The 1,149,299-nt window shown below is 41.1% G+C and overlaps 3 protein-coding genes, 1 long non-coding RNA gene and 2 pseudogenes across 7 annotated transcripts; 4 read left to right on the forward strand and 2 right to left on the reverse strand.

The window, feature by feature from the left end:
- The first annotated feature begins 29,526 nt into the window (after positions 1–29,526).
- Positions 29,527–30,025, forward strand: LOC148755166 (pancreatic progenitor cell differentiation and proliferation factor pseudogene; annotated as a pseudogene).
- Positions 30,026–334,687: 304,662 nt separating this feature from the next.
- On the reverse strand, positions 334,688–874,610 carry SORCS3 (sortilin related VPS10 domain containing receptor 3). The gene is made up of 27 exons (XM_019725085.3): positions 873,849–874,610; positions 705,521–705,588; positions 634,916–635,015; positions 585,035–585,193; positions 524,913–524,986; positions 483,980–484,044; positions 473,745–473,863; positions 443,733–443,822; positions 435,459–435,638; positions 426,478–426,624; positions 424,658–424,760; positions 419,556–419,632; positions 416,551–416,642; positions 408,289–408,396; positions 379,015–379,132; positions 377,858–377,991; positions 368,580–368,693; positions 366,264–366,435; positions 363,720–363,906; positions 358,261–358,394; positions 350,535–350,658; positions 349,028–349,140; positions 344,989–345,120; positions 343,134–343,233; positions 342,067–342,172; positions 336,611–336,771; positions 334,688–335,346 (listed from the first exon to the last, which is right to left on the reverse strand). Exons 1-27 carry the CDS (start codon positions 874,470–874,472, stop codon positions 335,282–335,284), a joined length of 3,666 nt encoding a protein of 1,221 aa, XP_019580644.3. The 5' UTR covers positions 874,473–874,610; the 3' UTR covers positions 334,688–335,281.
- A 135,106-nt stretch (positions 874,611–1,009,716) lies between these two features.
- CFAP58 (cilia and flagella associated protein 58) lies at positions 1,009,717–1,098,954 on the reverse strand. Its single transcript, XM_019725132.3, has 18 exons — positions 1,098,792–1,098,954; positions 1,094,072–1,094,353; positions 1,091,820–1,091,968; positions 1,089,095–1,089,251; positions 1,088,044–1,088,238; positions 1,085,390–1,085,527; positions 1,083,272–1,083,431; positions 1,079,682–1,079,764; positions 1,076,811–1,077,002; positions 1,063,151–1,063,312; positions 1,062,377–1,062,523; positions 1,056,348–1,056,488; positions 1,055,391–1,055,614; positions 1,052,767–1,052,878; positions 1,050,269–1,050,373; positions 1,016,408–1,016,527; positions 1,013,929–1,014,062; positions 1,009,717–1,010,219 (listed from the first exon to the last, which is right to left on the reverse strand). Exons 1-18 carry the CDS (start codon positions 1,098,798–1,098,800, stop codon positions 1,010,108–1,010,110), a joined length of 2,622 nt encoding a protein of 873 aa, XP_019580691.3. The 5' UTR covers positions 1,098,801–1,098,954; the 3' UTR covers positions 1,009,717–1,010,107.
- Positions 1,073,592–1,074,459, forward strand: LOC109443857 (riboflavin kinase pseudogene; annotated as a pseudogene).
- Positions 1,098,955–1,105,869: 6,915 nt separating the features above from the next.
- LOC141572896 (uncharacterized) lies at positions 1,105,870–1,113,377 on the forward strand. Of its 2 annotated transcripts, none has more exons than XR_016018886.1 (3): positions 1,105,870–1,106,077; positions 1,110,057–1,110,539; positions 1,111,385–1,113,377. It is a non-coding gene; the product is annotated as an uncharacterized LOC141572896 (long non-coding RNA). The 2 variants fall into 2 exon arrangements; XR_012498433.2 differs by having other exon boundaries at positions 1,110,057–1,110,324.
- Positions 1,113,378–1,121,774: 8,397 nt separating this feature from the next.
- ITPRIP (inositol 1,4,5-trisphosphate receptor interacting protein) lies at positions 1,121,775–1,145,231 on the forward strand. 3 transcript variants are annotated; one of them, XM_019725082.3, is made up of 2 exons: positions 1,121,775–1,122,269; positions 1,141,488–1,145,231. In XM_019725082.3, the coding sequence occupies exon 2, from the start codon at positions 1,141,501–1,141,503 to the stop codon at positions 1,143,157–1,143,159; it is 1,659 nt and encodes a 552-aa protein (XP_019580641.2). In that variant the 5' UTR covers positions 1,121,775–1,122,269; positions 1,141,488–1,141,500; the 3' UTR covers positions 1,143,160–1,145,231. The 3 variants fall into 3 exon arrangements, with proteins under 3 accessions (XP_019580641.2, XP_088647990.1, XP_019580643.2); XM_088791864.1 differs by lacking the exon at positions 1,121,775–1,122,269 and adding an exon at positions 1,131,172–1,131,194; XM_019725084.3 differs by lacking the exon at positions 1,121,775–1,122,269 and adding an exon at positions 1,136,712–1,137,700.
- The last annotated feature ends 4,068 nt before the right edge of the window (positions 1,145,232–1,149,299 follow it).

The raw sequence follows: 1,149,299 nt of genomic DNA on the forward strand, positions 1-1,149,299 counted from the left end.
AACATCGGCAGGATGTTTCAGGCAATTTATCCCATGGAGACCTAGGAGGCTGTGGACATTATAAAAACCATTCTTCATTTTAAACGGATTCATATCAGCTGCTGAAAAGAAGAAAACGTCCATCACCTCATGTGTTTTAAACGACAGATTTAGAGGATAGAAAACACAATAGCCAACAGAGAAGTTGGGCAATCAATTTGGGATCGGAGTTCACCAACACAAATGCTAAAGCATGGTTTTCTAGGTGTTATCATCTATGTATAACATAATCATATAACATAACGATTAACTTAATACATGTTTATCTCTTTCATAGCTTGTGATGTGACCTCAGGCAAGCCATTTATGCTTATTAAGGTCACTTTTGCCCCAGTAAGCTAGGACTGGGATAGAGCCCATAGGAGGGAACATCTAAAGTGAGATGGACTCAAGTTTGTAATCCCACCTCTATTAATTAGTAGCTCTGTTCTTTTATGCAGTTTACCTGACTTCTCTAGACCTTTTCCTTTAAGTTTTAGATAAAAGAGATGATGAGCGGGATGGGAAGATAATAAGTGTCTAATGACTATCCATGTGGTAACATGTATAGCAACAAGCTGAGCAGCTATTATTATTATTATAACACTTATTGTGCATTATGTGCATGCAAAAACCATTGGCAGAAGGAATACAGAAATATGGATTCAAAGGAATCAACTAATTGTAACTGTATAGCAGGCACCTACCAAAAGATAAACATACAAGACTTTGTTAAACTACAAAATATGTGTGAAATTAAAATCCTGGCCCTTGGGTTTCTTTAAAAAAGGAGGAAACCACTCTAACCCACTGAACAAAAAAATAGAGATAAATAAATGTTGTTGGCATCCATACATGGTATCTGACAAAGAACAAACTTGGATGACTAGATCACTGCAAACAAGAAAAAGACGACACCGGAAGGAGGGAAGAAACAAACCCAGAAGATTCAGAAAGGTATTTCCGATAGAATGAAGAGCATGGAGGACAGCATCGAGTCAAAAAATGTTCAGGGAAGAAGTAAGCATGGCTAAAGTAGAGGCTTTATCTAGGCATTAGGAGGAAGAAATCCAGGCTGGGGATAGGCTAGAAGCCACGTCAATTCTGGAGCCACAGTAAGTCCCTAGAACAAGGGAAACTAACAAAGTAGAGTCTGGAATCCCCATAAATCATGTTTATCAGTTATTTCAATGTGGTGAAGATTCTAGTAAAAACCACCTAGGATGGAGGCTAGAAAAGGAAAGATGCCTGAAGAGTGTAGGGAGGAGCGAGAATGTGCAAGGGAGGGGTTGGAGCAGCCAGGCCTGTAGATCTATCCTTTAATTCTTCTGTTTCACATCCAAAGGGAAGCATAGCACCCACAACACATTTATAGGCAAACCATTTTCCATAATACCTTATGGGGTCAACAATTAGTTAAAAATATTGAAGAGACAGGCTGGCACTCTTGCATCACTAACAAGAAACATTGTTCTGTTCTGTCCTATTTTCCCCAGTAGGAAAATTTACACTTTCCTTTGCCCAATACAGTTAAACTTGTTCTCTTCCCTGGGAGCCTGAGAAAATATGCTTTCCAAAAGCCCATAAGAGCGAATTGGTGACATTGCCCTGAGAGTGAATGTGTTACACAACTAATAAGCCTTGTTACTCACCAGCTCCCTGGCGAGAAGGTCTGAGTAAAGAGTCTTCCACAGGAGAATGCAGGGTAAACGGTGTGAAGCACCAGAGGCAAAGAGTCAGCTGTGGGACTGCTCCACACTCTCAGTCTTTGTTTGCAGAGGTCTGACAGTTTACCTGGAGCACTGATTCGGTGGATTAGTGGAGAGCAGTTTAAAGTGGCTCCAAAGACTTGAGGCTTCATTAGGAGGAATGGAAGAAAGAAGCCAGGCTTGTGGTTATGGTGTTATCACTGACGGCTCCTGCAGTGAAATGGCCCTTTGAGAGAGCCCAGGTGGGCAAATTGGGCAGGCCCAGAAGAAACACGTGAATGCAATGGAGGACAAGAGGTAGCCAGCCAAAGAACTTACAGGCTATCGTGGTCCTGTTTAGTCTTTTTCCCTAAGGCAGTAGTTCTCAAATTGTGACTGCCAGGTCAGCAGCACCAGCTTCACCTGGGAACTCGTTGGAAATGTAAGTCTTCACCCCCACCCCAAACCTACTAAATCACAATCTCTGAGGGTGAAGCTCAGCAGTCAGGTCTAGGTGATTCTGATGTCTCGTGAAGCTTAAGAACCACTACCCCAGGGAATAAACTTGGCCCTCAGAGAGCTTTACTTTCTATGCCTTGAACCTTGACTTACCCCAAATCATCCAGCTAGTGAACTGGGTGAAATCAGAACTCAAGTCTTCTACTTCCTGTCCACTGATCTTTTGACAATGACTGATGAGTCTTATCCAGCTCTAATACAAATCAGTATTCAAATGATGTTATTTCAAAACTTCCCAAGGTTGTTGATAGGAAAAATTGGAGATATCATTCTAAAACTTCCCATCTGTTATGGAATTTTTCCTGAAATCTTATTGAGTTTTGAAATCTCATTGAGTTTTGAAGAGGGACTGTGATCCCACAGTCCCTCTTAAAGTTATCTACCCCCCAAATTTGAAAACATTTATATGTAAAGATAGGTGTACCCTAATGTTCATTGCAGCATTATTCACTGTGGCCAAGACATGGAATCAACCAAAATGTCCTTTGATAGATGACTGGATAAAGAAGATGTGGTACATATATACAATGGAATATTACAGTCCTAAGAAAAGATGAAATACTGCCATTTGCAACAACGTGGATGGATCTTGAAATTATCATGCTAAGAGAAATAAATCAGACAGAAAAATTTGAGAACCATATGATTTCACTCGTATGTGGGATATAAATTGAAAGCAACAAATGAACGAGACAAACAAACAAAGAAACAAAAACTCATAGACACAGACAACAATTTAGTGGTTACCAGAGGGAAAGGAGGGTGGGGGGAGGAAGAAAAGGATAAAGAGTGTCAGGCGTATGGTGAGAGAAGGAGAAATGACTTTGGGTGGTGAACACACGAGCAATATACAGATGATGTATTATAAAACTGTACGTTTGAAACCTATATGATTTTATTAAAAAATGTCATCCCAATAAATTTAAATAAATAAATAAATAAATACTACAGTTAGAGATTTAATTTCATTTTAGGCATTTTGTTCTAGAATATGCATTAAGAATGATGTGGTCTTTTATAAATTGTAGGAGACAATCATCTAATTGATTGTTTTGCATCTCAGCAAAGTATATATTTTTCCAGAATGAATAATAGAATGTTTAAAACAAGCCTAGTCACATAGACTGGCCTGCCATCAAGGAACTATTTCAGTTTTGACCCTGTTGTGGATTAGGCGTCATTCAATCAGCATTAGTTTTATTAAGAGCATTCTGTCTGCCCAGTAATGTGCTGAGTTTAGAAGTATACTGAACTAAACACAGGAAATTTCGATTTTTCTAAGGGAAAAAAGGTCAGAAGATATGCCAAACTATGTTTAAGGCTAACTGATATGGTACAGACTGGAAATCCAACAAGAAATCCCAAGATTTCTTGTTTTCATTTAATTCTAATTGGAGCCCTAGCACTCTGAGTTTTCCTTTATTTTATCTGTGATATAAATTTTTTCTGTGATATAAATGTTGCTTTCTGAAATGATTACTCTCCAGAGGCTCTGTGATGTTATCCACGCCTTTTCTCACCTGGTTATGCCTGAATGTCTTGATACAAGTCGACCATTTATTGAAATTACATTTCAGAAATCAAAAGAACAGTTCTCATATGATTAAAAAAAAAAAAAACAACGGAGGGCGAGGGCTTGAGGGTGGGGCGAACGAGTGGTGTATGCAGGTAATTCCGCAAGAAACAACTGATGCTCCTCTACAATAGGAAACTGGAGATTAGTTTTCCCCCAGTCCTCTGGGGAAATCATTCAAATATACATTCTTATCAAACTCTAATAATGTTCTTGTTTCTGCCTGTTTGCTTTGATGAAGCTGATAATAACAGAAATCTACATTTATTTGCATTTTTCTACTAGAAGTCACTGAAGCATCCCAGCACATCATTTTAAAGTGCATATGCCTGTATGTGGCAAAAAATAAACCCATGAAATGTCACACAAATGCAAGCAGGGGAGTTCAGAAATGAAATTCATTTCAAGAATGAGCTGTGAGATTGCCTCCCTCTGCTCGGTGTCCTTGACTTGGGAAGCACAGAAGGAAGTATCTCTTTTTGTAAGTTTTCAGCCTGAGGCATTTGTAAAAGTATTTCTTCCCAACAGTACAATGAATGCTCCCCTATTTTTAACCACCCTCTCCCCACAAACACTGATAGAAACATGTAGGGACACAAAATAACAGTTCTTAAAGAAATCAATCAAAAATAAACTCAGGAAGGGCTGTGTAGATCATGTACTCCATTCATTTCACAGTACAAATTTGACAAATGTATCCCAGAGAACATAAATGACTTCCAAGACCACAAACCAAATTGAAAGCAGAGTTAAGGCAAGAAGCCGCTCTGTTCTGACTGTTGTCCACAGCAGTACCTGACCATACTGAAGGCATGGCCTTCCTGCTCTGAACTCATATCAGGGGATCCCACCTCCTGCTTCATTTTTAAAATTCCATTTTTAATTTCATAGTCTTCTTGACACAAGTCATCATTTTTACTTTGATGGAACACTTGTGCAAGAATACTGGTCTTTTCTAGCCCCGCTATACTGGGATTCCGTGATTCAGGTTAATGTATATGAGTCAATTCTAAAGCCATCCTCAGGAGCTGAAGCAGAACAAAACTAGAGGTTGGCAGTTTCAGAGTCAGTTACTCTCTTCTTACACATTTGTAAATTTGTGATTTCTTTCCTAAGAGTTGTATGGTGCATGGGTGGTTGTGGGAAGAAATCATTTAAGAGACAAATTAGAGTACATACTTTGGAAAATGTGCAAAGAAGAAAGGCAAAATCCAAGTTAATTCAAGAAACAAAACAATTTTCTTCCACTACAAAGCATAGAAAGTACCCATCAGTTTTTCAGCTGCAGTACTTTAGAGACCTCTCTCATCAAATGACAGAAAGTGAGGCTGACGGTGCGGCTATGGATCCCAGCATCACCACTTGGTAACTGTGTCACTTTAGGCAAGTTACTTAACCTCTGGGTACCTGAGCATCTTCATCTGTGAAAGGGACTACAATAATACGCACTTATATATTTGTTGTTGTGAGTAATGAGTCCATATACGTAAAACCCTTAAGACAGCACGTGGGATGGTAAATGCTCAAAGATGTTTGTGTTTTTTGTTTTTGTTTTTCAGTTGTTATTATTTTGTGCATAAAGTTGGAAGAACCTCTCTTCAAGGAATTATTTCATAACAATGAATAGTTATACGGTACTTTCCACTGCATAAAACCTTTTTCTTGACCTGACTTTATCTGCTCATCACACCTAACTGTGAGGGAGGAGATCATTATTATCCCCATTTGATATATCACATAACTGAGACTAAAAGATAAAAGGAAATATGTCCAGATTTTATGTGGGAAAATGAGATTAGAACTCCTGACTCAAATACCAACATTCTTTGCTCTTACAAGTTCCAAAACGAAGATATGGGACACTGATCACATGGACTAACATATCAGTTATATCTTACTAAAAATTATTCTTTGTCCACTATAATAATTGAAAATAACATAAGAGTAAAGACGACAAAAAAATAAATTGGGTCCTCCATTCTTGGATTCGGCCTCAAAGCCTCTGTCCAAAAGCCACCAAAATCATACCTTTAGAATAAGTTGTGTAGAGATGAGTGTACTATACGCACTGTCCTGCAATTTGTTTGTTTGTTTGTTTTGTTTTTTTGCTTTTTAGCTAAGCAATATGTCTTGAACATCATTCCATACCAGCCTACCTGTTTCTCATTATTTTCAGTAATGTGGAACGTAGCCTTATATGAATATACAGAATTGTAATCAGGCTTGTCCCTAGTGTTTTACTATTCCACAAAAAGCTGCAAACACGGAGCTTAAGGGCTTTTGGAAACATGAATATCTTTCTTTTTGAAATCTACCTATCATACTCAATGTGTTTCTCACATTGTGGTAAGCCTTGTGTCATGAGTTGACCCTTCTTGTGAAAGTCTTCAACTATTCTTAGCATTTTGGAAGCCTTTATTTTACTCCTGTAGGGGAAAAAAAAAACAACAACAACAACAACAAAAAACACAAAAAAGCAGCCATTAATAATGAAAGGGTAAAAAATGCAAAGAACAGCTTTCTTTCTGTTTCATCTCTTCATGATGATGGGAGTCAACTGAGAGAGCAAAAGAACACTGGCCCATATAACTAAATAGTATCATGAATGTAAATGCCACATCTTCTTTTAGGGCTATTTGAACATGGTCCAGAAGACAAAAATGATAACAATAAGACAAAGAGCCGACATTTTTAAAAACTTTAATGAAATCTCATCCTGCACTCAACCATTCTTTATTAACTTTAAAGAAACTCCCTAAGTAAATGTAACAAAATATTTTCTATCATTTAACTCATTTTAAGTCAATTTTATTCTGTTATCAAAGTGTAATTTATCTATCCATAACAAAATTATCCTTTTAAGTGTTTCTTAAAATCTTCCATCATTATAAATAATATGTGCTATTTTTTGTTGATTTTTTTTTTTCAATTTTATACTTATTTCTTTTCTTCTGGTTAAAATAACAGGATTTTTAGCTTGCAACCCCTATATTCCATACAATTCTTCTTTTTCCTCCACTGCTGAGGTCTTTTCAACATAATTGTATCACTTCTGGGAAAAACTTACCCAAATGTTGGGATTTGCATTATTACAATTATTTGTATGTTGTACTACAAAGCCAGAGTATATGTGATTGTATTTTTCTTCTTTTTGTTTTCCCTTTGTTAATAATGGCCATTTCTCCCCTTAACTTTCTATGTTCTGTTACCAAGTTTTGTTTAGTTTTCCTTTAAATATTCTGAGTTTTCAAATGCCTATAAATGTTTTTGTCCAAATGCTCAATATTTTCAAATACACCCTCTGTACCCATTTATTTTTTCCTTGAAGTCAACCCTCTTGTAATTTTTCAACTTTCTGCTTTAATCTAAACTGGTTGCTTTCTCAGTGGACTTGGGATTTATCCTTTTAACTCTCATCTGATGAGAATTCCTGTGTCCTGGATCCTAAGTCCCTTTCTTTTTCCTTTATTTTACTGAGTATACCAGCTTATAGCTTCCTATGAAACAGTGCATGGAAGTAGATTTTCTGAATCCATTTATATAGAGAAATTTATTAAGTATACCATGAATAATCATGGTTGGTGAGGTGAAGAATTCAAGTTTGGAAATCATTTCCTGCCAACATTTTGAATGTGTAATTCTATAGTCTCCTGGCACGCAATAGCTGGAAGTCTAATACCATTCTTACTCCCGACCTTTTGTAAACTCCATTCAGCTTCTGGTGTTGCCATAGGGTGTAATGAGGGGTCACGGTGTGGATTCATTTATTTTTTTTTTCATATCCTTCTGTCCTGGGAAATTTTCTTTATGCTTTATTTGATAATTCCCTATGCTTCACTTTATCTGTTCTCTCTTTATGGGATTTTCTTGGCCTATCATTCAATGACTTTATTAATTTTTATTTTGGCTATCATATTTTAATTTCTAAGCTTATTTTCACTTTTTGTTTTCTTATCCCTACTCCCATTTATAGTATCCTGTTTTTGTTTTATGGCGATAGCATCTTCTCTTAATTCTCTAAAACAATTAATAATAGATTTTGGTTTTGAAATTTTACTCTGTACCCTGTGTTGAACCAAATTTTCTTAACTTTTTTTGTTTCTTTTAGTTTCTGTCTTAAACATTGAAGGCTCTCCTCAAGTATCTCATAATTCTAGACTATCAATTTGTATTGTAGAGTAAGGCAGTATCGCTGATAGAAACTCCAGATTCAGGGGAAGTATTTTCTGACTTGAGGTTTTCACAAGTACAGTGGTCAGATGGCAAGTCTGATTCTTGGCAAGAGTCCTTCAAATACTAAGATCTATATTCTTAAGGTTATTCTAGTTCACCTAAGAAAATCTCTCCAGTCTGTTGTCTGGGAGTATGTGGGTGAAATGGGTAAGTAATATATCTCACTAATCTTACTGTGGGAACAGGCTAGGGCAAAACATTGAGGTGACTTATGATTTACTTGGCCTATTTTCCTAGATGTCCCATTTTTCCATCTGATACCTCAACACAACTCACTACCACAAACACCAGAACCAGCTAATAATTTATGGTGCCAAGTCCAATTAAATGAATAAATAAATAAATAAATCATTTGTGAGGCTCCTTGTTAAAAATGATTAAGAATTTCAAGATTATGACAGCAAAGTATTAAATAAGTATGGGACCCTCTGAGTGTGGAACTGTGTGTGATTACACAAGTTTTAAAAGCATAAAGATGGTCCAGACAAATACAATTTCTGTCCCCCACTCTACCTGGTTCAGTTTCTCCAGAAAAGAAAGAAATCCCTGCCTTCTAAAAGGTTGGAAAGTGGATAATCATCTGGCTAAAAGGCAGGAGGATAAAGATCCAAGGAATAAATTTTAAGCCAATCCACATGTTTTCCATATTATACCTCATTCCCATTTGCTATGATTCTTGGAATCTGCGAGAATCCAGGCTTTTCAGGGTTCTATGAAACAAGCAATCATTTCTCAGCTTCATAATCATTACCCTCTGTAGCCATGACCTACTCTCGAAAATAAGTTATTTTTCTTCATCTTTCAAAACTTTGATGACATCTCTTATCTAGTATCATTTCCTCTCCCACCCTGTTTTTGCTTTTGTGTTTATATCTTCACTTTTTAAACTGTAATTTTGGAGTCATATCAAATGGAATATATACAAAAACATTTGGTTTTCCAAATCACCATATTTAACCAGAACCATAATGTTTAGCCATTTTCCTCTTTTATTATATTTATATAAGACACCTCCTTTTACCCTCCAATTACTTAATATATCTCTACCGTTGACTAATAAAAAGGTAAATTTTACTTTGTTGAGTTTTGAGTTCTAATACCCTTTGCTCTCAAAGACCCCCTATTTTCACCTCCCAATTAAAAAAAAAAAAAAAAGATACATTTTTCTAGAAAACAGAGTAGACAATGCGGTATGATTATTGACCCAAATATTTCAGGACACTGTACATCTTGTTCCAGCCAAATTGCTGGCTGAAGAAGATAAGATATTGAATTTTTAATTGCAAGCTTTTACGAAACTAGCTGTTTTGTACCAACCAACATATAATTACTAGTTAACTATTCTCCATTGGTTTCAAGACAAAATCCTCAAATTTAATTAGAACTCTGAGGCACAGCCAAGAACCTGGAGACTGATAATCATTCCAACAGAACTAAAACTAAGAAGTTGGATGGCAGTAGAACACCTTGAATCTTACTGAAGGCATTGATTGAGTTTACACTGTGTATGTACACAGATGTGATACCACCATAAACAGAAGTCTTAGTTCAGCCTACAAACAATTCTATTTCAATTGAGCCTTGTTAGAGCCTCACTTAAAATTAATGTAAGTGTGCTGTGTCAGTACTCAATTGTCTCATATAGCTAAAGAGTAGTAAACTATCAAGAGAATGAAGTGGATCAGACTCAACTTCTCAATGATCTCAGTCATCTTACCATCCTAAGAGCCTAATATAATCCAGATCTCCTAACTGGTAGTCCACTGACTATCTAATTAAGAAGTACAACTGTCTAAGGTGATTTAATATCTAGCCTCGTTCTACAGTGAGGTAGATGTCTTGTCAAAAAAGCTGATAAAACATTCACAACTACAACCTATTTGACCCAGATGCCATTTGGCCAAATTGTAGAAAGAAAAGTGGAGAAAAGGCTATATACATATTTTTTCTTGTGGGGGGAAAAAAAAAAAAAATATATATATATATATATATATATATATATGTATGTATGTAAACACTTCTCTGTCCTGCTTTATTTCCATAGGACTGTAGGAATGTCTTCACTATACTATTTTTAGAGTTGGGAAAAAAATTAGTATCTATAGGTAAATGTAAGTCATTTTGTCAGACAACTATTTTGGAGGAAGGCAATTAAGATGTTCTACTTACAGTAATACCTGCCCTAGCCTGGCCTTTAGAGAGAGAGGGAGAGAGAGAGAATGAGAGAGAGAGAGAGAGAGAGAGAGAGAGAGAGAGAGAGAGAGAGAGAGAGAGAGAGGAGTCTGGGCTAAGGATCTTATTAGTCCTGATCATAGGGACCTGAAGACTTTTAAGAGGTGTTTCTTCACCTCTCCACGCTGAAGGACCTCCCAAAGATTCCTTTCCATGAAATTTAAGGCTACTGTCTTTTACGCTTACAATGCTAAAATGTTTCATTTTCATTTATCCAACAATGGAAAATAATCTTAAATATTTTGATTCACCAAATTTAAGTTGGAAATAATTAAAAAGGTCAATTCTCTTGATCTGACCTCTCTGCAGGGTAGGGTTCCATTGACAACATGTGACTCGATGTCCCTTAAAGTAAACTTGTGATCATGTAGAAAGAATAAAAAATTAGCTGAAAATTCTAGTCTCTAGTTCAGTTATACGATCTACTACCTACCTGTGTGGCCTTGGGTAATTCCCCTAGATTTTTTGGATCTCAGTTAATTACTCTTTAAATTGAGAATAATACCCTCTGCTCATTTCTCAGTAAGTTTCTGTGTGTTTCCTCTGTGTCAACCCTTCTACTACACACTATCTGATCTACCTGAAAGCAGGGTTATGATCTTATTTCCATCCCCACAATACATCTACCATTAAATGCAACAATATAAAGCTCAGAGAAGTTACTTGAAGAGAATCACAGTTCATAAACAAGAGAATCAGAATTCACAGTTACGTCAATACAGTGACACTATTTGTAACCCTATGTCATACTCCTTTAGACGACTTTAGAGAAACCATTCCATCCTCTTTTTTGACAGCAAGTCTTAATCTATGAAGTGGTGCAAATAATAGTGCTATTTCATAGTGTTATGAAGGGTTAAATAAGATATTACATGCATGCAATTATACCTATGCACATGTGAAATGATATTATTTTTCTTAATAAACTATGTTATGAAATATGTTTGGCATCTTCAGTGCTTGTCATTTAGGTTCCATTTGTACCCAGTAGCTGGCTGGAAAGTTCTGAATTAAGAATATAAAGGAGTCTGCAGTTGGGGCTATCATGTTCCTTCAAGGACTTGGAGGCCCACAGTGCCTCATTTTCTCCTGGGGATGCCATCAACCATTGCTAAATGAAAGCTGAGCACTGCACACTTTCCTGTTTTGTATCAGCAATGAGAAGCCTTCCCTGTTGGCCAAATCTCCCACTTTGACACCAGAAGGCATTTAGACCACCACAGCTGGCCATCTTTCCCCAGGTTTCAGGAAATCTCACAAAGATTGAACAGATTATACAGTTAGGGGTTGGAGAGAGAGAATAGGATTTGGGACAGCCTAAAATCTGTAATTTGTATTAGTAGGTTTCTTCCTTTATTATGTGAGCATTGTTTTTTGTTTTTGTTGTTTTTTTTTCCCCATTAAAATCCCCAGAGCAATGATAGCACTACCTCTGGAAAAGTTCAACGCTGTAAAATAATTGCAGGTGGAGAAATGTTCTGGTAAGTAGAACCCATTCTAACTTTCTGCCAACACACTGGTTAATTCCTGTAAGTATTGCCTAGGTGCTGCAAACTGTGACTGGGGTCATTTTGGATTGAGATGTATGCATTTTCTCAGATTAGAACTTTGAGACCATCATGAAATCATTTGAGGGTTTTAGGTTGCTGTACAACACCCCCACCCCTTTCTCCCCCACCCCATGGCATTCCTCTCCACTCACGACGCCCATCATATTTACATTATCTGGAACTCAATCTCATCTCATTTAAACAGGCAGCCACACAGGCCCCTGGAAAGCCAGCAGGTATATTGAAGTTTAGTTTCTGCAGCACAGCCCTCAGGGCAACTGTCAGGGCAACTGTGCAACTGTCAGGATTGATACGTTTAATGGTTTTCTTAGGAAAAGCCACTCCTGTGAAAGAACTGCCTCTTGAACTGGTCAAATACTTGTTACTGGTCTCCCCTACTCTGTGAGGTGGGATGATCCCTGACAGATAAATAAGAGCTCGAGTTAACAGTGAGCTTTTTAAAATAAAAATGAGTCCTTTCACCTTTCTATTTTAAAGTGATGCTCTGCAAAGGGCCCTTGGCTTGTCATCCTTTGCCCTGTAGCGACATCCCTCATAATGAAAACCCCCGCATTAAATGGGAATGTATGTATGCAGGGCAGGAAGACCTGCCCCTATTTTGGGGCAGTGAAGTGACAAGTGTTGCTTATTTATTTATTTTTTATTACTGAAAGGCATAAAAGATGCTACAGCAACAAAGATCTGGAAGGATTATTGGTGAGAAGGCTAAAGCCCCAGAATGAATCCACTTTTATGGAAGGATAAAGATGGCTTACCAGCGTGTTTCTTAGAAGAAAAGACAATACTCAGAACTTGCTGGGGTCCATTTTAAGTTTGTTTAATATATATATATATATATATATATATATATATATATATATATATATATGTATATTTCCTACCAAAGTCAGTGTTTTAGCAGATTAATTTTCTCCTGCATTCCATAAAAACAGCAGCACCAACACCTAATGAGGGAAGATCAGAGGTAAAAAATGTGGAGGGGAACAGGGGACAGCGACACACCACAATATTAGAAGTGGCATTTAGAAGACGTCTTCCAAGTGACACGGTGGGTTCTCAGTACAGGACTGTCACAATGGAGAAGGCTTATGGTCATCTGGCTTTTAATTAGCAAAATATTTCACACTTCTTTTACATTCTAAGGTGGAATTTTGTAAGCACCTGGAAATTTCCAGGCAAATGGTTTTGTGTGAAGTATTTTGAGTTCTTCTGTGCAACAATGAACTGTTTTAGAGAATTTAAGATGAATTTTCAACTTAATATGTGGAAGGAAAATAACTTCCTTTTTTTCCTCCTCTCTTCAGCAGGTCTGTATAAGCTGAAAACCAGGTTTTAATATTATAGATGGAAATCAGTTAAGCTTTTAAATTGGGGGACTTTCAATTATATGAAGATTATTTACGATAAGGAAAACAACCACAGGTAACAGTGCTTGGGCTCAGCAGATTTTACAAACTGAAATAAATTAGGTTTATTTTTATCAAATAGCTATTTCTTATTAAATATCTTTATTTATTGGGAAATGATAGCATCTGCTAATCCATAACACATAAGGACTCTTGATAATCAAAACAGCAAACACTTTTGAAAATATCATTTGCTAGAAGAGAATATTTTCGAAGCATTTAAGATTTAGCAGCTCAGTTTCACTTCCGATTGTCTAATTTGTGCGCCCTCTGCCTAATCTGGGGCCTTCAGTTTGGCAATCTCAATCTGGAGGGCCATCCCTGATGGTTTTATGCTGTGAGATCTCAGCAAAGAAAAGCCTGCACTAAAGGATCCAGGTTTCCCATGTACTGACACAGGTCTGAGGCAGGTTCAGCTGTATTGCCTTGAAGAGTGAGATTAAAGACTTTCCAAGGGGATCAGATGGAAGTTGATGAATTTGGGATTGCAGAAATTTTCATTGCTATGGGAGCACTACTATGGTACAGCTGGAACAATTGGTTTTAATTAATCTGAATAAACAGTGGGCTTTAACAAATAATAACCATCAAATTAAGCAGCTCTCTAGGGAGAAAACTTTCCAAAGTGGCAGAATTGCCTTTGGGCTTTTGAGGGATTATATTTAATAAGCTGCTCACTGCAGTTTAAAGGGAAGAATTGGGGTAAAGTACATGCATTGCAGAATGGAGGGGGAGGGATTTGACTTGAAATGGCAGGAATGTGAGAGTGATCCAATTTTGGAGCTGAATGGGACCCTGGTAATCATTTACACCTTTTATCCTTATTATGTGCAAAGAAGAAAGAAAATTGAATTGCACTGAGGGAGATTGAGATAGAAAGAGACAGAGACAGAGAACAAAACTTTCCCATGGTTTTATTTTATATTCATAAGAACGATCATGTGTTATACGGACAATATAGGCAAAATCTATATTCAGTACATTCTATTTACTAAGAAAAGGATTTAGGTAAAAACTTTAAAAAATGATAATAGCAAGGTTTTGAAGTTTCAAATAACTAGAAATTCCACTAATTCATTATATCCATGATGTCTCCTCGGGATTGAAATAATGAAGCACCATTTACCTATGTCAGACAATAGGCAGGATGGTTATCAAGTGCATCTCTTGTTCCAAGAGATTTATGGCATCGATGTGAACCCAGATCATCATATTCCAGAACTTAAACTGTTCTGAAGGGGAGCATTAGGTATATTTAGCCACCATTCCCTACCTGTGGACGTCCAGATAGTTTGATTAGAATGGACTTTTACGTAATAGCACCATGTCCAGCTCAGCCTATGATGGCCCTCTCTACCACTGCTGTTCTCTCTGATCTCCCATATAAAAGGCAGAAAGGGGCAGGCCACTGTGTCTCCTCCAGGAGGGAGCTCCTTCAATCCTGTGACGAGGGTTGTGAAACAAGACCAATAAAAATTCTACTTCATTTTCCCACCTTCAGTCAACTCCTCAAACTCGACTTGGGCTTTCCCATTGGGTGGATTCACTGGCACCTTTTGCTAAGCTATGGGCAAGTAGCAGGACAATGGCCGAAATCTTCAGTGAGAAATAAGCTCTCTGCAAAGCCAGGGTGGATGCTCTAAAGGTGCCACAATCTCTATACCTAAATCTTCCTCTCTTTCTCTTTTAGTTATTGTTATTTTTTAATTTTATCAAATGTCTCTTTCTTGAGCGCAGCAGAGCCATGGTATATACCCAAGTATTTCAGTTGGGCTTATTGAAAGCTTTACTCTACAGACAGGACACAGATGTGTTATTTGGGTGGCAAGGGTATTAACTAGAAGCACAGGCAAATGACTACAATGACACCTTTTACAATATTTCATTGTGTCAAGGTGAAGTCATTCTATGTGAAAAGTCATGGCTTCGGTCCTTAAAATGCACATAATATACAGATGCAACTCTCACAAGCTGTTTTTTTTTTCTGCAATCACAGGAAGAAGGATATGGACTATTCTCTAAAAAGGATGAATGGCAGTGGTGGAGAGCGAATATAGTATTAGGATATGAGGTCAGTGGCCTGCAGGGAAGCACTGGGGAAAAGGCGGCAACTTGCGGAATTATCTTTGGCTTCCTCCCTTGCTTTCATTCATTTTTCATGAATACTCTCATCCCAGTCTACCTCCCACATCACAATCTGCTCACTGACAACTTATGCTACCCAGCTTGCACAACATCCGTGCACACGCACCCACATCCTCCTCCTATCAAAAGAGCCACACATAGCTTTCTTAATGCCACCCCAATTCCTTATCTTCCTCAAAACCAGCATTTCCTTTCTCCCATTTGTATGGAATTATCCTATTGTCTCCTAGGTAATACAGTGATGGGGAGCTAGCTAATAGAGTTATTCCAAACGTATTGATGAATACTATGAAATATTGTCAGGACCGTGGAAGATTACGCACTAGCATTTATCCTACATCACCAGTCCTAGAAACTGTTGGTTCATTAGGTTTGGGAGTGCATCTTGAGAAAAAATATTTAGCTAAAATCAAGATTCAGTCTTCCTTTGTAGCACTCTGGCTGAAGTTTGCTACACCTAGCCCACCAGTGGGGGAAGGCAGTTTGGCATTCTTTATTTCTCATGCTTGGCCCAATAAAGGTCATCCCTGGGGAGAGCTTAATATGTGTACTTAGAGGAGGCAAAAGCTTCTATCCGATTGTCAGATTAGACCCTTGGAGATGATGTGTGATTGTGTGTGTGTGTGTGTGTGTGTGTGTGTGTGTGTGTGTGTGTGTGGTGGGGGTGTGTGTATGCATGCTAACCTTTTCCCCACCATAGAAAAACAGGGACAACTTTCCACTGGGAAAGTTTCCATCAAGGCTTAAGCAAGAATATTGTGATGGATAGAATTTCCCCCTCAAATACACCTGGATAATCCTCAACTGGCTTGCAAAATGAGATGAGAAAGTGCATTATATATGTTTCTCCTACCCATAACATATCATAATATACAAAACGCAGGACATGGACTAAGTAAACTGACTCTAAAAGAGGGAAAGGAGGAGTAAATTAAAAGTAATTCTAGTTTGCATTTATTTGACCTCTACTATGTATAATGCACTTGTACCTACGTCTCACATAAACCCCAAAATGGGCCACAGTTTTGCAAAGCTGGATCAGCCTGGTTCTTTTGCTTATATTTTCCCCACTGTACTGTTAGCTGCCTGTCTGTAAACCACCAGTAAAAAAGTCACAGAAACTGGGGATTTTTTAAGTAAAAGGCTACACAAATATTAATGCCTCCGTAGTAAAATAGAATTTTGTTTTCTTTTACAATGAAATGTTGATTTAGAATAAATATGACGATTTATGGACAAACCTATGAAAACCCCAAAGTGGATTTCCAAGACTTTGAATTGTCCAGCCATGGAGTGGGGACAGAATTGGAAAACAGGGGTTGGACACTGGACCAGGATTCTCTAAAAGGAGTTTCTGGCCTGTATTTGAGAAATTGGACTGATGGATGTTAGGGAACCTACAAAGCGTAATGATCTATGATTCTGCTACATGGAAATAGTGTTCCCCAAGTTCTCTGGATTTTATTTGCCTGGACTACAACCTCCCAACCAACGCTGGATTTACTCTGAATGCATTAAACAATGTGTGTGTTGCACATGACTTGCTTGCTATGTTGAGGTTAAACAGTCATGAATCTATAGTTTAGTTTTTTAGTACTTCTGGAAGAAAAACTGGACAGAGCCCTTAGGAGCTATCTAGAATTAGCTTCTGTGGTCATAGTGGTTATATTACAGTTGTTTCTTTGAAATTAGAACTCTAGTCAATAAAGTGAGTACTACTGAAAATTTTTAAATAAAACCCATATTAAAAATCAGAACGTTTAAGTCTTTAGCATGCAATATTCCATATAACCACTAACAAATTGTTAAAATTGGTAAGAGTGAGCTCTAGCTTTTCAGTAATAGAAATCTTCAATTTAGTGTACTTTGGGTCAAGGTCACAAAAGCAATCAGAGATTTGACAAAACAATATCTTTTATCTAGGAACCGTAACTTAACACTACCTGAGAAGTTCATCTAGAACTTATAAAGGCCATAGAGATCATTATTTTATCTAGCTCCCTTTAGACCATCTGCACAGATTTATAAGGGCATATTATGTATTGCATATTATGCATACTCTTAATCTATATTTTGCATAATATTTCATTATATCCCCATAAGGGGATATAACGCTATGATGCTATCACAACTCTCTTAGTCAACTCAGGCTGCCAGAACAAAATACAATTGACTGGTTGGCTTACACAACAGAACTGTGTTTCTCACAGTTCTGGAGGCTAAAGAGTCCAAGGTCAAGGTGCTCATCAATTAGATTCATGGTAGGGACTCTCTTTCTGGCTTGCAGACAACCACCTTCTCACTACCATGTTTCCCTGAAATTAAGACCTAGCCGGACAATCAGCTTGAAGGCATCTCTTGGAGCAAAAATTAATATAAGACCCTGTCTTATTGTACTGGAATATAAGACCAGGTCTTATATAATAATATAATATAATATAATATAATATAATATAATATAATATAATATAATATAATATAAATACTGGGTCTTATATTAATTTTTGCTCCAAAAGATGCATTAGAGTTCATTGTCCAGCTAGGTCTTATTTTGGGGGAAACATGGTATGTTCTCATATGGCCTCACTTCAGTGCATGCATTTGGGGTGAGAGAGAGACAGAGAGACAGAGAGAGAGAGAGAGAGAGAGAGAGAGAGAGAGAGAGAGAGAGAGAGAGAGAGAAAGCAAGCTCTGTGATATCTATTCTTATAAGGACACTAATACCATCATGAGGACCCCACTTTCATGATTTCATCTAATTCTAATGTATTAATGTATTAAGGTTATCCCGAGAAACAGAACCAATAGGAGATATCTAGATCTAGAGATCTAGATATAGATCACATAATGTATGTATCTATTACAAGATTTGACTCACAATTATGGAGTGTGAGAAGTGTCAAGATTTGCTGCATGCAAGCTGGAGACCTAGAAAAACTGATGGCATAGTTTGAAGGTCTGAGAGCCAGATAGCCAATGGTAAAGATTCCAGTCCTGGTCGTAAGGGCCTGAGAACCAGGAGCACAGAGGACAGGAGAAGATGGATGTCCCAGCTCAAACAGTCAGGCAAAGAGCAAATTCAACCTTCCTCTGACTTTGTGTTCTATTCAGACCCTCAATGGGTTGGATGATTCCCACCCACTTTGAGGAGGACCATCTGATCCACTCAGTCCAATTCAAATGCTAATCTCTTCCAGAAACACCTCACAGACACCCAGAAACAATGTCCAACCAGACATCCAGGCAACTCATGGCCCAATCAAGTTGACACAAAATTAACTGTCACATGTAATTAACTCTCAAAGGTCCCATCTCCAAATACCATCATATCGAAGGGTGGGCCTTCAACATATGAATTTTGGGCAGATACAATTCCACAGCAGCAACTTTTTAAATATAAATTTCTACTCTCTTCCCATTGTCATTCTCCAATAAATTAATCATCTTGTCAGAAATGTGATAGGAGACAGTCCTGATTTGGGAGGAGTTGGGCTATAGGTCTGTAAGGACTCTTTTAATTGTAAAATATTGTGATTCCATCAAGTTATTTCTCTACAGTCAGCACCTGTGGAAGTTTACCTTTCTGAGCAGCAAGTGGCTATAAATCTAAACTCATTCCTTATTATGAACTCAATGTAGTAACCTGCATCTCTGAAGCCTTTCTGCCATATCTCACATCAGAATGATGCCTGTGTGTGTACATATGTCTACATGCATGCATGTGCATGCCTTCTCATTTGCATTGTCACTAGGTGATACACTAGCAACACCTAATTGTTGATGAAAACAAAAAGCTTGGTATTTTGGTATAGTCTGTATCTCCCTATTCATCAATTAATTTTGTGGGGTTTCTTAAGGGATTCCCTGGCTCACTTCAATATAGGCCTAATGGCCACTAACACTTTGATAAAGAGGTGAGATGGGGACCACAGAAACGTAGCACAGGTTAGGCTGTCTTTTGAGGACATAAGATAAAGATGTCATTTATGAATTTCTAATTCAAGTCAGTGAGCAAAATCAGGTGCAATTTATAGAAGTTAAATTCATACAAGTACCATGTCCCTTCAGGAATTCAGCTACTGCAAAAAGTGAAATGTGCTTGTAACAATAAGGTAATGGTTACAGATAAATTTAGCAATGCTGAAAGCTTGTTGTGCTCTTCAAAGTCTTCGTGATGGTTTGATGTCAGACGTACCAGAAACCTGTCCAGAGACTCAGATTCTGGATATAGATAGACATGGTTTGGAGCCCAAAGACATATGAACTTGGGTACATGTCTTAAATTCTCTAAGTTTCATTATCCTTTTCTGTTAAGTAAACAAATATTGGTACCATTCAGTTGCATCATCCACAATCCTAGGGGTTTTTTGTTAGATAAAAGTATCCTTCTATAAAATTTGAGATAGTTGAGGGTTAGGGATTCAGCCAGCCTAAATTAACATCTCTGTGTAAATTAGTAAAAGGCACCCTTTTCTGGATAGAAAACAGAAAAGGACACTCTTAGAGCTCCTGCAGCCCTTTCTGGCACAGGGCTCTTGGGAAAGCAGAGGCAAAGCTGGATTCAGCTTCTACACACTCTCTCGGCCTGAAGCCCATAAGTCATACACAAACTATGTAAGCTAATATGGTGGCCTTGAGCAGGGTTACGTTTTCACTACTGGGTTATAATTCAGCAAATTAAGAGGAAATTCTACTACTTACAGTGACACATACTATTAATTCCATAGCAAGTAGGCAAAAACAACTATTCTGTAAACTCAAACTCCTCTCTCCTTTCAGATGTTCCAACTATTCTACATGAGATGCTCATGCAAGACAGATAAAACATTTCAGAGGCAGGACACTGCTTTCCTAATACCTGGCAACAGGCAGATAGAAATTTTCCAAACCAAAGGCACAGGATTAAGAAATCAGTGTCAGGTACCAGCCCCAGGGATAGAGCAGGTTCCGATATCTGGTTCTTCAAGAGTAGGGAGACTCTCTATATTTTCTCAATTGCTTATATTGAAATCTTTAATGGCATCAATGAGAGTCCACGTCTAATATTTGTCACGTTATTTAACAAGCTTGTAGTATTATCAATCAAGTCCATCTCTAATTGGATTTTATTGCTAATTAGTAAAGCATTTGTTTTCCATTAGGATAAGAGTAACAAACATATTTGGCGTAGTTCTCTCTGAAATAAGAGCTTCCTGAGTAGGAGGCTAGCTCAGTACATCCAGAGTGTGAATTCCTGTTGAAATCAACTAAATCTAAGTTACTGCTTAAGAAACAATCATTCACACATAATGTCAAAAACATGCTTGAATACATAATACTGCATTGTCACATTCAAGAAAAGACAAACTGCAGACAAAGCAAATGATAGTACTCAAACTGTCCTAGAGGGAGAATTTGATGATCTAATGTATGTAAACATTTACCATAGCAGCTAGGTAAAAACGATACTCAAACTTGAGAGATTTTCATATTTCACTGAATAGAAGATATTTATTTTAAGATGCACCATCATTTTGTATATTTCAGGAAGAAGAGCCAAACTGCCCAAGATAGGGAGGTTAGTAGGATAGCGGTGCTTAAAGCTATGATACCAAAGGACTTTATGCTCCCTGAAAAGGTAAAGTAGAAATCAACCCACTATGCAGAGAGACCACAAGGAAATATACTGTTGCAAACTAGGCACCAAGTAGGAGGGGAAGGGAAATCTCCCCTCAATATATTTTCGCCAAACACATAGTCATGCAAATTTAAAGTCTGACTACCAGTGCAGTCCCAAAATTTTAATTTGATTCAGAATGATCTCTCCGGTGGGTAGTGTTCACAGTTAACTGATAAAAGCTGATGTAAATCCTCTCTGAGAAAACCCAATTGTAAGATGGTTGATTTTAAGACACAGACTAATTTCAGAGAAATTAACATGTGAAAAATATGTGCACATTATAGACAAGGAGAAGAAAATGTGAATAATTTATTACTTTGTTTACTCACTGACATTAAAGAGTCTCTAGATAATGGCTTTTCTTTACAATGGGCATTGCAATGCTACAGAGCAGTTGAGTATATTCTGAGTATGGTTAAACAATAATGATTGACTATATCTACTTACAGTGCCAATGGAACTGTGGAAGGAGATAATTTCAAAGCTGTATTCTAATATCTCTGGCACTGAACTCACCTGGCGCGAAGATTTTTCTTTGGTTGAACAAAAGGCTTTCCTTTTGTTGACTTGTCATCAATCTTCTTTAATGGAAAAGAAACCCTTTCGAGAGCAGTCCTCTGGGAAGTCTTTTTTGTATAATATTAAGTTCTTTCAGGTTCATCCTTTGATTCTCAGTAGATCTCCAGCAGATGTTTCTGTGCCTCTGAAGTAAGGTTGTTGGAGTTTGAACTTGATTAAGCTGTCACTCAAAATTGTTGTTTTTATTATCGATCCAACATCAAAAAGCCGCCATGCCATGGATCTGATATCAAGAAGTTTCAAAGCAAAAGCAAGAGCAGATGGCATATTACATCTTGGATGTTCATCTCTAAACCATTCTGAGGTTCCCTCTTCTGGAAATGAATTGGGGATAGCTGTGGGAAACTCAGAGCCTCAGATTAACCCCAGGACACGTACAGAGAAACTGAATCAATCATTTGAGTTGGGAGTTAGTTTCAACTGGTAGACTTTCAACCTTGCATTTGAAAAATATCAAAGTGCTTTTGGTCACAAACTTTTTTTAAATTTCCTAATAATTTAAATTCAGAGAAAAGTTGCAAAGATACTACAGAGTTCCTGTTAACCCCTAACCCAGTTTCCCTCATGTTAGCAGCTTATGTTACTCTAGTACAGTAGTCAAAACTAAGAAACCAACATTGATATATTCAAAAGCTTTTAAAATAGCAAGTATTCTATTTTTTTTCTTTAACTGGTTTCAGGCCTACACAGAACAACACAGTGATCAGACATTTACATAACTCACAAAGTGATAACCCCAACAAGTCTACTAAAAAGGCTTTTTAAAATGCACTGTGAAGCTCCAGACTTTATATGAATATACCCAAGTTTATAACATAAAATAACCAAGCTTAGTACGAAAGCAACGCTGAATTTACTTTTCCCTTTGTTTATGCCACACCTACCGCCTAATACCTCCTACCTAAAATGTAGATAAAGAACCCCCTTGATCCTGTCAAGTCTCAATTTAAGACTCAGTTGTTCCATATTCTACCACTGCCGTGAACTTACTCATTCCTGAATTCCTATTATGTATACTGCATGCTATGTCAATTCATACCCAGTCACACTCCTGATTTGTTTAAATAAGTTTTTATTCATAAATATAAACTTAGAGTTTGGAATATAAAAGACCTAGATTTGTATCCTGATTCTTCCATCTCCCATAGCTGTATAATCTTGAGCAAGTAGGAGTAATATTACTACCATCTACCTGATAAGATATATGACTATTAAATAAACTCTTTTACATGAAGTACCTATCATAGCACTGGAACATTAAATATTAGCTATAACTACTAATACTGGTAACAATACACAGAACAGGTGCCCATCGGTCAAAATGGTCCCACTGCTCCTGGTATAATTCAGGAGTTAAAAATGGGTTTTACATTTTTAAATGGTTGAAAAAAATAAAAAAGAAGAAGGCTATTGTGGACATGTAAAAATTATATGAAATTCAAATTCAGTGTCCACAAATAGTTTTATTTTAACATAGCCACATTCATTGGTTTAGGAATTGTCTATGGCTGCTTTTGAGCTGCAATGGTAGAAGTGAGTAGTTGTAGCAGGTATCATATGGCCTACAGAGGCTAAAATAGTTGCTCTGTGGCCCTTTACAGAAGTTTGCCAATCCTTGCCTAAAAGTTTCGTTTACTGTCATACTGCCTTTAAAAAAAAAAAAAAAGGCTATGGGCATTATCTAGAAGAACCTACCCTTGTTCCATGCAAATGAGGATAATAAAATACCTGTCTCGTAGAATTAATAAGGATTAAATGAGAATGCATGTGAAGGGTGTATCAATTTTTCAATTGCATAGTGGTGCTCAACAAAGAGCATATTTTGCTCTAAATTATCCAATCACACTTTTCTAGATAATGGAAACCCTTTATCAGAGAGTTCAAACCTCAGACAGTCTTCTCTTGAGTTGAACTCCACAGTATGCCCAATGGTGAGGATTCAGTACGTATGCCAAATGTTCACAGACACTAAAAAGCTAATTAAATACAGGTTCTAGTACAGTGCTGGGCACAAGGTACTTTCTCAGTTACTACCCATTGATTAATTCATTCTCATTTCCAAGTAGCTCAGCAGGGACTAATTAGTAGAAAATAACTGCTTCTTATATTAATTGAAGTTAGTATGGTTCTTGCTTTATCCTGAGTACACATCTGAGACACCTGAATTCCTTGAATTCTGGGATGTGCAGAATTAATGTTTTTGTTATTTGGAACTATTTATCGAGTGTAATACTAGACAGAGAGCTATGTGCAGAGGATAAAATAATCAACCCAGACAGACACGATGGGCCTTACAGACAAGTGGTAAAACAATCATTTTAATTGGCATATAACATTCTGTAGGTTTGAAGTGTATACTGTGGTGGTTTGATACATTTATATATTGCAATATGATTACTACAGTAGCATCAAACACTTTTATCATATCACATAATACGTTTTTTGTAAGAGAGGCGTTATTAATATGTTACATGTGGGCATGCTATCTCATCCCTGTGTTAAATGCTATGAAAAAGAATTATAGGGAGTTATGAAAAACGTGGAGTCAGTCAAGGATGTGAATGAAGGGTGAGTTAGTGTTAATTAGACTGCAAGACGGGAGATTTAGAGTAGAAGGAACATTATACATAAAGGCCCTGCCTCAGAAGGGAGGACAGAGAACATGAAAGATGCCAGACTGAGAAGAAGACAGATGCCACTTATGGAAGGTATTGGTCATAGATGGAGCTGGACACGTAGTTAGGTACTGGACCAAAGAGGACCTTGACCAAATGTTAGACTGTGTTTTCACAATCATAAGAGCAATGGATATCAGGGTACTGTTACCATCACCCTGGGTGTCTCTGCTCTAAAGTAAAAGGACTCGTTTGGTTAATATTTTGATAGATACCTACTATGTGTCAAGCATGGTTTTAGGCACTGAATATACAACAGTTAATGAAAAAAAATCTTTGCGCTCAAGGAGCTTAAACTCTAGTGGATCGCTATACAATACTTGGGAGACTATCATACAGAACAATGTTTGTCAACCATTTTTTATTAGCCCCTCCCAACCATGCACATACACAAAGAATCCTTTAGACATTTTTCACCCAATTGCCCTCCTCCATAAAATTTTAATACTACAGATATGCTGTATATCTACTTAGGTACTATATGTATATTTTATATATAAAACAAGTAAGATATTTTGCCCCCAATCACCAATTTTGACCCCATTGAGGACAAGACCATATGCATTGAAAATGCATGCTATTCATATATGGACTTATGATCTAAAAAGAAATTTCTACTTAGGTATAGCCAGCCAGATCTTATCAATGAGGTGATTTGGCAAATACTAATTCTGCACACGTGCCACTATCTTGATTAAAAATAATAAATTAATAATGTTTGTGTTAGTTGACTTCCATTATCAATTTGTTTTCTTGACCTATTTCTGTATTCTGCCTATATCTATTAGCCTCAATATCACCTTCAACATTCTCATCATCCTTACTTCCTTATCAAAAAAAGATTTGTTCTTTGCCATATTTACTTAAAGACCTAATTTCAAATTATTTTTTATTAGAGTAAATTTATAAGGTTTAGTAATTCCATAAGTAATCTTATATCACCAGTCTAGCTCTATGCCTAAAAACGGACATTCATTGCATTTAGTTCATTGGCTTTTAAAAAGAATTACATCATCACCAAAGAAAATGACATATAAATATCATGACTACAGGTGGTTTAAGTGATAAAGAAAAGCTCAGGAATGGGGTAGTTCATCTGTATACAAACACAATAGTCACTGTACATATTTCAGTGAAGAATTAGTAAATGACTTCATTAAATACAAGATAGTTGGGAAATTTAAAGAAAGGGTGAATTCTAAATTGTTTTGCAAACTCTTTATAGACATGCTTAACAAATCATAGTTTAGGCTGCCAGTTTTTAGTGCTGCAAAATGCATTACAAAGTGCTGGTCATATATCTTGGATTTTGTTTTCTCTGTGTAGTATTAAACTTCAGATTTGCTTTGATCTCACATTTATATTTACGTCTTGTTTCTTTGTTTAAACTGTCTTCTTTTATTTACAGTATGCAGAGAAGAAAGCAGGTTTAAGTCCAATTACCATAATTTCTGCTTGACTTATGTGCACTTAAGTGGTTTAAATCTTGCTTCGGTGACAGGAGATTTTTCCTTCAGGATTCCTCAATAAATCCTTCGAGACCTGATGAATAATTTCATTCACAGTCCATACCTTTGGTGCATGAAATGCTAGATTCCTGGTATCAGTAAGTTTGAGGAGCACACCTTGCGTCTGGACACAAGTCAACAACAGAAACATCATTTGGCTATGCCAAGTGTGGGTCATACCAAACTGCTGTCAACAATTCTCTTTTTGTCTGAAAACCATTCCAAATTCTCAACTGCTGAATCCAATACAAACTCTTTAGCTTGAAATTACTTAAGGCCCTTCATCTAGTGGCTCCCACTTTGTACTGACTCTTCTCCTACTACCCTCAAATCAAATGTGTGGCTTCAGTGGGATCACTCTCTGTTTCATCTGCATACTCTTGCTTGTTCTGAGTTCCCTCCTTGGATCACCATTCTGTGTCTCCGTGTGATAATCCTACTCATCATTCAAGGCTTGGATCAAATTTAAATCTCCCTGGGCCACGTCAGGTCATATCCACCTATGTCTTGTCTAAACTCCTATGCAAATTTTTTGATACTTATTTTTACCAAAATCATCACACACAAATGTGTTGATTTTTTTTTGGAGTGTTCAAAGTGGGTCTCTAAATGTGAGCAGTATCACTGCACAAGCTTGAATCCTGAAAGTCACTCATAGTAGTTTTAAAGTGCTCCACAACTCCTTGGCACTCCTGTATGCAAAGCGTGAAGCTAATTCCCATCCCCAAGAGTGTGCCCTGAACTTAATGACTCGATTCTAATGAGTAGAATATGGCAAAAGTGACAGTGCGTGACTTCAGTGACTGGTTCAGAAAAGGCATTATGACTTCTAACTTGCCGTCTCTCTTAGATAACTCATTCTGGTGAAAGGCAGCTGCCATGTTGTAGGTACACTCAAGTAACCTGATGGAGAGGTCCATGTACTGAGAAATACGAGTATGAAGCTTCTGGCCAATAGCGATGTGAGTGAGCCATCCTGGACACAGATCCGTCGGCCCCAGCCAAGCATTCAGATGTCTGAAGCCGCAGTTTACACCTTGATTGCAACCCAGCTGAGTTGTATTCAAATTCCCAGCCTATAGAAAGCTTAAGAAAATAAATGTTTGTTGTTTTCAACTGACAAAATTGGGGGAAATGTGTTGCTCAGTAATAAATAACAACATAGCATCCATTCTCTTCTTTCATTTTTCGTGTATAGCTTCTCTATCCCAGTCTGAATATTTTGTCTCCAAAATATATCCAAAACCATCTACTTTTCTTCACTTCCATGCCACCATCTACGTCAGCCACCATCTTTCACTAAGGCATTATCCTCCCAACTGCTGTTCCTGCTTCATTAGCTATTTTCCCCTAACCTCACTTTACTCCCCCTCCCCCCCTGAAAACCCTTCACATTACAGCCTGAAGAATCTCTGTGCTCTCTGCAGTTATGCTCTGCAAGAGCTGAAGCAAAACACATGACAAAGCTCTGAAAATGTCTCAGCGTAGAGGAGCTAAAGAGACGTGATGAGTGACTCTTAATGTATCCTACATGGGATCCTGGGACTGAAAAAGGGCATTAGGTAGCAACTAAGAAAATATGAATGAAGTATGGATTTCAGTTAATAATAGTGCATATACTAATACATATATTTATAGATACTGTGTAATAAAGTATGATAGTATATTAATATCGGTTTATTAGTTGTGACAAATGTACCATACTAATATAAGATATTAATAATAGGGGAACTGTCTGTGGAAGTATATGGGAACTCTATACTATTTTTGCAACATTTTTATATAAATCTAAAAATTTTTAAGTCAAAAAAAAAAGTTCTGATGTAATTTTTATTTCTTCCACATTGAAGTTGTGAAAGACTCTGAAGTGTCTGAGAGGCTCACCAAGGTCAAACAGCAATTGAGAAGCAGAATTGTGACTTGTGTCCAGTCTTGTATATTAATTCTGATGTATGAGCTATTTTCTCACGAAGAATCCCCCTTGAGAACTGTCAAGTTCTAATGGAATTCCTGGACTCCCCAGTGGATGAGCTCATTTCTCTCGTATGCTGCCCCTACTGTTTTAGGTGGCAAAAGACATACACAGAGCTTTAGAAATAGATGCTGGGAAGCTCTAGGAAAACCCAGCCAGAGTAATTTATTAAAGAAATAAACATTTACAACAACAAAGCTCAGAGCACTTAAAACATACTACCTGCAATTAGCTGTGTGCTAAGACCATAAACTCCATGGGGATCCTGAAATTTGGACTGTGACTTAACCCTGGTAGTACCCACAACACTTGTTACATACCAGAGGTACTTAAAAATATTCGCTGATCGAATACATCCATCCTAAATGCCACAATCAGAAAATCAGATACTAAAATATACAGTAAGAGAAAACCCAGACTAAAGTCTAAAGATCACATTTTCTGAGATACCTCATACTTAGATTCTACTGCCCATCTTCTCCCTTTTTTATACACTACAGCACTTTGCTGCCACATTATAAATAAAATCCACATAATTTTTCAGAAAATGATGCCTTTCTATCCCTTTTTTTTTTCTGTAAAATCCATGAAATCAATTCTTTTTTGTGCCTCAGAGCACCAGGTTACCTCTTGGGACACTGCCTGCCTAAAGCAGCTGCCCTCAGACACCTCACTGGCCATTCCTGTAAAAAAGGGGTAACTTTTGCCATGGATTCTATCAACAATCATTTTCACACTGCCCATTCTGTACCAGGCTTCACCCGAGACACTGGAAACACAATGAAAAGACACAGCTTCTCCTTCACAGAGTGCAGCTATTTGAGGTGAGAAAAGACAGTTCACAGATGATACACAAATAATCATATAAGTATTATTGTAACAAATGCTATGGGTACAGCTCTGGAGAGCTTTGGGGGGTGGGGTTACAACTGGGCTAGGGCATTGTGCATTTACGGAGCACACTAAATAAAATCCTCTCTCTTCTGTGCCTGAGAGTAAGTACAACTGAGAGACATAAGAATTGAAAAGATGAAGAATTTTAAAACCATGCTTAATAATTAAAAACAAAAAAAAATTGAAAACTGAAGTCCTCAACATTATGTTCACAGCTCAGTGTTTCAGTGGAGAGAACTGAGCAGATATGTGGCTACTGCAGAGAAGTAAATTCCAAAAAGACAAGAGAAAAGAACAATTGAGCCACGCATGCCCAATCAGATAAGTAATACTTCTCTCCTAGGATAGGATGAGTGAGGCAACAGAGAAGAGCCCAATTCCAGGGAATGAAAACTGAGGAGAGAGCAGGAAAATAAAGGTCCACAGGAAAAAGTTATCGTTATATTGTGCTGTGAAGGATGACGGTTAGTTTGAGAGGCAAATGGGGAGTAAGGTCAGACCATGGAATGTTTTTAGGTCCTATTAAGAATGTTTCCCCCTTGTATCCTAAATGTAAACAATTTATGATTTAGAAACAGGGTATACATCTATCGGGTTTGCATTTTAAAAATAGGTCTTAGGCAAAAAAAAGAAAAAGAACATTTTGACTTTTTTCCGTGGTCCAGTGAGAAATGATAGAGGTTTATACCAGATTGATGATTGTGAATATCATCACGTGCATTTTGGTCGTGGAGCGGGCTCCAGCGGTCTCCTCTGCTCTGTGGCCTAGTGCCCCCATCTCCACCACCCGTGATCTCACGCCGAGGGCTGCGAGGGGTCACCACCGAGGTTTCCACCAGTTCACAAGCAAGAGCATGGCAGCCATCACCTGCAGCGGTTTGCTCTTGGCCACCCACGACTACTACTGGTGTCACCTGGGTTCCACTTTCAGTAACAGCTCCTGTGGCAGTGCCGAGTACCCCGAGGAAGCCACCCCCTACTGGTGGCTCTGCAAGGTAGACCTGGGTCACTGGTGGAAGAGCTTCTTTTTCGGGAAGTCCACTGTCCCATTCATGGCCACAGTGTCGGGAGTCCCCAGAGCACTCGCAATCCCCCCAGGCCTCCAGCAAAATAATCACCTGTGACCTGGCTCGGACAGCCACAAAGAAGCAGCCTGTTGACCAGCCTAGCAAATCCAAGGCCAGGCCCCATCCTGAATTGCCACCACCAGCCACCAGTCTTCCAGAGGCACTAGGCTTTTTTGAGCCCTCCTCTCCCAACTCCTCCCCTTCTGTCCCCACCCAACCTCACCTAAACCCACCCCATAGACGAGGCCGTAAGCAGAAGCAGTTGGGTTCTTTTATATCAAAATAGCAAAACACCAACAAGGAACTTGAGAGAGTCTCGCTCTTTTCTGTCCAAGCCACACGTGAGCCTCCTGACATCCCATAACCATGTGCCTTGCAACAATTGGCAAATACACAAGCAGCCAGCAAAATTAATTAATTAAAATGAAAATCATTTGTGGGGGAAATATAAAGACTAGTTTGTTGAATGTAGGAGGGCAGTGAGGTCAAGGAAAGGACTAGCGATGATGCCAGCATTCTAGTCTAAACAACATGGTGAAGGGTGGTTCCATTTACCAAGACATTGACTGAAGAAGAGAAAGTGGAGGGGAGGGCTCAGGGAGTGGCGTCCAAAGGGAGTGGAGAAGATGCAGAGCCGTTTTTGAGAAATACAAGAGACAGAGAGGCAGCCACAGAAACACAGAAGTGAAGTTTTCTGAATGTCAAGTAGTTGATTCCAATAAAACACTGCAACTACAATAATAATTTTATTAGGTTGGTGCAAACGTAATTGCGGTTTAAAAGGTTAAAAATAATTGCAAAAACTGCAATTACGTTTGCACCAACCTAACATAAACTCCCTTTGCAAGTTCAGCACTTACTTTTTATACAGATCAACTTACATTATACACGAAGTTCATCTTAACTTTGTGAACCAGTGGTATAAGAACTAGTTGTAGAAGAGGGGTCATTAGAAAAAAATAAAAGTGAGTTATTAGCTAGAAAATAAGTATCTCTAGACTATTTAGATACTAATCTTTCTAGGTAAATGACATTAGAGGGACATAAATGATGCCACATAATTATAAAATTGAAGGAAAGAAACACATGTGTGCAGGAGGAGAAAACATGGAAAGGGGAAAGACTTAGTTTTGATTTTTAATTTTTATTTTGAGCAGTTTATGACCTGGAGATGTGAATATCCCAAAATAGTATAGAAGCTTTCTTTGGGAATCCAAGAAAAGGTGCTAGAACAGAAGCTTCTAGGGGTCTCTCCTTATTTGCTCTCTCCAGCATTCTTCCTCTTCTCTTGTGAAATTTTCCTGTTTTACCCTTTACTTTCTTTCGGTCATGACTACAACCCAGTTAGCTGTGCTGGCTTGAAAGCAATGACTGCAGTTCTTCATCACTGACATGGACTTTGCCTAAAAACCCAAATCTGTAAAACAGGCAGGGCCGCCAACCCTCATAAACAGCACTGAACAACCTCAGCTGCATGCTGCTGAATCCTTCCACCAAGAGAGAATGAATTGTTCCAAAACCAGGAACATGAGGAAGGAAAGGGAGAAAAGAAGATATCTGAACAGAAGGCCAACAAAACCTCCTTTGAAGCAGTTCCTGCTGACACCCTGAGCAAGATCTTCCTTGTGTAAGATAGATCACAAAATGCACTAAGAGATATTATGCTGTACACTTCAATTAACATCATCGGTATCCCTTTGCTGGCTCACTTTCCAAAAAATTAATTTTATTGCTTCCAGATCTTTGAACAAACTCATATAATTCTTCAAGCAGATGTACGGGGCATTAAAAACCACAATTACATTATTTCAAAGCCATAATTAAAAAGTTTGGTCTTCGTTCCAGGCCTACCATTGATTTCTAAGAGAAACACACTTCAGGTTTGATGTAAGCACTAATACATTGCCAGCTTTGAGCAAAATAAGTTTAGCTTTCCATAAAGAATGAAATGGGATTTTATTGTGGGAAAAGGGGAAGACTAAATGATTGTAAATTTGTATTGCGTTTTTATAACCACTTGGGTTCGAAGTCAAATATAATTTGACATTTTATTGATATTTTCAGTGTTTAAAGCTGACAAGAAGTACATTAAATTTTACCATGTAAATCTGATATGACAATAAAAAGCCTTTCGTACTTCTCATTGGAATTGTTTCAGTAACATAAAATAAGGAGCACTATTAAGTAAATTAATTTCTCTTTCCTTCTCTAAACCTTATTTTTAAGAAGCTCTGAGCTGTGAGGACTTAAGGTGTCCTCTTTCCTACAGAATTAGACTTTTCTTCCCAAGTGGTGATTTCCTCCCAATAGATGTAAGAAGTCCTAAGATATACATTAAACCTTGTTATCTATTGATAATATTCTTCTCATAATAAGAAGTAATTAAAATGGTCTGTATTGTTTTCCTAGTGCTATTGTAATAAAGTACCATAAACTGGGTGGTTTAAAACAATAGAAACTTTTGGTCTTACAGTTCTGGAGGCTAGAAGTCCAAACTCCAGGTGTTGGCATGGCCATGTTCCCTCTGAGACCTGAAAAGCACCTCCCTTGTCTATTTCCAGCTTCTGGCGGTTTTCCAGCCTTCTTTGGCGTTCCTTGGCTTGCAGCCCTACAACTCCCATCTTTGCCTTGGTTGTCATGGGTCATTCTCTCAGTGTGTGTCTGTCTTCACGTGGCCACTTTTTATAAGGACATTAGTCACGTCATAGTAGGGATCCACCCTGCTGCAGTATAACTTCATCTCAACTTAATTATATCTGCAAAGATGCTATCCTAAAAATAAGACTTAGCCACACAATCCCCTGTAATGTGTCTTTTGGAGCAAAAATTAATATAAGACCAGGTATAATATAATATAATATAATATAATATAATATAATATAATATAATATAATATAATACTGGGTCTTACATTAATTTTTGCTCTAAAAGACACATTAGAGCTGATTGTCCGGCTAGGTTTTATTTTTGGGGAAACATGATATTTCCAAACAAGGCTACATTCTGATGCACCAGGATTGGGATCTCAATGTATCTTGTTTTGGGGGGATACAATTCAACTACATCACAATCTTTATCGAAAATCAACATTGCAAAAACATCACCTGCCATTGCAGCATGCAGATACAGCTTGCACAGGGTTCTATGAACATTGTGTTGACTTCACATATGAATTCGGTAACAATATGAATTCAATAGAATGTACACTGGAATAAATTAAAATGGATTTATTTGTATGTTTAACTGGAAAAGACAAAGAATAAAGATGATTTAATTTAGCACCTCTATAGTAGCAGCAATAAGGACCTACTCTCCTTCTGCCTTGGCTTCTCAACAATTCCTGTAAACATGGGCTTCTTGTTCCACAACCTGAGAGACAGATGGTTCCAGAATTTTCTCAAAAGAGTGAGGAAACTTCCTTCCCCAGCAGACTTCAATCAACTTCACTCTTAATAGTCTATCTCTGTATACATGTCTTTGACTGACCTGATAACTATGGCTAAAGGATTGGACTAGATTATCTGATTAGTTTAAACCTGAGCCAAGTGTCTTGACCTACATAGCCCCAAATACAGAACAATAGTCAACTTTGCCCAAATGCAAGAGCTACATATGTTAATTACATGTCCTGGTAATTCACTGTCTTCCTGAAGGGACATACTGTATTGCTTTTATTTCCTAAGATTTTATTATAAAGTTTTTCAAACATAAAGAAATCTTGAAAAAATTGCATGATAAACATCCATGTACCCATCATGTACATTCTATAATTGACAATTTGTTATATTTGCTTTATCACATATCTATAGATTGCATTAGGTTTTGATGATCATATAAAGGTACAAAATCCAACATACCTCTACAGTCAATTACATATGCATGAGCTTATAATGCATTTGTTCTCAAGCTCCTTTCATGAGCTAAGTAAAATTTGATCATGAAGCTACGTATTTTGTATTCAAATTTTAGAATTTTAAACCACTACAACAGTAGTTTTTAGCACTGAAGTTCTGATGCTGATAGTGATTCATATTTCAATAATTTTCCTTCAAATCAAAAGATTCATTGTAGTTCTTGCCATTTGCATCAATTTTCTTTGATTGTAAATTCAATATACCCATGCTTTAAAAGGTATCTAAACCTACTACAGCTTCTAATTTGTCGAGATTCTGCTTCTACAAAACTTGATTAGTCTCAGGTAAATGTGTCAAAGTTAGTGTAATTGTACATTTCTTTATGATACTGTTTGTTGTGTCATAGTTATTTGTTTATGAGCCTGTCTCCATGGCGAGAGTATTTTTTATCAAGCTCCAATTTTGTGGTTTCTGCCCCACAGTGGACAGTCCATTAAGATTTGTAGAATTCAATGTAAATCAAGAGCTATCTATCGGACCTGGGTTTTTTCAACACTTGAAACTAAAAAAGGAGGGATACTTCATATGTAACTACTTCTAAAAATCTCTATTAGATGCTTCACAAATCAAAATGAGTTTGGAAAAATGTTGGTTTCTCTGCTGGAAATAGCATTCTTCCTAAAATCATATAACAGAAAATCAGCCTAGGTTTTGTACCTGTGTCATTAAGCCACAAATAGCACTTAGAATAAAATTAGTCAATGTGGAAAAGTAGTAGGCATTATGCTAACATGATAGAGTTCAAATCCAGGCTCTTTTCATTTTTAACTGTAAGACCATGGACAGATTGATAAAACTCTTACTACTCAGTTTCCTCATCTGTAAATTGGAGATACAGATACCTATTTTATAGAGTTGTTGTGAGCATTAAATAAGCTAATTCAGGTAAAGTTTATACTACCTTACTATAGTAAGTTCTCAGTCAATGTTGGTATTTAAAAGAAAAGTTGTGGTAAACAGTATTTACTGCTCAAACAAGATCCAAACCTCCCCACTTTCATTTTTCTCTTTAAAAAAAACAGATTTATTCAGGTGGCTCTAGATATCCCTTCATCTCAGGGTGACAGGACTTTCTCACAGCTCCAGGGAATAAATCATGATGCTCTAATCCAGACATGTTACCTCTCCTAACACGTGGCCTATAACTGGTATAGAATTGGCCAATGATAGTCAGTGGGACACTCTGGGTGGGGCATTCAGGACAGGTTTCTCTTACTTACTAAAACGGACAGAGATGACTGGCTTGGACCCTCTCTTTTTCCCTTTCTCTTCCCTCCTGCCTATATTGCCAAGGGAAGCAGTTATATGGTCACCAGGAAGAGGTAAGAAAGAGGACAGACATTAGAATGTCAAGAAAGGCAAAGACAGAAAGAGTCTTCATTTATGATAATATCACTGAGGTACTGCAATAACTCTTCATTATCTACCTCTAGACGTCTTGTTATGAGTGAAAATTACCTGCTATTGTTAAATTGGTGTAGTGGAGCTTTCTGATATACTTAGTAAACACAACCCAACTGGTACGATGATATAATATAGCACAGCCTGATGGTGTGGGGCTTTCTGTGTAGTATATGCATTTATACATAAGAATAACATTCTCAATGATAAGAGAAGGAAAAAGCCAGTGTAGTAAATCCATGCTTTAAATGGTTTATTTTGTTAGAGGTTCTTTGGTCACTACGAGTTTAGTCCCTGTATGGATGCTTTAACTTTCCCTGTTCTATAGATAAGAGTTGTATCATTAATCTTAAAAGACTGATTTTTCTTAGTGTGGCCTTTAACTACAATCAACTGGGGAAGAGGGGAAAACAGATGACTTGGAATAGATTCTCACTCTCTATTAAAAAGATAAATCAAACAAATAACTTCCTGTTTGAATATGCAATAACAGCTCATTTAAACCCCAAAAAGTACATTTCTAAAGCGAAATATTTTAAACAAATGAAAATTTAAGGAATTGACATTTCTGTTAGCCAATGACAAAGTCATGAAACAAATTTGGGACTATTCAACTTTGGAATTAATTTATTCAGAAATATTCATTACGTGGGGAACATTTGAAGGTACTATTAAGAATAAGACAACACCGTCTTTGTGCTTATTGGCCTTACTATTTGATAGGACAAGAAATGTTTTAAGGGCTCTTAATACAAGGGAAAGGAAGATTAGGATTGTACCCTGAGTTATGTAAGAAGCAAAGGTGAGGTTGGAGAACAGCTTTTCTCCATGTACATGAAAGACGTGATCAGAAAAGAGGCTGTTAATATCAATGTTAATAGTGGGTAAGAACTTTGAATTTCTGGAAGAAATCAATTTTTGAAGCTAGTATCATTTATAGAATCAAAAAGCCCTTTTAGACTTTGTTCTCCAACCGCCCCAGTTATGTTATTTCCCCTTCTTTCAGTTTAGTTTTTTGTTTTGTTTTGTTTTAAATCAGAAATACAAATTCTAGCTAGATCCCTATCCAAACCTTTAAGAAATCCCCATCTTTAAACTGTAGGAGTTCCTAAATATTGCATGGTGCCACTACATTTCTAAATATCGTATGGTATCCTACATTGTCCCATGTTGTGGAGTGGGGGCTCTCCAATATCAGCGTAAACTGCAACCGCATAATTTGTAGAATCTCTGCTTTCTTCAAATGCATTTATTCTAACAGCAACATTCTGTAAGATTTTGTAAAAGAAAAATTGCACCTGACCAGTTAAAAAAGGCAAGGAAGACTTTATTCAAGACTATTGCAATAGAGGCGGGACACTAAACTCAACTTCAATGTTTAAGCCTTGAGATGAGCTAGTGTAAAATTACTGGAGGACACGCAGTATAAGGCGGGTCTACATGATTAGCCCAAACAAGTTTGCTAATTGGCACTTATCAGAATTAGGTGCCCCTCCCCTCACAATCTGGAAGATTGGGTTTTACCTTTCTTCATAATTATATTTCAAATGGATTACTCCCAGGACCTTGAGAAACATCCCTAGTTAGTAGAAGATTTCTATCTCAAAGGGGCAAAGAAACAATTTAAAATTCCAAGTTTTGAAAAATAAATCCTCTAAGAAAAGGGAGGTCAAAGGCCTATAGTCAAGAAGAAACCTGTCCAAAGTTTAGTCAAGCTGAGGGGACCAGCCATTAAGGCTGTCATGTTAGATTTCTTATCATTGTCACCTGAGATGATAGAATCCAACATTGCCCAGTTGAAAAACTAAGATACCTTTCATTGGGCCTCAAATTATTTTTAACCTTATGCATTTTTAATAAATGTTCACATCTCATCTCTTTTGGCAAAGCTCCCATTTCACTGTTACCTTTTCCTTTAAAACAGAAATTTGAAGTGAGGTTTGATGAGAATGGAAGAAGGGACACTGTTGCATATTTAAATGTCCCAAAATAGATCAAAACATAGGTGGGAAAATCCAACCAATCTCCATTAAAAGTTACCTCCGAAGCGAAATATCTCCCAAACTCCATCCCATTCTCTTTAGGTCTCTCTAATACAAGTAATTTTCTCTCTTTTATCTCAATTGCCAGCATTTAGAACAAAAAGATGAGTTTATATTTAACAATGTTAACCATTGGAATACAAACCGTAAAGCAACTGTAATTTCACAGGCATTTATGTCCTCCTGGTAGCTTGTGCAGGACTGAATATTAAGCAGTTCCATATTGATTCCCTTGCTGACTATCTATTCCTTTCAATGCTTAATTTTCTTTTTGGCTAAAAACAAAGAATTCTTATGGCTCAGCACCCCTTGTTCTATTAGCACACACCCAAACTGTTGATTTCAACTTATGTGCTCTCATCCATGCTTTTATCTTTCTTTGATTGCTCCTGAAGGACAGCAGTATTTGCCACCCCAAAATATGCCATTTAGGCATAAAAATTATTTTAGATTATTTTTTTAAGAAATAGCAGATACAGGGAAAGCTCTGAAAAGCCAGTTAACCTTTTATAAGAGGTATTTACATTTATTAATAGAAGGAAGATTGCTATTTGTTAGGGTGTCACCCTCTCTGTACCAGGAAGAGAAGGATGACTAAATCTCTAGAAACTCTTATCAGTGGAGAAGGCATGGACCTAAGTCTGCATAACAACCTTACCCTTTTACTGTGTTTTTCATAATAGTCTCTGCCCTTCTCCCCAACCTTTGGCTTTAGATGTAGATGGTATTTAAGCTGAAGTCTTGGACCAGTTTGGGGAGTTATTCAGTTTTCCTGGGTCTCTTCCATGTATACAGGAGTTATACTTGTTATTAAACTTCTGTTGCTTTTCTCATGTTAATCTGTATGTGTATATACATTCTCAGCCAAGAACCTAGAAGGGTAGAGAAAAATTATTTATTCTCCCCTATACTCCCTTCTTCCACCTCTCTCTAGTCCTTATTGTATTCTGTTCTGGAAAGAATACGGAAATCTATACTTGACCGTCGGACGACTGGCAGTTATATGTGTAAATATTATAAACCTCTCTATAAACTTGAGCAGTTGGAGTGTGTGATGAAAGGATATTTTTACTAGTCTAAAGAGATTTTCTACTACCCCTCTCTCAGAAATGAGAAAAATCACAAATGTAACCTCTGGCAGCATAGCATGCTACATGCCCATACTTTTTTTCTTACATCAGCCTTCTGGCAATGCTATTCTCATTTGCATTTCTGAAGCAGCTCCTATTGGCTTTGACTACACTTCTAAAAATACTTAAGCTCTGTCTCCATTTATATGTGAACCCAGATAACTCTGCTTATCCTGTCTAGGATTGCTTTTAGGAAGAAAATGAAGAGCATATCTTTGTACTCGATAGTGGACAAAACATATATTACGTTTCTGTAAGAAACATATAGCAGTGCAATCTTAGCTGCCTAGAAATCAGCTTCTGGAGAGAGGTGTAATATGTGTAGAAAGGGTATTTGCGCGGGGGGTGTTAGTTGCACAAAGGATACCTAAGAACTGAACTGATCAGATGAAACAAAGACATTTTCTTTTTCTCTTATAATAAAATGGATTTCACAAAAACCAGCCAATTGCTCCAAACTATGGGACTGTTAAAGGAAATATAAAAATAGGGTTAAAGCTAGGGACTTGTAAAAGAGAACATATGATAATGAAGGTTTAACGTTTGCCATGTCTTAGTCATTTCTCCAGACTATTCTCATCTAATCACAGACAGAGGTTCTGAATCCTTTAGTACCCACCAATTGAATTGCTCAAAAATGTAATTAAACTATGCAGCATTAACTTTCTGGTAAAAGTCAAAATTTCTCCTTCTGAAGGAATGTGAAATCAATTTTGCCATTAGTTCTTAAATGGTTTATGATTTATATTTGTTAAAATAAACTTTTTATTTAAGGATAACATATACATAGAAAGGCCACAAATAAGTGTATGACAATGACTTTTCACAAAGATTTGACATTTATATAACCACCACCCTCTTCAAGAAATAGAATATTCCACACACTGTGGAAAGGTGCCCGATATCCCTGACCATTCTTACACAGACCACCTTTCTTAAGGTAACTACTGCTTTCCCGACATCTAACAAATGGGTTTTGTTTGATTTTGACTTTATGTAAATGGAGCCAGACACTATGTATTCCTCTCTGTCTGATATTTTCGCCTCAGCTATATTGTTTCATAAGACAGCAATTCATTCAATCTCATTGTTTACATTCTATTATAAAATAATACAACATATTATCTGTGCTACTATTATGGACATTTGAGTTTTTCTGTCTGGGGTTGTTAAAATACTGCTGCTATAAGTATAGTTGTACATGTCTTTTAATGCACAAATATGTTTGCATTTTCGTTAGATATATACCTAAAAATGGATTATCTGGGTTATAGGGTAGAGGAAAAGTTCTTGATATTCTACCTATAACCACTTGCTTCTCATTATTCTATCCTTTGCATGAGGGCCTTCTCAGGCCATTAAACCTGATTCAATATGCTCATCCACAAACACACACACACACACACACACACACACACACACACACACAGCAGGTTAGAAGTCAGGGGATTGATACCTCTATTAGTAAACCTTAAAAATAACTGACTTTCATCTAGGTGCATCCTATACACTGTCTCCCAGAGTTCCCTGGTAAAAATAAGCTGCAGGTGCCTTCACTGATGTGTCCTTGATAATAAAATACATACACTCTTCTTGGCTTCCTTCCTTACACTGTTTCACTTATCCGTGCTTCTACAGATATTTCCTACAATAGAATTGTCTTAAAGTCCACCCTCAGGGGAGTCTAATCTAGACAAAGGACATGAACAAATTCAGAGTGGGTAAATATCACCAGACAGTTCTTCAAAAGTACAGTGCCAACTAATACCCCCAACAACATTGCAGTGTATGTGAGGTCTAGGTGGGTGCTCTCCATTCTCACAAAATCTTCGCATTGTGCTTTAACAGTCTTTCTTTTTTTCTATGTGTACTTATTCTTTTTTTTCACTTTTTTCAATTATAGTTGTTATCCAACATCGCATTAACCCTCTTTTTAAATTTTACCATGTTTTCTTGTATGTGGTGTATAATTTAATATAATTTTACCATGTTTTCTTGTTGATCACTGATGCTTAGATGTGTGTGTGTGTGTGTGTGTGTGTGTGTGTGTGTGTGTGTGAGAGAGAGAGAGAGAGAGAGAGAGAGAGAGAGAGAGAGAGAGAGAGAGAGAGAGAGAGATTTGGATATTCTCTTTTGTGAAATGCTTATTCAAACATTTTTCTTTTGGATTTCTTATTGACCAGTACAACTTCTTTGTGTTTTGTTTATAAGCCCTTTTTGGATTGTTGTATTACATAGTTCCTATTTTATAGCTTTCACTTTCTTAATGCTGTCCTTGAATGAATAAATACTTTTCTTTCTAATATATGCAGTTTATCATTAACGCTTCTATGACTAGTGCCTCTCTCTCTCTCTACTTTAAATGGATATTTTCTACCAAACTTTCACCTAGTTCACTAATACTCTTTAGTTATGACTAAATTGATAATTTTCTTTTGATTCTTTTACTTATACATCTTTTTCTCTGCTAAAATTCCTCACTCCATCATATGTTTTCTTTAGGATACGAATTATAGATATTTTACATCTATGTCTAAGAATTTCATTATTTGGATCTCTTTATGTTGATGAAATTTTTCCATTTTTCATTTATTTAGTTGCATATCATACTATAGCTGGTAAATTAAACAGTGAGTATTGTGTATAAAAATTATAAAAATAATTTACCACCTTGGATATTATCTTCTTTCAAAGATAATATATTACTATTTTTGCTATGGCAGACTGATACTGAAAGGGTGGATCAATGTAATACAGTCAGAGATTAAGCTGATTTAGAGTTGGCTTTAATTCTTTGTTAGGGCTGGTCTTATTTTGGTTGGCCCTTACTCTCAGTGAGTACCCAGTGAGTACACTAGTACTAAAAGTTAGGGTTCTGTCCAGAATCCGTCTTTCCATGCGTCTTAATCTCTCTGTCTATCTCTGTGTCTGCTTCCCTATCTGTCTATCTAGCTAGCTAGCTAGCTATTAGTATCTACCTATCATCTATCTATCTCTGTACATTAAATGTACTATGACAAAGCTAAATATTTTCAAGACATAGGCTTCTAAGACAGTTAAGTATCTAGTATTCACTTTAGAAATGCAAGTTCCAGATGCCTCAATAACAACTGAATCATACTTTAAAAATAAAAATCTTCCTGCTATGACTTATCTTTTTACATTATCCAGCATTTTCAAGTTGTTTGTAAGATAACGCGATAGTCTTATTTGTAAATGGAACTCAGGAACCCATGCAGTTTTTACCAGTAAGAGTACATCTGCTCTTCCTGGACTAAAATGTCCAAGTCTCATTGTGAAATCTTGTTTCATATCTTTCCAATGGTTCCAAGGATATTACTGGTAACGTATATGCTTTCCTACGTAGAAATTATTATAGAATTTTATAACCTCATTTCTGGGAACATGTAGAGAGTACACTTTTTTTTTCTGCATTCAAATGTTGCAAAATGCAACAACCTCATCTCCTTACCACCTAATGAAGTTACTTATAAGTAATCCCTATGGTGTGAATGCTTTTGTTTATTTGTTTTCTACCATAGTAAAAAGAGAGAAGAGAAAGTCAAGTGAATTCGGAACTTTAATTAGTCTTGGCATAACCCTGGGTCACACAACCCTGCTGACTGTGGATGTAATTGGGAGATGTATAAATAAAGCTGGTATTCCTATACCATTGATAGTGCTATAAAATTAAGCCTTCACATAAATTTGTCAAGACGGATGTCCATATAAACTACAAGCCTTGGCTTTGCCCCAACTAAATCACATCAGGAAATGTTTGCTTTGGTCATTAATTAAGTTATATGGAAAGGTCAAATTCATTTGGGGGTAGCAAAACCACAGCCCCCCATAAGCTCTTGTAAGGACAGCATACAAAATAGTGGTAATTTACATGCCTCTTTTCTCCTCAATTCACAGGCAACAAATCAAGGGATTCCCACTGAGATATACAGAAAGCTCTAACAAATGTAGACAAGCGCATTAATAAATCATGACCATTATTAGAATTTTTAAACCAATATTTTGCCATCGGACATGCTTCTTGTTATCAATTCTGGAGTTAGAAATATTGCATATATAAAAAAAAAACAATTATGAAATTGCTATAGTTCACTAGTCGCCAAAGATTACTAGCAACACAATCATGGTTCAAAGTGTCTGTGTAGACATACTGCTAACAAATTTGTGCAGCCCTTGCTCATGCATGCGACCCTTCGGCACAGCAAGGTGGCCTGAATTGTACTTTGTGTTTATGCACATGTGCTCTACCCTATCCCAAAGTCTCTCAACTGTACCCACGAATTCATATGCTTATATTTTCAGACTGTACACTGCAAAGCCACTTAAGTATAAATTGGGATTTGAGGAATCCAGTGAAATTGTGTCATTCCAAAAGCTGTGCAGTTTATAGCAGATGCTGAGAGGTAAACTTTTCACCCAAATAGCATTAGAAAATTAGTGATCACAAATATGACACAAATTATATCAGCAAGCTCCACAATTCCAACTGTAAATTTTCTGCATGAAGTTTTTAGGGATGCCACAGTGAAATCAATATTTTAGTACCTTCTGAATCATTTAGTCCAATAAAATCCTTCTCGGTTTTAATTGAGGTGGAAAATATTTCTGGTCTAGTCTAGCTTTAACTGCATAGGAGACATATGTTTTAGAAAATTCTATCAATAGTTTAATAAGAAAAAATGATATGGAAAAACAAAAAGCATGTGCCATGCGCAAGCCATCCATCCTCACCCATTTTATATACACTGAAATTATTTTTAAACTTAATTTAGCCTAAAGTTTTTGTTTCCAAAATATCCTTATTATGACAAGCACTTAAAATATTATGGGGTTATTGTCTCAATGCATTTTTTCCTTGGAAGGATGTCTTTGAAGGCTCTTAACAAAATGCTGTCAGTCACCCCCTCCATGCCTCTATGTGTTTGTCAAGTGAATATGGGTTAAAACCAAGGCAAAGTGGGCATTATTTACTCAATAAACCTTTACAGCTTTACAGAAAAGCTCTGGATTTAGCTGTTATGAAAGAAAGGGTGCTTACAGCATGGAAGTTTACTGAAATTGTCTTTGATGAACTTTGTTCTAAGATAATTCAAATGTCTGCCTCTAGCACATGACCGTTTTGAAATAATGTGGTCAGAAGCATACATTGTTATTTGTTTTCAAACTGTTTAAGGAGGTGAGGAGATGGTAGTTTTTGCTTTAACTTTAGAGGTAGTTCTTTGTCATGGCAGGCTAGATTTTGGCAGTTCTTTTAGTAAAACCTCATGGCCCCTTTAAAACACTCCTTTCATATTAAAATCATTCTTTTTCTGGAAATAAATAGAATAAGGAGAACATTGGTGTACAAGGAAGATGACTTTCTTTTATCTTAAGCCAGTAGATGCTCAATGTAGAATGATCCTCTCAGTCCTTGTAAATATACTCACAGGTACCACAACCAAGTGCGGTCTTACCCTGACTGTGAGAAGACAGGAATGTACTGTTCAGAGATTCAAGTCAGAATTAGTTTAAAAGATTAAAATCTAAAGAGATTTCTTTTGTCTTGGGTCTTAAAACTTATTCTAGTCTCCTGTCTGAATCGTTGTTAAATCTAGAATCACAGTCCTTAGCTCCCTGCCAGGTCACCTTGCCCGTGTCTGTAATCGGTATCTAATTCTTGGTCTTTTCGTCACGTGAAAAAAGGGGCTCAGTGTTCAATTCAAGTAACAGTAGAGGAAATATTGAGGTGTCCTAGCCGTGCTAATAAATTCTGTCTTCTTCCTTTAAGTCAACACCTTAAAACAAATTGAGGGTAGGAGAGGTATATGAGTCACTGAAGAGTATCAATGAAGAGAATTTCACTGAATACTGCAAAACAAGGCGAGTAGTGTGAGGAAAATGAGTGTTTCCCCAAAATAAAGCCTGGTGGCTAGTAGTAGACACTTGATGTAATTAGAATATTACTGTTCTACCCCTGAAAAGAAACAGAGACAAACAAAATCTAAATTTTAATGTTGGGAAATAATTCAAAAGATACATTTCTCAATGGTGAGTGTTGGATTACTAATCTAATGGAAGAATCTTGACTCACATGATTAAGGCTATACTTTGCTATACAATAGGAAAATCTCTGGGTGCTAGAGTGATGCAGAAAATCTAGTTGCATCTCTTGCTAAGAAAATGTTTGTTACCAGTCTTCTTTCCTGATTCAATTATTATTCATTCATTCAAGAACATTTTTACTGGGACTAATAATAGTGAACAACAAATTCCCTGCCCTCAATCTGTTCCTGGTTTAGTGGAGGGAAAAAAAACAAAACTGAATACAAATAGATTATTAAAAATTGCTGATACTGGTAAGTGCTGTGAAGAACATCAAATGAGATTGTGGGTTAGAGTGTAATGATAGTGAGGCAGGGGCAATATATATGAGATTTTGTGACCAGGGAAAATCTTTCTGAGGAAGTTACCTCAGTTGTAAGATTCATAGGATAAAAAGGTGAAGTCCTGAGGAAGAGTGTTCTAGGCAGACAGAATAGCAAAAGGCTTTAGATGGGCGCTAGCTCAGTATGTTTGGAGGTTAGAAAAATGACCAGCATGACAAACTATTGTAAATAAAGGGAATAGTATGAGAAAAATACAGAAAAGTAGGCAGAAGCCAAGGCATAAAAGGCCGTGAATGCATAGTGAAAAATATGGATTTATTCAAATTATAACTGAAATCTATTGGAGAACCTCACTTATTCTTTTAAAAGAATACGCTAGAGGCTGTGTGTGCAATTAACTATAGGGAAAGCAAGATTCGAAGCGGGAAGACCATTTCTGACACCAGTTTTGAAGTCCAGAAGGGAGGTAACCATGGCTTAGACACAGGTGGTAAGTAGAGGAGATGGTGAACAATGGGGATATTCAAGATATACTATGTTGGTATCAAAATGAATGGGAAACCCTGTGTTGGATGTGGGAGATTAGGAAAAAAAGGAACAATCAAATACAACTCATAAAAGTTTTAGATCTGCACAAAAAATCAGAGTTGGTAACAAATGTTACAAAAGAGAAAATGAAGATGCAAAGAAACATGCTAAAATTCCCACAGCTACTTAGTGTTAAAAACTGGGAATTCTAGAAACCCTCTGAGAACCTACTTCACTTCACTGTCAGCCATGTCAGGTGGCTCCCCAGTAACCTTCTAGGATTTATCTTTCTCTTTTCATCATATATCTATATCTATCTCTCTCTATATATATAGAGATCTACATCTATATCTATATCTATATAGATATATATGATGAATATATATTTTTGTATATATGTATCTATATATCTATATTTATCTATATATGATAGATACGATAATCATATATATGATTAAATATATATGCGATTAATACATAATATACTAATATATATATATATATATATATATATATATATATATATATGTCACATTTTTAAATATCCATTCATCTATCAACAGACACTTAAGTTGTTCCCATATTTTGGCTATTGTGAATAATGCTACATGAGCATGAAGGTGCAGATACTCTTCAAGATAGTGATTTCATTTTCTTCAGATATATACCCAGAAGTTGGGGTTGCTGTGTCAGATGGTAGTTCCATTTTTAGTTTTTTGAGGAACCTTCATACTGTTCTCTATAGTGGTTGCACCAACTGACATGCGTACCAACATTGACCTTCTCACCAAGACGTGTCATTTTTTTGTCTTTTCAATAACAGCCCTTGTAAGACAGGTGAGGTGATACCTCATTTTGCTTTTGATTTGCATTTCCCTGATGATTAGTGATGTTGAGCATCTTTTCCTGTACCTGTTGACACTGTATATGTAAGTTTTGCAAAAATGTGTCTGCCGCTGCCAAGTTTTAATTGGATTATTTGCTTTTGAATTATATTAGTTCTTTATGTATTTTGGATATTAACGTCTTATCACATATGTGCTTTGCAAATATTATCTCCCTTTGCCTTTTCATTTTGTTGATTGTTTCTTTTGTAGTGTAAAAGGTTTTTAGTTTGAAATAGTCTCACTCATTTATTTTTGCTTTTGTTGCTTGTACTTTTGGTGGTGTATTTTAAAAATCATTGCCAAGAGCAATGTTAAGTAGCCTTTTCCCATGTTTTCTTCTAGAAGTTTTATGGTTTCAGTTTTTACATTTCAGTCTTTAATCCATTTTTGAGTTAATTTTTGCGAGTGGTATAAGATAGGGGCTCAATTTCATTATTTCCCTGTGAATATTTAGTATTCCTAAAATCATTCACTAAGAGATTATCCTTTCCACATTGAATATTCTTGGTTCCCTTGTCAAATATTAGTTGACTGACTGTAAGGGAGGTTATTTGGGGGCTCTTGATTCTGTTCCATTGGTCTATGTGTCTATTTTTATGGCTGTACCATAAAGTTTTGATAAATATAGATTTGTAACATAATTTGAAATCAGGAAGTGATGCCTCCAGCCTTGTTCTTCTTTCTCATAAATGTTTTGGCTCCTCAGGGACTTTCATAATTCCATAAAAAATTTAGGATTGCTCTTCCATTTCTGTGAAAAATGCCATTGGAATTTTGATAGGAATTGCATTGAATCTGTAGATGGCTTTGTGTAGTATGCACATTTTAACAAAATTTACTCTTCTGGCATGGAATGTCTTTTCATTTATTTGCAACTTATTCAATTTATTTCATCAAAGTCTATAGTTTACAGTGGATGAATCTTTTACCTCTTTGGTTAAATTTATTCCTAAGTACTTTAATTTTTGATGCTATTGTAAATGGGATTCTTCATTTTTCAGATAGTTTGTTGTTAATGTATAGAAACACAACTAATTTCTGTATGTTGATTTCATATCCTGTAACTTTATTGAATTTATTTTTACAATTCATGGAGTCTTTAGGAATTCCTATATATAAGGTTATGTCATCTACAAACAGACAAAATTGTACTTCTTCCTTTCTGACTTGGATGTCATTTATTTCTTTTTCTTTCCTAGTTTCTCTGGCTAGGGCTTCCAGTACCAATTTGAATAGAAGTAATGAGAGTAAGTATCCTTGTCTATTCGAGATCTTGGAGGGAAGCTACCAACATTTCGCCATTGAGTATTTTGTTAGCTGTGGGCTTGTCATATATGACTTTTATCATATTGAAATACATTACTTCTATACTCTATTTGTTGAGAGTTTTTATTATGAAAAGATGTTGAATTTGTCAAATGCTTTGTCTGTATCAATTGAGATGATCATATGATTTTTTTTTTCTTCCCTTTTGTTGTTGTGGTATGTCACACTTATTAATTTGAGTGTGTTGAACCACCCTTGCATCCCAGAGATAATTCCCACTTGATCAGGCTATATCATCCTTTTAATTTATGAATCTTGCTTGCTAGTATTTTGTTGAGAATTTATGCATCCGTATTCATTGGGGATATTGGTTTGTAGTTTTCTTTTCTTGGCTTTGGTACCTTGGTTTTGGTATCAGAATAAAGCTAGCCTTGCAACATGGTTTAGAAGTGTTACCTTGCTGAAGTCACTCCCCAAGTTCTAGATTCCATGGTTTTTACTTTGGATCTTTTATTCCTTTGGGTGCCTTTCACAAATTCCCAGTTTGACTCTGCCCTCTTTAAAAATTAGTAGCAGTATTAATATAACCAAAAGAAATAAAAAATATGTTGCAATATTTTCTGTGACTTATTTAACCCTACTTTTGAAGGGATAATTAAGTGATGAAGGGAAGACTCAGGCACACCATTAAATGTTTTAACATGCTTCTTACAAGAGACTAAATCAGTTCATGAAATAAACACACTGGCATAAAACTAAGGGTTTATGTTTAAGAAATATAGAAACTTTATGCATGTAAAATATAGATTTCTTATATATTTAGCACCTTTTGGCCTATGTCTACTATAAATGAGAAAGTTTTTTAAATGTAGTATTTTACACATACCTGGAGTCTTCACTTTAGCAAATTTATGTGCCTGAAACAAGTTGTTAGACTTCAAGGATTTATGAGAACTTAAAACACTTCCAACTAATCTATTAAGTTCTGAGCACTATTCTGGGACTCAGTATAACCATAATAGTAGGAAAAAAGATTGCTCTTCATATAGTTTATATTTTAGTGGGGAAAACAGACAATAAGCACATTTTTTAAAAAATTGTTACAGAGAGAGAAGATTTCTAAGTAAAATATAGTAAAAAACAAAGGGTACCTAGAGAGCAACTTCAATTAGGGGTGGCATGGAAAGATTATCTGAGTAAGTAATATTTTAGATAAGACTTGGATGGTGTAATGGAGCAACCAAAAAAGATTTGAGGGAGTATATTCCAAGAAGAGTCCTTTGGCAATACTAGAGGCATAATAAGTGAAGTTTGGCTTTGATTCTCTCTCAATTTCTTTTCTTCACTTTTAGACATTTCCTGTCTTAGTATCCCTAAACACTCATTACTCTCAAATCTAAGTCTGCTCATGACCCAAACTTCAAAATGACATCTCTCTCCTTCCTACTCTTCACACTCCCCACAGCAACTGACTACTTGAACAGGGCCATCAATCTCAGGAGCTATGAGAGGAGCTGTCAATAGATTTGTTTACACAAAGTTCTAAAAGAATGAAAGTCAACTTAATATTTAACTCTCCACAATATTTTTGAGAAGAGGCTGGTAACCCTAAGAAAATAACATCTTCCGGTAGAATCTGAGAACTTTTCTTTCAGAAAAGAGGCAGTAAAAGGAGAATTAAGGGAAGGCGACATGTATGTACGTGGTTTATATTATGTTGTATGGGTTAATGGTGCTTCTGTTTTGTCTAATTATATCAGTCCCCATTTATCCAAAGTAATTTCCTTCATATCCTTCCAGATAGCCTCTGGAATATATTTATTACAGGAAAAAAATCAATGTAGTAAATAATGGAAGTAAACAGAGGCTCAGATAACCTAAACAGATACTGCAGTGGTTATTTACATCTGCTTATTGAGTGCATTTTATGTATAGATACTTCATTTTTACGTACTCTGAATAAAGAAACACCTTATCTTAAAAACAATAACTTTAATTTATAACATTTACTAAAAAGTGGTCAAAGTTTTGCTTCAAATGCATTCTGTCTGCCTGCAATTAATGGGAGACATTGGCACCATACAGTGATTTTAGTCTCAGCTGGTTCATTGCTAATCTATTGGGTGTTTGCTGAGATTATGCTTAGTTTTAAATACTTCTGAAAAATGAATCTTATTAACACCATCAAGTCTAACAAGTGTAAAAACAATGAGAATATTGAAAAAGATTATAGGAAAAGCATACAATTGCCATGGAAATGAAAGTATAGAAATTTTAAGAGTTGACATGACACATGAAGCGCAAGCACATTGGGATGGAGTGTTTGATAGGAGCTTTGTACTTGATCCAAGATTGATTGTGTCCATTATCAATTTTATAAGAAGCTGCCAGACATTCAGTTCACATGACTGGCACTCTGCCTCTCTTCATTGTGAGGGTTTCCCTAGAATGTCTGTTGAAGGGTAATACACCGGCATATTCTATATTAAATTGGGGGAAATCTGAAAAAAATTAAAATAGGGATTTCTCCTTAAAAGAAGGAATCCAAAATTTCAACCGTATGTGATACAAATGTGATTGTTCAGAACATAAATCAGAATAGCAAACAAATTTTTAAAAGTTGACATTTATCTAGGAGTCTTTCTACAAATCATTAATATTTTCATTAATTGTCTGATAGATGTATGATCATTTTTCTCTACTTTGGCTGCATTTTCTTTCATTACCTCTTCTCATGTGGTTATGGTTTTATAATATGATTTCTCTAGGAAGAACAGAAAGATAATTTAGTCTTTCCTCTATCACGGTTGATCAAAACATTTTCAACTATTATTGATAAATTGTTAAAGGCGTTTTCCATTTCAAACTACATGCCTATTTTTTTTAAGATTATTGTCAAGCTCCTTTTGTACATGACTTATAAAAATTTAGGTAACTTCAAATGTTGTTAGGAGTGACTAAAATTCAATAATCTTTAAAATGATCATATTCTAGCTTCTGGTCTAGATGGCAGAGAAGGCAGATGCTGTGTTCTCCTCCTCACATGAACACATTAAAATTACAACTAAATTATAGAACAACCACCCTTGAGAATCATCTGAAGACTAGTTGAACAGAACTCTTATACCTAAGGATATAATGAAGAAATCACTTTTAGACTGATAGGAGGGACAGAGACACAAAGCAGGCTAGTCCCACACCAAAGTGTGGTGGTTAAGAATCGGGAGGGATACCCCTGCTATGGAGGTTTCCCCTGAGGAGCAACCCCAGCCCCACACCAGGCTTCCCAGCCCAGGTGTCCAGTGCTGGGAAGAGGAGTCCCCACATCTTACTGTGAAAATCAGCAATGATTCCATCTGGGTAAGATGGAGGGCTGCTGGAAACCCAGATGTCCTCTTAAAATGCCAGTGCATGGACTCACTTGCTGACAGATGCACTTGCTCTGAGCTTCAGTGCTTCGCAGCAGCTCAAAAGTGCCAGGGACATACAGTGAGGAACTGAACTGTCTGACTTCAGGATGAGTACTAAGGGGCACCTCTTTCTGCCATTTTATTCCATTGTTGAGCCTTCTCCCATAGAGCCGGCAGAGTGCCATTGTTCTTGCTGAGCCCTCCCCCAACCCAGTCTAAAAGTGCAGGCAGTGTCATATTTGTTCTTCATCAAACTTGCCCCATCTTGATGATTCCCTGAGAACCTTCCCAACCTTCCTTGTGCACAGGTCCCAACCTCTTTCAGCAGCTGATACTTACAAACTGCTGGCCTTAGCCCACACTGTGGACTTCCTTAAAAACTGAAATATCCACAACCCCCAAACAAGCAGCAGATGTCCTTGGCATGCCCTGTGCTTCTTCTTAGCAGCCAGCACTATTGACAACCTGCCTCAATTCACAGTATAGCCTCTCCCAGGCACCTTCAAGCCCAGCACAGGGAGCTACCAAGCACAGATCACTTTGTAGCTCTGACCCCGTGACTCCTGGTGGGGCACAGGCAACAGCTGACCTGGGCCTGCACCAAAGCCCCTCCCAAGAGGCCCCAGAACCAACACACATAGTATCCAGCTTCAGACCACAACAGAGTACAACCCAATTAGCTCCAAAAACAATGCATCTAAAGTGTGGCTTCAGTGGGCACCAGAGCCCCACTATAGTATATCCCATTCCATAGTGTCCATCCCCATACAACAGCTCATCTGCTATAGTCATGACTAGTCCCCACAGCCAATCAGAGTGAAGGCCATTTCCACCCACTGACATGTCAACAGTCATCAAGGCTCAACTACAACAGAAGGGCACATAAAATCCGCACAAGGGACACCTGTGGAACACCTGACTCAGGTGACCAGAGAGATTGCACCATTGGGCTCCATAGGATAATTATTACATAATGCTACCCTGCCAAGACTGGGAGACCTCACAGATCTATATAATATGTAGAAACAAATACATGGAGGCAGCCAAAATGAGGAGACAAAGAAACATGTTCCAAATGAAAGAATAGGACAAAACTCCAGAAAAAGAACTAAACTAAATGGAGACAAGCAATCTACCAGATACAGAGTTTAAAACACTGGTTATAAGAATGCTTAGTGATCTCAGGGGAAGGATAGATGAACTCAGTGAGAACTTCAATAAAGAGATAGTAGTAAATATAAGAATGGACATAGAAACCATAAAAAAGATCCAGTCAGAAACACAGAATATATTAGATGGAATCAACAGCAGATTAGATGAAACAGAGGATTGAATCAGCAACTTGAGGACAAGGTAGTGAAAATCACCCAATCATAACAGCAAAGAGAAAAAGAACAGCAAAACAAAGAATTTTTAAAAATTAGGATAGTTTAAGAGACTTTTGGGACAACATCAAGCATAATAGGGATACCAGAAGGAGAAGCGAGAAAGCAAGGAATTTAAAACCTATTTGAGAAATAATGACTAAAAACTCTCCTAACCTGGTGAATGAAATGGACATACAAGTTCAGGAAGTGCAGAGACTCCAAAACAAGATGAACCTAAACAGGCCCACATTAAGACACATTATAATTAAAATGGCAAAGGTTAAAGACAAAGAGATCATCTTAAAAGCAGCAAGAGAAAAACAGCTAGTAACTTATAAGGGAGATCTCATAAAATGTCAGCTGATTTCTCAACAGAAATTTTGCAGGCCAGAAGGAATTGGCAGGAAATAGTCAAAGTGATGAAAAGCGAGAATCTACAACCAAGACTATTCTACCCAGCAAGGCTATCATTTAAAATCGAAGGACAGATAAAGAACTTCCCCGACAAGAAAAAGCTAAAGTAATTTATCACCACCAAACCAGTATTACAGGGAGGACTTTAAAAAAATAAAATAAAAAATATTAATAATAAAATGGCAATAGCTACATATCTATCAACAATTGTTTTCAATGTACTTGGATTAAATGGTCCAATCAAAAACATAGGGTGGTTGAATGGATAAGAAAATAAAACCCTTGCATATGCTGCCTACAAGAGACTCGTTTCAGATTGAAAGACACACAGACTGAAAGTAAAGGGATGGAAAAAGTTATTTTATGAAAATGGAAATGGGGGCGGGGGGAAAGCTGTGGTAGCAATAGTTATACCATACAAAATAGACTTTAAAACAACGGCTATAACAAGAGACAAAGAAGGAGCCAGTAATTTCACTTCTGGGTATTTATCTGAAGAAACCCAAAATGCTACTTTGAGGGAATGTGTGCATTCATATGTTCACTGCAGCATTATTTACAGCACTATAACCAAGATGTGGAGGCAGCCTTGGTGTTCCATTGATGAATGAATGCATAAAGAGAAGGTGGTACGTATATAAAATGGAATATTGCTCAGCCATGGAAGGGAATGGGTTTTTGCCATCTGTGGCAGCATGGATGGTCCCGGAGGGTACTGTGCCAAGTGGAGCATGTCAGACAGAGAAAGACAGATGCAATGTGATTTCACTTATATGTGAAATCTAAAGATCAAAGTAAACAAAGAAACAAAACAGAAACACACTCATAGATACAGAAAACATTTTGATGGTTGCTAAATGGGTGGAGGCTTGAACGGGGGTGAAAAATGGGAAGGAATTAAGTACAAATCGGTTGTTACAAAGCAGTCATGAAGATGTAGGGTATAGCATAAGGTATATAGTCAATAATACTGTAGTAACTACCGTGTTTCCCCAAAAATAAGACATAGCTGGACAATCAGCTCTAATGAGATTTTTGGAGCAAAAATTAATATAAGATCTGGTATTATATTATATTATATTATATTAAGACTCAGTCTTATGTTATAGTAAAATAAGACTGGGTCTTATATCAATTTTTGCTCCAAAAGACTCATTAGAGCTGATTGTCTGGCTAGGTCTTATTTTGGGGGAATCATTGTATGTATGGTGTCAGATGAGTACTAGAATTATTGGGGTGATAGGTGGGAGGGGGTTGGGGGACAGGGTGAAAAAGGTGAAGGAATTAAGAAGTACAAATTGGTTACAACATAGTCATGGGATGTAAAGTAAAGCATAGGAAATAAAGTCATTAATACGATAACAGCTATGTATAGTGCCAGGTAGGTATGGGACTTATTGGTAGGATCATTTCATAAACTATATAAATGTCTAGCAACAATGCTGTTCACCTGAAGGTAATATAATATTGAATGTACACTGTAATTAAAAAATAAAAAGAAATTATACAAATAAATTTTATAAACTGAGGGGAAAAAATGACCATAATCTAACCAGTTTGTCAATGACATCCTTATTGCCAAGATGGATTATAAATTTTATCTTATCGTCATCTGTTTCACTAATTTGTTTCCAGTTAGAAGAAATATAAACCTTTCCAATGCATTTATATGATCCACTCTTCTTCCTTAACTGGATTATCAAATAGTTCATGAGCCCATTTATTCATTAAACTATTCTGAAAAAAAAATCTGAAAATAAGGTGCACACAAAAGCAATGCAAATGTATATAAAAATTTCACTACATGGAATTGAGCCACATAATTGCATAATCAAATAATCCTTATGCTACATACATTAACTTACTGAAGAATATATGTGGAAGTTCTGTAATGGCACATTTGTGTTTTGTTTCTTTTCAGATCATTTCCTTTTGTTGCTAGGTAGTAATGTGTTGTGTCCACCGTCCCTCCCCTTTTTTTAAAAAATATGAATCACCAGAACTTTCTCAGGACAAAATATTTCAGATATACATAGTCAAGGTCTCATATATTCAGATGCATAAAACTTGTGAATATAAACCAATAAACATATTTAGGTTTTATAATATTTCTGAAGTTGTGTGCCTTACACACAAGATTTTTATTATATTTCATGTGATTCCAATAAAAATAAGTGTGCTAATAATTATATATTGTCTACATTGTTTTGTGTATGTTTCTTAAGTATAAACTTTTTTTTAAGTACAAACTTTTGATTGTTAATAAAAGAGGGATCCATCACTTACACTTTAACAAGTCTAAGGATTAGAAGAAATGTCCGAAGACTAATTTCTGGTCTATACATTTCAGTTTTTTTCTTCCACTATGTATGTGGAAGAAAGTATAGCCAACAACATCATATAACCTCTGCCCATGCACTACGATGTCACAACACCAGAGGTATTGGTATGATGGATGGTAAAAGTATTCCTGGAAGGCATTCCTACACTACAATGACCAGCAAAGATATAATTAAACCCAGGTGACTGCAAACTTCATAGACGTACCCTACTAATCAAAACTAAGTATATCTTCATCTCAAATTTCCCAGCTTAACTAGATCCACAAAAGGCTCATGGACACTACAAGATCAACTGGTAAAAGGAGAAGGTGAATGTGAGAGCGGGAAATCAGAGTGGACAAAGATAGTAGTTTTAACCTACTGTGGTTCAAATATCTTATTTTTACAAAGTTTATAAAGGAGGTATATGATCATGTCAATACGTGACCAGTAACCCTCCCAGGGTCTTGGAAAGGGTCCATGCCACTCTAGGGCTCTGAGGCTGAAGAGTCATGGCTTCATGAGAAATTTAACTCTGCTTGTCTTTCTCAGCCACAGTACTGAAAGCAAGCATTCACTGTTTCCAGGTACAGAGCATATGCTTCCTGACTGCATCTTTGGAAAAGGCCATCAACTCATGATACTTTGGCCATGGGCTTTAGAGCCAACACAGCCCCTTTCACTCCAAACTTGCATCCCAACTTTCACTTCACTTGCAAGTAACAAAACCATCCCAGGTCTCCAATTTGGAGACACCTAGAAACTCAGAACAGCTGCATGTGTGTGTTTTCTATCTCTTCACACTCAAAGTCTGCATGTGTGTGTTTTCGATCTCTTCACAAAGTCTGTAAGTATGGTAGTTCATAAGCACTCTTTTATGACACTAAAAAAGATCATCAAGAAGGAAATCAACTTATTAAACACAGTTTTAGAACATTTATTTTCGTATGTTTTGAAAAAACATCCTATTCAAATTTTTCAACAATAGAAAAGTATGGCAATTTACAAACTGAATTTAGATTTCTCTTTTCTTACAAGCTTATGTTCATCAAAAGTGACCATTAAGGATATGAAAAGGTAAGCCACAGGCTAGGGAAAAAATATTCACAGTACATAGTATATCTGACAAAGCACCTATATAAAGACCATTGCTACTCATTAATAAGAATGCAAATAACCTAACTTTTAAAAATGGGAAAAATAATTGAACAAATATTTAACAAAAGCAGATATACAAACAAGCAATAAGCACATAACAAAATATGCTCAACATCATTAGCCATCAGGGAAATGTTAATTGAAACCAATGAAATAGTATTACATGTTTCCTAGATGGCTAAAATTAAAATAACAATCAATGTCAAACACTGGCAAGGATATGGGACAACTAAAACTCTCATATATTGCTAGGGAGGCTGTAAAATAATATAAACCCTTTGGTTTAAAAAAATATGGCTGTTTCTTTTATAAATAAATGTGCCTATTCTATGACCCAGTCATTTCATACCTAGGCATCGCCACAAAAAGACTTTTACAAGAATATTCAAAAAATCTTTTTTTGAAAATAACCAAAAGCTACAAACAACCTAAATGCCCATCAGTGGGACAATGGATAAATAAATTGTGATGCAATCATATAATTGGTTACAGTTCAGCAATAAAAATGATTAAACTAATGATTCTGGCAACAACATGCACAAATTCACAAAGCTGAGCAAAAGAAGCCAGACACAAAAGAGGGCACATGCTAAGATTCCATCTAAATGAAGTTTAAGAGCAGGCAAAACAATCTATGATAGAAATCAGAACAGTGGATGTCTTGGAAGTGATAGGGATAGAGGTTGACTGGAAAATGGCATGAGGAAACTTTCTGGTTTGATGGAAATTTACTGTATGTTGATTTGGGTGCTGGTAACAAGGATGCATACATTTGTCAAATCTTATCACATTGTACATTTAAGATATGTTCTTTTTATTACATACACGTTACGCCTGAATAAAGAAAAATGCATTTGGTGATGGCCAGCTTACACAGGCCTTCGTCTCCTTGAACTCACCAACAAACAGACATTGATGCCTTTGAGACAACAGCCTGCTTGTAAAAGGAAAACTTTCAGTTTAAAATTTTACAGAAGATACAGCAATGGTAAGCAGAAGTCTAATTTTTATTTTACAAGCTTAAATTTATAACTAGAAACTGTGCCCTCTAAACTATGATGTCTAGACGGGCTCCTATCAGCAACACTTCAGTTCTGTTCTACCATATATTTTTTAATCCTCAGGAAAAAAACATAACCACTAGAACATAGCATTATGAATCTGGACCTTGTTCTCTCTCAGAAAGAAATAGTGAGGAAGAATACAAAAGAGAAAATGGCAAAGATAAATTCACATCTTTAGAAACGTCACAAAAGACTGAACTACTCTTCAAGTCCTACACGACTCTGCTACCTCAATAGTCAGAATTACTTACTACCTGAGAATTTTCTAATGGAAGAAGTCTTGGTCATCATTATGAGGGATATACAAAAAAAAAGTATATTCATTTTAAGAAAGGAAAAAGCTGTATTAAAATTGTAATATTCAACATATACCGATAACAAAACATGAATACAAGTCATGCATATACATTTTTTTTGGCATCCCAGGTATTAATGGAGGTTTGTCTGAGTTGCCAACCATATCTCTACTCCTTAAGAGATTTTACTATTTAATAAATAGTCTTTATTGCTAGAAATCCTGGATTGGAAAATACCATTTCAAATTGCAAGTAAAATCAGGCCGTCCCTATAGAAACAGAAATTTATGAGCTCCAGCATTTAAAAGTCTATCCTGGATAAAACAAAAAATATAACTGAAATCAGTGATGCAGTCCTCTGTTTAGAAGCTGTTAATTTAGCCATGAAAGGACGAGAGACTATAAACACAGGTACTAAGAGAAGTAACCTCGACATGCCTTTATATCAATAAAGATCAATAAAGAAAAAGTTGGTATATATTTCCATAGAACTTCAGGTAAGTTTATATTTATTGTATATCTTGTAACTGTAAGCTACAATTTTCTCTGACTGTTGACTAAACAAAGATCTTGATTTTTTTTTTTTTTTTTACTAGGAAAAGACACCAGGAACCACACTACTGATTTATAAACTTAAAACTGAAAATTGGTATAAAAAAAGTCTGTTAAAATGTTTATAAAGAAAACTACACATTTATTTATCAATCTATGGTTGTCATAAGAAGTTGATTTTACTAACCAAAATGGTTGTAAATGCCTCTAACCTCATTACCCAGCTCTAATTAACTCAAATACAGGTACATGTTTAAAAAGACTGCTTTGTCTATTAAAATGGGGAGCATAAAGACACTTTCCTCTTCTATCAATATAGTTTATAACTAAAATTCAGTTATTCAAATGTGGAATCTCAGTTTGCTTTGACACACTCTAGTCTAAATGTTGGACCCGGCTCAAGATAAGAGTTAGCTGATTTTACAGGGGTGATGATATTCACCCACTCGGTCACAGGTTAGAAGGTGGAAAACTGTACATGAGCAAGTCAACCCTCTGCCCATCGGCACCATTCCCACCACCTCAAAGGTGACTACTAAGCCCAGGGAAAGAGTATGCTTCGTGTACAAGTAGTCCAATCCTAAATAGAGAGGTGAACAGTACTGCTGCCATTGTTCAGACCCCTTCTCCTTATCTTTCCCTCCACTCAAGCTACTTCTCCTCTCCTTGGGCAGACATAAGTCACTGAGAAGGAAAGAAACAAGATTTTCAATACTTCCTATCTGGTAGAGTTCCTGTATCATGGAACATAGTGGAATAATAGGTAAAGAAGATAATTGTTTCCCTACAAATGTATCTATCTCGGGTTTGTTTCAGAAAATCTTATCTAACTCGAAAATAGACATCTATGGACGACAGATTTAACTTAAAACTGACAGTAGGGAGAGGAGTTAGATTTACATTCTGTAAAATGAGGACTCGTGTATTTTATTCATATTTTCTTTGCAAATTATTTTTCATTTAAGATCGAGATTGCTTTTCTCCAGAAAATTCAAAGTGAGCAGCCAACAAGACCATGCTAATTTAACATATATATATATATATATATATATATATATTTTATGGAGCATCCACTATGCAAAAAAAAAAAAAAGATAGAGAAAACTGACATTTACAAAAAATATTTCATGATTTGAAATTATGCAAAATAGCGACTGTATTCTTCTAAATCTTGCAAATTCTTTTTAATCCTGGGATTCTAGAAAGGGATCACTCACTGTTCAAATAACAACAAAGACATCAATAGTGTTGGTAGTTGAACAGCATAACTCCTGGTTGGCAGCGGCAACAAATTACTAAGACTCTCACCTCTGATGCGTTGGGGTGGTGTACCAGGGAAAGCAGTATTAGCTTATGCAGTAAGTCAGGTGTGTAAATACTGTGTGGATACCAATAATTATAACGACTGTGGAGAGCACGGAGTTTATTTCCAAAGCAGTTGCTTTGGAAATCTTAAATAAAGAAAATGACAAGCCATGAAAGCCAGAAGGAATCCACAATGGTGTTTAATGAGATGCTTATCTTCTACAGCAATAAGGCAGATTCAGCTGAAATGCATGCCCAAGATTTCACTGTGAAGGTGGCAGAGTTACAAAGGAGATTAAATATGTAATCTTAACAGGTGTCTTATGATAAAGTCAAAGCTCTTACAGGAGGGCATAGTGAGATCTGAATTCAGGATGCTCCAGGGACAAGCCTCAGAATCATGAATCCGAGATTGCTCTGAACACAGGGGGCTGGCAGAAGCAGCCATTATCTCCCTGCAGAGAGGAAAAAAAAAAAAGTGATTTTACTTTGCCTGCAGGGCTTGCAAAGACTGCACCTTATTTTCAAGATGATGCTTACTCTACTCTACTGTAACTCAAGGCCTTCAGATAATTATTGACAGGTTTCAACATAACCTAAACAGAAAATTATAATCCAATTGGAGCAGAGATAGCTTGCTTCCCAAAATAACTGAAGGACCTGGATGTCGTGCCCAAGAAGAAAGCAGAGGGAGGACTGTGGGAGTGGATTGTGAGGGTGAAGAGGGGACAGTATTAAATGGGAGCATTCTTCCATAACTCAGGATTTATTGTCACAGCAAAGACACCTGAACCTATCCTAATGTGCTATTGGAGCAGTGGCTAATAGAGTAAAGATGGAGACACTGAAGTAGCCTTTGTAGAATATCCAGAATGGGTGAGAGAACACAGGGAGGTGGGAATATTAGAATGGAGTACCTGAGAACAGGAAAACAAACACTTGGCAAAATTCCCTCGGGGGCCCTACAAGGGCCTCCCTTTCTCTCAGCAATATGGAAGACCCTGGTGGGTATATTAGCAATCTCCAGAGAAACAGAAACAACAGCAGAGATTTATTATAGGAATTGATTCATGTGGTTATGGAGGCTGAGAAGTTCCACAATTTGTCATCTGCAAACTGGAGCACCAGGAAGGTTGATGGCATAATTCCATCCAAATCTGAAAACCTGAGAACCAGGGTGTCGTGCAGGGGATACTGCTCGCTGCGCCATTTGTTATGCGGGGCGGCCTGCGGGGTCTCTGCTCCCGCTCCCCACATAAGAACGCAGGATATGGCTAGGCTAAAAAAGGACACCCAGGGAGCCATAGGTAGGGGAGTCATACTACTATATTATCGCTGGTGGCTGGGTTGGAGACACAGGAAGAAGGAGTCACAGTGTTCGCAACCCTCACTGCTCCGCTCAGCCACCATCTTCTTGCTAGCCCCCATCTTCTGCTAGCGTAGCCACAGCAGTTATATTAGTGGCCAATGGCTCGCTGGTTACAGCTGACGGCCAACTAGCCACAGCTGATGGCCATGCAATCACAGTTGATGGCCATTTACTACCTGAGCCAGCACCTTTCTATGTGAGGCCGAGAGCCTGGAAACTGCTTTCTGGGGCTCTGTCCCCACAGGCTTTTATTTGCATTTCTCTGATGATTCATGACTTTGAGCATATGTCTATTGGCCATCTGTATGTCCTCTTTGGAGAAATGTCTATTCAGGTCCTCTGTCCATTTGCTAATTAGAGTTTGCTTTATTTGTTTGTTGTTTTGGTGTTGACTTTTATGAGTTTTATAAATTTTGTATATTAATCCCTTATCAGATGTATCTTTGGTGAATATCTCCTGCCACTTAGTAGGTTGTCTTTTTGTTTTGTTAATGCTTTCCTTTGCTGTGCAAAAACTGTTTAGTTTGATTTAGTCCCATATGTTTGTTTGTTTGTTTGTTTATTCTTTTGTTTCCCTTACCCGAGAAGATAGAGCAGAGAAAAATATCACTAAGAGAGTATACTGGCTATGTTTTCTTTTAGGAGTTTTATGGTTTCGAGTCTTACATTTATGTATTTTATGCATTTTGAGTTTATTTTTGTATATGGTGTAAGGAAGTGCCCCAGTTTCAATTTTTTGCATGTTTCTGTCCAGTTTTCCGAGCACCATTTATTAAGTAGACTGTCTTTACCCCATTGTATACTCTTACCTCCTTTGTCATGTAGTAAATGACTATATAGGCATGGGCTTATTTCTGGACTCTCCATTCTGTTTCATTGGTCTATGTGTCTGTTTTTATGCTAGTGCCATGCTGTTTTGATTACTTTGGCCTTGTAGTATACGAGGGTGATACATCCACTAACATTCTTCTTTCTCAAGATCGCTGTGGCTATTCTGGTTCTTTCGTGGTTTTATATAAATTTTAAAATTATTTGTTCTACTTCTATGAAAAATTCCATTGGCATTTTGATAGAGATCGCACTGAATCTATAGATTGCTTTGGGTAGTATGGTCATTTTAAGAATGTTAATTCTTCCTATCCATGAGAACAGTCTATGTTTCCATTTGTTTGTATCTTCTTAATTTCTCTCTTCAGTGTCTTATAGTTTTCCGAGTATAAGTCTTTTACCTCTTTAGATAAATTTTATTCCAAGGTATTTTACATTTTTTACTGTAATTGTAAATGGGATTTTTAAATTTCTCTTTCTGAATATGAGTTTTATATCCTGCTACTTTACTGAATTTGTTTATCAGTTCTAATAGTGTTTTGGTGGAATCCTTAGGGTTTTCTCTATATAGTATCACGTCATCAGCAAATAATGACAGTTTTACTTCTTCCTTTCCAATGTGGATGGCTTTTATTTGGATTATTTGGATGATTGCTGTGGCCAGGACTTCTAGTACTGTGTTGAGTGAAAGTGGACATCCTTGTCTTATTCCTGATCTCAGGAAAAATGATTTCAGATTTTCCCCATTGAGTATGATATTAGCTGTGGGTTTGTTGTATCTGGCCTTTATTATGTTGAGGTACGGTTCTTCTATTTCCATTTTGCTGAGAGTTTTTATTATAAATGGATGCTAGATTTTGTCAAATGCTTTTTTCTGCATTTACTGATATGGTCATATGATATTTATCTTTAATTTTGCTTATGTGGTGCATCACATTGATTTGCAAATATTACACCAATCTTTCATCCAAGGAATAAATAGCACTTGATCATGGTGTATGATCTTTTTAATAATGTACTGCTGAATTCATTTTGCTAATATCTTGTTGAGAATTTTAAAATCTATGTTCACCAGGGATATCGGCATGGAATTTTCTTTCTTTTTTTTTGTAACATCTGTGTCTGGTTTTAGAATCCGGGTAATGAAGGCTTCATAAAATGACCTTGGGATCATCCTTGCTCTTGAATTTTTTGGGATAGTTTGAGAAGGATAGGTGTTAATTCTTTTTTGAATGTTTGATAAAATTCAATTGTGAAGTCATCCGGTCTAGGAATATAATTGATTAGTTCTTAAGTTGGAGAGCTAAATTTGGACCAATCTGAAAGTGATGGTTGTGGTTTTAGAGATTTTTTTCAAGCTAAAAGAAATCTGTCAAAGAATTGAGAGTAAGGGATAACATTAGCAGAATGTTTGGGAAGATTCATTTGACAATGATATATATTGGATGGGTAGATATTAGAGTTAGAAAGATTATAAAGCTGACTTTTGGAATAGTCCAGGCTTGAGGTATCTAGATACTGAATTAAAATTAGAAGTGTGAAAAATAGAAATAATTAAAATCATTCATTGATTTCAAGTAAAGCAGTTTCCAATGAGCTACAACTATGTTTAGACATGATGTAAGTTAGTAAGACATTATGAATGTACTCGAGATTTTACTCAAATAAATATATTTATCTCTACAGGTAATTGTTTATATTGAGAGATTATTATTTTTCAAAAGTATTTAGTGAGCCTTCATTTCTCAATGTGCAAAGCCACTGTTCAAATTATATTTAGAAGTGAACTCACCTTCATCCCTCATTCCCTGCCTTCATTCTCCAGTCTTTCAGTAAAGCCAATACTCTACTTTAATATTGAGACCTGAAGAGTTGAGATAGATTTGGAAGGTGGAAATTCATGAAGCATTTGTATGTGTGTGCTTATGGCAGTGTATGTAGCAGGCAGTTCTAGAGGTCACTTTTCTGAGAAGGCCTATTAGAAGGTACATAAGATAAGGAAACAACGAATAAGTGGCCAAATATTAGCCCCAGGTTTCTGGAGTTTCTAAATAGCTCCGATATTTTAGTTCAATTAACACTGGAGTCAGACTACAAATGCTTTATGAGGAGGGGAGTGAATAGGCCAATTGATAAAGGGCAAGATAAGAAAAAGCTTTATGGAAATGGATGACCATGTGCTTATCCATGTCTTAAAACAATAAAGTAATTTGCTCTCTTGGATTGCTCACTGATTCATTTTGCCATTGCATGAAATCTATAGTAATTGGCACTGGTTGATTTTAGATCTGAAAGTCCTTTTAACCCCCAATTCACCATAGTTTTCTTTGTCACTAAGAAGAAAAGAGTTAATGTAGGAGGTCTGAGGATGCTATCCTTAGAAAGCCTTGCTTGTAAGCTTTGCCCTTAGCTGGATCTAAGAACTTGGCTTTTAGAGTGTCCCTGTAGAAACAATGCGGTTTATGATGAACACTTGCTTTATTTCTGAGAGCCTGGGATTTTGGTGCATTGTAAGCAGACAGTGATTATGTGATGAACCCCCAACAAAGCCTTGGGTATTTATTCTCTAACAGACTTTCCTGGGCAGATACATCACTCATATTGCTGTATTTTCATTGCTGGAGAAGAGTGTGCACTTAATGACCCTTCATAGAAGGAAGAGAGCATAAGGAAGTCTGCACGTGGGTTCCTCCATACTCAGCCTGTGTGTTTTCTCTGAATTATATGGCTGTATGTCCTTGCTACAACACTGCTGTAATAATTCTTAGTCATAAGTACAACAATATGCTGAGTCTCAAGAGTCCTTTACGACCAATCTCCAAACTTGAGAGTGGTCTGGTCTTGGAGACCCTCAAGACAGCCCCATTCTTCTCATAGATTTAATGAGTCTGGACAAGAGCATTTCATCATCTGTTTGTGAGAAATAACTTTTTGTTGTTGTTGTATCCAGTTGAAGATCAGTTGTTTTGTGTTTGTTTGTTTTTCCCCCAAGTGGGAAGAAAGATACCTTTCAAGCAAAAAAAAAGCCAAACTTAGACAAAAGTACAGGATTTATTTTTCTACCTATTTAGTTTGTAAAATGCTATAATTATGCTCATGCAAATGTTTAATTGCTTCGGTAATCTTCCTTAGCAATCTGTAGTCACAGTGTCTGGAGTTCCTAATAGGTTGTGAAGTTTCCTTTCATGTGTTTTAAATGTGCTGCTTTTTGATTTCCCTATTTGAATGAGTGCCCTCTTGTTGTCTGTTATCAGAAAGGGTAAATAAAAATGCCAACTGGCGTTCCCCAAACCATCCATCATGCTTTACAACCTGTGTCATCATTTTTTTTTTTCTTTCAGTACTGCTGAATGGTATTCAGTTCCCTGCCCTAAAAAAACCTAAATTTCTCTTCTTCCCTAAATAGCATGACTAGAGATACTGGAAGTTTTTTTCCAGGTCATACTTTGTGTGGCTTAGTGCAAGCTTTTAGAACAAGTACAGGTATGATTGGCAATCAATCAAAGCATGCATGTACTAAGGTACCCTATTAAGGTCGAAACAACTTCTCCCTTCCTCTCTCCACCCCTCATCAAATAGCAATCAACTTATTTACCAAGGATACCAAAAACTGAGAACTCTCTCCAGAGCTCTCAGCAGCTATAGCAAACAAAAAACAGAAGTCTTTCATCTCCACTCCACATTGCTGCTTCTGATTACCCCAATCCTATTAGCAGAAGCTCGGAACACTGTTCAAAAAAAGGGTGGCTCTCTATTAGCAGTGCTCACGTATCTATGTGCATGAGAATGTTCTATGTCATTTTAAGAATATACGTTTTCAGGTCACACTCCCCTCAGATTCTGCTTTTCTGCTTTTGTAGGTTTTAAGAAGGGACCTAGGAATTTATATACTTTTTAACAAGTTCCCCTGATAATGCTTTATAGAGAGGGCTGAAGTGAAATGTAAAAAGCTTACCTGTGGTTTGGAAAAATGTCAGAAAGATCAACATTTCATTGTATTTATCTCCCTATCACCTAATTATCTTAAAGAGATGAAAGGAGAGGCAGTGAGCAAGCTGACTAGCCATGGCTTTTAAACCCAAGAGCTTTCAACAATATACAAAGGCGAGAAATGAACTGAACTTTTTGGGGAAATTACCTTTTTTTCCCTGTTCCCTCTTATTCTTCTGTGAGTTTTCATAGATTTTTATTATCTCCAAGCCTGTAAATAGAGCTGTTGCTTTTTTCCTTTTAAGCCACATAGATGAACAAACTCACAGTTTGGTGAGGTTTGTTGGTAGTGACCTGGAACAGCTGGGTCAGCTAAGGATTATACTTGAAATGTAAGGAAGGGGCACCGAAAAATTAAATCAATTTGCCTGCTCGTTAGTGGCTTTCATGATTAAGGAGAACATGCAATGCACAAAACCGTTAGGCAATTATAATGCATAAAAACAGATCAGACTAATGCATCCTGGGCCACACATGATTAGATGAGTGTTCTTTATAAAACACATCAGCTAAATTGATTTTAGATCCTTAAGACACCCACCCTTTAGAGTTTGTGGTGGTTCTTTACATGCAAAGGAAATCTATTGTTTCACTTTTCCGACTGGCTGCCCAACACATCAAGACAGCTGCCCAAGATACACTTCATTTAGTTACAACTGATGAGGATAAGTTCACAGTTCTCTTTGAAATGCGGAGACATCATTTAGAGTCTTAAATACTCCTACTACTTTTTGGATACTCTTCATAACTTCTACTTAAGGTGTTGTTTTATTTTCTTTATCTTCTCATCACCCAATGGCACTTTTCTCTCTCCTTTGCTCTCTCTCTCACAACGTCTTTTTTCTTCTTTTCCCACCACCTATCCTTGTGACTATCCATATATAACAGGCATACCTTGGAGATATTGCATGTTCCACTTCAGACCCCCAGAACAAAGTGAACATTGCAAAAAAAGCAAATTGTGATCTTTTTGCTGGTAGAGGGTCTTGCCTTTGAAGTGCAATAAAATGAAGTACAGTAAAACAGAGTATGCCTGTAATGGAATAAAGGAAAGGGCTGCCTTATCATTTGGCCTTAGTGCAGACTGAGTCCAGATATTCACTGCATATCATCTGTGACACTGTGATTTATAATAAGAAATAAATACTGTGTCTTATTCCACAGTTCCTGGCACAGGTCTCCTTAAAATCCTTGGGATTTCCTAAGTTATAAGGTGTCTTTTGTTACTTTAATAAGGTGACTTTTGGAAAGCACTTAAGGATAGGGGCTGCTTGTCAGGAGAACAAAACAGGTGATTAGAAGGCTGGAACTTTCAGTCCCATGTCCCTGACTGCCAGGAAGGGAAACGGGCTTGAACTTGAGTTCTACCACCAATGGCCAATGAGTCAATCAACCGTGCCTTTGCAATGATGCCTCCATAAAAACCCAAAAGGACTAGGTTCAGAGAGTTTCCTGGTTAGTGAACAAGTGCAGATTTGGGTGAGTGGCAACTTTGGAGAGGGCGTGAAAGCTCTGGGCCGCTTCCCATATACCTTGCCCTACCTATCTCTACCATCTGGCTGTTCCTGAGTTATATATGTTTTTTTAAACAAACTGATGATATAGTAAGTCAAATGTTTTTTTTTCTGATTTCTGTGAGCTGCTCTAGCAAATTAAATAAACCCATTGAGGGGGTCATTGGAAGCTCCAACCTATAGCTGGTCAGTCAGAAGCACAGGTGACTACCTGGACTTGCAACTGGTGTCCGAAGTGGTGGTGTTGGTGGTGAGGCAGTGTCTTAGAACGGAGCCCTTAACCTGTGGGATCTCAGGCAATCTCCCGGTCGACAGCATCAGAATTGAGTTGAATTATAGGACACCCAGCTGGTGTGGGAGAACTGCCTGCTGGGGAGAGGAACCCCAGGCCCCATCTTACCCCCGCACACTGGAATTGGGTACTGAGACCTCTTATTATCCCTAAAGAATGTCTCCCAGGGTTTCTCGGTATTTCCAGTGTCAGGGAGCTTACCGCCTCTCAGGGCATCTAGCGTCACCAGTGGGCAAACCTATAACTTTTTTTTCCAGTATGTTTAGCTCAAATATGCCTCATTAAATCTGTTGAGCCCTGTCCTGATTGTGTCCTATTGATAAGAGAGTTTGAGGTGATAATTAATAAATGACGAGGCTTAGGTATAAGATAATAAATTGGAATAAGTAAGGAATGGTGGGGACTTGGATCAACTGAAACATGTATTTACCTTCTAAAAGAGTTATCAGCCCCAGTAATTATTATGGGAAAGTATGGCCCAGTATCATCAGATTTTCAAATTCTTCAAGCAAGATCAGGATATTAGATTCATATGTAAAAACTCCCAGATTTTGAATCTTGACCATGAATTCAAATTTGAACATTATATAACATAACACTACTGGCCAAATTAAATGAATTGATGACTGCATTTTACCACTGTCTTTACTCCTAAACTTTGTGTCTTGTTTCATCCAACAGCTTTCAAATATTTGGAGAGGCATTTCTTAGATTCTAACTTCCTTTTTTTTTTTCCTAGCTAAATTTTTCTTCCTCTCTTCAAATTATCCATATACGATCTAAGTTCTAGAACCCTCATTTTCGCTATAGTTGTTTTCAGTCCCTCTCCTGTTGATCAGAATTTCTCACAATGAACTAGGCAGACTCAGTACTCGTGAGGGATCTGACATTGTAACCTTCCTAACAGTGCTTTAGACTCGACACCCACCTTGAAAGGACATCTATGAAGTTGGCACTCCTCCAGTCTCTGAGTGTGCATTTATAAGTATACACACACAGAAACACACACGTGCAAGCACACACACCCACACACATATGTATGGATGTATTAAAACTTAATACACAACTTCCTAATTTCACTGTTAGATTGTATCTTATAAGTATGACCTTTACTTGTAGTCTATTGAATTCATATTAACTTTGACTCTGTCATTCTCTGTTTGTACTTAACAATAGCTTTATGCCATCCACACATTTAATAAGCATATTTCTATGTTTTTATTAAAGGAATTGTTAAAAGTTGATTGTGCCAAGTACAAGGATAGAGCCTGGAGGCATGATATTAATGACTCACTTACTTATTGTTATTAAGCTATTAATCAGACACTTTCAAAGTATAATAATGGAACCACTTAAAGTTGGCCTCACTTCTCTAGCTCTTCATTGAGAATCGCGTGTTTTGCTAAAATCTGCATGTGTATAATTTCCCTGGTGTTCTAGTCCAATATCCACATCCTCAAAAGCATACAAGACTGCTCCCAGGACCTATCCTTCTCCCCTCCCTGTGGTCCTACAGAGTCCCAAACCACCGTGGAGAAGACCAGGATACTTTCCAGCAGAACTTCATCCAAAAAGAAATATGTCCCTAAATTGCTTGGATAAAATAGACTGTGATGAAGGGAGTTCTGGGAACCTAGCCACACTGGCATTTCTACTCCACAAATAGGTCAAGTACACTCATTATAAGAAATCTGCAGTTGATATTTCCTTTGACTGCCATGAGTAGCTTCCTCTCTCCATTCTGGTCTCAGCTCTCAATGTCTCCTCCTCAAGAGACTGTTCCTACTATGCCTTCCCTGTCTCTTACAAGCTGTGGGACCATAGAAAGCTACTTACTGTCTCGTAGCTTCTGTTTCCTCCTCTATAAGAGAAGGTCAATGACTCTACTTGCTTCACTTATCAGGGTAGGGGATTAAATGATGTAATAAATGTAATTCTCTTAGAACACTATCTTTGCATCTTAAACTTTATCATTATTGCTATTATTGCAATTATTTAAACACTTGCTTCCCTTCCTCACTGTCATTCTAACACATTTACCTATTTTATTTTCTTCAAATCTTTATCATTATCTCAAGTTGCCTTGTTCACTGTTTACTTGTTGATTTTCAATAACCTTCAACCTGACAGGGAAATGCTGTGAGAACACACTTCTTGTCTCTGCATGACTGCATCGCTGTTGATTAGAATGACATCTGGCACAAGGTAATCACACAAAACTATCAGTTGAATGAAGGAATGTGTAGTGAAAATGAATGAAAGACAGTCTCCTCTAGCATAGTAGCATAACTCTAATATTTCCTGATGTATGGAAACACCAACACATTTCAAATTTTTTAATTTGGGAAGCTTCTGAACATCCTAGACTGCATTGAATCTAGGAGATCTAGCTCCTAAATTTGGCCTGATAAATCCTCATAATATTCCTATCAGATTATAAGCAAGAAAAAGAGACAGACTCATTGCTAACTGAGGACCATCGATCTAATAAATAGAAAAAAAAATTCTGAAAATAGGATTTAGCAAGTGCTTTTTGTACAGCAATTCAATAGCTCCCAAAAGGAAGCGCGGAACTCCATTGTACAAACATAAACACAGGGCTATTTGAGGTTAGTTTGTCTGAAGAAAATCATCTAATCTTTGATTCACACATAAAAGGAAAAATGGGCTTTAAAGCATTATGACTAACTAAGCTGTGGTACTTTATACAATGGAATATTCTGTAGTTTTCTAAAAGAATAACTTAGATCCTTTTATGTCTTGAGAAGTATTTGTTAGTATTTTTAATAAAATGTTCATAATAGTTATGAAAAAATATTTTTACAAATTGAAAATGTACTCAAAATATTAATATTTACTTGTGTATATCTGTGTGTGTTTGTGTGTGTATGTGTGTACATGTGTAAATAAATAGGTAAAGGTCTGGAAGAATGCACAAAAAAGTAAAAATGGGGGTCATCTTTAGGAAGAAACAGAGAACAGAATTTCTTGAAATAGTCTAGTCTCTAGACTTATTTGTAATATTATTTTTTTCAAGGAAAATATATTCATGCCTTCTTTGACTGATAAGCTGATTTAAACTAAAAAGTAGAAAAACAAACAAAAAAGATTTTCCACATATGTGGAAATTGCCCTCAAATTCTTTTTGAATATTAGACTTCTGTAAGGTTAATATGATTGTAATACTTATCAATACTACTTAACTGAAATAAAGGTAGTTTGGCACCTTATCCTAAATAAACTTAGGCTCTATTAACACGAGTGTGTTTACTTTTTCAAGTGCATATCAACATCCGTTTATAAGTTATAAAATATGGCAGTAGGTTGTTAGCAAACTAACTGATGAGTGTTTCTTCCTTATAATCTATTTCTCTTCTCCTTTAAAAATGACCATCTTTCTGTTTTTCTGCTTTCAGTTGAGGGCTTCTCCTCCAGTCTCCAAAACCCCTCAAAAATCACTGATCGTTTTAACATGAACCCCTGTAATCATTTTTCTCCAGACCCTTGAATTAACTTTATCTGGGTCTGGAAGCATAAATTCATTTGACTGCAGCTAAAATATATATTTGCACTGCTACGTTAAATTTTTGTTTCTTTTTGGTAATGAGAAGCAATGGCTCTTCTATCTTTTCCAACTGAGGACAAAAGTATTTGGCAAAGATGGGAAAGATAGGAACTAACAGTTTGTCTCTTCTCTGTTATGGTGAATATACTGTTATCTGCCCAAAGCAGCTACGCTCTCTCTTCCTTCTTCATATTTAGTTGCAAACACAATTAGTTGCATCACCTGTTGCAAAAGTCTCAGTTAATTAGTCCTTTTGCCATCCCAATTCTTTCTCAGATTTATACCTCTAATTTATACCTCAGATCTGACTCAAACAAGATTTACAACTGCTATCTGGATAATTGATATCTGCTAGTACCACAATACTTGGAAATATTAGTACTTTTTTTTCTGGCCAGACGGTCCCTTAGTAATTACCATTAGTGGTTTTATTTATTATTTTTTTTGTTTGTTTCTCTCTATTTAAACCTTATCCAAAGATCATACCATGTGTGGCTGGAGAATCCTGGCAGCTACATGTAAAGATTTTCCCTCAAAATAGAAAGCAATGGGATTTTTAAAAACTGGCTGTCTCTGTTGTTCTTAAGAAGAAAGATTTTTATGTCTCTCCTAAGAAATAAGCCGCAATAAGGGGGGGGGGGGGAATATAATGCAAAGGCTGAAAATTCCGTTAAATGTCTCTTTTGCTCAGAAATTATTTCTGCTACCGTTTCCCCGAAAATAAGACCTAGCCAGACAATCAGCTCTAATGCGTCTTTCAGAGCAAAAATTAATGTAAGACCAGGTCTTATATTGTAGTAAAATAAGACTGGGTCTTACATTAATTTTTGCTCCAAAAGACGCATTAGAACTGATTGTCTGGCTAGGTCTCATTTTCGGGGAAACATGGTATTTGTTTCTATATTTCTGTAAAAGAATAAGGAAAAAGCTACACCAGAGACTGATATGTTTTCACTATTCCTATTTGCTCTGATTATTTTTAATTTTTCCAAGATATAATTGACACATAACATTGTGTGCGTTTAAGGTGCACAGCATGTTGATTTGATGTGCTCATATATTGAAAAATGATTTCCACCATAGTATCAGTTATTTTTACTTCCTCTTCCTACTGTGCACACAGCTGGATTATATTTCCCATGCCCTTGCAGTTAGAAAAGGACATGTAACCGGCTTTGGCTGATAGAATATAAGTGATGCGATGAGTACAATTTCAGGGACTTGCTCCTATGAAATCTCCTACTTGGTCCTCTGGGCTATCTTTTCCATTGCTATTGCTTAAATACAGAAGATTATGGGGCTAGATCCAAAAGAATATGCAAGAGCCACACAATGGCAAGATACATGGAGCAGCGTACTTATTCTACTAGCTCTCCCACTTCAGTCTAGCATCTGCCTTCACAGCCCACCCAAACAATACTTAATGACTTTAAACTTTGAAATCCAGGTTATATATTTTTCAATCTACATACTCTCATTCTCTCCGTTGTACTTGTTCCCATTGACCATACCTTGCTCCAACAAGCTCCTCCATCCTTGAATTTTATGGCATTATCTTTTGTAGCTCTCATCTAACCTCTGTAGAGGTTCTCTACCTCTATTAGCTCTTCTTTCAATGGAAATATTCATGAAGCTCCATCACCACCTCCATACCACTCAGTATGCTCTTCCCAGGTATTTAAATCCACTTACATGTTTTTAAACTAATGCTTAATAACCCATTTCAAAATGTGGCCCCCAACTTCTCTCCAACTTCATGTTTTTAAAGCTCTGTCTTCACCCTCTGTCCTGGTAGTAGTGTACTACTTACCCTTCCATGGATACGCTGCATTAGTGCATGCCTCTCTTTTCATGCAGGTTTCTCTGCCTTTTATTATCAAATTCCTGGTTTTGTCTCAAGGAAATCAATCACCACTGCTTCTCTGAAGCCTTTCCTGTCCCTCCCTGGGCAGAATTGGGTGTTCTCTCTTTTATGATCTATATGTAACTTCCACTCCATTAACATGTACCACGATTACTTTTATATGTTTATGCAGCCACCAGGGTGTGAATTCTTCATTTTTGTACCCCATTTTTCAGCATAGTATCTGACCCCTAACAAGCTCTAGTGAAGGTGTGTTAAAATTATGAAATGAAACTTGAGCTTATTTAAACTCTCTTTTAGTACATGCCAAAATTTGGAAGGATTTCTTTTCCTGGACTATGACTATACTCAAGCAGCACATTGACAACTCATCCAACTTTAAGTCCTCTGAAATGCCAAGAAGGAATTTTTTTTGTTAGTCTGAAATGATGTGGCTTGATTGGTAGTTGTAGTTGATGCAAGGAGTTTGCTTTCAGTCTATAACATAGGCTTTTGTCAGACAATTGGGTTCCACAGAGTGTTCAAGCATTGAAGACTAAAGAGTAAGGGGAGATATGGAGCAATGTATTTAAACTATTTATATTACCTTCCTATGGACAAAAGTACTGTGTGTACGTGGCTGTATTCTGTTTTTATAGTTCTCTTATTCTACTTAAGAATCAAAGCCTAGTATATTGGTATATTCTTCAGAGAAGGCTAAATTCAGTTGAGAAAAACAAGCAAACAAAACAACCCTCCCCAAATAAGACAAACAAAAAATACCCACAACAGTGCTTTTAGCAATAATAAAAAAAATATTTATACATCCTACAGTAGATAGAACAAGTCTAGAGAGCTCCATCCAGAGACTTGCAAAGAGCAAATGAGAAATCCAAGTCTGCAACTGAATGAAAGAGAATGAAGGTAGAGAAATTTCAGTTTCTCCCCTCTACTACCAGCCTCCTTGATTTTAACACTGGTCAAACTTGAGCATATTTCTATGGAGGCTTTTTATTTTTATTTAAATAAAGGAAGAAGCACAGGAAGAATGGATAGTTAAGGGAAATTCCAAAGTAAAAAAGAGCATGATAGTGCTCATATTTTCCATGGTAGGTGAGCTTTGGCTCGGTGGATGTGCACCACAATAGAAAATGAAAACAGCCATGTCAACCAACAATTTTAGGCAATACAGATATTAAACTATGTCTAGAAGAGGACTGGTTCAAATGGTTCCTTTTCCATGAAGTCTTCATTTGTTATTTCTACTCAGAAGTAAACTTTCCCTCTTCTGAACTCAGTTGTGTTTGGGTTCTGCTTCTCTACTTATATTTACTAGTGTGTCTCATGTTGCCACATCACCTAAGCCACTGCAAACTTCTTGAGTTCAAGAACAGGATATATTTTACATCTTGATATGATCAATAGCAGTTCAAATTATGTCTGGTGCATTCTGGTGTTCAACAAGCATTTATTGAACTCACATTAATAACCAGTTCTTTCTTGTAGGGCAACATGAAGCCTATAAAGAAAATTACTCTGACTTCCTCTACACTCAAATGTTCTAGCAAGAAAATTTCAGAATATTTATCATATGCACCTTTTTGTGTGGAATAAACTTTCAGTAGGTTTCTGCTGGAATTCAGCAAATATTTCTTTTGAATTCCTAGTGAAAATAAGAATTTAAAGAGACTGCTGTTTGGAGTTGGCTTTTTGCAGCTTTGGAGACATAAATCTGACAAGAATAAAATTCCTTTGGCATGTAACTCAAGTCACTTAGCAATAATAAAAAGAATTTCCTTGGTTAGGTGTGTCTATATGTGTATCCCAGGAAAATTCAGAGAAAAAAATGGATTCTTGGAAGACCTAGTTTCAAGGTCCAGACTAAGGTTCCCTAAAGAGGCAGCAACTGCTTTATTTTGTATCCTTGTACTCTCCAGTTAATTCAAACAAATGTTGAGTAGAAACAGAAAGCTGGTTTGTTATCACTGAACATGGGTAATAATGACTTTGGAATCAATACCTGCTGAATCTTTCTTTTTTTCTCCTTAAACATACAAATGCTGCTCAATCAAAGGCAGGGCTGTTACAAAAGGATTGATTTTCCATTTCCAAACACACATGGATTAACTTCCAGCCAATTGTTTAAGCTATTTTAAACCCCTTTCTAGAAGAAAGAGGGCTGTAAATAAACAAATAAGGGCCTGTGTTTTCCTGCCTTCATGAGAATGGATTTCTGGGCTCCTTCTGGATAAATTGATGCAGTGTATTCTGCTGCTAGCCCCACACTGTAAATAACATTTTGACTTTGAGCATTCTGGTGAAATATACTTAAAAATAAATCAGATGGGGCTCTAGGCAAAGATAAATTTGGAAGTGGATACCTGCTATCCACTTTTCAGTCTGTTGCCATAGGGTTATGCAGCCCAAACTGTATTCCTATCGAGGCCATAAAAAAATAGAAATGTGTGTTTGCAAATTATTATGTGGATTTTTTTTCTAGTGCTACCTCATGCATGGCTTTCCTGGGGATGTCAATAGAGTTGGTTAGCAAAATAAAGACAGATGGCTGAGAAATAATTCAGAAGTGTTTTTGTTTTTTTTTTAATTGCAATACAACTGTATAGACACTCAATTGCCCTCATTCTTAACTAGACATTTTGCCATTAATTGTATGCTCTCTTCAGAGTGAGTGGCTATCCCTTGCCCTAAAAAGGGCAACTAGGCATTCAAAGTTCAGGGAGGAAGCCAACGGGCCAAAATACCTGGTGTGTAAATTGCAAAAATGTTCTCAATTTTTCATCAATCCCTATATTCTTTTCTTTGGCAATGCAAACTTTGCAATGCCTCTCACCAAAGGAACTATTTCCCTAATCCTTGCATCTGGACTATGTGACTTACTTTGGTCAAAAGGATACAACAGACAAGACAGGGAGCCAGTTATAAACCAGACCTCAAAAGATCTTATGGTCTAGATTCTGTGATCTACCAGAATCCTGCCACTGCCATATGAACACAGGGTTACTCCACTGGCGTATGAGAGATGACGTGGAGGATGCCCTGGGGGATGCCCCATTGTTTCAGCTAAGGCTATGTCAAAGCAGCCTACAACAAGCCAATCTGAAAACATATGAGAGAGCCCATTTAAGATCAACAGAGATGCCTCATCAACACATAGCTAACAGCAGACTCTTGAGTGGTTCCAGTCCAGACTGGAAGAATCAGCCAACTAAGCCATGCTCTAAAGGCTAAACTGCACAATCATGAGCTAATTAATTAGATGTTGTTTTAAGCTACTTAGTTTTGGGATATTTTGTTATGCAGAAATAGCTAACTATAATATGTACCATGTGGGGAAGATCCAAGATGGCAAAGTAGATAAACATGGTGCCTGCATCCTTCCATGACCACATTAAAATTACAACTAAATTATAGCACAATCAACCTGGAGAACCATCTGAAGTCTAGTCAAACAGAAGACCTATACTAAAAATATAAAGAAGAAGTCATGTGGAGACTGGTAGGAGGGGCAGAGCTGTGGAACAGGCCCCAAACCCCCCTGTAGCAGTTGAGTGTCAGGAAGGATATCTCAGACACAGAGGTTCCCCCTGGAGGAGCAAGGGAGCCCAGGTCCCTACACCTGGTTCCCCAACCCAGAGAACTGGTGTGGAGGAGAGGAGCCCCCACAACACCTGGCTGTGAAAAACAGTGGGGATTCCAACTGTTCAGAAGGCAGCAGGAATCTCAGATGTCCTCTGAAAGGGTCTGCGCACAGTCTCACTCACTCACAGGCACTCACCTTGGGCTCCAGTGGAGGGACAGTGACTGAGAGGGCCTCAGGGACATAAGGGGGGCAGACCAAAGTGTGTGGCTTCAGGGGGAGGACTGGAGGATAGTCAGCATTTTCCTGGTGAGGGGTCCTTCTTCCAAGCAACCAGCAGGTATATGCCATCTTTCCTAAGTTGAACCTGCCCCCACAGGCCACATCTGAATCTGATTGGCCTGGTGAGCTCTGCTGCTCCACCCTGTTGACTCAGCTGGGACCCTGTCCCACCAACTCTCACACTTCCAGGGGCACTTTCTCCAGGAGCAGCCAGCCCCTCCTACATTGCAATTTTTCTTGGAAAACTATCAGAATCTGAGGGCCCCAGGCAGGTGGCAACTGGCCTTGGTGTGCTCTGAGACTTTTGCTGAGTTGCCCCAGGCTCAGCACTGGCACCAAACCACAGTCTACATTAAGCTGGTGACCACAACTCTTACCACTCAAGTGACTCCCTGAGATCCTGTCTCACCCAACTCTCATACCACACAAAGCTCTATCAGTGGCTGGACCTTATCACAGCTGGCAGGTGGCAGCAGGCCTCCGGGTGTCCTGGCTATTCGCCAGAAAATAATATTGAATGTCAACCGAAATTGATCAATTTAAAAAGTGGGGGAAGGGAAAAGGGAATAAGAGGTCCAGATTACCAGGTATAAAATAAATAAGTCATGGAGATGTAATGTACAGCATAGGGAATATAGTCAATAATATTGTGATAGCATAATACGGTGTCAGATGGTTGCTGGATTTATTATGGTGATCACTTCTTTTCGTATATAAATGTTGAATAACTATGGCATACCCCAAAACTAATATAATATTGTATGTTAGCTATATTTTAATAAAAATCTATTAAAAAAATAAATGCAAAGGTAATAGAATCCAAAAAACACATGCAAGAACATAATGGGAAGCAAAAAAGCAAGTTGCAGAATGCTATGTCAGTATTATGTCATCTACATAAAGTCTTACAATATTAAAAAAAATAGGACTTTTGACTGCTAGTCAGAATTAGTCAAACCTCTGACTGCCATGCTTTCTGCTAAGCCACATTGTTGTCTTGCAAAAGGGCTGAAAGAAGTTCTGAAAATCCTGGTGAGGTTGGAGTAAGTTGGGCATGCTCACAAAATGCCAGTCAGAGTATAAATGGCACAGTCCTTCCAAAGAGCCATTCGGCATTAAGCATCAGGAGCTCTGAAAGTGTTTATACCCTTTAACCCACTAATTCCACTTCTAGGAATCTACACAAAGGAAATAATTAGAAACGTGAATAGAATCTATGGACAATGATATTTGTCAAAATGTTATCTTTAATCATGAAAACAACCTAAATGTCCAACAACATGGAAATAGTTATGCAAATTCTGATAAAGCTGCTGGTTGTAGTGATTTTCTCTTGAGGTGAGACTATAGGGATTATTCATAAACATTAATGTTTTATAACAAGCATGTGTTACTTTGGTGATCAGAAAAATAATAAAGATAAAAAATAATTATGAAAAAAAATGTAGTATAATGAAAAGTGAAATAGTTTCTCAGTAAATTAGCTGGTGTTCAGATTCTGGCTGTAGCACACAAATGGCTAGCTAGCTTTGTCAAGGTTTAACGTAATCATTTCATTTGAAAATTAGTGATAATAATAATAATAATAATAATAATAATATAGGTACATTTCTATTGTTTCTAAGGGTTAAAAATTACAGATGTAAAACATTTGACCCTAAGCAGATAGTAGCTAGTACAAGTAAAGAAAAATAGTTAGGGACAGGAAAGTAGAGAGAACAAGAATGAGAGAGATAAGAGAATAGGTGAGAGAAAATAAAAGAGGGAGAAAAAAGAGAGATTGAAGAGTTTGAGATAATATGGGGCACAGAAAATGGAGTTTGGAAAGCTGTCTTTGGCTCCTTCCTCAAATGGATTGTGGTGTTGCTGTCTGTGTGCATATAAAGTATTATTGGATTGATAACAGCAAAGACACATCTGTAACGTACTGAGGCCGCGCATGACATGGTTTAGGAACTTTCCTGTCTTCAGAAATGATTTCACTGACTCCTCACAATCTTCATATTAGGTAGTTATGATTGCTATTCCCATATATTACAAATGAGAAACTGAGGCTTGGAGTGTTTAAGGATCTGTCCAAGGCCACAGCTAGTGAGAGACAGGGGACAGGACCACAGAACGAGTTCTGTGTGACAGTGGGCTCTTAAACACAATGGAGTACACTTTTTCCCTAGAATGTCTGCATTTACAGGGTAATCTGAGTTGTTTTACAAACTAATCATAATGGACCAAGAAAAGACTCCAGTACAATCAAGAAAGCTTTGTAAATCAAATATATCCAAAGTGCACATTAAGCCTCATAAATCAGACACATCCTTGAGAATGCATTAAGATGTTAGGTTCATCTTTTAAACATCATGAAACCTGGCTTAGTTGGTTCCCAGTGACAATTCTTTTGTCTTCATCCTTCTCTTTAAGGATAAAAGAGACCATTTCCATTAGAGTCAAAATTTTGCAAGTTGACAGGGTGTCTATTTTGTAGCCATTAAAGCAAGAACTAGAATTTTATACAAACCAGGTCAGGAGCATTACACTGAATCAGAACTAAGAAACCAGTTACATGATATTTTAACTAACAATACATTGGTTAATTGACACCACTGGAAGAAAAGCAATCTTAAATAAATACATATATACATACATACATACATACATACACACACACATACATATATACATACATACATACAAAGAAACCTCTGAAAGCACAGGGATTTTGCTCTCTCACATTTTGAATGTGAAAGTAAGAAAATGAATATGTTTTATTTCTAAGGTTTGACTGATTCCCACAATCCTGAGTTGTTAATTTCTTGTCTCCACTCAACACTTGACTCTCTTCATCATTACAAATTTCAGTGAAGAAATTTCTGGCTCAAAATTTGTGTCGCAAAAGATCACTCTTAATTACAACACCAGGCTGGTGAGGTTTTCAGGATATAAATTTGCAAGTAATTTAAATAAATAAGTGAGTTTGATTTGTAATATCGGGGTAATATTTGGGTGGTCCCACATTTGGAAATTTCAGTCTTACTGCCTTCAAATACATTATAATTCAGAATTGTTTTGAAGCACCATGATTTACAGAAGATAAGAGGAATCTTTACTAGATAAAATTTCAAGTGACCCATCTTAGACAAAAATCAAATGGACTTACAAAATTATCCTCCAAAGCTTTTATGAATATGCCAGAGTGTTGTTCTCTCCGAAAGAGCTTCTAAGCACAGCGGGGTCTGAATTGATAGCAAGACGATTACACAGGCAGTTGTAGCAGAACCAAAAGAAAAGGCATCCTTCACATTTTTCAGAACACAAAATTCAAATGTAGAAACTTAAGAATGTTTCAGCCACTTTTATTATTTTAATCTTAGGATAGTCTCCCCATGACTTAACCAAAAACTCCTCAATGTTCAAAGCACCGCAAACTTAAATATACAATTTTTGCCTTCCAGAAAGATGTGTCCAGCAGCTTCCTTCTTATGCATTATTTATTTTTAAACTCAACTTTACAACTGACTAAGAAAATCTTAAAATAAAGACTCTCCTGGAAAGCCACAGCTATAATTTTATTTGGTTTGTTGACCTAAGAACAATACTGTACTTGAATAAAACCAGGAATCCTTTAAGTGCAGTAACTGGTCCCAAAAATATTAGAACATGTGTCCCATTAAGAAGAAGGGACATTTCTCGAATCCCTACTATTGGCCAAGTTATTTCACATTCAACTTACTCGCATTTAATTCTAGTAACTACCTACTGCAGTAGGTAGTAATGTCTCCATTTTATGCTTCAGAAAATGGAAAGAAATAACTTGCTTATGGATCAGTGGCACTAAGGAAGTGTTAACATAGAGATTCCAGCCCTTATCCATTTGGGGCCGAATTTTTTGTTCCTTCCCTGGCATCACATTGCCTTTCTGAGTGTACATGTTATTGAATGTCTTCCTTCTCCCTTGAGAACTTCAGAAGTGATGTGAATGAAGTAATCTGGTACTTTCGTGTTTCTCACAGTTCTACTAAAACAATGTGTTTTATATTCCCTCTGCCTTCTTCTTTTCTATCCTTTTGCCCTATTACTTTGTAACCTTGATTTTCATACTATTTGGATGTGTTCTTCTAACAAAATTATATTTCCTCTATCCAAGAAATCTTCTCACTGCTCTCAGAAATCCTAGTTTTGCCTGTCACTTTTGAAGGCAGATAATAATCCGTAGACTAGGTAAATAGCCCTGTGTACAAAACAAGCCCAGGAAGCCAGTGAACCATGAGCAAAACAAGGGCAGCAACAAAGCCCAAAAATGCAGTTATTAATTCACCATCAGGATTATTGCCTTTCGTAAAGGTATTTTTAATGAAGAAAGATAAACAAAGCTTTTAAAAAATAAATGACATTGTTACTCTGGATCAATGATTTTTGGTGATTCTCCTACCACATAAGTTTCCTTATAAAAAATTTTGGAAGGGGTGAGAAGTTCATGTTACATAAACTGATAGGGGTAGAAAGATCTTTTGCTTTCTTTGAGATAAGGGGCAATCATAAGTGACACATTTTTATCCTGCAACTGTTATCATAAACTTTCCAAGGAAAATCTGAGTGTATGCATGAGTGTGTGTTTTTTTAAACTAGTCTAAATTCCCCGATAAAGGAGAGAACTCTGAATTTTAATGTATAAGTCACAGGTCTCCACCATATCTGGCTGTGCGTCTGTGTGTATATGCACATTCATACAAAGTGCTTGTTTGAAGGCTTACATTTCAATTTGTACAACACTCAATGTACTTATCAGACTAAGTCCTCTGAGAGTTCATAAGAATAAATGCCTCTGAAACACTAGTATTTAATGTTTCTTGTGAAGTGATGAGATGTAAAGTCTTCCATGTTTGCTTGTAGCATGTCTTTTTAAAAATATAACAACTCGTTTAGGACCATAGTTCTTCCTATTTTTGCAAATATTATCAGGACAGCCATATGTGTGTAACTAGAAGGTTAGATAATCTGCTCCAGGTCTCAGGAAATAAGACTTCTAATGAGGTCTAACTCTAAGTTTCGTGATCTTCCCATTGCTCTGAACCAAAGCTTGAAAGAGCAGAATTGTTCAGTGTATACAGAAAGAGGTCATTAAGAACCTGGATAAAACTCTCTATTCCTGGAACAAAGAAAATCCTTGACTTAGTCTGTAAATTCTAGCAGGACTGGGACTACATCCAGCTTATTCCATATATATCGGGGGTGCCAAAAAATGTACATATTTTAAGAGATGTTATCTATGTATTACTTTTTGAAGTTGAATTGAATTATGGTAGTAATGTGTAGTATGACATTCGCACAAAAGATGGCGTTAATTAAATGAATGCTAGCATCATTCACGTATCACAATTTTAATAATTTGTTTCTTTCTTAAAATGTACATACACTTTTTGGCACCATATATATATATATATATATATATATATATATATAAATGGCAGCACGCTGCAACTCAGGGTTACACTCTTTGTTCACATTTTCTCTGACCCCTCTGGAAATGAACAATGATTTCAAAAGAGAGCTGAGTAGAAATGCCTCTCAAACTTTGCCACTCCAAATGTTGCTTGAATGTTCAGGTTACAAATTGTATCCTGTCTAAAAGCAAATATGGAGCATATGGGCATGTCTGCCCCCCCAAATTAGAATCCCTCCATTCTGTGTTATATGCAGGTGCTGTGTTGAACTTGGCTGATTCCTTTTTCTTTGAATCTTGGATTCCCAACTATTGAAGAACTGAGGTCCTTGCATAAGTCAATGTTGGTGGTGTTAGGACAAAAATATGATCAACCCATGTTGCAAGCTTTCAGGAAACTAATTTGAAGTGAATATTTCAAGAAATAAGGGAACGGGAAAGGTACTTACTTTCATTTCTGGAGGCCTTTAATGACTGCATGATACACATTGAAACAACCAAATAGTAGCCCTATTATGGAAACTTCATTTACATGAATAAATTCACAAGGACAGCTTAATAGCATTTGCAATTACAATAATTCTCCTGCACTGGAAGGACAGCTTTCAATTACATGTAGATCACTGGATTCATTTGATTCATATGACTTGTAAATTTGAACGTCTGTGCTTCTAAAAATAAAGCCACGAAATCCTTCCCGAATATACATAGCTCCATTAACAACTTCCTTAATTAAAATTATCAACAGTAAATACATTTGATTACAGTTGCCATATATCATGCCTTAATGTTCCATCTATTTTATGTACTATCATACAGGAATTTCCAGTTATTGCTGTCATCTTCACATATTCAGTCTTAATATTCAGGCTCATTTGAGTTTAGCTTCCTTTTTTAAAGGGAAAAACTGATGCACTGCACTTGATTAAGAAATTACATAAACCAGAATTTATATCTTCCATGCTGGTTTATCTGCCCCAAATCAAGAGAATCCATCAAATCTCTGTCGGTTGTTTACAGCCAAGCCTATGCAAACAGAAAACGATGTTTTGTCTCATGGGATACAGAAAGCCAGGGCTGGGTGGTTCTACCAGGGTTGGAGGATTCTCTTCATTATTAAGGGTCAGAAGATGTTGAACTCAATGATGTAGACAATAATGAAGATTAATCAAGAAACGAAAGACAGGCAGTTGGTCAATCTACTTCAGGAGGTAAGCTAAGACAGAAAGGATCAAGAAATGCTAGATGTCCAGGAAGGCAGGTCCGGGGTCTAAGGTCAGGAATGCAGAGGCATGGCACTAGTAAATGGAAATGAGATTTTTGAAATTCTCAGCTGAATAGATATGGTTGGGATTTGCTATCAGAGTGAGTGAGAGAGGAGATCTATAAAGGGCAACAGTTCTGAAAGAGGCAAGAAAGAAAGGTTAATCCCATTGAGAAATTCTTACTGCCTTTTGCAGCATTGCCAAAGAAGCTAAGTGGCACATATCTGAGGCAGATAGATGGCTAGGTTTTATTTAAGAGTAATTCTCTACTCAGATCCAATGTACTCATGTATATTCCATGAGTCCAATGTGTAGATGTGGTCATGACCCATTAGCAAAAAGAGACTCACTGGGAAACCGGCAAATGAGACCTAAACTTTAAAATGATTGAATTTATTTAAATGATTCCCTAAGTTTTAAAAAAGATAATCATACCAAGCAAAAGTTTATTTTGTTCTCTATGCTCCTTTCAAGTAAATAATTTAATGTAATAACAAATGTCCTTCTTGAGATTAATCAGGGGTGGTCCTGGTATTTGGGAATAGCTGGGCATGTATGGGACACAGTCACCAGAAGTCTTATTATATGAGGTCCAAGGAGCTTTCTGGAAGGTACTCCTTCTAGGACAAGTGACCTATGACTACTATCTTGTGTTAGTAACAGCAGGTGATGTTGAGTTCAGCGTAGTACTTGTCATATAGATTGTCCTGTTGTCTAGACACTGGGGACATTTGTCTAAGGTAAATAGAAAGACAAAAAGAAAAAAAGGAAATGCTAGAAGAGTATCACTCTAAATGTCCATGGATCATTAATCTCAGCCCAATTCAACAGTATGGGCACAGCAGCCTCAGCAGCAATTTTTGAGGGATCTGCATTGGCACCAGAGCCTTTGGCACCGTGGTATCAGACTGGAAAGAGTGACTAAGGGTCAGAGGAAGACACGAGAAGTGTAGTATTATAGACAACAAAATAATTCTTCAAGGAGTAGCAGGTTTTTTGTGTGTGTGTGTGTTTTTTTTTTTACTTTATATAACACTATATATCACACACACGCACCTGCACACACACACACACACACACACTGTGAGAGGTCAAATGAGAAGTGAATATGCATGCAGGATTGCTATACTGGAGAGCAGATGGAGAGGCACTTGATCTACTGTGACAGAAAGAAAGATACAGGTAGATTATGCAGCGGTTGGAAGATTAGAATGTATAATAGAAATATTCAGGTTTAATCAAATCTCAAATTATAAAGTATAACAAGGAGATCCTAGAGCTCGTTAAATTATAAAAAACCTATTTTGCATTGGAGACATTTTCTTTTTTTAGAAAAAGAGGTGCCAAATTAATTGATTTTCTTCGGGAAATTTTTTATTATTCTTATAATTTTGTTTTCAAACATACATCTTCTGTTCTTCCTACCTATGGAGCTGAATGTCTTAGTATACTCATTTCCTAATAGAGGCATCACTTTGCATTACACATTATCTTGTCAAGAAGGATTTAATTCTGAAAATTCATTGAGGAGTTTCTAGCCTCTGATATGAAAGGAAATCAAGAAGCATTAAATCTATAATTTTGAAATAAATGTAACATCTGTTGTGAATCTAGAACTAGTTAACAGAGAAAATCTCTGGACAAACAAGTACAACCTGATCATTTGCAAAATAATACACTTTTGGCCAAATTACCTCAAAACGGTATCAAGTGTGTCTTCCTTGAGAAAATTATTTGATATTAAAATTATTAGAACCCATAATCAAAGCATGCATGTCCTACATTTTTATCTTTCATTATTGAATTTCCTTTGAAGAAATAGCAATATATTTTTAGAGTTTAATATTTGTAGGGTACAGTTTTAGATGCTAGTAAATATTAAATTCACATAGAACTTATGTTCAAAATACTTATTAACCTAACTGAAATAAGCGAACAGATAGATAGATATAGATGATAGATAATTTAAAAACAGAAGTTAACATATTGTTCATGCTGATGATTTTAAATGTGTTAGTGCTTCAAGAATTAATAAGTGAATCCAGTCATTGAAAAATCTGGTAATCAAGAGTCTGCTATAATTCTGTATGAATTTTCAAATCAGTTTGTCAATTTCTACAGAGAAATCAGCTGGGATTCAGGTAGGGATTTGCTGAATCTGTAGATCAGTTTGGGGAGTTTTACAATTTTAAAAATGCTAAGCTTTCTGATCCATGATCATGGGACTTTCTTTTTTATTTACTTAGATCTTTAACTTTTTCAACACTAGTTCTCAAAGTATAAATTTTGCATTTTTTGGTTAAATTTATTCCTGAAAAATTTATTCTATTTGATGCTATTGTGAATAGATTTGTTCTCTTTACTTCTTTTTTTCAGGTTGTTTATTGCACAAAATACAATTGAGTTTTGTATATTGATCTTATCTCTTGCATCCTTGATCATTTGTTAGTTTTAATTTTTGTTTCAGTGGATTCCTTAGTGTTTTCTATACATAAGATCATGTCATTTGCAAATAGATAGTTTTACTTCTTCCTTTACAACCCAGATGCCCTTTTTTCTTGTCTAAGTCCTTGAATATAACTTTTTAAAATCTTGAATTAAAATGTTGATCACTGCACTGTACACTGGAAGCTGAAGTTGAATAATATTGTATGTCAACTATGATGTAATATATATAGTCACAGGATATGGGGTACAGCATAGGGAATAGAGTCAATGGATTGTAATAGATATATCCGATGTCAAGGGGCAATAGATTGGGGGAGGGAGGTTATCACTTTGTGAGGGGTGAAATGTCTATTGCATTGTTTTGTACATCTGAAACTAATAAAAAATAATTTTAAAAAAATGTTGAGAACAGACATTCTTGTCTTATTCCTAATCAGGGAGAAAGCGTCTGGTCTTTTACTATTAAATATGATGTTAGCTGTGGTTTTTCATAGATGCCTTTCATCAGGTTGAGGAAGTTTCCTTCTATTCCTAGTTTTTTGTTGTTTTTGGAAAGGTATTGGATTTGTCAAATGCCTTTTCTGCATCTATTGAGATGATCATGTAATTTATTGTTTATTGATATATTATGTTAATTGATTTTCAGATGTTGAACCAACTTTGTGTCCCTGAGATCAATATATTTCTTCTTATAAGTTGCTGGATTCAGTTTGCTAGTATTTTGTTGTGGAATTAGGTATCCATATTCATAAGACATAGCGGTCTATAATTTTTTTTTTTTTTTTTTCTAATGACATCTTTGGTTTTTCTATCAGGATAACACTGGAATTACGGGAAGTGTTCACTGCCCTACAATTTTTTTAGAAGAGTTTGTTAAGTATTAGTATTCATTCTTTGAATGTTTGGTAAAATTCAGCAATCCAGCCATCTAGGCCAAGGCATTTATCTGTGGGCATGGTTTTTTGTTTGTTTGTTTGTTTAAATTAATCCAATCTCTTTATTGGTTATAAATCTATTTAGATGGTCTCTTCTTGAGTCAATTTCAGTAATTTGTGTCTTTGTAGGAATGTATCAATTTCATCTAAGTTATATAATTTGTTGGCTTGTAATTGTTCATGGTATTCCTTTGTAACTCTTTTTTATTCCTACGGTTGGTACTAGTCTTCCAACCCTTTTATTTCTGATTCTTGTTGTATAAGTTTTCTCTTTTATTTTTTCTTAGCCAATCTCCCTAAAAGTTTGTCAATTTTGTTGATTTTTTCAAAGAACCAGCTTTTGGTATTAATTTTTCTCTATTGTTTTTTTCTCTACTTCATTCTTTTCCGCTCTAATATTTATTTTTCCACTGTTTTAATATAAAGGTTAGGTTACTTATTGAGATCTTTCTTTTTTAAATATAGGCATTTTCAACAATAAATCTCCCTCTAACAACTGCTTAGCTATACCCCATAAGTTTTGGTATGTTGAATAGTTCTTAGCTATACCCCATAAGTTTTGGTATGCTGAATCTTCATTTTCTTTCATCTCAAAGTATTTTATAGTCTCTCTTTTTATTTCTTCTGTGACCCATTGTTTAAATAGAACTGTGTTGTTTAATTGCCACTTATTATGTGAGTTTCCTATTGTTTTCTGCTATTGATTTCTAATTCCATTCCATTGTAATCTGAGAACATACGTATATTATTCCTAGTCTTTTTCTTTATTGTCAAATTCAGAGAAAGGAAAAAACAAAACAAAAGAAAAAAACCTGTAGTCCTTGTTCATGAATTGCAAAAATATTTCAAAAATATCTCTTTACAGCTGGTGTGACTATCCAGAGGTTAGTGAAGCTCACCAAATGAGAGGTCTCTCTGGAGACAGGGTAAGTCTTCAGTTCTTAAATGAACTAACCACGCTGGTTAGAGTCCTACAAAAACCTTCTAAGAACTCTCACTTTTAAATAACCATTTTCATTCTTAATAAAATGCAGACAATTTCCCCAATGCAAAACTGCTGAGCACTGTTTTTCCAATTCATTAAAGTATAAAGCTAGTCTATATACAAATCAATTCAGGGGTTTTCCAAATCGGCAGAAAGGAGAATACCAAGACGAAAATATCCATTAAAAGTGCAAAGCACAGTAATTATTAGGAGCCCAGACAAACTTAACCCTCCCAAAAGGCAGCAACCAAATCTCTGAGTAATCCTCCCTGGAGCAGGTCAAGGCAGACAGGATTAGTTGAAGGTGAATGAACAGTAATGTGGTCTGATCAATTGCCCTCAATAAGCTTCCCACATCACAGAGTGTCAAAGCATCTTGATCTGATTGGTTGTGCCAAAGGTTATAATGTCAGAAATTCAATTCATAAAAGTGGAGAGACCAAACAAACTTATACTTCTCAAGAGCAGGCTTTATTTGGAAACAGGAAGTGGGTACCCTGAAGATTTAAAGTAATGTACATGGAGTATATCCTAATATTAACATTGCCAGTTTACTTGCATAAAATTGTCTCATTTAGCAAGCCCCCATGTTCTCCTGTTACAATTTGATCAAGTTATAGATGGGTTTTATGTTATTTAACATTGGAAGCCAAGTTTTGTTTCTTTTTTTAAATCTTATGGATCCAAGTTAGAGAGGTATTACTGAACCTGGGGACTCGGCTCACCACAGCTGGTTTACTTCCAGTGAGCACAGACTCAGAAGATGAGTACTTTGCATGAGGCTAAAATATGTCAGGAAGGAGAGGGAGTCATTTGGGGAGGCAGCTCTAGAGGTTGGTGCTAAGGAAGGCATCCCTCTGGCAGGCTAACCCACAGAGCACAAAGGTCGCAGAAGAAATGAAGCAGCCCTGGCTAGAAGTAGTCTATCATAGACGATGAGAGAAGTATGACAAAGGGAGATCCGACAGAAAAAGGCACACTTGAATTTCAAGAAGCAGGTAATTAACCTTAAAGATGGCAGTCTTGGGAAAGACTACCGTTCTAACAAGAATTTTCCTTTCTTCCTTCTTCCAGTCACTCATTCATTCAAATATATGTTCAAGTACCTATTATGTTACAGGCACTAGAGATATAGTGAGTTAAAAAAATATATATCATGGTTCTTGCCCTCATAGATCTTACTGTCTAGTGAAGGAAACAGATATTCACATGATAAACACACCAATAGATTTATTATCCTGAACTGTGGTTAAGTCTAAGAATCAGAAGCATCTGGGACTGAGTGGGATAACAAGAAGTTCTGAAGTAGCCTGGTGGGTAGGGTGAAGACTCAGTTCCTTAAAGAGGAGACAGACCTGTGAACTGAGATCTGAAGAGTTAGTAAGAAAATGGGGGTGAGCAGGCATTCAAGTTTCTCAGGTGGGACATACTTGTACATTGAAAATAAGGCCAGGCCAGGTAAACCACAGAAAACAAGAGGGAGATTGGCAAAAGGGGATGGAAAGGAAGCAGAAACCAGTCATTCAAAATCTTGCGATAACGCGAATGGACCTAGAAGGTATTACACTAAGTGAAATAAGTCAGACAGAGAAAGACAAATAGCATATGATCTCACTTACAGGTTGAATCTAAAGAACAAAATAAATGAACAAACAAAACAGAAACAGACATATAGATACAGAGAACAAACTGAGGGTTACTAGATGGGAGGAGGATTGGTGGGCTGGGTGAGGAAGGTGAAGGGATTAGGAAGTACAAATTGGTACTCAGAAAAGAGTCATGGGGATGTAATTACAGCATGGGGAATATAGTCAATAATTTGTAAGAACTATGTATAGTGTCATATGGGTAATAGACTTATTGGAGTTATTATTTTGTGAGGTATGTAAATGTCTAATTACTAAGTTGTTTTGTATATCTGAAACTAATAAAAAATAATAATAAAATAAAATATGAAAAAAAGATCTTGTAAATCATATTAAAGGTTCTATTCTAAAAACATTGACAAAATATTAAATGCTTTAAATAAAATTATATAATTGGATATGTTTTTAAAACATTACTTTGACTGACACATGGAGAAAGTGGGTCATGGTGGTGGAAGGAAAAGGAATGAGACAGTGCTGGGGACCTCTGAGAAAGCGTAATTTTGTCTTTTCTGGATGAGAAATGATGGCAGTCTGGATTCGGGTGCTGCAGAAGGAGATGATAGAGAGAGGCTGAGAGATTAGAGGAGGTAAGATAACAAGAGTGGTGATGGATTGAACATGTGTCGGTGGTTGATGGAGAGAGAAGTGACAGAATTACTCTTCAAACTCCCGTTGTAGAACCGCCTGGACGATGGTACACTTGACTAAAATAATAAACACTGAAAGAAGGACAGTTTGAAATTGGAGAGATGGGAAGAGTGAGTTCTGTTTTAGACTCTTGCTATTTAAATGCCTCTAAAACATCCTGGAAAAGGTGAAGAGAAAATAGTTGGATATACAAGTCTGCAGCCCAGAGTAGAAATCTGGGCGAGTCACATAAACTTGGGAGTCATTTGCATGAAGGTGATAGCTGAGGATGGAAGCATTTGGTGGGTATAACATTGACTAGGGACAGAGTACAGAATGAGTAAAGAAAAGAGCCTGAAACCCAGCCTTGAAAAATGTCATTTAGAGGTTAGCAAGAAGAAACTGAACGAAAAAGAGATGAAGTGGTTTGCAGAGGGGTAGAAGAGAAGTAAGAGGTGTGTATGTCTGTGTGTGTTATCACAGAAGGCAGGGAAGACAGTATTTTAAAAAGAAGGAAATGACCAACAATATTGAATACTGGTAAGGAATCGAGGATGAGGATTGAAAAATGTTCATTTACTAGTAACATGGAGGCTACTGGTGACTAAAAGAGCTTTTGTAGCGGAATTTTTGTAGTTGTTGATATTGTTTTCTCTCCAGATCAATGAACCACTTTCTCTCACAATCAATAAATCTATTGCCTTGCTAATTAATGAATTAACCAAGATTTTCAACATAAAGCAGGTTTTAAAAATGAATTTTTAATTTTTCAATTACAGTTGACATACAATATTGTGTTAGTTTTAGGTGTACAGCATAGTGATTAGACAAATATAGCTTCTGAAGCGATGATCCTGATAAATCTAGTACCCAACTGACATTATAGTTATTACAATATTATTGGTTATATTCTTTATGCTGTACCCTACATGCCCGTAACTATTTTGTAGCTACCAATCTGTACTTCTTACTCCATTCTCCTTTTTCAGATTGAGACCCCTAACGGAAAGCCCCAGACACACCCGCAGCTAGCAGAGAGTACCAAGCAAATGAGGCCAATTTAGAGCTATTAGACATCCCAGCACCGCTGCCAAGCCCACCTGAGTCAGACGAACTGGCTGGTCAGCTCATAGACTCAAGAAAAAATAATGGCTAATGTTTGTTTAAGCCCAGTTTTGGAGTGGTGTGTTATGCATCGAGAGGGAAGGAAAGGGTCCCCATTTTAGTAAGCTACCCAGATGATTCTCATGATACTGTCCAAGAATGTACTAGCCCATTTTAATATTGCCACCATCTTTATCCTCTCATTCTTTCTCCTCTTCGTTCTCCAAATTCTTTTCCTTTTAAGTCCCTACCTGCAGGCATCAGAGATGAGAGGACTGAGCAGGAACTTGAAATCTTTCCTCCCTACTGCTGCCTCTGGGTAACACTTAATTCTACAAGCCTCACTCTCCTCATCTCTAAAGCAGAGAGGACAATTTACAGGGAATTGTGGGGTGATGTATGTGGTATCTGGCTTTTAGGAGACAGTAGCTCCCTTTCTCCTGTCACCAGTTTATCTTTCTTCCTTAAAGTAGTCCTTACTGCATATGTCTAGGCATTTTTCTCATGTTTTACAACATTCCCTTTTATCGTCTTCACAGTCATCTACGTTCATAAACAATAGCATCTCGTCGGTTTACTTATAAGGTATTTATAGGACTTCTGGAAGAGTTGAGGTTTCCTCCCAGAAAATCATCCATACTAAACTGCTGTCTTGTAGTGAAGCAATCATGTAAGATGAAGTCAGGTGGTGTGAGGGATGAGGACGAATGCCCTCCAACCCCCCTGTACCACCTCCTGAAGGTTTCAAGCACTGTGGATTTTGCATAATAGAAAACTTCTGGCTTTAGAGGCAATGAAAATAAGCCTCTATTATAAGTTTCTATTATATTTCTAAGCTCTTCTTTTCTGCCTGAACAAGTAACAGCATCACTCACCTATACAAGCTATCAGTAGGACATTTTGATATCTCTCCCTCAGGACACATCTAAAATAAACTGTCAGGAGGCTGTAAGGGTACCAGGCTCTCAAACAATGGGAGTCCCCAGGCATTTCTCAGGATGGAAAAGGAACTTTTGAAACTCACGGTTCCCCTTTGCCTCTGAGCTCTCAGTGACCTGTGATTGTGGCCAATCACTGGTTGTTCTGCTTCCCGCATCAGGGTTGCTCATGCAAGTGATTGGAGCTAGACTGTAGGCTGCAACCTAATCAAGCCAAGAGCTGCTGGGCTGGGAATTCACTTGGCCTCCATGTGTGGCTGGGCTGGGTCAGATACATCAGAGATATACTAGATAGCTCAGGGACCTTATTAGGGAATTTGAATTACTTGGTAAGTGGAGGAAAATTGCAGCCTTCTAAAAATCACTAAAGAGGGGCTTTGTAAAATCTGCTACCAGCTTACTTGTTCATTATTTCACCCCATTCATTTGACACATGCTCCATTAATAGGCAAGCAGGTGACACGGCTGATATGAGACCTAGAGAGAGCAAGAAGGTATGCAGTATCACTCTAGGGTTTTAATTATTTTTATAGTTGTATATGTGTGTGTGTGTGTGTTTGTGTATAAAATTCATTCCAGAAGTAGGTAAAAAAAAAAAAATTGTTTCCCACTAGTCCTTGGTTCCCAAATAGGCTAAGAGGCACTGTGATATTAGAATTGCCACATAGGTAGAAATATCATCTCTCTCTTCCAAAGTCTGCCTTTGGGATACCCAGGGATGGTTATTAAGAGCATTCTGTTCTCTTTGCCTTCTCTAAGGCTTCAGGAACTGATAAACAAACCATTAACTCATTCATTCATACAGCATCCATTATGTGTAGATCCTGTTAGTTGCTGGGATATAGAAATGAATAATATTGTTCCCAATAAAATACACAGACTAGTAGGGAGAAGGGACATGTAATGGAAAGTTATATAGGACAAGTGAGAGCTCCAAGAGCAGAGTGATCAACTCTGCCTGAAGGGGTCAAAAATGTCTTCAGAGGATTGACGACACTTGATCCGAGTTCTCCTGGATGAGTGGGATTTCTCTGAGAAGTAGCTGTAGAGCTGGCCCAACAGGAAACCATCCAAGTATTCTTTCTTTCTCTTCATAAACAGTGACATATCTACATCCCTAGTTCTCAGCCTGGGAGTGCGTAAGAATCACCAATGGAGCTGAAAGAAAACCAACCCAAAGAAACTTCATACTCAGCATGGGGGACACAGTGTGGTAATGCCCAGATCTGCTCTGAGGATCCTGGCAGACTGCCATCCACTGTGAAACCCCTGCAGAGGCTGCCATGGCCAAGGCTAAGGAGGCTAAGGACATTCTTTGGTACCTGCACATTTTTGTTTGGTATCTTTCGTGCATACTCTGATTCTGATCATTGCATTTTCTCCCATGGCATGCAGTCAATACCAGAAATAGGGGGACATTGTTCAATATATCCTAAACTTTTAACACGGAAGCCACTAGACATAATCAAGCATAACTCCTAGCAGCTTTTTTATGTCCTTTCTCTGAACATGCTCTGCTAAGCAATTTAAAAATTATTTCCAGCAACGCTGCCTCAAAAACCTTTCCTTGGTGGGTACTCCATTGTCTCAATGGGCTTCCAAGGTATCTTCCTCCTCTCATCTTTGCTCACTCTGTCTTTTTAAAAAGCAAACAAAGGCTATTATTTCTCTTTGACCCTTTCTCCGCTAATGTTGATGTAAAGATAGTATAGAAATAGTCAGTCTGGTGTAGTCATGAGGCACCTCCCTGGATTCAAATCCTGGTACTGCAGCTTATTAGCTTGAGCAAGTTGCATACTCACCCATTGTGTGACTGTTTTTGACCTGTGAGTTTGAGATACTCATACCTACTTCCTGGGGCTACTGGGAAGAGGACTCAATGAATTAAGATATGTCAAAAACACTTTGAACCCTGCCATGCGCAGAGTAGGTATTCAATAACTTCTGGCCATCGTTATCATGGATCTGTGCAGATGGGAATCAAGTTACATGTGTCCACTACACATCTCTTGGCCCTGTTTGTATCTTTCAAAATCAACTCAAAATTACAGTCATCAAATTAGTGAGAAGTGGGCCAAAAAGATTTGATCAGAGAGCCTTTTTTTTTTTTTTTTTTTTAAAGATTTTATTGGGGAAGGGGAACAGGACTTTATTGGGGAACAATGGTCAAATTGTTGTCCTTTCAATCTTAGTTGTGGAGGGTTCTGTTCAGCTTCAAGTTGTTGTTCTTGCAGTCTTAGTTGTGGAGGGCACAGCTCAGCTCCAGGTCCAGTTGCCGTTGCTAGTTGCAGGGGGCACAGCCCACCATCCCTTGCGGGAGTCGAACCGGCAACCTTGTGGTTGAGAGGACAGGCTCCAACCAACTGAGCCATCCGGGAGCTCAGCGGCAGCTCAGCTCAAGGTGCCGTGTTCAATTTTTTAGTTGCAGGGGGCGCTGCCCACCATCCCTTGCGGGAGTCGAGGAATTGAACTGGCAACCTTGTGGTTGAGAGCCCGCGCTCCAACCAACAACTGAGCCATCCGGGAGGCAGCTCAGCTCAAGGTGCCGTGTTCAATCTTAGTTGCAGGGGGCACAGCCCACCATCCCTTGCGGGACTCGAGGAATTGAACTGGCAACCTTGTGGTTGAGAGCCCACTGGCCCATGTGGGAATCGAACCGGCAGCCTTCGAAGTTAGGAGCACGGAGCTCTAACCGCCTGAGCCACCGGGCCGGCCCCCAGAGAGCCTTTTTGAAGAGACCAATGGAAGCATGAAGAGTAGACGTGCCGAACAGCAGGATGAGCCTGAGAACATGTCAAGTGGTCTCAGGCTACCAAGCTCATATCTGACTCCATTGCAGACATTTTTTCCCCAACGCACTGTTGATCAGAGAGGGTTTGGATCTTGTTTTGTAAAACTATCTGGGTGGTTCTGAACGAGTTATCTGACTTCTCTGAACCTCAGTTTCAGCTGTAACTCCAAACTACTCATCCCCTTTCATTGTAAAATCAAATAACAGGGTATATACACCTGCACTGGCCACAAAGTTGGCATTCATTAAGCATTAGATAAAGCCAACGGATCATAAGGCAGAGCAAAATTCCCCACCACTTTGATACTCCCAGCATGGCTCCCTCAGGGGTATATACTGATGGCTAAGAAATGTGTATGACAAGCTGAAAGTCAGTGACAGTCACTCTCCCACACAGCAAGCAGCCCCAGGAGCTGGCAATGTATTGCCTAGGCCAGAGTGCCTAGAGCAAATCATAGCAGATCTTATTTTTAAAGGTGAATTTCTGACTGTTCACCCCTGGAGTCTACACACCATTGGTCCTTAATGAACAAAGGGAGCCAGCCTCCAGGTCTGTCATGCGGGAGACCCTGCTCGCTGCGCCATTTGTCATGCGGGAGATCCTGCCGACTACGCCATGTGTCGTGCAGGGCGGCCTGTGGGGTCTCTGCTCCCGCTCCCCATACAAGAACGCAGGATATGGTGAGGCCAAAAAGGAACACACAAGGAGCCATAGATAGGGGAGTCATACTTAGTATATTCTCGCCGGCGGCACTATACTCTCACTGGAGGCTGGATCCACACTGTCCGCAACCAGCCATCCTAACTGCAATCCGCGCTTGCCAGCCCAGCCACCATCTTCTTGCTAGCCCCCATTTTCTTCTCTCCCTCTCTTCTTCTCCTCTCTAGCATAGCCACAGCAGTTATATTGTGGCCAATGGCTCACTGGTTACAGCTGACGGCCAACTAGCCACAGCTGATGGCCATGCAATCACAGTTGGCCATTTACTACCTGAGCCAGCACCTGTCTATGTGAGGCCGAGAGCCTGGAAACTACTCTCTGGGGCTCCGCGCCCACAAGGTCTCTCACACGACTCATTAAACAGACCCAGAGAGAAGCAGAAGGTTGTTTTTTGCCCCCAGCTATTTGCCTTCCTGAATGACCTATAGCCACAAGATGTTGGCACATGATTCTTCCTCCTACATTACCTTTCACCTTCATCTTCAGAGATAAAGGGGCAATGGGAGAAAACTAACATATGTAAAACTATAAACAATAAATATTTACTAAGTCTCTGCTTTGTGTCAAGACCTTTATGCTATTATCTTTAATTTTCACAACAGCAACAACTTAATGTAGTCTCTTTCCAATTGTACAGATGAAGATGCTTTACATAGACTCAGAAATGTATAATAATTTCTCCTAGGTCACACAGCTCATAAGTAGTTGGCTGGGAGTCTAAGGATTTTTTTGCCTGGACTCAGGCTCATGTTCTTTCCATTTAGCTACATTGTTCTTCCTCAGAAATCATCCAGGTTGACAATGATAATAGACAGGAAAGAGACAGAATGGCGTCTCCTTCATTTGCCAGGAGCCCAAGAGTGGCTCTGCTCTTGTTAACCCTAGATTCACTGTTTCTGCCTATAGACTCCCTGAGAATCACATAGCAAATAAAGCTATTGCCCAAAGATTGTCTGGGATTGCCTTGCAATGCTTCCCTGGTTATAAAGATTCAGAGAGATCTATGAATGAAGAAGTTGTCTTACTTGGCCCCTTCAGAAAAAAAAATAAAACAGATTTTAAGCCCCTTGCTCCATGGATATTTTAAGTCAAACATTGTCATCTTTGTTATCCAGAAGAAAAGAGAGTTATACGTTTTAAAAACATTTGTTGAGCATCTACTATGTGCCAGCTACCATCCTAGCACTTGAGATATACCACTGAATAAAGTAGATAAAGATGTCTACCTTCAAGGAGCTTATTTTGGCAGATGCTCAGAAATCCCAAGAAACAAGGAGTCTTAGAGGAGAGGTTGCAGTAACTAGAACTCCTGAGTCCAGTTTTCAATACATAGGGATAGCAAACATGTCCTATGTTTCCAAATTTCTGGATGTCCATGACAAAGTAAGTCAACATCTTCAAGAGCTTTGCAAATGGGGCCTTTTCACAACCCAAAGAGAGATTTTTGACCATTACAATGTGTTCAGTGAAAGATGACAAAGGCATAAAGTAGGCTCAAAGGGAACTGCTGGCAGCAAAAGCAAATTGAGTAGTACACAATGACACCAACTATGGACTTACTTTACTCCTAGACCTGACGTAAGCGCACTTGTCTATAGAGACCTATGCTACAGTGTAAAGACGAATTAATGCCAGTTCAAATTCTAAGTCTGCCACTTTGTAGTATGTAACCTGAGACAAATTGGTTGGCCTCTGTGAGCTTTCATTTCAAAGAGAGATAAATTGTGTCTAAGTCATTTTGTTTTGTTTTGTGTATGTTCTTTTAGATCACAATGATGTGTATAGTTTCATACATTTGCATAACTCTTTATATGCAAAGCGATTTTTTTATCCCTAATAATATCCAGGTGAACTTCTGTCATCCTGCCATCTCTTGTCTTCTCATAATAAATCAGTATTTCCTTTACATTCAGTTCCACATGTTCTCTCTTTTTAGTCCTGTTGAAACAGTTCAGGTCCCCATAGCATTGCTCCTGAAAAATCTCTTTATTAGCTGCCTAGCTCCCTGGATCTACCTATTGCCTCTTCCAGTCCTGAATATTTTTGACAGATAAATCTAAATTAAAATAGCTCTTGCATTAGAAATTTGATTTTTTCCAATATTTCTCAATGTCCTGCGTTATACATAAAATTAAAGTTGGCATTTTGGGTCATAGTTTATTTTTCTAGGCTGTGTGTCTTTATGAGCCAGGCATTTCTATCTGCTATCGCTGATTATGTCTCATAATTTCTTACATCAGAGTCTTTGCAGAGACAACCTTCACTGAACAGTATCCCACTTTCTCTCCATAGTTATGAGTTATGCTTAGTCATGCATTGTCTGTTTAAACGTCACCTGTCACTAGTGCCCAGTACCAAGGATTTGCTTATGAAAGTTTGTCAAGTTGAAGATCAAATAAGATGCCAAGGCATATTTGATTGATGAGTGAATTAATTTATGCTTCTCAGTATAATTTCTGGTATTCTAGGAATTTCTGAGATTTCTGGGTCTCTCTGGAGTTTCCAGTTCATTATTACAACCCCATTAAGAACCACATTTCTACAATATTACTATCACATGACAAATTTTGCCAGTGATATTATGAAGATCACCAAGACGAATTCAGTTATATTATTTCCTGGACCCATAACTCATTGGATGCCTCATCATTAAGCACCCATCTCATTAGGAACTAATAACATTAGTCAACATTGCCTCATTCTCTAGTTTATTAAAACATACCATAAGGAATAAATACCTTTGCTTGAATAAAAGTAGAATAAGATTATATATATATATATATATATATAATCTTATTCTACTTTTATATATATATAGTTTATTAAAACATACCATAAGGAATAAATACCTTTGCTTGAATAAAAGTAGAATAAGATTATATATATATATATATATAATCTTATTCTACTTTTATATATATATATATATATATATATATATATATATATATATAATAAGATATATATATATAATCTTATTCTACTTTTATTCAAGCCCTGGGAAGGGAGTATCATTTTATCCCTATTTTACAGGTAAGGATTAACTTGTAAATCCTTTCCAGCAGCCTTGGTGGTTTAAAAAAAAAAGTTCAAAATTTGCATAGCTTGCCAGAGGTAGAGACACGATTTAAACTCAAGTCTTTGTCATCTACAGTTTGTACAACTGTTGAACAAATACAGTGATAATAAGTACATGTCTATGTATGATTATCCATTTAGGTTATACTATATCTTCTCCTGCCCCCTCAAATCAGCATTCCATAACACAATCTAAAATAATTTTAAAATATCCCACACTTAAAACCCTTTAGAGGCTCTCCATGTCCTGCTGCATAATGCACAAACTACTTAGCGTGGATACACTGCCCTCCCCACTTTGGATCCTGCCTGCCTGAACACCTGGGGACTCTTCCTCCACAACCACTCATTCCACTAAAAATACCCCGAACATTCTGTCTTTCTCTGGACTTGGTTGCCTTCAGGGCTTGCCCCAGGCTCAGTGGATGGACAGTTAGTTTGTTATTATGGATCAGAAGCGTGTACAACCTTGACATCCCATCTGGTATACAAGCCTAAGGGAGATAACTATCAGAGTACAGTTTGATCAAAGGGGTCCAGCCCTTATTACCTGGAAGAAAAATAGTTAAATAGAACACACCCTGAAAATACCTTCATACATACACAAACATTTCAGCTACCGGGCGGAAAAATACTCTAGATTTTGTTCGATAGACGTACAGCACCTATCACGTAAGAAAAGCAAATGTGTGACAGGCTATGAAATGGAAGGCAATATTGCCTCATTAGAGTTAATTTTGAGTTGGTTTCAAATGACGCTTTGTCATGCATCTAAATAACATCAGTGGGTACAGGGAATGTAGTTAACATATTGCTTAGAATGTGTTTTCTTCTGCTCCTTCTCAGAATTGCAAAGGGGGAAAAAACCAACCAACAAAAACCAAAAAAGCACCCTCCTTCCCTACAGGAGGTTGTGAATGTAATCAGGACTTTAATGATATCTTCTCCTCAGAGTCTGCCCTTGCCTATTTCTAGGAGCAACTCTGAGCCAGGAAATGCTGTGCAAGTCACCCTTCTCATGGTTTTCCTTTCACATTTAGGCTTGCCTCTCCCTTGGTCCTTTCATTTAATATTGTTGAAACCTCAACAAAAAATGCAGTACATGGAGAGACTAAGAGTGCAGACCCTTAGTGCCAGACTGCTTTGGTTCTAACCCTTGCTCTTCCGTCTAATAGCCATGTGACCTTGGATGAGTTCAATGTTCTTTCTATGATGCACTTTTGAAAAATAAAACTTCATTAAGATGTAATTAATATACCATGAAGTTTACCTGTTTAAAGTGTTCGAGTCAATAGTTTTTAGTATCTTGACAGAATTGTACAAGTATCATGACAATCAATTTTAGAACATTTTCACTACCTCCCCACCCAAGAAAAAATCTGTAGCCATCACTTTGTATTTCCCCCCACCTTCCCCGCCGCTCCTGACAACTACCAATATACTGTCTGTTTCTATGGATTTGCCTTTTCTGGAAATGTCATATGAATGAAATTATATAATATGATAGTCTTTTGTATCTGGCTTCTTTCGCGTAATATGTTTTCAAAGTCCATTTATATTATAGCATCAGCAAGCAGTACTTTATTTTCCTTTTATTGCTGAATTACATTCCATTGTATGGGTATACATTTTGTTTATGCATTCATCAGTTGGACTTCTGGGATGTTTCCACTTTTTACCTATTAAGAATAATGCTGCTATGAACTTTCATGTGCAAGTTTCCGTGGACATATGTTTTCAATTTTCTTGGGTATTTACCAGGGAATGGTATTGCCAGGTCACATGGCAATTCTGTGTTTGACCTCTTGAGGAACTGCCAAACTGTTTTTTGTAACAGCCACATCAATTTACATTTCCATCAGCAGTGTATGAGGGTTCCAATTTCTCCACATTCTTTCCAACACTTGTTATTGTTATTTTTTATTATAGCCATCTTGATTGGTGTGAAGTGATATCTCATTGTCATTTTTTATTTGCTTTTAAATTATTAAACTTCCATGTTTTAGAACAGTTTTAGATGTACAGAACAATTGAGCAGCTAGTATTAGAGAGTTACATATTTTTCCCTACCCCCCACCATTTCCGCAATTATTAACATCTTATATGAGGATGATACTGTATTAGTTTCCTTGGGGTTCTATGATAAATTACCAGAAATTAGGTGGCTTAAAAGAACAAAAATGTATTCCCTCACAGTTCTGGAGGGTTGAAGTCTGAAATTAAGACGTCAGCAGTATCACGCTTCTTCTGAACGCTCTAGAGAAGAATGTCTCCTTGCCATTTCCCAGTTCTGTTGATTGCTGGCAATCCTTGGGGTTTGTTGGCTTGTAGCTGCATCACTCCAATTTCTGCCTCTATCTTCACACAGCATCTGCCCTCCGTGTGTGTCTATTCCTCTCATGGCTTTCTCATAAGGACACTAGACATTGGATTTAGGACCCATCCTAATCCAGTATGACCTCCTCTTAAGTTGATGACATCTGCAAAGACTGCTTCCAGATAGGGTCACATTCACAGGAACACGGGATTAGGATTTCTACACATATTTTTATGGGACACTACTAAACCCACAACAGGTAGATTTATGAACCAAATTAATGAACCAATATTGATACACGATTATTAACTAAGGTCCATCATTTATTCAGATTCCCTTTGTGCTAATGTTCTAATGTTCCTAATGTTTTTTTTTCTGTTCTAGGATCCTATCCAGGATACCATATTACATTGAATTGTCACGTTTCCTTAAATTCCTCGTAACTGTAACAATTTCCTTATGATTTCCCTTATTTTTGGTGAGCTTTATGGTACTGAGGAGTATTAGTCAGATATATTGTAGAAAGACCCTCTAATTGGAAGTTTCCTATGTTTTTCTCATAGTTAGACTTGAGTTATAGGTTTCAGGCAGGAAGGTCATGGAATCTTTGGGAGGAAAGCCACACAGTGTCATTTTCATCACATCATATCAAGGGTACAAACTATCAGCATGACATCACTTTTGACTACCTAGTTTCTAGGTTTCTCTAACTATACAGTCACTCTTTGTTCACCCTTTCCTTTGGAAGGAAGGAAGGAAGTCACTTGTTGGAAGGAAGTCACTATGTGAAGCAGTCCACACATGACTGAGACTTTTTCTTGCCCTCCATGTTTCTCCCACTACTTTTTTCATCGTAAAATAGAGATAGTGAGACTACATACTAATTCAGAGTGGTGAGATGAAGGTTTATGTGGTACTTTATATAAAGTCCTAGGAACAGTTGCACAGAGTAATCATTCAATAAACATTAATAATTATTAGCATTATTAACGCCCTCACCCATTACCTTCGATTATAATAGGATTGCACATGCCTGGCCTCTCTTTGGTATAGTAACTTCCTTGCTTGTAGACGCATGTCATCTTAATATTTCCATAATACCTATAGCAATGGTACTATATTTTGGACAAAGTTAATGTTCAGTTTAAAAAAGTACATAGATATAGATATACAAATATAGATATAAATAAATATAATTACTTAATAAATCCTTTCTTGCCTCCACTCTCTTTAGCAAGACCAAAGTGCACAGCTGACCTTGAATAGGTGACCATTTACATTGAGGCAGCCCTAGAAACTAATAGCCATTAAAAAAATATCCCAAATATTTTCAAATGCCTATTGTTTAATCATTATAATTTATCTCCTTTGTTACCTGAAGAATTTTCATCTTCAGTTTCCACGTTCACTTTAATAAGCATTTCTTGGCTGACTAATCAGTCATAGGCACTCTGGGGATAATGAAGATTAGTAACAAATAGTCCTTGGTCCCGGCCCTCATTAACCTTACAATCTAATTGTGAAGACAGAAATAAATAACTGCAATGTGAGTTAAAACAGAAGTATAACTAAAGCTTTTTGACAACGCACAGAAGGGAGCGTTTAATTATGAATATGATTATCACAGAAGACTTCATAGATGTGTGGCATTTCTGATGACGTTTTTAAAATAAGTAAAATTTCACAAATGGAGTTGTGAAAGAAATTCTACCCCATAGAAACTGCATGAGCAGAGACATGAATATGAATAATGGCAACAAATAATAGCTAGTGTTTACTGATAAAGCATTTATAAGCATTCTAAAATTTCCTAGACCCGTATATAGTTAAAGTATTTAATCATCACTAAAAAACTCTGAAAGACCAACACTATTCATATGATTATCCCTTATTAGAATGATCAAAGGTGACTAGTTCTGACTATTCCGTAGAAATTACCGTGTTTCCCCGAAAATAAGACCTAGCCGGACAATCAGCTGTAATGCATCTTTTGGAGCAAAAATTAATATAAGGCCCCATCTTGTTTTACTATAAGACCAAGTCTTATATTAATTTTTGCTCCAAAAGACACATTGGAGCTGATTGTCCGGCTAGGTCTTACTTTCGGGGAAACAGGGTAGAATATGGGATGACAGGAGGTGAGACAAGAATAGAGGGTAAGATGAGGCTGAAAACTAAATTGGAACCAGATTGTAAAGAGCTTTGAATGCCAGCTTATGAGATCTGGGTTTTGGTTCTGAGGGCAACAGGGAGCCATGAAAAGATCATGAGTAACTTTGTATGTTCAAACTGGTTTGCGTTGCAAAGAAGAGAAATCCATGGTATCGGTGGAGAAAAATGTGTCATATTTAAATACTATAAATAACTTTAGAGGAAAACATCATATCAGAACAATCTTGTTGAAAGAAGACAAGGAAAGGAAAACTGCAACATGCTTATATTCTTATGACCTTAAGAGTAAAATGAGCACTCATAAGTTACGCAAACGGAGCAAGTGGTCCAGAGGCACTAACCACCCCGGGGCATACATGTGTGTAGCTTTAGTAAAGGTGTTCTTCTACCTGGTTATTACTGTAGTGAGGAAAAGAAAACAAAAGTGCTCTAACCAAGGGGACAGCAATGTTGTGATCCAGCTAACTCCACCTTAGGGGTAGGACTAGAGGAGTTTAGAAGGACCTTGTTGGTTCATTAGAAATGAAGATGAAATATACTTTGGATTTGGTTTAAAAAGAAAAGTGAACATATTAAACATAATCAGGAAATCCTTGGTATGACAGACAAGTTGCATCCATTGGTATTTGTTCATATTCAATTTTATGAACCACACAGTAGTTCCTTGTTGCCTCACTTGCCTTCCTATCTAATGCTGATGGAAATTAGGTTGATAAGATGAAGAAATCCATGAAGGAAGCAGGGTAGAAGAATCAAGAGTTAGTAAACTCATTTTGCAGTAGTGTGTAGAATAGATTGAAGAAAACCATGGCTGAAGTAGGAAAATTTGGAGAGTATTACAGTCACTTATAAGAGATAAGAAGGGATTGAATAAACCGATGAGATTTTAAAGTCTTTTCTTTGTAATTGTAGGTATCTCTGAGAGAAGAAATAGTTTAGGCAATTTTCTAATCACAGATTATAGCTATAGTGACATAAATGTTCGATTTAGAAGACATCTCCTCTATTGCACCGGTTAGTTCAATCCTCTCCAACACAGAGGAGGAAGGAATGAGGCAGAAACAGGATCCAGGTGCTTGAAGAATGTGGAATCAAGAGCAATAAATTAAAAGAAAAGGAACAGATCATGGAAGATGAACGTTCCCAACTTCACATTTTTGCTAAGAGGCAGCCTCACTGAGACATCACCGAAACCAGACCCAGCATATGGGAAATAAATGTACATAGAATCACCTATTTAATAAAAACTCATTTTTATTGAGCTCCTATCCCCTAATAGACACCAGACATGGTCTAATATTTTCATTTTCTTTCAAATCTTCTCTGAACATCACTGATTTATAACCAGTCCCTTGAAGAAGAGTCAAACCTTCAGGGTGAGCATGTTTCATAGACCATACCTTAGAATCAGTGTCGAAATAAAATACTATTCTGGACCAGTGTGACATATATTATGTGACTAAATATGGCTAAGAGGTAGAGAAAATGTCTGTATCCATGATGATAACCCCTTTCTGTGTGAAAGAGAGACAGTCATATGACCTGTTTTTTATCCATAAAATGCAAATGATGATATAAACCTACTTTACTAGGCATCTATGAAGGCTTACGGCACATGCTTTTAACGTTGAAAGCTCCATGTAATCAGCATTACACTGTAGGTTGTTAATGTGCTCCAAAGTTCTTTCAGTCATACATTACAATATCTTTAATTTAATCCAAATTAATTTAAGCTTTTTAAGAATTCCAGCAGAAGCTATGCTGAAGATTGTTTTATAATGTTTGGTTTGTTTTGAATATAAATGTTATATACGTGGTATGATAAAAATATGCAGTGACTGTTTACATAAAAAAATTATTACAGTAAAAGACACATTGCCGTTACTTCCCCTCAAGATAGTCCCTCTAGCTTCTAACATACTTATCCCATCGTTCTTGCCACTTTCTGAAGCAGTTCTGGAAATCCTCTTTCATGCGTGTCTTTAGTTGCACTGTCATGGCTGCCTTGATGTCCTGAATCGATTCAAAACATTTACCTTTTATGGTCATTTTGACTTTGGGGAAGAGCCAGAAGCTCCAAGGTGTCAGATCTGGTGAATAAGGTGGATAGAGACACACCATAATATTTTATTTGACAGAAATTACGGTACCAGAAGCGATGTGTGACACAGAGCGTTGCCATGATGGAGGATGAAGTAAAGATGCTCATGAAAGAGGACTTCTGGAACTGCTTCAGAAAGTGGCAAGAACAATGGGATAAGCCTGTTTGAAGTGAGGGGGGTATTTTGAGGAGGATTAATGGCAATGTGTCTTTTACTGCGATAATGTTTTTTTTAATTTAAATATCCACTGTATCTTTCAATCACACCTGATATATTAATTGCTACTGTAGAAAAACTGTAAAATTAGAGCGAGACTATGGAAACAGTAAAGTATAGTGGTTAAAACACCCCTGCTGTGCCATTCATGAGCAGTTTAGCCCTCTATTTTTAAGTAACATCACTGTGCATGGACTTGCTTTTTTTTATTTCTAAAAACAGAAAATAACAATGGCTCCTTCATAGCGTTGTGGCTCCTTCATGGAATTAAACCTCTTGTTTTCCTGTAGAGCTCTTAGAATAAATGCCTGGCTCGGAGTAAGTACTCAGTAAGGGTTAGTAACTGTTATTACTATTATTATTTTTCTTATTTAATGAGAGTCAATTTACATATGTAAATTTCACATGGAAGATACAAAGGTTAAAAGCACAGTTTAAGAAATATAAATTAATTGGCACTTTTAGCCTTATGCCTCTCCCTGATTCCAACACTTTCTATCTCGATGCCCTGAGGATGACTGTTGTTTGGAATTTTGTGTTTAATCTCCTTGTTATATTCCTTAGAGTCTTTCTTAAGCACGTATTTGTGTATCTCTAAGCAGCATTATGTAAATGAAATCATACTGATATATTCTGTAACCAGTTCCCCTCCTCACAATTTTATTTTCCTTAAGTCCATGAATATTGACTCATGGAGTTGTAGATCATTATTTTTCTCTGCTGCACGGTATTCCATCATATTTTATAAAACACATTTCAGATAAATAGTTCATTTGGTTCCAGTGTTTTTGTTTCTTTTGTCTCCTATATATAATCTCGCTATTAACATCCCTGTACCTGTTTTCTTTTTACCGGTATAGGATTTTTTCTAGGATGAAAACCTGAAAGTAGAAGAGCTAGGCTGTAGGATTTGCAGCCACACTTGAATAATGGAATCACATTGCATTAGAAAGGGACCACTATTCATCATTAGGCTTAGGCAACAGTTACAAATTGAAACTATCTTAAGGAAAGTGGGAGGTATGGTCATTCTAACCCTTCTAGATAATGTTTTTCTAACAAAAAATTGCTTTTTAAGGTATTGTAATTTACACTCCTACCTGCAAGTTGTTTTTATTATTGATAGCTTCTTGGCCTAGCTTTGGTAAATTAATAAGATATATTTTTCTAGTAACTTGCTGATTTTGTATGTTTTCAAATTTATTGGAATAAAGTTTTTTTAAAACATATTTTACGCCATTCAATTATCTTTTTTCCCTTTATTTTAGTTTTTATTTTTAAGTTATAGCGGACATTCAATATTACTTTATATTAGCTATTGGGGTACTGTGTAGTGGTTAGATATTTATATAATTTATGAAGTGTTCCCCTTGATTAGTCTAGCACCCACCTGGCATTATACACAGTTATTACAATATCATTGACTACATTCCCTATGCTGTACTTTACATCCCCAAGACCATTTTGTAACTATCAATTTATACTTCTTATTCCCTTCACTTTTTTTACACAACTACCCAAACCCATAACCATCTGTTAACCATCAGTTTGCTCCCTGTATCTATAAGTCTCTGCTTTATTTTCTTGTTTTGGTCTTTAGATTCCACATATAATTGAGAACATATGGGATTTGTCTCTCTCTATCTGACTTATTTCATTCAGCATAATACCCTCTAGGTCCGTCCATGTTGTTGCAAATGGTAAGATTTCATTTTTTTTTATAGCTGAGTAATAGTCCATTGCACATATGTACCACTTCGTCTTTATCCAATTGTCTATTAAGGGGCACCCAGGTTGCTTTCATATCTTGGCTATTGTAAATAGCACTGCAGTGAACATAGGTGTGCATATATCTTTTTGAATTAGTGCTTTGGAAGTAGAATTGCTGGGTCATAAGATAGTTCTATTTTTAATTTGTGAGGAAACTTCAAATTGTTTTCCATAGTGGCTGCACCAATTTGCGATTCCACCAACAGTGCTGGAGGGTTGGTTACCTTTTGTCCACATTCTTGCCAATACTTCTTGTTTGTACAATTTTCCCATCACCATTTATTGAATAGACTGTCTTTACTCCACGATATGTTCTTGCCTCATTTGTCATAGATTAAATTACCATATATATAAACATGGGTTTATTTCTGGGCTCTGTAGTCTGTTCCATTGATCTCTGTGTCTGTTTTTTGTCTAATGCCAGTACCATGCTGTTTTGATTGCTATGGCCTTGTGGTATAGTTTGATATAAGGGAGTGTGATTCCTCTAATTTTGTTCTTCTTTCTCAGTACTCCTGTGGCTATTTGGGGTTATGGTTCCATATAAATTGGAAAATTATTTGTTCTAGTTCTTTGAAAAACGCCACTGGTATTTTGATAGGGATTGAACTGAATCTTTAGATTGCTTTGGGCAGTATGGACATTTTAACTATTAATGTTTCCTATCCATAAGCATAGTATATGCTTTCACGTATTTGTGTCTTCTTCAGTTTCTTTCTTCAATGTCATAGTTTTCTGTGTACAGGTGTTTTAGCTCCTAGGTTAAATTTATTTCTAGGTATTTTATTTATCTATTTGTTTGTTTATTTATTTATTTTGATGCAACTGTAAATGGGATTGTTAACTTCTCTTTCTGATAGTTCCTTATTAATGTATAAAAGGCAACTGGTTTCTGAATATTAATTTTGTATTCTGCTACTTTACTGAATTGATTTATCAGTTCTAATAGCTTTATGTGCAATCTTTAGGGTTCTCTCTATATAGTATCATGCCATCTGCAAATAATGAAAGTTTTACTTCTTCATTTCCCGTTAGGATGCCTTTATTTATTTGTTTATTTATTCATTTATTTATCTTGTCTGTTTGCTGTGGCTAGGACTTCCAATACTGAAGTTGAATAAAAGTGGTAAAATGGACATCTTGTATTGTTCCTGATCTTAAGGAAAATGTTTTTAGCTTTTACTTGTTGAGTATGTCAGCTTGGGTTTGTCATATATGGCCTTTATTATGTTGAGATATGTTCTTTCTATTTCTGCCTTGCTGAGAATTTTTATCATAAATGGATGCTGGATTTTGTCAAATGCTTTTTCTGTGTCCACTAATATCATATGACTTTTATCTTACAATCTGCTTATATGACGTATTACATTAATTGATTTGTGGATATTGAACCTACCTTGCATCCCAGGAATAAATCCCACTTGATCATGGTTTATAGTCTTCTTAATGTATTGCTTAATTTGGTTTGCTAATATTTTGTTGAGGATTTTTGCATCTATGTTCATTAGGGATATCAGCCTATAATTTTTTTTGTGTGTGTGATGTCTTTGTTTGGTTTTGGAATTAAGGTAATGGTGGCCTTGTAGAATGAGTTTGGGAACCTTCTATCCTCTTGAATTTTTTGGAATAGTTTGAGAAGAATAACTGTTAATTCTTCTTTAAATGTTTGGTAAAATTCACCTATAAAGCCATCTGGTCCAGAACTTTTGTTTGTTCGGAGCTTGTTAAATACTGATTTGATTTTGTTAGTAATAATTAATTGGTTCAGATTTTCTGTTCCTTCTTGATTCAGTATTGGAAGACTGTATGTTTCTAGGACTTAATCCATTTCTTCCAGATTGTCCAGTTTGTTGGTGTATAATTACTCATCACCTTTTCTTATAATCCTTTGTGTTTGTGTGGTGTCTGTTGTCACTTCTCTTCTTTCATTTTTCTGATATTATTTATTTGGGTCTTCTCTCTTTTTTGCTTGATGAGTCCAGTTAAAAGTCTATCAATTTCATCTTTTCAAAGAACCAGCTCTTGGTTTCACTGATCTTTTATGTTTTTTTAGACTCTATTTCATTGATTTCTGCTATGATTTTTATTATTGCCTTTCTTCTACTCACTTTGGGCTTTTTTTGCTATTCATGTTCTGGTTCCTTTATGTCTAAGGTTAGCTTGTTTGAGATTTTGCTTGTCTCTGAAAGTAGGCCTGTATTGCTATGAATTTCCCTCTTAGGACTGTTTTCACTGTGTCACGTAGATTTTGCATCATTGTGTTTTCATTTTTATTCGTCTTAAGGTATCTTTTGATTTCTTCCTTGACCTCATTGTAAACCCATTCATTGTTTAGTAACATGTGATCTACTCTCCATGTGTTTGTGTGTTTTTTGTCTTGAAATTGATTTCTAGTTTCATACCACTGTAGTCAGAGAAGACGCTTGATGATTTCAGTCTTCTTAAATTTATTGAGAGTGTTTTGTGGCCTGACATGTGATTTATCTTGGAAAATGCCCATGTGCACTTTTAACATGTTGCGTACGGATCACGAGAATCTTCACGAGGGATTTAAACCCCGCCATACGCAACGTGTTAAAGAATGTATATTCTGCTGCTTTGGAGTGAAATGCTCTAAAAATATCAATTAAATCGATCTGTTCTAGTATGTCATTTAAGTCTGCTGTTTCCTTGTTGATTTTCTGACTGTTAGATCTGTCTATTGGTGTAATGAGGCATTAAAGTTAATGCTATTTTATTATTCTAATTTATTCCCCTCCCCCTTCTTTTCTTAAAGAAGTCCCTTTAATATTTCTTATAAAACTGGCTTGGTGGTGATGAGTTCCTTTGGCTTTTTCTTGTCTGGGAAGCTCTTTATCCCCTTCAATTTTAAATGATAGCCAAGCTGGGTAGAGTAGTCTTGGTATTAGGTCCCTACTTTCCATCACTTTGACTATTTTGTACCACTCCATTCTGGCCTGCAAAGTTTCTATTGAGAAATCAGCTGACAGTTTTATTGGAGTTCCTCCATAAATAACTAGTTGCCTTTCTCTTGCTGCTTTTAGGATTCTCTCTTTGTCGTTAACCTTTGGCATTTTAATTATGATGTGTCTTGGTGTGGGCCTCCTTGGGCTCATCTTGTTTGGGACTCTCTGTCCTTCCTGGACTTGTATGTCTATTTCCTTTCTGAGTTTAGGGAAGTTTTTAGTCATTATTTCTTCAAATAAGTTCTAGATCCCCTCTCTCTCTCTTCTCCTTCTGGTACCCTTATGATGTGAATGTTATTACTCTTAATTTTATCCCAGAAGTCCCTTAAACAATCCTCATTTTTAAAATTTGTTTTGTTGTTCCACTTGGGTGTTATCTTTTACCTTGTATTCCAAATCGCTGATTTGATCTTTTGTTTCATCTCATCTGCTATTGATTCCTTCTAGTATATTCTTCATTTCAGCAACTGTATTCTTTATTTCTGACTGGTTCTCTTTTATGGTTTCTATGCCCTTTTTTAATGCTTACTATCTCCTTGTTGAAGTTCTCAACAAGTTCCTTAGGCACTCTTTTAACCAGTGTTTTGCACTCTGTCTCTGGTAGGTTGCTTGTCTCCATTTATTTTGGCTGGCACTCTGTGTTTCTTTCCATATATTAGGTAGATCTCCTATGTCTTTCATTCTTTGCCAGCTGTCCTTACATAGTAGATGTCCTATAAAGCCCAGTGGCATAGTCTCCCTTGTCACCTGCACCATGTGCTTCAGGAGTGTCCTTTGAGGTATGGATTATGTATTCCCTTCTGTTGTATTTGAGCCTTGATTGTTTTAGACACATCAGTGGGTGGGATTGACTCTCAGGCTGACTGGCTATGAGAACTGGCCCCACCGACAGCACATGAGCTGCTACATGGGGACTGACCCCACAAATGGGGATTCACTCCAGTGGGCTCCTGTGCCTTTGGAGACCACACTTTGGGTATATTGCTATTGTAGCTAATCAGGTAGTGCTCTGTTGTTATCTGAAGCCAGCCTCCAGATGTCCTGGTTCTGGGGCCTCTTGAGAGTGGCTTCCATGCAGGCCAAGGTCACTTGCTGCCTGTGTCCAGCCTGGGGCTACCTGGTCAGAAGTACAAAGTGGTAAGTCACTGCCCGTGCTGGACCTAGAGATGCATGGGAGAGGCCATACTGCAAATTGAGGATGGCTGTCACTGGTACAGGGCCTGGAGCAGCTTAGCAAAGGCCCAAGGCACCCCAAGGCCTGACACCATCTGCTGGCTTCCCATAAAGCTCAGCCATTGAAGAAGCTTCAGTCACTGAGCAAGTTGGGAGAGGCACTGTCCCAGGAAATCACCAGGGTGGGGCTAGTGTTCACCAGGCTAATGCAGACTCATGTTTGGCGACAGGGTTGGGCCTGGAACCCCTCACAAAAGTCTCAGAGCACACTGTGGCTGGCAACCACCTGACTTAGGTCCACAAATCCCAGACAGTTGTCCAAGAAAGACTGTAGCATGGTTTGGGGCTGGCAGCCCACCACCGAAAGTCCCTCAGGTAGCACACAAGTCAAGACCTGCTGTTTGCTGGTGAAAGAAACTCCTGTGTTTTGTGGGGCAATACTGGTTGCCCAGGCATTGAAGTGCCTCTGGAGGTGCTGTGTGATTTGAGCAGGGAGGGGTCCCAGAGAGTCACTGGGATGGAGTGAGCAGAGTTCACCTGGCCAATATGTTTCAGATTTGGCTGTGTGAGGAAGGGCTAAACACAGGAAAAATGGTGTCTGCCTATAGACTACACAGGATGAGGGCTCAACATACGGATAATGAAGGGTATCCCTCCAGCTCTTGCACTGCAGCCACACAACTCAGTCTTTCCCTGTATGTCTCTGGCACTTCTCAAGTTGCTGTCCCTCCACCACTCCACCAGAGCCCAGGGTTAGTACATTCAAGTGAGTCTGTGTGCAGGCCCTTTGGGGGAAAAAATCTGGGTTTCCAACAGCCTTTTGTCTTATCTGAACAAGCAAAATCCTTGCTGATTTTCACAGCCAGGTATTGTGGAGATTCCTCTTCCTGGCACTCGAAACCTTGGCTGGGAAACCCAGTGTGGAGCTGGGACCCCACACTTCTCAGAGGGAACCACCAAGATATCCTTCCCAATGCTCAACCACTACACCTGGGTGTTGGACCAGCTTGTATGATTATTGTCCAGTTATAAATCATAATTTATATTATTTCTTTATTGACTGAATTACTTAGACATATGTTCTTTTTATTTTCAAAATCAGAGGGGTTTATCCAGATTTTTTTAATTATGGATTTTTAATCAGTAATGATAAATTACTTTTTTCAATAACATTCTTTTTCTATTCTTCCAATTTGTAAGTCAGAAATTTAGAAAGGGCTCACAGGCAAGGGTTTACACTGGGGTCACTAGGTTGCTGGGTTAGGGAAGTTCATTCATGTGCCTGATGCCTTTGCATAACGTCTGGAAGTCTGAGTTCAGCCTGATGTCTCTCCATTTCCACGAAGTGTCCATTTCCATGATCTCTGCAGAAGGCTTGGCCCTCTTATAGCACGGTGGTCTCAGGGTAGTTAGACTTGTAAGAAAGCTCAGGTCTCTAAGTGTGAGTATTTCAAAAGGACTTATAGATTCTCAGTAGACTCTATAAAGCTTTCATGGCCTGGCCTCAAAGGTCTAAGAACATCACTTCTGCCAGATTCTAATGGTCAAGACCATCACTAAGGTCAGCCAAAATTCAGGGGAGAGAGATTAAATTCCACCCCACAATATCAGGAGTAGCAAAGAACTTAAGGCCATGTTAATTCTATCATAGCTTCCAATGCCCCATTCTGTCATTGCATCCAACTCAAGGTTATAGATCTCTTAGAGATGTACAGTCTATTTGAAAAATCCAATTTAAACATGGCTGTTCATTTTCTAGTGACTAACAAACTAAAAAGTCAGCTGCTCCTCTACACTTGCTATGCAGTGAAGTACATAGTCAAAATAACAACAACAACTAAAAAGCTTTTCTTTGGAAAAGGTAATAATAAGAGATGCTAAACAATCAATTGTTAGTAACTCCAAAATCCTGCTGGGAAAATATTGAGAATGCTTAGATATGGGAGAAGTTCCTCCTTTAGATTCTAGTTCTCTGCTCCCGGAGGAGTGCCTTTGCCAATTTTTTCTTCCTGGTTTCATCTTCAAATGGCTAATTCTTTATTTTCCATGACCGTATTGACATGACTTAGGGAGAGCAGGTCTACCTTTGAGGCTTTATACGTAGCATTATGGAGTTTACTTCTTAGTCATGAAAATATGGTGGCGTGAAGGTTGTTTTAAATCTGTTGTTGTTTGGTAATTTTTTGTTGTTGTTTGGCAACTAAGTCCCGCCAGCACTTAGTTGGCTTCTGGTCTATTTCTTTCCAGTCAATTTCCTGTGCCAACTACAAAATCCAAAGTTCTTCCTTAAAATCCTAGAAAATCTATTTCTTTGCTTTCTCATCCTCTTGCTCCTTTTAATTCACATTCCACAGGCAAGAACTACAGAGATAATTTTACCGAAATGAGAAAGGGTTTGGAAAATGTAGCTAAGCTGTGTACTCAGAGAAAGGAAACTGAATGGTGAACATCTAGCTAGTTTCCACTGCAAATTTGATTCAGGGGCTTCACTTATTTAAAGTAGGAGAGTAGTTCAGGATACCAAGTCCGGCTCATAGCTAGAAATGAAAGTGTATTTTAATTTTCATTATTCTCTAAATAGTCTGAAATGACAACTTTGACTCCTTTGTGGTCTAATGGTTTCATAAGAGTTTGTTTGTTTGTTTGTTTGTTTTGTTTTGTTTTAATCTCTAGGCAATAGATTTTTTTTCCTTTTATTTTTCATTGCTAATTTTATGTCATTGTGAGAAAAGAATGTGGCTTGTACAATTTATGTTATTTGGAACTTAATGAAGCCTACATTTAGCCTAAAATATGATCATTAAAAAATAAGTGTTACATGAACAATTGAAAACAAGGTAAACGAGAAAATATGAGACTTAAAAATCTCCAATTACTTTCCATCTCACTTAAATAAAATTCAACCTCTCATAAAGCTCTAAATGACCTGTTCCCTGCCTGTGTCCCCACACTTATCTAAGTCACTTTTCTTCCACTAATCTATGAAGCCCCAGCAACACTAGCCTCCCTTTTATTCCTGCCTTGGCTTTTTGTACTTGCTGCTCCTGCTATATCTAGATCTAGCCCCTGCCTGGTATTTAGCTCTAGTTCAAATGTCACCCCTTAGACAGCATTTCCTATGCCAATCCATTCACATACTAACATATCACCTTGTTTCATTCTTTTCATAGCATTCATCATTATCTGAAACTGTTAACTTATTTGTGCATTATCTGTCCTCCCCAAATAAAATACAATTCTATGAGAGAGGGACTTTCCCCTGTCTTATTTACTGGCTTATTCCTCATGCTTACAAGAGTGCTGAGAATATAATAAGCACTAAATAAATATATGCTGAATAAATAAATCTCATTTTCTCATTGATGCCTAACTCCAGGATGCAGACATTTTGACGATGAATCATTCAAAAGTTGCTGTTCTTCTCTCTCTCTCTGTCTCTCTCTCTGTCTCTCTCTCTGTCTCTCTCTCTCTCTCTCTCTCTCTCTCTCTGTCTACCCCCACCCCTTCTTTATCTTTCCAATGCCTCCTTTTTTCCTTTCTCCCTCCATTCCTCCCTCCCTTATTTGCGGAGATTTGTCTTGCTAAGTTGAGTTGTACATTCAAAAATATACATCTTAACATAAAACTTTTGACTGGGATTTGGTCAATTACTTTTTTCTATTCATTCTTTATGGTGCTATTTCCCCATTTTATCTTCTTATGTATATTTATTTCATATTTTGGTAGGAGAATGGCATAAAATGTCTCAGTTATATTGAGACATTTACTGTGCTTTTCCAAAATTCTAAGAGGTTTTACCTGTGCCATAGCCTTCAAAAAATGTTTTAAAAAAAATAATAAAAATACATATCAAAATAGACTCAGAGATATAGAGAAAAAACTGATGGTTGATAGATGGGAGGAGAGTGGGGATGGGGGAGATGGTGAAGGGATTACAGAGTACAAATTGGTAGCCACAGGGATATGAAGCACAGTACAAGGAATATAATCAATAATGTTGTAACGATTATGTGCAGAACGAGTACTAGACTTATCAGGGTTATCACTTCATAGATTGTGTAATGACTGACCACTGGACTGTACACCTGAAGCTGAAGTTGAATAATATTGAATGTCAAATATAATTTAAAAAAAAAAATATATATATATATATATATATATATATATATATATATATATATATACATATGCATATATACACATAAATGTGTGTGTGTATATATATATATATATATATATATATATATATAGTTATAGGGAATATAGTCAATGGTATTGTAACATCTATATATGATGTCAGATGGGTAGTAGATTGGGAGGCATTATCACTTCGTGATGCTTGCAATTGTCTAACTACTACATTGCTTTGTATACCTGAAATAAATACATACATACATACACATAAGGACTGACAATTACATTAGTGAACTCATCCTAGAAAAAGTGTTATATACCTCACTGTTGAATATCACTATGGTCACCTTCAAAGTACTCCCCTTGGGAAGCTATGCACCAATGCCAGTGCCTAGTCCACCCTTCAAAGCAATTTTGGAACTCTTTTTCTGGAATGGCCATCAGAGCTGTTGTCGTATTACCCTTGATGTTCTGAATGTCATCAAAATGTCTTCTTTTCAATATTTCCTTTATCTTCGGGTAAAGAAAGAAGCCATTAGGGGCCAGCTCAGGTGACTTATTTGTTGACTGGCTAAAATACAGTTACTGGCTTGTTTACTGGCTAAAAACTCCCTCACAGACAGGGCCATGTGAGCTGGTGCATTGTTGTGTTGCAAGAGCCATGAATTGTTGGCAAAAAGTTCAGGCCGTCTGACTTTTTCACGCAGGCTTTTCAGCACTTCCAAATAGTAAACTTGATTAACTGTTTGTCCAGTTGGTACAAATTCATAATGAATAATCCCTCTGATATCAAAAAAGGTTAGCAATATCATTTTGACTCTTGATTTGGACTGACAGAACTTTTTGGTCATGGAGAATTGACTGACTTCCATTGTACACTTGGATGCTTTCAGGGTCATATTGGCACACCCATGTTTCATCACCAGTGATAACATGGTCCAAAATATCATCTTGCCTCTCCAAAATATCTTGGCAAACTTCAACTCTCCTTTGCTTTTGTTCATCGGTGAGCTCCTTCGTGACCATTTTTGCACACACCTTTCTCATGCCAAGATTGTCAGTTCAGATTTTCCTGTTTCTCTATCAATGTTTACTGGGCCTGCTATGCTTCTCACAGTCTGCCAATGATTTTGACGCACAACTCAACAAATTTTTTAAATGTTTTTGTCAGTTCTGCTCCTTACTGGCCACCCTGACCTCTCCTCATCAGTGATGTGTTCTCTCCCCTCAGAAAAAATGTTTAATCCATTTGTACACTGCTGTTTTCTTCATGGCATTATCCCCATAAACTTGAACTAACGTGTTTCTGATTGCACCTCCACTCTTGTCAAGTTTGACAAGAAATTTAATGTTTGTTTGTTGCTCTAATTCAAGCTCAGACATTCTCGCGATGGTACACAAAAGCACACAACAACAATAATGAACACCACTCAGCAAGACACCACCACATGTCAACATGAACACAGCTGTGAGACACGGATACACCAAGATTATGAAACCTTAGAGAGCTTTTTGTACAGTGCTGCCAATGTAAGAACACCGTGGGAAGTTCACGTACTTAATTGCCAAACCCCATGTGTTTGTGTTTGCATGTGTGTGTGTGTGTGTGTGTGTGTGTGTGTGTGTATCAGATGTTGGGGACAAATTGAAGCTTTTCATGCAAATGATTTTTCAAATGTTCTATCAGCATTCATTTGCATAGACTTAATATGCTTGTAACAAATCAGTATTAATTTCTTTACGAAAGCTGTACTTAAGAATCTTCCCTTGGTGATATAATGTTTCAAATGACTATGGTTTTGAGTAAAAACAATTTGATTATCCTAAAATTCACTTTTTAAGGGAAGCCTTGTGCACTGTTCGTGGAATGGCAGATTGGTGCCGCCACCATGTAAAACAGTATGGAGGTATCTCAAAAAACTGAAAATGGAACTACCTTATGACCCAGCAATTCCACTCCTAGGTATCTATCCAGAGAAATCCAAAACTCTAATTCAAAAAAATTTATGCTCCCCTATGTTTATTGCAGCACTAAACACAATAGCCAAGACATGGAAACAACTGAAATGCCCATCGGTAGATGACTGGATTAAGAAACTGTGGTACATTTATACAATGGAGTATTATGCAGCCATAAAGAAGAATGAAATCTTACCATTTGCAACAATATGGATGGACCCAGAGAACATTATGCTAAGTGAAATAAGTCAAACAGAGAAAGACAAATACCACACGATCTCACTTATATGTGGAATCTAAAGAAAAGAATAAATGAATGAACTAATCAGAATCAGTGCCAGAGACACAGAGGAAAAATGAGGGTTGCTAGATGGGAGAGCAGGTGGGGATAAGGGGGAAGGTGAGGGGATTAGAAAGCACAGTCTGTAACCACAAGATTGCCACAGGGATACGAAAGTCAATTTGGGGAATGTAATCAATAATGTTGTAAAGATTTTGTAGGGTATCCGATGGACACTTGTCTCATTAGAGAGACCACCTCAGGGATGATGTAGATGCCTGATCACTGCACTGTACACCTGAAGCTGAAGCTGAACAATAATGAATGTCAACTACAATTATACATATATATATTATATATATATAATATAATATATATTATATATATATGGTTACAAGAAGTGGAGTACAGCATTAGAAATAGAGACAGTGGAAATGTAATGGCTGTGTGCGATGTCAGAGGGGTAGTAAATGGGAGGAGGGGGTTTATCACTGTATGAGGGATATAAATGATAAATGTCTAACTATTGCATTGTTTTATACACCTGAAACTAATAAAAAAATAAATAAATAAAATAAAAAATAAAATTCACTTTTTAGTTCAAGTTTCTACACTCTTAATTATCTCCCTAATTATTTCAAACAAATAATGTTTCATTTTTATTAATTAGATTAACATGATACTAGGTCCGGTTCACTTGGGACAGTGTATCTCAGAGAAAAGAGACAGATATAGTGTGTGTGTGTGTGTGTGTGTGTGTGTGTGTGTGTGTGTGTGTGAACGCATGTGCACTAAGGAGGTTGGGGGATGGTGTAAAGAGTTTATCAAGTGAATAAAATAAAACTGATTCAAACTGTGAGGTGCATTTTGTAAACCTGTCTCATGAGTGAAGGATGGTGGCCCAGGGACATATTCGTTATTCAGGTCCCTTAGGAAACAGCAGGGTTATTTTCAGGATAGTCTGTGCACAAAGGGCTATGTATTGCCTTCAAATTGATGCTCATTAGGAATGAAAAGTGACAAAGCTGTTTATGTACATCCCACCCCATGTGCTGGTTGGTACTGATTGCTCTGTCCAAAGAAGGGTATCTTGAATTCTGGGAAAATTCAGAATACAAGCCTTCGTGTTTTACTCATAAGAAGTAGCTCAGGTGAAAAAATGAGTTGGCAGGTTGGGCATTCATATAGGATCCCTATAGAATTGTCCTGCTTCCTAGAGATGAACCAAATTCAATGAGTGGATGATTCGTCTCATATCTGTGACATGGAAAATAAGAAAGGGAGCGTGACAGCAGAAGGATAACTGAGCATACTTGTTCTGAGTATCAGTGGTTAGCAGGTACGTAATTCAAATCTTAAAAATAGCAGCTATTAGGATTACTTTTAACACTAACTGAGAGCTTGCTATGCTCCTGACCCATTTTTAATTCCCTAACTCATGATGAGCAATTTATGGGGGAAAGTAGCATATTACCCCACTTTATACATGAGGAAATTAAAGCTTAGGAAGGTTAAATAACTTGCCCAAAGTTGTATTGTTACTAAGTTGAGGCTCAAGCTTTAGAAACCCAGTAGCATAAGTCTTGGGACCATGCTATAAATGACCAGTGGATGGATGGCTAGATGGATAGACAAACGGATGGATGGATGGTGATTATATAGATGGATAAATAGATAAGTTACTTCTTAGATGGCGTCAAATGAAAGTAGGAGATTAAGTACGTTTGAAAAATTTTTTGATTCCAATTTAAATTTAATGACTTTTTTAAAAAGACTGATTTTTCTCAAAAGGGCCAGTTGCAAAGATGTCTCCTAGAAACGGTGACCGTATCTCATGGAAACTGTGAACAGCCTAATCTGTCATTAGTGTCTAGAACTTGCCACACCTGGAGTTACCTGTCCCAAATTTGAAGAGCTAGCTGTCTGTGCTGCTCATTTATTAGCACCATCTGAGGGCCAAATTGATGTTTTACACTATTTACTTGCTTCTCACTAGGAGCAAGGCCAGAGCACCACCCAATTCCCAGAGCAAAACACCCCAGGTTGTCCCCGCGTACAACTGTACATCACAGAATGCTAGGTTTCTGAAAATACCACAGGCTTGCAAATTTTTTCAATAATTGCTACAAATATTCACCAGAGAGGGTAATGTTTATTCATTTGCTTAATTTCTAATAATGTTTTCTGCAATGGTAATATTTTGTTAGTCTCTCTTACATTTAATTTGGCATCTGACCAACTGAATTTATGTTTTTATGCAAACAGTACAGGCTTTGAATGTTTAGCGTCTCATTCATGTTATTTGTTCTTAGATTTAGTACCAATACAGCCTGTTGGCCATGTTATTTTCTAATGAGAATTTTATAAAATGCCTTGGAGGCTCATTATAATTTGAGCTTCTTTCTTTCCATTTAAATGAACCTATTTGAAAACACAGCATTTCTTGCCATTGAATAAGTGTTGGCTCCAGAGAACACAGACTTCTCTCTGCAGAGCCCACGCTGCTGCTGGACCTGAGGACATCAGCCATGTGTGTGATGTTAAGCTCACCCTTCCAACCTAAGAAACTCTTTCTCTATTCTTTGATTGTAATATACTTCTTACCTCTCAGTAATTAAAGGGAATGTTGATACCAGTATATCATGCTTAGCACTCCTAGACATTCACATGCAGCCACATATTATATGTTTGTTTGTTTTTTCCACTTCACTGAGAAACTTCCTTATTGTTACTTTACTGAGAAATTTCCCTATTGTTTGTTTCCCATCTTTGTTGAGTACAACTGACAAATAAAATTGCAATATATTTAATGTGTACAATATGATGATTTGATATATGCATACATTGTGAAATGATTCCTAATCAAGTCAATTAATGCATTCATCACCTCACATAATTACCTTTTTATGACAATGTGTAAAATCTATTCTCCTAACAAATTTCAAGTATGAAATACAGTGTAATTATAGTCACCATGTTGTACATTATAGCATCACAACTTATTTCTCTCATAACTGAAAGTTTATACCCTTTGAACAGCCTCTCCCCACTGCCCTCAATCTCATAGCTTGTTATTCTTGCATCAACCCTGAGAGGACTACTGTCGTTTTATTGAGGAAACTCTGAGGCGGCTCAGCGATGTCAGCAACTTATCAATTATTACCCAGATATAAGTGCTGGGGTCTATACTCAAACACATATCCTCTGACTCAAAAAATCCCATGTTCTATTTCTACATCTCCTCAAGGTACATTAATACCTTTAAGATTATTCTACCTTGCCCCAAGGCACACATTCCATATATGAACAGATTTTACCAAAAAATGGTCCAATGGCTTTAACCAATTGTTTTTATTTTTACAGGTTGTAACTCAGAGAATAAGTCTCAGCTGTCTTCCATTCGAACTTCTCAAATACGTATTAGGATATAGAATAAATAGCATAATTTCTTTCCTTTTTGGTCCACAAATAAAAAATCCCCAATTCCTCTATTTGTGACCTTTTATCTAGCATAATTTGTCATTTGTCTAGCTATCATGGTCACCCTTCTCTGATCATATTCAGCTTTATGTGTAATCTGACTAGTAAAGAGTAAAACAATATTAGCATCTTCCTACTTCTTGGCACTCTACTCATTAAGGTTGTCCAACATGGAACTGTTTTTGTCTTGTTTTGTTTGGCAGACCCATGATGTAGTTAACTCACATCACTGATACCATGGGCTAAGTCCTCTCAGTACTCATATATTTGGCTAATGAGGCACTTCCGCCCTCTACACTGCATTTGTATAGTTAGTAGGGGAGTACTTTGAATCAGAAACCTTTAATGCACAACTTCAGAAATTTACTGAATCCAGACACTGCTGTGGAGACTAACTCTGCATCATTCTGTCCATCCGCATACAGGGGAATCCCAACAGCACCTCACCTAATTCCTAACCTCATTCCTATGCTACCTGTCTCTTGCATCCCACCCCAGAGCTTTCCTACTAACATGGATGAATAGGCAGTACAAGACTTCACTTGGTCCCCTTGTTTGTGCAAATCAGGCATGTGAGGGAGTTAACACCTCACGGAATGAATTTTGACCAGACCATGAGTGGTGCTGTATAAATTCCCAACTCAAACAAACCGTTTGAAACGAAGTTTATGCAGCTTCTCAGAAGATAGTTCCACAACATCAAAGAGCCAGACTCAGTGGCACCAGCTCAATAAGCACCATTGCATTGGCTTTCCCTCTTGCCTTGTCTCCCTCTTCTTTTTGCTTTCTTTTGCTTCTCTCTGATTTCACTTCTTAATAAAATAGAGGTGTATAAGCCTTGGGCTCAGGCTCTGCTTTTGGGGGAATACAGGCTAAGACCAATTAAAGAATGTTAACATCTCTCTTAAGTTGACTCTATTTTAGATTTGAAACATTCATATTTTCAAAAAGTCTAATTCTTTCATCTAGAATATTTGTTCTTATTCTCATCTTCATATTTTTGATGTGGAGAGTAAAGAATTTTCAAATATATAATAAGGGATTGGCCATAATTATACTAATTGGAAGCTATGTATTTTGGCAATTATTGTTTTTAGGGTCGAGATGTCTTTCTAATCAAACAATACTCTCTTGTGGAGAAAGGAAGGAGTAAAGGACAAGTCGTTTTGTAGATTTAGTAGCTACACTAGGTGAAGGTACAAGGGAAATATTTTCACTACAAGATTCCAAATTAAAGTAGGTACACCCAGCAGGATTGAAAGACCCACAGACTCTGCTCTGATAGGTATTACTTGTCATTTTTTCAGACTGTACTTGCCAAACCATATCAACTTCCAGAATCTATTCTAACTTTAGTGAGAAATCTCTGTCATCAATTATCATTTTCAGTTTTAGAAAATACCTGTCTATAGACTGCTAATGTATGTTTAAATTAAACCTTACAACTTATTAAATCTAACCACTTGCTTAAATAATGCAGCTAGATCTTAGATATGTTCCAATTCTTGCTTCCACTAACACTTTTCAAATAAGGGGAAACTGAGGTCCAGGGAGGGAGGGTAGCCTGTTCTGGGTCAACAAGAAAAAAAAATAACAACAGAACTTGGACTAGATTGTTAAACTGAAGGACTTTCCACACTACTTTTTCTGGCTTTAAAAGAGTAAGAGATTTTTGTTCTATTCTGAGGAATTCCCACTGGGAATAAATAGTCTATTAAACTGTAGAAATGTGGCTGAAAAGAAAACACAGTTCATAAAGCCTATTTTTGGAATTTTAACTCTCTTTTTAACCCTTAAATATAGAATTTCTCTCTTATTCGCAAATATAACAGCCCATTTAACCCCCAATCCTGACAGTTGTGGCTTGAAGAATATATTCCGAATCTGAACACTTTTCCCTTCTCTACGCCTAAAGCCATAGCCCAAAAAGTTGTCATCTCCTGACATAGTTCTTAACTGGTCTCTCTTCCTTCTCTCTTGAATTCTATAGTGTTATGTACATAGCAATCAGTGTGACCCTTCTAAATGTAAATCTGAGTAGGTCGTTCCTTTGCTCAAAATCTCCCAATGGTTTTACCTTAAAGTTCAAAGATGGCCTCCAAGGCTCTGTATGCTCTCGCCCCTGCCTACCTTTCTAATCTCTTTGTCTAAAACTTTCACCTCACTCATTTTACAGTAGCCAGTATGGCTATTTAGTATTTCTCAAACAGACTAATCTTTTTCCCACTTTGGAATCTTTATGCTTGATGTTCCCTCTGCCAGAATGTTCCTCTCTCAGATTTCATTGTTTGCTCCTTTGCAACGTTAGGGGATCTGCTGATGACACTTCCATGTATTTCTTCTCCAACCATCTATCACCTCCTTCCTCTTCTCTATCTTCTTATTGTACCCTTGCTCTATAGCAATGATCACTATCTGAGGTTAGATGATAACGTAAAGAAATACATTTTGTGTCCTGCTTACTAGAAGGTAAGCTTCAGAGGTCAGGAAATGGGTATTGTTCATCTCAGTACCCACAGCACCTAAAACAAGGCCTAGCACAGGGATGGTGCTGAATAAATGTTTATCGAATGAATGAATGCATGAGGTTATAAATCTTTACAGAAGTCATTTTCTGCAAACATATGCCATTATGATTTTACTTCCCATTCCCCAGCAGTTTTCCTGTTAACTAACTAAGCAATTCACCACTGATAGTCAATCAAGAAAACGAGTAGCCAGTTCAAGCTATTAGAGTGCATTGAACTATCCCAGGCATCAGAATGCCTGAAACATGAATGTCAAAGCCACTTGGCTGCAAGTTATTTACTGCTTTTGGACCATAGAGATAGTTGTATTCAAATGATATCATAATAGCAAAAAAAGCTCCTAGATGGCCTATCCTCAGTTATATTATTACTTTATACTCCGTGAGGAATATTTAATTAGTCTGCACAGGATTCCTTGTTGGGAACGGATGACACTAAAAAAGGCTTGGAGATGGACATATCATGGGTGGCTTTAATACATGAAAGTAACTGTGTATTCAAATAGCAAGCTTTCTTCTCTATTTTAGATCCACTGTGTCCAGCTTGTTATATTCACTGGTCAAATCCTAGTGTATTCTCATCTGTGTATACTTGTTACTAATTTAAGGAGTAAGAGTTCATCTGTAAGATATTACATGGTATTTTTTTTTTTCTTTTCTAAAGGAACGTTAAATGATTCATTGTCATGGGGGTGGAGATTTCTCCAAGGAATGAAAGAAATTTAGAGGCAATATAACATAGTGTCTCATTGAAATCATCTCGAATTGGATTCCAGCCAAGGCCCTGTACCTTCCCAGCTGTACAGTGTTTGGGCAACTTAGTGAACTTGTTTGAGAGTCATTGTTCTTTTTTGTAAAACTGAGATGACAGGAGTACAGACTTCACAGAGTGTTGTGATGACTAGAATGAGACAATGCACGGAAACAGTACACTGACCTGCAGAGTGAGAGTGTTTTATATGTCATTACCATCATTTTTTAAAGCATCAATCAACAAGTACTTATTGGAGGACACACTACATTAATATAATGTAATTAAGACCACAGGAGATGAAATACTGACTCTACCTTATATGAGCTATGATCACTTTGGTGAAATAAAATAATTCATACCCTAAATTAAATTTTAATGATAAAAACCATAAATATGGTAAAATATGTGGCAATAGATGCAAGATTCAAGAGAAGACTTTAGGGCTAAGATGATCTGGTGTGTCTCACAAAGGGAGATGAAATTCAAGATTGAAATTCAAAATTGAAAGAAAGTTGAAACAGAGGGTTGCTAGAGGGGCGGGGGGGTGGGGATAAGGGGAAGGTGAGAGGTTTTGGGAACGTACAGAGGGATAGTGGATGGGGGGAGGGGGGTTCACACAGTGTGAGGGATATAAATGATAAATGTCTAAGTTTTGCTTTGTCTTGTGCACCTGAAACTAATTAAATAAAAAATAAAAAAAATAAAAAAGTAAAAAGAAAAAAAAGAAAGTAAGTTGAGATTTAGAAAGTTAGAAATGGAACTGAAGCAGTTCTTTGGTAGAAGGAATTATGCTAATTTCAAGTTTCTATTGTTTACGTTCATTGCTGTTCATCTTATGGTTGTTCTTTTTGAATATAGGCCCCTGGAGATTTCCCCTTCTGAAATAATCATTAGCCTCATTCAGGTGCCAAATGCACCTGAGAATAAGAGAATTATATTTATTCAAGGATGTTATTTTACACCAACACGTCTAACACCTTCTTTTTGCATAGCTGAAGATTCATGTGTCCCTTACAGTAAGTTTCTCTTCTTTGTATTACAGTATTTAATTTACTAGACGCAAAGAATTGAAAGTATTATTAGAGCCATGAATAAGTAAGCTTATCCTTCCTGGGGAAAAATAACCCTGCTTCCAGACCACTCAAAAGAAGTAAAAAGATGAGTGAATTCAATGCTTTTTACCCAACAATTTCTCCTGTATGCACTTTTTTTTCTAGTTAAGAACACAAATTACACTACATTATGCTTGTTAAATATTTCAGTAGAAAAGTAGGACTCTAACACAAAATGACTACTCTATACTGAAAATGGGACATTTACAGGGCTTTTATGAAGTGTGACCTCATTCCCTTATTATTAATACACTTTGTGAGTTTTCTTTCATCCATTGATCTTGCAGAAGTGCTGCTAACATTGACTAATTAATCCTCTTGTCATCTCCATGAACAAGGTAAGGCATTTATTTAAAGGCTTACTCGGCCATGGTGAAACTTGGGCAAAACTGCTTGACACTGCTTGATGAATGCCTGGTGACCAGGTGACACAGAAGAGCTGACTTTTAAAAGTAGAGGGCTGGTTCAACTTTTCTGGCACAGGGCCCTCCATTTCCTAGGCAATCTGATGACTTTCTTCATATACTCTTACTGGCTCAAATCTATTCCCATCTGTTTGGAAGGCATGGTTCCCAAACAGGCACTGGTCAGATCCTTGGCGCCGTGCATGAGAAATGAGTGCTTTCTGGGCAGTCAGTGTCTCCCTGCCACGTGGCATCTGTTTTACCAGATGTCTCACCTCTGGGTCCATTGGTATGCCAACCCTGTTGCTGTGTGTCTATTTACAGCACATCTGCTGCTGTGTAAATGCCAAGCAACAAAGTAAATGGTAGGGCTGTGGGTGTCTGCGTGTGTACGTGTGTGTGTGTGTGTGTGTGTGTGTGTGTGTGTGGCATATGTGTACATGTGCATATTTGTTAGAATGGGGGTTAGCAGACATCCAGAGCTCAAGATTCAGAATGCATTTACATAGCACTACTCCTATAGACCTTCTCATGGTGGTGTTTGCTGCAGGCTATAGCTGGGGAACACTAAGCCACCTACCTTGAGCTGTCAAAGTGGATGCCTCAAAGCATATTACTTCCAGAATCAAATAGCATATAAGTATTCTGCCTCAAAAGTCTGGATCATAAAGTGAAAAGGACCACAAAATCTCCCCTAAATAAAATCAGTAGTAAGGCACCTTGGAGCGCTACTTAATGGTCCCTTTATGTCATCATTCATTCATTTATTCAACAGACATCTACTGAGCACGCCTCCAAGGTATCCAAGGTATGTAGCCCTACAATGGATAAATAAAGAGCTGCAGAGAAATGATACATGGCCTTTCTCTACCTGGGGAAATAAGATGTAAACATTTGAATGAGCTGTGTGATTATACAAGGTATCCAGTGATAGGTGTCCAAGGGAGAGTTTTCTGTGGCTTCTAGGACAAAAGGAACAATGCCTTAATCGTGATGGTCAATTACCATTGCATTTGCCTTAGAAAGAAACAGTCTAAGTATTCTCAACATGGAGAAACAGCTCCAAAAATGGCACAAAGAAAGATGTAGATGTATGTTCTATTGTCTTCATGGTAAATTACATTAAAAATAATGTGTATAAATTGTGACACATGTGCTTGCACATTGTTCAACCCTAATCTACACCTTAGGGTTAGTTAAATAAAACCTGAAAAACTCTTACCAGAAATGTATACTTCAAGATAATTCAAGGGTATTTAACTAGAAAACGAACTACTGCAACCAAGAACTGAAACATTCAGATGTAGTTACCTGGTACTTCATATATCTGTCAAAATCCACACCAAAGTTTTTAAATTCGCCTAAAGATGCTAGAAATTAGAATGTGGTTAGAAAGATTGCAAGTGTTCTCCTAAGCTTTAGGAAATTTAGGAAGCCAGCAAACTTTGCAGTCCAATAATTTGAGTGCAACATGAGTTCTGGAGCCTTCTTAGCCTCACATTCTTCTACCTCCTCTACCATCCTGTCACTTGGCTCCATTACAATGTTAGTTGATCCCGCCATCAGAGTTCATTGTGTCCACCTTGGAAAGAGATTTCTATGTAAGGTGCTTTTCAGAGTGCCTGAGGGCAGAGAGTAGGAATTTCCTGACCTATAGTACCAGTCATATTTTTGTGCAGGTTTACTAATGCATGATTGCACACTTAAGATTTACTCTGCACTGGAGATTTGCTCTACATCTGGTTTTTACTGTAACATACAAACTCATATGAGACACACATACCCTTGTACCCTCATCACCACATGGGAGCTTAACCGTCATTACCAAAAGAACTTGATATTGGCTCAACAGCAAACTGGCTATGTGAAGAATGGTTAGTAGCTGAGTTTACAGCCAATGGGCAGAGAATGAATGGATGAACCATAAAATATAAAATTCTGCAACTCACTACAAATCATGGTTTACAACTATTGACACTCAGGACAATTAACCAACTATCACTAAATTGGCAGAGCTTGCATGCAATCCTTTTATTACCCCCCCTCCATTCCATTTTGTGTATAAACCTGGCATAAACATTTTATTCTATTCAGAGTGCTAAGTTCCCTCTTCTCCTGATGACAAGTTAGCTTTTAGCAAAGCATTTAAAATAGAAATTAACAGATTTCTGAAACAATAATGGTGCCCTCCTCCTTCTGATTACTACCAACAGAGAGTATTTTAATAGATTCAGGTTAAACTTGAGATCTCCACCGAGCTTTTCCATTTCAATTTTAGTAGTATTTTATTCTTAGGGACTAAATATTCAAATTAAGATCACAAGTGTTTCCATCTTTATTTATAAGGATAGATAAACTTTGACTTTGGACATATCGATTCCAGCTCATCAGTCCTAAGACTTTTTTGTTTGTTTTACTATTTCCCTCCCCCATCTTCCATGGGTATTTTTAAACTAAAGGGAATTGATGCAAAGGCTGAAATTCTCCTGCATACAAACTCTTCCAGTAATTCTCCCAATTTCTTAGAGAGATCTGTATCATGCATTGACAATTTCACATTTAGGTGGGATATTTAAATGAGTAAATGCATGAGACACTAGTTCTCAATAATGTGAATCAGTTCTTTCTTTTTTTCTTTTTCTTTTTTCTTTTTCTGGCTTACGTGCCTTCCACTTATTTAAAAAAACAACACAGTGGTTCTCTTTTCAGCACCAAATCATAGTATACATTTACAAGACATTTTGTAAAGACCTTAACTGTATGTATATCATCATTGCAGTCTTGAAGACTATGGCTGGTATTAACTATTTTGACAATAGGCCTATTGAAAATGTCAGATTGGGTTCAGTCAAGGGACAACCGTGAAGAAGCCTTTTGTGTGGCATACAGTCCTAGAGCATGTCATTTAAGAAAATCCCCAAATCACAGAGCTGAGACAGAGCAACCCAGTTGTTGATTCCATTCTTAAAATGTTAATCTCTGAACAGCGGCTAATGTGGATGATAAGTGTCTTTTTAAATGTGACAATTTTGACAACTATTCTGGTCTATGTTGAAATGATAGTGGGAAGAAATATTAATAGAACTTAAGGTTCAGAAATAATGAGGAAAAATAGCAGGGCAAGGTTAAAGAAACACAGGCTTTGGGTTAAGAGAATTTCTCATTTCAGTCCCACCATCACACAGTCTTAGCCTTCTCATCTCTAAAATAGGAAGCAAAATACGTGTCTCATAAGGTTGCTCTGAGCCAACAATCAGGTAGAATCTTCAGAGGACACTGCCAATTGGCCCACTCAAGACCTATTCTAAATATTTTCCAGCAGGCTTTCCTATACCATAAAGCTGGGACATCTAAAGCTTTATTTTGGAGACTCCTTTGTAGTTAAGCCTCCAGATGCAGCTTACATTCTGCTACATGGGTACACGTACATGAAGTGTGGAAGGAAAAAGCAAGAAATGGACATCAGCAGCCACACAGAGCGGACGGTTTCTACTTTGGTGGAGGAGGGGCACAGACCCTTGGTTCTGATGGCCGCTGTGGTGAAAGTTCTAATGATCTAGTTCAGAGCATCACAGGCTCAAAGCAGCAGCCTGCGGGCCAGTGGGGTTTCCCCAGAACCCCATTTCTCCTAATTTTTCTTCCTATCTGTGTATCATTCAAGCATAATCCCCTAATCCTTCTGGAAATTGTTATAAGCTACTTAATGCCATTTAACAAATCCCTTCCTGTTTAAATTCGTGGGAATTAATTATGAGGACCCCAAATAAGATCTCTGGGACCGTACCTGAGAAGTGTTTTGAAAATGGTAAAGATATTAGCTATTTTTGAAAGGAAGAATCATATCATAGTTGTTTTTATCGATTGATTTCAAAATATAATAAGATCTTCTTAGGAAATAAAGCCTCAGAATCAGATTGTTGAACATCTATTTTATTATCAGCACAAGTATTTTAAGAATAAAGTCTTTATTTCTGGGTAGAGGGTGGAATAAAAGCCTTGCCAGATATACCTACTGTGTTTCCCCAAAAATAAGACCTAGCGGGACAATCAGCTCTAACGCATCTTTTGGAACAAAAATTAATATAAGACCCAGTCTTATGTTACTATAATATAAGACCGGGTCTTAAATAATAAAACATAATATAAGACCAGGTCTTGTATTAATTTTTGCTCCAAAAGACACATTAGAGCTGATTGCCCAGCTAGGTCTTCTTTTCAGGGAAACACGGTACAAGTAAATTCATAATTTATGATGATTCCTTTTTTAGTTGTATGCTTTCTTATCAAGTGCTCTCACCCTCCCCAATTCATATCTGATATTTAAAGTTAAAATTAATATGCATATACAAGATATTGAAAGTATCAATAGGTAAGAAATGTAAAAGCCTACATATTGGTGTTCAGTACATATATTAACTATAAAAATTGCTTATTCAAGACTCTCGGTTGTAAGAGATAAGCTTAAGTCGAAAGGAGAAAAGAGTTACTTTATTGTTTATTGTAACTGGGAAATATAAGGGGAGATTCATTTTTTGTCACAATGGGTATAGGAACTCAGGACTGACCTTCAACCTTCTTCTTTTCATGCGTTAGTCTCAAATCCTATGACATACAGGGAAGAGTACGTCTGCCAATCCCCTATTCACATGCTTCCAGAACGTAATCCTAAAGGCATGGTTCCTTTCCTTAAGCCCCAACCAGACTCTACTGGGGGAAATACTGACGATAACTTGAAGTACATGCCCACCCTGCTTCAACCACTGTGGTCTGGGTATAGTCTATGCTAGACCAGGCCTTATTCCCACAAGCACCAGCGAGTTAGAGAACTTAAACTGGGAGCCCCAGCAGGCACATGACTGGAACAGAGGGAGAAGAAATTCCCTAAAGAAAGTTAGGGTGCCAGACAGAAGAAAAACAAAGGTCTCTGAGGTACGCCTTGAAATGAATGAAAGAATAAAATAAATAATGCAAGCCGTCCCGGTGGTCATTTTCCTGTAAATTATAAAATGCCTCTCCAGGTGTTCCTTTACTATGTACTTTCCATCTCCCTTATCTAGTCATCCTGGCATGTAAATATCTTTCCTCTAAATGAGATAGTCAAGATATAATCACACACACTCATACAAAACAGCATGTTATGAGGAACAACTAAATAGCAGAACAACACATACGCTTAGGTTGTATTCCAGCACCTTCCAAAAGCTGGGCAATATGATCTGGGAACAGCTTTAGTATGTAACATTGTATGGTCCTTTATGATTTAAAACAAGTATCTATCGCATTTAATCATTTCAATACCTCTATTAGGTAGATGATGAAAATATGAAGATGATGATGCTATTGACCTACTGTATAATAATACAAAATTGTTGTTATTACATACACCTGTTTTGTAGGTGAGAATTCAGATAAAGGGAGGTAAAACAGCTAGTTAAAGTCATAAAGCCATTAAAGGTGTAAGAGAGGGTTTTTATCTAGGTAATGGGATACCTCTATTACTTGTTCTTTCCTCTATATTTAAAAGAGACCTCATAGAGTAAATTGTGCAAGAAAGGTTGATTAGGTCATTCAGATGAATTTGGGAATACCTCTGAGAACTTCTGATGTGTGGCATGACTCTGGGGTAGGGTTTGTGCTCAATCTAAAGAGAGGTACCTCGAGTGGAAAAATTCAGGGAGCCCATGCAACTTTGGTTCCATGATACACTATTGACATAATCAGATTTCCTGCTGGAGAAGCAGCTCCTCGTGTCTCTTCTCCCTGGGCTTTGCACGTACCAGCCATTACAGGAATCATGTCAGAATCGGAATCCATAGCTATTCAATGATGTCCCCGTCCTATCTGGATGCAGAATCTGCCACAGTACCTTGGTGAGAAAGTCTTATCTTGTCCTTAGGTCTCTGGAGATATATTTTCAGTCTAACACACAGAATTCCTCAGAAACATGTTTTTAGTCACTAAAGTGTACCAAACTTGCAAAGGAAGTTGTTTTCCATTAGTAGTTTTTTAAATGTCTAATGTCAGCTTCGCCCTTAATAACACTTTCTCTCTCTAGGGATAGCTAAGTGATTTCTGATCCTCTGAAAGCCTCTGTGTTGTAAGTAATGTTTATGACTTAAAGAAGAAAACAGGGGGGGGGGGGGAAGGAAAAGTCTTGAATTGGCATTGTGTAAAACACTTGAAAAATGGCCTCACTTCTGGGTTCTCACCACCACCGTATCAGATATGTAGGGCAGATATGCACATCCCAAGGGAACTGATGGAGAAACTGAAACCCCAAGGGGTAAGTGACTTACTGGACTTCCCCAATTATTTAGGGGAAGTTCAAAGAAGCAGCCAAACCGCCTTCATCCCAGGTCTGCTTTTTCTATTAGATCAGTGGCTTTCAAATATCTATTTTAAATTATTTTTAAGATAAAAGCTGGCATTTATGTGTATATTGATGCCCACTATATAAAACAGATCTTATATGGATCCACTATATATACACAGTTGCTTACATGGAAGGAGGAGAACTGAGTCCAGCCCCGCTATGGTAACCCCTGAATTTCACTGCAAAAAGCCTATCATGGAACACAATTCGAGAACCCCATAACCAGCCCAACTTACCATCTCCTGTCTCTCTGGTCCAATCCTGCTGAGCACAGCTTCCCTAGTGAGGTGCTTTGAAACAGACGTGCTAAAGACGTGCTAAAACTGTTGGCTCCCCTCCGCCATCAGGAGGGTCAAGGAAAGGTGACCTCTCTGGAGCTGATCCTTTCTACCTGGCAAGAGCCTCTGTCTACTCCAGTGTGCTCCACCGGTAGGCTTATGTGTGGGAAGCACTACAGAATGTTTAGGAGGGCTCCAGACGCAGAAACACGATTTTCCTCACGAGGTTCCTATTAACCCCACAGATATTTCCAGTAAGGAGCCCTCTCCTACCTGAATAATGCCATCTTTCCTACTTTAATGCATTATTGGTTATGTAAATTCTTACATTTGTCCGAAGCAGATTTCTCCAACAAAGAAACAGGTTTCTAAAGAATTCCTGTTGAATCTTTTGTCCAGTGTCAAATTAATCCCTTGACTTCTATTAATTTAGGTGACCTCCATTACCACTGTTGTTCCCAATAGTTCTTTATATGTCTTCCTAGTAGTTTTCATCACACCAGGTGATGCTTAATAACACCCTTCCTGGCTTCTCTTTGCTATTTTTTTTTTTTTTTTTAAGCAAGGCCCTGCATGTTCTGCCATCATTACACCAAGATATCCTTAATCCACTCCACAATCTCCTCATTCACTGTTTCAGAACCCTTGATGGGCCAGTTTCCTTTCTGCCACAGGACATAATATTGCTTATCCCTCAATGACACTCACCTCCTCTCTGTCTAGTCAACTTTATTCATCCTTGAGATTTCAGCTCAGATGTCACATCCTCAGGGAGCCTGTCTTGATGATACAGATTAGAGCGGCTCTCTCTGTTATGCATCATGTACCCTTTTCTTTACAGCATGTGTTACAGTTATAATTTCATATTTATTTGCATGTTTGAGTCGCACTAGACTCTAAGCTCTAAGATAGCAAAGACTATGTTAGTTTTCTTTTCCCCATCCTCATGCCTGGCACACAGCAAACTCGTAAAGAATTGCTAAATGGCTGAATAAATAAAGTTATTATTATGGTGATAATGATGATGATGATGATGATGATGATGATGATGATGACAAGAAATTGAGGCTGGAGGACATCAGTCAAACTTGATCCTTACGTGTGTATTTACGTTTCTAGGCAGGGCCATACTGGAAATAGATCACAAGAGTTTTCCCTCCCCATCACCCTCCTCTCTGCTTTCTCCTCACTTCTGCCATCTCCTTTATCTTCTTCTCCTCTCTTGTCTTCTCCATCTTTCTTTTCTCTTTCATTTTCACAAATATTATTTCCCATATGGAAAGGAATAGTGATGGTTATGGAGGGATACCAGAAAGCCAAAAGAGAAATAGCCCATAGCTACTACCTTGGCATGTATCGACTGGTCTTAGCACACAGAATTGTTCTGTAGGGGATGTATAAATTAAGGCAAAAGATGCTGTTGTCCTGAGTACCAATGAAAATACAAGAATAATAACAATGATTTTTTTTTTAATTAGGTAATTAATTCAGCTTAGTATTGTTTATTTTCCCCAAAAGTCAATCTACTCTGTCTATTAAATTTACAACCATCCAACTTTGGAGGGTCACTCTAAACTGACAATTCATAATATATGAGTATCTCCAGCTCAGTTCCCATCATCTTGCTGTGTGTCTTTTGAAAAGCCCCTTTGCCTCTCTGTGCTTTGGTTTTATTTTCCGAAAGGGGATGAAAACATCTGTATATCCATGGCATACTATTATTTTCCTATTCCTCTTTCTTTACTGCACGGGTCAAGAGTGCTGTTGACCTACCCAGGACATGGTAAGGAGGGCCGGGAAACAATGAATCTATTTTATGATTAGTGGAGCTCAGTGGCAGTGGTCAGGAGCAGAACCAGGTTCTAAGCAGGCAGGCTGTCTCAGAGTTGATTGTGTAAAGGAGACTTGGAAGAATCAAAGTACAAAGATGAAGATCATGAGGGAGGCAAAGATCCCAGAAACCAAAGTAATTCCAGGGCTGAAGAGTAGATGCAGCATTCTGTTTGTTTTGGGGGCTTTATTGTATTTGTTTGTTATAATGCTATTCCTACAGTGTCTGGAAAGAACATGCCAAAAGCCGTTTAAATCAAAGTTAGAGAGGAACTTTATAACGGGGATTAGTCTGATAACACCTGAAAGTGAGGCTCATCCTTAACATCACAAAGAGAGACATGCAGGCATTGTTTCCACTGGTGTACACGAGGCAGTCACCTGTCGTCAGCCTGACCTATGATATATCCTCACCCCCAAAAAATCAAACCTTCGTTGTATCAAAGCTCGAGATCTAATAAATAATATACAGAAAGTACAGAGAAAGACAAATGCATTATTTATCACATCACTGGAATGTAATCAGCCAAATCCAGTATATAAGAAATTCTAAAGGATTTTCTACAGGAAATTCTATAGAATTCAGGTTCTTCCACATAAAATTTTCAAGGAATAAAGAAAAGAGTGGAAGGGGTGTTATAGAGCAAATAATGTGCATTAACCGAATACAGTGTATAAAGTCTTACTTGATCGAGTCAACTATAAAAATAAGACATTATCAATACACCAAAAGACAACAAGTATTGGTGAGAAATTAGAACTCTTGCACACTGTTGGTGGGAATTTAAACGGTTCAGCCACTATGAAAATTCTTCAAGATTTTATAAATAGAACTACCACATGATCTAGCAACCCCACTTTTGGGTACATATCCAAAAGAACTAAAAGCAGAATATTGAAGAGATTTCTGCACTCCCATGTTCACTGCAGCATTATTCACAGTAGCCAAGATATGCAAACAACCCAAATGTCCATTGTTGGATGATTAGATAAAGAAAATGTATCTACACACATTTAGACTTAAAGAAGTAAATCATGGTATATGTGACCACATGGATAAACCTGGAGGACATCACGCTAAGTGAAATAAGTCAGCCGCAGAAGGACAAATAACTCATGATTCTACTTATATGGAATATCTGAAATAGTTAAACACATAGAGACAGAGAGTAGAAAGGTGGTTGCCGGAGATTTGGGAGAGGAGGAAAGCATGAGCTGCTCCTCAATGGTACAAAGTTTAAGTTATGAAAGATGAATACGGGTTCGAGAGCTGCTGTACAACCTCGTGCCTATAGTTAACACCAGTGTATTGTGCACTTCCAAATTTGTTAAAAGGGTAGACCTCACATTAAGCATTCTTACCACATTTTTTTTAAAGCTGCTGGATTCAAACAAGAAATAAAAACATCGTGTTAATTTTTAAGAAAAAGACACATACAGGACAATTGATGACATTTGAACATAGTTTGTATATTAGTTAACATCCTTCCTAGTAAAATTAGTACTAATTAATATTGAGCCAATATTAACAATTAGATAATGGTGTTACATTAATATGAGTCATTGTCTCTTAGAAATACAATAAAATTATATATCTGTATGATGAATAAAATTATGTAACATAGAGTATGACAGACAATCGATTAGCTGTATGTTGTTAGTTGTTGAAGCTAGATAATAGGCACGTGGGGGTTATTATACTAATGTCTCTACTTTTGAAGTTTGCATAATAAAAAGTTAAATAAAAACAAATAAACACAATTTCCAGGACAAAATTAGGCACAAAATATCAACATAGAAATAGATGAATGAATTCACCAACAGTCAACAAAATAATTTGCATGTTCTAAGAGGAGTCCAGATAGAGACCAGAAATACAATTTTCAAAAAAGAAACTGAAATAATAAAATACCTTTGTGAACTAAAACAGAGGTAGTAATACTGGGAAAAGTGGAGATTTCTGAGAATCAAAGGCAATTAGAGAAAGTGCTTTGAAAAACTAAAATTGCAAACAGCGGTGAGTTAGTCTTATATGTGTAATTAACAGTGTAAAGTCAGTTTGTAATTTAACCATAAATAGTTAAGAAGGGTTGTTTTCTTGATCCATTTTTTTCCAAAGCAATTTACCTTTCATGCCTTATGAAAATTATCCTCTATAGTTGTTTCCCGTTTTAGTGGAAAACTTTTGTTAGACAAGCTTCACATTTTACCTACTGTACCAAGAAATGGAAACCGTGATGTGGAATTGCAGCTAGCAGCAATGATATTAGGACAGGTTCAAATGAAGCCCATAACTTAAGTAAAAGTTTATAGCCCTAACTGGGCTGTGCTGTGCTGTGCATTTCAGTTCAGGGCCAATAAGAGATTTATCCAAAGAAAGCAACAAGGTATATGAAAGTAGCAGGTAAGAGTTCTGAAAACCTTTATGAACCAGAGTAAATCTTGAAACTTTGAGTTTAATCTCTGGAAGTTGCACGTCTAGGTATAATTACAGGTTAACGTTTGACATATTATATAGGTGAAAAAAAAGTAAGACACTCGGAAAGCATGTATTTAATAAAGCTAAGAAGGCTCTGTTACATGGCACATGTGTGTAAATACCTATGGGAACCAGACAGGCACTATTCATTCCAGCAGACAGCAATCAGCAGTGGGAACTGGAAAAAAACCCAATCGTGTGCTTTTTTGTGACGGTGGCCAATGTGCCTCAGTTCCAGCCAATGGCTGCCATCTGAAACACAGGTTTTTGGGGACAGTGTTTCAGATTGTTTTAGGAGCAGCCAGAAATTTAGATGACTATGTGAAATCTTCCAGTTCCATAATGTTGACAAGACATTGAAATTTATAAAGTCTTTGTGGGCCAATGCGAGAACTCTGAAACAAAGTTCAACTACAGGTCACATTCTGCCTAAAGTCAACCTGTTTGTAAACTGCTCTACGTCCATTATGACTGCCTTTTCCACCTATTTTTTTTTTTTTTCATATTCATGTTGGTTCAGGACAAGCTATAAAATTTTTCCCTCATTCAATTTATTTTTGTGGATATTTAGTTTTATTTCAGAATTTTTTTAAAAAATGCTGTTTCTGAATACTTCTTCATTTTGTTTCCTGAATATTTTTCCAGAGAGTATTAAAAAGTGAAAATGAATGGGGACGGAGCTGCTGGGGAGAAACCGTGGACTAATAATCAATAACAGTTTTCTTTAGCTTGCTGCTAATGAAAGCCAGGTTAAAAGTTTCACTTTTACATGAACTTTCAAAGAAAAAAGAACAATATATTACGCTAACCGGAGCTGAAAAGACTGAATTACCACATATAACCTATACTTCTGGACAATAAATAAATAAATAACCTAAGGTTACTCTACCATTAGCTAACAATTCTATACAGATATCTCTGATTTTAAACTTTGGCCTAACTAAGCATATAAGTGAAACATTTGGGAGTAAACCTGGAAATGCCATGATTATCATTTATTGAGTCTTCAAGGTCACAATGGTATAAAATGGGCGACCCACAAATACATTGGGGAGACAGGATGTTAAGAAGAGAGAATTGGGTTGGGAGTTGGAAATTAGGGTCCGGTCCCAGCTCTGCTGCCAACAATCCATGCAAACCTTTCTGCTCCTCACTTCATTATATATTAATACTATTTATACCTTGCCTATTTCCAAAATAGATTGGAAGTGGCTTTCAATAAAACCACTAATGTATCAGAACTCTGTTATTAGACAATAACCTGAGATTTAAAACAAAGAAGAAGAATTTAGCAGCAAATCTAAGCTAAGGCAATATACTGTATTGGAGCACAAAATGCTGCTGTGAACTTTGTGGCTACAGCGTAAGCAGGAACCAAATTTACATATACCACTATTGTAATCTATGGGTCTCGGTTTTCTTATTTATACAATGTGTGGGAAACAAGGGCTGGATAAAATCACATTTAGGCCTTTTTCCAGGTGCAAGTGTTTCTGTTACAAAGGGATATATGTACACTTCTGAAAAGAATTCCTTACATTTGCACACTCGAGCATTAACAGGGCTTATGGGAAAATGTGGAGTCAGGTAGTTCACTCATAACATATGTAAGTTTGTAACCAGAGAACTATAAGAATAAATGAAGATGCTAATAAAAATACTGGCATACCTTAAAGGAATGCAAAATTCCAAATAAAGAAAGAAATGCTACAGTACTTAGAAGACTTTATTAAGAGGGTTCCTGAATATAGGTTAATGTAAACCTATGCAAGGAAAGGTTGAGACTTAAAAGTTCAAGGACAAAATGCACACAGATCAGGTGAAATGTACATTTTGAACTTCAACAAAGAGCATGAGGCCAAATTGAGCCAAGACAAAGCACATGGGTAGAGAAACACAGGGTGTGGTACTTCATTCCTCAGTAGTCTATTCATGTATTTTGAACTCAATCACAGAAGAATATGTAACTGGGAACAGATCGGTCCAGGATGACCTGTGTTTCTAAGAAGATGTCTTAGAGTTTCTATATTGGACCCAACACACCTAAAGGTTCAGTTATACATAATAGTGATTTGGCTTTATTCTGAAGAGAAGGACTAAAAGGCTATTAAATTGTTAAAAAAAAAATAAAGCTATACTAGAGATATGACCTCAAAGAGGTTATAATTCAAAATGATAGTTGACAGAAAGAATGTGGTGTAATTCTGAACAACAACAACAAAAAAAACATGAAAGGACACTAGAAAATGGAGGGGAAAAAAATCATGAATAAGTTCACAGTGGCTGTTTAGCAAATTGAATAAAGAAAACTTTTCCAGACAATAGAGAATTCATGAAAGCATTGAGAAAAATGGAAGGAATCATTCAACGATTCCCTCTTTTGGGGATAAAATTTCTTTGAAACAGTGTTACTTAACCCAGGGCACTTTTGATCCTCAAGGGGCACTTGGTAATGTCTGGAGACATTTTCAGTTGTTGCAGCTAGGGAGGTACTACTGGCATATAATGAGTAAAACTGATCGCTACAACAAAGAATTATCTGGTCCAAAATGCCAGTAGTTCTGTGATTGAGAATTCCTACTCAAAAAAAAAAAAAGGGCCAATTTTACAGTCTGGATCACTGCTTTAAACATAATTGATGAGGTTTTCTTTCCTTGAGGCAGTTTACCATGACTCAATGGGCTTCCCATGACCTACATGGAAGGTATACAGATTTTTCCAATCTCTTATGGAGATGCATCTGCTCCCACCAACCTGACCCTTGAAGTCTTAAAATTAAGATTGGATCACCCGTAATCCATGTCTGATGTCTTTTAAAATGTTCCCATTTAACTTATTTCCTTTTCTTTTCTCTGAGTTAGTTCTTTTGACCCCCTAATGGATTGCCATTTTGACTTATGGGGAATGACCGTCTGGTCCTGGTTATGACATTTTCTCTTCCTTCAATTTGACTCTTTTTCTAATGTCCTGAGTTTTATTCATCTCAAATGGTATTCGTTACAGTCAATTAAATGGAACAAAACGAATTTGAGCATTTTTAGTGTACAATCAAGTTTCTAAATATTTGGTGGCCCCTTTGTGCTTCTCAAGGTACTACTTTCATACCAAACATAATTTAACTGTTAAAATTATAGAAATAGTTTTTAGACTAATAATACTTAGTTTAAAGAAGATAAAGGGAATCAGAAGAAAACAACAACAAAAAATGGAATCAAATGAATTGCTCTGGAGGGGTGGAGTCCAAGATGGCAGCACAGGACAGTCCTGAACTCACCTTCTCCCATGGACACACCAAACCTACAGCTACATAAGGATCATTTCCCTCAAAATGACCTGAAAGCTGGATTATGTGCCTCACAACAAAGGATAAAAGGACCACATCAAGATGGCTAGGAGTAACAGAGACACATTCTTGAAAAAGCACATTGCCAGTGGAGCAACACACACAATAGGGAGAGATCTCATCAGGTAATCACTTCTCCCAGAGGAGGAAGGGGTCGATTCCCCACATTTGGCACCTCAACCCCTGCGTGCTGCACTAGAGAAATGAGGTCCCAGAATCTGGCTTAGAAAACCAATGGTGCTTATGTCTAAGGGACCCAAAATGTTATAGGAAAGTGAGGTTCCCCTCTTAAAGGGCTTGCATGTGGTCTCACCCCAAGACACAGCACACAAACAAACAAAAACCCCAGAATGTTGAAAACCGCCCAGACTATATGAGAAGAAAATTAATTTGCTAAACTAAAACTGTCAGCTGGAGGGGTAGGGGTTAAAGACTTACTGCAGATTGAGGCACTGGACGAAACCATTATTGCAGTCTACCAAACCTGCTAATACAATTGGGTTAGCTTGGACATGGCACTCTCCTGTCTCCCGGCTAAGACAGTTGGGTGAACATTCATGGCACTATCCCACTGTCTTGTTAAACCAGAGAGGACAAGTGTTTGCACTCCCTCACTTCCGGAATGAGGCAAGAGAGCGTGAACGTTTGCAACATGCTCCAGCTCCCAAGCTAAAGTCAGCATGTGTGCATAGGCAAGGAACTCTCTCACTATATGACTGAAGCCTGCGGGCATGCACAGTCAAGACATTTTCCCCTGACCTTCTGAAACCAGTGAGTGAGCCCCACGCCCTACACTCTACAGCAGGCCTGTGAAATCCACATAAGGGATGCCTTTTATCTCTTGACCCTTGTGGCCGATGGGGCTGGTGTAATTGAGCCCCACAGAACTGTAACAATCCAAAAGACATTTCTTGGCAGGCCATCACCCCCAGGGCACCGTACAAACAACAGACTGAAACTCATCCTCGGTCTTCCTGTGAAAAAGGAAGGCCTATTTACTGTATTTTTCCATGTATAATGTGCACTTTTATGCCCAAATTTGTGAGGGAAAAATAAGGATGCATATTATACATGAATAGTAGTAATTCCGCATCTATATAAATGTTTTTAATTCTTTTATTTATGCTTATGAGTTAAAACTGTAACTCTAGAAATGAATAACAATATCGTATGCAAAATAATACCCTGGAATGCGATAATTGGTTTTGTTGAATTTAAGATGCACTTGCAATGACCAAGAGTTCTTGGCCTTCTATAATGCATAAATATTGTCAATTTGTTACTGCTACATAAAATTTCTTGTACCTTGTATCTCTTCTTGTGTTTTGTAATTATTTGTTACATAAAATTTATTGTACCATAATATGTTAAAAAATAAATGCTAAAATTCCTTTATAATACAAAAAGAAAAGTACCTAAACTGTAAACAAATATTAGGTTGGTGCAAAAGTAATTGCGGTTTTTGCAATTATTTTTAACCTTCTAAACCACAGTTACTTTTGCACCAACCTAATAAAAATTTGAATTAAAAAATGAAAACAAAAGATTTCTTCCATGAAAGTTTGGACCAAAAACATGGGTGCGCATTATACATGGCAAAATACAGTAGTTAGCCAGGAGCTTTAACTGGAGTCACAGCTTCAGGCTTCCCACATCAGTAGAGGCTAAGGAGGCTGTCTTAGGGAATGAAAGCAGGGAGACACCATACTCCCTTGGCCTCACTACAGCTTGATGAGATTTCGAAAAAGGTGCTTAAACACTATTCTTCAGTCCCAATTTCAGCAACTCTCACCCAGGAGACACCTCCACATCAGGTCTGAAGACCAATAGGGATAATGATTGAGGCCTCAGAGGACTGTACAGATCTGCAGGCTACAAAAGCTGCCGTGTGAAGGTATGGCTCCCGATCAACCTGAAACTAGGTGCTAAATGAGATTCCTCCTCTTGGAACACCCTTAAAAATGGGGGCATATCAAGAATAACTCAGGCAGACTAGACAATCAAAAAGATTCAAGAGACAACCAAGAACTAGGGCAAGGGCTAAGGAGGGTGTTACCTACCCAAGGTCACTCGTTCAAGACTGACAATGGTAGCTGTTTTGCCTAATACATAGAAACAAAAACAGAGATCCAATGAAAATGAGAAGGCAAAGGAATATTTTGCAAAGCTGTAAATAAGACAAAACCCCAGAACAAGACCTTAAGGATACAGAGATAAGTAAGCTACCAGATAAAGAATTCAAAGTAATGGCCATAAAGATGCTCACTGAACTCAGAATAATGGCTGAACACAGTGAGAACTTCAACAAAGAGGAAATGTAAGAAAATACCAAATCAGTTATAACTGAACAGAAAAATACTAGAGGGGATCAAGAACAGAACGGAGGCTCTAAAAGAATGAATCAGTGAGCTAGAAGAAAAAGGAATGGAGCTTGTCCAGATACACTTGCGAAACCAAAATTAATTAATTAATTATTAATTAATTAAGACACAAGCGAAAATAGAGCAGCAAAAACAAAAAATAATTAAAATAAGTGAAAACACATTAAGGGACCTTTGGGACAACACCAAGCTGAATAGCATTTGCATTATAGGGATGCCAGAAGAAGAGAAAGAGAAAAAAGGGTAAGAAAAGTTATTTGAAGAAATAATAGCTGAAAACATCCGCAATAGTATGGGTAAGGAAACAGACATCCAGGTCCAGGAAATCCAGGGAGTTCTAAGTAAAATGAAATCAAAGAGATCCTCTCCAACACACATTATAATTAAAATGATAAATCTTAAAAATAAAGAGAATCATAAAAGCAGTAAGAGAAAAACAATTTGTCACGTACAAGGGAAACCCAATAAGGTTAGCAGATTTCTCAGGGGGAACTTTACAAGCCAGAGGGAGTAACATGACATAGTCAAAGTGAAAGGAAAAATGAAGATTATAATTCAAAATAGGAGAAATTAAGAGTTTTCCGGATAGGCAAAAGCCGAAGGAGTTTTCATCACTAAATCAGCCTTACAGGAAATGTTGAAGGAACTCCTTTAAAATAGAAAAGAAATGACACTAATTGATAATAAGAAAACATACAAAGGTAAAAATCTCACTGGAAAAGGGAAATATATAGTAAAGGTAGTGGGAAAATCACTTATAAAGCTAATATCAACATTAAAAGAACCAGTAGTAAAACTAAAATTATAATACTTAGTTAAGGGATACATAAAAAAAAAAAAAAAAAGGTAAAACGTGTCATCAAAAACACAAAATGAGGGGGAGTAAAATTGTAAAGTTTGGAATGTGTTCAAATTTAAATTGCTATCAACTTAAAATAGACTAGTATATAAATAGGATATTATATGTGAACCTCACACTAACCACAAAGGAAAAACTTATAGGAAATACACAAAAGAAAATGAGAAAAGAATCCAAATATAACACTAAAGAAAGCCATTAGACCACAAGGGAAGAGAGAAAGAAAAGAAGAAAGGAACACATTAGAAACTACATAAAGATCCAGTAAACAATTCACAAAGTGGCAATGAGTATATACTTATCAATAATTACCCTAAATGTAAATAGACTAAATTCCCCAATCAAAACACATACAGGTCATAGCAATGGCGGCAGCGGGGCGCACTTTTTGAGTTCTCCGTCGGATCTTATCAGAAACGGGAAGCTTATAACCCATCAAAGGACTCTCTGCTCATCACGCAGAACAGCGAAGAGACTCGCGCAGGGATTTCTTGCAGGTGGGGAAAAATTGGGCGAGCAGGGGAAGAAGGAAGGGAGCGGAGCGGAGACACGCCGCACCTGCGGCGGCGGTGGGGACGCGGGTTGGGATCGCGGTCCACACCTGTGGCGGTAGAAATTCGGCCCCCACCCTCGGGTTGTGGAAATCTGCTCCGCACCTGTGCCTGTGAAATTCCAGCCCACACCCACGGCTACAGATACGCAGGATATCCCAGGACGGAGGAGAGCCCGGAAGCCACGAGGTGGGCGTTTTGCCCTGCGTCCCACAGCGGTCCTCTCCCGCTGCAGGGGCAGCATATCCAGCATTAACTTCAGCTAATAACCTCAGTTGGTCCTTGGGCCGGACAAGGAACACAGACTCCGTGCCTGGGCACCTTCCCCCGCTCTTCTGACCCTACCCCCGCCTTTCTAGAGACTTGATCTAGCCCCTGCACTAAGGAGCAGCGGCAGATTACAGAGGCGCCTTGGAGCCCCGGCTCCGGGAAGACAGGCGGGCCCAGGGAGGAGGCTAGGAGCTGGGAATCTTCCGCCCCCAGCCACCACCTTTTCTGGCCTGCGGGAAGAGTGTTAAGACAGCGGGGCTGGGAAAGAGAAGACCCCTCCTTCCATCCCCAGCCCCCACCCTTTCTAGCCAGCCTAGAGCGGGGCAAACACATCCCCAGCTGCAGAGACGCAGGGGTTCCCAGGAAAAAAGAGAGAACACAAAAGCCAAGTGCCGGACTCTACTTTGCGTCCCACAGCAGACCTCTCCCCCCCGCAGAGGGAGGATATCTAGCATTTGAGACTATTAAACTCCATACCTGGGCCCCTCCCCCCGCTCTTCCAATCCTACCCCCACCCTTCCAGAGACTTAAACTGGCTCCTGATCTGAAGAGCAGTGTCAGATTACAGAGGAGCCTTGGGGTTTGGGCTAAGGGAAGACTGGCCGCTGGCTTTGGTCCAGGGAAGAGGCTGAGAAGAGTGTGGTTTGCCCTGGACTAGGAGACAGAAGACTCATCCACCCCCAGATACCACCGTTTCTGGCCTGTGGGTGGGGTGTGACACAGCTGGGCTAGGAAAGAGAAGACCCCTCTTTCCATCCCCAGCCCCCACCCTTTCTGGCCTGCCTAGGGCGTGGCAATTACATCGGCGGAGGCACTCCCAGGGATCAGCAGTAAGTGGTATATACAGCACTCAGCTTTCAGCAGCTGAGGAATTCCCTGCCGGCCACACACACACACAGGGAAGAGGTGCCCTAAGACTCAGGAGAGCTGGACACAGGGCTGGTGGTGCTATTCTCGGTGTGCATATGTGCCGGCAAGGGCAGAAACTGCACTGACTTTGTAAAACCTACTGTCCAGACCCCTCAGCCCCACGCATCTAAAGCTGCAGCCTCAGAGTCACTCTGGGCATCAGGTGACCGGCTCTACCTGCACAATACGCAGGGGATTACTTGGTGGGCTTAAGCCACAACTGGCGCTGTTTTTTTTTTTTTTTTTTTTTTTTTTTTTTTTCTTTTTTTCCTTTTCTTTCTGTTTTGATTTGTCTTTATATTTTTGACATCTTTGCCTGTGTCGAGTGGGGATTCTGTGCTACAGCAGAGAACAACTTGGAGATTATTTGGTGGGCTTAAGCCACAACTGGCGCTGTGTTTTTTGTTTGTTTGTTTGTTTTTTGTTTGTTTGTTTGTTTTTGTTCTGTGTTGATTTGTCTTTATATTTTTGACATCTTTGCCTGTGTCGAGTGGGGATTCTGTGCTACAGCAGAGAACAACTTGGAGATTACTTGGTGGGCTTAAGCCACAACTGGCGCTGTCTTTTTTTTTTTTTTTTTTTTTTGTTTTCTTTTCTTTTCTTTCTGTTTTGATTTGTCTTTATATTTTTGACATCTTTGCCTGTGTCGAGTGGGGATTCTGTGCTACAGCAGAGAACAACTTGGAGATTACTTGGTGGGCTTAAGCCACAACTGGCGCTGTGTTTTTTGTTTGTTTGTTTGTTTTTTGTTTGTTTGTTTTTTGTTTGTTTGTTTGTTTTTGTTCTGTGTTGATTTGTCTTTATATTTTTGACATCTTTGCCTGTGTCGAGTGGGGATTCTGTGCTACAGCAGAGAACAACTTGGAGATTACTTGGTGGGCTTAAGCCACAACTAGCGCTGTGTTTTTTATTTGTTTGTTTGTTTTTTGTTTGTTTGTTTTTTGTTTGTTTGTTTGTTTTTTGTTCTGTGCTGATTTGTCTTTATATTTTTGACATCTTTGCCTGTGTCGAGTGGGGACTCTATGCTATAGCAGAGAACAACCTGGAGATCACTTGGTGGGCTTAAGCCACAACTGGCGCTGTGGTTTTTGTTTGTTTGTTTGTTTGTTTGCTTGTTTTGTTCTGTTTTGATTTGTCTTTATATTTTTGACATCTTTGCCTGTGTCGAGTGGGGACTCTGTGCTATAGCTGAGAACAACCTGGAGATTACTTGGTGGGCTTAAGCCACAACTGGCGCTGTTTTTTTTTTTGTTCTGTTTTGATTTGTCTTTATATTTCTGACATCTTTGCCTATGTCGAGTGGGGGTTGTCGATTGTTTTTTTACATGTGAATGTATTTGACTTTTTCCTTGTTGTTATTGTTGTGCTTGGTGATTTGCTTTGTTCTATAATTGCCCTACCAGTGCCCAGTTTAAGAGGCACAAGATTCAACATACCCAGCGGCCAACTCCAGGCCAAGCCAGAGTACTACCGGGTTTGACCTACAAGTGACACACTCAGAGGGGATTCTTTACAGGCACATAGAGGCCAAAGGGCAAACCACATCTAAGCGGTCAATCCTCACGCAACAGAATACCCTGCGTGGGCAAAGCCAAGTCTCACAACTAGTCAGCCTAGGAGTTAACTCCACCTACTCACAAGCGAAAAGCAATTAAGGATCTTCTTTAACAGGACAATATACACAACACAAGAGTCACTTTTAGAGCACACGCAGGGGAGAACGAAGTAGTGCAAGTCAAATATAAAGGACATTTATTATATACTAATCCAGCAAGAACTAAGAACTCCAGGGCACCTATCTAATACATCGAAGCAAACACAGAGAGTCAGCCAGAATGAGGAAACAAAGAAACATATCCCAAATAAAAGAACAGAAGAAACCTTCAGAAATGGAACTAAATGAAGCAGAGGTAACCAAACTGTCAGAGACAGAGTTCAGAATTCTGATGATAAGAATGTTTAAGGAACTTAGAGAGGACATCAAGAAGGATGTAGAAATCATAACGAACAACCAGTTAGAACTAAAGAACACAGTTACCGAAATAAAGAACTCACTTGAAGGAATTAACAGCAGGTTAGATGAAGCAGAGGATCGAATCAGCGACTTAGAAGACAAGTTAGCAGAGATCACCCAAACAGAACAACAGAAAGAAAAAAGAATAAAAAACAATGAAGATGGTTTAAGAGACCTATGGGATAACATCAAGCGCAACAACATGCGCATCATAGGAATACCAGAAGGTGAAGAGAAGAAACAAGGGATTGAGAACATATTTGAAGTAATAATGTCTGAAAATTTCCCTAACCTGATGAAGGAAACCAACATACAAGTCCAGGAAGTGCAGAGAGTTCCAACCAGGATAAACCCAAACAGGTCCACTCCAAGACACATTATAGCTAAAATGGCAAAGATTAAAGACAAAGAGAGAATCCTAAAAGCAGCAAGAGAAAGACAGAGGGTTACATACAAGGGAACTCCCATAAGACTATCAAATGACTTTTCTGCAGAAACATTGAAGGCCAGGAGGGAGTGGCAGGAGATACTCAAAGTGATGGAAAACAAAGGCCTACAACCTAGGTTGCTTTATCCAGCAAGGCTATCATTTAAAATCGACGGGGAGATAAAGAGCTTCCCAGAAAAGAATAAGCTAAAGGAATTCATTACCACCAAGCCAGCATTGCAAGAAATACTAAAAGGACTTCTGTAAATAGAAGAAAGACGAAAACAACTTATCCACAAATTTAAAAATGGCAATAACTATGTACTTATCAATAATCACTTTAAATGTAAATGGTTTAAATGCTCCAATCAAGAGACATAGGGTGGCTGAATGGATAAGAAAGCAAGACCCTTGTATATGCTGTATACAAGAGACTCACCTCAGATCAAAAGACACACACAGGCTAAAAGTGAAGGGTTGGAGTAAGATATTCCATGCAAATGGAAATGAGAAAAAAGCTGGAGTTGCAATACTTATCTCTGACAAAATAGACTTTAAAATGAAGAAAATATTAAAAGACAAAGATGGACACTATATAATAATAAAGGGATCAATTCGACAAGAGGATATAACCCTAGTAAACATCTATGCACCCAACATAGGAGCACCTAAATATATAAAACAGATATTGACTGACATAAAGATGGAGATCAACAGTAACACTATCATAGTAGGGGACTTCAACACACCTCTGACAACAAGGGACAGGTCTTCCAGACAGAAAATCAATACGGAAACAACAGCCTTAAATGACACATTGGACCACTTGGATTTAACCGATATTTTCAGAGCATTCCACCCCAATGCTGCAGAATACACGTTCTTCTCAAGCGCACATGGAACATTCTCCAAGATAGACCATATGTTAGGCCACAAAGCAAGTCTGGATAAATTTAAGAAAATTGAAATCATTCCAATTGTCTTCTCTGACCACAGTGCTATGAAATTAGAAATGAACTACAGGAAAAAGACTGGAAGACACACAAATTCATGGAGGCTGAATAATATGTTACTAAACAATGAATGGGTCAAACAGGAGATCAAGGAAGAAATCAAAAGATATCTCGAGACAAACGAAAATGAAAATACAACGACCCAAAATCTATGGGATGCAGCGAAAGCAGTCCTAAGAGGGAAGTTCATAGCATTGCAGGCCTACCTAAAGAAACAAGAAACATCACTAATCAACAGTTTATCTTCACACTTAAGGGATCTGGAAAAAGAACAACAAAATAAGCCCAAAGGGAGTACAAGGAAGGAGATAATAAAGATCAGAGCGGAAATAAATGAAATAGAAACCAGAAAACAATACAAAAGATCAATGAATCCAAGAGTTGGTTCTTAGAGAAGATAAACAAAATTGACAAACCTTTAGCCAGACTCATTAAAAAAAAGAGAGAGAGGACCCAAATTAATAAAATCAGTAATGAAAGAGGAGAAGTGACAACAGACACTGCAGAGATACAAAAAATCCTAAGAAATTTCTATGAGCAACTGTATGCCAACAAATTTGACAACCTGGAAGAAATGGACAATTTCCTAGATGCATACAACCTCCCAAGGCTAACTCAAGAGGAGACAGAAAACCTGAATAGACTGATTACCACCAAGGAAATTGAATCAGTAATCAACAATCTCCCAACAAACAAAAGCCCTGGACCAGATGGCTTTACAGGTGAATTTTACAGAGCGTTCCAAAAAGAATTGTCACCTATTCTCCTCAAACTCTTCCAAAAAATCCAGAGGGAGGGAAGACTCCCAAACACTTTTTACGAAGCCACTATCACCCTGATCCCAAAATCAGACAAAGACACCACAAAAAAAGAAAACTACAGGCCGATATCGCTAATGAACATAGATGCAAAAATCCTCAACAAAATACTAGCAAACAGAATTCAGCAATATATTAAAAAGATTATACACCATGATCAAGTGGGATTCATCCCTGGTATGCAAGGGTGGTTCAACATCCGCAAATCAATTAATGTGATACACCACATTAACAAAATGAAAAATAAAAATCATATGATCATATCAATTGACGCAGAAAAAGCATTTGATAAAATTCAGCAGCCATTCATGATAAAAACCCTTAAGAAAGTGGGAATAGAGGGATCATATCTCAACATAATAAAGGCCATATATGATAGACCCACAGCTAACATCATACTCAATGGGGAAAAACTAAAACCATTCCCCTTAAAATCAGGAACAAGGCAAGGCTGCCCACTTTCTCCACTTCTATTCAACATAGTGCTGGAAGTTCTAGCCACAGCAATCAGACAAGAAAAAGAAATAAAAGGCATCCAAATCGGTAAGGAGGAAGTAAAACTGTCATTATATGCAGATGATATGATACTATATTTAGAGAACCCTAAAGACTCCACCAAGAAACTATTAGAGCTGATAGATGAATTTAGTAAAGTAGCAGGATACAAAATTAATATTCAGAAATCAGTTGCATTTGTATATACCAATAATAAAACATCAGAAGGAGAAATTAAAAAAGCAATTCCGTTTACAATTGCTCCAAAGACTATAAAATACCTGGGAATAAATTTAACCAAAGAAGTAAAAGATCTGTACTCAGAAAATTATAAGACACTGAAGAAAGAAATGAAAGAAGATACAAATAGATGGAAACACATACCATGTTCATGGATAGGAAGAATTAATATAGTTAAAATGTCCATACTGCCTAAGGCAATATATATATTCAACGCAATTCCTATCAAACTACCAACGACATTTTTCACAGAAATAGAACATATAATCCTAAAATTTATATGGGATAACAAAAGACCCCGGATATCTTCAACAATCTTGAGAAATAAGAACAAAGTGGGAGGTATAACAATACCTGACTTCAAATTATACTACAAGGCTACAGTAATCAAAACAGCATGGTACTGGCATAAAAACAGACCCATAGATCAATGGAACAGAATAGAGAGTCCAGAAATAAATCCATGCCTATATGGCCACTTAATCTATGACAATGGAAGCAAGAATGTACGGTGGGGTAAAGACAGTCTATTCAATAAATGGTGCTGGGAAACTTGGACAGACACATGCAAAAAGATGAAGCTGGATCACCTCCTTACACCACATACAAAAATAAATTCAAAATGGCTTAAAGATTTAAATGTAAGATCTGAAACCATAAAATTCCTAGAAGAAAATATAGGAAGAAACTTCACAGACATTACCCGGAGTAAGATTTTTACTGATATATCCCCTCGCGCGAGGGAAGTAAGAGGAAAAATAAACATGTGGGATTACATCAAACTAAAAAGCTTTTTCACAGCAAAGGAAACCATCAATAAAACAAAAAGGGATCCTACTGATTGGGAAAAGATATTTGCCAATGATATATCTGATAAGGGGTTAATATCACAAATTTATAAAAAACTCATTCAACTCAACTCCAAAAAAACAAACAACCCAATTAAAAAATGGGCAGAGGACATGAAGAGACATTTTTCTAAAAAGGACACACAGATGGCAAACAGACATATGAAGAAATGTTCAACCTCACTAACCATTAGAGAAATGCAAATAAAAACCACAATGAGATACCACCTCACCCCAGTCAGGATGGCTATCATCAATAAATCAACAAACAACAAGTGCTGGCGTGGATGCGGAGAAAAGGGAACGCTGGTGCACTGTTGGTGGGAATGCAGATTGGTGCAGCCACTATGGAAAACAGTTTGGAGATATCTCAAAAATCTGAAAATGGAACTACCTTATGATCCAGCAATCCCACTCCTAGGTATCTATCCGGAGAAATCCAAAACTCCAATTCAAAAATCTTTATGCACTCCTATGTTTATTGCAGCACTATATACAATAGCCAAGACCTGGAAACAACCGAAATGCCCATCAGTAGATGACTGGATTAAGAAACTGTGGTACATTTATACAATGGAGTATTACGCAGCCATAAAGAAGAAAGAAATCTTACCATTTGCAACAACATGGATGGACCTAGAGAACATTATGTTAAGTGAAATAAGTCAGAAAGAGAAAGACAAATACCATATGATCTCACTTATATGTGGAATCTAAAGAAAAGAATAAGTGAATGAACTAATCAGAAACAGCTTTGGAAAAATGGAGGAAAAACTGAGGGTTGCTAGACGGGCAGGGGGGTGGGGATAAGGGGAAGGTGAGAGGTTTTGGGAACGTACAGAGGGATAGTGGATGGGGGGAGGGGGGTTCACACAGTGTGAGGGATATAAATGATAAATGTCTAAGTTTTGCTTTGTCTTGTGCACCTGAAACTAATTAATAAAAAAAAAAAAAAAAAAAAAACACATACAGTGGCTGAATGTTATAAAAGCAGGGTGCGCCCATGTGCTGCCTACAAGAGACACAACTCAGGAATAAGGAAACACATAGATTGAAAGTGAAGGAATGGAAAAAGATATTCCATGCAAATGGAAATGAAAAGAAAGCTGGAGTAGCTATACTCATATCAGAAAAAAAAGGAGACTTTAAAACAAAGACTTGAATAAAAGAAAAAGGAGACCATTACATAATGATAAAGGGGTCAACCTAACAAGATATAACATTTATAAATATATATGCACCCAACATAGAAGCACCAAAATATATAAAGCAAATATTAACAAACCTAAAGGGAGAAATATAAAGCAATATAATTTATAATAGTAGGAAACTTTAACACCCCACTTACAACAATGGATAATTATTCAGAGAGAAAATCAATAAGAAAACTTTGGCACATTAGATCAGATGTACTTAAGAGATATATACAAAACATTCCATCCAGAAGCAGAAACATACACATTTTCCTTAACTGCACACGAAGTATTCTCCAGGATAGACCACATGTTCAGCCACAAAACAAGTTTCAATAAATTCAAGAAGACTAATGTCATATCACACATCTTTTCTCACTATAATGGTATAAAACTAGAAATCAATCACAGAAAGAAAAAAAAACGGGAAAAACCACAAAAATGTGGAGATTAAATAAAATGCTAGTGAATAATCAATGGGTCATCAAAGGACCCAAAAGTGAAATAAAAACAAAATACCTAAAGACAGGTGAAAATGGAAAAATGACATGGCAAACTGTGAGATACAGCAAAGGCAGGTCTAAGAGGGATGTTCATAGAAATACAGGCCTACCTCAAAAAACAAGAAAAGTAGCAAATAAATATTCTATGGTATTGGCCCAGAAACAAACACACATATCAATGGAACAGAACTGATAGCCCAGAAATAAATCCATCTATACATGGACAATTAATTTACGACAAAGGAGCCAAGAGCATACAATGGAGAAAGGACAGTCTCGTCAATAAATGGTGTTGGGAGAAATGGACAGCCACAGTCAAAAGAATTAAACTACACCCCTATGTTACAATATACACAAAAGTTAACTCAAAGTGTATCAAAGACCTGAACATAAGAGCATAATTTTATGTGAGCATAAAATTTCTAGAGGAAAATAGGCTGTAAATTCTTTGACATTTGTTTTAACAATGGTTTTCTGGATCTGAATACAAAGGCTAAGGAAACAAAAGCAAAAAGAAACAAATGGGACTAAATCAACCTAAAAGGCCTCAGCAAAGTGTAGGAGACCATCTTCAAAATGAAAAGGCAACCTACCGAATGGGAGAAGATATTTGCAAATTACACATCCAATAAGGGATTAATATCCAAAATATATAAATAACTCATACAAATCAACAACAACAAAAACCTATTAAAAATGGGCAGAGGTTCTGAATAGACATTTTACAAAGAAGACATACAGATTGCCAATAGGCACATGAGAAGACTTTCAACATCACTAATTTTTTAAGGAAATGTAAATCAAAACCACAGTGATATATCACCACACACCTATTAAAACAGCTGGACCAAAAAGACAAGAAATAACAAGTGTTGGAGAGGATGTGGAGAAAAGGAAACCCTCATACACTGTTAATGGGACTGGAGATTGACATAGCCACTATGGAAAACAGTATATTCGCTCTTCAAAAAATTAAGAAAAGAAAAAAAAAAAAAAAAAAAAAATTAAGAAAAGAACTACCATATGACCTAGCTATTTTACTCTGGTTATTTATCCAAAGAATACAAAAACACTAATTATAAAACCCTTATGTTCATTGCAGCATTATTTACAATAGACAAGATACAGAAATAACCCAAGTGTCTGCTGATGGATGAATAGATAAAGAAGATGAGGTACATATATACAATGGAGTACTTCTCAGCCATACAAAACGACAATGTCGCCATTTGAGACAACATGGATGGAACTTGAGAGCATAATGATAAGTGAAATAAGTCAGAAGGAAAGAGGCAAATACCATACAATTTCACTTATACGTGAAAGGAAGAGGAAAGAAAGAAACAAAAAGAAACCGTAAATTCAGAGAAGAGATCAATGGCATCCAGAAGGGAGTTGGGGGATGGGTCGGTGAAAGGAGTAAAGGGGGTCAATTGTACGGTGATGGACAGTAACTAGACTTTTGGGGCATGATCACTTTGTAGTACATACAGACGTTGAATTATAATGTTTTACATTATAAACTTACACGATAAAACGTACATGATAAAACTTATATGATAAAACAAAACAAAAAATTACTTCTAAGAAAGTAGAATAAACATGTTCTTGTAATTGCATGAGGGGGGAAGATAGTGGTGCAAATAACTGACTCTGGCATTCCTTTTTCCCCGGGATTTAGAACAAACTGCCACATGCTTGAAGTTTACTTAACCCAGAATCTTCAGTTTGGAAATTGGTAGTGAACTCAATTGAACCTTTTGGGGGACCTTGTGTGCCCATAATGGATCTGATTTGAATGGAACACTACTATAAATATCTGCCCTTTGCCAGCTCTTTCAAATGCAAATTCCATCAGATGCTTCTTTTATAAGGCGACATTAATGTCTTTTGCTGACATTTTTCCTCATGAGTGGCATTCACCAGAAATTTCTCTCCAGCTATTGGTTTCATTAACATTATTATTGCTTTTCGTTGGCACTCTTCCCTCTACCTAATCCTGTAAAGATCAGATAGCATTTTGTTCCAAAGATAAAATTCTTTCTCATACACACATTCAACACACTAGACATACACAGGAACATGTAAACACAGAATACTCTAGATGGAGCAGATGCCAAGAGAGTGTATTCTCCCAAACTCCAGCCAGAGGGACTTCTCACTAATGTTCTAGAACAGCGGAGAAAAAGAAAATGCTTTCCCCTCTGTACAGTAAATGTTCTTCATTCTGAGAACAATAAAGGGCCATTTCATGGATATAAAACCTACTCTTTCTATAGGATAAATGGGAAGCAGCATTATAGTTAACTAAAGATATCTAAAAAGGTTCATTCAAGCACAAAGAAAGGAACGTATGAGGAATTTTTTAGCTGGTCTCTTAAAGGATGTGCATACAAGTGCAAGTGTGTGCATACAAAAATTCGTACAGTTCATTTTTTTGCTCTTCACCGTGGATCCTAAATTTTAGGATTTATGAGCTGTCAGAATTTCAATAAGTGAAAATGTCATCTTATTTGTAATGATATATTTGATTAAGCCATGCGGATATGTAATAGAGATTCTTCAGGAGTGATTGAGACCAGTCAGTACATAAAATGCTTTCTCTACTGCTAACCAGTACTCATTGAGTGCCTCCTACATGCATCAGAAACTATGCCAGGGGCCCTACACATGTTATTTTATTTAATTCTCCTGTGTCTTAGAATTATGTGGTCATCAAATCATGCCTTTCAAGAGAAATACAGAGGGTGCCAAAAAAATGTATACACATTTTAAGAAAGGAAAAAATCATATTAAAATTGTAACACTCAATATATACCAACAACTTCTGCAATTACATGAGGTGCTCAAAGTGGTTACCATCAGCGTCCAGACAATTCTGATTACGGCAAACTACTGCTTGAGCAACGTTGACCAAAGTGTCCACTTGTATACATTTTTTTGGCACCCTTGGTATATTTTCCAGCCTGTTGAAGTTAGAAAGGACCATGGGACTAAGTTATGGTCAATAAAATGTGCGTGGGAGTAATGCATACAATTTGCACAGCTTGCCCTTAATGACTCTCCCATGCTCCTTTGTATGCATGCTCTTTCTTTTTTCATTGGTGGGCTGCATGGGGAGGGCGGGAATCCAGGGGAGAATTCTGAGGACCATTGGAACCATGGATGAAGAGAGCCTGGGTTCTATGGAGGAAAGCCATTCAGGAAAGCCGATGGTGATTATTTTAACTAATGACTTTTCATGAGCAATAAATAAAGTTAAATAATTCTGAGCTACTAAGATTTCACTGCTGTTTCTATAGCAGCTAGTATTATTCAACCTGACTAATATGGCAATTGTTAACTGGAAAAAAGGTGCTGCTGTAATACAAAAATTAAATGTGTAGTATATTTGCTTTAGAGGTTAGGTGATAGGCCCTCAGGAGACTGACAATAGAAGCTCAAAAGATGGGAACTCGTGTCATTCAGAGACAAAACACTTGGTATAACTATCACCTGCAATAATGTAGAAGGCAAACCAATGCCTACTGAGCCAGCAGCTCCAGTGGAAAGAATTAGAAGACTCAATCTGTTAGTGTGTGTTGGATACTATTACCTGCTTTAACAAGCGTTGCAAGAAAGAGATAACTCACGAAAATCAGGGCTGGTTTGCAAGTAGAAATGAAAGGGAATAGAAACAGTCAGAAAGTAAAGGCCTTATTTCTAGAAAAAAATATTTATTTCTAGACGCAAATAATAGGAGACAGAATTTTTTAAAGTTTTAAGTGTTAGTAGTCTAGCAAAACTCACATGAGTAAAATGTCTAAAGACAACTATCAAATTAAGAGTGTGGATACTCATTTAAGTCTGAAAGCCATCATTATTTTGAGAAAGACAAGTGTAAGATTGAGGTAACAACAAAATAAGGGAGACTTGAAACATAAGTGTAGGACAGAAATATGAATGGGAATGTTGGCATACGGAACTAACTGTAATCAAAAGATATGCAGTGTATGGCTTGAATGTCTTCCCCGCCTCTCGCCCCCCAATCCTATGTTGAAGTATTAGCTGCCAGTATCTTATTTGATACCGAGTATATACAGAGGTAATCAAGTTAAATAAAGGTCATTAGGGTGATTCCTAATCCAATATGATTGGTGTCCTTATACAAAGAGGAAATTCGGACATTGACTTGTACAGAAGGAAGACCGTGTGGAAACACAGGGAGAGGACAGCAAATCAAACCAGTGAATTCTCTATGCTTTCCTTCTGTAATTTTGCAAATGTCAGTATCACTGTGGTTAGCCTGTCCCTATTCTACCATTGTATATTAGGAATGTGGGCAGAAAGGAAATAGCTTGTCTCTTAAAGTCATAGGTATTATATGAGGAAGAGCCACCTATAGTGAGATGGAAAAAAAAGCTCATTACCCAGAGATCCTGCTGGACACAGTCTGTGTGGAACGTCGGGGCATCTCCTTCACAGCTGTGCTAAATATAATTCGAAGCATGGGAAATGCACAGCTGAGACACTGCACTATGCGCTCCACACCTTTTCATTGCCTCTTGGGCACACAGCAAAGCTACCTTTGCAAGTTGCCTGATAGGTGGTGAGACAATGTGACTCGGGTGTGGGTTAAGCAATGTCAGTAAAATAATATGATTCCTTGAATAGTGACCTCTAAAAATCTCTTACAAAATCTCCCTCTCTTACAAAATGCCTTCCTTTCCTCCCTTCTCCCATCTTCCTGTTTCACTAGAATAGATGAAGGGGATCCAGTGAAGAACTCCAAACATTTAGGGGAGCCCAGACTTTCTGGAGTACGTGAAAGAAGCCCACATCCCGGAGTCACTGCTTTAAAGGGCAGCTGCTAAGGAGAAATGCCCAGTCTAGGACATTCTCTTTGGACTTTTTATGGGAGCAAGAAGTAGGAAACTTTTATTTGGTTACGTACGCCATGGAACTTCAAGGTTTTTTACTAAAGCAAATAGTATTACTTATCTTGACTCAGACACTTACCAGTAATCCAGAAACATAACAATAGCAATACCCTTTCAGGGGAGTGTCTCCAACATTACCAAATTGCTCAAGTTTGTGTAGTAAATCAGCTAATATGTGGTGGATTCATCAAGTCACAGTGGTTTAGCTTTTTTCCCCAGAATGAAGATTGAAGAAACTTTAATATTAAGTCACTGTGTAAACACATAGAAAGGGGATCTTCTTAAGCCATGACAGACATAAAAATTTGATCTGTCAATAGTGTATGTGCGTGCGTACGCGCACGCACACACACGCATGGTTTGCATTAAATTCTTTCTGAAACCATTTAATAAATCACAGTGGTTGAAATGAGTTAAGAATGAGTGAAAATCACCAATGTCAGAAAAACATCAGTTGACCCTCATCCCTGACAATTTATAGTAAGTAAAATGGACTATGAACATGAAAAACGGCGGGGGTGGGGAAGTCACTGCAATGTTAAATGGCAGTGGCTATCAGACACGTCTGAATAGAAAAATTACTAATGAAGCAGTCTAGGTCTCAAACCAGCTATCCAAATGCCAAACATAACTGAAATAGGGCAGCAGATCGGTGAGTTAGTGACAACTCAAACAACAGTGAACAGGCTTGCAAAATTATAAAGAAAGCTGAATGAGCTAAGTGGGTTACCTGGAGATGCAAGCATCAGACCATCACAGTTCACAACATGCATTAATGTCCTAATGAGAAATCTAATCCCAAGCTACTTGCCTACTGATTATTTCGCAGGATGACTAATCATAGAAAGAATTAAGAAATGAAATACATTAGAATTACCATCATTATAAAAATCAAACTGCACTTTTTTAAAGAGGGGGGAGTAACAACCAGAAGATTTTTTTTTTTTTCCACCAGGAATTTGCATAGATTTATTGACTCCTTTTCTTTGAATGTTGGAGTTATATTCAATTTTACTGACAATGGCTCAGGATCAGGCAGAATTGGATTTTTCCTTCATATTCAGACATGATTAGGGGCTGACAATAGACATGAACAATAGGCGACTGGTAACAAATGACCACACCAAATGTCACAGGAGAGAAGCAGCAGAAATCCATGATTCTACTTCCCGTAGGAGTTCAGCCTGATTTAGTCATCGCAGCAGGACTAGTGGGTATATGTTTGGTCTCTGTTTGTCTTTGCAAGATATTTCAGCTATTATTTTGATATCACAAATAATCTTTTAGAGTTTTATTAGATCTTGCCCTCCTTCCCTCTCTCTCACTTTGTCCTCCCTCCCTTCCTTCCTTCTTTCCTTCCTTTTTTCTTTATAAACGTGGCCTATATGCAGTTGATCTTGAAAATACTTTACATAATCAGGCATTGTGAGCACTTTTTATTTTTCAAAGACAAATGTCATCATTTGTATAATTCTAGAACAAGAATAAACAACATATCACACATAGAAGCACTGGGAAAATATAAAAGATCCCCCCCCCCATTCTCCTCTCAGTATCTTCTTTTCTCACTCTCATTCTCCACCCTCTCCTTCCTCTACTCTCCCCTAGTGTATTATTTCTACTCCCATTCTCTGTTCTTGTCATGGGTCCATTGGAACATCTGGACAGTTTCTACTTATTCTCATAAACTCCCAGCAAATCAGTAGGAGTTTTCTTTCCCCTTGTCTTAACTCATTTTTGAATAAAGTTTCCTCAAAGGCCCCAGACAAGGCCTTTGCTGACTTCACATAATCCATCAATTATATTTTTATACAGACACAGAGATGGTCTTCACTTATACCCAATGTTGCTTTACCTGTCCACCTGGCACTGCAAAGGTAGCTAGTACAGTGAGATGGGCTTCGTTTCATGCAAATCCAGGGTTACGTGCCAACCCTGCCACAAGTTCCCCGTCCTTAGACAAATTCTTTCATCTCTGAACCTCCATTTACTCACCTACAAAACAAGGGTACTAACACTTAGCCTTCAACTGAACATCACATTACAGATCTGCATAGTATAGACATTATAGAATATAAAACTGGGAATTATCTAATCACAGACTGTGATTAGGTATGGTAAGCACGCAGTACATATTAACTTCTTTGCAGCTCAAGCCTTTCTTTTCCACCTTGCTATTAAGAGTCCGCACGTGGGTTTTCAAAGTCTCCCCCCATAACTTCCTAGTTAATCAGCTGGGGACTCCTCTCCCGGTGTTACCTTAAATTTAGATAAAGGCTCTTGCAGGCCCAGGACAGTGGGTAAAAATAACTTCCCTCTGTTTGCCTGCTAATAAGGATAAATAACTCTACCTCTGTAGTTTATGTCGAATGCCTGATAATGCATCTCCAAGAAAAGCACTTAGCAAGAACACCCATAAATATGACTATAATGTTTATTCAAACTACTCCATTTGCAAGGCCAACTATACAAATGAAGGATGAAAACAGACAAAATGGGTCACTAAAATTAGCCTGCACGGTTTGGGAGGCACCTAATAATAATACTGTTGTCTCCTAGAGCCTGTGTCCAAGGAACTTTAGTCACATAAGAAAGATTTACTGTAAGAATAAGAAATTTATTCTCTTCCATCTTAACATGATGTCTGTGGGTCTGGGAATACAGGTGACAGAGATGTATTGCTAAAAGAACACTCTTTGGAAGGTCCTTGGCCTCCCAAACCTTGATACTTGAATATTAGATAAAGTTGATTCCTATTCTTTAGTCATATGCAAACACTGCATCTCTTACCCTTAGCGCTCTCACAATCACATCGTAAAAGAACGCACTAGAACCCAGAAGTTATTTATCATTGACAGAGACAAAGAAAAGAGTAACTGATCATGAAAAAGGAACTCAACTTAATCTATATCGAACCAAAGCTGGATGGAAGATACATGGTTGAGAGAAAAGAAGGGTGATTTTACCTCAACAGAAGGAAGGAAAAAAGGAGATAAACAAAAAATATTAAGTACCCATGATGTGTGAACAGCTGTACTTAAAATTTTCATATTTCATCTTATTTGTCCTGAAAAGTTGCCATTTTACACTTGAAAATCATACACTTGAAAATAAAAGTAGACTAGAGAGGTTTATGGAGCTTGCTGTGGCCGCTCAGCTAGTGAATGACATAAATGGCATTCATCTCAGCTTATGATTGACTCTAAAACTTACACTCCTCTCATTCTACCATTCTATCTCCATAACCGCAGAGAACACTTTCACGCCTGGAGCTGCTGCAAAATTCAATCAGTGACTGAATGGGTAAAAAAGCTCTCTATCACCAGAAATAGGTGCCCAGGGCCTGTAGGAGACAAGCACTAAAGAGGAGCCCACATGCGTGGAGGGTCAACTTCCACAACAGCTTTACTATCTGGGTTCCCGTGTTTGACTCCCTTCTCGCCACCCTTCTTGTGGTCAGGCTGATGGGAATTTATCTGCCTCTGTTTTAAACAGCAACAACAGCAGTGGTTTTTATCCTCTATCATCAGTGACTTACCAGCCTGATCACTTTTCGCCCTTAGCACTTACCTGAAAGGTTGTTTTACTCTCCTATTTTGTTCAGGAAGGGAAATTAATTTCAGAGAGGAAAAGAAACTTGCTGAGGATTCACTGGTAGGACATGTTTAAGCTGGGGCTCTAATCTGGATCTATCTGACTCAAATAAAGGTCCACGCTCTGATCAGGATGTCAAAATCTCAAAACTCTTCAGAAAAAAAAAAAAAAAAAAGAAACAGTAGGAAAAGAGAGAACTCAACCATTTCCATGTGAGGTATTTGCCTCACTCAAAGGAGTATCTTACAGAAGTTAACGCAGAGGGTGACAGAAGTGCTGAACTTGGCCTTGCTGGTTCTCCTGCATGCTGTTACTCTTACACATGATCCTACTGCTTAGCCGTCCAAAAAGGCTCTCCTTTTTCATCTTTCAGCCTGTCAAGGATTCTCTTATTCTATCGGAAAATACGACAGGGAGTTACCCCTCTGCATATGTCCATCACACTAAACAAATTTGTTAGAACTGTTGGAGGAGAACAATGCACCTGTCTACACGCAACTGTATCACCCTCTTGAGCTTTGAGGGAATATGTATCATCGCCACATGCAACTTCATTTAGATGTGGGTCCTTAAGACACAAGTGAGTGTATTAAATGTATAAGCACATGAAAAAAAATAAATGAATACCTGATGAAATAAATCATCAGAACCTCAGAACATTTCCTTTGCTTTCATCAGGCATTCCTGATAGGAAAGCCATGGAATGACATTCATCCATGGAAGCTTCTGCTTGATTCTCATACTCCCTAGGATTGCAGGGAGAGGTGGGTTGATACTCCACACCTGGTATTCAAGTACAACTGCTTAGAGGTGAACAGAAATTTAGAAATGGAACATGACCCTTTTTATGGAGGTCTTTAGAGTCTCTGCCAACCCTCTTACTCCCTTCCTCTCTTTTCAAATCAAAGATTCTGGGTGGGAATATCTCATCTCTGCTTTCCTTTTTGCTTTGAAATAAAGAGCGGAGCTAGGTTCAAATCTAGCAAAATTATGTATCTATAACATCTTTACGACTTCATATTAAATGGTTTTTACATCTCACTTAGTTGCCTTCAAGTTACTCATTAACTTTTGCAGGGTACAAACCCTGTGGGGACAGAGTCCCAGAGAGCAGTTTCCAGGCTCTCCTCCTCACATGAAAAAGTGCTGGCTCGGGTAGTAGATGGCTGTTAGCTGTGGCTAATTGACCATCAGCTGTAATCAGTTAGCCAATTAGCCACCAATATAACTGCCGCAGCTGTGCTGGTTGGTCAGTCGGTTTGGTGGCAGGCAGAGAAGCGGATGGCAGGTTGCAGGTCATGTGGATCCAGCCTCCAGTGAGACTATAGTGCCTCCAGTGAGACTATAGTGGTATGACTCCCCTATCTATGGCTCCGTGGGTGTTCTTTTTTGGCCTCACCATATCCTGAGTTCTCATGTGGCGAGCCTCACATGACTCCATAAATTAAACGTATCTTCACAGTTATTCTTACCGCCTGATATGTCCACCTCCCCATCTCTCAGCTATGTGTCTTAGCTAGTAACCCAGAAGGAAACAGATGACATTCTAGAATTCAAATAATTCATGGAGAACTTAATAAAGAGACTATTTACAAAGATGTGGGCAGAGTTTAGGGACATCACAGGGGATAGAAGGAAACTGCTCCACATTTGTGACCTCTTCTAGGTGAAAAGGGAACAGAGAGGAAGTGTCATTGAAGGCCAATAGGAGAAAGTGTGGAGAGGGAGTCCATAAGAGAAACCATGATCTCTGAAGGAGGAAAGCTACCAAGTATAACCTCAAAAAGAGAAGGAAGATAAAGACTCAATTGTACCCTCCTTCCTTTTGATCTCCTGCTGGAGCTCCTCATTGGACATAGGCCACAGGGGGCTGGAAGGTAAAGGGGCCCATTAATGTAGTCTAAACACATCAGCTTCCATGGGTAGAGAGGTAGGTAGACAAGGGTGAAGAGTGGATCTGCAGGGGTCAACAGGTATCCATTACACCTTGTCTTCAAACTACACCCAGCAGCCCACCATGGAATGCTTATTGCCATGATAGTCCCTCTTTCTCTGAACTATTGCAACAACAAAGAAATTTCTTCCCAATCCATTGCAGATTTATTACATACGATCTCAGCCATGACTTTTGTTTCATTTGTGGCTGATTTTCCCATTAGATTGTATACTCCTGGAAGGGTTGAGAAGACATCCAATTTCTTGGAAAGTCTGGTGTTATGAAGGATCAAGATCCAGGCTGTTGAGGTCAGTCCATTGTAATGTAAAATAACCAATCTCTGTATATTTCGTTACCGTAAATGTTTAAATGAAATATCAATGGATTTAAGCAAATTCCCTAATGTTATTTCAGATTTTATGCATTTAGGTTTTGTGGCTTCAGATTGCAATCAAGACAACTTTCTTCTTTCTTTCCTTCCTCCCTTCCTTTTTTCCTTCCTTCCTTCCTTCCTTCCTTCCTTCCTTCCTTCCTTCCTCCTCTCTTTTCTCTTTCACACACACACTTAAATATGGGCTTTATCTCTCTGGGTTAGTATCATTTTTGGAAAGGCAATGTTCATCTTCTAAAAGAATTCACATGGAAGAAGTTGATAGTCTATATGAATGTAGCAGGAAATAACAATATCCTGCCTTTGATTTTGAGCCTCCCTACCGGCTCACTCCCTCTAAATCACCGTGTAATCAATCTGAAGCAGCAACACGCTACAGCATTAAAATTCGGGATGTTTGGAGAGGGAATTAGTCTACTCACTCATTATTCTTGATTAATAGAAAATTATCCTGCTAACATTTACTGTGCTATTCATTTGTTATTTTGAAGTGATTAGCCACAAATAGCAGTTAAAACAAGCCAGTTTTTGTAGTCTCAGCCACAGCTGTAATTACCTCCACAGTGCCTCTTCCTTCAAATACGCCTTCCTCACTTGAAAATAGCTCACACCCTTCCTTAAACACAGCCCTCTCTCGGATATCAGCTTTCTTTCATCCAGAGTGAAACCAGGGGCCCTGCTCACATTCATCCCATTCCTGAAGACCTGAAAAACACCCAGGAAACTGTTTAGTTCCGGCCCAAAGCTAGAAAAACTCAGGGCACTGATAACTCCGTTTACCAGTTTCCCCATTACTTGTTTACATCTTCAGCCTTCAACACATTTCTCATTGATTTACTTTCCTCCGAGAAGGAACCCGAGCTTCTCAGGTCAGAGAGTGTCTGGCATCACTGTTAGCCTCTGAAATTGCTGTTCCCTCCTTCCTTCCTTTCTCTTTTTCTTTTAAACATCCCTCACCTGACCATTTGCTTTCCTAGGCATTACCAGGTTGTCCTCTGTTGAATTTCCCCACTTAAATTTCCTTTATGTGTATTTCATTCCCGCAGGGAATTAGCTTTACCTGGCTGTCACTTAATAAAGAACAAATGAATTAATTTACCCTCAGGTGTTAACAATGACTGGAAATTTGCTTGCTAAGGTGTTAATCATCCTAAAATATTTACATTTTGTCACTTTGAGAGCCCAAAATCATTCTCAGCCCAAAATGCTCATTATCATCATCTCAGAATCTTTAAAAAAAAACTATTAATACCAGGGTCCCTGGTCAGAGTTTCTCATATAATAGGGTGGAGTCTGTATCTTAAGAATTGGCTTTTGTTGGAATTTTAGGAATCTATAACAAGATAATTAGTATGTATGTATGCAGGCATGTAGGTTGCATGTATGTTGCATGTATGTATGTATGTTTCTGCTGGCCAACACAGTGCTCTTAAATTCATGGTTTGTTAGATGCTAGTTCTTTCTCCTCCTAAGTCCAAACTTTTTGCCTACTTTTACAACTCAACCACTTCTTCAAAACGTGTCCCAAAGAATCATTTAGGATGATGATGCTTTAGAATCTGTAAGAATCTGCAGTTTAATATTTAACAATTGAGGTGAACTAAAGCATGCCCAAGTTTGAGAACCCCTCAGTGTCCTAGGGAAAGCAAAGAACCAGACCTACTAGAATTAGAAGCGGATTTGATTTAGGGTTTTTTCTTTCTTTTTTTTTCTATTTACCTTACATTGGATCATTGGTCTCAGAAATCAAAACATATCCTCCAAATGCAACTTTGACATATCTTAGAATGCATCTCTTATAAAATAGAACGCATTCAATGAATTTTTTTGATATGACATTTACATTGTGTTATGTCCACAAATGTTTTATGCACCACATCATTTAATTCAACATGCATGTAGCACCACCTAGCATAAGTTACTGCATAGCAGTGAACGCAATCAGATTAACTTCCCTCAGGAAGCTTAGAGTTCAGTCAGGGATAACCATGGAAAGTCAGCAAACACAAAGCAGGAGGTATTAAGTGCTAACATCAGGATGTGGACCTGGAACAACAATAAGCGTGAGTATATTCTAAAGACCCCAGGTAAAGGATATAGCAGGTAACTTGAGCTTTGAAGAAGGGGCTGGTTTACAATGGGCACATGGGGTCCAAAGATAGACAGACTCATGATAACCACAACGGGCTTTGGCTCATGGTACTGCCTGTCACACATCAGGTCTTCTGGTGAGTTCTTATTTATCCTACAAAGCCTTGCTTGGGATCTATCACCTCTATAAAGTCTCCTTGTTCCCCTCAGGGCTGAGTTCATCATCCTTCCTTTGTCCCACTACGTAGTTTCCAACTTCTGCTATGCTAAAAGCATCACGCTCATGTCAGTTGTAAGGAATGATTTATTTATACAACCGACTCTGCACTAGATTGTGATCTGCTTGGTAGCAGAAAACATCACTGTTCACCTTTAACTGTCCAACATTGAGTAGACTACCTGGTGCACTACACATGTTTGCTGATTTAACATTTATATTGCAGTGGTTAAGATCCAAACTGACGAGTATTTATCTTAACTCTACAACTTAATATCTGTGTGACGTTGGTAAAGTGATTTAAGCTCTCTGTGCTTCCGTTTCCTTATTAGTAAAATGAGAGACAATAATCATTTTTGAATACTATTTCAACTACTATTTGAAAATAGTGAATGCCACTAGTGTTGATATAAGGATGAAATGAATCAAAACATGTAAATATACAGGAGAGGGTCTGGTACATTACAAGTGTTCAACAAATATTCACTAATATTTTTATTAGTTGTGAAGTTGAATAAATCCATCTTCTCTACATCATTCTCCTTGGAAGTCATGTTACTCTACCACCGACAGGTTAAGTGCTTGGGCAAGTGGCTAGCCACGAATGTGTCTGTCACACCTTATTTTGATATAGGACTCCTATTCCCAGCACTTAAACCTCTTATGGATATTGTCTTGCATCACTGCATGGCATTAGGCAACTTATAGCCACTGACACAGAGAGGTGCCAGGTATTGTTGCAAGTCATCCAATGAGTCAGAGGAACAGCCACACCAGACTCCAGACTTTTCAGGTCAATTTCATCTACTCCCCTACTAAGGATCCAGAGAGGACTTTTCATGTTTTTTGTTTGTTTGCTTGTATAGGATTGAAAATTTTGCACAGCTGGTCCTAACGATGCCACTCAAGCAGGCACAACCATGATGTCAATTTCATCTTTCTACACTAATGAATGGAGTTTCTCTCAGCCTGGGATATTGTGCAAGTTATTTTATGTTTTCTTTTCTGGAGAAAAGCTACGATGCAGTGGCTAGCATGTATTGTCTTATAGAGGGCACCAATTAGTCCTCTAGCTTCAACCTCTAAAACAGTGGTCCCCTACCTTGGGTGGTTTTGTGCCTACCTGGGGATATTTGGCAATATCTGGAGAAATCTTTGGTTATCCCAGCTGAGGGATGCTACTAGTATCTCATGGGTAGAGGCCAAGGATGTTGCAAAACACCCTACATTTGCAGAACAGCCCTGACAACAAATAATTATGCTGCCCAAAATACTAGCCGTACCAAGAGGGAACCAGGTCACTACCTGAGCGTGGGTTTAAAGAAACGGTATAAATTTTGAACATCTCATACGCTGGCTCAGTTCGGAGTTGTAATACTCATGGGAGGAAAAGATTAAACAAAGTGGAAGGTCAGGACGACAGAGAAGGACAAAGAGACCTGCTTTTGATGATAATGCGTTTCATTTGGATACTTGAAGCCTTCTACATCCCAGCAACTGAATTTACTACCTTTCTCTGGCAACAGACATGCTGCACAGTCATTTGACTGTTGGCTTCAATGGTAATGATACTCAGCGAGAACACTGAACCTTAAGAGCAGCTTTGTGGATTCTGTGGTCTGAACCACTGCCCTTTAATAAGACTAAATTCCCTCTGTGACTCTCAGTTGGCAACGATTGGGGTAGTGGGAGCAAAAGACTCATTTGATTCATTTTACCCTCCAGTTTTCTTTAAAATTGAGCGCGTCACAATAGAGGGCCCCAGGTGAGAACAGGAGAAACAGGCATCAAATGGGATAAAATAATAAAGCAACTGGAGTCACAACCCTCTCCTCCCCAGCTGCCTTTCCACAATATTCACTTCGTTTTTTGTCTAGAAAGCAAAATCATCTGATGGTCCTTAAACTATTCCACCTTAACATTCACGTCACACTTTAGTAATTATTGGTCCTAATTACAATGAAGCTATCATATCTTTTATAGGGAGATTATTCCTGCCTTCTAATTTCAAAGTCAATGAGTTAGCACTATAGTTATGTGGATAAATTATTTGTGTTCATGCATTGGTGCTTCAAAAGAATTTGTTAAGAAGAAAAGACAGAATGTTTTTTGTTTTTGCAACTAATCCCCCCTCAATGTCCTACATTTATAACATTTAAGATTTTCCCAGTTTTAAAATCTAGCCAAACTATATGAGTTATTACTTCTCAGAGATATTCAAATTTCAACTTGACTCTGGAACTTTGTTTTGTAATAGACAATTCAAGGTGAGTTTCCATACATAAATTATGATCCTCATTTATCAAGATATATTTTTCTCTTGTGATTTAGCTAGTCTTCTATACTGGCTTCATGTCTGGATATTTGACATGCTGAAAGGTTTGCAGATGTTTAAATATATTCCTTTCCTACATAATATTTTTCCATGAGCCCAACGGACTCTGGAGCCTATTGCAAATATGTTATTTCTACTGCTGTTTAAGGTTGACACATTTGCTCCTTAATCTCTTTCATATCTGGGGACCAAAAAGTCTTTGCTGCTGAATATAGTCAGAGACACAAGCAAACCACCCTGTCACACACCAATTGAAAATAGGGAAAATGTTAAAGAAATAGAGGCAAGCACTCTTTACCAATGATCTGCTTTTTTGGTTCAAAACCCAGAGACAAAGGATATCTTAGTTAAGAATTTCTCATGTACCATAAGTAGAAAAGACCAACTCATGTTAGCCTAATCACAGAAATGAAAAATTATGGTTTCTAAAAGTGACCCAGTTAAAACTTAAACAGCTCATGTCACTCCCATGCTCAAATTGATTCACCAGCTTCCAAATACGTTCAAAGTAAAACAGAATAGGGGAGCTTATTGTGGCTGCAAAACTGTATACAATCTGGCTCACCACCTCTCTGTTCTCATCAACTATTAATCCCTACTTCTTCATTTACTCCATCCCACCCTCGCAGGTAGGCAGGCTCCTGGATTTGGACTAGCATCCCTTCTGCCTGGAATGCCTTGTGTCGTTACTTAAAGCTCATTTCCTTCACTAGCCTCAAATATCAACTCCGTACTAAGGCCTTAACAAGCCACTTAACCAAAACTGAACCTCCTCCACCTATAACACGTCCTAACACACTTTATTTTTCTCTTAGTACTTATCACTATCTACCATACTGTATATTTTTTTAATCTTATTTTGTAGTTCACACATTTTCATATAAGCTTCATGAGATTTGGGAACTTTGTTAATTTTTTTCACTACTGTATGCACAGTGCCTGGAACACAGTAGATGCGCGAGAAGTAATTCTTGAATTAGAGAATCAGGATACAATCATGTTCATAGAGCTCAAAAGCAAGCAGTTAATCGGATTCACAAAAAAACTAGGAAGCTGTTAGGAACTCGGAAAATTTCTTTTTATGGATTCATAGGTTTTTATACATGATCTTCTTTTCCGGGTTCTGTGTCATTTGTCCCATCCTCTTTTCAGCCTCACTTTTATTGATTCAGCATTGTGACCATTGAGTTCCCATTTTCTCAGTTCCAGCCAAGAACTCCACTAGATTCTCTAAACCCCATTCTCTTTCCAGAAGAAAGAATTTCATTGACCAACATTGGGATAAAGCAGCAGCTCTTTGTGCCAACCAATGGTAGTCAAAAGAAAGAGGCCATGTAAGACAAAACAGGTTCAACGGGGTTTATTCCTATGGATGTGGGGGAGGGTGCATTTCTTATATTTCAAGGTATTTTTCTCAAACTCACACTTATACTATTCCATTAATATATAAAAATATCAGCAGCAAATAAGGACAAGTTTAACAGGAAATAAAGATGGCTCTCTATAAAATGACTTTTTTTTTTTAATGAATAGAACCCTCTCTTCTGTGTTATGAGAAAAAAATGAAATTCTGTGTAGTCACACCCTGTGGGATTATAGTCTGAAGGAACCATAGCTATTACTGACAACAAATTTTCAGTGCTTTAAGAAAGTGTTCTTCAAATATATATATATATATATATATATATATATATACCCCTTTTCCTGTAATGCTCAGAAACTTCACAGGCAACCCCCACGATGTAGTCATAGCTATATTAGCCACTGAATGGGAAAATAAATGACAAGATGCTACTAAGACTAGAGTAACAAAGATTATCCATCACGACCAAGTGGGGTTCATCCCCGGGACACAAGGATGGTTCAACATCCGCAAATCCATCAATGTGATACGTCACATAAACAAAATAAAGGACAAAAATCATACAATTACATCAATTGATGCAGAAAAAGCATTTGACGAGATACAACATCCATTTATGATTAAAACACTTAATAAAATAGGTATAGAAGGAAAATACCTTAACATAATAAAGGCCATATACGACAAGCCCTCAGCTAATCTTATAATTAATGGTGAAAAACTGAAGCCCTTTGCTGTACGTTCAGGAACACAACAGGACTGTCCCCTATCACCTCTGCTTTTTGACATAGTGTTGGAAGTCCTTGCCAGAGCAATCAGGCAAGTGAAAGAAATAAAAGGCATCCAAATTGGGAATGAAGAAGTTAAATTGTCACTCTTTGCAGATGACATGATGCTATATATAGAAAATCCTAAAGACTCCACCAAAAAGCTATTAGAAACAATCAACGAATACAGTGAAGTTGCCGGCTACAAAATCAACATACAAAAGTCCATTGCATTCCTATATACTAACAATGAAATCTCAGAAAAAGAAATACAAAAAAAATTCCATTTGCAATTGCAGCAAAAAGAATAAAATACCGAGAAATAAACTTAACCAAGGATGTGAAAGACCTATATGCTGAAAACTATAAGACATTTTTTAAATAAATTGAAGAAGACACAAAGAAATGGAAAAACATACTGTGCTCATGGATTGGAAGAATCAACATAGTTAAAATGGCCATATTACCCAAAGCAATATACAGATTTAATGTAATCCCCATCAAAACCCCAATGGCATTTTTTAAAGACATAGAACAAAAAAAATCATCAGATTTGTTTGGAACCACAAAAGACCCCAGATAGCCAAGGCAATCTTAAGAAAAAAGAACAATACTGGAGGTATCACACTCCCTGACTTTAGCTTGTACTACAGGGCTACCATAATCAAAATAGCATGGTATTGGCAGAAAAACAGACACATAGACCAAGGGAATAGAATTGAGAACCCAGAAATAAAACCACATAAATATGGACAGATAATTTTTGACAAAGAAGCAAAAAACATACAATGGAGAAAAGACAGCCTCTTCAATAAATGGTGCTGGCAGCATTGGATAGCCACGTGCAAAAGAATGAAACTGGACTGCTATCTGTCACCATGTACCAAAATTAATTCAAAATGGATCAAAGACTTAAGCATAAGACCTGACACAATAAACTGCATAGAAGAAAACATAGGTACTAAACTTATGGACCTTGGGTTCAAAGAGCATTTTATGAATTTGACTCCAAAGGCAAGGGAAGTAAAAGCTAAAATAAACCAATGGGACTATGTGAAACTTAATAGCTTCTGCACAGCAAAAGAAACCATCGACAAAATAAAGAGGCAACCAACTGAATGGGAGAAGATTTTTGCAAACAGTGCCTCTGATAAGGGGCTAATATCCAAAATATACAAGGAACTCATGCAACTCAACAACAAAAAAACAAACAACCCAATTGAAAAATGGGCACAGGACCTGAAGAGATATTTCTCCAAAGAGGATATACAAATGGCAAATAGACATGGAAAAATGTTCAACATCAATAATCATCAGAGAAATGCAAATAAAAACCACAATGAGATATCACCTCACCCCATTCAGAATGGCTATCATCAACAAGACAAATAGTAACAAATGTTGGAGAGGCTGTGAAGAAAAGGAACCCTCATACACTGTTTGTGGGAATGCAGATTGGTGCAGCCGTTATGGAAGGCAGTGTGGAGGTTCCTCAAAAAATTACGAATAGAATTACCATATGACCCAGCAATCCCTCTCCTGGGTATCTACCCCAAAAATCTGAAAACATTTATCCATAAAGACACGTGTGCTCCAATGTTCATTGCAGCTTTGTTTACAGTGGCCAAGACATGGAAACAACCAAAATGTCCTTCGATAGATGAATGGATAAAGAAGTTGTGGTATATATACACAATGGAATACTATTCAGTGGTAAGAAAAGATAATATAGGAACATTTGTGACAACATGGATGGATCTTGAGAGTATAATGCTAAGCAAAATAAGTCAGACAGAAAAAGTAGAGAACCATGTGATTTCACTGATATGTGGTATATAAACCACAAACAACAAAAGAACAAGACAAACAAATGAGAAACAAAAACTCAGAGACACAGACAATAGTTTAGTGGTTACCAGAGGGTAAGGGGGGTGGGGGGTGGGAGATGAGGGTAAGGGGGATCAAATATATGGTGATGGAAGGAGACCTGACTCTGGGAACACACAATAGGATTTATAGATGATGTAATACAGAATTGTATACCTGAAATCTATGTAATTTTACTAACAATTGTCACCCCAATAAGCTTTAAATAAAAAAAGAAAAAGACTAGAGTAACAGCTTTAAACAATTTTGTATTTCAGAAATCACAATAGTATCTATGTACAGTGTAAAAATAATAATACATGAAGGTGAGACTTATTTCTTTTCTTAGCAGACATTGTTTTACAGATCTGTTATAATAGTTCTGCTAGTCCTCAGGGTCCATAGTCAATGAGTTGGGAACCACCAAAGCAATACCTACTGCACTTTGACCTTCAAACAATTTGTTCACTCCCTCATTGAACCAATATATATTTATATGCTTCCTTTTTGCAGCATACTATGATAGTGGTACACAAGATAGACGTGGTTTCTGCTCACCATGAATATATGTGATTTGCCATTATTGCTAATATTTCTAGGCCCTGGGATGGTAACTGTTGGAGCACTTACTGAGTAGCAAGACCTATATTCATTTTATTTATTCACAAATATATGTGATGTGGAAACTATTATGTAGATGAAGAAAGTGGGGCACAGAATTGTCCAGTGATTTGGCCACCTTTATAACGCTCATACGTGAGATAGCCAGAATTTAGATCTCAAGACTCAGGAGGGAAGCAGACAGTTATGTAAAGACAATATTAAAATACAATGCAATATGCATTCGAATACAGGATTTGAAAAAATTTATGGGAGCTCATAGAATAGAGAGACATTCAATAGATAGGGGCAGGGAAAGCATGACATTTGGAGACAGAAGTGGGTTTGGGTCTCAGTCCTTCTACTAACAATGCATATAACTTTCACCAATTACTCAACCTCTGAACTTTGGGTTTTCATCAGAAAAATGGAAATAACACCATACACCTTTCCACATTGTTTTGTTAAGCACTTGATAAATGATAAACATCAAATATATGCCAGATATTATGTTTGCAAATTATAGGACTATATAGGGAAGTTCTGGTGTATAGTATAAACTCAACAATTGTTATTTCCACTCCTTATTGCTTGTCTTTTCTAATCACCTCTAAATGTGCAAAGGCAAAAATTGGGTGAAAAGCCTTGCCACCTATTTTAAGAGCATTCATTTCATTTTGGTGTCTCTGGGATGAAGAGCAGTTTTGACTTATTTCTGTGTTATGGCTGCCTTTAGTTCACTCGCATAACAGTCATAAATATAACTTTGGACGGGTGCCCTGGAGTCATAAGAAGTGAGGAGATAATTTTAGGTCTTGACTACTCTGTTGGCAACAAAACCCTTAATTGGCCATCAATGGGTGTAAGGCCATTTAGGAGACAATGAATGAGCCTCACATGGACGTGGGCTACTGACCCGCTGGGATCATAGAGAACTTGCTCTGAGAATCTGGTGTTAGAGCATGTTTTACAGTTCCTGTTCACCTGCTCAAAGGAGAGCTACATTTTCACACAATAGGTAAATCATTCTGCCAACTGTGACATTGCCAACATCCCAATCTTTGTCACTTCTGACTAAAGGTGTGTGTTTGAACCCTGAAATGGGAGTTGAAGGGGCCTGGGTTCCAGGCTCAGCTCTGTGAGATTGGATAATTTAATGAACATCTCTGGGCTTTGTTTTCTCCCTTCCCAAATGGACGCATGTGTACTAAAGCATACTTGATCTATGTTAGTTGAAAAAGCTTATGGATAACAAGAACAACAAATTAGGATGTTCATATGTGGACAACTTTCCACATGTAGAAAATAGGCAGGACCTAAGCATACATTTATGTTGGTATTTTCTTGTTAATAAAATTTCCCTGATTTTCTTTTTTTGGTCAAGGAAGGTTTCATTGTGGTGAGGAGGAAGGGAAGGGGTTATAAGCAAAAGGAGACAGGTATGCCTTAGTATGAAAATCGTTTAAGTGTTAGGGAAAATGACGGGACGATACAGGATTTGAAAAGAACAGAGAATTTTGCTGACTGTGTTGCTGGTTTTAATCCTATATGTAATTAATAGGCAAATATTCAAGGGACATTGCTAGGCCTCTAGGCTGGGTTATAAGGAGGATAACAGATCTCTGTCCCTTTCTCTCCTCAAGGGACTAACATTCTAGCCTAAAGAATGAAAAGAGATGCCAACATAAACAAATCATTTCTTCCATTAGGCACTGTATTCTCAAATCTGAGAAGTGGCGTGGACATTGAGTTCAGAAGTAAGAGATATGGAGTGACTAGAGAAAAAGTCAGAGTGAAGCTAGGACATGGAAGAAAAGTCAGTGTGATTCAACTTGTCAATAGATGAAGAGAGAGAGCCTGCTTCCAAGGTGAGGAGTAACGGGAGCCAAGAGGCACAATTAGATAACCATGGCTGGTCTGAAAGTTCTTGGTAGACAACAACAGACAATGAGATGCAAACGTGGGTATCAGTCACCTTGGGGATGATTTTCAACATCAGATTAGAATAAAGTCAACTGGAAGTCAATGAAATTATTTGTGGTTGTGGCTAACGTGGACCAGCCCTGAGTGTAACGCAGTCAATAGCATGGCCTTCAGCACTGACTCTCCCCTCTCCCCCCACTCTTTTCTTTGTTCTCCACTTCCATCTAGACAAATCTGCTAAACATGGCCAGAACTCGCCTTTAGAAGAATTTGAAAGTAGGCCATTTGCCATTGGCCATTCTACCAGGTCCACTAGATTTGTAGTGGCCTTATCCTGTCTGGGGGCACCCTCATGACACTGTCCCATATCCCGTCCTTGCTTACCTGTTGAACTCCAACCAACTTATCTGTCCTAAAGCTTCCACTCGACCTCCGACTTTGCGTTCTATGACTCCAGTTGGCTAAATTGATCAAATGATTGAGTTAATGGCTAGAAATGAATTCAAAACTGAGAACTAGACCTCTCACACTTTTCAGACACAAGATGTCAGGTTTGATTCTGGTCATTAGAGGTAGTTTCTTTGCATAAATCCCAAGGAGTGAGCTGAATAGTGAGGGCAGGAGGAAGTAATGAAGTGTACTGTCTTCTAGCTTCACTTGAAGCTGAGTGACTGGTGATAGGCTCATGCTGTAGCCTCAGCTTGGCAATCTTTCCCACACCTGTCTACCTATCAAAAACACTACTCTCTTTCAAAGGTCAACTAAAATGTCACCACCCCTGAAAAGCCTTCTTCAACCCCCCATAAAGGAGAAACACTAAATACTAATTGACTGCTTGTTCTTCTGGCCACCTTCAATGCAACTGTTTTTCCTATTACCTTCAATTTACAAATGAGAAAACTGAGGTTTAGAGCAGTTCAGGATTGTTCCAAGTTACAGAATCAGTAAGTGGTTAGAGACATAAGGTCAAAACTCTTACAACCCACTCATCCACTAAAATTTTATTTTTTGTTCCTCTGTGCCCCCTTAAACATTTTGTTTGTGTCTTTATTATAATAACCACTAGAATAGTCTGCTTGGTACTATGATAAAGTGTATACTCCACAGTCTGCCTCAATAAATTATAAATCCCTTGAGTTTAAGGGCCATATCTTATTCATTGTTTATTACCTATAGCACCTAGTACGTTCCTGATGAGAATAATGTGCATAATAAATTTTATTTGAATTATAGAAAACAAATCAGAAGAAAATGTGACAAAAATGTCCTTAAAGTTATTGTTATTTTAAAAAATATTTTCTACTTTTACCTGCTGTGTGTGTTTGTGTATATTTATGTGAAGTTCAAGGAAAACTTATCAGCCTAAGTTCATGCTGAAAGCCTATTATTTTACCTCTTGTGAATGGTGTAGAGGTGGAACATATAGCAGAACTGGGTACTGGAAGCCACTTTATTATTTTACAAAGGAAAAACAAAACAAACCTGAAATATCTATGGGCTATATCCATGGAACCCTCAGAGAACAAAGCCAATGAAATCTCTAATGTGCATTCCTAACAAAATCCCTTCCTCATTTATTATTTAGTATAAATTGTACAGTAATGATTTTCTTAGATTTCTTCCTCCTGGCTTTAGCTTTTAGATTAAAAGAAAGAAAAAGAAAAAAAACGTATTTCATCCCAGGCTCTAGTAGTTCTCAGCGAGTGGTAGGGATTTTTAGAGGAATTTTAGCTTTCCTTTCTCTTTCTCTAGGGGTTAAGGACTATGCAGATAGGTTTTCTTCATGATCTAAACACTTCCTGATCCAGGATCAAGAGAGTGGTGCCCTTCTTCAAAACTCAGTGAAGAAAAAGACCTTGAAAGAATGCCTCAGGTATTCCGCTGGTCCCAATTCAGACAGACACCATTTTCTAGGATCAAACCCTGAGCTAGACTCTATTTTGCAGCCTCTCAGCTGGATGCTACGGTTATTCCACGACATTCTTCAGCTGGGAAAGTTGCTCTGAACCAATTTCTAGAAGTATAATCCCCCCTACATCTCCCAGGGGCTCTCTGACTCATCTCCTCATCTCTTAACTTCTTTATAGCACTACGGCCAGCACATTGTAGGTTCTCAGACCAGTTGGGGCCACACTTTATTTTTCTTAAGTAGGTGAACGATGCAACAAATGTGTGTCACCTTCCAGAGACAGTAAAAGGGAGGCCATAATCGTGTTTTTAGTTATTACTACTACACTCTGCCTCTGCCCAATTCAGGATCCATGTAATCCTTGGCTCCTAAGTATCATGGGCTAATACACAATTGGGACATAGTTTAATGTACAGGATCTGACGTCAGACAACTTGGATAAAGTCCTAGCTCTGCCGTACATTAACTCTAACATTAGAAAAGTTCCCTGACCTCACGATGTCTACTTTTATAAAATGAGAATAGGACAACGCCTGCCTTGTGCAGCTGTTATGGGGATTAAATGGAATGATGACTATAAAGCACTTAGCATACTACTTGTTATATAAATTTGAGTTGTCTCGTACTGTTTTCATTATAATAATAAAGCTCTTCCCATCACCATGTTAAAGTGAAAAGGCAGAATGGCCTGGATTCAGTTCCTCAGATCAGATGTGTGGGTTCGAGCAAGTTCACTAGTATCTCACAACCTCAGGTTTTTACATCTGTAAAATTAGGCTAATAATAGTAATTACTTTATTGGGCACTTGTAAGCATTAAATACTAATGCACTGAGTCTGACTATAGCAAAGCACTTAATAAATATCATCATTAAAATGTATTGGTATTATGAGGAATATGAGTATTAGTATTATTGTTAATACTAATATTATTATCAGCACATCATCAGTCAATTATATGCTTTCTGGAACAAGAACAGTCTTCTCTGGAGCATATATCTCTGGCTTTCCTTAACCATCCAAGTGGTTTCAGCCAATGCAAATGCTGAGATTCTAAAGCAGCAAACCAGGTGGCACGATTTTGCCACTGGGAAAAAGATGCCAGTGTGCCAGCAGCATGGCCAGCCATTTGACTAAGAAGAATATTTTTATGGAAAATCACAACTGTGCTTCTCAGTCCTGGGATTTGTCTCCGCGCCCCACCCTGCTCCCTTCCTCTTCCTTTCTCTCCCTGAGTACACAGGTATTCATTATTAATAGAAACTTTGCTCCTAGGTTTGAACAATCCCTGTTTGTCTTTCCTCCCACAACTTTTCAGTTTATCTTCGTTTCTCTCCCTAATTGAGTTTTGCTGGGAAACACAGTTACCCGACTCTGACTACAATTAAACAAGGTAGACATCCCTTGTTTGTTACATACATTTAGAATTAGAGAGAAAAGAGAGCTTTGTAATAACTCTCTCTTTTTCCTCATGTTCTATTAGTTCCTCAACAACCATGTCTTATAACCCTTGCTCCCGGTGTGCATACCCACATATATAAACCTCGTTTCTCAAATACCCTCTTCCCGGATGCTGTGACAATATGTTCTTCTGCTTTATCTCCTGCCTCTTTGGCTGCTCCTTCTCAGTGTCTTTTGTGAACTCCTCCTTCCCATCCTTACGAGAGATGCTCTACTTTCTTCTTCACAAATGTATGCCTCCTCCAGGCTCCCTGTGCCCAGGAATGGGTTCACCCATTGTCTCAACCCAGTAACCTGGGCAGCTTCGTTGAATTCTAGTTTTCTTCGGCACAAATGGCAACACCCTGCTGCCCCCCAAATCACGAAGTTCTGTTGATATTTCTGCCTTATCATTTCTTGAATCCATACACATTTTTCCCCCCACAGTTCCATTAACCTAGTTCAGGCCACCATATCACTTTCTTGAATTAGCTGCAATCACTTCTTAATTTGTCCCCCTATTGCTCAACGTGCTCCGTATCCTTCAAGTCAATTCTCCTTAGCAGAGCTAAGATGTTCTTTCTAGAATGTAAGTATGATCATGTCAGAGCAACACTTAAGATCTGTCAATCCTTTCCTTACCTCTCTAATCTTTATCTCTCACCAAACTCAAGCTTCTTATTCTAGCCATAATGGATGGTGTCCCGGTCGCAGCATGCTAGGATCGTCTGTTTCCATACATGCTATTTGCTCTTCTTTAAAATCTCCCTTTCCTCACCTTCACATACAATATAATTCACTTCTCATCCTGTGAACTCGGGTGGAGAAGTTGCTTCCTCCAGAAAGCCTTCCCCATACACTCAAGTTTGGACCCGATAACATTCTTTGTACTCACTGACTTGCCCCATGAGATCATTCATCTACATTGTAATTGCTGATTTACTTTCTGTCTTCTTCACTATGTAACTATTTACAGTCAACAGGCAAAGAGGAACCACATCTTCATATTCATATATAGGCCACCAGCATTGATTGGTTCCTGCTCAGTAAAGGAGGAAAGAGGGAAGAAAAAGAAATGGTAGACGAAACGTAACCTAACCTCACAAATAAGATGAAGAGAAGGATGCTGTAACAACTTTCCACCGAAGAAATAATTTATTGCTATCTAAGTGAGTTTTATGCCTGGAAATTGAGGGCTGCTTCATTTATTATATTACTGCCATGTTTTGATTTTATTTTCCTTCTTGTATTTAATTGCTTACTGACTTCTATACTCCTAACAAATAATATTTGCAGTTGAATAAAGTTGAAATTCCACGCATACCTATAAACAACGTTAAATTTTTTTTTTTCTTGGTGTTATTTTTTATTTATAGAAAATAACAGGAGCACTATTGGTGAGTGATGTTTTTCTGAAGACAACAGCACTGGTCAAATTCTGAACCAAATGTTCCAGTTATCCTGTGCTTATTTCTCAAAAAGCACTAACTCCTACCTGTTAAGGTGCAATTATATCCTATTACCATAATTTTCTTAACTTTGAATCACTATGTCTTTAGTCCCTAATTACAAAATCAGGAAAGAAAAATGCACCTAACAACCCTCAGGCAATGAAAGGAATTAGAATTCAGCCATTCTTCAGAAGTTAAATTACCAAAAAGATGATCACTGACCCAAGTTAGTTGCTTCAGTGTGTTTAATTGGGAAAAGGTTATGACTAAAAATGACAACCCTGATGATGACGGTCGTGATGACAGTGACAAGGATAATCAACATTTTGCAAGCTTCTGTACAAGTTCTGACAATTACATTCATGAACTCATCCTAGAAAAAGTGCTCCATACCTCATTGCTGAATATCACTATGGTCACTTTCGAAGTACTCCCCTTGGGAAGCTATGAGTATGTCGTATGTCTGGAAGGTTGATAAGCCCTTGTCATGGATCATCTATGTACTAATTCTAGTAAGCCCAAAAGATAGATACTATTGTTATATCAATTTTATTTTACAGGTGAGAAAACTGAGATTTAAAATGCTCGCAGATTTGCGAGAGGTCCTGCAGCGAATTGAATGGGAAGGCTAGGATTCAAACTCAGGCTATTGAACACAAAAGACCCTGTGCTTAAACCTCATGCCAAGGAAATCCCAGCAAAGTGAGAGCAATGGCACTAGACCTCACAGTCTTCTATTTAGGTTTGCCCAGCTTAGCAGACAGTCCTATTACATTGGTGCAAAAGTAACTGCGGTTTTTGCAATTGTTTTTAACCTTTCAACCCGCAATTACTTTTGCACCAACCTAATACTTCCTAATTTGCTAATTTGGCTCACTACTAGACTTCCTTATGAGACTTCAGCTCTAGGGAGATCTGAGAAAGAAATGAGCAGTTTCTACCCATTGCCTGTCTTATTTCAAAACTTAGGACCTTCATTTAAAAATCCAAACACAATTTTTCAAAAGTTATTTTACCAGATGCTAAGTATAACAAATGATAAATACTGTCTTTTAAAACATAAGTTTTAAAAAAAAACATAAATACTTAGGTATAATTTAATTTTACATACAAATTCTTCATCTGTATCAGTAACGTCATAATTTCGCATCAGTCTTCTACAAATCATGTAACTTCTTTGTGCTTCCATATTCTAATTTATATAACAGAATAACACTATTATCAAACGCATTGGGTTATTGTAAATGTTAACAGATATAACCTAAGTGAAGCAGTTAGCACAGTGCCTGAAGATAGTGGGCACTCAATAAAGACCAACTATTGTTATTATTAGACTTTACAGACTAGAAATTCCTTGACAATTTACCCTACGTGGACTCAAACACTCTACAAGCTGCTTTCAAAGCCAGAGAGCAGCTTGGTGATATAATTCCTTTTGATGGCTTATCATATATCTCAACAAGCCACAGTCAAATGTTTTCCTAGAAGATTTTTAAGTTTAAATAAAGAGTAAGCCTGGCTTTGCTTTCCTAGTTTCTAATTAACTGTAAAGGTCTACTGTTCCTTCTGACAACCTTGCTTATTCACCCACATAACAGAGAACAGAAAGCTACATATAGATAAGTTTCTACAACCACAGCATGAATTACGTGACAATTTTTAGAACTTGGGTTCTGAGTCATTTCTTTTTTTTTTTTTCTTTTTACATTTTTTATGCCTCATCTGCCGTAGGGTGCAAGTCTATTTCTTATGTTTAGTGTGCATAAGACACACGTGCACATACAGAAATACATGTGCGTGGCTTCTGCCTTTTCGGACACCTGTAGGAGCCAGAGTGTGTCAAAGCTACAGACGGCTAGGTCCTGGCTTTAACTGTTGCCATGACAAATTTTCATCTAAAGTTCTTGACTGCTAGCTGATGTTTGGCTTCCTCGTCATGCTGTTTCCACGTGGATATGGGATGGTGACATAAAGACAGAAGCTGTAGGGGAGGCAGTGATACTCATCGACATTTTTCTTGCACTTAGGCAGGTCATGTTACTAGTAGTTGTGGACGGTGTGCTAGAAGAGGAAGGGACATGAGTCACTATCAGACTGAACCAGTAAAAAGCTCATGCTCAGAGCTCCCCAGCATCGCTTTACCTGCAGCATTGATAAAAGAGGCTATGTGTTCCAGATGGCTCCGCTCTTTCCTGGGGTGTTTAGTCAAACTGGATACATGAGTCACCATGTGGAGAGTTGCTTGGAACTACAGTTGACTTTGTGTGAGAGATAAGTATCGAAACGACTCTTGGATGTGTTCATCTAGTGATGTGGGGGCTTTTGTTACTGTAATGTAATTTATTCTGTCTGGACTAAAATGAAGAATATCGGCCTTATAGCTTACAAATCCTAAAGCATGAGACTGTTTCTCCCAATAGTTTTGGCAACATCTTAAATGGTATTCTTATAGGCCCATTTGATCCTGAACCATCATCATGACCACTGAGATTGAATAATCTGATTGGCTAGTCCTATGTCCTGACACACACTGTAGAGGGAGAAGAAAGGAACAGAATGTAACCGGCATCATTACCTGGGCTTAAAAGGGCTACTACGGAATTATGGAAAAATAGTTCTGCAAGCATGCTATATTTACACACTGGGGCACAAATAGTTTCTGAGACCCATCACTTGCTGACATGCAGTAATCTTGTATAACAACAATGTTGAGAGGAATAATAATACATTTGCTTTTCCTAAAGTGCTTAAGTGACAGTTTAGTTTTTACTTTTGTTGTCATCAAACACTTTTCCTAAAGACCGTGATGTGTATCTTTTGTCTGCCTATGCCCATGAACAGACAGTGTACACATAGCTGGCTGGTATCTTCTGCCCCCTCATCACTCAGCTTGAGAATCCTGCTCTGGGCCAATCAACCGCTTATCCTAGAGATTCAGGGAGTTCTAGAGCCGCCATTCCACGGGCAAAGGGAAAATGCATTTGGATTTAGCAAAGAGTAAATCTCAGGTTTGGAGAAGATTTTTGTAATTTATTTTTGGGGGGATCGGTGGTAAGGGAAGTTATTGCCTGGTGAACACACAAGTTAAAAAAAAAAAAAAAAAAAGCCAGTTTCACTAGAATTGCTTAGAACCTCAACTGTGGTGAACTGTGGATGAGAACACTTTAAATTATACTGTTAACATTATAGGGGCTTCCTCAGAAGCTCCATTGACCCTGAGGGGACTGACAATTTGGACTAAAAGCCTTGATGTAGTTCATAAAATTGGATTCAGATGAAAAGTCTAATGCAGGGCCGCTTAAATATAACACAAAGAACTTGTCCCTGAATTCAGGGGAAAACGGCAGAGGGAACATGTTAGACTCAGCAAGAGCCAGGGCTATAGGTGAGGGAGGGCAAAATGAGCATACTTGGTTTTGGTTATGTTTGCTTTTCTCCTTAGTAAAGAATAGAAGGTGGACGGCTTGATGGCTGAGGTAACCCAGTGTGTTTCATCAATTCAGAAATGGTCCTTTGATCTTATTTCAAATATGAACATCTCAAAAATCAGGGTCAAATCTTATAGTTTCTATAAGTCTGGAAGGTCACAAAGTACTGGTTGTCACTGCCTGAGTATATACAAACATGATTGTAACTTCTGATGGCATGACTAGACCCCTCGACATTTCAGTCAAGAGACCGTTTAAGGATCAATTTGAGAAGGAATATATTGTTCTGGTCCTTCCAACAACCTGTTATTGTGTGAAAACCTTCCATTGTCTCTGGTAATGCACCAGTTCCAGAACTTACCAATCAGGTATTAGCAGCAAAGAAAAAATCTGGAAGATAAGAGTGGAGCACTGTTAGTTAACACTTTTAATGGCACGAAGCTAAATATTATACAGAAAAAACAATATGAATATTGGTAACTAGGAGTCAAATAGTGAATCCGGGAGACTGACAGAAAGCTGGAAAAAAAATGGACAGAATTGCACAATGAGCTAATTGTGCTATTGTTAACTGAAATGTTAATAACTAGAGAGGAAGACACGTGTCTGAAGTTTACAATGTTTAATGCTTTTGATAAAAATTGGAAACTCAGCTCTTAAAGGTTATCTCACTGGCAATTCTGAGCTGCAGAGCCCTTGAGATAAATAATTTCATGTGTTTGGTTATTTCCACAGTGAATAGGGCAGCATTCTATCATTTACAAAATGTCTCTTAGGACAGAGTGATCGGAATAACTAAATCTTTACATAATAGAAAAATCAAAATATATAGCGGACCAATGGGAAAATTAATTTTAAATGTTTTAACATATCCCTGCCTTAGTAAAGAGTATAAATGGATTGTAATTTCACTTTGCACTGATGACAGCATCATTTATTATGCACATAAATTATTGTACATCGATGGGGAAATTGCTACTGTTCTATGGTCCTCAGTTTCCTTATTTGTGAAATAAGGAGGGAAAGGGTTAACTGGATAATTTTAAGGTCATTTTATGCTTTGAGTGTCTATGCTTTTACTGTGTGAAAAATATTAACACTTTAGGCCCAGATAAAGCCACTACGCTTCTGCCTTTATGTAAAAAATTTCTAGTTGCAGTGGAAAGAACAGTACAGCTCGGCCTGGCACCTGGTGACCTTGGCCAATTCACCAATTCTGGGTCACGTGTCCTCATCTGTGAGTAGAACAACCAAATGAAGAGTCCATGAAGCTCTAAACTACTACGATTTTTAATAAGTTGAAGCACACAGAGGTTAATGGAAAATTAGAGACAAAATCTCAGGATCTTTGGCTTACTCTATGGAAAACAATTCTAAAGGCGAATCTCAAATGATTTTCTAAGCAAACATCAACTGTAGCATACACAAAGAGAGTAAAACTTTTGCCATTATATTCTCTACTGCCCTTTTAATGGCTGTCCTACTAATAATAGAACTCAGACCTCTGTTACTGTCTGCATCAATAAGCTGATCCAGAGTAAATATACCTCAAGTACCTATTTTATGCAAGGCATACTTTTAGAAGTTGGTTTCCTAACATAGACACAATCTGATCAATTTATTCAAACTAAGCTTTGGGACTACTAGGAATGGTCGCAGGTTACTCTCTGTAGGGAAACAATTACAAATAGAAATGACCCTTCTGGCAGTCTGAACTCTGCTCCTTCTGTGATTAACAGTCCAATTAACAAGGCTAGTTTAGCAGTTATAGGAGAAGTACTTGCAGGTACAAGTATTTGTGAGGATAATTAGAAGCTGGCCTAGTTTTTGCCTAGTCAGGAATAATCACATACATGTATTTCTGAAGTTCTTCTTGTAGAACCATTTGGGGCATAACAATGGTACCTAAATTCCCAGGATATTTGAAACCAATAAACAAAAAAGATTTTTAAAAAATACAACACCCAAATTTTCTACTCTTCAGATCAAAGGAGTATTTAGAAACTTCCCACTATCATTTGGGCACTTCACATTTCTTCTTTTCCAACCATATATACATATTCTAAGTTATGTAACCCCTTAAATACTGATATTCCTACTTCCACTCTGAATTTAGTCACTTAGTATTCAAGTGGCACATAGCATTTGTAACTCATTTTATAATAATTAATTTGTTGAAGAAAAAACACAGATGGCTATTTTGGTATTCGAATTACATTGCACACTGATATTTCCTTTAAACACATATACGTACATATATGTATATAACATGTATAGGTATATGTTTATGTATATATGTATATATATGTGTGTGTGTGTGTGTGTGTGTATATATATATATATATCCAAAATGTTTTTATAGTTATGAAAATTACAGTGAATTTTTTTTTCAAACTGACTTTCTATTTTTGTCTTCCAAAACTCTATGATTCTGCTTTTCTAACTGTGATATATTTTGGCAAATAAACATCGACAATTCCTATTGTATAAATTTCTGGGTATCACACACATTGGGCTGAAAGCATTTTGATACAACCCTCCACTAAAGGGTTTAGATTTAGCAGGTATTTAAGAAGACTCTCTTGAATAAACAAACAAACAAATACACTCTTTTTCTACCATTTCACTCCATTTTTCACATTGCTTTATGTTCCTATGGGCTCTGTTCAAACATCTCTGCACCAAGTATTCCTGACCAGTAATAATATTCTGTCTTCATCGGTTTTGTCCCCATAATCCTTTCTCTCTCCTTTAAATACAGATATTAAAGTAACTATTGTAAATCTCTTAAACTTTACGCAAGTAACACATATCTGATGATAAAAAGAGCTTAGCTTAGAACAGAAAATGAATACTACCTTTTACTAGTTTCAGGTGTACACAACAATGTACTAGTTAGACATTTACACCCTCACAGAGTGATAACTCCCTCCCCCAATCTACTACCTTTCTGACATCGTACTATACAGCTGTTCCAATTCAATAGACTCTATTCCCTATGCTGTACTCCACATCCTGTGACTATATATATATATATATATATATATATATATATATATATATATTAAATTATAGTTGACATTCAATATTATTCACTTTTAGCTTCTTCATTTGCTTGTCTTGTTCTTTTGTTCTTTTCAGTTTTATAACCCACATATCAGTGAAGTCATATGGTTCTTGACTTTTTCTGTCTGACTTATTTTGCTTAGCATCATAACCTCAAGATCCATCCATGTTGTCGCAAATGGCACTGTTTCATCTTTTCTTATGGCAGAATAGTATTCCATTGTGTTTAAGTACCACATCTTCTTTATCTAATCATCTATCGAGGGACACTTCGGTTGTTTCCATGTCTTGGCCACCGTAAATAAAGCTGCAATGAATGTTGGAACACATATATCTTTACGGATAAATGTTCTCAGGTTTTTTGGATATACAGCCAAGAGACGGATTGCTGGGTCATATGGTAATTCTATTCTTAATTTTTTGAGTAACTTAAACACTGCCTTCCATAGCTGCATTCCCAACAGCAGTGCATGAGGGTTCCTTTTTCTCCACAGCCTCTCCAACATTTGTGGGGTTTTTTTTTGTTTTTGTTTTTGTTTTGTCTTGCTGATGATAGCCATTCACTGGTGTCAGGTGATATCTCATTGTGGTTTTTATTTGCATTTCTCTGATGATTAGTGATGCTGAGAATTTTTTTCATGTGTCTATTAGCTATCTGTACGTTAGCCTCTTCAATAAATGGTGCTGGAAGAATTGGGAAAGCCACATGCAAAAGAATGAAACTAGACTGCTATCTGTCACCAAGTACCAAAATTAACTCAAAATGGATCAAAGATCTAAACATAACAGCTGAAACAGTAAACTGCATAGAAGAAAAAATAGATACTAAACTTAAGGACCTTGGGTTTAAAGAGGATTTTATGAATTTGACTTCAAAGGCAAGGGAAGTAAAAGCTAAAATAAATGAATGGGACTATATCAAACTAAAAAGCTTTTGCACAGCAAAAGAAACCATCGACAAAATAAAGAGGCTACCACGCGAATGGGAGAAGATTTTTGCAAACAATGTCTCCAATAAGGGGCTAATATCCAAAATACATAAGGAAATCATACAACTCAACAACAAAATAAACAAATGATCCAATTAAAAAATGGGCAGAGGGCCTGAATAGACAGTTCTCCGAAAATAAATATTATTTTACATCATTTGAGTAGACACGTATAGTAGGAGAACACGTACATACAAAAATATTTGTTAAAAGACCAGAAAAGATATAAAAAGCAAAAATTACTGATATGGATTACATATTTTAAAATGAAACTAATAAATCTGATCAACCCCCCAAAAATGGTAGAGAGAAAAAGGGAAAGAGAACAAAAACCAATAACATGAAAAATAATAAAATAATAATAAAAGACTACAGATACATAAGCTATTTGAAAATTTATAAATAAATACTAAATGATATTTTATAACACTAAGCTAAAAAACTTAGATGATATATTCACATTAGAAGGTAGAAACCTGAGTGGATAAATGTATATACAACATATAGTTATGTTAGTTATAGACTTAGGACTCTCCCTTAAAAAGAACTAGACTCAGTATGTTTTACTAGAGACTGGCAACATACCATCAAAGATGAGCTGATTCTTATACTATTGAAATGACAAGAGCTGAGTAAAATTCAGAAAGCATCTCAGTAAAAAATAAGTCTGAAAACAAAATTAAAGATAGCACAACCAAAAAAAAATGTATAGAATAGAGATTCTCAGATTTTAGTAGCATATGTATCCCTTTTAAGAAAAATAAATATTTCAGACCCCCGTTTTGATTTACATAATTAATATGTTACATATATATGTGTCGTGCGGGAGACCCTGCTCGCTGCGCCATTTGTCATGCGGGAGACCCTGCTCGCTGCGCCATTTGTCGTACAGGGAGGCCTGCAGGGTCTCTGCTCCCGCTCCCCATACAAGAACGCAGGATATGGTGAGGCCAAAAAGGAACACCCACGGAGCCATAGGTAGGGGAGTCATACCACTATATTCTCTCTGGCGGCACTATACTCTCACTGGAGGCTGGATACACACTGTCCGCAAACCGCCATCCACGCTTGCCAGCCCAGCCGCCATCTTCTTGCTAGCCCCATTCTTCTTCTCTCCTTCTCTCCTCTCTCCTAGCGTAGCCACAGCAGTTATATTAGTGGCCAATGGCTCACTGGTTACAGCTGACGGCCAACTAGCTACAGCTGATGGCCATGCAATCACAGTTGGCCATTTACTACCTGAGCCAGGCACCTATCTATGTGAGGCCGAGAGCCTGGAAACTTCTCTCTGGGGCTCCGCCCCCACAATATGCAAATAAAAGGTTAAAACCTCATATTAGTTATAGCTGTTTTACCTCAAACCCAAGTGTGCATTTAAATGCACACAAATTAAATGCACACTTATGAAAATGATAAGAGTATAAAGTAATATATCCCTAGCCACCCAATTTCAACCATTACATTAAGTGGTAGAGTGTTTTACAGAAGTTCTATTTTTTTTCTGTTTTAAGTTTAATAAAACTAATAATGAGAATGCCTGTTCACATAAATGCATTTCAAAAAGAATTACTAATAATTTCAAGGTTTGATTTACTAGTTACACATCATCAGAACACATAATTTTCCAAAAACTGTGCTAATGAGCAATCTTGCACTCTTCAAACACCAATTTTAATCAAGTTCCATATAACAAATCTGTGACTATTCCTAGTTCACTTGAAAATAGATTACCATTGTGGTAATATTAAAGCATACATAAAAGGCTATATTACCTTTTATTGCTGGAATAGAAGTAGACAAAATTTTCATTACTTATTTACACCTTCATTTATTTTTACAATTTAATATATTTTGAGGCAAAAATCTGCATCTGTGTTTCCCATTTCTGGATGCACATCACAATGTTTTGGAAAGATTTTTTAAAACTAATACATCGTATGGCAGCAGCAGGGTGTACTTTTTGAGTTCTCCTCTGGATCTTATCACAAACGGGACATCTATAACCCATCAAAGGACTCTCTGCTCATCACACAGAACAGCTAAGAGACTCGTGCAAGGGTTACTTGAAGAAGGGCAAATTGGGTGAGCAGGGGAAGAGGGAAGGGAGCGGAGTGGAGACATGGCCCGCATCTGCAGCGGTGGAAACACGGTCCGTACCTGTGGCTGTGGGGACGCAGCCCGCACCTTGGGCTGTGGGGACGTGGCCTGCATCTGCGGCGGTGGAAACGCAGCCGCATCTCCAGTAGTGGAAACACAGCCGGCATGGTACCGTCATAAAAACAGACACACGGATCAATGGAATAGAACAGAGAGTCCAGAAATAAACCCATGCCTATATGGCCATTTAATCTACGACAATGGAAGCAAGAATGTACGGTGGGGTAAAGACAGTCTATTCAATAAATGGTGCTGGGAAACCTGGACAAACACATGCAAAAAAATGAAGCTGGACCACCTCCTTACACCATATACAAAAATAAATTCAAAATGGCTTAAAGACTTAAATGTACCAGAGGGTAAGGGGGGTGGGGGGTGGGGGGTGGGAGATGAGGGTAAGGGGGATCAAATTATGGTGATGGAAGGAGAACTGACTCTGGGTGATGAACACACAATGGGATTTATAGATGATGTAATACAGAATTGTACACCTGAAATCTATGTAATTTTATTAACAATTGTCACCCCAATAAATTTAATTTTTTAAAAAAAGACTTAAATGTAAGATCTGAAACCATAAAATTCCTAGAAGAAAATATAGGAAGAAACTTCACAGACATTACCCGGAGTAAGATTCTTACTGATCTATCCCCTCGCGCGAGGGAAGTAAGAGAAAAAATAAACATGTGGGATTACATCAAACTGAAAAGGTTTTTCACAGCAAAGGAAACCATCAATAAAACAAAAAGGGATCCTACTGAATGGGAAAAGATAATTGCCAATGATATATCTGATAAGAGGTTAATATCACAAATTTATAAAAAACTCATTCAACTAAACTCCCAAAAAACAAACAACCCAATTAAAAAATGGACAGAGGACACGAAGAGACATTTTTCTAAAAAGGACATACAGATGGCAAACAGACACATGAAGACATGCTCAACCGCACTAACCATCAGAGAAATGCAAACAAAAACCACAATGAGACACCACCTCACCCCAGTCAAAATGGCTATCATCAATAAATCAACAAACAACAAGTGCTGGCGCGGATGTGGAGAAAAGGGAATGCTTGTGCACTGTTGGTGGGATTGCAGATTGGAGCAGCCACTATGGAAAACAGTATGGAGGTATCTCAAAAATCTGAAAATGGAACTACCTTATGATCCAGCAATTCCACTCCTAGGTATCTATCCAGAGAAATCCAAAACTCCAATTCAAAAATCTTTATGCACTCCTATGTTTATTGCAGCATTATACACAATAGCCAAGACATGGAAACAACCGAAATGCCCATCAGTAGATGACTGGATTAAGAAACTGTGGTACATGTATACAATGGAGTATTATGCAGCCATAAAGAAGAAAGAAATCTTACCATTTGCAACAACATGGATGGACCTAGAGAACATTATGTTAAGTGAAATAAGTCAGACAGAGAAAGACAAATACCACATGATCTCACTTATATATGGAATCTAAAGAAAAGAATAAGTGAATGAACTAATCAGAAACAGTTTTGGAGACATAGAGGAAAAACTGAGGGTTGCTAGATGGGAGGGGGGTGGGGATAAGGGGGAAAGTGAGGGGATTAGAAAACAGTCAGTAACCACAAGATGGCCACGGGGTTTTGAAAATCAATTTGGGGAATGTAATCAATAATGTTATAAAGATTTTGTAGGGTATCCGATGGACACTTGTCCCATTTGGGAGACCACCTCAGGGATAATGTAGATGCCTGATCACTGCACTGTACACCTGAAGCTGAAGCTGAACAATAATGAATGCCAACCATAAATATATATATATATATATGCTTATAAGAAGCGGAGCACAGCATTAGGAATAGAGACAGTGGAACTGTAATGGCTGTGTGCGATGTCAGAGGGATAGTGGATGGGGGGAGGGGGGTTCACACAGTGTGAGGGATGTAAATGATAAACATCTAAGTATTACTTTGTCTTGTGCACCTGAAACTAATAAGAAAATAAAAAATATAAATAAATAAATAAAAAGTAATAATAATACGTCAAGCCCCAACTTTATGGATTCTGATATATTCAATCTAAGGTGAGGCCCAGGAAAGCATGGGAAGTGCTGACGACTTCCGATTCACAAAATATATATACATGTAGCTTTAACAAATTATTAACAGCCATGATTAAATTCTTCTGGGCTTGGTCCACCCATATTAATATGTTCAAAAATGACCCAATTCTCTCACATTTTTTCTACCCCTTGTTGTCCATGAACCTTGCCATTTTTTAATCTATCCTTAGTGATAGCTCCATTTTAAGCACAAAGGCAAAGTAGGACTCACTGGACTCAGAGACAAGTTCTTCATTGTAGGGCGGTGACCCACATTTTCAAGAATATGCTTAGATGTGTATAATTTTAGAATATCATCAAAATAGAACACAATATGGAAGTACTTTGCAAGGAAAATAAATCTGTAAAATACTTGGGTCCATGGATCTCAGTGTGAGAAATATAGTTAGAAAACAATATAACTTATACAAAGGTACATGCAGATATTCTAGGTAACTAATATAAAATTAAATGCAACTATACTTGAAAAGAATGCATGACATTTTATGATTAATAAGGATTTTTACCAGGAAGGTAAATATATTTTACCATTAGGAAATCTATTAATACAATTCATAGTATTAATAATTAAGAAGCATAAGACAATCTAAATAATGTTTAAAATATTTTGATGACTTTCACCCATTCTTAGTAAACTATGAATAGAAAAATTCCATTAACTTAATAAAGAGTTCCTTTCTTAAATCTAGAGCAAACATCATATTTAATGATGAAATATTAGAATCGTTGGAATTTAAATCAAGGAAAATATTTTAATTAGCCCAAACTACTATATTATTTGACAATACAATCTTGCCAGTGAAATAAAAACAGAAAGAAATGTGAGATGAGATTTTTTTTGGAAATTAAGTAACAATATTTGTGTTCTGCAAGTAATATTAACTATCACCTTAGAAAATCTAAGATCACTTAAAAAATTCTTATTATATGCAGTAATAACAAATCAAGGAGCATAATGGAAAAAAAAGGAGTTCTTATTCACAATCAAACAATATCTATAAAATGACTAGATATCAGCCAAAGAAACATCCAAATTATTTAAAAGAGAACAATACATGTAATTCTGGTTTTTGGCCAAGATAAAGTAACTAGGACTGGATTTACCCAAGTGCCTTAGCCAAACAGTAAAAACTGGAAACAAAACATATAAAACAATGTTTTATTTTATTTTTTAAGTATTGGAAAATAGGCACTGCAAGACAGAGATTCCCCAGAAAGGAACAACAGATGAGGTAAGTAAGACCTGTGACTGCCCCTTCAGCGTACATTTGAGAGCCTTTATAGGCTGAGGTGCAGGGAAGAGGAACCCAGGTAGAGACTATTGGTCTCCCTTTCGGCATGGAATTGGGTTTCCAAAGAGGCCAATACACTTAGATTCGTAAGAAAGAGTACCAGGGAGTAAAGAGAGGAAGAGAGGGAAGAACGGCGAGAGGGAGAGGGAGAAGCAAATGGAGAGGGGGAGCAGGAGGGGGAGGGAGGGAGGGAGGGAGAGAGAGAGAGAGAGAGAGAGAGAGAGAGAGAGAGAGAGAGAGAGAGAGAACTCTGGAGATATGCAGAGGCCCATCCTTCCACTTCCAAATCTTCAGGTGAGTACTGATCAGACCATGTATGTGAAACAACTACTCAATGATGGAGAAAGAACAACCAGTAAAGAGCAGGCAAAGAAATCTACAGAGTTCACAATGGACAAGGGATAACTGGTGTTCCAACCAGCCATAGCGGAAAAGTCTTACAACACATAGGCCATTAGGTAGAATACTCACAAGAGTACTGCCTCTGTATGAAGGAAAAATTAACCCAAGACTATTAGGATGCCCTGATACCACTTGAGAAAGTTTAAAAGCAATCCTCAAAAGGATTAAATATTTTCCAAATAGCTCAACTGATTCCAGAACAAACTGCAAAAATATTTCAATAAATACAAAAATATCCAGCACCCAAAAAAGTAAAATTCATAAGGTCATCTATAAAAAATTACCAGGCATAAAAAGCAGGATAATACAGCCATAAAAAGAATATATATATAGCGTATAGTTATAAAATAATATATATATATGAGATATATAGATATATATATAATTTTATAACTATACGCTATATATATATTCATATATATATATATATATATATATATATATATATATTACCCACAAATAACAGAGATTGTAAAATTAGTGGACAAGCACATCACAACAGTTATATATCTTCCATATATAAAAGGTAAAGGAATATATGAACATGCTAAGGACAAACATGAACTATATAATAAAATGATCAAATTGAACTTCTAGAGATGAAAATACAATGTCAGAAATGACACACACACTGGAATAAGTGAAAAGCAGATTACACACTGAGGAATAAAAGATGAGTAAACTTGAATATAGTTGTCCCTGCTTCTCTGAGGAGGACATGTTCCAAGACCCCCAGTGGATGCCTGAAACCATGGATAGTACCAAGCTCTACATACACTAGGATCTTCCTATACAAACATACTTATGATAAAGTTTAATTCATAAATCAGTCACAGGAGGAGATTAACAACAATAACTAATAATAAAATAGAACAATTATAAAAATATACTGTAATAAAAGTTATGTGAATGTGGTTTCCCTGTCTCTCTTTCTCTCTCACTGATAATTGATCCAATAATGGAGATTGCTACTAAGTGAATAATGGGGGGGGGGGGGTAGCATATACAGCATGGAATGGGAGGTACCATATGAAGTATGGCTATGTTGGACAAAGGAATGATTCATGTCCTGGTGGGACAGAGTGGAACAGCAGGAGATTTCATCACGCTACTCAGAATGGCACACAATTTAAAACATATCAATTGTTTAGTTCTGGAATTTTTCATTTAATATTTTTAGACTGTGGTTGACTGTGGGTAACTGCAATTGTGGAAAGCAACGCTGTGGATAAGGGGAAACTGCTGTACATAATAATAGAAACTATCCAAGATGAAACACCAGAGTAAAAGGACACTTAACAAGTATACAGAGCATCAATGAATTGTGTGGCAATTTCAACATTCCAAAATGCGTAACTGACATCTATGAGGGAGACAAGAGAAAGAATGGATTAGAAATTTATTTTTAAATTCTCATTTCCCCAAAGTGATAGAAATTATAAACCCACAGAATTAAGAATTTTAAGGAACTCCAAGCAAAAGAAACACAAGAAAACTACACCAGGGAATATCATAATCTATTTTCTTAAAATAAGTAATAAAGAGAAATCGTGATCATATACAGAGGAAAAAAGATACATATGTAGTAAAGAACAAAGTTACAAATGACAACAAACAGACTTCTTATTGGAAACAATGTATACCAGAAAAAAAGTAGAGAAAGAGAACTTTTAAGTTCTGAAGGAAAAAAAAAATTCTGAACCTACAATAGAATTCTAAGAATTCTATAGCCAAAGGTGAAGATACATTTTTCAGAAATGCAAAAATTAAAGTCCTTATCAACAGATTTTTACTGCCAAAAAATGTTAAGGAAGTCCTTAAGGCAAAAGAAAAGTGACCCCAGATAGAAATCTGGATCCACATTAAAAAATAAAGAGCACCAAAAATGATAAATGTGTGACTAAATATTATATCTTTTCTTTTCTTATTTAAAAATAAAGTATCATTAAGTGTCCAAAACAAAAATAGCAATGCATTTTTGATTTTCTAATGACTAAAAGAAAATGAAACTTAGATGTCTGCTCCCAAAGAAGATGGCGTAGACTCATTTTCCCCCAGTATATCCCATCCTCCACCTAGCAACGTCAGATAGCCCACCCTGCTTCTATCAGCAGGGTAAAATGGAAGAGAACCTCATTCCCCGACTCCCACCAGGTGGAGGTAGGTAAGCCTGCTCTACCTGCACTGGCAGCAGTAGAGCAGGTGTCTCCCATCCCGGCTCCCAGTGGTAGAAGCACATACAAGTCTGATGTCTCCTGGCCCCCCACCCAAAAGCAGAGGCTGACCCAGGACCAACATTGTTTGACCCCACCCTCACCCCCCAGCAAAAAGAGGCTCAAGAAAGCACCTCTGTCCCAGAAGCTAACCCCAGCAGGGATCCAGTGCAAGCCCCATCGACACTGGACAGCGCAGAAAATGGACCCAGAAAAGCAGTCACTGAACCACAGGTCAGACTCCTCCTACCCCTGACCTGGCAGCTCTGGGCACAAGGCAGTACTTTTCCCCCGTGGGCAGCATCAACAAGATCAAGGAGAAGCCCCAGTGGCACTAGGTGAATAAAGCAGACCGCAGCAGCCTTGCAAGGGTTAAAAACCAAATTGTCATTGAAACTATAGACCACAAAAGTGGGCCGGACCGACCTGCTAAACCTAAACAAGGCGGCTGCTTGGTAAAATTGATGTAAATAGAATCCAGAATCTCCTAACATAAAATCCAAAATGTCCAGGATTCAATTGAAAAATCACTCATCATAACCATAACATAAATGAGAAAAGCATATTGACTCACTACGATAGAAATAAATTAGAAATCCGTAACAAAAGAGCATCTGAAAAATCCCTCAAATATGGAAATTAAATATAATCTCTATATATCTATTGAGTCAAAAAATAAATTGAAAGAAAAATAGACAATGTGTTGAACTGAAATTGAAAACACATATAAAACTTTGTGGACTGTAACTAATGCAGTGCTTAGGGAAATTTTTATATCGCTAAATGCCTATATTATAAAAGAAGACTGCAGAGCAATGAGATAATTTTTCATCTTAAGAAATTAGAAAAATATGAGAAAATTAATCCCAGAGTAAGGAGCACAAGGATACATTAATGATAAGAGTGGAAATACATGAAATATAAAACAGAAAAACAACAGAGACAAATGAAAGAAACTAAAAGCTAGGTCTTCGAAAAAAAATCAATCCAATTGATATACTTCTAGCCAGACTGATGAGGAAAAGAGAAAGAAAATACAAACTACCAATATTCAAATCAAGACGAGGGATGGAGATATTACTAAAGATTCCTAAGATGTTAAAAGAATAATAAAACAATTATTATAAACAACTTATTGTCAATAAATTTGACAACTTAGATAAAATGGACAAATTCATTGAAAGACTACCAAAAGTCACTCAAAAAAAAAAGAAACTATATCCATTAAATAAGTCAAGTTAGTAGTTAAAACCCTTTCCACAATAAAAACACTGGGCACAAATGGTATCATTAGTGAGTTCTACCAAATATTTAAGGAGAAACAATTCCAATCTAAGTAAACTCTTCTCCAAATTAAAGAGATTAAAACACTCTCCAACTAATTTAATGGGGCCATAATTATTCTGATACCACAAAGATATTAAAACCATATACCAATATCTCTCATAAATTTAGACTCAATATATATATATTTAAGTCTAGCGAATCAGTTCCAGCAATATGTTAAAATGATAACACATTATGACTAAGTAGGAGGCTACCCTGGGAAGGCAAGTTTGGTTTAATATTCAAAATCATTCAATGCAATTCACTTTTATTACCAAAATAAAGAAGAAATGCCATATGATCATCTCAATAATTTTTAAAAAAATTAAAATGTTTGACAATATCCAACATCCACTTCTGATAAAATTGTCTCACAAAACTAGGAGGAAAAAGGACTCTCCTCTACTGATAGACAAGATCTACAAAAAGTCTACAGCTAACGTCATAATGTTCAAAGACTAAATGTTTTCTCCCTATGATCAGGAGCAGGGTAAAAAATTAAGAGTAACAGAGGATCAGAGAAGGCTCAATACTCAGTCCTGCAGAGTCACCTATACCGATACCAGGACCCTCTTAGCCAGAGAAGATGAAACTCAGAGCCTTGGACTCCAGGATTACCCTCATCTGCAGGGTCCTGGAAAGTGGCCTATTTCCCCTTGTTAGAAGACAGTAGTCCTTCTCTCCTCAAACATTAAGGAGAAGCTTTATTTGAGCAAACATCTTACAAGCCATCACTGATGGTAGAAAAGATCAAAAGTATCAGAGAAGTGGTTCATTCTATAGCGAATGTACTGCACCAGCTGACGGTGTTCTGTCGGAAGGCCCAGAAGACACGTTATTTACCAACGTGATAAGGAATGTGCTGAGAAAAAGGGCACCAGCATCACTGAGAATCTCAGCGGTGGCCTGAGTGGAAGGTGGGATATTCAGTTACAGAACTGGGCCCCCTGATACCAATAGAACATGATGAAGTCCCCAAATAAAAGAGGCTAGGAAGCAGTGTCTAGCTATCTAAGTCAAGTGGGTAAAATGATCCCAACGGTCATCAACAGCAGTGGCAGTGACAGAGGCCCAACCTACAAAGAGGCATAGAGATGGCTAATAGAACACAGCATCCCTGGAGACAAGATAGGTGAACGCCCAACAAGGATATTTCTTAATTTGTACAATCAAACAGAATTTAAAAAATAGATGAACTTAAGGTGGAGGGTGGACACATCACTAAAAATACCATGATCCTTTCACCAGTGTCTAAACCTGAGCCATTTTTCATACCAAGAGCTCATCGAACTAAGGAGACGTGGGGTCTTTTTGAAAGATTCTGAAACACTGTGACACGTGAATTCAGTAGCAATTGCTCAGAGAGCTCTTTGGTCATTTACTCAACTGAACATACATCAGAGAAAGGGAAATATTCAGGATTATGAGCATTAGACACATGGACTGTTAGACACTTTTTCTGCATTGACGCTGATACCCATGATTCCTGGTGAGAGTGGGACACACGGGATGCAGGATAAAGTTCTGGCTTAGGTCTGATTAAAAATTGATCCACTGTATCCACAAACAAACTTGGTGATCATTTTCTTGGTCTCTAAACATATATTTGCAAAGGTCATACTTATAGTTGTCAGAATCCTAATACTGGTTCCTAGACCTAGGATAAGAGCAGTTGTATTGGGGTAGTTTAAATGGATACTTTTGAAATCCCCACCAAAACCAGACAATAAAAACAAACAACAATAATGTGTCCTAAGTGAAATGACACATATGGTGACACCCTTAAAGACATAAAGAATGAAAGGACTTACTCACTATTAAATCTTCATTTAATTCATCACGCTAGCGCCTAAAATCCAATATGGCTCATAGGATGGGAAAGAATGTTTCTATAGAATTAACCCCGTAGATTGATCACCACCTCCTGCATGTGGAAGGTGGCCGCTGACCTGGTGACTGCCTGTTTCCCATCCCATAAAAAAAGAACAGAAGCAGTTCAACTTTATGTGGAAAGAACAGCTTTCTATATTTATGATGTTCACAGGATTATGTCAACACTCCTACCCTTTGTCATAATATTGTGCAAAAATACTCTGACCATCTGCACATTCTGCAGAACATCACATTGGTACACTATATCTGTGACATTACTCCAGTGAGACTGGATGAGCAAGAAGTGGCAAATCAAGGCCGTGTGGCCAGACATACATGCCCTAGAGGGTGACATCTGTGAGGCTTTTAGGGATTAAGTAGGCTAGAATATGTGAGGACATTACCGTCACAGTAAGGGAAACGCGGTGTATTTTACGCCTCTCAACGGTAAGAAGAAAAGAAAAAACGAAAATAGTTTATAGGCCTCTTCAGGCTCTGAAGGTAGCATATTCTGCACTTAGAAATACCTTCCCAACTCATTTGCTGGATGATATGTTGACTTTCTAATAAGAGTGAGTTATTAGTATTATTATTCCTTAGTATTATTCCTTAGGTGAATAATTAAACAAACTGTGGTTCACGTAGTAGGCTTTTCTACATGATTAACACTACTGAGTCATAAAAAGGAATGAAAACACTTTATACATGCAAAAACTTACATGGATTTTAAAGGCACTGTTGAATGAAAACAGTCAACCTCAAAAGTCACATACTGTATGGCTCCATTTACGTAACATTCTCAAAATAGCAAAATTGTACCTGTGGAAAATGGATTAGTTGGTCCCCAGAGATTAGGGCAAGCAACCATAAAACCTGATTATAAAGGGGTAGAATGAGGGAGAGCATGATGGCCATGGAAGAGTTCTCCATCTTCATTGCAGTGGTGGTTACACAAATATACACATGTGAGAATAGGTCACTCTCATTGCACAAATGTTAAATTCGTGGCTTTGATATTGCACTCAATGATGTAAGATGTAACCATGGGGAGAAATAGTGAAGGATACCTGGGGCCTCTCCGTCCTAGTTTTGCAACTTCCTATGAATCTATAATTATTTCAAATACAAAAGTTTTTAAAACTTGAACGGTGCTGGCATTTTCTTCTGACATTGGAATTGAAACTGTTGGAGAATAAGTGCAGTAGCTAGTTTGATTTTAAGTCAGTTTGCACAAATAAAATGTTTACCTTTAAATTGCAGAACAATAAATGAGGTAGAGGAAACTTCACACCAGGAATGGAGACGGCAAGGAAAGACTCGCATCTACAAAATCATGTCCAATCTGGGCCGTAACTGGGTGAAGAGCCATTGGTAAACCAGTAGGCACAGATGCTCACAGCTTGAATTCTCTCTTCATGCTTGTTCTCCCTCTCTTTACCAGGCACATGTAGCTTAGTCTATGTATGTTCCACGCATGTTTTTGGTGACCTCATATTCCAAAGCTGCTCAGTCATTATGATCAGTAGAGACAAAAATAAGTGTTGATTAAACTAAAGTCCATTACTTCCCATTCTGTAAGTGAACATAGAGAGTGATACGTCCGTGTCTTTTGTTGCCCTAATTGAATACTGCTGCTCTCCCTTTCTGGTGGGTATGGTTATGAAAAATATAGAGAAAAATGGCAAAAAATAAAAATCAATGATTATGGATGGCCTCTTTTTTTCAGGAAAAAAATGTCATTTTCAACATCTTAATACGGTGCTTTAAAAAATAGAGCAGTATTGTGATATATTAAGAATGAAGGCATTAAGAGTTGGGCAGTTCAGGTTAAAATCTACACTGCTGGTTATCAGTCCTATGACATAGGACAAGTTCTTTAACCTCCTTGTGACCCAGTTTCAAGGAGGTAACAATGCCATGGTGTAAGAGAGACAACAATATGTAAAAAAAAATAATAATAATAATATTACTTCTCACAAAATTTAAAATGCTAGCTATTTTTAAATGATTTCTCATACTCAAAAATCTACAACCATTCTTCTTTCCCTTGCTTACAAAAGAAATGTGGGGAGTTTTATCTGCCAACAAAATGTACATGATTGAAATGGGCCACTGAACGAAAACCAAAATCAAAAACACAATCTATAATGACCTCATTAAGGCATGCATGCACAGACCGTTTGCACCGATTTCAATCATAAACATTTTGTGTGTGCATGTATCTGAAAGAAGGAGCATCACTTCCAGACAAGTTTATAGCTCTTGTCCTGCTTCACCCTTGGAACTTTCCTTCTGCCCCTGGGCCTGGCATTCTGGGTATTTGACAGGGATTCAGCTTCCTAATGGACTGACTTTCTGTGGCATACACAGCATCGAATGCAAGGTTTTACCAAAAGGAAAATAAAGATAGGGGAGAGAGGGAATCACTGGCTCATTAAGCAGATGATAATTGCAATTATTCACCAAGAATTATGAATCACAAATGAGGATTGCAAAGTCAATTGGGAAACAATTTGGGCTATAAATACTCTTATTAAGCAGCCTAATGAAATCCGTTTTGCTTTAGAAACTTCCACTCCTGTTTCCATCAAGTGCTCTGTAGAAGTATAAATCTTGATAAATTATTCCTGCCTCCTGCAATGCAGGAAAAAGAAGCGGTGCCCTGTAATCATCATGTTGATGGTTGCAGGATCTTCTGACGGTAATCACATCACCTACAATTCAATTGCACAGGGTTTTCAGGTTTTCTCACTCAAAATCATTATTTTATATGGTGCTCACAACACCATGTAATATCAGGCAAGAAAAAGACTCCATTGCAAATTTATAACTAAGAAGAATGTAGTATAGAAAAGCATAATGACTACCCCAAGGTCAGTTGCTGGAGTAGAATCCGAGTCTGCTTATTTCCAATGATGGAAAATCATTTCCCCTAAATCACACTGCCTCCACCAGCTGTTTTGATGTTTTTAGTCTCACATAACTCAAACTGACTTGAACAATAACAGAAAGTATTGATTTATGTAAATCGTAAGTTCACATCTAGGTAGGGAGGTATATGGTTGGTTTGATCTAGTAGTCCAGAAATACCACCTGATTTTTTTTTTTTCCCTATCTCTTCACTCTCTTTTTGCAGTGTCTTTTCTTCTTCTTCCCTGAATTCAATCTCTCTATATGACATCTTTATCTGCTATACTGAATCTTGTCCTCCACACTTCAACATACATGGTATCTATTGCCAGGGCCCACACAAAGAGTGATGAAAAATCCTTGTTAGATAAACATATGGCAGAAGGATTGAAAAGCGGCCATTACTTCCCTCACATCGATTCTATAAAGGGCCTGCCTGAGTGAAATACCTGATTGGAAAGCTTTTCAAGTCCAGAAAAAAACCTTCCAATGCAATACCTAGCCTTTAAACTGACAGCACCTTTGTTTGTGTTTTCTCAAGGCTCTAGGGCCAGTATTTATAGATTTACCTTATAATTATTTCCTGTTTTATTGAACATTTTGAACTTAAAGTATAAAAACAAAATGGAGGTGTGTCTATAATCAGAGAACACTGGCCTCTCACTCTCCTCCTGGTAGGTTGTTCACTTGTGGAATCTGAAGTCACTAGAAAGGAGTAGAAATGAGTCTCTTTGTTTAATCCCTGCGTTCAATCATATGGTGTCAACCACTCTTTTTGGTTCCTTAACAATGTTAGGTAGATTTTACAGTCATACAACCATTTTATTAGAAAAGTAACTGAGCCCAGACTGATTTAAGAGTCCAGTCTCAAATACAATTTAAGTTCAACTTCTCCCTCCCCTAGCAGGTCTCCCTCTACAGGACTTAGGGTATGAATGGGATGTGTAGCCTTAACTTATACCCACACATTCCAACACTTAGAGGATGGGGATTGCATGGCCTTCTTCTGGAATACCTCTTCTCTCCTCCTACCTCTGTGTAGGGGCTGGGGATAGGCGGAAGTAGGAAAGAAGAAGGGTGTCAGTGGCAGGAAGAGGTCCATGGTTTTACCCTGATTCAGGCTAACTCCATTTGTTTCTGATGCTATCCACAAATGTGGTGATTCTGCAAACATGAGTGAGTTCTTGAGGCAGAAATTAATTTCACTTTGGCCTCTCCATTACTGAGGACTCAGAGAGATTTCCGCAAACCCAATCCTCTCTCTAGGAGGGACTCCCCTCTGTCTTAGAAGCTGTGGATAACCTCACAGACCTGGCCCTTGATCTATTTTATTTTATTTATTTGTTTGTTTGTTTGTTTGTTTATTTTACGTCACTTGAAAGCAAAAGGGACTACTGAGATGCTCTTCCACACCCTTCAACTGTAGAACTCTGACATCCATTTCCAGCCATATCCATTTGCTAACATCACCCAGGTTTTCCTTTGGGGAACGATTTCTCTGATACTGTGTAGAACCTTTGTGATTTGAGTTCGGGTAGGCTTTGCTCTACCTCTGCTCAGTAATGGCTCTGGTTGTTCTAAGGCAATGAACATTAATTTAATTCTTTGCCATGAGAATTCCGTTGCGTGTGAGTCCCCATCCCTTCTTCCTAAGCACACCATCCATTGGTTCCAACTTGCTCTGTTTATCTGAGTAATTCTTCAAATTCCTCCACATGAGAAGCAGTCCCTTGTCTCTTTGAGAATTCTCCCCAAGTCCAGGGGACAAGTGTCAGGCTCTACCAAGAGGTTACAACTCATTTCCACTTCTTTCTGCTGACTTCAGATCTCAGAACTGAACAACCTACCCATGAGAGTGAGACGCCAGTGTTCCCTGACTATAGCCCCAAGAAGCTCTACTCATTCGGAGCCTCCTCTCATTCAGCAGTGGATGAAAAGAAATACCCTACCCTCCATAGGGAAGAAAAGTACTGTAGATTCTCTCTCCCTCCACCGCCCAGTCTGAGGGCAGGTATGGACTAAAAGACATTGGAAAGAACAGGGGGTAGAAAATGATGGGGTGAAATGAGGCACTAATAGAGATGCTACAAGCCTGTATGGTCCCCTTAGTGAATCAGAGAAAGGCATTTCTACTCTGGAACGATGTAGTCCGTGTGTACACAGACAGGTTAGCAGGATGCAGTCTGGATTTCGGTCCTCTTATCCTCCTGATTGTGCACATTTGAGCAATAAACGCCCTACACAAAACAACTATGGGCTGTGGTCCTGACAATCAGGGATAGCAGGGGCTGGTTTGGCTACTGCATCATAAATACTAAAGAAGGGGGTCTGGCTTCAACAGGTATTTGCTCTGTGCAAGCGGGGTTGTTGTGAAAATGAGATGCCAAGAAAACCAACAGGCTTCCTTCTGAATAAATATAATTAAGTAGTTTTGGACATTGTGCTCAATGACTTGTGTTGCTGCTTGGAAAATGTGTTTTAAAATCCTATCCAAGGGCAATCTGAAAGAGAAGCTATGCTTATAATCACGGAGAAGAACTAGGCATTTTTAAAACTGAATAATACTTTAAGGTTGTCACATTATCTTTATCTAACATACTCAAAATAACAGGATCATATTTCAATTAAGAGAAGCAAACTCTGGAACCAAATACAAAATGCTTTGGGAAAAGTCATTTGAAAAAAAAAAAAAAGCTTGCCTTTAGCCTAAGGAGAATTGCAATATGGCCAAAATCAAAATTTCCTTAATATATTTTTTTTTTGGTTTGTTCAGTTAAAAGAGTTTTTTTCATTTCCTCTTTAAACAGTACAGATGGAAAGTTACTCATATACCTTAGTTCAGAACACCATCCTCATTGGTTCCTCCATTATTTACTTGTTTATATTTTCCCATGTATCTCCATTCCAAACAGCATCCCTTTCCCAGCTACAGGCCACTATTTTAATGAGTTTTGAATATATCTATACATTTGTATATAATATTCTTGTAAAATGCATGTGTTTGGTCTTATTTTTGAACTGTTAATTTTAACTAGTTTTAAAATATCTTACTTTACATTTACATACTTAATTTTTATATTTTAATTTTATAGGTATTTTCAAAAACTTTGTGTATTCTATTACAGCATTCCTTCTGTTGATCAGTTTTTAAATCCTTAGCACTGTTTTTAACATAATTCATTTTGTATTGCACATTCATGACTATGCGTATAGTTTATAATCTGTTTCTACTTGCAACGGAATATTCTACAGTTTGCATTCACCACATTATGACTGTCCTTTCTTTAAATAATGGATTGCCTCCAACTCTAAATATACCCATCCATATCTCATGAACCTGCATAAAACTTGGATTGTTGTGTCATAGGGTACCTGCACACTTAATTTGACTAAGTACTGCCATTTGTTCTCTGTAATGGCCACACTGTTCTACATTCTCACCTCATTGAATTATGGGCTCTCTGCTTTTGCCAACAAATGTAACCTTTACAACTGGCTTGCCTTGATGGTGTCAAGGGAATTCACAGAGACAGCATCTACCTAATACCAGTGGACACACTGATACGCAAAGATCAGCGAGAAGAAATTCGGATGGAGACAGCTGTAAGGTACGTGGATGGATACAGTAAAGATATTACAATTATTAATGAAGCTGATGCAGATTAAATAGGCTAAAGAGATGGTGATTTAACACTATGAAGAGGGCCTAGTTCTCTTGTTAAAAATAAGCTTATTGCTAAAGCTTGAGAGGAGAAAATATCTCAAATGACCATGAAAGAAACACTTTTATAATAACATTAAAAAAGAATCAGCATTTGAAAAGCTGTGTTTTGTTTGTTCTCAGTTTGTTTGTTTAAATATATACATGTGCCTTTACAGGTTTATTACTATTATTATTATTATTATTATTATTATAGTAAGAAAACAGGTAACACGAAATTCATCCTCTTAACCCATTTTTTAGTGTACAGCATAATACACTATAAGCACAATATTGTAAAGCAGATTTCTAGAACTATTTGTTTGCCTTCCACGATTGAAACTTTATACCCATTGAATAGCAACTCCTTTCCCCCCGCCCCCAACCACTATTCTACTTCTGGCGTCTCATTCTCTTCTAATTTCCTGATTATCACAATTATGCGTGATTATAGATAATGGGAAATCACAGACAAGTACAACAATATAGAAAAAATAAAAATTTATACAACCTTTCTTATTCAGAGGAAATTAGTCTTTTCTGTAATTTAAAAAAAATATTTGAGATATTATATATTTTATATAATTTACCCAAAACATACCTCAAATTTCACCCTGCACAATTTAAATATTTTCCTCAAACATAATTTTAAAAGGCTACTGAGTCTCCTACGATGTATGGACAATGCAGATTTCTTAAACTCAATGTTAGTTTTGAATTTATAATTTGAAATTATGGTTATGATTATAAACCCCTGAAAATATTTATTATAGTAAATTTAAAACAAACAAATAAAGGACACTTTAGCCTTTCGTGTCACTGTTTGATATCTCCCTTGGTCCAAGGATAGAGACAATCCGAGTTGTTAACCTACATTCTAGCAGTCCATTTCAAACAGTATTTGATCTAGGTGGAATTTTTTGTTGGCTTTTTCTAGGAAGGATATAATTAAAAACAAAAGATCAGGAGACTTGAAGGGTCTTGGGGATGAATTCCTAAATATTACCTTATAACATTTTAGAAAATAATGCCATTACAAAGGGCCACGTGACAACTGAAAAGAAAATAGGACTCATGAAATTTTCCTTTGACATTGGAAAGAGGAAGAGGATGTTAGTTTTAGTTTGAACTTTCAACTGAGAAAAAGTAAATAATATGGACAAAAATTTTTTAAACTTTTGGAAGTCATAGGGGAGCTACCAAGGAAGTGCAATTTTTTAAAATTTATTGGGGTGACAATTGTTGGTAAAATTACATAGGTTTCAAGTGTACAATTCTGTAATACATCATCTGTATATCACATTGTGTGCTCACCACCCAGAGTCAGTTCTCCTTCCAATACCATATATTTGACCCCATTTAACCTCTTCTACTATCCTCCCGACCCCGTTACCTTCTGGTAACCACTAAACTATTTTCTGTGTCTATGAGTTTCTGTTTCTTGGTTTGTCTTGTTTCTTTGTTGCTTTCAGTTTTATATCACACATATAAGTGAAGTCATGTGGTTCTTGACTTTTTCTGTTTGACTTATTCCACTTAGCATAATAATCTCAAGATCCATCCATGCTGTCTCAAATGGTACTATTTCATATTTTCTTATGTCAGAGTAGTACTCCATTGTGTATATATATACCACATCTTCTTGATCCAATCATCTATCAAGGTACACTTTGGTTGTTTCCATGTCTTGGCCACCATAAATATAGCTGCAGTGAACATCGGAGCACATATATCTTTACGGATAAATGTTTTCAGATTTTTTGGCGTATATACCCAGAAGAGGGATTGCTAGGTCAAATGGCAATTCTATTCTTAATTTTTTGAGTTAGTGGCTGCACCAATCTGCCCCCCCCCAACAGTATATGAGCGTTCCTTTTTCTATACAGCCTCTCCAACACTTGTTATTATTTATTTTCTTTTTTTAATTAAAGTTTATTGGGGTGACTATTGTTAGTAAAGTTACATAGATTTCAGGTGTACAATTCTGTATCACATAATCTATAAAACACATTTTGTGTTCACCACCCAGAGTCAGTTCCCCTTCCATCACCTTATATTTGATCCCCTTTACCCTCATCTACCACTGTCCTCCCCCCTTACCCTCTGGTAACCACTAAACTATTGTGTCTATGAGTTTTTGTTTCACATTTGTTTGTCTGGTTCTTTTGTTGTTTTGGGTTCATATACCACATATCAGTGAAATCATATGGTTCTCTGCTTTTTCTGTCTGACTTATTTCACTTAGCATTATAATCTCAAGATCCATCCATGTTGCCACAAATGGTCCTATTTCATCTTTTCTTATCGCCGAATAGTATTTATTCCATTGTGTATATACACCACAACTTCTTTATCCATTCATCTATCAAAGGACATTTTGGTTGTTTCCATGTCTTGGCCACCGTAAATAAAGCTGCAATGAACATTGGAGCACACGTGTCTTTATGTATAAATGTTTTCAGATTTTTGGGGTAGATACCCAGGAGAGGGATTGCTGGGTCATATGGCAATTCTATTCGTAATTTTTTGAGGAACCTCCACACTGCCTTCCATAACGGCTGCACCAGTCTGCATTCCCACCAACAGTGTATGAGGGTTCCTTTTTCTCCACAGCCTCTCCAACACTCGTTACTATTTGTCTTGTTGACAATAGTCATCTAACTGGGATGAGGTGATAGCTCATTGTCGTTTTTATTTGCATTTCTCTCATGATTAATGATGTTGGGCATTTTTTCATATGTCTATTTGCCATTTGTATGCCCTCTTTGGAGAAATGTCTCTTCAGGACCTCTGCCCATTTTTCAATTGGGTTGTTTGTTTTTTTGTTGTTGAATTGCATGAGTTCCTTGTATATTTTGGATATTAGCCCCTTATCGGAGGCACTGTTTGCAAAAATCTTCTCCCATTCAGTTGGTTGCCTCTTTATTTTGTCAATGGTTTCTTTTGCTGTGCAAAAGCTTTTAAGTTTCATATAGTCCCATTGGTTTATTTTAGCTTTTATTTCCCTTGACTTTGGAGTCAAATTCATGAAATGCTCTTTGAACCCAAGGTCCATAAGTTTAGTACCTATGTTTTCTTCTACGCAGTTTATTGTGTCAAGTCTTATGCTTAAGTCTTTGATCTATTTTGAATTAATTTTGGTACATGGTGACAGGTAGCAGTCCAATTTAATTCTTTTGCACGTGGCTATCCAATTCTACCAGCACCATTTATTGAAGAGACTGTCTTTTCTCCATTGTATGTTTTCTGCTTCTTTGTCAAAAATTATCTGTCCATATTTATGTGGTTTTATTTCTGGGTTCTCAATTCTATTCCATTGGTCTGTGTGTCTGTTTTTCTGCCAATACCATGCTGTTTTGATTATTGTAGCCCTGTAGTACAAGCTAAAGTCAGGGAGTGTGATATCTCCAGCATTGTTCTTTTTCTTAAGATTGCCTTGGCTATCTGGGGTCTTTTGTGGTTCCAAACAAATCTGATGATTTTTTTGTTCTATTTCTTTAAAAAATGTTATTGGGATTTTGATAGGGATTGCATTAAATCTGTATATTGCTTTGGGTAATATGGCCATTTTAACTATGTTGATTCTTCCAATCCATGAGCACAGAATGTTTTTCCATTTCTTTGTGTCTTCTTCAATTTCTTTAAAAATGTCTTATAGTTTTCAGCATATAGGTCCTTCAAATCCTTGGTTAAGTTTATTCCTAGGTATTTTATTCTTTTTGCTGCAATTGCAAAAGGAGTATTTCTTTTTATTTCTTTTTCTGAGATTTCATTGTTAGTATATAGGAATGCAATGGACTTTTGTACGTTGATTTTGTAGCCAGCAACTTTACTATATTCGTTGATTGTTTCTAATAGCTTTTCGGTGGAGTCAGTCTTTACGGTTTTCTATATATAGCATCATGTCATCTGCAAAGAGTGACAATTTAACTTCTTCATTCCCAATTTGGATGCCTTTTATTTCTTCCTCTTGCCTGATTGCTCTGGCAAGGACTTCCAACACTATGTCAAAAAGCAGAGGTGATAGGGGACAGCCCTGTCGTGTTCTTGAACGTAGAGCAAAGGGCTTCAGTTTTTCACCGTTAATTATGAGATTAGCTGAGGGTTTGTCATATATGGCCTTTATTATGTTAAGGTATGTTCCTTCTATACCTATTTTATTAAGTGTTTTAATCATAAATGGATGTTGTATCTTGTCAAATGCCTTTTCTGCATCAATTGATGTAATCATATGATTTTTGTCCTTTATTTTGTTTATGTGATGTATCACATTGATGGATTTGCGGATGTTGAACCATCCTTGTGCCCCTGGAATGAACCCCACTTGGTCGTGATGAATAATCTTTTTAATGCATTGTTGCATTTGATTTGCTAGAATTTTGTTTAGGATTTTTGCATCTGTATTCATCAGAGATATTGGTTGGTAGTTTTCTTTTTTTGTGTTGTCCTTACCAGGTTTTGGTATCAGGGTAATGTTGGCCTCATAAAATGAGTTAGGGAGTACTGTCTCTTCTTCAATTTTTTGGAAGACTTTGAGCAGGATTGGTATTAGATCCTCTTTCAAAGTTTGGTAGAATTCACTAGTGAAGCCCTCTGGTCCCGGACTTTTGCTTTTGGGAAGGTTTTGGATGACTGATTCAATTTCGTTACTCGTGATCAGTCTGTTTAGATTTTCCAGTTCTTGATGGTTCAGCCTAAGAAGGCTATATGTTTCTAAGAACTTGTCCATTTCTTCTAGGTTATTGAATTTGGTGGCATATAGTCCTTCATAGTATTCTTGGATGATCCTTTGTATTTCTGTGGCATCCGTGATAACTTCCCTTTTCATTTCTGATTTTGTTTATTAGTGTCTTCTCCCTTTTTATCTTAGTGAGTCTAGACAAGCGTTTGTCAATTTTGTTAATTTTTTCCAAGAACCAGATCTTTGTCACATTAATTTTCTATTGTCTTTTTGTTCTCTATTTCATTTAGTTCTGCTCTGATTTTTATTGTTTCCTTTCTTCTGCTGACCTTGGGTTTCATTTGTTCTTTTCCTAGTTCTTTAAGGTGTAACGTGAGGCTATTTATTTGGGATTTTTCTTGTTTCTTGAGATAGGCCTGTAATTATATAAATTTCCCCCTTAAAACTGCTTTCGCTGCATCCCCCAAATTTTGGTAGGATGTATTTTCATTCTCATTTGTTTCTGTTTATCTTTTGATCTCTCCTCTAATTACTTCTTTGACTGGTCGTTCTTTAAAAGTATGTTTAATCTCCATATATTTGTGGTTTTTCCTGCTTTCTTTTTGCAGTTGATATCCAATTTCAAAGCTTTGTTATCAGAGAGTATGCTTGGTATGATTTCAATCTTCTTAAATTTGCTGAGGCTAGTTTTATGTACCAATATATGGTCTATCCTTGAGAATGTTCCATGTACACTAGAAAAAAATGTATAGTCTGATGTTTTAGGATGAAGTGCTCTATAAATGTCAATTATATCCATTTCATCTAATGTGTCATTTAGGGCTGCTATTTCGTTATTTATTTTCTGTTTGGATGATCTATCGATAGCTGTCAATGATGTATTTAGGTACCCTAGTATAATTGTGTTTTGGTCAATTTCTCCCTTTAGTTCTGTTAGTAGTTGCTTGGTATATTGTGGTGCTCCCTGATTGGGGGCATAAATATTGATGAATATTATGTCTTCTTGTTGTATAATCCCCTATTATTTTTCTTATTGATGATAGCCATTCTAACCACTATGAGGTGATACCTCATTGTAGTTTTTATTTGCATTTCTCTGATGATTAGTGATGTTGAGCATCTTTTCATATATCTATTGGCCATCTGTCTGTGCTCCTTGGAGTAATGTCTATTCAGATCCTCTGCCCATTTTTTTTTTAAATTGGGTTTTTTGCCTTTTTGTTGTTGAGTTGAATGAGTTCCTTATATATTTTGGATATTAGCCCCTAATCAGAGGCATTATTTGCAAATATCTTTTCCCATTTGGTTGATTGCCACTTTGTTTTGTCAATGGTTTCTTTTACTGTGCAGAATCTTTTTAGTTTGATATAGCCCCACTCATTTATTTTAGTTTTTACTTCCTTTGCCTTTGAGGTCAAATTCATAAAATCCTCTTTGAACCCAAGGTCCATAAGTTTAGTACCTATGTTTTCTTCTATGCAGTTTATTGTTCCAGGTGTTATGTTTAGGTCTTTGATCCATTTGAGTTAATTTTGGTACATGGTGACAGCTAGCAGTTTAGTTTCATTTTTTTGCATGTAGCTTTCCAAATCTACCAGCAGGAAGTTTGAAACATTTTAGGGCTGACATCCCAGAAAGCAACGACGCCCCAAATGGTGAGCACAACATTTAGCACTGCTTTTCTCTTTGCTGATTTAGAAACAGCAGCTGAAAGGCTAAAAATCTGAGCATACAGCAGGAGCTGAAATGATTGGTAGTCTCACAGGTCTGGCGGTAACACTGGTGTTCAAAAGCCATCAAAAAGGAGGGGGCTGTAGCTCACAAATAAGGTTTTAATTGAGGAGTTGAAAAGCTGCTTTGTAAACATAAGTGTGAACCAGATGTAGATGGGTTCCTACAAGAACTGAGGTTCGGCTTTGAATCAGCTCAAATCCTTCTTAAAATACTACCCCCTCCCCAGCAAAAGTCCTCTTTGAACTTTTCTCTCTCAACTTTGTAATGCAAAATGTCTAGCATCCACTACAGAAAAGTAAAAATAAAAAGTATCAGTGAGGGTCCAGTCAGGAAGTAGAAACCATACAATGTATTTCAGTAGAAATAATTTCAAATAAAGAATTTTTCAATGAAAATTGAAGAACTGAAAGGCAAAGGGAGGACAGTAAGGTATCACAAAGGTAGTGACTAAAGCTACGACTTCATTTACAACTGGAGGAGAGGAGAAAGAAGTTAAAAGTATTGCAACAAAGCTTGGTAGAGAGTTCCCTCTGAAATAAGAACCTGCACATTGAGAAGGGATTACTGCCTGACTAGTGGTGTCTCTGAGCTCTGAAGAGGATTCTTGTGGGGGCTAAAACCCAGACTCCTCAGGAGGTAATGCTGTCTGGCTGGTGATGGAGTCTCTGAGCAGTCACCTTACGGCTGGTTCTTTGTTTGTCTGAAGAAGTAAAAACTGGAATCAATAACTGTTAGTTAAACACCTGCTCTGGAGAGAAGAAACACTGCTAAGATAATAATACTTACAGAAAGGGGAAGAAGACAGGGAGCAAACCTTTAGAAGAAAGTTCCTTCTTCTCCCTCCAACTGTGCAATCTCCCACTAGTGTTCTTTATAGGCAGAGCCTGATAGGAAATCAGTGGGCAAATCAAAATGTCTTTTGCAGATTCTCACCCTCAATGCAGAGGATACAATAGTGAAATAGTGAGGCTGAAATTTTACAGCTCAATAACTGCCACAGCAAGCATGTAAGAGAACATGATTGACCAACAGTAAGTGAAAAAGCGAACAATAGGACAAAATAAGAGGGGATCCACATATTGGAGCTGTCAAACAATTATTGTAAAATAACTTTGATTAATAATGTGCTCAAGAAGTTAAATGAGCACATGGAGAAGATTTTTGCAAAGAATGACAACTATTAAACCACATCAAATGGAAGTTGGAAAGTATAATAACTGAAATTAAAAACTCAATAAAAGTTCAACTTCTGATTAGGAAGTAGAAGAACATAAAAGATATTCACTCCCACCAAGCTGTCAAGAAAACAGAAAAAAAAAAATCACACTTTTCTTTAAATCCATGGAAGATATGAGAGCAAAAAGAATCTAAAAACAAAACAAAACAAAAAACTAAACTCTAGAGTGATGAGCCCTTCCTAGGTGATCAACACAAAAGGACGTTTTTACGCTTGGGGCCAGTTGCTAAGATTGGGGGAGGGCAGGGGAAAGGCAAGTCTATAACCAACTGAACTTTTGATAAACGTGTGTTAACCTATAGAATTTGAATTAAACACAAAGTTATTCTCTCTGCCAAGTGATTTTCTTACAAGGGAAATTTTGGGGTAAGCACATGTGGTAGAGGTAAGGCTGAAAAGTAGAAGTAGATCTCTTAATCTTACAGCTCAGACTTTCCAATTCTCATAATTTCAAAGTCTGCTGTCTTGTAGACTTACACTTGCAGAGTCTCACAAACTCGAAATCTCATGGTCTGTAATCTCACATTCCACAGTATTGCAACAGGAAAGACTCCACAAATCATAGTTGCATGGTCTCACACTGTCCAAGCTTTCCAAACTTGTGGTCTCAAACACACACACATACACACACACACACACACACACAATCACAATCACAATCACCTATCTACACAATGTAGAATTATTAAATAATATTTGCTTTTCCACATAGTTTGCAAACTCAATCTCATTATCAAATGGCCATGGTACTTTCCAATGTACATGTGTACAAATTTCACTTTTGAATCCAATAATTTCTATGGGCTCTCAGTGGCTTTGTGCTTTATAACTTAGTCATATTTCCAGTGAGATACCCAGGACCAATGATGTTCACATACACTACATGGCCCCATAGTATTTGCTGGGACTCCACTCCTAAAGTTTATTTAGGAAAGCTTATCAGAATGTAAGTGTTACTAAACTAATAATGTTGAATTCACTCTAATTAACAAAAAATAATTTTAAAACTTCGCAATTTACTTTGATTAGTCTATTACTTGTGACCTATCTTCCAATTGAAGATACTGGTAATGTAGATTTGTGGCTGCCTTAGGACCTTAAAGGCTAGAAAAGAAATCAATTAAATGATCAGCCATAGTAAAATGTTATAAGTAATATGATAGGGGCTTCAAATAGCAAAAAGAGCAGGAGACTGTCACTTATTCTACAGAGGACCAAAAAGGGGTACCTAGATGAAATGACATCTGAGCTGAGATCTACAAGATAAGTAGGAATTCTTTCAACTTAAAAGAAAACAGTGAGAAACGTTTAGGTAGAGGAAACAGCAGTTGATGCCATCAAGAAGATAGTCATCAGTCTGAAGCTGAAGCGTTTTCTCACTTAGTAGCTGAAGAGGGCCTGAGGTCAGTCACCTCAAGACCCTCACTGAATGAAACTACGATGCAGCAGGTAGAAGGCTATTTCACCTTCCTATTATTTATGATTATCGGGAAGTCAGAGAAGTCCACTGCGAGCATGAATGCTGACAGCAGCATTCTATCAAGGAAGGCAAGTGTAAACCTGTGTAATGATTGAATATCACTTGTCAACGGAGAAGTCAAGAAAATTCCAAACAAATTTTGAACAGGGACATAGTTCTTTTATGCAGAGGAGGATTATGGGGGAAAAAGAGACAAGGGACATAAAATTCAAGCTCAGGGATAGGTGGCATTTATTTTAGATACTCTACATAGTTGAGCTTCCTGATTCTTCTGTGTGCCTGAGCCGAAGCACATGCTAGAGACAGAACTAATGGAGGCAGGCATAAGTGGGCCACAAACCATCCCTTGGTTCCCTGAGTTTGCCCTCCTCAAACATAGATCAACAAAAAAGCCTTATTCCAAGACAACTTCCAACCCCATTGATTTCAGATGACAACATCAAAACTCTATGAAACTATGCATTTAATTCTCAGAGGCTCACAGCTATTCTTAGCCCTCTTTGATAAAATAATCCAACAATCTTTTGCCTGCCTCAGGGCTCCTCTATTATCTCTGAAGACCTTCCTTGTAGGCACAAGAATTATGGCACTATGTCAGGAATTATTTTCCCAAATTGGTTCAGATTAAGCCTGTGCAACTACCCTGGCTCTCTGCTCACTAGTATTGATGATAAATTCCAGGAAAGCTTTTCTCTGGGATAGCCATTAAGTCACCTCCATTCTCATGGTATTTATTGCCCAAATTAAGACTCCCTCGTTACAGATTGAAAGATATTCTCACCCAGAGGTATCTATTAAGGAAGAGAGAGTGCCTGTAAAATTCTTTTTAAATGTGTAGCTGATCCTGGAATGCCCACCTGGTCTTATCATTTTTAATTTTCTTATGGTTAACCGAGTTCTAATGAAAAATAACTGTTTTCCAAAACAAACAAAAAATGGTGAGAAAAGTGGCATTGCTTTACATTTTGTAAATGTCTTTTATGCTAAGCTGAATGGAAGACAGCTGGATTGTCCTATCTGCTTCCTCATTCAGTCTGTACCGTTATGTTGTTTGGGCTGAGTCTATGGAGAAAATAAAGGCTCACACAGGTAAGTAGCTGAGGATGAGAAGATCTTATGGATCCTCCAAAAGATCTTGGGAACCCCAGGGTTCTCGGAGCACCCTTGAGAGATGCTGATCTAACGCACAGTGGACAGTAAGTCTTTGTTGAATTCAGAGATGAGTCAGAGAGACTTGGTTGTAAAATTTGCTTAATGTAGAAGCAGTTTCCTCTTTATGGTGCTGTTTATTTATCACCTGGGAGGAAAATGATGCCTCCATTTTTGTCCCCTTTATCTAACCATATGTTGGTGTCCCTACTCTTTAAGGTGCCAGTAAACACACAGCACGATTCATTGGACACCAACCTTCTTTCGGACACAGTTTCTACAATACCCTTCCTCAGGGTGTGGGCAAATCTTCTCTTCAATTATTTAGAGTTAAATATAATTGATCATACTTTAAAGTACATATGAAACATTCTATATGTTCCATCTCTTTAGTACATTTTTTACTCTGTTGATATTAGTGGAGTAGGGAAGACCTATTGTACTTTTTGTCTACCCTCCATTTCTCCATCAAACAAGAATTTTGCATGGTAGAACCTCATGAACAAGCATAGCATTCAATATGTGTTGATTGAATTGGAAGTTTAAAGGGTTGATTTCGAAGACAAATCTCTCCACCTAGATATTCTTCCATGCCTAGTTTATGCTTAAACCTTTGTCAGGAGTTTCTTTGTCATTTCTGAATGAGCCTGAATGAGGTGGTGTCAAATCCTGCAGAAGTGATGTAGACTTCAGCACCTGGCACCTGGTTCTTCTCCCTACCACTCGGAAGGGTTGTGACATTTATTCCCTTCATTTCCAGCAGCTTCAGGTTGGCTGATGTAAAATAAATATCACAGTAACTCCCCAAGGACTTTGGGAGCTAGAGATTTAATATTTTGAAAATATTTGAAGGTTCTTAGAAAAAACAAGATATAAACAGAAAATATTAGTAGTACTAAACTGAAAAGAGAGAGAGAAATGAAACGTTTCTAAATAGCACAGCTCCTTCAAGAGGTCTAGTTCAAACCGCTTCATTTACATATATTTTTTACCCTTTATTTTCAGATCATTTAATGGCACGAGGTGCTACTATCTTTATACTAAGTTAAAAACATTAAAACGATTCTACTACATCTGGGGAAACAAAAGGACATTAATAAGTGTCACTAATTTGAATATATGTAAAATTAAATGCTTTAGGGCATAGTGCTCTAAACTCTCCCTGAAGAATTTTGAGGTGTATGTGTGTGTGTGTGTGTGTGTGTGTCTGGTAAATGTATAAAAGGGTGTTAGTCTAAGATACCGTGTTTCCCCGAAAAGAAGACCTATCCAGACAATCAACTCTAATGTGTTTTTGGGAGCAAAAATTAATATAAGACCCGGTCTATATTATAGTATAGTATAGTATAGTATAGTATAGTATAGTATAGTATAGTATAGTATATTAATTATATAATATTAATATAATATACCTGGTTTTATAGTAAAATAAGACCGGGTCTTATAATTTTTGCTCCAAAGTATGCATTAGAGCTGATTGTCCAGCCAGGCCTTATTTTTGGGGAAACACGGTAAGTAGACAATTTTTCTGGCCTTTGATTTGCTTATATATTAAAGATCTATTCATTTCTTTTTCTAATTCTCCATTTCACTTAGAATCCTTAAATCTATTTTTTCTGTCACCTGTCTATTGAATATTTGGACTATTGATATAATGGTATTCTCAGCTTTGGATTTCCCACCCACTAATAATAGACAAAAGTTATAACCTGTTCAAGATTCTCCACCACGTAAGATCCTCTTAATGTATTTATTTACCTCCAATAATGATTTACAACTGCTCCTACAATATCACTTACCTTGGAGGGATAGGCACTGACAGACATTTGAGTAGATAACTCACTTTTAAATTCTGGTTTAAAAAAAAAAAAACACCACACAGAAAAATCTGTTCACCCACACAGCTCATACAGATGTGAGATGTAGGCAAAGAAAAGTTCAGTTAGGAATAGTGTTCCAGATTTGCTAGGAATCTTGATATTATCATTAAATTCACCTATTTTATTAACCGGCAACTATGTTCTGGATTCTTGTTGCAGGTACAGTATTATATTGAAAATTAGAGAAATTATAATCAATCACAAGAATCTGCCTAGAAGGGACACACAAGAGAGGAAAAACATACAAATACTTAGAAAGTTAAAAAAGTAAATTATAAAAAAACCCAAGAATCACAAGGCCACATTGCATGTTTAAATTAGAAAACTAGAAAGGTGACATGTTCCTTCCAGTTCTTATCTTATGATTAAGAACAAGCAAGCAGTATAGAAAGTACATCTTTCTGAGCTTTTCATTTTTCTCGTGATGTGTTTCCTTGGATATCTTCTTTTCTAATTGTACAAAATTTAAATTCATTTACTGACTTTATGATTAATACTACATATCTGATGCCCATATCTCAGTCTTAATTCATAGACTCATCCCACATCTATTTGAAAAGTTCCAGACAACAGTTGAAATATGGTGAATGAGTTATCTAATAAATAAATGAATTAGTCGCCCCTTCCTTCATAATTCTGTCCATCAAAGTAGAAGCAACTGGTGATTCAGAATTAAATATGATATTTTGAGAAAGATACATAACAGTGCAGAAAAGAAACAAAAAGAGACAGAGCCAAGCTTGTTTGGGAAAAGCAGAGTTCAACATATTCAGAGAACAGTGTAAAAGTACCCTACATTAAAGGGACTCTGTTACATCATTCAGCAGTATTTGCTAAGTGACTTTCATGTACCTCTGTGTTAGACACTAAGACAGTTTCAGCTAAAGAATGAGAGGCCCTAAAATTAATTTCTGATAATAAAACTGATCATGAGAAAGCTGACCTCTCAGACGCCTTCCATAATGCTAAGATTATGTGACTATCCAATTCTTTCTTGGGTAAGAGGTCCTCACCAAATGGAGAAAGCACTGTAGATCTCCAAAAACAAGAAATTTCCCAACCCCTCCTCATTCAAAAGTCTATGACCTACACCAACCAGAATGATGCCTCAACCAGAATATTGGTGTCAGATATTGTCAATATCACTAAATTTTATTCAAGATAAAGGGTTTCTTACTTTGAGAGCATTCACAATCATCTCTTTCTTGTCTGCATGAAGCTTCTCTGGGGAGAAGTGTTTATGGTATAATTTTAAATCTTATATTTTGATTAAAAAGAATATTTACTGAGTAAAATTTGGAAAAGTATAAAAAATGCAAAGCATAAGAAGAAAAATGTCGAAACCATACATAATGAAAAATGATCTGTAATTTTACTATGTCCCTACAAACATATGATTTGGTGACATGTTGCATATATTTCCTTTATTTTTAGTAAATGTACTACATTTTGTATAGTTTTATAACCTTTTAGAAGTGTAATTATTATAAACATTTCCCTAATCTATTAAAATTACGTACATCTATCATATACATATAACTTGTTGACCCAAAGTTATAATATGACTCTCGACTGGTTTACCTACTATTGAACATTTAGGCTGTCTCAACATTTTCATAATTGAAAATGCTTAGATAAACATTTTAAGCACTTTGACATTTCTGATGCTATCTTTATGATTAATTTTAGGTGCGAGTAGTACAGGGTTAGAGGGTATGAACACTTTAAAGGATTCTGACATACGTTGGCAAATTGCCCTGGGAAAGAATGCACCCTATAATCCTGTCCACGCTGCGTAGTACTGTGTGCGTCCTCATACCCTAAATGGGATTTTTTTTTTTTTTTAATTTATGGGTAGAAATGTAATTTTGTAATTTGTATTTATCTAATTACCTGTAAGGCTGGTTATATTTACACATAATCATTGGCCATTATATGCAGGTTTTGGTTTGTTATTTATGAATTGTCAGTGATGTTCTATGCTCATTTGTAATCAAAGTGTATTTCTCTTGCTTGTTTGTAATAGATATTGGAGGTTAAATATATTAACTCTTTGCCTATAATGCAGATTGTGATTTTTCCCTAGTTGCTATTTGATTTTCAATTTAATTTTTAGAAAATTTTATATAGAGAGACATTTAATTATTTTATGAAGTGAGTGAAGATAGCAAAAGACTTATTAATATTTACTATGTGTGGGACAATGAACCTAACAGTTTATATGCTTTCTCTCCTTTAATCTTAAGAACTACATGAATTAAATATTAATATTGTGCTCATTTTACTAAGGTTTAGAAAAATTAAACAATTAATCCAATTTTTATTGTTAGTAAGAGGCAGATCTGGCTGTCTGAACAAGTTCTATCTGGAGAGAGAACCCTTATCTTTGGTCTCTACCTTCAAACATCTCCCCTTATATAGTCTATATAATACATAAGGGGGTACGTACATATTATTACAAAGAGATTATATATTATTGCAAAGAGATTCCCCACCCAGAAACCAGAAATCATGACCTATGTTTTTTTTTCTAATTCTTTTATGGCTTTATTTTTATTATTATTTTTTTATTTTATTATTATTATTTTTTATTTATTTATTTAATTTCTAAAAATGAATCTGGGATGTATGGTGAGTTAGAAATCTCCCTACTATTATGTGCATTTATAATTTGACAATCGATTGTCTTACACATACTTACTGATCCATTCCCAACTGATACGAAATGAATTACCAACTTTTACTACCAGGCCAGGTGCCGTACTCCCATTAAGATTTGGATTCTGGATATAAGCATATGTTCTGGAGAAACAAACTTTATTCAGAATGGTAACAACAACAACCATGACAGCAAAATATGTATACTAATATATTGCAGTCCAAATCCAAAGAGAAATTACTTGGAGATAGTTTGTTCTTTTAGATGGTAGCCTCAATAACCAAGAGTTGCCTCTGTTTTATTGAACTATGTGAAAGTGAGTACAACCCCAGCTTTCATTCATTGAGCATTTATTAAGTGCCTGGGACAGCCTTAATCATATTATGTGGACTGCGGACTTCTCTTTCTGAGTTCTAAAGGACCTTAAACTCGATTTATCATGCTCAAAGATGGACAGGGAATGGGGAAGGATGTTTTAGCGTTCTTCTATCTAGGCAGATAAGGTAAACAGAGAGATGGGCCCTTTCCATATTTACTGAATCATCTTGAGGGCAATTCTCATGTGTCTGCAGGAATCACTCGTTTCTAAGGCAAGATCAACTTTAACTGCTGTAACCAGAAGAGGCGGAGGCAAGTCAGGCTTGTCAAAGGGAAGGCCAGAGCATAAAGGATGGGGTCTGACCCAAACCCTGATCCCTGCAAACATTCAGGGAATGCTAACACAAAATGTGTTTATTCCTTTTAAACAGGGGCTGATTACTCCAAACAAGGCAGCTGTCTGAAGGAAAGCATGTTGATCCGAGAGGATGGAGAGTACATTTTATTGATCATTGTCTAGAGATACGACTTGCTGGACAACCATTTAGGTTGAAAGAATTCAACAGCATAAAATATTGCAGGGGTAAACTGAAAAGCTCACAGATGAAGACCAAACATGTTTAAGAGACATGAAATCATTATCCTAATGGTGAGAGCAAGCATCCTTGAAGAGACAGAAGAAAAGAGGGACAGATCCTGAGAAGGGCAGTCCTGCTTACAACCACAGAGCAAGAAAAAAGGATCAGAGTCGCTGCAAAAGAAATGACCTTGGTGTAGCTAAGAAACACGCTATGGAAGCGGTCCAGCGGAGTGGGTAAAGCAAAAGGAAGACCTAGTTTCTGTTGAATGGACACCACAGCCTTGGCTAAGTCCTCCTCATTCCTGTCTCTCAGCTTGTTCATCACTTTTCAGGAAAGCTTGCATTATGAGTTGTTTCTACCTTCAGTGTTCTCCAGAACTCTGGAGCCCAGTACTCCTCAGTTCAAATATCAACATCATCATTTACTAACCGTGACTTTGACTAAAACAAAATTGCTGTTCCTCAGTTTCTTCACCTGTGAAATAAGGTTAACAGTACTTTACCATTAGTTCATCATGAGAACTAAATGAGTTAACATGATAAACCAAAATGTAACACTTAGGGAAGTGTCTGATAATTAATCATTACTCAATCAATGTTGGTCATTATTAGGGGCACTCTCACAGCTCGTATTATTGTTTGTATTCCCCACTAGACAGTAAGTTCATGAAGACATGGGTTTAGATGTTCATCATTGCAGGGCTGCTGAAACCTTAGCATGTATACAAATCCCTCGAGGGTTTTGTTAAATATGGATTTCTTTCAGTAGAGGTGGGCTGGGATCTAAGTTTCTGTATTTCTAGTAAGCTCTCAGGTAATGAGCTGTCCACCTAGTTAGGTTAACAACACAGTAGAAAACAAAGCCACCTGGCAGCTAGGAATCCGGGTCCTGCAGGATTTGGCCAGTACCACAACCATGGGATAACTTTACATCCATTTGAAGGTGGTAGGATTGCCCTTACCATTTCCTAGCCCACACCTGAAATGGGTTCCATAGATAAGTCAGTGCCACTGGCAAAACAGAATCTTGAATTAGTTCCTCAGTGTTGTGGGTTCCCCAGACTCCTGTTCCAGCACTTAGTCAGGCTCCCAAAGGTCCTGGGACTAGGAAGGGTGGGGATGGGGCAGGGGGGCGGGGGATTGAATCCACCCTATGACATTTAGCCAGCCTCGTCTTTCTCATTTCCCAACCAAATATATGGAGATGTAAGTAGTGAGCGAGAAGCTGGTTCTCTACCCGAGAAGCAGGCACCCTTGTTGGCCTTACAGGAGTTTCTTTATGGGGCATGAAGACCATCCAGTCTTAGGTCTCAAGGAGCATGTGTTTAAAGGTTCCTATTTGTTGACCTGGTTAATTGCATAGTTTTCCAACTATTGGTGTTTGTTTTATGGGACTAGGTAATACTGAGTCTGCAATAATGGTGATCAAATCCAGTATGCACAGTAACTTGCACAAACAGATGATTAAAAATGTCTGGTTGATTGCAATGGCAATGTACTGTATAGGAAAAGGCATGACTATAACTGCCTTTACAGAAGTCCTGGAAGGCTTCCTTGATTGTTATAATCCTTAGTGTCTTTCTCTGAACTCACACTACTAAAATGTCTATATAATTAATATTTGGTACTTGATGACTGTTTTTTATTTCTCATTGCTTCCCACTGTTGTTTCCACTGTCTTGAAATGTGCTGTCTGTAACTGGACCGTCACGCCTTTGGGAGTCCTTTCCGGCCTCCCCCACCAGCAACGTGCTCAGGATAGTGCTGGACATCCAAGACATTCAGGGAAATGCTGAATTTTGGAAACTGGTACTTATCTCTGCTCTGAAAATTAAGAGCAATGAGTTGACACAGCAAATGAAACTGGAGTCTCCAAACCATTTCTATCTTTAAACACAAAGGGAGGTCTTCCAGAGTGTTCAGTATAAATACTGAATTAGAGCATCCCTGCAGGGAGCTTGTCTGTTTGGGAAAGTCCAGCTGCCTAAGGCTTCTTTATCTAGGTATTTAGGACTCTTCCTTCATACAAGGCCTGACAATTAAATTCGCGAACTCACCACCGTGCGCTTCCATTGGCAGCACTGTACAAACAGCTCAGTAAGGTTTAATAACCTTGGTATATCAGTGTCTCACAGCTGTGTCCGTGTTGAGGTATGGCGGTGTTTTACTGAGTGGAGTTCATTATTGTTGTTGCATGTTTTTGTACTTCGTTGCGAGACTGTCTGAGCTTGAATTAGAGCAACAAACAAACATTAAATTTCTTGTTAAACTTGGCAAGAGTGGAAGTGAAATCAGGGACCTGTTAGTCCAAGTTTATAGGGATAATGCCATGAAGAAAACGGCAGTGCACAAATGGATTAAACGTTTTCCTGAGGGGAGAGAATGTGTCACTGATGAAGAGAGGTCAAGGTAGCCAGTAACAAGCAGAACTGACAAAAACATTACAAAAATCCATCGAATTATGCGTCAAAATTGTCAGCTGACTGTGAGAAGCATAGCAGGCCAAGTAAACATTGATAGAGAAACGGTTAGGAAAATCTTAACTGAAAATCTTGGAATGAGAAAGGTGTGTGCAAAAAAATGGTCCCGAAGGAACTCTTGTATCACAACAGTGCACCAGCTCACACAGCACTGTCTGTGAGGGAGTTTTTAGCCAGTAAACAAATAACTATTGGAACACCTTCCCTACTCACCTGATCTGGCCCCCAATGACTTCTTTCTTTACCCGAAGATAAAGGAAATATTGAAAGGAAGACATTTTGATGACATTCAGGACATCAAGGGTAATATGATGACAGCTCTAATAGTCACTCCAGAAAAAGAGTTCCAAAATTGCTTTGAAGGGCGGACTAGGTGCTGGTATCGGTGCATAGTTTCCCAAGGGGAGTACTTCGAAGGTGACTGTAGTGATATTCCATAATGACGTAGGTGGCACTTTTCCTAGGATGAGTTCACAAACTTAATTGTCAGACCTCATACATATGACAAGTGATGACAAAGTAATTCTGTGTCTTTAAAACTGGAATCTGAACATTTGAAAAAAACATACTGGACAAATTGCATTTGCTTTTGTGTTTGCACGTGTGTGTGTATGTGTGTGTGTGTGAGAGAGAGAGAGAGAGAGAAAGAGAGCGAGAGAGAGAGAGTCAAACAGAAACAGAGAGACAGTAACTGACAGAGAAATGAGTGCACATGTGTGGAAATTATTCTTATACACACACGCATATAAAACTATATATTTATATTATATATGATAGGTGTATATGTATTATATATGTATATAAAACCACTTTCAAACTCCAAAAGAGGAGCATTTAAAATGTAGTGGTATGATTGATAGAAAGTTTAAGTTTATACTTGGAGCACTAATAAAGCAGGGATACCAAATAAATGAGGAAAAATGAAAACAATATATTTAATATTTTTAAGCATCAAAATTGTCCTGGGGAAGCTTAGGCCTGCATTGGCCTTCTTTCAGTTTATCTTACAGTTAATTTAATTTTTGTTTTGAATTACATATGGCCCCATCCTCTTTGCTGAGCTTAGGGTCCGTGAAGTTTTCAATAGAGTCCTCGGAAAACTAGGAATTGTAGGTTAGCAGATGGGGAAAATGAGAGGTATAAAAATCTGTTCAGGCCATGCATGAGTTTATAGATGGATCCAAATTTCTGACCTGATACTATCACATGGGATATGACATACATCACTTCACATTTTAGAGCCTTATTTTTTTGTTTTTATTATCAATTACGTGACAACAGCAATACTGATCTCCTATATGATGAGATTTTTGAGATTAAAACAGGGTACAAGTTGATATGAAAATGATTTAAAAAGTTGAAGTTTGTGTACAAACAAAAGTTCTTGGTGATTGATGGGATGTGAGAGACTAAGGAAAGAGAAGAAGTGAAAATAACTGTGATTGCCCATTTTAGTAATAGAGAGTAATGTCATTTCTCTCAGTAAGATAGGGATCTCATTATGTAGAATTCAGAGAATTGTGCTGGGCTGGAGATGATAGGTAATACACAATACTCGGAGCTTGTTACACAATATGAATCTTACACATCTCCATTCCTAGAACACTGTCCCTGCTATATCATAAAGCCTTTTGAGAGCAGAGACTCTCTTATATAATTTTGTGTACTTTCCCAGTGGTAAAGCATTGAAATGTGCAAGATTGGTTGGTTCTGGGTATTTTCCCATTATCTCAGATGCTAATCTATCTTTGCCTTTTTTTCTTTTTGACTCATTGTCTTGGCATGGTGTTTGGGCTTCTGGTTTAGGCAAGAAGGCAGCTACAGTCTTCTTTTCTAAAGCAGTTCCTGTCTGTAAAATATTTATATCTATATAGCAAGTGATATTTACATATATAGCAAGTGATATTTAAGTGGTATCTATTATTATTTTTAGTAGTAAGTGCTAAAATTACCAGACTATGAATTTTCCTCTGAATAAGCTTTTGGCTGCTCAGTGTTTGGTTGTTTATTATTTGGCAGCATTTTAAATCATATGATTTTGAATGTTTATCCTTGAGAGATAGTACAGATCAACATGATCATTTTTTAAGAGAAGAAAAAAAAAAAAAAAAAACATCGTGAAAAGTAAGCTGATCAATATCACAAAGTAATTTCCAAAATATACATACAATTATGCCTGGTGAAAATAAACCGGGGAGGCGGGGAATGAATCTTTAAGTTTTCTTTTGACTATATTTTGCAAAACCTAACATGTAAGTCTCTGAAATTATAAACAACTTAAGTATTGCTATTTTCAAAGAAGTGCTTCTCTAACAAAAAAAAAAAAAACAAAACAAAACAAAACAAAAAAAAAAACCCAGAATAAATCAAACAAATAAAAATGGAAAAAATTAAACATGTAAAAATGAAAATTTCACCTTATGTACAAGTGGATAATTAATTTTCTTAGATTCTCATAACAAAAGCCAGTTTTTTAAAATCACTTGGGATAACTGTTGCAGTTTCAAAACTATTTTTGGCAGTGCAGATCTAAGCTTTCCTATGTTATATAAACAAGGAAGCCTTGAAAAAGTTCAGCTCTTTAATTTTATTCCTTAAATGTTAGTTCTAGGGCAAAACCATTGCCTGGTTATAAATTCATGGCAAGAAATCCATTTTGAAAAATCTTAAGCCACTTTATGACAACACATTTCCTTTTTTGTCATATAATCATTATAATTATTATTGGCATGATATTCAGTTTTCCCTTCTGAAAGCTTAAAGAAATCACAGAGAGACTATGTAGAGTTGACATGCCCCTTACAAAGTCTACATTAGGTGTCTCATTTGGAAAATATGAACTAAATGAACAAAGTACAGGTTTAATTTTGTTTCATTAGATTGTGAAGAGACCAACATGAATTAATTAGTGTTAACTACAACACGCTTCACTAATATCCTGCCAACACAAAGATATCCTACAGTGCCAAGATGAGAGACATGTTCAGGATGATAAGAGAGAAATGTAAGTGCGTTGGTGCAGTTATTATTAACAATTACTGCTGCAAAGAGTTCTAATTGAAAGGGGATTTTGCATTTGGGGGGTAATAAGCTCCATTAAGATCCTGGGCTAGACATTTAATTCAGTTTTAATGGCATAATTTTATGTTAAATGGATGCAAATTAATTATTAAGGATATTTACTGTGACTATTCATACAGGCAATAACATCTTAAAATGACAAATAGGGACTTTGATGGGGTAACCCAGCCACTTAGCTCCTCACTGGGTTGAAGTCATGGTGAATTGAGAAACAGCCTTGGGCAGCGTTAAGTGAGCATTTATATGGTGAGTAAGAGGCTCTTTCCCTATCAGATATATGCCATCGGTAAGATGTTGCCTTCAGGTTATGGCTCTGGTCATGTAAACTTGAGCACCTGTTATTATTAAAACATACCTGTTGTACAAGTGATGACGTTTTTCAACACTCTGAAGGTTGTTTTCACTCTCTGTATTATAACATAAATCACAATAATTTCGAAAATTAGTGGTAACATTTTGTCCCCCAGGGATCCTGGAGAGCAAAGTACAAAACCCAATAGAACAAAGGCACAGTGCAAATTACCTGCAGTGCTAAACAATGTGTACTTACATGTGTGCATATAAAAAATTACACATTGAAGTTCTTTCTAATGATTATCCAATGCCTCATAAACATACCCAACAAAGTAATGTAATTCAGCTCTGATTCCCGGCAAGTGTTCCCAGGGATACTTCTAGCTGTCACTCATCGGTGGCAGTAACTTAAATGGCAAAGAGAGTTTATGTTCCTCCCACACACATATACCATACACACAAAGCCTTTAAATATTTCCTGGTTGTTTTAGTTACTATCTGCCTAACGCACGCCTGACTCTTTGGGAAATGTGGGAGATCTCTTTGACTTGGCCTCTGCTCTGGATTTTCCAAAGATAAATTTAAGGGTTCTTAAACTCATTATTGTAAGGAAATAATTACATGTTAAGCATTTTCATGATGTGAGATGATAGTCACCATTGACTTGGCAAGTTTGGGAGGGTTATCAATGGAGGATTAAATTATAAGTATAGAAATTGGATTGACACAGATATGGAAGAATGTTCCAGGGCAAGAAATGATAGGAGGGTGGCAGATTATTCCAACACGTTGATGAGACAGTGACTAGAAGCATATGTTCGTATGGGGGAGTAACAGGAAAGATCAGATGGGTGGGGTTCAGACTTTGCCTTACTTTGGTGACATATAAGAGGGGACCAATGTATGATGAATGATATGCATACTGTGATATTTTAAAGATACTTTGTCTAATGCAAAGCCACTTCCTAGGAGAAATGAAGCTTTACTAAAGGCAAGACGTTGCCAAGACAGACTTGGGCTTCCCAAGCACTGGGATCTTGTAAAGTAAAATCTCTAAGAGTTCCCCCTAAGCTTAGGAGATCCCAAACCTGATTTCTCTGAAAGAGGATGACATAGATATGTGCAAACTTCTGCAAAATACAGAGATCTTTCATGAAGAATTAGTTTCAAATCAATATGGTTTGTACCTCATTATAGAAAGAATTCAATTTGCAAAGATCTGGGTTGGTGCTGCTTGGATAATGCCAGGAGACTTCCAACACACCACACCGCCACTGCTGCCCTCACTTGACAAGCCAAATACCAACATTGCACTTCTTAAAATTCTATCATGTGGAGAATGACCAATTACATGAAACCATTTTTGCCCATGGATGCTATAATGAAACAAGTCTTTAGTACTAATATCCAAAAAAAGTCTAAAAGATGAAATGGCTGTCCTATGAAATAAAACAATATCTCCACAACTGTGAACACTTAGAAATCTTCAGAGGATGGGAAAACATTTTTTCTCCTTTGAAATTATGAAAGAAATATTTATGGACATTTTAAATTCAGGGAAGAGTTAAATATGTTTAAAATACATTTTGTCAATATCCATTCACTTTGTATGCTAAAATTTCCCTTATTTTTACTTTGTTAGTTGAAATATTGGTTGTTGCTCTTTGCTTCCCCCCCCCCCCCCGCCCCGAGGAACTGGCAATAGGCCAGTATGAGACATTGGGTATTATCTCACTTCTGTCACTTAAAGCTTTTGATACATTTCAAAATTATTTTTCTGTTTTAGGACCCTCTTCTTCCTCAACTGATCATATATGAGAAAAAAATGCATTCATTATTTTTCTTTTTAATAAATGAATGTTTATGTTTCTTATTGTTTTTTGAAAACTGATAATGAAGTGGTTAATATTTATGATCTTGAATTAATTGGTTATTTACCTCTGGAACTACCCGTTTGTTTTGCTCCCCATAGTTCCCATTCCTTGCATGGTTAGTTCTTAGTAGAAAATATATTTATTTCAGCTCTTCTGGTAACTGGATCTTTAAATAAATGAATCATGATTAGAATCAACATCCCCACGTGATTTGTAAGAAGGTTTCAAATCACTTCCACGTACAGAGTAGGTATCTGCCTAGAACCAACTCATTTCATTATCATTACCCTTATTAAAGGGGGAAAAGATTTTCCTATCCTCCTGCTTATATGCAAAGTATAAGCTGACAGTCAAGAAATGGATATGAATTCCCAGAATAACCATGTGAAGGGCAGACAGGGGACACAGTCCCCACGTCTGCTGTCGTCCCCTTCATTCTGCCGGTGGCCTTCCTTCGGCTGTTTGCAGTCACAGAGGGTCAGAAGCTGATGTCAGCATCTGCGTGTGGTGTCTGTGCCCTGTTTACAGAATTTCACTCACCATGACAAATGGGGTCTAGTCAGGATCACTGTATTCTGAACCCATCCCTGGTGGGTTTTGTCATTTTGTGCTTTGACCAAAAGTGCAACTCTGAAAACTAAACCCTAACTTAGATATGTGCTAGAAATGGAATGAGAAGATAACTTAACAAAATGCACTTTATGCTGTTAAATCCTGATTTTCACCCTTTCCGAGCGGCAATCAGCTCTAAGTGTATCTATGCCTGGAACCTCATGCCAGTCAGATTGCTCTGAGTCTGTCTCTTCAACAATTAATTCGAAGTCCTTACCCATTAATTGTTATGTGTGTTTTCCTTCTGTGTATTTACCATCTTCCCTCCTGTGTTAGAGGGTATTTGATGGTAAGTATTCTATTAGGCTGGTGCGAAAGTAATTGCAGTTTTTGCAATTATTTTAAACCTTTTAAACCACAATTACTTTTGCACCAACCTAGTATTTTCACTGACTGGTATATACGGTCTGATTCTCTTATTCTACTTAACGCCATCTTTCCCCTCCCTTCATCTCATGAAAGAAGTTTTTTTAATCCTCCATTCAATGAGCATTAGTTGATCGTCTTATTTCTTTTGTTTCCAAGTGACAGTATTTCAAGTATTTATTTGCTCACATAACTAAAAAGTATAGGGGTATGGGACAGTTTCATTTATGGATGCATTCAGGGTCTTGGAGAAGAGGACTCAAATGATCTTTTTTTTTTTCTCTTTCATATGCTCTCTCTTTCATATATATACTCTCTCTGTGTTCCTCTCTCTCCCTCTGTCTCTCCCCCCCACCCCCTATGATTGCAGGCTCTGCTTCTTTTGGACTAGTGGCCTCAATGTCTTATTAAAAATGGTTTCCTTCATTCAGAACAGGGAAATAGCCATGAGATGTTCAGGTTGGACTCCTTTGAGCTTTGGACTCTAAAAGAAGAGAAAATCTTTCCCAACGCTCTCTCAGAACAGTCCTGGAGAGGTTTCTGATTAACCTGAGCTGCTCTTCTGCCCATCACTAGGTTAAAGGATCCAAGATCAGACACACCAGAATCACAAAATGATACCTATATGATTCCTAAAAGAAACCATTCTAGGCAACACACTGCAAAGGGATCAGTCATTATATTAGACACTGGGCATGCAGAGGCGAAAGGCGTGCCTATAAGGAACTTGTAGTTAGTAAAGGAAGAAGACAAAAATACTTCTAATTTGGTGTGATAAGTTCTGAAATCCTTATTCTCAGGTTGTTCCTGGAATACAGATGGATACAAATCACAGCAGGTGTTACCTAAAGGATTCCTGAAAGAACAAACTCTTGCAGAATGCATAGGATTGGCCAAATAAAGAAGACTGGCGTGCGTGATAAGAATGAACCTGGAAGTATGAGAATGGAAGGCAAGGAGAACCGTCAAAAGGCAGCTGCACGGAGCCCAGTGATGGTTTAAAGGGAAGAGGAGCAGCCACAGGAAGGGTCCTGAATGTTGAGGAGCTCGAAGGAACAAAACTGAGTGACAAATTAGACGGGTTGGGAGAATGCCTAAATTGATTTCCAGGTTTCTGACCTATATTAATAGAGGGAAGGCAGAATACAACCCAAGTATGAAAGGCTGGAGAGGGATAATATTAACCGATTATTTACTGTGCATCTGCTCTATAAGTCAACTAGCTGGTCTTCAAATATCGCAGAATTTCAGGAATCATTTGCTTAAGTTAGTTGGTATCTCTAATTTTTTTTCTTTATCTTCTGAAATGATGAAATTCAATATTTTTGATCCACAAAAATCTCCATTTCACTAGACTTAATCTAAAACTAAGGCCACTGTTAGGACTTAAAATCAGTGCCACCTGAAATGGTGTGATCTGCTGGTGGTTTTAACGCTGGATCTGATGGAGAGCTCTGATTGACAGATCCTGGCAAAGGGTTCCTGCAGACACAACAGAAACAATGATGCAAAGGCACTCGAGGGGCTGGCAAAAGAGACCGAGCTCTTTAAGTCAGCTCACAGCCAAAGATGCAGAATGGACCTAGTGGTTTGCAAAAGCAAGTAGAAAAATGTGAAGCAACCCACCTTTAAATTGTGGATTAACTTGTATATTACATATGGTAAAGTGAATTTAACATTCCTCTTCCCTTCAAAAACTCATCTTTCCATCCAAAATTCATGTTTCCTTCTTAAAACTTCCCATCTCGAAGTTTCCAGTGTCTGACGGACTGCATACGTGGTATCACCTCTAATTCAATCTTCTTTAAGAAACAAACATGTTTGAAATAAATACCAAGAGATTGTTCAACGTTTCTTTTTCTCATTGCGTTTATCTGTCTTTCATTTTCTTCTCTCAATATCCCTCGCATTTTTCTAGATCAAGATATTCGCTTTCTTACAGAATAAACAAACTGACATCTTTCCTTGACATTCTATAGAAAAAGCAGGCTGTAAATCATGGAGCCGAATTACCTCCAGGTGTGCAAGAGGGAAAGGAAAGATTTATAGGATGATAGATCACTGTCAATGATTTCTGTCCAGGAGGGCAGAGACTCTCACAGTGCACACGAGACACCCTGTGAGCAAAGCCTGCATGGATAACGCTAATCTTCAGATGACATTTTCGGAGCTAAAACTAAGAACGCTAAGGCAATCCAGCATGCTCAGCCCCTGCGTTCTAAATAAAATCTCACTCCAGACCTTTGCCTCCCTGATTCACTTCTGACCTTTCTGGTTCATTCACACTTAGCACTTCTTGGGGTACCCACATTCTGGGCTCCTTAACCTTGCTCCCATTGGTTATATAAGCTGGTCCCTTTCTTCTCACCATATTCTTGGTCAAGGCCTGGCTTCATATGCACCCCCTCCAGGCAATAATCCCAAATCAACTCTAGTCTATAAAAAACTTTCCAGTCAAGAAACATTGAGGTTTTGTGCGTGAAACCACACCTTTCTATGTATAGCTATTTGTCTAGTACTTTGCGTAATTGTCCTAGCTCCTTTATTCAACAGCCATTAGGTCAAGCACATGTGTATGCAGATAAGCCCTGTGTTGATCACTGGTGATACAGAGTGTATTAAACAAGATAGGCTCCCAGATCTCCAGGCATTCTGAGTAAATTAATAATGTCTACCCAGCAAGATAATTTCTAGGATGCTATGAGAGCACAGAAGAGATATATGAGTTTCACACAGGGGAGGCCAGAGAGGCTTCCTGGAGGATATGGGGCCTCAGCTAAGTTTGGAAGAGACACAAAGCACTACCTGATTGGGAGATACGGTGAGGCATCCCAGAAGACGTGTAACAGCCTGAGATGCTGAGAGGATTTTAAGCAGGTTGCAGTGGTTGCAAGAATGCATGTAACCTGTAGTGGGAAACAGGCTAGAGAAAATCCCAAACAGAAGGTCTCAAATTTTGATATACATAAAAATCACCTAGGAAATTTACTAAGGGATGGATTCTCGGCTGAGTCCAAGAAATTTGATTCAGTGGGGCCCAGTAATCTATATTGTTAATAATCTCTCTTTGCAAACACCGTTCTGATCATGAAGAGTCCTCAATACTGAGCTAAGATACTTGAAATGGAGATTGAAAGATTCAGGGAGTCATTGTAGGGTCTTAAGTAGGAGAAGGACAGGATATAATTGTTGAGAAGAGGTTGAATAATTTGGGACTATTTAAAAGGCAATTTCAGTGGCCCACTTATTACATTTATACAAGACAGAGATTATCTTTTTTTTTTTTTTTTTTTTTAAATCCTGCAGAGGAGTGTTTTTAAACTACATCATACCATGGTGACGAGGATATTGAAAAAAAATTAAAATTCCTGAGCTTTATTCCTTACATACTGGATCAGAATCCCTGGGGCGGGACCCAGTGATCTCCATTTTAACAAGTTCTTCACACGAGTCTCATGTACCACAAATAGCAAACTCTCCCCAGAGCATCTCAGAGTAAAGTATGTCGATACCTTGCCGACCAACCCTTTAGGTAGCCATCCATGATCAATGCTAATCTAAATGCTTTCCAGCGTCTTCAGCAGAGAATTCATAATATATTACATCACCCTTGAAGGAATATTTTGTCAGAGCAGGGGGTGTTAGTACTCCCAAGAAGCTCTTAGTCCCTATCTCCACAGCAGGTGAAAAACAAAACAAAACAGAATGACATCATGCAAACTTTTTAGGTTCATATTGCAGGAACGGCAGCTTCTAATAACCATGTATTAAGATGTCTCTTTGAAAAAAGCTGCCAATGCTTCTCTGAAGCTTAAGGAACTTTCCCTTAAAAGAAATCGGGTAATTCGTTTTGAATTAAAGTTAAACACTTGGCTTAGTCCTCTTTCATTTTTCTTCTTGTAAAGCTCTGACTAAATTAATTAAGCCGTGTTTAAAACCAGCAACAACCCGACACAGGAGGCCATGCGGCAAGCTGGGTGTCGACAGTGAAATTAAAACTGCTGCTTGTGAAGAGCAGGACTGGTTTTTTTTTCTCTGCCCACCTCTCCCCAATTCAGCATCTGTCGGACTGGCTGTCAAGACCATGCTGTGATGCTTCATCCCTAAACCCCACAGCTGCCTTTTTCCCCCTTGTTATACACAAAATATGACAAATGCTTGAACAATAAAAAAAGGAAGCATGAACAGTTTCGGCTGATCCCATAATCCAAAACCAGATTAAGGAAGATCATTCAGGCCGAGGACAGCAAGGAGTCCCGCCCATAGTGGAAGCAGAGGTAGTATCTACTTGACTGGGCTAAGAGATGCCCAGAGAGATGGTAAAACACTGTTTCTGGGTGTGTCTGTGAGAGTGTTTCAGAAAGAGATTAGCATTTGGATCAGGAGACTGCGTAAAGATCACCATCACCAATGTGGGTAGGCATCACCCACTCCTTTGAGGGCCTGAATAGAATAAAAAGGCAGAGGAAGGGCAAAATTTGCAGTTTCTGCTTCAGGTGGAACATCCGTCTTCTCCTGCCCTCAAACATTGGCACTCCTGGTTCTTGGACCTTCAAACTCAAGACTTCCACCATCAGCTCTCCTGGTTCCTGGTTCTCAGGCCTTTGGACTTGGACTGAATTACACTACTCGTTTCCCTGATTCTCCAGTTTGCAGACATCAGATCGGTGGACTTCTCAGCCTCTATAATAGCATGAGCCAATTCCTATAATAAATCTCCTTTTATATATTTTCATATATATTCTATTGGCTCTGTGTCTCTAGAGAACCTTGACTAATACACCAGGTACTTAAGCAAAAACACATGTGCTAACATTAATTTTTCTTCCTTCACACGGATCACACGCAATTAGAACAATTAATGAACAAAAATAAAGATTGGGACACACGCTATAAAGTAACAAAACAGAATGCTGTGGCAGAGGATATAGGATGCAGATAGTGAGGGGTACTTTGAATTCGGACATGCAGCATGAGAAGAAGCCAAGAAAGCTGGAAGAAGGGTGTTCCTGGCAGGAAAGAGCAGTAGTAGAGGACCCTGGAATGGCATTCGGGGATTTGAGTGGAATTTCCTTGATTCTTGGAAACCACCTTCTCTATTATTTTTCATTTCTGTTCAAGAAATTGTTTCTAATAGTCCTAAGTGGAAATTTCACAGTGTTCTGTAAGGAACTCTCTGAAATGAAGAGGTTGCTTTCAAAGCGAGTTCTTGTAAGTTTAAGACACGCGAATCTTGAGTGCCTGAGGATCAAGGCAGCTAACAACCACCACGACAAAAGCCAGTGGAAAAGGGCTCGGTAGGGGCCAAGCTGTTCCCTTGCTGTAATGAACCTTCATTCTAAGTTCCACGTTCAGCACAATTCCTCTGGCCATTGACCACAGGAAAGAGAAAGGCAACCTTGCCATCTGCATTAATTATATGGGCTCACTTATCTGAGTCCCTGAAATGTGTTTCACCTGGAGATTAAGGCAATTTAAAGCAAATTTTGTTTCCGTTCTGGAGTGAGGGGATGCTTCTTAATTGCTAAACTGTGGCAACTTTGAAATACCAGCTGGGTCCTGATGGGGGCAGAGACTGGTTCAACCTTTTGGCATTCTGAATTATGCCTGTCTCTGCGATGTGAGATGATGTGACTCGAGACCAATTAGCTGGCGTGCACAAAAGGCATCCCTTTCCACAGTGAGTGGTGACCGTACAGTATCATGCACCTCTTCAAACATGACAAGAGGCACACAAGTCATTACCTTTCTTAATACTCATCAGGGCTGACAGGCAGTGAATTACGGAGAGGTACCGGAGAAGCAGAAAGCGTGATTGGCCACAGACAGCATCAGGAAGGTCAAACCCTCCTGATGTTTGGACCAGGTGACATAGCCAGGGAAAAGTTAAGTTTATTACTGCCCCGAAGCGTAAACTCAGGTGTCTGTAAACATTCTGTACATCTCAGGGGACTCGTTTGTCCAGGAAGATTTAAGACGCTTCCCAGAAGGCTCCCTGGACCGAATTCTCTCTTGTGCAGAGAAGACTGACATGTTCACTGGCTTCCAAAGGGCATGGAAGTTTGTAACTTTCTGGTGTTTTTAAAAACGGAGATCATTCTTACAAACAAACCAAAACTTAAGTGTGACTTTAAGGAGTATCATTTTATAATTGATAACTATTTATTTTAAATCATGACTCTCAGCGCATAAAAGAACAAACAGGTGTCACAACAAAGGCTAGTTTACCCTGTGCTCACTGCAAGACCTGACCTAAACTGCTGCTTCATGCTTTTTTGCCAGCCTAAGAACTATCAGAAGATCCCACATCCTATAATGTCCCAGAACTCTCTTTAATGCATACCTCCTTATGCAAACTTCTCTTCATGAAATCCCATTTTATAGTTGAACCGGTCTTCCTTTTGACTGTGATCCAAATAAAGAGACAAGAACAAAGAGCCACAGGGGATATTTTAAGGTACAAAAACCAGGTGTAAATATATTTTATAACACCAAGGTCGCCGGTTCGATCCCTGCAAGGGCCACTGTGAGCTGCATCCTCCTTAAAAAAATTAATTAATTAAATAAAATAAATTAAAATAATAAAATTACTTATTTATATAGTATTCACTTAAAGGAACTGTCATAGAAATTATAAGGCCCAATGAAAAGGAAATCTTCCCTTTTTTTAAAACTTTTTCCTTTGTTTACATAGGAACTTGGGACTTTTTACAATTAGTCTGTATAAGCATGTATTGATGGTATCAACTTATATAGATGTTTATCAGTGACCCAGAAAACTCAGGAGCAGGAATGATACCTCAGAGTTCCAAAAGACTTCACCAAAATCACAGAGAACCATCACGCAGGGTAAGAAAAATAAAAGGGTTTACATATCTAACCAAAACTTGTTTGTTGGTTTTAAAAGATACAGGTTAATGACACATCTTCTCTGGTGTTCTCAATATTTACAACAGAATATCTATCCCTTCTTCCAACTAGGCTGAGAAATGACACGTTTAATTGGAGTCAAACTGTAGCTATGCTCAAATTTTAAACTCAAACTAAAAACTCAGCTGATGGAAACTACATTTATGACCAGTTGCCTGGAGGAAGTGCAATTCCATCACCTCTCTCAATCAGCATTTCCTAAGTGTGTCTTTGGGACATAAATTCCACAAGATAACCAGTGAATTCTTTGGAGATCTTGTGGAATTTCAAATGCTACATATCATATCCCCCTCTGGAGATTCCAAATACAAAACAGTATACAACAAACCTTTGAAAATTCATGAAGTAAAGGAAAACCCTTCAAATAATGAACCTATAATTTTCCAAACCTCTTTGGTAAAGAACCATTTTTATGCAAACTCCTATGTCACATACCTCAGGGAAACACGGAGCCAGCTACTCCAAAGCCTTCCCACCCAATCCATTTTCCTTGCTCCTTCTGCTGCTCCATAGAATTGCAGTTACTAACCCAAATCCTTCTTCTTTATGCTTTTGTTACTTTATACCTACGCACTCTGAAACATGTTATTCTAATTCACGGGGAAATTATTGTGAAAAAAATTTACTTACATTAAAAATGAACAGTCACTAAACTTTAGTTGCTATTAGGAACAGACACAATGCTGAATCCCCTTTGTACTGTCCAAATCCTCAAAATGATCCTGGAGATGTATGTTGTTGTTGCCAATTACAGCCCTGTGCTGCATAACAACGTTTAGGTAAACAACAGACCGAATATACCACGTGGTCCCTTAAGGTTATCATGGTTCAGAAAAGTGCCTAAGGCCTAGTAACTTTGTAGCTGTTTAGGTCCCAGACCAAAGCATTACTGCTTCATGCGGATCTCAGTCTATCCGTAGTAATGATATCTGCCAGAAACGCCTGGGAGCACTTGGCTGGGCCTGGAGGAGCTTCCCATGGAAATACCCTTTCTAAACCAATGTTACAACAGGACCGACCTTTGTAATTCTTATTACCATTGCAAGACACCCTTCAGCGATAACTTTTAGGAAACTTTGAAGATAAAAAGAGCTTATTACTTACAGGTTCTGGAGCACGCAGCAGACGCTGTGGGCACACAAAACCTCCCGGTGCAGAGGCTGAGCGCAGGCGCAGGTGCAGTGTGGCCTAGGGCTCTGCTTTTATTGGATGGAGGGTGGGGCCAAGGGTGAGGCCCCTGGTTTCTGGGGCTCACCTAATATCGGTGAATTTAAAACGTTAAGAGTGGGAATTTAAAGCCTGAGAAGAGGTAAAAAGCAAGTAGCCCAAAGAGTCAGTTATAAAAGCAACCAAGATCTTTAAAGCAAAGGAGCCTCAGTGGGGAGGCAGCCTGGCTCTTCATCTAATTGTGGCTGGCCCAGTGTTTGTTGGGAGACAGCCTTCCTTGAATCAGATGCCCCTTTGAAGTGGATACCTCAGCAATCAAAGCTTAAGTCTGGCCCTTGCATTGCAAAAAAGAAAAGCCACCTGTCTGAAATTAAGCCAAGTGACTCCTGTGTTTGTGGTGATGTTGCTGTAAACAATCCCACGGAGCTGCCTGTCTTATATAAAAGTGTAGCGCTCACAATTACAGCAGTCGGCGATAGCATATAGGTTTGTGTAAGTGCACTCCGTGATGTTCACACAATGAAGAAATCAGCTGACAATGCATTTCTCAGAACATGTCCCTGTCTTTAACCTGTGCATGACTCTAGTGTTGAGCAAAAGCCTGAAGGAGTTCAATAGCCTTGCCCAGAAGAACACACAGCCAGTACATTTCAGAGCCCGGACTCAAACCCAAGTGGCTTGACTCTGGGTTCTCCTTTGAGAACTCGATGTCTAAGATAGCCCAGGAGGACAGTTCTCAGTGCTTTCTCTAGCAGAAATAATTTGACTCCTAAATGCCTATTGTTGTTGTTAATATTTTGGTCACTGTGTGTTATGAAATGAGTGTGCCTCCCTCTTTCCATTGATGCCCAAATACCTACAGCCCAAAGTGTGGCCTAGTAGATGTACAGAACTCCAAGGCACGTGTGTGGTGGACCAACCTTACGTTGGTGTCATCTGGCATTTTTACTTTTGTTTTTCCTTTGCCTCAATGTGTCCCATTTTGTTCTCATTAGCGTTAATTCATTTTTTTATTGTTATACTGTGCACATGCTATACAAATATAAGGTGCCAAGATAGAAACAAATTGCATCTCTAGCATTTCCTATACATCCCCTAACTGCCACAGTCCTTTTCTTTCCAGCTGTACCATCATAAAATATCATTATGAAAATGAGCCAGCATGGAGTTCCAGTAATAAGCATACGTTCTTTACAGAAGAGCTTTAACCCTAGCCAGTCAATTAGCATACCGTGCATCACAGGGGAGAAAATTTGTCAAGAGCTCAGTTTGTCATCGATAGATAAGTAAAAGGTGGTTAATGTAAATTGCATTTCCAAAATTCATTGCACTTAGCATGGTTCAGGAAGGACCTTGAGACTGCAATCTAAAGACTGCAAAGAGAGTGAGGAACGAGGCAGCCACTTTCCATTTATGTAAGTGTCTTTCTCCAGAGAGCATTTTGCAGTTGTCCTATTTACTTCTCCTCGTTACACTTGTTTGGTTGCAATGGTGTGTTATGAGACCATCCAAACCTGAGCAACCATTAGTAACAGCTCCCCAGAGCACATTGCTTAAACTGTGTTAAGAGATCTGGTTCAAACCAAGCTCATACAAGTACTGCTTGCCCTGTGTAAGGAAAGGCCTCCGTTTCAAAGATGGCTGATCATGTGAGTTGCAGATTTGATTAACTGGGTAGCAGTATCACAGATGAACATATGGCCCATCTTTTTCAGTTAACAGGATAACTGAACCAAAGATCAGACTTAGAGTTCAAACATTTAACCAGTAGCTTTAGAACAACAAAATAAATTTTTTGTTGAAATCAAAGATTAATTGTAGAAACATTTAAAAATATAGATATACAAAAAGAAGAAAATATTAGCCCCAATACGGTCCTCTGTGCCATGGAATGTGAGTGAATTATTTCCAAACTTGAATTCACACACACACACACACACACGCGCGCATACACTATGCATGCATGTATGTATGTATGTATGTTTATATGTATATTTACATGTTTGTAGTTTCACAAATCAAGCTGAGGAGTCAGGATTCTCAACTTCCGCTTAACTACCAGGTCAACTGTACTACTATTTACCGTTATCTAGTTCCTCTCCTCTTCCTGCAGGAAGATTTTTATTGTCCTGTCTCCTTGAAGTCAAGCTTGACTTGCCAAGCCAATGAAATACAAGGAATGGGATGTGAGACACTCCTGTATGGAAATGTGAAGAAACAGTGCATGATTCATCTTCTCTTTTTTTCCTTTCCCATGACAACCGTCCTGTCAACCTACACTTCAAAGTGATGACAATGACAACACCATAGCGAAGGGCCCAGCTGAACCCACCTGGACATCGCATGTGAGTAAGAAATAAATCTTTGTGTTTAAAACCACTGAGATTTGGGGATTGTTTGTTATCACAACATATTCTAGCCTGACCCAACTGTCACACTTGTTTAACAGAAACCAGTTTCAATCAATTTCAAGTCCCATGTCAAAGCTGTCGTAGTTCCACTTCTTAAGGAGATAACACTAAAAAGCTACAAAGAACTACACCATAAATGGTGCTCAGGGAATGTTGCTTTGGATGGTTCTCTCAGATGCTCATGGGTTTAAGGTAAAATCTTGGTTTTTGCTTCATCTGTGATATACATTTGGGAGAAGTTAAGGTGGTTCTTTCCATTAGTATAATAATAGCTTGTTATACATCAATTTAAGTGGTATACAAAAATTTCAACCACATAATATATGCCATTTGCATTCTTGCAAGGATAATTGAAATGCTCGGGCTTCAGTCTACCTTCCATATTTCCCTTCCCTTACTCCATAATAAAAGAAAATTTGACTTTTCCTGTCTGGGAATGAGATGGGCAGAATTTAAGACCTGCTTGCCAATTCAATTTGAGATTGTGTTATGAAGTTTGAGGGCTTTCATGTTTACAAAGATACAAACATTCAAGTTTATTCCAGATAGGGTTGTCTTGACTTAATTTCTGTGTTTCTCATTTTCTACTGTTCTAAAATATTGTTACTGAGTACTGTGTTATGGAAACATTTATTAAGCGGCTCTTTGATTTTTCACATAATGGAAGCCCCTTAAATGGAGGTTAAAGTTTGATAGTTTTATAATAGATTTGATATTGTTACTGTAATGCAATTTGACTGTAATTCACACCAAGAAGTTATATGAATAAAAGTAACCCCGTATGGACTAATTACATCAGCCATGACCTGAAGTCATTTTAAAATGAAAGCTATAATAACAAGAATAATATCAATAATACATCAATTAAATTTATAACACCTTGTGCTTACTGATAGCCCATTATGTACTGGTGAGAGAGACCAGATGATGTTTTAGTAACTCACTGAAAGTCGTACAGCTAGCTCAAGCTTTGAACATATGCATGTATCTGTATAACCTAGACCTGTCATCCTATCTTCGATTGGCCCTCAGATATCCAATGCAAATTTAAATAACTTACAAACACAGGAGATGTTATTTCCATGGTTTCAGAAAGCTTGTGGTATCTCTAAGCATAATAGTCTCTAACAAATACTTGATGAGATGGAGGGAAAGAAGGAGGACATTTCATTCACCTAATCTATCAATCAGTCAGAAAGTCATTAATTCCAAAAACATTTATTGAACACCTACTGTGTGCTAGAGACTATGTTAGGCACTGCACACAAAATGGTTATCAACAACAGATAACAGCCCTACCCTTATAGAACTTAAAGTCTCATGAAATAAAAGCTAAATATAAATTCGTTCATAAACACATACATGAAGTAAGTAATGTTTATAGTCATGTTGTAAGGCTACCCTGAGACTATTACATCAGGGTGCAAGGCCTACTTTAGAGAGGGTAATGGGAAAAACCTCCCTGAAGATGACATTTTAACAGAGAGTTGAAATAAACCTGCGGAGGAAACAAGGCACTGAAGCAGGAGAAAATCTTGAATGAGAATGAACCAGGGGAAGTGGGGATGGGGGTGAGGGCATCAGATGAGTCTGAAAGGCCATATCGTGTGGGAACTTATAGGCAAAACAAGGGCCATGGGAAGGCATTGATATTTTAAGTGAATGCTAGATTAATGTTTCTTAAATTGAGAGGACAACAGCCAGCAGCATTGAAAGAACATTCAGTGTTGCACATACCTTGTTTTCCCGAAAATAAGACCTAGCCGGACAATCAGCTGTAATGCGTCTTTTGGAGAAAAAATTAACATAAGACCCGATCTTATATTGCATTATATTATATAAGACCTAGTATTATATTATGTTAAGTTATGTTATGTTATGTTATGTTATGTTATGTTATGTTATGTTATGTTATGTTATGTTATGTTATGCTATGTTATGTTATGTTGTATTATATTATATTATATTTTACCCGGTCTTATATTACAATAAAATAAGACTGGGTCTTATATTAATTTTTGCTCGAAAAGACGCATTAGAGCTGATTGTCCGGCTAGGTCTTATTTTAGGGGAAACATGATAGACATGGGGAATCTAATTATGTCCAATGAATTCAACTAGATCATATATATCAGGTGTCTAGGGCATAGCCTAGTATTTTAAAGATGCTTGGTATAAACAAGTTCTTTAATCTCTTTCCCTAACCCTCTTCTAACTATGCAAATGTCTTCAAGTGGTTTTCTGGATGCTCCCAACCTCAACTTGAGCCCTCAAAATAACCCCAAATACCCCAGAATGCCATCTTTGGATTGCTTTCCTATTCTAGTTTGGAAATAATTTGAGTCACAGTGCATGCATCTGGCCTACATCAGTAATCTTTCTTACCAAATAAAACAGTGTTAAATATTAAACAGTTCTAAAGAAAAATATTTATAAAGATTTATCCCCCTTAGCATAACTATTTAAATCTCTCTATGTACACATTACATTTCACATTATTGTAATCACTGTTCACATAGAGTTGTGTGGCATTTTTTTTATTTACATATTTTGTAGGCATTTTTCATGCTTCTATAATTTTGATATTTATCATTTTTATGGCTACATACTACTAACAGGTTCGTGTATCATAGTTTAATTAATTCTTGCATAACAAATAAATATATTATCCATACATTTTCCTACTCCAAATTGGTTCCTAGACTCTTCTCAATATATTTCATGGTTCTTCTAAGTTTCTGGAACACCTATGACCTTTTAAAATACAAATGAAAATGAAGGGAAAATGATCTTTTAAAATGATCATATATTCCTGACATTCAAAGAGGCTTTTCTTCTTGATTGTTTTTTTTTAATAAACTGTGTCTAACTTACTCCATTAGCTTTTATAATCTTATTCCTATAAACCTCTCCTGTGATTCTGCCCTTCTCATTAATCTTGGCTTTTTCTTTGGTTCCATTTTCATTAGACCGCAGGAAGGCCCAGGATAGCTAATAACCTCAGTTGTATTTCCTCATGCTTTTGTAGTTTGAATCTTTTCCTCTAGGTCCTGAAGCTTGCTTAGACTTCTTCCTCGTGGAAAATAGACATGGCTTTTTTTTTTTTTTTTTTTTTTTTCCCCAACAAAATTAGGGTGGCTTGTACTTTAAAGAAAATGTGGAAAACATGAAAAAACTATCTATGAGTTTCTACCACTTAACTACACTAGGTTTAATATGTTGGTATTTCTCTTCTCTATGCGTGTTTTACCTCGCTGAAATCATACTGCTTTTGTAATTTTATATCACTCTCCCACTTATCATGACCCAATATGCATTTTTCATACTATTACAATTTTTTTCATAGCCAACATTTTTAATGGCTACGTAAACTTCTTTTGATTGGAGATATTGTGGTTTTATTCACCATTTTCCTATTTTGTGTTTTCTAATTTTGCATGGCAGCCTTGTTAAAATTCAGTGGATTACCAAGAAGTGGAGAACATCCTTCCAAAGCCTTAGAGCTGTGTCTCTACTGTTTCACCAATTGATGCTGTTTTTCAGATATTTGCATCTTATTTGTTAGACTGCATTTTCACCTTCTCTTAGTGATTGCTTTTCTCTCATTCCCTTTCTGCCTTCCAACACAGCTTGGAATTCCCTATGGCAGGCATTTGATTTGATTTTCCCCTTGTTACAACACACCTTTTAATCTATCAGGAAAGCTCATGCCTTACATTGCTTACCTTATGAGCTGAAGCCAAACAAGGCATCAATGATTGTCAAACACATCATAAGCAATGAAAAGATGAGCCCTGAGGGTGTTAATTCACAGAGAAGGAGAGAGAGAGAGAGAGAGAGAGAGAGAGAGAGAGAGAGAGAGAGAGAAAGGGAGGGGGAGACAGGGAGACAGAGGGAGAGAGAGAGAAGAGACAAGCATACCTCCACTGTGAGAGAGGGAAAGAGTGATGACAAAGGGAAGTAAAAGGGCATCTTTGGTTTCTAAAAGAGACATTCTGCAGTGAGAAATGCCTAGGAATGAAATTGACTTCAATGATGGATTATTACACATTGATAAGGAAGACCTGGAAAATGGCATCGGTTAAACACCACTATTCATTCAATGCATTAATGAGACAGCTTTCAGAATTCACGTGTGTGAAGAGGGCTATCAATATTGGAAAAGTCCAGAGGTACTGTGGCAGATTAGAGCAGGATGGATGTTTACTAAGGGGATGGGGAGTTTTCATGCTGTTCCTCATTTTCCTGTACATCACTGTCAAAACTTGGCAATGCCCAGAAGTCTCAAATTCAAACTCATGCTTGTAATAATTGAACGATAATTTCATTGTACTAAATGTGAAAAACACCAGTGGATCATTCACTCGGGTCAGCTTTTGAAGCTAACTTGACATTCTGGTGATATAGCCCTTGACTCAACAAAGCCCTTGGAGTCAAAACATTGTATTACTCAGACAGATGTTCCCAGACCATCTTTATTTGATTGGAAAAAAAAAAAATTTTTTTTACTTGTTGCTCTATTGTGTTAATAAAAAAAAGACATTATTTTATTGTTCATTTATTCAGTCATTTATATATCTCCTACATCACATTCCACAAAGAATTTGAAGCAGTTATTAAGCTATAATTAGAAAAGCTTGGTGAAAAAAAAATCAGCTTATCAGTAGTGAAATTGTATGATCAGATGAATTTTATTGGTAATGGCCAGAGTATTCTCTCTACTGGCTTAAAATGTATCCTGTTTCAGGTGACACAATTAACATCTCCTATAAGGACAATGAGCTTGTGGCTGGCTAATTATGCAACAATTGACAATTCAGAAATTAGAGAAGTCGAAGACTTCCAGTGGCATATCATCAAATTACAGGTATGAATTAATCTCTGTACCCTCATCAAACCCCATTAAAATGTAAGAGTATAAATAAAAATAAATTGTAAACATATAAAAGGAGCAGAACAGGAGAGGGGATTATGAGAAGTTTTTAGAGTTTGGGAAGCAGATAAAGGGATTAGTTTTGCTAAGAAACCTGAATCCCAAATGCTTATGCAGAGGGAAGCCCGGAGGGCGCACGTCAATTAGCACTCCAGAATTCAGGCATCAATTCCATGGAAGGAAACAGTAAAGCACAGGCAGAAATGAAAAGGGGAGAATTTGGGAGAAAAGTCAGTACCCTGGTCCACTCTCTATGTCACCCAGCCAGGCAACTGCAGTGTCTTCACCCCAGCCTGAGGTTCAGTCTGTAAGAAATGTAAACCGGAAGAGGTTCCATTCAAGGGGACACGAGGCATGGTATTTAGTAGGAAAACGATGCTGTGATACAAATAAGGAGATTCTCTTTTTCCTAAGAATGCTGGTGCGACTCCCCTGTTACTACCCACACCAAACCGTGGCCTAGGCTGAGCTGAATATTAGCTTGGTGTCCCCACTTTTCAAAAGAGAACACGTAAGATGAAAAGACTCTAAGATACAGCCATTTGGGATTCTCACAGCACAACTGCCAGGACTCTGTCCAATCGCTTAATGATTCTCATTCATATACCAGACCTCCCAATCAGCTATTTAGTGTCTGGCTTCGAATATACATTTTAGAAACCAGGGATTAAAAAAAAAAAAAAAGTCCCTAAAATATCCTAGAAAACAAACAAACAAAGTCACACACAGAAGATTAATACACAGGTATTAGAATGATTTAGGATTTTTCTCTAGCAATACTACAAGCTGAATGAAAATGAAACAATGCTTTCAAAACTCTAAGGTAAAATTTATTTCTGACATACGATGCCATACCTGGCCAAATTATCCATCAAGTGTGAGGTTAGCAAATTACATTTTCCAGAAATTCAAGGTCTCAAGATGTCCTCTCATGTATCATTTTCAGAAAATGACTTGGAATTGTGCCTCTCCAAAATGAGGGAATAAACCAAAAAAGACAAAGGCGTTTAATTCAGTAAACATTGGATCGACCACAAAAGGAGTGAAGAAAAGTCCCAAGAGATTAGTTGTGCAGCTCAGAATGCAACCAGTCTAGAACAGAAGTGGAGTTTGAAGGGTCCAGGATGGAGGACTATTTCAAAGGAAAAAATAAATGGATCTTAGCTTAGTTGCTGTATAAAAAGGTAATCTAAAGGATTCTACACTTCTTTCGTAGAGTTTGGGGGGAAAATGATTATATATTGAAAACTAAGCACATTTTTATATTATGTAAAGGCAATCATTAATTCCAATATATAAAGTGATACCAGAAAAAAACGTAATCGTACTCCTTTACTATTGAATAAAACCTGTGTAGTCACATACAGTCATATGTCACTTAACGATGGGAATATATTCTGAGAAATGCATTGCTAGGTGATTCGTCATTGTGTGAACATTCACACCTTGCACTTACACAAACCTTGACGGTATAGCCTACTGCACACCTAGCCATATGGTGTAACCTTTTGCTCCTAGGTTACAAACCTGTGCAGCATATTACTATACTGTATGCAATTGTAACACAATGGTAAGTAGTTGTGTATATCTAAACATAGAAAATATACAGTAAAAATACAGTGTAAAAATAATTTTAAAAAATGGTATAGGGCACTTACCATGAAAGGAGCTTGCAGGACCGGAAGTTGCTGTGGATGAGTCAGTGAGTGAGTGGTAAGTGAATGTGAAGGCCAAGAATAGTATTGTACACGACTGTAGATTTTATAAACACTGTCCTACAGGCCTCTCCCTGCTTCCATCCTACAAGGTCAGAACTTGAACATAGAAGCTGTCAGTGCTGCTCCATGAACAGGGATGTGGGTTGACAGGAAACATGGAGGATAAACTAGCTGGGAAAGGCATAGATCACCATATTAATAACTGTCTGTGGGGAGGGAGTGAAACGGGGCCAGAGGATCAGTAGGGAGAAAAATCACGATGGGCAAATGAAGGAACATAGGGATTGTCATGGCGGGGTGGTTTTGGCTACTGCATATTGGAGCAGTGGTCAGATTGAGGAACTTTGTGGAATTCATAAAAAAAAAAAGATGGTGCTTAACATGGAGAGGATATAGAACTGAGGACTCAATATTTTGACTGTGGAAATTGTCTTTGGTTCTATTGACCCTGTCTGGTACCATGAGCTCTCTCTGGCATCGAACTGATGGAAGAAATTAAACTTATCTATACTTTACTTTATTAGAACCTAAAAATATTTCCAAAGCTGGCTACCCACTACCACAGGAAGCTTTTACTACCATGAAGGGCAGTGGCACTTCATACTTACGAAAGTGGCTCCCAGGGACCTGTGTCCTTGTATAAGAGTTTAGGTTCTCAACAAAGATGTTATACCACTGTCCTCTGAAGATGATCAGGCTAGATCTGGGAGGGCTGTCGTGCCTTCTGAATATGTAGTGCTGGGAGGACCGGCTCCTCTGTACTGAAACAGGTCAGTGGCTGACTGATTGGGACGTAATCTGCGCACTACATGATTGTGAGTAAAAGGGAATCTATTACCAAGCCCCACAGATATTGCTCTCATCAGAGAAAAAAAATATTCCTCCTGAACCACATATCCTTCCATTTCTTAAAGTAAATTCAACTCCATTTTAATCTTTTGGGACCACCATCGCATATGCAGTCCATCATTATGGGACACATGACTATAATGTGACAATAGATGTTTAACCAATGTTAAGAGTGTCAAATACTTATTTATCTCACTATGAATTGAAGAGGTAATGCTCAAAAGTACAAATTAACAATTGTTAATAGTATCAGAGATACTATAATAATTATTGTAATCACTATCATAGATACTAGTAACTAGAAATATGGAAGTCAAGCCAAATTTTATTTATAGAGATAGAGATGCACGTATGTGTATTTATATTATTCTATATTGTATATTATACAACATATACTCTGAAGAGCAAGGTATTCAGGGAGAAGTGGAGTGGGGGAAGGTAGAGAGAAAATGTTTTTGTGGAAGTTTTGCAGTACCATTTCATTCTTACTTTCATAAATGTTCTACTTTCATAAATAACTTTGGGGAAAAAAAGTTTTGAAAAAAGGGAAAAACAGTCGATACCTTCATGTCCTGAAGGTTAACGCATTTAGATGGGAGACTGGAAAAATGAGACATTTGTGTTGGTCACTATTCCTGTGCGTTTTTGTATGTTCGAATTGTTTTTGTAATTAAATCCTTAGGCTGTATAGTGGAGGTAGATTCTGCAGAAGTTGTTGACTGCTGGATGAATGGTTTGTGAGAGAAAGTAATAAACAAGTCCCTCAGGAGGACAGAAGTAGTGTTCTTTGAATAATCAAACTTATGAAAAAGAATTCAAATTATAAATTTATTAGTTCTTTTCCCAAAGGTTCATTTCCATTTTATGGTTTCAAGTCTTTTCCACTTGACCTAAGAAACATTCCTTAACCTCTATAGTTCACAACTCTCAATCTTTCTTAGCATAACAGACTCTCTCTGGTCTATGCCGACATTGGAAATTAACATTCTCTCTCTCTCTCTCTCTCTCTCCTCCCTCCCTACCTTCCTTTAATGTTTCTGTATTCTCTACCACGCACAGAATTAGACACACAATGTGTGGTATTTCAGATTGCTGCCCAGAAGATTCCAGAGCCCAGGGACTGGGGGTCTTATTGTTCTCAGTAGACTATTGAGAGAAAACAACAACAACAACAAAATCCCACAGTCTGTGACATCCAGAAACTGGCTTGACACAGCCAGGTGTTAGTGGTTTTAGAAGCTGGCCTGATGCTCATAGCTAGGCTGTTCTTCTCCTGTTGAATATCAACAATCTTACAAAACATGAACATCAGACAAAGTCATTCTGAGACCAAGATGAAGTGAGACAAAAACAAAGCCACTTCATAATTGTGTAAGCACAGACAGGACACAGTCCCGGGGCAAACCACAAAATGCCAAAGGCTCCCCTCCCAGCGGAATCGAGTAGCAGCTGCTACCAATGACAGCTTTATTCTCACTGCAGTTTGCTTCCAGCAAACATTCACTTTATTGAGATACTAGATCACAGAGTTGCCTCTATTTCCTAAAAGCATTCCATCCAGAGCAAACTCTTGCTTCCTTAAACTCTTAAATAAACTTGGATAAATACCAGTTCCACCTACACAGGGCTAACATGACCACTGAAGAGATGATAGTCCTAGGGGACTAAGGACAGTGCCTGACACATTTCAGTTCTCAACAAATTTTTATCATTAGTAATATTGCCTATTATCTTCAATGAAATTATTTTGAATAAAGGAATTTAAGATTAAGTTGTAGAAGACAAGGTTATTTTAAGGTCTTTTAAAAATCTCTAGCACATAGTAAGTAGTAGGCATCCACAAATATTTTTGAATGAATGGGTAAAACATATTTTGTAATTTTTTTCCCTTGTAGAGCTGAGTATGAATTCCATCTTTAAAAAGCATAGACATATTCACAGTTGACTTCTGGTATATTATTAGTCAGTGTGAATAAACAAAATTTTGGGACTTATTTTTAAGTTCAGTGTTTCCTTAACATGAAGAGCATATCTGGAATATTGTGAAATACTGAATTTTTAGAGCAATGATGCATCATATAGTAGTTTTTATTGAATATATGTTGCTTTTGCTTAAACGTAAAACAAAACAAAACAAACAAACAAACAAACAAACAAAAAAACAAAAAAAAACCCATCTTCATGAAATGCTACACTCTTTTTAATGATGTAACTCCCAATAAGATTTTTCATGGGTGTTACCACTAAATGCAATATTTTCACACAAGCCCTCCCACTAAAGTATCACTTGTTTCTAAATAAATTCTTCATTTACACTTTGAAAAGAATATGTCCATCTACCATTCTTTTGAGATTTGGGGAGGGAGATGCAAAAATCAGCATGACCTACCCCTGGCAGCCGTGATGTAGACCGTATTGCAACCATCAAATTTGACATTGTTAACAATTTCTCTGGCTTAACCTTAATTCGTATCTACTGACAAGTCAAAATCTGGCAGTGTGGATGTATCATATGCAGCTTCCCTAACGTTCCAAGTGCTCAGTGAAGCTTCCTTCCAAGCTACTTCAACTTCTTTCTGTGCTTTACCTCTATCTTAGAACAGGGTTTTTACACAGGCTTTTAACTTTGTTTTCTTATTGTTATGCATGACCAAGTCAGGAGTTAAAAAAGGATTTAAACTGATCTATATGACTGTGTGTTTGTGCGTATATATGTTAACATTTTTTTCTGTCAAAATATCTCTCATAAAATCTCAATGATGAATTTTTTTAATATTATTTATGATTCACACAATGTCATGACTGAAATGCTACTTTTGATTTATATATGAGAAAAAAAAATAGTTCCCAACCAAATTAATCCACAGCAGTGGTTCTCAATCTTTAATATGTATTAAATAAACTAGTTAATTTTAGAATTTCTGTGCTGAGGCTGTACCCCATTCCAATGAAATCTATGAGAATAGAAACTAGTCATCCACATTCTCTGACACCCTTTTCCAGGTTAATTCCAATGTGGAGCCACCTTTGGGACCAGAGATCCAAACCGGCTGCTCACAGGGTGGTCTGTGGGTTTACAGCACAGGTACTGCCTGGGAGCTTGATAGACCCAGGAGCAGAGTCCTGGCTCCCTTCTTAGATCTACTGATTCAGAGTACAATCTAGACCAGTGCTTCCCAAACTGTAATGTGCCCTCCGATAGCTTGGGGTTCTTGTCAAAAATGTGGATTTGGATTCAGTTTTTTAGTCGTAGAACCTGAGACTCTGCATTTCTAATAAGCTCTCAGAGGATGCCCACGTGGCTGGTCCTAAGACTACGCCTTACGAAGGATCCAGCTGGGATAGGATGTCATCTCCTTTGGAGCATAATCATCACATCCTCCGATCTAACAAGGATAATAATGGCTATGGTTTTTAGGCAAGTACTACCTATCAGATAATGGGCTTGGAGCTTTCTTAACAAGCTCTATGGGAAAGAACTATGATAAGTTATATATATATACATACACGTATATATACACACATATATATACATATATACATTATACATATATGTAAAATATATATACATATACATATATACATATATACACATATATACATATATATTAATTAAAATTTATTGAGGTGATAATGGTTAGTAAAGTTACATAGGTTTCAGGTGTACTATTTTGTATTACATCATCTATAAATCCCATTGTGTGTTCACCACCCAGAGTCAGTTCTCCTTCCATCACCATATATTTAACCCCATTTACACTCTTCTATCCGCCATGCCCTCTTACCCTTGGATAACCACTAAACTGTTGTCTGTGTCTGAGTTTTGTTTCTTTGTCTTGTTCCTTTGTTGCTTTCAGTTTTATATCCCACATATCAGTGAAGTCACAAGGTTCTCTACTTTTTCTGTCTGACTTATTTTGCTTAGCATAATAATCTCAAGATCCATCCATGTTGTTGCAAATGACATTGTTTCATCTTTTCTTATGGCAGAGTGGTATACCATTGTGTATACACGTGTAGACCACATCTTCTTTATTCAATTATCTATTGAAGGACACTTTGGTTGATTCCATCTCTTGGCCACCATAACCTGAATAGACATTTCTCCAAAGAGGACATACAAATGGCCAATAGACATATGAAAAGATGCTCAACATCACTAATCATCAGATAAATGAAAATAAAAACCACAATGAGATATCAGCTTACACCAGTTAGAATGGCTATCATCAACAAGATAAATAATAACAGATGTTGGAGAGGCTGTGGAGAAAAAGGAACCCGCATACACAGTTGGTAGGAACGCAGATTGTTGCAGCTGCTACGGAAGGCAGTGTGGAGGTTCCTCAAAAAATTAAGAATAGAATTACCATATGACTCAGCAATCCCCCTCCTGAGTATCTACCCAAAAAATCTGAAAACATTTATCTGTAAAGATATATGTGCTCCAATGTTCTCTGCCACTTTATTTATGGTGGCTAAGATGATTTATATTTAAACAAATAAATTGAGGTTCAATGAGTTAAAGAGTGTGGCTCAAAGCTGCTTAGCTTCCCCTACCTATATCAAGAGCTCTCAAACTTTGGTGTGATTATGAATTCTCCAGTGTACTCACTACATATATACATTGTGAAATATTCTGTTTCAGTGTGGTTGAGGTGAGGGGACTCAATAATCTATTATTACTCCAAGAGGTAATCGGAGTCCCTTCCTAAATTTCAAATGATGTCATCAAGTCAATAGACTAGGACTGTAAAGTGATTCTCAATGAACATGCCAAACTAATCCAGAAGGATTTCTACTTAGCAACACTTTATAAGTGTCGGTAATATACAGATAACTGTATGTACTTATAGCAACAAAGCATACTATTACAATGAATTTTTTAAGGGATGAGCTTCTTAGGTTTCTAATAAATGGGAAGACACCATCACTGTGCTTACATTGCACAGTGACATTCAAAATAAGTTTAATACACAGCACATCCACGAAGCCACTTCTAGAGGAGACAGATACAAACCCATAAAGTAATTCAATAATAACTCAAGGTGGCATATGGTAGATGCCAAATGAGCAATAGAGGCAGTGTTCATAATGATAGTAGCTACCACTTATTAAATGACTATTATGTGGCAGATGTTTTATATAAAGTGCCTCATTCAATCACGACCATCTATGTAAGATTATAATTAATATTACCACTTCACAGATATGGAAAAGGGAACTCAAGGAGTTATGTGATTTCTTCCAAGGACTCACTAATATTATATGCCAAATTGGGATGCCAACCCCAGTTCTATGTGACTCCAAATGCAATTCTATTTCTATAATACCTTATTGTCTCTCTTAAACTATACTACCTCCTCTGTATTCTTGGAGGGCAATGAAGGAAAACATACAGCCAAGACAGAAAGTATCACGGGGAGGTTTTACACGAGCTGCTTTTCATAAAAACTGTTGGGATTTAGCTAAGTAGAGAAGGGGCAGGAAGAGAAATTGAACCAGGAAAAGAGCATAATCAGGGAGCAGGACCAAGAAGCAAGATGGCTAAGGATGGCTTGTTCGGGGTGGTGTGCTTAAGTAAGACCATAAGGAAGGACCCTAAAAGTCAGTTTCAGGGATGTAGGTCTAAGGACAGTGTGGGCTCACACAAGTTTTCAGGATAGGGAGAGAAATGAGGAGTTTTCATAAAATGAATAAAACCTTAATGTGATGAATGGTTTGTAGGGTGAGAAAAAAGAAATTTGTAAAGTAGTCTAATAAACCACATTAAAGCTTTGAGGGAATAATAAGATTATCACAGTTAGGGGGCAGAGGGTTTCTTTATAGAAATTGAAAATACAAAGCAGTACTGTCTTGGTAGTTCCAGATGGTGGAGAGTTAAGGGATTTGGAATTTTCTCTAGGCAGTGGAGATCCATTATGAAGATCAGTCTAGGAGAGAGAAGACACAGAAAGACTTCTTATTGAAAAAAGGTAGGTTGACTTGTGGTGGTAGCCGTGGAAATGGGAAAAAAGTATAAATAATAGGAGCCAAGAATCTCTAGATCAGGCGGTAAAGGGTGACCGACTGGAATTTTGGGATTCAGACAGAAGCCAGAATGATTCAAAGATGGTAATGTATGGACGCCGATGAATTGCTTGTCTATTTACTTGCACTTAAATCTAAACTTTGAATTGGTTTTGTAAAAGAAACTAAATACCAAGTAGGATGCATTTTCCTTTTCAAAACATCTATAGTAATAATAATAGCTTATGTTTGTACATTTTGTTGTTTTTTATGTATACATTTAATTGTCTTATTCAAATTACTCTTAAACAAGTCACCTCATGGAAATCTCACTTATCCATGAAAGAGTCACAGTAGAAATTATTACCCACATTTTACATACGAGGAAAGTAAGACAGAGAGAGGTTCAGGTGTTTGCTTGAGGTCACTCAATGTGTAAGTAGCCAAGCCAGAACTGGGCTCATGTGTTGTAACTCTAAGCACAAGATCAGTCCCCTTATACTAAATACAACAAATTCTAGGCAAGAGGAGTCAGGGCAGGCTAAGGATGAGCACAGAGATTTCTGTAGCAATGTGTCATTCCTTCAATTAGTCCATAAAACAGAAGACAAATCAATAAAAGTAGGTAATGACTTTGCACTTTAGTTGTCATTAGGCTTAAATTACAGAGGTACTTCTCATCAGTTTCCAGGAAAGTGAGAGCAGGAGGAATGAAAGTTGGATGAAGGTGCAGTTTTTTTTCTCTTTTCTTTTTGAAGTGTAAGTTATATGTATCTAAATGTGAAATCACTTTGTATAAATCACTGACCCCTTAATTACCGAGCTCCAAAGCTATTCATCTGCTTGATCAGAAGTCCACTCTGAACGCAGGCTCTTGGGATCAATAATCCTCAGATACTGAAAAGGACCCATAAGGAAGCCAGGCATGGAGGTCAGTGTCACCCAACATTTGAATTTTATTTAGAGTTTCTCAGGCTCCAACTGGTCAGGGAGATGATGAACCTTAAGATTGTATATACCACTGCTTATATCCAATACTGCTTTCTGAAAAGAAACAAACAAACAAACAAAAAATGGAATTTTGGAGATCTGGACTACACCTGCCCATAAATTTCATATACTTGGGCAATCATTTAATCATTCTGTGCTTCAATTTCCTATCAACTAAAAACCAATGTAATTAATTTCTAAATCGATTTACTGATTAATTTCACAAATTGGAGACCTTACTGTATGAGGTCTGACAATTAAGTTTGTAAACTTGTTGCAACAATGTTGCTAACTTTTTTTTTTAAATATCAGAGTGCTTATTCATTATGAATTTGTACCAACTGGACAAACAGTTAACCAACTTTACTATTTGGAAGTGCTAAAAAGGCTGCATGAAAAGTTAGACGACCTGAACTTTTCACCAACAATTCATGCCTTTTGCATCACGACAATGCACCAGCTCATACGGCACTGTCTGTGAGGGAGTTTTTAGCCAGTAAACAATAACTGTGTTGGAACACCCTCACTACTCACCTGATCTGGCCCCCAATGACTTATTTCTTTACCTGAAGATAAAGGAAATATTGAAAGGAAGACATTTTGATGACATTCAGGACATCAAGGGTAATACGATGACAGCTCTGATGGCCATTCTAAAAAAAGAGTTCCAAAATTGTTTTAAAGGGTGGACTAGGCACTGGCATTGGTGCCCAGCTTCCCAAGGGGAGTACTTCAGAAGTGACCATGGTAATATTCAGCAATGAGGTATGTAGCACTTTTTTTAGGATGAGTTTGCAAACTTAATTGTCAGACTTCATATGTCAAGGGTTGAGTTTAGTGCTGAGAAATATAGGTTCTCGGACAATACAGGTTCTACCCCAATAGAATCTTAGATATTAACAGGAGAACTCAACATTAAGGAGATAATTACAAAAATAATTATATTTAATATCACTAACACCTCAATGATTTAGTGAGACTTTGTAAAGTGAATGGGTTTCTAAATGTAAGACACTATATAAATGTAAGCAATTTTAAGATCAGGGGACAAGAGCCCAATTTTATTGAGCAGCTACTACTACTAGGTAGTATGCTAGGATCTTAATATGCATTTTCTAATTCAATCCCCCTTCTAACTACACATTATTTGCTGTTATATATGTTTTGCCAAAAAGGAACAAAGGCTCAGGGAAGTTAATTAACTTGACCAATTCATTGTGCTGTGGTGCTTAATAACCCAAATTCTGGAGTTAGGCTACGTGGGTTCAAATCTCAGCTCTCTACCTTATTGTCTGTGAATTTTGAAAGTAACTTAACTTCTCTGTTTCTTAGTTTTCTCACCCATAAGATAAGAATAATGATAGTACTCATCTCATAAAGTCAATGGGAGAATTAAGTGAGTTCATTGTGCCTAGCAAAAAGGAAATGTTATATAAATGTTAACTATTATATTATTCTTAATGTTAGGTGGTTTGATAGTTAATTTCATGCATCAGCTTGGCTAGGAGATGGTCTCATTTGTTTGGTCAAATATCAGACTAGATGTCACTGTGGAGGCATTCTTTTTAGATGTGATTAATATTTAAATCGGTAGACTTTGAGTAAAGCAGATTACTCTCCCGAATATGGGTAGGCCTCGTCTGATCCATTGAAGGCCTTAAGAGGAAAGACTGAGGTTTCCTGAGGAAATAGGAATTCAGCCTCAACTGCAAAACAGAAACTCTGCCTGAATTTCCAGACGGCCTGACCTGTCCTACGGAATACGGACTCAAGACTACAACATCAACTCTTACCTGAATTTCCACTTACTAACTTACCCTACGGATTTCGACTTGCCAACCCTATGATAGAATGTATCCTATTGATGATGCAGAAAAAGTGTTTGACAAAATCCAGCATCCATTTATGATAAGAACTCTCAGCAAAGTTGGGAATAGAGGGAATGTACCTCAACATAATAAAGGCCATATAGATCAAACCCACAGTTAACGTCATACTCAATGCGGGAAAAGCTAAAAGCATTTTCCTTAAGCTCAGTAAGAAGACAGGGATGCCCACTCTTGCCACATTTATTGAACACAGTATTGGGAGACCTAGCCACAGAAATCAGGTAAGGAAAAAAAGGGGGGAAGGAAATAAGTGGTATCCAAATCAGAAAGGAAGAAGTAAAACTGTCACTATTCGCAGATGACATGATACTCTTACTATATATAGAGAGAATCCAAAAGATTCCACCAAAAAACTATTAGAACTCATAAAAGAATTCAGTAAAGTACCAGGATACAAAATTAATATTCAGAAATGTGTTGCATTTTTACACACTGATAATGAACTGTCAGAAAGCAAAATTAAGAAAACAATGCCATTTAAATTTGCATCAAAAAATAATAAACTACCTAGGAGTAACTTTAACCAAGAAGGTAAAAGGCCTATATTCAGAAAACTATAAGACACTGAAGAAAGAAATTGAAGAAGATACAAATAAATGGAAATATATACTGTGCTCATGGATAGGAAGAATTAACATTGTTAAAATGTCCATACTGCCCAAAGCAATCTATAGATTTAATGCAATCCCTATCAAAATGCCAACAGCATTTTTCACAGAACCAGAAAAATAACCTTAAAATGTATACGGAATCACAAAAGACACCAAATAGCCACAAAATCTTGAAAAGGGAAGAACAAAATTGGAGGTGTCACACTACCAGATCTCAAACTACACTACAAGGCCATAGTAATCCAAACAGCATGGTACTGGTATGAAAACAGACACATGAATCAATGGACCAGAATAGAGAGCCCAGAAATAAACCATGCCTATATGGTCATTTAATCTACGGCAAAGGAGGCAAGAAAATAAAGTGGGGAAAGACAGTCTATCCAATACATAGTGCTGGGAATACTGAACAGAAACATGCAAAAAGAAATGAAACAAGATCGCCTCTTACACCATATACAAGAATAAACTCAAAATGTATTAAACACTTAAATGCAAAGACCCGAAACCATAAAACTCCTAGAAGAAAACATAAACAGTAAACTCTCTGACATGGTTCTTAGAGATATTTTTTTGATCTAACTCCTCAGGAAAGGAAAATAAAAGAAAACATAAAGAAATGGCAATACATCAATTAAAAAGTTTTTTCACAGAAAAGGAAACCATCAACAAAAGACATTTTACTGAACGGGAAAAGATATTTGTCAAGGTGATACATCTGATAAGGGGTTAATATCCAAAATTTATTTTAAAAAACTCATATAACTCAACACCAAAAAAACAAGCAATCCAATTAACAACTGGGCAGAGGATCTGAATAAACATTTCTCCAAAGAGGACATACAGATGGCCAATAGATATATGAAAAGATGCTCAAAGTCACTAAACATCAGAGAAATGCAAATGAAAACCACAATGAGATATCACCTCACACCTGTCAGGATGGCTATCATCAATAAATCAACAAACAACAAATATTGGCGAGGATGCAGAGAAGAGGGAACCCTTGTGCACTGTTGGTGGGATTGCAAATTGGTGCAGCCACTATAGAAAACAGTTTGAAGTTTCCTAAAAATATTAAAAATAAAACTACTTTATGACCCAGCAATTTCACTTTTGGGTATTTATCCAAAGAAATCCAAAACACTAATTTGAAAAGATACATGCACTTCTATGTTCACTACAGCGCTATTCACAATAGCCCAGATATGGAAACAACCAAAATGCCCATCAATAGACAACTGGATAAAGAATAAGTGACATATATATATAATGGAGTATTACTCAGCCATAAAAAGAATGAAATCCTACCATTTGCAACAACATGGATGGGCCTAGAGGGCATTATGCTAAGTGAAATAAGTCAGAATGAGAAAGACAAATATCCTATGATGCCACTGCCATGTGGAATCTAAAGAACAAAATAAATGAGCAAGCAAAACAGAAACAGACTCAGATACAAAGAACAAACTGATGGTTGCCAGAGGGGAGGGGAGTTGGGGAGCTTGGTGAAAAAGATAAAGGGATTAAGAAATACAAATCAGTAGTTACAAAATAGTCACAGGGATGAAAAGTACAGCATAGGGAACATAGTAACGTTGCAACAACTGTGTATAGTGCCAGGGTGTACTAGACTGATTGGGGTGTGGTCATTGGATACATTATATAAATCTCTAACCACTATGCTGTACATCTGAAACTAATATAAAACAATATTGGGTGTCAACTGTAACTGAAAAAAAAAAAAAAAAAAACAAGAATGTATTCTATTGGTTGTGTTTTTCTGGAGACCCTGACTAATGCTGGTGATAAAGCCTGACTGAATCAGACTCTGATTGCAAAGGTTGGTTCTTTGCCTCAAAGTTACATTGGACTTTCCTGTGGGTAGACTCAGAACTGTTTAATTTGTGCTGCTCTCTTTTACCAATTGGTATTAAAAACAAAAAACAAGCACACACAAAAAGATTTTGATGAGTTTTTACTGAAAATGGCAGGGGCAATCAAGTCCAAAGAAACGGACTGCAGGTCTTTTCTCTTCCTAGTGCAGAATGTTCCTTCCCTGAGGGCTGTGTCATGGTGAATGGGGGCACATCTGACAAGTCATATTTCTTTCATAATAGAGAGAAAAGTTTAAAATGAGATCCTAGACTTTCATTAGTTTTTGTGCTGCCCTAATTTCTTTTTCTCCTTTGCTTTCACACCAGCTGCAGACTTTAATTAAACTGTGGCAAGTCTCCTAAACTTGGCGGGCTTTCCAGAGAAAACAAGGACATCTCCTCCCGGGGTGGACCTTTCCCGGAGTCCTCCAGCTTGCATTTACTTTTCCCAACTGTCTGGATTAGTGGCTGGAAACCTTGCACGCCCTCATATCTTGTTTCCACTCTCTCTTTGTTCTCTTCCACTTAGCAGATTTTACTAGAAGTTTCTGAGCTGTGTATTATTGCCATGATTAATTCAAAGGAATATTTCATGGCTGTAATTATGGTAAATTACTGCACTGGTTTATCATTTTGATTCTTAATTTTAAAGCAACGTTCATAGCCAGAGGATAAAGCCATCATGTCTGTATTTATGGATTAAATTAATGCATCCCTTTATTAAAGACAGTGATCCAATGAAAGGTGAAAAGGAAGCATAATTTTATTAGACTGCAGACAATGACAAATATATTAGGGACCACCCCAAAATGCTCCTAAAACTCAGTGGCTAGTTACACTGGGCTCTGTTGTATGCACCCATTTTGTGATTATCGAACTATTAATACAGATAACTCACAGGTAAATTAAATATAGCTTAGGTGACAACATTATTTAAACAGGCCTGTATATTTCTTTATTTAAAAGGTCATTTTCTTCTACAGAGAGTCTTCTGAAAGCTGCATCCCTGAACCTCTTCCACCTTGAAATAATATGAAACAGTTTATAGGAAAATTACAGAAAATGGTGATGTAAAGACATTATCAACTGAATAAGTAAGGAGTTAAGTGACACGATAATTAACAGGGGGAAGAAATCGAAAAGTAAAGACTAAGGAGAAGAAACATATACATATCTTCTGCTGAGGAGTGATAATACAGGGGACAAAGGAGAAATGATACTACTGGGAGAAAGCTGAAGAAAATGTTTTCAACACAAAAGGGATAAGATCAGAAGGTCCAGGACAGCAAGCAAGACTAGGAAGAAACCTAAACTAGTGTCTTTCTAAAACTGAACCAGGATTTACCTATATTAAAGGACATTCTTTACCAAACAATAATCTCAAATGATTAGACATCAACATATTCATCTTAATTTGGCACTGGCCATAAATAATTCGAGAAATATTTATTGAGAATCTACCATTTGCCCAGCCCTCAATTAGGTTCTGGGATATGACAGTGAATGAGAGGAATATGGAACCCGCCTGCATGGTGTTTACAGTTTAATTAGAAAGAGACACATTAAATAAATAATCATGAAATAGCTGATTATAGTTGAAATTGTTAGAAGTTCTATAAAGAAAAAAACAGGATATTTTGAGAGCCTATCACAGGACGGGGATCGCTTTAGCTAGTCAGAAAGCTCAAAGGAAACCTCCCTGAGGAAGTGGTATTTTTTAATCTAAAACTGAGTAAGGCTTTGCATAGGCTGTTCCCTGTGCCTGGGACGCTTCCCTTCCCTTAGTCTGGCCAAGGATTTAAGGCAGGAAAAGCCTGATCCTCAGAAGGAAGAGACGTGTGCTTAGAGGACAATGAGGGAAGAGAGAAGGGGTGGAGGGGTGAGAGGGATCAGGTGGGCCTCAGGAAGATAGTACCAGGGATTCTTAAACCACATGAAGAGTTTGAACCTTCAGAGCAAAGAGAAGCAACTTAAACATTGTAAGCAGAGGAATAACTGGACTAGATTTGCATTTTATAAAGATGCCTTCTTTTGAGAACTGGACACTGGTACAAGAGCAGGTTTAGGAGCAATCTGAAGGTGACCTTAGCAGCTAGCTTGTATAGAGAGCCTAATACTGGGGGTGCCAAAAATAACGTATACACATGACTTGTATTCGTCTTTTGTTATCGGTATATATTGAGTATGACAATTTTAATCATTTTTTTTCTTTCTTAAAATGTGTATACATTTTTTTTTTTTTTTGGCATCCTCTGTATATGGCAGGCAGTGCATTTTATGCATATTAACTCCCTTAACCTTTGCCTCCACTCTGTGTGACTGGGACTCAGAGCTGGTTGCGAGGGCATGCTGCAAAGGGCCCCACACTCAGCTCAGTTAGAAAGGGCCCGGCACTCAGAAGGGCACTGCATTGAGGGTTTAAGGCTCTACGGTGTCTGTCATGAAATTCCTAATAATTTGATCAGTGACTATATTTTGTATGCCAAGTTCAGTGGACAATGGACCACGTACGGGGCTTGGAGCCTCAGCTCCAACAATCCGGCCAACCCCAGTCTCTCTGCCTTGCTGGGTTGGGTTATCAGCTACCTTCTCCAGCCCTCTGTCACTGTGGGCCTTACCAGACCTCCCCCTCTCCATCTATGTCCCGTTACCACTGACAATCTGTCCCTAGACAGTGACCAAGTCATTCCGCCATCATCCTTGCGGCTTCCCATTCACAAGACTGTAGGATGGAGCTCAAAAACATGGTGGCAACGATCCCTGCCAACCGCCTGGTGCTGACCAGCACCACAGGGTATTTGGTAGGTGACTCATCAGGGACAAGCCTCCTACCTCCACTGATCCAGGTACCAAGCACATCCTGGCATAGAGGATGAAAGCCTGTGGAGGTCACCATCAGCCATGGAGTGAGCAGCAGGCCCACGGCAGAGGAGACTGACTGGGGCGAGTGCCTTAATCTGGCAGCTGGCTGACTCACTGACACCTTCTGTCATGGGGCAGAGGGGTGAAACGGAGGGGGGATCCCTGGACACCTGGGAGTGTCTTCATGAGTATTTCTATACCTCAGTGAGCATGACATTAAATAGCAAAAACTGAAACAAAAAAACACCATGACAATTCAAGACACATACTGCAAAAGAAAAAATAAAAGCTTTATGCCTTAGTAACTTAATGGCTTTATCCTGCTTTTTGAGCAAGGGCCCTCACATTTCATATTGCACTAAGTTCCACAAATTATATATCCTTCATATTACTATTACCTCATTTTCCAGATACAGAAATTAAATTCTTTGTGGCTAGCTGTGTGACATCAGGCAAGTTATTTAAGCTCGCAGAGTCCATGCTTTTAACCAGCACACACAACTCCTTTTTAGAAAGGACATAGTTTCGGATATATTTATTTAAGGTGTTATTAAGGCACCTAAGTGTAGATATTAAGCATATATACCGGGCGTGCTAAAAAAATGTATAGACACGACTTGTATTCATCTTTTGTTATCGGTATATATTGAGTATGACAAATTTGATAGTTTTTTCCTTTCTTAAAATGTGTATACTTTTTTTGGCACCCTCTGTATATATATTTGCAAATATGCATGTGCATATATACGTGTGTATATATGCATACTTATGTATGTGTACATATTTATGCATATACATACATGTGCATATGCATATATGTGTGTATATGCATATACATTTTTAATTTTTCTTGTGAAACAATTTAGATTTATAATTGCATCTGTCTATCTATCTATCAATCTGTCTATAGGTCAGAAATTCAAAAAGAGGGCTTTCAATGGAGTTATACATCTAAATTATGTCTCACAAGAAAATTTGGGAGCCAATTCACATGCCGAGGAATTTGGGGATCTTTATAATGGAGATGATCCTGTCAATAATAAACATATTGAGCACTTATTATATGACTAACATAAATCTAAGCCCCTCATTCCCATTATTTCAGTTTAGCTTATAACTTGAAGATCAATTGTTACCTCTACTTGACAGACAAAGGAGCAAGTCCTAGAAAGTTAAGTAACGTGCCCGAGAGAACACAGCTTCATTTACAGGAACAAAATTTAACACAAATCTAGGTGACTTCAAGGCCACTTGTCTTAACCAATCTGAGGCACCACTTCCAATCAGTCCAGCCATTTTAAGCAGCTGGCAAGACCAAAACCAGAGAGTCTAGAAATTTTTCCAAAGTTCTGACAGGGTAGTAACTGCACAATAAATACTAGAACACTCTTCAGTTCTTAATGCAAATCTCTTTGCTTTATAAATGGGCTTCCCCAAGCCCCACTTAGCCGTTGACCTCAGCTTTACCCAGCAGCATTTCGGCTCATGGGGGTTAAGGACACACTTCATCTGTGTGCACAGCTCACAGGGGTGTGAGGTGAAAGTCCTCTTCACCAATTCACCTTGGGAAGAATGAGGGCATCTGTAAACAAGCCAGTGTGTGGTGTGGTCCCTGCTCAGAATCCACTGGGTCAAGTGCAAGTGCCCTGCTGAATGGCACATCTGGGGTCCCCAGTAATCTCCAGACACTGCCCTGGCACAGAAATTGCTGGTTTTCCACACTCTGGATGAGTGTGATGCAGCTTTCCTTTCAGGGGTCATGCCGAGGCTCCCTAATACACTGACAAGGACTGCACTTTTATACCCCCACATTAACCCTCCCCCTATGTGACTGGGGAAACCAGTAAGAATAAATATAACTTCACAAAAGGCTTCAAGGATAAACCAACTCAACTGACAATAATCATTCATTCATGCATTCACTGATTTAAATGTATAGCGCTATTACCTTTCTACTAGGTACCAGACCCTGTTCTGGGTGTTGGGAATTACAGTAGGGATCAAAACAGAAAATGTAATGCTCTTATGGATCTTATATTATAGTTGGGAGGTGACATGATAATATATAACATGTCTAATGCTGATAAATGCTATGGAGAAAAGCAAGCAGGTAAGTGCAAAAGGGAATTCAGGGGAGCAAGGCAGGTGCTATTTTCATAGGGGGTCAGGGAAAGACTGCAGCTGATATATTTGGGCAGAAACCTGAAAGCAGTAAAGGGCTAAGCAACAGACTTCTCTGAGCAAAAAAAAAAAGTAGTTTCAGGAAGCATTCCAGCAAGTGCAAAAGCCCTGAGGCAGAAGTTTGCTTATCAGGTGGAAGAAAGACTAAGAAGGCTAGTGTGACGGGAATAGAGTGAAAAGGCGGGAGAGGTGATGGCATGGAGAGGGGGATATCACCTAAGGCTTTGTAGGTCAAAGCAAGGACCTTGTCTTTAACTCTGAGATGAGAAACCACTAGAGGGTTTCAACAGAGTGATCAGGTGACCTGACATTTTAACAGGCTCACTCTGGCTGCTGTGCTGGCAAGAGGCTGAACCAGGCTGGGAGGGGGTAAAGGCAGACACAGGGTGTCCGGTTTTGATGATCCTGAGAAATGTTGGTAGCTTGGCCCAGAGTGTGGTGATGGAGGCGGGGAAAAGGAGTCAGTTCTGGATAAACGTCGAAGACAGAACCAACTGGATTTGCTAATGGACTGCATGTGAGGAGTAGGAGAAAAAAAGATGACTCCGCATTTTTTGGCTTGAGTCATCAACTGTGATGAAGAATGGAGTGTGAGAGCTCAGTTTTGGATGTGTTAAGTTTGAGATGCCTATTAAATATCAAAAAGAAAATGTTGAGTAAAGAAGTCTATACATAATCTGTGGGCTCGGAGAGAGGTCTTGGCTGGAAATAAAAAGGTGCAGTCTTTAGCTAATTGATGGTATTTAAAACTATACCACTGAATAAGACTGCATAAGGGGAAATACACTGAGAAAGAAAATATAATTAAAATATGAAAAACACAATATATGCAATATTTATTACTTTAAGGAATCGTACAATAGCTCTGCAACATAGGTGGTATTCATCTCATTGCACAAATGGGAAATGCGGGAAGGTAAAGTGGCGTGCCTAAATTACTTCAAGTAGGAAATGACAAAGTGGGGCTCATATCCAAGATGCCTGGCTTCAAACCTCACTTCCTTTGGTATAGCTTGCTTGGTCACTGTGTGCTCTGGACACTCCAGCTTTTCCAAAGTGCAGGTTCTTTTCTCCTTCTGAGATTGTACATGCTCATAGGCACTGATCCTCCTGTGTCAAAGCACCAGAGAGGGGCTGCTGAAGGATAATGACCATTGCTTTAACATCCTCTGCCCTCTTTACTGGCGGTACTTTCTTCATATTGAGTCTGCTACTTTAAAAGTATCCAGAAGAGACCTCAAGAAAGGAGGCCACTGGAATTGAGTGATTGTGTGGCAGAAAAAAAAAGGGGACTACAGAGTTTTCTGCACATCCCAGATGTGCATGTTCCCAAAGTTTATAGCTGATGCTAGAAGGACAGGCTTGCCCTGAGGCTGCTGTGAGCAATGGGAAGCCAGTCTGGTAGGAGAATGGATCTGTGCTAGCAGCCCAGCCTCTCCAGGGGCGGCGCCCTCTGCTTCCTAACCTGGAGAGCCTTATGGGATTCTTGTGTTTGGTTGATTTTAAGTGCCTCTCTCTTTCCTGAATGCACCAGTTTTTATAGTGTTCACAGCTGTTAATTAATGTAGACCTCTCTCCCTGAACAGCCGCTGGCATCTTTAGTGAAGTTATGGATTTTCTTTCTCAATTGCTCTGGAGTCACCCTGAGGCTATTAATTTGGGCTATTAGCCATGGGTGATTTCAAAATCCATATTGATAATGCTAAGGCTGTTCTGTGCTGGCTGCTTGCTACATGGACGGGAAGTAAACAGTGGTAGCGTCCTCTGTTATTTCTGCTGCTGCTGAGCTTTCGCGAAGCTAAACTGGATCAGGTCACTGTTATAAAAATACTGTTCTGCTAATGACTTGGAGACAATAGCTGTCCTTCCTGATGGTGCAAATAACAATAATCCTAATGACAATAAGTTAATATAATAAATTATCAATATTGTATTGGTAATATTAATTAGCATTGATTAATAAATTATTATTAATATCGATTAACAATAAAATGATTTTAATAAACAAAGACCACAGCTGTTTCTATGGTAGCTCATTTATTGAGTTACTACTACTTGCAAGGCCTGGTGCTAAGCAATATTTTTTTTTCATAGAATCCTCACACTTTCCCTATGAGTTTAATATAACCATCTTACAGATGAGAAATCTGAAGTTAGAAAATTGATGCAATCTGCTCCATCACACAGTCAGTGGACAGAGTTCAAACCATATTCATTTGAGTTCCAAGCCAGCACTTCTGGTTTTAAATATTAGTCCTACAGACTGGCTGCTTCCCAATCACTTGAAGGCATTCTTTTAAATATACAGATTATAATACTGCACTCTAATCCATTCAATCAGAACCTCTGCAGCAGACCCCAAAATCTACTATAGTAAGAAGCTCTCCAAACAATCCTCACATATAGCCCACTCTGACAACCTGTGTGTAACAAAGGTGGCTTGGGCCACAACATTTTACGAGTATGTCTCTCATACTGGACTGCTTGGCTGTAAATTCCACTTATTTGCTGCACTTCATTGACAAAGTTACTTAATCTAAACTGGACCTCAGTTTCCTCATTGTTCAAACCAGGATAATTATAATTAATACCTTAATATGTTGTTCAATATCCCTCTTTTGAACACTTACTATGTGCCAGGCTGAGAGTGGTCAGGATAAAGTGAATTAACACATCATGGCTTTCCGATAGTGCCAGGCACACTAGTGAGTACACTAGTCTTTGGGGAATCAGAGACCACAGCAGTCTATGGGCTCAAAGCACATGCCTTTTTATTTTTAATTCTTTAGGACAGCCTGAGTTTTAAAAGTGGGCAGAGTAGATGCTTCTCACCTTGATAGCTGAGCAGGATTTACAGTTGAAAAGACACCAGTTAGAATCTCCCTCTGTGCCTTTCTATCCTGGGACTGTCGTCAAGTCACATAACTCTTTTTAACTCAGCTGTAAAATGGGTTAATAACACCTATCATGCATTACGGTGCAGAGACAACAGATATGAAAATGCCCATCTTGATCTTGATGGCAGCTAAATGTTGCATGTGAATATTTGTTGACTTTGAGAAGCACGAGAAAGGGCTCCCCTATATAGTAAATCTGTGTCTCCTCACCATGCAAGACCTGCTCCAATGCCTTTGGAATCCACCATGCAGAATTATTTGGTATTAAGGTATTATTTTAGGTTAGACTGTGAATAATAGACATATTTTACATGTGAGTGCCTCCCAATTGAAATAAGCCAATAAAAAGCATGGATTGCTTGGAAGGATCAGACATATCCTCCATCCCATTTACTTAGCTAACATCGTAAAGGAGCAGGGTACACAGCACACACAGTGGAGTGGTCATAAACATTCTCCAATGTGAGTTGCTCAATAAATAAATGTGCTGGAAGTTTAGAAAGCCAGAATTTGAACGTTCCACTTTTTCCTCTCATCTACTTTCCAAAATTATCATTTGTATGTGTTTTTTTTTAATTTATTTATTCAAAAGAGTCTACATGTTAATGTTTATCAGGTTTTGTTTTTTTTTTGTTTGTTTTTTTCTTTGGTTTTTTTCTTTTTCCCTTTGATGTGTTGTTAGGGCATGGCTGCTGTGGGAGTTAGCAAGTGAGGACGGAAAAATCTAAAAAGGAGGAAGTCAAAGTCACACATAAACGCTTCCCGCACATATATATGCATATTGGTACATTTCCTTCCAAATATTTTCTATGATTGTATAATGGTTGCAATGTCTTTCCGATGGATAATGCAACGTTATCCTTTTTTCACCTAATATTTGTATCAGAAACTTCCGCCGTCTTTGAAAATGATTTAAACACATCATTTTATTGGCGGTCACAGTACGGATGTGCCATAATTTACTCAAACAGCTGATTTTTGTTTGACATTTCAGTGGTCTGAAGTTTTTAGTCACTGTAAAAATGGTTGCACTGAACATGATAATGTGTAAATCTTTGGTTTTATCTGCATTTATGATCACAATATTTACCTAGGAAAGCTTCCTCAATATGGCATATCAAATCCCACTTCTTTGAGGCTATTGATATCCCCAACCTACTTTCTAAGAAGGTGGTACCAGTCTATACTCCCACCAGCAGTACGTTAAAGGGCCCCATTAATGAAACCCCTAGGAAACATTATTTTTACAAATGGCAGAAAGGTTTACTACAGACTTATTTGCTAATTATTAACCATGTACATTAAGCAGTCTAATTTTAATCCCATACGTAGGATTTGGGATAGAAATAAATGACTGAAAATCAGACTGGAACAACCTCAATTCACATGTTTGAATGTTGCCCAACTGACCTGAATTTTTGTGATTCTATGCTAAACCCACTCTCATCCATTCACTTCTTCCATTAATATTTATTGAGCACCTATTAGAATCACTCGCTGATTTAATAAATTATTGGAAACTTATTATGAAACAGGGCACTAACCAGATTCTAAGGCAACACAGGGGCAAGTAAGCAATACCTCCTCAGGGAGTTTCCATCTAACTGGACAAGAAATTACAAGTCTGATAAACGTTAGGCAAGATACAAGCAGAAATGTCAAATCTGAGATACGAACAATAAGTAGTAGTAGGTTAGCTGAAAACTAGATAGGAGAGCATAATATGCCAAGAACTTGAAAAAGGAAGACATGCTTTCACTTGAGGAACTGAAAGAATGTCAATATGGTCAGAGCACCTAGAAGAAGGTAGAGAAGAGTGCCAGGTTTGGATGGAGGGGATGTTGACGTAGGTCAGGCTTTGTAGGCCATTTATAACTCAACATTTTGGCACGAACATTGAAAAAGATCAAATCCAAGTAATCAGATTTACATTTTCAAAAGACAACTGCAGCTCCTGTTGAGAGAATAAATTGGAGAAGGGAAAGAGCGGAAACCTAGCAGCCAGTTAGCAGGTTAATGCAATCCAGGAGAAAGATGATGATGGTTTGGACTTCAGGATGTGGCAGTGATGATGGAGAGAAGTGGACAATCTTAATATTAATAATGCTAGTGGCAAAGTGTATTGCCCTTTGAATCCCTTACACAGCGGCTCAAATTTTTTTCTTGTCCCTTGTTCAGTGAGAACAAAGGATTGCTAATAGCCATTAATTCTGTAAGATCTTTCTCCATGTCTAACCTAGATTATAAAGTTCCTCCTGGTCTTTCTTGTGCTCCAGTCAAATAATCCCATTTCCTTTTATGTTAGCTCTCAGGGGTCAAATTCTTTAAACTGTTGTTTAACAAAATTATTTCATGGGGTGGTGGAAGGAAAGCCCTAAAGCTTTAAAAGGTTAGTGTGTATTTGTCATTTTCCTATTAGCAAGGCACACTTGTGGGTATTTTCCTTGGTTATTGTAGAAACTCTGCATATATTTAATAACCTATTTATGAAATGCTACAATTTTATAGTTTATAAAGCAATATTTTTATTCCATTTGCTACAATTAGATGAAAACATTATAGGACAGGAGAACAATATCTGCAAATGTATTTCTTTTGAGACATGAACACAGGAGTTTCCTCTGTTGGGCAAAGATGCAAAACTCAGAATGGTAATTTTCTGGAATCTTATCCAGTTGTTTTTGCCAAGGAGGTGGGGACAATGAGAATTCCTCAGACTCTTCCACTGTCTTGATCTTCAAGTCTTTGCCCCATTTCTGTTAACCAGCTCACTTTATAAAAGAAAGATGTAAGCATTAAGGAGATAACCTGTGTGACTTTATACAGCTCCTAAAAATAAAAGGTATATATATATATATATTTTTTTTTTTTTTTTTCTTTTTCAATGCATTATGAATCTGTGTTTGTATTTGTGATTTTTGCAAAGTTGACTCATCCCCAGAAGTTCCTGTTTTCTAATTCTGCATTGGGAGAGGAATTTAGTATTAAACCCTCTAGCAAGATGTTTCTGTTAAATCAGGAGAAACAGGGGGCAGGCAGCTTTCATTCACAGTTTGTCTTCTCAATAGCCAGTTCCTTTCTCTTTTATCACATTGCCAATCTTTGTATTCTCTCTCTCATTTCAAGCAGACACAGCCCTACCTCGAAATGACTTCACAAAATGACCGTATCCCTTAGTCGTTGTTTTTTACCCTTACATGATCTCCACTCAACAGATAGCTTTGCCTCTCTGTTAATTGTATGCTTGCTTTGGGAATCAAGAGAGAAGGATGCTATAAAAAAATCAAAGATAGCGATATGTGTTCTGCCATTTGCCTCCCAACCTTGTACACTCACTCCTTTCTGTAGGCTTTGGTATCATATTTGATCCTGTTCATTATGTTACTTTTGATGAAAGTGACAGGTTGAGAGTGACATTCTGCCTAAGTACGTCAGGCAGTCAGGGGTGGTAGGAGGTTGCCTGCCGTAATTTCATGAAGACACCTCAAACCGAACCTTTAATTGCTTTCCCAGTCTTCAGACATACCTCCCAATGACTTAAAACAATTACTAGAATTATGAGGTGGGCCCATGAACCAGGTGATTTTGTCAGGCTTCAGGAACACCAAAAGAAGCCTCACGTTCTTGTTTCTTTACTCTTTGTAAGCTTTTCAGTGCTGAGCAATAAAGGACAAAGGAGCAGAAGTCAAGAAGGTGTGTGATGGGGATGTGAGTTGAGCTTCTCCAATCTTCCTGCCTTGAGTATTATTTATGCCTGTAATGATGGGGGCAGGCCAGACCTCTGCAAACCTGGAGCCACTTATATCACTTCCTGTGACCAGCACTAAAGCTTGAACTTTGCTTGCTCAGTTCCTGGATGAAACTCTTGTTGTTTATTTATTTGTGATTTATAAAATTGCACCCTTGGCAAACCACTGGTTTTGGGGAACAAGCACACAGCTGAGCCCAGCCAGTAAGTCATGTAAAGACCATTACAGCAATCCACAGCCTAAGTCAGCGGGGAGTGACTTAATGATTCTTCTTCTTCCATAGCAGTCAGGGCAGGGATATTTACAAAGATGATGCCTCCTCTGAGCCCTGAGAAGGGGGAGATAATGTTTTCTTCTCCTAAGACTCAGAAATCCTCTTAGAGCAATTCTATGTTCTCAGGAGGCTGAGACTTGATTCTTGACAGCCAGGAGAGAAATTCTATCCTCAAGAAGTCTGGGAAAGTCTCAGCAAATCTAGAGCCTCCTGTGCCTAGCCCAGGGCAGTGCATGGGGTAGGTGAACATTATTTAATCTTTTATTGAATTAGTGTCTTCTGTGTCAAGCAGAGAAATTATATCTCCTTCCAATCCTTGTCTCAAGGACTTTAAAAGGGCAGTTCCCATGGCCTATTCAGCTGAGAAGATGAAGGAGCAGGGGGATCAACCCCAATCATGCAATTGGCTTTGTGAATGAAGGAAAATAGCAAAGCTCTTGCCAGAGGGAGGATGGTTAGGGAATATGTGACATTTTGAAAATGTGGTCTTGCTGTGCTCTTTGTTTAAAAGATACTACACAAAAGCTGAATGATGATAAGGCCTTGCACACATTTTTTATTATGACTGTTATTAGAGCTAAAGAATAAACGATGGACCACTCTACTCTCTGGTTCTGCCCCCACCTGCACCACCTGTTCCCTTTCACTCTCCTCCTCAAACTAAAGAATGAGGGATTCATTTAGATTCAGGTACAGTATTTATTCAAATCTAGACTTTCTACTTTATTGGCTTTGTGACTTGAGGCACTTCATTGGCACATGTAATGTGTTTGGTGATTAATGAATGGTGGCGGGCTGTTTTTGTTCTTACAATTATGGATGCAATGTTCTCTGGGCCTCTTTTCTCATCTGTAGAAATTAGGTTAAAAGTTTACCATGCAGGACTACTGTGAAGATTAAATGAAACAATGCATTATGACTCTCTCTGACGTCCTCACAGCTACATAGCAAAACACTCATCCCCTAACTTCTTGGATCCTTCTACCCCAGTGGTAGATCTTTCTAATTGGTATCACAGTTGTCTGTGTACTTGTGATCACAAGCATGAGACTAAGCTCCTTGAGGGCAGGTACCTTAGTTTAGGGTGCTATTAAAAAATACCATTGACTGGGTGGCTTAAATGACACAAAATTACTTATCACAGTTCGAGAGGCCTGGAAGTACAAGATCAAGGCACCAGCAGATCCAGCTGAGCCAGCTTTATTTGTGAAACAAGGAGATAAAGGCAACTTCTCTTAAAAAAAAAAAAAAAAAAAGACACCAGCAGACCCAGTGTCTGGCGAGAGCCTACTCTCTGGTTTGTATCCTCACATGGCAGAGAGAAAAGGCTCTGGTCCCTTCATCTTCATAAAAGGACACTAATCCCATTCTGGAGGCTCTACTTTCACGACCTCACTTAACCCTGTAGCCTCCCCAAGGCCCAAATATCATCACATTGAGGATTAGGGCTTCAATATATGAAATTCAGGGGAACACAACCATCATGTCTATAACAGCAGGGAAATTGGCTCTTTCTAGTTTGGACTCTCAGGGGCTAACATACTAAAAAGTACTCAAGACTATGTATTGGATGGATGGATGGATGGATGATGGACCAATAAAGTTTTCAGCCCTTAATATAACCTGAATAAAAAAAAAATAGTGTCCTTCCTTCTAATGTTGGCCCAGGACACCAGGACACTCTATCAATATGGCCATAATAGAGCTTCTCAGATGGGGCTCAATTTCTAGTCTTTCTTTTTCCCTTCCCCACAGTCATCAGACCTGAAACGTATTTTATTCCTAATAGAAAACTAATGGCAGCAGTTTGACTAGGTAAGAAAAAAATAAGCAATCGCACAGTCACATTAGCACTAAAATGCTAATGACCAGCACAGTTTAATATATTTTCTCATTTAGAGATATTTGCATTTTAATCAGGCATAGTGCCTTAATCGAAGGACAGGTATATAAAGGTGGTTTGTCAGGATTCAACATTTACAAGCTGGATCTTTCTATAGTATCCTGTAGTCACAACCACCATCCATTCACCTATCCCCAAGACATTTTTAAGTATGAAGTTAGTTATGAAACAGAACATCCACAAGAACTCCTTTTTATTTCTTCTTTCATCAAGAACAAAAAACCTGTCACCAAAGCTGCGGCACCACCCTAACAACTTATAATATGCACCTAAAAGATATATTCAGATTTTTGCCCATGTACGGTGAGGGGTGGAGGGAGTGCCCTTCCTGGTTGCGTTTTTTGTGTAAGCAAATACCTGGCCCTTCCCCGCCCAGGGCCAGCGCTCAAAAGTGCCATCACTTCCACCATGAATGTGGCCAGTCCCAGAATCAGACCATGTGGCCTGACAAGTAGACTTTGGGACCTAGGGGTGGGATCATTGAAATCTCAACTTCCCTGGAAAAGGTTGGATGTGGGATTCTCCTGTACCTGTGTGTGAGTAAATGACTGCCTTTGCCCTACCACATTAGCCCCTTACTGGACAAGTCTGGGCACGTGCAGCCAGCTCTACAGGGAGGCTTAGAATGCAAAGGCACCATCCCACGTCAGCAAACATGTCAGAAAAAGCCATGTAACAAAGGGATAGTCTCACTCTCAGTGGTGTGACATGACGGAAAGAGAATTTTAAAATCTACTACTACCATTTTGTTTTTGTGGTCATTAAAGTGATTTGTCCGAGGTCACCCCTCTATTAAGGAGAGACCTGCCCTGTATTAATGCCTTTAAAAATTGCACATAGCATTTAAAGAAGGATTTTTATCACATTTGATTACAAAAATTACTGTGGTAAGCAGGACAGAGTAATCACTTCCATTATATAGATAAGGAGAATGAATGAGTATGAGAGTTGTTAGTCACACCGATATCCCAACTTAAACGCTGGTGTTTCTGTATTTTCTTTGTTTCATTGGTTATTTATTTGTTTCAGGGTATGATTTCACTACAAACACACTCTATCCCCTTTCTGAAGGAAGCAGAGTACATCAGCATGAGTCATGAACTGACGTATCAGAACCTGTCCGTCTCTGCCAACCTTCAGCTGGGTGATCTTGGACATGCCAGGTGATGGCTCTGACCTTGGAGTCTCCATCTGAAACATGGGGAGGGGGTGCACTGTATGGTTTCCAAAAAACTTTTCAGCTTCCTTTAAAGAACGGTCACAAGCTTTGTTCATTCTTCTTGCCAGGCAATGTCCAGGCAGCAAACTCATTCCTGGCTTGTCAATAGTCCTCTAGTTGCTTTGATGCCTAATTCTTCCTTTCCATTCTCAGTGGAGAGGAGGAACGCTGACTAACCCAATCGTATTTCTGAGTTCCTGATGCTGGTTACCTTTGTTTTTGCCTCTGATGCTCAGCAGAATCCTGTCAAGAAGGCAGCACAAATATCATTGCCCAATCTTCCAGCAAAATAATTTAGGATATCAGGTCTTGAGTGAGACAGTCCTGGGATCCAGTCTAAGGTTCATGAAAATCTGAGTATGTGGCCAATAAGTGGTGGTATTAGAAACTGAGTATTCAGAAACTGAGACCTGGGGAGATTAATCCACACAGCTAGGTAGGGCTCAGCTAGGACATAGAGCAGTGAACCCTAATGTAGAGGTAATGGGAGGAGGGAAGAGGCGGAGCATATTCAGTATTATAATTATTACTAGACTATATTATAATTTAGTATTTGTAAGTATACATTTTATTTTTGTAATGCACAAAAGAATAAAAATACTGCCAATCTGGGGATACATGGCACGTATCCAATTTTGCAAAAGGGAAAGAGTTTTCTGTTTCTCAGACACAGATATGGGTTTTCAAAATTGAGAAACCCAAATGTAGCTTTGCCACTGTGGGACCCACATAAATCGCTTAACCTCTCATGGCCTCAGTTTCCTCCATTTGTATCCCGGCCTTGCAGAGCAGAGCAGGCACTTGTGGGTAACGTGCCAGACCATGGTAGCCACTGCTCACTGTTTGTCCTTCTTCCTGTCCTGATTCACCTTCCAACACTCCCTCACTGTCTTCACAGCCATGGCGAGAGTAGCCTCTTTGCTATTCACAGTCCCTTAGGCTGGGTGCCTGCCTCTGACAGCTGCCCTGACAGAACAGGCCCTGATCATCGTTTCCTGTATTACTTCTTCTTAAAAGGCAGGCACTAAAGATGCCAGCTGCTGAGCCCTGACCTTGCTCTCTTAGCCAGAGCTTGTTTCCCAGGCCTGGCTGAGAACAGCGCACCTCATCTTGGAGATTTTTGACCTTTTCCCAATGTCTCTTTGTTGGTTGCCTCTGTCCTTTCTAAAAGCTTCTTATTGATGTTTGGCCCTAATAGGGAAACGTAAACAAGAGATAGATAAAGGTTAACAATACGCAATCAATTCTGCAGAGAGAGGCAGCACAGGGAGGGAGGTATTGAAAGGCCAAATGTAAGAAGAGCTCTATTGACAATTTAATTGCATTCATTCTTTCCCCCTTATGTGTTGAACTAATAACAGGGCTGCCTGATAACCTTTCATTTTTAGCTTTGGTAACATTTTTTTTTTTCTTTTTAATAAATGAGAATAAAATACATGCAAATAGGTATAGTATCACTTTTCATAATTTTTTAAAACTAATTCTTTCTCAAACATTCTCATAGGTTGCCTATTTTCAGTGGTTTCTAAGTTATTCTCCCAGCCCCGAAATGTGTTCCCCCATCTTCCATCTCTTCCTGTCCTTCTGTTAAACTTGATCTCACCACGGAAGCCCCGTTCCCCTGCTGGCCTCCCTAGAAAGAATATCCTGAAGCTAAAACCTACAAATAATGCCTGTTCTTCCATCACTGCCACTATGCTAGCGCTTCCATCGTGCCTGTGCTCTCTCAGACCAAAACTAAAACCAAATCTCATAATGTGCACAAGGCAAATATTATTCAACAGCTGAGGAATGAGAAAAATGAGACTCAAAGGGATCACGCGTGTTTCCTGGGGTCATACTAAGTGTTACAAGGTTTGGAGTTAGAAGTTAGTCATGATCTAACTTCTACCGTATTTTTCTACCATTACAATTTCGTTTCTTATACAAACAGCATGAGATGAACTGGTCGGTAGCACATACTTTAGCTATACATAAAATATAAAAAGGAGGGAGGCAAAGAACAGGGAGGGAGGGAGGGAGAGAGAGAAGAAGGGAGGAAGGGAACAAAGAAAGAAGGCTATGAACCTTTCATTGGCAGAATCCTACGGAGGAGAACCAAACCTCTCTAACTGACTCCAATATTACTCTTTTTCTTTATAATATTTCTCTTATCCCAACCCTTGTTTTTCACACCTCTGCCTCTCTCTTACCCAGCTTATAGCCTTGTAAGAGTGCAAAATAAATATTCTGTTCTTCAAAAAAAATCTGGTAGGTGAAAATCTGGAATTGAAGAACACATGGGTGTTGGTGGCAGGAGTGGGACTTAACAACATAAAGTCTAAGTCTAAATACTTCCTCCTTCATTACATTTTTATATGATTGGGAATCTCAACATTTGATTTACCAAGTTCACATTATGGAATCACATATATTGAAAAAATAATTAGGGCTGTTAGACAGGAAATCTGTGTTTTATCTACTTTGCCCCTTATGCAGCTTGCCCATCTCCACGTGACTTGCAAATAGCAAAGTGTGTGTCTAAGAACCTCATGTCCCATGATGTGTGTACAGAATAAAGGTTGTATTTGAGCAGAGATCTTGCAAATCAATAACTGCAGGATTCTTTCTGAAAGTGGGGAGAAGAAAACCAAGGTCTCCACTCCCTTCAGAGTAGGAAAGGACGGCAATGGGTGCCAACAACTAAAACCAGCCCATTTTCTGTATTCACCCCCATTTACATGCTGCAGGAAGAGAAAGAGCAAAATAGTGTTGCATCAAAGAAAATTGCAGCAATTTTTAATTATGCACTTAATCATCCTCTTCCAGAAGGGAAAGCTGTCTTTCATGACATCTTTACATATTTGAGGGCAGTACTGTGTGAGCACATGGCAGGATACTGGGTTTATTAGATGTCGCAGACAATTTCAACTGACACTGATGGGTTGATCCAAGGGACAAGAGCGTTTTAAGGGATGTGAGTGCTAGACATTAAAGAGACATGCAATGCCCACTCTCTGAATTTTATTTTGTTTTGTTTATTCACTAAAAAACTTGCTGAGATTAATTCTACGAGGTGTAATATTTTAAATGTTAGCGACAGAAAGAGGAAAGGTAGAACCTACTCTGAAAGAGCTCCCAGTATAATTATTGATGCAAACAAATATGTTAAAATATACTGAGATATGAGCAATATTAATAGAGGCACAGGGCAGGCTGAGATTATCTTGATCTGGGGCAAGAAACCATGAAGGGTTCTGGCTTCCCAGAAAATATTTGGAAGGTTCTTAGCAGGGGGTTGAGAGATAAATAGGAATTTGAAAAGCAGGCAATGTGGTACTGTGTGTTTGTGTGTGTCCCTTCATATGCCCAAGGGCACACTTCAGAATAAAGGAAGGTGGTCTCCAGGTAGAGGGAACAACACCTGAAAAGAACTGTACATTTTTTTTAAAGGTAATGTCATACTTTTTACAGTAGAGATGACCAAAAGCAGATGTAGCATAGAGATGTTGAAATATTTTCCACAGTTCTTTCAACATAGAATCTTTGTTTCTGTAACAAGAGCTGAATTCAATCAAGGTAAGATATCAGGACCAAGCTGGAATCCTTGTGATTGACTCTTCAACTGTATTGATTTTTTATAGTGTCTGAACTTTTTATTGTTCCTCTTTTTTTTTTAATTGTGGCAAAATATACATAACATAAATGTTGCCATATTAATATCCCTTTTTAAATGCACAGTCCAGTGGCCTTAAATACCATATTTTGCCATGTATAATGCATCTTTTTTTGCCCAAATTCATGACAGAAAAATAAGGATGCACATTATACATGGGTAGTACTAATTCCATATCTACATAAATGTTTTTAATTCTTTTATTTATGAGTTAAAAGTGTAACTCTAGAAATCAATAATGATATTGTATGCAAAATAATACCCTGGAATACGATACTAGATTTTGTTGAACTTAAGATGAACCTGTAATGATGAAGAGTTCTTGGCCTCCTATGATGAGTCAATATTGTAAATTTGCTACCAGTACATAAAATTTCTTGTACCTTGTATCTGTTCTTGTGTTTTGTAATTATTTGCTACATAAAATCTCTTGTACCATAATATGTTAAAAAGTAAATGCTAAAATTCCTTTGTAATACAAAAAAACAAGTACCTAAATGTAAACAAATAAAATTTTGAATTAAAATGAAAGATATTTTTCCTGAAAGTTTGGGCCCAAAATGTGCGCATTATACATGGCAAAATATGGTACATTCTTATTGCCGTGCTACTATCACCACTCTCCGCCCACTGAACTCTGATCATTTTGAAAACTTATGCTTTACCCATTAAACAATAACCGCCTACTACCCCTTCCCTCAAGTCCCTGGCAACCACCATTCTACTCTCTATGTATTTGACTACGCTAGGAACTTCATATAAATGGACTCATACATTATTTGTCCTTTTGTGACTGACTTCTTTCAATGTCCTCAAGATTCTTTCATGTTGTAGCATGTATCAGAATTGCATTCCTTTGAAGGCTGAATAATATTCTATTATATGTATATACCGTGTTTCCCCGAAAACAAGACCCAGCTGGACAATCAGCTCTAATGCATCTTTTGGAGCAAAAATTAATATAAGACCCAGTATTATATTATATTATATTATATTATATTATATTATATTATATTATATTATATTAATTATATTATATTATATTATATTATACAAGATCCAGTCTTATAGTAAAATAAGATCAGGTCTTTTACTATATTAATTTTAGCTCCAAAAGATGCATTAGAGCTGATTGTTCGGCTAGGTCTTATTTTCGGGGAAACATGGTACTACGTTTTTACCCCATCATCCATCAATGAACACTTGCATTGCTTCCACCTTTGGTTATTGCAAACAATGCTGCTATAAAAATGGGTGTATAGATGATCTCTTTGAGACCATGCTTTTAATTCTTTCGAATATAACCCAGAAGTGGAATTGCTGCATCCTATGCCTCTTCCCCCTGCCTGACTGTAAGGATAACACACACTTCGAGGTGTTCTTGTGTTAAATAAATAAAACGCCTACAACTCTGGCTGCCCCAGTGTCCATAGTCTTAGGAATTTGTATTCTAGAGCGCTCAGGTGCTTTGCCCTCACCTTAATTTTAACCTCTATTTCTTGTCCCCTTGTCCCTTACATATCCCCATCATGGATTTCAGGTTTTTGTTTTTGTTTTTGTTTTGTTTTCTGTCTCATTTCTCCTGTCAACTTCTGGTCTTTCTCTCATTTTCTTTATCTTTCTTCTGGCTCCTACACTGAGATAAGCTCCTCTCTGCAGGTAAAACATTTAAGATTCTCAAATAAAATGAGGTCACAGATAAGATGCCGGCTTCTATAAAGGTCCAGGATACGCAGTGAGGCTCCTTTGGGGTCTTGAGGGAAGCAGGGGAGAAGCTTAATTGAAATAGTTCCATCTGATTCTCAAAGCCAGTGTCACTTCATTTTACTTTCATCAATGTAGTCTCAAGTAAAACAAAAAAAGTTTTAAAAAAGTTGTTCAAGGCTCCCTTTTTCCAAAAAGAAAAATATTAGTACATAACTAAATGGCCATTTTCACACTTAACAGCATTAGCTATATTTTTAAGACAGCATGCGATACCTGTGATTGTTCATGATGGTCTCCAAAAATCTGTTTTTTACAAATAGTTTGTTCAATGGGTATTTACAGAAAATGTCCACTGTTACATTTAGTTGTTTTGTCTCTTCAGTCTCTTTTCAGTCACTTTTCATCCATAATAGCCCCTCTTTTCCTTTACTTTTTTCACATTTTAAAAAATATTTTTAATAAACTGGGTTCATAGTCTTGGAGAAAGTTTCACATTCCGAATTTGGCTAATTATTTCCTCATCGTGTCATTTACTTGTCCCTCTATCCCCTGTGTTTCCTACATGGACTGTAGACTGTAAATTAGTCCTAGAGGCATCATTATATTCAGATTAAGCAAGTTTGGCAAGAATACTTCACAGGTGGTATTGTGTAGTGTAGATTGCATCACACTAGGAGGCACATAGCGTCTGTCTCACTTTTAGTGATGTTAAATTGATCGCTGGGTTCAGGTGGTGACAGCCATATCTCTGCATTGTCCTGTGATTTGCCAGCAGAGAATAGATTAGGTAATTTATTTTAAGTGCCAGGAGCACTGCCTTGTCTAGCCTTCATGGAGACTCTCCATAAATACGAAATGCCTGTATGTGTGGGTAAACAAACGCTTCACTTCTGGAGCCTAATCGCCCTGAGATGTTAACAATGATGCTATTTACTGGGTGTGTACAACTTGTCAGGGACTATTCTAGATGCTTTATAAGCCTTAACCCATATGTGCTCACAACAGTCATTCACATGTTGCAGATTAGAAACTGAGGTACAAAGAAGTTAATTAACTTGGCAAGTTCACATGGCTGGAAAACGGCAGTGGTGAACTTAGAATTCAGCCCATCTCACTTCAAAACCTCACTCTCAGCCACTCCCCTCGCTACTCCTGCACAGGTCACCTCAAGTCTCACTGTTCCCAGGAAGCCATCTTTTACTCTAGTCCTTTCAATATCCCATCTGACATAATGCAGTGCCTAAATTATACAATGTCCGATATTCTGTGTTGCTATGCAGCAGAGAGCATAACCCACCTGAAAACATGAGATGTGGACCCAGGAGGGGAAAGTTTATTTCAAGTTGTCACTTTCTAGCTTTTGTCTTGGGGCAACTTAACTTCTCTGGGTCTAATTTTCTGACATAACAACACTTTTCTCTTAAAGTTCTTATAAAGGTGCAAGGAAGGAACTTGAAAAATCTTTTCTTCCATCTTTCCTTCCTTCCTTCCTTCCTTCCTTCCTTCCTCTCTCTCTCTCTCTCTCTCTCTCTCTCTCTCTCTCTCTCTCTCTCTCTCTTTCTCTCTCTCTCTCTCTCTCTCTCTCTCTCTCTCTCTCTCTCTCTCTCTCACACACACACACACACTCACACACACACACACACAAACACACACACACAAAACCTCTCCATAATTAGATTTTATACTTCTCAATCAGGGACCATCTTGACTGTACCTTTTTGTCTTCCCACAATTTTTCAAAATTTGTCATTGCTTAGGACCTTTCCTAGGACATCTGCTGATAAGCTGACTTTGCTAAATACGGAAGCATCAGGGCCCCTGCCTTCATTAACCCCCAAGGCTTCATTTCCCAGTGGACCCCCAGCCCACACATGACTCAGGAACCCAACAGTTTGGCACTGGAGAGTTGCTGGGTCTAGCACTCTGTTAGAATTACATAGGAGGCAAAGGACACCATTTATATCAAAGTCACATTGATTTAGATTCTATTCAGTTACATCATTCAGACATGGCGAATGTGCTTCTAATTCAAAACCAGCCTTTGGCAACATTATGAGGTTGCAAGACTCTCCTTGGTGTCTAACCCTTTCTCTCCTTCCCCGCCCTCCAAATCTGCAGGTAGACGTCCCTTGCTTGATCCCTAGATCTTCTGTAGGGTAAACCAATCTTTTGATTTGTGTGTATGTATGCATTACTATAAAATGGAGCTTTATGTTTTATTTATGCTTAATTCAGATGAACAATTTAGTTGAGGCCTTTAGATGACTATAATTTTACACAAGGCGTTAGCTCCAATAGTGGAAACTGTAGACATTCCATTGGCGTTAAGGTCATATTAAAGGGAATTTGAGCCAGACATTTCAGAGGTCGTCAAAATGACTTGGAAACAGATAATGCTTATTTTATTAATCTATAAGGAAGTCCATCTTTGATGTAAAGATTGAGAAGTTCTGAATCATTATTTCTTCTGTGAACTTTCAGGAGTTTGTCCAAAAAGTGAGATTATCCTAGTCCGAAGTTCACCACTACATTGCAGTCTGAATACTCAAGGTTATTATTTGAGACTTCAGCTTGCAAAATGACACACTGAATTGCCATGGGTTCACTAGAGTTAATTAATAAGACTTTATTGAGCATCTACTTGACACAGAAGGTCATTTAAGCTGAGAAAGATATGATTTTCCTCCTTACGGATGCCCATTCGTAGGCAGAACCATACAGAAAAATGGACATGGACAAACCTGAGTTCAAATCTTGACCCTGAAACTTACTAATTAAGAAATAATTTAACCTCCCACACCTCAACTGCTTTCTCTGTAAAATAGGAATAAGAATTCTAATATGCCAGATATCCTGTTTTATGAATAACTTAAAAGACACAATATAAGAAAGTGCATGACACATCATGGTCTCTCAATAAATACTAGTTCCCTTTCTGTTTATAATATACTGCAGATTGTGATGAGTTTCATAACATAAGTGCAAAGTATGACAAGCCTATGGGGTAGAGATTAATTCTGACTGAGAGATGTTTTATTGTCAGGCTGTGTCATTTTGTCTAATGGAACCCTTATATATTATGCTTTAAAAAAAAAATCTCACTTAACTTTATTTTCTGGAGTCCATTAATCTCTCAGCTTCAAATACATAGAGAGTTTGGTTTCAGACAAAATGTCCTCAAAGAAAACAGTTTCCAATTCATACTCTCCACTATGCCAGAGAATCTTATGTTTGCTCAGGAAACAGAGTTTGTGTCATTCTGCAGTCTCTCTCATTCACTCCCCATTCCCTTTCTCAGTCATATCTAGCCAGCCTGATGGGATCCTTAGATATTATTCCTAAATGTTACTGCGTATCTCCTACAATCACAGCCTCTGTAACTGTATGGGTTAGCCATGTTTCAAAGAAAACACACACACACACACACACACACACACACACACACACACACACACACACTCCTGGACTCTGTGTTTACATTTGCCATTTGGAAGAAAACAAAGACTACCAAACAGTCCCGCACGCATTCATTCTTGTGGTTTTCTTCTTGATGTTTTTCTTCCCTTCTGTTTTTACTGTTAGTTTTAAACTAAACCTGACCTCACTGAATACTTAAGTTCCCATTGTGTGCTTCACACAGTTCAAACATAGCCAGGCACTTTCCTCATTCTTCTCCTATTTTCCGATAAATGAATGAATGGCTGGTTGAAGCACACGGAACCCACCCCCACACATCCAAAAGGAAGAAATCTACGTGGATTCTCAGAGTCAAAGTCACATTGCCATAAAAGGCCCACCCTCATTCTGTCATGCACACACGTGTTGTTGTTCTTTATAAAAAACGAAGTCAGTGAGTGAACATTTGGCTTCCCAGCAAATGCGAACATTCGCTGGCCAACTCTAAGCACACACAATGGACAGGCTACATATACCATTTGGAAAAGTGTTGCTAGGCAGATCTGAATTTGCACTTATAATTGTGTGCACTGAAGAATATAGCTGCATCTGAAGTAGGGTAACTTTTTACCTCTGTCTCCAAAACCACTGCTTATCTTAGCACTTAACCTATGCTGCCTTGTATATCTTATCATTTTGTGACTATAAAACTTGCTTTCTGTACACAAGACCTTGTACCAAATTGAAAACACAAGTTTCTCATTTTCCATCTTATTTGCTATTTGATTAGTTACTGCCTTACAAACAGATAACCATTGAAAATCATCGGGGAAAAGCAATCAAGGAACAGTACATAATTATACAAAGTGCTATGCATTTGCTTAGTGCATGCTGACCTTCTCTCTGTGTTGGACCCTACATAGAGGCAGCTATGATGCAACAGGACTCACTTAACATCCTTAAGCCATAATATTCTCCTCCATGTCATAGGAATAATTATTTTGAACCCTTGGGGTTAGAATGAAGACTTAGAATTCTCTGTAAGTCACAAAGTGCTATGTAAATATTGGATTAATGTCATTCTTTTTCCCAGCTTATTTTCACTTATTTTTAACAGATTTGTCTTTTTTTCAAGTTTTATTTTAAAGGTCCTAGAGACTTTTCATATCCAGTTATGAATCCCCACAATGACATTTGATAGGCTTCACAGCCTGAAAATAAAACGTAACAAGTAATTCTTACCTAACGTATTTCTGGTTACAAGCAAAAGACTGGTGTCAAAGCAGCACAGGCAAGTAGAGGTTTGTGCGCTTATGTATTTAAGACAAGTGGCTGTCTCACAAAGCCCAAGGGCAAGAAATACTGCGGGATTTAGCAAAAGACTCAAAAGACTAAAACCAGGAATGGGAGAGAGCATAGAAACCAAGCCTGAGGCGTCTCAGCATCACTCTTGGATCTCTATAGTCTCTGCTGCTTTCTGCACGTCTGTTAGTCTCTTTTCTCCTCCATGTTCATGGTTGAGAAGGAATGCCCCGCAGCCCCCAAGTACATACAACTGCTGTTGAAGTAAGCACACTTCAACATTCCCAGGGGAGAAATTCTGTTTCAGCTTAGGTCAGATATTCACTCATGGCCCATGTCTATGGCCGTCCCTCTTCATCCCTGTTGGTAAATGGGGTGGGGGTGGGGTTCAGGTGTGGTAGAAATGTTCTCCAAAGAAAGTGTTTTCCGTACGTTGCATAGACACTTCAAAAGTTGCTTTGTACAATTACATTCTCTTCTGTTGTGTTTCCTAATTATTTCACCTCCCAGGAAGAGTATAAGTTTATACAGTACCATGTACGATGAGTCAATAAGCCAGAAAGGACTATCTCTTTCTTAACACGTTGCGTACGGATCACGAGAATCTTCACGAGGGATTTAAACCTCGCCGTACGCAACGTGTTAAGTGTACCCCACAACCACCACAAGGCACACTGGTGGTTAAGAAATATTTGATTGTTTAATAACAAAAACCCAGCACACTAAATGGACTCTATATGGGAACACTAGAAATTTTGAAATTTTTATATATTTATATATGACATATATAAATATATAAATTATATAAAATATATATTACGTATGTTTACATATGTATTATATATATATATATATATATATATATATATATATATATATATATATATAATTTTTAACTTAAGCCAAGATCTGAATCCATGAATTATATACAGTTCAGTATGTTGGGAAGTGGCAGCAAGGTTGTCTTGAGTGTCCTTTGGGCCAGCTGAAAGGGACAAGAGAATACTCAATTGATGACTATCAATCTTTCCTATGACAGTTCCTATAGTTCCTATGAACTATATCTGAGACCCTTCCCCTAATATGTTTCATAATGAAAAATCCATAGATTGTAAGGAATTTAAGGTGACCAGAAGCCCCCTTATGAACATTTAAGAACTAAGGCAAAGGGAAAGAAGGATTTGGAGAGAGCACTGCCCTTTCTGAGATCACCCTTCCAAAGGGAAAATGTGCGTATTTCAGTTTTGCTCTCCATTTTCAGTGACTTGGAAATTTCTGTCATGGTGTATTTATGAGACTTTAAATATTTAGCACCATAATACAAGCCTTAAAGATGCATTATTATTGTTTTTTTAACCAACATTAAAGTTTAAAAACTGAATAAAAGCTTTGCTCTGTAATCGACCAGATTCTCACAACTAAGAGATGGAAGAACAAATCAGAGAGCAAGATTTAGAGTCCATGGGGGGACACATCTTACACTGCTTCTTTTGAGGATGCATTTTTATTTGTATGTTTCTCTACACAGTTTGGAGAAGAAAAGTGCTGCTCTAGGTTTTGTAGTTAACTAGCTGTAGGACATTTACGTTTCCAAGATAGGAAAATGACCTGCAAACTAATTCAGACTGCTGGTTAGTTGCCCTTGGATAGGATCCAGTTTGTACAGTATTGGCCTATCCAGTGTCTTTAAAAATTGAAATTAATCATCATTTAAAAATCTGTCATTTTTACATTCACCTTTAAATTTCTGGCTTTATCTTACAAATTCAAGAGATGTTATAGCCTATGCAGAATTTGCTGAGTTGAAAAGAGGTTGTGCCATTTAGTTAGTGTTCCTATGTTTCATGTTTATCATAGTCTTATGTTTCTGTTGTCTTGTGGACACTGAGATTGCATGCCAGTGGTCATTTGCTATAAAAGAAAGTGTTTTGGCTCTTGCCCTGGGACTCTAATCAAAGAAAGAAAACAAAACTATGAAAGAACCAAGGGACCATGCTTCAAAAAAAGTTGGAGAAAGCATACCCGCATGTCTTAATGGAAATAAAGAACATAACTCCATGTGTATATGTAGGTGATGAAGCAATATAATTTAAGTCACCGCAATGATATAAACCCAGGTTGTTCCACCCATTTTTTATTAAACACGAATAGGACCACATGTTTGACTCATGGATTTATTAGGCCTCTTTTAGTTCTAATACTCTATTATTCGATTCTAAATGTTTACCATTTTGACAGATGTAGCAAAATAATTTTCATGTGGGTTTATGAAAATGAATAGTGGAAGAAAAGATAATGGTTTTCTAGAAGGAGAAGGACACAAAATTAGAGATAGGAACCCAGGGCTAGAACTCAGATCCCCTGCGTCACAGCCCAAGACTATTTCTACTACTATTTCTGTCATTTCTACCCTCTTTTAGATGCATTAACCAACAGTGGAGCTATTTGGATCTCCAAGCCTTCTTTCACTTAAGAAGAAAAACAAAACACATATTTCTTGTACTTCATAGAAATCCTTTTCATTTTCTCAATGACTTTACATTTTGCAATGATATTGTATGTTTTTTCTCTCTTCTGTAAGTACTTCTTAGATCCCTTTGTAACTGCCTTATCGCTTCTCAGTTCTTAGAGTTTAAATTCTACTCTCACTGAAACTAGAAGTAAACATTTTCTTAGTTTAACAATAAAATAGGCTTGCTTCCCAAGACACATAGCCATTGTGCTTGATTCAAAATTGCCTATTGCATTTTGACCATTAATGTTTCATGATGTTTTCTACTCTGCTTGCCAATGCCAAGTTTTATACTTTGCAGGGAAAGCCAGAGTTTCTCCCTTTTCCAGCCTGGAGAAGTTACTGGAGCAGAATCCACAAGGACTAGTGGCTCATCAATTTCATGAAAGAGCAGGGGAGTGTGTTTCCGGAGGGCAGTATTTCAAGAAGTCCAAGGACGATGCTCTGGAAAACAGGCACCCACACTCACACACAGGGCAGAACGATCGCTCAGAATGAGGCCCTCTCGAGAAAAGAAAACACTGGAAAAGTTAGTGCTACAGGAACCATTCCTCGGCTTCTTACTGTGTGTTTTAAAGTGAAGTAATGCTTTATGAAACTAGATTGGAGAGTTTTTGCAGTAAGGAACACTTGTAAGAAATCCTGACCGATAGAATTGCTCTAGATGATGTGACTTCAGGTATTCATAAGTTTCTCAAAAACTAATACTAAGAATTGCATTAACAAATGCAAAATAGCCAGATTCCTATCTGAATCTGCTGAAAGTCTGCCTGCATTTGTAGGTCTGCAAGGTAACAGCCCGGAATCTTGGGGTCTCTAAATAACAGAAAATGTACATTATCTCTTCCAGGAAGGGACGATTAGTCCAAGACCTCTGACTTCACTTACAACTAAAGTGGACAAATTCTATTTCTTAAAAGAAACATATTATGTAAGTTAAATGAATGGCATGATGTTTCAAAAGCTATGTGGAACAAAAAAAAGTGACTGTAATTACATGCAACATATTTAGTAAATAAAAACCCATGAGTCCATAATAATAACAAAAGGGGAAAACTCATTTACTACCGTTGGAGCTTATTATTAGACCAATTCCACACTCTGAAAATTGGCAATTAAGAATGTAGAATAATTCTTTGAATAATCGTATAAAGGGACCAAGATAATGATAAAAATCATTAGATGAAGTTGATGGGGAATGGGATATGTGGACAATTCCCAAGGATCCAAAGATGTATTTGAAATCTGTGGCTACAGAACAAATCACCACAAATTCAGTGGCTTCAAATTACACACAACACACAATATAGGGTCTCACAACGCTGCAATCAAGGTGTCAGCAGGGCTTGTTCCTTTGGAAGCCAGCTGGAGTTCATTGCCAAGTGACCTCATAGACCCTCTACAACAGGACAGCTTATTATTTTTTCAAAGACAGGGCGGGGGGGAAGGGAAATAGAGGGTCGGCTGTTCACTGGGTACAATGTTTCAGTTTTGCCTGATGGAAATGTTCCAGTTCTAGAGATCTGTTGCACAACAATATGAACATAGTTCACACTACTGAACTGTGCACTTAAAAGTGGTTAAGATCTTTCACAAGCAGGTCTGGATAAGTGTTTATGCATGGGGGCTTGCCCTCTCTGAAAAGCTGCCCTGAGAATACCATGCCATGAAGAAGCCCAGAGTTCAGGTAGTACTTTGGGGAAAAAAAAAAAAAAGGTGGTTAAGATGGTGAATTTACATTATGTGTTTTTCACCAGAGGTTTAAAACATTCCAAAACAGGAAGCACAAAGCACTTGGCATTTTGAGGATTAATGTTGTAGAAGTGAATTAGTACTAACCTTTGCTAGGTGTTCTGGAATCGTTAGCACTTACCAGTGCTTGTTGCGAGCTGTGGCTCAGGTCCTAAATACGCTCCACGATGTTGGCTCTGTATGGAAGGGAGTGGCCCTTACACTTTAAATAGTCAGACGTGCCAAGGGGTAGGAAAAGCTTTCCCAGTAGAGAGATTCCCCTGCCACACACTGCAATCAAGGATAGGTGGGGATGACTTGGGTGGGCGTTTCTCAAGATTTACCTTGCGTGAGAATCACCTGGAGCCTGTTCAACTGCAGATTTCTATGCAGGAAGTCTGGGGGTAGGAGCTGAGATTCTAGAAGTCTGATAGTATCTCCCAGGTGATATTGATGCTGCTGGTTTAAGGACCACACTTTGAGTCACGAGAGCTTAAAGAGATTCCAATAATTAGCAAAGGTTGAAATAACTATGCAGTATTTACCAATTTCATCTAGTCATAAGAACCGCCTGGCACTCTCATTAATGCTGGTGTCTGGGCCCTGGCCTTGGGGAACAACTGCCTTGGTTGTTCTTTCAGCGGAATTCTGGAATTTGTGTTTTTCACCTCATACTTGTTATGATCAGCCAATTTTGGGAAATATTAACTAAATACTTTTAAAGATGGGTTTCAGTATTGACTTTCCACGATTCTGTTTCTCTGTATTTTTCATAGGGCTGGCTATACGCTAGGTTTTCAATACATAGCTATCTCCAGCTTTGTCTTGCAGTGTTGTTTCATCCCAGGGATATTAAACTCCCTTCTGGAAGGTATAATCTACTTTATTTTTAATAACCAAGAAAAGCACTCTCTATATATGGGAACCTGCCATCATCATTAGGTCATTAAGTGATTTCATTAAGTGATAAAAATTTTCTAGGTATGACGACGCTGAAGGTTTATATTGTTTTCCTCATCATGTGGATTAGAAAACAGAAGTCGATATAGGTCAGCTGACTTGCTCAAGGTCACACAGATGGAGGAAGTTGTGGGGTCCGGATGTGACTCTCCTCTCAATGCTAAGCCCGGTCACTCAGACATTGGACACCCGATACCCTGTGGTGCCGCCTCCCCTTGGTGTTTATGAGGCACGCGCCTGTGCATTGATCACATTTTCTGCTCCTCCCTCCTCAATGTCTCCATCTCCTCCACCTTCTGTCTCCTGCCCAGGACTTGATGCTCTTCCTGTTGCATCTGCTTTGCCCAGATCTTCCAGCACTGACTATCTGCCCTGATCCTGACCAGTGTCGGGTTCAGACTTACTCTTTCCAACCTCTCTATGGTTGTTGTGAACATCGATATTCCTCTCAGTCTGGAGAAAAAGCCCAAGTGTGATGCAATGAGGTTCCTCTACAGGCTCTTCAGAACAGAAGTAAAATATATTCCCCAATCAGAGCCAGCTGTTGGGCACAGAGCCAGGTGGTGGGGCTGGAGGGGTGGGGAAATGAGCCCTTCCTAGGTGTTAATGACTTTCGTTGGTTTGTTTCTGTGCCTCAGTGATCATTAGTACAAATTGCATGGAGATTATTTGTGTAACAGCTATGCATTGAGCACCTGCCTGCACTGTACAGGGCACTTGGAGATGCAGTGCTGAGCTCAGGCTGACATGGATGGTGTCCTCATGGAGCTTCTGATTCAATGAGGGAGACCATTTAAATAATTATAATAATTCACATGCGATTATAAATAGAGATCAGGGCTATGATGGAAAGGAACCCAGATGTTAGAATAAAGTCACAAACGTGGTGGAAATCAGCAAACAGGTCAGGTTAATCTCATTTTCCTTTGATCCTCTTTAGTCGAGTTCTAATGTTTATAGATGTAAAAGAGCTAACATTTATTGAATCCTTGTTATGTACAGTGGTTTCTTATAAGCACTTGATATGCTTTGTCATCTTATAGCCACACACAAACCATATTAACCCTATAAAATAGCTCCTCTTACTCCACTTTGGTTTCTTCATTTATGAATTTTGGAGAGCGTGTTTATGTAACCTGCCCACAGTCATACAGCCAGTGAGCAGTGGGTGCTGAATTGAACACAAGTCTGGCTGCCTCCAGTGCTCAGATCTGTAGCTGTGGATCACTTATTGCCTTAGGGAAACATGGTGGGCTTGGTGTGTCAAGAGCCAGTAGGGGTTCCAACAAGTTGTCTCATTTCGTAATTGGGCTCAGGATGGAGAGAGCGTGGCAGGATGTTAGAACAATTAGTAGACTGATAACTCGTTGAACAAATAGACCCAAAGGGGATTTTTTGATGGGTGACCAATGGGAGGAAGGTTTGTAATAGCGTGGCCCGAGGCTCTGTCCTTGGCCCTGTCTGAGATATTTTGTCTGTGGACCTCCGCAGATGCATGAAAGGGCAGTATTCATCACAATTGTGGGTGGAAAATGCTGAGAGGAGGAGCTAATACGTTGATCAACAAGATCAGTATTCACAAAAATATCAACTGAAATGAAGTTCTGCGTCAGATGTGAAATTTAATGCAAATGAAAGCGAAGTCTTACCGTTTGGGTTCAGGGTATCAACTGCATAAATACACAACTGGGGAGCTGACACTTAACATTTTAATGTAGGAATTTTGTGGATAGGCTACTCCAAATGAGGCAGGAGTGTAAGGTTATTTGTAAAACCTAAATGAAATCTGTGCTTCACTCTGAAATGTGTAAAATTTGGGAAAATTTAAAAAACAGAGGAGATAAGAAACAGTGTTGCTTTATCTGAGCTGACAATTTATGGAAAAGGGTATTCTACGTGGTTTTGGCACCTTAAAGTGAGGTTACATATAGACTGAGTCATTTAGAGGAAAGAAGCCAGGTTGGTAAAAGCTTGGAAATAATTTCATATGAGGAGATATTAAAACTTGAATAAATAAAATTAGGTAGATACGATTCAGGGTAGTTGACAAGCTGTCTCAGCATGTGGACTCTTCTAGAAGAGGAGGCATGACATCAAGCTGGGGTTATTGCTGATGAGACCACTGAGCACAGGAAGAGGAAATTACCTTGTTTGCAACTAATAGTTGCTTTTAGTCTCCATTTTACAGATGAGAAAGCAGAGGTCTAGAAAGTTTCAGTAAGTTTAGTCTGGGTTAAGGTCTTGTTCCATAACTCAGGAGAGAGGGAAAGCAGAATAGGTGAAAGCTTCTAGGGAAAGCTTCGGAAAGCAGATCAGAAGTCAGTACAAATAGGTACCCAGCCACAAAAATAATTAGAGGTAAAAATGTATTGTTCTTATTATATACCAGCCATTCTGTGCAATGTTTCACATCCCTGGTCTCATTTAATATTCCTGGTAAATCCCTTTTCCATTTCAAAGAGGAGAAAACTGAGGCTGGGGGAAATTAAGCGACTTGCTTATACATAGCAGAGCTGAGACTCAGCCATATCTGGGTGAGTGTCCAGAATCTATGCTAATAGCCAACTCTTTGTGCTTCTAATAGGGCAGAGCAGGTGGAGACCAACAAGTTGGAGTTAGAAGGCAAGGGACACTGGGGCTAGGAAAAGAGAGACATTTGCTCAAGGGGAGACATTGCAGACCCTAGTATGCATTGAGATGGAGATACAAGTGGTCTGGATGGGGAGTGATGATATGAGGAATTACAAGTCACTAAAATAATCAAGAGTGTGGTAGGCCCTGGAAAGCACTGGCTATAACCAACTCCAGCTACTATCAGTCTTCCCTGGGGGTGGGTCTTTATAACACATCAAAATCCTTAGACAAATGCATCCAGCATGATCTCACATCCATATCCTTCCAGGGCAATATCACTCTGCTCGAATAGTGTTTTCACCTTCTTTTGTCTCCACAGGTTGTCTGCACTCCCTTTTTTAATGGAAGAAAAAAATCATTAAGGACTAACAGGACGCATACGAAGTGCTTAGAACAGCAGGGCTATCACACTGATATCCTAATTTGTATTGATGTAGTGCCTCTCGCCCAAGCTTTACATATTTTCTCTCTTGTAGATGTCACACGTTTAGCACTACAGACATTATCTTTCTCCCCAGGTGACAGAAAAAGGAAAGACACGATGCATTCTAATGTTGGACTTAGTTCTGGGGAAATGGAGGCTGGCAGGGTATGATCTGAGTCCTCAACATCAAACACCAAGTCACAGAGGAAAACCCTAGGCAAAACTTTGCTTCTCAAAGACTATTCCCCCCAGCGTGGTGCCCCTGCTATCTCCAGAATGTAATAAGACCACTTCTGGAAGGGATCAAGGACTTGTTGGTGGAAAAAGTATCCCACGCCCACCCCGGTGAGTTCTGGCAACGGAGGCCACTCTTCCCTGCTCTGCAACAACTTCCGCGCGAGTTAATTTCTCCCTCCTCCTCATCTTGCTGTGTACTGCTTTATTAAGAGGAATTTACTCTTCAATTTCCTGTAGTGATTGCAAATTCCCAAGGTTACTGCAGTGCCTTGCTTCACAGCAACGATTACACACCACTCCCTAAAGTCTTAAAGGATTTGGAAATACATCCTCAGCAGAACCTTTGGATGTCAGATGCCACCAGCGCGCATCAGCATTAACTGTCATTAGAAACTCCAGTGTGAGATGCTCAGAGGCGGGGGAAGAGAAGGAGCCCCAAAAGAACAAGGAGAGGGTTATTTAAATATCCTGGCCTGGTCTCAACACTCAGGGAGTGCCTTGAAGAGAGGATCACAGCATGGAAACAGCCATTGGTTTTCTCTTGCAGAGAGCAGTTTCATGTTTGCAGGGGGTCAGATTTCTTTTCCTCCAGCCTCTAATCACATAGCCACATAACTCTCTTCCCAAGAGTGGTTATTTTAAATGGTTAACATTTTCAAAGAAAGCTACTGCTGAGGTTCTTTAATCTTCAGAGCCAGTTGGTAGGGGGCCTGTATTGTGCTTCTCTTATGGTCCTCTAACAATTCCTTCAGGACAGAGTCTCTAAGAATCATACACTCTCCAAATGGGAGTTGGGAAAAATGCTACAGGCCATCAAATGCAACTCCCATATTTTTAAAAGAGGGAAGCTGATCCTCAGAGAAGGTATATGCAGCTCAAAAGCTAACACACTATAAGTAAATTGGGAGATATTTTTCTCATGTTTTTAATGCCCATAAATCCTATATTCACCACACTAAAGAGTGATGCATTGATTCACCCACGGGTTACTTTTTTATTCTTTTAAAATGATATACTCTTTAATTCAATTCAGCTTTATAACAACCCAAACTTGGGGGGCTTATGAAGAAAATAAACCAGGAGTGAGCAACTTCTGGTTCTGGAATTAATTTAACTTATTTAAGATGAAAACAAGATGTACAATCCCCATTAACGGCAATAGTTGGAGAAAGACCAAGGCTTTGGGAGGGTTTAGCAGCAGCATCGCCAATAATCATAAGATGAAAAAGTTACACCACAAAATTGTAACCTCCTACCGGCCTTTCTCAGGCAAGAGGATGGAGAGAAAAGGGACCACCCCAGATGACATGACCCCCAAGTCCTTACACCTATCTGCCTTGTTCTTTATTATCAATCACTAGCTTCAGTTTGGCTAGAAATAGTGATTTGTAGAAATATCTATCAGTAGGTGAAGAAGTTTGTAATTCACATGACTATTTTGTAAACAAAAGAATATAATACTTCATGTTTCTATAACTATAATTGCAGTGGGGATTTTCAAATAGGGTGCAGAATAAGTTGAGGAGTATATGCCAGTGACCTTTGTTTGAAAACAGTCCCTTCTGAAATAGAAGACCTAGGAAACTTTTGAAATCGAGATCTTGGTCAGAAACCTTGCCCCACAAATCACTTATTTTGTTATTCAGCAAGCAGTGTTTGAATAACTACTGCATGTACAGTACATGTCTCAGCCTTTGTTTCTGATGGGAAATACAGGGGCTCAAATTAGAGTGTTAGTAAAAACTCATCTAGGAGACAATCACAGCATAGTAGCCTACTAAGAAATTCAAGAATTAAAGTTTAGGAGAAGAGAAGAGAAATGAGTATCTGTTGAGCCCTCTGTCCAAGAAGACATTGAGCTGAATGCTCTGTTAACATCACAATATTTTCAGTTATAAAAGGAATTTAAACTCTGCATGCCCCCCACTTTATTTCTATGGAAAAGTTTAATTACATTAAGTAACTTTCCCACAGTCTCCCCTCTGGTAGGTACATCTAGGATTGGAATCCATGTTCATCTGTGTCCAAAGCTCAACACTTCCCATTATTCTGCAGGAATTGTTCATTGGTGTAAGTTTTATATATAGGTGATGAACTAATAAAACCCACAGATATGTTAAAATTCATTTTTATAAAGTCTGTTAGAGCAGAGTTTTGTCAATAAGAGATGAGTTAAGCCTAGTTCCAAATCAAGTAATCACTGCGTTTCTAGGGTAACGTAACACAGTGGTAACCAGCCTGGGCTCTGAAATCCATCCTTGTGATTTTGAATCCTAGTTTAACCACTTGCCAGTTTTGTGTTGTAAGCATGTTATTTCATCACTCTGAGTCTAAATTTCCCCAACATATTAGTCAAAGTACTGCTAGGAAAAAGACTGCAGAATTTGAGGAAGGTTTAATAAAGGGATTTTTTCCCCCCAGTGTGTGGACAGATTCCTGAAAATCTCAAGGAATGACTTGGTATCCCCAGCAAGTGACAGTGTCAGGAGCTGCTATCTCTCCAAGGCTAAAGAGATTAAAGGAGGAAGAATATTGGAACCCACAGAAGAGGGAGAGCTGGTGGAAAGGGCTGGCTGTCAGAAGAAGTAGGCTTCAGTCAAGAGATGCATCCATCCAGAGGGGATCGCACCATGAGGGAGCTGGAGAATACGTTCCCCAACGTCCCTCTCATTCTTTCCTACAGTGTCCTGTTCCCCAGTAGTAGAACCATAACAGAAGCCAGAGAGGAGGAATACCATTCACATACGTCAGCCTCCCAAGTATTCCAGGAAGATGGAGAATAATGGAAAGTGGATCTGAAAACAAACAGACATCTATCAAATGGGGATGGTAGTAGTGCCTACCTCTGAGAGTTGTTGCAAGGATTACCCGAATTAAAGCACGTAAAGTACTGACACTGATACCGGTCACATGATACACTCATGTATAAATCCAGAATTGAAGTGAAGTGAGCATGACCTACTCCAATATCTTCATTGGACAAATGAGGACACAGAGGCCCAGAGAGGAAGGACTTGCCCCAATTGTATAAATAGGGACAGAGTCAAGACTGAAGCTCAGCGCTCCCATCTAGTTATCCACTTGTATCTGTAATTGTCTCCCTAAGGCGGGGCACAGACCCAATCTCAAGCCCCAAAGGTGAACAAAATGGGTTCTTGGATCTGCTGAGCTCATATCTTCCTGAGACTTTCAGCATGTTCCTTATACTAGTATGTATGCAACAGACTGGACTGTGATTTCCTGGTAGAGCAAGTCCTCAGATCATGTTTCATTCAACATTGTTTTGTTATAACAATGATGAGCTGCTGTAGGAACTTAACTCTTGTTTGTATCAATTAACCTATGGTAAATGAGGTATTGTTATAAGTCATTTTGCTTAAAATTATCTATTGATAAGATTAAGTGAGGACTTACTATAGTTGGTGTACTAGCTGACTTGCATTTTTCTCCCTCATGGGTTTCTCTGTATAAATAAGAATCTACATGGTAAATCTTAAAGGCCCAATAAGCAAAGAGCAGGGACCCTCTATTTCTGGCCTAACAGTGTAAAGAACAGACCTCGTCTGGTCCACAGTGACCATGTCAGAGTAGGAAGCAGAGCCAGCACATACTACACAGCAGCCTCCCCTTTTCAGGAACAGAAACACTGCAGGGGCAGCTTTTACCTAGGGCCCTTCATGATAACTGGAGACAATTATAGGGCGACCAACCATCCCAGTTTGCCTAGGATTACCTATTTTAGCACAGAAAGTCCTGTATCCTGCAACAATCCCCCATCCCACCCCACCCTGCCTAGTCCAGGGTAAGCAGAATGGTTGGTCACCTTCGATGGTTTACAGAGTTCAGATCTGATAACAGCCCTATGCTTAGGTTCTTGACTGTTGCTTAATTGCATCCTTTTGGAATTTAAACAATTGCATTTCTAATAATCTGTATTTGCCTCTGGAAATCCTAATAAGCATATGCTCATAAATCAAAAAGTGGTCACAAGGATAGAAACAAAAACTAAGATACAGCTTAGAAACACAGGGAGTGGATGATAAAACTAGTAGTATTTTGTAAAGGACTCAATTCCTGCCCCAAACTGCTCGAACCACCAATTTATCTAGTGAGCAAGGACTGGTGGTATAGTGGCCACCAGAAGACCGGATGGGAAATAAAGAGGGTCTCAGTACTGACTGGGGCCAGTAGACATATTACTAGTTACTCAAGACAGCCCTGTAGTATCATGTAAGGAACTTAGACTACAACAGTATGCAATAAATTCTTGGTGAATTAATGACGGAAGAAAAAAGGAAAGAGAAAGACGCCTCAACTGCCACAAAAGTTTGAGAAGAGGGTCTTCAGTGTCATTATTTCTAGATGTTTGTGAACTTAAATTTAAGTTTGTTTCCTCGGTCAGCCTGCTGTCACCAGGCCCCATCCAGAGCCTAGTCCCACGTGCTGGGAGACATCAAGGAGAGCTGTGCAGTGTCAGCCTTGGATGCACAATGTAAGCTCAGTGAGACTCTGATTACACTTGCGATGAGGGGAAAAAAATCAAATATATCTAGCCTTTTCCTATTCCTGAATTAGGTAGTTTGGCCCACATAGTGTTGATTGTTTTAATTGCACCGCATGAAAGACAGTTCTGATGCACCGGGTCAATTCTTGGGATATCTGTGGTAGACAATTAAGTGAAAAGGTAGGAAGGCTGGTTTTATGGAGAGTGATTCAGGAGAAGAGAGAATGAAATTGGGAGTTTTCAGGGATATTAATGGGACTATGATTCACCTTCATAATATTCTAGAAATGCAAGTTAGAAAAATTGAATTAATTTATGATTAATTTTGTTGCAGGAACTGCGTTCTTTTAAAAATGTCACCACTGTAGGATAGAAACACATGGCTCATGAATCTTTGAGTTTAAGATAACATTCTATATGACACAATTTGACACTACTGATAGAATATGGCAAGGAAATCGGCTATTCTGGTATTTTACAATCAATGCATAACTGCTACTTTATATCAGTGAATACAACTTGCCCTGACAGATATTCAAGTCTATATAACAGCATACAATTCTGTTATATATTCTGTTGACATTCTATCACCTAAAATTTTATACACAATTATTGCATTTTCAAACAAGTCTATGGTATAAGGAAGTCTGGATAATAAAATCATTTCACTAATTTAAATTATGGCAATTTTGTTTAGTAGGAAGTACACAGGATCCAAAATCAGAAATTCTGGCAATCCGAGCTGGACCACAATTTGCTATGTGAGTTTGGGGACTTTCATTCATCTCTTTAGGACTCAGCGTCATACGTAGAGTCATACTCACAAGATTTGGGGGCTCAAACTTGACCCAAGTAATCCCATTGAGAAAAATCCCCAAGTTCTATACAAATGAAAAGTTACTGTTATATGCACTGCATGAATGGAAACTTGCTAGAGTTAGGAAGATATAAAGTGTAACTATTATTAAGTGGACTCTACTTTTAATCTTCCTGTGATGATTCAGAAAGAACAAAGGCAAAGCAGGTCCCACACTCTGGTATGGGGCAGTTTGGTTCAGTGGCTGTGCTTCTGTTTTGGATTTGACCATCAAAGTGTTAAAATTTTTAGTGGGAATTTAAATGTCCTTAGGCTTGCCCTATACTGAGTTAGAGACCACTTCCTGTTGCCTTTCCCAGCTCCTCTGCACACACTGGCCCAATCTTACTGGCCTCTGAATACATTTACTGTAGCAACCACTGCATGCACTCTGGAGCCAGGAACGCCTTAGGCTCTTTATTTTGAACTTTAGCCTCAATGCTAACCAGCACCAGGGAACCCTGGCAGAGAACCCCAACTGGTAGCAGGACAGAGCAGTCTCTCTTACAGCAAATCCCTGACTGCAGGATTTATCTTTGCCATGACAAGGTGGAGGGAATAGCCAGAAGGAAGCTTTGGTGGTCAGTGGAAACACATTCTGGAATTACGTATTAACTTTTTGAGCCCCGTTTTTTTCACCTATTATATGAGGTTACTTCCTTGTACAGCTGTTTTAAGGACATCATGAGATCACTCATGTTCAACATCGAGTAAAATGTGGGGCACATAGTAAAGTACAAGTTACCTATGTTTTACCTATTATTATTTTCTGACCTTCTACATTAAATCAGTTTCCACAGTTATATAACTCTCACAAAACTGGATCCTTTTTCTTCATGACTCTGATAATGACTTGTATTATATGCTCATTATTGTCATTATTTGCTTAAAATCTGCCTCATTGGATCATCACCTCGGGAGCATCCACGGCCACTTTTGCTCAGTCCTGTACCTTTACCTGCCAATACAATGTCTGGCACATTGTAGGTGCCCAGTGCACATTTGTTAAATAAATAAACAGTGATGTCCATGGAATTTATACTAATGATCACTAAAGTACAGAAACGAAAGTCAGCAAAAGTCATTATTAACTACCTACGGGGGCTAATTTCCCCCAGTCCACCAGCCCCATCACATGGGTCTGTGCCCAACAAGTAGCTCTGATTGAAGAATAGCTAAGGGAATATACAGAGGGTGCCAAAAAAATGTATTTACATTTGAAGAAAGTAAAAAAATATATATTAAAGTTGTAATACTCAATATATACTGATAAAAAAGGTGAATACAAGTCACGTTTGACTTCTGCAATTACAAGAGGTGATCAACGTGGTTACTACCATCAGTGTCCAAACACTTCTGATTACAGCGAACTACTGCTTGAGCAACATTGACCAAAGTGTCCACTTGTATACATTTTGGGGGGCACTCCCAGGATTTTACTGCTATTCTGAAGAGCCTGTCAGAGGAACCTCATTGCATCACATTTTGGCTTTTTCTCTAGACCAAGAGGAATATGGATGTTCACAAACACCAGAGAGACATTGGAAAGAGCAAGTCTGAACCCAACACTGGTCAGGATCAGGGCAGATAGTCAATGCTGGAAGACCTGGGCAAAGCAGATAAAACAGGAAGAGCATCAAGCCCTGAGCAGGAGACAGAAGGTGGAGGCGATGGAGACATTGAGGAGGGAGGTGCAGAAAATGTGATCAGTGCGCAGGTGCGTGCCTCATAAGCACCAAGGGGAGGCGGCACCACAGGGTATCGGGTGTCCAATGTCTGAGTGACCGGGCTTAGCATTGAGAGGAGAGTCACATCCGGACCCCACAACTTCCTCCATCTGTGTGACCTTGAGCAAGTCAGCTGACCTATATCGACTTCTGTTTTCTAATCCACACGATGAGGAAAACAATATAAACCTTCAGAGTTGTCATACCAAGAAAATCATATCACTTACCGAAATCACTTTATCAGCTACTGATGATAGCAGGTTCACATAAAATACTTATTCTTGGTTATTCAAAATTAAAGGGGGGGGGGAGCGGCCCGGTGGCTCAGGTGGTTAGAGCTCCCTGCTCCTAACTCCGAAGGCTGCCGGTTCGATTCCCACGTGGGCCAGTGGGCTCTCAACCACAAGGTTGCCGGTTCGACTCTCGCAAGGGATGGTGGGCTCTGTCCCCTGCAACTAGAAACAGCAACTGGACCTGGAGCTGAGCTGCGTCCTCCACAACTAAGATTGAAAGGACAACAACTTGACTTGGAAAAAAGGCCTGGAAGTACACACTGTTCCCCGATAAAATCCTGTTCCCCTTCCCCAATAAAATCTTTAAAAAATAAATAAATAAATAAAGGGGTGTGTGACTCCTTCTAGTAGCAATCTTACTGTCTCTGAGACAAAAAAAGGCAAAAGAAAAAATAAACTAACAACAACAACAACAAAAAAACATTTCAAGGCAAACAAAAAAAAAGTCAATAGCTAGCTAACCCTCTAGGAAACAGAGAAATAGCATTGTGGAAAGATTGTGAAGATCATCTAGTTAGTGTTTCCCAAATTTGCCTGATCATAAGAATCCCCTTCTTACACACACAGTTTCTGGACTTCAACCAGAGATCAACAAAATCGCAACTTCCATGGGAGGAAACTAGAGAGCTAGATTAACAAGGATACTAGGTTATTCTTACAACCAAACCAAATACAGATGACCTCTTATGTCACTCTTTTTATGTCACTCTTTCCTAATTACTGGAAAGCACCCAAGTGTATTCCATGTAGCAGCAGTATGACCATCACCTGGGGATTTGTTAGAAATTCAGAATCTTAGCTTCAGACCTATTGAATCAGAATCTGCATTTTAACACGATTACCAGGTGATTCTTATGGTCAGTAACATTTGAGAAGCTCTGGTCTAATGCATTCCCATCTATTCTTAGACACAATTAGTGACAGGAAACTTACTCTCTAAATATTAGTTATAATGTGGAATCTGAAGCAATAGCAATGAACTTTTACTACTCTATTGAATTAAAATTGGTTAGTCTATCTTACATTTGGGTAGCTTTTTTTATACCACTGAATGGAAAATATTGGTTCAATATTCCAAATATTGACACATTTCATTATAAATTATCAAACAAAGCACATTCATGAATATCACCATTGATCTCATCAGAAATGTCTTTAAATTTTTTGTAATTTGTCAAGGTCAGAGTGGGTTAAACATGTTTTACAAATTTCAACTTCAATTTTTCATTGGTAACAAATATTGTCAGTTGTTTTCCTTTAAGTCATGGACAACATTTATTTTTTCTAAAGACGTTTGCCAAATACTTAAGCTGAATAACCTTAAATTCTTTCTGTCAGTTATTCTTTCAAGTAAAACCTGTGTTCTATGAAAAAAGTGGCTAGTTCAGCTTGCAACTCAAACAATTGTACAAGTGTTTTTCCTAGAAACTGCCATAATACTTCAGATGGCAGCAGGCATGCTTTATGCTTTATTAAAATTCATCTTCAAATGTTGATTCTGATTCAATCGGTCTGAGGTGGGACCTGAGATTCTGAATTTCTAACTAGTTCCCAGGTGATGTTCATACTACTGGTACATCGAACACAATTTGACACATTCCCTTCCTCCACAATTTGACCATAATTGGGTTTATTGAAAATATAAATCAGTATTAAATCATCTCTGTATATGTAACAGTCTTTAGGGTATCAATAATTCAATACACTTATATGTGCACTAAAGTAAAGTTTTACCTACAGTGATTCAATAATCTAATGTGAGTCAATAACCTAAAATGAAAGCTATGTCTGGGGAAAAAAAAACTTACGCAATTTTATTATCCTTGTGTATCAAGAAAACTTGTGTTTTCAAGAAAACAGAAGTCACTATATGTATTAAGATCTTCATTTTAATTTAATAGAGACAATTGGTGACAAAGGTTATGGAAAGAGTAAAAACAAACAAACCAAATGGCTGTGTGAGAAATCCAAATTTTAACCACAGCAAAAAGCCATCACCAAGGAAAAAAGTCTACAACGAAAAAAGGAGAGATATGGTGGTATTCTATTCCAGGGGCTGGAATAAGTTCAATTCTGAAGTTAATAATCCAAAGTAGACATTGCCTCTATAACCAAGATACAATATTCGATAGAGTGAACAGATCTGGGAGGAAATAGGCCAAGGATTGGCCACCTTGGCTTTGTGTGATATTGCCATAGCAACATGCCACTTACTACTTTTTTTTCAACAAATGTTTATTGAGCAACTACAATTTGCTAACCCCTGTCCCGGGCAATAGGGATTATTGTAAAACAAAGAAGACACAACATGAAGCTGATGTTCTAATGAGGAAAGATAGACAGATAACAAAGATCTCCACATGAAAAGTTGTATTAGCTTCTGTATGTGCAGAAATTTAAAACAGGATGATGTGATAGGGCGATTGAGTAGCTCTTTTAGATCAGGCATAGAGGCAGGGGTACACTGAGAAGATAATATCTAAACTGAGATATTGACAAGAGGGACCAGGCCTATGAAGACCAGAGGATATAACTTTTTAGGTCCTAAAGGCAGAAACAAGCTTGATATATTAGAGAAACAGAAAAAAGGCCAATATGACTGAGATTCGTGGGTAGAATAGAAAGGGAGGGAATTAGGTAGAAGTCAGATTGTATAGGGATTTGTCAGTCTAGGAACCTTTCCATTACGAGTTTGTAAGAATTTTCTTTTATTCTAAATGCAATGAAATGTCATTGGGGAATTTTAAACATGGGAGTGACATGATATAACTTATTTTAGGAGGTTCTCCGGAGGGCAAGAGTGGAAGGAGGGAGCTACTGAAGGTCAAAGAACCAAGAGGAAATCTACTAAAGGTACACTGAAATCATTACGCGTGATCTCAGGAGTAGAGGTGGAAGAGAAGATGACGAGCCAGGCATCAAGTTATCGATGAATGCAGGGGTCAGGCGATCGCACTGGGACACGTAACAAGATCTGACAGCATGAAATTCACAGAAGCAATGGTTTTGAAGAACTAAAGAAGTGATTTGTAAGTGGCTATGTGCATGTTCTGAGGTTATTAGGGTAAAGGAAATGCCTGCCATGCAGATTCCTCTAGAGGAGACCGTTATTTGTAAGGGGACATCCAGATTTCTGTTAGGGCAAGAAGGTGAACAGAAAGTTTAGGAAGAGGGGCATGGTATAGGGTAGTTCACAGCTAAGAGATCATAGATCCAGAGGGCTCAGGGGAAAGTTCTGTGGGAAATCAGAAGTACTTAGTAACTATAGAGATTAGTATGAAGAGGGGGGTCCTGACAATGAATAGTTTACTGTGTTTCCCTGAAAATAAGACCTAACTGGAAAATAAGCCCTAGTATGATTTTGCAGGATAACATCCCCTGAACATAAGCCCTAATGTGCCTTTTGGAGCAAAAATTAATATAAGACCCGGTCTTATTTTCAAGGATACATGGCAGGTGTGGTAAGGACCACAGAGAACAGCAATGTGAGACATGACTGGATTAACCAGGCTATCCCTTAGGAGGATGTAGTACCAGGTTAAGCTGGACAGCTACTATTTCTTTATACTTGTGGGCATGGCAAGCAAAGAGTGAGCCCAGGGCTCTTTGGGGATCCTCTCTTCAGTGGCTGTGATGTGGTGGGCAGCACAGAGATGGCAGTGGGGGCTTATGCTGAGCTTTGTCTTGACTCTGAAGCCTTGCAGGTTGTGGCAGCACATGTCACATTAGCCACTGTCGCTTCTCACCAAGGCCTATTCATAGTGGATGAGAAACTGGACAAGCATGAGTGAGTTTCAACCTTCTGAGCTGTATCACCCTTGCTTCCAGCGAACATTGATGAGAAGGCCCAACACAAAGTAGTCTAAATTAGACTCAGCCCACACTCTCAACCCTGAGACTGCAAGAGGACTTCTCAGGTCCTCTCAGTTTTAAGGAGGCAGACTTCACACACTTCGAGACAGTGCGATCTCTAAACAAGTTCCAAGTCTCAGAATTTGGTAGTGGTATTATACACACCATTCTGGCTAATGTCAGCAACCATGACAAATATGGGAGAGCCTCACTAATTTTGAAGAATGAGGCTAATGTGACTCAGTAACAAAACTAAATTACAGACATTTTGTTAACAAAGTGCAATTTTATTACTCTCAAGTAGAGAATGAATTATAAACTGAACTATAAATGGATATTATTAAGCTGAATGGAAAAAGTTTGTGTAAAAATACAGCTCACAATAGACCTACATCACGTGGCAAGGTATCACAAACATGTAAATCCTTTAGCATAAGGGAAATAATTGCTGTGGTTGAGAAATTGAAAGCAGGGTGAAAAGGGTCTTTGACTTGAGTCTTTGATGTACAAAACTATTACTTGTAGTTTAAATTCTCTCTTAAACATAAGACCCTGAAAAATCAAAGATAAAGAAATTATTTCAATGTTTACTTGAAGAATGTAAAATGTAAACATTATTGAAAATCCCAAGTGAATACGGTTGGAGAAAATAAAATCCCGTTGTATGTTTTGGCTTGGATCCTTGATAATATTCCAAGACAGATACTGAGTTAAATAATTTATAGGGGTACAGGTCTCCTCAAAAATTTAATATACTAAACCTTAACGTAATTATGAATCGCGTGGGGATCATGTTAAATGATCCCCATTTAACAGCAGATGATAGCAGATTACAATTCTGTAGGTCTGGGGTGGGACCTGGTATTCTGAATTCTCCATACAATGTCATTCCTGCAGGTCTGTACCACACTTTGAGTAGACAGGTACTAAAATGCATCCAGACATTATGTTAGAAAGCTGAATAGGTATAGTATAGCATTTTTGATATTACAGATCTTTTGTGGGAAGAGCAAGAAGCATAATGTTTTAAGATGATTTTATTGTAAATTTTTGTATATATGATTTACTTCTATTAAGTAAGTTGATCCTTTAATTCCAGCCTCTTGTCTGTTTTCTCATCTGTGTTTCCCCTAAGCACTTAGCAGGGGGCCTTTCATTAGAGAGTATTAGGCAAATTACATAGGAAAATCAAGTACAGAATTCCTTAACCCAAATAATCTGATATTGGCATAGGGGTCCTTGTTTAACTTTTTAAAAAAATACTTGTGTTTATTTCAGTTCACTAACGTTTAGGTAATGACTTCACCTTAACATGGCTTTCGGAAAATTAGTTGCTTCACATAAGAGAAAAGTCAGCAATTGCTCTTTAGAGTCCCAGACTTACAGAATTCTAGGTTGAGCAGGTCGTCAGAATATATATTACCTAAAACTCTCATTTTTCAGATAAGGAGGTAGAGAGACCCTGGTTACATCATGTGCCCAATATCTCACAGAAAGGTTTAGTTCCGATACCTTCAGTCTTTCTTCACATTTTTAAAGGAAAATGCGAACTTCAGTGCCTCTTGAATGTAAACTCAAATATTGCTTACATCACGTACTTCTGGCTTATTAAAATAGTCACAACATATTTGTAAGTACCTCAGTGGAGAATACACGAGTTTTATGCACCTACTTGTAACATTTTCTTTACTGTTTCTCAGATGCTAAAAAGTTTGTGCCTTGAACGGTGTTAGGAGAGCAGTTTGAAGGTTTCATGTCAAATTGATTGGTTTTGGTTGTCCATGTTCAAGTGTCAGGTCCATATGAGCCCTTGTTCCCAAGTAGATTTAACAGAAGGGATGTATCGTCCTAGAATGAGATACGTGTAAGGGAGATGTAATGCAGGTTCAGGATCACAGACGTACACAGCCTCTGATTATTGTCCACGCAGGGCGCTGAACGTCCCCAGTAATCTGTGAAATATGCAGAAGGCATGCTCTGCGGCTCCAGTTGCTTGCCACTTAACCCCAGTGAGCTGGCGGGTCTCCAATTCAGGTAATTGCATCCTGTCTGCTCAAATTTCCTTTGCAATTTCAATCAGATATGTTATCCTCCTTAGCGTGGCTGCCCAGAATGATAGTTTAGGATTCCCTTACAGCTGCTAAACAGCTGTTGTGTTCAACCCAAGAGGTGACTACATTTCAGTAGTGGGTAAAGTGATTCTGGGTTATTCCTTTTTGCCATCACAGAGGCATTCCAAGGCTTAATTAATTAAAATGTGCACAGCTTCCAAGTTGCAAGTTATGGTAAAGATGGCAAACATTTATTATTAAGCGTTTTTAAAGGGTTCTGTGCCTGCCTTCATCTTAAAGTGAAATTTGGGCATGATGTGTTCCTCACTCTACAAAATATCCTGTTTAAATTTAATAAGAAAATTGTATCAGAAATAAGCATTGGTTGAACTTAGAATTATACAACTTATTGCCTTTTTATCACTTTAAATGATCTTCAGTACTAATGAAGAAAACATTTTAGAACAGCATCGATAAACTTTTCATTGATGGTTCCACATTACTACTTGCAGATACTATTAGGTTGGTGCAAAAAGTAATTGCGGTTTTTGCAATTTTTTTAAATCTTTTAAACCACAATTACTTTTGCATCAACCTAATACAAAGGTGTAGAACTGTTTTGTCCATCATTTCCCCAATTTTGCTACATGACTTTCTATGCATGCACCTTGCTCATAAATATGTGCTGCATAAAAAAAAACAAAAAGACTATCCCAAAGCTTAATGGATTAGAGCAAACATTATTTTATTACTTCTCATGATTTTGTTGATCAGGAATTTAGGAATAGCACTGCTCCACGTGACATTGACTGGGGTCATATGGTATTCAGCAGAGCAGGGCTGCTCTGGAGGAGGTCTGCGATAGCTTTATTTACGTGCCCAGTGCCTTGCCAGATTAGAAGGAAGACTGGGCTCAGCTGACTCCCTGTCCATTTAGTCTCCGGGCCTTTTCATTGGTCTCTCCAGTAGGTTCATCAAATTACTACATGGAGACCCAGGACTTCAAGAGCCTGAGACAGAAGCTGCCAGTTCTCTTAAGGGCTGAACCTGGAAAAGGCATAGTGTCACTTTAATTCTACTTCCTTGGTCAAAGTAGCCACAGGCCAGCCCAGATTCAAGGGGAGGGAAAATAGGTCCGCCTCTTAATGAGAGGATTGTCAAAGAACTATAAACGTTCACTCCACCACACTGTCCATTTTAATAGTGTTCTTGTCCATGGTCATTTCAAAGATATTTTGAGTTTTCCACAAGACGCATGTCTACCATTAAACATCGAGGCACAAAGACAGATATTACCAACCTCTTAGCTTTAACATGGGCCTAAAATACCTTTGGAAACCAAAAGCAGCTATTTCCTCAGCATTAACACCCGTAAAATGTGCTAATCACAAAAATAAAATTTCAAATAGTTTAATTATTCCAAGTCCATTTATACCTAAAATATCCAAAAGACTTTCAGTGGAGATAGGTTTGATTTTATATATATATATATATATATATATATATATATATATATATATATATATATATATATTCTATTTTGCTCCTGAGGAATTTAACATAGAGAGGTGTAGGTGATTTGCTAAAAAGTCACCAGGTAGTTAATGATGAGTCAGTCATTGACAGCTTCCCAGTCTACGACTCCATTATCTTTACTCCATATTTTTTCTCCCTGTTAAGATTGGACTCACAACCTAACAATCCTTGCTGAGGATCAAGGTTCCTAACTTCACTACAGTGAAGACGTTCTTGCAAAAGGGCAAATCCATTTTCAAACTGGATTCACACTTTCATTGAAAACTGTCTAAGTTAGACCTGTTGCTGTTGTCGCTAGTCTGTTTCTCTGGGCATGGACTAGGAGTCTTGCCTGGTTGAATAATGCATGGTTTGCTCTGGACGGCCACATCGTGGTGAAAGATGCAAAGCTATTCCCGTCTTCTAAATCTTCTCTACCTTAAGCAAAATGCATTGCCTGCATTATTCTGCCTTTTTCTCTCATTCTTCATATCCTTCTCTGTCTTGAGGACTCAACTCAGTTCTCTCAATTGCTCTAGAAAGATGTCGCCCATAATTTTAGTCCACATTTCACTCTTCTTCCTGAACTCAAAGAATTTTACAGTCTGGAGCGTGCAGTGTCAGAGATCAATTATATTCATCCTTTCACTCATCAAAAATTTTCAAATACCTTCCTTGTGTGTATTTCTAGGCTAGATACCCTGCTGATACAAAACCAATTACATGTGGATCTTGCTCCAAAGAGCTAACAACATTTGAGAGGCGAGTCACTGAGGAATCATGACACACCATGCACTATGTATGAAATAAGGGTTTCACATACGTCATCTTACTGACACCTCACAACAATCTCAGAGGGCTTCATAGATGATGGAACTGGAGCACTGCCGTCCAAGGTTACATTACTAGTAAGTGGCAGAGATGTGACATTAGCCCAGAACTGTCTAACTCCAGAAACAAAGCACGTGGCCATTAGGTTATAATGTCTTTGGATAAATGCATTAGATGTATGCATTTCCATTTAATGTATATGTTTGTAGATATAGTCATTCAGGGAAATGTATGGTGACATTTATATTTCAAATGTCATGTATAGACAAGAAAGGCACAGACAAGGTGCTACGAGATTCAGATGGGAGCAAAATAACTTCATTTGAAATAAGGTTCATGATACTTGACTTGAGTCTTATCAGGGGAAAAGTGCGTAGTTTGGTTTAACATAAGAAAGGGATGGATGAGCATGAAGATTAAGAATACAGCAGGACAAACACGTAAAAAAATATGCTAAAAATTTGAATTTGGACACACAGTCATTTCTAAGTTTTTAACGGTGTTTATGTAGGTTGCCAAGATCAGAGATGAACTTTAAAAGGATTAATCTGTCAGCCTGAGCAACAGGATAGGTTAGAGTAGGACCATGTCAGTGATATAAGTTTAACTCCTTCCAAAAGCAATTATGAGTCTATTGCAACAGTCCAAGGAAAGCAAAGTAATAGAAGTCTGACTTCATTATATATATAACCTTGGCTTTTTTGTTGATGATTTTAGGAGTGCAATTCCTCAATTCTTAACTATTAGTCATAATAGCAACTGACATTTTTTTCTCATATTTTCCTTTTTTCATTGGACCTTCACATACATTAGCCGTTGAATTTTAAATAGTGCATTGACTCCACAAAGCTGAGGATCATAGACTAGCAAAGTGCTGAGGATATAGTTACAATTAAAAATGTTTGGCTAATTTACTAATTAATCTATCTATAAGCAGCCATTCTCCTCCTGTTCTTAGAACCATTCTTAGAGCCATTTTCCGAAGCGTCTCTACTTATGGTATTAAAGCATAAATAAAAATCACAAAATAATGATAATATCTTCCAATAAATAAGTTACTATTAATATTCAACATGAATCAAATATAATTTAAGAACAATTGTATAAGATATATGCGAGGTCTGACATCTAAGTTTGTGAATGTGTTTCAACGATGTTGCCAACCTTTTTTTGATATAAAAGGGATTATTCATTATGAATTTGTACCAACTGGACAAACAGTTAACCAAGTTTACCATTTCGAAAAGGCTGCCTGAAACAGTTAGAAGACCTAACTTTTCGCCGACAATTCATGGCTCTTGCATCATGACAATGCACCAGCTCACACGGCACTGTCTGTGAGGGAGTTTTTAGCCAGTAAACAAATAACTGTATTGGAACACCCTCCCTACTCACCTGATCTGGCCCCCAATGACTTCTTTCTTTACCCAAAGATAAAGGAAATATTGACAGAAAGACATTTTGATGACATTCAGGACATCAAGTGTAATATGACGAAAGCTCTGATGGCCATTCTAGAAAGAGTTCCAAAATTGCTTTGAAGGGTGGACTAGGTGCTGGCATTGGTGCATAGCTTCCCAAGGGGAGTACTTCGAAGGTGACCATAGTGATATTCAGCAATGAGGTATGGAGCACGTTTTCTAGTATGAGTTTGTGAACGTAATTGTCCAACCTTGCATTATAATTCCCACTTTATACATAAAGGAACTGGGGCAGAGAAGGTTAAATAATTGCCCAGGCTTAGATATCCATTAGGAATAGTTCTGGGATTCTAATGCCTTCATGATGACTCTAGAGCAGGGGTGTCGCAAGTTTTTTCAACGTTTTTCACCAAGGGCTATATGCAGTAAAATACACAAACAGCCGGGCCACTCACTCGAGGTGAAGTACGTATTGTCTCACCTGGTTTATTTAAGTAAACTAAATATATTTTTGGAATTTGCTGCAGGCCAATTAACAATGGATTGCAGACCACAGTTGGCCTGCGGGCCGCAGTTTTGACACCCCTGCTCTACAGCCTTGTATACTTACTCACCAGTCTCCCAAATCTAGATTATCTAGTCTTGGTTCCTGAGTTCCTGTGAGACCAAGAGATCCTCAACTAAGGGCCTCAGGAAGAACAGCTATATTAAAATATATATATTTTGGGACACTCTAATCTAAATAGAGCTATTTGGCAATGCATATCTATATTTAGGGTATCATTTAAAGACTGTCCACATTGCAAATCATGAGTTTAAATTTAACTGTGTTTCCCCGAGCTTAACATGTCTAAAGGCAAAAAGGGAACTTGAAAACCAGTAAGTGGAAAGAATCCAACCTCTTTTTATCCAAAATAAGACTCAATTTCTAAATCCCCAACAGGTTTGCTTTCGCTCAGCCGCTGGCTGCCAGGAACAGAGCGTGTTCACCACAGCCCTGCACAAGATTTAATGGGGTAATTAAGAAGTGTGTTGAGTATTTGGCCCGGGACTTGTTTCTGTTTTCGCTCTGCAGATTTTGTGTTGGTGGAAGCAGTTCAGGCAATCCGTTATTTATGCTTGGCAATGCCAGTGACACAAGTCAGTTCTTGGAATGCAGTAAGGTTCAACCGTACCAAGTGGGTAGCAAGGATTGGCAGCAAGCTATAGAGGCTTTACGGGGCCCTTTGGCTATGGTTAGTATTCCTCTCAAATAACGGTTAGCAGCAAGTGGCAGGGGAAAATGGGACTGCCATTCCCCCAATCTGCCCAGACTTAGATTACATCTTTTTTTTTATTCTTTCTACAACTATAGGTAGACCTGCTTTTAAAAGAAAGCTTCACATGATATTGCTAATCTGATATAAGTGATAAATGGTATCTTTAGAGTCTGAGGATGTCTAATTACGAGTGAGATCTACCATCTTTTCAAATGCTGGAGAGCCATGTGTATTTCCTTTTCTGTGAACTCTGTTCATTCCATGAAGCCAAAATCCACAAACTGCTGTGGTGAGCTACAAAGCACGTGCCCACAAATGATGATTGTAGAATCATAAATGGGCACAACAATTTGTCAATATCTGGTAAAAATTTTAAGGTACTCATTCCCAATAAGTCCACTCGTATGTGTTTATCTTACAGACCAACCTACATATGTGCAGCATGACATACTTAGAAGACCTTCACTGCAGCATGTTAGGTAAAAATAAGATAGAAAACAACATAAATAGCTGTTAACAGTTGCCTAAATACACTATGGAAGGAACATCTACTTCTGGCCATGAGGAAGTAACTGGTATGAGATAGAACTCCAGCCGTAAATATCTATAAGAGTGGACAAAATGCATGAGGAATATTTTTTCAGTATTGAAAAATAGACAGCACAAGACTGTAATCTCTGAGAGGAGGGAAACTACAACTGTGAGGCCCATGATTGCCTAGCTTTCTACCTGGGGATAATTTTCTAACCATGGTACGGAAAGCTAAAGTCAAAGCAGGCCTTGGCTGTCCTTCTGAGTTAAGGAGGCAGAGATCCGGATTTAGGGAAGCTGAGAGGCCTGGACTTTACAACGTGGATAATAGAGATGACGGAGGAGCTAGGTTCAGAAGGAACTCCAAAGAATCTGCACAAAAGCCACATATACATCTATACTGGCAAAGAACAACTGGGAATTAAAATTAAAAACAGTACTATTTACAAAAGCACACAAAAAAGAAACTTTTAGGTATAACTAACCCAAATATGGACAACATTTTTATTCTGAAAACTATAAAACCTTATTGAAATAGTTTTTAAAATACTTAAAAAACAGAGATATCTATAGCACATTGTGGATTAGAAGATTAGTATTGCTAAGATACCTATTCTTCCATGATTGATAAATAGATTCAATGTAATTCCAGTCATGTAGATGTGAACAAACTAAAATTTATATGGAAAAGTAAAGGAACTGAAATAGCCCAAATAATTTTTATGAAAAAGGATAAAGTTGAAAGTCTCACACTATCTAGTTTCAAGATTATTATAAAGCTATAGTAATCAACACATAGATTAAAAGAACAGAATAGAGTTCAGAAACAGATCCACACATATTTGGTCAATTGATTTTTGACAAAGGGACTAAGATAATTCAACCAAGAAATGACAATCTTATCGATAAACGATGCTGGAATAATTTGACATTCATTAAAAAAAGAAAAGAAAAGAAACTAAGTCTACAGCTCACACTAATATAAAATTTAGATTAGAATGAATTAAAGACCTAACTATAAAACCTAAAGCCATAAAACCTTTTACAATAACACAGAAAAACAAATCTTTGTTACCTTGTGTTAGACAAAGATTTCTTAGATAAGACACAAAGAACATAAACCATAAGAGAAAAAAATGGATATAACATACTTTATCAAAATTAAAATTGAATCTCTCTGAAAGACTCTGTGAAGAAAATTAAAAAGATAAGGATAAGTCATAAACTGGGAAAATATTCGAAAACCACATTTGTATCCAGCAGATATAAAGAGCTATCACAACTCAATAATAAGCAAACAAACAAATTGATTTAGTTCAAGGGGGGAGAGGAAGTCTTTTTTAACAAATGGTGCTAGATCAACTCATATCCATATTGTAGGTTTGGGGAGAAAAACTGATGGAAGGGGAGGAGAAACTGACTCATCTTACACCATCTATAAAAATTAACTTGAACTGAGTCATAGTCTAAATACAAAACAAAATCTATAAAACTTTCAGTAGAAGACATAGGAGAAAATCTTTGCAACTTTGAGGTAGGCAAATATTTCCAAAAACACACACAAGAAAACCAAAAACTATTTCAAAGATTGGACTTCATCAAAATTAATATCCTTTGTCCTTTAAAAGACACTGTGGGAGACAGAATTATGACCTCCCATGCACCCCTCCCCCCCAAAAAAAAGACTGTTTGCCCAGATTGTGCATATGTTATATTATATGACAAAAGGAACTTTGCAATTCCAAAATTAGGTTACTAATCAGTTGACCTTAAAACAAGCAGATTATCCAGGATCTCTGGGTAGACCCAATATAGTCCATGACTCTTTAGAAGCTGAAGAGGAAGGCAGAAGGGAAAGTTGGAGAGATTTGGACCACTTGAATAATTTAACATTCCTAGCTAGAAGATGGAGGGGGGCACGTGTTAAGGAAATAGGGACCTGAGTTCTAGAACCACAAGGAGCTAAATTATGATAACAACTTCATTAAGCTTGGAAGCAGATTCTTCCTCAGGGTCTCGGGAAAAGCACATACTCCTGCCAACACCTTGACGATGGCCCCTTGAGACTCTGAGCAGAGAATCCAGCCATGCTGTGCCAAACTTAGAACCTACAGAACTGTGAGATAATAAATGGGTGTTGTTTTAAGCCACTCTATGTATGGTAACGTGTTAACACAGCAATAAAGAAAACTAACACAGACACTGTTAAAATGAACAGGCAAACCTCAGACTGGGAGAAAATATTTGTAGCACCATATATCAAACAAAGAACTAGTATCAAGAATGCATAAAGAGCTCCTACAATTACATAATAAAAAAACAAACAACACAATTTTAAACTTGGACCGAAGATCTCAACAGATACTCCACAAAAGAAGATATGTAAATGCCCAATAAAACTATGCAAACATTAGTCATTAAGATTCAAATGAAACACACAGTGAGATATTTTTGCAAACCCATTAGAAGAGCTGCAATTTAGAAGACTAGACATACCAATAGTTGCAGATCATAGCACAAGTGAAATTCTTATATGTTACAAATAGGAAAGCAATAAAACACACCTCTGAAAATGATCTGATAGTTTCTTAAAAAGGTAAACAGACAACTACCATGTGACCCTGCTATTCCATTCTTAAATATTTATGAAACACAACTAAAAAGTTATGTGCACACAAAGACTTGTATACAAATCTTCATGGCAGATTTATTTGTGATAGCCAAAACTGGAAACAAACAAACAAACAAACAAATAACCCACAAATGCCTACTGACAGTTGAATGAATTTCTTTGTTTAAATAATGGCATATCTATACAATGGAATGCTTTCGGCAATAAAAAGGAACAGACTACTGATACATACAACAAAATGGTTTAATCTCAAAAGCATGATGCTAAGTAAAAAAAGTCAGACAAAAATAGTACGTAATTGAAGATTATATAAACAAATCTTTAATGATAGAAGTAGGTCAGTGATCGCCTGGGGGTAGGAAAGATAGATAAACTAGCATGAGGAAAGTTTTAGAGTGATCGAAATACTTATTATTTTAATTGTGAGGATGGTTTCATAGGTGTACACATATGTCAAAACTTATCAGATTGTACACTTTAAACATGTACAGTTATTTACTTCAATCACGTCTCCATAAAGCAGTTTAAACAATTATATGAACCACAAACCACATCTTCCAGCCAGAAAGGCCTGGCCGTCATCCAACAGTTTGAATTCTCGGGTGTCATGATTATCATAAAAGTCAGAAGTACACTCTGAGATAATTAGAATTGTGTCACAGAAAGATCCAGGGTGGGCTACCTATGAAAGTCAGGTGGGAAAAGGGGGAATTTTCCTTCTCTGTCTTAACTCTATTGCTGACTTGAGGAAAATCCGCCCTCTGAACTATTTTGTGATGGTTGACTGCCTTAATCCAACTTGTCATAAGCCATTGAATCATTGAGTCAATGAGTCTTCCAGCACTGGGCCTGACAAAGCCACAGGGATTTCTAAGATACAGGACTTACTTCTTAGGATTCTAAAGACTTTATATCTGGGCCCCTGCTGTTATCAGCATTGCTTTGAGCTTGTCAGTGGTGGCCAATGCCATAAGCTGCAGACAAATCTCAGAGACTCCTTTGGTCTAAGATAAAGAAAATCCCCTTAGGAATTTTCTAGCCAGCCCCAGAGTAGCAAGATGACTTTATCACATCCCGGAAAGAAGGAAATTGTTCTAATCACATCTTTCGATCTTTTTTTTTTTTTTAATTCCAGGGCCCACTTAGAGGCCTTCCTGGGGCTAGTTTCCCAGCTCAGGCCTCTCCTGAAGTTATAGCTGATTGCTGAGCAGAAATCCAGAAACTGCCAATGCAGGGGAGAATCTTTCTCCTCCCGACAGGAGCGCCTGTAGCATAGCAATGCAAACCAGCCTCCATCCTTCCTCCAGCATGCGTCAGCCCTGGCACAGAGAACAGCCAGCTGCAGAGGCTTTGACCCTTCCCTTCCTCCACTCACAGCAGTCATTGCCAATTTGGGAAACAAAAGAAGATTTAGCTGCTTCTCTGTCACTGGCAGCCAGATCAGCAGGTACCTCAGATAAGGGTCCTCATAGGACCTCTTTCCTCTTAGCCTCAAGACATCTTCCTGACAATTCTTATGCTCCAGAAAAAGCATTTCATTGCAACTTGAGTAGGACAAATCATTTAATCTCTTAGTACCTCCTTTTACAGTTATCCATTCATTCATTTATTTGATAAATGTATACCTACTATGTGTACAAGTCACTCGTATATTTCTGGTAGGAATCATTAAAATCTAGATCTATTAGAACAATGTGGTTTTTTTTCCTTTATAAACTATCATTTGTGAACCCACTATTAAGTACCAGCTGTATTGCATACATTATTTCCTTTCCTCACAATGCAAGTTAGATATTATACTAAGCACAATTGTTAATTGTTAACAAAGGTTAAACAATTCACCCAAGGCCACCAGCTTAACAACTATCCAATCTGGAATTGGAGCACAGCTTTAGAATTATCTGAAATGCATGTACTTTCCACTCTCAGTAGATTATACAGTCTGTTTGAAGTGATTTTAATATGGTGATGTTTCCTTATTTATAGCACTTCATCAAAACTGTCCACACTACTATCTCTGGCACATTTATAGAGCATTGCAACAGTAGCTGACATCTGGCTGCACAGACCCTTGGTGGATTCCCATAGTCCAGTTTTGGATTTTCAGACTTTAGGTTCAGAATTCAATTTGTCTATCAGAAAGTAATTTGCTAAGTACACAGAATTTGATATATAAATAAGAATTCTAACTTATTATTTATAAGGCTAAGTTGGACCAGAAAACAGAGTGGAATATTGGGCATAATGTCTCATCCAGTCCACAAATATTTATTGTGTATCATGAGGTATGACTAAAAAACACAATGAATGTTTAAATTTAAAAAAAATTATTACAGTAAAAGACATTGCCATTAATCCCCCTCAAAATACCCCCCCTCTCTTCGAACACACTTATCCCACTGTTCTTGCCACTTTCTGAAGCAGTTCTGGAAGTCCTCTTTCATGAGTGTCTTTAGTTGCCTGTTGTGGCTGCCTTGATGTACTGAATCGATTCAAAACATTTACCTTTCATGGTCATTTTGATTTTGGGGAAGAGCCAGAAGTCATATGGTGTCAGATCCTGTGAATAACGATGACAACAGAGCTGGATGAGGACACACCGTAAAGTTTTTATTTGACAGAAATTGATGTACCAGAAGCGATGTATGACACGGAGGCTTTTCATTGTGATCAACAAATATGGTGAATGCTGCTGCCGAGTGCCATCCAACTGAAAAGCAGTGATCTTCAATATGGGAAGCGGTGTGTGACAAGTTTCTACTTGTTTGGTGTAGTCAGTCAGGTGTGAGAGTCAGGTTGACAAAAGGTGTGGCTTAAAGTGTGCCATAAATCAACCTCCATCATGACAATGCTCCATGTCACACATCACTTCTGGTACAACAATTTCTGTCAAATAAACACATTATGCTGTGTCCTCATCCACCTTATTCACCGGATCCGGCCCTGTGTGACCTCTGACTCTTCCCCAAAGTAAAAATGATTCAGGATATTGTGGCAGCCACAACAGCGCAACTAAAGACACTCACGAAGGAGGACTTCCAGAACTGCTTTTAGAAAGAGACAAGAATGATGAGATAAGTGTGTTCAAAGCAAGGGGGAGTATTTAGAGGAGGATTAATGGTAATGTGTTTGTTACTGTAATAATTTTTTACTTAAACATTCACTGTATTGTTTGATCACACCTTGTAGGTGCCAGCAGGGTTCTAGGTGCTGTAGATAAGACAGTAAATATGATTAGGACGGTCCCTGCTCTCATAGCAATGACATTGTCAGTCCTGATGATTTAGATTACTAGTTGGGAGGAAAACAATCACACAAGCTATAAGGTGTTCAGCTTTGACTATGTAGAGTCTGAAGTTTCTATAGGTTAATCAAGAAGACAGTTATATAAACAGTCATGGGGTTGTAAAGTACAACGTAAGTAATATAGTCAGTAATATTACAATAACTATGTATGGTGTCAGGTGGGTACTAACCTTATGAGGGTGATCACTTGTAAGTTACACAAATGTCTAATCACTATGTTGTACACCTGAAACCAAAATAATATTGTACATCAACTTTAATTGAAAAACTTTTAAAAATTAGAGAAAGGTGACATTTCCAGCAGATGCAATGGTGTGCTGAGGCTGGCTCACACCAGCTCTGGAGAGCCAATTGTTAAATTTTCAGTTCTTTTGTGAGCTGGTAGATGTTAACTCGGGAGTTAAAATCAGCCATGATCAGTATATTTATGTCATGGAAATTGGCATATTCAAATCAGAGCCTCTCTTTCCTCTCCCCATGAGAGCCCACTGTGAAAGATTTACTGGCTCACTGTTGGGTAGAGGAGCAGAGGCCCAGATATGTAGACGAGGAGAAAGACTTTGACTCCCTTGGGTTCTACAGCATGTAGTTAAGTTTATGGGGTATTAGCAGGCAGATGGTAGTAAAAGTCTTAGGATAGATACACTAACCTAGGGGAGAGTCATAAAAGCAGATGACTGAGAAAAGAGCTTTTAAAAGTTAAAAAACAAAAACAAAACAAAAAAACAAAAACAAGAGTTAGGCGAGAAGCAAAGGGGGAAAAAAAAAAAAAGCCCCCAAAGAGATTTGAATGCATCAGATTTGAAGTAGCAGGAAGGAGGTTCACAAGGGAAAGTTTAATAGGACATTTCCAGAAGGAAGTGTTCCACTTGGCTGTGTTCATCTTGTTAAATTATTGTCCGAAGATTAGAAAGTGTCCAAGAATTTTGGTGGCTGGGGTGAGGTGAATCGTTCAACTCAGACAAAGCATGTTCAAAGAGTAATGGGAAATGAAGTCAGATGCACAAAGGTGAAAAGTAGGTGGGAACCGAAGTGGAGATAACAAGATACAAAACCTCCAGGACCGGAGGCACTCACCCTCCTGAGATTGATGACACCTAAATCATTGAACTTGGAAGTTCAACCGCTTACCATTTAGGGTAGGTTTTTCTACAGATGGCTAATTTCATTTCCCGCATGTTGAATTCTTCCTAGCGTTCTGCTCAGAAGGTAATCTAAATTTCATGCTTAGGGAGTACCATGAACATATGCTCCAAGAGGGAGTATTTTCTCTGATCATTTTTAACTCATAAAAGATGCAGCAGGCGTGAGGGAGAGGAGGAAAAAGAAAAGAGTATGACACTTACATTGCCTCTCTGGCAGTAACCATCCCATCCTCATCTTAGAGAAGCTGCCTCATCTCTAAGAAACTGAAAGGGATGGTCAAGTTCTGCACCATGCTATCCTGCTATCCAAGTCTCAGCGGATGGGGTGGGGGATGGGAAGCTACTCAGCAGATGGTCATTTCAAAATCTCAACAGAGACAGTGGCTGGCTTGCTCCAAAAGACAAGCTACAATAAACAGATTCTCTATCTCTACAACTTTCCTCTCGGACTCTTTGCTTGAGTCCTTCTTGTTGCAGGAGCATGAACTTGAAGAGCAAGTGAAAATAGGGATGAATATGGGCAGACAGGCAGGCAGGTCGGCAGAGGAAATCAGAGGTGAGAGACCCGATGGTTCCTGTGAGGCAGAGAGAATAAGTTTACCAGTGAGCCTCCTAAGAACTGGAACTTAGAACTGGAAAGTCGGAAACCAAGAACAAAGTCAAACACAAAGGCAATTTACTCAAGATATCAACTCATGATAACAAAACAGTCATAATTAATATAGGCATGGCTTTTATCCAAGATGCTATCTTTTCATGATTACAACTTGATTACCTTCAACAAACATGTATTAAGTTCTTACTCCATACCGAAACACACAGGAAAGAAGGTACAATCTTTACCATCCTCAAATAGCTCTGTCATGTGGGGCGGCCTGCAGGTCTCAGCTCCTGCTCCCCACATAAGAACGCAGGATATGGTGAGGCCAAAAAGGAACACCCACAGAGCCATAAGTAGGGGAGTCATATCACTATATTCTCGCTGGCGGCATCTGCCTCTCTGCAATCCGCTCTTGCTAGCTCAGCCACCATCTTTTTCCTAGCCTCCATTTTCTGCTAGCGTAGCCACAGCAGTTATATTAGTGGCCAATGGCTTACTGGTTACAGCTGACGGCCAACTAGCCACAGCTGATGGTGGCCATTTACTACCTGAGCCAGCACCTTTCTATGTGAGGCCGAGAGCCTGGAAACTGCTTTCTGGGGCTCTGTCCCCACAAGCTCTCAGAGTGGAAAACGGAAAAGAAAAAGCTCTGTGCTAAGACTTCCCCGGAAAAGGCAGAAAACGAATATGGAAAGCAGCAGCTAAAGTCACAATTTGGGGGCAGAGAATTTCTCAATTATTGAAGGGCAGTGGATTTTCTATCAGCAGACGGAGGGCAGCTCAGACTCAAAAAGCTGAGCACAGAGGACTTGCAGCTTATTGTGGTTAGAACCATTGCTTCATCACTTCAGACAATGATATTTCGCCTACTTGACAGGCTGATTGGTTTCTCTCTGCTCCAGAGCCATAGTCTAAACACTACCTCTGGGTTCTACCAAGAGGAATATGTTGATTTGGCTTGGTGAATTCCTATAAAATCAAAGACGTTTTTCTTCACTGACAGCCCCAAATCAAGTCACAAGACTAACACAAGCCAAATGCACCCAGATGAGCACCTGACAAATGAGACTGATTATCTCATGTCATCCTCAATCAGTACTATGAAGTCCCTACTATTATTATTCATATTTTGAGATGAAAACAAAGGAAATTAAGTCTTAGCTTTATGTCACTTGCCAAAGTCACCCGCCAGAGGTGACAGATGAGACCCAGTTCTATTTCCATGATCTTCATTATTACACTATGCAGAAGGCATCGTACAGATGACTTCTTATCCAAATGAACACATACCATTGGCAGTAGTAAGACAATCAATAGTCCAAGTTATACATTCACTGATCGCTCTCAGAGGAGTCATTGCCTTTGGGAAGGACAGCTGTAAAGAGCCACCTGGAAAAGGTGGATTTAATTAAATGAAAGATAATGTTTGAGTGCATATTCAATTTTCAATTTCTTTATAACATCAAGGTGCCAGATTATATCTTCCATACACACACATACAAATATGTGTGTGTGTGTGTGTGTGTGTATGTGATATATTGAAGAAAAAAAAAAAGACATCCACAGGACTTATAGCAATTGTTATTGGGAATGATGAGCTGATCCTACTTAATTAGCAATAATTGAACGAGGTAATATATGGCAGTGTTTTCTTTGGCAAACAGAGATGGTGGAAACTTGTAATTAGCAAGAAAATCCCTCAAGTTGTGGCTCATGTCCCCTCTCGCCAGGCAAGGGTTCCATGAAAGCAGTGTGCAGTGACAAAAACACTGAGGTAAACCATGAAGCAGTCCTCCAGTGCTGGGAGGGAAGAAGGACAGCCAGTATTCACTTAGTATTGACTGGAGGGAGGAAGAGGAAAAATATGTAAGACTTCCATTCACACACCAGATGTTTCCATTATACAAACACTTTCAAGAAAGCTCAGCTTATGGATGATCATAATTATTGAGTTTGAGGGCTTAGCAACCACGGAAGAAAATTCCACAGAAGAGAGGACTGCCTTCTAAGACCTAGTGCTATGACAGGCCCTGGTGCTCTAGCCTTGGTTATGGTGGTGGGGGTGGGGGTGTCCAGCCTTCTGTGTATCCCACTGGACACACAAGAAACCATTGCCCTCCATCTCCCAGAAGTCCTCAGCTCTGGCTCACTACTGGACACCAGGACTGTAGCACGCAGCTATCTGTGTTTGTGGGTAGTTGGGGAGATGATTTTCCTGCTCCTTGAGATATTACATTGAGAACGACATAACTGTGTCTTACATATCTCCTATCTGTAAGTGCTAAGGATTTAAATCCTAAGGATTGGGATCTTGTTTTGTGATCTGAATACCATGGGATGGTGTCTTAGGTTGGGTTCCTTAGAAGCAGACCATGAGACAGGGATTTGGGCCATGTAATTTACTGAGTGTCCAAGGGAGAAAAAAAGAAGATGTATGAAGTGGGAGAAAGAGTCGAGCAAGGATGCAGTCTCAGGTTAAGTTTGGTTTGGACTTGATCCCCAGGGTCCTCCGGAGCATACATTGCACCACAGACTTGCCCCATCAAGGCGTAGGGGTTGGGGTGTTACTTCCAGGAGAAATGGGCAGGAGCAGCTGTGAGACATTAGCAGCCAACACTCACAGATGCTAGTGTTGGGTGTACTGCTGCAAAGAAGTGCAAATCCAAGCATAGGGAGAAGCCAGGAAATTGCCTTCATACTCAGCAATTTGTTGTGGCAGCTTGGAGCCAGTATATTAAATTCATTACAGGACGAGGTCTCTCATATGATACGTACAATTACCTGATAAGATATAGAGGGCAGACATAATTTCTAGTCAGTACAGACTCCTACATCCTAGCAGAGGAAATGTGCCACGAGAGACTGAATTGTTAGTCTAAGTAAGCCAGACAATATGAGAAGAGTTGGAACTAGAATCTAGGACATCTGACCTCAAGTTCTGTGTCCTTTCTGCTACATCTCTCTGTCTCTTACCTCTCTCAGGGTAAAGCATGAGAAAAGTCCAATGATAACAGCAAGCATGTAGATAGCAGAGCAAACGAATGCTGTAGGAAGCAGGGAAGGGTGAGAAGACTTGAGAAGCCTTGTTGAGGGAGCCACATCTATGCTGGGTCTCTCCCATGTGGTTAGGATTTAGAAGAATGGCTGGATGAGCACTTCCCAGGCTCTGCTCAGGTAGTACAGAGACCAGAGTGATTGGGGTACTTCTGGAAAACAGCGTGTGGATCAAGCTGGAGAGAGGCTAGATTTGTACCAGCAATATGGAGCTGCATGTCTGTGTTGGGAAGAGGGTCCTCAATCACTGTGGCTTGTCTTTCCCTTCACTCATCTCCCACGTGGCTGTTCAAGTACTCACCCTACTCGCTTCTCTGGCTTCAAAATTCGATTTCAGGGTCTAGTTGTATTAACTTCTGAATAAGTGGTCCTAGACAGTGGAGAGCTGCATAAAATCGCCTTCTGTCATCAGATGAAGTGGAATAAAGTCCTTTTGTCTCAATATTCAGTTTCTATGAAGTAATGGTAGGATTTAATAGAATTTAGATGGTTTAGGAGAGGCCCAAGTATTCAAAAATGCCCAACTTTTGTCTCAAACACTCCTCCCCAAGAGGTTTCCAAGAGTCTCAGGGTAAAGGACAAAGGAAAACAAATTGCCACCTTCTTGTTCCTAAGACCCGGGCCATAAACCCTGTTGCAGAATGTTTTGAGAAACCTGAATGATACACGTGACCCAGCGTAGATATTTATGAGGCCTCTTCACCAACCTGGGAGTTCCAATGAAATCAGAGCATGTGATGGCTCTGTCTAGCTCATGAAAATATAGAAAAGTGCAAGAATGCATACAAAAGAAAACTCCCCTTTTTTGCTGAGACTGGCGCACACCATAGCGGCACGGTAATCCCAATCACTAGCAAAGGAAACCCTGTGGATGTCCTGGAATCTGAGCAATGGGATCACTCTCTCTCTCCTCCTTCAAAGAGAAGCAGAGGCAGGGATATCAGTGGGAAGTAACTTGTTAATAGTGGACCAACAGGCTGTGAGATTGAAAGACTTGTATGAATTAACGTATCTAATAATAATAAAGTTAAAAAATATGGACCAGAATAGCATGCTCATAGCATACAACCCAGATTCACTGTAGAGAGTGAATCTGGTACATTTTGATGAAGAAGGAAGAGTTAAGGAAAAGAAATGAATCACGGGACCTGGCAGTGGATGCTGATTGCTAAGGATGATGAACCATTGTGTAATGTTGGTCCCCACACAGATACTCTGCTTATTCCAACCGCTATCCTGTTGCCTGCATCTTTATCTTATTTTTAGGAATGAGTCTATGGAATGGGCTGGAAGGATTCCTCTCCAAAAGATATATCTACCCAGAACCTGTCAGTGTGACAGGTTTCTTACTTGGAAAAGGGATTTTTGCAGATATAACTGAGGATCTTTGGATGAGATCATTCTGAATGAACTGAATAGACCCTAAATTCAATGAGACGTCTCTTTATAAGAAAGGAGAGAACACACAGAGAAGTCATATGAAGACAGAGACAGAGATTGCAGTGATGCCTCTACAAACCAAGGAATGCCAAGAATCGCCAGCAGCCACCAGAATTTAGGAGAGAGGCAGGGAACAGGGTCATCCTTAGGGCCTCCAGAAATTACCAGCTCTGCCGACATCTGATTTCGGACTTCTGGCCTGAGAACTGTGAGAACAAATGTCTATTGTTTTAAGCCACCTGGTGTGTGGTAATCTGTCATAGCGATTTAGGGGACTGACACAGCCTGTTAGGGGCTGCTCTTGGAAACCCTCTTGACAATAGTGTGAACAGATGAGTCACCAGGCTGCCCCAGCTCAGGTACCTCCACTGTGAGGGAACAAGTCAGCCAAACAGTGTTATAATCTGCATTGAAACTTGAGAGTTCCATAGTCTCCCCCGGGCCACTGACCCCACGTAGAAGCTTCCGCCCTCAGCTCACAGGCAGCATTGCAGCTCAAATACATCTGATTAAACCCGCCTCAAGCACATCTTGAGGCCCCTGGGAAATATACTCAAATGACAAAGCTGTTCTCCTTTTGGCAAAGGTCTTTATCAAGCAACACAGAATATATTTTCAGTCATTCCTATCTCACAATGAAGAGATAAACCCTATTAGTGTGTGTTCACTGAGAAAGGGAAACACACACAAAAAACAAAAAAGACGCAAAACGCCACGGCTTGGCTTGGTAGCCCCAGGGACTAGCCAGGGCTTTGAGCCTTCATGAATCTTAGCAGTAGCCAGCAAACTGTAATTCAGTCTTTTTAACGCCATGATATATATTTATGTCAGAGACTTTAAGATAAGGAAAAGACTTTTGTGAAAAATGAAACTTCTGATGAATAACTCAGAGGACGCTGAATAATATACAAATATTGCTTTCCCCTCAGTCAGAGAGATTCCAAATCCTGCTGCGTTTGCATCCCTGTCACTGCCATTCTTTTATAAGGAAAACAATTTGGAAGAGGAAAGAAAAGAAACCTTGGCATTTGGGGCAGGAGGAGGGAGGAGTGGTGGGAGAGATGAGGGAGAGGTGGAGAGTGGAAAGGCCGGGAGAAAGAAGGGAGGAAAAAAAACTCAGCATATAATCACTGAAAGTTCCTAAATGATGCAGGGAAATTGGCACATTGTTGATAATAACCATAATAACAAAGTTAATGATAGGCTCTGGGAAGGACCTTGCTTGGTCTCGGATTTGTTATAATGAAAAGGAGCTGTTCAGCTGGCAGGCATGGCTGCATTGAGCAATGTGGCATTTATCCTACAACAGCTCACCAGTCACGTGACGGCCCTGACCACTTGTCTCCTGCACTGTCCCAGCCCTCATTTTGCCTCTGCAAAATTATTGGCATCTTGGCTCTTTTCTGACTTGGCAAAAGAACAGGTGTAAACATTCGTGGGGTGGTGGGGTTGGTTTAGGGGCTCATTTTACTAAACTTGTTTCATTGTTTCCTGTACAAGGGAGGGGAGGCAGTTCTGGGTTGATGGATTGGCTGGAGTAGGGCCCATGTGGCCGAGGGGGCAAGGAGCCTTGGGGAGTCTGAGCCTTCCTACACTTCTGTCTGCAAGGAGCCTTGTGGGGTCTGCCATACAGATGTCTTAGGAAATTGCAGAGGAAGGGTGGAGGCAAAGGGATGGTTCATTTATGCCAAACCTATTATATGTTTTCTATTTATTATTATTTTCTTCATAAGAACAAAAGGGAAAATTGAGGCTTGGGGAGATTAGAGATTTACCCAAAACCACGAAGCAGAAGCTGGCACTGAACCCAGACCTCTAGCTTTTCAAAGGCTAAATCCTTAGGGCAACATCATGCTCCTGCCGCCAAAGGTGGAGGCAATGCTCTAGATGAGTCTGGGGTAGGAAGCGATCCCTTAATTCTGAGAGCTCAGAGTGGGAGAGACCTCATTTGAAGGAAGGAAGGTTGCATGATACAAAGATAAACACGTAAAAACTATAGTCTGTCAATGGAAAAATTGTTTCGAGAGCAGACTATTTTCGAAAGCTGGGAGGGCTAGTTTGAGCCCCACCACTCGATGTCTCTCCACTGGGTGATCTCATCCAGGCCTGTGGCTTCCAGAGTCCCATTCTGAACCTTCAGGCATCACCCTGTTTCAGAGTGTCAGGTAGGTGCTAAGGCTCAGGGAAGACGTTCCTTCAGCTAAGTTCTTCACTTCACAGTGCATGCAGAATTGCCGGCCATGTTCGATAACCACTTGAAACCTTAATTTGTGTTGTTCTGTTCCAATGTTTGTTAACAATGGCAAATTACTTAGGATGGGACGTTGCCAGCAAAATTGTGAAACACAAAAGTGTCTCTACTTTTGTGAAAGGAGTAAGACAAAAGAGTAGCCGAGAGCAACATAAAAGCCATTTCCTTTGCCAAGAATCTTGAGTAATGATTTCCTGCATCTTTAATACTCATTGTGAAGGACCTAAGTAATTATAGTTTCTTTTTCCATTTGTAAAGACCAATAAACCATTCTCTAGCAGATATTATGCTACTACAAGTCTATTTTAAAATTATTATCCATCTTTGACCTATGAATGTTCCTATTTTAACGATGCTTAATAATCAGTACTGCCAAACAATCTCATTATGCTTTTTTGAAGTTTATTAAAAAGGACTCTAGTGAAATACCCGGAAATCCACTAGATCTCGAACACAATTATGGACATTTGATGTGACTTTTACTTTCTTCTTTATTGTTTTAAATTATGAAATGAATATATGCTCATTATATTCATTTATAAAGTTGGAATAGTATTGAAAATACAAACTTTGTCATGGACAGATTAGAAAACCAGCATTTTTCTAAATTCAACTCCTGATGTTTTATTTATTTCATAGTTGTCTTTCTAGCCCATTTTCCACCCTCCCTCCATCCCTATTCATCCTCCAGTTCTGCCACTTCTTCAAAACTCTTATCACTTTGCCAGAGAGAGACGGGAAAAAAAAGATTCTAGATGGAAAAAACTGTGTGAACAAATTCCAACGTTATTAATGCCTAGTGTAAATATACTTTCCTGTTATAATTCTTCCTTAACTCTCACCACCAGCCTAATTACTCCTCTCCACCCTTCTGTTACCTTTCTCAAAATTATCAAAGCACTTTGTTTCTTCAAAAAGTGTGACAGAAAATAGAATGCTTACAAGAATGCTCTTTAAATTATAGTTTCCACCAAGCAAAGGCAGGGCTTACATATTTGTCCCCGGACTTCTAACACCTAACACAGTACCAGGCACTTATGTTCTTAGTTTATGCTCAATAAATAGTGAAAGAATAGTGATTTTACAAGTTACTCGAAAGGTTATTATAGTGAACATTCATCCTTAGTCTAGCATCCATTGTACCTTCATAACCACTCACGTATTGCCTTTGGTGGTGGTGGAGGGATAACTTTTCTCCTCATGCCTCTAGTCTAAGTGGAATAGTAAATTCAAATGCCTCCACTCCCATTTCAAAAGCTAGAGCCACGCTTACAAGTCTATCCCCCACATGGTTTTCCTCACTGCTTAGTTTTCTAAGGCTGTGATAGCAAGTACCACAGATTGGGTGGCTTAAACAACAGAAATGTATTTTGTCACATTGTGGAGACTGGAAGTCAGAAATCAAGGGGTCCGCAAGGTTGGTTTCTGAGGCCTCTCTCCTGATAGATAACCATCTTCACCCAGTGTTTACATGTTCTTCCCTCTGTACCAGTCTGTGTCCTAATTTCTTCTTATGAGGATATCAGTCAAATTGGATTAGTATGAACCCTAACAGCCTCATTTTAACTTAATTACCTTTTTAAAGTCCTCATTCCCAAATTCAGTCAGTCACATTCTGAGGTACAAGAGGTTAGGGCTTCAACATATGCATTTTAAGGGGACACAGTTTAGCGCATAACACTAGTATCACGCAGTGAGCATGTCATCTAAACTTTCCCAGCTGGGAAATTTATCTGGAATTTTGAATCTTTAGTAAGATAGGGATAGAAGAGATGATTAGAGTTCATTCATTCCAGAGGAGACCTTCTGTAGGATGCTATATGCCAGAAAAACATTCCTATGTTTCCTGATTCTCATCCCTCCAAAGCTAGCTTACCTTCTGCCTCTTTCCAAGCTGTGTTCTCCAAACTTGAGTTGAATCCATGTGCTCCTAAAACCTTCCCATAAATTCCTTTTTGCTTGAATTAACCAGGATCAGTGTCTATTTTCTTATTAACTGATACTATATATATATAGCATCTAAAGCTATGCTCACTGACCTTGACTATGTAGGAGTCCACTACCCCAATGAGAGTCCCTCAGAAGACTCCAAGGCTGATAGGGGATCTCCATAAACAGCTTTTAGGCTCAAAGAATTAGATTTCCATCCATAGGTCATGGTCTGAAAGGGAAAAAACAATCCAAGGGTAAATGGAACATGGACACATCTCTGACTTTATGCTCCCTCTGAATTTTAAGTTAGGATGACTGTAATATCCTGGCTTGCTTGAGACAGTCCTGTGTCATGCTTGTCTTTCCAGAGTAATTATTAATAGTGTTCCACTCTATGTCCCAGTTTGGATAAAAAATGATACGGTTACCCTACATGACGTGGGTTTTGATCATTGATGTATTCCTAGTATCCAGAACAGAGCCTGACAGAGAACAGGTTTTCCATAAATATTTTTTGAATGAATGAATGAAAGGGTTCTTGCCCCATTATCAGCTACAGATGCACGTTTAATTATTTATTTTTATTCTCCCTGATGTCACTTGCTGGGTCTAAATCATTAAGCCAAGAGGCTTTGGAAGGATAGCATCTTGTTATGGAGAACGCTTAGAAAGGAGACATGTGTTTGGAGACCTACCATTTTCCTGTTAGCACCCATTCAAGTGGTGGCTGCCTCTTTAAAAGGGATGCATTTCAAGGCAAGGTGTGAAGTCCACCTGTTGTTGGAAAGTCTGCCAAGATCTATCTCCACTGGGCTCAGAGCTCTTACTCTTCCTACCTGCCCATCCCCACCTATTGCCTGGCTGAGGCTCCAACTTGTTCAGCAGGCAATCAACATTCCACTAATCAGGAGGCACAAGGCAGAGCATTGGATGATTAGCTCGTGATGAGCACATGCTGCCTAGAGTTGTCTTGCTACCATTATAAATAGTTTAGAAATCTTGGGAGCATTAATATTTTCCCCTCACAGAAGAGAACCTGTGAGAGAAATTGACAGGTTGAAATGAGAGTATGTCAAGTGGAGCTTTGTAATTGACAATGATTAACTCTATTTCTCTAGACTCATCTCTTCTCTCTTCTTCCCTTGGGGTCCCTCTCTCAAAATGTCCTCGATGCCAATGGAAAAAGCCCAACAATCCTCTAATTGAACCATAAGATTGTGCAAGGTCAGTGCAAGCACATCATTCTGGTGCTCCAAGGACCAGGTGTGCTGTTTATGGAGACAATTTTATGCTTCCCAGGTGATTCTATCTAGAAACCAAGAAAGACAGATTAGTGACAAGAAAAACAATTCTGTCCTGTTTCTCTTACTTCTGCACAGCCTCCTTTCTCTTCCTATCGACCATGCTTGGACACAATGTTAATTGCAGCCTCTTCTTGGAAGACTGATTTTAATAACCCTTTGCAAGGGAGAATAAGCACCAAAAGACCCTACATCATAAGAAGAGGCTTCTGGGAGAGGCTCCAGGGAGGAGAAGTAGGGCTTTCTTGGTGGGGAGAAATCCCTGGGGCCTAGGGATTTCTTCAGCACACGGGACACTTTGGGCACAGATATTTCAGCTGAGCAGGTCTCTGTTCTTCAGGGACCAGACCACATGCTTTCTCAAGAGCAAGTTACGGAAGGCTCCACTTTATCTGGTTCATTTCTAATAGCTGCAAACAGCGCCATTCCCCAGAGACTAAGCCATAATGACAGATGGCATGTGTGCTTGTCATGATCTATTTTCCTCTGTCTTTCCTGGCATTTTGAAAAGAATCTCAATGTTGTGTTCACTCTCTGAAAGAGCTCTCCTTGACCTGTGACCAGAATCGAAGGCAAGAAACCATGTCCTCGGTACCTCCAGATATATAAAAGGTATATATATATATATCTTGAGATATATATTGAGAGATATATATATTGAGATATATATATAGATATAGATATAGATATATTTCTTTTTTTTTGCAAATAATTTTTTATCTGATTATTTTTCAATGTGTAAAGATGTAGGAACTCAAGTCAGTGACCCTCAGAGGGCCTTTGAGGGACCCCAAAACCTGGAACTGCAAACATCATCATCAAAGCTTCATACCAGAAAGGGGAGTCAACAAGAAGCAAGTTATAAATACTGGAGCCTCAAAGCATAAACAAGCAAAGCCGAACTATTCTTGTCCCAGCAGCATGGCTGCCTCCAGAGCATCACTACATTTATCAAGGAGGAGCATGTTTCAGAACCCGAGAGCCTTCAGTCTATTTTTATGAGGCATTTCTGGCAGTCCTGATTAGAAGCGTCCATGTCTTATCTCTTCCATATGGTCCACGGAAAATTAAACCGGTTGTATTTATAAAACAAAATAAAAAAAGGCAATAAAATGGAATCAAGATGTCAATAGTGGATTTTAACCCAAATTCTCTTCCTTGTGAGGGGGAGCTGAGGGAGATGTCTCTCCAGATAATTCTGAATTATATCCCTGGAAGTACAGCCCTAGGTGAGAGATTAGGCAGATCATTTTTACAACTTGAGACCAGGGAGGTCAGAGGGAAAGGATGCAGCACAACAGAACTAGAGCTTCTCAGAGTCAATTCATCATGTGTCAGGCCCTCATCATTTTGTGTGTGTTTACCCAAATTATCTCATTTCATCTGGGGTCCATCCCTGTGAGATAGATATCATTGTGGTCAATTTATAGATAGAAAAATTGGATACTGATTATGTCATTTTACCCATCTGAGCCTCAGATAATTAAAAAGTAATGGATACAAGTTTTATTGAGACTTTTAGTCTCTGAATAAATTGAACTCTGGCCAGGCTCTCCTCCCCTCCGCCCTATTTTTTTGTATACAATGTCCCTCTGAATGAACCAATATCTCATCATGATATATGGTCTGAAAACATAGAGGCAAAGAGCATTTTAAAGGGCACTCTGCTACTGTACAGTTAATGGTAACGAAAATAAGTTTAAAGGATGCCATAGTACTTTGAGAGGGAACTGTTGGGCTACATCTGGTCTCCTTTGGCAGTACTGTTGGAGCAGGTCAGAGAATTTGGCGGGATCTGGTGTGTGTCAGGATGAGGCATCCTCATCGCTTATGTGTGTTCTCTGGCCTTCTTCCTGTTGAACAAGGCCAACCACTTTAGAGCAACACAGCATGTGAAGCCGGGGCCTGGCAGCTGTCTACTGAGCAGCCTGACTTCCGTCCAGTGAGGGAAGTAAGGGCATCAGGCCATGGGCTACTAAACAAGTGGGTCAGGAGGGTAACAGGATGTGGATGGATGTGAACTACTGAATAATGAGCACACTTGGGAAGTTAGAATCTAAACCATTCTGGACATTGTAAACATGGGAGCCATATTGGCATAACCACCGGCTCCCCACTGACTCTCAATGATGTGCAGTTTAGTCAGCTTTGCATTTGTTAGGGAATGGTATGGTGGAAAGAAGACATGGATTCTAGCTTCAGCTCTGCACTAGTTTGCTGTGCAACCTTAGAGAAGTCACTTTCGTCTCTGAGTCTCAGTATATCCCTTTACAGAAGAAGAGAGTTCTCCTAAGTACAGCCCATAGGAGCCATCTCTCAATCATTTTGGAATTGACCATGTGCTTTTCAGACCTCTGGAAAGCGAAACGAGCCAGTGAGGCAGGCCTTAAGTGCTTTCCTTTTACAGATAAGGAAATCGTGGTCCAGAATTACTTGCTGAAAGTCAGAGATCTCCTAATTCCTGGCTTAATATTCTTTCCAAAGTACAATCCATCACCACCTTAATTCACAGTGTGTTTCTGTTCCAGATAACTCAATTAGATGACTCTCTCAGAGTTGCAGCTGTTGCCCAGAAGGAAATGAGCAAATTTGGAAGCTGTTCTCACTTCTGTAAATTAGGTGCCTGTATCATGGTGACAGAAGCCAGGGCAGGTGACTTTTACTCACTCTCCCTGAACTATTTCAGTAGCAGATAGAGCAGTTATCCTCAAACATCAGTGCACATGAGAATCCTCAGAGAATCTGCTTACTGTGCTGATAGCTAGGTTCCAGCTCCAGAGTGCTTCCGAAGGCTTACTTATCAGGTCTAGAAATGCCTTAGAGAAGATAATTCTGATGCAACGTCTTCACTCTGGTGAGACACACTAGTTACAAAGGTAGTCACACTCTCTGCCATCTGCCTTTGCCCGTCTACTACTGAGAAATCTGACAGACATATGCTGGTGCTGGATACAGAGACTATATTCCTAGCACGGCTTAGCCTGAATGAACCAACTAACTCATACTGTTTTACCACTTGATTTCACTTTTATCCTTTTTAATCTGGTGGAGCAATTTTATCAACCTGACATAAAATTAACATGGGAAGAACTCAGATTCCATTGGAAAGCAAAAACTAATGCATGTAGAAAATTCACCTTTGACGGGATAAGAATATTAGACACTTTACACTATTTGTGAAACTCAAAACTATTAAAAAATCCCTTAAAGACGTACAGGTACTTTATGTTATAAACCACTAATTAGACTGAGAAAACCAACTACTTCTTTTAGAGGTACCATAAGTGACTCCTCAATATTTAAGGAAGGTACTTATATAATGAAAATTTGTTTAAAAGGTGAGTATAACTCAAGAAAACTTATACCAAGAAAAATTTGTAATTTGTTAAATAGATTCACAAATAAAAAAAGCCCACCTTTGTTTAATCTTACATGTTCAATTTGAGTCCAACATATATGATTCCTCCAGAATAGCCAGTTAGTATGCAAAGCGTGGCAGCAAATTATTGACCAAAGCTTTCAGGTTTCTCGGATCTGTGGAAATTCATCATATATTTTGAAACACTAAGAAAACTAAAATATCCAGCTCTTATTCTAGATATTTACTTCACATTCCCTTATTACCTAACATGGAGAAGAGACACTCACTCACTCTTCCAAATTTCTTACTCAGCACAAGCAAGAGAAGGAGATGTTACAGGTGTGATTCATCAAACAGCATGAAAATGGTGAGAGAGAGAGAGAGAGAGAGAGAGACAGAGAGACAGAGAGACAGAGAGACAGAGAGAGAGAGAGAGATTTCCTGCTGATTTCCTCTCTTGTTTTTATTACTCCTTCTGAAATCTTCAAGACCTGAGTTGAAATTCCAACTCTACCACTCACTGGAAGCTGAGGTCACAATCAAGTCCAAGCACTTACCCAGACATCTGCTTAGAAGTCCTGGCCACAAACATTGGGATGGGAAAGTTAGATATTGATTCAAATGTGCCATCTAATGAGGGTTCCCCAGGGTGGCCATAGTAAATGAACAAGTAGAATAGATCGAACTATTGTTCTAAATCCTTCATGCCCTTCCTAGATTGGAATTACCTATCCACACCTTTTATCATGTAACTCAGTAGTGTCTTACACCAGAGTAGTCAGAGTCTGTTTCCCTCGTCCTTTGATGTTGGACATGGCCATGTGGTTTGCTTTAGTCCGTGAAATGTAGGCGATAGGTAAATAGAGTGACCACTTTGAGTCAAGGCATTAGAGGCATAGGGTATTTTGTCGGCCTGACTTGGAATTCTGCAACCCACCATGAAAAAAACATACCCTGGGTAGCTGCTGGTCTCGGAATGATGACAACTCATGGAGCAGACTTGAAGCAACTGAAGCCTGCATCCAAACTAGCCCAGGTGAGCCTGGTCAGTCCCAACTGAGCTCAGCCAAATCACAGCCAACCTGAAGACTAAGTGCAAAACATAAATATCTGTTGTTATAAGCTATTGAGATTTTTTTTTTTGCCATGTAGCATTATTATAGCAATAGTTGACTGACATAATAAAGAAAACTGCCCAAAGAGAGAAATCTCTGACAACTATATAGCTTTGATGTACAAAAATACATTTATTTTCAACAATTTCAAAACCACTGTCTTTTTTTTTACAGTAGAAATATTCAAATGGAACAATAAAACCAAGAACAGTATATGTACATATACTGTATATATAGATATGACTCATGCATTTGTATTCCAGTGTTTAGTACAAGTATTGCAATTGTCTGCCCCATTTAACCCTCGAAACAAAAAAGCAGGATCTTTAGAAATACTCCTAATCTTGATCTATGCTGTAGCCAGTAATATTTCTGTAGATCACATTCTCTCAGTGTCTCACAGAGAAAAATGTGAACATCCCACAAGTATTAACAGGTACAAAATTGGCCTTTCCTCCCATATATACAGTATATCATTTTCTAAAAGTGTGCACAGGCTAAGCCTGGGGGAAAAAAAGGTTACAGCATGGCTTAAAGTGACCCTATTGAAACCAATTGATGTGTGTAAATGAGTAAAGTGGCTGGGGTACTGGAAAAGAGAACACTGGCTTTGAAAGTCAGTCACTCAAGAGGTAAGAACTATCTTAAGGGAACTGAAGGCAGACATTTGCCTTTAAGGAAGTTGTGTACATCTGACAAGCAAATAGCACAGCTTTGCTAAAATCATCTTTGACTAATTTCATTAAAGACTAGACCCCTATTTGGCCTGCAGGGTTTGCATGGGCTCATGGTTCCACAAATGTCACCTCCCTCCCAACCTCTCTAAGTCCTCTTATGCCAAGAGGCACTCACTGGGCCTAACCTAGTGCCCAGGGAACTTTTCTGAGCTAAGAATAGCCCAAGAATTCCCTAGGAGCACAATACGTTTCCTTGGACTCCAACCAGAAAGCAGACCAGTGTCATCTTTAGATCCATGGCATGGCTTTGTTAGAGAAACCGTTTTCTCAGGCTGATAATATCCTCAACCTTTTCTTTTGGGAGGGGAAGCCTTGTACCCCCATCTGGATCTCAGTTTGAAGTCTCTAGCGGGCTTCATCTTGCTACTTCTCCCATGTCACTGATGGAACAAAAAGACCTCCATGTTCTACCATGTCACCATAGTCCTTCCCTTACCACTTGTCCAACGGAAGCCCTCCCCCTCCCCCCTTATATATATAAGTAGAAAACAGCTATGTCATGGACACAGAGATGCAAGAGTTAATTGTGACAGACAACTGGAGAGCATCCAGAACCCAACACGTCAAGCAGTCCTGGGGGTTGGTCAGCTCTGAGGGTGAGTGCATAAGCCAACACACACATCTTTCTTTTTTCTGTTTTCTTTTTTACTAAACATTAAATTATTTCTTAAGAAATAAAAAGTTATTTACATTGTAATTATATACAATAAGCCATCAGTAGCCTCGCTATTGACATGCACGAGGCAGGGCCTTTCATAAAGGTGTGCACGCTTTCTGCAGCTAACGTTCACTCCCCATCAACCTACCTCCTGCAGATCTAACTGGGAAATGGTTTATGTTTTAAGTGTGTGTGCCAGGGGAAGGGGACGGGATAGAGAAATGGGAGGTTAATGAAAAGCTAACCCAACTTTAAAAATAAAGAGAAAGAGAGAAAACAAGGAAAAAGAGAGTCATTGCACTATTAATGGCAGAAAAAAAGCAAAAAGACCATGGGAAGATGTATACTTTTCCCATAGCACAAACACAGCCATTTATCTTTTTTGTCTCATTTTAATCAGCTAAGAATCCCTTTGCCTCCCAAAACTAAGCATCTGCCTGCTATTTATGAAGGGGCCCTTGGTAAACAAAGGTTAAAAAAGACATTTTCATAATAATAGTAATAGTAATCATCAAAAATAAAAAGTCAGAAAGATGGTGGACCGCGTGGCTTGTCGGTATTAAACACTAGTGCAGTTGGGGATCTCCTTTGTGCTTTCACTGTTTGCAATGGTGGCAATGCTTCCTGCAGGGGAGAGAAGACAGGAAAAAAGGGTGTAAATTTCACAAAGGCAGGGATCTTTTTTGCTGTTGTTTAATTTACTGCTAAATAAAAAATCCACCTTGAATAGGTGCTTACTATGTTATTTATTTCATAGGGCACCTGGATATTCCATCCTACCGTGTTTCCCTGAAAATAAGACATAGCCGGACCATCAGCCCTAACACATCTTTTGGAGAAAAACTTAATATAAGACCCAGTCTTATTTTAATATAAGATGGATATAATATAATATAATACTAGGTATAATATAATACTGGGTCTTATATTAAATTTTGATCCAAAAGACACATTAGAGCTCATGGCCTGGCTAGGTCTTATTTTCGGGGAAACACGGTATTAGGGCACTGGCTTACCTCATCTACATTTGACATTTGCCATCTCCCACACCGGCGCACAAGGTAGGAGAAATACCTTGCTGTCTTCTCCTCTAGTGAGAGCCCACATGTACTGAACACTTACTAAGTGGCAGGCACTGGGCTAATGACAAAACATCATTTCATTATCATGACAATCTCAGAAGGTACCGTGTTTCCCAGAAAAATAAGACCTAGCTGGACAATCAGCTCTAATGTGTCTTTGGAGCAAAAATTAATATAAGACCCAGTCTTATATTGTATTATATTATATCATATTATATTATACCCAGTATTATATTATATTATATTATATTATATTATATTATATTATATTATATTATATTATATTATAAGACCGGGTCTTATATTAATGTTTGCTCCAAAAGACGCATTAGAGCTGATTGTCTGGCTAGGTCTTTTTGGGGAAACATGGAAGGTACTATTATTCCCATGTCACAGATGAGGAATACAAGTCCCAGGGAGGTAGCAGAGCAAGTCGATGGGCTGAGCAAGAAAATGGACCTAGGGCTTTCTGACGACAGAGCCAAACTTCCTGTGATTATTAATTAGGACAGACCATGCTTTTGCTTCATAGAAGAAAAATAAAAAAGGCCAACAGTGATGGATAGTTGGCCTCATCCCTCCCCCACCCCAGCTCCTATATTTTCAATCTTCATCTACTTTTAAGGAGAAAACATTCTACCTGTTTTATGTGGTTAGAGGTGGCAGGCAATTTTCAAACATGATTATTTGTATTTTTTCCCCTTCCCTCCAACCCAGTGCTATCTGAAGAACAGGCAAAGTGGGGTGGCTGACCTCGTGTTTAGGGGACAGAGGACACAGAGCCTTGGGGGTAGCAGCACACATACCTATGACCCGGGTGTCCAGCTCTTTGTCCAGCAGTTCCTCGGGTTCAGTGAAGTCACTGAGTGTGATTTTGGGGGTGTTTTCACTTTGGCTCACTGACCCAATCATCTCCTGCTCCTTGTCATGTTGAACTTGAGCATAAATGTTAATCCAGGGGATTTTCCTACATGGTGGGGGAGTAAAATCAGATTATGATCACAGGGCATGTCAAGCATTGGCAGTTGGAAACATGGATAAGAGGGGGAAGAAGCTTTTTACAGGAAAAGCCAATGTCTGGGAAAAGGGCTGGTCACCCAGACACCACTGTGGCCATGAGACCAAGAAAGACAAGGTCAGAGACCCAGGTGCCCACGGAGATGCACAGAACTCCCTGAGTAACGCATCTACTTCTGGGGTTAAAAACAAGCAGGTGCAAACAGAAGGGTAACATTGTCGTTCAGATATGCACTAAAACCCTGAAAACAGACCTGTTAATACGTTTTTAAAGGAGCTGGACTTTGAGACTCATAAGATTGTATCATAGTGAAACTTGCATCAATTTAATCAATTCACGTTGGTTCCTTTATGAATAGACAAGAAATAAAAGATTTATAGCCACTTCTACCATTTTCAGAACACCATCCACAGGCCGAGTATCTTAAATACTTCAACAGTCAGTTTCCTCGTCCATTCAATGGGAATCTCAGTAGCTTCCTTTCAGGAAAGGAGCAAGGCAAAGATTGAGAAGCTAAATAACTTCCTTCAAAGACACAGAGTGGGTTTGGAAACAAGGCAGGCAGACTTGAGATTGGAGGAATAGGCAGGTTCAAATGAAAAGCTTCTCAAAGATTCGTCACCTTATCTCCTGACCCACTGTGCACCAGCTTCTGTAGCCTCCTTTGAATTCCTCTAATCCAGTGCTTCTCAAACTATAATGTGACTGTACATTGCCCACGTTCTCGTTAAAATGCATTTGTGACTCTATGCGTCTGGGAAGGATGGGTTGAAATTCTGCATTTCTGCCAAGCTCCCGGTTATGCTGATGTCACTGGTCTGAGACCCAGACTTTGAGTTGAAAGACTCTAATACATCAAACTCATCCCCACTGTGGTGACTTTGCACCAACTGTTTCCTCTACCTGTAACACATCTCCTTCTACCCTTCTCATGACGGTGTCCTTCTTGCCTGTCAGAACTTGGCTTACAAGTCATTTCCAAGAGGTCTCTCCTGACCACCCAACCTCTGCTGCTATAGATATGTGATGGGACTGTGTCTAGGAAAGATGTGAACAGGTATTGGTTTAGGGTGATGTAATAGGCAATGTTTGTTAACTGGTTTTCTATCTGTCTCTCCCTTTAGACTATAAGCCCCATGTGTGCAAGGTCCAGGCTTTTATCTTCACTGTTATTCACTTAACTTAGTACAGGGCCTGGCACATGGTTCACATTCAGCAAGACTTTGTTGAAGGAATGAATAAATGACCTGAAAGCCTGTGCTCTTTCTCCGTTCATATATTATGTTCTCAAACAAAAAGATCACACTTTATATCTTGGAAGAGATACATCTAGAAGAGATCTCTCTACCTCAATAAATGATAAGGAAATTGGACCGAAGTCCTGACATTTCATGAAGCTGACTACTGGCATAGATGTTATTAAAACTTGAGACATCTGACATCCACCACAACCCAGAACATTCTGTGCATTTCTAAAGAAGAATCATTCTGTTGTCCTAATACCAACATGTGATATTTTCAAGCTTCTACATTCCCCTCCCCACTCCATTCCAAACCCCGATGAAGTAGAGTATGGAGACATTTAATAAAGTTTTTCTACAACTAATTCAAAAGACAAGATCCAAAAATAGGTTTAAAACGCAAGTAGTTTTTACCTTTCTTTTACTTTCAGTTTTCATGTCTCTAATGGTTGCTTTCCACATACCAAGGGAGGTGTCCTTGGGATTCCTACTGGTCTGAACCAGCTTAATATAACTTATAAGAACCTTGAATGAACAGACTGTACGTGAGGCAGCAAACCGCAGGCTCTCTAAATGTGTCTAATTAAAAATTCATGCTGACCCTTTCTTCTTATCTAAATAGAAATGCAGCCAGATGACTTAGATTTCTTCTAATCATAAAAGTACATATTACTCATGAACATTGGAATCAACTGTAATATTTATTAGGTGCTGGGGGCAGTCAAACCATTTCTGATCACAGAAGCCTATATACATCAAAGCTGTAGCCAGAGTTCACTGTCTCGCCCCCACCCTTTCCTGCTTTCCTAATGATACCTGTGAGGATTTAGATAAATTTATCCTTATAAAGATTGTTCACTTTATTTCAGTCTCCAAAAACAGGAAGGATTATTCAACATCTTTAATAGATGGTGAAAGGGAATGAATTTTATATGTCACAATTTTCAGCCTTTAAAAAAATTGTAAAATTGTTTTTCATTTCTTAACATGCCCACTTGTAGTATTGCTGAGAATCTAAGACTGAACCCAAAGTCTGCAGATAAGAAAGGGTGGGAAATAGAGTGATATATAGGTATGTCTTGGGCTACACATTCATATAGGTTTTAATAAGAGGAGTAAGATGGATCAACCCAAGTCATCTATAAAAACTTAAGTTTTCATTTGTTTGTTCTAACTATGACAGTGTTAGAAGCCCATGGGAGGAAATTAGAGAAAGAAGTGTCGTCTTCAGACTATGATGAAAGTATTACTGAAAAAAAAAAAAGTGAAAAAAATATAAAAGCTCAAAAGTTATCTTGGATAACCAGAAAAAAACAAACCTACAGTAGAGAAAGAACGTCTTATTAAGCAGAGTTTTCAGAAAAGAAAAAAACATTTCATAGTGATTTTTAATTATATTGCCTAAAACATCAGATAATAATAGTCACTATCCAAGAACAAGATCAAATGTGAGAGACCGGGTGATATTTATTTACAGAAAGCTTGAGGACAATGGTAACTCTATTCTCCTCCCCTGTGAAGTGATGACTTGGGATATTGAGATTCTTTTCAGTGCCTGTCACACAGTAGGCACGCAATAAATGTCTGTTGAATGAATGGCTTACTGACTAAATGCTGGTCGTCACAAAGAGAAAATTTGGGGTCTGAAAACAGCATGGCCAGTGATATAGAAACAGAAACAGAATTGTCCATTCCCTAGACTGTGCTAGCCAAGTGTTTATTAGCCAGGTGTAGCTATTTAAATTTAAATGAACTCAAGTTAAATACATTTCACAATTCAGCTCCTCGATCACATTAGTACTGTGTTGGACAGTACAGATTTTGGGGCATTTCTATCACTGCAGAAAGTTCTAATGGACAGTAATGAAAGAAGCAAAGGAAACTCTGGGAATCAGGTATAAGAACATGACCTTTACTTTTCTGCAAGCCAGGCACCCTCCACAGCGCCAACACTGGAGTTCCAGGTGATGGGGAGGAAAGAAGACCAAGGAAAGAAAAGAATATCCAACAGGATGTCCACCAAAGGGCTTGAGTATTGGGAGGAAAACTTCTAGAAAAGGTAGCTAGAAAAGAAAATTGCCGATTGGTAACTCTTAGCTGACTCCGCTATTTATCCAGTTTGACTGGTGTTTGTTTCCTGTAGCCTTAGCCACATAATTCACTGTCAGGGACATAGAAAGGGTTGGCTGCTATTTAGGGACTACAGAGGTAGAATAATTCAGAGACGGTACTACCTGGCGTAGGTTCAAGTATTGAAGTGTACACATTTAGAGATGCCTCCTTTCATAAGTTGACTGTCTAAGGAGCTTAGCAGCATTTATAAGAGAACAGAAAACTCTAAGCCACAGGATAAATTTTGCTTGAATTTGGAGATGTCTGACACAAATACTGTTTTGTAGGACTTCCACTGGCCCTGACCTCAGCCATCATGGAGTTCTAGAAGCCAGACAGATAAAGTTGGTTTAGTTCATCTTCAAACTCCAATAACCACCGGGCTTCCCCACAATCAAATCCTTGGATGAATGAAAGTGTGCTTTGCATGTAACTGAAGTACATCGAGAAACGGGTGTTGCCTTGACCAGACTGTGTGTGTATTGCATCTTTGCTCTCCAATTGTAATATAACCAGTTTTCCGCCCATCCTCAAAGGGAACAGGGCAGGTGGGCTGACACGCATTGATCCAAGAGGACATTGACTCACATACTTGTCTATAAATCAAGTAGAAAGGTAAACCTCACTCCGTCCTTCTGTTAGAGGGTGTTGAAGGATCCCTGCTGTTGTGGCTAATGCTGAGATGGATATTGATTAAACTGGTGTTCTTAAGCCTGAGATATCCACTACAGGAGAGTTAAAGGGGGCTGGGGAAGGTGTAGAATGAAGCACCTTTACCACAGATTGCTTCCAAAATCTAAAAGCATCACTTCTAATACCTAGAAAAACTCCCAGGACCAAGTTATGCTTTCAAAACACATCTGACAGTAATTAATGATATTTCTACTTTACCCAGGCTTCCAATGAAGCATATTTCTATGCCGCTGATATGATTTTTGTGAGCCTACTATATGCCAGTTTGTGACAGAAAGGGCACCTCTGGAAGGTATATTCTTTGTTATTTATAACAATAGCTTAGATTTGTTGATTAGTTAGTATGTACCAGGTGTAGATAGTATTACATTTAAACCACATAGCAAACCTATAAAGTGTTATTGTTTTTCCCATTTCACAGATGAGGAAACTGAGGCTTAGGGGGGCAAATTCAATTGCCCAAGTTTACAAATGCTAAAAGTTAAAATTGGGTCTGTCTGATTTCAGAGTATATGCTCTTAAACAGTATACCTCTTGGTAGAGTATTACATTATTCAAATAATAGTACATAAGTATTGATTTCAATTTCATGTTTTTAATAAGCATTCTGTTATATCACCATTCCTGTGGCCTTCAAAATTAATTTTTGAATACAAGTCAAGTTTGTTTTCCCTCACCAATTTCCCTTTAGAAACAGGAAAAAAAAAAAAAAAAGGTGGGGGGCAGGGACAGGTTGAATGGTTTTAGCATGCAAATTTAAACAGAAATACTGCATAGCTGTAACACAAGAAAATGTATGTGTATGTCTGCATACAGATTTCGGCTGCATTTTCTCTACTCCACTATCATGAATGGTTGTTAAGCTGTAGAAAAAGATATCCTGAACATTTGAGACCTGACTTAAGAAATTTAGGTGAGGTTGGAAAACCCGACAGTTCCCTTGAAGAGGATAAATTGATTTCATAGACTATCCCTTCTTTCCCTAACTCAATATACTTATAAATTGGATAGAGTTCAGATTCTTAAACTTATTTATTCCCTTACCCTCAACCATTCCTGCTTTTCCCCAATGCCAACGAGAGCTTCAAGGAGAATTAATATAACGTATTTGGATTGAGTTTAGGAATGTTGATTATACGAAGAATCAGCTCCCATGAATCAAGCTCCAAGACCAAAACTGAGTGATCGCAGCACATACCTTTTAAACTTGTAGATCAAGAACACGGCCAGGCCGACAAACACCACTGACAAGAGCATAAGCATGGCCGAGCTGCTGCGCCCAGCACTGGAGTCCACCAATGGAGCTAGGAGGCAAGAACAGGCATGCTCACTTGGAAGCTATTAGCTGGAGGGCATACCCACTGGATAAAGGAGTCTCCAGTTGCCCTGCATGCTATCTGGGCACAGAAAGCTGGGTTTCAATGATGAAATGGTACCCCCAATTACAGCGTCTTAGGGAAGGTAACCTGCTCTGCTCTGCCTGGGGAGACTTGCTGTTCTTTGTGTAAACTGAGCCATGTGTATCTACTAAGGGGAGTACAAGAAAAGAAGGACTCTCTCTCCATTGCCTGAGTGTCTGTCAACACAATTACAGGTGGCCCATTGGGAATTTTGGATTAAACACTGATACAATGTTCCACTCTCTTCCTTTATACTGTTCTGGTGAAACAGTGCTAAGATGAGCACATTTGGAGCACATCTGAAAAGTCTTTTATTAATAAGAAACATTTAGCAAATACGCTCTCCCAGAGAGCCAGTTGTGGATGCCCAATGGGACAGGTCTTGTTTTATTATTACTTTTACAAATCAACCAACTAGAGTTGATCATGCTTCCATTTAGACTTATACACTGTAAATCAAAGGGAGTTTTAAAAAGTCATTCGATCTGGCCTCCAGACCAAGATTCATAGAATCAGAGAATTGCAGAAATTAAGAGAGTTAGAGGACTACCTAATAGAATCCCAACTGTTGCAGCTGAAAACAAGTAATAAAGTCAAGGCCCAAAGAGATTGTAGGTTTTCCCCAGATCATCCAGGGATTCAATAGCACAGCCACTTCTAACAAAGTCTTCTTGCCACCTCAATAGGGAGCCTTGAGAAAGATGTAATTGATCTTTCTTAATCATCTATATGCAAAAGAGCCGTGCCACACAGCCATTTTCAGGCTGTTATGGAGAAGTATTTGGTAATTACCTCCTCCCTTTTCTCTCAGGAAAACAGATCACCATCTCCGTTTGCCCCTGAATCCCAACAGGCGCTCACTCACCTAATGTCAGCTGTGTGACATACACAATGATTTGAACTCCTGGCTTCAGTTCAAATTGGACCAAGTTTTGATTTAGAGCGTTAAACAGAATCTCTACAATCTACAAGAAGAGAGAGAGAGGCTGCATGAGAAGGCATGGCATGCGACAATGTTCCCTCATGGAGTAAGAAATCAGGCTCAATAGGCAAAAAAATGACTGTGTTCAATCAGAGGACAGGATATCGGAACCTTATATCAATTTGGTTCTCTTGGAGCTTGTAGAGCCAGGGAAGTGGTTGGTATTATTCACGTATACTAAAGAGGAAAGTGAGACACAAAGAGGTGTGTCCAAAGTCACTTGGTAAATTAGAGTTGATAACAGACATCAATTATCAATTAGAGTTGATAACAGACATCAGTGCTTCATTCATCTCCTAGTTAAGTGCTCTTTCATCCACACCTTTTAACTTACCTTATAGAAAAATGTGTGAGTTCCAATGACAGAAAGTCAACCCATCATTTGTCCTTTAGTCTGATCAAATAATACACACAGGGCAGTGAGGCACTTGCTAGAATAAAATAAGTTACGTATATCCCAGCCCACTCCTCTGTTTTGTTTTGTTTTTTCTCTTAGAGACAATGGGAGGCAAACATCAAAGCAGAAGCTGCCTCCTTTTTATGGGATAATTTTTCCTCTTTACTTTTCCTCAGCAAGTCTCAGAACACAGAACATTGATTTAATCACTCCGTAATTCCCACATGAAAGCAGAGGCAGACTTAGGCTGTTGTCCCTAACTCTTATCTCGCTGTACACGCTTTAATATCACAGCTGCTATTCATCACCATAATTACCTATTTATCTAAATGGATGGATATTGTAGCTTCCAAATATAGTTCACACATGCCACTTGCTATTTCAGAATAAAGAGGTCTTGTAAAAGTGATGTATGCACTGAGAAACTGAATTTATTTCTGGCCAACTTCAATATGCAACCCTGCAATGCAAGGATCCGCTTCATTTTCCAGAGAAACTGACTGTGATGACATCTATGCTGCTTGAGAAGGACTGAAGATGGATGTGGGGATGGGGGTGATGGCCAGGTGAGTGTCAGAGGGACACAGGAGATGCCTATACAATGATTACCTCATATGGGAGAAAATATGTTTGATTCATGCCGATTTCTAGCGGCCTCATTTTCGCTTATTTCTACTTCTGACTTAGCATCAAGGGAAATTAGGGGAGATTGAAGCAGAGCACAGCCACTAAGACCCCAGTAAGGGCAGGGAGTGACAGAGGGAGAACCATGGGACTGGCCATCTCCTTTACTTCCTGAATAGTGTGCAGATCACAGGAACTATATGCCCATTTGGTAAGGACAGTAAGTCATTTGTAAACGCTGCTTCCTTAGTCAAAGCAAGATGAGACAACCCGTCTCTCTCCAAAGACACATGTTGAAAGGAGTTCATGTTCTCGCCAGAAGCAGGATTTAGACTGACCAGGATCTCTAAATACAAGAAGCACACTTTCCCAGAAATAAATAGGGAAACACAAATTCCTCTCTTTCTCTCCCCCATCCCTCTCCCCCGGGACAAGTCATTGGGTGGGAGATGGGAGCAAGTTGCAGAGATGCCAACTGTTGGAATGATGATGCCAGGGGGGCTTTTTCTTCCTGGGTGGCTAAATGTTCCCATCTATGTGCATTTGTGTCTATTCTGAGTAAGGCTGATTGCTCTTCAAAGCCCTGAGTGCTGGGCCAATAGTGACAGGCTGATGGGCCAACGGGAGACAGCTTGTCTCTCATTGTGGCTGGAATCATCTTTGGGTCCCCTTAGAATGAGATGTATAGGCAATTGTTCTAAGTTTTCTTTCACTTACTTGTTCCAGGTCCCCGTCATTGCCTTTCCTCCTCTCTGTCAAGTTCTTCGGGGGGAGGATAAAGAGCTCTGCTGAAGTTGGGAGGCCAGGGAACACAGCCACCAGGATCTGGTCTTCGGGGACACTGGTTACCTGCAAAGATGTATAGACTGAAGAGTGAGGTCCTCGAGGAGGACACAAGTCAGTAACAAGGAGCAGAATACATACAGGGCTAAGGCTTGTGCATGGTTTTTCAATGCAGCATTTTAGGCACAAGTTCCAACACACATCCAGGCTTTCTTTCTGTTGTCCTCTAGGACTGCTAGGTAAAGAATTCTTAGTTTCACTACGTCCTCTGCTCTTATATACATTTTCACTGAAACTAAAATGCTATTGCAAATGATTTCCAAATTATTGTTTGCTGGGAACTTTTGCAAAAGCCCCTCCCATATTTTCTGTACTTAGAGGGGGAGAGCTTCTGAGTAAAACATAAACAGACTGGCGGCAAATGAGGAATAAGAAGTTATAAACAAACATGGGGAAATGCAAATTAAAGAAAAAGCAAAGCAGCACTTGTTTTTACTTACGAAAGCAGGATTTTTTGTTAACTTAAAATAGCTAATATTGGTGAAGCTTCAATTAAGATATTTCCTCATTTGTTGCTGGCAGCACTAAAAATTGATACATAGTGCCAATTTGTTTTTCAAAAGACTCACTGTAAGGCCATAAAAATATTCAGACCCTTTGTTCAGTAACTGTAACTTGGAGTGCTTGTCGTAAAGAAATAATCCAAAATATAGGAAAAAGGCATATCCAGGAAGAAATGCCTACAACTTTATTTATAATATAATAATAGCAAATAAGTGGGAAAAACACAAATATTCAAAAACATTAAGTAAATAATAATATCAACTTGATAGAATGTTACTCCACCATTAAGATTAAAATTAGTACAGTGAAAAAACACTTATGATAGCTGCATTCTGACCTATCTCCTTACATTTCTTGGGTTACAACTCTATAAAAATAAAAACGTGCAGGAGGGAAAAAGCAAAACAAAACAGTAAAAGTTGTGTCAAAGTTCTGATATTGTGAGTTAATTTTTAAATTCTTGAGTGTTTAGTCAAAGGATTATATTGCTTTTGATAAAAACTTAAAAGCTTCTGTCTGAAGGCAGATTCCTGAAGGAAACAAAACCCTGAGTTTTCCCCCTGTAAAGGGTATGTCTATTCTTCCTTCTGTGTCTCCTGAAAGTCTTTTATCCAGAACAACACGTCTTCTTCTCCCAATCCAATTATGGTAATGTAGTCTTCAATTTGGCAGAAATGCCTGCCTCCTCCCCTGACTATCTCTGCTTGCAGTGCACCCCTCCATGTCAGCACCCACCCCCCACAAGCCCTTCCAAAATACCACCTCCACCACATCTCAGCAACTTAGATCATGGCCTCTATGACAGATGAGTACATCCATCCGCTATAGTCTTTTGTCTGATAGGCTCTTACTGTATGTTTGCCCAGACATTCCTGGAGATCTTTGGGGGCAACCTCACTCTCTCAAAAGATGCCTGACAGTATAGAGACTCAGTAAATAGTTGCTGGATTGAATAGAAGTGGAGGGGTTAGTTGTTTCCCATTTGCTCAGCTCTGATTCCTAACTGGAACTAGGCTGAGAGATTAGAGGTAATTCTCAGAGATGTGATAACGAAGAGTAAGTTTCGACTTGACTTGCGAGAAGTAGCAGGCAGCAGGCAGAAGACTAAGAAGTTCACCAAGCAGAGTCTTCCCTTGGAACCTGAGGAGCTTTGCCAGCTGTCTCCCTATCCTGTGGGAAGGCATGCTCCCAAGTAGCTGGAAGTCTCCGTGTCCAAGAACACTGAGCCAGAAAGCCTCATCTTAACCAGCCAGGGGAAACAAGTCTCCAGAGACCAGACTGAGGAGCAAAATGCAGAGAATTACCCAGGGGAGTGAAGTGGGTGAGTCTGTGAGTGCAGTGACTGGTGTAACCCTTTGTCCCAGGGAATTGTGGTCTTAGGGAGTGTGAGTCAATTAGGGACCTTGGAGGGAACTTGGAGATATGTGTATAGAGTCACTTAATCTCATCCAAAGGGGTGTATGAGTAATTGGTCTTCATGAGATTTAAGACCCAGTCATGAAATGGCATGGCTGGTTATTATTATTTATTGGGATTATTATTACAATTACAAAATTATTTTTTAAAAAGCTCATATGATTTTAATAAATACAATCATACAAAATACAACACAATTCTGGATCTTTCACAGTCAAGTGCATCCCAGAGCAGCCTCATTTTTGTCCTTTTCTGTGGACAGTCTCTTTATAAAAAGATTTGAGGTGAAGTTCATCTTTTAAACAACTCCCCACAGGAATGCTCTTATATCATTCTCTTTTACTTCTTCCTGTCTGCCGGCCTGTTCTCCATGTCCATCCCTGGAGCTTTCTCCTACAACTTGGGAAGCATCAACATCCGTGTCTGTCCTGCTCCCATACTATCCGTGGGGCGTGGGGTGGTTTATGGACCCCCACGGCCTCAACTCCCACATCTCTACCTGGAACGGGAAGCTCTGCTTGATCTTCAGATCCATATTTTCAACTTTCCTGGTTGTCTTCACCCAATTGTTTCTCATGTGCTCCAAATGCATATAAATGATCAAACCATTATTGTTCCCCCAGCATATTTCTCCTACATAGTCCCCATCTTGATTAAAAGGCAAGGCCAGCTCTTACCTGCTCTTGTACTCAGAAAGCTTCTCCCTCCCTCTCACCCACACTATATATTATTAGTCATTAATTATACTGTTCAACTTCCTTAGTAGCCTTTGAATGTTTCCATTCCAGGATCATTTATCTCTAGATAACTAAAGTCATCTTTAACTGGTCATTTTTTGTGACATCTCTCCCCTACATATTCACTTCCCACCTCAGCATTCCTCTGTATTGCTACCAGAGTGGGTACCTGACATGTAAATCTATTGTCAGGATTTTTTACTACAATAAATGCAACACATCTCACACTTCCCAGTGCCTATAAGAGATATGTCAAACCCCTGTTAGCTTCTCAGAACCTTCACAAACTACCTAACCTTCCTAGTTCAACATTAATCATACTTGCCCTTAAAACCTAAAGATTGCCTACACTAAACTCTGCCATTTCCCAAATATGCTATGCTTTTTCAGTAGTCCATGTGTTTGCACATGCTGTTCATTCTACTTGAAAGATATGATCCTTTTCTATTAACTACTGTTTATCCTTTAAAACAGAGTTCAAGTATCCTCTCTGAAGACCATCCTAATAGTTCACAAGTATTTATTGAGTCACAAATATGTGCTAAGCCTTCGTTTTCCTGGATAGAGGGACTCACACTTCTCTGCACACTCTTTTGAAATGCTGGCCATGCCTCTATCACAGAATGAGTTGCATATTAGAATTGACCATGTTTTAGTCATTGTTATATTCTAGTACCTAGCCCTGAGCAAAGTGTTAACAGCGCCCTCTAAAGTTTCTTTAAGGCAAATCTGACGTTGGATTAACTTTATAGAGTCTGCTGGCATGCTCTGTTTCCTGGCCTGTAGCCTTGATTGCCATGTATGGGCAATGGTAGTCTTGGAGTCTGAGTGAGTGTCTGGTTAAGAAAACCACTTTGGTGGGCAAACAGCCAATAAAGTGAATCATAAAGCGTAGACTCAAAGAGTGGTCCACACTATTTCATTAAAGGAGTCAAGCTCCTGTCTTAGACAAATTTAGGATAAAGATGGGGTCAATCTCCATCCTCAAATGCTTCTCTCTCTCTCTCTCTCTCTCTCTCTCTCTCTCTCTCTCTCTCTCTCTCTCTCTCTCTCTCTCTCCCCCCCCCCCGCCTGTCCCCCAAACCCTCATCTTTCTTCACTTCTTCCATTTTTCTCTCTCTCTCTCTCTCTTTTTACAGAGAAATAATCCTTATCTAACTGTAGAATGGTGATTTTTAATCCATGAAAACATATTCTGGAGGACACCATCTGGCTCTTTATTCCTAAAGATTTCAGCAAAAATAAAGCCAACTTACTTTAACCAGAGCTCGCTTGATGACATTGCCAATATCTTGCCTCCACTCAGGAATGTCAGGATTGTGGTAATCCAGATTAGGAGAGAATGATAAGAGCTGGGACTGGAAGTATTCTGCAGGAAGAGAGAGTGTGTGACTGAGGCTGAGAGAGGGTGTGCTAAGCAAGGGGACAGCACGATCACTGTGTCTAGGGAAAGGGCACTCTTTCATGTAGCATCACCTATAATTCCATCTTTTCAGCCTGTTTCTTGGCTTCTGAAAGGAAGTGGGATTTGATGATCAGGAGTAGATTTGTGCTCCTACCATTTTTGTTAGTCCCTAAAATCTTAAGCCCGTCTTCTTGTAAAAGAATATTACCTGAAATAAAATGTAAGTATGAAACCCCAGAAGAAGGACACTTTTGCTACTGTAAGTGATATCATGCAGATTGAGTGATACAGTTTTAACAAGTTGGACTTAATGAGAATGGAGCCTTATGTCTTTCCTTCAGTTCCTTTGTACATCCTGCTAGTAACTGCCTCAGGGCATTAAAAAACAGATTGAAATCCTCTATCGAGGGTGTGAGTGACATTCAATTTCTTGACCTGGTTAGCGGGTACACAGCTTTGTTCACTTTGTGGTAATTCATGAAGCTGAAACGCTTATGATGTGTACTTTTCTGTATTAAATGTACACTTCAGTAAAAAAATGCTTAATTAAAAAACAAAAATCTTCTAGGTGCCCAATGAGAGAGCCTGAGCATCAAGTTGCAGACATGTAGGAAAAGACATTCACCTGAAGTGAGGCTGAAGAGATGTGGTCTGAGTCAGAGGACCTTAGTACAACTTTCTAGAAAACCCCTGGTATAGTGGCTGTTTTTAGGTGCTTGGGGGAGGTTGTGTGGGATGGTAGTAAAAGCACAATTTTATTTAAAATAAATTTAATAATTAAGAATAGTTCTCCAGGATTTAGAACAGGATAGGGGCCATATTTACCACTCTCCTGCCTTGTCTGTCCTTATATTCTTAGCCTTATGTTCAGCCTTTGCAGGCAATGATGTTGGAATCTCCACCAATCAAGAAAACACATAGATTATGTGCAGTTCATCTCAGTACCTGAACTATGAGTTCTTCAAGGGCAGGGACCATGACTCCTCCAGCTTTTGAAATCACTGGTCCCATCCTCACAAAGAGTGTATGCTGCGTGCGTGTTGCAGATACCTCAGCACGACATAAGATCTAGATGTTTCTATATCTAGGTTAGCATCACTTCAACTTATGATAAGTCTCTGTCTAATGAGACCATCAGGTTGTGATGCAGACACATCACAGAAGACAACAAACACCTGTCTGTGCCTGCTTCTCTGTTCAGGAACAAGGTAGGAAGAAGCTTTCGATACCTCTTGTGGACCTACATCATTTCCCCATGGTCTAAAGAGTTTCCAAAGCAGTCAGCCATTGTCACTAGGATAGGTAGAGGGGATAGACTGGGCAGGAGGGGGCATCACTGGACAATTTCCAGAGCTTACCATGAACTGCAATATCTTTTGTGTCCTGGATAAGGGCATTCCCAGCGGCCACCTGAACGGTGATGGTGTTGGTTCCCTCTGCATGGAAGGTGAAGGAAATGCTGCTGTCCAAGGTGATGAGGGGCTAAAAGACAGTAGAAAGACAAATTGAATCCTCTGTGGGATATGAGATGTCCTCCTTTACTATAAATCTCAGATAGTCATAATTCTGTACAGCATTTGCAAATCCTCAAGGGGTCCTAACATGAAAAAGAAGAAAGAAAATTACACAGCTTCCTAAAACTGTGATTGTATCCAGTATCCAGGAAGAGTATTCAAACACTCAAAAAACACTGTAAAATGTTTATCCTGAGTGATAAAGATAAGACTGGACACCCTGGATTTTGCTTGTCATTCTGTTCCTTTTCCTGGGGCAAAGTAGAAAAGCAACTTTTGTAACCTCTTTCTACTGGCTTTGGAAAGAGATCATTTCAGTTCCCCAATACTCGGTGTCGCTTGTATTTGCATCCTGTATTCGATTGGACTATAAGACTATTCAGAGAAGTGACCTCATTTTATTTACTTCTGTATCACCTATCCTTGGCATATTGTCTTACATACAGCAGAATAGAGATGTAGGTTGGATGCAAGGTCATATAACTGGTTTTTAAATTTATTTTCTATTCGCAAGCCATTTCTAACATTGTTAATAGGTTAGAAAACATAAACCTTCATATCTGTGATCATTTTTGATGCTTTTTTTTCTTTTTCTGTTTTATTTTTTTTTATCCTACCAGATAGGGACTTGACAAGGATAAAGAAAGAAACAGAATGATTCCCCCCCCTGTGAATTAGGATCTCAATAAAATCAGGTACTTGTTAGAGAGAAGAGAATGAAGATCCTGAGATTCAAGAGTCACTATTCAGTGGTCATCTTAAGCCCATGCCCTCTCAAGTTCTCTGGTGTTTGCAACATAAGACATAACACTAAGGCAGCTCCTAAAGAGATATCACAAGCCCGGATGAGGACTCCCTCTGGTAGCTGCCAGGACAGCAATGGGATAGAGTAACAATGTAGCCAGTTGGCATCACAGAGCTGCCCTATAAGGGGGTGGGTGTAGGCAAGTGCTCACACAGCAAACCCATGTATGTAGCTGAACATGGCCTGGAAGTGTGGGCTAGAACCCTGCAGAGGCTCAGAGCGGCAGCTTTCAGACAGCACCCCCTGCTGCAACACTACGTCTTTTTTTTGTTTGTTTTTCCTAACTCAAAATTTTCAACTGGGACCCTGAAGTAATAATTTGATTTCTTCTACTTTAAAATCCTATAGCTCTATTTTATGACCTGGCTGATGGCTGGAGTTTGGGAAGATTAGAGATATTGCTCTAAGCTGTGACACCCTTTCTTCTCTGGTTGCTAAATGAAAGAGATTGAATATGGAAAGAGATATACTCTTTCCCTTATCTAAGTGTAAACCCCAGAATTCAAGCATTCTTCCCTGTATTTATGGCTCTGTGATGAAACACACAAAGGTGTGCCTACATTAATTAAACAGTAAATGAGGTACAAGTAGGTTCTGTGATGCACACCAACTCCAATGGGCCAATGGCGACTGCTCAGTGTCCTGTGTTGAGGAGGATTCTGAAGTTAAGCTGGACTCAGCATAGCAATGTTGGCCATGGTCGTTGAATAAGGGAAAAACAACATGCGTACCCTGGGTCGCCACCTCTAGTATAACAAGAACAAAGACTTGAAACACTGGCTCCATTACTATTTTAACGAATGACCTTGAGCAAAGTTTGTTCCCTTTCTGTGTCTTAGGGTTTTTTTTGTTTTGTTTTTTGTTTGTTTCTTTTGGTTTTTGTTGTTGTTGTTATCTGTTAATGAAAGGTTTGGGCTAGAAAAGTTGTGAGGACTCACTCAGCTTGGAATATATAGGCTAGATGACTGGCTTTATGCACACTTTCTAGCTCCTACTGGTCAACACACTAGGTCTTATCTGTCAGAATCCCTTCAACTGCTTCATTATCTTAGAAAAACTTCAGTTTTACAAGAAATTGCAATATTTCTAAAGTAGTTGTGCCATTTTACGTTTTATGACTTAGCAATCTCAGTCAAGTTAAAAGAAAATACATGTCAACAAACAAACAAACCAAATGTCCATAGCAGTATATTCATAACAGCCAAACACTGAAAAGAGCCTAGGAGAATTCATCAACAGAAGAATGAATTAAATAGTCACAGTATATTCATACAATGAACACAAAAATACAAATGCTGATATCCACATCAGTATATATGGATCCCAAAACCGTAAGAAGTGAAAGAAGCCTTACAAAAAAGAATTCATATGGTATGATTACATCTGTGTGAAGTTCTAGAACAGGCAAAGCTAATCTATGATGAAAAAATAGTGATTGGTTCTGGAGATTGGGGGTGGGAATGGACTGAGACTGGGCATGAGAGAACTTTCAGGAGTGACAGTAATACTACATATTTTGATGGGTGATATGAGTGTAAATAAATATTGAATTCTTATTAATGATTTGTAGGCCAAGGCATTTAGTACAAAGTGTCTAAAATTTGCTTTGAAATAGAACATTTAAGTGTCTAAAATTTGCTTTGAAATGGAACAAAACATTAATATCAGTTGGTGATGGATGGAGGGATGGACAGATAGATAGATGTGACAAAACAAGCATAGTAAATGTTAACAGTAGACTACAGGTAGTAGGTATATTGATGTTCACTGTAAACTTCTTTTAGCTTTAGTGTATGTTTGAAGTTTGCAATAATAAATGTTGGGAAAGAAACAAAACGAAAAAGGAATTGATATGTTTTTATTTTTCTTGATTCCATGAATTACCTCTCTCGGATCATGACTATGTTATAGCGCCCTTCCGTTTCAGTGATTGCCCTCAGCTATCGCTCATCTCTTCCTACCTCGTACACCATGGTATTTTTCTTCCTTGATAGTCAGTTCTTTAGGGAACCTTCACTACTTCCTTGTCACCTCTTCAGCTCTCAGTGGTCTACATGGCCCCCTCTCCTTTCTCTGCATACTCTTCTTCTCTTAGACTCAGTGGTTGGTGCTGTGCTGGGCGTGACATCCGTTTTTGAGGGGACTAGAATTCATCTTGTCCCAGCAGATTTGTTCTCTCCATCTAGCTGCTTTCCTAGGAGAACCAAGGGCCAGAGACACCGGGTGGCAGGACAACAGAATATCATCTGAGGTGGGAAAGGGTGTGCTATCCCACTAGCCAGTCAGGGATCTGAGCCACAGCAAACAAACTGTGCTGAATGGTCACACTTGGTTTCCGGGTGGCAGGCCATAGGCTTCTGTGCTGGGCAGATGGCAGAACCTAATTCTGTTTTTAAAATGGCTTTTGTTTTTCATCAGCTCTTAGGGCATCGTGGCTGATATTACCTTCCTTGCAAAGCTGGAACACTCAACAGGATCCTTGAATTCTTTCTTGGCTACCAATATCTAGTGAACAATGCTAAATTAAATCAAATATTTTAAGGTTCATTTACAAAATCTATTAGGCAAGCAGACACATTTATTAAGCCAGACCTCTGTTAATCCCAGCAAATTAGCCTTTCAGAGCCCCACAAATCCAACAGGCGGCCAATTGACTTCTCTGTCTCTATGCTTTGCCCACAATGCAGGGCCAACCCACAAGGAAGTTCCTTAGAATACCATATTTGGCTGTGTACAATGTGCACTTTTTTGCCCAAATTTGTGAGGGAAAAATAAGGAAGCGCATTATACGTGGTTAGTACTAATTCTGTATCTACATACATTTTTTAATTCTTTTATGTATGCTTATGAGTTAAAAGTGTAATGATAAATAAATAAATGCTAAAATTCCTTTATAATACAAAAAAACCCAAGTACCTAAATATAAACAAATAAAAATTTGAATAAAAAAATTAAAACGAAAGATTTTTTTCCCCTGAAATCTTGGGCCAAAAATGTGGGTGTGCATTACACACGGCAAAATATAGTAATACCTCATGCTTGCCTAGGGTTTGGAGTACCTCCCTTTACACAGAGAATCCCTCATGTGCAACAGGTCACATATTATCCACTGAGCCCCGCAAGAAGTTGACAAAGCTCTGAGTGACTACTTAGTTGTGAGATTTTTCACTTGACCAATGGAACAGGGAACTTCAGGGAAATCTTTGGATGTAGCTTACACCAGTTTGCCAGGTACAGTAAGTCAAGTTAATATTGAATATTATAAAATCTGCACAATTTAAATATACACCTTGGTGAAAACTGCCATTCCGAAATTGGACAGACTATGCAATCAATATTCTTGCCTTACTTAAAACCTCCATCAGATTATACAGTAATGTGTGAAAAGGGCTTGTCATATAAAGTGGAAAAGGCAGAATATAGAATTTGGATATACTATGATTAGAACAATATAAAAGCTCTAAAATACACACTAAGAATATTTCGAAAGAAATAGAGCAAGATAGTATGTATAGACTATTATTGGTGACTGTAGTTAATGTGAAAATTCACAGCCAGGAATAAAAGTCCTCAAATACACACACACACACACACACACACACACACACACACACACATGCAACACTGCCTTCTGAGGTTATTAGCCTAAGTGTTTTCTCTGTAAAATGGGATAATTTCTCCTTTATCAGTGATGATCTAATGATTAAATAAAATAATGTGTATGAAGAGTCTCATACGAAGCAGTACTAGGAATAAATGTTTAAAATTAGTATTAACTCCTTGTACAGGTCAGTTTGCTAGTCAAAGGAAACCAAATAGTTCTAAAATCAGAGAACTCACAGTGACACTGAGAGACACTGACTGATTCATTTATGAAGCAAATATAGTGCTCACTGGATCGGTTATTGGGTACAGTGGCCACCTTGATATGTTTATAGCACAGTGTCAGGAAAAAGCACTGAAAATGTATCTCTTTCAAATGAACCGAGTAACCATTGTTGGAAGTGAGAGGGAAAGCTATGGGACCAAGTCACGTTTGTCACTGAGATGTAGATGAAACTGATGAGAAAGCATAACAGCGACTGATATTTTCAAGTGCTTGCATGTGTTCTAAGAGTACCTGTTTTTCACTCAATCCTCAAAGCAATATTACAGTATAGTTACTACTACGCTTAGTCCAACATTACAATTAACAAAACTGAGGCCCATAGAAATGACATGATTTGACTGAAGGCGTACAGCCAAGAAAAATCTGAATCTGAATCCCAACCCAAATTTACTTTATTTCAAAACTATTTTATTCAAATGGCTCTCATGTGTTATCATTCTCTTGGTTTTTTGGGGAACAAAAAAACAACTAGTAAACCTCTGATGTCTGGTTATCTGTATAGCACTTTATGTTCAAGGTTATAGATAGAAAATTCCTAGCCAAAGGAATACCTCAGATCATCAATTTAAAAAAAATAAATTTATAATGTCATTCTGTAATTTTAAAATGGCCCTTTCATAATATGGTGTAATATAGATTAGATAGATAGACATTTCAAATAATAACTCAATGTTCATGGATTAGATATTAGTATCCTTGCTTTAGAGAAAAGAACATTGAGACTCAGATCAGGTGATTTGTTCGAGCTAACACAGATAATCATCAGAGAAATAAAAACTAGACTCCCCAAACCCTTTATCCACCTTCTGTTTATTTATCAAATATTTATGAGATACTGTCTGGTATATCAGGCCTTAGAATGAGCACTCAAAGAAAGAAAGAAAAAATGGTGCTGTAGAGAAACACCGTGTCTCTGGTTCCCCGCGGGCTGCTGAGTAAATCATCCTGTTGATAACAGCCAAGAACTGCCCCCTTGCTCTCAATAGTTTCTCAGTAAAGATCATCAGTGAACATGAACAGCCAAAAACCTCACATTGTCAGCGGAGAAATGAACTTAAAATCCCTCTCTTTATTACTTTCTCCCTTCGTATGAGCTTTTTTTCCTTCTCCGCGTCTGTCTGCTAGCTTTTGAGGCAGGATTTTGTGGTCTGTAACCTCTAGGTGACAGAGGTGCAGCTAAAGCATCCTGGGCCTGGGGGTGGGGAGTGGTAGGTGGGAGTGAGGAGACCAGGATTTCAGGTCTAACTACAATTAACCAGCTGCTTGACCTTGGGGTGCTCATCTCACATAGGGAGCTTCACTCCTCTAATGACCCAATGAGGATCTTATTAATAACCTCCCTATCCATTGCCCTGCTGAGTAATAACCCCAGAGATGCATCAGTATGAGACAAGGATCTGAAAGTGTATAGCATGAAAAATGCAAACAGAAAAGGGGCCCTTGGGTCCATGAATCTAATTTTATTTTTTATCAATCCATCGTAACTCATAGTTTTTAGGACAAAATAAAAAGTATGCGTTTAGTGAGTACCTAGTGTGTGCCAGGGAGATCATATTATCTTACTTCGTTTTCACAACATCAAGATGACATACATATTCTTTCCAGTTTCCAGTGGAGTGAATTAAACTTCAGGTCAAATGTCTTGATCGAGTTCACAGGGCCAGCTGTGAGCATGGGGGAGCCCTGGAAATCTCACCCATGTCTCTCTAATTCCCAGGCCTCTGTTCTCTCCATCACATGCTGCCTCCCTTAAAAAGAGCAGGGATGAAGCATCTCCCACTCTTATCATGCAGGGGCCAAGTTCCCTTTGCTCATCTCAAAACTAGCAAATAAAACCAGCATTGTTCCATCCATGTTTTAGAGGAGTTACTACACCAGTAGCTGAGTATTTATTAGCTTTTCTTTAGGTATTCAGCGTTTCCAAGTCTGATATGATAGACTTTCTAAATTATTTAAAAAAAAAATTAAAGGTCTCTCTAAGAATGGTCTCAAGAATGACCAAGGGAAATGCAAAGACTAAAACAGGAACAGAGAAGAATAGGAATCCCCTAAATTGAGGGACACTCAGCCTAACTGCTTTCAGCTTCTATTATATAAGCATGGTCATTTTTGACACAAGTGTCACCGTCACTAGGGGCTGGGAGCAGGGAGTATCTGCAAAGTCCAGAGTTTGTCCCCTTCCATTCCTTTCTTTGCAACTTGACAACATCAGTGCCATGGCCTTTATAGAACACTTAGTCTGTCTTGATAAGGATTTTTTACATATCAATTCAGATTTTGCAGATTTTTTCATCTTAGAGATGCTAAGTGACTTCCTTGATATTATATAGCAATAAATGGAAAGGCCAGGATTAAAACATGGAGCAAAAGACGTTTTATAAATACTGTTTAAGAGAAACAGAAACTCATAGACACAGACAATAGTTTAGTGGTTACCAGAGGGTAAGGGGGTGGGGGGTGGGAGATGACGGTAAGGGGGATCAAATATATGGTGATGGAACTGACTCTGGGTAGTGAACACACAATGGGATTTATAGATGATGTGATGTGGAATTGTACACCTGAAATCTTTGTAATTTTACTAACAATTGTCACCCCAATAAATTAAAAAAAAAGAAATACTGATTAAAGGAGCAAGAATGACCAGATTTGTATAGTTTCTCAAAGTCCTCTCTTCCTTAGGATTATCTGAACTTTCCCTATTATAATAATGAAGTTGGTGTAGGGAAGTATGTGGTATTCAAGTATGTGGATTCATCGCTTCATTAAGTGCATCTTCTTGCCCACGTCCCCAGTGTCTCCAACATCAATACAGAAGCTGGAACCTGGAGCATTCAGTATAGATCTACTCAGACAACAAGAAGAAAGGGCCGAACCTTTGTGCTGTTGCCGAACCACCAGAAATAGGTAAGGGTCCCCAGCTGACTGGGCCACACGACTGCACTGATGTTGACCTCCTTATTCCTGATGGCGACGAAGGGAACTCGGAGATGAACGTGCTCCACAGGACCTGCAGGAACAAGGAGAGCAATGTCAGTGTTTAAATTCCTGGAATAAACACTCACACTTCATCACACGCCCACATTCTTAACCTTAACCCCTTTTACCATCACTTGTAATAAAACAAGGCTTATGAACTCACACATGTTGAGAAGGGTGTGTGTGTGTGTGTGTGTGTGTGTGTGTGTGTGTGTACTTGAAATGAAGCACCACGTATAATAGGGAAGTCAAATCAAATCAGACATCAGATTTTTTAAGTGACATTTGAACTTAATTTAACATCTGATGAGCCAAACCACCAATGCTTGCGAAGCTCCAATCCAAGGACAAAGTTAGTTTACTAGTCAGTTAGCCAATAAATAGGAAGACAAACAGCAGTCTCTTTCATTTCTGATGATTAGCCTGTATTGTGATTTGGAGTCAGTGCGTTGTATGGAGAGCGCTTCCATTATCCCCAATTGTTAGTTGGTTGCATCCTCTTTAACCATCGGCCATTGTGCCTGGCATTGGCGGTACTCAGTGGGTGTCACTCAGAAGCTGGCAAGGCAGTTTTACAAAAAAAAGGAAAAAAGCTCATTTCCCTAAACTGAAGGAGAAACAAATGCCAGGTTCCCAAATAATAAAAAAGAAGCTGTTTCTAAAAAGGTGAGCAAATATTTCTTCGTTGTTTTTTTTTCCTCAGAAAATTTATATAAGCAACATCAAGTTCTAAAGTAGCAGGTAAGAGAACATACAGGAACACACTCTACAAATAAATTAATTAATTTCCAAAATAAAATGAGAACAGGGAAATGTGAATGGAAAGTGTTAATATGTCAGTGTTGCATTCGTGGGGTAGATGATGTTATTTATTACCTCTTTTTGGGATTTTCTCCCCAACTCCACCCCTTCCTCTTTCCTTTACCGTTTACCCTTCCTTCCTCCTTCCCTTCTTTTCTTTCTCCCTTCTTCACCTTTTCTCTCTTTTCCTTGCTTTCTTCCTGCCGCCTCCTTTCCCTTCATCTCCTTCCTACTAATCAAATCCAATTAAAATACTCTAATTATCTGTTCACAATAAGAGCACATTTTCCTGGTTTCCACTGTGATAGTCTGATGAGTGAAAGTGACTAGCGGTCACAACTGCAACAAGGACATCTCTTTAGCCAGTTCTTCTGATTGGTGGGACATGTTTCAGGCCACCCAGCCTTTGTTATTTGCATCCTTGGTCATTTTAAAGATGACTCATTTTAAACTGAAGAAATGAAATGAAAACAGAAGGATGCTTCTTGTTTCTGCTCTGGTTCAAATTTAGCTGTATGGGATCTTTCCCTCTATCTTACAGGGTCTCGACACTACACAGACTATTCCAGAGTCCTAAAAATAAGGGACAAAACTTTCCCTGTCTTCCTTGTAGCAATGAGAACATATGAAAGTGATGTGTGGCTGTTAAGAGTACCATATAGTTAATGATGGGTTGGCACTATTCCTACAATGACACCCACAACCATCACAGTGTCACTGTTTCTGTGTATCATTGTGTAGACTTGCCTCTAAGGACAGTGGGCATTTGCCTGGGTCTCCTTGGGCATATTCTGCACCATAGGTATATTTATATTGGGGGAGAAGGTGTTTGGACATGGACTGATGTTTGGGGGAGGAGACCAACCAGGCCTGCTTGCCACTGTCCAGATTGTACTTTCCTGAACAGTCACCACGTCTTCAAGAATCTGCGTATCAGCTTTCTGACCTGATCCCAGACATACGGCACCTCAAGATTTCTTCCAGCAAACAACTTGAACCTTGTCACTTCAGATACTCATTTGGCTAACGGCTTAATTATTTTCAATAAGGAAGCTATTCAATTATTTTTGTATGGTTCCATTGTTGGTGAGAGTGAAAAAAAAAAGTGGGAGAAAACACTGGCTTTCACTGCTTTATTGACTGATTTTTAGGAGTTTGCTTGATTTATCTCCCTTTGTGGTTTGTGTTTTACTGATTAATGGAGGAGAGAATGAGGCAGGGTGAAGGAGTCCCTGGCCAGCTCAGGTCCAAAGAGGGAGATGAGAAATCTCCCTCTCCATGCCCAGGTGTAAACCCCTCATTCTTCCTCTGCTGGGAAAGGGACATTTTTTACCCTCAAAGTCAATGTTCCTATTCTCATGGAAGAATGGCCTAAAGGCCACTCCCCTGGCCAGCTCATAGGAGCCCTGCGCTTTTCCACAATGAAGGAATGAGGCTACTGCAGCTGTGTTTCTACAAGTTCTTCTCAGTAAGCTGTCACTCAGCGGCCGGGGCTTACATTGCCAGGTCCATGGATGCCCAAGAAGATAAAAGGAGACCTCCTTCTCCCTACACTCACACACACACAAAAGGGATGGCGCTTCCATGAATCGGAACTCCATCACACATGGTCACATTTATTCCAGCTTCAGGACAAGCATCTTTGGGTAAATAGAACCTCAAGGAACAACAACATGTTAGTAGCTTTTTAAGGCAAACAGCCTGAGCCACAGCGTCAGGCTTCACCCTAGAGATAGACCATGGATTAGGGAGAAGAGAGCTAAAGGGATTCCAGAGAGAACACAGCAAACTCCTAAAATCCTCACTGTCAAATAGTGCTCTTTTTGATAAAAAAATCTAATAATCTGTGCGAGATTGGTTATTATGGGCAGCTAACAACTACTTTTGTTAGCTAATGGCCCAAGGTGAGGCCAAGAGTAGTTTCCACTGTAATAACTGTCTGGTAAATGCAGCCATGATTGATTTGGAGGGAATTATGAGCACGATAAAAGTTTCAAGGAACATTTCCTCCTTCACGCACATAACCCATAGTATAAACCTGTTCCTTGCTGTTGTGTTTTTTGCCAGTAAGACACAGTCTTTGCACCCTGCAGGCAAAGCCCACTCTTGCCAAAATTAGGAACATGGATGGGGCAGGTTCTTGGGATAGAGGAAAGTAATTTTTTCTTGTCTTCATTTTTAAATGCAGCAGAAGTGTCAGGCAGAAAGTTAACAGGAAATCCTTCGTACAGTTGGCCCTACACGTGGATCTTCTTCAATAAATATGTACAGTATTGTAAATATATTTTCTCTTCCGTATGATGTTTTAGTAACATTTTATTTTATCTTACATTTTATTGTAAGAATATAGTATATAATACATATAACATACAAAATGTGTTAGATTATTTATGTTAGCAGTAAGGCTTCTGATCAACAGTAGCATATTTGTAGTTAAATTTTGGAGAGTCAAAAGTTATACGTGAATTTTTAACTGCACCGTGGGTCAGCACTTCAACCCCTGTGTTGTACAAGGGTCATCTCTAATTACCATAACAGGTAACATTTATCATGTGCTAAGCTGGGTGTTAAGTAGCATTTTGCACACTGTGCAGAAAACTGTTAACACAGACCTGAAACTGCCATCCTTTGAAAGATCTGTGTACAAGATTGGCCCTTGACTAGCATCTGGAAACTTGGCTCTGGGAGTGTTTCCAGTCAATAGTTAACTGATAAGAGTGGTTCATTCTGTCGACAATATGGTTTATTCTAAACACCTGCTTTCCTCTCGAAGTGTGGACTTCCGATTTATGTTAGGCAGAGGATGCCTACTTGATCAGAATCCGATAAAAATCATGGCACTGAGTCTCCCGTGAGTTTTTCTGGTAGACAGCTCTTCATGCATGTTGCTAAACGTCATTGCTAGAGGAATTAGCATTTGCTGAGTGACTCCATAGGGAGAAGACTTGGAAGCTTGTGCCTGGTTTCCTCCAGACTTTGCCCTATGGACCTTCTCCCTTGGATGATCTTGCTTTGTCTCCTTTCACTGTAATAAATTATTGTAATGAATCCAACTATAGGCTGAGTCCTGTGAGTCCTTCTAGAGCATCACCAAACCTGGGGAGATATCAGGGATCCCTGACACACATAGATAATCCAGTTTGATCCTTATAGATTCCCTCCCTTATTCTTAACCCTGCGCTCACAAACACCCTACACACCACCCACCTGCTGCTTCTGGCTAAGAATGATTCGAATTTGTGTAGTTACCATCACTTGGGCCATTGATGGCCCATTTCTAACAGCACCCCAACCCCATTCCCCACCAGAATGTAAACTCTGTAAGGGTAGGGCCTTATCTGTATTATTGCCTCCCCAGCACCTAGCAGAGTGCCTTGTACATATTAAGAACTCAACAAATAGCTGTTGAACAAATTAGTGAATGATTGGGTGTTTTATGTATGTTTCCTATTTGCTGTCACAAGAGCCCTGTGAGGCAAGGTACTAGTTAGAATTAAGCCATTTTAAAATTGGAGTTCAGAAGACTGAGCAATAAAATAACTTACCTCATAGCCACATAGTTTGGCAACCTGAGGAATACAACCGATCTATAATCCGGGTCTCCTCCCATGTACTACCTCCATCACTGCTGGTCCTTGTGCTACTATTGTGACAGGAATGTTAGGAGACTAGCTAGATTTCTATTCGCAAGGGAATTCTTAAATGCGGATTGTTTATAGGGTAGAGTTTATATCATCACTGAGTTGTAATAGGAAAGGTGCTTCCTGTAGCCCCTCAGACTCGCTTAAAACATATAATTTTCACCATATATATATAGCATATTATCCAAAAAATAGCACTTCGGGATGTATAAGTAAGAGCCACAGCAATACTTAGACATATGAGTGTTGCTGACAGAGGTTTAGGAAGCCAATACCAGCCCCATAACACCATCTCCTTGATTCAACCTTCTAAAATCATAATATTTCAGTTTCAGTTTACATGAGTAAAGTCCCAAGATAGTAAACACACAAAATGCATCCAGAACCAAATATTCGGAACTTCAGCTGTTGCTTTGGTTTGTGCCAAGCAATAGCCAATAGCAATGAAATACATTCTAGGACAGCAAAAACATTTTGGAGAGTTCTTAAAATTATTTGCAACAAGAATCAACTTGTAGTACCCTTACATGTAATTATTAAAATCTTTCGTGTGTTCGGTTCTACATTTCAAAATCTCTAAACACGTATTGTTTTAATCAGTCTTTGGCTCTTCCAACAGAAACAACAAAGGGATTTTCACCTCAGTGTATGTCTGTGCACTTACATCAAAACAGAATAGAGCTGAAAAGGAAGGGCCAGTTGGTGATATGTTAGCCAAACTTTGAAAATAATCAATCAACTTCAGCATCACGAAACTCTGAAATACAGAGGAGCATGCATCTCAATCTTTTGATTTGGGTCCTCATTTAGCGTAATAGTCAGGTCCAGCGTCAGCCCTAAATACCAAGAAGTCTGGACAGAGGGAGTCGTCAACTGGGAGGAACATAAGTAAAGGGATGGCTCCGGCTACTTACAAAGCACATGCAGGAAGAGGACCGCTGTGTCTGAGCCCAGGTTGTTCTCCGCATAAGCCGTCACCTGGAAGATCCCCGCACTCCTGTACACATGCTTGATGCCATCCTCAATGGGACTGAAGTTAGCATAGGACACCGCAATTCCATCACCAAAGTCGAGCTGGATGTTTGTCCTTTGGAGATCACCCTGCAAAAGGGAAGAAGAGTTCGCCTGGGTCCATTCACATGGTTCAGCTTGACTCCTATCTGATGCTTTGACCTGTGCCTTTAGCACCACCCTCTAAGGACACAAAGTCTCTCCCATGGGGCTAAAACATCCTCAAAACCATCATCAGACTCCTATCTGATAGCCACTGAGCACTATGCCAAGCACTATGGACCTATTGTCCCTGTATGCCCAAACTCGGGCAGGCTGAGTGGATGTGACACTGGCAATAAAGGGGAAGGTAAAGACTCTACGAAACTTAAAGTGGAAAAGCCCAGGGCTTCCCTGGTTCTCTCACGCATGCTTTAATTAATTATTCCTCTCCTGTGTCATAATATTAACAATAGCAATAATAATAAGAGCTTACACTTATCATTTCCTTTCAGTTCCAAGCATTTAACTTCCTCACAACTCTGTAATGTAGAAAATATTACTGTCACCATTTTGGGGACACAAAAAAGTAATTAGACCAAAGTCTTGCAACTAGTAGTGTGAGAGGCAACTTTTGAACCTAGGCAGTCTGGTTTCAAGACTAATATCCTCAACCGCCATGGTGTAATTATAATTTTCTTATTTTATAGTAATTATTATTATATTCCAAGAATGATGCTAATCATTTGACACATATTATATAATACCACCTTCAAAACAACTCCACGGGATAGGATGATTATTCCCATTCTACAGATAAACACGGCATACCAGCCAAGATTACATCTGTGCTCTGTTGACCTTGGACTTCCTTAAACCCACCTAAGCCCCTCTTCCCTGAAGCCTTTCCTGACCCTGCCAATTCAAAGATACCTCTGCCTCTTAGAAAACCAAGAGACTTGGTAATGTGATATCAATGGTTCAGGTGAGTGCATCTTACCACCCCAAGCCAATACTCAGCTCCTTAAGGGCCGATGCTGACCCCCATCCTTCTTTGTTCTTCCCTGCTCTCTGTAATGGACCAATACTTTGGATAAATGCAATTAAACCTGACCACAAAATAAGGATACCAGATGAAAAAGAAGAATTGGCTCTCTCTGTTTATATATGAAGATGGTTGATGGAATAAAAAGAGAAATACATCATTTTGGAATCATGAGCCAATCCTTCTGCCCAGTGAATGTGCATCGATCATAATTTCGCTTTCTGTCTCTTCTTCCATGGCAACCCAGATGTGAGTGAAATATTGATAGCTGCTCCCTTGTCCCACATACAATGTCAACTACCTTTGAGTTTATGAATATAAATTAAAGTGGAAATGAACTGGAGGCAATTCAAACGGATAAGATCATGGCTCTTCACATCCATTCAAGAGAAGGCTTTTATAACGCTGGTCCTGGAAACTCCCTAGTGGAAATGTGACAAAGACCTTCTCTGAATTTTAATTTTAATTTAATTTTATTTTATTTTTTAATTCAAGTGCCCAGTGTAGGTGAAAGCTGATCTGTCACCCCAGGATAAGGAACCTTCACCATCCTGTGCAGTGTGGACTTGATTTTAAAAGTTTCTAAAGTATTCACCCTTGGGGAGAAAACTCCTGATCTGCTTTGGTCTCTTTCCAAAATCTGAACAGCACAGAACAATTTGCATATAAATTTAGAGGGCTCTGTAAATCAGGTAAACGTTCTTGCCCCACAACCTCAGCAAGGAGTACCTGAAAACCTCTCTGATTTGGGAGGAGATGAAACAGCTCATGTAGGGAGCAAGAAGCATACAGCAGATCTATTTCCATTCTGGAATGAATGAATACAGTCTGATTTTACTGCCCAGTGTACAGAAGGCACTAAAAAGTGAACTAATGGAGCAGCTAGCTGATGGGAAAGCAACTAATACGACAGTCTTCATAAAGATAAATTGAAAGGATTTCAATAATCTTCCCCCATCCTCACACTCATAGTTTTAAGACCTTTAGAAAGCCTTATGGGCTTTTTAATCAGTGGGGTAAAGGGTTAGAATAAAGCAAAAGAGGTTCCTGAAAGCAACAGATAAAATTTGCATTCCCTTCTTCTGGCAGTTCACAGTACATGGTCTTACGGTGATAAACTTTCCTTCAACAAAGCAGAGCCTAAAGGGAAACCTCAGAGAATATATCCAGATCTGCTCTGCCCAGAGACAAGTGGGCCCAACTGCAGCCTGAGTCCAAGCCTGTATAGTGGGATGACGGGAAGAAGGTCTCTAAACAACCCAAACCCTCTTTTCCTCCTTCTCTCATCTCCTACAAGTCTCAGCTACTCAACATTGACTTTGGTGCAGGGACCTGAATACACCATATTTTTTTCTTCCCTCAAAGAGAACAGGGAATGACCTGCTTGTGAGTTCTGACCTCAGAGATCCAGGCCAGCACCTACCTCCTCCATGAGAATGATAAAGGTCGCATTGTGCCCCTGCTCTGCCACCAGGCGTCCATCGGTTGTCACCACGTGGAGGCCCCGAGGGGCTTTTCCAGGGCACATCTGGGCCTTGGCAGTGTACTTCTCCCTCAGCCCATCTGTGCAGTTGTTGGACACGATCCGCCGGTATCTAAAGAGTGTTGACAATTGTCAGTGGTGCGGTTGCGTTGTGCGTGCGTGTTACAAAGACAGTGCAAGGGAGCAAGAGCAAGACAGATATTTCGCACAGCTGCTCCTAAAAACTGAGTCTCAAAGAAGACAGCCATTTAGGGAGCTAAACAAATGTGGAGGAACCGCTATCCTGCATCTCAGGAAGAGTAGCTCTTTAAACATTATTATTGATCCTACCTGGTGAGCCACGGATCGCATCAGTGTCTAAACCAGCCAAGAAAAATCAATGTCTGACTCACACGAGATGGGAGGAGGCAGACCCACCAGACTAGGGGAACAAGGAGAGCAGGTGCTTCTCTGACGGAGTCTTATTTCTAGTTCCTGAGGCCATGCCCAGCTCTCTCTGTACCAGAAAGCAGCTAGAAGACAAGACTTCTCACTCTAATTTATCAGGAAGCCTCTTCCTGTCTTCCCTCCACCCCCAGGACATCATTCGATACCTCAGTACCTAACAGTCCTGACTCTGGAGCCACTGGGATATTTTATGACATATTTTCTCTCTTGGTTAATGTTCATTTCCCACTCAACACAAATGCCAGATTAGAAGCACAAGTTTGAAACTCCTATTCAACCCGGCTGAGGTAAAATGACCTCAGAGAAGAAGTCAGCGTGGGAAAACCTCCCACAAGGTGCTGTGACCTTGTAGGACAAGGGCACCTTTGTGCAGAGTGATGTCACGTCATCTCTCTTGACCACTGACCCCAGCGTGTGAAGGCAAGCCAAGAGCTTGCCCACAGACCTGGCCTAAGGATGGACATTATTTCCAGGAAAAGCACTATCTGTAAGGCTGCAGAAAATCAACATTCTGGTAAAACCACATAAAATAAATGCACCACCACTGTCACAACCACCACCACCACCACCATCATCATCATCATCTTTCACCCTTTATATCAGGATTAAGTTACCAGTCCATCCATGTTGCCTTCTTCTGGTGGCCTTGAAAGCAGATGAAACCAAATTCTTTATGTGTGATATCGGTCCTCCACTAAACCTGATAGCTCTCCTGTCCCCTCCCCCACAACAACACTGCTGAACTAGTAGGTGTGCTCTCCATCCAGAGGTCTCAGGAGGATGTTAAGCAAACGTCATATGTAATTATTGTCTCAGATGGAATTACAATATATCCTCTTGTAAATATATATTACTTTCAATTGCCAAGTGAGCTCATAATGGGTTGGGAGCTGCCAAATGTGCCAGCCATGGTCTACCTATGCCTACTGAGCACTTAAAATGTGGTTAGTGTTACATGTTGGAATGACGTGTAGTGGCATATTGTGTGAATGGCAGAAGGTCCATTGGAAGAGGTGAGACTGGCATCCAGATACCGTAGTCCCTGGCTACTCAAAGAGTCCTGGGACCAGCAATGTTGACCTTACATGGGAGCTTGTTAGAAACGAAGAACTTCAGCCCCACCCAAATATCCCAAATCAGAAGCTGCATTTTAACAAGATCCCCGGGTAATTCATAGCACATTAAAATTTGAAAAGTGATGTCTTAGACCACCCATCCACTTTCCAAATCCATTCTAGGTCATGGAAGTGGCCAAGGAAAGGGGAAGGCAACAAATGTCAAAGGACATTTTTTTTCAAGCATCTGAATGAGTAACTAATAAGTGAACAATGAGTCATACACATAATTTGACAATTATAGAAAATGTGACTTGACCTTTTTATTCTAAGAATTCCTAGGATGGAACTTTCGAATTTTCATTATAAGTTTTCAGCATCAGTCTATGAAAGCTTCAGTTCACCTATCATTAGAGAGCCTCACAGCATCTGCATACCACTTGTGTCCATTTATTTCCCTTAGAGCCCAAGAAATAAGGAGGCATCTCTTTCCAGAAGAGAAGGCCTGACCAAAACAATACGTAAAGCTATGGCCTGTCAAAATGGTAAAAGGCACTGAAACTGGGTAATCAGAAATATATTCTGATGTTCCTAAAAGGCTACTCTCAGCTAAAGAACTCCTCAGTTTTTCTCAGAAATCACATAAACAAACTCTGTCTATACTCCATCCTGCTTCAATAGTGATGCTCCCTTTAATCTCAATTTGGAGAAACAGAAAAACAGTGAGTGGAGTGCCTTCAGGTGTTTTACTTACCCAGTGCTGTTAAGGTAGCTTTGACCAAGGCTGCAGTCCTTCGCTGGGGATGCTGGATTGTACCAGAAAGCTGGGACACACTGGCTCTCTCCGTGTCTCTCATAGCCATAGTCACTGTCCGGAAAATGAATATTGCAAAGTGATATAGATGCACAAATGCTAAAATACCCAGACACACACACACACACACACACACACACACACACACACACAGAAACACATCCCTATAGCCATCCACAAGGCTGCAACACATTCTTTAAAACATTCCCAGTAAGGGCAAATATTCATAGTTTGAGAATTAATTTTTAGATTCAGAAATAAGCCCAAGACATTTAGAGTCTAGCCTATAAAAGAAATAGTGGATTATCAAAGGGATATTCTAGGTTTAAAAAGGTATGGATATACATCATGTGGCAGGTACACTGGCTTGGGGTGGGCAGGAGGGAGGCTATAGGCTTAAAATTATGTTTTGGATCACAGTGAAATTACTGAAAGAAGCAGATGACAACCAAGAAAATGACTTAAAAGGTCAAGATTCATTTATGTGTGAAGATTCCACATGTGTTATTGGAAATTCATTTCATTTTTATGTTTCCTGCAAATTCTCTCTCAAACACATATATACAGTTGCATTCACGTATATTCACGTATAGTCATTCAAACTTCTCCCAATTACATATAACTCAGGTCCCTTGTTTCCCTCAACTAACAAAACAAGACAAACCCTAAACTGTAGCTCTTTTCCATGGTTTCATAAAAGCCTACCCATAATAAAATGAAGAAAGAAAGCCAGGTCCCCTTCCCCTTTCCTCCCCATTACAAAATGAGAAACGAATAAGCCAGTGTAGGAGAAGAGGGCCCCATCTGAAATCTAAATGATGTTTCCTTACTTCTTGGAGCTTCATAGGCTCCCAGATATGTAATTGTCAGGGTAGAAAAAAAAGCAATGAAGTATTACTGCTCTGTAACCAACCAGAGGTCATTGAGGGTGCCATCGCTTGGCAGGAGAATTTATGCATCTAAGTTAAGCATCCAAGGGTTTCCTGAAACCCACAGACTGTGCAGAGCAATCAGGACATTTGAATATCGATCCACTGAGTGTTAACGAAACATAAAACAGCAAGGGAAATCATTCTCTCTGAACCCACCCCTCCTTTGTTTCTCTGCCTCCATATTCTTTGAGCCAAGATTTAATGAAAGTCCAGTGAAATCAGAGGCCAATTGTCTATGTGTGTAACTAGAACAGGACTGAAAGGGAAATAGGAATGAAAGTTTAATTCCACATTTCTTTGTCTCTCAATATGTGCCCTGTGTGTGAGAGAAGTACAACAACCCCTATCCTCAAGGGGTTTTCAGTCTTTTAAAGATAGAGATACAATGAAAGAACAGAATAATGCACTATGAAGCAGAACACGGTATAAAACAGTATGAAACAGTGAAGATGTACCAAGTGTTAACGAGATTATATAAATGATCTTCCCAGTTTGATTCCACCCTACTTTCCCACCATCTTGCTCCACACCAAACTCACATCTGAACACTCCAGGCCAACCTTTCCACCCTCTTTGTTTATGTTATGCCCTTGGCATGGGACACTCTACCACCTTCTGTATTTGGTAGTTTTCTACCTATCTTTCATCAATATCTAGGTCAGATGAGACCATCTATGGTTCCCCAGACAAAATTTTTGTGGCCATAACATGTTAGGAGCACTGAGGTTATAAGAGAGCAGAGACCTCTGTTGGTTTTGTTTGCCAATATGAGTCTAGAACGAAACCTGGGCCACTGAAGGTATTAAATAAGTATTTACTGGGTGAATGGATACTCCAGTTACATTTAGAATGACTGCACTAAATTATGCCATTGCATTTGGTCTGTCTCTACAGGAAGACTGGGAGCTCACAGTTCACTTTTCAGTGTGGACCACACAGAGCATCCCAAGTGCCCAACAGCTGCCTGTGGAGTGAGTGTGAGCGAGCGTCATTCGAAATCGCTACACGGAAATGTGGAACTCAAGACCAGCTTTGATATGGCCATGTTTAACTGAAACTGAAAGAAAAGAAGGAGAAAGGGACCTATGTGACAAGTAAATCTTTTGTCGTGCCTCCTGATCGAGGACTGGCGATCTCCCAGCCTGAGACTTCATACGGACGTGGTGTTGTACCAGCTTGTAGCAGCCCATGACAGCCAACTTAAAATTTCAGGGATTTCGCTAGCTGTTTAATGGCTGGTAAACGCAACCATTATTAAAAATTATATGAAATTTCAATTAATAATTACATTTAGAAAGTAATAAATATTCAAAACACAGAAATTCCTTATCACTTTACTATGTAGTTTTATATATAATAATATCTATTGTATAGTATAAAATGTTATTACATATTATCATACTCTCTATGGTCTTGAGGTTATTTACATCTATATATCTGTACACTAGAAATACTACATAATGCTGTGCTATTACTACACACCTCTCCCCAACTCTGCATTCACAAATGTCATGTCAGTAGCCTGAAATAGGCCATGGTGGGAATATTTATAGCAATCAGCAAATGCTGTTCATTGGGGCTTATTTATTTAGTTGTTTGCTCCCAGAGAGCCGGTAGTTAAACCTTTACCATCACACCACTGAATGTCTGATTTCTAAGCACTGTTTATCTGTAGAAACATTAAGGCTGTGGTGTGTCTGTATTACTTCTAGAAAATCCCCCAATTGCTTTATGAGCTAAATCTGTTGAATGTCCTGCTAATCTTAAGAAATTTAATAATCTTTGAAGGAAGTGTGCTCTCCTAAGCAGCTTTGGGAGAGAGAGAAATGCCTTGATGCTCTTCGCTAAATGTAACCATCTTTAGCAATGCTGTTCAGCTCTGCTACCTGTTAACCATACAGTAATTAAAAAGGGGGCATCAAGCGTGCTGCTTTGCCCCAAAGAGAAAAGGCACCTCATTAATATTTAATAACATTAATGGAAATATCACTGGTTGCCCCCAAGCTGTGGACTCCTTCATTAACTTCTGATGAATGCATATTAATTTCTCTCATATGGCCCAACCTCCCTCTCAGCTCTGGAGTCTGCATGATTTAGACAAACAAGCAGTTTCAGCTGCTGCTCCAGCTGCCTGGGGAAAGGCGTTTTTCTGTTGAATTATGAAGTTTGGAGAGAATGTACCAGGAAGTTTGAATTGCCTCAGGGAAATATGTTGCCACAGCTTCTTCAAACACTCAAAAACGATTTCCTTCAAGAAATGTTACCTCTGCGTCTCTCTTAAAAGGGTTTAAAACTTCTAAAAGTTTAGGGGAAAACGTGTCCATGTCTAGGAACCTGTATGTACAAATCCCATCCAGGGATCCAGGGAGAAGACTTAGATGATCTAAAGGAGGCATAGACAGGACAGCTTCAGAAATCAAAAGTCTTCTGCATGTCAGAACAGGAAAGGACACTTGTATTCCTAGGGTTCAACCCCTTCAGTTGGTTGATTGGAATGGAGACGCAAAAAGAGGAGAAATGACTTGGTTAAAGATTGTGTATAACTGACAATGACAAATGGAGGTGATAATCGAGACTCTTGACACCTGGTTCAGCATTAGGACAGTCCCAAGGGGCACCATTTCATCAGTAGGGATGGTCCTCTGGTCCCCAGGAATGACATTCTGAGACTCTTGGAGCCAGCCAAGAAGTCATGATCTCTGCTGGCCTGGCTACAGGGGCTGTGCCCACAGCTCCATCGTAGCCCCAGTGACCCCCAGCTCCTCCATTCTCCCATTTGGCAGTTGGGATTCCAGGATCAGTGTTCCACAGGTGGCCCTGTCCCATTTTAGGGGTCAGCACAACATGCTGGGTTTGGGATCAAGCAGAGAGAGGTTTTTTCTGGTAGGCACAGAATAAACACTCAACAAATAGAAGCAACCACGACATAAACAATGAAATAATACCCTCATCATTTAGCTAAGGCATAAGCCTAAATACAACTGGAGAAAGACAATTACATCCAAACTATTTCAGAAATTGTTTGGAAAACCCAACAATCTTCCCTCAAGTATTTCTTCTAATCTAAGCCCATTTGGCCTATCCCTCCACTTGTATATCTGCTTTCCCTGCAGCGCTGCCTGTTTTCCTTGTACCTCCTCAGCAGCAAGTCTACACAGCTCCACCACCACCTCCAGCAGGAAGCCGTTCGATCACTACTCCAGTCCTCAGTGCTCAGGGCTCTCTTTGTTCTGACCCTTTCTAGCACCTACCAGTGCTGTCCGATAGAATTTTCTGTGATAATGGAAACATTTTATATCCATGCTATGCAATATGCTGGCCACTAATCACATGAAATGTGGCTAGGGAAAACAAAGAGCTAAATGTTTAATTTTATTTAATTTTAAGACAAATAGTCACATGTGACTCGTGGCTACTATAACCGGACAAGCATAGATCTGGATCATAAAATTCAGCATCTGATTATACTTTTTAGTATTTGCTGTTATGCCTTCTTTGAGTTCTGTAACTCTGGTTTACACATCTTTGAGTTTTCCACAATGCCTACCCTATAGAAAAAACATGCATGATTGTGTTCTATATGCAGACTACAAAGGGTTGAATGGATTTCAGACACACCTGAGTTTATGTACTGTGGCACCCCAAAAAATATTCTGCTCTACTTTCTATATCACCACCTGATAAACTAGCTCTGTGTATCTGGAACCATACTGAACATGGTGGAGAGTAAGACATCCTAAGGCTTAGGACTCTGAAATCATAACATTATTCTGAGTGAGTTATTTAACTTCTGTGTCTCCATTTATTCATCTCTAAAATGCCTATAATAACAGACTGTTATTTCAAGAGCTGTTTGAGAAAATTAAGTAAAATAATACATCTAAAGAACTTGGTACATAGTAGGTGCTCAGCAAAAGTTATTGCTAAGTAAATGGCTGGGTGAGCAAGAAAAGAGAACTACTAGGTGCAATCTCTGATCCAACCCAGTTTCTCACTGAACAAGTATATTTGGGTGTTTCAGAGGGCAACTCATTTCTAGCAGTCCTCATATGACTTTAGAGCAAGCCCTTTACATCACGTTTTCTGACTATCCACTGGTCTTGGACAAACTTAATTCTTAGGGAAGATTTGTTCCTGGCCCCTCACCAGTGCCATAGTGGAGGTTGCTGCAAAGTGCCTCCCTAGAGTAAGCATGAGGCTGGGAGGTTTACAAGGCTATTAAGCAGAAATATAATTTACAAAACATCATAATTTACGCAACATTCATACATGATTAACGCCTGCTCTGGATGGAAGTGTAAAAATTGTGAAAGCGAATGGTGTTCCACAAATAAACACTTTTGAGAATCTATAAAACCTTCCCTCTTAGCGCAGAGGAGGCATACAGGTTGCTCTCCTTAAGTTTTCCACCAAAACCAAGATGTTTGATCATCCTCCCCAGTCTCCAAACCTCCCACCAACCCCAATCTGATTAAACTACGCAGGTTAAACACTCTCTCTGTTATCTCTGAGACCTAAAATTTGCCTGGACCATTCAAATGGCAATGACCTAATATGGCTTAGGGAAACAACTAAGTGGAAGATGCATGATAATTTCTTATACTGACTGAGCTGGGAGTTTCAGATTCCTTAGCTAATAACACTTCCTGGTAGGAAGGACCACTGAGGAGGACACGAAGCTATGTTTTCCAGCATGAGCAACAAAAACAAACAGACCAACTACATTTGATGGAAAAACTATATTTTTAAGCTGATAACTATGCTTATTGAAGTTAACTTAAAATCAGACCGTTTTAAAGACTCAGTCCCATTGTCCACAAAAATCACTGTAAAAATCCTGGAAATTTCAGAAATCAAACTGCCTATTCCATACTCAAGGGTAGTACAAAAATACTTTTTGGGCCACTCTTGATTTCTTTTTTATCTGGTGTTCTCAGTTTATGACCAGTAACCCAGCATCCAGCCTTGTGTGTCTGTTTCTCCTACTTCAGACTCAAGTGGTTCTTCTATCTTCTTTTTAATATGAGGTATGATTGGCTATAGAAAGACAAACATACAACGCCTTATATAACCCCACCAAATTCTATAAAGTCTTCTTGAATACCATACACCTATTACAATTCCAGTACTAATGGTCAAAACTACTTCATTTATAACTGTTTTAGAGTTAATGGAATATTTTATATTACACTTCATCAATAGCAGTTAACCTAGGTCATTTGAGGATGAGTTTTAATTTTAAAATAACTAAACTTGGGAACCCTATTTCTTCTGATACATAAAGTGAATCTAAAATAATAAAGACTTGTTTGATTTCTTGAGAAGTGGCATGATGTAGAGGAGAGAGCATGGTATAATATTTAGCTAGACTTGCATTTGAACCCAGCTCTTTCTCTCTCGGTTATGTGAACTTGGTCAAGTAATTTACACTCCAGATGCTCATTCTTCTCATTACAAATGTGGTAATAATGATGCTGACATTACGGGATCTTGGATCCAGGTAGTACTTCTACCAATGCAACTGTGAGAAGCACAGAACACCTTGCAAGGACTCCGCTGCTTTACTTATAGATGCATTCTGACAGCAATTCCAAAGAAAGGTTCAGAACTATTTTAAGCAATGCCACCAATATTAAAATAAATGGATAACACTCAAAGGTAAGACTTTGAAGATAGTGCTTATTTGAATGTATAAGCTCTGGTTTACTTGCTAAAAATACCATGGGGACCACTTAACCCTGGGGTACAAGATTAACAACAGCCGCAGCAACAGCTACCGTATGGATCCCTACAACACTAGGATAAATGCTTTGTGCACGTTAATGATATATATATTAATTCATTTATTCCTCCTAGAACCCAGTGAGATGCACGCTATGTATTTGTATTTTATAGCTGAGAAGGTGAAATCATAGAGATTAAGAGATTTTCCCAAGGTCAAAAATTGTGAAAATCAGAGCCGGGATTTTTTTCTAGACTCATAAATGTAATTGCTGAAGGAAATAAAAAATGTTTATGTTACGATTCTTTCTCTTTCTCAATTGTGTCTCAATTGTGAGGTTTCCCAACAATGGGTGAGGGAGTAGAGCCCAGAGAGACACAGGAGAAGATGCAGCATGACATACGCAAAGACAGTGCACCTCCACGGAGTCAGGGTACAGAAGGATACAAAGATGCCTGATACTCATGTGTGGAATATTTAGGTTGACATAGATATGTCATGAATCATAATCCTGAGTGGCCTACTGTATACATTGTTATGACTATTTTGCTGGATTGCAGTTAATAATTAAAAATTGTTCTTCCCAAGTGTGAAGATGTCTTTTGTTTTCAAAGGGTCAAAGTTGACACTGTCATTCACATTTAAGTTCCATTTAGCACAACCCATTGGAATGATTCTTCCTGAAGTTCAAATTTCGGAGGCATGTATTCAGGGATGAATCTCTATGACAGTCATCTGGCTGGCTTACAGTTACTAGCTATAGTCCTAGGAGGAAGTAGGGAACAAAGATGGCTTCCATCACAAACAAACCTTAAGAAACAGGTTATATGAAATGAGGATGGAAGAAGTAGTCAGGGGTAGCTGTTCTGCGATCATTTGGACTTACTTCTGTTATTCAACACCAGAAAAACCCAGGTGCCACTGTCACTGTCCTACCCCTTCCATGTTTATAGGCTCATGCCTGAGCCCTTAGCTTTGTCTTTTAACCTGGAATGGCTTATGAAAATATCTAAATTGAACTTCAACTTTTGATTGTGATGCAGAGGAAGAATTTATCCAGCTGGGATCAGATATGTACCCACTCCCAGAACTTGGAATGTTTTTGACTCTCCTAAAAGGAACAACATTTAGAAACATGGTACAAATATTTAATGCTTACTATTGGCTAAGTGCTGAGGATGCAATAATAATGACAGTCTAAAACTCCTGCACTCATAGCACTTACATGCTACTGGAGAAAGACAGGTGATAATAAAGCAATCGAAAAACATGATCACTCCATATGGTGAATAATACTTAGAAGATGATAAAAACAGGCCGAGGTTCTAGAGAGTGCCAGGATGTAGGTGAGATTAGATGGTCTCAGAAGGTATTTCTTAAGAGCTGATATTTTTAACTGAGACATGAGTGATCCAAAGGCTCCAGCCATGCTGAGATTTGGAAGAAATCCTAGCACACGCCATTTCCTCTGCTAGGAATGAGCCTGGATTAATTAAGGCACAGGAGATGATAGTATGGCTGCAAAATGGTGAACAAGGGAAGAATAGTAAGAAATTACGGAACGATGGTAGCAGCAGAGGCCAAATCACTTGCAATGAAGCAAACCAAGAAGATTGGCTTATATTTTAAGAGAGGGGGAAGCCATCATTGTGTTTTAAACTTAGGCATGATAAGATCCGATTTGGGTTTTTTAAATTTAATTTTGGCTGCTGTGAGGAGAATAGATGTTAGGGTGACAAGGGTGGAAGTAGAGAGAGAGTGAGTAGACTGCTGGAGGGATCTAGACAATGGTAGACATGGGTAAATGTGCTTTGAGTTAGAATGTCTTTTGGAGGTAAAGACTTGCATGGACTTGTGGATGGCTTGGATCTGAAGGTGAGGGAAAGGGAAAAATCAAGCTCTCCTGGGATTTCAACTTAAGTAACTGAATGGATATCTGCACTGGGGTGGGGATTCAAGAAGAATCAAAAATCGCTTCCAATAGTGGTGATTCAAGAAGAGTTCTGCTTCGGTCATATTAAGTTTGAAATCCCTGTGAGCAATTCAAGGGAAATGAACGCTGAATAGATTCTAGACAAACACAAATGTCTCCATGCTAGAGGAAAGGGAGGTCAAAGCTGGAGGTAAATATTTGCAAATTTATGAATCATTGGCTCATAGGTGAGATTTCACTTTGTTCTTTGTGGTTGTCATTGGAGGGGGGGGGGAAAGAAATGATGATGAGAGTTCAAATGCAAGAGCACAAGCTGAGCAGACTTGTCTGGAGGTTACTGCCCAAGGCAGTAGCTCCCTAAACTCTGTCAGTGCCCAGCCCAACCTCTCTGGTACTTTCTAACACTGTTGCTAACTGAGATGAGAAGAAGTCCCCTTGGACATGCTGCTCTGATAGAACAGTGATCTTCCCAGTAAAAATACCTCCTTCTATCCCACCTCCACTGACGCAGACTTCCCATCTGGCTGCGGAAGTGGGGCCAGTGGTTCCTCCCCTAACTCCTACTTCATCTACACCCCCCAAACAGGTACATGTCTGGTAGGAATTGACAGTGAGATGCCAAGGGACTTACCACTCAAAGTCCCAGTCGGCACAGACACAGGGTTCTGAGACCACTGTTCCCGAGGCGTCTCGGCCCAGGGCACACTGAGCTCCTGGCTTGCGTTTCTTAAATATTTTCCTTTCTCCCATGACACAAGGCTCCCCCTTAGAAAGAAAGTTCACAATGAGAAAGGCAGACAAACACAAAGAAGGTGAAATAAACCAGCTTCTCAACAAGAAACGTTGGCCTATTCGTTCTCTTTTGGTCATTCTATGTGGCAGTCTCATTCCCAGTAACCATTCTGGAGCTTTAAGGATAAAAAGGCGGCTGTCTTTCTACCATACAACAGGAACAGCCTCCCTACGGGAGGCTAGCCTATCACGACTCATCCACCCCACTTGGCCAGGGATGTCTGCTCCATCCTATTTCTTTTCCATCTCCACAGGAATGCAAAGACTCCAGTCATCCTCACAGACCACCGGGCAATTGCCCAACTGACTTTAGCAAAAGTTCTAGTGGAAAGGTTCCCATTTCTGGCATACATGTACTTTTCATATCATCTTCAGACTAAAACTGAAGTGGACCCAAAAGTTCCCTCTCTACGATAAACAACCATGTCCAAATCTTTATTCCTAGTCAAGGGCAAAAAGAGCAGGAGAAGTTGGTACAACTTACAAGGACGCAGTGGTTCTAAAGAACACAGAAGCCTGACTGTACTGTGTACCGATAAATATCTGCCATTGCTAGAGGCCCTAAGCCCCAGCCCTCACCCTTTCTCCGTGGCTCTGTTCCCAATATTCTGAGGCCCCTTCCTTCAGGCTGGCCTGAGAAGTGCCCTCACTCTCCTCATGGGCAGGTAAAATGGTAGATCCATTCTAGGGTCTCCTTAGCTGTCTGGGCTTCTTTCTCCATGAATAGAGCTAAAACCCCAGGTTATCATTGTCACCTCTCCCCCCTGTTCTCAGTGATTTCAATGAATAGATCAGGATACCAGGATGCAAATGGTCCCAAATACCATGAACTGGACCTGGATGTGTGGGTTTCAACCCTTCCCCCAAATCCAACATTATCCTCCATTGGCCCCACTGCTTTCCTCTACCAAATGGGGAGGCCCGGGTATGACTAACCAGGGCTGCAGTAGCTCCTCGCCTAGAAGCCAGCACTTCCCTCTGCCCTGTGAGGTGTACCTGATTGAGCAGGTGCCAGGTGTGATAATCTTCCTTGGTGCAGCGCCGGCTGAAGATAGATTTGTAGTCCACTTTCACCAACTGCCATTCAGAACGGAGGCTGAAGTGGCCAAAAACTCTGAGTGTTCAGGGAAGGGATAGAAAGACAAGCAGAAAAAGCCTCCTCATCAGTCACAAATGCACAAAGACTGGGAGGATAGAACACTGAGTTGCAGTCTGGAGTTTAACTGCTTCTCCCAAAGTAAGTTCTTTGAAGGTCATTGAGGAGAAAGGTCACTGTCCACGTAACTCCAGCCAATTGACATAGCAATTCACAGTGGGTTTAAAATCTCTCTCTTTTTTTTATTGCAAAAGTAATATATATGCTTTACAGGACATATTCATAATATAGAAACGTATGGAGAAGGAAAAAAATTTACCCAAGAGTCCAAAATCCTCCACCCAGATAGAATTGCTGTTCACATTTTGACATACAGCCTTTTTCCTCCTTAATTACAAGCATTGGCATTTTGTTTACTGATGTCCACTGATACGGACTCAGTTTCCTCATCTGTAAAGTAAATCATATGTGTGTATGTTAGGGGGAGGGGTGGGTTAGCTAATCTAAAGTGTGACCCTGCCAATTACAAAATTCTGACTGAATCTAAGTGTGTTTTAGTTGAAATTTCCACTGCTTAATTCACATGACTACCACCTTCCTTCCCCCTTCCCTGAGAAATCTCAGGAGTCTCATATAGGAAACTCATATTTATGGATAGCAAAGAAGCACACCATCTGCGTGACTTAGATAATCAATACTGACCTTTTCAAAGCCCAGCAGTTGATAGCCCTATAAATATGAATAATCAATCGTTTCTAGAAAAACAGATTGATCGTCCATACTCCACTTGGATGGCATGTCTTGTAATTACAATGCAAGACATCTATCACAGTGATATAAAGGAAAGACCAATCATGCCGGGAACTTAAATCAACTGAAGTCTTTCACGGAATTGGATGGCTTCCATTTCATCAAGACTTATTCATGTTCCCAGCCCTGGAGTCTCTTCTCTCCAAGTTAAGATACTTTCATGGTGACACCAAGAGACTAATTCTCTTCAAGGAACATTTCCTTCTGCAATCTGAAAGATGAGGATGCTTTGGGAGGGGGAGGGGCTGACTAAAATTGTGAATTGGGGAAAGAAATAGGATTATTGTGTAGCACATACAACTTAAAATACATCTCAGGAAATGACTTTTAATGTCCTATAGATAAAACATTAAATAAAACTTTTTAGAGCTTTGTCTAAAAGAAGATTAAACAGACTATGAAGGAAAGGCTGACGGTCTCTCCTGTTGTAAAACTCTATGGTCTTTGTATGACTCTTAGCTTAGCATTGGGAAGTAGAAAGCACAGGACTCGATATCCTGGATTGTGTGACTAACAATGTGTGAACATAAGTATCTCCCCTGGTTCTCTCCGTTCTCTTTCTTTCTTGCTATATCCAGTGGTCTGCAAATCCAATATATCCATGACAGGTCTCTACTAAGGTAATTCTACCATTCAGTTCTTGTTCATTTCATGGAGTAGTCATGAGCCAGTCCTTTTTTTCAATCTTTAACAAAAGTTATCCAATTTAAAAAAAAGTCCTCTTGTTTTAAAAGAAGAGAGTTAAGTGGAAAGCTCATCAGGTAAAAAAGAAAAAAAGAGAGAGAGAGAGAAAGAAAAAAAAAGCAGTGGGAGAAGACCTTGATAAATATCTTCTTCCCTAGCTATCCAGCCCCTCCAAATCCTGCCACATTGAAATGCCACCTTTTCTAGTAAGTCTTCCTTGATTGGAGTACTCAGTAGCAGGATATTAGTAATGCTAAACCAAACACTTCTGCCAACTCCAAATAGTTTACAGTTATTTCATGGATCACAAAATACATCATGTCAGATTAATCCCATCCCTTTCTATGGAAGGATGAATAGGCAGACAGAAGAGGGAAATGTGAGGCACATGATTTACCTATCAGCAAGGCATCTGACATTATCTGCCATAGCAATCTTGAAGAAGAGATGAAAAAATATGAGCCAGGCGCTAGTAAAATGATGTGGCTGAACGGTACCTAATTAAGGCATTAAAATCAACCAGGAGGGAGGGTGTGAGTAGTCAGCTCCAAGGTTCAGCTGTCTGCTCTTTCTTGTTTATCATTTTTATTAATAACTTGAAGACATGAAAATAATGGTCAGCAATGGAAATCACATATGCTGATGACAAAAAGCTGGAAGAAACAGTCAATATACTTGATAGCAGAATCAGGAACCAAAAAGGTCTTGACAAAATGAGAGACAGACTAAATTTAATAACATGTGAAACAGCAGGAAGAAATGTCAGGTTCTCCCCTTGACAATTACATAAGTATTGGATGAAAGAAACGGGGCTTGGTGAAACTTAAACAACAATAATAATAATGGTAGCTTAAGAGTTTTCATATACAATGTAATTGATATAAGTATATACTTCAAAGAGACCAAAAATATTAACGGTGATCTTAGAATGCATTAATTAATACATTCTAATTTTTTATATTACCTAGAGCAAAAGAGACAATATCTTGGTCCATTCTACATTAATTAGATCACAAAGAAAAACTGTAGTTAGTTTTAGATGTCACCATTCAAGAATGATATACAATATACTAATGCGTAGTACACATAGCAGTTGTGGTGGTGATAGTGGAATTTAAATCTCCTGAAATTTTAAATAAAAATATGCATTTATTGGCCTGTGCATTTATCTATGGAGAAATTATATATGTTTATCAGAATTTCTTTTTTCCCCTTTTTAAAATTAAAGCTTATTGGGGTGACAATGGTTAGTAAAGTTATATAGGTTTCAAGTGTACAATTCTGTAATACATCATCTATATATCACATTGTGTGTTCACCACCCAGAGATTTTCAAAGGGGTTCACAGATCCCAAAGTTTAAGGACCACTGACAAAAAGAGTGATTAAGATGGTGTACTGAAATGAATAGTGGCTCCCCAAAGAGATATGACCATGTTCTAGTCCCTGTAAAACCTGTGAATGAGACCTTATTTGGAAAAATATCTCTGATTTGTAAGTAAGTTAAGGATCTCTAGATGAAATCATCCCAGATTATCAGGGGGAACCCTGATTCCAATGACAAGTATCTTTATAAGAGTTACAAAGAAGAGAGACATGTAGAGAGGAGAAAGCCATGCAAAGACAGACGTAAAAAAGAGAGCAGGCCATGTGAAGACAGAGGAAGAGATTGGATTTATGAGGCCACACGCCAAGGAACACCTGGAGCCACCAGAAGATGAATAAGCATAGAACAAATTCTCCCCTAGTGCATGAGAGGGAGGGATGCCACTTTGTTCTTGAACTCTGGCCTCCAGAACTGTGAGAGAATACATTTCTGTTCTTTTAGCCATTCAATTGGTGGTGATTTGTTAGAGCAGCCACAGGAAATTAATACAGATGGTGATATGACTTGAGAGTACTTTTCACCTATCTGTCTAAGAAGTGGTATTAAAAATTACGGCTAGTTAACCTGGAGATGGCTTAGGAAGGGCAGGAGAAGGAAGACCAGTAAGTGGGCACTCTAGGGAGATATCTTGAATGAAATAAATAAAATTAAATTAAAATAAAATAAAATAAAATAAAAATAAAAGTGTGAAAGTTTACAAAATGTGAGAGATCTTTCTAATAAAGTTGCCCAGAGATGGAAAGGAATGCTCAAGAGTAAGGAAGCATAAAACTTCAAGCTCGGGCTTAACCACTTCTCAGGACTGATGTTGAGAAGGGTGCAAGCATCACCCAGGAGCTTGGCTTAACTGACCCTGAGCAGCTAAGGATGTCTTCCCAACTCTTTGGGATATCTATTTATGATCTCAGAGTGTTCATTTCAGGACAAAACACAAAAACAGGTGCCCAGTCAGGACTTGTGGACTAATTCAGAGTCTTCTTTTCTGCAATCTTGGCAGTACATGCCTTTCATCTATATTTCTTGAGCGTTTATCCCAAATTTTCTTACACTGTGTGTCCCATGTTTTTCCCCAAACTGTAAATTGTATACTAATATTATAACTTTGAAGTGTTCTAGTTCTCTCTCCTATGTGGTCACTTCCATATGGCCGGTGTAAAACTTTAATCATTTAATGTTAGGATTATGAGCTTTCCTCATTTTCTTACTGGACCCCAACTAAGACAGGTTGGGGGAAACCCGTTAACAACTTTCAGACATTAATGTACTCCCCATCTCTCCATTCATTATCAGTTCTGGAAAGAAGAATGTTCATTGTGGGTCCCCTCTTGTGGAACATAATTGACTCCAACACAGGGTTTCTCATTTGAACAGATCTAGCTTCCCTAATTCTGTTCAATATTGCATTCATTCATTGCTCTCCTGATTAGAGCTCATGGAAGCTAAGAAAATGGCAGAAGCACAGCAAACTAAGCAGGATATAAAATAAGGACTAATTTAAATTCAAGCATTTCTCATTTCTTTTCATAACTACACTTTGAACAAATATTAAAATTCACAACAGGATCTGTGGAAGTGAGCACCCAGCATAGAAATTAGGGTGATCATCAGCAGAAACCATGTCCATCACTTTGGGGTAATAAATATTGACAAGGTCCATTTGGTTCTGGATTGGGAAAAGAGAAATCCCAGACTGCTTCTAAATACTACTACTAGTACTACTAACAAGAAGAAGAAGGAGAAGAAGGAGAAGAAGAAGACGAAGAATATCAAGTTTTGAGATAAAACTTTCTTATCCAGTAGAAATGTTTCTCTAAAGTTAGGGAGCTTCTCACCAATAAAGTAGGTGCAGTGTACTCAGCCCACTTGTGGTAGCTTTGGGAGAACAAAGTGGTTCATATGTCAAGTGAATATGAAAACCAAAAAGATGGGTGGGACAGAGGAATGAAAGACATGGAACATCTCTAAAAGGATCATGTGATTCCCAAATCAGGTGCTACTTTTTCCAGAAAGTCTGTGACTATTCCAGCAACATTGAGCTCTCTTTCCTCAGAAGCTCAAATGGCTCTGATATCTCTAGACCAGTGGTTCTCCACTGTCTGAATCAGAATCACCTAGAAGGCTTGTTAAATATAGGGTTGTCCCACCCCCAGACTTTCTGAATAGTATGTTTTAGGTACCTGATTGTGCAATTTTAATAAGTCCCCAGGTGATGCTGATGTTGCTGGTGCCAGGACCAGCCTTGAGAAACAGTGCTCTAGACCACTGACTCAGCATTTCTTAATTTTCGTGTACTGATGGTCAAATTTTTGTCAACCAGTTAGAAAGCTCCTAAGGCTGAGAAGGATTCTTGTACTTTGTACCCCACAGAGCCTTTCATCAGTAATTGCTTGACAAAAAATGGCTAATTGATTACTGAGTGTCAATGGAATAAGGCACTTCTACCGGGTGGTTTCACTTTCAAGTCTGGCAAAAAGAAGCTAATTCCTAGTCAATCCACAGTCCCATTTCCTTGCAATTACCAAGATAAACTATTTTGACCTCCTTCTTCAGAAATGCATTCCTAGTCCCCCCTTTTCACTCAAAGTCTATTTTTACCAACACAACCAAAACCCTATCATGTAAGATAATGTATGTGAAAATCTTGAGAATCTCAATGGACAACAAATGTTTATTACCATCACCATTATTCTTATTACTGGAACCCCATGGAATCACACACAAGGCCCTGCTCAGCAAGAGCTTTCCATAGGTTTGGTTCAAAATCCTTTGCTTCAAGGTACACACTAACCTCAAATAGAGGGGCTTTCTGAGAGAGAGAGAGAGAGAGAGAGAGAGAGAGAGAGAGAGAGAGAGAGAGAGAGCGTCTATAGAGCCTTGGAGAAAGTACATACCTCATTCACAAATCCAGGTGACTGGAAACAGGTAGCCTACCCTTTAGTTCCCCTGTAGAAGTTGCTCCCAACTACAGGACAAAATAAATGAATTCCCTAAGCCATTTCTCAATATGTGAATTTTTAGAAAAAAATCTATTAGAAATTATTACTTCTAGTTTTCTTTTTCTTTTTACCTTGCCACCTAGATTTTTTTCATGAGAGTTTTTGGCTCCACTCAAGATTCACCTTCTTGGGCTCCACAAATCTAAGAGTCACTCTCTTTCTCTCTCTCTCTCTCTCTCTCTCTCTCTCTCTCTCTCTCTCTCTCTCTTTCTCTCTCCTTCCTCCTCTTCCTCCTCCTCCTCCTCCTCCTCTTCCTCTCTGGTGCTGAATGTCTACACCACAAAGGTGACTCTGGTCACAGAGTATTATCCTGTGCTTTTGTGCTATTATTTCACTTGTAACATGCAGGTGGTCTGGGCATGACAGCAAAGTACTAGGCAAGGAAATAGAAGACTTGTCTTTCCCTACTCCTCATCTGCCACTAAATCAGCTAGCTGGGTAACCTTGAGCCGACGACTTCATCTTTCAAGCTTCCTTAGAGGAGATGATTTTTAATCAGTGACATATATACTCAAAGGATGGGATGCAGAAACAATCTAGACATAATGTGGCCCTTTCAGGATAATTTCTATGAGTTATTTTCTTTCAATCCCTATGTTTGCCTCCAGGTGTACAAGCTATCTATCTCCTGGTGACCCCATACACAAAGGATTTATCTAGTCATTCATCTTTGTCTCCACTGACACTTCTTTCATATAACAGATGCTCAATAAATAGTCTGGGTTGATTAATAGATAGAATTAATCTATCAAATCATTCATTTCTTCCAAAATTGGGGTAATAGCTTTATCTGCCCTTATTTCTGGGCCAAAGAACATGGTTGAATTGTGTGTCCTTTGGGGTTTAGAAGGACAAAAGCAATCTCAGGGAAAAACCAGCAGCAGTTTCCCTGCCCCTGGTTATCTGGGACTATGCTAGGATTTTTACAAACAACTGTGATTTGCTGGGGCTCTGAATAATACACCTTCTCTAATCCACCATCCAAATCTCAGTAAACCTTGTGGAGAGAAGAGTAGATAATTTGAGGGAGGGAGGTGGTTCACAAAATAAAAGACTTCATTAAAATTCCATACACAAACAGGGTTACCTACTCATTAATTAAGTGATTTCAAAGGGGGAATCTTGGTATGTAATTGCTATAATTTAGGTGGAAACAATGCCACACTAAATATAATTAGAGGAGTAGGTTCTGTAAAGATGTTTTTCTCTTTACCAGAGAGCAACTCTGGGTCAGCTGATTTTCTTCTGCATATTAACCCGGTTCTTTAGTCCATCTCTAATTATACCAACTTTTATACATAGTTATAAAATCTGAGAGAAGTTTCAAGGGGAGCGAGGTTGACTACAACCCTTCAGAGAGGAAAAGGAGGTGGATTCATGCTAGGAGGCCACTAGAAATGTGTGAAAGAAAGATCAAACAGCACTTGGGGAATTAGATGAGGAGGACTGCACCACAGACTGACTTTTCTGGGATCATTTGATTGAATTCAACCAGGATAAGAGTGTGTTGTTATCAACCCGCAGCAGAGCCTCCTCCTGTCCCTTATCTCCCTCCGTGACTCCAGGACCTGCATCATGAGCTCTCCTCAAACACCAACTCTCCCATCTTTATCTGCCTGAAGACAATCTGAAGAAACAGAACAAGGCCAAAGCTGACACTGTTGGTTTCTTCCTGACTTTGTTCTTTCCGTTATTGCCTCAACTGAGTTTTCAATCATCAGGCTAGAAACCTCTGCATCAGCAGGCTCAGTCCTCAACGTGGTCCTCTCTCTTGACCTCCAGTCTGACTGAATCCTTTTCATTACAAGTCTACAAAATCTCTCACATTCATCAACTCCATTTGAGTTCCATTCCCGAGTGCTGATAATAATAATGGCTACCACTGGCAGCACGCCTATGTGCCAGGGACTCTGCTCCACAAATTTACACCACTATTATCATCCTGAATGCTTGCAACGCTCTGAGAATCAGAGGCACAGCAATTTCAGATGAGGAAACTGAGCTCTAGGGCCATGCTCAAGATTAAAGGTGAGCTGGAATTCAAGTTGGCATTCACGTGAAGCCCAAGTTCTTATTGGCTGCCCTTCCTCCTGCTGAAGACTGTAATCCATGCTCTCAATACTTCTCACCTCCTCATTAATTTCACTTGTTTACACCAAATATCCATCTTCATGAGACCTATGCTCTACCTGCTTCCAGACAATTGTCTTAGAGCATTGTTCCAATGACACTACATGCCTGCTCAGAAACTATCGTTATATTATAGCCCACGTTCCTAGCACTAGCATTCCATTCCCGATCTGGACCTCGCATTCTTTTCCAAACCTTTCTTCCTTCATCACTCTTTGTTCTAGCCAAACTAGTCTATTACCCTTTGTACAAATGTCTGCTCTACATAGATACTTGCATGTGTGCACACACACACATGCACTAGTGATAATAGCTATAGAAACTTTTGTAGAGTCCCTGAAACACACAAACATGCATTCCTGATTCATACCTTCCTTTTGTCATGCTATTCACTAAAAACATCCTCCTTTATTTTCTGCCTGCCCCAATCCTATCTCAAGCCCCTACTTAAATGTCACCTCCTCTTAGAAGCAATCCTTAGGTATCTCAAGTTGAACTGATCTCTCCCTCTTCTAAACTTTTGGTTCCTTCTTTTCCTTTTTCCATCTATGACTGCCATAACTTAAGCCTTCTTCTTCTCTGTCCCCTGTGCCTATACTTGACCTTGGCAATCCTATTCATTTCCGCAACTTCAACCTCTATGTAGAAAACTTCCAATGGAGCTGCCCTTGTCCTGGAACTCTCACAAGACTTAGACATGAATATCATGCTAATAACTTTGATTTTTATTCAAGAACCTACTGCATTGGGCTCCATCTTCCTTTTTGGTATTATCTCCTTCTACTCCCCATTTTTTTACTTGTGTTCAAACAGAAGTCCATTCTGTTCCACTAAAAGAAGTGTGATTTCCTAGTGTCTGCTTTTCCTCTGCTTTGAATACCTTTCCTGTCTTATCTTGTCCAACTCCTACCCTTTCTGCAAATCTCAAGTAAAATACAGGAAGTAATTCTTGGGAGGGGGAAAGAGGGAAGGGAAAACCTTTTAATTTTAAATATTTCATAGTGATGTTTTGATTTCCTCTTTAAGAAACAAAACTACTCTTAAATAGCCCAGGGTTTTATTTCCAAATATATGATGTTTACCCCTTTATTTATTTTCCTTAGGATCATTTTACTTTAAAATTTTGATCTAATTGTAATGTTTAGAGAGAACATGATATCAGCTTTTTGAAATTAGTACAGTGTTTCAGGTGTACAGTAACTTTACTAATAATTGTCACCCCAATAAACTTTAATTTAAAAAAAAGAAATTGGTACAGTACATGGTCCTTTAAAAAATACTATGTTTGCTTAAAAATATGCGTTCATTACTTGTTGAGAGGAGGGTTGTATAAAACTCTTCTAAATAAAGCTTGCTAATAGTATTATTCATATCCAAAATCATACTAACTTTTTGATTGCTTGGTAGAAGTTTATTAAAATATTCCCATAAGATATTTCAAATCTTCCATTTCTCCTTGTGTTTTTTGTAGGTTTTTGCATTTTGTAACAATACTCTAAAGGTTTTGAGATTATTCTCTTTTCTTGATTGGTTCTTTTTAGTTTCAATTCAAACACCAACTTTTCTGTTATGCGCTCCATGACCTTTCCTCCTGTTCAATGGTGTTTTATCCTCCTTGCTACATTTCTCAGAAATTTGCAATTTATATAACCTGTACCTTACACGTTGCAAGTGCTTGTCATGTATTTATCGCCTGAGAGCCAGTAGAATGAAGTTGTCAAACACACAGGTGTTAGCATCAGACAGGCGAGATGCGAGCCATGATCCTGGACCTATGGAAAGTTCCTTCCACAGATTAATTAAACTTCAGTTTCCTCATGTGCAAAATGAAGATAACGACAGTACACAACATAATTCTGAAGTTTAAATGTGTTATGTATCTATAATGTGCAGTATAAATTAAAAATGAATAATTTAAAACTGTTAACATTTTTACGTAATTGTAATTAATTCGAATAATTTAATGTCTTAGAGTTTTGTGAGCAGATAATGTGCCTATGCTTTTATGGTTCTATGATCCCTACTACAACACTTTCTAAATAGTAGGTACGCTAGTAGAAGTCAATCAAATAACAATAATCTACCAATATGAGTAAGAATGTATTGAACACTGATAATATGCTAACCACTTTGCATGGATTATCTCATTTCATTTATCATTTCCATTTAACAGATGAGGAAACTGAAGCTCAAAGAAGTTCAACAACTCATCCAATAAGATTACACAGCAAGTAGGTGCTGGAGCCAGGAGTCCAACTGAGGCAGTTGCTGCTAATGTTAAAACACAGTTCTCAGCACTTTGTTTTCAGCAAGGTTCATACCCCTTTTTAAGTGTTTCACGGCTCATTAGCAATCACTTGACTGTAAATTTGGCACTAAAGTATGAGCACAGGGGTGCGTCTTAGCTCTAATTCATAACAGGCTTCAGGCACAAGAGGCAAAAACACCTTGAAATATATAAAACTAAAAGCATGGTTGGAGAAAAGAGGAAAAAAGAAATCTACAGAGATGTATCTAGAGAGTTTCAATTATGGCCTTATTTGTCTCAAGGTTTAAAGCATCTAACATGTGGGGAATTACATCCTTAAACCTGAACTACGACAATCTTTATTGACTTGTTCTCTAGGTGGGAGTCCCTGGGGCATGAAAAGAAAACAAACAGAATTATAAAGCCTTGGTATAAAGGGTCCTTAGGGATGAACTTTTGACCCAAACCCTTCATATGCTGGTGGGGAAAACCAAGACCCAGATAAGTAGTGGCCTGCTCGAGAACACAAAGAACAAGAGCCCAGCTCTCCTGAAACCCAGCTCTTTCCCCCACACTGAATGTTTTCCATGGGAAACCTTTGCAGCCTGCAGGCTGAGTCACGGCACACCACACATAACAGTAGCACCATTAATAATTGCTGGAGGAATGCAGAGTAGATACGTGATCACAACCAGGATTGCAGTTAACCAGGGAGGGCTTCAGCTAAGATCCACTATCCACATTTTGCTGGCTTTTCTGCCAGGCTGCTATAGCTAACGGGTGCTCTGGCTTTTCCAAACTCTAGCCTGCCACTCTGGAACCACAGATGTGTGCCACCTGTGTCTTCTAAGAGAGAGGAATTTATTTGGTGTGCTAAGATGTGGCACATCTTTCCCCTCACTCTGTTGGATCAAATGAATTATCAGAATGACACAGACAGTAATGTATCCTGGTCTCTGGGGAAATGAGCCTGCTCCCCTCCAGGGACCATTTAGCTGTTCTCATTGAGCCCCTAAGGTAGGTGAAAATCCTAGGTACTAGGGTGATGGAGTCTAAATTGGTCTTCCCTGGTGGCCAGCAAGCTGGAAGGCTGGCATAGTCCTTCCGTTTATGAAGGAAAATGCCTGCGAGTGCCAAGGCAGAAGAAGAATTCCCCCACTGGTTCAGGTGGTGCCTCCACACTGACATATAGATAAATAGGCCCCACATCAAATGCTCTGCAATGACCCTGTCTGGCTACGTGCAATTTCCCCCATTGACACACTGGATTTATTTCTCATTCTTCTAAGTAAATAGTTAAATCTGCTGTGGATTCCGGTGAGTCACACACCATCTTCTCTGCCACCTCTGTCAAGGACTCAAAATTAGCCATTGCTAGGAAACAGCAAATCCCAACTCAATCCTTTTACCAGCCTCAACTTCTTTCACTGGCTGGATGTCATTAATTTGAGAGCAAATTATTAGAAACCTGGAAAACAGTTCTGAAATGCCTGCAAATTTACGATGAAGTCATTTCACAAAAGGTCATAGGCAACCCTGCTATAATGAAATCTTTCATTAAGTTTTAAAATACACAATAACTTATAAATGCAGCATAAATTAACCAGATGACCTTGAAGAAATTATTTAGAGCCCCGATTCATCAGGAGCCACTATCTAGTAATTTTCTGAATTTTTATTCTGCAAGTAGGACTTGTCTATTTTTCATTCTTGTCTTTGATTGGGTTCCAGTAGCCTATTTATGTGTAATTATTTAGTATTAATTTATTCAGAGCATTAGTGAGAACTGGGAAGTGATGGAGGGTAGTTAAGATTCTCCCTTCCTTCAGGTCACCACCTCAAAAGTAGAGTAAGTATGACCCACACAATCACCCACATATAGTTAAACGCAGCCTCTCTCTTTCATTAATAGGGAGATACTTTTTTTCATGTATATATTTCGATAAATGAGTTCCCTTTTCTAATTATAAAAAATAATAAATTCTCATAAAATTTTTGAAAGCAAAAAAATATCTATAAATAAGAAAATTAAAAAACCCACTGGAGAGAACCGGTTTTAATATTCTGTGATGTTCCTTTTCATTCACTGACAGTGCTGTTCTTTCTCAGATGAGGAGATAAGCAACAATCTGAAGCCACATTCGGGGTTCGAATCTTTGCAACTTAGAGAAACTCTGAGGTTTATGGTAATATCTTCTCTCTCTCCCTCTTTTTTCTCTTCTCTTCTCTCCCTTCCTCTCCCCACCCCTTCCGTCCTCTCCTCAACTCTCCTCAGCTCTCCTCTCCTCTTCCTCCTTCTTCCACACAAGGCCTCTCCACCACCATCACTCTTAAAAACTCAAAATTGGATTGTAGAACAGATTCCATGAACACTAGAACTGATGTAAACCTCACACAAAACTGATCTTTCTTCCATAAGGTGTGGGACGGGCTTTAGAGCATAAAGCTCCCCAGCAGCTGAGACCTCGACTATTTTGTTTATGCCCTAGCCCAGCTCCCAGAACTCTCAGAACACTCCCGACCTTGCAGTGGACACTCAATATGTATTGCTGAATAAAGACATAATCCATGTTCTTGTAACGGGAACTTGATCCATGAGGACCCCTGAGTCCTTTTTATAAACATTCCTATAAAAGTCGAGTTCTCTCTGAAAGGTCTGACTGCCCCACGCCTCCCCTTGCCTCCTGCCTCCAGAATAAGCCCTCCTTTCTGCTTCCACGGAAGAAGCTGCTAAGGACAGATTTCAAATCAAAGCAGAAAGAGTAGTGTTCTGAGAAGGTCAGCCATCAGCGGCCAGCAACTGTCGGTCTCCAGAAATTCAGGCCACAGCTCTGGTTATTGGTGTGTGTCCATGCCACCTGATTGTTTTTCCACTAGGGTGTAGATGGGATTAGTGGGAAAGGAGGTCAGCAGCTACAGGGAAACGGCATTGAGTGAAAGTGAGACATGAACTAGACCTTAATAGAAATAGGCAGGGGATCAACAGCAAGGAATCCTGCAAGTGGAGCCTGTGTTACTTACACAATATAATGATCGGTGAGATGGTGGACAGAGGTAGGGATTAAAAGGCTTGAAAGTAAGTACTGGGAGAGGAGCTGGGTGGAGGGAAGATTAAGAAACCAAAAGGCACTGGAACTGAAGAAACAAAAGAAAGAAAGCTGACTTTTAAAATTTTATTTAAAGAAATCATATGTCGAAACAACTTGGATTCCTTTCTCAAAACCTAATAAACTCTGTCCCTGGGCTTGAAAACTTAACATCCACAACAGTGGGTTAGAAACTGTGGTCTGCGAAAGATGAGTCAGGAGTTGGGTGATGTAGGAAAACTTAACAGATGGAAAGAAGAGGGAGAAGATGGATATCCAAGATGGGATTTAAGAGAGGAGGAAACGTAAAGGAATTAAAAGAGCTGTAAGAGAGAAGCAGAATGATGGACACCTGGTTTTCCTACGTCATTATATTTCTCAGTCTCCTACTTTGTGTCAAATCCTGAACCAAGAGCTAAAAGCATCAGCAAAGGCGTAAAACTCAGGCCTTTCCCTTAAATAGCTTGCAGTCCGGTCCAATAGTATTATTAACTCACCATATGTCTGCTGAGCACCAGTTACGCACAAGCCTCCATGTTCGGTGCTGTGGGGGATGATGAATAAGACAGTTGCAAACCTCATGAATTTTACTAAAAAAGACTAAAAAAGACCTTACACTTTAACTGCAACCACAACCAATACATAAAACAATTAGGAAACAGTGCAAAATAAAGGTCACAATGACAATTCATTGTGACTCAGCAAGTCCACTTGTATGTATGTAGCTCAGAGAACTTCTATGTATGTACTTGGAGGCATATACAAAGATAGGACCATACTGTTTGCAATCATGCAAAATCAGAAACAACCTAAATGTCCATTGGTAGGAGAAATAAAATTGTGTATATTCATATCATTACAGAATGCCATGTAGTATTAAAAGTTTCTGGACCAGATGGATATACCCCAAGATTGAGTGACAGACCCATATAGGAGAATGAGAGCATTTAGGTACATTAAATATTTTAAAAACGCTTAAAGCAATACCACCTATAGCTCTATGAATAAATACGAGATCAGACAATTAAGTTCGCGAATTTTCCACTGTGTACGCCCATGGTGGAAAGTTCCTGAACTTAACTGTCTGACCTTTGTATGTGCTAGACGCATCACCTCATGTGCTAGAAGGATATATATCAAAACCATGGCAGCCACTGAACTGCATCGGGAATAGGAAAAGGACTCTGGAAACGGGCAGTACTGAGAAGGCCAGCTCCACGTGGGATGACTTGCACATTTATTTTTAAAGTCTGGAGCCAAAGTGATAACGTGTTAATATTTATTAATTCCAAGTAGTTAGTACACAGGTGCTTGTGACATTATTCTCTGTACTTAACTGAGTTTTTAAATTTTTCAAAAATAACTATAAAAAAACTACAGGTATGAAATTGTGAAATTTACATAGGGAATCACACACTCAGAATCTGACAGGAGCCACTAGGGCAACTTACACAAATAATGAGTGAGCTGAAGCAATGGGAGCAGATGCCTGTACCTCAGGTAAGAGATGGGGCAAGAAACAGCACATCTAGTCAAAAGTGGGCAGCTGTCATGTAGTAGCTATCGCAGACTGTTGAACTATGGGCATTTGGGCTCAATGCTGCCAGATGTTTCTGACTTTGCAAAGTTTGGCTCCATTTAAAAAAAAAAAAAAGTGCAAACCAAATGAAATACACCTGTGAGCCAAACCCTCAGGCTTAAGATAGGAATTCACTGAAAGGAAATGAGGTTGAGCTGGGCAAATCGTGGAGGGCTTCGTGAAAGAGGCTAAGACTAGTCTGTGTGATCTGGATCAGAAATGAGGACACTTCTAAGCCATTTCAAATGCTTTTGTCTTTTCAATACTTCATAAGAGGGTGCACCTGGAGAAGTAGTTTACGGGGAGGGGAAGCTTGTAGAAATTGAGTCAAAAACTCTGATGATCTCTGTAACATATCTACAATGGATGAAGCTCCATGTGTACTCTCTTGTTCAGGGTCTGCCAATGACAGCCTGTGGAACCAATCTGGCCACTACCTGTTCTGGATGGCCTAAAAGCTAACAATAGTTTTTACATTTTAAATAGTTTGGGGGGGTAGGGAGAATGAAAAACAGTACTTTATGACATGTGAAAATTGTGTGAATTTCAAAGTTCAGTGTCATAAGTAAAGTGGATGTCCAATCATTACATATTGTCTATGGCTTCTTTCACATTAGATGGGGGAAAGCCAAGCAGTTGCAACAAAAACCATGTGGCAGGCAAAGTCTAAAATCTTTACAGAAAAATTTGCTGACCACTGCTGTAGTTGGCCAAGGTTCTTCCCTGAAAGTGGCCCATTTCTTGATCATTAGGAGACTACAAACAGCTCTAATGTCCGTCGATGGAGGTTATTTTACTTAACTCTCACACCTACGTGAGGAAACCTGAGTGCAGAGGGAGGATAAGTAAAGTCACATGCTTGGTAAGTGGCAACCTGAGCGCTGTCCCTGGAACGTCAACCTCCAAAACCCATACTGTAAGCTGTCCATCCCACATGGGAAACCATCGGTCAAAAGAAGCCTTTCTTTTTCTCCCAGGTTACTGCTAGCCTCCAGTACATCCCAGTATCATCCAAAAGTCCCTATGCAGGCATACATTCTGCTTGTGTGTTCCTTGGCACAAATGAGAGTGGGCCTCTGAGTTGATGGCAAGTCTGATGACAAACTGAAGGATGTGAATCCGGCAGCCAGCCTGAGACGCGATGACTTCGGAGTTCCCCTGGATTTGCCAATTACCCGAATGACTTACTTTAGGCAAAGTCAAGTCAAGCTCTTCCAGCAAACAACAGAGAATTGAAAAACAGATCAATGGAAGCAGTGCTGGTTCATTTCCAACGACTTTATTGGATGCAGTTACTGGAGGCTAAACAATGCATTTGAGCTCAGGGCGGGGGCTGTGTTGTGCTAAGGCTGTATTTCAGAGCATGTTTCCTGCTGAGCATGTGGTCACAGTTTCTTAAGTGGAAAGTAGGTCTTTGTTTTTGTGTTGTTTTTAAACCTCTACAGCTTTGGGGTTTGCATAATTTCCTAGGCAAAAACGCTCTCTCTCACCCTTCACTTTGGCTATTAGTTTTGCTGGTATTTTCCAGTTAGAACTGGATTTATACAGTGAGTCAGCAAGGCAATTGGCCCTACACAATTTACTGAAAGCACCTCTATCCTTTCCCATCTCTCACTCTCCCCTCCACAGGCCAGGCCTGTTCCTGCTGTTCCATCTTGGCTCGCATGGCTCCCCCACCTGGAATGCCCCCTCTCCTTCCTCTCTGCCTAGCCACGCACAGCTACTGTAGCTTCAATCACTTCTTTGCTACCAAACGACAACTATAATTTGTCCCAGACCACACCATTTAATTGTCCTCTTTCACATGTTTGTGGTATCTTTTCAAACATTGGTCTGAATGGGTTTGCTGTGACTGATGTGGTGGTACCTGGCAGCAGTGTAAATACTCATCGATACTTGGTGGGTAACAAATGACCTGCCACTCTTCCCACAAACCCTGGTCCTTTCCTGAGCAAACCTTGGAGAATTCTAGTACCTTTCCTCAAGTACCAGCTCCGATCCTGGAGTTTGAAATTCATATTCCTTGCTTTCCTTTTGCCTCTTTCAGAACTAGAACGTGTGAGCTGAGCCCTTAACTTCTCTGAGTCTCAGTGTCCTCATAAGCCCCATGATAATCTGATCTACCTGGCAGGGTTGTTGGGACATTTCCATGAAATCAAGTTAGAGAAAGTGATCAGCAAGATGCAAGATGGGAAGATGTTGAACAGAGATAAGCTGGCTGCTGTTCACTCCTGGTAAGAAGTGTCTGCTTTCTTCCAGGAAAGCTGTGCCTCTTCCTTTGTTGGTTATGTATGTATGTATGCATGTATGTATGTTTGTATGTATGTATGTATGTATGTATGTATGTATGTATGTATGTGTGTATGTATTCTGGGAGGCTGTTACATTCTCACTGGCCTTTGTAAAAGATCAGCTAAATCACAGCCAGTAGGTTGAAACATTTCATATCAAGAATGAATTCCGAATGCCGCTTTGAGGATTCGGGAAAACTGTTTTTATCCATCTGATTCTACATCTGATCCAAGCAAAACAAAGCTCTCCTAAAAGTGCTAATCTGGGGGCAAACCTGTCAAGAAATAGTGGACTAAAGAAGCCCAGGTGTTCTAACTACCACAGGCATCTCATCAGCTGGAAAGACACGGCATGAGATGGCAACAGGCCCTCCAGCTTGTCAATCATCCAGTCCTGTCCTATGCCTTAAGTAATAAGAACGGTCACATTTCACTGTGAATTAGGCTAGACTAGATGGTTCCTGTCAAGTTCACCAGGGAGATGTTGAAATAATAACATTTGAAAAGACAGCAGAAAAAGGAGCAATAAAAGTCAGCAAACCGGATGCCTGCAAGCTGAGGACTGTTTCTCCCACACCAATTCCCCTGCAGAGTTATAGTGTTACAGATTTCGGATTCCTGAGCTCTTGCCTTCCACCCTCCTGAGAAGTGGAAGCCAGACAGATTCTTGTGGAAGGTGGAGGAACTCAGAAATCATTCCCAGGAGGGACTTCATTCTCTAGATGCCTTCTTGTGCCCATCTGCCATTCCACCCCCCGCTGTATCAGCCTCCCTCTACACACTTCTGTGCACAAACACAGACTGCTCTGATTCCTACCCCGTAACTTCCAACTACTGGATTCTGATCATAGTACTTCAGCATCTCTAGGGATCTATAATCAACTTCCTAAAATGCTAGAGCCATGAGCCAGAGAAGTAACTACAATCACAACACTGGTAAGATTACCAAGGACCGTGTGATTCACTGGTTAATTCATTCACTTTCATTCATTCATTCAATACATATATACTATTGAATCCTCACAGCTAGCACAAAACTGAGAAACATGGCACCCAAAGAGCAAGATAAACAAAGATCCTTCCCAATGGGAACTTAAAGTCATATGCATGTGTGTGCCCATGCATATACAGGTGTGTCTGTCTATCTTAAGGGTGGATGGAGGTGGAGGGTGAAGCTACTAAACAAACAAGACGATATTTTCACTAATATTTATTACCTAAAGTGTCATGAACAGCGTGTAACACAAGGACCCAACCTCACCTGATGGGCTAAAGGAAGGGGTGCTAGAAGAACTGATATCAAGTGATACTTAAACTGAGACCTGAAAGATACTTACAAGTTTGGTTGTTCATGTGGGATGGGCAAGCACACTACAGACAGATACACAGACAGAGACCTTGGGGCAGGATGGCACCAATGGATGAGAAAGGGGTGGTCAGAGCATGGAGGCTAGAAATGAGGTCCCAGACATCTGGTCAGTGTAGATATTTAGAGGCCATCCAATGAGTGTGGACTTTATCCTAAAGGCAACGGTAAGACCTCCATGGCTTTCTAGATGAGGGGTGGTGTTACCATATTTTCAATTTCAAGAACATCAGTCTGCATACAGATCAAATTCTTAAGCATAACCTAAGAATCTTCACAGCCCCAACCCCTTAACAACCAGTCATGCTTTTTCATGGCACTTTCCTTTGGATTCTGTCCTTTGCCTTGAAGTAATTGATTCTTTCAAAACATAATTACTGACATCCTACTATGTGCCAAACCCTCAGTTAGGCACTGAGACACCAGTACTCAACAAAACTATTAAACATATGTGCTTCCTTCAAGCTTACATTCTATTACCTATCAACCAGTTTTCCACTGGAGAACTACTATTGAAACTTTCAGACCAACTCAGTGATCACCTTTTGTATGTGTAAAGTCTTCACTTCCCTCTACTCATATCCTGGTGATATAATTAGGGTTCCTTGATGATTGGAATATCCCTATTCCCCCAGATACAGTGGCCTCAGAATGCTGTAAAGGTAGAATTTTATTTACCTCTTTATTACCCCTCAAGAGGGCCTGAAACGTATTAGAGGCTTTTTAAATGTTTTTAAATGAATAAAATATGTATTAGGGCTCTCCAGAGAAACAGAATAAATAGGACACACACACACACACACACACACACACACACACACACACACGGCCTAATGTAGGGCGAGTAGGCAACCTGGACACCCAGGAGAGCCAGTGGTGTAGTTCCACTCTCCAGCCTAGCAGGCTTTGGACCCAGGAAGAGAGAAGGCTTCAGCTGGAGTCCAAAGGCAAGAAAAAGCCATGTTCCAGTTCAAAGCCAGCCAGGCACGAGGAAGTCTCTTTTGCTCAAGGAAGGGTCAGCCTTTTTGTTCTAGTCAGGCCTTCAACTGATTGGACAAATCCTACCCACATTAGGGATGGCAATCTGATTTACTCAGTCTAGTGATTTAAATGTTAATCGTATCCAAAATGGCCACACAAAAACACCCAGAATAATGCTGAATGAAATATCTAGGCACCTTGTGGTAGCCCAGTCAAGGACACATAAAATTAACAAAGACAGGGGGTAGACGTCATCAAAATGGCGGCGTGAAGTGATCCTCTGTAAATCTCCCCTGGAATTTACAACTAATCGAACAACTATAACTCCACAAAGGACTCCCTGTACAGCAGACAGGCAAGACGAAGAGGCCCACTATTGAATTCACCTAAAGGTGAGCGAATCATGCCAGTGGGGGAGGAGGGAAGGGAGAAGTGTGGAGATGGAGCCATGGGGGCGCAGGACTCAGACATAGCTCAGTGCTCCGAGCTCACTGCCTCCCAGAACTACTGCAGCTGCGGGAGAGGGAAGAACTCGGACTGCTACAGCTCCGTTTATGGACCACAGGCTTGAGGAGACAGCATATAACACGGCTGAACCCAACGCTCACGGCAGAGACCTCGGACAAAAGACTGAGGGAAGAGAGCTGAAAACAGTGGTTTAAGCCCTCACTGCCAAGCAGAGAATGGAAGCCTTAGGCACTGAGACTAGCTGCCCCCTCCCTACCCTCCCAGAGCTCGCCCCACCCCCACCTGCCCGGTGCTAGAAGTGGAACAGTAGCAGAGTCAGATAAAAAAAAAAAAAAGAATATTTGCTGTTCTGAGAACTGTGGACCACAGACACAGATTCTCAGCCCAACTAGTTCTGGCAAAGGGGAGGGAGCTGTGGAAGCAGGACCAGCTGTGGTGGTGGTTGCTGCCATTGCTCTGGGCCACCTCTCACAACTCACCCCGCCCCTGGCCCCACCTATCTGGGCAGATCTCTGCAGGAGTAAACAGAACTGCTGAAACATACGGGCTCTGAATCTGGTGCAGGAAGAGCTTTGGAACTTCAAAAGCTCTCTGCATACCCACATGGACACTGCGCCCTGTGACCCAGGCAAACTATTAACAGAGGAGAAGCCCATCTCCCAAAGAATCCCCCCATTGTGTGAGAAGCTGGAATAGTGCAGAGAAAACATAGCACTACCGTGTGAGAGAGAAAAAAGGCTGCAGTCAGAGAGAAAACAAAACATTCTACCAACAAGCACTGGAAAACAAAAGAAAGACCTCTTTCTATCAACCTGTTGCAGAAGCCACTCCTGTAGATGTCAGTAATTGCCATGAATAACCAAGGCAACAAGACTGCTCAGAAAGAAAGTGAAAAGTCTCCAGAAAAGGAACTTAAAGATATGGAAATATGTAACTTAAATGACAAAGAATTCAAGATTGCAGTTCTGAAAAAACTCAACGAGATGCAACAAAACACAGAAAGGCAGTTTAATGAACTCAAATCAAAGAACAACATGAGCATTTTACGAAAGAGATTGAAATTTTAAAAAAGAACTAAATAGAATTTCTGGAGATTAAGAACTCAATAGAACAAATTAAGAATGAAATAGCCAGCTTAGGTAGTAGAGTTGACCAGATGGAGGAAAGAATCAGTGACATCGAAGATAGAAATCTAGAAATTACACGGATGGAAGAAGAAAGAGACTTGAGACTTTAAAGAAATGAAAGAACTCTACAAGAACTTTCTGACTCCATCAGAAAGAGCAATATAAGACTAATTGGCATACCAGAAGGAGAGGAAAGAGAGAAGGGAACAGAGAATATATTCAAACAAATTGTCAATGAGAACTTCCCAAACTTGTGGACAGAACTGGATCCTCGAAACCAAGAAGCAAATAGAACACCTAATCCCAACAGGCCTTCTCCAAGGCACATTGTATTGAAGCTGTCTAAAATCAACGACAAAGAAAGAATCCTTAAGGCAGCCAGGGAAAAGAAGACGGTAACCTACAAAGGAAAGTCCGTTAAATTATCATCAGATTTTTCAGTAGAAACTCTACAAGCCGGGAGGGAGTGGAACCAAATATTCAAACTATTGAAAGAGAGAAATTATAAGCCAAGAATAAAATATCCAGCAAAGATATACTTTAGATATGAAGGAGGAATAAAGACTTTTCCAGACATACAGAAGCTGAGGGAATTTTTTAATACATGACCTGCACTACAAGAAATACTAAAGGAGGCTATTCGACCACCATCAACAGGGACAATTTGTGGCAACCAAAACATAAAAAGGGGGAGAGTAAAGGCCTGAACCGGAATATGGGAATGGAGAAAGTAAGCATGCTGAAGAAAATGGAATACTCTAAATATCAAACTTTCTTTTACATAAACTTAAGGGTAACCACTCAAAAAAAAAATCCATAACTGAAATATATACTGTAATAAAAGAAGAAACAAAGGGAAACATCATAGAATACCACAACATAGAAATTATAGACAACAAAAAGGCAAAGAAACAAAGGAGACACAGCCTTACCAGAAAACTAAAGATAGAATGACAGGAAATCCTCACATATCAATAATCACCCTAAATGTAAATGGACTGAACTCACCAATAGAAAGTCACAGAGTAGCACATTGGATCAAAAAATTAAACCCAACCACATGTTGTCTCCAAGAGACACATCTCAGCTACAAGGACAAGCATAGACTCAAAGTGAAAAGGTGAAAATTGACACGTCAAGCAAATGGTATCCAGAGAAAATCAGGTGTAGTCATACTGATACCAAATGAAACAGACTTCAGGGTGAAAAAGGTAACAAGAGACAAAGATGGACATTTCATAATGGTAAAGGGGACTATACAACAAGAAGACATAACAGTCATCAATATTTATGCCCCCAATCAGGGAGCCCCGAAATATACTGAGCAACTACTAACAGAACTAAAGGGAGAAATTGACCAAAACACAATTATACTAGGGGACTTAAATATATCATTGACAGCTATGGAAAGATCATCCAAACAAAAAATAAATAACAAAATAGCAGCCCTAAATGACACATTAGATGAAATGGACATAATTGACATATATAGAGCACTTCATCCTAAAACATCAGACTATACATTTTTTCCTAGTGTACATGGAATATTCTCAAGGATAGACCATATATTGGAACATAAAATCAGCCTCAGCAAATTTAAGAAGATTGAAATCATACCAAGCATATTCTCTGATCACAAGGCTTTGAAATTGGATATCAACTGCAAAAAGAAAGCAGGAAAAAACACAAATACATGGAAATTAAACAACATACTTTTAAAGAAGGACTGGGTCAAAGAAGAAATTAGAGGAGAGATCAAAAGATACATAGAAACAAATGACAATGAAAATACATCTTACCAAAATTTTTGGGATGCAGCGAAAGCAGTTTTAAGAGGGAAATTTGTATCATTACAGGCCTATCTCAAGAAACAAGAAAATCCCAAATAAATTACCTCATGTTACACCTTAAAGAACTAGAAAAAAAAGAACAAATGAAACCCAAGGTCAGCAGAAGAAAGGAAATAACAAAAATCAGAGCAGAACTAAATGAAATAGAGAACAAAAAGACAATAGAAAAAATTAATGTGACAAAGAGCTGGTTCTTTGAAAAGATTAACAAAATTGACAAACCCTTGGCTAGACTCACTAAAATAAAAAGAGAGAAGACACTAATTAACAAAATCAGAAATGAAAAAGGGGAAGTTATCACAGACACCACAGAAATACAAAGGATCATTCAAGAATACTATGAAGGACTATATGCCACCAAATTCAATAATAACCTAGAAGAAATGGACAAGTTCTTAGAAACATATAGCCCTCCAAGGCTGAACCATGAAGAACTGGAAAATCTAAACAGACTGATCACCAGTAACGAAATTGAATCAGTCATCCAAAACCTTTCCAAAAGCAAAAGTCTGGGACCAGATGGCTTCACTAGTGAATTCTACCAAACCTTCAAAGAGGATCTAATACCAATCCTGCTCAAACTCTTCCAAAAAATTTACGAAGAGACAATACTCCCTAACTCATTTTATGAGGCCAACATTACCCTGATACCAAAACCTGGTAAGGACAACACAAAAAAAGAAAACTACCAACCAATATCTCTGATGAATACAGATTCAAAAATCCTAAATAAAATTCTAGCAAATCGAATACAACAATGCATTAAAAAGATTATTCATCACGACCAAGTGGGGTTCATCCCCGGGGCACAAGGATGGTTCAACATACGCAAATCCATCAATGTGATACATCACATAAACAAAATAAAGGACAAAAATCATATGATTATATCAATTGATGCAAAAAAGGATTTGACAAGACACAACATCCATTTATGATTAAAACGCTTAATAAAATAGGTATAGAAGGAAAATACCTTAATACAATAAAGGCCATATATGACAAACCCTCAGCTATTCTCATAATTAATGGTGAAAAACTGAAGCCCTTTGCTCTATGTTCAGGAACACAACAGGGCTGTCCCCTATCATCTCTGCTTTTCAACATAGTGTTGGAAGTCCTTGTCAGAGCAATCAGGCAAGTGAAAGAAATAAAAGGCATCCAAATTGGGAATGAGGAAGTTAAATTGTCATTCTTTGCAGGTGACATGATATTATATATAGAAAACCCTAAAGACTCCACCAAAAAGCTATTAGAAACAATCAACAAATACAGTAAAGTTGCCAGCTACAAAATCAACATACAAAAGTCCATTGTATTCCTATATACTAACAATGAAATCTCAGAAAAAGAAATACAGAAAACAATTCCTTTTGCAATTGCAGCAAAAAGAATAAAATACCTAGGAATAAACTTAACCAAGGATGTGAAAGACCTATATGCTAAAAACTATAAGACATTTTTAAAACAAATGGAAGAAGACACAAAGAAATGGAAAGACATTCCATGCTCATGGATTAGAAAAATCAACATAGTTAAAATGGCCATATTACCTAAAGCAATATACAGATTTAATGCAATCCCCATCAAAATCCCAATGGCATTTTTAAAAGAAATAGAATGAAAAATCATCAGATTTGTTTGGAACCACAAAAGACCCCAAATAGCCAAAGCAATCTTAAGAAAAAGAACAAGAACCATAATGGAAGTATCACACTCCCTGACTTTAGCTTGTTCTACAGGGCTACAATAATCAAAACAGCATGGTATTAGCAGAAAAACAGACACATAGACCAATGGAATAGAACTGAGAACCCAGAAATAAAACCACATAAATATGGACAGATAATTTTTGACAAAGAAGCAAAGCATACAATGGAGAAAAGACAGCCTCTTCAATAAATGGTTCTGGGATAATTGGATAGCCACATGCAAAGGAATGAAACTGGACTATCTGTCACCATGTACCAAAATTAATTCAAAATGGATCAAAGACTTACGCATAAGACCTGACACAATAAACTGCATAGAAGAAAACATAGGTACTAAACTTATGGACCTTGGGTTCAAAGAGCATTTTATGAATTTGACTCCAAAGGCAATGGAAGTAAAAGCTAAAATAAACCTATGGGACTATATGAAACTTAAAAGCTTCTGCACAGCAAAAGAAACCATCGACAAAATAAAGAGGTAACCAACTGAATGGGAGAAGATTTTTGCAAACAGTGCCTCCGATAAGCGGCTAATATCCAAAATATACAAAGAACTCATGCAACTCAACAACAAAAAAGTAAACAACCCAATTGAAAAATGGGCAGAGGACCTGAAGAGACATTTCTCCAAAGAGGACAAACAAATGGCAAATAGACATATGAAAAAATGCTCAACATCACTAATCATCAGAGAAAAGCAAATAAAAACCACAATGAGATATCACCTCACCCCAGTCAGAGTGGCTATCATCAACAAGACAAATAGTAACAATTGTTGGACAGGCTGTGGAAAAAAAGGAACCCTCATACACTGTTGGTGGGAATGCAGACTGGTGCAGCTGTAATGGAAGGCAGTGTGGAGGTTCCTCAAAAAATTACGAATAGAATTGCCATATGACCCAGCAATCCCTCTCCTGCGTATCTACCCCAAAAATCTGGAAACTTTTATATATAAAGACACATGTGCTCCAATGTTCATTGCAGCTTTGTTTACGGTGGCCAAGACATGGAAACAACCAAAATGTCCTTCGATAGATGAATGGATAAAGAAGTTGTGGTATATATACACAATGGAATACTATTCAGCGGGAAGATAAGATGATATAGGAACATTTGTGACAACATGGATGGATCTTGAGAGTATAATGCTAAGCGAAATAAGTCAGACAGTAAAAAGCAGAGAAACATATCATTTCACTGATATGTGGTATATAAACCAAAAACAACAAAAGAACAAGACAAACAAATGAGAAACAAAAACTCAAAAATACAGACAATAGTTTAGTGGTTACCAGGGGGTAAGTGGGGTGGGGGATGGGAGATGAGGGGGATCAAATATATTGTGATGGAAAGAGAACTGACTCTGGGTGGTGAACACACAATGGGATTTATAGATGATGTAATACAGAATTGTGTACCTGAAATCTATGTAATTTTACTAACAATTGTCACCCCAATAAATTTAAAAAAAATTAACAAAGACAAATATTTAAATCTTCCAAACAAAGGTCACAAGATGAGATAGTAAAATCTTAATGTAAGTGGGCCAGGCCTTCTTTTTCCTGGACCACAGCTTATCTACAGTCAGGGTTAGCAGTGAAGGGAAAGATACAGAATTCAAATAGCCTACATCATTAATAAGTTTTTAGTTAAATTGCAAGGTTAAGCATTTTGCTCCAAAATGTACCCCCTGTCCTGGCAGTTCCTAAGGAACTGACACATTGTTTTGAACTCCTGCTTCAAGCCTTGTGAATGCCATTCCATGAGGGAAAAGCACTGGTCAGCCCTAATGAGCCACTGAGCTTTAGAGTCCTTTTCAAATCTAGGACAGAAGCAGAAACTGACTCTTGGCAATCCTTCCATAGCTCACCCCTTTGGCTGTCTGATGAACCCTGGCAAAACTTGTATCATTTGCATACTACAGAAATTCCAAATGTAATAAAAAGTTAAAAAAAAAAAAAAAAAACAACATGTAGCCTGAATTGTTTATACTTGGGTGGACGACTGCTTCCAAACTCATCTTAATTTCATGAAAACACAAATACCTCTCTGTCCCAAATCTCATATAAGAAAACCATGCACTATTCTAGTTCCTTTTCTACTTATTAGCATTTAAAGCATCTGGATAAGCAAGGTAGAAGTGGGGGCAGAAGCTCTGCTGTGCTCTTGAGGAGCTTGGTAGGGAGGAAGGGGAAATAGGAGTGTTGTCTAGTCTTTTCAGTAAATGGTTTAACCCTGAGGTCAATCTCCCTCATTTCCATGTGACCAGCTAAACTCTATCTGAAGCTGAGGGGGGAAAAAAAAAAAAAGTGAACATTTAAGATAAGATGAACACAGAATTTAAACTGTAGCCTTAAACTTGCTAAGGAATGCCAGGTCATGCAGAGATTAGTGTACACGCGATATTGCACACATGTACATGTGATGCCCCAGAGAAGCATGCGGTGAGTTCAAACAGGCCTCCTCCAAGAGAATGCGGGATAAATCACATTATGAGATGAGGAGAAAGCAAAATAAGTTTTGCTTATTTTGCTTATTTTCTCTGAGTTTTTCATCTAAAACAGTATCTGGCACATAAGTAGAACCATTTTTTTTTTTTTTTTTACAGTGTAACTTTATGAAGGTCATGCCAGGTCCCTAGATCCCTGAGATTTCTTTCTGACTATATCTCTGTTATTTCCCTCTTGGTATATGTACATGTGCGTACATGTCTACATACACATACAAGTACATACACAGTCACTGCACATATATATGTATATATTTACCAAATCATTTCCATTTTAGAAAATAAAAGGAGGAGCAATATGTCTCTCTGGTACAAATACAGGGAATGCCTGACTTCAGGACCATGTACATCCACACTGCCGATTTGAGGACCATGTCAGATTTGAATGTGACGAGCAGCCACATCTGGCTTGATAAATTCAAGCAGATTGCATAACCTCCTTGAATGTGTCTGCTCTGCCTTATAGAATTTCCAACTCAATACTTAAACTCTTTGATGTCCACATCAGAGAAAGTCCTAGAGAAGAGGAAGGTTTTCTTCTTATATCTGGTGATTAAGTGAAGGATGGGAAATAATTTGGAAAAAAAAAATCAGTTCATGGTCAGAAATCCTCATTAAAAAAAAAAAAAGATAGAGATATTTCTAGTATTCCATTTCCTTCCTGGAATTCACAAGAACAAATTTTAATCTCTTGACAGAGTATTCTGGGTAATGTGCCCTTTTTGCATCACATTTATTTAATGGGAAAACATGCAAACTCCATGAGAACAGGTGTTTCTCTCTGAGTTTTTCATCTAGAACAGTATCTGGCACATAAGTAGAACCATTTTTTTTTTTTTTTTTTACAGTGTAACTTTATGAAGGTCATGCCAGGACCCTAGACCCTTGAGATTTCTTTCTGACTATATCTCTGTTATCTTTCTCTAGGTATATGTACATGTGTGTACATGTCTACATACACATACAACTACATATACAGTCACTGCACATATATATGTATATATTTACCAAATCATTTCTATTTTAGAAAAAAAATTATTCTACTGTATGATACTGCCTTTGAACATCATACTTATGCAACATATTGTTGCTATGTATCCACCAAAGGATGAAGCTTAGACTCTAGGCATTAATAATATACTATATCTTAAGTGCTGTTTAAGGCCTGTACAGCTAAACTTGTACGCAATATTGCTAACTCTTAATAAACTGATGTGGCTGCTTAACGATAGAGTCTGCTCATGATAGGAGTGGGGACGTGGGGTTGGTATTGGATGGTGGAGGGTTATCATAACCATTCCCCATATCTCCCTACATACACATATGCACACAAACACAGAGAGGTGATCAACTTTTCAAGAATTAAGATTTGATACATTTTTAGAAAACAGTATCAAATGATTATCTTTAATATTCAGAAGGTACTTCAGGGCTTTTTACAGCTTTAAGATCTATATCCTGACCACCTATTAGCATTGCAAAGGAGTGTAGTAAAATTTTCACAGCAAATTAATTTAAAGTGGAACAAGTACAACTGTGAGTGTGCGTGTTACAGACTCTACAAGTTGCCCTTAGAACATCTTGTTTTCAATATGTTGGCTACTTTTCTCGCTCTATCCCTATCCCTTACTGGACTGTGTTTGGAAACAGGGAAACACGTCTAAAACATAAGCTTTCTGTTTGTTTGGGCTTGACTCTTGATTATTACAACACTAGTTTAAGTTCCGTTAGAAATCTTAACATTTCAATCAGAAGTCTAGCTTCTCTAATCCTATCAGTAGACTGTTCGATTGGTGGTGCAAGCGACATATTTCCATTTTACAGATGAGGAAACATTGTCCCAGATAGTGAAATGCTTTCGTTTCGGGCTCCCTGGGAAAATCCCTGGCCTCTTTCGAAGTAGAACCCAGGTCCCTGGGCTCCTTTTGACCACAGCAGAAGAGGTACTTACGTCATGATTTGGGTCTCCATTCCTGCCTCCACCAGAGCGCCATCGACAAAAAGAGGAACTGAAGTGAAACCGTACTTGTCCCAGGAGTGGCCCTCGTCAAAACTCACCCTGGGTTGGAAACAAATACAGGAAAGAGACAACTGAAAACGAAACCACACTCTTCGGCAACCATCTTCTCAGGTTATTAGATTCTCCTCTGTATCTCACTCTCTGGCAGTTTGGATTATCAATGGGCATTAATCGCCAACATCTCCCCATATTATTATGGGATTTGATCAAAACTGCATTTCCTAGCCCGGGAAGAGACAGCAACAGAGCTGCAGAAATATTTCAACATATTAGAATCGAAAAAAAAGCAACCCAAGCTGGAGGGCTTCGCGAATGGAGTGTCACGTTTCAAGTCCTCCGAGTGAAAGCTGAGGTTCCATTTACAGTACAATCAATTCAGCCCTTGGAGTTTTTGACACAGATAAATTGAATAGTGTGGGGTGTACCCCATGGGAGGGGAGGTGTGTGTCTTTCAGATCAAACCTTAAAAAAAAGCAATTTCCTATTTGTTCAGAATGGATGTTAGGATCATTTTCCCTCCCTGATGGCACTTTAAGGGGCTTTCAGGGAAGAGTACTGAGTGTCTGAGGTGTTCTAGGCAGCACTGTGCCATCTTTCGTCCAACAGTCAGAGGAAGGGCTGGCCCTTTGTGGATACAGATCAGAAACTCTTTAGGGAATGCTACTAAATGGAGGAGACTTGAGTGATCCTCAGTGCTTGCTTCCTCCCTTTTCTTGGTATTATCAAGTACCTGTCTGCCGTTGATTTAACCAAAGGACAGAACCAAAACACCATTTCCTCTGGAAAGCTTTTCCTGACACTCCTTCCACAAGGCAGCTTTATTTGCTCCATTCTGTGGGTCTTTCTTGGTCAGGTTAATTCTTAATTCTTCTCTCACTTTACAACACAGGATTCTCTGAGTTCAACTCTGAGTTCAACTATAGAAACTCTATTTTCTTATAACACCCAGGCCTTCTCCTATACTAGTGCTGAGAGATGGTTTCTTAACTTACCTTGAATCTCTCAATTCAACATTATAATTTTGGGAGTTCAGGGGCAGGGGTTATGTATGTCATGCTCATTGAATGACCCCTTAACACCACCTACATATCTTTATTACAGTGCTTCTTTTCTGCTATCTCATATATATTATCAAAAAATATGTCTGTCTTTCCCCTGAACTGTGAGCTTTTTGAGGTCAAAGATTATACCATTCATTTTTGCATTACTAGTACTTAGCAGAAAAGTTGGCACGTAGTACTATATAAATGTTAAATGAATAAATTAATGAAAAAAATAAGGAATGATTAAGGACACTCTTCTAATCCACCAATCATTTTTTTTCAAGCATAATTTACTGGCATGCAAGAACTGGATGTGGGAGTCTCTTTTTCCATCACCAGACAACCTACTCAGTCCATTCTATACTTATTTACATTTTTATCTCTCTCAGATTCTCTGTCTCTCTTTCTTGTTGTCTTATCCTCTCTCCCCCAATATATTGATTTTAAAAATAGGCGGTCCATATCTTTACCCAGCTAGAATAACTAGTCTCTCAAACAACACTTTTTGTATTTATGGTGTACCTAATGGTGGTGGCAAGATAGGACTACAAAGTCAAACTGAAATAAAATTCATTTATCCAGTATTTGTTGATGCCTACTGTGTGCCTGGTCTGGCCGTGGCCTCTGTCCCAGGGATACAATAGTGAACAAGACAAGGAAGGCCCAAGCGTCAAGAGAACTTCCATTCCAGTTTGAGGAGACAAACAGCATGCAGATAAACGGATACAAAAATAGGAGTAAGAAATAAGTGTCATAAAGACAATCTAAAATGGAGTGCTGTGATAAGTGACTGAACAGCTACTTTGTATTAGGTGACATTTAAACTGAGATCCGAATGATACAAAGGAACTAGCTGTGCTAAGATCAAGGTGAGAGCAATACCAGGGGGCAGATTTAATGTGAAATTAAGTTGCTGTGTGGGAAGAACAGAAAGATGATCAGTGGTAGTAGATTAGTGGGAAAGGAAATTAATAGAAGGAAACCGTGTCAAGAAAGTAGGGCTGGGCCAGACTAGAAAGGACCTTTTTCTGGTTGAAATGAGAAAGATAAGATTTGATTTAAACTTTAAAATATAACTTCTATTTCTCGGTGGTGAGTGGATTGTTAGGAATCAAAGTAGATGCAAGGAGATAAATTGGAGGGAGGCGTAGTGATTATAAGTGGCCAAGCAAGAGAAGGGACTTGGATAAAGGTTATAATAGTGGAGATGGAAAGAGGTGGAAAGATTTAGGACACTTTTAGAGGTGAAGTCAATAGATGTTGGTGATGGAATGTATAGATCGCTTGAGAAAAAGAATCACAAACAATGTGGATTTTGGGGGTTAAGCAAATGAGGTAGGAAAATAGAAAGAATGGGAAAAGCAAAGCCTTCTATTTGCTTGTTTCTGTTTGGTCCACATCAAAGATTAGAAGCTTTTCGGACTTCCAGCCTTTGACACTGTCAAGGAAACCTTTGGATAAATGGATCTGAATTTCTTGGGAGTGAGCAAAGCTGGGAATGTAGATTTAGAAGTCACTTATAAGGTGGGAGCAAATTAAAGAATGATGCTGAATTTAAAAACAAGCAAACAAACAAAACAAAACAAAACAACAAAAAAAGGAGAAAGGAAAATAATAACTAATAAGCTAAAATAACAAACTAGGATCATTGTCAATCACAAAGTATTTCCCAGCAATAGCATTATTGTGAGAGGCAATCAAGCCACTGGGTCTAGTGTGTGTTCACAGATAGATAGCATACACAATAAAAGAAATTATCCTTCTACCACATCCTAAATACTATACTCAGTTTCAGTCATTGCAGAGAACTGACAATCAATATGATTAAAGGTAAAAAAAAAAAAAAAAGTAGGTTGTTGTAGAAATAGGTTCTATGAATTGAAGATAACATAGGGAAAAGAAGCATAGAACTGAATTCATTATCATTGCTTTTTTATTCTAGTAAGAAAGCTTCTAAATAGTTAAACCAATAAACAAACAAAAACAACCCTAGTTAATTAATACTGAAAAGGGGTAATGTCTGTGAAGGAAATCTGAGAGAATATAGTTAGATACATGAAAACATCAATTAAAAAATACAGATAGAATAAAGGAGAAGATTTCCATTCTCATAATTCTTCTAAAGATCATAGTCAAATATTTGTGTACAAGAATGTAAGCGCCAAAGTATTTTGCTTTGTTCATTGATATATCCCAACCCCGTACTAATACTGGATAAATAGTATATGCTCAATGAATATGTGAGGAATAAATGAACAGATACATAGAATTTGTCGTGAGTTGCATATCTGATCATTTTCTAGAACCTATAAAGGCTAGGCAAAGAAATCTTGTGAGGTCCTTTCCAAGTTGTGTTTCTTTCCATGGGTCTAAAAATCACATGCAATTCTGGAGCAGACATTCTGCACAGATGTGGCCAGCAGAACAGGGACTGTTGGATAGAAATTATAAGTAGGTTCATTATTGCTCAGCACAAAAACCATCTTTCTAAAAAACTAAAACCATTATACAAGATGGGAACCCTCTGTCTTGGGTATTTGCAAGTTGGTCAGCATCATGGTATTCTGGTGAAGTAGAGTGATCATCTTAGGTGTCACAGAGGTATCTGCTCTACTAGTTGTGAAAGCAGAGCACATGTTCTCCAAGACCCTTCCTTGCTCCATGGGTCTATGACTTTATGATACTGAGATGAGATCTACTAAAAGGAACAGAATCTTCGAAGAACTACCAGAACCCTCCCTGGAAGTCCCTAGCACAGAAATAGAGTTGTAATGGTCATTGAGAATCAATGTTCCTCTCTTTGGTGAGATGCATTGCTCCATTTTATTTCATTGCAGTGTATGAGGTGGTGGCAATTTAGCCACCAGGAAGTTCTTCAGAATAGCACATGTACTTTCCCTTCTCAGAGTCATGGATTAGAAGTATCGTTTTCACGTGAATGTTTCTCCGAACAAAATACTAATGCTCACAACCATCTAGAGAAGAGCAAAGGAACAAACAGGGCCAGGTAATGTTTCACTTTCTGCTTCCAAGAGCATCCCATTGAAAGGAGACACTAAGCAAACAGTAGGACCCCATCTACCTGCCGATTCGTAGCTCTGTCTATTGTGAGGTGTCAGTGTTGTGCATTCCGTGGGGCTCCATTGTTCATTTCACTCTAATGCTTCTAAGGCACAAAGGTAATGCTGGATGGAAGACTCACCTGAAATAGCACTTTGGTTCTAATCCCTATGCATCCCAATGTACATGGTCACAAATAGATGGGCGCATTTGTATGCTGTTTGCCTTCATGCATATCTAGCGCCCTATCATTCCAGGTTATAGGAAATAGTATGCCTTCTTAGCCTAGCTAAAGTTTCCCCAGTTTTTCAATTATGACTCCTATTTTCTCTGAAAGGCAATCTGGCTATTATTTAAATTTGAGAGCCAATATACCCTTGTATAAGAGTGGCTAGGCTGGTGTCCTTTTCACACACACACACACATATATACACATACACACACATCTTGTATACAAAATAATGTTGGTCTGAGACATACAACAGAAAATAATAATGAACTGATTACTTAACCTTTCTTCTACTTAAAATGAGCTATGTGTTTATCTCGAAGGTTGTGGCTTAATTAGAAGTTACTGGTAATGAAGAAACTGTGTTTGAGTCTCACAAGCTTGCAATGCATAAGCAGGAGACAAAATCAGTTAAGAATGTTTTAAACACTGGTGATAATGGTATGGGCAAGCCCTTACAAAACACTCACTTAGCCTTTGAAACAGAAGTGCAAAGGAGAATTCCTGAATGAGTTATTTGTGCTTGTTGCTTTTTAACACACTCAATAGCTGGCATTTAACCATTGCAGCCATTATTTCAGAAAGCCATTCATAGATAAGCAAGTAAGCAGAAATTGTGGGTGGTGCCCAAGTTCAGGGAGACATTTGTAGCATTTATGACAAATGACAGTGTCAACATCCTTTATATGGAGAAAATGCTATCTTAAAAGCTCAGTCTGAAAAATAATTTTTAATATTGTGTTAGTTGGAATAGGCCAACCAATGCAGGGTAATATTATCATTATTATCAGAGGAAATTCAATGGGAATGCAGCTTATTTTTTTCTGAGTTCTATAAATATTTTTTTTTTTTTGCCAACAAAAGAGATACGTAATAGAACAAAGGAAAACTCAAATTTTGTATTGATTACTTTGAAAGGCATGATTTGATCCTGAGTGAATCTGAAATTATTTTCCCAACTTAGATGGTTTCCCTCCAGAATATTCCAGACAAGTGCTCCTTTTGCAACTTATCAGGTCTCTGAAGAGAAACTATCACAGAACAGACTGAACGGTCAGATGTAAGGATGCGAAGATGCACCAAAGCCAAACCTCTCTCTAGTCCCTCTGCTCCATACACTCCTTCCATGCCAAATATACTCTCCCCTTCTATCACCAAAAGGAAATAACAACAAAAGCAATTTTTTTTTCTTAAAACAAGGAAAATGTTGTTCGAAAGGCCCTAAAGGTCAACCGTTAAGTAAATACTAGGTTCCTACCATAATGAAGGAGAAAGAGCAGGAGGTTGATGGTCAAGTGTAAGATGAGGTTGTCACCTCTTCTGCCAGGACGTAAAAGGAAGAAATCTGCCAGCTATATCTGCCTGCAAAGCATTTATCAATTGTCTCACTGAGATTTAGATGGATGTTCTTAAAATATCGTGATAGGGGTTAACAAAGGTTGCCTTATTAGTTAAAAAACAAACAAAAACAAACTTGTTTTAAGAGTCAAGCTGTCTTCTCTGAGAATGCAAGTCCTACTCAGCCCTCAACAGAGGGAGCTCTTCCCTCCATAGAGAGAGAGAGAGCGGTCTTTATAGTGGAAGAAATTACCTACAGGCTCAATCTGAATCCCTTAAACTGGCATTTAAGTTCTTCTGAGTCCTATCCACTCTTACTTACACTCTTGATTCCAACCAAATGTAGTCTTCTGAACCCTCCCTACATTACCTGAATTCCTGGCTTTGGTCAGAGTTTTCTCTTCCCTTGGCTTGCCTCCCATCACCCCTCCTACACCTGGCATACTTTCTTCAAGGATCAGCCCCCATGACTCCTACTCCATCCTCCTTCAGGATTCTAGCAATACGTATACCCAATATCCTTTAGCAGGTATTGCTTTCATTTCTGGTGATATGTGAACTCAGTTCTTATCTTGACTATGACCTCCCAGAAGGCCTGGACCATATGATACTCTTCTGTGTACTCATTAAAGTGTCTGAAAATTGGTAGTTAAAATAGAAGAGCATCTATGACAGAGGCTCAACTGGGTGCTGCCATGTACTGAGTAGCCTTGAGAAAGGTATTTAATATGTCTGCATTTCAATATCATTATAAATATGTGATGAAAAGAATACCCACGTGCATAGGGTTGTTTCAAGAATTAACTTAGGTACTTCATGTAAAGAATTTATAACAGTGTCAGGAATGTAATAATCTTTCTGTAAATGTTATCATTAATACCAAGTAATTCCACACCTCTGATACGACCCAAAAAAGGATGGAATCGGTCGTAAAAGGATGATAAACAATTGCATTGGGAACTTTTACAGGCTCGTTCTTGAGTTGGTAGAGTACTTTTCCTACAAACAGCGTCATGCATCTTTTTAAAATTTATTTTTATAATCTCTAAGAGGATATAGTTAGTGGTTGGTGTAATCATTTTACTTTATTGTAGGTTGAGCTCAAAGAAACTAACAATATTTGACCATTTTGACTTACAAACATGGCAATTTCTCATGGTTTAACTTAAATGGCCAGACTGAGCAAACTCTTCTTAAGTCCTTTGCAAGGTAGCTAAAGCTTGGATTTTGTACCCGGGGACCCTTTGCTTTCTCTTGATTTCAAAATGACGCTTTAGAGTAAGTAAAACTCTTACTCTAAAAATTCTTAGTCAACAAATCATGCTCCTGGTACTTAAACAGATTTCACTTTCCAGCCCATGGCTAATTCGACCCCACTGAACTCTAGATAGCATATTCTCTACCATCAAATATTCACTTAGCTGAATCTAAAGCCTGATATTCTTTCCCTTCAGGACATAAACACCCATGAGACTTATCCAATCCCTGCCAACAACAAACACAAACAACAACAGCAACATCATCATCATCTTTACAATCATCGTCATCATAATATATCCTCACTCAGCTCTTTGTCCTCACTGGAGGGTCTTGTATACATACACTCAATTCCATTCCATAATCTACTTTCCTGAAAAGACTTATCTACTGTCTTTGCTTTACCCTATTGCTTATCACTCATTCATTCATTCACCTATTGCAATCTACCTTTCAACCTCACCTCTTTTTGAATCCACTCTGACAAAAATCGCCAATGACCTCCTATATTGCTAAATCCTAGATTTTTTTTTCACTCTATAACTAACTTGATCTGATCATAGAATTTGGTGCTATTGATCACCCCTTCCTTCAGCCTCCATGAAAACATTTCTCCTGGGTTTTTATCTTTTCGGCTATTTCTCCTTAGTCTGTTCCATAATTTCTTCTTCCGCTCTGTTTGTTGGTGTTTACCAGTGTTCCATAGGAGTCCCGAGTTTCTCCATGTTGCACCCACTCTCCTGTGCCATTGAGCCCACTGCCTGACTTTACCATCTAGGCTAAATGACTCTACACCTAGAGTATCAGCCTAGACCTCGCTCCTAACTTTCAGATGAATATGTCTGATAATTAATGGTCACCTCTGCTTGAATATTCATAGTCATCTCAAACTCAACTAATCTAGAATTGAACTTAGTATGTGCTACATGCACCTAAACTTCTTCTTGAAGCAATTTCCATCTCCCATATTTTGGATACTTTATCTTGTCTGCTTGAATTCAGAGCTCCTTTCTGCTCTCTTTGGCCTCACCAGATCCTCCTGCCTCCCCACCTTACCGATCATACATCCCCATCGAAATTATCTGGCCTACTACTGCTGCCTAAGAGATAGATGATGTAATGTATAGCAAATGGATGGATGGATGAAAGGATGAATGAATAAATGGATGAGGAAATGGGAAAATGGGCACAAATCATGCAGAATAACTTGCCCCAACCATTTTCAGTAAAAAATTTCTCATTAATAGGGTGGGGAGCTCTCCTTACCACAAATGCCTGATTGGCAGAGGTGTGTGTTTCATGGCCACGAGGGCGCCACCCCAGTCTAGGAACCAGACATTGTACTCTTCATCAAAGATCTGGAACAACAACAACAACAGCAATCATAGCAAGACCTTACATTTGCACAGTGCTTGACTGTCTACAAAGTCTTTCACATACATTGTTTCTTCTAGATTCTGAGCCTTCCAACAACCCTATCAGGCAGTTTGGCAAGTACTATCACCCCCATTTAATAGATGACGAAATGGGCTTACAGAGGACAAATAACTCTCCCTAGGCTAAGGAAATGACATTTCCATGGCTCTTTCCACTAGTACTGTAAACCAGTGTGCTACACGAAGAGGAGGCAACAAGATGCATGCTCAACTAGATAATCCAAAGGAAAATGTAGCTTCAAAAAAGCTTCTCTGTCTTTATCTTAGTATGTTCCCACTCAGCTCTCTGTTCTTCCTCTTCTATTCAGATATTGGCTAATTTATAAATGGCCTGTGTCTTATAAGTGTTGTTTATAAATTTTCAAGGAAGTTAAAAGACATTTCTCTAGAAATTATGCTATTCATGATGACTGACTTCCCAGAGTTAGCCACCACCTCCTAGGTTCCCCTAAAAGATAGATGAAGATCTAGATTTGGTGCTTGGGGATCCTTACCCTAAATGCTCATTGGAACACTACTTCCAGGGGCCTAAAGCCATTCATTCTTTAAATTATCCATTGTCCATCACCTATTAACCAATCCCCTTACTCATTAACACATTTAGTGATCCATTCATTCATCTATCTATCTATGTAGGCATTTACTAAGCATTCACTATAGCTAAGAGAAATTCAGACTTAATGCCACATATAGCAATGCTTCTATTATATATGACTTTCAAATCGCCAACCTGAAATAGGAAAAAAAACATTTGTCCAGCAGACAACCAATCCCCTACTTTAGATCTTCTAGACCAAAGTGGAATTGGAGAATTCGTCTAGCTTTTAAGCACTTATGATGGCTCTTACAGACTGGATGGAGAGGTTGGGATGGTGGGTTAAGTGAGAAGTACTGTAAGGAGTAAGAAGTTATAGGCGTATTTGAAAGGGAGAGAGTAGGAGGAATGGGGCCTCCTACACATATGCCCCAGGGAACAGTATAGAAAAAAAGCAAGTGGGTTCTCAGGTCTAAACCTCAATGGGTTTTATTTCCCATATTTGACTTTTAAGGAAAGAAATATGTCAATACGAATGGTTAGTCTTAATGCACAAAGGACATAAGGGGGTTCATTAATATTTCAGATATAAGCATAGACTCTGAACCTGTAATGGCAACATTTTCTCTCCAGAGCTCATAGGTGGGCTCTGTGATAAGACACATAATGGAGATGCTGCATTGAAGTGTGAGGATGAGGACTTAAGGAAGGTTCTTGACACCGGAGAGGAGAGAGCTCTTGTTAAGCTCACACTTCCCTCCTGATACTATCATTCCGGCCACTGCCAACTCTTGCCCTGTCCGGCACTAGAATGGAAACTGGAATCCTTAGCTGTTTGGGAAAACAGGGAAGAAAACCCAAGCAGTAACAGCACAATGAAGGAATGTCACAGTCACCAGTTGGCTGGGTGAGCTATTTCTTGATTTGGAGGAATAACAGTTTGTCTCTTTGGAATTTCCATGCTAGAAGAATTTGCATTCCAGCTGCCATCCTCATTTGGCACTAATCACCAGATTATCTTGTATTTTGAAGGTATGTTTTTATTTATGTGTCTTTCCCTCATCCACCTGATTATGACGCTGTAAGAATCCTGACTTATTCTTTACTGTATGCCTTGTAGGACTGTAAAGGGCTGTGTCTAGTAGGTCCTTGGTAAAACTTTCTGGTAGTGGTAGTGAAGACAGGGGAGGCAGTGGGGGTGGGGAGGATGATGTTGGTGACAGTGACAATAATCTTCACTAAGGGATCCAAACAGGAACCTATAAAACTAGATTTCGGATGGCGACTTCACCTACATCATCAAGATAGTCAGTGCTCTTCCCTTTCCTTCCCCAGGTAGAAACCTTAGGACCTTTAAGACTGAGTAAAATGTCAGCTCTGCTTGTGGAGTCTTCCCCAGTTTCCCCAAAGTAGAACAACTCCCCCCTTTTCTCTGCATGCTCATAATGCCACTAAAATATTACAGTCAGACTAAGCTTTAGTTGGGTTATTCATGAGCCCATTTTCTCTACTTAATTTTGAACTCCTTGACGAAAGCCATCTGAGGTAGTCAACTGCCTCCTCAGTTCTGTACTTGACACCTAGTTGACATTGTACAAATCTGCATTGTCCAACAGAGTAGCCCCAGGAGATTCTTCAAATTTAAATTGATGAAAACAAATAAAATTAAAAATTCAGCTCCACTGTCACATCAGCCACATTTCAAGTGCTCAACAACCCACATGGGGCAGCACAGACACAGAACATTTCCATCATCACTGAAAGTTCTATTGGACAATGCTGCTACAAACGTTTGTACAATTGGATTACTCTTTCATGTAGTCATATATCCATAAAGCTGTTTCATACTTACTTATGGACCTATACAATACTTAACCACAGACTTCCACGGCTTTGCTGGTTTAAAAGGCTACCCCCTTCATCTTGCAGATACAGAAACAAAGCCAGAAAGGTGAAGAGACCTGCTTGCCAGGATTCCATGGCACATTAATGATAGAAACCATTTTACTGGTTGTCTCCTCAGCAACCAGCACAATACTTAACATCTCGTGACTGTTCCATACATATTGCTAAATAGAACGAAGGAATTGGGAAAATTCCAGTTCTTATTTCCTGCCCAGTGTTCTTCGCATTTGATCCCATTGCCCACCCAACATGCCAGCCCAATTGCCAAGCTGAGCAGTTGCTTCCATTTCTTTGCAACGACAAAGTCATAAGAAGCCTGGGAGTCTATAGGAAGGAGAGAAGTTGGCAGAAATTGTCGTAAATCCCTCTTCCTCATCCCAGAGTCTCCCAGTTACCTGTCTCCACGTGTTGCCCCCATCGGAAGAAATGAACACGCCAATATCAGTATATGAGAGTTCCGGACCAATGTTGCCTGAAACATAAGCAGAGTATTTGCAATTGTCAGACAGTTGACAGATTATGTGTGCTTGGGGTTAGAGGACAGGGCAGCAGTGAACAAAAGTTTTCTGAATGATGTATAGAGATGATTTGTGCAGGCTCTTTCTTAGTGTCATATCAAAAACCCACCAGGAAGATAAACCCAGTATGGGAAAAAGTAAATAACAGAACAGGAATGCATCTTTAAATGATAAGACTCAAAGACCAAATATTGATTAGCTTGGATCTCTTGAACTGTTCATTCTGGATACCAATAGTCTCTTAAAAACTGATCTTGACAGGCGTTCCCCAAGGCAGCAAAGAGAAGGAGAGTGGACATACATGGAGAAGCTGGGCCTAGGGATACCTTCCTCCTCATATATATTTTAGCCTAAGAAAACCTGGTGTGTGCGCATGTGTGTGTGTATCTGTGTGTCTATATGTGGGTTTCCAACTTTAATTTGTCAACATGTTTCTTACATGCAAGGCAACTGAGTGACCGCCCAGAATAAGATAACTATACTTAGCTGACCATGGCCATCGAGCATGGCAGGTAAGGAAGTCACCTGGTTTATGACTAGACTGATCACAGTTATTGCTTCTATCGCTTCACTTCCACTTATTTTCTTCCTCTTGTACTTCATTACCTTGTGGTTTTGTTTATTATAAAAGAAAGTGGTCCAGATTTTCTAATATATCTTTATGGCCCAAGTTTCTCCAATGGACACCTCCCCCCACCACATAGCCTAGAACAGTGCCCCAAATATAGCAGTTAGCTGCTCAATAATTAATTGTGGAATGAGTGAATGGGTACACAAATGATTGAATCAGGTGACAATATTAATGTGCATTTGGGGAGGTATTGAGAACTAGGAAAGTACCCTAAGCATGTAAGAATTTATCATTTTGACTGATATTTTTTCTTTAAAAAAAAGCAGGAAAAGAATGTTGGCTCCCACACATCTGTAGCCTAAATAAGAGCACAATAAAAATGCAATAATGAAAATGTTAATTGAGCTCCTGACATTTAATGCTTCAAAATGAGAAATTAAAGCCAGGCTACGTCAAGCTCCTTTCAGCATCAGGAGTGCACAGCTAGCCAACTTGTTTTGACACTCAGGCTTCTAAAAATAACCCTGGGGCTTAGGGCTCAGGCAAGAGGTGCTAGCGAGTGGGGAGATGCACTGCAAGCAGCTCTGGGGAGATCTGTTGGGAATTTGGAATTCCAGTCTCCAGATACAGGTTTTGGAAAAGAAAGAAAGATAAGATGGATGGGGCAGAGAATATCAGAGTTATTTGGTGATGGCTGCTCGGAGCCCAGTACTAAGAAGGATACTGAAGCCATATTTGGTTCCAACAGAATAGAGTGTGGAGATTGATTAGTAATGTCTACAAAGGGTGGGAGAGGGGGAGGGAGAGAGAGAGAGAGAGAGAGAGAGAGAGAGAGAGAGAGAGAGAGAGAGAGAGAGAGAGAGAGAGAGAGACTGATTCACCTTAGGGCTAAAATCTGCCATGCCTGCCATGGTTTCTAGGATCTGTCTCAGCACCTCTTACCTGCTCCCTTTAGGAGGTGGTTCTGCCAACATCCGTAGCCTCCCTTTCAAAGCTCAGCCAGACTGATTGTGAAGGCTTTGAGGTGGGGAGAATCGAAGGCTAACAGTGAGGTCTGTTTTTGGAAATATGTCCTGTCAATAGAAAGGAGCCCTGAAAGAAATGCTGCTGATCACAGGGACCACAAAGTAGGTTCCCCGATGGAAAGACAGAAGGATGTACCCGGGCTGATTTGATTTTTGAACATATTCAGTCCTTAAGTGGCCCTCTGGGAAATCTCTGACAGGAAGAGTCTGGAATATCGTGTCAGAGAAGGAAGATGTGAGTAACGCACCTCACTAAAGTGGAACAGGGGCGGCTTACCTCCAAAGGCCCGGTGGCCAGGTTGGAAGATACAGCTGCTCCCCACTCAAGTGGTGTGATGGGGGTGGGGGGCGAGGAGGGGTGAGATGGAGAAAAACCCGGAGCTTCTCTCACTCATAGCTTAGCTGGCAAATCAGGGAGGTTCTGTTATCCTTTTGTGCAGCTTTAAAAACTTGCTTTTACCCCTCATTTCCTACCAGGGCTACCCTTGTCCACTCCTTAGTTAAACACTAGTGAACAAAATGAGAGGGAGGGAGGAAGAGATGGAGATAGGAAGAGGGAGAGGAGAAACAGGGAAAGAGAGTAGGGAAAAGAATTTTGGAGTCTTCTGGGATTAGAGATGCTTCTCTCACCACCTCTGTTACCTCTTCAGGGCAAACGAGGGCTCAGAGGAGGACGTAGCTCAGTGCACCGTCCACTGCAGGGAGGGCAAGTGCCTCCATGGAGGGGACAACACTAGGGTTTGAACATTTGAGTTTCTAGGAAGCATGGCAGGGAGCCCAGGGTAGCTGTGGAGCTCCGGGCTAGGTCTGGCTGAATGGTTACTGGACAGACTAGTCTTGGAGCCAGAGGGAATGTGGCCATGGGCACGACACCCTTTGTCCTCTGCCTCTTCATCCGTAATTGATGATAATGGTATTAGCCTTTTCTACATCATAGAGTCACTATGTACCCAAGGCAAGGCAAGTGTGTCGCACACTGAAAGTGTTTTGCACTGTGAAGATGTGAACACTAGCTTGAAACCCCAGTGGTAAGGATATTTAGAACCCAGGTGATTCTGCTTGCTTAAAGCAATTGCCAAACTCTCCAGACTGCAATTCCATCTGCCTTCTGAGAGGCCTCAACAGGAATTAGAGATGCATCCTGGGGTGTACTTTCATCCATGCAGCTTCCCTGAGACCACATCTCCATGTGAGATGGGAAGACGCAGTGAGTAGTGAGAGTGAAGAGGAGAGAGCCCAGGGTCGCAGACACCCGGAAGCAGGTGAAATGCATGGATATGGGAAAGGGCCCTGGAGAGACATTGAGACAATGCAGGCCATTGAGGAAACCACTGGCTAACTTCATAATTATTTTCTGAGAGCAAATAACCTCTCAGGGAGAGCTGGCAAGCTGAGGAAGGGGAAGCTGGGTATGAGGAGGTGTGTGCCAGTGGGTCTAGCTCTGGCTTATCATCAGGATCTCATCATCTATATATATCCCTACCAATGTCCCAGGGTCCAGCAAGTGGCCACACAAACTTACAAAAGTTACAAAAGGAACAGAAAAGGAAATTAAGTCAATTCTGAAATATATGCTTAAAAAACAAAAAACAAACTCATCTTTAATGGCTGCACATTTGTTCATTTATAAAGCCTTACTTAACATTAGACTAATTTAGAGGCACGTGCTGGTCACAGGTCATAACATCTACCAGTAATACCACTCATTACGCTCTGAGCCTCTGTTGGGTATTATAGACACTCTTCCATCTCTAATTGTTAAACATTGTCACAAGGTAGAAAACATCTCTGTTTTACAGATGAGAAAAATGAAGGTCAGAGGTAAAAGAACTAAGCTGAATTCACAAGGCTAGTAAGTGTTAGAGCTCAGCTGGGAAAGCAGGATGACCAGGTTCCTGAGTGTATTCATTCATTCAGTGTGTGCATAGTGCGTACACATCATTTATGGATTCTACTGAAGTAGATGAGGAAATCCTAGTCTTCCGTTGCAAAAACAGTGGTTTTAAACTTCTGTCATATTAGTGATGGTAACAGGTTAACATATATTGAACATTCAATGTGTCCTAAAACCTGTTCTGAGCACTTTAAATCCGTTGCTTCATTTAATTCTTCCATTCTGTTATGTCAGTACAGTTATTCCCACTTTGCCAATGCAAACACTGAAGCTCAGAGTGGTGAAGCCACACAGAACAAAGCTTGGCTACATAGTGCACATGTAAATAACATTAACTTTTATTACTGATGACTGTTTTCCAGTGTTGCTTCCACGCCAGTCCAGGAACTCCTGGCAACCTTGAGGGAGGCAGAGAGTGCAGCCGTCCTCTAGTTGGGAGGTACAACGCACACAGATTACAGACTATGGGGACAGCTCCCCAAGTCATGAGAATAGCAACAGAGCCTGCCCTTACCTCACTGTCCTGGGCTCCCTGAAGACAGCGGTAGTAAACATGGGGGACCCCCACCCTAAGTGGTTCATAGTTGTTGCCTGAAATGCCGGAAGGCCACACTAGATGTCAATCTGATCCGAGTGGTTGGACACTAGTGGCATTTAAGCTTCGCACAGTTGGAGGTTTGCCCAAGGGAGCCACATCTAGGAGGGCAGTAACTGCTGGGCCAGAGCTCCAGGTTGATGAGAAAAAACAGAATGTACCATCTCAGAAAGTCACTGTGAATTTATCTGCTTTCATGAGAAAAAAGCTGCCTAACAGCAGAGCCCTAACTGCTAAGATTAGAAGCTGCCTTGCTTTATGCCATCAATGTACTCCTGAAAAGGTGCCTGTAAATCAAATGCAAGCTCATTGGAGCACCTGCAGGGGAGACTTCCCGTTTCATTTGATGGGCATCTTTATTCCTGATGGATGTTCAGTGGACAGTGGTTCCAACAATGCAACCTGTAGTTTTTCGGCCCTTTCCCCCAGGCTCTCAGCCAAGTGGTTAATCATGTATAAACAAACCTTTACAGGCACCAGACCCCTCATGATTAAAAAGAGCTCTGGGATGAATCCTCTGGGTAAAGAGAGAACTACCCCAACTTATATTTGGTGACCTAGGAAACTCACATATCACATGTTCTTAAAGTGAGAATTCCCTATTACAAACAACTTTTCGGACAAGTCAGTTTACTTTCAGAGGAACTCTGGCCTCTTGCTAAGCACAGGGAGTGCTCTGTGCCTGTGTGGGAAGAGGCACTAAGCTAGAACTTCCAAGTGTCTGGAGCCCCTTTCCTGGGTTGTTAGAGTGGCCATGGGGATGCACGATCCCTGCCTTTTTTTCTGGGGAGAGTGCCCATAACTTTTATCTGTTGCTCAAATGAGTCCAAAGTGGTTATAAACATATCCCAGCAGCCTTCGGTAAAGAAGAAGCCCAGGGAATGTCTTCCTTACCTGTAGCCACCACAAGTCCTGGGGCTGTTGCCTTGCTAGAGATTCTTCCCGAGGAATATGGATTTTCAGAGATCTGTAAGTGCAGGTGTAAGGAACAGAAGGGCTACAATGGAGGAGAAAAAAATAGTTTCATTCCAGTAAACTCCTGACACACCCCACCCCCCCGACCCCATCAGAGATGGGGTTTCCAGATGTTAAGGCTTTCAGAAACAGTAAGGATTGGATGCGAGACACACCCTTAACTTTGGGCAGGAGTCATCACCACCTGAGATCAGTGATATGTTCACATCAGAAACTGCCCTGAGCACCTGTCCCTACTCCCCCTGCAACTGTGTGGCATCCCCCCTCTTCCTCCCCTCAGCCTCCATCAAGATCCAGTTCATGGTCAGCCTCATGAAGCCTTCCTGAACATTCCTTCTGACAGCATGACACTGACCTTCTCCCATATCTGATCCTGACCATCACACTGTGCTTCTTAGAGCTCTAAGGGCCCAGTGAGAGGGCTGAAAAGGGAAAGCTAAGTGAAACAGTCTCCCAGCTCTCTGCCCTCTTCTTCAGCTAGATTGTCTCTGTTTCTATTTGATGCATTTTGTTCCTGTTTATAATTTTACTTTAATTTTTTTATTTTTTTATTATTTTTTTATTTATTGGGGTGACAATTGTTAGTAAAATTACATAGATTTCAGGTGTAAAATTCTATATTACATCATCTATAAATCCCATTGTGTGTTCACTAATTTTACTTTTAAATGATTGAAGTTGTTATCAAAAACTTATAAGTTTGTCTTCTTTATTTATTTACTTATTTATACTATTTGGATATTCTTTAAAAGAATTAGGGAGTTATAGGGATATATATATATATATATATATATATATATATATATATATTTAAAATATGAAAATGATGAAATTGGAAAAAGGGGAAAATTAGGTTAAGAAAATGAGATGAAGCCATGGGTAAGGTAAGGTTTGGGGGGGGGGGGGCGGGAATCATGCTGTGACCAGTTCCTAGACAGAGGCAGGCATTTGTCTCTGACCTTCCTAGTACCCTAAGCAAAAACCATGGAGTTTGGATACTACAAAAGGGGAAAGACCCTGTCTGCTCTATTTACCACTCTATCTCCAGTTTTTAAAATAATGTCGAGAATATAATAAGTGGTTAATAAGTGGCAGAAAGCAACTTTTTGCTAAGGAGAAACATAACCATTTCTGGGACCTTAGAAGAACTTCTCACATGGGTCCACTCTAAGATGGCACTGAAGGTTGTGAATGTCACTGATAATTACCTGTCTTCCCTCCATGTCAGAAGTTGTGGCATCTTATAGATCTTGCCCTCCATCGTGCCTACCCCAATATTCCATACAGCTGGAACCCTGGGAATGCTGATGGATTAACTATTTCATATGGTTATACCAGCCTGACCCTTCCTGGGCTTCCAAGGCAAATTTTGCTTACCTTGACATCCATCAAACACTTATCAAATTGTATCATATCAGCCTCGGTTAGCAGGTGTGTTGCCACTACTAAGTTCCATCTGGGACCCTGGAACACAGGCACTTTCTCTTATGTGTTTCTTTATCTTACTAGGAGTTAGAGCACATGGTATTTTCTCGGTAAAAGCCTGTGGAATTCAACTGAACTTTCCATCTAAGTGGTATGGCAGTCTGAATCCATTGATCCAACCATGGAAATTGTAGGAAATCTCAGCCCAGTGTCCGCCAAGTTCCTAAGAGCCCCTGATGAAACAATGCCCCTAACACAGCATCCTTAGGGAACCAGCCTGCCCTGGGGACTTCCCATGAGACTGAGGGACTGACCAGCAGGCAGTGGATGGGGCTTCCTCTCAGGTCCACGTCTGGAGCTTGCAACAGGCGCCAATCCCTGCCCTTGTTGTAAGTGATGTATGTCTTCACCTGGTCATCCACCTTCTTATTTGCCAGAAATATCCCTTTGATACCTGCTACCTAGGAAAAAGGGTGAGAGATGGAGAACCATGTTGGACCAAAACACCTATATTCTTGGAGAGGCGCTGGGAGAAGTCCCAGTATTTTCCACAGGGTGTTCGGGGTACAAAAGAAAAGAGGTGGACCATGGTGAGAAATGCCATATGACATGTGGTCTCTGAGAGAAGTTTAAGTTCCTCCCTGCATCCTCCACCCCCCAACCCAGATGGCTCATTCGCCTCTTATCCACCTGCCTTTTTCCACTTTACATGTCTCTGTACTTTGTTCCATAGGACCTTATCCTTAATTAACTATTAGCATTTCCTCTGAGGTGGGAGGGGTCGATAACAACTAAAGGAGTTACCCTTCCAAAAGAACACAGGTTTTGCTCAGGAGGGGTTTGTAAACAGGTTTTCAAGGCATCAAGGTATAATCCTTAATGGTGTAAGTTGATATATTTTTTGGGCGGATGACCCAGCTTGGTGACCTGGAATCTATCTCTGGCTGTGTCCCTAGCTCACTGTGTGACTATGGATAACTCCCATATCATCTTTGGGTTTCAGCCGAGGGTCACTTTGAAACAGGCAGAATCAGTCCTGTCCTTCCTTTTTTCCCTCAGTTGGCTGGCGGTGGATACATGAGCTAATACAGAGCACTCTTGCCAGAATTCCCAATTATTGGGATCTGCAAACGCTTAATATTTTCAAAGGAGAAGAGCATCACCACAAAACAAGAAGCTAGAGGGTTAAAAGAGATTTATAATCTAGAAGGTTCTGGAGTAAGTACAGATTCACTCAAACTTTTATTCTTACTATCTCTACATTCTGGGCAATAAGAATATTGACAGCATCCTATGTCAAAGAAAGATTTCCTTAATTTCCCACACAATCCCAGCATGTTCCAAAGCTGAAAGGTAATTCAAATAGACTAAATAGATATAACAAGAGGTTTAATGGCAGGTTTTCTGGATAATAGAGATCTCAAAATTTTAATTGTATTTATGCCCCATTCATTAAGGATCGTGGTTAACTGAGGTTTATTGCCATTCTGAGAAAACACCAATGGGAAAAAATTCCACAGAAGTGAGCTCTTTTACTTTTTTAATGACATAATTTAGTTGACGAAATAAGAAGTCTTTTTAAAATTAAAAAAAAATAATAATAACCTGACTGGCCTTGAAAGAGAATGCCAAGCCAAATAAAAACAAACAAACAAACAAAATGGACAAAGAGTGTCAGGAGGAGAACAGAATTATCTGGGAAGGACACCACTAGGGGAATTTGACAAGTGGCCAACAATGCAATTGATTAAATTCCCAACTTGAACAGAGGGTGGGTAAGGAGAGAAGCCAAGACAGGGGGAGGGGCAGTGGTGTCAGTTATACCCTTCCCCAGACGTACCCTCCTCCCTGCCCTAGCCACTTAAAGTTAGTGCCACCTCCGGAAGGCTGGCATCTTATAGGCTCATCCAGGGGCTATGAGACCCTCAGCTCACCTGTCTTTAAAATCAACTGCAAAGATGTTTTTCTTAATCCTGATTGCCAATTATTTCTTAGAGAGACTGGAATATGTGTTTCTTTGGAACCTTCTGCCTTTTGGTATTTTCTTTAGCTACAGAGCTGGTGCCTTTTCTTTGGACCACCAGATGATGATTCCAAGAACTCTCTCCCCTAACCCCCTCCAGCATGTAACTAGGGCCTTGCAATCCACTTCCCAGAAAATATAGAGTCAGACTTAGACTCCTGAATCTGCTCCTGTGGAGCTCATGTCACCCCAACCCCTGCCTCCTAGCACGATGCATTACAGTATGAATTACTAGCCATTCAGCTGCCTCTTGTGTTTTGGATGAGCATGTCTGGCAGATGGAATGGTCTCTACCATATTTTCCCATGGAGAGCGCCACCCCTCGGATGGGCATTTTCTGTGTGTCCTACATATTCAGAGAACAAAATCAGGAGAATGGAGACTGAAAAGATATAGGAAGAGGAGACTTCTAGGGAACCCATCTGTAGCCCTGCAGGCCTTTTCCTGCAGTCGCACATAAGACCACAGCAATCTCACTCACTTCTGAAAGAACCAGAACACTCCCCCCCTTCTATCTGGATTGGTCACAGCCCTTATATTATTACTGAATTGCTTCTTGGCTCCATATCTTGTACAAACGGACAACAGGTTTGGAGGTCACTTTACTTTTGTGTAACTTAGGCCAACAACTTTCAGCCTCTTTTACTGCAACCCAAATATGAAATACAATTATGTTGCAGCTAGTAGACTCATACCCATATATGCATGTCCATGTACACACATAGGTCCATATATATCATAAAACACAACTTACCCTCACTACATGCAATGTAAAGGAATCGAATAATGAGACACACATTTTAACTCTTCTCCATCCAAGGAGGTACTCAGCATCTGCCTTAAACATGCTTCCTCCCACTGTTGTTTGAAATCAGAAGCCTGGCTCTTGCTGCTGGGCCCAGCAGTCCAAGGAGAAGAGCTCCAGCTGGTGATGGTCCCAATAGGAGAGGGTAGTACAAAGTTCCAGGCCTGCATGGCCCACTTTCCCTCTGGGAACCAATTTGAATTGCAAAGAAAAACTGGTAAGTGGTCCCTTGGAAGAGCACTGAGTCCAGGTGGCACGGTCATCTGTTGTTCACCTTCCTGGGCCCTCAGGACAAGAAACCCAGGGATCTGCTGAGAAAAGCAATTACCATCGTCTGCTCTGGGCTGTCCCTAGAGTTGGACCTGTAGTGAGGGACTGGTGAAGGTCAGTTTGGAAAAAATGTCCCTGTGGAGTCTATAAGCAGCTGTCCATCTGGCCAAAGAAAGGTCACCTAAGTTCATGATAGAACAGGGTGGAAGGCAACACTGGGGACAAAAAAGCAAGGAAACATCGATAAGATGGGCAGAGAGATCAGAACACTGAGCATGGCTCAGAGAGCTGCATTTTATCCATCCAAGTATAGTGGGGTCAGCATAATTAGCAATGAGGAATTTCAAACTAAACCCACAATTAATTAGGTCATACTAGGCTCCTATCAGACTGGCTAAACACACACACACACACATACACACACACACACACACCCGTGATAATACCAAGTGCTGGTGAAGACGTGAAGCAAATGGAACATCTCATGCATCTCTGGTGGGGATGCAAAATGATACTGCCACTTTCAAAATAGTTTGATAACTTTTTCTAATCATATACTTACATTCAATCTAGCAGTCTTACTCCTAGGTATTCACCCATGAGAAATAAAAATTTAGGTTCATGTGAATATGTATAGGAATTCTGTTCAAAATCACACACAACTGAAAACAACTTAAAGGCCCTTCGGCTGCTGGATGAATAAACAATGGTACATCCACCAAAAGGAATGCTACTCAGCAATAAAAGGAACCTCTATGGATACTCAGCAACTTGGGTGACTCGCAAATACATCATTCTAAGTGAAAGAAGCCAGACTCAAAAGAATAACTACTGTATAATTCATTCACATGACACTCTAGAAAAGGCAAAACTGGAGAGAGAATGAGAGAAAGCAGACCAGTGTTTGCCAGTGACTTTGGGTGGGAGGAGAGTTGACTGCAAAAAGGCCGTAAGATAGAATATTTTGGGGTAATAGAACTGTTCTATATCTCAACTGTGGTAGTAGTTACTCATTGTATGCCTCTATCATAACTCACAGAACTGCATACCACAAAGGGTGAATTTCACTGTACATAAACTCTATTTCAATTTAAAAAAATAATATGAAACAAATATAGTGGGAAGTGCCTAGGCTTTTTAGTCAAACAGACATGGGTTCATTCAAGTATAGTGTTATTATTTCCTAGCTGCATGATCTGAGCCATGTTACTAAAATGTCTGCATCTCTATACTCTCCTAGGCATAATGGGGAATAGCACCTCCCTCAAAGAGATATTGTGATACATTTTTTAAAAGTATGTAAGTCGTTTAGGGTTGTGCAGTCTAATACCATAGCCACTAGCCACATATAGCTACTGAGCACTTGAAATGTGGCCACTGGGACCGATTTTTAATTTCATTTAATTTTAACCAATTTAAACACGGATACCCAATTCAGTTATTGGCAATCTTTTAAGTATATTTTGTAATAACTTGGGTATGTGAATCGGCTTTATCTACTGTACATTTTATGAAATGTAAATACTGATCAAGTATTTCTGGTGAAAATTCAGCATGTAAATTGAGATGTATGGAAGGTGTAAAATACACCCAGGATTTTGTAGACTTAGTATGGAAAAAACATAAAGTATTGCATTAGTAGTTTTTCATATCAAACATATACTGAAATGATATTTTAGATATTTTGGTTAAATACAGTATATCATTACACTTAATTTCACCTGTTTCATTTTATATTTTTAATGTGTGTAGTAGAAAATTTAAAAATGCATGTGTAGCTCACATTATACATTTATTCAATAACGCCAGTGTAAGGCATTGCCTCGTATGCTGCTGTGGTTATTATAAGAAGTTACAAGTTGAATGCTTAATATCCAGGAAAGTATTGAAAAAAATACATCAGACTGGCAGCTCAGAGTATGTTTCCATAATAAAACTGAGGGTGTTGGAAAGAATATTTGTTTCTTGATTTACCAGTGGTAAGCAACTAAGAAGAAATAAAGTTTATAGTTAAAGGTGTGAAGAAATCACCATAGAGCTCTACGTGAAAAGAGCATCCTAAGAATAACGGTGAGCACACATAACAGACTACATTCACGGTCAACACTAGACTTGTTTTGATAGAATGGGCTCTGAAACCTCAAAGACGAGATGCATTATTATTTGGCCTTCAAGAATTATTTCCCCTCTGATTATATAATTATATCCATGACAATATTGTACTTTGAGGCAGGGATTAAAGAGAGAACCAGCAAAAGACTTTACACAGCAGTAGATGTTTCCAACAGACCAGGAAATGGACAATGACTCTGCCTTTTTAGGTTTTAGGGAGTTTAGTAGGTTTGCTCCCCATTGGTCTCCAAAGTCTCTCAGTGCCAAGACCTGCAAGGTGAATTCTCAAATAAGTTCTCACTTTCTTTGTCCCCTTTCCATTGTCAAGAAAAGTCTTGTGAGGTCCATGTGGAAGATGGATTGATACACCAGTAGCTTCAAGTGACCGTAGTCAGCCTGAGCCACCTCACATCTGCGTTACCTACAGGCATTGCTGACATTTCAGACAAGGGAATACAAGTGTATTGCCCTGTTTTATTATAAAGGTCCACATAAATTTGGCATAGGAGACTACATCATGCATGGAATTATAACTCACTACATATGTAGATATAGGGTAAAAACAGAGAAATTCTAGCACATTGATTAAATGCCCAGCTCTTCAGTCAAGTTATTTACCAGTATCTTTGCAATGTTTATTTATACTATTCCCCAAGGCCACTCAACACTCTATAAAACATGGACTTCTACTCTTCATACTCTGGTTCTCTTCTCGTGCTGGGGCTCCTCCAAGCAATGTCTTCCTCCCAAGCTCCAGGATTCATCCTTTAAGCCAACTCACCAACAAGTCTCCCCAAATTCCTCAAGTTAGAATTAACCTTCCACTTTAGTGATGCCACAAAATGGGGAATACCTTTACTAAAAGTTAGACTGTGATCACTAACTCCTAATAGAGTCACTTATATCTTTCCAACAGATTGGGAGTTTCATGCACCAGCCTCCTTTCATCAAACAAAATACACTCCGTGAAAGTGTGTTAATTTAGCTGAATTGAATGTGAAAGCTTACTGGTTTTCCCAGATGCATTACTCAAGGGCACTCAGAGTCCAGAAGAATTATAGTCTCTTTGCTAACCTTCCATATGGTTCACAACCTCAGTTCCTACAAGAATCTCCAGTGAAGAAGGTGAAAGTCTAATGACCTCTAGAGACCAATTAAATTGAGCTTTGTCTCCAAATCACAGACTGTATCTCCAGGTACAAAACAGCATCGCCCTCTAAAAACCTTCAATACGTTCATGGTCTAGATAGTGTCAGGATCCAACTTATTCCCTTGCTATTAAATGCCTTCTAGAATCTGAACTCTAACTACGTATGCAGCCCTCATTCTTATACCTGACAAGTATCTATTCCACGCAGTTAGACTGGATAACTCACAGTCTTACAAATCTATACCATCCATCCAATTCCTGGCTCACGCCATTCTTGATATGTGGAATGGCTTCCACTACTTCACTTCTTTGTCCCCGGAGAAAAAGGATTGCTAATGATTGGTAATCTTGAGAAAAATAACTGGGCATGTACAACTCATTCCCCACATCTGCTATTATATTTTGGGGATCTGCCTGCAAAGACCCCATCTTCTGTACCCAAATGCGATGATGCTATAGAAGCTTCCACAGGAGATCTTTTGATTTCTGCCTGTTACTGGATGGATGGGTACAACTCTGGAGTGCAGTATTAGCAAGCCCACTTCCTCTTACATAACTTTTAAAGCAATACAGCTGATGTATGATCTCCGTTTGTCTCACCTTCTGTCTCTGTATCAATTGGTTCCTATCTTGGGCAAGTAGAAAAAGGAATTTGTTTACTGACCCCTCAAAGCCCAACAAACTAGGATGCAAGTTCCCTAAGGGCAAGAGCCATCATCTCTCCTGTCTTCCTTATGGGCGAGAATACAAAGTAGGGGCACAGTCAACCTTAATAAAATTGAATGGAGAACCATCTCAACAGCGCTGGTTTTAGGGAAGTTGCCTTGTCTGGCACACCTTGCTTCTCTATAAATGCAACGACACCATGCATTTCCCCCCCTAGTAAGACCAAAAATGCAAGACTGACTTCAGCAAAAAGAAAAAAAATGGCATGGGTCTGGGCACATTCTTCATTTTGATTCATGCTCCACTTCAGATCAGAGTGTCTCACTGTTCTAAATGGCCAAGGAGTTTCAGTCTTGCTTAGGAAAGAAACAGCACAGTGACAAACTCACCCACCATTATCAATAGGGCCAAAGATAGATATTTCTCAACTTAAAGGTCCTTGGCAGCAATGTTTACCCTCTCCTCTTGGGTTCCGGCCACAGGAACATGGATAATCCTCCTATCTCCATAGCCTCAGTTGGGCAAACAGGAAATTGGTTGGAGTGGCCTCGGTCCTGGGGAAATTTGCCCAAACCTTCCCATGAGATGTGACTTATTTCCCAATAACAAAGGTATATTTCTGCTTCCTGGTATGATTAGAGACATGGAAATGGAAGCTTCCCAGAGCCATTTATACACCTTAGTCATCTTTACCAGTTTTCCTAACTCTAGGAAGATATCTGGGCCATTCTCCAAAGAAACTTTGTTGTTAAAAGAATTATTTCAGCATTTGTCAACTATCTCCTTAGGAAATCAGAATATTTCTACTGATTTTGTTTTATAACCAATACCATTCACTTCTCTCTTTTTAAAAACATACTTCCATTCATCCCACACCCTGTGGAATCCTCTTTCCACCTAATACAGTAACTGGAATCTTATGTATTTCTACCATGATCAGTAACTGAGCAGCCAACTTAGGTACCAATATAGGGATGCTGGAACTCTCACAGGCACGGCTCAGAAGAGACAACGGTAAAGCAGACACCCATACACTGATCCCTCTATCGAAAACCATTCTCACTCCTCAAAGAGAAAAACTCACAAGGGAGCAGCTCACCCAAGCCATCCGAGGCTACCACCTACAACACACAACTTTTCCTTCCATGAGTGAATGACCTCAACCAGCACAGCCTGTGTGGGCCTGACCACCAGCCACTAGTGAATATTGGATAATGAGACACATTTTCTTTGCTCAAATCAATCCATCAAACTGAGTGGACAGTCAAGTCCCTTTACTGCAGCCTGGATGGTCAAGGTCATACACAGTCAGAGGTATAAAAAAGTACTACATCATTAGGGTCCCAGAAACAGTTCCTATACAGAGTCACTTGTTTTCCTAGACAAAGTATTTTTTAACTGGTGATCATATATATACATAGAGGATGAAAAAAAAAAAAAAAAAAAAAGAATGTATACACATTTTAAAAAAGGAAAAAAACTGTATTAAAATTATGTTGATGGTAACCACTTTAGCACCGATTGTAATTGCGATGCCAAATGTGACTTGTGTTCATCTTTTGTTATCAGTATATATTATTATAATTTTAATACAGTTTTTTCCTTTTTTAAAATGTGTATGCATTTTTTTGGTACCCTCTCTATGTATGTAAACTCAATAAAGGTGATCAAATTTAAAAAAAAAAAACTAAATGTAAGTCAAGGCCAGTCCTTCTTCATGCACAGATTTGCTGACATTTGGTGGCATTTTAGGGAAACCCTCACTTCCATCACTGATGTTTGATTTTCTTTTCCTATAGAAGTTGTTTATAAACATGATTTTCCAAATAATTTAAGACATACATAACACTACTTCCTCCACCCAGAGTCCATAAGAAGGAGCATAGAATTGAACACTGTATTTAAGAGATCACCTGGGCCAAATACCTTCATTTCTGGCTTGTAATTATGCTCATATACACAAGAACTTGACTTTAGCTACCATTTATTGAAGGCTTACTGAGTCAACCATCACATTAGATGTTTTACAAACAAACATTCTCTCTCACTCTCACTATAATCTCATTCGATAACTATTTTACCCTCATTTTCCAGGTGAAGGAATTGAGGCACAGAGAAATTAAGTCCCTTACCCAAAGTCACATGACTGCAGAGGGGTACAGCTGAGATCTGAACCCAGGACTATCTGACTCCAATGCTTGTGTTTATATTATTAAAGCTCATGAAAAAGAGAGGCAGATCCAGGGGTGGGGTAATCTTAGCTACATACCTCATACAATTCAATAATGATGTTTCCCATTAGACCTCGGCTGCTCTTAATATTCTCCATGGCCAGGGTGAAGTAGATCCCACGTGTGTCTGAGATGTAGAGGTTGTAGGTGTCGTTCTGGTTCCATTCTTGGACGGCTGCGAACACTTGGTTCTCATCGGTGCTGATAATGTGCATGTCCTATAAGAAGATGGAAGGCCTATAAAGGCAGCAGATCTCCATTCCTCCCTGCCCATCGGGACCCACAGGAATTACCATGACTTATGAAATGGTGGAGAAAAAGCTTGATTTATAGGCAATGTTAAACAATTTTGTGTCAGACCAAGGCTATAAATTATGAGTTTCATGATTTCTGCTCCTTGCTAAGTGACAGCAAGATGGGTGTAAGGGGCTTTGGTGGGCATCATTTTCCATGGCTTTGAGGGATTCATCCACTTTCATTTTTTATTTTTATATCTGAAAGTTAGTGTTAGTGCTAACAGAGACATACAGCCTTGCAAGAAGAAACTCACACATGCCAAGAAAGCAGGGCCTATCTCTTCTTTAGATCTTCATTTATACTTTCAAACTTTTATTGTAACGGGTTTCACACTTTTCTTTGGAATCAACGGTGTCGCGAAGACTGCAAGATGGGTGGCATGGAGGCATTGCCAGGGGTTAGGGCTCTAGCCTTCCAACCCTGTTTCAACCAGAGCAGAACCACTTGAATCTGTTTTATACTGGAGTTTTGTGTAATATTTAAGGAGTAAAAGGTGAGGGAGGGGTTCTTCTACTAATAAAATAATATTTCAAAATCACTGAGATGGAGGAAAAGATACTCAACTTGGAATTTAGTTTGCTGGGTCATAAAAGTGCTTCTATAAATAGGCTGTATGATGTGGAATGTGTCAGTCTCCTTGAGCTTCAACTTTCTTACCAAAATAGTGAAGAGGCTGGGCTACAAGTAAAAAAAGCTAACATTTGGGCACTGCTCTAATTTATCTAAATGTATTATTTCAATTAAAAATCCAAATAATTCTATAATGGAGGTAGTGTGATTAATCCCATTTGATTGAGGAGTAAACTCTAAGGCAATTGAGCTTTACCAACCTGTTTCTGATTACACAGCTAGTAAGTGGCAGAATCACATTTTGAACCTTAATGTTATTACACAGCTAGTAAGTGGCAGAATCACATTTTGAACCTTAATGTTATGACTCTAGCCTAACTATTAGTTTCTAACCACTTGAATATATAGCCACTAGATTGGAAGATGCAAACCAATGACCCATGCAATAAATATGAATCAAAAGTGTTTGGTTTGACCACAGCCTCTATGCAACACCTAAAAATGTCGTCTTTTAGGCGGAGTCAGCACTCATTGGAGCCTCAGTCCTATGTATTCAAATGTTCTTATTATCTGTCACTTACATGTTGCTGTTAACTTCCTGGTCCCTGATATCACTTTAGTCCGTATTCCTGGAGTGGATCACTTAAAAAGTCAAATCTAATCGTTCAGAATTCAGAACAGCTTATCAAAGCCAGTTTGCATATGTAGCTAGACACTGCACAAAGATTATCATCACAAACTCAGGTTTTTATTTAAGGAACTTACAAGCTCAGGAAGCAATGTGAACAAGCAAGGATACATTTGAAAAAAAATGGGAGTAGTTAAAAAATGCATAACTATACAGGTGTAGGTGCCAAAAAGTAATAGCATCCCGAGAAAGCAGGAGAGGCACCCTTGTCAGGGTGGTGGGAAGCACTGGTGATACGAGCACAGGCAATTGGAGTGGACAGTAAGTAGATAATCAGACGAAATCTAGCCTCTACCTTATTGGGTCAACCTTTCCCAGAAATGGTTACAACAATAAAAGGAGGCAGCAATGCCTATAGTATCAGGACCATGGAGAGATCCTCCAAGATGATTTCGAAAGCAGTGAGCCCATTTGATTGGGACAACTGGGAGGCAGGGAAAGTGAGAAAGCAAGCTCTGTGTTTCGGTTTTGTTTTTTTGTTTTGTTTGTTTGTTTGTTTTTTAGTTTCAAGTATATAAAATAATGCGCAAATGTCTAACTATTACATTGTTTGTACGCAAGTTCTGGATCCTTGCAGTGGGAGTCTGTCACATCTCAGCCTCTGGCCTTGAACTCTCAAGGTCACCTTGACTAACCTTGACGAAGACCTCACTTACACACCTTGTAGAATTACAGGTTCTTGCTGAGCTGCTCAAAAATGGAAATAAGGCTTACTCTTAAAAACCATGTGATGATATCTTGTGCTGGTATGGAATTAAAGCCTAAGAACCCAGTAGGAGGGGAAACAGCAGCTGCAGGAAACACGGATTAAATTCACTTACTCTTAAAAATGTAATAAAAATGCCTGGCTTTTCCCAGATGTTTTGGTCATAAAAATGAATGAGCTAAGTTATTTTAGACTAAACTAATGTAAAAGAAGTGGGAAAAAAAACAAAACTTAAAACATTGGGTTATGGTCAGGATTCGAGGCAGCCAGTTTTGCTGCGAGTGCATCTTAGTTTAGACCTGCGCTGGGACTGTGTTACCTGGTGAACAGATGCTGCAGGCTCTGGGGTGAAAGACTACTTTTTAGTATCCAGGATTCTAGGATGTCTGCTTGAGAAATTCTTAATCTGCCAAAGTCACTCAGCTAGTAAATGATATACTAAGATTTAAACCCAAGACTAACCTAATCAGGAAACTAAGCTCTGTATCTGTGGGGGTATAACTTCAATGTGCATCACAATGACCCGGAGATCTTAATAGCATGCAGACTTATCTGTCCTATTGCCTGAGGTTCTGACTCAGTATGTCTGGTGTGGAACCTTAGAGTCGACCATCTGAAGAAGCTCTCCACATGATTTGGGTGCATGCCATCTGGGAAATCACTCTTTGAAAAGCTCTCAGCTATGTGTCTTCTCACCTAATAGGTCTTATGGTTGAATAAGGATCAACCAACAATAGGCAGAATATTGTCTTCAATAATAAAGAAAATTATTAGTAATTAAAATTGGTCCAACAGGGATCTGAAGGATGATAAAGCTTATTTCTTGAATTCTGCTACCCTAACCTAACTCCAAAGCGTGGGTCACCAACTCACTAAAATAACTATAAGTAACAGTCCCCCTGTACACTCCCAATAGAGTAATTTGTAAGAATCAGAGTTGCTTTTTGAACACCTAAACCTGTGACTTCCTAGGTGAACAGTGGTGAAAATACTTCCCTGTTACTGAAACACTTTCTTGTGATCTGGGCCTAAGGTAACTTCATTTAAAAACACATTGGTAGGCACACACAATGTGCCAAACACCACAACATAAATACAGAGAGGGAGAAAATGTAGAACGTAACCTCAGAAGATGCTCACCCAGTGGTGGAGATATCATATGCTCTTGTGGCTGTCCATGAACTTGAAAGTGCTACAACAGGACTGAAAATGGTGATAGGAGTAGAAAGCTGATAGGAGTGATAGGTGAGAGGAAGGGTGTCATATTCAAGGAAATGTGTGGAACTTGAAATAGCTTGAAAGCAGTTTTCCTCTGAGGGCAGTGAGGATAGAGAGTAGCCACATAGCAAGCACCTAAGCTTTACCCAGAGGGAAGTACAAAGCTATCACAAGATTGCAAGCAGGAGAGAGAAAGGATTAGAGTTGATCAATGCAGAGATTGGGTTGGAGAAGATTAGCTTGATTGCAGGATCATATTCATTGTGGAAGCAGTATAAAGAGTGGATTAAAGCGGGGCAGGGAGGAGGGCTTCAACAGTCACTGCAACATCTAAGTAGTAACAAATGAGGGCCTGAACTAAGGAGCAGGTTTTCTATAAGAACCCTATGAAATGGATCGGTGAGACATTAAGGAGGCAGAATCAACAGGGAGTAAGGGAGAAGACATATCTTTACTATTTCAGGTATATGACTTACAAAATCCTCTGCTTTTTTTACAGACCTCATTAAAAATTGTAATGACTCGTTCACTTGTATAATTACTTATTTGATCTCTGTCTCTCTTATTAGATTGTAAACTCCCAGAGGGCAGATGCTATGTCTCTCTTATCATTTTATTCCCACTATTTATCAGAGTATTTAGCACATGGTAGACATCCATCACAAGTTTATCAAATGACTAAATGGAGTAAGTCAACATGGTAGAAGCAAGGGATATAGAGCCTCTGAGCTCAGTTGTGGAGCTGTTAACTGGGATCTTTAAGGGGATGTACTTTGAATAGGCAATTGGAGATACTTTCCAGAGTTAAATGAAAAGGTATAAGCTGTAGCTGTGGACACAGGAGTCACCAATATGAAGAAAAGGGATAAGGTCACTCAGGAACCATGCAGAATGCAAGGAGAATTTAGGAAATCACCATATAAAGAGTGGCCAGGGGAAGAGGATCCAGAAAACAAAATCAGAACAAAATATTACCAAAGGGCAAGTATCAAGTATGGATTTTTTTCCCCCTCCCCAACAGTGTCAAAAGCTACAGAGAGGTATACAAAGACAAAGAGCTAGAGATGTCTACTGGATTTGGCACGTAGGTGTCACTGGTACTGGCTAGAACAATGTTAGTGGAATATAAGAGGATAGATGTGGGAAAGCAGAGGGCAACCAGCAGAGCGCTGAAGAGTGAACAACAAGTGAGAAAGGAGGTTAGAATTACAGATAACTCTTTAAGAAGTGTGTCTGTGACACAGCAAAGAAGGATAAATCAGCATTTGGGGAAATGTAAAACTTAAGAAAAATTTTCCTAAGGAAATTAAGGAAAAGGTTACTACCAGCATCATGATCACTATAATAAATTTTCTAAACCTTATTTCCCTTTCTCTTTGCTAATTCAAAATCGGATTAATCACATTCTACTGTCAAATGAAAACAAACCCAGACTTAGGTAAGAAGAGACTGTTTGAAAAGACTGTTGCAATACTCTGACCATAACGTCAGCACGTACCTCACAGTGAAGGCAGAAAAGAATTACTTTTATAGGGAGAAGTCAAACAAGGCTACAAAGAATTGAGTGTGAGGAGTGGGGTGAGTAGGTGACATAATGAAGCAATTAGATAGGAAATTGTTCTCAGAGTCAGGTGATTCCCAGAGGGGCTCTTAACAGGAGTTGTTCTGAATTCCAACACTTGTGTAAGCTCCCGGTGTTCACATATGCTCAAGAGTGGGTCAAAGTTTAGGGGCTTGAGGGAAGGAGAACAGCTGAACTTAAGTTGGTGAAATCAAATTAGCAAGCATTTTGTCCAGATTGGTCAGTGGGGACAGACAGTTCAGCTAATTGTTTATGAGACAAGGAATGGAAATCTGGTCTGGTCAGAGGTAAACACAGGGGATCTTATCAAGGCAATGGGGAAGGGGAATTCTTTGTAGTAAGCCATGTCCAAGAACACAAAAAGGTTTTCTTAAATATTGCTGTTTTCCAGAAGTACAGGACTCAGGTCAAGTTCAAAATCATCACGACCAAGTTGAATCCCATATAGAAACAAACAAAAAAACAAATTTTCTCTTGGGGAAAGACTATTAGAATAGCAAGTTAAGAATAAATCCAGGGACAAAAGAGGGTGTATTAGCACCAGAGTGATAAAGTGAGGGCCTCAGACAACACTGAGTCCAAGAGCAGGCTAGGACATGACCCCACCGGGAGCACTGCTCTCCACCCCACAAGTTTAAGAGCACATATTTCCCCCTGGGTCACAATCATTGCTTAGACTTATCTATCCAGCACTTTACACTTTATCAACAATGAGCCATTCATTAAGTCCTCACAACTTTGTCAAATAGTATGACAATGCCCATTTCACAGATGAGAAGACCTGGGCTCATGGAGAAGTAAGTGGTAGAGCTGGAATGAGAGCTCAGGGTTTCTGTTCATAAAGCTCCATCACCTTTTCCGGAGGCCACCCTAGTTCCCCTTCATCTGCTCCCCTTCCCCATACTGGTGGGTGCTTCTCATGCCTGTTGGACAGAGAGTGCCAACCCGATGCCCAGGGACTGGGTTTGGAGGACTCAGCACGAGGTTGCTGACCCTAATCACGCTGCTTATCATTAATGGCATTCATTTCATTCTCTGAGAAGCACTTCAAAGCCATGGAGTGCGGCAAGTGAGCAAATTCTGAACAGACAGCCTAGGAGGAGAGGTGTGAGGGCAATGATGACAGGGAGCTTCTCTGTGTTTTGATTTTTAAGCAAGGTGCCCAGCAGCAGCCGCAGAACTACACGGAACAGCAATCACTTGCTTAAAAGCCATTTCCATTTTTAAACAATGAGAGGTACCCATCTCCCTCCACCTGCTCTGTCCTCACCTCCGCAGCCTTGGCGATGGAAATCTGGGCCAATGTCAGCTAATAAAGGGGATCGATAACCATCCAGCTATTTTCACAGCAGCCCTCATATTAATGAGACGCTGCTGTGGATGAAGTTCTGTAAAAGGAGCCGCGCGGATGGTACTCCACCGCAATAAATGACCATGGGGTGGCTGATCGTTAATGGAGTGTTCTGGGGTTGTGACCAATTCCAGGCTTCATTTGTCTTCACCTGCACCTGCACTGCCCAGGGGAAGCAAGCTATTTGTTTTCCTGAGAACATTAAAAATATAGAAAATATGCACACATACACAGGGAAAACAGGCCCTCCATTGATTGGAAAGAAGGTTTGGAAAGTTCCCCAAACTTTTCCCGGGCCAATGCACAGACATCATCAGGTTACTGAGAGGCGTCATTCTCCTTCAGAAAGAGCATGATCACGAGCTTCCGTTTGCTCATCTTCTCCAGGCAGGGACGCCGCTTTCCTGCTTGGGTTTGGAATATCTGACGGGTACCCCGTGCAACCACAATGCTATACGTCCTCTAAAAGCGCATCACAGACAGGCTAGAGAAAATGAGAAACTGATCCCCATGCCCCTGAGGCTGTTTAATACGGTCCCTGCCCACCTCCTCAGCCTCTTCACTGCTCTGCAACCCGGTCTCTCAACATGGTTTTTCAGGTATTTGAATGAACCATACTCTCTCTGAAGAGAAAGCCTGTGGGTGTATTTTCTATTGGCTTCCCCATCACGTCTTTGCACGATTAACTCCTTAGTCTTCTTCTTCTTCATTTTTTGAAATCAGTTTACACATCATTTTCTTTAGGAACGTGCTCTCACTCCCCATATTTGGTTAGCGCCAACGTTCATGACACAATGGTCCTTGAGCTCCCGTACCTGTAACACCCTCTATACCTACCATCATTTGTTCAGTGTCTCTCTTCTCTACCAGAATAGAAGCTCCATGAAGGCAGGGCCTGTTTGTCTTACTCACTACTCTACCCATAAAGCTTAGGTCAGTGCTTGGCACAAAGTAAAAACGTAAATGGAAGAAATAATAGTTCCATGGATAAAAAAAGAAAAAGGAACAGATGAATGAATGGACTGATACATGCATACATGAATAAATGAATGAATAAAAACAACCAAAGGGTAGAAAATTGCCCACCATCTTACCCCATCCTCCCTCTTACCTCTGTACTCAGTTAGCCTTTGACAATATGTTTCCTAGCACCAGCTTTGAGACCCAAGTCTTTGCAACATTACATTTGATATGTGTCCAACCTGAGACTCTGCTTCTGTGTAGCCTCATTAGGTGATGTCTTGTCCAATTCACACTGAGGTCCTAAGATCCATCTCCTCCCAAAAGCCATTGTTCACAGGGGATGGGGTCCTCAGAGTACATTTTATGATTCTCCAATACAGGAGTTAAAATGTCATCATTTGATATTAAAACTATAGTAAATTAGATTCCTTTCTAATTACTCATAGTGGCAGAAGGGAGTGGAAGTACAGGCAGTGCATTTATAAATTAAAATATAGCATTAAAATCTGGAGAGAAGCAAGAAAACCAGCAGACTCACCTGTGCAGCTTTATGCACATACGTATATATAGCATTTGTGCTCCCACCTCGGCCATTCTGAGCCTTCCCTCTATTTGGCAGTAAGGCCCTTGCAAAAGCAACAGGTCCTCAGAAGAGATTCCAAAGCCAGTGCTCCTTTCACTGCCACTACTGGGGAATGACCCAAGGTTATACTGGATATTTGAGTCATAGAAAATCAAACCTCCTGCCTGTGTAACCTGCTAAGAGGAGAACACAGAACCCAGGTTCAGAAACATCAGCAAAGGCCAAACCCCGCAGTGGTAAGTCAGGCTGAATGCCAGCTGTCTCCCAGGCAGGGATCAAACCTTCCACAGACCAACAAGGCAGTGTCTCCCTGCCACTTTTTCTGGCAGGACCCAGAACGCAGGTGGTGCATACCTTTGGCAGCGAGTATTTGGGCAGCTTTATCTGAGCGAAGGCCTCTCTTCGATAGGACACATAGTAGCTGGCTCTTCCACCAGTTGTTACCTGGATCATGGGGAAAGACAAAGAGGTCAGATGGGGTCATGGATCATGGCATGAGTTGGAAGGTATTACCCTCTCCATCAATAGCCACAGTAGGTTGTGACAACCTTTGAGAGAATATCTCTCCCTGGCCTTGAACCTCCAACCCCAAGGCACCCTGAGTTTCTCCCATGTCATCAAGCTTAGAGAATAAGTGTGTGATGACAACAGCCTACCCCCATGGCTGGCACCTTCTGTGAGAGCAGGGACTCTGTATTTGGTAGCTGTTCTCGGCATACGATGTCAGATAATGAAGTTCGCGAATTCATCCTAGAAAAAGCGCTACATACCTCATTGCTGAATATCACTACGGTCACCTTCAAAGTACTCCCACTATGCACTGACACCAGTGTCTAGTCCACCCTTCAAAGCAATTTTGGAACTCTTTTTCTGGAATGGCCATCAGAGCTGTTCTCATATTACCCTCGATGTCCTAAATGTCATCAAAATATCTTCCTTTCAATATTTCCTTTACCTTCAGGTAAAGAAAGAAGTCACTGGGGACCAGATCAGGTGAGTAGGGAGGGTGTTCCAATACAGTTATTTGTTTACTGGCTAAATACTCCCTCCCAGACAGTGCTGTGTGAGCTGGTGCATTGTGGTGATGTAAGAGCCGTGAATTGTTGGCGAAAATTTCAGGTCGTCTAATTTTTACATGCAGCCTTTTCAGCACTTCCAAATAGTAAACTTGGTTAACTGTTTGTCCAGTTGGTACAAATTCATAATGAATAATCCCTGTGATATCAAAAAAGGTTAGCAACATCGCTGCAACAAGTTCGCGAAAATTGTCAGACCTCGTGTGTACACATCTAACAAGTATTTTCAACCGAAAACAGAGAAGCTATTATGTGGGCTGTACCCATGATTTATTTATTGTCTTCTTTTTTTTTTTTTTAACAATTTTTAATCCATTGCAACCATGACATGATTGACAAAGAAATTTCTTTCTTGATCGGAATAATTACTATTGCTCAAAGTTCTCATTACTTTGAAATTAATTTCACTTCCGATATGAGCACAATTTTTCTCTTCATATTTATAAATTAATACATTGAGCAGATATTTATTGACTCTTTCCATGAGCAAGTTACTTAAAGGCATCAGAAGTCAGAGAAAGAACCCTGGATTTGAAAGCCAGAAATCCTGGGTTTGAGCCCCAGTTCGGCCATCTCATGACTGGGGGTGGGGGAGTCAAGGTCTGTGACCTCACTTGGGAACAAAATGGATTCTTCACGGAACCTGGAAACCACTCTAAAAAACGAACGATCCTCTGGCCTGGGCTTAGCGACAAGTCCTGGCGACACGGCCTAGCTCTGCAGATGGCTGCTCTCGGCCCAATCAGCCTAACTCAGGGGAAATTAATATTCACAAGAGAAGATAACACAGCCTGTTCAGAGAAAATAGCAGGATGACATCGCAACCAGGCTGCTGTGCTGAGGAGGCAATTATTGGAAGCACAGGCTCGGTTCTCACCAAGGCCCAAGCACTCGTTGGAGATCGGCCAGCCCTCCCACTTTCACCCAAACCTGGCGCCCATCCACAGCAGCCGCTGTGTAGTAGGAGAGGTGAAACATCTCCATTGAAATCCACCCATCACTACTCACTCTGAGAGATGGTACCTCCCATGGCTCCCCCTGGCTCCGCACACATTGGGAGCACACAAAGCAGGCGCCATAAGCTGCCAGGTAGAGCAGATGTTAGAGGCAGCGTGAAAGCAGAACCTTGGGGGAAAAATGGTGCAAAGACGTAGGCTGTGAACCTAGAGGAGAAACTGGTTTTCTCCCGGATGTTCACTGCTATCCTTATATCTCTATTTCTAATTAGAATCATTTTTGTCTTGTATTCCAGGACTTTTGTTTTTTTGTTTTTTGATAAGACATCTGTTCTGAATCTATACTGTTCCTCATTGGCTTCGAGGTGGGGTGTTGACATATGAAGATCAATGAGTTGCTGACAAGTCTTTTTTCTTTTTTTTTTTTTTCCATTTTAAAACAAATCTCAACTGCATGGAATCAGATTAAAATATAATCCTTGGCTCTAAATACACATTCACTATTAGTTTTTGCAGAATCTTATTTATTTATTTGTTTAATTTGTTTTTGTTTTTAATTCTAAAACCAACACATGTAAAAATAATTGCCAAACCAAAACCTAGAACAGTAGTTTTTAGACTTTAGCATGCATCAGAATCCCCAGGAAAGCTTGTTAAAACTCAGTCAGCTGAGTATCTGCTGACTGAGATACCCACAGAGTATCTGATTCAGTCAATCTGGGGGAGGCCCTAAGAATTGTCTTTTCTAATAAGTTTCCAGATGCTGCTGACGTTGCTGGTCTGGGACCCCACATGGAGCAGCCCAGAACTAGCTCTTTAATGACAACTGACAGACACCTCTGTGCCTCTGTGCCCTTCACTTTTCCTGACCCCAGCCTCCCTCCAGGTGTAGCTACTTTCCTGAAACTCTGTTTACCGTGAAGATAAGTTTGTTTTAATTGAGGTGAAATTCATATTACACAAAATTAAAACTTTTCAAGTATGTAATTCAGTGGCATTTTGCATATTCACAATGTTGTGCAACCATCACCTCTTACAGAGTTCTACAAAATTTTCATCACCCTCAAAGGAGAATGTGTACCCAGCAATAAAGTTTTTAAACCCCAAAGTATTTCTTTCGGTTGCCTATACGACTAAAAATCCGTTCCCTATCGGACACGCTGACCCTCACCGACCTTACCCTTAGTGAATTAGACAGGCCTCAGAGAAGACAAGTCCCATCTCTGAATGCCAGCCAGAGCTCAGCAATTAAATGAAGACCCACTCACATCCACAGGGACCCAGTCACATCCACAGGGAACAAGATGACAGCATCATTAGGCCTCTTATCAGCACCACAGAGCAAGACTGGACCCTTTAGGATTGCCAAATCACCGAGGGCTACAGGAAAACAGAGTGTTCCCCTTGATAGGGTGATGGACCCCACCTCTTGGGAACACAGCCCAGTCATGCTTGCTTCAGCCCTGCACAAGCACAGACTCTCACGTTCACAAGCTCTTACAACCTGGAAGAGCTTGCGGTTGAGCAAATCATGAAGATGGAAATTACGCTTTGGATCCAACATGGAATAGCCCAAAATATTCAGGGGCTGCATGACCGAGAGCCCAGAGGTTCTCCCAGGACCTCATATTATAGTATCTCCCAGCAGTAACAAGCTGGTTCCCGCAGCTGTGCCCTTGTCCTGGCCATGCCCCTCCCTGTACCATCAAAATCCAACTGATGCTTTAAACCTCAGTGTAAGACCCAGAGTTCACGGAATGGTTTTGCATGGCACAAATTCATTATAATTTCTCCTGCCTCTAATCTCCTGAACTTTGTTACTTCCATTTCTTCAGCACTCTTAACATTTACTCTTGTGGTATACATATTCCTAAAATTATCCCTCCATGTCTTATTACAAGGTTGCAAGTTCCTGATTTGTAGGCAGAGCTGGTCTTGTGGCAAGAGATTAGTGGCTACATGATAATAAACATAATGATAAAACTGTCATTGATTGAGTTCATTTACCATGTTCCAGAACTCCATGTAGCCCTTATATAAATTATCTACTTTAATCCTCATGACAACCCGACAGAGCCTATAAGATACTGAGTGACTGGCCCAAGGCAAATCTGAACACAGTAAAGTTTGGCTCTAAAGTTTCTCCACGTCCTGTGACTTAGATGAGTCCTCCAGTCATCTTGCTCATCTCACTGCAACAACAGTACAGTTCCTTGATTCCAAAATCTTTAAAATAAGTTTTTAAATCTCTGTAATTTGCATGTGTTTATATGTTTGTGTTTCTTTGTATTCCCAGAAAATCTGTCAGGGTATTTATGTTGCATTTTAATAAGATGTCTTCTTAAAAAAGAGATGAGGTAATAAAACAGTAATAATAATAACTACCATGCAGTAAAATCTTATTACATGGAAGATACTATGATAAGCAGTTTATAAACTGTACCTCATATACATACATTATGCATTATGTGTATGCATAATACCAAAAAATGTATACACATTTTAAGAAAGGAAAATTGTATTAAAATTGTAATACCCAATATATACTGATAACAGAAGATGAATACAAGTCACATTTGACTTCTGCAATTACAAGAGCTGCTCAAAGTGGGTACCATCAGCATCTAGACACTTCTGATTACAGTGAACTACTATTTGAGCAACGTTGACCAAAGTGTCCACTTGTATACATTTTTTTGGCATCCCCAGTATATATTATCCCTACTTGATACGTCAAGAAATTGAGGCTGAGAGTGACAATGACCGCCTTTCATTGTCACAGCCACTATATGACCCCAGCCTATGCTGGGCCCTTAACGAGGCATGAGCACATCCCCAAACTGTCAGGGCAGTGGGTCAATACTTATTGACTAACTGAATAACGAAATGTGATTAATTCGCTTAACCAGAGACGGCGTTTAATTTCCTCCAGTGTTCAGTGACTAAATCCTGGAGGTAGAGAAGAACTCTCTGTTCCTACCCAGCCCCTGATGGCCACAGGATCTTATTTCCAAACAGAAGCTCTAGCACTCCCCCTTGGAAGCAGGGTCATCACGAGATTGGGATGGTACCAGGTTAATGCATTTGCAGCCTCTCTGCTATTTGCGTGACTCTCTGGCAACCACACAAGGAAGGAATAAAGTTTAGTGACTATTAATCTATTTTGATGAACTTTTCTCTTCCTTACAAGCAAATTTGCTGGCATTGTAAATCCCAGAGATTATTACCACTTTCCCTTTCAGTGACACCTTTTATTTTATATTTGATGAATGTCATCCAATTATTTGCTCTGGGCCCATCCGTCATGCTAAACACAGAATTAGCTGGGTCTTTTCCTCACTAATGACTGGCTCGTTAATCTGATTTTCTGGATTTCCATTTTACAGGTTTAATTGGGCTCCTGGCCAGTGAAAATGATTCCTTTGGACAAGTGCAGTGGCCATTAAACACATCTGTCTCTTCTGACTTGTTCCCACTCTTGCCGTAACAAAGTCTAACCTGGCATATCCTTTATTTTTTTTCATTTCTCCTTGCTTGTGGATAATGGCTTACCCTGGAGGAGAGAGAGAAATCTACCCTCCAAAAAAATGGAACCAAAGGGCTTTGGAGTCATATTGAGCCTGTTTCTTCCATAGACAGAAGAAAACTTGAAATGTCTCTAAAATTCACAAATAGGCAAAAATAATCAGAAGAAAAGCAGAAACTAACATTTTTAAATATGAATCATATGATGTATGCTTTACATTCATGACGTTATTTAATATCCACAATAATAATGATTACTATTCATATTATTGTTAATAACAGCATTAGAACCTTATAAGATAAAAATATTAATAACATAACATTTTTTTGAGTATTTATTATACGTCGCGTACTGTTCCTGTGTGCATCCAACCTTCAAAATCTTTGAAGATGCACCACAAATAAACAGTGGAGCTGGAATTTGAACCCAGGTTTATCTGACTACAAAGCTTATGCTGGTCCCTCAGGCGATGTGAGGTGTTCAAGCCTCTCTGTGGAGGGAAATGGATCGCATGCCACTCAACTTCCAATTTCCCAAATAAGATGCCCACCAGAAAGGCAGATATTTCTATGTGAGGGTTCATATCAATTTCTCAGCCCTGAGAAATCAATGGTCTATTGTTGCAGAGGAGTGAATGGTGCTGCTATCGGAATCTGTGAATAAGAGGGACCATAATGGAAATAAATTTGGCTTATACAAGAGCTGTTGCCTTCGTAGAAAATGACATTTAGAAGCTTTTCCAGCTAGAGGAACTTGCTGGGTCCACTCTAATGTGAATAATCTGTCTAAGCCAAGAGAAATGACCACCTTTGCAGACACATGTTAGTTACTTCTCACACAGCCTCTGCACCGCTTCCTCCTCATTTTAAAGAAACAAAAGGGAACAGCCAAGTTGTAATGATGCACAATTAACTTTTCCAATTTCTTTGCTCATTAATTCTATTCAGATTATTTAAAATAAATCTTTACATTGTTAGGCCTTTCTCCTCCTCTCTTCCTATATAATTCCTTCAAAGATCTCATTTCTTTTTCAAGAATAAAGAAACAGGCTTCTGATTCCTGGGCCACAAGAGTCAATAAACAGCCATAGGTCTCATAGGGATATTGGCCATAAGTGTCAGGATGACCTGGGAGCTTCTTCATGGCAGGCTAGGTTGCCACTGCCCTCTAGACCTCATTTTCCAAAAGTGCTTTGCTAGGGTACCACCCTGTGTGTCTGAATCAAAAGTGTGGTACAGCCCTGGGAACAATGAGACACCCTATCAGCAAGCCATCTCCTCTGCTAAACTGTTTGATGTTGAATTTGAGTATTTGTCAAACTTGTGCTTGCTCATTTTATGTCCTGGAGACTCTGTGAAATTAATGTAATATGCAGTTTTATCTGCTTGTTTCTTGAAAGAGTGGGTCTAATATCTAACACAGCACTTGCACTGAGGCTGAACCTCCTCTGAAACAGATTTGCACATAAAATTTGTTATTAGAGCCCTAACATAACAACCAAAAACAGCTTCACCAAGAATACCGTGTTTCCCCGAAAATAAGATCTAGCCGGACCATCAGCTCTAATGCATCTTTTGGAGCAAAAATTAATATAAGACCCGGTCTTATTTTACTATAATATAAGACAAGGTATTATATAATATAAATAATGTAGTATAATATAATGTAATGTAATATAATATATAATACCAGGTCTTACATTAATATTTTCTCCAAAAGATGCGTTAGAGCTGATGGTCTGGCTAGGTCTTATTTTCTGGGAAACGGTAGATTTGGGATAAAGAGTTAACACTGAAGCCAATATTGCTCTCTTTCTTTATGGCTTCTGTGTGTGTGTGAGTGTGTGTGTGTGTGTGTGTGTGTGTGTGGTATTGGAGGGATAAGGTTGTACTAAAGTTGCTAGCACAGTCATTGGCCAAAAAATACTGACATCTCAAATGTCACCTTCCCCAGCACTGCCAAGAAAACTTCTTGAAGCCTTTACTATCTATTAGGAATATAAGTCAGGCAGAGAAAAGATGATGACTTAGAATAGCGTGAGACAAAGACTATGTATCTAAACCACAACATCACTAGAAGAAGAATCTGTACGCTTGACTCATTGAGTCTGATTATTTCAAATACAATAAAGGACTTGGACTTGATAAGTCTCCAATTACATATTTTCAAAGAGTCTGATTTTTGCCTTTGATTTGTAAGCATTATATATAGTGCCTTTGGTTGGGGATCCCAGACTTGTGTTTGAATCCTGCTTTTGCCACTTGCTGGTTTTGTGACCTTGAGCCAGTAATTTCACTTTCCTTATTTCTTCTTCTGGAAAATAGAGATACTAATACTACCTACTGACATGTTATCATGAGGATGAAACACAAGACAGCATGTGAAGGGTTTTAGTCCTGAACCTGGCACATACGAAGTACTCAGTGCATGTTTTCTGTCCTTGCTGAACTGAAGGCACAAATCCCTGCATCAGTCTAACATCTTGGAGGCCTTATGGTGACATGGTGACAGCTGATTCATGCAAACTGGAGGTTTCAGGAAGTGTTGGAGTAGCTACGTGGACCACCTGGTCAGAACTGGCCAGGGACAGAGGACTGATACTCTTCTTGTTGTCTGTAGCAAGTATGACTTCATGGAGAAGACCACCTATGGAGACCACTAAGCCAATGTGTTTTTGCCAGCGATTTAACCATCAATGGCTACAAGACTTACCCTCATGATCTGGCTTTTATGATTTAGAGGGAGGGAAAATGTTCTTGGGATGCTTGCCTAACCTTTCAAAATGGAAGTTCTTTGTTTTTCCTCTCCTCTTTTTTTTGAGGGGAGGAGGGTGGAAATGGGAGGAATGATGAAAAAGCAAGGATAAGTGCAGAAATAAAAAAGAACAGATATGGATTTCAATTGTTATCCTGGAGTAAAAAATTTGGGAGCATCCGGATATTCCCAGTTAATATAATAATAGATAAAAAGCGAAAACCTAGACAGTCTGCTTTGAGTGTTCTAAATTCAGGATGTCAGAGTTTCACACACACACACAAAAACCACTACTCATGGAAATCCTAAAGAGAACATTTAAAACTTACAATCAAAACACCTTCTCACTTCCACTTTTAAAATTGGCCCTCTTCCTTGTGGACTGTGAGTTTAACATAGTTTTGTAAAAGATGGAACTGAGAAGACGCTATAGAAGATATTATAAGAAGTCTAGCTTATAAAGTCTCCCTACACTTATGTAAGCTTTTCTCTTTGACTCAAAATATCACATAGCCTATTTCCTTTATACAGGTGGAGATTATGAGGACAACTAATTGACTGAAATCTTCCCAAGCTATATATTAGCCTCTGTCTTTTCTGTAGTATCTCAGAATTTCAGAAAATCAAAACAAAGTGGAGGGAAAGGAGAAAAGAGAAAAATTGTCCAGCATCTGTAACATCTGTGATTTGAGTTTGGCTCATTCATTTATCAGACATCCTATTTTAGCATGGCAATGAATCTCTTGGAGTTTCAGTGTTATTTTTCTATAAAAATGAAATGAATAATAATTACCATTCGCTTACAGAGAAGTAAAAGAGATAATATAATGAAATGCTTTCAATTAACTAGAAAGTGTTCTACAAATATGATTAGGATGTTATAACTGACCTATGGTATGTATCCAGGAACCTAAAGATTTTAGAATTATTTTAATTGACAAATTGCAATAGACTGAATTTTGCCTCTGCTACCCCAAATTCATACATTGAAGCCTAACCCCCAATGTGCTGGTATCTGGAGGTGGGGCTTTTGGGATTCTATCATGAAGGAGGAACCCTCATGAATGGGAGCAGTGCCCTTATGAAAGATGACCCAGAAAGCTCCCTTGTTCCTCTCTCACGTGAGGACACGGCAACAAGACAGTTGTCCATGGACCAGGAAGTTGGCCCTTATCAGACACCAAATCTATCAGTGCCTTAATCTTGAACTTATAAGCCTTCAGACCTATGAGAAACGAATTTCTGTTTTTATAAGCCACCCGTTTATGGTCTTCTTTTATAGCAGCCATCAAACAGAAATCCAGCTGGCGATCCAAATATGCCCACTCTATTGATTGTGTGGGGCACTGAAATTTGCCAGTGAGGCTATCGCTCTCCACAGATTGAAAGGCTGAGGCAATAAGGAATATGGCAAAAGAAGGAGGGGACGGATGGGCAAAGGTATCGAACAGAAGTGCTTAAGCCATATGGGATAAATGACAGGTGCACACAGCTGCTGAGAGGGTGATTACGTTTATTGATACATTCAAGATATTTTAAACATCTTAAAAGGCCAAAGCAAAGAAAATCACTAATTTTCTAGAGAAGCAAGAATGCTTGTTCGGGACATGGGATTTCCAGATGGCCTTGGAGATACGGGCGGGCTGAAAGATATAACAGCAAACCTTCACCAACATGGGATTTGCATGCCTCATGAGTGAATTCTGGGACAGCAGTGCATGGATTTAAACCATCTGTCAAGCTGTTTCTCAGAAAACACTGCCACCTCTCCAAGAGAGCCATGAATATTTGTGAAATGCCAACTGCTACTTCTCAGAGCTTCCCCGTTGCACTGTCACGCCTTTCCTGTCCTCCACCTGCAGAAGCATCATACTAGAGTCAAGCTCTGTGCTCACTGCCTTCTATGCACTGTCTGCTCTCCTGCACAATGACCGTGTAGAGGAGATGCTATCAGCAAAGCAGCCTGATTTACTGATAAGTTAATTCACACGCAAAAGTCACTCAGCTTCAAAGTGGCAGAGCCAATTTTGAACTTGGGTCTTTAAATCCTGACAATATCCACTACACTCTGCAACCATGAATGAGCCTAAAGTATCTACTGCAGAGCCTTTTCAGAGAATGGCCAGTTCAGGACCAATTACCTGGAGGGATTCATCAAACCCAGATCATTAGAAGGTTCCAGCATCAATGAATTTCCCAGTGGCTTCTGTCAAAAACTGCCTCCTTAATGAAGATTCTCCCCAACCCCAGTTTCCCATTTGGAATTCGTCTTGTCTTTCTCTGATTTCCACAGCTTTCTGTTTGCAGTCCTCTTGTTACAGTTACCCACTGCTTTCTTGAATTATTGGAAAGTGGGTACTGCTTAGGTCTCTTGTACTGTCTTCAATAGTAGATAATGTTTCTTGTTTCTATTTAGCCCTGTCTTAATATCTGGCACCCATGTCATAACAACTAATATTTGTAGACTACTCTATGGTATTAATTTTCATTACTGGACTGAAATTCACTTGGTCGGAGCACAACCCTGCAAGTAAGGTATAATTACATCCCCATTTTAGAATTAAGGGGCTGAGGCCCAGACAGGCCACGTTAGGTCACCTCTTTTACTAAAAGGTGAAGTTCAAAGCAAACCTCAGAACTTCCGAGTTGAAATGCTAAGCTCTTTCCACATTGCTAGGCTGCTTCAGTCTGTGTTCACTAAGTCAAGATCAGAAAAACACAAAGTGGAGATAATTGCATGGATTTTTACAAGTGGGTCATGATTTTACATCAACTACTCCTTTGAGTGGTTGGCAACAGCACAACATGGAAAACCAAGGATGATAAGAGAGTGTGCTTTTCTGTGGGAAACGGGGAAGCAGATTACAAGATGTTCTTTCCCACCCATTGCTGAATTCACATATTAATTAAAGGGCTGGCCAAATTCACATCATTCCTGGAACACTAATCATGTTTAGACATCCCATTATGGATACGGGCCCAGCTCTATTCTGTGTTACATTTACCAATCTATTGGCAAGTACCTATTCCGGTCTTTGTGCCCAGGCTGTGTCCAGGCTGTGACCTCACAGAGTTCATTCCTTTGTAAAAACAAGCCTAACACATAAGAAGTACATGTGACAATATAAGATCAGTGATAATGTTACGGTGCCTTGAGCAGGGTAAAAGCTAGGTGCTATAAAACAGAGAAATTCCCTCCCCAGAACCACAATACTTTACTCATCTTATTTGCATGCTCCTTCTAGAATTACAATAAAATCAATGCTGGGCACGGTAGAGTCCGCACTCATCCTATCTCCATTTTCCAGATGATACGACTAAGATATGGAGGTGGCAGAGTGACACCGCTAGCACAGGGCTGAGCTGGACTTTACACTCATGTTTGTCTACCTCCAGACATGGAGACATAACCACTCTCCTATACCCCCCTCCAGAGTGTGACATACAAAAGCACATGCACGTGGGTGAGAACGCACACCCTGTAATATGTAGTGTACAAACCAGAGTTATTTATATTCCCACGGACTTAGGAAAAGATGAGGTCCTCAATATTGAAGGACATTCTGTTTGCTAAAGGTGATGATGGCTTTGAGGTTGGAAGAGTAGAGAAACCAGGGCTTGGCTGCACTGTTCTAAATAACACAGGGAGAGATGGAGAGAAAAGGTGGGGATGGTGTGAAGCTGGGTCTTGAAAGAAGGGAAAGGTCACCAGCAAAGCTACAGGGGTCGCAGGAAGGATGTTCAAGAGGGTGGATCTCTGTTTGTAGGTTCCAGAAAAGGTACTTTGGAGTAAAGAAAAGAAATAGTGGGTGTGTACAGGTTTTACTCAGGGCTTTTGCTGTGCAGTGTCTAACATGAACACGGTGATTTATTTTTGTTTGACATTTTCTATAAAAAGTCTACACTACACTGCTCAATTATCTTATTATAATTGTATTTATTTTGTTTATTTTTGCAGAAGTGGTTCATATCAGGGATCTAGTTCTGCTTCAAAAAAACGCCCAAAAGATGCAGCTGGGTTAGCAAGAATTTTATCTTTCCCCTCCTTTTGGGTTACTTATTTAGTTACTTGTGAAAATTAACGAAGAGCTCCGAAATAGAAACCTAGGAATGGATTCCAAAACTCCCTTCCCCTATTGACTAGTATGGGTCTTTGGGAAAAGCATTTAACTCTCCTTCCAGACCTCAGTTTCACAGGCACACTCAGAATGTGAGGCCCAACATGTGCCTGACACAAAGTAGGGACGCAAAAGTGTCATATCCCCCATGTTCTCATCCCTTTATTTCCTGGCTTCCTCAGGGGGAAGGTCTTCTTTAACTCCTATATCCGCACATTTTATGCTGCCAGTTTCTTCTGCAGTCATTCAATGATTCCACAAACATGGTTTAATTATCTACTTTGTGTTAAAGCTTTCCATCCCTACTTACTGCCCCTTACACATGACTTGACCCAATTTGCCTCAGGCAAATGAGAAAGTGTATATTGTGACTCTCATGTAAAGAACAGAACATGTGCAGTGGTTGAGAAAGAAGGCTCTGGTGTTAGATTGCATAGGTCAAATCTCTGCTCCACTCTATACTGTGTGGCCTTAGGACAATGACTTACCCTCTCTGTGCCTTTTCTGTGAAATGGAGGTAAGAGTAGGACGTACCTCCTAGGATTTCATAAAGATTAAGTGCATGAATAATAAGCCTAGCTCATACTAACTACTCGGTAAGGCATGGCCGTTACTATCATACGCAATTGATTCTCCAAGAATTGCATATTATTCAATAAGAAAATTAGTCAGGAGGTCAAAAATCATAGATGAAGGCTAAGGACACATCTTAAACAAGAAAGTGCTGAGAACGACATACAGAAAAGTTATGTGCAATCTACTTCACAAAGACTCATCTCAGGTATTTCACAGGGAGTAAGGAAGCCAACACTTCTACGCCTTCCTCCCACACAGAACACACAGAGCACCCAGAAGCAATTGCATAGAACAGTAAAGTAATAAACATAGTCGCATTACGAGCACTTTGATCATTTCTCCATACTGCCATCTGGAAACCATGGCCACCGGAGGCAGGCAGGCAAACTGCAGGCGTTTATTCTGGAGAATCTGACAGCAGGCCTTGGGGATGGCGGACTCTCCATTCTAACTACGTTCGGTGGAATTACCACTGTGCATTATTACAAGGTGTGCAGACCTTCCAAAAACATTTTTCAGAGAAGAAAGTATAAGCCATCGTGCCTGGCCTCGAGAAGTTACAAGGCTAGAGGGAGAGGCTGGAAGTGGCTAATTGCATACCCCCATCACACACAAGCTGGCTTAGAAGAAAACAAGGAAGAGGAGATGATGGAGATTAAAGAATCAGACAATTTTAAAGCCCAAGAAGCACAGAATGGAAAACACCCAATCAATTTCTTTCTTTTTCCTTTTATGCAACAGATGTTTCGCTTGCAGTTTCAAATCTAATAGTAGTTGGTATAGTAAAGATGAAGTAGTAAGAGGAAGAAAAAGAGAGAGCTAAAAGGAAGGGAGGGAGGGAGTCAGCCTGGCAAACAAGAAGCTAATCCCCTGGGCCTCTCTTCTTCCCGACTGTGTTGTGCTAGATTCTGCCCACTGGGGCCAGGCCATGTGCCTGCCACCTAGCCTGCCGTGTGGTTCTCCTCAGGTCTGCCATACAGCCGTCCCTCCCGGCAGGCATTCCTCACCAGGACGGCAGAGGTAATCAGGCCCATCCTTTACACATCTTCATTCTATTAGTTTCATAATCAGCTTCTAATGTTCTGTTCGATAGATGTGGGGCCGACCAGACCAAGGGCTTGAACAGCTGCTCCGGCCACAGAGCTATTCTCTGTGCCATTGATCACACAGACAAAAATCAATCCTGGCTAAGGAGAAAGAAGTTAAAAATAAATTGCCGTGATTAATTTCTGTTCAGACCTTCTGACTCCCAGTTTAGGAAGGGGGAAGGGAGCGTATGCGTGCATCTGCCTGTCGTGAAATCACTTTCTAAGTCCCAGAAGGATGTTTTACACACACACACACACACACACACACACACACACACACACATTTCTCTTACTTTGTGCTTTTATGTTATTTTAGTTGTGTCTCCTAATAACTATCAGAGATAAGAATCTTCTAAATCATAAGCTTGCATGAGAAGTGTATTGGGTCTGCCTTGTTCATCACAAAATCTCCAGAGTGTGGCCCCATGCTTTCTAGACAGTAGTAACTCCAGAAATATTTACTGAAGGACTGACAGAATAAGTGAATGAATAAATGAATGCCCTCCCTGCCATTACTGTTTATTACAATTACATTTATTTCTTCATAAATTTATCACAGTATGCAATCATTTTTCTTATTTATGGCTTTGCTTATGTATTCTCTCTCTCTCTCTCTCTCTCTCTCTCTCTCTCTCTCTCTCTCTCTGTTTCTCTCCCTCCCTTCCTCCCTCCCTCCTATAAACCCTCCTATCCAGGAACTCTTTCTTATTCGCATATCAATTTCTTATATGCTGCATGATCTCCAGGGGTTATAACTTATTTATTTTTTTGCTTTTTAATTTTGATTTATTGCATTATCTCCATATTGTGCCCTCAGTAGATGTATGTGGAATGAAGGAAGGAAAGAATAATTCAGCAACTCTCTTGACAAATTAACTACATCCCAAAGATACTATTATTATTATTATTATTATTATTATTATTTTGACAATGGAGAAACAAGTTGGGAAATACTTCTGAATAATAGTCCCCTCCCTGTGTCTGAGTAAATGGAGTGTCCTGTAAAGTGATCAGACTTTTGAACTTCTGGAGTCATATAGACCACTGCCTTCCCAATTGGATTCTATGGAGTTCTAGAGCTCTACAGCGATGACTTGGGGGTGTCCACAACAGGGTGAAGAAGAGGCTGGGAGAGTGGAGATGCTGCTGATACAGCCACTAATCCTTCTAAAACTAGATCCACTCCACCTGCATCCGTTTTATATATTGGAATTCCTTGAACAAGGTTGTCTGAAAAGTAGTTTGCACTGCTAAGGACAGCAACAACGCAAGGCTCATAATCTCTTCTTTAATGTAATTCTTTCATTTTGTGATAAGGAAACTGAGCTCCAGGGAGGGAAGATGATGGTCCAAGGTCACAGTGTGAGTTAATGGTGAGACCAGACTTAAATCAAGGGATGCTGCCCTCCCCACACCTGCCTACCCCATCCTGGGCACACTGTCTGCTGCCACTGAAGGGGCTCTCTTCCTTAAGCACTGCCTTCTCCAGGAAAGTGTGCCTGATCATAGCATGCCTCAGAGATCTCCCTCACTCTGAGAAGGAGCCTAGCGCTTCTGTGAGTGCTTTTGAGCTTTGCTCACAGAGAGTGTCAGGCCATCAAGTCCTACTTTGACTGAACACAAAATGAGGATACTTTGTCAATTTTATTTACCCTTTCATTTAGAACAGTAATGGAGCATCTTAAGTGCTCAGTAAACAGTTGCTAAATGAATGAATGAATGAATCAATCAATACCACTGTCTCAGAATTTATCACAGCCCTAGGTACATACTAGGTGCTCAATTAAACCAAGTTGATTGGTTAGTTAATGGCTCTGCCACTATTAAACTCCAAGAAGACCTTATTCTGGATGACCATGATGGCCTTCAGAACCAGAGTCTTAAAAGCTGCTTGCAGAAATCCAAAATGTTTGTTTATTCCATCAGCTAGCGATGAAGTCAAAGGTAAAGTGATTAAAATTTTTAAAAGCTGAAACTCTGAAATAAACAGATATATGCCCTAGTTAGAATGGTAATGGGGAGAGAACTGGACTTAATAGTCTACTTCTCAGTCAGCAGCCCAACTGCCTTCATTATCTGCACTGTTGTTTTTACAATATAATTATCTGTAATAGGAGAAGGCCCCAGAAAATGGATCCTCCTGGGAGCTGGCCTTAGCAGAGTGAGTGCTGGGGATTTGCTGGGACTTGGAAGGGCAAGACAATGGAGAAACCTTGCTGTGTCACAATTCAACAGCTCCTCTGTCCCCTGGAAAGGGACTCGAGCAGCTGTGCCCAAAACGCACCATGGAGATTGGATACTGCACGGCAAGAGGATCAAGACAGGTGGGAAAGGCTGGAGAAGAGTGGAGCCGGGGGTGTGACGATGATGAACCAGGCTGCCACTCTTCCCTGTGGCACCCCATTAAAGAGCGTTTGAATAATCCTCCAAGTATATCTGAGGGACAGCTCTCAGAGGTGCAGGCGTGATTACATTATACCGAATCCCATTAAGCTCCTCTTTGGTTAATGATGCAGAGAGTTTCTGATCTGAAACAAAATTGAAACAGATCCAGACAAATAGGCCACTAAGTAAGGAACGGAGTGAGGTTTTCCTGCCCTCGTACCTACCAAGACGGAGACAACACTTGCCTATATCTCTTTTACAATCATCTGGAAAAGTTTCTGGAAACACCAGTCATTTGGTGCTAATGTGAAGATCCTCAGACTGGGAAAACGAAAAAGAAATAAATCATTGTCCTCTTTTGTCATCCTTTATGAACCCAGTCAGCCCTGAGGTCATATCCTGACCCTACCATTTATGGAACTATATGACAAAGCATGATTCTCTAAACTTCTCTGACATTCCGTTTCCTCCATTGAAAAACAATGGTAATAGTTACCACACTGAGATCCTGTGACAATGAAAGTAGAGTTTAAAAAAGTAAAATGCACCCATGCCAGACATAAACCGGGCACAAGAGAAATGTGAGCTTCTTCTCCAATGGTGACAACAATCATTTCAGTTTGCTGACTGGTGGGTGGAAATTGGTGGTGTGGCTAGGTGGAAAGAACATTCTGAAGAATCGCTGCTTTGCAAATAGGGAATTGCAGATTTCCAAATAGTGGAAGAAACTGAGAGTTGTACAACTGATCTCACTTCTTTGAGCTGAATGTACAAATGCTTGTGGTCCCCTGGACAACAAAACCTGCCTTCCAGACCAGAACTCACAGGCTACATCTAACCAGATGAAGCTTGTGGATAATTAAAGACAACGAACATCACTCTTCCTGTAAAACCCAGTGCATAGCCTACATGCCACCACTCTTCTTCCCACGCCCATGGAGACACCATTAATTAACAATAGTAGTCTCTCCTATGGAGCCACAAGAGCACCGCCTTCTGTGCAGGTATTATAACCAATCACTCAGAGGTGATACACAAAATGAAAACAACTTGACACCCCTGAACCAGACATATGCCATCCATGTACACTAGAAAGCAAGTACTTACATTATAACATGGAGGAAATTACAGAACAAGTCTCTGAGCTTAAGGAAAAACATACCTTGTTGTTTTGGCCAAGGGAGAAACATGGAACCTCAGCACACCTTTTGGGAAGGAAGTCTTAATCATTTATTAGGGGCATGCAGAGAAAAGCTCTGAATGGAATGAAGAGATTGCCATGCCTACAGGATGGGTGGGCATCCTGTAAATAAGGAGCCCCTCCCTGGAGCCATCATCTCAGCAGGAGACCCTGGACTCATCAGCATCTGGGTAATGATTATGCTGTGCTGTAAGAAAGGATGGGCTGGGATTCCTCAGAGAGAGGGCAGCAAGTGAACAGAGAAAAGGAACCTAGGAAGGACTCTGAGAAAAACCCATATTTAAAAGGTAGGCAGAGGAAGAGGCAGCAGCACAGGAGAAGGAGATCCAGGGAGGCAGGAGGGGAAGCTGGACCACACATCATCAAAGAAGTAAAGGGCAGAGAGCACTCGAGAAAGAAGCAGCAGTGAAGAGATTCAAATGTTGCAGACAGGTCAACTAAGTTAATTATGGAGAGACGTTCATTGGGATATAATTCTAAGATATCTTCGATGAACTTGGCAACGGTAATTTGAGTGGCGTGGCAGAGGGAGAAGTCAGTCTTGAGTGGGTTAAAGAGAGAAGGAAATGAGAAAATGGATAATGAATAGGGACAGCTCTCAAGAAATGTGGCTGTGAATGAGAGTTGGAACCTTTATAGAGAGGAGTGTGGCGGTCAAAGAAAGTTGGGTTGTTGCTTTAATTTAAGGACAGTAGATATTTAAAAATACTTAAAACAAACAAACAAACCAAAAAAAAAAACACCTAAAAATAGAGACGAATAATCTAAAGACACAGGGAAAAGAAGGCTAATCAACAAAGCCAGGACCCTGGGAGGTTAGAAGGGATAGGTTTGGGTATTCGGACTGAGGAATTTTACAAGGGAACGAAGTGGGTTCTTTGTACTTTTCATGCATAAATTAATTCTATAAAGCTGGATGCATAGTAGGGACTCAATAAATTTGAGTCTTTCAAAGTTGTCTTGAGTTCTGTTTCCCCCCCATAGTAGAGCCTGAGACAAGGACTTTTATGCAGCGAGTTTTTTTTGGAGGGGTGGGGTGGGGATGTTTCTTTGTTTGTTTTTGAGAAATGATCGCAGGGAACATGACTGGCACAACTAGGATGTAGGAATCAAAGAGGAAGAGAAAACCATCCCAGGGCTTATCACTAAACTGGTTATTAGTAGGAGAAGCTGGTTCTCAATCCCACTGGGGACCCTATGAGAGAATGAGGCTCAGAATTGTCCTTCTGACACAGGAAGAGAGGAGTACTTCCCATTGACTCTTGATTCCTACTGGTCAAATTGTCCCAAAGGGACACTTTGCACTTCAAGATTTGCATCTGCACCAGAATGGCTAAGGGGTCTCTTGTGAGCATCCCACTTGGGGAGAAAGGAGCCCCCAAACAGAAAGCAAGAGGCTCATAGTGCAGCTGAGGCAAGGTGAGATCAGACCACCTCTGTGCACAGCTAGTTTCTGAGCAAACATGAGCCAGAAGGATGTGAGATGGGACACATAACACATTCAACACAAAGGTCAACTAAACCTCACTACTTCACAATCAGATCACTAAGTTGCCTTTCTTTATTCAAGGAAGTATTTCAAATGCTAACAGCAACTTTTACTTCAAGTTACTAAAATCATTACATCTAGAGGAGACATATCCCAGCTACATGCTATGTAAAGAACTTTCATTAGTGGGGGCTATTATAAACACTTTTAAGAGTCTTAAACAGCTTCAAGAATATTCACCTGAAGATGTCTTTATTGGATTTCTTTTGAAGATTGTCTCTGCAACTCTTTCATTTTCGTTTAAACTCCTGTGTTGTAAATGTGTCCCTAATGATGAAATTGCTATTTATTTAACATTTCAAATCTCTCCCATTAAGACCAAATTAACATCATTTAAAATATTGCCAAATAGATTTTCTTTGAATAATTACACTCCACTAATTCCTGCCTCGGGGCTTTTTTCTTTTAGAAAGACAATTTATTAGGGATACAGTAGTCATGCCACAGAGGCTTTCCTACCTCCAGCATTGGTGCATAAAGCAGGATCTTAACCAAAGTATCAAAACCCAGGTGAGCTAGGTTACCAAGATGTTACAAAAAGGTTTTCAAGAATCTTGAAAGATAATTAAACCCCGGAATATCTACAGTTACCTATGTATTACTAGAAGTTGGTTTCTTTGATAACCAGCACTATGAAAGGTATGTGGGAAGATTTTTATCATGCACATATGTCAGTACATGAATTGAGTCTATGAATAATTTAAAAAATGAATTTGGGGAAAAGATTTAGTAATCTTTTTTATGTGTGTGATAGGCTGATACAAACCCTTAAAAGAGAATGTGCATACACAAAATAGTGAAGCGGATATTTGCATGTGGATTAGTCTTATTCTTGCTTTTTACAGGACTGTGTAGTTTCCAAAGCATTTCAAAGCCATTATTACCTCCCTTGATCCTCACCAGACGCTTCCCGTTTAGGCAGGGCAAGTAGCATGAGTCCGTCCTACAGAGATGAGGAAATTAGTGCTCTGAGAATCCAAGGGCCTTTCCAGTGTTTCCTGGCTCGTACACAGCAGATTCCTGATTACAACCCAGGTCTCTAAGTTCAAGGTTCTTTTGCCCACATCAGACCACTAGCTACTTGAATTATAAACCGCTTGAGAGCAGGGACAATGTGTTCTCCCTCTGCCATGTTCCATTGCACCTGGCACACTTGGAGGGGCTCACCAAATATCTGCTCATTGGTTACTGCTACTCATGAATTGCTAATACTCCTAGAACCCCTCCCAATCCTTTAAAGCAGTGCTATTTTTCTATGTGTGTACCCAGAACTCTTAAAAACTAATAGCATCTTGTATCCAAACTATCGACTGGATTGGCTGTGGTGCTGGAATTATTCTAGAAGCACTCTTAACGTGTGCCATTGCTGCATACTCAGAATGCTTTGCTGTAGAATGGGGCTTCTCTTTTGACTGTATCTACACAACATTACCAGGAGACGAGAGTGACATTAGGTAGCAGATGGATTTACACCCTGTCACTGGTCTAGTTGTGGATGTGGGGAAGGATTTGGCAGAGTGGGGATCGACTTCCCTCCTCCTATTTTCTGCTTTCTCCACCCGTCTAGAGGACTTTATTTGTTCTTTATTATCAATCTGCTTTTTCCCCTTGTATTTCAGATATTTGAAGATACATCAGTGTCATACTTTTTTTTTTTAACAAACAATTGCATGCACAATGAAATGTATTCAATGAGTGAATGAATCATTATCATATTGAAGGCCACTTCCCGTGCCATGAAGGGAGGGTGGGGCTGGGCTTCTCGCAGCTGAGTAATGCCACACTCACCTCTTACCTAAGATGGCTTACTAAGGCTCTGTTATAGTGTCTTGATCCCACTCCCTAATAGCCAGGGTCTGAGGCCCATCACTGAGGGGATTTTAACGCTACCACTGCTGAGCTAACTATTCTTCAGAATAATCACTAGAAAAGCTACTCCATAGGAGAAAAGACAGGATTTCCAACCAGTTTGGCTCAAAACAGAGTAAAAGACTTATCTCTCTCTCCGCCTGCCCCTACAGAGGAAAGTCTATTTCTCCTTTATCCGTGTGGAACGGAGACATTTCAGGCAGACTCTTTCCCATTAAGACAAGGGCTCTTCTGGGAAGGATTAGCTCCTTTTGATTTCACTAGGAAATCGCAGGCCGTGGGCCCCCTGCACAGAAAAGGCACTGACAGATTGACAAATGTCACAGCTTTCTGTACATCTCCAGCTCAGCTTCCCCAACAGCAGGAGAGCAAACACTAGGAACCCTCGAGCAAAACCATCCAGATGATTTCCTTCACTTCTTTGTCAATGGAAAAATAAATGGTGAGGCAGAACCTTTGGCGTCTCTCTAAGTTATAGCAGCTGCATGAGCAGTATATGGCCTTTCCACCACACGGAAGATACAGGTCAGAAATAATAACATCATGTCTAGAAAAAGGAAATTAGGACTAGGCACAGGAGCTTTCCTTTAGAGGGCAAATGGGAGAGGGTGATTTTTTTTTCACACAAAATGAGTGTCATGCGAAGTTCATTAAGAAGAGTTTACCTAGGGTTTGGGTTATTTAAACTGCACTCTCAAATGCAGATACATTTGTGTATAATAACTCATTAATGGGTAATTGATTATGCCTCAAATACCTACGTCACATTTATTAATATGTAGGGAAAGGATATGGGCCTGGATATCACCTGAATTCCTACTGGTTCAGTGACCCGCACGCAAAAAAAGGCTGACCCTTGACCCATGGAGCCAGCAGTGTTACACAAAATCAATGGTTTTCAAACATTTCTTATCAGCAGATTCCTTTTAACAAATTAAAAAGTATTAAGAGCGCTGATAAACAGAGCAAACAAAAATAGAGTTGATCAATTTCAGGAGGGGCTGAGTCCTAGATTCCCATCCTGCCAGACACCCTCCTGAGACAAGTTCCCTAAGACTCCACGTAAAAATGACCAAGAAACACATTTGGCATGTAAAGGTAGGGGAAGAGTGAGGGGGACAGACTGACTGGTCTCCTTTTCTGTGATTTTTTTTTTTCTCCCCTCAGAGTTGTATGTCTGTGGTGGCACAAAAACAAAATATATTAATACTTTAAAAAGTTAGAAAATTGAAGTGGGTAAGTCCCGTAACTTATGAAAAACCAAACCCACCAAAACCATGCATGCCCACCCCACTATTATTTAGCTGCTCAAATTGTAGGCATAGAAGAAAATAAAGTGACTCTACAAGGCTCTTCTTTAAAAGCCAAACAATGGAGGGGCAGCAAGCATCTTTCAGTGGGATTTATAATTCTCAGTATCAGTTCTGCCTTATTGGTACTCCCTGGAGATGCTACCCAGGAAGGCTGGGCTGGCCCTACGCCTTGCTGAACTATAGCTGCTTCTGCCAAGATCATTCCTTAGATTTCTGGCAGGGTAGGTAAAACATGTCTCACCCTGATGCCTAGATACCTTGTTTAGATACAAATCTGTGGTTTAAACCCTGGAGGATAAGCTACTGTTGGTCTGAGAGTTATCTGCTCTGACAAACGCCTTCGAGGCAGCTTTATCCCAACAAACAGGATGAGGAATTCTAGTCCTTTCCCTGCTTCAGAGGTAGATAATAATCATGGCAGTGAAAATCTTACCTTCTCCATAAAGCCTTTCCTGATCCCCATTTCAATTTTAAAACTCATACCCACCAAAAAACAAACAAAAAGAAACCAAAAACCAAAACACAAAAACAAAAACCCCCCACATATTAAAAACCTATATTGATTTCAGAATTTATTTGAGATGGCTCCAATACTTTTTAAGAAACAATAAAACAAACAAACAAAAGATTTTTAAAAAGCAGCAAAGTAATCAAAAATGACCAATGGTAGCAGAGAAAGAAAGAATAATACCCTAAAGTTTAATGCAAGAAAGCAGCTAAAATTGACACAAACATTAGTTCTGAGCTTTGTAGCAACTATAAAGAGGGAAACTCAAAATTACCCACATTTAATTAAAAGAACTAGCAAAGGTTCACTCCTCCAGAACAGTTTTCTAATTTATTTGCCTGCCACTTCACTCCCTCCTAAAAGTACAATTGACCTTAGACAAAGAGGTCCTGGAGGGGCATTCTGGACTGTCACTTCCCTAACTTTACCCATGCCGTCCCCTTTACCCAGAATGCCCTTCCTCCTTCACCTGGGGAACTGGTGCTCACAGTCTCTCTTCCAGGAAGCTTGTACTGACCCCCCTCCCAGGGCAAGATGAAGAGCTCTCCCCGTGGCTCCAACAGCAACAGGTGCTTCCCGCTAATACAGCCCTCAGCACACTACGTTATAATTGTTTAGTTGTCTGTGTGCCCCACTGGGCTGAATACATTTTAATTTATTTAAATGAATGAATATAAAAAGCACACGAAATAACATAATGGATAATTTCTGGACAGCAGTTTTGTAAAAATGCAGACACATTCTCCATATGGTGATTTCTTATGCAGTAAGCAACTGCCAATTACCCTAAGCCGTCTTATATTATTAGCTGGAGAAACAAGGTCCCCTTGCTTTAAAAAGATAACTAACTACACTCCCTGAGAATAAAGACGGTGTCTTATCTTCTCAGTTCAGTTCAGTTCAACACACATTTATTGAGTATCTGTCATTACGCTAAGTGCCGGAGAAACCGTGATGAATGAGACGTAGTCTTGTTCCTCTTAAAGTTTACAGACCTGGCCGTGGAGACATAATGCACACAGATAAATAGTCAGCAAAGGAGCCTGGTCCGATCCTGACTGAGGAGGTCAGGAAAGATTTCCTAGGGGAGGCATTGCCTAAGCTGAATCTTAAATGATGAGTTTGTCTGGTAAAGGGACATTCCAAACAAGAAAAGGGAAAAAAAAGGCATATTAGACAAAAGGGACATGGTGTGTGCATGGAAACTAAAGAAGGTTTATTTTTATTGACAGGTTAAAATATAACAAGGAAGGTATATGGGGACAATGGCAGGTAAGGAACTCACAGGCTGATGGAGCAGGTGGGATTTGTAGGCAATGCTAAGGAAATTGGATTTTAACCTATAGGTAATGAGCAGCCACTGAAGTCAGGAACATTGATTTTTATTTTAAATAAACTGTTGTGAATGGTGTTGTGAATGGATTGGAGGGCGGAGTGCTCATCTGGAAGCAGGGCAATCAGTTAGCAAGCTATTGCAACATTTCAGAAAAATGCATGATAAGGGTTTATAAATGGTTTTAAATAGCCAAGTAATAATGGTGCTTCCCCCTTTTCCTCTCATAAATCACCCTGGAGCAACTAGAAAAACAAGAAAGAAAAATGCAAACTCTATACTTAATGAAAATATAACCCTGAAACCCAATATATATGAAACGGAAGCCAAATGCAGTGAAGAACAAACAGGGTATAAACAGTCATTAGGGCAAAAATGCCTACAGTTACAAATCTTAGATCCTAAGAGAGAAAATTAGAATTCTCCAAAGATGGCAGTTCCAAAGGAGCAAAACTAACAATCTACTATTTGGAACCAAGGGAATGTGGCAGTGGGAGCATTCCAGGAACTGAGTGGTGACAAGAAGCTGGAGAGGCATGGCAGGAGAGAAGCCACTCAGGTGGGTCTACCTTATGAGAAGAATCCACTTATGAGACCTTATGAGACAAACCATCTTGAGTTATATCGAATCTCACTGAGACCCAAGGACGATTGCTAAGCTGAAGCAGAGCTCTGATCTATCACCAAGATACATCTCCCTCCTCAAACAGTTCATCCAGGAAGAGCTCATGACATTAAAAAATAAAATGGTTAATAACATAACAATAAAAGAAAACAGCCCAAGAATGAGAAAACAATACAGCAAAATAAAAGAGGACAAAGAACAGGAGAAACAAAGAGCAGACGTACAATAAAAAATGCTTCCATGGGGCAAATGAAAATCGTGACCATACTACCAAAGGAACCTGTATGGAAATATCACCTCTGTAAGAGAAGAGGTCACAGCAGAAATACAAAAACTGAGGGGAGATGTGTTGAGACAACAAAAAGTGATCAAATATAAGCTGGCAAAACTCAGGAAAGAAGTTAAACAATAGCAACAAAAAAGGTCAAGAGGAGCTTGGACATTGCTACTCATTCAATGATAATATGAGGAAGATTTTTTATAAATCTCATTTTGCTCAGGGAATTAAAATAGATTAAAAGAAAAAATCTGGCTCTCCTTTGTCTTTCCTGTCTATTGTACATATCCTAAGTGTCTTGGAGGAAGAGAGCCAAAACAATGAAACTAAAATAAAATGTATATTTCAAAATATAAATCATAGAAACTTTTGAGAAATTAAAATGGAAGGAGAAATTGAACCCATTGAATGAGACTTATATTCCAGGGGAAAGAATTGATCCAGTATGACCAATCACGAAACATACACTGGATAAAGTAAATAGTATTCAAATATATACTTTTGAAAAAAAGGACTTTAGGTATCAAGGGGGGAAAAATTAAGACACCAAAAACGGAAAAATATCAGACCGACCTGATACAGTAACATTCAGTAAATTAATGGAGTGAAATTCTCTTGGAAAACAAATGACACATTGATTTTATAAACAATATTAAACCATAAAGGGGATAGAGAAACATACTTTCAACACTAAAAAATTAACCTTTCTTGAAAACATTACTAAAGGACAAACTTTAGTCTTCAGACAACTAAGAAATAAATGAGAAAAATTATAATAAAAGAACTGGTGGTCACCACTAAATGCATTTACGTATAAAATTAAAATCAAAATAAATGCAGGAAGGATGGTTCAGAGCAGGATGTAAATACTCTAAATAATTTAATTAAAAAACTGAGGTTGGATAGAAGGGAGAGAGTAAGAGGTCATAAACACATGCTATTTTTCTCCACCTTTCTTCAGTGTCTCATAAAATATTTAAGTTTAACAGAATTATGTTTTAAGTGAGAAAAGCAAAAACTAGAAGATAATATAATCAAGCAAACTTGAGTGGTGAAAAAATTAAAGCAAATAGGGAGGAAACAGAAATTCATGGAAATACAATAATCATATAATTGCTCACAAGAGGAAATCAATATATATTATCCAATAATAGATGATTTACCATGTTATAAAAAGTTATATCCATAAAGCTAAGTAGTTAGAACAAATACTCAAATTGTCAAAGAAACACATAGGCAGGAAAGCAAGGAAAACAGACCATGTAATGAGTTTGTTTTAAAAAAGTGATTACACCTAAAAACTAAGCATACACTTTAGAACTAAGACAAATCTGTAATATAACTCAATGCAAATGGCCAAACTCACCTCTGAGAAGGAAAGGTTTCTCTAATTACATACTGATGGCCAGCCAATTTATATTTGTATCTGTAAAATGGATAACTGTTTATCTGCCACCTATTGACATTCTTTTATTTTGTTTCGGTCTTAGCCAATTGATAGTTGAAAATAATAGCATTTAATCTGTGTTTATCTGATGATTCATGAAATTCAGTTTTCTCAAGAGTAATTGGCCTTTTTGCATTATTTTGGGACACTGTTATTCCATTGCTTCTCATCTATTTCATAGTAAAAAACAAATAAAAAAATCCTTAAAACAGCTTTCATTCTAATGTTATCTCTAAATTCTCCTTGTAGGTCTCATTTCCTACTTTCTTCATCTCTCCCTAAACTAAATAATAGAGTGCCCCATGGCCCAGTCTTTGGATTGTTTATCTTCTCTCTATACTCCCACGGTGATTTCAATGTCGTGGTTCAAAAGTATCATCAGTATGCTGACACCCTTCCATTTACATTCCCAGCCCCTACCACCCCACCATTCCTACTTCTAAACCCAGCCACAAATCTCTACCTGCCCACCCTGCATCTCTGTGAGGAGATGGGGGCCCAGGGCCCCACACACGTGGCTCCATGTCTCCCTCTGACTGCGGACTTCTGCCACCCACTCCCTGGTATGCTTCCAGTGTAGCCTTCCCAGGTCATTCTAAATAAAATAGCAATACCTACAGACACCTAACATTCACAGTCCCTCGTTTATTTTTGTCCATAGCATTGTTATCAACTAATATATTTTGTAGATATGGAAATAGATACCCAATAGATAGAAGGATAGAGAGCAATATTTATATAACATTGTTTTGGTGCTCTCATACAATCAATAAATGTAATCCTCCTAGTGACCCATGAAGTGGGTACTGCAATTATCCTCTTTTTACAGATGAATCAAATGAGAAACAACTCAAGGTCATGCAGCTAAGTGTGGCAAACCAAGGTCAGAATAAAGGCCATCAGTCTCCAAACTACAGACAGGCTTTTAACCACAATCCCTTGTAGCCTTTCATATTAATGTATATATCAATGTATATATCACATACATGTTTTTTCCTGTGTCCCACTAGAATGTAAATGCCACGAAAGCAGGAACTTTATTGTGTTTTATTACCTTAACCCCAGCATCTAGAATAGGCGGTCTGGAACATAGTAGACAATAAAACTTTATTGAATAATGGGAAATCATATCTCTTTCAAACAAAATAAAATTTGATGCTGATAAAAGAGAAAATGCCTATTGGTTTCCAGTATAATAAAAAACAAAAAAAGAGAAGTGTTTCAAAATAGTTAGAAAAAACTATCTGGAAATCTGCCTGCAGAGTTATAGAAAACTTTATACAATGCAAGGAAAAATGAAACCAAAAAAATGTCAACATTTTAAATGCTAAGTCATGTTTCCCAGAAACAATTCTGGCCTGTTCATCATTATATGCAGTATTAGCATTAAGAAAAGGGCAATCAGATTGGTAAATTCATAAATCACCCCTGTGTTTCCACCTTAAAGAAATTAAATAGAGAGAAAGTGATAATAAAGCCTTAAACTGGGACCGTAAAAAAGGGGATGGAAAGAAAGGAAGCACTTGAGAAATAACTAAGGGTGACATTGGCAGAAGCTGTGGGTTCATTTAATTTGGTAACATAGACTGACTTCCAGGTTTCTACCTTGAGTGACCTAATAGAAGGTAGTATTTCCACCAATGTATCATGTTGCCACCCAGCAGCCTATCCATCTGTCTCCTCGTACCTGCCCCTAAAGAAAGGAGAGTCTGTGAGACGGATCTTTTCAGGGACTTTGCTTCACCTTTGTGCTTGCACCTTATGTCTCCCTGTTTGGCCCCAGAAAGATGGCTGGTCAGCCAATGACTGTACAGCACGACTTGCCACGTGGAAAGCAACAAAGCCAGCCCCCCACCTTCCCCCAGCTAAGGAGAGCCTCAGCCTCTGTGGCTGCATTCCTTCCCACAACCTGCAGGGGGAGTGACTCAATGGTGTGCTCTCCATCTATTCATATGCATAAAGGTTTTGTCCTTTGGGGAAGTACATACATCCTCAGACTTAGGGTTCAGCTGCATGCAGGCAAGGATGATTGGCTTGAATCAGTTTCCTATTATAATGCATAGGATTCACAGATCTTGAGATTGACAAGCTTATCTCCTTTACTTCCCCACCTAACTAATAAAAGCTATGCATAGGCCCTTGGGCTCAGTCCTTAAGGCTGCAGTCCCTTGGCCCCTGGCACTCTATTCTTGACTACTGTCTCTTAACCCTGCTTGGCCCTCGCTCCCTACAACCCTTGTCGAATGGGATGCAACAGTATCAGGTTCAAGGAGGATATGATTTTATTTTACCTGTGGAACATCCAAGTTGAGATGTTGATATGGCTATAAGCTATATAGGTCTGCAGTACATGGTAGAGATCACAGCTCACTAACTTGAGAGTCATCAGAACATGGAGATGGTACTCAAAACCATGAGACCTCCCACGCCATGAGTACTGGGTGCAAAGAGAGGCAGGCCAAGGGCAGAAAGTTGGGGAACAACAAGAGTAGTGACTGGTGCTGTCTAGTTTGCATTGTATGTGTTCAATAAATACTTGTGAATAAAAGAATGATACTGCCAATGATCTGCCAAATTTAGGAACATCTTTCTGAAATTCTGGCTCTTAATCAAGCTAAGAAACAGTGATTTCTTTAAGCCACAAAGATCTCTCTTTCACTCCATCTTTCAAAGTGGTTTTTGAATGGTTGACTACTTTTCCTATCTTTTATTAGACCTCAAAAATTCATGCAACTCATTTGCAAATTGAAGTAACTGTTACATCCACAATCTATCAAAACAAGTAGTTATTGAGCATCCCTGATTTGCAAAGGCATCTTGCTAAGGCAAAAGATGAGGGGTAAGTTGTGTGCATAAAATATTGCCCCTAGCCTCAGAGAGTGTAAAATACAATTTGGAAAGAAGGAGACATGTAAGTAACAACTCCTAACTTGGGAATATTCCAAAATTCAAGTTTCCTAGAGGAAACAGTCTGTAAAATAACTGATGACAGAAGGGTGGGAAGGCAGAGTGGGGGACATCAAAGGTGCCCTCAAGTGCCAAGTATGACTTCACACACACACACACACACACACACACACACACACACACACAGTCAGTCACCTCGTGGAGCATCATCTTTCGTTTCCCTCATTTTTAAAATCTATTTTGCACCTTCTTCCAGTGAAACCTAAAACCTGAAACGAGGTTTCCTTTGTCTGCCTAAAAAACGTGAGTCCCACCTCTGGATCAAAGTTCTTGAAATGAAGGATTTTGGACTTGGACATTTTAAGAGGTAATCAGCACTGAAAAGAGAAGGGAAGATGTAGTGCGTCCTAGATTTTTCCAGAAAGAAAATCCTAGAGATGCTCAATTTCTTGGAGATTCTCATTCCGAAATTAAACAGGTCACTTGGACAGAAATAGAATGTGGCTTTGATAAACTACTTAAAGTCAACTACCATCAGAGATTTGACTCCAAGTTACCTCAAACCCCAGGCCAAATCCCTGTCATTTCAAGACCTCTTTGGTATAATAAAACAGCAACCCAACCGAAGGATTCAGTGGGCTGCTCAAGTCCCCTGGAGATGAAACTGACCCACAACGCCTTTAACTTTCACTGGAAGTCTCAGATCTCTCCAGGGGGCCCTGTCCTCAAAGCAAGCAAGGGGCAGCACTCAGCTCCACACCCTCACAACCTCAGAAAAATCACCCTCATTTTCCTAGGCAGCAGTTGACATCACCTATGCATCCTCCTTCTATCACTGAGTGCACTTCCTGGACTCACCTGAATGAAGATGTATTCATCCTGGACGACCAGGGAACTGATGTCAATGGAGCGAGCAAAGGGCCCACTCCGCGTAGTCTCTGCGCATTCCTGGATCCTGCAGGTGAGGTAGTGAGCATCTGAAATGGGAGGGCAGAGCGACACTTAGATACAAGGGGAAACGGCGAGCAGACCTCTCATCCGCCCTCATGGGACATCAGTGATGCAATTTAAAACATCACCGAGGTTCCATTTTCTTGCCCACAAAATTTGTAATATTTATTTAAATGATAAAATCAGGCAAAGGAGTGGGGAAAGAGTTAATCTTACGTTCTGCTGGCAGAAGAGTAAATTGGTATACCTTTCTGGAAGAACAAATTTGAAATATCTATCAGAATTTTAACTGTGCATACCTTACACCAGCAATTCTAATTCAAGGGGTATTTTCTACAGAAATACTCCTGTTTTTTCACAAAGAAGCAAGGGCAAAGATGGTCACTGTGGCACTGTTCACAGCAGTGAAAAGGCAGAAACAGGCTAAATGTCCATGTATCAAGGAACATCTAAATAAACTAAGGCACACATATTATGGAGTGCTCTGCTGCAAAAGGGTTAGGAAGACACATAGGCATCACTGTGTTGATTTCTCCAAGATACACTATTCTGCAACCTTTAAAAAAATGATGTAGCAACATGCATAGTAAGATATTTACCATTATTACAATAATAAATTATTTACTTATTACTTATATAAAATTTATAAGACTTATATAAATGATTTGTAAAATCTTCTAAAGATCTCAACAGCTGAACCCCCTTCAAGTAACTGTCTCCCCCCTAAAAAATAAAATCACGGCAGCAAGCTGGGAAATCCTTGACTCTCAAAGGCATCTGGTTATGATGACAGGGTCATACAAAGAAGACAAGCCATTTGATTATTTGTTCCTTAGTGAAAAACTACAGGTATGCCTCTGTGAAGAAAACTAGTGTATACATTTGCTTTAAAAATGGTTATTATTCATTTAATAGTATTTAAAAATAATAAATGGTCAAAATGAAAAGTGGGGATTATTTTAGGATTCAAAGCATAGTGTCTTTGTTTTCATTTAAAACCACCTGCGTTACCTACCACATGTGTCTAATGCAATTGTCCCCTTGGATATGTGCACAGGTATGCATAGGTGTCAGGGGCTACAACAGACAGGATGGCAGGCAGTAGAGATAAACAAAGGCAAAAGGTTTAAATAAGAAAAAAATATATAACAAAAGAGTTTAAAACAAGGTACTTCAAATTATCCCTCACTGTCGATCTTTAGTGACAGCAAGTATTTCTTGTGTCCATGCAATGTATTGGATATTGCGTAGGTACTAGGAATACAGCAGGGAATGAGACAGAGATTTTCTTTTCTAAAAGGACCTGCTCTCCAGGAAGGGGCTTCCTCATATTATTTGTAGGTAGCTATTACACACATGTATTTATAAATGATTCTAATTAAACAACAAAACATATTTTGGTAGTGAAGGAATTCATTTTGTGGTCTATTCCTGCTTCTCAAATGTCCCTATCCGAGCAAAGTCTATTTGCTTTGGTATCTATAATCTGAACATGGCCAAACATCAATTTCATTCTCTCCGTCAGCAGTCTTATCATCTGCCCAGCAGCTCAAGCCTCTTAACTTTTCTTTCTTCCGTATGCCATGCTCTCCAGCTGGTTCCTAGCCTTGACAATTCTGCCTCTGGAGTGCTTCCAGAGTCGCTTCTCTCCATGATCCCTGCCACTTGCCTGGGACAAGTCCTCTTCATCCCTGTCTCTTATTGCATTCATTTCACCACCTGTGTTCATGCGCATGCTCAACTGGAAACGGGATGGACCTGAGGCAAGGAGCAGGGGTCAGTTCTAAAACCTAAACCTGAGCTAACTCCTCCCGGCTTCGAAACCACCATCAGTTCTACGTGCTTCGGCACAAAGCCCGAACGCCTTTCTATACAATAATAGAAGGCCTTTTACAAGTAGCCAAATAAAATCAAGTGCAGAAGGATTTGGGGAAATGTATAAGAGTAAAATGAACGGGGGTAATATGACAAATGGCAGCTGGCACGTGGCCTTGGTGTCAGGGATCCCTGAGGAGTAATAGGGACGACAGTAAAATGGCCAACACTTGCCTCTTTAAGGGAGAGGTGCTCTCAGAGTCAGTTCATCATTGACATGCAAAAATAAGACATTCCAAGTTTCTACATAAAGCTAACTGTCCCTACTTCTTAATGTAAAATTTCCTGCTTTTTTTTTTTTTAACTGACAGCTAATTTGAACTTAAAACAGAGCACAGGCCAGACACTGTTTAAGTCCAAACAAGCCCTGGGAGCCACTCATTTCCCATGTCTGCTCTGCAATTTGGTTCCTACCTACCTCTCCAGAGAAGACACAGGCCATTTTCCCCATTCCCTGACCCGTTAGCAAAACCAGCTTGATCACCATTCTGTTTTAAGTATAGCCTACACGTCCCTTCCTCTTTGTTCACAGAGGAAGCCAAAAGTGGCCTGGCTTTCCACTTCTGGCTAAGAGGACAAGGGAAGGCAAAAAGCCCAGGCTGTGCTTTGGAGCACATGGCCTGCCCACCAGGAATTTCTTGGACCCACACAGCCTAGTAATTTGCTCTTAGAATAAAAGCACTAAAAACCCAACTAAAAGTTGTGGTAAATACATGTAAAGAAACCCCGAGTGTTGACATAACTCACTACCCTCTCACTAGCAAGTATCTCAGAAAGCTGCTTACACTAGTAATCAAAGGTGCACACAGGAGGCCATCTGCTTACCCCTCCCACACAAGCTCATTTCCCCCTGTCTATTTACGATTCACTCTGGCATTTGGACACTTTGAAAACAGAATCAAGTGTATTCAAGGCCACCTTAAACAAAAGCAACACCTACCTAAACCTTGGCCCATGGCAGGTAAGCTATCATGCCAAACTCATCCCACTTCTTGGCCACGGCCCAGCATGGAATGAAAAGTCCAATTTAACAGGAAAGCAGCCCTAAAATGAGTTTTTGAAATCCACATAAAATTCAGGGGCCTTGCAGCCTCTAGCTGCACTCATGTATTAGAAGTCTCAATGCTTTTATTTTGCAAAACACAGAGAAACGATAATAAGCACCAAAGTGGGAGCTTGGGAAGAGTAAATTATTAGGCAGGTTTGGCCACCAGATGGAGGTGACTGTGGGTCACGAGGGGCTTTGGGTGTTAAAGGTGAGCAGGGGACATCATTTGACTCAAGCCTTGCATTTGCAAAAATTCTCAAATTTGGACCTCGGACATTATCTCCAAATGAGGCTGGACAGAGACTTAAAAGATTCTATAATTAAACTGAAAGAATTTATTTATCACATAACGTGAAATCCCAAAACAGGCTTCTAACAACAGAGGTGTTTTTTTGTTTGTTTGTTTGTTTTTGTTTTTTTTTTAATTACAGCAGATGCCTGATAAAATGGAAGAGGTCCAGATCTCTTGAGCATATTGTGATGCTTGAGAGCAGGGCTTCTGACGCAAGAAAGGGCTGAGTTCGAATTCTGCCCTTGCTACTTGCCAATTGCCCTTGGCTAAGTAGCAGCATTGCGTTTCATCTGTGACATGCTGACAAGTTACCTTTTGCGTCAGGATTGTCATCAGGATTAAATAAGATTATGTACGAAAAATGCTTACTTAGTACATTGTTGGCTACATTTTAAAAGATCAATAAATGTTAGCTCTTTTTATTGTGAAGAGAGAAGGAAGGGGATTTAACACTCAGCATCCCTCATACATTCAATTAATAATAAGTGATGTGTTTTATTGTGGAGAATCAAAAGACCATGACAGCACAGGTCCTACTATAATAGTAAAATCATATTCTGAATTTATATCACCGTTTACTTTCTTTAAGTGCTATGGTAGTTCAGACAAGAAAAACAGAGTGTCTGAGCTGGAACAATCAAGGAGAACTTGAAGGAGGAGGCAGTCCTCGTGTTTAGCCTGGATGGAGAATTATGTTACTTGAGAGGGGAATTCCTGAAAGAGGGCATGGAAACTGAACACAGGTTTTTAGGCAGACAAAGCTCATGGGAGGCACTATATAATTACATGTGGACTTTCATTAATTCTCATTCTTGAACTTCTATTTTTCTCTCCTCGCCTTTGAAACATCCTCAAATGAAAAACTAGAAAGACCAGATTGAATGAAGATCTCATTTGCATATCCCCTTGGGAAAACCAGAGAGTGATTTCCCCCTTGATTGAGAGTCACAGCACCTTCAGGATTAATGTATTTCTAAATGTCAAATGTCTTTCTAATACATTTGTAAGACCTGGTGTGGCCACTGCTCCACTTACAAAAACTAAAAGTCAAAGGCTTTGCTCCCTGCACAGTGAACAGAGAGAACTGCCTGATAACCAGAAATATCTGGCCCTATTTCAGCGAGCTGTACTGCTAGCAGGACCTTCCGGGAAGGTGGTACCCTCTCCCCCATGTGTCCAGCCCCCACGCCTTCTCATCCTAGATGTTGGACCAAGGGTCTCATATGGTGAGAAGGGGTAGCCTCAGACCAACTGATTCATTCCTTTGTATTGGCTTACGGTGTATAGAGAAGTTGCAGGTGTCAGAGAGTCCCTGAGATACCAGGAAGCTGGGAGCATAAGAAAGGTTCTTGGCCTCAGAAGAATCTCAGGCCGATGATAGAGACTGGATATTCCCAAGTGAACGTGCCTTGTGGTCTGTGCTGGATAGAGGATGATCAGAGAACTGGGGAATGTGGGAACAGGGAATGAAGGAGGCAACCTGACATTCTCAGCCGCCTTTTCTTGCTAAGGAGTTGCATTCCTGCTAGGAGTTGTGCAGAGCCTAGGGAGGCAGCCTCTAACTTTCTCCGTGCAGCAAGCCGAGCTTCTCATCTGTCTACATCAACAAGTTTCATCACACATTCCAACACTTCTCACGCTGCCAAACGTTCTCCAAAGAGTCACCTCCGTTGTAGCAGGAATAAAGTTTTAGTCACCTTTGTTTCTCTCCTCAGGCTGATTTTGTAAAGCCTCCGTAAATGCTACTTCAACTGAATTGAATTATATTAAAAGCCTACCTATTTCTGTTATGTTGAATTATATTGTGACTAGTGATTATATTTTGCCTTTGAGATTACTAAATATTCAAACTATCCTAAACGTCATGCCTCTTGCCACCTCACAGAAAAAATCTTTTCATTATTTGCTCAACTTCCATTTCTTTGGGTCATATATAGTCAAAAACTGCAAAAGGGAATTAAAATTGTGAACAAAAGCAAATTCAGCTGTTCGGGTCTTCTCTTAAAGAAATACCCTAGAGCTATTTATTTTAAATAAGAACATTAACTCTCAAATGCAAATAAGTAAAACCAGATTCCAGGAAACTCTTAAAAGTTATTTAGCTTTCATAGGCTTCCTTCTCTTAGGGGAGTGGAGCTCACCTGTGCATAAAAAAAGGACACTGACATTGGTGCCAATGCCTAACATAGTACTGGAGACATGGTAGATACTGAAAACAAACAGAAGCAACAAACTGAAAAAAAAGTAGCTTCCATTCCTTCCCGTTGTGCTTATGAATTTAGAGTTTCTGCAAAGCTTCCAATAGCCCATTGGAGAATTCCAGTGTCTGTAACTTCTAATGTCACATGGAGGTGGGGAGGATTGGAAGAGCAACAGAAATCACAGCGACCTTGAATATCTTAGGACCCTTGACACTCATTCAGGGCTCTTTCCACGCTACTTGCCAAATGAACTGATCCTGAATGTGACGACTAGGTGATGATGATGGCAATGACGACGATGACAAGAAGTAACATTTTCGAATGCTTCACTCGATGTCATCTGGTGTTGCAGGAAATGCATGCAATAACTGATTATTGCGAGAATGAAAGAATCGTGCGAGAATGATTGGCCACAACCCAATAAGGAGTTAGGGCGATTATCATGCCCATTTCATAGATGAGGAAACTGAAGCACAAGATGATTATGTGCCTGAATTGCACAGTTCTAGGAAGTGACACAACTGGGACTGGTGCTAAAATCATTTAAATACCTATCCATCTCCCCCAAACTCTGTAAGCTTGTTGAGGACAGGGATGATACCACATTCACCTGCACGTCCCCCCAGTGTCTAGCACATGTAGATTTTAAATAAATACAGGTTGTATAAAAGAGCTCAATGGATTAATCAATTAATTAGAAAAGGTAGGAAGTTTTTTAGCACTAGATACCAAGAACTCTGCATTCTAGTTTTTGTCACCATTTTTTTTACTTTAGTAGTCTTTTAAAACAGGTGTTTGTTTTATGTACAAATTTGTACATTTTTGGCATATAGTTCTAAAGTTTTAATAGATACATAGATTAATGTAATTACCACCACAATCAGGCTACTGAACAATTATATCACTCTAAAAAATTCCCTCATTCTGCCCTTTCTTGTCCAATACTTCCCTCACACTGGAAACCACTGATATATATTCTCCATCCCTATAGTTTTGCCTTTCCCATATGGTCCTATAAATGGAATCATATAGTAAGTAACCTTTGGAAACTGGCTTATGTCATTCAACATAATGCCTTTGAAGTTTATCCGTGTTGTCGCATATATCGATGATGCTGAATAGCATTCTACTTTATAGACATACCACAGCTTGTCATTCATCCATTCCAGAATTTTTAGGTTGTTTCCAGTTGGGGTGATTATTAATAAATCTGTTATAAACATTTGTATATAGGTTTTTGTGTGAATACAACATTCATTTATTTAGGGTTAATATGTAGCGGTGAGGTTGCTGTATCCTAAAGTGTGTAATTTTATAAGAGACTTCCAAATATTTTTCCATAATGTCTATACCATTTTGCATTCCCACCAGCAATGTATAAGAGTTCCAGTTGCTTCGTATCATTGTGAAAACTTAGTGTTGTTGTCAGTTTTGTTTATTTTAGCCATTCTAATAGGTATGTAATGATATCTCATCATGGTTTTAACTTGCATTTCCTTAATATCTAATGAAGGCTTATTTGTCATCCTTATATCTTCTTTGGTATAAATCGTCTGTTCAAATTTTTGCCCATTTTTTTTTTATCGAGTTTTTCCTTATTGCTAGTTTTTGAAGTTCTTTTATGTTCTGGCTATAAGTCCTTTGTTAGGTATATGATTTGCAAATGTTTTTTTCACTGGCTTTATCATATCTTCTGAACAGCCAAAGGTTTTTTATTTTGATTAAATCCCATTTACCAATTCTTTATTTTGACCATTTTGTTCTTGGTGTCAATTCTAGATCACAAAGATTTTTCTCCCATAAGTTTGTAATTTTATATCTTACATTTAGAATATGATTCATTTTAAGTTAAATTTTGTACAAATTTTGAGCCATAGGTTGAAGTTCATTTCCCCTCGTATGATTGTCCATTTTTCCCAACACCATTCGTTACAAAAATGTTATTTCTCCGCTCATATGTTATATCCTGCAAACTTGCTCAGCCTAGTTATTAGTTCTAGAAGCTTTTTCGGTGGATTCCTTGTGATATTCTACATGGACAGTCATGTCAACAAGAATAGCAACAATTTTACTTTTCCCTTTGCATTTCATTTTTATTCCTTTATTGCCCTGGCTAGGACTTGCAGCTGATGATGAAGAGGTGTGGTAAGATAAAAGTAAATATCCCTACCTTTTCCCTGCCCTTAGGGGGAAAGCATTCAGTACCTCACCGTTAAGTATGATGTTAGTTGTACATCTTCATAGAGGTACTTTCTCAGAAGTCCCCTTCTATTTGTAGTGTGTTGAGAGCTTTCTGTTCCAGTTTTTATTTTATTAGTCGGCTAGCTGTATGAATCTGGGCAAATTCAAGTCTAAGCTACCACATCAGGAAAAAAACGAAAAGGAAATAAAATACATTTTGTGCCTTTTTGCGATGATCAAAAGATAAAGATGTGCTTGTATGTGTGAGTACAAGAAAGCCCTCACCACCATGTCACAAAAGGAAGGTGACATGAATTTCATTAGGATATGTAAAATAAAGCATCCCCGAGCTAATGCAGTCTTGTTATGTGTGCTCTCTAAATAAAGGTGGGTTAGAGCCAATTCACTAGGTTGAGAGAATATTCTTTTAACTATTGAAAATCTAAGTTTAAAAAACCTAGATAATGGAACAGAATGAATAAATACTATACTTTAACCTGAGTGTGGCATATGAAATTTATCCCTGTTACATTTCTGCATTTTTTTTTTTTTTACAATTCTTGACAATAGGCCCAACTTTTCTGTGTGCTTTGCATTTTTAATCTCATAAAATTTCACATCACTCCTGCACCATAGGTTTCACTCAAATTTGGACCAGAATTCTTGAACTTTCAAAAAATAAATTTAAGCTTAATGTAATTAAATTATCTGAAAAGAAAAAAAAAACATAGTAGCTGTGCAGCAGTAGCGAAGAATGTGTCTTAAGTCTGAGCACGTGGAACCTGAGGATACACAGTACAGGTTTTGGGGGAAGGTATCCCTATGTGAAGTATGAGGTCAGATAGTCCTATAAAGTTTCCTCCACATCTATGGCTTTAAAAGGTTCACATGGGAAGCAAAGCCAAGGCAGAGGTTGTCTGAAAAACCAGCCTGTTGGTCATCATCTGAGAGTTACTGTCTGCTCTTTTCTTCCTGCTGTCCTACTATGCTCCCTCAAACCCCTATACCTAACTCTTCTCCCAGTTTTTTGTTTGTTTGTTTTCTTTTTTTTTAACCTCTGAGTCAGTTAACATAACTCTGAATCTGAGTTTCATCACCCTTATGATCAGTAAATTTGAGTATGTGACCTTATCTCCTAAGTCTTAAATAGTTCTTCTATTAAAGATTATTTTTAAATACTCTGGGTTATACCTCATCCCTGTCTGCTTCAGAGATTTACATGTATTCAAGAGTAAAATGGGACTTGATTCAAGAATCAAGTCCCCGCCAAGGAAAAAAAAAGAAAAAAAAACTTAGCAGACTGCCAGACATATAGTAACAAATGCTGGTTGCTTTCTAACTCTTTGAAAATAAAAACAAAGCAAATACATTACCCAAAATGCATGTTTCTGGCATGCATCTGTGTTTGGCTTCAAAAGCATGTTTGGACAAAACATATGCATTTTTGCTCCATGTATTCTAAATGATATTTCAGCACGTACAGCCAGGTTAAAACAGAATCGCCCTACATTTGTACAATATTTTATAATTTCTACAACATTCATCCCCATTTGGTCAACCCATAACCCTGCGCAGTGGGTAGGGCAAATATGAGTAATCTCTGTTAATAGAGGAAGTCAGAGCACAGAGAGTTTGAAGGGGTGTCCCCTGGTCTTGAGCTTAATGGGTGGCAGAACCCAGTGCCCCGACTCACCGCGGGTGCCTGTTTAGCTGCATTCCCCGGTGACCCCTGTTTCCATAGATTATTTGGCCATATTTTTGACCTAGGATATGCTAATTATACGTTCATGTATTTTATATGTATTTCATATACATCATATGTTTTCACATGTTTTGTATGTTTTTGTTTTGGGTGGTTTTATTTTTCTTGCATAGGGAAGAGCCCTATAAATATGATCAACTCTGGGAAGAATAAAATGCTTAAAGTGGTGCAAAAATGATACTTATTCGGTCAAATTCTAAGATGCACATAGGTGCATGATGTGCAAAGATGTCACATGTCCCAAATCTCGGGGTTTCATTGTTTGTTTGCAGGGACAGCATATGTCTTGCGCACCACTGCATCTACAGAACCTAGAACCTTGGCACATAGTAGGTTATCAACAACTATTTGTGGAATGAATAAATAAAAAGTTTTGCAAAGAACAGCCAAGTTACTTTTTTGGTAAGCTGGACTCTATGAAGGGTTTGCTTTTTAAAGCTGGCAACGCCTGCAATTCACCATGTGAATGCAAAATCCTGTGATGAGCTATGGATATCCCCTAATTCGAAGTACACCGAGGATGCCAAGAAATTACTAACAGGAGCCTCAAAATTCATCACATTAACTCACATCCCCAGAAAATTCATTCCTGAGGGTTTATTTCAATGAAATGTCTCCCTTGGGACCAGAAGCCTTTCCCCCACTCTAGGAAATAAGGATGGATATGGCAGTAATGAAGCTTAGGGCTTTTCATCTTCCCAAGTCATTAAAATGCAAATTGGGGGAGGAGAGAGAGCTGCAGGCAGGTCTCCCTGGACCTAGCCTGGCAGAAGCAGCACTCACATCCATCTGCAGTCCTCGCCTCCATGTGTACCAGGTCCGGCTCCTTATCCAATCCGGCCACCGACCTGGGGAAGGAAGGGAGACAGAAGCTCAGTGACCACAGGACCATGGACAACAAAGGGTAGCACTCAGGGTGATTACTGGATCGGAAAGTCAAGAGGGACTGTCCTGCGCCATGCGGATCCACAGCACATGGCCTGTAATGGTCACAACACATGAGTCCCGGAGTGGTGTCAGAGAGTTGGTGACTGTCACAAAACAGGAAAGAATACAGAGTCCACAGCAATGCTGGTCCAAATATCCGTCCTTGCCCCTCCTCCACCGTCTCACACCTTCTAAGAGGTTCTCTCTTCCCCTTGGTCTTCCTTCCATCTTGCCACACCTGATTACTTCCACCACTTCCTCCTCCTCTGCCATCCCACTGAGAGTGTGCTATTCCCTCCCCAGCTGTGTCCCCTGGGGAAGGTGCATTAGCCTCGGTCCTGGCTGTTTGCTTCAAGGCACTCTTGCCCTCCTGCGTTAATCCATCTACCCTTCCTGCCTCATGCCTTGCAAACAAATGTTTGGTGACAAACATTCAAAATCTGGCCTGACAAGGATCAAATTCTCCTGATGATCAGAGTAGGGAAACTTAAACGTCTGTTGCCAAGAGCCAGAAGAAGAAGGCTAAATGAGAATCCTTACAAACAAATCCTCCTGGGCCACAGACCTTCCACGCATAAAGCCTAGTCAGCCGTCTCCTGCAGGAGATATCCAGGTCAGAATAAGACCCAGAAAATCAGCTAAAAAAGGCAACACAGACATTAAAACATTCATGTATTAAAGAAATCACATAATCCACCCTCTCCGGAGAGCACTTACTCATAGTCTATTCACTCTTATTTTAAATATCATTCTAAGATTGGTTTTCTGGCCTTCCAGTCCTCAACAAGTAAGAAGCAGTGAGTTAGAAAGAAAAAGTAGAATTTAAAATGGTGACAATCGACAGCTGATGCCCAGATAGCAAGAAAAATAGAAAACATATGAAAAACAGACCTAAGAACTCAAAACGCAATCTCCCACACCATAACGTCTACACTTCTCAATGGCCCTGAGGCAATTACTGTATTAAAGCATCAGTATTTGACGTCTATACTAAGGGACTAAAGGCATAGAAAACCGGAAACGGAATTAATGGTACCAGTGCACTCCATATAAGAGACTAGGGCTACAAATGATGTATGTTAGGAAAAAGAAAAGAATTTTTGTTAAAATAAAACAATTATGTTTTGAATGGTTAAAACTTCAGTTACTTAAAAAGTTTGTTTATATAAAATACATCTTTCTCCAAAGAAGCTAAATAAATGAGGCCTTGCTTTAACACTATCAATAAAACAAGTACTAAAACTGTTCCCTAATCGAGGATTGCGCACTCACTTCCATCTATGTAAAATCTATCTGATCAATGGACACCTAGGTTGCTTCCATATCTTGACTATTGTAAACAATGCTGCCGTGAACACAGGGGTGCATATATCTTTTCGAATTATTATTTCTGTTTTCTTTGAATAAATACCAGAAGTAGATTTCCTGCATGGTATGGTAGTTCTATTTTTATTTTTTTGAGGAATCTCCATACTGTTTTCCATAGTGGCTGTACTAGTTTACAATCCCAACAGTTCCTTTTTCGCCACATCCTCACCAATACTTGTTTTTGTTGATTTATTAATGATAGCCATTCTGACAGGTGTGAGGAGATATCTCATTGTGGTTTTGAATTGCTTTTCTCTGATGATTAGTGATGTTGAGCATTTTTTATGTGTCTATTAGCCAATCTTTAGGTCTTCTTTAAATGTCTATTCAGGTCCTTTGTCCATTTTTTAATTGGATTGTTTGTTTCTTTGGTTTTTGATGTTTGGTGTATGAGTTCTTTCTATATTTTGGATATTAACGCCTTATCGAACATATCATTTGCAAATATCTTCTCCCATTCAGTAGGTTGTCTTCATTTTGTTGGTTTCCTTTGCTCTGCAAAAGCTTTTTAGTTTGATGTAGTCCCATTTGTTTATTTTTGCTTTTGTTGCCTTTGTCTGAGGCGTCATATCCAAAATAATATTGCTAAGACCCATGTCAAAGAGTTTATTGTCTATATTTCAACCTAGGAGTTTTACGGTTTCAGGTCTTACATTTAAGTCTTTAATCCATTTGAGATTTTAGGATATTAGGATATGGGGTAACAAAGTAGTATAGTTTCATTGTTTTTTGGTGTGTTTTTTTGTGTTTTTTTGCATGTATCTGTCCAGTTTTCTCAATACCATTTATTGAAGAGACTGTATTTGCTTCTTTATAGATTCTTGCCTCCTCTGTGATAGATTAATTGTCCGTGTACGTGTGGATTTATTTGTAGGCTCCCTATTCTCTTCTATTGATTTATGTATCTGTTTGGGGGCCAATACCATACTGTTTTGATTACTATAGCTTTGTAGCACAGTTTGAAATGAGGGAGCATGTGACTTCCAACATTGTTCTTCTCTCTCAAGATTGACCATTCAGAGACTTTTGTGGTTCCAACTTTGAAGACTATTTAGCCAAATAAGCCCATCGCACGCCTTTGTTTGTGAGGGTATTTGTAGATTTATTGGCTTAATCCATCCATTCCAAATAGAATAATTCTTATTAATGTACTACCCATCAGACAGTGAGCTTTCTAAGGACAGAGACTCTATCCTTTTTCAGTATTTACTACCACACATTGCTCAAGATTAGGCACAGCTACAGATTAAATAATAGGGATGAAAGATTAGCACTTCAAAGCTGCCTTGTCCTTGGGTCCACTGGGGAGAGAGATTAAGCCGCTCAGCCAGCCAGAGGCTGAGCAAAAGAACTTGGGTGCCAAGGGTCAGGAGAGCACTCTTGCTTTTGTCCAGTGCACTGTCCACTTCTGTAGTACTGCCAGCAGTAGCACAGTGCTTCTCACCAACGGCACAGTTGACATTTGAGGCTGGATAACTTTTTGTGGTGTGGCCTCCCCTAGGCAATGCAGGATATTTAGCAGCATGCTCAGCCTCTGACCGTGTTTCCCCGAAAATAAGACCGGGTCTTATATTAATTTTTGCCATAAAAGACACATTAAGGCATATTTTCAGGGGATGTCTTATTTTTTCATGTACAACCATCTACGTTTATTCAAATACAGTCATGTCACCTTCTGGAACGTCGTCATAACGTCCATCTGGCTGACGATGTTAACTGGGGCTTATTTTTGGGGTAGGTCTTATTTTCAAGGAAACACGGTAGATGCAGTAGCATCTTTGCAGTTCTGACAACCAAAACTGTCTTTAGACATTGCCACCTATCCCCTTGGGGCAAAACCATCCCCATTTGAGAACCACTGCCCTAGCTGGACACGTTTAATTGATGCCTGGGTTCTGTGCCTCCCCTACTAACAAGGCGCCTTAGCAAAAATAAGCATGCAATGCTTTCGCTTCTTCACGTAGTCCTAACACTGCTGAGATACCCTTGAACTGTTGCTATTCTGGACCACGTCATCTCACCTGGAAACTCTGATGTTCATCAGGTAGAATCAATCAAGACCTTAATGTTAAGTCCCCACTTCTAAAAACCTCATATAAGGAAAGTGCACACAAATACAGCAAGCAAAGAAATACAAGCTGCAGATATTTGGTGATTTGGGGGGAGAAAGTGGAAGTTGTAAGGGATAAACTCGTGGAAACGTTTGAGAAAGTTCATGTGGTAATAACGATAAATGCTAATAAATATTGAGACCATTCATTCACATGCCAATCATTGTGTTTCTTTCATAAGCATTTTCTTCATTAATCCTCAAACCCAGTCTTTAAGGAAGATACCATTCATCTAATTTTCGTCCTTGGTAAAATGGGAATAATAAGAGCGATTAAGTAATGATCGATGCCCAAGTCATGGTAATAACAATCCATAGATATTGAAAGGACTGTGTTTCAGGCAGTGTTTTAAATATAAATGCTGATCTCATTAATCCTCACATCAATCCTATGAGTCGGGAATCATTCTTTTTTCATATTTTAAAAGGGCACAATTAGGCTTTGAAAGCTTAAGCAACTTGCTAAAAGTCACACAGCTAGGAAGCAGCAAAATTAGGGCTCCCACCAGGCAGATGGCTTTGAGTCTCAAGCTGAACCTCCCCTGTAATCTGCCTCTCCTAACTCGTGAGAGAAGGGATGGGGTTTGAACCCAGTCTTTTCTTCCAGAGTCAAGGATCATAACCATTGTGGCCTATTGTCTCCTCTCCCCCCATATGTAAGTCCTTTACAGCAGCACTGTAGGAAATGTAAGTGCATTCTGCATACATGTTCAATATTTCTGAAAATTTTGGAGCTAGAGTACATGACCTGGGAGCCACTCATATTGGTGATAATCAGTAAGAAGGAAAAATGTTGGGGATACAAAAAGGAGGTTGGGCCAATGGCAGAGGAGTGATGAATGGAGAGTTTTGTAGAAGTCTAAGAAAGATAGAGTTGAAAAAAGAAAATTGGGGGTTTGGGCTTGACTGTTCTTCAGGTCTATGAGAATGGAATGAGCCAAGACACGTGTAAGACAAACCATGAAACTCCCATGAGTATAGGGGAGGGGATGAGAGGCATATCTGCTTAGATATGCCAGGCAGGTAAATAATTGACCCTGACACCTCTTCCATCTCAAGTATCCAGGTATTTTTTTTTTTTTTTAACATCCAAGTTACATTTCTAGGACCCAAGTGGGGCCAGGGTGGGGCCAGCAGCAGTATCCTTCACAGAACCAGCCAAGGGACAGGTCAAGCTCCCTGTACTTAATGTGTGCGAGTAAGTAGTGGTGAATTTGCAAGCATCCCATTGAAGCTACATGGAAAGAAACTCCCAGAAAGTTTCCAGAAAGTACCAAATCCTAAAAAGAAATTATATCGGTAGGTATTAATTCTAATGCAAAATGAAAACAAGTCATTAATAGTGCTTGTGTTTGTTTTTATTGTATTTGTTGTTTTAACTGACTATAAAACAGAATAACAGAACAAAATACAGTTAAAATATCAAGAAAAGGTATAAATCTATGAAAGTCCTTATGAAATTCTAAGAAGTCCTCACTGGTGAATTTTCTTAAGATTTTTCAGAAAACTAACATGACTGGGGGAAAAGTAATCTTTTCCAGTGGACCTTTCCGTTCTTCCTGAAGAAGGGAAGCAGGTCAGGCCCGTTTCTGCAAACTCCTCATCATATTTTGAACATACTGGGGGTGCCAAAAAAATGTACACAAGAGGACACTTTGGTCAACGTTGCTCAAGCAATAGTTCGCCATCATCAGAAGTGCCTGGATGCTGATGGTAACCACTTTGAGCACCTCTTGTAATTGCAGAAGTCAAACATGACTTGTATTCATCTTTTGTTATTGATGTATGTTATTACAATTTTAATAGTTTTTTCCTTTCTTAAAATGTGTATACACGTTTTTGGCCCCCTCTGTATATGCACATAATGACTTTTTAGTTTCCACATCTGTAAAATGGGAAGACCATAATACCTACTTCATGTCAAGTCATGGGGATTAAATGAGCTAAGTAGTAAACACACAGAACAGCACCTGACACAGAAAGCATTCTTTATATTTTAGCTATTTAGTTTTTCATTTGAAAAACAGATAAATTCATCTGCTTTGCTGTCTGACTTCTTCCCTCCCGCCTACCTCAGTTTTACATTTGCTGAGTCCCTAATAATTACAGCATTGTTCTAGGCACTGGATATGAAAAGTCCCGGCTACTGAGGAGCTCTGTTTAGGCACATTCCTCTCTCTCCATATTGATTATACATCACAAATCCCGGGAACCAACTGTTGCTAAGGGTTCCTATAATGCCCTGTTCTCCTCTCTGGTGTAGGAATCATTATACTGGACTGCAATTGCCTGTTTTTACCTATGGGATATAATGTCATGGGTTTTTGCTGGGTCTTTATATCAAACCATCCATCACAATGCTTGGAACATGGTAGATCATCAGTAAATACTTGTTGAATGAATGATTACAACACTTTCATCATCTAGTCAGACAAACTTTGTGAGGTCCTGTGTAAGCTTTAAGCTCATCCTTGGGTCTCAAAGACAAACATTTTTTTATGTCTAGAAGAGATCTCATTGTCCTACCTGTGTGTCGGATAGTGTTTACCATGCGGATTGCTCAAGTGGTGCTGAAAAGGGAAGAAAATGATTTTATAACCATTAACAAGACCAACATCCGCACATAAAGATCATGTGGAACTCTGGGAGGAAGGGTAGTGATTATTCCCTCACATTGAGAGCCCTTCTGAGACCTGAGCACAGACCAAGGACACAGGGAACAACAGGAAATAAGGAGCCAGACAAACCTCCGGGGAAGAAATAGAAATCGGCTCCTAGAGCCATGGACCAACAGATGTTACGGAGGGAAGTACCTGAAAAAGGTGAAGTGGCCTTCAAGTTTACTTTTAGCAACTGAACTTTCTGTCCAAAACAGCCTCAGAGTCCCAACATATAAAGTAAGTCAAACAGGAACTGATCAGGAACATTAAGGGTTCACCCAGACACAACAGTGCCCGAGGACCTGGATGCAGCAAGTTTTGGACGACCTGATCTCACGCAACCCCTTCATTTCATAGAAATAAAAATGGAGCCTCACAAAACTGTGCAGAAACACACAGCTAATTTGTGTTGTGTGGCCCTAGAATCCAACTTGGAACCTCAGCCCGACCTCTTTGTGACATACTTGGCTGCCATGAGGAAGGGGCAGGGCTAACCCTCTGTGTGTTTTCTGTCCTTGTGGATATGAATCCCAGAGCAGAAGCTTCCCCAGAAATAAGAAAACTGGACCTTGGGCTAAGCATGAGGCAGTGCTGAGGGTAAAAGACTGAGAAGGTCAAAGTACAAATGCTTTATCAACTGATTAGCTAGACACTTAAATTACAAAATAATCTCATCTCAATATATTTCACCAATTCACACACAAATACTCTCCCCCTTTATGTCTTTGCTCAGGCTGCCTCTCCCCTTGGAATACTCGTTCTGTTTCACTCTGCATATTCCCTACTCATGGCCCAGCTCAATACCTACTGTCCATGAAATCTCCTGACCCTGGCTAAATATTATAATCCCTTGGGAAACTTTCTAAAAACATTGAATAGTAACACACAGTCCCTAGTCCCAGAAATCCTGGTTTAACTGGTCTGGAGCCATAGTCCTCTCACACTTCTGTAGCACCAGACCCTCTTTGTTAAAACACAGATCCTGAGCTCCACCCCCAAAGTTTCTGACTGGGGTGGTATGGAGGAGGGCCCAAGAATTGGCATTCTTAGCAAACACACAGATGATACGATGATGACAGGGGTCACACTCAAAACCATTCGCCTGGAGTGTAGCCCAGAAATCAAGAGCTTTCAGATGCTCCTGGGTGATAAGATTGTGTGGTCAGAGTGGAGAACCACACATTATAGCTTGAAACACAATCTCCACGACCTTTACCTAAAATAGCCTCACCTTCTTGTGTACTTGCAGGGGTGTTAAGAGTATGAATTCTGGTGTCTGACTCTAAGTTTGAGTCTTGGATCCGTCCAGCCCTTACTAACTGTGGGATCATAGGCAATTTACTCAACCTCTCTATGCCTCAATTTTCTCATCTGCACAACAGGGAAAAAATAATGGCACCCTTCTCATTGCTCTTATGAGAACTAAATGAACTGTAAAATGCAGGTAAAACATTTTGAAGACAGAGAAGCCTGTGTTAACACTTGACACTATATAAGTCTCTATCATAGTGCTCACATGATCTAAAATGCAATGAATACTTATTGAGTGCCTAATGCACCAACATTTTGACTATCAATTTAATGATATCTCACCTTAATCCTTAAATAAACGTGTGAGATAGGTAGTATAGGTTTTTTCCGATGAGGAAATGGAAATTTTGAGACGTCAAATTGCCTACCCATTGGTACAGAGTAAGAAAAAAATGGAACCTGGATTCAAACATAATCTGTCTTACTCCACCTTTAGTCATTTGTGTACCTAAAATGCTTCTCCTTTTGGATTGTGCTATTCTTGAAGACAGGCTCTAGATCTGATTAAATTATGTTTTCCACTAGTGCCTAGTACAGTGCCTTGCTCTGCATTTACTAAATATCTGTTAAGTAGATGAATAAGTACACAAGTGAGAACAATAATAACCTCAGCAGTATGTATGTTTGAGACAAATGTTGACAACAGCTCCATAATATGGTAAAACAGATTTCATTCATTTAATTAATCTCTAGGCAATTAAGTGAATAAAGTCTTCATTTTCCATTATTATGTTGCTATTTTCACCATTTATCCTCAAAGCCATATTGGATCTGTCAAACACATAGTCATCTGTGATTTGTTTGACAAATGTGATGATTCTATGAAAATGCTAAGGCAGCAAAAACGCAAGCTCTCATCCAGTTCAAATGAACATGGTGCCTCTAGTGGGCACTCTGGGAGTTTTCTTCCCAAATCACAATCCCACCTCTGTCAACTGCTGGTTCCCCTAAATCCACAGATTTCTAGCTGCAGCCCCCTAAGCCCATGTCAGTGCTATATGGCCCTGCCCCTTGTCTATGGCAGATTAGAACAGGACTAGAACCCAAGTTGGGTCAAAGATATTTATTTAGGCTGGTTTGAGAAACTGTAGCATGAGACTTGGAGTGACTTGTCTTAGACAACTTTAACTCTTCTGCAAGAAGGAAGAGAGAAGCAGAAATAAAAGACAGAAAGGGGTCCTTTGAGGTCTAACTGCATTTCTTCTCTTGAATCCTAATGATTCTCTCTCTCTCTCTCTCTCTCTCTCTCTCGCTCTCTCGCTCTCTCGCTCTCTCGCTCTCTCTCTCTCTCTCTCTCTCTCTCTCTCTCTCATTAAGGTAACTCAAATGATGTACTATTTGTTGCAACCAGAGAGTTGTTACCAGTACCTTCTCCCCACAATTTGTTCAGCATATGCAAGGGCTTCTCATACTCCTGGATCAGCTACTGTCCCTTCAACATTCTGTTTCTCCCAGCAAATAAAAAGGGCATTGACTCTTAGATCAGTGTCACTCAAACTATGGGTTGTGATCTATTAGTGGGTTATGAAATATACTTATTGATTCAACCCCCTTTTTAATAAAATGGAATGGAATAGAAAATGTAAGAGCATATCTCATATAGAAGACTATTATTCATGTAACTTTGTTTAAGATATATAAAAAGATATAGGTTTATACTGGGTCACAAGTATAACGTTTCCTACCAGGTAAGCAATATTTAAAAAAAAGAGAGAAAGGAAGGAAGGAAGGAAGGAAGGAAGGAAGGAAGGAAGGAAGGAAGGAGGGAGGGAGGGAGGGAGGGAGGGAGGGAGGGAGGGAGGGGGAGAGAGAGAGAGAGAGAGAGAGAGAAAGAAAAGAAACTATATAGTCTAATTTAATATATCTTTCTAAGTTCTAGATGGCAGAACCAAATCCAGTAAGCACATAAAACATTTTCAGGACCAGGCATAGACATATCAAGAGGTCACTCCCAACAGACAAGGAGATTCATCTCAACTGAAGAATCTCAGTGAACCATAGCCAACACCATGCTACACGCTGGCAGTAGTAATTTAAAGCTGGTCATTGGGGTTTCATGATTGTGTTAATGGGGTGACAATTCATGACACTTTACCCAAATACACTGAACAACTGCTCTACTAGGAATATGACCAGTAATCCTTTGACAAATACTTACTGAATACACACTATGTGTGAGTACTTGGTCCTGTTGGCCCACCAGTGTGGCCTGTGGCTCCCAAAGCAAGAGTTTCCCAAGAGTGTCCTGCGTGTCTCATATTGGAGACGGGGGATAAGATGAGGTTCAGGGGGCCAGAGGCGTGGAGGGGTTGGTGAAGTGGGGCAGGGTATAATTTGAGAGAGAAACATATTCATAAAGGCATAAAGACCTATCTCTTGAGTGCATACTATTCCAGTTAAACAAAAACAAGTAGAAATGAACAAAACCCTCATTGCTCCGCATCTCCCAAGCTGGAGCTTGGAATGTCACAGTCAGTACTTGTTGGGGATCCACTGGTCACATTGGGTATTATTTTTAACTCATAACGCATTTTTAGGATAAGTTGTCTCCTCTATAGTCCAGTGGTTAAGAGAGGAGCTTTGGAGTCGTACGTCCTAGACCCAATCCTGCCTTTACACCTATAGCTGTGGGACCTTGGGCAAGTTAACCTCCAATTCTCCATAATAATCACAACTTCATCATGGGTCGTGATGAGGCTGAAATGAAATGATATATGTACACGTTTAGCAAACGTGCATGCTAGATTATAGGCATCTTATGGAGTATATCCAGATGCACACACATGGACACACACACATCCATATCATCACCTACTGATTATGCAGAAAGTGTCTATGAAAATCTTGCATCAGAACATAGTACAGAGAGAGCTGGACTGAACTGAGGGCAAAGACGTCAATTCTGGTCAAAGTCTATTCATTGACCAGCTCTTTGGCTTTGAATGTGATACTCGACCCCTCTGGGAAGTTTCTTCCTCTGCAAATGGAAGGGGTTGCCAGGGTTGTGGGGTGGAGGCTGCCCAGGGATCCTGTCTTTGGTCTGTGGTGTTGGGTAACTCCGCAGCTGAAGAGGATGGGACACATAAGCTTTTCCTTGGAACTGATCTCACACCCCGATCGTCAGGTTCCTCCCTGCTCCATTCTCTGAGGGGGAACTTTTCTAATCAATGGAATTCACCAAAAGGCAGAGGACTCTCCTGCTGGCGAGGTCCCCAAGGTGTCAGTCACCCCCAGCTGGAGAGGGCTTCTCTGATCATCCTCACGCCACCCTCATGCTGTCAGAACGTGCCTGTACGTGCACCTCCCTGGGGACCAGAAGAGCAAGCAGGGCACAGACAGACGAAGGAGCTACTGGGGATCAAACTGTCACACTGGACAGTTTAGAGAGCACTTTCACAACACTGTCTAATTTCATTGCCTTCATCTTGGGAGGTACGTGTCATTGTTCCCATTCCATAGATGATCAAACTTAGGAAGCAGAGGTCACTTAAGACTATCAAACAGAGCTGAGGCTCCCACCAGGCTCTACTGACTCTGAACCCCGAGCCCTGACACTGTGGGCTCCCCACGGCTACCTCTTAGATAAGCCAGGAGGCCACAGTGCAATTAGACACAGGATTATGTGGTACTGACTGCAAGTGCTGGAGGAACTCAGAAAGTTAATGTAAGAAAGGCAAAGGACAGTAAGGAGAAGGCTTGGGAGGATATTCTGTGGAAGTTCTAGAGAAGGAGGAGAAAGGGACCAGGTGTATTTATAGACTAATAAAAGTGCAGAAGGGGGAAAAATGTGCTGCCTCCGGCAATTCTCATCAAGTTAATAGATATTGCCAATTACTGTGGTAACATTCTTAATTGTATCTTAGCCCTAAAGAGAATAAAAACAGAATTTCTTAGTCTTTGCCTCAGGACTGTTAGGGGCAGACATTCTGGTACATTATGCCAGTGTAGACATAGCCGCCTAGAGTCTATATAGACAGCCCACGTCACAGGAAAGCCTTACTCACGCTGTCCCAGACCTATTTGGGGCTGCAAGGAATAGTTAGACAAGGGCATCTGCTTTATGAGTTCATGTGTATAAATGGGTGAGGAAGACAATAGGCAAATGTGTGGGGAATCGTTTCTAGTCACACGGACACCCTGATGGGATATTCCCCAATGACAATGTGTAGCTAGGATTTATGTGCTTTCTTGTGACAGGGTGTCCCTCTGACACAAGGCTTTGTGTGGGTGGCCTTATTTAATACTCATACTAATTCATGTGATTCTTTGAATAATGCCTGCAACCCCTTCTAGATTGGAAGGTTCTGGAAGGGAGGGGCCTTGCCTGCTTTGCCCACCAGGGTAACTCCACTTTCTAGCACAGAGCCCACACTAATCACGCTGGTGAACAAATGATTCAAAACTCCCACGAGGGAGGTGCAGTTTTCGTCTGCATTTTACCAAAAAAAAAAAAAAAAGACTACAGGTTCAGAGGGGCTAAGGGGCTTGTCTAAACCACTAAACTTAATCAATAGCAGCTCTTGGATTCAAACCCAAGTCTGATGGATTCAGCTTGGAGCACATCCTGTGATGTACCATGAAGACCACTTTTTTTTTGACTAGAGGAAGGCAAGAAAACCACCAGCACATGTTAATGAGCGACTCTGTGTGCCAGGCACCTTCTTTCTTTACCCCATTTCACTCTAAGAAGAAACCTGTGAAACACGTATTGCCCACAAATTGGAAATGCAGAAATGGAGGTCCTGAGAATGTAAGTGCCTTGCCCAAGATTTCTCAGGTAGCAGAGAAGAAAACAGGGAGAATTCAAATGATTCCATAACTTATCCTCGACAGATCTTCCCTTTACTGCATGGTTCCCAGAGACTGATATCATGCAGATCAAATTACAGTATATCCAGAAAACACAAGGGACAGATGGGAAGGAAATAAAAATGTATGGTTTCCTGTTCCTTCAAACAAATCCTGTAGGGACAACTTGGAGACAAATCATGATACAGATAATGCTTCTCTGGTGACCCCATCCCTGTGCCTGACCCCATCTCCCCTTTCAATGCTTCTCTGATTTCTTCATCCAGTGGCCTCATGCTTCCCGTCCTCATGCCTCTGCCTCCTGGATAATATTCTGGGATCTAAAATCAACCACCAGCAGCCCATCGATATGCCCATGCCCTCAGCCAACAGCAGCCAAGGGGAAATAACTGAATGAATGAAAAGATCTCCTTTAGGAACAAGCAAGGCCACCTTGGGAGGGGCAACAGGGCAAACCAATATTAACTAGGTATATAGCAGGTCCTCAAAAAACGTCATTTTGTTCAATGTTTTGTTACAATGTTGATTAGATGTCATAGGAACTTTGCTCTTGTTTATATCAATTAGCCTATGATAAAATTGGTTTTGTAATATGTCGTTTCTCTAAAAGTCACAGAACCTGGCGATGATGTTAAGTAGAGGACGTACTGCACTTATGCATGAACCAGTTACCGAACACCGTCTGGCCAGCATTGTTCTCCAAGCAGGAGATGCATGAATGAAATACCCACTTTGCCTAGGCCAGGAAGGGATCGCAGTCTAGGTTCACACAGATATGCAAACACCCCCAAGATTTCTGTACCCGAGACCAGCACAGAGAGCTCATGGCACACGCCCCAAACTTCCCAATTTAGAAAGCTAAACCTGGCTGATGTGAGGATGACCTATCTTCACTTCAAAGTCAGCACTGGTCCCTTCCCACCTTTTCCTCCTTCTCACTTCAACCCTGTTCAGTACATTTTACTATTGTGCTTCCCTGAAAATAAGACCAGGTCTTATATTAAGGTTTGTTCCAAAAGATGCATTAGGGCTTATGTTCAGGGGATGTCATCCTGAAAAATCATGCTAGGGCTTATTTTCCGGTTAGGTCTTATTTTCAGGGAAATATGGTATGAGGCAGTAACAGAGTAGAGTGGGGTAAAACATGCACTTTGCAACTCAGAGTGCAAATCTCAGCCCCACCATCCACCAGCTAATTGACTTTGACATACCTCTGACTTCTCTGATCCTTAAAATCCTCATCTCTGAAAAGGAAATAAGAACATGCTTACCTCAAACAGTTGTGAGAATTAAACTTCACTCAAGGAGTTACTGTATGAATTAAACTAGACAATAGTATAGTTTAGGCTTAAGAATGCTTAAAACATGTTAGCCATTAGTGTTTCTGGTCTTCCCAATGGATCATCAGCCTTTGACTCTCCACTACCGTCATGGGCCCCCAGCCCCCAAATTTATTTGCATAGACACAGCTGCGGGCACATCCCCTGGCTAAGAGGAGAAACACACAAAATTAACAGATCCTATCGATAGGTACTAGAGATATTTAATTTACCCTCAAAAAAATGATTCTTCCAAAGCCCCAGCACATTCCAGAGGCAACTTGTGAAAAATCCTGGGTTCTGGAAAACTGAGTCCAAGATGAGCATACACAACCCTGACATAGGGCACCATCATCCTCTGAGGTATTGCTCACGCCTGCATCCATCCTCCAAGAGAAGGGCTGCCCAGGGGAAGAGCAAGAAGTGACACCCTCTGGGATAATTAAAATTAGAATGAGCCAGACACTCTGGAATCCTCTCCTGGGAGTCTTTCTGCTAGTCCAGGGCTGGGGCAACATCACTTAATAGGCCCTTTTTCATCTTTAATTTCTCTGATTCCGAAAGTTTACTAAATCAATTGCTAAGAAGGCTAATGTGAGGCGATGAAGCAGCAAGTTGCTCTGGGCCCAGAGTCAGCTAATTCCTTAGCTTCTAACTAGCGCCCATAGGGACCCACTTATACAAAGCCTGAGGACTCGCCTTGCACAAATCACCCCGGCCACCCATAAACCCCTCTAAATATAGGATTTGAATTGCAACCCAGAAAGAATAGCATATCAACCTCAAGCCAGCCAGTACTTCCCAAGAATCTCAGAAGCATCTTGCTTAATACAGTTATGCTTCTGTCCAGGGCAGGTAGGGCTTGTGGGTTCAGAGCCTGCTCTTCTGTTTTCACACCAAGGGTTCCAGGAACCTTGCATTTCCCAAGATTATCTAAAGCAATGCAACTTCATAATCAAGTCAATGTGCTTTCAAACTGCATGGGTTTACATCTCATTTCTACCTTTTTCTAAGCCTTGGTTTCCTCATCTATAGATGGGAGTCACAATAGAGCTTTGTGGGCATACAGCTAAACAATGCCGGAAATGTGCTTATCAACGCACCTGCACTGAGCAAATGCTAGCTGTCACTCACTGTCCATTATACTTGGGCCACCTGGTGCCAGCACACTGTGCTCATTCAAAGGATTAAGTCCAAATGGACCCAAATTATGAAGCTCTTGTGCTTCATGGGAAAAACAGGACTATACTCAGATTTCACTTTAGCCAGTGCCCTAGTAGCTGCTGCATCCACTGAAAGGAGTCCCAGCCTTTTCATTTCTTTTCTCTATCGCCTTTATTCCTGTAGTAAGTTAAACCCTCCCCATGAGAAGACACATATAGGAACAATGCTGTCTGATGACAGTCTTACCAAATGATGCCTGGAAACAGCACAGAAGAAGTTGCCATCCATCCCGGAGACTTACACTCTCCAAATGGAAATACAACCCAGAAGGGGGACAGCTCATACCTCCAGGACCCTTCAGTTTCCCTAACAGGACATTGATTCTCTTACTCCATCATTTTCTGCATAATTCTCTTCATAATGGTAGAATTTTAACAACTCTTTCCGCACAACTGGCTCGGGGGGGTTCTAGAAAGTCTGGGAAGGAAGTTTCAATTTGTTCACTTGCTGAGAATGAATTCTGCCTCATATAACTCCTGACAAATTGCCATTTTTAAAGGGTTTGTTAATTTCCAATGAGCACATGGCACATCAGATATCTTGTTTATTCAACAGATGCTCCTGAGCTAAACAAATGGTTCTTGTTTAACAAACATGGAAACATCTTGTCAGCTTTACTGAGATCATCCTACTTAACTATCAAGGGAAGGTCTTGTGATTTGTGGAAAAAATATGAGCTGTCTCCCTCCAGCGTAGAGTTCTCAAAAGTGTTAGGGACAGTGGTTCCATTGAAAGAGATGATATAAAGCTCCGTCACCAGAGGCTGAGAAGTGGCTCTTAGACAAAGGACATTGGATTTCTCCCTTTCTCTGCAGATATCATGTAGTACAGATTCAGGTCTATTTGATCCAGAAATCTCCTTGGTGCTGAACTTGAAAATAGCCTTAAAGGAGACACCAATCCGACACATACAGGTGGTATAAACTGTGGTTAACATGGCTTTGGAGTAAGACTCAGTTGGATCCCAGCTCTGTCACTTACCAATTAAATTGTGTGAACTTGGACTGCTTACTTAAACACTCTCAACCTCAGTTCCCTCATCTGTGGAATAGGTCTAACAATGACATGAAAGGCAAAGATGCTGACAATCGTGATAAATGATCATCCTGTCAATCCTAGCAACATTTCAAGAAATTTCTAAATGGAACTGAAACCAGAAGTGAGTCTAAGGGGTAGAGAGAAGGTTGGGAAGAGTCCAATTCCTATGTCCTCCATTGTTTGGAAGGAACAATGTGGCATGTTTGATAATGTGATGGCTCAATGACTCCAGTCAGAAATGAAATTTAAACAGAGTGGAGTCCTTCCAAGCCTCAAAACTCCAGCCTGCTATCATAATTACATTCAGCCAGTGAGCTAAGGATCTGGCTAGACTAGGAGGCAGGGTAGGCTGGGGCGGGCTGGGAAAGGAAAGGAAAGAGGCCAGCTTACCAGGAGCAAACAAAGACACATGGAGAGAGATGATGGCCGACCTCTGTCAAGTCTGAATGTACAAGGAAAAATCCATATTCCGATGGGTGCATCACAGTACAACATATTAATTATGAGAGGGATGGCATTTCAAAGCCTCCCTGCTGGAAAGTGTCACAGAGAATTACCTTGGGACAACATCTAATTCACTGAAAATTAATTTACTCCACAGTCTAGATGCTTCGGAGTGATGCAAAGTGAGGTTGACCCCAGCTGAGCCTGGCATTACCATGTAGTGTCTGATAGAGTTGCAGATATGAACCAATCTGAATGCGGGGAAGGGCTGAAGAAGCCCCAGGCATGGTTAATTACCTGACAGAATCTCCGCAGTAAATCTGTGAGGTTGACATCATTATTATCATGACCACTAAACTGAGGAAGAAACTGAGGTTTAGAAAATGTACCCCAAATATTAGAGCTTCTAACGGAGGAGCCAAGATGTCTGTCTCAGGAAACATGTTCTTAACAACTCTGAAAATGTGTGAGTGTTCAGGCAGTTGCAAAAGTAGGGTCATTTTTTAAGCAAAACTTTAGAAGATATCAAGTAGTTTGCCTGGAACGACACACCATGCCGTTATTGTCCTGGCAACGGGATGCATGAGTGAAGACCTGCAGATAAACAATCGCATGGCATGTATGCAGGAGTGATGGGTCTAGAATATGAGTGGGGAGATAAAGTAGATGATGGTGAGTTTGGAAAAATGTTACAGGTATGTGGTGTGAGAAGGCACTCTATGCCATGTTAACAGGTTTGGAATGTAATCTTTAATTTCGTGTTTTTCAATCGATTTCATGAAAAATCTATGGTGGATGCTGGTCACATAAGACCCAATCAGGCCGCCATACCACAGTTTTGAGAAAAATCTCCAACAATCTTCAGTGAATCCTGCACAGAGATGATTTGCATTCACTGTATCTCTTTTTGGTCCATCCAGAAAGGCAGCTTCCTATGATGAGTAAGAGAGACAAGAGGCTGGGGACACATTAGCTAGCATTCAATTGATTTTGTTCATTGAGGAATGTGAGTAGGTAAGAACGACATAATTTTACTGATAACCTTGAATTGCCTCAAATTTAGCAAAAAAAAAAAAAGGAGGAGAGGTAACTCATCAACATCAGTTCTTTATCATTGGCCAAAAAAATGTTGTGACACACTTCACAAGTAATCATGACTCACTAGTGTGTCATTATGCTTGTTTAAACTTCTTTTATAGTTCTCTCTTGACTTCAACAGCAGTTTTCAACCAAAGGATAACATCAGTTAGTCTGCATTTTAGACAAATTCCAAGACAATATAAAGGACTGACTCAAGTGGTGGCAAAACTGAAGGCAGAGAGGAAGCTGGTGCAGGCAAAAGGTGATGAGAATTTGGCTTAAGGAAGTGCCAGTAGGAACAAAAAGGTGTTATTGGGAAAGGGGTTTGCAGGTGTCATAAACTTGGAATGGGGATCAAGTGGGTGGGGATGACTGGGAGAATGAAGGAAGGGAGTCCAGAGGGATTTGAGATCTCTAGGTCAGGCAAGTGGACAGATGGTGGTATTCTTAACTGAGATAACCTAAGAAATCAGGAGGAATATTGCAAGCAAGTTTGGGGAAGGAGGTGATGCAGTTTCTGTGCCCTGGGGAATGGGAATATGTTCTGTTATGGATAGCTTACGCTTTGAGGTATAAGAGAACTATCACAGTGGAGCCATCCAGCAGTATCTGAGCAATTTTGGGGGGGCAGATGTCTACTGGGGCATGGGGACTGCATGTCTGTAATTCCAGAGAGAGCAGAGTGGGGGAAGGATTTGGTGGTCTTTATAGGAACTAAGTAGTGATGATCGTGGATATGCTTTTCTGGAAAAAAAAAAATTGATCTCTTTTCAAAAGCAAACAAGACAATGATGAGAAACACATTTATGGGTTTCCGGAATCAGAAGGAGTCAATGAAGGATGCAGCTCAGGAATCCTCAGGAAGATGGAAAGGAAAACAGAAAAAAATCACAATGATCAAAGAAGGACAAAGACTCTGGAAGGAAGTGGACAACAGTGAGAACAATTTCAGAAGTCAGGTAGGATGAAGAACGAAAAGAGAGCAACAGGTTGGCACTAGGAGGTCCCTGATGATAACCATGCAGGGAGTAGTGGTGCAGAAACCGGACTGAGTGAGTTTGAAGGTGGTCTGAAGGTGAGGAGGTACATTCATCATAAATAATTTCATGCAACTTGGCAATGAAGAAAAGGAGACAAAGAGGAAAATGCTTGAGTGGAAAGAAGGACAGGTTTGTTTTCTTTTTCCCGTTGTTTTTCGGGATGGAAGAGAATTAATGATTTTTTTTTAAATAGAAGGAAATAGAGAGTGAAGATACTGGATCTAGAGAGCACGTGATGAAGCAAAGCTCCTGAAAGGTGGGAAGAGACAAGATTTTTAAATGCAAATGGAGATTTGAGTTCACTAAGAAAAGGTACATCTATTCTTCCAACACAGCGGAGAAATATAGGGAAAGAGAGAAAACTTTGGGTGGAGAGGAAAAGCTGAGTACATTTACATGTCACAGCCTCTATTTTTGTGTTTGTGTGTGTAAGACAGAAGGCTCAATGACTGCCGCTAGTAAGGGGCAGGGACAGGAGGGAGCTACGGGTGAGGGGTAAAGGTTTGCATTAGCCCTCATGAGGACCAGGAGGGGAGCCAATTAGGGAAAAACACTATGTGGCCAGAGCAAGGGCTGTTTGGCTAATCCACTAAGAGGAGCGAAAGGGAGCAGATCATGGCTGGTGCTGGACTGTTATGATTCTCTTTCTTTAAGACTGAAGTGATATATAGTGGGTGCCTAACAAATAAATGACCGACAATGACAACATATCCCATGAGGGCTCTAGATATAATGATCCAATGTGATGTGGCAAATCCACACCCCCACACCAGCTCTGCCCCTGGCAAGAACAAAGCAGTCTTTTGTGGCCAGTGAAGTGGCAGCCCCAGCCTGTTCCTAATTTATCTCCAGCTCTTTCAACCTCTAAACCCAGATCCTTCTCCTCATGTCCATTTCCACCTCAAGTCCACTGTTTCCTAGCAAGACCACATCTAGAATAGATACTCCTACCTCGAATATTGTAGAAGAAATTGATGTTCATAGAGAAAGGTTTTAGCAGGGATGGGTGGGGGGAGGGGCTACTTCTTAGTATTAATGCAAGTTTTTCATGAAATGTGGTCACAAAATGTCAGCGTGGATTGTTCCACCGGATGAGCCCATGAATGAATATTAATTTTTAAAAACCCTTTCTGAGTATTAGCTTTTTATAAAACACACTGTTTACCCAGGGGACCACCCATAATGGCAGTTAAACAGAGACACTCTATTTCATTGTGTTTCCAGGGTCTTGGGAAATAGAAATCCTTTAAGTACCTTTACTCTGCTTCATGGGAGTTACTTTTCAAAGTTTAAATTGCTTATATTTCACACTACTCACTTCCTAAATTCCATTTATAAATCAAAGTAGCTTTTGAGCAATTTGATGGGAGTGAAATGGATTAAGAAAGAACAAACATCAAATATATATATTTGGTCACCTGCGTTTATTGGATTTTTCTTTCTTTGTTCTTCTAACCTATTTTATGCATATGCTCTGAGTAAGGTCTGGTGTGTTCAGCGTTGACCTGGAGATCAGGTGTATTGCCAGGAAATGACATGTTGTGACTGTCTTCTTAGAATACCAACTTCTGACTCCAAGAATGTCATATCTGTGCTCGATCAGTGCACTGGAGTTGACCTGGCTAATGTCTCAGAGACCCAAGCTGAAGGAGAGTTAATTCTTTCTACAATAACATTTTCTCATTCATAATTGTGCAAGTCCAGGCTCTAGCTCTCACTTTGGGTAATTTTTTAACACTGATCTAGAAGTTTCTACTCCATTCACATAGAATCAAAGGCTCTTAGCACTGCAAGGGTTCTCAGAGGTCATCTTGCATAGTTAGTTTTCAAACTACTTGGCATGAATGTATTTTCCCTAACTATTACAGGATGATATTTTGGTAAATGCAGTAAAAATACCATGAAATGTCAAACTGCTGTACAAGTTTCCGGAGACTCTCAACGGATATACTTATTGGTGCTTACTTCTTCATGGACCAGTAGCAGTTTGTGGACCACCATTTGTCCCTGGACTGTACTTTGAGGAATAATGATGCTGATACAAACGGTCATTGTTCAGTTAAGGAAGCTGAAGTACACAGGGCTTGTGGCAATTAGCCACAAACACACAGTTTCTTAGCAGGAGGGTTAAGTTAGAACCAGGACCACTGACCCCATCCACAACCTTCCGAACCTCCTCAGACTCACGCAGGTATAGAATAAGACAGATGGACCCCCGCAGGAAGACGCCTTGTTATCTGCACCCTACATATTTTGATTTTGTTAAGTGTATAGGTATATCTGGCTAGGTTTGGTTCCTTGTTATGTGTACACTATCGAGGAAGGCCTTCAAGACTCCCAGACTATGCTGGGTCCTTTGGTTTTACACTCACATGGCAATGTTTAATTGCCCTTCATCGCTTTTGTCACAGTCACCCTCTTTCCCCGAAAATAAGACATAGTCGGACAATGAGCTCTAATGCATCTTTTGGAGCAAAAATTAATACAAGCCCTGGTCTTATTTTACTATAAGACCCAGTTTTATCTAACATAATATAAGACCGGATCTTATATTAATTTTTGCTCCAAAAGATGCATTAGAGCTGATTGTCCAGCTAGGTCTTATTTTTGGGAAACACGGTAGCAATTACATCTTTAATTGTCTGACTATGTGATCACTGTCTGTTTTCCCTGCTGGATTATAAGTGCTAAGGGGGCAGAGACCATGTCTGTTTTGCCTACCATTATATCACGCTGCCCACTATAGTACCTGGCTCCTAGTAGGTGTTCAACAGATGTTTAATGAAAGAATTAATTAATGAGTGGAGAAGTAATGCTAGGGTTGCACACTGGGGCCTCCTGCAGGAACTGGGAGAGTGAGCAGGATGGCCCCAGCAGCCATCATGAGGACACCAGGACTGCCACAGAGCTGCGCCTGACTCCACAGCCTACTGTGGGCTGATGTGCTGTTTCCTCCAGGGCAGTTCAGCTTCTCATGCCTAGCAGCTTCTCCAGGCTTATTTCCTGTGGTCCTTAATCAATACAGCAGGCAGGACAGTTTCTTCCTCCTCTTTCTATTCCTTCCTTTCCTCTCTTCCTTCCCACTCTCACCTTCTGTCCTTTCTTTCCTCCCTGTAATTGTTCATATATCTAACACCAGGTGAGGCAATGTACTGAAGGCTAATCTGGCAGGATTTCTGCTAATCTAGTTGGGGAGACAGATAAGTACATATGATCAGTCAATAAGAAAAGTCAGCAAAAATAAAACGGTTAGACACTGTGAGCTCCAGGCATTTCAGTTCCTCTGCCTGGGTTTTAAGTCCTTCATAATGAGATCATATCCTGCCTGGCCATGATTATCCAGCGTGCTTCAGAAAGCCCCAGTGCCTCAGCACCTCCAAACATCACAATGTCTGAACCTCTGGCTCCTGCTGCGACTCTGGGAAAATGTCCCCACCCTCCTTCTTCTGGCTTTGCTAGGTCTCTTTTTGCCAGAACTAGCTCAAATGTCACCACCTCCGGGACCTATATTACCCTTTGGTTTTCTATGGCACAAATTATCTGTATGACACAGATGAACACCAGGCATTTGACACCACATGATCAGGTCTCCCAGTTGGACTGTAAACACTCTGAAGTAAGGGATGGTGGCTGGTATATATCCAGTGGCCCCACAGTGCTCCAAGTGTGAGACTGAATGAATCCTTCAGTGGAAATACACCGCAAGGCCCAAACAATTTAGTTTCAGGTCATTTTCTGGGACTGCCACCATCTGGAACACATCAAAGAAAATTCAGGGCAACACATGCAAATAGATGTCATTAAAAGACATTGTGCCTTATCTTAGAAGTGGTTATATTTTGGGTAACCTACAGAAGAGTTTGCTAAGACTCGGTTTGTCATTTACAAAATGGAGACAAGGGTAGCTGGGAATAAAGGGAAAAATACATAATTACTAGTAACAGCAGCACAATAGCTACAAAGCTGCACCACTGTCCCCAGAGGGATTCTGGGTGGGTCATTTTACCTCTCTGGGCCTCAGTTTCTTTATCTGTCAAATGAGGGTTCTGGGTCTGTTTTCTCAAGATTCCCTTCCAGCTCTAATCATCTGGGGATCTCTTAGACACCAGCTTCTCTCTCTTGGGTTCTCAAAGTCCATGGCTGTTCCAGAAATAGCTGCTGATACCCTCTGAGCAGCCGGAAGGAAAAGGTTCTTATTCATTACACAGCCCCATAAATCATCTGGAGTCCATAGGATGTTTAATACGGAATCACTTAATTTAATAGTCATTTTGACATAAGGAATTGTTTTCTTAAAGCTAGAACTGGCTATAAAACCTCAAGTGATATTTTATGGCTGCCATATAATAAAATCATTCAGCAATTAGTGATTAATGACATACAACGGTAATTTTCTCCATGGTCACCTCCCCCCGCTGCTGTTTCTCTCTGGTCTCTCCTACTTCCCAGCCCAGCAATCATACGTAGAGTGATGAGCCTCCTGTTATAACCAGGGCAGATGTCTGAGCCTAAAACACCATCCCCTCCATCAAAAAGTGTCTGGTGGAGCCTGACGCCGTGATGGGCCTGAATGGAAACATCTAAATAGACATGATCCATGGCAGGGAGGACAGTGAAAAAGCACAGGGCTTCCTTGGACAAACCACCAAGGGAAGTATTCAGTACAAAAGAATGAAGTGTTGCTCTCCAAGTTTTTATTCTTTTTCTGACCAGGCTAGGCCTTGCTGGGGAAAGGCACCTCAATACTGTGAGCTTGACAGTCTTCTGCACCCACCTGACTATCAGTCCTCTCTCTTTCACTGCACTCATAGCTCGGGCTCCCCGACACCCCAAATGCCTACTACACTCTTGCTGAGCAGGGTCCCTATTGTGGCACCCTTCTCTGGCTTACCCTCCAACAAACACCGAAAATTAAACTTAACAGTATGGGCTTTGAACTCAGAAAAACCAGCACCACTACTTCCTAATTCACATAATACTTGCCACAACCCTATGGGACAGACTGTGGGTATTAGTCATATGAAGAAACAGAGGCCCTGGGTGCCCAAGATCACACAGCTTAATAAGCAGTACAACCATGATTCAAACATAGTCAGTCTGCAGCCAACCCCGCACATCGGACCAGTACAGTGTTCTGACTTCATGCTCGTTAAAAAGATAATTGCAATTGTGGGTGCCACGGACCTAGCTCGTTGCTTGACATAGCATAAGCCCTAGATAATTAACTTATCATTATCATTGTTATTTATTGTACAATGTTACTTATTATTGTACTGTTATTTACTGCTATTATTATAAAAGTTCATCTCCCTCTTAGGAACAAGGATAAAAATTGGGAGTACACCTCCCTGGCCCTGCTGTAGTGGATACAATGGTGCGCTATCCAGACCCCACTCTGTTCAGGCATTCACTCCTGGGGTTGGAAGTGTGGGTGCCTGATGACGCTCAGCTGAGTCTTTCCCTGAGAATTTTCCACAGCTGGTGACAGCCACCTCACCAAGGTCACAGCCCCTCCTCAGTGGTAGTCTACAGTTATGGCTGGTTATTGTGGAGGACCAAGGCCTAATCCCTCAGCTCACGGCTGGACATCTCCAAAGGGCCATGCCAGGTACACAGCTCCTGCAGGGCCAGCTGCACCATAGCCCATCCTCTCCCCTGCCTACGCTGCACCCCTCACCTCTCAAAGGAGGTGTTATTCCTCAGAGCTCCCAGGAAACCTCCTGCACAGAGTCTCTACTTCAGAGTCTACTGACCAAGGAAACACTGCCTACAACCACCACCCACACCCCCAAACAAACAAACATAAAACCTCTTAGGGAACATTGTTTCAGTGCTTTCTTACACTGGGGGAGATTACACCTAAGTCCAGAGCATGGCTTTCCACAAAGTATGTAAACATCATGCTGGATTTGAACACTCATTAAAAATGGATTCGTGAAGTCTATAAATCTGTGGTCACTACAACCTGTTGATTTATTGCCAAGTAGGATTTGAGTTTTTAGACATTATAAAGACAAGAAACAACATCCTAGGATGGGAGAAGGATTTGGATTTATTTTCTATGCTTCAAGATGTTCTTTTGCTTTTTTAATTGCAAAGCACATTTTTTTCTTAGAATTTCCTGGAGTTCCATTGTCTCTTTCCAGTATTCACTCCTCCCAGTAATGGCCTTTTAATAGGCCCCCTGGTCTCCAGCTCTTCCTTTTATGATTTGCCCTTCATCCCACTGAGAGAATGACCTTCCTAAAAGCCAGTCCTGAACACGCCAGGCTCTGAGCAGACCCTTCAAAGGGGTACTGTGCTAACTGCAAACTCTTCAACCTGGCATTTAAAACTTCTGAGTTATCACTTTAATCTTCTTTCCAGCTTTATTGGCATCTTTTCCATCACAAGCATAGACCTTGAACTCTGCAACAGCCTGAACCATTAACGATTTCCTAAACACACCTCATGCTCTCTTTCGTGGCTCTCCTGCTGCTTCTTCCTCTGCCTGCAACGCCCCTCGTTACGTCACACCAGAAGGCCCACGAGGCACACACATGCATAAGCTCTGCCTGTTGTAACTGAACACATCCTTTAAGGTTCCTCTCAGATGCCACCTTCTCCATGAAGGCTTTAGTGATGCCATCTCCCCTGATCCCTCTAACCCAGGTTGTACCTCTCCTGTGGCACTTCTCCACGATCCTTTGTGTCAGACGTGTGTCAATTTTGTCTCATCTTTTCTTTGTCCTACTGCATCCACCTTCTTTGCTGCACAACGAACCATCCCAAAGTTCAGCGGCTACAACAGCTATTCTGTTGCTCATACTCCTAAGGGCGAGCTGGGCATTGGTTTGTCTAGGCAGGCTGGGCCCCATGGGGTGCCTTTTCCAAGCTAGAAATTGGGAAGAGCTTGGCTCCTCACTGAGGTGTGGGCTTAGGCCTGCCCCGTGTGTTCATTACAGAGTCTGGGATAAAGGGCAGGAGCTACTATGGGATGGCAGAGGAAATAGAAGTACACCCAACCGGGTAGGCATTTTAAAAGCTTCTGCTTGGCTCACATCTGCTAAACCTGGAGAAAGCAAGTCACATGCATGAACCCACAGTTGAGGGGTTGAGGAAGCGCCTGCTGCATACATTCGAAAGGCACTGCAAAGTTACATGGCAATGAGTTTAAATGTATAATTCTATTAATTAAGAGTAGGGACTCAAAACCATCTCTAGAATAGAACTGCTCAGTAAGTACATCTAAAGGAACACAGAGAAAATCAATAACTTCATTCAGGCCATAGTGTTAATAAAAACTAGATGCATTATTTTAATAATAACTAACCTCTATACAACATTGTACAGTTACAAAACATTTTAATAATGCCTTACAACTTTCAATGCATACTTTATTATCTCACTTAGCATGGATTGTGTGCATTTTAAAAAGATACCTGGAGGTGGCAATGTCTTCATTGGTTGCAATTACTCTTTAACTATGGATGTCAAATAATGCAGAGAAAGGGGAGGGTTTTGGGAAAGGGGTCCCAGACTACACTTCTCAAAACACATCACCTGGTACCTCAATGATTTGCCTCCCTGGTTTTCAAACCATTGCCCATCCACCGCCTCTGGTTTCTAAAACCTACTGGGCAAAGGAATTGCCAGGAGTTAGTGCTAAAATAAAGATTCCTGAGGCCAAGTCCAGAGATTCGGATCAAGAACCTGCATTTTAAACAAGCACTTCAGGTCAATCCAGTGCAGGTTCTCCCTTGACCATCATCTGAGAAACAAAATTCTCCCTATCAGAAGAGTGAACAGACTTTCCTCTCCTGCCAACACTTACTGCTGGAGATTCACATCTAGGCTGCAAGGGGATCATAGACTCTTGGGATGAAATCATTGGACCAAACCTCCAAGACCTTCTAGTCAAGCCCTTTGAATTCTACACATGAATACCTAGAAAGCCAGAGAAATCCCAGTGCGTGATTGCTATTCCAGTGGCAGAAGGAGAATTAACACCCAGAAGCCCTGACTCCTATTCAATCTCTCTTTCCACTACACCTCCAGGTCACAGATTTTCTCTACCTAATTTATTGAATTTCTCTCAGCTCTGGAAAAAGTCCTAACAAATTTCACATTAAAAAAGAAGAAGAAGAATGAAAGAAAAGAAAGGAAAAGAGAAGGAAGGCATGGTCCCTCCATTATGTAATTGGTGTCCCAAATACCTTCTTCCACAAAAGTAGAAAATAGTCATAAAACCCAATTCCATTTGTTCTAGTTCACTGTAATTTCTTATAATGACACTTGTTAAACGGGGACAACAATGCTAAAATGTAATGTATGAAGCAGGATCTTGGACCTCTCACTCCCAGCATCACTGGGACAAATGCACATTCATTCCATTTTAAACACCCTAGTGTATTGGGCTTGGCTTGTTGGCAATTATTGCATACTTTGGTGCCTTTTATAGATCAGACTGGTTACAGGGTTTGACCTTTTAAAGGTTCAGTCTCCTTAAATTCATTGGAAATGCTGAGTGGGCAGATCAAGGATCCCCAGGGGCTGGCTCTCTCTGCCTCCATTGTGCACAGTTCTGCCCAAATTGCTTGACAGCTTCTCTTCCACACTGTTAGGAAAAAGGTTGAAGAATATCTGAATATGACACAGCTGGCCAGTGGGGAGAGGAGAAGGGGTGGGGCATGCCCCTAATCCATCATCCAGGCTGTCTTTCCAAAGAGCAGATGCAAGTGAGATGACTAAAGGGGAAGGATGTGTCCTGATTTGGGGGGATTTAAGGAGAAGCACCATGGATTCTTGAATCATAATTTGATCCCTTATTGTACTTGTAACCAAAGGGGATTAAGGTGGTAGCGTATGCCAGTTGCTAGATCCAGATCTACACAAAAACATGTACGCAGGACGAAAACTGCTGCCTTTGAAGAGCAACACTCTGACAGCTGAAAAAGCCTGACTTCCTACAGAAATCTCCTGCTGTAGGCATCCCTTTGAGAACAAAACAAGCTAGAGTATGACTAACTGATCCTCTCAGTGCCATTTGCCACCAAGAAAATAAAAGGTCCATTTCTTCCAACCCAATCACCATAGACTTATAGCCTCTCTCACAACCGGTTCCATGAGTTAGCACTTAAATTGCCTAAATCAAGTTGATGGGAGTGTAGATAGTGACCGTCTCACCCAAACAAGAGGAGCCCATGGACACTATCCTCACTAACACAATGGGCTTAGGCAGTTTGGCAGACTAACCATGCAAGCACTGTCTACACCACACAGTTGAACATTTTAGGGTGGTGTAAGCATTGAAGAATGAGAATCTGAAGACTGTTATACCTGCATGCAGCTTGTGTAAGCTAAAACAAAAAAACAAAAGTCTAGATCAGTGATTTTATAAACATTTTTGTTTGTTTCTTTAATAAATGGTCTTCTATCTTCAAAAGTAATATTCTGAAGAAGCTTAATATATAAAACTAATTAAGAAGTTTAGTAGTTCTGGATGAAGCAAAAATTGGAGGGCCCGATCACTAAGCACTCCACAAGCTTCTCCATGTATCAGCTGGGCCCTGGGGTAACTTATCAGAACTCCCACAGAACTTTAAAGGGCACGACTGGAGAAATCACTAGACCAGATTATCTTTCAGGGTGCTTTCCACTCTAACTTTTTCAGAATCCTTTAGTATAAATGAGAGTATATCGATGCAGTGGAATATTCTTCCACCATCAAAATGACCTTTATGCATACATACAGAAAATTATTTAGGCTAGGTGTAAGTGAAACAAAAAAAGACATAAAATTGGAACATAATATAACTATAATTTTGTGAGAAATTACTTTCATGTGTACACAAATTAGAAAAGGGTAAGAAAGAATGCATGGTGAGTTAAAATGATTAAATCCTTAGTTTAAGAAAATTCTATAATAGTATATCAATTAGAGTATAAACAAAAATGCATTGTTTTTAAAAACGTATATTAGGTATATAGTTTTAAGAAGTCTACAGTTCCATAATTTTTCATTGGAGAATGGAACTTGGGATCAGGATGCTTTGAAAGATTTGCATCTGTCATGAGAAAAATCAGTAGTTTATCTATTGACAGAAAGTTGCACAGAAATGCACTTGAGCACCTCAAGGAAAGTACCAAATGTCAATAAATCTTCATAAAATATGGATATCATATCATTTCCTTGCACAAAAGATGAATGTCCTCCATTACCCAGACAGACAAGTCTGAACCACTTACCTGGTATTTGAGGACCCCCTTCACAATCTGAATCTAGTCTATGGCCCTAGTTTTCTTTTTCACTGTTTCTCAACAAAAATCCTATTTTTCTAGCACAATGGTTTTCAATGGCAAGGTGGGGAGGGTGGGAGACTATTTTGCCCCTCAGAGAACATTTGTCAATATCTGGAGACATTTTCGCAACTAAGGAGGAGCTGTGGGCATTTATGGAGCAAAGACCAGAGATCCAGCTAAACCTGTCCAATGCACAAGATAATTATCCAGTCAAAAATATGCCAAAATGCTGAAGTCGAGAGACCTATTCTAGCTGCTAACTGCTCTCCAAACATACCAGGACTTAAGCATTTTTCCAATTACTCTCCCTTCCCAGGAAAACCTCTTTACCTTTCTTATGTGCTAATTCAATCCACTTTTCAAGATTCTTCAATTCTCCTCCTAGAAGCCTTTGGTGGGCACACTAGGCTGACCTGAGCCCTTCGTCCTCTGAGCAATTATAACTTCCTCTAACATTCTTCTGGTGTTTCCCATTTCTGGCCATGGTCCCTTGGCAATCTGTATGAATCTGTCTCAAATCTGCATCACATCTGTTAAAGCATACGTGATCTGATACTGCACAATATTATTTAGGCTATAGTCTTATGAATTTCATTAACATTAATCCAGAAATAATTTTCTCTAAAAAATAATTTTAACGAGTATAATAATAAAGCATATGCTGATAGCTGGTAAAAGAGATCAGAAATACAAACACTGACCATCAAGCAATGGGATTTGATTGTGGGGAAAACATATTCAGACATACCCAACCTTGCTTAGTTTCAAAGAGATGCTAAGTGCTGTTTGCCACCAAATTAATGAGGATGGTCATCTCTTCCAACTATCCTCTCACAAGTTGTTTTATAATTATTTTATAGCTAATATTTATTAAGTACTTACTATGTGTCAGGCTGAGAAGACTGACATTCAGCCAGGAAGCAATGGCAAGATATACTAGCTGGTGTCCTTTCTAACCAGTGGAGCATCAGGCACAGAGATAAATACAACTGCCAAGGTTACACAGCTATTAAGGAGAGAGCTCTCCTCCTATTTAGATGCCCAAACTCCCACAGGAATGAATCCCTAGTCACATCACACTCTCCAGTCACTTAACACACACACACACACACACACACACATATTTTATTTATAGCATAAAGAATCTTAGGGTACCAACTATGTATGTACGTAGGCAAATTACAGATACACCTCCTGGTTACCCAGTTCAGTCATGTCAGTCTAAAGAGAGATGCTTTGTGTAAAATATCTTTACTTAAAATAGCACCAAAGGTAAAAATTCCTAAAAATAATATTAACTAAAAGGTGTAAGACTGATATGAAGAAAACTATACAACTTTACTGAGGACCACACAGAAATGGAATAAAAGGAAAGACAAACCATGTGGTCAAAAATGGAAACTAGATATTGAAAAAGATTCAGTTCTCTGCAAATAAATTTATAGCTTTGCTGTAATTCTAATCAATAGTCTAATTAGTTGCTCTATTGGGTGAGGTAATTGGGAGATTTGAGAACATGACAAAGTGATTCCAAATTCCTTTGGATAAATACATGAGTATTATAAGCCAAGAATGTTTTGAAAAAGAAGGTGGTGTTTATTTCGGTTTTATTTTTTTACGTTTTTCAGGACAGGAGATTGGCCCAGCCGGGCACGATGTTGTGTTATAAACAATAATTAAATGCAGTGAAGTCCAGCTGAGGGTACAGAGGACTGATGAATCCATCAGAATAAAAGCTGATAAATGCCACCACCATCAAGGGTATCTAACTTATGACCAGTTTTCCCTGCAGGAAACTATAAAAGGAAACAGAAATATGAGCACAGAATTAAGTGAGGACATGTTCATTGGATTTTATTTTACTTAACAAAACAGAAATCCTATAAGGTCTAAAAACATCTATCAGTATGGATAAAATTATTAAACTTATTAAATGATGAGATAGTTACAGGATGAAATATTATTGTGAGATTTCTGAAGCATAATGTAGGAGAAAGCTCAGCATTTTTACATCTGATATATTCTCTAATATATAGAATAAATAGTATACATTGCATATATTATAAATTTAATAAAGCATCATTACAAATCAGAAAGCTTCAGATAATATTTACATCATCATAGGCTGAGAGCACTCTCTGAACATAAAGTAATAGAAGGCATTATAATGAGAAAAGTAAAAACATTCGATCAATTTTTTAAACTAAAAAGTATGTTCAAATCATAAGATAATTAAATCCCAAAGAACAAAATGGGGACAACATTGAAACAAAATGAGAGACCATATAAAGAACTGATAATAAACAAGAAAAACAGAGGATCACATAAAAGAAATACAATGGCTAATAAATATGTGAAAACATGTCTAAACTCACTAGTCTGATAAGAAACACAAATTAAAACAAGGAAGATCCATAAATTAGATTACTTTTTAAATTAAATTTTTATGAGGTGTAGTGAAATGGTATTTTACTAGTTGAAGTGGAAAGGGGTATAAACTTTCTGGAGAATAATTTGGCATGACAATATTTATATATATTGTTTTGGTAGTCTATCCTTAAAATTATAATAATCAAACTTGAACAAATAATTACGTCAAGGTTTTCAAAACAACATTCCAATGCCTTCTTCAATAGTAAAAGATTAGAAGTAAGGTCAATGTTAAATGATGAAAGATCTAATTATTACATATCCACCAATTAGAATACAATGCAACTCATGCAAATTTTAAATCATGCTTAGAAAGTGTAGAGGATGGTATAGGAAAATTTCCAAGTTCATTTTTAAAAAGTACAAAATTTTATTAACAGCATGATTTCAATTGTGGTAAAAACTTAAATGCATATTTACAATTATACTATATTACAATAGGCTAAAAGTCTATGAAGAAGTACTTGATTTTTTTAAGTGGTGATTTCTAGGCAGTTAAATTATAGGTAATTGTTTTCTTTTTATTTTCCTGTGTTTTGTTAAATGTCTACAATAAGCTTGTAGTGTGTCTATAATTAGAAAAAAGTACTTAAAGTGTGTCCATTTCCTTTTAACCTGAGTTTTGTAGTTTTGGCATTGCCTCTCCATCTTTTCTCACCAGCCTTAGCCATTTCTGCTACAGAGCTCTTGTTGGTGCGTTCGCTAGAAAGTTTGTTTTCCTTGTCAAACTCTTTCATGCTTTTTACCCTGCTATGGACTCAAACACCTCCCACTCCCGACACCACCAGATTCATATGCTGAAGACCTAACCCCAACGTAATGGTATTTGGAGTTGGGACCTTTGGGTGGTAACGAGGTTTCGATGAGGTCATGAGGGTCCCTCATGATGAGGTAAGTGTCCTTATAAGAAGGGATACCAGAAAGCTTGCTCTCTCTTCTTCACCATTTAAGGACACAGCAATAAGGTGGCTGTTGACAAGCCAGGAAGAGCACTTTCACCAGACACCAACTATGGTAGCACCCTTATCTCAGACTTCTAGCTTCCAAAAGAGTGAGAAAATAAATTTGTATTGTTTAAGCCACCTGGTCCAAGGTATTCTGTTATGGAAGACCAATCATACTAATACACACCCAGCCCGAACTGGATTAGAACACTTAGATTTCCTCAGGGAGAAAGAAGATGACTTCTCATGCCTGCAACCCTGTATCCAACCTCAATTTTAACCAGCATCCAAGCCCTCATTTTGGTGCTTTCTCCTTGTGCTGCTCAGCCCAAATCCTTGGCTTTCTTCTCTCTTTAGGCCTCTCCCTGGCCCTCCAGTTCTCATATTCCTCAGTCATAAGGCTGCTGAGTAACTCATTACTATCAATGAACTCACCGTCCCCACTTCATATAAGGAGCAAGCCCTGAATGAGCAATCTGAGTTTCAGAAAGACTATAGCAGTCAGGACGTGCTACTCCATGTGGGGGCTCTCCTAACCCCACCCTCAAAGGGCAGTAACTGGATGAAATCTTACCCACTGTAAGAATAGTCAAATTTGCTCCCCTCTGAAAGTTTATTATCAATGAGATTCCACTGTCTCTGAACTGAATGAATATTTCTCACATCGTCTGCATAGTCATCTGGGTGGAATACACATTTGGAAGCCATGTGCCTTTAATTCTGGAGACAGGGCCAAAGAGCTAGGGAAAGAGAAAAGAATGTGTTTTCATTTCCGTCTTGGGATTTCTCTAATACTGGATTAAGTGAGTGGATGTGGCTATCTTTGAACCTGTGTTTAACACATACAAATCTTTTCAGATTTCCCAAGGCAGGGTCAAATATAACCCCTTCTCTCCATAGCAAAGGAGTCATCACGTATATAGCTACGTATGGTTCCTTATTTCCCCTCCCTCATAGAACTCACATGTGCTAAGCATAATTATCGCATGAGTCCAGTATACCTTAATTTTAACCAAGGATGTGAGGATTCTGTCTTCTTCAGTGCACTAGCAGACTACCATGTGTAAATTCTGAGCACTGTATTTTGCTCTTAGCATTACGATAGTTCTTCCAAGGCCAAGATGCAACCAGACATACAGCATGGGCAGCCCCCACCTGCAAAATAGAAACCGTTTTCTGCTTGCAAGCTGAGATTTCACATCTCGACCCTTTTGACCTTGCATGCATTATTTTAGATGTAATGTATTTTTAAATTGCTTCACCATTTTAAAAATGTAAGGGAGAGCTGAATTAAATATTATTTGTGGCATACCCTGGTTTGCAAAGGGCCTCTAAATCTGATCCCTTATATCAGGTCGATGCCTAAATCCCATTATTTGAGATTGCAAATGACTGCGTTTGCAAAATTTTACATGCACATTTAGAGTAGCCTCGGAGTTTCATCCCATAATGTTAACTTTGTTTGAAAAGGCCTTGATTTTCCAGGAAGCAATCTCAAGCCGTTCTGCCTGTTCCTTAACTCTGTCTCTGTCGTGGATAATGCATTAATAGCCTAAGGATGACTCGGCACGTGGTTCTTCAGGAACCCTAGTCTAGATTCTAAATGAGTTCCTAGCTGAAAAGGTGGAGCCCAATTTTGCAGCAAAACATAGAATTCATTCGAGAAAAGGTGAGATCCATGGAGTTTAAATTGAGGTAAAGGTGCAAAAGGGTTCATACCAGCCACTTTATCTCAACATAATTATTCCCCATTTTCACCTCCTACATCTCAGCCCTATGTTCTCCACACCCACAGCTGCTACCAGGCTGAGATGGATAAGTCTAAGACCCAGACATAAGGGATTTTTATTCACTAAGTGAAATTAGCACTTATCTAAATGGGCATGTACACACTTGGCTCATGTGTGTATACACACACATATATACACAGACATGCACACATATTCAGAATTAACAATATTCTCAGAAAATGCAATCCTGCCATCAATGTAGGACGGGAATAAAACAGAATAGAATAGACCAGAACAGAACAAGGTCAGACAACCTCATTATATTAAATGAGCCTCAATCAAGCTAACGATAAGGCTCTGAGGTCGATTACTCAACCACCAAACCCCACAGAACCTGAGCATTAAGAGGACAGCAATACCAAGACATCATGATATTTCCCTACTGTGAGGGTCGACCCAAACAATTAGCAAAATGCACCATCTTGGGGTGACAGCAATGAAGAGAAAATAGAGGAAGTGGTCCAAGACAGAGCAGTTACTTTATGTTCAAAAAATAAACAAGCAAAAACTAACGGTCACGGAGAAGCGTATTTGTTGTCTATTTCTGGGTGACAAATTACCATCAAACTTAGCAGCTCAAAACAACAAATGTTTATTATCTCACTGCTCTTATGGGTCAGGAATCAGGGCATGACTCTGTTGGGAGCCTCTGTCTCAAAGTGTCTCACAAGGGCTGTGCTGCCCAGGGCTACAGTCTCATCTGAAGGCTTGACTGGAGAAGTATCTGCTTCCAAGATTTCTCATGATTGTTGGCAGGATTGGTCCTCGGTTCCTCACTTTCTAATGGCTGGAGACCTACCTCAATTCCTTTCCACATGGACCTCTCCAGAGGGCAGCTCACAACAGGACAGTTTGCTTTGACCAAGCAAGCAAGAGACCACACCTAAGATGAAAACCATCATCTTTTTGTAACTAAATCTGTGAAGCAACATCTCATCACCTGTGCTACGTTCTGTTCACTAGAAGCAAGTCACTAAATTAAGCCCAAACTCAAAGGGAGGGGGCTACACGATGGCATGGTCTCCAGAGAGCACAGATCACTGGGGGCCCCTTGGAGGCTGCCTACCACCAGGAGCAAGTAAATATTCATTACAAATAGACTAATACTGTCATATGATATATATGCGAATATATAATAGCACAAAACTTTGTGAATACTTTTTATTATAAGTATTAAAGATACTCAAAATGTACATTTTGATGTAACTATTCCCCTTCTGGTGGTGATTAAACCAAAAATATTAACCTTTAACAATACAAATCCCCCCTCCTCAACGTTCTAAGGGACACAGGAGTATATCAAAGATATGTTACAGTGATTTGCTGAGGGTGGGGTGGCACGGATAGACGGAGAGGTAAAGAGAGTGGGTAGATCATCCTCTACAAGAAAAGCTATAATATTGGGGAGGAGGGTGTGGGTGTGGGGCAGAGGGCTCTAGAAAGGGATGCGTAGTAGCGACAAACCTCTGTGACTGACAGCCCACGGAAAGAGAAGGAAAAGGAGAAATGAAACACTGTGATGACCAGGACCTCAGGGAGACAGACGTGGACAAGGGCATCTTAGGAACACTTGCGGTGTGTGGTGCCATGCAATGCTTCCTTGCAGCCCTTTGCAAGGAAAGGTTTGTTAAAATCTGCATTGCTCTCAAAGGCTTTTGGTGTTGAATTTGGGTTATACTATTTAAACTTGACACTCTGCTGAGACATGCGAAAAACACCATCAAGTTTTAATTTGGGCTACATAGGACACTGGTCCAAGAAAATAATCCCAGGTGTTAAAGAAATATGTATAAAATATTAATGAAACATATTTATGATAATAAAAATGTGAAAATGTTCAATGTCCAATAAAAATAAAATACAGTAATAAAGTATGTATCTTTACACAATAAAGTGTTGCATAGACAATTAAAAATGATGGTTATAAAGAGTTATTATAATAACATAAACATTGTTATAATAGAACATTAAGAGAAAAAAGGCAGATTATACAAATTCATGTGTGGCATGTTTAGGCTACATATACAAGAGCAGATGCAAACAAACAGAGGCTGGGAAAAATAAGAACAATGAAAGATTAGAAAGAAAAGATGGCAACAAAAGGACTTTCCGTTTGTTCTTTGTTTCCATACCATCCCTTCCTCTTTTAAAAGACATTTCCTTAAGACCTCCTGTGTACACACACCAGGAGGGACATGCTTCACTTCTCTGTTCTTCCCACCTCCTCCCCCCACCCCTCACGGCCTTTCTGAAAGAGCAGAAAAGGAGCTGCTGGCCCAACCGTCCTATAAATCAACAATTAGTGTCTAACATTAGGCGAGTGCAGTAGTGACATGGAACCCCTTCTGTCTCCCCCTGTGTCCCAGCAACTCTTCAGCCTGCAACCAGGCTCATAACAGCACAAAAGAACAGTCCTCAAGGACCCCTTCGCTGCACCCCCAAAAGTAGGCTAATCTAGAATTACTACTCCATCTGCTGACTTATTCAAGGGGTTCTTACTCTCAAGACCAGTCCACGTTGCAGTCCAAATACCCCAGAAAAGGGGTGAGAATTTAAGTCCGTGACACCTTAGGGTGTATTACTTTATCAGAACATCCTCTTACAGTGATGGCAAAGAAGAGAAACAAAAAGACCCTGATTATCCAGGAGAGAGAATAATTAAATAAGGAAGAGACTGGAGATATCCTTTCTCTCTTCCACAACACCATACGAGCAAATGGCCCCAGAGACTGTAGGCACTTAGATGCCAGTCCACACAGAGAATTCAGCAAAGCCTAGGATGCCTGTGAACACATTGAAAAAGATGCCAGAAGAGGGTGAACACCTAGGGCGGGTGAGGGGCCACAGAGGCAAAGCTGTGAACAGCAACAAGTATTCACATTGGATGTGCAAAGAAAACAATCTTCCCACTGCAGAATGCACATGCCTGTTAAATGTCTCCCAGTGGAAGAGTGGAAACACTATTCATTTGCAGCTCAGTAGGATATTAAAAAACAAAAAAAATAAAACTAAACTGTTTTTTCTCCCATGATAACTCTGCCCAAGCAGAGACCACAAAGGGATTATGTTAGCACAGTTATTCCACTGTTGTGCTTCCTGCAAATTTAATAGTTAAAGCAATTGGGATGATGAATGGGGAGCGTAAGACGGGCTTGATGACCTGCCTCTTAACTATGTAGATATCAAACGAGTGAAAGGGTCACACATATAACGGAGTTTTTGATCCTATTCTCGGGGCATGTGTTTGATGGCCTAGTTACTCCATAGTGTAGGATTCCTAGGTGACCTCGCTTGCTGGAGTTAAAACGTCTGGAATTCATTTGAAACATTTTTATCTCTAAATAAAGAATTTATTATTGATGCTAATGAATATTATGCCCCATGCCCTGCGTAACCCACAGGCACTGTGGGCCACTAAGGAGAAAGGGACAAAAATGATGGCCCCTTACAATTTGCAGTGGATTTCCACAGCCATTACAACCGTCAGTCACCGTAGATGAGAAAGAGAATATGAGGCATGCGTGTGGTCAGTTCTTCCTCCTGCACAGAAATCACTTCTGGATCACAGTGTTCTCCCCACAAGTCTCTTCCAGGCCACTACTTTCTATCCCTTGAAGGTGACATGAGAGAAGACATTCATAAAGGATCTATCCCTAGACATATGCAAACCTCCAAATTGCAAATAACAATAGTTGGACAATATTGCTTATGTTCATTCTATTTGTCTACATACCACAAGATACAAATCTTTTTAACATTGTTTTTCATTTCCATATCTTGCTTTTGGCATATTGCTCTTCCCCCAGTGTTTCCCCACCGTCCCTCATGCCACTTCACTCTGTGCCATCCCTCCCAAAGAAGTACTTTTAAGGCTTTTCGTTGTTGATTGTATGTTTTTGTTGTTGCTGTTTTTACTACTTCTTAAGAATTATGACTCAAAGTTAGATTGTGATATGGATCCCTGGAAGTAAATTAAAGCCATTCAGTTGTTATTAAATGTCCAGGGCCGTCTCACCATACATGGGATTTAAACTTGCGTCGCAGAAAAATGACAAATCACTTATGTGCCATGGTCTTCAAAACTGCTAATATAGTCCTTAAAGACTTACAACTTAAAATTATCAATCTGAAATCTACAAATGAAATCTCCAAGTGTCCAAAGGATCATACCTGGTCTTCCCAATAACATTATGAAGTTGACCAGTAGAACATTGTTCCCATTACACAGATGAGGAAATCACAGCTTAAAGAAGGCCTTGTCTCAGCCAAAGCTGTACTCTACACCCAGAGAAACGCACACTTTGTCTTTTCTCAAGGAGGTGCTGAGCGAATATTCCACTTCAAACACATATAGGCCATGTCTCTTCGACATAAGTGGTTTAGAGCTTTCAAGAGCCTTAGATTCTGTCATGGGGGAAAAAATGGTCTATGTAAAAAGTTGCTCTTCCTCTGTGACTCTTATGACACCTAAAAGGATAATCATGGCAATTATACACCAGAAACAAAGAAGTGATAATTACAAAAGTGGAATTTGCAGCTATCACTTGGCTAGCCAGCATGAGCTCTGACATTTATATTTCCCCATGGGGGCATATATGAGAGAAGCACAGAGTGGAGGAGAGACGAACACAATTATCAGGACCTCGGCATTTATCTGCTATACAAAGGAAGTGGAAGGGCGACAGCAGCTAGAATATTCACTTCTTGCTCTTTGCAAAGATAGGAAAACACTTCCCCTCATCCATTTATTTTAATTTCCTTCAGAAACGATGACAAGCCTTATCCAGTCTATTGTACTTCCCTTCTCCATCAACATGACTTCCTAGTTAGCTAACTGCCTTACCATCTCAAGAGTTCACTCCAGGAATAACAGATAGCTTTTTTGTTTCCTTTTTGAGGGATTTCTGAGTGATGGCACATTGAGAAACTGGTCCATATTAGCTGAGCAAAGGCTGTAGTTGGATAGCTGGAATGTCAGAGAAACAGATATTTCCTTTTTTTGCCTTAGTCTATTGAAAAATTTTAACAGTTCAAAATACCGACCAAATATTAATTGTAATAATTGTTACATACCAAAATAATAGTTAGTCTGAAAGAGAAAAATAACGGGATAGTCCAAATGTTGAGTCAAGAGCAGTAATACTCCCAACTCCCTTTTCTCAGTATTCTGAACTGTGTTCATAAAACACAATTGGTTTTCACAGTATGCTTCGGAAGTCATCATTTTTAATTCTGGATATAATTTGTGGGTACAGAGGGCACCAGGTAAAGCCACTGCTTCCAAAGATGTTGGTGTGGAGGTGCATATGGCCAAGGTACTCATCACCACCTCCCTGGCATGCTACCCCTTAGCTCGTGTAGAACATAAATGGCCATCTCATGACTTTTTAAGGGAATAAAATTAAGGTATTCAAAAAGAGACTAGGAATAGGTACTGCTTCCAAACATTGTCAATTTTGGTTTTAGTCGACAAATAAGTTTGCGAACTTGTAACGATGTTGCTAAACTTTTTTGATATCAGAGGGATTATTCATTATGAATTTGTACCAACTGGACAAACAGTTCACCAAGTTTACTATTTGGAAGTGCTGAAAAAGCTGCGTGAAAAAGTTAGACGACCTGAACTTTTCTCCAACAATTCATGGCTCTTGCATCACGACAGTGCACCAGCTCACATGGCACTGTCTGTGAGGGAGTTTTTAGCCAGTAAACAAATAACTGTATTGGAACGCCCTCCCTACTCACCTGATCTGGCCCCCAGTGACTTCTTCCTTTACCTGAAGATAAAGGAAATATTGAAAGGAAGACATTTTGATGACATTCAGGACATCAAGGTTAATATGACAACAGTTCTGATGGCCATTCCAGAAAAAGAGTTCCAAAATTGCTTTGAAGGGTGGACTAGGTACTGGCATCGGTGCATAGCTTCCCAAGGGGAGCACTTTGAAGGTGACCATAGTGATATTCAGCAATGAGGTATGTGGCACTTTTTCTAGGATGAGTTCACGAACTTAATTATCAGACCTTGTATTAAGCATATAACTAATTATGTTACACACCTTGGTGCATGCTCCCTAATCTCTATTCCTTTGACCTTTCCCTCTACTGAAATAAAAGCAAGATACAAGTAAGAAGCAGTTCACATTATAGTAAGGAAGAGTAAGAGATAAAATTATACCAAACCAAGCTTATTTTATGACAACCAAGGTAAAAGATTATGCATGTATAAAAGAACTTTGATTAAAAAAACACTTTCTGATTGGGGGAGGCTTAGTTTTCTATTTGGAATATGCATTCATTCTTATAAAAGGTTTTTTCAAGACGTGCTCCACAGAAGTTGTTCTAAAGCTTTTATCTGTTGTGACACAAGAAAAGGATTCTGCAGTGAAACAAGTTAAGAATCGGTGACTTAAAGTTTGGCAGGCTTCCCCAGACTCTTCAATGCCCCAACTCATCCTGAGTCTTCAGGAGGGTAGAGTTTGATAATCAGTACTTCAAATCAGTGGACTATAGAAGCACTTATGAAAGGAGAAGGATTTTGTGGAACTAGTGTTTTTCATAGTTCATTTTAGGAAATACTGCTTTTCAGAATAGGCATGTACAATGCATAGTTTTTCAAAAAGAAAGGAGATTAGTATATAGCTAAGAACACCTGACCATGACCTTCTCACGGAACTCTGTAGCCCAGCGCTTTCTAAACCTGAATGTCCACATTATATCACCAGGGATCATGTCACATGAAGGTTCCTGATCAGCAAGTCTTGCCTAAGACTCGGCATTTCTAACAAGTTCCCAGGTGACGCTGATGCTGCTGAACCATGAAGCACACTTAGAGTAGCAAAGGGCTAGAACCCATGTGCCTTCAAGTGATGAAGGTGTCCAAGAATTGTCCAGAGTGCTATGCTGCCTGCCCATTCTTTCACCAAGCGGATGGGGCTTACCAGTAAAACCTGTTGGGGGTGATGCGTTCATGCATGACTTGCCACCGTCTCCCAAAGTCCATGGAGCTGTAGAGCTGCAAGACAATGAAGTGAGGAGAGCATCAGCATCAAGGGGCACTTTCAATATGGACACATGGGTCTTGCCCCTGGAGAAGAACATCCCAATACACCAGAATGCCTAATATACCCAAGTAGGCATCTGCTTTATCCAGATAAAACATTATGAATATGATTGTTCTATGCTTGTCATCATCATGCCTTCTAGCACCAAATTGGTATCTATCTAATCGACTGATGTATGTGAGCTGAGTATAAATCCATTTCTGATGTCATCCATCATTCTCTCTTTTAGGGGTTAAACCTTTAGTAAAACTATCTTTTTTTTCCCCCTAAAGGCTATGAAAGTCTTTAGCTATATCTAAAACAATCCGGCATCATTTACTTAAAAAGTATTGACAGCAATAAATGAACAAGGCAAACAAACAAAAACTCATAGACACAGACAATAGTTTAGTGGTTACCAGAGGGTAAGGAGGTCAAATATATGGTGATAGAAGGAGAACTGACTCTGGGTGGTGAGCACACAATGCAATATATAGACGATGTATTACAGAATTGTACACTTGAAACCTATATAATTTTACTAACCAATGTCACCATAATAAATTTAATAAATGTTTAAAAAAGTGTTTAATGGACAATTCCTACATGTAAGGCACTCTGGTGGATATCAAGATAAGGAAGAGGTAGATTCTGTGCTCAAGAGTGAAAATGGTACACCTATGTAAAAATGCTTATCAGCTGGTATGTGCTATGCAAAACAATGAACTCTTTCAGTTTCATCTCTTACTGCTCCTATATATAATCTCAATGAAAGACACCAGGCCCAGTTATACACACGTCTTTGCAAGATGGAAAAGATAAGGCCACTTTTATGCCTAAGTAGAAACCACTCACCCATGCAGGGCCGTCATGAGAGTGAGGTCCTTTCCAAAGCCGGTTCTGACCACTACAGTCCACTCATCTTCCTTCCTTCTCAATTCACTGTACTCATCTTTTGTTTCCATTGAGTACTTAGCACAGGGTAATATATAGTTATGTGTTTCAGATTTGTCTGTACTATTTACTTGTGTTTATATACCTTGAATACATGCAAAGTGTTCACCAAATACCTGCTGCATAAACCAATAATCAAAACAAGCAGGTAAGGATGGAGAGAAACACTTGGAATGAGAAAGAATTCCAGAGGCACCCCGGAACTTTGGAAAAATAAAACAGAACCTTCTGCATGGCTAACAGAGTTGGTTCCACATTCACTTATTTTGTATGTAGAGACTGACCCCTCTGTAACAACATACGCAGGAAAGGCCAGCATCTCTAAAAGAGACTAACTAGGAGTATGAGGTTTATTTTCAACTGAATGCCTGGATTCAATTTCTAAATGTGATAATAAAATAATAATAATAATAATCCAACCATGTTGCTCTTTCACATCCATTTGAGCCTTACAAAGACACTGAAAGGAAGGTAGGACATTTATTACTAACTTAAACTCTTGCTCCCATGGATTCTACGGTCCACCCAGACAGCCATGGTGCCACCACTATTTTTACTGTCTGCCTCTAAGAAGCTGTGCACACTGTGCCATTACTGGTTGACATGCCTCTCCGCTATCATACCAGACTGTTAGTCAGAGAGAGGTAGGGATCATGCCTTAATTCACCTTTATGTATCAGTGGTTCTACCATGCCTGGCCCATAACAGGTGAACACACAAACCTATTTAATAGTTAACGAAACTCAGTCTTAGAGAAGTTAAGTTTTGGTCAAAGGAACGAGGATATAATTTTTCTGATGTCTAACTGACATCTCCTTCCATAGAATGTTATCTAGTTTATAATGAAGATTCCACCATGTTTATGTTTCTCCCACAAACCCTTATAGGTAGAGAAATTGAGGAAAGCAGAAGTAAGTGCCTCTCAAGTTTACAGAAATGGGGTCAGGTGAAGTATATTCCTGTAATCATATCCCCAGTAGCCGCTCACCTGTAGGGAGGCACTGTCCGGTAACCACACCACACTGCAGGTAACTTTTCTGTTAAGTTCTGAGTCCATAATCTTACAACCCATATAGAAATAATTTTTGAATGAACTTCTGGTTATTTCAAAAAAGCTTTGAGGGGCTTGGAAATGTTTTGGCCCATTTCAATTTAATTCAGCATATATTTATTGAACATTGGCACTATAAACTACATAGCACGTCTCTTTTTGTCCAGTAAATGAAATGTGTGTGTGTGTGTGTGTGTGTGTGTGTGTGTGTGTGTGATATTGCTCCATATACTGTCTTTTTATATTCAAAATAGTCAATAAGGTACTTAAGGAGATATATTTACATTCTCATTTTATAGATTAAAATACTGACACTTGGTTCTACAAAGTGACTACTACAGCAATTATACGGAAAACCAGGATGTCGTCCCTGATCTAGCTGATGGCAAGTTTACACTATACCACACTAACTCTATACCAGCTTGCTCTATATTTATCCAAAATGGGCTCACTCCATGAGTAAGTACTAACTATTATGTGTGTCCAACTCTGCACATGGGAAAAATAGGCAACACTATTCATCATCACTCTTAGTCTTTCTTTTTTTACCAACTCAGTGAATTAAACAATACTGTCTCTACACCATTAAATTATGGAGCACACACAACCACGTCCAATTCTTCAAGCAGCTCACCATCAAAATATACATATAGGTACATCACGTAAAAGGGGAAAGTGGGGCAAAGGCTAAAGCTCTACATGTTGAGAAATAGACAAGATTAACAGGGGTAGAAATGGAACAATGAGGCTTCCTGGAGAAGTACGTCTTGAACCAGGCCCTTGGAGATAGATGGTGTGGACAGGAGAGAAGACGGAGAGAGATTTTCCTGGCTGGAGGAGACAATAATGACAAAGGTGTCAACATGACCAAGGTCTTGAGCTCGGCTTGTGGGGGAACTTTGCAGAGGAAGGAGGTTTGTGATGACTGTTATTGTCCAAAAGGAGGTGGAGGTTGTCTGTTGGTTCATTAGTTTATTTCTCTTTCTATCCATCCATCCATTTGTAGATATTTCTATCTCTACCTGTATGTACATTTATATCGGTGAGGGCTGGGAGGAAGGAGAGGTTTGGTGAGGACCAGATTATCCCACTGAGAAGGATATATCCATATATTTTATTGCAAGGATTGGGTTTTCCGTGCAGAGTTTTAAGAAATGAATCACTCTCCTTCCCATGGCAGGTGTCTGAGGGCCAGATGCTCAGACTGAAGACAGATGTTTCCCAATTAAATACAGAAGAGATTTTGGTTGGAGCCTTCTATAACCCAATGATATCAGACTTTGTCAGTGTGATTTCGATCTTAGCAAACAGAGCCCCAAATTCCTTCAACTAAAACCCAGCATGATTGTATCTTTCTTTGCTCCAAACTCTAGAGACCGCAGGGAAAAACCATGAGGGTCACAGTGACACTGTGGGAGTCACAATCCTCCAGAGAAATGATCAGTCTTCCATCACAGAGGAGGGTGGTAGTGGCAGGGTGCCACCCACCACAGCTCCTGCTGGCACCCACCTTGGGAGAAGCATGGCCTCTCTCATCTTGTGCTCTCCCTAACAGAGAAAGAACAAGAGATCAGCTGCTGATCTCCTCATCCAAGTTTGTTCCACCTCCTGCCTCCCTTGTCTCTGGTTTTGCTTTTTCAGCTCTTCAGTTTGACTGATGGGAGAAAAATTAAATTGAATTCTCTGCCTCAAGGCTGATTCAGACGAACAGAGAACAGGCTCCTATTCATTAAGGGCCCTGGGTTAGGTACCTCGTCTCTCAATCTACAGGAAGTTGCTGACTCTGAAACAAATTTTATTTGACCAAGAGCTGGATCTTTGCAGCCTCTTAATTCATACGTTTGCCCATCCTTTTCTTCATTCATTCATTCATTCATTCACTACAATGTATCAAACAATTACTAGGCTTTAAGCACTGACCTAATAAAGCATATAGGCAACCATTCAATAGTAAGTATTAGAAGAGTACTGAATGATATGAAAATGTTCATATTTATTTAAAAATATATAACAAAACATGCATACATTGACCCCAACTGTATTTAAAGTAGTATTGCAAAAGGTTGAAACATATTAGAAGAAATTATGCCAAAATATTATCAGTTATTATTGCTGAATTGTGGGATTATGGGTAATTTTTATACTTTTTAAAGCTTTCCTTCATTTTCAGATTTCTTTACAATGGATATGTATTATATTTTAATAGCAATACAAGCCTGCATTTTTTAGCTTATACTTTCATAATAATGTTCTAATTATAATACATACATTATATTTATCTCTTAGAGTACCTTTTCAAAGGCCAAGAATTGAAATTCCATTTCTTTTAATGAGGGAACTAGAATTAGACAAGGCAACGTGGGATTTTCCACAAAAATCTTATTTCACAGAGATTATTGTGGATAGTGGTGAATCCTTCCTCGGACAGGTAGTGTATTAGCTCACACAGTTTTTAAACTGTCCTGCCTGGCTTCAACCACATGGGTTTCATGCAACATTAAAATAAAGTGTATTTTCCAAACAATAAACATCTTTAAAAACATTTCTTTTTTATACAAAGTAATATATACAAGACCATGTTTTCCTCTATATCCTACCTCATGACGTCACCTCCATGCCCAGGCGTCATTCCTGGACTTTCGGCAGAGAGCAACCTAGATCCTCTCCTTTCCCTTCTCTGCTATATGTCATGGTCTCATCTCTCTTAACAAGCACGTCCTCAGTAGAAACACACATACACAGCCCTAAATGAATCATCAGAACAGCTGGCAAACATGAAAGAACACGCTCTTTTCCTTATTGATTCAGTTATTAGTTCCCTAATTACATCAGCCTGCCAGGGAAAAGCATCTGATAGCTGAAGAACTAAAGAGGCAATTTAATCAATGTAATAATATTCCACAGGAAGAACAAGTTGGATCTGAAAAGCTTAAGTTCAAAGAATAATGATTGCTTTCAGAGGCTATGGAATGAATGGTGTCCACCAAAATGATATGTTAAGATACCCCCAGTATCTTAGAATGAGCCCTTTTTTGAAAATAAGGTCTTTGCAGAGGTAATCAAGTTAAAATGAGGTCAGGGTGGACCCTCATCCAATATGGCTGATACCCTCTTAAGGAGAAATGTGGACACAAAGACAGGCACAGAGGGAAGGCCTTGTGAAGACAGAGGACCGCAGTGATGTATCCACAAGCCAAGGGATGGCAAAGATGCTGGAAAATCATCAAAAGCTAGGGAGAAGGGAGGAGCTCTCCTATAGCTTTCAGAGGGAGCAGATCTTGCCAACGCATTGATTTTGGACTTCTAGCTTCCGGTATTGTGGGACAATCAATTTCTGTTGTTCTGAGTCACCCAGTTCGTGGTACGTTGTTACAGCAGACCCAGGAAACTAATATAAGCATCTTACACCAACAATCAGAAGTAATAATGATAGGTCTCTTTCTACATTGCTCTGTCTTTTTTTTTTTTTTTTTTTTTTTTTTTTGGTGTGTTTTTTTTCTTCACTCCTAGGCATTTAGTTATAAGGCCACGGTCTGGTTTAGGGCCAACTGTTGAATCTGTGGTTACAAGCCAAACTCTCATTTGCCAGTATTTTTCTGTCCTATGCATTTTCACCATACCCCTAAGGATATTTTTAAGAATAAATGTGAATTCATAATAACCATATGGCAGCAACCAGACATAATCAGAAAAGGCAACAAAATACACATTTTTATGGCAGCTTTTGGGAATCTGGCAGCAAGATTCCCTAGAGCCAGCAGGGCTCCTAGATAGAGGAAAAGATGGCGTAGAACTCATTTATATAAAAGCTGCCCCCTATAGGCAAATTCAAACTTAATGTATAACTTCCTGGGTTTTTTTCTCAAAACATGTGGAGTTTAGGTAGCATTCTGCTGAATTGTGGTCATGGTGATTTTGTCTTTCAAAAAAAATGAGGCTGGTTTTTTCTCAAAATAAGAAGGTCTCTGCACCCACTTCCTTGGTAGCTAGCTACAGAGGGAGTGGGAGGGCTTGGCTGAGCTCTGTGGGGCTGCAAGGAGAACGCCCTGGGCTGTGGCAGCATTTGTGGTAGGCAGGAGAGAAACCAGAGTCACACAGCAGCAAACAGTTCTTTCTAACATGTGCCTCTGGTTCCTTCCTCAGATATTCTCCAAAGAACTCCTCTCTGGATAATTGGTGAGGACGATCCCTCCCAATGGCCCTCAAAGCTCTGGGTACATAAGAGCTTCGGTCCTCAGCAGCCATTTTCCTTTGCCCCTGGAAGATATAAGGCATTTATAAAGATATCCATTTAAACAGACATAGGCATTCACTTAATCACGCCATTCTCTGTAAAAGGCAACATTGTTCTTCCCTCTTGAAGATTCCTAGCCACAGAGGTTTTATCTCACTCAGGTGACTTACGTCATTCATTCCTTCATTTAACAAATATTGATCAAATGTCTATGAAGAACCAAGAACTATTCTATAGGTTTAGGATACATCAGTGAACCAAACAGACATAAAACCTCTGCCCTCAGGAGCCTTACATTCCAGTGGAGATCAAGAACTTAAATGCTTTCAAGTTCATAGTGAGAGGATGTGAGGGAGATATAAGAAAAATAGTACCATCATCTGTATTCTTTAGACACGGGTTCATTTCGCTGACGCTTAACACACAAAGGAAGTTTCTTTGCTTGCCCAAGAAGATTTTTATTGAAACGTCTGGCACTCTAGGGCTATCTTTTGTTTTCCTGCTTTAGATAGAGACACGAGTTCAAAAAAATGTTTCACTTTCCTTTCAGCTCTAAGGAAAAGACAGTGCAAGTGTGATAACACTTGACATGAATGGCAGATGACATTCACCACAGAGCTCGGCAGAAACACAATACACAGAGCTCACGCTGCGTCTAAAAACGGGCTTAGCTGTTCCTTAGCTGAAGAGGAGACCTGAACCAGTGTGGTCAGGCTTTATAATTCTCCAAAGGAACCTGAAATTTCAGATTTTTTTTTTTTTTTTTTTATGGGAAGTCTCCATATTTTTTTAATGTGGGCAAACAATTTAAAACATATTGCAGGGCAAATAACACATGTCTTGATCAAGAGGGTCAGAAGCTGCCAGAGGGCCACCAATTTGTGACCTGAATCTTAGTGTAGATGTCCAACTGTGTGAGGTGGAGAGCAGAACTATTTGATCTGGAGGTAGGATTGCCAGATATAGTAAATAAAAATACAGAATGCCCAGGTAATTTGAATTTCAGATAAAAAATAACCTTGTGTGTGTGTAAATATGTCCCACGTAACATTAGGGATTTTTATTTTTTTAAATGTTGTTATTTATCTGAAACTCAGACTTAGCTGGGTGTCCTGTATTTTATCCAGCAACCCTACTTTGATGTCCTTTCCCGTTTCATTTCCAAGCATCTGGATCATAAGACACACCCTCTTATATTATGCTTCTTTATTCTTTCACATTAGAAGACATCAAGTGAATAAAAGAATCTCAAAATTATTGTAAGTATGCGCTGTAGACAATTAAATCATTTCACTCAACTTACTTAGCATTAATTGAGCATCAATCAATTGCTAGACTTAGTGCCAGGTGTGACGACACAAAGATAAATAACGAAAGGCTCCCTGACCTCCAGAAACTCAAAACCTAGATGGGCAGACAGCTATGCAAGTGCAACACAACATCAGGAAGCCCAGGCCAATAGAGGCAGAGGAGTGCTGGGAGAACTCAAAGGAGGGAGTGGTCAGTTCTGCTGAGTTGAGCACTGGGCCATGAGCTGAGTCATAACGGGTGAGTACGTGCTGGCCTGAAGGATAAGTTCCCCCAACACACTGCAGCTAACAGAGGTAAAAAAAAAAAAAAAAAAAAAAAAAAATCTGGTCATTAGGGAAGATGTTGGAAATGAAACAGAAACATTATCTCATCCTCCTACTAAAGTACAATTCACTTGGCCTTGGATCAGTGTACATTGGTCCAACTGCTACATCTGAAAGAAGAAAGGGCAGAGGTGGAGAAGAATCCAGACAAGGTCATCTAAAGGATTCCAGAGGAAGAGAAGCAACAACTCCACAAGAGTGTGGGTGTGAGGAAGAAATGAAGACTTAAAGATGGGCTGTGATAGTGAAGGCTGTAAACGCAGAGAAGTGTAGGGAGACACATACTTGTTTATCGAATTTTGAAACACCCTCCCTTGAAACCTAAGAGTCAAAATTACAACACCAAACAAAGAAGAATTACTTTTTAAATTCATAAAATTCATGACTTCTAAGAAGCTGATGAAAAAGGCACAGGATAGCCTATAAATGGTATCAGACCTGGTTTGAGACTCAATGCTTTTCAAAGTTTTTCATCAAAACATCTCTAACAGCCAAAGGGAATGAAGCATCTCACTGAGAATCTGGGAGTTTGCTCTGAAGCAGCGTGACATAAGGGCAAATGTTTTCAAGTCTCTAATTCTTATCGTAAAAGTCCATGGATATGTTGTAGACTAGAATACATCTATGCTTAGAATAAAAGATACATTTCTTCACAAATCTTCCAAGGGAAGCGGACCCACCAGAAAGACACTCCATATCTATTATATTGCCTTTACACCACTGACCCCCAGGGGTCCATTTTTGAGCCCCAGTTTGTAGAAGAGGGGGGAGTGACACCAAGAATGCTTATGCATAATTAGCATAATTAGGTGACGGGTGTTATTGTTGGGGGTGACTCAGCTGGGATACCTGTATGGTGAGTACAAGCCGGGTTGTGATCATTCCTTGGTGCCTATTTCCATTGGAATCCTGGATTCTATATGAGGAGACACCCTATGGGCAGGATTTGTATTTACGTATCCTTAATGTTAAGGAACAAGGCGAAGGGAAATGTAGTTTTTGCGATGCCATGCTTACAAGAAAGTGATTACATTAAACCTGCATATGCCAGCTAACATGGTAAGTCTGACTTTGCCTGACTTTGCCTCCGATTTCAGAGGCTACATGTGTATTTGGATAACCAAAGCCTTCTACCTCCCAAGTCCTACACTCTGCCAAGGTGCTGGTGACTCTCGAGGTGAATTTGAGAACACACAGAACAGGTGATACTTGCCCCCAAACTCCCCAATGCCCTCCCCACAGTATAGAGTGTTTTCCTCCAACTGGGCACGTAGAAACTGGCTCATAATCATACATATTGGTGTCTACACTCTGTCAACGGGGTGACACTATACTCATTTTCCCCTCACCTTTTCCTCCAGGTTTCTCTCATTCTCCCTTATTTTCCAAGTTCCAGCTTCATTGGCCTTCTTTTGGTTTCTCAAACGTACCATGAACTCTTTAGTCTCAGGCTTTCTGCACATTCTGTCCCCTCTCCCTAAAATGCCCTCTCCCTCTTTCCATTCATGTACTAAACTCCTACTCATATGTCAGGTGTCAGCAGAAATAACATGTCCTAAGGAAAGCCCTCTTTGGTCACCTTGTGCCCCAGACAGCACCGGGTCCACCTGGGATCTGCTCTCATGACTCTCCGTTCTCTTATTTCATAATCTTCATCAAAGCATGAAATTATTTTGTATTTGTGTAATTATATGATCAGCATCTGTCTTCCATTCTAGGTAGTGGGGTTCACTATTTTAACCGTCCCAAGTGCATAACACAGTGCCAGGTAGAGCAGAATAGATGCTCAATAAATATTTGCTGAATGAAAACATGAATATTCCTCTTTGAGTCTTTAAAGTTCTATTCCTTCCCTTCCCAAATTTGTCTAAATTCTATGCTTCTTTCAATATTAGTTCAAATTGTCTCCTTTCTTAAGCCATCATTGCCCACACTTGGCCAAAAGAGGCAAGATTACAACAGGAAAACTGAAGAACTACTGTTAAAAGCAAATTTGCAAAACTTATTACCACAAGATGGTAAGAAGGAAAGAGTACCCCATAAAAAGTATCTCTCTTCCACCCATATTTACCACCCAGTGGCCAACCAGATTCTAATGGCAGGTTTCTCTTATAAGTATTAACATTGTTTTTATTTAATTCATCCAGACATTAATCTATTCCTTCATTCACTTATGCATCAAAATTTCATGTAATCTCTTCAAATAGATTGGAGGCTCCTAGATGAGAGGAATTCCATCTGAAATCTTGATCCCCAAAAGAAACTGCCACTGGGCTTCCCGACAACATGGAATCAGAGGACAATAAACTTTTATAGCTGACAGTGGCCTTAGGGATAATCTGGACAATTCTTTTAACACATCTGGGATTCTTTTTACACTCAGAAAACCTAAGTAACTTGCCTAGTGCCCCACAGCTAGTTAGTTGTGGAGCTGAAATTCAAACTTTTTTTACTGTATGGTGCTGTCCTTTTTTGTTAACTGCTTGATTTGGAAAAACAAACAAAAAAAGGTAATAGAACCTCATAGGAATAATGGCTCATTTGGGTACACCACGCATGAATGACACTGTACCTTGAATTTACCTAGCACTTTTATTTACAAATCAGTTTCACATTTCATTTTATCCTCTTTTATACTGAAGAGTGTTTTCTGAGCTAACGGGCACATAAAACAATCTTACAATTCACACAGTATTTACCAAAATCCATTTATTTTTTTTGTCTCCACAGTCATATTCTCTTGACCATTTTCTGTTGCAATCAGGTTCTATTCATTTTTATATATTATAATTCAGAAACACTTCATATTAGCAGTACCTTTTGGACATAAATGTTGACCTTCTTCTGTGAGTTATTTGTTCTGACCCATATTCCCCTCCCCCCCACCTGTGTATCCTCTCTCTTTAATGGTTTGGTTTCACATCACATCCCATTATTACTATCCACTTCATTGCCTACTATCCTGGCCTTTTCACTGTGTCCAATTTGTCCTTAACTCTTTTCCAAGTGCAGATCTGTTTTTTTTCCTTCCCAAAGGCCTTAATCTAAAAGAAGTGGGAAGAACTTAAGTCTCTTAGTTTTAGGTCATTTATTTACTTTAAATTACTATCTCTACATATCAAAACAATGCCACCTGCCTTCAATGTGGTACATATGAAGGCTTTATTATCCCTACCATATGAAACACCATTTGAAACAGTTTTCCAGGAGGACATTTAAATATGTTCATCATTGCAGTATTAATATATGGCCAGAAAATCTGAGTTCATTCAAACTCAAGATAATAAAGAAAAAATAATATGTACTTCAAAGGCTAATCTTTCAGAGGAAAAAAGAAAGAAAAAACTAACATTGACGGAAGATTTTCCCAGACAGGTATTTTTGTATATGTTATCTAGTTTAATTGATGCAAAGTAAATACAGTTTGATGGTTATTTCTGTCCATATTTCCTGGAGGAAAACACGGAGGCCCTATGGGTTTTATGAACTTGTTCAAATCCTCAAAGAATATTCCAGGACATCTGATTCCAAAACTCAGTGTTCGTTCTAAAACACCTGGCTGTCGTTGAGAAATGAATGCTTTCAAGGAAACACCCTGAATTGTGAGGGAGGTCAAACTATGTCCCAGGAGAAAATTTGTAGAAACTTGGGATTGTTGGCACAGAAAACTGACCAATGTGCAAAGAAGTTTATAACTGTTTTCAATGTGGGAAAATGTTCTTTTGCGGAAGGACAATAAAACTTTCTTCTGGGCTGTATCAGAGGGTAAAACAGGACCAAAAGGTCAAATCTAGATGGAAATAAATGGTGGCTTGATACAAGAAATAATATTCTAATGGAAAGAACTCCCTGAGGCTGGGAGAAGCTGTCTTGCATGGCAACACATTCTCCAGGAATTGTTGGGGGGCGTGTTTCAGTATAAGAGCCCTTGGATTACATGATATTGTCAGAAAATTAAAATGTCAGATGGGGTTTAAACCAATGAGCTCTTAGGTCCATTAAGATTTTGGATTCTTCATCCCAGAGCAATAATCCTAAGAATAAACCCAAGGGAATATTCACTATTGATGCTCCCTAGAGATTTGTAAAAGCTGGAAGATAAACTTTTTTAAAGGCTCTCAAATGCGTGGGAAAGGGCCAGGCCTCTGTGTAGCAGGCTTTGATGGATTTAGTCAGCATCCCTGTATCTACAACTTTTGTAAAGGAATTTAAAGCTCCTCCCTTAAAGAGCTAGAATTTGTTTCCTCTCCCCTTAAATTGAGCTTTCCTTTGTTCCTTTGTTTTGGCATCAGAGATGGCAGTGTTCCAGCTCTGAGTGTAATCCCTAAGAAGCCCTGGACACCTCCAATCTTTTGGAATGCTGTCACCTTGAGGTGAACAAACATATGCTAACCTGATGGAGGATGAAAGATCACATAGAAGAGAACCCAGGTATCCCAAAGGAGACCATCCCAGACCAGCATATAGCCTAACCAGCTGAGCTCAAACACAAGAGAGAGCCCAGCCAAGATCAGCACAGCTGCCCACTCAACCATAGCTGACCACAGACACATAAATGAATCTCGCTGAGACCGGAATTATCACCCTCCTAAACCACAGAGTTGCAACTAATGATTAATATTTACTGTGTTAAGCCTTTAACTAGGGAGAGATGGTGACACAGCATTACTAGGGATACACCGACCTAGAATCAAGTCTTAGCTCTATCAATGACCTCACTGCATTATTTGGAGAAAGACTTTAAATTCCTCAGTCTTGGTCTTCTTATGTAAGTATGATGAAGGGCCTTCTCCAGAATAGTGGCTCTCAAATTTCAAAGTTATTCAGATACCTTGTTAAAAATGTACATTATAAGCATGTCTACAGAAATTCTGATTCAGGAGGTCAAACAGGTCAAGCATAGAGCCCAGAAATGTGCATTGTAACACGCTAGCAGATGATTCTAATGTAAATGTTGAGGGACCACACATTGAGAAACTCTGTTCCAGACAATTACGGAAGCTTAGACATGTATAACTATGCTCATTCCCCTGCCTTCAGTCAACCTCTCCCTCTATCACAGATAGACAATGTCCAGCTGAATATTTGGAGCTCCTTAGAGATGGGAGTACCACAAGCTTGCTCTAGGGCCCATTACAGAAGAGTGACTTGACTTTAAGCCTGACACTGTTGGACTCCTCGGAACCCACTCCTAGCTCCATCACAGAAGCCATGGTCTCTTGACAAAGAAAATGGGCAGACTGTTTCCACTCAAAATCATTTCAGCCAATTGGCAATTCTGGAGCACAATTAAATAGCAAAAAGCATAGCTTCAGCTAAAATGCACAGTAACAGCTGGACTGTGTTCCCTGAAAGCACGATGCATTTATTACACAGATAATGAGACTTCCCTCTAGATACAAAAGTGCTATGGTCTGAGCATTAAGCAAAGGGGACTTACCACAGCCTGGCCAACACTTTACCAAAGCCCTCACACAGTGCTGAGCCCTGGGTTCTAAAACGAGGTGAGGGGGGACCTGGGTGGGAATAGGAAGACAGTAAAGACTTTGAGGTTCTTCTGGCCATGGCTTTAATGATCCAAATCAGTGGCTCTAATCTTGGCATTAGAATTTCCTGTGAGTTTTAAACACCACTGATACCTGCACCCATCTCAGAATAACTAAATCAGAATCTCTCGGAATAGACTACCCGGACAGAGGTATCTTTAAAGCTCCCAAGTGATTCTAATGTGCAGGCAGCGTTGGTTAAAGCAGAGGATGGCAAACTATGGTCTGTTTTTGTAAAGAAAGTTTGATTGGAGCATAGCCATACTCATTCAGAATTGAGTTGTTGCAACAGAGATTGTAGGCATGGCTGGCAAAACCTAACATATGTATTGCTCAGTCCTTTACAGGAAGTTTGCCTATGTCTGCTTTTAAATATGGATCTTTAGTACCAATTAAGGGGCCCCGACAGGAATTTTACCCCGAGTGCCTCCTGGCTTGGTTTCACAGCCTTTTGACCTATTTTTCCAATAGCAGGAGCCCAAAGTACATAATAAGAACACATCTAACAAGTACTTATTATGTGTCAGGCATCAGGTTAAGTGGTTTGCATCACCTCATTTAGTCCCTACAACTATTCTGTAAAGAATTTCTGATTATTTTCATTTTCTGGAAGAGAAGGCAACGATTTGGAGAGGACTAAGTGACTTGATGGAAAACACAGAGTAAGTGTGGAGGTCAGATGCAAACCAGGCTGATTTCATGGCCCACATGCTCATAACCACGCGGCCAAGATTCACAACAGGAAAACACGGAGCTTCTGAGCCCGACTGCAGTGTGAACTGGGACAGGCCGTGTCAAGGGGTGGGGGTGGGAGAGCATCTCTAAGATTCTCCACCCTGCAGAACTATGGTAAAAAAAAAAAAAAAAAAAAGGAATAGCGTGGTGCCTAGCAAAATGAAAATGTCTGGCAGACCGAAATGATTATTTTGTCACATATTTTGCTGGAGACTTTCTTAACTCTATTTCACTAATGTTTTTCATCCATTTAATCACTCAGTAATTGGGTGAGCACCTTCCATGAACCAGGCATGGTTCCAGGTACGTAGGATACAGCTGAGAACAAGATGCTGGAAAACACACTTTGCTAATCTCTGACTTCCTGGAGTTTACGTGGTAGTGGGGAAAATGGGCAATAAACAAATGGATATGTACATACACATAAATAAGAAAGCATGTGTGTGTGTATTTATTTACAGTTGGTTCTCATTATTCAGTCATAATGTTCTTTAAAGTCACAGCAAACACTGATTTAGCAAATACTAAACCATTGCCTCTAGGGAAAACACAAGGTTAGATCCCTGGGAGTCTATGGTCACAACATTTTCATCAAACAACCAATACACACCCTGTCTTAGGTGTGTTTCTGTTTAAAGACACCTTATTGAATGTCTATTGTTAATCTAGTAACACTGGCCTCATGCGTGAAGGCAGCTTAACTAACTCACACATTTGCTACCTAATGCACATCATGGCCTTCTCATGCTTTAGGGACACTAGACAGACCCCCAGCACTATACTTGGGGGCCATTTTTCACAGTGAAATCAACAAGGAAAAAGCACAGAATTATAAAAATATGGTACAATGTAGACCACGAAAAGAACAATTGCTTACGGCATCAGAACTTAAACAAGAAGGCAGAACATCCCTTTGTTCAGCCTCAGCTGAAAACATGCACATTGGCCAACTCAAGCTTTTTGCCTCTCTGCTCATGTCCTTGGATGACCATGAAAACAGTTGGAGTATCGGCAAATTTTAGCGAGCAGGTACATTCACAAATACAGAATCTTCAAGTAATGAAGTTGACTGCATAATGTCATGCAGAGATAACTGCTAAGTAGGAAATTAAAGCAGGATACGGGGATAGGGCAAGACAAGTGGTACTATTTTTAGGAGGGTAGTCAGGGAAGACCTCTCTGAATAGCTAACATGTCAGCGGAAGCCTGAATGAAATGAAAGATCAGGTGGTGTGAACATGCGGAGAAGAGTGACCTAGGAGGGAAGAGGAGCCTAAAAGTGGTAGCCTGGGCATGGGGGGCGTATTAGAGGGACACCCCAGGCCTGTGCAGCTGGAGCAGTACGCAAGAGGGAGAAGAAGTGGGAGATGAAGTTAGAGAGAAAATCAGGGACGACCTCATGTCAAGTGCATGTCTGCCCCAGATAGGACCTGGGGCTTCCTCCTGTGCACGATAGAAATGTATAGAGGTGCATGAGGAGAAGGCTGCCACGATCTGATTTAAGTTTTAAATCTGCTCTGTGAAGGACAGAAAGTAAGACAACCAAGAAAAAGCAGAGACCAGGGAAGAGACGACTGAGGTGAACCAGGGAGGAGGGGTGTGGTGGCTTGATCCAGCGCGTGAGCAGTAGAGCGGAGGCAGTGGAGGGGTTTGCAAAATATACTGGAGGCAATGCCAACAAGATTCGGTAATGAAACGCCTGTGGGGTCTCAGAGTGAAAGAGGAGTCACAGAGAACTCGGAGATTTTGGACTCTGTCAACTGAGTAGTGGAGGAAGGTGACAGAATTGATCATATTCAGGACATATTTTGAAGGTAGAAGTGACAAGATTTGCTGCTCTATTGGAGTTGGGGTTGAGAGAAAGTGACCACTCCAAGATTTTGAGCCTGTGGAAAGGGGTGTCATTTATTGCAAATCAAATCTGGGAAAGGAATGAGTTTATGGGGGTTTCATGAGTCGCATGCATTAACTTACTCTCCTTGGTGTGTCTTCTGTTTATTTTGCTTTGCTGTGTGTGTGTGTGTGTGTGTGTGTGTGTGTGTGTGTGTGTGAGACAGAAACAGGATAGAGAAGAGAGAAAATTATAATGAAGTAATAGGAACTTATTAAATATTCATAAATTACTTATTCTGTATGCTCTGCTAAATCTAGGGATAAGGCAGAAATAAAACTCCCTGGAGGAGCTTGAAATCTAATGGGAAAAACCGACAAGAAAACAGGTGATTATTAAAAATAAAATAAAAATCTTAATACAGATTCTGAAACCAGAGAATGCCAGGCAATGCCCAAGGCTGCACAGAAAAACAAAAACAACAACAACAAAAGAAACGATCAGAATGAGATCCAAAAATCCTAATCTGTGGAACTCCAATTTCTACAAAGAAAATCCTGAGAAAGGATGATTTTGCTCATCTCAGAAACACACAGTCATGAGTTTTCAGCTCAGGTAGCTCAGCTGATGATTCAATTGCTACTAGAATCTCCTTGGGAAAAGGCTTCTGAGAAACCTAGTCGGGCAGGCCCGTGGCCACGGTAACATGATGATGCCACATAAATCTCTCCTCCCTCAGAGGACAGTCCACAGATAGTAGGACCGGCGTCCCCATATTCATTAATTCCCCTGCTGAACTTGCCTGTAGATATGCTTGTTGCTTTTTAAGTGTAACCAAGAGCAACTCTTGGGGAGAGCCGCCAACAAAACTAAAAGCCCTCAGCCAAGGGGATTGCCTCCACAAACAAAGCCCAAATTCCTCCAAGGTTTGAGCAAGGGAGAAAAAATAGCTCTCTTGAGGAAAATCCCTGTTGAGGGCAGGATACGTTTTCTGAGTTTATTTCTACTCTTATCCCTGGTTCCAGTGCTGAGAGAGACGAAACTGAAAAATAAGACACAATCCTTTCCCTGAGTCCCCTCAATACAGCTGTTAGAGGCCAGCATTTTCAAAAAGAATTTACTAGAGAATTTAAAAGGGAAATAAACAAAGAGAATATAAAAACTGTAAAACTGTTGCACTCCCGAAGCAGAGGTCCCTGACCCTACAATAGCTGAGGATGTACCAGACACACAGACCCTATCTTTTTACATATTCTGTCTGAAAGCTCCACGTTCAGAAAACGGCTCTGCTTAATTCTTAAGCAGGCAGCTCATGAACGCACGCACATTTATTTATACACACTGTTTGGCTATCTCTTTTCTAGATAAATGCCTAGCGTGGAAACTCCAGTCCAGTGGCTGTACGGGGAGGAAATGAGTAGATATTGAGGGCAATGAAACTCCCTTGGGTAAACAATGCAAAACTCATATTCCTTCAAGCACATAACAGCAAAGGCACAGGTTAGACAAAGATTTGCTCTCCTCTTCCCCGTTGCCTCTGCCCCTATTCCATCCCTATTTCATGCAAACTGCATTTCAGGGCTGGGAGGATTCCGTGCCATCAGTGCCGGAGTCCCGGTTGTAGCCAACAACCCTGAGCTACGCTTAGATCTCTGTCTGGCTGTCAAGTGCTCCCACAACCCACCAATGCTGGCATTTCATGCACAAAGCACAGTAAAAGATAATAGTCAAATGCATTCTCAGATACATCCGTGGATATAAGAACGGAAACGTAGGCACAACCCTTTGAGGAAAACCAGAATGACACCCACAAAATCGCACAGGGGCTATTCAATGTATTCTCACCCAGAGTTTAGTTTTGTGTTATTGCGTATCCCACATGGAGTGTGAATCACATATAGTTATGGATGTCCCTTCTGCCATTTTATTTTCCATTTTACCTTTAACATTCTTGCACAAAGAACATTAAATTTCAACAGTATTTCCATGACAAAGTCAAATTAAAGATAAAAGGGGAAAGGGGAGACTGGCTTCTCCTTGAAATGGAGCCTTCCCGGCTCCTTGCTTGCCCCAGTAAGCACATTGGAACTACTCTGTATGTGACCTCAGCCTTCCAATTCCAACTGGATTGTATAGTGCGATAATTTCTTGCTATTTGTCTCCTACGACCCTATCCCTGTCCATAGGTCATAATTTTGCAAACAGTTAGAATTTAGTTTCCATTTATTCCTTACTGCATTGCTCAGCAACTACAGAGGTGCCTCAGACTGATTTCCCACCACCCTCCACCACTGTCCCCAGGCAAGGGACGAAAGTTCCTATTGGACCCATCATTTGGACGTGCTCACTCTCTGTGGCATGATTTATAGAGAGACAGCCTCAATTACAATTTCTCTTACTCCTTGCATTGACAAAAATGCTGAAAATACAGAATTGCCAAGATGGCACGGTACACAGCCTCTGACTCAAACAGCGTTCTGCCTACAGCCCCAGGCACACACACACACACAAAAAGCTGCAGTGTCAAAAACAATGACTTAATCCATCAGTGTTAAAGAAGGGAAGACCGGGAGCTGTTTTCCTAACTCAGAGAGGTGGCCCCACCACCACAACTTCCCTCTCTCCAACCAACATTGGGAACTCTCTGCTCCCTTCTGGCTGGAAGCATAGAGGCAGCCACTGTACAGGCCAACCAATTTCAGACACAGCAGCCAGCAGACAGGAATTGAGAGATCAAAAAATAAATCTGCATATGTGTTCCTTCCAGGCCTGGTTTACTCACAGTAATTAAAAAACAAAAACGAAAACAAAAACAAAAACAAAAAAAAAACAAAAAAACATGAAACCAGTAACTGAAATAAAAACAAATAGACGGTTTAACTACCAGCTTTGGTTTCACTTTTACTCTGTTGAGTTGAGTCTGGTGGGAACTCCATCGCCAAACAGGAGAGTTTGTGGGAATAGCTTACCCGGTTCTCCTAACAGGAGTGAACCTGGGGGCAGGGAGAGAGGGTACATTAACATGTGTCAAGTTGGTAGAAGAGGGAGTGTAAGAAAAACCAGGTCACTCTTGGACTAGTACCTTCTGGCAGACATTCCAATCTATTTTTAATCCTGTCTCATCTAAAGTCTTTTTATCACAGACTTAATGATCATCATGGCACCTTAGAAATTATGGTTTTTAAAGCTCAATGTTTGGAAAAGGAACTCAGAGGCATTAACTGCCATTTTTGGCTTACACAGTCTACTTTCAATCCACTTAACCATAGTGATACTTGCAATGTCCCTCCCAGGGTGTCCAAATGGTTTGCTGGGTAAAATTTCTAAAAGGTCATCTCTTGACGATTAGGGTTATTTTATTGTCTTAATAATTTAAAGATTTTTTTTTAAGTTAATGGACTTTAATATTTTTGGAGCTGTTTTATGTTTACAGAAAAATGAGTGGAAAGTACAAGTGGAGAGTTCCCATATATCCTCTCACATCTCCATCAATATTAACATTTTACATTAGTGTGCTAACATTTGTTACAACTGAAGGTCCAAACTTGTTACATTGTTATTGACTAAAATCCATACTTCATTCATATCAGGGTTTACTCTTTGTGTACATTCTATGAGTTTTGACAAATATATAATGACATGTATCCACCGTTGTAGTATGATACAGAAATTTTCACTGCCCTGAAAAATCCTCTGTGCTACACCTATTCATATTTCCTTTCCCCGCCCCCAGACCCTGGCAACCACTGATATTTTTAATGTCTCCATAGTTTTGCCTTTTCCAGAATGTCATATAGTTGGAATCACATAACATATGTAGTCTTTTCAGCCTGGCTTCTTTCACTAAGAAATATGCATTTTAAGTTTCTTCCAGGTCTTTTTGTGGAAGAATTGCTTTGTGCGTGTAAACACAGGGTTGGCACTAGTAGCTTATAAAATTCTAAAACGTCTCTCCCAACTTTCTCCCCTCTTAACTGTAATCTCTGAAGTAGATCAGAGACACCATGAAAAACCGTGAAACAAAAGCTTGGTGCTTCCTAATACTTGTAAGAGCAAAACCACAAAGATGCATTTTATATTATCCCGTTCATGTTTACAGATATGTCAAGTGAGTCAACCAAGACTATCCCATCTCAGGGAACATTATTATAATTACTAGTTATTAGAATTATTCATTATTAACATGGGAATGTGTCAGAGTTCAGGAGGGAAATACTGCTTGAACTCTGTAAAGCAGCACGGAAGAGATATTTATTCAATTGATTGCTAATTTCATTTTAGTGTCCATACATGCTGATGGAACAAGCACCGCCTAAAGGATGTTATCTGATAATCTAGTAATGACAAGCTTTGCTAGTGCACTTGGGGATGTGGAAGTCCAAGATACACGCTCTGCATATTAGCAGTATATGATTTCCTGGGTGGGGGTGGTGATGGTTGCAATAATGACTACAATGTTAGACATTCTGTGCCGGGGCAGGGGGGGTACAGCTGATTAGTGCCAGGAAGCTCAGACAAGTAAGGGACATTGTTTCTGACTGGGTGCTATGTCAGCTGGTAGCCATCAGGTAGGGCAGAAAGTCAACTATACACAATGGTACAAAGACAGAACAGCATAAGCTGGTCATGGCCATGGTGAAGGTCAGGGGCCATTCATTCATTCTTTCATTTATTTTGTGTGAGTGTAGGGGCCTCAACCTTGTGATCCAAATCTCGCTTTTGCTATTTGTGTCTGCATGCTTTTTAAAAGGGGAGTTGCTTCTGTTTACTTATTTTTAATATTTTTAAATTTTATTTATTTTTAATTTGAGTTTGAACATCTTTAGGCAAGGCATGTGCACACCAATTCACTATAGTCCAAAACCTTTCTTATTTATATAATCTTCCATTCCCTAACATGTATCTGAGATAATAAACCTATGGTTTAGAGATTGCATAGAGAATCAGAGAACAATGCATCTATGTATGATACAAACTGTGGAAAGGCTGAATTCTGTATTTACAAGCTTGTAGTTCATCCTGACGGCAAAGAAGAGGCATTAAAGATTTCACAACTTGGTTTGGAAGAAACTGTGTTACATGGTCAATGTGGATGAGACCTTTGCCTTAAAAGATTCTTTTTCCAGTTTCTAAGGAAAATGACTTGGAAACTGAAAAAAAAAAAAAAAAGATTCTTTTTCCATAAAGAGCAAATCCCATCTCCTGGATATCCAGGTATGGACAGCCCCACGGGTGCTAATAACAGAGAGGAAGTTTCCTGAGGCAGCAAACAGACGATGGCTACAGGGCTTAGAAAAAAGAGACTGAGTTTCCCAAAGAGGGCAAACTTGGGCTCTGGTAGTCACTTGAGTTAAGGGAAGTAATAAAGCATTAGGACTCTAAGGCCTTGAAGATCAAATGTAAGTAGTCGGCGCTTCTGCAAAATTCAAGGGAGAAAAGAGAAGGGAATACATTTCTATGGTAACCAGGACCCATCTGCTATGGAACAGAAAAATCAACTGCCACTTTAATCAGGAAAATATGGGCCCCTGCATTAAGTTGATCATAATTCAGCAATAACTGCATTCCTTCTTTATTAATTTATTTGTCCATTCTGCAAATGCCTATCAATGGTCCTCTACATGCAGGGAGTCGTTCTGGGTGCTGGAAGAGTAACAAAGATGATAAGACAGATTCATTCCAACATGGTTTTGGGGTTAAAAAAAAAAAAAAAAAGGGAGGTGTGTATCACTGAGTCAAGAAGCGTAAGTGCTTACCACAGGATATGGAGCTTAGTATACACTTGATGAATAGCTACTCTTAGTATTAGATGAAAGAAAGTCAGGTGCAGCCTTCGAGGGAGTGTGATCACTTTGTTAGATGGTAAAGGAAGCTTTATGGAAAAGTGGCATCTGGTTACGGAAGTGCATTAGCATGTGGGTTGGAGAGGTAAAAGAAAGGTGGGGAAGAGGCAGAACAACAAATGTTACAGAACGGAACACAACCCACATGTGTCTAGAACATGAAGCATCTGAAGGGAAGAAGTGGAAATCGTAGGAGCAGGGTCTAGAATGGAAGTGTCAAATTTTAACTTGAAGTACAAGCCATGGAGAGCAATTGGTTGGTGATTCTGTGTGGGAATGACGTACCACATCACACAGAAAACCATGAGCTGACTGAATGATATTAAGCAGTTATCTGAATCTCTCTTCAGTTGTATCACATGTAAAGTGAGAAAAGAGTAGTAGAGATGACTTCTGAAGAATCATCACATACGCCGTTTTGTACGAATCTTAATTTGGTATCAGTACCTAGGGAGCTTGGAAGGAAGAGACATGGAGGGGCATCTGAAGAATTAGGACAAAGAAGGTAGAAGTTTTTAAATATTTCCTCAGTGTCCCAATGAACACAAGTTTCAGAGAGAGAGAAAAACTGACTTTAGAGCACGTAACTATAATTAGTCAGGGGAGAATCTGGATGAGCAGCTGTAGCTTCTAGACTCCACTGAAGGGAGCAATTCAACTCAGTCATGTTGAGTCTGTATTGAATCATTACTGTATATTCTGTTTTAAAAGAGAGAAGAAAAAATGAAAGCATAGCCTCACTTGTAATAATCTTAAAATTTAGCAGAGCAAAATACCAAATCCATGTTCTTATGTAAAACAACAGAAGACATCTCTGTTTGACGTCCGTTGCTTTCCTGCTGTGTTCATTACTTTCTACATCTTCCCGTAACACTGAATCTGACGGTACCACTCTTCCCCCAACTAGTTCAGGAGATTTGAGTGGGACTGTGCCCCCTCGCACCCTGATACTGGGGTCAGCATGTGATCCAGGCCAAAGCCAAGGGCAGTGGCCTGGGTGATTAGTGTAGGGGTGGGACGTGGCACAATCAGAAGCAATCAGAGCCAGTCCGAAGGCTTTCTGGTAAAGGAGCTGTCTTTCACCAGGGTTACCTACAGACAAGGCAGAGGCCTGGAGTTGCTGTCAGCCATCTTGCCACTCCTGAGAACAAAGACCATGTGAGGGGATAAAAAGAAGAGTTGAAAGATGCCAAAAAAGAGAGCACTGCTGTCATGGTTTGAGCTCTTAGACTCACCCACACGTGAAGCCAGGTCTTCCCTTGAATTCGCAGCTACCTTAGTCCATAAATTTCCCTTTGCGTATGACAGTTAGAGATGAGATTGTTGTCACTTTCACCCAAAATATTCCTTTCTATACATGGCATATGACCACATGTAACACTAAGAAACACTGGTTTCTATCATATAGAAACTAAGTCCAGAGAAAGGCGTGCAGGCTACGTTAGCCAGTGAACTCTTCATGCAAGAGTCCAGTTATTCGAGATTGGTGCACTGTGCTTTTTATTAGGCATTGCAGGGGATATAAAAAAGGATCTCAGTGCAGCTCGTGCTAATTGGGGACCTCATGATCTCATATAGGAAACAGTTGCATGCCTAAACTCAACAAAAGAGTGAGCAAAATTTAAAGAGACATAGGGTGGAACCTAACAGAGAAGGATACATCCTTGTGAAACAAATGAAATTCAGGAGAACTGTGTTTTGTTTTGTTTTACAATTGCAGCATTCATTGAGCAACATTGTGGGTGCTAGAACTTCTCACACTTACTATCTCTATAGTTCTATTCTCAAAAGCAACACTACTACTAATAATAAAATCCATAAAGCCCATGATTGCTTTCCTTTTTTTTTTTTTTCATGGACTGGACTGTGCAATCTAAAAGTCCATGCTTTAAGCACTGTATAATACTACCTAGCAACTGTTGGCTGTCTGGCTGATTGAATCATACTTCCTGAGAATCAGTCAAACAGGATTGCCCATCTAAGGTGGGGCCTTTCTACTATTGCCACTAACACGCCTTTGTGGTGGACTCCCCCACCCTGCCCCTGGCGACATACACCCTAACCATACAATCATTTCACACACAGACAGGCAGAAGAAGCAAATGGCTCCCTCAAAAAAACTCCCCTTCATTACAACAACAAATAACCTTGATAATTACCCAAAGTGGCAGGAAAAAATATGACTAGCATGGGAGAACAAGCAAAACTTAATCTTTAAACGAGACATAACGGCTTGCCTTGCACTACATCAAAGTCATTGTTAAAAATCCTGTTCTCCAAATGAGAACACGTCTCTCCTGATTCCAAGAGTCAAATCAGTTTATACACATCTTTCCCCCGAGGCAGTTTTCAAGATTAATAATATAGTACGTTGTTTGGGGAAACTGTTTTCTCCCCCTGCAACTCGGAATAACATTTATTTTGTGAGCTTTCAGCAGGCCAGACATCCATTTCCCCCACCGACATAAGGAGAGTAGAGACAACGCATGTTTTGCCAGGATGGCAAGAAATCGGAGTGGCTGAGAAGGGTAACAGTGATTGCAGCCAAACGGGTCCACCTTCCAGCCAACATGACAGAGCCCTCAGCAGCCTTCGTCTTATATGGTAACCATTTATATAAGAGGGAGCATAGAACAAGTGATCAGCATTTGAAAAGAGTTACCGCTATAAAAGTGACAGCTATTGTTGTGTTATTCAGCCCTTAGACTTGCAGGCACGACGCTGAACAATTTTAGCTCTACAGTTTCTTCAGTGCTACGTTTCAGCTTTTTAAAAATCCTGCAAAATACATATGTAATACTTATAACATGCAATATGTAACATACATGTAAGTGATGAAGCACAACGTAACAAATGCCTGTGATCTTACCACCAAAAGCTGGGAACAAGGACCTTGCACTTCTTCCATTGAAATTAACTGTGTGCTCTCTCTCTGAACCCTCAAGGTACGCACTCACCAAAACTGGAGTTTTATTGTCCCTTGCTTTTAAAAATAGTCCTACCCCGTAAGTATGTAACTCCAAACACTGTTTATTTCTGAAACTTTATGAAAATGGCATGACACTGTATAAAGCCAACTATGATGGGATTTGTTTCCATCCAGGATTAGTTTTTCAAGATCCATCCACATGGTTCAATGTAATTTTCATTAATGTTCATGGCTGAATAATATTCCACTGTGTCAATGTAAAACAATTTATTCACCCATTCAATAGACATCTGAGTGACTTCCAGTTTTTGTGCTGTAACAAAAATTATGAACATTCATGCTTGTGTCTCCTGGCAAGCATTTCCCCAGGGTCTATGCCCAGGAACAAATTGTTCAATGGTGGGATTTGCACTTAGGCGATGTCAAAAGTACCACCAGCTTCTTTTCCAAAGTGGTTGCTCAGATTTAAACTGCTACCCAGGACACACTAGGATTCATTTCCATCAAACCTCAACCTGCTTCATACTTAAAATAATGAGGTATCTTAATTTTGCTAGTCTGATGGGTATTATATGGTATCTCACTGTCATCTCAATTTGTATTGTACTGATTACTAAATGAGGCATTTTTTCGTGTTTATTTTCCATTAGTGTCCCCCTCTTAAATGTTAAGCCTTTTCATTTATTTTGACAATCCTTTTGTTAATCTATGTTTTGCTTATACACAAATTTGTAATATTTCCTCATATCAAATAGATACTTATCCTGAGATACTTGTTGCAAATACCTTCAAATTTGTGGCTTATATTTTCACATACTATTTTTGGTATTTTCTAATGAACAACTATTCTTTATTATTACGAACTTTAATTAATATAACTCAAATGTATTCATTTCACGGTTAGCATTTTTGTTTCTTAATTAAGAAGTCCTTTCTTAACATAAGGTAAAAAAGAGAGTCTCTAAAATTTTCTTCTTAAAGGTCAATATTTTTCTTCCACATTTAAGTCTTAAACCATCTGAAATTTTATTTTTGTGTATGTTAAGAAGACCCAAATAGACTTCTTCCCCATGCATAAACAATTGTTCTCGCATAATAATTAAACAGTCCATCCTATGCCCACTGCTCTGCTATGCCAACTCTGTTATATCAAGCTGCCATATATGCTTTGTATAGATCTGTTCTGGGTTCTCTATTCTGTACCACTTTTCAGCTTGCCCATGACATATGTGTATATGCAAACCGAACAGGAGTACAGAATAAACCTATCATTTTTGAGAACTGTTAAGTTCTCCACCCCCGTCCAACAACAAACACTTTATTCTCCTTCAGGTAAGTCTGGCTTATTCCTGGGCCTTTGGTGTCTTTTATGTGTTGGAAAATGAGGTTGATAAGTTTCTATAAACTCCTGTTGCTTTTTTGATTAAATTGTACTGAAACACAGCAACTTGCCGAGGAAACGTTTTTAGGTTATTGAGGCTTCTGGTAAATATGAGTGGTATATTTCTCCATTTAGTTTGGTATCGTTGAAGTCTTTTAATGAAGTTTTTCTTCATAAAGTTCTTACAACTTTATTCCTGTAAGATACATGAAGAAATTATACCATGTAAATTATATCTTTAATTATATTTCCTAACTCATTATTACTGGGGAATAAAGAACCGTTTGATTTTGCTAAGCTTTATTAAGTTTAATAATTTGTCTAGAGTTTCTTGAGTCTTATACGTAGAGAATCATATTATCTACAAAGAATGACTTTTCACTTTCTTTTCTTACTTTATTATGATGGTTAAGACTCCCAGTCCAATGCTGATTCGAAGCTACAGAAGTGGGTACCCTTGTCTTACTCCTGATTTTAAAAGAAATGGGTCTAATATTTTACAATTAAAAATAATGTTTGTATTTGTTGGTTGATTACCAGGTTACAGAAGCACTCATCTTCCCCTAGTGTACTGAGAATTTTTTGTTTTGTTTTTTGTTTTCTAGTTTTTGTTTTGTAAAACATTGATGGGTGTTGAAGCTTGTTCAAGAATCTTTATGAGTCAAACAAAATGTTAATACTGTTTTTCTACTAAAACCTTTAATATGGTGAGTTTCATTTTTAGATTTTTCTAACATTAAATGATGTTGCATTCTAGAAATAAACCAAACTCAATCATAATACATTCCCTTTTGCATGCACTGCTGGATTCATTTTAGTGTATTAATTATTCATATTATGAAGTATGTGCTTTACAATCTCATTACAGCGTATTATTTAATAGGGTTATGACAATGGGTAAAAGCAGAATTTGACCTCAGGCCTGTCTGACTCCAACCCCCAAGATTTTAATCATCTGTCATAGTTCTCTGGATACTTTAAAGTTAACATTCATGAGAAGGCCTCAACATACAGCATTTTCATAATGTCTACTAGGAGTCTAGTCCAGTTTTTTTGGTTCGTGGGACAGTAAGATCCCAACAGGTTAATACAATAATACTTTGACTGGTGGACCTTGAAAGTCAACCCTGTAGATGTGTGTGTGTGTGTGTGTGTGTGTGTGTGTGTGTGTGTGTGTGTCTTTAGGGAGGAAAACAGGGATAGAACTGCTGAAATTAAAATGTTCCAAGACAAAAGGGAAAGGGTATAAATGAAAACTGAAATGTCTTTTTAGGTCTATTGGGGGAATGACTAGAAGTTTATCAGGTTGCTATCTTGACAGGAATTGGCCTGCTCATTTCCTTTCCATGTAAACTTAAGAATCTATTAAATCTGTTGACCCAACCCCACTCCTACATAATTTCAGACTTCTTCTTTAGGACCTTCACCATTAAGTCATTCAATACTTAACTTTATGCTGAAAGGGTTCACCAGAAAAAAATGGCAAGCTCTCACCATCCAATGTCCAAAAGTCCATTCAGACTTGCTCCTGAACATAGTTTTCCTTCACTTTGAACATACATGTTTTTTTCAACTTGCTCCAGTTTCTCCACATCCTTTTCTAAGTTGTCACCCTAACCAAACATCACAGAAAATTCAAATACACTTGTTAAGAATACAGAGCTCTATGGAGGCAAAAGTCTTGGCAAACGCGAGAAGAGTGTCACGAGGCTCCACCCCTTCTGCACTATTAAAAGCCCGACCATCTTCCCGAGATCACGCTCTGGATATGAGCGTTAAGCTGGAGCCCCCAGGTTCTGGCTGGAGTCTCTGCTCTGAAACTCTGGGTCTCTCAAATATCACTGTCTCCACGAGCCCTTCCCTGACCAGGCTACTCGTAAGCTGCAGCTGTCCCAGCCTGGCTCTCCCTAGTCCCCTTCCTTATGTTATTTTCCTTAGAGCACTTATAGCCAACTAACGATATATGTTATTGTCAGACCAAGTGTAACAACAATTGGTCAATTATATAGGAACTACTATAACAATAAAAGTTATTGATATATATTATATATGTGTGTGTGTGTGTATATATATATATACATATATATTTCTTTTAATTCGACAAACAAGGCAAACTTCAGGATAGGAGGGATTTTTGTCTGGTTTTTGATTATTCATTTATGAGAGAGGGAAGGAGGAGAAACCCACCTCAACCTGTCACTGTGCAACCTGGACTGGGAAATGTTGGTCACCACTGCTGGTCACTAGAGCTGCTCCCATAGCCCTAAAATGTGTTGACAAATGACCTCAGCTGAGATGTACATAGAGAGTTTCCCAAGTACCAGAACCAGCCGTAATAGTTATATAATAAAGTCTTGTGATCATCTTAAAACCTACTGATATGCTCATCAACAGGGAGGAATCTGAGAATCCTTGTGCTCCATGAAAGGAGCCAGGAACACAAAAGAAGTACATACTGGATGATTCCATTTATTTAAAATGCCAAAAACCTACAGTGATAAAAAGCTGATTAGTGTTGACCTGGGGCCAGAGGTGGAGGGAGGGATGGACCAAAAAGGGGCGTGAGAACTCTTTGGCAGAACAGAAATGTTCTGAATCTTGGTGGAGATTTTATAGATGCTTACAACTGTCAAAACTCATTGAACTGTGTACTTTACATGAATGCAGTTTATTACACATAACTAATTTTTCAATAAAGTTGATAAGCAAAAAAAAAAAAATACCATAACAGGGACAGGGAGAGGCAAATGGCTCTTTAGCTCAGTTTCCTATTCAAAGAACAACAGCAGTCAGACTTGTGTATAGTCATCAGGCCAGAGAGCCACAAAGTGCAATGTCAACTCTGAAGTGTATTGATTTTCTCTGGTGTGCCCTTCCCTTTCTCCTGCCAGCACTCCTCCTGAGACTAAGAAACCCTCTAACAGCATCTCATGCCTGCACCAGTTCCAGTCATCCATCCCACTGACTGTGGGGTCACACTACATGTTGTTTGCATCAGTTGTCACTATACTAATACTCTATCTGGACAAAAGCAGGCATAACCCCCAACATCTCCCTGGAGAATCTCACCTTGACCCTAGTCTGCCTTTCCTGTTCTCTTAGAAGTGTTTAAACATCAAAAAATTACCACAGAAAGAAGAAAAAAAAAAGAAAGTGTGTTTCCAATAGAAAGATTTTTCATTTAAATGCGCTTTATTGTGTGATGTATTCCTTTAATTAAAGTGTGTGTCTGGGTGCATTGGTTGCTATTACAGTGCAATCCCTCATGTTTATTGAATGCAAGAGTAGCTGGGGCAATGCAGTGGAAACTCACACATTAGCTAGAGTGCAACTTAAAGCTATAGTTCCCTGATCTTTTGAGCTTCTAAGAGGTAATCTTCTAAGATAATCTTCAGGGTGATTTTGGTTAGTGGCTGTGTGTGATGAGATGTCTTGTATCAATTTGAATATGTCGAGTCTGAAGAAACAAGTTTTAATTCCAAATACCTTGTTTGGCTCTGTCTTGTTATCTAACTCAGATGGCATCCTTCACCTCTGGAAGAAAGAGTCAGGCAGAGGAAGGGTAGATGCTAAAAGTTTTCACCATCCTCAAAAAGTGGTGTAGGAAAGAATTAACAGTCCCCGCCATTCATATGTGTTTTACAGTTTACAAAGCACATTTATGTTTCTTCATGGACTCCTCTTAAGAGGTGTGTGAAGTATTATTACCTCCTATACTGACTTAGGAACTAAGACTCAGCGGATAAAGTTGCACAGAAAACAGAAGAGATGCACGAGACCCATGCCTTTCACTCTGAGTGCCGTGCTCTTCTCACCACAGCAGAGCTAGCAGTCAGGCCTCTGTTCTTATTCTGCCACAAGGTAGGGGACAAATTTTGGGACAAATTTTGGAACCTCCCTGGGTTTTAGTCTCCTCATCTGTAAACAGGGTATTTCAAAATGCCTTCAATTTGTACACTCCAAGAGTCTCTGTCTGCGTCCACAAACTGAGACATGGGAAACAGACTGAGACATGGGAAAAGAGGTTTCATTTTATGATCATCTGGAAGACTGGTTCATTTCCTCTCTAGCCAGGGCCGTGTTATACCATGAGAAAAAGCTAGCCTTTCCTTTGGTATCACTCCTGTTTTTTGTTGTTGTTTCATTTCAAACTTACCGAGGGGGAAAAAAAAAAAGACATCATAAAAAACATCAGGCTGAAAAAAATCCGTAATTAATCAGTAATTCCAATAGATCAACCATTTTCATTTCCTCATGATTCCTGCCAGGCCTTGCCAACATAGATCTACATGTTTCCATGCAGATATTTCATCCTACTGCCGTTTTCACAAAGAAGATCCATGGTTTTGCTCTTCTCTTGGAATACAATTGTATATTTTCTCTCCACCTCAATTGTGAGCTTCTGGAAGGCAAAGACCCAAAATAACACCTCTTTGGATGTGCCCTGGCATTTACTGTTTACTGCTAGGAGCACAAAAAGTAGCAATACACATTTATAGTGTGTTCCTCTGCTTCTTGAATTTCTCCTTTCTTAATTAAAGCTCCCCTTCCTTTTCCAGATTTTGTTAATAAAATGAATTTCTCATTTTGACTCTGGAATTCACTATCTCTGTGTAGGGATAAATCACACACTCTCTATGATCTGTTTTTAATTCTTCAATTTCCAAATTAGAAGAAGATGAAGAAGAAGAAGAAGAAGAAGAGGAAGAGGAAGAGGAAGAGGAAGAAGAACAACAGCAACAACCAACTCACCACGTTATTGTGCTATGAAAAGCACACAGAAACACTTAGCACAATGTCTAGTATGTAGTAGGTGCTGAATAAATATGTGAGATCCAAGACTATAAAACAACACGTGCCTATATTCACAGTTACCCCTAGAGTTAAAGGGGAAAAAGAAGAAAAAAACTGTGCTGTCATAACTTGACTGAATCCTACCTTCTCAGAACTATTCACCATTGTTCTGTCAGTGACATTCAGTAGAATGGACAACATCCTCTAAAATCACCCTGGCTATGAAGCATCTCACCTCCACCTTCTTCTGATGACTCAGCTGCAACAGAAACCATAGCTCAGACAGCAAGTGATAGTTTAAAGCCACATCAGAGGGATGGATGCATCCAAAATGGTGTTACAGCCGACAAGTTCAGCCGGGTTTGAATATATTTCCTTGGTCAGGGACTGCTGATGAGAGAAAGAAGATCCCTTCACCCAGAATTTCTCCTAGACGTGAGTAAAATGCATACTTTAGTCCATGAACTTTGGGTATTTACTATTATATTGGGCATGAGGGATTCACAGTAGAAAAGACAAGGTTTCTTCTCTGCTGTTCCTCACAGTCTGTACAAAAATGAGTGATTATAATAGGAAGTGGCAGATGCTGAGATGGAGATGTATCTGTGCAGCAGTTGGAAGGGATCGAAGACAGCGCGGTAGAGATCCAAAAGGCTTCCCAGAGATACTAAAGCTGAATGAGAATTTGCTAAACAGAAACCAAACTACACAACCAGAATCATGCTTTGCCAGTGATTTCTCCGTTCTCTCTCCTCCTTTCCTCTCCAGCTACGCTGTATTTCTTTTCCCATCGTCTAGGCCAACCTTAAATCTCTCCTTCTCTGTGGCAGAGCCAATCATCCAGCCCAGAGGGAACTCTTCCCTGGAAGGAGACTGCGATACTTCTGGATTTCCAGATTCATCCTGATTTCAAATTTATGTCCCTTTACCATCCGAGCTTTTTGAAGACAAGGTCCATGCCTGGAGTTGCTCATTCCTTTATGTCCATCACAAAACACCCTGCCTGCTCCCTGGCAAGCACGTCCATAAATATACAACCAATGATTAAGCATCACAACAATTGGCAGGCCATGAACTGATCCTGTACTCCACTTTTTGTAGTGGTGGTGGTGATTGTTCAGAAAACGTTGTCTGTAATTATGGCACTGAGAGTCCGGCAGGTGGTTTGTAATCCAGCTTCTGCTGCTGCATTCACTGCCACCATCCTCACAGACTTGTCCCTGTTCACCTTGGAAAAGTTACTTATGCACTCTAAGCCTCCATTTCTGCATCTGTTCATTTCTTTCTTTGAAGTGGAGGGTGGCAGGTGTAGAGATAACAATGGTATTTTTCTCATAGTGTTACAAAAATTAAATGAGTTTTCAAATGTAAGATTTTAATACAGTGCCTGCAAAATAGCTATTAATATTACTGACATTAATGCTAATTAGTGTGTGTGTGTCTGTGTGTGTGTGTCTGTGTGTGTGTGTGAAAGAGAGAGAGAGAGAGATTCACCTCAACTAAACTACAAAAGCCCTGGAGAACTGAAATCATATCACATATTTCTCTGTATTTCTCAGAGTACCCAATACAGGACTGTATGGAAAATGGATTCCTAATGAACATTAATTGACCAAATGGTTAAAAAGCCCATCACTGGTTAGGACTTCAGGATGAAAGAGAACTACCAAGGCTAGACTGGAGTAACCCCCCTTCCTTCCTTGGGGAATGAGCTTTCAAGGATAAGTCCTCGCTAAAGTGAGGACCTTGTGTGAGGTCTTGCTCACCTTCATGCATCCAGTCAGTCAACAGGTAGTCTAAAGCACCTGTCCTAAGCAAGGCTGTGACCAAGGTATTGAAGATGGATCTCAGGACAAAATAAATTAAGTCCCTGCCTTCCTAGAGCTTTAATTCTGGTGGGTGTGACCGACATGCTACACAAGAATTAACACGCTGTATGGTGGCAACTTGTTAAGAAGAAAAATAAAGCAGAATAAATGGTGTCAGCAGTGGGTCAGAAAGAAGTTGCATTTCACAGAAGGTGATTGAAGAAAGCATTTCTACAAAGATGGATTTGAACAGATTCGAAGGCGGTGAGAACTCGAGCCAAGTGAATAACTTGTATCCCAAACACAACGCAAGAGAAGAGGACTGAGACAGGACTTGGCAACTGGGGGAAGAGCAAGGAAGCCTGAGGGGCTGGGGCCCAGTGAGTGCATGGAAAGTAGTGGAAAATGACGTCAGAGCAGGGGCAAGGGCAAGCAGACAGGGGAAGGCTATCCTTGACCTTGTGAGCCATGGAAGAGACATAAGGTTTTACTCAGAGCAAGATGGGATCTATTGGAGATCTTCGTACAAGAGTGATTTAATGTTTACATTTTAGTAGATAGTTCTGGCCACTTTATAGAGAGTCAATGGTAGGTGGACAAGGAAGGAAGAAGGAGTTACAATAACCCATGTGAGGGAGCGATGATGGCAGCAGGGACCAGACGGAAGCAGTGGAGGAGGGAATTGGGAGTCCTGGGATTCTAGATGCATTTTTAAAGTAGAGCCAAGACAATTTGCTTAGGGAATGATGGTAGAGTATAAAATAAAGAGAAGAGGCCAACACTCCAAAGTATATGCCCTAAAAAATTAGAAAAACAAAACTGAATGAGGAGCAAATATGCGAAGGGGAATGAACAGAAACCAGGTGTTTAATTTTAGAATGGAATATTTGGTACATTTATGAGATAATCACATTGAGATATCAAGTAGGCAGTAGGAGATGAAAAAGCCTGGGGTATAGAGAAAAGAATCAGGGCTGATAATTAGGACAAATAAATGGTATTTACAACCAGGGGCCTGGATGAGATCATAAAGGGAAGGAGTGAGAGCAGAGATGGGAAGGGGTCCAAGGACTCTCAAGTATTTGGAGAGACTAGAAAGATGAGGCTGAACCGTGAAAGGCTTCTGAGAAGGAGCCCCACTGAGGGAGAAGACACAAAGGAGCACAGGGTTCCATCTTCCACCTACTTCTGTTCCCACCAGAACTCCTACTACTACTGAATGCTTTGCGCTGGCTCTGCTTGATAACCTCTATTCATCTCCCAAATCTCAGCCTTAGTACTAATTTCTCAGAGAGAACTTCCCCGAACCCCAGTGTAAATGTTCTCCTTCTTGTCACATCACATTGGTCTTCCCCTTCTTGACACTCTCCATATGAATCTATGTGTATATCTCCCATGAATATGGCAATTTGTATCACCCCATGTTTGTTTATATGTATATACAATGAATATCCACCTTTAACTAGACTACCGGCTACCTCTACGCAAAGGCTCTAATTCCATTCACCCCAGGAATTAATGTAAAAATAAATACTAGGCCCTGGGCTGGGTGTACTATAGTCATTATGCAATTTCTACTTAATAGCAAAACTGTGATGTTTGTAGAATTTGTCCCCCTTATAGATACAAAACTGAGGATAGAAAGATAAATAACTGGCCAAAAGCTACCTCACTAATAAGCAAATATACCAGGATTAAAAGAAAACCCAAATCTACCTGACTCAAAGCAGATGTCCTTTCCACTTTCACTGTTGCCCCTACATAGCAATAGTTCGGTAAATATTTGATGCTGGTCTGTTTAGAAAGTGGCTGATTAAAAATGGTGGAAGAAGGGGGGGAAGGGAATTGATAAGCTTGAACCTCACATTTCCAATGCACCCCCCTACCTCTCCCCACTTTCTCCCCATTTACTCCATTACCTCACACTCATACTACACAGTGGCCCACATCTGTCTACGCTGAGTAGTCTCCATTTGTCCTCACTCCACAGCCACTTTCTGCCCTTCTCTAGCCTGGCCTGTGCCCCGGCAGGGCTCACGTCCATGGACTATATTGTCCCACCTGGCTTCCTTGCCTTTTGCCTTCCAGGTGGACTGAGCCAAAGAGAGGTACCTGCAGGAGTCTGGCAGATGAGAAGAGAGAGACTCTGGTTAGGATTTATCTTTCCACCTGCCCATTTCCTGCCTGCCTGCCTGCCTGGGGCCCAAGTTTCTAGCAGGTGTTCTATCTCCTATGACTTCAGCTATTGATGCCCCCACTCTGCGTCAGGTCACTCCAGGAATTCATGGACTGGTGTTCTGTGCTTGCTCTTTGGGCCCCAAGTTCTAACAGCTTCCTATTGCTGCGAATCTCTGGGTGCCTCGCCCCGCTATACTGACTCCCCTAACTCTGCATGTCCCTGTGAAGAGTCCATTAACCCACTTGTCGCTGGAATTCTAGCTAGAGCCAACCTTGTGCTCTGGGGCCTGGACCCTGACTGACACAAGGTCACAGTGCCTCCCTTCTTGGCGCTGTCCCGCGCTGACCCCACCCCCTCTCCTGCCCCCCGCCCCTGCTGCCTGTGCCCACAATGCTTGTATAGCCATCCAATCCCATAACAATCAATGGAAGAAAAACCCAGAGAATTTTTATCACACCCGACAAATTTCCCATGACTGTCCTGAAACTGTCCTGGATCATCTATGGAAAAAACTTAGAGAGAGGCAAAAAAAAAGAAGAAAAGGTTTGCCATCCAGGTGTAAACTAGTGGTAATTCCCGTCTTTACCAGACTGGATGAAAAATGAGTGCCCACGAGGAGCTCAGCCTGTCTGAAGACTGAGATAATGTCTCCTGTCCCTCCATTTCTGAGGGCTGCACTGTTTGCATAAACATTGTCAAACCCCAGTTCCTAACTATGTGGGAGTGAATCTGCAGCATAAAGTAGAGCCTGGTTAGAATGAAAAGTTAGGGGGACAGGCGCCCACAGCAAGCGCCCAGCCTGGACACACTCATGCTAGGACACAGGGTTTGCACAACTAATGACCACGTGGTTTGTACGGTTTATGTAATCATACTAAACACCTAGCATTGCACCTGTACCTGGCACTCATTGATTAAACAGTGGCATAATCTAATATTTATACACGACTTGGAATTGCGCAGTGCAAATCAGCACCCATTTTCATGTAATCAGAGAATTTGGAAAAGAAATCAGAGTCTGGGGACGTTTTCTTTCAACCCCCACGTTACAGATAAGGAAACTAAAGTAGAGAAGAGGAGGGAGGTGTCCAATGCAGGGAGAACAAGAGCTAAGGTCCCGCCTTCCACTGCAGTTCTGTTTCTCCCATACTTTGTTATTTTCCACTAACGAGAAAAACAAGGTGTCTGCCTCTCCTAGACTCTTGAAAAGAATAAGAATTAGAGTTTCTCCAACTCACTAGAAGGGCACAATAATAATAAATAGCATTTCCCGTGTTCTTCTCTATGCCAGGCAGACGCTAAGATATTAAGGGAGTAAAAGATTGAATTCTCCCAGCATCACTATGAGGTTTTTGCCATTATCAGGAATTATGATAAAGATTGACAGCACTGATTCTGGGTCCTGACTGCCTAGGTTCACATCAGCTCCATTATTAATGAGCTGCATGACCTTTCTGCTCCTGTTTCTACATCTATGAAATGGGGGCAATAACAGCACCTACCTCACAGGATAGTTGTACAATTACATTAACTAATGCAAATAAAGCAGTTACAGAGGTGCCTGGAACACGGTGAGCACCCTGTCAGATGTTCCCTGTATTATGGCTCAACTGTGCTCCTTCTTTGGTAGATAAGAAAGGCGGAGAGATATTTGTAAAACCTGCCCAAGAACATGCACAAACATACAGCTGCTAAGGGACAGAGCCAGGTTCTAACTCAGGCCTTCTAATTCCAGAGCCAGGGCTTGCTCTCCTTGCTCTCACTGACACTGGCCAACAGAACTTTCTGTAATGATGAAAACGGTCCACAGCTGTGCTAACCAATATGGTGGGCGCCAGCCACGTGTGGCCACTGAGCACTTGAAATGTGGCTAGTACAGCTGAGGAATATAATTTACTTTATTTTACATTATTTATTTATAATTAATTTAATTTATAGCCACATCAGTCATTTGTCATTGCACAGCTCACCTTTTCACTACCTTACTCATTTTGTCATCCTCATACCATAGCTTAGGGCCCCACTGATGGCAGGCACTCTGTGTCACTCTCTAGGATGTAAATCCTTATTCCCATCTTTCTTGGTTACTGCCTTCACAAGTCTGTGCTAAATAAAGGGTTATAAAGCCAAGGCGAACTCATCAATGACTGTAGGATGAACGAAGAAATAAATGAATGAAACTATCATCTCAGCTAGGTTGAGAAATGGCTCCAGGTGAAGCAGGGTGGGTCTTCTAGTCTCCCCTCCTCTATCATAATGCAGACACACCTTCTCCAGCCTGTAGCCTGCTAGCTTTTTTCTACTCTTAAGGGAAGACCAGTGGGTGAAACTCAGTGACCATAAAGATCCTGAATCACCTGTGACCTAGGTCCCACCCAGGCACACAATCTCAGTGTCTGGAAGAGAAATTTGGACACACTGATCTCTCGTTTTGTTTCTAAAAGTCACACATCTGCCAGGGAAATTACAAGAACCACCTAAAACAGATCTCATTGCCTTTACCCATTTCTACTGCCCCCATCACCCCTTACCCTCTGGTAACCACTTGACTGTTGTCTGTGTCTATCAGTTTTTGTTTGTTTGTCTTGTTCATTTGTTGCTCTCAGTTTTATATCCCACATATGAGTGAAATCATATGGTTCTTGACTTTTTTCTGTCTGACTTATTTCACCTAGCATAATAATCTCAAGACCCATCCACGTTGCTGCAAATGGAAGTATTTAATCTTTTCTTATGGCTGAGTAGTATTTCATAGTGTGTGTGTATGTGTATATATATATATATACATATATGTGTATGTGTATATATATGTATGTATATATATATATATATATATATATATATATATATATATATATCACATCTTCTTTATCCAATTATCTATTGAAGGACACGTTAGTTGTTTCCATGTCTTGGCCACCATGAATAATGCTGCAGTGAACACAGGGGTACATATATCTTTACGAATAAATGTTTTCAGATGTTTTGGGTAGATACCCAGAAGAGAGATTGCTGGATTGTATGGTAATTCTATTCTTAATTTTGACTCTTATGGTGAACACATAATGTAATATATGGAAGATGTATTATAGAATTATACAATTGAAACCTATATAATTTTACTAATCAATGTCACTTCAATAAATTAATAAAAATTTTAAAAACTATTAAATTACTAAAGTAGTTTCACTATTTTTTAAACCAAAACAAACAAACAAACAAAAACAGATCCTAAAGTGGTACCTGAAAAATTTAGATACCTTACTATGGAGTCTGCCAGCTTTTGTTTGAATCCTAATTCAATCATTTCTAGCTCTAGTACCTTGGACAACACCGATGCTCTAAAACCTTACTTGCCTCATCTTTGAAATCAAACAACAGTATCCTTTTCCAAAGGGTTGAAAGAGACACAGAGCCTGAAGAGCTTAACACACAACCCAGTATGTTGTATGTGTTTATGAAAGAATGTTCTGCCTCTCCTTGCAAGGCTAAAGTGACCACAACCATCTCCTCTAACTGGCCTGTTGCTAACTGATTCTTCCTTTCCATGTTTTTCTCCTGATGGGGTTCTGTAGGCAACGTCCCAAAGAAAAACTGTATTCAAACTGTATTCAAAGCATTAAACATGATCCTATGTTTTTGCATAAATTTTTCAGATAGGAAGTGCAACTTCAAGGAAAATTTTGGATAATTACATCAGCATCAAAAAATACTTAAGTGCTTAAACTGTTGCCCCGAAAATAAGACCTAGCTGGACAATCAGCTCTAATGTGTTTTTTGGAGCAAAAATTAATATAAGACCCGGTATTTTATATTATATTATTATATTATATTATATTATATTATATTATATTATATTATATTATATTATATTATATTATATTATATTATATTATATTATATTATATTATATTATATTATATGACTGGGTCTTATAGTAAAATAACACCAGGTCTTATGTTAAATTTTGCTCCAAAATACTCATTAGAGCTGATTGTCCGGCTAGGTCTTATTTTCGGGGAAACACGGTGTTTGCAAGTGGTGCTAAATGAAGAGGACAGCACTACACAGCCTCTGCCCTCCTCGCCCTCTTCAAAGAATCACTTAGACACAATCTGTTCTCTTTAGAAAAGGGTTAAATATACAACGATCTTCTCAGCTCTTACCCCTCTAAGAGCATTTGATTCTTGTCCAAATGAACCACATTCCTCTCCTAAAATCTATGTCATTTTTCATTCCTAGTTTTCCTTCTGCTTCTAGGAACATTCTTCCTTTGTTTCCTTCGCTGGTTTCTATACATCTCTGTTCTGCCACTTACTGGCTGTGTGACCTCTGAAAATTGCCTAACCATCTTGAATCTTGGTATCATCCATAAAATCAACGTAATGATACCTACCACATAGGGTTAGTTTGAAGACTATATAAGAGAGATAGAAAGGCCACAACTGGATGGGACCTCAGGTCCCAACTAACATTTTACACGATAAAATAAAACTCACAATCTTAAATAATGTCTGAGCTTGAAAGTAAATTCCTGCCTGTCAAGAATCAAACTAAGAACTTAAAACCAAAGTGGTAAGTAGGAGCTGACTCAGCTGTGATTCATGGTGTTTGTGAAGGAAACATAAGCTCTGGGAACCAAGGGGTGAGTTGTAATATCTTCACAAGGAAAAGACTTTTGTCCTATGCCCTACAAAGTACATATCTGGAAATAACCCATATATAAAGCTTGAAGTGTCACCAAATAGGTACATGGAGCCTTGAAATATGTTAGCCACTATCTGTGCAACCAGCAACAAATTGCCTTCAGCTCACAGCCCTGGATTAGGGCGGGGGGAGGTGAGCATGTAGGGGGAAAAAAAATCAGGCTACCTACAACTGTGGATCTGGAGTTTGAATTCACACAACCTGAATGATGAAGAAATCTGCAGTAGATAAAGATATAATCTGTCCACATCTACTGATAGCCCTAAGACTCAAACAGAAACAAATGAAAAACCACATGAGGGATATTTTACAATCCAGACTATCCTATAATAAAGCAAACTAGACAAGTCCATGTGAAGATGAGCTAACACTTAAAATACATACATAACCACACACAACCACACCCACTCCCACAATTATGATGTTTTAAATGAACGTAATTGATGAATGCATCAGAAAGAGGTCAGGAGAATAAAATTAGCATAAGTACACTTAGCACAATGCTTAGTGTATACTAAGTATTCAGTAATTCCTATTTCCCAGTCTCTTTTCTTCTATACCCTAAATGCTGGTTCTAAGAGTCTGTTGTTGTCTCTGTTGGTTTGGTATATTTATATTTGGTTTTGTTATACTTCATTCATTCATTCATTCATTCATTCATTCATTCATTCATTCATTCACTCAGTCACTCATGCAGCAGGGGAGTGCATGACCAGAGCTGACTTTTAGGAAGACTGCACTGTGTGTGACCACCACACTGGTTTGTTCATCACTGGATAAAAAGGATTAAAAGAACCAGAGGCACTAATGGAGACCCAGGACCTAGCAGAGGCAGGTGGTCCAAGGGAAAGGTAATTCATCTGCTACCACTAAAGGGACGCCAGGTGGTAAAATAAAATATGAGAGAAGGAGCTGAGGGGAAATAGCCGGGAACCACTAAGTAAACTCTAGCTCCATTTGTGGACTCTAATGGGCTGCATCCATGACTTGAACCTAAAGTGTCATAGAATAAAGCATTTTTCCAAACATTCTGTGTGCACTTAAAAGAACAACAATTGGACCACTGGGGCATGAACTCGCCAGCCTCCCCTTTACCCAACAGGGTTGTAATTTAAGTTTTTAAACATTATCTTGTGGAGTGAGAGATGTTTATCCCAGAGAGGATAAGTGATACAAGTACTAAAGCTATGTCACCTATGTGAAGGGTCCTCATAAGGATAAGATGGGGGGAGACTTATTGTGGATTTCAGAGAACAGAATGTTTGAATGAGGTAGTCTATACAGAGAAATTATTTCCGATAAAGGACTAAAACAGGAATATTTCATTTTTACATGTAAGGCCTTAGACTGTAATCAGAATTCTCTAAAACCGGGATTGGCTGCTTTAAGGAACTGAGCTCCCTGAAACTGGAAATGTATAAACAGAAGCTATGTGACTGCTGGTCAGAGCTAACATACAAAGCACTTGGGAGTTGAACTAAAGACCTGTCCAGCTCAAAGATTCTATAGGAATTAATTAAGAAAATGAAAAAAGAGAAGGTTAAAAGCAGCAGCAAAAACTACAAAAACATTTACCAACAAGATTATATAAACTGAATTCCATACCTAGAATTATTAATAAAACAAAAATGTTTAATTAAGTAAATGATAAGCACGTTATTTTTCTCTCCCCTTTTCCAGTTTTAAAACAGAGCATGAGTGCATGCATACACACAACCCATCCAAAGAACACTACCCAGGGAGGCTGGCACAATTGAAATGCTAAAAATGTCATAGTTCACACATTGTCATAACTTTCCTCCTCTGTGTATATTTCCATGATAAAGAGAAAGCGCTGGATAATATGAGCACTGCTGTCTTCAACGCAGTAATTAGAGAACATGTGCCCTGATGAATTGCAAATGGATTCAGAACCCCAGCTTGTGACTTAATGAGCAAAGACAGCCCAGTCACAGACGTCCATGCTCCATTTCAATCAACAGCTGATGATTTCCGGCTAGGAAACTCTTCAGTGATAGATGGTCCTATTAGCCACCTCTTACCGAGTTGGCTTCCTTTGCCTAAGACCTCTGGCCTTTCTAGTTCTGAGTCTGGACAACTAGGCATTAAAGACACTGAAGGGTCAAAGAATCTTGACAGACAATTTCACCCAAGAGAAAATATAATACCACCTGAAGTCTTAGAAAAGATAAAATTCAAAGTTGCAAAGGAAGAGGAGATTTTAAAGGTAAATAAATAACTGCCTGGAAAGAGAAGGCAATCTGGTTAACTCAGCCAGTGCAAAGACCAGATCGTATGAAAATCAGTGTCATCTACTCAGCTGTGGGGCCTGACAGGACACAGAGCTGGTTTATTACAAGCAGAGATTTAACCAATGAAAAGAGGCTTAGCATATATAGTTCCCTTCTCCCACATGATTCCTATAAAATACCTATGAGCAGTCCATCATTATTCTCATTCGATAAAAAATGAAGCCGGTTCAGAGAGGTTAAGCCATCCACTCCAGGTAACACATGGGAAAAAGAGAAGCATGGATTCAATCCATGCCTTTTGAATCCAAGTCCAATTCTCTTTCCAGAGCCCAGTACAATGTCTTTCAAGGAGGTATGCTTTCAGCTGGCTATTACCTATGAGGTGCCCTCTAAAGTATATATTCTTCTTGGCTGAGCCTCTTTTATAATAACTGACCTCGGGCAAAGTACATATTGGGCACATAATAAGTACCTAGTAGTTTCCTTTCTTTGGTGAATCCCCCTCATCCTCCAATATTTAATTCACTCCCTCCCCCAATATTATGCAGTCATCAAAGACCCTTCCCTACTGCTGGTCTCAGATAGCCACTGGTCCCTAAGGTGCCAAAGACACCATACGTGATTAAGGGTTCATTATTTTTCCTTCCCACCTGATTGAGTTACTTCAGGGAAGGTTTGAGTCTGATTCATCCTTATATTCACACAAGTGCTGCATATAATTATTTAAATCCTTCAAGTCCTCAGTAAAGATTTGCAGTGTGAAAAGTAGGTTCTGGCATGAGGAAATTAGGGTCTTGTTACAGAGCCAAGATGTACACATGAAACAGACAGTGGAGAAAAGGAGATCATAAATGCTAAACTGTATACCCCAGATTTTAATTGCTGTAGAGGTAATCCCCAAGGGAGAGTCTCCAGAAAACAAAGAACACATATACATCTCCCTCACCCTAATCCTTGATGTGCTTTCTCTTTCTCCCACCAATTGAGAGCATCCCCAAACGGCTGTTCCCTAAGACTATAAGACAGACACGTTAGAGTCAGGTCATTGCCTGATCTAGAATGGATTTCTTAATTGGGATGAGATCATTGATGGAAAGGTCAAATCTCAGGCCAAGAGAAACAGAGAGAAACATTCACATCTGAAATTCTGAGACAAATTGGAGATTCTCATGAAATTGATGAAGGGCAAAACTGAAGATTCTCTTTAGGTTGGTTCAGTTAAAGAAAAGACTTCCTCAAATAGCCTTTATTATTTACATAGACAGTTCCCAGCCTCCATGTGGACCATGTTAAAAAGCAAAGAACTAATCTCCAACATACATAATAAAGCACAAACTCCCTAGACTAACACTCAAAGGCCCCCACTGGCTGCCCTCAGACTAACTTCCTGATTACTCCCCATCATGCAATCTGTGCTCCACCCCAGCTAAACTACGTGCCAATCTTAGCTATAAGATTGACATGCAGTTTAGCTGGGGTGGAACAATCTTAGCTATAAGATTGGCACGTAGTTTAGCTGGGGTGGAGCCCCTTTTCCCCCACCTTCACAACTTTACTTAGGCTGCTTGCACTGCCTAGACTATCTCTTCCATGTGCTAATCTGACAGTTTTCCAGGAACCACACATCCCCCAAGCCACTTCTTTTCATCTGTCACACATGCCGGCTGGCTGAATCTCTCTCTACTTCCACTGAACTCCTGAAGTTTCATCTCTTCAATGGGTTTTCAAGGTAGAAAATTTTACTTATTTAACATTTTAAAGTGACGTTTCCGTAGTAAGGATTTTTTTTTTTTTAATTCTTGTCTCTAATGGCTTACAAATACTTTCTCATACATTAGGCAATTTCACACTTCTCTGAAACTAGTAAAAATTTCCATTTTAGAGGTGAAGAGTTACAGTTACTGTACTCAGTCACAGAGGACCAGAATATGGCCAATCTTGGTAAATGTTCTATATGCACTTGAGAAAAATGTGTATTCTGCTTTCGGTGGGTGAAGTGTCCTATCAAAGTCAATTAGGCCAAGTGAGTTAATTGTGTTGTTTGATTCTTCTAAATCCTTACTGGTTTTTCTTTCTACTTGTTCTATGAACTATGAACAAAGAATCAGGAGATTAATTTTTAATACCATTTTTAAAAATTCGTACTTATGAACTACTTAGGGATAAGTCTGACAAAAGAGGCATAGGATCTATAAATTAAATTCTATAAAACATTGCTGAGTTAAATGAAAGGGAACATAAATAAATGGAGTGGTATAATATGGCCATGGATCAGAAGACTCAATATTTCTAAAATGTCAGTCCTCAAACTGATCTACAGACTTTACAGAATCTTAAAATTCCAGAAGGCTTTTTTGGAGGGTAGAAATTAGTAAGTTGATTCTCAAATTCATATGGAAATGCAAAGTACCTAGAATGACCAAGACAACTTTGATACAGAAGAATAACTTGGAAGACTAACTTCAGGACTTTAAGACTTATTATAAAGCTACAATAATCAATATAATGTTATGTTAGTGTCAAAATATAAAAATAGATGAATGGAATAGAATAGAGTCCAAAAATGGACAATTGGTTTTTAACAAAAGTGCAAAGGGAATTCAATGAAGATATGCAATAATAATACATTTTGACTCATATCTTACACCATATATCTTTTAACTTAAAATAGATCATAGGTCTAAACATAAAACTTAAAGCTATAAAACATCTAGAAAAGAGCAGAGGAGAAAGTCTTTTTGATGTTGACTTAGGCAAAGATTTCTTAGATTGACACCAAAATCATGATCGAAAAATAAATAATTAAGAAATCATCAAAATTATGAACTTCTCTTCATTGAAAGACACTGTTACAATTAAAAGATAAGCTACAGTGTGTGTGTGGGGGGAATATGTACAAATCACGTGTCTGATAAAGGACTTTTATCCAGAATATAGAAGGACTTTCAACATTCAATAATAAAACAAAAAGAACCCAATTTTTAAATGGGCAAAATATTTGCTCAGGGACTTCACCAAAGAAAATATATAGATAACAAACAAGCACATGCAAAGATGCTCACAACATTCTTAGTCACTGAGAGAATGAAAATTAATCACAATAAGATAAAACTACATATTTACTAAATTATTAAATTAAAAAGACTGACCTTAACAAGTATTGGTGAGGATGTAGAGCAACTATAACTCTTATTTACTGCTAGTAGAAATGTGAAATGGTACAACCACTCGGAAAACAGGCATTTTCTTAAAAAAATTATTTACCATATGGTCCAGTCATTTCACTACTAGGTATTTGCCAAAGAGAAATAAAAGCATATATTCACACAAAAACTTGTACTGGAATGGTCATAGCATCTTTATTTGCAATAGCCAAAACCTAGTCAACTCAAATGTCTATTAATAGGGGAATGGATAAACCAATTTTGGGATACACATACAACGTATACCAGCCAAAAAAGAAAGAAAAAAAGAATAATCTACTGATATACTCAGCAACATGGATGAATCTCAAAATAATTATAGGAGAAAAAAGCCATGCAAAAATACAGAATATACTGTATGATTCCTTTTATACACAATTCTACAGAATGCAAAATAATCTATAGATACGGTAAGCAAATGTGCAAATGCGAATATGGTGAAGGGACAGTGAAGAAGGGAGGGAGGAAGGAATTACAAGAAAACTTTGGAGGGGTGATGGATAGGCGCTTTTTTTTTTAACTGTACTTATGACTGCATGGGTGTGTCCATGTCAAAATGTATTAAATTTGTATACTTTAATTTGTATAGTTATTGAATGTCAGTTACACCTCAATAAAGTTGTTTATAAAAATCTGAAGGCAACTCATAGAGTGACCATAGTTTTATATTAAATGTTTGTAAGCACTTAAAACTGTTTAACTCCAGGAGACCAGGAGAATATCTCAACTCTCCAATACAGTAATTATATCAAACATCTTTGAAGATAGGTCAGTTCTTCTCCCCAATATATGTGTTGATAAAAATCCATACTTCTAGTTTGTAGCACCTCTCACCATTGGCATTAATTATTTATTTGATCAATGTTTCTTTTTCCAAGACAGCAGAGATATTATCAGTATCCTCCAGGTACATAGTAAATGTTCAATAAGTATTTGTTGAATATAATATCCTTCACCTGGTATCTGGGTAATAAAAAGCAGGTTGTTGATACCTCCCAAGACATACACTAAAAGGTAAGAAATGGTTTTTGCTCTCTATGCATTTCTCCCTTGTTTTCCAATTCATTGTATCAATATTCACTTGACCAAAAAAAAATCAATATTTTAAAACATGAATCTTTGTTAAAACATGCTAGACTCTGATATCTGTTAGTAAGTTACATGGGAGGGAAAAAGGACAAATGTTGTGGTGCAGTTTTCAGTTATTTTTAACGATTAAGTTGTGATACCTGTAAGCGAGATTACATGAATAATGTCAGATTTGTGCCTGGCTATTAAACTGGCATATTCAACATCAAAAAAGGGAAAAATATTGTATAAACCTAAGGGTGGAGAGATTATATCAGGAGCAAGGATCTATTACTGAAACTTGAAAGCTCCCTTTGGGAGCTAGACCCTCTGGGCTAGAAGGTTCTAGAGCCCATCCATGCCTGAGATAGACGCAGGAGAGAGCGGATTCCTCAAACACTTTTCAGCATCTCGATTATGAAAACATTCAAAACCAATATTAGCACCACAGTAGTATTTGAAGAAAGGAGCATTAATACATCTTTTTTCTCTCATTCATTCCCCAGCTGCTTATTACAAAGCTTCTAGATTACCACTTCTGGTATCTCTACTAAGCACTTCAAATGAAAAAGTCTCCATTTTTAAAAGCCTTGTTTGAATAACTTAATCAGACAGCTACTGCTTGCTGCCGCCTCCAACGTTCAACATGTCAGAAAAGCAGCTAAAGAAAATAGCAACCACAAAGGAAGGTCATTATCCCCTCCACGGCACAGGTTGGTGGCAGTGCCTACCAAGCCATCCCCCTCTCTCACTCCGTGTTTTTGAGAAACAAGCATCTCCCTTGTCAACAAAGAAACACGCTGTGGGCACAGCCCTTGGTATTAGATGTTTTTCCAGCCAATCGGACTATCAGATCGATGGTGTCCTTTTGGCTGTTATCATGGTTGGGGTTATCAGGCACCTTTCCTTCCTGTGACTTCTATGCAGTTACAAAGTCTGCTTGTACATGCTACAATTTGTCCCACTTCTTTTCAACCCCATAATTATCAACTTAGTTAGGCTCCTCTTTATCTCTTGTCCAGGGACAGTTTAAGATCTTTGGATGTCCCAAACACTGAGAAAAATGTTGGTCCCTCCACCCCTTAAGTGCTTATAAAATGTAAAACTATAAAATAAAAAGCTTTCCAGTGTGCAAATGTGAAAATACCTTCTTTCTTGATTTTTGTTCAACCTCTTGATAAGTTTACCTATGTTTCCATAGACACGTTCGTCTAGGGAAAGCTTTCTCTCGAAAGCTTTCTTGTATTGAGTTTTGAAAGGTAAATAGGAGTAGCCAGATGAAGAAGGGAAAAAGCACTCCCAGAGGAAAGCACATGTACTAAGGCATTTTGGGGTGAAACAGGAGGATGCACCACTGGTGCATGAGTGAAAGTGGTGTTTGGGACGAGGGGTAGAAAGTTAGACAGAACTACGATGGTCTATATGGTGAGAGAACTTTATCCTCCAAGTTCTGGGGAAGCCAATGATGAATTTTAAGGTTTGTAACATATTCAGGTCAAGCAAACCTCTTTCTGTAACATCTGGCACATCTGAGATCTACTGACCCTTTCAAATGCAAAGAGAGAACAAAAATAAAGCAAATAAAGCACCAAAATAAAACAAATCTAGCTTACACGAGCAAATAGCTATGACTCTTAAATATAAGATTTCTTTCAAACTCTGTTCACTCAAAGTTCTTCCCAGTGGTCTTCACGGTGGGGGTACCATCTTTTCTCTTGTACCCTCCATGATTTCCTAGCCTTTCTCAGGGTCAAGGCCAAAGAACAGTTTGAAACCTTCCTGACAGTCTCAGGGCTTCTCATGAGGATGTGCTTTCCATCTCAGGAAATGGCCCCACCCCCATTGCAAATCCTGTCTGGTGGTTGTTTCCATTCCATGTGCCTCAGGAGCCCTCAGGCTACACAGCAGGAAGAGACTCCTACTTTCACAGGACAGTAGAAGCACGAGGGATAACTAGCTTTTCATCACTCAGCAACCTTAACATGTATATAAGTTTTGGGCTGAATTCTGTCCCCTTCGAATTCATATGTTGAAGTCCTAACTCCCAGTACCGCAGAAAATCACCGTATTTGGAGATAGGGTCTTTAAAATTAAAATGAGGGTACTAGGGTGGGTACTAACGCAACTAGACTGGTATTTCTGTAAGAGGAGGAAATCAGGACACAGACACACACACAGAGGGAAGACCTCATGAAGATGCAGAGAACAGGCCATCTGCAAGCCAAGGAGACAGGCCTCAGAAGGAAATAACCCTGCTGATACCTTGATCTCAGACTTCCAGTTTTCAGAACTATGAGACCTTACATTTCTGTGGTTGAAGCCACCCAGTCTGTGATACATTGTTAAGAATAGCAAACGAATATGTGACAAGATGATGAACATGTTTTTCCACGGGAATTCCTCTCAGAAGCAATTCTTCTTATGTCAAGACTACCTGGATCAGTGTGAAGAGAAGTCAAAATATGGGTGGGATGGCCTGTGTCTGGGTCTGGACGCTTGGGCTTCCAAGAAACAGGTGGAGGATTTTTCCCTGCTGTGGGGAAGGGTCAATGAGTGTATTAGTTTCCCATCACTGCTGTAACAAATTACCATAAACTTAGTGGCTTACACAATTTTATTATTTTTCAGTTCTGGAAGTCACAGGTGTGAAATCAGTCTTATAGGGTTAACATCAAGGTGTCAGCAGGGCTGTGTTACTTCAGGGGGCTCCAGAAGGGAATCCATATCCTTGCCTTTTCCAGACTCTAGACGCTGCCTACAGCCTTTGCCATGAGGCCTCACCTTCAAAAGGCATCACTCCAGTCTCTGTTTCCACTGTCACAATTCCTTGTGTGGGGGCAGAGCCCCAGAAAGTAGTTTCCAGGCTCTCGGCCTCACATAGACAGGTGCTGGCTCAGGTAGTAAATGGCCAACTGTGATTGCATGGCCATCAGCTGTGGCTAGTTGGCCGTCAGCTGTAACCAGTGAGCCATTGGCCACAATATAACTGCTGTGGCTACGCTAGCAGAGGAAGAATGGAGGCTAGCAAGAAGATGGCGGCTGGGCTGGCAAGCGTGGATGGCGGTTTGCGGACAGTGTGGATCCAGCCTCCAGTGAGGGTATAGTGCCGCCAGAGAAAATATAGTGGTATGACTCCCCTACCTATGGCTCCGTGGGTGTTCCTTTTTGGGCTCACCATATCTTGCGTTCTTGTATGGGGAGCGGGAGCAGAGACCCCGCAGGACGCCCTGCATGACACCTTGTTTTTGACTGTTCCTTTTCTGCCTCTCTTTCTGGAACCCTATGATTACATTGGGCCCACCAGGGTAATCCAGGCTACTCTGCCCATCTCAAGATCTTTAACTTAGTCACATCTGCCAAGTCTCTCTTACCCTGTAGGGGAACATATGCACAGGTTCTGGGGATTCGAAGGGAGGAATCTTTTGGGAAGGGGGCATTATTCACCTTACAACAGTGAGGAAAACCAGAAGGTGGCATGGCTCAGGACAGACTAGGAACACAGAAATGTCACAGGGGACATTCTGGGTGGAAACCTGTGTGTTGAGATCCCTCTTCTTGACCCCACAAACTTTCAGCTACCATCACCTGAATTGCAAAATGCTTGGCATAGTTGGTTACAGTTCCTTCAGGTGCAGACACTGAGACAAAAATGAAGTCGTTTATTTGGGAGGTGGTATAGAAATGAGCCAGGCGATGGAGGCAGTCAGTATATGGCGTATTATAAAGCCAGGTAACTCTGTGGGCAACTGAGCTTAATCCCATTGGGAAGTTCTGAAAAAAACTTTGAACCACATGCCTCAGAGCTGTCCCACATGAGAAGAAAGGGAGCCAGGGTATCTATACACCGGTTTCCATGGGTGACTGGCTAAATGCTGCTCCCACAGGTTAAGTCATGGTACTTCTACAGTGTGCTCTGCAAAGGAGTGAAGTAGCCTCTACCGGGTTTGGAGAAAGTCCTCCAAGAAAGAAATGCAAATCTCAGCCTTCAGAAGCGGGTGGGAACATACTCCAGTGGAACAACCGAATGGACTTCGGCAGGATATCAACAGTGTCTGCTTAAAATTAGATTCCTCACATAAATCAGCAACATGGCTGAGTTTTGCATCGTCACTGATGTGGGGTTGAAATAGTCCATAAATATGAGGTAACAGCTGACATCTGGATTACACAGAGAATGAACATCAGTGGAACAGTGACTTCTGCCTATAGAATTGCCACTATGGCAACTCATTCTGTAGACTGTTCCACAGAAAAAACAGCCTTGAACTCGGTGCTATCTGGCCCTGATTCAGGACTTCTGTGGAGTCCCCATTTCCAGCCTTTCCCTGGTCTGGAGCCAATTTCCCCCTCCTCTCCCACTCTCACCACATTTGGCTTGGACAGAACATCAATCTACACTGTTACGCATCTCTATTGCTCTTTTGAGTAGATGAAAATGTACTGGATAGAGTTTCTCTCCACCTACTACTTCCTCCCTCGATTGAAAGAGAAAATTTTAAAAGAAATTACAAAGAGGAAAATCGCCAACTGTGTTTCCCCTTTCATTTTCTCCCTCCATTTCACTTTGAGTCCTCAGGCTTTCCCCTCTTTTCCCAGCCATGTATCCCAGGCAGTTGTGGAGGTTCCACGTCCAAATGTAAGAGGACTATATGCATGTGGGTACTTTTAAGTAAGAAGTCAATGTTCTATAATTTAATTTTCTCCTTTCACATTAAACCTGCCATTCTTTGCATAACCAGGGTGATAAATGCAGAGTCAGACTTCGTCTTTCTGACATTAATACACATCAGTACTTCAAATGCAAACAATTGTGACATTCGACTTTATAAAAATTACCAAGTGCACCAACTCTGCTTAATTAAACCATTTAAAAGTTGCTTTTGTTACATTTAATGAATGATATATTATACTGCAATGAAACATGGAGCAATACAAATACTTCACAATGCTTCCAATTAAGACTCACTTCACTTATGCCAATTGACAACACAAGTGTTCCACACTTCATTCAGTGTGTGCATTTTAAATGAACTGGTTACTGAGAGGGTGCTTCTTTGCTAATGAGTTTTGTAATCAAGGCATCTATTTTAATTTCAAATTGGCTAGATTGGGGAAAATTGCTAGACTAAATGACTGGTACTAATTAGGATTATAAAAATATTCATCATGCCGTGGAATTAACATGGGGGTCTGATTTTCCTACATTTGCATATTGCTTGAGTTTTGGGGGGAAAATCTTGACAAATTGTCTTCTCTTTAGCAAATTGAACAAACACTATATCTGTTTTAGCCCTTCTTTTCATTTAAAGCATAATACATATTCATGATTTGTAAATGAAGTTAAATGATTTCAACTTCTATCTTCATTACCATATTAAAGATGTCTCCATAAGCTTCCTTAAAAATCTTCATATCATAGTATTACCTACTTAAATGGCAAACATTTTAGTTTAATCTATATATTAACCCAAATGTTGAAACAAACCAATGGGAAAAGTGAGCAAAACTAGACAAAATCTGAAAAAAACACAACCGCCTTGTTTATCGTCTGCCTGACACAGAATTAATTAGTCCTATGGCCTATCATCCATCAGTAAGCAGTTTGATGACTTCCTTCCTCAAAGTCCCGCCCCAATCATGCCACCAGCGAAGGGGTATAACAGAAGAACTTCTGCATTCATTTGAAGGTCTGGTCTCTTCATGGCTGATTGTGTTGTCTCACTATTGTAAGTGTTCTCTGGGGCTGAGGTTCAGTGTAAAATGGCCCATAAGGAATTCTGCCCCGAGTTGGTGGAAAGTTTGTCTACTAGGCACAGCGCTTTGTGGTGGTCTATGGGGTTGGGGGTGGGGGAGGAGGGGACGTGAACCTCAGCTAAGCCTAGGCTAGAGAGCTAGCCACGCCCCTCACAGGCTGTGTGACCTTAGCAAGTTAATGTCACCTTCAAGAGTCGTATGCTGACCTGTAACTTGGAAATAATAATTCCTATGAGGATTCCTAAGAGGATTCAATGTAATAATATATATAAAAGCACTTTCAGTGCCCATATGCAGGAGATACTTAAGCACATATATCGCCATTTCCCAGAAGCACCTGTAGGTCCAGCACTGAGTAACATAGGGATGTAAGGGTTACTCGGCGCAAACCTTAATTCCCTGCATAGGTCTACACCACTTGGCTCCAGAGTATCTGTTTCCATTACAGCTGTCAAATCAAATAACCAAATACTAATTCAATTTGGGATATAGCTGCAAAATTCATCTGAAAACTACCAGAATAAATCACTTCCTTAACATCTATCTATAGTGGGTGCTTCTAAATAATAAAACCTATATCTATCACTGAGTTATAAATAATATAGATTGAAGTTATAGCCAACAAGAGTACACTTTTTGTTAGGAGAAAAAATATAATTCCTAGAGTTTCACAGTTTGACAGGGACCGTAGTGAAAAGCAAAGCTGAAGAAAAGAGAAACCACCAGCTCAGTGTACTCCTAATTTAGGGAAATTTTCCCCTATGCCACATTGCCTCTTGAAAAGGTATTTAAATAATAATTTGAAATGATTTTACCTAAATTGATGCTATTCACACTTAAAATCTTTTTTAAAAGTACTGCCTTATAATTAGGACTGAACGTAAGCTATTCAAGGTAGATTACTTTTCAGAATATTTTAATTATAAAACTACTCTAATGAAAGAATAGAAAATTTGGAAAACAAATGGTGTGAAAAAAAATCCATAAACATACTCTCATCATCTTAAGAGAAACGAGAACACTTCTATTCTTTCTAAATGTTTCTCCTTCCTTCCCTCTTTGCTTCCTTTCTTTTTCTTATTTTATTGTTGTATACCTGTATTCAAAGAGTACTACTTTATTTAATATGTATTATGTATGAATTTATATATATACATATACACATATATAACATATGTAACATGAGATCTATATGTAATAAATAGGCATTAATATGTATCCATGTTGCTACATGGTCATCATGACCTCCATTTTAATGGCTGCATAATATGCTTGCAAATGCATATACTATGATTTAAAGTCCCTTATGTCGGGACTTCACTAAGTTTCTATCCAGTTTTTCCCATTATGAATGACTTTGATAGACATTATGCCTAAAGCTTCATGGTATTATGCCATTGGTATAGTCTCAAAAGTAGAGTAACTGAATCGCTGGATCAAAGTTATGAATATATACATATCTTCTGATACACATATCATGAAGATTTTTCCTAGGAAGGAAAACTTATGTGCACAACATCAATACTACTTCAGAATATGAGTTTCACCACAACTTTGCCAGCATTGGTTATTTTCCTTATGGCCCAGAAAGGAGCACATTTTTAAAGATGAAAACTGTTCATTTTAAATGAGCATTTTTTTTTTAAGTTTCCTATGAATTCTCTGGATTAGTTATTCAACATTAATGAATTCTTACCTTTGGTTTAGTCTAATCTTCTGTTGTTAATACTTTAAAAAATTCTCTTTCTCTGTTATTTACCTCACTTGCTACTTTCCCACCTTTCTCCTAAGGAATTCATCTTGTATCTATTCCTTCACCAGTTCAGCCAGTCATCAATTACCAACATAAAATTAGAAATAACCATGACCGATAGCAGCCCCACAGGGGTGTGGAAGATAATTGCTGGCAAAGTACACACTGTATATTCTGGGGTGCTAGTCGTGGTGTGTTTCTTGAATAGGGTGCTGGTTTCATAGGTGTAGTCAGCTTGTGAAAAACTCTCTGAGCTCATGAAATGTGCACTTTCCTGTATGTGTATTACACTCTGGTTTAAAAGGTTTGAAGATTGACCCCGACTTTAAAAGAGGAGGTGCTGCCATACTGGGGTGAGCGGGTCAAGATGGACGCACAAAATGGAGAAAGGATAGAAGGCACGATTGGGTCAAGTAGACAAGATCGTAAATCTAGAAAGGCTTGCAAAGGAAGAAACAAGCAGAAAAATTCCTGAGTCCAACTGGAAAACTGGAAACGTAGGGTCAGAATTAGGCAAAGGGGTCAAAGTTAGGGACATTGGGTAGAAGTGGGAGCACAAAGGATCACTGCATGTGTGAGGACAAGGTGACTCCATGTCGGAAGTAGGTAGAAGAACACAGAGAAGGCCATGAAGCGCCATGGATCCACCTCCTCACCCACCTGTAGCTATAGTCACCTCGTTCACCAAAATACTACCCTGGCTGAATTTCTACTGCGAGCACAGTTGTTTGAGAAAGATGTTGCTGGGAAAAAGTATCTGAGTACCCTTCTTAATACATACATACATACATACATACATACATACATACATACATACATACAAACAGATATACATGTATACACATATACTGCATCTTCCACTATTTTAGCAAATGTCCTTTTCTCTGGAAAAAAAAAAAAATGTGTCAAGTTACTAAAATGAACACCTAGAAGGTAGAGGAAAGGAACAGAAAGTCTGGGACATGATATAGGAAAAGCAGGCTTGGAAAGACAAAGCCACCAAATCCGTAAGTTTGCTGAAGGTTAGTTAGTCCATTGAGCTAATGTTCTCGTGAACAATGTGAACATGGGTGGAGATCCTTACTGGACCCCTCTCATTGAATGCAAGTTAATATTCTACATTAAACCAGTTATTTCATTCAGAACTCAGCCCAAATAGATTAATGGTATTATTTGAATAAGACAGTGGTTGCTCCAAATCCTTTACAAAAAATAGGGCCATTCTAGGTCCACTGTTTTTGTTTTCTACAGGAAAATGGCCTCATGGAAACTGGTGTTTCTATGGTGATGGAGATAACACATCTTCAATGTACTGCTGAGGCATCTGTAAGAACAGGGTCAGCTTGTCGTTGGTGAGTGGGACTATGGATTTTCTTCTCTTAAATGATATCCAAATGATTTTATAGGCATGGAAGCGGTCCTAATGAAAATGCAATGTTTTTCTTTAAATAAAAAAGTGTCCTTCAGTCCTACGCTTATTCTATGGGGGATAAGCTTCCAAATCATGGTCATCCCTAGTTAATCCCCAACAGCTTTAGCCCCATCAGGTGCGGAGATGTGATGCCTATTTTTGTCAATGGCTGCTAAGGAAAGTTATCATCACCTGCTAATCCTGGAGGCTCTGAATACAGTTACATTTCTAATCTGAGAGTTTATATGAGCATGTAAATGAAAGAAACAGCTTCATTTTTATCCAGCACTCCAGAAATACAGGTTTAAACTTCCTTTTGAATTTTCAGGTCCTCCACATTACAGATACACTCTAATCCCCCAGAGCCCTGCTTGTGTATGGTGTGGCAGCCCTAGGCAGGATCCAAGCAGCAATGCCCACATGGAACCACTACCACCTCCTCCACTGTGAACCCTGTTTTGCCAGTGACCAACTGCATCGGCTTCTTAACCTGCTATTGAACTTGGCTGGTAGCACGTGATCAAAAAACAAACAAACAAACAAAAAAAAAACAACCATAGTTGCACACCCACCTCCCCAACTACTGTAACAGCAACCTATCATTAGTGTGCTAGTAGTTCAGAAAGTGGTTTTCACTTTGAAATTATTGGAAATTATAGAATAGCGTTGTCCAGAAGTGTCTGAAAAACAAGAGTCTGAAATCCCATTGAGTTCCTCCTTTCTGATCTCCAAAGCCAGCTGTATTTGTTAAAGTTTCATTTTGCCAAGAAGATAAATGATAATGAAGAGCTTTGCAATACCACCTCTTATGCAGAAAAATAGCTATTGTTAGCCCTCTATCTTCGGTGGAAGCCCCTGTGCCAGGATGTATGCATCTGTGAATACATGAGCACGTGCCCATTTTTTAAAAAAAACTACACTCTCTTGTCAAAACAAGGGATGTTTAAACAACCAGCTTTCTACAGCAATGAGGATAGAACCTAGGTATCTATTTATAGGATTGCAATGTCCTCAAAACCTATCTCAAAATCTTTCAAAATTTTTCAGTTTTAATAAGATTATTGAACACTCCAGGTAAGCTATTTCAGTCATCAGTGAGAAAATAGCCTGATGAAAACAAAACAAAACAAAAAACATCCTTCCTTTTAAATAATTGGTAAATATACAGCCCGCAAAAGATTTTCTAGAGCTTTGGCTCTCACAGGAGAAGAGAAAGGAAGGGAGGGGAGGGAAGAGGAGGGGATTAGCTTTTCTTTTATTATTTCCAAATTGGTCAACCATAACCTATTACTTTCGCTGGTTGTTTTTTAATTGCAGAGATTCTTGTAAAGCATCTCCAAAGATTCTTATATCCAAGAAAGAATCTCTTGTCTTTACTAAGTACTGAGTCTTTTTATATTAAAATTCAAGATTACAGGAAAATCTGTGGGGCAGAGGAGAAGCTGGCACAGGAATTGGCAGGAATTTGGGACTTTCACAGGGAGTCCAGGATGGAAGGACTTGATCAAAAGCCCAAGTCAAGCTGAGAGGGATACAAAAAGCACTTTGCTGTATTGGTACTACCAGAACTGGAGAGGTATGGCCCTCCAACACGGTCAAGTGCAAGGTGCATTTGCCCCTTACCTCACTATCCCTTTGCAGCTTGGAAGCTGGAAGGCTTGGATGATCTTCACCCACAATCTGACCTTGACACCAAGGCAAGGTAGCCATGTTTCCCAGTTGATTCAAAAGCTGCCATTGGGCACCTCAACTAACACAACGCCATGTGCATCACTAAATTTCTAGATACAATTTTGTTCTCTCCAGAAGGTATTTTCCTAGTTCCACTGCAGGAGACTTGCCAGGAGATCTCACTTGGTAAAGGCACTGCTGGGGAACTAGGAAAATGCCTTCTGGAGAGAACAAAATTGTATCTAGAAATTTAGTGGATATTAAATTGGATATTGTCCCTTTAAAATATCATTCAATTAGGTCTTTTGTAATACATACAACAGAATGTGATAGCCTTACCGATTCTAAAGAAATTGCTAGTGCATTTCATCAAAGGCACAATAATGGAAACATCGATTCACTCCTCATCACAAATATGTCCCTTTGATGCTGCAGTTACCTTAACACTAGCACTTTTCATTTTCTCTAGAAGAAACCAGCTGCCTCGTTGCATGCACATCAGACAAGGCTCCAGTCTGAAATAAGAAATTGTACGTCAATCTCAACTACCTTACATCTTCATTTGCTGCTACATAGTATCACTTTCCTTGACTCTAAACTGATAAATTACCCCCCAAATAAAGAAAAACTCTTCTGCAACCTGGATGACTGGGTCTGGGTGTTTCATGTGATCTCTGCAAATGTTGCCAGAGACATCATCTGCCTCCTCACACCATTTATTTAAAAGAATGACAGGGCACCGGTTTGAAACTTTATGGGCCTGAAGAACATTCAGCCACTTTACACAAAAGATGTCAACCAGAAAGAGTACCTAAGGGATAACGCATCCAGAAATGTGCAGTGTGGTTAGGAAAATCCATCCACACCCACCGCCACATTTCCAAATATTTTTACTAAGTGTAAAAGTAGCCCCCAAGTCTGGAAATGTTCCAAATGCATTATATCCACAAGAGTAGGTCCTTTTTGTGCAGTGCCCCAAATGTTCTCACGGCTGTGGTAATGGAGAAAAAGAATACTCCTTCTGGATAAACACAAGGCACACGGCATTTGGTTTATCAACCTCTTGGCCCATGAGAGGTCTGCTGCTTCTAATATGGCTTGTTTTTGAATAAATAAAAACTTGGTTTAGGACTCCTGACCTTCTTCTAAATAAATTACCATCTAGCCATGGAACAACATGCAAATCATTTATTTTTTTCAATATAGCTTCAAAATTCCTGGCTATACTAAGCATCTACACTCACAGACGACCTGACATTTGGCTAAGTCTTTCATACAATATCCACTTGATGCCATGAAAGAAATGTGTTTGCAATGGCTTTTGCTCTGCAAATGTCATGTGGGTGTCCTTAGGGGATTGCATTAAGCACCTGACGCCCACCTCAAGGCTCCATTAATGAGAGATATAAAGGTTATGTTGAAATTATTGTTTAAAGGTGCTGACATCACACATGCACACACACACTCACTCACTCACATGTACAGTCACATATACAAATATACACTGAAGAGCAACTGCTTTAGGATTTAAGAGACAACAAAGAGAAGAAGCTATTTCAGCCAAGATTATTCTGTGGATATCTCTATGCAAGACAGGACTTGGAATTTTATATTTTCCTTTACTGATTGATTCCACAACGCTATTACATAATAATTTGGCATCAAGCACTGTACTTAGGTTCTGGAGATGGCAGGAAACACGAAGAAGAATCATCTAAAGTCCATTTTCTTAAGTTTAAGTTGACCAGCAATAGAGGGTTTGTTACCACAGCATTTATGCATTCATCCACTAATCCGCTGACTTAACAAATATTTACTGAGCACTTATTAAGTACCACGCACTGTGCTAGGGACTGGTGTTACACAGTGAGCAAAACCAGACACGGTCTTGCCTTCCAGGAGCTTGTGATCTAGGGAGTAATGAAGATGATCCAAAAATCACATGAATCAATGAAGAATCTCAACCATGACAGGTATTCTGAAGGGTCACTGATAGTCCTTCTCACAGCGCTATGAGAAAGAACATCAAGAATGATAAAGCTTTGTCAAAGAATTTAGGGAAGAAGTCCTGAGGAAGTGATACTAGATCTGCGATTTGACAGTGACCAGGTTTACTTTAGGGAAGAAGATTCTAGGCCTAGGAAATAGAGCAAGGGAGACAGCTGGGGTGAGGGGCTGAAGGAAACCATCCAAGGGGAAGTGATAACAGTGAGTCAAGAGAGAGAAGGAGGAATCAGACCAAATAGGTGCTTACAGATCCTACCGAGGACTTTGGTCTTTTTTCTGTGAGCAATGAGAAAATGCTGAAGGACTTGTAACAAAGTCATGAAATCATAAGATCTAAATTCTGGAAATATGTTGTCCAGGTTGTAAGTATGAACACACTGGAAGAGGCTCTGGCAAAAAATTCAAACGACAGATGTAACCTATGTTTGAGGGGTGGTGGTAATAGAACGAAGTACATGGGAGTCAAGGAATATTTAGAGATAAGACTTGACAGATTAGAAATGCTGGGTTAGGAACAAGGAAGTATTAAGGATGACTCCCAAGTTTCTGACTTTTGCAACTAAATGGATACAGTTAGGGAATACAGGAAGAGAAACAGCTATCTTGAGGGGGAGAGATCGGAGTTCATTTACGGAGTATGTTGAATCAAGAGGCTTCTGAGACATACAAAGGACAAGGTCAAATACACAGCTGGATATATGGATATGGAGCTCAAAGAGGAAAACTTATTGGCCCTCTATATCTGGAATGTACTGTTAGAAAATAACCAAATGGACATATTTGAGGTTCTGCTTCCTTTGCTAAACTCAGAACAATGGTATATTCAAATTTTACCAAATCAAAGCAGCATGGCACGATGGAACACACCCTTGACTTGGAATCTGACAACATGCATTCAAACCCTGGCTCCTCCAGCTACGAACTGGGTGCATTTGAACACCTCTATTTACCACAGTCACTATAAAATTATTATGAATACACATTTGCCGCTTTCTTCACAGGGTTGTTTTAAATGTCAATTGAGTCAAGTTATAGAGAAAACCATCTTTGTATCTGTGAAATAATAAAGAGCAGTGCCGATAAAGGAAAGCTACCTGCCTGCAAACTTCGATACTGAAGAGTACAAAAGAAAGTTAGTTGCTGCAAATAAAATCAACTTGGTTGGAATAATGAAATGCCACCGAATCCCCTCCAAAATTTGGACTGCATAAACAAGTGCTTTTCACAAAGTGGCACCTGGGTGACAAAATGTGAATGAAAACAGTTTTTGTTCACCTTTTGATCCAGACTGTAGGCCAGCACCCAATCTTCTTGCCTGGGATGAAAGAGCAGACTCTGGATATAGAAGGTGAGCCTGTATTTCTGATAGGTCGCCCCTTCGTCTGAGCTTATCAATATGCTGCTCTCCATTTCAGGATCACTAAGAAGCATGATCTAAAAAAAAAAAAAAAAAAAAAAAGGAGAGAGGAGAAAATAGATAGGGTTAGTAGGAGAGAATAAATACAAGAAATTAAAGCATAAATATAAAGTCATCTGTACTTGTATATCACCACATAGAGAGGGGTGTCTGGGCCTCTATATGAAATATTGGTATTTTTCCCCCCTGATTTAGTCCTTCATTTTCTGAATTGAGCTGAAATATTGTGCAAGGTTAGGTCTGCATACAAATGAGGTTTCATTTTTTTGATGTCTCTCCTTTAAGTACTGGAAGCATATTCTTATGGTCCTCTGTCCCCTGACCTTGGGGACACCTCTCTCTCCTCCTCTTCCCCCACTCAATTCTCCATGTCACTCTTCATCACACCATTGCTTTTATTGCTCTTTAATCATGAAAAGGATTCCCTTATGATTGCACTGTGTATTTTGTTCTTTCTGAATTGTTTTAGTGATTCAGTTGATTGAAGTGGTTTCATGATCCCTTTGTTCTCAATATTTTCCAAAGCACATATCTCCAAAGGACCTTGAGGCAAATCCTGCTGCTCAAGAAAGTTTGTCATCCCCAAGCCAAATGAACAGAAAGGTGTAGTCTCAGGTTTTGGCAGCAGAGAAAGCAGGTTCAAATCTGAACACTTTTCTGTTCATGCTGTGCCACCTTGGAAAGTGACAACCTCTAGAGTCCTTGGTTTCTACAACGATGATTGAGTAGGATGATACCCACACTGGTTTTGAGCACTTGGTATAATGAATATTCTTGACAAGTGATAGCTATGATTGTGATTTACCTTTTGGTACTTACTTAAAAGCCCCCCCATCCAATAGGTGCAATCTGGCTTCTACTCATAGTAACTCAATGGCACTGGGATCACTAAAAGTGTCACCGACTTACCAGTATTTAAATCCAACAAACACTTAGGCACTCAGACCTTTTCTTTGGCTAAAGTAAGAATTTTTGATTCCACCGGCAATTCCATCCTTCTTGAAGCCTTCTCTTCCAGGTGCTTCTGTAACACCACATTTGTCTGGTCTTCCTTTTCATCCCTTTTGAATACTCAACTTTCTCTATTATCCCTATAGTAGCACCCTTCCTCAACCCTCAGCTTAATCTTCTTTTCTTTTCATTCAACATACTGTTCCTCAATGACTTCTTTCACATTTGCTTTTATGTTCCTCAATTACCATCTTTCTAGGGACAATTCACAAATTAAATCTCAAACTGAGGTCTCCTCACAGTTTCCGAGTTGAAAACTTAGCTTCTTGGTTGATTCTTCTATTTGGATGTCTCGCGAACACCTCAAACTCAACATGTACCTTCACAATGTGCATCACCCCGGCCTTATTACTCCCATCAGCATCTCCTGCCTGGCTTACTGTTTCTACCAACCATGTATGTGAAGCCGAAAGCCCGAAAGCCATCCTTAACTCTGCCTTTTCATTTACCTCCTAAAATTAATCCCTGAGCCTTGTGTATTTTACCTTCTAATTAGCTCTAAAATCAGATCCATTCTGGCCCTGCCAATTGTGATTACCTTAGTCCAAAATGTGATGATTTCTGTACTGGATTATTATAAAACACCACTAGCCAATCTCGTGGTTTTTGCCTTGTCCCCTCCAATCCTCTCTGCACACTGTGGTGAGAACAATCATCTTATAATACAAATCTGACTCTGCATTACCCTCCTTAAAACAATTCAATGGCTTATCATTGATCTCCCTATATTCTAAATTCCTTAACATAGCCTGACAAAATCTGCCCACTGCCTATGTCTCTGGCTTTACCAGCAGCATAGTAATTTTGACCTTTATTACCCAGCTCAACCTAACTTCTTTGAGTTCCTAATGCTTGCTGAGTGACTGAATGAGCACATGACTATTTCCTCATATACTTTTGTCTGTCTTTGGTTCTACTGCCACCAGTTGTTAGGGCTACTTCTACACACGGTGTGAATCACGGGGCCCCAAGTACAAAACAAAGCCAAAAAACATTTCCATACGTTATCAAATAAAACTATTAAATAACAGGATTTTTTAAATATTAGCATAGCATATATTACTATTATAAAGTAAGCTTTAATGCAAGTTCAATCCCTTTAGCTGCTAAAATTCATAGTCCTTTTCCTCTTTTATTTCTTTACAGCTTCCAAGACAAGTTTACTTTCTTTTTCTGCAATATTTGCTTTGGCTTCATTGAAATTAGATATTACTAGTTATCAGCAAATATTTAAGAAAATGGATGTAGTATGTAGCTTGGTTTTTGTTTGTTTGTTTTTTTCATTCATGTGTGAATAATCTATGAGGAAAGCTCTTAGATTGCTAATTCAGACACAGAATGGCTTTCTCCTCCATAGTCACTATGACGGGATGGGGACAACTGGAAAAGCACCTGCTGCCTTTGAGGGAAAGTCAGAGAAGCATCCATGCTCTTTGCAGAGCTTGAGAGGACAAATATACTGGGTCAGGAGGAGGTTTTCCTAACTGACCTCACTTGCTTCACACCATGTACTGATGGGCTACATAACGGGCAATGAAATCAATTCTCTCCAGGTGCTGAGAAATTAAACTGCTCATTTTATGCAGGTATAAAGAAGCTGCATGCCTATGATTTTAATTAGAAGATAAGACCAACATCATAAACAAACTTTATTTTATACACCATGAGTTACAATATACTGAATAAGGGTTACCATCGAGTAGCTAATGCAATATATCCTCTCCCTCCAGCCCTGTTCTTTCTTCACACACACATACACTTGCATACACAAACACAGCAATTCGCACACAAATGTCGCATACATGTGTGCCCACATACGCTTACACGTACACTGATATGGCATATACATGCATGCACACACACGGAAACTAATTCACATGTAAGGCATATTGAAATTGCGTGGTGGTTTTAGGTAGCTTTTGTTAAGAGTACTCTTTTATTGCAACCTTTCCCTGACATTCTCATCAGAAATCCTTTTATATACTTTGATATCACTGGCAGTGTCTGTATTCAATCCTTGTTTCTAAGGAGAATAAAAGGAAGGGAAATAGCAACATATTCTGGATTTCTAAAGTGTCAGACACTTTTCTGGATATTTTATCAAAACCACAAACAAATTATGTGAAATATCATTCCTTGCATTTTACAGATAAGGAAACTGAGGCTCAGAGGAGGAAAGCAACTTGACTTTGACCTCCTCTGATCAACTCAAACACTGCCACCTTCCCTGCCCCCCCCCCCCGCCACGTACCCAGTAATACTTTACGGGACCTTGAAGCCATAGCATTTTAATATTTTTACCAAGAGACAAGGAGAAGTCAGAGATGCTGGTCTATATCCTTTTTTAAAGCATCTCTAAGAAACACACACACACACACACACACACACACACACACACGCATGCACGCACACACACAGAACCCCTTTCCTCCTCTACCACATACCTACCACATACAAGTGGACATGAAGAATTAAACAAACAGGAAAATATAATGTCAGTGCTAAAAAAAAAAAAAAAAATAGGAAGGAAAGGAAAAGGGCAACCATGGTATTATATTAACAAATATAATACGAGATCAAATGCCTCATCAGAAGTTGTCTCAAGCTAAAACATGTACATTGTATATTAATATGCTGCAGATATAGAGAAAATCATTCCATGTACACCCACATTTTTATTGTTAAGCAGGAATTTCAAATACAAATGCCTAAGAGGGCAAAGCAGGTAAAGTGAGTGAGTGAAGCAGAGAAAGCCAGACAAGGAGTGGTGAGGACTGTGCCAAAATGGAAACCACACACCTTTCCTTAAAATATTTACAATTGAATTAAACAAAAATGTGCCCAAATTAAATGTCTGTGGACTGAATTCATGAAGTAGGCATATGACTTGTGGCAATGCTATGATAGTTGGTTTCTATCGAAACAAATTTAAAAGCCTTGCCTTTCCATTTTTAATTCAGTTCTGGAGGTATAAAACTTATGACAATATCTGTTTAGATGTCTGTGAGTTCTGCATTTATGTGACTTTCACAATATGAACAGGAAAGAATTCCTATTGAAGATTCTTGGGATTTTTTTTTTTTTTTTCGTTTTTGCTTTATTTTGCTTTGATTCTTTATCCAGCTTTTCCTGACATAAGATCTGCAGTGGGAGTATGCATGTACTGGAAGAGGAGAAGGGATATTTCAAATCTGGTTTAGCAGAGTTATTAATGGTATACATTCTTGAGGCAGGTGGCCTGACTGTAAACCATCAATCTGCTATTTTATGTGTTAACGTGAGGATGTTATTCAATTTTCCCAATCTGTTATCTCATCTATAAAAAAAATAGCAGAGAATAATTGTATCTAACCAACAATGCTGTTGAGATATTTAAATGAGCTAATGATTAAAACAGCTTAGTATAGACCCATAATTGCTAAATAAACATTAACCTTTATCTTTAAATCACCCAGATGAAGAGCATAACTACAGTCAGAAGCAGTGCCAAGCTGTTTAAAGACAATTAGAAGCACTTTGGGGATTATTTGCCTCCCTCTTGGCTCTCTTCACTACTGAGCTTTGGGGATAAAAACTAAAGAGATAGGTGGTGAGGAAAAGGGGGAGTTGCTGTTCAATGGGTATTGTTCAAAAAAAGAGACAACAAGCCCAAAATGGAGTCACTTGTGTTAAGGCCCCACATCAGCAAAACAAGACTTAATACTTAATCTCATTACAGCTTACTCATTCTCCAGGAATGTGACCTGTAACCAGCAAACCTGGAATTTCCTGGTGACCACTTGAAGGCAATCCTCTGATGGATCCCCTTCCATTCCCCTTAGGAGGGCGACTGCCTGAAAAAATGCATTCATTGCTAATAAGTTCCTTTGTCCACCCCATCTCTGCCTTTGAAAACCTCTCTACTTGCTAGATGGGATGCTGTCCCATTCATGAATCATCTAATAAAGCCAATTATAGCTTTAAAATGGACTCGGTTGAATTTTTGTTACTTCACAATATAAAGTTTCAGTCACGCAAGATGATAAAGTTCTAGAGATCTGCTGTACAATATTGTTCTTATTGTTACAATACTGTACTATACAACTGGAAGAGTTCGAAAAGGGTAAATCGCGTGTGTTTTCTTTTACCACAATTAAAAAAAACATAAAAGGAGAGGAGAAAAAAGTATAATTTACATTTATTTTGCATACATTTTACATCCTGATAACAATGTAAGAAAAATATACTCTATCAGCAAATATCAACACCACCTAAATGAACACCAGTCAGTAGGTAATTGTCAATTTTCTAAATACAATTGACTTTTTTTTTTTTTTTGAATGACCACTCTCATCTCTTCAAAGGGAGGCTACAACCCCTGCAGCCAACTAACTACACCACTACCTTTGGAGTGAGAACCTCATAAAACCAGCCTCTGTATTTGATCGTTCACTATACATGAATTGTCTGTATTTCAGATTAGAGATGGACAAATTTTAGAGTTTACCAACATACAAATGGTGCAACATCTTTTTTTTTTTCTTTTTTTTTTTTTTTTTACTTGTAATGCTTTTTGCAGGAAATTCCTGGGAAAGTTGAATAATAGTGGCCCTAATTTTAATGGTGTGTTGCAAATTGCAAAGGACACAGGTGGAACAGGAATCAGGCAGGGAAGGTGCTTAGTCAACCTAAAATTTCAAAAGCCCGTAAGCTTATTTATGTCTAAACCAGTCAAAATTACTGTTGGAGATGTCAAAATCCTCCCCAGAAATCTTTGCAGAATGAAACTTTCCTGCTGTTGGGCAAGTCTTCAAATATCAGAGATGAGTATGTTATACTTTATTCAATTGTCATCCTTTCTTTTTCTCTTGTGTACACGCTATAAAATGTGGGTGAAAGCTAAACGTTTCTCGTTCTTTCACTCACCAGACATCCCAGAAATGCAGAGGAAACAAGTTTTAGTCCAATACTTTGAAAATAGTCTCAGAGTAAGAGTAAGTAGATGTCCTCTGACTAGAAAAGGAGAAATACTAGAATTTACTGGACGAGGTGTGACCGAAAAATACAACGAATGTTTAAATTTAAAAAAACAATTTATTACAGTAAGAGACACATTGCTCTTAATCCCCCTCAAAATATCCCCCCACCCACCCCCTTGCTTTGAACACACTTATCCCATCATTCTTGCCACTTTCTGAAGCAGTTCTGGAAGTCCTCTTTTGTGTCTTTAGCTGTACTGTCATGGCTGCTCTAATGTCCTGAATAGATTCAAAACGTTTTCCTTTCACAGTCATTTTGACTATGGGGACGAGCTAGAAGTCACATGGTGCCAGATCCAGTGAATAGGTGGATGAGGATACACTGTAATGTTTTTATTTGACAGAAATTGCCGTACCAGAAGCGATGGATGACATGGAGACTTGTCATGATGGAGGATGAAGTAAAGACACTCATGAAAGAGGACTTCCAGAACTGCTTTGGAAAATAGCAAGAGCGATGGGATAAGTGTGTTTGAAGTGAGAGGGATTAATGGCAATGTGTCTTTTACTACAATAAATTTTTTTTTTAATTTAAACATTCACCATTATTTTTTATCAGACCTGGTATAATTAAGTCTTAACGAGAGAACCTCAGCATAATTTGTGCTCAATAAGAAATAACAATAGTATCAATAGTATCACAAAGACTATAAGAGAGGTATTCTTTAGGATGATCCCTAAACCTATTGACTTAACTGATATATTGTTGAATATTGACTTATATACATATAGAGGCTGTTACAGAGAAGGCTTTCAATCACATTATAATAATAAACCAGTATACCCCCCCCATCTATCAATTTATCTAACACCTACTCTTATAGCAATGATTCTCGACTGGGGTGAGGAGAAGGGTTCCTCCCACCCCGGGGACACTTAGCAATGTATGGAGACATTTTAATTGTCACAACTGGAGGCAGGGGAGGGAGTTACCAGCATCTAGTGGGTAGAGGCCCAAGATGCTGCTAAACACATTAAAGTACACAGGACAGTGCCCCACAACAAAGAATTATCCAGCCTAAAAGCTCAATAGTGCTGCTCTTGAGAAACCATGTTATTATATATGCTATTATGGGCAAACATGTAAATTATATATACATTTTACAGATAGGACATCAATGCATATGTATGCTTATATACGTGTGTCTTTCACCTGCTACAATTTATACATGCCATTATCTTCGCCAAGATTAGACTCCCCACCTTTCCACCCCAACACAGTGTTTCTACTCATCCTTCAAAATTTAACATAAACATCATCAATAAAACAATAATCATTGAGACCAATCAGGAAAAAATAAAAAAACACTGAAACAACTCAACAATAACAAGAACAACAAAAAAACAACTATGAAAAAGTGGGCAAAGGACTTGAATGGATTTTTTTTCCAAAAAATATATATAAATGGTCAAAAAGCACATAAAGAGATTCTTGAAGCACTAATCATTAGAGAAATACAAATAAACCCCACAATGAGATACCACCTCACACCCACTGGAATGTAAAAATAGAAAATATAATAGGTGTTGGCAAAGGCTTAGAGAAATTGGAATCCTTGTGCATTTTTGTTAGGAATGTAAAATGGTACAGCTGCTATGGAAAACAGTATGGCAGTTTCTCAAAAAATTTAAAAAAGAAATTACATATAATCCAGAATTTTCTCTTCAGATAATACTCAAAAAAATTGAAAGCAGGGTCTCCAAGAGATATCGGTACACTGATGTTCATAATAGCATTACTCACAATAGCCAAAATGCAGAAGCAACCCAAGTGTCCACTGATAGAGGAATGGATAAACAAAGGTGGTGTATACATGCAATGGAATATTATTCAGTATCTAAAAATAAGGAAATTCTGACACATGCTACAACATGGATGAAACATAAGGACATTATGTTAAAGGAAATAAGCCAGTCACAAAAAACACAAATACGATATGATTTCCACTTATATGTAGTAATTAGAGTAGTTCAATTCATAGAGACTGAAAGTAGAACGATGGTTGCCAGCAACTTCTATCTATATGGCACAGAAACCAAGCCTGGCACCTCACACACTCCACTGGGGAACAGGGAAATGAGGAGTTGTGGTTTAATGGGTACAGACTTTTAGTTTTGCAAGATGAAAAGTGTTCTGGAGTTCAGTAAAGTCCTCACTGAGAAGGCAACATTTGCAAAAGGATATGCCGTGTTTCCCCGAAAATAAGAACAGGTCTTACATTAATGTTTGCTCCAAAAGACGCACTAGGGCTTATGTTCAGGGGATGTTATCCTGAAAAATCATGCTAGGGCTTATTTTCCAGTTAGGTCTTATTTTCAGGGAAACCTGGTAGGAGTCCAGTGAGCAAGAACTGAGTGAAGGAAGTAGAATGTGGGAAATGGGGTCAGTAGGTGACAGAAGCACCCAGGCTTTCTCCCAAGTGATGTGGAAAGTCCTGGTGGGCTTTGAGCAAGGCACTGAGGAGACTATGGCTTGCATTTTGATACTTTCACTCTGACTGCCATTCTGGGTCAACAGAGCTATGTGGGAGGTGGGGAATAGAGGAACAGAATCAGAGAGACCAGTTGGAGGCGACTGGAATGACGCAGATGGGGAGACTAATGGCCTGAACTAAGGTGAAGTGCCAAGGGACTGAACTGTGGTCTATTGCTGAGTGTATTTTAAAGTGAAAGTCAAAACGGGCCACTTACAGATTAGATATGGGGTGTAAGAGAAAGTGAGGAGAACAATTAAAAAGTTTTATACCTGTACATTCATCTCAGTGTTGCTTATCATAATTAAAAACTGGAACTAACTCAACTTGCCTAATAGGTTTGTGGCCTGAACAATTGAGAAAACAGAATTAGCATTTATGAGATAGGGAAGCCTATGGGAGGAGCGTGCTGGGGTCTTTGGAAATAAGGAATTTGGTTTTGAAAAGGCTAGATGCCTACTGGACACCCAAAAGGGGATGTTAGTAGACAAAAGATGTACTAGGCCTATTTTCAATAGAGTGGACTGGCCTGCAGATAAGAACTTAGGAGACATCAGTGCTTGAAGAGCATTTAAAGATATAATCTGCAGATCACCAAGACAGCAAATACAGATAGAAAGGAGTCTGGAGAATGGAGCTCCACGGCACTGTTTAAGGGTCAAAGAGATAAGGAGGGACCCGATAAGGAGAGTGAGAGGGAAAAAGACAACCTGGATAAACTGCAGTGTCCTTGAAACCCTAAAACCAAGGAAAGAAAGTGTATCAGGGGAGGGAGTGTTCAACTGTATCAAATGCAACTGACAGCTGAGTAAGCTGAGTGCTGAGCATTAACCATTGAATTTAGCAACTTGGAAGATGCTGGTGACCATGGCAATGGCAGTGGAGTGACGTATGCAGACCGTATTGATGCATGTACAAATTGGCATGACTGTCCTGGAAAGCCATGTGGCTATATGAAACAAGAATCTTATAAATATTTACACTTTTGACCCTATAATTTCTCTTCTAGGAATCTGTCCAAGGAAACCATGAGGGACCTGATAAAAGGTTTATCTACTTGTATGTTCATCTCAGTGTTATTTATAATAATAAAAACTTGGAAGCAGCCCAAATATCTGATAGAATGATTAAATGAAGTTAAATCCAGTTAGTAGAATATTATACATCCATTAAGTATGAGTTCAAATAGTTTTATGACACATGAAAAATAACATGTTTAAATGGTGTGTAAAAAGCAGGCTAAAAACACATGAAGCATAATCTCAATTTTGTTAAAAATTGTTTATATTTATGTCTGTATTTATGCATAGATCAATTCACTACATGTTAACAGTAGTTGTTACTGTGTGGCAGGATCATGAGAAATTTTCTTTTTTTTTTTTTCTTTGCATTTTTCTATTATTTCCCAAACATTCTGCAATTCTGCAATGAGAAAATATTACCTTTATGGTTTTTTTCTCTGTCACTCTACACACACACACACACACACACACACACACACACACGCACACATTTCCCCATTAGCCCTCTCAAGAATTTCAACAAGGTTATGCTAACCTGTTACCTGCCCTTGGAAAACCTGAGAAGCTGGATAATATCTGTCCACATTGTGAACACTGCTCCGAGTGCAGGACAGGTGTGGAGTGAAGGTAGGGTAGCAAGGGGACCTCACTGTAGACAGCAACAAGAGCACCTCTCAATTCAGGGAGCAGTCTTCCTGACCTCCCCTCTGGAGTAAAAAGCTCTGCCCCCCCCCGCCCCGTCCACCACGCTCCACATTATGTGCCCCCCACCCCACTGTATGATGGGGCGCTCCCAGTCCAGCTCTGATCGTGCCATTTCCCCTCCACAAGAAACTCCAGCAACTTCTACATGGCACAGAAACCAAGCCTGGCACCTCACACACTCCACAATTGGGACCCCATGTGGTTCTCAGGCTTGACCTCTAAAACACAACCTTATGTTCTTGCCAAACACTCCCTAAAAGTTGTCTTTTTTGTTGTTGTTTCTTCAATTTCAAATCCCGAGGCCTACTCCAACATTCCTGTCTTTGCTGACGCTCCTGCGTTACCCGGAAAGCACAGCATTCTCTCTGCCCAGGCCTCCCAAGGCCCATTCCAATTCTCTCCCTTCTAAGGAGCCTCCCAAATGTTCCAGCAGAAATATCTCTGCCAAATTTGTTGTCACAAATTTGATAGGACATGTTTTGAAATGTTTAAAGTATCTGAAAGTTTATAAATATTCGTGCTATTTGGTTTCACTTGTATTCCTCTCACTTTGTCCCCTAGATATTGTTCTTTAAAGGCAGAGGACTTCAGTGATGTCACACTCTCTGTTCTTTGGTGGGCTCAATGAAGCACATGCTCAGTAAACATCAGCTACATGGCCGGATGAAGTTCACTCAAATGTTTCTAAGTTTGCTTGGCCTAATGTTCACTGCATTATAATGTGGCTTACCAGTGCCCTGGCCAGAGAGGCTGGCTCCATCTCAGTAAGACCAGTCAGCAGAAACTTTACCTGAAGCACTGCCCACTGGCAGCCCAGACATTACCTGCCCCACCAGCGGTAATCGTCGCTTAGGGCAGTAGCCCCTTCTGCCTCCTCCAGTTATCTTTTGTAAAAGTCTAATATAGACAAATTAACAAATTGATGGCCATGTTAATTTTCAGCAATATGTTTATTTCCAATATTTTTAAAAAGCAAGTCTAACCCTGGGAGACGTCTACGGGATTGTGTTGGAAGTAATTTTCATGACTTTGGTTGAATTATCTTTAGTGTTTTGTTAAGATTTGATCTGGGAACTTTGGTTTGTTTGTTTTGTCTTTCTCCACGTTAGGAGCACTGAAGAAAGATGCGAACCCAGATATGTACCCTGGAGATCAGACAGAGGGTACTGAGATACGAGTTAGACAGGTTGAAGGCATGGGATTTGGCATGATGTTATCACGAGCTTAGATAATAACCAAGTGTACTGGGGAAGGTTTTGAGAAATATCAAACCAGTTGAATCGACATTGCCCAAGGTGTTTGGTCTTTCAAGTATCCAAGTTGCTACTGTGCATGTTGGAATCCCAGAATTAGGAGTCACTTCAAATCCTAAAGTCAGAAAGGCAATGACTACATGAAGAGATAAAGAAAAAATGCTTAGCAGCATGTGTATTATCTACCACACAACAAACCTAATTTATAAGCATCTTGTTGAAGCTGCGTAGGTGGAAGATCCTGAAAAGATTCTGGTGTACAAGAGATGGTAAACGGAAATTAATTGCACAGTCCCATTATGACTAATTTAAGAATTGTAGATTGTCAGTGATACAGTATTTATTTAGTGAGCTATCTTCTGTATTTAATTTAATGAACATTAAAAAAAGAGGGGGCCAAGGCTTTCATAAGTTCACCTGCTAATTCTATATTCCCATTGGATCTTAAATTCTTCATATGAGAAGATTCAACCTAGGCAATTTCCGGGTACCTAATATTAGATATGTGGGAAGGACTGTTTTCATTAGGAGAGGCAAGATAAGCTTTAGGTTACCATAAGGAAAATGATCAAAGGAAAAAATAACCTTGGAAATATCCTTGTCTTGGTCGAGTTGGGAGAGACTACGCAGCCAAGAACTTCATGGTCATGGACATTGTTAGCAAGGTCACTCCATTCTGGGAACACCATCCGGTCTGGTAAGAATGGTGTGATCATGTGAACACATGCTAAACCTCAACTTCTTACCCCAAGTCACTGCCCACATTTCTGAGGGACAGAGATGGGCTCACATACAGACAGCTAAGTGCTAGATGTGATCAACACGGAACATGGCAACTTTCTGAGGTGACAGCTTTTGGGCCAATGGACCACAGAAGAGCCAGGCTGTAACAACCAGTAGCATCTTGGAGGCATCTCACCAGTGCAGGAACTGTCATGAGGAAAGGGGAGCACTGATGTCACTCCCTGAGGGGAGAGACATTTAACTCTCAGAAAGAGTGGAAACAGAAAGGAGCCAGACCATGCAAGGAGTTGGGCAGACCCTTGGTCTGTGCTTTCTACCCCCGGTTCAGGATACCTGCTCTGTGTCCATTCACTTTGGTAGTTAAACAATATCAAAGGCTTTGGAGTTGCATTGCATTTTGTAGTTTGCCAAGTCCTTCCACAGCTATTCTCTCCTTGACCCTCACTCTACCTCATGGGGAAGGCAGGGCAGGTATGATTATCTACCGTCTTAGTTTCCTATTGCTGAGAACAAATTACCACAACTTCAATGTCTTAAAACAACATAATTTTATTATCTTAACAGTTCTGGAGGTCAGAGCCCAAAATGGGTCTCACTGGGCTGCAGTTAAGGTGTCTGCAGGGCTCCATTTTTCTCTGAAAGCTCTAAGGGACAATCTTGTATCTTGTGTTTTCTACTTCTAAAGGCCGCCCCCATTCCTTGCCTCCTAGGCCCCTTCCATCTTCAAAACCAGCAATGGACCGCAGTCTAGTCTTTCTCATATGGCATCCCTCTGACTCTGCTTCTTCCCTCTTCCACAGTTTTCAGGACTTATGATTAAAATGGTCCACCTGGATAATCCAGAGTATTCTCCTTATTTTAATGTCAGCTGATGAACAACCTTAATTCCATCTAGAAATTTAATCCTTCCTTGCCATGTTATTTAACATATTTACAATTTCTGGGGATTAGGACATCTTTGGGAAACCGTAATTCTGCCTACCATGCCCCATTCTACAGGCAAAGAGTTGCCCAAGTTAGAGCTGAGCAATTTGCTGGAGGTCACAGCTGGTTACCAAGTGTTAAAACTGGGGTTCAAACTCAGAACTTTACTTCCTAAATTGAGTGCTCTGTTCTTCCTGCTGTGCTCTGTGTTGGTGACATAGTGAAGGAGAGAGAGAGGACACAGCCAGTGAATGACAGGGTGAGTACAAACAAAGGCAGAAAGAAAATCAAACAGAAATCAGAAGGAGAAGCTAGGAGGTTTTCACCCCATGGGTCTTTGTCCATGGTGTTCTCTTAGTCTTGCCCTCTCCACTCTCTTCCCCTGTTTGTTTTCATCCCTACAGCTGTCAATTTGACCCCATTTCCCAAAAGAAAAGGCCGTGTGTGTATGTGTATGTGTGTGTGTGTGTGTGTGTGTGTGTGTGTGTGTGTGTGTGTGTTTCTCATTGCTCAAAGGAAGAAAGCAACACCACACACACCCTCACAAACTTTTTGCTGTTGTTAAGGGTAGAGCAGCACATTTGTCAAAATGTACAAGTGCCACTTCGGATCCCTAAGTTCGGCAAAAGGATCCTCCCCTATGGTGATTTAGATTAATTGCTTCTCATTAAGAGCCAATAAACAAACTGCATTCAGAGAGCTCCTCTCAGCCCAGCCCACTGTTGCTGGGTGTAATTGCCAAGAGGGAAAGCAGAGGCACACCAGAGAGTTGTCAAATGTAATTTATAGGTTTTTAAGATCTAGTCATTTTCTATAATATTAGATTAAATGATCATCTATATTAAAAAGGAAATTACATTTCAACTTGCTTTCTTCACTTTCCCCCCTTTTCTAGTTCGGCTTTTCAAAAAGCTCTAATCCCACACAAAGGACCAGAAAATATCCTCGACAATGTACTTGAGAAGGATCAACCAAGGGACTTCCCTGCACCCAGCAGTCTGTGCGGAGAAGCAGGACAAGAGACAAATGGGTATATTCCCTTAGCTGAGCCAACTCCATCCAGGAACCCCACAGAGTCCCACCCTCTTTACTTCAACCAGAGAGAGCTTCGTCATCTTATCCCTTGACCACACTCACGACAGCTCCAGAGGATGTACTTTAGTGCTCGTGGTGGTAAAGAGGGCCTGGAGTAACCCCAGATTTAATAAAATCTCATCACCTTTAGATTTGGCATCAAACAGACCTTGCTTTTTCATTTAGTCATTCAGTCATGTGGTCAACTGTTTGCTCACCTTCACTCATTGAAGCGCTAACTGTGTGCCAGATTCTAGGATGGGTGTGGGGGATACAAGGATAAGTAAGATATTATTCAACTTCCATCTCCACTTATTAACTCATGTATTAGCTCCTTGACTTCAAACCTTCACTTGTCCTCAACTGCAAAATCAAAAAAAGGAAGTACTATCCCCCCACCCCACCCCCGGCACCACCACCACCATGGTGGGTTTAGAAAAGAGGAGAAAGAAAAATAATGTTTGGCAACCTCATGACCTATATTTGCACTCAGCAGATGTCAGGGCATTTCTTTCCCTTGTGCTCCCCATTGTGTTTGAGAACCATTATTTTCAACTGAGATGGGGGCAAAAGTACAGAATCTGTTTGTGGAAGGAGAAGGGGAAGTCGGGCTATACAGGTGAGATGTATGAAGTGAATACAAAAATGTAAAGATTGATAACCACTGTCATAGAAGGATAGGTCCAATTCTCAAAGCATAAGAAAGGAACAGTGACAATCATCTGTTACTGTGCCCTGCTTGGGGTAAACACTGCCAGATTACAGAGACTAACTCATTAGCCTGGAGGTCACGGTCCTTCACTCACTGGTTCCAACAGAACTCTCCAACCCTGTGCCCTCCAAGTGCCTATACTCTTATAAAGACTTGCCCAATGTACTATTCTCCACACATCCTGCTTTCCCAGCTGAAGTCACTGCTGAGGCCATTCCTCTCCCTGGATGCTCTTCTTCACACTCTGTACACCTCACCCCTAGCTGTCCTTTAAGGCCAGACCCAAAGTCCTCTAAGAAAGCTCTGTGGATTCCTTCCTCTTCACTCGATCATGCTTTTTAGAGCTCAAAACTAAAATACAGTGAAACTGTAAGCTCCCTGATGGCAGGGAGATTTCTCCCCATCTTTTTATTCCCGCCCCCGAGTCCAATTTAGTATCTTTCAGAGGGAGAGCTAAGACCCACTGCTCCTCCCATGCTGCCTGCATTCATGAACCCAGCCTGAAGGAGCAGACCCTGCCACCCCTGCAGAACCCCTGGAGGATGGAAAGGAATCATGGCAGGTCCTCAAGATGGTACATAAGGGTGCTGTTCACAAGGCACTAGTCACCTCTTCTCTCACGGCATTCATTGGCCAAAGCAAGTTGCATGGCTAAGCCTGTTCCCACTGAGGTAAGGGGTATAACACTCCCAGGAGGAGAATCCCAGTGGCAGCCTAGAGGCAAGGAATGTTTTGTACCAATGATACACCCAAATTCCACTCCTAGGTATGTATTCAAATGAATCAAAAACAGATAAACAAATACATGTACATTCACGCCCATAGTAGCACTATTCACTAAATGTGGCCCAAACATGTGGAAACAACCCAAACATTCATCAATGGATGAATGGTAGACCAATTTTGGTACAAACACACAGAATAGTATTCAGCCATAAAAAAAGAATGAAGTATGGCTACATCTACAATATGGATGAACCTCAAAACATGCTAAGTGAAAGAAGCCACTCACAAAAGGTCACATATTCCATTAATATAAATTATCCAGAATAGGTAAATCCAGAAATTGCAAATCAGTGGTTTCCAGGGGCTAAAGGTAGCGTAGAATAGGAAGTGCCTGCTTAATGGTTACGGGGTTTCTTTTTGGGTGATGAAAATGTTTTGAAATTAGATAGGGGTCGTGTTTGTACAGCACTGTGAATATATTAAGATGGTGCAAAAGTAATTGCGGTTTAAAAGGTTAAAAATAATTGCAAAAACCACAATTACTTTTGCACCAACCTAATACGAAATGCCACTGAATTGTTCACTTTAAAATAGTTAATTTTATGTTCTATGAGTTATATCTCCATAAAAATACATAAAATAAGAGAACTGTGGCCAGCACTCATTGGCTTCAGCCCCCCTCTTTCTTGTGAAGAATATTAGGATGATAATATTAAGTGTAAGATACCAGTAAGCACAAAACTCACTCCCATTTAGCTTGTAAAGTGACTAGTGTCTTGACAAACCCTCTGCTTAATGTAAAATAAGTATACAGTTTTTCTAAACAGGTACTTGAGACCCCCACTGTAAGGAGACCCTGAACAGCGACACTAACCCCACAGCCAATTACTGGTTAGTGAATCTTGTTACTGGTCTGTTTTCTTCCTGGATGCCCAGCTCCAGCTCAAGCCACTATAAAGAATCCACATGTCCTGCTAATGTCAGTGACAGTTCAGGCGGACCACCCTTCCCAGGAACAAATTCTATTCTCATTGCCTCAAGCTTCCTCTTCCTACTTCTAAAAGTTAACACTACCAATGGATTTAATGAACACGCAGAAGCCTCCTCTTGCATAAACGCCATGCTTGAATGCTCTCATTTTAAAGGATAGTGCATACATGCTAGTTTTATACAGCTTTATGAAGCATGTGTTACAAAAGCACCTAACCTAGATGGTTTTTTAACACCATGGCAGTCCGTTCAATTCAATCCCATAAAATCCCAGCAATATTTAAGTGTTAAAGGTGACTTTCACTATGATATTTATTATTAGATAATGAGCAATGGACAGACTTTAGCCTTCAAAACTCCAGGCAATGGAGTAAACCACATGTCTTCTAAGCTTTTAATAATAGGACCACCGTATTTCCTGAAAATGACACAAATCTCCGGAGTCTCTTTTGAGAGTCCCTCTTGGCAGCCTAAGTTTTATTAACAGTTTTGTTTTGTGTTGCTTCTTAGAAACTAAATCCCATGTCACTCAGTGGAAAGTCAGTTAGTTTAATACTTGGATCTGCCTTCTCCAGCAGACTGGACATTTTTTAGGACAACCTTGTCCTTCCCACATGACCAAGAGCGCCCCAAGAGTCTTTGTCTTCCCTTGCTGTAGCTAGCCCTATAGAACTTAATATAGAGAGCTATCAGAACACAGTGGGGCTTACTCTGTGTCACTCTTCCCTACTCTGGATCTTCTTGGGTCCTATGTTCTGTTGCCATTATATCAGCCAGTATGCTTAGTGCCATTTATTGCTCTGGATGTTTTTATCCTCAGACTGACATCTCTGAGAACAGTGACTGTGTCTGATTTATCTTTCTTATCCCTGGCACTCAGCACAATATCTGGTGCATTGCAGATGTTCATAGATATGTCTGAGTGAAATAATGGTTAACTAACTGAGAAAATTATTATAGAGCAAGATCCTCCATCGCAACTATCTTAATATGCAGTTGAGGGCACGTGAGAGATGCAGTTGTCTTCTTAAAATCCCATAGTTATCAACGACACAATTGTTAGCCAGCAGTGGGAACTTGGAAAAGACTGTCAGAGTCAACCAAAGTGCTTGCTAAACACTGCACCTTCCTGGGGCCTACCTCCGACATCCCGAATTGGAATTTCTGGCTCTGGGAGCAGAGCCCTGAATCTGCCTTTTAACAATCACCAAGATTATTCTAATGCACACACAAATGTGAACACCACCTCATTAGAGTGTTTGCAGCAAGAAAACAATTCTCTTCCAGTTCCTTGCAGAATGGAAGCAAACTGCCAGTGCCTGATAGGGCCCATCAAGAACGTGGCACCAAGGTTTGGAGGACTCTTACTCGGTACAATGGAGTGTGACACACAGAAGCAGCCTTCATCAGAGGGGTCAGCTTCCTCGGACTCAGTGGGAAATCAGGGAATGCATAGCAAAATGATGTGGTACTGGGGACGGAACTGATTATAACACGAGAATTAGGACATCATTTGTTAGCTATCCTTCTCTGAACAACCTTTAATTCCCCACAATATCAGAAATGGGGTCTCCAAATATCCCTTTTGCAACTACTAACTACACACCAAGCCCCCAGAAGGTGTGTGGCTTTTCCCCTAAAAAGCCTACATTTCAGGCTTTCTAAACACCACCAATTTACTCATAACACGGTTGGAAAGTAATTAGCATCCACTGTGGAGCAATGAGCTGCTGCTTTCAGATTCTACATTTACTTTCTAGAATAGAAATGAGCAGGAATTAGCCATTCTCCTTCCTCATTAATAGGCAAGAGTTGCCATCCCTGCAAATTCACAACATGTTAACACAACTCCAGCTATTCTCTGGCTCTTGTGCCCAGCTTACAATGACATCAAAGGGAAACAAGTACAAGAATTTGGTGTTGGTGTCTGCATACATTTAGGCTAGAGAGGCAAGCATGTGGAAGGGAAACTCGAATCTGATTAGCAAAGAGTAAGCCTGGCTCTCAACTTAGTCACAAGGTGGAAAATGAAAGGACCTTCAGCATTTGTTCCTGCCCCCTGGGTGAATGAACCCCCAGGGATCCTGGACATCTCGACTTAGAAGAGCCAATTTAAGACTCAGGGGAAGAAAGATAGAGTTTAGAGCAGTACATTTCAAACTTGAAGATGCTCATGAATCACCAAAGGTTTTATTAAAATACAGATTCTGATTCAGCAGATGTGGTGTGGTCCAGAAAGTTGGCTTACTTAAAAAAAAAAAAAAATTCAACTTAAGATGCTCCTGTTATAGCATCACTTTGCTGAAGTTGTTGATATTTAGGTCACAGCCTTTTAGTTATGAGACCACTGGGAGAACAGCATTTACATGTAAGTTTATGGGTTTCAACTTTAGTGTGATTAAAAATCCCCGGAAAGTGTGGTAGAACATTCAAAACCTATGTTGCGTGCTCTGGAGATGCTGATTTTGGATTTCTGAGGTGAAAACATAAGGCTTCCCACCCCTTTTTTTCTAAGACAGAATTTCCCACATCTGAGCCAGAGGAAAATGGTGCTTTTTCCCCAAGCCACTTGGACCAGCCTTTCTATTCAAATGGAAATTTACAGCACGTTTTCTTCAAAATCAATTTATAAAACATTTTTGTAACTACACCAGATCTATAAAAATAGCCTTAAAATCATCATTACGATCATAAGAGCTAATATTCCTCGCTCTTGCTGTGTGCCAAACTGTACGCTATTTTTTTTTTTTTTTTTTTTTACATGCAATGTTTCATTTAACCCTCAGAAAGACTGTAAGAGTTAGGACTCTTTATTAACCAGTTTTCAAACATAACCCAAGATCATACAGCTAGTAGGTAATGTTGCAGGAACTAAAATCCGATATTTCAAACCCCCAAACTTACTACTGTACACTGTCCTAAAATTAGCTTTTCTTTTGGGGAGTGGGGGCCGTCAAAAAAGACAATAGACAGTATGTCGTGGGTTTGGGTAGTGATCACACATGGCTTCATTTCAGATGGTAACATCTTCAGTGGGGTAGAAGGTTTATAGGAAATAAAACAGAAGGGTGTTACAAAGACCGGAACAGAGGTATAAAGGTGGGAAAACTCAGAGGCCTCCTGCTTTCTTTACTTCGCTTGCTGCTACACTTGATTTTTGCTGCACCCCCACCTCATGTCTTATTGTCCTGGCTCCCACCTCTGCATCTTAGATCGATGCTTTCTGTGACTCACCTGGCAGCTGCACAGGTAGGCTCGTGCAGCTTAAACAAATACTGCACACAAATTGAACTTGTGTAAATCGAATCTTATTCCTCCACTGACTCATTACCGTTTCACTTCAAATTGATATTCAATGTGTAATTTAAAGTTTCTCTCCCCTCAGTTCTCCGCCAAGCAGCTAATGATCTGCAAATGAACAGTGAAATACACCAAGGAACTGACCAATAAATTCACTATTTTCCCGACCCCTCCCTCCTCCGTACACACAGAAACGCAAAGCCTACATATTTTACAATTCAAAATGTTGTATAGTGGACTTTCTTACACGGGATGCAAATTTGAACATGCACTTGGTTTTACTCAAAAAGCTACAATGATCCAAGGCCCAGACCAAACCAGATTTTTGCTGTAAGATTCCGTTCATTATATATCTATGTGTAAGGAAAATAGAATACACTTATGAAATGCTTCAAGGGGTTCCAAGAGATAGCATCAAATTTCCTAAGAAATAGAAGTCATATTTAACTTCTTTCCTTAATACTCCATACTTTGAACCCCTAAGAGAATGCCTTCTCTATTAAACTGTTTCACTCTGTTACTGGGAAAAATAATTCAGTTCATCTATCATTCCCTTGAACTGCCAATTCAGACTAAAACCTGACTTCCCAGGCATGAACTACTTTCAAAATTATGTTGCTTTCTCTATAGCACATCAGCAATAAAGCTCCTTCCCCCACCCCTGCATGTCTCCCCAACTGATGCCCAAACACAAACATAGTATCTGTGGAAAACACAGCAATTTAAAGACAAAGCAAACATAGCAATTTTAAATACAGCCAACTTTCAATTTTCTGCCTCTGGAGTGGGGCGGGGATTATGTGTACTAAAGGGACCTATTGATTTTTTTAAACATTGAAGAAAAATCAAACTTGACTTTTCCTGTCAAAGCTTTGTTATTCATACCGTGGAGAAGACCTGGAGGGGTGTGTTATCCAAGTGGTAACTAATGAAAGCCTTTTTCCTTTTCTGTCCTAGATGATGGTCTTTTTTGAGACAAATTAAATTGACTTAACTTCGGCTACTATTAGCATGAATTCACATTCCTTGACAATATAAGTAATATTTAGTGGGTTGGCTGGGAGGAATGAGGGTGGTAGCAAATGGGACTGGGAGGACAGTGGCCTATAATGAAATACTTCCCATAGAGACACCACTGTGAATTATCAGCACTGGGATAATGGAGGACATGCTGGGTTTGGCGATATCAGCTCCATTTGATAGCCCCTAAGGAGAGATAAATCTGATCATTCATTCATTTCCTATGAGCTCCTCCTCTTGGGGAATTTCCTTTCATTTAAGACTCTTCCTTTGGACTCATAAAGCATGTCAGGGAGAAAGAAAGAAAGAAAGAAAGAGAGAGAGAGAGAGAGAGAGAGAGAGAGAGAGAGAGAGAGAGAGAGAGAGAGAGAAAGAAAGAAAGAAAGAAAGAAAGAAAGAAAGAAAGAAAGAAAGAAAGAAAGAAAGAAAGAAAGAAAGAAAGAAAAGGCATTTATAGACATCAAACTGGAAAGTTAACAACATGAGAGCAAGGCTTTATTTGGGCTTTAGCTACTGTGTCCGCAGGGCCTGGCATCATGAAGATGCTGTGAAATGAATTCATCACTATGCAAACTCATTTCCCAGCTGGACCACTTCTCTCATGATTCCATTCCACTTACCTCCACATTGCTAATTCTTGTCCATTTCTCTATAATCACTTCCATACCCACCCAGCCGTTATAATTTTCATGCCAAGATGGATGCCTATGTGATGTCTGAGGCTGGCTTCCTAGCTCCTTGATGTTGATTTCTCCTCTTGTATGAGGCACCCACATCAGAATTTATTGGTAATGACCTACTAATTTGGTAAAGCCCTCATTTCTGTGCTTTGCATGCCGTTTTTGCAACATGTACCACACACATCAGACTGTAAAAGGACTTAAACAGCTCAGGTGGGGCACAGTTACCACCCCGTTGAAGGTGAGCAGGATTCAGGGACACTCAAGACAGGGCGAGATAGGGGTCAGGATCCCGAATCCATCAAAGAGGTGGGCAATGTACAGTTGGGAAGAGTATGAAGGTTGTACATGTGTTATTTGTTCCTCATTGGGGTCCTCTTTTATAAAGAGTCCTTAAATATTTTTAGTCATTTTTACAATGACAAAAAAAAAGAGCTCTAGTGTCCAGACAAAAGTAGTTTTGTTTTTTGAATGTTTATGCCCAAGGTCTTTAAAAACCATCACACCCAGTGTTGGGGTAGGAAGTGGAACCTGATAAGCTCTCCTTTTCTCTGAGCCAATAGGATAAGGTATTACTGCTGCACAGGTCAGCCTCATCATCCATGAAGAGACAGCACCTCTGTGTTGGGGCAGGGACTCACCAAGCCTCTGTTAAGAGGAAAGAGAACAAGACTCTTCTCTCTAAATCCCAGCATTTCCTGAGCCTCCTTCTGTCCCAGCTGGAGTGTGTGCATCTTAAATGTGTCAGTCCTTTCTTGTAACCACAGAGAAGGAGACATTTTCCCTCAATGTGCACAAAATACGGCAGGCATAGATCTGACTGCCAGTCTCTGCCACAGAACCTTCTTTTTTCAAAGTGCACCTCTCTCCAACAGAATCCTGCCTTGGCCAACCACACTTCCCCTCCTGGAAGGAGAAACAGAGGAGCTCTTCATATGTGCAAAAGAAAACGTGAGGATGGGGATAGCAGATAAGACCAGGTAACAGCTAATTTTATCAGCCACACTGCTGCTTTTTCTGGACTGTGAGCTACCATTTCCTCTCTCAGCAAATAACCCAACCTGCCACTCCCAGAGGTAAATTTGGTTTCATGCTCCCTGCTGTCCCCATTCCTGCTACTCGTGCTTAGACCAAAGGAACAGCCTGGGAGCTCAGAGGGAGTGAGGGCTCTTATTTCTCCAGGACTCAGGAACCCTACCAAGGAAACGTAAAACTATTAACTCCAAATAAAGAGAAGCATGCTCCGATGCCTTCGCTCCCACTCCCTCGAGCCACATGCAATTGGTTCTCACGCAGAACGAGAGGAGAAAAGAGAATGTATCAGTTAATCATACCCACTGGGAGGAGGGTAGGGAGGAGGTGAGAAGTGCAGAACTGAGTGATCCTGGGAGGTGGCGATATTCTCTGACAGTGGAAACGGAGCTTCTGGTACCAACCTCCAGGCAACTTCATGTCAAAGCAGGAGATGGGTCCTAGCTTCTACAAAGAGTTTTGAATGCCCTGTCTCCACATCAAAGCCCCTGCAATGGTCAGGCCACACAAAGTGCAGATCAAACAATTTAGGTTTCTGCTGATAAAGTGAAGAAAGGCTACCTCCGTCATAACCACACACACCATTCGTAGACAGCATGAGTCAGGCAGGGAGCAATGGGACTGGAACTCACTGAGCTACTGTGAAGACAAGAGAAGAGGAGAGTGAAGAGAGGGCCCCAATGGAAAAGATGAGAGACAGAGAGAAGGAGGAACAAGATTGGCAGTCCTATATTCATGACTCTTTATTCTGGGCCCCCTATAGGAATCTTAAACAGTCCCATATACCCTCCTTTGCTGGTAACAGTTGTCCCCACCACCAAACCTGTCTTTTATTGAGTACACTCTATATGCCAGGCTTTGTGTGAAGCACTTCCATAAGTTATCTCATTTGCTACTCAACAACACCCTAGAGGGTAAGTACTAATCGTATGCCCATTTTACAGACAAGGACCCTGAAGTTTGCAGAACTCAACCAATCACTCAAAATAACACTGATAATAGGTGATAGAGCCTAGAACTCAGGTCTACCTGAAGCCAACGAGGGGCCTCTGAAAAACCACACCAACTGGGTACAAATGGCAACCACTTGACTCAAAGCCCTTCCCACAGTGCCCTGCAGGGTCAGCTATGCCACTCCCACTTCCCCAACGTGACTGAGGATATACTGCTCTAGAGACAAAGTACAGACGGCATGAGGCAAACACACTTTTTTTTGGTGTGTGTATTTATGTGTGCTCAATTTTGTGAAAAATGTGTGTGCTGCCAAACAGAGCAGCCACGGCCCACCTTTTAAATCAAGCAGCCTCCTTATCGTTGCACAATTATTCAACGTAAACCATGTATTGAAGTCAACACACATAGTTCACAAATCATAAGGGTACAACAGGTGAGTGTGCCTCTATATTCACTTCCAACATAAAGAAACAGGATATTAGCAGCACCTCAGAAACCCACCTTGTGTCTCCTCTCCCCAAAGTACTCCCTGTCCTTTCTTCTATTAATAATGATTAGTTTTGACTATTTTTAAGTTGCTGCATCAACAGAGCCACACACTGCATTCTTTTCCCTCTTGCTTGTAGGGTTCCTCATTCTATGAGCTTAATCCATCTTGTTGCTTGCTTATAGCAGTGACTCGTTCTTTCTGTTTACTGTATGGTGTTCCATTGTATAAGTATTCCACAATTTACTTGTCCATGTGACTGTTCACGGACATTTGGGTTGGTTCCAGATTGTGGCTATTATTGCTATATGCCGTGTGATGCACATATGCATGCATTTCTGTCGATATATACCTAAGCGTAGAATTGCTGGGTCATAGGCTATGTGGATGTTCAGCTTTAGTAGATGCTGCCAGTTTTTCAAAGTGATTTTAACAATTTACATCCCTCTCAGCAGTGCCTGAAAGTTCCAGTTGCTTTGCAGCCTCTTCAGCACTCCGTACTGTCTACCTAATACACTGATTATATACAGGGATCTCAGAATGGTTTTATTTTGCATTTCTTGATGAGTGCTGGGCAAGTTTTCATGTGTTTATGAGACATTTAGATATCTTTTGTGAAACGTCAGTTCAGTCTTCTGCCCATTTTTCTATTAAGTCATCAATTTTTTTCTTAATGATTTGTATAAGTTCTTTATATATTCCAGATGAGTCCTTTGTCACATATATGTGTTATAAATACATATTTTCTCTTATTAAGTGGGCTGTCTTTTCACCCTCCTATAATAATTACTGAACAGAAGTTATTCATGTCATTAAAGGTCAATTTATCAATATTTCCTTTTTGGTCAAAATGTCTTGTAGCCTGTGTATGAAATGTTTGCTTATCCAGAAGCCATGAGGATACTCTCTCATGTTTTTGTTGGGAAGCTTTCTGGTTTTAACTTTCACACGTCTATCTATAATCCATCAGAAACGGTTTTTGTGCAGAGAGTAGGACAGCAGTCAAGAATCTTTTTAAATTATATAACAACAACAACAAAAACAGGTTACATTTATGAAACATAACCCTTTTATCAATGCATTTCAATGTTACTTTTGTTGTACATCAAAATAACATACACACACACACACACACACACACACACACACACTTCTGGACTCTGTTGCACTGGTCTATTTTTCCATCTTTTTTGCTGATACTATACTATCTTAATTACAGCAGCTTTAAATAAGTCTTCATATGTGGTAGCATAATTCCTCCAACTTTTTTTCAAGATTGTCTTATATATTCTTGGCACTTCACATTTTTTTCTATAAATTTTAGAATTAGCTTGTCAAAATCCATATAACAAGTCAACTGGAATTTTTATTGGGACTGTTTTGAATTTATGGATGAGTTTGGGAGAGAATTAACATGTTTATAACATCGAGTCATTCTCTCCAATTTATTCAGGCCTTCTTTAATTTCTCTCAGCAATGTTTTGCAGTTTTTTTATTGAGGCCTTGCTCATCATTTATTACTCTATTCATTACATTACTATATTACCTACACATTTAACATATTATTAAAAATACCATTTTATATTTTTTAATTTCTATTTGCTTGCTACCATCATATAGTATATACCGTGTTTCTCTGAAAATAAGACCTAACCAGAAAACAAGCCCTAGCATGATTTTTCAGGATGACATCCCTGAACATAAGCCCTAATGCATCTTGTGTGTGTGTGTGTGTGTGTGTGTGTATACTGTATCCAGTGATCTTGCCACATTCAATGATTCTAGTAGTTTGTTTAAAGACTCTTTTGAATTTTCCACATAAACAATTATCTGATCATCTTTGTCTCCAATCTTTATACATTTCCTTCCTTCCTTCCTTCCTTCCTTCCTTCCTTCCTTCCTTCCTTCCTTCCTTCCTTCCTTCTTTCTTTCGTCTTTTGCACTGGCTAGGACTTCCATTATAATGCTGAATAAAAGAGGTGATTGTGGGCCTACTTATCTGCTTGTCACACTATTGTGATGTTTTCTGTAGCATTTTTAAAAATATGTATTTTATCAGATTAAGGAAGTTCCTTTTTTCTAGTTGGCTACGAGATACTAGCAATGGATGTTGAGTGTTAGCAAATATTTGTTTTGTATCCGTTGAGATCATCATATGATTTTCTCCTTTATTACATAATTATGGTGAATTAAATTTTGTTTTTAATGTTAAAGTAATCTTGCGTTCCTGAAATAAACCCAACTTGATTGTGACATGTTATCCTTTTTATATTTTGCTGGCTTGAATTAGCTAATGTTTTGTTAAGGATTTCTGCATCTATGTTAATGAGAGGAATCAATCTGTAATTTTTCTTTCTTTTAATATCATTCTCAGATTTTGGTATCATGATTACATTGCCTTCATAATGAGTTGGAAACTCTTCCCCCTTTTTCTATTCTCTGAAGAATTGAGGTCTCTGAGATCTCATGGGTCTCTGAGATCCATGTCATTTTTTTCCTCTACCGTTTGGAAGAATTTACTAGTGAGGCCATCTGGGCCTGGTGATTTCTTTTAATTCCAGAATAAGGTTTGCCAATAGGTACTAGACTTTCAGATGGTTCAGTATTCTAAACTGTTTCAACAGTTGCTCTAGGTAACTATGATGTTTGACTCCTAGAAGTCCTTGGAAAATGCTGCACCACGTTCCGTTGGTCAGATTCCACTCGTGATTCCCCCTGTACAGTCCTGATCCTGCAGTCAGATCTCTTTGATCTTCATCCTATCTCTGCATTGCCTCTCTGATGAACGCAAGATGTTTCTGTCATTAAAACAGAAAAGACACTCCCTGTCCTTGTAGCAGGGTGATTTATTGAGAATTTAACACAGCAGGATAACCTATTAAGACATAAAATTATGTCTTCTTTCTCAATGCTCCAGACTCATCAGGCTGAAACAAAACCTAAGTCCCAATTCCACACATCAACCCTTCCAGACAGGCAGCCAGGTCTTACTTTCCAAGGACTGGACTCTCTTTTGGCCCAGTGGGGACTTCTCAGATCTTTTGTTACTTTGAGCCAGAGCAAGAAGAGAAAGAGACCTGTATTTGGAAACCAATGGTAAAATCATCTTTGCTTTCTTCTCCATGATCAAGACCAGCCCAGGAAAGCTAGCCAGGTTGTCTATGTTTTGGTGGTCAGGTTGAAAAGAACAGAGTCCAAACCCTGAAAGTCGTATTCCGTAGCAGTAAGAAGAGTTGTAACTCTCTGAGTCTGATAAGCAGCAATGGAGTGACAGAAATTCAAATGAATATGCCTGTGAGTTGCCTATGTAGACTGTGAGTAGACTTGGTGGTCTTGAGAACCCCAGAGAAGGCACACACAGCCCAATCCATCACAGAGGGAGTAAAGATGGCTTCAGAGCCAGCCATCTCCAAATGAGTCAGACAGACACTTGTCAAGGGCCAAGTGTAATGAAGACAATTACTAAATGAGGTCAAAGATGCTCCCTTTCTCACCCTGGGTTGTGTAAAATCCAGCATTTTTACATGATCCAAGGAGGAGAGAGCCAGAAGAAAATAACTGGTGTGAATTAGAAGTCTGGTGATTAAGGGCTCAGTCTCTCAATTTATTTTTAATAGAAAAAAATAACATTTTTTTAAAGTGTGGCTTATCTTTTACCCTATGAGTCCTGTGTAACAAGAAAAATCCATGCCCAAATCTCTTTGGACTTTTTGGAGCAGGGTGACTGAAAAAACTCTATGAGGAAATTGGTTTTCTGAGTAGATTTTTGATGAGACCAGTCATTTGCCAGAGCCTCAGAGCCTTCACAGTTTGGTCTGCCTTCACCTCCCTCTTCCCCAGTGGTACTTCCACCCAGAGGACAGGAAATGTCCCCTAAAGTTCTAGTGTGCAAGAGGGTCAAGCTCAATGGGTCACTCAAGGATTTTAAGCAGAGTAGCTGCAGAAACAATATAGAGTCCAGATAGTTCACCTCCTTTTATTGGACAATTTCTGGAATGTTCTCACTTAGTAATTGTTTATTGATCGCAGCTTAGTTGAAATGTCAACCCAGTGCCAAGCACTGTGTTAGGTACCAGAAAGCCTGGACAGATAACGCATGGTTTTGGCCCTAGGGAGTTCAATGTTTAGCAGGGTAGACAGAGACATAAATGGCTGAGCTGTAGGGAGATGCATGTTAGGACAGGAGATAAACAGAATGCTGTAAAACTACCAAGGAGGGAGCAATCAATTCCACCATAAATGTCCCCCTCACTTTCTCCTCCCAGCAGAAGGTTTGAGGCTCTGAATTCTGGCAGAAGATGCTGGAGGAAGACTATAAGCTATTACAGCTGGAAGCCATTAGTCCTGTTGCAATGACAGGAGAGGCCAGCAGAATGCTGAATACAGAAGGTGAGTCCAGAAGGAACAGCCAAGCTCAGGTGCCATCTGGACCAGGAAAGCAGACCTGGGAAACTGGGATAAAAGCTGAAGCAAAAGCCGTCTTCATTAGTCAGCCCTCCACAGGCTTTGCCCAGGGAAACATGGAGAACCATCCACAAGTGGCTGGGATCCAAATGCCCTGGAACTGCCTTCCACACCTGCACCACGGCTTCCCTCCAAGGCAGCAACAAGCACGCTGTGCTCTGAAAGCATGCAAGACCTTGAACTAGGCCCTACAATAGGTACAGGAATGGGGAAAATGCAGTGCCTGCCCCAAAACAGCTATCCATATTTCTAGAGACAAAAGTGGAAATGCCAGTAATGTGGGAGGGAACACTAAGCGAGTTGATCAGTAAAGACCTCTTGGAGGAGATGGCTTTGGCATAGGGCTAGAATTAAAATAAGAGGGGCAACTATGTGAAGGGGCATCCTAAGAAGACAGTATGAGCATCAGCACAAGAGCGGCCATGGAGCCAAAAGGAAACACAGAGTGTCTGAGCCGTTTAAGGGTAGAAGAGCACAGGGGAGATGAGGCCGGAGAACCTGTCTGCTGCAGGTTACGGGCGAGATTCCATCCCATGCTTGGAGTGGGGCCTGCATCCTGAAGGCAGCGGGTGGTCACTGGCTGATTTTGAGCAGGGTACGGAACTGCATAAAAGCAAATTATCTCACAAAACACTTCTCGGAAAACACTCTCCCCTGACCAATAAAGGCCATTCGATGGGAATATGTCAAAGCAAAGCCTGGTCTCAGGTTATAAATTTACCTGCCAACTACTGAGAGCCATACAGCTTGGGAAGGTTTGGGTCTCTGCACTCTATTTATTTCCCAGTCAAAAATTTCAGGCACTAAGAATAGCAGAGAAAGAGGCAAGCTGAGGTCGAATGGGCTCCTGATGCACAGAGCGCCCTGGAAGCGCAGGAAACACATTAAACTGCAGCAAAAGCAAAGGGTAAGACTGGAGTCCAAACGCTGCCCATCAGTCATCCTTCCCCAGGTCAAGCATCTACCACTTGGCTGGCTTCCAGCCCCACTGGCACCAGAATGTGAACCACGACTCGCTGCTGTACCTTGTAATTAACGGTAAAAAGTACACACAGGCACTGCCAAAGGAGAGCGGCCAAACACATGGCGAAGCAGCATTTGGAAACGCCCAGTGGTGTGGCAAGGTGCGTACAGCAGTGGGGCCCTGAAACGACTTTGCTAAGTGACCTTCAATAAGCGCCCTGGAGGAGAGTGAGAACGGGTTCGTCTCTTCCTGTTTAAGCATCTGTGGGAAATGAAGCATCTGCCTGGAGCTTGACTTGGCTCGTACGGACTGGAGGACAGTCTAACACAGACACCATCCACCCGGACTCCGGTCTTCCGTGTTGCTTTGCCTCCTACTAAGTGACGGTGATAGGAGCTTTCAGCCAACCTGAGAGAGGACTTAAGCTGGCTTACAAAACATCTCATCATTAGTTGTCTTAGAAAGGAATGTCTTGAATTTCAGAGGAGACTCTTTTAATGGATTTAACACTCAGCTCTCTGGCATGCAAATTAATCCCCACTTTTCTGGACTATGCTTAATTTCTAAAGTGAAATTCACCTGCAACCACAATGCATAAAGCGTTGATCCACTGGGCAAACTCTAACTCATCTTTTAAGGCCTGGTCAAATGGCACCTGCGCTCTGTCTCTTCCTCTAGCCACTCATGGTAGATTTAATCACTCCCCTCCTCTGTGTTACCAAAGCTCTCCATACACATCTCTACTATAATATGTTTCCTTGGATAGAGTCCAAGTCTCATTCATCTTGGTGATCCCAGGGCCTGGCATTGTGCTGGCCAGAGTAAGTTTTCAATAAGTGTTTGCTGAACTGGTGGCAAACTGGGTTTATTTGTACTTGCTCCTATGTTCAACAGCAATAATTGAAAACAGACTTTATTGTTGAATTTATCTCTGTTTGCCAAGACTTGGGTGTGCTCTTAAGCATAAGGCTGTCCCCTAGGATCTAGACCCATAAATCCAACTGCCTAAAAGCTTTCTTACCTGGATAGCCCATAGGGTCAGACTCAACATGCCCTAACCAAACAGAGTATCTTTAGCCCAAAATCTTTTTCTTCACTCCAACTAGACCAGTGATTCTTCCATCCATGTCTTATTAATAACCCCAAGCCCCACTCATTTACCCAGCCACTCAACTGAAATCCTGAGAACCACCCTGAAATCTTCTATCGTATCCCACATCCAATAAAGCACTAAAGTGGGTTGATTCCAGCTCCTATCACTTCTCATAGCCAGTCCCTCCTCACCATCCTTCCACCTCAGCAGGAGTCCACGCCCTTGTCACCCCTTGCCTAAAGCATCATGTCAGCCACTTTGTTTGCTTGCTTTATTTCAAGCATATAGTCCTATAACCTGTTTTTTAAATTATTTATATATAGTAATAGCTTTTCACATCAACAAATATTATATTTAATAACCACGTAGTATTCCCTCATACTAATGTATTTTAATTTACTAATGAATTTCTCATGGTTGGGCACTCAGATGACTTCTAATCTTTTTTGCTTTTATAAGGCAATATCATACTGGACTCTCTGTTATCAGTTTCACCATCCTCCACCCTGCTCCCAGGTGATCTTTCTAAGACACAACTCTGATTCAATGTCATCCTACTCTGTTAAGAAAAAAACAAACAAACAAAATACTCCTTAGCCCAGTACAAGAGACCCTTACTCACGTGTCCCTATACCACCTCTCTTTCCTCCTCTGCCACCTCCTCACCAATGTGCTTTCACTTCCTCCCCACCAAAGTTCCTGGGGGCCTCCTGAACATACCTTACTCTCTCACATGTCAGTGGCATCAAACATGTTATTTCCTTTCCCCAGAAAACCCCCAGCAACCCACTCCCACTATTGGTCCTTAGTAAACCCCTACTGATATGTTGACTCAGCTTAAATATTAGCTACCCCCTGAGCCTTTCTATCCCTGCCAGGTAGAATTAGTGCTTCCTTCCTCTGTGACCCATTGCACTTACCACCTTCCTGGGCATGCCAACATGAAAGCAAAGGCCCAGGACACAAGACAGCCTCCAAAATATTCGACACATGGATGAATTTTTCTTCACTCCAAGTAGACCAGTGATTCTTTTTTTTTTTTAAGGTGGTAAATTTTATGTTATGTTTTTCCCATTCATTGGGGTGACAATGGTTAGTAAAAGGACATAGGTTTCAAGTGTACAATTCTATAATACATCATCTATATACCACATTGTGTGTTCACCACCCAGAGTCAGTTCTCCTTCCTCACCATATATTAGACCAGTTGTTCTTGATGATGGAAGCACTTTAGTATCATCCAGAAAGCTTTATAAATTACTCATCCAGAACCTTGCTCCAGATCTATTAAAACAGTCCCTTAGGGGAGGCCTGGGCATGATATGATTAAGGCTCCTTCAGGAATCCTGAAGGCAGCCAGAGTTGAGAATCCATGAAATTGACTCCAAACCATTTGAAAGCAGTGATGTACGTTTTCGAGACCCCCAGTAGAGGTAGTAGATCAGAGTACGGAATCTGGAGTCAATCAAACCTTAGTTTAAAATTTAAGTCATCAACTTCTTAGAGAGGCCAAGTTCTCAAACTCTCTTGGCCTCAGTTTCCACAGCTGCAAAATGGGGACAGTAACAGTGCCTAACTCACAAGGGTCACAGGGCTGTTCTGAGGATTAAAGACTTAGCCCGGCCCCCAGGACACAACACGCATGTTATATGGGCATGTTATTTATGTACTATTCCTTCATAGTTCCCATCAGTGCCCAAAATACCACAATCATTTGGGGAATGCTCACGGACGAGACAACTGTTCTGCTACTCGGTGGCTCTATCAGCTCCCTGCGACTCCAACAAGAAGTGCTGTAACTTGTCGCTCAGATCATTACAGGTAAAAGGAAGCAGTACAAAAAGTGCCCCTTCCCAGCCTTGGCTGTTTGCAGAGGCAATGCTAGGTCAATTTTGACTACTTCTGCTTCTGCAATCTTCAAGGAAATCACAGTCAGACTTTCCAGTTGGTTATAATTCTCAAAGGCGATAGAAATGCTGGGCAGCAAGATGAGCTGAACATGAGGAGGCAGACCTATCTTCCTTTTTGGCAGGAACTGGCAGAGGAATAAATCAGGAAACCTCTTTGTGTTGTAATTCTTAGAATATTATGTGTGTTGATGAAATGAGCATACACTTACCCAAACACACAGAAAAAATCTGAAAAAATATTTTTTTTAATCCTTACACTTAAAAGACTCAACGAAAACACAATTATTCTAAAACTTGATAGAAAACACAATTACTCTAAGACATGTGCCCAGGCTGTGTGTTAAGCAACCACGGGCACAAAAATATATGACATACGGTCCCTGCTATCCAGCCAGGAAAAGAACTTGAAAAGTTACCCACTGTCTTTACAGTGTGTGATGAAGCCCAGATGTGAAGTTCTAGGAATTATTTCTAAACCTGGCTATCCATCAGGAATACACAGGAGATTATTTTTTTTTGTCTAGTATGTGTCCTTAACCTTCTCTAGACCTATAGAATCAGAATCTCCAAGAGTAAATGAGGTCTGAAATTCAATATTCTTCAAGTTTCCTCAGGTTATCTGATGCAGTTAATCCTTAGACCGGCTATAGAGTTTCAGGAATCAGGGGCGGATGTTCTATCTAGGAGAAAGAACGGAGGTGAAATACTGGGATGTCAGGGAAAACTTCATGGAGGAAAGAAGATTAAGCTGAACTTTGTAAGAGTAGTAAGATTTGGGTAGGCGAAGTGGACAAAAATCAGTGAGAGTCAAGACATAAAGATAGGACAGATGGAAAAATGCTAACATTTACATGATTTACATGGCTTATCTCATTTGATTCTCAGAAGACCCTTGTTAGGCAGTATGGCAGGAATTGTTGGTTGCCTAGACAACATCCGTCCATGCCTTTCCTTTTTCCTTCCTAACGGAACCTATATTCTGTTGAGGTATCCCCTTCCTTGTGGGCATGTGCTTGGAGGAGACTGGGCCCCACTCTGGCTCCCCCAGTTTGCCCACCGCTGGTAGGGGAACGCACATGGGATGCAATGCTGGGAGCTGTGCTCTTCTGCAAACAGTTCCCTCATTAGGAAAGCGTGTTGTCTCCTATTCTTCTTCTGGACATTTTCATGTCCAGACGTGATGCTACAACCTCTACAACTATCCTCTTACACATTAAGAGGAAAGAGCCTGAGGACCAAGACCAACACTCTAAATAGCAAAGTTAAAAAAAACAAAAACACCAAAAAACAGAAAGAAACTGGTCCTCAACAATGTCAAGGAGCCAATGAATTCACAACCTGGAAGTGCCATGCCTTTAGATTTCATCACGTGAAGTAATGATTTCCCCATGTTTCAGCCAGTTAAGGCACTTTTCTGTACCTTGTAGAGCCAAAAAATCCCAGCTGATATAGGTAGGTATTATGATTTTCATTTTGTAGACAATGGCCCGAGGTTTGGAGCATTTAAAACATGTCCAAGGTCACAGAACTGATACTATTCAGCAGGACACAGAGAAGGCTGGACAGTTACACTCAGAACCACTTGCTATCCCACACGGGTGTACTCTCCCACGGATGCTGGGGAGCTCTGGAAAGTTTCTAAGCAATGATTGGCATGGTCAAAGCTGTGATTCCTGAAAATAAATGAAAATTTCTGACTGTACAGTAGTCCCCCCTCATCCGCAGTTTTGCTTTTCAAGGTTTCAGATACCCGTGGTCAACCAAGGTCCGAAAATATTAAATGGAAAAATTCTAGAAATAAAAAATTCATAAGTTCTAAATTGCATACTCTCTGAACAATGTGATGAAATCTCTCACCATCCCACTTACTCTGTCTTGCCCGGGTCGCGAATCATCCCTTTGTCCAGCGTATCCACACTATATACACTACCCATCTGTGTCACTAAGTAGCTGTCTCGGTTATCAGATCGAATGTCACGGTATCAGTGCTTGTGCTCACATCAGCCTTATTGTACGTAATAACATCTCATTCACCTCACTTCATCTCATCATGTGGGCATTGTATCATCTCAAATCATCACAAGAGGATGAGAGAGAAAGAGAGACCACATTCACATAACTTTTATTACAGCATATTGTTATAATCCTATTTTATTATCAGTTATTATTGTTAACCTCTTACTGTGCCTAATTTGTAAACTGAACTCTATCATAGGTGTGTGTATATATAGGCAAAAACATAGGATACGTAGGGTTCAGTACTACCTGTGGTGTCAGGCCTCCCCTGGGGGTCTTGGAACATATCCCCACAGACAAGGAGGGACTACTATATCCTTTTTGAGGGGATGCGGGGGCAAGGGCCTGCTTCCTCACCGCTTCCTTCTCCACTTCCAGGGGTTGATTGTCTAGGCCCCAAGTACCTGTCTTCAGACTTCAGGGTAAACTCAGTAAGCATGAGTTCATAGGCAAGCCGTTGTGAGGCTAAAGAGAAATAATCTTTATAGCTGCTGAAGGGAAGAGAGTGACACAGAGTACTTCAAACCATTTTCAATTGGCTCAGGGTCCAGCTGAGGCAAGACAGTGTCTCCAGACAGCCACGTCACGAAGCTATTAGTGCTGAGGAAATCTCCTCAGAGACATAACTCTTTACAACTTCATGTCTGCAAGGCTGGTCTCCTCGGAGCTATTGAATGCTGATGCTCTGTGATAGGATCAAGGCGGGGCCATTGACACCAGGAAGCCAGCCCTTTATTATTCCGAGCAGGCTTTCCGGAGCTAACCTATGCACTAAGATTCTGCTCTGACATCAACTCACTGTGCTCCAAAGGTCCAGAGTGGAGTCAGGAAATCTCCATGCATATATGCTGTCACTGCCTTCCCCAGGATGATTGAAGGTTCGAGGTTCAGGCCAAAGACCACTTTGGATAATTACATCCTATCTCTCTGTTGCCCTTATGTGACTGTCCTTATGTGACTGCTTTAATCACTCAAATGCCACTCCTGCTACCATCCCCCCAACAAGCAAAAGGTACCCAATAAAAACGTGCTGCCAATAACCTCACAGTCTCTGTCTGGAGGCCCATGCCCAGGCCTGCCTTTTACTCCATGGCCTGTCTTTCCTGCTGGCTGGTCTTCCTGTTTGGGGCCTTTCCTCACCCTTTGGATGTTATCTGACCTTCACTTTAGACCTTTTCTCTCCTTGTGCAACATTGACTCAGACTCTTTGATTCTGCTGCCGTTGGCTTTTCAGGGTCCAACTTGGCTTATCTGTGGCCACATGCCCTTGGGCAGGTTCCCCGCCAGTCACCCTGGTCTGAGAGATTGACATGGCCTCTTCTAATCCCAGAGACCTGGAAACTCAAGATCTACTGGACAGAGACACTGAGTGACTCGAGGTTCCTAGCTGTCAGCATCTTCCTTAGCTGCCTGTTTGCCCAGGTCTGCCTGCGTCGTACATTGTTCATTCTGTGCAATTTCATAAGAAGAGCACTGGGCTTGAAGCCAGAAATCTGATTTCCAAAACCGTAGTTCTGCCATTAAGTGGCCGTGTGACCTTGAATAAGTGAGACTCCCCCGGCTGGGACTCCATTTTTTCATCAGGTTAACAAGAGGCTTGAACCAGACAACCTTCCAGTCACCTACCAGCTCCACACTTCACCAAACAGATCACCCGATGCCCGAGAAAGGGCCATGAGTGCCCAGCCAAGCTGAGTGCCCTTCATAAATGGGCACTTCCAACATGGGACTACCCCGTTTATAGGCACCAGTTGTCCTGAGATTAGGACGATGATAAGAGTCACAATACATAGTATTTCCTAACTGAGTACCATGGGCCAAGCACTTACAAACACTTCTCATCTAATCCTCCCATCAGCCTATGAGGTAGGCACTAGTATTATCCTGATTGCACAGATGAGGAAATGGAAACTTAGAAATATTTAATCATGTGTCCACGCCACCAGCTGCTAAGATATAGAGCCAAGATCTGCACCAAGTGGCTTCTTGCCCAAGTGGAAATAGACCCTTGGCAACCCAGCCAGCCCCCACCCTATGGGGGCTTCCGAGTGGGAATGCCAGAGCCCAGCCCTGCTGTTTGCTCTTGTGAATTATTGAATGCTAAGACATTTTCCTCAGGCTATTTCCTGCCCCCATCCACCCCAGCCTGTTGTTTGGTCTATGTTTAAGAAAACTCAGCAACCCGGTAGCATTCTGACTTCTCTCACCGGTAAACATTTTCATAACTTCTCAGCACAGGACCATGGGATTGTTGCACTAGAAGGAAATACATCCGTCTGCATATCTACACTCCTTTTTTTAGATACATAAAGAGGGTCTGGAGGGTGACAGTGCCCATCGAAGGCAAGGGGGCCAACAAGACTCCATACTAAACGCTTATGTTTTGAAGTTGGACAATCTGTTGTGGCCATTCCCTAGCGGGGACAATTTTATGCTTTTGCCGAGGCAAAAAGCTCCCCTCCCCCGACTTCCTGGCAAAAAGCTCCCCTCCCCCGACTTCCTTAAGTACCTCGAGTCATTCTCACTCTTTCTCCTCCTGGCCTTTCTCTTAAAATGAGGATAATAGTATTAAGATTTCCATTATATATTTTTGTATGTAAAAGAAAAAATGTTCGTGTAAAACCATTTGCATTACAGACAGTAAGTGCTCAATAAACGTTAGCTTTCTTTTGTTGTTGTTGTTGATAATGTCCAAGCTGGTCCTGATGTCTAGCTTAGCAGCTGCTGCCATAACTGCAGCGTCTGAGGTCTTGGGCCACGGGCTCTCCTCTCCTAGCTCTCGTTCCCAAATGAGAGTGCCACTTACATACGTCTGCCAGTGTGGGGTCCAGGCCTGATGTGCTGCATGTTTCCTGGGCCCGACACAGTGTTCCCCAAGGAGTTCCATGCATGTGGGGTGTCAAGAAGGATGACAGCTACAGCATCAAAAGGGAGCCATGAATCTGGATGTGTGTCTGCACAGATGCAGCTGCTGCTCGTGGGGGGACAACGCTGCGGAAGCTGTCTGGGGCGCAGACGCCAGGGGACCTGGATATGAATCCCTGTGCCACCACTTCTATCTGCCTAATGGGGCTTGGGTGATAATGGGCAGAAATTTGCTTAGCACACACTGCCCAGGGCTGGCACCCATCATTTTTAATTTACACTTCATTAAGTAAGATAGAAGCAATCAGTGGATCAGTAAGAAAAGACGGCACACAAGGCAGGTGGCTGGATGGAGAGAGAAATAGGAGACATGCAAAAGAGCCAAGTTTTGTTTGGGAAGTTGAAAAGACCTTGCCTAACGCTAGTTTGAGGAGAATAGCTTCCTTTTCCCAGGACAGAAAAGTCAGCTATGTGGATATGGGGTCCCTGGATTTCGGAGGTATCATTGAGCAGTGTACAAAGCCAAGGAGAGGTTCACTTAATGGGGGACGGGAGAAGTCACATTGCCGAGCACTGACTCTGTGCACTCTGTATACATTGTTATTTAGTTCTTACATTTGTTCTTTTAAAATACTATTGTGAGCCCCATTTACAGATGAGAAAACTAAGGTTTGGCGAAGTTAAATAATATCTTCAAGGTCACACAAAGGGTGAGGCACAGGCTGCGCGATGAAGCACTTCCATCCACATCGTATCACCTTGCTGGGCACTAGTAAGGAACCAGGAAGAACTGCCAAGTTTCTAAACTGAACGGCACCCTTTCTTGTCTCTGGCAGCCGAGAGATTCTCATGTGCATTTCTCACACCTCCATCATCCTCTCTGGTTCCTTCCGTTTGGTCATCATGAGACAGCTACACCCATTTCTCAGTGTTACACTCGTGCTGTGGAATGACAGGCCTGACTGTCTGCATCTGCTGCCGGGGGCCCTTGGCATGGGGCTGCCAGCACCAAGAGAGGCCTCTGTTGGTCACTGAGGTCAGCGTCTCACTCTGCGCTGCTGGCTCAGACCCCAATGTGTGGGGACAGGGACTTGCTTGCTGCAAACCTGCCCCAAGCCATTTGGAAGGCCCGAGGATCCCTCATCTCTCGTTACGCTGACACGCTCACCAGCACAGTGTGTGTGAAGCATTGATGTCTGTCTTGCTGACCTTGTGCCGGTAATGGGCGGACAGGCCAGGGGGCGAAGCATGCATGCCAGCAGCTATCTCTCTGCTTGGCTGAGCTCACCAAAGAAGAAAAAAAAATAGAGTCAATTCTTTCACTAGCGGTGGTGGTACTTTCCGTTACAAATATATCCACCTCAGGGGCATCGAGATCCATTTGCTATGTAACTGTGAATCACAACATTAACACGAGCACATCACCCTGCCTTCCCCAAGCTCTGTGCTAAAATCGCTCTGCCCATGATGTGCAGAAAACACACCCAGAAGGTTTGGTGAGGCCAGGGCAGGGGAGGAGAGATGGAGTGGAATGCTTAACACGGGCACCTCATCCGTCCAAGAGGCTCTTGTCAGCATTTCTTATACACAGCGCTCAGGTGATCAGCCCCTGCTCAGATGCCTGCTATGGCTCCCTACTGAGTCCTAAGTCCACCCCTGAGCTTTTGGTAGGGGGGTCTCCAATATCTAGTCCCACCGTATTTTTCTCCCGATTTACAAATGCTAAACCAAATATGCCTATTAAGACCTCCACATCCTAACTCCCTTATCAGATTGCCCTTTTTATTTCCCTTCTTCTCCAAATCCCAAGCTTTTTTCCCAACTCCAGACGATTTTTGCCTCTGCCTTTCACTGGCTCTGATTATGCCACAGGATATCTTTCTTCAGGCTCCATGCTGTATTAACTCTTTCAGATGGGGATGCATTGTCTTTCTTTTTATAGGCCATCAAAGTGTAAAATTCCCATGATCTCCACGGGTCCTCCAGGTCCAATTTAGAAGCCCCATCAATGTCGGTCCTGTCGTTACTTTCTCTTATCCAGCCTGATGCCCTCATGTTGCGGTTCAATGCCCTCTCCTGTGGGCTGGGTCCTTGGTCTTTCTACCTCTATTACTGGCTCTGCCTTAGTCTGTACCTTTGGCTGCCACCCATCCCTGAATGGAATTCCTCCTCACAGGCTTGACTGAGCAATGATGGTGGTCAACCAGAGTCCTTGGGATGAGCCAGGCAGCCATACAGATCCAGCATCTCATGTGACCATCCAGAAATATAGGCTTCCTTTAAATCCTTGGATCATTGTAAACCAGAGTTTGCACAGAAGAGAACAGGGTTTTTGTTATTTCTTAACTCTGAAGTTTTCATAATGCCTTTTGTTGAATATCTTCTGTATACACACAGATGCATCTGTAAACACGTACACACACACACACACACACACACACACACACACACACACACACAACCGAAAACCAATAAAAATCAAATTAAAACAAATAAGTTAGGCCATAAGCCACTAAGAAGTGCAGTAAGTGGCTAATTTCCATTATTCCTTTTAAATGCCTGGATAATCTTTACTGCAAATCATATCTTTATTTTTTTAAATATGATCTACTCAATGCAAACCCCAAAGGGCACTTTGGAGAGAAGCCAGGCTATAGGTTTATATTCTTCCCATTTCCAAATAAAATGCAAAAGAAAAAAACTAGTAATCATTTTAATGAGCCTTTAAATAAATTCTTGGCTAGAGCACACTGCAGTAATTTATACAGGGAACCACACATATATATATATATTTGCTGAGAAAGGGACTTTGTGACTAAAGAGTGAATTTCCAAGAATTACTCTAGTTGCCTTTTCCGTTAAGTGATTAGTTTGAATTGAACCACACTTCATATCCACTCCTTTGCTGGGTCAGATGGAAATTTGCAAAGGCAGATGGAAATTTGTACCTCTCCTGTTTTCTGATTCTGGTTCTCTTTCTGGACATAACCAAGAATAAAAAGGTTTGGACACAGAATCAGTAAAAGAGGCAGGTTTGGTCCAAGTTCGGTTCTTTTCCTTCTTCTACTCCATCCTTTCACATATTTTCCCCTACATGCATCTCCTGAAAAACTGCTCTGGCCTCTGGGTAACTGTTAATTTATGAGTCAAGAGAAACAAGATGGTTGTGAATTAACAAGTGTGGGATCATTTCTCTCCACCAGCCGAATCATCAATCTTTCTCAAGCAGTCAGCAGGTTTGGTTTTAAGAGACAGGGAAGAGATTGGAAAAAAGAAGGTAGCAGTGTGCCTCCTGGACAGGGCAGGACACAAGGCTCTTAAAAAACCAGGGTTCTGGGAGCTACATCCTCCCCAAGGAAGCCAAGATGCAGGCACCCCCCAGGGGAGGCCCAGGAGCCCCTGCAGTCAGCACCAGGGCAGAGCCACAGAGGCTGGCTTCTGGTCTGTCATCATGATGCCAGCTCCTTCTGACTAGTCACATCTTCCCTCCATTTCTGGATTTTATTTCCTGCAAAGCAAGATTATATTTCTCATTTTACCCTAATGTTGTTCCCAAAAAGAGGGGATAGATAAATGATCTTTTATTCCTACTTCACAGATTGAGAAACAAAGACTCAAAGAATTTAAATGACTTTCCCAATGTCCCACAGCTAATCAAGAGAAAACCCTGCACTGAAAATCCTGATTCCTTCCTGGACAGCTCTTCCCCAGAGGACCGAGCCTCTCGCTTCTCTGATAGCCATCTGGCCTCAGGCACGCCATTCCACTACTCTGTGCTTCCAACATGGAAAAGCAGTTTGGATTCCAGGTCCTTGGTTTCTCATCCAGGTTCATTTGAAATGTGATTCCAACTGCAGTATCCTGAGGGCTTTGGGACCAGAGAACCGTGAAGCTATGGATGCTTGCATGAACCCTACAGCTATAACACACATTCAGTGAGACTGTTGGGAAGGAAATATCCCCAGCTGCTCCCTGCTCGCATTCGCCATTGGACCCAGGCAGGGTTCCCCATAAGATCTGAGTGTTCCAGCTGTCAACAGGCCTTTGGCAAAGAACACTGGATTAGGAGTCCCATAGACCCAGTTCCAGCACCAGCGCTGTTGCAAATGACTTTGTGACCTGGGGCCAGTCCCCACGTGGCCTCTTCTGTTAAATGAGAGCCCGCACAGGCAGTCTCTGAAGGCCCTTTAGCTCCAACATGCAGTGAATCTAAGAATTAAATGTGAGTGAAAGTGAGTTAGATGAGCACATTAGACCAACGTAAGTGACCATCAGCAACCAAATGTGAGCACGTCACTGGCGTCTCAGTGGCGAATTCATCATTTGTAAATGGAATAATGATAGTACCAACATCATAGGGCCGCTGATGAAGTACTAAATGAGTTAATTCATATAAAACATTAAGCATGATTTTGGCACACTGTAAACTCTCAGAAAATGCTAGCTTGTTATCATCATCCTCACTAATATCACAGACACGTGTTACATTTGAAAACAGACACAGATATTAGCACTAAGAGGGACTTCTCTCTCTTGCTCTTTAACACATAGCTTATTATGCACCTTTTCTGAAGGGAAAAGGCAGCGCCCACAGAGAGGTTGAGGCTGAAGCAAGTGGGCGGCCATGAAGGAGGAAGTGAGGATGGGAGCAGAGCTCGTCCCTCCCTGCTATTGGGACGCTTGGGGTTCTTGCCCCCTGGGTTGCCAGGACAGATCCAGAAAGTGTCTCTAGGTCTGTTCCCCACCGGAGGAGGGCAGCACGTGGCAGATGGGGCAGTGATGTTCACATGAGGTCGCATCAGCTCATCCTGACGGGACTCCTCACTGGGCCACTGAAGAGGCGGCTGCTGTTCTGAGTTTCACCAGCAGAGCCAGCAGGTGTAAAGGAACCTCCACCTTCTGACCAAGTAACTGTACCTTCAGAAAAGCTGGCCTGGATGGGAGGGCTTAGCTGGCCCACATGTGGCCGCAGAACCTACGGGGATCATGTCTTCCAACTGGTTATCCACTGAGCTCAAAGTCCATGGATCGTTACATATCCTCATGTTGCTCTGAGCGGCACTGTCCAAATGGTGCAATCCGGACAACCCGAGATGGAAGGAACTTCAAAAAGTGTAGGAGGACCTGACGTTGTCATTATATGAGTGGAGAAATGGAGGCTCTGAGAAGAGACTGGCTTATTCAAGAACACGCAGTTCCTCAGGACCAGAAAGCAGATGTCTGCCTCCTACTCCTGCTCTGGTGGTCTTACCCTTACATGACACAAGAGGTCTTCAATGCAGGACCTACTATGTGATTCCTTTGAGTCAAAGGGAGGACTTGGTGAACCGTGCTGGACTTCGTTTCTCTCTCACGCAGATCGTGAAGGTATCACTTCAGGCCCCAGCAAGAGCGGCTGTGTAGTGTTCCCTTGTGGCCCCAAAGACCACTTTGCCAATACCAGCTTTCACCTGGAGATGGACTTACTACTCAGAATATGGCACTGAGACGGGTGCAGCCATATGGAAGGCAGTGTGGAGGTTCCTCAAAAAATTATGAATACAATTACCATATGACCCAGCAATCCCTCTCCTGGGTATCTACCCAAAAAATCTGAAAACATTTATCCATAAAGACACGTGTGCTCCAATGTTCATTGCAGCTTTATTTACAGTGGCCAAGACATGGAAACAACCAAAATGTCCTTTGATAGATGAATGGATAAAGAAATTGTGGTATATATACACAATGGAATACTATTCGGCAGTAAGAAAAGATGATATAGGAACATTTGTGACAACATGGATGGATCTTGAGAGTATGATGCTAAGCGAAATAAGTTAGACAGAAAAAGCAGAGAACCATATGAGTTCACTGATATGTGGTATATAAACCAAAAACAACAAAAGAACAAGACAAACAAATGAGAAACAAAAACTCATAGACACAGACAATAGTTTAGTGGTTACCAGAGGGTAAGGGGGGTGGGGGGTGGGAGATGAGGGTAAGGGGGATCAAATATATGGTGATAGAAGGAGAACTGACTCTGGGTGGTGAACACACAATGGGATTTACAGATGATGTAATACAGAATTGTACACCTAAAATCTATGTAATTTTACTAACAATTGTCACCCCAATAAATTTAAAAAAAAAAGATGAGATGGAAAAAAAAAAGAATATGGCACTGGATGCCAGCTGGATACAAAGGATTGAAGTAGATTTTGAACAGCCTGCCAGCCCCCACTCCCTGAATTCCATATCCTAGCTTATCTAAAACATTTCAAAATACAGAACTTTCGTATAAAAATGTACAGAGGAAATCTCTTAAGAAAATCAGAAAATGATGACAATATGTCATAGCTGCACTGGGCCCTCATTCTCCCATGACAACAGTCATCTGTTGCTTATCAGTGACAGCTCCTTTCCAGAGGCTGCCTCAGTCGCCACCTGTCCCACATCACTCAATGGTATCACCTGCCTGGACTTTGTATGCATTTGAATTTGAGATCCCAGGTCTATGCATGCAGTTGTTTTTCTGTGCAACATGTCTTCCCAGATAGACTGCATATATCTGAAAGCAGGAACCTCCCTTCACCCCTCCAAAATACTTTGCTCAGAGCTAGCCATCAGACATTTAACAAATTGCTTAACAGCCTAAAATCATCTTTCTTTCCACACTCTTTTTTGCTTTGCTTTAGTAGAGGTTTTAATATCTGTGAGCTGAAAGCATACTACCCTAGAGCTTACTTTCCCTGACCCTCTTAACAATCGCAGGAGACATGGTCGGGGAAAGCAGGAGTCCAATCCTCTCAAGTTCTGTGCTTTGCTTTGTTTAGAGGTTTGCCAAGGTGTCAAAGAGAGCTCAGAGTTATCCTGTTGTATTAAGAGAATGACACAGGAACAACCAACATCTAGCCATACACACAATGCCTCTTAACCGCTTGACAGAGGTGGCTTGCTCATCAGAGAAACCTGACTACTAATCCCCACTGTATTTCTGTAGAGTAGCCTGGAAGTAATTACCTTCTCATTGATAAATCAATTAGAAAAGGAGCATCTAGCACGCCCTCCCCTCTTCCAAAACTGCTGATCTTCTAACACAAATGGGCAGAAAACCCCAGGCAACGGAGTTACTACTCATAGAGTGATGACTGCACTCCACCTGGTCTTTATACCTGTGGCAGGGGCAGCCAACCTGTATTAGATCAGAGTGTGGCCCTTGTGGCCTGACAGAGGTGAAGTGGGGATCCTGGACCCTCTCTTACTTTACAAGAAGCAAGAGGCTGCCTGAGCCTCAGTTTTATCACCTCTCAAATAGGGATAAAACCACCAGGCTCAAGGGATTAGTAGTGAAACTGATAATAAAGTGTGCAAATGAACTTAGCACAGTAGCTGGAACTTACAGGAACTCAATAAAAAGACGTCATTATCCTATTCCAATGGCAGAACTTACAGTCAGCCTCCCCCCAACCCCTCCCTCCCCACACACACAAAGGCACACACACCTCTACCCTACAGTATTTTGGTCTCATTCCCTGGCAATCAGAACTTTCTGTCTTCTGTCATTTCCAAGCCACTGTTTCCAAATCTGCAGGTGGCAGCCACTTTTGAGCTAGAGCAGTTAGGCCAGAACATGCCTGCATTTTCCTATCCACACAAAGATTTGTTCTGAAATAGACACCCATGGGAACCACACCCCTCTCTTTTTGAGGCACAAGGACTTCAGCCTCTTTGTACAAAGCACAGATCTGTTAAACACAGGCCTGATCTTGACACATGCCATTCTGCATGGGCCTGAGGTCAAGAGTCAGCTAACAGTAATGAGTTTTAGAGACCCAGGGTCACTTATCTCCTACAAGGGGAAGGAGAAGCTGTGACCTGGAGCTCAGACCCCACCATAGCAGAGTCCCCTTTTCCAGAGGCAAACCTTGCACATACCTGCTTCTAGAACTAACATAACTGCTCCTGGTGTTCAAAATGCCAGGCTCAGACATCACCAAGGCAATGAGCTAATTGGCCAGTGGTCAGAGAAAGGCAAGCAGAGAGGGATGCAGAATTCACATCAAACACAGCCAGGGCAGGTCAAGGTCACTAAACTCGTGCTGATGCCACCACACAGGATGGTCTAGAGCAACTTCAACTAGCACAGCTCCCAGCACTTCGTATCAATACTCTCCCTTAGAGAAAGTCTAGTAGAGCCTATTAGTGCAAACCTTAACTTCCTGAAGGGAATCCAGCACTGTTGGATATCGCTTGGTTAATTTATCCCCCAAATAAAACCAATGAACATGCTGTCACTGAACTACCATTTACAAGTAGTAGAGCTTCTGGGTAATATGCATAGGGTCTACTTTCTTATCTTGCCTGCCTTCTAAAGTGGATGGAAGGATTGCAGATTATATAGATTAAGCTTTTGAAAGGAAGTTTAGTATACCATGTTTCCCCGAAAATAAGACCTAGCTGGACAATCAGCTCTAATGCGTCTTTTGGAGCAAAAATTAACATAAGACCCAATATTATATTATATTACATTATATTATGTTTTATATTTTATATATTATATTATGTCATACCCAGTATTATATTATATTATATTATATTATATTATATTATATTATATTATATTATATTATATTACATTACATTACATTATATTATACCCGGTCTTATAGTATAGTAAAATAGACTAGGTCTTATATTAATTTTTGCTCCAAAAGACACATTAGAGCTGATTGTCTGGCTAGGTCTTATTTTCGGGGAAACACGGTAGTAGGTGCTCAATTAATGCTAAGATTATTACTGAAGGAAACTATTGATATGTTAAAATTCCTACCTTCAACCTAATGGCTTATTAGCTATCTGCATTTAGAGATTTTATGTTGTCAAAAAAGTGTTAGAAAAATCAACAATTAGCCTCAGGAAAAACTACGAAAACACAAGCACAATTTACTATCTTGCCAAAGGCAATCGATCTCTGATATTCAGAGCCTGAAAGGAAAGGAGTAGCCATCTGTTAAATAAATAACTCTTTAGGTGAAAAGTGTTTCCATAAGATTAACCGAAAAATCTGCTGGAGAGCAGGACTGTTAGTTGGTTGATGAACATGGGGAGCTATAGATAATTGGGGTCCTGAGAGAATCAAAGGAATCTTGCATAATTCAAGCTGAGATGAGAGCCCAGATAACCACAGGTTTAAACTTCATGACTTATTTGAAGTTTAATACTTAAAAAAAAAGATACTTAAAAAAATAGAAATACATTCAGTCATAATGACCCAGAGCACTAAACCAATAAAGCAACAAATAAGAGTATTTTCCTTGATGTCTAACTGCCATCTTGTCTACATGGGTGGAAAAGGGCAGTTCTGGGAAACTGAATATTCTGATTAGGAGAAAGTCCCTATGGAGAATATTTGTGCATTGTCAGTAGGTACAGGCTCAGAATACAATAAAAAACACTTAACAATAAATTGAAACAGAATCTACTTTCATCTTTCCTTGGATGATTCAGAAAGCACTTCAGAATCACATAGTCTCCTTATGCAATTAATTACCATTGTCATTTTTTTTAAAAAATAATAATTTCATGGCATTAACCTGTCATTTGTCTTCCCCCAATCTGAGTGAAGAAAATCTCTCTGCCGCGGTGACAGTGCCTCGTAGGTGGGACTTAACTGTGCTTTGGTGGTGTTTCTCAGAGAAGTCAGACTAAATAGACGCAACTGTTAAGCAGGCAATCATTCCTGGGAGAATTAGCCCCAGAGAGCCCATGTCGCCTATGCGACAGAGAAGTGGAGGTGGCATTTCTGTGCCAGTGATCTCCAAACCTCGCTTATGTCCCTTCCAACCCTCAGCATCTGCCTTAACCTTCCTCTCTCACACTTCTGAGCACCTCCAGGCTATGCTAAGGGGAGTTAAAACCATCAGGAATAGAGAAAAACAGCAAAGACCAAAAGAAACATTGTTATGAGTAGGAATCCAACAGGAAATGTACCTGACAGATGACTACCAAAATGGGTGGAAAGAGGCGTGACTCTTTCATAGACCATTTGGGGAAATTCTCATGAAGATGGCTAACCTATCATCGACATGAAAATATGGTTAACTCTGTTGTGGTCCAGACGTAGGTCAGAGATCAGACTGAAGGGCACCTGCTATGTGTCAAACAGCCACGTCCTGCTTCTCTCAAAGTGTATACACACCCTGTGATTCCATCTGACCCCAAGTCACTGGTGTGGGATGGGAGGAGCTTTAAACTAGGAGTCATGAACCAATTGCCAACTCAGCTCATCACCAGCTGAGTGACCTGGGTGGGATATTTGTCCTCTGTGGGACTCAGCTTCCTTCTCTATGAAGGGAGAAGGGTAGAGAGAGAACTGAGATAGATCATCACTGACTCAATTCAATCAAGTTTTATCACATGTCCATCATGGACTTGGTACCAAGCTTTAATTCAAAGTCATGAAGCAACTGTCTCAAGCCTCCAAATCAGGACTAGATCATCAATTTGTAAATCTATGCTGTGTCTGTACAGGAGGAAAAGGTGCAAAGTGTGGTCTGAAACACAGAAATCTGGACTGAAAGTCAAGAGTCCCAGGCTCTGACCTGGCTCCTTGTTTTACCTGGCTACGTAAAGCCACTTACCTGGGCTTTTTTGGCTTCCATTTTCTCATCTGTGAAATGAGTCTATTGGTATAGATTAAAGATTCTTAACTGAGACTCTATGAAGATCTTTGGTCCATGGGTGGGATTCAAGCTATTCACAAACCCCTAAAAATTGTTTTCAAATTTTTGTGTGCAGCGGCATATTTCTAGAAAGGAAGTGTAGAGCTTTAAGCACTTTTGCAAAAGAGTTGAAGTTCAAAAATGATTAATAACTGTTTGTATTGGTGAAATCTATGATTGCTTCCAGCTCTAACACACAGTAATTCAAATAACAGTACCGAACAGAGTGAACATGGCAGTGCTTTTGGACAAAGAAAAGCGAAACTACTGAGCTAAAACCAGTAACAGGTGCCTGAACAGCCATCCTGATTATCAGGGTTTCGGCGCTTGACTGGTGGGCACAGTGTCCGGTCTGGGGACTCCTGGAGCTGCTGAATCTTTGGGCATCCATCAGCCACACTGAACCAGGATTCACCACATCTGCTTCCACCCTTTGCTGGGGATATTTAGGGACATCAGAGGTGGAAGTGGGGAGAAGGGGCGGGGCTGAGTTGTGATGCTAAGGATTTGAGTCAAAGCTGCTTTGAGCAGCATAGACAATCAACATTCTAAGTCACAGCCTGCACTCAAGTGAGTTGGAGTCAGAGATCAGGGGCATTTGCACAACAGTTTGAAGCTCACCCCCGAGCTTACCTCACTGAAGGGAAGGTTTGCAAAACCACTGGGGAATGCAAATCAGTTTGCAAGAGGAGAGCTTGGGAGTGCCATTTTCAGCCTTTTAGAAACACTGAAATAGCCTCTTATATGCCTGGTGTGTTTATCGGGGCCAGGTCTACCTAAGTTTCTAAACAGCAGTGCCTTCCTAGCTGGAGAAAGATCACTTCTCCCCAAAGCCAATATATTGCACAGCATTTATTTTCTAAAACTGCCCATCATTCCATGGAATCCAGGTCCCCTCTTCCCAGTAGGACTCCATGACGGAAGTCTGACCATATGTGATTTCATCCACATCCTGGCCGTTAAGTCAAAAGGAAAGACAGAGAAACACAGGGTCTGGAGGAGCCAGGTCCACTCTCCTGTGCCTCAGAAGCAGCTCTGGATCCAGAGGATGAATCCAGGAGCTGCCTATCTTTCCCTTGGCAGAAACCGATACCCTGTTTATGAGAAATGCTGTGAAAATGGACCAGCCAAGAGGGAGGCTGAAGACGGACTAAGCTCTGGAGTCAAGCTGACCCATTCCCAAATCCCAGATGTTATTTACCTACTGCCGCTGCCTGACTTCAGGCTAGAATATTACATAATCTCTCTGAGCTTCCGTGTCTTCATCTGTAAAATGTGGACAGTGGTAATTTTAACCCCATACATTCACTGTGAGGAGACATGAGATGAGGTGTGAGAATCACTTAGCACCTCCTTGGCACAAAGGAACCCCTTACATGGTTATACAGTTTCACTGTTGTTGTTATTATGATTTCTACGACTACTACCACGGCTATTGTTAGAATTACAAACAGTGTCTGTGATGACCTTGACATATAAAGCAGGCCCTCTAGAAGCCAGTCCATGGCTATTGGGTTTTTCTTTTTTAATGCCTGGCCCTAGGCAGCCCTGGTACATGCAGGGAATGAGCCAGACCCACTGACCTCTCCTCTTACCTTCCTTTTATTGGTGGGATTGACGTAGAGGTAACTGAGGACAGTCTTCAGACCCACTTTGTCATTCAGCTTTTCATAGGTGGTGCCATAATTCGTTGATCTGCAGGTAAGAGAGAAAGGGAAAGACTGTTTTACCAGATGGGGAATTGTGTTTAAAGCAGAACCGGGCTCCCCTCAGACCAGCACCTTTGTTCCCAAATCATATGAGTGCTTAAAAGTGTTTTTCAGAGATAAAAGTCCCCATCACTTTTAGAAGAGCAATTAGACTAATGTATCTGCTCACTACCTAGGCTCACTCACTTTTGCTCCTGGCCTTTCTCAGAGACCCACTTTTCTGCCTCTTGTGAAGATGTGCTGAGAAAGGAGCTGCAGGAGAGGGCACCTCCCACGTGCCCAGCCCCTGGTTCTCTGCATGGCACACGTTCCCACCAGCAGGAGCTGTGCAAGGAGGCCATAGGGAGAATGGCTGGACTGTCACTTGAGGTCACTGAAGGGCAACCAATTTCACGCCCCCACCACTGAGCTTGAAGCAAGGGGACGCTCCGAGAAGCAGGAAGCCATACCTAAGAGTTTGGGGGGACCAACAGCCAAATCAGGCCATGGCAGGCAGACAGTTTGAGGCTTCACATAGGAGCAATGGTTGTCAGAGTGAACAGCCAATGACATTGAACCGCTTGCCAATAGTTCATCATTCCAATTATCCCGCTGGCTACCTGCTGCTCATTTAGGCCTAATTTTCAGGGACCTGACCTTATACCAAAACAGAGAACAAAGGCAGGCCAATTCCTAGGCTCCTTCCTACCGATCTCACCCTTCTGTGATGGAGGAAGGAGGGTGGGTGTCAAATAATGAGATTCAAGTAGCCCACCTCCCTGCCACTTTTCACCTCCCTTCTCCCACCTCTGCTCCATACATACCTCCCTCCTTTTTCAAACCACCAGTATCATCAGGGTCTCATCCTCTTTCTGTTACCATCTTCCTTGGCTAGACTCACATAACTTCCCCCACCTGAGCTTCAGAAAGTCACAAAGTTCAGTTTATTTTCTCTACGGTCAACTGACTTCATGGGAGCCTTCATTCTGCCTTAAACCTCAGTTCCTGACTCTGGCCATGTGCCTCTTCTAGTAACTTCCTGCCCTTGCCTTTCCCTCGAGTTTTTATCTACCTTCTAACTCTAATCTGCTCTTGTCCCAACCCACACAGCTTTATAAACCTAGTAGCCAAACTATGTGATGGTCTTTAAGAGTTATCCACACCTCATCCAACCTAGCAAATTCTATGTCCTCCAGCTTAAATACCCATGCTCACCTCTGTTAAGACTTCACTAGCCCTCTTCCCAATCGCCACTCATCTCTCCTCTTCTCCAGAACTAATGTCCCCATCCATTATGCTCCCAAGACACACATGCGTGCCTCTTTTTGACTCTTCAACATTGTCATGATTACTTTCTTTATGTTCTGTTTCCCCAAGCACAGCGTAAGCCCCTCAAGGACGAGGAACTTCAGAGAACATTAGGGAGAGAGGAATGAACGTGAACTTTGGGCAGGCATAGCAAAATCTGTTTCATTCCCAGATCTGCAGCTCTCTGGTTGCATGACCATGTGCAAGTTACTCAACCTATTGGAGCCTCAGCTTTTTTACCTGAAAGGTGGGGATAATTTAATCTCACAAGGCATTTGTGAGGATGCAAAAATATAACACATGGGAAACCTCCTAAAGGATGTAGGCCTACTGAAATGTTAAAAACTAAAAAAAAAAAAAAAAAAAAAAAAGGACATTCACTTCTCTTTTCCCAAAAATGTACAGAACCAGGCATTATACATCATGGGCACTTGGCACATTTACTGAACAAACAAACATCAATATTTCAAATCCCTCCCTAGGCTACTGGCTCCACATGGTCATTGGGTCTGCTAACTTTAATAATCAGTCCCAAAAAACTGATCTTATCTTCTGTCTCCTAACTTAGGCATGGCAATCACTCTGAAGCTTTCTCTTTGCATTTATCTTTCGGACCCAGCTCAGTCTCCAAGTCTTAAGGATTCTATGTCCTAAATAGCTTAGACGCTTCGTCTTTACCTCCTCACTCCAACGTTGTGGCTCATGCATCATCATTTTTGCCACAATTTCCCAATCGGATGCTCTTCTTCCAACCTTTTCCCCCTCCCACCATCCTCTTTGCTGTCATCAAGTTGTATTTCAACCACCCAGATCTGTCTACCTCACTCCCTGGTAGTGACTACTTACTGCCTGCATACTGTGAAGTTGTATTTCCCAAGCTTAGCCTTGTAAAATCTGGCTTCAACCTCCTTTACTAGACTTGTTTCCAGCCACTTGCTCCTCTGCCCCCTTCTTTCCAGCCTCATTAAACTTTCCCGAATGTGTTGTATTTTCATCTCCCTCCATTTCTGCACACATCATTCCCTTTGCCTGAATTATCCATGCCCTGTTTCCCCTACTTGGTAAATTTCTCTCCAACCTTCAGCACCCAACTCCAATAACACCCTCCTTCCAAGTTTCCTATGGGCAAGTTAATCACAATTTCCTTTGTGTTCTCCTTCCATCTTGTATATATTACTATTTTAGCATTTATCCTACTGTCTTGGTCATACCATTTTTATTCTGGGATCTCTTCCTTGACTATCACTCCCTAAAGGCAACAGCTGTTTCTTGTAACAGCCCAGATGTCTTGCACGGTGCCTAGTACAAAGCAAATGACGCATGTATTGATTTTTGCATTGTTTTGCTTTGTCTTTATTTGCAAGACTAAATGAATGAGCGAGCTTGCCCAAACCTACAAGTTCTTGACCAACTGCTAATGTCTAGTGGCAACTCAACACCTACCACAGCTAGAAAACACACCTGACCTTTTAGACTCTGAACACCTGCTAAGGTCTGGCAGAGTCTGGTGCCAGAGAAGGATCTATAGTTCACTCAGACTAGCATTAAGGTTAAATGGCCAATCGCCCTGAGCTCCTATCCGACCCAGGGCAGGGGAAGAGACAGGCCACAATTGTTAAAGGCTGTCAGTTGCATACTTTTATGAATCCAAATAAAACATTTTTATTGAATGAACTGCTTCTTGATCTTACACTTTTAAAGGCATGAAGACACCATGGTGTAGGGAAAAAATATTGAGCTTAGAGTACGGAAATCTAGACTCTAGAAATGATTCTGAAATGTCCTCAAAATGTTACCCTGGACAAGCCAATTCTCTCAGTCTGTGAAAGGAAAATCTAATCTGACATTTGTTAAAATAGTTAGGCAGACTTCATTCAGGGCTATTGCAATAGGAAGACTACAGTAATGGGCTTGCAGTAGGAGATACAGATTGCACTCAGCTCTGAATACAACAAGGAAAAGCCGGAACTTACAGCCGGAAAGAATGGTTGGGGTCAGCTGATAAAACATTAGTATGAGGGTAGGGTAGTTCTTTGCTAAACTCACCTGACAGGATGCTTGCTAAAGGCAGGCCAGGGTGATGAGACATCACCTGGGGCATGCTGGGTGTTGAGGAATCAGGTCAGATCTTAAGCATGATGAGATACGGAGGGCGCGGGATACTGGCTAAGCAGACTAAGCAGGAATCTTGCTAAAACTGGGCTCTTAGGACATATCCAAGGACAGGGCCCAGTTGAAAAAGAGCTCGAGCAGCCTGACTATAGAGTATGCTCTAGAAGAGAATCTTGTCAAGCCCCATTCCATCATCAACACAAGAGGCTCCTTCTGGAACTTAAACCTTATTATCGCACCAACACAGTGCTAAGCTGTTTTCCAACTAGTGACTTTTCCTCATACTATATGTAACAAACATCTTACTTACATGAGTTAAATGCTCAGGGCTCCCTGCATGACTTGTGTCACAACCAATTTCCTTCCAGAATCCAAACAACCCTCATCAAAGGTAATATGCTTAGTAGCACGCACAGTCTCTCTTTCTGCAAGTGTCACAACAGATTCACGCTGACTTTGTTGTTTTCCAAAAGTGGCTACTGAGAGTAAGGACTTCCCTACAAAGGGTCCTCCACATTTCAGCTTCCACCATGCCTGGGGCAGTCTCTGCTCCTGCAAGCTGACAGAAACAAATCTCACTCACTAGAGACACCTCAAAGAGCCAAAGAGCCTGTGGGACCAAAGGTGACCTGCACTCTCCTTTCCAGCATACACTCTGCACCCCGAGTTAGTTGATCACAGAGTTCTGTAGGCCCCCTTTGTCTGGGGTGAAGGGCAGGTGGAAGAGAGGCCTCAGACCCATTGCCAGAGACAGTTAGGGTCACTTAGAGGAAACAGGCTCATCTCCCTAATTTTAAAGCTAGCCTCCCAAATTTGACAATAGGCTAAAATGTTCAGAAATGTTCAGAAAGCTGGAATCATCACACACATGCACTGAGCACCCACCATGGGCTGGGCACTGGGCCAGATTCCATTTTGAGTTGCTCAGTACACACAGCTAACCTGGAAGATAGCACGTAATGTGGGCACAGCCCAGAGCATCCAGCCACTGTGCCTTGGCTTAGGTTACTCCAATTCCAGCAGATAATTCCACTGTCACGCGCGTGCCCACGTGCGTGTGTGCATGTGCGTGTGTGAGTGTGTGTGTGTCCCTGTCTCTTACTTTGTCTGTTTTATGAATTATTTCCAGCACACAGAAAAGCACAATGAGATGCCAATCATAAGCCCACTACTAAATTTAATGACTATTTGGGTTCATAAACAACCTTTTCGAGTCTTTCCCTCTACATAAATCTTATCTTACACGATACATGTTCCAAAGCTTGCTTGTTTTACCCAACATTGAGTTTTAGGGATTTATCCATACTGACACTGGGCCATAATTCATGCATTTAAACTGCTGTAGATCACTGTAGCTTATAAATAAACCACTGTCTATTTATCTTCCAACCACTGATAATTTTTTTCTTTTAAAATTTGCTATTACAGTGTTTCAATGAACATTCTTGTACATGGTTTTTTGTGCATTTATGAAGAAAAGGCTTTCTGGGGAGACATCTTGACGTGCAATTACTGCTTCATAATCTGTATAACTTCTACTTTGCCAGTTATCGCCAAGGAGGCTTTTCTCCTTGGAGGCTGTCCCTTCAAAGAGACACTTTTCTCCAAGGAGGCTGTCCCTTCAAAGAGACACTCCCTTAGTCTCTAGCTCCAGCAGCTGGGTTGTTCTTCATTCTCAGAGCCTGAATCCACAGCTCGTGACTGGTCTCGTCCCAGCTGCCTCTCTTTCCAGTGCCTGAACCCAACCAGCAGCGGGGCCCAGAATCCTGGCTTCATGAACACCATCCCTGGTTTTCCTGTTTGCATCACTGCAGGTCACCTGCTCTGTGGCTCCTTCGCCTGCCCAGCAACCTGCTAGCTGTCTGGCTGGAGCTCCCAGCTGCCAACTGCTCAGACTACTCCCCAGGTACCTGATGCAGACTGGCAGACTGGATGCCCTCGCTCTTCCCAGAGGTGAATGGGTCTATGCCAGGACCCTGACTCCTAGTCTTAGCCCTTCAACTATTCAGGAACTCTTGTCCCATCCCAATAGGCTTCAGAAGAGCTCCGTGTAGGCGGTACCTTCCAGGAGGACCACTCCAGCCTAACCTGTCATAACTCTGGTTGTTCCACAAGGCCACTTTCTCAAGGACAATTTCCAGAGTTGAGTTGTGGGTATGGTATACTTTAATCCACCAGCAAGCGCCAACTCCTCTCGCGAGCTTCTGGGGGAGAGGCTGGTGGCAACAAGCATATGGGCTGCTATTTTTAAAGTAAAAGAACAGAAAAGAAAAACTTCCAGCCAACACAGCCAAGTCAGCTTCCCTGTAGAGCTGAGCTGGAGCTTAACACCCACATTCCCAATGTCACGTTCCTGCCAGAGGTGAGAGGATGCTGGGCGGCCCTCTGCCCATTCCCACCAGACCCACCAGATGTTCAGAGTCGAGGTGGGGACACTGCTTTCCTCGTCCAGCCACTGCCTTCTCCTCCTTTACCACCGACGCCCCTCGGCCCCTCCTTCTTCTCTGAGAAGGAACTGGGAAATTGCAAGTCCTTTACTCTTTGATTCTCTTATCAGGCCCTCATCTTCTCAATGGGACTTCCTTCTGGGTGATATAATCTAAAGTTAGCAAATAACCTCAGTCATGATAGTTCATTGTCCTGTTAGCAATTATATTTTGCTTTGCGTGTTTCTTAAGATATAGCTACGAGGTCTGATAATTAAGTCAAACTTCGTATATCTATGTATTCTCTATTATTTACATGTGCCAGGTACCAGGCTTTGCTTCCCCTTTCTGGACACTTATGAGTAACTCTAGCTCAGGTTAGCAAACTTGTTTCTATAAGATGGCCAGATAGTAAATATTTTACATTATGCCAACCTTTGTCACAACTGCTCAACTCTGCCCTTGTAGCGCAAAAAACCAAAAAGCCAAACACAATATATACATGAATGGGTGTGGCTGTTTACAATAAAACTGTATATTTACAAAAGCAGGCGGTGCACAATAGTGGCCACTACCCCATGTGACTGCCACATCAGTGGCTACTGTCGCCACCCCCACCCTGGCACGCCACTCTGCTTTAGTCTCTAAGAAAACTTCCCAAGATTCCTACCAGGGTCTCCGATGCCCTAACTTGCCCTTCCTGCCTGGCTGCTGTATCAGGTCAAAATGCCTGCCTAGGCCTGGAATCTAAAGCTTTCATTTTCTGTCCACTTTACATCCCATGTGCTAATACTCTCCCAATAAGCTTAGGGCGAGCAATTGTCCGCCTTTTCTCCTGTGTGACTCCCAGCTCCAGTACTCATTCCATCCTGGAGACTTTTCCTACAACTTCAACCCACACTCTCCTCTGCATTCACACTAACAGCTCCTAGTAGATCCCCATTTATTCTCTGAATATGCATATGTGCTTTTGATTCATTTCAGCAATTGCTAAAAGCTCCTTAAAAGTAAAATAACAAACGAAATGTATCTTGAAGCTCTGAAATTACAGAGCACAGCTCTTGGTAGAAAAAACAGGGAAGATGAGAGCAGTGCAAAGAAAACTAGAGCTGCAAGAACTAGACGTGAACTCAACTTCTATGACCCTTGGCTCAGACAATGGTGTTGTCATGGGGACTGAGTAAAGAGTAGTAAGACGCCTGGCCTAGCATCTGATGAAAGCCCTTGTCCCATAAGTGCTTATGGCTGTCATTTTTATGAACATCCCAGACTATTTTCTTCAAGGGAAATCACCTTGTTTTCTTTTCCTTGATTTAGACGCCTTAAACTTAACAGAGGGTGCTGCACGCGATGCCAAATAAATCATTAAAGATTCCTTGGCCACTGTTTCCATCTGTCATTGTGATAGTACAATATGGCCAGCTGCCTGGGAATCAAAAGACAAACCATGCTTCTGAGCACCAGGCCTTGGGAAGCACCCACCAATCATTCCCCAGAGTGTCTGCCACTGACAGTCAGCAATCAAAGCCCATATGCAATTAGGGGCTTCAGTGTGTGGTGAACCACAGTCCAGTCCAAGGTCAAGGTCGGACGTTTCCCCAGCACAGTTCCAGACCAATGGCTGCCCAGAGAGTTTTTATAATTGAAATGGGAAAACCACTGATACTCCCCTCTGGCCTATTCCACTCCTCATCTCAGGGCCAATGCCCAAAGCCACATTAACTTGTATCTTTGAAGTGGCAGAAGCCCAGCCTGACCACATAGAACCAGCCATATAACTAATTTCAGACCTCGAGCCAAAAACAAGTCATTTAAAACAAGTCATAGCTTCATTCTCCAAATGGGTTATGGCCCCACCCTCTGCTTCAGAAAAACCGCAGGCAGGCTGATGCCGAGGCAGGAGCTCACAAAGCTCTCAGTGACCCCTTCATGGTATCTGACTCCTCAGTTGCATTATCTAGACTCACAAATAGAGGCACAATGAGACAGCGTAATTAATTCGTCTCTATGTCTTCCTGACACAGCTATTTGAATGATAGCCATCACTGGGTTCCAAATGCAGAAAACTGGAGGTTAGCTTACTCTGGAAACCAGACCATGAAGAAGTCATGGCTTATAGCAGATAAAATGTAGAAGCAACAGCCGCAGAATCCCAACACAGATCTAGGAGGGTAGGTTGGGGTGCATGCGGTTGGCCAAATGTTCTGATTCTTGGTCTTTCTTTGTCCCTGTGTGAGCACTTCTGTTCTTACTGAAGAACCTCAGTTCAGACAATAGGGTTGTTGGGGTGTTATTTGAGGATTCAAAATGCCAAAATATCTCAATCCCATCAGCCAAGAGGCCTATTTGTGTCATACAAGTGAGGGGAGGAAAAAAGCCCTCCAGGGAAAAGAAAGTATGAGCAGACCCCCAAGAAGCTGTGACATCCCATAACACTGTACCTTTGTTCATAGAACATAATAGAATGGCAATCATCAGGGAAAATCATTAGAGGAAACACTAAATAAAATATAGTGTATTTTATACACACACACACACACATATACACACACGCACACACACTATATAACAGCATTAAATAATAAGGTAGATATCTGGAAATGTCTCTAAGACTTATTACTAAGTGAAAAAGGCAATTGAATAATAAATATATTAAATATGCAAATAGTATACCCAAACAAAACAATCTATTTCCATTAGGTCTATATGTGTGTACACAAGTGTATTTTAAAAATTCGAGAGGAATACACAGATAACTGGTAACAGAAGTTATCTGGGTAGGAGACTGGGGTGGGGTGGGTAGCTATGGGGACCTGAGAGTGTTTGTAATGTTGCAGTGTTTTAAAACAAAAACGTATTCATGTATCACTCCTGTAGTTAAAAATAATAGCAATAAAGTGAATTGTTACTGAGCAGTTACAATGCAGAACAGTAAATTAACACATCCGTAGAGGAACTCTATTATAGATAACGATTTGCATTCAAAAAGGCAGCCACCATAATCATAAGAGGATTCATTTCAGAGCCAAGCAGATTTTGTTTCAAATCCAGCCTGTGGAACCTCAGGCTAATTGCATAAGTCTCATGTTTCATATCTGCTCAATGGGAGTATAAATATTGCCTTCCTAGGATTACTGTGAAGTGTAAATAGCCCGAATATCATGGAGTTCACTTCACTGTCGGTTGTTGGGAGACTCCATGGTAGAACAATAATGTAATCCTCGGAGGAGGAATTGTACCACATATTTCTGGGCAGACAGCAGCTGAGTTATAGTTACACAAGCAGCAGTGACCAGCTAATGTCATCTCATTCCCACCACATCAGCCGTAAGCTACCAAAAGGCACATGAGAAGACAGCGGTCGCTGCGCCTAAGCAGAGAGAGCCTCCAGCAGTGACCGATGCGTACAAATTAAAGTCTAGGGAAAACGGACTCAACTTTTTACACTAAGTTTTCCTGGGGAAAAAAAATAATGAGGCACGAATGAGAAGGTTCTGGACAGTTTTAGCAAGGCACCTCTGCCTGGGAAGTGGATGTTTACCATTTCCCTTTGAAATGACATGCAGCCAGGTGGGTCCCTCTGACATGCGCACAATTATGTCTGTTTGGGCACAACCAGAAACCCCAGGATAAAATGGGTAGCTGCCTAACGGAGAAATTAGAAAGCCTTCAGATAGAAAGCCTTCAGACCATCTCTCTAACCGAGAGAAGCTAAATTTGGTGCCCCGTTTATTTATAAATCGTTTTCTTCCCTGGGCGAAGCACCCAATGCATTAATTATGTTATCAATGAATGCAAGTCTCTTCCTCATGGGAGCAGTCAGCCATGGAAAGGAGAGAACATCTTCTCTTGCAGCTATCCTCCTCCATGAAGCCTCTCATCTCTCTTGCCTCTGGTTTCCTAGCACCTGGCATCTGTGTTACTCGCAGGGCGCATTGTACCTGCTCCCTGGGGATACACATCTCTTCTCATCTGCTGTTGGTTTATGTCATTATGCAATTTTTTGTGCATGAGGCTTCTTTCTCCACAAAGAATTAAGTTCTCTGAGGTCAAGGGACTACCTTGAGTCTCTCTCTTTAACCCCTAAAGCCTGCTGAATAATGCCAGGCAGAGTAGACACTCAAAATGAGCAAATGTACTCCAGGGACTGAAATAGTCACATTCAGACTGATTCCCTTCCAACGGTGGAAATGTTCTGCGGTGTGAGACTAACAACAAAGCAGATGTTCCTTTATGCATTTCTGGTTCTAGCAGTTATCCTACTGGTCATTCAGAGGAGAAAGGAAACTAAAGTCTTCCAGCATCTCTCAACCCAGGAAAAACAAAGGAAATCCCCAGACACCAAGGAGTGAATTACATGCTCTCCTATTTGAGGCTCTTACACCATAGTCACCCCATCTCCATATGGGCCCAGCATCCTGAGGTCTCATGTATCTCTTCCTTTAAAAGAAATAGGCATCAACTGGGATGCTACCTGCACTGTGCCAATTGTGCAACATTATTTAAACAATTGCTTTATTGGACCCCACCTTCTATACTCTAAATGCCCTTAGCAATAGATCAGAGCTGTACGGCATGAAAACCAATCCCAGGTTTTTTAAGCTTTCTTTTGAAAGGCTAAGTAGGAAAGAGCAATTAGCTAGAAGTTGGGTTTATTCTCAAGTCACAGAGTAGTCCTTAAACCATCACTGTGGCCCTTAGAGTAATACCCCTCCAGGATCTGAGGCAGCACTCACCTGAATCCCAGGTGACACAGGCTGGCTCAGTAGATTGAGTCCCACAACCTTAACTAAAAAGAATGCTACACTCTACGGTCTTTTTAAAAAACACAAGTACTGAAAATTTATGGTGGAAATATCATAAAATATAGAAAAGGATAATGTGCAATATAGACATCAATTTAGCCCCACCATATAGAGAAAAACTCAGTTAATATTTTGGTGTGTTGTTTCTGTAATCTGTGTTTATGTGTGTATTTACAAAATTTGGAGTCATTCTTTGTATGCAGTTTGGTGTTTTGCTTTTTCACTTAACATTTTAAGCATTTCCCCATGTTGTTAAATATTCTTTAAAAAATCATTTTAAAGCCTTCCAACATTCCCATGTATAGATGTATCACAATTTATTTTAACTCTCTTCTTGGCCAGTGGGTTAGTTTCTGGCCAAATTTTTACATTCAATAATGTTAGTGTATATTCTTGTACATAAATCTTTGTATGCATATTTATTTGTTTCCTTAGAATAAATTCACGTAAGGGCAATTATTCGTTCAAAGGGTAAAAATGATCATTAAGGCTCTTGTTATAAACTGTCCTACAGAGATGTCCTGGTCAATTTGCACTTTTACTAACAATACACGGGAGTACCAGTTTCCCTGCACTCTTCTCAACATGTGGCCTTATCATTTAGAAGTGTCTGGACAGAGGTGTTCTAAGCTGCCCAAAGGACATATACCTTGGCATCAGAGCATTATAAAAATATGTGAGATCTTAACTGTGTCTTCATACCAGAATATCGTATCTTTAACAGTGGTTTTCAAACTTTTATGATGGAGGAGTCATTCATACTTCTAAAAAGTATTGAGGACCCTAAGAGATTTAATTCACGTTGTATCTATCAATATGTAGTACATTAGAAATGACATTTGATAAAATTTTACAAGACTTATTAATTCATTTCAAAATAAATAATAAAACATAAATAACATATTAGGTTGGTGCAAAAGTAATTGCAGTTTTCGCAATTATTTTCGACACTTTAAACTGCAATTACCTTTGTACCTTTTAATAGTTTTATGAAAAACAACTGTTGGATTCTCGTATGTTTTCCTGCCTTTAATGTATTATGCTATCACCTAAGTCATACAGCTTCTAGAAAACTCCACTGTACACTCTTGAGGAAATGAGCATAAAAAAGGGCAAATCACTTTTTATTATTTATTAGAAAATAGTTTTGACTTCTTTAATGCCCTAAGAGTAATGCACATGTCCTAAGAGTCCTAGGACCTCACTTTGAGAACTGCGACTCTAAGCCAACCAACTACTGGATCCCAAGAGGATTGAAGCTTACAAAAAGTTATCATTTTTTCTTTTAATTAAAAAGTATGGATGTCTCACCGATCTCCCCTCACTTCAAACACTGTTCTTGTCTGGACCCTTTAAAATTCAACTCCAGCCTCCTGCGTGAAGCTTCCTCACCTACCCGGTCCTCCAGTGATCTTCCCTTTCTCTGATTCCCCATTGTCTTCATATCACGGCAGCACAATCTGGCCTATACCTCTGATATTCATAGTCTCTTGGCCCCACCAGAACTGTAAGCTTCTTGAGGTCAGGGATCAAGTCCTTGGCATCCACTTGTGCTCAGTAATTGATTTCTCGGAAGAGCATCACCCTAAATCACTGTGGCATTTAAGTGACAGACATTTGCATAGTGTTCTATACAAAACACTTTCTCTTGAAATATTTCACTTAGTTCTCACAATGACCCTTTGGCACAGGTATTTTATCTTTGTCATAAAAATGAGGAAACAGACTCAGAGAAGGTAAGTGAAAGTAAATGACAGTGCTGGACCTTGAGCCCTGGTCAACTGATTCCAAATCCCGTATGCTCGACTAGAATGCTTGGTTTTTTACTGAGGCAGTGGTAACTGAGCTTCTGCTTCACAAGGTGTCACATGGTATGGGTTTCACGGACTCGTCCTTGAAGGGGATTTCCGAAGGCATTTCCCACCAGGAGGCATTCAAGATGATCAAAGGGAGCATGTCTGCAGTTAAAATTCGGCTGCAATTCCTATTCTCCCAGTTACTAGCAACATGACACTGGGCATATTGTCTTATCTTTTGGGGCCTCAGTTTCCCCATCTCTAAGATAGGAATAATCATTGCCACCAGGAAGGGCTGCTGGGAGAACCCTGACACACTTTCACTGCTTCCTAAGGCCATCTTATCACCAACCCCTACTTCCCCTCTGGAAAACAAGAATGACTTCATGTAATGAAGACAGGTACTTCCTGTAGTCTGAGCAATCTATTAAACAGAAACATATTTTACCCCAGACATCTAGATCTAGGGTCTTTGGAACATAAAAGGTGCAGAAGCCCAGACCAAAAGTACAAAAGTATCACTGAAAAGAGAAGACAGTGTTTTGTTTGTTTTTGTTTTTGTTTGTTTACCAAAAGACCGAGGCATGTGGAAGCCTGTGGGGACATTAGCTCTGGGAGCCAGTCCCCCCTCAGCCCTCTCCCTTGAACATACCCAGAAAAGGCCCATGTCTTTTCAGAGATGCTGGAATTCAGCACCTTTCTTGAGATGAGCTGGCCCCCTGGAGGAAAGGTAGTGCTCAATTAGGCAAGTTGAGGTGTTAAGAAGAACCAGATACCTGCTTGGGAACAGAGTGTTTCTTAGCCCATTAACAAACACCAGCACTGGCCGTGACATGATGCTATTAACTGTCTCCAGTGGCTCAAACATAAACGTTCGGCAAGCCTGTAAGTTCTGGTCTATTGGGTTTCCAGAATCTCCTTGTTAGACATTCCTTGTCCAACCAAAAACAATAATTCACAGTTTCATTACTCTCTTCCTTTGTAAAACGAGAGGGTTGAAATTAATGATCTCAAAAGTCCCTGCCATCTCCAACCTTCTGTGCATCTGATCAAGCTCCAAGTGGCTTCTGGTTGCTTCCAAAATATGTATCTATGTTCTAAGGATGCAAATCTACCATCACTGAAGGCCACTGAGGTTTTGCAAAAGTGCCCAAGCCAGGGCATGTCCCTGGAATAAGTGTTCAGCTTCCCAAAAGTCTATCAGCCTATGGACAACCTAGTTTAGGCACCTATGGGTATGCTGTCAAAAAGACTCATTGGGAAGACAAGACTATCTTTCATTGAATAACTAGAGAGCAGGGCATGAGTGAGCCCTGAAGGCCAAAGGATGACACACCTCATTGTAAACACAACACATGGACCACCAGGAAATGATGAGCAAAATGACATAGCACAGAGTGACATGTGATATAGTCCCCTCCCGGAAAAAATTAGAGGAGGGAGAAGCTTGGGGAGGGAAGTGGCGATTAGGGAAGGGGCTCAGGAACACAATTAGATAAAACTCCGTGAAGACAACGGCCCTACTGAGTCCCTAGTGTCCATTCCCTGGCATTCAATCACTATTTTTAATAGATAAATGAATGAATAAAGGATAAATGTGGAGGGAGTAGCTGGACCAAATGCAATAGGATAGCAGAGTGGTTAAGTGCGTACATTTTTGGAGTCAGAGACATGTTGGTTTCAAGGCCTGGCTCCACATCCCTCACTAACTATGTGATCTTGAGCAAGTCACTTTACATCTTTGAACTTCAGCTTTCTCGTCTATAACATAGGTGAAATTATCTTAACTAAGTACCTCGCAGGTTTGAGAACATAATGAAGAATCAATGAGGAAATGCACACAAAACATTGATCACAATGTCAGGCATATTATAGGTTCTTAATAAATAATGGTCATAATTAATAGGATGATGATGATGGTGATGATGGTGATGATGACGACGATGGTGATGATGGTGATGAAGATGACGATGATGAAGACAGTATCAGTGCTCAAAGACTCAGAGTAAAGAAAGGAAGACTCAATGGAAGGGGTGAGCCTTAAGGAAAAAGTAGACTATTGGGAGCCCGAAGGAAGACAAATCATGTCCAAAGGCTTGGAACCTGAAACACGCAAATGTTTGCAGATTATTAGGAGATGGTTCAAAACTGAAAGAAATGTTCTTACACAGGCAGAAAAGGAGGTAAGTTTATATAAGCTGAATATCTGCTAAGGAACTTGGACTTTATCTTATAAGCAATGGGGGCCTCAAAGGTTCTTGAATAGGGTAGGGACATGATAAGAGCCTGTTTGGAAAGATTAACCTGTTGGTGATGTGTATGACGGATAGGTGAAAGATATTCTCCTGAAGGTTGAAAGACCTATTAGGAAACTATCTCACCAACCTGATGACAGTAGGTTGTAAGAAATGAAAGCCAGACAGAGAGAAGAAACATAATCTGTTCATTGGACATCAGGCAGAAATGAAGGAGAAGGGTCAGGTGAAGAAAGCTTAAAGACTCCAAGCCTGAGTGCCTAAGAGAATAGTGTTACGATGGACAGAAATAAGAGTGAAACCAACATCTCTGAAGCAGATTATAAATTTACTTTGAAAAAAAAAAAGAAAAGAAAAAGAAAAGAAAAACATCCTAGGCTGAGTTCTCTAGAATCAGAGCCTGAGTCTGTTATTTGGAAGCTCAAGAATAATTGATGGATTGCTTTTAGGCAAAACCTTACAGCAGAGAGGGAGGCAAGATGGGGAAGGTTCAGCAGACAAGCAAGGATGTGGCTCCAGGTAAAGCCTGATCCACAGGGGAGCTGTGGCGCATAAATCTCACCACACACTTGACCAATTATAAGGCAAGGGGCCAGGCTTTTGTGCCCCATACCAGCCAGTCACTGGCCATTCCAGATGTGGGAACATGGTGACCTCTATAGGGGGTCACCACTCCTCTTGTAGCAGCGATGGGTAGGGGATGTTATCCTGAAGCTTAGCACATAACACGTAACAAATGCCTTCTATTACAATTATGAAGGTTAGCATTAAGAAGATGACATGATGTTCAACATATTTGATGGATGAAAGAAAACAACTTTAGACAAATACAGTTCTCTGCCCTTGCACAGCCTTTGTACAGGAGTATAATTCACTTCCCCTCCATTTCCTGACCTTATTTGTGTAAGCAGCAGAAGCTAAGTAGTTGTCATTTGCTGGGTTTTCAGCATTGGCCATGCAATTCATCAGAGGTGCAAGAGCATGAAAGTAAAGCTAGGCAAGGCTTCTAAAAGTATGTGTGTGGGGGGGGGGGGGGGGAAGGCTCTTTCTATTTTAAGCATTTAAATATGGATCGGAAAACCTGGCATGGATGCTCCACTTCTTCAAGCCCGTGACATTCATTGCTGGTTCATACATTCTGGCCTGGGGCCCTCTCTCCTGGATGGAGCCTATCTGCAACCCTATTCTAACACTTCTAGGGATCTTTATGGCTGAATTTTCCTTTTATATGGCAGGAATCTCCCTGAAAGGGTGTGTGTAAATTTAATGTGATTTTTAATGTTCCAGGTAACCTGAACTCTCTGTTTAAAAGCTGTATACTAAATCTTGTAGCAGAGAATCACACCCAAATGCATATTTCCTCCAAAATATCAGCTGTAACATAAAACATGCTCACATTTTATAGGAAGCTGCTGTTTCATTCTTTAACCCAGGAATCAATCAACACATGTTTATTGAGTGCCTATGATGTGAAGGGCACTATGCTAGATGCTGGAAAAACACAGCGTGTCTTGGGAATAGTAAATAGACATTATGGCCAGAGAACAAAGCAACTGTGGGACTAGGAGAGCTGTACATGCATTTCAGGCATTGTATACACTGAGGTAGCTAAGAGAAATAGCAAATGCCACCAACATTTCAGTGACAACACTACGTTAAAAGTGGCTCTGCTCTATTCAGTGATTTGGAGACCCAGGGTCATTTCACAGAGGTTCTACTATCCTCTAGATCTTAGGAATTCTCAATTGAACTGATGGTTGGGTAAATGCGTGAGCATGGAGAATGATGCAAACAGTGTTTGAGCTGGTGTAGATGTGGCATCCATCACTTCCAGCCCATCCCATGGGACAGAATTTAGTCACACGGCTACATCTCAATGAAAGAATGTAGTCTACCTGTTTGTCATGGACTGAGATGAAACATATTTAGCTAATAGCAAATAAATCTCTGCCACAGGAACATAATGTTGAGGTTTCAGAACTTTCAAACGAGTATTTTGTCTTATGCGTAAAAGACTGACCAGCTAATGACTTCTTGCTCCCAACAAGATCTGAGCTCACTTGAGACACTCAGAAACACATCCCACCCACCAAAAGAACAGGAATAGACTGTTTTGATTACCTACTCATTTGCCAAATAGTTATGCAGTGACTATGATGCTATGAGGCTATGATGCTTGCCTGACGTTATTGCAGATGGTCAAAACACCACAACAAAAGGAAAACAAAATGTGTTGGGAACTTTTTATTAACATAGGTATTTTTTGGTTTTCCCCAAGATATCAAATTTAAAAAATCTAGGTTCTTTCAATGTCCTTTCATGATAGATAAAACAAACAAACGAGAAACAAACGAGAAACAAACAAACAAACAAAATCCACAACTGTCAACACACTGAGTATGGAAGGAATGTAATTCAATGTAATAAAGTCCACATATGACAAGACCACAGTTCATGATATTACTGATGATTACTCAATGGTGAAAAGTTGAAAACGTTTCCTCCGAGACCAGGAACAAGACAAGGACTCTCATCACTCTTATTCCATATAGAACTGAAAGTCCTGGCTAGAGCTACAAGGCAAGAAGGAGAAATAAAAGGCATCTAAATTGGAAAAGAAGTAAATTTGCCTCTGTTTGCAGATGACATGATCTTATATATAGAAACCCCTCAAGATTCCAACAGAAAACTGTTAGAATGAATGAACAAATTCAGTAAAGTGGAGGATACAAAATTTATATTAAGAAATCTGTTGTATTTCTATATACCAACAATGAACTATCAGAAAGACAAATTAAGAAATAACCCCATTTATAATTGCCTCAAAAATAATAAACACTAAGGAATAAATTTAACCAAAGAGGTGATCGATCTGTTGATTAAAACTATAAGATGTTCATGAAAGACACTGAAGAAGACATAAATAAATATTCTTTTTTTCATGGACTAAAAGAATTAATATTGTTAAAATGTCCGCACTACCCTCTTTAGGGATCTAACGAGATTCCATGCAAGCCCTATCAAAATTCCAAAAGTATTTTACACAGAAATATAAAAATAATCCTAAAATTCATATAGAACCACAAAATACCAGAAATAGCCAAAGCAATCTTGAGAAAAACAAATAAACAAACAAAGCTGGAGTTATCACACTTTCTTATCTCAAACTATATCACAAAACCATAGTGATCAAAACAGTATGTTATTGGCATAAAACAGACACATACATCAACGAACAACATAGAGAGTCCAGAAGTAAACCCATGCCTAAATGGTCAATTGTTGACAAAGGAACCAAGAATATACCATGGAGAAAAGAATAGTTTCCTCAATGAATGATATAGGAAAATTGGATAGCTACACGCAAAAGAATAAAATTGGACCTCTTACAAAATACACAAAAATCTACTCAAAATGGATTAAAAACTTGAAAACAGAAGGTTTTGGTTTGATATAGGACTATATCAAAGAACAGCATAGCAAAAGGAACCATGAACAGAACAAACAGAAAACCAACTAAATGGGAGAAGATAATTCGCAAACAACACCTCTGATTAAGGGGCTAATATCCAAAATATATAAAGAACTCATACAATTCAACAAGAAAATAACAACCCAATTAAAAAATGGCAGAGGACCTGAACAGACACTTCTCCCAAGAAGACATACAAATGGCCAACAGATATATAAAAAAGTGCTCAACTTCACTAGCTATTAGAAACATGCAAATCAAAACCACAATGAGATATCACCTCACACCTGTTAGATTGGCTATTATTAACAAGACAAGTAATAACAAATGTTGAGAGGTTGTGGAGAAAAAGCAACCCTCATACACTGGTGATAGGAATGTAAATTGGCAGAGCCACTATGGAAAATAGTATAGAATTTCCTCAAAAAATTAAGAATAAAATTACCATATGACCCAGCAATCCCTCTTCTGGGTACTTACAAAAAAAAAATCTGAAAACATTTGTCTATAAAGATATATGTATCCTTATGTTCATTGCAACATTATTCACAGTGACCAAGACATGGAAATGGCCAAAGTGTCCTTTGGTAGACGAATGGATAAAAAAGATGTGGTACATATACATGATGGAATATTACTCAGTCATAAGAAAAGATGAAATACTGTCATTTGTGACAACATGGATGGATCTTGAGATTATCATACTAAGAGAAATAAGTCAGACATAAAAAATCAAGAACCTATGACCTCACTCATATGTGGCATATACAACTGAAAGCAACAAACGAAAAAGACAAGGAAATAAAACTCATAGACACAGTTTAATGGTTACTAGGTGGTAAGAGGGATGGGGGGAGGTAGAAGAGGGAAAAGGGGGTCAAGTATATGGTGACGGAAGGAGAACTGACTCTGGGTGGTGAACACACAATGTGATATACATAGATGATGTATTATAGAATTGTACACTTGAACCCTATATAGTTTCACTAGCCAATGTCACCCCAATAAATGTAATAAAGATTTAAAAAACTTGAAACTATAAAATTCCTAGAATTAAATATAAGGGGTAATTTCCTTGGCATTGGTTTTGCCAATGATCTTTTGGATTTTACACTAAAAGCAAAGGCAATAAAAGAAAAAATAAACAAATAGGATTACATCAAACTAAAAAACTTCTGCGGAGCAAAGCAAACCATCAACAAAATGAAAAACCAACCTATGATATGGGAGACAATATTTTTAAACCACGTATCTGACAAGAGGATAATATAAAAAAATATAAGGAACTCATACAACTCAACAGAGAAAAACAACCCAATTAACAAATGGGCAAAATACCTGAATAGACATTTTTTTTTCCAAGAAGACATACAAATGGCCAGAAAGTACATGAAAAGATGCTCAACATCACAAATCATCAGGGAAATGCAAGGCAAAACCACAATTATCACTTCACACCTAAGAAGGAAGAAAAGGGAACCCTGTACAATGTTGGTGGGAACATAAACTGGTACAGCATTATGGAAATCAGTATGGAGGTTCTTTAAAAAATTGAAAATAGAACTACCATATGATCCAGCAACCCCAATTCTGTGTAAATAGCCAACGGAAATGAAACAGGTTCTTGAAGAGATAGTTGCACTCCCACGTTCAGTGCAGCATTTTTGACAATAGCCAAGATATGGAAACAAACTAAGTGTCTGTCAAGGGATGAATGGATAAAGAAATGTGATATATACAGATATCTCTCTCTCTCTCTCTCTCTCTCTCTCTCTCTCTCTCTATATATATATATATATATATATATATATATGTATATATACGCACACACACATATATATGTATATATACACATATATGTACACATATATGTACATATACACATATTTACATATTTATACATATATATGTATATATATGTATACATACATGTACACATGCAATGGAATATTATACAGCCTTAAAAATAAGGAAATCCTGCCATCTGTAACAACATGGATGAAACTGGAGGGCATTATGCTACATGAAATAAACCAATCAGAGAAAAACCAATACTGCATGGTACCACTTATGTGTGGAATCTAAAACAATTTAAAAAGTCAAACTCACAGAATCAGAGTAGAACAGAGATTTCCAATGCCTGGGCAGTGGGGGGACAGGCGGGAATAGGGAGAGACTGGTAAAAGACTACAAATTTTCAGTTATAAGATGAATTATGTCTGAGAATCTAATATACAACGTGGTGACTATAGTTGATCATATTGTATAAGTGAAATTTGCTAAGAGAGTAGAACTTAATTGTTCTCAAATAAATAAATAAATAAATAATAAATAAATAATAGAAGTGTTTAACAAATTTGATCACCCAAGTAGTTAAAAACCTCTGCTCTAAAATCTATATAAGTTCTGTAAATGGATGGTGGTGATGGTTGCATAACATAGTGAACATATTTAGTGCCATTGAATTACACTCTTAAAAGAAGTTAAAATGGTACATTTATGTATGTATATTTCACCACAGTAAAAAAAAAATGTGGAAGGAAAGGAGGGAGGGAGGGAGGGAGGGAGGGAGGGAGGGAGGGAGGGAGGGAGGGAGGAAGGAAAGAGTCTCAGAGAAACTAAGTGACTTGCTAAAGTTCACATATCTGCTAAGTGGCAAAGGGGTGTTTAAAACACGATCTACTTGACTTCAGAACTTGCTCAAAGCATCCCATTCTCACGACCCACCAAGTGCTTCACCTGCAAGGAAGACTGTTCTGGACTCACGAGAGAAAAATAAAACAGACTTATCTTTCTAGCTTCCTTCACTGACCTCTAATAAACTATCATCCCATAGTTTACCAAACTATTAAATGGATAAGAGGGTCATTAAGTAGATTGTTAGGAGAATAATCCAAAAAAATAAAAAATCTTGAAATTTAATATAGCTTTTCAGAGTAAAAACTATTCCTTAAAGAAAAGCAAATAACTTGAACTATCTGAATTACTTTTTGAAGAATCTTACAGATTTTAGTAGAACTGATCTTAATGGCTGGATATATTGTGATGTCTGAAGTCTCTCCATCTCCAAAATATGTTCCCCAAAGGCTGCCCAGTGTGTCAACTTTCACATGTAGATAGATACTCATTTCTTTGGGTTAAGCAAAATGCATTCATTGCAATCATTGTTGGAAAAGGCAAAATCCTGGGCAAAGTATTCAATGTTCAATTTCTTTATGTGAATTATTTCAGTTGAAGATCGTTTGGTATATGAGGACCAGGATGTAGGATGGAGTGAAATATGGTGGTCCCATAGATCTTTATCTCGTGGAAACTCTGTCTCAAAGAGCAACCCTAGTCTCTCAAGTCCCAAAAACGTAAAGGTGTCATTGCTTTGACATCCTCGGGGGATGGGTGTTTGGCCCAGGACTACGGGTAAATGAGCTGCCCTGCCCCTAATTAACACTGCTGTATGGGCAGCCCCCAACAGTGTGAACCAGGCATGCTGGGGTTCAGAGCCCAGATCGAAACCTATTGCGTCCCCTGAATTTGCTCTCCACAATTCCAATCATAATTCCTGGGACCCTACGCCAGGGGACAGTTAACGTTTTTCTGTACAGGGCCAGATGGCAAATAATTTGGATTTCATGGGGCATGTGGTCTCTGTGGCAGCTACTCAATTCAGCCATTGTAGTACAAAAGCAGCCACAGACAATACATTAACAAATGAGCCTGGCTAAGTCCCAATAATACTTTATTTATGAACACTAAAATTTGAATTCCTCTTTTTTTTTAAGGTGTCATAACGTAGTATTCTTTTGACTTGTTTTCAAGCATTAAAAATGAAAAAGCTCGATTTGGCCTGTGGGTCACTGTCTGCTGATCCTTGCCCTCTGACACCGCCTACTTGACCCCTCCCCACCATGAGCTCCCATGACCTCTTGCTAATCTAGCAGCATCAACATTCCGTATTCCACCTACCATGTTTCCCCGAAAATAAAACCTAGCCAAACAATCAGCTCTAATGCGTCTTTTGGAGCAAAAATTAATACAAGACTCAGTCTTATTTTACTACAATATAAGACTGGGTCTTATAACATAACATAACATAACATAACATAACATAACATAACATAACATAACATAACATAACATAACATAACATAACACAACACAATAAATACCTGGTCTTATGTTAAGTTTTGCTCCAAAAGACGCATTAGAGCTGATTGTGCATCTAAGTCTTATTTTCAGGGAAATGCGGTAGTGTGGGGAGCCATGGTTTCTTGCAACCCTGAACCTTGCAGACTGGCTCGGTTTCTGCCCCCATAACATTGTCTCTGCCTTATCTGAGAAGCGCCTAACGGCTGCTGAGGAATGTGGTGAAAACGGCCAGTTCCCAGACACAGAAAACTAAGGGCTTTCTAGACAATTAGTAGATTCTGTCTCCTTGAAATATTTACTTTTGTGAGTTTCAGTGACCTTGTATCTTCTATGTCAAAGTAAGGTTGAGGCTGGAAAGATTTACTTTCACTGAGATAATGCATATCTTCTTCGTTTAACTGCACGTACTCAAACTGTATATATTGGTTAGAGATAATAAACTCAGGGCTTCAGCATGACTGAAGACCGGCCGCATTAGCATTTGTGTGTGTCTTTTATTTCATTCCCACTCCCCCATTCAGGTACTGATCGACTCGTGGCGGCTGGCCCGTCACACGGTAGGCCAAAATCTACACTCCCACTTTGATCTATGCCTTCTTTGAGATAGCCTTTGCCTGAACCACGCCAGTCCCCACTGTTCTGGCATTTGTCCTTGGTGGCTGGCATGCCCATCTGATTCACTATAGTTTTAGCAGTAGGAAAGCAAACAAAGGGGCTGCCAAATATTGTGATTCTTCATGACTTAAAAATATCTGCAATTTAAGAATGGCCAGGCTGCAGCTTACCCAATGGACCAACATGCATGATGCCCAAGCTGGGCTTCTTCCAGAAAAGATGGGAAGCATCCACCGTTTCACTTCCTTTGCCACAAGACCAGTGAGGAAGCATGTGTCCTATAAAGGGGGGGACTGATCTCTCCAGTAGGTGAAAAGATGCACCAAACCCATCTGGTCAGCACAATCCGGCCAGGCCCATGTAGCTATGCTCATGTTGCCTAAAGCAACAGGTTACTTCCAGGTTGAAAATGGCAGCAATAACAAATTAATGGAACCCAGCCAGATAGCTGGCTCTCAACACCAAAAGACACTGCATAAGGAGAAAGGGGTGGGAGGATATTTATATACATAGAGAAAGATATTATCTTCTTCTCCAACACATTTTTTCCAAGTTACAAATCTATGGGTTCTATTTATTCCCATTGGAGGGAAAAACAAAAGCTCTGAGATTTATGATCAGTGTTGTTTATTTATAATCCAAGAACTCTCCTCCTACCATATGCTTGGTAAATTTACAGAGAAACAAAGTGAGAGGAAATTGCCTGCTTAATTCAATGGCCTTGGCAAAGCTAGCAGGCAGAGAGAGCATCCAAACTCTTCCTCTGACACGTGTGTCAGCATGTACAGGCGTGGAGGCATGGATGCAGAGAGCTGAGGGAGCCTTTCCTTGCCAGCAAAGCCACAATTCAGTGCAGTGGGGGTGAAAGTAGCTGGTGAGACCAGCTGAGGAAGCTCGCCTCATTTCTCTGTTTTAGCACACAAGTGAGACACAGATACAGAGAAAAAGACAGGAAAGCAGAGTGAGGGCTGAGGGATGCCGGAACAACCGGTTTTCTGGACCAGTAAAGAGGACACATGGTACACAAAAGTTCTTAGGAAAGCCAAGTGCACACAGGTCTCTACAACACTTTTGTTTAATTATTGTCTTTCTTGGTGTCAGTGGGAAATAAGTAAGAATGTCTGGTTCTCTCTCTGCTGCCCAACGTGCTTTGCAAAGAGAGGTTATCACTCACTGCCTTTAAGAAACACGACGTATATTTACACCTGATGTTTTTATTTACTCTGCACTGTACCCTCCACTTTCAGACTAGTGACAAATGAAAAGAATGGAAAACACTGAGGTTGAAGACTATTAATACAAATAAAAATAGTGCCCAGATATGGAAAGAGATTGAAAAGGTAAAAATAAAACTATACAAATGACACGATGGGTGGGGTCAGAGGACCTTATTGAAAAAGTTCCTCGGACAGCTCCTGATATAGCACTCCATCCACCTGAAATCCACAGCCCCCGGGACCTCTCCATACCACACTGGGGTTCCACACCAGCTACCTGTAGTTTTAGCTGCCTTTTAATATGCTTATGATTGTTCTTCTGGTTTATCTCCCTCTTCTATTCGAATGACTCCCAAAACTGCTCCAGCCTCTCCTGTGAGCTCCAGTCCCACATTTCCAAAAGCTGGGCAATGAACCATTGCTATTGCAATTCCAGGATGCTAAAACTGAGCTCATCTCTTCCCCCACCTTCCTGTGCCCACTTTTCCTCCCATCCCCCTTCCTCCCTCCTTCTTCTCTTCTATCTCCTACTTCTGTAGTGGGACCAAACCCTCCAACTCTCCCAGGCCTGAAATGTTATCATCATCTTGACTATTGTCCCTTCCCTCTCCTCGAATCGCTGCCAAGTCCTGTGTGCTGTATCTCAGAAACATATCTTGCTTTGGTCCTCCTCTCCCTCCTTCTGACCGACCCAAGTTCAGCACGATGGCCTGCCTGGCTGGCTGCCTGGGCAGCTGTAATACTCCCCTCACTTGTTGTCCCACTTCCGGACAGCCTCCTGCTCCTCAATCCAGGGTTCAAAGTGGTGTCACCTCTACCCTCCTAAAGCAGAGCTACAAGCACCGAGGTTCCAGCTCAGGAACCTTCACGGTTCCATATTCACTACAAAGTATAAGTCTGGTACTCAGGACCCTGTCTGCCCTCACCATCACCACTGCTCACCCCCCAACCCAGGGGGCTGCACATAGTTGAATCTCAGGAATTGCTTGATGATGAAATGGTTGGTGGCTAAGCGATACTGAAAAAAGCAAGCTTTTTTTTTTTCCTTTTCCGCTCGCTATTTGGGAGAAACATTGCCATTGACAGGACTTGTAGGCTTATAAATATGAGCACATTTGACAGTTACAAATGTGTAAAACAATGATAAGAAAGCAAAGGGTGGAGAAAAGAAAGGAGATTACACCCAAGTTCGTGACAAATAACAGGGAGGAAGCCCAGTTGGTGAGCAGCCAAAATAATTAAGGACAAGACCCCCAGAAAGGTCTGTGAATAAAACAGAAGGGCCTGGGTGATCCAGGGAGAAGTAATTTACCGACGAAGAGTAGACACAGCTGAACAATGAAATGAATTTGTCTGTTAGGAGTGTTGCAGAAAGGGACGAGGGAACAGGTGCTGGAGAGAAGCATAAATTTGCCACAGGAGAAAACCCAAAGTCCTTATCAGAATGAGCAAAGGAGTGTCTCAGAAGAGCAGAAGCCTGGCCAGACTGGTAAGTGGGACAGGGCTTGCCTGAGAAGGAAATAATTGGAAAAGCAAGGAGCTCCCCATCCTGCCACTGAGACCACTGGCTTCCTTTCAACATGCAGAGCAAGTATGGCCAGGAGTCTTGGGGATCTGGAAGGAAATGAGACCTAAGTCATAGAAACAGACTCCACAGAAGCACCAGTTAAAAGTTCCACACCAGAGGATTGGGGGACCTAAAGTCAGACAAGGGACACAAGGGGACAAGAAGGACAAAAGCTTTGTCACATGCCAGAGGCACTGAAATTAATCAATACATACCACTGATAGAGTTCCAAAGCCAAGAAATCATACCGCAAGCGGCATCAAACTGGAGTGTACTATGTTCTACCTTATTCTGATTGCCAAAGCTGACAAGGCAGCGTGGGGGCTGTCATTAGTCACTCTCTACCCAGACTGAGGTGTTGTTTGTACTTGATGCCCAGGGGACTGACGCACATGGCTGGAGATTCGACTCTACCAGCGCTCACTACCAGGCTCTCCATCAGCCTTGCATTATGATACTACTTTATAAACACAAATTCTAACACATGTAAACCGTACACCTTCCCGTTGTCCTTGGGGCCCAAATCAACCATATCATGAGTGATAAAGCAAACAAAATCCAGCTGCATGAAGCTAATGAATAGAATAGGAGAGAAACAATGAACTAATACACTGATAAGTAAATTCAAAAACTGAACTTATGAAGCACACTGAGCGAAATAAAGAGGGACCATGACAGAGAATGGTAGGGGGCCATGTTTCCTAAGAGGCAATGTCATTTAGATTGGACCTGAAAATAGAAGCATGCCCAGAGTGAAATCAAGAGCATCAAAAAGGAAATGCCACGTACAAGGGTCCTGAGGCAGGAAAGAAGTTGACCAGTTCAAGAAATTCAAGAAAGGCTGGAGTATAGTGAGCAAGGCAGACAGAGGCACGCAGTGAAAAGACACTACGTGATCCGGCTTCATGTTTGACTCTGGGAGGACGCTAAGTGGGAGAAAGGAATGAACGTGCATTGATTATCTTCTATCTCTCAAGCTCTGGGTTAGATATTTTTCAACCACAGCCACTGCCTTTGCCTGTAGAAGCTTACAGACAGAACTAATATGCATGAAATGGAATAGTAAGCCATGCTAGAACCATTTTTATTGGTCTTGGTTTGGTAAAAATTTGTGTGTAAGACATAATCTTATTTTACACCCTCAGCCAAAATAACGCCTACTCCCAACTAGCCTGGTGAATCTCCCTAAACACAGCTGAGCTAGTCAAGTAGTCCTAAGTTTTTTGTAGACTTAAAATCTAGGTTTCCTAACAACAAAGATGGACAGAACCCTGAAAGGACATCTTAGCTATCAAACTGGAATTTTTTTAAGGGACACATCAACGACCCTGTATACGTATTTTACAGCATCACTATGCAGTTGCAAAACTTAAAAAAGGAATTCTCACAAAATATTCATGCTGATACACAGTCTGTATCTACTTCCCAAGGGTCACAACCCTGTCTACAGAAAAATGTGTTTAACAAATACGGGTCAAAGAAGAGGCAGGGATTCCATAAGCTTCACTCTGTTTGTGATTTAAATATTGTCTTTGAAGATTCAAAAGCCAAATCATTACTTTTGGAGGTGGCAGTGGCCGTGTGTGATACGAATGAAAGAGCATAAACACGGAAGAAAAATACCTGGGCTCCAGTGCTAGGGCTGCCACTAAACTGGCTAAGCAACCCTTAGGTAAGCATTCGCCTCTTTCGACGGCAGTTTTATCAGGTATAAAATAAGGCATAGGTACTTCTGATTCTAAGCATGATAGAGTCACAGGGACTCAATCTACCCTCCTCACATGAGACTAAAAAAAATAAAACAATAATTTTCAAGTAATTGGACATCAGACAAGGAAAAACAGGGAGCTTTGAGGGATAGGAAACAAATGAGGTAAGGCTTACAACTGCCCCAGACCACAGCATGGAGAGTTTCCAGGCCACATGCAGGGAAAAGAAACTTAGTGAAGCCCAGTGATCTCCCCAAGTTGAGCAGGTGTAATAGGGAGTCTGGGCAGGCAAAGACAGCTAGAGATTTCAAGAAACAGTCCTGGAGAAAAGGCCGTTACATAAGTAGAGAGAACTCTAAAGATACACAGAGGATCCCCTCAAATCTTCAGCCAATTATTTATCAGTTCATGCATGTGAAGAAACTACCCAAGATTGGAGAAAGAACCACATAAAAGGATAAGGGGAAATAATCCCAGAAGCTCACACAGGGTCAATAATAGTTACGGTTCCCATCACCCAGAGCGGTAACCCTCATAAATCTTGGAATATCAGGTAGAATATTTCAGAAAAGTTCTGCCTCAGTAACAGGGCAAAATTAGTACTGAACAAAATGCTGTTCTGACTCCAATTTATAAAGCTTAAAAGCAATAACTAAAAATGAAAGAATTCAACCGTTTCCAAGCAACTTAAGTGTGTCCCAGAACAAACCTCAATAATATTTACAGAAATTCAAACCTATCCAGTACCCAATAAGATAAAAATGATATCTGGCATGAAATAAAAATTATTTGGCATGACAGAAGCAAAAAATTACAACCCCTTAATGAGGAGAAAAATTAATCAATGCAAATAACTCAACTAGGGGTGATTTCCCACCCCCTCCAACCTGGAAACATTAGTCAATGTATTTAAAAATTTGTAATTGTCAATACGGAAGATACTACTGCTATATAGTGGGTAGAAGACAGGGATTCTGCTAAATGTCCTACGATGCACAGGAAATTCCCTAACAACAAAGAATTGGTCAACCTAAGATGTCAGTATTCACACTGTTGAGAAATCTTATTCACAATCATCTCAGAAATGACCCAAGTGATAGAATTAGTAAAGAACATTAAAACAGTTATTATAACTATTCCATAAGTTCAAGGAGCTATAGAAAAAAAGTGTATATGTTAATTAGATACATGAAATGTATTTTAAAAGACACAAATCAAACTTCCAGAGATGAAAGTTACAGTAGCTGAGCTGAAAAGTACACTAAATGGGATTAACGGCAATTAGACTTTGCAGAAGAAAAGGCAAATAAAACTGAAAACATAATAGAAAGCGTACAAAATTAAATGCAGAAAAAAAAACTGGTAAAAATGAATAGAATATCAGTGTACTGCAAGACAACATCAAGTGTAATTAGAGTCCCTGAAATGGGATGGTGGAAGGTGACAGGAAACGTATTTGAAATAATAATGGCTGAATATTTTCAAAATTTGATAAAAACTAAACAAACATCCTAGAAGCACAAAAAATCCCAAGCACAAGCATCATGACTAAAACAACATCAAAGCATATCACAATCCAATTGCTTAACACTGGTAATAAAGACATAAAGATACAGGGAAAAGAACGATGAATCACATTAAAGTAGAACAAAGATATGGGGGACAGCAGATTTTTTGTTAGACACAATGTAAGTGACAAGAAAGTGAGGTTGCATTTTAAAAGTACTGAATGAATAAAAGACAACTCTCAATCAAACCCCATACCTAGCAAAAATGTATTTGATAACCAAAGGTAAAGAAAGGCGTTATTGAAAAAAACTGAAAGAACTCACTACTGCAGACTTGCACTATAAGAAAAGTTGAAGTCCTTCAGGCAGAAGCAAATGATACCAGATGAAAATCTGGATCTACATAAAGGAATGCAGAGTACTGAAATGGTAACTAAATGAATAAATGTAAGTTTTTCTTATTATTTAAATATATTTAAAGGATAAATTATTGCTTAAAGCAAAAATAATGATGTATTGTGAGGTTTATAACATTTATGAAAAAAAAATGCATGACTACAATGGTCCAAGGGCTGGTAGGGGAGAAATGAAAGTATATTGTTGTAAGGTTTTTATACCATATGTGAGGTGGTTATGTCACTTGGACCTAGCCTGTTTTAAGTTAAAGATGCGTACTATAAACCCAAAAAGAAAAAAAAAGTAAAATGGAATAACAAAAAAATATTCAATCCAAAGGGGTAAGAAAAGAAAAAAAAATGAAACAAAGGGAAAATGGGACAAATAGCCAACAAAGAGTAAGGTGATAGACTTAAATCCAAACATACCAATAATCCCATCAAAATGTAAAAGGCCTAAACACTCCAAAGACAAAAATTGTCAGATTGGATAAAAAAGCAAGACCCAAGTATGTGGTGTCAATAAGAAATGTACTTTAAATATAAAAACACAAACAGGTTAAAAACCAAATGACATGAGAAAAGATGTACCAATCAAAAGAAAGTTGGAGTGGCTATACTAGTATTAGAAAAATGCAGATTTCAGAGCAAAGACTATTACCATGGATAAAGAGGAACATTTCATAATGATAAAGTAGGCAATCTGTCCATAAAACATAACAACACTAATGTTTTTGCATCTATTTACAGAGTTTCAAAATACATGAAGTATAATAAGGCATAAGCAAGGCTAATATTCAACTATTAAAATGTTAAAATAATGGAATTCGGTAGATTGCTTTTGCCCCTAGGTCCCCAAATATCCCCCAACCATCCCTGTTTACCCCACCTCCCAGATCTTCCCACAACTGAGAAACTAAAATGGTATTATCTGTCCAGCATGGCTGGGTAATTTATGATTTAGTTGGGGAGACCAAAGATTCACATAAGCGGTAATTATATGACAATTTAAAACCCTACGTGAACAAATGGCATAGACACTTCACTGCAAAAGCTAAAGGACTTTAGAATAAAAAGCAATCGTTATGGACTGGAGTGGTTGGGAAAGATTCCTCGGGTGGGGTCAGCTTGAGCTAAAGCTAAAAGGATGGATAGGAAGAGCTGGGCAGAAAAGAGTCACAGAGTATATTCTAGAAAGAGGTACGGCATGAGCAAAGGCTTGGGTCAGACATGAGCATGGCTTCGTGGGAGACTTGGGATCCTTCAGTCCTGCTGGTGTGGAGAGGAAGTGCCCTGTTCCAACCCCATAGCTTCTATTTACTCTGATTGATTGATGCCTATTCCTTAGTATTTTAAATATAAACTCTGGGCTTACATAAAGGTAATCTCCAAATTTCCTGCCATTTCCAAGGTTTTATCATTGCATTTATTCAAACTAACTCAACTTAGAGAAAAGGTTGAGTGCTAGAGGGGTGGTTAAGAGCAAAAAATCAAGAATGGACAGACATCCTTACTTTATACTGGTAGTATGTGTAGCAAACATACTTGTAGAAATCTGCAAAAGAAGGGCCTCTTCCACGGGGCCATTTTGCATTTTCATTGAACACCACAAAGTCTGATGTTCTGCATGAAAATACAATTAAACTCAATTCTTGGGATCAACCAGCAGATGAGTCTCTTGGCCCAACTATTTGGCCAGTCAGGTAGCTAAGGATTTATGGAAGTGATTTCAATGTTTAATTTTCAATTTTATTCTCAGTAGCAGGAGAATAAAAATCAGAATAAAATCATTTAAAAGAGCTTAACTGTTAAAATTGTATGAGACTCTAAAAAGTGACAGCAGGGGGACCAGTTTTACAATGCTCCCTAAAAGAAATCTAGTATGAGGTCTCAATGCTGTAAGCAAGAAGAAACGAGGTCCTAGGGGAGAGCACAGCTTCCTAACTGCCTTCAAAAAAGCAGACCATAAGCTCAAACTCTTAGAAGCACTCTCTTGGTCTCAGGCTGTCTCCGTTTGCTTGTCCCTCCCCATGTTGCTGGGAACATATAGGAGATCAGAGAGGTAGCCTGCCTTAGTAGTAAATGTATAAGCACCTGACACTCCATGCAAATCTGGCCACTGTAAATCATGCAGATGCAGCAGAGCTTAAAACATCTGCAGAAACATGAGTAAAACAATAAAGTAATGGAGGTGAGGAAGAAGTAACCTTACTCAAGAATGGTATCATTTGAAAACAAACCAGTTCACATAGGATCTAGATATAATTCTAGATGAGAGTTGTGCCCCAACATTACCACTGGGTGGTCTTGGGGCAGAGAGAATCCTAAAGCAAGCACCCAACAACTTGACCCAGAGTGGCAATTCCACCCCTTCCTATAACTGGACTCTTGTCTGGGTGCTGCCGTCTATGTAACAAGCCACGAGGAGCAAATCTAAATGCCTCACTGGAGCTTTTAAAGCTCTCTTAACGTCTCCATCTTCCCATTCCCATGACTGTAATTATGGCTCTGGACTTCCTCTCCACACCAGCAGGACTGAAGGATCCCAAGTCTCCCATGAAGCCATGCTCATGTCTGACCCAAGCCTTTGCTCATGCCGTACCTCTTTCTAGAATATCCTCTATGACTCCTTTCTGTCCAGCTCTTCCTATTCATCATTTCAGCCTTAGCTCAAGCTGACCCCACCCAAGGAATCTTTCCCAACCACTCCAGTCCATAATGATTGCTTTTTATTCTAAAGTCCTTCAGCTTTTACAATGAAGCATCTACGCCATTTGTTCACATAGGGTTTTAAATTGTCATATAATTACCGCTTATGTGAATCTTTGGTCTCCCCAACTAAATCATAAATTCCTGTAAAACAGACACTCTAAATAATTTGCCCTACTATGCTCTCTGAGGTATTCACTAAATGACTTGCTGAATTTAAAAATTTGAATCACTAGGGTTACCTAGACACTCGCACCTAAATATTGATTTTGGAAAATGTTCTTGTCAAACTGCACTAACTGAGGTCTCAGGCAGTAAAGTAAATAATCTCCATAGGTCCCAATCAGGTTACTTAAAAAGTTGGACCAAGAAGGTGGTGTGTAAACTGTGGGGGGAAAAAAAAGCCTAAGCAGTCCTGAAATCTGTCACCATAGATAAAGCTAAACGTTTTATTCAGGAAGTCTAAGGATAAATATTTTCTCCACTATCTTACAAATTTTACATTTTAATTTAAACAAATAGCATAATGGCAAATAGGTTCTGTCTTGTATGCCATTTCCTGTCAATACCTAGTGACTGTCTTGGGCTCTCACCTAAAGAAAGAGTCTAATTCTAAATCTATGTTTATGGGGAAAAAAAGAAAAATATATATATATATATATATTGGTCCCAATCTGTTAAATATACATGCATACATGTATACAAACACATACCTACATATCTATAATATTTTGTATATTGTATGCATTGTTGTATGTATATAATATACACACATGTTTGTGTGTGTACAGGCATCAGGACACATTCTGTGTAACTGCCTATTCTGAACAGTTATAAATGTATATAAAATTAAGTTCATAAAGTAAATGGAATGAAGTCACCAATTATTCCTGCGACAGCACTATTCAAATTCAACTCCCAGGAATACTAAAAAGACAGAAGTAGTATAAGAATTTTAGAACCGTTGATGAAAACAATAGGGCCCAAATAGATCTTGCTGCTTCCATACGGGGATGACCAATCATGCATCATAACCCCCAAAATAAAAGCCTCCATCTCCAATCTATTGTATGAAACTATGAATCAAGTTATTACTACTAGATAAAATTTATTAAAGATGTGTTTAAAGACTATGGAACATGGATCCAAGAGATATAAACTGTAGTCCTCACACAGCTATGATCTCTCTGGATATCTGTGAGATCATCACCTGATATTTTTGGTCCCTCAGTTTCCCAATCTGTTAAATGGGATGAATGGCTACAATGTCTCTTCTAGCTCTGAGGTTCTTCCTTGACTTTGAGCATCACCTAATCACCTGTCACAGAGTACAGATATAAGTATGTTCTCTCTTATTTATCTCTCGTTTCTAACTATTCTGCTTGACATTGTTGCCTTTACTGTTCAGCTTCAGATCATGTAAACTAAGAGAAATTCTTGGGACTATTAAGGAAAAAAAAGTAGAAATCTGTAAACGTTTGGATAGTACTAAGCTGCACCCAAAACGTTCCCAGGATAATGGGCTATTCATCCTAGATGTGTTCTGTCCAGTTTGATGCAGCCATCTGCTTTCCATCATACATGGCATTGGGAATGGAAGAAAAGGAGAAAGAAACAATATATATATGTATAATTTTTGGTTATGCGTTTTATATTTGAAGGAGAACCTTTTTCTCCTAAGCCTTAATACCCTGAAGGCATTTTAAAAGAGGATGACCATAAACATTTTTCTAATCCTAGCAAAATGAAAACACATGCAGATATACTTTAAAAGTCTTGCTGAGTACTTAAGACCATATTATCACAAGGATCACCTACACAGCAAGTTCTCTGGTAGAAAAGGGAATGTTACAACATCGTTGAAGTGCAGCTGGTGCACTTGAAACACAAGTGTGTATGCCTTCAGAAATCTACAGTCCCCCTGGCAGCATAAACTGAAATCCACTGTCCCTGAGATCACTGTTGACATGACCCTGATAAAGGCAAGACTTGTGATTCCAGAATGTCCAGTAAAGAGACACCGTTGACAGAGGAGTCAGTGGGCTACATGGTTATGTCTATGCGCATCTAGAAGAGGATAGGGAGACAATGCTCCCTGCAAGGGTGAGCGGCAGTGAAGCCTCCCTTTCATCAGCCTGGCTTTAGAGCAGAGATCAGCCACTTCACTGTATTCCCAGGGCCTGGCAGAAGGCCTGGCCTGTACTGAAATCTTGGGAACTCTTTATTAAAACATTGACTTGGAAATTTACTACTCATCCACCCACAATTTTCTGACTTCCTACCAACTTCAATGAAGCAGAAGAAATGGCGTGAGAAAACAATCTAGAGGCGATAAACGCAAGAGATGCTCTAGCAAAGTAACTAGTCTAGATCTGCTGTGATTGGTAGCAAGCATCCATGGAGGGATGCGGAAGAAAGAAAAGCTAGAAAGGTACATGAAACCAGATTATGGAGAGATTGCTGGTGGGCACCTTCTTTGTCATCTAAATTGCTACCTATGGGAACAATTCATTTTGGAAATGTCTTCTTTTCCTTATACCCAAATGTTTTAAATATGATGGGTTTTGTATCCATATTACCTCTTAAAAAGGTCACCTTCTATACCCAAAGGTCTATACCCAAAGGAATCTGGTCCCCTTTTCCTAAGACCGTCCTTTTATATATATATATATATATATATATATATATATATATATATATATATATCCTTGTATATATATAAATTTATATATATATATATATGATATATATATTTATATATGTATGTCCTTTTATATATATATAAATTTCCCACAGTACAACCTGATTATTCTAACTTCTATTTCTAACCCTCCAACACCCGCTCAAAACCTTTAACTGCTCCCAAATTCTGCAGACCGCTTCCTTAGCCTGGCATCCAAAGTACACTATCCTACATTCTTTTTTAACTTCAGTATTATATTTAAAGGTCTCCATAGAACATATCGATTGTTACATTACAGATCCTAGATGTTGGACTGCTTTATATAAACAGTTAGACCTTTTTTATTAGTAGTAGTAGTTTCAGGCATACAAAACAATATCATGATTAGACATTTACACCCCTCACAAAGTGACACCCCAACAAATCTACTACCCATCTGACACTGTACATTGCTATTACTAGTTAGCTCTATTTATCTTTTTATCTCCTCCATTATAAGCCAGCAAGTGGTAGTCCTTCCGTGTTTAAGAAATGAATGAATGAATGAATGAATGAACCAACATATACTTGTACTAAATATCTCTTCTCTAAAGGTATTTATCACTTGTCAGGCTGCAACCTGGAAACTATGGGCTAATTCCTCCTGAACATGTTTGATTTGGCTTTCCAAGAACTGTTTAAAAATTCAAACTTGAATGACTTCCGAGGCGATATAAATGCTCCTGTTAACCACAGTTCCCCACCCTTTATTACCAGCCCTGCTTCACTCATTTGTTCTCCTCTGGATATCTAATTCTATAATCCTGGACTTTAAATTTAAAAATATTTGAATCATAGTAACTAACACTTATTGAGTGTTTACTTGAGCCAGAACTTCTAGGTATTTTGTACGAACAGCTGCATTTTATACAACCTGATTCTCAACGATAAGGTCATGGTGCTATGCATTTAATCGTCCAGCGGTGTTAACCCCTATCCCCAACTGTACAGTAGGGTCTCCAACAGTAGAGAGCCTGGTCCGCCTGCAGTTCACACACAGAAAGAACTGAAGGTGTAGTTACTGGCTGCATGAAGGAGAGGTGCTATGCCTTCTTTAAGAAGTCCAGGAAAGCTTGGAGGAAGCGGAGTATTATAGTCTCAGGGGCCACTCTAACAAACCCACCTCCCAGTTTGCTCAGAGGAAAAGGAATTGAGTTTCCCACATCTGGCTTCCTAATACTTAAGAAACTCCAAGTAATCCCATACCTCATTTCAGAGCCTAGAAATGCCTAGAAGGGGCACAGAGTAGTATCACCAATAAGAAATAAGATGTTCCCCATTGGTACCAGCCCCAGTGGCTGCTCTGTGCAACATTCCTGAAAGACTTGACCCAAAGGAGCCATTTTTCTTAGCTCAGACCCTCCACCGATCTTTTTATGATGCTAATAAAGGAGGTAAAGTCTAAGATTTTGCCTTTAAAAATACATATTTCAGAATTTTCTTAGCTTCTCTTCATTGCCAGTGAATCACTGACAGCCTTCTCAAAGCCTTTGCACAAAGGCACTTAATCTTCTCATCTAATGACACCATCTATGGAAAGAAGCCGCGGTGTCTCCATTCACCAATAGCCAGATCAATCATGTGTCTCCAAGAAAATGAAGTCATACCAAGCTGGTTTTTAACATTACTGAGGGGTGTCATTAAGACCTTGTAGACTTTCTGCCGAGGGGCCTGATAGCTTATGATTAATTAGGTAGCTCTTTCCCGTAGACTCTCTCCCTGCCTCTGCTGTCAAACCCGCTCACCACAAGGCAGAGACTCCTGGGTTCTCCAGACCCTGTGGCAACCAGCCTAAATGAGGTCCAGGAAACTTCCCCACATCCACTGCTCTGCGGTGATGTAGAAAAATGAAGCTCCTAGCCTGTCTGCTGAGAACTAACCAAGCAGATGGCACAGCCACCTGTAACCTGAAAATGTGTGCCCTCCTTCCTGGTGATCCTGTGATGTTGGTCTCCTGAGGACCAGGATGCTCTCTTCTGTACTTAACTGCAAATCAGTAGCATCCTCTTCAAAGTGGAAGAGAGGGGTCAAGTGGGGAAACATTGTGTGACAATGAAACGGTAAATTAGTGTTCTTTTTTCTAGTCCAAATGTTCTACAAAGATGCTCTCATCCCAAGCTGTGGCTGGAAGTGGGCAGTGCAAGGAGAGACTGGAATAGGCAGCTGTTACAGGCAGGTATAAGATGGGGTTGGGGAAGCACCAAATGGGAAGATTGTCCAAGGAAACAGAAAAATCATAGTGTATGTTACAGGCAAGGGAGTGACCATCTGAACGCTTCTTCCCTAAATAGGAGGGCTGGGTCATATCCATGAACACATTTCCCAATGTGCTTTTTCTCTTTAGGCCTCAGTGTCTTCATCTGTAAAATGATTCTGTAGAATTCTACAGTTCTAGGAGGTCATGTTCCTTTCCCATCATATACACTGAGACCGTACCTATCATGATTTCCCTTTAAAACCTTAAGCATTCTGAGGGTGTTTGCTTCATCAGCTGGTTCTCTGACGGTCATTTTTCCTTTCTCATTCCACATACTAAGTTCTGTCACAACAGTGTCTGAAGCCAGATTTCGTTTAACCAAGGAGATAGTCACACTTTTGATCATGCATCAAAGCTGAACAACAACAACAAAAAGTGAATTGGGAACTACCTTTATAATAAATATAGTCATTTCACAAGCAGTCAGACTGAGAACAAAACAGAGGTAGAAAGGAAATCAGAGAGATTCACCCACAATTTGTTGGAAAAGACATTCAGACCTTTCTTCTACTCCAGAAAAGTGGGGTACTTATCAATGACAGTGATCTATTAAAATGCTTCAAAGGGGAATCTATAATTTTCAAAGGAGAATTTACCTTTGAAATTACACTGTGCATCCACTTAGCAGCTCATCACCTTTGGCTTTAGATCCCATTTGGGGTTTATTTTTTTTTTCCCAGAGGGGAACAGAGATACCTGCAAACTGCTGAAGATGCAAAGAGCTTTTATCCCATTCGGTCCACATGAAAATCATGTGAATTCCCTAAGGTAAGTATTGTTGCTCCCATTTTATTGGTGAGAAAAACTGAGCCCAGACAAGGAGATGGCTTAACCAAGGTTATATGGCAAGTTAGGAATGGATGTGGCTCTAGCATCCATGTCTGATGACACGCCACATTCCACGGTCTTTCTGCTCTGCTCCTCTGCTTGGTTTTTCATAAAACAATTATATACCTCTTCAATCATCCGTAGATAAAAGCCTCTGTCTTTATAGCTGTCAATATGTGTACTTATCTATATCTAAACAGAAGCAATTGCCAAGTGAACACTGCCCACCATTCCATTCTTAATATGAAATTCTTCAGTCTGTTACTTTTTTCTCTATTAAAATAATTCTCTTTAATCATGAAAAAAGGCTCAGATTCTATCTGCATGTTGTAGGTTCCCTCCCAAGCTTGGTCTTTGCAATTGAATATTTCCATTTAAATGCTCCATCAATTCAATCAAAATGTTAACATTCTGATTACAAAGTATTGCTCTATGTATTATTAATATGCTTCTTTCCCATTCCCTTCCCCCAGCAAAGCATGGAGCTGGAGTTCACAAATAAGCTGGTCACTTTGGTTTAAAGGGGATAATTGCACACCACAATGCTATAGTAATTGATTAGTAAAAATATTTCAGGAGATTAAACTACAATCTGCATGCACTCACCCATACTCTTATCTCTTTTGTACTCTGCACACAGCTATCGCACAGCTGCTAAGAACTCTGCATGTTTGTAATGATCGGGGAGACCAGTAAACTAGCATCTGTCCTTTTAAATCTGCATTAAATATGGGTTTAGTGATGTTATCCAGGAGTGTAACTCTTTTTTCATACTTTGCTACATAAATGATGCTGACGTGGGACCAAATAAATAACCATGGTATCAACCTCAAGGCATTATCTCTCAGACTACAGAGATTATATATTTTAACAAGTCAGATTCACAGAACCATCTCAGGGATTTTGAAATATTCATCTCTTTCTCCCCTGTATGTAAAGTGACAAACATGTGGTTTTGAAATCCAATTGTGGCTCACATCATGACATTCCCACTGCACAATGGATAGCCCACAATGGGGGATCCGCTCAGGAATGTCCCCATCAAAATGAGCCACCTCCCTGCTTCTCTGCATTATAATATTACAGAGCAAGGCAGGGGGGCCAGGCTGGGGGGAAGCAGGATTTCTAATATGAGGTTGGAGAGTGTGCTCAAATGTTCTGCAAGAATGCCTCCTACCCATGGGTTCGGGGAAGGAGGGTTGTTGCTAAGAGGCATTGATGGAGGAGGTGGCAACCTACCTGATAGGATATTCAAAGTACAAAAAAAAAAAGCCCCCGACCCCAAAATGCTTCTCCCATCTGCTCTGACAATTATTTGAACACAAAGTTAAAACATTTATCCTATAATGAGGCATCAAAGGCATCAGTTAAAGGTGAACCAGGGATGCACGTAATCACACTTGTGTATCAATACCGACTAGCAGATTTTTACGTAGGACAGGAAAAGCGGAGAGCATGAGGCAGCCAGATGGGAGGGACAGAGGTTCCCACGGAGGAAAAGAGAGTTCAGGGAGAGAAGATGAGAACTTTGCTGGCTGATCCTTTTTCTCTGTGTTGCTATAAAAACAGACAATGATGGTGTGTGTTGGTTAGCCTCAAAGGTCTTTTGCGACTCCCATCACATTTTATTTGTCATTGGTTAATGTAGGCCACACGTGTCATTAAGTATTTAATAATGAGGTTGGGCTATAAGGAATGTAAGGAGAAGAAAATGTAGGCTCGCTGCTTTCCAGGAACTTATCGCCTGGCTAGGGAGGCAATATACTCATATAATGATTAAAAAGCATAGATAAATGTATGAGGAATTGAATCCAACATGGCTTGGGCCCTGGGGAGAATGATTGGAGCTGTGGCATCCTCACCTGCAACAAGGCATCACCCAGATTTACCATCACCCCATCCCCGTCATCCTAGAAACACGTGGCAGGTGAAAGTCATTGGACTTTAACACCTCACTTCTAGAGGTTTTGACCCCCTGACCTCAGCCAGGGCCCCTGCATAGTGTAGTGCAGATGGAAGGTATCCTGTCCAGGAAGGGAGTGGTCCGAAAACCCAATCTACCCTCTGCTCGGCAGGCTGTAAGCCCTGGCTCAGGGCTGCATCTGCCCAGTGGAAGGGATACATGTTTCAAATTCACATGCAGGCTCCATCTTCTTGCCAAGGGGTAGTGTCCAACCAGAGAAGCTGCCTTCATGCAAATTAGACAAATGTGTGTCCTAGAGAACATGCTAGGGGTGACGGAGCCCCACCATCGTTCTCACGTACATTGTGGTAGGCATGACAATGGTCTCCAGACGTGTCCGCGTCTTAATCCCTGGGATCTAGGAACGGCACTTACAGAAGGGACCTTGCAGATGTGGTCAGGAGCGCGTATCTCAAGAAAAGAATATTATCCTGGATTGCCAGGTGGGCCCAAACTAATCATGTGATAAGTTCTTAAAAATGGAGAACGTTCCCCAGCCTTGTGGATTCAGAGAGATGCGACCTGAGAAAGACCCGCCATTGCTGCCTCTGAAAATCAAGATTAACAGAATATAAGAAGCCTCCAAAAGAAGGTGGAAAGAGCAAGTAAATAGATGCCCCCACCCACCCACCCAGAGCCTGCAGGAAAGAATGCAGCCTGCTGTCAACTTGATTTCAGCTCAGTGGGACCTGTGGCCAACTTCCAACACAGAGAACTGTAAAATAATACCCTTCTGTTGGTTTAAGCCACCAACTTTATGGTAATTTGTCACAGCCTCAATAGAAAACATGATCCATCATAGTCTGTCCACCCTAAAACCCTCAAAAATTGAATTCTAACATGTAGCAGAAGTCTCGGGAAAAACATGTTCCAAACGGCCTTTTGTGACATACAGCTAGCTTTGAAAACCACCAACTTGGCTGACGCAGACTGGAGGAACAGGCTGGCGTGTCCTGGGATTTCCTAGAGATTCTCCAGAGCTGCAGGGCAAGCCTTTAAAAACACCCACTCCGGTGCTGCAGGCTGCGATCAATGGCAACACCCCGACCTAGAGTCCCCCAGCCCTTCCAACAGCTTGTACACGTCTCTCTAATTCCCTGTATTTAAACCTTCAGTACTTGGAATACATAGGGTGGATTCCGTAGAGACTGAAACATACTGATGATGATATAACTTTACGTACTTACATTCTAACTCACACAATTTTACTAAAGTTTTTCACACAAGTATTTTGTTAGGTTATTTTAAAACAGTTGTAAATCATTTCAATGATCACACAGTATTTTATCATATAAAATAAATGACTTAACCATTCTCCTAATTGGGCAAATTATTTTTTCTTTTATGAACATCTTTTCCAAATACTACATACACGGGCACACATGTACACGCATGCACATATGCACGCACGCACGCGCACACACACACACACACACACACACACACACAGTTAAAGACAATAAACACAAGAGGCAATAGCTCAAATTATTTGCAGGTTTTAAGGAAATCTTAAACATCAAGTACCTTCCATGACAAATAGCCCTTTGCTCCAAATGCTCATATAAAAGAATTCTCCCCAGCCCCACTCCTACCACCCTGCTTTCCCTATCACAGAACATTTTGATTTTCTTCAAAGTATCTATGTTTTGCTTGTTAATTATCTGATGGTTCTCTGCTTCCCTACTAGCATGTCAGCTTACCAAGGGCAGGGACCATGAATGTCTTATCTACATCTATACGCCAAGGGCATAGCACACTTCCTGGAATGGAGTGTGGACACAATGTATTTGTAGAATAAGTGAGCAAATACAGTTCTCCATGGAAATCCCTATGGCTATAGCTTTCTCCCTGAGCTAGCGCTCAATAAAAAGACAAAAGAATTTCATGAACAAATGCAGTTAAAGAATCTGTATACATTTTCTAAAAGCTGGATTCAAGATAATCAACATATTATTGGCTACCTGAAATCCTTTCTGGAAAATGGTAAGATATGTACAAATAAGTAAAAAAAAATAAAATAAAAATAAAAAAAAAAAAAAAAAATATATATATATATATATATATATATATATATATATATATATATATGTCATTACCAAAGGGACCTCTTAAGAAAACTAATTTTATAACACAGAGAATATAGAAGACTTTCAAGGTCATAATGTTAAAGACATAAACTATACATTGGAAAATTGTAGATAACAATACAGCAAGGACAACCTACATGGTATCTGATTCTGTCCCAGGAAATCTCTTTCTTGTCACCCTGTATAATTAGTTTTCCTCTCTTCTCTTAGCTTGCTTTCTGTCCCTCATGTAGCTTTCCTTTATGTCGCCTTGAAATGATCCATGTACATCTTTCTTTATTTGATTCTGAGACCCTTGAGAGTGCAGCCAGTGACTAACTTGTTTATCTCCACTGCCCTTGTTTATCCCTACACACAAGGCTTGAAGAAGTAAATGACAATAAGCTAAATTAATAGGGGTGGGGAATTATATTTATTGAACATCTTTTGCGGGTCAAATACCTTTTCACTGACTACCGACTTATTTAATCCTCATAAGATCGTAAGAGGTAGGATATAATTGTATCCACTTATCAGATAAGGAAACAGGTCCTAAAGTGTAAATAAAATTGTTGGAGGTGATATAGATCAGACAGATCTATATGACAGAACTGGGGCTGAGCATTGAAATAGGGAGAAAGTTGAAAAAAAAGGCAAAGAAAGAAACAGGAGGAAGACATTTAAGGAAAAACAATAAGATGGGAAACTACAGGGCATGTCGGATAATGGTGGGTGGACTACCTATAGCGGAGGTTCTAGTTGCTGAGAAATAGGAACTGCTATGCTTAAAACAGGCAGGCCTGGACCAGGACATGGCGTGCATGTGATGTGCCAGCATTTAATCACTGAGCAGAGTTATGGGGCATGTGGAGGAGGTATCCCTTGCATTCTACAGTCAACAAGGGTCAGAACCATGAGAAGCTCTAAGCAAGACTCCTAATGTCCAATGCAGGCTCTTTCTTTTATATCAAACGGAGCAGTTATTATTTTCTAAAAGGACCAGAAGGGCTTTCGGGGTCTCTGGTGTCATGCCCAATGGAAACACATCTTTAATTTACCTCATCTCTGTGTTCCTACACATCAGTATGAAGGGTGCGTAACTAGAAAATGTTTTGGAAGCTGACTTGCTTTGTTAACAGCTAAAAGGCAGAAACCCAAAGATAAAGGATGGCAGTAAGAAAGTAAACTCCACCCTCCAACAGCCAAGAAAAATCAAAGCAAGTCATTAACATCTGATGATAGAGTTACCCAAAACAAACTGGCTACAAGAGGAGATGACTGCAATCCTTAGAATACAATCCCTTTCAGGAATGTTTGTTGTCCTTAGTGACCTACAACAGTTGAAGTCACGGTCCCCCTTTGTCAACAGGATTTGCTGTTTTTCTCAAGAAATGCCAGGTCTAACAACCATGCCAAGGTGAGAAATATGTTTTGCCCCTTACTGGCATTTGACCTTGATGTATGGATTTAATACTAACTAGAGAGAAAAGACGTGGTTCAAATAATAAACCTTAGGAGGCTGTGGGCTTAGGTTTGTCAGTGTTATGTGAAAAACAGCCACTTCTCCATTTGCCATGTGAGTCTATTCAGCCAACCTCAGGCTTTCCCATCAGTGTTATGGTGTCTAGAGATTCAAAAACACTAATAATTATGTCCATGGTAAAGCTTTGCACTGACCATCAGCATAGCACTTATTCACTCACACAGGCCTGCAGGTTTTACAATTTAGAAACATTCCTAATATGTACCATTGAGCCCGTGAGACCATCTATTTTTTTTCATGGACATGAGCCGCCCAGCGGCAATAACTAAGTAGGAATTTCATTAGCAGAGGGTGGGGATGGGGGTGGGGGTGGGGCACTCAGCCACATTTTATAGAATCAAATGTCTTCCGTGCTTCAGAGCTGAACCTGAAATTTCAGAGGTTCATTTTAAGCAAACATTAATTTAAAACTTTAGCAGGTCAATGACTTCTAGTAATAATAATTATGATTTTCTAAGAGTTTACTAAGTTCTGGGAGTTATGTTAACCACTTTACAAACATTAACTAATATAATTATCACAGTTACTTTAGGTGGACCCTATATAAGAGTCCCTATCATTATAAGGTGGACCCTATCAGCATGCCCCATTTTGCAGATGAGAAAATTGAAGTCAAAGGAAGTAACTTGCCCAAGATGACTCAGCTATTTGATGGCAGAGTCAGGACTTCATCTCAAGATTGATTGTTCATATAAACCACTATTATGAAACCTAAGTGCAAATGATGGGATATGTACCAATATGGAATCCTCGATCCAATGCATATCCCGAAATAGAAGTCAGGGTGTAATTTTCTTCTTGATTGGTCAAACACTCTTGACTTGAAAAAAAATCTACCAATGTCAAACACTCATTGAGCATCTATTCTAAGCAAAGCACTGTATACAGAAGGCTTGATTCCCGTCTTCAAAAAAGAGATAGTCTTTTAAAGAAGACATATGATTTGAGGTCTAGAGACTAAGGAGAGGTTGAGAAAATGGAAGACATCATGCACTCAAACAGAGAGAAATTCAGCAGCCATAAGGGTGTGAGATAATTGGAGAAGTAAGAGAATGTGATCAGAGAGGGATATTTCAGCGTTCAAAGTATTATAGGTAAGACAGTCCCAAATGATGGTGAACATTTGGGACAAAGATTTGGGAATACTGATAGGTAGCTGAAGAAGACAGCTGAAGAAAAGGAGATCCGAATACTGAAGGCATCTTCTAATACGGATGGAGAAGTCATCATGGAGGATATTAAAGAACATGATGAAGACAGTTGTAAACCAGGTACCTGGCAAGGAACACTTGGCAAGGTACTACAACCTAAAAGAACAGTGGTAGGCAGGATAATAGTCGCCATCCATTATGACACCTTCACAGAGTTGAAAGATACAGTAGCCACTCCTAATTTCACCCATCCTGATTGCATATAAGGTTTGCTTCCATTTACTAAGAAAACTACCTCTTAGGAGTTTTCAGAAGGCTCCATAGTCTTGATGTCCTGAACCTTTGGTAAACTAGTCAGTCTACAAAAATCAGGAGGTATAGATGACAAACATTGGAAAGAGACCAGCATACACAATTCAGGGGACAATAAAGCTTATAAATGTTTCTGATAACAATTAAAATAGCTCTCGAAGGCAGATGTACTTAATATCAACCTGAACAGCGGAGTATGCTAGAGATGAAATAGCAAAGGGAAAACGGAGGTAAAAGAGAAATCCAGCTGAAGGTATGTGTCTCACGGTGGCAGATAAGAATGGCAGATACTGAAAAACAAACCAAGGACTGTCTGAAAATGCCTAGTATTTTGTCATTTATCAAAATTTGGTAGCATGACCAAATCCTCTCATTCAAACAAAGAAGGGGGGTGGGTGTGAGGGGAGCAGACATGATAAGCACACTGCATTCTCACCCCTATTAATGTGATTTCTCTGCCTTGTTCAGGATAAGCTCCCTTCACTGTGTTAGTCTCACCGTGGCAGTAAATTTTTAATGCAAATCAACTGTCTAACGGTATTTGTATTACAATAATAACCTGGAAGAACTTGTTTAATATCGAAAGACTTAGTGGAGCAGATGAATAATTCCAACATGATATCCATGGGATAGAAATTCAATTAAAAACTGCAAGTAGGGCTGGAGAGAGGTAGTTATTGTTCACCACATACCACAGGGCCCTTTGCCGAAGCACAGCTATTAGCTGAACTGGTTGAGAAATTCTGTTTTCCTTTATGGCAATCTGTTAGCTTGTGTAAAGTTAAATTAATAAAAACACTGAGCTGCCTCTGTGGTAGGATTGCAGAATGAGGCCAAGGGCTAGTTGCATATTTTATAATTATGAATTAAGTGCATTATGCCACGCAAATTAAAGATATGCCACAATTATACTAAAAATGAGAGACTGCGCATCTGTAAATGGTGATTATATGTCTACAGCATCCCAAAGAGAATGCGGGGCTCTATCCCACAAAAGGCAATCGTTTCCACTGTAAAAAAGCCGGAGGAAATTACCTTTCATGCACACTTTCCTTCGGAACAGATAGATAGAACGTCTTCTGAAGATAGCCAGGGAAAAGCCAAAAGGGGCTGGTGACTGCCTCTGCTCTGTGCTCAGAACTGTGCTCCAATGCTCAAGAACCTACACATTGCAAGGGGAGCACTTTGCAGTGGGTGGAGGTCATCAAGCCTATTTAGGAATGAATGGGTTACCAGCAAGGAAAAATCTGACCAGAAACTGAAAAAAGAGAGGTCTATCTCACTGAGGGAAAGTGGGTCCAGGACAAGGAAATCCAGTTTTCCACACCCCGTACTTCTGCGTCAGAAGCCCTTACTATGTTTCTATTTTGGGTTAGTTTTGAAAACAGGAAGCAAAAGCTCTTCTTCTGAAAATGACTGACACATTGGCATCCCCTGCTCTCTGCTGCAGAGAGGGCGAGGATTTTTCAAACCTCTCTTTGCTCTTTTCTTAACACATTTGTTGAGTGGGAGCATAGGCAAGTGGCAAGTGCATGAGTGTCTGTGTGTCTGTGTGTGCCCACGTGATTATAAATCACATTCTCCAAATGGAATATCAGTTCTTCTAGCCATAAGCTTTCACGCATGGCGAATGACGACACTTTCAGCACATAACACAATTTTTCTTCTGCCAAGACTTTAGCATATTGTGCTTTTCAGAAAACAAACTTTTCAACCCATATTGTTTGTGATGGTGGGAGTGGGCGTGCGTGTGCACATTTGGGCAAGCCCACGAGACACACACAAGGAAACGGAGCTGAAGCAAGGAAGTTTGTCAGAAACCCAGACACCCCACAAGGAGGTGTCAGTGGAAGTAGCTGTCTCCTGCACTCTTCCCCTGTTGCAGGGCATCTCAGATTATGGCTTCTGGATGAACTGTATCAGCATCCCTTGCGATGTCAGCAAAACCACGAGGATCCCTAGGGCCAGTCCCTCACTTACTGCACCAGGCTGTCTGGAGGATGGGACCAGAAGCTGGCCTTTTAAGCAGGACTGTGCCCTGTGGTGGCCAGGTAATGCTGATCTACACTCACTCCACTTGAGAACGAGTCCCCTATTGTCTTCCCCAGGCCAAAGGCCCCAGCATGCAAACAGATTCTCAGAAATACTTCACCAGGAGTATTACTAGACACACACCCCATTTTCCTGACACTGAAGCTGACGTTCAGGAAAATAACACCAACTTGCCAAAGGCAACAGGGGAGTCACTGCCGAAGTTCCATCTAGGCTGGTGACAATGCCTGTCATTTATAATTTAACGTATAATTTAAAAGCATTTGCCAATTGCGATCACACGCCTTTCTCACATCTTGCGCATTTCGTGTGGCAGTTGTTATTACATTTATGTTACAGATGTGAATGTAGAGACTTAGAGTAGGATTTGGTTGACTAAGGTGTACACCGCGTGTGCTTTATTCAGCCAAGTAAGCAAGTGCTGAGCTACGTGTGTGAATTGAGGAGTCAGAGTGAGCAGAGCCATCAAGAGTGTGGGACTGAGCAGAAGTGACCTCCTTGACTGAAGTACAACTGTGTCCTAATCTATTAAGACTATAATCAGGAACATAAGACAAAGGGGTAAAATGAAGACCTCTCAGCAGGTGATTATAAATCCCACGAGGGCTGAAAGTGCTAAGCAAGCCCATCCACAATCCAGGGTCTACCCATCGCCCCAGAAACGCCCTGCCTCCCTCCACAAGATTCCAGGAAGAGCAGAAACAAGATCACCTTTAACCTTTGTCTCGGGGGCAAGAGCACCTCAGCCTCAGCTCACAAACACTGATAGAAAGGGTTCCAGCAAGACGGCTCAAATAAAAATGAATCGAGGATTCAAAACCAATTACCAAAGCATAATCTCACTCAGATGGGCACGCCAAGAATAATTACTCTCCGTAAGAAAAATGTCTGTTGTAGACACATTTCAGAAGGCTGCATAATTAAATACAGCTGCCAATTCTCATTTATCTTTCCGGCAATTTGTAGTTGAGGGTCCACCTGGATTGCCGAAACCCCAGTGCACAGTGGGGTTGAAAGCAGGGCCTGCACATTTCTAAGGAGGAAGGACTCTAATGAGGACACATCACCACTGATGAATAGGACTCTTAAACTCGGTTTGTATCCCTAGTTTACCTAAGGGGACCCCATCGACAGACCACATGCCTTTCCTCCTCCCTTCCTGGAAAGCTCTCTCCTTTCCCTTTGCATAAATAAATCCTAGCCATCTTTCAAGGCCTCGTTCACAATGGAGCTCTCAGTGAAGACTTCTCTGTGCCTCAATTGCTTCATCTCCAAAATAGGGATCATTCAAGTACTCAGCTGCTTGGAGTTTTGTGAGAATTTGAACAGCTAATCCATGTGCATTTTCAAACAGAGAGCAGCAGAGTAAACTCTCAATAGACATGACCCTCACTCTATCCTCTGGCTCCTCGGGCCACCACTGGCTTCTTCTCTGACTCTTCATCTCCTCGAGCACACAGGGTCACCCATGAGCATGTAGGACTGTTTAACCCACTGTGATTTCTGGTCACTCCTGTGCTGCCCTCAGGCCCCGGGCAACCTGAACTCTCCCACTTGCCCCAGACCCCTTGTCAAAAGTCTTTCTCCAAACCTTCCCTCACATTGAAATGCCAGGAGCTGATAGCAGTTTGGGGTGTTACCTTTCTTTGAAGTAATATAACACTGTTTAACAAGAACCAAAACATTGATTAAATCTAATCATGATCTGTCAGTTTCATCAAGGGGCTGGCAGGGAGCCTGGCACAGGGTGGGGCTTGGATATACCTGCTGAATAAATGCATGAATAAGTGCATTGTCACTGACTAAAGGTGGCTCAATGTTTCTCTTTCCAAAGGATTTAGATTGGCCAACAGGGCAGTTCCAGAGCATAGGACCAATGATGAAAAAATATATATAAGTCTAGTTGCGTGCTTTTGTTTCTATGTTTCAACTGCAAGATAGAAATAGGGTAAAATGGCCTCATTCTTTGAGAGCTGTTGAGACTTAGAACATGCATCAACTTTGTGATATAATAACAGAAATAATAACAATGATAACAATCAAGTGTATTACTAGAACTCTTTATGATATGCCAGACACTGTTCCAAGAACTTTCTATGTATCAACTCTTTTACTCTGCACAACAACTCCATGTATTGGATGCCATCCTCACTACGCCCATTCTGCAGATGAGGACAGCAAGGTACAACAATGGTGAATGATTCACAGCTAATAATGATGAAGCCAGCAAGAGAACCCAAGCAGTCAGCCCTACACAACATGTTCAGTAATCATGCTTCCTGATGGTCCAACTCCTGAGTTCAAACATCTAATCTAGGAAATTTAACACGTTGCGTACGGATCACGAGAATCTTCATGAGGGATTTAAACCCCGCCATACGCAACGTGTTAAACATGATGCCCAGTGTGTTCTGCTTTTGGTTGGAGAAGAGATGGGTGGTGGCAGTGTCTCAAGGGGTCCATTTGAGAGCTGGCCATCAGGAAAGCAGAGCAAGGGGGAAATATCCCTGGAACAGTTGGGAAAAGCCTGGCATGGATGTCATGGCTATGGACTAGCTAGATTGTGGATGCCTCTATCTGAAGGAAAAGACTCAAGTGAGCATCCCTCGCAAACTACACAAAGTGTAGGAGGTGAGTAATCCCATGAGAACACAGCTTTGCAATTGTGCGAGATTCTTCAAGGGAAGTGCTCCTTCAGACCACATTAGACAAAGAGAGCAATGCATCATACATCATTCAGGAATTAGAACTTTGCTCGTGATTTTGGAACTTTGTGATGCAACATTTAGCAATGATGTATTAATACTGTTAATGTGCTTTTAATTGATGGCCTACAGTTGCACATGTTATTTATAAAGAGACATTTCCCCAAGAAGGCAGCCAAGATACTCCCTCTCAGTCAAAGAGAAAACTCCCACCACATTCTGAAGTCAGAGTAAAGGAGGAAATGAGTGGGACCACCAGGGCTGAGCCACCAGGCTCCTCGGCAATTAAAAATAACCAATATGAACATACAAAGCAAGGATGGGGGCGCATGTTCCCAAGAACCATGCAGAGCCAGAGTCCTGCTAATGAATACAGAGCAGCTCAGCGTTGTAAAACAAGATGAATACCACCCCTCATTAGTGCTGCATTTGATGGCTGCATAAAAAGAAGAAAATGATCCACTTAAAAAGGGTCTTTAACATTGATGGGTCAATTTTGGCAATTACAGGATTTAGGTGGATATCTTCGCATCACACTGAAATGAGCCACAGCAAATGTAATCTTCACTTACTTGTTTAGCAGATGACCAGGCTGCTCTGCAAAGGCCTGGCTCCTCATTACCTTTTAGGTCCCAGCTCAAATGTCACCTCCTAGGCAGGACTGAGACAAGCATGAGATGTGCAAGCAGGGTGTTTGGGGCTCAAAATTGAAGGAGGCGCCTCTAGGACGCTAAGAGTGAGTGCCTCCTTAAATATCGCAACCTGGACACGTCACCCGCCTCACCCTAGTCCCAGCCCTGCTCCTAGGTGAGGTCACCCCTGGCCCCGGACCACTCTAATGAAAGGATCCCTCACCTCTGCTCTCCCGTGCCCACCTCATGTCTATCACACCACCCTGTGGCACTCACCATATTCAGCTGTCACCTAGTTTATTATTTCCTTATCTACTATCTGCTGTCCCCACTATTGCCTGGGACATTGTCTGTCTTCCTCACCCCTTTCTTGAAACCCCTATTGCTTCACACAGTGTCTTGAATACAGTAGACTTCCAGGAATTTAGCTGTTGAATGGGAATAAAACAAGGATGTGAAAGCTTTTATGAGAATGGTGTCCAATGGCTGTAGACAAGCCAACAAAACCCTCCTAAACCCTACCTATTCCTACTCATATTCAAGTACACGGGGGAAAAAATGTGTCATGGGCACATGTTCAAAATTAAGGTACTCCAAAAGAGATTTCGGGCAAAAAAAAAAAAACACCTGAGTTGATAAACAGTAATTCAGAAAATATGAGCTCCTCAATTATTTGGGGCCACCTTTTCCAAATCATTGAAGAGAAAAAGTGAAAATGAACACTCGCATTTAACAGGCATTTCAAGATTATTTCAGTTAATGTCCACATTCAACTCTGAAGTAAATCATATTCCCATTTCCCAGATGAGGATTTTGATGTGAGAATTAAAGAGCTTATATAATCTCTTTATGATTTTACAGCAAGTAACTGAGGTATCCGGTGTTTAAATTCAGGTTTCTGTAAGCATCAAAATTATTCTTTCACATGACCTGAAAGAGCACTGAGACTGATTTAACTTCAAATACTCAAGGTGTGAACATAATTACTGACAGTCCTGCCTAAATGCTCCCAACTCTGGATCGTCTAAAGAATTCCTAAGTCAATAAATCCAATACGTCTACCCTTAAAGAGCAGTGAACATAGACCATTTGTTTTTCAGAAATATATACCTTTTTATATATTTTACATATCCACCCTGCTACTTTCCCACCATACTAGACATCAACTTGTGTTACATAAACCCCACTCTCCCTTGCTTTAATCTGTTTCTTCTTGTTCAGACCGCAAGGCCTCAAGTAACTGACTCTGAACATTAAGTCAAACTTCAGCTCACTTCCTCAAAAGAAGCTGCTACAATGGTATCCTTTTCCCCTATTAGACCTTTTTACTAACTCACTGTGCCCTGTTTTAGCTGCATGTTCAGTGTTATTTCCTTGCTCCCTCCCTTTTCAAATTTCAGGGATAATACATATGAGACACCAACCACAAGCTGGTGAATGAAGTAAACAGAGAACTATTGTCTGATCCCTACACATCTTCCTCCCATAAAGACTCGTGACCAGGACAGAAGCACGGCAGTCAGTCTGTGTGTGTGAAGCACTACCCTGCAAAGGAGGAAAGACGTGCTAGGCTTCCACCCAGAGTCTGCTCTAGCTTTCATCATCAGGTGCATTGTGCTCAGCTTGTAGCTTCTTTTCAGGGAAAAGAAAAAACGCTATGTTCTTTCAAGGTCCCTTTGGGAGAAAGGCTTTTTCAGACTCACAGCTTCCTCTTGGGTGAAAGCCCAGTATTTGCTTGCCTTCATGTTGTTAGTGTCCCACTTCTTCTATTGTTCCTCTAAAGGGCAAAAGGGTTTAGTCACAAATCCCTGAAGACTGGACTTCCAAGATCTTCCAGGGATGCCTGCCTTCCTGTCTGAAAGTGTGCTGGTGTCAGTTTTGGTCCAACCTCTTGTCCTAACCAAGTGATACGGAGCAAGTCATTTCCCTTCTCTGAGCCTCACTTTCCTCTTCCCTGCTTGTAGGGAAGGCTTGCTGATACACGTTTCTCCTAGCATGAAATATCAGTCACCTTGTTAAGAGAATTTATAAAGGAAAAGACCTACGAGGGGTTAGGTCAAGAATTGCAACCAAGGAATTGGAAATCTCGTGTCTACCTGTCCTCCTGGCTTCTGTCTGCGGGTTCTTTGCCTGCCTGCCTATTTCCCCGTCTTCCTCCCTCCCTTCTTTCCTCCCATCACATGGCTCCCATCACGTGCAAGCACAGTACTTGGCGGTGAGAAAACATGTTCTATGAGAAAAACACGACCCTGCTCTCAGTGTGTCTATGGTTAGTGGGAAAGGTACTGAAAGAAATCAGTAACCTCTACATCAGACATAAAATGAAATAAATGTGAGTTGTACAAGAAGTAGGGCTGACAGAGCTTGAGAGACAGACCAGCTCAGAAACCTCTCTTAGGTAGGATGGCCAAGTAACACCTCTATGGAGAAGAGATGCTTAGATTGAAGAAATAAAAAGTTAAAAAAAAAAAAAAATACTAAGCTTGTGAAAAATGTTATTTGGGGCAGGTGGAAAGGGGGCGGTAGGGAGGAGAATGAGAATATTCCAAAGAGATGTGAACTGCCCAGACAGGAAAAGCTTGATTTGTTTTTGAGACTGAAAGAATACCAGTTTGTCTTTGGTGACTTGGGGCGACATGCGTTACCATCCTACTATGTGCTCTGATGGGTCTATAGAAACTTGGTGCCCTCACCTTACCACTGATGCTTTAATCATGGACAATAAGAAGCATAATGATGATCGAATGCTATCTCTGATGCAAAGATACTGGGAGCACCCTGGTCCAGCACTCATGGGCTGATGCCGCCCACCATCGCACACCAAAGGGCCGTGAAAAGAAGAGTATCACCCAGTGAGATCTTTATGGACAGACTTTCTAAAGCTTCATCCAAGGCACCTCTCCAGAAATATACTGGTGATGGGAGGGAGCTGAACTCTGAAGGATTGAGTGTGACTTCGGTGCCAGTGTGAATGGAAAGGTCAATGAGGTTTCCTAAGATATGCAAGGCTGAACAGTTCCCTCTGTGACTGTATTCATCCAGTGATCCTGGGGGGGGGGGGGGGAGGGGCATGCTCCTTGGCACTCTGGGGTTGTGGTTGCAGTAACACTAAGCTCACCCCCACTCCTATGGGTTACCAGAAGAGAAAAATATATTTAAAGTGTTTTTTTAAGGCTTTTATAGACATATCATAATTTCTGACATCTCTGGACAGGAGAGCAAAGCCAAAAAGTCATGCAGCATACATGTAGCATGGTGCCCAGCTCAAACCATACCCAGTACTTCTCCCAAAATCTTGCCATCAGGATGTCTGGATTACAGATAGTATCAGAAAGTACCTATCCCTGGCTCCCAGCAGCCATTCAATATATGCTAACAATTATGATAACTACCCCCAAGCACATATTGCCCCCACTTCTCCCCCAATCTCTTGGAAGTGTTCCTTTTGTCAATCCTGATAAGCAATCTGGCAACTGCCTCAAAACAGCCAGTGAATTTCAATAACTGTGGCATTCTCTGTGTGTCATTCTCAGTTATCAGCTGGCTGGCTTCCAACACATCATCACTCTGAAATATCCATTTATCCCATCCTACACCATCTAACTGTGACAGAGAACAGGCTACAGAGCAGAAAACACTGCCACTGCAGTGCTGGTGACAGGAGCACAAGCGGCACCAAGAACCAAGCGTCTGTAGTTGGCTGCCTGCACTTGGGGGACCGGCAGGAACTGCTAGACCCAGCCAGGCTTTCAACAGACTCCCAAGGTCAAGACCAAGGAGCCTCAAGCACATCCCAAAAGACATTACAGACACCTACTGAGCACATAGGACACCCACAGCACACAGCCAGGGGCTATGGAGGATCTAAAGAAGCCACACGTGTTAAGTCCAAGTAGCAGATGAGTGGGTAGAAAAACAGATTGTAAGGGACACAAAAGAGAAAAGAGAGGGTGCTGGACGAGGGGCTCCAGAAAGTCTCCAGAAGAAAGCAGAACGTGTGTCCTAAACGAGAGTAGGAGGAGAGAAGAGGGAGTTCCAGAATAGGAAGTGACGTAAGCAAAGGCAGAGATGCTGGCAAGGGAGGCAGCAGCCTGGCTAGATGGAAGCATCTGCTCCGCGGGGAACTTCCTAATTTCCATCTGTACAGTAGGTCCCCAGCTCAGAAGTGATTGGTGGAGCCACCCAAGACACCACTCAAGCTTCCAGCTGAGAAATTCCTTGGTTATGAATAAATCATGAGTCTTCCCATGTGGGTTAAGAGGCCAAATCCACCTGTGTGAACTTCAGCAGATGAGTCAGTTTATTAAAACCTCAGTTTCCCCATCGGCAAAAAGGAAAGTATAATAGTTCCTACTTTGTGCGGGCTGGGGGAGGATTTGATAAGATAATTGATCACAAAACAAGCAGATGTTGCCCCAAATAAATACCACAGCTTATTCAACAATTTTTAGCACACATTTCCCTTCTAAAGGATGGATGTGCTGCTGCGTAAAAACATATTTAAAAGGTGAGAGCTCTTCCATCTTAACCAATAAAACTAAGAAGGAATGTGATTTTTTTAGAATAAAGGTTAGCAGATTTGATTTCCAAAATGTAAAACTCCTACTTTATGAAAAACAAAGCTAGGGTAATGGGATAAAACAGAAAGAGGGAAATACTGGCATCAAATTTAACAATGTTTTCAGGTTATACATTGTATTTTTTAAATGTACCAAATGATAAGGAAAACAAATCACCAACAGATCAATGTACAAAACTCATGAAAAAAAATGCATATGAGGAATGGCAAGTAGACAACAAAACAGAGAAAAATGTTCCATTCACAATAAAAATTCCCTAATAAAAAATTAAGTTCGATAATAAATCTTTAAGACATTCATTAAATGATGGCACGCCCCTGCTTAAAGCCTCCTAATTGCCTCTGACTGTGCTCAAAGTAAAACCCAAACTGTTTCCAATGCCTGACAAGACACCACAGAGTATCCCCTCATCTCACGGACCACTCCTTACTCACCCATTGGTTTACTTTGGCTTTTTGAAAGGGCAAGCTCCCACCCACTACAGGATCTTTGCACAGACCTGCCTGGAATGTTTCCCCTCAGCTCCTGGTTAATTCTATCTCATCCTTCATCCCCAGCTTGGGCACTTCCCTGATGTTATGGATTGAATTGTATGTCCCCTAAAATTCATATGCTGAAGTCCTCACTCCAGTACCTCAGAATGTGACCTTATTTGGAAACAGTTGTTGCAGATGTAATTAGTTAAAATGAGGTCATAGTGGAGTAGGAGGGGCCCCAAATCCTATTGGACACCATACCCCTATCCATAAGGATACCAATATGGCAGATATCCTTATATAAAGGGGGAAACTAGGCCAAGGCATGCACACAGGAAGGCTGCCATGTGAACATGAAGGCAGAAATGGGGTGGTTTCTACAAGCCAAGGAGCACAAAAGATGGCCAGCAAACACCAGAAGCTAGGGGAAAAGCACGGACAACATCCTCTGTCACAGTCTTCAAAAGGAACCAACCCTGCTGACACCTTGATCTCAGACTTCCAGACTCTAGACTGTAAGACAATAAATTTCTATGGTTTAAGCTCCCTAGTTTGTGGTATTTTGTCACGGCGGCCCTAGGAAACTAACACACCCAGGAAAGCCCTCCGTGATGCTCCTGCTGAGTGAGTTCCTGCAGCCCCACTGTCTGTGGAGCCTGTGCCCTCCTTCTGCAGAAAGTACTCCCTCCACATCTGCCTCCACACCGGAGGGAAACACTAAAGGAGCAGGCAGTGCGTCCTTTTGCTCCCTGTTCTACCTGCAGTCGCCAGCATGTGGGGCACTCCATAAGCATTTGTTGATTATGTCTGGGCAACACGGGAGTAAGTCCTGGCAGGCAGGAGCCCTCACAGGAGCCTCGAGGGATTGCGACAAAAGGCAGAGCAATCCTGACTGGAATTGAAGCAAACATTCAACAGAGCACGTACTTCCTGTGAGCCAGCACGGTTTCAAACACTTCACCATTATTAGCTCAGGACGTCCTCTCAGCTGCCCAGTAAAGTAGGTACTGTCAACACTCCTTTAGAGGAGGAAGTGGAGCCCAGAGAAGCCAGTGCCCAAAGCTCACAGCTGGGCAGGGCGGGGATTTGAATCCAGGCAGATGCACCAGAGGCAATGCTTTTAATCTCTCTGGATGGTGATTCTCAGGAATGTACAGGTAAACAGGGATAGGTGACAGGTAATGATACCATGCTAAGGTCTGGCTGCCTGCTGCTTGCAAAAGTTAAAAATCGAGAGACACGGTTGGTGGGAAGAAAAGCAGGTTTATTCAAATGCCGGCCTCGGGAGGATGGCGGCCTCCTGTCCAAAGACCACCTCCCCATTCCTAGACCGGTTAGGTTTTATAGGTACACAAGGAGAACAAAGGAAAGGGGGAGTCTGTCAGGCACGTCCGAGGGCTGACAGTCTCTTTGGGGTCTGGTCTGTTTTAAGATAATGTTCTCTCTGGACTCGGGACTCGGACTGGACCACCGAGGCCTGGGGCTTTATGTGTATTCCGGTGTCTGGGCGCCTGAGGATTAAGAAATTGCTCTTTTCAGGTTACGATTGTGTTAATTAAATGGATTAACAAGGTATGGGTAGTCTTGAGAAAGAGAACAAAACAGAGTTCTTTAGTTAATCAGTGAGGGGAGAAACAAAGAGGAAATAGCTGAATATCAGGGCGGATCTAACTGCAAACTAGCTAAATCTAATTACATTATTGATTTACCGAATTTCACCCTTATAGTAAAACAGGTACAGAATAGGTAAGCTTCAGTGTGACAAGTCCTTCAGGGTTATTAAGAGAAATGGGGAGGATTTGACTCTTATCCCAAAGCTTTACAGAAAGGAAAGAGACTAGAGGGTCCCGTGCCCCTCCCCGTGACGATTTCATAACAGATGGTGCCTTGGGTTGGAGGAGTCAAGGGTCTAACACAGGAGGAATTTTCTTATAGCCTCCTTTCACATGAGTCTCCCACTAGGGTCTTGCATTACGGGGTTTGTAATTCTTAGACATCAGGGACCTGCAATAACAACTTCCAGATTTGGTCAGGTCTTACTTAATGATTGTCTAGAACAGTGTTAAATGCACAGGCTCTAGAATTCAGGGTCTGAATCCAAATCTGAGCTCTACCATCTACCAAAAGCACGGCCTTGGGAACTCACAGGACTTCCGCTTCCTTGGTTGTAAAACGGGGGTGACAGCAGCATTTACCTTACTGGTTTACTGTAAGGCTGGGTTAAACACATGTAAAGCACTTCACTCATTGCCTGGCATATAGTGTGCAGTAAATGTGAACAGCCATTGTTGCTGATGTCATTGCTATTGTTTTCATTGTATCTGTTCAGATGGGCCTGGATATTCTCAGTCAGCAGAAGAAATGCAAGATCTTCATGGAGTCTGGGGGTACATCATTTTCAAGGGTCTCATTACCCAAATCTTATTCCAATAACTTTACAATAATTTTAGAAATGCTAATGACCCTAAAGCATGTAAATACAGGTGTGCAATATGCATATATCACACACATATATACAACCTATGTTAACTTTTCTCAATTTCAGAGGTTTTTTTCCCCTGGCATAAGAGTTTCAGAAATGTACCTTTCTCAACAAACTTGACAGTATTCAGTAAGAGTCTTAAAATTTCTCTTCTAGAAGTCTATCCTAAAGAAATAATCTAAAACACAGACAGAGAAAACAAAAATTCATATACCTAGATATTCATTACAAGAACTTAAAAAACGGAAAACTGTAAAACAATGTAAATCTCCAAAAATAGAGTAATGAATATAGTTAAGCAAAGTACCAAAGAGCAATACAATGCACTATTATGCAAACATTAAAATTATGTTTGCAAAACATTTTGAATAACATAGAAAAATGCTTAGTCTAATGTTATATGGAAATAAACAATTATTTGTACAAGAGGATCTCAATTATGTAAAATATATAGGCAAAAATGTATAGGTATACATATGCTGAAACTTAACATTGATTTTAAACAGGATTATAAATGGTAGCTATTTTTATAGTACTTTTCATTTTTCAAGCTTTCGAAAATTATTTTTATTAGTGAAATTATTGCATAAAAATTTAAATATGCTAAAAAGAGAAAAACTTCCAAGCTTAAGAAACTCATTGTTTCTTCCTTATTGGCCACACAAAATCTTGTATAATATCTCAATTTTCAAGTCTGAGGGAATCCAAGCAAATGCATTTAAAGAAAATGCTAATATAAAGTATCAAAGCAAATCAGAATTAGGTGCAATTCCAAATTCCTCAGTCTTCATTGTTACAATCCTGCCTTCCATATCCTCACAGCAAGCACATGTTGAGGAATGAAATGGAATAAACTTAAGAAGGCAGGCCACTTGTATCCTCTGACCCAAGCTTTTAAAATGCCGCAGTCTGACCTTTGAGTATAGCAAGGCAATGAAGCATGCCTGGCCCCTAATGGCCCCTCACTACATCTGACTCCATGAGCCAGTCATCACACCTTAACTCCAGTGGTATCGAATCCAGGTTTATACACCTACAAGCCATTAAGAGACTTAGGGGGAGGGGATACAGAGGAAGTTTCTGGTTTCCTTCAAGCAAGGAGGCTTTGAGCTTAGGCTTCCTGCCTTTTTCATTCCTGACCATTAAACATGAGATCCTTGGATATTCTACAAGGATAGGAGGATAAATAAGGTCACAAGCAAACGGATGGATGGATGGATGGATGGATGGATGGATGGATGGATAAAAAGTAACCAATAGGAATGGCATAGTAGTCTCAGAACTGACCCCCCTATATTTTTTTTTATCACACTAAATCACTCTTTCTAAACACATCTTTCCCAAAGCATAGCTATTATTTTATAATTGCTGTTCACAAACCTTTGCTCTTTCCTCTCTACCCAACAGACAAGGATCTAAACTGCTCGGTCAGGCACTGAAGTCTTCCCCAATGTGATTTTCACTTCCTTGCCAGCCTCCTTCTTAGTCACCTTTCCTGCACTGCATCCACACTTCAGCTCCATTGGCCTCCTAATCATCCTTTAAATGTGTCCAGTTCCTTCTCTCCTCCTAGATTTCAATCTATTTCTTTATCTAGCATGCACATTCCCTCACATTACCCATCAAAGTCTTTCAATTATATTTCTTTCATGCCATAATATAATATGAACAATTTGTATTCTTTAAACATTTGCATATTTTAAGTCGCCTTTATATTAAATTACCTGAAAAGACATGTGATGTCTATGAGGGCTATTGATTTGGGATTCCCAGAGCCCTTTCCTAGCTTTCTTCTGGTGGTCTCAGTCTCCCTGTGCATAGGAATGAACAAGAGAGCCAGCCCAGGCCAGGAATTTCTCATCTGTGAGCACAGATAAAGCTTTAACTACTTGACTCAAGTGGTCCCTGCCATTGTCTCTCAGGAATTTAAATCACAGAGAAGGTAGTTGTCCCGGTTATGACATCCAGCTGTCATGGGCCCTGGAAATGTAAAGAGTAGAGCCATGACATGCCATGGTCCCTGGAGAGGCCTGGGATTTTGTTGGTCCTTAGGTTTTGTCATTATCTCTTCCTCAAAGTGTGGAGCCATCCCAGGATCCTTCCAACAAATCCTCCATCTAGCCTAAGTTAGTAATGATTTCTGTTGCTTGCAACTAAAAATTACGGATGGAAAGCCTTCCAAACTCAACTGGAAACCATTCCCCATTAGTTATGTTCTCTGATCCTCCAGGGAGCCTAGATTCCCAGCTGCCAACTCACCCTCATAGGGTTTATCTCAAACACAACGCCATGGAGAGCAGCACCTATGACCATTCTCTTATGTTACCAATCTCTAAAATCAATGTTGATTGCCCAATTAAACAAGCCTGATGCTGACAGAATGTGAGCTAATTAGTAAGTGCTAGAGCTCATTCCAATTATTAACCTTTATGGTTGTCATTTATAAAGATAAGGGTGCAACTATGGATTTTTGCATGAATGATTGTGCCTGTCATTCTGAACCAGCCATAAGGAAAATGGGTAAGAGTAAACGGTGCTATTCTGGAAGGATGATTCCCCAAAACAAGTTTACAGGGACCCTTCAGAAACAAAGATGGCCATGAAGTCTCGTAAATCAGTGCCAACATCAGAATCAAGTGAGGAGTTCTTTATAAGTTCCTAGATCTTAACCCCAGAAAGTGACTCAGTAGATTTGGAACAAGGCCCAGGAAACTGGCTTTTTCTTCTATTTCCCAGCCACTTCTCATGATCTACCAGTATTGAAAATCACTTAGACAAATGTCCAAGGAAACTCATTCCTAGCCCCCAAAGTAGCCCCTTAGCCACAGCGCTCTTAGGAGTTATGAATGGTTGCCAAACTAGAAAGGCCAGGAAAGAGGGATTACTAATGTAACAGCATGAGCACAGGGCTGCTGAGAATCAGGAGACCTAGATTTGGGTCCCAGATCTGTAACCACTAACCACCAACCAATTCAAGGCCTTAGTTTATCCATCTGTAAAATGGAATCTTCAATTATACAAGCCTCATACTCCTGTCAGAAATTTGAGATGTGCATGTGTTCATGTGGGAATAACTACAAATATGATATCAATTTAAGATATTATTATCATTGAACGGGGATCTTTGAAAAGATAAACTCTACGTATTGTATTTTAGGACTTGACATTAGCTTTTACTTGGGCACAACACATGTAGAAGCAACAGCAAGAGGTAAAATCCTTCCTTCTCAAATTCAGTGATTCCAGAAAAGAAGCCTCACAAACATGTGACAGAGAGAAGAGGCCATTTTACCAGTTTATTGCTCCCCAAATAATGTTTAGGGCAGTGATCTTTGTGGGGAAGCTGCCAGAAGCCTCCTAAAGACATTTATAGTCTATGTCCAATAATGTAATTGGCCACCAAACGATGAGAAAGTAACTATGAAAGCCTGACTACCTGATCTTTACAGTTGTTATATATATAAGCAGGAATGGGGTATGTAAAACTCCACTCTCCTATACACTTGGAAATAGGTAGGCTCTGTGTGAGGTGAAAGTGCCAGCCCCACCCCCACCCCCCTTTTCTTCTCTTTTTTTTTGGCTTCAAACCACATTCCAAGGACCTACCTATCATAGTTTTACACACGTGGACATCTGGCAGGAAATAAACTGAAGCTTACCTTAGAGGGTAGGAAAATGTATACATTTATACATGTTATTTTAGAAGGGACTGTCTGATCCTATTGACTTATTAACATCATTAGAAGGCTAATGAATCTACTGCTGAGAAAATGAGAGGGAGCTCAGGCTGAGAAAGGGGACAGGCAGAATTTCACACCCCTTCTCCAAATGGTGGGGTTATTTATGATTGTGATAAAATGGCACTGCATTTGAAGGAAAAGAAAAACAACATAAAATAACAATCAACAGACAATCCCCACAAAAGTGTTACATTCTCTCAGCCACTGGACGAAAATCCAGATTTATACAGGTTTGGGTCCTCCCTAGTGGAAGAAAAAAGACTAGGCCATAAAAAGAACCCCTCTTTCCCATAATAAATAGGAAAGCATTAAATCTGTAACCCAGATCTGCTTCTCCAGTGTTCTCATTTCTCTATGCTCTAGCAAAATAAGATGTCTGCGGGCTCAGTATTTAGAGCAAACTCCTTTCTCATTCTACTTTTTGGAACAAAGGTTTTCATAGATTGAATCTTGCTACTTATCTTTAATGAATTTAAATTAAGTAGTTTGGGCAGGTGTTCTGGCTAACCGCCACTGTCCATGAGTGAACAGCACGTTAGCGGAGTGTGTCCATGTTGGTGACACTACCAGGCTTTTTAAGGAGCGTGGCTGTACTCAGGAGTGGGGCTGTCATCTACTGGGCATCATAAATCCTAATGTTCGTGCTTCTTGTTTGACTTCCCAAGTTGGTAGAATCTGTGGGCTTTGTTAGGCCATATTTAGGCAAGGAACAGGAACCTTCTTATCTTAAAAGTCATCTTGTCTTGCTTTATACCTTGTACCTGCCACCTTGTGTTTGCCTTAGGCCTGGAGAAGCCGCCTGGAATGTAGAAACCATCTTATCCAGTCTTGCTTTGTGCTTTGCTTGTCTCCTAGGGGCTTGTAATCAGTAGGCCTGGGCAGGCCTGGGCAGTCAGGACAGAGGCCTGGGGGCCAGGGTGTGCAGCCGGAGGGCTTGGTCTTGCCCCAAAACCCTTGGTTGCTAGAGACAAAGCAACAAACGCCCCTGAAGCATTGAAGGGGGAACAACCTCGTTTACCCCCTCCTATAAAACTCCATACTCCTTTTTGCTCGGGGAGGTTATGGTCTTTTCTAGGCTGACCTCCCTCAGCTCAAACACGCCAAATAAATTCTAATAGACCAATTTTGGTCTCCCGCGACTCATTCCTCTGGCCATACCTAACAGGCTTGGAGTCAGAAGAGACTTGAGAGAACATTTCACCTAATACCTTTATTTATGAGAAAACAGAAAAATGGCATGAGTAACCCAATCCATTAGTAACTGAGACAGGCCTAGAACCGAAGCTCCCACTGAGCTCCATGGTTCCCAATCTTACCTAAAGATAAGAATGCACTAGGGAGCTTTTCAGAGTATACATCCTGAATAACACCCAGCCTTTCTAAATTTGAATCTCTTGGGTGGGGCCCAGGAATCTAGTTTTGTAACACATTCCACAATTCTCAGGATAGCCAAGGTTCAAAACCATGCATGACCTCACCCTGGCTTCCAGGTTAATTACTTGGAAGATACAGCTTTTCAATGGGCTTAGATGCACTAAGAGTTGCATTACAAATAAAATAACCATTAATGAATGAGTTAACACTATGCTCGGGAAACTTAAATCAGATTGTGCTTTGCATCTTGCACCCAAAATCATCATTACCATCATTTGCTGCAGGAAAACTAAGACATACATTAACCATCCCTTTGGCAAAGCACAGATGATTAACTAAAGAAGAAGGCTCTAGAATGTTTTCTCAATAGAAATGTATCATTTCCAAGCATTATGTGCTTAGGATTCTAGATGTGTTCTGCACCCCACCCTCCTAAAGATATCAGCACAGCTGTCATCTGTAGCCTGGTGGAAGCTGCTAGACTAGCAGGATATATAGGCCTATGAACAAACAATAATTATTATATTAAGTAACCACTAGGTTGTAGGCATTTTTGCATTCCACGAATCATCTCACTGAATCCTCACAATGCTTCCATGAGATACGTTGTATTGTCATCCCATTACACGGATAAGTAAATGAGGCTTAGAGAAATTAAAACATTGCTCAAGGTGGTCCAGCTAGTAAGCAGATCTGGGATTCCCATCCAGACAATCTGAGTCCAGAACCCATTCCTTTATCCACCACACACACTCAACCCCATTTGTTACCAGGTGTTTCTGAGAACTCTGGGAATTACTAGTATATGAAATAGTCTTTCCTCTTAAGCGTTTCACATCCTAATGGAGAAATAAGATGCTTTATATTAAACAGCAAAACGAAATATACTATGTGCACATTGATCACTTCTCTAATTCATTCCTAAAATTGCTCTGCATCTTTTATAGAATGAGGTGGGGTGATAATACTAAAAATGTATTTCCATAGTAGGAGCACGTATCGCAGAATGCACTGTATTTTGTTTATACAGACATCTTCTTGCAGACGCCTGATGCTGCTTCCTATGTGCATTAATCTTGTCTGTCAACCAAACTAAACATTCTTTGAGGATAGCAATCAGGACATACTTATTCTGCATCTCCCAGCAGTGAGCGCTGGGCTGCTTACATACGGAGGCTCAATTAATATGTTCATTTAAATGCTCGCTGACCCATTCAGGAGTTTCCACCAGATTTACTACCACTGAAAGCAAATAGGAGAAGGCCCCAGTTCTAGAGGGAGGATTTCACAGCCTGTATCAGCCCAGCCTTCGGGACCTCACTTATGACGAGACTAACGAATAGGATGGAAAGCTTTTAATTAACAGCCTAGCAAAAAAGTCATTCCAATCTGCAGGTTGTTTCCATTAATTCACTCAGATTCAGCAGGAATTCCACTAAGGAATAGGGGTGAGCAGCTGGAGAGGGAGGAAAGCACATAAATAAATCATGAGTGTCATTAAAATTTGTAAACTAATAACTTCTGGAAAGTCTTAGCAATTATTATCAGGGTTTTCTTGGCAAACAAAAAATTAATAAATCCAAAAGGTCTCCAATTCCTATTAAAAAGAAAAACAAAAAAAGAAAAAAAAACAAAAAAGAACAGCGTTCCCCAGAAAGGTCACTGACAGAACAATTAGCGGAGGAAATAAATGGTCCAGACAACAGCTTGCAAAGCATATGAAAAGTCACAGGATTCCCCAGTGGCAGGAGGTTGAGACAACTCAATACAAGGAAGTGACAGGGCAAGGCAGGGCTGAGGCTGGGATTGATTGGGAGCTATTGGAACGTCAGTGCAGTTCTTCTATCCCTTATTTAGTGTCGCCCAAGTGCCAGGCTTTGTAGATCCAAAAGCCAGAAAGACACAGGGCCCCTGCTCTGGAGAGATTCCCAGGCTGGGAACCAATCACAACACAGTGTACGGATATGATATGAGCAGTGAGCAGAGGAGGGGCACCCCACCCAGGGAGGAAGGTCAGGGAAAGTGTCCAGGAGGATTTGCCCCGGAAGCGATACACTCCACACACACCCCAACTAGGGACACGTTGGTCTAAAGCCCCCTTTCTCTGAGGGCCCCACAGCCAGGCATACAGGAGGAATGGCTGAGCTGCCTGCCTACTCATCAAAGAGTAGAATGTCTCCCATACCGCTGGGCTAGCAAGAGAGGAGAGCGGAGAAGAACCAAGGTGAGGTAGCAGTGCAGGGAGACCACCCATTGCAAAGGATTCCCGGTTCCTCTTATACCTCCACAATTGCAAATTCGTTCAGCTCTGTGAGTACATTTAATCCGATAGGAAACGAAGAGGAAAGTTTCTGTAAGACCTCACACCTGATCAGAAACTGACCTCTAGGGATTAGCGTCTGGGATGGATAAATTGAAGTTGGAGAATTGCTTGCTAGCTCATCTCCCTCCAGAAACCAATTCCTTAAACTACTTTTCTTCTTTGAGGGAAGGGTAATGTGTTTTTCAGTCCAAGTGTTAATGTTTAAGACATCTAGAACTGCATCCAAGAAGTGATTTGCCAGTCAGAAACACAAATCCCAACCATGGCTTACGTTCAAAACCAAAGAGTCCAAAACCTCAGGCAGTGGAATCACTGGACTTATCATAGTTTCCACTTCCTTGCTCTCAAATTGAGGACCATGAATGCCACCAAACGAGTCAGAGATACACACACCTACGCTTGCAGAGGGGCATGAAGATGGCACCAAAACGTGTGCCACATGTCATGTCATTGTCAGAGAAATGAGGAAGAATGTGGCCCTGTCTTCGAGTCCACGATGCCTGCACACCATATGACAACAGCCTATTTTCACCGGGAATGGAGGAGACATGAAGTAGACGGTTATATCCAGCTGCAGGGTTTCCATTTAGGAGGACGTGCGACACCGTGGAAAGAGGCTCCGATCAGGAACGAGGGAGCAGTCCTAATCGCGGACTTACCACCTTAGTCCTGGATCCTCCCACTTCTCAGCTATAAGATCTGGGACAAGTTCTTTCACCTCTGAAAGCTCAATGTCTTCATCTGTGAAACGGGGCCAGTGATACCCAACTCTCAAGTTTGTTGTAAAGGACAGAACTAGATAGCTTAGGTGAAGAAACCAGCATAGAGAAGCAGCTCAATCACCTGTGGATTACACGATGACTAACTCTCCTTGAACACGTTCCATTCATAGAAACTATGCGCATATGCCAGGCACTTTTCTAGGCAGTTTATATATTTTATTTTGGTGAAATATCATAACCACTCTATCAGGCAAGTGCTAGCATAATCCTCATTATACAGATAAGGACATGGCGGCAGAGAGAAATAAGAAACTTCTTCAAGGCTACTCACTGGCTAAGCGGAGAAGCATGGACTTGAACCCAGGCCATCATCCCAGAGCCTTCACTTTAATTAATTTGATGAGGGGACAATGTTTCATGCTGAGCCTCCTGACCCTGACTCACCTCTGCTCCTTGGGTCAGGCTTCTATAAAATCGAATAGAGACAAGGCCCAATATCACTCTTGACTGATGGAGAGCCTCCAGGCTTGACACACTATGGGCTGAAAAAAATACCCTGAAAGTAAAGCCCTGGTTATTTTTTAAAAAGTCACCCCTAACCCTCTAGCTTTGAATTCTCTAGCTTGAAATCTCACTAATTCTGTAGCTTGAAATTTTATATGTAAACTATTATCTGAGTAAGGAATGCCAACAGCCGGTTGTGCTAATGGCCAAGTTACACAGCCATCCTTGTACTGGTGGAGAAAAACACTTTAACCACCTCCAATGTAACAGCACCAAGGAATTCCCGAAAGAGTGTCACAAGGACACAAGATACTGCTACACTGTTGAATGCTTTTAAACAGTCTGGTCTATTTAGAAGTAGATGGCCTCTGAATTACTAATCCAGTGAGGCAAATAATCATATCGCACTGGTACCTGCCCAGGAGGGTCATCCTGTCATGACAGCGACTGCTCCTGTCTGTACAGAAAATTGAAGAAGAATCACCAAATTCAATTTCAACTTGGTGAAGCACGTTGGGCCAAATCATGAAACTGAAAGGGAGCGTGTTTAATTTAGCTTCTTTTCCCTGCATGCCATCTTAGTAAGGGAGATCACAGAGCCCTGGGCCCTAACTCTAAAGGCATCCTCATCAGCATAGGAAAGGGAGTGGGAGACACAGACCTTTAGTGGCTGAGCGGAGAAGACAATAAAAAGTCAGAAGACACCCTGTGAGGCCCCAGCCAGTTGGAAAATTCCCATAAAGTGTAGGAGCAGCCCCTTTCCTCAGTCATATTCTATCCAGGAGTTCCTAAGCTGGGCTTTATCAGACCCAGGAACCCTCTGAAGCACAGCACAAAAATGCATTCTTATATAACACTTATCCAGAGGGAAAGCCCATAACATCCACCAGCTTTTCAAATCCCTAAAAAAATATCACACCGCATGGAATCTGTTATCTGTAAACTACACCCTAAGTCACCCGTTTGGTTTGGCCCCTTCTCCGACTCTGGTGAGTCTCCGTACTTCCTACCTGGACCAATACCCAGCTTGCCTCCTGCTTGGCTTTCCTCTCTCCTGCAGGCCAACCTTGCCTGGCCTGTTCCCTGTGCTAGGACCATTCTTCCACTATTCCATTTGCCAAATTGCATCCCATCCATCATTCCAACACCCAGCTCAGAGAATCTTGTCCACAAAAAAACACCTCTGGCTAGGTTGAAATTGATATTCCAATTCCCCCCCAGTCAGCACAAGGGACAACATTCTAAATCACACCTCTCTTTTCCCTATCCCCTGCCATTACCCCTTGAAGATCTCTGTTAAGTCTTAGATACGTCTTGGCACCATTGGTACAATCTCTATCACATGAACCTCTGCAACAATGGATCCTTACAAAGTCAATAATGGAATGAAAACTATACAAACAGGGTTATCGCAATCATTAATTATTACAATTAAGTCAGCAGTTCCTGCTGTCCTAAGTGTTTGTTCATTTATTATTCCATTGAATCCTTACAATCCATCCACTAATTTATTTATTGAGCAAACATTTATTAGGTCCCTCCAAATGCCAGATATTGGCACTAGGTGTTGAGGATACAGCGGTAAATTAAAATGAAAAAAAAAAAAAAAATTCTCTATATGCTTAGATGGGAGTGTAGGTAGATAATAAATAAATCAAAAAGTAAATACTTAGCAGGCCAGAGGGTGGTAAGTGTTAAGGAGTGATGGAAAGTGAAGTCCCGGAGCCAGGCCTCGCTAATTAGGTGAGCAAAGAAGGGAAGGACTGAGGGAGTACCCACCCGGGAGAAGAGACCTCAGGCAGAGGAAGAGCCAAGTGTAAGAGTTCTGGGGAAAAGAGACTGGTGTGTACGGGGAACAGAAGCAAGGATGTGCGGCTGGAGCAAAGGTAGGTTCTCCGACTTGTATTTAGGGAAACTGGGACTTAGTGAAGTGAGTTGAATGGTGCCCCTCCACCCCCCAAAAAAAAATATGTCCACGTTCTAACCCCCAGAATCTGTAATGGGGACCTTATTTGGAAAAAAATGTCTTTGCAGATGTAATTAAGTTAAGGATCTTGAGATGAGATCATCCTGGATTATCCTGGGCCCTTATGATACGTGTCCTTTAAGAGCCAGAAAAGGAAAAGACAGGCATGGAGGAGGCCACGTGAAGATGATGAAGGCAGAGAATGGAGGCATGCAGTCACAAGGGATGCTGGCAGCTACCAGAAGAGTCTCCTTAAGCCTCCTCAGAGGAAATGTGGCCCTAAACACACCTTGATTTCAGACCTCTAGCCTCCAGAACTGGGAGAGAATAAATGTCTGCTGTTCTAAGCCACCCAGGCTGTGGTGCTTTGTTATGGCTGCCCTAGACACTGATCAGAGAGGTTAAATAAAGTTCTCAAATGTACAGCATTCTTTGGGTGGGCAAACTGGGACTTGAATCGTAACAATTGGCCATCAGGTGAGCCTTCGGATCACTCAGCTGTCTACAACCTTTGGTACACACCAGTGAATATATTGGCTCTGATGACCATGGGACACACACTAGGTCACTTAAGAGCCTCTAGCATTAAGTACCTGGCCTTGGCTCCCTGGCTTTGCCTGGCCACCTCCTAAAAGTAGCCCAATCTTTCCTGAAACATGGGCTGCCAGCTACAGCTGTTTCCCATTGTAAGGACAGAATTTTCTGGCTTGTTTCATTATTTGCACCATGCAGACAGCATGGGAATCAGGCTGAACAGATCACCACAGTATCGCTGTGATTGGGCCTGAGGGTAAGGTTTCTGAGGCTCTGATTCCCTAGCAGTCCCACCTGAGTGGCAATAGGCTTGTTTTCATCGATTAGAGGCAGGCTGGTTACTGATACCTCTGCTAATTTTCACTGAGCAGCAAAATTAGGTGTTGGATATCCTATGCAAATGGAGGCAGGCCTCAGTCGATAGAAGCAATTAACCCCTAAATATTTAATAGATGCTATGACTGCTGCCCCTCCCTGCAAACACACAGAAAGGTCAGACTAAGAAGAAGCAAGGTGCACAGACACTCATGCCCCTGACCCCTCTGCTCCAAAACCCCAGGAAGCCCTCAGAACAGGGTAACCAAGTCAATGACCTTTTGTGTCAGTGTCCTCCCCAGTCTTCACAAATAACAAAGCAAGCAGAGTAGATACACAACTCTTGAGTCCCATGGACAGAAAAAGCATAGAACGTGAAGCACCAACTCAGTGGCTGATAACACTTGCCGTTATCCTGCGTAGCTGTGAGCCTGAGTGCGTATATGCATGTGAGGAGGTATACGGAAAGGTGAGTGTGCCGGTGTTCCCTCTCCAGGGAAACTCCAAGGCTCATGGCGTCAAGCCCTCCCTGACTTATCCCACCCACAGCCCTCCTCTCCCTCTCCCACATGCCCCGTGTCCCATCACGGCTGACTTATCCAGCACACACAATGGGTGCAGTGCCTGGGGCACAAGTGCTTTCATTTCCTTTAAAGTCAAATTAAAAAATGAAATTTTAGGCTGAAAAAAATGTTTGAATATATTTGTCTTCACACCAATGCACTCGTAGAATAGATCTTTTAATATGATTTTATGGACAAAGCAGCCTACTAAAGCTAGGGACCATGAAAGTCATGAAAGTCACCGCACAGACCTGACTCCCACATAGGTCTGTGCTCCTAAGGACAGCCGTCTCAAAACCAATCAATCTTACAGACACGAAGGGCTAAAAACAGTCCCTCTTACAACAGCTCCCTTACCACGGTCTCTCCTTGTGTCAGGCACGCTCCCTTGATCTCTCCAACCAGACCCGTGTCCATCAAAGAATGAGACACTTGAGGAATGCAGAAGTAACAACACTCCCAAGGAGAATGCGTGACAGGACCCAAAAGAGATAAGCAGAGTGCTAAGGGAATTCACAGGCGGGCGCGTGAGTTCCCAGGACATTAAAGAGGGCTTCCAGGACGCCCATCTTCAGCGCCTCCCAAAACAGGGGTCCCAGCTGTTTAGCTGGCATTGCTCAGGTGAGCGAGCCAAGTAACTCCGTAAGACTCGCTAATTCACTTACCTCCAAAGTGAACTCTCAGTCACGCTGCCCAGGTTGAAGTCATACAGCTTCGTCAGGATAAGTATAACCTGTGAGGAGGGTTGAGGAGGAGGGCAGAGGAGAGGAACAAAAGGGGAGAAAAAGGAAGCTTACTTTAGTTTGTGTAACAAGATACAGTGCATCTCAGATCACCCAGAGGAGGGCTTAGCCGTTATCCACTGAGTTCAGGGGTATTATAGGATCAAGCAAGGGGGGCAAATAGTAATTTAATGCATCCCCTAACTGGTAGCATTTATTTTAATCCTGAAGATGCTTTGCATTTGTAATAAAACATGCCAACAGGAATTAACTGGGTATCTGCAGTTGTTTTTCCACATCTGTCCTCCTTTGAGGTCAGGCACAGGCCGGCTGGCTCTGTTCACTAATATGGTCACCCAGAGAGCAGAGGATGGGCTTGCTTTGATCTGGAGATGACTCTAACTTACACACTTGGGCTGAAAAGGCAAGAAGGACCTGGGCCTGATTCTGTCTACAAAGGAGTTCAAAGGGATTTTGTGCTTCCATCACTAGGGCCTCGGCAGCCATAAATACTTGAATGGCAGGCAGGTCCAGTCCCCAACAGCTTCTGATGCCATCTGCCATCTACCATGCAGCATCTGTCCCCATCATGGAGTAGGCAGGTCATTGGACTCCAGTGGACTCCAGGACCGCTTTCCTGACTCCAGTTGAAATGACGAAACCCAGAAGGACTCTGTACCTGTCAGAGAGCTAAAGCTGCCTGTTTTAGCAGTTTGCTGAAATGGTCTGGGGCTGGTCAGTCTGGCCTCTGACTTTTAAACTTCTCCAGCTGGGGATTTGGATATCAGACATTTCCCTGCCTGCCTCTCATGTGCCTGGACAATGGCTTAGGCACAACTCCGTACCTACAAGAGTGCTAAGCGCATGCACCTAAATCGATGTTAATCAAAACGCAGGTGCCTAATATACGGTGTCTGCTGGATGCGTGATAATCCAGTTACACATAATTGTGTTTATCTAAATTTAATGCACAACTCATTTCACTTTTCTCAGCTCCTTCCCTTTCCACAATTTAACTTCCTCCAGTTCATTTGCACAGCAGCCATTAAACTCTTTCTGAGATAATGAATTTCTGCTACCAAGATGGGCTTTCCCATTCTAGGTATCCATTTAAGATTAAAGAAAAATAATCAGCCATTATAGTGAACACTTTTATGGCACTTAACTGACGACAAAACGCACTTTGATGTTTATTCTCATCTCCTCATGGGGTGGGTCAGTTCCATTTCCGATTCTTTCATGTAAACTAAGAAAAGAATTAGAGGCAAGGATGTGACCCATTATAGGTCAAAGAGAGTCTATGGCAAAGTTGGTTTGGGACATTCAACTTTTCTGCAGGGCCATTGCTGGAGAGCTCATAGGTCTCCCCTCTGATTGTGTCCTGTGATGGGGATGGTGGATTAGCAGGAAACAGTGAAGCCAAGAAAGACATCAATGGCATGGTATTTGTCGAATAGTAAAATCTACCCCGCCACCTGTCCTATTAGCATAGTACATCAGCTAGGAGTGTGTATCGCATGCAAAAACGTTCTCCACAGTCACTCAGCGGTCCTTCCCTCTCCCATTCACAGAGAATTTCTTCATCTGTTAAATTCAGGGGCTAATGAAGGCAAGGGACTCATCCACACCTTCCACAACCAAATGCCTAGTAATGTGCCAGATAATTCCTGTTTTGTTGCATTAATACACACACACATACATACAACAGACTTCTTCTCCCCTTCGTTTTACCTTCTTTCATCTACAAAGCCATTCTCACAGTCAGTATGCAAAAGCAAAAGTGGCTATATGTAAGCCATCTCAAATTCTGGACAAACGGAAAACTACGCTCTTCAAGAAAGAGGTCAGCATACCCATCTAGAGCTCCACAGGAGCAAGTCCGAACACTTCATTTTCTCCCAACACCCAGCCTGCAGGGACATCGAACAAGCTCCAAAAAGGGCAAAGTCCACATAGAGAGAAGAAAAGAATGTTGGGGGTTCCACTTAATTACTAGAGCGTCTAACAAATAACTGGGTTTGGAAAACCCTTCTAAGAACCCAGAGCCATTCTCGTTCTATCAGTCTCCTTACCCAATGCTTGGACCAGTCTCCTGCTTTCCTTTTCTTCCTCCATCTTGTCTGTCCCTAATGTTGCTTGTGTATCTCATTGTATCTTGGTGTCTGCTTCTTGAAGGATCCAGACAAACACAGCCTTCCAAACCTCTATGAATATTATTTCTGCCTTCAGAGTAGAGAGTTTCAATTCTGCCTGAGTTCATGGACTTTCTTGAGTAGAAGTCTTTACTGGCTCCCTCCATCTAAGGATGAAACCCAGATTCCTTAGCCTGGTGTATAAGGCACTCCACCATCTGGCTCCTCCAACCACTTTTCCCCAGTTCTCAAGAAACTATCCCCTGCTTTAGCAATCCAAGTTTCTCAAGGTGCTGCAAACTATCCAAATCCATTCTCACATCTATTTGCTTTTTTTTCCTTCCGTATAATTGCATCATTGCCTGTCCTTTCATTACCACTGCATGTGCCTTCCTGTTGTTCAAGAACTAGCTCAAACTCTACCTGCTTCAGGCAGCCTCCCAGGACCACCCCAACCATCACAGTTGTTTCTCTTCTGAAGTCCTATTGTGCTCAAATTCAAATTTCATAATTTGCTTCTTAGTTAGATACTACTTTGACAGTGTCTGGATGTCACATGAGTTACCTTCTCAACTGGATTCTGAATGACTTGAGGAAGGGTTTATGTTTTGTACGTCTTTCTCCCTTGCAGAGAGACCCAACATGTCAAAGGTTCCTAAAAATAATCATTTTTGAGTCAATGAAACATTAACAGAGTTTTGGTATAAATTATAGTCTTCAGAAAGCGATGGTATTAATCTAGTCTATTACCCTCATTGTACAGGTGGGGAGACTGAGGCACAGAGAGAGGAAGTGACTCAAGTTAAAATCCCATTAATATGTGACCTTGACCAAGAGTCAAGGCTACTATTCTTCCCACTCCGTGAGTAAAGCTGGAGCGTAACAGTCAGTGGGGAGCAGTGACACAGATTCCCTGGCCCCACTCCCAGCAAATATGACTTAGTGGGTCCTGGGTAGAGTCAAGAATTCTTCCTGTGGTGACTGGAGGACCGCAATTTGAGCAATACTCCATCACATCACGGTTCCTCTCCAAACGCTATGGTGAAATGACACCACACGTCCCCCTTGCTGAGCTCCTGACCTAGAAAAGCATCATTTCCTTTGAATTGAGTTTAACCTAACAAAGGAAGCAGGCAGTAGGGGAGGATGTCTCTGCAAAGTCACCTCAGCATTCCCCAGAGAAAAGGTCCCAATTCATGTGACTGAGAATTGAGGGCCTGAAGCGTCCTTTCCCCGGGAGCCAGCACAGAAGAACAAGAACAGAGCTATGAAGAGATGATAATCTAACCTTAACATTGAAATAGTCTATGCCAAGCAAACAAAACTAAGAGCCAAAAGCCCTCCCACCCAAAAATCAAAAGCCTGCCCACCCCTGGTTTCTCTCACCACTCAAGAGCCTTCCAACGGTTACCAGGCAGGAGGGAATTACCAGAGAAGAAAACTGAAAGCACAAGGGGTAAACCCACCTAAGAAGCCCCAGGCTGCTGGGTAAATACTCAGAATAGAAAGAGAAGATGCAACTGTGCCTCAGGAATCACCAGGGCATGGATGTGGCGTGCAGGAAGGGTGAAGGACCCACAACAGAGTCTGCCTTGACTCCCCTCCAGCAGAGTCCCCCAGATGAGAGTGAACTCAGATTCAAAGAAGGGAAAACACATTCATTGAAGCCCTCCAATGTGCTAAATACTATGCCGGATTCTTCTCAAACCTCACAACAAACTTGAGACTGAGAGTTATAGCCCCATTTTACAGATAAGGAAACTGAGTCCTAAGAACTAAGCAAATTGTCCCCAAGGTACCCAACTACAGAGCCAGCATTCCCAGCCAGGGCTACAGGACTCAACCATGCTTGGTCTGCTCTAATGAAATACATCTCCATTCAGCGAATATTTATGTGGGCTTTGTATGCAAGGCAATGAGTAGGAATACAGAGAAGAAAAACATACCCTTGCCCTCCAGGAGTTTATCATTCATTCAAGGATTCTACAGCATCTCTTATGTGAGTTAGAAAGATACCTGCTGAAATCTGGAAATCAGGGAGGAATCCAGGGCTCAAAGCCCAGGTGTGAAGATCACTTTTTTTCATTAACCATTAAATTTATTTTTCAAATTAGTTTCAGGTGTAAAAAACAACATAGTGATTAGACATTTATTAGACATTTACCTCACAAAATGATAACCTCAATAAGCCTATTACCCAACTGACACTGTACATAATTATTACAATGGTATTGACTATATTCCCTATGCTGTACTTTATATCCCTGTGACCATCTTTTTTCAATTTAGTTGATATTCAATATTATTTTATATTAGTTTCAGGTGTACAGTGTAGTGGTTAAACATTTATATAATTTATGAAGTTATCCCATCGATAAGTCTAGTTAGTTACAAAATAGTCAATAAGAGTGAAGATAACTTTGGATTTCTTTCTTCTTGGAGAAAAAAAAAAAAGGAAACAGAGATATGTACTAAGAAAAAAAACTAGACAAATTGTTGAGAGACCCAGGTTCATCCAATAAGCTTTGGCAAATAAATACCTTTTTGTCCTAACAGGCTATAATCCTGGAGAGATTTTAGACAGCAGGAGAAATGAAAAGAAATTAGAATAATTCTTGAGTAAATAGCACTTCTCTCTTAATATAAGCTATATACATACAGACACACACATAGATAGTAAAGAAGCTCCCAGATATATGTGAGTGTGTATGTAAATATAGCTAGAAAAGCTCATATATATTTGCAATATGCTTCTCAAGTCTCACAGATGTGTTGTGTGTGTGTATATGTGTTATAGCTTTTAATACATTGGGTTAAAGTGATTTCTCCGTATGTCTGTCTTGTCTCGTAGATTATGACCACTTGGAGGTCAAAAATCAAGTCTCATTCAACTCTGCATCCGCAATACCTCGCATACTGCCTGCCATTTGTCAAGTACTATATAAGGTCCATTAAATGAATTATAAACAACAATACAAGAAGGGATGAGAAGATAAACGTATGAAAGAGGTATAGATGATGTGCTATAAGAGTTGATAAAAAGAAGCAACTAAGTCCAGAAAATGTGATCAGCGAAGTCTTCATGAAGGAGAGATTATATGACCCGGGACCTAGAGCATGGTAAGAATTTGGATATATGGAAATGGAACCATCCCTCCCTCTTTCTTTTCTTTCTTTCTATATTTAAGGAATTATATTATAATAAGGGACTTATATAAAAGGTAACAAAAGGGACATGGCTGTCCTCTTACAAAGTTAGTTAGTGCTGTCTTTGTTGACTATCCACCTCCAATTTTCTTGTCCCCAGGCATCTAGTGTGTTCTGCTGCCCCCAGATGCTCAGGCCAGCCCTCAGCTAACTGCCTGATCTTTAGACACTCACGATGCCAGTTATTAATGTCTTTATTTCTTATTTTGCCTTCTTTCTTCCATTTATCCATTGCTGCCTTATGCTCAGCACAGCATACGATTCTTGGTGATCAAGTAAGCAAAAGAGAACTGATTCCTGTCTTGGTGAAATGTAGTCTTCCTCAACCTGCTGCCTTCCAGATTTATCCGTATTTGAACTAAGGAGTCCAAGTCCCTGGCAGGGTTGGAATGAGTGATGTTTGAGGGTTGCGGATGCTTTCTACCCTCTCCCACCACTTCCTAAGTAAAAGGAGGTACACATCCTCAGAACTGCAGACCAAGAAGTTTCCGTTCCGATTCTACCTGAGAACCCTTCTAAATTTCCCCATGTCTACAGTCACTTACCCCATTGGGTCCAGCTGGCTGCCTCCCTGACGGGGCTCGTGTGGCAGCACGGGAAGATAGGGCACTTGGAATGAGACAGCTGCACGCTAAACCCCATCTTACCATTTGCTACTACGCAAGCCTGCGCACCTTATTTACGTTTTCAAAATCTGCTCTGATTTCCTGAAAGGAGGATAATGATACACTTCCCCTTGCGCACCTCCCAGCATTGTTGATTCAAATCAAATAAGGGAAGCTGGCCTGCTTTATAAGCTGTACTACACAAATATGAGTTTTTAGTATAACAATTATTCTTCCAGAGACCAGGGTTTCCTGCAATCTTTATTTGGTAGGAGGGAAGGGGAGAATTTCGATTCTAGAGTTGCAAGCTCCTTCTTAATAAAAAATAAATAAATAAATAAATAAATAAGCCCATCCATTCTAGACCCCAATGGCAATACAGGAGGCTGCAAATCAGATGCAGTGTGTTGACCTGGCTCCTGCACTCCGCTTCGGAAGGAAGGCAGGAGGCCCCGGGGAATCCCGTCCTCTGAAAGGATAATGCATAATCTGCAAATTCATAAATCAGTAGGAGGCTCTCACCCGTGAGCATAGTCAGTGAAGTGAGGGCCTTTAACGCCTGTAAAATTTTACTCTGAAGGAAAATTACCTAGTTCATTAAACCTTCCTGAAATCTTGGTGCCTTTAAATCATGGGGTTCTCTACATGTCCCCCTCCAGTTCCCCCTCACCTCTTACCACCTCATTCTGGCCCTTAACTGATCGTTCTGTGTTTTCAGCCAATTGGAATAGAGACGGTGGCTTTCTTTGCCCAAACTAGTTGACAAGGGTAACGTTACAAGGATGCTAGAACATGCTCCTCCGGGATCTCCTACAGGAGTATATTTTTCAGTCTCGGCAGAGTCTGAAACCTGGGGTCCTCCCTCCCACCTCCAGGAGCATCCCCCAGGGAACAGAAATTCATGTTTGTAATCCATAACCCAACTGACCCCAGTACAAGACTGCCTGGGCACCAACTGGGTATCCAGAACTGTGTTGGGTGTGTGCCAAATTCCAAATAACATAAGCAGTGCTCCCTGGCTACCATGAGTTTGCAATCTAGTTGAGAGGACAAGGAAATACTACAAGAGGTATCCGTTTTGTCATATGTGATGCATAGAATTTCACAAAACTGTTGTCCCCCTCCCAGTTTTTTTTAAAGGGCATATCATCAACTCTGTGGCTCAAGATAAAACCTCGCATAACCCTTGATTCTTCCCTCATCCCACACAGAGCAAGATAAACACCGAATCATCTGAAATCTATGGTGTCCAAGGTATCATCCAATTTCAGGTGCTCATACTTTTTTCATTCACTCACTAACCAAACATGTATGGGATGCGTCCTGTTTGCCAAGTGCTGTGGATTCAGCAGCGATGCAAACAAAACAGGCTCTTCATCCTCATGAAGTTTACATCTGGCAGAGGAGATAAACAAACAAGTAAGAAGGTAAGTGACACAGTAGTCAGATGACGGTGAGTGTTATGTGGGGGAAGAAGTAAACCGAAGGAGAAGAGTAAGTGCTCATATATAAGGACGGTCAGGGCTATGCAGGCTCCAGCAGTAAATAAGGAGCCCAGGAAAGTCCACTAAGAAAACTGACACTCAAGGAAAATCCGGAATGACGTGAGGGATGAAGCCATGTTGCTATCTGGGTAATAAATATTACAGGCAGAGGAAGCAGCAGATCCAAAGACCCTGAGGCAGGAGTGTGCCTGGCAGATTCAAGAAACAGCAAGAAGACCAATGAGGCTGGAACTGAGTGGGGAGAGCAGGAGGACACGAGGTCAAAGAGATATTGGGAAGCTTAGGTCTTGCTGGAACTTGTGAACCATGTAAGGACTCTGCCTCTTATGGAGTGAGATGGGAAGCTGCTGGAGGATTTTAATAGAGGACTTAAGTTTTAACAGGATCACTCTGGTTGCTGTGTTGAGAAAGGCAGTCAGAGGACAAAAGTGAAATAGGGTCCTGTTTCAATCATGCAAGTGTGGGTTAGGCCAGAGCAACAGCAGTGGACAGGAACAGGGATGTGATGTGAATATATTTTGAAGGTAGAGCCAAGAAGATTTGCTAACAAATTGAACGCAGGATGTGAATGAAAGAGGAAAACCCTCAGAATTTAGGACTAAGCAATTGGAAACATAAGAGTTGCCATTTTATGAGATGAAGACTACAGGAGACGGAAGTTTGGAGTAAAGTTTAGAAGTTTAGCTTTGGACATTAAGTTTGATAAGCCTGAGAAAATTCAAATGAAGAAGTCAAATGGTCAGCCAGATAAATGAGTCTGGAGTTCAGGGAAGAGAGTCCAGGCTAGAAACACCAATTTGGGAGTTGTCAGTGATTAGATGATTTTTTAAGACTTGAGACTAGAATAGATCACCAAGAGATGAGGTGTGGACAGAGATCCGAGGCTAGAAAGCTGGGGCATTTCAGCATTTGGAGATTAGAGAATTAAGGAAAGGAAAGCAGTATGTGTTTGGACCCCTTGAAATTGGCACAGTGGACATTTGTGTCCTGTGTGAATACTCACCAAATGGTATTTACTACAGAAGAGACTTTCAATCATCAGAAGGATAAGAGAGCCCTCTGTTGAGGTCTTCAATCTTTCCCCAGATACTCCTAGGTTTGCTCTGTGGGCTCTTGTATAAAGTGGCCATTGTGACAGAGATAGATGTTTTGGCCTAGATTTGACGTGGATTTCCCCTCACCACGGCTGATGCAGATATCACCACTGGTGACTCTCCAACCTGCCAACATCAGAAACCAATGCTGAGCCCACATTATGGAACCTGGTGACAGGTTGATACACTGCACCCTTCCCATAACATAGAGGGAACAATTTCCTCTCATTGGAATTGCTTTCCCTGCCTGCAGTGACTATGCTAGAGCCACAATCTTTCCATTTCAGAATGTCTTATTCACTGTCATGGTATCCCATGCAGCATCACTTCTAACAAAGGAACTCATTTCACAGCAAATGAAGTGCAGTAATGGGCATGCCCATGGAATTCACTGGTCTTACCATAGAGCTCATCACCCAGAAGCCGCTGTTCTGAGACAGTGGTTAACTGGGCTTTCAAAGACTCAGGGACAGGACTAGCTGGGAGCCAACACTCTGTGAGCTTGTGGTGCTTTCCTCCAGGATGTGGATTCGACCAATATGTGGTCAAAATATAAAGGTCCAAGAAGCAAGGGGCTAAAGTGGAACTGGTCTTCTCATTATTACACCCAAGAAGCCATTACATAATATATTTTTCATGTCCCCACAACATTGGGCTCTGTTAAATGAGAAATCTTGACTTCCTTAAGAAGGCAATTGTCGCCAGGAGACAAAACACCTGCTCTACTGCACAAGAAGCTGAAACTAATACCCAGCGCTTTTGAGCTCCTCAAACCTACCGCCGAACCAATGGGAAAAAAGGAGGTGACTTATGCGTAGGGGATGGAAATGGATGCTCACAGCAGCTAAAGGGGTGGATTGTTATGTTTCCTTAACCTTGGCCTGCTTTTCTGCCTATGTATGATAGGTAACCAGGACCCTGAGAATTGTATTTCTAAGCCTCTCCTGTCAACTGGCTTCTAATTGGACTCTGCCAATTGTGGGGGGTGGAGGGACTTGCAGGGACCAGTGGAAAAGAAAGGGAAAAGCTACTCTCTTCACATATCTGTGTTCTGGTGACAACCCAACAGTAACAACAGAGCCGCTGGTAGCAACAGCAGTGGTGTTGGTGACAGGAAGTGCAGGCGCTGGGGTTCCTGCTTATGTCGCTCAGCACACAGCGGGACTCTGGGTGGCAGAGACTCTTGGCCTCTTGTACTGTTTGTCTTCCTCCTGTGCAATGGTGTAATAGTTTCTGCAATTACCAATCTTGGAGCAATGTTGCCTTTCTTTTTCTTGTTCCTCCAGCCTTTCTAGCACTCTTGTAATCAATTCCTGCATTCAATGTCTTCTGTTAGTAGTACTTCGAGTCAGAGACCTTCTGTGACACAGAATGGTCTATGATATTAGAGGAAACCCAGAAGAGTGTTCCGGAAGCCAAGTAAAGAAAATGTGCCAAGGAAGAAGGAGTGCTCAGTGGTGTAAAATGTTGCTGACAGTCCATGTACAGAAAGATTAAAAACGGACCATTGGATTTAGCTACTGGATGATTGTAAAGGCCTTCAAAAGAACTAGTTTACTGATTTCGGATCTTCATCCCTGCTCCATCCTTACATCAGAATGACTTTTCCAAAACGGAGGCTCAAACCTGTTACTTACTGCCCAATAATCTCTAGTGGTTTCAGGCTGCCTTGAAGATCAACTCCAAATTCCTTATCACGGCATAAAAGGTCTTTCTCAACCTGGCCCCAACTGACATTTTAACCTTCTAGAACCACTTTCCCAAAATGACATCTAAATTCCAGCCACACCAGAATACCCATCTTTCTCTCTGCTCCATACTCCCACATCGCACAACTTTTTTTTTCCCCTGTGAAAGCCCTTCTCCCATTCTCCACCTGAGGATCTCTTTCTCAGTCTTCAAGGTCCACTTCAAAAATCATTAACACTCTGATGCCTCACCTGTCCTCTAAGACAGAATTGATTTCCCCTTAATCCACATTCCCCTATCTCGATGCACATACTTCCAATTAGGCTACCCAGCAGATTATAATTTTCCATTTGCATATATATCCTCACCATTAATCTATGTGCTCCTTCAGAACAGGGACCTTGTTTTTCTCATTATTCTATTGCAAGAGTATTATTATGCACTTCCCTCACATGGTACCTAGGAACCAACAGAAACACAACATTCATTGAATCGAAAGTGTCTCCATAAGTCATTCAAAGGAGGAGAAGATGAGTCTGAGCTGGGCTATCACGATGCCCACCTAGAAAATGAGAGGTGTAAGTGACATGATAAGAGAAGCCGGGAGGTGGAAATTCTCCACCCTCTTCTTTCTGGAGTATTCTGTAAACTTCCAGGTTTCTTTTTCTTAGAGCAGCTAGACTGCCAAGTCTCTCCAGAAGGGAGAATTCAAAGTGGCTTATGAAACAACTTCAAGAATATCTGTCTACAAGCGGGTAAGAGAAAGGGGACACAAGGGCAGGGAGGAAGTTGGTGAAAGCGACCTTCTAAAATATAACTGTATTACATTTTCAATAGCCTTTTATTCTCTACGGACTTCTAGAGAGGACAAAGGTATATACTTATACCTGACAGAATGTAGGTTAAAGAAAACACTAGACGCACGTACAAAAGCAAGACTTGATTGAGTAGTTTAGACAAGAGCAGAACAAATACAGATAGGGCCAAGGTGAGGACATTAATATATTTTGAGCACCTACTAACTGCCTAGCACCATGCTTGGTACTGTATGTGCATTACATAGATAATGTGCATAACCACGGTAAAAGGTAGATAGCATCATTTACATTGTCAAGATGAGGAAACTGTCAAGGTCATGCAGCTAGGGAGAGGTAGGAATCAGCATCCAAACACAGGTTTTTCTATTCCTGCATGATCCAAGGAAGGAACAAGAGATAGAAAAATTAATAAGCATTAGTCATCCCTATTTAAAATAGGGCCATTGTTAAGAAACTACTTTGCAGAATTTGGTAGCTGAATAAGGCAAGTGACAGATCAAGGAAATGGAAATGCAGTGTTGTTGAAACAAGGAGCTGGTGAAAAATGGCTATTGAATAGTGGGGGTTTTGTTCTGGTTTTGTGGAAAGAGCCATTATAAATGAATTAAAAATCTATTAACTCTTATTCCCTAAGGAACTTTGAAAATGAAAGACAGCCATCTTTTGAAAATAATTGTGTAGCATGCAGCCCAGTAACAGGGATGGGGCCAAATGACCCCAGAATTCCTTATAGTGTCTGTATCCCATGATGACAACTCACCAGAACTAGAGTTAATTAGCTCCAAAGATGTACCATTAACTAGGGATCTGAGCTCCTACCTTCCTACATGTCCATCACTCCTTCCATCCAACCACCACCCTGAGGAAGAGGCCAAACGCAGAAAGAGATGTGAGCAGATGAAATGGTGGCTCCAAAGCCACTAGAGCGAAGCTTCCAGAGATAGTCATCGACACAGAGGAAACATAAACGATCTTGTTTCTTTTGGAAAAGAGCAGAATTCCTGAGCCACACAGTGTTGGTGTGGAATCCAGGCTTTGTCACTTACTCTCTATGTGTTCTTAGGCAAGGGGCTTACCCTGTGGAGACTCAGTGTCCTCGTCTGGAAAATGAAGCCAATATCCTCCCCTTCATTGGATTGTTGTGAGAATTATTAGATGAAAGGTACCTTGTGTCAGGTACAAAACAAACCCTCAGTATATATTAGGTCTCTTCCATCCGCAGTCTCTTAGCAGACCACGTCATAATTGCCACCAGAATAGGAAAATGCCATGTCTCCGAGAGGGAGTATATCACTTTTTTAGTGATGACCACTTGAAGCTTACAAAATAAAGAGCAACCTCACCAGGCCTCTCACTGATATAGAGATAAAAGCTGGGCGCGTTACCGAGTGCTGGTGTTCGCTCTGTGTGGACATGCGTTGACACCCTTAGCAATGGGAAGATCACAGGCCCATCAAGTCCATTTCCCCTAGTGTGTGATACTACACACTAGTCTTTTTCCATTTCAAGGTCTGTCTCTGCCAGTCTTGCCTTCAGGCACACACACTCCCCTTCCTTCTACCACTCCTGTCAGGGGCACCATTCCCTTTTGTGTCTCAGGAGCTGAAAGAGCTCTCAGCCGAGCTGTTTTAGCTTCTGACCCCAGTGGATTTTCAGGGGGTCAGCAATTCCCCAGATTGGAAGTAGCTACCAGCCTGAGCTACGTCTAATGAAACCAAGAGCAGGGACTTGACTATATTTTAAAATCCCTCAAGACAAACACATCTGTCTTCTTACTATAACTTTAACCTGGGACAATGCCCAGCACATCCCAAATCCCCACACACAAGGGTGAGGCAAAATGACCTGTCACCCAATCCATGATCTGGCCTTTGTCACAGCCTATCTCCTATTCAACCCTACAGATCAGTACAAAGTCTCGCTTATGGTAGGTAATACACTATGCTAAATACTATAGAGGATGGACGGACGAGAGCCACAAAGTTCCTGACCTAAGGCACTTTCGGTGCAAGAAGAGAGATGTACATTTGTGCAACTACATTCAGCTGGAATTGGTCTGATTTACAGCAGATTGGCTGGAGACACTGTACCCATTGTCTCATGTGAGTCTCACAGTAACCCTGCAAGGTGGACATTCTGCTAGGAACGGGTGATTTCCTAACAAGAATGAAGGAGAGGATTACCCTCCATGAAAATTTTTACAAGAGGTGATATTTCATCTGGCTCATTTTAGTAAGGGAAGAGGGCACAGGGATTTTCAGGCTAAGGAAGCAACATAAGAAAACACAATTAGGTTGAAATTGCCTGTCATATTCCAGGACCAGGGGCTGGTTTGTTTCAGGTGCATGGAAACCTTATTTCACAGGAGAACCAGACTGGGGTCAGATAATGATAGTTTTAAACACTAGCTGTGTAAATTTCCTGTTGTTGCTGTAATCAATTACTACAAATGTAGTGGCTTAAAACAACACAAGTGTATCATCTTACAGTTTGGGGAATCAGAAGCCCAAATGAGTGTCAAGGGCTAAAATCAAGGTGTCAGCTGGGCTTGTTCCTACCTTCCTTCTGGAGGCTCTGGGGGACAATCCATTTTCTTGTCTTTTCCAGCTTCTAGAGGCTGTACGCATTCCTTGCCTTGTGGCCCCCCTTCCATCTTCAAAGCCAGCAGTAGCTGCTCAAGTCTTTTTCATATAGCATGACTCCGACTTACTCTTCTGCCATCATCTTCCCCATTTAAGTATCCTTCTGATTACACTGGGCCCAGCCAGATAACCCAGGATCGTTGTTTTACTTAAGCTCAACCGCTCACAACCTTATTTCCATCTACTATCTTAATTTCCCTCTGCCATGTAACCTAACATATTCACAGGTTCCAGGGATTGGGACATGGACATCTTTGGGAAGCCACTACTCTGCCTACCACACTAGATTGAAGAGTTTTGACTCCATTCGGTAATTTTATTTTATTTTATTTTTTTTTTAGTAAATTTCATGGAGATGTCTAATGTATTCAAGCAGGTGAATGATCCATTGGCCCATGTGTTTTGGAAACAAAACTGTCCAGAATATGAAGAATGGTTCAGTGAAGATGAAAAGCAAGAAAGCTAGTGAGAAAAAAAATATTGCAATAGTCTAAACATGAGAAGTAAGAGATTTGAATTGAGGCCATAGCAGTGGGAAATAAAAGAAGGAAAGGGAAAAAAGAAGCGTGTGAAAGTTGCTGCTGAAAATTGCAAACAGAGCACAACAGAAAAGAATGAAGTCGAAGATGTCTCCAAGGTTTCCAGGGAGTTAGTATGTTTCATTGTAATTCCAAGGCCTCAGCTTGAAATCCAGCTCCGGAACTTATAGAAGGACTATCTCATCTGTTCCCATGGCCTAACCCTCATTTCATGCCCCAGGTTGGCTGGTTGGATGAGTTTCCAACTCATTTCCCTGAATCTATGCATCCTCCCTTTCTTAGAAATGATCTCTTGGCCACAGTTCTTCCTCTGTCCCTTCTTGCTCTCATCCATCTGCCTAAGGGACTGACGGACATGTTTGTTACTACCTGCCCAACTGCCTTCAGTTCTGAGAATCTCCTTCCCTAAATTAACATTTCTTTGTCCTCTCCCATATGTCTGGTCACCTCTTGGGCTCTCCTCACAAACAACTTGCCTGGATTTCCATTGCGGGTTGCCTAGCTTTCCATGTTCTTCCTGAGTTGGCTTTGCTCTAGGTCTTAACCCAGAACAGCAGAAAACTGGGCCATGACCACCACATCCCAAGACATAACAGATGAAGGGCTGCCCCACTCATGTGGTAGGAAGTGGGGGAGGGGAGTAGATTTTAATGTGTTCAAGCTATTGATCAAAACTCCAGAGGTCTGTGCCATATATCACAGAACCATCCATTCAAGCAAAAGAGTGCTCATAAATCCCAGACATCAGAGGTAGAAAATATTTAAGGCGTAATCAGAGCCATGCCAGACCCAGAGAAGAATTGCTCCCCTCTGGTCTTTTGCAGTGGCCAGCACTCCTCTCGCAGCCACACCAATATTTCCAGTAGAAACTTATCTGGATTGCCTAAAATAACACAAGCCTGGATTTTGTCTCCATATAACTCCCTCGAAAGGAGCAGAACTTCTACCGGCTGATGGCAGATGATTTAAGAGCCGTCTCTTGTGTAGCCTAAGACATAATAACAAAGAACACATAATTTATTTGTATTGATTCACTAGCACACATTTGATCATATCTCCTTGTCCTTCCTTTCGCTAAAAATCCATGGCCATGGTCCTGAGAAATATATCTTTTGCAAAATGTCTCTGTAAAAAATACATTCCCCACATATCTTGGCTATAGCAAGAGTCCAGGCCAGAGAGACTTGCCAAGGAAAAAGGGACGGGGGGTTGGCAATCCTTCTTGTGTGTTGCCCCTGGTCAAAATAGTCTCCCTCCATGATAGGAAACAGACAAGGTGTGCTTAGGAACTAAAGCCTCCATTCTGGGACAGGAACTATCAGATACAGAAACAGAAATTAAGAGCAGGTTAAATTCCTGTTCGAGAGGAGTAAGGAGCACAGAGCAGCTGGTCAGATTCGGAGATAAAGAGAAGGGATAAAAAATAAGGAACGGAAACAAGTTTGTTTCTGAGATGACTGCTAGACTGAGATGGCATAAAAATGCCCAGGTGTTCAGCACTGCTTTCATTTAACCTTCATTCAAGGTTATTTCATTCAAAGAATCTTGTACTGTGTATCTACTATGTACCTGGCTCTGCTCAGAAGCTGGAATAGGATAGACATAGTTTCTTCTCGTTAGAGACCCTCAATCTAATTGGGGGAAAACAGGCAAGTAAGCAAATATTTTATTTAATGTGATTTCTGTGCTAACAAGGGTGCTTACTGCACTAATGAAGAATTTTGGTGACACATGATTCCATGGTGTAGAGCTTTCCTCTAGAATAGAACAGAAAACCATGAGAAAATCAAGTTACATTTTGACACCTGATCAACTTGAGAGGGCACAGGGAACTTTAGACCTGATATTCAGTAGGGTACCTAGAAGGAAGCCATTTGCTTTGAAATTGCTGTAACCCACAGTGTTCCACAGAGATGTGGCAGTAACAGGATTCCATCTTTAGACTATTAAGTTGCCCACAGCATTAACAAGACTGATCTAGAAGACCCAAAAAGGAACATAAACCCTCCCGTGTCACCAACACCATGTACAGAGAGTCATCCCTCATTACTTCAGTCCACACTCATCTCTGCATCTGCGGACAACTACGTTCCCCAGTGTCTCCCATCCTACATGCTTATCTTATCTTACAATTTGACCTTGACATTCATTAAGTGGAGTCCATGTCCCTCCCTTTGACTGTGGACAGATCTTTGTTACTGCCTGGACCACTAGAATATAGGATAAGTGTGCCAAGTGACTTCCAAGGCTAGCTTCTGCATTCTTTTTTTCTTTAATTCAAATTTATTGGGGTGACAATTGTTAATAAAGTTACATTGGTTTCAGGTGTACAATTCTGTAACACATCATCTATATATCACATTGTGTGTTCGATAGATGATTGGATTAAAGAAGATGTGGTATATACACACACAATGGAATACAATTCTGCCATAAGAAATGATGAAATAGTGCCATTTGTGACAACATGGATGGATCTTAAGATTATAATGCTAAGCGAAATAAGTCAGACAGAAAAAGCAGTTGTGCATTCTTAGGGAGGTAGCTGAGTCCATGTGTGAGGAGGCCCAAACCAGCCCACAGCAGGACGGACCACATGCGGCGGCCATGGTCCTCAGCACAGGCCCAGTGAGGACCCAGCGGAGAGTGAGCATCAGTAACTAGATGTGAGAGAACACCCTTTCAGATGACCACAGTCCCAGGCATCAAGTGAGCCTCAGCTTTGACTTTCCAGCTGAGGTTCCAGACATTGATTATATATCTCATGCCCACTCAAAATCCTTGAACTACAGAATCCATAAATATCATAAAATGTTTTTCTTTTCCACCACCAGTTTTGAGATGGTTTGTTTGAAAGCTTACCTGAAACACTATTCATAAAATGCATGCAGCATTTAAGGTTTATAGTCATTATGCACGTGGAACTTTTTCCTAATGATTCAGGAAGACTTAATCTCCAGAGATAGAGTGTAAACTCCTCGAGAGAGCAGATTAAGAACCTATCAGACATCTTCCGACAGGCATGCTACATTCCACATATCCCAAAGAGCGTTCTTCAGGGAACCACTCAGACCTACCCCCACCTATTGGAAGGCCACATTTTAAATAGGATGGAATCATCCCTTCAGTCCAAGCCACATATCCAGGAATCCTGCTGCATTCCTCCCCACACCACATGCAAATGCACACTGTTATTCCGCCCCTAATAATCATACCTCACTCTTCTATGCATCTCCACCACTCCTTCCCAAGTTCAAAGTCTCATCCTCTAACTGGTCTCCCTGCATCTTGACACACAACCCTGTTCTACAAGATGCCAGGTTGCCTTCCTAATATCCAAACATTATTACATCATTCTTCAAAATCCTCAATGACTCCTTATTGCCTATAGTGTAAAATCCAAAGGGAACGGCAAGGTATGGCCTTGTCACCCTGGCCCTGGCCTAAGTCTCCAGTCTCATTTCCTGTCCCTAGCTTTTCAATTTAGGATTCTACTTCTGGGTTACTCATCCAAACCACAGAACAGAGAAACAATGAGAGTGACTTTTTTCAATTCTCCCCCAAACCAGGGCATCTAGGCTTTCTCTCTCTCTGTCTCTGTCTCTGTCTCTGTCTCTCTCTCTCTCTCTCTCTCTTAAAAAACCCTCTCTAGAGCTAGCGCTATGATTTTCAATACCATTGCCATTAGCTGTACATAGTATTTAAATTTAAATAAGTACAATTAATAATTCAGTTCTTCAGTCGCACTATCCACATTTCAGGCACTAAATGGTCACATGTGTCCCCTGCTATTTTCTCACCTAAAATTCAGACCTTAAACCCCCATTACTGATGATGTGAAGAGCTAGCTTCCCCATGCTTCCCAGAATCCATGCCCTCTCCTCCTGGAACTAATGCCCCTTTGGGGAAGCAGCTCTCTCAATGATGAACCGCGTGGTTCCGGCGGCATGAAGCATGGCACTGACCCTCAGTTTGAGGGCAGGCTCTACTGCCCTAAGCCAATCATCCACCCCACCCCCATCGTCCCCTGCCTGGTTCAGGGGGAAACACGTTGCCTAACTGGAGCCAATGAGACCGAAGATGAGTCTTGCTGGGGTTTCTTAGAAAGAGAAGCATCCTCTTCCTTCCTTTAGAAACATTAGGAGATCCACTTCTTCTACATAATACAGAACGAAGATGTGAGTCCTAGCTGCGAGCATTTTGGCTGCAAGCATTTTGCTAGCTTGAAGGAAGTGCCTAACGTTGCTGACGGATCACAGTGTGGAACCTAAGGATGCAGCCACCACTGTACAAGCCAGAGGAGAAAAACGAAAGGAATCTATCTCATTGATGACACCATCTGAGCTGCTGGATCAACCTGACCTGAAGATATTAACCTCTAGTATTTCATGTTAAATCAGCCAATAAATCCTCCTTTTTGTTTCAGCCCATTCACGTTCTGAAGTGTTACACTTGAAATACTCTTCCCACCCTTTAAGCCTCAGATCAAAGTTACTTCCTCCACAAAGCCCACCCTGCCTCCTCCAGAGATTCTATTACTCCTTTTACATGACCCTCAATCACCCTAACTTTATACTAACTTCCTATTGCAGTGTCACATTAACATTTTATCTTCTTACTATCCTGTGAGATATTTGAGAGCAAGTTTTGAGCCTCTTCATCTTTGTTACAAATAAACAAACAGACATAACCCTCCCTGATCCATAACAGATGCTTATAAACATCTGTTAATGAGTAAATATGTATAGGATACATTGTAGCCAAGTGGTAAATTTCAGTTAGTAATATTCATAGTAGGAATAGAAGTCAGCACTTAAATCCATTATCTGATTTAACCTCACAATAAACCTATGAAATGTTAAGTAGGATCATTCCCATTTCTTTCAGGGATGAACCAGTCTGGGAAAGATTGAGTAACTAAGCAAAGTACCACAATACATAAATGGAAGCACCTGAAATACTCTTCCTCCAAAAAATCTGGCTGTTCCTTCCCAATGTTCCATATCCCACCTCCTTCCTGATTAAGAGCATCAATTAATCAGCAATTTCAGCATCACTGAAGTTACTGTGGCAACTGGCTATATACTAAACCCTCCTCTGGAATCTCAAGGCTAAGTTCAAAGTAAACAAACCCAGCAAAATCCTCAAGACAGAACCACAGACTCAATCTCAAGACAACTCTATTCTAAGCTCAGTGGTCCAGGGATACATACAAAACTGCAGGTCTGGGGGCTGGCCCGGTGGCTCAGGCTGTTAGAGATCCATGCTCCTAACTCTGAAGTCTGCCGGTTCGATTCCCACATGGGCCAGTGGGCTCTCAACCACAAGGTTGCCAGTTCAACTCCTCAAGTCCTGCAAGGGATGGTGGGCTCAGCCCCCTGCAACTAAGATTGAACATGGCACCTTGAGCTGAGCTGCCGCTGAGCTCCCAGATGGCTCAGTTGGTTGGAGCACGTCCTCTCAACCACAAGGTTGCCGGTTCAACTCCCGCAAGGGATGGTGGGCTGTGCCCCCTGCAACTAGCAACGGCAACTGGACCTGGACCTGAGCTGCGCCCTCCACAACTAAGACTGAAAGGACAACAACTTGACTTGGAAAAAAGGCCTGGAAGTACACACTGTTCCCCAATAAAGTCCTGTTCCCCTCCCCCAATAAAAATCTTGGAGAAAAAAAAACTGCAGGTCTGGTTTCATAGCTGACTCCAGCTATGAACCTCAGCTATTTGGGACCGAGGACCATGACACTTCTTCTATATATAGTTCCTTCCTGCCTCTCTATTCTCCTGAAACCCAGGTTCCACCTCCATGTTTTGAGTCACACCTCACTCTCAATTTGTTGCTCCAGACCACCTACAGGGCAGGGCTCAGAGGGCAGGCTCATGAAACAATAAGACTATTGCAATTGCTAACTAAAAATTGAAATAACATGCATGAGCAGCCCACCTTAGGTACCTCATAAGTGATCGTTTCACTTGATTTCCTGGAAAGGAAATTTCACTGGCCATATTCTCCCTCTGACACACAGCTCCTGCTTGGCCAGTTCTTGCACGAAGCACGCTCAGAAGCAGTGTTCGTTCCTTCAAGGTGGAAGTATAACCACATGCAGGTAAAAGTGCCAAGGGGTCAGGCTCAAGCAGAAAGTGCTTAGGGCCGAGTTAGCACCTAGCTCAGTGTTTCAGAAATAGCAACACTCCTCTGAGCTCTGGGGGAATGGACACATGCTGCCCCAGAAGACAGGGAGCTGGGTCCACTGAGGTGCATGCAGAAATGCTCACCTGGAATCTAGGCAATGTGAAATCTTAGGTACCTGGGCTGAAGGCTCAGCTTCCTTCCAGACTGGCAGCTGGGTTCCTACTGGGACTGACCTGTGCCTGGAGGACAGTGTCCTCCCATCAGTAACTAGGGGCTTCAGGCTGTTACAGGGGCTCTGTTCCTACACACACCTGAACCATTTGCAGGAGCCTTCAGAGTCCAGATGGCATGGCCACCTCTTGGAAAGTTGGATTTGGTCCCATAATTCCAATGGCTCAAGACAATCTAGAACTACCTGAGCAGTCCCTCCAGAAGTTATCGTCTGGAGGAAGGTGGGGGGCAGGAAATATGGGAGGTGGGCTAAGGTGTTGGGAGCCACACCACAGCTCATGACTCCCAAATATTTCTTCCTGGCCCACCTTGAATGAGGAGGATGAATTCCACACTTTAAGGGCCTTTATGTATTTGAGCTCTATGGTTCAGCAGAAGCCCAGCTTCCTTTATATAACACATATGAGCATCACTCAAGTTCTCCACTAGCTTCTAATTAACCCAGCCCTGAGTGGTGTGGGTGGAGCATGAATAAGGCCCCACCCAAAGGTGGGACGTGTCCCGCCAGATTCCCAGCATGGCATGATGCAGGCACAGGGAGCCTATAAGCCACCACTGACAACACGCTTTTGTGCTTCAAGGTGGACCCACCTCGTAGAGCTCACCTCCACCAGACAGCCAACGCCTGCACAGGACAGTCCCTATGACTGCTGGGGAGGATGGAGTGCTTAGGAAACTGGCTAAGGCCCCAGCCTCCTGGCTGTCCACAGTAGACGTGGAGCAGGAGGTACTATGCTGCTGCAGCCCAGCACCTAGGTCAGGGACTGGCTCAAAGGAGGTGTTCAGCAAGTATTACTGGTTGGCTGACCAAACGCAAGAACAAAGCAATAATGAGCTCCTGGTGTATATACCGGTGTACATACTATTCAGTAGAAAAGAAACACCCTAGAGACTAAATGTATAGTAAGTAGTTAAAGCCCACATCCTGAAAGCACGCAGTACTGGGTTCAAATCTCAGCCCCACCACTTCTTGTGCACCCTTGGTCAAAGTAACCCCTGGAGCCCCCCTTTCTGCTTCTGTCACCGACTCACTAACCTCATAGTGCTGCAATGATGAACAAAGAAAAACAACAACAATCAAGAACTCCTGTCGGCACATAGAAAAAAGCTGGGCAATGTTAGCTGCCATTAGAATTAGTTCCATAAAGTTCCATTTCTTTTAAAAGGTAGAGGAGAAAAGAAGGGTGAGAAGTTAAGTGACAGAAGGTGCAAAGTAAAGAGAGACCACTCTAAGTGACACCAATATGATGTTCGAAACAATCCTCCAAGGTGGCTTCTGTTCTCCCCAGCATCCAGCTGAGGAAGCTCAGGCTCAGAGAGGCTAACAAACATTCAGAGGTCACACAGTGCAGACCTAGTATTCAAGCCCAGGCCAGACCTCAAAGCCCTTGCTCTTTCCTCAACACAAGATGGTTTTTTTAAAGCCTCTGGTGGGTATGGAAGGTGACCTGAGCAGAAGCTAGTCCCTACCTGGCCCCAATGGCACAGCTAAGAATCTACTAAGCTCACAAACTCCCTGCACACAAATGGATCTGGGACTGATGTCATTTGTGTAATGTGGAAATAGACTGGGAGGTAAAGAACATATTCAACAAAAACAATTAGCAAAGTGCTATAGCTTGGTTATGTTTTTCCTTGTGCTGTAAAGGATAACCATTGGTTAGTCTAAGATGAAGAGCTGTGTTTACAGGCACCAGGGCAAGGCAGAGACGCCTGACAGCAAAGAACAGGTAGCTGATACATGAAGAAAAGTCGAGTGAACCAACATGAGGAAAATACCCAGCAGCCCGTCTTCAACTGATTACAAACAGCAAATTAATTCATTTCTGAAATGCCGGGATACCATTTAAATTAGTGAAACTTAATTTGGAAGTTATGAAGTGGACGGATATTCTAAAGAAACTGGAATCCTCTTCTCCTCCAGGGACTAGTTTGCTTGGCTTGGGTCTGCCAGGGAGCATTCTGGCAGAATGACAAAGCTATTTATGCCCAATAACCTGCTAATTCCACTTTGGATATATTCTTATGTCCCAAGGAAATCATTCAAAGGTAAAAAAGAAAAAAGCTATTTGTATGGAAATGTTCGTAACACTGCTATCCCTCACAGGGGGGGGAAAAGCAAACAAACAACCTAAATGCCCAACAGCACAAACATATTCAAGCAATTAATAGCATATTCTATGATGGATTCCACATTATTACTACAAACTGAAAACTGAAACTACATGGTCTGTATTAAAACAGGGGGAATATGTAGAAACCTACTTAAGTTACAAATTAGAGCAAGAGGTATGCTCACGCTTATATAGCTACATGTAAATATGTATATTCACTGATAAACTATTTTATATTAATGATACTATATCCTATAAAGTTATATGCATAATGAAAACTATTTGTTTTATGTCCTCACTGAGGCCTACCCACACAAAAAATGTGTGTGTCTCTTTAACATGTAATTGTGGAAATGCAAATATATTCCCCTTTATACCTGGCCATAAGTGACAATCAAGATAGACTAATATTTTTAAACAAATAATTAGAATCGTGATGAATCTACTTTGTGTCTCAATTTCAAATCTTTACTTATATTTCAATGAATCCAAGAATGTCATGTGCCAGGATCTCCAAAGGCTAACGCTCCAAATTGTTCTTCACGACTATGAATAGCCATTATCAAGGCATGCGGTTTAGCTGACATATCAGCGATAACCACGCACACATACCCTCCTTCTGTTCACACCGTTTGTCTCCCCGGCCTCCTCCTCCAATCGCAAGCTTTCTGAGAAGAGGAATTGTACCTTCCCTCTTATTCCAGGTCTATCCGCCAAGAGCATCTTTGAAGTTCTCATTCACAGAGCTCAATTAGGATTTCATGATGAGGACAAAGGAATCTTGTGACAAAGGGAAGAGTCATAAGTATCAACTATATTTACGAGATATAACAATGCTGGGAGACTGAAAAATAGGAGTTAAGGACATAAAATTTACTTGCTGTGTTTCATTTTGCAAAGGTCTTGAAGCAAATGAAACACTCTCCATATCTATTATTTAACGGTAGTATGTAGTATGTCCTAGTCCTACAAACATAAACTACACCCATGCCTGCCACCGCTCCAGATTATTTCATATGTAGTGAGTTAGATACATGAACACACAATAGTCACGTAAAGAGAGTGTCTTTGATGGAGGTTAGCACGAGGTGCTATCAGTGAATAGAGGAGGGCAATTGGGGCGGGCTTCCAGGAGGAGTGATATCTGAGTTGAGTCCTAGAGGATGACTAAGGAGTTGCCATATGGAGAGGGGTGTTGATGGAGGAGTAGGAAGGGGACAGAATTTCAGGCAAGAGGAACAATATCTACAAACACAGAGGCATGATAATCAAGAACAGCAAGAAGATCTCAAACACAGGGTTTGAGTTCGAGGTTGCTAAGGCTGGGTCCCTGGAAAGCCTGGCCTTTGAGGGGGGTCTCACTCAGCTATTTAGGGCAGTGTGTATCCTTGGAAAAAGGAAGGAGGGCAGGAAGACTGGAGGGAAGGAACAGAGAAAAGACCAATGCCATATGTCACTTCAGGGAGGGAGAGAGGAAGGCAAAAGAAAACTGCTTTCTGAACACTGCCTTCAGCATCAAAGGTAAGCTGATTTCATCTCCCTAAAATGCCTCAAAACAGCAGCATGCCCACCACAGTGAGTGACTAGCAACTTGGAAGCTATTCAGACGACAGATATTCTAGTGAAGTGTTACGTGATTAAGAGAGAGAACACATACCAATTTTACTTGATAAGTTGCAAAGTTACTCTGGAAAAGGGTGGGGAAAAAAATCATGAGTTTTCCTAAATTACTCATAGAAACCAAAAAAGAAAAAAAAAAAATGACTCCCCCAAATACAGTTTATCAGTGAGAGAATTTTTGTTCCCTGCCTGAAGAAACAGCTTTTAGAATTTCCAAAATGTTCACGACAGTGACAGAAGGGAGATATCTTATTTTGTTTCTTACCAAACCCATGAAAACATTGTCGTCTTGGTTACTAATTTCCTTTCAGGCAGAGATGGATTATTGTGTTTTTTTTAATGTCATTCTTGCCAGCCTAGAATGTGCTCAGTGGAATCTTCACATTCACGGCCATCGGTTCCTCCCATGAAGAGAGACGAAAGGATACAGAAAGGACCACTCTGTCCAACCTTAAAAAAGGAAAGCCTCGCTGCTCCAACGATGTCACACACAGTCACACTGGAAATGAGCTGATAAGCCCACAGAAATGGAATGTCTCGGGTTCAATCACTTGACAAACAGTAATGAAGACTCCTATATTTTGGCCACTGAGGTGGGCGTGTACATTAATATATATTAGTGTATTAAATAGGCTGTCCCTGTCCTCATGTAGGATTAAATCTAGTAGTGAGAATGAGGCTTGTAAACTACACAAAGAAATTAATATCTAATTACAAATTACAACGAAGCCCTCTGAATTAGAGAATAGTACAGAAGACAGCTTTTCCATCAAGAGGTCAGAAATGCCTTTTCTAAATGGTGAACAGATCATGAGAAGTAGCTGCCCATTTGAAAAGAGCAGGAGGAAAAGCATTGCACTGACAGAGACCCCAAGGCTGAAAAGACCTTGGCACCTGCCCATCTATAATACCCCCATCAACAAGGAAATGGAGGTGAAACCAGCCCACAGTGCCATCAGATGTTACCCTGCCTATCCTTTGGGAGATTCTGTATGTTCTCCTTTCTCAGGTGACATTCTGGGAGAGCACCTCAGCATCACTCTGCTGTCTCCTTACCCGGCCCCTGCCACAGGCCAACCCACCTGCCTGAGCTTCACCTGGACCATCTTAGGAGTGAAATCTGGTTCAGACCTGAACAGACTCCGTTGGGGGCTAGGATGCTCAGGTCCTAGTCTTTCCCATCCTTATGCACTAGTACCACCCCCTCCCTCACTGGAGTATTTCAACACTGAGTGCTATTATTTAAGAAAACAAAGCTTTTTTGCTTTGGGAATGGTGAGCTGGGAGTGGACATAAAAAAAATAGAAAGGAAATCATATTTGAGTGGAAGAGGTTTTGTTTATTTGCTATTTTAAATGAAATAATACAACAAAATCTAGGTCAAAGCAGTCTTTTTTAAAACTATGTTAACTGAATTAATAAAAGAATTGCTATAGAAGCAAACAAAATCCTGGAATAACTACAAATGGGCCTAACTAGTGCCCAGCTAACATGCATCAGCTGCCTTTGGAAGTCAGACAGCTCTCCAAGGCGGACAGAAGGCTCCATCTACCCATCACCTAACCCTAGGATGTTACAATTAATCTCTTCCAATGTGCACCTCTTGGCAACCAACTCCCTTGTTCTCAAAATATTAATCGCTTCCCTATCGACCAGCTGAGATCCCTAGCCCTTAGTTGAGAATGCAAGGTCCGCCACTTTCCTCCAGTGCTCCCCTAAATGACCCTCTGGTCTCCTAACTCCACCCGTTCCATGGGTTCATCCTAAATTCCAGTCCCCCTTAAGGGATCTAGTGACTAGGACAGAGAGCACAGATCTAGGGGAATCTGTGACTGCCACTTTGGAGGTGGGTGACCTCGGGCAAGTCATTTAACCACTGTAAGCCTCAGTTTCTTCGTGTGTAAACTAAGTCGAAGGCCCTTGCCTTTCCAGGCCATTGTGAGTAGTAAATGAGGCAAAGCACCATTTTTCCTTCATCTCTCATATCAAACTCCCTCCCTCCTCAGAAGCCAGCCTCAACTCCCCCTGGCAGGCTCTTTCCTCTTACATGAGCATCTGTTTCGATAATTACCATGTCAGTGGTAATTATTTGCAGGTCTGACTCCCGTGATGCTGGGACCCCTTTCAGAGCAGGTACTCTGGCTTTTCATCTTTGTATTCCCAGGCAATGAACAAATGAATGAATGCATAAAGCACGTGGCCCAGTTCCTAGCACAAAAATGTGCTAATAATTATTTTCCCTTCCTATATGGTCCTTTAGTGTTGTAATTATTGTGTGTATGTCTTATCTCTTTCACAGATTTTAAGTTCCTTGGGAATATGGGCATGTCTTATTCATTTTTTTAAATTTCATTTGTGAAATTTACTCTTTTTGGTGTACAGTTCTATAAGTTGTGACAAATGCATAGAGTTGTGTAATCACCTATGTTAGGTGTTTGTATTTCTCCCTAACTACTTTATCTCTCTATAAATGTTTACTGAATAAGTAACTAAATGAAGGAAACAATGGACAAACAAATACTTGCTGGGAAAGTTTCCACAATAGCCACCCAGATAGTTCCTGAGTCTAAGAAAATTCAGAGGATGAGATTATCATGCTATACCACCTTTCCGCAAAGCAATTTCTCAATATCTATCAGACATCTTTTAAAAAATGGTTATTCCCTCTGGCTCAGAATTTTTACTTCTAAGACTATACCCAGAGGAAATAATCAGATACTCACATGACTTAGGTACCAGAACGGGCACCACAGCATTATTTATAATAGCAAACCATCAGAAGCAACATAAATCTCTAACAATAGAGGAATGGTTAATTAAACTGTGGTACTTCCATACGATGAGATAAAATCCTATGTTCACATTCTTATTTTATAGCATTGAATATGATGTGTAATTGTGTAATGTTAAGTGTAAAATACAATCTATAAAGCAGTATATATAATACTAATAAGTGTTTGAAAAAATACATATGCATAGGTGTACATTCTGTGGAATGACAATGTTAAATCAAAATCTTTACACGAAATATTAACCTAAGTTTACAAAATAAATGTATATGTGTGCTGACACAATCATCACTATGTGATAGGTGGTTTTTATTTCCTTCATTATATATTGCCAGATTTTGTAATTTCTTACAATAGATACTCCTACGTCTTCTATAATCAGAAAAACAAGTTATAAAAATAGAGTTGAAAGGCCTTTATTTCTGCTTTAAAAATCTCATAACCTTTATTTCATCTCTAGATGATTCAGTAGTGGCTAAATTTTAACATTCAAAACGCGGCATATGGCTGTGCTGCCACGAGAACGTGCTTTCTGTCTGAAGCATGTTCAGAAATAGCCCAACCCACTGGTGGGTGACACACCTACCGGAAGCAGCTCCTGTCGCAGGGGGCTGAGACGTCAGTTACACGGGAGAATGTCAGATAAAAAACACTGGGTACAGTCTGGGACATGCAGAGCAGGTTTGCCTTCACCACTAACAGGTACGTGATTTCCCTGAACCTCCGTGCTGGGACTATGCTTTACTCATTTCTGTACCCCCGGCAACTCGCAGAGCGGCTAGCCCATACAACAAACAAGTACGCTTGTTAAATGAGGATGTGTGAAACAGAAGTTAAGAGTTGGCAGGTGGAAGAGTGAAGTGCTCTGAAACTGTCAAGTAGTCCCGCTTTCTTGGAGAACATAAGGGACAAACTACCCACAGCAATGGCCCCAACTGCCTTATTTCCCTGTACCCACATCCGTTTCCAGGCATGACTTGCAGCTTCCCCTAAGAGTCAGACTCTATTACCCTAGCCTTGTAATCTGGGTTGGCTTTAGACTTGGTTTGCCCCATCGCACATGGCAGAAGCAATGGTATGCTGCAGTTCTGGGCCTGGGCTTCCAGACACATTGCCTGTTTCTGCCTGCTTTTTTAGAATCCCACCTAGCCACCACAAAAACAACCCAGGGTTAGACTGCTGTGGGATGAGACAGGAGGCCAGTCACCCTGCAGGGGCAGAGCCTCCCAGGTGACACGCGCACGACAGCAGATGCAGGAGGAGGCCTAGGTAAAACCAGAACAACTGACCAGCTGAGCTCAGCCCAAACTGCTGCCGCTCAGAATCCTAAACCAAATAGATGGTTTTTAAGGTACTAAGTCTTGGGAGGTGAATGACAAATAAGCTCTTCTTTCAGCTTTTAAATCTCTACTTGTATATCTTAAAGGTATCTAAAACCCAGCACACTTCAAACTAAACTCCTGTTCTCCCTTGCAGGACTTGTAGAATTCTATGAATGACATGATTATCCCTCCCACTGCTTGTGACAGAAATCTAAAATCATCCCCAAATCCTCCTTTGTCCTCTCCCACATTCTTCTATATCCCATGCATCACTGAGTTCTGCAGAGCCTGTCACCTAAATATTCCTCAACTCCACTTACTTCTCTCAGTCTTGATCGCTAACACATCTCCAAGTTATTAGCAATCCATTTCTGTTGTGTGACCTCTGGCAAGTTACTTTATTTCTCTAAAGAACCAACTTCTTCTTTATTTCTCTTTATTACTCTGTTTCCTTCACTGTGAAGTACAGATAATGCCAATAGCTACTTTATGGAGTGTTGTGTACATTGAACAAGATAACACGTCTAAAGTACCCAGTAGAAGACCTGATATAAAGTAAGTGCTCAGTAAATGTTAGTGTATTTGCCGTAATAATAAGGCACATAGTACCTGACTATGATGTGTCCTACGAGTCTTCTCATCTGACAGTTCCCAGCATCTCACTTACATGGAGGCAATAATAAAACTGCCTTCACCCAATGCCTCATTCTCTCTCTTGCCTCCAGGCCCTTCAATGTGTTTTTACTTCCTTCTGCAATGTCCTTCCCATCCATCCTTTACAGATGAACTCCTATCCATCCTTCAAAACCCAAGTTATATTTTACCTCCATACTTGCACCTCTCCTTGAGCCCACCATACAGTTAACGACTCCCTCTGTTATGCTATCCCTATGTTCTACACATACTTCTACTGAATTGTGCATTATCATAATGTATTTATTTATATGCACCTGCATTTTGCTGTGAGCTAGCTGAAGGCAGTGGTCATGTCTTTAAATCCCTACCAGGTAAAAAAGCACCTGGTACACGGTATGTGCTAAATAAATGCTTAGTGAATGGATCAATAAATAAAGGAAGATCTACTATTATGTCCTCCCCCATCTCACAAAAGCAGAATGTGCCCTGAATCAACAGAACCAACGTCTTCTTCAGGAGTCCTAGTTCTTTCAGTGCCAAAGGAACTGGCACCCATGTGGAAAATATTTGCTGTCACTCCCCCACCCAGATTCTTAATTCCAGTCAAAGCCAAGTGCCTATCTCCCTGCCACGGCAACCCACAGCTTTACTGCAAATGTTTCCCTCTGCTCTTTTCCATGTATAACCTTAGCTGTATTATTTACTACCGTGAACACCATAATGTGTATTTAAATATGCTGTAAAGGTCAGACAGCTGAGCCATACCCCTTCTGGGGAATCCATTTCACACCATGCCAGAGACAGGCCTCCCAGAACTCAGTCAAACCCAGATTTGAAGGTAAATTATGAAGCCTTTTTTTATGGTGTGAGGACGACCTCCTCATGCATCATATTCTATGGAATAATAGCTATAAATCCATCTGTTACAAGCCGGGAGAGTAGCAAGTGTTGGAAGCCACAGAATGATTTTAACTTCTGAGCTGTCACCCTCATATTCAGAAAGTTCAGCTGTAAAAATCAACCTCAAGTTAAAATAAATAAATAAATCGAAAAGAACGAAGAAAGTGCCTGGAGGGTAGATGCTGCTTCCCCACCACCACCAACCCTAGACGGCTCCAAACACCTGATTCTTAATCTTCTAGAAGGCCACTCATCTCTTCTTCCAGTCTAGTTCTCTCTTTTGGCCTTGTCCTGATGCCTTCAGTTCAGTTCTCTGAAATTTAGCAGTTCCAAGAGCTCTTAGAGAAATAATTAGATGATGAGTCCTCTCTCCACAAACATACACTTCACATAAATTTTTCCACTCAATATCAGGGTGTTTGTGAATCCCCTTACGCCTCTCAGTGAACCAAGGAACACTCCCCCCCAAAAAAAAACTGGTCCTACATTATCTCTCAGCTGAGACTGAAAAAATAAACAGTGGAGGTTGAAGCCTCCAAAAACAAAACACAGCAGCACCACACACACACACACACACACACACACACACACACACACACAGGAACTTAGTAAAGAGATAATTAGGAAACAAGTTTATTAAGAGAATCAGTCCAGAAGTGTCTTAGGATGCTGCGGGGGTGCCATCCTAGGAGACTTTCCCAGAGGCATTCAGAATCCAAGAAGAGGAAAAAGGTTTGGGTTGTAGACTCCATGGCACCTGGCTCTGCCCACAAAGCTCCTGGGATCCTGGGAGTTTTCGAGAGTTTGCCATCACCCAAAGTGGCAAGGGAGACAAACTGGTCTCAACACACAGCGCAAACCCTACTCTAGCAAACACCCCTCCGTTGTCTTCCATATGCTTTCTATTTATTTATTTATTTATTTATTTATTTATTTATTTATTTAATTATTTAATTTATTTTTTATTTTTTACTAGTTCCATATGCTTTGATTATGAAAACCACAGAACCAAAGACAACTGTGGGAAGAGGAAAAAAATGTCATCCATAGTCACACTAGCCTCTTACAACTATTCCTATCTTGATTCCTTTCTGGTTAGAAGAAATGTGGACCTGTGTACAGACTTGTGCTCGAGGACACACACCACTTTGAGCTACCTTATGGTTTGCACCTAACCTATCATGAATGTATTCCCATTTTTCCATAAAGCCTTCATAATGCTTATTATTCTGATCAGGGAACATACCCTGTTATGTTTCCTTTTTAAATTTTTTTCTCATGTAATTAGGATCTTTTCATTTTTGAACAAGTTCTTAGGATAAATTCCAAGGTGTGGTATTACGTATTTGAAAGCCATGATCAATGTCATACAACCTTTGGGTTGTGCAGCTTTAGGTACAATGTGACATACTGCTGGCCAAAACAGTTGTTTCGATTTACAGTGTAACCAGCATGATTATTCCAGATTCTCCCCAAACTGAAGAAGGTTCTAGAGCTCACGGCACCATTAGTCACATTCAGATGTGCTGCTGTTATTTGAGGCCACTTTCCATAATCCTATAACTAGGTTCCCAACTTCTCTATGCCTAGACTTACTGTCTGGGCACACAGGAAATTAACTCAGAGAAGACAGCCTCAAATGGCGGAATGACATAGTATGGACATTTATTCCTAAGTATACTGTTTAGATTCCTGGCTCTACTAATTACTACCTGTGTGGTCTTAGAAAAGATACTTGGCCTCTCTGTGCCTCATTTCCTCATCTGGAAGTTAGGGATAACTTATGGATAACTGAACTTACTTAACAGAAAGCTTACAAGTAGCAAAAAATTATTAATCTGCAAATGTTCGTAACTTCTATCCCAACACCCACCCTCATTCCATGAGCTTTATAATGTAGGCTGAGGTAATTTTGCAGGAAGATAAGCAGGATATCTGAGATAGAGTTTAAAAATAAAGAACTGAGATTTACTCTCGAAAAAGAGAGGAAGGAAAAAAGAAAGGATAAATGGCAGAAAGAACCGGAGGAAGGCAAAACACTTTTTTTTTGGGGGGGGGGGGGTGTAGAGAGGGGTCCTGGACTGCAAACTGAAGATGAAAACCATGAGAAGGTTGGAGAGTGACTGTAATTGAGTGTCACTGTGAGAGAACTGGGTGCTATGCTTATTAATACACCTTGTTTCCCTGAAAATAAGACCTAGCTGAACAATCAGCTCTAATGCATCTTTTGGAGCAAAAATTAATATAAAACCCGGTATTACATTATATTATATTATACCCAGTCTTATAGTAAAATAATATGTTATATAATATAATATAAGACCCAGTCTTATATTATAGTAAAATAAGACTGGTTCTTGTATTAATTTTTGCTCCAAAAGATGCATTAGAGCTGATTGTCCGGCTAGGTCTTATTTTCGGGGAAACACAGTATTAGGTCCCTTCTCTGCTCTCCACCCCCAAATTCCACTCTCAAGAAGAAAGCGATTGTGACTGGTCTCAGCCTTAATGCCTTCTCAGATTCTATCATCTTCCACTCAGAAACCCCCCATGACTCCATCCTCCTTCCAAGGAAAGTCCTAATTCCTTAGGATGACGGTTCAGCCCCGCTTCCAATTTCCTGAAATGAACCACAACACACCATGCTTATTAATGTCTTCCAGCCAAAACTACTTTCAACCAAAATGTGAAAAAATGAGATTTCTTGACAATCCCTTGTATTTCCCACTCCTGAACCTTTGCTCATGTGCCTTCTTGATATGGCTTCTCTTCCATGAAGCCTTCCCCAGATCCTCCCATTGGAATTCTCTCATTATCCTCTGTGCTCTCAGGACAACTTTATTTATGTCTCTTCTATAACCAAATCACATTCTAGCTGTATCAGTTCTGTGTACACATGTTTCTTTCCTTCTTTTTAAGGGTAACAAACTGAAGTGCAACATGGTTTGGAGCCCCTTGATGACTCACATAGAGGAAGCATTCACTACAGTTGGGTGGGCTCTATTGGAAAACAGAATTCATTCCATGCAGTACCTGAGAATCAGCAAAGGGTGACACTCATGGTTTGTCTTCCTCTATTTATCTACTTAACTAAACCCTATTTATTTGAATGAATCAATGAATGAATGAATGAATGAATGAATGAATGAATGAATGAATCAATGCACAACTGAATGAATGAAACTTCAGAGTGTCCAGAGTCAGTCATCCTTTCTGAAGGCACACAGGAAGCTTACACCTACCAGCCAGGAGAGCCAGAGGAGAAAAGAAATCAGAAAAATAATCCTGCCTTTCATGAGAATCCAGAAGCAAAAATGGGATCACTCACCTGCAGTAAGAGCTTGAGTGATTAAATGAGCCTGGGAATTCAACACAGGAACATTAAATGCATTTCTTATAAACAGCCACCCAGAGACACCCAAAAAGGGAAAGAGGTGATAAGGTAGAAGGAAAAAAAAAGTGCCAGTGATGAGAAATACAGAAGATTACAGAAAGTGCTTACAGCATTGGTTTTCAAAAATATTTCAGTCCAGGAAATCTTACTTTAAAGAAAACTGATGTGGAAATCCAGTGCATAAAACAAGTAAGGTCAAGGTGAACTAGATGAAGAGAGGTTTGGAGCCTCAATGCTGAGCCTCACAGTCTCTCCATCAACTGCTGGCAGCTTCTGAGAGGAATCTGAGGGACCCTAAGGGATCTGACAGCAGATTTATAGATGATGTATTACAGAATTGTACACCTGGAACCTATGTAACTTTACTAACCATTGTTACCCCAATAAACTTTAATGAAAGAGAGAGAGAGAGAGAGAGAGAGAGAGAGAGAGAGAGAGAGAGAGAGAGAGAGAAAGGAAGGAGAGAGAGAGAGAAAGAAAGAGAGAAAGAAAGAGAGAAAGAAAGAAAGAAAGAAAGAAAGAAAGAAAGAAAGAAAGAAAGAAAGAAAAGGAAGAAAGAAACTGACTTCGTTCTTTCTCTCTCACTGCCATCATGGACGTGACAATGGCTAGCTTCAACCATGTAGAAAGGACAAAGTTAGAGACTAGTAGAACAATAGGATGGAAGGAGCCTGGGTCTCTGGATGATGGTGTGGAGAAGAGCCACCTCCCCTCCCTGGACCACACACCTACACCTGGATATGGGGAAGAAAGAAATCTCCATCTTGTTCAAAACTCAGCATGTTAACAGATGCCCTATGACCTACTAATCAGGTGTGAAGGAGGGAAAGAGAAAAGTGGGAAAAACTCAGTTTGGTATCTCCTACGCCATCCCCCCTGACAAGATCTTCTCTGAGCAAGATAAACTCTTGGTCTCAATACCAGAATACTGGCCTCTTTGATCTTTAGAAGTTGTTCTTAGCTTTGAATTCAGATTCTGTGTATTCCTCATTTTTCAGGGAAAAGAATTCTGTATATGCTCAATAGGTCCTGACTGGATCCTAGGACCAGACTTCGACAGCATAGTTCCTTTCCTCTCTTTGCTGTGGCTCCATCTGGGCCTCAGAGCTGGAACTAGGATTTCACAATTCTGCATATTCTCTACTTTCCCAACACTTTTACTTCTGGGCTATTCCCAGAATAAGCCCATTGTTTTCTGGGGTAACCACAGCCTTGTAGCTCGTTCTTTAAATCCCAAAGAGACCTATCAGCTCAGGCTGAAAAGTGCTACCTCAATTCCAAGAACTATTACAAAATGTTGAAAAACAACTTTGTATACACCCTACAAAGTCCTGTCTCTGCTGCGGCTGCTTTTCAGTGCTTCATCTCTTCTATTTTCTCATCTTGGCTGATTCAATTGTCCAATACAGCCAGAATCAGGAGATTTTAGTTCCTCCATTCCCATCACCTGACAAGCTCACCATCTCTTGGCTTCTGAGATCTAGAATCTTTACAAAACCATTGTTAAATACTAGGTCATTACTGAAAATGATGATGTTTGAGGTGTATAAAAGAAACTTAATGCCTCAGAATATAAAAGCTATTCTAATCACTACATCTAATTACCAAGAAGGATGACTCACCAAAATATTTTAAATGTCTTAAAATATAGTAGAAAGAAAAGAGATAATGTGAGCAATTGCTTACTGAGCTGGCAATGGGAATAGATCTCAGAGAATACAATTCCCATTTTAGCATCAAAGAAGTCAGGATCTTTCAAAATCATTGGAAGTCCTATTTTTATCAGTGTTTAAACTTAAGACCTTCAGAAGTGGCAAAACTTTTGAATTTTTTAACGAGATCTGAAGTTCTCCCTAGCTGTATAGTACAATGACATTACAAACTTTTACATATCTGTAAATTCACGTACAATTTTGGTGTCAGATATAAATGCATTAGTTTCTCCTTTCAGGCTCTGTTTCAAAACATACATGCCCAGATAAAAGTCCTAAGATATAAAAATTATGTTTGCAACAGATTCATATTTTACCCTCAAAGATTCCATTTGCACTGCACCGCAATACATAATTCATTCATTCACTCACTCACTGTGTTTTATGGCAACATGAGTGACAGGCATAAAAGGGATTGTAGCACTGACCGAGCCAATCACAAAGCTGGGCCTTTCACAGGGGTGATATTTTTCACCCTCACAATTACCCTGAAAGGTAGGCATTTTTAATTCCATTTTGCAAACGAGGAAATTATGGGTTCAAAAGGTTAATTTTTTCAAGATCGGAATCAAAGATATGTCAGGCTGCAGAGCCTGGCCACTCCCCTACATTGTCTCCCTCCTTGGGAGGGGGGAAAGTAGAAAACAATAAAAGCTGCTGTTCCCGAATCTATTAACCCTAAACTCCATAAGAGAAAGGCCCTCTTAGTTCCCGCATGTTTACAGATGAGCATGCCTGGGTATGAACAGATTAAGGAGATTTTATGTCGTCCATCCCCATCACCTGACAAGTAGATGTTCCAAGGTAACACCAACGACAAATGGCTGAAGTGGAATTGGAACTCAGGCCATCTGGCTGTACCCATTACCACTGCATTAAAGCTACCTCTCTATGCTAACAGAAGTGAAATATATAAGAGGGAAAAGAGCAGTAAAACAGTCACCAATTTCTACAAATTTGGGGGAAGAGTCAGTCCTGGCTACGGGAATCAGGCAATGCTTCACAGAAGTGGCACTTTTCAAATTCAGTGACATAAGGGAAGGATTAGCCTAGTCGTCAGAAGAACCATGAGTGAGGAAGAAAATTTCTACCCTCAGGTTCTTCCATGGTCTGAATTGGTCGAACCCCAAAGCCCTTATTTCACATTCACTCTTGCTGTTGCATTTTATGGGTTTTGACAAATGTAAAAAGACATGGATCCACCATTATGGTAGCATGAAGAATCCTTCCACTGCCCTAAACATACTTTACACTCCACCTATTTCCTCCCCCACTAACCCCTGACAACCACTGATCTTTTTTACTCTCTCCATAGTTTTGCCTTTTCCAGAAGGTCACATAGTCTGAGTTACCTAGTACGCATCTTTTTCAGGTTGGTTTCTTTCACTTAGAAATACTCATTTAAGGTTCCTCCATGTCTTTTCACAGCGTGGTAGCTCATTTCTTTTTAAAACCAAATACTATTCCATTGTATGGATGTACCACAGTTTATTCATCCATTCACCTACTGGAGGACATCATGGTTGCTTCCAAGTTTGGGCAGTTATGAATAAAGCTACTATAAATTTTCATGTGCAGGATGTTGGGTGGCCTATGTTTTCAACTCATCTGGTTAAATACCAAAGAGCATAATTGCTGGATTGGATGGACTGTATGGAGAGTACATTTAGTTTTGTAAGAATCTGCCAAATTATCTACCAAACAGGATGTACCATTTTGCGTTCCCACCATCTGAGTTCTGTGGCTCTAAACCCTGGCCAGCATTTGGTGTTGTCGGGGTTTTGGATTTTTGACATTCTACTAGGTGTGTAGTGTTATCAAAGTTGCACTTTTAAATAGCATTTCCCTGTGATTCTCATGCAGATGGCTCAAGGCTTGGAAAAATATGGAACTTATAGAAAAAGAAGACTTTACCACCAGCTTGTAATTTCTCACGTGAGGGTTACCAGGGCTGATACTCAACTGATATTCACTGATACAGCCACACCAGTTAAAATATTGACATACTCCTAGGCCCGTTAGTAAAAAGCCATTGCTCCAAGCTCCACATCTGTCCCAACACAACTCAAGTAGCCCCAGACATGCTGCTTAGACGTCCCATCTTGTCTCATATCCTGTACCACAGGCTTGGCACTGGGAGGACCTCTAGAACTCCAGCGAGAGCCAGGGTTTTTTCTGATTAGGCAGTGCCCAGGCCATTCCTGGTTATTAACCATTTTTAAATAGCACTCCTGGGATTACCCTACAAGAGCTATACACTGTTTCCCAATCTCTCCTGATGACTGAACATACCTGCTGAGCTTGTCAGATAGTCAATCGATCAGGCCTCACTCTCAGAAATGCTGATTCAGAAGATCTGGGTTGGGGTCCAGGAACATGCATATGTGTGTTGTTGTTGTTTTTTCAAACATCCAAGATAACTTTTTTCAATCTCCCAAGGTGATTCTTTTCTTTGGGAGAGTTTTGCAATTTAATAAAAGGAGCGGAAAGGAATATTTCCACCCAGGCTACAAAGATTTTTCTAAGAAAAAGGTAGCAAAGTCCCATAATGTGTAGACACATTAGCTAGAGATGTAAAATTCAAATTCCAGTCCCACCTTACCTGCTGTGTGACTTTGGGCAATTGAATTAACCTCTCTGAAGCTTAATCTGTCTGAAGCTACAGTTTACTATAACGATTAGGTGAAATAAATGTATGTAACACATAGGAGTTAGTCAAACAACTACAACCAATATTGTAAGTACCCAGCCTACTTATGGATTGTCCCTCAGTTTTTGAAAGATTAGCCTTGATTCTGATTCAACATTTTGCTACCTTTTTCAGAGCATCAAAATTAGCCAATATTGGCTTGGCAGACAGCTTGGCTCCATCAAATCAATGCAAACGTGGCTCCTTTGATCTTATTTACCTGGTGGACATCCGATTTTTTAAATCATATTTATAAAAATAACTTTCAAAACTTCATTTTGAGTTAGAAAACATTTAACTCAAGCAACTGTCATTAGTCACTAAAGCTTTCATTTCACAGACACATCTTACCTATGCTATTTATTCTTCTCTTTCTATTTTTGCAGCAGCAAATATTCTTGGCCCAGCTTCTTGTGTTGTTCTAAACTGGGGAGGGACAAAAATAGGAAATTCTTTCTTTCAAAGAATTTCACCCCTCCTAAAGGCAGAATGATTCTTGGGAATCCCAGCCCATCCCATGTCATTAGGGATGAATGCCACCTTGTCATAAGTGCTAGGCTGCAAAGAGTAGAGAAATGGGCAGATAATGAAATTACTGAACACTCAGAGTGTCAGAGACTGACAGGCTGGGGCCATCCATCACCGATTATATGAGGCATTAACATGCTGCGATCCTATCCAGGGACATAGACAGCAACAAGAATAGTAAGTAGTCTGGAGTGGGTCTGTGCAAGAAACCAATAATTTAATAAACTGACAACCAGCCAAAACCCTGAAAGTGTGGCCTGCCTGTGTTCTAGAACTTGTTTTACACCCAGGCGTCTGCCCCTTGAATGACACCAAATGGCAGTGTTTCCTAAACGTCAATCCTTCCTACACCACCTTCTCTGCAAGCTACATCTGTTTGACACCTGTACTAAATGTAATGTATTTCTTTAAACTGGCTCTTCTTTGTACTAAAATTAATTGATTTTGAAAGAAAACTTGGCATTACTACCAAAATGGAAAATCCGTATCACCTGTCATAAATGCCGCATAATCACGAAAATAATTGCAAAGCAGGGAAAATTAAGGCCATTAAAGTCTAGTCAATACACTTCCCTGCTGTGGGGTCTGAGCCTGAAGCTGGCCTTTTCTTTATTAAAATAGGAGATTATCAAGTGTTAGAAAGGTGCTAAAGACACACTTTCTAACACACTAGCCCCAAATTGAGGTTTTCTCCTGGATGCCCTAAAGGGATTTAAAGCAAACTGATAAAGGATTAATTATCTCACCAAATGAGCCAACGTTACTTATGCCACCCATGTACTAGAGGAACTACAAGTCTCACACGTTGGCAAATACTGTTTAGAGCTTTGGCCGTAGACAAGCACTGAGAGGCTTTTCACAAATACAGGACTATGGAAACCTCAGAACGTAATGAGTCCAAATGTGAGAAAGCAACGGCTCTACCCAGCTAAAAGGTAGACAACTCATGGAATCCCTCCTCAAGGACTTTTCTATAAGACATCTTACAAGTCATCATCCTTTCCTCCTTTTGATCCAGCCGAGAAGGTTTAGCCAAAGTAACACCACTGTCAGAATTGTTCTCAGTCCAAAGCAGGGCAAGGAGGCCTGGTGGGTGGCCTGGCTATCGGGCATATAAGTCACCTTATGGAGAAAGCTAAAGTTGGCAACTAGAGTCTTGGATCAGGGAGCCAAGAGGGGTCATGCAGTACATGAAATCTGTCGAATGCGTCCACAGGAATCAAATTAGCTTGCACCAAAGTCTGCACAGCACCAGGGACAGCTCCTCGCGGGTACCAAGAATTGATGCAGAGGATAACTGGAGCTCTTCGGTTCCCAGTGGAACCGGTCCTTCCTGACCACCACCAAGACTTTTTTTCTCTTTTAATATACATGTATTATTGGACACCGCACAATGGGTTATCAACAAGAGAGCTACTGGCCCTTAGGGGTCATTTTGAAAATGTGGTGGGATGAAGCATTCTGGATTTATTGGGCAGAGACAGAACGCTGATCATTCTGCTCCGTGTTGTTCCATGGAAAATCATCTCCCATCTCACGCAGCCTGAAATAGCCAGCAGACTTTCTTGTAGGGAAGGGTCTGTTTGGCATTAACCAAGCCTAGCACCTAAATTCGTTTCCTGTGTAAGCAGAAAATATTTTTGCACAGTATTAACAGAGTCAATTTTCTAGGCATACAATTACCATGGGGGTTGAGGGAAGAATGCCTTTTGCTTTATAAAGAACTTTACCAAAAAAGAGTTTGCCATTTTTTAAAAAAATCATATGTTAAATGACAACATCATTTTTTTATTTGTTATTAGTTTCAGGTCTACAAAACAATGTAATAGTTACACTAACAGCATCATTTATAGTGTTTGAATTGCCAATATACACACCTGTATCAGGCTGCTTTTGTAGCCGCCTTAGTCATGGCAATTGTTTGTCTAGGAGCAAATACCTGACGATTTCATTCTATCTTCTAGTGTAGTCACACCTGAGCATTTATTGAAATACATTTTGTTATAAATTCCTCTCCATTTTTATCGTCTCTATATTAGAGTCAGGGCTTTGTGTTGATTCTAATTATGTGTGTAGGCAGGTTACATTACCTCTGAATTTCATTTCAGTATTGTAAAGTGAGTGTTTCAAAACATTTGTTACAAAAAGAGGGGAACTAGGCCTAATATGCCGGAGAATGCTGTTCGCAGAGATCAGGCCCATGGTGCTTTGTCTTAAGCATTTCCGTATCCCCCACTGAGTCCATCTAGGGCCTTCCTTAGGGTAGAGGAAAGCAGGCTCCACGTCGTCATCAAGCCCTGTGTGGGTCTTAGGCTATGACATCCAGAGAGCCAATGTACTTGGGCAAGGAGTTCAACTCCAGCGTGGTCCCTCCTGAATCTACTTGTGACCCCACCAGTCTCCTTGTCCTGGCAGCAAAACCTTTAAGAAGGTTTGTGCTGCCTATTGAAGTAACTTTCCAGATCTCCTCCTCTTCAGCTATGCTGGATAACAATCACATACACACACACACACACACACACACACACACACACACACACACACACCATCTACCTTGGTACCTGTTCTTGATCTTTTGTTTAAATCCTTCTGATGGGGACTCTTTTGGTCCATTTCCCCTGGATTCTTGTAGCTATGTCTCCTCTGGGCTTTTGAAGGACTCTCCGCCCCATACCACAGGCATCTGTTCTGAGCCCCAGAGCTCCCTTTATCACTATTTGTCTTTCCCATCTACAGCAGCCACTTGGCTCTTTATCACTTTGGCTTTGTGATAAAAAATGTCTCAACCATCAACCCTTGACGGAAAACAGGTGCATTGGGAAATAGCTTATGCTTCACTCCAGAGAGCTGATGAGCAATAAGTGTACGACATTTTCCAAACCGAAAACCTGGACACAAAATCTGACAAAAATATGGGCATGAAGTCTGACAACAGAACAAAGTATCTGAAATCATGACTGTTCCAGAAATTCAGGGATGAATGATCCAGATAAGGAGATCTTAGAACTCTTCAGAGGTAGCTGCCAAGGACACCAACAGCTGCATATTACTTTTGTCTCGCCTGTAAACTGAGGCGAGAAAAAGGCCCAGTCCTTGCATTCCTAACACTCTGCAGGCATCTCTTCCCGCTTTGTCATCCCTGACCTGCCTCACTCTGCCCCTTCCATTGCGATCATGCCAGGTCCCAACTTTACCCCTCCCTCTCCCTCCACATTCTATTCCTGGGAAATGTAATCCGCTCTGACAACGTCATTACCACCTAAGTGACCAGTGGACCCAAAAGTTCTGTCTCCCATTCAGAACCCCTCCCTGCTCTTCAGTCCTCTAAAACCAACTGACTCCTTGAAAATTCCAACCTTTTAACTACTGGTACTTCGGTCATAATATGTCAAAATCATACATATTCTCCTTCCTTCCCTTCTGCTAAATAAAATGCCTGCTCCTGTGTTTGTATTCCTGTCTTGCTTAATGGTGCCATTGCTCTTTGAAGCACCCTAAAAGCCATATTCCTGGCCTCATTGCTCCCTGAACTCTGTCAATCCCTGCTAAGTCCTAAGAACGCCATCTTGGCGATGACAACTTGTTATCATATCCTCTGTCTTCCCACAACGTCAGTCCAGATTTTTGTCATCTTTTGCCTGGAATACTGCACTACCCTGGACCTGAACTAATCCCTCTTCCTTCCCACAGCTTCTTACCCATGCCTCAACCCCCTAGCAATGTTATCCTACTAAAGCACACTGTCAAATCTCACACTTAGCTCCCCATCAAGTTTTCAATGGTGAACTTCGGTGCAGAATGCAAATTCCTAAACACAGCCCTCCATTACTGTGTTCTTTCAATCGGGAAGGACTAGGACATTTGAATCGGGCAGACCTGAGACTGAATTATAGGTTTACAGATTACTAGCTGTGTGACCTTGGGCAACAGCAAGAGTGCAGACTCATTATTGTAATTACCTTAATTGTAGAGTCTGTGTTTACTGTACAGGGAGTTCAACCTCCTATTCAGCCACTCTGGGTAAAAATAAGTAAATAAATAAATAAATAAATAAATAAATAAATAAATAAATCGCTCACTCACTCACTCACTCACTCACATGAGATGAGGTTATGTTATCTGACATTCAAAATCACTCACTTCTAAAGTGGTAACAATCTCTTTTTTCCCCCTCAAAAATGGAGATAATAACAATGCTTATCCTAAATAAGCAATGTGCTGGAAGATATAGATATAGATATAGATATAGATACATAGATATATAGATATGCACACACATAGACAGAGGGTGCCAAAAAATGTATACACATTTTAAGAAAGGAAAAAACTATATTAAAATTATAATACTCAATATATACTGATCACAAAAGATGAATACAAGTCATGTGTATACATTTTTGGCACCCCCAGTATAAATATCAGAAGAGTATGTATACACACACACACACACACACACACACACACACACCCATAGTTCAACTCATTGCTCAACTCAAGTTCCAATAAACATAACATTGATACACTGAAATTCCTTATTAAGGGATAAACTTGGAAAATCAATAACCCAAAAATCACTCAGTCCCAGAGAAGGAACACAGCCATTGTGGAAGACCCAAGCAGCCCAAAATCTAGAAGGGAAAAAAAAAAAAAAAAAAAAGATAATGCACAACCTGCAAAAGTGTAGGAATTTAGACATGGTAGGTAGGGCCATATAAATCAGAGTCATTAGAAGTTTCATGAACAAGGCTGCTTTTGAATAATCTTCTTTGGAAAGAATAATTATGAAGAAGAACTGTAGCCACCTTGATACCAAGAATACTTAAAAGTTCACTTTCCAAAGCAGGAAATGCTGCGAAGACCATAAGGATAAGTTATCATTGCATTTCTTCTAACTGTCAGGAACAGCACAAATACTACGAACAATCCAAGGGGAATGAAATACTCGTTGCCTGCGAGGACCAAATGGTCTTCTAAAGTCGTTAACATGCTTACCTAGTGAAGCAAAGCAGAATGGGATGGAGTTGAAAAGAGGAACTAAGCACATTCCACAGGAGGGTGACACAAAATAGCAGCAAAGCTGCACTGGATACACAGGCTGTAGCCAGGGGACTTAGTGCAAAAATCCAATCTCACTTTTCACGTTTTCCATCGTCTTCCTTCCAAGCCCCATTACCTAGATACCTCTATCAGGATAGGCCCATGATGTTTCAGGATAATTATGACTTTTCTTGGGCCCTGAGTTTTTATTTCAGACCAGCATCACCCCCAAAACATGAGCTTCTCTTTGCAGAGGATGTAGACACTGGTCCAAGCTTCCCTCTGCACTTACGCCTCCAATCTGTTCCCCTCCCTTCTTTCTGATTTGATTCCAAAACAGAAATATAACAACTCTGGGCTCAGCAAAACATTTTAATCCCTGGTGTTGTTATGGAAAGAGGTGTGGAAAATGTAAATATCTGCTCTGACCACAGCCACTTAAAGATTCCCAATCGGGAAAGAGCTGCAATTTTCCCACAGTGGCAGAGTACTCTGGATGATCCATTAGGTAGCAACAGAAGAACTTATCTGCTTATGAATGAAGAGGGAAGGGTTAAGGAGACACTCTGGCCTTGGGTGCTGGTGGCTGCTCCAGCTCTAGACCATCTCGGAGCAGCCTGGGCACCCCCTCTAAGTCTTTCAGTGTCACCCAAGCACAGCAGCCAGAGTACAAAGCCTTTATGCTCCAACACTCCTGTGTTCCAAGCTGAGAGTGGAAGGGGAGTCAGTTGCTGAGGAGTCTGGGTTTCAGCTGAATTAGGTGCTTTCTTCTACCAAAATCCTAATCTGAAAAAATGTTCACAAAACGGCCATTCCACACACCATTGATCACCACTGGGTTATCATCAACTAGACCCTTAAACTCCACTGAGCCTTTTTCAAGTCATCTGTTAAACAGAGGCAATATTTTACTGACATAAAGGCAGAGGGCTGGATCAGATGGCTTCCTGAGTTATCTTCCAGCTCTAACTTACCTGCATAGCAACGAGGAAAAGGAAGGGCTGTTTTTCAAGTTTGACAAGGGACTGATTGGAGCTAAGTTTGGACAGATATATGTTTGTTTGCAGGGCTCTGAGTCTATATTGCCTCCGCAAGTCTACAAATACCTACAAGTTGACCAGTTAATGAGAAAGCTGCCTGTGTCATTAATTTCACCAGTCGTCTGAGCCCAGGACCTACCTGCCCCAGGCCCAGCCCTCTCACTCCACCACTGTCCTCCTCCTGAATTCCTGAAATCCACTTTTAGCCTGTTTCAGACACACCCACCATTCCACTGGACTTGCTTTAACCATCTCCTGCATGTTCTTTCTTTAGCTCTCAATGCACCCTAGAAGATGTGTTCCCAACTGTTGGTTAGGGCTATTTCCAGGTTCTGCCCGTCCTACTTATTCATCCATGGACAACGGGCCAAGAGAATGCCACTGTAGACGATAAAATAGAGCAATAAAAGAGTTGCCTGAGATTTGCCTTTAGGCAAACTAGGAGTGTCATTCTTATGAAGGTCAACTAGCCATGAACCTTAATTTCCTCCTCTTTAAGACAGGGAAGAGAGGGTTGATCCTGGTGTATTCAAAAGAGATTGCACATATACTGTGCAAAGAACTGTACTTAATTCTGCCAAAGGTAAATGCCATCAGTGCTAAGACTACAATTTGTTCATCTAAGCATCCCCTCACTAGCACTGGGAGTGGTATAGAATAAGCGTTTACTAAAGTAGTTGTTAAATTGTCAGCACCAAGTCATAATCTCTGCCTTCAGAGAGCTTATACGTTTGTAGGAGGCGAAAAAACAAGGACATAATTCACCATCATAAAAGATAGAAAGTCAGGACAGTGAGAAATGAGCAATGAAACAGAGTTAAATTCTAAGAGGGAAAGTTGTTTTCATCTGGAACATCGGGGAAGGCTTCAGGGAGGAGGTGGCATCTGAGCCACTAAATAAGTAAATTATTAAACTGCAGAGAGAGAAGAACTATTACAACAGTGGGAACAAGGGGCCCTTCCAGTCTACCTGGGGATTCCAATTCAGGACCATGAGATTTTTCTCTCGTACCGTCTTGAAAAATGGTTTCCTTTCCTCTGGCCTTCTTTCCAATATAGCTATTTTTCCCCCCTTCTCCTACTTCCCCATCTACTGCAAACTCCTCTTGGGAAGTTGTTTGTTAATGTTCTTTCTTTCTTTTTGTCTGCCTTACATTAATGGGCTTCTGGCTAAATACATGAATTTATGCACCCTACATTGTCTTTACAGCACCGTTTTCAGTAATTTATAGGAACCGTTGTCTGCTGCATTGTTATTTAGTACAGTCGATAGCATTCGGATATAGTCTGCACACAGGTGATTCTGCAGGGGAGAGAAGCAGTGTTGTATGGAACTTGGATGGGCTCTCGCTCTCCTGTTCTGGGGAAGAAACTCCTGTACGGGTGAGTTACCAAAGAGAGTTATGGCAGCGTTGGCACAGAACCCCCTGAGTCATGCCAAACCATTAAGGAGAGACAGGGAGATGAGGGAGAAAGTCCTAAATTATCCGACGAAGTTGAGACAGCCAAGATCGCTACTAGCCAGAGAAAGCCAGACAGAGAAAACATTGCCCCCCAGATATTCTTTATACATGGTGGCAGTAGAGGACTCAGAGTGGGACAGACTAGAGTACTCACCTCCACTTACAGCTACACTTTCAAAGGCAACCATTTTTTTGTTAATGCTTCTCAAGTCCCTATTCTGAATATACTCGTATATTATGCTAAGAATTATGCCATTTGTTTATTTAATTTTCTCAGCAATTCTGTTCTAGATTTTACATTTGCTGTCACAGAAATATGCTCTGGAAGAGAGCTTCCCAGTTGCAATTCTATAACCCAGCAGGACTTGAGTTTTCGAAGAACAGCCCAGGACAAGATGTGTTAACCTTTGCCTTGAGGAAGGAGGTACACAAGTCCTCACCCTCCAGGAAGCGGACGTCCAGTGGAAAAGATGAGATACCTTTTCCATAACTTGAGGCAGACTGCACAGAGATACAAAGAGTCAGGCTGCCTCCTGGCTATCTGGACAACGTTTGCCCATAGATTCAACACCAATGCCTGGGAAGTTGTTTTCTGACTCGTGAGGCTTCTATCAAAAGTGCAGGGTCGGGTGTTACTGAAGGAGGAAGCAGGGACATCAGAAAAAGGTTCAGGAAAGGGATTGTAGAATTTCTCGGACCTTGGACAAGATGTGACCTGCAGAATTTTTTCAAGCTGCATTTGGTTGTTTTCAAGAAGACCATGTCCCTCTGGGTGCCAAAGACCTCACGACTTAAACTGCCTCCCATGTGGCCACTCCAAACACTTATGCTACCTCTTTGCTCCCTGATTCACAGAAAAAAAAAATCCTAAGAGACCCAGAAGAACAGATCGAGCACCATGCTAGAGAATCACACGACATCCCAGAAGAGGCAGGGAGCCTGGGTGATAGAAACAATGATGTCATTAGCAGAGATGTCCAAGCTTTAATAGATGGCACAGAACAAATCGCTGTGGTATAAATGCAATTTATGTGGACCATAATGTACTCAATTCATCCCCATAAATGAAGGTAAAATCGTACCTCACCTGACAGGTTCCAGTTCTTACTTATCATTAGCAGTGATAAATCCCGCACAATAATGGGAGTTCCTGGAGACAACTTTTCATTTCTGGGTAGCTTCAGTTAGTCACATTCAAACCACAATTTGCTCAGCCTTCCAAAAGCAAACCTTGCTAGGCATTATTAGATTTGAAATTCGTGTTTTAGCCTTAAGTGATTTTTGAGAAAGTAACACAAGAAATAGTAAAGAAAAGAAAAAAAAAAAAGCCTGAAGCACAAAGCATTTTCTACATACCAGGTTTGACAATTAAGTTCTCAAACTTGTTGCAACGATGTTGCTAACCTTTTTTGATATCAGAGGGATTATTCATTATGAATTTGTACCAACTGGACAGTTAACCAAGTTTACTATTTGGAAGTGCTGAAAAGGCTGCGTGAAAAAAGTGAGACGACCTGAACTTTCTGCCAACAATTCATGGCTCTTGCAACACGACAACATACCAGCTCACACGGCACTGTCTGTGAGGGAGTTTTTAGCCAGTAAACAAATAATTGTATTGGAACACCCTCCCTACTCACCTGATATGGCCCCCAATGGCTTCTTTCTTTACCCAAAGATAAAAGAAACATTGAAAGGAAGACATTTTGATGACACTCAGGACATCAAGGGTAATATGAGAACAGCTCTAATGGCCATTCCAGAAAAAGAGTTCCAAAATTGCTTTGAAGGGTGGACTAGGCACTGGCTTCGGTGCATAGCTTCCCAAGGGGAGTACTTTGAAGGTGACCGTAGTGATATTCAGCAGTGAGGTATGTAGCGCTTTTTCTAGGATGAGTTCACGAACTTAATTGTCCAACCTTGTAAATCTTTCCCACCTCCCCAACTCTTAATCAAGTCTGTCCCTGGTGGCAAATACTATTCCATATTTCTTGTGAATATTCCCAGAGATCACGCTGTAGACGCAAGGTACACATTTATAGATCTCTCTTACTTTTACACAAATGGAAGCTGCACTACACTTTATAAACACTGCATTGCACTTTTCTTTCTCATTTCACATTGTGCCATGGAGATCAGTCCTTATCAGTGGAAATAAATCTCCCTCACTCTTTTTAACAGCTGCATAGTATTCTATTTTGTGGATGGACCATAATTGATTTAACCAGTTCCCAACTGACAGACATTACTGTTATTGTTCCAATCTTCTGTTCCCACGATGCAGCAATAAATGGCCCATAGGCTCCATTTTAGTTTTCTTTCAACGCAGCCACTGCCTGCTTCAATTTCCCCATCTTCTTCACGTAGATTCAGGAACCAGCCCTGAGAGACAGAACAAATGTCTCTGCAGAGAGTCGTGGTTCTCAGCAAAATGAAATAAAATAAAATCCTCCCTCCCTCAGACAATTTGGAGGGAGTGGCTGCTATGAGCCAAGTCTATAAGAATAATAAATTTCTCTTGACACAGGAGCTGGGAGGAAGCTGCCCAGGCTGCGGCAATGGGCTTCTCACTTTGAGATGTCGACTGCCTATACTGAAAGCAGAAAATGCAGCCATATAAATCTGTAATTGTAACCCCCATTCTCACGGGCAGAGAGCTGCTTACTTGGAGCTGGTTTTCATTACCTGCTTACAACGATCATTTCTGTGTGGTTTTTCTTCCCTATGCTGCTGTTCGCTGGGGATCCAACGCTGGGGTAGTAGTGCTGTCCTTTTTTTTTTTTTTTTTTAAAAGAAGGAAAAGGGATTTCCTCTTTTGAATCCAGCTACTAAGAATGTCACTGTCCTTCTTCAGGTGAGGACATCACAACCTCATGCAGACACAAATTGTTTCTAGAAAAAGAAATCCCACCTGCCCAACTTGCCCAAGAGCATCAGATGGTGAGGCTGGATTGTAGCTCAAAGTACTTGTCAGCTCCAAAAGATGAGCTCGACCTCTTCCCGGGCTGCCTAAAGTATGTGTCCTAGCCCCACAGAAGGAGTGTAGTTGTTTTATTGGATTCATTAGGATTCGTCATGGAGCCCAAACAAGGCAGACGAAACAGAGGTAACCATGGCATGAACATGACTCATTGCCAAGGTCTCCCTCGTTCTGCACAGGTCTCCCTCTATGGAGACTTCATCAGCGAGCCCCTCGATAAAGATGTGATCAGAAAAGTCAGCCTTAATCCATACCAGGATGAGCAAGGAACCAAGGACATGATTCTACTACGCTCAACCCACCCCATTGTGCCTTATGTGCTTCTCCTTCAGCAAAAAATACGGGGCCTGTGGCCCACAACGTGTGAGCCAAGTCCTAACACCCCAAGATGGAACTCGCTGTGTCATCTGTACCTTTCCTATAACAACTACGGGGCACCACCCAAGCGGCTCCAGCTCTGCAGAGGACACTGAAAATGGGGAGTAGGCCAAGCTGCCTTGGGACACTAGAAGGTTCTGGATCATTTCTTAAAGTGCTTTTCAGGCCAAGCTTGAGCCCAGGACAAGGTGACCCTGCCTGGTGCTGCACAATTCTTCAACCCCGTCAGGCAGATCTTAGACTGAGGAAGCCAGTGCCCACAGAAGTCCTGGTCCCGAATGGCTTGCTCTCACTCAGGTCACGCTCTCACCGGAAGCTGACACTACTCCTCTCAGCTTCTATCTTCAGGGCTCATGTTTCTTTATGTGTTGTCTTTCTTTTTGGTTCCTATATCCTTTATTGTTGAGAAAGAAGACTGTCTTCTTGTCTTTGACTCTCCGGTGGTTAATACTGCACTGGACATACAGAAACTAAATAAACGTGTGCTGAGTGAATGAATGAGTTAAGACACAAGAAGTTACTAACTCGCTGTGTTAAATTATCATTCCCCAAGAACAAGGACTGAGGTGGCTCTTTCTCTTGTACACCCCAATGATGATGCTCAATATACAGCCACAGAAGCATCCAGTATCGACAGTGTCCCCTAATTTAGGCATGTATGATTCTGAGTTCATGAACACAGAGGTCCGTGTGCCACTTTAAATCACCTGCAAAATTATGTGCGTGCATCTGTATGCATTTTTTGGCAAGAAGTTCATTACTCCCATCATATTCTCCAAGGGATCCACAGCCCCCAAAGAGCTCCATGTCCACTGACTTAGAGAATCAGAACCCCTGAGAAGAGGGAGAGTTTCCTCTGTCCTCCCTGATATGCAGCAGGGTGAGGGAGGGCTGCAGGTGTGAGTTCTGCTGTCCAACGAGCACCACTGCTCAGCTTCATGGAAACAGATAAATCCTCAGGACATAAAGAATCCCAGTCCTGGGAACGCTCCTGTGCTTGACGGCAAGCACATATTTTTCCCACCAAGTCAACATTTCCAGAAGGAGCAGCCAACCCTGTCAGTCCAACAAAAAAGAAAAGAGGCTTGGAGCAAGATTAAAGAAATAAATAAAGTGCAACATGCAAGCTGGGAAAACAAGCTCTTCCAATAACGATGCTAAGCCACTTGATTGTGGGAAGGCAGGACGAGGACGAGGGGCTGGCCATGTAAGCCCTGATGCCCTGCAGGGAAGGGGCCTTTCATCCCTGCCCACCTGGGGCTTCAGGGAAACTGAGTGCTCGGCTCTGGTTTGTTACAGTGGTGTCCAGGGAAATATCACCTGAGTGCACCTCTTACGACATTGTCTAGAAGACATTCCTCATCATAAAAGGCTTGACAACCTGATTTTGCAGGGCCTTGTACTGCCTTTAAAAAGACCCTGTCCCATGCCTACCTCTTGAACAGGGTTTCACAACCTCAGCACCACTGACATCCGGGGCCAGATAATTTGGTTGTGGGGGGCTGTCCCGTGCATTTAGGATGTGTAGCAGCATCCCCGGCCTTTATTCACTAGATGCCAGGTGCACTCGCCCCGCAAGTTGTGACAATGAAAAATGTCTCCAGATTTCATCAAATGTCCCCTGGAGAACAAAATCATCCCCCATGAGAACCACTGCTCTAGAATCTCCCAACCATGTCCCAGGGAACGCCCACATTGAGGAATGCGAAGAGTTGTTACATAGAGAATAGAATATCATGCTCAAATAGTTCGGGAAACCTTGGATTAAACAAAGGTAAACAGAACCCTCCCCTGATGGATTTCTCAAAGTCTGAAACAGATCAGGATGTGTGGTGAATCTCTAAGAGGGAAACATAATACCCAGCATTTTCCCAAAGGCATTTGGCCGCACAATCCTTTTATCTCAGGGCATTTAGGAATAGTATTCCGAGGGATTTACTTTTGGAAACACTTCTGTACGGCAAATGGGAAATGTAACTCTAAGACAAACACACTGGGAAGAAGAGGCGAAGAAAAAGCTCAGGGCTGCCGTCTGTGTACACACAACTTCCCGCAACACAAGTTACCCTAGAACCTCCGACTTTATCAGCTAGAGATGCTTTTTGGAGACCAGGTTTAGACCTTCAGGCCTCAGAAGTCCCAAATATATTGGAAGACATTAAAACTCTGTATCACCATCAGCTAGCACTTCATCTAGAGAAAGGTGATCAGATAATTGCCTCAGGATGAGAGCGGGCCAGGTCCAATGGTCCATGGAGAGTGGGAAAGCACAGGGGCCCCTGGAGCAGAGAAGAGTAACTCAGGAAAGAAAGTAAGGAAAGAGGATACCACAACCAACCTCTCTGAATTCACCATTCTGGCCAGGACTGCCTCAGATGTAATATTCGCATTCATAACCTGCATATATGAACTTTAGAAAAGTCGGAGATAGCAGAAAGGCTGTCTTATAAGAGAAGTCAGAGTGGTTGTGTGAAAAATGGATTTAAAATAGCATTATTCCATTATTATAATGAAATAGATTTCATTATAATTTCTACAGATTTCAATGATCATAAAACATTAGAACTGGAAAGGACCTTTAGTTATCTAGTCCTATTGTTTTTTTAAACTTTTTTTAATCTACAGAAGTCATTTACTCAAAGCCCAACATATAAAACACAAAATCATAACTATTATCATTTAGTATGGCTGGAGTCCCACCCAGCACATAGCTCCCACCTCAACCTCTTTTGCAGCCTCTGAGGAACCTTCCAGAAAGCCCAAGCTTCTCAGAGCGCTATTTGAAACCCAGTCCCTCCCATTTCACAGGCAGAGGAAACTGAGACCCGGACAGATTATGTGACCAGCCTGAGGTCCCACTGCTTATGGTAAGACAGTTACAAGAAACCCAGCTCGTGCCTGACTCTTAGCCCAGTGCTATCCCATGTCACCACGTGTTGACTAAACATAAGGAAGCATGTGCTAACCCTGCCACATAGAATGAGCTGCCTTGGAATGAAGTCATCCCCTCATGTCCTCTCTCCAAGAACAGGCACTGACCATGTGTAAGGTGTGGTTACTGCACTGATGAGAAACAGGAACCCGACATCTTTGCACTCTCAGTCTTGATATCATTACCACCTCCTCCCTGTTTTTAGTGACAGGATGCTCAGGGAAGCTGTCTCTAGAGAAGCGGCACGGCCTCAGACAAAGGGCGACCCCAGCCCATCCTGTCTGGCTCCCCAGCTCCTGCCTTCTCTTGCTGGACACAGGCCAGCTGAAATGAACAGCGGGCTCAGCGTGGGTGAGCGATGGTAGACAACCAGGTGACACATCCCTAAGCTAAGTCAACAATTCCAGGCTCAGTGTGTATCAGGCAGAAATATGACAGTAACTGTCAGTCACAGGAAATATCATAAGGGGGTTATAAGGTAATAAAGCTGCCTTGGAACTGGTGATCCAAGTGATCCATGCACAAGACGGCAGATGCTGCTCCACGTTATTGAGTGTGGGGGGCAAGTTCAGCGCAGGCACGCTTGGGAGGGGTCTGTGGTATACACGCCCCTCTCTACGCATAGAAACAAAACAAGCACTGTGTCTGTGAAGCTCGATGACTCCCTCTGATTCCACCTCAGTTCCTCTATCTGCAGGAGACCCCACTGTGCAAATGATGGCAGAGGAATGGGGTGGACTCCAGGATCCGGGGAAGGGGAGCAGGAAGATCTGCCCTGATACCAAACTCAGCACAACTACAGATGCCCAACTGGGCCTGACGATCAGCAGGAGGAAATGGGGGCCCTGGATGAACCCCACCCATCATCTGCTGTGCTCCTTCTGGAATGTAGGAAAGCATACCTGATATTTGGTCATTAGTGAGGTATAGGAAGAGTGACACAGCTTTCTATTGTTTGTTCTGTGTGTTTGTTTGCTTGTTTGCTCTGTGTGTTTTTCTTCTTCTTTTCTTCTGTGTGTGTGAGAGTTTTGTGTGTGTTTTCCAGGAGTCACCATGCCCTCCAAATACATAAGCTAGTGGGTGGCTCAAAGCCATGTCCTCCAACAAGTGACTGCCTCTGAAACCCCCAGCACTAGCCCAACCCCACCTCCTACCCTTTGTCTCTGTGAAGGTCAAAAGACATGACTGATGGGAAAGGACTTGGAACACAAAGCACTGTGACACATGTGCCACATTATGAATATATAAGCATCTGTGGGGTAGGCAGCTGTGGTAGGTGGAACAAGTCCTGGCCTTGGCATCACAAGGGATTCAAATTCCAGCTCTTCCACTTACGAGCTGTGTGATATAAGCAAGCCACTTAACTTCTCCGGGCTGCAGTTGACTGCTGGGAAGATCCCATGAGACGTAAAGGTGGATACGAGCTATAAAACATTCTGCAGATGTTAGATATCAGTATTACTGCTACACCTGCCTACAGAGTTTCCTGCTCTCTGTAATCGCTCCTGTTTCATTTTCTGTCCAAAACACATCCATATTGGTACAACAGTGCTATTTACTACTAGTAGTCGTAGTATGCACTACTAATAAAGTTACGTAATGTACCTCTCTGATATTAAAGAATGATATTTTTCGCAGTGCTGAGAACAGTAATATTCGCAATAATAGTCTACAGTTAGTACCTAAGTACTGTTGTTCACTCCCTAAGAAGACAGTGAGCTCCTGAGGAAAGATCTTATCTGACACTTCTGTGTCCCCTGTAAATGAGGATCCTTCATCTGACACTCAGCAAATGTTTGATGGTTGGCAAAGGACACAGGTGATTGCTGGTCGCTGCCCATCTCAGCTGGCCACTGGCTTCCCACTGAAGGTAACTGGTTTCGGAGCCTGAGTTCAGCATATTCTAGCAGAGACAGTCCTCATCTCCCATCCCACCCAGAGATCCAGTTTCAAACCTTATTATCCCACAAAAGGAAAATTTGCTTTTGGATCAGAAGCCCCTCCAGGTCCAAACAGGGACGAGGACCAGAACTGGCCTTCTCCCCTGATAGAAACAGTCCCTCTGGAAATAGGGCTCATGAGAATAGCCCAAGGGGACTCCTGTATCATCAGAGTCTGGGAGAGAGAGTGGAGAGCGTGGAAGGGTACAGAGTAGGAAAGCAGTGAGCAAACTCTGAGGGTGGTGTCTAAGGCTTATTAATAACTTCCCTTTCCTCCTGTCTTCCTCTTTACTTTCACGTCTCAGGGTGACCTCCATAAGTCACACCATGAGAGAACATTTATTAGTATTATAATTGCAGTGATCATATTGGTGCGTATGCTCACAGATGCCTCTGAATGTGAGCCGTGCTAGTTCTCCTGCGTTTCCAATTCACAGTGTCTCGGAGCCAAAAATACTCTTGCAAATTACACTCAGCCCAGCTAGTTTTTTTTTGTGTTTTTTTTTTTAATCTGCCTCTTTTCTCAAGGCAACTCTTCCCAATTCTCTACCACACAGCCAATTACATTTTTTGTACCACTCCTCGCTCCCCTCCACCCCCCGCCCCACCCACCCCTTCCCTCCTCCTTCCCACCAGCAAAATAGTAATGTGCTTAAGGTTAGTGTGCCCGTCAAGCCTCCCTCTGATGAATGACAGGTGAAAGATGTGCACATCTCCTTAAATAATTCATTCCTCTAATAACCATGCTAGTCAGCACTTACACCGCCCTCATCAACTGCCATGGGGTAGTGCAGGGTGAGGCTGCGGAGCGTAGAGACTTGTATGACAAGGAAGGGACATGAAGAGGGCTTCACCTGCCACCCCCTATAATCAGAGTTACAGCGGGGAGGGGTTAAAGCTGCTCCCAGAGCATGGAAGCCAGCAGCAGGAGCCACTGTGCCATCTGGAAAGGAGGGCAGGAGACCAGACGGAACACAACGTCTAAGGTGTCAGTGGATCACTGGGCAAGAGAGAAGCCATTTCCAAGATACCAAAATGCCTTTACAATTACAAGACATCAGCTGGAGACCTCAGGGGATGGCAGCCTTCCCACTTCCTTTGAGACATTCCCTGGGATTAATAGGACCAGTGGGAAGGATCCTCACTCTCAACTTTTCCTCTCAAATGTTTCTGTTTGCTCTTTGATGCGAATTCTCCCAGGCTTTTCAGGTGTAGGTGTAGGTATAGGGGTGTGTGTGTGTGTGTGTGTGTGTGTGTGTGTGTGTGTGTGTCTGTCTGTCTTTGATTCTCTCTCTCTCTCTCTCCTGTTTAAACAGCAGATGTCTGACCTCCCTTTGACCACTCAGGCTTTGTGGATAGGAGACCACCATAAGTGTATTCGTTTCCTATGGCTGCTCTAACAAATGACCACAACTTGGTGACTTCAACACAACACAAATTGATTCTCTTACAGTTGTGAAAGTTGGAAGTCCAAAATGGTCTTACAGGGCTAAAGCCAAGCTGACATCAGGGCTGGCTCCTTCTGCAGGCTCTAGGGAAGAATCCGCTTCCTTGCCTGTTTCAGCTTCTGGAAGCCGACAGCATTCCTTGACTCCAGATCCCTTCCTCAAATCACTGCAACCTCTGGCTTCCGTTGTCCCATCCCCTACCTTCTCCTATTTCCTGCCTTCCTAGTATGAGGAGCGCTGTGATGAGCTCAGGTTCACCCACATGATCCAGGATCATCTCCCATCTCAAGATCCTTAACTGAATCTCGTCTGCGAAATCCCTCTTTCCATGTAGGGTAACATCCACAGGTTCCAGAGATTAGGAAGTGGACATGTTGGGGGGCCAGTATTCAGCCTGCCACAGTCAGAGTACCTGGAATGTGCCCCAGCTATAAAACATGGTTGTTGTGAAGCCTTTTACAATAAAAGATAATTGTAAAAGCATTAAACATGGTGCCTGGAATATAAGCGATTGATGACTGTTAAGTCTTCTTATTATCAAACACAGCAGACTCATCTGGCAGGTATAAACACCTACTTACTATTGGCCAGGAGCTTTGACACAGGTTATCTCATTGTATGCTCACTGCAAACCATGAGATGGATGATGCCGTCCCTCTTCTGAGGATGCGACAATACAGGCTCAGAGAATATGTGACTTGTCCAAGTCACATATTTGACAAATGGCAAAGCTGAGGTTAATATCCAGATTTACCTGAATGGACACATTACGATGTTCTACCAGCACTGGTACCTTATCCATTATTTACCAAAACAGGCTCCACATCAGAAGCACCTTTGGAGCTAAGTAGCAATACAGATTCCTGGGCCCACACCCAGACATTCCGATTCAGTATATGAGAGTTGGATCTGGGAATACATATTTTCTAAACAAACTAGATTTATAATTTTGATGGTCAGGCAAGTTTGTAAAACAGGAGCCTAATTCACCCCCAAAATGACATCAACACCCCCCCTGCAGTCACAATGAACACTTGTCGCTTTCAAAATACACCACACACACACACTCACACACAAAATCAGACACACAGAGCTCCTCAACAGCAGCACTATTGATGTTTGAGGCTGGATAAACTTTTGTTGTGAGGGGTTGTCCTGTGCATTGCAGGATATGTAGCAGCATCCTTGACCTCTGCCCATGAGATGCCAGTAGCGCCCTCCCCGGGTTGTGACAAATGTCTCCAGACATTTCAAAATGTCCCCTGGAAGGCAAACTTGCCCCTGGTTGAAAACTGAGATGAGGGAATGAGAAAGAATAGGTTATGAAAGCAAAGTGCTTGCAGAAACATCCACTCTTTGCTCAGTTCACGTCCCTCAACTAAAGCAAGTGGGAATGGGCCAGTAGGAAGCACATCACCTGGGACTCAAGAGTGTCGAGTTCTCACCCCGCTTGCCTTTCCATCGGTTCAGCATGTAACTGGGGTCCACTCCTTGAGACAGCCACTGACTCTCACACATGCCACACACTTGTGGAGACAGTGAGCAGCTGTTGAATTTCCCTTGTCTGGGTCTCAGTTTCCTCATTCGCAAAATAAACGTATTGAGCAAGAGTATCTTTAGGGTCACCGTGAGTTCTAAGTTCCTCACAGGTGAGCCCAACCTTCCTGACCATGAGAAGATAGGACCAGAAGGAAGCTTGTCCTTGGGGTCCCAGGAGGAGGGCACAGCCACGACATCTGCAAAGCCACAGCTTGCTGTGACCTGGTCATGTGCAAGGAACCAAAAAAAAAAGTCTCTACCCCCCAACACCCCACTGTTCCCCACTCCATGAGCATCTCTCTCACCCTTGTAGGTTTTTTACCCCCTCTCCTTCCTCTCTCTCTCTCTCTCTCTCTCTCTCTCTCTCTCTCTCTCTCTCTCTCTCTCTCTCTCGCTATCTCTATCTCTCTGTTGCCATATAACAAAGGAACTATTCAGGGCTTTGTGAGTCTTTTTTACTTATTTATCCTGTTGCTGAATAAGCTCAGATTCTTTTATTTTTATTAAAGCTGATATCTTCAGTGAAAATGGTACAGAAAGGTTCTCTGAGTTCTGAGATATATGGTTATTACAATTTTGCCTGACCCAGGCTCTCATAAGGATGCGCTGATACAGCCATCCTGGGTAAAGACTCAAGAGCAGGCTGGTTCTCTGAGGCGGCATGGTGCATGTTTGTGTTCTGGGCTGTCCTTTAAGAAAGATAAAAAGACAACCTTCCTTGCAAACTATATTTGATGTAATTATTTGGCAAGGTTGTCTGACACAAAACAGACAGTTAATTCCATTTCAAATTAATCTTATTTCACTAGCAGAGTGTGATTTGAAAAAAAAAAATTTTTTTAAGCCAACAACAAAAATACCCAACTATTAAGCATAAATGTCTTGTCCCATTTTCAAAAGGCAAATGCAATTGACTTTCAGATGAGGGCTTCATGCCAACTCCAACAACCCTTGCAATGTCTGGCAACATCAAGCTGGCCTGGCAGAAAGAACTCCAAACAGACATAAGAATTCCCCAACCTTGGGGAGTGTTAGAGAACTCCATGGCATGTTAGAGCCCCACGGCCTGAAGGAAGAATTGAGTGAACAGTGCTAAGATCACGTCTTCCAGAAACCCTCCCCTGGACTCCACGAACCCCTTCTTCCTACAGCTTGGTGCACTCACACACCCTTCACATTCAGGTTCCCCGCTCCGGCTCCCAACCCTGTCCCCATGTCCTTAGCACCCATCATCCATTGCTAAGCATCTTGATGTGTCTGTCTTCCCAGTCAGACTGGAATCTTTCAGAAGCAAGTACCAGGTTCACCCGCTCCAAGAGCCTCAGCACTTAGACACCCCAAAGTGTTGAATATCTGCTTATTTAATGGAAGGAAAGAAGGGCAGAAGGGAAAGTGCTCCATTACGAGGCACTTGACATGGTCAGAAGCAACTACACGCTCTGCCTCTAGCTTCTTGCTGTTCAAGGGAGCAGACCTTGTGTCCCTGCTAAGTCAGACTTCTTGGCCTCAGGGGACTGTTTCTGCTCATCTGGAGAATCCCACCACCCGTCTGCATGGTGCCAGTCTGGCACTAGATACACAAGTACCAACGCTATTCTGCCTGGAAGGCTTCAAGTACAGTGCTGCCAAGAGGGACAAGGTCTAAATGCCATGCCCAAGTCCAAAGAAGCACTGAAGGGCATCATTCCGTCTTTACAGAACTGGCCCCAGCTGCCCTGTATTTACATTTTCTCACTGGAACTGCAGCACGCTGGCCACTGGCTTGCTAGTTCATGACTCTGTGACTAAACATCTCTGGGCCCCAAATCATTGCATCCTTACCTGAAGTGCTGATGGACACCTCCTCATAGACTGGGTGTCTGTCTGCCTGAAGATCCGTGGATGTCCTGCAGACAGGAGCCCCCTGACTTACACGTGTCTTTGTTTTCCTAACACTTAATCAAGGTTGGTACCGAAGAGGAAAAGGAGCAACACTTACGGAGCATTTGCCTGCCTCAAGCCTTGTGCTATGTGCTCTGGACACATTCTCTACATATTCCTCAAGGAGGAAGGCACTCTTTCTACTTTATAGGGGAAGAAACTGAGACTCGGAAAGTTTAAGTAACGCTTAAGTTACTTACGAACCCAAAGCCACTGCTAACAAATAGCAAATCACAGATTGAAACCCAGGTTTCAACTCAGAATCCTATGTGGCTTCCAGTGCGTCATACTTCAGCCGCAGAGTGGACACTCAGTAAATGCTTGTTGAGTTAAACAGAATTCCCAGAACACTCCTGAATGGAACACACACACACACGCCCCAGACACCCCATAGCTTACTGCTGCTTATTAAAATTATTCTTGGCTAACAAGAAATAATTAGAATCCCTGGAGTACAGTTCATTAGAAATATGTCCTTGGGAATTAGAACATAAAACAAACCGAAATAGGACTATCTTTGCTTGTTGGTGAAGTTCATAAAATCATGGAATCTCAGTGCAGAGAGGGGCCTTGGAGAACACCTGGTTCAAGTTCATCCTTTTACAAAGAGGTAAGCTAAAGCACAGACGGAAAATGACTTGCTCAAGGTCACACATCAAGTTGCATCAATAACAGGACCAGAATCCATGATGGTCTCTTTTTGTTCCCTTTGTGTTCTTGGCTCCTGGCCCTACATGTCCTGCTTGTCATTCCTCGCTGCCCACTGCCCTCAGAACCAAGGCTCACGATGGACTCTTGGTCAAATCTCTTTTTCTTGTCAGGTAATTGGGACTCATGGCCACAGACGGAAACTGCCACATCATCTCAGCATTTAATCACCCGCAAAAGCCATTTCTCGCCTCATTTGCTCCACTGCCAGAAATATTATCCTTAAACAATCAACACACGGCAGACACCCTCGGAGGGACAACACAGTCTTCCCTTTTCCTGGGGACACGGAGATATCAGCACAGGGTGCAGAGTTAGAAGGGGTGCTGCTCAGCCGTACACCCTCTGAGGCATGGGGGTTAACAGTGCAGCCTCAGAAAATCAAGACATAAATTGCAGGGAACTCCGAGAATGAAGAGAGCCCTCTTCTTGCTGTCAAGGGGGAAGGGCTAGGACAGTCTGTTCAGTCAAAAGTAAAGGCTGATCATATCATAATCAATAATGTTGTAAAGATTTTGTAGGGTGTCAGATGGGCACACGTCTTAATCAGGAGACCACTTCATGGATTAGGTAGATGCCTGACCACTGCACTGTACACCTGAAGCTGACGCTGAATAATAATGAATGTCAACTATAATTTAATACATATATAGTCACAGGATGTGGAGTACAGCACAGGGAATAGAGTCAATGGAATTGTAACAGCTATATACGATGTCAGAGGGGCAATAGATTGGGGGTGGAGGGTTATTACTTTGTTAGGGGTTTAATACCTAACTATTACTTTGTTTTGTACACCTGAAACTAATAATTTTAAAAAACTAAAAGGTAAAAATAAAAGTAAAGGCTGATCTCCCACTGAGAGCTGTGAGAAGGGGTGGAAAGAGGGGGTAGCAGAGGAGCTGGGGTGATTGTAAGTGAACAGAACAATTATTCATAGAGTTCATGCTTTATAAGACAGCGTATACCACACCTTTTTCAAAAAAAAAAAAAGGGAGATGGTTGTGAAATTAAATACAACATAGAATGTTATATTTTATAAGGTAAAATTTAAAACCATAATCAAAAACAATTCAAAAGGAACAGAGAATAGACATTTCCAGTTCTTGAGATACAGAGATAATTGAGAGATGGAGGAAACCAGCCTGGTCGGTTTTGTTAGACATGAACTGGGGGCTCTCATTTCAGCAGCTCTTCTCTCTTTCCTGATACCCATCTTCTCGAATCTATCTCAATAGCTCCATCTGATAAATGAGAAAACTGAAGCTCAGAGAAGCTAACCAAACAACTCGACCAGCAACAAACAACAAAGTATCTCTCTCCCAGTTCTGAGTTCCTTCTTCTCCCACCTACTGCCTCCTGCTTTATATGCCCAGCACTGTACGGCTGGCGGGGCATACTGGTAAATGATTAAACACCAGCTCTCTGAAAGGAAAAATACAAGAACCTAGATTTATAGCAGTCACCAACTTCCATAGTGTAAATATTGTCATCGTGGCCAATTTCAAGCAACCCATGTGCAATAACCAGCTCACAAAATTCCTGAAAATGCATCAGTCAGTTCTCCAAGTCACTAGGCACCAGCACATTGCTGCTGCTGGGGAAGAACTGGAGGTCTCTCGGTGAAGACCCCGCCTACAAGGAGTTCACAGCCTAATTAGGAGAACCAGATCAGATTAATGCCCATGATGCAACGCCAAGGGAATGACATGCTGGGATGGGGCCATGCCTCCGTTCCCTGTGGGATTTGACTCCTGCTACCTCTCTAGCCTCAAGACTCTAGCCAGAAGCCTCGGGGCTCATACCTATGCTATTCCAGTGCTTCACTACCTACCCCTTCAATCCTCATTGTAAACCTTGCTTCTCCAGGGAGCCTTGCTTGAGGCGGGTCTCCCTGTAAGACACTCCCACAACACCAAGGTTCAAATTACAATAATTCATTATAATGTGGTGTGTCCATCCATCATCCATCCTCAGCCCGGGGATCCCAGAGTCTCTCCACCGGGTCAGAGGCCAAGTGGTCACTGCATGAGCCAAGTGCATCCACTTTTGCACACGGGGGACCTTATTTCCTCACGTCAGCTGTACTTATTAGCTGCATCCACAGAGAATTTGAGGGACAGGAAATCTTGAAATGTGAAGAGATGTCATCTAACACAGCTTCTCAAAGTTTAAGGTGCACAGAATCCCCTGCGATAGTGCTAAATGCAAATTCCGATTCAGTAAGTCAGGTGTGGGGCCTGAGATTCTGCATTTCTCTAGAGCTCCCAAGTGACACTGATGCTGACCTTTGGTAAGTAACAGATCTCTTGGATTCATACTGTCCAATACAGCGCCCACCAGCCACAAGTGGCTGCTGAGCACTTGGACCACGGCCAGTCCTAACTAAGATGGGCTGAAAGTATAAAATCCGCACCAGATTTCCAAGGCTTAGTAGAAAAAAAAGTGCAAAATGTCGCATTAATAATTGTATGTTGGTTACATGTTGAAATAACAATATTTAAGATATACTAAGTTAACTAAAATAAATCATTAGAAATAATTTCACCTCTTTTCTTTTTTTCTTTTCATGTGATTTCCAGAAAATGCTTAATTTTATATGGGACTCACATTGTATTTGTATTAGACAGTGCTATCACAGATCCTCCCGTGAAATATATAGTAAACCCGCAAAAGCATCATCCCCACAGAGTTCCACGGAACTGCTTTGGTAGCCTCAAAATAAGAGTCCCCCTCTCCTCTCATCCAATAAAGTCCTATAATCAACTCTGGAAACACTGAGCTAATCAAAATCAAATGTATTCCTTCTCTATTGGATTTCACAGAATCAATCCTGTGCTTTGTGAACTTCCAACAAAGTATACAGTGTACAGGGTTTTCCAAACATACCTAACCTCTCTACAGCAGCACATTGTTTCAGATCCATTTTTCAGGATAATCACCAGGTCCCATTCAAGCCTGTCAGTTAGAATTTCTGGGGGTGGGGTCCAGGAATATAATTTTTTAGTAATCAGATGATTCTGATGAAGATATCGTGGAATCAGTCCAAGTATTCTTTGTGGCTTGAATACCCCCAGTAACAAGGAACTCATCACCTCATAAGGTGGCCTGTTTCACTATTGTGCAACTAGCACATTATTATCCTGATTGGAGACATTATTATAACCATCATTATTCCCAATGGCCCCCAAAGAAGAGTCATCTGAATAAAGCTGGTAACTTATAAGATCAAGCCAGGACTTAGGGCTCACCAAACCCAAACCCTTCATTTTACAGATAAGGAGCCAAGACACACAGAAAGGAAAGTCCTACCCCAGGACACACATGCAGAGAGAGGCAGATGTCAGACTCCAGCTAGCGCTCACGCTCACCCCGACAGCCCTGCCTGAGACGTCAGCAGCTAAATGGCCCTCTGGCTCTGAGCAGATGTTTTAGACCTCTTGGAGGATGGTACCAATTCCTGGCCAACCTCCCTTAGTTGGAACAAGTGGTCTTGAAGAGCCCCCTCCCTCTACTAGAATGAGACCCTGGTGATACTTGCCAACCTCTTCCATCTGATGCTGAATTTTGCCCTGGGGCCCCAACTACTTAGCAGACATTTCACCACACCTGGGCACATTTCCCAGAACAAGGATGGCGGCTGGCCTCACTCCAAGGGGTAGGAATGCCCGCTGTGGTACTCCAAATATCTCATCAGAGATATTTGTTCTAAAACCGCTTCCAGAAGTAGCTACCACTGGCAGCACCCTGTGGGCACAGTGCCTGGGGCAGCCTCCACAGCCAGCCTCTGTGAACTGGCCTCACCCCGGCTTTCCCTCTGGCTATCAGCTGGCAGGGGCCCAACCTGCTGCTTGCTACAGCCCCCTGGGGATGTGTCATCTCTTCCACTCTTGTGTTCTTCCCTGTGGAGTTGTGAAGAGTCCACAGTCGGCGATTCCTTCATTCCTGGTAAAGCCACACTTTTCTAACAGCACAGGATCGATCCTTAAACTCCCTTAAGGGCAAAGACACTGATAGTTCTTTGACCCTCTCTTCTGTCACTCATGGAAATAGAGGAGGTAGGAAGTTTAGAGGAGGAGGATGGGGCAGGAAAGAGGAGATGCAGCAGCAAGGAAGCGTTATAATAACGTGAAGCCTGATGTCAGAACTCCACAGAGAGGGTGCTCAAGGGTGCTCAAGTATTTGCTGTGCATTTTCATTTATGTAAATCATGGTCTGTGTCAGAAAAGGTCACAGAACCAGCTCTCAAAAGGGTGGAGCTACCCTCTCAAGCTATCGGGATTCTGTCTGCACTGTCAGTAGGACTCCACGAGCTGCCCTTGACCCTGACCTCCTTCTGTGCCCAGATCTTTACACACTTGTTCATGTTCTGTGCATCCACTCGCATCGTGCCTCCAGTCGGGTCACTCCAGTGTCATTCAGGAGGAGGAAGACCTCTAATTACACAGAGACGCAGATGCTTTCTGCATAGAAAATTGGGTTGGAGGGAGCAAGGGGCGACTCCTGACTTGTGAAGCTCCGGAATAGCAAATTCTCCATCAGCAGAAGCTCAACAAGCACTGAATGACTAATAAGAACCACAACTTCGCCTCGGTGGCTTATTAGAGGTGCTCTGTTTGGTGGCCATGGATACCACACTGTCGAGGAAAACAAAAAATCAGATTAGCAAAATGATATTGTTGTTTCTTTTCTGTATGTCAAGAGTTTCCTCCTCCCACTTTCCCTGGCCCCATCTCAAGTACAACTTCTCTTTAAATGTTCCTTGAATTATAAAATACAGTGCTGGGTTTAGTTTTTAATATAAGAAACTCTCAGATTTCCCCAAAACTGCCCATTCTCCACCTCCTCGTTACTGAACTCCAATCCTATGTGCCCACTTCTCTCCCCCTGAGGAATGGAGAATGCCTACACTAAATGATTCTCTAAATGCAGTGCACAAAAGCATCATCTGGCAAAATTGTAGAACGGCAGGTTCATGGCGCCTCTTTCCTACAGACTGATTCTGTGCGCCTCCTTTGGAGCTCAGGAAACTATAATTATAACAAGCACGGCAGGTAATTCTGAGGCGGTTTTCCTCTGAACCACACTTTGGGAAGCTTTGTTCTAACTGTTCTCACCCAGGTCAAGGAGACTATACACAGAGGCTTCTTTTCAGAAAACATTTGACCAAGTGCTAATTCTACTTTGTCTAGTTAAGCACCTATTCCTGTCCTGGAATATCCTGAGCGTCTCCTCGCCTGTAGTAAAACGATTCATTCAGTGGCACCTACTGGCCATCTTTGATAATACAGCCAAGCTCTAATAAACTTGTAAATAATATGAATGAATGAATGAATGAATGAATGAATGAATGAAAAGAGGAGAGGGCCACATTTCTAAAGAGAAGCAGTGACACTTAACTTTCAGAATAGAACTTAAAAGTTTGCCACTGTTAAGTCTTCTGGAGTTGGCATTACAAAAAGGTATTATTTCTACAGGCCTGGGAGGTAGAGTTTCACCTGTATCTTAAGGTAAAATTTCATCAAGCATGTAGGCTAGAGATCCCAGCATTCCCTAAAGCTGTGATTCAGAAAGCCGACCTTGCCACCCTCTTGGAAAGGTCATTTTCTCAGCTATTCCAGCATAGATTAAGTGTACAAACACTGACTCAACAAGTATTTACTATGCATTTTCATTCATGTAAACTGTGGTCTGTGTCAGAACAAGTCACAGAACCAGCTTTCAAAAAGGTTACAATTAAGGTGGGAAAATAAGATTTTGACTGTCAGAGCCACATTTAATTGGGGGCAAGGATGACTTAGGCACATTATTCACCAAAAATACTGAAGGAATGTGAATCCAAGGAACAGCTACTTTTTGTATACTTCCTCTAAACCTAGAAAAACTAGAAACATGACAGTCATTACCTAGGGAATAACGGGTCTTACTGATCATACTGGAGGGCAAGTAATATTTATGTTAATTCAAACCCCATAGGCAATTATGGTGGAGAAAATAATGGGAGAACATGTCACAGAAAGCCAATATGCACCTTTGGGAAGGCTACAGAAAGGAAGCATCTGTTTTCAGGCAAATAATTCAAGTTACAATGGAGAGTTATTCTTTCCATACCATGGCCCCTCATGTTCTTGAACCCAACATATGGCATCTGCTCCTCCTTCCACCTACCATTTCCCCAAATCCTGACTCCATCATGGTCCCTCAGCAGTAGCAAGAGAAAGCCAAGGTGAATGCCCAACATGTCAATATGAAGGAAGAGAGCCTCCCCAACAGACAGCAGGACAAAGGATGCAATTACCAGATTTGGTCAATATTTGCCTCCTCAGTCCAGTGCTGGAGCCCTTCCTACAATTAGTCATTCATTCACAGTTCATTTACCAACTGTATGCCCAGTGCTTCAACTATAAGAAGACACAGAGTTCACACAGGACACAGACAAGTAAACAAGCACTGAAAATGCCAGTACAAGGACAGAGATATATAAGGATGCCATGTTATTCACTTCCCGCAATGCTCCTCTGACCACTCAAAACATGGGAGTCAGGGTGGGGCTCCAGCACTGGGTCAAGGAGGCAAATATTGACCAGATCTGATGCATGCATCGATTCCACTAGCAATCTCCTTGTCCACTGTCTCAGCTCCTCTCATGTATACCGCAGCAGTCAGACTACAGACTCACCCTTTTTTGTTCTCTTTGGCCCAACCTTACAGCGTCACTGGGTCTATTCCAGACTTAATCTCATTCCCCTGTCTCCCATCCTGACTTTCCCCTGGGTCGTTTCTCCCTATAGCAGCAGCAGAACACCAGAATCAAGGAGAAGTGCTGCTTCCAGAAATTCCAGAAGATAAATTCTCCAGGAAATAAAGCCAATATCTCTGGCCTCAAAAGGCAAGTTAGTGGCTGTGGATACCAGGATGCCCCCAGCCCTAACCTAGCTGAAGCAGTGTGTTCCAGTGGCTGAAAGCAGAGTCTGCAGCCAGACTCCCTGGGTGGAACCCAGCTCTCACACTGACTAGCTGGGTGATCTTGAACAACATATTCAGTTTTTCAGCTGCTGTTTCCTCATCTGTGAAACAGTACCTAATTCACAATGTCATTATGAAAATTAAATAAATTAATATCTACAATGCACTTCAAATTATACCTGGCACAGAGCAAGAGCCCTGGAATATTTTGTTACATAGAATAATTATCCTTTCTTCCCATCCAACAGCATGCATGAAGGTCATCTAGATCCTATGCCAAGTCAGGTCACAACCCCCACCCTATGCCAACATGCCAATATCATTAAAAAGTGCACACAGGGTGCAGAGGGCCTGCTGAAAGTGGAACCAACATTGGCTGAATGCCTGCCGTATCACTTATACAAAATCACTTACACATTATAATCTCTCAGCAACCCTGAGAGGTCAAAATCACTATCCCTGATCTTACAGATAAGGAGACAGAGGTTCAAAAGTTCCTCTGGCCTAATTAGGAACTAGAGACTAGTTCCATATCCATATAGTGTTGTATGGAGACATAAACCTCTTAACTTTTTCATGTCGGCATTTGTCTGTTTCTATGGAAAGATTAGGAGTTGGGCCCCTAAGGGAATGGAGTTGATGAGGTAAGGTGGAGCTGGGAAGACTGCCCTCCTCTCTGTTCAGAGCTATGGAGAGAGAAATCACAGGGGACAGAGGAAGTGTAGCTCAGGTAGAGAGAAAAGATTAAGCTCAGAAGGACAGCAGAAGGAAAGACACAGGGAGCTGCCACAGGCCGATAAAGCGGTCCCAAGTTTCGTGAAAGGAATTTCTGGCAGTCTCTGGTTCTTGGTGGAAATTCAACCTAAGTCCATCTGGTTCTAGAAATCAGCTCACCACTTTTCCTGTCCTCTGTCAAAGGCGGACATCAATAATCGATCACAGCACTCCTGCCTACAGACCTGGAAGCAGATTCAGCATTTACACTCCAGGAAACCCTGCCAATTAATCAGAACTGACTAGATAAAATCTATTTGCCATCCCTTCTCTTCACCACGCTGCCCAATGTAGGTTAAGAAGCCCCCTACTTCTTAAATTAGTGGGCATTTACTTAGGGAACTGATTAGGACAAAGGAAATGAGTACAAAATATATTCCTAGGGCTGCTGGATGAATCTTAGTGACGGATTCTGAAAAAAAGAAAAATCACCCCATTACAATACACTGAGAAATGCAGTGCAGTTAACTGTGCTTTGAGAAACTAATAATTCATTGCTTTTTAGCTTACACTTCTAGACTACTTTATGATATACAAATTACCATCACTTGACCCTCACTACCTCACCAGGCAGCTAGGCACCTTCTAATGCACCATGCATAAAATTCTTATTAGTTTTAGTGGCTTGTAAATTTTTTAAGTAGGCAATCAACTTTGCAAATAATGTCCTTTGCAATTCTCATGCCCCTCCTTTCTTTTTCTTATTTTATTGCATCAGCCAGAACCTCAGAGCCATGCTACTCCCTGTACGGTCTATGAACCAGCATCATTGGTAGCACCCAGAAGCTGGCTAACAATGCAGAGACTTAAGCCCCACCTCAGACCTCTCAGAATCTGCACTTTAGCAGGATCCCCAGGTGATTCCCATGTACATTAAAATCTGAGAAACACGGATCTACTACCTGTTGAAAATAGAAATAGTAAAATTTTGCTCAGTAATGAGAATGTCTCTCTATTTTCATCCTTATTTATGATGCTTATAAGTTTTTGATAGATATCTGTGGGGACAGAGCCAGGAGTACAGTTTCCAGGCTCTCGGCCTCATGTGGAAAGGTGCTGGCTCAGGTAATAAATGTACATCAACTGTGATTGGATGGCCATCAGCTGTGGCTAGTTGGCTGTCAGCTGTAACCAGTGAGCCATTGGCCATTAATATAACTGCTGTGGCTATGCTAGCAGAAAAGGGGGGCTAGCAAGAAGATGGTGGCTGAGCTAGCAAGAGGGGATTGCAGAGAGGCAGATGTCACCAGCGAGAATATAGTGGTATGACTCCCCCATCTATGGCTCCGTGGGCGTTCCTTTTTGGCCTCACCATATCCTGCATTCTCTTGTGGGGAGCGGGAGCAGAGACCCCGCAGGCCACCCTGCATGACAATGTCCTGTATCAGTTAAAGACAGAAACTCTATGTAAATATTAAAAATGATGAAAAAATTGAAGTCTATAGAAGTTAAGTGTCTGCCACAAGACTACCCAGCTTCTAAGTAGTAGATGAAGCACTCAAGTCCACGCTGGTGCTACCTGGATGCTGATTGGCCATCATCATCACAAACCTAAGAAACATAATAATACTAACAAATTATGACAACAATCTGTAACTTGTAATAACAACAAATTATTCATGCCTAGTCTGAGGTTCCTAGCCAGTCAATACATATTTGATGAATGAATAAAAATGAATTTCATTGTACTCTGCATGAGGTTCCCAGCCATCAACACATATCTGTTGAATGAACAAATGAACACATTTCACTGTAATTTGTTTTATATGTGTGTTTCTATATAGCTGAATGAACATTAAATATTAGATCTTTGAATATTTGTGAAACACATGATTCACTATACAAGAAGAAACCTCTATTTTAAGGTACACTGCACTAACTAAATCCTTTCACAAAGAGGAAAAAAAATAGCTTGCTTCATGAAAATTTACTCCTTGATAGGTTTTAATCAACAAGTATTGATTGGGCACAGCTGTGTGCCTATAACTGTCTGTAGTTCTAATAAGGATTCAGAAGACATAAGATCGTTCTCAAATTTAGCATGCCTCAGAATCACCTGGAAGGCTTATTAAACCACAGATTGCTGGGCTAAGTTTCGCATCCAGTGGTTCTGGGGTGTGGACCAAAATTTAGCATTTCTAACGAGTCCCAGGGTGGTATTGACACTGTGTATCTAAGGCAGTGGTTCTCACCCAAGCTGTATGTTTGAATCACCTGGACAGCTTTTAAAACTACTGATGCCTTTTTTCCTCCAGTGACCAGCTGAATCAGAAGCTCTGGGGGCAGAGCCTGGGCGTGAGTATTTTTCACAGGTTCCCCAAATGTTTCTACTATAAAGTCAGCGTCGAGCACGACTGAACCTTCCAGTTTAGTTGGGGAGGTAAGACAGATATGTAAGAGTCCTGGGGCAGCACATGCAGTGGTGTGCTGGAACCAGCTGGTACCAGCTAGAGAAAGCCAATGAGCACATCTCTTCACAGCTCTGCATTCAGTGACATTATGTCCTTAGCTTGAAATCGGCTACTGTACGAGTATGTAGGCTACACATATGGTCGAGTCCTACAAATCAGGGTTCTCCCCTTCCCCTAGAGAACTAGTTTTTAAACATTTACCAGCACACCACTGAATAGAAGGCAGATGTGACAAGTACCAAACGAACAGTCAGGCAACGAGTACCAGGGAAGATGAGAAGCAGTGGAAATCCCACAGGGCTGGAGTGAACAGGGAGGACTTCGTGGGGGTAGAGGGGCCAGAGATGGGCCATAATGCATGGATAGGATCTATATAGAAAGAAGGCCACCTGCCTAGGAAAAAATGGGAATACATATTTGGAGGTGGGACAGGGCAAGGTGCCTCTGGGCACAGTGAGAGGACTGAACATGCTCAAAAGGACTGATGTAGAAGAGTGTTTCTATGAAAATGTGGTTTCAGAAGTTTAGAATTTCATACAATGGGTTTCCACGGAAAAGTGCATACATGCAGTGTAGGTCCATACATTAGCCAAACTTTCTGTATGATCATTAAGACAAAAGCTGGCCATGGCATAACCACCCCAGTCCCATCATTGCTTCCCAGAGAACCCTGACTTTGTACCAAATCAATAGCTTGTAGGCAGTGCCTAAGTGGCACCCTGCACCAAACCATTGGTCCCCATTTTTATCCCTTCTATGACACCACTTGGTTTGATCCCATCTACCTTCTCCCAGAAGCCTTTGGGGGCGGGGGTATTTGCATCTTCAAAATACTGCTGTAATTCTGAAGGGGAGATGGAACTGTCAAATCCATTCTGTATCCTGGAAATGGTAAGAAGCAGGTGCATCTCAGTTTATTGGAAAAACAAGGTGTCAGGATGAGAAAAGAGGAAGTTGGGATTGGAGGGGGAGAGCTTTTTCTATCCCTCCCTCCCCCAGAAGGTCAAAGATAGGCCTGCAGGGGCCATTTCTACATGCTTTCTGTCCTCAGAACATCTGGCTTGGATGCTTTTCACTCCTGTATCTGGAGAGGGAAGAGCAGAGAAAAAAGAAAAATACCCATGAATATTTCATGCAGTGCCTCTGCTGACTTTTTAGTTCCCTGAACACCCATTAAAGTGCCACTGTAATAATGTCATTGTTTGCTTGTCACTTTGTACCTGGCTCTTAGGGAGGGAGAGAAACAAAAATAATAATTCCTTGCTCTGATTGGGAGGTCACAGGAAATCATCTACCACTTGTACTGAGCCTTTTGAAGATCAAAGGGCTAAACAATCACATTTTCATTTACTTGGCGCCACTCAATGAAGTGGAATACCATAGAAGTACATGTTCCAGATAAATGAAGCTGATCCTTAAGTACCAGATTTGTGTTTGAATTTTCACTTTTTCAAATGGAAATTACTCTAGAATGGTACCCACTTTTCTGTTTTCTTAGACAAATTTCATGGAACAAAATGTAACCTTTTTTGTAGTACTTCAGTATCCTCATTGTAAACAGCCTGTATTATTACCATGCTCTACAAGATCATGTCCCCGCTTACTGTGATGCTTAGGGCTGCTTGTCCTTGAATTAATAGCCTCACACTGATGAGCTTTCTGGATTCTTAGTTCTGGTGTGTGTTTTTTTCTTCTCACCTATCTACTTTCTTGTTGCCAGTCTGTCCACAATCCCATCATAATCTCATCATGATGTTTGCCTCGAGTGTCGCTTTTCCACTCTTACTCGCTTCCAAATTATAATGTGTTACTCTAAAGTTGATAAAAATTAGGAAATTTAGCAACCAACACCATTATAATTATATGTAAAAAGAAAGTTAATAAGCTCTAGACAAGGGCCAAAGGCAGTGTTTGCTACATCAATTGTATGACCCTGAGCCATCTTGCCTTGGCATGTCTGAACCATGTTGATTTACTGATTGCTTCTTGATACATCTTGGTTAGCAGAACGTGCCCAAGAAGCAGGCCTTAGATAAATGTGTTATTGCTCAGTGATGTTTAATTAACATGTTTGCATACTGGTGTTTATCGTTATCCATTCAGCACGCACACACATATATATTCAGGACTGACTGTGTGAGACGCTGCGCTGACAAAGGTTATGGAATCCTTTCCACTGCTACCGTGTTTCCCCGAAAATAAGACCTAGCTGGACCATCAGCTGTAATGCATCTTTTGGAGCAAAAATTAATATAAGACCCAGTATTGTATTGTATTGTATTGTATTGTATTGTATTGTATTGTATTTTGTATTGTATTGTATTGTATTGTATTGTATTGTATTGTATTGTATTGTATTTTGTATTGTATTGTATTGTATTGTATTATATTATACCTGGTCTTACATTACATGAAAATAAGACCAGGTCTTATATTAATTTTTGCTCCAAAAGACGCATTAGAGCTGATAGTCAGGCTAGGTCTTATTTTCGGGGAAACACGGTAGCTCAGTCTAGCAGGGAGACAAAGCTTTCATAACCCCACTCCTGCTCATCTCATCGACCCCACCCCCACTCTCCTGCTCAGTCGCCATTTGGCAACCACTCAGGCCTGAACACGCAGAGACCGTGCTCTCCCATGGGCTTCTGCACTTTGTGCTTCCCTCCCCTGGAACTCTTCCTGCAGATCTTTGCATGACTGTTTCCATTCTTTCAGGTCTCAGCTCAGCTACCGCCCTCTTGGGGAGGCCTCCTGACCTCCCTATCTCGCACTGCCCGTCCTCTTCTACCACATTGCTTTGTTTTGTTTTCTTTATAGAACCCTCCAGAATCTGACACTATTCTGTCCCCTCACATGCTTGTCATCCACTTGCCCCATTTCTGTATCAGCTCCCTGAGCACAGGGTCTCCTCTGGGTCACCCCCCACCCAGGATAGTTATGCCAGGCAGTGGCAGACCTTCCAGGCAGCACCTGCTAAATCAACACAGCAGCACCAGCGGTTAGAATACAGTGAGGTAAGTTATGGGAAAGGAGAGCAGAAAACACCTACTCAAACCTGGGAGTAGAAAGATATACATCAAGGAGGTGAGATCTCAGCTGGGTCTCCATTAGCACATCAGCAAGAAAAGTCAGAGGTATTCTAGATAAAAGGCCTCATATAATAAATATGCCAAAAATATATATTAAAGTAACCCCTACAGAAAATCTCAGCCTGATGACCTATTGTCCAGGGATGCCATGCACTGTGGACGGGCAGCAAAGAAGAGAGAACCTGTCCACTGTATTCTCCTTTCTAGGTGATTATTCTCCCCTCTGCAAATCCAAAGGAGCACTCTCAAACACTTTGTGTTTGGAGCCTGCATTCGTTTGTTAGGGCTGCCATAACAAAGTACCACAAATTGGGTGGCTTAAACAACAGAAAATTTTTGAATCGTAGTTCTGGAGGCTTGAAATCCAAGATCAAGGAGTGGACAAGGTTGGTTCCTTCTGAGGTCTATGAGGAAGAATCCGTTCCATGCCTCTCCCCAAGTTTTTGGTAGTTTGCTGGCAATCTTTGGTGCTGCTTGGCTTGTAGATGCATCATTCTAATCTCTGCCTTTATCTTCACATGGTGTCCTCTCTGTGTGACAGTCTGTTCACATTTTCCTTTAATAAGGATACTAGTCATATTGAATTAAGGACCCACCCTACTCCAGGATGACCTCATGTTAACTAACCATGTCTGCAGTGACCCTATTTCCAAATAAGGTCACATTCTGAGGTTCTGAGGATTACAACGTCAACATATGAATTTTAGGGGAACACAGTTCAACCCATAATGAACCTTAAATTGGAAACCAGTGTCCCTAGTAGGGTCACTTCTGCAGGGCAAAGACATGTCTGGGGTCGACTTGGGACACTATGCAAGCTGATGTAGCCATGTCAGGCCACTAAGTGGGGAGAACAGAAAAAACAGGCCCCGTGGGTCTGAGAAGCAGCCTGGGAGAAGGACGAGAAGAGGGATGGAAGCTCCATTCCCACTCATGGTGGAGCCACAATATCCCCGAGTCTCAGCTAGATCGCCTTTTCAGCTCAAAAGCCCTGCAAGATCCTAGCTGTCACTTTAAAGTGATACAGCACAGGGCATTCAGGACACTAGATCTATCAGAGCCTGAACCTTGGAGAGAGACTGGACAGATGAGGAGACGGAGACAAGAGTTTCCTCAACTGCAAAATGAGAGGCTGGACCATGACACTTATGGACCTTTCTTGCTATTGTGGTCTCTAGTTCTAGGCTGTGGCATACTTTATATCTGGTAGCCCCTTGAGAAACATTCATCAGATAGCTGATGAAGGAAGGAATAAATGAATGACTCCAGAGCCATAAGGATAAGGTGCGGTAACCCTCATTGTACCTCATTGTAGATTGTAGTTAACCCCCCTCAAAAAAAAAAAAAAAAAAAAACAGACCAGGAATGAATCTGGGTTAAAGATCATTGCCCTCTGGAAGTAGTTAAAATCAAATACTATTGTAGGAATTGCAACAGAGCAGTGCAAACACACCAAGGGCCTAATTAGACTTCTGAATACATATGTGCACAGGTCCTGCCAGAAATTTCGTTGCCTCAAAACACAGATCTCAGACCTTTTCTCCCCAACTAGGATCTGTATCAGTTGCTGGGGCTTAGTCTAAATCCATTCCTCAGCATTGAGATGCCAAACAATCTACTCTGAGAAGCAATTATTTCTGGGGCTGAGAATTCTGTTTCCGCGTCCCAGCCTGATGTGAGTTCTTCCTGCAAAGGGCTGAGAAGCTACAGCCAAGAATACAATCAAAAAAGAAGGACAACCTGTAATCTTAACTTTCCCTTTGTACTTAAGACAACCATTATCAGCATCAAGGCAGTGGAGGGGAAAAAATCCTACAAGTGGAGGAATCCAGCACACATCTGTGTAGTCAGACTTCTCCCAGAGAAAATGAAAACGCCTCCCTTTAACGCCAGCATTTAAGAAGAGAAATCTCTTCAGAAATGAGAACTCAAAGGAAAGAAAGGGAAAGAGAAAGAAATGGGGAGACAAAGTTCATGCCCCCCAAACTGAATTTCAAACCACCACCACAAAACAATATCCTGCTAAGAAAAAGCAAGCAGAAAACCTATTTACCCCCAACAATAAAACAGGAACACAGCTACACAGGCAGAAGAGCTGGAGCTAAAGCGCAAAGGAGAGTGCCAAATTCATGGCGCCATCTCTGAGAGCAAAGCAGCCTGACAAAGTGGCCCACCGAGCCAGCTCGGCTGTGGCAGCTGCCTGCTGTCTGAAGGACAAGTGTTCCAGGCTGCATCAGAGAGCTTTGCAAATGAGATAAAGATCAGCCTGCACTGCGAATCAGGATACACTGAGGACATGAGCTAATGGCAATTATTTAGTTTTAATAACTGGGTAATTGCTGACCAGACCAACAGAGGCCAAAAGGCCAATGCCTTTGCTTTGCCAAAAAAACCAAGGGTGAGATGTTAACTGCATAAAATTAAGTGGGCTGCTGCCCTGGTCACTTGTAATTGGGCTGTGGTGCCACAGGATGTGGGGACAGACCATTTGGGTCAGTGTCCTCTAGAAGAATCCCCTGGACAGAGCAGGCACAAACTTTGTTGAGGTGTAATTGGGCTAAAACACCTTAACTTGGACAACAGCAGCTGTTCAGTGCCGAGGTGGGTTAGGGGTCTGAGGATAATGGTCAAACTTGAATATGAATACAGACCTTCCAGCTTCAGGAGAAGCCAAGAGACTGTCTCAGGGGAACCCTGAAAGCAGGTGGAACTCTTAGAAGGTCAAATCCTTAGCATTCAGTCCCAGAAATCACTAATCTGAAAGTCAGGAAGGTTCCCCCATGCACCAGCACAGACATGACCATCCAGGATCCCAGCCAATGTGTTGCCAACAGCTTGTGGAGGGAGGCACTTAAGCTCCTAAGGGATTTATCTTGAAGTATCACCCTGACCACTCTAAGAGGTGCCATGTGAGGGCCACTCCAACTCCATAGGCACCTTCTTTCTGCACTCTCACTCCACCTCCACCCCTTCTCTCTGTCTTTGTCCACTCTTAGGATGCCTTGTCTTCTCCCATTCAAACCCTGCCTGGCATCTTCCAAGTCCCACCCTACCCCATCTTTACTCCACCGAGTAATGTTTGTGAAGAAGGCAAATAAGCACTACCTGCCCTTCCCGGTTATTAACCCCTGCTGAACTCTTTGAAGCCTCCATGAATTTCAAGTTCACATTAGATATCATCCAGCCCAACTTTATAGATAATAATAAGCCAAGGCCCTAGCAGGTTACATGGCTTACCCAGACATTAATTGGTTGATTTCTGTGTTGTGTATGGGAATCTTATGTTTCCAATATGCTGTATGTTTCTTAAAGGCAGAGCTCCCACATTATACTATACATCAGTATTTTATATACCCCCATTTAACATAGGAGCAGACAGAAGTAGGTCCTTAATAAATATCTGTCCATCATGGGACTTTTCCTCCACGGTCCATTGATGACCTAACTCTAATAATAGTACGGCGAGTCTCAGAATGACCTTGACGTCCTCTAACCACCCTGATGAGTAACCACATGATAAGCTAACAGTTTTATAGCAGAGCCAACCACTTTGGTTTGTGTTCTACATGTAGCAGGTGACAAGGAAGGGAAGAGGGATTGGTCCCTCACCGTTATCCAGGTATATCACCATTCAGTCCCCACACACTAACTGGGTACATGCTTTTGCCAGCTTTGTGTAAGTGATGGTACTTGAAAGCCACAGTCCTTGCTCTTGAGGAGTTTCAATCGAATGGGAAAGACAGGCGAGAACACAGATCATTATGACTCTATGTGACAAGTGTGATGACAGAGAAAAGGCAAAGGAATATCATTCTAGATCATTAAACAGAACTCCATAGCTCTCTCTTGACTCACCAACATTCATCTTCTCCATGAACACAACACGGCTGGCTTGACTGCTTGCCAAAGCCCCCAGCATACCAGCATACCTCTGCTTCTAGATTTTTGCTCACACCATTCTCCCCACCTGAAATGTCCTCACTTCCATGTAAGTCTAACTTATGTTTGAAACTCAAGTTTCAAGTTGAATCCTGAATTCTTTAGGATTATTCTTTTCATCCCTAACAGGCTCTCCTTAACTACTTTGCCACTTCCTTTGCAACACTTCCTTTGTCTCGCATGATATTTCTTGTTCAATTCTTATGTCCTTACTTAACTCTCATGCAATCATATTACTGATCTAAATTTTAAATCCTTTAATGGTGGGTCTCAAGTTCTCTTCTCTAGAAAATTCACATACAGACAAGTATTGGATACATAGCAAGTGGTCAATACATCTCCTTACAGAATAAATGCATGAATGAGTGAATGAATGAATGGGCCATATAATTAGTCAGGTTTCACCTGTTGGTCAATAAGTCCTGATAAATTTATCCTCTAGCTGTCTTCCCCCTATTACCCACTAACACACACAGACACGTGACACTATTTTTGGTCAACAAGAATGAGTTCACCTAAAAAGCATTGGCCACAGATCTCTGCTAAGATTAGCCAGGTTATTTCAAAACACCTTTTCTCATTTAATTTTTTCTTTGGCATTCCCCTCCAACCCGCCCTGACTCCATCTGATTTTTTTTTTTTTTTTTTTTTTAGGGTTTGGGGAAAAGGAGAAAATGAGTAAATGAGCTGGCAGGCGTAAGGTATAATTCTGTGGTTCAAATTGCCATGCGCTAATGAGAGGAATACATCTTTATTGATGTTAATAAAGAAGGAGCTGATACATGGGCACAGAGGTCAGGGCTCAACTTCCTAGGGCCCCATCAGGGACTGATTTCTGTAATCAGTTTTCATTCCTCTATGAATATCCCAAGCTATCAGCAGGCTGCAAGGAAATCGTGTCCTGCGTCTGTTTCTGTGTCCTAGGATAGGAAGGCAGGCCATAAGCCCAGACATTGCTTTAAACCACCAAGCCCAGGGAAGCCTCTCTTTTAATGTCTCTTTTGACTTCTCCCAGTACAGTACCTAAAGTCAGAAATGTCAGGGATTGAAGGGGCTTTCCCCCTCCTCCCCGCCCCACTATTTTGGACTTTGTCTCTAACATCTGCTAATAGGTACAAGTGCACAGGAAAAGTCCTCACTACAGGGCTACCTTCTAAGGCAGGCAGTAATGCCCATGACCCAGACCTGGCCAGGCATCCAAATCACCTAGAGAACTAGCTAACAACAGCGGGAGAGATTCTGACTCAGGAGGTCTTAGATGGATTCTGACAATCTGATTTATAAAGAGGGCCCCAGATGATTGTGAGGTAGCCAACCCATATGGCAGAGTGGTAAACAAATGGAAACACTGTATTATGTAAACAACATGTGCTTTGCGTCAGGCAGGTCTAGGTGGAAATCTCAGCTCTACTATTTACTGTAAACTGGGGCAAGTCAGTTAACCTCTGTTAAGAACAGTTTCTTCAGAAAACTACTGTAGAGATTTAAGCACTCACAAAATTAGTAGTACAGGGTCTGCCACATGGTTGAATTTTAGGAAATAGAAACTGCCCATGCATTGAGTCCCTGAGCTCTTACCTTCCAGACTCTCTGGCCCAGTCCAAATCATATGAAGTCTATCCAATTAAGGCTCTATGTCAGGATGTAAGTATGATTTACTCATTCCTTATACATAAATTATCAATTAGAAAAAAAGCGTTTTGGGGGTCTTTGAAAATACAGGCACCAAAATGATAGCACAGGTTTCCATAGCTCTAGGCCAGCCTTGAGCTTTCAGGTCATTGATCTCTGGAGAATGTCATGATAATGTTGCCTCATTCGTAACGGAGTGCTCCAACATAAAATCCAAGGACAATGTCATACTAGAGAATAAGATCATGGATGACGATGTCCTTTGGAAAGTCTTCTATAAAGTAATAAAAGTATCCTTTAAAACCACTTTTAGAGGGAACAGAAGGAAAAACCATTAACAACGTCACACACTAGGATCCTTCTTGTACTTCTATTATCAAGGTTAATCATTCGTAGAGTATTAGGAAACGGGCTCTTAATTAACGCTAAGTGTTGCTATCAACAAATACTTGCATTTTTCTGTTCTTGCTTTTTACACTTTGTATTCAGTGCAACGTTTAGAAGCCAACCTTATGCAGCACATCAGCACATAAGTTCTCTTCTTGACATCACCTGGTCTAATCACTCTAAATGAATGTACTGTGGATCGCTTTTTTCCCTCTCTATTTCTTGGCAAGAAAATTTGCTGGTAAATATCATTTAACCTTTCTCACACAGTGAACACGGCTCTGGTTCCATCCATCAAATGGATTCCTCATTCTTAATTTAAAATATTAGAAAGTGCGTTAAACCTTTTTCTGTGGGAGAGACCCAATCAAATCTTATTTGGATAGATTCCCCATGGTTATCTAAAGTCAATGCCAGATTCTTAAAAGATACCTAGCCGGGTACAGCATTTAATTAACAGAATGTCAGTCAACAGAGTAGACATACTCCTACTTGAGTGGTTAATTGCTAGAAAGAGTTCAATAAATTATTTTTTGGAACCAAAGTCCTGGTTTCTGTGAAGGGTTTTTCTTTGTTTGTTTTGTTTTCTTAAGCACTCACTGAATTCTACCAGCAAACTCTTTCTAAGGGTGTTAAATAGCTAAAGACAAACAGCTGTCTATAGGCATTCAAGATATATGGAAAATATATAAACTCTCTTTTAAGTACACAGTAACTGTCTAAAACCCAACAGTAACTTTATTATTATATACTGCCTCAGACCATTCTATGATCTTTTATTTTGAACATAAAAAATTCACATGAGAGTAATTAATTTCATTTAATGGAATCGAGGGCTGGTGAAAGGAAGTTAAATGTCAATCACCAAGCAGAAATGACAACAATCACAATGGAACACACCTAATATGCATGAGATCTCATTCTCAAAGAAATGGAAGTGGGAGGCTAAATGAATCTGTGATCCAGCCAGAGAGCAGGCCCAGCCCACAGCAAAATTGAAATGGTTTAAATGTGTCCTCAAAGTCCTGCTTTTTCTAAAATCAAGACTTAACTTCAGTGGTGATTTCCCCACTCCCCTAAGTTTGTTGTAGCAGCTTACCAAAATTTGCAATCCAAACACTGCCACATGCTCTGAAACAAGCTTTCCTTTTCTTAACACCAAAAATTTCTTACATCCCTGTTTAGCTTTTAGAGGAAACTAACCAAAAACCTAACCCCTGCTAGAATTAAACTATTAATTAGTTTTAGAATTAAACATGGTTAACATGTGGCCCTACCATTAGCATTTGTATATTTTTTAAGAGAAAAGAAGAAGACTTAGTTCAACTGAATAAAACCCGAGTGGTGAAATTCCACTCACTGTATAAAGTCATTGCAGGGGAATATAAGATAATATATCTGGATAGAAGCCACTGCCACTTCCCTCTTCACATCACACTATTTAAGTGGGCAGCCACACAGCTGTAAAAGCACTTTCCCTAAAATGGGATTATTATAGCTCATTTTCATCACAGACTGTCATCAAGGAAAGGGATCCTGAATCTAGTCTCTCATTTCACAGTTGAGGAAGCTAAAGACCACAGCTATTTAATGATCTGCCCCAGAACACACAGCAAGTTATAACCATATCTTATTTACTCGCTGTGTTTTACAAGCAATGGATATATTGTTTTGTGCTTTGGTGCAATGGATATATCTTAGACTCTTCTGCATCTACTTAACCCTTACATCCAACCAGTTGCCAAGTTTTGTTTCACCTGGACAATAGTGATAGCTTCCTAACGAGTCTCCCTGATTTCAGACTAGCATATCTACGGTAGGGAGGTAAGAACCTCTGTCATTCAAATGTCCAGAGTCTCTCCATGCAGGATACACCAGAAATCTACAGGAATATCTCTTAAGAAGCACCCTACATGATCTTCCATCCTAGGGTTAACTTCCCATAATACAAATTTCAACATCTCCCAAGAAAACTTATCTCATAGCCAGGAATTCCTATGAGGAATTGATTCAGTATTTTGAACCCAAATCTCTCTCCCTGTGGCTGCCACAAATCAGCACCAGTTCTGCGACTTGATACCATATTAAGCAATTCTAATACCTCTTGTATTTGACACCATCCCTTATATCTAAAGGCTGCTATCCTGTCTCTCCTTTGCCGTCTCTTGATCTTTTCATCTAATACCGTGTTTCTTCAAACATCTGATATATGGCATAGTTTGAAGTCTTCTTATCATTTGGTTCTCCCTCGCCTACATATCTTTCAATTTGTCCAAATCCTACCATGTATCCACCAAAACCGAAAAAAAATTCCGAACTAAAATATTACGAATGCAATATTCCAAACTAAAAAGTATAAAACACAAAGAAATCACACCCATTGTCATTCTAGACTATACATTTATTAATATAGATTAAGGTTTTGTGAGCTCTTTTGCCTTATTACATCAGCGTACACTCACAGTGACCCTTGCGCTTACTATGTCCCATGTCATTTAATAATATTTTACTCATGCTACTAATTCTCTGACTATCTCCCTCATCTGAATTTGTGCAGTTTAATTTTGGGATTTGTAGAACTTGACATTTATCCATCCTATATTTTGTTCTGTTAGATTCGGCCCAGATGTGTGATCTATAAATATCATTTTATATCCTGTTTCTGTCTTAGTATTCGCTGTCCCACCTGTCTTTGTGCTATATGCACGTTGGTTGAATTTGCCATCAATATCTTCCCAACCTATTGGAAATGGTGCCTGCATCTCTTACGTAGGCAGGAGATCAGGACCAAGGACAGCACCATATAGCAGGCTATGGGGAGACTACGTCCAGGTTAACTTCCAACCATGGGTCAGTATCCTTTGAGAACGTGCATTTGACCAGTTGTTAACTATCCAGTTTCCCTGACATACAAATATACATCCATATTGTCCACAAAGATATCACAGAAAGTTGTTCAGATATGTTGTGGAGATCTTTTCTGCTTGTGTTATTTTTTTCTCATCTAATAGATGACAAAAGAATCAAGATTTATGCTAGCATTAATTGCTTGCATCAAACCCTCACAAATTCCCAGGGATCATCACCTCCTCTTCATCGTTTTAATATTCTCTCCTAAAATCTTGCCTAGGGTCATTTTCACACCTACTGCTCCAGGGTTGGGACAACCATCTCACATCTATATCTAATTCTGGAAGTTCAACAGTCTTTAACTGCGATTTCCTAGGATAATGTCTTTCAGAGCCCTTGCAGAAAGTCCTCCATGATAAAAGACTTGAACTTATTTAGATCAATATGATATTCTATAAATCTCTTCACATACCTTGTGGCTCTTCTCATTTATCCATGTTCATTTACACATGTTAATTCTACACTGTTGAGTCCAAAGATCATTTTTCCTGACACAGAAGACAAAATTAAGTGAGAACTGAGGTGCTCTGCTTTCTCCTTATCATCCATCATGCTAATATCCTTATTCCAAATATTTACAAAAATCTCATTCTCGTCCTTGGGATTTTTTTTTCTTTGGAAAATGATATTCTAAACTTTTTCTTTCCAAACTATTTTTAGGTCAATGCCACCCACTAATTGATATTACACATACCTTGCCTTTGAGCATTTATTCAAATATATTGCTTAAAAATTGTTTCTGATGCTAACCAAGACAAAATAAAGTGACAGTCATTTAATATTTTGATTTTTACCGTCTGTTGATTTTCAGAGAACAATATTCAATTCCATTATTCTGCAAGGGATCTATAATTGTACAATGCAGGCTCAGGAAACACCAATGAGATTACACTTTTTTAAAAAATGAAAATCTTTCCATGTGGAAATTTTTTAAAAAAAGGAACTGGAAAAATATCAGGTATGTGAAAACTGAGCAAAGTAATTTATGAAATCCTATAAAAAGTGAAAGCCAGGACAGTGTAGTAGTGAGGAGTGCTGGCTTTCAGTTCAGCAAAGCTGAGTTCAATGCCTTTGTTGAGCTCAAACTAGGTGTGTAATCCTGAGATAGTTACCACCTCTTTCTTAGGCATCATCTCCCTTATTTGTGAGATACGGATACTCCTCGTGCCTACAGCTTAAGGGCTGAGAGGATCCAATGAGAAAGAGGAAATAATGAATCTGTACAATCACTGACACAGAATACCCATTCACTAAACTCTACAGTATTTTCTATGCTCCCATTTAAAAATCCACCCTTAATATTGAACACCTGGGCCAAAGATGCCCCAATTTTTTAAAGAGCATGGAATATGAGGTAGATATAAATAGCTTAGGAGAAAAGGACCTAGGAAAACAGCTGATACAGAAGTCATAACCAAGTTGAAACTGATAAAGCCCTCTCTCAGTTTGGTTATGGCCTTGCACTATACCCTCCTAAAAGAAAAGGTCCATGAAATAGTCTTTTCTGTGACCAAGATGTGTGTGTGCATGTGTGTGTATGCGCACACACACACACACACACACACACACACCATACCTTGCACAGAATGAGGTACATGGTAAGTGCTCAATAACCATGGTTGACTGAGCAGTGATCTCTGAGTTAGAAAACAAGAAATTTACAGTTCTGCAGGCTGCACAAAAATTAACTACAGTTGATATACTGTATACCCAGGTCTCCTATCCCTGGGAAGTGCCTGGGCCACACAAAGTGGTGGCCTCCTCTTGGTCATGGTTTTGCTTCATGACCCTGCACCTTTGGCCACAGCAGCTTGGTTTAATCGTGAACACCTGACCACAGCTGGGAAAACTGAGTTCTCTCTTCAGGGGATCAGTTAAGACTCTAGTTACACTATTGGTGAAGATGTGGAAGGAAGGTCTGCAAACTCCTGCCTCTGAGGCCTTGGATTTTCCCTGGTCCCCACACTTTTTGGGGGCTTTCTTGTTCCCTGACATGCCTACAGTAGTACAGTATTTTTCTTTACTTACTTAAGTGAATAATCTTCTTTACTTACTTAAGTGAATTCCAATGGGTCTCTGTTGCCTTCAATTAAAAAAGGAAAAAAGGGGCTGGCCCGGTGGCTCAGGAGGTTGGAGCTCCATGCTCCTAACCGAAGGCTGCCGGTTCGATTCCCACATGGGCCAGTGGGCTCTCAATCACAAGGTTGCCAGTTCAATTCCTCGAGTCCCGCAAGGGATGGTGGGCAGCGCCCCCTGCAACTAAAATTGAACATGGCACCTTGAGCTGAGCTGCCGCTGAGCTCCCGGATGGCTCAGTTGGTTGGAGCGTGTCCTCTCAACCAAAAGGTTGCCGGTTCGACTCCCGCAAGGGATGGTGGGCTGTGCCCCCTGCAACTAGAAATGGCAACTGGACCTGGAGCTGAGCTGCGCCCTCCAGAACTAAGACTGAAAGAACAACAACTTGAAGCTGAACAGAACCCTCCACAACTAAGACTGAAAGGACAACAACTTGACTTGGAGAAAAGTCCTGGAAGTATACACTGTTCCCCAATAAAGTCCTGTTCCCCTTCCCCAATAAAATCTAAAAAAAAAAAAAAAAAAAAAAAAAAAAGGAAAAAAGAAGAAAACTGAACTGATACAGAAAAATGAAAAGAATACTGGTTTCGTCAGCCTGGCCCTGCCCACGGCTGCACATGCTTTTTAGGCATTGAAAACCACCAAAACAAGATGTCATATTTACTGTTTGTTAGAACCCACTGAATGGGACTCAGCAAAGTTATTTAGGAAGAAGATTATGGAATCATGTCATCAGAAGCATCATCAAGATCCATTAGAGATTATAAACTTTAGAGTCAGACCACACAAAGTCAGAGAAAAACCAGAATTTGCTGAAAGAAAGATTTTTCTGAGCAGATTAATCAAGACTTCATGGCAAACTTAAGAGCCAGCACAGGCTCCGTGCTTACTATATGCCAGCTACTGCTCTAAGGGCATTAACTCAATTCTCTGGACAACCATGTGATGTAGAGCTGCTATCAGACCCAGTTAAAGATAAGGAAACTCAGACTGAGAGGTCAAGTATTTCCCCACGGTTTCATGGCTTGGCAAGCAGTAGATCCAGCTTCAAACCAGTGCTCTTAACCATATACAGTTGGGCATCCTGTAAGCTGACTGCATTTCTCCAGAACCTGGCACATTCAGGAGGTGCAAAGGAGAGAGGCGATTATCTTGTGGGACTTGTTTTGCACTTTCCATGTGTACTTGTTCATTCATTCAACAGATGTTTACTGAAACCTCCTACACACCAGACACTGTGCTAGGCGCTGAGAACAGTCTCAGTGGCACCCCTCTTATAGAACATGAATTCCTAGGGTTACAGGATGTGTGCACAGAGTGTAGCACAGTATCTTGTAATGAGAAGGCAATCGATAATCTTTGAGAGTCAACCTATACGCTCCATATGGGAAGCATTTTTTGCCTTCCTACAAACTATAGTTGAGATTACCCCTTTCTGATTCTCCAGGAACCTCATGTATCACAGACTTCTCACAGCACTTTGGAAATATCTGTGTATCTATTTACTTCCCTATAAGCTTTTTGTGTATGTGTCTGGGCTGTTCATCTGTCTCACTAGGGCTGGGAAGAATTCCTAGCATATGTAGATACTTAATAAACGTTTGTTGAATGGATTCCTTAATATGATCTATTCCCTCGTCGTAAGCCCATCCTTTGGGGGGGAAAAAATGTCATAGTAGGACAAACACTTTGAACAGCTGGTCCATTGGCACAGTTGGGTTTGTCCTAAACCAAGCATTCTCTTTACTCCTGTCTTTTTCAGGACCAAATCTACCCATCTGGGAGGTGGTCAGCCAGGTGAATTGCAGACCGAGGAAGTCTGCCACTTTGGATGACTGACACCACTTCTAGTGCTGCGGGCATGGATTTGAGCTCACACATACCTTGAGTCAAACCCTGCTTCTCCACCCATCAGTTGTGCAACTCTGAGCAATTAAACTTCACGGAGCCTCGGTCTTCTCCTTTTAATACTTGCCTCATAGTCATCCTGAGGATTCTGCAAGGATCACACAAGTGAAGGTGCCAGAAAATAGTAAATGTGAATATGTATGAACAGCCTACCACTTGGCTAAAGCAGCATATGTCTTCTAAAAATGTATACTGATCCTTTTAGTTATTTTAGAATCTACTTTTCTATCTCCTCCTTTTCCGTATTTCTGAGTTGGTAGGCTTTTTAATATAGGTGTGACGAGAGGGAACAGCTGTGAGCTACAAATGCTTAAAAAGGAAAAACCACACCGCTAATTGAGGATGATGGTCTTATTAACTCAGTTCTCTGTAACATCTTGCATGGGAAACCCCCTTGAAACCTGCCAACTCACAAAAACCCAAGGCTTGCAGCCATGTTCACCGTGCAAATGAAGCATCACTCCTCAAACCTCAACTAATTTTGTGTTTAACTTTTTTAAACAAACCATAACAAATACTAAGTGTAGCTAATCATTCCTTGATTCCTTGGGTATTCATTGTAATAACACTAATTACAATAAACACATTTTGAATTAATGTGCATGTCATATGCATATATCAATTCTGTTCTAATTTGCCATTGATTAACACCCATGAAGTGAACAAGGAATCTTCAGTTTTAATACATCACTCACGCCTTGGGCAGCACAGCCTTAAAATGGGTCCCAAGCAAGCAACGCCTAACCAACAGCTTACAGACAGGAAAAGGGCAAGAGAGAAATTGCAGGAAGAAGATTCTGCTTGTCCTTCACTTTTCATTGTTCATGATGCATGATGAGGGGTGCAGGCAGAGTCTAGATTCTTCTGCAAACCCAGCATTAGAAAACATTCATGGGGGAGAAAATGAGGTTTGGGGGCTAAAGCATAGGCTTGGAATCAGACAGGCCTGGCTTCAAATCCTGGCTTTGCTCCTTATTAACTATACTGTTTTAGGCGAGCCACTCAATGTCTCTAACCTTCAGTTCCTTTATCTGTAACAGTGGCGATAATACTACGTTTCTCCTAGGACTGTTGTGAGGATTGTGTAAAAAAAAAAGCGAACACTTCACTATTCTCAGCATATGGTTTGTATTTTTTAAAAAATAGCATTATTATAATTAATAGTAATCACCATTATTGCTATTATTAATAGAAAAATTACTATAACAAGGTAGGAATTTCATCCAAGAGGAGGAACTGGTGTAAATCGCACCCAAGCAGGCCCAGTGTGTTCAGGGGCCCAAGAGTGACGAGGGGAGGGGAGGGGAGGCAGAGCAAAGATATCTCTGACAGTCTATTTGGTTTCAGTTGTTTGGGGTTTGGGTTTTTAAGAGATCATTTTAGAGGATTGGGTTCAGAGGACAGCACATGACAGGGCAAGGGGAGAGCTTGGAGTGAAAAGGCTGCTCCATCACCCCAGGCCAGCCACCGTGAGCAAGCCCATCAAGCTTTTAAGAGTTGGCATCATTATAAGAGTTTACTATTACTGTTGTTGTTAGTATAATTATCACAATCATCATTATTACTAAATGAAGGTTTAGGGAAGCACATTCTGAAGTCATTTTATTGGAATCTCACCCTTTAAAAAGATGCCATAGGGCCGGCCCGGTGGCTCAGGCGGTTAGAGCTCCATGCTCCTAACTCCGAAGGCTGCCGGTTCAATTCCCACATGGGCCAGGGGGCTCTCAACCACAAGGTTTCCAGTTCAATTCCTCGAGTCCCGCAAGGGATGGTGGGCTATGCCCCCTGCAACTAAGATTAAACACAGCACCTTGAGCTGAGCTGCCGCTGAGCTCCTGGATGGCTCAGTTGGTTGGAGCACATCCTCTCAACCACAAGGTTGCCAGTTCGATTCCTTGACTCCTGCAAAGATGGTGGGCAGCACCCCCTGCAACTAAAATTGAACATGGCACCTTGAGCTGAGCTGCCACTGAGCTCCCAGATGGCTCAGTTGGTTGGAGCATGTCCTCTCAACCACAAGGTTGCCGGTTCGACTCCCGCAAGGGATGGTGGGGCAGCAAGGGATGGTGGGCTGTACCCCTTGCAACTAGAAATGGCAACTGGACCTGGAGCTGAGCTGCACCCTCCACAACTAGGACTGAAAGAACAACTTGAAGCTGAATGGCACCCTCCACAACTAAGTTTGAAAGGACAACAACTTGACTTGGAAAAAATGTCCTGGAAGTACACACTGTTCCCCAATAAAGTCCTGTTAAAAACAAAACAAAACAAAACAAACAAAAAAAAAACAGTTCTTGTCCTTTAAAAAAAAAAGATGCCATAAAGTGTGGTTTTCATTTTCCTCTTTCTAACCTATCTTCTAAGCCTTCGTGTCCACTTCTGTACAGACTAGGGAGAGTTCCTATTTCCCAGCCCCAGACCCCTGTCTTGAGGAAGCACGCTAATGTGCACAAAGGGCCTTAGGAGAGCATGTGGATGGCTCAGGACAAACTCATCCCCTCCCCTTAGGCTGTCTGAGAGCTCACTCTCAGTAATACCAGCCTGTAGAAGAGATTTTCTTGGGCACAGTTATAGGGCACCCAGCTCCTAAGCCCCCTAGTCCCCATGGGTTTCATCTGGTCAAGAAACCCCCAGCACAAGGTAAATGCTTCTCACAGCACATCTCCCACCCTGCTTTGTACGATACCATTTGAACATTAAGCTCAACCTCCCCACACTGGACCACGAGACCCCTTGAGTGGAGAGATCATTTGAACAAAAAAGACTTTTACATTCCCAATATACTAGCCTATTATGGACGTTTAACAAAAATAGTATATAAAAATCAAAGATATATATTGGCAAGATTGTGAAGCAATTGGAACCCTTGTACACTGCTGGTGAGAATGTAAAATGGTGCAGCCACTATGAGAAACAATACGGAGGTTCCTCAAAAAATTGAAACAGAACTACCATATGATCTAACAATCCCACTTCTGGATATATCCAAAGGAATTGCAATCAGGATCTCACAGAGGTATCTGCACTCTCATATTCATAGCAGCTTTATTCACAATAGTTTGTTTCCAAGATATGGAAACAAACCAAATGTCCCATGTCAGATGACTAAATAAAGAAAATGTGCCGTATACATATAATGGAATATTATTCAGCCTTCAAAAAGAAGGAAATCTCACCAATTGCAACAACATGAATGGACCTGGAAGATATGCTAAGTGAAATAAGTCAATCACAGAAGGACAGATACTGCGTGATTCTTCTCTTATGAAGCATCTAAAATAGTCAAACATATAAAAGTAGAAAATAGAATGGTTACCAGGGAATAGGGAAAGGGGGATATGGGGAGTTCTTTAATGGGTATAAAGTTATAGTTATGCAAGAGGAGTAAATTCCAGAGGTGAGCTGTACAACATAATGACTATAGCTAACAATAAGGTACTATGGACTTAAAATTTTGTAAAAAGGATAGATCTCATTTTAAGTGTTCTTATCACACACACACACACACACACACACACACACACACACACACACAAAGGGACACAGGAAATATTTGGAGGTGATGGATATGCTTACCAGGATTGTGGTGATGTACCATGAGTATACCATAAGTCCAAACTCACCACATTGTACACAATGATTATATGCAGTTTTTGTATACCAATTGCATCTCATAAAGCTGGAGGACAGGCAAGAAAAACACCAAAGTACTACAATTGGTTACCAAAGGAGGGTGGGATTGAACAGGAGTGTTTGTCAGGGAGGTATCAACATGTTCTTTATAATCATTGAAATTTTTATTAAAAACATTTTAATCTCAAAAAATAATGCCCGAAGTTTCCCCAAATTTGGCAAAAGACACAAATGTAAATATTCAAGAAGTTTAGCAAACCCCAAACAGAGTAATCCCAAAGAAACTCATGCAAAGACACAACACAATTCAAATTTCTGAAAACTAAAGGCAAAGAAAAAAATATAGAAAGCTATGAGAGAAAGACAACACCTTGCTTATAGGGGGGAAAAAATTGAATGATGGCAGAAATGAGGGACACCAGAAAGAATGGGCACATTTTTCAAGTGATTAAACAAAAGAACTGTCAACCAAGAAAAATACCCTTTAGGGATGAAAGGGTGAATCAAATGAAAGAAAGCTAAGAAAGTTTGTAGCCAGCAGACCTATTCTAAACAAATGGCTAAAGGAAGCTCTTGAAACAGAAAGGAAATAATCAAAGATGGAACCTTGGAAAATAGAATACAAAATGGGGCACAGGAGAAAGGAGATTGCACTGATGCTGCATAGCCTGAAAAACACAAATGCATGATGAAATCAGTGGATACTAGAATGACTATCAATCCAAGTGGCCCTTCTGTTTCCTCTATTCTTACAAAATGTGCTATTTTTCCACCTATGCAACAGATTCTGATCTTTTAAATAAGTCCTCCAAAAATGCTCTTGCTGCACCCACTTGGACTTCAGGAAATGATACTAAATGATGAGCATGTCCAGCCACATCTGTTTCCTGTCCTTACATCCAAGAAACTCGCAGCCCTGTGTTTTGAGCACCCAAATACAAGGTCAGTCCCAGAGGCATAGGGTGCCCTCATCCTGGCCCCACTGTTTCTTCATGCAGACTGTGAAGAGGACAATCTCATCACTAAGAACTGTGCTCTTTGTGAAGTCCCAAATTTTACAAAAAAAGAAAAGAAAGAAGAAAAAAATGTTATGTGGTCAAGGGGCATCGGCTTCCCCTTCCACTCAGCCCTCACTCTGCCTTCATCCGCTGACAATTATTTCTTTTTGGAATCCCAGAGGCTGACCTTGTCTGCATAGAGGCCTCCTGTAATGTGACTGGGGCTCCACTTGTCCCCCATTAAGGACAGAGAGCAGAAGGAAAAGTGACCAACACTGGAAACCCCTGGTTGATGAGAGACAACTCCATTTCCTGTCTACAGGCTTCCCATATCCCTACGTGCATTTGTACTATGTCATTGTCTTTTCATTGGCATGGATCTGTTCTCTTAACTGATATGCAGAAGAAGAGGGAGGGGAACCAATGACAAAATGCTGGCTCTGGAACTCAGTGCCCTCTGCTCTGGGTGTCTGTGGAGTATAAAGAGGGAAATATGCCCATCAGGATCACAGAGACCATGCGTGCTCTTAAGACGGTTGGGTGGTGAATGTCAGCATTACCTTCTAATGAGTAACAAAAGGCTTTAACGTCCTTTTTGAAACCAAGAACTTCAAGATAAGAAGCTAATATCATTGTGTGGATGGAAAGGTAAACTGTTTACTTGATTTAATAAGGCCAATCAGTATGCAAGATCCTGGAAGAAAATCAAGCCCTCAACTAACAGAACCTTCCAGCTTCTACAAAATCATTTCTCCATATAAACCAGTGTCCTTGCCTTGAGACATACAGAAACAAGGAAATAAAAAAAAAAAAATTAAAAAATCAGTGCCCTTTGTAAAGCCTCTGTCTGAGGCACATTAATCCATTGATCTTTCGTGGAGCAGTGCATGGTGTGTGCCCTGGATGCTGTGATCTGTTTCTGAGAAGGAAACAGGGAATCCATGCCCTTATGGGAGCTACCTGGATGACAGACACTGAGCAAATTACAAGAGGAGCATTTAATACAATTTCTTATGTGCTGGGAAGGACCAGGTCCAGGCTATGAGAACATAAACAAGGGATTTCTCAATCTGGGTGATAAGACTTCCCCAAGTAGGTTGCCTCAAAGCAGTAAATAGAAGGAATAGGTGAGACATAATAGGGGTCACAGGTATTAATGTATTATGATCATCGTCTGATCCAGGTAAGTCCCTCCTCTTGAGAAGCTTTCATTTTACCAAGGGATGCAAACCTATGAATTATTTGACTCAGTGATATATGTGTGAAGAAGAAGGGTCCCACCAATTTCTAGGACTACATAATACAGGCAGGTTTTTCTGAATGAATTTGTTATAATCAATGGTAACCTTTCAGTTCTACATAATGAAAATATTACCTAGTTTGTCTTTGTTAGTATGTGTTGCAAAATTTTAAATAGTTTTTTGTTTTTTTGTTTTTTTTATCATGCTAAGAAAGAAATTCTATACGCAAATTAAAGGGAATACTTTCAATCTTGTCAAAAGTAATACTAACTACCATTTTGTGGTCCAACTCTTTCCACTTCACCGTTAAACACTCTTATCTCCTTACATACTTCCTACACAAAGGGAGTACCAAGTAAAATGTTTGATCATTGAATAAACGAGAAGCTGTAAATTAATGGAAATACAATCAAAGGAGAGAAATGGGAGCGGCAGGATGTGGGAGAAGGTAGGATCTCACCTGTCCTAATAAACAAGCAGCAGTGACTGAAGATCCCTCCAGATGTCCTGGGAGCCCTCCGAGCCCGATGTCTGAGGAGAGGGCTTTAACTGAAGAGCATCCAAAAAGCATGGACTTACCCTGTTGTGGGGATGACTTCAAGAACCCTACTTTGTGAGGTACGAGTATGGACACAGCACCTGTCTAAGGTGCCTTGTCTGTTTGGTGATAGAGACAGATAAAAGGTTTTCATCCACCCAGAGTGCCTTCACTTCTCCTAGAAGAAGCACATTCAGGAAAACCTGTCACTGGGCAACGTGATCAGGCTATCAGAGAATTGGGACCAGTAATCAACATAGGCCTGAGTATTCACCCTGGGATAGTGAACGTCTATGTGACCATGGCAGAAAAAAGCTCAGAAAAGATTCAATCCAGTGCCTGAACTATATTTGAAGACCCACGTTCACTATTCTGCATGGGCACAGCTTCTTCATCACCTGTCTCATCAAGCCTTTGGAGAGAGAGAACCAAGATGGTCTTTTCACTTGTCCCCAGTGTTTTGACATCTCTCAAAAACAGAGGAGCCAGATCAACATGTCCCTGCGGCAGATGGTAGTGGAGATTGAAGCTGACACTGTGCCTGCACTGACCACATAGTGCTGGATAGTGATGTCCTATGTTTATGAGAGTCTGCTCCAGCAATGGCCAACGGCTTCCTCATATAGTCTAATGACCTGTAGCAGGTCGGACGTGTGAATGGTCATCAGAGGCTACCAGAGAGCTCTGAGATGTTCATCTCTGTGGCACGTGTCTTGGGTTCTCCTTGCTTCATCTCTCGCTGCCACTAATGAAAGGTAGAAGTAGGAGAGTCAGCCAAATAGGCTAGGGGTGTTTTCAGGAATCTGGAGATTGTCAGGGAACTTTCTCTGTGTCTTCAGACCTTGGGTTCTGGGTCGTGAGTCTTAGGGGAAGACCTGAAGATGCTGTCACTTCTGAACCATGGACTGTTCTCCACACGAATACAAACTTGCAGAAAGTGAAGATTTTCCTGGACGGTGACGTAAAAGCCATTTCATTTTCAATGCCACTGATGGTTTCCATCTATGCATGCCCAAATGTCTGTCTTGGAGCCTTTGCATCCACTCTTCTATCCAGGGATCCCAAGAGATAGTAAGAACATGGAACTCAGGAACATCCGCCACAAGGAAATTACAAATATTGCAATTTGGTCACAGTGCCCTCAAGAAGTCATTCAAAGTCTGTCCAGAAAGAAAGAGCAAGTGGGAAAAAACTCCTGGCTCACATAGTCCAAAGTTTTTCTGATAGTACCAGATGTTTATAAGAGGCTGCATCCATGAACTGATGCTTCAAGATGAATCAAGAACCTGTTTCTGGAGAGTGCCTGGGTTGGATCAATGCACAATGTCGTGATGTGTGGGTGAATTGTGAACAAAGAAAAGGTCATCGCATTAAAAGTCTAAACACCAAGCAAGAAAGATGACAAATAACTGAATCAAATTTTCAACAGAAAAAGTCAAAGGAGGAATCAGAGATAGAAACATTTTGAAAGGAAAAGAAAAAGTTCCCTTGCAAAGTATACAAGGAAAACAGTCTTCAGAAGGACTCATTCCCCAAATAGAGAATAACTATTTAATCGAATAAACCACAAAATTAACAAGGTCTTAAAAAATTACTAAAATGCCAAAGCTCCTTGGGTCTGCTGACAATAATACCCAAAACCATAAACGTTAAGTTCATGAAGGTCAATTTAAAATATATTTCAAAATCTTGACAGAATAACGAAGTATCTCTGTGCTCTCTAAAATTCTCAGGCCTATGAAAACACAGCCTTCACATGCATTAAAATACACGCGGAGTGTCCTGATTGGGTAAACACATGTTCCCCCAGAGTGTGTCCTTTCCACTTGAGTGTTTATTTCTCTCAGGAAGACATTGGACATTAAGAAGAAATTCTCCCTTGCACATGAACAAGAAATCACTTTGTTTTTAACAAGCTCACCACCTCTCCTGTGGCCTCATTCCTTTTCCTCCTTCCATGTTTAAAGTCAGACCCCAATCACCACTCCTTGTGAACTCCACCCAATCAATTCATAAGAGGGTCTGGCTGAGGGCAAATGACTAGCCATGTTCAGCAATGACATTCACAGGCCTGAAGCCCAGGAACTCAAGCATTCAGAAATTACGACAACAAATTTAGTTCAGTCGCTGGAGGACAATTAAGAAGGCTGGCTGGTTTGTTGCATAAGTAGATTCCTGGGCAGCCCAAGTATGACAGCTGTTTAACACAGGCCCAAGGGGATGAGCCAAGATGAAAGACAAAATGAGTTCAATCAAGCCTCATTCTGCTATTAGAAAGAAGAACAGAGAAAGGAGGTAGAGAGAGAGAGGGAGGGAGAGGGGGAGGGAGAGGAAGAGGCAGAGGGAGAGAGAGGAAGAGAGATGCATTTGACTTCACTTTGAGCTACTGCTGTATTGTGTTTGGAGTGCTGTATATTTTTTTTCCTTGAGGGAGGGTATGGTCAGATGAGGGAAAGAGGTTACGTTTTGAAAGAAAAGAAAAATGGTTATTAGTGAGCAAATCAGAGCTAGTTCCAAGAAACCTGAGGCATGGATGGAGCCCATGGCATGTGTAATAACTGTACCCCAAACAGAAATCCTTATCAGAATGTTCGTCCCTCAAAGACAGCTTCAATTGCTGCCTTTTCATCTCGGCAACCACCAACAGGCCAGCAGCTCAGCAGCAGCTTTCATTAATTTCTGCTATCACCACTGATCTTGAAGCTTTAGCCAGGAAGGGAGCCAAGGGCTTTGTCTTTTTCATAGGTAATTTACAATTACAAGGGCCAGTTTCCTTGAACCTTAAGGGTGGGAGAGATGGGACTGAGGAGCAGCAAGCTTCTTTCTCTCCCAGTGGAAAAAAAAAAAAAGGATTGGTTTAAAAAAGAAGAAAAAAAAAACAAAAAACGGACGGTGAGAGCTCATGAATATCCCAGCTCCGGCTCCAGCCAGAAATAAACATGAAAAGTAATGAAAGTCCTGAAAATGAACAGCTGAGGACGCATCTCCGGCTGCACTTGGGGGCAGCTCTCAAAAGGCACCTGGAGTTTCCTGAATCCCAAGTAATAACTTTCAAACTATTTCCTAAGCCAATTTTTTGAGACGCCTGAATGGCGGGCATAAGTGCCAAGAACAATGCAGTGGCAGAGCTTCCACAGAGCAACCAGCCCCCCTGCCCAACCGACATTCACCGGGCAGCAGACCCACGTGAAAGTCAAGCTGCAGGGGGACAGCCCCTTCTGGGATCCTTTCTCTTTCTCCACCTTCTTCACCAACTCTTGAATTTGTACTCTACCCACCCTCGGGAAAGAATTTCTAAACTCAATACCTTAAAGAGTAGATTCTTTTATTACCTACAAAAATAAAATTTTAAACTAAGAGAAGCCTAACTTACCAGATGTATTAATAATAAGTTAGTAACAGGCCCTGCATACATATCATCTCGTTTAATGTCACATATTCAAGGTCAGTATTGTTTTTATCTCCAGTGATCAAAACAGTTAAATCGTTCGGTCAAGGTCATGAAGCTATCAAGTGCCCGAGCTGGGATGAAACCCATGTGTGGCTAGCTCTGTCCAAAGCTGCAGATGTGCTTCTCGCTGCAGAATAGGGTGTGTCCTGTCAAGGGTCCTGGGCAAGATCAGCGCAGGCTATGGAGAGCGACATCAAAGGTGAGCCTCCCTGCCCACATGTGGACCCCTCATGATTCTTTCTCACAGTGATGGTCACTAAAGTCGTCATGCCTACATGAGGCTGAGAGTCACAGACAGCCCTTCCTGAGGGCCTGTGCACAGGCACGGTGTCTTCTGTGCTCCGGTACATCCTCTGCCCTGAAGCTCTTTCCATCTGATTGGGAAGGTAGCAGCCTAAGCTGAATTACAAAAGAAGCAGTTCATGTTTGGTTGGGGAGCTTTCTCTGCTTTCTCTGTCCTTTCCCCTGTTTTGTCTCCTCTTCTCCACCAAGGCCTCCCAGCTACCTCTCACGACCGTAATTTCTCCTAGAGCTAAAAGAAAAGGCCACTGACTAATTCATATTAAAGTTTATAGGACTACAGTTGTTCGTCCTTACAATAAAGAAGAACATTTCTAATGGTAACAATTACCGTTGCACACCAGACTAGGAAATAGGATATATTTCTAGGGAAGAGATCTTTCTAGCACCCCTGAAAACAAACCACAAAAGTAAACTTTTGTTTCCACATTTGAGATGAAACCAACCTAACACATACCTACTCACACACAGACGTGTGCATGCACATGTATGCACAGACACAAACAACAATAGTCACATCTCTACTCCAACTCAATCCAATTCTTACATGCTGAGTGCCTACTACTGTGGGGGCCGTGAGAGCACGTTGCCAAGATAAGCAGGACACCGGGACCCTTAAGAAGCTTATAATCTTTGTAGGGACAGACATGCATCTAATGACACCATAGAAGGACCATCACAGACCCAGTCCTTTTGTTTTAAGGGGATGTAGGCAAAAGAGCAGCCCCATGTAAATGGGGTTAGGGTGATAAGCTGGCTCAACAAGGGGGCTCCTCACCCTCCCGCACCACAAAACAGGGATTGAGGAAATAAAAAAAGAAACCTTTGAACCTTACAGCACAGCACCAAAACTGCTGTTTCCCAAGGGAAACTTAAGGGGAAACCCCGCAACGGTGCTCTATTTAAACACATAGGCTATTGGAATTATATTTCCTAAAGCTAACTCAGTGTCTGACACCAAAAAAAAAAAAATGCCCGAAGATTTGGTGAATGAATGAAAGAACAAATGAACAAATTCTAGAATTCAGGGTAGACATCAGGTTCAATTCTTCTGGGCCTAGCTTGGCCTTGTACAGGTCCCTTAGCACTCTGCATCTCAGCTGAGGGGACAGCGGTGCCTGCCCTTCCCACCTCTCAGGGCTCCTGGGAGCATCAGGAGCTCATGGACTCAGAGCATTTTCAGAAGCATTCTGCAAGTTCAAGGGTTGTTATTACGTCTTCTTTTGCAGATGCCTATAAACAATCCTCAGCAGTTCTTAAGGGAAACGAATTCATCCCTGATTAATCAGCCTGTTGACTGCAGGCTGGTTGTAGCCGGACTTGCCCTCACTCTGGCTCTGGGGCTCCCTCCTCCACTCTGTGCTGCTCTGCCAGTCAACCTTCAGATGCCAGAACCAGGAATGGGGCCTGGAAAAGACCCTCCTCTTCTATGGCGTTGGCCTGCATAGGGTCCCGTCACCCCCAGCTCTATACCCACCTCCATTCTGGGTACACATTCTGCTGTATCCAAAATGCCTAATAAAGCCCCCCAGCTAAACAGCCCTTCTAGACGTCAAAGCACTGCTGCATCCCTGCTCCGCCCCCCCAGCCAATCCTGTATTATTAGCATGGCTATTTCTTTTCAGGGAAGTGATGAGATATCTCTGCTCCACAGTACGCACATTTTAGCCCAAGATAAAAGCTTCTAAAGCAGCATGTGTGCAAAAGCACAGGTTGATCCAAGTTAAGACTGAAGCTCGTCTTTCTAGTAATTTGGTACCCTCCCATCCCCTCTGGCGGTCAGCAAAGGCACTTGGCACTTGGCATTTTTAACTTCCCTCAGCACAGCCTGGTTCTGAGCATTCCTCTCTCTCACTAGCATCTACCGAAATCGTTAAAAGCAGTGTCGTCCTGGAGTGACTTGCCTTTCAAATACAAGTGCCGCCGTTTAGGAACATCATGTCCGGAGACAACAGAGAACACTGATGTAACAATGGCCTTGACCTCATGTTCCTCTAGTTCTCTCTTTGTATCCATAATGTCTGCTATTAAGCCTGTGCACTGGCACAATTCTGTTAAAGCAAAACAATATTGTGTTTTATTGTAAATGTGCCAGACCCTTTACTAAGCCCGCTCTTGCTTTCTTTGTATATATTGGGGTTCTTATCCAATATGCACTCAAGATGGACTCATTAAGGGCCAATTAAATACCAAATCAGCGGTAGTAATAGAAGGCGGTGTCTTGCCTCCTTCTCCTGACACATACGCTAGAGCTAGCTAGGATTTCTTGAACGCTTGTGACTAGTAAGAGTGTCATGTCCATAACTTCATTTAAATCGCCTCCCAACAACCCTATGAGATATCCCCCAGTATTTAAGAAACGGAAGATTAGAGAATTTGCCTAATGTGCCCTAGTTAGTAGAAGGGCTGAAAGTTGAATCCAGGCCTCTGACTTCTGAGCCCATCGTTTGAAGGCAGCATCAATAAATCAACAACATGAGACAACCAGGGAACACTAAAGGGCTAAGTGGTGCCGAATGGTGTTCATCCCTTCATTTGTTCTCATTCATTCTTTTAACGCTATCTACCTACTGAGCATCTTGGAGCGCTAGGCATAGTCTAGATACAGCGATCAGTTACTCCCTTCAGTTACTCATAGTTCAGTAAATCTGGATGGGCTTGGGCAGATCCACACAGGGGGAAAGAGTACACAGGAAAACTTGGGAAAATAAAGAGAGCATAAAGAGCACATTACAATGGGAGAAAAACTGAGGGCCAAGTCCGAGAGCCTGGAATGTGGATTAAAGGTGACAGGGAAATTGAGGCTCCTAGGATCAGAGTGGAGGAAGAGTCAGGGATTAGGCACTCTTTTCTGGAAGAATCCCAAGCAATGACTCCTGGGAGGGAGATGATTTAGAGTTAGATGCCAAGTCCTGCTCTTTCTCCCAGGAGGGACCTGGCCCAGTAAATAAAGATGCAGACTAAAAAGACACATCACTTTGCATCTCTGCCTCTGGCTGGGACTAAAAAAAAAATCCTTTGATATTCTCATGCATCATCAGTTATGCACCATTCCAGAGAACTACCCTGTTTCCCCAAAAATAAGACCTAGCTGGATAATCAGCTCTAATGCGTCTTTTGGAGCAAAAATTAATTTAAGACCTGGTATATGTTATATTATATTATATTACATTATATTATATAATGTAAGACCGGGTCTTATATGATAGTAAAATAAGACCGGGTCTCATATTAATTTTTGCTCCAAAAGACGCATTAGAGCTGATTGTCCGGCTAGGTCTTATTTTTGGGGAAACACAGTAGCTGTGACTCATTGATGTGAATGCTTGGGGGTGATGGTGTTTCTCAGAGGCTCCTCCAGGCCTCCTCACCAGGCAATCAGCTCAGCAGGAGCCAGGGTGGGGTGAGACCAGATAACCAGACAGCTTCGGGCTCTCTTTGGTCTTGCATTCACTTATAAAATCACACCCCACCCAGTCCCTGCCCTCCCAACCCTGACAAATACATTCACTTCCAACTCAACCTTGGCCCCAGGTCATCCACAGGGTGGAATGGAAAACCGGGGCTCACCATTCTTTTTCAGTCTAGGAGGGATATTAGTCTTTATCTAGCCAAATGTACTAAGGACCCATCTGAGGAAAACATGGTGGAGAAAAGTGGGAGGCAGATGAAGGGACTGTAGAGATATGACCCAACTAGTCAGGGGCTGGTCTTGGACTCAGACTCTTCTGGTGCCCAATCCTTCCCCATAACACCGTGACAATTTTCAATACTCCAGAATGCAAGAGATGAAACATGACAGTATAGACAGGGAGACAGAAGATCAGGTTCTAGCCCTAATTCTGCCCTGGCTATCTGCAGAGCCTTGGTCTAAACACATTTCCCGAGTCTCAGTTTCATGATAGGTGAAATGCCAGCAAAAGTCATACCTACTTCACAGGGCTATCCAGAGGGCAAATGAGATAATCCAAGAAAATCACTCAGAACAATGTCTGGCAAATGGAACACATCCATCTCATATGCCTCCAAGTCTACTCCTCTGCAGACTGCAAATCTTTACTTGACATGAATTTCAACTCTTCTTAAAATCTTGTCCATTCCCCTGTTAGCAGGGACAAAAAGAAATCCAAGGCTGGCTGAGCACCAAGTCTGAACAAGGCCTCGTTCTAAGTGATGTCCACAAATTACATAATCCTCACAAAACTTGATAAATTAACCACTCCTTGCCCCATTTTACTGATGAGGAAACTGAGGCTCAGAGAGATGAACACATTCCCCAAGGAACCCCGAGCCTGTCACTGGCAGATTTGGAAGCTACCACATTCTATCCCCTCTGGCACACTCTCTGCCTTTTGTTTTCTCTCTCTCAAAGTGCTGTGTCCAGAACGAGTCACCTCATTCCAGGTACAGCACACCCAGGGCCAAGGGAGAAGTACTTTCTCCAGCTTCATCACAGGTTCTGTAGTTTCATTCACACAACCTGACATGGACTGAACTTGACACTTAATAACGTCTGAAATATGAGTACGCCAAACCTCCCCATTCTGCGCTTGCGCAGTGGTTTTACTTTTTTAGTGCAAGGATAAAACCAAGCATATGACCCTATTAACCATCATTTTGATAAATTAAGTTCGTTTTTTCAAGCCTGAACTCATCATTGTGGATCTGAATTCTTTCATCCCACATATCCATTATCTCTCCCATCTTCATGTCACCTTCATATTTCTTTCTTTGTCATTGATGAAAGGAAATGTTAACAACTCAGGATCGAGAATAGAACCTTGTAGTTCTAGAAACCTGTCTCTGGCTTAGGAATGCTTCATTAAAATGTACTCTGGGCACAGTCCATGAATAACTGATCCAGCCCAAAGCCCTCTGCCTTGAGCCCAAGGTTATCCCGCAAGGCGTTTCCAATGCCGGGATGAAATCAGGATGCGCCATGCCTACCGATAAAAGGCAATGAGGTTGGCTGAACCAGACTTGCTCTTTGTTTAGCACATGATGATTCCCAATGAATACTGTTTGCTTTTCCAAGGTTACACAAACTATCTTTTAAATGCTGTATTTTAGAAGCTTGCCCAGGATTTAAACAAGCACAGTGAATCTATAAACTAACTTATACAGACTATTTTGAAAACAGGAATAATTCTGTCTCCAACCTTCTCAAACATTTCCATTCTGCAATGACTTCCTCTAATACTACCAGCAATATTACATTGCACCAAATTTGACATCTAACCTAGGATGTAATTGTTGAGATCAAGAGACTTGACTTCACTTAAGGCAGGTGACTTTCTCTTCTAATCAGGTCATCAGGGCTTGTCATCCATACTTACTAGTCCTAATCTACCCCAGGCTTGTAACCTGTGGGACTAGCTTCCCAGTGAGCCTGGTAGAAACTGTTGCTTGCTAAGCTCAAACAAGCTGGAGCTAGAAAGATCAGCCAGATACTAGGATTTTCCAGGGCTTATAATGAGATGCTCTTTGAGCCTACAGGCCCCGGGAGAGCCCTAGCACAGAAATTAGTCCTTGATTTCTGGTGGAACAGGTGTAAAAGTCTTCCTGCCTGAAGCAAGATTTACTGCAGTACAGAGGTCCTAGAGATCATAGTGCTTAGTGTAATATAGCCCCAAATTCAAGAGTCTTTGACCTGATTTGATCCAGTCTGACCCCTTGCACTGCCCTAACCTGTTTCCCAAACCCTTTCCTGGCTCTGACCATCCTCCTATCATCATCTCAGGCACACACAAACTCCAGGAATCCAAACCCACCATAAAGAGAATTCATTCTCAGCCTTGGCTCTGCAATAGAACTCAGTCTCCTCAGACCTCCACCATTCAAGTCTTAGAACAGCATTAGAAGTGCAGGGTCATGGCCAAAGTTGAGACCTAAGCAAAATTTAACTTCTAAAGCTCGCTGACTGTATCAAGTGTAACCTGCAAACTACAAACTGCACCCTGACTTTTAAAAATCACTCAGAAGCCTTTGGCTGAGAAATCCCACCTCCAAGAATTTATCTTAAGGAAATAATCAGGGTTGGCAAAAAGATAGAGTCAGAAGAGCAAAATTTCTGAAACAAACCTAAATGTCCAAGAATGGGGGATCAGTTAAAAAGGAAAAAAACTAGTGGTACACCCACAAGTTGAATGATAGATAGATACATAGATAGATATAAATATATAAATGGATAATATATAAGGATAAACATATGATATATTTGATATGTAAGGATATATCCTTTAAGAATTATGATAACAATATTAAATGCATGAGAAAATGTTCATAGGTTATTAAGGGAAGTAATAGGTTACAAAATAATATGTACCATAAGATCCAAGTATTTTTTTTAAAGATATGGAGAGATAGATGATGATTGGATAGATAGATGGAAAGAAGGGAGGGAAGATATTGGAAGGAGAGAAAAAAGATATTAATAGAAGTTGCATCTGGATAGTGGGTTTACAAGCAATATATGTGTGCTTTTCTATTTTTTCCACATTTTCTGCAAAACCACAATGAACATTATTCTGTAATAGGTAAAACTGAATAAAAATCAATCAATGTAGTTATGCTACATCCTTTTACTTGAGGGATACAATTTATTCATGCATCCAATAAGACCTGCACACCTACCATGCAAAAGCACCTATGCCAGGTACTCCAAAGGATCCAAAGAATAGGACATGATCTTTGTCCTTGAATTATTTACACTTCAGATGGAGAGACAATAAGTGAGCATAAACACCTAGGGAAAAGCCAATAAAAACAGGTGGTGCCACATGAATGGACAATGAGTTCTGGAGCTCAGAGGTCCAACAGGAAGTTGAGTGGGACCTTGAAAATGGGTGAAAATTCAATAGGTGGAGATGGTGTTGGAGGGGTGTGACCAACTCATCCTGGTTTACCCAGAAATTTACCGGTTTGAGTACTGGAAATCCTGTATCCCAGGAATCCCCAGTCCCAGTGAACTTAGACTATTGGTCAGCCTCTCTGGGAGGTGCTCTCTGAATGAAAAATGGCTGAGGCATTAAAATGGCATCAGGTAAAGCTTGTTCAGTAGAAGGAAGGCAGCCCACCTTGAGAAAATGTAAAGAGGAACCAAACTGCAGATGGCTCTGACATCTTGCCAGAGCAAATGGATTTAAGCCAGTGACAACAGAGAGCTACTGAAGATTTTAGAGAAGAAGCATGTGGGGACAGAGCCAGGAGTGCAGTTCCCAGGCTCTCGGCCTCACGTGGAAAGGTGCTGGCTCAGGTAGTAAATGGCCATCAACTGTGATTTGATGACCATCAGCTGTGGTTAGTTGGCCGTTGGCCACTAATATAACTGCTATGGCTACACTAGCAGCAAATGGGGGCTAGCAAGAAGATGGTGGCTGAGCTAGCAAGCGGCGCAGTGAGGGTTGCGGATCGTGTGGCTCCTGTTTCCTGTTTCTCTAACCCAGCCGCCAGCGAGACTATAGTGGTATGACTCCCCTACCTATGGCTCCATGGGTGTTCTTTTTTGGCCTCACCATGTCCTGCGTTCTTATGTGGGGAGCAGGACCAGAGACCCCGCATGATGTCCCACGTGACAGGACAATTTTGGAATAATCATCTGGTGGTCGTCTACCTGGCAAACCAGAGGAAGAGGAAAGGAATAAAGGTGAGATCCCAGAGAAGTGCCCGAGAGAGTCCCTCCAGGGGAAGCGGTGTGGTAGGATGGCACTAACGCCATTTACATGCAAGCACGCAAAACAGAGCAGGGAGGAGAAGCTCCATGTTGCTCCTAAGATTTACATCAGCTTTTTCAACTCTTATTGCACACACAGGCTCTCATCTCCATCCACCACCTCATCACCCAATCCCGTTTGTCTGAAGCAAGAGCCCAGATGAACAAGCAGGTTTAAATTCCCAGTAAAAAACACACTGCCTAACAAAGTGAAATACTGCTTGCAAGCAAGTACCTTTACAGTAACGAAGAAACACCAGGCTCCAGCACTCAGGAGATGGCAAGACCAGATGTTTCTCAGTCTCCCCAAAGGGGAGACGCTTTTGAGAGTACAGGATGGTAACACAACATAGGGAGTTCCTGGAATTCAGAGCCACTGAACACTAAGTAAGGTACATTTGCCTCTGCTGGCTTTAATTGCCAGGCTTGTTTACTTTAAAGATCTCTCTGTGCAGAAAGCTCAGCTGGCTGATTAGATTTCTGACGTGGCCTTACACACATAAAGGGGAGAGAGAAATCTGTTTTCAGACAGAGCTCCCCCAGCCCTAAGAACTTTAAGATGCAATATACATTTGTTTCATTCACGCCAACGCACATACAAACACACCCCTCCAGTCTAAATATGAGTATAAATCCCATGGTTTCTTGCTACCAACAAAGTTATCTTCATGCAAAGACAGGGGACGCCCCAGCTGACTTCAATTGTCTTAAAATAATAATAATAATAATACACCCTGCTTTACATGTGTGTAGTGTTTTTTACCTTTACATCGGTGTACCTTTATCCTTACAACAATCCTTGAGGCAGGTGTAAATGATTCCAATGTCCCCATTTAACAGAGAAGGAAACAGAGAAATGGAGAAGTGAAGCAGTTTGGCCTAAGATCAGACAATGATACCTAATAATGTCTTTCTCTGCGTTACATCCACTATCCATTTTCCACAACCCGCCTCTGAGTCAAATTCTCTCAGGGCCTGAGTCAAGGGACACAGAAGTAAAGGGATGTAGTTCTATCCTCAAATTCCTTACATTTAATTATACTGACAAAACCTAAACACTTGAATTAGCCCAATGCACACGTATATGAGCACATATATACTAGACACTCAAGTAGAAAGGGCAAGCAAAACCAGGGACTGATGATAACTACAAAAAAATAAAAGAATGGGGATTTTAGAGATGGATAGAGAATCTTCTACACCCACACTGTCCAAAACGATAACCATTAGCTATGTGTAAAAACTGAGCATGAAAAACATGACTAGTCAGCTTGGAGAGGGACTAGAGGTGTCAAATACCACCACATTTCAAAGACTTGCATGTAAAAATATATATATATATAAACATCATTAATATTTTATATTGATTACATGTTAAAATTATAATGTTTTGGCTACATTGGGTAAAATAAAATAATCACTAAAATTATTTTACCTGTTTTCTTTTTACTTTTTTTAAGTTGGCTATTAGAACATTTTAAATGACATGTGGCTCACATATTTCTGTCGGACAGCACTGTTCTAATTCAATTTTCTTCTTTATTTTTTATGGAATAAAATGAGAATTTCCTGTTTTTCCAACATTCTTAATAGCATGTAAACAGATGTTTCCATAATGGCATATTCCTGACATGTTTCCTGCTTTCCTGGACCTCTTTCAGCCCTTCTGGTGTACTTTGTCCATCACGTTGACCTTCTTCTCAGAAATAATCTGAGTTTCCTCTTGGTCATTGCTGAAATTGCCACACCCAACACACACAATTACAAAGCTAGTGTCCCTCCATTGGTGGGCTCCATGTCTCTTTCCTAGAGTAGAAGTCATCAGGAGAGAGTCAGGGCATGATCGGATTTTTCAGACTCTAATTATACTTCAGAGGCACCTCCCAAACTTTTCTAGGCCAGCTTTTATAGAGAAGGTTCTTGAGCTAGTCCCTGATTTGTCCATTTCTATGTAAATGAGGAATCAAAATTTGCACAGTCTGATTGGTCCAAATAGCACTGTCCTGATTGGTCAGAATCACATGTCCTGATTGGTCATCATGGAGCCACTCTCAAATGAGAGTGCAAATGAGGATATGGTTGTGCAGCTCCAATTGGACAGGCCAGGTCTCAGCCTATTGGTTAGAAGACCATTTCAGGGACTCCTTTGTCCAGGTTGACTCAGAAGACTGGAATGCAGTATAGGAGGCTTGGCAGCTCAGTCTATGGCTTTTTCCCTGATAAGCAATGCTCAGGAGAGGCTCCTGTCAGCATGAATGCTAGGTTGTGATTATGAATTTGAGCCCAAGTGACCACAAGGAGTCCTACTTGGCCAGTATATATCTTCTCGGGCCTAATATCTACCATTTATTTCAGAAAGAAAGTATAACGGTTCTCCACAATCTCTTCTAGAAAAGAGAATCAGAGAGCACATTTCCTAACTCATTCCATGAGACCAGAATTATCCTAATACCAAAACCAGAATAAGCTATTACAAGAATGGAAAACTACAGACTAATATCACTTATAAAGACAGATGTAAAAATCCCCAACAAATATTAGCCAATCAAATCCAACAATGTGTAAAAAGAATTATAAAACACAAACAAATGGGATTTATTACAGGTACGCAAGACTAGTTCAACATTCAAAAATCAATCAGCGTAAGCCACCACATTAACAGACTAAAGGAAAAAATGATCATGAGCATGTCAATCAGTGTGGAGAAAGCATTGGACAAAACCCAGCATCCACTCAGGATAAAAACTCTCAGCAAATTAGAAATAGAGGAGAATTCTCAATTTGAAAAAGAATACATACTCGTATCCACCCCAGAAACCTACAGTTCACATGATGCTGTGAGCTAAAGAGAAGACAGAGAAATAAGCCATAGAAAACGACAAGGGGTAAAAGCAGATTTTTGTCTCAGGTTTGGAGAAGGCTGTAGAGGCTGAAGAAGTCGGGGCCCCGTTTTTCTTCCCACCACCCTGAACGCAGTTGAGATGATGCCAGGTGCTGAGATGAGAAAAGGTGATGTAACACTTCCCTGGAAACCCACCCATAACAGCACACCCCATAACCTGTCTCTGTTTTTCTCTGTAGCACTTATCACTTTCTAACATGCTGCATAATTTATTTTGTTGATTGACTATCACCCACTGAAAAGTAAACTCCATGAGCCCAGGGTTTTTCGCTGTTTTATTAACTGCCATATCCCCAGCATACTGTAGGTGCTTGTTTATTTTCATTGAGTGAATGAACCAGTTTGGGCCTTTGGGTATTGTAAGTTACTCGGGGGTCCAAGAATATGGGGAAAGATGGTCCTGGAGTTGGGGACAGGAGGACAACAGCCATCCTTCAGCTGTGGGCACCTTCCCAGAAAGGGACACTACATCACAGAAGCGTCCTCTGTCTCCTGCTCCGCTAGACCTACCCACCCTGCAGGGAGCATGCTGCCAGGCTCAGGACTGCAAACTGGCTCACCTGTGACAAAGGAGGGCATCTCATCCACCCTCAGCCTCCACAGCCCCCTCAAGCCCCCAAACTTGGGGCTTCCTGAGCCAAGAAAACCATATGTGAGGATGGCCTAGAAAACAGCACCGTGCAAATGTTGTCATTCAGCAGCAAAATCATTTGATTTCACTCAAGCTTGTCTTTGCAAGGGCAATTGAAGCCAGCTTGACAGAGAGCCGTTCAATAGACTAATTAGGAAATGATTTGGAGAGGCGGTGCGGCAGAGTGAGAAAGAGTCAAGCAACTAGGATCGGGTTCTGGCAGAGTTACTTACTAGCTGTGTGGCATCTGGCAGGGTGAGGAACCTCTCTGAACCTCTAGTCCCTCATCTTTAATATAGGGACGAAATAATGTTATTTCATAGGTTGTTATCCCGTTTCAAGAAAATGAGGTATGTGCAAAGTGCTTCTTAAAGTGGGAAGTACTATCGAAATCTATTTGTTGGTATTATTTTATTATCATTATTACTATTGTTATTATTATTATCATTGGAAGAATCACTAGAGTAGGAAAAGGGAGAACTTAGGTGTTAGGGATGCAGCACAGAGAGAAAAAAACACCTAACAATGGATAGCAACTTGGCTATTTGAACTACACCACAAGCACTTCACAAGAAGCATGGGGCAGCAGGAGAGGCCATGGCAATTTGCTCTCGCCTGCTTCCTTTCATGTCTCCTCTGTTCACAGAACTCACAGGGCACTACCTTAGCTCAAATATCCCCATCACTGAACTGTCCTTAAGGTATCCTTTGAGGCCTGGCCTAATAAGAGATTTCTGGTGCTCAGTAGCCTATGATGCTTCCCAAAATCCTTCCATGACAACTCCACCATCATCCCCAGAGGCTGCTCCTCACCTTCGATCCCAGTTCCTGAAGATACAGGGGTAGGGAGGGGGTACGGCTTGGTGCTAGGGAACTGCCCCCAAGGCTAGAGCCAGCCTTGATTCTCTCTGCACCCGAGAAAGTGAGTGTGGCCTGAGCTGGGCTGCCATGAGAGGGCAGCTTAGCAAAGCCATTAAAAGCACAGCCTTTGGGTCAGAAAGACCCATGTTAGATTCTGACCTCCGGACAACTACCCAGCTACGCATATGTAACTTGAGTAAGATGCCTGATTTCTCAGAGCCGCAGTGTTCTCATGTGAAAGTGATAGAAGCATTTAGCTTACAGCTCTTGCCTGGCCCAGAGTAAGCAATAGAGATGTTACAGACTGCTCAGGTCCAAAACTTGGACAGGATACTTAGGTGCTGTGCAACCCTGGGTACATTATCAACTTCTCTGTGCTTCTGTTTCCTCAATCATAAAATGTGAACAATAAAAGAATGTATTTCTTAGGTTTATTGTGAGGATTAAATAAGCTAATCCATGCAAAGTATTTAGAATAGTGCTGAGTATATTGTAAGGGCTCAATAGTGCTGAGTATATTGTAAGGGCTCAATAATAAGAGCTAATATTTGTTTAATAATAATAACAGTGAATTATTGCAGAAGGGGCTTGAGAACCAAAGCAGTCCCACTGCATCCCCCAGCCTGTAGCATACAATAGGAAATGGATAAACATTTGCAGTGAATGATCCTAAAAACTTCTATCTAGTCTCCCAATATTGTTGTTTCATCTCCTCATGAATTCTGTTCTGTGGCCACTAGGGGCAGAAAATGTAAATGCATGTTACTGTCCCCTGGGCCTTGTGCTTTACATACAGCGGGTCTGTGGTGATGCTGTTTCCTTCCTCAATAGATTTCCTAATGAAAGGAAGACAGAGATGCCATTGCATTCATTCTCCCCAGAGCTGGTCCGGAGGAAGCTACTATGAGCCACGAGAACAGGTAGGCACAGAAGACTCAGTTCAGGTCAATTCATTGCTCTGAGTGCGGTGGGGGTGGGGTGATTTGGTCTGAAGATGAGCATAAATCTCGTGGATCTGCTGTTTCCTCTGACGAAAATGCTTTTCTTCACTTCATTCAGGCTTTTCTCGAATATCACATCCTCAGAGACGCCCTCTGCAACAGCTCCCTTAACATTCTGCACCCGTCATCCTGCTTTGTTCGTCTTCACGGCATTTTATGTGACATTTGTTCATTAGTTTATCATCTGCTTCCTCCAAGAGAAGAGTAGGGAGACTGGCCTGTTGTGTTCATTGCTGAGCCTAGAAGAGTGCCTGGCACATACATAGTATGCACTCTAGAAATATTGGACAAACTAAAAGACAAAGCAAAAGTCCTCCCCCAGCAGAGGTGACCCGCCAGCAGCCTGGCTGGATTGCAGACTTGACACCCCTCTGCCAAATGACTTTTCCCCAGCTCAGGAGGATGGGCTGGGTTGGACTGTAGGGCAAAGGGAAACTATAAACTCGGGTCCCAGCTCCATTCTTTCTGATGGATGGTAAGACTTTGACTGCCTTTTATCTGGAAAACACACTCAGTGACATTCCATCATTCAATTAGAATGTTAAAGAGTTGCAACAAAATTAATTTGCTTATCACCAGGGAAATTAAAATGTCTGCAAATAAATTCTACCCCTGCAGCCCAGTTTCAGGTGGTTGATACATCTGATGTGTTGGCAGCAGTAAGAACCAAGAGTATTGGGAAAACTAGCTTCTAGCTGGAAGGGAAATTTCAGCAAAGGTGAAAAATAATAATAATAATAAAGAAAGAAAGAACCTTCCCTGTGTGTCTGTGCTTTTAATGTCTTCTCTAAAATAGACAAATGATTTAAGGAAATAAAATGCAGGCTATACAGTTAACATCCCTCTCTCTCTTCCTCTCTCAAGCACAGAATTCAGACATTAATTGTATCCCCAAATGTCTTGAGTCCTGCCATTTAACACATTATTCGAGAGTATGGGCTTTGCAATTAGACAAGCCTGGGTTTAGAGTTCATCTCTGCCACTTACCGTGTTTCCCTGAAAATAAAACCTAGCCAGACAATGAGCTCTAATGAGTCTTTTGGAGCAAAAATTAATATAAGATCCAGTCTTATTTTACTATAAGACCAGGTCAATATAATATAATATAATATAATTAATATAATATAATATAATATAATATAATATAATGTAATGTAATGTAATGTAATGTAATATAATATAATATAATATAATATAATATAATATAATATAATATAATACCGGGTATTGTATTAATTTTTGCTCCAAAAGATGCATTAGAGCTGATTGTCCGGCTAGGTCTTATTTTCAAGGAAACAACGGTACTGGCGTAACCTTGGGATAGTTACTAACTTCGATGAATCTTGAATTCCTCATCTGTAAAACTGGGATAATAAAATTAATCTCGAAATAATGCATAATTGTACCTAAAGCAGAGTAGGTGCTCAATACATGAAATATACTTTTATTATTATATCAATGATGTTAAATATCAAGAATGTAAAAAATAACAATGCCAATAAAACATTAAAGATAATGTATCCCATTTACAAGGGGGAATTGTAAATATCAAAAAACATAGTAGGTCTGGCAAGAAATCTCACCAGGACTGCTACTTCTCCTGGAGCTTTCCTCATAGCCCTTCTGTTCAAGACCCACATGACATTCCTGTTCCAAGCAGGACACAGATGGCCTGGAATGATTCCCAAGAGATGAATGAATTCCATGTGACTCATTCATAACTCCAAACACCCAACCCAAGTCTCCCCACTATCCTGCTGGTTCCAACTCCCACTCCATCCACCTCCTTCCAAACACACAGAAGATGCACACAATTTTTAAAAAAGGAAATTGGTGACTTAGGAAAGCATCCAAGGGGTGCTCGCCTGGGGAACGAGAGTGAGAAACTGGAGGTCTAGGCAGAATTGCTCTCAAACCCAAAGCAGAAGTGAGGAGACAGACAACATAAGGGGGACCAGAGGAGGAGGATGGGGTGAGCTCCACTGCACCCTAATGAGCCCCCGTCACGATGGCATGATGGGATGGCAAAGTCACTTTCCCTTTTGTAATACTACTCTGTTTCCCTGGAGTCACTAAAAATTAAATAAAATAAAAAACTTAGGTACCTCAAAAGGGCTATGTGATTGCCGGAGGGACAGGAGTAAAGAATGAGCAGGATGCATTTTGGGTTGATTTATTGATAATAGCCATTCTGACCAAAGTGAGGTAGTACCTCACTGTGGTTTTTCTTTGCATTTCTCTAATGATTAGTGACACTGAGGAATTAGAAAGTACAAATTGGTAGTCACAATACAGCCATGGGAATATGAGGTACAGTTTGGGGGAATATAATCAATAATGTTGTAAAGATAAAGTAGGGTGTCAGATGGGCACTGGACTCGTCCAGGGAGACCACTTCATGGATGATGTAGATGCCTGATCACTGCACTATACACCTGAAGCTGAAGTTGAATAATATGGAATGTCTGCTATAATTAAATACAGAGGGTGCCAAAAAAAATGAGTACACATTTTAAGAAAGGAAAAAACTGTATTAAAATTGTAATACTCAATATATACTGATAACAAAAGGTGAATACAAGTCACATTTGACTTCTGCAATTACAAGAGGTGCTCAAAGTGGTTACCATCAGCATATTTTTAACACAGATTTTCCTTTTTTAAAACGTGTACATTTTTTGGCACCCTCTGTATATGTATGTATATACATATATATATAGTCACAGGATGTGGAGTACAGCATAAGGAATATAGTCAGTGGAATTGTAACAGATATATACAATATCAGAGGAGAAGTAGATGGCAGAGGGGGTTATCACTTTGTAAGGGGCATAAATGTATAACTATTACATTGTTTTGTACACCTGAAACTGAAAAAAGAAAAGAATGAGCAGGAAAAGGCATCCTATTCAACATGGAAGAAATATAATCCCAAGGAAGGAAAGACCGTGAAATATGGCTGCTTAAAAGAAACCCAAGTCAATGTCAGAGGCCAAAAACACTGATAAGTGTAAAAAAAAAAGTGACCAGCCTAAAGTCAGCAAGTATTGGGAGATTTATAGAAAAACAGGTTTATAACCCAACTCTACTTCTCCCCAGCTCAGAGCATGAGTTTTTGCTGGTTGTATTCACCAAACAAATTATTATAAGCAATTTAGCAATCAGTTAAGCAGTGATAAATGGACTTACTCTCCCTTTCTTACCAAATTCTCTAGCCTAACATCTTTTATTGTACAATGACTCACATGGGCAATGGGGATCCTTTCTTTCTTTGCTACCTTGGGTCTCTTGAGAGGAAAGAGGGCCAGGACGTAGGTTGGTAAACATCTATGCTTAATTGCAAGGCTGTGGTGGCATGCAGTGCCATCAAGAAGGCTGCACCAGGTGACACTGGCACAGTCCATATTCATTCACAGCTGTGGGTGGGTTTATCCAGGGCACCAATTATCTAATTGCTGCTAATGTTCCATATATTTACTCAGCTGCAAATTTGCAAGATGGGACCTGACTCACAAGAAGAGGATAATAATGGGAGATATATTTCCATTTGAAAATTCATGAGTAAGCAGTAAGAGCCCTGTTTATTAATATTCAGATGCAGATAAACAATGAGTATAGTTCCAGGAATAATTGCAGGGTTTTCACAGTTGCAGAAAACCAGTCCCTTTGTCAACACTTCATTGTTCCATTTATACCTTGGGAGCTATTGCACTGAGTTTCTATAAATACAACGGAAACTCATTCATCTCAACCCCTCTCAAGTGTAAAGTTCCAACCTTTCAATAATAAAATAACTGCATCCTGGGTGTATCTGACATTAGGTCTCAAGACTGTCAGAGGCGAGTCCTTCCTCATATAAAGGATAAAGCAGAATAGGCTGGGGTTGGACTTGGAAGGGGGAGGGGAAGCAACAGACATTCTATTCTGGTTTCTGAAATAGATGAAGCAGATACATCTTTTTCAGGTCTCAGCCCCTGAGTGTTAAGAATCTCAGTTCTTAAAAGCAAAGAAAACAAACTGCCCAAGATAACTTGACTCCTGCACTGGATAAGAACTCATCAGTGATACTCATTTATACATTTTCTTTGAATACAACTCTGTCCTCCTCTGTGGCTATCAGGCCCCTCTTCTATTATATTGCAAACCTCTATCGTGGCGACCTTCAAATCTACTCCTTTGATTACCCCACCCCCAAAGTACTTAGCACAGTGTTGGTCAGAGTCTGATACAGTGAAGGTCTCCTGATCTCACGCAGCCCAGAAAAGTGTCCCCATAGCAGGACAAAATTGTGCTGTCACATACACAGTTAATATGTACAACAATATCACATTTTTAAGTGTGTACTGTGTGGTGGGCACTGTATGAATTACTTTCCACATGAAAATCTAACCAGCCCACTAGCTCTGTGAAGGTGGTCCTATATTACTCTCTTTTTTATAGACTAAAACAAAAATCAATAAGGTAAGTTGCCTAGACACTCAGCTAGTAAATAGCAGTCTTGGACTTGAATCCAGACTATTTGAATCCAGGATATATATTCTTAGCCGCTGCGTTACCATATTTTTTTTTTGGCTTCCTGGATCCAACTTCACACTGCTGTGTTTCGTGGATAAGCCCGAGTGCTTTGTCTTTATGCCATGGCTCAGACAAATCTTGCTTCTATCAATTCATTACTTTAACGAATCCTCCTCACACACACATTAAAAGCTTTAGTCTCTCTCTCGATAATCCCTAGTTTGCAATAACTGACCCTCCATCCACAGCAATCTTCCCTGTGTCCACAAGATCTGTCTCCCGGTTAGGGGGAGACATCATTTTATATAAAAGATACAAAGGTATATAAAAGGCATATAAACTCATATATATTACTCATATATATGTATATGTATGTGTATATATACATATATATAATGCATATGTGTGCATAAGTGTGTCACACATGCATTGTAAGCTTCTTGTCAGTGTCTCCGTACAGGTAAGGTAAAATTATCCACAGAGAAGTGGTTCCATACCAGAAACGGGGCTCTGATGTACGTACCACACCCCTCTCCGGCTGACGTTCCATATGCTGCAGTAGATCCAGATTCGTTAATGGGGTTTACACGTACAGAATTTTAATACAAATGGCTTCCTTCAGTGGCATATTTCTCTAGAAACTCTAGTCCCTAAACATTTCACAGGTTTCAGAGCCTAAGTAGAAAGGACTGAAACAAAAAGTAATGGCAAGGTCTCCGGGGAGCAAAGGAGACATTTTATCCTTCAATCACCAGCAAGACGGCAGCTGTGTTAGAAGGTGGGGTTTGGGGAGCCAGCTGGCAGGCTCATCCAGAAATCTGTGCCCTGTTTCTCTTCACAGTCTCATTACACACACGGTGGGGAAAGTTCCAGCTTTTTGAATTGGGCCCAGCACCCCTATAGACAGAGGAGATGGCCAACTATGAGTTGAAATATCCGTGGTCCTGAAAAAGTCAAATCCCCTAAAGTGCTCCCCTTTACTTACTGGATTGTTCATGCATCCATGTAACAAATTACTGAACACCTACTTATACAGGCTCTGGAGTAACTCAATCAAGACTGCTATCCCTAAACTGAACTTTGCTTATTGACATGCCAGATTAACTATGTTCTCCATTGCTTCTGAGGCCCACGTGATGCAACTCCTACCAACTGGTCACATGCTCGTCCTCTCTCCTGTACCCGAGCATTGCTTCTCCCACCAGCTGAACTATGTGTTCACAAGAGCTAACTGCGTTTGTTCTCAAAAGTTACATATAATTGTCATACTTGCTATTATAATTATATTATTTAATAATATGTAAATCAACAGAAAATGAGTAAAAAAAAAAAAAAAAACATGTTTCCATAAAAGCTTATTTGAACGTTACGCAAAGACTTGATACAGATGAGTCACTTAAAAAATGCAGTTGAATTTAGTGTGAATAGGAAAAGTATAAAATACTGGGTGTGGGAAGGACTCTAGAATCTTTAAATTGCTTTCCCAATGTTTTCTTACTTCATGAAAAAAAAATATCAGGAACTGGAAATTAGATGTCATGCATTACAGGTTGGACTTAAATAAGAAAGATGACCTAGAACTCTAATCAGCAGACCAATATGTACAGAGAAGACCTACAGCCTGCCTATTAAAAAAAAAAGGGGGGGGGGTAAATAAACATACATCTCCCTGTTTTAAATGAAAATAATATGTTCAGGATATACATATAGTTTTTTTTAATGATTCCCCCAAATGTCAGATAAATTTTTAAATTATCAGCATCTGGTCTCCCTTATAAGATACAAACAACCACAATCCAGAGCCACGAGCTATAATAAAGGCATGTGGAGTGGGTGTTGGAGGGAGCAGTGGGGTATTGAGGGATGGAGAAGGTGGCACATTCTGAACCAGAATTATGGTAGGCAAGGACGGGAAGAGGAAGAAACTTCAGGAAGAAGAAAGAGCTAACATGGCGAAGTAGGAGGGAAGGGGATTGCAAGCACACAGAGCAGCTTCTGTAAAGGCACATGGTACATTTGTGGATCTCCAAACAAGTTAGTATGGCTGGGACACAAACATACAGTAGCAAAGGTGATTCTTTCCACAATGATTTGCACACTTGTTGTTTGCCAGGTACCTTCCTAGGATCTGCACTCACGGGGCACACATTCTAAAGAGAAGGTGATCCATCACACTTTACAAAGCCTCTTCATACACTCTCCAGAAAGTCGGTCCTCTAACGGCTAGAACCAGGTTTGCCTCTGCTTTGGTATTCACCCCATCTCAATCCCATCTCCAGTTTCCAACCCAATGCAGAGCACAAAGTTATTTTTCAGTAAATATCATAGAAGTGAACTGGGATAGGTTACCAATCTGATCAACAACAAATTCACCCTAGCTGAAAAGGACCCAGAGTTGAAAAATAGCCTTGTTATTTTTCCCTCCTGTTTGCTGCTGCTTCCTTCTAAATTGAAATGATTATCCAACAACCCAAATGCCCCTGAAATAGGTGAGAGCTGAGATTACCTGATACACCTCTATACCCTCCAAGAAATTTCCTAGTAATCACAGTAGCTGCTATTTTCTCCAGCTGGTTGCTGACATTTCAAAATGAGTCCTGCTACATTTTTATTTTTACCTTTGACTAGTTAATGGTAATCTTCTTAGGTTTGGAGCCCAGAGGAAGTTGAAAATCTCTGATTTCTTTCAGAAGTGAACTTTGGTAGAAAGCAGCTCGATCCAGTCTCTCTTAAACATTTTGTTTCCATCCTCTCCCTGCCCTCATCCATTTTATCTGAACTACCATCCCATTGGCTTTCTTGAGAGTTCAGCTTCCAAATAAAGAGACCAAAATATCCCTTGGTCTTTATGATGATCTTTACTTTATAAGGTCAGGGAAATCTAAACTCTTATATAATCAATCATTTTGAAGTTCTCTCTTCCTTAACATTAATTAATTTGATCATTGGTAAGTATTTTGTTCACTAGTATATCTCCTATGCCTAGCAAAGCTATGACAGGAAGTAGGTGCTCAGTAAAGGGAAATAGAATGAATGGGTAATCCTCACAACAGCCCCATGGGGTGAGCAAGGTGGGTCAGTGGAGGACAGACTCCTGAAGGTCAAGTAGTTTTCAGGGTCCCTCAGTCTAGGATTCTATCAACATTTGTCTAGTGCCATTTTACTAGACCTTATACCTGAACTCCAGCACTGGAACAGGAACATCTTTCTGGTCCTTGCTTTTGCAGAGCTAAAATCAGTCCAAGCTCCACTGATCTTAATACAGAAATTCAGACATTGGAAATTGGGCTTTTAGAAACACCACTTAAAAATTTAATCCTGTAATAGTTCTGCAGGAAAAGGGAAGGGAGCAGGATGGAGGCTGCAGAAACGCTTAGATAACACAGTGTGTGTCAGCTGTGCTCAGGCAGAGGCGTCCACGTGAACTCCAATAGACGATACTTCTGCAAACTACTGCCCATGGGCCAAATCTGGCCTGCCATCTGTTTTTGTATATAAAGTTTTATTGGAACATAGGCTCACCCATTCATGTACATATGATGTACGGCAGCTTTCACACTACAACAGCAGAGTCAAGTTCTCTACCCTATGCTTCTCAAAACCAAAAATATTTGCTATCTGCCCCTTTACAGACATGCCCCTTTATAGAAAAGTTTTTCCTGGTATAGAGTCATTAAGTAACAACATGAGCATCAACAGCAGCAGCAGAAATGAAACGAAGCACTACTGCTGTTCAAAGAACTGGAAAGGATAGTTTTCTACCCAATACCTAAATAAATACACAAATAAGTAAATAAATAAATACCCAATGATCTCAGCACTTGATACCTGCTTAGAAGCTCTTGTCGATAATATTTACTCTTACATGAGCTCTTGAACCAGATGTCTACTCCCTCCATTACTGCTGCATTAAGGATTAGTAATCAGTGGAAAAGCTACAGACAACAAACTTTTTTTTACTCTATTTAAAAAGAAAAATCAGAGAAGTGCACAGTGAATGCAGTGCTACAATACGTGGAAACTCAGCATGCCTTGTAAAATGGTTTAGATCACATTAAATGAGTTCTTCGCTATTATCCTTTGGGTTCACCAATGGATTTGAATGGACGCTCCAGTGAAAGTGAATGTTTAAGGTTCTATTCTTTTGAAAGGAAATAACCATTAGAATCAGAAAAGAGGAAGACCAATTCTTAGGAAAGCTGATTTCAAATTAAGAGGGCCATTTTTTTGTCTTTAAGCTTTGCCAGTGACATTCCCCTGCAAATCTCTTAACCCGCCACCCCATGTCTTTACTTTCCTACATCTACCAAATGGGGAAAATCGTATCTATCTCCTACCTTCTATCCCCTTCCTCCAAACTAGTGACTCAAACGGATGCTTAAAAAAACAGCGTTTGCAGTGAGCTTTTTAAGAAACACTTACAGGGAAATGCTAAACATTGTTGTGCACATGTTCTCCCAGCTCAAGCTGTTTTCCATGGAGGTGGAATTCAGTAAATGTGAACACGGCACAGTAGAACAAAAGCCACGGATCCAAGGACAAATGACCCATTATTCACTGATCTCCTGCAAGAGTCTTATTCCAAGTACAGCAATGTAGGATGGAAAACTCTGTGAATTGAATTCCAGTGAATTCTAAAAGAACTTTAAAATCTTCATCCTCTGAAGGCTAAGCAATTGTTGCTTTCTATCAGCATGAATAACTTTTCTGGAATTGGAGGTGGAAGTTCCTAGTTAAGTCACTTTCTCCAGCCTTAAAGAGCTTGAGTTGTGGTTGGCTCCAAGATCCAGTACGTCCCTGTCTGTGATAAGCACATCTTTTGTTGCAGTCCAGGCTAAGGTGAAGTCTCAGACAGAGCAGTTGGTAAGGTGATATCACCTTGATCTGAGTCAGTGCCTCTCTCTCTCTCTCTCTCTCTCTCTCTCTCTCTCTCTCTCTCTCTCTCCATCACACACACACACACACACACACACACACACACACACACACACACCTTGGCCCACTCTCCTGTCTTTGGAAAACAGCTCCTCCCCACTCCATTTTTTTCTGATAAGTCTGTCAATCAGAGAGTTCTACCACCTCAAGCTAACCAGCAATCGGCCCAGAGGTGGGGTTGACATATGAACTAAGCAGGGATAACTTTTTCAAGGACAAAAATTTGTTAAAAGGAAGAGGAAGATGAGGAGAAGAGAGACTGACTCCCTTTGGTCAATGCAAGCTCTAAATTGTCATCTTTTCCTCCCACAGGGAGCGTGCCTGCTGGAAAATGCAGCTGAGAGTAAGGAAAGCAGTGTCGGACATGGAGAGAGAAAAAGACAGACTCTTAACCACACTGAGCCTCGAGATGCAACCACGGCTGAAGCTACAACCACTTTGGATTTCTTAGTTAAGTTTTGGTTATCTTTTGACTTTGGTTAAACATTTTGGCTTACATCAATTTGAGTTTAGTTTCTGTCACTTGCCACCAAAGCTTTCTGATCAGGACAGTGAATACGCATCTCAAGCCATCTCGTTTACCTTCACAAAGTGATGAAGGGACAGAATATGGATGGTTCAAGGCAAACTATCCCGCACCTAAAATCATAGCTCAATACCTGCCCAAACACTCCTGCATCTGAAGCAGTGCTTTAACTTCATTCTGTGCCATGGTATGTTACATTTGCAGTTGATCAACAGCCCCTTGAATGGGTATTTATTACATTTTTATTTAGAACTGGGTGTGAAAATAATTTGTAAATATCTTGGAATATATTACTTCTACAATAAAGCTCACATCGCATCCAGATGCAATTACCCCAATGAGTAACAGTAAATCACCCATCTTTTAAAATCATGTGTATTTTTAAAATCTATTAGCTCCTATTATTTTCCGACAACCAAGAATTTCCTGATCTTTCTCTTTTTTTCTTATATATTTATTTTTTTAACTTTTTTTTCTTTACAGTTCATTGGGGTTTTGTGATCTTTTTAATCTATTTTCCTGATTGTAACTTTTTGATACTTTGTACCCAAATTCCTAAAGCCTTTGAACCGATATTAAAGACTCCCATATCAGAGCCCCATTTCTCCTCCTCACACCTAATATCCCACAGGTACCCTGCCCTCCAGAAGAACCAGTCTACTCTTCCCCTCACGTTTGCTCAGGTACTTCTCTTGACCCCAATGGTCTCCCCACTCGTCTCCTACTCACTCTTTCAGCGGCCCCAATCCTAGCTCATCTGCAAGAGCCAGTCAGGTCCCATCCCATCTTTGAAACAATACTAGATGTCCTAGCACAGAGTTAACTCTCTCCTCTCTGAGTGTGTACCTGTTTGCTATTTGGCATATTCCGTACTTGGCAGAAGGATTGGGCAGGCTCCCTGAGGACAAGTCTTCCCCACACACTGTCATCTGCCCTCAAGAGCTTTGTACACATGTCCAGTGGTGATGATGATGGTGATGACACGTGGGGTGATGGCTAGGTAACCAAGGACACCAAAGCTAAAGCCAAAGTATTCAGTCTGAAAGATATTTCGGTGGCCCAGGCTTTTACCCTTTTATGCCCACATACTTGGGCCTTTCTGCATAAAGGAGTCCAAGGAATCAATGATTCAGACACTCTGTAGCTCCCCGGGAAGCTAATTAACATTATCAGAAGCAACATCATGGATCACTTCTGCTTATAACTACCTCACACTTCCTCACGAACCTCCAACTCCTGGAGCTCACAGGGTCCTAGAATGTTCTTCCTTTTCCCTTCATCTAAGTGCTACCTAGCTTCTCAGAACCCCTGTTGTCAGAATACAGGGACCCACAAAATTCTTTCTTTAAAATTCTAGGGAAGGCTTCTGTGGTTCATGACGGACCATTGATTACAAGTTTCCCCGTGATGTTTAATTGTCTTCTCATCTCCTCAACTAGATTGCAAGCTCCTTAGGGTAGGGACAGTTCTTTGCACATTCTGTTTACCTTTCCTCTGTCCAGCCCAGAGTTACAGAGTTGGTATTCAACAGCCATTTGTTCAATGAGAGGTCTAATTAGATTTCCTGTAATGAAATCACTCCTCTTTCTCCCTAACTGGCTTTATATTTGATTTGTGAGGGCTGATCCACACGTATGTGCATATGTACCTCTACTAAAGAGAATGGTCAGCAATAGGCTGAACCATGGGAGTGGCAGTGAAAGGGCTGTTAAATTTCAAAAGCAAAACAAAACTGCCAAAAGTCTCACCCAGGAATTTGCACACATTGAATTCGTTTGTGCTCAATGGGGTGTGTAAGCGCACACAGTCTCTGTGTGCACAACTTTATGCCCAGTAAGTTGTTATTTGCAGAAAGAGACAAAGCAGCATATCTGCGTCTAAGGTCCTGTCATTGGCCCACCGTGACCTTCATAAACCACTAAACTCTGATCCCCCAGGTCCCAAATCTGTAAAATGGGTCTACTAATGTCTGCCCTGTTGTGCAAAGGAAATGAGGGAGTGCTTTGAAAAAAATAAGTGCTGCAAATGAACTTGCATGGTTCATATTTTCCTGGAAAGAGTTACTCCAATTAATGGTCCTCATGAAAACCTCCTCCTCTGAACTTGAGTTAATACAACCCCCCAAAATCCTTAAGAAGTCCTTCAATAAAGCACGGTGGGGGCAGGCAGCATCGCGTGGTCTGGACTTGCTTGGGCTCCTGGGTGATGGAATTAAACCACAGGCAGCAGCATGAATATGCTGAGTGGCTTCATTACACTAGATTCTTCACTTAGGTACATTAATGGGGCTATAGATCAACTGCTATGTCTCAGAGTATGTTCTGGATGCATTTTAAAATTAACTCTTCATAGGGGATCATTTTTGATGCTTATTTACATGTGAGAGGCTCTCTGAACAGCCCCCTGTTATATAAAGCCTGAGACACCTGTGAGCATTTTAACTGTCTTAAGTGTCCTGTGATCATCATCAAATGTGCTTGGATCAAAGTTCATACCCTAAACCTACAAAGGAAGAAGACATGGCTTGTCCTAGCATCAGCATACAGGCAAAGACCCCTCTTAGGAAAGGTTCCTGGGACACAAAAAAAGAGTGGCCGGCAGGACCAGGACCTGGGCCATCAAGCCAAAACAAACTTCCACCACAGACTTCAGGGCACCAGACTCTTTTCTTGTTCAAATCTATATGATCGTCAGTCTCTCCTGAAAAATCAGTGCCTGGCTGTGTACTAAGGAGAGCTATGCCCTTTCATTTCTCATTAAGCTGCACCTAGCCTTCAATTCACTGCAACCGTTATTGATTCAGCACCTTGCTGTGCTATCCTGTGCGAGGCCAGATATAACGGTAAAAAGAGTATATGAGCAAGGATGGTCACTGCAGCTTTGTTTACTGTGTTGAAAATCTGGAAACATCCTGGGGAGCCACCAAGAGGAGGTGTCTCAAATAAATTTCAGTGCACCATTCCATGGAGTATTATACAGAAACATTAGAAAGAATGAAGTAGGTTTATATACACAGATCTGGAAAGATGTCCAATTAAAGTAAGTGGGGAAAGAAAAGCAAGTTACACAGTAGAATGTATGATGGAATTTTATTCATTTAAACACACACACACATACATACATACACACACACATATCGTCATTAATCTGTATGCATATGATCGCACATGTATAGAGGAAAGCTGAGGGAGATGTGAGCTGTGATAGTGGTGTGACCTCTGAGAAGGGGAATTTGTGTTGAGAGGCAGCGATGGAGCGATGGAGAAGGGCCTTTCACTTTTTATGTTGCACATTTCAGTAATGTGGGAATTTCTTTGCATTCCTTTTCTACTACTATCACAACCACCTACAAAAGATGTTATTTTAAAATGGTACACTAAAAATGTGTAACTATGTTATAGTGATGGGTGTTAACTAGAGTTAGTGTAGTGATCCTTTCACCACATATACAAATATTGAATCATCACGCTGTACACCTGAAACTAATATGATGTTATATGCCAATTGTATCTCAATTTTTTAAAAATGGTATACTAGCCGCTCTTCCCTCAATGGAGCTTCCAGGATCCTAACCACAATGGTAACCATCACCTAAGCTCCCTAATGCTCCAGTGAACAAGAAACCACAAATGCACTCTTAGGGACACACACACACACACACACACACACACACACGGAAGAGTAAAAGAGCAGGTATGAATGATAATGCATTCCCTCGTTCCCATACTGGATTTACACTTCTTTTCCTCATTAATTCTTCACTAAAAGACCAAGTTTGCTTAAGGACTTCCGAAGAGTGAAAATATCATTGGGACTTTGCTTCAGAGAGCATATGATTTTTAGTGAATTTTTTTAAAAAATTACCATGATAAAATTCCATCACACATAGCTGATCTGAATGTCTCAAACCACTTCTTATAATGAAGTTTGATATGAATCAATAGGAGGGTTTTCTTCAGAGCCCCAAAGAATTCCTACTTTCACTGAAATATATTGAACACCGCTCACAACTGCATATTCAATATTTTCCCAAAATGCAGACAAGTGGCTTGAAGTTTTACAGCAAAAAGTTTTATGAAACTTTAAAGCTACTAAAATAAAAGCTTTATTTATAAAGGACCTACTGTTTGTCAAGCACTACATCAGGCACTTAAATCAATGATCTCACTGAATTATCACAAAACCCTGTAAAGGCGGTGTCTTCAGTTGCGTACCCAGGACTTTGAAGCAGAGATTTGCATGCAGGAATTTTTTGTGTGTGGAAGGTGGGGAGTGGGGAAGACTAGATAAACACCTGTGGGGAAGTAAAGGCTACAGGACTGGGCAGAGGGAGAGGACGTCATGAAGGCAGAGGGATGTTGCAGCCACAGCAGTGGCCTTAGCCCATCCATCAAGCTCTGGAGTTATCTTACTTTAAGTTAAGGTGGCCAGGCCATTACACCTCAGACATTGATACAGACTGCCCCCAGGGAGTGGGCATGACCTTGGGCTAGGAAGCTCCCTTATGATGAAGGCAATTCCTAGGGAAGGACTCAGCTGCCAAGACTCCCAGCGGTTCAGGGAAATGAAAGCTCATCCTGAAGGGAGGATTTGGGTGATACAGGACAGAACTCCTGCATTTGCTATGATGCTATGCATGTCCTAGAAATGAGGACACAGCAACTGAGAGAAATTAAGTAACTAGCCCAAGGTAAGCTGAGAGGCAGGATTTGAACCCTCTCCTTCCCAAACTCCTTCCTTAATGCCATGCTGCCTCCCCAAACCAAGTACCCACTTGGAACGTCTGTCTCAGAGAAGCGTAGTTTCTGGTTCTACATCTCATCCTTAAAATTTGGACTTTTATGCAGAGAAGCATATCCGTTTGCCCGCCAAGAGGAAGGGAAGAAAAGAACTCTTGAACCTTACGTTCTGTCAGGCAGAAGACATCTGTCACAAACACAGGAGAGGGGCTTTGCTAATAACCACACGGATTAGCACAGACTTGTTGCTTTGTAATCACTCTGTTATCTATTCCCTAATACAAAACCCTGTGTTCATCGTACTTACACTGTGTGTCTTACTGAAGGAGATTTGGTTGCAAATAGATCCTTTAAAAAATCCATTCAAGTCCATTCCCACGTGCCATGTCCTACACTAAACTATCAAAAATAGAAGCTGCATAGGATAAAATGGATGAGACTGGAATGCACATATTGGTACTCGGAAGAAGAGAAGGAGAAGAGAGAAGGAAAGTGAATAAAAGAATCTCTTTCTCGCACAATGCTCCCAACCGAGGGACTGGCATCGAATCTCAATCCTTCCACTAGCTGCTATAAATCACGGGGCAAGTTGTCCTTGAAGCCTCAGTTTCCTCCACTGTTAAATGGAGGGTGGTGATGCATTAGACCTCCTGAGGCCATTGTGAAGATTAAATGAGTTCATGAACATTAAGTGCTTAGCACTGTGCATGTACAGAGTGGGTACTTAATAAATATTACCTCTTGGTTATTACTGTCAGGGCTGTTAGAATCATCAACACCCTCCCAATCACCAACTGTCGCAGGAAAAGTCAGAATGAAAGAAAGCGCAGTATATGGGTTGTGTTTTTCTGGGATTTCTGTGAAATAGGTTGGTTCATAAATGGCTTTGCATTCCTATCTTTGACAAGTCCTCCCCAAAAATGCTCTATCCTCTCCTGCATTTCACAGCTCCCATGATGTGGCCAGCTGAAATGACAGCGGCTCACCCACACGGCCTGCGTGCGAACCTCACACACACTGTGAGGGCACCAACACGTACCACTCAGTAGACTGGAGTTCAGCCAGTCTGCCTTTGCTTCCTGGCTTCATGAGTTAAGGCTAAAGACGGACTAAGTTGATGCTTTCTCCTCTGCTAGGGTAGCAAGTTTCCTGGGTCTGCCAGCCCCTCAGAGGCTCTTACTGTTGTTAAAACGATTTGTGAATACCCTAAGAATAATAAGCCTTGAAACTTTCATGGCTCAGGGGGCTTCCTTGTATGAGGAATGTCCCTGCAGTAGACCAGTGTTTCTAAACGTGTGGTCCCCAGTTGATCTCCATCAAAATCACCTGCATAGCTTGTTAAAAATAAAAATAGAAACAGGTTTGCAGGACTACTGAATCGGAATCTATGGGGTGGGGCCCCAGAAGCTGCATATTTAAACAGATTTCTTTCCAGATGAGTCTTATTCAACTAAAGTTTGAGGACCCCTCAGACACAGACATACTTTTCATTACAGCTTAGATCACCGGCGTGGGTTATCATGACCTTTTTTTGAACTTCCTCAACCCCTGCTTCCCATATCCCAAATATTCATTCATCAGTCAGCAAATCGCTATTGTACACTTGAAAATGTGTCGTCTATTAATGCCCTTGGGGTTTGATGATCCTTGGAGAGATGTTTCATTTTCTCAGGTAGAGTGCACGCTTGACAAGGACAGGAATGATGACTCATTCAACAAACATAGGTGTCCATCCTTGCGTGGGTGCCGTGAGGGATAAAGAACTGTAAGCCATGGACCAACCTTACCAGAGCTCTTTGTGTACACACGAAACGCTCAACCCATCTTGTACCTAAAGCCTCAAAGACTTTTTGCATCTAAAGCTGCCCTTTCCCACTGAGGCACCTATAATCCCCGGAAGGCCAATGTCCACCTTCCTTTTCTCTGCAGCTGTGGGCACAGCACAGCCTGCTGCCATTTATCCTACCCTCTGTTCTTTCTCCCCATGGCCTCCATATTCTCCATGCCACCCGCCCTTCCCCAGCTGAAGAGGAAGGAGAACGAAGACTCAAATCCATCCTCAGCTCCATGTTGAGATGGTCCCATCGCAGGACTGCCAGGTTGCTAAAAAGACACCAGGCACAAAAGCCTGTTCCCAATCACCTCACCCTGATCAAGTCACGATCAACTGACAAATATCAGCATGTGTGCATAACCCAGGGTAAGAAACCAAACACTTGTCTCCAAAGCCAGGGTCAAATACTCCAGACCAGACAAGGATTAGGAAATCCAAATGGCACAGGTGGGAGGGAAACGAATCAGGAAATACTTCCAGGAAGATGCGATCTAAAGCCAGATCTGTATTTTTTCTTTTATTGATACTTATCTGTCAGAGCCGTCTCTATTTCTCCATCTTTTAAGAATTTTTTTTTCTTTTTTTCAGTTTTCCAAACCCACCCAAAACAACTTCTTCCACCCTCCCACACTAGTCATTTTCACCTCCTCCCACCAACACCCCCATCATAGAGGGCCATAGCCTGGTTGCTAATGCAATGGGCTAACTGGAGTCTGATAGGTCCCAGGGTCCCCCGTCACTATGTGGATGGAATTCCTCCATTTGGTTGCTATGACACCATGGCACTAGGGCTCTCCAGCCTCGTTACCATGGAATCCTTCCTTCCCTTTCTGCTCTATCCCTTACAACATGTCAGGAGGGCAACAGCACTGCAGGGCAAGCTGCCCACAGGCTACTGGCCAAGCCTGGCCCTCTGGACATTGTCGTAAAGTATACAGTGATGGGGCCAGCTGCAATCACACACTTGAACCAAAACAGTTTAGGGAAGAGTTTTCTGGTGGCCCCCTCAACAGGTTAAATACATAGAAACAGCCTTTTAAAATCTGCATCTGAAAGACAAAGTGCTCTAGACACACTTGGATATGCTCTTTCCTGAAAGAACCATCAATTGGGTCATTGCTAACAGAGGGGAGCCTTCAGCACAGTCTTGCCTGGTCCCCAGAGGCATAGCTAGAGGTCAGCAGGGCCTATTTGGATCATGGATCACTTGGAAACACCTGTTTCCCACCCCGGACCCTGGAACCTACGCTGCCTTCATCAACTCAGTGTTCTCAGGATGATGAACAGGAGAGAGAAGGAGGAACATGAAAGAAGAAAAGGTTTATCTTTGTACAGTGAAAATAAATATAAGGTTCCTGCTGCACAGAAGCCCGCACCTCTGAATTAACATCCTGGACTACATGAGGGTCTAGCTATGATGAGGACAAAGTGTCCCAGATGAGGTGACATGAGACCTGGGTTCTAATCCCGTGTCAACCTTGTGATTTGAGCGAAGCATTTCTTTTCCTTGAACCTTGGTTTCCTCCATAAAGCATGGGGCTGTGAACATATCATCCCTCTGCGCCCCTCCCCTGGATGGGAAGGACTCAGTCACTCTTAGTGGGGGCGTCAGGGATGGGCCTTCTGAGTCTGCCCTCCGCAGAGGAAAGAAGCAGCAGAAACCAGGTTACCAAGGACTAAATCTTGATATTCACATCCCATTCCCCTGCCCCAAGGAGACCCAGGGTCCAGAGAAGGGCTACAACACCAAGAACAGGCCTTTGTGGGTGCTGCCACCCAGGACCACATATATTTGTAAGGGAACCTCCCACCTGTAGGTAAAGGATAAAAGAAGCGCCAGCCTCTCGGTGTCCCCAAACCCATAGCTGACCCAGGCCTTGTAGCTGCTCTTCATCAAATGCCTCTATGTTTTCATAAAAAGAATGATTTTGTTGGCTAGACAGCAACCAAACTGAAGCATCCCAAAGAAACAAACAAAAGTAAAACATGCAAAAGGGAAGAAATGAATGATGCCACACAGTGACAGTATCTGCTCCAAATGCATCTAAAGGAACCACAGACGAGATGGGATGGTACAGTGCACCGAGGAATCAGTCCCCATTTCCCTTCTTCCCAGTTAACCACATCTAGGGCATCCTGATTGAAAATTCCTTTTCTCCCGGCCTCTGTGTCTGCTCCCCAGGCCTCACTCTCCAACCCATAGCAAGTGGCACAGGGCCAGGAGGTGGGGATACAATGGCAAAGCAGCTAACAGGGACCTTGCCCTCATAGCTGTTATCTTCCAGGGGTGAAGACTGACAAACGAGAGATACATTTCAAGCTGTAATAAACCATTGCAAGAGAAAACAGGGTGTTGTGATAAATAAAACAATCTAGGGGTAAGGAGAGTCAGGGCAGGCTTCTTGGATGAGGTGACATTTAAGCTGAGACATGAAGGATAATATGGGGCCAGTCTCATGTACAGTGAGAGTATGAGGGCATTCATGAAGAGCCAACAACACGTGCAAAGACCCTGAGGCAAGACTGATTAAAAGGCACAATTTGAAGAACTTCCCATCTGGATGAAGAGACAGATAAGCAAAGACTCAACCACAATTACATAAGGTAACAGGGGCTTCATTAGCCACATGGACAATGTCAGCAGACCATAGGAGGAAGCTCTAAAATCCAATTTGGCTAGGGGATTGTCGGGAGGGCTTCTCAAAGGAGAAAGTATCTGAGCTAAATCTTGAAGGATGAGTGGATCTTGCCCAGGCAGGAGAAACACCGAACGCACCAAGGCCTGGAGGTGTGAGGGGCATAGGGCTTTCTTAGAATTATGCGCAGTTCCATATACCTGGAGCTTCGGGTGAGAGGAAAGGAGTGATGGAAGGTGTAACAAGAAACAGATAAAGGGGGCAAATCATGAAGGGCTTTGATGCCAAGGCAAGACGAATAGGGAGCCAGAGTTTGAGTCCCCTAGAGATGGAAAAATACAAATTAAGTGGTTAACATGCCACTCCCAGCGATACTCAAAACTGACCACACCTCTGTGTGCTATGTCCTCCCTCACCTGGCATGCCTGCCCACCTGGAGGGGATGGACTCAGCTCCCACCGGTCACACAGAACCTGCCCTTGTTTCTTTGTTGCAGGGACTCACTATGCTGCCAAGAGCTGGCCCAGTGGGGAAGTTCCAAGAGTCCGCAGGTGGAGAGGCAGAAGCCTGGGGCTTGTGAAACATCACGATGCGTCAGAATCCCACCCACACCAGCTCTCTCAAAATGGCTGGTATGGAGGGAATTCTAGAGAGAGGGAGAAAAAGAGAGAAGAGGGAAGGCGGGCGGGAGAGGTGAGAGGAGAAAAAAGCGCAGGAACAGGAAAAAACGGGAGTCGAGGCTGCCCTACACACCCACTGGGGTGGGAAAGCTCTGAGCTCTGCAGGCTGTTTCTTCCAAGAAGAAAAGAGAATCGATCCCCGATGCTCTGTTCCAACTCTGAGAGCTGCGGTATGTGTGTCTCCACACGCGCTGCTACTCTCTCTGCCCACGGCCTGTTGGCAGGCACTGGAGTCTACACACTCTGATTCACAATGCCCGCTGCACCCGCCAAGCACGCAGCTTCTGTGTCACGGCTGAGTACCACCCCGCAAGTCTGCCCACACACAGCCCCTGCCCTGGCAGCTCCCGACACCCCAATCGCCCCACCTGCCCTAGCCTCCATCGGCTGCAGGACAGCGGCCAGCCAGCGTGCGGCGCTGTGCCCCACTTCGTCCCACTGTCCTAGTTGGGGCTAAGAGGAGATCCAAACCCAGCTTTGAGTGGCTCAGTTGATTCTAGTTCCCAGATAAAATACCAGTTAAATTTGAATTTCGGGTAAATAAATTTATTTGTATTTGTATTCGCTCAATCTGGCAATGCTACGACTGGTGGTTCAGATATGCAAATCCATCTTGCTCCTGCTCCAAATTCCTCTCCTGAAGCTACAAATGATGAGGATGAGGATGATGATAACTAACATTCTGAGCGGGTATGTGCCAGGCACTGTGTGGCATGAAGCACAGGCCTTATTTCATCAAATCCTCACAACTACCCTCGGAGACTGGTATTATCATCATCCCCTTGTACAGATGGAGAAGCTGAGGCTTAGAACTTGTCTGAAGGTGCACAGCTGGGAAGTAGGAGCTGCAAGTGGAACTACTAGATCAGACTCCAGAGCCTGTGCCCTCCAGCCCTAAGCTCCCCACCACCCTCTCGAGACACACAGAGATTACAGTGACCCAAAGAGTTCTTATGCTCAAATGTTTGCCTCTCAGTTTGAAACCACTGGCCCAGGAGCATCCTGAAGAGCTTCTGCCCCCATGTCTTCATCCTCTGTGGTATCCACCCACCCACCCACTCACTAGGGCGCTCTCCTGGCCTCTGCTGCCAATGCACAGCCACAGTCATGGAAGAAGGTCATATCAGTCATTTACACCTTAGTGTGTATTTATGTGTGGTGTGACCTGTGCCCGACTTTGAACTTGGGGTGGTCTCCTATCAGAATAAAGATGTTATTCACCATTAAAGGAAGCTCAGTCACTGCTAAGCATTTGGTATCAGGAAACGGGCTTTGCATTCATCTAGCCACTCCCTACCTGAAGGCAGCAGGAAAAGGTAAGGGACCCAGAAGGCTCCCAAGTATCGCAGGTTGTGCCTCATTCCCCAGGCCAGACTGGATGGATGACTTTTGAAAAGTCCGTCATGTGCTCTGACTGAGGAAGCTTGCTGTCCAGCTGGGAAGGAGAAGCCATCTTGGTGGAGGGAGGACGTGAGGCAGAGCTGGGATGGGTGTGCAATGGACGGATGTAGACAGGTGGGTGGGTCGGTGGGTGGATGGAAGGAGAGCTTATGAGGGTGGGTTTGTGGTTCTGAGAGAGACAACTGGCTCCATGGGGCTCCTCCCAGCAGCTTTTCCATCATGTACAGTGACAGGTGTTAAAGACGAGGAGAGATGAGGAAGGGATGGGAACAGGATAGCAAGAAAGAGTAAGGATAGAGGCAGCAAGGCAAGATGACGTAGGGGAGAAGAAAGAGCTTTATGGCATTTGAATTCATCCGGCTCCCTCTGAGGTTCCTGAACCTTCTGGGCTCATTACACCAGAGTAGAGGTGGCTCGGAGGGACCCCAACTTTTCATCCCTTCAGTTGACAGAGTGTGGGTGTTCTAGAGCTCACGACACTCAGTTATTTGTCACTTTATTTATCCAGGAGGCTGGTGCAGGGAGTGAGTAAGGCTGAAGTGTCTGAGTCTGCAGCAGTTGGCTGTTCGTTTCACCAATTGTTGTGTTCCCTCCTCCAGCCCCAAACTAGTCATCACTGCTCCTTATTTAATGCCACCCCCAAAATCTGAGACATGGAAAGCACTCCTACAGAGCCCATTTGCCTCCAGGAAATCTAGACCCCTGCTTGGAGCCTCACTTCTGGAGAGAAGGCAGCATTCCCCCTCCCCAGCCTCCTCTTACCACAAATGGAGTCTGCAAGACAAGCCGCGTCTACAAGACAAGTCAGAGCCCAGGCCCCTCAAGAGATGTCCTGTGCATTCATTTCCCTGACCATAGCTATTCTCCCTGGTATTTCTTCCTTCCCACCCCAGGACCTCACTGTCACCCAGCAATAAAGGGCAGATAAGAGGGGGTCAGCCAGCCCCAAAGAGGAAAGAAAGTCAGCAAAGAAACCCAAAAGTGGAGAAGCAGAAAGCTATTCCACCTCAGCTCCAGTGGATCTCACTGGGGGTGGTGCCATGCCCTAGCGGACATTTGGAAGGGGGAGGGGAGACTACCAGGGTCACTGACGAGGGGGAGGAGGGAGGCCAAGTCCTGTAATGCACATAACAGTCAGGCACCAGAGACAATGTTTTCCCTGCCCCAGAAGCCAATATGCCCCCTATTGAAAAATATTGCTTAGAACCATGCCTTCGTTCCAGAAATATACAAGTTTTTATAAGAACTCAGAGGTGGGAAAGGTGAACCAGAGCTGGAGCCAGCAGGCTACGCAAATTCGATAAACTAGCGAAAGCACTGCTGACATCACATGGGTCTGGATGTGTCAGGAGTGCCAAGTACATGTGACCCTTACAGCTGCTGCCTCTCCATCTTAGCTGGGCAGGAAGAGCCGATGACAGCCCCTGGCCCCATGATCTCACTCCAGAAGGGCACTGGTGGATGACCCTCAAAGCCTCTGCCCACTAAGAGGATTGCCTTGGAGCCAGGGCGTAGCAGCCTTGGTGTTAGAGGTGACTCCAGGGTGACCAGTGAGCTCATCCTTGGACACTGAGTGTAGCAACCTTTCTCTCTGCCTTGCAGACACAGGCTGTGCCTCCTCTGTGCTCCCACAATGCTCAGTTCAGGCTTCTTTTAGAGCTTCTCTCATTGCATGTCCATTATCCATTTACTGTCCATCTCTCCACCTTTAATCAATGTTGACATTTATTGAGTACTTTCTACCTGGTAAATAAATGCCTGGCACCATTCTCTTTACATGGAACAGCTCATTTATCCACACAAAATCCTCATAAGATAGGTCTGACCATGTCCCCATTTTAGAGACGAGCTGCCCAGGGAGCAGAGCAGGTTAGAAACTGGGCAGAGGTCCCACAGGTGGTCAGTGGTGGAGCAGGGCTGACCAGCACCACTGTGTCCCACTGCCACACTGCAGCCCACTCCACTGTGCAAGGCCACGGACTCAACCTGATACATCCCCGTGTCCCAGTAACCGGCCCTATGCTTGGCACATAGAGGGTGCTCAATAAATGTTGAACAATTAAAGGAATGAACTGAATGACTAGATGGATGGATGAATGAATGAATGGGATTCACCCTCTCTGTGTGGCGCTATTCCAGAGAATGTGCCCATGTAACCAACTAAAGACAGGAACAAGAAATGAAGCAAAGGAGAGTAATGCTCAGGGGATGATAATGGCTCCATTTACCACACATACTTCACAAAGGTCACATTCTTTAATCCTCTCAGCCATCCATGATTCCCGGGCTCCCAGTCATTTGTTTGTCCAGAGTCACTTCCCTGGAGAGTGGCAGGACCAGGTGTGTCTGGCACCAGAGCCAGCCGTAAACCACTACAGAATCACCACCTTGACTCCTGGAGCTTCAAGACCCAGTGCCGTGTCACCTCTTCTGTGAATTACCTTGGGGGAGTAGACGGCACCTGTTCTCTGTTCCTACAGAACCTTCTATCAACCCCTACTAAGAGAACTCTGCAGGCTTTCCAAGATCTTCCTTTAGACTATTATAACTCAATGACAGGCCTCTATCACACCATCATGTACCCCCAGCACAGCGCCCTGAGCCAAGCATGGGGAAGGAACTCACCAAACGTTTGCAGAAGAAGTCAGCAGGCTGTTTAGTCAGCTGAACAATGAGACTTTTCATGAATGTGGAGGGGCTCTGCTATGAACTGAATTGTGTCCACACAAAATTCATATGTTGAAGCCTTAATCCCCAGTGTGATGGTATTTGGACGTGGGGCCTTGGGGAGGTGATTAGGTTTAGATCAGGGTGGAGGCCGCATGATGGGATTAGTGCCCTTACCCATCTCTCCATCCACATACACAGAAGAAAGGCTACGTGAGGACACAGCACAAAGATGCTACCTTAACCTTGGACTTCCAGTTCCCCAACTGTGAGAAGTAAAGTCCTGTTGTTTAAGCCACAAATACCATAAGTCTATGGTATTTGTTATGGCCCCCCAAGCAGACCACGACAGGCCCATTCCAGGTCCTGCCAGCCAGTGGTGTTGCTCAGCCATCACTTCTGAATCTCAGTTCCGCTCTGCCCAGAATCACCAGTGCTCCATAACTGACTGCCCCATTCATTTTCCAGATGTAGTGTGGCTGGGGACAAGAGTCAGGTGATGAGCACCAGCCAGCACTGAAAGTTACCTCCAGCCCATGTACAACGAGCCCGCACAACAGCATCAAGGCAAAAGGGTGAACATAACTTTCTCTCCTGCATTCAGTCTCCCTTCACTCAGGGCTTTGTGCCGAGGACAAAAACTCACCCTGGAAGCTTCACCGACCCACCAGATCACTCTTGGCTGGCCCCATCTTTTCCATCTCTCCATAAATGAACTCACGTAAACTTGCAATGGTCAGGCAGCCAGACTCCTTTACAAGCACCTGCTTTTTCTGACTCGAAGGCACTGAGAGTCCAGGCGTTCTGGCCCCGAGAAGCACATCCTGTCTCTATGCCCAAGGAGCAAACACAGGCTCATACTCACAATTCCTATTCGAGCACTGTGACCAAAGGAAAACGCTATCCCTTTCCAAGTCTTCTCGGGCTTTCTGGACTCATGACCTACCTCCACTGTCACCGTTACTTGAATGGGTCATTGCAGGAGATGCAGCAGGATGAGGATACCTGTCCCTACCACTGGGACATTTAGGGCCTTTCTCTGAGCTCTGCAAGGACATGGGCAAAGCATGCTTAGATGCCCTGGGTAGGCAGAGTCCACAGAACACTGGCTGAAAGCCCGTGACTCCCAAATTGGCCATTATGCTGGGGAGGATCTGATTAGTACATAAGATCCTGGGCCAGTACTAAACAAGACTCAGGAGAAGGAAGCAGAAGACTTGGGGGCTGCCTCCCCCACCCCAAAAGCAACTCTAGGCTATGCTTCAGGGCCCAGAGCCAGGTCCTTCCACGCCAGTCTCCCCCAGTTTCCTAACCCAGGTACCATTTTGGAATACTTCTCTTCTGCCTAGATGGCCATTCCCCAAAGTCTTTAGCATTATGGAAACAGGGAAGTTTACCTGTGCAACCTGGCTGGCAGCCCCACTCTCCTCTAGGGCAGCAAGGGAGGCAGGATACGGTCACCAAATCAGTGCCTACAGGAGTCATTTATTGAGGGCTTGACCTAAATTCCATGGAGGGGACATCCCCTGCCTGGAAGTAGAATGCTAGAGCTGAAAGTACTTTTCAAAATAATAGTTTTCCTGCTGAGCACTTGCAAAATGCAGGCATTCTTCAGACCTGCATGGACCCCTCACAACAACCCTACAAGGTAATTACATCACCATCCCCTTTTCACAGGAAAGGAAACCAAAGTCAGCAAGGCCCAAGGCCCGAGTTCGCAGAGATGGTAAGTGGGGGAGTCCAGGCCTGGCCTCATGTTCATTCACTTAGCAAATATTTATTAGGTACCAAATAGAACCAGCATGAAGATTTTTTTTTTTTTTCCCAAATAAACAAACTGCTTTCTAGAAAGGCCATTTCTTTTCACAGCTCAAGAGATAAAGGAGAGCCAGGAAGTTTGCAATCACAAAGTGTTTCTACCACCTGGCTTTGCTCAGTCCCCACCCCACATCATACTCACCCCTGTACTATGTGGAAGCTGGAAACAAACCAGATAAATGTCCATCTTCATGGAGCTTGCTTTCTCATGGGGTGACAGATTACAAATAAGATAAATTAGTAAAATGCATACATAATATGTGAAATACTTACAAGGAGGAAAACTAAAAGACGGAAAGAAGGTGAATGTGAGGAGAGGTACACAATCATAGACTGGACGGCAAAGGCAGGCCACACTGAAAACGTAATTTTAAGTAAAAACCAGGAGGTAAGAGAATGAACCGTGCAGCTAGCTGGTAACAGAGCATCCAGAGAGAGGGCAGAGGCAGTGCAAAGGCCCTGAGGCAGGAGCTTTGCTGGCGTGTTAGGGAAGACAGAGGCCAGTGTAGCTGGACCAAGTGAGCCAGGGGAGCAAGCAGGAGTGACAAGGGACAATCCAGCAGCCTTGAGGGTCATAGTAAGGACTCTGGCTTTGACTCAGATCAATCCCGTCATGGTAGGCGAAGAAACTAGGCTCAGAGATAGCTGGTGATTAATTAAAAGCCGCACAGAGCTCGAGTCTAACTCAAGGCCCTGAAGCAAAATCAACCCTGATGCGTCATCCCCCTAAGGAGAGACCCCAGGCATTTTCCTCCTGCCCACAGCCTCTTCAACCTGGCCCCCCATCCATCTGACGTAAAACAGCTACAGTATGAACTGATGTAAAAAGGCAAGCCGGCGGTCCTCAGTGGGAAGGCTGGAATCTGGCGCTCTCTCTCGTCAGCCCCCACACTGTAGTCAGAGGCGGGGAGGATGACAGAGGAAAGCCTCGGAGCCAGGAACACCAAGGTGCTAGAACCCTCTGGCAATGGTGAGCTTTCTGGATCTCCTTCAGCTCTCCAGCTGTAAAAAGAAACCACCTCTCCAGAAAGTGGGTTTGTTTACTTGGAGAAAGTCCCCAGCCGGCTCATGAGCATCTCCCCATGTGTGCACTGCAAATAAGTAACTCCCATTTCCCATTTGAAAGCAGGGAAACATGACCCACAGCAGGCCGCATGTGTTACACCCCCACGTGTGAGCGTGTCTTCCTCCCTAGGGAGAGAGACAGAGCTGAGGTGGAGATTTCACAGTGAAGTTTGCGATTTTCCCCTTCCCTGGCTCTCTGTTCCCCAAGGTGCCTGCCTGGCCTCCTGCTCTATCTGGGCGCTGGCACTCTGGGAGGTGTTTGTTAAGGCTCTGCCTTTGCTCCCCTTTTGCTGGCTCTCAGGAGTGGCTCAGAACTCTCAACAATGCTCACATGTGGTTTGCCTGTCTCCTCACAGAGCAAAACCTCACAAGGGCCCTCTGCAGAACCTCGAAGTCTATAGCAATAAAGAAGCCCCAAGAATCCATGGGCCAAAGCCACAGAGCAAATAGCAGCAGTCACTAACACGCCCACAGCTCAGCACGTGTGTGTGCCAGGCAAGGTTCTGGGTGCCTCACATGCATCAAATCAACTAGTGCAGCCCTCACAGCAACCTGTGAGGTAGGTTCTATGATGAGCCCCATTTTACAGATAAGGAAACTGAGGCACAGGGAGGTTCAATGACTTCACCCATCGTTAAGTGCCAGAGCTGGGACTGAACCCATCAGTCTGATTCCAGAGTCTATACTCTAGACAGCCCCTTGGGGGGAAGGTTGGTGGCCCACCTCCTTCTGGGACATGCCCAGAGATAAGCCCCACTAGGCTGAGAGAAGAAGCATCGAAGGCAGAACCAGTAAACTATTAAGTCCTAATGGGGAGCATCCCCCCTATGCCACACCATCTACCGCCATGGACAATTACTCTCTGCTCCTCTGGGAATGCTGTCTTATCTGTTCCCTACGTATACCATACAACTCTGGCATGGTTGATTCGTGCGCCTGTCTCTTCCAGGGGTAGACTGTGAGCTCCTGGACGTGCCTGTTCTAGTCTATTTATATCCCACTGAGAGGCACTATGAGGGCTCCGTAGCTAGCAATCAGTAGATGTGTGCTGAGTGAATGAATGAATGAAAGAATGTGTGAATGAATGAATGTGTGAATGAATGAATGAATGATTGAATGTGTGAAGGAATGAATGAAAGGGCCAGATCCAGATGTTTTAATATCTCCTTCAGGAACTTTAAGGCAGAACGTCACAACACGCGGGTCAACAGTTCCTATCTGCCTCCCACACAGTCCCACAGCAGGACTGAAATAGAACATACATATGCTCCCTCTTTTTCCTTTTATTGCATTTAATTCCATGTTTCAGTGTAATTAAAAAACACAATAGCTTAAAGTGTTGGATCCTGATGCACTGTGCTATTCATGCATATTTATCACTCTGGGCTACATAAAATTGAATAATTATTAGCAATTAAAAGAAGATCAACAGAAGGTTTTCTGGAACTCTCCACCAAAGGAAAAGGGAAGAAATGGGACACTGCATTTAAGAGCCCTGGGCATGGACTCTACAAGGAAAGGAAGTTGGTCTTAGCTGACAAGGCAAAAACCCATGTATAGAGGGCCACCCAACCCCTTGAAGAAAGTTCCAGAAGGGTTTGAAGCAGGTCTGTTCTATCCACAAATCATTTATTTAGATATGAAAAAAGTGGACTTGGTGTAAAGAGTCCAATTGACAGCACAGGTTTCCAGGAACTCATTCAGAAAGGAAAATGTGAACCTGGGCCAAATTACTCTACTTGCCTGAGTATGTCTCCTTCTCTACTACTCACCTGAAGGTGTTCCGAGCCAAGTCACGTAAAGAAAACACCTGACAATGCTCCTGACACATAGTAAGCTTCCCACCAACCCCAATTGGTCCAAATGGGCCACCCCAACAACAATTACTTCCCTCTCCACAAGCAAGAAAACCCAGTTCTCATCTCATGTAATTTGTACTTTAGAAGGAACTTTGAAAACAGATTCCAAAGTCCTCCACACACACGACTGCACAGAGGCCCTCCAAACAAGAGAAGACCTCTCAACCTCTAGGTCTTCTCTTCTCCAGGCGAAACGAACCAAATACTTTTAACAGTTTATTTTAAAAGAGGATTCCAGGATCTTTTCCTGCCCCGGTCACTCTCAGCGAATGATGCTCTCGTTTGTCTTGGGCCCCCAGACCTGACAGGAACCTTGCAGACGTGGCCCAGGTGGGGCGAGCAGAGCAGGACCTCACAGGTGGACATGATGCTGTTGTTTCAGATAGTGTTAACTGTGAGGGCTACCACAGCTCACTGTTGAATAATTTTGAGTACGTCATTCTTTCAACAATATATTTTGAGCACATGCCATGAGCCAGTGACTACTGGAATGGATGTGGTCCCTGCTCAGGAGGCTAACCGTGGGAGCAGCGACTCCTGAGCACATCCCCAGTAGGGGAAACCCTGCAGAAGTATCAAAGAGGCAGGTAAAACACTTGAAAACAAGTGGTCACACTGAGTCTCCCTCACTCTCCAGCACTAGATGCTCTCTAAATGGTACGCATCCCAAATGGTATGCTTACCCCCAAACCCTGACTCTACGGACTTGCTTACCAGGCCCAGATGGTTATTATCTTCACCTCTTTTCAGCAATAACAATCATAGTCGCTACTACTGATGGGGTACCTACTATGCACCAGATATATCTAAGTGCTTTACTAGAATGACTGATTTAATAGCTGCCTTTGCAGCTCTGAACTCTGCCTCTGGAAGTCACTCACGTGCACTAGGTCAGGTCTACCCAACCAGTCAACCCCAAATAATGGGAGTCACCTCACTGTGACAGAACTTACTATCACTAAAGCCTCATGCCATTGTCACACATCATCCTGAACTCAATACCTGAGGGCGAGGTCCTTCCTTGTTGACTCTTAAAGTGCACTCAAGGGGTCTATGCCCAGTTAAGAAATTCAATTTCAGCATCCTCACATTTTTCCATTTTAAGACCATGCCCATGTGTTGTTCACCTCTGACATCAATCTATCCCTATTAGAATGTTCCTAGGAAGTGAGAGGCCTACTGCATTAAACAAATATCTAGCCATGCACCATACCTCTTACTTTAAATTGTTGAATAAGAGAAAAAAATTAGGTAATCTCAGAGATGAAAGCAATTCCAGTGATCTTTGCTAAGTATGCACGCACATGTGCACGCGCGCGTGCACACACACACACACACACACATACACACACAAAATGCTTTGTTTCCAGGAATGGGGAATGGATGGTGCTGAATCCTCCACCTTCCACTCTTTCTCCATAAGGTCATACGCAGGAACAACTGGCCACTGTTAGGACACTGGCTGTAGCCCTGAGGTGCAACAAAGGTTGTTATCTGTACAGAACAGGATAATGGCGGATAACGGCCTCATTCCCAGCACACTTCACCCCCTGCAACAACCCCTCAGATGGCCATCCCTGGGGACCAGTAGGTGTTTAGTGTTTCAGTAATGACGATGATGATGGCTCAGGAGCCCTCAGCAGGCAACATCTCAACCCAAACATCAGCCTTTTCCTCAACAAACTTTTCGGCCAAATACCAAATGTGCCAGGTTCAGGGCGGGCTGTGACAGAGTGGCTAGCATTAGGGGAGCATCTCAAATATATTAAAATATTGCATAGCCTATTTTCATTCATCTTTCAAAGAGTAAAAAACCCTTCTTTATTCTGTTTCTTCTTCAGTGCTTTTTTTTGGTGGTTGTTTCATATTGTTTTTAGCTTAAATGGAACCATCCTAATTCAGTCAGGACTAGAAAACCAAACAATAATAGCCTCAGGATAAACTTTGTAAAAGAGAAAGGGAAAGCAGCAGGAGAACTGGGCCAGCTGCAGTGAGCTCAGGCAGCAGAGCAGCAGCATGGCTGGGAAACACTCCAAGATTGGATCCGAGACAGGGGCCTCAGCCACGGAAGATAAGCTTGGCTTGTAGCCACAATAGGTTGGGCTTGTCTGGGGTGAAGAGGTGTGGTTGAAGCCTTCACTCAGCCTGAAACTTGCTCAGTCCTCTTGCTCCGTGCGTACCAGTAAGTACCAGATGGCTATTATTTGCAGAGAGCTGCCACCAAGACCACAGGGAGGTGCCAGCTACGTCCATAATCTCATGCCCCAGCCATTGACCCAGGATGCCTGGCATTATGTAATAGGCATCTCAAAAGCTTACTTAAAATAAGAGGTAACCCAAAGGAGAAAAGGCTCATATGATCTGGATGGAAGAGGAAAGAAGATACACACCACCATACTCCACTGGAGACAGAATGAGATTGAACTGGAGTCCAAGAGTAAGATCAAGGCTGAGACAGAAATTGAGAAAGATTCAGTAAGGAAAAAACAGGTATGGAGAGACACAGCAAAAACACGATGCCTTAGGCCCAAAGGAGGACTTTGTAATTGCCGTTATCTTCCTTATAGGTCTTCCTTTTGGTTTACTCTCCCTCTGGGTGAAATAGAAAGAACAAGACCCTGGTTCCCAGAAGAACTGGGTTCTTACTCAGCCTCCAGCCCTCACTAGTCATGTGACCTATTGATCACAACTTACCTGGGCTCTCAGTGCCTACAACATAAAGGGCATCCAAAATTTTTTCTTTTACTCTCCGTTTTAGCATACTTCTTCATTTCCTTCTCTCTCTTCCTCTCTTATTCTGACTCATGTGATCATCATTATGACTCCCTTTTATATGTTAGCCTTTACTTTTTCCATACAGAGATAATCATGAAATGTGAGACTTGAAATAGAGACTTTTATCCCTTACCTGATAATAGGTATCTATAGCCACCTACAGCAAACATGGTGATTCATTGTGAGATATTGAATACAATCCCACTGAACTCAAGAACAAGAGAAAGATGTCTACTATCACCGCTTCATTCAACACTGTGGGGAGGTCATACCCTGTGCAATAAGGCAAGAAAATGAAATAAAAGGTATAAAGCACAGAAACAAAACACTCTTTCATTATTAACAGATGATATGGTGGTATGCAAAGAAAATCCAAAAGAACCTAAAGATAAACATTTAGAAAATATTTTTTAATTTTTTTAAAAAAATTATTCATGATTTTTATTTAATTATTAATTATTTAATTTTTTTTTTTAATTCCCACTTAAAATAGCATCATAAAATATCAAATTTCTGGGAATAAATCTACTGAAAGATTTCCAAAACCTTTCCACTGAAAACTGTGAAACACTGCTGAAAGATATTAAAGAAAACCAAAGAGCATCAAATGACCAAATGATATAATGTAATGACCCTCCAAATGACCAAATGATATAATGCAATCCTAGCCCCAAAAAACTAGGAGGCTTCTTTTTATGGAAATTGGCAAGTTGATTATAAAATGTATATGGGAATGCAAAGGGCCAAGAGCCCTTTGAAGCTGACAAGCTTAAATTATCAAATAATAATATGAATTATAAAGCTAAAGCATTCAGACCTGAAAAAAATCAAAATATTGATTACTCCCAGGGGGACAGGCTATTGATGTGTAGGGGGAATGGAGGAGCTTTCTGGGGTTCTATAAGTGCTCTATATCTTGATTTTATTTGAGTGAAGGGGTAACATTAGTGTACTCACATGTAAAAAATTCGTTGAGATGTGCACTCTATTGCATGCATATTATACATCAATAGTGATATTGGGGAGGGGGAAGGATCTAGTAGCCCTCACCTTATCTCCTTTTATATCTGATGATACTGGGCCCCAGAAAGATGAACGGGTTTCCCTAAAGTCAGACAGCTGGTTCTGAGTGCCAGTCCTGGCGAGCCTCTCTCACCTTGTCAGTGTGTGCACATCAACCCACAGAACCTTCTGGCTGAATTTCCCCTCTGTCAGTACCACGTGATGAGAACTGTTGACTCTCAGAGACAGGGGACTACCTGTTTAATTTGCTCTTTCAGACTTAAGGTCAGGGCCACACTTGGGAAAATACTACCTCTGGTATATGACCAAGTTCTCAGAAACCAGTTCCATACCAGGAGTTATACTGTCTTGGCCCCCTTCACCTTTGGAGCCTGAAAATCACAAACATTGCAAATGCCAATTATTCTGATCCTTCTAATTCAAAATTTGGGAAAATCTAGATGTGATCTGGACTAAAGTCAAAGTTTTGCACTGAGTTCAAAAAAGTGTTTAGTTAAGTTACTGGGAAAAAACACAAATGGTACATTGAACCCACTTAATTATGGTTAACTTTAACGAGACAGACATCATGATAAAATTTTACAGGCATATCTCATTGAATCGGAACATCAACACCATGAAGTAGATACCAAGATTCATGCCCCTTTTGTAAACGAAGATATTTACACATAGAAATACAAGTAAAATGCCCAAGATCATTTAGCTCATAAGAGGCCCAAACAGAATGCAAATCCATGTCTATATCACTCCCAAGTCTGTGATCTTAATTAATTCATTATATGACTCCTCATGCATCACTTTAAAGAAAATGCCACTTAGTAGTTCTGAATGTGCCAGTCATAATGATTCTGATAGAATCAATAAAGCAGGTCCAGAAGGGACCCTTAACAGTCAGACTGAGATATTCCAGGTCCTAAAGAACAAGCTTGGAGTGTAAATGAACCTAATATGGTTTACTAATTAAAACCTGCACGCCTGTGTGTGTGTGCATACACCCACCTCTACACCTACACACACACACACACACACACACACCTGTTACAGGAAAGTACAGTAGCAGAGCTCCAACCAGTAAGATGCACAGCTGAGATGAGCAGCCTGGACCTTGGAGACAAAATAGAGACCAGTCCACTCAGATTCCTAGCAGTGCAGAAGAGGCCTTGAACTCAAGCAGCAAATATTCCTGAAAGCTCAGCAAGGTGTCACAAATGGAGAGTCATGGGCTTCCTTAGACCCATCTATTGCCCCGGTGGGGCACCAAGACAGCAGCATCCAGACGTGCTCCATGGCAAAGCACCCACAGCTCTTGGAAGCCTGCAAAGCACCAAGTTACCTGATGCCATCCTAGAGACTAGATCAGTTTTACTAAGAGAAAATGTGGCCAGATCAAATGAATACAATATGAAATTACAATCAGCATGAACCAGGCAAACAACAACAGTAAACCAGCTGTTGAACTAAGCATGATTAGCCATTTCATTGCAGGGGTCTCTTTTAATGCTCATTTGTTACTTGTTCATTCATGTATCAGCCAAAATTTAATAAGTCTATACAAAAATATTTTTTAACCATGCAAATCTAGCCCTTTTTTTCCCTATCAAAAGGCAACTGCTCATTTATTTTTGCAGCAGATATTCTAGCTTAATCCTTGGGCGGGCCAAGGATGTTTTATATCAGAGGAGAATGACTTCTCTCTCTAGTGGAGTTTATAGTCTAGAGAAAGAGAAGGGGAGGGAGGTTGGTAGGAAGAAACAGTATCAAGGGAGGAGGGCTGACAGGAAGATTTCAGGGAGCAGATAAATGGAGAAGGGAGGTGCAGGAAGATGGGGACGTGGGCAGACGAAAGTAGCTGAGGAAGAGGGTAATCGTCGTGGGGCCCAGAGGCCAGCTCAGGCAGGCAGGAGGATTTACGAGCACAGTGCCTTACATGTTTAAGCGCTCACCTTCTAGATGTAGAGCCATGTCCCACATTTAGTAATATATAACCATAAGTCCGTTCCCGCTCACTCTCCAACACCTCCTCACTGAAGCACCACATTTATGTATTCTCTTCATATCTACTTATATTTTATTTATATTTATATTTTATATCTTATATTTATATGTGATTTACTTAATAATTGTCTCCAATACAGACACACACACACACACACACACACACACACACACACACACTAAACTGTAAGCCGCATGAGAGCACAGACTACATATTCTGCCCCCAATTTTCAGCTCTGCCTTACCAGCTGTGTAACTTTAGGCAGGCTTCAATATTTCATGGAGATTTTGTGAAGATCAAATGAGAAATGCATGCAAAATACAGAATAGCTCTCCTTAGAATTATTCAGTTTCCCCTAATACTGAGCAGGGTCCATGTTCCATAACAGCATTTCCTCCATTTCCTAGACGAGGTTCATGCTGGCAACGCATGGTGAGACTCTCCATTTCAGGATCTAAACAGAAAAGTCCTACACCCCTACCATCCCATGCTGTTTTATTGGAATTTCATCCCTCCGGGCTATTTCAATCCAATCCTCTCCTCCCTTCTCCCTCTCCTCCTGCCTGATGCTATGATGCCACAATCCAGTCTCTGTGACTCGGGAGATGTTTCCATGGTGATGAGCAGTGATGTCATAAAGGGGGGATTGTTACAGGGTTGAAAGATATCTGGCACCAGATGCACCCTGCCTCCTTATATAAGGCGGGGGCGCGTGGGGGAGAGGGGGAAGACAAATCCTGTGCAGTTCCAGAAAATGGGAAACCAAATCACCCAAGGGATGGCGAGGGATGACCAGACGGAGAGAAAGTTGCAGCTCCTTCCACACACTAGCAGCCCCATTTGGAAAAGACTGTATTTAACAGACCTCAACAACACACGGATCGTTTTTCGCCAAAGGAAGTCAAAGGCACAAACACGAGGCAGTGACCAACGGAGACTCCGCCTTCTGATCTAGGAAGACCCAAGCCAACAGTGGCTTCATCCACCACAGCCCAATGTAACAAATATGTATAGAATAAAAAGCCATGGACCCTTCCTTACCAGAGTCTTCTATTGCCATGTGTGTCTGATTGCGCCAAAGACAGACACTGTGATTTTCAGCCCAGCATGCATTTTACAGTAACGAGTCTTACCGGAAATGGCAGCCACCCCCAGCTGAATTCCTAGAGGAACTCAAACCACCTTGTCACGAAAATTCCCATTTTATAAGGAACATTCCATAAGGCTGTCTGCCACCTCTGGGTTCTCTAAATGCAAGCCCCGCCTTCAAAAAGGAGTGCCTGACACCAGAGGCATTTGGCTGCACAGCTGGAGGAAAGAGAAGCTGAAGGGCAATACTTGGAAGGAGAGAAGCATGGGTTGCATTGGAAAGGCCTGGTGAGGGTGGCCACTGTCACGGCCAGTTCCTTCTCTGACTATCCCTTGAAACTGAGTGATTGCCACAACTGTGAATGCCAAGGAATTGTTCCTTGGTCTCTTCGTCCCTCAAGAACTCTGGAAAGCAGTGCTTTAAACAATGCGTAGTCCCTCATTCTTTCTCTGGACAGCTGGTTTTCCTGAACACTCTGCTCCTGCCATGTTTGGTCCACAGCAATAGCTAAGTATGTGTGCAGTGTGTGTGTACTTTCATGGCCTTCATCATTATTTATGAGCTAACTTCAAAGGGAAGTCACTTCCATCCAGGAAGCCTGACACACGCTTTTCCATACCCATAAATGCAGAGAAATAACTGCACTTTCTTATTATTCCAGAGAGCACAGGGCAATGTTTTCTAGATGTCAAGTATGAGCAGCACCCAGCTGTCCACCGTGTATCAGAGAAAAGCCAAATGGCCTGCAGGCTACATCTCTAGGTTACTCTCCAGTTCCCAAACATGTCACAATGTCTCATGCCTCCTGGCTTGGGCCCACGCTGTCCTCTTGGCCAAGAATGTCCCCCACCCCTATGCTGTCCTCACAACCCTTTCAACCATTAGATCTGGGCCCAGGTCAAATGGCACAGATCCTCCTCTCTGAACAGAATGCTTCCTTCTAGGAAGAGGTCCCGCCCTCCGTTAGTGTCCATCATCTCCACTACAGTGCAGCTCTCTTAGGGCTGGGGCCATTTCTTACTCACACTGCATACCGGGCGGGAACACATGCCCCTAGCATCTGCAGTAAAGGTGCCAAGGGGAATGGTGGGAGAGAAGCCAAATCCTCACTGCCACCTTCAACTGCCCCAAAATAAAAGTTGAGGTTTAAAAGTAAGTTTTGGTGACTCAAGTGACTCATTTCATGGACTCGGGTCCCTTAATAAGATTGAAGAGGAGCAGTGTGGTCAAATAAGAAGGCCTGAGACTTTGGAGTCCCAAATTCTGGCTGTGAGACACTGAGCAAACTGTGAATCCTCCCAGAGCTCAAATCTCCCTTGTATAAAAGCAGAGAAGGGTGGAAGTTTCTGGGACTCCAAGTCCAGTTCTAACCTTCTAACTCACTGAAGCACTGATGGCATTTTCCTATCTTCAAACAGGAACGTGTTATACTTCAAGGATGATTCTTCAAGGCACTTTGCTGCTCTCCTGGGTTGATATTGTCCCTTTCAGTCGCCCTTAAAAATACCTTCTCCTGTTTATTACTCATAGTGCACTCTGGGCCGGGGAGGGATGATAAGTCCCCATGAAGGGCAGACTGTAAAGACAAATGGAAACTGCTGCCTAGTTGAGCTGCCCTTGTTAATGCCATGTCACCCAAAGAGAGCTGTCCCCCTTCCCAAATACCTCTGAGCCTAACCTTGGCCAGGCACGCCCCCACCCCCTACCCCCACCCATCACCAGCAAAGCTCTTCCCCCGTCTTCCATGAGTGGGGCCAATTCCATTAGTTTGCAAATACATCTCAGTGCTCCTGTGCATTTTGTCACTCTCCTTGCCCATGACAAATGCCTGGCATAAAAATTACCTTCAGAAATGTGTGAAGGCAGGCAGCAAGCACATCCAGAGGCCTGGGAAAGGTGAGGAGGCTGGAGATTGGTGGAAATGACCTTCATTACTGTGCATTAGAAAAATAAAAGGAGAAAGAGGAATGGGGGTGCCAGGGTGAAGGAAAAAGTACTGGTTCATTCACCAGCGCCATGCACATATTGAAGTCTACCCTAGTTGCTCAGCAACCAAGAAAAAGCATTTCAGAGAGCAAGGGGCTAATTGGATAAATGAATTAATTAGACATTTCTGGAGTCGGTGCCATAAATGACAACAGGCTTGAGGGGCCAGTTTCTTGCTGGCTAAAGTATCTTCCTCCCCTACCTGAGTTTTGGTCCAGCAAATTTAGGGAGCTGGGGAGGGTGGGAGCCAGGTAACAACAATGTGTCAGAGACGCTATCTTGGGAGGGGCAGGTAAGGGAGGGAACTCTGCCTTGGGAGAGAAGGTGAATTCAACGACCTTCCCTTCCAGGCGCCTTTCAACTCTCACATTTGATCAGTTTTGCCCTGCAGGGCAGGAAAGGCAAGAAAGGAGTAAGTCCCCACTCTGGCAGCCTGAAGGGAACTTAATAACCTGCTTTCCCACACCATCCCATGGGGGTTCCCTTTGCTGCATTTAAGACAAGCAGGTTCCCATGAAAGCCAATAGATGGCAGCTGTTAAGGCGTTTGTGTGGGACTCAGATGTTTTGCCGGTGGTTGCTTTTCCCCCTTGCTCTGCTTTGCTTCCTCCCGTTGGCTTCCTTTAATTACAGCAGAACCCCACTGGTTGCTGAATGATGGAGAGGGTGCTGCTGTACTGAGCTCACAGTGGAGAGGCGGGAGCAGGCAAAAGGCCCTGCTGGAGGGAAGGGAAAAGCTAGCAGAGGAAGAAGGAGACCAGCAACAACCACAGCCCCGACACAGCGAAGGGGAAATGGCCATGTGAGCTTCTGATTTTGCTGCCTGTAAACAATGTGCTGGGAGCCTCCAGATAGATAAGCCTCTACACCTCCCTCCAAGTAGGGAGAATGAGTTTTGGGGTGCTTTGAGAACAACTGATGTTATTGCTAATTACATCTCTCCCTTGCTCAAAATTACTCAGGCTGCCCATTGCAGATCAAAATACAGCCAAGCCTGTCAGCAGGGCACGCAAGGCCTCCAGAATCTGGCCTCACCTCATCCTCTCTCTCCTGCTTCCCAAATAGACCCTAATACTTCACTTCTAAGCTTTTATTCATCCTGCTTCTGGCCTGGAAACACCAACACGTAGGTACAAATGACTGTGAAGGCTTCTAGAGAAGAACAGGATGGTCTGATTGGGAAAAGGCCCAGGAGTTGAAAGCCCTGGTGAGATCAGTGGTTGAACCGCACACGCTGGGGCCTTGCTCTCCTCAACGTTACAAGTAGGGAAGTGGACGACCTGAGGCCCTGTGGTTCGTAAGGAGCTCTCAAGTCACACCCACAGGGGACTTGTGGCTCAGTCACTCACCAGCTGTGTGGCCTGGGCAGGTGTTTAAACTTTCTGTGCCTTTGTTTACGTCTCCTTACAATGAGGCTCATAACAGCAGATACTTCAGGGAGATGTGGATTAAATGAGATGCTAATGCAAAGGTCACAGTTCAGCATCTCATAAGAACACACTTAATGTTGTCCTTTATTTTTATAAAATTATGTCATTCTAGAACAAAATAAAAGATGATCTCTTCACCTCTACCCACCCATTTGTTCTGGTTCTCTCAGCCTTCCTCATTCTCAAACTCCATAATTTCACAATTTCTATGTCAGTAATACAGTAGATTCAATGACTTCCGTCTTTAAAAAGCATGTTTCTCTGTTTCATTACTGCAGCTGCTTCATTCTTCAGCTGGTTAGCTGTGTGACCTGGGCAATCTATGTCACCACTCTTCATCACAGTTTCCTCATGTGAGGGGGAAATGAGATGACACATATAAAGTACCCAAGACTGGCACCTGGCACATAGTAGGCCCTCAATAAATATTACAACCCATCCAAAAAGTCTTCACTTTTGGTTTCAATATTGGTTTGGTATTTCCATCCTCCTATCTTCATGGACTTACGTTAGATTTCAAGTTCCAAGAAGACCAAGGTCAAGTCTCAATCTGAATTTTTATACATAAACAGAGTGCCAAAAAAAAATGCATTCATATATATATTTTAAGAAAGGAAAACTATTAAAATTGTAATACTCAATATATACCAACAACAAAAGATGAATACAAGTCACGTTTGACTTCTGCAATTACAAGAGGTGCTCAAAGTGGTTACCATCTGCACCAAGACACTTTGATTACGGCAAACTACTGCTTGAGCAACGTTGACCAAAGTGTCCACTTGTATACATTTTTTGGCACCCCGATATATATATCCAAATCATAACCACACAATTCATCATCATTCACTACTTTTAATAACAATGATAATAAGGAGTATAGGAGATAACTCACCTATGGAGTGCATTTGTTTCAGGTCTCAGCTATATATATATAAACAAGCTCGTACGTAAAAAGGCTTAGCCGAGGGCTGTCCCAGTGGCTCAGGTTGTTGGAGCGCTGCGCTCCTAATGCTGATGTTGCCCATTCGATTCCCACATCGCTCAGTGAGCTGCGCCCTCTACAACTAAGACTGTGAACAACGGTGACCCTAATGCTGGCCCTGAAGGCTGAAAAGTTATAGTACAGGTTATGATTTCAGGAGTCCCCATCCCTAAAATACCTTTTCAAACCATCCCCAATAGAGGGGGAAGATTTTCATTCTCTATTAGGAGGTCCAATTTAAAATGCGTGTCTCAAAAGAAGACAGAGAAACATCCAACAGAGGTATGAAAAACGCTCAACATTGCTCATGATCAGGGAAATGCAAATCAAAACCACAATGAGATATCACCTCACACCTGTTAGAATGGCTACCAAAAAGACAAACAATAACAAGTGTTGGTGAGGATATGGAGAACAGGGAACCCTTGCGTATTGTTGCTGGGAATGTAAAATGGTATGTCCATAATGGAAAGCAAAGGTTCCTTTAAAACTTAAAAATAGAACTAGCATATGATCCAGCAATCCTACTTCTGAGTGTATAGTCAAAGGAAAGGAAATCAGTATCTCCAAGAGATACCTGCACTCCTATGGTTCATTGCAGCATTATTCACAATAGCTAAGGAATCCACCTAACTGTCCATCAACAGATGAATGGATAAAAAAAAACGTGATGTGTCACACAATGAAATACTATTCAGCCTTTAAAAAGAAGGAAATCCTGTCATTTGTGACAACATGGATGAACCTAGAGGACATTATACCAAGTAAAACAAGGCAGGCACAGAAAGACAAGTCCTGCATTATCTCACATATATGTGAAATCTCAAAAAGTCAAACTTGTAGAAGCAGAAAGTGGAACGGTGGTTGCCAGGGGCTGGGAGGTGGGACAAATGGGGAGATCTCGGTCAAAGTGGGAGAAATGGGGAGATTTTGGTCAAAAAATACAAGTTTCAGTTTTGCAGGATAAGTAAGTTCTAGAGCTCTGAGGTACAGCATGATGACTACAGTTCATTATACGGTATTGTATACCTGAAATTTGCTAATAGAGTAGATCTTAAATGTTCTCATCACCACCAAAAAAAAAAAAAATGCTTACTATGTGTGGTGATGATGGATACATTTATTAGCTTGATATATATATATATATATATATATATATATATATATATATATCAAAAATATATAATTTTTGTTGATTATAACTCAATAAGGTTGGAAAATAAAATTCACAGGACTCAGGAAAAAGAATTGAAAGAGTAAAGGACTAATAGTAGAACACTTTTTTCCAGAGCAGGGGGAGAAACAGAAGTGGAGGGTGCTGGGGACCAGGAAGAATAAGAGCCAGGAAAGGGAACTGAATGCACTTCAGTGCCTCCCTCTCTTTTCATATTGTGCTTTCAGCAAACATTGGCCCAGCCCCTATGTCTGAGAAGTGACACAAGCTCTGGGGTATTTCAGATTCCCTTCTGTCCCTGCAAATTCCATCTTCTACCCAAGAGTTAACCCATTGGTGACCCTGCTTTACTTGCTGTAAATTTACAATGGGTCCTACCCAGCTCACAGGATATTCAGGATGGACTTGTTAGAAGTAGAATAAATTATCGAATTAAAAAAAAAAAAAAAAAAAAAACCCTGAAACTCATTTTCAGGAAACTACTTTAGTAACTTAAATCAAGAAGAGACGCCCCAAACAACCCAATTAAAAAATGGGCAGAGGACATGAAGAGACATTTTTCTAAAGAGGACATACAGATGGCAAACAGACATATGAAAAAATGCTCAACCTCATTAATCATTAGAGAAATGCAAATAAAAACCACAATGAGATACCACCTCTCCCCAGTCAAAATGGCTATCATCAATAAATCAACAAACAACAAGTTCTGGCGAGGATGTGGAGAAAAGGGAACCCTTGTGCATTGCTGGTGGGATTGCAGATTGGTACCGACACCATGGAAAACAGTATGGAGGTACCTCAAAAGCCTGAAAATGGAACTACCTTATGACTCAGCAATTCCACTCCTAGGTATCTATCTGGAGAAATCCAAAACTCTAATTCGAAAAAATGTGTGCACCCCTATGTTTATTGCAGCACTATACACAATAGCCAAGACATGGAAACAACCGAAATGCCCATCGATAGACGACTGGATTAAGAAACTGTGGTACATTTATACAATGGAGTATTACGCAGCCATAAAGAAGAAAGAAATCTTACCATTTGCAACAACATGGATGGACCTAGAGAACATTATGTGAAGTGAAATAAATCGGACAGAGAAAAACAAATACCGTATGATCTCACTTATATGTGCAATCTAAAGAAAATAATAAATGAACGAACTAATCAGAAACAGTCTCAGAGACAAAGAGGTAAAACTGAGGGTTGCTAGATGGGAGGGGGGGGGTGCAGATAAGGGGGAAGGTGAGGGGATTAGAAAGCACAGTCAATAACCACAAGATTGCCATGGGGTCACGAAAGTTAATTTGGGGACTGCAATCAATAATGTTGCAAAGATTTTTCCGATGGACACTTATTTTATTAGAGAGACCACCTCAGGGAAGACGTAGATGCCTGATCACTGCATTGTACACCTGAAGCTGAAGCTGAACAATAATGAATGTCAACTACAATTTTACATATATACACATAAATTTATGTATATATATGTGTATATATATGGTTACAAGAAGTGGAGTACAGTATTAGGAATAGAGACAGTGGAAATGTAACGGCTGTGTGCGATGTCAGAGGGGTAGTCGATTGGGGGAGGGGGGTTATCGCTGTGTGAGGGATATAAATGATAAATGTCTATTACATTGTTTTGTACACCTGAAACTAACAAAAAAATAAATAAATACGTAAAACCCATTTTAAATAAAATGAACTATCCTTCCAAGGAAAAAGAAGAAAAAGAGACGCCCCAGAAGACAGAGCCGTGCAGCATTTGGATGCAAGCCCGTTCCTTTGTCTCATCTTCAGAGTCACCAGCTTGCTGTTCTTTGAAGATGGTCATCCCACCTCCTGCCATCCCCACCCCCATAAAATAGGGCAAAAACTGTCCCTGTCTGAGATTAAAGAGAAAGGAAAGGCCATTGGCAAGTCGTGGCTTACCCCTCTGGCCATTACAGGACAGTCTCCTGCTGCACAGGGCTTTCCTCTGCAGGAATCCACCCAACCCTGGGGAAGAAAAATGATAGTGCTGGAAAGGGCAGCTTCCCCCTTCCTTCAAAACATACACCCTCATGATGGGGAAAAAAATGGCTCGCAGGAGGTTGACCTACTATGAGGCAGACCAAGCTAATCTTCAGAACCTCTCATCACCTAATAATCATTTCCTACCCACTGTCAAGTATCTCAACCACAGGACAGGCACCTTGCCAAGCATTTCAAGCTCACTGAATCCCCACAACAGCTGTGCAAAATAAGGATTATAACCCCGATTTTGTAAAGGAGAGAACTGGGTTTCAGAAAGTAACTAGCCCAAGGACACACAGTAGTCAGTGGCAGAGCTAAGATTCAAAGTGAGGTCCGTGTGACCCAAGCACTACTCTGGCACCTAAACCATCCCATCCCTTACGACTCCCCACAAATTCTCTAATGTATTCATTCTGCTCAAGCCTCCTTATGTGGAGAAAAAGCCCCAGACAGCATTAAGAACTTAATGGAAAACGGGAGAGCATCAGGGTGTTGCAGAAAGAGCACTGGGCTAGGAGTCAGGGAGCCGGACAGTGGTGTGGGCGCCTCCACTATCTCAGTGAACTTGGGCACTCCACAATCTCTTCTGGCCACATTTTCCATACCTGAAAACGAATGTGGTTAGATCATTAGGTGTTCTTTCCAGCTCTAGAATTATTTCTATTTCAAGAGGATCATGGAGAGGACAGTGTTTAGTCCAAAGGAATGACTCCCAAATTGTGAAGTTATGGGGGGAATAAAAACTGGGCAGAGAATCCTCTGCTGCCCCTCAAAATCACACCACAAGTCTGAGCAACTCCTCCTATGATTTAATAACAATGACATCCCCTTCAACATGTCTGCAACTCTAGAGTTTATAATGCCCTTTCAAATATACAAGTATAATTTCAGTTTGATCCTTTCAACCATTACACAGATGAGGAAACTTGAGTCTCAGACATTGATTGACTTGGGCCATTTCATAAAGCTGATAGATGGTGATATGAAGGCTGGTCTTCCCATTTCAGTTTACCCACAGCCAAAGGAATGCTCCTACCTATATACCTTGTGCTTAGATTTAGAGACGTACTGCACTATGAGCCCATTCACATACGGTAACAACTAAGCTGTCAGCATCATCAATCATCCACATTGATCTCATTTGAGCACGTAATAGACACTAAGTCATAGTTGTTAAAGCTACTAATAAAGGAAGCTGGTACTATTTCAATACATACATCCGAACACCTGCCCACTCCATCCTCAGGTGAGACGGGCTCTGCTTGAGGCATACACATACAACACTCACATGTGTACACAGATGATCTCCCTACTACTTTCTCCCCTTATCCCAGCTCCTGAAAAAGGCACACTGATGAGGCCTCTCGTCTAAGACGTGGTTCTTTCAGCATCCCTTAGTCTGGTGCTGCAAACAGGCTTGGCTGAGGCAGGGGATTGTCAAGGAATAACAGTTTTTCACTACCGCCTGCCTAGATTCAGTTACAAGGTATGACAACGCCCATTTCTTTAAAAATTCATATGTGCACAAGAAAGAAAAGAAAACACAAAACAAAACCAGAAGGGGGAAAAGGCACTCTTGAAATGAATTCGACTGCAGAAGCTTATGTTCCTGCAGGCATAGTAGATATTAATAATTCAACAAAATATTACAGTAATTACTATACTTTGCAAAATCACAACAGTGCACTTTAGCACAACTCCTACCAATCTCCCTGCAACTGCCATTAATAAATAAAACACAGTTCCCTATATTAAATTTGTTGTTTAAAAGCTAAATATTTTATCAGCACTAATATATTTTAAATAATCAGTCAAAACCAAGAAAAATCCCACATTTCTCCACCACTCCCCAAATGAAATCCCATCTTCACAGCTAGAACAGAAATTGATTTCAATTCTAACAAGAATACACTGAGTGTTAGGGCTTGAAGGCCCCCATTGAGGGACCCGAGGACCACTCAGCTCCAACTCTCTGCTGGAATCTGATTAGGCTGCTAGAAAGGGAGGGAGAGAGAAAAAGTGGAAGATTAATTCTTTTGGACCATGAATCCAACCTACATCATTCAGCTCCAGAAAAAAAAGCCACGAATTGTAAAGAGAGATGAGTGGCAGGAAACCACCAAAAAGATACACCTAAGTATAGCCCTGAGCGTGTATGAGACTAGTGACCTTGAAATTTAGGAGCTTCACTTTGCATTTTAGTTATGTTCCCACAAATTTTCTACACCCAATCTATCAAGTTCTACTGATTTCACTTGCTGTATCAGTTAGTTTTTGCTGGGGGGAAAAATGTGGCAGAACAAACCACTTATCAAATCTCAACCGCTTATTTTCACAACAGTCATTTATTCTCATAAATGTACAGGGCAGTTCAAGTTTGGCTGATACAGCTGGGCTCAGCTGGGCAGTTCTGCTGCTCATTGCTGGGCTGGCCTGGGCATATTTTTCTCATGGCCAATGCAGAGGCTCAAGGCAGCAGGTAGACACACAATGCCTCTTGCTAACGAAGCTTAGCGCTGACATCTCTTCTGTTGGCCAAAGGCAGTCACAAGGCCAAACCCAAATTGAGGAAGTGGAGCAGAATGCCCCATCCACAGAGAAAGGGCACTACAAAGGCCCAATACAAAGGGAATTACAGGAAGGAGAGAAGAATTATAGAGCGGTGCCAACTACACCTGCTACATATTTCTTCAGTTGGCTCCTTCTTATCCACCCCCACTGCCACCGCCTAAGCCATCATCCTCTTTAGCTTCAGCAGCAGCCGGTCTCCTAGCATCCATCCTATTTTCCCTCCAACCCACAGGTTGATTTTTTAAATGTGAATTTAACTATATCACTCTCCTTCCTTAACCCCTCCCATGGCTTACCCCTTTGACCTTAGGATGGAGAATAAACTTCCCCTGGGCCCATACGGCCCTGTTTGGTCCTGCCCATGCCTGCCTGTCTAGCTTCATTCCTCACCAACCCCCAGCCCACGACCCTCTGCTCCAGTCACGCTGTCCTTCTTTTTGTCTCTTTCGGATGCCTTGCTTCCTTATGCCCCAGAAGCTGTGTATCCAGAATGCTCTGCCATCTCCTCTTCACTTCACTGACCCTGTGCCTCTTTTGCTTTTGCCTCTCTGCCCTCTCCAAGTTAAATGTCCCCAAGTTAATCTTTAACAGCATCATGAAACTCCCCCTCAGAGCCTAGCAGCTCCTGGCACATAAAGGGTACTCCACAAATATCTGTTGAATATTGACATTTTTTAAAAACCTATTTTTTTTTATTTTTAAAAGGTAGCTAACATTACTTTTTTGTTGTAGAATTTTATATTAAAGGTATTCGGATAATAAGTGTCTATGGAAACTTGCTCCATGGAGTGTTTAGTCGCCCACACCGTACTGATTTTGTATGTATCTGGTTTGAATACATAAGGTCTCCTTAAAGGGTTGTGCATCATCAACGTGAACAGAGCCACAGTTGTCCCAAGCCAGGTACCTCCCTTCCCCACCTTAATCAGTCCCTGAGTGGGAGGAAAGACACATATCATCCAAAAAGAGCAGATCATACATAATCGGCAAGTAATCTAAGTACTTCAACGATCCAAGGGAAATTCTTCTTGACCCCGGATTTCTATGTCCAGATGAACCATCAAGCCAATGTGAGAACCAAATGAGTTTTAGACATGCCAAGAATGAAAAAAAGCAAAAAGAAAGTATTGCTCAAACACTGGGTGACCATGTTACACTTATCATCCAAGCCAGGATCTTTCAAGAGTTAAAAGGAATCTATCAGTATTTATGTCAGGACACAGGAATAAGCCAGGACATTCCCACATACTCTCTGAAAAAGAATACTTGAGGATATACCACAGAAAAATGAAAATCAGCTTAATGAAGGAGGAATGGGATCCAAGAAACAGGAATAGAATACACATGTGAGGGTTACAATAGGGAAGCCTAGAAAGAAATCGGTACAAGTTAGAATATCCAGTAACAATACAATTAAGAAGCGGAGTATCTTAGGACTAGGGTGAAAAACAGATGTTTCTTCTGTTTACAAGGAAGATAAAACAATTAGAAACTCAAGGTAAAACAAAAAGCTGTATAAGAAAGTTAGGCCAAACTAATATGGCAGAATTCTGAGCCACTGTCAGAACATAAGATAATCTATTTCACCTCAAAGCTCAGAATGCTCTTCACCAAGTGACACAGGTTTAGTCATGAGAATTAGATCTATTTCCAACCATGCTACTGAGTTTGGTTGTAGATAATAAACATGACTGTATAGTTAAGCATGATGTTAGTTTCCATTTACTGTGCTTTTGATTACATTCATTGTATTTCCTAAGTATGCTTGAATTCCCAAGTATTCTGTTATCTCACATTGTTCTCTGCAATGTTTATATGTGTTTCTCACACACAAGACTATATAAGCTTTGTGGGTATCCAGTCTGCATCATATACTTTTTTGCACATCCTGCATCACTAGGCATATAGTAGAGGCTCCCCAATACTGCATATTAACTGAAAGGAATAAGGTAGCACAATCAATACATTTCAAATCCTGGAATAAAAGTTTAAAAAAAAACATGCAAATTACATTCCCATCTGAGAATGCTATTATATCAGATGTGACTTGAAATACATTGTACAGCATTTCCTGGAATAAGAATCTTGAGATTTTTAACACTGGGTATGTGTGCTAATGAAAGTGTTTCATTAGTGCTGGGAGAAGGCAAAAGAAGGTAGGTGCTGTACGTGGTTCCAAATCTACTGTGGAAGAACCTCCAGCAACTTAAGAGATAAAGGAGAGGCTAGATGAACTAACACCTTTAGTTCATATCGCCCCCTGCTCATGTCGCCTCTTCATGTCACTTTGAAAAGCATTCTTTTCAAAATGCTTCCAAGTGCAGTAGCTCATTATTTAACTGTGACATAAAGGGAGCAAATAGGATTGTCCCCATTTCACCCATAAGGAAATGATTGATCTAATACCACATCTAGTTTATGGCAAACTGAGCCTGCATCAATTTATGCGACTCTTTCATTTCATATATGAAGAACCTGAATCCCCCAAAATTCAAACAAATTAGCATCACGCTAAGAAAAAAAAAAAAAAAAAAATGAATGAATGAAAGCACATCTGCTTGGGATAAGACCAAATGCTTGACAGAAGCATTTTTCCATGTTTTAAATCATTGTTCAAGACGGTCTCCTTACTAATGAACCCATAAAAAAACAAATCCTTATTCATAGACATGTAAGCTATACACTTGGAAGGGTCTTTCACTTACACCTGAGAAATGGTGACTTGCTAAAGACAGTTTATGTAAATCAAGAACCCAAACCTAGAGACCCCAGCTCCCTGGCCCATACTCTTTGCAACATATCATGACGGCCCTCACTGATATCTTAGAAAGGTGAGGTGATACTCCTTAGCCCTGAGAAATGACAGTGGAGACTAATCGGGAGGTGTGTGTCCCTTCCTCAAAGCCCCAACACCATGTTCCTGCCATTCAATATAACCCCGGACAGGGCTCCTCTCTCCTGGAAGGTGCTACTCAAAGGGAAGACCCTCTTAGAACTAGGGTCAGGGACTTCATTCTCTCTTATTCCCAACACATAGCACAGTAGAGCCCTACGCAGGAGTTTTCAAAAGTATGAAATTCCTGACTTTGTATGATGGTTAATTTTATGTGTCAACCGGACTGAGCCATAGGGTGCCCAGATATTTGGTCCAACATTATTCTGGGTGTGTCTGCAAGGCTATTTCAGGATGAGATTAATGTTTGAATTAGTAGACTGGGTAAAGCAGATTGCCCTCCCAATGTGGGTGGGCCTCATCCAATCTATTGAAGGCCTGAATAGAACCAAAAGGCTGAGTGAGAAGTAATTTTTTCTGTCTGCATGACTGTCTTCAAACTGGGACGTTGGTCTTCTCCTGCCTTCAAGCCTCAGACTCAAACTAGAACTATACCATCAGCAGTCCTGGGTCTCCAGCTTGCGGACTACAGATTGTGAACTTCCCAGCCTCCATTACAGCGTCAGCCAATTCCTTCCAGCAAATCTCTCTACACATACAGATACATATATACATATGCATATACATATGAATATATATACACACATGTATAGAGATTTACTGAGGGATATGTTTGTATGAAAATATACATTCATATACATACACAGATATACATACATATATACACATTTATACATAAACATATATGTGTGTATATATATGCATATATATATATATATATATATATATATATATATATATACACACACACACACACATATATTTATACATATATATGTATTTCCTATTGGTTCTGTTTCTCTGGAGAGCCCAGACCAACACATTTTGAAATAACTAAGGTATCTTAGTATGCGTTCCTCCAGAAACATACCCTGAATCAAAGATTTGAATTCAGTAATTTATTTCAGAGGTGATCCCAAGACATACTGACAAGGGGGTGGGGAAATGAGATTGGGATGGAAAGGCAGCCAATAAAGCAAACAAATTAACACCAGAGGCAACTGGGGCTTAATCCCACTGGAGACTCTAGGAGACAGTGTAGAAAACAAGCCTCCGAGTTACCCCACCCCAAAGGCAAGGGAGCTGAGGTATCTATCCACCAAATCCCACTCGTCGTTGATAGGTGGCTGCTTCTTACTCCTTGGTGGGAATTAATTTCCTGACACCTCTTGCCTGTGCCTTGTGTGATGAAAGCTCCAGCAGGCAAACAGCCCCTGATGCTGGTGGTTAGAAGTCAGGCCAGCATGTAGAGGAAGGGCAGGGACAAGGGGACAGGGAAAGGGTACAAAAAGACCTGCTACAAATGGCTACAAATTCAACCTACCCCACTTCCTGCCTAGGCAGATGCTGAGAACTAATGTTCTTAACCAATAGACTAGCCTACTCTGCTAGACCCTTTATGTGTGTTATCTCTAAGATTCACAACAGCCCTACAAGCTCTGTATTATCCTCATGTTACAGCCAGTGAAACTAAGACTCTGGGACCTGCTCAAAGTCACTGTTGCTTGGGGACCTTCTCATAACAGAAAAGGCAGTTTAGAGTTTTGAGAAAGCTTTCAATCAAATGTGTGTTTTCAAGCATGAATGACACTGAAAGCAACAAAGGGATGTGAGCAACTCTTTCGCCCCTAAAGATACCTTCCTCTACACCACCACCCTGGAAAATAAGTGTTTCTGCATCGCGTTTCAGGGCCTCAAACTTCTTCTAGAAAGCTCCCCCAGCATGTGGAATCATATTTGGATATGGAAGCTTCAGCTACTCTGCTCGCCCTGAAAACAAAAAATGTTGAACTCAGTAATTGTTCTCCATCTCCCACTGAGAACAGATTTCAAAAAGAAAAAGTTCATTTGTTATGCAGCAGTGTAATCTTTAACCTGATTCTTGTCATCCATAAAAGAACCTGCCTATCTCACCACAGATGCCAAAAAGTCTTTGAGAGTATTGAGTCAGGCACGTGCGACCTCAGCACAAGTGACAGCTGTGATGTCCCAGGGGTGCAGACTCTGGGCGTGAAGGCAGCCAGAGGGGGCCACATTCTTCCTGATCCCCAAGACACTCATTCTTCACACAGGCAGTTTTAAGTATTTAAGAAAGTATTTATGCCATTCAACTCAAAAAGCTTCTATTAACTGACCACCATGTACAAGGGAGTGAAGAGCACAAAGGTAAAAAATGCAGAAGAGATGGGAGAACCAAGCCTGAGAATCATTTCCTGAGTTTTAGTCCATAAATAATGGAAATGTCATAAATAGGTTGAATGGACTGCAGAATGGATGCATTTGTACAAAAACTCCATTTCCTTTTTTCTGCAGGAAGAGGCTGAATGATCAACCCTCACAGGATTCAACTGCTTTGTTACCTATCAATTATTCATCTATGAGCCACCAAACACCCCCTCTCACTGTGCCCTTGCAGGGGGTGCTGCTCTCCTCTCCTGTGAGGTAATTCCTCATGCAGCCTTCTTTTCTTATTTCATTCTGTGTATTTTCACTTCTTTCCCAGGGCTCCCTCTAGTGTCTGTGTAGGGATCTAGGGCTCCATTTTTGGTGCATAGGGCGTAGGCTAAAAGGGAATTCAAACCTGTAACTCCGTGGGGATTGATCACTGCAAAATGTTAATGGGTTTGGCCAGTGTGATCATTCCGGGAAAAAGGCTACAGGTATCCTGCAAATAGTTCCAACCATGGACATTCTTATTTTACACCGGGCACAAAGTCAAGCTAGGAGATCAAGAGGAGACGCAAACCTGGAATATCAAGGCCCATCCCCCAACTTCAACGTAAATGAGTCCTGGGCATTATAGGCTCTGTTGGCCAACCAGACCCAGGAGCCCAGTGTTGTCCTATTATCCTAAAGCTACACGTTTCACTCACTTCCTTCAAGAAGTCTTCCGTGATTCGCTGTGAGGTGTAATCATGGATTCCCAAGCCAAGAGAAGCTACTCTTCATTTTTCTGGATACCTTTCTCAGCCCTTCACTCAATGAAACTCCTGGGAAAATGTTCAACTTATTAGCTGTGAATTAGTGGAATCTTTAACCTGATTCGAATCATCTGATTCTAACCATTTCTATTACAAATTCAGAGAATGAGTTTCAAGGAGCCAGGTCCCCACCATTCCCTTCTCTGTCTCATTCACTATCTCAGCACCACACAGAAGACAGATAGCTCAAAGACGTGTCTCACGGAGGCCCTGGACTGTGGGAGGTGGCTGAAATAAGCATCTCCCTGAGAATTGGGTTCCAGCCAAGGCATTGCCATCAGCTCCCTGGGAAACTTTGAGCAAGTACCTACTTCCTCTGCTTCACTGTTTCCGCCTGAAAATATAAAAATAACAACTAAACCAACTAAAATCTCTGGAGGGCTTACTACAGGTCAGGCACTTCTTTTAAGCACTTTGCCAAGTACAATGTCTTGTTTAATCCTTACAACAGCCCAATGTGAGAGGTACTATTATCATCACCCTCTTTTTATAGACGAAACATAGCCAGGAAAGGGTAACAACTTGCCCCATGTCACGTAACTATGAAGAGGCAGAGGCAGGATTTGAACCCAGGCACCTGGCTCCAGAACACATGCTCCTCACTATTCACTATATGGCCTTGTTTCACGCTCCCAATCTATGTCTGTTCCCAATTAGTCCTGAAAAGGATTGCATTCATGATGAGAACCCTCAACAATTATGAATTCACACAAGACATAACATCAGTATGTCTTGTGTTAATATTAATCCCCAATCCACAGCCTAATAGGATTCTTGATTATCCTGTAGAGCTCTATTTCCAGTTTTTGCCCTAAACTGGATTCTCGTCCAGTGGTGCCAAGTAACAGGCCCCTACTTAGCAGTGGGTTACTGACCGACAGCCCTGAATGCTGGCCCCCACTGCGCTGGTCCCTCTCATTTCTTCAGCAAGGAGTTAACAGTGGAAAGCTATTAGTACAATCCTGAAGTTCTTAGACTCCATTCCCTTTTTTTTCTGAAATTTACTATAGCACAATTATTAGTGTAGTATAAAGAATAGCATTTCCATAAATAATTAAACCCAAGCTACACTGATCAAAATAAATGAGCAAAATGTTCCTGATGATGCAACCAGGCTTGATTCACTTACTAACTCAAATAATGAGGTGACTCACAAGAGGCCCTCATTAGCAGTAGTTAGGAAGATACAGATCGTCCAATATTAACAAGCTTGGTATTTATTGTCTGCAGCCACAGCAGGGGGTGGGCAAGATGACCATAGGACACAGCCCTGGAACAGGAGGGAAAATCTATTCCTAAGGCTTCCCAGCCAGCCTCATGTATACTCATCCTAGGCCTCAGTCTATCCTACCTATAAAATGAGCAGTACCCTATCTCACCTGAGTGAAAACACATAAATACTCTTATAATGAAAATGGTCTGTTAAACCCAGGAAAATGGAGAAAATTGGGAGTGGATAGAGGACAGCTTTGCTGAGAAAGAGAAAATGAGTAGTTGGAAATCCAAGCTGTAGGGCGCCACATTTCTGTCTCAGCTTCAGATCCCTCATCTCTTTGCTAAGTGATTTGAGGAAGACAATTTCCAAGTGCACATCCAGCCTTGGCATTCTGTATGTCTAAGCTGCCCGGAGTGTCTCTCACAGGGATCCTCTCTCCTCTGAGCTCATAGTCTGAAACAATCACTTCACAGTTACCCATATATCACCCTGTGGCATCTGTCTTATTGTTATGTGTTATTTAACTTTACCAAAGAGCAGCCTCATATCCAAAGCATGTTGGAAGGACCTTGAGGCAAACACTATCTTATCTTTCACATTGGTAGGGACCCCCTCCATCACGTCCCTACCAATCCAGTGCCCAGAACACTATCACACAGAGGAAACACTTAGCAAACGGTTGACTATATTACATGAGCCCATCTGATTTCTGGAGTACTAAGGAAGAAGCCAGGAGTACTGAGTAGTCCCTATTTCTGTCTTACTAAGTGGGATATCTATCCCACTGAAACCTTATGTTAAATCTTATGCCATTAAATCTTATGTTAAAATGCATATATGCAATAATAAACCAGGCATATAAACTCAACGCTATTATGAGATCGTGTTAACTTGTCCTCTTCCCACAGCTACGGCATTGTCCAGTGCCCAGGGTCCACTCAGTAACTATGTACAGAACTATGTCCCCAGCACTGTGCCACACGCCTCAAGACACATGTGAGAAGAGCAAAACTCACCCTTGCTGTTTTTTTCATCCTTCATCCTCACAACACTTACAAAATAATACTAGATTAAAGTCACCAAGTATTGAACTAAATACAATCAAATGTGAGTTGTAAATAATGGGCGCATCTCAATGGAGGCAGAAGGGTATCCTACGTGAGGAGACCTCAAGAACGAAGGCTTGGAGTCAAGACGGTCTTGGGCCAATGAAGGGGCTCCTTCAATAGAGTTGAAGGAGTCAACCAGGGAACAAATACAAGTTGGAAAAGTAAACCCAGGACATACCTTGGATTTGAATCTAAGATGCTAAAGATACTCAAGCTAGAATGTAAACATACTGCTTGAAATACTCCTGGTTATAGCAGTTATCAAGTTATGAACAACCTGAGAAAGATATCATCAATACACCAAAGGATAAGTATTTCTAATTTTTGTGGTAGCTCTTGCTAGATGAGACTTGAGACTGTCACCCTTTTCTCCACACAATCAAACATGATCGAGTACCTACTACTCCATGTAAGTCTCTACTCATTGCCAACAAAGTCTGAGCACCATCAGACCCTTTCTCGGTCACTTACTAGTTCAAAGGAGAACAAGCGCGGTCAGCCAAATTCCATTCATCCCATCGCGCTGGTTCTGATGACTAAGGCGGCCGACCAGGCACTAGCATTCTGTTTTCCACCTCCTACTCCACAAGGTCTCTTTTCCCCCATACTTGCGGAACAATCATATTTTGACATTTTCTCTCTGTGAGGGAAGTGTCTCAAGCCAGGCAAGAGGCCAAAAGAAGCAGGAGATCAACTGGTGAGTCAAAGCACCAACGTGCAGGTGTACCTAGCCTTGGATAAACCCCTGGCCTTCAGACACATCTTCCTGTCTCAGTTTGTCTGGCTTTGTTGCACCTTTCTGGTCCTTCTGGGATGATTCAGGGCCCTCCAATCATCCAGTTCCTAAACTCCCCTAGTAACAATAATAGATTTACCCAGCCCAAGGAGAAAGCAGTTCTCCCTTCTGCCCCCTGAGCCTTCTTACTACTGTGACCACAACCCAGCCCCCTTCCCTTAAATCCAATACAATTGTAGAATCCACTTCCTGACTTCCTGAACTCCAAAGCAAGGTCCAACCACTGCGTTTCTGTAATCATTAAACCAGGCCTCCTAATTAAGGAGTTTGCAACTTCTGCTTACCTTGGAAATCACTGCAAGATCTGAGAAGCAAATCACACCCTGTAACCAGAGCCATAAAAGGAGGCTCAAAGCAAACAGTCTGTTGTCTGCCCGCCCCACCCCCTCCCGGAAGCCAACAGTGACCAGGAGCAATTAGCGCTGCTCTGCATTTCCCAGCTACATCTCAACTGAGATGGCTCCCCTTGTAATATTAATTTAAAACACATTCTTTTTGGCAAACCCCTGAAGAATGGTTTCTGTGGCAGGCTTCTTTATTAAGCCTCCAAGAAGGCGAAATGCATTAAGATATTGTGACACAGGGACTGTGAGCAGATATGATGAAAACTAGACAATCCAGCCAAAAGCTGTTTGAAAAATCTGTTTGGGAGCCACAATTAGATGCTCCAGTGAGTGACATACAATTAATCTGATCAAATCTGTCACTATTTTGCACATTAGGAGTAAATATTTTAGAACACAGTTCAGCTGAATTAGTTAAGGGTATGAAATTCCACCTGGGAGAATCTGTGTGTTCTACCTCCTAGCGTGCTCAGGGAAGGGTGACCTGGTAGGGACCTGGAATTATCAGCATCTCCCCATTTCTCTTCATCAGGGTGCACTGTTGGGCCCATTAGCTGAAAACTGTTGGGCAAGTCATTCCAACCAGATACACTGCAGGGGCACCAGCCTGCAAATCGCTGTCTCTGGGTGCCAGCTGCTGGAAAACAATGGGGACCCATCTAAGGAGGATGCAGCACTCTCACCTCAACACCAGGAATAAGGGATCCCCATCAACAGTTACTCCAAGAAGGAGGGGGCATGGAAATTGGGCTGCTGCCTTTACAACTTCCCACTCTCCAGAGCTATTTGCCAACTCACTGACCAAGCAGGGAGGCGTCTTCCTTCATTTGAGACAAAAGGGCAGAATGATGTGTTTTTCTGTTCCCCTGCCAGCCATGGGGACTGGATTCCCTCTGGGTGTTTGTGAAACATTCTCTAACCCATTAATCACCAGCTGGAGACAGCCAGAGAGAAACAATGGCAAATTGATCCCCTAGAGTCGATGCTCCAAGGCCAAGTCCACTCACCTGTCCCCTAGAACAACCGGAGGGCAAAAATGGTCAGACGGGGACCCAGACTCTATCCCCTCCTAATACCTTCTGGCTCAAGCCTGCTGGGCACCTCCTCCTTTGCCCCTTAAGCCGTCCCACCCCACTCCTGGAACCAAAGTAAATGTGACCCAAGCCTAGGACAAGGACGTCCTTCCGCCCCCTGAGCCCCTGGGCACACACTAGACAGATGGGGTGGGTGGGGGTCCTTCTCTTGTATGTCCACCTCTGCATGCCGGACTGCAAACATTCAGAGTAGAGTTCAATTCCCGGTTATATGGGGTGACTGAAAAGTCTCCCCAAAAAAGGAGTCCATGTGAAGCAATGACGTCCACCAAAGGCAATTGGAAGGAGAGCAGGAACCCCCACAATGTGTTAATTAACCTGGTGGCTTTCCCCAGCAGACCATGCTTAACACTTTTAAAGTCAGAAAAGAAGATGGAATTCTCTTTTTGTGTCAAAAGAGCCTGGTGCTAGGACCCATGTTCTCTGCCGTGGGGACATCTCTCCACTTTGAAACCAATGATGAAGGCATCTTTCAGAAAGTTCATCACCCTCATCACGCCTCACCTGGCTTTTATTTAGAGCACCTTCTTTTGCTGCCCTCGGGACATGGGGAAGGGAGAAAGAAACCACCTGGATAATGTAGCAGAAACTGGTTTCCCAGTTTCTTTCCCAGGGGTGTTTCCTTAAAGTCTCTCAAAGACAGGGTCATGTTAACATGTTTCCCCATCTTTCCTCAGAGTGGCACAGACCTGATACTCAACAAAACCTTTCTCACTGGTACTGCATGCAAAGTGTGGGCAAAAGAGGCAGACCCAGCCCAGGAGCTAGAGAGGCAGTCCCTCTCTGGACCAGACAAAGAGGACACAGCGGGGTCCCTGCACCCACCTGTGCTGCCTGGGACACTCAGACTGGCCACCAGCACAATAAGTAAACCCCTAGGGAGCCATCGGAGGATTGTCCAAATCTCATCACTGTTACTAAATACTCCAAGGCCAACTGGTCCGTTCCCCAGCCCCTTTTGGCCTTCTTTTAACTGAAGAGCCATTTCCCCAGGGAGCATTGGGCTAGACTTGCCCCCCTCACTTCCTCTGCTGCACAACTGCATGGGAGATGGGCAGAGAAAGCCATGCTCATTTAACCACTATTTGCAAAAAGCATTCTCTAAAGACTCATCTTCAGGGGCTTTGTCAACAAAAAGGATCCTTAAAATAAAAGCAGAAATGTAAGAAAACTTTTTCGGCACAGTGATTTTCTATTGTCCAAATGTGGCAGTAATAAAGTCACAGATAGTGAGGACATCACCTCCTCTACCCAGGACCTTTACTTCAACACATCCTATCCATCCTCCTCACCAAATAAGAACACAGGAAGGAACACACACACACACACACACACACACACACACACACACACACACACACACACGGCCTGCTGAGAACTTGCAAGTCTTCAAGCGCACATCCCTGCAAAGGTACACACTTTGCCCATCCCCCACGCCCAGAGCTGTGCACTCCAAAGCTATAGGGTCTTCACTAGAAGCAGATGAAGTAGCCGTGGCACTGGCTGCAGGGAGCTGGACTACACAACTCCTTCCCACCCAGCACCTCTTACCCAGGCTGGGCTGCCCGCGCTGTGTGTCATTCATAGGAAATCCGTACTCAGGATTGCTGATGTGCTGTGCTTCGGACTACTTAGCTTTTCTGTTATTCACTACTTGCCCCTGTGACAACCCCAAGCCCTGTTAAAATAAGGAGAAAATTTTGCAGGGAAATCTTTAATGCCAGTCATGAAGAGATATACGAAGGGAGGAGGGTGGTGCTTTCCCATTGAATGAATTCCCCAAAGCTGCCTGTGCAGACATCCATCATCCCTTCTGCCCAACGCCAGCTTCGCATCTGATCCGAAGCGCCAAAGAAGAAAAAAGGATTTTTGTGAGACAGGCCGAAGTGGTGGTGGCGGAAGGGAGGGGAGAGGGGTAAATCGTGGGAGGCCACCCCACTCCACCCGGAGAGTGCGTTCCTTGGCTTTTCCTAGCTTTGGCTGCACAGCACTGGGAGCAGGCGGGGTGGGAAAGGACCCCTCCTGGCAAGCTCTTGCGACTGCCTGGGGTGACAGAGCACAGGGTGCTCCAAGCGGGTCGCTGGATGGAGTGGAGGCTGCCGAGTGAGCTCAACGGCGCCACCTCTCGGTACAGCCACTTCCAGGGGAACCTGGACACGGAGAGGAAGGGGTGGAGAGGTGCCCCCAAAGCACAGGGCCCCGAGTCCACTTCGGGAGCTGATGGTGGTGAAGGACGCAGCCGCCGCCGAGGCGAGGTTTGTGCTCAGCGACTTACGAGTGCTTGTGCATGCGTGAGGGTGCGGGATGAGGAATGGGGGCTGAATTGCACTTCACTGCTTTAAACTTTTTTTTACTGCCTCTCCTGTAGCTTTCCAGGGCAGCCGCCTGGGTTTTGAACGGATGATCGGTGTTACCTGGAGGCCAGGCGTGGGCCGAAGTGGTCCAGCCTCCAGCCAGGGCATGAAGAAAGAAAGTTCGCCTGGCGCAGAGAGCAGCACACCCTAAGGCGGGAGGAGGAAGTCTAAGTCGCCTGGTCTCCTGGGTTCCCTTCCACGTGATTGGCGGGGCAAAGAGGGAAGCCCCAGCAGTCTGAGGAATCCGTCAGTCTGTCCAGCAGCTCCCTCCCCAAATCAGTCAGCGTCCTCACCCAGGAAATCAAGCGCCCAATGGGAAAACTGACTCTCCGAGCCGAGTACCAGAGAACGTGACCACAGACCCCTCCCCTGCTCATCTTTAAGTACCCTCTTCCCCCTATGCCCTCCCGGCGGCCCCAACCCTAGGTCTTCAGTAAACAAACGCACACACAGTCTTAAAACAAACTCCCGCTAACCTGTTGGGGGCGTAGGGGAAGCCGGATGAACCTGTTCTCTCTAAAAGTCAGTGCACACCACCCCCACCTCCCTCATGGACCCTCGAGCAACTATTTGTCCCTCCTTCCTGCCCCCCATTCCCCCTTGCGGTCGGGAGACAGTGAGATCCACCGCCCGCCCCGCCGAGTGGGTACTCACGCTGCTGTTGTGTCCCGACCAGTGCACCATGGCTTGGTTGTGCGCCGAGTCCCCAGTCAGTGCAAAGGAGGTGCTGGGCAACCGGAGCTCTTCGGCCACCGCACCCCCAGCCCGCAGCGCCTTCCCCTCCTCCCGGAGACCCTTGGCCAGAGGACGGCTTTCTTTGGAACCGTCAGCCAAGGCAGTGGCCCGGGTGTCCCAGCGTTCCAGGGCACTGGGGGGCTGCGCCCGGCGACTCCTCCTCCTCACACGGCCAGGTTTGCCAGGATCTGGGATGCCCTGTCCCCACCGTGCGCCGGCTAACGATGGCCCCCCATCTTCCTGCTTCTTTCCACCGCTGCCACCGCCAGGCTGGGGCAGCGGTTCTGGTCCTTGCCGGCGCCCCAGTGCGGCGCCTCTCCGCGCAGTCGCCAGCTCCTCCGGCCACTGGCTTGCCATTGCCCGAGGCAAGAGAGAAAGCAGCACCGGCCGCGAAACCGGGGCCGCGGGGCCCCCAGGACCGCCTGTCGCACCCCAAGTGATCTCAGCACCGGCCAGGACCCACGTCGATAGAAGCAGGAGCCCTGTCCGGGCGAGGGGCGCCCCGGGCCAGCCTGCGGGGCGCTCGGTGCGCGCCACCTCCATCCCGCTGCGGCTGCGGCGGCTCGGGCTGCCGGGTGTGTGGTGCCTGCCGAGGTGCGGGTCCGGCGTGGGGGGTGTGCGCGCGCTGGCGAGCGGGAGAGTGAGTGTGTGTCGGGGGAGTGAGGAGGGGGCGGCCGGGAAGGAGGTGGCTCAGACTGGAGCTCCTCGCGGGTCCTCTCCACTCTCCTCCTCGCTCTCAGTCGCTCGCTATCTCGTCCAGAGGGTGATTCCAAACCCGAGAAAAAAATTAATAAATGCCCCTTCTGTTTTTTTCTTTTTTTCTCTTATTAAAATAAGGTCCCCTAAAATCTTCCCCACCGAGCTCCAACAGAAATTTCGTGAAAAGGGATGTTCATAGGTAATGAGAAAATCCTCTTTTAAAATATGAAAATCAAGCCAGATCCAGGAGGAGGGGCTGGCAAGGGACCCCAATCCAGAGTCTCTCCGAAATCCAGCCTCCAACCTGCTCCCAGTAAAGAGTTGGGAGCCGCTTCTCCCCGCGTTTAGGGGGTTACTCTTCTGGCCTGTTGTAGAGGGCGGGAGATGGCGCGCAGGGAGGATGGGGGGGGGGGAGCGTCTCAAGGGAGGAAAAGGGGGAGAAGGCGGAGGAGGAGCAAAGTGTTTTCAGCGCCAACTGTTCGGGTTCCGAAGCCGAAGGGGAGCTCGGAGCTTTCTCGTCGGGAGATAACACACCGAAGCTGAGTGTGGGATGGACCCAGCCTCCACTTGGGACGCCCTGGCCCACGGCTCCCACTTCCCACTCACCCCCTCCCCTCCCCTGGTGGTCCGCGCCCCTACCCAGTGCCGGGAGTGTGTGCGTGCGCGTGCGTGTAGGCGGGCAAAGGTGAGGCAAGGGGTGCGCCCGAGGCTGGCAAACAAGCACCACAGGGTGGGGGTACCTGGCTGAGGGGGGTGTTGAGTGTGAGGGGACTCAAGGTTCTGCGCGTGCGTGCGCATTTGCACGCTCTTGTGTGCTTGTTAGTGTGAGTGATGGGGTGTGGGGCGGGGAAGGGTGAGCTCAGGCCTTGGGCACGCGCGGATCACACACGGGCTGTTGGCATTTTCACAAGCCTGTGAGTCGTCAGAAAGGCAATACTGAGAGCTAAGCCGACCGCTCAGGACAGCCCCCACCTCCTGGCGCCCTGTGCTCCCCTGGTTCCCCACTGCCTGCGTCTGTAATCTAGCACTCCTTAAGCCTACTGGAAGGTAAGGGGAGCGAACTAGAAGGTTCCTGCCATGGGGTCCAGGGTTTACCAGTGTATCATGGGCTCTTCTTCCTGGGACCCCCTGCGGGAGCTAGGAAAAGACAGCAATCAAGACCCATTGTGCCCACTGGGAGGGTCTAGCCCTCGTCTTCCCTCGTGGGACTGCGTGGTCGCACCCTCACTCTGCCTATATTCGCTTGTGAGCGAGCTTAGTTGTTCTTTCAAAGTGTCAGCTGCCAGTTAGAGGGTCCCAGCGGCCTATCATACCCCCCTGTACCCTGCTACAGAAGCACAGCTTGGGCTGGGACCCATCGAGCCCTGTAGGAAGAGGGAGACTTGCGGTGGGCTGGCGAAAGGGAAGCTAAACCTGAGGCTCCAGGTTCAAGATGAGATTTCCAGACCCGAGGGAGCGTAAGTCAGCCCGCCTCCTCCAAAAAGCTCCCGGGATTTCTCAAGGTTGAAAAGGCAGAGCTGGCAGAGGGATTATTTAAAAAGGAGCAGGGTTTACGGAGGAGGCTTGGAAAGCGTGATGGCCTCTAGGCCCTTCCCTTACCCTTCGGGATTAGACGGATAGTTCCTTTCTGGGAGATGGTTCAAGCACAGCGAGAGGGAAGGAAACGGGATAGAGGGGAGAGAAGAAAGATGGGGCGAAGGTAAAAGAACGGAATGGAGAGGGAGAGAGGAAAAAAAAAGGAAAGGGAGAAGGAAGGCGAGATCATGGTGCTGCGAAAGAAAAGGGAAGAGAAAAGAAGAGCGCGCGAGCTGAGGGCCAAGAAGAATGGAGGAGGCAGAGGAGGTGCCTGGGAATCTGAGCCGGCCAAGGGAGGGCGACAACCAGCGGTTCCGGGAGCCCCCATCCTAGCGAACTAGCTTTTCCACCCAGCGCTAAAATGGAAATTTGGGACCGAGGAGGCTGGGTTGGATAAGCAAGCCAGCGACAACGACGTCCAGCCCAGAATAAGGCGAGTCTTGGAGTCTGGGTTTCCAAAGACTGCGGGCGATGCGCCGCCCCAAGAAAAGTTCAGCTCGGAAGGCTGAGGTGGGCGCGGGATCCGGCCCTGGATGGGAGCGGGCCATCCGCGGATTCCCAGCGCCTCTGCCGGGGAATGCCCGGTACTGCAGCCCTAGCCGCAGCCTGGGAGTTCGGGAGGGGTGAGGCTCCTCTGCTTGGGCTCTGGGCAGAGGTGGTGGGTGGCACAGTATAAGCAATCTGGGCTGTCAAGCCGACCTCCAGGACCTACGGCTCATACACCTGCGAAGGTGCGGTATTCCCAACCCCAGGTCCTCAGAGGAAATGTGCTGTCCAGTCCCGGAAGCTCTCTGAAGTAGTGCCATGGACGGCAGTCCTTCTCAAGAATAAGGCTGGAGTCTCCCCTCACTCTCTCCCATCTGAAGGAGGCCCTACCAGGATGGAGACTGTGGAAAGGTCAGATCCTGGACTTGTGGAGATATGGCTAGTAAGCATTTGGGGCGGAAATGGATAAAAGACCCTCACAGATGCAACATTTTCCCTTATCTCCTGCACCAACTTATCCTATGGGGCTGGCTCCATTAATTATCACCTCCTCCTGGCTTTAGTCTCCCTCCTTCAGCCTTTGCCTAACAATCCTTACCCTCAGCCCTGTACCGCCCTCCCTCCTCAGCCTCCCCACCAACCTTCTCTAGTGCCCAAACCTGTTCAAAGAATTCTCCGCTATACCTACGGCTCCCCTTCCTCACCAGCCACACCTCACCAGATGCCATCGTGTTGATGATAATGCTGAGTGTTAACATATACTGAGCACTAACTCAGGACCAGATGTGTGGTAAGGACCCATCAGCATTCTAGCAGAGTGATCATAAGTGCGTACTTTAAAGCTAAATTACCTATGTTCAAATTCCAACCATATCAACCACCAGCTGTGTGACCCTGGACAAATTAACCTCTCTTTGCTTCCACTCCTCATTTGGGGATGATGAAAATATTTACCATATAAGGTCATAGTGAAGATTAAATGAATTAATGTACATAAAGCAGCTGAACAAAGTGGGGCCCAGATAAAATGCTGGATGAGTTTGGTTATAAATGTTCTTACTCTTTTTTTTTTTTTTTTGCTTTTTATCCACTTCAGTTTTAATGAGCTATAATTGACACACACCACTGTATAAGTTTAAGGTGTATAGCATAATGACTCGACAATCATACGCAGTCTGACAATTAAGTACGTGAACTTGCCACCGACTGCCTACCTTGGCAGCACTATACAACAGCTTGGTAAGGTTTCATAACCTTGGTATATCCGTGTCTCACAGCTGTGTGCGTGTTGAGGTATGGCGGTGTCTTACTAAGTGGTGTTCATTGTTGTTGCATGTTTTTGTGTGCCGTCGCGAGAACTTCTGAGCTTGAATTAGAGCAAGGAATGAATATTAAATTTCTTGTTAAACTTGGCAAAAGTGGAAGTGAAGTCAGGGACTTGTTAGTCCAAGTTTATGGGGATAATGCCATGAAGAAAACGTCAGTGCACAAATGGATTAAACGTTTTCCTGAGGGGAGAGAACACATCACTGATGAAGAGAAGTCAGGGCGGCCAGTAATGAGCAGAACTGATGGAAACATTGCAAATATACATCAAATTGTGCATCAAAATGATTGGCTGACTGTGAGAAGCATAGCAGACCAAGTAAACATTGATAAATGGGAAAATCTTAACTGAAAATCTTGGCATGAAAAAGGTGTGTGTAAAAATGGTCCCAAAGGAGCTCACCAATGAACAAAAGCAAAGAGAGTCGACCTTTTGGAGAGGCAAGACAATGTTTTGGGCCATGTTATCACTGGTGATAAGACATGGGTGTACCAATACGACCCTGAAACAGAGTGTCAAGGTGCACAATGGAAGTCAGCCAATTCTCCACGACGAAAAAAGTTCCATCAGTCCAAATCAAGAGTCAAAACGATGTTGCTAACCTTTTTCGGTATCAGAGAGGTTATTCAGTATGAATTTGTACCAACTGGACAAACAGTTAACCAAATTTACTATTTGGAAGTGCTGAAAAGGCTGTGTGAAGAAGTTAGATGACCTGAACTTTCTGCCAACAATTCATGGCTCTTGCATCACAATACTGCCCCAGCTCACATGACACTGTCTGTGAGGGAATTTTTAGCCAGTAAACAAATAACGTATTGGAACATCCTCGCTACTCACCTGATCTGGCCCCCAGTAACTTCTTTCTTTACCGGAAGATAAAGGAAATACTAAAAGGAAGAAATTCTGATGACATTCAGGACATCTGGGTAATACTATGAAAGCTCTGATGGCATTTCCAGGAAAAGAGTTCCAAAGCTGCTTTGAAGGGTGGACTAGGCACTGGTATCAGTGCATAGCTTCCCAAGGGGAGTACTTCGAAGGTGACCATAGTGATATTCAGCAATGAAGTATGCAGCACTTTTTCTAGGATGAGTTCGTGAACTAATTGTCAGATCTCATATGTAGAAGTTTAACCTAGTGCCTGGTCCTACTAGGTCTTCAAGAAAGAGTAATGGAATGAATATACAGAAAACAGAAAGGAGGTTTGGGTAATTTAATTAGAATATCCTGTGCCAGAAAAGCAGGGGAGTTGTCCAGAAGGGCTGGAGATGAGGCTATGAGAGGCTTTGCCAGTACTAGTTGAGAAATTTTAACAAGTTTCAAGGTTATGACAGGGAAAAGAAAATCCACTTCATTGAGTTTAAGAGTTAAAGGAGAGAATTTACAAGGAAACACTAGTGAAACTTAATGGGCTAAATGCACAGGCCTGTTGTCTTTGTTGAAATCGGTACAGTTACTCAATCGGTACATCTCCTCAGACTGGGCATCTTCCGGAACGAAGCCAACCTACAGTTTTGGTTTCTGGAACCAAGTATGTGCTTAGACAGTCTTTGCTGCCTTCAGCCGCCCTTTTCTGTTTCCATGACTCCTAGTTCTGTGCTCTCCCAACAAAGTTTGTACACAGGGGCACATCTAATTCACACTTAAATGTTCATGTCTTAATTTACCTCTTCCCAGGAGTACAATATTTGCATTTAAAAAGGCACCACCAGATGCTTATCAAGTCCAGGCAGCATTGACAATGAGACTGAGGCAGAGCTGACCTATTCTCCAGGGATGACACTAGTGGGTTAAGGCATAGATAACAGAGGAGAAAATAGGACTGGTGGTGGGGGGAAGGACTGGAAAGGCAAAAGGAAGAAGAGAGAAAGGAGAGAGAAAAGAGGTGTTGTTGTTGTTGTGGTGGTGGTGGTGGTTGTAGTGGTGGTGGAGCTGGTGGTCCAGGTGGTGGTGGAGGAGGTGGTGGTGGAGGTGGTGGTGGTGGAGGTGGAGGTGGTGGAGGTGGTGGTGGTCCAGGTGGTGGTGGTGGAGGTGGTGGTGGTGGTGGTGGTCCAGGTGGTGGTGGTGGTGGAGGAGGTGGTGGTGGAGGAGGTGGTGGTAGTGTTGGGGAGAAAAGAGAAAAAGACAGATAAGCTTTCAGTGACTAGAGATAGGACTCAATTTCCATGGAAACTGCAGAGCCCAGTGGTCAAACACAATGACTCTGGATTCAGACAGAGCAGAGTTCAAATTTTGGCTTTGCCTTACTCGTTGTGTGACCCTGGGGAAGGTGTGTAACCCCTCGGCTTCATCTGTGAAATGGAAATATCAATAGTTCCTATCTGAAGGAGTATTTTGAGGATCCAATGAAATCACGTCTAAATAGTGTGTGACACGTGATAAGCATTTAATAAATCACTATTCGACCCCTTTTTTCTCCCCTAATTCTTCTCTCCACCCTCCTCCCAAAAATATGTTCATCTGCCCGATGATGCCTGCATTTCCTTCATGACAAGTCAATGCTTTTATTCCCCAAGTCACAACCGCAGAATTAAAGAGCAAATAATGTCTTAGAAATGGTCTTGGTGGCTAACCTTAATGCTATGACTGTGAATGATTGTGTGTACACACACACACACACCCTTCAACCTTCCCGGAATCTCTATCTACAGATTGAGACCCCAATGCTCAGAGAGCTGAAAGCCACCCTTCAAGGCTAACAATCGGGAGGGTTGGGGATTTCCTAAGAGCATGTTTGGATACATGAGCAGCCTTTTTGGAGAAACCAGGGGGAGCAGCTCCCCAAAGAAGTGAGAACAGTCATAGACAGGGCTACCACTCAGAGGAAGCACCCCACTCTGGAGAAGGATGGACTGGAAAACCCTCAAGAATGGCCCAAGGCCACAGTAGCTGCTGCCAAAGGAAAAGAAGAGTGCCTGAGGTTTGAGTGTGGCCCTCCTGCCCTGCACTCAGAGGCCACAACCCTTACGCCCATCCAGGCGTCAGAATCAGGAGCGCCAAAGGGGACCTCGGAGAGCAGCAGAGCTCTTGGTTCTTGGGGAATTGTTGGAGCTGTGGCAGAGAGAGCAGAGAACTAAATATAGCCTCCAAATAAACATGTGATGACAACCGAGCATCAGGAAGGTGGCAGGGAGGGAGAGCACCTGCCCAGGTCACTGGAAGCCCAGATGAGGCTTCTCCTGCAGAAAACAGGCAGGGCTTTTGCGGTGCTGCTGGGAGCTGCCTCACTTCCCCTTCTCCAACAGGTCCAGCCTCCCTCCTGACACAGTGGGGTCTTTGCCCGTGTTGCTTCTTCCCTCCCTAATTGCCTAATTCACTCTCAATCTACCTTCAGATCTGAGGTCTAGCTTGGCCTCCTTCAGGGAGCGTCCCCGACCTCAGGAAGTCCCCTCCCCTATTATTAGAGTGACTGTGTCCCAATTTAGGCCCATGTTCCCAGCCTAATCACTAATAGCACCCTTTTTCACTCTCAGAAGTGTCTCAGTTTGAGCAATAAATTATGTGGTCATATTCTCGTAGGACTTACCACTTCTTTTTAAAGTGTTATTATAGTTGATTTTACATGTGTTTGGTTAGAGGTTTAATTAATGCCTCTCTTCTCCAGAACACTATAAACCCCAACAGCAAAGGGATCATACCTATTTTTAATTGAACTTTTAATTTTGAGATCATTGTAGACTCATATGCAGAGTAAGAAATAACACAGTACTCTTTACCCAGCACCCCAAGGTAACATCTCACAATACAGAATTGCAATACAATATCACCTGGATACTGACATTGAAACAGTCAAACTACATAATAGTTCCATCATGGCAAAGATCCCCATGGTGCTTTCTATAGCCACACCCACTTCCATTCTATCTCTAACTTCTCCTTAACTCTTGGCAACCACTAACCTGTTCTCTATAGTATAACTTTATCATTTCAATGTTATATAAATGGAATCATTCGGTACATCACCTATTGGGACTGGCTTTTCTCACCCAGGCTATCACCCTGGAGATCAATCCAGGTTGTTACTATTGTCAATAGTTTATTCTTTTTTAATGCTAAATTGTATTCCACGGAATAGATGTGTCAGGGTTTGTTTAACCTACTAAAGAACATTAGAGTTGTTTTCAGTTTGGGGCTATAAGTGAATAAAGCTGCCACAAACATTCAAGCACAGGTTTTCTGTGAATATGTTTCATATTGTATTGCCCAGCAATACAATTGCTCAGCCTTATGGCAGTTGCATGTTTAGTTTTTAACAAACTGCCAAACCATTTTCCAGAGTGTCTGTATCATTTTACATTCCCACCAGCAGTGAATCCTCTCTAGCATTTAGTGTTATCACTGTTTTTTTAAGTTTTAGCCATTCTAGTAGGTATGTAATGAAATCTCAGTGTGGCTTTCATGTGTATTTCCTTTACAGTTAATGCTGCTAAACATCTTTACGTGTCCTATTTGCCATCCATATATCCTCTTAGGTGAAATCTCTTCATGTCTTTGACCCATTTTCTAATTAGTTCAATTTTCTGTTAAGTTTTGAGAATTCTTTATATATTCTAGTTATTAGTCCTTGTTGGATATATGGTTTGAAAATATTTTCTTCCAATTTATAGCTTGTCTTTTCATCCTCTTAACAGGCTCTTTCAAGAGCAGAATTTTTTTAATTGTGATGAGGTTCAATTCATCAATGTTTCCTTTATGGGTTATGTTTTTGGTGTCATCCGCACTTTTTGCTTAGCCCCGAATCTTGAAAATTTTCTCCTGATTTTTTTTCTATAAGTTTTATAGTTTACATTTTATATTTAAGCACATGATGTATGTTGATTTAGTTTTTGTATAAGGTACGAGACAAGTTGAGGTTCACTTTTTTGGCTATAGAGGTTCAATTGCTCCAGCACCATTTGTTGAAAACCTGTCTTTCCTCCATTCAATTGTTTTCATACCTTCCTCAAAAATAAGTTGGGCATATTCAGATGGTCGGTATCTGAGTTCTCTATTCTGTTCCATTGTGCCTATCTTTCTGCCAAAACCACACCGACTTCTTTATTGTAGCTATATATTAAGCCTTGAAATCAGGTAGAATAATTTCTTCCACTTTATTCCTCTTTTGAAAAATGGCTTTAGCTATTTTAATTCTTTTGATATAAATTTTAGAGTAATCTTGTCTATATTTATAAAATCTTGCTGGGATTTTGATAGAAATTGTATTGAACCTGTACATTGATTTGGGGAGAACTGCCTTCTTTACTATATCATGGATTGGAAGCAATCCATGAACAGCATGTCTCTTCAATTATTTTTATCTCCTCTGATTCTTTAATCAGCATTTTGTAGTTTTTAGCCTATAATTCCCATAGCTGTTTTGTTAGACTTATACCTAAGTATTTCTTGGGGGGGGATTATAAATGGTATTATAATTTTAACGTTGGTACCCATGAGTTCATTGCTAGCATGTAGAAATACAATTGATTTTTAAAATTTTTATCTTATATCCTATAGTCTTAGGGTGGGTCTGCTGGTAACAAATCCTGTTAGTTTTTCTTCATCTGAGAATGTCTTCATTTTCCCCTCATTCTTGAAGGATATTTTCACTAGCTATGGGATTCTTGGTTGACAGTTCCTTACTTTCAGCACTTGAAAAATATTATGTCACTTCTGTCTGACTTCCATGGTTTCTGATGAGAAATCCAGTGTCATTTGAATTGTTTTTTCCCTAAAGGTATTGTGGTATTTCTCTCTTGCTGCTTTCAAGATTTTTCTTTGAGTTTATTCTGCTTAGGGTTTGCTCAGCTTCTTGAATATGTAGGTACATTTTTGCCAAATTTGAAAGGTTTTCAATCATTATCCCTTTGAGAACTCTTCTATTTCCATTCTTTCTCTCCTCTCCTGTCAGTCCCAGGACATGAACGAGAAGTCTTTTGTTAGATTCCCACAAGCCCCTAAGACTTTGTTCATTTCTTTCAGTCTATTTTCTCTCTGTCGTTCAGATTGGGTAATTTCTACATTTCTATCTTTGGGTTCCTCTGTCCCTTTATTCTGTTGATTTTATCATTTTAGATTTTTATTTTCAGTTATTTTGTTTTTCAGTTCTAAAATTTCCATTTGGTTCTTTTTTATATCTTCTATTTCCTTGCTGAAACATTCTATATTTTCTTTTGTTTCAAGCATGTTTATAACTGCTTGCTAAAGTATTTTTACAATGACTGCTTTAAAATCTTTGTCAGATAATCCTAACATCTCTGTCATCTCAATGCCGGCATCTACTGATTATCTTTTTACATTTAATTTTAGATTTCCTGGTTTTTGGCATGGCAAGTGGTTTTTGATTGAAACCTGGATATTGTATTATGGTATGAGACTCTGGATCTTATTTGAACCTCTGCTTTAGCTGGCTTCTTCTGATACTTCCCTGGTAGGAGAAGGGGAAAGGGTGCCACCTTATGATACCCAGTGAATGTATAAATCCACATTCCCTACTTGGCCTCCATTAACACCTGGAGGGTGGTGCTGGGCAAAGGTTGGAGTTCCCTGTCCCCACCAAATCTCTACTGATACTTCTCTGGCTGGGAGGGGTGGGAGTATGTCTCTCTACTGCTTCCCATGTGGCTTTCATTGACACAAAAGGGTGGAGGTGATGGGTGGCTTCGTTACCACTGGGCAGAGGTGAAAGTCCTAACTCCCCTAGGCTTCTTCTAACACCACTTCAGCTTGTGGGGCAGGGGTGCCTCATTACTGCTGGCTGGGGGTGGAAGTGGCTTCTACTGATGGCTGGGGGGAGTCTCATCACCACCAGATGAAAGTCTTAGCTTCCTACATGGCCTTCTCTGACACTACTCTGGCCGAGGGATCGGGTATCTTGTTACAGCCTCATGAGAGTGGAAGTCTAGACTCCACCTCCAGCCTCTGCAGGTATGGATGCGGGTGAGACTGCGGTTCTTCTGCAGTGTTTGGTGAGAGTAGAACTGTTGCTGTCTAAAAGTTCTCTGTCTTGCCTAGCTGCCCGTTTCCTTTTCCTTTGGCTAAAGAGAGCAGGGTTTTCATTGTCTGCGTCCATTGGTATTTCCAGGTTGTTGGCTTCTTCATCTCCCAAGTCTGGGATACACGAGGAAAAGAAAACCTAGGGAACTCACTGCTATGTCATTCCTTGGGTCCCAAGTTTCCTTGCTGATTCGCCATCTTCTTTCCACATTTCAGAGTCTTATGCTTGTTGTACACACAATTTCCAGGGTTTTTTGTTGTGCATAGCAAGAGGAGGAAGGAAAAGTATATCTACTCCGTCTTCCCAAAAGCTAATTATACCAGCTTTTGTTCGTCATATTTTCAATACCAAACCCAGTTCATGGCACAGAGTAGTAGATCTTATGTAAATAGTTGTTCAATGAATGTATGACTACAACTAAATCCAAATTCGCCAGAGTTCAAGTAAGCCCCTCCCACAAGCAAGCTTTTCCATGGTCCTAACACTCTCCCAGGCTGTAGAGGGTTCTCTGAGAAATACTTCATTATCTGTAGTAGGTGCGTCCCTAGAGGGTTATATATCTATACAATTGAGATCATCATAGAATCAACTTTATATGTTATAGCAAGGATTAAATAAGGAATCCATATAAAGTGCTAAGAAACACCTCTGTCAAACTCTCCATAATACTATTATTGTGCAAAACACTGAATTTTTGTCAGTTGGATTGCATTTCTTTCTGATTTGCTTTATCATTTTAGAGGTGATGTCATTTCATTTCTGATTCATTTTCAACCTGACAATGGTCCCCAATGCTTAGTTTCTCAGCCTCCCTCTCAGCCTTTGTGACAAGCCTACAAATTGACTGACGGTCAGAACAGCCAAGGGTCTTTAGAGTTCATTGAATCTGGCATTCCTTCTTTTGTCCATCCCTTATATTCCCCCCTAATTATTCCATTTTATAAACTCACATACTGGTCTCTTTAAATTCTGCATATTTGGAGTTGAGCGTAACGAGCTCTTGCATCCACATGCCACCCCTTATAGAGGTTTTCCATTGGGTACTCATAGGTTGCACAGTTATAATACACCTTTCTTTCTGTTGATAACCATCATCATACTAATAACAATAATTTCTGCTTATGGAGGATTTGTTATATCCAGGGCCCATTTTCAGAGCTTCACCAGCATTTTCTCACTTAATCCTCATGAAAGAACTGGGTTATAGGCCCTCTAATCATCCCCACTTTTCAAGTGAGCAAACTGAGCTTTAAAGAATTAAGTGACTTGCCTAAGGTTATAGGATTACTACATGTTAGGGCCGGCATTCCAGCCCCGGCCTGTCTGGGGCCCAGCTCAGGTGCTCTTGCCTGGGAATTGAGGGTCAGCTTCTCCAGCTGCAACAACTACGGCACAAATCAATGTTTCCCCAGGGGCCCCCTTTTCCAGAGGTCAAGCAATTTAAATCCTGAGCAAACCTCATTCATGGAAATCAAAAATTCAAACAGGCTAACAGGAGGAGTTCTGAGTTCTGCTTAATTGACCCACGATAATTATTTCTATTGAATTGTTCTACATCTGGGGATGGGTATTCACTAAGCAGACTGGCCCAGTGGTTCCCTGCAGCACCTTCAGTCTGAAGGAAGTTAATTGCATGGAAAGTTCTCATCTAAATCACTGAGTTTCTTATTCCCACCAATTCCTAAAACACACATACAAACACACACACACACAGAGTCTTGCGCCGAAGGGTTTTGCTAGAAGATGGACCTGCCCTTTAGATGAGATGCTGCTTCTGAATGACACCGCTCAAACCATTTCAAGGCTCCTAGTAGCACGGTTATTTGAGACAGCCAAGTAAGGCCCTCTGCACTCCAGAGAGGAGACAGCAAGGAGCAGCATGAGCTCTGGACCACGCAGACCAAAGACACCACCACCACCCCCCAACCACCACCACCACCAAAAGAAACAAACCAGAAATAGGATGCAGGGAAAATGTACTCGGCCAAAGTTGCTTTCTTTTCCTCTTTGTAAACACAAGAAGATAAATTGCAGTTTCTGTTAGTAACATAATCACTTTAATTAAAATTTAGGGGGTCAGAAAAGCCAATTCTGAATGTCACCTTTCCAGTGATGTGTGTTAAGCCTGGGAGAATAAAAATATAGCCCTGTAAATAACTGGCATATTATAACCGGAGCTGTATATGTGTTACAGTCACTTAGAGTTAGAATAGCAATTAAACGCTAACCAGGATTCCATTCTCTGCCCTCACTGCCTCTGCCCTCATTTCACACCCAGGTAATAACTGCATGCATTGACTATGGTGGCTTTCCCCCTTCCCTATCCAAGCAATAGCCAGCCTCCAAGGCCCTTCTCATATTCTGCCTTCAACTCTTTCCTGAAGATTGTCCCAGAGAAGTCCTCCCACCCTAATCAGCCACTGTGCTTGTTTTCCGCACCAGGCATTTTCCCTTTTAATTGGACTGATTTCAGCTTTGTATTGTAGTATGTCATATACAGCCCTCTAATTGTGTCGTGTTTCCCTAACCAGAGTATAAGCTCTTAGGAGGCACTGAACGTGTCATATTGAAAGCACAGATATTTAGAGCTGGAGGGATCTCAGAGACCATGTTGCCAATGAGAAAATAGGTCACCGAGTTAGTTGGGGGCTGAGCTGGAACTAGAGCTCAATAATTCTAACTCTTAGCTCAGGGGGTTCCAACCCTGCCCTGGTTCAGGGGGAGGTTTTGAATAAGTCCCATCAAGTATCACCTTTGTCAGGTATGAGGGAGAGGGTGCTAGGGCGAAGTTTCCTTAGACCACCGTCACCCCTTTAAGCCCATTCCAGAGGGCTTGTCACATTGAATGGAATGGGACAAGGCAGGTTGGGTGAAGGGCTGAGGAGAGTCTCTGATCCAGAACAGTGTGCTGTGGCTGACAGACGACCAGCCAGCTGCTGTCATTTGGGCTGGGGGGAGGCTCTACTATGTGAAGGACAATGAGAAAGGCCAGGCTGGCCCAACTTCCCTGTAGCTCCTTGATCTGGCAAGGGATAGGGCTTGCATTGAAGACTTCTCCAGCTCCCTCCCTCTCCTGTCCCATCCTAGGTATCTTAGCTCCAGTTCCCTAGAAGCAGACTGAGTGGTTGGTAAAGGTGGTGCTCCCAGAGAAGTGGGAGAAACAGGAGAAGTAAGGAGAAGCCAACAAAGGGTACAATTTTATGAACAGTTATGGAGGGTAGCTTCACCCTGACCCTGCAGGAATGAATGCTCTAGAGTATAAGGTACCCCTCAGAGTTGTCCCAGAGGACGGGGAGTTGGGACCTCATGCTCCCAACCTTCAAGCATCAGCTAAGGACCAACTTGGGGGACATAAGTTCCCAGACCCTTTTATCTTCTCACACGATTGGATAGACTGAGCTCCAGGGGCCCAAGGGTGGATCTCTGAAAAGCAGCCACAGGTTCTAACCATTAGAAGCTCCAGGACACTAAAGGGGTGAGGGGCATAAATGGTAAAAAGGGATCCGAGAACATCTGGGCAAAGCACCAACATCGTCTGTGACACTAGGACATTTTTATCTAGTCAACTAGCAGCTTGGAAACTTAAACAAATATCTGTGGCCTTTGTTTCCTGGTTTCATAAAGAGGTGACGCCTATCTAGTGATCTGGACCAGATACAGTAGGAAGCAGGCAGGGTTTCCAGGAGGCAAAGACCCTCAGGGCACAAGTAAAGGCCGGTGTTGGTTTAAGGATGAAGGTATCCTGGTCAACAGTTTGAAACCATCTCCCTCCATATTTCGTATGCACAGGTAGGTTGGGAGTCACTGAGAAGGCAGGCTGACAGACCGCCAGAATCTCCCCCAGGTGGCATTTGCCTTGGTACCTCAGAGGCTCTGGAGTATTTTGTTTAAGAATACACATTGGTTTTAAAACCCAGTCCTACAACTAACAAACTATAAGTCCCTGGAAAAATTACTTAATTTGTATGAGCCTCATCATCTGTAGATTTCATCATCTGTAAAAATGGGGAATAAGAATTATCTCATGGATTTGTTGTAAGGAATAAATAAGGTGTGTGTGTGTGTGTGTGTGTGTGTGTGTGTGTGTGTGAGAGAGAGAGAGAGAGAGAGAGAGAGAGAGAGAGAGAGAATTTATCAAAGGCATTGGATATAGTAAGTGCTTTCAATAGGTTGTATTTTCCAAAGAAAATCACAACACTATCTCCCACTGCACATGCCCCTTCAGAACCTTGACATTTTTCACATCAAGAGGCGGAGTCTATTTGCCCTCCCTCTGAATCTGGGTGGGGCCTGTGACTCACTTGTAACAAATAGAAGGCAATTGGAAGTGATGTGACTGCTGTGGCAAGATCAGAGAAATTGATCGAGCTTCTAGTTGGTTCACTGAGAATCTTGCTTTTGGAGCCCTGGGAATGCCATATTGTAAGGAAACTCTGAACAACTCCCCTGGTGAGAACAGATGGAGAGGTCCTGAGTCCTCGTACATGAAGAGAGAGAGATGCCCGTCATGCCCCAGCTGCTCCGGCCATTGCCCAACCACAACTCAAGCCAGAACTGTTCAGCTAAGTCTTCCCAAATTTCTGATCCACAGAAACAGTGGGAAATAATTAAATGATTGTTTTTGATTGAAACCACTAAGGGGTGCTTTGTTACACAGCAACAGGTTAATTGCAAAGGTGCTTAATAAAAGCTATGGATTACCATTGTTGTTCACCACAGATCTCGGAAATCATCCACAGCCTTGCAGGTTCTGAAATGTGATTTTGTTTGATTGCACTGAGAATGAATCAGCGTCTCAGGGATGGACTCTCACTAAGCGAGGTCACAGAGGACTGACTGATGCACAGCCCAGAATGCCAATCTATTACCACAACAGAATTGCAAGGGGGTTAAACCTTCCATCCTCAGGGCAGATTGTTTCCTTCATGTAAGAAATGTACTTTGTAAAATAAACTATAATCAGATTGTCTAGTGAAAATAAAGTGAGAATAAGGGAAATAAGTTGCCTGACTCCAATGCTTCAGTGGTAGCAGGTCAAGAGAGCACATTGTGTCCGTTTCACTGGTAAAAACCCACCAGCTGCCAAGACCTGACAGCCCCGACCTTGGGCCAGGTCATCATCTCCTCCATTTGGCACTTGGATGGACCCTGACAACATGTGTTCATCTGATTTTCCTTTTTCCAGCTTTAGTACAGATAATTCCTCTTTTTATTAGTACAGCATTTTCTTTAGTCCAGCAGATATTAATAGTGTTCTATAAAAAATATTATGGCTCATAGTGTTCTATGAAAAATGAAAGTCATGTAAGTTCAAGAAATACTTGATTCAGAAAAGTGCACAAGGGTTCATCACTATAGGACTTCTCAGAACCTTGAGTATGTGAATTCATGATGTCAACCACCCACCCAAAGGCAGATATAATAAGACAATGAATCCCCCATACACACATATTTCCCCCGACCCCCAGATGACAGTTTATTGAATGCTGTTTTAAAGATAGCTTCAATCAAGTCACGCTGTGAGCCAGGAATCATTCTGACTACTTAAGCTATCTTTATATATGATTTTTCTGACCCATTAAGTTGGTTTTGTAATTGAACTCTCAGAAGTTTCCCCTCATTTTCCTTTCATTCAAACTCTCTTGAAGAGTACTGGTCTCTTGCCCTTAAGGAGTTCTGGAAGTGAGGGGCGTGTTAGGCTAGAGATTCAAAATACCAGAAATGACTTCAGAGAGAGGCAGCATTTAATGGGGGCTTTGAAGAGAGTGACAGTTCAATAAGCAGAGTTGAAGAAAAGAGCACATCAAGCTGAAGGAGTAGGCTGAGCAGAGGCCTAGAGAGAAGCAAGGAACAGACTATTCAGGAAGTTGGGCGGAGCACATGATGATAGAGGGATAAAACTGACAGTGCAGGAAGAATCTAGAATGCCGCACTAAAGAGACCAGGCATTAAATGAAGGTGTAGGGACACAGAGACGGACTATAAATGAGTGAGGGTGGCCAGATTCGTCTCAGGAGCTGGGAAAAGAACGATGAAGCTAGTGTTTGGAAAGCTCTGGGAAAGTAAAATATGGGCGGCTACGCAGGAAGCAATGACAACATCCCACAGGAATGTCATCTGATACTCAGAAATATGTGGTGGCTCCATCATCTCCTTATACTTCGTGCAACAGGAGACAAGCTATTAGAACATCTGCTGTTAAGACAAAAGTACTGAGCTGTGTTCTTCGGGCTCTTTGAAAAATCGTCAGCAGATCATTTCAGGCACGCAACTTCACGCAATGACAAAACAAAGAGAAAGCACTCCTTAGTGATAGCACATAAGCGAACCACATAAATCCAGCCCCGCAGATAGACTGGGCTTCAGCTCAGCTCTCAATACAGGGAGACAGGAGGATACAGCCAGACATTTCCAAAGCTAACAAAGCTCATATAGAATGGTTGATGTCTTGCCTCTTAATCAATACTCTGCTCTGAGCTCTCGCCAACATCACCAGAGGACACCCAGCTCTGTAACCCAGGGGGGCCTCCTTTTCCATGCTCTTCAAACATCCCAGGGTTCTTGTACGTCCTCAGTTTTCAGAGGAAAATCTTATCTTCAGTCCTCACAATTATAATGAGGTGATCCTGGTCTAAACTAGTCTGAGGATTTGAGGGGGCAGATCCAAGCCTGCTCCCAGAGATGTTCCAACTCAATGACCAAGGGCACAGTATCCAGTCTCCCAGGTATCCACAAGCCACCTCACAGCAGTCCCAAAGTGGGGAGTTGGCATTTTCCCTGACAAGACCCACAAAAGCCACTCTTCCCCTAGTCTCAGCGAATCTCAACACTGCTTCCCCTTCGGCTGCCTCTGCCTCTCCCCTCCAAAAGCCCTGATCTAGCCCTAGGCAGAAACTCAAATACCTAAGAGGACCAGCAGGTGGTGCAAATGAGTGGTACCTGCCAGATGGAAGATGCTAAAATGGAAATTGACTGTCAGTCTGGGTCAGGAAGACAAGAGGGAGGGGTAGGGACTGTGGCTAACCAGAAATGCCTGCTTAATGAAGGGGACAGCACCACTGCTGGAACTGCAAATGTGGAGTCAGTAGTGACTGAGCACTCGATTTCTGGAAAAGCCTAAGATCTGGGTTTGCATGTAGAATCTCTCCATTAAAATTTTTTAACAATCATCAGACTTAAAATGCTGTACTAATACTGTTCCAGCCACACCAGACACATCTCTTCACTCGCGTCGGCCCTGGGCCACTTGTGTGATGCCCAACTGGTCTAACAATCTCCTCTCAAAAGGCACGGGTTTCAAAAACAAAGGAAAAGTCTGCTGTAGTTTGGAAACACAAAACTGCCTGAGGCAAAGGAACTGAAAGTTTTGTCTGTTTTATGTTCTTGGATAGGTTCTTGGAAGCTATGTTGTCGATTGTAACTACAATATGAAACACAAATTGAAATCTCAAGAAGGAACCCTGCCACAACTGTTTACAGAGCAGCTTTGGGTCAGAGTGTCTGTGGGTGGCCGGCCGTAAGGTCACCAGGAGGGAGGATTAGGGGCAGGGCTAACTGATCACATTATTTTGGTTGTGCCAGCTCTTGAAGTATGGAGGGAAATCGCAAGTGAGACCCATCTGATCAGAGAATACATTGACAGCACTCTTCTTCTCTCCCGACATTGCCAGTTTGAAGAGAATCTCTACTCTCCCCACTGCTTCTCTAAGACTTTGTGTACACAAGTCACCCAATTTTCTATTAGCTCTTTTCTCTGCAAAACCCCTGCTTCCTCTTATTTTTTGGTCATGGCTATCCATGGTTGTCCCATGTCCAGAATCAGCAAATATGAGTTTCCTTTTTGTCAAAGTAGAAAGGCTTCAAGTCCTCTTACTGCAATGAAGGAAAGAACTAAGAATAAAACGGTTAATTTTCCACATGAAAACATCCTCAATCTTCGTATCTTACTACTAGTAGTCTGTCACTCATTTGTGTCTTTGGTCTCAGGTACATTCCTTTCTTTTGCCCCAAAAACCACATTTCCCAGGCTTCCTTGGCTTCTGGTTCAGGCAATGAGAGACAATGTTGGGCGACTGAAGGGCAGAAGAGAGGGAGAAGTCAGGGTATTTCTCCCTTTCTTTCTGCTTTGATTGGCATCTCCTCTGTGGTCCAGATCACACCAGGCGGTCTCATGGATGCAGCTCCTGCTGGGCAGCCACCAGTATTCTAACTCAAGCTAGATGGCCCAGCTCTTTGGATCTGATCACACCATCTCCTCCCTTTATTCCCTATAACTTAGAGCTCGGGAGGCTTTCTGCTTTTCTTAATCTCTGGGTTTCCTCGTGGTCCCCTCTTCAGCTCCCCCAAAACCTTTCTAATCAATTCCTCCTATTAAATTCCTTCTATTGGCCTACCTAGCTTTGTTCCTCTGACTGGATACTGGCTGTATCAAATAGGTCACCTCATCATCAGAACACCAGCCTCAGACTCCTATTCTTAGTTGCATATTGGGGCGGGGGTGGGGGGGGTGATTAGTATCAAAACACTGAGAACTGGGCAGCAATGCATTAACAGGGTATTGTCCTTGAGACCCCAACTCTTTCCAAGGTCACCACAAGCTAGGACCCTGTCTTTTCTAATGTATGTAGTAGTTATGTAATAACAAATTTCCTTTTAGTTCAAAGTGAGAAATCTCCTTTTGTTTAAATGGCAAATGATAGGAAGTCTTGCATTTATTTGCTTCCAGGAAATTCCTAGGATAAAAAGTGAACTGACATGTCTGGAGGAAAAGAAATTGATCAAATACTGAAATCCAGTTCAAATTCCTTACCATTCATGAAAGCACAGGTTGGAGCTAAAGGTCGTAATCCTGAGCTATGCCTCAATTTGGAAATGAAAAATAATTCTGTTTTTCAGAGTAAGTTTTTGTTATTGCTATTTGTCTTTGTCGTATACAATTACTGGTGAAAAACTAATGAGACTAATTAGTTCCTTCAAAAATATGTAATTGAAAAACTTGTCATGATTATGTGTTATTTTTGCCGACCAAGCATCCTTCTCTAATTCTCCTGATAAGGATACTGTGCTTTCCTCTGGAGCAAGTACCAGTGTCTCACTTTCCCACTGTCCTTTATGTAGAGCTGCTTGTACCCCAGGCATCATGGGTAGTCGTGTGACTCAGGTGAGGCCACACAGGGCATCGCATGCTCATAGCCATGGTGATTGATTGGCTCAGGAATGGGCACATGACCTAATCCAAGCCAATCAGGTCAAACAAAGCTAACCCTGGGACTTTTTGATTGAGCAACAAAGCAAGAAGTATTTTATTTTTCTCAGGGCTTAAAGCTGTGAAGATGCAAATGTGGAGCTTCCACCTGGAGAGAAACTACCTCAGAGGGAAGTAAGAGAGAAATGCACTGAGGAGACACAAAGAGAGAATCCAGGTCCTGACAGCAAAATTTGGATCTCTTTATATTGCTGCTCTGAAGTTTGTCTTCAGTTGAAATACACACACACACAATATTTTTTTGGTTTAAGGACATTTGAGTTAGGTTTCTAACCCCCGCAACCAAAAGAATTCTGACTATTATAACTATAACCAGTAAGGCATCATGTTAGGCTCTGTGGAATATCTCAAGATGAGCAAACTCTCAGGTAGTTTAGAGAGGAACAAAGTGGTTCCATTACTTGAAGCAGATGATATAATGGGAACAGGAGATAGAAAGCACAACTACCCAACTTCTATTTTGCCTCCATCATTTTAGGAAAAATAATCTTCATGTGGAGAGAGTAGAACAAATCTTTTTTCAGGGTTCAGAAATCTGAGATAAATGAGGATATGAAAGAAAGCTCTTCACTCCCTCAAATGAGTCTAAATCACTTGTCCCAACTGAGTCACACTGAAGTGTCCCCACAGCACTTATAGATAAGAATGCCACTCCACCGGGATACTCTTTGAAGGACTGTGGGGAATGGGCAAGTAATCTGGACTTTTAAAAATGGATTTTATTATTGACTGTCCAATGAGTTGTAAGTAATCTTCGGACACATTAGAAAAATGTGTTCATTTTTTTTACAATTAAGTATCTTTTGAAGGAACTAATTAGTTCCATTTATTCACCACTGATTGTATAGGACAAAGAGAAACAACAATAACAAAAAACTTAATCGGAAAAAAAGAATAATTTTTAATTTCCAAATGGAAGGATATCTCAAGATTAAGACCTTTAGGTCCAACCTGTACATTCATGAATGGTAGGAATTTGAACTGAATTTTAGTATTTGACCAATTTCTTTTCCCCCAGAACAGCAGCATGGGTTCCAAATGAACAAGTTATACCAAACCACTCCAGTCTCCTTTCCTTAATAAAATTATAAGATAGGCATAAAAGAGATTGTGACAGACATAATGTATTCAAGTGGTAAAGTAATTAGCACTTTACAAAAACAGTGACCCATTTTTTTTTCCTGTTTTTGAAAATCTTTGTTTTCAAATGGAGAAACAAGCCACATGATAGTACAGCTATAATGATTAATTGATCAGAGCCAAAGAGTGTTTGATCAATGGAGTAATAAAACCTGGAGGGTGGTCTCCAAGGGACTGCTACGAGGCTCTATTCTATTTAAAACGATTTATCAGTGAGTTTGATACTTATTGATTTTTAAATAATATAAACCTGGGAGAGATTTGTTGATGAAATCAGGGCTTAAAAGATCATAACAGGCTACAATAATTTACTTCAAAAGCAACAAGATGATTTTTAATAAAAAGGTAAAGTTCTACATTTAAAAGACCGGTTACACACCTACAGGATGAAGACCTTGACCACAAAGTACAATATGATGTTATCACTATGTATAATCATGTAGAAGGATATTTCCTGACGTGGGAAAATGTCTATAACATTTTCTTAAGTAGATAAAAACCAATTCACACAATACACACACATATACAGGTACTAACAGAAAATAAAGACTCAAAAGGTAGCAGTGGTTAACTCTCAGTGGTTAACTCTCAGAATATAGGTGATCTTATTTTCCTCCTTGTGTTGTTTCATATTTTACACATTTGCTGCCATTACTTTTTATAATAAAAATGTCATTTTAGCTTAACATGGATCAAAAGTGTAACATGGCATATTTAAACAATAGGAATGCAGTCTTAGGCTGCATACATAGAATTATATTTTCCAGAAGAGAGACACTTTCACTATGCTCTGTACAGGGACAGCCATATCTGGGATAATGAATCAGGTCCTGGATGCCATGTCTTGAGGGGGCACTCTGACAATTTGGAATGCAAATGGGGGTTGGAAAGGTGTGAGTGATCCGAAGGTCAAAATAACTGGTAAGTATGGCCTATAAAGTAAAAACTTAATGGAGACATGCTTGCTCTCTTTATATATATTAAGCATTCTCATATGAAAGGGACAGTAGATTTGTGATGTTATAGATGGCTACAATTTCTTTGACACTCATCCCATTAAGAGATGGAAGTCTAGGTCCCTTCCCTTGGAATATGGATGGTCTCTGTGACTGCTTTGATTGACAGAACATGGAGGAAGTGTCTCTCTGCCAGTTCACAGGCCCAGGCCTTAAGAGAATGGCAATTTCTACTTCCTGTCTTCTGGGGAAGCCAGTGGCCTCGTCAGAAGCATGCCTATACTACGACCACCACACTGTGAGGAAGCCCAAGCTAGCCATGTGCAGAGACCATGTAAAGAGAGAGATGTTTGACCAGTCCCCAGCTGGTCCAGCCTGACTAGCCCAGACACCAGACATGTGCGTGAAGAAGCCTTCAGCGGACTCCTTCTGACTGCAACAGATGAGGGAGGCCATGCAAGTACCACCCAGCTGAGCCCATCAATCCCAGAATCATGAGAGATAATATAAATTGCTACTTTAAGTTACTGAGTTTGGAGATAGTTTGTTCTAGAGCAATAGAAAATTGGAACATTTTTTATAGCTAGCTTGATCTTAATATAAAATTCAGTAGGGGACCACTGAGGGGTTTTTGAGCAAAGAAGACATTATTGCCCTTTATAAGTGTTCTGACAAGACAGTGTAGATGGAAGGGTGTGTGGCACGTGAGACAAGCTCAGGGATGACACCTCAAAGCATCGTAACAAGCTGCTAGATAAAGGGCTACCTGTGAGGCAGGACCAGGCCACAAAGATGACAAAAATCAGCTCCATCCTCAGCGATCCCCACGTGGAAGTGGGACTGAAAGCGGAAACAGGGGACACAAGCAAATATGGGGTGAACTGAAGTATGAACTGAAGTTATAGTCCCTTGGGCTAGTGCATGTATGAGCAAACTGAGGGGCACCTCTCCCTACCTTGCTGGTAGCGTGCTATCCTGGTTTCCTGCTTCTGATCTTGGTACCACCTCAGTTCCCTCTTGGCATGAGCCAGCCGGATATTGGGTCTAACAGACTTCAGGTCCAGACTTTGGATCACTCACACCCTTCCCAACCCCCAAATGGATGGAGTTTAGGGGCCTCGCCTACTCAATGCATGAGGGTGAATTTCACCACAAGAATTCTGAGTTCGTGTCTGGGAGGAGAGAAGAAGCCATACTTCCCCAGCATCCGGCCTTAGCACTCCCCAAAGTAGGAATACCAGAACGCTTCCCAGCATTTCTCCAAAAATGTGTGAACTATATATGCTCACGTATCCTTCAGACAAATCCTCCCAGGAAACACCACAAGAGGCTGATGTCCTTCACCACTAGGTCTAATAGTATATCATCCAGCACGCAGCTTCTACTTTAGCTGTGTGTTTGCCAGCATCTATTTGTACAGAACTGGGGGAAACTGCCCATCCCCAACTTTTCTCGTCTGCAAACTGAGGTCTCTGGGTTGAGTAGTCAGGGAGCACTCCCTTGCTGAGTTTTCCCTTCCATGATTTCCTTTTACAATCCCTCCACTAGTGTCACTCCCAGCATTTATTATAACGTGTAAAATGCCTTTTTTTTCCCTCTTTCACTGACTTCTGCTCCACTAGCCCGTAGGTTTGTGAGGACAGATACTCTGTCTTGGTTCATTACTGGGTCCCAGAGCCTCAGATAGTACCTGACACAGTGAAGACGTCCAAAAAATATTCATTAAATAAATGAATAACTGAGGCTTTCTTTTATTTTCCTGTGCTGATCTTTGAGTTGAGGATTTGTTTACTGTATACATCTTTGGTAAACTTCCCACATACATCAAACTCAGAGAAAAGGGAGAAATAATGGAACGGTAAGAAACCAATTATCAAAATTTCAAAGTTTGGGCTTGATACATATTCCCAAATAACTAGGGGATAGCCGCGGTGTGGCAGATTAAAAGTAAATTGTGTTCAAGTGATTAATGTTGCTATCTTCCCAAACACTGTCATTTAATCTCTTTTGACAGGGCACCACCAAGCAGAGAAGAATGATAAGACAACTGTTGTGACTAGGCAAAATATAGGAAAGTTATAATTCTTCTGAGTGCTGGATGTTTGTGTTCTATGGATTCATATTTAAATCAGACTCTGAGCAGATGAAAGGAAGGTACAATAAGTCAGCTTGAAGAGAAAGACAGGCATATTTGCCCCCATGGGAAACAACTGGGCCTGTAGTAGATACCAGGATTTGGGGGTAGGGGGACCAAAACTGGGAGGGAAGGAGCTGTCAGTCTTTGTGCCACTTTCAGACCCACAGTAAGTGCATTTCCATAGGCATATTACAGCTCAGAGGAGCCCTGAAGCTCAAGGTAAAGATTTCCATATGGTGATGAAAATTAGGACCCCTCTGCAGAGGTGTCTGAAAAAAGCCAAGAACCTGGGGAAATGCTTGGAAGCAGCTTGAAGAAAGGAAAGTTCGGTGAGAGGGAGACAGAATGTTTTTGGCTAAAAGTTGCTGCTTGGGGTTGGTGATGCTGTGTTCTTAGCACTGGGTTCTCTGAGCCAGGGTCACAGATAACAGAGGGCTGGGTCTCTTGGCTTTATCATTTATAACCAAAAGAGAAATGCTCCCTTCTTTCACTCGGTCTGCTTTGAAGATCCCACCTGAGTTCCTTTGCAGCTCACGTCTCTGAGGCTCAGCCTCCTGACTACAAATGTGTGGGTCTCTCTTCTGCAGCCTCCTCCTTCGGCTCCTCTGAACAGGTGACTTTCTCCCTGTTTCCCCTCTAGCCTTCACATCTAGTTTACAAATAACCACTGTACGGTGCTTTCCTTAGCTACACACACCCACATACCTGGTCTCACTTGATCTTCACCACAGTCCTTTATGGAATTCAACAAGGAAAGAGAAAAAGCATTAATAACTGGGTACAGTCTCTAAAGCTAGGCAAAGCTGAGTTTGAGTCCTTTCTTGCTTCCTACCTGTGTGACTTCAGCAAAGTAACTAACCTTCCCGTGCCTCAATTTCCTGATCCCAAGATGACTTTCAGCCCAGGCGATGTTAGGGAGTTTGGTGAAGAGCTTAGACTCCAAAGCCTGACTGCCCCGAGGAGAATCTCTACCACTGTCCGGCCATATAACCTTGGGGCAAGTTACTTCACATTTCTGTCCCTCGGTTTCCCCATCTGGAAACTCGAGATAATGATAGTGTCTCTACTGCAGAGGTTTGTTGTGAGGATTAAAGAAGTAAATATATGTGAAACACTTAGACAACAACCTGGCATGTACCAATCACTATTTACTATTTACTACTAGCCTTATTATTTCTTAAACATATTTTTTGTCCTGCTAATAAAATTAATACATCGACATTGTAAAAATCCTGGGAATTCTCTATTTTGCTATTTATACTTAATTATATTTTACTAATAGTTTTAGTAAACACTGCTCCAAAATATTCAGCCAATGTCTCCTCTCTGCAGCACCATCCTCCTCCCTCCAGGCTGCCATAACTACTGAGCCAGAACACATCTGTGTCCTCACAGATGTGGAACACAGAGGCAGCTGCAAATGTCTCCACCCACCATCTTTTCCCTCCCCCAATGGCAACACCAACAGCCAACAACCAAGAGAGAAGATTCAAAGTAACGCCAGTAGTTTTTTCTTCGGGGCTGGTTGCCTATGTACGTTATAAGAGCTTTTGTTGTCATTTTAATTTGGCCTCTCTGCGTTGCCTTCCCTCTGGCAAGTAGCCATTCACCTTCAGAATCAAGGAGTGACGAAGTTCCCATAATGTGTGCTGACCCGGAAAAAGAGGGGGAAAATACATATCCCTAACTTTTCCAGAAGGAAGGAGATGTTTTCTTCATGGTTCTCCCCCTTGCAGCCTCCCTGACAACACCAGAGACGCCCCGTCTCCTGGAGCCAATAGGATGCCAGGCACCTTCCCCAATGCCAGACGGAGCCAAGTGGTACTTCCAGCCACACTCCTTTGAGCTACAGGGGAGTGTTTTTCTTAAGTAGGTCAAGTATGAGGAACCACATAATTTCACATCTAGCCCAGGAGAGCTTTAAGGTGAAAGGGGGCACAGTTAACAATAACAGGAAGGTTGGTAAACCCAGGATGGGTGGCAACTCTAGAAGTGTCCAAGTTTACATACCCCGTCAGGGCCGGTCCTGGGTCCCATATGTATAACTGCTCAGTAGTTGAGGTCTCCTCACGAGAGTTCTCACTCCCAGAGCCAAATCTCCTTTCAGAGATTCAAGTTGACCCACCTTAGTCTTTTCTCCAGGTTTTTACCTATGGTATTACAATGTTCTGGCTAGGGTAGAGCACGTAAATGTTCCTCCAAAACAGAAAAGATGTGCATGCTTCCTCATGAGGGAAGGAAGGAACTTCATTCCAGTACCAAGCCCCCACTTGGCACAGGCTTCACTATTTGTTGAATAAATGGTGTTAAATTAGAGTAGTTCTCAAGAGAATAAAAAGAAATAACACTGATTGAGTATTCTCTCTATGACAGGCACAATGCTAAGTGCTTTACACAGCTATACATCCTGTCTCATTTGAGCCTCATAATAACCCTAGGAGATAAAAACATCCACACATAACAGCTGAGGAAATAGAGGCTTACACAGGTTGAACAATTATCCAAGGTCACAGAGCTGGTAAGTGGTAGAGACAAGACTCAAATCCAAATCTTTCTGCCACCGAAGTCTACTCTTTTAACCACTAATAATAACAACAATAACAACAACAAAGATCATGACAATAATAATAAATGCTGTGCCAGGCACACTAAGCATTTTACATGTGTTAATATAATATATATACATAAACCGGGATCTGACAATTATATTTGCAAACTTTGTTGCAATGACGTTGCTAAGCTTTTTTGGTATCAGAGAGATTATTCGTTATGAATGTCTACCACCTGGACAAACAGTTAACCAAGTTTACCATTTGGAAGTGCTAAAAGGCTGCATGAAAAAGTTAGACGACCTGAACTTTCTGCCAACAATTCATCACAACAATGCACCAACTCACATGGCACTGTCTGTGAGGGAATTTTTAGCCAGTAAACAAATAACTGTATTGGAACACCCTCCCTACTCACCTGATCTGGCCCTCAATGACTTCTTTCTTTACCTGAAGATAAAGGAAATATTGAAAAGACGACATTCTGATGACATTCAGGATATCAAGGATAATATGACGACAGCTCTGATGGCCATTCCAGTAAAAGAGTTCCAAAATTGCTTTGAAGGGTGGACTAGGCACTGGCATCCATGCATAGCTTCCCACGGGGAGTGCTTCGACGGTGACCATAGTGATATTCAGCAATGAGGTATGTGGCACTTTTTCTAGGATGAGTTCGCGAACTTAATTGTCACACCTCATATTATCACTTAGAGCATTTAGCGTTGTTATGCCCATCTTACAGGTGAAGAAACTAAGGCACAGAGAGGCTAACTGACATGTCCGAGGTCACACAGCTCTTAAAGTGCCGAAGCTGAGACAGACCCGAGCAGTCTAGCTTGCGAGGCTCTGTCCTCCACCACTCCTCCCAGGCCCCTCCACTTGGCTGCTCTATTATCTATGATGAACCAAGACAATATTATTTGCGTAAAACTTTTCTCTGGCAGCACTCTGATGAAATAAGGACCCAGGCAGACACTTTCATCTGACGTAAAACATCTGTATTATGTTATCATCTAGTTTGCCCAAGGCTTCCTAGGAACTGTGAAGTACACAGCAGGAGACGCATGCCTTTGCTCTCTAGGCCCTTAAAGTCCATTCCAGGCTGACACTCTGTAACACTAGCACTGTGCAGGTCCTTTTCCGTCCGCACGCTGCCTTTGACCTGCACAACCATCCTGGGGGGTAAGTATTGTTCTCCCATTTTACAGGTAAAGGAACAATGACTTTCAGAACAGAAATCCCTCAGCTGTTGGCTCTGGCCCCACCTGCCCAGGAATTCTCCCCGGCCTATCCTCGGATCAAGTAGCTTTCCACATAACAGCGGCACTCACACTTAACCTTTTCTTAGTAGTCTGTGTACACAAATACACACACACACACACACACACACACACACACGAAAAGCCTACCTATTTAAAGACTAAATATAGAACAGATTATTGGATTCAGTGTTTCTTCTAATCCATCCAGGTTCATAAAGTTCCCTTTAGACCAAAATAAGGCTGCCTCACATACAAGTTCTATAAAACATGATGCAAATACTTAGGCAGAAAAATACAACAAGAGCATTTACACCTTACCCAAATGTCTCCCTAGCAGCATCTGGAGGAGGCTCAGAGAGGGCTGAGAACCAAGAAAATATGAGTTTCGGACAATCTATGAGGGTAATATATTCTAATTACTAAATGAACAGGGCAATCTGAGAATATTGGATTCAAATGGATTTTCCTGTTTGCAAACCTTCTGCAGAACACAGAATTTAGAAGACTAGACTCATGAACGAACGAACACACACACACAGACCATGAGAAAACAGAGGTTGTGACTTCTGCCTAAAATGTTCAGCAATTGTTGCCATTTCCAGGACAAATCCACTCCCTGTGCCCAGCCGGGTGCTACCCAAGCTCATCATTCATTAAATCAACAACCACTGTGCCTCCAGTGTCTCTTACTTGACCTGCCCTGTGTTGTACATTGAAGTTAAGAACAGAAATGTGGTCCCTGCCTTCGAGAAACTTAGCACGTGACCCCCATGGATTATTTAAGGAAGACATTGGTTGGGATCCATTTGATGAAGTGCACCGAAGCCCACTGGAAATAGCTCAAGGAGGCAAGAGATTTCTTGGCAGGAAAAGCAGCATCTTCAGGAACTCAGGTGCAGGGAACACAGCCAAGCTCCTGTCCATTTTTCCTGGCCTTCTATCTGGGACCCCTTGATCTCACTCCCTCATCTCCATTCCTGGGGCTTCTCTTACCTCATCTTTCTCTCTCCACCAGCCCCCCTTTTGCATCCACACAGCAAGTCATGTACAGAGTGGGCAGGGACTCTTGATTTGACAGCTAAACCTGCTGCAAAGGAATGAAGAGACTGCCCAAAGGCTAAGAAACACTCCGAGCAACTCAAAATCCCACCTTCTGAGGGAGGAAAGTGCCACCTTGGGGACTTCTCGTCCCATTTTGTGCCCACAGAGAAGGAGCAGGCTGGCTCATTTTGCAGGGGCTTTGAAGAAGTCCCCAAATCTTATTCTCTTGTGGGGCAAGGACTCTCTGTCATGGGGCCACTTTCCAAAGATATGTTTGAACTTGAGAGATGCCCCACATTTGTGGAGGTCAGAGCTCCCAGGATACAGAGAAGGGGAAAAGGCCTCCAAGGCCTCGGCCCCAGAGTCTGCAGGAGAAAACAGAGCCATTTCACAGCTGCCTCGGGTCAGAACTTATTGACTTATAATATTCTCCAATCCACAAGCATCAATGGAGAGGCTACAGCAAGTCTATGCTTGGCACGAAAGGGCCCAGAATTAGGCAACAGTCACAGCCTCAAGGACTCTGAACCCTACCAAAGACCACAGACATGCCCCCGAACCAACCAGAATACAAGGCGAAAAGTGGAACACGCCTCCAAACATGGGGAGGAAACTAGACTACATCAAAAGATCACTCCACACAGGCATGTGAGCCTCACACTCTCCCTGACAGAAGTAGGGTTAACCCAAGGTCAGGGAGGCGAAGATATTTGTCCACAGTCACACTGTTGGTTGCAGGATTTGGACCATACTCCTTCCACAATGCCAGGCAGCTTCTTCCTAGAACAGTGCACTGATGGAAAGAGGTACAGAGGACCCTGAGAACGCAATGAGAAAGGAGTAGCTAAGACTGCACTGGAGAGATTTCCACCAGCCATGTTGGGAGCCTTAGTTTGTAAAATCAAATTACTAATGTACTTTCACAGTCTACAGTGTACAGGGAAATAGAGTTTAAAAGATTTGTTTGAAACAGGCACGATAAGAGATTGACGGTGATGAAGACAGACCCAAGACATACCAAGAGCAAACCCCAAAACAGCATTAAATGAGGCCATTTAGTGTAGAAGCAAACCTCAGCCGGCTGTGCATTACAATGTTACATGGCAGTTAGTGTTCCCAATGATACCTGGATTACCAAGAAATGGATACATTACATCGACATGTCGTCTAAGGTGAATGGACTGTCTGGTAGGGAGTCTTTCTGTTGACTCTGAATCAGTCTCGGGCTCACTGTGTGGTCTTAGAAAAGTCAGGTAACTCCTCTGGACCTCAGTCCTCTCACTGGTGAAAGGAGGGGTGTGGCATCTCTAAAAGTCATTTGTTGCAAACCAAGGATCCTGGAGAGACAAAGTCTCACTTGGGGATGGGGGAGTCAACCAAATTCTTCCTTTTGCACCAACCAATTCATATATAGTCATGTATTCCAAAGACACTATATTGCTGCTTCCTCTCTCTGCTCCATTTCCCTAAAAGCCCTTTTTCTCCACAGCAGCTCCACTTTTTTTGCCCAGGTTGTCACTGGTGGTAGCATGACCATATTTATTTTAAATCAGGGGGTAATTTGCTACTTATGAAAAATGAAAAATTATTAACATGGCAGACTTATTTTTACTTAGTATTTTTAAGGACCCAAGTCATGCAGTTTAGAAGCTGAGCTACTTTTCCCATCTCTAGGCAGCACAGGTCCCTGAATTGCTACAAAAATGAAAACGTGTGGCAGAGAAACCATGGAGGACTCTGGTTTCTATATTGGCGGTTGCCGAGGCTGAGTGCAGGCCTGGACAAGTTGCCTCTGCTGTGCTCGAAGCCTGGCAGTGCTGAGGGTTTAGGGTACGTTTTGTTGCCCTATCTCGGGTTCAAGGGTCAGAGCCAGCCTAGACCAGGGAATGAGATTGAAAGCCTCCAGCCCCCAATTTCGTCCAAGTCCCATACGAGAAATCACAGCATTGGAGGCCCAGTCCTGCCTTGTTCTTTGCACTTCCAGAGCGCACTGTTTAAAACCATCTACATATCCTTGGGGGACGCAAGACCTTAATCCATGAATGGTAAACAGATTTTATCTAAACTACTAACTTTGATCAATTGGTAATGACTGCCTGGAGTATTGTGCTGAGAAACATTCTTTAGTTGTTCCCCAGGGTGATATTCAAAATATTTAACTACCCACAGATCAGCACTGACAATGGCTGTAGGGGTGGAGGGGGCTCTGCCAGCCTCCCCACCCTCCCCTAACCCTAACTCCTAGGACCTTCCAGGCCCTGGCTGGTTTGGATGTTAACTCTTCAGTTGCTGAGTCAGGGCGGGGATGCCCAAGGGGTGCCCTCAGCAGCTATTCACCAGCTGATGCAGATGTTCAAACCACCTGATTACAGGTCGAGTATCAGCTCCCCAGTCCCCCAGGTTCATTGTTACTGAGCAGCAATGGATTAGGGTGTCAGCCTTAGATGGGGCAAGGAGGGCACACACAGCACTAAGTGAAGTGCTTTCTCTCCCAGCTGCAGACCTTACCTTCCAAAGGTTCCATATTTCCCTGGCTGGGCCCTGGGACCAGAAGCTCATGTGTTGTAGGCCCTGTGAATCTTGATAGAGAGCCGAGAGGGTGAACGTCAGATATATTCATACTGGACATGTGTACCTTGATTTGTTTTCTACCGTCAGTTACCTGGTGAGGTGAAACCAGAGCACTCATTGGTCACAGTGTAACTTCCCTAGAAGTGACCTTAAGACAGCTAAAAGGACAGAATTGTTTCTATTCTGCTTCAGTTAAAAGTATGGGTAGGATCAAGCTTGCTAGTCTGACAAGATGGCGGCTTTCAGACCCTAGGAGCCCCAGAGAGGCAGTGGAGTTCTCCCAGCCCTTCTTGGGTGCTCACTAATTAGAAGCTATTGCTAAAAATCTTAGGCAGAGGGCAACCCAGGGTTAGCCTGCAGGTTGGGCACCCGGCCTGGCAGGTAGAGCAGATCACTCTCCACCCTTGGAGGACATCTGGGGGCTCGGGTCTGAGTCCCCCTCAAACCACAGTGATTCCAAAACACCTGGGAGTGTGTTAAAATGCAGGTGCATCGGCCCATCCTAAAAGGTTCTGGTTAGGCGGGACCTTCCATTTTAACAACTTTCCAAATGGATTCTATTGCAGGTTGTACCTGACATTTTGAGAAACCTTAGTGGGAATGAGAAGCCAAGAGGCAGACAGCAAGACGGAGGAAGACAGTACAACAGGGACATGGGACCCATTTAGGCTTTCCTAATGGGTGGCCAGATCCTGCATTTGTCAGATCATTAATTAGGTTCATTTACTGATGCCAAGTGACAAGTGGCTGCTAGACACTCATTGGTTCAAATCTCACCACGGCAGCCGCCTAGATGGAGGCACAACCATCATTCTCATTTTAAGGGGAAGAAACTGAAGCCCAAGTCAGCCCAACTTGAAGGTGTGAAACCAGGATTTGAAACAAGACAGCTTAACTCAAGAGCCACGATACCACCCACCTGTGCTGCCCACGTATGAGAACAATTCTGATGCGTCTGACACAATAGCTCATGTTATCCTCATGGACTAGCTAGACTATAAATACGACTATCAGCTTTATTTCAACTTATAATATTACTGGTTGAAAATGCAGAACAGCAAATAAAACTGACAGTGCCTAGAAGGGCACATGATAAATTTCATGATAATTAAAACATGACTAAAGTTCACATCTCCTTGACAAAATTTACATTTGCAAAATCAACTCTGAAAAAGAAAACTGAATCTGAAAAAAATAAAATCATTGTGGCAAAAGCCAAAATTTGAAATGGTCCAAAACCAAGAAAACCATACAAACAAAAAAACTAAAACCTGAGTGATGAATCAAATAGTTATTGTACTATATATGGAGTAGAATTTCTCATAATAAAAATGGAAATGAAAACCAGAATGATTGGAAATTTTTAGATGCATCAGATAGCAAAAAATGATCAGGCACTGAATTTATTTAATAGAGTTTGCTCCCTAGAATCGTTTTTGACAAAAATTAATGTTTTTATTATTCCAATCAAAATGACTTTATTTATAAACATGGAATCAAAATGTCTTTGGGGGGGTCAAAATAGTAAGGAAGAAGCTTTCAGTCGGTCATACTGGGCTTGGGCAGACATCCTAGGGCCTCGCTCACAATTAGCATTTGTGGGATACTCTGGACACAAAACCATGTGACAATTGGTGGGATACTGGAGTAGGGCATGTCCCCCACATTCCCCCAGGGGTACATGGCTTCCGCTTCCAGGGGAACCCCAGTTGAGAATCATTGCTAAATTGGGAGGTGCACAACATTCCCCAGGAGGGCTGGAAAAAGATGTTTAAGAAACATTGCTTTAAATATTGGGACTGTCTCCTCCCTCCTTGTGTCTCTCTACCCCACCCTCTCTCCCTTGGGTGTTTAAATATCAGAGTTCGGTTTGCCAGCTACTCCTCTAGTCTACACCACCATCTCTCATCTGAACTGCTACAATAGCCTCACCAGGCAGCCTTTCTCCCCTCTGGCCTCCTTACAATCATTCTTCATTCTGCAGTCAGAGAGATGTCTCAAAAAGATAAGTCAAATTATGTTCGTCTGCTTTAAGCCATTCAATGGTTCCATGTTGCACTTAGAATAAAGCATAAAACCCTTATCCTGGTATACAAAGCCCGTTACATTCTGACCCTGCCGACTTCATCAGATATATCAGCTATATCTCCCAGCTCTTCCCCCTCTTCCCACACTGCCTTACTTTTGTGCCTCGGATTCCCACCTCGGATCCTTTGCACTGGCAGTTCCCTCTGCCTACAGTGCTCTGCTCCTTGATTTTGTCCTGGTTGGCTCCTTCTTGACTTTCAGGTCACAGCTTAAACGTCATGTCCTTAAATAGGCATTTTCTAATCAACACCCCACCAAACCAACCAACCAGCCACCGTTGTTTCGTCCTGTTTTAATTCTCGGGACCACAGTACATCTATCTGTCCTTGTCATATCTGATCCTTACATCATTAAGCTCCAGAAGGACAAGGACTGATTTCATCTTAACTACATGTAAGCACGCGCTATATGTTAGTGAATATAGTGAATGGGTAGACGAATGACTGACTGAGCAAATGAACAAATGAAGTACCTTAAGGTAGTTGAAATTTGAGGAGCCAGTGTGCTGGAGAGCCCAGAGAGAAATGAAGTAAGGAGGAGCTTTCTCTTCTCAACCCAACGTCCTCCTCAAAGCCCCCCTCCCCCTCAGGCAGCCTGCCCGCTCCACAGTGGCTTCACCTTCTCTGAGTTCCCATAGCAATGACTTACATTAGCAAGTAACCCTTCATTCCACAGCAAACACACATCCCCTTCTGCCACTATATTGCATTATCTTCCACACGATATTGCTCTGCTTCACTGCCCTAGATTGGCTCTCCCCAACGAGGGTCTTCTCCTTGCAGGTTTGGGCTACATTTTTTGTAACCTTCAGCTCCTAGTTGGCACCCAGTAAATAGTTCATAAACTGTAGAAGCTCAGGGTTGGAAGTGATCTGAGAAATCACCTACTGGAAACTGCAGGGTATTGGTGAGAGAGCTGAGGCCTAGAGACGTGGAGTGACTCACCCAAGACCAGCACACAGGCATGCTCCTCGAACCCGAACTGTGTTTCCCAAATCATTCTTCAGAACATTCATTAACATGTGTTTGATTTAAGTGTCCCTTGATCAAATGCAATGAAACAATCTACTCCCAGGTGTTTACCCAGGAGAAATGAAAATATATGTCTAATACAAGCGCTTGTACACAAATATCCACAGCAGTTTAATTCTTAATCACCTAAACCTGGAAATAACCCAACTGTCCATCAACTGGTGGGTGGATTAACAAACAGTGGCCATTACACACACTGGACTAGTACTTGACAAAAAAAAGGAACTCACTGCCAATATACACAACATGACTGAACCTCAAAAACACATTATGCTCAGGAAAAGAAACCAGAGACTACTTACTGTATGATTCTATTTATGAGAAATTCTAGAAGAGGCAAAACTGTAGTGATACAAAATCGATCAGTAGTTGCCAAAGGCTGAGAGTTTAGGAAAAAGACCGACCAGAAAGTGTCGTGAGTAAATTTGGGGGCTGGTAGAAGTGTCCTCATTGTACTATTGGTTACCTATGTGGATATATGTACACAAAACTCTCTGAGCTGCACGCTTAACATGAAGGAATTTTATTGAATGTAAATCATACTTCAAGACTAATTACTTTTTTTAAAAGTCAAACCAGTTGTTTTTAAATCACAAGACATTTCAGAACCCTTAATATGCTGATATGCATTTTAAATCTTCAAGGAGCTATGATGTCCTAGCTTTCTCAAATTCACTTGACAAAGGGTTTAGTCAAAAGTTGTACAGAACGCCAGTTAAAATCTCAAGGAAACAGAAATTGCATTAGAGGATTACCAATCTTTAGCATCTTTTTTAAAAACTCAAATACTCTTGAGAAAGGAAGCTCGTTCAGCATGACATCTACATGGTATTTAATTTATATGCAATTGCCTGCAGACTGGAGGACTGGTTTAGCATGAGGATACTGGGTGAAGAGGGTGCTATGTGTAGAAGCAGGAGCTGGAAAACTAGCTGTGGCAGTTTGTCCGTCCATCCGTCCATCCATCATTCATCCTGTGAGGCACTCGGCCAAGTGCCAGGGAAATAGTCATGTATGGTCCCGGCCCTCCAGAAACTCACAGCCTTGCCCACTCTTGTCAAGAGCTGTCTGTCCCAAGATCATACTGCTCAGCCTCTTTTCCATGACTTCCTTCTCTGGCTTCTCATTGTCTTTTCCTAGAGGGAGAGTAGGATGGGTTTCTGACATTTGATTCTGGCATATTGCTGCCTTCCTTCAACCAGTGTAGTTACCGGCTCTAACCAGCAGGTCGTCCCAGACTGAAGGAATTCAGCACCTGCCCAGGGAGTTCTGGCAGATGGCAGCAAAAGGAGAGAATCTTCAACCTCATTTAATCTCAAGCCACATTTAGCTTCTCCCCACCCCTCGCTGGGTCTGTCCATTGCTCTGAGTCAGGGAAAAACCAGAGGAGAGAGCATCACAGAGATGGCTGCGTGGGGCAGGCCTGCTGTGTTAAACGGATGAGCCCTGGGCCAGCTAGCTCTGCCCTCTCTGCCTCTTTCCCTTCGCCCTCTCTCATGCCTCCCAAACATGGCCATCTGGCTCTATTCCAGAAACATCCATCTCCAGGAAAGCAGAGCAAAAGCCAAGATTGGGACCCTAGTCTGCCCTTTCCAGAAACAGCTTTTAATTGCTGCACTATGCTGGGTTTTTTGTTGATTGTTTTTTAATAATATTCCCTATGCTGTACTTTACATCCCCGTGGCTATTTTTTTTAATAATTTCTTTTATTTTTAAATTACAGTTGATATACAATATTAAATTACCTTCAGGTATACAACATAGTGATTAGACATTTATATAACTTACAGAGTGATCACCCCAATAAATCTAGTACCCATCTGACACCGTGCATAGTTATTACAATATTATTGACTATTTTCCTTATGTTATACTTTACATCCCCATGACTATTTTGTAACCTCTTAATCCCTTCACCTTTTCCCCCATGCCTCAACCCCCTCCCATCTGGCAACCATCAAAATATTCTGTATCTGTGAATTTATTTTGTTTATTTTGTTCTTTAGATTCCACGTATAAGTGAAATCATATGGCATTTGTCTTTCTCTGTCTGACATACTCCACTCAGCACAATGCCCTCTAGGTCCATCCATGTTGTTGGAGATGCCAAGATTTCATTCTTTTTTGGCTGAGTAATATTCCATTGTATGTATGTACCACCTCTTCTTTATCCACTTATCCATTGACAAATACACAAGTGGCCTCCACAGCGTGGCCGTTGTAAACAAGGCTGCAATGAACGAACATATGGATGCACACGTCCCTTCAAAGCAGTGTTTTGCGTTTCTTAAGATAAATACCCAAAAGTATAATTACCTGGTCCTTCTTTGTCACTTCTTACACCCTTTGTTTTAAAGTCTATTTTCTCTGATATAAGTATAGTTATCCCAGGTTTTCGTTTGTTCCCATTTTCATGAAATGTCATTTTTCATCTTTTGCAGTCTCTGTCTTTAGATCTGAAGTGAGTCTCTTGTAGGCAGCACATGTAAGGATCTTGTTTTCTTATCCATTCTGCACTATACTTTTAAGTTCCTTCCCTGCCCACACCTAGGAAAGGAGGCAGATCCAGATTCTCCTCACCCCTTTCTGTGTTTAACTAACTTCCATTGCTTCTGTGAATGTTGTGTGTACATCAGTCATTGCCTCTAAACCAGCACTTGTCAAGCTTTGGTCTCAAGACCCCTTTGCACTGAAGAATTAAGCCCACCCCTTCCCCCATGAGCTTATGTGGGTTATATCCATTGACATTTACCATTTTACAAATTAAAAGAGGCTTTCTAAAAAGAGATCGATTCATTTAAAAATAATGATGAACTTATTACACCTTAACATAAACTCATAACATGTTAAATTAGGTGTTTTTTAAATGAAAATTAGCTATATTTTCCAAAAAATAATTAGTGAGATGATGGCACTGTTCTGTATGTTTGCAAATCTCTTTAATGTCTGGCTTAATAGAAGGCAGCTGAATTCATATATCTGCTGCTCCACTCAGTCTGTTCTGATATCACACCTCATGTAGCCTTTGAATAATTCCCCTGTACATTCTTGACAGAGATGGAAAAAGACAAATGCTGCAGTGTTAGTATAAAAAACACATGAGAGTTTATATACCCCCTAAAAGGGTCTCAGAAACCATAGGTGTTTCCCAACCACACTGAGAATCACTATCAAACCTTCCAAAGTTACTTATAGGATTGACTAGCTGGTTAAAGATCAGTGCTTGAGCTTATTGAGGAAACATGAGCATGGCCCTCTAGCGTTGGTGGAATGGCAGCAGAAGTAATTGTCACCACCTCACTAACAAGAATCTAAGTTCCAGGAGGGCAGCATGCTGATACTATTTTGCTCATTGCTCTATCCCCAGGTCCTAGAGCCCCTAGTAGGTTCTCAATAAATGTGTTGAATGAATGAATGAAACACATGTGTGTATGTATTTTTTAAAAGGCCTATTTTAAAAGAATGTTTTTAAAAGGAAGAAAGAAAAAAGAAAAGCATAGATGTCTTGGGTGATAAACCACATACCTGGGAACACTCAGCCATCCAGAATGATACTTAGACAAGGGGCACCTAGATGGCTGATTCCGTGATTCACCTGTATGCACCTGTCATTCACCTGTCTAGCACCTCACAAGAAGTTCACCACCTCACAGGTGCTCAGTACAGTTACAGAAATGACGACATACCATGTTTCCCTGAAAATAAGACCTAGCCCAACCATCAGCTCTAATGCATCTTTTGAAGCAAAAATTAATTAAGACTTTGTATATAATACCCGGTCTTATAGTAAAGTAAGACCGGGTCTTATATTAATTTTTGGACACATTAGAGCTGATGGTTCGGCTAGGTCTTATTTTCAGGGAAACATGGTAGAGGAGAAATGACTTATTCTTTAGATATGTCAGGAGTCTGCGGTGCCTATCATATCATTGTAATGATTTCCACAATCTCCTGGAGACAGATTCCTCAAAGCTGCAGAATCTGTGAGAAGGCTGAGGAATTATCTAGTCCAGTCATTTTCAATTTCTTCATAAGCAAATCATTGTGAAGGATGGAAACTTGCACTGAACACCACAGGAGAAAGTGGGGTTGTTCCAGACGAGGCAGGAAGGGAAGGTGAGAGCTTAGGGGAATCGACCTCTTCATCTGTCCCTCTGTGCATCCCCATATAACCCTCCAAACCCGCCCCCCACCCATGCAGCCCCCATTCCAGGAGCAGTCAGTGGTCATGGGCCACCCCGGGCACACCCAGGAGAAATGAGAGTCTTGGCAGCATTGAGTTCCTGCTTCCAGGAGAAGGAAAGCCCCCCTTATTATCCCCATCCCGGGGCTCTGTGAACCACCTGTGTCCTTAAACATTTTGCATTTTGTTGCTTAAACCAGCTTGAGGAAGGTTTTTGTCACTTGCAGCCAAAGTGGCCTTAATAAAGCTAGCCAATCTGTTGTGGGCTCTCTCACAGGTGCCCCCAAGCCTTTGTCTTTTCCCAGCCTTCACCCCAGAAGACCTGCTGCGAGCCGGCAGGCCGCGGATGGAGAAGCAGCCAGAAATAACAACCTGTGACCTTCTAGCTGACCAGCACGTCCCAGCCTGCAGGGCAGGGGCCCTTCACACTAGATGAAATCAAAGTTAACCCCCTTATTTCTCTTTCAGCAAAAAAATAAGTGAGTGAAATAAGAGAACTCTTTCATTTTTGGCAAGATCTAAATGCAATTATAACTCAGTAGAGCCATGAGAAAATTGACAAGAGCCAATCCTTTGCACAAGGCATGTTCTGATTTCATGCTGACAAATTATTTTTTAAAGGGCATTAATATCACAAGCTGATGACTTCTAGCCCTGAGCAAATGATGCATTTTAATGTTTCTTTACACATAGCTCTCAGCCCAAGTAGAGCTGTCTTCGGCAAAGTATCAGCAAACATTTACATTTCAAAACTCAACAGAATGGTTGTTGTTGGGTTTTTCTTTCTTTCTTTTCATATATGCCTGGACAGAGAAATCATATTTCACATGTTAAGTGTAGCATTCTGTTTCTAACCCCTGGCATCCTGTTAGTAGATAGTGGCACCTGGTTTTCAGGCATATAATCTAAAGATTGGTCTTGAAAGGGAGAAAGAAATACAGCGGCATCATCAAACACTATTACTTTTGTGGCAAACAGGCTGTTTTTGGAATGGCAGAGGATTTTCATGTTCCTTTATTCTTACTCAGGAGAAGGCACCAGACATTTAGTGCCTACTGCTGTCTGGGGGTCAAAGCAAGATCCTCGAAGAGCAAATGAGCCCAGTAGTTTATGTTTATTTTTCCAAGTGGCGTCAAAGCCAAAATGACAGTGAGCCCAGCAGTGGGTGAAAATTAGAGTCAATTGGGGGTGGAGACTAGGTTTTCATTTTGATAAACTCAAAAAGGTTAAGAGTGTTGAGTGTGCTGTCAGGATCTACTGCATTTTAAGTAATCGTATTACAATCATATTACAGTCCATACTCTAAACCAAAGTCTTCAAATGCCCCCTAGTATAATGGTTTGAGTCTGCAAACTCTGCAGGCAGAGAGGTATGGGTTCAAATCCCAGTTCAGCCACTTCCTAGCAGTGAGACCTTGTACAAGCAACTCAACCTCTGTCACCTTCAGTTTCTTCATCTGTAAAATGGGAATAATAAGTTTGCCCATCTCTTTGGGTTACTGCTAAAAGGAAATGTGATTTTTCATGTGATGAGGTTAGCATGGCCCCTGGCTGACTGTACATCCACAATAAGAGCTGCTGGCTCTTCTCATCATTTCTTCCCAAAGGAAATTTCCTGTCCAGGCCACTCTACCGCTTCCATTTCTTAAGTTTCCTGTCCTCACAAGACTGGCTGTGCACCTTCCTCCCATACTTTGCAACCACCTCCAATAGCCATTCAAGCTAATCATTCAGAGAAACAGGATGATAAAAACAACCATTGTTCTAAAACAGGTTTGCAGTGATAGTTGTACAACTCTAGGCATTTATTAAAACACGTTGAATTGTACATACACAGTGGGTGAATTCTATGGTATGTAAATTATACCTCAATAAAGATAACAATGACAAAGACAGAAAAGTTACCAACTTCTAAAAAGTTAGTCAACAAAGATTCACAAACGGGTTGAAATCTCCCAAACGTCTGAGAGTTACGGTGTGGGGCAAACATTCTTGCTTCTTCCTCTCCTGTCCTTTAAATAAAGAAGGCCATTTGACATTGACAAGCTTGCTTAGCTCCCTTCACCCCTCTGCTCTGTGCCCAGTGGTTGGGATGGTGGATTGTGAGTCTTTAAGGCAGGAGTCCCACCTTCTTGCCCCCACAGAGGAAATCTGCTCTCCTGCTCTGTGCCCACCTTTCCTTCTGCAGATGACAGTGATTAGAAGGCCCAGGGGAGATGCTTACGAAGAAACCCAGACCCAGAAGCGATCTTGTTACCGAGCTTGGGTAAAGCTACCGAGAAAACACAATCCATTTCACCTAATGTTCACTCGTCCTGACAGCTCATCTCTCCCACACACTTATTCCCCCAAATATTTATCTATCTTGCTTCCTCTCTGGGTACACCCCAAGCTAGCTGTAACAGAGATGACATTTTCCTGAAAAACGCCCATCGTAGTGATGTGTGCGCTCTGTTATTTTGGGAGCAGCAGACATCTGGACAGGGTTACAAGAGGGCTATTTAGTGTCCCCAAGGCATCTTTCAGCTGCAGAATGCCTCCGCTGCCTCTTCTATCTCCATCTCTGTCCCTCTGAGGTGGGCACAATCTCTCCTGCATCAAGGTGACCACAAAAGGAGGGAGAGGACAGCTCTCCCAGGTGCCTGAAGAGGACATACCAGCATTTTTACCTCTTTAAAAGCTGCTGGCGACTCTGCTTTCTACTCCAGACCCCATACCCCAGTCCCTCTTCCATGCACTGAAACTGCACTTTGAACACCACTTCCCACTTCCCGAGGTTTGCTCCTTGCTTACGTCTTACAAATGTTCTCAGAATAAACTGAGTCCAAGTCCTGTGGTTTTCCCCAACAGCCCCTCTGCCGATTTAATATAAGGCAAAGGAAAAACGCAAGCAAGAGGCCCCACGGCAACCCCAGGAGAGGCACGAAGATGGGCAGATTGTGACCGCCCTTGCTGCATCAACCAGCCTTGGGCTAGCACCACCTACGTGGATGACCAATCTAGCTAAGTTCTCAGAGGGCCATTCAGGACCCAGCTCCCATCAGGGATTTTCTCTCTTACCCCGCATATATTAAGGAACAGAGGCCTGCAGGCTTCCACAAAAATGGAGAGCAACAGGGAATTGCTGAGACACAGAAAATGAGCCCAGGGCAGCCCTTGAATGCGTCCTACCCATTGATTGGATAGGTGTTAGTGGAGTCTGGTTGAATGACACCCTAATCTGCCTGTACCCAGAGTATCCCCCACCCACATTCTTCAGAATGTTTTCTGTCTGAACATATCCCAAGTTCATTTGTTTCTCTCCATCTTCACTAATGCCACCCTAATGTCTCTGGACTCTGCAACAGCCTCTCTGACGTGTTCACGCTTGTGCCTCACCTCCTGCTCCTCACAGAACAGCCAGATGTAAAACGTCACATCACTCCCTGGCTCCAATGACCTCCCATGGCACTTGGAATAAAATCCAGACTCCCTTCCGTGATCCCCATGACCCTACTAATCCTCAGCCTGCCTTTCAGACTTAATGTGCTACCACACACTATGAAAGCCTGCTTCACATATAGGTCAGTCTCCATCTCCCTCTTCTTCTTAAATAAAAATGGCAACATTCATAGAGGGCGCCTCACAATGGTTCTGACAGCCATCAGACTCTTAACCCACCCAGGAGCACTTCCCCACCTCTCCAACCAAAGTCAAAATGAGGGGCACCGCCTCTTCTGTTCAGTCAGTTTGCTACCCGGGGCTTAAGCTTTACCTTCCAACATCACCCCTTCTTCTAAGTTCACACTATTTTCTTTTAATTGTGTACCTATGCGCTACACACAGCAGAACGCGGGAAGTCGGGCCCGCGGAAGCAATGGAAACTCTTTGGTGCCCCCTTGTGGTCATGTCTAGTTAGCCGGCTGAGAAGTGTACACAGGAATGCTTGCTTTTCTTGCAGTTTTGAAGGTGGATAAAGGCTGCTCTGGGGACTCAGCAAAGGGGAGCCTAAGCCTGGAGAGGGAAGTAGTTGCAGGTAAAAATTCTAGAGATATACGTTCACCACCCACAGGAGGAGGAAACCAGATTAACTTGCTTACTTCTCTAAGTCTCAGATTCCTGTTTGGTAAAACCGGTATAATTCTTGCCCAACCATCCTAGTGTGTTGTGAAGCTACCATGAGCGCATACGTATATTTTTGTTGCTTAAAAATACTTATTTCTAGTACTCAATCTTGATAAATCCTGAAGTGCTTCTCCTTGGCCCTGCACCCCTGCCTACTCATACGAACTTTCTGTTATCACCAAATGAGTCAGGCAGAATGGAAATGAGCACGTAGTTGAGATAACGTGTGTCTGAGAAAGCAGGGCCCATATGCCACTCCTCGTCATACAAAAATGTACTGGAGAAAATGTCAGTGACAAGACTTTGCGAGTGGTGAAGAGGAAAGCTGAGGGGTGTGGTTATCTCCTCCGGGGAATCTCAAGGGCGGAGGCTGGGTGCTGGCATTTGCAAAGGAACAGGAGCCAGGTGAACAGACACATATCTATGATTAAGAAAACTAATCCTCATCGCCTGTTTCCAACCCTTTTTTAAGTTCCTACCCTAAAGATAATCGTTTTTGCGTTCCCAGAGCCTATTGAAATGTTTGGCACCAAATAGGTACTTAATAAGTAGGCAGTGTGTGCATTAATTAATGAATAAATTAATTTGATTTTGATGAAATACTGGCAATATCTACAGCCTCTAGCTCTGAAGATGCTTACTTTCTAGTCCTCCCCAAGCCCCTGAGGACCCAGGTTTTGTCCCCTGGAAGCCTTAGCTTTTTGATATCTCTTGAGGATAGTGACAAGATTACATGGCTAATTTTGTCATGAACGCCTGGAGTCTTTAAATCCCTCTCCGCACAAATAATTTTGCATTGTCTGCCCATTACATTGTCTTAGACTGATTAAAGAAAATCCGCCTAATTCTAACAGTGAAAATGGAGAACTTTTTCCTCCAAACCAGTAGTTCTTAACTCTGGCTGAATATTAGACTAAACTGAGAAGCTTGTACACACACACATACATATATATATATACACACATATATACATATATATATACATATAAACATACATACATGCATATGCACATACCCCAATTATATTAAAATCTCTAGGGACCAGGGCCTGGGCATCAGAATTTTTCCAGTGCTCCCCAGCCTGTTCTAATGTGCAGCCAGGGTTAAGCGCCACTGCGAGGAATGAGCTGGCCTTTGCCCAGACAGCACAGACTCACCAATTATGAAAGAAGGAAAAGCAGGACTTAATGTTGCCTTCCCAGCACCCTTAGGCCCAGGCTGGGAAGAAAGGCAGGATCTCAAGCCAGGGCTGGTAGAGAGTTCTAGTTTTCACTCCTCCTTGGGCACCTCTCTTGTTGATGGCCAAGAGGAGAATATGACCCAAAGCTAAATCTCCCTCATCCAGGTTGGGCATGGACTGCAATTCAGGAGCAGGTTCCAGCAGGTGTAATGGCTTCAACACAGACTCTAGTGTGGTCCTGCCAGCTCAGGCTGGCTGAGGAATGAGCCTTGGGCATGGTTAGTCCCTTTTAGGGCACTAACTGGGTAGAAACTGGGCTTTCAATGCAAATAACCAGACATTCAAGGGAATGCTGTATAAGGAATACACTGTTCATTTTAAATTAGGCTTTCAACAGCCACTAATATATTTCAAACACAGCACAGAACCTAATTTCAATCTGCTGCATTATAATTTCTTGCTTTTAATTTAAGGCCGCTGGGGCTTCAACTAATTTAAGGGACAATCTGGCAAGGAAAAGGAGACCATCTTCTCACCCAAAAAAAATGTCATTAGCATCAGGCACTGCTGCCCAAATTTGGAGTACAGTTGAGACTTCCCAAATCTTCCCTACACTTTAGGAGTCTTCTCAAGCTATGCACCTGAGCCATACACATACAATGAAATAACGCCTGTCTACTAGTTAGCAAATCATGGCTATGTCCATCTCTTCTCCACCAAACCAATGGTTCATTTAAATGTCTCTGTGCTCTTAAACATTAGATGGCTGCCTTTGAAACCACAAAATAAACACGAACATGATTCATCACTATACTGTGTTTAAACAGTGGTTTCACTGTGTTCCGCTGGGTCTCGGTGAGAACAGCAGTCATCAGCTCATCAACAAACCCCAAGCTGAGATCAGAAGTTCCACCCCAGGCACTGATACCAGTTGTCCATCATTGATAGACGGGAGCATTGTGAGACCAGCTCGCTGTGTCTGAGGGAAACACAGGGGAGAAGCCCACGTTTTAGGGCTTGCTGAAGGCAGCTCTCACCAGCAGGGCAGATAACAGGAGGTGCTGGCTCAAAGGCACAGGAGGCAGATTGCGATGACATTGATTGTATCGGCTAGATCCAAGCAGGCGCTCTGAAGTTGCCATCCTGGGACATCCCACAAGGGGCAAAAGTTCCTTCAAAGGAACTTTTGTCCATAGTGGAAAATAATGCTGGCTTTTAGAGGTCTCATCCCCTGTGATTTGCAACAAGATAGCCTAAGTTTTTAAAAAGCTTTGACTTTCCTTTGCCTCACCCTCAACCTCCATCCTCACCCACTTCCCCCTCCATCTTCAAAAAGCGCTTGCCACAGAGAGAACAGTCAGTAAATATTCATAATAAAATTCCCAAATAGTAAATGAACAGTCCTCCTTTAAAAAGCTAACCCATAAGAGAGAAAGAAATTTGGGATAGAGTCTCCTCTTTTATCAGAATTTTTGTTCAGAACACTTTCATTCATTGTAAGCACTTGATCTTAGACATTGATGCCCGGATGGGACCTCTCCTGCCCCCTAAAGAGTGAAGAAAAGAAAACAGAAGGTGATGTTGGAAGGAGTCTTAGAGATTTCTTAAATGAACCCCACTTCTTTGGTGGAAGAGGGAATTGAAAGGCAGAGATTTAGAGACTTACACAGAGAAAACTCTCAATAAACATTGGTTCCATGAATAACTAAACAGTTTAGTTGCATGGAATGTGCCAAGACCTCTGTCTTCCAGCTCCCCACCCAGTGCCCCATGCATGGCACCACCCCACAGGGAAGCAGCACAGGACACAGCCTAAATCACCTTCCTGCTCAAATGCTCTGGGTCGTTTCCACTGGAGCCTACTCCTAAGTGCCATCCAGCCTTGGTTAGGCAATGTTTCCAGGGAGCTGGAGAGACAGCAAACCTGAATGTGATATTGTTTGTGGGGAAACAAAGGCATGCTGGGCTCTGGAAAAGAGCCAAAGGGAAACAAGCTCATGATTGGTCTAAGCTTCAGAAAAGACTGTGCTGAATGAGAGATAAAAGCATGGACTTGGTGGGATGGGGAAGGGGAAGGTTATGAGTTTGGAGTGAGTGATAGAGAGGAAGGAGCTGGGATTTAAGGGGAGATAGGTCTAGGTGCCCCTCCTCCCCCCAGCTTTTACTACGTGTATGACATTGGGCAAGTTAGGTCACCTTTTCTTGTAAAAGCAATCTGTAGTTGTGCGTCCCAGAGTATGCTCACCAGAACATTCATTGTAGGAGATGTAATCCTGTCCTTTAAACTATTCTAGGAAAGCCTATTTCTTCTACACTGGTCCATCACAGTATAAAACAGAGAGCTACAGTGCCTCTTGGCATTGTAAGGCTCTGAGCATTCCTGCAGCAAAGGAACCTCCTTCATTCAGTATTGTCCACCCATGTTTGACCACACAACCTTTTTCCCGGGAGCATCTCAAGGAATTAGTTTAGTGGCCTGTGGGGAGCGGGCTGTGAGCTGACAAAGGCCTTGCACCTGCAAGGTCATTCCCATGGAAACCCTCGCCTCAGCAATGTTCCATGTAGGGAGTGGGCTGTAAGCTGATAAGGGCCTTGCAGCTGCAAGGCCTTTGTCAGCTCACAGCCCTCTCCCCACATATCCCCCTTCCCTTTTTGCTTTAAGCAGTGGCCTATGTGTCTCATATAAAAATAGAATTAAACCAAATCACCTTAGTTTGACAAAAGAGTCATGAATGTAATAGTAATTGTTGTTATGTACCTCTCCAAGGGACAAAACCTTATGTTGATACTTACTGAAAAGAATAGATGGAGAACTGATGTTAAACTCAAATTATTGAACATAACCAATTAGATGACCCTTACGTGACTGTGTCTGTCTTAGGTTGTTCCTTCCTTGAGGAATCTTACCCGTCATTGACTAGCCAGCCATATTTTTGGGGTCGAGTTCTCCAGATGGCCCCTATGCGGCTGTGCCTGGCTTAGGTTATTTTTACCCGTCATTGACTAACCAGCCATCTCTTTGGGGTCGAGTTCTCCAGATGGCCCCTACGTGGCTGTGTCTGGCTTAGGTCGTTCCTCCCTTGAGGAATCTTACCCGTCATTGACTAGCCAGCCATCTTTTGGGGCCCCACAGGGAGACAGAAGGTGTAAGCACAAAGGTGAGGTAAAGTCCCCCAAAAGGATCAGTCTCACAGACTCTTTTGTGTCATCTAAATTTTTCTGGGGTGAGATGTTGGGGCGTAGCCTCAGGCCCGAGGCCTCAGGCGTCTGTCAGCCTGCAACCCGCTCTCTCCAGTGGCCAACTAGTTTAAGGAAATGCTGGGGTATAGCAGTGGTTCTCAAACAGGGTGAATTTGCTCTCAGGGAACAGTTAGCAATGTCTGAACACAGTTTGGGCTGTCACAACTGGAGGTGGGGGATAGGGTTGCTACTGGCATCAAATGAGGAGAGGCCAGGGGCACTGCTAAATATACTACCATGCCCAGGACAGCCCCCGCAACTAATAAATATCCAGTCAAAAATATTAATAGTGCTTAGATTGAGAACCCATGGTCTACAGTCATTTATACATTTTTTCATCATTTATTCTCTTCATTTCTGGTAAACGGTCTAGCTCTGCCTCCTTCAGTTCACCCACATGCCATCTTACTACCATCCAGAAGCCTTTTCTCATTTCTCATCCAGCTTGACCTTTCTGAATCACTTAACATTGATGCTCTCCATGGCTGTCTTGAAACTCTTTCCCTAGCTTCTAAGACCTTTCTCCTGGTTCTTCTTCAATCTCTCTGGCTTTTCTTCCCCTTCTCTCCATGTAAACCAAGGATCTTTCTCCAACCTTCTTCTCTTATGGTTCTTTTATCTGTCCCTAGATGACCACATCTACAGAACCCAGTAATGCCTTTTACATGGCAAATGCCCTAGGGAACAGGGATACAGATATGAAAAGGTGGTTTCTGCTTTGTAATTTGGAGAAGAAAAAGATGTTTATTTGTTCAAAAAAGTATCTATTAAGTGCCTACTGTGTGCCAGGCACAAAAGCAGACATGGTCTCTAACCATATGGAATTTAGAATCTAGTGGGAGACACTCAGGAATCAAATTATCACATGGACAAATGTGAATTGCTTCTGAGGTACATAAGAAGGAGAGGCACCTGGTAAAAAGTGTCTACAACAGGGAGGTGGGACCTGGTCAGGTGGTCAACTGAAGCTCACATAAGTGGCTGAAGGAAACACAGGGTTCACACCATGGAGACAGTTGAGAGATGGGACAGGAAATGAAGTCAGATTGTGTCAAATTTTGAAGGTACAAGAATGCTAGAACAACGAATATAGAATTTACCCTGTGAGATGTTGTAAATCCACTCAGAACTTTAGAGTCTAGGAATGGCACAGTGAGGGAGGGAAGGGGACTGCTTAATGTACGAGATCAATTAAAAAGATACAACATTGCAAATAGCTGGAGACTTGGGGTGACATAAGACTTCCTGCAATATGCTGCTCAAAGCGAAGTTCAGAAACACTAGCTATTATGATCTCAGTCTGAATACCGACCCCCAAAACACCAGAACCATCACATGACTCACCAGTTTCAAGCTACTAATCAAAATACAAAATACCAACCTCATGCCAACAAAAATCAATTTCTGTTTTGCCCTTTGCTTTACAAATGATCTAGATTTTCCAAGTGCAGTAGAAGTAATAAGGTAACTTTTCCAATAAGATTATTTCATACAAGAAACAGACTCCTTTTCGATAAATAGTTTTAAACCATTCTCCCTGGATTCTGAATCACACTACTCTCTGAAGATACATAAATATCAGGTAGCAGTTTTATTTCCTGTGAGTGGGGAGCTTAGGTTTAATGAGGAAAGAGTCAGGGTGATAGACTTTGGAGATGAAGCAAGATCTATTAGATCATCTCGGCCATTTCGCTGGGCCCGCCGAGATTGCTCCCAACTGCATTGGCATATTCACTGCTGCTCTGGCTAGTCCAGTTTTAAATGATTTAAGGGTAATATATTAAAGGCTCATGACCAGCTATAAAGAGGTGCTTCCTCCTGAGACACTAGTGAAGGCTTGGCTGTAATTATAGACGGATGCTCATCCCACCAGAAGTTGGAGGGCACCTTGCTGCTCTTCAGCCAGTACCACACCAGGGCCATGGACGTTACGCCCATCTGGACTGTGGTCACCACCCCAGGAAAAGCACAAACACCATGTACATTTATCAAAGCCTGAAGGCAACCATGGGCTGTGCTGCTGAAGGAAAGAAGAGCATTCTTACTATCCGTGGCACTCAGTACAGACAGGGTCATTCCGTTCCCTTCTAATCGTGATTTGTTTGCAGGATGGGATGCAATTCTCCAGCAGCTGCTCTTGGGGTATCAGGGTGGAGAGGGGCAGGCATGGTCACCTCCTCATCAAGAGTGCATATTGCCATCAGTGAGACCTGGGACTGAGCCATTGCAGGACTGGGGGCTCCAGAACGAGGCAGTTCCACAGTCCCACACATCCTCACCTACACAAGGCCCATGGGGTCCAAATGCTATGAGTACATTCAACCATTTGAATGCCTTGGTGGCATGGTCCAGGCTTAAAAATAGAGAAGGTAAAAAGAAATGGGGTAACTCAACCCAGGGATTGGAGGCCATCAATAATCTCTAAACAAGTTTGGTTTTTTGTGTGTTTTTTTTTACAATATTATATTGGTTATATTAGTTTCAGGTGTACACTTTAGTGATTCAACATTTTCATACCTTACAATGTGATCACCCCATTAATTCATTCCCCTCTTCTTTAGAATTACAATAATCATCACTAGATTTAGCAAGCACTTACTATGTACGAGACACATACACAATTTCTCCTTTTATGGTACATCCTTGGGTATTTTCTATTACTAGTCTTGTTGTATAGTTAGGGACATGAAGGTTTAGGGCAGTTAATTCATCCACCCTTATTTTTATAGCTCTGTCCCCCACCCATACAATCAGCTGTGTCTGGGCCCCTCATAGACTCACTGTCATGATGTTTCACTTGGATCATTATGGCATTGGTATCCCTGGGCATTTATGAGAAATCCACAGCTAACATCATACGTATTAATGAGTGACTGAAATCTTTACCTGTGAGATAAGGAGAAATACAAGAATGCTTGCTTTCATAACTACTATTGAACATTGTCCTGAGAGTTCTATTCAGAGCAATTAGGCAATAAAAAGACATAAAAGGTACGCAAATTGGAAAGGAAGAAGTTAACCTACCTTATTCATACGTAGATGGCATGCTTCTACCTATAGAAAATCCCAAAGAATCCAACACACACACACACACCCCTACGAGAGCTAATAAACCAATTCAACAAATTTCAAGGTATAATATCAACATGTAAAAAAGCTGTTGTTCTTTATACACCATCAATGAATAATGCAAAAGGAAAAATCCCATTTACAATAGCATTAAAAAAAAAAAAAAACACCCAGAAATAAATTTAACCGTGGAGATGAAAGACTTACACACTGAAAACTACAAGACATTGCTGAAAGAAAGTAAAGAAGATTTAAATAAATGTTAAGACATCCTGTGGTCATGGAGTGGAAGACAGTACTGTTCAGATCGCAATACTACCCAAAGCGATCTGGAGATTCAGTGCAATTTCCATCAAAATTCTAGCAGCCCTTTTTGCAGAAATGGAAATGTGGATCCTTAAGTTCATATGGAACTGGCAATGCACCCTGAATACTGAAACAATATTAAAAAATAAGAGCAATGTTGACAAACTCACATTTCCCAATTTCAAAATTTACTACAAAGCAGCAGTACTCCAAACAGCATGGTACTCCCATAGCGATAGACACATAGACCAATGGAGTAGAATTGGATGTCCAGAAATACACCCATACATCTATGGCCAATTGATTTTGCAAGACTTTTGCAAGACTATTCAACAAGGGAAAGAATAGTCTCTTCAACAAATGGTGCTGGGACTAGATACCACATGCAAAAGAATGGAGTTGGTCACCTACCTCACACAATATACAAAAATTATCGCAAAATGTATCACAGTCTATATATGTGCTAGAAACATAAAACTCTTAGAAGAAAATTAGGGGTAAATCTCCATGACCTTGGATCTAGAAAGGGATTCTTAAATATAACAACAAAAGAAAAAACTAGACTGGATTTCATCAAAATTAAAAACCTCAAAGGACATTATCAAGAAAGTGAAAAAACAACCCATGAAATGAGAAAATATTTTCAAATAGTATGTATAATAGCACTCTAGTATCCAGAACAGATTTTTTAAAAACCTCTTAAGAACGCAATAACAAAAAGACAAACAACCCAATTTAAAAATGGACAAAGGACTTGAATAGACATTTCTCTGAAGAAGACGTACAAATAGCCAACAAGTACATGAAAGGTGATCAGCATCATTAGTCATTAGAAAAATACAAATAAAACCACGATGAGCTACCACTTCATATCCACGAGGATGAGTATTTAAAAAACAAAAAATTACAAGCGTTGGTGAAGATGTGGATAAATTAGAACTCTTGTACACTGCTGGTTGGAATGTAAAATATTCAGCTGCTGTGGAAAAGTTTGGTGGTTCCTCAAAAAGTTAAATATAGTTGCAATATGAACCAGCACTCCCACTCCTAGGTATGTATCCAAAATAATGGATCTAGCAGCACAATAGCTAAAAGATGGAACCCCAAATGTTTTTCAATGAATTAAAAAATTGATGTGTGTGTGTGTGTATCCACACACTATACATACACACACTATTCATACACACAATATACATACATACAATGAAATATTATTGAGCCATATAGAAGAATGAAGTACTGAAACCTGCTACAACCAAGATGAACCTTGAAAACACTATGGTAAGTGAACAAAGACAGACATAAAAGAATCACACATTGTATGATTCCATTTATATAAAATATCCAGAACAGGTAAAGCCATAGAAACAGAAAGATGGTTGCCAGGGGCTGGGGGCGAGCGAAATGGGGGTGGGGATAAAATTGCTTTCATTTTGGGATGACGAAAATGTTTCAGAACTAAAGGTAATGGTTGCACAACATTATAAATATACTAAATGCCTCTGAAGTAGTCACTTTAAAATGGCTAATATTATGTTATGTGAATTTCACCTCAATTAAAAAGAATAAACCAGACAAACCAACTTTTTATCTTTAAAAAAACAAAGCTAGTAAAAGTAAAAATCAAGTCTCATTCATTTTTATGTCCTCTCGCCCCCATGATCTTTAGCACAGGCTGGCACATAAAGACAATGAACAGTGTCTGCCTGGGTAAATAATCTGAAGGAAAGTTGTATATAAATTTTGGAGACTTACAAATCCCATAAAATCTTCCTTACCTTTCATTCATCCCTTTTGTTTGTTTGCTTGCTTGTTCAAATGTTTCCTTCGATTTTCTTTTCTTTGACCACAAAAGCAATACTCACTCATTGCTACCAGCCAACAACAAACAAGTATATAAAGAATGCCCAGCCCACCCCCAGCACTGCCACCTCTGCACGCTCAGAAACAGCAGGTTCCCAATATTAGCAGGTTAACAGTCTGATATGTGTCTTTCCTCTGTTTTCTTCATGCTTATTCAACTATCCCCAAATGATGCATACAATCCATCACTCAGTTATTATCTCGGTATTAGTATTCTGAGGGTGAATTCCTCCTGTGTGCTTTTATTCCTTCATCTCTTCCCTCCAGATGCTGGGGGGCCAAGAGGGAATGATTAGGCAAATTTTCCCAGGTCAAAGGAATGACATTTCAACTGCTACATGCATTGTCTAGTTACACAAAGTAGGAGTTATATTTGAAACTTAACATGAGAGAGTTTAAGTGGGTAAGACATTTGGCAACACCCATTCTCCCACCCCTTATATATGCTGTTTCCTATTTTATAACCATCCCATCTATCAGCAGAGACAGTCTGCTGCCCAGCATGAATTTTATCTAAAAGTATTTCAACTCCTATCAGTCCAAAGATAGAATTTCATCACCTTCTAATATTTACTTACTCGTTTTGCTTACTGCCTGCCTCCCCCACTAGCACGTTACAGAGCAGAGATTTTACTCTCTTTGGTTCATTGACATATGCCCAGCACCTAGAATACTGCCTGGCACACAGTAAATGATCAAAAACATTTGTTGCATGAAATTTTACAGGATCTCCTCTCTTGAGCCTCTTGTGAAGGTTACTTTCCTCTGGAAAAAGTTGGAGACAGAAATGTGGAACATTTCCTCTTCTCTCCTTACTGGTTTCCCAGCAAGATTACAGCTAAGTAAGTGGGGGTGAAGGGGGTGATGGGGAGTTGGTCTCCTGACAAGGCTCTGGCTTGCTTGGAGCTGCCAGCGTCTCACCTTGCTGGGTCCCCAGCGAAGTCTGAGATAATAAAGCCCTCCTTGTGGGTCATCCCTTGAAAACTGAAGAGCCCTCCACATGACCACATTGCATCCTCAGCCCATCCTTTGAGAGAGGCAGAAAGGGCATCGCCGCTTAAAAGAAGACATCTGGGAGGCTTCTGAATGACACGAGACAACTGGGACCAGAATCCCCAGCTCCAGATGCTTGCTAAGGAGTATCTCTATTTCCAAGGAGAAAAACCACTTCTCCCTAACTAAGGTTCATTTTAAACCTCTAATTTAGTATCCTGTTTTTCTACCCCAGCAAGCAGTATCCCCCAAATCTATTTTGAGACCAACAGAGTACAGGGAAATTCTGTACTATTTTGCAACTTTTTCTGTAAGTACAAAATTAATTCAAACTAAAATATTTTAAAAAGTGGTGTTACTTGTTCCTTGTTCTCCTCACCTCTATTTACCTGAGAAAAGAAAGAGGGGGAAAGACACACATCTTTCTAGCTCCTTTAAAGTCACAAAGGTAAGAGCACCGAACCCCAACCAAAATGAGAACTGGACAGCTGCAGGTAGCTTCTGGGCTCAGAGCTGATGACCAGCAGATACGAGGCTCTTCCTGGAATTCCGAGATGCTCCATCTTAGACAGTTCGCTGAAATTTTTGTTCCCACAAACTCAGCTGTATCCTGATAGAGGAACCTGGATGATTGGTCTCATTGGCCAAACTTGATACCCACAAGGGGAGGCCCTTGCTCTTCCAGCTGTCTACATAACCACCCACTCATCTTCTCTGTATGCCGAAGCTCTACCTAGGCATGCAGTTGTGAGCATTTCAGAAGATTGATCCCCCTTCCCTGCCCTGACGGGTCCCCTAACTCTGACCCAATTTATGCTTGACGTTTTCTGCACATGCACTAAACAAGTAATTTTCTACTTATACTGTATAATTTTCACGTCATCAAGTCATACTCAATATTTTGGTAGTATTTGTGAAGTTGGTATCAAGTCACTATCAATTGTGGGTAGCAAAAAAAAAAGGACTTCCAACAAACCCCTATCTACCACACCTCATTCATTCAATAAATATGTATTGGAAACCTTCTGAGAGCCAGGTACCGTGGAGCAATGGGGAGTGATTCACCTCCAATCCTGCCTTCTATAACACAGAGTGAGTGACCCCTCTTTGATGAGTCCAGACCTACGACTCGTCAAGAGGTCTAGTTTAGTCTGGACCCAGGCGATGCATGCAGACCCACAACACACAGAGAGCAAAGATTAGGGTCAGTGTGAGAGGTATTTTAAAGGAATGAAAAAGGACACCGAGCTATTAACCAGATAGGGAGAAGTTTGAAAGGAGAAAAGGAAAGAATACTGGAGCCAGCCTCTATTCCCATTTCTAGGTGCCTGAGGCCAGATTCTAGCAGGACCCTTAGATCTTACATCAAGGAGGCCTTTCCACCAACTCTCTTCGTCTGTTCAGACTGCTATAACAAAAATGCCATAGACTGAGTAGCTTATAAATAACAGAAATTTATATCTCACGGATCTGGAGTTTGGAAGTCTGACACAAGGGTACCCTCGTGCTCAGGTTCTGTGTCTGGTGAAAGCCCACTTCCTGGTTCATAAACAGCTGTCTTTTCAATATAACCTCACATAGCGGGAGGGGGCAGGCAAGGCAGCTTTCTCAGGCTTTGCTTATAAGGGCACTAATCCCATTCATGTGGGCTCAGGTGACTTAATCACCTCCTAAAGGTCCCACTTCCTAATACCATGACCTTGGGGTTAGCATTTCAACATACTAAGGATTGACAATTAAGTTGGCAAACTGTTTGCAACTATGTTGCTAACCTTTTTGATGTCAGAGGGATTATTCATGATGAATTTGTACCAACTGGACAAACAGTTAACCAAGTTTACTATTTGGAAGTGCTGAAAAGGCTGCGTGAAAAAGTTAAATGACCTGAGATTTTCACCAACGATTCATGGCTCTTGCATCACAGCAATGCACCAGCTCATATGGCACTGTCTATGAGGGAGTTTTTAGCCAGTAAACAAATAACTGTGTTGGAACACCCTTCCTACTCACCTGTTCTGGCCCCCAATGACTTCTTTCTTTACCCGAAGATAAAGGAAATATTGAAAGGAAGACATTTTGATGACATTCAGAAGATCAAGGATAATACGACAACAGCTCTGATGGCCATTCCAGAAAAAGAGTTCCAAAATTGCTTTGAAGGGTGGAATAGGCACTGGTGTCAGTGCATAGCTTCCCAAAGGAGATACTTCAAAGGTGACCATCGTGATATTCAGCAATGAGGTGTATATAGTATTTTCTAGGATGAATTCGCAAACTTGATTGTCAGACATCGTACGAATTGTGAAACATTAAGACCATAGCACCAACCAGTCTCAGGCCCTATTTCCTCCAGTAATAGATTAAATCTTGGACTCCTCCTTATAAATGGAAATGACAAGTAAGAATGATTTGGGTTCAACCTGACATGAACTTGAGTTTTAAGGGTCTGGACTATTATAAGGGAGTGTAATACTAAGAACACATGAGCTTTGGAAACAGACCCAAGGACCCAGAGAAAGCGTACAGACCCCGCCTCACTGTTGTGGATGTAATGATATAACCATGGTGTTTCAGAGGCCACTCACCACACCTCTGAGTCCCCACTCCTCCCACTGTCCACCACCGTTTGTGTTGCTGAGCTGGAAAGGGGATGAGTCAGCAGCGCTCAGAACCACCTTCCCTGGATGCTGGAAGCTATTTTTCATTTTGCTCCTTAAATTCCTCTCAGCGTCAGGGAAATGCAGCCAGCTCCCTTGTTGCTCAACACGTCAGGGAAGAGTGGCTGTCCCACATCGTCTCAGCCCATAGTTTTAATTGCTTAATAAGAGTGAGTGGGCTTCCCTCCTCCCTTCCAGCACAGCAGTGTGGGGTGCTTTGACATTCAGGGTCCGGTGTGTGGGCAGGAAACACAGATGAGGCTGGGGAAATGTCAGCCTCCTACAGCTTCTCTCCCTATTAATCACGGCGCCATATGACAGGGCACACCTCTGACGAGGAACACTGGGCTGGCAGTCCGAGGGCTCGGTTCCATCCCTAGCTCTACTCCTAAATTAGCCGGGTGACGTGGCGTAAGTGGCTCACCCCCAGGAACAGGAACCTCCAGTTCCTACTGGTTTGAAACTTTTCAGAGAGAATGGGAATTGGAAAAGAGGATCTTTAGGGGGTAGTTTTATAGGATAAAGAGCACAGATTCAAGATCCAGGCCACCCAAATAAGTGATGTAACCTACCTGTGCCACAAGGCCCTCAACGGCAAAACAAACCTGGCAATAGTACCTACTCAACAAGGTGGTTGAAAGCACTTAGAACCGAGCCCAGCACGAGGTCTGCCTTTAATCAATGTTAGTTGATATTATTATCCCAACTCTTGTCATCCTGTTTGATTGGCTATAATCGAAGTTCCAAGGGAAGTATTTTCAAAGATGAATAAAACATGGAATTTGCCCCAGATACGCATAGTCTTATGGGGAAGACAAACACGTGCATAAAACTGTTGGGGGTAAGGGAAGTGGGTTGCCACTTGCCGGGGCTCTCCCTGCATTCTCCCATTTAACCCTCACAGCTGCTCAATAAGGTTTATCCCATTTTATAAAGTGGGAAGCAGTCTCAGAGAAGTTAAATAATTTGGCTTAGATTACATAGCTTCTAAGTGCCAAAGACAGGATTCAAATTCAAGTCTAAAGTCATTGCTCCTAAACTCTGCATCACTGAGGGATTGGGTGGGATTTGGAGAATACTTCACCCAGGAAGCCATATTTGAGTAGTCTAAGCCTCCACCTTTTTTATCATGAAAAGGCAGGATTTCTGGAGCATCTCCCAGCTTCTTAGCTCTAGAGTTGAGTTAACATCTCTGAGCCCCAATTTCTTCATTTCTGAATAATAGTGCCCACCACAGAGGTGGTGAGAGAAATAAATGAGTTTATATATGTAAAGCTCTTAACAGTGCCTGGGACATAGCAAGTACTTAATAGATATAATTTGATATCGTTGTATCATCACCATCATTATCGTCATCTGTGTTCAGTTCCCCCTCAGCTGACAGGACCACCCATTGATTAAAATGAACCACCTCCATTTTCACAAGGGCTCTCCAGATCATTTCCTAGCAGGTGCCTAAAATGTGACAATCAACCATTTGTTCCTGAAGCTAGACATTTGTCCTATGCCCAGGGTCTCCATGTAAACATAAAAACCACCAAGAGGAATGAATAACACAAGCAATTCTTAATAGTGTTCAGTTAGCAAGCAAGAATCTATGCTCCCAGGAAGGATACATAGCTAGGAATGTGAAGCAGAGGAAGAAAAAAAAACTTACAAATGGAGACTAGAAATAGGGAGGGGGGTAGAGTTAGATGTTGTCCCTTTCATGATTCCGCCAAAGGCTGCCCTTTATGTCTGCCAAGTGGCTGAGCCCCCTCCCCACCCCCAGCATTCCCTTTGGGCAGGGATGGATGGTATATGAACTGGGCCCTCATTAGCATGTGCCACTAGAGTTCAGAGGGGTGAGTGATGGCGCCCCCAGAATGGAGGCGTGTTTGATGCAGGCTTGTCAGTCCTGCCATCTGTCACCAGGACCTGGGGCCAAGATTCATATCCTGTCAGAGGCTCATCTAACACCCTGAGCTGGCCTCCACTGGAGTCCAATTTGTACACCCCCTCCCTGAAAATGGCAGGTAATCTTTCAGGGCCTGGAAATGGGGAGACACACAGCAATGCTCTATTTTTCCTGGGAATAGCTTAAGGATTGGAGTCAGGATTAACTAGACGAGGGAAAGGAGAGAAGGAGGATTCAGAAGGAATGCATTAACCATGGCTTTTTACCTGTTTTCTGCAATATTGCATATGCTCTTCCTTCCCCAACCCCATCCGGTTTTTCCAGGCAATATCACTTTGAATAATGGCATATTATTCAGTATCAGATCAAGATACTAGTCTGTCACAATGGGCAGTTCCTCACCAAGAGAAAATGATGCCATGATATGCCAAGATCAGATTCAGATGAAAACTAAAATCCTCAAGTCAAAATGAAATAGTTTGACTATTTAGTTAGAAGCTTTTGTCACCTTGCTCCATTTTGTGTGTCACTTGGGTTGTCATGTCTTTAATTTAATTTGTTAAGTTCATATTATGTGCTGGGGGCTGAGAGACACGCAATGATGAGGGTGGCCAAGTGCCCTGCTCCAGGAGCTCACAGTCTTCACCCGTGGGCAGGAACCTTCTGTGGGCAGGAAGTAGGCATGGGGTGGGGGCGGGGGGCTCACTCTGCCCTGTGGCTTCCACACTGCCTGGCACACAGTAGGTACTCAATCATGCCTCTTAGACATTAAATTTCAGTAGCATCTTTCCCACCAAAAAAAAAAAAAAAAAAGATGCAGAAACAAACAGGAGTAAAATCTTATATTGTTTTCCCTGTTAGATCAGGGAATCCATTCTGGTTGGGGGTGGGGGGTACTATTTTCCTCATTTTTCATTAAGATTGGACCACAGTAAAACTACTACAAAACTTGACACCACATACCCAGGCAACATTACCATACATCGGTGTGGTACTAGGGGAAGGAATTCTAGGCTGGAGGCCACACATTAATGCTGGCTCTGCCCTATGGATCCTGTGTGACTGTGGAACCTCTGGCTACTCTGAGCCTGGTACATGTGTGGCTGGCTCGTCTTCCTGATTATCGGGATATGAAAGGCAGAGAAGCTCAAAGATGCTTTAAAATATGAGTTCTGAGCTATGGGTTCTGCTCTCAAAGGCTAAAGCTAAGGAAACAAAATGGTGGTCCCCAGATGCTGGTTTGGAGCCCACACAGGGTTTTAAAGACCATCAAATTCATTCCAACTTTGAAAAATTAGGAGATTCTAAAATCTGAATATCCAGCTGCTCTTGAAAAACAGAAAGTCTGACAACACCACACCAGCAGCTCAACATGAAAACAGTCTGACATACTTGGAGGGTGGCTGTGTCCTTTAGAAAGACCCTGTGCTCTGTAGGTCTCCACAGTTCTCACTACAGCCACCTTTCCTCTTTTAAGCCACCTCCCTGGACCCTGCAGTCACCTGACTGGGTAACAAACCTGAGCAGGTCAACTGTTCGTCCACAGAAGCACATGCCCAACACCATCTAGGAATTTACACTTACAGGCATAAGTGGGCCCCAAGAATTCAGAGGAAAGGGAGCTCCAGGATTTGGGAAGGGCAAGGGAGGTGGTCAAGAAAAGTCATGTAAAATGTCAGTGGACCTACTTGGTGTCAGGTGTCCCAGTTGTCTGTGCAGGAAAGCTGGGGCGATAAGGCTGGAAATGTTAAGTTTAGCCCTTACCGTTGGAACAAGGGCCCTGAAAGCCAGGTAATATTTTTCCCAGCTTTTCATGCCAGAAACTGCAGATATAATGTGGGGTGGGGACTAAGGCTGCCAAGCTGCCCCCTACACACATTTCCACTCCTACCTTCATGACCAGAGTTGAGGTAGGAGTTTAGGCTTCAGGAAATACAAGGCTGAGTACATAGTTCTGAAAACCACCCTCCACCTTCACAACGTCCTCCTCCTGGAGGCTTCCTAAAATAGCCAGAGGTACCCCACCAAGTCCCAGTGGCAGCAGGGCACAAACTTCTGGGTTGAATTCCCCCCAGAGATCCTCAGAGGAAAAAATAGGAGAAAGAAAGAAGGGGGAAAATCTCCCTTTCATCTTCATTAAAGTTCTTGCTTAACTGAGCTAAAAATAAAACTAATTGCTTTTGCTATTCTAATGTAAAAAATCAGTTTTTAAAGGATCAAGATTCTTTCCCTGTCTGGAGAAATCATTGAATCAGTAATAGACTGACGGCCAATGAATTATGAATGTCGTAATCAAGCCTTCTTGGAAGGCCAAAGTCTTGGTTACAAATGGGCACTATAATTAGAAATAAGCTAAGCTGCCTAAAGCAAACCTCCTTTGTCTTTTTTTTTTTTTTTTTTTTTAAGTAGGAAAGAGGCCTGGACAGCTCTTCTCCAGGTATCGGGCTTGTTCTTGAACCATGCCTTGTTCTCATTAGAGGACACATCTACACGAAACAATGTATGAACAGCATCGCTTCCCCTTCTAAAAAGTCCTACCAATCTCCCCCAGCAGTGATTGAGGAAGTGCCTCAAGTCTCTGCATCTATGACCCGGCATTCTACAAATTATATTCTAGGACAACAAGCAGCCTCTTCTCAAATCCAAGCGGGCTAGGGTATGGGCAGGGCTCAGTCATGCACACGTTAACATTAGTGGGAATCAGCTGGAACGAATAGCAGAGCTCTACAGGCCTGGGAGCCGGAGGAGATGCGGCATGCATATCAGGGAGGAAAATGAGAGAAACGCAAGCTGGAAGGTTGAAGTTCCAGGGAGGATGGATAGGAATAGGGCTGCGTCCTACCTCCAAGCCCTCAACCAGGAAGGATTAGAGGTCGCCCTACACACACACACACACACACACCTCAGTCAATGAGAAAAGCCAGTCACGACTGACAGAGCCAGAAACAATAACACCCTCCCCTAACCCCGCCAAGATAGAATCATGCCTGAGAAGAGCTTGTCTTACCTTGTTTTCTTGAGGATGTGTCTTGCGGGGGACCCTGCTCGCTGCACCATTTGTCGTGCGGGAGACCCTGCGGGGTCTCTGGTCCCGCTCCCCACATAAGAACGCAGGACACTGTGAGGCCAAAAAGGAACACCCACGGAGCCATAAGTAGGGGAGTCATACCACTATATTCTCGCTGGCGGCATCCGCCTTTCTGCAATCTGCTCTTGTTAGCTCAGCCACCATCTTCTTGCTAGCCCCCATTCTTTCTGCTAGCGTAGCCACAGCAGTTATATTAGTGGCCAATGGCTCACTGGTTACAGCTGACGGCCAACTAGCCACAGCTGATGGCCATCCAATCACAGTTGATGGCCATTTACTACCTGAGCCAGCAGCTTTCTATGTGAGGCCGAGAGCCTGGAAACTGCTTTTGGGGGTTCTGTCCCCACACTCCACCCCTACAGGTTCTCACCTCACAATCTATGCGACAAGCGTCTTCCGCGAGGGGCCCTGTGCAAGGAGCCTGGAGGTGAATGCAATATCCTGGACACAGCCAGGCTCTCTGGACTCAGCCAGGGCTCTCAGGGCACACTGCCACTCTCTCTGGACCTCTCAGGGTACTGTGCTGGAACAACAGCGACTCACAGTCAAGGTGCTTACATATTCTCGATGGCAGCCGGTCAAGACACAAAAGCAAACATCCGCCAGTTCCACTACATGGTGGTATGTTCCCAAACAAACAGTCAAGCTGTCCATTAAATTAGGGATGGAAGGCAATTCCCCATAGTCCATAGCCATTCGCCAGGGCTGTCCTGAGGGTGAGGGACAACCTTGACCTCACCCTCATCTCCCATGGAGGACTCAGCAAGCCTTTCCTCCTGGGACAAGTCCTGTATCCGGGCTTCCTGAGCAGGAACTTCCTGGCCCACAGGGCCACAACGACCTTTGCTTTCTCCGGCCTGTGCTGGTTGGGGAACCATCCACATCTTTCCACCTCTCCACAGGGCTCCATCTCTCCAGCAGCAGCATGGCTTTTCCTGTACTGGTGGGAGAACCGTCCATGTCCTCCCACCCCTCCACGGGGGTCCAGCTCTCCAGCAGCTGCTCCTCCTGGTCTTCCAGAGACCGAGTGTTCATACACACAAACTGCTCCACCGCCTTTCGGAGAACTTTCACCGGCACCATATCCTGCTCGCTGCGCCATTTCTCGTGCAGGGGACCCTGCTCGCTGCGCCATTTGTCGTGCGGGAGACCCTGCGGGGTCTCTGGTCCCGCTCCCCACATAAGAACGCAGGACACTGTGAGGCCAAAAAGGAACACCCACGGAGCCATAAGTAGGGGAGTCATACCACTATATTCTCGCTGGCGGCATCCGCCTTTCTGCAATCTGCTCTTGTTAGCTCAGCCACCATCTTCTTGCTAGCCCCCATTCTTTCTGCTAGCGTAGCCACAGCAGTTATATTAGTGGCCAATGGCTCACTGGTTACAGCTGACGGCCAACTAGCCACAGCTGATGGCCATCCAATCACAGTTGATGGCCATTTACTACCTGAGCCAGCAGCTTTCTGTGTGAGGCCAAGAGCCTGGAAACTGCTTTTTGGGGCTCTGTCCCCACAGGATGGATCCAATTTAAGCAAAACAATGGCTGGGAGTTTCTGTCTTCCCTCAAATCCTTTACTTCTGACTTGGTCTCTAGAGATGGGATCAGTTCTAACCAGAAAGCTCCCTGAACAGGAGTTACTTCCAAGAGCTTATCTTATCCTAGCCCTGGAGTGGCCAGTTGTGGGAAGGAAAGAAGTCAGGACACTCTGCTTGTCTCTGAGCCCCAGACTGAAGCTGAGCCAAGCTCCTCAATCCCTTGCCGCTTGCTGAGTACAACCAGATGGGCTTAACCTGTGCTTCTCGGCCCTGTTGCACATTAACTTCACCTGGGAGACTTTTCAGCGTTGATGCCTAGGTCATATCCCAGATGGATTAAATGTAATACTGAGGAGTGGCTCCAGGCATCACTATTTGTTAAAGCTTTCTAGTGATTCTAATGTGCAGTCATGATTGAGAACCACTGACTTCATCATTCCCTTCCAGCAGCTGTTCTCACTCTTCCTGCCCCTCCTCTCAACTTCCCAGACCTAGACCGAGGGGCTTCTCTAGCACGAGAGGCTCCAAAGGCAGTGTTTAGCAATCAGAGTGGGCCGCAGGTTCTGGAGCATTTCTGGATAGCACCAGGAAAACTTCTCCACACCCCACACCATTCCATTAGAAGAGACCTTACCACTCATTACCAAGGTAGCAAACAGGATTCATTCTCAAGCCAACTCTGTTGCACCAGAATAAGGCCTAAAATTCTATGCGGCAGGCGTAACAGTCCCTCTGGAGGATCGGTTCTTCCCCAGTCAAAATGTCCCCTCATACAACAGTGTTCAAAGGCCCTGGCCAGCCAGTCTGCAGACCCTGCCCACCCCACAAAGTGAACGTATATGGAAGTACTTTGCAGATACTAGAGATGTACAATGGACAGTATCAGCACGGCTATATGAATGGAAAACCTCAAATAGAATCTTAAGAGTCGTGGATATTTTCCTATCTTTTATTCTTTCACAGTCTTGTGTTTCTGGACTCTGAGAAAGGAGAGAGAGAGAGAGAGAGAGAGAGAGAGAGAGAGAGAGAGAGAGAGAGAGAGAGGCGGGGGAGAGAGGGAGAGAGGAGATTTTGGGGTGATTCTAGTTGTTTGGATCCTGTCTCTGGCACTTCTTAGTTGTGTGACCGTAAGCAAGTTATATTTAACTTCTCTAGGCCTCGGGATTGGGTACGAGCATAAAGGGGTATCTCTGTCTCAGTCACCCCCACCAACAAGCAGTCCTCCTATAGCTATAGACCTTAGGGACCATCTCTACTACTAAGGTCAACATCCCCACTGGGAAAGCAAACCCCAAAAACTGACCCTCCCTCTTCAGGCATAAACCATCAAAAATTGCCACAATTTTCTCACAAGAGCCAAGGAAACACCATCCTCCCTCTCTGGGCAGGGGACATGGCGCCAACAGCAGGCAGGCCCTGCTTTCTCTTGTGCAGACCTGGAGCAGCTGAGAGTGTCAGAAAACTTGGGGGGTCCCAGAGTTATTCCCCGCTGCCCTTCCTGTTCACAGAGGGCCCACATGGCAGCAGCAAATTGTGTATGAAATCCATTCCTCAGTGCTGCCAAGTGCAGGCGGTGGGGGGAGTATTTTGAAGTAAAGCTATAATATGCCCACCATAAAAATTTACCGGCTTTTATATAGGTTCCCAATAATGAGAGGAGATATTTCAGCAGTTCAGTGCCGTGAGAGGAAAAGCAATTCCCGGCAGCACCTCTCTGAGGCTAGACTCTGCCTCCCCCACGCAGTACATAACTGGGAGTTTGTCCCGTTTAAAGGGGATTGCAGCAAGTTCTGCCTCTTTCATTCCTCATCAGGGTTTGTAATGATTCCTCAAGTCTTCTGAATGAACAGTTCATAAAGTGTAACTTTGCACTGGAGATGGGTGGTGAATTTTTATGCCCCTCAAACCTTGGAAGAGTCAAGAGTTACAGCAACAGAAAGGTAAGGAGGTGAGGACTTCTGGAGTGTTCTAGCAGTTCCGAGCTGGGGGCCAGGCTGTGAAGAGAAAGTGTGGCCTCAAGTTGTAGACCTTGGGAAATAAATTGAGGCTGGAGCCATGTGTTGCTACTCTAGACAAAGACTCTAAGAGGTGGTCAGAAATGTAAGAGAAAGTATGGAGGAGGGTCTTCCAGAGTGCCCGGGAAGGGGGTACATTTGGGGAGCCAAAGAGAATGAGTGGCCACCCAGGAGCAGATGGGATGCTTTCAAGATACAGGTGAGAAGAGGCGTGAAGGCCAGGGCAAGAGGGCAGCATGAGGGAGGTCAGGACAAAGGTCAGATGGAGAGAAGCCTGCTCTTTGAGCTGCTCTCCCATGTTACCAGAGAATAAGGGCTCTTCTCCCTACGCAGGGGACTGATGGCAGCTTGGGCTGAGATGCCCCCGTGATCTGAACACACGTCTGGGGCCTACTGGTCTTCACTGTCCTGTGGGCATCATGTCAAACCTCATTAACACGAACATGCCTGATTCCCAACGTGTGATCTTTTAGACACAGACAAGACTTGAGTTGCCATATGAGCTTTCAGTGAAAATAGAGTTTGTTACACAAATCAAGAGTGTGAAAGAATTATGGGCCAGAGGGATAATTAATCTAGTCAGGGAGAAACCAGCTGATTTCAAGAACTTGGAATGACCTTAGTTCCTCTCTCTTTGCATCCAAACGGTGTCACGTACAAAGAACTGCTGTCTCACCTTGGTGTAGCCCCCCACAGATGCTCTGCGTCATAACACTTCATTAGTCGCTAATTGGTATTGTTGCACACGCCTAAAATAGCAATAGTAACTCTCCCCTTCACTCAAGGTCCAGCTCAGATCACCCCTCCGCCCCCTGCCATGACTTCTCAGCCCACATGACTCTCCCTAAAGCATCTGGTGTCCGAGTCACCTATGTGCCATTTACAGGTTCCTTTAAACGATGAGTTCTCCCGTCCCATGCCCACATCTTCCAGACCTCACTGAACTGGACAGACTTGGAGACCAAAAGTGGGTTTGATTGAAGGCAATTTGGCCCATTCAGTCACCCAGCACTCTGTGTTGGCTCACTGAGAGAGAAGTGTAATTTTCTAGCAAAATATTTATATATGGATACGATTAGGAAGCAATTGCAAAGGACGAGTTAGAGCTCTATATATTGATTGACCTAGAAAGATACCCATTTCACTTTTAGTGGAAAAAACTAACTGTGGGGTTATGCATATTGTGTGATCCCATTTTCGAAGAAAAAAACTATTGGTTGGAATATTTTATAAACATTTAAACACGTTTGAGTGAGCATAGAGAAGAGGAAGGAAGGAGACACATCAAACCGTGAATGTTTGTTTTCTCAGTTTGGGAGATGGGGTTGGGGATGGAGGAAGAAGTGGGCTTTCCTTTGCAGGGCTCTGCATTATTTGGCTTGTTGAAATGAGCATGCATTACTTTTTAGTTAGTGGGGAATCAGTAAGCATTACAAACAGTGCAACGTCCAGGTATGTCAGACCCTGCACTAACCCAGACAGCATGACCTCTTCCCCATGAGGTTGAAGGCCAAGCTCAGGGAGGGGCCTGGCAGATCATCAGTTTCCCCTGCCACCCCGTGTGACAGCCACACAGTCTCCACAGGGAGCTTTACAAGGGACCTTCATAAACTCCGCATGCCCTTTATTCCCACCTTTGAGGTCCGAGTCTCATCACCTGCTTCTCCTTGAAGTAACCATGAGTGGATCTGTTTCTTACACCCCAGAGAGCTCTGTCTAGAATCAGGAGATAGTGTTAGAGAGCTGGATATTGTCTGCTTTTGTGTCCAGGTCCACTCTCTACCCCCTCCAGGAGGTGGGCATCGTGGACTGCGTCAGTAAGACTCCCTTACCAGGTTGGGTGTAGCCTAGGGGAGGAAACCAGAAGTGAGAGTAGACAGTTTCAGAGTCTTCATCTCCCCAGCTCTCTCCCAGTCCATCCCCAGGCTGGCAATAGTTGTATTCCTCTCCTAAAACCCACAGCTGCTGTGGGGCAGCCCTCTCTGCAGCTAACGCTCTCTCGGGGTGCCGTGAGCACTTCATGGCTTGTGGGGGGTGGCGAGTGTGGTAATAGTTTCTTGCTGTTAGTAAAACCCAAGGTCCTGCACATCCCTTGCTGGTTCCCTCAGAACTGCCAACACCCTTGTGAAATGTCCACTTACTAAACGCTCTTCAATCCTCCTCTGTGCGAGTGCCATCTGCTTCTTGCCCAGACCCTGAGCTGCTTCCCTGCTCTCTGCCACTAGCAAAGGGCTCTGGGATGCTCCAACAGAGAGCAAGGGCCGTCTTCAAATGCTGCCTGCACTCTGAGAAGCCTCTCCAGGTCTGAGACCTGTGCACCCCTCTGGCAGACTGTCTAGCCTGAACCCAGGGAGGGTTCTAACAGTGGTGCCTCTTGTTTCTCGCACCCACTGGCCATGGAGAGGTGGTGAAGGGGCCCAGCTTACTTCCTCACACCATTTGAACACAAGAATCCAGGTGAGCTAAAAGAGATGGAAATCTCTGTGCCCCTTCAGGGTAGACACGATTAGAGGGGTGCTGTGAAGCCAGCCACTGTGGCCAAATCTCTCCCATAGCAAAGTTATGCTCCTGAGACTCCCTCTCACCCGGCAGGTGTCATTCAGGCGAGGAACAGGGAGAGAACAGATGCAAACAAGCCAACTAAAAATACACCCACTGCAGACTTTGTTAAATGTGAAGAAACATTCTCAGTCCCTGGGGCAATGGTGAGACCTGAGGATCTCAAGGGGCAGGAGAGGAATGGCAACTAAAGTAAAATCCAATATAAAAACAATAGCAGGAATGACAAAAATATATATCCAATGCCACAACAACAACAACAGAAACTGTTCATGTTCAAATCCTGGGCGATACTAACACCTAATTATTTATCAAGCTGAACAAGATTGAGCTGTGGCCTCGGAAGCTTCCTTCCACTGCATAGAGACCATCATTCAATCTGTGTGTGCTATTGAGCCCATGAACTTCAGGAGATGTGAGAGGAGACCCGTCTCGGACCTGCTCCTACAAGGAGCAAGAAGCTCCAACCAAGTGGCGCCTGAAGGCCAGGCAGAGACGACAGCACACAGCAAGCCACTCCTCCTCCACTACCCACCACCTTCTGGCAGCAAGAAAGTGAAAGATGCTCCAGACCCAGGTTAGAACCACCAGGAGGACAAAGGACTGGTTTTCACATTCATAAAGGCCCACGTGTTACCTTTACTTTAGTGAGGACACTGGCTGTGTGTTGTAGAAGTCCTCTTTAAACTGGCTTAAGCCGAAAGGGGAACATATTGGCTCATATAACCGAAAAGTCCAGGGGTAGTTCAGGGATGGTTGGATCTAGGTGCTCACTGAATGTCACCAGCAGTCTCTAGCTCTCTGCCTCAGATGTGCTTTCCTTGCTGGGACTTGATTCTTACTCCTCGTGGGTGGCCCCCAGCAGCTCCAGGCCGATAGCTGTTATTAAGCAACTCCAGAGGAAAGTACACGCTGCTTCCCAAAGAGTTCCCCCTGCAGCCTTAGATTTGAGTTTCAGTGGTGTGACTTGTGTCACCTGCCTGTCTGTAACTAATCTCTGTGGCTAGGAGAATGCAATGCTCTGATTGGCCAGGTCTGGGTCATGTGCTCATCCCTGGGTCTTGGAAGTGGAGTAGTCTGGCATAGAGTAAGCATTGAAAAAATATATGTTTTTTAAAGTACATGTACTTTAATATATGTACTTTAAATATATGTACTTTAAAAAATGTTTCTGGAAACTCTTCCTTCATTGGTATTTTTTGAGGCCCAAGAGGATCCCTGCTGTTTCCTGTTTTATGTATTTATACCTATATATATATATATATATATATATATATATATTCTCTGTCTAACAATAAAGAAAGAAGAAGCAAACCAAACATATATGTATGTGTGTGTGTATATATATATATATATATATATATATATATATATATATATATATGTTTAATACATGCATGAATGAGTAAAGGAATGGCCCAGAGGTGTGAAAGTTCACAGTACACTGGGGGACAGTGAGTTGGCCACTGTGATGAGAAAACCAAGAATACACAGATAGTATTTGATGTGCTTGCCAAGGGCCAGGAACTTGCCAACTGGACCATATAAGCTACAGGACACATGGAGAAACCCAGATGCACCACCTGCCTTCTGGAGCTTCCACCCTAATAAGAGCCGTGTCACAACCACCTACGTGTTATAACACAAGGCAAGGGTGACGGGCCCTACGGAAGCAGAGAGGACATCTTCCCACTTGGGGAGGCAGTAGGACGTCAGAAACCTCTTAGTGGAGTTCACTCTCTGTTTGGAGTTGGTGAGAAGGAAAAGCTTGGACACATGAAGACAAGGATGAGAGCTTTAGGCGGAAACTCTGCTTGGGGAGATGGGGTGAGGGTGGATAGGTCTGCTGAGGACAGGCCTGTGAGCGGGAGGGCTAGGAAGCGGGGCCTAAATGGGCTCAGAAGGCCCTGAGGGAAGGCGGAGGACTCTGGGCCAAGGATTCCGACCTTTACCCTGTTGGTTGTGGGGTACTGTGGTCGCCCCTTGAGCCAGCTCCTCTAGGTCACTATCCTAGAAATTGCACCTACATTTCTTGGGCCATAGCAATTCAAAGTCATGCTTTGAAGAAATGGACAGGCTCTCTCCTGCTGACAGGCTGCCTCCCCAGCCGGCTGTTGGGGGCTGGTTCCTCTCTGAGGGGCAGCGTCTTCAGGCTGCAAATCGCGCTCCCTGACTTTCAACCATTTCCAGCAACAATGGCATAGCTCATCTTAAAGAGGCAGGTTTCACGGCCTGCGTGATAAACTCAACTTTAAACTGATTATTGAAATCTACAAGCTGTTAATCCAGTGGCTGCCAGCAAAGCCCCATTCTCTGCACGGTTTAATCTTCACTTACAGTGACAGGATTCATATGTTCTCTCAGCTGCTCTCAGCCTCCTTCCTGAGACCTCTTCTGCTCTCCTGCAGTCACTCCACACAGAAAATCCATTCACATAATCTCTGTCCCTCTCTCCCTCCATCCCTCCCTCCTTCCCTCCCTCCCTCTCTCAATATATCCTGGAAATTAGTGGTCAAAACAAGCACAGAAATCATTTGACAGGGTAAATTCTAGGCAGGGGCAAAGCATGCATTCTCATGGATTTTGATCAAGGGAATGGTCCAGTAGGCTCAGAGGACTGCTCAGTTTGAGCAGTGGGGAGCCTTGTCAGTGCCTTCCTGGGGGTAACGTAGGAGCAGCACTACAGGCTGTGTTGTCCCCTTCCCACAATAAGCTACTTTCCTGCCAGCATGGGACCCACACCTGACAGAGTCAGAGCTGCCTCCAGGTCCTCGACACCAGATGAACCACAAGCACCAGGGCAGACCAGGCCCACATCTGCTTCCTCATTGTCTTTCTATCTGTCCCCTACTCATAGCCCACCATGAGGCTTCCAGTGGCAGCTGAAATCTGCCCCAGACTGATCCCACTTCCTGCCTTCTCTGCGCCCCCATCTCTTCACATACCCTTGGATCGAGCCACACTGAACTGCCCTCTTCTCCCAGATTCCCTCTACCCTCTCTCATCTCGGTGCCTCTGCTCCCCTGACTCCTGCACCAGGCCACTCACCCTGCAGCCATCCCTCCCCGACAATATCCAGCTCTCAAAATTCTACTGAACCTTCAAGTTCAAACGTTATGCTTTCACAAAGCCTTCCCAGGTTCCTGAGCTCACTTGGGACCCCTTCCAAGGAACTTTCATGGCACTGTTTGTGCATTTGTGGACATTCTTCCTCTTTCGCTTTGTATTAAAACAGCATAGTAGAGAATCTAAGAATATATAGCTTTGCTGTGTGGCTCCGGGAAAACAACTTAACCTCTCCACGTCTCACTTTCCTGGTCCATAAGATAGAAACAGTATTCCTGCCTCAGAGAGTTGTGGAGAAAAAAATAAATGGGCCAATATTTTAAAGCTTCTGTGGCAAGATATGGCATAGAGTAACTGTCTAAAAACCACAAGTTGTATTATCATTAAGGTGGTTGTTACTATACTTATTTATTTCTCTTACTATGCTGTGAGTTCCTTTAGGATGAGACAGTGTCCTGTTCATACTTGAATCCTTCTCACTGCCCAGCATATTTACAGCACACAGCCTATATTTGTTAGTTGACATAGAAATGAATAAGCAAGCAAAAAACAAACTGCACAGCTCTGGCTTTGCTGCTTGGATTAATTAATATTTTAACTTCTTTTCCTCTTGGCCCCTCTTTATACACACACACACACGAGTCTGGCCACATCAGCCACCTTAGTCACAGAAGGAGGACAGGAATAAGCCTCACGGGAGGCCAGTAAATGCTGCTTTGCTGTGGGTCATGCACAGAGCACTACAATGGTTCTTCTCATCATGCAGGCACTTCTTTCATTTAGTCAGTCAACAAACCTGTGCTTAGCACTTACTCTGCACTAAGCATCACTGGGCTAGTCAAGGCAAGACAGGCAAAGTTATGGCCTCATGGAGCTTGAATCTAGCAGAGACGGTAGACCTCAATGAATATTAACTCAAAAGACTGTGAAATTATAACCTTACCTTCTGTAGTGCGGGCTCAGAGCAGCCTATTGGTGGTTCATGTTGAATTTGATCAACTTAGCCTTCTGAATTTCTTTGAAGCTTATTTTCCTCAGAGCCAGTGGTTCTTAAATTTTTATGAGTGTTAGACTCTCTGAAAGGTTCTATTCTCCATTAGAAAGCAAACCTACAAACAAATGTCTCAGATCATTTCAGGGGATTTATGGGGTCCCTGATCCCACCTAGACACCCTCTTCCCGTGCATACTCCATCCCAGGTTCAGACACCCCACCCTAAGCCTCCACTAGCAATGCCAGAGCAAGCTTTGGACACCTGGGAACCTTCTACAATGGCTTCTCCTGCCCTTTCCTAAGGCAGAAGTTTCTTTCCTTCCCCTTCCTCTCTTCCTAGAACCCAGACCTAATTTGTTAAGTCCTGAGATTCCAATGGAATCAACTTTACTATGAAAACCTGTGATTTTCCTGTGAAAATCCCAGCAGTTCTTTCAAAGCTAATCTTTGCCACATCTCTTGCCGTTGCCCAAGCCAACACATGAAAATCCTTTTGTAGGATTTTCATGTGGATTGCACAAGAAAGAAAAGGAGGGGAGAAGTTTGTGAAATATATTTGGGAAACACTGGATTTAACCAGGGTAACTCTGTTTCTTTGCTTTAGGACTTCTCATTGCTTTTGATATGCTAATATGTTTCTCAGGTCTATTTGACCACACAGCCTTTTTTTCACAGCACTTCTCATGGGGCCAGTGGTGCACAGAAACAACCTTTAAGAACTGCCATCCTAAACCTTTTCCACCACCAGCATAGAATTAGGCAGCTCCTCAAAAGTGCCCTTACCCTCAATTTGGGGAGCTGGCAATAAAGATTTGGAACAAATGCATTGGTTGGTCGAAAGCAGTGATTTTTTTCATCCTTGGCTACACGTTAGAATTTGGGTAGCTTTGAAAATGTACCATACATACCACTGCCCAGACTTCACTCCCAGAAGTTTCAGGTCTTCTTGGTCTGGGGTGGGGCACTGTTTTGCTTTTTTTCTTTTTTCCAGCTCTTGGTGATTAAAATATGTAGCTAGGGATAAGAAAGTGTTAAAATTCTTAATGGATTAGTTGTGACTAAGTTCCACTGTGTGGAGAAGATGAAACAAGATGACTTAAATAAGTGTTTATTTCTCTTTTACATAGAAGTTCAGAGGTAATTAATCTAAGGCAGGTATGGTGGTCCTGTTCCATAAAATCCTCAGAAACTAAAGCTTCTTCCATCTCCCTATTCCATCATCTCTAGAGTGTGGTCCTCAACTTCATGGCCCAATATGGCAGCTAAAGCTCCAGCCATCACATCTATGTCTTCCAGGCAGCAAGAGAGGGAAAGAAAAAAGGAGGGGCAATGAGCTGTGCCCACTGCCTTAATGAAGGTGCTCCCAAACTGACAAATGGCACTTCCACCTACATTTCATTGACTAGAATTTTGTCCCATGGTCAGTCGCATCTATCCATAAAGAAGGCTGGGAAATACCATCTTTATTCTGGTTGGCCATATACCTAGATAAAAAAATCACATGTTCAATAGAAGACAGACAAAATACATATTGGAGGACAACCAGTAGCCTCTGCCCTGGGTAACAACAAGTTTAACTGTCAAGCATCCTATCTGGCTATAGGTGATCACAAAGAGGCTAGACTAGTCTTCGAGAGGGGCAGGGGTAAGGATTCACTTGGCAAGAAAGATTATCCAGGAAAAAGTCTTTCCTAGGACCCTGGTTTCACAGATGGGCAAAGTACACCCCCATGGAGGCTTGTGACAGCTCCAAACCCTAGGCTGTCTAGGTATGAAGTTCTAACACTTTGGTTGCCTGGCAGAGGGAAAGGAAAGTATGACAACATTTGTCTGCAGCAAAAAGAGCCCAGACATGCACAACTCAAAGCCCCCAAGGCCTTGCCTTAGGGTGAAGACACAGCCTTTGTTTGATTTTCTAGGGTGGAGGCTCTCCCCCATGTCCATCCTTCTAGGTTAAGGTTTTGCCTTCTGCCAGCCTCTGACAACATCAAGTGACTGATACCCATGTTACTAAGCATATGGCAGGGGAGGGGAGGGGAGGGGAGGGGAGGGGAGGAGAGGGCTGGAGAACCCAGAAATTAATTTATTACATGGTAGTGGAATGGGGTGTGGAAGAGGAATCTGATCACCAGGGGTCGGGCTCCTTCCGGGAGTGGGGTGGGCTCCCTGGGTATCGTCCTTTGTCACGTTTGATCCACTTGTTCTCCTCAGCACTGTGCTCTCTTTACTCCGATGATTCCCAGAACGAATTCCCAGCCAGGTGCAAAACATGTTGCCGGGTAGTACCTGATGACGTCAATCAGTAGATCAGCGGCCGGAGGACTGCAGACTGATGACATCCAGAGCTCTGTGCTTGACCCTCAGTGGGAAGCAGGGGGCATGACACAGAAGAGGCATCCCTTTGTCTGAGAGCTTCTAACTCATTAGACAGACAGAGGAATTCGCCTAACCCTCCAGATGACAATTAAATTACAGCCAAAGGCATGTGCCTGCTGTCTTAAGAAAGGTTCCCAGAAGCCAACGTGTGACACCTCTGCTTACATGTCATCTGCCAGATACGAATGCATCTACCTTGAGCTGGGTCAGCTGGGCTGGAGCAGGAGGGTGGGGATGAGCGGTCCTAGAAGGCTTCATAAAATACCCAGACTTGGCACATGCATGTGCACGTGAGTGTGTGTAATGCATATGCATGTGTGGGCACAGGTGCATGTCGTGCATGGGTGCATGTCGTGCATGGGTGTGCAAGAGTGCATGTGTGTGTGGGTGCATGTATGTGCAAAGGTGCATGTGTGTATGGGTGCATGTGTGTGTGTGTGCATGTGTGTGCAAGGGTGCATGTGTGTATGGGTGAATGTGTGTGCAAGGGTGCATGTGTGTGTGCATGTGTGTGCAAGGGTGCATGTGTGTATGGGTGCATGTCATGCATGGGTGCATGTGTGTGCAAGGGTGCATATGTGTGTGGGTACATGTGTGTGGGGTGCATGTGTGTATGGGTGCATGTCGTGCATGGGTGCATGTGTGTGCAAGGGTGCATTGAGTGCACAGATGCATGTATATGCGTGGGTACAAGTGTGCACATGCGTGGTTGCATGTGTATCTTCAGACTGGTCTTTGCCAAAACTGTCAAGCTGCAGGTTTGTCCCAGCCTCCATTTGAAGTGCTCTTCTTCTTTCTTTAGCCCCCCCCACCTCCCCATGCTCACCTGCTGCCCACCCACAATATGCAGAAGAACCAGTGGCTCCCTCCACCCCCAGAAATAATGACTTTATTATGCTTAAATACACGACCCCAGCCAGGGGGATCTACCTCTGCATTTTGAAAAGGGGCAATGCTTAACCCCTAGGCCTGGACCCCTAATGGGGAGTACCGGATGGGGAGACAGGTTTTCTAACAAATTTAAAAGTCTCCTTTAAGTCATGCACAGTGCTGGGCAAATCATGTTCATTATCGCATTCACCCCTCACAGCAATTCTGAACCCATTCCCAGCCTCATTTCTGAGAAAGGGACACTGAGGCAAGGAGACAGGAACAGGACTTGCCCAAGGTAACCCAGTGGTGGAGCAAACTCTGCCCTTTTCCAATACCTGTGCCTCAGTGGGGACCAAGTGTCAGAGTAGGGACAGGACAGATGGGAGACACACTCCTCAGAGCCCTCCCAGGCAGGCAGACGCCTACACAGAACTACTTCATTCAGCAGACCCCACACCTGTCAGCCCGAGGTCCTTCTAGAGCCCTTCCCCCAAACCCTTTCCTTCCCCCACCCTTCCTCATTCCCCTCTGTCCCTCTCTCCCTTCCGTCCTCTGTCACTTGAGGAAGTAATTCACAAGGCAGGATTATTTGCCCTTGCATTCACACCTCCCAAACACAGGCTGGTTTGGGGCCATCCCTAAGCAGATTTTTAAGAAATCTATCTAAACTGAATTGACTGTATGTCCCTGCCTCAGATTTTTAGCAATGGAGTCATTTCTCTGGAAATAATAGTGAAAAATGGCCTCCAATTATTCAAAGCCTGTTTCCGTGACTAATTTTGGAGCAAAGGAGTCAGGGCTCTTACCTGCTTGTCACAGCACCTTCCCCCACCTCACCCCCTCCCACACTTCTGAGGTGCTTCTTAGTTCCCCCCAAAAGATTGTAACTCTCTGCACATTAAAATACCCAGAAACTTGGTCACCTGGAAGTACCAATTTCGATAACCACCAGTTTTTGTAGAACCTGTGCCATGTGCCAACACTGGGCTAAGCACGCTGTGGGTCTATCCCCATTTTACAGATATTATCCACATTTGCCAGGTGAGGAAGCAGAGGCTCAGACAGTGACAGAAATTATCCCAAAATCATATAACTAGAAAGTGATAGAGCAAGGATTCAACTCCAGGAGATGCCAGCATCTGGGTTCTCCATCAGCACTCTACTGCTGATACCCATTTACACACAGGGGAGGAGGGCATTTTCAGGGCAGCATTTGTGACCACTCCCCTTCTTGCCCCCACTCTCAACACGGAAGCAGGAGAGTTCTTTCAGCTCATTCCAGTGCTTTAGGATTTGCACAGAATCTGGAATGTTTCTGGACCCAGCTTACGTCCTGGGCTTCTTGAAAGACCCGTTTAGTGGATGAAAACCTAGGAAACCTTCTGGAGCTCTCTGGCATTGAGGGGGCAGGCTTTGCCTTGTCTCAATTCCAGCTCCTCGCAGGAAACTTATACAAAGTTTCACGGGTAGGTGAAAACAGCCTCCGTATTCACAACCCCCTTCCCCATCTTCCTGTCACAGCAAACACATCCCATCACAATGAAGAGGAGAGATGGGAGGAGCCGGCTTGCAAATAGGAGGTTAGCCTGCTGATCTAAGACGCTTGTGCTTGGGTCTGCTCTCTTCTTTACCCTCTCCCTGTGAGACTGGGCACGTGGTCCCTGCCTGACCCTAAGCACAGGGGAGGGGCGCAAGCCAGCCAAGACCCCAACAGGAGACCAAAACCTAGATACCCAGTAAAGGGAAAAGAAAGAAGGCACAGGTGACTCTGTCCACCCCACTCAGGAAGGGGCTTTAATCAGCTCCATGGCAGAGCCAGCCAGTGGCCTCCCAGCACCCATTCACCTTTTTTAATCAGGAAGACAACACTGAGATTTATTCTGAATCACTGTCTCCAAAAAGAAAGATCACATTTCCTGGCCTTCCTAGGCACCTGGGTTCTGACCACACAAAATGTGACAAAAGTATGGCGGGAAACTTCCAGTAAGTCTTCCCTTTTCTTTCCATTTGCTTCCCAATATTCAGATATGGAGAGGACCAGAGCCAATGCCAACATGGCAGGAAGAGCGTCCCTCACCTCATTTGTCTCCTGCCCTCCTACCACCTGCTGGCCCCTCCCACTGGCCAGACCCACCTGGAAGAGTGTGTGTGTGTGTGTGTGTGTGTGTGTGTGTGTACTGCATTTCGTTTATTCATTCATCCATCAGTGGACACTTGGGTTGCTGCCACCTTTTGGCTATTGTGAATAATGCTGCTATGAACATGGGTATACACAGTCCATTTGAATCTTTACTTGCAATTCTTTCTGATATACACCCAGAAGTGAGATTGCTGATTCACATGTAAATCTATGTTTAATTTTTGAGGAATCACTATACTATTTTCCACAGCAGCTACACCATTTTACATTCTCATGATAGATGACTTATTTCTCATTCTTGTTTTCATGACATTTTATGTGCCTGTGTTGTTTCCTCAAGCCGACAATCAGTACCTCCAATGCTGAGCAGGACCACACCTTCTCTAGCCTGTGGTTTTGACATCAACTACACTATATGGGGGACCCACTTTAGAAAGACACTACTGGACGCCAAGCACATTAACAAAAATGACCAAGACGCTTTCCTAGACCTCAAGAAATCAAGATTTTCAACCTAGAAAGAAAAAGAGCCAAGAAAATAAATGCAGTGACATAGACTGTAACACAGAAACAATATGCTAAGTCCCACACGGGTATTTAAGGTAGTCTCCCGGGTAAAGATAGCATTTGAATTGGGCTGTGAGAGATGATAAGAATGTCTTCAGCTGACACTGAGAAAGGGAACTCCAGGTGAGGGAAACAGCAAGAGCAAAGGCGTGAGGGTATGAAAGCTTCTGGTGTGTTTAGGGAACAGAGGCATTGGGAGGAGGCCAGCAGTGAGAGTGCAGGGCCCGTGGTAACTTGAGAGGCAAAGGGGTGAGCGGGGGTCAGGAATGAAGACCTTGTTAGCTGCCATGCTGAAGAGTCTGGGATTCCTTGGAAGACAATGGAGAGCCCCTGAAAGTTTCTGATCAGGAGATGTCATCATCACAGCTTTGTTTTAAGAGAAGGAAAGCAACAGCCGTGCAAAGGATGGGTTAGGAGCAGGGGATTCGAAACAGGAAGTCACGTCACGAGGCCATTGCAAGTTTGACCTGTACCATATTCTGAAGGACGGAGTGGGTCTATGTCTGGGACTCTGGTAAGAGAGCGCTGGCAGATGCCCTACAGAATACAGGCTCATCCTCTCCAAACTGAAGAAACTCACTGCGTGCTGCCTTCCCAAGCCTCTCTCAGTTGACTTGCAGTGTAGACTTGAAGTGAAGAATCACTTGGCCTTCTGTGGGACTCACTGAGGCAGGCGTGAAATGACCCTACTTCAAAGGCTGGGGATAGGCCTGCTGGGCTGGCACCTAGAAGGACCCAGGAGGGCAAGGCAAAAATACAGGGGTGCCCCTGGTAGGAAAAGCTAAGGGAGGCCCAGTCAGGATTTCCACCGAACCCCAGAGCCTGAGAACCGTACAAGCTTCTGCCCTCCTCTCCTCCAGTGCCAGCAAGATGAGCAGTGATCAGGTAGACAGGTGACGTTACTATGGAAACTACGTAGCTATGAAACCTCTTGTACCTTGATGATGTGAGAGAGGCCCCCATCCAACCCAACATCAGTTTGGGCAGGGCAGAAATAAGAGAAACGAAGCAATAGCTCAGATTGGACAACATAAAGAATGTTTTTCCACTCATCACAATGTTGGACCTATTGCAGTTGGAATGGAAAAGCTACAAGTTCTGTACCAGAGAAGGAGATTCTCTTAAAACTTTCCCTTTCATCCCTGCACTTGGAGTAGAATTCCACCTGAGGAACCTAACGCATGCAGCTCAGCACGCCCTGGCAATGCAAGCCAGGGAGGCAGGTCCAGACTCACCCCTCAGAGCTGTGGGGACATGGATGAGAATTAAGGGGGGGGGGGGGCTGAGGAACAGGGCCCTGTATTCGCTCCTGCAGGACCTCTAGGTCATTTGTAAGGGCACCTGAGTGACGGGGTGTCTTTTCCTAATTTGCACACAGACTCCATTTAGAGTGGCTATTGCCCTGATAAGACAAAGATTTTTAATTGGCAGGAGGGGGCTTCAGAAATCATCTCCCATCTCTGATGTGCCAAAGTCAAACACCTCTATGATTATCTCTCATAGCCCGTGTCAGTCCCATGAGTAGCACCCATCACAGTTACAAGTATACACACATTTATGTGAGTACTTTTCACTATCTGTCTTCCCTCTGGATCTTCAGCTCGATGAGAGCAGGGGCAAGGGGTTTCTTTGATGCCCAGTAGTGCTTGGCACTTAGTATTAATAGATAGTCTATAGAACTTTGATAAATGAAAACTACTGACCCAGCTGTGGGTCACACAAGGCTCTCTCTGCAGGATGAATTCCATGTCCCAATCCCTTATCCAAAAGCAGGAGAACAGCTGGGGATTAGAAGTAGATGACAGGTTGGGCCATCATTATGCTCTAGTACCTCCAGATTTTGAAGAGCATGCATTGTGTGAAAATCCTCAAGCCACAGACTAGGGTGGAACTCAATTAAGCTCCCTCACCTCTTGTGTCCCATCCCTTATGCCACAGGATAATGCGATGAGCCGGCCAGGGCACCCCATGACAGAATGATGGAAAAGTCCAATTTTCTAAAAGGCACCGAAGTCAGACTTGGTCTGAAATCCACACACCCTCGCGTGCACACACAGACATCATTTTAGGGTGCAGAGTTACAGACATCAGCCACGGAAATTAACACGTTTTACAACTACGGGGAAAATGTTCTTAAAGAAGCCCAGTTTCTTTTTCCTCTCCAAAAGCCATCATCGTTCAGGTTTTCACAGCAACAGGCTTGGCTTAGAGAGAAACATGTTTAGGGAAAATTTTACACCTCCCTCCACCTCTCTTCAGTCTTCCATTTAGGGAATAATCAACCACTTCTTCAAGTCAATCCCCCATGTCCCATTCTTTCTAAAATGTCCTTGTTATCCCTTAAAAATAGCTAACACCTCAAGGCCTTCTGTGTTTTCCCAGCCAACATTTCAGGTTAACAGTTGTATTACACAACCATTGCTCCATTACAAACAACCTCCGCATCCCAGTGGCATCCAACAATAGGCATTCATTTTCTCACTCACTAGGGATGGTCAAGGTTGCCTGGGGCAGCTTTGCCCATGTTTCTCATCCTCATCCTGGGGCCAGGGATGAGTCAGGTGATAGTAAAAGCACAAGAGGGCAAGTCAACTGCACCAGCACATCCCAAGCCTCTGCTTGCATCATGTCCGCTAGCATCCCATTGGCCAAAGCATGTCCAATGGTCAACCTGATGTCAAAGGGCAGGGAAACATAATCTACCTTTGTGAGAGGAACAAAGAGACATGGATATAGAGAAGGATAAGCCCACCCCCCACAACAAGTGAACTATCTGCTCTTCACCAAGTCCCACATTTGCTGAGTTTCCACTACTTGCAAGGCACTATGGGATACCAAGTTGAATTGGATCCAGTCTCTGCCTTCCAGGAATTTACAACCCAATAAGGGAAACAAGTGAGTCCATAAAGAGGTGATATTTGAATGTGAAGCAAAGAGCTTGGGAACGGGGAGCGGGGGGTAGTGACACATTCTGTCTGTGAAAGTCAAGAAATACTTTGTGGGGCGGGGTGGGGACATCTTACATATAAGGATGAAATTGACAGGTTAGAAAAGGAAAGGACCCTTAGCATTCCAGCCAAGAGCAAGCAATCCAAGGTCAATGATGACGTCCAACGTGTTCTTTAATGCCGTAAGCTGCTTCCATAATCCTGGACAGTGACACTAAGGACACAGAGGATACTGGATCACCAGCGCGATACTGCTGAAGGGGATCAGAGAGACCACCTAAGCCAAGCCTGTATCTGAACCCCCAAACTCTGCTAAGCCCTGGGGAAGCAAAGATGAACAACACATTTCTCTGCCCTCAGAGTGCTCAGTCCCTAGAACTCTCAGAAGACATGAGACACACTTGCACATGTGGACAGCTACATGCCTTGTGATTGTGGGAAACCAGCAGGACCAGTTTGCAATACCAAAGCCACTCAAAACAAGGGACATGCTAAGGTAGCCACCTCAAGGACAACAGAAACGCTGAGAGGCTTCTGGCCAGGTCCACACTTTATGCCTTTTCATGGAAGAAGATTTGAATTCTCTCTCTGCGTGCGGGTGACCGCAGTAAGAATTCATAGCTTTCCCTGTGTTGATATTCCCAGTACAATTAGGATCACCCACAGAAAGTTAAAAAATTCGATTCCCTCATACCTTCATTTCTTCAACAAACACTCACTGATGCTGACAATTCAGAGACCACATACCCAGCCCTGGGATAAAAGGAAGACATTACCCCAGCTTGCAAGGAGGACCCTCCGTACACCATCTTGCTCTCCCAAGAAGCCTGTTAGGTTGGCAGAAATTGAAATCCTTTCATAATGTGGGCCCATCTGGCTACCCATCATTATTCCTCAGGATTCCGGGAATGCTCTCCCCCTCACATCACTCTCTCCCTGCCTCCCTTCCTTTCTACCTTCAAGAATTATTTAAGGAGCTCCCCCTGGCTGTATCTTGTTTAATTGCTGGAATCATGCTTTGGGCTAAGCCAATCTTGAGGCAAATTCATCTCTAAGGGAAAAAAAAAAATCAAAGGTCTTTCCTCTCCTTCTCTGCTCCCCTCTCCCTGCCACCCTGCCCTGCCCCAGTCAGGAAAAGCTTTGTTTTCTCCTTGAAGAAGCATAATGAAGACTCTTCCTATATTTATGGTTTATGGAAGAACATTAGAGAATTGCCATGGTTACAGGCCCCATTCTGCCTCCATTTGAGGACCAGAGGGAGCTGGAGGAAAGCACCGAGCAGCAGCTCCTGATGCCGCTTAGCCCGGAATCATCATAAAAAAAAATGTTTACATCAGAGGAGAAATTGCTTCTCAAACAGCAAAGGAAAAACGCCAGATTTGATGAGATTGTTACACAGAATGTTGGCTGGATTGTTTCTCTCACTCCTCCTTCCCCCTGATCCATTATTATTTAAGGTCATATTAAATCAGGCAAAGGGAACAGATGACAAAATGCAACTTGGTGTTGGCCGCTCTGGCAGGATGCCCAGGCTCGGTGCTGGACCCACATCTCATCCTCTTCATCTTCAGCTGCCAGGATCAGTATCTCCCTGCATCCCCAGCTCAGAGCCAACCAAAGTGACTCCACTCCATCTCCCCAGGGGCTCACAGACTGGAGTAGACCGTTCTGATTCTGAAACAGAATGAGGGCGGACTTGAACCAAGCAACCAGGTCCTAATCCAGCTCTGTTCCTTACTTGCTGTGTGCCCTTGAGCAGGTGTCTTTGCCTCTCTGAACTATGATTTCCTTCCATAGGTAACATGCTGAAAGCAAAGCAGTGGAATGCTGTTAAGGGTCTAGTCCTCTCTGAGTCTCAGTTCCCTCACCTGAAAAACAGGAATGATAGTAACACTTACTGCATGGAGTTGTGAGGATAAATACAGCGAGCACCACTCACAAGCAGGTGTGATTACAGCCCTTTGTCCTCACAGTTACCTGATGGGATGCATATTGTAGGTATTTCCGTTATATGGAATGAAAAAGGGGCCATGGAGAGGTTCCATCTTCAAGTGCCCAAAGTAGAAAGTGACAGAACCAGTATTTAAAATCAGAGCTGTCTAAATCCAGAATTGAAAGCCCTCTCTCTGTGTGCCCATTGGTTCCCTTAAGACAGAAAGTGAGAAGAACTATCATAAAAGTACACACCAGATCTGTCTAACCCCAGAACCCAAGTTCTTAGCCGTTAAAAGTTCCCTTTCCACAAGGAAGCCCACCCGAAAAGGACAGCACAGCTACCAAAACCAGCTAAGCAGCACTCTGAGAATGTGTAAGTGAGGGATAAAGGCCGGGGGTATAGACGTGAACAGAAGGAGACATCCCTGAGGGTTTCTGGGAGGAGGTGGGATGAGAGGATGGACTCATCAGAGCAGAGGTGGAACCAGCCCAAGCAAAGGCAGAGAGATGGGGCTATATCTCAAAGGAGCAGAGGGAAGAGGGGAAAGCCCAGTAGGGCACACCGAGAAACACAGTAAAGGAAGTCCCCTCCAGTGGGCCGTGAGCAGTGGCAGGAGTCCTCCACTGTGGGTGTGAGACAGACTGCAGGGCTTCAAGAGCGGCTGTGGGCTCTGAATTCTCAACTCCTGGCTTGTCCCACAGAGGGACTCTGGGAAAAGGAACAGCAGAGCTCAGACCAAGAATCAGAGCCATCACACCCCACCCTCCCCTAAGCTCCTTACTCAAAAGGAAAAGCAATTTTCCATATTAATGTATCTGAGTCCCAAACCTGCTGACCTGTGAAAAACACTTCCTAGTGATTTATTTGTCTCCTCTTCCTAAGACAACTGCTTCATTATTTTAAGTCATACACACAGCAAAGACACTCGCTTCCTTCTGGGGTCAGACTGGGTTTGTCATGGGGGCCAGAGAAAGCCCAGAACGGGTCTCAAGGGGCATCTGGCCCCAGGAAAGAATCACTTAGCAGTGCCACTTACAGCACTTTGGGACCACAAGGAACTCCTTAGAGATCCCAGTTGGTGAGAGATTTGGCCCAGGAGGGGCCAGACCAAGAGAAAGTCTGGGCTCATGCCAACAGCCAGTAAAATACCCTCTGAAGGCTTCAGCTTACTACCTGTGAAACCAGGGCACCTGTGTCATGGCAGACATCCCAGAAGAGCTTTCATGGATTCCACAGTGGACTCAGCTGTGATCAGGAACAGTCTTACACTTTAAAAGACCGTATTCTCAGATAGCAATAGAAATAATAATATCCAAATATTCCCACTCCACTCCCATTTCCTCCTTTGCTGGAAAAGGAAAAATGTTAGGCAGTGGCGGTTAAAGACAGGTCAGACTGAAAACAACTCAGAAATGGAAACTCAATTCATAGTGGAACAAACATTGATGCAGCATCTGGTACATGGCCATCAAGCTTTCCAATGTGCATGGAAAAGAAGGGGATTTCACAAGGGATATGGCAGTGCCCTCCCAGCCACCCTCAGCCAGAGAGGATGGAAGGATGGATGGATGGATGGATGGATGGATGGATGGATGGATGCAGGGAGGCATGGATAAAATGACCTTATCGTAGGGAGAATTCTCTGGCCTCTTGGTCTCTTCAAGTTTACCCTGAATCTGTACCTTCTTTCCTCTTCCACAGATTCAGTTATTCCAACCAGGCTACACACAAAAGCTTGAGGGGCAGGCTGATTAGTTTTCTCACTTGCTTATATTGTAAAATAAATAATATAAAAACAACAGAGTATCACGTCCCGAACATCTGCCAATGCTGCCAGCCTCCTAATTAATGGCATTGCCTGACAGGAACTCAGCAGCCTGTCCCCCTGAGCTCCCTCTGAGCCCCCAGCTCACGCCCGCCTGGAGCAGCCTTCATGGAGCCCCAGCCCGAGATCTCCTCTCCTGCCACCTAGAAACACAAACAATTCTGAAAAGTTCAGTGTGAGTCAGCTCAATGCCATCACATGCCCAAGAGCGTGGTTACCAAGATCATGTAGGAAAATAGGCTCTGTCTTTGAGGAAATGCCAGGATGGTCCCTCTAGATCTTCCTTTTACAGCCTGAACTCTGCTCGACCCAAGTCCCATCCTCCAGTGAGCCTTCCCTGATTTCTCAGCCCTCACTGATTCTGTTTCCCATAGAGTAGACAGAAATTAAAACTCTTTTCCCCCCAGCTCATATTTCAATTTTAGCCATCCGAGAAGGGCATCTTTTACTAGTTTGTCCCAAAGGACAGTCTACCAAACACATAAATAGTACTCCTCAAAACTGTCAAGGTCATCAAAAACAACAAAAGTCTGAGGAACTGTCACAACCCAGAAAAGCCTAAGGAGATGTGATGACTAAATGTAATGAGGCATCCTAGGTGGGATCCTGAATCGGAACAGGGACCTTAGCGAAAACTAAGGAAATCTGAACAAAGTATGGACTATAGTTAATAATGATGTATAACATTAGTTCATTGCGTAGGGCAAATGTACCATATTAACGTAAGGTGTAAACAGTTGGGCAAACTGGGTGTTGGGTACCCGAAACTCTCTCTTACTATTGTTGCAATTTTTCTATAAATTTGAAACTATTCTAAAATTAACACTTTAGTTTTTAAAAAAGTTCATGGAAGTATTTGTGCCCCAAACCCCACCCACTCTGAAACCCTAACATATATACCTCCCAGTAAAGAAAATATTCCGACACGGTCTCACCCTGCCATTTAGTGACCCAGTACGTGCAAGTTCCTTCAAGGCAAGAACCAGGTCTTCTCTTTCTCTTACTTCGTGGATAGATTCTTAGCACAGAGTCAAGCATGTAGTAGATGCTTAATAAAAACCTGATGATTGTTTAAAACACTTCAGGACCTCAGAAAGTTTTGGAGGTGAGAGGAGATGGTGAATGCGGCCCAATTGTGCATTTTTGTATAATATATACTTTCCACAAAGATATTAACTATGATGAACTAAATGAGGCAAATTATTGCAACTTCACAATTAACTGACCTATACAAATAATAATAAGTCACTCCTAATATTTAATACTTAATGCAGTAAGTACTCAACAATATGTCAGATGCTGTGAATTACCTCATTTAATCCTCATAATAACTCTAAGCAGAGTTTGATTTTAACTCAAGCAGAGCAATCTGCCTGAATTACTCTGAGCTAACTACCTACCAACCCGTTCATTTATTTTAACTTGTTTCTCAATAAGGTTTGTGGGTTCCATGTTCAAATGGTTGCAAATTCCCAATAAGCAGGTCAAAATAAATAAGAATATCCAAAAGCCTCAGTCCAGACTAACAGAGAGAGGTTGCCCAGAGTTTCTAGAACACCTGCTTCTCCTCCACAGCAGATGGCCTGTCTTCCAGCTGTCGCCACATGCTCTGTTCTGGTCCTGGCTCTGCCATCCAGTGGCTGTATCACCATTGATTGGCCTCAGTTTCCCGTCTGTACAATGTGAAGGTTGGACTAACAGATCTCTGAGGTCCTTTCCAACTGGAATATTCCAGGGCTCTCAGACACAAATGGCACCCCAAGCAGGCAGCCTCACCTATGACAGAACCCTGTGGCGGGGGTACAAATGGATCAGTGTCTAGGGAGCCAGCCTGCCTTTGTCTTTTCACTCCAAACAACCCCAGTTCTATAGTCTCTTCTCCAGCACCCAGATCTCAGCAATGACTCGCCCATCACCCCTCCCTAGGGGCTGATTTCAGTTCCCACACACTCACCTGGAACAGGGACCATCCCAAGCTCTCGTGTAAGAATCTCCTGAGTAAAGCAGATGAGAACAGATGCCTCGAAGAATTTCCCTCACGGACTCCTTGTTTGGGCTTCCATCCATTCCTGTAAGACAGCACATTCAATAATCAGGCTATAATCATAAATACAACTAGTATGTGCAACCTGTGGGCAGGCAGGCTCCATCTCTAGCTGCACCCAGTCTCTTCTCAGCAACCCGAGACACCTGTCCAGAACCATCCATAGCTGTGGCTGGTGGTGGCTTCCCTACTGAGGAACAGAACCAAGATAATCAGACTCCTTGTCCAGACAGGACAAGGCCCCTGCTTGCCTAATGGCTCAGTATAACGCCTCCAGAAGAAGCCCCAGGAAGGGACAGCCTCACCTTGCCCCTTCCAGGAACTCCTGAAACACCAAAATACCTTTAAAGAGGTGTGAGCATATTACTAGAGTTTAGGGGACCCAGAATCTAGTCCCATCTTTGGCATTCACAAGTTGTGGGTCTTCCGGGCGTGTCAACCCCCTGAGATGCAGTTTCCTCTAGATTTAATTATTTTCAATCCTTGAATAAATGACATAATGAATTGTAGTAATACCTAAACCACTTACCCTATAATGATGACACATGAATTCGGTTAGATAATAGACAACAGCCCTTCCCACTTAGGGAGAACTTCCCACTTAGGGAGAATGCCAGGTCCTGAGTTAAAGCCTTTTTACAGTCATCAAAAGCTAAGCATTTTATGCATAACAAATTACTACCATCTTAGCCGCTGAAAAACAATATCCATTTGTTAATTTTTAGTTGCATAGCTCAGAAGTCCAGGCCCAGTGTTGACAGGTTTCTCTATTCAAAGTGTCATAGGAAATACAGGTGTCAGCCAGGCTGCATTCCTTTTTGGTGTTTCTGGGAGAAAATCCACTCCCAAGTACTGTAGTTCCTTCTAGCTATAGGACCGAAGTCCCCATTTTCAGGCTGGCTATCAGGGGCTGTTCTCAGCTCCTCGAGGGCCCCATTCCTTGCCGTGTGGCTTCCCCCATGGGCGAGGTGATAGTGGAGAACTTCTTGTGCATGAAGACCCCTCACGCTTCACATCTCTGACTTCCTCGGTCTCTAACCTAGACCCAGATTTAAAGGGCTTGTGTGATGATGAGGTCAAGCCCCCCAGATCACCTCCCTATCTTAACCTCAACTGACTTGGGACCTTCATAATCTTTGCAAAATCACTTCACAATCATACCCAGATTAGTGTTTGAATAATTGGGAAAAGGTTCGTGTATACTAGGGGCTGGGAATCTTGAGACTAGCTTAGAAGCCTGGCTACCTCAGAGTTTTGGGCTATTACAAATAAAGCTGCTATAAACATTGTAAAACAAACAAGCAAACAAACAAACAAAAAACAGCTAAGCATTTTACATACATTCAAACCAGGTCAACCTGGTGTACATTGACTTGTATGTTCTCAACCTCCGTCATGGGCCCGTTGAATGGTAGCTGAGCCATTGCAGGCTCTCTATGCCTCCGAACCAACCGGCAGAAATAGGCATCAGAGCCCTGGCTGGGGTGATTGATCCAGAGAAGGTGATTGACCCAGCGGGAATGGGGTTGCTGCTCCACAGTGGGGCATGAGAAACTGTCTGGCCCTCTGGGGAATCACTGGGTACTTCTGGTATTCTTTGGTCCAATAATCTTGACTGATTCAAAAGGCAACCATCTAAGCAATCCCACAGGAATGAAGGCTTGGGACGTCAGCCAGGTGAAGAACCCCACTCAGGAGGAGCCCAGCCGGCAGCAGGGGGCCTTTCTGAACTTCTCTCCTCCTATTTCTGAAGGGAAAAATCCAGCCATAGCAAGCCTACCCAGATGCTCCTGTTGTTCTGTTTTAAATCACAGGGACAATCTACTACACAGACTTTTAAGACTGAATCACAGAATCTGCAGGGTGGCAATCACTTCAAAAATATCTAGAGTCGTCAAACTCATCGAGACAGAAAGCAGAATGGGCAGAATAGTGGTTGCCAGGGACTGGGGGAGCGGGAATGGGTTCTGCTAGATGCAAAGAGAGCTGCAGATTGGTTGCACAACAATGTGGATGTACCTAATGCCCCTCAACCTAAAAAGTGGTAAATTTTATGTCATATGCTTTTTTAAATTGCAATAAAATTGTTTTAAATTTTTTTTTTAAATAATTCACAATTAAGAATATAATTCAATTCAAACCATCACCACCACCACCAATGTTTAACCCCACTCTACAGCACTCCTTCTAAGAGGCCCAGTCCATCAACACCACTGACACCACTGTCAGTGTGCTCTGAACTGGGTTCTTTGGGAGAAAGGCACTGGAGGAAGGGAAGACCGGGGCAGGAAACAGGATATGGTTCTTGCCTTCCGTAACTGTATGCTGGGGAAACCCTAGAAGCTCACATTTTAAATACACACACAGACTCTAGGCCAGTGGTCCCCCGTCCCCTGCTCTGACCTTGGAGGAGCCTCCTGTGTCACCTGGTTTCTGGCTGGGTTGGCCCAACAGGAAGCATTAATAGGAGGCTGGAGGGCAGGAGGAAGGGAGAAGCCAAAGTATCTCCCCTTCCTTCTTTATCCAAGGAAGTGTCTATGTTAACAGATGCTTCCTTAACTGGCTCCTGCCCCATAAGAAACACCATGCCCCATGGCTCCAGTTTCCACCAGATGACACTCCAGCCCCCACTTCTGGGCTCTGGTGACACTACTTCTTCCCTTTGACCATCCAGCCCAAGGTGGACAACTGCTTCCACTATTGCTAACCTCTGGGTTGCCTCACAATTCCTTCTGGCTTGAGGCTTTTCTAATGTTGCATTAAATGTCCAGCATTGTAAAAACTTCAGTGGTGCCTATTTTCCCAGTTGGACTGTGTGTCCTGATACCAGCTCCCCAGGTTAGCTCAGAATCTCAGGCCTGGAAGGCAAAGCACCTTTGGTCCATTACTCTCCACGCAGCTCATCAGTGGGCCTATGCTCCAGAGGAGGGAACCCCAGTGCCCAGGCAGCTAAGAAAGGAGCTGAAATATCTTGTGACCCTGGGGATTTGAACCGTTAGCCCTAGAGCTCCTCACCTGTAACTCAGGCTCTCTTCCTCTGTGGACCTCCCTTCCTCTCCAGAGGTGTTTGAGAACCCAATGGCCAGATGTGCTCAGAGATTACTGAGAGCTGGGAGAATCTGCCAATGACCTGAGAGCAGTGGGTGCCCTTGGTGGAAGTCTGGAGCAGTTTGGGGTGGACTGGAGGGAAGCCAATTACCCCTCCACACTCCCTCTGTTGGAGACACGTAAACTCTTGCCAGGTGTGCAGGGGTTCCACAGAGCAGCATTTGAGGGTCACTCCCTTCTAATCAGGAGTGTTCTTGTTCATAGACCTGCATTGTCCACAACGGTGGCCAATAGCCACATTTGGCTTTTTCTCATTTAAATTTAGATTAATTAAAATTAAATAAAGTTTAAAATTCAGCTCTTCAGTCACACAAGCTATATTTCAAGTGCTCATCTTATGGCTAGTGGCTGTCGTATTAGCATGGATATAGAATGTTTCCATCTATTGGGCAGTACTGTGGGTAGGTCTAGCTGTCTTTGTCAACACAGAAAGAAATGGAACCTGTATAATATAAATTAACCAATTACATTTAACAACTGAACAGTCTCCGAGCCATGTGTGTGACCAAAGGATGATTGCGTTTTCATGCAGAAATGGCTTTTAGCTGGACTGGCTGGGGTTTCAGGCAGAACGGAAGAGACAGAGAGACTATTTTCTAATGCCTTTTCCAAAGATGCATAAATTGAGAGTTGATGGGATTAATGTAAGAACACAAACTCACCAGAGCGAGGAGCTTCTTTAGAAATGAAAGATATTTACTTAAATGGAAAAGAGAAAAACAACATGTTTCCTCTTTACTTGGTTCTTTGAAAAAGAAAGGAAACAAAGAGCAGCAGCTAAAATGTATTTAACTACAGCACAAGCTTAGAGACCCGGACTCTGAAGGCAGTGCCGGCAGTGGGTGAAAGAGACAGAGTATTTAACCTGTCTGCTCTGACAAGAAAATTAAAGACAATTGAACACGGCATTAAGCCTGGAGAAACAGATGGTCCCTTTGTACTATATCTTCTCTCACTGCAGCTCTTAGCTACAAGGAAACAGCTCTATTTCCAGTTCATTCAAAATCTGCATACTAACTGGGGATGGGAGGCAGGGAGGTGTCCAGGGCACCAGAAGGATAAAGGGGAGTCATTTACAAGTGAGCTCTTAGAAAGCTAACCCTTTTATTACAAACCAAAAGCGTCGGACGGCTACAGGGGTATGGTCCTGAGGTGAAGAGAGAATACCCTGTTCCCTAAGAAGTGGTTCTCACTAGCAGTTTTCTGGGCTCCACCCCCTGATTCAGTCAATCTGGCGGCCTGGGGCCCAAGAATTTTCAGGTGATGCTGAGGCTGCCAGTGGGAGCCACTCTGACAACCACTTCTCTAAAGAGAAGTTCCAGATGGGACAGCCCAAGTGAGGCTCGTGTTGACTGCTGTCTACTCAGGGAAGTGTCTAAATGAGCAGAATAGGATGCACTCATTTTGTTCTTGTTGTGTTTTTTTTTTGTCTTCGTTTTTGTTGTTTTTTAATATTACATTAGAATACTGTTTCTCTTGATTACTGGGGTTTTGGTGCCTCCCTGCTTAAATTTTGCACCCAAGGTGAGTGCCTGACTCTCCTTACCCTAGTCCTGGTCCTGGCTGCAAGAGTGGCACAAGGATGCCCATTTTCTCCCTTCTGAGGCTCAGAAATGTGGAGTGACTTGCCCAAGATCACACAATAAGTACAGAGCCACCAATGAAGCCCAGGACTTTTGACTCCCAACTCCAGGACTCTTTCCACAAATTCATTTGGGAACCACAGCTTAGTGTTAACACCCTCTCGGATGCCTGTTTCCCCACCGCTCCTGTGACTCCTTTGGGCAGGTTGGCAGAGACTGGTCCCCCCATCCAAGCCACCTCCTACGCGTACAGGGAACTGCTGCAGCCCTCTGTCTGCCTACACCCCCAGTCCACACCAGAGAGACTTTCTTGTGTCTCTTATGGGTGTCCAGCTGGAAACTGACAATTCACCTACTGAATCATAAAAAACTGCTTCTCAAAACAAGAACAGGCAATTGTTAACATTAATATAACATTTATCATGCACTACGCACTCTACCCACAACATCTTAGTCAATCTTTATATCAAACCAGGGGAAGGAAGTACTGCTGGCCTTTCTATGTCTCATATGCCAGGTACAGAAAAATATGTCTGTCCAAAGGTAGTAAGGAGAAGACCCAGAATTCCAACCTGGATAACCCCTGCTTCCAGAGTTCGGACCCATCACCTCTACCCCACACACAAGAGGAGGAAGGAAGGTCCTAGATTCAGCATATGCCCACAGCAACTGTATTAATTACGTAGACCATGCAAGGATATTTCCAATTTCTTCTTTGAGCTAAAGACTGATCACACACCTACGATCACACACGCACCCAATAAGATCTAAAGATTCTCAGGTCCCAGTTCCAGCCCAGCCCTCCAGGCTTTTACATACTTACCTCTTTCAGACAGAGAGAGGGCTGATCCTTCATAGATAATACCCAGATCACCTTTCTTTCAAAAACGAAAACAAAACAAAACAAAACAAAAAACAAAATGGGGGGAAAAAAGGCAAATTTTTAGCAAGTAAGAAGATGCCAGAAGGTAATTAATTGCTTTGCAAATTACTCTTAAGTTATAAATGGATCAATGATTTTCTCCAAAGTTGGAATCAACTGTAGTTAGCAATATGTAAATCCTGCCCTAAGCCCTTTGCTGGCCAAAGTGAACGATTGCCTTAAGCAATCATTTACATTCTTTCAGAGGCAGCCCGCATGGAAGCACATCAAATGGGGTTTTCAGGCTGTGAACTGAAGGAAGGTGGAGAGGAAGAGAGAAAACCTGTGTTCTGCTGAAGGTGGAGGCTGCTCCTAGAGCTCTTCTAGCAAAATCCGTGCCCCTGTTCCCAGCTTGGGCCTGAGTGTGGATAGTAAAGAAAGATCTGCTTCAGATGTGACATCCCTTCCCCACCAAACAGTGAGGTTGGGAGAAGGGTGGGAAAGCTATGCAGATTTAATTTCTAAGTAAAATGCCTATGTCTGTCACCTAAATGAAGAAGTTAGCCTGGATGAGACGAATGAACACTGGATGAGAAGTCCTAGCTCTGCACTGTTAGCCTTGAGGCTTTGAACCAGGCACCTTGCCTCTTAGGTCCTCAATTCCTCATTTGTACAAGGAGTGGGTTGGACGCAATGCTCCTTAGGATTCCTCAATTCATTTATTCAAGCACTTCTGTGTATTATGTGCCAGGCACTGTTGCAAGCACTAGGGACAGAAACCCAAATAGAACTTGTTCCCACCCTCAGGAGCTCTCAGTTTGCCAAGAGCATGGATAACCAGATTATTTTTAGGATGTACACTAAGTACCCAGTACACACATGAACAGGTTCATCCCAAGGGAATCAGGAAGGCTTCTTGGAGGAGGTGACATTTCAGCTGGTATTCAAAGAATGATTCTAAATTTCATTTCTAAGCAATGCATTTATAACTTTTCTGGGGTCACAAAAAGATTTAAGGCAGTACTTCTTGAGCTTTTTATGAACACATAAATCTTTGGGGAGCATATATAAACTGTCCATTCCTGGGGCCCATCTCACACAGATACTAATCAATCCCTCTGGGACTAGCGCTGAGAATCTTCATTTTAACACTCTCACCAGTGATTCTGGGCAGTTTGGTCTGTGGGCCACATTCTGAGAAAGAACTGGTTCAATCCTTCTACTTAATTCTATCTGTATTGTTACAGAAAAACAAACAAACAAAACAAAACTCCTAAGGGCTATTTTCAGACACTTGATAAGACACTTGACATTTAAAAATAATTCCAGAAACTTCAACATAGGTGTCCCCCCACGGAAAGCATACCAGCAGCTACTGCCACAACAATGGTGCCACCAAGAGTCCCCAAAGAGCTTCTTCAGAAATGAGGTCCCACTCTCCACCCATTTCCTGCAAAGGGCCCGTGGCTTGGTCTGTTCTTCAGAGGCACCCGTGAAGCTGTCTGGGAAGACGTTCCCCAGGCGGTTCCTTCAATCCCAGTTCTCCTGCTAACTAATGACGGGCTCCATAACCCAAAGGCACTCGGTTTTCCTCCCTGCAGTTTCCTCCTTCTGTTTCTCTGACTCCTATCAAACAGGGGTCTTCACCAGCTCCCGCCTGGAAGCAAAGACAGAGGGGCCATTATGGCAGAGAAAGTGATACTGTCCTGACTGGAAGGCTCGAACCCTAGTTCTTCAACTGGCTGGCTCCTCAGTCAGGCCGGCCTCAGCTCAAATGTCACTTCTTCAGAGAGGCCTTGCCCCCCAACCAGCCCCCCTAAAATCCCCACCCCCACCTCATTAGTCTGCCCATCATCTAGTCTAGTATCTGGGATCGCCCTTTAAATGTTGGTCCCCGATCCATCAAGCCGCCAGTATTTATGCCCTACACAGTATCATCCTACTGAATCTGGGCTGGTCCAGTGACTTGTTTTAACCACAGACTGTGGCAGAGGAGATGCTGTGCTTTCAGAAGACCTGACAGCTTCCACATTTGTGTTTGTGGAAACCTGGAGCCCTCCTCCTGGACAGACCACAGGGCAAAGCCCCATGGAGGGGGAGAGACCCTGAGACTCCATGAAGAGAGAGAGGCTCAGCCGATCGGGCTGATCCCAGATACAGCCAATCTGCCAGCCACATGCAGCCACCACACAGACGACCACCAGCACCGTGAGCAAAAGAGCCACGCTGCAGAGTTCAGCCCTGATTGCAGAATTACGAGCAAATTGAATAGGTGTTTTGAACCACTGAGTTTTAAGAATGGTGTCATTATGCAGCAATAGATACTTGATACCATATCACTCTGTTTCACTTGCTTTATACCATCTATCACAAATAAACAAGAAACTCTCTGTTCACCTCCTCTAGAAGGTAAGCTCCATGAGGGCAGCGGCTGTTTGTTCACCGCTGTATCCCCACCACTGAGAGCTTTGCCTGGCACAGGCAATAATAACCTTAGTATTGATGGAATAAATTCACCACCAAGCACCTGAACCTCGGGCTGGACTAGGCGTAAAATGTAAGACAATAATCTAATGCCCACCAGCCTCTCTGGCAGAGCCAAAGTCAGAAAGACACGTGGATTTTCCACTAACAAACTTCACACTAATCAAAGCAACCTTTAAATGATAAAGAAAAATCTGCTGGTGAGGGATTCTATGCTTGTTCAGAGGCACCATAAACAGCTGACTTATATGCAGCCAGTGCTGCCATTCCCTGGGGTCATAGAACGCAGCAGCCGGGACCAAATGGCACTAACACCAGTCCTTGCACGGTCCCAGAGCCAACAGCTGGCCTTCTGCGCTCCCTCTCACCTGCCCCGCACAGAGCACGCCCACCCTGAGTAATATCTCCTCCCAAACTGGTCCTCAGCTGCCCCATCCTGCAAAGCACAGCCAGCTGCTGGTACCAAATGAAGCCAAGTCTCCATCTCTGAGGTGGGCAAGCCGGCTACGTGTGGGACGAAGGGAAACAGTGTGGGAAGATGCTTCCTGGCTGCTTTTTGACACCAAGCACTTAACTCCCATTGCGCACGCTCTTCTGGCTACTTTGTCCTCCTCCCGTCTGTGTTTGCCTGGGGGACCCCTCTCTATGGGTCACCTGGGCTGCTAGCAAGTGTGAAAGAGGGCTGTCTGCCAGGATCCCCAGAGCCCCCAAATCAGTTGGAACTGGGATTTTTGAGGGGACCTAGTCCACCCCCTTATCTTTAACCTTTCTAAGATTCCTTGTCTTCTCTTTAACAGGGATGCTCTCGGCACTTTTGTGAGGGTTAAATTAGGCAGTGTATTTAAAGCAGTGGTTCTCACATGCACATTTTTTGTTAAAACACAGGTGACTGGGTCTCACCCCAGAGTTTCAGTAGGTCAGGCAGGAGGCCCAAGAATTTGCACTTTTAACAAGTTCCCAGATGATACTGGGGCTGCTGGTCCAGGGAGCCCACTTTGAGAACCACTGACTTAAAACAGGAGAAACATACTCGTAAACGTGAGCATCTTATATGCACACACAAAGGGACCAGATTTTTCTGGTCTTATCCCAGGTTTTAGTCAGTGGAAACATATAAATCATTTTAAATTGCCCTTACTACAGCCCTCAAGGGGCTGTCAAGAAAATAGCCTGTGGCAGAGTGATTGTAAAGGAGGCCGAGAGGAGAGGATAAATATTTCACGGGCTCAGCCATTGGTGTTCCTCATATGTCCAGAAAGAAGCCAGGGAGTGTCGAGGGAGAAGAGAAAGGAATCACGCACCTTCTGAATCCATCAGCCAGGGAGCATTACTTCGTTACTCATCGGTCAAGGAGGGCTTTTAGGTGGAAGTAGGCTTTTAGGCCTGGGGGTGTGCTGATGTACCAGGCTCGAGGGAACACCCTCCTCAAGTTCTAAGATCCGTGGACCTGCTGTATCAGAATCACAGAAACTCGGGCCTCCAGACCTCCAGAATCAGAATCAGGGGAGTTCTAGGACCATTTATTTAAATGTGATCCCAGGTCAGACTTACACACTTGAGGAGTTCTTTCCTAAGGTGTCTCAAATCCTATCAAAGATGTAAGGGGCTGAGGGGGGTGGGGAGGAATGCGCAGTTAGTGTTTCCTGGGTACAAAGTTTCAGTTTGGGAAGATTAGAAAGTTCTGGAGATGGATGGCAGTGATGACTGTAGAACAGTGTGAACGTACTTAATGCCACAGAACCGTACACTTAAAAATGGCTACAATGGCAACTTTGTTGTTCTGTATATTTTACCACAATAAAAAATAAAGACCCATCAAGGAGATAAAAGTATAACCAATAAGATTAGTTGTATCTGATTAAGTACGAATTACCTTGAAAAAGTTGTCATTATAGATTGCACAGAGTGCAGAAAGACAAAAGAAATCATGTTGGGAGGGATCCCTGCCCAGTAGAATGGGTGGTATGATTCTAGTAACAAACAGTTCTGAATAAGGCAAAGTATCTTCAGGATAAATAGGAGGCAATATTCCTGGTGAATATCCAACTCCCGGTGCGCCTCTTCTGGTCTCCCCAGGCAATATTCTGATCTACAGTGATGGGGGCTGTCATGTGAGGCGGCCTGCGGGGTCTCAGCTCCCGCTCCCCACATAAGAACGCAGAACACGATGAGGCCAAAAAGGAACACCCACAGAGCCATAAGTAGGGGAGTCATACCACTATTGTCTCAGTGGCAGCTGGGTTGGAGACACAGGAAGCAAGAGCCACACGATCTACAACCTGCCGTCCACTTCTGTGCCAACCTTGGGGACAGAGCCAGGAGTGCAGTTTCCAGGCTCTCAGCCTCACGTGGAAAGGTGCTGGCTCAGGTAGGAAATGGCCATCAACTGTGATTGGATGGCCATCAGCTGTGGCTAGTTGGCCGTCAGCTGTAACCAGTGAGCCATTGGCCACTAATATAACTGCCGTGGCTACGCTAGCAGCAAATGGGGGCTAGCAAGAAGATGGTGGCTGGCAAGCGCAGATTGCAGTTAGGACGGCGGGTTGCAGACAGTGTGCCTCCTGCTTCCTGTGTCTCCAACCCAGCCGCCAGCGAGAATATAGTGGTATGACTCCCCTATCTATGGCTCTGTGAGCGTTCCTTTTTGGCCTCATCGTGTTCTGCGTTCTTATGTGGGGAGCGGGACAGGAGACACCTCATGACACCCCGCGTGACACCAACCCCACTTGCTAACTGCACTCCGTGCTTGCTAACTCAGCCACCATCTTCTTGCTAGCCCCCATTTTCTGCTAGCATAGCCACAGCAGTTATATTATTGGCCAATGGCTCACTGGTTACAGCTGACGGCCAACTAGCCACAGCTGATGGCCATCCAATCACAGTTGATGGCCATTTACTCCCCGAGTGAGCACCTTTCCACGTGAGGCCGAGAGCCTGGAAACTGCACTCCTGGCTCTGTCCCCACAGGGGCCTTCTCGAGCACTGCTCCCCAGCCCCCCACACGCCCAGTAGGCAATGTCCCCTGCAGGGGCATGTGGCTCGAGAGGTCTTCCGTTGTAAATGTCCTCATCTGCTCTCCACTACAGGCCTCAGTCCCCTGGGACCAGAGTCCTGTTTGGCCACAGCACGTCCATTCACAGAACCTCAACGCCTGGCCAATTGAAAACGCTGAAGTTCTAAACCTGCAAAGCTGAGGATGCAAATGACCCCCCAAGAGCATCACAAATTCCAGAAGGCACAGCCTGGAAGGGAACTGTCAACTCCATCCACCTTCCTCCTCCCAACACACACCTGCTTATAGTGAAAGTATAAGGCAAACCTGAGAAATGCTCTCCTTTTGCCCAGGAATGGAAGAAGCATTATCTGCTTATGCTTTCCAAGCTCATCACAGGGCTCTGTCAAGTCCCACTTTAATCTCACCTTCTCAGCAAAATCGTGGCTGAATTCTCCAAACTCATTTACCCCCTCTGTTCTAAATGCCTACTGAATCAGAATCAAGGATTTGGCATTTAATTATACATGGCCTTGTGTCTTTTCCTGGCTTAAGTAGCTTGACAGGGTGCAAAAGGTGTGGGTTTTGGAGCCAGAGAGATTTAGGTTCCAGGCTAGCCCTGCCACTCCGTGGCTGCGTCACTTTGATGCTGAGCCTCAGCATCTGCAGCTATGCTTAAAATGTAAGAAACTCAGTCAAAGTAAGAGCAAAGAAGGTTGTATAATGGCTGCAGGCATGGCCAGCGCCGTGGAGGCACCCAACAACTATGCTCTGAACACACTGTTAAGCTACTAGAAACTGAGAAACACACACTCTCCTCCCTTTCCCCCAGAGCCCTGGTTCTCAGCCCTGGCTACCTATGAGGCTGGTGAATAGCTTTGAATGCCCGGAGATCCTGGGATGGGGCTCGAGCATCCCTTCTTTTAAAGCTCCCCCAGCCACTGCCTAAGAGCAAACTGCACACTACTGACTTCAACAAATGCTTGAGAAGGACTTCATAAATTGATTGAGATGCAGAGTTCTGCGATCAATATAACTGACAAGAAGGGACTATTCCTTGCAGGTATCATCATCCTTGCTAGGTCCCATTTTCACAGCAGAAAAACCCCACCAAATATTAGATAACTATAGATGAGCATTAACTGAGCTGCCAAACACTTGGTCTTAAGACCAAGGACCCCAACAATGTTTTTGTTAATTATTCACATTCAGCAGCAGTTGTCTGTTCACATACTGAGAATCCTTATTAGGGAAATAACCATCTTCTCCAAGACATACCTTGTTTGCACAGTGGTAATAAAATAAAGGGGTCACGGAAGAACTTTGGGAGGAAGAGCTGAAAAGCCCAGTGGTATATAAATAGATAGCTGGATGGTTACTAAAATTGACCCCAGAGTCATATAATTAGTGAACAGGGTGTGAAAACCTCATTAACTACAAAAATTATTAACAGAGAAAGAAAGGAAAGGGAGGGCTGAAGGTGGAGGTTTTGAGCTGCCCAGGGAAGGCTGCTCTGAAGGAGGCCAGGCTGCAGCTGCAGCGGGCACTGTGGGTCAGAGCGGGAGTCTGAGACATGGGGAAGAACCAAAGAGCTGCTTGGCCCCCACTTCCACCCGGAGTTTCCATAAGGATAAGACAAGAGGTTGGAAATGCTCGGGGCAGTTAATTGGTCATGGTCTCTGTCTTCCAATGCCTAGGCCCAGGGTTGTGTGGCAGTACTGCCTGCAGGCACAGGGTCTGCAGTGGTGGCCCTCACTCTCTCCACTACATACATGGATATGAAGGGTCTTCTGTGATCCAGAGAGTAGTCAAGGAAACTCAGAATGAAGCCAACGCACGAGACTAGCCAGGTCCCCGGTTAGCTAGCCCTATCAGATGCCTGCTGCCCACATCCCAGCTCCCTCTTGAACTCCCCAAGCCTGGACCTCGCCTTTGACCCAAGTAGGGTGAGTGTTGACTCCTGTCTCATGACCAAAGGGGGAATTTGTTTTTTTGGTTGGATTCATTCAGCCAGTCTATGGCTGACTACTCTTTAAGGCAGCAGCCGCAGGCAGGATCTCTTTGGGGAAGCACAAAGTGGAGAGAGACGTTCCTTCCCACTGTGCCACAGACCACCATGCTTTGACACCTCAGTGAAAGGGCAGGTGTTTGTGCAGGGAGACTGAGGAGCTCTGTGAGAGAGGGCAGTGGAGGCAGGGAAAAGGGACAGTGCGACTGGGGACATGGCCATTTCCAGTGGAGGCAGAAACAAATACACAGTCAGCCCGGTGGCAGCAGTGCCCAGCAGAGACTGGCAGCAGCTGACCAGGCCTGCTTGTGAGCTCTCAAGGGATATTCTCTAGGTACATCCAGGAACACGTGGGGGGCCTTTGGCAAAGATGGGGATCCTGCATTAGCAGGCAGGGGTGCAGCTAGGAGACCGTAGGAGATTACTGATGACATGACCCGCTTTTAACCTGAGGAAACTTATACTGAGTGTATGCAAGAGGAACTAAGAACCGATACCCAGCGTGACTTTTTTTTTTTACTGACTCTGATCTCTTTCAAACCAAAAGGGCAAGTTAAATGGTAAAAGAAATACAGAAAGTTATTTATTTAAGGGCAAAATAAGGATAAACAGTTTTAGTTACACAACACCACTCTCTCCCTAAACGATCCTCGGTATTGATGAAAATGTTTGACTTAAATCTTTCCATGTCTCCTGACCAGCCCTGACCATCCAGGGAAAAATCGACTGACTCCATGAGCAGAACGTACCTCATGTCCCTCAAGCCCATGGTGGGAAGTACCCACACTCACCTACATGCGAGCCCACGGTACCCGTACAAGGCAGCCCCACCTACAGATCACAGAGTTGACAAGATAGGGTTAAAGGCTCAGCCTTGCTTTCCCTCAGGAGATGCCATGTGAAAAATTGCTAGCCTGGCAGTGCCCTTTGGCTTTGGCAATAAGGCAAGGAAGGCTAATTAGTCTGAGATCCAAGGGGGAAATGCTGACAAACTCAATAAGCAGGAAGTGCCTGGACCCCAGGGGGCGCTAGAACCACTTAAAAGCAGAGGGCAGCAGTGGGGGGTGGGGGGGGGGAGCAGTAGAAGGGTAAACAGGTGTTCTCCAAAGAACTCTTTACCTGCTGACCTCTTCAGCCTTTATTCCAGAGATTATTTTCAAGCAACATTGAAGAGGCTTTACCGAGCGTCAGGCACTGTGCTCGTGTTTTCTCACACTCATACCTGTGAAATGAAAGAGGGGTGGGCAGTGGTGACAGACAGCTGGTGCCAAAAGTCGCAGGGCTTTGCAGGATGTGCAGAGTACGCCATGGTCCTGGAATGTCAATTCTCTATTCAAAAATGGCAGGGGGCGGAAGGGCAGCAGAATCATTTGATATCAGAACAAGCATGGGCATATTATGGAATACAATGCAAACTCTACAGAAAGATGTAAAATAGAGCAGAAGGCTTCAGAATTAGGGCTGTCCTCTCAGATCTTCCAGGGCACAGCATCAGTGTCCCTTGGAGTTAGGATACATCAGTGGAAAAGCAGAATATATTTTTACTTTGTCTTCATATACCAACTGCAAGGGTTAGATTTCAGTATCTCTTTCTCAAATTAAAATAATAATAATAATAATAATAATAATAATATTGACTAGCCCAAGCTCACTGAGCTCATGACTGAGCTAGAAGTGTAAACTAAGTGTGTCTGATCCACAACCCCATTCAAGAAGACGGGTTGGAGGGTCTAAATTCCTGTTCAGACTAGGAGAGCATTCAGGCTCTTCAATTATTCCCCAGGTTTCCCACTGAGGGTACCCTGGTAGGCACAGAGGGATGGCTGCTCAGAAAAGGACACTGGACAGGCCCAGATAGGAACAGGTCACCCCAATGTCCAACTGCCACCAAGAGAGATAAGGGAATCCTGAAACAAACAAAAGTGGTCCCTTCCTTTAGAGATGAGGTGTGATGGACACTGGATTATACAGAGGGAAAAAAAACTTTTCTTTTTCATCACGTATAACATACCTTTCTTTTCATGTATTGTGACTCAGGACAGAAGCCCACCAGTTGTAAAAATCGGATTAGATTTAATAAATGTATTCACATACTTTCTGGACCTTGGTAGAAGCACTCAATTATAGTGATTTCCAAGTATTTTTGAAGATTCAAATTCATAAAGCTTGGGTGAGTTTTTATGTCCCGAGCATATCTTTATTTCACTTATTTCCTTGCATATCTTCCAAATCGAAAGATACACTGCGGGCAGCGGAAATCAGGTCTGGAGGCTGCCCAGACAGCCCTGCCTAGAGGTATCCATAGCTGAGCAAAAGAGCAGATAGTCCATGGCTCTGAAGTTTACCCATTCGACAGATAAGCACCATGCCAGGCAACTGGGCACACAACAGTGAACATAACAGTGAAACGTCCTGTCGTCTCTCTCAAGGAGTGACAGAACTGATGCAAATCCAGACTCTTTGGTGAGTAATTGATGCTGCTCTAAGAATAGCACCAGGAGCCACGTGGGAATAGTATCATTAACCTGCTACCTAATCTACTTCACTTCCCTGGACTTTACTTAGTTTCCTAGCCTGTACATGAAGATGGCAGCAATAGCCATCATGATGGGGCCTGCGAGACCTAACTAGTTTAAAACAGGTAAAATAGGAAACACAGTATATAGCACTGTGATGACATGGGCTTGCGGTCACAGACCTGAGTTTGAGGATGTGACACCCAGAACAATGCCTGGCACATGTGAGCACTCCATAAATATTAGCTTTTCTTATGAACGATAATACAAATTAGAATATAGAGAACTGATTGCTCGCTGAATGGTATTTAGTAAGTGTTCAATATGTATATCAGTTACCATGTCACCCTCCTCCTCTTTCTGTGCCCAGCTGGGTGACAACAGGGGGCTGGGATCACACTGAATGTTAATGAATCTGTGCATCCAATCTCTGGCTTCACTTCACACCAAAGGAACAAATGATTTTGAACTTTGGGTTTTGCATCGGTTGTCCCTGAGGAGAGCTGCATGGTGTTGCATCTGAGTGACGCAGGCACACCAGGCCAGACGTAGGGCTTAGTTAGCAGTTTGTTTCTCACCCTCGGTAATCCAAGTCATGGCCTCGATTCCCCCGTAGGTAGGGGCCTGGCAGTAGCTCTCCTGACCTGATAAAAATAAACAAATATGTGAGGCAGGGGGAGGGGCAGGAATGCAGAAAACTGTGTCCACTGGATTAAAAGAAAAACTTGGATCTGTGCTCTATTCCCAAATCCAAACGGGACTGGCTCCACCAAAGGTGTACATATTAAGTAAAGAGCCAATCCTGAGAGCATACCTAGAGGGGAGAAGGGAGAAAGCTCACCACAACTCCCACTAACTGCCCTCCCTCTGTCCCCACACTGGCTTTCAGCTGCGATGAGGAGGAGCCATTCTTACAAAGCAGCAGCACTAAAGGAGCCAGTTGAGGATCTGAGGGGAACAGATGTCTGATTTCCTCCCTGGCTCCTTAAAGCTGCTTTCAGCTTAATTAGCCAACTGTGCTCCTCTCACACCTGGATGGGATTCTGGAGGGCTGAGCAAACACCCACTGGGCCCCTTAAAGGGTGGCCCACACCCTCTCTGCCCTCCAGGCTTTGTCTGAGCCACAAGAGCCCACCTCCCCACCGGCCTGTCCCTAGGAGCCTGGGCTGTAGCCAGTCCCCTCTACTGACTGCAGCGAAGTGAGCTGAGGGGAAGCAGGCTCACATGAAAGGCCTTTGCTTCCCAGCTGCCACCTCCGCCCCCAACTCACTGTGGTCCCTTGGAGGGGAAAAGCAGGATCTCAAAGTGCCGGGCCCCCTTCTCAGTATCTTACACGTATGGACTCCCTTATTCCTCACAAGAATGCTACAAGTACAAGATGTTACTTTTTTTTTTTTTTACCAGTGAGCGAACTGATGTAAAAAGGGATTAAATGATATGCCTACAGTCACTCCACTAATGAGTAGTTTAACTGGGATTAAACATGGCACTCCAGCTCTACAATCTGTGTTCTTCACCATGACACCAGATACCTGAATGATGAACTCACCGGGGAGCAGAAATCGGTGCACGTGTTTTAGGTTTGAAGACAGAAATATGGATGTTATCCAGCCCATCAGTTCAGTAAGCCAGTGTAGCACCAAGCTGTCCTGGAGAGATCAACAGAGGAAGGAAACGTGGCTTCTGTTCTCGCGAGGTTTACTGTTTAATAATGACTGACACTGGTCAAGCAGTTACCCATACCCTAACCCTATGTTATTATTTCCAATTTACAGATGAGGAAAACTGAGACCCAGAGAGGAACATGTTCAAGGTCATATAGCTAATGCAAGGTTGAGCTGGGATTTGAGTGCGGTTCTATTTGTCTCCTAGGTAGATATGCTGGTCCCTGTGTCAGGTTTGAAGGCAACACTCATTCAGGCATAGGGGCCAACCAGGAGTAGGAGGACCTCTCCCCTCACCCCGGCTCCATGATGCAGAAACCCCTGGGCCACAAGACCTAGACTTGGCCCCACTCCCCATCAAGCCCACCTTTGGATCCCTTGGGTCCTCCTTGAAATAAAGCAGAATCATGGGCTTCAGCCCCTGACTCGTGCCCATGCAGTCCCTCTTGACCAGGGAACCAAGGTTTCCAGCAGCATGTCTTCCAGCAGGAATCCTTCTCCAAGCTCCCAGGAGAGTAGGCAGATGCCCAGAAGAATCTGGTCCTCCTAGCCTGGAACTGCATCTGAGCCTGCCATGGAAGCCTGCTCAATCCCCACACCCACGTGTACCATCTTCCCAAGGGACAGAAAAGTACAGCCTGACAGCCTTTAGAGGATGCCCTCAGTGATTTCATATTTTTGTTTAAAAGGCTATTTTGAGCTTTTTCAGAAGGCTCTTCTAAAGCACTCAGTTTGGAGCTTTGTATGTCCATGGGATCTGTAGTGATGTCCACTCTCATTTCCAATTTAGTAATGTGTCTGTCCTCTTTTTCTCTTAGTCTGTCTAGAAGCTTATCAATTGTATTGATCTTTTCAAAGGATCAACTTTTCGTTTCATTGATTTTCACTGTTGATTTCCGGTTTTCAATTTCATTGATTTCTACTCATTCTTGTTCTTTCCATCTGCTTACTTTGGGTTTAGTTTGCACTTCTTTTTCTAGTTTCCTAAGGTGAAAACTTAGATGATTGATTTTAAGAATCTCATGCTCTATCAACTGAGCTAGTAGGGCAAGTCCCTAGATGATTGATTTCAGATCTTTCTTCTTTTCTAATACATGCATTCAGTGCTATAAATTTCCCTCTAAGTACTGCTTTCACTGTATTCCACAAATTTTAATAAGTTGTATTTCTGTTTAGTTCAAAACATTTTTTCGTTTCTTTTAAGATTTCTTCTTTGACCCATATATTATTTAGAAGTGTGTTATTTGATCTCCATATACGTTGGGATTTTCCAGTTATCTTTCTGCTATTGATTTCTAGTTTAATGCCATTGTGGTCTGAGAGCAGACATTGCCTGGTTTCTAGTCTTTTAAATTTGTTAAGTTGTATTTTATGGCCCAGAATGTGTCTTGGTGAATGTTCCATGTGAGCTTGAAAAAAATGTGTATTCTACTGGTGTTGGATGAAGTAATCTATACATATCAATTATCTCCAGTTGATTGATGCTATTGTTGAATTCAACTATGTCCTTACTGATTTTCTGCCTGCTGGACCTGTCCATTTCTGATTGAGGGATGCTGAAGTCTCCAAGTATGATAGTGGATTCATCTATTTCTCTTTGCAGTCAGTTCTAATAGTTTTGGCTCATATAGTTTGATGCTCTATTATTAAGCTATAGAACAATTATTAAGGATTGTTATGTCTTCTTGGAGAATTGACTTCTTTATCGCCATGTAATGTCTTTCTTTATCCCTAATAAATTTCCTTAGTTTGAAATCTGCTCTGAGATTAATATAACTATACTCGTGTTTTCTCTGGGTTAGGGTTAGCATGGTATATTTTCCTCCATCCATTTATTTTTAATCTGTATATGTCTTTATATTGAAAGTGATTTTCTTGTAGACCACACACAGTTAGATCTTGTTTTTTGATCTACTCTGACAATCTCTGTCTTTTAATTGGTACATTTAGACTATTAACATTCAAAGTGATTACTAATATAGTTGGATTAATATTTATCACATTTGTTACTCTTTTCTATTTGTTTCCCTTGTTCTTTGCTTCTGTTTTATCTTCCACTCCTTTTCTGTCTTTTGTGGTTTTAGTTGAGCATTTATGATTCCATTTTCTCTTCTTAATCTTAACACCTCAGTTATACTCATTAGTGTTTTTGAAAAGCTGCCATGGTCATTCCTTTCCAGCCTTGTTTCTGCCAATCTAGGCTGTCTCTCTGTTCTTCTTCTACCAAATCCATTCCATGCAGGCCGCTTACCAGTTATTCAGTAAAACAACTTCATCTTGCAGTTAGATGTAGGTGTATGGAGATCCCGGCCTTCAGGAGTTGGTGATCACAATTACCATTTACCAAGCATCTATTAAATGCCACTCACTGCCTTGGATGTTCTTAAATACTTCAATACAGGGACATTATTATTCCAGTTTCAGAGATTTGCTGCAAAAATGTTCTTCGTTCTACATTGCTACCACCGGTTTTTCCAAAAGATATTAAGAGAATCCAGGGCCTGAGCTGAGATCTAAACTCGAATGTCTCCTCTTCTCAACAGGATAGAAATCTGACTTTCTGCCCTCTGATTTCCTCCCAAGTTCATTTTTTCATCCCTTGGAGAGGGATTCAGTTGGCTTCGGCAGCAGTGAGTGTATATTGTGATTTTTTTAATTAAAAAGGGGGGAGCCGGGTGGGAGATGAGGGTAAGGGGGATCAAATATATGGTGATGGAAGGAGAACTGACTCTGGGTGGTGAACACACAATGGGATTTATAGATGATGTAATACAGAATTGTACACCTGAAATCTATGTAATTTTACTAACAATTGTCACCCCAATAAATTAGAAAAAATTATAATATTGTTTTCATTTTAAAAATATAGAGCAGAGGCATTTGGGGACAAGCATCAAAAAGGATGACATCACCCCTTCTGAGCATTCTGATTGACCCTTAACTGTGGAAAATATTATAGTAAAATGATAGGGGACACCAAACAATTTGTGGCACCGGCTCTATAGCTGATTCAATCAATCATGGCCATCGTGCCCATGTGATGGCCTTTGGTTTGCCACCTTTGGGAATTTAAAATGGAAACTTGGAGATTCAGCCACAGATAGGAGCAGATCAGAAGTAGAGGTTAACTGAATCACTGCAGTGCTGAAGCACTAATTCAAGGTCAGGAATTCTGCTGTAGCTCTTGTCCTAGGAGTAGCTATGGCCTAATTGTCCAGATTTTACTTGGATTCCAGCATGTCCATAGCCTTAGAATATTCTCCCCTTAACTCGAGGGGACGTCTGTTCCTAGCACATATATGAGCCCTTAGCATAAACTGATTTTGCTTTAAAAAATAAAATGTACCTCTTTCACAAAAATAGAGCAGATATTCCCTCCTGAGCTTCAGGTCATCATACGCTGACGATGGTCAAACACTCAGGCAGGTGGGTATGGAGCTCCCACCATGCACCTGACCCTGTGCCAGGGCTGGTAACGGAGGCTGGATGGTGGCAGCCGGGCCTATGCTGTTATGGAGGGAAAGGACAGAAGTGAGGGAAGCAAGTTTGGCTTAGGCCCTAAGGGAACAGGAAGCAAGGTTAAGGAGCCGGCTTTTGTTCCGCGCTTGCTCCTGGCCTGCTTGCTGCCAGCTTTCTGGCTGCCACAAGATGGGCTGGGGGGTTTCCTGGGCTGAGCACTTCTTTTCTGGGAGCTTGGAAAGAGAAGAAAGCCAAACCCTCGCTGACACCTTTGTGGAGTCAATAAACTGAGGTTCATGGGAAAGGTGAGTTCACCCAAGGATAGTTATCACCTTGCAACATAGGAAAGTAGCGTTTTCACAGGAGCCTTAGGAATAAAAATAGAACAACTTTTAAAAGTTTCATGAATCTGTATACAGAGTGGGTATGTGTACGTGTGCGAGTGTTGTTGTTTTTTTTTGGGGGGGTGTAGGGGGTATTTATTTTCTTTCTTCTTTGGAAAGCAAAGCAGTGATGGAGAAAACCACTTACTGGGTGTCCATGAACAAGTTACTTGTTTCAGCCTCAAATTTCTTCATCCATAAAATAAAAAAAGATAATACCTACCCCATATGGTCACTGTGTGAATTAAATGATCTAATGTATAATGTCTGGTATATAGTCAGCATTCAATAAGTGGTAGCTTTTTTTTTTAAAAAATTCAGATAGACACAGGGAGTCCTGCCAGATCCTACAACAAGATCCCTCTTGCTGTCTGGCTAGAACAGGACATTCCACCAGTGTGAAACTTAGCCCCCCACTCTTAAAAATCAAAGCCCCACAGCACTGCGCTGTAATTTCTTTTCCCTTACAGGAAAGTTGTTCAAGGAGAGTGGCAGAAAAGGAACCACAGGGAAAGGGCCGCTGTTCATCTCAGCACTTGGCATTCCGTGCCTCTCCCACCCTGTCGCCTATCTAACAACCCAGATTAGTCCATGGGCCCAGAGACCTCCCTCAATGCACGTAAACATAGCTGGAACTCAGGTCACACAAGAACTTTTGTGTGACCAACTCGGGGGCTTCACATTTTAATAAAGCCAATATGTACATATGAGATTTTATATTTTAAAACGTCCGGATTTCTGGTCCGTCTTGAAAAGCCAGAAATCAGGCCCTGCTGGGCATGCCTTCCTCTGTGTCAGCAATAGGTGGGCAATGGGTAACAGCTGCCTCTTCCAGCTGAGGCATGGGGTCTTCAGTTTTCTATAGTCCCCACCACTCCCTACTGTTTTATCTTCATGTACGTTCCTTGCCTGGCCCTGTGGGCAACTGTAACATCTGCTTTAGAGGCACGTAGTTAGCTACTTTCTGAGCCAAACCTTTACCCTCCATCAGCCCCTGTAAGAAGACAAAGAGCAAGGACCCTGTGGGGACCTGTGAAGTCCTTAGAATGGTGCCACAAGAAGAGGCCAGGACATTTTTGTCCTCCAGACTTGGTTTCTTCCCCAGTAGGAAACGAGCACTGGGTTGGGAGTCTGGCTCCTGGGTGTGTAAATTCATGCTCTGCCATGTCACCTGGCTGGACTTCAGTTCCTGCTGTGACTTGGGAGCACTGGAGGAGAGGGACCCAGAGGGCTCCCTGGGCTCTAATTTGTCATAACAACAGATCAGCAAGTATCTAGTTCAGATGGGAATAGAGCTGCACAAGGGCTCCAGGGGCCTGAGTCATTGTTCAGAGCTAGTCATGCCCTCAATTTCCTATTAGAGGGAGGCTGAGCCAAAAACACCCAGCAGCTGGAGCTTCAGCATTGAAAGGGAGAAAGCTAGAAACCTTTGTTTCTTTCTGTGATGGTTCATTTACAACCCAAAGATGCACGGTGGGTGGGTGTCAGAGAAAGTAGAGTCCCCACACTGGGGTCAGGAAAGTAGCAGTGAAAACTTGGAGTATAGAAAAAAACATTAAGAGCCAGAGGGATGTGGGGAGGGGGAAGTAAACGCTGGTGAAGAGAGAGGTGGCTGATTAAAAAGCTGCATAATTCTGGACTAAAAAAAATTAAATCCGGGGGGAATAAAAACACTAAAAAGAGTCATCAATTCATGTTGTGACTTATTCCAATGCCACCCCAGCTCCTTGAGGCATTTCTGACCTTGGCTCCCCTGTCCAGCCCTGCCTAGGATGTGTTCTATCTGCTCACCCTCCCTCTCCCTCTTCCCCTCCAAGCCCTGGCTGCTTCCAAATGAGCCCTCAGTTCTGCAAGCCATTTTCTTAGATTGCATCTAACGCAAAGTGTTCCACTGGAATAATTTTGTTTTCATTTCACCAAGCAAGAGAAAAGACTTGAGATGCTTTTAAAAAGCAGCTAAGCCCAGGCAATTTTAATAGGCTAGCGGGTGGGGTAATAAGAGTACTTTAACACAGATTTACAACAAAGTAAACACTCCAGAGAGAGAGACAGAAAGAATAACACAGAGAGAGAGAGAGAGAGAGAGAGAGAGAGAGAACTCAACCACAGAGGAGTAAGTGTTGGATCATCCCTTGCAAACTCTGATATCTCACATGAAATCCAAGACGGCTCTAGGAAAATAAGTGCCCCCTACCACAACGTCCCATCAACAATCTCCATCAAGCACCTCAGACGCGACACACTATCCCTACAGATGGCACCCATGAGAAGCTCTCGGCCATATGCTAGCTGGCCTATGGGCGACATTTAGGGAGATCTATGTTTTTTTCCAGAACGGGTACAAAGTCTTTGGCCTTTCAGGAAATCCCATAAGGAATCCTGCTCCTCCTGGGCTGTACGTCACCAGGCCCCCTGGCAATGAGATACCAGGGAGTTCTAAACCCAGCCAACTCATGGGTAGAGAGTGGTCCTCCTTTAAACCTGAGTTCTGGAACCTCCTGGTGGTGGGAGGAATGGAAGGGAGCAGTCCTGTCCACTGATAGTAAAAGATAACTTCTTCATCACTAGCAGTTGCCTCCTAACTGGCTTGTTGCTGCCTGACTCCCATCCCCAGGGCATTTTCTCACTGCAGCCAGAGACTCATCTGGGAAACCTAGATTCCATTGGGGAAGGATCTCATCTGCTGAAAATCCTGTAGTGACTTCCCATATTTTAGAGTAAGAATAAAATTCTTAACAAGGTCTAAGAGGGTGACCATATGCCATCCAAACCATGACAGTGTTGGGAGTAAGGGGGAATCTATTCCTAATTTGTCAGGGGAAAAGACACAAACTAGGACTGTCCCCAGCAAACTGAGATGCATGGTCACCACCCATTCAGGCCCTGCATGTTCTGCCCCTAATCGTTCTCTCCAGCTCAGCCCGAACTGCTGGCCCTTTTTCATCCCCAGAATTCCTCATGCTCCTTCCTACCACAGGATCTTTGCATGTGCTAAACCCTCTCCCTGGAATCCTTTGGCCATCCCCTTTAACCAAATAATTCCAACTCATCACCCATATCTTAGTTTATGGTACTTTTTTTTTTTCAGTTTCAGGTATATGAGCAATGTAATAGACATTTACATCCCTCACAAAGTGACAACTCCCCTCCCCCAAGCTACTACCCCTCTGACATCTTATACAGCTGTTACAATACTATTGACTATCTTCTTTAGGCTATATTCCACATTGTATGACAATAGATAGATGGTAGATAGATAGATAGATAGATAGATAGATAGATAGACAGATAGATAGATATTTTCGGTTTCCCCAAAAATAAGATAGGGTCTTATATTAATTTTTGCTCCAAAAGATGCATGAGGGCTTATGTTCAGGGGATGTCATCCTGAAAATTCATGCTAGGGCTTATTTTCTGGTTAGGTCTTATTTTCGGGGAAAGAGTATATATATTTAATTAGAGTTGACATACTCGTACAATGTTATTCTACCTCAGCTTCAGGCAGACAGCGCATTGGTCAGGTGTCTACACAGTCTATGAAGTTATCAGGGGGTCATCAATTCATAGACCGTGTAGCTTCCGCCACTTCGAAGAGACGCTTTCCCTGACACACAGCCAGCCCTGGCCAGATCTGGTTGTTATATGTTCCCAAGGAAACATGTTTCTTTCCTTTAGATCAGTTATTTCCCTGTGTGGCTATTCACTCATTTGCTTAATAATATGATTGCTGTCCATTGCCCTCCTCAGACTCCATGAGGGCAGGAATTGGATGTGTTCTACTCACATTATGCACCCAGCACTTAGCACCATGTCTGGAAAACAGTAGGTGCCCAGTAACTCCATGAAAAATTGATGACTAGTGTCTCGAGCCTTTCTAGAACATGCAAGGAGACTCACTTTGTCCCCAACCCCCAAGCTCTGACCAACGTCCTCCCACCCCATCACCCATCCCTCCTCCTTGTTCTCTAATCCACTCTGACCCCACACACAGTCTGGACCACCAAATGTAGCACTGGATTGTAACCTGCTCTGGAACATTCTTGAATGGTTTCATGGGTAACAGTTATGTCTCCCAACTAATGTAAGCTCAAGAACATGAGCCTCTGAGGTGGAGGGAATCTCCGAGTTCTGAGCCAACTCTCCTCCTGAGTCGTTCCCAGTCTTTATTTTTGTTCCTGCCCCAACCCACCTGTGACATACAGCACCCTCTCATCAGGCTTTAGCTCGGTGACTAAGAGCACATGTCAGAAAGACGAACTGCCTAGGTTCAAATTCTCATGCTGTCACTCATTAGCTGGGTGGCTTTGGACAAGTGGCTTTCCCTCTCTGTGTTCTCACCTATAAAATGGGGATGATACTTGTACCTCACTATAGGTTGGTTAGATGAGATAAATTCATGTGTGTGAAGCATTTAGAACAGGCAGTGTTCTAAATAGCACATACTAGATGTGTGATAACCAGTGGCCATTATTGTCAGAAACCCTCTAGCTACGACGATCCTCAGAGGCGGTAGGGATTTAAAATCTCAAAGAGTCATCCCCCACCAAATCATTTAAACACACATTTCCTGGGAGATGCCTCACCCCAGTCTCCCCCACACCCTGACGTGAAACCACTGCCCCACTAACTATAGTGACTAGAGTCCATTCAATCCAGAAACCCCTCTTATATCTTCCCTGACTTTGCTTCCGTAGCTCGAGGTTCAGAGAAATCACCCTTCCCGATACAGGCCAATCTCGTCAGACACAGCCTCAGTCTGTTATTCATTCAACAAACATTCTGCAAGGCTCTAAAGACTGGGGAAGCCCCTCATGATCAGAACCATGTCTTTTTGCCCACAAATGTATGCCCGGTGCCAGGCATGGTCCTGGCACATAGTGGGTTCCCAATAAATATTCTTTGACCAATTGATTACTTTGTGCCAGGCACTAATCTAGGTGTAAGGGAATACGACGTTGAATAAAAAAGACACAGCCTCTGCCCCATGCAGCCTACCATCTAGCTGGGGGAATAAAGACCTTAGGAAACCATTACATTACAGTAGGCTAAATGGTGGTGGGGGGGTGGGGAAAGTACAGGGTGCTATGAGAGCACATAGAAGGAGCATCTAACCCAGACTCACGGAGACAGGGAAGGCTGCCTGGAGGGGCATTAAATCTTTAACCCTTATGAAGGATGAGAGTCATCCAGGAGAAGAAGTGGTGGGGGAAGGGTACAACAGGCACAGGGAATAGCACTGTGAAGACTCAGTGGCAAGAGGGAAGAGGATAGCAAAGGAACAGAAAGAGATTTGGGGCAACCAGATGGTTGGTGACGAGGAAGAGAGTTGGAGGGAGTCTGGTGAGGGCGCCAGACTGCTCTACACAGGACCTGAGAAGCCATGCAAAGCATGGGAACTTTTCCCAAAGTGGTGGAAAGCATTCAACAGCTATTTATGGAGCAACTTCCATGTGTCAAGACTGGGCTACACACAGGCTGGGGGAGGTATGGGGGGAAGCAAGTCAGATCCTTGCCCTCGTGGACTTTAAAATTTACTGCAGGACACATGAATCCAAAAACAACTGAACCAATCCATGTGTGATCAATCATGAAGGGAGATAAGCAATCCAGAACAGCCCGGACCTTTCTGTGATGGATGGATGTGGAAATGGCACAGCCCCATACGGCTTATGTGCACTTAGAACGTGACTGATGTGACTGAAGAACCAAATGTCTCATTTTATTTAATTTTTATAATCTTCAATTCAAATTTAAATAGCATAGGTAGCTAGTAGCTACTGTATGAGAAAGCGTAGAAAAGAACGAACTCAGTTCTGAGAGCACATCACAAAGGAACCTGGTCTCAACTAAGGGATCAGAGTAAGCATTCCTGGGGAGGTGACATGAGTTAGGATCGAAACTGCGAGCTGCCAGATACTGTTCACTGACTTGTCTCAAAACCCTTAATAAATGGTGGGAAAAAGCACTAAAACTAGAATCCATGAGATTTAGGCTCTAGCCCTGGCTTGGTGACTTACAAGCCAGGCAACGTATTAGTCAAGTCCCTGATTTGCTCTGAACCTCAGTTTCCTGATCTATTAAATGGGAATAACTGTTCTACCTAATGCACAGAACTGTTATGAGGAAGGAGCAAATGAAAGGATGTATATAAAAAATGTTGGAAAGTATAAATACTATATGAGTGTAAGATATGATTTTAATATTTCTTTTGCTCATTACAAAAGAAATACCTGCCCATTATAGAAAATTTGGAAGAGAGTAAAAAGATTTAAAGATGAAAAAAAGATTAAATAACATTTTACCTGTCTCTTCAGTTATTTTTTTCTTTGCATATATGTGTGTGTTACGTGTAATTTTTCTAAACAAATCCCGGGAGCATACGTGCATGCTTTTTTGTAGTCTGTCTCTTTCCCTTAGCTATTTATCATGAACCTTTCCCCAAGTCATTAGACAGTTTTCTACAACATGGTTTTCAATGGCTGTCAAGTGTTCGGTAAGATGTTGTCATTTTACCTTCAAAGCCCATTACCTTCTTCATTATCAGGTTGAGAGTGAGTAGAGGGAAGTCCTCAACTGTTTTCCCAACCATGCAGCTGGCACTGGGCCCAAGGACGCTGCCAGCACATTCAAACTCCACAGTGCCCGGCTCCTAGAACCCACTGCCACAATGTCTCCGAACAAACCGAATGGCAAACGAGGAAGTCTCCCAAGGGACTCAGCTGATCCCACCTGTTCAATTGCTTCCCAGGCTCTGGAATCAAGCCAAGCCCAGAGGGCAGCTCGGCCAGCCTCACCAGTAATTACACAGTGCGCTCGGCACCCAGTCCCATGTGAATTCCCCAGGCGGTGACCAGTAGGCTCCCCTCACCAGCCCTCCCTTACACTGGCCACTTGGGGAACAGCTTCCTTTCTTTGTCACAGGTGAGCTTTGCTGGGCTTTGATATTTTCGAAGTTCAGGTGGCCCTGGACCCTCGGAGCACACTCCTGCTGAATTGGTTTGCAGACTGGGCCACTTTAAACATGATTCAAGAAAAATTACCAGAGCTTCCACTCCATCTGTCTCTGGAAATGGTCTTTGTGCTCAGATCATTTGCCAGCGACACGCCATCGCCACAATTACCTCAGCTATTTTATCTTTATCTGTCTGGAACACTGAAGGGGAAGCAGCAGATAACACCGTTATTTAAGTGACTTGTTCAGCTTAAATACTTTTGCACCTCAGAACATGAAATACCCTCCTGCTGCACTGGCCTTTCCCCAGGGGAACCAGCCCTGGCATTGTCTTTAGGTTTTAAGCATGATAAAGAGACTGCCAAGGAAACAATTTCATCATAAGGGGGGGCTGCATCCTTAGGAGCACAGCAGGATGGGTAGTCCCGTGGCCTAGGATGGTACTTTAAGACCAGCGTGGCTTCTATGCAGCTGGAATATTCTGCAATGGACAAAGCTTCAGCATGTCTGCAAGGTCAAGAGGAAAAGAGCAAGGATCCGACAGTCAGGACGTTACCCCACCTGGTCCCCACATGTGGGTCTTTTTATGCACTTAATACATATATATGCTGTAGACACCAAGAGGAAGAAAGATGTTACCGCATGCCTCCTGCCTTCAGGGAGATAAAATAGCGAAAGATAATGAACAAAACCAGGCAGTACATGCCAGGTTAATGATAACAGCTAGCAAGGATTGAGCTCTTGCTACGTGCCAGGCATGCTGCTAAGTGCCGTCACATTTTCTTATTTACTCCTCGCAACTCTCCTTTGAGGTGTACATGATGAGCCTCGTTTTTCAGATGAGGACACTGAGCTATAATGAGATTAAACAACTTGCCCAACGTCTCACAAGCAGCAGTTGCAGCCAGACCTACCTGCTTGGTAAGCAAGACGCTGCTGCTTCCAAAGGGTACAATTGGGAGAAGGAAAGAGGGGGCCCAGCTTCACTTTCTAATAAAGCCAATCAACTGGCTGTTTCAAGTAATTGGACCAGAAACTGATAAAAAGCTGTGGGTGGTGACCACGGCTTTCCACGGACCCTGGTACTTCTCTAGAGATAAGTCCCTACATTTCATGCCCGAGGTGTGGTCCTTTCAGGCTTTCTTTTTCTCTATTCCTTCCTCCTTTAAGAATGAGATTCCATTCTTTCCACTCAAGGATGAGGCCCAAACCAGCAGGAATACCAGCCACATGGGCCAGGAGGGGTCCTGGGATCAAGCCAGGTCACTGTTCAGAGGGGCCCAAGGCAGATGTGACCTGAGAAGTCACACGAATGAAGGTAAGGAAGGGGGCAGGAAGAGCCCATGACAGTACAAGACAAGGCACGGCAGATCTTAGACGCCAGGTGAGAGAGTCAGGGCAGAGACAGGAAATGAGGAGTGAGGTCTTCGGTTGTGAGCGCCAGAAGCAGGCTCTGAGACAAGGTTGAGTGTGAGTGGTTTGTTTGGGAAGTGACTCTGAGAAATAGTAGCAGGGGAGAGGGGAACTGAGACAAGGAGAGGAAGGAAGAGAATGCAGGGCATGTTAATAAGAAGTTTACCATTGGTGGCAATTGTAGCTCGATTGCACCGGGGAACTCTGGGACATGATATGCAACGTACCTCAGAATGGTCCCACCCAAGGGGCTAGGGAGCTGGGGTATTTGCCCACCAACCGCTTCACATGAAAGGTGAGGGCTGCTCCCACATGAGATGAGTCCTCCCAGCCTGTCAGGCTCCCCCCCCACCCCCCCACTCAGGCTCAAGGAGCTCCTCCTGCAACCAGAGGAAGCCCCAAGGCAGACAGTCTCAGGTGCTTGCAGGAAAAAGCCCTGGTTGGGTATATGGGCAGGTATAGGACAAGATCAGAGCCAGAGCGAACAGTAACTGGGAGGGAAAGAATGTAAGGACATGTGCAGTCCTCAAGGTATAGAGGAGACAAAAGGACGGAGAGCTCCCGGGTGCAGCCTGTACTGACCACAGGACACAGGGAAAGGCAGGCCTGAGAGTTTCAAGGTTCAGAGCTGGGCTGATGGAGAAGCAGCTCCCATGGGCAAGTCACTCAGGCCCTCTGCCCTTCGTGGACCTGTTCCACGATCTCTTCCCTGTCCCAAGGATGAGTGGGCCAACCAACCTGAGAATCAGACCCCAGGAAACAGGAGATCACCCGCAGGTCCTTGGTCCCTTTGTCACCTTCTCCCTTCTCTCCCGACCCCCACACTACTCTGCAGGGCTCCCATGCACTTGATCCCTTGGCCAGGGCAGGGTGATTTTACCAAGATCACACCTCATCTCTTTCAGCTCACACCTATTATCTGACCCTGTGACAGTGGCCCTAAAACTGTCACTCTGCAAATAATTGTGGCCAGGGTAAGAGCGACAGAAGTCAATGTGAGGACCTGAGGCAGACACCTGTAATTTCACATTTGGGGAAACCCAGACTTTAAAACAGCAGTGCTATTTCAATATTATTACGCCCATCCTTCTTTAACCTTAGACTAAGGGGGAAATAAACCCTCTTTGATTTGTAGACTGAAATTTTTAAAGAGCCAACCTGCCCTTTTTTAAATTTAGTTTTTCCTTTTGCTTGGGGCAGACATCAGGGTCCCAAAATGGGAATTTGTACCTTGCTCAGATGGCCCAAAATGCCAGAGTTACCATGGGGAATAGCATGCCACCAATCATCTTTCCTGCTAATCCAAAAGTCAAATAAGTCCATAGAGGGCTTTTTTTTTTCCCTAGAATTTCAGGCTCCCCGAGGACTAATTTCTCTGAAAGCTGCATTAAACTAATAGCACCATAAAAGGCCCATTGTGAGATATAATTGGTTTGCAGGACTTTCCTATAAAAATAATAAAAAGACTGCCAAAGGCAGTTTCCAAAGGTCAATTATCTTTGCGTTGTTTGAGCTGAGTGGAGGTCAGTCCCAGAATTCCATTTTATAGGTATATTCATCAAAACACCACGGCCTGCCCTACCTATCTGACCCCATCAGCTGTCAGAGAAGTCACAGGTTCCATCTTATGCTGATCTCCAAGACGGTGCTTTGGGCTCCTTTATACCCCTGGAAGGGACTGGCCCATCCCCACATCAATACAGAGCTGGAAGCTGAAGTTTTCAAAGCAGAATGAAAGAGAGAAAAGCTACACCCTGAGCCTAAGAAAGGAGAGATGATACTCAGTGAGTCAGGCAGGATATGCCCAGCTGTGTGCTTAGTTAGAGACTCGGCTAGACAGGGCCCCTGTCCCCAAGAAGTTGGGGAAGTAGTTATGACTCTTGGTTACACCTGACCAAAACCAACTTCAACTATCTTAAGTGAAAATGCAAAGTTTACTCATAGATACAGACAACAGATGGCTGGTTACCAGCGAGGAAAGGGAATGGGGGGAAGGTAACGTGGGTAAAATGGGCCAATTATATGGTGATGGATGGAAACTAGACTTTTGGTGGTGAGCAAGCTATAGTGTATACAGATACCGAATTATAATGTTTTACACTTGAATCTTATATAATGTTACTAACCAATGTTACCGCAATAAAAAAAAATAATTAATTTAAAAAAGAAAAGTTGGCTCCCATTACTGGGAATTTTAAGGATGGCTGGATTCAAGGGCTCAAACAGTACCAACTCACTAATGAAAAACTGTTCTCACCTCTCTCTCCCTCCCTCTCTCCCTCCATCCTTCTATTCCTCATCTTCGCTCCTTACATCTGTCTCTGCACTGCTAGTCCCTGCTCTCAGACAAGCTCTGCCATGTGGCAGGCAAGAAGGCATCAGGCTGCCATTGTTGCCTATTTTCCCCATTGAGCTACCTCAGTAAAAAGAGACTTTTCCTCCTAGCGTTCATGCATCAATTCCAAAAAACCCTCTGGTTAGTCCTGTTTGGACCACGTGGCCACCCCTGGACCAGTCATTGTATCCAATGGGTCGCAAGAATATGATTTACTCAGACTGGGTCACACGCTCACACTTCTGGCTAGGAAGTCTGGAGAGAGGGGACACACAGCCTATTTGACATTTAACCAGATCACATCCTGTAGGGGGAGAGGAGTTTCCCCCAAGGACAGGATGCTGGCAGACAAAATCCTGCCCACCCAAAGAAAGCTACCCAACTCCAAAGTGCACTCTACTGGTTAACTTAAGGTGTTCTCATTCCAAGTGATTCCATTAATCTATTCATCCCTCCTTTCTTCCATCAATTCATCCAGTCAGCCAGCCACCCAGCCAGCCACTTATCAGGCCAAAGTGTTAGTTTTACAGGAACAAGTTTTTCTCCGCTTGCCCCTACTCGGAAAAAAAATCTCAAAAACAATTGCTTGTACAGGGCCCCAAGTTTCTAAAGGAATGCATTCTTCTCAAACCCTAGCGTCTGCAAGTCTCAATAAGGATGCATTAAAAGGTATGTAAGGCTACACACTTAGCTCTAAGTGGTGTGTATGGCTCCTTTTTTCTCTTTATTGCGTCTCATGTTTTCTAATCTTTCTGCAATGAAAATGCACTACATGTATAATTTTAAGAAGAAAAAAATAATGTTAAAAGCCTCTCAATCTCATTAGTCTGATTCTGTATGCACCAAGCAACCTTTTTGAGACTTAAACTGGTTTCCCCAGTCCAATTTGCTACTAAAGAAAGAACAGGCTGTCCATTCTGAGCACAGAGTAGCTGTGTCTTTCCATAAGAAGAATACTGAGCTATGCTAGTTTATCAAGTCTTTTCGGAGTCTTGGACATGGAACTCTCCAGCTTACAAGGTGCTGGCCCAACAAACAGACAGTCTGTTTGGCAAAACTTGAAGGCAGCACCCAAAGCCCTGCAGGATGAAAGCGTTCGCCTTCTCACAATAGCCCTACTGTGACCAGCCACAGAGCCATTACTCATTAGCAGCCAAGTAAAAAGCCAGTGCATTTTCTACATCTACATGAGGGGGTGGTCCCTTGATACAATTAGTGACCGGCCACACCGAGCATAAAAGAACGTGCCTTTCCTGAGAACGGTGGCAGAAATGTTCCAGCTGGGGTCAGGGGCTCCATAAAGAGTCATTTCTGTGTTGGCAATAAAAGTGGAAATGATCAGCCCTTTGAAATAGCTTAAACTTAGATCTTAATATTTTGAATAGGATCAAAGAGCCTTGGTATTACAGTGCAGTACTTTTCAGGGAGTCTTTTGTCACACGCATATGGAAACAGAGATATATGTTGGTCAAAAATATTTTAAACTTTTCTACCCAGACTCACTTTGGAAGAGGTAGGATTGTTCATCAAATAAGGAATACAATTTTTAAAGGATGTTGGCGCTTCTCAGATGTGACACTGTTAAATGACCGAGTACCCAAGCCACACATATAATATAAACACGGACTCTGAATCTATTGACCAAGGAAAACATTTCTTAATCAGAAATAAACTAACATTTACTATTATTATATGACTACTCACCTGTGATTTATACATATTATTTCAAGTAGGCCTTTACAACAGCCCCACAAGTTTTTGAAGGTGGGGAATTAATGAATAAAATTAGTAACTGGAAGAACCAGAGTTTAAGCCAAGTCTGTCTTGTCTCCACCCCATACCTGCTTCCATTACCCCTATGTACGTGTCTCAGCAACACCCCAACTGTATCTGCCTGCACATATAACGTGCATGTCAATAGGCATTCCATGTTTGATAAGCTTGTGCTTAGGTGCCACATTTTCTACATCAACTACATATTAATACGCAGGCAACAGAAAGGGAGGCCAAGTGAGAAAAACTCAAATGACAAAGGAAAATAGAAGGTAAACTCTGAAAGAGTAAAATCAATCTTCCCCGGCATAGAAAGTAGCAGCTGAGCAGTGGATTCTGGCTGGGCGTGGCCATTTCTGGCTTAAAGACAACCTCTTAGAGGATATTTCCTGAAGCATCAGGTGGACATAATTCTAAAATGTAACACTAAACATCAGCAGGGAAATAAACACTGGTTATAAATCCCGTAAGGGAATAATGAAAATATCTCTGACTAGATCACAGCATGACACACCAATGTTCCAGAAAGACAAACATAAACATAAGTTGCTGCCTACTTTTAAAAAAGAAGAGGTACTGACAAATTCACTCTGGCCACTTTGCCGCGTCCTTCCTACTAGTGCCTGGAAAGTTACAGGGCCCCAGGGCCTGTTCTCAGACACCACTTTCTGGGACAGGTGCCGGCCAAACTGGGTTTATTTCTTCTAATGCTCAGACTGGGGAAAGTAGAAGTCTTTCTTTAGAGGTTTATAGACGACTGGCTTATTCAGGGTATGGCTTTTCTGCTCTTGTTCTTACAATAACAAGAGGATTTGGAAACACACTTGGGTTTATGAAGTATAAGTCCTGTTTAAATCTATAGTAGTTAAGAAGACATGTGATGGTTCTTTGGAGAAGAAAGCAGCACCTGTGTAGGGCTGCACTGAGCAACGGTCTTTGTTGTTGGAGAGATTGATAAGTCTCCAGGTCCTTGACAAGGGGAGTCGAGAATAGGAAACTCATTTCAAATCATATCTCAGGTAGGCATCTGAGCCAAAATAACATGAAACTCATTAATTTCTTTTTCTATTAAGCCACCAAGCACAAGTGGAATAGTTCTCTCCTTTTCTTATTTCTATCTGAAATCTGTTAAGAACAAGAGCCAAGATTCTTGTTCTATATTTTCAGAGAATTGCACAAAATTGTTCTTTTCCTTTCTCCTTAACAAAAACAACAAGGTGCGAACAAAACTGTCACTTAATATGGTAATTAACATAGAGAAATATAATTAGCTGTTACAAGCATTTCTTTCTCATATCAAATATTGCTGATGCCAAGGCGATTAACATCTATCTCTGTTAGGGTAATAAGCCCACCTGATAGACAGGAAGCTTTACCTGTCTTAATTTGATAACACGATGTCTCAGTTAATTTCCAAATGATAGTTCCAACGCCTCTTCATAGACGAAAAAAGTCACAGAGGCAAAATGCTTCCGCAGGCAAATCCTCATATTTGTAAACATAAATAGCCTTGTAAACAACCACTTAACTTTCTGTAACATATATATGGGTAACACCAGTAAGGCAGCCAAAAGCTGACCCTGAAACTCAGGGCAAAGTTGGAACAATCTCTGATGGTCACAACTAGACAGCTAGCACTCAAGTATTTAACCACCTAAACCAAAAATCACACTGCCTTCAGTCAACATAAGATCCCACAACAAAAAAGATTAGAACTCCATCTTTAGCAGGCTGTGTTTAGATGAGGTTGTGTACAGTAGCACAACACCTGGCTTTCCTTTTATTGCAAGAAAGCCAAGGCTGTTCAATCAGAAAAGAAAATCCAGGCATGCAGTTTGCTTTGTGATAGCATGCTGCTTATTTATCTGGATCATTCCATCACCACTCTCAACCTTCTCTCTCTCCACGTAAAACAAAACACAAGCTGATGGTGGTCCCATTACCTTCTCCCATGGCCCAACTTTCTCCCTACATCTCTGTCTATTTCTAACCATCCCTATAGCTTACATACTTGAGTCAGTTCACTGTAGTCTTTGCTTCCTGTATTTTTTCAAATAGGGAGCTTTTATATGGTCTTCCTTATATAATCAGTTAGAAGCTGCAATTACTCCCTTATAAGTAGCATCACCATTCCATCAAGTTTATTAATTCTTCAGGAAAATGGGGTTGCATAGTATTTGAATTGCAATGTGTCAGCTCTGGGCTTTCTCCAGGGCACAAATCCTGTTGCCTTCGATAGCCTGATTCATGACCTTCTCCCTCTGCTTAAACACTTCAGGTGGAAAGAAAGTCACCATCATTGAGGCAACCTGTTGCACTGCAAGGGTGCAAACAGCTGTAGACTTACATTTGCTGGAGACTGTCTGCCACAACTTGAGGTGTTGATACTGATTGAATTCTCAGGGACTCCATAGAATACGTCAACTCCCCCTTCTAACTAGGTAACCCCTCAACCAACTGGAGACAGCAATTTCATCTGGAGGAATGTTGGGCACAAACAACTACAAAAGCCAAAACAGGTAGGCTCGTGAGACCGTGGGGAGCCAGAGTGCAGCTCATCCAAGGGGACCAGCAGTGACTTGGCACCACGTGACTGTTGTCATAGATAAATGAAGACCCAGTGCTACCAGATCTTTCAAATTTCCAAGAGAATCATGAAATCTGGATTTGTATGTGAAATTTCTCAGTTTTTGGAAGTTGACGAGCAAATCAGAAAAATCGTTTTAAACACCATATAGGCCAAATGAAGCTCATCTGGATGCCAGGTCCCAACCACAGAACACAAGTTGGAATCTACTTTTCTAAAACCTTTTCTTCTTCACATCAGAGGTATATGGTTTAGATAACAAGGACAAAAATTGTTCGGGATCGCTTTTTATTTTTATTATCTTACACACTAGCCTGCAAAAAAATGGTTCAGTGTCTTACTGGAAGCATATATTTGCATTTACCTGGAGATTTTCCTTTTTAAACCACTTCAACCAAACTAAATCCTCATGCAAGGCTGCTCACATGAATACAAGTTAGACGGCTCAAGTTACTTAGATAATTAGCTAACTTCATTAGTCATACATCTATGTATAGCCTTAGAAAATTCACTTAAATTCTCTGAGCCTCAATTTCTACATCTGAAAACTGGGATAAAAAATACCTTCCTTGGTGGAACGAATTACTACCATCCTTTCACAGGTTGAAGTTGCACTACAATTTGTGACTTGCTTGAAAAGAACACAAAGAACAGAACACGGGAAGAGAAAAATAGTAATTTTACAGTGGAGAAACCTGGCAAACACTAACTGAACCAAATGACAAAGGTGAACATCACCCGTGATGACATATTGTGATCATGTACCTCCTGATATGAAGCGCTTAAAAGGATACTCCATCTCTATGGTATTCTTCCGCCCCCCCAAAAAAATAACTCCAATCTAATCATGAGAAAAACATCAGACAGTTTCACATTAGAAGCCATCTACGGGATAGTGTTTCACGGAAGAGGAAGTAGCCCTGTTGGGTCAAATGTTGTTGAGTGATTGTATAAGATTAGGACAGGAAAGGTTCCAATGACTGGAGTCTTTTCAGGGGTGTAGCTGGAGACTGAAGCTATTAGGTTCACGCAAAAGTAATTGTGGTTTTTGCAATTATTAACCTGTTAATCTGCAATTACTTTTGTACCAACCTAATAGATTGGAGAAGAGTGAGTGGAACCAAGGATAGATAATGGGTTCAAGAAGATTTTCTGGAAAAGAAAGAAGACAAATTGGGGTGTGAGCTGAAGAAGGATGTGAAATCAAGGAAGACTGTCATTGGTTTTTAATGGGCCATGCTAGTAAATAGCTGCAAGTTAATGAGAATAATCCTGTAGAGTAGGACAGAGCAATGATGCAGGAGAAAGGTAATAAAACTTGCTGGAATCACAAGTTCTCAAGAAACTGAGGAGACGGGATCCAGAGCACAAGAAGAGAGTTTGGCCTTTGACAGAAGTGGGGACACTTCTCACCTCTTAATGGGAGGGAAGTGAAGACAGGCAAAGCTCCAAGTAGAGTTCTAGATTTGTTGGTGGGGAGATTATGGCTTCCTTCAATTAAGTATGAAGCAAGCCATGAGTTACAAGTCAGAAGGGGTGAGAAAGGGTGGTAAAAAGATGACAGTGGGAACACACTCACACTACGAGCCTTGACAGTCTATTACAGCAGAGCAGGAGGGTCAAGGACTGAAAGAGCTGAAAGTGTTTGCAAGGAAACCACAGTAATTGTGGGCCATAAAATCGAAGCCACATAAGGAAGAAAAGAGACAAATAGTGACAAAGTAGTAGAGTCTAAGTTTTGATGGGCTCAGTGATATTGAAAAACTATTGCATTGTTTATTCTGGAGCATATCATCCAGAAGAATACGAAGAAGAATATTTAAAATCTAGATTTCAAGACGGGTGGAATAATTGGATGACAACCTGTAGCGGAAGGGAATAAAAGTTGTTAGAAATGAGGAACTCAAGGAACTGAGAGCCCAGGGCATTGCATGAGTCATCCATACAGTTGCTGAAATCACCAGAAACAATGAGAGGAGCAGGCATGAAAAAAGAACCGAGAGCTAGTACCTAAGGCATGTGGGGCATGAGGAACATGCCTCGGAGGTGGGTATATAAATGAATGAAATTTGAAGAGTTGGTGGGTGATACAGCAGGATGGCACAACTTCAAACATACTGATACTCTGAAAGAGAAAAGAATAAGAATTAAAGTAGAAATGCAGAGCCAGGAACACACCTACTCCATATGCTCAACTTGAAGCACAGAGTATGTGACATTTAGGAAGGCAAAGGTCTCCAGTCAAGAGGGCTACAAGGTCAGTTCTCTATTAAGAGGAAGAAGGCAACTTTCATTCAGAATAAAAGGTTGAGGATGTAGGAAGTTTGCTGATCACAGGTCAGAGTTCAGAAGGCACAATGTGAACACACAACGGGATTTATGGATGATGTAATACAGAATTGTACACCTCTATGTAACTTTACTAATAATTGCACCCCAATAAACTTTAATTTAAAGAAAAAGGCACAATGAGGGAGTGGAAGGATAGGGGATTGGGTCAGTTAGAGTAAAATGAGGAAGGGACAGCCGGGAGCCTGTGCTCCCATCAGAGATTGAGGAACATCTCAATGTCACGATAAGGGACATGATACGATCAGTCAAAGAGGTGAATCAGTTCAAGTCGTGCCTCTGAAAATCAAACTCCATGACCTGGGAGGGTGCTTCCTCTCTCAGTAGTGAGGCCCCGTGGGCCACGTGAGGGGCTTCTCTCGAGGAGGAGATACTGTATGTGAAGCAGCCATTCTCAAGCCTAGTTAGGCATCAGAATCATCTGGGAGCTTTTAAAAATCTCACTGCTCACATCACAGCAGGGCCAAAGAAATCAAAGTCTCTGGGGGAGAGGACCCAGACATCAGTATTTTTGAAAATTTCCCAAGTAATTCCCATGTGTAAGTAGGTTTGAGAAAGTGGGTTCCTCTACCAAATATCTGGGGTATGGCCTGGGCATTAGAGTTTTTAAAAACCTTTGTGATGATGGCTATTACTTTTATTGTTACACATATTCAGTTCCTTTGAGTCATCACTATGGGAAAGAGGAAAAAGAATTGTCTTTGTTTAAATAGAAGAGTGCTGTCTTGAACTAGAGGAAAGAGTTCCTGGCATTGTCTCAAATTAAGAAAGACTAATCACTTATGTGAAAGAGATGGAACTGGCACAATATACTTTAATAGCCATTCAATCTTCTAATACCTATATAAAGAGCATAATGGAAGGCTTCACAATCCAGGGAAGGTTCTTGACCATATCCATTCTGAAAGCAGTTAAGCAGTTTTCATGATGTTTAGTATCTATTCACCTGACCACTTAAAATAATATTTTAACACTGTCCAGGCTATTATTAGGAGCAAGGAGATGATTTTCAGATAATAATAATTAAGGCTGACATTTATTAGGCACTTACTATATGCTAGGTACTGTGCAAATAATCACATGTAGTCTCCTGTAATCCTCCTAACAAGTCTATGCAGTGGGTACTGTTATTGCACCCATTTTACAAATGAGAGTCCAAAGGCTGGAGACTTGTCTGAGATCAAATATCTGTAATTGAAAGGATATGGATTTAAATTTAGAAGTCCACCCAGTCCTAAAACCTGTGTGCTCTTAACCACTATGCCATCCTGTCTACTTACAACGTTCATGAGACATGAAAAGATTGTGAGCAACGATGGAGGGATTAGCCTTAGAGAAAAGCAGAGACATGCTCTCTTGCTAGATAGAATGAAAGAAAGAATGGGTGGCTGGGGTGAAGGATGTAAAGGAGTTTGAAAGTGGTAAGGAGGAAAACTCAAAAAATTCTAAAATTTACAAGGACACCTTCACATTTTCTAAAGTACTTAGCATAATAAATTATATACAGTATAAACTCAAAATATCCAGTTGACTTAACATTCTTTCAATTGTCATCATGTCATTAAATGATAAATCTTAACGGAAATAGTCAATTTGTCAAAGGGCTCGGGTTCTAGAAGCTTTTTGCTCATTTTTTCAGTTCTCATACTTATTACAGCTATATTGTTTATATAAACATCTTAGAAAATATAAATACTAAGGAAGGAAGGGAGGAGGAAGGAAGGAAGGAAGGGAGGAAGGAAGAAAGGAAAGAAGGAAGGAAACATTCTTTCTACCAGTAACAAGCCAGCTAATAAATGAAGAAGAAATGACAGAATAAGAAAATCACCATTTGGCAAAATATTATCATTTCTGTTGATTCAGGAAAGAATCATCAATGGTACTAAAACTAGAGGGTAAAGATTGAGGAAAGAATATTGACATAGTGTCAAATTATTTACCTGCCAGATATTTATTTCTTACAATGGGTTGAAGAATAAATTTACAGTGGAGAAATATGAAAGTTATCACAATGAGCAAACTATCAAACTTAATGTGGTCAGTAAAGGGACTTACCATCTGCCTCCTGATATGATGCATTGAGAAGAACTTGACATCACTTCTGTGATATTCCTGCCAAAAGTGTATGACCTAAATGTAACCATAAGAAAAAATTAAACAAAATTGAATTAAGTTTGAAAAATAACCTTCACTGTCATGAAATACAAAGACTCAAGATCTGTTCCAGATTAAATGGGTCTGTCTAAAGAGATATGACAATTGAATGTAACATATGTTATTTGGATTTTCATTTGCTATAAAGAACATAAATGGGACAATTTGTAAAATCTGAATAAAGTCTATAGATTAAAAATACTATTATAGCAATGTTAAATTTCTGAGGTTGATTTTATTGGAGTTATGTGACAGATTTCCTTGTTTTTAAAAAATATGTTCTGAAGTATTTAGGGATAAAGAGGCATAATCTGTACAAGTTACTCTTAAATGGGTTCAGAAAACAGATAAATAAATAAAACAACTGTAGTAAAATGATAATAATTGGGTAATCTGGGTGAAGAGTATCAATGAATTCCTTGCACTATTCTTGCAACTTTTCTATAAGTCTTAAAATAAGTCAAAGTAAAAATAAATAAATAAATAAAACATATATATATATATATACATATATATGTATATGTATGTGTGTGTATATATATATATATATATATATATATAGAGAGAGAGAGAGAGAGAGAGAGAGAGAGGAGAGAGAGAGAGACAGAGACAGAGAGAGACAGAGAGAGAGAGAGAGAGAATAAGCTTCTAAACTAATCCACAAGCAATTTAACTACCTACCAAAACAAACTGCTCACACTTTAAAGGAAGACAATAAAATCTAGACATTCAATAGTATAATACTCACAATATATAGCATCCAATAAAAAATTACCAGATATGCAAAGACACAGGAAAAGGTGACCCAAACCAGGAGAAAATTTCAGTCAGTAGAAATATCCATAAATTACAGAGGTGATGCAATTAGTAGACAGGGATTTCAAAACAGCTATGGTAAACATGCTCATGGATGTAAAGGAAAGCATGAACATAGAGAGGAAAGAGAAAGAAGATATAAAAAGTAAGAAAATGAAGTTTCTAAAGCTGAAAAGTATAATATCTGAAATAAAAAAATTTACTGAATGGAGTTTAATCATAGAGTAAACAAGGAAATATTAGGAAAATATTGACATAGCAATAGAAACTATCCGAAGTGAATCACAAAGCAACAACAAGACTGAAAATACAGGAATCAAAGCCTTATAAGATACTATCAAACTGCCTAACATAAAAGTAAAGGATCCCCAAAAAGAGGATGTGCACACACAAAAAAAGTTTTGAAGAAAATAATGGCTAAATTTTTCCAAATTTTATAAAAACTATAAGCCTACAGATGCAAGAATCTCAATGACTCTCAAGCAGGATAAACATAATGAAAACCACACCAAAGCACATGATAATCAAATCCTAAAAATCAGTTTTAAAGGACAAATTTTGTAAAGCAAAAGACACATTCCATTCAGGAGAACAAAGACAAGAATACTGCAGACTTATAATCAGAAATAATACAAACCAGAATATAATATAACAACAAACAAGGAAGAGGATGGTAAAAGGGGACAAACTTTCAGTTATAAGGTGAATAAGGTCTAGGGATTTAATGTAGAATGTGGTGACTATAGTTGGTAATACTGTATTATATAATTGAAATTTTCTGAGAGTAGAACTTAAGTATTCTCACCCCCTTCAAAAAAAGGTAAATATGTGGGCTGTAAATTAACAATGGAGGGAATCCTTTGTGGCCTATAAAACAAGTCAATAAATTTGGAATGATTCAAAGCATACAGGACATGTTCTCTGATGACAACAAAATTAAATTAAAAATCAGTAACAAAAAGATATCTGAAAAGCCCCTAAATGTTTGGAAATTTAGAAACGTGATCCTAAACAGCCCATGAGTCAAAGGAACAGTCATAAAGGAAAGTGAAAAGTAGTTAAACTGAATAATAATGAAAACAAAACATATTAAAATGTGTGGGAAGAACTGAAAGCAGAGCTTAGAGGGAAATATATTAGGTTTAAAGGCTACATTTTTTAAAAAGGAAAGGGCTAAAATCAATTACCTTAAGAAGCTGTAAGAAGACAAAATAAGAGAAAAATTTAATCCAAATAAGTAGAAGAAAGAAAACACTAAGTATCAGGGTAGAAATCAATGAAAACAAATGGCAATAGAGAAAAGTTAATGAAACAAAAAGCTGGTTCTTTGGAAACATCAATAGAATTTTATTGATAAACCCCTAGCTAGACTTTCATAAAGAAAGAAGGAGAGAACATCTGTTGAGATCCTAGCAATGTTAAGGGTAGTAAGAGAATATTTTGAACAACTCTGTGTCAATAAATTCAACTTATATGAAATACTCAAATTCCTTGACAGACACAAATTATCAAAAAAATAAAAGATCAAATGGGAAATTTGAATAGCCCTATATCTATTTAAAACATTCCCGTAGGAAAAAAATTATAATTCAAGGTGATTTTACTGTCAAATTGTATCAAGGTTTTAAGGACGAAATAATACCAATTCTACACAAAGTATTTCAGGAAATAGTGAAGAGGGAGCATTTCCCAATTTAGTTTACGAGGCCAGCAAAACCTTGATACCAAAACCAGGCAGTACATTATAAGTACAGACCGATAATCCTTATGAACACAGTTGTAAAAGCTCCTAACAAAATATCGGAAAGTCTAACTCAACAATATATAAAAATGATAATATGTAGTGACCAAGTGGAATTTATCCAAAGATTGAAAAGTTGGTTTAATATTTTAAAATCAAAATAATTCACCATGTCAACAAAATAAAAAAGAAAGAGCCTTTGATTATACCAATACATGCATAAAAAAGCATTGACAAAATTCCATACCCGTGCATGATGAAAAACTCTAGCAAATAATAAATAGAAAGGAGCTTTCTCAACCTAATAAAAGGCATCTATGAAAATCCTATAGCTCACCTCGTACTTCATGATGAAAGACTCAAACTTTCCCCTCCAAGATCAAGAAAAGGGCAGATACATTGCTCTTTCCACTTCAATGTAATATTATGCTCAAGTCCTGACCAGTGCAAGTATGATGATTATGAACAAAGAAATCATAAAAAGCATATAATTGGAAATAAAGAAAAACTGTCTTTGTTTATAAAAAACATGATTATGGTCATAGAAAACCTAAGTAATTCCCAAAAGCTATAAAACAAATGCATTTAGCAATGTCATGGGGTACAAAATTAATATACATAAATCAATTGTATTTCCACTTATTAATAACAATAGAAAATAAAATTTTAAATACCATTTACAATAACATCAGAAAATGCAAAATACATAGGCATAAATTTAACAAAATATATGCAATACCTGTAAAACTGAAAACTACAAAAGGTTGCTGGGAGAAATTTTAAAAGATCTAAGTAAGTAGAGACTTATATACCATGTTCATGGATTAAAAACATCAATGTTGTTAAAATGACAACGGTCCCCAAATTAATCTATAGATTAAACATAATTCTAACCAAACTCACAGCAAGCTCTTTTGTAAAAATTAATAAGCTGATTCTAAGCTGTATAAAAATCAAAGGACCTACAATAAAAATAATTCTAAAGAAAAGAAAAAGTTGAGGATTTTACACCATCCAATATCAAGACTTACTATATAGCTATTGCTATCAAGATAGATATGGAACTATAGAACAGAATAGAGACTTCATAAATAGAACTACTCAAATATAGTCAATTGACTTTTTACAAATGTGCTAAGGTAATTTAATAGGAAAATGACAGTCTTTTCAGTAAATGGTGCTGAACTACTGGATATCCATAGGAACAAAAATGAATTTGTACTCTAACCTTACACCGCACCTAAAATTAACTCTAAGTGAATCATAAATACAAACATAAAAACTCAAGCTATAATAAAACTTATAGAGAAAAACACAGATAAAAAATCATTATAGTCTTGAAGTAGGCAAAAATTACTCAGGACAAGAAAAATACAAACCACATAAGAAAAATAAGGATAAATTGGACCTTATGAAAATTTTAAATGCCTGCTTGCTCTTTAAATTATACTAAGAAAATGAAAAAGTAAGCCACAGACTGAGCGAAAATATTTGTAATATATGCATCTGACAAAAATTTTATATCCAGAATATACAAAGAACTTTGATAACCTAACAAGAAGATAAAAAAAATGGGCAAAAGATTTGAAGACACTTCAGAAAATAAGACATATGAATGGCCAAAAGTACATGAAAAAAAAGTTTAACACTATTAGTCATTAGGAAATACAATTTTAAATTACTATGAGATATTACTATATATCCAATAGAATGGCTTAAAAATGCTGACAATACCTAATATTAACAAAGATTGGAGTAATTAGAGTTCATACACATTGTTGGTAGGAATGTAAAATGGTCCAATCAGTTAGGAAAACAGTTTGGCAGCTTCTTAGCAAATTAAATACAGACTTACCCTTTGATCCAGCAAATCCATAGCTCAGTATTTACCCAAGAGAAATGATAATATCTGTCCAGGTAAAGATTTGTACATGAACATTCATAGCAACTTTATTCTTAATAGCCAAACACTGGAAATAACTTGAATTCCCATCAACAGATAAATCAATAAACAAATAGTAGTATGTCAATATAATGGATTATTCAGCAATAAAAATGAATAAATTACTGATACACACAACATGGGTGAAGCTCAAAAAAATTACACTACCTGTAAAAAAGCCAGACACAAAGAGTACATAAGTGTATGATTCCATTTATCTGAAATTCTAAGACAAAATAAATATATAATGACAAAAAACAGATCCATCGTTGCTTAAGCTGGATAGGGACTGGGAATATTGACCACCAAGGGGCATAGGGCATTTGGGGGGGCAGTAATTGTGGCTACTAGGGCATATTCATTTGTCAAAACTTCCCGAACTGCACACTCACAATACTTTTACTATATGTAAATTATTAGGTTGGTGCAAAAGTAATTGTGGTTTAAAAGGTTAAAAATAATTGCAAAAACCGCAATAACTTTTGCACCAACCTAACATCTCAATTATATCTTTGATTTTATATATATATATATATATATCATGTATATTTATTTTAAGTGTCCATAAAGATGCACTCAAAATTATAAAGCAGTAGTATTTCATAGGTAATATTTAAAATATTTAACAATTGAGAATTATAAGCACCAACCAGTTAGAACAAATGATGGGTATGAACAATTCATACAGCCAACTCATGTAAATGATCCAAGTGTTAGCCCAGGAAAACAATAGTTCTTAATAAGTGGTGGGATTATTGCTCTCCTCTTTCTTCTTTTTGCTCATCTGTATTTTCTAATTGTCTATCCATATTTTCAATCAGGTACTCTAAAATAAGGGGGAAATCTATATTTAATTATAAAAAAGAAAAACAGTACCTGTTACGATCACATCTCATACTGTTATAAAATTTTAATGGGTCTCAAAACCCTAATGGAACTTTTAAATAATAGATATGAGAAATGGTATACTAAAACAGCATTGAATTGGAAGTTAAAAATGGATAATGCCATAAAAAAATATTTCCCATCTACTGCAAAGAAAATAGTGAGATGTATTTTAAAACTATTGTACCATTTTAATATTTTAAAATGCTCTCCCTTTGCTCCTATTCCAACTTGATCTCCATATAATTGATTATGTGTAAGTGAGAGACAATATCTTTCCTCAAATTGTCCAGGCTCTGAAATGCCATACTGCTCCAAATTCATTATATAGTATTTTGCAAAGGGTTTCATGGGCGAGGTCAAACTTCAGAATCTGGCTGAGCAAACCAGGAAATCCAACAATAATGATCAACTCTGGGTAAATTTTTATAGCAAAATTACAGCCCATGACAAGGAGAGATGCCACCATCTCCTCCTCGCATGACTACTTCCATCTCTAAGGCTTATGACAGCAACAAACCTTTGCTCTGAGCAGTTTCTTCAGAGGTAAGCACAATAAAAACCCGGCTACGAGAGCAGTGGCTGAGAAACTATGATCAGCAAATAATGACCAGGGAGGCCCCTTTATCATGTCTCTCTCAACAGAGAAACCGTACCAGCTCCCCAGCGGCCCAGTGAAGAGTCAATGGCTGGTTTAGCAATTTGACTCTTTTCCGTAACTTTGAAAACCCCAGGGTAAAATGATGCTACCACACAATCTCCTAATGTTGCTTTACAGTGCTGCTCAAATTTGTAATTTTAAAAGCACCTCAGCCCACTGTGAGATCACAGTTATCCTTAATGATTTGCAAATCTCAGTGCTTTTAACAGCTCATTTTTGTACTGTGGCTACGGCGGTAACACCTGCACCTATGTAGTTGTAGCTTATAATAGCCAGGGCTGTCAGGATGTGCAGTAAATGAGAGGCAGCAGCAGTATCTTCCACCTTTTCCAGCCTTAATTTACTTCTGCTGCATTTGAACATAAGCATATTGAGCCCGCAGAGCTGCCGCATCAGCTCGCAGAGCCTGTGCAATTGTGGCTCATGGGACCTCTGTCGTCAGCAGAAGCTGACCACCCTGCTCCATTACATGGAGAAAAACAAGAAGATGGCAGCTCCGGTCTTTTCTTCTGGAAACTCTGACTTCTGAAGGGGAAGCATCTGTCCCCAGATTTCAATTGCAAGAAAAATGTAACAGAAGCTTTTATGAGGCACCCAATGTGGCATTTTTACAAGATATTCAAACTATAAATTACATGACCAAATTCTGCTTTATCCAGACATGTGTCATCCACTCTCTAAATAAGCATTAGAATCACATTTACAGTTGATATAATAAAGCATTACGTAACAACGTTTATTCTAATTTCAAAATATCAGGTATCTCTTATGTAATAATAACAATGGTGGCGATGTGTTAAAGAACCGCTATGTGTCTGACATTGTTGTAAGCTTACGTGCATTAACTCATTTAAACCTCAGAACAACTCATTGTTATGCTGAGTCAAGATTTGAACACAGCATCTGTCTCCGGAGTTTTTGCCAGAGATAGATCGAGAACCATAGGCCCCACTTCCCTAGAGAAGAGAACTGCTTACAAAGTCACCCAAGGACTCAGCAGGAATGACTACACGTCAAAATATCCCCGAACAGATGGGGAAATCTCCAGTGTTGTACATGTGTCATAACTGCCTTACCTTACTTTCAAGTCTTTTGTCTAAACAGAATCTGGTTAGCTCTGAGGGAAGAGATCATCAGTGATTTTCAAAAATGGAAGTGCCCTCCTCATGCTACCCCCGCCCTGTGATTCTTTAGGTTTAAAGTGCTCTCCGCAAATTCTCTAGGGTACACACCTCCACACTCCACCCCTGTGTGGTACACAAAGAGCTGCTGATCACACCTCACCAGAGTCGCCAGCTACACAGGAGTTGATTGCCGTTTGCAGTTCTCCCTCTGGGACCATCTGGGAGAAGCAGCAGAGGACAGCTCTGCCCAACCCATTCATTTCCCCAAGCCCTTAACCACTTTCACTTCCAACAATCAGCACCAGTGGTGGTCGGTTGTCGCTTTGTCTGTCTGAGGGCCGCTCCTAGGTGGCCAGATCCTGCTTTGCCCATGGCAGGGAGAACCAGAAGGACCCCTCCAGAGTAGTCCTTGGCCAGTGACTAACAGCATGAGGGATATAAATGCCAGCTCCCTCAACCCTGAGGGGGACAACGCTGAGATGTGATTACAGTGTCTCCAGAGCCCCCTGCAAGATCCAGCCAGTCTCCCAGCATGGAACTTGACTTGATATTATACCCTAGCTCCATCTCCTTCCTTTCCCTGTCCCACTTCCCCCTCTTATTGAGTTTCCTGGGATCACTTCATAATAAATCACTTTCTTGGCCATCACTGCACTGGGTCCACTTCTAGTAGCAGAGCATGCAGAAGGTCCTTCTAAAATCCCACCTCCCTATATAATCTAAACAAGCACCATGGGGTCATTGGTCTCCTGCTCCTCTCCACAGAAACCTCGGACCCCTAACACAAAGGGAATGCCCCACCTGTATTGTCCTTCATCATCCCTGAGCTACTTACTCCTCAATAACAAAAAAATTACAGAAGTCAAGTTATTGTGAGAGAGATGGCCATCGTGTCCTCATACAATATTAACGAATGAGCACTCTTAATGTGGGAACTTGGCACTGATTCCCACATAATTGTGGCTTCAACAATAAGAAAATACAGTGGATTCAATGGATCCACATGCTGGCCTACAGCTTGGAAGCCAAACAGATCCCTGTCCTATGTAACTTGGTTCTCCAAGAGTGAGGTCCAGGAAGAGGAGCCCATCCAAGCATCCCAGCCCAAACTCCTCATTTTATAGCCTTGGTTCCTCTGAATCAAATCTTTATGTTACACATTTCTAACAGTAGTTTTAATCTTTAATTACTTTCCCAAAGCAAAGATCAACATCTCTACAAAGGTTCTTTTTTTATTTTTTATGATGAAGTATTTATTAGTATGTCTCTTTGGAATAGATTTTCATACCCTAGGCCTGAAAAGAAATTCCACATAGAAATCATTCTCAAAACAATTTTTAAATACTTGAGTTTGTCCTTCTTTCTCACCTCATGCAATGACTTGTTAATGAGGAATAATTAAAATAGATCCTTATTAATAAGACTGCACTGCATTTCAAAAATATTTTTTAATATCAAAGCTTCAAGTGCACCTATGTCTATAACAGAGAAATTAAGAATCCACAGCTTCATCCATACCAAGTGTCTAGATGGGGTGCATTTCAAATTAATCAACGTGGCATTAACAAAAGACCTGCTTTATGCAATGGGTCAGCCTAATTGAACAGATATAATTATAATCTGTAATATCCATGTGGACCAAATAGAATGCCATCACTCTTATATGTACATGACTATGATAGTTCTGCGTTTCTTTCCATCCTGTAATCTGAGCAGTGATTTCCCTAAATGTTTGTGACCTAACAGGTTTGAAACAGATTTCTCCAAAATGTTCCAGAGCAAATTGCGTGAGCTGTTCAACTGGACCCAGCCAGCAGCTTCAAGTTAAGACTTCATCTGAGATGACTTGCTGAGGGGAAATCCACCCCCAGTAAAACGAGGGCCAGTTGCTTTGGCCATTGAGAAGGCATTATCCATGGATATTCTGTCCTTGTTTCTGTAAGAGAGGGGGTGAAAGTTAACCTCCTTAACAGCTTTTTCCTTTCCTAAGTTTGGTGTTCTCTAAGTTCCTAGGGTGAGGTAGCCACTGCAAACTGCTTTGATTAAAGCTTCGGTTTTAGGCAAGGTGGTTGTTGAAAATCTAATTAGGTGTTCGCTGATAACACATAGAATTAGGGAAAGACACAATTAAATGTGCCCTCCTAATGTTGATCTAAATATGGACAGAAGACCTCATTAAAACTCAAGCACTATGGACTTAAGGCTTCTGACTTCTAATCATCTTCCTGTTTTAAAAAACCAGTTCCAAAGATCAGTCAGAAGAATCTTTCTCTTGACTCAATTACAATAACTAATTTATCATTTATCAACTGTTATATTCCAAAGCACCAGTACCAACATACATATTTACCACATATACATGATATCTTCACCAAACTTGGACATTTATAATAACAAGCTTTCCTGTAACTTTAGACAAGCAATAGTTATTATTAAAAATAGTTTAAGATTCAAGAAAGGCTTGGAAAGATAAATAAGATAGTACATTTGGCAATAAAGGGAATTCTACCCTAATATCTATGCTGTATCTTCTATACAGATCTCCTTTAAATACACACACACACACACACACACACACACACACACACACACACACACACATTCAGGTATCATACAGAGGTACCTTAAATTTATACAAATTACCCAAGTGGTCTTATGGAAAACATCTTGGGAAGACCCTTTTTAAAAATAAAAATTAAGCAAACTACTGAGACCAAAACCAATTAGATTTGAGAACTGCCAATGATTTACCTTAGGGGAATAATCTATCTTTTGGAAAAGAATCTGACTGGCACTGCAGAATCTAGACCAGCCTGGGGGTCCAGGGTAGGGGAGCTGGGCCAGGTGGGTAGAGCACAGGTTGGGACCAAAGCATGATAAAAAGAGTGTTTGAGAAAAATGAAAGAAAGCAATAAGGTGAAAATGATATGAGTTGCTGTTTTATAAAACACTTATGTGGGGAGAACATCCAGAGAGATTATTCTAAATTATTCCATTTGGAAAGAACATGCAGAGGGTTGGTTAATCAGTCCAGCTGTCTCTTAGCAGAATTGATTTCATTGTTATAAAAAAAAAAATCCTCCATAAATAGGACAAGAGCTTTAGCTTTGAGTGGATCCAGGGAGAGAATTCCTTCACGTACTTTGGCCACTTGTCCACCTCCTGACTGTTGTTAGATGCAGGCTGTGCTTCCTCCTTCCCCCTGCCCTCTCTTACCTTAAATAACCCAAATTTTCCTCTCTGAAGGAGCATACACTTAGTGCTTCTGGCTTGGCCTAAGCTGACTAATGGGAATAATGTCTCCTTTATATTTTCTTTTTCATGTGTTCATAGACCATTATAATGACTCCCTCCAGCCTTCTCCCTTCCAATCTAAACCATCTCAGCACTTTTGTTCTCACCTTGGCTTATTTTTTTTTTCAGCACCTTAATACTTTTTTTGTACTTCTCCTATGAACTCATCTCTGTCTACGTCCAGTTTATGGATCCCAAACTAAATGGAACCACCAGTGACACTCTAACCAGGCCAGAGTGGCTAAAACTAATGGGCATTTAAGGGCAAGAAGAGGACAGGTCAAGACAAATATTCTAGGGCAGCACGGTCTGATGGCACTTTCCATGATGGTAGATAAGCTCTATATCTAGGCTGTCCAATGCAGTGTCCACTCGCCACATATAGCTAGTAAGCAGTGGAACTGTGACTAATGCAACTAAGGAACTGAATTTTTAATTTGATTTTATTGTAATTCATTTATACTTCAATAGCTACAGGTGGCACAGGGCTGGGGCAGTATAGCTCCCAGTGGATGGGCCATTGGGAAGTGCTGAGTCAACAGAAGGGGCGCCATCTGTTGGCTGGGCATGCTCTCTGTGTCCAGAGAACTAAGGGAGGAAAATCAATAAAGATCCAAGGGAGACTAGGCTAAACCCCAGGGCCAAGGCAGGGAAGCTAATCAACTCTAGAACGATAATTAACTGTTCAGCCAAGCTAGCTGCTCATAACGCTGTAAATTAGACTACTGGTCTCCAAAATGGAGTACATCACTTCTAGAAAATGAATGAGATGACCCATTGGGGGTGGAAAGAAGATATTAGAGATTCAATTTATACTGTATTCTTAAAAATTACAAATCTCATTTTACTAATAATTACTCAAAAAGTCACAATAATATATGCATGTAATTTATAGATTAAAATATATCGGAAGTAAAAAAGTATTCTAAAATAAAAATTTTATTTGAAAAACTATATGCATATATATTGGGAGGACTGCAAGTTCAAAGACGTTTTACTGATGGGGTATGTAATCAAAAAGCTTGAAAGCCACTGAGCTAGACACCTGCCCCACGTGGAAACCAGCCATGTTGACATTTCATAAGCCCGACTTTCGTGTCCTAAAAGAAAACTACAGTGTTTCCACTCCAACATTCATTTAATTCACATCATTAATATCCACAATTCTAAAACTTCAGTGTACAGGAAAAATCACCTGCAGGGTAATTAAACGGCAGATTTCTGAGGCCCTCTAGAGCCTGCTAAATCCGAATATCTAGAAATGGGGCCTGGGAGCCTGCATGTTTAATAAGTCTGTTTCAGTGATTCTGAATCAGACAGTTGCCAGACCCATATGTTAAGAGAGACTTACCTAAATTTGCTCTAATTTTTAGCAGTATTTTATTCTACCAAGGAGCTGATATCTGAATGTGGAATGGGGGAATATTCTGATTTACAAGAAGGATAGATATTTACTGGCAAATAAATTTGCATACAGTTACTTGAAATAGCTGTTTGTCACTAATAAATCATAGCCAGATGCATTCAAATGCTCTTTTACCATGTCCCTGAAATGCCCATGTGGATGAAATACCAAACTTGACTTTCAACCCATACGGTGAGCCACAATAGAGTTGACTAGATGATTTGGGTAATGCCACGCAGCCAAACCAAGGTTCAAACCTACTGATTCATTTGGGCTCACTCTCCCACCCTGAGATCAGGCAAACGATAACAAAGTGAAGGGAACATTGACCCTGAGACCCAAATTTTAACCTGCCATCTGCATTATCATCTCCTAGAAGAATGAGAGCTCACATCGAAAGCCCACAGCAGATACTGAAGTCAGTTACTAGACAAAGGGATTGTTCAGAGACAGTTTATCTAAAACAGATGAAAATTATCCATGCATGCTCCTGATTACAGGGGTACAGCCATATTACAGAAAGAACAGCTTTACCAAGCTCAGACCCCTTGGCAAAATTGTGGTCTTACATGTGAATTCTTCAGCCAGTATAAGGCTGATGGTGAACCTCATTTGCATACATAGTTATGGCATGATTATCTCCAAACCGTGAGAATAGTGTGGGGACAAAATTACACTATGTTTCCTTTACTCCACGTTAGGTCCACCAGTGAGCAGATATTAATGGATTCCTGTTAGGGCCCAAAGAAGGGGCCTCAGTATCGGATGAGACACTGATCTTACTCTGCTGATACATACCCAGTGAGTGACCTATAGAATATCAATTGTTCACCCTGTGACTTAGTTTACCCCAGGGAAATCTGCAACTGTGATTGCCCACCAAATATTTCCTCGTCAGCAGGTAATAGACACAACACAACTAGAAGAACATACGACTAATTCTTACTTCTGAATGTGTTCTTTACGTTTCTGAGCGAGATATTTCTTCTTTAAACTTAGTAGTTCATTGGTGAGTTTCTCAATCTCATATTTATATTCTTGGCTCTGTGACTCATACATATTCAGTTCTGAAGACAAAACCTAAGGTGGCAAATGAAGCAGCATTAGCAGAAAATACGCAGTGAGACAATATCTTTGTCTGAAAAATCTTTTTAACCTGCTGCCGTTTCTAGAGGTACAAAACCATGCCCAGGTTAATAATCTTCATGCTTCCTTCCAGTTCAAGCTCGGTGTCTAAGTGAAAATCTCACTGAGCACTGAAGATTGTCCCTCATAATCCAGGGACAAACTTAAATGAAACCTCATTCCCTTTCTTAGAAAGGAGAACAATCAAGCAACAATCGACAGGCTCACACATGAATGGTGTCATGTGTTTCAAGGAATATTGTGAATAGAGACAGAAAAACTCTGACATACAGTATAAAATTGTCTTTAAAATCTTTTTAAAAAAGCATTCAAGAAAGACATCACTAGGGAGTGCGATTCATCTTAGGGTTATAGTAAAAATTATCCTGGGCTCATCCTGCCACCACCACACCAAGCAGGAATTCAATTTATGTGTTTTCTGCTAAATGCCTGTCACCTCTTTATTGTGTTCCGAGGGACCGTTCACAGGTTCTTGCTTCATCCCAGCCCTGAGACACTTTCCCCTGAGAATCAGAGAGCTATGACATGTGTACGCGAGAGTCTCATGCCTGTGAGGGGCTGTAATAGGATGCCTGATTGCCTGCATCTTCCATTGTGGCATTCAATTCGTGTCACTGACCTCAGACTGGGCAAGAAGAGTGGGAATTTACTTGTCTGAACAGAATGTGGAAAGCATGCCAAAGCTAGGGGTGCGCCCCACAAAAATCAACGGGAGCAAAGGAAGGCTATTGTTCTGAGGGGCATGCAATAGACTCAGATTTGTTTTCCCTCTTGCTCCCTATTTCAAAAATTTGTAAAAAAAAAAAAAAGGGGGGGGGGATTTTTGTCTTTTGAGTGTTCATCTGTTTCTGAACTCTTTCCTCTTCATTGCTGTGAAAATGATTCTATGTTATTATGAGCTAAAGAATATGATTTTCCTGTTGGAATAAAATCTACCTTAACAGTTAAACTATTAGGAACAAAGACCTTGTTGCCAAACAATGAATGTGGAATTTCCTAAAAAGGAGTCCAGACAATGAGGGCAAGCTGGCCAAGAGGCTCAGGACCATCCACCTCTGAACCTCTTCCACCAACGGTCACATTTCATTCAGAGCAAAAATTGGGACTTCCTGAAATAAAGGGTTAATGTAACAAAAGGCTCCTATGAACCACTGAATGCAATCCAGTGCTACCTGTGGCTGACAGTAGTGTGAAGACAGACAAGTGCTACTCGAGTCTATACCCACCTCTGAGAAAATAGGCTTTTATTTTTTTGCTGTTGTTTGGAATATTCAACTGTTTAAGGGGATAAAAACAATCAAAAGATTATGCCTCGTGCAAAACTCAAATTACGTCTTAGGATGGTCATGTGAAACGAACACTTAAGAGTGATAAGATGAAAACTAATGTTCTAATTCGATTTGTGTTTCATCTGCCTTTTTTAACTAAAAGGATGCAATTTTACAATGTCCTATTTGTGAAAGGATTAGTATTATATTAGTAGCATGGCGTCTATTTTACCCCAGGCAGAAGGGCAGTAATTATTACCCTCAGTGTGTAGGTGCCAGCCTTCAGCTGGCGTGTGCTACATTCTGTGCATGTGTGTGTCTAAGACTTCCCTGGCACGCCAAGAATACAGAAGTATCCACTTAGGAGGTAAAGCTCAAAATATAATGGGAATGCAGAGCTTTTTAGAAAACTTTAAAAAGGCATGTGCAATAGTAAAATATTCCATCTCCCCAACTGAGGTCCTTAGGTTACTTTGAAGGGAATTTATGCTAAGAGGATCCCTGCATGATTTTCTTTCCCTTTCATGGCAATTGATTTGATAGATGGTCATGAAGCAAGGTCCTGGGGGCTGGGGAGTAGCTGGTGCTTTGTGTGCATTTATTTCAGGTGGAATGGAACAGCAAAACCCTGCTTTGGCACTGTGGTCTGCCTCAGGGGGCAATGGTGTTAACACATTTCCTCTGTGCTTCCCTACCACCCAACTCCTCTAAGTCAACTTGTGGTGATCCATAAAAAACTGTATCCCCCAAATTTCCATCCTATCGCCATCATCCTCTCCCCAACGCTTTCCTGACGTGCTCACCTCCCTCTTTCAGGAAATGGAGAATTGTGGGGTCTATCAATCTAGGAGCAGAGGGGTGGCACTGAGGCTTGCCCTGCTCCTAAGGCTGATCTCGGTGGAGCATGTCATTCGTGAGACCAGCTCCTTGTGCTGAGGCAGAGGACGCGTCCAGAGTGTTCCCCACAGTGTGGCCATCTTCAGCCAGGACAGAGCAGAGACTGCCACTTACTTTAAGCTGCTTGGTCTTCTCCCGCAGCGTGTGCCGGTATATCTGCAGCTGCTCTGCAGCCTCGGGCCCAGGCTGCCGGGCCATGATGTGCTTTAGTTCCACATACAGTTTCTCCTTTTCCTGGTGGAGAACATAACCACACACAGAGATAAATAGCCCCATCAAGACAATGAAAGTGTCTTTAGCACCACGGTCAGCTTGGTTCGGGACCATCCTAAGTTACATCACAGCTCCATGCTGATTACATTCACCTGTAGATTCATTCAATCATGCATCAAACCAACCCTGATCAAGGGACTAGCATGTGCTGAAAGACAAGGGCAGTGTTGGAAGATGTCAACCAAGTGTTGTGACCAGTAAAAGGAGTAACTCTGTAACTCTGGTTGAAAGAGTTGGGGGAGATTTCACAAAAATGTCACCTGAATTGTCCCTTGAAGAATAAGTAGGTTGCCCCCGTGCAGAGAGAGACAAAAAGAGCTTTTTAGGCCAAGGTTCAGTGACAGAGCAGGGGAGTGGTGAATCCAGCTCAGCAGGTACACAGGGCAGGAGGCGGCAGAAGCAGAGAGAAAAGGCTGGGCTCATAGCTTGGGACCAGACTGTGTGTGTCATACACGATGTGCTGCCAGACCACATCTTTTAGGCAGTTGGGAGCCAAGGATGAGCCACACCTGGGTTTGTCTTCAGAGGACTGGCTCCAGCAGGAAAGCAGAGAACAGAATTAGGAAACTGCTCAGGGCACCAACACAAGCAGAAGATAAAGAAAGCTGGACCAAAGGCGACTAGGATGGAAGATAGGCAGATACGAAGACATGTCCGAGGCAGAACTGGCCGGATCTGATGAATCATCAGACAAGTGAAGGGAGGGGCAGGAGCCCAGATCACTCCAAAGTCTCTAATGTGGATATGTGGGGGCTGAGGGGGTGGTGGTGATGGAGGCCGTGAGGCCAGGAAAGAAGACAGTGTGGAGGGAAAGGAAAGGTAACTGTTACTGCACGCTCTCCTGAGAATCAGTGAGTTCGGGTTATGCCAAGTGTGAGGCCCTGTAGGATATCTAGAAGAGGTGTTGAAAATGTGGTCCCAGAGTTGAGAACTGAGGAGCAAGTTGGAGCTAGATGTGGGTCATGGCTAGAGTCCTGAGAGTGGATCCATCAACCAGCGATGGCTTATAGGATGAACCAGGACAACAAGATTTGGGGGAGAGCTAGCATACAAGCGGTAGGCAAGTAAGAAAGATCCAGAGAAAGATAATAAGGAAGAGTAATTGAATAGCCCCCAAACCAACAAAAGGCAGATGTTTTGAAAAGGGAGGAATGATTTGGGTGGTCAGTGACATCAAATGAGGTAAAGAGAAGAAAACAGAGGGTTCTTGGGGCGGACTATTAGGGAAGCACCGCTGACCTTGTCAGAAAGGTTGCAGTAACATTTGGGGAGTAAAAATCACACTGGTTGAAGAATAAACTGGAAGTAGGAAGTACAGAAAATGAATCTTTTAAAAAATATGACATAGTAAGAAAAGAGCTCTAGAAAAGGTTTGAGGGAATCAGTAAAAATCCAGGAAAACTAGGATACACAAACTTGTAGAACTAAAAGAAAGGACTTTCTAGAAACCCAAAGCAAATCACCATTAGGTAACAATTTAATCTGTAAACAATATAGAATTCCCATTTGTACCCAGAGTTTGTTTGCCACGTGTTTTGGGGTCCTTGAATTAAAGATATTACATATAAGCAAAGATTTCTAAAGCATTCGAATTCTAGATTCTCATTTCTCTAAACTGTAATAATTTGAACAAACATTGATAAAAAAGTAGTATGTCTACTCATTTGTCTCTGTACATATTATTGTCGTAAGGTAATTAAAGGAAAAAATATAAGCAAAAGCGCTCTCATTAAATGAAACATCCAGTCAAATGGAAACTATTTTTTACCTAGAGCTAAGTATTCTTAGTGTTGTCATCAAATGATCTGCTTTTGCCAAAGAACATAGAAGTCGTTTTTAAAAACGACTCAAGTCATTCTTAACCATTTGTCTCTGTTTTTCCTTTTCCCTGGCCAAATTATAGCAACTTTATTATAAACAGCATGGCTCTATTTTCAAAAGAATATATGCAACTTAAAAATTAGTTGGTTGGAATAAACTTCTGGAGAAACAAATATCACCTAATACCCAGCATTTTAATAATAATTCCAGAAACGACAAAGAAATCCAAAAGCCCACACAAAAGAAGAACAAATTGAATTACAAAGTAGTGACTGTCCTTTGCTGTACAGACCTCCTGTCACACCTTACGATATAATCTTCCCAGTAAATGGATATAGCAGGCAATGAGCAAGATATCAGGAGGTAAGTTTATTTTCTATAGCCACTTAACACCTGCCCTGTTGGAAAAATAACACTTCTGACAAGGCTTCAAAATTCAATTTGGAGAGGGTAATAAGTAGTGGAGAAGCTCATGAAACTGTTTTGTCCATTCTTTCAGCTCACCTCTCTATATTACCAGAATACAGGAAGGTTTGAAAAGTAAAGAACCCCACAATGATGAGGAGGAAACAACCTGGTTTGGGATATAATAATGTCTTAAACTGAAAAGACCATCTTACTCCAACAACCTTCAAATGTTTCACAGGTGTAATTCTTTTCAATTGCTCCTGGGAAGGAGGGAGGAAAAAGACACAAAAGAAAATCTGGAAGAAGCAAATATTTGTTACCTCACCTCATAGGTGAGAATCCCAAGGTCCACAGGGATGACTGGTGTGTCCCAAGTCCCTTGACAAGTCAAAAACCTCAAGAATCACTTTTAGATAGACTCAAGAATCACTTTTCCCATGTAACACCTCCTCTGGGGCTTGAAAACATGCTATAACCCTGAAAGAATTTGGATCAAACTGAGCTACATAAAAGGCTAAACGATCACATCAACAGAAAATGGAGCCAGGTTCAAAGCCAGGTTAGAGGGTTTTAGCGGGAAGTGCATGACTCAGCTCCCCCCTCTCCTGACCTGCACCATCTGAATGAGCCTTGCCTCTGTCCTCTAACAGGATGTGCAAGAGTGAACAATCCTGTCATCTTCTATAACTTCCTGTGTGTGTGTGTGTGTGTGTGTGTGTGTGTGTGTGTGTGTGTGTGTGTGTTTGAGACTGTAAAATGAATTAAAATGGATTTATTCTAAAGGATAACAGAGTGACTGAACAGTAAATATCCACAAGTGTGAAGAAACTCAGTAAATTAGCATTAAACCTGCCTGACTAGTCAAAGTCAAGAAGTTCTGAGAGTTAACTAACCCAGGACAAGTGATGCATATGTGTTCATGGTGGGTGGAAAGAATACCAAATGAAACTTCAGGGACTAAAACAGTGGAATGTATGAAGGGCGGAGGGAAAGGGAATGGGAGGGAAGTGGTTGAAAGGCACTACCAGGCTCCAACACACATGAATTTTAGTCTATGCTTACAACGGGAAACCTGTTAAAACCAAAGTGATGTCTGAGCAGCATTAACATTCTAGCTGTGTGTATCATACAGATTTGTATTTTGGGAGAACGTGCTAGTAATTTAAATAAATATGGAGTGTTTGATGGATTGATGGTCTTAAGTACGATTGTTTTCCAATTTATTTCTCTCCTAACCCTCTATAAGGGCCAACCAAGCTCTTCAAACACTGTGCAATGGTGTGTATAATAACCCCATTTAGAGACAAAGCATGCAATTCTATTATAAAGAGAATCTATCTTATGCAACAGAGACTCATTTGCTGTCCAATGTATATTGTCTCCATAAGCCAGTAGTGGCATAACCAGCTGCCTGGTAATACATATCCTGTCCTTCTTCATTAAGCCACCTCCATTTCTTTTTAAACCAAGTTAATTAATTTGTCACTGGGTTAGAAGCACCATATGCCAATGAAATATCATAAGAAAATCATAAATAGCTTATTATTTCCCCACCAACAAAAGATTGCATCTTCAGGTTGGCATTTCTTTATTTATTCAGAGTTTGTTCATAATGCATATCAATATTATTTTGTAGCATGCCTCACTCTTTAAATTATTTTATGAACAGCTACACTGGAAGAAAAGGCTAGACTATTAATGTCAAGAGACTAGCTTTCTTTTTGGCTGAGCATGTCTTGCGAGCATTAACCATACTATGCGCATTCTTAAAACGATGTTCTCTTCTTAGACTTCCATCTCTCAGTTGGACAGACTGTAGGACATGGTTATGGATTCTTTTGTTGCAAGAGTCCCTGCCAATTTATGCTGGATAACAGCATGGTTCATTGTCAATATTGGCTGAGTGTAGTGGTACAATGTTACAGTATTAGCTTCAAATAATGCTATCATTACATGGTGACAGTCTCTAACCACATGCTGGAAACTCAGATATGGAATCACTCAGACTTCAGGTACTTGTATTTTATCTGACAATAAAATAAAAGTCTACACTCTGAACAGTCTATGCAAATAAAAGTCAATGTTATTCTGGGTACAATTCAGAGGAAGAAATTGAGTTGCTCACGAGAACTGCTTTCCATCCTGAGCTACAATCTTATATTCACTCTCTGTTTATATCCTGTCTTTTGTTTTGCACCTTCAGCTGAAAACAGAAAGTAGTCCACGTTCCGCATGCACCTTAATACCCCTTCTTCTTCGGTTCATCTATGCAAGACAGTCACTAAGAGGATCTAATTTGTTTTGTTTTAATCGGAATCTGTGCTGGCAAATGCCAGTGCATTGGTTCTGCTCACGTTGGATTCATCAGTTTGCTTGACAGTGTTGGGAATAATCACTTCAGCCTGTGAACTAGCTGACTCACGTGAAACAGGCAGCTTTCCCCCTGATTCAAAGACACGCGCTTATCTACACCCTCCAGAGTGAAAGCCACCCATTCAGATGCTTGGATACCACACACTCCAAGGAATGAGAGGCTGTCTAGTCTTCACTCTAGCTCACCCAATGGGTTCAAGATGAAGTGAAATTTTTTTAATCCCATAACCAATGCTTCTGAGAAAGCCTACATTATAGAATACACAGAAAATCTGCTTTCCAAAATGTCAACATATGCCTTATGTTACTTCAGTATTTAATCTTCATGATTCCATTGTTTCTCTCCAATTGAATTATGAGCCTTTAAGGTCAGTATCACGATGGATCTTACCATGTATCTCTCATATCTACTATTGTGCTCTACTCATTCTAGGAGCTCAGTAATTTTGCTGCTTGCAATTATACTGTCAACAAACCATGCCCATCATATTTTAGGAGTACACATCAACAGAGGTAAGATATATTCATGTTGAGAACTTTTACTTGAATTAGACCATTGGCTAACATCTTCCAATTAGTGAAGCTTGTGTAATTCACCCTACTGAGCTGGTACTATAAGTTTTACAACTTTGAGCTAAATTTTTCATTGTCTGTATCAGATGGAACTCAGGAAACCACTTGTACAATTTTGATCTCTTACTTAAATGTTTATAGTGGTTTTCTGATAGTGTGAGTGGTTTCAAATACTTTTTTAATTCATAAGATTAGCAGATGTATTCAATTAATTGGCTCTGAAAACCCTACTTGTATGTACATGTGCATATTGATACATTAAGTATAAAAATGCAAGCATAACTCTTAAACGACAGTCCTCAACTAAATAATGGGTTGACTTTTTACAACAGCCTCCTTAAACATAGAAATTCTAATTGCACACATCACTCTTTTCCACACTTAAAAAAATGTAATACATGTTTGCCTCTTTGCTTGGTTTTCATCCTTTTTCCATCCTCCCACCCTATCCATAATTCTTAACAAAAGACTAAAGCCAGATTTAAAATCTTAAGCAAAATTGCTTCCCTCTCTATATAAAGGCAACTTCAGAACACTGCATAATTTATCTTAAAATGCCTGCTTTCATTAGTAGGAAAATTAATTAGAAACTCTGTAAATATATTACATTTCTATCTAGCTTTAGCAAAGGGAAAAATAATGGCTGGTACCTTGGGACTTCTTGTTTATTAGCTTTATAACAAAAATGTCAGCTAAATTGAAGTCTGGACCTATCTTGTTTATGATGTCATGAAGTGGTAAAGCCCCCTGGAGAGAATAGGAGATGCTGAATTTGGGGACGAAACAGAATTACGCGGCTGAGTTCCCTATGAGCAAGGAACTACTTGGTTACACAGTGGTTCTTGGCTTCCAACGTAGATGATTAAGTGTTTTATGAGGCATATGAGAAATTTCCATGCACTCACTTTCACCATTTTTTTAATAATAGAAAAAATGCTTCTGGTGCTTTCTGATATAAGCAACACAAACTTTCTTGAGAAATCTTTTTGCAAGGGGTTTTATTTCCAAATGCAAATACATGTAAAATCCTGTACAAAGTACATAATTGTCTAAACTAGCCTGAAATTCATTGCCCGAACTGTGGACTTATTTCACCTTTGCATCTTACCTAGCAACTTAATATATGTGAAAAACTTGCACATATTAAATAATGATTGTGTTGACTTTTCTTAAAGCCTATAATGAAACAGGTCTAAAAACTTCAAGTTAACTAAGTTTTTATTTATTACCAGTACTATGCATGTTATGGTGCTAGTTTCATACAAAGATAAGTAAGGCCAAAAACTTCAAGAAGTTTTTACTATTCAGTTGAGGAAAAACAAGGAACTAAGTCATGAAAGAAGACAAAGTAATATCAGGTCCCCAAAGAGATGTCAGAAGTAGGGTGCAATGTGTGAGTAGGTTCAATGGTAGAAATGATATCCATTTAATGGAACATAGGGAGGGAAACAGTTTAGATGGATCTTGGTGAGAGTAACAGTAGAAACAACAACATTTGTATGAATGAATTAGAGAAGGACCTCACAATCCAAGGGCACATTGAATAGATAAAGTCATTTGAAGTCAATCCACTTAAATGTGACCAATTTTCGTAAGACATAGTCAAGAAAAACTTTGAATGAGATATTTTTCCTTGAAAAACTGATCTAATACTCATAAAAAGAAGTTTAAAAAAAAAGAAGTTTATTTTCTCTTATAATTTAAACCTTTACATTTTAATTTTAATAATGTTCTATTTCCTGGAACAAACAATCTATTTAAATGATTGGGGGTTTTGACATAACTAACAGAATTATATTATAGTACAACTGACTTTCTTCATATATCTGACTTCTGTACTACAAGTTTTTCTTAAATTTTTATTATGTAACAACCATACAAAAGTATATAGCGTATGTCACTATAAAGCATAATAATAAAATGAAATAGAATATTATCAATTACTTAGAATCTGTGTATTCCCTTCTCCATCCCATCCTTGTGTCTACACAAAGACTACCACCAGCCAAGGAAGCACCATTCTGAATCCTGTTAGCACTCCCTAGATTACTTTCATATAATTTTAACATATATCTATTATTTAATTGTGCTTTACTTTGAGTTTTATAAAAATATATCCGAGTGTACCTAGTTTCCTTTGACTTGCTTGTTTTACTCAACACGATGGTTCTAAGATTGATTTGATGTTGTTGTATGTTTCTGTTCATGTCATTCATTCTATTGGGTGAGAATTCCATAATTTACTCATTCTTCTGTTGATGGGCATTTGGCTTGTTTCCAGGGTTTTGTGTTTATCAACAATGTTGCTATGAATATTCTTGTGCATGTTCCCTGGTTCATAAGTACAAGTCTTCCCAGACTGTAGACCTAAAAGCAAAATAGCAATTGCTGTACCTTAAAGATATATGAATATTCAACTTCATAAGATAATGTAAAATCATTTTCCAAAATGTTTAATAAAAATCCCCACTGATCGGCATCTTTGCCATTACTTAGTGTTGTCAGGCATTCGCAAGCAGAGAACCCGCTAAGTCATGCTCTGACCAGACACCTGACCCCCTGAAATTAGAGATAATGTGTGCTGTTTTAAGCTGCTAAATTGGTGGCAATTTGTAACAAAGCAACAGATAACTAATACGGACATCTTAACTTTTGTCTTACTAGAAATAGTAAGATGGTATCTCAATGTGGTGACACATTTCATTTTCCCAATTATAAAATAAGGTTGAACATTTGTTTTCAAATGTATTCATCATTTGTGTTTCTTTTTCTGAGAAATGCCTGTTCACATAGATTGTTTTCCTATTTTTCTACTGAGTTGTTGTTTTTCTTACTGATTTTTAATTCTTTATATATTCTGGATAAATACATATAATATTGTGCCTTGCTTTCTTTATGACTTCTTTTGAGAAGCAGACATTCTTAATTTTAATGTAGTAAGATTTACCCATAATTTCTTTTATGATTACTGTTTTTTGTATCTTAGTTAGGTATTCAGACCAATTATTTTTAAAAGATTCTTTTATCAGAAATATTCAAAGGTTTTATTAATTTCTCCCAAATCTCTTCTTAATCCTTTGATATTTAAAACATTCTTTTTTGAGGTACCTGCACTTACGAGGATATTTGTTTAACTTTTTCTTTTTCCACCAGATGCTGATTTGTCATTGCCTTTGTATATGATGCCAGGATTTCTTAAATATCACTTTCATTAACTTCATGAGATCTGGCACCTTTTGTAAAGTTTACAATTTTATTTTACAGTTGCTTTACTTCGTATTTGCATTCCCTGTTGGGTATGAATACCATTGGACAATCCTACTGAAAAAAGGAGACCAGTGATGTCAAGATGGGCAGGAGTTAGTTACATGACCTGGGAGACATGTCTGAGTAGGCAATAGTCAAAATAAATGGCAAGCTCATTAGTGGATGTATTTATAACAACACTCACTTTCCTGCACATCTCACAATTTGGCATTACTGGACAAAGAATACTGGAAAAGAGTAACAGAAGCAATAACAGCAGCTCTTACGATAGAACAGGTATTATGGATGTGTCAGGGATGGTACTAAGCCCAACACGTGTTATTTCAATAACTCATCACATTCAACAATTTATTCACTCAACCATTCATCTATCTATCCATTCAACACATGCTGATAGATGTACCAGACACTGAGCTATACTCGGGCATTATCATCAATGTTGTCATGGTTATTCTCATTGTTACCAGCTGCCATTTATTAAGCAACTACTATATGCCAGTTGCTTTTTCATAAATTATGTCCAATTCTATAAATCAGTGAGTATCTTCATTTTATCTACAGGGAAATAAGTTAAGTAATTGACCAAGGTCACTAGTGCTAGAGCTATGAAACCAACCTAATTCCAAAAGACCATAATCCTTCTTTTATACTGTGTTGTTCTCAAGGAATTTAGACTCTAATGAGACCGATAGACAAAGGAGTCAACAATATGCTGTGATAAGAGCAATTCTAGACAGACAAAAATGATACCACAAGAATAAAAGAAAGGACAAACCTTAAAAGAAAAGTCCCTAAGATTCCACCAATAATGGTCCATCACTTCCCAAGCTCAAGGGGTTTATCTGCAAAGGCCACCTGGCTTTCCCCTGGGTATCTCTCTCTCTCTCATTCTTGCTTCTTGGTGATTTGTTCAGGTGTGGGTGAACTAGGCTGTATAAATGTAGGGGTTCTAGACAGAGACAGCCTAGGAACACGATTTAATCAAGTACATACTCCTTGGTCCTAAAAGGGGCGCTCCTTCCCCAGGCCCTATTTAATTTGTCTAACTTAGAAGAAGACCTTGAGGCCTCCCACACTTTTCTCCTTAAAGCCGGGGGTCAAGAGTCAAGCCAGACAGTGAACTCCCAGCTTCCTCTCACCAAGGTGCCACTGGCATAGGAAACATAAGGGAAATTCTAGAACCATAAATAATTAATCAGGCCTACAACATGAATGATCCTTTAGGGACTAATAGGATAAGGCAGAATGATTCCAATTATTCATAAAACAATAATTATAATAGCTAACATTTATTGAGCATATACCACAAGCTCTGAAAACCACCTTATAGATATTATCCATGATTTTCCCCATACATCAACTCCATTTCACCAATGAGGAAACTGAGGCTCAGCAAGGCTAAGTAATTCGCCCAAGATCACACACCTACAAATAACAGAGCCAGAATTCTAACCCAGCCCAGTGTGACTCCAAGCCTGGACCAGCACTCTCTCGGCTTCTGCTAGTCCATTGCCAAACAACCCCCTTCTCCCACTCTCAGTCACCAGCCACGCCAAAGAGAGTGAGGGATCAGGAGAGAACAGAGCAGCTGTGTAAACTGTACACTGACAATGACAGCGGCATAAAGAAAAGACTTTACACAACCAAGTTATTAAAATATGCAGTGGGGCCAAGGTAAGGCAGCTCAGGGAAATCTCGCTAACTTGGAAGATTCTTTGGAATTGTGTATGGTTTTGAGTAAGCCAAATTAAATTTTAAAAGGAGCAATACTCTGGTGGAATTACTCAAGTTGAAATGACTCCAAGTAATGTGGATATTGTGATTAAATCCTAAACAGTAATAGGACCATGAGATTACAGCTTGGGCTCAGAGCAGAGCGGGCGCCATCCTCACTCCGCTCCCCTTCATGTTCCCTGCGTGCCCATCACACTGAGTCATTGTCGCTCTCTGATCCACCAGGTTCATTTCAGCCTCCTTGCTTTCGCACTGGCTGACCCAGAAAGCCCTTCCCCCAGTCCCATCTCCACCCCTTCTCATCCATGAAGACCCTGCTCAAAGTCACTTCTGTTGGGAAGCCTTTCCAGTTTCCTCAACTTGACCGCATCGTTGGTGTTACCACAGTGCTGCTCAGTATTTTAACCTTGAGCTGATTTAGTCATGTTCTTCAGTTCGTGGTACATTCTCTTCATTAGTCCATCTTTAACTTTATATATAGCACAAATAACACTATAGAATAAGCATCTTCAGTATGACATATTTTTTGCACAACTGATTTATTTTCTCTGGGTTAATTCCTAATGTAGAATTTGAGTCGAGTTTGCACATTATCAGGCCTTTAATACATACTACCAACCTCTCTTCTAGGAAGTTTACATCAATTTAAACTCCACCCACAGTATATAAAAGTGCCTGTGACCTCCACATCCCCACTAGCACTAGGTAGCATCATTCTTTTTTCTTCTTTGGCAATCTAATAAGTAAAAGAAAAAAATTGTTCTTTTAATTTTCATTCTTTTGGTTACTAACGTTAATCATATTTTTATATGTATATTAGCCACTCATATTTCTTCCTCTGTGACTTGTTTACTTATGTTCTCTACCAATTTATTCGATGAGGTGATCATCTTTTTCAATTGATTTGCAAAAGTTCTTCATTTATTAAGGTTATTAAATCTTTCTCTGCCATATTTGCTGCAAATATTTTTTCCTTTTGTTGTCTTTCCAGTTTTAAAGTGCTTTCTGCTGTACTAATCATGTTTCAAACTTTTTATGTAGACAAAGCTATCACTCTTTTCCTTTGTGATTTCTGCTGTTAGTATTATTTTTAGAAAATTTTTCCTCCACTTTTACGTACCCTAGAGAGATGTTCACATATGTGTACAAGGAAAGTTGTACAGGAATACCCACTGAAATCACTTTTGTAATACTGCAAGTTTGGAGAAAAAATTAATTTCCATCATAAAAAATATATATAATAGAGATACACACTAGAATTAACTACATCATCTATGTGTATCAACATGGATATTTCCCAAGGAAAAAAATAACAAAATGAATAATAATCCATGCAGTATGATACCAAGCATGTAAATGTAAAATACACCAAGTAATTTTCTATGTTGTTTGTAGATGCATTGATTTGCAGAAAAAGCATCAAAACGTACTGAAGGAATACACATCAAATTCATGATAATTTCTACCTCTAGGAAGGACAGAAAAGAAATGGGTCTTCGAAGGAATATAGAGAGAGCTTCACCCAATCTGAAGGATCTACTCAATTTGCTTTTTAATCTGAAACAAATATGACAAAATATTACTATTCACCATTCTGGGTAGGTAGAACATACATTTGTTCTATTATAACCTACTTTTCTGCATACCGTTTTTCCCCAACTGAAAAAAGGGAGGACTTTCCAAGAAAACATAGAAATTCATTTCTATTTTATTCTAGAACTTTTGCAATATTTCTTAAATTGTAGTGTATGACATGAAGTAGGACTGTAATTGAATGAATGAATGAGTGAAAAAATTGGTAAGTGAATGAAAAGAATGATGCAAGATTGACTCATCTAAATAACTAAATAATTCTCTGCCACTGCCATGAGTGTCATCAGTCAGATTACACAAACAGGCTCAGTAAATCAGAAAGAACTTAGCAGTCAAGCTAGTACTCAAGCAATCATGGCCATGAAATAGATCTGTGCTAGTCAATATGGTAGCCACTTTCCACATGTGGCTGTCAAGCACTTGAAAAGTGGACAGTCTGAATTGATATGTGCTGTAAGTATAAAATACACACCAGATATTGTAGACTTAGTATTTTAAAAATGTAGAATACCACATTAATAACTTTTAAAACTCATTTCATGTTGAAATGACATTATTTTTTATTAATTGGGTAAAGCAATGTATATCATTAAAATTAATTTCACCTGATTCTTTTCCACTTGTCATTGTGACTACCAGAAAATATACAATTACCGATCTGGTTCACACTATATTTTTAGTGGACAGCACTGAAACAGAGCAATAATGTTGTTTTACATCCAAAATTGTAGAAGAAAAATACATGTCCAGTTTTTGCTTTTGCCTAATCTGAATGCAAACCAACCACCTCTTTATATAAATAATGGCATGAAACTAGATGAAAAAGTATGAGGTCATTATGCTGCAGAGCTGACAACCAGGAAAATTAGACCTTACACAAATTGTTCCATAAGGCACTTAAAATTTTAGGGAAGTGGAAAATTTTGTATTAAGTTCTGTAATACAAAATAGATTCATTTCCAAAAGAAGACCATAAGGTGAGAAGGTAACATGAAAAACAGCCGTAGAGAAATGACATTTTTATGGTCTGTCTCCTAACGTTGCCGTTGCCCCATGGATCATTGCTGTATCAGCTCATGTTATTTTAACGGTCCTGGAGTTACTCTCTGTTTAATGCAGTCCACTCTTGACTAAAAAGTGATGACTCCAGTGTAGCCCCATTGACCCTAAGACCCATGTTCTCCAGTCATGGTCAAAGAAAGCTACCAAGAAATAATTTCATACTAACTTCAGAATTTCTTTGGTATCAACTACTGTGAAGGGAATATATTATCCATATCAGTACTTAAAATCCCCCTTCTCTCATCACCTGCAGCTACTCTCACACCCTTGACTTCACAATTCCTAGAAAAACTACTTTCATATGCTGCCCGTCTATCCATCGCTCACTGTTTTCATGATTATGTTTCTTAAAAACCAAGAGAACGATTCTGGCAAGGATAGACGCTTTCCCCACCCTGAGTGGAAAGGGGAGCTGACAGTGAGAGGACAAAGCCAGAATGCTCTCGAATAGGCAGAAGAGGAGGAAAGGCTGTGAAAAAAAAAATAAGTTTAGATTTTGTGTGCTGTCTAAACCAGCCATAGCCAAGAGTTATAATTCTATGCGTAGCTAGAAGGTTAACATGGGTAACTCAACAGATTAAAAGATCAGGTTTTATAAAACAAAAGCAAGGGTTGGTACAAAAATGTACCTTGAGTCATTTTTTATTTAAGAGAAATTCAAGTTGTGTCAAACCTTGCAGACTGGAAGGATTTCACAAGTCAGAGAGCGTCTGTAATAGTTAATATTAAAGAGGAATTAAGACTTCTCCAAATAGATGCCATTTGATTTTCAGAAGTGACACTTACTAAGGGGCCCTTAAAAACAAGGAAATTTTGGTAACCAAATTTGGGAATTAGGATATGGAAGACCACAATAGACACTGGTTTTGGGGTTTTTTATGTTGTTGTTGTGGTTTTTTTTTTTTTTTTTTTTTGCTTTTATCTGGTTGAAAAAGTACACCTGAAATTCCAAAACCAGTTTAATCTGAACATCATTAATTCAAGAGCAGGCTTTAAATGCCCTAACTCCATGTTTCCCTTCTCTGAATGCAAACTCCTAAGTTATTTCTCTTATTCCTTCACTCTCTACCCTCACTGTAACCTACAATCACTCAGCCCTCCCTCTCCACTCAGCACACTGACCTCCTCCTGACTTTAATGTACGCCCCACCTCTACCCTCAAGTCAGCGTTCCAAGAGCCCTCTACACTTGGACTCCCGCATCCTGACCTTCTGTCCTGCCTGCCGTGCACAGTCCCAATACTACCTCTTACTGTCTGTCTAATTCCTCAGCTCCCAGGCCACCCAGTGCTTCTGGAGGGCCCTGCAGAACTTATAGAGTGGGGCCATTACAAATTCAAACTAGCATACTGATTTGCTCCTTCCCCCTACTCAGCAATTCTCACTTTCATTTCTGTGAATACCCAGGTATCACCTCCTCATCAACCCCCTCAGACCCCTCTCCTCAGGACCCCTTCCAGCTTGGTCACACTCACTCTCACCAAATGACCTGATCTGAACAGATAAAAGATGTCTAAAGAGATCCTGACCTTCATCACTAGACATCAGTGGTACCTAAATCCTCTCTTCCTTCCTGTCCATATCACGTGAAAGCTGGTTGCCCTCCCAGTATGTGTGCATGATATAAACCCATACATATAAAACCATACATACTAAACCCCTCCACACACACAAACATACCTGTCTACCTTGAATCTCCTCCTCTCCTTCTGGGCTTACTCTCTGCACTCAGGCCTGATACCGACATGAATCTCAACTCTCTCTCTAAAACATTTATCAAGGATTAGAAGAGCACACGTCATTCCATTACACCCAGGGTGTGAGGCTGCGACAAAAAGGGACAGAGGTCCTGCATGGTTTATCCTGTGTGTTTCTAAACTCTTTAAATCTCTTATAACAATAATATTTTATATGTGCATTTCAAATTCTTTTCCCTCAATCCTTCATAGCCAAATTTCTTACGTAAGTAACTTAGGTCTACTGCTTCCATTCTCTCACCATCTCTTCCCTTCTGAGTCTTTGGCAGCCAGGTTCCATGCTAAACAACCTCCCAGAACTGGACTCTCAAAGGACACCAGTGGCGATATCCTTGTGGCTACATCCTTCCCTCAATTCTACTTCTCTTGGCAGATGCCAACAATGATGACCTACTTCCTACTTGAAATTCCCTCCTCGCTTGGCCTCTGTGAGACTGCCCTCTGAGTTCCATTGTAAAACCAAACACATTTCACTGAAAGACACTGCAAACAGCCAAATGGTCTTTCCCTTTCCTTCTAAAATCAAGGGAAGTGAGAGGAGCTACAGAATGGGGAGCATGTGTTTGCACATGCAATGCCATCCTCTATATACCTTTGCACAACCATCTTCTCCATTGTTTCTACTTTGGGAAAAAAACCAAAGACGATAAGGCCAAACCAAAGTTTCCATAACCCTCAGTGTTGCCGAGGGGCTTCTGGTCCACCATCCTCTACATACATTCCTCAAGGGTCACAGGGCTGGGTCCTCCCTTTCTGAGCTAGTTCACTCAGTTTCTCTCCACTCCACCTCTGTCCATTATCTCTCCCTTGTGAGGAAGAAGCAAAAATAATCTCCTACCTGAACAGGATTTTGAAAAATGAAGAGAGATTCAGTACCTGGACAAAGCAAGAATGGACATTTTCTGTGGAGAATTTCATTTTCAAAGACAGAAAAGAAAATCTGTGTTTAGAGAACCACAAGTAGATAAACCTTTTGAGTGTACATAAAAAATCAACAAATGTGAGCATTAAATGAGGTAGTGTAGATGGAAGTTCTTTGCACAATGTAACTTGCTAGACAAACGTTAGATGCTTCCATCCTCATCTGTCACACAGAGTTGATAAGGACCAAATGAGAGGATATATGCAAAACTGCTTTGTCAACTGGAAAAACCATTTATAAATTATAATTATTATGTGATATTTTACCTCTAGCTAGATTAAGAGCCAGACCCTGGCAATATTGAAGAAAAATAAGATACCTGCTAATTTCTTTTAAATCCACATTCCTGGAACTGTTTATAAACAGGATTCTAATGAATTTCCATCCTCTCACGTCTTTGCAGATGAATTGATTGCAATAAACTACAAAATCTATTAACAACAGAGTCAAGTTCCTGGTAACTATCAACTAGACTACAGGACTTTGAATTTGAGGTCTGAATGTCATCTTTTGTGCCAGGTCCACAATAGCAAGGCCAGTCCATTTTCTCTTGTGATCATTTCAATTTCCTTCAGCATCATAACATCACAATTCTGCTGCAGTAGCTTCCGGGCCATTCACTCTACCGTTAGCCTCTCTGAATTCCTACCCAGCCTTCCTAGAAGGGCTAAAAACCCCGACATCATGGTTATCATTCTCACTAATTTTTTTAATAACTGATATTATAAACAAAGTGATAAGTCAGGAAATTAAAACAAATTGAATAATTATTGGAAAGAAAGAGGAAAACCATCACTTCTTAGAGAAGGTATAACTATATACCTACAAAGCCCAGAAAATCAACTGAGAAGCTATTTAGTATGATGGGTTGGATACAAATAAGCATGTAAAAAACAAACTGCTTTCCAATACACCAGCAGTAACCAACACATAATGGGGAAAAAAGTCTTTCATTCTGACTGCCAGTCCCTATCAGAGACACAATCAGGAAGAGTGAAAGTGGGACGAAAAGATTACTAGAGTCTCCAGTTTTTCTGAGATAGTAACTGTTTGCAGCCTTTACGTGGCATGGGTTTTCTTGCCTGTTTTGTGTTTGCCTTCCGTTCAAGGTTTAGAGTCTCATGGGCCAAGTTTCAGCCTGGACAGCTGTGGGTTCGGGGGAGGTGAGGAGATGTCGGAGGCGTAGGAGGAGGAAGAGGGCTGCGGTGCAGGCAGTGGACCAGCTGCATTAACCTGCGAATTATCACTGACCAAGATGAAAAACTAAGTCACCTTTGACTCTTCTCCCTAGATCAATTGCCAAGTCCAAACAAACAAACAAAAAATTGCCAAGTCCTATAAATTGGTCCTTTTAAAGATCTCACGCACTCTTTTCTCCTCAGCCCCAGTACTTGTCCTTTATCAATATCCTCGGCAACTTGGGACCAAATTACAACTGTCTCTTAGCTGCTCCTTCAGCCCCATCCCTGACCCCCGGTGTCCCTTTCAGTCTCATCTCCAGGTCACTTTTACTATATCACACCCCTGACTGGTTAATATCCTACAGAATGTAGGTCTGGACAGGCAACAACCTGGGCTAGAATACAGGATTCACCTCTTACCACAGACTGCATGGGTTTGAGCCCCACTCTGCTACTAGTGAGCTCTGTGACCTTGACCTTATTACTTAATCACTCTGAGTCTCGGTTTCCTCATTTGTAAAACTAGCCTGATGCATAAATAATAAAAACTATTGTGGGACTAAAAATAATACATCAAATAAAGGACCCATCACAGGATTACACTTACAATAATACAATAGGCATTCAACACCCGTGACTGCTGCCATGGGAGTTGTGGTCATTGTCACAATTTAGAGTCCATAGTTGTCTATGGGAGCAAGTTGAATGCCTATGCTTGGTCTCTAAGAATGTATCATTGATCCCAACCTAACATATCCAAAGGTACTCTGCAACACAAAATAGCCAGTTCTATGTCCCTACTGCTCAGCCCCATCTCCCCACCCCAAAACGTACCCGCTCCCATCTCAGAACTTTGACTCTTCATCTTCCCTCAGCCTGAAATGCCCTTCTCATTGTTTTCAAATATGCCTCCTTCAAGAAAACTTTCCATTACCCCACCCATGTGTGTCCACAGTGCCGTTCCTACACCAGCACCACCTCCTTCATATACATTTAGCTCTGATGACCCTGCCTGTCTAACTCTGTCTTGGGAAGTTTAAATGACTTACCTCATTTGAGCCTCACAACCACCCTATGAGCCAGTTACTACTCTCACCACTGTACAGCTGGAGTCACTAGGGCTCTGAGAGGCTCAGTTGTTTGCACAAAGTCTGAACTCTCTACTGCTGCTATCCCATCCTTCTTCAACACGTACTTTTAGGGAATGACTGGATGAGTCATTTTAACATGTCAAAGTCCAGCTCAGTCATATCTTCTTTGTCCCTGAGAAGCCAGTTCTTATTCATCTCCCCTGTTTTGACCCCTTTGGCACTTACAGCTGTTTTAAACTATCAACACCATATTATACACTGTCCTAGACAGTAGCTCTACTGCATAATTGGGCACTATTGTCAGTATCCAGCATGTGATTACACATCATTGGGGATTGTTCACTGAGTGGAACCATAAAGTAACAGTCTGGATTTTCGCACACTGCTTGTAGAGACCAGTCTCGTTTCTTCACAGATATACATCAGGAATCTTCTTAAATAGAACATAAATTTCTTGCAAGTAAGGACTGCATCTTATATTCTTTTGGGTCTCACAAACCTCTGCAGACATTAGAGATACCCCCAAATACCTTTTGGCTCATAATTGGTCTTCCAAGCAGTCTTTCTTAAATTGGGGGGACAGCAGGTCCCTGGAGGTATGCAGAACAAAAGGATATAAGAGGGAATAACCTTCTAGTATCATCTCAGAACAGACAGCACACTGAGTGCCTTATATACATTGGGGAAAATGTTTCTAATTATCAGAAGCCAAAAGCAAGCTGGGTCTGATGGCCTCAATGTAATGCTGAATGTGCTATATATTTGGCATCTGTTCCATGGGAGACTGCGTTTCAGGAACTCATAAAAGGTCTCCCGGACATATAGGCAGCTCTCAGTCTGTCTCCTACACATTAAATACACTCAGAGTAGGGAATATACATTTTTAAATGCATGAAACATGAGCCAAAGTTGACACCCATCTATCAGAGCTGCTTTAAGGATAATAAAATCAGTGCTGCCATTATGAGGAGAGGGACCTTGATGACCCACTGGAGATTTCTTCCAATCTAAATGATTCTATAAATTTCCCTAAAATCATAAAAAAGCAGGTTAAGGATTCATGTAGGTGTTTGGACTATAAATATAAATTAATTTCCGCTCCAGCTGCAATTTTTCTCATCCTTATAAGAAGCACCTCTGTCTCTGAGATATTTTTGGGTGATACACCAACAAAGCAGCTAAAGATAGAGAGAACTCCTTCAGGTTCTTGTTGGTAACAATTTCCTTCTAATTTCACAAATAAATCTGCATCTTGAAATGAACTGAATTGAATCTTGCTGCTGTCCAAAAACATTTATCACTGAAAATCTGTTTTGTTTGGGGAGTAAGATATAATTGTGTACAGATTCAATAGAACGTAAATGTTCCACTGAGAAATTATTTATTGAAAATGTTTTGTTTGGACTCTAAGTAATCTATTTATTTCATTCTCAGTTTCTAGTCATATAATTCTATTTGTTTTTACTAAAAAAATGTGTGCTTAAACACTGCTCTTATTTTAAAAAAATCTTGAACAGTTTGTGATATGAGAAACTCATATTATTATTTTTCTCACTTGGTTTTGTGAAACTTAATTCAAAGAAAGAAAATTAATTTTTTAAAAAATTCCCTCACCTATTAGAGCTCAATAGAAATCAAGAGATAATAGTAAATAACATTTTTAAAGGTTAATTTATCAACTAATACATTTTTGGTTCACATATGTACTCTGATTCAATATGAAGTCAGAGACCAAAATAGAAATGAATAAATGGATTGTGGATCATCTTTCAAAATGCATGGGGATAAACGCATATCCCTAAAGAAATGGGCTCAATTATGACATCACAGCTGTTTCTCCTATAAAAAGAACTATGTCCTGCAGCAAACTATAATTTCCCAAATAAAAGGAATAAAAGATTAAAGAAAAGAAAAACTTGTCAGCAATAAAATCCTAGGATAGGGACCAGATGCCAGGCATATTAAAATACCGTATCCAACAAAGGATTTAAAAAAGAAATCTTATTCCACTTGAATACTTAAATGCAAAGTATTTCCACTCAAACTCATCAAAGAAAGGAGATTGAGGTAGATTGTTGCAATAATGGCTGCATGTATCCATGATCTTGGAGAGTCCTCTCCGGTTTACTGAGGGCTTGGCCATGTGACCTTCTTTGGCCAATGGGACATTAGCAAGCATGACACAAATGGAGGCTCAAAAAGTGCTGAGGACTTGTCCATTCTTTCTGCTCTTGGAAATCCTGAGACTGTCATCACGAGAATAAACCTGGGCTAGCCCAGTGGAGACGTGTGGTTCAGTCGCTCCCCTCACCCCGGCCAACTGCCAGAACAACCACTGTACATGTGAATGATGGCATCTAAATCAACCAGCACCTAGCAACCCACCAGCTGCCTGCAGAAACATGAGTGAGTCCAGGCAGGCCCAACAGAAGAACTGGCCAGCTGAGCCCATCCCCAATTGCCAACTAATAGAATCACGATCTAATAAATGATTATTGTTTTAAGCCACCAAGTTTTAGACTGGTTTGTTATACAGCAAAATCTTACTGATACTTATTTCATGAGCACATCAATTAATGGACTAGTTACTGTAGAGAGAAAGTGAAAAGGTGCCCTAAGGATCGGTGGGTCTAGCAATTATTCCTGAAAATGAGTTTGCATTTGAAATGCTTAGTTGTTATACTAAGATATTTATAAGCTACTAGCTTGGAGATCCATCTAAAATCTACATCGATGAGGGTAAGGGGGATCGAATATATGGTGATGGAAGGAGAACTGACTGTGGGTGGTGAACACACAATGGGATTTATAGATGATGTAATACAGAATTGTACACCTGAAATCTATGTAATTTTACTAACAATTGTCACTCCAATAAATTTAAAAAAAAAAAGAAAGAAAGAAAGAAAGAAAGAAAGAAAGAAAGAAAGAAAGAAAGAAAGAAAGAAAATGCTCTGGAAACAAAATAAAATAAAATAAAATAAAATAAAATCTACATCGAAAGTGCAATACCATGATAATAATAGCTAATATTTATTAATTGCAAGCATTGGGCTATGTGCTTGATAAAGATGATCTCATTTAATCTATACAAAAACCTCACGTGAAAGGTATTATTATTATTGGTATTTTACAAGTCAAGAACTGAAGTTCAGGAAGCTAAGTAATTTGCTCAGGGTCACACAGTGTTATGAGTGAGTTTGGACTCAAATCCGATTTGCTCAAGAGTCAGAGTTCTTAATTACTATGCTTTTCCACCTGATACCACCATACTACCTGCCATGAAAGTCTTCTCTAGTCCATTGCACTGGGGAATTGACTGGACTGGGAGACCTATTCTCTCTTGAATCTTAGATGGCCAGACAGAACAGACCCAATGAGGCTTATCCACCTACTCAAAGATACAGAGGCAGTAGGATGGACAGTGAACTTAGTGGGTCTTGCCCTGGCCTGCTGACCTCTGACACAGAGACCAGACCCGGAAAGCAAGAGAGCTGCAGTGCGTGGGCAGGGGCTGGTTAACACGGAATGTCCTGGCCCACCAGCAATGGGTGGCCCAAGTCTCGTATGTAATCAGATTAGCAATACCTCCCTTTCAGTCTTGGGGAAGTGGGGGTGGAGAGGGAAAAGTAGTCTTTGGAAGGGGTTGGAAAGATAGGTGGAAAGTTGGGCAGAAGTTCTTTTCTTCCTGTGGGTAAAGAAGTCGTTTCCATGAGGAGAGGGAAGAGTTTCAATACCTACTGCACATTTAATATCTGTCTGTTCTTTATTAATGAAACCTCTGGAGTCAGACCCGCTATTCCTTGGATTTCTGACAGTTTAAAATGCCTCAACCTAACTTTTAATATTGAGAGGAAAACAAGAGAGAGGGGAAGGAAGTCAACCAAGACAGCCCCTTTTGAAAACCACTTGTTTCAAAATATGTAACATGAACAAAACCCTTACTAACAACATCCAAGATCAAGCCCACCACTCAGATGTGTATCTCCTTGAGTTGAATGAGATTCAAGTGCTCAAGTTACTTATGGTTGAAGGTATAAACTGGTTTTTAACGTCTATCTGCCTAATGGAGCCTACTAGAGCCAATTTCTTTTTAAGAAACTCCTAATGCTTGTAGGATTCTAACACTACGGGAAGTTATTCCTGGCACATTTATTGAGAACTAGCGAGAGGAAATATGAGAAGGCATGAGATAATTGAACACATTAAGTATACCTAGGCAGGTGTAAAGGGACACAGGTTGAGAAAGTTATTCACCTTCAATGAAGCTGAACACCATTTTAAGAAGAGTCTAAAAACATCTGCATATTAAAAGCCTGCTCCCCTAAAGGAGACCAGTGGGTTCTAGACAACCCTGCAAAATCGCCCTTTTTCTTAGGGCTGCCAGCAATGATAGAGGCATTTTTTGAGGGTCCATAAATTTCTCCAACCTTTATTTTCCTGATCTGTTAAACGGAGTTGTTGAGAAGATTAAGATATAAAGTAGTAGTTCCTTGCTTTTAGATTTCTTGAACCTGAATAATGCCTCCCAAGATTTTAGGAGGTACCAGCATAGTCTTGCTAATTTTTTCTTTTGCTTAGTCTTAACATGAAAAAGACTAATAGATGATGTTAATGTAGTGTAATGTAGTGCTCTGGCCAGGGTCTATTCTAAATGTTTTACGTATATTAATGGAATCTCCCAACAACGCTAGAAGACAGGAATGATTACCTCCACTTAATAAATGAGGAAACTGATTTACCATGGACAGGTTAAGTAACCCACCCAGGGTTTCAGAGCTAGTGGCAGAGCCAAGAGTCAAACTGCAGTAATCCAGCTCCAGGATCCATGTTCTTGACAAATAGGAAATTTTTAGGAGCTCTTCCCAATTATTTCATAAAGAAAAAGAACGCACACAAAAAAATAAGAGAATGCCATTTAAAAAGAAATAACATTTTACATCTCCAAAAGTACGAAAGAAGGAACAAAAACAGAGAACAGTTCCAAGAATTGAAAAGTAAAAGTGCTTTATGCTACATAGTCATTGTATTCATTTCACTACAAACCACTGAATATTCATGTTTGGGAACATGCAGATTCTCCCAGTGCCCAGATTAGCCGTGGGGAACCACTGAGATGCCATGTATGGAAAGCCCTTTGATACTGTACCCATCATACATGAATGGCCGCTATGGACTATACGATGACGAGCAAGGTGCCTCGGAGCCCACCCTCGTGGCGTGCTCACACTGAGGCTGTTAGCCAAACTAGCTTACATTGTGCCTTTCCGTCCCTCAGTCTCTCTAGTGAGGAAGCATCTTCAACAATTTCAGCTCAGCTTTGGCAGGGATACCCACTGGGAGAGCGGACAAGAATGGCGGTTAGTGTAGGCTACACCACCAGCGACCGGGAGGCAATATTAGAATTCTACTTCCATATCTTAAAGCAGTTCTCTAATAACCGAACAATTCCTTTGGAATTTGCAGGGCTGGGTGGGGAGGGGGTAGTTGTGGAAATGGAATGTTTAGTGACTTGGGAGGCGCCGTAGAATAATGGTGAGTGGCTCTGCTCTGGATGCGAATGACTGAGGTTTAGAAGCGGGGTTGGTAAATCATCCTGTCAAGGGCCAGACGGCAACTATTGTAGCCTTTGTGGGCCACACAGTCTGTGTCACCACTACTCAACCCTGCTGTTGCAGCACGAAAGGAGCCATAGACAATACGTGAATGGATGAGTGTGGCTGTGAGCCAAGAAAACTGGATTTGTGGACACTGAAATTTGAATTTCATATCATTTTTACATGCCATGAGATACTACTTTTGATTTTTTTCCTAACCACTTGAGTGTATAAATACCACTCTTGGTGTGGGCCACATACAAACAGGCAGTGGGCCAGTTATGGCCAACTAAGGGCTGTAGTGTACAAACAAACCCTGGTTAATAACTGCAGCTCTGGCACTTCTCAGCTGTAAACTCTTGGGCAAGTTTTGTTCTAAAGCCTCAGTTCCCTCCTCTGTAAAATGGAAACAATAACAGCATCGACCTCATCTGGGTTTCCTGGGGGAAACAGTGAAAGCAAAATGCTTTAACACGGGGAGGTTGGACAAGTACTCAGCATGCAATAAATGCGAGCTGCTCCTGCATTTTCCTCCTCTCTTCCAAACTTTCCGCAGCTTCTGCAAAATCCTTCCAGGCTACCATCAAACAGGATCAAGGTTTTCATGTCTCTGTCAACAAAGAAACGTTCTAGACTTTTCATACTAACATGAGTTGCCTTCGAGCATTAGTGGGGCTCTAAAACTCGCCTCCAACCCTGGAAGCACTCATTTGTCAGTTTCCTCCTACATCTCAGTTGCTGCAGTTCCAGAGCTGGGGACCAGAGTATGAGGTTATCATGCTCCAAACAAGAAATAATGGTATTTTTAAAGCACTGGCCAGTTCTCACGGGCTCTGGCATTCTGCTAAGTGCTTCATGCAGTTCTTTCCCTTTGTCTTCACAACAACCGAAGGGTGCTGATGAGATAATGAGCTCCAGGTTTCAGAGAAGGAAACCGAAATGTAGGAAGGTTAGGTAACTACGCAAGGCTATGTGCCTAGTAACCAGAAGACAGGGGGTCCCTTCCTGAACCACGGCTCTTGCTTTGCAGCATAGAAAGGGGTGACCATCTATGAGGGCTCCCATGCCTCTCTGACTGAACCGGTATTCTGAATGCCGGGGGGTCTTGTTAAAATGCAGATTCTGATTCCTAAGGCCTGAGGAGGTTCTGAGATCCTGCATTTCTCAGGAGCTCTCAGGTGGTGCCACTGGTCCTAGGACCACACTTCAAGCAGCAAGGTGAGAAATGTGAATTTTCCCCACTAATGGCCAAGGTGGTCTACCCAAGATGAATCAATGGCCATGGTTTTCCACAGTGAAGAGCTTTTGGAGCCCCACTGCAGAAATTACACTCCTGACTCCACCAGGTACCACATGTGTGGCCTTGGGGCCAAGCCTTTCATCCTTTTCATGCCTCCTGTTTCTTGCCTGTAAAGGGGAAAGGTAACAGCTCTTCTCTCATAGGGCTGTGACAATGGTTCAATGAGAGTGTATGTATATGTGAAGCATTTCGAGCAACATCTAACACATGGTAAATGTTCAATAGATGAAAGATAATCAGAAGATCAGGAAAAAGGAAGAGCTTTACCAAAGAATTACCTAAAAACGTGCTACATGAGGTTTGTTCCCTCTGCACAGCTAATAACTCATGCAGAGCTATTCAAACCCGCCTATCACTCAAGCCATTTTACACTTAAGTAAACCAGACTTGCATCTAGTCAGTCATAAAATTAAATTAGAAAGTTCACCTTGAAAGGGCAGGACCCAGAAGCCGACAGAGACGCAGCGGCCCTTTCCAGCTTATTCATTATTTATTTATCTGAGGAACATGCCTCTTCCCTAGACCTCTAGGCACAAGAAACAATCGAGACTGCACATGACAATCTCCTAAAGCGACACTAATCGGAACTCCAGTTTCCTCACTGAAGTCATGTCAGTGTGTCAGTCTTCGTTAGGCAGTCATTCCCATGCATCCTAACCCCCTCAAGTAATGAACCCCTCTAGTAATATGCCACTACAGTACGTATCAGGGGGGATGTCTCAGTGTTCTCATCTGTAAAATGAACATTCTGGGCAAGATAATCCAGCACTAACCTTCTCGTAGTCACCTGCTGCTCAGGTGACTCACAGGGCATTCCACACCCCCATCCCCACCACCTGGGGAGCCCTGGTTCTCTGAGTGCTCACCAGCACCCCCTAATGTCTATGCATGGGTAAAGCACAGTGCCAGGCACACAAGAAGCACTCCGTAAAAGGTGGCTGTGATTAGAACAAAATAAGGGAGCCGTCTTTTAAATGAACCACAGTAGGACCTGACTGTGTCATCTGATTACTGACTAGCAACTGGAACGGCAGTAGGTGGGTAGCATGGGGCAGACCAAATGGGACCTTGGTTGAGAAAATGGCCATTCCTTTTTTAAGATGGATGGGCAATTTCTTGCTCAGGTGAGAAACTGAGTAAGCTAGCTGGGTGGTGGGTGGCCTTCAGGGCCCATCAGGAAACCTCATCTCCTGGAGCAGATGCTTTTAGTGCCCTGAGCCTCATCCTCTCAGTTCATCTTGAAATTTCAGCTACAGCTGAAAATCCTGGCACACTGGGGTGATCATCAGTTCCTAGGACAATCTGGCAGCTTCCACCTCAAGGGCATGTGGAGTCAGCTTTTCTGCTCCAGGCCAGGACTTCCTTAGAGGTGGGAGTGGAAACAAGTAAAGCACCCTCTGTTTTCAGCAGCAGCCCCCAGGGCAACTTTCAACCAGTGGGGAATGAGAGTCAAGGCACAGCTTCTCAGCCTCCCTTCCTTTGTTGGGAAAATCCTGCAGTTGTTTCAATATGGTTCCCTCAGAAGACCTCCAGTGATCTTGGGACTCAGATGCCCACCTCTGTGCCCAGCTCTCTCTCTCTCTCCCTTACTGGCTTTTCCTCCTTCCCTGTCTCACTCTCCCGCTCCGTTACTCCAGCTTCCTGAGACCACCTCCCAGATTATCAGAACCCAAGCCCTTGACTCCATCTCTGATTTGGGGAATCCAACCTGAGACTCCTGACCTCTCCAAAGTCTTATTCAGAATCTCATAGCATCCTGTACGGAACCACAGCCCTTGTCAGACCGCACTATGGCTGCAGAACCAGCTCCATCGAGGCCAAGATAAAGTCCATCTCATTCACTCGGGAACCGCAGGCCCCCTGGCATGTAGGTGGTGCTCAGTTACTGTTACTTGAGTGGATACCAGCAATACATCTACTGCCTGGACACCGGAGTGGCAGGAGGCAAACTTTGGTCTTTTCAACAATTCAGGGAAGTCCATTTCTGTTCTAGAAAAGTTTGTAAATGCATTGCGGCATATCATTAGCAGCAGGGAAAAAGACATCTTAAGAAGGTCCACCTTTCGTGAAGCTAACCCACCGCAGCCCCACAAAACAGACCCTAGTCCTCGCTACCTCCTTGCTTGCCTCCTCGGAGGAACTCAGCCTCATCCACCTCTGATTGTCCATCACTGCACACCAGCTTCCTCCTTCTCCTCCCTTCACATCTCCTCTTTCCCTGTTGATTCTTGTACTCTGTACTCTATCAAGAAATCATAGCAAAGGACTGGATCAAAGAAAAGAAGTCGAAACAAGTAAAGTTGATTGTGCTGCTGCTGTTCCTTTAAATCTCTTCCCCCTCCCCAGGCCTTGAAGCTAGAAGTTGCAAACTAGCCTCCTGTGGGTCAAGGAGAAACTCAGTTGGCAGATACGTTTCTGAGAAGCTCATGCAATGTTCTTCAACTTGCCAATATTTAAAACTCAGTATACTGCACATAAAATTCTACCTTTCCAGCTAGTCTTGAAAAAATTAAAGATTGACAATGCGAGCTGCAGTCAGCTGGGGTAGGTTTAGCTGCTTCCTAGAGATGGGACCAGCAGCCCCTATGTGCTGCAGTCCCCACCGCCCCCTTTTGCCTCTGACTCTGAGGCCCCCGCCATTGCCATTCGCGATCGTGATATGCCAAGTTCACTTTGCTGTTTCTTGTTACGTGCCTGGCCCTGAGAGTGAGTGTATTTGAGCTTGCTACCTCATATTTTAAGCACTTGGAAAACGAGTCTCCGCGGCTGTGATTGTTCCATGTGTTTTTAAGTGCCTCTCACAAGAGGTGAGAGCTTCCCCCTTCCCTGCTACCAGGCCTGATGCCATTCTTCAGAACCCCATCTTAATGATGATGACAGTGATGATGATGACGTAATGATACCCCAGAAACGGAGAGCAGTTACTCTTGGCACTTACATCTGCCCAATCCTACCGATGCCTTGCTTTTTTTCCAAAAAGTCATAAACACGTTGCGTACGGCGGGGTTTAAATCCCTCATGAAGATTCTCGTGATCGGTACGCAACGTGTTAATACTGAGGGATTCAGAAGGGATGAGGACTAATGGGGCAAAAACAGAAAGGAGAGGCCAGCAGGAGGCACATCGCAGGAATCCTTGCACTGCCTTTGCTTCCTTCAAGGGGAGAGCAGCCTGATGGGCAAAAGAAAAAAATTCTTCTTACCCACATCTTAGATTCTAACTCTGGCAAGAATACAGACTTCTTCCTCTTACCTCTGAAGCTGTAAAATCAAACCCCAGAACCATTCCACATGAACCCAGAGCAAGGGGAGAACTCAGAGCACCACTGAATCAGCCTGCCTCAGCAAGCAAAAAGGACACTGACAGTTCGAACCAAGTTTACGGATCCATAAACCAACCCACAGTAAATTCCAGACTCCTGCAAAGCTGTAAGTTAATGACCAAAAAAATGCAAAGGCAACAGGAAGAGTAATTCTCATAACCGCTCCGAGCTCAAAGACAATTTAAATGACTGTGAGACACACTTCTTACTGAAGGACCCCATTCTTCCATCATTTAATCAGTCACTAAACAAATATTTACCTGTGGGCAAGGAACTGGGGACGAAGTGATTATAAAGATAGAGGAACTGCCGTTGTGCATCTTACAGTCTGGCAGAAAAGGGTCATTAAACACACAGTTACAATTATTTTATTAATTACAAGTGTGACGAGTGACATGAAAGAGAAGTCAAGGTATAGGAACATATATCAAGAGACCTACCCTAGGAAAAGGGCCACTAGAAGAGGAAAAAGCATTTAAGCTAAGACCAAAAGGGTGAGTAGTCGTTGCCCAGGCAGAGAGCCTGTCCGTCCATCTTTGTTGAGCACGTACTCTGTGCCTGGCATTGTACCAGGCATTGGGGTTAGAGAGATGAATTTTCCAGTGACTTTCCTCAAAGCACTCACAGCCTACTGGGGGTAAACAAGCTTCCACCATGTCTCCTGCTGGGACATGATGGGGTCTCTTCATCACCGTGAACAGAATAAGCAGTCATTTAAAAAAACGTTCTGAGACTTAGAAGAAGTCAACCAAAACTCTTCCTAACTGCAAAATGTTCTGTTGTGAGTACAGAGAATTTCTCTAATCATTTAATAAAACATATGAAAATGAGAAACTGTCAAATCCTGTGGAGCACCTGGGGCTTCACCAAGATAACAGGCTTGCTGTCGGGGGAAGCACAAGCTCCAGGACGCAACTCACAGCAGGCACAGGGCCACTCAACCATCAAAGAGAAAGGTGAAATGAGGAATTGGACAGAGGGAGGGAGGCAGGATACTCAACTTTGGAGAAAATAAAACCTGGTGATTAATTTATTAATAATCATAATAATAATGTTAATGATAACTAAACACTCTGATAAACCTTTATTTGTACTTAATTAACATACTCAATTCTGTGAGTAGGTACCATTATTTTCCTCATTTTATGGCTGAGAAAACTAGCGATTAGAGCAAACAAGAAATTTCTGTTTATGGCAATATGGCAGACTAAACAGCCTGAAAACTAAAGTTCACAGAGCATTAGACATGCTGAATAAAACAACACATCCATTTAACCACAAAATGGAGTTTGTAAGTCACGTGATCCTCAAGTGTCCAAAATCAGAGTGAACTGCATATTAGTGCAGTGAATAGATATTGCACTACCTACCCCTTGAGGGAGGGTTGGGACAAGTGGCTGGACTCCCTGAACAAAGGGCTTGGATTTTAATGGCCACAGGTGGACAAAAGGTGAGGTGCTGGGCCTCTGCAGAGTGGGTAGTTGGTACTGAGACTCCTCCACATAAAGCCAGGGACTTAAAAGAGTTACACTCTCAGTGAAAAGGAAATCTACCCACTGGGACAGGAAGACTGAAAGGAAACCTAACTATCTCTCCTGGGCTCTGAGGGGGGAAAAAATTGGCTACCCTGAGAATCTGTATCCATGAATCTTCCATCACAAGTGTTTGAGGGTCTAATATTCATTTACCAAGTGGTCCAGAAAGCCCCAAAGTGAGAATTTAACCTAAAAAATTATCCTAAGCAAGTGATATCTCCTAGGCACGTGCAGAAACAAATGAAAAGATGTAAAGATATATCCTTAACCCGAACCATTCCCAAGCCCTATAAATAAAGCCTTTCTGAAGATCAGTTAACAATCCAAAATCATAGCACAAAAGGAAAAAGATCCACTGTAAATGAAAATAAGCAATCATAAAAGACCCCCAAGACCTTCAAATAACACAACAATCAGATAAAGACTATAACATGTTTAAATTAATTGAAGACATAAAGAAAGGAATAAAAGCATAAGAAAGGATCAATTCACTGTCAACATAAACCAGTCATATGTGAAAAAGAATTTCTAGAAAATCAAATAAAATCATTGAAAATAAAATCTTCGTGGCTTGGCTATTAGCAGATAAGTACACCTCTAAAAATATTTAGGAAACAAGGAGATAAAGCTGAGAAAAATGTAACACAAGTGACAAAAAGAAGAAAAATATCAGAGGTCAGCAGATAAGGAAGAAAGAATGAGAGAATCCAACGATCATCTAAGAAGAGTTTCAGGAGTGAACAGAGAAGAATAAAGGAGAAACTATTCAAAGACATAGGAATCCTCAGATTCAGGAAATACAGTGAGTCCTAAGCATAGTAAGTAAAACTAAATTCATACTAAGTGTATTGTGCTGGAACTCCACAACACCAAAGACAAAGAAAAGCTCTAGTAATCAAATAGAAGAAATGGCAGGTTACCTAAGAAGGAGAGATAATGATTAGAGTGAACAGACTGCTTACTAGCATTACCAGAAGCTAACAAAGTCCAAGTAGAAAATAGGATTTCAACTTAATCATTTATAAGAAAGCCGAAAAGAACTTTATTTTTTCAGACAAGCAAACTACGATTGTTAACTATTGAAAAGTTTACCACTAAAAGGATATACTTCCAAAAGAAGATGGAACCTAGAAATAAGGAATTGGAGATATGAAGAAATAAAAAATAAAAGGACTGGTACACATCCTGGTAAATCTAAGTGAGTATTTATTGACTCTGTAAAATAATAATGGTGATAACTAATGCTGGGAGGATTGTAGGGGTCATTGGAATGGATAAGGCATTCGGAGTCCTCAAGTTGTCTGTAAAAAGGATAAAGATATTGAGTGACTTTAGGTTTGTTTAGACTTGATGTTCATTAAATATGCATGTTAAATTTTTAAGGAAATCCTTGAGTGAGAGAGAGAATGAATGAATCACATTGAGTGGTGGTAACTATTCAGAATAAATAATCAGGAAAAAAGAGAATAGGGAGTAGTTAGGAGAGAGAAGTGATGGGTGGGGAGGGAGAAAGGGAATTAAAGAAACTCAGTCTAATGGAAAGTAGGAACAGGCTTCTTTTGAGCACTAAAAAAAAAAAAAAAAGATCAGGGTAAATAATAGAAAATAGGAAGGTAGAAATAAACCTAAAAATTATCAATAAACATAAATAGATTAAACACCTCAGTCAAAAGACAAAGATATCAGATTGGATTTTTTTTTTTAATTACAAAAGACTCACCTAAGGGAAACAAAAGAAAAAATAAACAAATGGGACTGCCTCAAACTAAAAAGGTTTTGCACTGCGAAGGAAATCAACAAAAGAAAAAGACAGCCTCACTGAATGGGAGAAGATATTTGCCAATGATACATTTGATAACGGGGTTCTTGTATAACATAAAGGAACAAGTCGCCAGGAAAAAACAAAAATCGTTACCTTTTATTCAGCTTGTGAACATAATCTAAACTGTACTTAAAGCAAAAAGAAAAGAAAAAAGAAAACTGCAAGGAGAAATAGATAAACCTCCAAACATTTTCCAGTCATTAGGCAGACAAAAAAATTAGGAAAGATATAGATTTGGACAATACAATTAGCAAGGTTGATCTAATGCACATCTCATAGACTCCTGAACCTTGAACATTTAGAGAGAACATGGTGTTTACAAGCACATACGCGTAGGCATCAGTTATACAAACTCACCACTTGGTGGGTCACAAAGGAAGCCTCAACAAATTACAAAGAATCAGTATAATACAGACCACAATGCAAAAGAAGAAAGTGAGACATCAATAGTAAAAAATAACTGAAATAGATACATATTTGGAAATTTAAAGTTGTACTTTTAATTACCATAGGAGAAATAGTGACTATTTTTTAAGACTTGCTCAAAAGAGAAACAATTCTGAAAATAGAAAATATTTAGGACAAAATGCAAATGAAAATACCGTGTCTCAAAACCTGTGGGATGAAACTAAAGAAATATTTTAAGGACACTTTATAGCTGTACATGCTTATATTAGAAAGGTAGACTGAACATTAATGCACTGAGTGTCAATCAATCTTAAGGTGGAAAAAGAACAGAATAAACCCAAAATATGTAGAAAGAAGGAAATAATAAAGTTAGAGTAGTCCAGGAAGTATGACAAACTTACAATAGAGAGATCTGGCAAGACACAAAATTTGGGTCTTTTTAAAACTGACAACCTGCTAATAAAAGGAGAGGCAGGGTGATGAAGTGGTAGAAAACCTGGGCTCTGGAACTGACTGCTTAATCCCCACTCTGCCACTTAGCAGCCGCATGGGCCTGGACAGGTGACTTGTGGCTGGCACTGGTGGAGCCACAGCTCAAACCCTGGACTGCCAGACCCCAGGGCCCATGCACTAATTGGCTATCCTTACAAAAGGACATCCAAGTTGTATACGCTGGTGTATCTTCCTCCCATAAGGAAACTGGGTATCATTATCCCCACTTAACAGATGGAGTAACTGAGGTTTGGAGAATTTATGTAATTCTCCCCAAATCATGAAATATCAAGCATTGAAACTGATTCAAGACCAGATCTTTCTGACTCTGAAGTTGGCTCTCTTAACCCTCCTGCTCATCAATAAGAGAAGAAGAACATCCCTGGAGCCACTGGGCATAGCGGTGCTTTGGAAAGCTACTTACTGTATAACCCAACTTCAGGGAAGGTGTCTTTTTTAAGGTAAAATGTCAAGAGAAGAGGCAAATGCCCCTAGCTCAAATACAGAAGTTTCTATTCTTACTAATGGTAACCCAGGGGTTAAGATTACATGCCTTTGGAATTAGAAATAATAAGAATAACGGCTAATATTTATTAGACACTTACGATGTGCCAAGCACAATGCTAAGCTCTTTCAATCCTCACAACATCCCTTTTCACAGGTTCTACTATTCTCCCATAATGTAGATTAAGAACCTCAGGTGAAGAGAAGTTAGCCTCACACAGCTACAAACCGGCAGATGCAGAATTCCAACCCAGACCATCTACCACCAGAACTTACCTTTTTTACCACAATAAACTCCTGGGACCCAAATTCCTCATCCATTGATTGGGGATGACAACACCCACCCCTGAACCGTGAAGAGGAATTGACACAAGGTAGGTAAAGCCACCAGCACAGGATCCAGCATGATGGCAAAGATGGTGACGACAGCTGATGCTTGCAAAGATGTAGGCTTAAAAGGATGTGACATTCCTGATCGCTCCAGAATAACTTCCTGCACAAAATCCCCAAAAAGAAATCTTTCCTCCCATTTCACTCTCACAAGTCTTCAAGAGGACCTATTGTGCTTTATGTAAAAGCTAATCTTCAAAATCAAAATCATGGCATTTCACAGTATGTGAAGATATGAAGGAAAGTATTTAAAAGAATCTCACAAGTAAAACTGTAGAGAAGTGGAGGGGGGCGCGAAGCTCACATTACCCAACGCAGTACGTCTAGCCTTGAACTTATTTTCCAGAATTCTTGAAATATCAGTGATAGCACCATAAAAGACCAATTAATCAGGTTGTTTGTTCTCTGTGTGTGAGTCACTGTTGCCATCTACAGTTACAAATGGGGTATGCAACACTGCCAAATAACTAATTCTGAAAAAACACAATCCTGGAGGTGGTGGCGCTAAGAAAATATGCTCGTGCAATGAGTGCAGAAAAGGAAAATGCTACCTGAAGGAGCAGCTCTTTCTCAACCACCTCTTCTGTCTTGCTGATGAGACGCTTCTGCAGGGTGTGAATTTTCTGTATCAGCTCAAAGGTACTGGGGTCACTGGCCTGTTCAAGGGAAAACAAATAAAGTAGCTGAGATACCATAAATTTCAAAGCAGGAAGGCCCCTATGCGAAGTAATGATTATTTTATAAAAGTCTACTGCAAACCTGCAAACCCTGGACAGAGAATGAGAACCTAAAAAAAAAAAAAAAAAAAAAAAAAAAAAAAAAAAAAAAAAAAAAAAAACGTATAACAGATGGAATGGTTATCAAAACAGATGGATGTTTGGCTAATGTTTTATCTATTGGTTCTAGTTAGCCAATAAATGGAAAGTGAGTATTTTTATTCCACCAGGGGACACAGCACTAATAATAGCAATAGCAATCATGATTTCCACTGGGCATGATACCTATTCTTTGCCACCATCCAGACACCACGCTGAGTGCTTTGCATACATTATCCAATTTTAGCCACACGACAGCCCTATGAGACAGCATTAGCCTTCCCTTTTTCCAGATAAGACAACTGAGACTCAGAGGATTAAGTCATTTTCCTGCACTGGTCAGAGCTGGATTCCAGCCCAGATATGCCAGGTTCTAAAGCCTGAGGTTCTTAATTAGTATGCTCTAAGGCTTCCCCTACCATCATCTCTGTTTCCATAGGAATGAGACAGGGTTCCCTAATTCATTCAGCCCCAAGATTCTCCTTTGATAAATGTTAACGAGAAGGTTCATTACAGCCTATGATGGAGAAGGCTTCTAGGATGTGGTCTTCTGCTAATAATTGGCAGCAGAACACAACCACGGCATTTAGCTCTCAAACAGTGTTATCAATCCACAAAGCTCGGATCCTCCTTCAATAGCTATCTGTGTACAATTCAAATAAGATCTACACTTCTCAACTGATATTCCATCCTGCAGACTTTGAGCCAAAGTTTCACTTCCAACTGTACTGACGTTTTGAATTAATCTAGCAGCTAAATATTTTCAACTGCCTCCCAGAGTCTCTGTTTTCTAATTTTTTCAATAGAAATTGACATGGAACTAGAAACTTTAAAGATCTGCTTCAAACCACATGCAATAAACTAATGTGACAGTAAATGGATTTAAAATCTACAATTCCACTTCCCCAGACACATCCGTATTACTGTTAGTTTAGTAAACTACACCACTCTTGGCATTTAAAGAGGAATAAATGAGGGTCCAAAAGAGAGTGGGGGAAGATATTCCATTAACTCTGACTTTGCCTAAGAAATACTACGCAGTGCCAACTGATACCCATATATTGGGATGAGATTTGGCATATTCACTTGGCAAGACTGGCTGTTGTTAAAATTCAGGCCTCATGTTTATATAACAATTTACAATGCATTATCCTTACAGCCTTCTTCATTAAAAGGAAAAAAATAAACATGAAAAACAAAAACCTACTTGGCTGGTTTTCTCCCTTGTCCTGCTTTTTCTTAAATCACAATCATATATTCTCCCAACACCCTAACTGTTCATTTAGTTGAAGCCCCTTTTGGCCCTCACATGGCTACGTACAACTACAGGAGATGGTCAGCATAAAATAAAATGTGGTGTCTACAGGCAGACCTCAGAGATATTGTGAGTTTGGCTCCAGGCCACCATAATAAAGCGAGTATTGCGATGAAGCAAGCGCGTCATAGTCTTTTTGTTGGTGAAGGGTCTTGCCTTCAGTTTGTAAAAAAATTGCAACACCTGCGAAGCACAATAAAGTGAAGCACAATAAAACGAGGTATGTCTGTATTATCCATCACTTACCGATGGGACTTTGGCTGTGTCCTCCAGATCCTAAGAGAAAGTGTTTGGCTAACGTAAGGCTAGTCCTCTGAAAAGAGGGCTAGTTCACAAAAGTCCTATGGTGATGGAAGGAGAACTGACTCTGGGTGATGAGCACACAACGTGATATATAGATGATGTATTACAGAATTGTACACTTGAAACTTACGTAATTTTACTAACCATTGTCACCCCAATAAATGTTTATTTTAAAAAAAGTGCCCTATTTCCTGCGTGAAATAAAAAGATGCAAAGACCAGTTGAAAGGTGGTGGAAGATGCTGGTGGCCAATATATAGCTAGAGGAAATTAACAATCCAAGACTACAGGCAGCTGCAGGGGAGCTGGTTGACCAAAAACTACTTAAACAAGAGAAACAATGTCAATTGGTGAGGCCAGTTTGCAGATTTCACCGGGTCTTCTTTAGGCAGGAAGGATTTTTGTCCAAGACTTTTTAAACAAAACTCAAATGAACTATCTTGTTCTGGGAACTCTTGTTCTGGGAACTCAATTTACATTTGATCCAGCCTTACATTTTACATGACAATTTGCATAGCATTAAATAAAACCATGCTTCTCATTGGGCTTGAGGTAGGAAGCCATGTGGGGTAAAAGAAGAGATTTGGGGGTGGAAGGAAGGCTCTGCCAGAGGTTACCTCGAGCTTCCGCCATCTGTGCACGTTCATGGGGTTCTCCAGTTCCTCCTCCAGGGCTCGGCATCGTGTCCTCTCCTTCAGGAATTCTCTTTGCATGTGAAAAAGCTCCTGCCTGGAGAAGACACACTTCCTTTTGCAAAGGAATTCTCCACCCATGCAAATATCTTTATGTGGTTACACACATGCTGCATCTTACATAAAATTTGGAATTAGGGAGACTTCTGAACATGAAGACCAGCCTCCTAATCTGGGCCAGACACAGATGATATCATTTCTTGCAGAGCTCAAACTTCAGCCTTAGCTTTAAAAAAAAAAAAAAAAAAAAAAAGTGCCAGAACTTCAGAATCATGATTCTGGATACCCAAGGAATTTAGAAGTATATGGAAAGAACAGGGAGGAAGTGAATTAGGAGAATTTCAATATACTTTTTAACGTTGCTAAGTGTCTCTACAGTAGCAGCAGGAAAACAATCTACATAGAGTCCACCACAAGGTATGGCACAAGGATGTTGAGGCTCAGGCGATAAGTGGCCACCAGTTAGGACAGTGCATGGCCATCCTGACTGTGCATTGTAGTCACCTGGGGAGCTTTGAAGACACCTTTGCCTGGACCCAATCTTCAGAGGGATTCTGCTTGAATTGGTCTTGTATGTGGCTTGCATTTTGTAGGTGTTAACGTCCAACTGGTAATTTCTATTGTGCAGCCAGGACTGAGAAACACTTGAGTTAGGAGTGATATTTTATCTCATGTTCCACAATTACACAGATGGCTGAAAAAATCCTGAAAAAACTAGCTCTGGCTCAAACATGCTTCTAAAGTCTGTGGGAATCTCTAGTTAGTTAGTAGGCAATGTGCCTCAGCCGTCCACAGTAACCCCTGAGCTGGCTGCCACCCTATTGAACAAGATGCTTTGTTGTGGGTGGAGGGTGATGAGGCAAGCATCGCCATTGATATGGGCAATAAGGACGGGCAATATGGAATTACCTGTTCTCATCTGCTGTGGGTGTGCAGATTAATACTATGCCATCTCTTTTACTTAATTGCTTCATGTAAACCAATAATACAACTTCTCATTAGCAAGACAAACCATTAGAATTAACTGCATGATATTCACTCAACATGGAATTCAGAACAAACGTCTTAGAATTAAAAGCATATTTTTAATACTTCTATTTTCTAGCGTGTCATCAGAAGAGGAGGGCAAGAGTATTAGCTACCATTATTGACAGTTTATTTTGTACTAGACTCTGTGGGAGGCACATTACGTGTGTTTTCGTGTTTAATTTTAACTGCAGGTCTAAAGCTCAGAGACGTTAAGTGATTTGCCCAAGGTCACACAGCTTGTACGTGGCAAGGCTGAGACTGGAATTCATGCCTGCTTGTCTCTGATATCTTTATTAAGTTGTCTTCCCATTGAAAAGAAAAATAAAATCTATTATCAACAAACCAGCAATATTGATTAGAAATGGGTACAATTTGGTCCTTTGTGTATGTAATAAAAATAACTCATGGCTGGCAAGTTTAGTAATGGTCTCAGAGATCATTCAATAGCTACTTAGAATGAATCTATTTGTCTCCAAAATGTCAATGATGGTATCTCTGGGTAGTAAACTTATGAGTGATTTTTCTAATCCCTTCTTTATATTTTTTCTGCATTTCCCACATTTTCTACAATGAGTTTGTATTACATTCATCATTTGAAATACAAGCAACTCTTAGAAAAAAATAGTATTGATCCATCCTTGATAGTGGCAACTTTCCTTGCTATTCCCTGTATCTAAATATCAGAACTATTATCTAACTCAGTTAATTTAAGAAGGAGATCCAAACCGTGTCCTTGTCCCAAGGTCATCAAGGATACTGTTCATCTACAAGTCTGTGGGGAGTAGGGATAGTTACTGAGAAAACCCCAGACCTCTTATTTGGTTTCCTGCAATTGCCTATATAAAACACAGTGATGTTTTCCCAAAGGGAAAGTACGTCTTGTATAATGTAAGATTTAAAGCAAGAAGAAGGCGCACTAAGCTAAAGTGAAAGCTGCAAAAGATAAATCAAGAGTGAGATATAAAATTTGGCCGCCTTCTAAGGAAAGAGTTTTCATATAGTGATAAAATTAAATTTTTCCCCTCTTTCCATTCAGTATATAATTCCAAGAAAAAGATGGGTGAATGTTACCAGGATTAAATTTAAATATTGATGCTCCATCTCTTGCATACTGCCTTATTAAAGAAATTCTAAAGAGCTCATTGGGAGAAATTTTTTTCTGAATTAGAAGTACTTTGTGTGTTGTGATTTGACTTGAAATATCTTTTTTAAAACCCAGAATAAAGTTTTGGGGCTTTTTTTGTTTGTTTGTTTTTTGTTTTATTTTTTATCCTTTTGCACTTGCTGATATTCCCCTGAAAGGGAACTAGTTCATTTCTTGTGACATAGAATGGGCACAGTGTAGATTCTGTATTATAAAACAAGCTGTTCTCGTTATTTGCTAATAATATCAGCATATAAAAAAACTCATTTTATACAACTAGATAAAGACCTTCGATGACCACCAAAAGGGACACAAGGTCATTTTGGGAGCTCCCCCCAGATTGCTATGCCCTCAGTTCTGAAGGGTCTCCTATTACCTGAGTTCGTCAACATTAGCCACACTCCTGGCCAGAATCCCCTTTTCGCGGCGAAGCTTCTTGATCTCCAGCTTGAGGATTCGCATGTCCTCCACCCTCTGGTTGTACTGGCTCTCGCCCTTATTCAGCACCGACTGTTGGATCTTGATCTTCTCGTACAGCAAAGCCAACTCATCATTGCGCCGAACAAGCTGTGACCCAAGGATGTCTCTCTCGCTGATGACCTAGGAAGGTAGGAAAGGACGTGGCTACCAGAGGACGAAAGGTCTCACTTTTCATTAAGGCAGCAGCATTCATTCAGCCAATGCCCACATGCGCTAGGCACCCACTGGGTGGGGATTGGAAATTGGAAATTACCTGCTAGGCAATCAGCACTGGCCTCCGCCCATGCGCGTTTGCAGTCTTGTTGGAAACAGAAAGAGTCAACAAATAATCCGTAATAACAATGACCCAATAATCCTTGGCCCATACGTGTTTGGTTGGTTTTTTCCAACCCATTATTTTATAAATGTTTAAATTTAAACGCCTTTATGGTGAGCTAGCTCTTGCCAAGTTCCACCACTCCTTACTGTATCATACTGGCCAACTTCTCTCTTTAAACATGCCAGATCTCTGAAAGCATATAGGTTTCCACCCCTCAAGTTATGTAATTATTCATTGCAATTCTATGTCAGCAATTATATTAGAATGTAAGCTCCCTGGGGACAGGGACCTACTTTTCTTGTTCATCAATGTATCTCCAGTGCCTAGAGGAGCAACTGACACATAGTAAGTGTTCACACATATAACTTGAATAAATGAATGAATGTTTGATAATTAATCGACAAGCGATAAGTCTCTGCTGCTGTTCTTCCAACAGATGGAATGGAAAAGCTTAGAGAAAAATGAGGATTCATGAAGAGTTGAATCAACCAGTTTGCATCTGCTGCTGAGGGTCTGGTGAGGAGCTATTCCTACCTGGTCTAATTCCTTCTTCTGTCTCAGCCTCTCCCCATCAGCCTCGGCAATAATTCGCAGGAGTTTTCTCTCTTCAGCTTCCTGCTTTTCAATGAAGTGTTTGGTCTCCAGGGCTTGTTGTCTCAGCTTCTGTAGTTCGGCCTGACAAAGGATGAAAGATAGAGACAAATTTCACTCTGTAACAGCACAAACCAGGACTGCAGGGCCCAGAATGAGACGTACAATATGCTTCTTATACTCTCCTCTGGTGTTTCATTTAACATGGTTTGATCACTGTCACGAGCAAAACAAGTTACACACACACACACCATAAAGAAACGCAATGCATGTTACAGGGATCATGTTTATTCTATGAGTTGTACCCTAGAGGGATTTCCATCATTTTTCTATATATTTGTAGCAGAGGCTTCATTGGTATTCAACAGCACTTCTCTTATTGGCTAACCACGGGGAGAACTCACGAGGAATAGTGCAGAAGAGGATGTGGGGGTGAGCATGGGGGTGGGGGTCTTTGTATGTACCAGCTCCCGTAGTGGTCCTAATACCACCAGCGCATCAACTGTGGAGATGAAGCCCATTTCAAGCAAAAATTTAATTAATAAAGATAACAACTATCTATCTCATAAAGCATCTTCATGGAACAGAAGAGAAGTTACGGTATAAAAAGATAGATAGATCCTACTCCTAAGATGCTTCCAATCTAGATGAGAAGATAAGATACACAAGTATTATGGACATATTAACAAGTTCAAGCAATAACGTTTCTATATCTATATCATCACAAAGACAGTGAGTTGATGTTATAGGAGGTGAGAAGACTGGGTTTGTCAGGTAGGCTTCCTGGAAGAGCTCAGATCTTGAAGCTCTTGAGGTTACATGGAAGTCGTAAGAGTAATGGGGAAAGGGTGCTATGGACTAGTAAGTTTCGGAAGGAAAATTCCTCCCATCAAAGGATCCATTCACTGCATTTCCACAACTATATTTGTAACCTACAATATCCTCGGCATGATATTAGGTATTTTGCATAGCTACTCTTATCCCCATTTCACAAATGCAATTACAGAGACAAAGAAAAGCAAATGAAGTCACCCAAGGTCACAGAGCTAGTAAGTAGCAGAGTTGAGATTCCAGCCTAGGGCTTTTGATTCCGAAGCTTATGCTCCCTCTGCTATCATCATCACACAAGGCATCCAAGTCAAATACAGGAGAGGAGTAAAACATGAGGTATTCCCCATCCATTGGAGCTGACAAATACAACTAACCACACTACCCTGTGGAAATGCCACCTACTGTATGAAAAGGGACATGGGCGTACACAGGAATAAGTTCTTATTTCTGCCTGGGGTTTAAACAGAAGAACCAGTCAGGGCCTTAGCAGTTGACAGATAGTTCCAAAGTGGACAGGTATGTGTTGGGGTACAGCAGCCAATAGACAGGCTGGTATGAACAAAGGCATGCAAACTATAAAGCACCCGGTGTGTCCACCAGACAGCAAAGCATCCCATGCGGCTGGGTTAGAGTATCAGGTGAGGAACTGCAAGAAGTATGGCTGATAAAAGAGCTGAGCCAGCCTGGGAAGGGCTTTGCAGACCACACACTGTAGGCAGCAGGCAATGGGGAGCCACAGAGGTGTTCACATTAAAGGGAAGGAGAATATGGCTCTGACTGGTTCCATGCCAAAATGGGAAGGACAGGTGTTATCACAGACCAGGTCAGCACAAGAAGAAACAAATCGGAGGAGAGTTCTGCGTTCACCCACGCCGGGAATCACAAGGGAGATGATTAGACAATATTAAGGTTTCAACTTTTCAATGACTTGCAGATCAGCAAATGACAGTGCAAAAGTAATAATTTTCTCCTTCAAAGAAGTATCGGCACCACCCCTCTTCACCCACCCAGAAATGTCACTGGGATGATAGAAAATCCCATATTTGCAAGTATCTATGAGCCAACCCAACTCTCCATGACGTCTGCTTTTAATCCATGAAGACCAAGAGTCATTAACTCCATACCTCAAAATGACTCAAACAGTAGAAAATACTGCACACCTAGTAATAGATGTGTAATGTCATAAAATAAATGCAGTCAGCTACTATAAAACCAAGGGCTTCTTTTATGACACTTTGTTTGCTCATTCATGAAATACATTTTGGTCCAGGGATAAACAAAAGGAAATACTTATTGAGGAAAGATCTGGTTTAGTATTTACCACTTTGGGGGGTTGCGTGTTAGGAAAGAGATTGAAGAACCAGCCTTTCTATTTCTACCATCATTTAAGGTGACAGTGAAGACAGTAATAAAATACCTGCTTGGCTCATGCTTTTTTAATAAAACTTTTATTTTCCCAGATGTGCAACATTCACTTTCCTGTTCCCAAGTGCCAAGAGCTGATCAGAATCCATCAGCAGAACAAAATGAAACCCCTATTACATTAAAATGCAATCAACAGTGTGTAAAAGTATCTGTCTGAAATGTAAAACTATTCATGCATTTGGCATTGCTGGGTGTTTTTTTTCATAATATATCAAAATTCTGAATAGTCTCCTTATGTCATAAATTTATGGGCTGTAAACAAGATGTGGCATTAGATGTTGGCAGCAAATGTTAACATCAACAAAATACCTTGGGTCTAATGCATTTAGTAACTATAAATCTGAGCTGTCTCACCCAGGAAAGATGGTAACAACTGCTATGGACCTAAATGCCCATCAAACAATGTTCCAGGTGGGACCCAACGTATCAGCATTTCTCAGAGGGTTACTGGTGGTATGAAGTTGTAATATGATAGCCGGGCACACGTTTTAGTCAATGCTTCCACAATTACACAGTTTTGTGGTAGGTGTTTATGAAATATATATCATCTAATTTGGCTGTGGGCATATGAGTAAATCACATCTCAAGAACCACAATCATGGGAGTTTCACCCATTCATAAATGATCACCACATTCACTGGATTTCAAGAAACCATTTGTTTACATCTAACGAAACAAATAGGACTACGTGAAGCCTTCTAGCCACGAGAATAATTAGGCATTCTCTCTCTCTCTCTCTCTCTCTCTCTCTCTCTCTCTCTCTCTCTCTCTCTCTCGCTCGCTCTCTGACAGTTCCCATCTATGTCATTCTAGAGAGTCCACTAAGTAAAAGGTTTTGGTGCCCTGAAGCCAGTTGCTAATGTGATGCTGAGCTCTGGACATAGAGAGTTTGCTGCTGAATTATTCACCAAGAATCAGAGTACTGTCAGATCAATGTGGGATGATTGGAAGGTGATGAGACAGAATCAGGGGCTTGTTAGGACTGAAAGGCAGCCAATCCAACGAGGTGGCCCCTTCAGTGCTGATGAAACAAGACTGGGACAGATGGGCAGATGGACACAGATGCAGTAACGTCTACAGAGACCTACTGACATTCTGCTGGAACCATAATGTGCTGACAATGGCTAGAATCCTGAGTAGTCAGTATAGCCTGGTAGCAACTGAAAAAGGAAAAGAAACATGAAAGGAGCAAGATTTTCTCTTTTGAGGGGGCTAAATGAGAAAGGGGATGACCTAGTATGGACAATTGTTTGTCTGCTGGCTTGGAGAAGTAGTAAATTGGGTTGTCCTGGCAAAAGGCATCTCCTGGTCTACCACATAGACAAGGGCTTGCCCTTCGCAGAGGGTTATGTGCCCACATAGTTTTGTGGAACTCACAATAATAAGCTACATGTCTCTTGGAGCAAAGTTACTAGAAAAATCTTCCCTTTTGTCCAGGGTTTTTGTTTGCAAACTTCAAATGTATGAAATCCAGAGACTTATGGGGAACAGGATTCAGCTTTGAGGCTACAAAAGGCAAGAGGTTGAAACTCAACAGTTGAGCTACATATTTTTCTAAAGCATGTCAAATGGGCTTAATGATAGGCCAAAATTAGCCACTCGAAGCACCATTGCAAGTCAACCTTGGATAACCTCAAGTAATAAATCAAGCTGGCATCCTTTTTCTGTTCCCCGTTCTTGCCCTAATGGGAAATGCTGGGGGGAAAGGTATCCTAGCTTAACAGTAAGTCCAAACCGATCATCTTCCTATAATCGATGATCCAAAGTGATCCAGACCTACGACTCCCCATTTAGAATGGACTTTCCAGAGCAGGAAAGTCATCTTTCATGTGTAACAGCTGCCAAATCTGCTGGCCCAGGACCAACAAACAGGGCCCTGTCACTCTATATTTTATTTTATTATGATGCTTCTTTGGAACTATATGTGTAGATGCTTGATGATGGAGGGCATACGTGAAACAAATGTTAACCAAACTCAAACTCTAAGGAATTAGGAATAATGTCTCTTTTGCATAGGACATTGCTTGTTCTAAAGCAGTATTTGTAGAAGGCAGTTAGTTTCACCTTGGACCCCATTATAGGGTAATAATATTTGAATAGAGCACTACTTGGGAAAGTAAGAAATGGGGATCAATGTCATCCTCTAAAAGGAAAGAGAGTTACACTGAAGCCTTGTTAACATGGGTCCATGAGGCCCATGGGTAAAGCAATGTTTATAGTAAGATTCTTCTAAATCATTCAATGATAAATAAACCCATTCCACTACAAGCCCCAGGGTGGAACAAGCTCCCTTCTATAAAACGATGCTTTCAAATAAAGAGAAGAAGGACAAAGACACAAGACATTTTCAAATTTTAGAAAATGTATTCATGTTTCTTTATATGCACACATAACATAAAATTTACCATCTTAACCATTTTTAAGTGTACAATTCAGTAGTGTGAAGGAGATGTAAATAAATTTTAATGCAGATTTTTCTGTTCTTTTTCTATCATAAGCTGGAATTGGGAGATGTGAGTCTCAGACAGGTAAATATATCAATTACCATATTTTCTTTTGTAAAGGCACCTTTGCTACATTTTAATCTTCCTCAAACCAAATGTGCTTTCAGTTCATTTAAAGTAGTAGCTGTATTTCTATGAAGACCTATCGTTAGTTGACAAAACCCATTATTGAGAGTGCATATTTCATTCTATAGCATTTTGGAATCAAGGCTATATAGCATTAAATCTGTCCAACATTAGATACACATTTTCAAGATAGTTCCTATCTTTGAAAGCTAATATGTGCAGAAACCAAGGTATGCAGTCTCTTATTTATTGTAGGTAGTTCCTACAAGTGGCTCATAGGCATTCATGAGTATTCTGCATATACATTGTCACAATAAAAGTGGCATCATCCTCTTAAAAGTTCCTTTTTTAATTCTTTGGTCAAATGGATTAAAAGGGAAATCTACTGGATCGGACAGGAAAAGGAAAATAGATTAGTTTTAGTAAATGTGTATGATTAAATAGATTTGGTTTGAGGATTGGAAATAGTGCAATTACTTGGTATATATTCTTGGAAATAGTCTCTATGTTAGTAGACATAGAATGTTCGAAATTAGTAGATTTAAAGTGGTAAGGCTTAGCACGTATAAGAAGTCAGAGGTGATTCCCGGGAGGAGGGGCTAAGTTCTTAAACCACAGAGATAAGGGGAACTATGAACATGGCAGAGGGCAAATCAAGTGAAGACAAAGCTTGACGCCCCGTAGCTAATGATATTGCAGGCAGAAAAGTCATGTGCATGCGAAGCAAACAATTAGGAGCAGAGGGGCAACAGGTCTTGCCATCATTGGCTTACAGAGGCGGAGCCTGGGGAGGAGTGTGGGAGGGTGGGATGGGGACACAAGGGCTGGACTAGGGTTGTGAATGGAAAGGGATTGTAGAAAGCCTGGAAGTCCAGGTTCCTGGGCACTGCTGACCTGCAAGGTTCTCTCCCGCTGATGTGATGGTGGCCAGCTTAGGTGAGCTAGTGCATGTCCACTGGCCTCCTCTCCTGTTTACCTGGGAGTGCTCCCTGGGAGAAATCCCAGGCTGCAGCTGGTAGAGCCCATGCTCCTGGCGCCTGGGTTCTCCTCCCTGCCCCGCGCTGCCTTCCGTGAGTGTGAAGCCTGCCTCAAGCGGGTCACATGGATGGATATTTGGCCCATCGCTTTCCTAACAAGGACCTGTACCTTCAGTGTTTCCTTCTCCTTCTCCATCCGTTGCTGTTCCAGGTGTAGCTTCACAAGCGCTGACTCTTTGGCAGAGATTTCTTCTTTCAGCTGATCTACTTGATGGGTCATAATCTTTAATTTTCTCCTCATTTCTGTTATTTCATCCTAGCCAAATGCAAGGAGGAATGTTTGAAAGTTAATTAAATAGACGTCACCATCCCTATGGAAGATCAATACGCAGTAGATCTTTTAAGAAAGACTCTCAAAACAATGGTCTTTTGGCCAATTACAACTGGACTATGTCTCTGTATATTGTGCTCACCAACCTCAAAGTACTTTATAGCATTAACTCTCAAAATATTCTCATGAGACATATGCAAAGTATGCATAGTGAATATCACACACACACACACACACACACACACACACACACTTGCTATTCCTCATTTTACCAGAGAGAAATTGGAACCACAACAAACATTATAACTAAAAGTCTACAAAGCAAAGCTCTGCGATTAAATGACAAGAGTATGCTGCTCCCCTCTGAGTCACAGCAGCTATTAGCAGTTTTAAAAATTAAAAACAGGAGAGTGGCAATTCTACATAATAATTAAAAGCAGGACCATGATCTTCACATCCTATCAAGTTGTGTCATTTCCATTTCAAATAATCTGAGAGTTCTGCATAAACTCATCTTCTCTTTCAGATGAGTTTCACAAGACTTTTTCTTGATCTATTTTAAATTCTGCCATTAGGATAACAGAAATTGCTTTATATAAATATATTCTTTACCTGAGCCTCCACCAGATTCTTGCTATACAAATTCCTGTCTGACCTCACAGCTTCATACAGGTTCTGTTGCTGTTTTAATTTAGTCTCTGATTCAGCGATTTTTTTCCTGTAGTCAAAAATCTGCATTTCACGGACTTTTATGTCTTCCATGTTCATGAAGACCTGGAGGAGAAAGTATGTGAAGATGATTAAACAGCCCATCTGCGATTATCGGTTCAAAACACGCAGGTGTTTATCTAAGGGTAGCTAGTAGAAACACTGGCGACCAGAAACTCTGACTATACCTATAACCACTGAGGTATAACAGAAATTCAGCCCAGCTGATTAGGGGCAAACATACATTTTATGTACTCCAGAATTTTGCTCAAGCATGAAGTTTTAGCACAGTTATTTTGTCATCACAAGAAGGGGAAAAAAATAATGAAATTCTGAAAACATCTCCTGACCACCCCCACCCACCAAAAGAAGAAAGTACAAAGAAGGCACAGGCTCAAACAGATCTTATCACAGAGCACTAAGAAAGATAAGAGATAACGTAGCTGTTTGGCCACACTTGGGGCTTTATAAAGTTAACAACAAGAAAGGAAAGTGGCCTTTGAATGTTAATAGCAGTCACAATGCTGTCTCACTAATGTCAAACACACTCCATCAGGGAAACTCAAAGGATTTCACAAAAATGCATCCTGTTGTGCACAAAACACTTCCAGGAAAGACGAAATGCAATAACAGCCTCTTTTTGCAAGTATGGAAAACCGAGGCATGAAATTCCACAGTGAGCCAATACCTCCCACAAGCAATCCCTACAGTAGAAATTACATAATCATGACTCTCAAATGCAATGTCCACAGAAATTGATTTTTTATGGACAAACTTCTTCAAAAATTCCTTAAGAAGAAAAGCATTAGCGAGGAAGATTGATTCAGTCAATGGAACCATGGTCTAAACAACACATAGAACTAGAATATATAAGAAGAAAGTTCTTAAGACTTCACTGCATTTTAGTGAAGTTCTCTTAATTAATGGTGACAGTTGAAGGCAATAAACAGCAGTGTGACAGAGAATGGAAGAAAGGGGATGTATGTTACGTAACACAGCCAGGGAAGGTTCCTCTGAAGAAGAGGTCGTAGGGTTCTACGTAAAAAAGTACTTTGTTCAAAAAGTATTTAGACCTTTGAAATGACAACATCCATTGTGGTTCAGGTATGGGCCTCTATGAGTAACATGTTCCTAAATCATGGGAACTACAGAATCCTTTTTTATTCCACTTTGGAATTAGTATTCCAGAAAATACACTCAGAGAAACCCTGTTGTAATATTTTCCCTTCAGGGTTAATGATGGCTGGTGTTTAGTATATTTATCCTTTATATCTACAAATAAACATCTTTCAAAGTATTCTTAGACTTATCATTAAGGAGAGATGGGATTAAATTTTAGTAAATGCCTTTTCAGCATATATTATTTTGTACTATATTTTCTTATTGGCTCTATTGATTTGATATACTTGTATTCCTTTCATAAGTATTTTAATTTTATTTCTTTATACGTAGTTCCATGTGCCATAATTTAAAATAAGTGCATAAATGTGAAACATACATTGATTTTCTTTTCCTTCTTTACTTGGACCTTCCTTCTCCCTTCAACCCACATCATCCCTTCATCAACACATAAAGTAACCAGGTGAATAATCTAGGATGTGTTCTTCCATAATTTTCTTTGAATTCTGCATATTCTATTCAGGTCTAGTAACATCGTCATCATCATAATAGCTAATATTTCTGTTACTTTCTATGTAGCAGGCATTTTACATGTATTAATTCATTTAATCTTCATAAAAATCCTATAAGTTATGCATTATCATCACCCCAATTTTACAAAGAAGGAAACTGAAGTCAAAGAAAGTAATATCACTCACAGCTATTCAACTAGTAAATATACAGATACAGGAATTTGCTTGTTTTTCTTCTGGGGCTTTGTTTTTATTTTTTAGCAAAATGGGAGCTTCTTATATATACTTTTATGCACTCTGCTTTTTATCACTCAATAATACTTTGCGGAAATCATGTGGAATAGCTCAGTGTGGGTGCACCATCATCTACTCAGCTCTTCCTCTCTGATGGGATTAACTTGGTTTCCACTTTTTTGCCACTCTGAACCATTATGCAGTAAACATTTGTGTACATATGTCCTTTTACTTCTTTCATTTGTGCTTTTACTTCTGTTGGGATGGATTCCCAGGACTGGAATATCTGGCTCAAAAGATACATATTTTTTTTAACTTTAATAATATTGCTAGATGGCTTTCCAAAAATGGCTGTAACACTTTACATTCCCATACCGCCAGCAATAGTTTTCTTAATAGAAAACTCTGCTTGTGCTTTCAGAATAAATTCTCTTTGGTCATACTGAGTGATTCTTTTAATGTACTGTTGAATTTGATTTGCTAGAATTTCATTTAGGAGTCTACATACATATTCATAAGTGACCTAAGTCCATAGCTTTCTTTTTGGTTCTATTTTAAAATTAAGGTTTCTGCTCGTTTCAAAAAATGAATGGAGTACCTTTGTGTTCACTTATTCATTCACTCACCCATTTATTCATTCACTCGATGAACACGTATTGAGGACCTATCAATGGCATGCCCTGTAAAAGTACTGGTGATATAAAGTAGAATAAGACTTATTCCCTACTCTCAAGTTCACCTCTAGTGAGTGACTCCACCATGAAATGGATAAACAAGAAATGGATACAACCAGTAAACTGAGATACGCACAAGGTGTTACGAGAGAATCAAACGCTGGAAGGTTAATGGATGAGGAAGGTCCTACCTATCTTATCTACGCAGTTAATATTCAAGATTTACATAATTTGTGAAAACTACCCCTTCCTTCTTATTCTTCAGCCTTCCCAACCTTGACGCCCAAGCTCTCTCCTAGGTTTGGAATCTTTAGTCATTATACCTGCAGAAGGCATGGGTTATATTAATATAGCAATGTCAATCAATATTACCCAAAAAAATACAAAGTGCATGAGTATCGCTTTTTCTAAATCCACAAAAATATTATATAGCCTCACAATTATCTTAAAAGTTTAAAGAAACTCAGTTTTAAAATCCTTAGGCCCTCGGTGACAGCGTTGAAGCTAATTTTCTCTCAACTCTTTCGGTGACTTCCACAGTTAATGATCTTTCTATATTTTCTACTTCTCCTTGAGTCAGACCTTGATGTACATACATGTTTTTGAGAGAATTATCTATTTCAACCAACTTTTAAAATTTATGCGACTAGATTTGTACAATGTATTTTTACATATTTTTACTCTTTTATTGTTATTTCTTATCATCCACTTCTTGTGGAAAGAAAATGGCCCAAGGTAAGAATATATACAGACTCTGGTGAATGGCTTGGAAGCTCGACTGGAGGCATGGAAGGAACAAAATTAGAAAATCTGAGACGAGAAGGTCTGGGGAAGAACCATGTGGATAGTTCTGAAATGAAAAGAAATCCCATTCCTTCTTCATCATTTCTTTGATCCATATCTTTAGATTCCTTAAAAATGAATATCAGGTGGTCTTTCAAAATACCACATTAGTAACTAAAATGTATATAAGTTAGGAATAAATGTGAAACCTAAATAAGGTACCCATGACTGGCTCTGGTATTTGTTTGATGTTTTAAAAAGAAAGGTACTATCTTGGCCGAAAATTTAACCTTTCTATGAACATGATCACCCTCTCTGGGGTTCAGTGAAATGAATAGATTGAAGATACTTTGAACAGTATGATCAGCATTCAGAATATCAAGCAGCACATCAGAGAAAAGAAAAACAATTGCTTCTTCAATCACTCTGAGAGATGTTAGAACCAAGAATAATCCTCTGCATGGACAGAATAATGCTCCAGAGAAAGGATGCTGCGAAGGGTGTTTCTTTTTCGGGCTTCCAGCTAGCAGGGTCCATCTTTCTGCACACAACAGTGCACAAATTCACAAGTTTGCTTCTGGATTCTTGAAGCTAGGAGTAATAAAAACCCATCATGATACTAAGAAAATCAAAGGTGTTTCAGTTAAAAGATAATGAAAGGAAAAAAAAGTACTGAAACTAAGGGGAAAGACAAATTACAAAGCCATTTAGTTCTGTGTGTTGGAATTCAATTTGTTTAGATGGAAATCATTCAAACCAACGTCACCCAGAAGTTCCAGTCCTGAAAATTCTTTAAATGTGTGGGATATTAAGTAGGAGCAAAACCTTTCCTCAGCAAAATGTCCCGTTAAAAATAGTATATCAGAGCATGTGGGATGCCAGCTGTGGGCCTGGAGCTTAATTAATTGATTATACTTTAGATACCTCAAAGCAACTCCTGAAATAAATCACATTTTAGAAAGTTTTATCCCAGCCAGAGAGTTGGAGCTCCTAGCATTTGTAGGCCCTCTTCAGAGGAGCCCAGAAAATGCTTACGGCACATTCTCAGGGTACAGTCCCCGTTTATAACCTACTCCTACCTTTTCTTTTTCTGTTAAAACAACCTGCCAATGGAAATGAGGCGGAGATAAAAATCAATAACACATGCTGGAAATCTGCAGCATAGTCAAAACATCACATAGACTAAGGAAGGATAAGAAAGTAGGTCACTGAATTTGGAACCCTTTAACTAGCATTTGATGAAATATCAGTACAATAATCTTCTCAAATAAGTTTTTCTGACTCGACGGTTTGAATGCTGACAATGCCTTTACCTTCTTAATGAAACTGAAAACCTCACTCTCTAAAAAAAAGAAACTATGTTCCCAAGCATGTGAAATTTTAAGTCTTCTTATTTTTCTTGCCTTCTTATTTTATCCTCTATCTTAAATTTATAGAGGCATTTGTATGTTTCTGTTTCTTAATAGCATCTTACATTATATAATGAGGTATATAATAATATCCACCTCAAAGGACCATTATGAAAATTTAAGGGAGAAAATATATATATTTGTGCCATCATGTAGCTAACTAGCACGTCATAATTTAATCATTTAATAAATGGTAATAGATTATTACTTAACAAATCAATTTGATTTTTCCATGGATGATATTCTGTTCTGCAGGAAAATAGTGATCCATAGTACACTTCTTTTATTATAACACAACAAGCTTATAATTTGTATATACCCCCTTGAAGCTCCTCTCCAGGATCCTAGCCTATTAAAGATGCTCTGTATTAAAACTTCAAGTAAGCATCAAAAAAACAGGAGCTTCATTTCGTTATGAAGTACCTATTCAGTGAACAATATTTCTTTGATCTTTTGCTTTTCTCACCTACTTCTAAGCCGTTGAAAGCATGTTGTTATTCATTTCTTGTGACGTCTGTCTAGAAGAGCTTTGCTTGACACTGTTATAGGCAAATAAGTGGAGAGCTAAGAAACTTCTAAGTAGGGATTCATTGTGAAAGACTGCTTTTCGGTATATAAAATGTCTAGGAGGTAACGGCCAGAATTTTAATATTTAGAATAAAAAAAAAACAGGGTCCTAAAGTGAACCAAGTGTACGGCATGCAAAATGCTCCTCAGGTTTAAAAATCAGCTAGGAATGGTTTTACCTAGAATTTGTAAAAGCTCAGAAAAAAGTAAATACGGTAGACTACAACTTACAATGCCACTCCTGGTTGCCTGTCAATTTAGCTGAACAGTAAAATACAGAGTGCAGCAGAGGAAAAACCATAAGGACGGACAGGAAGTGCTGAAACATGGTAGTAGATTACTTTACGGTCCTCCAAATGCTCACTCCCTCTCCCGGTCCCCACCACCTGCGTGGAAGGAGTCTATTTCCCCTTGCTGTTGAGGTTGGGCCTAGACATGTGACTTGCCATAGCCAATGGGATATCAGAGAACTTTAGGCAAGTGGAGAACCATGAAAGGTGCTTATGCGGTTGGGTTTATCTATAACATTCCTTCCTTTCTCCATGAGAATACCATGCATCCTGGAGGATGATAAACATGTAGAGCAAAACTAGGCCCATCCCACAGCCTTGTACCGAGCTCAGACAAGCCCAGCCTAGATCAGCTGACACCCCCGCCCCCAGGCAACTGCAGGTGTGTGAGTGAAAAATAAGCGCTTATCTTTGTATGCCAATTGGATTTGGTGGTTGTTTATTATGCAGCAATATTAGAGCAAGCGTTGACTGAGACAAACACGTAAGAAAAGGTATGGGATTCTGAGCCGTTCATTTCTGGCACAAAAGGGGATCTTCTTTCTTATTTGCAAATGCCAAGTTAAATTAATAAAATGTAATGTAGGGCTTTCAGCATCTTAGATTCCACCTTTCTTTTTCTGTACAGAAAGAACTAGAAGGCAAATGTTTATACTGTTTTTGCAGCCACAAGGAAGAGACCATGCCAGAAGTCACTCACAGCTAAAATTGCCAAGAATGATTCAAATAATATTGTCCATCACGCAACATGTTGCAAAAGAATTTAAAGGGTGAGTAGACCCATCCTGATAAATATATTATTGAAGGAGAATTTGCTCTACTAAAAGTAGTCTTTGAATCGTTAATTCAGACTCTACTATGCTTTCCATCTATTCTTTCAAAAAAATACTTGAGTGCATACCTATTTAGTAAATAAATAACATGAAGAACTCAAAATTGAATAAGACTTGCCCTCAAGAAGCTTGTAAGTCGAGTGAGGCAGACACACAAATAAAGGTAAGTTGGCACAGGATTTCTTCAACTGCCAGACCGGGTAACCAAGTACAGAGGAGTCAGAGATCACCTTTAATAAAGGTCCTTGGGAAACTAGAAGTGTATTTGGTCCTTAAAGGAAGGGCAAGATTTTATTAATACTTTTTCCTTTGTTTGTTTTTTTCCTTTTTTTGGGGGGGAAAGGGTCAAGATATTAAAGTAATACATATTCATTTTAGAAAATTTGAAAAATACAAAAAGCACAAAAGGGGGAAATTGAAATGATCTATATCCCTACCACCCTAGGATAACCACTCTTTTTCCTATTAAAATAAAAAGGCAACTAGGCTTCTTTTTTCCTTGCCCAATTCTCAGAGACTGCTTTTTCTCATCACTGTAGGTAAAACAACACACACACACACACACACACACACACACACACACACACACACTTTCTTCTAGGGCAAGTCTCTATGAGATTCTCCTGTCTCTGATTTTGCCTGGGACATGGTCGAGCTGCAGGCACAGTTCTTTTTTCATCTCCAGAAAATATTTTGCCATCATATCTCTGCTTTGGATCTCAGTTCTACCATCAGAGAGCAACTGTCTGTAGGCTAGTTCCTAGTGCCCGTCCTTTACTTTTCTCTTCTCTTCGATAATTTTTATCTTTAATTTTTTTTTTCCTCTGCATTCTAGGAGAACTACTCAAGTTTGCACTCCATTTCACTGCTTACATTTTGTACCACATCAATTCTATTCTTTACTAACTTTAATGAGGACTTTAAAATCTGCCATTGTTTGTTTTGTTTTGTTTGGGTTTTGTGTGTTTTTTCATCTCTTTACAATTGCTCCTTATTTTATCCATCTCTTTCTTTTTATTTCAACTTTGCTTTACCCTAGAGGTAATGTCATCTTGGCCTTATAACCCAGATGACGGTCCTGTGTCCTCTGGGGTCACCCCGTCCTTAACAACCACAACAAAAAGTCTAGAAGCCCCATTCTGTATGCTAGGAAACCCAACATCCCACCTTCTATCTCCAAGAAGTCTTAAAAGAATGATATTTCTCCTAATGAACTGAGGCTTCGATTTCCTGTTTCCATAAGGTTCTGGATTCTCAGCTGGTATCTTGTCTCTGGCATGTACTGCACCCTTTTCTACGATGCGTTACCTCACTTCCCTCACCATCCAATTCCTGCTTCCCTTCAAAGTGCAATCCAGTCACAGGGTTGATACAGCCAATTGTCACTGAAGGTTTGAGGTACAGAGAACAGTGAAGAACTTAAAATCAAATAGTAGGCATCCCTGTTCTTAGCAATTCCTGGGTCATTCCTTCCAGAAAAGCCCAGCCTACTGTCTTGATGTTGGGACTGTCTGCTCTCCTCTTTCAAGCCTTTTCATCTCCTCCCCATTTCTGGCTCACCGCACTCCCTAGCACTAATTTTTGTACATTTCTACTCTTGGAAGGAAGCCAAACCTTTTCTCTGCGTTTTCTTCTATTCGGTTGAACCTTAGGAAATCCCTGAGCGTCAACTGTTTTTCACTTACAAGATTGGCTATTTCAGAGGGTTCCACCTAAACATCTTGCTATTTTCCGAGCCGGGCTTTTACTCTGGGACTTCCAGAGGCCACTCTTGTCCTCTGGTTCAAAGGCATATTTTTTCCATTGGCCCCATTAAGCTGCATTTTCCCTTATTCATCCTTGAGCAAGGTGGGATTTATTGCAACCTAGGAGCAGCACTGCTAAGGTCACTCCCATCCTTAGTGTCCCAGAATGTGCTAGAATCCACTTTCAAATCTCCAGCTGGAAACAGAGCCCCGTCCAACTCTAATCTCTAGTATTCTTGCATCAGGGATTTGTAGGAGGCCCAGGCCCAAAGCCTATTCTCTGTCACTCTGAGCTGAGGAAGCCTATGGAAAAACTGTAACTCCTACTATGGCCCATTTTTACGGGTGATTCTCTCTGCCCTGACACCTCCCTAAGCCACCATCCTCAGAATATACTGGGCCACCACCAGTTCCTCAGCTGCCTGCCTTCCCACTCATTCTCTGGGTTTGCTGTAATTGCCCAACTACCTGGACACAAACAGCTGACTGGCAGGTGGAATGACCTGGTCAGTACAGACACTGAGTCAGGGAAGAGATGGTGGGAGAGTTCTAAATCATCTTTCTAGATCTGCTCAGGTAGTCTCTTTTATGAAGCAAATTCAAGGGACCGTGAGTTGAGGTCCAGGTGTTTTTTCAGTTCACCTCTGGTGGTTTTAAAATCCTCATCCATTCTCTTTTTTTTTTTACTTCAGCGTTAGGCTTTATGTCAGCCTTAGTATTTGATGCGGGTAAAACTTTTCACCTATGTCTGCACTTTATTGACATATAACAAGAAGCTGAGCATAGCTACATTCAAATACTACTTTGAAGAAAAAACTCTGGACTATTTATCAACAAATTTACTTACTTGCTTCCTTGCTTCTTTATTTATGAAAGGCTTACATAGTACTTATTATGTGCCAAAGATTGTTCTAAATACTTTACAAATACTACCTCACTTAAATACTCACAACCACCCCTGATATATACCTCCAATCCTTTTCCTATGCATGCCGATAATATTGGGGTCAAACCACATAAATAATTTTGCAATCTGCTTTTATCAAATTCATATTGTAAACGTTCCCCATTGCTAAAAATTTTTTTCAAAAATATGATTTTAATTGTACAAACTGTTTATCAAATAAATGTAGCACAATTTATTTTGAAGAATATTCTTTTATTAAAATCTTTGCATTTCTTATTTTTCCGTCCATTCAGTTTTTACAAAAGAAATTGCTGGGTCAAGAGGATAAACTTGGAACAATGTATATTCACTTTAGATGTTGATGAAACTATCAGTTTCATAACATCTTCCCCAGCCCCTGATATTATTCCTCAACTCCCTGTAAATAGAATGCATGAAAGGGAACTGTTTGTGGGAATGAGGGTGTGTGTCAGAGAGAGAAAGAGGAAGAGAGAGAGGAGAAATAAATAAATATGGGGAGGATGCAAGAGATATATGTCTTAATAAGAAGTCCAGAGATGGCACAAGTTGCTGTAGCAACTAATATATGCTGTCAGGGATTAAGTAAGAGATAGAAAAATTATAGTTGATAAATAATATTTAAGAACTTGTACTTAACTTATTTAAGTGAGACATTATATAACCTCATGCAGTTAAAATCAGAAACTGTGGAAAAGTTACCCGCAAAACTTGGTACCAGTATCTCTCTTTTACAAGGAACCAGAGAAAAATATACACTCCTATAATAAAATCAGTGGCAGCATTCTTTTTAACACTCATCATCTATCCATTTGTTTAATAAACACTTTTTTGGTGCCTACTATATGCCAGCATGTTGTAAATGAAGAAATGAATGAGATAAACTCCTTGCTCTCAAGAGCTGACTGTAAAGTAGGGAAAACAAATGTGCAAATAAGTAATTACACTAGAGGATGATAAGTGCTATTCCCAAGACATCTACAAATCCAAAGAGAAGGGAGTGACTAGATCCTCCTAGGGAGTCAGAGCAGACTTGATCCCAGAGACGAGTATTTGAGCTGGGTGTTGACGGGAGAATAGGAGTTTTCCATGCAGAAAGGGGAGGAAGGACTCTCCAGGGGGAACAAAAAACTTGGACTCTGCCCCATAGTCAGACCATACCAACGGCTGAGTCTTACATGGGTTACAGGAATGTACAAAAATACTGCTTCGCTCTCCTCACTGGATGGCCAGGTAGGACAGGGGCAGCAGCATCCCTGGGTTAGTCTCCTCCCGCCCTCAACAGTCTCATTCCCCTTATTCCCCCGTGACATAGACAAGTTATGTTTTACATGTGCTGTGATGCAAAAAATGTTAGGAAGCACTGCCCCGGGTTGCTGAGAGGTGACAGAAGTTTGTAAGAGCACTTTGGGGTTCTAGCAGTTAGCTCTGGCAGCCTCTGAGTCGCCTGGCAGCTTCTGTTGGGTTAGCAGTGCAAGGGGCTTGCCACCCCTCATTTCCAGTGCCTCCTGGCCCATTGTGCCTCTACCCGCCCACAAGCCAAGCTACTGCCTGTGTCCCCCGGCTGGTGGGGGGTGGGGAAGTGGTGCACAGGTTGGCACACTGCCTCTCGAAGGCAGCTCCGCCTGACCTGTGGACGGCATCATGTGGCACCTGCCTTACTTCCGCCACCAGCCAAGTGGTGCAGGACTTTGGCCATGGCTCCAAGCAGCTGGGCATCCCCACAACTAACTTTCCTGAACAAGTAGTAGATAGTCTTCCAGCTGATATGTCCACGGGCATTTATTATGGTCAGGCCAGTACTGGAAGCAGAGACGTCCATGAGATGGTGGTGAGCAAAGGATGGAATACAAGAATGGAATATTACAAGAATACAAAGAAGTCCATGGAAACGCATGTCATGCATCCCTTCAAAGAGGACTTCTATGGGGAAATCCTCAATGGGGCCATCGTTGGCTACTTCCGACCAGAAAAGAACTTTGATTCTTACGAGTCACTTATGTCAGCAATTCAAGGTGATATTGAGAAAGCTAAGAAATGACTAGATTTACCAGAACGTTAAAAATTCAAAGAAGACAACTTCTTTCAGGTTCCTAAGACCAAAATAATGAATGGCCAGTGATGAAGAATCATCTTATTTATTCATTCACTGTTTTCTAGTATTTTACTGCTCATAACTAGGCAATCTCAACTTGGTTATATTTTAAAAATCAAACATTTTCCTACAGCTGTGAACTAGTTTGAACAGTGCAATGTAGTTACCATATTATGCTTCAACTGTTCGATTAAACCCATCATGTTACAGTACTAAAAAGATTCATTTTAAAATCAAGATTCTTTTTATGTAATATGTTGATTAAAATTTACCACTAGAAAAGCCTTAAGTGTCTTATAATGGAAATGAAATGTATATAGCTATGGGTAAAAAGTCAAGTCACTAGCTGGAGATGAAAACTATAATTCCCAGGGTAAAATACTAGCATATACTTATATAGCGTGTCGTGTTCAACAGAGAGGGCTCATAAAAGTCAATGTACTAAATAGAGGTTTGATAGTTTATTATAAACCTAAGGGGGAAAATTCATACTCTGTGTTTTTGATATTTTGTGCATTAATATATTATTACAAACATGAAGACCTGTGAAATTTTAATCTCATTATTCAGTGTTTTTATGAGATCAAATCATTGTATTGTGTTCATTTTTGTTACAGCTGTCTCAGTTCCAATTGGTCTAGATTCCCTCTACCTATCATGTCTTGTCTGTGTTTTAAAACATTAAAATTAGTGTTTTTCAAAAAATAAAAATAAAAACAGTTGGTGTTATGGCAGCCAGGAATGGAGAGAGACTGATTATCAGGAAAGAGAAGTGGGAGGCTACAATAGATTGCATGTTCCGATGTATTTCCCATCTCACCATATAGGCCCCTTCCTTAGGAGGACCATATTCCTGCCCAGAGATGTCAGGCTTAGCCACCTGACTTGCTTTGGCCACTGGAATATCAGTGAACAGACCCTCGCCCTTCCCTTGCCTGCAGAAGCTCTGAGAGTGTCAGGAAGGTCCACTGTTACACTGTTTTCCCTCTGACGAGGTCAGCACATCCCAACAGAGTCAGCCTGTAGTGAAGAGGACACGAAGTAGGGCTGCAGCTGACCCTCAAAGGCCATGAATAGGGGCAAAAATAGATCTTTGTTGCTATAAACCACTGCGATTTGGGGGTTGGTTGTTACAGCTTAAGCTCAATGACAAAGAGGCTAATGGGCTAGCCCAAGCTTGAGAACACAAGTGCCTGAACTGACAACCAATCTTTTCAGAGTCAGTAAATCAATCAATGGAGCTTCTAAGATGATTAAGTCAGAAGAGAAACATGCTGTATTCCAATGGCTCCCAATCAGGGGTATGAGATTCACTTGGGGATCTTTTACCAGGAAGACACGTCTGCCCAAGGCAGGACGGAGCATATGCATTTGTACTTCTCCAAACTTATATTCTGCAAATATCTGTTCAGCATTTATGTAGTCTAAATGGGAAGAAGCTGACTTCCTCTTAGTAAAGCTTGTTTCCCACTTTCTTCATGTTTATAACTCAAATGCTGACTGTCTCCTTGTCATCTTCCCTGAGATTCCACTCCAAAAAAAGCAAAACAAAACAAACATGCAAGAGCATAGGTAAACACTGTCGAATTTATAGCAGATTTCATTGAGGAGACGGAAGAGAGGGCTTACATTGCATAGCAGGCAACACTTTGCTAGAGGGAGAAAAAACCCATTAAATGAGTCTTTTCTCCCAAACTCTCTTCTAACCTCATAGCTAAAACTTCCCTTCATTCCCCAGCTCCCACCCCTATCCTGAAACCACTGCCCATTGCCATCTGTGAATGCACCAAAAACAAGACTAGTTTAACCACTCCTGCTTCATGCAAGCAAGGTGCTAAGACAACCGGTTAAAGTGAAATCCAAATCCCTGAAGTCATTCTTAAAGATGCTGCCTTGAGCCTTCTCCCTCTCAAGCAGTTTAGAAGAAACAGAGCCTGGAAGTCAGCTACACCATGTGTGAATTCCCACCACTGGTGAAGTTTTAGGTTCACAGTCGTTTTAAAATAAAAAAGCTCTTTGAATGTGTGACACATTTAGATGAAGCCAGTCCTTACTTGCCTCTTAATTTGAGGTCATTTAATTAGATGCTTTTCTCAGTAGGGCAACAGGGAAGGTGGAGAACCTGGAAGTTGGGAGAGGGGCTCGAGGAGGGGAAACTGAGGTCACCTAGCCAAGCCTTGCCCATTTCACAGTTTGGTCCAGGATCAGCTCTGGGACAACTTAGACACGGTCAACATCATTCCTCTTAACTCTTCCCGTGAACCACAAGCTGAAATCTGAATAAATGGTCTTTGCAACAGTGTGACGATCAGAAATGTAACAATCAGAAAGAAGGCAAGCTGCTCCCCTCACTCACATCACCACAAGGGGTGGCTCACCTTTTGGGTTAGGTCACTGGCTTCATTGATGTACCGATCTCGCTCCTTTTCCAGCTGAAAGATGATTTTTCTCTGCTTCTGAGCCTCATCTTTGTAGTTCTGGATTTCTTCCTCCAGGTTCCTCTTGGCTTGTTCATGGAGCTTTACCATGTCTAGCTGCTTCTGGGTCGCGTTGACCGCCTTGAGCATGTTCTAAAAATAAGGACAACAGAGCAGCCCCATTACTCAAAATGTTAGGGGTTAAATTTGCTCCCTGCCTCAACCCTAAAATAATTAGATGTGTTGTTTTGGAGATGAGTAAAAACAGTCATATTCTCTACAGTTTATCAAGAGTTTATTGTGTTAATTTTGCACAAGGTACTTTAAACACACATATAAATGCACGAAGCGACCACAACATCCCTAGGAAGTGAGTATACACTGTGAATGTACTAAATGTCACTAATGGTAAATTTTATCTTACGTGTATTTCACCACAATAAAAAGAAAAAGAACAGTTTTGTTTTTGTTTTTGTTTTACATGCAGATGCTACCAGAGGGTAAGGGGGGTGGGGTGGGGGGGGAGATGAAGGTCAGGGGGATCAAATATATGGTGATGGAAGGAGAACTGACTCTGGGTGATGAACACACAATGGGATTTATAGATGATGTAATACAGAATTGTACACCTGAAATCTATGTAATTTTACTAACAATTGTCACCCCAATAAATTTAATGAAAAAAAAATGCAGATGCTTTATGTCTCATTTCCAGAGATTCTGACTCAGTGAAATTGAGACGGAACCTAGGCACCTACATTTAAAAACAAGAAAAGCTGTACTTGTGATTTTAGATGCTGAAATGGAAACACCATGGGTTGGCTGCCCAAGAAGCCAGGTTGTTCCCCAAAACACAGAGTTAACGGCAATGCAAGTCTGACAGCCATGCTCATACCAGAGGATCTGCTTCTCTAGCCACAGCTGAATGGACCAAATGACCCTTCCCAGGGACTTTTGAAATAGGGCCTTTAGATTTTTGCAACTCAGTAGAAGATGTACATGTGGGAGCTGTCAGCGATAACCATTTTTCTGCCATGTGGACTGGGAAACAGAGCAAGACAATCTTCACTGAAAGAGGGGAACAAAGCAAAAACTCAGCAGGAAGTCTCGCGGTGGGGGGGGGGGGGGTGGCTTTCTGTGTATCCCAAGAATGCCAGGCCAGGTTCCTAACAGTTCCTGGAGCCCAGCTGTATCCTTGGGTTCCAATGAGACACCTCGTCGTCCCTTCCCAGTCTCTAACCAATCAGACCTGCAGCCAGGTCTGAAAACCACTGAAGTATAAACGGGTAAAATGTACGTTAAATCTTGCTTAGGTGATAACATAGAACGTAGAAAAGATCAACTTTATTTTCAAGTATTAAATTAAACATTTGCTCTGTAAAAGACAAAGCCACTTCAGCATTGCACTGAAAGAACCAAAATATGTTAACATAGCCACCTGTCAAAACTATGTCACTCCTTCAGTCAATGAAGGTGGCATTTCAAGTCAGTAGGGTAAGAATGTATTATCAATCAATGTTGATTGCATACCTGCAGAGGGTTGGGCATTGTGCTAGGCCCAAAGGATGCAATGACCAGGAAAGAAAAGGAAGCATACCCTGCCCTAAGGGAGGAATTGACATGAATCAAATCAAACAGGTAAATGCAAAAATAATGTGCTACGTGTCCTATCACGGCAGAAAATCAATTGTTTACCAGTATATATAAAGTATAAATGGATTGAATATTGTACATGTTAAAAATAAATGTAAAAATCTATATCCAATAATATTGTTTACATGTAGAAATTTACAGAATAAAGGAACAGTTTCCAGGATTATTAAAAAAAAAAAATTTAATAATTTTCTTAAGGCGTTCTGAACGTAAAGATATCTAATCTCCCAAGTATTTCCTGAGATTTCCTAAATAGTCTACTTTAAGCCAAAGGGTAATTTATTTTGTTAACAGTTATTCAATTCTGGGAAACCTAAAGAAGTAATGAAAAGTCAGAATGAACAAATCTAGGCTGTATCTACTTTGATGAGATGAAGCTGTCTTGGCAGAAAGCCATCAGGCTGTCTGTTACGGAAGCAGCCTCCCAGCTCTACACCTGGCCAATCACTTCTTGGAGGAAATCCTTGAGCAGGAAGGTTTACCCTACATCCTTGAAAGTAGTTAATCTCCTAAGAGTGACTGTCTATTGAGGGAAGGAATCCTCTGGAAGGGGCAAGGAGAGGAAGGAGGGGAAGGGTGGGGCCTGGGTCCTGCCTCAAATGGAAGATCTCCAGGCCTCAAGCTTCCCCAACTCCTCCCTCAGCTTTGGGCCATGTTGGGCTCAAAGACTAGGAGAAATGAGGGCTGAAAACAAAAAACAAAGCCTACAACAATCCTGAAAAGATGGAGGAAAAGTTAGAGACTTTTTATATCACCAACCAGCCATCCTTATACCTAACACATCAAAGTTAAAATTTTATTAGCACTCACCCGTATTTTCTGGATTAGCAAAAGTTACAGATCATAGACATTAAATTCAGAAATTGGGGCAGTATAGGATGCTAAATAACACATCAGAAATAAAAAACAGAGCCCACAAACACTCTGAAATCCCCTGCTGGTTTACATGATAATCCTCCAAAGTTCCTTTGTGCTCACAGGTGATAATGCGGTTTCAATTCAAAATCAGTGAATGTCGGGCTGCAGACAGCTGCTTAGAGGAAAATTGAACACTATTATTTATTCTAATCTACTTTGGTTTGCCTCAGAGTTTTCTTTCCTCATACAACCTGTTATGGGCAGATATTGTAGCGCTAAAGAAAGACACTTATTTAGCCAGTGTTACTGGAACAAACTCACCTTATTTAATATGTCCCTTTCTCTCAGGAGCTCATCCATTGCTTTCTTATCAAGTTCTGCTTGTTTCTTTGAAGCCTCCACTTCTAAATCACCAGAAAGAAAAATAATAAATAAATATGGAGTCAACTTAAGAAAGTATCTGCCAAAGCCAAAGTGATACAAAACTGCCTTATATGTTTACCTGTAGCTATAAAAATGTTTGTTAACTGTTACACAATCTTCATTATTACTCAGTGAGATAGGCCTTCCTGTTCACTAAACCGATGGAAACTGAGGCTTAGAGAAATTAAGTCACATACCAAGGGTCTGCAGCCAAAAGGTGACAGGGCTGAGACTGGGAGCACAATTTCTCTGACTCCAAAAAGTTCTTACTCTTTTTCAAATCCTATTATACAAGCAAGTAGAGATACAGAAAGAAATTAGAAATAAAAATAAACAAAAAGAAAAAATTCGAATCAACCACACTCTATTTAGGATTTTGATATGTCTCTTTCCAGACTTTTCCTCTGCAAATATAAGTGTACATATAAGTATACATACATTCATATATATATATATATATATATATATATATATATCAAAGAGAATAATAGCATACATACTTTTTGTAACTTGCTTTTATAATTAACAAACATAAAATAAATGTCTCTCTATATTATAAAGGTGCATCTACATCAGAATTTTTAATGACTCCATATTTCCCCATATGAAAATGGATAACTTATTTAGCCAATCCCCCTTATAACATTTAAGTTGCTTCCATTTTATTTATTTGTAATTATAAGCAATAATCCTGGGAAAGTTCTTGTTCATTTGTTAATCTAGAAGAGGGAGTCCTGGATCATAGGGCAGTAAACAAACAAACAACAACAACAACAAAAGAGAATACATTTCTCTTCTACTGCCAAATTTCTCTCCAGAAAATTAATAGCAATCAAAATCCACACGAAACCACCACTGGGTATTATCATTCTCTTTGATCTTTTGACAATCTGATAGATCATTAAAACTAATAGGCCTGTATTTAATTTACATTTCTTTGATTAGTAGTGAAGTTGACTACTTTTTCATGTCTAATTACCATTTATTTGTATTGCTGTTTTTCAAATTGGCCACGCATGCCCTTTGCCAATTTTTTTCATGAATTGTTTGCCCTTTTTGTGGATTTATAAGAACTCTTTATATATAATAAGGATACTAACTCCTTGACAATATTTTGGTCAATCTGCTTTATAGTATATAGTCTTTGATACATATAAAAATTTAGGTTTTATTTCACTTAAATAAATCTCTCAACCTCGGCCTTATGCTTTCTACATCTGGTGTTAACTTTTTTTTCCCAAAAAAGTCGCTTGTTGTCATGCTACCATTTTCTTAACAACCCAGACTGCACCTGATATGAAACAACACCTTTATCTCCAGTGATAATCCGGAGTCTTTCCATGGCCTTTCCAGTCTTTTTCATTGATCTGTTTATTTGGACAGCTTGACTATACTATTTAATTTTTGAAGCTTTATAATATACTTAAATAACTAGTAAGGAAAATGCTTCCTCATCACTCTTCCAGAATTTTATGACTATTGTCACATGTTTATTCTTCTGGAGGAACTCTAGAATCAGTTTTCAAGTCCCAGCAGTATAACTCACTGAAATTTTTATTGGAAAAATTAAATGTATAGATTAACTTAGACAAATTTATATCTTTATCCTATTAAGTTTTTTTCATCCAGGAACTTGGTGTAGCTCTCCATTTTTCAAGTCTTCCTTTATGTCCCTCAGTAGAATTCTGCAGTGCTTTTTATACACAGGTCTTGCAGATATCTTGGTACCTTTACTCATAGATATTTTATTACTTTAGTTGCTGTTTTGAAAAGAGGTTTTTCCATCATGTATTCTAACTGACTCTTTGTACAGAAGAATGCTACTGATATCTATATATTAACATTTATTTTATAACCTGACACCCTATTGAACTCTCGTGAGTTCTGGCAGTTTTTCAGTTTGTTTCTTGGGTTTTGTGGTAGCAAAAACATATGGAGGACTCATCCTCTAACTATTATGTCCAGTGCCATCCTTTGATCAGGCACATGAGAAGGAAGAAAACCCTAAGAATAAATATCTATAAAATAACGAAAAGAAAGAGTATGATGACTTTTGCAAACATGATTTAAGGATGAAGAATTGGGTTCCACACTGAATAGATGACTTTCTTTTTCCAAAGCTTAGAACTATTGCAAGCAAAAATACAGAAATTTAAATATGGGAATGTTTTGAAAGTCACTAAGCCAGTTACAAAATAAGCTCTACAAGTTTTTCTTCACATGAGTGTATGTCACTGTAAACATTAGATTGTAAATTCGTGCTACACTGTAAGCATCCTGAGTGCAGGGACCTCCACACACCCAATGTCTAGCACAGTGCCTGCATATACTCATAGAAGACACTCAGTTTTTTGAGTGAAAGAATGAATGAATGAATGAATGAATGAATGAATGGGGAAATTGTCAAAATAAGCTGCAACTGCGTCTCAATAAAAGATTTTTTTGCCTCATGTCTTAGAGGGAAAAATACGTACACTTCTCAGAGGTTTACATGACAAATATTTCTAATAATGCTATCTGGAGATTTAGATTTTACCTAACTTTTAGCAAGGCAACGTATGTTTTTATGTTTTTACATATGTTATCTCAGTCAGTGATTTACAACTCATAGCAGCACATGAGGTGAATGCAGTGTTTCCTGCCTCACATGTTCTGGTACAGTCAGAATTCAAACCCAGATCCTCTGTCACCAAGTCCAGGGCTTTTTCTGACACCTAATTTGACTAGTATACCCTGTTTTCAATTATATTCTTTCAGAATGAGATAATATTCTATCTTATTACTGGTATAAATAGTAATATCTGGATAATAATAGATAACATTTAGTAAGCACTTAGTATGTGCCACGTGCCGTCTGCAAGTACATTATGTGTATTAGCTCATTTCATCCCCCAACAGCTAAATATGATGGAGGTGGGATTTACACCCAGAGTTTGTATCCTTAATGATTATTCTGTGTTATACTGCCTCCTATGGCACTTAAATATTTCCTCCACAGGTCAATGTGAGAGCTGATAAAACAAGTGTTTGCCATATGATAAAGTATTAACAGAGAAAAAAAATAGAAGCCATTTATTTTTGTTCCATTGCTTTTTGGTACAATATTGTATCAAATACTGCTAATGGGGGACATTCATTTTCATATTTTCATTTATCCCCTATCTTCCGTGGGGAAAGGGACTAAAGCTAAAAGTCATATAGAATCCAGACCTAACAGTATAGATGTTATTTACTCCACTGATAAGTACTGAACAAGACTTTGGGCTGGATTTATACTGTGCCCATATAGTCTGTTGAAGAATTTTTTAAGGTATTCAAAATGATGTCCCCTCCATATTGCCTACCTACCCGTTTCAACACTGTTTTACTGATTTCATTTGGTATTTTTGTGTTTGTATGTCTGGAGCCCTAGGTTGCCAAATGACATTAGTCACCAATGAAATGTTTATAAGCAAATTTTTAAAAGCACAAAATGTTTGCTGGTTTACCTCTCTCTAATCCCAAGATCTGATTTTTTAGAGTTTCCTTGTGCTGTTCTACTTCTGTCTTTTGATCTTCAATCTGGTGCAATTTCTTATGGATTTGATCTTTGACTTTGTTGAGCTTCCCAATGTCAAGTCGCATTTGATGGACTTCGTCCTCTTTGGCCTGTAATTAGTGAGAGAGAATTAACCAGGGATACTCAGTAAATAAAGGGCTGGTGACTGGATGATGGTAAACTCAGAACCAATAAATTCTTCCTATATCATTGTGAAGTTGTTCTATCGGATTAAATCAAAACACACACTGTTTAGTTCTGAGGGAAATTGAAAAACTCTATTCTCTGAATAAAATATGTGGCTATATAAACTAAAATAATGAAAAGACTGATTAAACCCGATGTCTCAAGGCACCAGTGAATGTTGAATCAAACAAGGTAAGAATGCTGAGTTGTGTGTGTCATGAATGTGTGGATTTTGTGTACAGATGCTATATTCAAGCAGCAATTTTCATGGACTCATAATGTGATCTTTCTCAGAAGGTTATTAACATGCTACAAAATATTCAAATACTCTTTTGGACCCACATGGCCACTGTAGCACAATTACATACACTAGAGAAGGGGTCCTCTTTCCTCAGAGGATGTTAGTCTATGTGTATATATATGGTCAGGTGGACAGGTGGGTATATATATGGACATTAATTAGCAAGTCTACATAATGGCAAAAGGTACCAAAACAATAATTCTAGCATAGGAAAGCACCAGATTTTAGCCTATGGACGTCAAGTTTTACGAATTTTTTCAAATTCAAATTAAATTCTTTTTTTTCTTTTTTTCTTTTGCCATTCTTAGAAATTACTGGAAAAGCAACCAGTGCTTCTTCCACAAATAAAGGTTATCAATTATCCCCAGCTCTTAACAATGAAGAGACTGAACTTAGCTGGGTATGTTACCCTCAGACTATTGGTGGAAGCAGGATCCCATAGGCTGAGGATCTGATACCAAAAATATATCATCATTCAAGGTGCCCCATTTGTGTAGTCAAAGGAGAGAATTAATGGCATGAGTACTTTCACTTTAATTTCACCTTAGGGCCTCATATATTATTTTGCCTTAAGTAGTCATTTCATTTCTGCTTTAACTTACAGCATTCTCATAAAGAATGGTTTCAAGTCAAACCATTTAAATGTTCCTCAGCCTTAGGTGCTACAGGACCCAAATTAGTTTACCTAAGACCTATTTCAATTAGAACAATAAGATACTCTAATTCAGTAGTTATTAATCCAGACCCGATGGTTAGATTTCAAAAAAATCCTGGAAACCTCTGGGACTGTGTGTAAAACAACATACAAGATGTAAATAAGAGTGTGTGTGTGTGTGTGTGCGCGCACTTTTATCAGATTCTCAAAAGGGACTGTGATGCAAAATTGTATGATTCACTAGTCAAATCTATATATTATTCTTGATCAGTCACTCTTTTTATACCCAGTATTCTAACATAATCAGAGTAGGGTTTACGGATTCTTCAGAATTAGTGACAAACATAGAGTTTCTCTGTTAAGTACGGAGGCATAAAATATGTATCCAAGTATAAAACTGTTGTCCAAACTGAATTCGCAAGCATACTTCAAGGAAGAAAGGGAGAAGAATAGGAGCCTGTCTTGAAATTTGCAATGGACAGAGTGAAAATCCTGCTTCTACAACCCTAGAAGTAAATATCCAGCAGTACCACTCCATCCCCCACCCCTCCCATTCCACCTTCTCCATACAAGTAATAAAATATAATCTGACATCTTTGCTACTTGCGCTTGGAAATGGTTTCTAGCTCTGGGCAACTGGTTTCTTGCAAGGCTAAGTTACAGAGATGAACATCTGAGCTCAGTTTGCAAAGCATTTGCATAATCATGTGATCAATAATCAGGTTTGTAATTTTATAAGTAAGAATGGAAGGTGTCACACTATCTGCTCCCAGGCATGAAGCAATCATGGTAGACTTATGCCTGCCTCTGATGTATCAAAGCTGATAGAGGTTATAGAACCAAGGGCTCCGACTGCACGGCAAACCTATATTAATAGGGAAAGACGGAGGGAGTGCTAGGTAACAGATATGTCACTTGGTGTTTACTTTGAGCTCCAGTGCCTTCTGCTGGTTTTCCTGGGATAGCTGTTCGCAAGTCAAACTGTGTTGCTCGTTCTCTTGCTGAAGTTTAGAATTTCTCATCTGAAACTGCTCCAGTTCCTTTGCAGCCCTCTCATTCAGTATCTGAAAGATGCAGAAGGAGCTGATTGTTGCTTTTTAATCTGATTACAATATCTGCATATATACACACAGGAGGCCCTGCAAACCTCCTGGGACAGTCACAGCAGCCACACTTTTTTTTTTTTTTTGTCTTTGTAGAAATGGTTCTTTATCCCCAGTGAAAGCACTAACACACTCAAATATGATGAATGTTAAATGGCTGAGGAAAATGACGCTTTCTAATGAATAACACAGAGAGGAAAATTTTTTTCTGAGAGTCTTGGGAAGTCTTGTTCACAGGTGGTGGATAAATATTTTAATGCCTGTTTGCCATTTGGCAGGCTTCATATATGCAACAATTGCTATAATCATTGCAAATGAGCTAGAGATTCAAACGAGTTTTATCTGCTGTGGGGCTCAGAAGCTACATCTTCAGAAGCAAATTCTGCATTAACATGCCCACAACATTTTAGGGAATAGAATCCTTCACTAATACCAACAGAGAGACAATTTTCCTTTAATCCAACTTAAGTCAAAACCCTGGAACAGCAGTGAAATGATTTCTATCTGCCTGACTTCAGTGTCAGCCAGATTTTCCTCTTCCCTACCTTGACTATACGTTTCATAAAAACAGAGGATTATATTTTATGGCGGCCATTTCTATTGGGAGAAAATTGGGAAGATGAAAGGATATCAAATGGGCTGAAGGGGAAAAAGAGAGCAGATGGACACTCCAAAACAGAGTTGACCCTTGAACAACGCTGGGATTAGGGGCGCTGACCCCACACACAGTCAAAAATCCACATAAAACTCTGAACTCACCCAAAACTTAACTACAGTCTCCCCCAGTATCCACAGGGGAGTGGTTCCAGGACCTCTGAGGATACCAACACCCGCAGATGCTCAAGTCCTCTCTATAAAATGGTGCCAAACACTGCATACAGTCAGCCCTCCACATCTGTGGATTCCCAACCACAGATTCCCAACTGTGGATCCAAAATGCTACTTTCAATCCATGGTTTGTAGAATCTGAGGATGCGAAACCAGCAGATAAGTAGGGGCAACTCTATATTTATTGAAAAAAATCCACATAATTGTGGATCTGTACAGTTCAAACCCCTGTAGTTCAAAGGTCAACTGTATAATTTCCATGCAAGCAAGAGTTAAACATGAAAAGAATCCATCCACTTTCCCATTAATAGGGACTAAATAAAATATAGTCAGCTATGCTAAAAATGAAATTGTTTTACATGAGATCTGGCTATTGCTGAACAAAGCACTACAGTTTTATCATGTTCAAAAATCTTCCAACTTTCATTCCCAAAGAAGTCTCATGTTTTTCTCAAGGATAATGCATGTTGTATATTATCTATTTTATTTCTGGCTTTATGTAAAATAAATGAAGCAACTGACAAAGAAATGTATTCTAATATCTATTTTTTTTTAATAGAAAAATGCTATATGGCTTGACAATTCTTTGGAAACTTCCTCAGAGAAAATATTTTCAAGAAATGAATGTGTTTCAATTACATGAATTGCTTCTTTAAGAAATGAAGAAAGACAGGCCAGCGCTGTTACCATTTGAGTTGCCTTAAACCACTATTCCAGGGGAAATGTTAAAAAAAAAAAAATAGTACCATATTTAAAATGTATAAAGACTGAGTAGGGTTTCCTAAACTTGAAACTTAAGAATAAACCTATTAAAAAATAAATCATGTTATATTCACACACTAAAATACTATACAGCTACGAGAGTGAAGGCTCCACTGAGCGCTGTCCAATAGGACTTTGTGCAATGATGTAAATGCTCTCTGTCTGCAGTGTCTAATATGGCGTCTTCTAGTCACATGTGGCTATGGAGCACTTGAAATGGTGCTGAGGCAACCAAGGAACTGAATTTTTGATGCCATTTAGTTTTGAATAACTTACATTTAAATAGCCACGTGTGGCTAGTGGCCACCATATTGGACGGTGCGGTTCTATAACTCCGTGGCAACAACAGAAATGAACCTCACAAACAGAGTATGGAGAAAAGGAAGTTAGACACAAAAGAGGACAACCTGTATGATTTCATGTCTGTAAAGTACAAAAACGGGCAAAACTAATCTCCGCTTAGAATTCAGAAAAGAAGTGGCCTTTGGGGGAGAAAGCGACCAGGAGGGGGCACAAGGGGACTTCTAGGGTACAGTTTCTTAGATTGGGTGCAAATGGCAAAGATGTGTTCAAGTGGAAAAAATTCATCAAGCTGTACACTTGTCACTATATACTTTCCTGTGTGTAGATTATACATTGATAAAAGGTTAAGAAGAAATTAATTAGCTGTTGGAGCTGACAAAGAAAAAGGAGGTCATAGCTACCTATAAAGGAGGGCTTATCTACCCACAAGAGCCATTCAAAGTGCTAAGTTTTTGTTACCAACACCTATAGTGAAGGGAGTTTGCTGCTTTCCAAAGACAACTCAAAATGCCACAATGGGCCACAAACCACAGCGCCATTCTCGTTTCTGCGAGGACCCACCAAGCAGCCCACACACAACACACCTTCTGCTCCTTCAGCTGCTGCTCCAGCTTCTGGAGCTCCTCCTTGCTCTTCTGCACATACTGCTGCAGGGCCTTAATTTCCGTCTGCCTGGTGTCCATGTCTGTCTGAATCTGCCTGAGCTCTTTCTCCAGTTTCTCCTTCTTCCGAGACTCCCGAGAAGTTTCATTCTGACGTTGCTGGATTTCTTGTTGGAACTATGGGCACAGAAAGGACAGGGAGGAAAGAGATGAACTCCTCGCCAGGACAGGTTTCAACCTCCCTCTCATTTTCAGGGCAGCCACTTTGTGGTAGCATTTCCCCTGTAGGATAGTCATCTATGAAATCCAGTGTTCAAACTTTTCAAGAATATTCTGTATTGTTTTTCAGAGCCTTGACACCAAACATCCACCCTGATAGTGGGAACAAGTCCACAAAGAATGATATAAAAACCGATTAAACATGGAAGCCCAGAATTCTAGAGAAGTTAAACAGGGAAAGAATTCATCCAATTCTCCATCAATGGGAACTAAATAAAATGTAGCCAGTTACCCTAAATATGAAATTGTGTTGTACTGGATATTGCTACACAAAGCACTATAGTTTTATCATGATGTTCAAATTCAGTGAAAGGCCTTTCTCTTGTCTCATGCTCAAAGAAGTCTCATGCTTTTCTCCTAGAGACATGACTTGTGTATTATCTATTCGATTTCTGACGTAATATAAAAGTGTTCAGGAGGGTTCAGCTAGATGGCTTCTTTACAAAGGAAAAGGGCCAAGGGAACTACTTCCACCATTCCCAGGTGCAGGATACCCTGGTCAGCACAGGGGGAAAGCTTCCAGAATTGTAAGCAGGGCCCTGCCTTAGTGTCTTCTCAGAGAATGTTGAGAAGAGGGACTCAAGTAAAACTGCTCTTGTAAGAACAAACCAGAAAAACAAGCAGAACAGTGGATGCTTCATTTGGGCAGCGGGGGTAAATATGAGAGAGAAACAAGACAGGGAGACTGGGGAAGGACAAAACATCCTTCTGGAAGGTAATGTTCCTTCCTCGTGTCCTCCATGGCAAAGCAGACCTGACTGATGAGATGCTCGGCCTCTTCTTTGTGTTGCTCCAGTTCCTGCTGCTGTTCAGTGGTCTGAGCTAAGGACTCTCGTAATTTCACCACTTCTGACAAGAGCTGGTCTCGCTCCTTTGTCACTTCTTCTTTGAACTTCAGTAAATCTCGGATACTGAAAAAGAAGAACATGGGAGTCAAAGTAAACGGCCATCTGCTCAGGAGTCCTTCTTATCATCCTCTGAGCTCATTTTCATAGGAAAGACTTCACGTCAAGGATGAAAACTATCCAAGTGTGAAAGAGAACGATCTTTATGCCCTCACATGGGAGCTGTTTGTGACTTGTTAACTGAAAAAGAAGTTCCAATAATAACATAACATGCATAACGTAATCCCTGTTCTTATATTTAAGAAATTACAGTGTGTGCATGTGTGTGCGTGTGTGTGTGTGTGTGTGTGTGTGTGTGTGTGTGTGTGATAGACATTTTTTTATGGAAGTCAAAAAATAGACACCAAAATGTTTACTGGTTATCTCTGAAAAGTAGAAATGAGGGTGGAAGAGTCAGGGGGTGGGGGTGATTTTTACTCCTTAGTTTCCACACCTTTGTGTTATTTTGAATGTGTTACAATAAGACTGTACTGCTACTGTCAGCTCTTGTAATTAACACTAAGGAGATGTCAATTTAGGAAGTTGTTTGTTTAATATATCCACTGGAGGCCTGTGATCACAGCTATAAATTCTAAAGTAAAGTATAAATGTAAACAAATAATATGCATTGCCATTTTTCTATCCATTCACCCATACAGTTTCTCCCAAAAAAACGCAACCCATTTTCCAACAACAAAATTTGAAAAATCATTCATGATGCCAGTTTTTAGAGAGTATGTGATAATATTTGTTGATTTGAATTGTAACCCAGTTACTTCCACATTTCAAAAACCATTACATAAAATGTGGTATGACTTTCTGCAGAATTAGCATTCTGAAAGTAGAAAAACTATATCTGATATGACTTGTGCTGCAGAATTAATGTAGAGCAAGGCAGCTACTTTAGAGCTGAGAAAGCAGACAACTTGCATTTGAGGCCCTTGCAGCTGACAGTCATCAAATGACTGTTGGGAACACAATAATTTGATGATGTTTATTTACCAACAACTTTGATATAACGTAAAGGAACTTTGAAAACCACATTAAAACTCTTCTTCAGACATAAGACCTCGAATTCTAAGGTTACTATGAAGAGAGAAGCTACGCCTGAGTGTACTGGTTGAAGATAAAATTCTGGGCTGGATAATTTCTTCAGATCTCCTCCTCAACCATGTGCCACTTCTCATTACGACACCTCCCAACTGAATCAGTTCCCTCACATTGCTCTTCAATAGTTGCTATGATTATGGTTGACTTCTTTAATAAGAAACAGTCCATTATGATGGACACCACATCTCCTATTTGTTTTTACTCTTCCCTCCCCAATACCTGCACTTAGAACTATCTATCACCATTGGATAAGTGCATCTAGAAAGCATAAGAAACCCAGATGACAGTTAAATTTGGTGAAAGAAGCCTAAGGAAATGTATGTTCATTCTGGATTAATGCAAGGTTTTTCATGACCTGCACAGTGCTAGACTCCTGGAGGGAAGGTAAAGGTGTCTCTTTCTTCAGGGAGTTCACAACCTAATGGGTACAGAAACACCTCAACAAATAATTTCAGTACAATGTGATCAGTGCTATACTTGAGGCAGATGTTGGGTCCTATGGAAACAGAGAACAGTGACTCTTCTGCTTGATCATTGAATCTGAGGGTGGGGAGGAGCTTAGAACAGAGATGCTGATGATGATGAGGTTAAGATGGTGTTTGAGATGGGTCTTGACGGATGCATAGTTGTTTACTATGTGGAGAAAGACAGAAAAAGCCTTCCTGGCATAGAAAACAACATGTTCAAAGGTATGGAGGCAGGAGTAAGCAAGGTGTTGCTGGACATGAGTCTAGCAAGGATGATGGGGGCAGATCTAGGAGGGCCCTGAAAGACATGTGCAAGATTTGGGGCTTTATCCTTTGGGGATGGGTAGCTATGGCAGGTGTTTATGCTGGAGATGGAAGTATGCAGATGTATGTTTCAGAATCATACATCTGGTATGTGGATGATGGTAAAGAAGGGAAAAGTCTCTTTGAAGGCAGGGAGACCAGTTAGGAGTCTACTGACAAATCCAACAGAGGATGGGAGGCAGTAGCACTGGCAATAGAGGAGGGAAAGACAGAATCACGTGATGCTTAAAGACAATCAACAACAAGATGAAGTTTTAAGGGATGAAGGAGGGGCAGAGGCGAAGAGGAACTCTGTTTTCTGGCCAAGAACCTGAGAATTCAGAAGGATGGTAATGCAACGAATCATGGCGGGGGGAGGAGTGGTACGGGAGCTGGAAATCTGGGCAGAAAGGCAGCCAGTTCCATTCCACACGTTTGAGAGAAATAAACCTAAAACCTTTACTCATTTTGAAACTGTAATATTGATTTTCATAAAGCCAAAAGTTTAATAGAACCACAAATTAGGAGTTCTTGGGTGTGGAGAAAGGGAGTATTAAAAAGAAAAAAAAAAATAGCACTAGACAGAAAACTCCAGGAAACCCACAAAGAAGGAGAGTCGTGTATCACAAAGGTGACACTGGCAAGCCCCAGGCTGTCTGTTAAAGGAGTCCTCTACAAAAGCAAGTTCAACACACATCAAAAAGGTACCACCTACTTGCTGTCCTGGTCCAATGACAGTCCAGATCCTTGCTCGACTAGTTTGGTTAGGTTCACTATTTCCTCTTTCAGGGCAAGAATCGTCTCCTTCGCCTTCTGCTCTTTATCATAGGCTGAGTCCACCATCTTCCAGGCCTTTTCAATTTCCTAGGTGGGCCACAGGACGTCAGTGAGAAAAACCAAACTAGGTTCCAGATGTGAGACAAACGGAGTAAACTGAGAATAATAAAACGACTGCAGTATAGTAGTCTCTTATGGGGAGAGAAGAGTATATATTATACGTTATGCATTAAATTTATACTGACTTACTGAATTGTTCAACATGAGCCAGTCAATACTGAACAGCAATTTTTAGGAGGGGTATTGGAAAAGTGTCTTTCTTCTTGAGTAGATGAGAGTAGCTACAAAGCTCACAGACTGCAAGGGCTGCTATAACTAGGAGGCTGTTTCAAATAAAAATGTTAAGATAGGTTTACAAAATTAAAAATGACAGCTTCTGTGCTTTTCGAGTCCAGATATTTTATTTTTTTTCAAATAAGGTTTATCCCATAAGGAATAATCTTGGATCCAATCCCTAAATTGGAAGATCTTCATAGATTCCAAATAAAAAGTATATTTTCCCAAGTGAACACCTGGATGGCAATGTGAGCTTTACAGCAATTCATAGCAAAGTGGTCCGTGCTGTCACCTAATTGTCCACAACAGCCTTGGTACTTCCCATTCCCAGAAACTCAAGCCCAGGCCTTCTCATCAAATGCTTACAGGGGAAAAATGAAAGCCATGGCAGGGAATGGAAACAATGACTCATGCAGCTTTGGCTTCCTTACTATTACGAAACACAATGTCCACCAAAAACACTTGCAAGTGAACTCCAGCCATTCAAATAAATGAACAAAGCACAGTAAATATTGTTACAGCCTTGAGTTTTACCCTGCCACTTAATTTTCTTCCAGCATTTCATCCAGTGGAACGTGAGTCCCCTATACAGGTAAGAACCTATTAGCATAAGGAGAAAATATTCCACTTTCGTGTTGACAAGCAATAAAATGAGTGGTAGAGAGTATTTAATTAAATAAATCCATGGAATTACAATAGAGATGACTCTTGGGTCACTACAACACATAATTTAGCAATTCAAAACAAAATGTCAGTTTATGAGATAGGCTTTTCTGTAGCAACCATATGTACTATTTTCAGCAAAACAAATGAGGAATATTTAAATGAAAATGTGACGATATGAAGACTTGTCCAAATTTACATCATCGATTAGATTTTAATCAATTCATGACTTCCATCTCCAGTTTTTAAATTTAGAGTAAAAAGTAGGTTTTTAATCTCTCGTCATAAAATGAATTAGAGCCTTCTTAAGTTGGTTTTTCAGCAAAGAAAAAGACAATAGTGAGAAAAGAACACCTCAAAAAAAAAAGTCGTTTCTAACAAAACGTCGTATTTTACACAGGTCTTGGAAATTCTTTTGAATTGGCTGATGTTTAACTGGATGATATCAAGGCAATTATCTTAAAACTTTGTGAATGATTTCTCATCACTGGGCTTTTTTAATTATAAATTAAAACGTCTTAACCTCTGATCTCCCTGAAATCAACATGGAACATTTATGTTTTATCTTCAAAATAATGCAACACACTTGAGGATGGAAAAGTAAAGTGTAAGACAAAGTCATACTTCCCCAATTACTCCCCCCACCCCCGGTCCCCTCCCCTCCCAGAATCCCTGTTCTCCCATCACGAGGAACTGGGGGGATCAAGGAAGAAGCAAAGGGATGCTAAGAAGCAATATAATGAAAATGATATTTCTGAGAATTCCTAAGACAATCTCTCCTAAAACAGTAGAAAAAGTAGAAACAGGAAAATATCCTTAACAAACTATCATCATGAGATATTTAATTACTATTCATCTTGTATCAAACAAGTCATACTGAGATTCCTAATATTGCACTTACTTATCTCTAATTTTTTTTGTTGTTGTTGTTAACCCAGCATTTCCTAGAAACCAAGCCAGCAAGTAATGTTCTACATTGTTTCCTGAATAGTGAAATTTACCCAGGCTAATTATTTTCTTTAACAATGAACATTATTCCCTAGGCTTAATGAATATATAAATCACGTAAATTTTTACTTAATAACTCGTTTACTACCAGCCAAGAGCTGCCAATATAATGAACAGATAATGTTTTAAATATAGGATGTATTTATGGCAGCTCTCCTTTGGTCCCACTTCTAAATCACTGACCTTCTTCAGGGATGCAATGGTGGTCTGATCATCCTGAGAGAGTTTCAGGGCAGTGGCAACCTTCGCGGAATTAACCACAATCTCTGCATTGAGCTCTCTGCATTTGGCCATCAGACGCTTTTCATTGTCATAAGACTTTTTCATGACAGCATGAAGCTTCTCATATTCAATCCTAAATCTCTCCAGACTTCTGTCTCCTGAAAGTTCATTGAGAACCTCCAGAAAATCCTTTTCGATTTCTTCAAATGCAGTTTCTTCCAGCACCTGTTTTTCCCCCTTTTCCTGGACAGAAGAGCAGGGATGGGAATGAGTATTACCACATTTACACCATTACTATTCAGGAGTTACTGTTAATATCCATGAATAAAGGACCTTCACATAAGCAAAACAAAAGGCACTGACAAGTACAAAATTTAAGACTGTATGATGGCAAGGGAACAACTATATGATGTTCATGCCCTGATGCATACATACCATGTAAAGTATTTCCTACCACATGGTGTTGTTACAGATGAGATTAAATGGCATCATTCATGTTGGACACTTAGCCACGTACCTGGCAGAAAGTAGGTATTCAATAAATTTTAATAGCTTTTCTTATTATTCCAAGCCCTGATTCCTTTTCATTTCATTCTATTTCTTACTGCCCCAAAACTGCAGGGGGAACCCATGGCAGGTTGAGGTCAGACTTAGGGACATCTTGGTAGAAATACCGTGAAATAACACATATTCACAATGAAGCCCATGTGAAATATGGACTAGTCTCCTAAAAGATATTCCATCAGTTTTATCCCTTAAGAAAATTAGGCCAGGTCATCTCCACAAGTATACTGAAATGTCCCCTGTGGAAGGCTCATGGCTTTTTCCACATTTGCTTTCCATGATTAGCTGGACAACAAACCATTTAAAAATATAAGCCCAGGCATGCAAATGTAATTCAGGCAAGTCTGGCTATGCCTTACATAAGAACCCAGGAGTTAGTTATATGGGAATTCTGATTTCCCTGGTGCATGGGTAGAATTGTGTTCCCCAGAAAGTTATGTTGAAGCTCTAACCCCCAGTACTCATGAATGGGACCCTATTTCAAAGTAGAGGCATTGCGTATATAATTAGTTAAGCTGAGGTCATACTGCAGTAGGGTGGGTCCTAATTCAATATTACCAGTGTCCTTACAAAAAGGGGGGTATAGAATTATAACTATATGTGGCAATGGCTGTTAACTAAACTTGCTGTGGTAACCATTTTGCAGTATATACGTATATCAAATCATTATATTGTACACCTGAAACTAATACAATGTTACATGTCAATTATATTTCAATAAAAAGCAATGGAGGGGATTTGGACACAGAGAGACACACACATGGGAAAACACCATGTGAAGACGGAGGCAGAGATCAGGCTGATGTAGCTGCAAGCCAAGGAAAGCTAAAGACTGCTAGCTACCAGCACAAGCTAGGAAGACACAAGGAAGGGTTTTACTCAGAGTCTCAAAGGGAGCATGACCCTGCCAACAACTTGATCTCAGACCTCTCACGTCCAGAACTATGAGACAATAAATGTCTGTTGTTTTAAGCCACTCAGTATGTGGTACTATATTCTGGCTGCCCTAGCAAACTAATACACCTACTGCTTGTCAGATACAGCACAATAACAAAAAAAGAATGTGTATGGTTAATATATTTGTTTATTCAGCAAATATTTATTGAACATCTGCTATATGTAAGTTGGAATGATGGTGCCTGTAGGAGATACCAAGGTAAGGAATAAACAACCCTCCCACAGGAAATTTATACATTAATAGTTGATGAGGTGTGTTTTCAGAACATGGAAGTACACACAGAATTTTATTTCTGCCATAAAATGGATTCAAAGTTCTACAAGGACCTATATGAAGACAGAATTACTCCCAGCAGCAAGAATTAAGGCAAATTTTATAAAGGAAATGGGTATTGAGCAGGCCTAGAAGAGAGAGTGGAATTTTCACAGGTGGATACGGAGAGAAAGGATATTCCTGGCAAATGGCAAAGCATGAGCAAAGGTTCAGGGCCAAGCAAGCGTCCAGGATTTGAGACTGGTTAAGAAGCTCAGGTTGGCTAAACTGTAAGAAGCATGACAGGAAGGAGAAGACTAGACACGGAGTTATGGACAGACTGTGGAGGAGCTGAATGGCATTCTAAGGAATAAGGAGTGAATTATTTTCTAGGCCACAAGAAACCACTCAAGACTTTTGAGCAAAGACCTGCTAAGGTTTGAAAGATCTCATTTATGTTTGCAACATAATGCTTTGATAGTCTACACTAAAAAGGGCGTTGGCATCAAAGCTCTATTGCTAATCAAAGAAATCAATTGAAATGATCTTTAATCCTAATAATAAAGCAAAATTCAAATTCACCCCACAGATTTTGGGCAAGTAGTCTAGTTTCCCTTCTGCTTTGACAAGACTGTCTTGCTCAATATGGAGAAAGTCTACCTACTTTTGATTTTCAAAAATATTTGTACTATTGATTAAATTTCTAAAGATGACATGTAAGCAAAATAGAGTCCTCATCTTAAAATAGATCTATAACATTTTGTGTAACAATATTAGTGCTAATGTTAAACTTAACAGAAGTTTTCTTCCTAACTAAAAACAGATTATTGCAAAGATCACAATATAGCAATTCCACAAAGGAGGAAAAATCATATTAAGGAAATATGGAGCTGCTGTTGCTGTGTGTTTTCCCCTTGCTGATGCTAAACATGAGCACACAGAAAAATATATGACAGCAATGTTCTCGGTTCCATCCCTGTAAATGGTATTAATGTCAACATTTGATCACCAGCCTAATGATTTGTTGGCAGACTAGGTTTTCCCTGTACACCTGGCACTTAGCACAGGAATGGAAAAATATCAAAGAAAGAAAAGTTTTAAAGAAACTTTTATGAACGTAAGAGATTTTGTTCATATTGCTATTTAAAAATATACTGCTATTAAAAGCAAATCAAAACTAATCTCTTAGCTGTGACCAATAGCCAGCTGGTATTTATACTGTTACGGCATATAATGGTATCGACTTCAGAAGCATGAACTAATCAGAAAGGAACTGTGATGCTCCTTCATTCAACACTTACCTATTGAGTGTTTACTATCTGCCAGGCACAGTTCTAGGTGCTGGAAATACCAATTAGTGGGGAGAAGGCAAAGAGAGCAGTAGTGAAAAATGAGCCCAGAGTGGAAATGAAGACTTATGAAAGCAAGAGTGAGACAAAGTAGGCTGAGATCGAGTGAGAAGAAAAATGGAAGGAATAGGGGACATAACGAAAGGGAAGGGAGACTAAGAAATAATTATTTCACAGTATTGGTATCTGGGGCTTACGTCTGAAAAATGAAGAAGAATGAAAGAAACCCAAATTACTAGTGAAAGAGAATAGGAGGACAGATGCAAAAGCAAATAATAGGGAGGAAAGGAAAACTAGAAGGAACAGAAGGAGGAAAGGGGAAGAAAGATGTGAATGAGTGTGGGTGCTGGCTATAAGTATTGTGGCCCCAGCAGCATGGATGTACAAGAGACGTGAGAGTGACGGCACCCAGGGAGTGAGGAAGACAGAGGGCATGAAAGGGACTGTGTGATCAGGAGAGGGAGCTATTGACCAGAGGAAGCTGGAGTTTAGAAGGGGAGACCAGATCTGGAGGAGATGGAATGATACGGGGATGTGAACGGTATAGAGGAGACAAGAGAAGCGATAGGGGTGGAACAGGGGCGGGGGCATGATGCTGATGACAGGAGCTGGGACCAGGGCTGGCCTTATGGGTGTGTGACCTATGCAGTGTCACGGGGCCCCTTGCTCACACAGGCCCCATCCCCCAATCAGTTTGGTACTCTGCTGTCTCATCTTGAAATTCTTAATAATTTTTAACCAGGGGCTCTCAATTTTCATTTTTCATTGTGCCCCACAAATTATCACAAAAGCTGATTCTGAATGGGACTGACCATGTGATGGGTGAGATGGGGGAGAGCTCTGGTGGGGCCATGAATGATTTGGGTAGGGCCATGGTGGATGGGGATTATGAATAGCAAGTGATGACAGGGACCCAATGTCGAAGTTATAAATGAGGGTGCTAAGGGACAGACAGGGGGTCTTCAAAAAAATGAAGAAATGAGCCCTCATCAGTGAGACTGAAGATGGTGTGCACTACAACATGGGGGAGTGAATGGAGGCTACAAGAATTTAACACAGCGGTCAATGATAACACAGGGTAGTGGTGATTGGCTGAAGAAGAGCTTAATGAAGATGCATCACAACAGGTAATCAGTTGATAGGGAATCATGCTGTGATGGGTGGACAAGAGTCAGTGAATAGGGGTGACAGTGATGCCTATGAAGCCTTCTTGTACGTCCCCCCACCCCACCCCCCAGTCAGTGAGACATCAATATGTCTGTGCATCTCTGTGGTATCACCTCATGTCTCATAATCTAAGGATGGGTGCCTGTCATGAAATTTACTACCCGGTTTAGCACAGTGCCAATTTCAATTTAATCTCCGGGGTAAGGGGTATCCACCCAACTAAAGGAAAGACAGGAGGTAATGGGACCAGAGGCAACTGGGACTGGGGAACGGGTTGAGGCTGCGGGTGGGGATAAGACGTGATGGGGAGACTATTGGAATCAGTGGATAAGTCCATACAATAGGGAGGGGTCAAGCGGGAAGCGGCAGAGAGGGGGGGCTGACTCCTGACCTCAGCCATCCTGACGTTCTCTGGGGGTGGCCTCAGAGGCTGCTCTGGAGATCGCAGAAACTGGGCCCGAGTCTGAGGAAGGGGCTTTGCACTGCCCGCAGCGTCTAAAACCGCACCACCTTATTTCTATTCCCCGCCGGGGGCGAAACTCGGCGCTCAGCGCGTCCTCCTGTCGCCTGGCAACCGCCACGCCCTCTAGAGGTTGTTCGAAGAGTCTGGGAGGAGTCACAAGGTGTGCGCAGAAGTCAGAAACACCAAAGAGAAAGGAGACAGCGAATGGGAAGAGACCACTGAGAAAGAGGGAGCTGGCAAAGGAGAGCCGAAGACTAACGCTTACAAGGAAATATGGATCGGACGATTCTGGAGGAGGGAAGGACCAGCAGCCACACTCCGCCCTCTGTGGCAAAGCGGTTAGGTCACGGGAACAAGAAATAATCTCAATTCGAGTCAATTACATCCCTTATGAAGCAGTTACTGTGTGCAAGACACCTGACTTCAAAGGGTTTTGTTACTAGTGGTGAGAAAAACAGGATGTAGAGCTCAAGGCACCCTGGGAAAACGTATTTGGGGCCACATCATGAAAAACTGCCTAGCATCTGGGGCTCCTCTCTCAAGACCCTTTCTTCTCCTTCTCTCTCCTCCTCCTCCCCCTTCACCACCATACCCTTTAGATTTCAGGTACAGTGAGTGAGAGTAATTAAACTCCTTGGTTCATAAAACATGCAAGGCCCCTCTCGTTTTATTTTCCCTCCTTTATCCCCGTCTCTACTCCCATTCCTCATCCTGAGTGCCATTGGCATTCGTGTTTCTGTGCTTGGATATGTATTTCTGAAAAACGTATACCATTTTTGTTAGTGCCTGTTTAAATGTTTACTAATGGTATTAGACTTTACGCATTATCTTATTTTCTACTTTTTTCACTCAACATTCTTTTTCAGGCTCTCTCTCTGTTTCAGTTGGTGTTGTAATCCCAGTTCATTGCATCTGACTGCTCCCTACTAGCCTTTGTTGGACATCCACACGTGTTACTTCCATGCCCCAAGGTGATGGATACCAAGGCTGCCTCCGCCTCTCCAGCACCACAGTCAGCGCAGTGGTCATCATCCCTGTCCATGGTCCTCTGTGGACTCTGTGCAGATTCCTCCCAAATACATGCCTAGGAGTGAGATTGCTCAAGTCACAGGGGATGCGTGGGGCATTGCATTCGGTTATGCAACGAGTCCTGCACAAAGACACCCAGCCAGGGAGCCAGTGGGGACAGAAAAACAGTCCCTACTCTTCCTCATGTCATGTGTCCAGTTACTGGAGGAAAATAGCTCCTTTTTTTCCCACAAAAGCTCTGTTCATTATTAAAGGGTTTGGTTCCTAGTGGTAAGAGGTGAAGGCTGTGACTATCCAGAGGTTATATCGTTTACAAATTCATCTGCCCAGTGGCAGACTCTATTTTCCAATGGCACGAAGGTGCCTAGTAGTGTGGTGGAAGCTCTGGGTACTTACCTTCACCAAGTACTGCTAGATTCATCAAGTATACCAGAAGGGCTGCCCTACACTTGGTATAAGGATTACTTTCCCCCACTCCCATCCTTGCAAGTATGTGGTGGTTTGTTTATTTATAAACACTAATATAGTGTTTACTAAGTGTCAGATACTATTCTAAGTGCCTTAAATACTGACTCATCTAATTAGCCAATTTTTAACTTTCTGTCAATATCATCGAATAGTGTCAACACATTTTTGTTTACATTTGTATTTATTTGACTACTAGTGAAATCGAGCATTTCTTTATACATTCATAAGCCACTTGGGGTCCTCTTGTGAACTATCTATAACATTTGCCTTTTTTTTAAGGAGGGAACAGCTCACAGTGGCCCATGAGGGGATCAAACCGGCAACCTTGGTGTTACTAGCACCATGCTCTGACCGACTGAGCTAACCGGCCACCCTTTGCCTATTTTTCTATTGGTCTTTTCCCTTATGATTTGCAAGAGTTCTTTGTAAAGTCTAGGTATTAATCTGCTTTCAGAAACTGGAAACTTTGCCTGTGATGTTCTTTGCAGAACAATAATCCTTAATTTTGTAACCCTTCTTTTTTTTTTTTTTTTTTACTTTTAATGTGCTTTTCTGGTATGATGTAAGAAGTCCTTCTCAACCCCAAGGTCATAAAGGTATTCTCTGTCATTTTCTTTATTAGCTTTAGAGTTTTACTTTTCACACTGAGTTCTCTTATCCATTTGGAGTTCACCTTTGTATATGGGGAGAGGTTAAGGGTCCGATTTTGTTTTTCTCAATGGAGCGCACAAATTTGTTCTACATCTTGGTTCCTAAATATACCTGGGTCTGTTCTGAGCTCTCTGGTTTGTTCCTGTGCCAGTACCACAGGTTTTATTACCAGGGTTTTGTAGCCAGTCATCATAGTTGACAGGCAAGGCCCCCGTCCCTACTTCTTCTGTCACAATTACATTGGTTATTCATGAACCTTTATCATCCCATATAATTTTCAGGATGTTCTTCAAGTTCCTCGTGAGAAACTGAATTGGACCTCCATTGAATTTATGAATTAACTTGGGGAAAATTCACGTTTATAAAATGATATCTCATTCATGAACTGAGACTGCCTATCTGGGGGACAAATAGGACAAAATATGGTTGAGACGTGATGTGCATAGAGGTGGTGGGTAGTAGCCGACGCTGAAGAAGCAGTCTGAACCAAACTGTAAGCCAACAGACATGAGGTGGAGATGCGGCAGGCGTCGCAGCTCGGGCTGCTTGGTACGTTTACAGGAAACCTGACTACATGCTGAGACCACCAGCTATGGGACCCCCATGATCTAGAGATACTCCATAACATTCCTGAAGGTACACAACATCAGAAAATAACCTAGAAGGCCCTGTACAATTGTGGGGCTCTGTGTCTTCTCGTTTCCTAGGAATCGCCTAAAGGGCCATTGCAGAAGCAGGTGGCCTGCTAAGGTGATAGTAATTCTATCCAGGAAACACTTTTCTAAGTATCTGCTACATGACAGGTACACGGCTGACACAGGAAACACAGAGGTGACTAACGCAGAATCACTGCCCTTGGCGTTGAGGGAAAGAAAGGAAAATCTACAACTCATTCTAACATAACATGATGGGATCATTTAGAATGTGCCTTGTCAACAGAGAGCACTATGGGTGCTCAGGGAATCTAGACACTGATACTTGAGAGAGTTATGTATGAGGTGGGGAAAGAAAGACCGAAACGGGAAATCAGCAAACCACAGGAAGTTGAAAGGAATGTGACAGATACAAGTGACAGGAAAGACAGGCAAGTGGACATCAGCATGGATGAATGAATGGATGAGCACATGGGTGGTTGGACCAATTAATTTATGCTGATGACAGAAAGTGCTTTGTTTCTAATTTTTCAGGTTACTAAAGAATACTCACCACGCTGCTCCTCTTTGTTGTTGTAATACAAAGGAGCACTAGGTGGCATCATACTCTCAAAAGTCCTCACCTTTTAGAGCCTCTAGGAATAACACATCCACCAAGATTGGGTCAATCCCTAATTCAGACAAATAAAAGTGCTTCCCTCGATCTCATTTCTTATTGCACCCACTTAATTTATTTATTGAGCACCTACTATATTCCCAGCCCTCTGCTGCATACTGTGAAAGATATAAAAGAGTTGAAAGGATCTCCTCCCTAAAGGAACATAGGGAGAAAGTAAAACATGCATGCCACCCCTCCCACACGTACAAAAATTTAAAACAGTCCAAGGCAGGATGTAGTAAGCATTGAAATGAAGATGTCAAGACATAGTTTCCAGTGTAATCTGACCCTTTTGATCTTCTGGTGCCTGCCCACCACTCACTCCTTGTCACACTGGATTGCTCAATTCCTCAGACGTCATGTTCTTTCCCATTACTTGGAATTCACAAACACCAATTTCTCTGTTTATAATGCTCCACCCTCCCCCTTTAACTAGCTGACTCCCATCCATCCTTCCTACATTACTCACTTCTTCAGGGAGACCTTTCCTGACCAACCCCTCAATACCAGACTTTTCAAGTACCACGTGCTCTACTTCTTGGACCATCTAACAATGGTAATTAATTATGCATTCATGGAAATGATTGTTTAATATCTGACTTCTCTACCAGGCTGTCAAACAACAAGAGGACCCGAATCACATATGTCTTGTTCAGCCCTTGTCTTCACTGGTGTTATGGGCTGAATTATGTCCCCCTAAAATTCATGCGTTGAAGCCCTAATCCCCAGTACCTCCAATGTAACTGTATTTGGAGATAGGACCCTTAAAGAGGTGATTACGTTAAAATGAGGCCATTTGGGTGGGTTCTAATCCAATCTGACTGATGTTCTTATAAGAAGAGGAAATGTGGACACACAAAGGGACTCCGGGGACACACACACACAGAGGAAAGACACATTGAGAAGGAGTCCATCTGCAAGCCAGGCAGAGAGGCTACAGGAGAAACCAAACCCTCCAACATCTTGATCGTCAACTTCTCACCTCTGGAACTTAAAGCAAATAAATGTCTGTTGTTTAAGCTTCCAAGTCTGTGGTACTTCATGATGGTAGCCCCAGCAAACTAACATAAATGACCATCCCTCCTCCCAGTATGTAACTATTAAGTGAGGAACTATTGAATGAGTTCCAAAATAAGGAAGACAAGTAAAGGATGGCGTTATTAGGGAAAGGTACATGGTAGACATGGCTCTTGAACTTGACCGTGAATGATACATATGAATTATACACATGGAAGAAAAGAGAAGGAATTGCAAGTACGGGAAATACCACTGGGCAGATACCAAGACAAGAATGCAAAATCCTGTGACAGGGAGGGTGGGGTCTCTATCAGGGGCCAGTGGACACTAACATGGATAAGGGGGTGTGGATGAATGGTGGAACTTTGGAAGAATAGCAGAGAAGCGGCTGCAAACTCAAAGACAAGGGACAGCCATGGACACACCCATTCACTCTGCCCAAATACTTGAAAATAATGATCATTGAGCTGTGACACCTCTGCACAGCTCCTTGTTTAAACCTGGATGTAAGTGCTTCCTGTAGCACCTTCTGAGGACATCTAAGCAGTGTGCTGTGACTCGGTAATAAGAACAGTGTTATGTATGCAGTGCTCACCTCTTCAGCAGCACCCAGGAAGGATTTAAAGTGAAACTCTGGAAAAGCAGAAAGAAACAGTGATATGAGCCCAAAAATGAAAATCCCCAGCCTGCAATACAAAGCAGCTGTGCCCTAAAAGGAACCTACTCCTCTAATGGATCAGAGAGGTCCTAGAAGCAATTTTGGGGGAGTCTACACAACCCACAATCCTCTAGTGAGACTCATGAGGATATTGTTACTCGTAAGACTAGTAGCCCCCACCCAGAAATATGTTTCTCCCCAAAGCCAAAATGTTCTAGATGGCCCTACCTGCTCCCCAGGGCCATACCTAGAAGGGCCATGAGTGGAGACCTGACCCACATAAGGCCAATTCCATTAGTTTTCCTGGAGATTTATAGTTGGGACGAGAAGTTGCAAGACACTCGGTGCTGGGAGCCTGGAATGAGTATGTGAAACTCAGGAGAGGCAGAGAACAGTGGGCGGCATAGAGGGAAGAATAAAACAAGGGAACAAGGAAGGGAACTCACAGGCCCAAGAGATAAAGGAAGAGTTGAGGGAGAGGCGGCTTCCTTGGTTGTGGGAGCCCCTTCAGATTTTGGTTACAGTCCCTGAGGAGGCTCAGCAATACCTGTGTCTTAGGTTTTTGCTAGATACTTTGCATCCTCCTTACAAAGTCACCTTATTTGTTTTATCCAGATGAAGTGATTTTTTATCTGCCCCCATTACAAACAAACAAAAAAACAAACAAACAAAAAAGTCCTGACCCACACAGATCCTATTTGTACAGGCATTCTTGTGCTATATCTGGATTTAGTGTCCGTGAAATCTAAAACCTGCATTTGGGGCCCCAAACAATATGGTAAAAACTGCACAGGTCATCATATGTAACATTTCTGCTCCAGGCTGTTGGGAAGATTAAAAGCCCACGTGATGCAGAAAATTGTTATCATTTATAAGCTGATCTCATGCTCACCTTAGATGACAGAGCACAGCCCCAGTTGGCTAGTGCTTTCCAAAACTGTTGAGACCATATTTTATTCCTGTAATCTGCTCCATTTCCAGCCTGCTGCAGAGCTAACTTAACGGAACATTTGCAAGGCTTTTGACATCGGTTCCCAAAGGGTTTCATACAAACTCCCCTCTTGATACCACAGGAGGCAACGAAGCTCAGGCACATTTATTAGGAAGGCTGAAAGGTCAGGCATGAGGAGGAAGCAGCCGGCAATCTGCCACCACAGATCATTTTTACCAGAGAAGAAGACACAATGTCACAACCACGCAGCCATCTTACTTGCCTGGAATTTTATTGGATTAACAGCAACTGCACTTCTCCCAGCCAGATTTTTTTTGGGGGTGACTAGTTAGGCTAGTGTGGGAATAAATGTTGTGAAAATGTGCCTTCATTGGCTGATGTTATCATTTGTCTGCTAGCTTTTTGTTCCCCCACATGAGAGACTGCATGTGGGGTTCCCTCACGTGAGAGACTGCACGTGAGGTACTAGCTAGCTTTTGACTAGCTTTTTGTTCCCTCATATATGGAGGGCTGCATGTGAGGTTTGGTTTGTTTGTTCCCTCACATGTGGAAGACTGCATGTAAGGTCTGTCTGTTCATTCCCTCGCATGTGGAGGGCTGCATGTGAGGTTTTTCTGTTTGTTCCTTCAGGTGTGGAGGACTGCACGTGAGGTTTGTCCCAGAATAACTCTGAGTTGGTTTTTTAATCTATTTTGCCCACATCAGCACATAAGGTAGAGAAGTAACTAAACTATATCAGAATGACATGACAGGCACGTTGCCAAGCTTTGGAAGGCCTTGGGCTGATGGTCCCAGACAAAAACAGTACATGTTGTTTGTCCGAATGAACTGGGCCTTCAGGCAGATAAGCAATATTCTTATCACAGTAACTGCCTAACCCTCCCGGAACTGGCCATTCCTGGAGGGGGAGGCAGGAATAAGGAGCTTGGCTCTAGATACATCTGAAAAAATATATAAGACAGAACTCAGTTGGCAGTGTAATTTCATCATCCATCCTTGGTGATTCTTCATCATTCCAGCATTCTTGGGAACTAGCAAGCAGCTGTGGGAGACACCTCAGCTTTCTCAGCCGCAGACCTGACAAGATTTTGATTTCTGACTTTCCCAGTGCTGTTTTCCCTTGGTTTGGTGAGCTTCTCTGGTATATATTTTAATCTTAATTGCCCTTACTTTCTGTCATTAGCACCTCATTTGAATTGCCTTTGTCTTTTGCTATTGCATGTTGCTAAATACATTAATTAACCCCTCTCTAGCGAGTTCCTCCTCTTTCTTTTCCCCCAACTCATTATTACAAATTGGCATAGTCAGGCAGGATAGCCTTCTTATTTCGAGGGCCCGGGGTCTCCTCCCACATCCCGGGATGGGAGGACACCCACTTCATGCTGTTAGTGAAGGAATGGGCCCATGGGGTGGGCCTCTGGAAAATTGGGATGCTTTTTTGCATCGTGCTGAGCCGGAGGATATCCGGCAGGCATTAATGATGGTCATGGGAAAAGGAAGTAAAGAATTCTTGGCTAGGCATGGATGGTGTTTGTTAACTGCTTATAAAAAGATGGTTCTGGAACGGGATGCTTTGCTTGCTACAAAGGTACAGTTAGAAAATGCATTAGAAGATGTCCGGTCCTGCTTGTCTATTGCAGTGCCATTTGCAGGTATTAACAGACCACGCCCACACATAGCAACACACGGCTGAGACAACTGCTATGCAGGTTGCTAAGTATAAGTATAGAGGAAGACGGGGAAAGATTAATGTTAGGAAAGTGCAGGTGGCCCTGGCTTCAACTGGGCCAGGATGGGATCTGGATATATGGGACGGAGACAGTGATGGGATGACAGTGAGCCTGAAGATACTGAAGAAGGTTCTGGAAAGATAGAAAGGAAGGAAGTAAAGCCTTTAATACAAAGGAGGCTGAAACAGCAAGCAGGTGGAAATGTTAGACGAGACACAATAGAGGACTATACTCAGCAGGAGGTAGACAGGCTAAGGAACATTTTAAAACAAAATAGAAGGGAATCTTTGTTAAGTACACCAGCCCAGTGGTTAGTTACACTAAAGGATTTGGGTGCTGGAGGTACTAGGCTGGATGCGGGAGATGCAGCAAAATTCATTACTTTGTCACAAGAACCCGAGGTACAGGCGACTTTCTGGGACTGGTCTATACAGGCTCATCCCCCTAACCTTAATTGTCAAGCAACCTATGGAACTTTCCCACTATTACTGGTTTAACTATTATGACTCCAACAGTTTTGGAGTTGGTCATTCTGGGTGCGAGGCAAAAATACCGCACCCCAGAAACATGGCCACCTGCCAAACCTTGGTATGCTCTTAGGGATGGTGTTCAGAGACTAAGAGAGGAAGCTATGAAGATGGCTGTGTTTCTTGAACCGGTAGACGATGCTGACCTGGTCCCTCTGGAGGGGCCTTTAAGACGAATAATGAATGCCCCCCTCCGTATTGTGCAGTCTTGATGTCTCTGTTCCTCACAAAGAACAGAGACAGTGGAGGATGTTTTTTCTGCCTTAGGAGAACTAGGTGATGTGGGAGATTGGTCAGCATGTCAAAATCAGTTGGATGTTAACTCTGAAGAACGAAAGACAGAAAGAAAGGAGTGGGTAACTGAGGCAGAAACTCGGGCGATATGAACAGAAATGTTTACTGCTTTCCTGAGGGCTGGTGTACCATTTGAACAGTTAGATAGAAGAGGAACTAAAGACTTGTGGCGCCTATATAAACAAAAGGGGTTGGATGTTAGGAAGGTAGACTGTACCTCTGACTTGATTTCCCTCTCTGATCCTTTGGTCCCAATAGCTCTCCCTCATCCAGTTTCTCTTTCTCTCCCAAATAACGTCTTTATGATTCTCTTCTGGCGCAGGCAAAATTAACTCAATAACAGAAAGGCCAACCCCCTGTGCAAGTCCAACTGGGGAGAGTAGACTATAGACCTCACGTGAAATTAACCATTTATTGGTGGAATGCCACCCCCATCATAGCTAGGGCATTGTTAGACACAGGGGTGGAGGCCTCTTTAATTTATGGAAATCCCTCAAAGTTTGCTGGGAAATTTGTATTAATTAGTGGATTAGGTAGAAAATAAATTACTGCTAAACAAATAACTTTAAAAATGAAAATTGGAATCATGATCTTGATACACTGTCCTGATGGTACCCATACCTGAATACATAATAGGGATTGATATTTTGTGAGACATGACCTTGCACCTGCCAGAGGGCACATATAAATTTGGAGTCTGGGTGGTCATACTAGTTAAACTAGTAATAGTGGGAAAATTACGATATGAAGTTGACGTCCCTGCCACTACAGTAGTAGTGAGCCTTAAACAATATTGCATCCCAGGTGGTCAGAAAGAAATTACTGAAACCATCCAGGAATATGTGGATGCTGGGGTTTTGGTACAAATAACTATACGATGGAATAATCCAATCTGGCCAGTTAGAACAGCTGATGGTTCATGGCGTATGACAGTAGACTACAGAGTATTAAATAAAGTCACTCCACATATTGCGGCTGCTGTTCCCAATATTGTTACTTTAATAGAGTAAACACAACTAGCGAAAGGGACCTGGTATGTAGTGAAAGATCTAGCAAATGCCTTCTTCACTGTTCCTATACCTAAGGCACGTTGGGAACAATTTGCTTTCACGTGGCAAGGACAGTAGTACACCTTTACCCACCTGCCGCAAGGATATATCCATAACCCTACTATCTGCCCCTAGCAGGTGGCAGAACATTTGGGTGAACATATTTTAGTCAGCATGAGATAAACTGTGTCCATTATATAGATGATATTTTGCTACAGGCAACAACTGAAGAGAGGGCTAGGGAGGCACTGGAACAGATCCCAGAACACCTACAAAGCAAAGGATGGGAAATAAACCCCTCAAAAATACAGGACCCAGTACAGGTAGTCGAATTTTTAGGTATAATGTGGAATGCAGGTTGACAGGAAATCTTACCAAAGGCTAAAAGTAAGATACTGAAATTTGCCACCCCAAAGACCAAAAAGGAGGCCAAAAAGTTTATAGGTTTGTTTGGATTTTTGGAGGCATCATATACCACAACTGAGTGCTATTCTAAGGCCCTTGTAGTCAGTTACTCAAAAGAAATATGAGTTTTCTTGGGGACCTGAACAAGCAGCTGCATTTGAAGCTGCTAAGATGGCAGTGCAAACCACTTTGGACCAGTGGCCAGTAAAGGCAGGGCCTGTATGTAGAACTACAGGTCTCTATTGATGATGACTATAGTAGCTGGAGCTTATGGCAAAAGCAAGATGGAAAGTGTATGCCCTTAGGTTTTTGGAGCAGAAAGCTTCCAAAGGCCACCAAGGCCTATACTCCTTTAGACAAACAATTAGCTTGTTTTTCAGACTCTGAAAAACACTGTTATGGACTCTGATAGACACTGAAGCTTTAACTCTGAACCACAGTTATTCATGAGATCTGTGATTCCTATAATACAATGGATACAGAGTAGTCCCAAGAGTCACAAGATAGGGCATGCCCAAGAAGCTAGCTTTATAAAATGGAAATGGTATATTCAAGACAGAGCAAAAATAGGTCCATCAGGAACCATGATGTTACATGAGCAAATGGCAGAGATGCCTGCTGACATAAAAAATCTGGACCACCCATCCCTTTACTAGGATGAAGGGACACCCCAGTAAAATGGGGAGTCCGTTTTGATCAACTTACTGCAGCCAAAAAAATAAATAAAAACATGCATGGTTTACTGATTGTTCTGCTAAATATATAGGAGACCATTGACACTGGAAAGCAGTAGCTTATAACCCTATAAAAGGACAGACCCAGGTAGCTGAAGGAAGCAGCCAGAGTAGTCAATATGCTAAATTATATGCTGTCTTTCAAGCATAACAGATGGAATTTGGGAAAGAATATTACTTATTTACAGATTCTTGGTCAGTCGCAAATGGATTAACTACCTGGATCCTATATGGGCTGAAAATGATTGAAAAACTGCAAAAAAGGACATATGGGAAAAAACCAATCTGGGAAGATATTTGGCACCTAGTACGTAAGACTAAAGAAACTGTTTTTCATGAAGATGCTCATGCTAATTTGTCATCCTCAGGTCGGTACACAACACTGGAGCTGATCAGCAAGCCCGGACTGACGATGCAGAATTACCCTCTCTGAACGTAGAAGATTTAGCTAAATGGGTCCATCTCAAAGCTGAACACTTAGGAGCCCATGCCACCTACAGATGGGCCTGACAGAGAGGATTACCCTTGACCTTAGGCTCTGCCCAGAATGCTGTCTCAGATTGTCAACATTTAAAGAGTCAAAGTGTCCCTCAATGATTGACACGCTATATTGAACGGGGAAAATTATCAACCCAGGTATGACAGATTACATAGGGACCCTATACCAAGATATAAATTGTCAATATATCTGTACTTGTGTGGATACATATTCAGAATATTTGGTGGCTAATGCTTACAATCATGCCACGCAACAAAATACAATCAAGAATTAGAAATCCTTACATTGAATTATGGTACCCCAACCCAAGTACATTCAGACAATGGCTCTCACTTCAAAGGTAAATTTATTGGTAAGTATGCAGAAAAACATGGTATTCAATGGATCTATCACATACCCCATTACCCTCAAGATGCAGGACTGATAGAGAGAATGAATGGTTTGCTAAAACAAACAGTTATGGATATTAGGTGGTGGCACTTACCACCATCGGAAAGATAATTTGGTCGTAGCCCTTAAACAGTTGAACAACCATCCCATTAATGCCCAAGAAACTCCTCTTATGAGGATGATGGTCCCTAATTTACCAATAGCTTTATCAGACGTTCCAGTTAAGGAGGTTCAGTTTTGGTGATTGAACCCTAAAGCATACTTGCCTCAGTTTGCTACACCTGGGGCTGCCAGAATAGACTTACATAATCCTGAACGCCATACCATCCCAGCTAGGGATTGTTTGGTCATTCCCTTACAAACTGGTATTATTCTACCTTCCCCTCATTTTAGACTGTTAAAAATTCGATTTAGTCTGGCCAACCAAGGTATTAAAGTACAGAGAGGAATTATTGATTCAGATTACCATGGAGAATTAAAGGTTATTTTACAACATGACACTGATAAAAAGTGGATATGTAGAAAGGGGGATTGTATTGCCCAACTGTTAGTGATCCCTTATAAGATGTGGCCTGTTAATGAAATTGATCCCCCGCACCTCCTGACTCAATACGGTGTTGGTGGTTTTGGATCTACCGATCCTACCCTTCACCCTGGTGCAAAGATTTGGGTGAAGAAGCCACCCCAGGATATTCCCCAAGCTGAGGAATTGATAGGCCTATGACAAGAAAATGTTGGTGTTATAATGTTCCCTAAAGAATATCATATTTCACTACCTTATTGTTTTAACCAGCAATGATTTGTCAGTTTGTTGTAGGGTGGCTCCTCTTTGCCCTTTGTCAAGGAAACACCTTTATAGATTGGATTATCTGTACAGCTGAAGCTTTGAACCCATCTCAATGCTGGATATGTGGGCAGCTGCCAGCACCTGCCAGAGCAGAACTTCCTTGGGCTATTCGTATGGCAAATCAATCAGAGTGGAAGATAATGTGGATGCGGAATGGCACCAGCTAGCCCTCCACGTGGAAAGGACACATATAAACGTATTGGGTTACATGGACGAGCTATACTTAACCATTCTACTCCAAGCATGCTGATAAATGGCCCCCGAAGATTTGGACTAGACGTTATTGGGAATTAGGGTTGGCAGTGTACCCTTCTAAAGTTAGTTATTGGTGCGTTGAAAATCATGGATGGACAAATGTTACTGTGGGGTGGGCTCACCCTAGCATTTGTACCAATTCCTAAATGTAACTTTGACCTCAGGCATGAACCCCATGAATACCTCCCTCACTAGTCCCATCCCTTGGGGAGCCCTGTGGGTATGCGGACATTTTGGATGGAGGTATCTTCTGCCCCATTGGAAAGGGCGTTGTGCATGGGGATAGCCTTACCTTCCTACCACCATTTATAAAACTTTACCCCAAACTCCCCATAATTGGCCTTTAGTAAAATCCCCATGGGGAAGAGTTTGGAGGACCCCTTCATGGTTCTCCACTGTTTCTATTTTCTCTCCACAGCCTGGAGCCATCATAGCAGAATCCCATATCGAGGCTCTGGCAACCCAAAAAAAAAAAAAAATCTCTTAATGATTCACATAATAGTATTAACCTATTGAATCAAGAAACTGCTCAAATTTGTGCTGCTATATTGCAAAATAAAATGATATTAGACTTGCTTACTGCAGCTCAAAGAGGAGTATGTGCTATAATAGAAACTAACTGTTGTGTATATATCCCTGATTATAAGACAAATGTATCACCCCTTATGGAAGATATGCAGCATCACATTTCACAAATTGATAGTTTAAGAGAAGACCCTGTAGCAACTTGGTTATCTAATATGAGCTGGAATGTTAAGGTTTCTGTTATTGTTATTGCTGGTCTATTACTCTTTTGCATCTTTATCTCGTTTGCAGTTTTATCGGGTGTGCTGGAATACTACTCATATACGAGTGGCAATGATGACTTATTACCAATTACTGCCGACTTTGAGGCCAAATTGTGGGAATGATGTTAGGAAAATTTGCCTTCATTGGCTGATGCTATCTTTTGTCTGCTAGCTTTTTGTTCCCCCACATGAGAGACTGCATGTGGGGTTCCCTCACGTGAGAGACTGCACATGAGGTACTAGTTAGCTTTTGATTAGGTTTTTGTTCCCTCGCATGTGGAGGCTGCATGTGAGGTTTGTCCCAGACTACCACTGAATTGGTTTTTTGTCTATTTTGCTTGCATCAGATGATGAGGTGGAGAAGTAACTGAGTTATATCCGAATAACGTGACAGGCACGTTGCCAAGCTTTGGAAGGCCTTGGGCCGATGGTCCCAGACGAGAACAGTAAGTGTTATTTGTCCAAACAAAATGGCCCTTCAGGCAGATAAGCAATATTCCTATCACAATAACTGCCTAACCCTCCCAGGAATTGGCCATTCCTAGAGGCGGAGGCAGGAATAAGGAGCTTGGCTCTAAGATACAGCTGAAAAAATATATAAGACAGAACTCAGTTGGCAACGTAATTTCATCATCCATCCTTGGTGATTCTTCATCATTCCAGCATTCTTGGGAACTAGCAAGCAGCTGTGGGAGACGCCTCAGCTTTTCCAGCCACAGACCTGACCAGGTTTTTGATTTCTGACTTTTTCAGTGCTGTTTTCCCTTGGTTTGGTGAAACCAAGGTATATATGTTATATATGGCATATATGTTAGTCTTAGCTGCCCTTACTTTCTGTCACTAGCCCCTCGTTTGAATTGCCTTTGTTTTTTGCTATTGCATGTTGCTAAATAAATTAGTTAGCCCTCTCTAGTGTGCTCCTCCTCTTTCTTCTCCCCACTCGTCATTACAGCTAACTCATTCATTCAGTCTTTGCTTCTTGCCCAAGAGGCCAAGGTCGCAGTTTGATGTCCTACCTAGAATTAGTGGTGACTTATACAAACTAACCAGCTAACCAGATTGGTTAAAATGACTGAGGTTCCACATAACCTGTTCCCACTCAAACAAACAAACAAACAAACAAACAAACAAACAAATAAATTGAATAAGTGAATGAATAAGCAAATGAATGAATAAAATTGTTTTAAATCAAAGCACAAATCCCTGTGATGGTGGGTCAATGCTCTTATTTCTACTCTCCCCTAAAAATGCCGTATTTTCAAATACCTTTAGACTTTACTTATGCTGGTCCCTTGTATGAAATATCCTGTCTCCCTTGTCCATTGAGTTTTTCAAGACTCGGCTCAGTGTCCCTCCTCGGGGAAGTCTTCTCCTGTTAGGCACTGCTCTTCTATGTTGCTAGAAAACTTCAGTGTCTTTCTGTCGATACGCTGTACTATAATCGTGTGTTTATTTCTATGTCTTCCCCACAAGATTGGAAGGACCAATCTTTTCTTTAATATATCTATATATCTACGGTGCTGATACATAAGAGACACTGAAAATAGAAAGTTTGATGAAGAAAGTTAGGAAAGGAGAGAGCGAGAGCGAGAGCGAGAGCGAGAGCGAGAGCGAGAGCGAGAGCGAGAGCGAGAGCGAGAGCGAGAGCGAGAGCGAGAGCGAGAGCGAGAGCGAGAGCGAGAGCGAGAGCGAGAGCGAGAAAGAAAGAAAGAAAGAAAGAAAGAAAGAAAGAAAGAAAGAAAGAAAGAAAGAAAGAAAGAAAGAAAGAAAGAAAGAAAGGGAAAGAAAAAACACAATTAGCTTATACACTCAGACACAGCAATTACTCCCAGGAGTGAGTAGTAACTAAGGGAAGTTAAAAGCTATAGGAACACAAACATTTCATATTCTAAGGTAGTTAAACAAAATCATCTCCAAGTACACACCAGGTTTCCAAACAGAAGTATTTAGAATTAAAATTAAATGCATTTATCTCATTTCTCTTCTCATCTTGATGCAAGTGGCAAATAACCAAGTCTTTTTCCCCCCCGACAGGGCCAGATGCACAGTAGGTACTCAATAAAAGTTGATGTCCTGCTTCTCATAGCAGCAAAGATGGGCAACTATAAAATGAAACTCTGCTATGTTATAGGAATAGACTCTCTTTCCTATTCTGTAGATAGGTTACTTTCATTCCGATAGCTGCTGCCAGATCTACTGAATAATTTCAGCAGCAGAAAATGCCTGCTGAGCATCTACTGTGAACAGGTGTTCTCCGAGGCAATTCAAGGGAGGCAAAAAGCCTGGACCAACCCAAACCCCAACCCCACCCACCCCAAGAAAGTGGAAACCCAATTTAGGCTAAGCTGGATAATTCACACCTCCTAGATAGCAGAAACTGGTATAAAATATCACTGTATTTTAGAATCTAACACCAGAGTCTGAAAACTTTTTCTGTAAGGGACCAGATTAAGAGATATTTTGTGGCTTCACAAGCCACATGGTCTTTGTGGCAGCCACTTGACTCTACCATCACAGCACAAAAGCAGACACAGACAATACTTGAATGAATAGGCATGCTTGTGGTCCAAATAAAACTTTATTTACAGAAACAGGTGGTGCTCTAGAGTTGGCCTGCTGGCCATACTTTGCCAATTCCTAATTTAGCACAACGCCTGCAATATAGTAGGTGCTCAAATATTTATTGAATAGATGGATGGATGGAAGAATGGGTGGGTGAATGAAGGTTTTCCTAAGGCCAGAGCATGGTGATTTGTTTTAAAGCCCCAGTGTATCATCTTTAGACATTAACTATAGTGACAGCAATAAACACCTACTGACCAGAAATTACTTGACAGTCTTTCCCACTCCAACCAATATGTACGGATGAAAATTTAACATGTATAAATTACTAACAGTTTTCATAACAGAGATGTGAGCCACAAGGGTAGTTTAAAGAAGCATTTTTTCAAACTGTGGATCATGACTCATTAGTAAATTGTGGCCTGCATTTTTTTTTTTTTTTTTTTTCAAAAAAGGGTAAGAGATAGAAATAGAAAAAAAAAAAAAAAAGGGAACATACCAGGGGATATTACAAATACAAAACATAAGGATTGTTTTTTAAGGAAACTGTCTTTCAATTATAACACACTGGTGTGTGTACGTATATTGGGTTCTGAGGTAAATGTATTTTTAAAATACTTTGGAAAACATTCTAATGATTGTAATCTCATTCTTGGAGATTCACTTTGAACAAAAAGATATAGAGTTGTAGTTAAGGGCAAGATTCTGGAGCCAAAGTTTCTGGTTCAAATCCTAACTCTGCCACTTATTAGCTGTGTGATCTTGAACAAGTTACTTAGCCTCTCTGGGCCTCAATTCTTCATCTGGTAAATGGGAATGCTAATGATACTACATGAGGTTATTAAAAGAATTAGATGAGATGTTATTTGTAAAGTGCTTAGAGGAATACCTAGCACATAATATAAGTTGTAGCCATTATTATACTGTCTCCAAGCAAAAATGTGACTTTGAGTGTGGACCTAACTTCTCTGGGCTTCATTTTTGTTGGTAAGTAATCTCTAAATGCCCTGCTGGCTCTAACATTCCCAGAAGAGATGGAGCGGTTTCCAGGACAGACCTTGAGGAAAGAAAGAGCCAAATGCAAATCACCCATCCTGTTCAGCTGACACCTTTGAGGTCTCATCTCAGCTGAGCAGCCTATTCCAATGAAATATCCTATAAGCCAACTTGTTATTATCTCTCAAAATTGAATGCAAAGGTGAATTCAGGACAATGAGAGATTGACAAAATCAAGGAAAATGGTCTTTTTTTCCATCCATTAGACCCTTAATGACTAGCATGGGCTTCCTGACTCTCCCATTGTCATGTATTTTATTCCATATCCTGGGATAACCACAGCTGGGGGTGAACAGGAAATCTGTCCCCATGTTTGTTTTTTGGCTTTTATTGCCAATGTTCCTGACTGTGAAGTATAGTGTGAGACTGCCCAGCAGTTGGTCCAGTGTTTGTCACAAGTCAACTTTCACTGGAATTTGAAGCCACAGCAAGCCCCTAAGAGCATGAAAAAAATTCCACTTACTTCTACACACACACACACACATACACACACACACAACCAACAGAAAAACAGGTGAAGTTATAACTGACTATTCACAAATAGAGAAGTAAAAATGGCAAGTAATAATGTTCCATTCCGCCTCACTTATAATTAAAGAAATGCAAATCAAGACACTGAAATAACTTTTTTCACTTATAAAAGGAGGAAACTCATTAAAGTTAGGAAATAGTCAATGCTGAAAAGGATGTAGCGAAACAGGCAGTCTCATACTTTCTTGGTGAGAGTCTAAACTGGTGAAATATCTTTGGATGACAGTTTTAAAATATATATCAAAACAGTAAGTATATATAACCTTTGACCAGCTCCAAAATATGAAAGCACTGAGCCAAAGCAGTCAACTATCTACAGACTTAAAAATAAAGCCCTGTTTGTTTAAGCCTCTTGTAGTTTTAGTCACGTAGAAAATTAAATTCAGGTATTCTATACTTGCAACCAAACACATTCCTAATTGACAAGTTAAAAAAAAAAATAGGTAAAAGAGAACATCCTTATCTTGCACTGACTTTAACATGAAATTTGCTATTATTTCCCTCATGAATTTTATCTAATGGTTTTTCAGCATCTATGGTGATGATCTTCCAATTTTTTTTTTTTATCTATTCATGACATATTTTTTGATGTGCTACTGGGATTCTGTGTTAATATTTTATTTAGGATTTCCAAAACAGTATTTATAAATGAGATTAATATGTTGCTTTTCTTTATTTTCACCTATTTAATGAGTTATTTTTATTGGAATTTTGACTGATATGTTATTACTGTGTTAATGAAAAAAGAATTCTAACCATTGAGGGTTTTTAAAAATGTAAATAGCTAAAGTTTTTTTCTATCTAGTGCATTTGTACTTTTTCAAATTTGCCCCTTCTTTTTTTCTATCATTGTATGTTCTATCATTTGTGTTATGTTCTATCATTTTGACTCTGTAATTATTGAACATAACAATTTTATCGCCTCTTCCAAATTGTTTTATTGTCTCAAGTTCTTAAGGGGTTAATTATCCTGTTTATTGGTCCAATCCCTCATGTGGTCCATTTCCTAGTTTGGTTTATAAGTTCTTATTATAAACTCATCTTCAACGGGAATTGCTTATTCTGTGAGAGATCAGAATAAACAACTGGGTTTTGCATGTTTCTGGCAGGACCAAAGGGATTCATCACTGTGAAACCAGCTTTTATATTCTTTGTTGATGTCAGGATTCCCTCACCACATGGGTAGTGTAAATTAGAACCTCATACCAACACATGGCATAGTCAGGCTAGTGGTTTCAGTTTGTATAGCAGACATTTTTTAATTCATCCGGAGAGCCCCAGACAAGCCACAAACTTCCTTGCTGTGGCCCTAGACCAGTGGGAGGATTTGTTTTCTCCATCCTCTAGTCACTAAGAGCCTTTCCAGTGTCCCAGCTTCAAGCTGGGTCCAGGTCCAGGTCTCTACCTTACTAGACCCTAAGGCCTGAGTGGGTACTCAGCGCCCAGTCCTTAGCCATTTGGGCTTATATTCACACCAAATAGCCCTATGTGCCTCAAAGTTCCCTCTTCCTGTCTCATACCTAGGGATCCCCCTTTCTTTCTTTCAATTGTTGATATTTTTTTCAGCATTTCTGTGTTTCCGGCAAAGGTTCCCTGACTTTTTGGCCTCTCATGTTCCCAGCAGTTGAATCCTTTGTCCTTTCTGTCTTTAAAAAACCCTTTCTAGAGATCCAGGATGATGGAGTAGATAAACACAGTGCCTGCATCCATCTGTGAACACATTAAAATTACAACTAAATTACAGAACAATCAACCTGGAGAACCATCTGAAATCTAGCTGAACAGAAGTCCTCTAACTGAAAATATAAAGAAGCTGTGTTGCGACTGGTAAGAGGGGCGGAGATGCAGAATAGCCCCTAATGTCCCTGAGGCAGTTGAGAATCAGAAGGAATATTTCAGCCGTGGAGATTACCCCCAGAGGAGTGAGGGACCCCAGCCCCCCACACTAGGCTCCCCAGTCCCGAGTACCAGTGCTTGGTAGACGAGGCCCCATAACATGTGGTTGTGAAAAATAGTAAGGATTCCAACCATCCATGGACGGAAGGCAGCGGGAAACCCAGACGTCCTCTTAAACAGCCCACACACAGACCCACTCATTCACAGGCACTCACCTTGGGCTCCAGCAGAGGGATGGTGACTCAGGAGGCCTCAGAGATATACGGGGGCAGAGTGAGGTGTGTGGCTTCAGGGGAAGGACTGGAGAACAGTCAGCATTTTCCTGGTAAGGGGTCTCCTTCCACTGCAGCCAGCGGGTAGGCGCCATCTTTCCTATATTAAGCCCACCCCCACAGGCTAAATCTGAATCTGATTGGCCTGGTGAGCTCTGTTGCTCCACCCTGTTGACCCCGCTGGGACCCTGCTCCACCAAACTTGAACACCTCTGGAGGCACTTTCTGCAGGAGCAGCCATCCTTCCTGCATTGCACTCTTTCTAGGAAAACTATTGGAGTCCACAGGCCCCCGGTGGACAGTGACTGGCCTCGATGTGCTCTGAGATTTTTGCTGAGTGGCTCTAGGCTCAGCACTGGCAACAAACCAGAGTCTGTATTAAACTGGTGACCACAACTCTTCCCACTCTAGTGACTCCCTGAGACCTTGTCTCACTTAACTCATGTACCACATGAAGTTTTATCAGTAGCTGAACTTTAAAGGAGTTTGGTAGGTGGCAGCAGGCCTCCAGGTGTCCCGGCTTTTTGCCAAGTTACCCCAGGCCCGGTACTGGTGGCAGCATCCTCGGTTTGCAGCATGGCCTCTCCCACGCACCTCCTGGTTCAACATAGGCAATGAACAACTATGGATCATTTTGTAGCTCCTACCAGGTAGCCCCCAACAGTCACAGGCAGTGGATGACATGGGCCTGCACCGGAGCTACTTCGAGAGGACATGTGCATACATATGTCCATTACAGTATTGTTTATAATGTCCAAGATGAGGAGACAGCCTGGGTGTCCGTTGATGGAAGAATCAATAAAGAGGGAGTGATATATATATATATATATATATATATATATATATATATATATATATATATATATAATGGAATATTGCTCAGCAGTGGAAGGGAATGGCTTCTTGCCATCTGCCATGGCATGGATGGACCTGGAGGGTTATTATGGTGATGTGAGTGTCAGATAGAGAAAAACAGATGCAATATGTTTTTGCTTATATATGGACTCTAAGAACAAAATAAACAAACAAAACAGAAACAAACACAGATACAGAAAGCATTTTGATGGTTACCAGATGGGGAGGGGGTTGGGGGTGTGGGTAAAAGAAGGGGAAGTGATTAAGAAGTACAAATTGTTTGTGACAAATTAGTCATGGGGATGTAAAGTAAAGCTTAGGGAATTTGGTCAATGATATAGTAATTATGGATAGTGCTAGGTGGGTACTAGACTAGTCAGGGGGATCACTTCTTAAATTATATAAATGTCTAACCACTATGCTGTACACCTGAAATTAATATAAAATAATATTGAATGTCAACTGTAATTGATAAATTTAAAAAGGGAGAGGAAGGGGAATAAGAGGTCCAAATTTCCAGGTATAAAACAAATAAGTCATGGGGATGTAATGGACAGCATGGGGAATATAGTCAATAATATCGTGATAGCGTGGTACAGTGTCAGATGCTTGCTGTACTTATTATGGTGATCACTTCTTTAGGTGTGTAAATATTGAATAACTTGTGTATCCCTGAAACTAGTATAATATTGTATGTTAGCTATATTTTTAATAAAAGTCTTTAAAAAACAACAAAAACCCTTTCTAAAATAAGCACATGGTGCTACAGAAACTGTGCAGTGGGGGTGGGGGTGGGGTCCTGAGCTCATGTTAGCCAGGCAAAAAAAAAAAAAAAAAAAGTGTCTGTGCATCAAGGGTGACAGGTTGGAGTAAGAGGTGGGGTGAAGGTTATAAGAAGATAGAGCATGTGTAAATAGCCAAGGGGGTAAAACAAACCACATACCACATTCTGAGAAGCACAAATTCCAAGAACTGCAAGGAGTTTGGTGTGGAACGTAGACTGAGATATGAGGTTGGTGAGATAAGCAGAGGCCAGCTCGTGAACACCCATGTGCCAGGTTAGGACAGTGGACCTAATGCTGAGAGCAGAGGGAAGCCAATGGAGGTGACCATCAGATCACGGAGAGTGAAATCATCAACTTTGCACACAGGATGACAATCCCAGAGAGCATCCAAGCGCTAACCGTGGCATGCCAGCAAATTGTAACCCTGAACTCTTACCCCAAGGATTACAAGGGAGTGTGGTGTGCTCAGTCCACTGTCCCCCACCGCCCAGGAATTTCCCTCACCTGCCTTGGGGATGAGTACCTCACTCATCCAACTTGCAGACATTTTGTAAATACACAGCTCTTTCAAGAACATTTCCTCAGATCTCCCCATTCCCCACCTCTCCCCACCAGCTCCCAAAACTCTGCCATAACTGTGCCTGATGTAAGGAAGGAGCTGTGAGCAGAAGCTTGAAAACAAAAGTAACCTGGGCCAAGGGCCAGGGGCCTATTTTTAGAACTTTTCCTCATCGCCTGTTTATCTTTCAGACTCAGCCTAATGTCTTCCAGGCGAGTGTTAACGTTCCTTAGCAGACTTGAGGACCAATGGTGATAATCATTTGGACAGTGTGTTCTCATAATTTCCCTAAAGTGCCCTCACTGGCATTTGACTCCCCCAAAGCAACTTCATGTAGGATTTATTCAAGGCTCTCCCGGCCACTTCTACTGGCTGTGGAATCTGGGCAGGTCACAAATAGAAGACAATAGGCTATGGATTTCATAACCCGTTAAGTGTGGCCAAGGTGCTGCTGGTGCTGCCCTCCTGGCCTCCGCTCCCTCTTGCCTAAAATAGGGGTCTCACAATTGTGTAAACAAGCTTTGGAAACTAGAGCGCCCTCTACAGATAAAAGCATTTAAGTCATCATTTTCCTTTGTGCCCCGTTACTTAGGGAGAAAGGCAACAATGCATTCATTTATCATAAAATTTGGTGAGTTATTTTAATCTATTCAGGCTGCAAAAGAGAAAAGGGACGGGGTCGTATCTCGATTTTTATTTCCTTCCAGGGACAAAAGAGGTAGCCCCAGGAATCCGCGGCTTGTAAAACGCGCCGCGGAAAAGGCACAGTTGACTAGCTGTGACTTAACCCCTTCCATTCCGCCGGCCTGGACTGGCTTTTAAGGACGTCCTCCTCAACTCCCTGTCGACTCGCCCCAGTTTATTCCAGTGGCCAGATCTCATCTCTCCCGTTCACCCTTCAATTCTACTGTACCCTCTGGAGTTCCTGGGGGTGTCAATGGGCAGACTTCCGCGGCGGACCCTGGGCCCGGCCTCTCTAACTCGTACAGTCCTCCTTAAGGAGCTTCTGCGGCAGAGAGTAGAGGCGGGTGTTTTGTTCTTATAAGGAGGAAAAGTTTCAGTGACATCCAGGAAATGAGTAACTCCGACGCTCTTTAGAGCCCGGCTGATGGAGGCCAGAAGGCGGGAGCCTGCCTGGGTATCGCCGCCCCCGACCCTCTAATTGCCCCGCAATACGCTGCACCTCATCCGCTGCCAAACTGTGGGCCCAGGCCCTGGGGACCCGCGAGTGCAGCCTGGGCCCACGCGGTCCTCCCCACAACGGGGAGCGGGAACGAAGGCTACAAGTAAGTTTGGGTCAGCAGCCGCGAGGCTCTGCGTCCTCCTCGTGGGTTAGAACAGGGGCGCGATGGAGACGGGTGACGAGGCGGAGCTGCGCCCCGGGTGGCGTCTTGGGGTGGGGACGCCAAGGACTGCACGGGGAACGCGGGCGCCTGCTCGGCCCCCCATACTGGGACTGACTGGAGACCCGGGTACAGCATTCGTGCCAAGACGGGGCGCATTGTGGTCTGGGGTTCATGCTTCCTACTTGCGCCGCACGAGGTCCCGCGCTCCACTCTCCGCTCCAGCCCCAGCCGCGGGCAGCTCCTCCTCCTGGCGCCCGAAGCAGGATCATGTCTTTGTTCCTACTGCCCCGACGATCCTTACTTTTGACCATCTGAGCCGAGTGCTAGGGCAAAAAGACAGCCCCCCTCCCCGCCCCGACCCCCGCCGCCAGTTCTTCAGCCTCTCCTTTCCCGCCTTTCTTCCCCTCCTGGAAGGAGGGAGCAGGAGTGGAACTTGCTTATTCTGTTTAAGGTAGTGAAGCTATGAGGTTGCTGGGGCGGGATAAAGACCCCACCGCTTCCTCTTTCGGGACTGTTAGTGGAGGAGATCCCACGCTGTGCAGAACTTTCTCTAGGGGCTGCAAATAGTCTCTGCCACCTGACCCTTAACTCATCTCAATCCCTTGCCAGTGCCTCCGCCTTTCTAACTGCTGGCTGAAGTGACTCAGAAGCCCCACCACCGGGCTTCCCATCCAGAACGCTCCTTCTCTTCAAAAAAAAAAAAAAAAAAAAAATGCTCCTGCCCAGGAAGGGAAAATATTTTACTGAACCTCTTAGGAACCTCACTTTGCCTTTTGCCCCTCCGCCTAATGTGAGATGCCCTCCCCCATCCTCCACCCCCTTCAAAAGTAGAAGAGCAGCAGATACAGACAGATCGTGGCCCCTGGTCTTTTGGATCTAAATCAGTTTTGGAGTTGTATTCTGTTTTCTTGTTCCTCTTTTGGATTTGACCCAGGGCCCTTCCCTTTTACTAACCAGTTCTACCTTGGAGAGGCTGAGGCTGCCAGGTAAAGCTCCAGGCCCAGCAGTCACAGGCCCAGGTTAGCCGGGAAACTTACAAGGCACAGCTAGGTAGAATTGCTGCCATCCACCTCTTTATCGACAGGTTGTGTGCTTTTGAGTCTTCCTTCCAACCTACCTGCATAAGTGGCTTCCATTGTTTGCGAATTCCATGTCTGCTGCTGCTCCAGGCTTTTCTGCCCTCCTGTTTCCCACTTGTGGGGAATCATGAAGTGGTTATACCAACGCTGCTCTCCCTGGGTGGATTGAAAGGCTTTTGTTCAAGTGCCATCGTCTAACGCCGTAATTGTCAAAGATGCAGCAATTTCAAGCTTTTGGGGGCAAGAATCTGAACTTTTAACCCGACGCCATCATCCCAGAACCTGTCACCTTACCAGGAATAGTCTCTCGACTCTTCGCCCATGAGGGAAACAAAGAAGGGTATGTGGGTGACCTTTATATCTGAGGGCACGTTTAGGGAGGAACTTCTGGATAGAGGATTCTGGCAAAATTGCCCACCAGAGAAGGTATTGTCTGGGAGGAACCTGGTTTTGTAGTTTTCCCTCTTGGATCCTTTGGGGTCAAGAAAGAGAAAGAATGTGGGGGAGTCTGTCTGATGGAGAAGGTACACATCTGGACAGGAGGCAGTGAGGAACACCTCAGGCATGGAGCCCGGGAGCAGTAGAGCCGGGCTGTGGGAGGCCAGGAGCACCGTTCTCAATGCCGCTTCTTGTGAGGGACACCACTGCCAAATGGGGATGTGTCCAAGGAGAGGGGGGGGATGGCACGGAGGGCCTGGAAAGTGAGCTGGTGAGGGCGCAGGGAATGAACCGGCACTATTTCCTCTAAGGATGCGAGTCCTCCAGCCTCAGGGCTGTGGCCTTTAGGAATCTCAAGCATTGTCAGGAGAAGAGAAGACTTGCTCTGTCCCGCCTCAGAGACTCACTGGTGAGAAGCAGGGAGATTGATCTTACTCAGAAGTAAGAAGGAACCTGTCAACAATCAGAGATATTGCGCTGCCTCTTCAACTCAGCTGAGACAGGTGGCCATCAGCAATTACGAAAAAGAGGGTCCCTTCGGAGTGTAAGATTCTGGGACTCTGTGTGTTTGGGTCTGCGAGTCCCCCAGTGGGCATGAGGTGGTAGGGCAGCCTGTGGGGCTTTTGAGGAAGACCTTAACCAAGAAGTGTCCTGGTGAGGGCAAGTGCTCCAAGTGAGCTGAGAAGCAGGACCTTCTGTATGGCTGAGACCAGTCCATCTGGACCCCCCTCTAATCCAGTCTTGATGGGAAAGAGGACATCGCCGTGAGAATGCCAAAAGCTGATGAGAATAACCTCCAGGGCTGCTACTAGCCTGTTTCATCCTTTGCGTGAATTAAAATAAGGTGTCCCTCTAAAGAAGAAAATGGCAATTTCGTGCCATTTAGAAAAAAGGGGTCTCATGTGGGTGGACACAGCCAAGGCACATAGCCGGACAATCAGAGTGTGTGAGCTGGATCCATCTTCAACACCCCCACCCAGGTGTTTTTGAGCAGTACACCACCTGTACAACCATACACAGCAGCCCTGAGAAGCAACAATTATTGAGAACCTAACATGTGCCAGGCTTTTTTTTTTTTAAACTACTTTGCCTGTGTTAACTCATTTAATCTTCATGGCAGCACTATGATGTAGGTATTGTTATCCCCGTTTTATAGATGAGGAAACTAAGGCACAATGTAGTAAAGTGCTCAGGAGCCTGGAAGTTGAGTCCCAATCACTGAACGTTCCCAGAGCAAGAAGCAGGTTAAGCTTAAAAAGCTAGTTTGCTTGGGAGCCCTCAAGGGAAAGAGGGAAAAGCAGTTGCCTTTTTCTTTCTTTGTCAAAGGAAGAAAGACCTGCTCCCAGCTCAGACAGAGGAAAGATGGAAAACCCATCTGGCAGCAGAAAGGCATGGAAAGAAAGAGGCAGGCCCCGCCTCGAAGGCTGATGGGAGGCCTGGCCCAAGCATCAGATGACTTTCCTTCTCCATAGCTGGGCGGTGTGAGGTAGCAAATCCAGTTTGGGACCTGGCATGAGGGTGATGAGTAAGTGCCACCTGGGTGTGGTGCAGAGGGAAAGGCCACAGCTACACAGGGCCCCTGATCTAGGTAGAAATCTCCCTCAGGAATGGGACAAAGTGGGGAGTGTCTGAACATGCTGTCCTGATACTTCCCCCCCCCCTCCAAATTCCCCATCCTGTCCAAGTCCCGTTCACCTGCAAACACCCTTCCCAAGCTCATTCAGGAAGCCTTTCCCAAAACTCTTACTTCACAGCTCCATCTTTACGATTACTTATTTTCCACCAAGAAACCTGGTCCCTAATCTGAATAGCTGCTAGGGGAAGTGGCAGGGCCAGGACTGGCCACTTACTACAACCCCTGTGTGAACATGGAGCAGTCCTAAGGCAGTGCTGGCTTTGGCCGCCTCAGCCACCTGGCCTGCCCAGCTAGCCTCTTTGGATTTAAAGGGCTTTCCCTGGTCTCTGTCCAGGCCCCCTCATGGCCTATCTTCAGTAAGCTGCAGTCTCCAGGTGCTCCAGAGCCAGTGACATGTGACCCACATGGGCTTTAAAGGAGGGCAGACTTGGGTTGAATCCTGGCTCTACTGCTCAGTCGTTGGGTGTTCTTTGTATTTGGGTAAGTGCCTTGACTTTTCCAAGCCTCAGTTTTTGTCATCAGTAAAATGGCAATAACCCTTCATAGCGCCTGTGTGGAAAATTCTGGGCACAGTGACTGGCACAGACCAGCAGTCTGGCTAGTACTAGCTCTTAAAGACCATAGAGGGCAACTGAGAATCTGCATCCTTTGCCAGATTGGGACCCTAGCTTCCCCTTGAGTGCCACTGCTCCCTCCTCTGAGGTCTGGGCAAAGGACAAGTTCGCAGCGACCATTCCAGATGGTGAGAAGGAGCTCATCGGTGCCCTTGCCTGTGGTTTGTGAGAGCTGAGGACAAGGCTACTCATCCTGCCCTATCAGCTGACTCTGCGAGAGGGAAAGTCGGGTTTGCGGCATGGCCTGTCACCGGCATCCAGTGGGGAGAGAAGTGTGAGAAGGGTTTCTGGGAGAGGAAGGGGGTCATTCGGGAGTGCCCAAGAGGTCCATAGGATCCTCCTCACCAGTTGGGGCGTGTGATGTTTTCCCACAGAAAGCACATCCCCCTCTGTTGATATGGCCCACCCCATGACATCAGCAGAATAGAAGCACCTTGCAGGTGACATCACTGTTGCCCAAGGCAACACCTCCACCTTAAGGTAGACAGGGAAGAACAAGAACCAGACCAACTGTAAGACACAGGTTGAAGGGAGGGAGCGCAGAAGAGGTAACATCCACAGAGGATTGTTTCTCAGAGGATGGGCAAGGGGAAGAGGGAGCCAGTTGGGGGGGCGTCTTCTGGCCTTGGGTTTGGCCCAAGGGAGTAGAGCACAGTGCTGACAGCTCAGTCTAGTTTTGTTCTCTGTACTGCGACTAGGATGGGAGCAAAGAGCATGACTCCTTACAGCAGCTTCTGGCAGCTTCCATGGCTGTGGGCCCCCCTTCTACAGCCTGAATCTGTGAAGGGAGAGAGGAAGAGTAGGCTGGAGCAGGGATGAGGAAATCAGAAATGTGGCTTCCCTCTTCATTACCCTCACCCCCCCAAAAAAGCAAGAAACAAGGATGCCTGTGTCCTTACTCCTTTGGGGGGTGACTAAGAGAGAAGCTTCATTCACTGACTGTGAGTCTTTATTGTGCACCTGCGATAGGCCAGGTGCTATGCTAGGGAGTCAGGGGCCACATGGAGCTTTGTGATCAAATGCACACAGCGGAGGAATGTCTGGAATCCATTGCCCCAGGAGTCAGTGCCAGCTGGAAAGTAGAAGAAAGGTCTCACTGGTCACCTCTCCCCCAGCTCTAGCATTCCCTGTGGGATTCCCCATGGTTCACAATGGTTCAGTGAAACCTGTGAAATCTTCCTCCCAGTGGTTCATGCAGGAATTCGCAGGTGTCTGAGACATACCTGAGACTGGGAGTGGTATTCGAGGACAGCTACTGGTGTCTTCTGTGTTCTGCCAACGTCAAAGCCTGGCGACAGCCCTGTTTATAAGGCTGAACTCAATTGGCGATTCTGATGCTCTTAACTTGGTGACCTGTGGCTTCAGCTGAGTCTCGTAAGCTGATGTGTTCTGTTCTCCTTAAGATAGAAATTCCTAAGCAAGGACTGTCCACTGCCAACACAAGTGAAAGATGCAGGAAATGAAGAACTCCTTGCCCTGAAGAAAGGTGAAAAGTAGATGACACGGTAGCTTTCCCTCTAAAGAGGGTTCAAAACAGGAATCTCCTTGTCTTTCAACTTGAAGGTATCTGATTGAAGTCTTTGCGTTGTGCAACTGGCCATAACTTCAGACAGTCTAACATACGTGTATCTTCCCTGACATCCATCCAGCATATCGGTGGCTAAAGTCATTGCCCTAATTTTTGTATGAATGTAGCTTCTTCAGGGTTATAAATGAAAGTGAGAGTATCGTTGCCAGAGAATATTATTTGCAAACTGTGCTTCTATTTACAAATCTGGTCCTCAAATCAGTTGTCATGCCCTTCTGTTCATAAAACTAGAATAGCCTTTAAAAAAAAAATAATGGTTTCATTCATTGAGCACCTACCCTGAGCAAAGCCCCATTTTAGAGGCTTTGCATATATTTATTTCTCTTCCTCAAAACAGCCTGGTTTTACAGGTGAAGAAACAGGCTCAGAGAGGCCAAGCAACTTGCCCAGAGTTGCAGAGCTGAAAATAGCAGAGGCAGGACTCAAACCCGCATCTGTGCCTCCCAGAGGCTTAGACTCTTTCTGCCACTGCTGGCCTCTGCTGGACATCCTGGCCCAGTGAATGTGAAGGCAGCATACAGAATCCCACAAAATCTAAGTGTCAAAGGTGAGAAGATAACAGGCAGACCACCAACTCCAGGTTCCCTCCTGCTGTGACGCGCTCTGTGCTACTAGCTGATGGAGCTCAGTTTCCCCGTCTGTTAAATGGGGACAGCAGCAGCCAGTATCAGATAATATTCAGAGCCCTTTGAGATCCTCAGATGCCAGTCCCACAATTTTCAAATGACTCACTTACGCGTGAGTAACGCAACGCAGTGGGACACTTGCTGCTGCGGAGGAGGAGGGGCTCAGCTTTGAAGCTATCCTGGGCTGCTCTGTTCTCCCTCCAGGTCATCCCTGGATGCAGGAGAGTCTCTCACCAGCCTGGATCAAACCAGAGGGAGGGCGTTGTCATAATTCTGGCCCTGCTTGTTGGTGCAAAACCACGTGCTCATAACAAACTGTTCTCCTGGGAGCACGTTTCAATAAATAGCCTTCTTAGTAGCAGACAGGGGACCCGCCTGAAGTTCCTGAAAGGGTCCTTTGTTTGCTGAGACTTTGTCCCGGAGTCGCAAGGGAGGCTGGACCACAGTGTACCTGGGCTGCAGGGGCTGGAGGGGAAGAGAGGGGGGGATTCCTGGCACCCCTGTCTGCTGCCCCAGAATGCCCCCAGGGCATCCATGCCACTTCCTCCCTGTTGCCTCGCCCCAAAACACACTGCCCAATGTCAGAAGAGCCTTCACTCCCTTTCCTAATCCACTGCAGAGAAGGCTTCTCGGTCCTTTTGGCAGAAAAAGCATCTCATCCCAGATTCCACCCCCAGAATCTCTTCATTGAGTCTAACTCCCTGTTTCATGCCCAAATTTCACCTAAATTGTCACCTCCCTTTCCCTAAACAGTACAGGGGAAGAAGCCCACAGGTGCATGTCTAATGTTTCACAGAAACCAGGTCAATGAGCAGCATCATGGGAAGACTGAAGACTTAGAAGTCAGACAATTCTGGGTTCGAATCCTGGCTCTGAGACACTGAGTGAGTGGCCTCACTTCTCTGTGCCTTAGTTTCCTTATCTATAAAATGGGGATAGCGCCTCCTTCAAAGGTTTAGAGACATGAAGCATTTTGCACGATGCCTAAATCCCAATAAGTGTGGTACATTGGTTGCTATTTGCTAAACTCTCCCACGGGTAAGAGGGCCGTGCGGCTTGTCAGGTTTTCTCCAGAAAGGGAGACTTGCTCGTCACTCTGCCTAGGGTTGCTTCTCTGTTCCTTCTTTTACCTAAATTGCATCAAACCCTGAAATTCTCCATTTACCTTCCATTTCTGTAAGACATCTGAGCACGGAGGTGGGTGTCAGGGGTTGAGGCAGCTGGGGGTCAGATAAGCTGATGTCGGGGTTCATTCCTGGGCTATTTTCTTGGTAAATGGTGGTGGTGAGTCAGCCGGCAGTTGGATGAACGCTGTCCAGACCTAAAGTGGCTGCGGTCTGTCTCTAGGGCTGCGTCTGGAAGGGTTTTTGCGCATACTTCCCAAGGCACTTTGCTTTTCTGACCACAGGGTGCCTCCCAGGAAAAAAGCTTAGAAGTTACTTCATCCAGGACTTGCTGCTCTATTCCCATTTCAGATTCCTACTTCTGGGAGTAAATGCAGTAAGGTTCTTTCCTAGTCCTGACTCCATTCACTGATTCATCCAGAAAGCATTCATGGAGCGCCTGTACCTATACTGCTGGGCATCAGAGACCAGCACTGGCCTGTCCTTTGAGGAGCTCAGGAGTGGGGGAGCTGTCAGTTGATGCTGCCCAACTGGAGGGCAGAGCTGAGCTTCCCAGGTGCCAAGCTGCCTGCTCTCCCTCTGTGGCAGCCCCTGGGGCCTTTAGAAGAGAACAAGGAGGTGGGGGAGACAACTTAGCCATGTCCCCACACTTCTGGCATTGCTGCAGGGATGCTGGTCACCCTCTTCTTCCCAGAGGAGTCCCTAAGATGCACCCACCAGGATTTAACAAATCAAAAGGGAGATCTGGCCTTATCATCAATACCAATGCCAGCGGCAGTGTCCTTGACAGGGTACTACTGTGTGACTTTCATGCCCTAAATAGGTATTATTGTCACAGCAAGTAGGAGAGCCAGGATTCAGACCCAGGCCTTCCGATTCCAGAGTGTGCCCCCTTAGCTGCTGTAGCTAAATCTCTAGCAAGTGTTAAGCTCTTCTGAGCTGAAGAGCTGTGGGCTGTATTTTTCTGGGTGGCCTTGGGGCAAGAATATGTCCTGGTGAACTTGGTGGTATCTGTGGCTGCTTGCTGCCCACCCCCCACCACTGTATACCTGTCACTAGTTCAAGGACACCTACTATGTGCCCAGTGCTGCCTCCAGCAGAAGCCAGGGCAGATAGAACACAGGCATCACTCAACATCCCTCCATCCCTGTGGCTGGAAAACGATGTAGTTGTAGTAGGTTGTTGTTTTGTGTAATTCACAGGCAGTGTGACTCTAGAGTCATAGGTGGTTCTGGGGGTCATATTGCTAACTGTTCCTGGCCTTCTGGTCTAGGCCACCTGCTTTCCCAGGAGGAGGAGAACGGCTTTGTTCTGACTGGTGTGGCCCTGGTGTGGGAGGGTAGGCAGATGCCCAGCTCTTGCTCAGCCCAGGTCCCAGCCAAGAGGCCGACCACAAGCTCTTAAGTTTTTTACAACTGGCTTGGCCTTCCCCTTGCCTTTGTGTCTCTTGCTGTTTTCCCGTTTATTAAGATGAAAGGGGTTTTAGATCTTTGCAGGCACAGAGCGTGAGTGTGTGTGAGTGTATGTGTGTGTGTGTATATGTGTGTGCGTGCAGGAGGCCCATACTGCTTCCTTTCCTCCCCACCTCTCTCTCTCTCTCTCTCTCTCTCTCTCTCTCTCTCTCTCTCTCTCTCCCTCTCTCCCCAGCCCAGCTGGGGCCCAGGCATTGTGTCAGGTACCGCCCAAGCCACAGGGGACCAGGGTGGGAGAACAGCCCAAGAGTTCACTGTGTGGGGGCCAGAATCTCTCCTAGCCAGGACGTGAGTAAGAGGTGGTGTGGTGGGGAGGGTGGGTAGGGGAACTGGCTTTTCTGTGGCCATGGAAAAACCCTGGGGAACCGTCATCTCCATGCTGAGAAGCCAGGTTGTCTTTCTGAGCTGGTCTCTCTTTGTTTCCATCCAGGGATAACAAGGAAGGTCACTGCTTGACACCAGCAGTCTGTTTAATTCCATCCATCCCCAGCTTATCTGTGAGAGGGGGCAGAGGGTGTCCAAGGGAGGGCTTCGTGTTCCCTTTGTTGTCATTTGTATTTATCCTCTGGTTCCTGCTACACCCCTTCAAGTCTCCTTCCTCCCCATCAAGCCAGTATGTTTGCTGTTGTCTGGACCCTGCTTTCTGTCACTGCAGCCTGCCCTCCCTGCCCCACAGTGAAGTGTGCTGGCCCCGAGCATTCGCTGCTCTGCTTTAGGCTGGGGGTGCAGAGAACACAGGGTGGAGGGAGAGACAGAGGACAAGTCTGGGGTGCCCTGGCATGGCTGCCTGAGGTGGGTGTTACTGTTCCCTCCTCCAACGTGCAGACGCTCTTGTGGGTGAGATGGGGCCCACAGACAGAGGGAAATTGTGAGAAATACAAGCTGAAGCCAAGCCAACGTCTGACAGCAATGAGGGCTGCTTCACCACGGGAAATGGTTAGCACGGTGTTCTATTGTTAGCACGCCCATGTGATTTCAGGTCTAGAAATCTGAGGAGGGAATTCCAGGGGTCAAGGGAGGCCCCTCTGTGCACTCTCTCTGCAGGAAATGCATCCTTCCTAGGAATGGAAGGCGCTGAAACGGGCTTCCTATTGAAAGTGGGTGTGTCCAGCACGCAAGGTGAGCACGCTGGTGGGTCCCCAGGATCGCGTGTCCTTAGTGCTATGAGCAGGCAGCCTTGCATTTGGTCTCTGCCAGGCACTCTGGGGGATGGCAACACAAACATTGCCTGGCCCTGCCAAAGGAAGGCAGTGGGCTGAGACCAGAACTCAGCAGCTCACTGATGAAAGGGTTTTCCCTGGGGTCACTGGGAAAACGGTGGGGGTCTGGAGCTGCAGGCCTGGTATGGGTCCAGCTGCTCTGCTCTCTTCCTACTTGTGTGGCCTTGAGCAATTGCTTCACCTCACAGCGCCTTGGGCTCCTGCCTGGCAGATGGGGCTGCTGCCCAGGTGAGAGAGCTAACTCAGGATGAGTCCCCATCTACACAAGGCACTTGCCTGCACTCAGAGGGGCTTCACAAATATTCCCTCTCGCTCCCCTTGTTGTCTCCCTTTCAAGAAAGAAAGATTTGTCTCTGAGGTGGAGGTGGAGAGGGGTCAGGAAGGCTCTTGGAAGCTGCTTCTGAGATGGGCTTGCTGTGAGGACGGTAGGGAAGGGTTTCGGCTGCAGACGGGAGGTGTGGACACGGTGCAGGGGATGGTGGGGAAGTGTAGGGGGTGGTCAGGGACAGTGGATAATCTGAAGTGGCAGGGGCAGGCCCGAAGAGAACCGAGGCAGGCTGGGGCCAGGCCATCAATGTCAGGTTTAAAACTCAGTCCTATGTGGCATGGAAACAGGAACGCTCTGAAGTGAAGAAGGGAGATCTCTAGCGCCAGGGAGGCTCCCTGGGCTGGCGCAGAGGGACTGATTCCAAAGGTCCATGCAGGCCAGGCTGGGAAACCCCATCAGTGTGGACTCCCCAGGCTTTGGTGCAGAGCAGATGCTAAGGCAGAGGTGGCTGGGAGAGTGGAGGTGCCAAGCAGAACTGGGAAGGCCACTTGGGGGCCTGGGTGGGGAGAGTGCATTGTCCTTGAGATGCGTTAGTTCCTGGAGCTGCCGTAACGAAATACCACAAAATGGGTGTCTTAAAACAACACAGATGTTTTCCCTCAGAGTTCTGGAGGCCAAAGGTGTGAAATCAAGGCACCTGCAGGGCCACACTCCCTTCAGTGCTCCAAGGAAGAATCCTTCCTTGCCTCGTCCAGCTTCTGGTGGCTCCAGGCCTTCCTGGGCTGTGGCACCATCGCTTCCACCTCTGCCTCCATCTTCCATCGCCTTCTCCTCTTGGTCCGTTTTCTCCTTTTCTGTCTTTTTATAAGGACACTTATCACCGGATTTAGGGCCCACCCGGGTAATCCAGAACGATCTCAGCTCAAGATCCTTGATTTAATGACACTTACAAAGACCCTTCTTCCAAAGTCACGTTCACAAGGTCTGAGCATTAGCACATAGACTTATGTCTTTGAAGACCACCATTCAGCCCCATCAGTGACTCTTGGATTTGAGGTGACCTGAGAAGAAAGGGGGATGTGGGCCCAGACTCAGGGCTGGCAGGGAGCCCCTGACCTGCCGACGTCCTTGTCATCCCTTGGCCTCTTCCCCCTCCACGACCCAGCCCAGTCAGTCTGTCTGTCTGTCTATCCCAAGATGCTGTGATTTTCCATGATGTCCTGTGGGTCAGGGCATCTGCTGTGAGGAGTCAGGCAGCCATGTCCTTCCTGGGAGATTGATGGCTTCCCTGCCTTCTGTGTCCTCTGGGACAGGAAGGATGTGGGCTCTCCCACCCACTTTGGCAGAGTCCAGGCCACTGTCCTTCCTGTGCCTGAACTGGCTGGCCACATGACCTCAGTCCAGAGGATGGGATTGGCATCCTGGTAACTTTTTGGAAACGCTTGCCTCTTCTCAGAGTGGCCCTTGAGGAAACGTAATGCTTTGGCAGGTATGACCAAGCACCTTCTGTGAGTCTGGCCAGTGTGGCCACAGGCTGTCACAGCAGAGCTCACCTTGTGAGAAGGCTGCTCCCCTCGCAGTGGCTACTTTCCCACGGGCTCATCACTAGGTCAAACCTCATCTGGGCATGGGGACGGGGGGTCTCTTCTCTCTGCTTTTATTCTGTCCTGCTCCCGTACCCTCACCAGGGCCCAGTCTTGACCCTTGGGTCCTCCTGAGCCTGGGTCCCTGCTCAGTCTGTCTGCGATCTTCCCTGGGTTAGGAAGGGGCAGTGGAACTCTGGGGACTGTAGACCTTAGTCTGTAACACCGAGTGCTCCCAGTGCATACCCATTAAGCTATAGGGTCTCTTTCTCTTTTCTTCAAGTCCCTGGGGAGGCCGTGGGGAAAGCATTTGTATAAGCCCTGAGCAACAGGTCTGGCTCGTAGTCAGCCCTCATAAATGCTCGCTGTGATTATTCTGAGGATGGCTTCTGGGACCAACTGGGAGACACTGGACGGAACTCAGTGACCAGTAGGGTGGCAGGTCTGAGGAAGTTGAGCCTTGTTGGACAGACTAAGGGCCTGCCCAGTGGGAGAGATGGAAGGTGGTGGGGAGAGTGGGGGGTGCTGGGCGTTGGGGAGAAGATTTGCAAAGATGCTGAGAAGAGGAGGTGCTAGGGGCCCAGAACTGCATCCTTTCTACCCACTTTCTCAATTTTTTTTTTGTTGGGCCTCTTCCTTCCTCTTTCCTTACTTCCTTTTTCGGCCTGCTCCTGAGGTCTGCCAGGACCCAACCCCCACCTCCAATACTGCTCAGCCCCCATCTCGCCCCCTACAATTCCCCTCCCACATCTCTATTTGGGGTACAAGTGAAAAGAGATGGCAGCCCGAGATGCCCCATGGTGGCTCTGTGGCCTTGCTCCTGGGACGTGGGCCAGCTCTGCAAGGCTCCCTGTTCTGGAAGAGTGGGAGCCAGTCATGTTGAGCAGCAGTGTGTTCAGAGGTGCTCTTATCAAACCATCTGTGCTGAGTCTGTCTGTCCTCTGGTCCTGAGTTAGGCGAAGATGAAGGCATTTGTGGAGACTTGTCACTCCCACAGCCAACCATCACCTCCCAAATTCATAATAACTCACCTCCTACTGACATTGGGCACCTGCAGTGTGCCCCGCACTGAGCCTGCTGCCCTGGCTGTGGACGTTGCTAGAACTGTAGGTAGGAGGGCAGGGACCAACTGGTAGGTGAACTGACACAAGTAAAGGGCAGGATGGTGACTTGACATGATGGAGTTCAGAAAAGGGCAGGGCAGGCTCCGTGGAGGAGGGGCCCCTGAGCTGGCCTCGAAGGATAGCGCCACTGGACTCAGTGGGGAGACTGGTCTTACCCCAGTGTGGGCCATGGGCTCTGCTAGAGAGAAGCGTGGAATCAAGCATGAGGCAGACACGGGACCACGGGAGGAGAGCTTCCCCAGGGCTTCAGACAGGCTGCTCTTGGGGCCGGAACTCCAAAGCAGGATTCAGGGTCAAGCTTGTGCTCTGTATTCAACCAATCCTTTCTCACCGTCCTTTTTCTCCAAGGCCTGGGAAGCTTGGGGGACAGCTGACCTGGATGATTTTGGTGGTCACCACTGGCAGTGGTGCCATGGATGTGCCACTGGGCAGTAGGAGGAGGCAGGACTCACTCATCCCCTATGGGGATGGAGGGAGAGAGTCAGTGCAGACAGGGAATCTTAGAAGCCACCCCGAACTCCCTGACCATCAGTCTCTTCCTAAGGTAGGGATGTGGCAACTACCTAACTGATGTTCTGAAAATTAAATAACAAAACACATGCAGGTACTTAGCTTCCTAAATGTGGGCTGTGAAGGAAAATATGACGTGCACTACTCCTCTCCTGTCTATGCGGGAATCTCTGTGACCCTGTGAGGTCCACAGGGTGATGGCCAGCCTGCCTGGACCACCTCTACCTCCACTACACCCCACCCTCCCAGTCACATGCATCTCCTCTTTAGGCCTCGGTTTCATCATCTGTAAAATTGGCATAGATTAGTATAACTCTAAATTCTGATGCTCTTAAATTTGTGGCTTTATTGCTCCCGAACAACTGTACCTCCTTAGCTGGGACTGCAAAATTTCAGCACAGGCCAGGCAGGCAGGCACACAGTAGGGGTTCAGCCCAAACTTATGGAGAGCTTGGGTTGCCCTTGGCCCCTTCTTTCTGGGAGGACCCAGAACCTAAGTAGTGATAAAGGGACCCTTTGGGGCAAAAAGCCCTCCTATGCCATCAGCCCACCTCCCTTACTCCGTTCTACGGAATAAGGAAGCACATGAGCTGCTGCTGTGGGTTCAGAGGATGGTGCAGCGACCCGGCTGCTTTTGCTGTTGTAATTAGCAGAGCTAATTACCTCTGACTGGCTGGGCGTGGGGCAAAGCCTTGGGGAACTCCAGGAGCTGGATTGTGGGGATACTGAGGAGCCCCACCCTCCTCCTTGGAGGCCTGCCTGCTTTGGGCAGGAGTGAACTCTGACTTGAGAGGGCATTAAAACCACTGGGGGGCTCAGGAACACACAGATGCTGGGCTGCAGCCCTGGAATTTCTCATCAGCAGGTCTGAAAGTACACCTGAAAATTTGCATTTCTAACAAGTTCCCAAGTGAATCTGGGGCTGCTGTGCTGGGAACCACATTGGAGAGCCACTGTCCCAGGGAGACTGCTGGGCTGCTGAGGAAGGGGTCTTAGGCACCCCTGCTGCTGAGGCTACAGTCAGCCTTCCTTGGGTGGGGGACGGCAGGGGATGGGGTAGAAGGCGTATTGATGCTCATGTCATGGGGTTGGACACAGGCTTCCACTGCTCCGGTTTGTTACAGAAATCCTGTCTGGAAGAGGTGGGAAGGTGGAGGTGGAGCCAGGGTTGCTCAGCATAGCTCCCCAGGAGGTGGGCACAGGAACAGTCTATAAAGCAGGAATGAAACGCTCTCCCTCAATCTGTTTCTAGCCTGTTGCTCACACACAGTTTATGCCCCACAGCTCATTCTGTCCTGTGACGTACTTGGTGGCTGGCTGCTTCCCCACGTGGGTTGTAGTGCTCTTACTGCTGAGGATCAGGCCACGTTCATCGTTGTGGGCCCCACAGCACCCGGCGTGTTCCTTGAGTGCAGAAGGTGCTTGTACACATACTAGCACCGTGGAAAGAACTTGGGCTTTGCCTGTAGAGGCAGACAGAATAAGTTAAATCTTGACCCAACTGTGCCTTTTCTAGTTGTGTGGCTAGAAAATAACCTTGTCTCTTGGGCTTTGATGAACTCATCTGTGAAATAGGGATAACCCACCGCTTAGGTTACAGGGGTCACTGTGTACAGTGCCCAGCACACCTACTGAGGGCTGATGAATGGAAGTGTGTCGCTGTTAGACAACTCATAGTGGCATGCACTGGTTAGGCTTGGTGGAGGTGCTGTAGGGCTCTGGGGATACACAGGAATGAGGGGCCCCAGGGGAAGGAGGGGCCATCTTGGATTTCTCCCCTAGGATCTGGCCAGGCTCTGAGTAAGGGTCTGAGTAAATCGTCATCGGTTCTGGCCGACCACTGCAGTCCTCCGCCCCAGCCCCTGCTGCCCCGTGACCCTGGCCCTTTGCCAGGCTAAGTTTAGCTGTGACCTGCATGGGCTGCCATGCTCTGTGGGCAGGGGCGGGGGTGGAGAGGAACTCAGCAGGTTTCCTGCCGACTTCCTGACAATCAGATAGATACAACCCTCAGAATGACCCAGGTTTATTTTCAAAGCCAAACCCACCAGCTGGATATCTCAGACTACATGTGTGGGGCAGCCTCATAGAGGTGAGAGCTTTGGGCCAAGGAGGAGGTAGAATCCTTGAAATTGGAGGGGCGGGGGGCTTTGGGGAGAAGTGTGTGTGTGTAGTTTTGTGGTTTTGTAAGAGGCTCCAGGCTACCTGTCCTGTCCCCATGGTCTCCAAAAGTCTTCACTGCCCAGATTCCCTCCCTTCGTTCTGACCCTGGGCCCCCAGGGCAGTGTTCCCTGTAACTTGGTTTGGGGAGGGGAGGTAGCGGAGACTTCAAACTCAGCCTCATCTAGTGGGCACGAAGCAGCCACAGCCTGGCCTGTTCCCCATCCCGTAGGTGGCCGTAGGCAGAGCCAGCCTGTGCAGAGGTAAACAAGTAGCAAAATGACTGCTGGGATCCCATCTGATCCCTGGGAGGGAGTTGATTTTTTAAGTGAGAAGTGAGTCAGAGGGCACGCCACCTCCAGGAGGATCCAGGGCTCAGAAAGCTTCTCCCCTTTGCTGGGGGGCAGGGTGGACAGAATGGGGTGCCAATCAACAGCAGTGCTGGGGAGCATAGCTGCTTTCAAAGCACTTTTGAGCGTGTGTCCCTCCACGCCCCAGGGACTTGGGTAGGGCTGCTGTGCTTGGCAGGTGAAAACAGGCCACTGGAGGCCTAGGGGAAGGAGCTGGTATTGTAAGGTGCCTACTCTTTGCCAGGCACTGTGCTAAGCACCTCAGATGGATTATCTCACTTATTAACCCAATCTCCCTATGAAACAGGGCCTGTTCTTAGCTCCATTTCAGAGGTAAGGCAGTGGAGCTGCAGAGACGCCAAGTGACTCACCCAAGACCTCTCAGCAAGGAGCAGAGTCTAGGTTGAAGCCCAGGCCTGCCTGCAGCCCAGGCTCCTTCCACTATTTCCCTTGGATTCCTGTCGAGTCTTGTTTGTAACTCTACTCTACTCAGTGTTACTGTAGGCTGCCTGCATGCCTGCATCCTGTCAGAGTTCCTTGTAGGGTCATCTGTATGGCCCCCTGCATCTGGAACCCCTGCAGGCAGGTTCATCTGCTATTCCCGTCCCATCACAGCTATCCTTTTATAAGAAAACTGGCTCAGAGGCAAGCATTTTGCTAAGTGTTTTATATGCGTTTCTCTCATCAAGCTTTACAATAGAGGTATTATCCCATTTTATAGATGAGGAGACTGAGGTTCTGAGAAGTTGAGTGATTTGTCTAAGGTCAAATACCTCATAGGAGCACATGCTGGGTGCTAACCCAGCCAGTCTGTCTCCTCCGGAGTCCATCCTATGACCCTCTCGTACACAGAGGGCAACCAACTCCAGTTGGTCTGGAGTTTTGAACTTTGCTGCTCTAGTACTAGGAGGCCTTTATAGCCCTTCATCCTCCAGCATGCATGAGGATGGACTCAGGGAGCCCTGTGGAAGCCATCGGGTAGAGGAGGACTTCCCAGTTGTAGGGCTTGGCTGTGGCACCACTCCCCAGTTGGTGGCATCCTATCTTGAGTTGGCATGGAAACTAACCTCCTGAGTTGAGAGTTGCCAAGGGCTATTACTGTGACTTGTTAGGGCCTGCTGTGCCCAAAGGTGGCTGCCTATGGTACAGAGGCCCTAAAGGGCCTCAAACCCCTAAATTATCTCCTAACTGGCTGCTGCCTGATATTCTGCTATTAGTACTCCTTTATCTTAAAACTCTGATCCATGTTAATCAGCCAGCCTCATGGCTGGGGCTTGGACCACCCTAGCAAAACTTTCCATTGATGTTTCTCTAATATAGAAGCCAGGGCTGACCTGTTTCTGCAGTTACCTAACAAGCTGCTCCTTGCCTTGGGGAAGAAAACCTGGCTAGCTGCCCCCTTACTTTTTTATCACCCCATCCCCTTCCAGTCTGACTTACTCCACTTTCTCCTGTCATCACTTCCTCAAGTGGAAACATGTAAGTGCTTTTCAGAGTTCACCTCTGAGGCCTGACCGTGTCTGCCCACTGAATTCTACTCCCATTGGACCTCCCTCCCCACCAACCCATTTGGTACCTGCTGACACATACAGCTGTGTATAGGGTGGAGTTACATCTAGGCAGCAGGTTTTGCCCAAGTAGAGGAACTCAGGTCATCTACAATGTGGCACTGCCAGGTAGAACCTGCAAAGGTGCCCTTACCTGGTGACAGATACCTGCTTGTTGACACCATTAGGGTAAGAACCACAGTAAGTGGTCTTCAGGGTGCAAATTCAAGATCAGGGAATGGGCTCAGGCAACACGAAGAAGCTCCTATCAGCATGTGTTGGCATGGGGGGGGGGAGGGAGGAGGCCTCTGTATTCTCTTTGTTGTCCAACAACTGATTTCATTTGGTCATTTGCTCTTCTGGCTGAAGTCTCTGGCAGGAAGGGCACAGGGCAAGGGTGGAAAAGGCCCATTGTTACTTCCTTAAGGTTCCTGCCAGAGAAAAGAGAGGGGATAATGTAAGGCTTACACTGTAAGACAAAGCTTCTCAGGCTTTAATATGGATGGTATTAAAATGCAGATTCTGGGGTGGGGTGACATTCTGCTTGTGTAACAAACTCACAGGAGATAGTGCAGCTGCTCAATCTGAACAGCAATGATTATAAGGGGTTAGTCCTTCCCCCAAAAGTCACTGGATACCTGAAAATCCATTTATCCTGGAGGAATGGAGTGTCTCCTTTCACAAGTAAGAAGTTGGATCCAAGTTCAGATGACTGGTGAGAGGAAAGCCAGTGACTCAGTCACTCTGGTTGTCTCTAAGATTATCCTGGGGGAAGACCCAGGAGAAGGGCAGGAGATCAGTGTCTGAATTTGGGGTGGGTCTTCCAGATCAGGACGGGTTTACAATGAAGGAAGATAAGGGCTCAAAACTGCCTCAGAAACAGTTGCTGTTCAAGGAAACCATGCCATGCGCCGTTCACTGTGCTGGGTATGCAGTGTGCATGGGTCACCGCATCCATCAGTATGACGACCCTGTGGGTACCATGGCTTTCCTCTTGTGCAGTAAGGAAACGGGGGCTCAGAGAGGTGAGTCAACATGTCTAACAGCTACTCAGTGATGGCTGGCTTGGGAACCCAGCCCTCTTATTCTTAACCACTCGGCTTTACTGCACTGAGGAAAGACATATTTGCCAGGAAGCATTCACTGCGGGGGAGAAGGGAATGTCTTAATTCGGGACTATTTTGGTTTCAAATGGTGGAAAAACAAACTGACTTCATCACAAGGGGAAATGTATTGATTTACAGGAGTCCAGAAGTCAGCTTCAGGACTCCAAGGGGTCTACTTTCCTATTTGTTGGCATCTTTCTCAGGCACACTCTTGGCTTTGAGGTAGCTAGAGAGCCAACAGCACATGTAATCCTATTCCCATTGGTCCCAACAAATCCTACCTCTGTCTCCCATTGGCCCAAATGGAGTTACATGCTCATCCCTGAACCAATCATTGTGGCCAGTGGGAAAGGGGGGGCGGAACTAGTCCTAGGTTATATGCTCACCCCTGGAGCTGGGAGTGGGTTTATTCCCATCCAAGCCATAAGGATTGAGAGTAGGAAAGGTTTGGTTCCCAGGGAAAGTGGGGTGCTTGCTACCAGAAAGAGGAACGTCTGGGCAGACAGAAACAGAGGTCCGGGGTTGTTCAGCCAGGATTGCTGGTGTGGGACGTTGGGGTTCTTGTTCCCCAGGCTAGTCTTGAAGCACATGAGGAGATGGTGGGTTGGGTGCAGGGACATCCATCAGCTCTGCAGGTTAGGGGTTGTGGGAGGGTCCAGGGAAGATGTGATGTTGAAGGAAGCTTGGTGTGACTGTCGGTTTCTCTCTGTTCCCAGGAGAGCTCCAGCCATGGCACTGGGGCTCTTCCGGGTGTGTCTGGTGGTGGTGACAGCCATCATCAACCACCCACTGCTGTTCCCACGGGAGAACGCCACGGTCCCCGAGAACGAGGAGGAGATCATCCGCAAGATGCAGGCGCATCAGGAGAAGCTGCAGCTGGAGCAGCTACGCCTGGAAGAGGAAGTGGCACAGCTGGCGGCCGAGAAGGAGGCCCTGGAGCGGGTGGCAGAGGAGGGCCAGCAGCAGAATGAGAACCGCACGGCCTGGGACCTGTGGAGCACTCTCTGCATGATCCTCTTCCTGGTGATCGAGGTGTGGCGGCAGGACCACCAGGACGGGCCATCGCCCGAGTGCCTCGGCGGTGACGAGGACGAGCTGCCTGGCCTGGCGGGCTCCCCGCTCCGAGGCCTCACCCTGCCCGACAAGGCCACGCTGGACCACTTTTATGAGCGCTGCATCCGGGGGGCTACAGCCGACGCGGCCCGCACCCGTGAGTTCGTGGAAGGCTTCGTGGATGACTTGTTGGAAGCCCTGAGGAGCCTCTGCAACCGGGACACAGACATGGAGGTGGAGGACTTCATTGGCGTGGGCAGCATGTACGAGAACTGGCAGGTGGACAAGCCCCTGCTGTGCCACCTCTTTGTGCCCTTCATACCTCCTGAGCCCTACCACTTCCACCCAGAGCTCTGGTGCTCCGGCCGCTCAGTGCCCTTGGATCGCCAGGGCTATGGCCAAATCAAGGTGGTCCGGGCTGACGAGGATACGCTGGGCTGTATCTGCGGCAAGACCAAACTCGGGGAAGACATGCTGTGTCTCCTCCACGGCAAGAACAACCTGCTGCGGCCCGGCAGCGAGGTGGAAGACCCCCTGTGTGCCAAAGGTTCCCCATACCTGAACACAATGCAGGTCATGAAGTGGTTCCAGACAGCCCTCACCAGAGCCTGGCACCGCATCGCCCACAAGTATGAGTTCGAGCTGGCCTTTGGCCAGCTGGACACCCCAGGGTCCCTCAAGATCAAGTTCCGCTCGGGGAAGTTCATGCCCTTCAACCTGATTCCTGTGATTCAGTGTGATGACTTGGACCTGTATTTTGTCTCCCACCTTCCCAGGGAGCCCCCTGGGGGGACCCCGGTGTCCAGCACTGACTGGCTCCTGTCCTTCGCTGTCTACGAGCGACACTTCCTCAGGACCACATCAAAGACACTGCCCGAGGGTGCCTGCCACCTCAGCTGCTTGCAGATTGCTTCCTTCTTGCTCTCCAAGCAGAGCCGCCTGACCGGCCCCAGTGGGCTGAGCAATTACCACCTGAAGACGGCCCTGCTGCATCTCCTGCTCGCCCGGCGGGCAGCGGACTGGAAGGCCGAGCTCCTTGAAGCTCGTCTGCATGAGCTGCTCTGCTTCCTGGAGAAGAGCCTGCTCGAGAAGAAGCTCCATCACTTCTTCATCGGCAATCGCAAGGTTCCTGAGACTGTGGGACTCCCTGAGGCCGTGCGAAGGGCCGAGCCTCTCAACCTCTTCCGGCCCTTCGTCCTGCAGCGAAGCCTCTACCGGAAGACAATGGACTCCTTCTATGAGATGCTCAAGAATGCCCCAGCGCTCATTAGCGAGTACTCCCTACATATCCCCACAGACCATGCCAGCCTGCCCCAAAAAGCTGTTGTCTCGTAGAGCAGCCAGGACCTCGAGGGCCAAGACACAGGACATCCCACCTGTGTACACCCCTGGGGGCATCTGCAGGCCCTATCCTAGGAAGATGGCAGGCTTTGTTGGGAGCCCCGGCGCAGCCTGCCAGGAAAGCCAGGCCCTATCATGTGGAGGAAACAGAATATCAAGCCAGAAGCTAGTTTGCTTTCATGCTATTGGGGCCTGCTGGTGAAGCTATTATCTGGGTTTGGGGGCTGATCCTTTGCAGCTTGCTTTTGGATCGTCACGAATGGCCAAGATGATGATGGAACACTCTGTAGACACACTGAGTTAGAGAGAACGCAACAACAATTTGGGTGTAATTCTTTTTGCATCCTAGGTCCAGTCTTTACTTGAATATCAACAGGAATGCTGATCAACAGGAATGCTGACAGGGATCCATGTTAAGACCCTCACCTCTATTTCCAGTAACACTTGACCCCAGGCATGTGCAACCAAAGCACTAATAGGGACAGGTGTGGGAATCCGCAACCTTCCATCCACAGCCTGCACAACAGGGGTCCCACTGTGGCTGCCATTTTTTATATTATTTGGAGAAAAGATCTAGTAGAGATTCAAGGCCCCAAGTGGCTAGTCTCTGTTGCATAGAGGTGGGTACTTAGGGCAGAGAGGTTTAAGTTGACCACTGTTTCAGCTGCACATGTCATTCAAGGTGCATACCCTTCTCCCTGCCCCTCCCCCAGCATATCACTGTGGGTGCCACATACCATGCCAGGTCCAAGCTCAGTGGCCTCTCACCCCTCTCTATTCTCTCCACAGCTGATCTCTCTGACCAGTAGTGTGGTACAGGAGGGCAGACGCTGAAGGCCGAAGCTGATAAAGAGAGGCACAGGGTAGGGTGAAGGACAGCCTGGCATCCAGGGTGCTGGGAGTTTGGCTTGCAATCTGGCCTCTGATACCCAGTTCAGAGGAAGCTGCAGAGCTGAGAGGTGAGGGATGCTGTAGCCCTGAGTCCTCAAGGTCCCAATCCTAGAGCCGGGCAGGCCTGGCAACAAGAGCTGCCATGGAAACCCAGCTCCCATCTGCAGGCCCTCAAACCCCCTCTGCTGTTCACTCCAGCAGGGCTCCCTCACTGCCCAGAACCCCTTTCTGGGTGGTTCTTGGGCTGTATGGATGACCAAGACCCAAAGAGCCTGACAGAGGTTCAGCTGACTGGGAACACACAGGAACAGCACTGCGGGCATAGCCCCAGGCTTCAGAGGCCACCTTGGCACTATTGGGAGCTGCGGTGACTTGGCAAGCACCAGAGCCTGCAGTTGGAGCTGGCCTCTGTCTCCGAGCGCGGTTTAGGAGGGTTGGGAAACCATTCCCCCCCTTGTGGCTTCACTGGTCCTTTGGGATTTCTTTTTTTGGCATTGCCTCAGTAACCATTGCAGAGGGTCAAAGCAGCAGCAACAATGAATGTGCCTTCACGAGCACCTGGGGTCGCCTTGCAGGGTGTAAGCTGGCCATGCCTCCCAGACAGCATTTCCAGTTCCATGGAGGTGTCAGGCTCACCATGAACTGAAGAAAAGATCCTGTCCCTACCCCTGGAGTGCTGTCAGCTAGCCTCAGAGTGCTTAAGAAGATGGACAGTTTTCCTGGCAGGCTCTATTCAGGGTGGGAGGCTCAGCTGTGATGGGGCACTGACGTCTGTAGAAAGCCTTCCATGTGAGCTGGACGTAGACGGAACAGCACTTGGGTCTCCCCCTTTCACCCCCCAGTCTGCCAGGATGCATTTCCAAAATTGGGGTGAATTTTCTTATTTATTATCGCCTCTTCATCCTATCTCATTGTGCTTAAAAGAGATCCCAGCAACCAAGAACCAGCCTCCAGAAGCCAAGACCAAGCCTGACTCTCCTTCAGCTTCCCCTTTGCTTCCAGAAGAAAATTCATTGAAAAAAATACCTTCTGGCTTCGTGTTTATACAGGGGCCAGAACTCAGTGGGAAAATGGAGATATTTTATGCACCCAAACTGCTTATGGAGCAGAAAGTAGCAGGGCTCTTGGTGTTTCATGCTGCTTTATTTATATTAAAGGAAGAATTCTTGCAAGGAGTAGTAACTGGTCACGTGCTTGTTTTTAACTTCAGGAAATCGGTGAGGTTCCTGAGGGAGGTAAATTTCCTATTGACGATCAGAAGCTTTCGCTCCTTTTTATCCTTATGCTTTCAGGAAACTTAGAGTTCCAGAAAGGTCCTCTGACAGCCAGCTCTAGGGTGGAGTCCAGCACCTTGTTTGATAGAGTTTGGTGTGTGCCAAAAAATGTGGGAGCTGGAAGTAATGTGAAGCTTTTGGTTTTCTAGAAAAAAAGCCTGTCTTTTAAATGGAAGTGTTTTAGTCCTTCAGGGCACTTAGGCCTTTCCACTATGGACAACCAGCCGTCTTTCTCCGAGGTACCTCTTTTCCTTCCCAAGGTCGCGTGGCTTTTACCCAGCATCTGCTCACTTGGTGTGCAGAACGTTCTAGGACTGCATTGTGCTGAGCCTCTTGACAAGGCTGAAATGAGTAGTGTGGCCCAAGGCCAAGAGGTTGGTTAGGTTGGGAAGGGTCTTGCATCCTCAAAAGCCCCAGCCCCTTTCTGCCTTGCTAAAGCACAGCCCGGGTTGAGAACCTGGGGCCAGCACTTTGGTTCATAATCAAGGGTGTCATCAGAATTACCTGGAGAGCTTGATCAAATGCCCACACCCCACGTTGAACCTACATGGCACCCATGTAAGGCTCTACTAAACTAAAGCTCCCTCAAGTGACTGATGACATCTCTAGTTGACGATGGTTTTTCACGCCCTTTCAAAATGGCAAGGTAAAGAAAACGCAAGTGGACTGCTTCCCTGAGAGAGCTGTTGGCAGACAGACCTACGTAAAGCCCACTTGGGATCACCCACGTGGCATCAGCTACCCCACAGCTTCCCACGAGTGCACCCACACTCACAGGGACAGGAAGAGCAAGGAGAAGATGGGGGAGGCCAAAGCTGGTGAGCACCTCTTTCTAGCAGGCCATTAACAGTCCCCAAGCATTTACTGGGCGCCTCACCTGTGAGAGGCATTGGGGGGGGGGGGGGGGAAACTAGGACCAAGCTTGTGCCCTGGGAGGGACAGTACAGTGGCCTCCCAAGTGCTCACCTATGAAAATCATTACAAGAAAGATGGAAATGCACAGCTGATGGGGTCAAAGGAAAAGCCCTGTTAGGGCGTGCTCTCGGTGTGGCCCTGCACTAACCACCAGGGTATCACCTGGGGGGATTCTGGGCCATCCTGCAGACATCAGTGGAATCTCTACGAGTCCCACAGGAATCTGTGTTTTGACAAGTTTGCCAGGCGATATTGAGAGCCCAGGAATCACTGATAAACCTGTACGGATTAGGGCAGGGCCTGATGATAGGGCGCTGCCTGATAGAGCTTCTGCAAGATAAGCAAGACTGACCAGGAAAAGCACTCCAGCCAGAACCATGAAGTGAGGATGGGAAAGCGTAACAGATGTAGGCAACATTTAAGTAGCACCTACTGTGTGCCAGGCACCTTTCTACATTCCTTTACATATATTAAGGCATTTAATACCTTTGTCAACCCTGTGATGTGGGTGGTGGTGTTATCCTCCCATTTTCCACATGAGGCATCTAAGAGTTCAGTGACTTGTCCAAGGTCACATGGTGTTAAGTATCCATGTCAGGATTCGAGCGCAGGCAGTGCTGGAATATGTGCTGATACACACTGAGAAATCAAAGCCAATGAGTTTGAAACTTGCGTAGGGCTGACCACGGGAAGCCTTGAACGCTAAGCGAAGTTACATTTGAATGTCATACATTAAGTTATTCCATAATAAAATTTGGACTTAATACAGTGGCGAGCTACTGGCAATTTTTGAGTGAGACAGTAACTTGATTCCCCCAAAATTACTCAGTCCTGAACTATGTGATCAGTATGTAAGGTGCCGTGGGGGTAATGGTGGGCTTCAAGTGGGGCTGGTGGCAACTGTGGCAATCGTCAGTGACGATCCCAGAAGTCCTAACTTCAGTCATTCTGAAGGCTGTGATTCAGAACATTCTCACGCTCCCTCCCATCTCCATCTCATGGGACAGAGCTGGAAGGTTGTTTGGCTTGGCCAGCAGACGGAGAGCAGAGAGCCAAGAACCACACAGTGAAGGAAATGAGTGCCTTCAGCTCCTTGGACTCACCTCGTCCCGCCCACTTTCCCTCCTTGGCTTTGACCCGCTCTACCACCCAGGAGGGGCATCTTTTAACTCTTCTCATCACCATCCAAAGATAGCTTGTTTTTCTTACTAGGTTTTTTAAAAAATAATACAGTCATGATAAAAAACAATCCAACCACTGACAGAAAAATAAAGTGATATAGAAGCTCCCACCCCTGACTTCTCGGTCCGTTCCCCAGCAATAACCAATGTGAAGTTTCTTGTATATACTTCAAAATTTTTTCTATGCGTGTATCACGTGTGTGGTTCTTATTTACATCAAGTGCATCACACCCTCTAACTTCTCTTGGGTTATCTTTTCTGAACATTTATTTGGCTGTACCATATTCTTTAAAATAGCTGCTTACTATCTATCTCACTATGTATGGATATACCCTAACTTATCCAACCTCCTCAACTGAGAAATAGTGTCTACTTTTTTTGCTATTATAAACAACACCGCAGTGGCCATCTCTGTGCATAAAGCCTGCTTTGAACGGATCTCCTGGTAATCGCTATATTCTGTACTCACCAACTTGCCATCAATAGTCTCCACCAAGTATCTTACCATAAAAATAAACTATTGCGTGGGATTTATTCAGTCATCATGACTCCAGAGTGAGGAAAAGGTATTTTTAACCAAGCACAGCTTGTGTTCCACCCTGGGTCACAGAAGTACAAGAGTAGGGCCCTGTCCCCAAGAAACTGGGTCTAGGATGAAGACGAGACCAATGACCAAAAAATAAGTCCGAGCACAATGAAGGGTGGTGAGCAACTGAAAGTGAAATGATGTGGCTCTGAGACTCGCATGGCAAGTGGGGAATGGAAGAGCAGCCAATCAGCTTTGGGTTTGAGCTGTGACAGTTTTAGCTCCGTCATACACAGGAAAATGTGAAAAACCTCCCCAAAGAAAATCAAATCAACGCAATTGTCATTCTGTCCCCAAATGCTTGTGTTCCAGTCATCCGAGTCCAGGCCTGGCTGATTTCCTCCTGCACAATGTGGGGCCCCTGCTTTATAGGTGAGAGCAGCGTTTCCCATCTCTTTGATGTCCCTCTAAGCCCCACGAAGAAGCCAGGAAACAAAACTGTCAACCACAAATTATCTCCCAACAAGAAAGAACCACATAACCTCAGAAATGTTCCAAGATATTTCTACTTTTCTTGATGGGAAAAGGTAGGTCTTAAAAGTGCAAGGTGAGATTTGCAGAGCAGGGGTGGGGTAGGACGATGGAAGAATCTGATCCCATCTATTTCTGTAAAACCCTTCATAAGTGATATTTTAAGGTTCTCCTAGGTTAACTACTTCAAATAGAAATAGAAAGCAAAGACCCATTTTCTGCCACTTCTCACAAGCCACCCTTGGGCCAGAGATGACTCACCCAGCCCCCATGGCCTCATTGCGCACCTACTTCTGCAGAGTGGACTGAGCTACATTAAACCAAAGGTCTCTCGGGACAGAGGTCAGACCCCCGACCTCTGTTGGGCTAACAGACTCTTGAGTCTGTCTGAAAAGTCATGTCTAGTGGTGAATCAGCTGCCCAGGAGTCAAACCTGCAGGTCAGCCCCAAGATCTAGCCAAGGACACGAGTCAGCCCATATTTTCTCCCCACCCCAGGAGTCAGGGCCAACAGAGACCACAGCAGAAGCCTTAAGTAGAACCAGAAGCAGGGCCATGCGGGTTGGTGGCATTCGTTCCTCTTAAGTCACAGTTCTGTCTGGAACGATTCCTAAGGAGCCCTCGCCACACATTTGTTTCCTCCTTGCAGCTCAGCAAGTCTCAAAATTGCTATGAGCCTTGGTTTTGCCTGTTTTCCTATAAAATGGGAATGCTGTCCACCTCATAGAGCCATTGAGAAGACTGAGTAAAAAGGGCACATGTGAAGCATTTAGCTTAGGGCCTGACAATAAACTCAATGATGATGAAAATGGTAGCA

The sequence above is a fragment of the Rhinolophus sinicus genome, chromosome 15 (genome assembly GCF_057876585.1).
Source record: "Rhinolophus sinicus isolate RSI-liver-muscle chromosome 15, RSI-T2T, whole genome shotgun sequence".
In the NCBI taxonomy this organism is placed as follows: Eukaryota; Metazoa; Chordata; class Mammalia; order Chiroptera; family Rhinolophidae; genus Rhinolophus; species Rhinolophus sinicus.

Coding starts and splice junctions, on each gene's coding strand:
- SORCS3 (XM_019725085.3), bottom strand. CDS start 874,472: ATGGAGGTGGCGCGCACCGAGCGCCCCGCAGGCTGGCCCGGGGCGCCC. Junction 635,016..705,520: donor ACTGAGAGTTCACTTTGGAG/GTAAGTGAATTA, acceptor TCTTACCTGCAG/ATCAACGAATTATGGCACCA. Junction 377,992..379,014: donor CCTGGCACCTGCTCAATCAG/GTACACCTCACA, acceptor TTTCTTTCTAAG/GGGGAGCCTTGTGTCATGGG.
- CFAP58 (XM_019725132.3), bottom strand. Junction 1,050,374..1,052,766: donor ACAGATGGCGGAAGCTCGAG/GTAACCTCTGGC, acceptor TCCCTTGAACAG/GCCAGTGACCCCAGTACCTT. Junction 1,010,220..1,013,928: donor CGTAAAGAACACATTCAGAA/GTAAGAATTAGT, acceptor CCTCTCTTACAG/AAACAAGGACAGAATATCCA.
- ITPRIP (XM_019725082.3), top strand. CDS start 1,141,501: ATGGCACTGGGGCTCTTCCGGGTGTGTCTGGTGGTGGTGACAGCCATC.